Below are 981,620 nucleotides of genomic sequence, written 5' to 3'. Positions count from 1 at the left end.
CCTCCCTCCACCCCCTCCCCTAGATGGCAAGCAGTCCTTTATATGTTGGATATGTTGCAGTATATTCTAGGCCAGTTCTTAAGGTAAGGGGGAAACAAGAGAAGGATCCAGGGATCTTATGGTCTCCCAGTGTTCTCACCAGCCACTGTGGTTTTCAAAAGCCAACTCTGGCACACCTTCCAATTCAGATCGGGTTTTCTGTTCCTTGATCCCCAAGCGATTTTTCTCACTCTCAGTGGGATCCCAGCTCTCTCAACTCTCCCAGCTCTCCCAGCTCTCTCCCTGTTTCTGAGTATAGTACCAGCAAGAAGAAGCTACGGCCAGCATGGCCCCTTGGTATATTAGCCTCAAGGGCAAAACAACAATGTCTCTCTTCGCTTTGAACCAAATGGAATGGCCTGAAATCTCCTGGTGGTGATCCAGTAGCCTCAGCCCTCGTTAGTCCAATCTCCCTTTTCTGCTGTGTAAAAATGAAGAACAAGTTCAAATCTGGACTGAAAGAAATATCCAGTCTGAGAGACCTTTGCTTAGGTCTCGCCATTGTGGCTTTTATTTTATGTTATTTTTTCGTTGGTCACAAACTACCATGGTCCCCAGCTATAAGAAAAGATAATCATTTTAAAATTAAGTGAATTACTCAATCAGCATTTATTAGATGGCTAAAGCTGGGAAACAAAGAAGAACAAAAGCAATCCAGGGATTAAATTCTTACTTAAATTCTAATGGGGGGAGATAGCATCTATGAATATGTGTGTGTGTGTGTGTGCGTGTGTATGCTAGATATCTATATATAGATATAGATATAAATAGATAGGCACACATACATAGATATACACAAAAGAGTAAAAGAAAGGCAGCTTTTAGGAGGTAACGGATAAGGGAGGCTTAGTATGGGGACTGATATTACCAAGATTTCAAAAGTTTCGAAAATCATGTTCAGTGACTTGCCCAAGGTCACCCAACAATACCATCTACATCCCCAACCCAGATCTCCCCTCTGCTAGTCCCTTCCCTCGGCTCAGGCTGCAAAGGAGAGATGGCCAGAGCAAGAATTCTCACGCTTTTCCCTCCTGGCTCCCAAGACCCCCTCAGACCCTCTCCACCTGCTCCTGCTTATCACAGCCACAAACGACAAAACAAACCCATGAAACTTGAGTGGAACCTTTGCCTGGATAATTAAACTAGATTTGTCATGGCTCCATCTTAACAACGTTCCTTTTGTATGCTTTTTAATGTGGATTCAAATCTAATGGAAAATATGCTTTTTATGGTTACAATAAAAGCCAAAGTTTATGGGTGCCTGGAATTTCAGCTGAGCCCTCGGCCCACCTGGAGAAGTGGCAAGGGGCTGGGAACCCCTTGGTGCCAACACAAGGACTGGGAACTGCCCGAAGAGTTTGGAGAGTCTTTGACCTCCTTGGCATTCGAAAAGCGGCTCCCACCTTTCTGGCCACCCCCTTTCGGTTGTTCCTAAACACCCTGGCTCCGTGGACAGTATCGCCGACCGTCTGATATGTGTAGGGCTGGGGGTCAAAGCTTGCCAGGCTTGACCTCTCGGGTGGGGATAATCTGGCCTCTAGCATCGACTCCCCGGGGCTGTGGAGAGACTCAACAGAACTAATGGACCCTAAAATGTTACACACGTGTCAGTTGTTATTATTCTTATCTCCTAAAGCAGAGTACGGATGTGGCCAACTACTCGATCATTTATTGGGGGCGATCCCTGTCCTCGAGAACCTTACAGTCAAAGAGGGCCGGGGTTTGACGTGTGTGCCCGCCAGTAAGAACAGAGTAACTACAGGGTTATTAGTGGGGAAGGGAAAGATGCAGGAGAAGGGAGGGGGGCCCTGGGAGAATCGGGCAGAGCTTCATGTAAGTGGCACTGAAGCTGAGTCCTGAAGAGAGTTAGGGAGCCCAAGAGATAGGGACGAGAAGGGAGCGCATCCATTTCCAAGTTTCACCAAACTGCAAATACTAATGGGCCCCGGGGCCCAAATCCAGATCTGCTACCTGCTTCCACCCCGGGGCCTCAGTCTCCTCCTCTGGAAGATGCATTGGAAGTGGCTGGCCTCTGAGGTCCCTTCCCAGCTCCGAATCCCTGATCCTAGGAGAATATTATGGGCCTGAGATTTGAGAAGGAATATCCAAGTGTGTCTCATCAAACAGATTCCTCGCCTGGGGCAGGAGTGGGGGCGGGGGCGGCTATTAGGGGAAGCAAAGTGTCTGCAATTCCATGGAGGGGTATTTCGGAATGTCAGAACATGGCCTCAGGGCTAATTTGAGAGCCTGGCCCGGGAGCCGGGAGCCTGGCAGCACAGAAGGCATCATTGTGTCGGGGGAGGGTGGGGTGAGGGAGAGTCCACAGAGCAGCACTTGGGAGCTGTGGCCGTGCGCTGGGGATTGGGGGGGGGGAGGAAGCAGCGGCGAAAGCCTGTACAGGGGTACATTGATGACTGGGTGGCCGTCGCCCTCCCCCTCCTTCCGACCCGCCTCCCCTCCCCCTCCCCGGCCCTGCAAGGAGTCCCAACCGATTCCAAGTTGGAAGGGCCGATTCTTGTAGAGCGCAGCCCCCCAGAATCATCTTAGGGGGTCCCCAAGTTCTGTTGTCAGTTTGGGAGGGCGAGCATTGGGTGACCCGAGGGCCGGGGCGCTGGGATGGTGGTGTAAGATACAGGAGCTGCAGCCAGGCCTGGGGGCTTCTCCCTTTCCTGAGGAAGCCTTGGCTGAGTGGGGGTGGGGCGGAACCTAGTGGAACATAGCTTAGCTCTTAAGGCCAAGCTCTTTGCAAGGTGTCTTTTATAAATGATGGAGGTGTTTCCTCCCTTCCCCAACTCTCCTTTTCTCTCCCCTCCCCATATTCATTAGTCGAAAAGAACCAGTGATTACATCCTGAACCTTCTTCAGGGCAAGTAAGAAAGTCTTAGTCTTTGTTGGTCAGTGCCATCCACTGTTTAGGATGCAGTCTCTGTCTCTGTCTCTGTCTCTGTCTCTGTCTCTGTCTCTGTCTCTCTCTCTCTCTGTCTGTCTCTGTCTCTTTCTCTCTCTGTCTCTCTGCTTTGTCTCTCTCTGTCTGTGTGTATGTGTGTATGTGTGTGTGTGTGTCTGTCTCTGTCTCTCTGTTTCTCTGTCTCTGTCTGTCTCTCTCTCTCGTTTATTAAAGCTTTTTATTTACAGAACATGCACGTGGGTAATTTTTCAACATTGACCCTTGCAAAGCCTTCTGTTCCAAATTATCTCCTTCCTTCCCCCCACCCCCTTCCCTAGATGGCAGGTAGTAGGACACAGTCTCAAACATATGAGGGAAAGATTGCTAGATTCAGCATGAAAGGAGATAGGAAAACCCCCCACTTCTGCTACCACCTGTGTGACCTTGGCCAAACCACTTCCCCTCCCTGGGCCTCAGTTTCTCTTTTGTAAAATGAAGGGCTTGGGCTAGAGCAGGGGTGGGGAACCTTCTTTCTACCAAGGCTGGATTTGGATATTTATAACATCATTCATGAGCCATACAAAATTATCGACTTATAGAGCTCAGTCAGTGATGGACCTAGCTTGCAGTTCATCAACACCTTGATTAGGTAAATAAGGATTTCGGGCTGGAGGTTCCCTACCCCTGATCTCTGAGATCCTTCCCAGTTCTAGATCTATAAGCCTACAATATTTCCTTGAGTAGCCATGGGGAACTTGTAGAAGAGTCAGCAGAAACTAACCTGTTGCCAGACACCAGAGACACCAGGAGACTATAGCTTCAGGATCAAGTGTCAGATAAGGACATGGGCCCTTCTATGAATTTTGGCATTTAGGGACCACTTGGGAATTATAATCCAGTTAAGATAGTATTGGTATTAAGAAAGGCTGGAGTGGGGGGCAGCTAGATGCCACAGTGAACTGCCCTGGAGTCAGGAGGACCCAAGTTCAAATGTGACCTCAGTCACCTGCTAGCTGTGTGACTCTGGACAAGTCACAACCCCAATTACCTAAAAAAGAAAGAAAAGCTTGAGTGATCGGTTTCAGGATCACTTACTTAACAGGTTACTCCGAGCAACCTGGTGGTTTGATGGAATGCACACTAGCTGGATGATAGGTGGAAAAATCCAAAGGAAGGTTGAACATGGGACCCAAAGAAATGGCCAGGAAGTATCAACAGGAAGCCCAGTGAGTTGGGACCCTAGGCATCTTGGAGCCACCTGGCACATGTAACTTTCCTATTGGAAATAGTGTACCCCAAAGTAATGGAGGCCTAAGTCATCTGGCTTACCAGTGTTGCCAATTTCAACTTCTAGATGGCAAAAGGGAGGCTGTGACTAGATAGCAGAGGATGGAATCAGCCTCTAGAAATCAGATGGAGGCCTCAACGCCCCAGGACTGCTAGAGGGAGTTTCTTCTTTGGACAATTCCACGTATGTCAATGAAATCATAGGTCTATTCCTGTCCTTGTTTTTAACATAAATTTGAATGGTTAATTTTTTAAAATTAAGTTTAATTAAGTTTCAGTGTGTACAGTGAATAAAAATCTTTTATGATGAAGTAGGCAATAAATGATCACCATTAAAAAATAAAATTCCCTGCATGGACACCCTAATGAAATGAACCATATGACACCTATGAGAAAGGAGGAAGCCTGGGGGATCTCTTAATTGCCAAAGCCCAGGACCTTTCCTCATCCTACTTTGCCTCTCTGAAGCATTTCACACCACTTCCTTCTTAAGGATATATATATATATATATATATATATATATAATATATATATATATATATATATATCTCCATCTGTCTCTCTGTCTCTTTGTTTCTCTCTCTCTTTCTCTCTCTGTCTATATCTCTCCATCTCTGTCTCTCTATCTCTGTTTGTCTGTCGTTCCCCTCTATCTTTCTCTTTCTCTTTCTTTCTTTTTTTCTTTCACTCTCTCTCTTTCCCTCTCTTTCTCTCTTCTTCCCTCTTTCCCTCCTCTCCCTCACCACTGTTTCACTTGGTGATCTCATCATTTCCCCTTGAGTAAAATGATCTCTGTGAACTCACTCTCAGATCTTGTATCCAGTCCTAGCCTCTCTCCTGAGCTCCATTTCTGAATCACCAAGTAACTATCTATTCAACTGACATTGCCATATGGGTGTTCCATGGACATCTTAAATCTAATAATTAAATTACTATATTAAATATAATATGTCCTAAACAGAATTCAGAATGAGTTCTGAAAAACTCATTGTTTTTCTCCTCAAGCCCAACCTTTTCCCAAACTCCCCTATTTCCATTGAGCGTGCCAGCCTTCTAGTAATCCAGGTCTGTAATCACCATCGGATGGTGTGAATTAAGAGTTTCAAGTGAGAACATTGAGCTTATCAGTATGACAAGGAAAAGACATCTACTGAACTGTAGAAATCCAGAAACATGTTTCACCAATGTCCTGCTAGGGCAGGGAAGACACAATTATATTCAACTTAACAGCCATTAAGTCCCTCCCATGTGCAAAGCTATTTTGGGCCCTAGAGATATGAAGGAAGAAGAAAATTAAATAGTCCCAGCCCTTCAGTAGCTTCCATTGGGGGGGCAGGGATAGTACATGTCCACATAAGTAAGTACAAAGGAAAGAAAAGATCCTTTTATCTCTCTGTTTCTGCCTCTGTCTCTCTCTCTCCCTCTGTCTATATCTCTCCATCTCTCTGTCTCTTTGTCTCTCCCCTCTATCTTTCTCTCTCTCTTTCTTTCTTTCCCTCTCTTTCTCTCTTCTTCCCTCTTTCCCTCCTCTCCCTCACCACTGTTTCACCTGGGAGCTGTGGCTGTGCATTTGGGATTTGTTGGGGGAATAGGGGCAAGAACACGTAGACAGCTACATTTATGACCAAGTTGCTGTTGCCCTCCCTCTCCCTGCCACCCATCTCCTCTCCCCTTACCCTTCCCTATCCCAGCTAGGGTAGTTGGGATCATTTAAGAAAGACCTTCATAAGTGGTCCTAGGAGAATCAGAAAGGAGATGGCACGAGTGGAGCTGGGCTTTGAAGGAAGCGAGGAGCTCTTTGAGGTGAGGTGAAGAGGAACTGCATTCCAGGCAGAGCCAACCACTTACGCTAGGGTAGAAAGGTAGGACGCGGATGTCACCTATGGGGAACAGCTTAAGCGGCTCACTTTGACTAGAATGGAGGCTGTGCAAAGGAGAATGACCTGAACCAATAATAGAAAGGTAGAAAAGAGCCAGGTTGTATCTCCCCCTCCTAAACCACTCCAGTTTAGAATCCCCTGGGCTCATCAGCCTCATCTCTACACCAGCCATTTTTAATTTTGTCCCCGGGTTCGTCTCCCCAACCGCCCACCCCCCCCAGAACCTTCTTCCCACTGCCACACACACACTTTCCACTCCTAGCTCTGAGAAGTGTAATTCAATTACCATTACTATTGCCTCTGAAAAGGACATTCCCATGGACTGCCCTATTGTTCTATCCACCCTGCCTGTGACTTCCCAGACCAAAACACCCCTCCCTGGCCACCACTCCCCTATATGTGTGGTCCCCCCATTAGAATGTACTTAAGCATAGGGACTGTCTGGCTTTTGTATTTGTATCTCCAATGCTTAGCACACAGAATCCTTTTAATGAAGGCTTTTGCACTGCATTGTCTTTGGGGCAATAGAGAGAAGAGGAAGATTTTTCTCAGCGGGATCCAGACAATCTGGTCAGATATGAGTTCTCGGACCATGAGCCTTAAACAGGGAAGCTCAGGTTACTTACAATTAACCTATGTCAACTTGGTGGGAAAGGACCTAAGCTCAGAATGAAATTCCCATGATAAAACCATAGGGAAGAGAAGATAAAACCATAGGCTCTAGAGTCTTCTTCCTAATGAAAAGCCCAGATTGGGTTTACAATCTGGGAGTTCATGGTCACCCTATACCACTGCAAATCTAGACTGTTCCCCTGGAAAAGGAGGCAATCCTTTTGACCATCAAGCTAAGCATGGGGCTAGCTCGAGCTGCTGAGGTCTGAGTCCAAGCAATGAGGCCCAGTTCTCCAGAGCTCCGCTGCCTTATTCTGCTGACTCACACACTGTTTCTTCATTGCCCAATGGGATAACAAGTCCAAGGTTAGGCTCAAGACATGTCAGCTTTTCAAAAAGACGCGAGTTCTCCAGACTGACACTTTGTTGTGTTCTAAACGATACAGTACAGAGATAAGACCAATTGTGTCTCTTTTATGAATGTGGTAAAGGAAGTAAAAGTTTGTTTTGAATTTGTTCAATGACATTGCTACAAGCTGATACCCTGGACTTGGGCCCGTTCATGCCGACCAAACTATTTCCCCCATTAGGCTCGCTAAAGGCGAGTTTTAGGGGGAACTTTGTATTTTCATTTCACGTTTCCTTAGCTTAAAGTTTTCTTTGTTAAAATGAAAACAAGTCTGGGAGGAAGAGCATATTAAGCTCGGTCTGTCATTTCCTGAAAGGTTCCTCAGTCATTTTCCTGAAAGCAGGTGCTGATGGATGTGGGGAAAGGGGAAGACTGGGGGTGATCAAGACCAACTTAGTCAACTTCATCACATTTTCCAAAGCCTGGTCTTGCCAAAGCTGGTGACAATTCAGTCAAATCAAATTTATAAAATAATTGCTCATTTTATTTCAGTAGGTATACAACAATTCCCTGCTCTGGGATACACTTTTAAAAAGGGACATCCATTGATTTCTGAAAGGCCTGGAGAGACTTCCATGAACTGACGCTGAGTGAAGTGACTAGAATCAAGAGAACACTGTACTCCGTAACAGTGAGATTATGAGATGATCAACTAGGATGAGTTTATTTCATCAATGAGGTAATTCAGGCCAGTTCCAATAGCCTTGTGACAGAGAATCATCTGCACCCAGAGAGGACTGTGGGGACTAAATGTGGATCACAACATAGGATTTTCACCTTTTTGTTGTTGTTTGTTTGCTTGTTTTTATCTTTCTCATCCCCGTCCCCTTTTTTGATCTGGTTTTTCTTGGGCAGCATGAGAAATGTGGAAAAATGTTTAGAAAAATTGCACATGTTTAACTTATATTGTATTACTTGCTGTCTAGGGGAGGGGGTGGAAGGGAGGAAGGGAGAAAAAGATGGAACCCAAGGTTTTGTAAGGCTGACTATTGAAAACTATCTTTACGTGTATTTTAAAAACAAGAAGCTATTATTAAATTTTTAAAAAAAGACATCCTTTATACTGCAACATATCTAACATATATAGGACTGCTTGCCATCTAGGGGAGGGGATGGAGGGAGGGAGGAGAAAAATCAGAACAGAAGCGAGTGCAAGGGATAATGTTGTAAAAAAATTACCCTGGCATGGATTCTGTCAATATAAAGTTATTATAAAATAAAATAAAAAGACATCCTTGATTTACCCTGATACAAATATGATCGTGGCATCTAAACCAAGGAACCAGAGAGAGTCAAAACAGGAATCCTTAATGAACACAGAATCAAACATTTTAAGTAAAATATTAGTAAAGAGGTTATGGTAACATATTAAAAAGGTTGGTTATGTTACATACATACATACAGATTGGTTTATAGTCAATATACACTTTTAACACCTACAAGCAGAAGGAACATAACAGAAACCCTAATGAAACAGCTGATGAAGGAAAGCCATCATGTCAGTTTGTCACTAACACAACAGATGTTCAGTTAGTTATCTATCCGTTCAATATATCACCAGTCAGCCTTCAGGTCTCCACCCACCCTCATCTTGACCATCAAATTGGACCAGAGAATCACAATCTGATCTTCTGCTGCTTCTTTCCATCCCCCACTGATCGCTAGTCAAGGACCAAAGACACCCCTCTATTTCTAACAATATTAGAGTTAGCCTTGGGGACGAGCTGACCTAGCTTTTAATTAATGAGTGATTACCTCAAACATGCCTCATCATTCTTATAACCTCGTCCAGGCTCCAAGACTCCACCAACTCCTGCTTTGACCTTCAGACAGGATCAGGGTTTTGCCATCTGTCCTCCCTTTTCCTTGTCATGCTGATAACCTCCATGTTTTCCCATAGTGTGCTTTTGAAACTTTTAATCTCATCAGTCAATGAAGTTTTTCTTTTGGCATTTTTATATACATACATACATATATATTTTACACACACAAACTTTGGAGTCATTGCTGATGCTAAGCGTAGATCAAATGAAATAATGTATAGAAATAACTTTGTAACCTTCTCTCTCTCTTTTATCCCATATCCAGGCTTGATTGATTTTACTTTTACTGTCACATCCTTTCCCTTATAATGTATACTTATTGAGCTATGGCCCTAACTCAAGTCACATACTTTTTTATTTTTTAACCTGGATTGCTACAATAACTTTCTTTCACCCCCAACCCCGAACTTCATAGTATTTTATTTTTTTCCAATTACATGTAAAGATAATTTTCAACATTTACTTTTATAAGATTTTAATTTTTTTCTCCCTCCCTCCCCTTCCCTTTCCTAAGACGGCAAGCAATTTAATATAGGCTATACACGTACAATCATATTAACCATATTTCCACATTGGTCATATTGTAAAAGAATAATGAGAACAAAAAAGAAAAGCCATGAAAAAGAAAAAAACAATAAAAAGTGAAAATAGTGTTTTTCAATCTGCATTCAGACTACATAGTTCTTTCTCTGGATATGGATAGTATTTTTCATCATGAGTCCTTTGGGTTATAATAATTTTTAACTGGTCTCCTCGCCTCTAATATTTCCCTTCTCTGATCCAGTCCATGTACAGTTTCCCAAGTAATGTGCTTAAAGTACAGCTCTGACCCCATTACTCCCCTGCCCTAGAATTTTCAGTGGCTTCCTAGTACCTTTAGGATCATATACAAATAGGTCAGCCTGGTTTTTAAGGATGTCTGCATTCTGACTTCAGCCAACTTTCCAGATTTATTTCATTTTACTCTCCATCACAGACTCTCGACTTCGGCCCTCCTCACCTACTGGTTATTCCCCAAGCTCTGATTTTCATCTCCCCTCTCCATGTCTCAAACGACTCTCTGAGATTTTTAAGTTATAAGATTTGTTGCCCTGGTTGAGGGAATTTCCACTCCAGTGATTCTGGACACGTACAAAATCAGGTCTGGATTAAAAATCTGAATGAAGATGACCTTATCCCAGTCCCAAATGAGTCTTAGATGCCTGAATTCATTTAGGGACTACTAATAAGCCCTTACTTCCTGTCTGATGCCCAACAGCCACCATGGATGCTCCAGAGTCCTGTGTCTGATAAAGAAACCCAAATCATTTGTCAGAGTACTGCTATCTCCTCAGTACTGCTGTTATAAGTGTTGCCCAATTCAGTGTCAATCAATCCAGGTTACCTATGGCATGGGCCATTCAGACTTGCAAAGCTACAAATATAAACTGTAATGTAGATTATGATTATACTATAATAATAGTCATTTATTTAACAATGATATTTCATTTATTTGATATTAGTAGTTTTAATATCATATTACCTATGACATGCTATGATATTGCATAGTATATGCTATATATTATAGCATATAGTATATCATATATGATATTATTTAATTTATTTAATAATTGTATTTATCAAGTGCTTCCTATGTGCTGGGCACTATACTGCTTTATCAGTCTTTTCCCATTTGATCCTCATGATAACCCAGAGAGGTAGATGCTATTATTATCTCTATTTTACAGTGGAGAAAACTGAAGCAGAAAGAGGTTCAGGGACTTGCTCAGAATCACACACAAATAGTAAGTGTCTGCAGCTGGATTTGAACTCAGATCTTCCCAACTCCCGGTCTCATTCTCTAGCTGTCATGACATCTAACAACAAATAGCACTGCCCTCCAAATTCAGTCTTCTCTGTCTTTCCCACATTAAAAAGTTGATGATGGTTTGGGTAAAACTTCAGGAAGCTGGCAATAGGAATTTTTTTTGCTCTAGGAGCTCATTAGAAAATTCTGGGAACTCCCAACATTGCTTTGAAAAGTTCTTAAGTACACACACACACACACACACACACACACACACACACACACACAACTCCCCTGAGAGGAGCTCGGCCTTCACAGTGATCTTTGAGTTTCCATCATGGAGCTGTCACAGCCACACTGTTATTACTCACACTCATGATCTATGTGCCCTTGTTAAATGTTCCCTGAACCTAAAATAGAAAGGTGTACATGCTGGGGAATGAGTACTGGTGGTTATATGGGAAGCCAGCCTATTCCCATTTGCTGAAAAGTAGAAAAATGAAAGACCATCCCCATACAGAACCGAAATCCTAGTCAATCTTACTCCAGAACCCCCTTGAAAAACTTGGGTCACTTAAACCTATGGCTATTGTTGACTCCCTCTCATGGGTGGCTACGGAGCTGGCCCACTTACCCACAGAACCCAGCTGGAAAGCCTTTGGACCAGTCCTAGTGACAAACTAGATCTGCTGTCTAGGAAGGCAACATGAGGATGGAGTACTCAATTTTGAATAGGGAGGTCTTCAGTTCCAACCCTGCCTTGCTAGTTACCGATTCTCTGATGCTGGGCTAGTTCCTGCTCTGGAACTCTGCTTCCTCATCTGTCAAATCAGGTGAGTGTACTGAATAATCTTTAAAATCTCTTCCAGTTCAAAATCTCTGATCTTGTGATCCTAGAACCAGACAGGTATTGGTACTGGCCTAAAGAGAGAGGAGGGTCATTTTCAAACCTAAAATTAACCTTAGCTTTACAAAGTAACAGAATATTTTTTGGTAAAATGATATCCCAAAAAGCTCTTGGCCATTCCCTTGCTCAAACACCTCCAAAGGCTCTTATTTCCTCTAAGATCAAATCTGTTTGCTATTTAAAGCCCTTCCCAGCCATGCTCATTCCAACCTTTTCTAGGCTCACTAAATATTACTCTCCTTGACGCTTAACTACAATTCAGCTAAACAAGATTATGTATTGTTTCCAGTATATGGCATTTCATCTAGCCTCTTCTGTGTCCCATTCTTGGACTATACTTTTTCCTCACTTCTACCTCTTAGAATCTCTGGTTTCCCTTTACCTCCTGCATGAAGCCTTTCCTGATTTCCTTCCATCCTGCTTCTAGTGCCTCCCTCCACTCCCAAATTACCTTGCACTTACTTCTAATGTATTCTGTTTCTGTTTTTATGTATCTGTGTCGTCTTCCTCAATAGAACACAAGCTCCCTGAGAGCAGGAGTTGTTTCCTTTTTGTCTTTGTGACTGCACTTCTCTCCCAACACAGCAGACACTTCATGTTGACATGCTTAACTTTAATCTGATTGATCATACAAAAGGTTTGTCGATATATACAACCAACAAGATAATTTTGATTGATGATCCTCTGATTGTCAGTAGCAATCGAGATATTAAACTGGAACATGTATTTACCAAAGGTGTTGACAACTGTCATGGCAGGCTTCCAAGCTAAATGGAAAGGGATCAAACAATTTGGTAGAAATAAATAAGAGGTTAGTGATCCGAAGGGAAAGGAAATTGAGTGTGGCTATCAATTTGTTGCTGAGAGAAGGAAGGAAAGAAGGGTGTGGCCCTCAAGTGGTTAAGAGATGGTAAAAGGCTGAAAGGGTCTTAAGGAGGTTGCTAGGAAAGGCATTATAAACACTTACAAATACATATATTTGTAAAAGACAAAAATCTTATTCTACATGGAGAGCAGGAAAACATTTTGCATTGAATGCTCACTATTTGTATTTCTGCAAAAATCAAATGATTTCAAAGCACTTCTTGGACTCTTTCCTACAAGAGAAGGTACAGGGGCTAAAGGGATGAATCACTATATTCCAAATGATCCAGGACAAGTGGTTCCAAAAAAACCCCCAAATGCAACAAAAGTGAAAGCTGAACTTCCATGGGAGAAGATGTTGACCAAAGGATCTGAAGTGACAAAAAACTCAACCGGTGTCTAGAAATTAGTGAAGGAAGGGCACATGTCATACTGTGGAGGTACCCACTGCACAGTTAGTCTCTAAGGCTCTTCCCAGAGTAAACTAGATGCTCAGGAGAACATCAAGCTGCTGGTCTTCCAAGGAATCATCTAGTAGAGTAACACAGGTGCTGTCCAAGGTGAGAGAAAGAAGTGAAGAGCTTGAAGAATCACAGTGGGGTGACTTCCTGCTCAGGAGTACTGAGGCAACCATTTATTCAGCAGAAAGGTCTCTTGTTTTCCTGGGGCATTTATAAAACACACCGAATAAAGCAGAAGGGAGTTTCGATGATATTAGAATTACCATGTTAAATTTATTCTTTTTTTTTTTAAAAAAATACCCAAGCTGTATATAATTGAGATTCATAGTTTTATATACACTTCTCTTTTTTCTATTTTTTTGTATGTAGAAACGATTGTGTTTGTTTATGTCTATCAAGTTCATAATAAGGAAAAAATATATAACAGAAAACCTTCCCAGACTTGTCAACATGTACGGATATTATCAACTTCTGGTGACTCACATGGGCACAAATGATCCAAACAGAAGGGATCTAGAAAGGACTGCCAAAGATTACAAACACTTGGGCAAGAAACTGAAGACCATAGGGGTCTAAAACACCAAAGACATTATGTTTTTCTTACTGCTTCATATTGAAGGCAAAGGATGTAGAAGAGAAAAGCTGATTTGGGAAGCGAATATTTGGCTAAGAAGGTGGTGTCTGAGGATGGGATTTGGATGTCTGGACCATGGCTTAAAATACAGGGATGACAGGTTCCTGGCCAGTGACAGAGTGCACCTAAAAAAAGGAGTAGTAAGAATGTATTTGCCTGGTGCCCTGTAAATCAAATCAAAGGGGTTTTAAACTTTGGAGGATGGGGGGAAGAGAACTACCTGTATCTATCCATGAAGCTAGATACAATAGAAAGCTACAATAAACCAAGATTAGCCATCGAAACACCCTGAAGGCCACAGGAGGCAAAAACCAAGAAAAGATACAAAAGTAAAGTCCCATATCACAAATATTTATACATAAATGTACAAATTCTGGCAACAAGAAAGGAAAATGACAAATTTAAATACAAGGAAGCAAATGTAATGTCATAGGCAGTACTAAAACTTAGTGAGATGAAACAAACGCATGACCAGATTCAAAAGAAATAAGGCAGAACAAAAAGGAGTGAAGTGAAGTAGTATTTCATATTAATAAGAGGCTCATGTCAGAAAATCCAGGAAATGGGAAATTACAGTGAAAAACAGTTGCATGAAGATTAACGGAGGGAGAAACAGGAGTGATTTTGTCATCAGGGTATATGACAGGACCCTATTGACGGAGAAAGGAAGCACGTGAGGAGTTTCAGAAATAGATCATAAGACTGTCTCAGAGGCATGGTACAGTAGTGATGGGATGCTTAATCTATCCAGACACCTGCTAGAGGTCTCCCTTTGCCAAAAGGAGGGCAGCTAAAAACTTCTGCAACTTTCTTCTTTTTTTATTTTTTTTTTATTTTTATTTTTGCAACTTTCTTCTTAATATAAAGGGATGGTATTAACCTTAAAGAGGAAGAGGATTCTGAATGGTGATGGTGAGGAGAGGATTTGGAAGTGGTAATAAGGAGCAAATAAGCCTAGTCTTCCTCTTTATCCAGAGAATTAGGGGCATGAGAGAAGGTAGCCTTGCTCTCTCTCCTGGGCTCCAATTCCTACATCATGAACCATCTATTGGACATTTCCAAGTGGTTGTCTCATAGCAGGAGTGGGGAACCTTTTTTCCTACCAAGGGCCAGTTGGATATTTATGACATCATTTGTGGGCCATACAAAATTATCAACTTATAGAACTCAAGCAGGGAGAAACTGTACCTAGCTTTCAGCTCGTCATTGCCGGTGGCTGATTATTCAAATGATTTTGCCAGCCTTACACTGGTTCCCCACCCCTATCCTATAGGTATCTCAAACTCAGCAAATACAAAACAGAACTCATTGTCCTTCCTTTAAAACCCTCCCCTCCTCTTAATTTCCCTGTTGATGTCAAGGATCATCATCCTTTCATTCACGTAGATTTGAGAACTTAGTTTCTTGACTCCTCACTCTTACCCCATATATTCAGTCTCTTACACTTACCACCCTTCCACCTATTCTGCAATCTAGTGTCATTAGCCTCCCTGCTGTTACTTGCACATGATCTTCCATCTCTCGACTATGGGCAATTCCACTGACTGGCTCCTTATGTCTGCAATGCTCTCCCTTCTAATCTTTGCTTCCTGGTTCCCCTAGATTCTTTCACATCGCAGGTAAATCCCACCTTCCCCTAGAGCAGTGGTTCTCAAACTTTTGTTTTCAGTATCTTTATCCTATTAAAAATTATTGAAGATCTCGCCAAAGAGTTTTTGTTTATCTGGATTATATTTATAGACATTTACCATATTGGAAATAAAAGCTATTTTTGAATTTGTAGACCTTATAACAGGGTTTCAGAGATTCCCCAGGATTCTCTAGACCATACTTTGAGAACCACTACTCTAGTGTCTTCCCTTTGTTTATTATTTCCAATTTCTCCCTAGAACAGCTTGTTTGTACATAGTTATTTCCATATTCTCTCCCCCATTAGGCTGCAAGCTCCTCAAGAATAAGGGCTGTCTTTTGCCATTTTTTGTTTTCCCAGCACTTAGCACAGTGCCCGACTCACAGAAGGCATTTATTAATATTTATCAATGGACTGAATTGCTAACCTCGTTTCTATCTTTATTATTCTCTCAAATATGTCTCCATTCATACAGCCACTATACTAATTCAGTGCCTTAATTTCTCATGTCAGATTTATTGCAGTAGCCTCCCTGATTCAGGTCTCTATCCCCTGCAATCTATCCCCCATGCAACTGCTAAAGTGACTTTTCTAAAACACGGTCCTGGACATGCTGCCCCCTTGTCCCATTCACTAAACTCCAGTGGTCTCTCTAGTTTCTAAGATAAAATATAAATAAATAAATGCTCCTATTTTCTAGGGTATCTGCCTTGGTATATATGGTATATATATATAGAGAGAGAGAGGCAGTTTTCTTCTTTCATCCTTCAAGAACCCTGAATTTAGCAGGCTCCATTTCTATAAAATGAACTTTAACAAAGCCAGTGTAATTCATTTTGTCTTACAGACACATTGGGGTGTGAATGAGGGAGGTTACACAACCAGTGTGAATGAGAAGCATGAATTGAACCCAGGTCTTCCTGACTCAGAGACTAGCTCCCTGTCCTCTAAACCACACTGTCTCTTTGGAGATAACTTTTTTTTGTGGGGGGTTTTCTTGATACATGCATGTATGTGTGTGTGTGTGTATGTGTGTATATATATGTATATACATACATATTATATATATACACATATGCCCATACACAACCACACATATATACATATAATGTATGTTTATTTATTAGCTTAAACATCAACAAATATGAATACTTCAATAAACAGAATAACAATAAAGACTTGGACTGTATTGTAACTCTGATATAAAATCAATAATTATTGTTACAGTTATTTTTAAAGTGTGTATTATATCTAACATGAAAGGAACTCTGATTTCTCTATGCATTTTCTTAAATGTTTCATTGATGTTATTCAGTTTCCTTTCTTTTTTTTTTGTCTTCATACTCTTATTACTCACCAATAAAAGCTCTCATCTCCACTCCTCTCCAGGAGAAACTCTCACTCCCCCCTCCCCAAAGAAGTTCTTATTTCCTCTCTTGTAGAAACTCATCCCTTCTTCCCAATAGAAGCCCTTCTTTCTAGTAAATATAGTCAAATGAAACAAAACACATTAATTATGTCTTTAAATTTATTTAAATTTAAATAAAGGACTCTTTTTTGCCCTTGTTGTCCATCACTTCGCTTCCAGGCATTCTCCATGGCTCTCTGGGAGCCACTTTTTAGTGAGGGTGGGAGGTGAAAGCAAGAGGCCTTCCCGACTCTTTCCAAATCCCACCACACAGCTGGTTGCCTATGCTTAGGATTCCTAGGGCTGCCCCTGTGACCAAAGCAGATAATTGTGTATTCTATTTCTGAGATTCTCTAGCTATCAAAATTGTATCTCTTTCCTCAGTCATTCAATCTTGTCAACCGCTGTGATATTAAGTAGGTTCTTTTGAATGTCCTGATCTGAACATCTGGGCCTTGTCCTGGACACTTGACAGTTTCTTGAGTTCTCCATTGACCATACTCAGTACAATTACAGCATAGATGGGATGAATGTCAAGGAATAATGAAAGGTAATGAAGGTTTGGACCCAGGTCTGTGAAATTGCTGTTGCTTCTTGTTGTGGGGCATTCTTTTGCTAACTGGCTGTTCAGAGTCATGGCCAAGTCATGCAATATGGACCTGGGAACCTTCCAATTGCTGTGTACTGCTTGTTCAGCTGTCTTGGCTTGCCTGAGACTTCCCAGTACCACATTTTGTGTACAAAGTGCTTCACTCTCCAACCTGTCCAAGCAGTTTAGTTTAGTTCTGTTCCCTTAGGGAGATTATCAGAATTGAAATCACTGGGAAACTATTGTAGCTTTGGCCCCAGGGTTTGGCAAGCTCCATTTCTGTGAAATGAGCTTTGACAGAGCCAGTGAATTGAATTCTGTAGGCTATAAAGTATAGTGCCTGGGCCATCTCTCTCTCTCGCTCTCCCTCTCTCTGTCTGTCTCTGTCTCTGTTTCCCTCTCTCCTTCACCACCCCCTCCCCCCCCACACATATGAATACTGGAGTCCCCCAGAAAAGTCATCTTAGAGTCAAAGTACTCTTTGGGTTCATATGAATTCAAAACCATAAGCTCATGAGAACCAATCAATGTGTTTACTTTTCTTAGTGGAGAACATAATTTAAAACAAAGACATTTAATGAATAGCATAATGAGAAAAGTAACAGTATATTTCCTTCAGAAATCTGAACCAACTCACAATTTCAATGAAGGAGGGTTGCTGATGTCTATGAATGATGTTATAATATTCCTCTTTACTGGAATATTGCTCCACTGGCCTTTTGGTTACTGTCAATCTCATCATTACTGCTGGACACATCATCTCTGATCACCATTGCTCTACTAATTGCTTCTAGGTATCCTTCCCCCCCGCCCTTCCCCCCTCCCGGGGAGAACATGGTAGCAAAAAGTTTTCTTTGTTCAAGCTTCTGAACTTCATCTCTTTAAAATCATTTACTGGCCATTAGCTCCTATTAGCTAGGGTACAATGACTAGAATGTCTCTTCTTGGTAAGAGGATCTTTGATTATATTCAGATTGTAGAGTACTTCACCCACCTAAAGGGGCTGCCAAAGAAACAGGAAGCCACCAGGGAAAGATGTCTTTTTTTAAATTTTTGTGCACTCCTTGTATGGTCCAGCCAACCATTTGACTTAAGATTAGACATTCTCAAGCCCCTTTCTGTCTTGCCTGCATATAATAATGTCTTAGTCTTAATAATATAATACATTATATCTAATTATATAATCATTTGTATATAATCATATAATATAATATATTCTATATTAATATAGAATATATTATTATATTCTATGTAATATATAATAAAATAATATCATATAATAATAAGTCTTAGTCAAAAGTTAAACAAAGGAGGCAAGATAATTCTCCTTTACTCACATGGTCTCTTTTCCTGTGTTTAATACACACATATGTATTGCAATCTCTCTCTCTCTCTCTCTCTCTCTCTCTCTCTCTCTCTCTCTCTCTGCCTTTATATCCATCTTTTGTGCCAATGCCAAATGCTACAGGATTTGATAGTAAACCCTCCTGGATTTTGGTCATTAAAAATGAAAACTTGCTGTCTCCCTGTGTCCTAGTAAACAATTTTCAGTCATGGAAAATTATATAGAGTATAACTGAATGTGGATCATAAGAAACATAAATTGAGATGTAACATAGCATAGGTCATCTTGACTCCACAGCAAAATGCACATGCAGGACTCTAAGACATAGCATTCACAGTAGAATTGCACATAGGTAGCATTAGTCAATATGGCAAAGATAATCCATAATCAATGGCATATATAGTCTGTATTAAATTAAGGAAAGAAATCTCAGCAAACAAACTTATAATACAATATGCCAAATTTGCATACGGTGACCAAATACTAGATAACATGCAAAAAATCATACTGCATGCACACAGAACAATTGCAATACATATTTAGACTTCATTCAAGCACAAAAAGCATAATATTTAAGTAATAAAAGCACATTGCATATAATATACAATACATATCCAATAATATACATTGTGGTTACACACAAACATATGATATATGCACCCCAACAGCTATTTAAATGAGTAAATACTTCTCCCCTACCTCTGAAAGCATCATAAATATTTAGGGCTAGGTCACTATTTAACTGGGGTGACTGGAGTTAACCCATCCTCTCCCATGGTACCAACTGGGGCAGCTGCGATCTAAGGCAAGAGCTGTTTGAGTTAACTTTGCCTCCAGATGGCTTGATCTGGGACCCAGTTGAGGCCCCTTTGGAACAAGGAGGATATAAAAACAGTTCCAAGAGTTGGCCAGTGAGTGCTGTTGGGTTCCTGAGATCTCAGAGGACTTCCTCAATGAAAGCTTTTTACCTCTTTAGGGGTTAGTTAACCCATTTTTGCCTTTTTGGAGGACTGCTTTTGCAGCCTTATAGAATGCTTCTGCCTAGGGGAATACTGAGTATGTTTTAGTTGAAGAGATGTCATCAATTCACCTACAGGCTTTGAGTGTCCCATTGCACCTTTTGTAAAACCACACCTGAGATGAGATAAATTTGGTCACTGATTTTTTGACTGTGACCTCCAGCCCCCGTGGGTGCCTTAGGCTGCCCATCTTTATTCACAGGATCTTTGGCTCACTGAATTGCTCCTGAAACTATAATTGGCTTAAGCTTATGATCGTTGTCTCTAGACTTTCTTGGTGATCTCTGTTCAACCCGCGTCTCCACCATGGAATTATTAAGCCTTGTCTGAATAGAGAACCTTCTGGGACTGGGACAGATACTATTGATTTTTCCAGACCCTATTGAGGGTCCCAATACCCAGCTTCTTCATCATCCGAATCATCTTCTGAGTTATTATCTAATGTGAATGCTCCTTGTAACCGGCAAGTGGGTTTTTCTTCGAGTCTGTTTTTACTCATTCTTCAAAACTACTTTTCCCTCTTCTTCCCAGGAAGTCTCATTTTGAAACAGGCTATAGGAAGTTGTGCTGTTTTATCTCAGCAGGACTATCTTACAGATTGTTGAGTTGTCCAATTTTTTGATTATCTGTCTTTCATATGAAGCAGGATTTTGGAGACCATTGTCCAGCTTATCCACTAAGTCCAGGTTTCTAATGGAAGAAGAGTAGAAGTCATGTGAAAGACTGCCAGTAAAGAGGGGGAGTGAGAGAGGCAGTACTGGGTGCCCCTGCAGCTGCCCACTATTGCAAATGAACTGGCCCGAGAGAGAGTGCCAAGGGGAATGGGGAAAAGACTGTATCTGAACTGTGGAACAGTTGTTGAGTGGCTATAGTTGTCTCCATTGCCAAGAAAAAACGTGGTAACATCCAAACTTTTTTTTTAATTAATTTTTTTTTTTGCCATTCTAATCTTAACAAATCCAGCAAATATGGAACATTTCCACACACAAAGAACAGAAAGAAGATTGTGTGTGAAAATATCAATCTCCATTATGTCTAAGTTGTTTTTCTTAAACATGGAATAATACATTCAGCACATTAGTTCCAAAGTTGTCCTGCTCGTCTGGGCTTCCCTCTGATTTTCCTCCTGTTTTGTGCACTTAAAAAGGCACCATTGATTCTTATCCTTTTTTTTTTTTTGGCATTACTATCATGAGTTCCTCCCTCACTCTATCTCCCCAACTTTTAAAACTCTCAGGAATAAATAAGCATAGTCAAGCAAAACATAAAATAAAAAAAAGACCTCATTTCCCCCCCTCTAGTCCACCTAAATTGTCAAGAGGTGGTGAGATTTTTTTGTAATCATCTGACCTCTTGGAGTCATGACTGATTGTTGCATTGATCAGACTCCTTAAGTCTTTCAAAGTTATTTGTTGTTATAGTTTAAATTATTCTCCTGGTTCTGTTAACTTCACGCTGTATCACTTTATACAAGTCTTCCCAGTTTTTTTTTTCTGAATATGTCCCTTTTTGTTATTTCTCATGGTATAATAATATTCCATTGCCTCCATAGGCATTAATTTGTTTAGCCAGTTCCCAACTGATAGATACTCCTTTAGCTTATGTTCTTTGCCACTCCAAAAAGAGCTACAAGAAATAGTTTTGTACATATGGGTACTTTCTCTTTTTTCTTTTAAATCAGTGAGAGTATGAGAAGAGCAGTTTTATTTCTGGTTCAAAGAATATGTGCAATTTTGTCACTGTTTTGGGGGGGGCATTATTTCAAATTGCTTTCCAGAAAATCTATGTAAATTCACAATCCCACAAAATGCATTACTATGTAATTTTTACTAAATTACTAAATGCACACATTACTCTAATAATCATTTTACATTTTGTCACCTTTGTTAATCTGATGGGTGAGAGGTGCCACTTCAAAGTGACTTTGAAGTAGAATTTCCCTTATTAATGATTTGGAGCATTTTTTTTTTTTGGTAATTTGTTTTTCTTCTTTTGTGAACTCCTTTCTGCATGTCTATTTATATCCTTTAATCTGTTCATGGGGGATTGGATCTGGTTTGAATCAATTTATATGAAAATTATTTCAATATATTTGAATCAATTATATACTTCAAATAGAGAAATTTATGGAACAAAATTTTCTATTGTTTTCTTTCCGATTTTAATTGATTTTTATTTGTGCAAAATTTTGTTTATGTAAAAGCCTTTCAATTTTATGTGATCAAAATCATTTTATGATATTCTTAAGCTTGATGAAGAATATTTCTACCCATAGTTGTGAACATTATTTCTTTTCTTTGCCTCTCTATTTTATTTATTATGCAAACTTTAATATCTAGATAATGTATCCATTTGGAGCTTATTGTAGTAGAAGTGTGAGATGTTGGTCTAAACCTAACTTCTGCCTGATAATTCTGATTAACCCAACTGCTTTTGTCAAATCGTCACTCTTTCCTCCCAGTAGCTGGGTTCTTTAGGTTTATTGAGGACTATTCTAATAAGTTCAATTGCTTCTGGATCTTGAGTTGCAAATTTGTATCTCTTATCAATTTTTATATTATTAGGGATAGGGATTGCATCTGAGACTTCCTTGGCATAGGCCACTTATGGATGAAGAGACTATTAATACAAGTCTTTTCTATAACTCATAGTCTTAGAATGAGTTGCCTAGGACACTGAAATTATGCTACACTTAGATTCTACTTTTTAACTAGCACCAAATACTATTGGTGATTACTGCTTTGTAGTATAGTTTGAAATCTGGTACTATTGACATCAAACTTTTCTTCGCTTTCACTTATATTTTCTCCCAGGAGAGTACTGAAACATGTTTTTGATCTTTGTTTTTTAGGATTTTATTTGCTTTTTGGTTCCTTTTGCCACTTAAAAAAATAGAAAAAGAAAAGAAACCAATTTCTCCAAATTAATGTATTTGCTTAGTGTATTCATGGCTTATGTGTGTACCCTTTGGGGGTGAGTGCAGATGAGAGGGAGGCAATTATGTGACTAAAGCTTGGAGGGATTCTTTGGAAAAAATAGGGGGGCTCATAGCTAAATGGAAAGAGATGATATTGATCCGTTTCTTATAACATGTCAATAACAGAAAAAGACCCCACGAATTCAGACCAAATAACCTAGACCCATCCAGAGTCTAAGGAGCCTATTGGGAAAATAAAAGAGAAAGTTGAGTCCTTTCCTTTTGAGGCCAGTTGCCTCAGGCATCTTCAATCTTAGCATTCTAACCAGGAAGGTTTAATGAAACCCCTAAGGGTTGAAAATAGAAAAAAAATCACAGCAAATGGAAGAGAGCCAGGAGAGTGGGAGCCAGCCACTTGCTAAGCTTAAGCACAAAGTACCTGTTATACCCCATGATTACAAGATATAAATAAAGATAAAAATGCCAAACATTCTGATATTTTGAACAAGTTTTGTCACCCTGATATGTCTAAGCAAGACAACTCTCCTTCTTTTTGTAGATCTTTAGGAGTTCAAGTTAAAAGGCAAAGTGGTAGGCTTGCAGGGAGAACAAACTTTTATCTGAATCTTGCCTCAGATACTTCCCACCTGTGTAAACTTTCTGATCCTCAGTTTCCTCATTTGTTAAAAAAAATGTGCTGGGATATCTATCTTACAGGGTAACAGAATATAATTAATGTATGTAAAGTTCTAGATGAATGTCAGCTATTATTAGCTAGAAAGAAGTCTTTGGAGCTCAGCTTTCTGCCGGGTTTGATTTTACCTGATTTGTTAACCCTCAGGGTACAGCAAATGCCTGGAGTGATTTTTCTTGGAGCTTTTGTTTGCATGAAAAATAGAAAGAAATTGATTGCAACATTTTTGCATTGACGAAGAATGTCTTAAGCTATATCTTGTCATAATTTTATTTACTCCCAAAGCTCTCGATTTTCACAAAATCACAGTATTTTAAAGGTGGAACGTGTCTCAGCAGCCAAGCCATTTCTCTAAGAAAATTCCCATTACAATGCACCTGACAAGTGGATATCTAGCCTCTGGTTGAACACCTCCAAAGAAGAAGAACTTGCCACTTCTTGAGCGATCCTATTCAACTTTTGGAGAGTTCTGATTGTTAGGAGATTTTGTTTGAAATGAAGTCTAAATTTGTCTTTTTTTTTTTTGCTGAGGCAATTGGGGTTAAGTGACTTGCCTGGGGTCACACAGCTAGGAAATATTAAGTGTCTGAGGTTGGATTTGAACTCAGATCCTCCTGACTTCAGGGTCAGTGCTCTACCCACTGCACCACCTAGCTGCCCCTAAATTTGGCTTTATGCAACTTCTATTACTTCATGTAATAGGGCACAAGTTGCATAAAAGCAGAAACACTTCCTGTCCTCAATCAGCTTATATTCTCATGTGGAGACATCTTGTAAATAAGGGAAGGGAAGGGAATAAGCATGTACGTAGTGCCTGCTATATGCTAAGCGTTGTGCTCACATACAGAATAGATGATGGATGGAAGGCATTCTAAGAAAGGAAGGCATCAAGGGCATTAATAGCTAGTGGGGCTTGTAAAAAGTTTCCTGCACAAGATGCAAGCTAAGTCTTGAAGGAGAACTAAGGGTCGGAGATGAAAAGACAAAGCATTATAGGTATGGGGGCCAGGAGATAAAATGCATTGATTTGGTAGGTGCAATGTCAGAGACCAGTGTCGGTTGATCATAGAGTATATGGAGGAGAGTAAATATAAGAAGACTGGAAAGGAAGGGAAAGGCTAGATTATAAAGAGATTTAATTGCTGAATGGAGTTTATATTTGATCATGGAGATAGTAGTTAGTCACCAGAGTTCCATGAGTTGGGGAATGGAATGTGACATGCTCAGACCTACACTTTAGGTCAAAAACTCTTGGCAGTTGAGAGAAAGATGGAATGAATGAGAGGAAAGAAGTGAGGGAGAGAGACCAGACTATGGCATTAGTCCACGTAATAGGACACAAGTTAGGTTACTGGATATGTGGATAGAAAGAAGAAAGTGTATGTATGTGTATATATATATATATATATATATATATATATATATATATATATATACATATATATATGTATATATATACACACACACACATATATATACACACATACATGCACACATATGTATATATGTGTATATATGTATATATAAGATATGAGATAGGAACAACAAAATTTGTCAACTGACTGACTAATTGGAGCTTGGAAGAATGAAGAGTAAGGATGATCCAAGGTTGGAAGCTTTGGTGACTGGATAACAGCGGCTTCCTCAATAATTGTAGGGAGCTGGGAAAAGGGAAGGGTTTTAGGGAAAGAGAATGATTTCTGTTGATCATTTCTTTACTCCTCTCTTAATCCATCCCATGCCTTATCACACTGCTGATTTGTATTGAACTTGTAGTTGATTAAAATTTCTAGGACTTTTCTTAAAGGAATTGCTTTCAGGTTAGTGCTTCTTTCATCTTCTGCTTTGTGAAGTTTTTTTTTATCCAAATATTTCACATTTATTTTTAATAATTTAATCTTTTATGTTTGACCAATGGTCTAGATAAGTGTAGAAGTCAGCATCATGAAGTGCCCAGAAGTGGGCAAGTTGATTGTTGGGTTACTTAACTGATTGGATAAATGTCCCTTTGGCCAGTGCAGTACCCTTTCATCTTTGTAGGGGACTGAATGATGAAAAAGATAGTAGAGGGTGGTAAGAATGATGACTTTTGGATTTTCTCTAGCATGTATTGAAAGACCCCTAGCTGTTCTAGCTGTTTCTGTGTCTATGTGTCTCCTCATTTCTAATCAGAACATATCACTAAAAGTCACTTGGATTGTTCCTTCGTAGATCATTCTTTCTATTTAAAAAAAAAATTCTAATGTTCCTTTTGGGCCTGTATCTAAATTAAAGGTTGTAGGACCTGGCATTGTTGATCCATTTTATCCTTCTTAAAATAATCTATAGCTAGAATAAGACACTTCTTCATACTAGTCAACTCTTTCATACTTAGAGGCTATTTAAAATATTTATTTTTACACGCATTTATATGTTCTACTGTACTGACCTTTCTCCTTGAACCAGAGTTTATTTTTTTAAACAGAACTCTCATCATAAACATGCAAAGTTCAGCAAAACAAATTTCCACAGTAACCATGCCCCCAAATGTCTCTCTGCATTTTAAGCTCATTGCTCCTATGGGAAAAGGTTTGTTATGTCTCATCTTCATTCTTTTGGACTCATGACTTGTCATTGCAATGATCAGAGCTCTAAAAGATCTCAATGATGTTGTCATAGAAATTATTTTCCTAGTTCTAGTCACCTTGCTCTACTTCAGTTTATGGAGATCTTTCCAGTTTCCCTTCAAATTGTCCCTTTTAAGCAGTTTCTTATAGTATAGTAATAGTCCATTTCCTCCAAATACTTTGATTCTTTTAGTCTTTTCTCCACAAGACATCCCCTTAGTTTCCAATTTGAGTAACCACAAAGAGAACTGCTAGAACTACTATTGTGCATAAAGGTACTTCCTTGTACCTACACCCACATATGTTAAGAAACCCTGGACCAGACAGTCTCTAAAACTTTAAGCTTTAGTCAGTGACTTGAATATGAAGGTGGGTGGAGCAAAGGCTGGGAAAAATGGTTCAGGATTAAGGAAAAAAGAGGCCAAAGGCTGGTAGACTGCTTAGAAACCCCACGCCTATATGTTGTGAATACTTTAGTGTCCAGTGAGGAGGTGATAGTCCCTCTGTGTCTTTGGCGCAGATTATTATGTTCAATTGAGGGCATCCCGTCTTAGAAAAGACATGGAAAAGCTTGAAGGTACCCAAAGAAAGTCAATTCAAATGGGCAATACAAATACTGCTAGGGGAAGATTGGTTGAAGCAATCAGAAATCTTCAGCCAATATGGAAGACATATTGGAATGTAATCCTTCTCTTCAAGCATTAGAAGGGGCAGACAACTGGCTTTGCTCTGCCTCAGATGACAGAATGAGGAACAATGGAAAGAAACAGTGAAGAAACTATTATAGGCCATTATATTATACTATTATTACTTATTATTATGTTATACTATTATTACTATTATAGGTTAAGGAGGGAAAGAAGAAAATGACAGATTCTGTTTAGAGATATATGATATCTTTGGAAGACAAAGAATTTCATTTCTTTTATTTTTTAGCTTAATAGCATGTTATTTTTTTCAATTACATGTAAAGATAGTTTTCAACATTCATTTTTATAAGACGTTGTATTCCAAATTTTTCTCCCTTCCTCCTTTTCATCCCCCAAAACAACAAACATATTTTAAACATATTTTTGTATTTGTCATGGTGTGAAAGAAAAATCATAACTAAAAAGGAAAAACCATGAGAAAGAAAAAACAAAAAAAATGGAAAATAGTATGTTTTGATCTGCATTCAGTTCTTTCTCTGGAGATGGATGACATTTTCCAACCCAAGTCTGTTACAATTGTCTTGGATCACTGTATTGCCAAGAAGAGCTAAAACTATCATAGTTGATCATCACACAATGTTACTGTTACTATGTATAATGTTCTCCTGGTTCTGTTTACTTCATTTACCATCAGTCCAGCCATTCCAGGTTTTTCTGAAAGTACCCTCCTCAACTTTTCTTATAACACAATAGCTTTCTGTTACATTGATATATCACAACTTAACCCCTGCTGTTATTGTATACCATGTATTCCTGGTTCTGCTTCTTTCACTCAGTATCAGTTCATGTAAATCTTTCCAGTCCTTCTTAAAATCAGTTCATCTTTTTTAATAGAAAAATAATATTCCATTACCTTCATGTACCACAACTTGTTCAGCCATTCCCCAACTGATGGGAATCACCTCAATTTCCACTTCCTTGCCACCATAAAAAGAGCTGCTACAAACATTTTTGCACATGTGGGTTCTTTTCCATTTTTATGATCTTTTGGGATACAGATCTATTAGTAGCACTGCTGGATCAAAGGGTATGGGCAGTTTGATAGCCCTTTGAGCCTATGCTCTCCAGAATGGTTGGACCAGTTCACAGCTCCATCAACAATGCAGTAGTGTCCCAATTTTCCCACATCCCCCCCAACATTTATGATTTTTTCCCGTCATCTTAGCCAATTTTATAGGTATGAGGTATACCTCAGAGTTGTTTTCATCTGAAAAATGCCTGTTTATATCCTTAAAGAATTTTAGAGCTGGCAGGCCCCTAATTTTCATATTATTCTTATGGAAAAGATAGAGAAATGTGAACTTGACAACAATATAATTGTATTGGTTAAGAATTGGTTGATCGACTACTTGGATTTACTTATAAATTAGACTCTTTGTAAGTGATTCTTACCTTAGCAAAAAGGCCTCCTGTGGAGTGTCCCAGGGATCTGTGCTTAGCTAGATGTTCTTTATTATTTTTTATCAGTCACTTGAAAAAACGCCTAGATGCTCCTCATATCTGAAGTTGACCCAAAGCTGGGAAGGAGAACCAATAAAATGAATGAGAGGATCTCCAAAGGTTTTAATTGCCCAAGAAAACTCATCTGAATTTAATACAATAAAACTCACAAGGGCTAGATGTAAACTCTTACATTTTTTAAATAGCTTTTTATTTTTCAAAATACACTCAAAGATAGTTTTCAATGATCACACTTGCAAAACCTTATGTTCCAAATTTTTCTCCCTCTCTCCCCATTTCTCACCTCCTCTAGACAGCAAATAATTCAATATAAGTTAAACATGTGCAATTCATCTAAACATATTTCCACACTTATCATCTTGCATTTAGTTTTGAAGGATCACTTCCACAATTTCAAGATAGGAAAGGTGTTGCACAACAGACATTCATGGGAAAATAATATGTGGATTTTAGTGGCCCAGAAAGAACATTAAGACTCATCAGTACTGGGGGCAGACTGTGGAAAAAGGGAAAGGTTTGAAAAAAGGAAGTAAAGCACTTAACTACATGTGTACTGTGCTTTACAGATATTATCTCATTTGATCTTCACAATAACCCTACCGGTAAGTGCTATTAGTGTTCCCATTTTACAGTTGAGGAAACAGACAAACAGATTAAATGACTAACTCGAGGTCAAATAACTACTACGTGTCTTGAATTTAGGTCTTCTTGATTCAAAGCCCAGTACTCTATCCACTGTATCACCTAGCTTCCCCTAAAAGACAGAAAAGCAAATGTGATCTTCGGCTGCATTAGGAGAGCTATGGCTTCCAGGAATAGGGAAGTGATGATCCCTCTAGACACTGGCCTGGTCAGATTACATCTGGAGGATTATGCTTAATTCTGGGTGCCATAATTTAGAATGACATCGATAAACTACAGAGTCCAGAGGAAGGCAACCAAAATGGTGAAGAGTTTTGAGTCTGTCATATGAAGGGTGGTTGGCGAGACTGGGGATGGGATGTAAGCTCACGAGAAGGGAAACCTAGGGGAGACATCTTAGGGACATTCAAATATTTGGAAGGCTATCATATGGAAGACTGATAATTGTTCTGTTTGGCTCCAGGGAGAAAAATCAGTAGAAAGGGTGAGTCCAATAAGTATTCCATACATGAGGAATAGCTTTTGAAAAGCTGACATGTTGAATAACATTAAAGATTCCAGAAGGCAAACTAAGGTTTAATATCTGTGAAAACTTCCTAATTTCTTCCAGCCAATCATTTAAGCTTCTAGTATTGTCTTGACAGTATTATAGCAGACTCCAAATTGTCTGAGTTCCAGAAGGCCTAAGAAAGCCATTAGCATGGGACTGTCCAAAAAAGATGGACAAATGTATATATTATCCTTGTAAAAAGAAAAACAAAACCTTCTTAACTACAAGAGCTGTACAAAAGTGCTTTGAATGAAATTAGTAGTTCTACCAATGAAGTCAAGGTGCATTAGTAGCTGTGTCCTTGACCTCCTTTGTAACAGTTCATAAACAAACTTGTCAGAAATCTTTTGGGGGATGGATTGGACTAGATGGTCATCAAGAAACCTTCTAATTCTCACTTTCTGTAATGCTGAAATCATAGATTTTACAAGGGAGCTCAGAAAAAAGAGGGGGCATTATCTTGCCACTCACCCAACAAACTCAAACTTGAGCCTGGATCTCTGATCTCCAGTCAAGGGCTCTGTCGAATATCTGGATATTTTATGTTGTCAGGATAAAATTTGTGAATTCTCTTCTTTTTAGCCAGATGTCCTGAAATTGTGAAGATCAGACATGAAGGAAACAGACCATCAAACAATTATCTGGGGATTTTGATCAACATAAACAGTGAATCTAGAGAAACCATTTTCTAAGAACACTGTTCTTTATTTTTTGTTGTTGCTGTTGCTGTTTTTTTTTTTTTTACTTTCTCTCATAGTCATGGAATCATGCTGATGAGATCAAGTTTAGAGATTTGATCTTTTGTACTATTCTTCAGCGGCAGAAGTACATCGATCATCTGATGACCTAGGTGATCAGGCAGAAGTCAATCCTACCATCCACAAAACAACTTAAAGTTTATTCTACTGGGTCAATTGAGAACCCTGCATATACATAATGAATGGAATCAGTATAATTTTTTTTTCTAGGTATTGACACACTTTTTCTAAAAGTCAGAAACCTTCACATGTTTTAATTTTTCACACTCTGTTGCAAAAGGAAAGGTCAAGGACTTGGCTATTGATACATGTTGACTTCACTGGCTGAACGGTTAGCCACATTTTTTGATGCTTCACGCACTGGGCTGTTCTAATCTCAGATTCATGCTCCCACCCAACCACAAGATAATTATAGGCACCAAAAATCCACCATGCAAAAGAGAGCCCATAGTTCTGTTGGCATTTAGCCAATGTGTAAGGTATATTTAGGAGACAGTACTATGTGGTTAGGAGAAATGACTATATTGGGTGGCCTTGAGGATTATAAATATCTATGTGCCCCAGAGGCAAAATACTCACGAAGCTTTTGATTTCTAATAGTAACTGTTTTAGAATTTTAAAATCCTACAGTTCTTAAGCAAGTTGAAGTTGCAACCATTCAACAAAATCTTTCTTTCTCGAATGTCTCTAAAAATGAAAGCTCTATAGGTTCCAGTGTTTAATTTTCCTGATTATCCAGAATGTCCACCTCAGTATCTCCTGCTTTAAATTAATCTAACCTCTTGCTTGGTTTGTATGGAAGTGGGGAACAACTGATCAGCCTTCAATTTGATTCAATTGCATAGGCATTTGATTTGCTTAAGTGAAAATATGGGATCAGGTCCTAAAGCTACAAAGACAAATTAAATAAATAGTTTCTGTCTTCAAAGAATTTTTGTTCCTTCTTTTTTCTGAGTGGGGAGAGATAGTGAGATACAACATTTATACAGATATGTAAGCTTAGGATCATAGGAATGAAGACAATTGAATCTCTAATGAAAATACAGAATATATTCCCATAAGTAAGCCTACATAGCTTCTGAAAAAATGCTGTGATAATAAGAGAAGGGGCCTCCCATTACCCCCTGTTCTTTAGAAATGGAATAATTCCTTCTTCCCCCCCATTAAATATTAAAAATGTCAATAAGTATTTATTTTCTATTCCCATCCCCATCTTCTCCCTGCCCCATTAAAAAAGAAAAAACAAGAGGCTCATAAGAAATTTGCATAGAAAGATAAAACCAATTTCCACATTAGTCATACCCTAAAATGTTTGTTTCATTCTGCATCTTGAGTCCATCATCTTCCTGTCAGGAGGCAAGGAACAGGCTTCATGTCGTGTAGCATCATAGTTGATCTTGACATGGCTCAGAGATTTTAAGTCTCCCAAAGTTATTTTTCTTTACAGTGTTGTCTAAATTGACCCCTGGTTCTACCCACTTTACTCTGCATCAGTTAATTCGAATCTGAAAGGGACTAGTTTCAAAGACATTTAAAAGGTCCTGAGAAACTTCCACCATGCTCTTTGGTTACAGGGCAAGTACAATAATTACACAGTGCCCAGCCATAATAAATGTTTATTGAATTGATATAAGTTGCACGGAAGTCACTGGAGGTCTTTAAGCCAAAATTAGGTGAAACCACCTCTTTGACGTTTCCTCTGCTAAATAGCCCAAATATCTTTCATCTTTTCCTTCAGAAAGTGGCATTAGACAATGAACAGGCTGGTCTACCACCTATATTTTGCAAGTCATGCCAGTTGTGAGGATTTTCCAATGTCCTTAATGCCAAGAACCAAGATATAAACATGGAGGGCCCCACAAGTAGGGAACTCGTGGAGTGAGACTATAAAAAGGCAATTCATATATCCTTCATTGAAGGGCTGCCAGTGCCAACTGTGGTGGTATCATTATTTCACCCACTAAGCCTGCTCTTTGCTAGGTATCACGTTGCTCCTCAGTGGGCATCCCATGTCTTTACTGACCTCATGATTGTTGAGATTTGCTTACCAGCTTCTAAATGTCATCTCTTCAAGGCACCTGCTTGCCATCTTGATTCCAGTCTTTTTATGGTGTAGTGATTAGTTTCTCCACAATAAATGGAGATTAATATTTTTCAGGTAAGGGAATAACAGCCAGGCTGAGTTCCCTCAGGATAAAATTAATTATAATGTTTTAATTCAATTTTTCCTACTAGTAGGCTCGACATCTCTCTTCTAAGCCTTTAAATATTTTAGGGTTAGAAAGCTCTTGTAGTTCTCATTTGATTTTATATTGCCAACTTTTGCTCCCATTCAAACTATTTCAGAGCAGTTTTCCAGCAAGTTCTAAAGGCTGCGTCCATCTGATGTTCAAAGACTTCATTAAGCACTCTAAAATCTTTTGCTTGTTTACATAAAAGGAATCTGAGCAAACACAAAAGCTAAGCCAAGAAAGTAAAGTCCTTTACCCTTCTTGTTCCCCACTTTCTGCTTGCTTTATTTGTGGCTATCAACAAGTTTCTCAGGCTTTGAGTCACCCTATTTTTTGCTGTTTCAATGATTTGCTTTCAATATTTAATTCTTACTTTTTAGTATTATATTAATTTCTATATGTGTTTGAGTCCTTTGTTCACATTTATTTGCTATTTTTATTGTGTTATGATTTGGAAGGGATGAATTTAATATTTCTGCTTTTTGGCATTTGTTTTTTAGCTCTTTATGCACTAGAATGTGTCAGTTCTCACTGCACTAGCAGAACAGACTTCTGTTTCAGAATAACTGTCAGTTCAGCTTAATCCAATGTCCAACTGCTAATGTCACTTTAAATGGGAAATGGTTTACTACTTACTTTATGATAGAACTATACAGTTTAAGAAGAAGAGTTTCTATATTTTTTTACATTAAAGATAGTCTATGAGGCAGAAACACTTTTCAGTGTCAGGATATTTTTGTTTACCTGTTCACAAGCCATTAGGGAAATGTCATCTGGACAATGAGTAGACTGGTCTACCACCTATACTTTACAAGTCATGGAAGGGGTGGGGATTTTCTAGCCTCCTGGGTGTCAAGGGGCCAATGCTAATTCCCAAAGGCATGGGCAGAGAATCTGCCTCTTTTGACTGTGATAGAGTGGTTAATAGATGAAATAGAAGAAAGGGTCAATTTCTTAGCTTTTATTTAAGCACGAATGAGGCCCCCCCCCCAAATATTTTATGAAGTCTGTGATATACTCTCACTGACTCTGTATATTGAGATTATTTAATAATGCTTTCTATGCTCATATAATGTTTATCTTTTTTCCATGGGAATCTCTCGGCAAAGAATAAAATATATTTATTTTAGAATATGGCCAGTTTTTGTAAATATGCTGTGAAATGCTGAAAAATGCACACGTTCTTTAAGATTCCCATTTAATAATCACCATGAGTCTATAAGTTCTATTTTTTCTAATATCTTTAGGTCCTTTAACCTCTTTCTTGTTATCTTTCTTTTTGTTTTGTCTAACTCTGGAAGAGGCATATTGAAGTTGTCAACAATTATTATCTTATTACCTAGATGTTCCTGTAATTTCATTAACTTTTCCTTTAAGTACTTAGATGCTAAGTCCTTAGAAGAAGCAGGTCCCAGTGGATAGAGTCAGCACTCTTGGAATTCAAAAATCTTGAGGTCAAATTCTGTCCTCGGCTACTTATTGACCTAGACATGAGTGACCCTATACATAATCTCTAAATGTTTCAAGTATATTATATCTCTATATGCCTCAAGCAACGCCCAGTAAATCCCAAAGTCATTAATGAGTTATGATTTGTATTGATAGAGACTTCATACACTAGTAGTTTCCCATCCTGATGAAATCAATTGTAGTTCCTCTGTGTGTTTGTATACTTGGATGCTACATGATTTGCTGCATAAATATTTACTAATGATATTGTTTTATTCTGTCTGGTGCCTTTAATCATAATATAATTTTTCTGTTTTCCTTAATCTTAGCTATTTTAATAGTCTGAGATGTCTGTTTTGTTCATATACTGTGATTTATTTAACTATTCCCCAGTTGATGGGCGCCTACTTGGTTTAACTACTAGATGGTACTGATAGAATTCCATGGAATTCCAAACTTACTCCTGCTGTGGGTACCTACCTCGTTGAGGAAAAAGTGCTGAGAGAGTGCCAGCCTCTCAGTGGTTACTCCAGAGTCAGCAACCTTCTATTCCTTAGCTCTGCATCTCTCTACAAGGTAGTGCCACTGATTGTCTAGGAGAATGTGGATTTGCAGATGTACTACATCATAATTATCTCTGGATAACCAACTGGCTAACCCTATGTCCTCTTAACAGGCTATATTTCCAATAAGTTTTTGGTGTAATGAAATTGGTTCACATAGAAACAGAGACACATGCTGAAATATGGCATACGGTGTTTTTGCTCATTACAGAATCCATAAGTAAATAGTGCTTAATAATACATAATAAAACACAGAGTGCCACTCCCATCAAGTAATTTGGAACTTGGAACTCTTGGAATTCTCTGTCTAGACTTTCCATATGCCATTCCCCTCCTATCTGCAGACACAGGATCAATCCGGATCCAGGAGTTTGAAATCATATATGGTCTGAGTGCTCCTGGAGCATGCAAAGTCATTCTTGGGCTGTTGTTCTACTCAAGTTTCCCATAGGATTGGTCATTTAGGTATACAAATAAGAGTCGAGGTTGCAGCATGTAACTGGTAATATGATACTGTGCAAACTGGAACTTAGGAGGATTGGTGATTTTTAGGGTCACCAAAAGAAGAGAATCTCTGATTATAGCTGACTCATAAGAACAAGCTAGGTAAAAATAGTCTAGACAAGGAGCAGGGTCACCATTGTCCTTGAAGCCCTTTTATGTCCCCATGTCCTTTTCACTATGACCTTGATCACTACCCTCTCTCTGCTGCCAGTCAGGTCATGATCTGCCTTGCTCTCCCAGTCCAAAGACTACCTAAATGCTACTTGCAGCAAGAGTAAAGGGTAATTGCAGAGTTAGGAGGATTTAATCTCTCCCCCTTCCCCCCGCCCCCCCCCCAGTTTTTGGCTACCATCAGTCAAGCAATAAACATGTATTAAATATCTACTATGAGCTAGGCACTGTATTAAGTCCTGAAGATACAAAAAGAGGCAAAAGACAGTCCTTGCCTTCAAAGAGTTTACACCGTAGTGGGAGAGGCAACACACTAACAAATCTACACAAAGCGCGCCATATATAGGATAAGTAGGAAATAATTAACAGAGGGGAGGTAAGAGGGTTGTGAAAGACTTCCTGTAGAAGGTGGGATTTTAGTCAGAACTTAAAGGAAATCAGAGGGGTCAGTCTGTGGAGATGAGGAGGGAGAGCATTGAAAAAGTCTTGAAGGATAGCCACTGAAAATACCCAGAGCAAAGAGACAGAATATCTTGTTTGTGGAACAGCCACAGGAACAGTGTCATAGGACAGAAGAACATGTGGCAGGGGAGTAAGGTGTAAAAATACTGGAAAGATAGGAGGGGGCTAGGTTATGAAGGGCTTTGAATGCCAAACAGAGCATTTTGTATTTAGAGAATAAGGAGCTATTGCTGCTATGAATATTTTGGTAACTGTGGGACCTTTCTGCCTTTAACCTCCTTGGAGTATTGGAATCTTTTGGTCAAAGGGTATGGTCATTTTTGTCCTTTCTTTTTAGCAAAATTATAAATTTCTCTCTGCAATGATTTGACCAATTCTGATCGAACAACATAGCAGCATTCCTGTTTTGCCACAGTTCTTGCAATATATTGACTATTTCCATCTTTTATCAACTTTTACATTTTGTTAGGTGAGATCAAATCTCAGAGTTGTTTTGACTTAGATTTTTCTTTTTAGTAATTTTGAGCATTCTTCCTTAGAGCGATAATTTGTAATTTTTCTTTTGAAAACCGGTTAAGACTTCACACCTGTCAGATTGGCTAAGATAACAGGAAAAGATAATGATGAATATGGGAGGGGATGTGGGAATACTAGGATACTGATACATTGTTGGTGGAATTGTGAAAGAATCCAGCCATTCTGGAACTATGCAATAAAAGTTATCAAACTGTGCATCCCTTTGCCCCAGCAGTGTTTCTGCTGGGCTTATACCCCAAAGAGATATTAAAGAAGGGAAAGGGACCTGTATGTGCAAAAATGTTAGTAGCAGCCCTTTTTGTAGTGGCAAGAAACTGGAAACTGAGTGGATGCCCATCAGTTGGAGAATGGATGAATAAGTTAGAAACAATGCTGATTGTTTCTTATAGAACAACAGCATTCCGCAAAAATATTAATGTTGTGGAATATTATTGTTCTATAAGAAACAATCAGCAGGATGATTTCAGAGAGGCCTGGAGAGACTTACATGAACTGATGCTGAGTGAAATGAGCAGAACGAGGAGATCATTGTACATGGCAACAATAAGATTATATCATGATCAATTCTGATGGACTTGGCTCTTTCCAACAATGAGATGATTGAGGCCAGTTCCAATGATCTTGTGATGAAGAGAGCTATCTATACTCAGAGAGAGGACTGTGAGGATTGAGTGTGGTGGATCACAACATAGTATTTTCACTCTTTTTGTTGTTGTTTGCTTGTATTTTATTTTCTTCCTCATTTTTTCCTTTTTGATCTGATTTTTCTTGTGCAACAAGATAATTGTATAAATATATATACATATATTGGATTTAACATATATTTTAACATGTTTAACATATATTGGATTACCTGCCTTCTAGGGGAGGGGGTAGGGGGGAGAAGGGGAAAAATTGGAACACAAGGTTTTACAAGGGTCAAAGTTGAAAAATTATCCATGCAGATGTTTTGAAAATAAAAAAAAACTTTAATTAAAAAAAAGTAATGGAAGAAAAAGGAAGAACACTGGTTAAACCCTTTGATCACTTATTTAAAACATGGTGGCTATGAATATACTGATTCTCACGTCATTCTATAGATTTTCTCAAAGAGTTCAATTTTGACTAGCTGTCTTCCTCTCCTTCCCACAATTTCTATCCCTAGTCATGGAGACTAGGGTACATCAGTATTCACAATGACGTCTCCTCAAATTCTCTGTTCTCCCAGTTTCTCATTACCTCACATCACATTACCAATACATTCGCTCTATAATAACCACATATAGGGATGGTCACACACTGGATTTGACCATGGTCATTCCCACAACTATTCTTCCTTATTGAGAAATTCATATTAATCAAACTACAACTTCCTATTATTCTGCTTCACCTGTTCTAAACTGATTTATTCTTCACCTTCATCAAAATCTCTACTCCTCTTCCTTAGTACTTTCTCAGATCATTCATTATCCTTGCTCTGACCTCATTTTCTTCCTTTTTCAGTCTCTACCCTGGAATTAGCCATTTAACCCCCCTCTCCTTACATCCCTTCCCCTCTTGTCCTATCCCCACTCATCTTTTGCCAAACCTCAGCCTTGTATTACACTCACCATTTAATGCCTCAGTTCCTACTCACTAGTTTGCCAGGTATGGAACTCTCTCTCCTCCCATCTTCCTTTGAGCTTCTGTGACTTCCTTCAAGTCTCATCTAGAGCTCTATTTCTGTCTCCTGTCCTCCTTAATCTTAGTGCCTTCCCTCTGTCAATTATCTCCAATTTCTTTTATTTATACATAATTGTTTTCCTGTTATCTCCCCTCCTTTAAACTCTGAACTCATTGAGAAGTTGGGTTTTTTCGGAGCTGCGGTGGGGCTTTCTTTATATCTTTCAATGCCTAATACATAGCAGATGCTTAATAAAGTTTGTTGATTGAGTTTTTGGTGACAATATTTTCCTGGGTCTCCTGCCTGTCTGACCCTTCTACATTTCTTTTGTTGACTCCTCAGCTATATCATGCCCTTTAACTGTGGGTATTGCCCAGAGTTCTGTCCAGGTCCTTCTTCTCTTTTTCTTCTATAATTTATCTCTTCATAATCTTATCAGGTCCCATAGATTTAACTATAACCTCTATGCACATGATTCCAAGATCTCTTTCTGTATATCCCCAAATAGACATATTTATACAATTATCTTGTTGCATAAGAAGATACTATATATACAGTACATCTGTATATTTTCTAGGCTTCAGTCTAACATCACTAGTTGCTTATTAGACACCTCAAGCTTGCCTTTCCCAAAACTGAACCCATCTTTTCCCCTCAAACCTTCCTCTCTTCTGAAAAGACCTATTCCTATCTGACATCATCATCTTTCTAGCCTTGTAGGTTGATTACCTTGGCAATATCCTTCACTTCTCGCCGTCCCTTGCCCCACGTATATAATTAGTTGCTGAATTTTGCTGTTTCTACCTCCTCAGCATTTTTTGCCTCCAATTTCTGCTTTTCATTCACAAAACTATACATTAGTTCATGCCCTCATTGATCTTTCACCCCTCAGGTTCATTCTGCACACTTGACAAAGTAATTTAAGTGCAGATCAGACCATATAACTCCCCTACTCAATCAATTCCAGTATTTTCCTATTGTCTCTAGGATAAAATATAAGCCATTCTGTTTATCTTTTAGAGTGATTCACAACCTTGCCCCAAACTAACTTTCCATCATCATTGGACATTACTCCTCCTCCCATACTCTGCAGTACAGTCAAACTGGCCCCTTCCCTCCTCTTCTCCTCTCTTAAGCTTTTGAACAAACCATCCCCCATGTCTATGAGGCCTTTCCTGGTTTACCTCCAGATCTTCCTTCAAGATGCATTTCAAGCACTACTTTCTAAATGCAGCCTTTCCTGTTTCCCCAAATTATATCGCATTTAAATACTTTGCTTTATTTGTGGCCTTTCCCACTTTATGGCCTTGGTTAATGTGTTTGTACTTCTTGCTGTAAAATATTGGCAACTTGAGAGTAGGGATTGTAGTATTTGGCACATAGTAGGTGACTCGTAAATGCTTAATTGATTATACAATGGCTCTAAGAGAAAGGCATATTTCTGTCAGTTCTTTATATATTTGGTACTTATCAGTGATATTTGATACAAAAATCCCCACTCCTAACAATTTTCCTTATTATCTTAGTTGCATTGCTTTTATTTATTTAAAACTGTAGTAGATCCATGTAATGAAAATCATATTTTTTTCCCTTTGTGATAACTTCTATCTCTCCAACCTTTCTGTTTTTGATAACAGCTTCTCCTTTCCCAGCTGTGATTGTGAGAATTATCTTCATCTCTTTTTGTTTTTTGTTTTTATTGATATCTTTTGGTTTAAATTTCCCAGCTGTGGTTGTGAGAATTATCTCCATTTCTTTTTGGTTTTTGTTTTTCTTGATATCTTTTGGTTTAAATTTCCTTCATTTCTGAACATCTTCCTGTCTCTTCCTCCTCAGTTATCTCTTGTAGCAAAAATAAAGATTAAAAAAAGTGCACCAAAACTCAAAGCAACTAATGACCTATATTTGACAATAATCATAGGCCCTTATCTTTATGAAGAAGGGAGGGTTGGGTACAGTGCTTTCCCTCTCAGATTACTTTCCATTTACACTTTCCATTTACACAGGATACATCTTTTTGTATGTACTTAGTTATTTGCAGTGGTTACATTTTTGCTTTTCTTGGTATCCCCAGTATTTATCATACTAACTAGTGCTTGCTGACTGATATATTTTTTTTTATCCCTTTTTAAAGACCATGTGTGGTCATTATTTTTTACATATAACTTTATGTTTTTTTTTTTTTTTTTTTGCTTGGGGATTCTTTCCATTTACTTTGTCACAGTCATTATATATGTCATTTGCTTGATTCTACTTTGTTGTTCATCAAATCTTCTCATGCTTGTTTGAATTCTTCATATTCATCATTTCTTACCATGCAGTAAGTTCTATTTCATTAATGTACCACACAGATTGTTAAGCCATTTCCCAATTAATGAACATCCACTTTGTTGGTCTTTGCTACCAAAAAAGCATTGTTATGAATATTTTGGTATCTATGGGACCTTCTGTCATTATCCCACTTGAAGCATAAGTCTAACAGTCAGATCTCTGGGATATGGCATTATTTCTAATTGCTTTTCAGAATATTAGAATCAAAGAACACATCCACCAACAGTGTACTAATGTATCTGTCTTTTCATACTGGGTTTTGTTTATTAATATACTGAAATGTTAATTCTGGTAAAGTCAAAAAGCATTTATTCAACTTCCTCTATATTCTAAGGCATTATTTTTGATTTTATTGATATATTTTAAAATTTCCTTCATTTCTGATTACCTTTCTCTTCCCTTCTCCCACAGGCATCTTTTGTAGCCAAAAAAAGTAACAAAAGTTCAGCAAAACTAAAACTAACCATGAACTATATTTGACAATAACTATAGGCCCCTATCTCTATGAAGAAGGGAGGGCAAGTACAGTGCATTCTCTTTCAGATTACTTTCTATTTACACAGGATGCATCTTTTTGTATGTACTTAGTTATCTGCAGTGGTCGCATTTTTTTGCCTTTCTTGGCATCCCCAGCATTTTGTATACAGTTACTGGTCCATAGTAAGTGTTCAATAAATGCTTGCTGATTGACATTTTCTTTTCTCTTTTTAAAGATCATTTGTGCTAAGTGTTAAGAATATAAAGATAGGCAAAAAAAAAAAAAAAACCTCTGCCCTCAAAAAGTGCTAAATGTAAAATGGGAAACTATATGTAAATAGCTGGGTACAAACAAGATATATATAAGATAAGGTGAAAAAAATCTACTTTACTGTTGTATCAATTATTTCCTTTGTTAATTCTCTGGGATATCCTCAGTAAATTATATTTTTTACAAATTGGGATAGTTTTGCCTTCTCTTTGGTTATCTTTTATGCCTTTATTTTTTTTCTGCTGCTATTCCTAGAATTTTTAGAATTGTGTCAAGTTAAAAGGGAGGAGAGGGGGGCATTCCTGCTTTTGTCTTCTACTTTAAAAAGTGTCTAGTATTACTCCCTTTGCAAATAATGTCGATTTTTAATGTTGTGCTATTTTTCTTTATGTAATTAAGTATTCTAATTGTTTTTCTAATGTTAGCTCATTTTTGCATAACTAGTATAAATCCAGTTTGGTCACAGAGAATGATTATTTGGATATGTTATTGTAGTCACCTTGAAAGGTTTTTATTCAAAAATGTTTACATTAATGTTCATTAATGATTTTGAAAGATAATTCTTTTTTTTAAATCCTTCTTCCCTTTCCCTAGTTATGTGTTAGCATCACATTTGCTTCATGAAAGAAATTTGGAATAATGTTTTCTATGTAAAACTTTTAGAATATTTTATGTAACAATAGTAACAATTGCTCCTGACTTATTTTGGTAGTTTATTTGTGGGTTAATCATTTTATGTGTTTGGGTTATTAAAATAATTCTATTAATTTGGGTATTTTATATTTTTGTAGGTTATCCATTTATGTCAGATTATTAGATTGGCTATACTGTATAGCAAGTTTTAGTAATTATTTTTATTTTCTATTATGATTTCACAATCTTTTTTTGTTTGTTTTTTAATTAGTGGTCTAGTGTGAAATATATTTAATCTCTTCAAAGAATTGCTTTTAGTTTTGTTTATCATTTCTATTGTCTTTCCATTTTTTCATGCAACTTCCCCTTTATTTTCCAAGATTTGTTTTTTTTTTTTTTTTTTTTTTTTTTTGTGCATGCTTATTTTGGGTTGTTAATTTGTTGATTCTCTAATTTTATAAATGGAATGATCCATTCATTAATTGTATCTTTTTTCCTATATTAATGAAACACATCTAAAGAGATGTATATTATCTCGTTGTTTTCTTTCATATAACTATTAATTATTTCTAAGTATTTCTTTGACTTATTTTGTATATCATTTGTAAGTCTTCACTTAGGTTTTTACATATTCTTTTCATGACTAGTTTTATTGCATTGTAGTATAAAGAGAATATAATGAGTATTTCTGGCTTTTTACATTTATTTATTTTTCTGTTCACTAGCATATAATCTATTTTTGACTTTGCAATTATGCATAGTCTTCAATGTTAAGATTCATTCAGAAAATGCCACAGGTCTCTAACTTTTCCAACATTTTATTCATTTCTATATTGTATTTTAAATTTATCTTTATTACATTTCTCTACTTCTAGGAGAGGAACATTTATGTCTCCTAGAATTATGCTATTATTTATGTCTTATTGCAATTTGGTTAACTTCTCCTTTATGAATTTGGATAACATGCTATTTGATGTATATAAGATTAGTTTTGATGTTTTATTGCTTATGGTGCCTTTAAATTTAATGTAGTCTCTTTGTTTATCTTAGTATTCTGAATTATTATTTTGCCTGATAGCATGGTTAGAACTCAAGATTTTTAAAAATCCCTTACTACATAGTAAATTTTATTCCAATCTCTTATTTTAATTCCCTATGTATCTTAATTTTATATGTTTTTCCATGTGCACGTACTTTGTTGTCCTAGTTTGTTTTATTACATTATTTTATCTAGTCAAATTTAAATTTACTATTGGTCTGTGTTATCCTCTATTATTTCTTTGGTATTGATTTTTATCTCCTTTTTTTAAGTCAGTCCCTTATTCCAGTAGTTAGTCTTACTTACACTGTTCTGATGTCAGTCTATTTTCACAGGGACTCTCCACCCCCTTCAATGTATCTGCCTTAGTTCCTTGAACTTACTTAAATTGCTAATTTCTCTTCCTTTCTTTTTTGTTTGCTCTTCTCTTAGGAAACTTCCTTTTACCTTTCTTCTCAGGTCTGCCATTCACAATCTTCCTTCCCTTTCTCCCTGACCTCTTAGTTTAGGATAACATTTTATCCTTTTGGATAACTCTGTCCCTCATGAGAGTAGAGCTTATGGGGAACCAAATTTAAATCCCACTTATATCCCATTTTTATATTATTGCATTTGAAGATCTCATTCCAATCCCCCACCCTCCATTTTCTGTTATGCTTCTCTCTTAGAAATGTTATATGATTAGGGGATACAATGTCAAATGGAACAGCACTATATTATGGGAGTCACTTTGTCTTGAGTCATGAAACCCAGTTACATCCTCTGTCCTTATCGTGATTACTCACAGTGCTCAAGGTCAGGTTAACCTATCCATGACTCTGTATCTCCCCTACAACCCTGGATACTTTGTTAGTCTTGGGGCCTCATAAATCCCTTCTCCTGTTGTAGGATGATGTCTAACCCTTTGATGAAGAAAGTGTTCTAGCGTGCAAATTTGCCTATGATGAAACTGATTATAAATCCCTTGCCTTTTATTATAGAAATGTTTTACTTCCCAGCACTCTCACAGGAATGGTTTTTAGTAGCACCCTTTCATTTTCCCTGTAGGGATAAAATCTGCCTTTTAATGGGCACCCCATCTCACTTTTGAACTGGGTGAGAGTACAGCTCCAGCTTCCTTCTTTGTCTTGCTTCACTTCTACCCATTCATGTGACTTCCCACAAAATATATTTATTCACTTCTAGGGGAGTATGAGAGTTGAGTCCCTGGAATACAGATTCAGCTCTTCAACCTTTTTTTCCCCTCCCCTTCTCCAGGTCCTTTAAATGCCCTTAAATCTTTAGCCCCTTAGGTCGTTTTTACCCTTTGCCCCCTGATGATCCCTCTTTGTTCTTTCATTTACTCTTCAGTCTAATTTTTTAAAAATACCATACAAACCCAAGTCAATTGATTTCATTAATCTTTACTTGATAATTGCACTTATTTATTTTTCTTGTGTTTCTCTTGTTTGGAGTATTTGCAAGCTGACTTTTGCTAACTCCTCCTCCTCCTCCTCTTCTTTTTTAAAAAGGAATATCTCAAATACCTCTCTTTTGTTGAAAGTTTAACTTTTCTTTTTCATGGATGATTAGGCTCAGCTTTTCCGATGCTGTTATTTTGGGTTTTAGCTTGAGCTCCTTTGCTCTTTAGAATATCCTATTCCATTCTTCTGATTTCTGGGGAGTAATCCTTGGTAATTTGAATTGGCATTTGTTTATACTTGAATGTTTTTGTCCTGGCTGCTTGCAAAATTTGTTGTTTGTTACTGAAATTGTGAAATGTAACCACAAATGTAGCATTTAAATTTCAAGTGTTTCCCTCCTCCATACACAAAAATCTGTATATTTGATTAATCAATACTTTGCTTTCTACATTCAAATTTTGATAGTTTTATTGTTTTTTTTTGGTTATTATAGCACGATATTCAGCCTTTTATTTGTCTTGTTCTTCCAGGAGTCCTTTGATACTTAAGCTATTTCTGAACATCTTGTTTTTCAGATTAGTCCTTTAGGTTTGGATAGATGTATTCATTTAACTTTGTTGCTTTTGGCTTTTCTCTCCAAATCTCCCCTTCACCGGAGAGATTTTTCATAATATTATCTATCTTCTGCTTTTTCTTCTTTAATTCTGTATTGACAGCCTAGATTTTTGACCCAATTTCCATCCTAATATCTTTCTTAAAAAAGTTTTCTCTTATGAGATATCCTGGAGTTTCTTGCTGTTCCTTGTTTTGCGATTTCAAGGGTGTCTCCAGAATTCTATTTTTTTTTTGAAAATTTCTGTTTTTATTTCCTTTCACAATAATGTAAAGACAGGAAGGATAGTGTAGTGGATAAAGCTGACTTTGGAACCTGGAAGCTCATGGCCAGCATCTGTTACATATTGGCTGTGTGACCCTCGGCAAGTCACTTAACCTTCCTGTGTTCTAAGCAATATCTAAGACTGTAATTTTCCAGACATGACACGGATCTACAATGTCAGAGGGAGCTTCCTTCTCTTTGGGAACCCTGTATCAATAAAACCACACATCTAACCCTTATTCCCATATTATAACACACATTCAATATGGTATGGCTTTTCTCCTTCCCTACCCCCTTATTTTCCTTCTATATTTGAGTCTCTGTTTGGTTTATCTACTTTGGAGCTAGTTTTATACCCAGACTGAACTTTCCCCTTTCAGCTTTTCTTTTGCATTCTAATAGTTCAGGATATTGGCTTCCTATCCCTATCTTGCACTTGCCCTTTGTCCCACAGCTCCCCCGGGGCAGGGCATCCTCAGGTTCCTAATGTTGGGGAAAGTGGGAATAAACTTTATGGAGAGAGTACTGAACCCAGAAGGGTTTCTTATTATTTTCTCTTTGGCTTAGAAACCTCTTTCCTTCTAGTTGCTTCCATGTTGCTATCTTTCACTACTCTTTCCTCCTCTACCTGTTCATTTTGCTCCCCATTTATTCGTGCAATTGGGCAGAATCAGTCTGTTCTTTCCTACGAGAGGTGATACAAGGGTCAGAGTGAGTCACTACCATTAGGTGGACTGGGCAGAGGTACTGTTCTATTAGAACTGAAAGCATAAACCTATGATATTGGTTGTGGAGTTTTTGAGTGATGACAATGATTAGAAGTGCAATATATTCAAATTACATATTATTTCATGAGACTTTTACTTTGGACAGTGGTTTTTGGCTTCCACTGTGGATTTACTTTTAGTTACTCTATACCTGTCAGTCTTTTGGTATTTTTAGGTTGCCAAGACTTGCAGAAAACAACTAATCCTGCTCTTTGTTGATTCCATTTAGTATTACTATTTCAGATAATTTCCTTTATTGCCTCTTAATTTGTTGAAAATTGACCTTTTTCATTTTTTTATTTTGGAAATCTGGTTTTCCTCTTCTTCCCCCCTTTCCCCGTCTTTAATATATTAAATTAACCAGTGGTATGCTTATTTTATTGGTCTTGTAACTTGTTGGCACATGTAACATCATTTTTGTTTTATTTCCAATTTGGTTTTTCAGTTGATTCTCAGTATTTTTGAGTTTATTTCCTTCTTCTGACCTTCTTTGTTCCATGTTACCTTCCAGTAATGATTTTTAATGTTCATTACCTTTTAGTTCTGAGTCTATAAATTTCTTTTGATCTGACATTATCCTATACTCTAAGATCTCTTATGCTCTGTCATTATTTTCCATGTTGAAAGATAATTCTGCTTCTGAATTCTAGGTTCTGTCTTTAAGTTTTTTCCAGCTCTTATTTTCTATATTCTTCAACCCTTCCCTGCTTCAAAATTTTCTCTTCTCTGTTTTCTTCCCACTCTGTCATTTTCTGTCGCATGCTTTTCAGTCCCTTCCAGCTTTGCCATTTTATATACTTCTTTTTAAAGTCTCTCCCAGATCTGACATTTCCTCTGCTATTTTCCACAGGTTCTTGCAACTTTGAGGTCCCTTTTACCATTTACATTCTATGATCAAAATTTATGTTTAAGTCTGCCATTCTAGTTTCTAAGATGCCTTCTACCTGTGACACACTTCATTTCATGGTTGTGTCCAACCTTGACCTTCTTTTATGTTCTTAGAGTGATTTATTCTTATGTTTTTAAAGTCTACCTTAGCTCAGGATCCTCTTTTCTCTGTTACATGGGCTTTTACTGCTCTTTCAAACCTCACATTCTATGTTTTGAAGTTTTTTTCACCCCAGGATTTCCATTGTATGCTCTGTGGTTACCTGTAGCTCTGGTGTCTTCTGGTCTACATTTTTAGGCTGTTTCCAGATCTGACATCCTCTAGTTTGTGTTCTAAAAGCTCTTCCAGCTATGACACTCAATGTTGAAAGTTATTAGGTGTCTCTTAGCTCGCACATAGTCTGTTCTTCAAGCTCTGAATTCTCTGTCTTATGTTCTAAAGTCCCTTCGAGCTTTGATGTAGTTTTCTATGTTCTGTAGTAATATCTAATTCTGAACTTTAGCTTGGGTTTTAAGATTCCTTCCAGCAGTGTCTTCTGTTCTATAATTCTTTGCTTTGAAATTGTTTTTGTTTTAAGATCTCTTTGGGTTGGGACAATGGTCTTTGTTCTAAATTCCCTCCTAACTATGGCACCTTCTATTTTCCATTCTAAAGATTCTTTTAGTTGTAAAGTTTCTCCCAGTACTAAAATACTATATTCTAAGGTCTTTGACATTTTATGTTCTGTGTTCTATGGTTCCTTCAAACCCTGAAGTTCTCACCAGTTCTTAACTTCTTTAAAGTTGCTTCCAACTCTTAATTATTCTCGATGAAGATCTTTTTTTAATTCTGATAATTGTTTTCTAGTCCTTTGTAGTTGTGGTATTGTCTCTTTCACATTCTAAGGGTCCTTCTAGCTCACAGGTCTATTTTGGTTCTGACATTTTCAGTCCTACTTTCTAGGGACCATCCAGCTTTGACATCTTCAGTCTAAGTTCTAAGATGCCCCCCAACACTGAGATCTCTTCCAATTCTGTCATTCTATTTTATAAAGTCAATTCCAGGTCAGTCCTTCTCTGCTCTATATCTTAATGTCCCTCACATTTCTGATATTCTCTCTTCTGCATTCTAAAGTCTCTAGAAGCACAAACATTTTGTGTTCTATGTTCGAAGCAAATTTCTAGCTCTGATACTCATGTTCAAAGATCCTTTCTATCTATGGTATTATATATTTCAGCTCTATCATTCTACATCCTCCCTCATTTCATGTCCTAAGGTCCTACTTCGCACTTCACTCTTTACCCTGCTTGATATCTTCTTCCAGGCTTGACATTCTCCTTCCCGAGGTCCTCCCCAACTCTGACAACCCCTGTGAGAACCCCTTCCTTCCAGTGCTGACATTTTATGTTATATGTTTGTTATTTTGAGGTAGTTGGGATCAAGTGGCTTGCCTGGGGTCACACATCTAGGAAGTTTCTGAGACCGAGCTTGAACTCGGGTCTTCTACCTCCTTGCCCCTTTTGTTCCATGGTTCTTTACAACTTTGACATTCTCTTTCCTGTATTTTAATGTCTCTTTCAGGACTGACCTTTTTGAGGTTTCTTTCAGGGCTGGCATTTTATATTGTGAGGACCCTCCAATATATATAAGGCAACATATAACCAATATAGTCATCTTGGTTCTAATCAGGTCCTTCCCAGCATTTAATCTTTGTTTTAGGGTCACTCTTAGCTCTGATATTCTGTCTCTTGTGCCCTGTCCAAGCTGACATTTTCTGTGCCGTGTTTAGCACCCTTCCAACTCTGACATTCTCTATTTTAAGATCTCTTAAAGTGCTGGGATACCTCTTAGCTTTGACATTTTATGTTCCGAGGTCCTTTCCAACTCTGACATTGTGTGCTAGAGTCCCTCTTGTAGCTTGTATTTTAAGTTCTAAGATCTTTCTCATATCTGATCTTAGATATTCTATGTTCTATCCCCATTCTAAGGGGGATAAGAGTCTAAGGACTCTTCTTGTTCACAGAACCCTTGGAGTTCAGACAATCCATAATCAGTGATTCCACCCATAATTTCCCAAATACTCCCCTTCTCCATTTTTATACTACAAAAGCTTATGTTTGCTTGGCAATCACCTTGAAAATGAGTTTCGCTTGTGGGGGTACGTCCAAAGTAAGCTCCTTGAAGACAGCAATTGTGCCATTTACTTTTGTGATAGCCCCCAGTAACATTCTTCACAGACCACACCAGGTCCCTAGTGCCTGTTAATGATGGAGTTCATTACTGCTAGGGAAAACATGGCGGTGAGAACAGCAGGTCTACTTTGGTAGACACATTTCCTTGGGGTTAGGTTACAGGCCCTCATCTCATGGTAATTAAAGAGACAGCTGAATGCCCTTCTCAAATTGCCTGTGGCTGACTTCAGTCCTAAAAGAAGACAAGGCATTCAAAATGGTTTGCATTGAATGATTATTGTTTCCCAAACAGTTGTCTGCATTAACCAGAGAGCCTTTTAGTGTTAGATATTACAACCTTTCAACAATCTGAAATAGATGAATATATAATAACCGAGTGATAGAAAAATGGGCAATAAAAATAAACAGATGGAATACAGTTTTAAGAGAGTGTTATTACAGGGACAAGTTCTCACTCTTGATGGCTCCTCCTGGAACTGGGACCCCTTTTTCTGTCTTTCCCCTTTGACAGTTGGCTGCTTTAGCTCACAAAATGCTAAGGTTTATATATGGTGTTCACAAGGGATTTCTTTTCATTTTACCCAATTTTCCAAAAAAAAAATGCTTATAGTCTTTATTTTTGTTAAAAAAAATCAAAACTCAAAGACATATTCAGTTACTCTTCTCCATTGTGCACCCCTCCTTTTCCCCCTCCAACCCAGAGTTCTTTAAGCACCAGGCTACATGGCACTTGGTAGCTTTTCTTTCAGTAGATTTTCTATCTCTTTGTGCTGACTGAGGAGTATTTTCTTATCGCTTAGATCCCTATTTTCATTCTTTAAAAAAGGGAGAGCAGGCTACATTCTTTCCAGTGTCCCAGGTTCCTATTTCTTGAGCTGAAATTCCTCCTCCCTAAATCCTCAGCCGCCCTATTCCTTGGATTTTGCGCCTGTTCCCCCTTTCCCCCTCCCTTTACCCGAATAGCAACCTTTTCCATTGCTCTGGCATCTGCTAGCCATGCCAGTAGCGTTGGGGAAACTCCATACCTGGCTATTTTTAAGGAAATGTGCTTGAAGACAAAATGGTATTGGATCTCATCCTGGATCTTGGATGGTGTCCCGATTATCATAAAAGGGCAAAGGGTGGGTATGCAGACTGGCCAGACTGGGCCCCTTCCCCCAGAGGGGGGAGGAGGAGGGGAATGTAGACGAAAGTGACTGATGAGTCTATAAGTGTAGCCCCCTGACACCAAAGGAATTCTAGTAACTCAACTCAATGTCCTTTTCTAGCCTAGGCATGATTGGTGTATTCAAAGGTCCCTGGGGTCTGCTTATCTTAGGGTGGTGCATTTTTAAAAGGCTCCAGTTCACTTTGCCCTCCTGTGTGTGAAATAATGTTAGCCTTTGACCATTCAGAATTAGCTTGTAGATCGGGGCCCGGCCGGTTTACTGGGGTGCAGTTAAGTAACTATCATCCCACCTTAGGACCAGAACAAGATTGCGACTTAGGGTAGCAGTGAGATGAAGTACCATGACGCCTTGTGTCATTTCTGCATGGGGCTGTTCTGGTACAGCTGTGAATGCAAATAAACACCCTAGTTAGACTGGAGGAGTGGACAGTTCAGCTTCTGTTACTTGAAATCCCAAATTGGATCGGTATAAATGGAATCTATAAACTAGGGGTTAATAAATACGACTGCGATTGCTGACAAAATCTTAGAATGATCTAAAGGGATGGCTAGTCGACATGTAAAAAGGAAAGCGGTGATTATAGAGAGCTAGGATGGCATTATCAAAAACAGATGATGCTGGATTAACTTTCTTTTTTTCTCTGAGGATTATTAGATTGATAGATCAGGGAAATATGGAAGATTGTAGCAGTGTGGAGAAATGTGGGCTAGATCCCAAATTGGATCAGTATAAATGGAACCTATAAACTAGAGGTTAGTAAATATGACTGCAACTGCTGACAAAATCTTAGAATGATCTAAAGGGATGACTAGTCGACATTTAAAAAGGGAAGTGGTGATGAGAGAGAGCTAGGATGGTATTATCAAAAACAGGTGATGCCAGATTAATGTTATTTCTCTCTCTCTCTCTCTCCCCCCCTCCCCCCCCCCCCTGCCCCGAGGATTACTAGACTGATAGATCGGGGAGATGTGGAAGAAACAGTGTGAAGAGAGGCACGCTAGATAATTGTCCAGTCTGAAGAATTCAGAACTGGTTGAATGACAGGGTTCAAAGAGTGGTTATTAATGGGGTTGACAGCAGCCTGGAAGAGGTCTTTGGTAGAGTGCCTCAGGGATCTTTCCACAAATGATAGCATGATACTATGTGTGATATTGGGCAAATCACTCAAGCTTTCTAGGCCTTAACATCTTGCTTTCTTATTTTGCCACTAGAAACAAATGGTAAACAAACCACTCCTCTTCCTTTCCTTCCCCCACCTAACTTCAAGCATTGAATTTGACTTCCATTTTTACACACTGCTTTCAAACTGGGTACAGGACCTTCCCAGTATGACTGCGATTTCCGATGCCTCCAAAGCCATACTGCATTGCTAATTTATCTCATCAGTCATTTTCATAATGTCTCCCTTTACTCTAAGAAAAAATAACGTTGTCGATTGATATGGGGAACCAATTATCCAGATGTTATTTTACCAATTATTTACCCAGATTTCCCCGAATTGAAGGTAGTTATATGTTTTTCATCTCTTTATGGCAAGACTGTGTCTTAAAAAAATCTCAGATAACAATCAGATGTTGATTTGTCCTATAGAAAAAAAAATCCATAGAGAAATATTATGTATGTTGTTTCTGGAAAATTATGGAAAAGCCTTGTGTATGTGTGTTCACACACTAGTGCAAATAATGCTGCGTTCAGATACTTGCTGCTAGTAAAAAGATACGTGGTGACCAGTCAATTCCAACAGTTACCCACATTTAATCATCATAAATCAAGGAAACAGAGAGACCTGCAATAGGTTTTCAAAACAGGCATGCACGTTACAGAACTAATAGTTTAAAAATATCACTGAACATCCTCTGTGGAGTAATCAGATTTAGAATCATGTGGAAGCAAAATAATGAAATCACAACTTGTCACTTGAAACATATGCAGCTCACTTCATGCAAATATTATTTTAGTTACACATTGCATTAACGAACATACTCAGCATAAACACAAAGTCTGTAACACGTAGAAAACAGAGTAGAGTTTGTCAATTTCTGTTTGGAAATACATACGGTTAGAATGGAGGCCAAAGTCACCGTTCTCAATGGAATGACTATATCTATGAAACACATACGTGAGGGAACTTAACTGAGGGAGTAAGTCTGTACCCCCCATAACTGACAACTAAGCTTCCACACACTACATTTGGGAATAAAGAACTGGCTGAATGACTATAGATTAATGGATACCTAGAACAAACCAATGGTTTACATTTGATCAAGAGAAGAGGATTAAGGAAACAACCAAAATCCATTGGTTGGTAAATGACTGCACAAATATATTTCACAATTACGAGCACAATTAAGAGCACCAGCCCAATTTGGAATTCTGCTGTACTGTTAGTACATCGTTTTGGTTCGCTCATCCTGGTGCACAGTTGTTAAGTACTATCTGCAAAATGCCCAAGTTGATCTGGAATCAGGATTGACCCCCACAGGCAACTGTGAGTGGGGAGGGCAAAATATGATGAACTTCAAGGAGGAGTGATGCTCAATAGACAAACAGGGCCATTCCACCTATTGCAAATCTGTAATTACTACGAACGTGTGGAGTCTTGCACTTGGTACTCTACATATGCCCTGGTCTTTCTGTTTGAGGATCCCAGTCTCCCAAGTGGACCGATGGTAGGATCAAGAATTGGTATCCTTTGACGGAAGCCTTTAAATCTTACCAGAAGAGTCTGTTTCATAGCTATATTTCTGATGATTTTCCTGGCAATTGCTGCCCTATGACTAAGAAACTTGAATCGTCTGGTACTTCATCTGTGAATACTGCTGTGAATATTTCTTCTTCTTCTTCTTTTTTTTTTTTAATAGATGATGTTCTCAGTCAAATGTGTATTTAAATGGAAACTCCATTGATGCTGAAATAGGAAGGAAATCCTATCAGTATACAAATCTGACAACAGGTCAAGAAATCTTAATTTATAATAATAATGAAGGAATCCAAATGTGAACTTGTTAGGAAATTAAAAAAAATCTGCCATTCGAAATACTTCTACAAAGGTCTTTCAGAAGTTGCAAAACTTGTGAAAGAAGTTCCACGGGCTGTTGAAAATTAATCCAGGAGAGTTGACAGCTATCTTTCCCTTTGTTTAGCTGACTCTCAGCTTTTTCTAAAGATGTGCTTGCTTAATAAAACAAAATGCTGTTGTCATGAGTTCTTGATCAATCTTGCAGCAGTTGTGCATGATATTGATGCTCTCTCCAGTCTTCATTCACTTTCCACCACCACTACCCTCAGTTCCAGCTCCTCGGTTAAGTCATCCCCTAAAAACTGCTAGTTGTGATTACAAATGGGGGTACTCTGCCCTTTCCCTAAGGCAAATTCTGCATTCATTTACACTGTAAAAGTTGTTTCCTCCTTAAACTTAAGTTTAGGATTTCCAAACTGTAATCAAGTCTCTAGTTTTCTATATTTGAAATTCTGAAATATGAGTACAGAAACACCAGTCAGCTAAGATCATCTATCTGTGGGACATAAAAATCTACCCTAAGACAATGGGAGTTTCTTTTCAAGAAAAAAGTCATTATAGGCTAGCTAAACTCAGTACCATATTATAAAAGAAGATTCTCCATGTGTTCTCTTTTTGTGTCTTCAATATTGCAAAACTGTAAACAAAAATAATTGAGTACTAAAAAAAGAAAAACTGTCATTTCCTTCATCAACTTTTAAGCACTCTTGGTAGATTCTTAAATGTTTAGTACAAAACGCAGGCCTTTGGGGATGCTGACTTAGCGGCTCTGAAGATTTCAGACCGTCTCTACCAAATATCGCTGGTGAAGCTAAGCTCCTTGGATGACAAAGGCAGCAGAGGGCTGTTCCTGTGAAATTCAGGAGCGTTCTTTGCAGCGTTATTTAGAGGTAGTTGTCCGTTGAGCAGCGTCAAGGGGATGTTGCAGTATGTGTGGTGGTGGGACCCTAGAGAAGATATCGGCAAAGAGGACGTCGGCATCTCGTAATTATAACTTCTGCAACAGTGTCTCATTGGCATCGAATCTGTTTGGTGGAAATCGCTCAGATCGGCCTGAGACGCTACCAGAGCAGCCGAAGTGCTGGTGACGGCAATCGAGGGTGCGGTCTGCAGCTCTCCGAAAAGGCCTTGTTCCGCTGAGTCCAGGACTTGGCGGCGGGACAGTGTCACTTTTTTCTTGATGGGCATCTCATACACCAAGTGCTTCCAAAACTTCGAATTCAGTTTGCTGCTCTGGGTGCCTTTCCACTTGACCAGGGACAGAAGCTTGATGTTTCTCTTCAGCAGTTCCACCTCGCGGCAGTTCACCTTCTCCTTTAATTCCGTGCACTCGATCCAGATGACTTTGATTTCTCCACTGACCAACATGCTATGGAGCCTGGTCTCCAGCTCAAAAATACTCCATCCCCTCCTGAGAACATAGTCCGGAGTGAGCACGATAATAAGTCTTCTGCTTTGCTCAACACATCTTGTGAGATCTTCAATATAGGCTACAAATCACAGAAAGAGAGAGAAAGAGAGAAAGAGAAGATAAAATAGAGAAGTCTATAGCCTTAAAACATTAGGTCTGGGCAAAGAGCTTATCTTTCCCTAAACGATATGGGTTTTTTCAGGATGGTACATTCAGGAAACCCATTGCTTGCATTTTACAAAGGCCATTTCTTCCAGTCCTATTTTTCATCCAGCATCAATATCACAGAGTGTTCTGCAGACTAATAGAAAAGAACTTCTTTGGAGCAAGGATTTATTTCAGTAATCTGGATTTATTTTAGCATTTACTCCAAAGCACGGTTAATATTTTGCGAGGGAATAACCAAGCAGGTGATTGATGCAAAGAGATAGAGAGAAAACATAAACTAATACAAAAAAGTATGGTATTCATGGATTTGGTCTGGACAACTTTTCTCCCCTTGGGTCCCACTAATAAACGTGTCAGTTTCTGGATGTGATCTATTTGCCACATAGTGGTATGGCCGAGGTACTGTGGATTGTACTGCTTTCCCAACTGGTGGCCCAAGTACCTTCTGCCATTTGCACTGACTTTTCTCCATTTGTCTCCTTGATACGGAGGCAGAACTAGGGTGCTTATTCAATCTGCTGGCTAATTTTGTTCAGGGTTGGGAAAAACAAGGAACAGCCTAGCCTAAGAAATGATGCACATCTTGGGAGTTTGGTGACAGACATCCTGGAGAACTAGTCATTCTTTTTCTCACAGAGCAAGCACAGGGCAGCCCCAAAAAGAAACCCACACATGCTAACAAATGAAGACGTGGACACAGGTGCTCTATAGATAACATGTCTTTACTCAGCAGAGCATAGGGCCTTGTCTAGTGCATGCTGCCCTTGAGAGGAAGGAAGCGATATTTACAGAAAAGTCATGGCAACACTTGGCACTGCAGATCTGGGGACCGGGAGCCTCTTCCAGCAGGTAGGCCCATAGCCTTTTGGGAAGCGGGATCTTAAAAATTAACCCTATGTCTCACAAAGATGTATTTTTTTAAATGGAAAATCTCCCTTTTCCATGTCTTTGCTTCATTACTTGGTAACAAGGAAATGGATTTACAAAGGAGAACAAAGTGATCCTTTTATGCATTCTACAGACAAAACATTGACTAGGGGGGTCCTTCAGCAATGTGGTTTTAATGGTATCAAATTCATGGTCCCCTACTGTTCCCCATCCCCATGCATTGATTACAGGGTTACTAACATAGGATAACAGAGGAAGAACTGACAGGGACCTGAGAGGCCATTTTAGTTTAATTTAGCCATTCAGTTATTTTACAGATGAAGAAATGAGGTCTACAGAGACAAAGGGTCTTGTCCAGAGTCATAGATGGGATCACAGCTTAAGAAGCAGGATTGGAGACCTGGGGATTGTGACTTCAAAGCCAAAGCTCTTTCCATAGGAGCTGTGGGGGAGGAGCCCTTTGAGATTTTTAAGTGCTTTATCACGAGAAATTACACAGAGGGGGAAAAAACCCAGCATTTCAAATGGTACAGAGTGGCTCCATTGGGAGGAGAAACAGGGCCTTATCCCTTGGGCTTGGGAGCCCGTAGAGAGAAAGGTAGCAAGACTCAGTACAGTGGAAATAGAGTGTCTCAATGTATCAACAGCTCTGATTCTTCATTTTCTTCCATCCTTTCCTCTCCCCAAAAGAAAGAAGTTATATGGGAAACGTCATCATTAGAGGATAGATCTGTAAGATACAGTAAAATAGGCCATCATGCATCTTTCCTGTTATTCTCCTTCTTCTCCTTCCCACCCAACCAGGAAACACATTTTAAAAAAATCTCAGAATCCTGGTTTGACTTTAGGTAAGCTTATTTGTAATAATCAAGATTAGTTTTCAAAGGGCATAATTATTCATTTTATATCAATCTTTACTTCACCCCATAATCAAGAAGTGACTTTCATAGTGACTTCTTTTATATACTTAAAACAGAATTGGATTTAGTTAGAAATGTTCCATTTATTTGACTTTTTAACCCACCCTTTTCATGCAATAAGCTTTCTAAGTAGACTTCAATATGATAGCTGAAATCTTGCTAGATCATACTGAAAAAAAATTATATATCTACATCCTCATACATAGATACATATGCGTAATCTATATCAAGTCCGTTTTTTATTAAAAAACCTCACAATATAACCCAAGCATCCATAGTTGTGAATAAATAGAACATATAATGAAAACAACTTAATGAATAAACTATGAACTTACCAGATGTGGATTTGGCATCCCCTTAGCGAAGATGGGAAAGGGCCAACGGTGCTTTCATAAGCGAGATACTCCCTCTGCTTGGAGCTTTACTATCCAGCCATTGGACAATATTCCTTCCACATCTCAATACAGGCAAACAAACTGATCCATAAGCAGAAATTCAACGATCTAGTTAATTGTATGTATCCTTTCTGCTGATCTCTTGGGGGTTCTCTGTACTTCCCTTTGGCTCTCTAGCCTCCAACAACACCTTTACATTCACCTTTGGTTAAATGGATTCCAGATGTTGGCTGGCCTTTGTGTTGAGTGCATTTTGCTCTTTAAGGACCCATATGAGGACCCTAATTCTGATTTTGTGGGGCCTCATAAGAACATGGGATCACTTGCATTTCTTGGGATGCTGCTGATCTCACTGTTTTTCCATTTCTTCCGAGAGCATGAAACCCATTTGGAATACCCATCATCACTCTCTTGCACCAGCCTCTTGCCTCCATTCTCTTCTCCATCCCACCTTCCCCTCCTCTCCGAGTGTTTCCAGATCTTCACTTTCCTTTCTCTTCTTCTCTCTGTACTTCTTTCTTCTTGCCTTCTCTGTAGCTTGATCTAGTTTTTCTCCTCTTCCCTCCTCTCTACCTTGACCTGCCTTCTTCCCCTCCCCATCTCCTTGGTGGTGGGAATACTTGGAAGTAGATTGAAGTACCAAGACCTGGCTTTGATTCCAGGTTTTGCTGCTGGCTACCTATGTGACTTTAGATAAGACACTTAATCTCTTCAATCCTCAGTTTCTTCATATGTAAAATTAGAGGACCGGGCAAAGTTATCTCTAAGCTGCTCCTTTTGATTCTAGATACTACAGAGGAGTCCCAAATCTTCCCCTCCCTCTTAAACTTTGGAAATTCAGACATATCATTCTAGTCAACCAGTGGCCAACTCACTGAACATTGGATGACAGGTCTGCTTATTGCTACCATACCTTTTCCCATAGTTCCCTTGATGCTTTCAAAGTCCAGCTTTTCTTGGTTAGCAAATAAACATATTTTTCTTTACACTTGTATAAGGAACCTAGTCTTCTGTGTTGTGGGCCATTCAGAATGTGTGTCTTCTGATTTTAATTTGATGTTACAGATCCATTTTCCATTCTTGGGGTTTCACGAATGATTTCCGCTTATGAAATACGAGTTTCTGGGCAAAATTCAATTTTGCCCATCCATCTACTCCTGTGGTGAGGCTACCACATGAGTAGGATGGTGGATATAATGGGGCTTATTTCCCAGGAGGAATCTGCGAGTCTTTCCGTTTCTCCACCCAATATGTTAAACATTTGTGGCCTTACGTGCCCCTCTTGTCTCATGCTTTTTAGGTTCCACAAAAAGGTTTGCATTGCACCCTGAAGACAACTTCCTTGAACAGTACCCAATCTGTCATGCTCCTAAAGACAAAGCCTTGAAGGTCCATGTACACAAATGATCTTCGCATGCTTCACTTCAACAGGGACTCCAGATTGTCTGACACCAGACATGAATCAATAGAAAGACAATTAAATGGTCTAAACCAAATATGTAAATGTAATTTCAACAGACATGGTTGCTAAACTCTTTCCGAGACACTCTTTTTAATATTTCGCTGGCCTCTTTCACCTGAGACTATGTCTTTTTGTTGTTGTTGTTGTTGTTGTTGTTGTTGTTGCTAATTCCAGGAACACTCTGTGTGGAAACTCCTATCCATTCAGTTTTTCATTTTATAGATTTAAAGAATGGCCTGAGAAATAGTATACTGTGGAGTATGGGGCAGCCAAGTGGCTCAGTGGAGAGAGCACCAGTCCTGAAGTCAGGAAGATCTGAGTTCAAATCTAATCTGGCTTAGAAATTAGCTTAGATTCAGGCCAGTTCCAATGGTCTTGTGATGAAGAGAGCCACCTACACCCAAAGAGAGGCCTTGTGGGAACTGAGTGTGGATCACAACACAGTATTTTCACTTCCTTTGTTGTTGTTTGCTTGAATTTTATTTCCTTTCTCGTTTTTTTTCCTGTTTGATTTTGTTTTTCTTGTGCAGCAAGGTTATTGTATAAATATGTATGCCTATATTATATTTACATATATTTTTACCATGTTTAATATATATTGGATCACTTGCCATCTTGGGGAAGGGATAGGGGGCAGGGAGAGGGAAACTGGAACACAAGGTTTTGCAAAGGTCGATGATGAAAAATTATCTTTGCATAGCTTTTGAAAATAAAAAGCTTCAATAAAAAAGCCGTACCCTTTGACTTCATTTTACTACTATTACTAGGTATGTATTCCAAAAGAGATTAAAAAGTAATAAACATAAAATCAAAGAACCTATATGTACAAAAAAAAAAAAAGAAAAAAAGAAATTAGCTATGTGACCCTGGGCAAGTCACTTAACTCTGTTTGCCTCAGTTTCCTCATTTTAAAAACAAACTGGAGAAGGAAATGGCAAACCACTCCAGTATCTCTGCCAAGAAAACCCCCAATGGGTTATAATGAGTCAAATATGACTGAAAAACGACTGAACAACATGTAACAGAAACTTGAATTCCCGACTCTGAGACTAGCTCTCTGATCCATTATGACATGCTGTCTTTCGCATTATTTCCTCACATGCTAAATCTAACATTTCCATGAGGGGATTTGGCTCATAAACATTCTACTCCTCCTCCACATTCTCCCCTCCTCAATCTTTTGTGGCTGGAAAAACTGAAAGAGAGAACTGTGAAGGGTTAGGTCCTAAGATCTCAAACCAATATTTTGGCTTAAGCCAGAAGCAGCCATATTTAAGCAGTCCTGGGGAAAGGAGGCTCACTTTCAACTAATCTGTTTCCTTTCTCGTGAAGATCAGCAGGAGTTATGGGCTGAGTCTGCTGCCTCCTTTTACTCCTACTAGTCATTTCTTTCCATGTGGTCAATCAGTGACCAGACCAACAGCCTCAGTAGTAGTTCTGACCGCCCAAAGTCATCATCCTCAACATTTCATTTTCACATCTGGGTTCTCTTGAGCTCCTATTAGTTCCCCCCATATCAGTTTATTCCACACTGATCTATAAGACCTCAAGAAAACAATGGACTCTGTGTATAACACTTCACACCATAAATCCCAGCAGCTGTGAGCCTGAGAAAATCCCTACTTCTTATCTTAAGTTTGTCTCACAAAGCGGTTTGAATAGCTGGCTGTCTTTTGGTTGCCTGTCACATCTGCCTTTTGGATGCCTGTTGCCAGTAAACTTGGTGCTGATACAGTCAGTGACAGATGCTTCTAGCCTGGGGAGAGACAGAGCAAACTTGTGGGAACTCTTACTCACTTTAGAAAAAGACAATTAGAAAAGAGAGGGCAGTGACTGGGAGTTGGGGTGGAAAGGTAAAAGTTTTCTCCTTTCCCAATCTTGCAGTAGAATGTAAGCTCTTTGAAGGCAGGAAATGTCATGATTTTTATTTGTATCTGTAGTGATTAACAGTATTTTCCACATAATAAATTCTGTGTGTGTGTGTGTGTGTGTGTGTGTGTGTGTGTGTGTGTGTGTGTTTCTTGGTCTCTATCTCTGTATTTGTCGATCTCTCTCAGTGTATTTGTCTGTATTTGTCTATCTCTGTCACACACACACACACACACACACACACACACACACACACACACACACCCCTCCTATATCTTTCTCTATTTTTGTCTGTCTCCTTCATTGTGGACTACTACTTATTCCCCAAAGACCATGAAACCTATTCTCATTAAGAGTATCTCCATTAGATTACTTTTAATGTCTGAGTTCCTTGGAACTTAGTCTTTGAAGACAATATCAGGCCTTCCTTAATAAGGAAGAGAGCCTGTACATAGGCCATATAAATTTCCTAACCTTTTTCTTACTCAATTTCTTGAGCCAACTTGGATCAGTTTGGGGTGAAAATTTGTCTGGAAGAAAGGTGGCAAAAAAGTCCTTACAGTGAAACTCGAGCCTTAGATGGTAAAATAATGTAAATCTCACCCCAGCTGTGTATGACTGTCGCCCTTGTTCTCTCATAAATGTATAACAATGAGTTCACCTAACAAGTTGAGGGCCTTCCTTGATTTCTTCTAGCATTAGAAGAAAACCAGTGGAACATATGGGTTGTTCAGTAATTAGTTCCCTTCTCATCCCATGGCCAGACGATCTTATTTTTTGACAATATATTTCTTGATGGCACCTTTTACTCTTTGTTCTTTGTATGTCTTTTGTGATATGTTGTAGCCTGCTCATACCCACCATGTACCTCTTCATTGCTTGGTACACGATTGTTGAATCACCAATGAAGTGATGCTGAGATCTGACAATATGGGGCCTGGTAGTCTAGGGAAATTATTCAGGCAGATCCTATATGTCCATCTTGGACAGCATATGGTAGAAAAAGTGAGCACTTTCACAGTGACTCATGGCCCAAGAACCTTTGGCTCTGGGCTCATACAGCTCAAATTCAATTTTTAGGGCTACTGTAAAAAGATCATCCTCTTAGGCTCCTTATGCTCCCATTCAAAATTTACTCTGGAAAATTTCTCCAAAGAGTTGATTTGTTTAGGTTTCCACATATATGGGTAACAAGGTCCCCAGCTCCCATATAAACACTGAAGATAGCAAATAGTATTTGCTATAGTACAGCCTTCATTTCATCCTATATAAAATGCACAAAATACAATGGACTCCAAATAAATGTCCAAAAAACCCATAAAGGGACTCTCAGAAGTCCATAACAACACAATTCTTTTCTCCCTATGGAAGATCTCACTTTTTGCATAATATTCAAGAGTCCTCTAGACTCAATGACACACTATAGCTTGGACCCTCTTCAGAAAGCAAATGAACATGGCTTTGCCAACATGACAATACCCTAACCTTCAGGCAAATTCCTCTGCCTGGGTGCTACATAGCCCTTCCCAGACTAGGAGTGTCACTTTGTGGTTTGGACTTAATTTGAAACAGAAAGACACTTTGGAGCTACCAGACTGGCAAATGTCTTCCCATAGAACCTTTACTGTCTGAATAACTCATTGTAATAGAATGGAAGAAAAACATGGCCTTCTTAATGTTCACGGCATAATTTTAACTCCCTATTTCTCCTTTAACTTCAGGTCACATTGGCAATCTTTTTAGAGGAAGCATATGCTCAAAAAATACCCTTTCTCTCAAGTCTTGAACTTGAAGTTACTCCCAGGACAACCTCCTAGGCTCGTACTGCTTTCAAGTTTCCCTTTTTTGGCCAGAAGGCCAGATTCTAGGATTCCACTGCTTAGGAAATTCCTCTTCAAATTAGGAGGAAAGAGTTCAGGAATGACATTGTTCCTGACTTTCTCTTGGACCATGTGAGTGATCAATCGATGAAGGGAAAAGGCAAGTGTCAGCTCAGAGTCCTTGATAAAATATTATTTTAGGCCATGGAAAGTGGTTCCTCCAAAGAAGGGTCTGTCTTGCCTCCTCCAGGCTGAGCCAATTTCTTGGTAGCCCTAGTCAATGAAGATCACGTCCCCCAAGGAAGCACAAAGAGGCTAAGTATTCTACATTGTCATGGCAAAACGGGACACACCAGAGAGGAGATAATGTCATGTTGATTATTTGAGAGTTCCCTGATGAGTTTTCTATATTCATTTTTTGGAATCCTGGGAGTCTTGGGCATTTTGTAGATTTTTATGTAGTATCAAATACTATTTATTACTTTAAATGCTCAGATAGGACCTGAAAACCCTATTTTCATGTCTATGGAAATCTTGACCCAAATTGTACATAAGTTCCTTTCAGAGATTTCCCAGAGTAAATTCCGGGTGGGTTATAATGAGCCAGAGAAATGAACTTTTAGGGTAATTCCTCAGATTGAATCTAGTCTGTCTGAGCCTAGAGGTAAAGCTTAAGCATTGGATTACCTGTGATAGATAATGGAGTGAGTGAGGAAGGAGGAGTGAAGAAATGGATGTTTCCATCCCTTTTGGAAAAAGTACTATCATCTCTAATTTTAGAAATTGAGCTGAATTTCATCTAAGTTTTCTGAGAGTCCTTGGGTATGCAAAATTTGATCTAAAGAGAGGTGCATTCGTTCGTGAGCTTTTTTTTTTTTTTTTTTTTTTTTAAAGACGATGCATTGGGAAGATTTGTGTTCTAGTGATGCTGAACTGCAATGGCATGAGACTGAGCAGATAAAAATTGTGAGATAGAAGGAGTTAAAGAGATTGGAAACAGAAAAACATCAAACAGGAATGAGTTCATGGCACAACAGTGATCCATTTAATCCCCACTACGTTTTGGTTCTAGATTCAACAATATGACATAAAATCTAATTTTTTCTGTTTTTAAATGAATAATCTTGGCTCTAAGTTCTTTCAGTAAGATATGAAGGGTATAGTTTCCTGTAGAGGACCACAGATATTGGGGAACTCTGAGAAAAGTATACTGGAAGCAAATGTTAACTCAATGTGATTGTTGAGATGATGGTTCTCTTGTTCACATATGCTTAGTACTTAGTATGGTGATGTAATGGTTCTCCAGTTGGCACTGTTCAGTGTGCTGTAGTGATGTAATTGTACTAAGGTATATAAGGGCTGAGAGGATTTGAAATAAGCAAACTCAAGAAAGACTCGAGACTCAAGTGAGAGTGTGCTGAGCTTGAGCTCTGACTCCAGACCAGAAAGCTAGCCCGGACATTAGAGTTTCCAACAATATCATGCAGGAACATGTGCCTAAATGATATATCATTATGGCAGCATGGTGTAGTGGAAATCACACTGGTCCTAGAGTCAGAAGACCTGATTTGAGTCCTGCCACTGATGCTTAAGATTGATTTTGATCTCTGGGACTCAGTTTCCTCACATGTAAAATGGGAGGATGGGACAAGAAGGCTTGAAAAGTCCCTTCCAGCTCTAGATCTCGAAACCTATGTGTGACCTAGGGTAAATTATTTTACTTCCCTGGGCCCCTGCAAAATGAGAGTTAGGCTCAGTGGCTTCTGCTTTCCCTTCCAGGTCGAGAGCTACGATTCCATGAACTGTTAAACTTGTCCCCAACAGCTGCAAGTATGAACCACAAAAGTTTACTTAATCACTCACATATATGAATTCCAAAATGTTCTATTCTGTCATTCATGTGGAAATCAAATATATTATTCATCAATTTCATCAACTTCCTGAATGTGTTAAAAATGTTAAGGAAAAAATCATTAATCACAACATGGTGACTGCTCCACTGGGTCTGAAAAATAATCCAAGGGCCTTTGAAGAAACTCTGCCAGAAAAATTGGAATCTGGGTCAAATGAGTTACCTCCTTCCAGAAGTCAAAGTAGGAAGTAAACACTCTTTCATGGCTGCATCTGAAACCTGTGTCCTTACCTCTCACAGGAAGGCTTCTGGGACATTCCTAACGTCTGGTAGCTAAATTTCTGACAAGAGAATGAAGAAAAACTAAATTCGACGTGCCATCTCTCTCAATGACAAAGAACCTCTCTCCGGTAGCCTTTGGTGTTTTGGAAACATGAGAGTATTTTGTAGCTCCTTTATGCTGATTGTTATTGAAAGGAGAGATGAAGATTTGTAGCTATGTTGAGTCAAGCATGGAGCCTCACATTTGCCCTGGGATGTCATTAAAGCTGTCTATAGAACACATGGAAACAACTGCTCTGTGTAGTCGATCTAGAGAATTAACAGTTGGCTCAGGCAAGGTCCATAACAACAGTACAAGGGCTACTAGCCAGTTTGATTGTTTTTATGGTTGACTGACAACCTGTAAGTTTGGTCAAAATGGTCCCATGGGATGGGAGGAAGCTGCATAAATATATAAGCTTTAAGAGTTTATATCAATATCAATATCTATATCTAATTTTTTTCCTGAGTTGATTGGGGCTAAGTGACTTGCCTGGGGTCACACAGCCAGGAAGTGTTAAGTGTCTGAGATCAAATTTGAACTCAGGTCCTCTTGACTTCAGGGCTGGTGCTCTATCCACTGCGCCACCTAGCTGCCCCAGATGATCTTTTTAAAGTTATTTTCTTTTCCTTTTTTTCTTTTTAAGTGTGATTTATTTTCCAGTGACTCCTGTATCTGACAGAACCCAAAGTGTGGATAGACAAAACAAATTCCACATTTCATAATGGACGGCTCATTCCACACCAATTGCCCACTATCTTTCTGTCAAGAAGCAAGCTTCACCATTGATCCTCTGAAGTCATCTTCAGTTATTCCAAAGTCTTTAAAAGTTGTTTTCCTTTACATTTATATTAGTCATCCTGTAAACTCTAACCCTGTTTCTGTTCATTTTCTTCTACAACAGTTCACACAAGTTTCTCTGAATTCTTTATATTGATCATTTTTATGGTATAATATTCCATTGCATTCCTATATCTTAATTTGTTTAATCATTTCTCTAATGGGTACTTATGAACCCATTTCCTTTCCAGCTCTTGATGCTTGGTACAACAATACTGCTATAAACTCAAATATATGTGTATATATATATCCACATATATACACGTATATCTATATAACCTTTCTCTGTCTTTGATTCACTTGAGAGTATATACTTAGTACTAGTAGTATCAGGGGGTTAAAAGATATGGACAGTTTTGTGATTTGTTTAGTATAATTCCAAATTGTTTTCCATAATGGTTAGCCCAATTCACACCTTCTCCAACATTTACCATTTCTGTTTTTTGTTAGCTGATCAATCTGGGTTAGAGGTGAAATTTCAGAGCACTTTTAATTTGAACTTTTCTTATTAGTGCATTGGACTATTCTTCCATATGGTTGTTGACAGCTTGCATTTCTTTTTTTTTCTTTAATAAGTGCCTTTGACCACTTATTGATTAAGTGGTCTTGCATATCTGTATCAGTTTTCTATTTATTTTGAATTGACACTCAAGACTTTTAAAGATATTTAATGAGAAGCTATTCTTCCTTTTCTAGATAACTATTCAATGTTTAATTCTAGTAGCACTGATTTTGTTCCTATGAAACCTTTTTGTTTTATGTAGTCACAACTATCTGCTTTATTTTTTATCACGACCTTCAACCTTTGCTTAGTTAGTTGTCCCCTAGAAAAATTTTATAAGGCAGCTTCTCTCATTTTCTCCTATGATTTTTTTTCATAAAATCACCATTATAATTGATCTTTGTATTCATTTGAAGGGCAGCTAGGTGCTGCAGTAGATAGATCGATGAGATTGGAATCAGCGAGATTCATCTTTCTGAGTTCAAATCCGGTTTTGGATACTAACTAGCTGTGTGACCCTAGGCAAGTCACCTAACCCTGTTTGCCTCACTTTCCTCATCTGCAAAATGAGCTGGAGAAAGAAATAGTAAACAAATTCAGTATCTTTGCCAAGAAAATATTAAATGGGGTCACAGAGAATCAGACACAACTGAAACAACAACATCAAAAGCCATTTGAAGTTCGAGACGCAGGCCGAAATTTAATTTCTCCCATGCCATTGTACAGTTTTCTGAGTAGTTTATGGGAAGCAGGGAGTTCTTAGTGTGATAGTTGGTGTCCTTAAGTTTACTGAATACTAGATAACTCTGTTGGATTGCTTTTGGGATTTGCCTGACAAATCTGTTCCACTGATCAACTGCTTTATTTTTAAAATAGCGCCAGATAGTTTTTGGTAATTACTGCTTTATAATATATTTTGAGACCTAGCAATGCTAGGTCCTTTCTAGGACTTTTATTCATATATGTAAGTGATTAAATAAACTTTTGTGTTTCACACTTGCAGCTGTTGGGACAAGTTTAACAGTTCATGGAATTGTAGCTCTTTAGCTGGAATGGAAAGCAGAAGCCATTGAGTCTAACTCATGAATTTTTTTCTGTTATTTGTTCTAATTCTATAAATGAACCCCTAGAAAACTTGATTGATATGTGACCAAATCTGTAATTGAATTTAGGTGCCCCAACTATGAACAATGAATTCCTTAAAATTATTTGTCTTCCTTTATTTCTAAGGAGAATTTTGTAGTTGTATTCATGAGTTTTGTCTTGGTAAGCTGACTGCTAGATATTTTATGTGCTTTTTTATGTGATGTTTAATGGATTTAAAAAAAAACCCTCCTCTAGCTGGGTTTTCTGAGGAACAGAATTTTGGGTTTATGTTGTATCCTGTTACTTTACTGAAGTTAATAGTTTCATTTTTAATGGACTTTTAAATTTTAATTTTTAATTGATTTTCTAAGCAAACCATTATCTCATCTGCAAATAGATAATTCAGAACTATCAAATGACACTAGTGACAATGGACATCTTTGCTCTCTCTATCCCTGTTTTTTGGAAAGAGGATTAGTATTTCTCTAGCACAAATAATGTTAGGTCTTGGTTTTAGTTAGCTACTGTTTTTCCCCTCTGAGGCAATTGGGATTAAGAGACTTGCTCTGGGTCACATAGCTAGGAGGTATTAAGTGTCTGAGGCCACATTTGAACTTAGGTCCTCCTGACTTCAGGGCTGGTGCTCTAACTACTACACCACCTTGCTGCTCCTACTGTTGTTTTTTTTTTTTAAATCATATTATGGAAAGGCCCATTTATCCTAATCCTTTTTAGTGTTTCTGACATATACGAATGCCATACTTTCCCAAAGGCTTTTTCTATTTCCATTAATATAACCATATGGTTCTTGATTATTTTCATTATTAATATGCATGCATATATTATATTATTTTACTTTTTGGTACAGGCCTAGGATTTCGTTGGAGCAAGAATTCCATGAAGGAATCTCCTTTTACGAGTTCGAATCAACAACTCCTCTATGATTGATTTACTTAGGGTTCCACAGCCAATATATATCAGAGGCAAGATTGGATCTTGAATCTTTCTGATTCCAAGGCTAGCACTCTATCCACTATACCATGTTGGTCCTCATGAGCCATTATATTTACAGCTTTTCTTACTATTGAACCATCCCTGCATTAGTGATTTAGATATGATCTGGTCATATTAGATAATTTTAAAAACTTATTGCTAGAGTCTCTTTGATAATGTTTTATTAAGAATTTTTACAGCAAAAATATTTAATGAAACTTTTATGGTTTTATTTCTCCCAACTTGGTCATCAGGATTGTATTTTTCTTATAGAGAGGGATTTGGTGAGATGCATTCCATTTTAAAAACCAATTTATATATTAAGAATTTAATTATTCTTGAACGTTTGATAGAATGTACTTGTAGGTTCATCTGGGTGATTTCTCCCTCCCCATTTTGGGAGTTAATTTACGGCTTGCTTAATTACTGTTTCTGTGATTGGATTGTTTAAATTGACTAGTTCTTGTTCTGTTATTTTATTTTTGTAAATATCCATTATTTTCTTTTAAGTTTTTACTTTTGCTGAAATGTATTTGAATATAAGATTTATAACAATTTAGTCTTCATCTGTTATGAATTCTCTTCATTTTTTGGTTTGGGGAATTTGGTTTTCCTCTTTTTGTTTATATTAGTTAATAGTTTGTCTTTTTTTATTAGTATTTTCAAAGAAAAACTCTAGCTCTTAGTTTGACTAACTTTTTTTCCTATTTCATTTCTGATTTTCTGAATTTTTTTGTTTCTTTGGAAGTTTTAAATGTGGTGACTTTCTAGATATTTTTAATTGCAGTCTCAATTCCTTGAACTTCTATTTCTTTATATGGTTGAAGGTGTTGAGATGAAGTTGCTTAGAGACATTTTCCCTAAGGACTGCTTTGACTGTATCCTTAAAGGTTTGATTTGTATGTCATCACATTGCTATTTGTTTTTGATTCATTGTTTTTTGTTTCTACGATTTGTTCTTTGACTTAAAGTCATTTTTAGGATTATATTATTTTAGCTCTATATCTAATCCTGTCTTTAAATTTCTTACATAGATTTCAATTTTTATTGCACTCAAGCTTGGAAAGTATAGGTGTAATATAACTACTTTTTGGTCTTAGTTTTTTTTTTAATATACAGAATTGACTAGCTTTTGTAAAAGTCCCATGCCAAGATGAAAAAATTTATATTTATAAGTATATTTATACTTTTTATTATTCCTTTTTAGAAATCATAAGAATTCTATTTTTTTCTAAATTCCTTTTCAGGTCTTTAACTTTTTAGAAAACTTTATTAGACTTAACAAGGTCTCAGAAAGGGCACATGAAATTTATGAATTATTGTTTTACTATTTATTCCTATTACCATTTCTTTTAAGTTCTAAGATGAAACACTATTTGGTGCATATGTATTTCTTATTGATAACCTTCCATTATTTATATATAATGTATTTTCTTTGCTTCTTACTTCTCTCTTAACTATGTTGGATTTTTGATTGCTTGTTTATTTTTTACTATTATCTTATCAGAGATCATGACTTCCACTTTCATCTACCTTTACTTTTTAGATTCAGCTTGAGGCTTTAAAGATTCCAGTCCAACTTCTCATTTGACTTTGTGTTAATCTTTGTGTTATTGTGTGTGAATCTCTGTGTTAAATCTGAATTGGGCTATAGAGGGAAGGTTTGGGCCCTTTGGTGCTAAATCAGATCTTCAGCTTTTCATATGGCTCTTTTTTTCTGGTGTAGGAATAAATTTGGAGCTAAAGGGGACTTAGAGACTATATAGTCCAGGCCTTTCATTTTATAGAGGGGGAAACTGAGGTACTGCTGTAGCTCAGTACCTGTAAAGCAACTTGCCAAGTGTCAAACACAAGACTTTAGATCTAGACCTGGAAGGAAGACCTGGTCTGAAGTCAACAAGATCCACACTATCATTTTATAGAATAGGAAACAGGCTTAGAGAGGTGAAGGGACTAAGGATACAAACTCAAGTCTTCAGACTCCAGAGCCAGTTCTCTTTCCACTGTACCACATCCTTCAGTGAACATTATTATAATGAGCAAGGATGGATTGTGTACTGGAAGCATATTTCCAATATATACTATAGTTTCTTTTTTAAAATTATAACTTTTTGTTGACAGACCCCATGCCTGGGTAATTTTTTACAACATTATCCCTTGCACTCTCTTCTGTTCTGATTTTCCCCTTCCCTCCCTCCACCCCCTCCCCTAGATGGCAAGTAGTCGTATACATGTTAAATATGTTATAGTATATACTATAGTTTCAAACACACAGGGTCCAGCACCTTTCACCAGCCCACTTTGGAAAGAGTGAACCCCCTCTCTCCAAAAGCTTTACTTGCCATATTCCATGTCTAATTCCAGAAATCCAGAAAGAATTCTGGAGAGCCTAAAACCATCCATTCGAAGTCATTTATAGTAATTGGAAGTGTCTACATAAATATAAGAGAAAGGATATCTTCTAAGACTTTAAAGAAGTCTTTAATAGAAGAGGATTTTACATATTGGAAAAGGTTTCTCTCATTAGGATGATAAGCTGATCTCCATCTTGGAAAACCAGCATTCTTTTCCCAGAACAGAAGAACAAATTAATAAATAGCCCAGTGAAGGCTCAGCTACCATTTGTAAACCACACTCCCAACATGAATTCAAGAAGCACTTAGCATCTCACAAAGGTCAAGACATGGAAGCCGAGGAGGAAAGTGGATCTTATAAAACCTCTGCTGAAAAGGAACTGTCTAAATGACAAATAGAGGAAAGACTCTGAGTCAGTTGCCTGCCTATTGCTTTTGCCAGTAAAACAGCATCTTCTAGGATCATAGAGCTAATAATGTTGGGATGCTAAGCAGTTATTTAATCCAATACTCTCATTTTCCAGATGAAGAAACTGAGGCGTAGAAAGTAGGTAAATGGCTTGCTGAGAGACATAGGGTCAAAGATCTAGAGCAGGAAGGGATTTTAGAGACCAATCTCGTCCCATCAATTCATTTTGTCACATGAGGAAACAGACAGAGAGAGATTAAGTGATTTATCCAGGGGTACACATTAGGTCAGCTAAAACTTGGAAGGACCTCAGAGACCATCTAGTTCAACTCTTTTAATTTACAAAGGAGGAAACTGAGGTCTGGCAAGGGGAAGGGACTTGTGCAGGTCACAAACATAAGATCATGGATTTAGAACTAGAATGGGTAGGTTATCAAGACTACCATCCTCATTTTTCAGATGAGGAAACTGAGGTTCAGTTAAAGGATCTTGTCCACAGTCACAGAACTAGTCAGTGGAAGAATCAGAACATTTGCAAGTCTAGCTTTCATTATGACTTTCAGGAGTTCTGGTGGCTTTTGCCTGCTACAACTCACTCATTCTCTTGGATGTGTAAAAAATGAAAGAAGGGTATTTGCATTTTGTGAACAGTCTTACCAAAGAAGGGATTTGTAATTAATCAACTCTATTATATAACACACAGGACATCTACCGAGAAATGGAATGGCTGGTGTCTGGAATTCCAAAAGTACTTACTTCCACTGGGAATCAGGTCTCTATCTGGGATGAACAGTTTATAACCATAATGTTTTTCCAGGACGTCTGGTAGTATTTCAAGAGCAAATTGTTCTTCTTCGTTGTTATCACAATCTAAAGCGTCAGGATCAACTTTCGTATAAGAGAGGTAGGCGTCATACTCCTTGTTGTCTGAAAAAGAATAAACAACAAGAGACTTAGAAGTATTCACAGCTGGGTGTTTGTGAAAGGACCAAAAAAGATATAACCAGCCAGAGATCAGAATCAACATGATTCTCTGTGGTTGTTTTACATAATAGGAATAATCAAAGAACATGTCATATGTCTAAAGAAGAGCCTGGCCCACGCATCCCATTTAAGGCCATAAATGGGGCTGCCCCGAAATGGACCTCTGTGAAGAAGAAAGAACAAAAAAGGTCAAAATCAAGGATCATGTAACAGCTTCATCATCTTCTAGACAGGGTTTCTTACAATTTTTCCATTCGTGACCGCCTTGTATCCAAGAAATTTGTATGCGATTCTGGGTATGTAGGTATTTACAGATAACAAATCCTAATTTTGCGACCCCCCACATTCAGGTATGAGACCCCACGTGGGGTCTTAAACACAGTTATGAAGCAGGGATCCAGAGCACAGAATGAACTCTAGCCCAGGAGAAGAATGGCAAGCCTTGAGTCATGGCTATGGGGGCTAAATAGCAACAGCTGATAGCTCAGTGCCAAATCATGAAGAGAAACACTAGGATCAGACTCTGAAAGAATTAGGTTCGAATCCCACCTCTGCTACCTACTGTGTGATGCTCCATAAGTTACTTCCTCTCCCTAGCCTTTGGTTTCTTTATTTGTGAGTCCTCTAAAATAAGGAGATCCTTTCTGGAGTTAGATCTATGAGCCTATGGGTGACTTTGGGGAAGCTATGTCCCCCTCTAAAGTGAGAGGATTGGATTAGATGGCCTCTGAGATCTCTTCCCACTCCAGATCTAGGAACCTATGATCTCTCAGGGTCTGAGTTTTCTCCTTTTTAAAGTGAGGCAGTTAGTTAAGATAGTCTCAGGAGTTCCTTCCTCTTCTATCTCTAGAGTCCCATGATTCTAAGCTGAGCTGTAGGTCCACAGTGCTTTTCTCCTTACTATTCATCATCTCATAGGCAGTGATTTAGACCAGAGTTTCCAAAAGAAGGCTTTGTTTTAAAACGTGCCCTCTGGCAGTATTACCACTTGGGGTTTTTCCTCTTCACATGTAGTTGGGGAATTACTGTGTTTTACATCATACATTTTCTCCCCTTTGTGGGAGAGGCTCGGAGCCAACATGATCAAAGAGAAAATGGACTTGTATTCTTTTTGGGAAATGAAACATTTAATGAAGCCACAGCTAATCATGGCATAGGATTTACAAGGGCCACACTGGAAAACTGTGAGCAGTATTTGCAAGTTTTATTTCTCTATAGAAAATGAGGGGGGAAATCAAGCAATTAAAGTAATGATGGCAGAATGATATAAAACCATAATACTTCTGAAGCTTAAAGGATCTGTAAATTAAAAAGGATGATGTTCCTGGACCTGTTTCCCAAAAATGCATTTTTATTTTTCGTTAAAAAGAGAGAAATATACATTGAGAATACTGTTGAAGCCCAACCAAAAGATAACTTGGAGAATGAAGTTCTTCTTCCCATATGGGAATGATGCGGTTGATTTCCTTCCTCCTACTGAAAGTGTAATAGGAATGATGGTCATGTAAGTATACTCAAAGGTAGCTTCCCCCTAGATATCCCTACCCCTAGTCATGCAGAGATCGTGGAAGTCGGATGACAGCGTTCAAACTCCCTTACCGGGCTAGTCTGTATCCCCATCTCTGCCTTGCAGAAAGGACATGAAGGAATGATCACCTGGTTTGCCATGCCAAGATGGCGCCTGGAATTGGGCAGTAGTCAGTACTGTTCATCGTATCTATCTTCTGTTTGGGAAAGATTACTAGATACCTTGTTGGAATTACCCGATTCCCTGGAGAATGCACATTTTGGAGATTCTTTGGTTACATAAGAGAAGGACATCCTGCTTAAAGGGGCTTTCTGAGATCCTTGAACAAAATTCACGTGAGAAGAGACTGGACTTCCTAAGACTTGATACAGCCCCAGTCTAGGAGAGAGGGTGAGATAGGTCTTCAATTCTCCCTTTGCCTATCACAGCACACCTAGGAGCCCAGAGATAATGCATACCTCCCAGGGAAAACTGGGTCCCGGCACCCACGTCAGACTTTCCCGTGGTAGCCATGCTTGTTGTTGCTCCTCCCTTATAATCTCTCATCTTTTATTCTTTATACCTTTCCTTGGCTTGACTTTTGATGCCTGCTTAATCATACACACACACACACACACACACACACACACACACACACATCTCACATATACACATCTATCCCCTTCTCTGCTCTCTATCCACATGGTGATCACTCTAGTTCAAACCCTCATCACTTCTTGCTTGGACGATTGCAATAACCTTCTAATTGGTCTTCTGCTATCTAGTTTCTTCTCTTGGCGATCCATCTTCCACACCATTTACAAAGTCATTTTTCTTAAAAGTGCAGTTCTGACCATCTCGCTCCCTTGATCAGCAAAATCTGATGGTTCTCTAGGAGCTAACAGAAATTCCTCTGTTGAGCATGCAAAGTCATTTGTAACTTCTCTCCAACCTCTCTTTGCAGATTTGGAGATTTATAGCCAAAAAGGAGCTGAGAAGTCATCTGATGTTCTCATTTTTTCTGATGAGACTCCAAGATTATGGCCCATCTTTCTGAATTCTAATCTGGCCTCGAACACTTAGTAGCTATGTGACCCCGGACAAGTCATTTCACCCTTTTTTGCCTCAGTCTCCTCATCTGTAAAATGAGCTGGAGAAGGAAATGGCAAACCATTCTAGTATCTCTGTCAAGAAAACCCCAAATGGGGTCATGAAGAGTTGGATGTGAGTGACACAACTGAATGACTTCTGACATCAGAGCCAGTTTTCAGCTGCTTGCTGCTTCCTTTTTTGACATTACTCCTTTCTGTGTACTCTGTGATCCAGTCTTGTGAGATCCTTCATACATGACCATCTAGCTCCCATCTCTATATCTCTCCATTGGCTGTCCCTCCATCCCCAAAGTACTCCTTCCTCACCTCTTCTAGTTACTACTGACCCCACCCCAATTACCGAAATATTTTTGGGTAAGTTTTTATAACTATACATAGTTTCCCCCATAACGGCGAGCGAGCTTTTTTCTTTGTATTAATGCTCGTTGCCTGATTATCTCTAATTTACTGGCTTTTCAGAGCTCTGATCGCTATTAGCAGTTTAAGTCTCAGAAGACCTGCTGGACTCCTGACTACACTGAGTGTGGCTATTTGTTTGAATTTCTAGATTCTTGTCCTTGCCACTGACCACAGGCTGGCACGATAGCTTCCCAGGGAAGGAAGGAAACATTTATAAAATGCCTGCTATGTGCCAGGACTTTACAAGAATTATCTCATCGGATCCCCCTAGCAACTTTACGAGGTAGGTGCTATTATTATTTCTGTTTTACAGATGAGGAAACTGAGGAAGACAGAGGTTAAGCTTTTTGTTCATGATCCAACAAGGAACAAGTGTCTGAGGCCAGATTTGAACTTGGGTTGTCCTGATTTAAGGCCGCGTATTTTATCACCCACTGTGCTGCCAGGGCTTTTCTACAGGCAATTCACTTCTCTTAGTCTCAGCTGTCTCATCAGTAAGATGAGGGACCGGACTAATGGCCACTGAGGTCTCTTTAATCTCTATATCTCTAAGTCCGTAGAGTAAAAACATCAACTCATGACAGAGCATGGCATTCTGGGATCCCTATTCGCTTCAGCCTAGAGTTCGCTCACTAGTAGCACCCAACTGAGGTGGAGGCTGCTTTGTACCTTCTGGAGCTGGGTCCCGGTCTCGAGGCTGTCTAACTTATATTTTAGTTAACTCTTTGGGAGTTGAACAAAAGGTGACTGGGATCGTAGAGGCAAGAGCGAGGAGGAAAGCGGCCAGGTCAGCTGACCTAGCCTAGAGGATGCCAGCCTCTAACCTATCAGTGGCACAGATGCCAGAGATAAAAAGGACACTTCCAACCCATGGCAGCAGCCAAGAACATGGCTTCAATAGCTGCAGCTGTTGCTCTCAAAGAGAAGCAGGATGGATATAGCAAAGAAGGTTAACATGAAGGTCGAGAAAATTGTTTTAAAACCAAATGGTAATTTAAAGCAGCCGTGTTGCCAGGCTAAGTTAATGAGCTTTTGTGCAAGAGGACTCTGGACTAAACTCTTTCAAACCGCCCCTCCTCCCCAGTCATTCTTTTTTTTCCTTTCTGTGGAGTGTTCCACTCTCCTCCAAGGCATCCAAATTCATAAGCTTGGAGTCAGTCCTTGACTATATTCCCCATCCTCAGAGCTAATCAGTCTCCGAATCTGTCTCACCTACATCCCGTGCAGTCATCCCTTCTTCTCCCCTTCCCACGGTCGCCACGTGGCCCCCGTCGCCATTCGCTCAGACCACTGGAATAGCCTCCTAATTGACCCCTCTGGCCTCAATCTTTCTCCTCTCCAACATCTCTTCCACACAGCTGCCAGATGGTTATTTCGAAAGAGCAAATCCAACTATGTCACTCTCTGGATCGAAAACTTGCTTCTAGAATGAAATTCAAACATCCTGACTGGTATGGCCCTCCACAATCTGGATCCGACCAATATTTTCCAGCTTTATTTCCTCCCTTAGGTCTGGCCACGTGATTTCACTGGAATAGGAATTTTCTGATGAAGAAATGGCCACTACCAAAGCTTGGGCGGGCCCCGCTCTGCAACTTCGAATCTTAAAGATCCCACTTAGTACAGGATAGAGCGTTGAACTAGGAATCAAGAATACCTGGATTCCCATCAGGACTCAGACACTTACTGCGTGACCCTAGGAAGGAACTGGAGGCCCTGGAAAGGTAGATTGGAGCCATATTGTGAAGGGCCTTCAGGCTGAGTTTGAATTTTAGCCTAGAAGCAATGGGATTTAGCAAAGATTTTGGATCTGATGAGTGGCAAGGTCAGATTATTGGCAGCTGTCTGGAGGATCTATCAGAGAGGGGTCCTCTAGTTTTCAGGTCTAGCTATTGCCTATTGCCCCCTCCAAAAAAAATCCTTTATTTTTTCTTCCTTTTTCTGGCTAAATCCTTGAGAAGGCCTTCTACAATCTGTGCCTTCGTTTCCTTGCCTCTCAGTCTGTTAAGTCTCTACAGTCGGGTTTTCAATCTCCTAATTTCTCGGAAACTTCCCTCTCCAAACTTACTAGTGATCCCTTAGCCACCAGATCCAATAGCTTTTTCTCAATCCTCCTCTTTCTTGATCTCTTCATAGCCTTTGACTCTGCAGATCACCCCCTCTTCTCCTTGATACCTACTCCCTCTAGGCTTTTGTGATGTTATTCTCTCCATACTCCTACCTCATCTGATGGTTTCTTCTCTTGTGCTGGCTCTTCATCTAGATTGTGCCCAATTATAGCGAGCATCCCCCAAGACAGTCCTGAGCCCTCTTCTCTTGTCCCTGGTAATGATCTCAACAGCTCCCATAGATCCTATTATCTCCATGCCCCATGATTCCCAGAGCCATTTATTAAGCCACAGCCTCCATCCTTAGCTTCATTCTCCCATCTCAAACTGGATTTCCTGTAGATATCTTAAAGTCAACATGTCCCAAAATGAACTCATTCACTTCCTCCCTCCACCTCAACCCTCACCTCTTCCTGAATTCTCTATTGTTGCCAAGGGTTTACCATTTTTTCAGTTGCTCATATATACAACCTAAGGGAATCCATGTTTGCTCTTTCTTCCCACCTATGCCCAACCAGCTGTCAAATCCTGTTTGTTTCTATGTAATGCCTTACGTGGATGCCGCCTTCGCTTCTCTGATACTGCTGACATTCTGGTATAGATATTTATCATCTCATACCTGGACCACTGCAATAACTTGCCTCAGTTTCTCCTCGGTTCAGATGTCAAAATGCTCTTTCTGAACACAGATCTAACCATCTCATTCGTGTGCTCCACCTCCGATGGGATCAGATACAAAATCCTCTGGCTTTTAAGTCCTTCATAATTTGGCCCCTTCCTACCTGGTGAGTCTTCTCGTACCTCCCATGTTCTCCTTGGGGTTTCTAGCACACAACACCCCATCTCTCGAGTTTGTGCCTTCCTCTGGCCATCCCATATGCCCAGAGTACTCTCACTTCTGGCTTCCCTGAAGTCTCAGTTAAATTCCTACTTTTTACAGAAAGCCCTTCCTGGGACTTCTTAATGCTAATGCCTTTTGTCTGCTGAACATTTCTAATTTATCCTGTCTATTACAAGAGTTTTTATGAGGCTTGCTTGCTTGCATGCTGGGAGCTCTCTGAGAAATGGGGCTGTCTTTTGTCTTTTTAAATTTTTTTAAAATTTAGCACAGGGCAAGGTCACATAGTAGGTACTTAAAAATGCTTGTTGACAGACTGGCTATGAATGACAAGAAGAGAAGCCCCAAGCTAACACTTCTTCTAACACTCTTTCTCCTCAGTTGGGGGTGGGGCCACCAAGGCTTAAGGGAGGGAGAGACAGAGACCTTTGCTACAGACTCCCTTGTGTCACCTGGGGCTTTTCCAACAACTATTTTCAGGTTGGTGTTAGTCTCCTGGACTAGCTACTCCCTATTGTCCACCAATCAGAGGACAGAGAATAATTGGGTCTCTGGGCCTCTATCCAATGAAATCGAGGTTTGGTGTCTTGCTCTGCTTATGGTACAGTTGTAACAGGATCCTTAAGCTGGGAGGGAAGGAGAGAAGAGTGGCCACCCCCTCCCTCATACAAATGGACAGGTGCTAACAAGTTAGTCCAATGGCCTCTTTTGGCAGCTGCGACACTGGAGCCAGAGCCTTGCCCCCCATTCTCCCAGATTCCTGGTTTTCCTTGAGCATTTGTCCCCAATCACCTTCATCTTAAAGACAAGAAGTAATGTTAGATCATTGGGCTAAATCAGCGCTTTACAATACACGATCCTATTTGGTCCTTAGAGCGACCCTGGCAGGGAAGCACTATGGGTATTATTATCATCCCGTTTTATACATGAGAAAACTCAGAGTGAACTTGCCCAAGTTCCCCACTGAGGCAGTATCCCACGTAATTCCTAATTCTCAGCTCAGTGTTCTTTCAATTTTCCCTTGCTTCTCACTGTTTCTCTGGCCCAGGATCAATCAAAAACCCCGATGAAGTAGAGACGTTTATTAACCAAGTGATATTTGTAAAGTCCTTTGCAAATCTTAAAGAACTATATCAATACGAGCTGTTAGTCTTATTCTTAGTATGGTGGTAATTGTTAAGTATCAGACACCATGCTAAGCTTCCAAGTAAGAAACCGATTGTCTCATTCCCCAGTCTCACTGAATAGGCACTTGATCTTAATTTACTGGTCTTTATGAACTGCCTCTCCATGTTTAACAACCTGAACTGCCTCTCCGCATTTAAAAACCTGAACTATCTCTCCACGTTTAACAACCCGAACTGCCTCTCCACGTTTAACAACCTGAACTGCCTCTCCATATTTAACAAACAACCTGTATTGGCTCTCCACATTTAACAAACAATCTGAACTGCCTCTCCACATTTAACAACCTGAATTGCCTCTCCATGTTTAACAATCTGAACTGCCTTTCCACATTTAACAACCCGAACTGCCTCTCCACATTTAACAACCTGAATTGCCTCTCCATGTTTAACAACCTGAACTGCCTTTCCACATTTAACAACCCGAACTGCCTCTCCACGTTTAACAACCTGAATTGCCTCTCCATGTTTAACAACCTGAACTGCCTCTCCATGTTTAACAACCTGAACTGCCTCTCCATGTTTAGCACCCTGAACTGCCTCTCCATGTTTAGCACCCTGAACTGCCTCTCTACATTAAACAAACTTGTACCATCTGTTGCCACTTTTATCCAGATTGGGAGGCGGCCGTCTCCCCTTCCTGGTCACAGTGATACTCTGCTCTCCAGCTAGCGCTGCTCTCCTAAAATCACTGAATAATCCAGGGCAGAATATTTTATCAGGCTTCTAGAATTATAGCCTAATGGCTCTGGAGCTGGAAGAAGCCCAAAAAACTCATTAATCCAACTCTTCCATTCTATGGATGAGGAAACTGAGGGCCAGGTAAGGGGTGAGTCACTTGCTCAAGGTAGCTAGTGAGAGACCAGATACAATGAAAGAGCTAGCTCTGGAGAAAAAGGACCTGGAATCAAATCTAGCCTCTAATGCTTAATACTTGAGTAACTTTAGGCAAATCGCTTGACTTCCCAAGGCCTCAGTTTCCCCCTCTGAAAAGTGAGAGGGTTGGATGAGATGATCTCTGACGAGCCTTTGGTCACTCCAGGACTTGGTGATAGGGTACGCCGTTGCAAATGGATGTTGAACAGGGCAGCTTCCGATGGGGCAAAGAGGGTGTGGAGAAGCGTCTGTCTGCCTGCTGGGTGGCCCAGCAGTAAGCACTGAGCACCTCCTCTACTGCACTGCTGATCTGACCTAATTGAGGCGGGGAGAAGCTTCCTTTCTGGACACTTGGTCTTTGAGACCAGTGGCTTCTTCTTCTGCACCAAAGTTCAATTGGTCCTAAACCTAGACCTGAGAAGGACCTCGGAGGCTATCTGCTTCATCTTATTTTACAGAGGGGGAAACTGAGGTCCAGGGAGGTCAAGTGACTTGTCTGAAGGATCCTCCATCCACATCCGGGAGGTACCTTAGTGGCCTGTGAGACCGATTCCTCCTTTTTATTCATCGCAGAGATCCCGAAGGTGAGATGACTTACTCAAAGTGACACATAAGAGGATGGATCTTTCTCCCGGTAGAGCCAAAACTTACACATTACGGATGAGGAGACAAGAGCCGAGGCAGGTAAAGTGGTTTGGGATTGTAGGCTAACTTCATTTGAAAGATGAGGAAGCGGAGGCCCAAGAAAATGAAGACACGTAGTATCCTAAGATGAAAGGTGTTGAGCTGGAAGAAAGGCTAGAGGCCAGTTATCCCAGACCCCTGATCTTACGGGTGAGGAAACTGAGGTTCAGGAAGATGAAATCAACTACACAAATAGCAGCCTCAGAGGGAAAATTTGAACTCGGATCCCCCGACTCAACCGTGCCACGTAATTTTATTTCATCAAATTAGAGAGGCTGTTCCCAGGCCAGGATTTTGAAAGGTGGCAGCTAGAAATACATGATGAGTGAGTGTGCACTTGACTGTCTTTTCATACTTAGGACATATATCCTAGTATAAAGTATTACCTTTAGTCTGCCTAGTAAATGCGTGCTTTCCAAATGGGTGAGGTTGTGGAATTATTGATGCAAACAAGTCACACGCCTTTCCCTTTCCATGAAAGAAACCTCAGAAATTCAGGGTTGCCCCCAGCACTCTGACTGTCCTTCATGCATCAGGGCTTCTTTGAGGTCAGATTATTAAAGAGCCAACCCCTCTTCAAATGGAAAATGAGGGGTTTGGACTGGATGACCTCTAATGTCCCAGGATTCTTTGCAGCTCCAAATCTCTGATCCTACTATTCACCCTTCCCCATACCTCCTACCTTGAGAAAACCAAGAGATCCCTCAGCCCCATCTTTTTTTTTTTTTCTGGCTGAATTTTTTTCTATTGAAAAGTAAATCTCTGGACTTGTCTATATCTCCTAAAGGTTTCTCCCAGCACTGGCTATTTGCTGCTCTTATAACGGGCCCGACGAGGAGGCACTAGAGAACAGGGACCTTCTTGTTGACGGAGTGACCTGGTCTGAGTGTTAGCGTGCTTCAAGAATTTTAAGCCAAGGAGTGTTGTGGAAAGAACACTGGCTGGGTGTGGTAGCACACGTCTGCAATCCCTTCCAGGGAGGCACAGGCTGGTGGATCACTTGCTCTCTGGCCTTCTGAGCCGCAATAGGGAGCATGTAGACCAGGTGTCCATTCTAAATCTGACACCGACACCATGAGCCCCTGGGAGCTGGGGGCCATGAAGCTGCCTAAGGAGGAGAAAACTGGTCCAGGTCAGAAACAGAACAGGTCAGCAAAACTCCCATTTCAATCAGCACAGGGATCAAGCAGTGAATGGCCCTTGTAATTCTAGCCTGGAGGAGATAGGGAGGCACCATCTCAAAAATAAAATCAAATAAAGCAAAAAAAGAGCGCTGGCCTGGAATTTTGGAGACACGGTCTAGTTGTGGCCCTGCCGTGTGACTTTGGGCCAGTCCTTCTCCCTCTCTTGACCTGTGCTTTCTTGTCCATCAAAAAAAAATAAATAAAAGGTGCCTGGTGATGTTTAAGATCCCTTCTAGCTTTGAGAATTTAAGAATCTAATTGCAGAACCCTGTTTGGGAGACACTAAATAGTTGGCCGGTGAGGAATGAAGGCAGAAGGGGCCATGTGTCAGTAGTTTTTAATCGTATTGATTTGGGCCAAGGCAATTTGCTCAGTGGAAAATAAGGCAGTCATTCTCGAATGTCAGAAGAGCAGAGCTCAGCTGAATGTCTTATTGAAGTCTGCAGTAGAGGCTTTTCTTGGGTCATTTCTGGGAAATGCATGAAAATTCGAGACCACATCCTGAATGCCTGTGCTCTGGGCTTCCTTGGAAAAGAGTATATGGTCCTTTTTGTATCCTCGGCACCTAGCACACGACCCGGCACGTAGTAAACGATTAAGAAATGCTTGAATTTTTCACAGTCTAGATTTCAAGCTGGAAGGGACTTTGGAATCTAGTTCAATTTCATCTGACAAGGGGGGAAACTGAGGTTCAAAGAGGGAAAGAGACTTGCCCAATGTCACACTTCGCTCCTACATCTCAAGCTAAAGGAACCTCAGAGGGCCCCTAACCCAACCCCTTCATTTTAGAGAGGAGGAGATGGAGGGATAACTTTGATAATTGACTTGCCTAAGGTTACACACAGATGTAGAGCAAGCTCAGAGGCTGTCAATCTAATTCCATAATCTTACAGAGGAAGAAACTGAGGCTTGCCCAAAGTCACATGTGCAGTAAGTGTCAGCTATGGTCCCACGACCTATAAACAAGCGCTCTTTCCATTACACTACACTTACTGATCGATCGCATGGTCCTTGGAGAATAGAGATAGAGGCTTTGAAAGACTTTGCTTCAGAATGAGTCACTGCAAACATATACTAAAATGTGTTTTTGATACAACCGATCCTTGGATATGTATGTTGCAGGAAATGGCATCCATTCCAGTTTGTTTCTCGCAAAAGACGGCCTTCCTGGGCCTCCCGATCAACTGGCGTATCTGGAACGGAATTCAGCCCTTTGGTGGCCACTTACCATCTGCATCTTCGTTGCTTCCAAAGTTCTGTCGGTAGAAAAGCAGCAACTCGATGTTGTAGCATTTATAGATGACGGTAAGCAGCACAAGAAGAAGGAGGATTGCTCCCAGGCCTCCTGCCAGCTCGATCTTGTAGATTAAATCTAGGACACAGAGAACATAGAGGAAGGGGGAATGAATTCCAGGACACTCGGAATGGCCCCAGAGTTCTGCCTGGTCTCGTCTCGTACTGAACATTGGTCATTGGGCCAATCTGATCAAATCCACCACCCACGTCAAATCTCTGTCTCATTCCCCCTAATTAGCTGAGCTTTGGGGGGGGTATTTGGGGACATAAATACCTGAATTATACATTTTTTTCAATCTGAGATTGAGATCTCAATACTGAAATCTAATTTTTCATTATATTGAAAGCTCTATCATCTTAACTAATTGTGTTCAAAGGGGTGATAAATTGGCTAGAGTTTGAAAATCTTGGGTTCAAAACCCACTTTTGATACAGACAAGCGGGGTGATCATGGGAAAATCCCTTCCCCTCCTTAGATCTTACTTTCCTCCTCTGTAATTATGGAGTTAGGTCAGCTAGAAAGTGCTGCAGTGGATGGAGCACCAGACCTGGAGTCAGGAAGACTCATCTTCCCAAGTTCATACACGGCCTTAGACATTCACTAGTTCTGTGTCCCTGGACAAGTCACTTTACCTTGTTTGCCTCACTTTTCTCATCTATAAAATGAGCTGGAAAGGGAAATGGCAAAACACTCCAGTATCTCCGCCAAGAAAACCCCAAATGGGGCCATAGAAAGTTAGATACAGAAAACCCCAATTGGGGCCATAGAAAGTTAGATACAGAAAACCCCAATTGGGGCCATAGAGAGTTGAATACAACTGAAAAATAATTTCACAAGAACAACAACAACAACAACAACAACAGAATAGGTGATTCAAGAGTGCTCATTTCTTTCGAAGGGGGATGAGAAGGGGTTTGTCCTTTTCAATTTGTCCAGCATCCCTGATTCTGACCCTGTCACAAATGAGCTCCTCCAAGCCCTCTCTACAGATGTACAATTCCTTAGAAATTTAGGATCTGATAATGGTCCAGATATTGACAGTTGTATACATTCAACTTTATTCACTGTACCCTCAGAGGGTGTTCGATTTAATTCTCGGAATCTCACCCATTTCATTTCTCTTTTGTTTAAATGCACCAGGCTACAGGCCTTTTTACCAATTTCCACAAGCAGGGAATTAGTTTGACTTTGGCTAACAAAACCAATTGATAAACACATCCTCTGCACCTACTGTGTGCCAAGTTTTCCTCTGGGCCCCAAGGATACCGAGACAGAAGCGAGATAGTTCGGGCCTCCAGGCTGCACTCACATGTAAAACTGGGCCAAGGCTCTGATTTCTTTTGACTTTAACAGTCACTTGGTAGATAGGTAAATGTGACACTAAAAATACATACCTTTTTTACGCAATAGAATGCTCGCATGTTTTCGTCCATTTCTGTTTTCCACATGGCAGGTGTAATTAGCGAGATCTGCCTCAACCACGGCATCGAAGGTCAGGGTTAATTCCACTTCCTTTTCTCCAAGATGTTCTTTGAGAAGTCTGAAACAAAGATGGAATTCTTGGCTGAGTCCATTTGTCAGGGCTACAAGCTTAGTCTCGAAAAGATACAAATTGTTACTGGCAAAGATAGCACATATGCATCCCTGGAGACCACCTACAGACCCAGTTTGGAATGGGGTGTTGGGGCTTCAGCGGGAAAATATGGCAAGGTGCTCCTGACCCGAAGATCAGATTGGAAAGGAAGGAGGTGAGGAATTTATATAGCAACAGTTAGGGCCAAAAGAAGTGGAAAGAAGGAGAAAAGTCTGGACCCAGCATTTTGAGCCACATTGCTTTAGTACTGTGAAAAAAGTATTGGATTTAGAATCAAGAAATCTGTGACTCTCTCTGGGACTCAGTTTCCCCTCTATAAAATAAAGGGGTTGTACTATATGCCCATTGTGTTTCTCTCCAGCTTGAAATCTGATATCCTGACTGAGTGTGGACCACAACGTAGCATTTTCACTCTTTCTCTTGTTTGCCTACATTTCGTTTTCTTTCCCTTCTTGATCTGATTTTTCTTGTGCAGCAGGCTAGCTGTATGACTATGTACACATATATTGGATTTAACATATATTTTAACATATTTAACATGTAGTCCAAGACATCTAGGGGAGGGGGTGGGGGAAGGAGGGGAAAAGTTGGAACAGAAGTTTGTGCAAGGGTCAGTGTTGAAAAATTACCCATGCATATGTTTTGTCAATAAAAAGCTATAATAAAATAAAAAAAATTAAAAAAAATAAATTTGATACTGGCTGCCTAATTAAGATAAATTAAAATTATTAGCTAAAAATTTGATTTGGTATATAATTGTGTGTGATTCTGGTCAAGTCATTTCCCCCTGCTCTGATCCTATTTCGTACTTGGCACAATGAAAAGGTTAGGTTAGATGGCCTCTGAGGTCACTCCCAGCTTTCAATCTCAGATCCTATGATAGTACCATTGTGTTTAAGAAGTGTTGGGCAAGTGGGGCAGAGGTACAAAAACCCTTGCCTCTAGGAATCATCCTAATAAATTTCCTTTAGCGCCTCAATTTTCCTCATTTCCTCGAGTTAATGCATCTGAGCTCCAGGAATCTTTTGTTATAAAGCAAATGCCACCAGAAGACACATGAATCTGTTGTCAATTTAGCCACTTACCATGAATGAGTTTAGTAGCTCCTGAAACACAGGGAGCAGAGAGTCTATCAAATGGGCCCGTAGTGAAATCCTGCCTCTGATATTTCCTACCCTTTGGATCTTAAGCAAATCATGTCACTTCCAAGGGCCTCAGTTTCCCATTCTGTAAAATAAGGGGGTCGACTACATGGCCACTGAGGCCCCTTCTAGATCCCAGTCTAGCATCCTTTATGTAATCTTGGCCAAGTCAACTGACCTCCCTTGGCCTCAGTTTTACATCTATAAAAGAGAGAGAGCAGTTACATGGCAGCCCTTCCTGGAGAAGGCAGGGTGCCATAGGGGTTGAGGCTGGGAAATCAGTCACTGGTCACCAGTGGAAAGATCTCTGTAGGAGAGGAATCAGAATTTCACGATTTTGTTTAGGATCAGGATCACCAGTTCCAATGATATTGTGATGAAGAGAGCCATCTATGCTGAGGGAGAGGACTATGGGAACTGAGTGTGGATCACGACATAGCCTTTTCACTCTTTTGTTTGCTTGCATTTTATTTTCTCTCTCATCTTTTTTCTTTTTTGATCTGATTTTTCTTGTGCAGCAAGATTATTGTATAAATATGAATGTATATATTGGATTCAACATAAAAAAGGGTTATGGTCACCTGCAACTTTGGAAAGTTTAGAGTTAGAGTCAAGAGGTACCAGGTTTTTTACATTTTAACCGAACATATTTATATGAGATGGCTTCAGAGGCTGCTTCCATCAGTCAATCTCAGCAGGAGGCCAGTCTAGTCAGAGGCAACGTGATCTAATCAGGTCTAGTTTTTACTTCTGCCTTTGGCGTTCACGGACTTTGTGATCCAGGCAAAGAGTGGGAGGAACTCCCTCACCGTGAATCATTTTTCATAATACTTGGCAACTAAGACTAAATTCCAGAATAAGTGTTGATTGATTTCGGTGGAGGGACCTTCCTTACCTGGGAGTTCAATATCTCAATGAAATTGTAGGACTGATCCAACACCACCTACCCCCCCCCCAAACAAAACAACCTGTAGCGCGCCCACTTATAAGATTATTTTGGTGAAAGTGCTGTAGAAATGTGAGTTATTGTTATTAGTGAAAAGAACTCCAGTCTAAGAAAGATCTGGGTCCTAGTCTTGGACCATTTACAAGGTATATGATCTTGGCAAATCACTCACCGCATCTCTGCCTCTATAAAACGAGGAAAATAATAACTCCTGTCTTGACCCAAAGGCTGCTATTATGGAAAGATGACTAGAGTCACTTCTTGGTTATCTGTAGGCAGATAATCCACCACTTGCTTTTCATAAACCAATCTTGTTTTCCAGGGTATTGTTGCTTAGGCCCGCTCTAGTCTCTCTTCCCCCGAGGTGCACGGCTCCAATCTTATCAAGGAAGCCCTTGGCAATCCCAACACGCAGCTGCCCTTCTAGCCTTAAGGAAGCCCCCGGAGGGCAGATGCGGAAGAGTTAGTTCTTTCATACTGTATCTAGGGTGGGGAAGACAAGATGGGGAAAATGGAGAGCTCCCCACCTCCTTCAAGACTCAGTCCTTGACTTTGTTGGTCATGAACTGCCAGGTTATGGGAGACGCCCATCTGAGCCAAGCACCCATAATGCAATGACACGGCGACCTTCTAAAGCAGAGGTTCTTATTCTGGGGACTGGGGACTTAAAACAATATTGTGATAACTAAATATAATTTTTGGGGGGTAATTGCATATATTTAATTTTTTTGCATTTAAAAACATGATTCTGAGAAGAGGGTCCATGAGATTCACTAGATTGTCAGAGAGATCCAGGACGCGGCGAACATTAACAGGGGATTTTTAAAGTTAAGTGGAAAAGATCTGAGGATCATTCCTGTCTGTTCCCTTCTAACATCATGGGAAATCTCACATTGCTGGTATTTCTTTTCTTGCCCCACCCCCGCCTTCATGAACTTCTCTGCTCATTCCTTCTCCCTTCTGATCAGCTCTGGAGAGATTTTTCCCACTCCCCCGCTTCTGTTTGAGGAACAACTAGAACTTTCTCCTGACCAAAGCTCCCATCCATACCCTACCGGCTGTCTCCTCCCCCTTCTCCCATCGCTTCTCTGTGGCCTCCTGTCTGGGCGGCTCCGTCCACCCCTTAGGTATCCCTCTCAGGAATAGCAGTGTTTATTCACAGAAGCTCCTCAGACCCCACAAACCCAGTTTGACTGGATGCTTCACTCCCAGGGTGGCCTCTGCCTTCGCCAGGCACGGAGACACAAGGCTGTGGCCTGTCCCCCGTACACAGGCTTTCATTCTTCGTGTCTAAGGCTGTTTCCAAAATAGATCTTCAGAGGCTGCAGAGAGAATCTAGGGAGAGGATTTGAAAAATTGCCCTTGGCCCATCTATTAATATAGATGATGTGTATTAATAATCAGCTATGGAAAATTTGGAGGGAGGGAACCACTTACTCCTCTGGGAGTAAATAGTAAGGTGGCCTTTCTGCTTGTAAATCACTCTTCAGAAGAGTCAGGCAACTGCCTAGCAAGTAAATATCAGCCAATCAAAATATTTATATTTATATAGATGTATATATATATGCATATATATTTAGAGAGAGACAGACAGACACCCCCTATTGTGTGGCCAGGCGCTATGGGGATATAAAAGTAGAAGGAATACGTGGCCAGTGGCTGCCCCTGAGAAGTTTATAGCCTGCCTGGGGAGCCAGATTGAAAGTATATGGAAAATTTTGAGAGTAATATAGATAGTATAGAACCAAATGGTAGACTGGGTGGTTCTGGAATGGGTGCAACAGGAGATTCATGAAACAAAGTGGAGGGGGGGCACTGTAGAAGGCAGGAACCAGATCTCGGACGAATATGGGGAGATGGAAATAGGCAAAGGGGGTGGGCGGTGTGTTGGGGGGGGAGGGAGATTAGTAAGAGCAAAGTCTCAGAGATGGGAATCGGGGAGCTGGCTTGATGAACACAGAAGACTAGTATTGGGGAATGGCAGGACATCATCTATAATGTTAGTTACTGGTGATTTCACTCCAAGAAATAAAGTTTGCAGTGAGTCAGGCATGCCGTCTGCCTAATTAAGATAAATTAAAATCACTAAATGAGATGAAAAAGTAGTACTCAGGGATAATTAAATCCATAGATGACAGGACATATCTACAGACATATATATATAATATGTATTTATTATATATAATTATATATTGAAATGTACACAGATATACAGACACACAGATATCTACCTATCTTCTTTCCTTCCTTCCTTTCTTTCTTTCTATGTATCTGTATTTATCTACCTTCCTATCTATTTATGTTTCTATGTATCTATCTACCCGTCTATCTATATATCTATGTACCTATCTTCCCATCTATCTATGTACCTATCTACCTTCCTATCTGTCTGTCTATCTATGTACCTATCTACCTTCCTATCTATCTACCTTCCTGTCTGTCTGTCTATCTATCTACTTACCTACCTACCCATGTGTCCACCCATCTACTCCTGAACAAGGCAATTCCTTTTACCAATGAAGAGCGGTATTTTTTCTGCAGTTTATATTCTTGGAGCTGCCTGGCGTCCTGAGAGTGAGTAGTTTACCCAAGGTCATGCAGCCCTTATATCTGAGAGGCTGCTCTAGAACCCAGGTCTTCCTGATGTAGAAATGGCCTTTTTAGTCACTACAGTTTCTATCCTTTCACCGTGAGTACAAGTCCATTCTATTCTATTCCATTTTAGGTGATTTTGTGAAAATCTATTCTGTGCTCATCAAGCCAATTCTCTGTCCCAACCTGTTTTCCTCTCCCCCTGAACGAGCACTTTATCCTATTTAACGGTAGCCATGGAAGTAGATAGGGAAAAGGAAAATGTTTTGTGAAGCGGATAACTCCCATCTGCTTTCAGGCCCGCTGAAGGCACCTGGTTAACTGCCATCGTGGGGGCTTGCAAAGGTGCTCTGGGATCGCCAGGAGGCCTGGTTCTCAGAGCTGAGCAACTCCAATGTGGGCAACTGGCAGTCCTGGCTTCTCCGATGGCCAAGCAACGTCCGGTAAGCTACATCCGCCATTGTCAGCATCGTCAAAAAGCCTCTGTTCTCGACCCTGCCTCCGTATGCCAGGCAAGCACTGTGGCAGCAGCTACCCAGATGGGCTCCTAGAGATTTAGAACCCGAGGCAGACAATGCCGAGGAGGAATATGTGAGGAAAGAACATTCTGTGCATGAGGGAATGCAAATGCTTGGGGGAATGGGAACTTCCCAAGGATGGAATATCCTGTTTCACTAAATAGAAAACCTTTTCTGTTTCCTTCAATTGTTGAGACTTGTTCTAGCCTTTGAGCCTATTTCTGCCTTGGTTAATAGTGTAGTGAACAGAAATGAGTTTGTGAAGCCTGAGTGTGGTGAAGAGCTTAGGACTGAAATCAGAAGGTCCAAGTTTGAGGCCCGGCTCTGCCACTGATTTGCTGGAAGACTTTGGGGTAAATTATTTGCCTTCACTGGAGCTTGATTTTCTTTTCTGTGCCAGATGGGGCTTGGACCAGAGGACTCTAACATTATTTCCGTCAGCAATTGAGGCCTGGGGCTGTGGGTATAGAAAGAACGAGAGATTGGCCTGAATGTACATGGAATCCAAGATATCCCTTGGAGATTTGCGTTTATCACTGATTTTGTTGTATTCATCTCATTTTCCCCAAAGTGGCAGGAAGCAAAAGAAAGAAGCAGGGCATTGTGGGAAAGACGATGACTTGGGAAATGGGAGATCAGGGGATGAGTCTCAGCTCTGTTACCAAATGAACTGAGATAAGGTCATTCTTCCTTTCTGGTTACTGGATAGAGTACTTGGGCGTGTCACCAGGATTGTTATTGTTTGTTCTTCCTTGTGGGAGAGGACCATGACATCAGGGAGTTGATGCTGTGACAACAAGTGAACTGTACTGAAGCGAGGGAGGTCTGGGCCTCACTTTCCCCTCCAGAGCCATCTGGGTCCAGTGGCCAGAGAGAGATCAGGACGACAAGATGGCCCTGGATGCAGTGGAAGATCTTGGCCTTTTTATGCTAGGTCTTCATCAGATTGATTAAGGCTAGGTAGCGATGGAGGCAAAGAATTTCCTCTTTCACATAGTCCAAAATAAATCAACCTGGGAGGAGGAGATGCTCAGGGCTTTTGGCGAAAACATCAACCTTTGCTATTTATATTCACAAGTCATCAGGAAGGCTTGAGTTCAAGCATTGCCTCAGTTTTCTTCTCTGAGAAGGTCAGAATTAAAGAGTCTTCTTCCCTTTCCAGCTCTAGAATTCTACAATTTGATAAAAATGTGTTCTGGAAGATCACTGCTGGTAGAAGTTTAAGGCCTAGAGTTGATTCAAACGAATCTATAAGACTAGCCAGTTGTGAGAGGAAGAAAGTGGGAGTGGAAAGCGGTGGTGACCAGATTGTGACACTCTCAACCACATAAGATGAGTTAGATATGTCCTTGCCCTCCAGTGGCTTACCAAGTAAAATGGGTAATGGCAGAAATGACCCTAGATGGCAGTAGGAAGAGAAGGGAACAAACATTTATTAAGTGCCATCACTATGTGAAGGGCTTTATAAGTATTATCTCATTCGATTTTCACAAAAACTTCGGAAGGTCCCCATTTTATAGAAGAGGAAACTAAGACACACTGACTTGCCTGAGTCAAAAAGCTAATCAGTAAGTGTCTGAGGCTAGATTTGAACTTGGACCTTCCTGACTCCTGGCTCAGTATTCTATCTCCTATGCCATTTAGATGCCTCTGCCCTAGAGAGAATAGTCAGGGAATACATTTAGTGAAGCCCTTTGAAATCCAAATATTTTGCTGTTTCCCCTTAGAACTTTGGCAAAACCTATCAGTCGTAGACCTTGATAGTGATTAGCTCTGAGACAGGAATCAGCAGGAAAGGGAAAACACCCAGCTTCCCAGCTTGCCCTGGAGACAGATTTTGTTCACAGTGCTGCGGGGGCTATCCAGAATTTGAACCACATCCATTCAACTTCAGGATGCTTTATCCTCTTTATAAAGGCCATTCTCTGGGCCTTTAATTCTGGGGGGGGGTAGTGTACTCTATCTCTTCCAAACATCCTCTTATGAAGATTCCGTCTCCCTGTCCCATAGGTTGATTGAACAAATATGAAGGATTCTGGGAGTCTCTGGGTGAACCATCTCCATGGAGTGATCAAATGATCACGGAATGATCCAAGTGGCTCAATTATGGTGGATCTGAGCCAGACTACTATAGTGGTCCAATAAAACGGACAGATATACCTGCCAGAGAAGGGTTGTTCAGTTCAGTGTACCACAAGTTTAGATTACCTCACTTCCACAGGGTCCTCACTGCTGCATGGCAATCTTTTTTTTTCATGCCTTGATTGAATCCCTATTATAATGCCTACAATAGATATTTTTCTATTCCTCTCTTATTTCACGCTTTGACATCTTTTATATTATCACCCAATCTTGCCTCCTCTACCTCAATTTCTGAGAAAGAGATGGTTTTTCTCTTTACTTAGGTCACAACTTCTACTTGTATTCTTGCTTGGTCCCTTTCCCTCCCAGCTGCCCCTTTAATCTCTAGTCTCTCCCCTTTTCCTTCTCTACCATCTACAAAGTAGCCCAGGTCTTCCCATTCCTCAAACAACAGCGGTGAGGTCTTTCTCCAACCCTCGGCTATTATGTCACTCTCCTGCTTAACAAGCTTCAGCGTCTCGTCTGGGAAATATAGAAACTCCAGCCTGGCTTTGAAATCATCAGCGTCTCCTTGCCTAGAGGATAAAATCCCAACTTCCTAGCTTGGTATTTAAAGCCTTTCCTATCTTGGCTTCTGCTTACCTTTTCAGCCGCATTTCCCATCACTCCCTTTCACACATTCACATCCACCCAAACTAGCCTACTCACTGTTCCCAAACTTGGCATTCCACATCCGTTCCTTGTACCTTGGCGCAAGGATACGTGCTGCAGATGCGCTTCCTCCTCCTCTCGGAATTTTCAAATTCTAGTTTTTCCTCCAACTTAATCTCAGGTGTTACCTCCCACTGGAAACTCAGATCCTCTCAGTTGTTAGTGTTCCTTGTAGTCTAAACTTAACCTATATTTACTTTTTATCTGTGTATATGTTACTTTCCTTCACTAGATTATAAGCTTGCTGAGGGCAGAGTCTTTGACTCCCCAGAACCCAGAACTTGGTGGATCTAAGATTAAGGCCGTCCTTCTTCTCCCACCTAGGACAGCAGCTCGTTGAGGGCACGAACTGGTTTTTGTCTCGCTATCCGCAGAATCCAGAGATAGTGACCCGAACATAATAGGCATTTGGTAAATGCCTGCCAACTGACTGGATGACCACTGTTATTGTTCGGTCTTTTTGGCTGTACCCAGCTCTTTGGGACCCCATTTGGGGTTTTCTTGGCAGAGATGCTGGAGTCGTTTGCCATTTTCTTCTCCAGCTCATTTTACAGAGCAGGAAATGGAAGCAGAGAGAAAGATTAAAGTGACTTGCCCAGGGTCACATAACTAGTAAGTACCTGAGGCCAGATTTGAACTCAGGAAGATGAGTCTTCCCGACTCCAAGCCTGCTGTTCTGTTACAGTGCCACCTAGCTGGCCAGATGATCATCAGTAGTATTAGTATTAATAATTAGTGGTAGTAGTAGCAATAATAATAGCCAGCATTTATATAGCACTCACTCTGTGCCAGACTCTGTGTTAAACACTTTGTAAATATTATCTCGTTGGCCTTTCGCAACAACCCAGGGAAGCATTTCTATCATCATCATCATCATCTCCATTTTAGAGATGAGGAATCCTTTTGGAACAGGGGACGCTGCCTAGAGAAGGCGGAAAAAGCCAGACTAGGCCACGGAGAGGAGTGTACTGGAAGATCTCGGGCACTGAGGGAAGAAAGGGGACATCCGAATGAATGGGTGGGAGTTTATCAGAAACAAAATTTACAATTTCCTTTCCACCCTGGCTTTTGTGATTTCTTCAATATGCCTATTCTTGGTTTGTTGAGGCAATTGGGGTAAAGTGACTTGCTCAGGGTCACCCAGCTAGGAAGTTATGACACTTAATGATGTGTCTGAGGCCAGATTTGAACTCAGATCCTCCTGACTTCAGGACTGGTGCTCTATCCACTGAACCACCTAGCTGCCCCTATATGCCTACTCTTAAGATACAGTTGGGATGGCAAAAAGGAACCCAGATTCTAGATTTAGATAATCCGAGTTCAAATCCTGCCCCAGTCCCTTACTCACTGTGCGACCTTGGGTAAGTCACAACCTCTCTAGGTTCATCTTTGAAGTGAGGGAGTCAGATTAGATAGGCCTTTCTACCCGTGACTCCATGAACCCTTCCAGACATTTTTTGGGAGAGGGAAGGGAGCATTTCCATGGATCAAGTGAGTCCGAATCTTCCTTCTCACTTGATTTTTCTTCTCATAGAAGATTAGCCCCTCGGTCCTTTTGAGGTAGCCCTTTGTCCAGAGCATTTTACTCAACGTTATCAGAAAGAGATGAAACAAACTTCCCGTGTCAATGGAAAAAAGTCCTCCCGAACCTAATGGGATTCAATTATTGGCATTTTAGAAAAGCTTTCCACGAAATGCCACAGATCCATTGAGTAGAGTGTTCAGGTTAAGAGCGATAAAGGATATGGCATATTCCGGCCTGCCATCGGGAAGCCGGCCTGCCCAATGGATAGAGTGATTCGTGAGGGAGATTTCAAAGAAAAAGGTCTCCGTTGGCCAAAGTCAGGGCACTGAGATTCACTGGCCTCCTTTGACAATCGGACGCAATCCACAAGCCTGTAGGCGGGCTTAAGGAAGAGTATTGCTTCATATTCTTTCATAGGCCTGGCTTACTTTCTAGGACAATTTTATTAGCACTACAGAGCCCTCACACAGGCTTGCTTCCCTCCCCCTTTTCTGCCCCAAGTTCTCCAGCTACTGGTAAGATGAGTGAAAAGGAAGCTGTGGCCAAGGAGTAGCACAGGGCTCCTCATGCCGGACTGGCCCAGATTTGGGAGTGATCCTCCATCAGAGGCACTCCCTGGCTTTGAGATGCGCCCTCCTCAGCTCTGCCAAAATGCTCCCGTTAAGCTCTGGCACATAGACAGTAGGAGTGAGTGCCCTCTCTGCCTGCCAGTATGCCCACTGAGTCCTCGCCAAATAGCAGTTTAACTTCCTGGCCTCGACAGACGGATGCTAATGGGCTCAGCGAAGCCAGCGTGTTCATTTGATGGGCCTATTCAAAGCCTCAAAAGTAAGGGGCCGAACTAATGAAACCCTGTAACAGGAAGTGGGAGAAACGATGGTCTTGGCCACCAGATTCCCTTGCTACCCTTTTGTGGCACGGGAAAAGAGTGGTGAAGTGGTGCCATGGGTTTGAATCATGAGTCTTCCTCTCATCATCCATGTGATGTGGGATGAGGGATCTCACCTCTCCTGGACTCAGTTTCCTTCTTTGTAAAATAAGCGAGTTAGACTTGATGGCCTCTGAGGCCCTTTCCGCTTCTAGATTTAGGATCCCATGTGTGACCTTGGGCAAGTCACTTAATCTCTTTAGGCCTCACTTTCTCTGTAAAATGAGGGACTTGGACTAGATGACTTCTAGTTTCTTCAAGTTTTACATCTCTAGTCCTCCAGTCCTTCCAAGGACAACAGCCATGGTCAGCAATGACTAGATTCTGATGCACTTACAAAGGTTGGTAGCCCATTCCCATAATCCCTTCTTTTCCACGTGGAGTTTTGTAGAAGAGAGAGGACATTTTCTGCTTGAAATTGTAAGACACTATCCCAAAGCCCATGAACTTTGGCAGCTCAGTGTGTGTTCAGGACATAGCGGAGGGCACCGTGGCCAGCGATAGCCATATTGATATCATATGAGAGACAACCTTTGTGAGCTCTCATCCCATTTTCCCAAGGTAACGATTAAATAGAGAGAGCATGAGTACTCTCAGAGGACCATTTTATTATCCATTCAAGCCTTCTTTCCCTAGGCAAACTGTCCCCAAAGCCATTTTTACCTGGGGCAATGACACATACAACTAAAAAATGGTGACACTTTCTGTTGCTTGAGAAAATAGAAACCTCCTAGGTTTAACTTAAGGGTAGTATAGTGTAGGGGCAAGCTTGCTGGCCGTGGAGTCAAGAAATCCTGAGTTTTAATGCTGCCTAATTTTACTTGACATAAGGCCTAAGACAAGCGAATGAATAATTCCTGGCCTATTCTAGTATGTATAACAAGGGGAGTGTAGTCAATGGTCTCTAAGATCCTTTTGAGCTCTCATCTTTGGTCCTATGATATCCTGCCTTCAACCACTGAAGGGACACCAAATACTTACTGGTTCTGAGATCTATACTATGGCTAAGTATTTCCAGAAGCTTAGGGCCGTTGGGTTGCCGTGCTACCCTACCCCATCTGTGTGGGTGTTTGTCAGCTTGTAATCATAACATTGATTGTTTGGCCTCCCTATTTAAAAGAATTAACCACCATGGAATGTTGACTGGTCTAGTCACTGAGACCTAGACAATGGTCTCACAGCTCAGAATATCAAGTAGTCCCATGAGCCTTTTCTTTTGTTTCATCAATGTCCTAAATATCCCAAAACATTCAATCAGCAGACATGAGGGGCTGTTAATAGGCACTGGCTTAACAAAAGCTCTGGATAGAATGAGACTAGGTTAAGATATCTCTCATGATGACAAAAAATTAAGCTGACTGGAATTAGGCTCACAAGAAGCTGTGATTGCAAGGGGGGGATTGACAGAGAAGAGATCTAGTGACTAAAAAAACCCACCGTGTTATAAACATATTTGGTCATCTGAGTTCAAGGCTTCGAATTGAAAGACATATAACAGCAAAGTGAATAAATCGACTTAAGTATCATGCTCAATTAAATTGAGATATGGCGGGTGTTCTTTCTCATGGATGAAGACGGTACGAGGTCCAAAATTTTGTGGTGCTCTTCCAATAGTGGAGCTGGGGTCTCTTTCCTCCATTTTCCCTCATGACAGCCTGTATCACCATCTGTTAGATTGCTGGCCGGGGCCTTTGCTATAAGCGATTGGCCAGCGACCAGAGAAATCACTCTATAGCCTTTCCTGGTTCAGATTGTGAAATTTGGAATGTCCTTTAAAGAATGATCAAGGTAAAAAGAAAGCTACATGAGTAAAAGCTGATGAATGTGGTCACTGCTAACTTAGGATTTTAAGGAAAGCTTCCTTTTTTTCCCCTCTATCTCGCTTTTTCTCAGCCCTCAATCTCCTTGATAACTCTGCAATATTTAATACACTTTAAACTTTCTCTGACACTGGTTTCTTTCATCCTCCTTGTGGTCCAAAACTGTGGGCTTAGGCCTGGGCTCTCTTTCCAGTTCTGCTTGGGTATAAATTTCAATAACAGTTAAAACCAGACTCTTTTTCTTCCTCATAAATATATTTCTATTGGGACTTTCCTAGGCTCAAGACTTTGAAATGACTCCTGACTAATCCCTCTCCTTTATTCTTCAGAGCCAATTATTACTCCCGACTTATCCCTCTCCTTTATTCTTCATTGCCAATAAATGACCACATCCTTTCAATTCTCTTGATCCCTTCTGTGGAGGTGACTGTAGTAGATACGGCACAGGGCCTAGTGTTGGGGAGACCCAAGCTCAAATCTGGTTTTAGATACTTATTACTTGTCTTACCCAGGGCCTGTCTCTTCATCTCTCTCAGCCTTAGTTTCCCCAACTGTCAAAATGGTAGAATAACAGTACCCAGGGTGGTAAGCATCAAATAAGACAAGATTTATAATACACTTAGCACAGTGCTTGGCATATAGTAGGTACTTAAGCAATGCTTGTTTTCCCTTCCTCTTCCCGTCAATCACTTAGATAAGTCCATTAGAGGATTATTGCAGTATTTCAACCCTCAAACCAGTCTCTCTTTCTGGAGTCTCACCCCCTTGGAGCCATTCTCTTATTTGGCTACAAGACGATTCATCCCAAGACACTGCTTTTGTCATCTCATCCCTCTAGTCAATAACTTCCACACCTCTTACGATTAATATATAAAACTCCATCGGCTTGATTTTGGCCTTCAAGGTTCTTCACAGTCTGAGCTCTTCCAAAGTGGGTTGTCGGATGTTTTTTGCTCATACCAACCATGCGTTCTCTTACTTCCACCATCAGAAATTCCCTCCTGTCTCCTTTTTGCCTATTCAAATTCAATACCTCTCTCAAGCTGTTGCTTATACCCCACCTCCTTCAGCCTTCAATGATATCTTCCTTCTTTCTAAAATAGTCCTAGTAGTACTATTACTAGTAGTAAAACATCTTTATATAGCATTTTAAGGCCTGCAAAGTGCTTTACGAATATTAGCTCATCTGATCTCACAATAACCCTGGGACATGGGTGTTTTTATGATTCATGTTTTACAGAGGAAGAAATCTGAAGTTGAGCGAGATTTAATTACTTGCCAGGGGTCATACAACCAGTAAGTATCTGAGGTAGGCTTTGACGTCTTAAAGTTTTCATGATTCCAGGTCTAGCAGTCTGGCTACCGTGCAGCTAGGCTGCCTTTGGCAAGTTGTTGATTTGTAGGAGTGATGGGAATTTTTAAATATGGAGTTCTTCACGCCATTGAGACCTGCTCCTCTTTTCTTCCCAAATTATAACACAGAACTTGAGCTTAATCCATTTTCACTGGCCTAAAGGATACCTGACTTATCCTCAATTACCAGGCCTGAAACAATGAAATTTCTTGTATTACGGACTGCAAAATTAAGGACAACTTGTTGGGATGTGTCCTCATGTAAGGGAGAAAATAATACAGATATGAAAGGAGAGCTTGAGATGAAGAGAAGACATCATCAGGTACGAGTATTTTAAGTACAACTTGGAAGGAGCCTAATATGTCAGCACTATGCCTCATGGAATACATATTGGAAAGGAAAGCTAAAGGATTATGGGAAGGAACGGTTAGGGTCCCGTCAGATATCCAGGGCTTGTTTCTTTGATATTATGACTTCTCAGGTAGCCAGAACATCAAAATACTTTTTTTTTTAAACTCAGTACAGTCTGACTCTGCAGTAATATCACTGAATTATCAGTAATCTGACAGGCCCACATAGGGGAGGCCATTGATGGGGAGAAACATGTTAATAGTATTATAACTGCTCCCCATTATGATCTTGAGGTCAAGGGACTCTCTGACCCAATCTCCATCATGTCATTTAGTGTTCTGGTTACAGTCGAGAGGAAAGTAAATGGGCTTGGGAAAGTAGTGGTTTTCTGCAGTGTGATACAGTGGGAAAAAATTGGCTTTTGAGTTAGAAGACCTGAATTTGAATTCTCTTTCTGGCACTTATTGCCTGGGTAATTGAAATTTCAAGAGATCAAAAAATGATTTGTACAAATCGCTTCTTTCTGGGCCTTAGTTTGCTCAGTTGTCAAAAGAGAGGGATGGGTGAGATAATCTTGAAGGTTCTTTCTCTTTCTAAGTCTAAGCTCTTATTAGTTTCATGGGGATCCCCGAGAGAGATGGACTTTAATAAGTTTGGGGAGAAAATGAAATATTTGATATTTAGAACCATCACTGGGTACCGGGTAAGGGAGCATGGAAACGACACCGATTACTCATCAAGGGCTACACCTTTTGGCAGAATGTCAGACCTCTGTCAGCCTGCAGTGTGTACAGAGACGGCTTCCTTTCAGAAGTAACTGGTGCTGCCCCCGTCTTCCACCATGGGGAAACGTGAGGTCAAAGACTTGTCCTGTGGGCAGAGGAGTAGCAGTAGCAGAGTCCGGTGATTTGGGCACCAAGGATCTCCTGGGTGGAGGCTGACTCTCCCTGGTGCCATAGCACACGAGGAGGCCATTCTCCTCCCTGGAAGGGACTCGGCTCCCCTGCGTTCACCAGAATCTCTCAGGTCAGAGATAAGGGAGTCATCATCTGCATTGCATCAGTTCGTCGAGGATACTTTATTCCCTTAATAGCCCTCACAGCACAGACACATACACAATTCCAGTCCAGTACCTGATTTCGCCTTCTCTAATGTGTCCGGCCAGCTCTTCAATAAACTTCTCTCCCTTCATCCAGTAGATCATCGGCCCCGACTCCCCGCTGAATCCAAAGAAGGCTTTGCACGGGATGTTCAGAGGCTTACCTGAGGGCGAGAGAGGGAGGGAGGAAAAGAGAAAAGAAGGGAGAGATGATTTTTGATTATCTCTGCCAGATAAAAGGAAAAGGGCTGATCAAAATGAAAAGTCAAAATTGGAGGCGACCCCCATCTTCATTTACTAAATGATGATTAGGGCTCTTGGAAAACTACTGCAAATGTCAGCCAGTAATCAAGCTGCTTGTCACTCAGTTCTCAGAACACCCTCATTTCCTCTTTCTCTTTTGCCTACAGGAAGGCACACCAGCAGCCAGCTCTCCTCACCCTTCCCTCCAAGGCTAGAGGAAGACCCCCTTATGGAGCTCTTCTTGGATTGTCTTCTGCTTCTCGAGTCCCTCCTAGGCCTGGTGTGCCCAGTTCAGTACCATGTGCCATGCTCAACAGACCTCCCTCATTTTGGCTTCTCTTCCCTTTTGTTCTCAGTTGTTTATTACTGACATTAAAATGGTTAATTAGTTGTTTTTTTTTTTAATCCTTGGAGTGGAACAAATGGCAATTACTAATGGATCAGCAAGCATTTATTAAGCACCTACTACATATCAGGAATAAAAAATTAAGTGAAGGTCTATCTTAAAGAAGTTCACATTCTACTGGGGATGGAGAAAGACAAAGGGAAGATACATATGTATCTAGCTGGGAGAGGTACTTTTTTTTTTTTTTTTGGCTAAGCAATCGAGGTTAAGTGACTTGCCCAGGGTCCCACAGCTAGGAAGTGTTAAATGTCTGAGACCAGATTTGAATTCAGTCCTCCTGACTTCAGGACTGGTGCTCTATCCCCTGCACCACCTCGCTGCCCCGGTACCTCATTTTTACGACAAGGTTGGCAGCCACTGCTGGAGAGAACATCAAAGTAGGAGGTGAGAATCCTGCCTTTTGGCTTTGCCACAAACAGACTTTTGGATTCTGATCAAGTCAGCTCTTTTCTCGGAGCCTCAGTTTCCTCCTAACCACAAATGGATAATAATCCTAGCAACCAGCGTTTAGATGGCACTTAATGGTCTGCAAAGAACTTAATATGATCTGGTCCTTATGACAATTCTGTAATGTGAGTACCACAGCAGTTAGACTCATTTTACAGATGAGGAAACTGAGGCAAAGAGATGAAAGAACTTGCCAGGATCAGAGATCTAGTAATAACAGTGTGTTCACAGCATGTTATGGTTTACCAAACACTTTACATAAATTTTCTCATTTGATTTTCACAGCAACCTTGAAAGGAGATGAAATTTTTATCTCCATTTTATTGATGAGGAAACTGAGTAAATGGAGAGAAAGGTCTCTTCTGAGCCTCAGCTACTAGAGGTTACCCTTCATCTATTCCGTAGTTATAGTATTTATAAAACTATCATCTCCCCTAGTAACACATAAGCTCCTTGAGGACAGGACACAACTCATCTTCGTTTTCTCTTGTCTAGTACCTTTCACAGGGCCGGGCATATATACTCATACAATATACGCCTTTGATTAACTGGGATAGCATGACATCATTCTGGCCTTGGAGTTGGCAAGACATGGAGGCAAAGGAGATAGTGGGGAAGACCCGGGGTCAGAAAAAACCTGAATCCAAATGCAACCTCAAATACTTAACTGTGTGACCCTGGGTAAGTCACCTAACTTCTTTGCAACATGCGACGGCGTAAATATGAACGTGAATATCCTTGTAGCCAAGTGAATTTTTGTCCCCAAAGGAGAACGAGGATTCTATCCAAATCTCTTCTAACGGAAGCTAATGCAAAATCCTCTTTGTGACTCAATCTTTTTTATCCAGACTGTGAGAATTTGTGTGTGTACATATAATAAATATACAAACATATATGCACATATAAAATATGTAGAGACGCACATATATATGCACACAATCCATATATATATGGATATCATGTGTGTATCTCCACATGTACATACTCACTTGACCAAACATGACCTTATGCTCAAGTTTAAATAAATCCCATCTCTCACCAAACTGCATGATTGTTTTACCTCCCACAGATCATATGTAAACTGTATTTTGGGGAGCGGACTGGCTGTGTGATCTCATTGGTGCAGGGAACTTCCCGAGAGGAAGTGCTACCTGCTCGGAAACTGAGAGTCTTAAAGAATTTCCTGTATAAACTGTATAAAACCGCTCTTAAATAATCATTCTCACCACGGAGGAAGGACTTGGGTCTCAGCTCCTGACATGGCTAACCTAACCTGGTATTCTTTTTCCTTTCCTGGGCTTCGGCTGACTCTCTGGAAGGGGAGCAGCCAGGAGACAGGGCAGTGCTGTATTCCTAAATGGGGGAAAATCCTTTCGGGGGGAATCTTTCCACTGTCCCCCATAATTCAGCTATCTTCTTGCTTGCTACTTTATCCCTATCCTTACTGGACCAGAGACCACGGCCAGGAGGATTTAATCCTTTGAGCTTTACGATTCCTCCTCCGGGGCCCAGACTGCTCTTGAAGGGTGAGCGTCTCCCATGGTTCACTCTGTCTTTCCTTTATACCTTTCCTATGTTCTCGCCTTCCACTCAGCTGCCCCCTCCCCCATGTAGCCTAGTGCTCGGCACCCAGTAAGTGCTTAAGAAATGTGCGTTTGTCCATTTGTTAATTCACTACCGCTTTCAATCCTTAATTAAATTTAAATGCTTCAATAAAAGTGAAGGTTTATACAAAACAGGAGAGGTTAAGGTAGTTGTAGATTCAACTTTTCCGAGGTTTATACAGCCCTTCAAAGAACTGACCCTACTATTAAGGTTTCCTGTCACCAGCTGTTGGCGGATGTCTTGGGTTCATGGTCCAGACCAGCAGGTTTAATTGAGAGGTAAGAGCAAGGAAAAAAGCACTGGCGCTGGGGTCAGAGGATTTGCATTCAAAGGTGGTTCTGATATTTACCACCCGTGTGGCTTTGGGGGCAAGTTCCCACTCCCTCCCTGAGCCTCAGTTTCCTCCTTGGTAAAGTGAGGGGCTTGGATTAGAAGTCCTCTGGGATACCTTCCAACTCCAGATCCCAGTCTATGAATATCAGATCTAGAAGGGAACTTGTAATCCAGTTCTCTTATTTTTATAGAGAAGGAAACCGAGGCTCAGAAAGGGGAAGGAATTTGCCTGAGATCACATAGGTCATAAAGATGGAAGGCAGCATTTGAACCCCTATCTTTTGGCTTTAGAGCTTTTTTCAGTATGCAATAGCCTATCTCAAGGGTAATTTTCCTTGAGATGGACCTACACATTCATTCCTGTCTTTTAAAAGAAATTAGAGGAAAAAATGATTGAACGAATTGAATTATAATGGCCCCATCCCTGTCTTTCCTTATACTTGTATCAAGGAGCTTCGTGCAGCTGGTGCTGGATAGGAAACAACCCTGCTCTCTGAGCTTCCAGTGGGAAGGAGAAAACCCTGATTGATTGAAGAGATCTTGAAGCAGGCTTAGACAGAAATCAAGTGATTTCCCAAGGTTAAGCAAGCTCCAGTATGTAAAAAAAAGACTAAAACTCCCCACATCTTCTCATATTTAGTTATATTCAATGTACTGGAGATATCACCTTGCAATGTCAACGCATCAGGGAGACAAAGAAGGCCCGTCACCGAAACTTGACTTTTGCGTGCTCTCCGTTCTAAACAAAAGCTCGCTCCAAATATCTCCCAAAATAATGACAAGCCCACAGAGGTAAATGATGAATTAGAGTTAAGAGCAAGCTCCTAAGAGGTCAGGTAAAGAAGGGAAAAAATGTCCGCTACTGGGAATGGAAGAAAAATCAAAGTTGATGAGACAGAAAAACATTGGCCAGTTACCCCAGGGGGCAGGAACTATTTTTAAAGATTAGACGTGAAAGGAAGAGGGGTTCTTATAGCTGAGTAAATTGTGAAGGAAGATCAGGACCATATTCTTTTTCTTTTTTAAATAGTATTTTATTTTTCCAAATAGATGCAAAGATAGTTTTTTTTCAATGTTCATTTTTACAAAATATTGTGTTCCAAATTTTTCTCCCTCTCTCCTCCTCTCCTCCCTCCCTTAGACAACACTGATGTAGGTTAAGCATATGCAGTCCTTCTAAATAAATTTCCATATTCACAGGAGCAGATTCTTGAGCAAAATTCAGGTTAGGATGGTTAAAAATGAAGTTGGGAAAACACTCCCTTCCCTCTACCAAAGAAACCGATTTCCTCCCCTTGTAAAAATGGAAGAAGAACTGATGAAATTCTTGAAAAGATGCTGAAAGTTAGACTTTGCCCATACAAGGCCTTGGGAAGGTCTCAAAATAAAGGAACGGGAGGCTTCCCGCCAGACATGAAGTTCCCCTAACAAAGGCCAATATGGCTATTTATTACAAGGCAACTTTAATTTTTCAAGAGGAACGGGGAGAGAGAATACTGGCTGTGTGTAGATCCCAAGAGTCCAGCGATCACGAAGTCAAGCTGTTCTGAGACATCCAGAAATTCACAGGAGACAAAATTCATGAAAGGAGACAGTAATTAAACCTATGGCCTTAGACGTCTATAAACAAATGTACACGCTACAGCTCGCGAGCAAGATAAAATAGAGGCCATAATGAAATGAGGCAAATTTGATCACCTGGGTAGCACTGATGCCTGGTGAGATGAAACCTATGACGTGAACAAGGCTCTGTGAGAATACAGCTTATTCAGAAGAAAGATAAAAAGGTGGAGGGGAGAGAGTAACATTCATTTAGGAGACCTATTCTTAGGAGGAAATCTGAGAGCCCAAGGTGAGGAGGAAGTATAGTGCCTCTTCCTTCCTTCCTTCCTTCCTTCCTTCCTTCCTTCCTTCCTTCCTTCCTTCCTTCCTTCCTTCCTTCCTTCCGTCTATCTATCTATCTATCTATCTATCTATCTATCTATCTATCTATCTATCATACTACTATACCCTGGGATCAATGGAGAAGGAAGCAAGGATGACTTTGTCATTGGAGTATGGCGTTAAACTCAAATAGAAATGGGGCCCCAAACTTTACATGTAAGGATCCCTGCGGGCTGCCCATTGATTTAGAAAACCACATATTAACATTATCAAAGTTCTGCTATATTTTTATTTATTCCGTTCTATATTTCCCAATAACATTTTAAACTCATTTCTACTGTAGTGGAGAGTTTTGCTGCTGCGTACAGGGGCTGTGTATTTGACATTTCCTGGGCTGGAAAACAATACTGTTAAATGCATTCAGAATGTTTGGCAAGACTCAAGATGTAGTTAATGTCCTGATATATTCAATTATCCAGATTCCATCTTGATAGGATATTTTCGTAGAATGAGCTGTTCTATACTGTTTAATGTTTTTAAACAATGACTTGGAAAAAGGGGGTGCTGGTGTGCTTATGCAATTTGCAGATGATGAACTCAGAGTTCAAAGCTGTCTCTGACGGTCTTAATATTTATGAAAGACGTATGAAATCACCAGGATGATGATGGCCTCAAATCAAGGTAAAGGGACTACCTGAAGGAACTAGGGATGGAAAAGATTGGGTTGGGGTACTTGAAGGGCTATCACCTGGAAGAATCATTAAATGTGGTCTGTTGGATGCAGAGACTAGACTGGGAGGAATGGATGAAAGATACAAAGAGGGAAATTTGGGCCGGATTTCAGGGAAAAGTTCCTCACAATTAGGGAAAGTCAGACATGGAATGGATTGCTTTTCTTGAGTCTCCAAGCAAAGGCTGGATAATCACTTGTTGGGTAGGTTGCAAAAAAACAATCTTTTTCAGGTTTGGGTTGGACTGAAAGTCCACTGAGGTCCTCTCCAATTCTGAAATTGTGCGCTTCTGGGAAAGCCGGGATATGAGACATTTTAAAGAACAAAACCAAAATGAAGATAATTAATAGCTTTGGCAAATGAGCCGGATGCAAAATACCTTTACAAAAATGATCAGCATTTTTCAACGGTACTAACCCAAACCAAGAAGCAATAACACTAAGAGAAATTCCTTTCAAAAATAACTGCAAAATGCATAACATATTTGGGAGGTGACCCATCCATTCATAGGAAAAAAAGACTTATATAAATATAAGTACAAAATAGTCTTTACACAAATAAAAGAAAACTAATCATTAGAGGAATAGTAATTACTCCCAGTTAGACGGTATCAATATAAATATGATAATATTACCAAATTCATTTATGGAGTTAGTGTAATACCAGTCCAATTACTGCAGGATACTTTATAAAATGAAGCAAAACAATAATTCACTTGGAAGAATGCAAAATCTAGGATCTCAAGGGAAATGAGAACAATTTGAATGAAGGGGGCATAGTGTTACCAAAACATAAACTATATTTTAAAACTGAAGCTATTAAAACTATTTGAGACCGATTCAAAAACAGAAAAGTAGACCACTCCGGACAAGAAAGAAAGAAAAGGATTTAAAACAGCAATCAGTGTCTGATAAATCCAAGAACATAAATGGAAAAAGCAGTCGGGTAGCAATTGAATTTAGATTGGTGGGGCAGCTAGATGGTACAGTGGATAGAGCACCAGTTCTGAAGTCAGGAGGACCTGAGTTCAAATGCTAAATTTAGATTGGCTTCATACACCGAATATCACAGTAAGCTTCCGATGGATTCGTGACCTGAATATAAAAGTCCCCAACATTAAAAAAAAAAAAAAAAAGTAAATGAGACTGATTACCTTTTTACAACCACGTGGAAGGGGAAAGATTCTTAACTAAACAAGGCTTTAAAGTTCCTTAAAGAGAAATCAGATTATTTTGATTACACAAAATTTAAAAACCTTTGAACGAATAAAATCAGTGAAAGTAGAATTAGGAAAGAAATTGTAAAGTGAGAAGATATTTGCATAAACCATCCCCAATGGCAAGTCTGATAGTTGAAATATACAGGGAATTGAAACAAAGAGAGAGCCATTCCCCACCAGGTAAGTGGTTAAAGGATAGGAACAGTTTTCCTATCCTCTCCCAACTCTTTCCCCATCAATTAAAATGGACTGTGGGAACTTCCCTAATGGCCCCTGTCTGCTTTTCTTCACACTTGCAGTCTAATTTGTGGTCCTACTTGTCTCTGTCCAGTTCGACCTGACAAAGGGAGTGTAAAAAGATCCCTGTGGGAAATGACAACGTCTTAGGAATGTTAACATATCATACCAGTAAAGTCAAATCACCTGCAGCAAATGAAAATGTTTGGCAGTCCAAGTTAACTAAATCCTGAGTAAGCACACGCAAACATCCTCTTCGCCCTCCCTCCGCCTCATGTAGATTGATTCGCAAATCAAATGCACATGATTTTTTATATTGCTATGGGATTGTGAAAAACAGAGCCCTTGCATAAATGCTTTAAGATCGAACAGTGACTTCATTTACAAAATTCCCTTACTGATTTAAAAATCTAGGTTTACAGGGTGGCCAACAAATATAATCACTTCAACAGAGTATGATTGCAAATCAAATCCAGAACTCAGGTTTTCTTTTTCGCTTAAGCATTTGGTTTCAAAACCAAATGGGGGTTTCTAAAGCAATTAAGGAATCTACAGCTGGGCTAAATTGATTATCACATAGGAGAATGCTCTAACAGTCAGCAAAGAGAACATGAGCTGTCCATTAATTCTTTTCTTTAAATGGGGATCAACCCTGAAAGCCTCCAATAACAACCAGAAGGTCCCCCACCACTTTTCCACCAATCAAAAGGGATTGTGGGAAACTCCCAGGTGAGAAGACCACACCTGTTGGCACAAAGAACAGTAATAATTGATGTTTATCTAGAGCTTTATTACATCTGCAAAGCTCTTTACGTCCATTATCTCATTTAAGCCTCCCAGACCAACGAGTTGGTGAGGTTAGCACTAACTCTGTCTGCCGTTGCACAGAACAGAAAACCCAGGCTCGCCAAGGTCACATCATCGGGAAGCATTGGAGATGGAAGTGGAATGAGGGTTTTCCTCACCTGAGGTTCAGAATTCTACCCACCAAGTAGCACGAACTTTTGTAGATTATGATTTAGGAGGAAAAACTCTATTAATGCAACCATATTCAAATACTCTTAAAGGCTCTGATAGCGTCTCCCAGGGTGTTCCCTCCAGTGGTCCTGCCCTATCAAGTCTCACCCGTCACGTACCAGTCTTGATTATGATATCCCGTAAGGTTTCTGCCTGGGATGGGGGCAATAACAGACTTGAAGACTACCTTGAAGAAGAACAGGAGTAAAAGTTGTTAAGAAGGAATCGTATGATAGAAAGAGAAGATGGGTTAGTCATGTAAATGGCTGGAGGGGGGAGGTAGGTGGACGGCCCGGGTCCCTAGTGTTCTCATTAATTCAACCGCAGAAATGCTTAAAGTGGATGGGAAGACTGAACGAGGTATTATATGGCAATACTGTGGAAAATACCTGTGGGATTTTAAAATGTGCTAGCTTGGCTCCAACAAAGGTACCATTCACTTTGGAAAAATCATGCATTCATTTATTCATTGATTTGTTTATTTTTAATGTTTTATTGATACTTTGGGTTTTTTCTTAAACATCATCGCTTCCCAATACTCCCTCCCCACCCCTAGAACCCACCTTTGTAACAAAGAAGTACATTTAAGGAAAACAATGTGGCACAGTGACCGTGTTTGACAATGTATGCCTTTTCCCTCACCCATAGGCCCCCAACTCATTGCCAAGAAGAGGGACACCTATCACTGGCCTGTAGACATTGCTTTGAGTCGAGTTCAAATGCTTTTTACTCTTGTTCTTCTTTAGGTCGTATCCATTCTTTTCTTGAGTCTCCCGACTTTGTTCTGTAACAATCTGAACGTGGCCGACCCGGTTGCTGTGAATCCATCGTTATCATTGTTTCTTACAGAACAATCCCATTACAGCTGTACACCATAATTTATTCAGCTATTCCCCAATCAGTGAATGTTCACTTTTTTCCATTTTTTTTCATTACAAAAAATGGCTTCTATGAATGTCTTTGCATACATGGGATGTCTCTGTCATTGATGCTGTTGGGGAACTGCTGGGTTAAAGGGGATGAGCCCTTGAGTTATTAGCAGAATTCCAAAGTTTGCTCTGGACCAGCTGGACCTATACGTGCCATCAAGGCAGAATGATGGAGTGGAATGATGGGCTGACTACGGAACTGGGACCTGTCTTAAATTTCAGCTTGCATACTCAGCTAGTCATATGGCCATTGGGTGGAGTCTCTGAACCTCAGCATCCTTTTCTATAAACCAGAGACCTTAATTTTTATAAAACTTACTACCCAGGGCCACCATGATAAGGCACTTCATTATGTAGTCAATGCATTTGGAATCAGGGGACTTGGGTGACATCTCTCTGAGGCTTAGGTTGCTCTTCTGGAAAATGAGGGATCTTGGACAAGACGATCTCCTTCCAGTTCTATATCTGGGAGTGACCTTAAGAAAGACACTTCCTCAAGGGGACTTAGTTATCTCTTACAAAAAACAAAGAGATTGGGTTTCTAAGGTCTCTTCTAGTGCTGGATCTATGATCCCTAGGACCGGGGGACTAAAAAAAGGAAAGTGATTTATTCTCAATGCTTCTGTTTTTGTCGTCTAGACCGATGGAATATCTGTCATGGCGGGCATTTTGGGCTACGTAGGAAGATAGGATAGTATGGCAGGCAGGGATGGGGATCGTTTGGGGTTCACAATATCTCTCACTTCACACCATATTGGTAGCCATCGATCCTGCCCACGCTTAAGGCAAATCCTGGCTTGTACCGTGCTGACAGTCTTGGCAGGTCAAGGAAAAGATTTGTGGTATAAGATTCAGGCCACTAAAATACCAAACCCCAGTTGAGAGCTGATTCTCAAAGTCACCTCAGCTCTCTAGTGAAATACTCAACTACTGGAGAATTCCCTTAACCATTAGCTTGGCATCTGGCCCTACTCATATTTTATGCACATACCAGCTCTCTGGCATACCTATATCCATGCCCATCTGTTTAGGTGGCTGCCCGCCCACTCACAAGGTGGTATGCCAGTTTCAACTGAGGAAAGGTACCCAAATGGCAGCTAGGGATAAGCTGAGGAAATCAGCTTGCAGCAGGGAGAAAACAGGGGATGCTTGAATGATCAGAAGCTCAAAAATCTAGCCCTATGAGGGACCACAGAGGCCATCTGGTCCAACCCCCTCATTTTACAGATGAGGAAACCGAGGCTCGGGAGCGGAAGTGGCTTGTCCAAGGTCACACATAGGATCATAGTGGAAAAAGTGAAAGGAACTTCAGAGACTACCTATTTCAATTGTTTCCATTTTAAAAAGGAGGAAACTGAGGCTTGAGCAAGTACAGTGGCCTGCCTAAGGACCTCTTGTCCATCTAGCTAAATCTGTTACTTTAAAAGAGGAAATGAAGGATCATGGTGGTGCAGTGACTTGCTGAAGGACACACAGGAAATTTTTCAGGCTGACAATGACAAAGAAATTATGTTCTCAATTAGGAAAAGCACATGTATTACTGTTCCCTTCCCTGAACTTTTTCCTACATGCGATATCTCCTCTCTTGCCCCATCAGCATCCCAATGTCTACTGCTGCAAATAGTTTTAAAGGACGAATGGACTTAGAAACCATGGCATGCATGTGTGTGTGTGTGTGTGTGTGTGTGTGTGTGTGTGTGTGTGTGTGTAAATAACAAAGGTTAGCTAAAGGAAGTGGGAATATTCAGCCTGTAAAAGGGAAGGTTTGGGATAAATAGGGAAGTTATATTAGCTATTGTCAAGAATTCTCATACGGAAGGAGGATGGGACTTGTTCCGAATTGTTGAGAAAGACAGAACCAGGAGCAGTGAGTAAAGGTTTCAGAGGTGAAGATTTTGGCTTAGACAAAGGAAGATCTCTTAATAGGCAAGTCACTTAAAAACCTGTTTGCCTCAGTTTCCTCAATTGTAAAATGGGGATAATAATCATACATCCATCCACACTTACATGTGAGGAGCAAATAAGATAATATTTATGAAATGCTTAGCATACTCCCTAGCACATAGCACATGCAACCTAAATGCTATTATCACCGAGAGGTAGTGAGTTCCCCATCCTTGAAAATATTCAAGTAGAGGCTAAATGTTTAGAATGTTAGAGAGGAGATTCATCCTTCAGGTGGAGCTTAAACTACAGCAATTGCCCAAAGCTCCTTCCAGCCAGGAGATTTTACAAACATAGATGAGTCACTCCTTTCCCATTCTGGGATGTAAATTCCTTGAGGGCAAGGACTATGGCTTGCCCAGTGCTTGATCCACAGTAGACATCCAATAAAATGCCTGTTAACAAGAGCCACTGAAATTAGAGAGCCAAGTCTTTTATTTATTGCGTGACCTTCAGCACATCGTTTCCTATAGGGAAAACACGTTTTAAGCTTGAAGGGGCAATAAAGACATCACTCTCATTATTAGCCTTCCTAGCTTAAGGATGGAGATTCCATACAGATTGAATGCTTATAATAATAATTTACATGTTTTCTGATTATTCTTCAAGTTTTGAATAACACTCAGCTCACCACAACTCTGTGGTGTAGATAGCACAAATCTTCTCTCCATTTTACAGATGAAGAAACTAAGGCTCAGAAAAGATAAACAATCCTCTTATGGTCTCTTGCCTGGCGTTAGAGCCTGGTACCTGAACCCAGGTCTACGGCTTCCGGGACCATTGCTGTTTCCCCTTTATTTTATCTTCCCCCCTCAATTTACATTTATCTTCTGACAAGATTATTGTGTTTTTATTGTCACTGGGTGTCTACGTAGCCAAAGCAACCACAGCTGCGCCGGCCGCCTTTTGGCCATCTATTGTCAATTGCACTTCCTCTTAATTCCTCATTCCTAATATTTCCTTCAACCTTTCCTTTCCTATCATCAGAGGAAGGCTCCTTGCTTTCCCAGACTCTGTGGATAACTTCCTTCCTTCATTTCTATTGTTACCCAGAAAATATTTATTTATAGCCTCTAGCTGGGTCCCCAATAGGCTCAAAGACCCTTTCCGAGTTATTTCTTTCTGCCTTGCTTGTTTCTTTCTGCCTTATAGTCTTTCCTCAGGACACTCTTATTTCCTTGCTTTGTCCTTTCTAGTGCAGAACTTCTGCAGCCCAGTCACACTTTTCCCCCTGGGGGGACTAGTCCTTCATGCAGCATCCCAGATGCTACCTCTTCAGGGTCAGGATGACCAAATCACCATCACCTGGCTTAATGGTTGTCACTAACTCTTACTTTTCCATGAAAACAAGGGCAATGGATGGCAAAATCTACAAAAAGCCAATTTTGGGGGGCTCCAAACTAGCAATTTCATGGGTGGAATGAATTCCCACCATGGAGAATCCTTTTTTCTTCCAATGTAGATTAGGATCTATCCTGCAATTTATATAGTCTGGGAGATTTGCCCAGGACGGAGAAGTGAAATGATGTTCCCAGGATCACACAGGTAAGCTTAACTAAGAGTTGCCATTGTTGTTTACGAACCCTTTCGTCCAAGCGTCACGTGACAGGAAGTGATCAGCTTCCTCAGAGATTTGATTCTTTTCCCTGCCCTTTTGCAGATGGGATCAGGTAGGTCAAGTGAAAGGAAATAAGGTTTCTGGGCATCCCTAAACCACTGATCGGCTGTGAGGTACCTCAAGCTTTTCTTTTTGTCTAATATCAACTACAAACTGCCTGATAAATGATGGCCAAATTAAATTCAACAGAACCAGACAAAATGATATCGAGTATTTTAGTAGCAACTATAAGCATACAAATAATGTGGCAGTGATTATGTCTACCGTAGTAAAATATGGGCTCCTTCAAGGCAACGTCTTCAAAGAATCTTACGTGTCTCTAGATCCTAGCAGTGTTTTATATATAGCAGGAGCCTAACAGATGCATGTTAAAGTGTTTGTGTTTAAAGGTGGTGATTCAAGGCAATTCCATTAGACTTGGGGTGGAAAACGTCATCCGCGTCCAGAGAGAGAACTATGGAGACTGAACATGAATTGAAACATAGGATTTTTACCTTTTTTTGTTTATTTATTTTTTTCTTTATTGTGGTTTTCCAAACCCTTTTGATCTGATTTTTCTTTTCTTTTTTCTTTTTTCTTTTTTCTTTTTTCTTTTTTCTTTTTCTTTTTCTTTTTCTTTTTCTTTTTCTTTTCTTTTTCTTTCTTTCTTTCTTTCTTTCTTTCTTTCTTTCTTCTTTCTTTCTTTCTTTCTTTCTTTCTTTCTTTCTTTCTTTTCTTTCTTTCTTTTCTTTCTTTCTTTCTTTTGTGAAAATACTATGCTTCACACATTCAATCTCCACAGTTTTTTCTCTGGATGCAAATGGCGATCTGATTTTTCTTGCAAAACATGACCAATATGGAAATATGTTTAAAAGGATTGCACATGTTTAACCTCTATCAGATTGCTTGCTGTCTTGAGGAGGGAGAAAAATTTAGAATTCAAAGTCTCACAAAAATGAATGTTAAAAACTACCTATACATGTTGTTGGAAAAAGAAGAAATTATAGGTCTTGTTTCTATCCTTATGTATACATATTTAGATCTTCCTGATAATCATAATAGTAATCACCATGCATTTAGATATGGTCCTTTCTTTACCTCCATGAATAATATATATTACTATATAGTATATTATATTAATATTATATAATATTATTATAAATTATATGATACAATATGTATAATATTATATATATGTATATATAATATAACTCTCTACTTAGAGAGGTAGGTAGTCCACAGGTAGGAGAAAATGGAGCATCTTTTCTTAATGTCTTCTCATTAAGTAGTGTAGGTGGTACAGTGGAAGGTTTTCTGGCTTTTGATTCAGAGGGTGTGTTTGAATCCTGACTTGGGACCTTACTATCAATGGAGTCATCGCAGGGCAGTATAGCATAGTTGATAGAGCATGAGACATGGTGACAAGGAAGACTTGGGTTCCAATTTTGCTTGTGATACTCTCTACTCTCTGGGTTTGAGTTACCTCTTCTGGAAAATCCAAATGATTTGTAAAGTTCTTGCTTTTCACTCTAGATCTGGAATCCTTCTCCCCTTGGATACTGTGGGAATAGGATCTTAGATCTAGAGCCTTCAGTACTCATAAGATGCTATGATCCCCCTTTGTCCCTCATTTACAGAGAAAGTGATTTCCTCCAGGTCGTGCAGGTAGTAAACATCAGAAATGGGATGTGGACTTACGCCCTTTAACTTCAGGATCGCTGCTCTTCTCTTCCACCTCCACCAACTTGTCTGATTGGTCAATAGGTCTGTCTGTGGGTTTTCTTTTATGCATGGTTTCTCCCCACCCACACTATTCTGGGGGGGGTGGTAATCCAGTTTTGAAGATTTAATTAGAGGATATTCCTTTTGGAGAAGTTAATGGACACAGCGAGATCTTCATATACAGATACTCTCAAAGATCTAAAGACATCGTAGCTTATCATGTCCATCAGGGAACTTGTAGTACCAGCCTCCTACACTTGTAAACTGGTTGCTGTGCCACTGTAGAAAAAGAAGTAAAAGAGTTCTTCCCAGGCTGGCCATTTCTTATGTGATACAAGGTAAAACCTCATTAATTTGGACTCTATACGTGTGGGGAAAGAGTTTACTAAGCAAATAAATAGAAGAAACGAAATTGCGAGGTGAAGGTTTAGTGTCTACAATGTTTAAGAAAACAAAGTATTCCAAAGTACTTCAGGAGCGACCATTTACAGAAAATGTAATGCTAATTGCCAATCATTCTTATCCATTTGTTGAGGTTCATATATGAAAATGGTCCTATTCACCAATTTGCCAGTACCTAAATATGGAACAATTACAATGGAGTTTATACATTTCCAAACACCTCTATCGAGGTAACAAACAATTAAATTATTTTTAAACTTTCATTAAGTAACGAAGTAAGCAATAAAGCTGCTTATTAACTTAATTGCATTTGAACTCTCTTTTGCAATTCAACAGAAGTGTTTTTTAATTAACTTAATTATTTATTGGTCATGAAATCAAAGTTCTTGCTTCATTTGGGTGGATTCAGTCAGATAATTCGAAAACTGGCTATTCTGTACTTCAAATGGCAGTCATCAGATACCGTAGGTGTCTGTTTCCACATCTTTCCACTTTTGGACCCCAAGCTGAACAATAGACCGTGTACCTTATTCTACTCTACATAGTAGATGCTCAATAACTATTTGTTGCTTGACTGAAATTATAATGACCTCTTTCACACAAAATTTCATTATACCATCTGTACTTGAAAGCACCAAAATATCATTCCTTCATTTATGTTTATGTATTGGTATTGAGCTTAATAAACCATTTGGAATTAGTGTATCATATAGTATGAGTTGCTGGTCTAAACTGATTTTTTGACAAACTGATTTCTAATTTTCCAGCACTTCGTATTGTTTATGGCTTAAGGTGGATTGAGTTGAAGTATTGTTGATTCTTGAAAATCTAGTCTACTGCTAGACTTCTACTTTTTAATCAGTACCAAATACTTTGAGGCTTCTCTTATTCCTCCTTTTAACATTATTTCCCTTAAGCTTTGACTTTTGATTTCCCCAAATGAATTGTTATTATTATTTTTAGCTCTATAAAGATAGTTTGTCACAGCATTAAATCAGTGATTTAAGTAGTATGATCATTTCTATTGTATTGTTATTGTCCAGCCATAAGCAATCAATAGTTGAATTTTGTCACCATTTGTACGCCTGGTACATATCCATCTTGATTGGAATGAATAATTTTGGTCATATTCCTGCTGATTTCTGTTTTTTTGCTAGTATTTTATTTTAAAAACTTTACATCACAACTTATTTACAGTAGTGGTTTATATATAGTTGGCCATGAGACCATTAAGATGGATTACCTATTTCTCCAATCTCTCAAACTTCTTCAAAATAGGAATTATACGGAGCAGATAAAGCAATTTAAGCCATCTCAATAGTTTAGGACACCTAGAACCTAACAAGGTAACAATTCAGTGAACTAATAGCAAAAAAAAGCTAATCCTCAACTTCTAATAGGCTCACTCAACACCACCCACCCCGCTCCAGCAGCAGGGCTGCAGAGGAGACTAATAGGCTTGCAACAGAATTCAATTTTACCCCTCCCTCCTGCCAGTGCTGAGGAAAACCAAAAAGCAGAAGCTTGCTCAGGCCAGGACAGAAGTGTAGCAACACACTTCTGTGTTGCAACAGAACTCAGCCGGAGAGCTAAGGAGGAAAGGGAATAGAGGAAGGGCATGTATGGCTATGTGGGACTCCGCTATGCATGAGGGTAAGACCCAGCATCTAGCTGGGCCCAGTTCTATAGCCCCCAGAAGCCACTTAGGGCAGTCTGGTGCAAGTTGAATTGCTCAGCATGGGAGGAAGCCGAGATGACTTTGGGGTCCCGCTCCCAGGGAAACTTTATAAGAAAAGGAAGGAGTAGGAAGTGAGCCGCAGGGGAACAAGGAGAAAAAAAGACTGAAATTATCAAAGCTATCAGGGTAAAGAAAACTAAAAATTGGTCAGGAGCAGATAAAGCAACAGGGATCATATAAATAACAAAAGAGAATATGACGTCTTGATCAGCTAAAAGAGTCCAGATATCCATGTTGAAACAAAGAAAAATTTATTAATGTCTGATGAGGCAAAAGTCTTCAGTGAATTTCTGAGAGTATGGAATCACAGCAGGAGGTTCTTAAATGGCTTAAAAGCATAATTTATGAATTACCCAGGAGAAATAACTGGCAGAAGAGAAAAATTTGAATGCACAGTGGCAAGTCTAACCACAGAAACACAAGAGAGACTAACTTATTGAGAATGCAAATAACACAGCAGTGAAGGGCAATCTGAAAGAAGAAAAACAATCTTATTCTGCAAACTGCAAGACACATAATCATACCTTGTAGCATGGAGCATGATTTTTTTTTTACTTTAACATGTTCAACATGTATGAGACTGCCTGCTATCTAGGGGAGGGAGTGGAGGGAAGGAAGGGAAAAGTTGGAACAGAAGTGAGTGCAAGGGACAATGTTGAAAAAATACCCGGGCATATGTTCTGTCAATAAAAAACTGTAATAAAAAAATATCTTTTTGGAGGCAAATGGGTTACTTGCCCAGGGTCACACAGCTAGTAAGTAGCAAGTAACTGAGGTTAGAATTCAGGTCCTCCTGATTCCAGGGCTGTTGCTTTATCCACTGGGACACCTAATTGTCCCATGAGTTTTTTTCTCTGGGAATTTGTAAATTCTTTCAACTAGCATTTTGTTTTCTGTCTTCAGAAGTTCTGGGAAGTTTCCTTGAATGATTTCTTGCATTATGATGTTGAGGCTTTTTGACTCATATTCTTCTGGGAGTTCTATAATACTTAAATCATCTCTATGCATCCTGTTTTCAGAATAACATTTTGTTTATATGGAGACCATGTTTTTTTCTAATGTGATTGTTTCTTTTTTTCCAGATTGTCCTTCTGTTCTCTGAAACAGAACTGAAACTTCATAGAATATACCTCCCAACACCCCCCCTACAGGTGAATCAATTTATTTTTCATGAGACTAAATTATAAAATAGGAGGCTGCATAAAAGAGTAGGGATGGGGGAGAAAGAAGATAGAGGAGAAAATGTAATGTATTTTGATTAAGTCAAAGGAAGAGAAATCATTTCTGTAGTCTCTCGGGAAGAAGGGAGACCATAGGAGAATAAGAAGGTAAAAGAAGGGACCGAAAGGGGCAAATCTTGTTTCATTGGTGGGAGAGGGGGTACCACTGATGAATGGGGGAAGAGAGATATTCTACAGGTATAATTTACAGGGATTTAGTATTTAGAGATCTCACTTATCCTTCCTCAGAAGAAGAGAAATAAGAACTCTGGGGGCAACTGACAAATAAGAGTGAGAGGCCATGGACTTAGAGAGGAAACTTCATGGCAAATGGGGGAAAAATGACAGTGGAGATGGCAAAAGTTAATAATGAACTGCACAATCAGGATTATAAAAAAATCCCTGCCATGAGGCAATAATATCCTCTCACCTGCAAGACCTGGTATTTTTAAAAGTGAGATACAATAGAGAAAGGTGGCCAGGAGGGAAGATGTATAATATTGTTATATAGAAATTAAGAAGATAACTCAAAATAGGTACCATACCTTTAATTTCCTGACAAATAAATACAGAGGCTAAGTGCAGAAAATGAAATTTAAAAACTTAAATAAAGATGTAGGAGAGAAGAAGGTGAATTTAACTTGACCACTGAGAAGGAAAAAAAGCCGGGAATTAGTTACAAGGAAGAAATAAAAAGGAACAAATAAGCAAAACTCCAAAACTAAGAAAGGGGGTAACAAAAGGGAGAGGGGTTATAGGACTTGAGGGTGAGGGGAAGAGAGCCAATGGCAATAAGGTTTCTTTAAAGTAGATTAAGCTAAAATAACTGACCAGATAATGTACCATATTTACAATGGGATAGGTAGTACAGTGGATAAAATACAAGGCCTGAAGTGAGAAATATGAGTCTTCCTGAGTTTAAGACACTTACTAGCTAGCTATGTAACCCTGGGCAAGTCATTTTACCCTGTTTGCCTCTGTTTCTTTATGAGTTGGAGAAGGAATTGGCAAAGCATTTCAGTATCTTTCTAATAATGTCCCAGAGAGCTGGACACTGAAAAATGACTGAACAACAAAATGGAAAAAAGTCTAATTAGGGGGAAAAACAAGAGATAAATGGAACAAAATATAAGCCTGTCATAACTTTAAATAGGAATGAATAAAAGAATTCCACAAAATGAAGAGGAACAAACTAGATAAGAAAACAAAATTCTACAATCTGTTGCTTGCAAGAAACACACCAAAAAAAAAAAACAAAAAAAAACAAAAAAACAAAACAAAACAAAGACATAAACCAAATGAAAATGAAAGGCTGGAAAAATTGTTACTATGCATTAGGCCAATCTGAAAAATCTGGAGTTGCAGCAATAATGCTATCAAGACAAAGATGTTGGTCTTCATTTTCTTTCTCTGCTTTATTCCTTTCTGGGTTAGGTATCTTTTTCATATAATCATTTTGGAAAGCTTCTTTCTCAGATTTAAAGGATATTTTGTGCAGCATTAAATATTAATTGCTCTTCAGCAGTTTGATAAAATTTATCAATAAATCTATTTCCAGTTGGATTAAGTTTTCCTTTTCTTCCTTTGGCAGGCCATTTATGACTTATTCAATTTCCTTTTCTTCAATTTTTTCTGGATTAAGATTCTAAGCTCTTGTTTTGTTAAATATCTGTATTTATAGCTAGGATAGATGTAGGTAAATTTAGATCGATTAATTGATTGATCTATGTAATCATTAATTTTTATTAAATTCTTAGTTTTGCTAACAAAAACATACTACATTCTTAAAATTCTTTTGATTTCTTCTCTGTCGTAAATTCATGTTCATCATAGAGGCAAATAGGTTAAATAGTGCTAAGCTTGAAGTAAAGATGATCTGAATTTAAATACTGTCTCAGGCAGCTTGTTTGTAAAATGAGAAAACTGGACTTAAAAGTCTCTAAGGTTTTATCCAGCTCTAAATTTATAATCCAGTAATTTTGTTTTATTTTGGTAATTTGTTCTTTTTTCTTTCTTTTTTTTGAACAGAGTAGCTAAAGGTTCATTGATTTTGTTGGTCTTTTCAAATGGATTCTCTTTTATATGGTATCTTCATTTTATCTAGTTCTCAGATTTTCAAGATATCTTCTTTAGTTTTTATTGATCCTTTAGTGTTTTAAAATTCCATGTTCCATGTATTAATTCTTTTTTGAACTTTTGTATGCTTTTAAAGATAATTTTCCTCTGAGGACTGCTTTAGCAGCATTCCTTAACTTGTAGAAAGTTGTCCCTTTTTATTTTCTTTTTCACAGTTAATAACTCTGTAATATGTTCTTTGACTCATTCATTATTCAATGCCCTTTTAGGTCTGTACCTTTTGTTTGTGTTCCCTGGAATTATTCTATAATTCTGACATTATACATTTATTGTATTTCTGTACCTTCATATATGGTCGATTTTTGGTAACAATACCAAAACATGCATATTTTTAATTTTCCCATTCAGATGACACTATGTCTTTCAAAAGTAACTTCCCCATCAATCTGTTTCAATTCTATATTCTCCTTTTAAATTTTCTTTTTGTTTAATTTATCCAATTTTGAGAGAGGAATATTAGAGTATTATATAATGATTGTGGTTTTATGTCTTTTTGTAATTCATTTCACTGTTATATATTGAACTGCTATGCCATCTGGCCATATATATATTTAATAATTGCTTCATTTATGGTATTTTCAAGCAGAATATAGTTTTTTTTCTGTTTATCTTTCTTGAATTTGTGAATCTTTTGGAAATCACTCGATGGAAAGTAAATTTTGTTCCAGTCTCATTTTCACTCTATGAATCTTTATTTTTAGATGCTTTTCTTTGTATGTGGCAAGTTATTGGAATTTGTTTTCTTATTCACTGTCACTCTCATTTCACTGAAGTAGTTAACATATTAACTTGCAAGATTATGATTGTTATAGGTTTGTGTTCTTCTCCATTTATTTTGTTTGTATTGATTTTGATCCCTTTCCTCAACACTTTTCTCTGAGGTAAATTTTGCTTATTTCTATTAATCTATTCCCAAAAGCTTTCTCCTCTCTCCTTGCACAGCATGGAATCGGGGGAGAGTATAAAAGTTTAACTCAGAAAGTGAGTTGGGTCAAGAAGGCTCAGCTGGACAGGGCTGGCTTGACCTGTTTCTCTGTAACTGGAAGCCTCATTTGCCTCTTTGGGGAATTGGGTGGGAGGGATAGTTAAATTGTGGACTGGAGATGTGCTCCTTATGGGAAAAATTCATTTGATACTCCTCATTTTCGCCTATCGTCATGCCTTCTGGAATCAATTAACAATGAGTACCTAGGTAACACTGTGTTTGCATATGGCCATGTTGTCTCCCCTGGTAGAATGCAAGCCACTCGAGAGCATGGCTGTCTCACTGTTGTGTTTGAATTCCCAGAACTTACCACGGTGTCTGCCCCATGGGAGGTACTTAATACTTATTGATAGATTAAAAGAAATCCTAAAGCCTGGTTCTAAGAGACTACAAGGGTATCTCCTGGCCACCAAGAAGGGTACCGACCTGGTGTTAAAACTAACTTTTGTTGGTTCTCCTTTGTCAAGCCTTGGGCTTTCCTTAGTGGTAGGGAGGAGAACAAAAGGGAAAGGGAACAGTGTGCCGGACAACTTCTTCAACAGGAAGAATACTGGGGTCAACAGAGAAATCAATCAATAAATAAGTATTTTTAAGTGCCAGCCACTGTATCAGTGCATAGCAACAAAAAGGAAGCAGTTCCTGCCCTCGGGTTTACGACGTGTATAGATATGAGTGCATACAAACTATAAGCAAAAGAAATCTGAGGCAGTTTTGCAGGGGAGGTCCTAAGAGAGGAAGAGATTAGAAAGCTTCATAAAGAAAGTGATTTTCCTGCTGAGTTTTAAAGAAAACTAGGGAATCTGGGAGATACGTAAGGGAATAATTATACCTATATAAACCTTGGGTTGCTCATCTGTAAAACGGATTAGATTTATGATCCTATGAGTGACCATGGACAAGTCACTCCATCTTGTCCTGCGTCTCAGTTTCCTCTTATGCAAAATGAGGGGATTAGACTAGTTGCTTTCTGATATCCCATCCAGCACTGATCCTACGAGGCAGTGCAAGGACTCTGAGATGAACTTGACGTAAGAGGCCTAAATGGCGCAAACCAATTTTTTCACAGTCTGTTGCACCTAGTTGATGGGGAATGAGCAATTTTCAGGTCCTTATTAGGGCATCGGTACTAGGTAGCACTGCCACTCTAACCTGCTGTTGGCATTTACGGTCCTCTGAGGGGCCCAGATATCAAGGGAAGCAGGAGCACGTCATCTCGGCCCCCTCGGAATGGCGCCCATCCATTCGTCCGGGCAGGCTGACTAGCAGGGTCAGCAAACTTCTCATGCCATAACATGCAGGCCCACCCTGCAGCTGCCTCCAAGCTCTGAACCCGAGGCAGGGATGGCAACCATGGCACACATCACCCACTAGAGGTCACTCTTGTAATCTTAGAACATCACGTCTGGAGTAGCCCACCAGGGCGAATAAAAACAGTCGCTTTACCCCTGTGAAGCCCAGAAGTGTGCTCCTCCAATGGTCAGATTAATTAGATGGACAATCAGAGCTGACTGCTGGAGAGGGCTGAAAGGAAAACAAGTAAGATGAGACTGGAGGCCTCCTCTCCCCTGCCAAGAAGCAGGCAAAAGCCGTCTTTGTCACCGTCATAAAGATTAGAAATGAAGGGGAGCACTTGCAGGTTTAGCCTCAGCCTTAGTTCTGGTCCCTAAGAAGAAGAGAAGCTATTTATAAGTAAATACAAAGTAACTGAAGGCCACTGGGTAGCTGGGAAGTAGAGAGGAAGGCCTCCTAGGAAGCAGTGTTTCATCTGGTCTTAATGTCACAGAAGTCTGCAATGATACATACTGGTAGAAACATTGTTCCTTCCTGTACAGATAAAGGAATTGGGTCTCAGAGAGGGAAAGTAAGTAACTCTCATAGCATCCAGAGCTGGAAGGATCATCAGATCAAAAGAACAGAGGGGACCCCATAGACCCTTTAGTCTAACCCTCATTCGACAGAAGAGGAAACTGAGGCTCAAGGAAGGGATTTGTCTAAGTTTCCAGAGTCAGTAAGTGGCAAAGCTAGGACTGAAATCAAGGACGTTAGACCCTGAATTAGACACTGAATCCAGTACCCTTTTCACTGGTAGACCCTGAATTAGACACTGAATCCAATATTCTTTTCACTGGTAGTGCAGCATCAGTTACAGGGCCTAGCATCAGAAAGACTTGAGTTCAAGAGGCTATCTGTGTGCCCCTGGGCAAGTCACTTTAAACTCTCTCAGCCTGTTTCCTCATTTTTGCAATGGGAACAATAATAGTACTTATGAGAGCCTATTTGGAAAGAGCTTAGTGCAGGGACTGGCGCACAGAAGGCATTATATAAATGCTTATTCCCTTCCCCTCCCCTACCAGTTGTCCAGGATTACAGGGCTAGGAATCGCAAGAAGTGGGATTACAGTCTAGGTTTCTTCTGACTCCAAACCCGATATTCTTCTTAAATATAGAGCTTTGTGGGCTTCACATCATGACAGTCTTAAAACTCTAAGTCATTCTCTGTCCTCATCCCAGGTCTTCCTGATCCAGCCCGACCCTGCCTCAGTGCCCTGTCTAGAAGGCCATTTCCTCTGTCAGGAGTCTCTCCCCCTCCCCCCTTCTTCCCGAGGGCCATACTGCTCCTTCAGAAGTGTGGTCCCCCAGCTACCTGCTGCAGACAATTAGTATTGCCGAAGCTGGGAGACGTGCATGTCTGCCTTTCCCATATTCGGCCAGTGATTCAAAGCTTCACGGCGATGATCAGTTTGACACGGGTCTCACTTAGCAGACTCATATAACTCCAACGTCCTCCAGCAGCTGAGGGCTTTCAAAGCAGGATTTGAGGGATCTGGAGCAGCAACCGAGTAAAGAAATAAGATTCTCTTTCCCAGCATGTGAAGAGCTTGGGAGCTCTCACCTGCGGAAATTCATTTATTAAACAGATGTCGGTATCTAAGTGAGTGGGTTTAGCATCATCCTGACAAGTGCCTCTGGGGCACGTAGGCAGAGGAGGTGGCTGGCTGTGTGGTCGGATTTGAGGAACGGCCAGGAAAGCTTCCCGGGCCCCCGAGTTTCTCCCCCCCTCCCCCATTGTCTTCTAGAGGAACTGAAAATCCGCCATCGGATCTCGGCGGCAGGGGCGATATCTACAAAGGTTCATGGCACACAAGCTAGGCCAGTTTTATCCTAAAAAGTGATCCCAACTGACTTCAGTCCTTGGTTGGTCTGGGGGATTAAGACTTGAACCACTAACCTCACTTCCTGGCTGCCTAAGCAATAAAAAGCGTCCAGCTCATAAGGAGTGGGGGGAGGGATGGTGTTCAAGCTTGACTAATGCTGCTGACCGGTGCGCGGAGGCAGGGGAGCAGTGGCCAACCTCATCACAGCCTTGCTGGATACGATTTACAGACTATTGTTACATAATTTTTTTGTTGTTGTTAAATGTTAGGTGATCTACCAGCATATCATTGCACTGTTGTTGCTATTTGGTCACGTTCAACTTTTCGTGTTCCCATTTGGGGTTTTCTGGGTGAAGATATTAAGAGTGAGTTGCTACTTCCTTCCCCAGCTCATTTTACATCTAAGGAAACCAACATGGTGAAGTGACTTGCCCAGGGCCACACAGCTAAGAAGTATCTGTGGTCAGATTTGAACTCATCAAGCTGAGTTCTGACTTCAGGTCTGGTACTCTATCCACTCGGTGCCACCCAGTTGCCCCATTTCTTTATTCAATTACTGGGTGTGTTGCCATCTGGCCTGACCTGAAATGACTTCTAGTTTCTAGGAGAACTGCTGGGAATAGAGGAATAAACTGAAAGGAGTGGAACAGATGGGTTCAAGAGTATTCACCACCACCACAGTGTTAGCTTGGGTTGTAGAGAGACCAGGGCCCCTACAGCCATGGGGAGATCTCTGGGGAGGAAATGGCTTTTACTAATGTGCATGGGCCACTTTTCGGCTATATATGGCCTTAGAGAGTTGCCTGTGGGACACTGAGAAGTTACTCAAGCCATCAGTCAACAAGTAAGAATTAAGGAACTACTCTATATTTGGTATCGTGCTAAGCTCTGCAAGTACAAAGACTTGTCCTGGGTCACACATCCAGTATGTGGAAAAGTCAGAAATGAATTCTGGGTCTTTTGGACTCTGAGGTCATTTCTCTCTGTATGAAGGGAAAATTGCTGAGAGAGGAGAGAGGGAGAGGGGGACAAAGGGAGAGAAGGAAAGGAGAGGAGAGGAGAGAGAAAGAGAGACAGACGGATAGACATAAACAGAGAGAGAAAGAAAGGCCATCTCTCCCATAAATCTCAGGCTTTCCTATGGTTGGAATATTCCTAATTCATCCAGATACCACCCAACCTTGAGGGAGTCCACTGTGGAGAATACTGGATTCTAGCTCACACAAACTGAAATATTTACCTGATAATTACAAGAAAGGACACAAAGCCACAGACCTTTTGAGTACCATGGAAGAAACTGGATTATTTAGTCGTGGTATATGACAGAAGACTTGTGAAGAGGGCAACAAAGGAGAATTTTTTCCAAGGTCAAATAGTTGGATTTGAATTAAACATGTTTATTGAGTGCCTAGGAAAGCAAAAGTCCCCTGAGTTATATATGAGTTGGCCATTAGAAGTAAAGGACAGATTAAAGCTGGGTCATTAGGACCAAAGAATGGGCTGAGAGGAACAGCAATTTTGCACAGGGATGGGGTCAAGCACTGTAGTGGAAAGTAGCAAACCAGAAGTGAGAACAGGATAAAAGACAAGGATCTAAAAGGATGGGGCCAGGATGACTGGGTTCTCAAACAGAAGCTGTCATGAATGAAATAGTCACGACAAGGGCAAAATAAGGGGATAAGACCTAGAAGTAGAACCGAGGATCAGTCAGGAGGCCAGAAGTGCTGTGGTCTGATTAGCCAAGGAGCAGTCTGTACAGGATGGTTTAGACGGGGAGAATAAAGGAAAGGGGACCATTTAGGAGGCTTTCATAATAGATGATGTAAGCGGTGATAAAGGTTTGCCCTAGGATAGGGGCTGGAGGAACAAAGATGGATGAATAGGGAGCTACCATGCAGATGTGTAAAATGATGGATTGTACTAGATGGACGTACTAGCACCGAGCAGTGAAACGTCTTGCCCATGGTCACACTTGCGAGTATGAACCAGCTACACTTTTTACCTATGAGGACGGGTTCTCTCTCTACTAAACCAGCTCCTGCTAGCCTTAGTTTCATAGAAGTGTAGCCATCAAAGGCAAAGTGTGTCCTTGATCATTTCCCAGCAAAGTGATGGTTGTAGGAGGGGTCATGGCTTGGATGCTTGGGGGTTAGCTCCCCTCTATCTGTACTTTCTCCCTAGTGTTTATTCTGGGTAGGGTTGGTCTATGTCCTTGCCTGCATCCCTGTATTAGTGATAGAGGGATTAAGAACCCTTTCCTTAATCTTGTCCCACCTGCCTGCTCACAGCTCGGAAATCGGTCCAACGACAAGCATTCGTTCAGGACCTGCCATATTAGGCATTAGGTAATAGGGAGCCAAAGAGGTTTATTGGTTGGGGGTGACATGATCAGACGTGTGATTTAGAAAGATCACTTTGACAGTTGATTGGAGGATGGACTGGAATTGAAAAAGACCCAAATAAACCAACTAGCAGACTATGGCGATAGTCCAGGCAGGAAGTGATGCAAGTCTGAATCAGGGTGGCAGCTCTGTGAATAGAGAGAATATGAAAGTAGAAATGACAAGGCTTGGCAACTGGTTAGTTATATTGACAAAGTGTGAATGAGGAGGCAAGGATGGCGCTGACGTTGCAAGCCTAGAATACTAAGAAGATGGTTATGTCCTCCATGATAATAGGGATGGTCAGAAGAAGGAAGTGTTTTGGACATGAGTTGGAGACGTCTACAGGATATGCAATTTGAGATGGGAGACTAAAGTGAGGATTGGATATATAAATAAGGGAATCATCAACATAGAAATGGTCCCTGGGAGCTGCTGAGATCACAAAGGGAGATGGTCTAGAGCACGACTTCTTAGACTTTTTCCATGAGAAATGTCAAGAAAAATTTCAGAGAAATTTTTATATGACTCTTGAGTATACAGGTATACAAATCAAACATAGACTGAGAACAAGTCATCATTTCATGATCCCCACATTCACTTACATGATTCCATATAGGGTCATGACCCACAGTTTAAGAAGCTTTGGTATAGAAGAAGAAAAGGGAATAGGGCAAACCCTTGGATGGACGTGACCCTGATGAAGATCTAGTAAAGGAAACTGAGAAGGTGTGGTGAGACAGGTAAAAGGAGAACAGGGAGGGAAGACAGGAGGGAATATTCAGAAGAAGGTGAAGGACAGTATCAGAAGCTGCAGAGTAATTAAGATGGATAAGGAGTAAAAAAAGGCCATGATTTTGGGCAATTAAGGGATCCCTGGTAAATTTGGAGAGAATAATCTCAGTTGAATTTTGAGGTGGGAATGCAGGGTGAGAAGAGGGGTTGAGCTATTGAATACAGATAGCTTTCTCAAGGGGCTTTAGCAACTAAGGGGAGGAGAGATATAGGATGATAGCTGGGGGGATGATCCGGTCATGTGAGGGTTTTACAAAGATGGGGCTCCAATACATGGGTGGGGAAGCAGCTAGTACAAAGAGAGGAAGCAGGAACAATATAAAACAAGAATGGAATATGCACGTGGAGGGGGTTGTCTTGGGAAGAGAAGGGCCACCTCTTTGTGAGACAAGAGAGAAGGAGAGAAGGGGAAAGAGATCTGAATGGTGTGAGATAAGAAGAGGAGTATGAATTTCTTCAATCACTTTTTGTTCATCAACTCCTTTCCCATTGTCTATACACATACCCAAGTCTCACTTGATCGGACCATCCCCCCTAGCTATCCTCCCATTTCTCTTCTCTCATTCATAGCCAAACCTTTAGAAAGGAAGGCTTAGCTTACATGCTGACTTTTTCAGTGGCTTCCTATTGGCTATAGCGTGAAATAAAAAGTCCCTCAGTCTGTTATCAAAAACCCTCCATAAAAGGGCTCCCACCTGTCTTTATTTCATACTATTCTTCCAAAATTACTCGTTATTCCAGTCTATTCTCTGAATGTCCCATTTTAACTTTCACCTTCTTGGTGAGAGTTGGGGATTTCTCCCTCTTCACCTCTGCCCTGTAGAGTCTCTAGATTCTTCCAGTTAATAGCTCAGAGGCTACCTCTGACAAAAGGCTTTTTCCTTGTTCTCCTGGTTATCAGTTAGTTAGTCCTTCCTGGGAGAGTTAGTCCTCTCCCCTTTGAAACTGGTTTTAAAAAACTTGTCTGTATAATAAAACGTAAGCTCCTTGAGGGCAGAAGATTCTCTGTTTTTGTCTGTGTTTTTGTCACTGCCAACATAATATCCTGAATACCACTGAAGCTTAACACTGAATCAGGCTGAATAAACTGAGTTTATTCCCTCAAAGTAGGCTAGATTTTGAAGCAGGGCTACATAATATCACATTATAAATAAGTTGCTGTGATGGTTCGCCAGGCGTCAGACCAAAGTTGGCGGTGTAAGCTCTTTATGTAAAATCAAAGTTTGAATATTTAGGAGAAATCTTTTGATACCTTTAGGAACAAAACTGCTTACCATATTTCTCTTTGCAATTGTCAAGGTACTATGTCAGGAGATATATATACGGTTGCTAAGGAAACCAGCTTCATGATATAATAGCTCTTAAGACACGAAGGTAACCTCTCTCAACTTTGGGTGTTTGTTGCTTCCCTGGGCTCACTGATGATTAACCAACCGGAGAGAAAGACAATTCTCATTACAAGAAGAAGAAGCCCTAGGAAGAGATTCTTTTTTTTTCAATCCTACATGGAGCTTGACCTTGAATGCCTATTTATTTTTCAATTTAGGGTTAGGTTGGTATTATTTACTTCTAATATGGTCATTAATAGGGAGCTGTGGAAGGGGGGCTCTAGGAGATGTCCGTTAGGTGACCCCCTTTTGGAATTAAATTTGATCTTATTAAGTGCTCTAGGAATTTTGCCAAATTGTCCCTCATCCTGAAAGTATGCAGCTAGACCCAATAATGACCACAGCTGTATCCAGGTGGTCAGGCTTGGCTTGGGGACAAGTAACAGAAACCTATTTTAAAAAGAACTCCCCCAAACCCTGTAGGAAGCCCTAAATGGTTACCAGACTTGAGAGGACCCCTACTTTGTGATGGCTGTTGCATTGGGTTCCTGGCCACATGCGGGGAGAGAGAGAAAGAGAGAGAGAGAGAGAGAGAGAGAGAGAGAGAGAGAGAGAGAGAGAGAATGAATATGAATGAATATCCTTGGAAACCTATGTGGAGACACTAATAACTTCTTGCAATGAATACCCTTGCTTTAATTGTGTATTTCTAGAATAAAAGTTAGCATCAGAAAGCAAAAGCCCTATATCTGTCTCATTCAGTATTCCAAGAAAGAACCCAGCACAATTGGTGGCTGGGATGACCAGGATTTTAGCAAAGGAAGGAGCCAGAAGAAAAGGAATCCTGAATAGCAGAATGATCAGACAAGATCCTGTAGAGGACCATGGGATGTAGAAGAACACAGATATTGGGGAACTCTGAGAAAAGTATACTTGAAACAAAGATACTTACAGCAGGGTTCCCCAATATCTGCAGCCCTCTAGCTACTCAGAAGTGCTGTAGACTCATGGAAGGCATCCCATACAAAGCAGATCTTTAAGATACCTGATGTCTCGGTTCACTGTGTCAAAAAGACGCAGATGCTGCATCAAGAATTAAAACATACACCCGGGAAATGAAAGTAGGGAAATTGGAGTTGCTGCAAACTCGTCCTTCTCTTTATGGGACTGAAGCTTGTTTTTCTTGTTTTGCGGAGCTTAAGAGACGGTGAAACTGTAAGTGGCAACTCCAAGCTCTGCAAAGAGCTTTTGAAGGGAAAAAAATCAGCTCCATGCCCACTCTGGTCTGTTTAAGATAGAAGTGAACTGTTTCTGAGTGGGTGATCACTTGAACAACTTTAATTTAGTGTGATTGCTAAGACCAAACTGGAATTTTATGACATTCAAAAGATAACATAACCTTCCTCCTCTATATATTATGCAATATTATGATTATAGTACATCTATGTGGGGAATGGTATAGATGAATGAATATAGACAAAAGTAGCAATTTTTCTTGTAAATTCTAATGGGGATGAGATTGGGATTTGATGTAATTTTGTTATTATACTGAATCGCATGGGAAAACTTCTCCGGATGTCTTCACTATGGATTGTTTAACTGAAAATTGAAATTTTAAAGATTGGTTCCAAGGATGCATTTTATTATAAACCTTGTTCATCCTCCAACACCATGAAGACCTGCTATCACAAGGTTGGGGAATTATGGGGTATGGAAGTTCCTCCAAATTTGAGCCTGATCTTGCTTATAATCATTTTGTAATAGACACACTCATGTTTTGAATTTACTTCCTTTTTAAAGAGCTGAGCTGCTCAAAAGGGGAAGGTATTTTTATTACTCTCTCTTCTCTCCGAACAGAACAATGGGATGTGTGATTTATCAGAAGCTGTTTAAGTTAAGCCCTTCATATGAGTAGTTATCCAACTGAACAAATTCTCATTGTGCTGAATAATGATTTTATGTTCTGTAAATTTTCACTCCTAGTTTTTAAAAGACAGACTTGTAATCATGTAAATTATTGAATACAATCTGCCCAGACAACATCAGCAAATTGCAAAGACCCCAAATTTATGAGATTTGGGGAACATATAGAAAAGAAGCATATGTCCGTGTAGGTTTTTTTTTCCTGAACAATTCAGGTAACTTTCATTCCTAGGTTCCCTTACTATATTTTCATGTGTGACCTAGAAAATAATTTGAATGCTATTTTGGGGGATACTTAAGCTATAGGTTTTTTTTTATTTTAATAGCTTTTTATTTACAAGTTATATGCATGGGTAATTTTACAGCATTGACAATTGCCAAACCTTTTGTTCCAATTTTTCCCCTAGATGGCAGGATGACCAATTACATGTTAAATATATTAGAGTATAAATTAAATACAAAATAAGTATACATGTCCAAACCATTATTTTTCTGTACAAAAAGAATCGGACTCTGAAATATTGTACATTTTAAGCTATAGTTTTGATATTGGAAAGTGGTTTCAAAAATGAGTTTGGATCAACATTGCCTAATGTAGATTTCTCAACTTTCCCCTCATTGGAAAAGAAAGAGAAAAAGAAATGGAAAAACCAAACTCTCGTACAAATATGCAAAGTCAAGTAAAACAAATTCCTGCATTGGATGCAAGAAAAATGTATGCCGAATTTTAAATCTTGAGTCCATTCCCTCTATGTTAGGAGGAGGGGTGATATATTTCATCACGTCCTGTAAATGTGAAAATGAAAGAAAGAAACACTCCTAATATCTGAAAATGTGTTTCCTATAATTATCAAGGGTTTCCCCAGGTCTGTGGGCCTTGGAGAAGCTGGATGAATTGTTACTGTAGTAGCGAGAGAATTGTACATCAGGAAGCTGGATGAATTGTTACTAGAGTGGCAAGAGAACTGCACATTTAGGTCACAAATCATAGATTTACTGCTGTAAAAGGATCCTGGAGACCTTTATGTCCAACCCCATCATTTTACATATAACCTGATCAGCCTATACCAACTGTAGGCATTTGTACCCTAGAGGAGCAGGGAGCTTCGAGGATAAGGGAACCAGACCGTATCAGACCAGGCTAAGTTATGATGTTACAATTATAAACCTGTAGAAATGATTACATACTAAGCAAAAGAATCGCCTAGGTTAAGTATGACATAGAAATGCCTATGTTTATTGTCGCACATAATATCGCATGGCTGAGTATGTTCATTTTGCTCTTTACACTTGAATATGTTTTCATATTATAGTAATATTTGTTGTGAATTGTATTGCTGATGATCATAATTTGGCTATACTTTTCCACACCTATTATTGCAGTTAGGTTGTTTGTTGTTTATCCCTGACTTGTATACTATGGAGATGAGTGCGTTTAGGCACGTTGCCTCTGGGATATTCTGTCCATATCTGTACGGTGCCCTGATAATCGCACAAACTGCTCACGTGAATTTGTTTTATTTTGGTCTCAAGAGTACCATAGGTTGGTTACCTGGGATGGCAGAAAAATTACCTTTATTTAAAAGCAGAGATGTTTATATTTATGCTGTATAGATGTACCTTTAAAGATAACCTTAACTGATCTTGCAAGGAACTGAAAAAAGTTAGCCCAGGGGAGTTGTGTATCTGGACTCAATCAAACTGGATAGGAGAAGGACAGCCTTGTGCTAAAGGTTGCCTATAGAATATGATTCTGGATTGGTGGGGAGAATGAAGACATGACCCTGTGGGATTATAAAAGAAGTAGAGTTGACGGGAGAGCTTTGGAGAAGAGAGACGTTATTTCCTGCTTTGGTTCTAGACTCTTGGGGACCAACTCGAGACACGTGGAGAGGGAGACGAGACTTTGGAAGGCAGACATGTAGGAGAAGTGGGTTTGTCAAACTTTCTCTAATTTCTAGCTTGCTAGAACTTCAGGGAATTTCCCCTGGGGTGGGGGAGATCAAGGCCTCTCTGTTATTTGAGCTCATATCTCATCTCACTCCCATATAAAGAACTTATTCACTCTTGTGTATTTTCTGGTGTGCTCTAAGCTATATAACTTTTATGATTTCTTTTGGCTATTTGCTCGGATAAATGGGTTTACTCATTACTCACTATTTGTGAAGGTCTTTTGTATAACTAGCATTTGGTGGGAAGCGGCCAAGCCGGTGGGTATAAGATTGGAGAAGTCTCGCTTTTAAAGGAAAATAACTAGGAAAGTGAGTGCTTTTTGAACTTCACTGTGCCCCAGATGAGAAATAGAGAGAGGCAGAGAGACCAAATGGGAGTCCGGTTCTCTTCTCTTTGAAAACAGAACAATCAACCTCATGCCATCTTCTCCCCTCAAGTCAAGAATCATAGCAGAAAGAGGAGGTCTGCAAGATGCAAGAGCGATCTGTCGGTGTTCCCAATTAAGCCATCCCTATATACCTTCAGACACATGGAGACACAGACATCTTACCTGGGGAGCATGTAGCTCACATACGGACGAGGAAATGGGCACGAAACACTGCATTGACTCTTCTAGGATCACATAGCCAATAAGTGAGTAGCTGAGAGGTTTGAACCCACTTTTCTAAGCCCAGGGTCTAGATGCTGTTGTTTTAATCAATGCTACTTTAAGCACCCTTTCCCGAGGCTCAAGAATGGGGAGGATACCTCAGAAGAGATGGAAATCTTGAACCTGGTACAACATTCAGTAATTACAGTGCTGTTGTTAGTTCCAAAATTGCTGGAAATGCTCTCCAATATTATAACTTTTAGACAGAAGTTCAGATGATGGATGTATCCATATGTCAAGCCTAAAATGGTTTTAAGAGAGAACCACGACCCCACCCACTACAGTGGGCTGCTCTTTCTGTGATGGTGTCAGCCACATTTGGCCTTCCTTCTGATCAGCTTTTTAATGAATTTCTGTAGCTCTCTTACTCGGCTTTATTAAAAACAACTACCTGATAGTTGCCTGGGGGTTCTATTGGACTCAGAGAAGAAATGTTTTCTTATTTTCAACCTAAATCTGTCCCTTCGAAACGTCTAGGTAAAGTCTTCGGGAGGCAAATCTAGTCTCCTTCTCCCACGTAACGCCTCTTAAAACACTTGAAGGCACCTAGTACTTGTCCCCCAACTCTTTGCTTAGATTATGATTAGATTATGTTCCGTTACATTATGTTCGACACCCATAATCCCTTACCAGTTGGCGCCCTCGCCTTCCTAAGATGCATCAACAGTGAAGCGCTCCGAATGCTGGACACAAAAGGCATTCGATGCAGCCAATGACCATTTTCACTTTCTCGTCCGCCCTATTGTCCCCGTTATGATTTTGTTGTCCCTCAGTCCTTTCAGTCAGCGCCCAACCATTCGTGACCCACATTTGGGGTTTTCTTGGCAAAGATACTAAGTGGTTTGCCGCTTTTTTCTCCAGGTCATTTGACAGGTGAAGAAACTGAGGCAGACAGGGTCAAGTGAGTTGTCCAGGGTCAAAGAACTACTAAGTGCCTTAGGTCAGTTTTGAACACGGGAAGATGAGGCTTTCCCATTCCAGGTCTGGTGTTTTCTGAGGTACAGTGCCACCTAGCGGCCATCGTTATAACAGATAGCATCTATATTAAGTGCCTTACAAATACCGTCACGTGTGATCCTCACAACCATCTTGCAAGGTAGGTGCTGTTAAAATGACTATTTTATAATCAAGGAAACTGAGGCAGAAGTTAAGTGACTTGTCCAGGATCACACAGATCAGAGAGGTCTAGCATTCCAAGCACTACATCTGCCACAGCTTGCAGTGTAACATTTTACACAAACTGTTTTCAAAGAGGAGGGGGAAGGAGGAAAGAGGAAGAGAACAGACATTTATTATTTCCCAGGCTGACTATTTTCCGGGCACAGTGCTAAATGTTTTAAAAATAATATCTCATTTAATCCTCGCAACTCTGGTAGGTAGATGCTATTTTTATCCCCATTGTACAGTGGAGTAAAATGAGGCAGACAGAGGTTAAGTGACTTGCCTAGGGTCACACAGCTGGTAAGTGTCTGAGGCTGGATTTGAACTCAGGTATCCCTGACTCCTAGCCCAGTGCTCTATCCACTGTGCCACCTAGCTGCCCCTATTATTCAGCCACATTGTACTTAGGGAGATGATTTTTTTTTGATCCCACATGGAGGACTTTATACTTATCTTTATTAACTTTCATCATATTGATTTAGCCCATCATTCAGCCTAAGATCTTTCTATAGCCTGTCATCCAATATGTTAATGTTTCATCTGCAAATGGGATAAGTACGCAGAGAGCTTTTGGCCAAGTTACTGATAAAAATGTTAATCTAAAACATTTGGCGCCGCATCAAAGAAAGATCTATGGTCCATTCCACTAAAGATATCTCTCCAAGTTGAAATGTAACCACTAATGATTCCTCTTCGGCTGTGATCTCATCCAACTAACCAGGTTCAAATCCAACTAACTATACTCTAGGCTAATATATCTCTCTCAATGTTATCCACACAGATAGCATGGAAGGCCGTCAAATGCTTTATCCAAATCAGGCGGTCTTCATCTTTGCCATGTGTTCTGGACCCCTTTGGTAGCCTGTTTTATAAAGCCTAGGGACCCTTCTCAAAAAAAAAAAGGTTTTAAACACATGAAATTTCAAAGAAAATGAATTTTAATGATTTTAAAAATATTTAAAATATTAAATTTAATATTAAAATATGAAAAACCAAGTCTGCAGAAGCCAGGTTAAGAACCCCGAAATGTAAGTATAAAGTATGGAAACAATATTCTCCACATCTAACAGTCTGGTCCCACTTGAAAGAGAAATCAGGTTAATTTGGCATTTTTTTTTGTTCTCGATGAAGCAATGCTGGCTCTTTGTAACTGCTGTTTCCTTTTCTTTTTGAAAATTTAAATGCTTTATTAAAAGCTTAACATGACGTGCAAGTAAAATCAGCTAAAGTTGCTTTGAAACTGTTTAAATTAACTACTCAATGCATAAAGCAACATAACACTTAAGTCACTCCCTCTAATTCCCACCAGGATTTTTTTTTGTCCATTAATTCTTTTTTTCTTTTCCCCATATGATTGTAGTTACTGTGTACTTTATTCTTCCCCTTCTGCTTTGTTGGTCTTGCATTATTTCATAAAGTTTGTTCTGGATTTCTTTGTATTCCTCATACTTTTCCATCTTAATTGCATTATGGTATTTCAGTACATTAATGTCCCCTGATTGATTTAACCATTTCCATATTGTGGGACGTTTAGATCATTTCCAGGTTTTGACTGTTCAATTAAAATGCTGCCGTAAAGATAGTTTTGCAAATAATGTTTCGAAATAATTGGGCTTTCAAAACATTCCCATGATGTATATTAGGTCTATCCCCTTTGGAAGAATAATGGAAAGATGTGGACAAGGATTGCCCAATGATGAGAGGACCAGAATGGGTTTTAATCTGGTTTGGGCATCTAGGTGGCCAAATAGAAAAAGTACCTAGTCAAGAAGACTCTTCTTCCTGAGTTCAAATCTGGTCTCAGACACTTCCTAGCTGTATGACTGTGAGCAAGTCACCTAATCGTGTCTGCCTCGGTTTCCTTATCTGTATAATGAGCTGGAGAGGGAAATAGCAAACCGCTCCGGTGTCTCTGCCAAGAGAACCCCAAATGTGGTCAGGAAGTGTCGAACACAACAGAATAACAACGGAGGATTCTGTAGTGACGGAAGTCCTTCTTCCAATGTTGGTTGGTACCATCTTGGCCATTTAAGAGCCTTAGGTGACTCTCTAGTGGTGTCAAATTGAAATAGAAACAAGGACCATGAAACTGTACATAATGGGGCTGCACGTTGACTTAGAAAACCACAAGTTGACATGATATGTTCTATTGCATTTTTATTTAGTTTGTTAAATATTTCCCAGTTCTATCTGAAGTTGTGTTGTGGGCCAGTACAGTAGCTGCATGCTCGATGTATCTAAGAACAGAGAGATTTAATGACTTGATCTGATAGTTGGCAAATGTCAGAGGCAGTACTTGAACATAGGTCTTCCGGGCTCCTAGGCCAGCTCTCTTCCCACCATTCAGCACTGCTTCTAAGCTCTGACAAGAGTTAAGAAAAACCAGGAACCTATAATTCAATTTTAGATAGCATTATATAGCCATTATCTCATTGGAGCCTCCCAATAGATTTCTAGGTCAGGGATGATTATTGCCCCCATTTACCAGATGATAAAACTGACCATCACAGAGGGAAAATGACTTGGTTCAGGTAATGCAGGGAGTAAACATTCGAGCTGATGTTTCAATCTCATTATTGCTTCTAGATACAGATTATATAGACCAGGTGACTTAAATGCATCAAAGGCAGTCGAGTCCATTTTCTCACTCTTTCATTACTTCTCTTGAGTATCACCCCATTGTTTGTACCATCCTATCTTAGATCTAAGTCCATGGATTCTGGGAGTCACCCAGTGTGTCACACTGCCACCAGCAGTGTGTCAATCCATTCTGCTTGCTGACTTGAGACATCAATATTCAATGAAAGTAAGTGTCAAATTGAAAATGACCTTGGCTTCCTTTGACAGAGGTACTTAACCAGTGCTTCAATTGCTCAAAACCTGTTAGTTATGGACTCTAGATTGTTCCAAGGGCCCTGTTTTGCACTCAGCTGATAAAACTCAGGTTAGCTACACATTAAATGTAATTTCAGCCACATGGGGGTCAAATTGTCTAGCTTTCAGCTAAGCGGAAAAAGAAAGACTATGATGGACCTGGAATTCAGATGCCCTTGCCCCTGAGAATTAAGAACTAGAGCGAAGGTCCACGGTGCCAGAGGTTGCCCTGCCATCAACCCTGCTGATAAATGGGGAGGTTCTTGGGGCTCAGTCAAAAAGACTGGGAAAGGAGCTAGGGCCCTGGGCATTTTGCCTGCTGCTGGCCTGAAAACAGAAAGGGGAAAAAAGAATGAAAGAAAAATAGCAGTGATTGGGAGAAGGCTAGAGGAAGCTTGCGCAAGTGACAAGATGTGCTTCAGATCCAAGAATCAAATTGGGTAACGGGCTAGAGACAGAATCGTCTGCCTTTGTCACAGGATCTCAGCTGAAGTCTTTAATGGGTTGAAGCTCAGGGCTCTCTTCTATATCAATGAAGGTCAGTCAGCAGTAATGAAGCCATCAGGAAATAAGGGGTTTCTGAGTAAAAGACCGTATCCTGATTAAGGAGAGGAAGCAGACGAATGAAGCATTTTACCATAAATGTCAAGAGATTGTTCATGTGGGGCTGGGGACAAATGAGCGTATTTGTGTGGGATAGATGGATTGACGGACAGATGGACGGACAGAGAAACTTGGACAAAGAGAGACAGGGACAGAGAGAGAGGGAGAAAGAGACAGAGGCAGAGAGAGGAGGGGAGGGAAAGAAGGGAGGCAGTTTTGAGAGAAAAACCCTTTACATGAAGTGAGTTTTCATTTTTGTGGGGAAAGTTTAAAGCCTCTTCCAGAGACTTTAAATCCTATTAGCTTTTGCCTTTCTCTAACCATTTGTGAAGCTGCACAAGAGGTTGTTTTATAAGCCTAGGAGATCAACAACCAGGCTGACTGGGGATCTGAATGACTCAGTGCATGTCAGTTATAACCTTTCTGTAGTAAGGAAGGCCACTGTGGGGAAATAGAAAGAACACAAGTTCTGAACTGGGTGACCTTGAACAAACTGTTTCACCTCTTTGAGACTCAGTTTCCCCCTATGTAAAATGACATTGAATCAGATGTCCTTGTAGACCTCTTCTAGCCCTGGAGTTAGGATCCATTTTTCTTAGTCTTCTTGAAAATAAGCAACCCTGAAGAATGTAGACTCAATATTGAGTCCACTGTCCATTCCCTGGGTAAGAGGTGACCCATTTTATCTACTGTTTGAACCTGAAAATAAATTCTAATCCATGTAATTGTCCTATTTCTCACAGCCAAAAAAAACTGCCATGCAAGTAGTCTTTTATAATAGCCACATCTCATCCACAGATATCTCACAAACAGAGAGGTTAAACCAGAAGTTCTCTTAGAGTCTCAGTTCAAATAGTTTATTGGGATACCTTTCTTATGACTGTTTCTGTTGAACAGATGAGCTGATAACAATAACTCATGTTTTTACATTCTTCAAGGAGTTAAAATCTACTCTCCTCACTACAAGTCTGTCAAGTCCAATTATTATTATCTCCATTTTACAGATGAGGAAACTGATACTCAGAAGTCAAGTGATTTGCCCATGATCACACATTCATGGATATAAATCTCCTGGGTTCAAGTTTAGTGCTTTATACATTAAGATACGGGGTGTGTGTGTGTGTGTGTGTGTGTGTGTGTGTGTGTGTATTTTCATGTGGGGAAAACCAAATTTCATTGACATTGGGAACTCAAGAATAAGAAAACTTCCCTTCCCAAACCATGTCATCATCTTATAGTCTTAGAGAGATACTTAAGAGTCACACACTCATGATATGACCAAAACAGAACCAGAACCGAATTCTCCCTGACTTCGGAGTCAGCTTTGCATCCACTCTGGCACATCACCTCTCTTTAATTTTAATTTTTGTTAGGAATATGTTTCTTGAATCATTGCTGGACTACATTTTGAAGAGAGAAAGATAAAATGAAAACCAGCATTTGACCTAATGGAGTTTCCATTTTCCTGTGGTTATGGATGAATGCAAGCCAGAAACAAATAGGAAATTACAAGATAATTCGAGATGAAGACTACTAACAATTAGAGTAGTGGGAGTCACTAGATGAGCTGAGACTCAAAGGAAACTCATGCTTTCCTAACAGGAGATGATGGGGAAAGACCATACAACAGTCTCTCTAGAACAGCCTCTTTGAAAACATGAAGACGGGAGATAAAATGCTGAGTTTGAGAAAACAGCAAGCAGATCATTGGGGATGAAATGGGAAATGTGTGAAAGCAAATAATGTAAAATAAGCATAGAAAAACAGGCTGAGTCAAAGGTTTTAAATTCCAAGCTGAAGAAATTGTATTTAACTGGAGAGTCCATAGGGAGCCACTGAAAGCTAGCTCTTCAGCAGAAGGATGATGAGGATAGAGCGTTGGGGTTGGAAATCTCTCTCAGACACGTATTAGCTGTGTGATCCTGGGTATATCACTTAATCCCAATTGCCTCAATTTTCTCAATGGTAAAATAGGGATAATAATAGGACTGACTTTTCAGAGCGATTGCGAGGATCACATAAAACTATTTATCAAGTGCTTGGCACATAGTAGGAGCTTTATCAATGCTTATTCACCCCACTTTAGGAATATCATTAGTGACAGGAGGATGGATTGGAGAGAGGAATTAATCTCTGTAGCCTAACTTTCCTGGATTCCTTTAAATTTCAGCTAAAATCCCATCTCCTGCAAGATGCCTTTTCTAATTCCTATTAATACAAGTTCTTGTCTTCCATATATTATCTTCAATTTATCTTGTAGATATCTTGTTAACATACAGTTGTTTGCATTTGGTGTCCCTCAATGCACTATTTTATCCCTGGGACTTAGTACACAGTGTCTGACACATAATAGGTACTTAATAAATGCATGTTGAGCAAGAAGCTATTTCAGTAATGAAGTAAGCGGTGGCAACTAGCTGTGGAGGTCAATGAGAGAGAAGAGAATCAAGGATGGTTCCAGTGTTACAGACGTGGGTGCCAGAAGAAAAGTGGTACCATCTCTCAAGAGAGGTTGTAGGAGTGGAACTGACAAGTTTTGGTGACTGATTAGATGGGGCAGTGTGAGACGGGAAAGAATTAAGTTAATTTCTAAAAATGACATTTAATTAATTGATTCTAGTAACAAAAATGAAAAGAGTAAACTTTCAACCAATGAAGAGGAAATTAGAACAATAATTAGGAGCTATTTTGCCCACATGTATGCCAAAAGATCTGATAATCTAAGTGAAATGGATGAATACTTATAAAAATGTAGATTGTCCAGATTGACAGAGAAGGAAATAAATTACTTAAATAGTCCCATTTTAGAAAAAAAGAAATTGAACAAGCTTTTAATCAACTCCCTAAGAAAAAATTCTTCAGGGAGAAGTGAATTCTACCACACATTTAAAGAACAATTAATTCCAACATTATGCAAACTTTTTGGAAAATAATAGGAAATGAAGAAATTCTACCAAATTCCTTTTATGACACAGATATGGTGCTGATACCTAAACGAGGTAGAGTCAAAACAGAGAAAGAAAATTATAGACCAATTTCCCTAATGAAATATTGATGTAAAAATCTTAAATAAAATATTAGCAAAGAGATTACAGCAAGTCATCCTCAGATAATACAGTATGACCAAGTAGGATTTATATTATGAATGCAGGGTTGGTTCAATATTAGGAAAACTATTAGCATAATCAACTATATCAATAACAAACTAACAAAAATCATATGATTATCTCAATAGATGCAGAAAAGGCATTTGATGAAATCCAACATCCATTCCTATTAAAAACACTAGAGAGCATAGGAATAAATGGACTTTTAAAAAAATGATCAGTAGCATCTATTAAAAACTATCAGCAAGCATCAGATGTTATGAGGATAAACTAGAAGCATTCCTAATAAGAACTGGGGAGAAACAAGGTGGCCCACTATCACCATTACTATTCAATATTGTATTAGAAATATTAGCTTTATCAATAATAGAAGAAAAACATTAAAGGAATTATAGTAGCTAAAGAGGAAACAAAATTATCCTTCTTTGCAGATGATGATAGTATACTTAGAGAATCCTAGAGAATCAACTAAAAAATTACTAGAAACAATTAAAACTTTCACAAAGTAGCAAGTTACAAAATAAATCTACATAAATCATCAGCATTTCTATATGTTAACAACGAAGTCTGATAGCAAGAGATACAAAGAAAACTCCCGTTTAAAATAAATGTAGAGAATATAAAATGTTGGGAGTCTACTTTACCAGGACAAAGTCAGGAACTATATGAACACAAGTATAAAACACTTTCCATATAAATAAAGTCAGATCTAAATAAATGGAAGAATATCAAGTGCTCATGGGTAGGCTGAGCTAATACATAGTAAAAATAACTATACTACCTAAATTAATCTACTCATTCAGTGTCATACCAATCAAACTGCCAAAAAATTAGAAAGCTAGAAAAACAATAACAAAGTTCATCTGGAAGAATAAAAGATTAAGAATTTCATGGGAATTAATGAAAAATGCAAATGAAGGTGGCCTACCTATACCAGACCTAAACTATATTATAAAGCAGCAGTCATCAAAGCTATTTGGTACTGGAATAAAGTAACCAATCAGTGGAATAGGCCAGGTTCACAAGATACAATAGTCAACGACTATAGTAATCTAGGGTTTGATCAACCCAAAGATTCCAGCTTCTGGGATGAGAACTCACTATCTGACAAAAACTGATGGGAAAATTGGAAAATGGCATGGCAGAAACTAGGCACTAGCTCATACCTAACAATCTATACCAAGAAAAGATCAAAATGGGTTCATGATTTAGATACAAAGAGTGGTATTATAAGCAAATTTGAAGAACAAATGATAGTCTACCTCTCAGATCTGTGGAGAAGGAAGGAATTTGTGGACAAATAAGAATTAGAGTACATTATGAAATACAACATGGATAATTTTGGTTACATTAAGTTAAAAAGTTTTTGTACAAACAAAACCAATGCAGACAAGATTAGAAGGGAAGCAGAAAAATGGGGGAAATTTTTTACATCCAAGGTTTCTTATAAAGGCCTCATTTCTAAACTATATAGAGAATTGACTCAAATTTATAAGAATACAAACCATTCTCTAATTGATAAATGTTCAAAGGATGAATATGAATAATTTTCACATGAAGAACTTGAAACTATTTCTAGTCATATGAAAAATGCTCTAAGTCACTATTGATCAGAGAAATGCAAATTAAGACAACAGTGAGATACTATTACACACCTCTCAGATTGTCTAAGATGACAGGAAAAGAGGATGATAAATGTTGGAGGGGATGTGGGGAAAACTGGGACATTAATACATTGTTGGTAGAGTTGTGAACTTGTTCGACTATTCTGGAGAGCAATTTGGAACTATACTCAAAGGACAATCAAACTGTGCATAACCTTTGACCCAGCAGTGTTTCTCCTGGGCCTATATCCCAAAGAGATCTTAAAGGAGGAAAAGGGACTCAAATGTGAAAAAATATTTGTGGCAGCCCTCTTTGTAGAGGCAAGAAACTGGACACTGAGTGGATGCCCATCAGTTGGGGAATTGCTGAATACGTTATAAATTCATATGGTATATGAATGTTATGCAATATTATTGTTTTATAAGAAAGGACCTGCAAGATGATTTCAGAGAGGCCTAGAGAGACTTACATGAACTGATGCTAAGTGAAATGAACAGAACCAGGAGATCATTATACAAGGCAACAACAAGATTAGATGATGATCAATTCTGATAGATGTGGCTCTCTTCAACAATGAGATGATTCAGGCCAATTTCAGTAGACTTGTCATAGAGAGAGCTATCTACATCTAGAGAAAGAACTGTGGGGACTGAATGTGGATCACAACATAGTATTTTCACCTTTCTGTGCTTGTTTCTGTGGTTTTTGTTTTCTTTCTCATTGTTTTCCTTTTTGATCCAATTTTTCTTGTGCAGTATGGTAATTGTAGAAATATATATAGAAGAACTGTACGTGTTTAACATATATTGGATTACTTGCTGTCTAATGGAGGGGATGGGGGGAAAGGAGGGAGAAAAAATTTGGACCACAAAATTTTGCAAGCATGAAGGTTGAAAACTATCTGTGCACATATTTTGAAAATAAAAAGCAAAAGAAAAAAGATCTCGAATGAGGGCAAACAAATGCCAACTTTGGTCAAGAATTCCTCATTTTATAAATTGTTAACTTAATTTTATCTTTTTTATTTATTAAAGTCTTATTTTCAAAACATATGCATGGATAATTTTTCAATGTTGACCCTTGCAAAACCTCATGTTCCAATTTTTTGTCCCTTCCCCCTACTACCTCTCCTAAATGGCAATGTGTTAAATCCTATATATATATATATATATATATATATATATATATATATGTATGTATTATATATATATATATATATATATATATATGTATGTATTATATATATATATATATATATATATATATATACATATATATATATATGTATGTATGTATTATATATACATATTTATACAATTATCTTGCTGCACAAGAAAAATCAGGTCAAAAGGGAAAAATGAGAAAGAAAATAAAATGCAAGCGAAAAACAACAAAAAGAGTGAAAATGCTATGTTGTGATCCATACTCAGTTCCCACAGTCCTCTCTCTGGGTGTAGGTGGCTCTCTTCATCATAAGATCATTGGAACTGGCTTCAATCATCTCATTGTTGCAAAGAGCTACATCCATCAGAATTGATCATCATAAAATCTTGTGAATTTAATTTTAAACATTAACAAAACCGATTAAACTTATTACAACAACATGAAAAAGAAAATCATCAGCATTTCTATACAATACTAACAAAATTGGGAGTGAAAGATAAAATAAATTTCATAAGATATTTATGGCAAAGTTATCAAGACATGGCTAGGATTTATTAAAAAATAAATATACGAAAGCACTTCATAAAAATTAAAGTACAATTCTGACCATATTACTCGCTTCCTCAAGAAGCTTCAGTTGCTCCCTATTTCCTACAGGATTAAAAAAGCTAAATGCAACCACACACTCCTCTCGTGGTCATGCTTCACATTATTCTCCCTTTCCTATTTTTTTCTAGGCAGAATGGCCTGCTTACTGTTCCCTACACATGACCTTCCATGTAGCTGCCATCTCCACAGGCTATTCTAATGTCTGGAATGCTTGCCTCCATACCCACTTCTTTGAATCCCTACATCCTTTTGAAGCTCAGTTCACATTCAACCTCCTTCCTGAGATCTTTGCTGATTTTTCTCCCTCCCAACTATGACACTATCTATTTGGATTATATTTTGTTATTATTATTCAGTCATATCTGACTCTTCATGATTCCATTTGGGGATTTCTTGACAAAGATTCTGGAGTAGTTTGTCATTTCCTTCTCTAGCCCATTTTACAGATGAGGAAAGTGAGGTAAACAGAGGCTAAGTGACTTGTCCAGGGTGACACAACTAGTAAATATCTGAGGCTTTGAATTCATTTTTGCACTCAGCAAGGTGACTATGGCTCTCTGTTTCTCTCTAGGAGAAAATTCTTTCCTTTAGGCAAGAGACTAATTTTCTTTGGCCTATGTATCACCAGAGCCTAGTACATAGTAAATGGCACACTGGAGGAACTTAATGAATGTGTACTGAATTGTTGAATGGAATTAATGAGTTCTCTGTAGAGCCACATAAGTCTCTTCAGACATTTCACTTTTTCATCCGACCTGGAATTTGTTCTTTTTGCATCTTCAGAATTTGATTCCTTAGAGCTTCTCCTACCTTCTGGCCAACTTTCTTCATAAATTTTTTAGGCCACAGAATTCTAAATATCCTTTTCAAGAAGCTTTTGAAATCTGTTTTCTCAGAATTTAAGGTATATGCCCAGTTTTGTACTGCTTCTCTACCAGAACTGAGATGGAGACATAACCTCTCCTCCGTGTTCTTGTCATTTCTTCCTTCTTGATGAAGGTCACATCCAGAATACCAGGTCCTCTTGCTGATTCGATCCATCTTTGGAATGATGCAATTAGCCGAGTAGAGTGGAAATCCTGCTGTATTTGGAGTTAGAGGACCTAGATTCAAATTCTCATTCTTCCACTTCCTAACTGTGCGATCCTGGGGATGTTATTTCCCCTTCCTGGGCCTCTCTAAAAAGAGGAAGTGGGAGTAGAGGACTTCCATGATCTTTTCTAGCTTTAGCGTTACAAGCTGAATTAGATTAACAAGTAAAGAAATTATCAGCAGGCATTTAAACACCAACTTCTGTGCCAGGCAACATGCTGGGGTATATACAAAGGCAAAAAATATCCCCTAGTCTTAAATGGAGGAGATAACATGAAAATAACCAGGTGCAAAGATGACAGATGCAGGGTAAATTGGAGAGAATTTCAGAGGAAAGGCACTAATATTAAGGGAAGCCATGCAAAACTTCTTGAAGAAATCCAGGAGGTAGAGGTGAGAAGGGAGACTATTCCAGGTATGGGGGAATAGTAGAGATGAAGCTTCGTTTTCAAGAAAGAGTAAAGAAGCCAGTGTAACTGGATCATAGAGTATATGGCATAGGAAGACTGACAAAGCCAAAGGAACCAGGTTCGAAAGGGCTTTCTTTAAAAGGCAAAGGATTTTATATTTGAGCCTGAATGTAACATGGAGTCACTAGAGTTTATTTAATGAGGAGTTGGGGTGACATGATCAGACCTGTACTTTAGGAGGAACAATTTGAGACCTTCGTGGAAGATTGATTAAAGAGAGGAAAGACTTGAGGCAATGAGATCAATCAAAAGGTACTTGCAATTGTCCAGGAATGAAGTAATTGAGGCCTGAATCAATGAAGGGGAGATATACATACACACACATATGTGTGTATACATATATATGCACATATGCATGTATATTCATATATGTACATATATAAGTATATATTTACATATACACATGTGTGTATACGTATGTATGTATGTATATATATATACACACATATAGTATCGTGAAGGTAGAAATAACAGAACGTAACAGACTAGATATAGGGAGAATGAGTGGATAATGACAACTAGGTTGGAAGCTTGGGTAATTGGAAAGATAGTAGTACTCTAGAAAATAATATAAACGTTCCGAATGGGTGAGGGGTTTGGGAGGAAGATGATGAGCTCAGTTTTGGATATGCTGAGTTTAAGATGTCCAAGAGGCACTTGCAGATGGAAAATCTGAGATTAAGAGAGATATTAGGGCTGGATAAGTAGATCTGGGAAGTATCAGGATAGAAATGATCATTGAATCCATGGGAGCTGATGCCATTACAAGGTGAAGTAGTATAAGGGTGCAGAGAAGAGAGCCCGGAACAGAGCCTTGAGATCACCCACAGTTACTGAGAATGATCTGGATGAATATCCAGCAAAGAGAATGAGGAGTAAACAAATAGGTAGGAGGAGAATAAGGCAAGAGTAATGTCACAGAAATTGAGAGAAAAGAGGGTATTAATCAAACATCGCAGAGATCAAGAAGGAGGAGGAATGAAAAAAGGGCCATCAGATTCAGAAAATAAGAGACTTTGAGCAATTTTAATTGAATGGTAAGATCAGAAGTCAGAGGAATTTAGCTACGAAAAGAAGGAGATATGGGATAGCTAGCGGGGATGGACTATCAAGTGAGGGTTTTTGGAACAAAGAGGAAACATGGGTATGTTTATAGAAAGTAGGGAAGGAGCCAGTAGTTAAGGAGAGAGAGGGCGGACGACAGAAAGGGCAATATGATGGAGAAGATGGGGTGTGCACATAAGGAAGAGATAGTGGTACCACGGATGAGGGGGATGTGAGGATGAGAGGAGAAGAGGGAGCTCTCAGTGAATGGCCTTGATTTCTTCAGCAAAATATGAGGTGAGATTCTCAGTTGAAAAGGTGGGGACAAGGAGGGAGTCATAGGAGTTTTAAGGAGGACTGAAAAAACCTCTGGGGTGAATAAAATAATGAGTTAAGATCTCCATATGATAGTGAGGACCATATGACCAATTTGTAGTGGACCCAGTCAGCATAGTTTTATCAATTTGTTTAGCTTCATTTATTAGCACATCCTCTGCAAAAGCAGAGGATGATGGGAATGATCCAAGGCTGACTTTTGTCAGGGTATCTATATTATAGAGAGCTATAGTATAGATAATGGATAAAGGGACTAGAGAGAAGAAGATAGTGTAGAACTGAACTGGTATGCCCAGGGGTAAAGATGGGGAAGAAAGAAGACTATAGCTAATGCAGAGGTCATGCCTTGGGAAAGAAGTAAGTGTTTGGAGGTCATGAGGAGGACGAAGAACATATTTGGGGTCACAGGAAAGAGACAGCAGATTGTGATCAGATAATGCAATTTTAGTGTTTATGGACACCGAAAGGGACAGCAATAACAAGGGTATGAATATTTCTGAGCATCAAGTGAATGAGTAAGTTGAATTGGAAAGTTAGCATTAGCAAATGATGGGAGTTAAGTTTTCGGACCATAATCCAAATAGGAAACTAGAATCTTAAGTGAAAAAAAGGTGGAGGAGCAGATATCTTACAAATTACAAGGACTTTTCTGATGGTAATTCAAATAAGATATTGGAAGCAATTGGATAGAATCTGGAATCACAAAAAAAAAAAAAAAAAACAAACCTCAACTAGTTTTCTCAGATTATCAGCTAAAAAATTCACTTGAAAAATAAGCAGAGAGTGACAGAAAACAGTTCATAGGCACTGCCTTAGGGAAGCAAGAAGTAGTGCTGGAAGTAGGGAGGTATTCCATCTAGGATCTCACTTGGGGAATATGAGTCGGTCCAGCCTTACACGTTGTCTACATATGCTGCCCCTCCCACTGGTGGTATGATAACCTGTGGAAGAGTTAGTTCCTGTGTATATGGCAGGAACCTTTCTGGTCATTTATTTTCTTTTATGCTTTACATATATTTTGAACTATTGCATTTTCTGATGGGCTGGTAAAGGAAACCCATTGGTACAGACGTGTGTTATGGTTTTAAGTAGATACTTAGCACTAATGTATTTTGGGGTAGCTTTCAGGGATCCAGGATAAAGGAGGAACTGGATGCTATATTTGCCTTAACTACTTCCTTCTCAAGTCCTTCTCTTCTCTTTTCTTTCTCTACTTGTGGACTTTCTCGTTTACATGTCCTATTTTTCTTTTCCTACTGCTTCTGTTTGATGTCTTCTTCAACTCAAATCCTTCTTAACTCTTCCCTCTGTCAGCTTTTCAAGCTCTCCCACATATCCCTTCCTTCAATTCAATCTCAGACTTTTGCAGTTCCAGGATCCTATAATAGGAATCAAGATGGAAGGGACTCGTCCAATCTCTTTATTTTATAAGTAAGCAAAATGAAGCTCAGATGGGTTAATTGAGTTGCCCAAGATCACGTAGTTAGGAAGCAACCTCCATGTCTTCTTCACAATTCCCTCGCTTTCTTCAGTGCAAGCTCTTTCTCCCACACAACCTTCTCTAATAGAATCTAAATGTAGAGTGCTGTAGGACTTGAAAAAAACAAGTTAGGATACAAAGACCACCATGAGTCTTATCATAAGGATCCTGAGGTTTTCTCAACCATATCACCAGTGAGCTTTTCTTGATCATGGCCAATCTTCAGTGTTCTTGTTTATTTCCTCTGTGATCTTTGCCTAGGATGCTTTAAGGCCAATCTTTCAACTCTTTTGCTAGTCATCACTGTCTCCTCTTGGTACCATCTTTTGACTCTTTTGGCTATGAGTCTTATATCTAGCTGGATTTACCTTCTTCAGATCTGTTTCTCCCATTTAAGTCAATCCCATTCAACTCATACTCCTTTCCCCTGTGTCCATCATCTCATCAACAATTGCTGGCCTTTTTAATACCTTAACTTTTCACTGCCTTGCAGCAAGGTGCCGAAAGTTCCTTGTTAACAATGGCATTTTCAATATTTATTTAACATTAATATTAGTAATAATAATAATAATATTAAATAAACGCCGATATCTCAATTGCACTACATTTTGCCCGAGTCATGCATTACCATGAACCTGTATTTTCATTGCATGTTAGATGGATATGGCAGCCTGTGCCCAGTGAACAATGATGTTAAATAAAGGTAAAGAAGGGAGGAGTAAGGTGAAAGAAACCCAGTGCAAGACATGGTACCCTAGGAGAAATTTAGCCTTTCACATTTTAAAAAATTACTAGTTTTTTTAAGAACATAGTTTTTTTAAGCAATCCTAAAAAACCTCAGAAAACAACCAGTCCAACTCTTGTTGAACACAAAACTGAGATCCAAATAGGGAAATGACTTATTCAAAGCTGCGAGCTAGTAAGTGATAAAGTTCATATTTCAATTTGGGACCCTTGATGATTGCTTCCCAGGTTTTCTATCACAGCCTCCTGATTTTTCCCTGAATCACAACCAAACTGAACAGAGAGAAAAGTTGTACTAACACCAAATGCTGCATGAAAAGAACAAATGAACCTCATAAAATGGGTCTCCTATTTCTATTTAGCTACCCACTTTGTCTAGATTATTAAGCACCTAGTCTTCTCATTTCTATTTAGGAGCAAAATACTGATTTGATCATCAATGTAATTGCATTCTTGGTTACATATTTACTAAGTATAGTTCTTGGATGACTTAGGGCAAAGACCTGAAAAAAATGTCCTCTGGGTCAATGTTAAAGGGCTGGGTAAAATCAGGAGATACATGAATAAAAAACTGTTCTTTGGGAACAAAATCTACCAGACACTGAGCAAGAAAATCAAGATCTTGAAATTGGAGCCTTTCTTTTTGCAGTGTGATGGAAGCTAATTGCCATTCAATTTATTCCAACAATTTTAATTATTTCTACTTGAAGAGTATAGTTTTGGGTCTGAATTTCATTTTAAAACTTTTCCCCACTGATTAATATTATGCTTATTCCATGCCATTAGAATAACTGCTAAAATATGAGAACCTTTGAAACAGAGAGAAATGTACTTGAATTTAGAAGTAGTCTAGCTTGGTAGGAGACTGAGAATTACAATCTTTGGTTATCCCCAAATCATCAAAATAATAAAAGGATTGTCCATCTCTTGAAGGTTCTCTCAATTCTCCCCCTTACAATTCTTTCATGGATCAATCAATCAGGATTTATTAAATACTTTTTGCCATGGCCTATACTAAGTGTTAGTACTTAAGATAAAAAATCCCTATTCTTGAGGAGCTTACCTTCTACCATCAGGGATAGCAAGTGCTGTCACAGATTTGAACTTTTCCTCCCATGGCCTATTCTTTATTCATTTCTGCATTGTTCTGGTTAGCTTTCTGGAGATCTTGGGACCAGCCTTTGTTTCAGCTGAGTAATCACCACGAGAATAGCCAGGGATAAAATGTATTCAAATAAATACCAATAAATACAAGATACTTACAGATAGTGCTTATTTAGAGGATCAGTGATGCTTAAGCTGAGACTTGAATAAAGGGATTCTCTATAGTGAAATTAAGAAGGGATGTGGAACAACCAGTACAAAGGTAGCGATGGGAAATGGAGCACCATATGAGAAGAAAAGAAAATCTGTTTGTCTGGAACCTAGCCTGTGGAAAGGGGAAAAACACACAATTAGGCTGGAAAGATAGGATGGGTTGAAGTTGTGAAGGGCTTTTATAAAGTCAAACTAAGAAGTTCATAGTTTATCTTAAAGGAAATAAGGAGTCACTGGAGTTTACTGAACATGGAAAAACAGTCTGATTTGGAGTAGACAATCATATTGTCAGTTATATGAGTGATAGACTGGAGTTGGGGGAGACTTGACGTGTGGAGAACATTAAGAGAAAATTGAAGTAGTATAGGTGAGAACATGAACTAAAATCGTGGTTATGTGAATAAAGAGAAGGGATTAGATATAAGAAATGACAAAATTTGGTTGGATTTGTGGGGTGGTAAACAGAAAAGAGTTGAGGATGACACAGTGTAAACTTGGGAGACTAGAAGAATGCTGGCATCTCTGAAAGAACCTCATAAGTCTGGAAGAGGGTTGGGTTTGGTGGGGAAAGATAATGGGTTCTATTTTGGAACATTTAGGCAACTGGTAGAGTGTAAATGAAAATTATGGAATATACTTGGGCTGCATACATAGATCTGAAAGTCGAGAATAGAGAAGTAAATTCACGGAAACTGATAAGATTATTGAGAGAGAAGGTGGGGAGTATCTACAAATAGGAAGCATGATATAGATGATGATCTAGAAAGAGAGACAGAGAAAGAACAGGTAGGAGAACAAGGAGGGAACAGGGTCATATGAACCCAGAGAAATGAGAAGGTCCAGGAACGGAGGGTTATCAACGGTGTCAAATAGAGAAAGGTCAAGAAGAAAGAAGACAGATCAAAGATAATCAGTTGTGACAATTGAGTTAGCCTTGGTAACTTTGGAAAGAGGTGTTCCGATCCAGTGGTAAGGTTAGAATCCAAACTGCAAAGGGTTAATGAGTGCACAGGAGGAGAGGGGATGAAGACAGTGTAGATAGCATTTTTAGAGAGTTAGACTATGAAAGAAAGAATTGACAAAAGGTGACAACTTGAAAAGATGGCAGGGTTTAGTGAATATTCTTTAAAGATGGGGGGAAATTTTTGGCATATTTGAAAGCAGCATAGAAGGATTCAGGAGATAGGGAAAAGCCGAAGATTAGAGTGTGAGGGTGACTATTTGAGTTCAAAGGCATATAAAGAAGGGTTGGTCTGGAGAAAGAGGAGAGAATGGAGGAGGATACATTGAGATGAAGAGAAGAGGGAGTTCATTGTCTCGGTTTTCTCAGTGAAGTAACTGGGAAGCTCTTCAGCTAGGATGATTGGGAGGGGAGATGGGGGAAGCTTGAGGTGAGAAGGTAAAGTTTGAAACAGTTTTTTGGATTGAGAAAAGAGATCAAATTAGAGAAGAATAAAAAGATTGTCTGTCTCCAGTGAAGGCTCTGTTGAGATTGAATAACATGAATTTGTAATGAGCCTAGTCAGCAAGTGGTATGTCACTTCCAGCTATATTAAAGTAGCCTGTGACTAGGAGCAGAGGAAGCTGATAGCGGGAGCGATCTAGGGCTGAATTATGCTAGATGAGATGCCACCTATTCCATGTGATCTTCCATGATTATACCCTTGTTCCCCATTCTGTCTCTGTCAAGTTGAAAATGTTATGTTCCCCTTCTTAAAATATTCCTAGATCATTTTATCTTTTTTTTTTTTTGTCCTCAGCAGTACCTACTTTGAACCGCACTTATCTTTGTATATGTCAAAGGCCCTAGTAGCATGTAAACTTCCAGAAGTCAGAGAATTCAGTTGATTCTTTTTTATATTCCTAGAGCCTAGAAGATTTCCTTTACCCACTGTAGGCAATTAATATATGTTTGTTGACTTGAAAGGAACCGGCATGATAGTGTCAAGAGTTACATCAGAAAAGATTGATGAGATCTGTATTCTTAATCACCTGGAGTCAGGACCATGGAGAGCTACTGAACCATATTCCCTTCTCTGTCCTTTCCCCACTCTCCTCCTCCTCCTCTTCAAATACTGAAACCTTCACAGATGTGAAGGTAGATAATAAGAATCAACTCACAGATTTGAACTTTTCCTCCCAAGGCCTATTCTTTATTCATTTCAGCAATATTCTGGTTAGCTTTCGGGAAGTCTTGGGACTAGCCTTCGTTCCAGCTGAGTAATCATCACAAGAATAGCCAGTAAAGTCCAAATTCTTTACTATCTCCTTCACAGTCTGTCTCCTTGCCTGAGAACTGCTAGCTTTTTGGAGGCCCTTCAGACAGGCCTCAGTCTCAATGGGGGAAGCAGGAGAGCCTCCACGAGGCTGATGAAGATGGAAAATCTGAGTCCGGGAGCTTAAGCTCCAACCTCCAGTCCTCTGTCTTCTCTGAGTCTCTTCAATCCCTCCCCTAGATCTGACTGTGACCTCTTAATACTCTAGTACAATTAAATCCATTTATCATACTGAATATAAGCCAATCATTATATCACTAGGGAACCATTATTTGTTGTAAGATTAAACCAATCATGCTGAACTAGAGAACTCAAATGTTAAACTAGATAACCATTGTATTATCAATTCCACTGAGTTAATACCTTGTTGTAAGAATCCTTGCCTTAAGTATATTTCTTCAGAGTTCTGGCCCATTACATATTTCTTCAAATAAGTAACTACTGAGAACTATGCCTCATTGTGTTGTGTTCATTACTGGGGGTACAAAAATGGGAAAAAAAGCCCAACAATAAAACCTGAACACCCTTTGCCCTCCAAAAGCTTAATGTCTGTGGAGTGAGGGTTGGTGGGAAGGGCGGATAGAGAATGTATTGGACTTCATAAAGAACTAATACTTGAGGAGGAAGTGGTTACTCCTGATTAGTGCATATTGGGGATTTCATTAAAGGCATCAGAACTTGACCTTGAAAGGAAGGAACAGCTTTTAGGAGGTAGAACAGGAGTACATCGCAGGAACGAACAATGGCATCCACACAGACTCCAGCCCAGCATCATCCAGAGAAATTTCATAAAAGGTTGGCTGAGGTTGGACCAGATGAGAAGGGTTTGAACTTCTTCCTGCAAAGTGCAGATTTTATTTTGAATTTCCCAGGGTAGCTACTCCCCATGAATGGGCAGAGTATTTCCGACAAGCTTTCCCTCCAATGAACAGGAAGCAGGGATTGGCTGGAAGTGATTTTCATCACCATACATTTCTGCCCTGAGGTATGCAACAAAGATTCCAGACCCAGAGAGGGGTAAGGGACTTGCCCAGGTCACACACAGATCTAGATCTGCAAAAGACCTCAGAGCCAATCTAACCTCATCCCCTTTCCATATGGGGAAACTGAGGCTCAGGGAGATGGAGTGATTTACCCAAGGCATATTTTAAGTAGCAAAGTTAGGATGCAATCTCAGATCTTTTAACTCAAAACCCATTAGCCAAGATGCTCAATTCCAGGGCATTTAGCAAGCTTGACCAATGACCAAGCATGTTTCCAAGCTGAAGGTGGTCCCTTCAGTCCCAAATCCTAAGTAATATCCCCATATATTACTATTTTCCTGGCTTTGATTTGAATGCATTTATGGGTTATTATGCATCCATCTCACCCTGTAAGACACACAATATCATATCTAGATCTGGATACTGACAGTTTCCCTCTATGCTTACTCTTTTGCTTTCCTGTATACCACAGACTAATATTTTAGACCTTATACCTGTCCAGGGTGCATCCCACTCAAGGCTACCACTGTGGGGATTACTGCCAGACCCAGAGCTCTGAATCTCTCTAGTGGCTACACAGGCCGAACTCATCTACCCCCAAAGCCACCCCGATTCACACTCACCACTGTATTTCCACAGCTTCAAGCTCAATGTTCCATTCTTAAGCTCCCTCAAAAGCCACAGATCCAGAAGTTTGCCCCTTTACCCATTCTCATATACTTCCTTATTAATCTTTCAGGACATCCAGGAGATAAATGCACTTTGTTCCTGCCAAACATATGTACTTATTCTTTCAGAGTGGGAAACATTTCTACTTACAGACCATACCAGTCCCTCTCCTTCCCTCCCTCCCTCTCTCTGTCCTTTTCTGTCTTTCTCTCGCGCTCCCTCCCCTTTTTCTTCCTTTTCTTTTCCTCCCTACCCCTCTCTCCCTTCTCCTCTCTTTTTCAGACCACAATCCTCCTTCCCTTCTTCCTCTATGCTACTTCACTTGCTGATCTTATCACCTCTATGCTGATGATTCTCAAATCTACGTCCCCTGCTCCAACCTCTCTGCTCATCTCCAATCTCAATCTCTAGCTGCCTCTCAGATATCCCAAACTAGATGTCCAGTAGACATCAACATCTTCAAAAAAGAACTCATTATTCCCCCCCCCCAAAAAAAAAAACCTTCACCACCTCCAGACTTCCTGTTACTGTTGAGGGTCTTGCCGTCCTCCCAGTTCCCCAGGCACACAGCTGAAGTGTCATCCTTAACTCCTCACTTTCTCCCCCCCCCATATCTACTCTGTCAATTTAACCTTTGCAACATCTCTTGAAGAGCCCTCTAATATTATCACCACAGTAGTACAGGCCCTCATCATCTTATACCTATCTGATCTATTGCCAGGGGACAGTGGAGGCCTATCTGCCTCAGGCAGTGGATAGAGAACCAAGCTGGACTCAAGGAAACTCATTTTCTTGACTTCAAATCCAGTGTCAGATACTCATTAGCTGTGTGATCCTGAGAAAGTATTTAACCATGTTTGCCTCACTTTCCTCATCTGTAAAATGATCTGGAGAAGGAAATGACAAACTAATCTAGTATGTTTACCAAGAAAACCCAAAATGGGGTCACAAAGAGTTGTAGGCAACTGAACAATTGCTAAACCACCTGCCTCAAGTCTCTCCTCACTCCAATCACTAAAATGATTTTCTTAAAGTTCACATCCCACCATGTCATCTTCCTACTCAATAAACCCTTCGTTGCCTCCAAATACAAAATCCTCTACATGGCATTCAGAGCCCTTCTAATCTACCCCCCTCCTACATTTTCAGTCTTCTTACATCTTACTCCTTAACACATATTCAGTGATGTTGACCCTCCCAGCTGTTACGTGAAAAATGATATTCCACCTCTTGGCTCCAGATATTTTCTTTGGTTGCCTTCCATGCCTGGAATGCTCTCCCTCCTCCACTCTGACTACTGACCTCCCTGATTTCCTTTTAAATCCCAGCTCTAATACCATCTTGTACAGGAGGCCTTCCTCAACCCTTCTAACTGCCAGGGTCTTACTTATGTTCCTAAAACCTGTTTGTATAAATCTGTTTGCTGTCTCCCCCATTAGACTGGGAGCTCTTTGAGGGTAGGGCCTGTCTTTTGCCTCAAACATTGTTGTTCAGTCATATATGACTCTTTATGAACCTCTGGACTCTTCTGTCCCTGGGTTTTCTTAGCAAACACGCTGGAATGGTTCGCCATTTCCTTCTCCAGTGGATTATGGCAAACAGAGTGGTAAGTGACTTGCTTGGGGTCACATAGCTTGTGTCTACAGTCAGATTTGAATTCAGTCTTCCTGACTCCAGGCCTAGCACTTTATCCACCGCAGCGCCACCTAGCTTCCTCTGTCTGAAACACAGTAAGGCTTAATAAATGTATCCTGATTGATACACATGTTCTCAACAGTCATAGTGGCTGGCATTTTATATTGCTTTACAGTTTGTAAAGTATACTTAACATTTTATCTCATTTGATCTTCACATCAAGCTTGGGAGGCAGCTACTTTTATTATCCCCATTTCACAGATGAGGAAACTGAGGCACAAAGAATATATCATCTTCAATAGATTATGTCAAATAGAAGTTAAGTGACTCGCCCATGGCTACACGGTAGGATTTGAACTCAGGTACTGACAATTCATTCCATTTCTCTGTCACCTAAACTTCCGATCTTAAAATCTTTTCATCCCAATGCTGCACACCACCTCAAGGATGCTTTAACCTCACCTCCTTCCAGCACAAATATCTGAATCAAAAGAAATAGCCTGATCCTTTTTTTTTTTTTTTTTTTTTTTTTTTTTTTTTTTTTTTTTTTTTTTTTTTTTTTGCCAAACAATCTCAGGAGCAATCATTCCCTAGCATCAAGAGCAGCTGGGAGGCTCCTTCAGCTCAGCTCATCTGCCAATTCTTCAACTCCTAAGACCGGCCCGTTCGGCCCCATGTCTGGCAAGTCTGGCTAACTCAGCTTGACTTCTCCCAAAGAACCACTTATCACCTGGTCCTTTCAGTCACAAGCCCTGCATCCCTGACCCCTGACTTTTGCTTGTTTGTACAGGGCCCCACCCTTATGCATAGCCAGAGCTGAAATAGCCCAGATGAATCATATCTTCCTGAATGGCAATGCAGCCTGTCAGGTTCTGAGTCCGACCCCCCACCTCCACCCCTGTCATGCAACGGGGACCCCCAGAGAGGGAAGAGAAGGCAGGTGCAGGTGTTTACCGTTTTAACAGAGGCTAAAGCTTTAAGCTAAGAGGGACAGATATCTGCTGCTAGAATTTCAGGTATTATCCAATTCATGGAAAAGAATTTGGGGAGGAGCTAGGGAGTGAAGAGAGCAGCAGGGTGGTCCCAGAACCCCTGAAAACACAGCATGTAGGTGGTCGCCCGTTCCACCTATAGGCAAGACTGGCTCCCGTCTGACAGGCTGTCAAATCGAGGGGGGGAGAAGAGAGCCACAAACAAAAAAAGAACAAGGAGTAAAGCCATCAGTCCTGGCCCTCCCTTCCGTTTACAATTCAAACAGACAAGTTAGGAAATTGCTCCTGAGTTTATATTAGCTAAAGATCAATAAAGCAGAAATAAACAATTAGCAGGTAATTAGCCAAACGCAAATAATATGTGAACAGGTCATATTTCAGTTTGTCAAATGTCCTGAAAACAAATTAGAAAGCGAAGAGCAATCATTGTCGTCGATCTTAAATAAGGAATGATGAAAAAAAAAAAACATTTTTTTCACTGAATTAAACTCAGGAAATATACTGAGTTTTCCTAAGTCCCAGCTTCGTACGCTGTGGTTCTTAACCCCATCTACAGCCTTGTAACTAAGTTTGGGGGTCATGCAATGATTTCTTTTTTTTATTTTATAATAACTTTTTATTGACAGAATCCATGCCAGGGTAATTTTTTTTTTTACAACATTATGCCTTGCACTCGCTTCTGTTCCAATTTTCCCCCTCCCTCCCTCCACCCCCTCCCCTAGCAAGCAGTCCTTTACATGTTAAATAGGTTACAGTATATCCTAGATACAATATATGTTTCATGCAATGATTTCTTCTCAGTAAATGTTTGATTTGTATACTTATTTTATTATATACTTGCATATCCAGGGGCACATAAAAATTTCTCAGGCCAAAAAGGAGTAATGAGTGGAAATAGTTTAAGAAGCCCTGTTCTAAGTCACAGGGCTGACCATTTTTACCCTCCTTCTCCTCAGTAAATATTTACAGCTCCCTATGCTAAGGGCATGTGGGTGGTCCAATGGATAGAGCTCAAGGCCAGGGTAGGGAAGGTCTGATTTCAAATTTAGCCTTGGACACAGTAGCTCTGTGACCCTGGGCAAGTCATTTAACCATCGTTTCACTGAGTTTGCTCAGATTTAAATGAGGATAATAAGAGGACCTATCTCCCAAAGTTATTATGAAGATAAAAATGAGAGAACTTTTTTTTTTTGCAAAATTTTAAAGCACCCTATAAATGCTAGCTGTAGTAAAAAATGTGAAATTCTCTGGCATTTCAAGCTTATTATGTCCCAATCTGACCCATTTCCAGGTGCGAATCTTCCGCTCTGCTCCTCCCTAAATATTCCATGGTTCAGTCATGACTCCAATAGAGAGCCCATTTCCCATCTCCCTGTCTTTGCATTGGCTTATCCCTCATACCTGGAATGTTCTCCACCTCAAAAAAGCCTCCATTTAATAATAGTATTTATATGAGACGTAAAAATTTGCAAGGTGCTTTAAAATATTATCTCATTTGATCCTAGAGCACCCTGGAAAGTTATTATCCATTTTTTGTAGATGAGGAAACCGAGGCAGAAAGAGGTCTAGTGGCTTGACCAGGGTCACACAGTGAAAAAAATAGTCTCTTAGAGGATTTAAATTCAGGTCTGCCTGACTCACTGCTCCACATAGCTGCTTCCTTTACGATTTAGCTCAAGTACCATCATCGGCAGGAAGGAGGGAGTCTAATCCGATCACTCAGTTTTCAGAAGAGTAAATTGATGTTCAGAGAGATGAAATAATTTGCCCACCATCAGGTATATGACGTTAGATGCACAGTGCAGGGGGATTCCCACATTTTACACATGAGGAAACTGAGTCAAATAGTTGCAGTCCCACAGAAGATGCAGGGGACCTCAGACATCCCCTAGTCCAAGCCTCTGATTTTACCAATAAGGAAACTGATTCCTGGAGAGCGATGACTTGGCCAGGGTCACCCGAGAAGAAAATGAGTGAGCTAGAATTTGAATTCCTTTCCTCTCCACCCCTATGTCATGATGGGCTTTTTAAATCCATTCAGATTTATTATGTTCAGGTCTCACCTCTGATAAAGACTGTCTGTGTGATCCTGGGCAAGTCATTTATCTTCTCAGGGGTCCAGGAAAATCTCTACGTTTTGCCTGCATTGGCAAATGGAGTTCCCTCACCCAGAATTTTGCTGCATCCGTGAAATCGGAGGTTGGGTGCCCGTCCCTGATCTTAATCCTCTCCATTAGTATCGATAATCTCCACCCTAATTTAGTTCATCTCAGAGAACAGCTGGATTCAATTGCTTTGCCTCTCAGGTATATGTTTGCACCCTGGATCCTATTGCAAGCTGGTGATAACTATAGCTCACATACACACAGAAAGCTGTTTCAAATGTCTCCTGATATGCTGTTACATCCTGAATCAAGGGGGGGGGGCTTCCCAGCTGTCAATTTGGGTTGCCTGGGCTCCGTGGAGCCAGAGCTCACTGAAAGGCATTGTTCTGCTTCACAGGGGGGAAAGGAAGGGAGCCTGGTGAGAAAATGCTTGGGGGGCAGGGATGAGGGGGAGGGGAAGGACAATGCCAGTTTTCCACTTCCTCTGGAAGGCATCCCTCCCCTGCTGCTACTTCCTTGTTGGGACGTAGCCACTGGGAAGATTGCGGCTGCAGGCTGAAGGGAGTCAGGAAGGAGAAGATATGTCCCATCATTCTGCCCATTCAGGGACACAGGGGCCAAGGAGCCCTGACAGGGAAGTCTTGCAGGAAGCTCTCAGCCGCTTCCTTGGTGGCCATTCCAGTGTCCTCGGGGCAGCTTATCTGACTCCATCTCTGACCAAAAAGGGAATGGGTGCTGAGATACCATAATCAGCAGCCAGGGGTGTTGGAAAAGTCTGCCCGTTAGAGTTGGGAACTCACAGACTCTGCTTTCTCCTTTTCTGGAGACTGATTTCTTTGTCCACTGAGAATAAATGAGCTTTTAAAAAGGTGGTGATGAGATTGTAAATAGCAAAATGGCCAAGAAAGGCCAAAAGTTGACAAAGAAGTAGAAAAATCAGAGCCTTGGCAGACTCCATGCACACTCATGCACTCACCCACTTACTCCAGGTCCCCCCCCCCTTCTTCAGTAGAATTCTTTAAAGGCCACTGGGCTGAACCAAGCAAGTGAATTTTTCTGGTAATTCTATGATAACTGATTTCGTCATCTTAGGCCCTAATTTTTTAACTTGCCTGACTTCAATGAACACTGCAGCCGTCTGACTTTATTCATTAGTCAATGGCATTCTGGGAAGTGGTTCAAGCACACACATACAGTCCATTCACAATGAATACACACACAATAAACATTGCAAAACAGAGAGAGTGCTGCTTGGTGGAGAGAGTCCTGGATTTAGAGTCATAAAAATCTGTGTTCAAATCCAGTTTTTGATACCTACGAGTTGTGGAACGATGGGTGAGTCACACCCGTTACCTCCCTCAACATCAGTTTCCTCCTCTATTAAAGGAGGGTGGGTTTGGACTCGATATCTTCTGAGGTAATTTCCAGCTCTACACCTAATCTGTGAACTTGTAATGCTTCAGGAAAGGGCAGATTCTAAATTATATCCACAAAGCTCCAGTTTTAAGAAGCGGACAACTTTCTGAACATTGGGAGTAATGAATGAATCACTGAGGAACTGAAGAGGAGATTTGGCATTGGGGCAAAGTAAGTAAGAAATGGGTTGAAAGGGGAAATGGCAAACATTTGGCTGTTAGATGCTCACATTTTGAACTCTTTCTTCCTTCTTTACTGATGTGAAAGGCACTTTGGGCTGGAGGACAGAACCTTTGATTGAAAGTTATTAAATATGGGTTTTCAACCCCATCTCTATCATTGGCTGTTGATATCAGCTAAATCATTTAACCTCTTTATTTTTTATAGCTCTTTCATTTTTTTATTATAGCTTTTTATCTATAAAACATATGCATAGGTAATTTTTCAACTTTGACTCTTTCAAAAACTTCTGTTTCAACTTGACCCCTTCTTCCCTCCATCCCCTCTCCGAGATGGCAGGTAGTCCTATACATGTTAAATATCATTTAACCTCTTTAACTTTTAGATTATCCATCTATAAAATAGGAATGGGCAGGATAACACTCCTACCTGCTTAGGATATTAAATGATACTTGGGGGGGGGTCTTTGTTTTTTTCCTACCTAGGACTTTGAAAATGGCATCCCAAAATGGAGAATTGTGAAAGATTTGGCTGTTAGATGCTCACATTTTATATTCTGAACTCTTTCTTCCTTCTTTACTGATGTGAAAGGCACTTTGGGCTGGAGGACAGAATATTTGATTGGAAGTTATGGGTTTTCAACCCCATTTCTATCATTGGCTGTTGATATCAGCTAAGTCATTTAACCTCTTTAAGTCTTAGATTATCCATCTGTAAAATAAGAATGGGCAGGATAACACTCCTACCTGCTTAGGGTACTATATGACACTTGGGGGAGGGGGTCTATGGGTTTTTTTTCTACCTATGACTTTGAAAATGGCATCCAAAAAGTGGAGAATTTCTCTAAAAGGCTTTCTTTGAATCCTGCAGCACACCCATAATCTCTCACGGTTTTTAACGATTTTATCCTTCCGTACAGATCCCCCTAAAGAGTGGTGATATTTTATTGTTAGTATGTTATATTTGTATTAATATTATATTTATTGATATTAATTTCATTGTTAGTATGCCACGGGCTCTTGTTCTGTCCCATACTTTTATCAATGACTTAGATGAAGGTATAGATGTCCTGAATGGGAAGGATGGCTAAGACAGCAAGTGACACAATCGGGATTCAAAAACATTTCAAGAGGCTGGAATGAAGAAGTGACACCAAAAATGAAATTTATCAGGTAGAGATGTAAAATTGAGAGGCACTTTGGCCTAATGAATAATGAAACATCCTCATGATCGAGAATATCTGAGTTTGGGGGGCATCTAGATGGCGCAGTGGATAGAGCACCAGCCCTGAAGTCAGGAGGACCCGAGTTCAATTCTGGTCTCAGAGACTCAACACTTCGTAGCTGTGTGACCTTGGGCAAGTCACTTCACTCCAATTATCTCAACAACAACAACAAAAAGAATATCTGAGTCTGACTGGATAAACTGCTTAAGTCTTGGAGACTGTATTGCAGAGCAAGTCTTTAGTTGCACTGGTAGAAGGACTTTTTTTCAGCAGGAATGAACTCTTCCAACACAAATCATTAAACTCAAAATATCATCTGTACAAGTAAAGAACAGAAGGAGAAGATGACATAGCTAAACCATTTGTTGGGAAAGATCTGAATATGTTAGCAGATCAATGTAGGTCAATTTATATTATCATCAAGTAAAGGCTGGATGACCACTTGGCTGTGTTGCACTGGAGATTCTTGTCTAGTGTCTTGTTCCACACCTTTTCTGGTCACTCTTTTCAGCACTGGCTCCACTTTCTCCTGTATCAACCCATGAGCATTGGACATTAGTTGGGGGTGGGGGATTCCTTGGTTTCCATAAACACTCCTAAGCTTTTCCTCTCTCAACATCACTCTGCAATCTCTCCTTTGGGGTTCACACTAATTTTTTTTAATGTAATTCAGATCCTAGGGGCCGTTACCTATAGAAAATATTCTTTCTTCCTCAGTGAGTTCAATGCCGGGCTCAATGGACTTTCCTTCTCCTCTCCTCTGAGGTTCACACTAATTTTTTTTAAACATAATTCAGATCCTGATTTTTCTTGTGCAACCAGATGGCTGTGTGAATATGTATACACAATTGGATCTGGCCTGTATTTCGGCATATTTGGCATGTATTGGACAGCCTGCTGGGTGGGGAAGGGGATGGGGGGAAGAAGGGGAAAATTTGCAGCAGGGGGTTATGCAGGGGTCAGTTACCCATGCATATGCTTTGTGAATAAAAAGCTTTAATAAAAAAACATAATTCAGATCCTAGGGGCTGTTAACTATAGAAAATCCTACTACATTCCTTCTTTCTCAGTGAATTCTTAGTCGGGCTCAGTGAGCTTTCCTTTTCTCTTGCCCTCATACTGAAGGGCTTCAACATAAATCGTGATGCTCTATAAGGTACCCCAACTTTCTAGGTCCTTAATCTACTAAGTTTCCATGACCTGCTCCTCTCCTCCATCTCTGCTTCAGAGACAGTCATACCCTTGACCTTGCCACTACTCAAAATGCTCCCATTTTATATTCATGAACTCGTATATCCCTTTATTTGATCATAATCTTGTCATTATATCTTTTCCCTTTTCCTTATTACTTTACCAAGTCATCATCCTTGTATTAACTATACTCTCCTTCCTTCCTTATCCCAACCCCTTGGTGAGTCACCTCTGTATATTTTCCTCTACTCTTAAAACCCTTGCTCCCTTGTCCTATACCCCATTATGATTTGCCCAACTTTAAGTATGGATTTATCCCATCATCTATTTCCTCTATTCCCAATCACACAATCAGTGGAGCTGGAATAATTCATGAAACTGTACTGATTGGGGTCCATATGAATGTATGTTATTTAATCCTAGGTACCACTAGCACGGTAATATTTCTACTCCTCCATCATGGATTCCTTAGTCCATTCACCACAACAGCTATCCTAATCTTATCTTCTCTCCTGAAGGATCTTGCCTCATATTTCACTAAAAAACCATCAAGGCCATTTCTTAAGAGCTCCTTCATTTTCCTTCCCATCCCTTCTTCACTTTAGTCTCTGAAGTGGCCCTTATGCTTGCCAGGGCCAACTCCTCTACATGCATACAAAATCCCATACCATTTTGTCTTCTCCAGAAGATTGCCCCCAATGCCATCCCTCTCTCACTAATCTTTTATCTCTATCTACTGGCTCCTTTCCTGCTGCCTAAAACACCCATGTCTTCTCCATCCTTTTCCCAAAGAGTTTGATCCAGCAATTAGATGCTTCCCAAGGTGATCACGGAAAAAGGAAAAGAAGCTATAAGTTCTAAAATATTTATAGCAACTCTCTTTGTGGCGCCAAAGAACTGGAAATTGAGGCTGTCAATTGGAGAAGGGCTAAACGAGTTGTGGTATATGATCGTGATGGATTACTACTGTGCTATGAGAAATGAGAAGATGGTTGATTTTAGAAAAATATGAAAAAACCTGCATGAAATAATGAAGAGGAAAACAAGCAGCATCAAGAGAATCTTGTATATAGTAACAGCAATACTGTTCAAAGAACATGGGAATGTGAGGACTTCCACATATATAGAGTGATGCTCCATCAGATATCCTAACTTTTTAATCCCTCGAGCTACTGTTTCCCTGACCTGCTCTTCTTCTCCACCTCTGCTACACAGAGAGAGACATCCTCTTTACCTTGCCACCATCCAAAATGCTCCAATTTCAAATTCATGAGCTAAGTTATTTTGAGTAGGATAAATACTCAAATCAACTACAATGGATCTATGAAGGAAGATTATCCACCTCCAGAGAAAGAACTGATGAATACAAGTATGCATAGTATGCTTTTACATGTGTGTATGTATACACACATATATGTCAAATGGTGGCCTTCTTTGGTGCAGTGTGGGGAGGTAGGGAAAAAAATCAAATAAAAAGTGTACCAGAGATGTTCAGAAGGAAGTACAAAAACCTAGAGTGGTAAGGTAGTTTTTAAAAAATAGCATGCAGTATTTATTACATAGTTCTTTAAAAAAAACTGTAAATGGAGTTTCATAATGAATCCTTTTTCTTATTGTGTTGTTTACATGGAGTTTTTATCTTTTAGTTCAAAATGAATAATTTTAAAAAAAATACCCTTAAATTGATCTATTATCCCTACTTGCTTTTCCTTCCCTTCCCAGCTAAAATTTCAGGAAAAGCATTCAATATTTAATGCCTCCACTTCTTCTCTCACTCCTCTCCTAAACTATCTGCAAACAACTAAAACTTCTTCCTCCAAAGTTCCTTATGATCTTTTTTTTTCAATCCCCATCTTTCTTGCCCTTTCTGTTGTTTTAGATAGTGCTGATCTCTCTCTTTTCCAGGACAGCCTCTCCTCACTTGGTTTTAAGTGATACTTCCCTCTCCTTTTTCTATTTATGAGCACTGAGAATGGGTGTTGCCCAAAGGTCTATCCTGGGCTTTTTAATCTCTCTACATTTTGCCATCTCGATCAGCTCCCACTGGTTCATTTAGCATATCTATGTAGATAATTCATCTGCATCCATCATATATATACACAAACATATATCAAGCTCTAATCTTTTTCCTGACTCCAGATCTACATCACCAGCTGCCTGGCCTATTGGACATCTCAAATCGAACATCCTATATACATCTGAAGCTCAACATGGCCAAAGTACTCCACTTCATGATCTTCCGCTCTTCAGCAACCCTGTGTCTCTTTCCTGTTACTATTAAGAGTACCACCATCCTCTTTAGTCAGTCAGGTTCACAACCTTGGTATCATTTTCAATTTTTCACTCTCATTCACCTTACATATCTAATCCAATAACAAGTTTTGCTGTTTCTACCTTTACAACATTGCCCTTACACACTGGTTTCCCTGTATTCACAAAGCTACCACCTTGGTCCAGAAGGCCCTTCTCTCCTCTCCCACGGTCTATTGCCATAGTTTTCTAATTGGTTCCCTTGCCTCGGGTCTCTGAATTCTAATCCATTCTTCACACAACGTACAAAGTAATTTTCCTAAAACACACATTGGGCCATGTTACCTTGCCCTCAATAAATAATATTGCCTCTAGGATCAAAACTCTGCATTTAAAATCTTTCTTCCTTTCCAGTCTTCTCATACTCAAATCCCTTATATGCTAGCTATATTAACCTTCTTACTGTTCCTGACAGATACCATACCATTTCCGACCTCTGTTCCTTGGACTTGATTATTCCCATGTCTGGAATGGTGTGTCTGCTCACTTCCCCCTCTGAAAATCCCTGGATTCCTTATAAAGCAGTGGTTAACTTTTTCTTGTTAATGGATCTCTTTGGCAGGCTGGTGAAGTCTATGCATCCTATCTCAGAAGGATTACAAAAAGATGCAGTTGAAAGAAATGCTATATTTCAGTTGGTGAAAATAAAGATGTCATTTTTCCCCTTCGAAGTTCATAGACCTTCTGAAATCTATATATTGAACTCTTGGGGATCTCTGGACCCCTGTTCTAAAATCAGCTCAAACATCATCTTCTGCAGGAAGCTTTCCCTCATTCTTTTAGTTGCTGCTATCTCTCATCTAACTTGTATATAGCTTGTTTTTTTCCTCTTTTATTTCCTTTCAGATTTGAGTTTCTTGAGAGCCAGGACTATTTTTGCCTTTCTTCTTAATCAGCACTAAACCCCAAAACTTGGCATATAGTTAAGTCCTTAATAACTGAGGTCTGAATAGCCCTAGATGTCCATTGAGGTCCCTTGCTATTGTCATTCTGTAACTATCTGATGAGGCAGCCAAGAAAGGTCATTGGAACTTGGGCTTCATTAGGAGAGGTAGTCTTCTGAACGAGGGAGATTAGAATATGGCTCACTTTCCTGTGCTTTGGTCGGTACTAGGGGTCCCATTATCTGGAGGCTATTGACAAGCCAGAGAGTATCTAGGATGGATGCTAATTTGAGTGGTGTCTGAAAGCCATTTCAGATGAGGGATAGCTTTAAGAACTGAGAATTGTTAACCTACGAGACATCCCTGTGCAGTGGAAAGAGCATTGGCGGAACAGGCAGCGAGCAGAGGTTTGAATCCCACCTCTGATACTTCACATCTGTATGACCTTGGGTCACTTGCATAATCTCCTTGGGACTCAGTTTCCTCCTTGTATAAAATGAAGATTTAGGACCAGTTGACCTCTGAGCTCCCTTCTAGCTCTAGGTGTTTGAGAATAAAAGACTCAGGAGCAACATAGTTTGTTATCATGTGGAAGGGAGATTAGATTGATTCTGCTGAGCCTTTTGAAGGCAGAAGTGGAAAAGCAGTAGGTGGGAGGGACAGGAAAGGGAGTTTTGGCTCAATATGACGATGAGTTTACTAATCATTTCAGATGCCCAAGAAAAGAATGGGCTACCTCATGAGAAGGGTGAATTCCTTATTACGAGAAACACTAAAACAGAGACTGGGGGTGTAGTTGGGAATTAGGTGAGACCGGATGACCTCTAAATTCCCATTGAGTTTGAGAAAAACCAGTGACCGCTATTTACCATATTCAGAACCAAAAGGAATGAAGCTCATCCTGGCTCTTGCTAAGAAACAGTCTTGTAGTTTGAGTCGTACCCTAACATCTGCTTTGCGTTTGCCTGTGTACTTCCAAAACGCAGTGGGCTGCCGAGTTCAACTGGTATCTATGGAGATCCCAGGCAGTCCCAGGTGCTCTTAGGATTGTTATTTTTAAAAATGCAGTAACAAAAAAAATGTAGCCAATGAAAATACACATGATTGACTTTGCTTGTTTATGATGTCGGCGGATTCCTTGGAGGATATTTAACAAATTTCTGAGCACCAAGCTATCATTAAACTCAGTATATCCGGGACACGATTCACAAGCAAAGAAGACCTGAAATGAATCAAGCAGAAGATTTTAATGATAAACCCTTTTCAAAAGGCGTGATTTGAAGGGCATTTTTACTTCTTTGACAGCAATGGTGGCAGAGTAAATCCCAATGAAATGAGTCCTTGTTACCTTCCAGTCTGAGCACATGGTGAACACTCACAATCTTTTGCTCTCCATTGAGCACCGAGGCGACTGGCTGCAGTGAACTGAACAGAGGGGCCTGCTTAATGTCTGTCATCAGTTCCAGAGAGCAGGCAGGTGTGATGGTGGTCATGCATTTGTTTCTTTCAAGAGACACATTCTATTAACCCTCACTCGATGCTTAGCAGGGCACTTTATTTTAAGATAGGCATCTATTGATGCAAGAGGCGTGATCAGACTGAATTTGGGAGGATCGAAGGACGTAAAGACTCGGTGGGCTAGAGCTTGAAATTTTCACATGCCATATGCTTCCATTTCAAACGGCAGAACCCCCATTTTTGTCTCATTGGAGGCTTCTCACTCTACTTTCTAGAATAAAAACAGAGATCACAGAGATGATTTGGGCCATCTCCAGAACTCCATAGGGCCTTCCTTCAAAATGATCACAACCGATTTGGTATGATTGGAGAAGCCTTTGGAGTACTTGACAGACATTGTGGATATCAATACATGTGTGCTGAGCCTTGAAATCGATCTCCAAGGTATGTGTGAGTGCCCATCCCTTGGGAATAGGAAGGATCTGCAGAAGAAAAGCAGAGGGCTGCATGTAACATAACACTGATGGCTGCTGCTTCTACGTCAGGAGACTCTTGGATGGAAGGACCCTCAGGGGCCATTTAGTCATCTTAGAGAGGAGAAAACTGAAGCCACTAAAGGGAGAGCAAATATGCCCAAAATCACACAAACAGCTAAATGGACACGAGAGAAGATCTAGTACAATCTCCTTTTCCAGTTGAAGAAACTGAGACCCAAACGGTGGAATGACTTATTCCTAATTTCACACATAATGTCAGAAATAGGATTTGAACCCACTTTCCTTTGACTTCAGATCCAATACTATTTCTGGTCTTAATCAGTGGTCTACACCAGGGGTTCTAAGCTTTTGTGATATGTTATGAATCCCTTTGGAAGTCCACTTCTCAGAATAAAGTTTTAAGATACATAATCAAATACATAGAAAACCAGTTATGTTGACATATAGTTATCAAAATAATAATTTGAAAAAAAATCATCCAGTTCACAGGTCTCTGGTCTATGTAAACTCTAATCAGAGGGTGGCAGATTTTCTCTCCCTTCCTCCCTCTCCAATTACCTCCACTGAATTTGGCCCAGATGTTGGAATTCCTAGTTACAACTCAAGCCCAACTTCCCCAGACCCCCTGAAAAGTCTTCCTTTCCCTTAAAGTAGATGATTTTGTTAATGGTGATTAGCTAAATAGAGCATGTAATTTAAGCGCCTTAATGGATTTATTACACATTACTCTCCTTCATGCTCTCTATGGTTCAGCCAAATTGGTCTTCTTGCTATTACACACGCACACACATTCCCCCTCCACAAACTTCCCTATATCATCTCCCATCTATGTACAGGCTGTCTCTCCTCACCTCTGACTTTTAGAATCCCTTTAAAGGTCAGATAAAATGTCAGATCTACATGACATTTGTCCTAATCTCCCCTAGCTACTATTTCCTTTCCCCCTCAAGTGACCTTATATTTATTTTTATATATAGTGTATCTACTTAGAGGTATATAACTTGTATCACTCAATAGAATATAAGCCTCTCGACGGCACAGACCGTTTCATTTTGGGCTCTGTATCCCCTGTGCCTGGCACATAGTAGGCACTTCATAAAGTTTGTCGATTGATATCTCTCTGCCTATAGAATATTGTCTCTGCTCAAGAAACAAAAGCTACTGGAAAGGGACTGTTTTTTATTGGTCTATCCAACACTTGGCATATAATGGGTGCTTAATAAGTGTGTATTCATTGATCATATAAGTCACTAAAAGAAAACAAACATCCAGGCCAACCCTCAAAGTCTTTCCACATTTAACTAGACTTACCATCACATAACACTCATTGATTAAAATTAGTGAAATGCACCATCTCAAACAAAAATAGAGCCTACCCTACTAAAAACTAGTTATATAATGTGCAACTATAACATAATTATATTTTGATGGGCTATAGGCCATCAACAGTACACACATAGAAGATACAAAGAAATATGTGTTAATTGACTCTATAAGTCCCCTAATTTCTCAACTGTCTCTTCTGATCCCTCCAAGGCAAAACAATAGAGTGCCCCCAAAGTGGAAGTTGTTAAGAAAAGGTTAGATAACCATTTGCTGCATTTGTTATATTGGGATTCTTCTGCGGCTGAGAGATGGACCATCTGGTGGCTAAGGTTACTTCCAATTTTCAAGTTCTGTGCTAATCAAGACTTCCACACTGAGATCTGGGATCTGACTAACATGGAGAGTCCATCCATTGGTGCTTATCACAGCTTATCCAAGCCTCCTCATCCCGAGCTATTCTTGTCCCCATTGTGTATTAATTAGCAGGAAATCTTCTATTCTTCTTAATCAGTGGTTTCAAACTCAAATAGAAATGGAAGTCACAAATCCATATTTAGTTTAAAATTTTTCTAGTTTTTGGTTTAGTTTTAAAATGTAATGTTATCTATGTTTTATTGACTTTTTATTTATTTTAAAAAATATTGTCCAAATAATCTTGGTTAGTGGAGCTCTTGAACTAATACTGCAGGCCCACATAAAAATCTGATTATTTTTGTTCTGAATGGCATCTTTAAAAAAAAAAGAATCATGATTTAACACTAATATTACTATAGGTTGGGAAGAGAGAGCTAAGCTCAAAACCAGGAAGACATGGACTTGCTATATGACTGGGTAAGTAACAACCTCTCAATGCTCTAGAGAGCTCTGTAAGAACATATAAATTGCACAACAAGATTATATGATGATCAGTTCTGATGGACATGGCTCTTTTCTTTCTTTTTCTTTTTATTATTATTATTATAATAACTTTTTATTTACAAGATATATGCGTGGGTAATTTTTCAGCATTGACAATTGCAAAACCTTTTGTTCCAATTTTTCCCCTCCTTCCCCCCACCTCCTCCCCAGATGGCAGATCGACCAAGACATGTTAAATATGTTAAAGTATAAGTTAAATACAATATATGTATACATGGACATGGGTCTTTTCAACAGTGAGGTGATTCAGGTCAGTTCCAATGGTCTTGTGACTGTGAGCCATCTGCACCAGAGAGAAGAGTGTGAGAACTGAGTGTGGATCACAACATAGTATTTTCGTTCTTTTTGTTGTTGTTTGCTTTTCTTTTTCTTTCTCATTTTTTTTTCCTTTTTTATCTCCTTTTGCTTGTATATGTTGAAATATGTATACAAGAACCGCACATGTTTAACATATATTGGATTACTCACCATCTAGGGGAAGGAATGGGAGAAAGGGAGGGAGAAAAAATTTGGAACAACAAAGTTTTTCAAGGGTGAATGTTGAAAACTATGTGTGCATATATTTTGAAAATAAAGAGCTTTAAAATAATTTTTAAAAGAATATATAAGTTGCAGAGAAAGTGCTGAACTACCGGTAGAAAATGAAATCATAGGTCCTGTCCTGATTCCTATCTCTGTAGGGTAGTACTAATTTAGGTCAGAGGTGTCAAACATGCAGCTGCAAAAAAGGTTAAAATATAACTGGGAAATTTTTTAAAATAACTTTTTATTGACAGAACCCATGCCAGAGTAATTTTTTACAGCATTATCCCTTGCACTCACTTCTGTTCTGATTTTTCCCTTCCCTCCCTCCACCCCCTCCCTCAGATGGCAAGCAGTCCTTTACATGTTAAATAGGTTAGAGTATATCCTAGATACAATATATGTTTGCAGAACCAAACAGTTCTCTTGTTGCACAGGGAGAATTGGATTCAGAAGGTATAAATAACCCGGGAAGAAAAACAAAAATGCAAGCAGTTTATATTCATTTCCCTAACTGGAAAATTTTTAACAAAATAAATAAAGATACAATAATACATAATGTTAAAAATTTTAAAACAAAGTGTGGCCTATCTATAGGTAAAAATCATTAGATTTGTATATAATGGAATAGTGGCTAATCCATTAATTTCTCTTTCTAATGAGTTAGACAGCACTAGTTTAGGTTCCAGAGAATGCATTAGAAGATTTTGTATTCTGGAATCCAGGAGAAGTCAGGTCAATTATTATCCATATGACCTTCAGAAAGTAACTTTCCAATCCTCGGTCTCAGTTTCCTCCTGTATAAAATGAGAGTGTTTGGGTGAGTTGGTCTGAGATACTTTCAGTGCTAAATCTATGCTTCTTATGTTCCCATATTCAACAATGCAATCATCCCTTCCACATTGTGACTTTTCCCTGTTGTGGTTTTCATATATTGTAGGTTGGTGTAAGAAATTAAATGGGAACTTTTGGGAGTTTTGCAGAAGCCTCAGATGGTATTGAAAGGGGAGAAGAGGAGACAGAGCTTATGACCAACAGTTAACCCAAATTTTACAATAGTGTACTGTAAATATCCTATAAAAGAAAAAGAAAAACTTCTGACTTCTGTGGTAGGAAGGGAGGGCTCAAAATTTTATGCAGATTTTCTAGATCATAGAGGTACTGCACTCCTAACTCCCACAATGTAGAAGGGATAACCCTACTAAATATTTTGGTCTTATTCTGTCTGTCTTTCTATCCCTATCTCTGCTCCTGTGTTTTTTCTTACACACACACATACACACACACACACACACACACACACACACACACACACTGATATTGGAAATAAAACTTCCAAGCACCATTTCATGTGGGAACCCAAAGAACTGACAATGGATTTGAGATAGTGGTCAAATCTGGTTAATTAGTCAGCCTGTCATCTTATCGGAAGCATTAGATAGAGTCGTAGGTAATAGCTCATTAGCAAGAAATAAAGATGGTTAATTATGACAAGGTCATGAAAGTATTATCATTCTAAGTTTGTGAGGGTATTCAAAATAATAAGGGAACCATCTCAGAGTAGAAGAGAGATTCATAACCAATTCTGAAGAGTTCAGGGTAAAACATTGGGAGTCAAGATGCTCAGTGGTTGACTAGGTCTTACATGCGATGTTCTAGGGCCTGAGGGATGAACTTGTGGTATTCGAATAAGCAGCTAGATGGTGAAGTGGATAGTATTGTATTTGATGTCTGAAAGACCAGAGTTGTAATCCTGCCTAAGACACTACTAGTTGTATGACCCTGGACAAATCAGTAAACCTCTCTCAGCCTTAATTTTCCCATCTATAAAATGGGGATGACAATAATAACACCCACCTCATAGAGTTGTTGTAAGGTTGAAAACCTTAAAGGTCTACAGAGATGCTAGTGGTTGGAATAGTTTGGATTAATACCCTTGGAAAGTCATTGAGGACCTACCCCAAAGCATGAAAATCGATATGGCAGCCAAGACAGTCAATGCAACTTGTGATGACCCATAGCTTCTAGGAATAAAGTGATGGTCCTCCTGTTCTAGGCACCGATCAATCAGGCCTATAATACTGGGTCCAATTCTATAGGCCATATTCTAGGAAGGACCTTGATAAGAGGGATGGTGATCAGAGGAGAAGAGCCAAGACAGTGAAGTGGGCCTTGAGTCCGTGTCTTATGGTGATGGGTTGAAGGAACTGGAGAAGACGAGGGTGAACAAGACATGACAATGGTCTTCAAGTAGGGTTGTTCAGTGTGAAAGAGATAGTTTTATTCTGCTTGTCACTCACAGACAACGGGTGGAACAAAGAGCTAAATGTAGGATCAGTATCAGGAAAACTGAGAAATCATTCTATCCTAAAGTAGAATGGGCTGCTTTGAAGGATAACAGTTTCCCCTTATTGGTGGTTTTCGGGCAAAAGTTGGGTGACCACTTGCTGGCTGTGCTGCTGTGGGGATGCTTTCTCAGGTTTGGGGTAGACATGATTGCTATCCAGGCCTCTTCCAACTCAAAAATTCTGGGATTCTGGGAAAACCAGGCCTTCCGCATTCAAATGGTTCTGATATTGTATTGAAGTGAGACTTGTCTCTTCATCTTGGGCCATCTTTGTCCTCCTTCTGTGTTGGCAGAAATAAGACTCGCCTCCACATAACCGCCAGCACTCATTCACTGGGGTGTCTCTGGAAGTACACCGAGAGCCCTTCCTAAAATTAATGGGGTGTTAGGAAGGAACTGTTGCCTCGAGGGAGGGAGGTACTGAAAAAGAGAAAGGCTGAGGAAAGGGGAATGAAAGCATACAAAAGAAAAGCACTCCATGTTGCTTTGCATTTTCTCTCCTCTCTCTCTTCCTCTCCTTCCATCCCTCCTTCCCTGTCTCCATCTCCCTCCCTCCTTTGTCTCCTCTCCATCCCTCTATCTCCTTCTCTCCCATCCTTGTCTATTTCACCCCTTCCCTCTCCCTTCTTCCCTACTTCTTTCCTATCCCTCCCTAACTCTTCTTCTATCCGTCTCTTTTTCTGTATGACTTTGGACACGTCATTTCCCCCCTTCAGGCTTCCTCCTTTGTAAAATGAAGACATTATATCATGTCTTCATAACAGAGTATATCCTATATCAGAGTAAGTCCAAAGCAGTTCTAGATCTAGACATAACCTAGGCAATTGAATTGGTTTCCTTTCTCTGGGCCTCAATTTCCACCTCTTTGAAATTAGTGAGTTGCATAAGATGGCCTCTAAAGTTGCTTTCAGAGTGAGATCCATAACCCCATGATCCTCTGAGCACACCTCAACTTGGCTTCCAACTTCATGCTCCAAAGATGAAATGCTAAATCTGGATGGGGCTTTTCACGGAAGGAGGCGCCTGCCAGAGTGGATGGTAGATCTGGGAATGGGGTGAAAATGAATTGGTCCCTATGGAAGCTTCTTTTTACTAAATGACTGGCTCCTGGCTCTTCCAATCTGGCTGTCACCAGCTGTGCCCGACAGACTGTGACAGAGGCCCGCTGGTGGCATTTCTAGAAGCTCGCAGAGCTCCCCCAGGATCGTCTCTTGCTTTGTTTCATTAGCTCGACAAGCTTCTGCTCGCCTCCAATGACAGCAGATATTAACAAAGCCCCAATGCACTTCCTGCGTCTTCCCCACCGCTTGGCTTGGCTTCACACCCGATTTGGCAATTGCGTCTTTGCTCTGGCACAGCTCACGGGAGCGCTCCGCGTGAAGCGCCGGTTGCCATCTGTCAGAAGGAGAGGGAACAAACGCCATCGCTGGGATGGCATCGGTCAGAATTAGCCCCGTCACTAACAGGCTGACAGGTAAATCTGCAAGTGGAGGATCATGACCCTGCTTAAGTCTCAAGGAGATGCTGTGATTGGTCTTACTTTGAAGCAAGGGCACTGGAGTGGGTGCGGGGCTGTCTGCTCATTGGGAATCCTGGGAATTACTAGGTGACTCCATCAACCAACCAGCATTCATTGGCTTAGTATCTACTGTCTGTTGTAAGGCTCACAAAAGTAATCCTTCTTTCTTCCCTTATGAAAGGAAGACATGATGGTCACTTCCAGGAGAGAGGGATGCTACGTTTGATACTTCCTTGAAATCCTCATTCCCTGGGTTCCATGAAAAGAAATTATTTTGGTTCCACTCTTACTTCTCTGCCCAGTTCTCTGTTACCTTTATAAGTCCTTTATTCTCTGATCTCTCCTTCTGTCCTTCCCCAAGCCTCAACCATCTATTGATACTCCAAAGGGTTCAAAATCTGGCCTCCACAAAATTACAGACTTTCAGAGTTTGGCCATCTGATACAGTTCCCTCATTTCTCAGAGGACAAATGTGAAGCTCAGGGAGGTGAAGTCTCTTTTGAGACTGTGTGTTTTCTCATCTGTAAAAGTGAGGAGATGAAAATGGCCTTTGAGGCTCCTCCAACTCTAGATCAATGTTTTCTTATATGTACCATTGGGTAAGTCATAGCCATGAACTTCATTTTCCTCAACTATAAAATGAGGGAATTTGATTAAATGGCTTCTAAGGTCACTTTCAGCTATACATCTAGGAACTTATGAAATCTTAAGTGGGTATGGCCAAGCCCTCTCTAGGGATAATAAGAGGATTGGTTGAAAAATCTGGGAATGTTGACCCTGGAAAAGAAAATACTCGGGGGGAGGGGGGCGGGCGCAGAATAGCCATTGTCATATATTTGAAGGGCTATCCTAGGAGTAGGAGGTACTAGCTGTGTTTTGCTTTGATCCCAGAAAACAGAACTGGGGAAAATGAATATGTGTTGGAGAGATGCAGATTTAGAATTAAAGAAAGGAAAAAGAACTGTGGGAGTTGTACAGAAGTGGAATGGGCCAAAGTGATGAGAAGCTCCTCATTGGAGGTCTTCTACCAAAGACTGGAAGACCACTTGCTGGGTATGATGTTAGGGGGTTCCATTTTTAGACATGGGTTAGAGTAGGATCATAGAGCCAGACAGGGCCTTAGATAATATCTACTCCACCCTTCTCTTTGTATGAAGAAGTCAATTGAGGCCCAGGAGCGGAAAGTTACTTGTCCAAGGTCACAGGAAGACCTTAGTGCCAGAGGGGGAAGGAATCTTGGAGGCCACGTAGCCCAAATCCTCTGATTTTACAGAGGAGGAAATGAAGGCAAAGAGAAGGGAAGGGATTTACTCAAGCTCACATAAAGAGTAAATGAAAGAGTTGGCATTTAAACTTAGGTTCTCTGAATTCAAATTCAATGTTCTTTCTTCTGCTTTCTCTGACTCGGGGGGCTTCTTTTAGCTTTGAGATTTGACTATTTGGTGGTAATGCACAGCAAACGGACTTTTAGGTGCCTCCCCTAAATGGTGATCCCAAGATAATTTGGATATTCTCCTAAGGAAAACCTAATCCACCTCATTTGCAGTCTACAGCAGAAAGAACTCACGTCCATGACGACTTTCCAAAGACAAATGCAAATGATTTCTGTTTTGAAGCACCTGTCCACCTTGACTCAGCTGGCATGGATAAATAAGAGGTTAGAAAACTTTTTTACAAAAAAAAACCCAAAAACTTTTATAACTGTATTTATAAAACTTCCTTGTCTAAGTCGTAAAGTTATACAGAGTAAGTGGGATCAGGCCTAGCATATTCCAGTTCAAAGATAGCTTTTTCCCCCCCCTCTTTTGATGGCTTCCTATGTAGCCATTCTCGTTCCCTTTCCTTTTCCCTGGGCATCCTTCCCTAGAGGTACTTGGAGATCTTGGTTTGACAATTTCCTCTCAACTTCTGTCCTGCTGCCGTTACACGGAACTGCTCTCAGTTCTCTTTGCCTCTGGCTCTCCCCAGGCCTTAGCCCTTTGCTTACAACATTCAGCCAGTATTTTTCCCCTCTTGTTGTCAAAGGTGCTGCTCTGACCAGAAGCATCCGAAGCTGACCCTAGGTGATTGCTCTGGATCCTGCCTTTGAGGCCCTGCTCTGCTGGTAACTCAGAGGTGACCTGGGGGGCTCAACCGGTGGGAGAAAAAGATTAACCTCGGGCCCCCAGTCACCGAGACAAAGAAAATAAGACTGCCTTTCCGGTCCCTGCCTCCTCCTTTCTGCAGCATCTTTCCCCTTTAAGGTTGCTATTGATGTTCATTTCAAATGAATTTCACTCAAATACAAATGATAGGGATCAGGCTGAGAGAATGAGCTCCTCTTGCAGCCATCACTTTCCATTGTTCATCTCGAGGACGGCTCTGGGTTCTGAGAGCAATTAGGATTGTCTCAGAGTGTACATTTACATGAATGAGGGGGATGAGCCACTAGGAGCAAACAGGGCAATGAAATCATCTCAATGAATTGGTTCTTCTCTGGTTATTTCCTCTCGGAGACACTCATAGTCTTTTCCCACTTTAATCAGCAAGCTTTTGTCGATCCCTCTACTTGTCCTCTCCAGGGCTTTTGACATTACAGTGTGCCCCCTACTCCCTCCTACTGGCTTCTTTTACTCATGTGATCTTGAACCAATCACTTTAACCCATGCCCATCTTGGGCCGAAATCATTTTAACCTTTGGTCTTTAGTTTCCTTTTTTTTTCCTACCAAAGAATCTGGACTAGATGGCCTCTGAGGTCCTTTCCAACTCTCAAGCTATGATTCTGTGGGTACCCTTGGACAATGTGCTTCCTCTCTCTGAGTCTCAGTTTCCTCCTCCATAAAATGATGGCCTCTTAGGATCTCCCCAGCCTTGTATCTAAGATCCTATAATCATACGATCCTTCTTCTTGCCAACACTAAGCCTAGCAACTTTATCCTTATCGCCACCTCATCTTTTTGATGATAAATTATTCTTATTACCTTCTTTTTCATAATTCCTTCTTTTGCTTTGTATCCACCGGCTCCTTCCTTGCTGCTACAGACATACCCAGGTCTTTGCAGTCCTTCATTAGACATTATTATTTCCCCAAGATAGAATCTTGTATCTCTTCTTCCTATCATAACCGTACTCACTGAAAAAACTGCATACACTCAGTGCCCCCACTTTCTCACCTCTCACTCGCTTCTCAAACCCCTGAGGCTCAGCTTCCACCAGCACCACCCAACAGAAATCTGTCTGCAGGAACCAATGATCTCTTCATTCATAAATCCAATGGCTTTTTCCCAGGCTGCCTCCGACTGGGTTTCTATGCTGCTTTTGATGCTGTCGACCTCCTTTCCCTACCTTTAAAAAACCGAAGCTCTTCAGTGTACACGTTAACAGCAATACTGTGCGATTCTCACCTATGATTACTTAGCTCTTCTTAGCACGACAGTGATCCAAAACACCTCCAAGGAGGTGATGGGAAATGCTATTCACAGCTAGAGAAAGAACTTTGGACTTTGAAAGCAGAGGGAAGCAGACTATTTTTACTTCTTTTTTGTTTTCCCCTCACCCTTAATAGTTTTTCCCTTTTGTTCTGTTTCTTCTTTCACATGACTAATAAGGAAACATGTTTAAAATGATCACTAGGTAACCTATATCAGATTGCTTGCTGTCTCGGGGAGGGGAGGAGGAGAGAGAAATTTGGGATTCAACATCTTATAAAAATGAAGGTTGCAAAAAATAAAAATTCTATTACAAATCTATATACTGTATACTAAAGCCTCATTCCACCATGTCCTTAAGATCCAGGATATGGGGTTGTTTAAAATGATTGCTATGGATAACCTAGATCAGATTGCTTGCTGTCTCCGGGAAGGGAGGAGGAGAGAGTGAGGGAGAAAATCTTATAAAAATCAATGTTGAAAACTCTCTTTACATGTGATTGCAAAGAATCAAATTCTATTACAAATCTAAATTATGAAAATGATGTGTACTGAAGCCTTCTTCTACAACGTCCTTAAGATCCAGGATATGGGTTGTCTTACTAGCACGTGGGAGGGAAGTTAGTTATTTAAGGGTCAGAAGACTACTCTCCAGGGAATTCTGGGAAAAGGGTCACCGTGCTGTATTTGAGAACAACTCTGCTTTCTTCTTGGCCTTCTGGGTGGACTTTCCATTTGAGAACACATCCCCCTGCTTTTTGCCACTCTCCGTTTTAGCATCTGGGATTGTCAGTGCTATCCTGAGAATGATACTGATATTTTTCAGCCCACTGTCTTATCATGCTAATGACTTGAGTGGTGCCTTCAGGGAAAAAATATGCAAACCCCGAGGTAATTTTTCAATCCCCTAAAATAAGCTCACATAAAGATGTATGTGATTTACATAGCTACCACTGCTAAAATTAAAAAAAAAAAGGCACCCAGCTTCTCATCAATAAGAATGCCATGGACTGGACGATTTTGCTTTGAGTGCCCCGAGAGAAAGCCTGTCACACAGGTTTGCCTCCACCAAGACATCTGATAAGCAGGATTCATTACGCCAAGGATGTGCCCAGCGATGTAGGAGAGATACCAGCTGGTCCTTCAGCCAGGAAGGGAACTGGCAGGGTACAGGAGAAAGACAATTCATTAATGCAACCGGAGAAACATTTGTAGTGTGTCATTTTGACATCTCCAGGAAGAGGCAGACTAAAGCACATCAGTATGTCTAGAGGACAGCTGCAGGGCTGGAAGATGGTGAGAGCATGGGGACCAGCAAGGGGGTGGGCAGCTCTCAATGGATGAGACAGACAGAAGGCTGGACTCCCTTCCTGATCCTGCAATTCTTCTGCCCATAATAGGGCATAATCTACTGCTCGGGGAGGAACACCCAGCCTGATTTTACAGAGGAACAGAATAGGAGAGTTAGAAGGGGTTTCGGTGGCCAGTCCAACCTTTACGCAAAAGAAATGACCTTTCCTTAGTCCCTTATGTCTGGGACCACACGTGAGCACTCTACAAAACTCTGAACTATTTATTCGTAATTTCTCAGGATTTTCAATCTTGAGCTGGAAGAGATCTCAGGGGCCGTCTAGGCTAACCCTCTCATTTTATAGAGGAAGAATCTGAGACCCAGAGAGGTGGACTGACATAGCCAAGATCACATGGCTTAGAAACGGCAAGACTGGGGTTCAAATCAAAGTTGTATGGCTTAGTTCAATCCAGACAAGGGCCAGATCAGAAGATGTTAATCTTAGTTGTGTATGTCCAACCTCTTTGGGACTGTCTATTGAAGCCTAATGGACTCCTTCTCAGAATCAGACAGGTTTGTAAATGTATAAAATAAAATAGATAGGATGACAAATAAATTATATTGAAATACAATCATCAAAATCTTTTAAAAATTATTTTTAAATTATAATTTAAATGAAATTATATTTGAAAATTAATTTTTAAAAAAAAATTCATCCCCTGAAATCCCTGGTCTGTGCATTTCATGTTAAGAACCCTTGCTCTGGTTGAAACTTGGCTGATCGTCTCTGTATTTGTACTTCGGGAGCAAAGACGTAAGCAAAGACGTAACAGATTTAATGATGAAATGAATGAAAATTCATTCCCCCTAGCCAACGTGAACTCCTTGAGAACGGAGCTTGTCTCCTGCCTTTCTTTCCATCTCTAGTGCTTCCCACAGTACCTGGCAAACAGTGAGCCCTCGATAAGCTTGCTTGCTTGCTTGATTTCTGGTGAAGTCCAATAGCTATCAACATTTAACAGTCTGTTGATCTTCACTGATATACTAGAATCATGGTATAATAGAGCAGGTTAGAGCTGGACAGAACTTCAAATTCATCATGTTGACCCTGGAAGGAAGCCCTGAAGTTTTCTGGTTCAACTCCCCTCATTTTACAGTTGAGAAGTTAGAAAAATAACTTCTGTGAGATCCCATAGCAAGTGGTAGAGTTCAGACTAGAACTCTGGATGCCCACAGCAGTTTGATCTGGCCTACACCATTTTACCTCTTCTTATCCCCCCTGAATTCTCAGTTATCTGCGCTTCCCTGAAGCTCTTTCAAATATCTCCCCAAAATGCTGATAAAAAACCAAGCCCAGATGGAAGAAGCCAGCTCTCTCATGAAGACAAAATAAAGATAGTAGACTGATTCTAATTCCAGAAATCTAAAGGCCCAATATGCATCTTCAAAGTATCATGTAAGGACCCTCTTTCATATATTGACCTCAAATAAAGTTATCTATCTTGGCTGTTCTTAAGATTTTTTGCTTTTTCCCTCTTTGTGACAGCATAGTTGTTTGATCTTATTTGAATGATGATAATGTACCCTGAGGCACATTTTGTAAAATCTAATAAACAAGTGAGCAAAAGAATGAAAAGGAAGAAAAAATAAAGCTATTGGGCTGACTCTCTGAATCTTTCCTTTTTAGGGCTTTCTATTGCTTTGAAAAAAATCATTCTACAGCCCCCTGGATAAATGCCACAGGCAGGAGGTCTTTAGCAAAAAATCTCTAGGGGAAAATAGCATGGAATCTTGAAAGTTTCCAAACTGTTAAGTTTCACAAAGACTGCATAACTTCCTGGGGCCAAGAAAACCTTGGTCGGATTATTGGATAAGGGAGGTTCTGCCCCAGCTGATGGGAAGAAGACCACACCGCATCATATAACTGATAATGTCATACTCTAGTGTCGTGGAATGGAAGACATCAACATGTATGAGTTCTTGAATGGAAAGAGAAGACAGACGAGCAACTTATCGGAGCTGTGTACTTTCTATTTGAATTTGATTTGAACTCAGGTGCTTATGATTATAGACCTCACGCTCTATCCACTGTGCTGCCAAATTATGTCTAAGATAATCAGGTAATTGGGGGTGAAGGTGTTAGCAGCTGGGGGAATTAGAAAAGGGGCTCCAGCAAACGAGGGAAGCCTTGTAGGAAACCAGGGATTCTAAGAGGCAGAGTGAAGGAGAACATCCCAGGGATGGGGGCGGTGTCCATGTAAGGGCCTGGAAACTAGAGGCAGTCAAGCTTGTGTACTTTGTGTATGAAGGGGAAGACTGTAATAAGACTAGAAAAGATTGATTGGGGCCAGCTTGTGAAAGGATAAAAAGACAGAACCCGTGTATTGATGTTAGAGGCAAAAGGGTGTCACTGAAGTCCCTTGAGTAGAAGAGAAACATGGTCAGAACCTATATTTCAAGTTGTTCTGTGAGTGATAGATTGGAGATGGGAGAGACTTGAGGCAGGGAAACCAATTGCTACCAGGGCAGTCCTTAGCCTCTTATGCACTCCCCTTTTAACTTGGTATGGTGGAAAACAGCTTTGTAGTCAAAGAATCTGCATTCATATCCCGCCTTTGACTGAGGATTAGGACCTGGGTGACATTGGGCAGGTTATTTCCTTGTCACCTCCAATTCTTAGAACCTCTAGCTTCCTTTAAGACTCAGATCAAATAGCACTTAACTGTTGAAAGCTTTGACTGGACCTCACTATAGCTAGGGCTTCACCACAATTATCTTTCATTTACTTAGTATACATTTAATATATACAAAAAGACTTGTTCGATCCTTAAAACATCATATTAATGTTATTGTTTATTTTATTAGTCAATAGCATTGAGGGATCTATTATGTGTAAGGCATTGTGAGAAGTTCTAGGAATACAAAGAAAGGCAAAAAAAAAAAAAACAAACCCCAGTTCCTACTTTCAGTGAGCTTGAAATCTAATGGGGAAGATGACAGGAGAGCAATTTTGTACATACAAGCTATGTCTACAGGATAACATTAGAGAAAATCAAGAGAGGGAAGGCGTAAGCATTAAGGAGAATGGAAACAGACTTCCTCTAGAAGGCAGGGATTTACAGGAGACTTGAAGGGAGCCACAAAATTAAAGTAAATATGGAGAGAATTCAAGCCAATGGCGACAGGGAAAATGCCTGGAATGTGGAGATGGGGTGTCTAGATAAGGAGCAGCAAGGAGTCACTGGATCAGAGTATGGGGGAGGGTGTGAAAAACAAGAAGACTAGAAAGATAGAAAGTGACCAATTTAGGAACGGCTTTGAATCTCAAGTAGAAGTTTTTGTATTTGATCCTAGAGATGATAATTTATTGAAGAAGGAGGTGGCATGGGCAGATCTATAGGAATAGCAATTTGAAAACCAAATGGAAGATGTAGTAGAGTGGGAAGAGACTTGATGCAGAAAGACCCTCCAGCAGCTTATTTTTAGTCTAGATGTGAGGTGATGAGGACTTACACTACAATCGTGGGAGTGTCAGAAGAGATAAGGGTGTATAGGAAACATGTAAAGGTAGAAATGGCAGGCCTTGGCATAAGACTGGAAATGAGGTTTGAGGGAGAATGAAGATTCAAGGATGACAAGCCTGGGGGAAGGCTGCCCTCTACAGTAATAAAGAAGGTGGGAAGGGAAGAGTGTTTAAGGGGGAAAAAGATAATGAATTTGCTTTTGGACAGTTTTGAATTAAGATGTCCACTAGAGAGCTACTTTGAGATGTCTGAGAAGTTGGACCTAAATCGGCAAGATCTGGGAATCATCAGCAGAGAGATGATAATTGAAATGATGGGAGCTGATGAGATCACCATGTGAAATGGATTAGAGAAATTAGAGAAGAAGGATCAGAACACAGCCCATTGAGAGAGCCACAATGAACTGGAATGATCTAAATGAATATGTAGGAAAGAGATTAAGAAGAGGGCAGATAGGTTGGGGAAAAGCAGGAGAGAAGAGCCTCGCGAAAATTTAGAGGGAAGATATTTCAAGGAGAAAAGGGCGATCAACAGCGCAAATGCAGGAGAGAGGTCAAGAAGCGTGAGGATTAAGCAAGGGTCATTGGACCTGGCAACTACAGATCATTGTAGCATTGGAGAGAGCAGTTTCATTTGAACGATGAGGTCAGAAACCAGGAAGAGCTGAGGACAGAGTAAAAGGAAAGGAAATGAGGCTAGATAGACTTCTTAAGGAGGTTAGACACAAAAAAGAAGGACAGATAGTAGAAATGGACAGTTCAAGTGAGAGTGTTTTGAGGATGGGATAGTCATGAGTTGTGTCTGAAGGCAGTAGGGAAGCAATGAGTAGATGGAGATTGAAGATTAGTGAAAGAGTGGGCAATGTGCTGAAGAAGATGAAATGGGATCACTCGTGTAGGCAGAGGGATTTGACTTGACAAGGAGAAGGGCCATATCTTCACGTGAAAGAGGAGTAGAAGAATAATGGCAGGAGGCATCTGGGAATTGTGACATGAGGAGGAAGGAAGAAAAAGGAGCTCTCGACAAATGACCCCATTTTTTTTCAGGGAAATATGAGGCAAAATTCTCAATTGAGAGGGTGAAAGGAAGGGAACTTTGGCGGGTTTGAGGAGGAATGAAAAGGTTTGGAAAAGCTGCTGTGGTAAGTAGCATAGTAAATTGATTAGGGAGGTGTAAAAGGATTGCCTTGCCACAGTGAGGGTCTACTCAGGATTGGGTAACATAAATTTGTAGTGGACCCAGTAGCATGGTTTCGTGATTTTCTCCAGCCTCATTCAGCAGCACTTGAGTCGGAGTGAAGGCAACAGATGGTGGGAGTAATCTAAGACTGGGGCTTGGCAGGGCGAGATTGGTGATAGGATAAGAAGCAAGAGACTCAAGAGAAGGAGGTGGTGTAGAATTCTCTTGTTTTACCGAGAAAAAGAAGGGGGGAGAGTGTAGCTAGTAGCTGAGGTGATGGTCTGGGGGAAAAAACAAAGGGGTAGAGGGGCTGGAGCTCATGGGGAGGACAAAGAACAGGATTTGGGGTTGCAAGGTCATGGGAGAAGTAGAATGACAAAAGATTATGATCAAATTTCAAAGTTCACGAACCTGGCAATGACGTATTTGTGGGTGATGATAACACCGATGGTTTGACCATTTTTGTGTGTAGCTGTGCTGTGATAGAAATGGGTAAGTCGAGGAACTGGGAGATTAGAGGGAGGGAGTAGTAGTATGTATAGTGAAGTTCCTTAATATAAGGCAGGACTAGTGGGGTAGAGAAAAACAGTGATCCAGGTACTAAATGCATTAAGGGAAGAAGGACGATGTCCCCGGGGTCCGTGGGTCTGTAAATAAGTCACTGCAATCTTAATTGGGTGCTAAATATGAATTGAGTGAACTGCAAGGGAGGAGAGAGGGATGGAGATAGAAAGTCAGGAATTACTAGGGACTGAGCAAAAGCTATTGGCAATAGGGAACAAGGAGAACATACTTCTCCCAGATCCCAGGGATGGGATATATGTGAATTATATTATCACATATAGAGTCAGCCAGGCAAAGTGGATGGGGAGCTGACTTTAAAGTCACGAAGAACTCAATTCAACTTCTTCCTCTGTGTAACCCTGAGCAAATTACTTATTTCAAGAGCCAATTTCTAAGTTACATAATGGGTGCCCATCCCATTTAATAGCAGGGATTCCTTATAGGGAGATCCCTACAACTAGATCCTCACCTATATATTTACACGTCTCCCTTTATGGATTGTAAGTTCCTTGAGGGCAAGGATTAAGCAATTTTATTTTTATTTTTGCATTCAATACATTGCCTGGTAAATAGCAGGCACTGAATATATGTTTGTTAAATGAATGCCGGATAGATTGCACCATGATCCTGTGGTTTCCTGTGCCCTTTTCTATTGTTTTTGCATTTGTAACCCTAGGGCTTGGTACACTGCCTGGTTCCTAGAGCACGCTTGATCATGAACAAATGTCCTTTCATCCTAGAGGCCATTTTCTTATACTATTTGAAAACAACATAATCTTAACCTTAAACCTTACTCGTCTTAAATACTTTATATACTTTAATACTTCATATTACTTCCATTTACACCCTGTATTAAGCCATCCTGAATTACTAAGTGGTTCTCCAAACTAAAAAGGCCATTTTCTTCTCTCAGGCATTTCCACACTAACCCTCCTGGCTGGTATGCTCTCATTCCTTATTACTTCCTCTCAGAACCCTCATCTTCTTTTCAGGTCTGTTGAGTCCCTTGTTACATGAGAAAGAGTGCAGAACATGGAGTTAGATGACTTGAGTTCAAATTCCAGCCCTACTATTTAACTACTTCTGTTCTCGTTCAGTCATTTCGCAATCACGTCCGATTCTTGGACACTTTAAAAGCCCATTTGGGGTTTTCCTGGCAAACATACTGGACATAAATGGACATGCTGCCATTTCCTTCTCCAGCACATTTTCCAGATGAGGAAACTGAGTCAAACAAGGTGAAGTGACTTTCCCAGAGTCACACAGCTAGGAAGTATCTGGGGCCAGATTTAAACTCGGGAAGATGAGCCAAGAACTCTGTCTACTGCAGCACCACTTAGCTGACTCTAATTTATCTGTGTAACCTCACTTTCTCTCTCTGAACCTCAGTTTCCTCCTCTGTCAAGTGAAGGGATTTGACTAGATAGCCTCTGAGATCCCCTTTCTTCTAGATCTAGGATCCTAGGAATACTTTTCAAATTATCTTATATTTATTTCAGAATCTGTGTATTTGTCATCTCCTTGATTAGAACGTTAAGGGCAGAGATGATTTCCTCTTTGTCTTTGGTAGCCCTAGGGCCTACATGGTGCCTGGCACCTAGCAAGTGCTTAATATCTCCTTATCGTTTCATTAAGCATGCCCAGTGAACATCCCAGTATTTTTAGCTCACTGATCATCAAGAGATTTTTTTCTCATGGCCAACAGAAATGCTTCCTGCTTAGTTTGAGCCTTTTTTTTTCTTGGCTTAATTCCCTGCCCATGTGAAGCAGTTTTAAACAATCTATTCTTATAGACTCCATTGTACCGGGAATGGAACCGGGTGATCGATCCACAAGTACCTACTAGGTGCCAGTTCCTGATCTAGACACTGGGGATATAAAGAGAAAACGGTCTAGTCCTTTCCCACCAGGAGCTTACATCCAAACTTCTCAGTTTACTGCTTCACAACAATGCAATCACACACTCTGATATGTGATGAAGTGAACCATGGGGTGTCAAGATGCCCTGGGTCTGCTCCAAATCTTATGCTAATTCCTCCAAGCCTCCAAGATGCTAATAAGCAGGTTTGAGGGTGGATGAGATAGTTCCCATGGACGAGAAAAGAGAGACAAGAAAGAGGAGACAGAGGATAGCCTCTGTGTCTGTATGATATATATATGTGTGTGTGTGTGTCTATATATACGTATATATATGTATATGTGCTCTCAGACCCATCTGCTACTGCATCATGGAGAAGAGATGGACCTGGGTTCTGGCTGCTCTACCTGCTAATTACAGGTGATATCGAGTTAGTAAATGCTGTGAGTATGGAGCAGTGATGAACACAGGAACTAGCCAAGCTAGGTTTAGAAAAACAGGCTAGCCAAAGAGCTAGGGGGTAGGGGGATGGAGAATAGGATTTTTTTTTTTTTTGCATAGCCAGAGATCAAAGACCAAATTATGCCCTTAATCTCAAAAACATAGTTCTTTAAAAATATTAAAGTTATATAACCACAGATGATAACAACTCATTATATGGTACCTTAAGATTCACAATGTAACTTTCATACATTCGTAATATAATAATAATAGCATTTATATAATCTAATATGATAATTTATAATATATTTTACATTAATACTAATATTATTATATTATACAATTTGTAAAACATAAATAAATATAAACCTTTTATAAGGTTTACAAGGGACTTAAAAAATATTATTTCATTTGATCCTCATAACAACCAATGGAGGGAGGTGCTATTATCCCCTTTTTACAGATGAGAAAACTGAGGCAGAGAGAAGTTAAATGATTTGTCCAGGGTTACAAAGCTAGTTAAGTATCTGAGGGCAAACTTAAGATCTTTTTAAGTCCAAGTCCATCCAGCATTCTAAGCACTGTACCACTAGCTATCTAGAATTATGTATACATATGTGTGTATATATATGTGGACGCATGTGTCTCTGTGTATGCACACATGTACATACACACTTGTGTATGTACACATCTATATAACTATATATACACACGTACATATAAGTATATGCCTATATATGGTATATATTTTTACAAAGTAAATGTGTAATAATTTCATATGTGATCATTTGTAATGTTTTTTCCATGTATTTGAGAAATAATTTAATGACTGAAATCATTAATTAAATAAAATTGAAATAATTAATGATTGAAGAGAGTCTTTAAACACCATATTTGAAGTTACACTCCTGCTGAAAAAAGAAAGATGTTCAACTCTGACAGCTGTACCACAAAACTGAACACAGATTCATCAAACAGTTCACAAAAGTTCTGCTCTGACTTGGTTAGCTTACAGCTCCATCCATGGTTCTTCAACTGGCTCCTGTTGAATCATTTAAAGTAATGGCAACTGGGGAAACAGGTGAGACTTTGGGAGAGCCTTAAATGAACCTAGAGATCCTAAGAAGGACTGCCTTTTAGCAACATGGGACAGATACCCCGTATAAAGGAATAGAACCGGGAGTTGAAATGCATTTTGGACAAGTAGGCCGGTTTGGAGGGGAATGTGGAGTATTGGAAGAGACGTGATGTACAATAACCCTGGAAACACAGTCTGGAGCTTGATTTTGAAGACCTTTAGATGCCAAGATGAGAACTTTACTTTTTTTCACAGAATCAATAGGGAGTCACCACAAGGTTCTATTGATCAGGGGAGTGGCCTGGTTAGATTGTGTTTTAAAAGAGTTTTAAAATCCTAAAAAAGGATTGAAAAGTGGAGAGCCTGGAAACTGGGCATTCAGTTCGGAGGCTTTTTCCATAGTCCAGATAAGAGCTGATGAGGACCTGAAATAAGAAGGTGGTTATATGAGTATAGAGAAGGGGCTCTTGGGAGATATGTTGTCAAGGTAGAATTGGCAAGACTTGAGAACTTACTGGCTATGAGAGGTGAGGCAGAGGGAAAAGTTGACGGTAGTTTTGAGGGAGAAAACTAGTGTAACAAGAAGGACAGTGGTCCTCTCCTTTGAAATAGGAATATTTAGAAGAGGGATAGGGTTTATGTGGAGCAATAGTGGGTTTTGTTTTGGACAGTTTAAGTTTGGACTCCATTTGGGCATGAATGTGACGATTCAGGACTAGAACTGAGAAGAGAGAGAAGTGGTGAATGTGTAGACTTGGCAAGCACCTGTGTAGAGGTGGCCACTGAACCTATAGGAAATTTAGAGATCACCAAAAGAGTGTGTGAGGAAAGAGAAGAAAGGGAAATCCAGGAGCACACTTGGGGAGTACGTGGATGATGACCCAGCAAAGGTGACTGCAAAGAACAACGTCATATTGAGTAGAAAACAGTCATGAATTATACAAGATGAGAAGGTGTGAATGGGTTTTGACTTGTACCCATGCAAAGAATATGACTTCAATGAAATTGGATCCACTGAAATGCTGATTATTTATTATACACACAATACAAGCAAAGTGGATAAAACAGTCACTTTACCCTGTTTGCCTCAGTTTCCTCATCTGTAAAATGTGCTGGAGAAGGAAATGGCGAACCACTCTGGTATCTCTGCCAAGAAAGCTCCTGAAAGGGGTCACCGAGAGTCAGACGTACCTGGAAATGGTCAAACGTGGTCAACAACAACATCTCCAGCTCACTTTACAAATGAGGAAACTGAGGCAAACAGGGTTAAGTGACTCTCGGTGTTCTATCCATTCTGCCTCCTATCTGCTTATGTTTTATATATCATCTATGGATCTAAATTCATTGAAGTAGACATTCCTTGCACGGGCACAACTCAAAAGTCATTCACATATACATATAAATATGTGAATATATAACATATGTGTATATGTATACTCATACATATATATACATGTGCATGTACAGTGTTAGGATATGGCTGGGTCAATGGAAATCAGGAATGAGGAAATGGGAATACTTACCACTAGTCCTCCATCTTCCTTTTCCTGCTCTCTTCTTCTTACAACATCTTTGCGTTCGATATTCTTCTGTGGCCTCTACAACAATCCCCCCCTCCTCTTGGTATTTCCAGTCTCTCAAGACGCTTACGCTGTGTCCCATTCTATAGAGAACCCAGCTTTAAGTACCTATAGCTAAGGTGTTAGCTGATAAGACTTAATACCTTCCAGGGGTGTTTACATTTTAATAGAGAATATCTGAAAACTTGCAAAGCCTTTAAGACCCAAAGGAATTACAGTGTGATGATGGAATGGGGGTGGGTGGGTGTTAGGGTTACAGGTTTACAGTTTTGGGGCAAGGGTTACTGCCTAATCCCTCCTTCCTTATCCCTCCCCACCATATGCAGGAGCCACATGTCAGAGCATCATCATAGGTAGGGCAGAGAATGTAAAAGTTGGGGAAATGCCACATTTTCTCTACACATGTGAAAGCAGCCCTGTTTCTCTCACCCCCTTGGCAGATTTATTTTGGACCCTTAGACGTATGGTCTACCCAAGTCTGGCCTCCTTTCTGCTTTCTTGGCCAGGGGACGGGGTGGGCTGGAGGAAGGCACTGTCATGGCATCCTTCAGGAAGGCTTTGATCCTGGGGCTTCAAACCCTGCCTGGGACCTTGAGCCAGTCACTACATCTTCTGGACTCATTTCCTTCTTTGTAAAATGAGGAATTTGGACTAGCTTGGGAGTTCTTAATCTAGGGTCTATAGACCCCCAAAGAGTCTATGGAAAGATTTCAGGGGGGCTGTGAATGTTTTAAAAATATTTTGTTTACTGTATTTCAATATAATTGGTTTCTGTTGTGATCATATTAGAGAAGCCACCTTCAATGGTAAGAGGGAGTATTTGGATCCAACCAGTGACAGATCATTTTGAGCTCCTATTGGTCTGATCAGCTACAGTTAAGACACACTGTAACTCAACTCTAATACAGTGATTTTCCTCTATGTTTTTGTTGTCGAGGAACGTTTTGTTCCTCTGTGAGAAATAAGGACAACAACCAACTAAGCAACCAACCATTTTTTTTCATTATGTTTTCATTTATTCATTATCATATCATATATCATCATCATCATTATTTGTTAAAATATTCAAGGGGGTCCATAAGGTTTATCAAAACCAAAGAGATCTGGGATGCAAAATAGGTTATGAATCCCTGGAGTAGGTGGCCTGAGGTCCCTAGAGCTGGGATCTTATGTGTGACCAGGGGCAAATCCTTTCCTCTCACTCAGCTATAGTTTTCCTCTCTGTAAAATAAGGGGGTTGCAAAGGGATCTAAAAAAAGAAAAATAAACCAAGTGTGCAAAAATGTTTATAGTGGAAAGGAATTGGAAACTGAGTGGACGCCCATCAGTTGGAGAATGGGTGAATAAGTTATGGGATATGAACGTGATGGAATATTATTGTTCTGTAAGAAATGATCAGCAAAATAATTTCAGAGAGGCCTGGAGAGACTTACAGGAACTAATAATAAGTAAAATGAGCATTGTACACATCAACAACAAGATTATGTATGATCACCTCTGACGCAGGACAATTCCAATAGACTTGGGATGGAGAGAACCGTCTTCATCCAGAAAGAGGATTATGGGGACTGACTGTGGATAGTATTTTCACCTTTTTTGTTGTTGGTTGGTTGCTTGCTTTTCTCTTTCTCATCCCTCCCCCCTTTTGATCTGATTTTTCTTGTGCAGCATGATAAATGTGGAAATACATTTAACCTATATTGGATTGGTTGCTGTTTAGGGGAGGGGGGAGAGAGGAAGAAAAATTTGGAACGCGAGGTTTTGCAAGGATGAATGTTGACAATTATATTTATACAGATTTTGAAAAATAAAAAGCTACTATTAATTAAAAATAAAATGCAGCTCAAAAAAATAAAATGAAGGGTTGGACTAAATAGCCCCTGAGGTCCCGTCCAGCTCTAGGCTGAGATCCTATGGGTGATCATTGGCCAGTCCTTTCCTCTCCTCTGGGCCTAAATGAAGGGAATGAATTAGATGATCTCTGGGGTCCCTAATGGTTTTAGCTCTATGGTCCTCTGAACCCACATCAATGAAGAAGCTTCATCATCCCCAGAAATGGTCTACTGTCTAGCTCGAAAGCTAAAAGGCTTGGAGGAATTTCAGACTAGACTGCCAGGACCATCCATGGATAACTGCGGTCAGAAACATGTAGACTCCAACTGGAGAGAGCGTGTTGTTTTTATTTTCAGAGGAGATTTCAGAAAACCCAACACTGTCTTATTTTCTCATTCCCCCAAGTCTCTATCAAGGCTGTTGTTTATTTTGGAGTTACCAAGGCAGCCTTTAGGATCCACTGAAGGCCAAATTCATCTCTATTGACTGTCTAATTTGGGGAAACATGTCCATTAATCACTGTCTTCTCCTGTTCTCTGCCTGTCTTCCTTCATCAAACAGCAGTGCCCGTTTTGGACAAGAATTGGGCACCGGCATCAAACCCAATTGGACCCAAACAGTGTGTTCCCTTGGTTAGCATTCTGTGGTTAATGCTAGAGCACTCTGAACTTAGGGATGGGAGAGGAGGCAGCCCAGCCTATGATTATAAAGTTGGGCAAGGAACTGGAGAGAAAGCAGTAGGAAAAGAATGTGGGGATTTGGAGAAATATCCCGATGTGGAATCAAAACATATGGACCCAGTCATATCCTCTCCCATGTTATGGGAGGTTATGACTGCTGATGGCTTTCCCATGTTTTGAGGGCAAGGGTATGATGAAGGCAGCTTGAACTAGTTCATGATGGCTTACACCTCAAAAACTGGTAAATAGTACAAACCAGGGCAAAATTTATTGTTTTGTTGATCGTTTAGAGTTTAAAAAATTGATGGAAGATATTAATAATGCAGATTAAATTTAAAATTCGTGTGTGAGGTACATTGGTTCTCAAAGAGAGCTGGCTATTGAACATTTATCAGCACGGTTCTAGGTCCAACTGAAATGTCATGGCTTCCATAAGCCATTCCTCGGTCTCCCAGTTGGAACAGCGCTCTCTTTCTTCTGATGAATGCGCTAATCATTATGTGATACTCATTTGAGATACTCAAGAAATTCAAATGGCTTTCTGCTTCCTCCAGGAGCAAATATAAAATCCTCTGGCATCTCAAACCCTTCATGAACCTAGCCTCTTCTTACCTTTGCGTCTTCTTACACCTTATTGCCCTTCACAAACCCTATAATTTGTGATTCCAGTCTTCTTCCTGATTCATCTAATCTCCTGACACTGTACCTTTTCACATGCTGTCTCCCATGCCTAGAATGCATTCTCACCTCATTTCTATCTATCTCCTGGATTGCCTGGCTTTTTTTTAAGTCTTAAAACTCCTACCTTCCACTGAAGACCTTTGTCTGTCCTCCCCACTGCTAGGGCCCCTCTGAGTTAATCTCCCATTTTCACTGTATAATTCCTTCATAAAAAAATAAGATTAGTCAATAGTGACTATAGTCACTGTTGTGACAATAATAGTGACAGAATCACTAACAAGTAACAGAGAAATGCAAATTAAGACAACTCTGAGATACCACCACACCCCTGTCAGATTGGCTAAGATGATGGAAAAGATAATGATGAATATTGGAGGGAATGTGGGAAAACTGGGACACTGATGCATTGTTGGTGGAGTTGTGAACTGATTCAAGCATTCTGGAGAGCAATTTGGAACTATACTCAAAGGGCTGTCAAACTGTGCATACCCTTCAATCCAGCATTATTTCTACTGGGCTTATATCCCAAAGAGATCTTAAAGGAGGGAAAGGGACCCGTATGTACAAAAATGTTTGTGGCAGCCCTTTCTGTAGTAGCTAGAAACTGGATACTGAGTGGCTGCCCATCATTTGGGGAATGGCTGAATAAGTTGTGGCCTATGAATTTTATGGAATATTATGGTTCTATAAGAAAAGATCAGGAGGATGATTTCGGAGATGCCTGGAGAGATTTACAGGAACTGATGCTGAGTGAAATGAGTAGAACCAGGAGACCATTATACACGGCAAAAACAAGATTATACAACAATCATTCTGATGGACGTGGCTTGATGACTCAACAATCTTAACAATGAGATGATTCAGACCAGTTCCAATGATCTTGTGATGGAGAAAGCCATCTACATCCAAAGAGAGGACTGGGGAACTGAGTGTGGATCACAACATAGTGTTTTCAGGTCCTTTGTTATTTGCTTGAATTTTGTTCTCTTTCTCATTTTTTCCTTTTTGATGTGATTTTTCTTGTGCAGCAAGATAATTGTATGTGTGTGTGTATATATATATATATACACACACACATATATAGTTAAATCCTACACACACACACACACACACACACACACGGTTTAACATATATTGTAACATGTTTAACATATTACTTGCCATCTAAGGGAGGGGATGGGGGCAAGGGAGGGAAATTTGGAACACAAGATTTTGCAAGGGTCATTTGAAAAATTATCCACGCATATGTTTCGAAAATAAAAAAAGCTTTAATAAAAAAGAATTTGAAAAAAAAACAGATTATAGAAAACCAGTTTTTCACATTTGTTGTTTTTTTTTTAGTTCTGAGTTCCAAATTCTATCTTTTCCTCTCTCTCTCTCCCCTCCCTGAGACAGTAAACCATCTGATATAGGGTATACTTGTGCAATTGCATCATCAGAATACAGAATCAATCAGAATACAAATCCCTGGGGGTAAGACCGTTGTCTTTTACCTTTCTTTACAACCCTACTGCTTATCACATTGCCTGGCACATAGTAGGTACTTAATAGTTGCTTATTGTTGATGATGACATGGTGCTGTAAGGTCTGAAACGTGTTTTACAAGAATTATCTCATTTTATATTCATTAACGACCCCATGAGGGATTGAGGATGTTGAGATAGCCTCCACTTTATAGAGAAGGAAACTGAAGTTGATTTGTCCAGACTCATATACTTAGTATCTGAGACGGAGTTCAAATTCAGGTTCTGCTGGCTCCAAGCCCATTGCTCTATCCACTGGGCCACCGAGTTGCTCCGTAATGATTGGATAGATTGTCAAATACTGTCTCAGACTATCATTACCTAGGTGACACTGGACAAGGGAACTTAACCTGTCCACGCCTCAGTTCCCTCCTTCATAAAGTGAAGGTATAGGACTTGTAAGGATGTTTCCAAGTGTAGAATTATGATCCTATGATCAATCCTAAAAAGACTAAAAAAAAAGAAAAAAGAAAAAGGGAAAAAACTGGAACTGTGTCTTCATCATCCATATGTCCCCTAAGCACATAACAAGTGCTTTAAAAGTGTGTGGTGGAGCAGCTAGATGGTACAGTGGATAGAGCACTGACCACAGAGTAAGAAGGTCCTGAGTTCAAATGTGGCCTCAGACACTTAACACTTACTAGATGTGTGACCAGGAGCAAGTAACCTAATCTCAAATGTTTCCGCCAAAAAAAGGGGTTGAGGGATTACCAAAGGATCCTAGTTAGTCACTGAATATTAGAATTGGCAGAAATCATTGGGTTCATCCCTTCCATTTGACAGAGGAGGAAACTGAGCTCTAGAGAGGGGAAGCGACATATAAAGTAAGCTAGCAAGGTACTAATAAAGTCAGGACTAGAAGCCAGTCCATCCATCCCACCTCTAGCTAGACCTTGTCCTAATGAGTTTGAAATAACAACAATAACAGTAATAACTGCCGTTTACAGGGAAGTTAAGGCTTTCAAAGCAGGACTCTGGGAGGTAAGTGAGATTATTATTTCCACCTGACAGATAGAATCTGACAGAGGAAATGGAAGGCTAGAGAAGTGAAGTGACCTTCCAGGGGTCACCCAGTTGGGGAGTGTCTGGGATAGAATTCGAATCCAGTCATTCTGATGCTAAGTCCATCTCTCTATCCAATATTCTGCCTAAGAAAAGCAACACATTACTTGCAGAAGTGTTTTGTGGGATTATTGATTTGTAATGAGTTTTAGTTTTCTTGTTTTCTCAATGGATAGAAGAGGGAAAATGGAGGAAACACAATTGAATTTTTTTTGGGGGGGAGGAGGGACTGAGGTGGCAATTGGGGTTAAGCGACTTATCCAGGGTCACACAGCCAGAAGTGTTAAGTATCTGAGGCCAAATTTGAACTCAGGTCCTCCTGACTTCAGGTTGATGCTCTATCCACTGCACCACCTAGCTGCCCCCAGTACAACTCAACTTTAAAAAAACTTATTCATAAAGCCATCAATTTAGGGTTGGGACTTTTCAGGGTCATCAACGCCAAACCCATCATTTTGGAGACAAGAAAACAGGGGTCCATCAAATTAAGGGATTTGGCTCAGCTCACAAAGCTAGCAAGCATCTGAGGAAGCATTCAAATCCAGGTCTTCCCAACTCCAAGTTCAATACTATATCACACTACGTCTTTGATCAACTGGGCGAAGGGTCGTGGAGATGACCTGCTGTATGTCACCCTCCTGCTCCTCCGTCCTCTACCTTCTCAGGTCTCAGTGAATCAACTCGCCAAATCAGCTGCACATTCAGAATGGTTTGCTCCATAACTTCCTTGGTGAAAGGCCCGAGTGGAGCTCTATCAGTATACTTCTTGGCAAAATAATAGCTAACGATAACCAACATTTATATGGCGTGTCCTATGTACCAGGTACTGTACCATGTGCTTTTTACAAATACTATCTCATTCGATCTTCATGACCACTCTGGGAGGTAGGTGCTATGTTACAGAAAGGGATACAGAGGCAGGGAGGGATTAAGTGACTTGCCCAGGCCCTGCTGCTAGTTACAGACCAGAATCGAACTCATGGTTTCCCCACCTCAGGCTAGACATTCTATTCACTGCATCGCCACCAAGAGCTCCTCCCTGGAAGCGTGATTATTCCATTCGGACAAGTTGGCCCAAGCACATAAAAGTATTGGGTTTTATTCTCTCAGAAGCCTGTTTTGGACTTTTATTTTGAGATGTAGCTTTTCAGAATCCAGAGAAAAACCAGGCAACATTTTGGGGTTTTCCCTCTAGGGTTTTCTGTAGGTTGCTATTGTTTGGGGGGGGTGGTCAGAGGAGGGACGGTACACTTGAATATGTGGAGGAGACTCAGCATAAAGAGGAAAGGCTCTAGAGTTAGACTTGGGTTCACTTCTCCCCTCCAAAGCTTACTATGACCTTGGACAAATTCTTTCCCTTCCGTAGACCTCAGTTGCCTCCTCTGTCCAATTGGGAGTTGGACTAGATGGCCTCTGAGGTCCCTTCCAACTTGTTCTAGGGTCCCCGCAATATTACCACCGTCTTAGAAAAGAAAAAAGTCACCAGACAAGATACAAGCACAGTGGATCGATTGTTATACTTGGAGGCAAGAAGTCCTGGGTTTGAATCCTGTTCCAGATACCTACTAGCTCTGTTATTCTGGACACATCACTTAATCTTTCTCAACCCTCTATAAAATGGAAATCATAATAGCACCTCCTTTTCAGGGCTGTTGTTCAGATCGTGTAAAGTGATCTCTGTAAATTGCTTTGTCTGACTTAAAGTGCTATGGAATTGTTACAGTTATTATTATTATTATTTATTATACTATTATACATGCATTCTTATATTTACACATAAATATATATATTTATTATATTCATTCATTTAGTCATTAATTAATTAATTAATATGTTTGTTATATTAATTATATTATTTATAATAATAACAATTATTATTAATTAAGCTGACAGCTACAAAACAGGATTCCGAGGGGCTTCTCCAAAGGCCCAGTTATCATTACACATTAGGCCATATTTAATTAATTAGGTCTCCAATCTCAAGGGACCTCTGGCTTTCCTAACCTCCTTTTTGACTTATTGTTCTTCTTTCTCCTTTCCTAAATAATTGGCTCAAAGCCGGGATGATGGGACCATTGAACTGAGCCAGAGGAAACAAGAGACGTCCGATTCCTTCATTTTACAGAGGAGGAAACTGAGGCCCACAGAGGGGAAATGAAGGTCACACACAAGATTATAACTCTAAAACTGGAAAAGAATTTATAAGTCATCTAGTCAACCCCCCTTCATTTCACAGTGGAGCAAATGGAGGTTCAGAGAGATTAAATGACTTGGCCATGGCCACACAGCTAGTAAGAGGTATGGGTAAAATTTGAGGACAGGTGCTTTTTCCACTGTGTTTTCATTAGCCAGACTAATTTAATGTCCAATAATTTCCCCCACACATAAATACTTGATTTCAGTGAGAAACTTCTTGTGCCAGTCTTAGGCATTGTAGGCACAGAGATGACTTTTGGAAGCAAGACAACCTAGCAGCCACAGAGAGTCACTGATACCCCAAAGCTCCCATCCTGAGCCTTCTGCTTCTAGCCACACTAAGTCCCACTTCCATTTTCCCTTTCTACTTTCTGCCCTTCTCAGGCTCCCCTCTCCTGTCCATATCCCCAGTCCAATTTGTCCAATGGTCCCCAGGGGCAATGGGGTCCCCAGTCTTATCTATACCCCTGTCTTTGGGCAAGGAACAGACTTAAAGTGTCTGGCCCAATGAAAAATCTAAGTTATCGTATAAACATCTAAACTAAATTCCTTGTGCTAGTTAGACATTTTCATGCTCTCTCTCAGTGGAGGTAGGGAACAGCTGCTCACCAGCCTCTTTGTAAGAACTCTTCTAAGTCTCGGAGACCGTTGTTATTTAGCCTCTGGCCTTCCCTCCTACTGGCTGAACTGAATAATTCCAATTTCTTTAAACTTTCTGCATAGGATGTTTTATCCTCATGGTAGTTTCTTTCTGAATCCTAAGCCCTCCACATTCCTCTCTGGTGATAAAGCCCAGAACCAGATGCAATAACCTGGAGAGAAAAAGGGCAGAGTTGAATATAATGAGGGAAGGGCGGATAAGTTCCTGCTCAATCCTTCATTTTCAAGTTATTTTTTCTGCATCCTGGGATCGTCCTACCTTTTTACGGCAGTCTCAAAGGTAGAAAGGCCCTCGGAGACCATCTAGCCTGACATATACGTAACTGAGAGTACCCTTGACGGCATCTACAAGTTTAGGCTTTTAAAAAAAAAAAGCAATGTTAAAGAGGAGGATCAAAGGAGAAATAGTCTGGCCAACTGGTTAAGGAGAAGGTGCGTGGGAATGGGATTTGGACTGCCAGATCGAATAGGGAAGACAGGCTCTTGACCAGGGAAGGAGTGTATCTATTAAAAGATGATAGAAATATATTTGCCTGGAGTCTTGCAAATCTAATCAAAAGGGCTTTAAAAGTGAAAAGGAAGGAGAAAACTGCCTAAGCCCATCTAGCTAGTGAAACACTAGAGAATGACTTCAAGGGTGGAAGAAGAAAAGAAATTGAGATGTCTAGAAAGTCATAGGAGACAAAAATCCGAGAAAGTCAGCGATGAAAACCATGGTTTCTGATGTCTAAATATAAGTGCCCAAAGTCTAGGTAGACTAGAGGCACTAATTCAGGGACGCAAATTTGAACTCCAGGATATCACAGAGAGTCCCTTGAGAAGAATACGGCTTCAAAAGCGATGTCTTATTCCAAAGGAACGGGGTAGGTAAAAGAACGGTGGGGTAGCAGTTTATATTAAGATGTAAGGCCATCTCAGGACCCAAGGAGGGGAAGTATGGTAGAGAACACTCCGATGAAGAGTAATGGAGGCGGAGAGAAATGAAATTGTCAGGAGAACATGGTACCGGACAGAAAGAGAGAATAGATAAGGAGCTGATGGAACAGATGGCGAGCTTGGCACTAGAAGGCTGACTCATTATCAGCCTGTTATCTACTGTGATCTTGGGATCTTTGGGTATCTTTCTACAGAGCCAGGCGTTCTTCACTTTGTATTTATCCTGCTTTGTTTCACTCCTCAATTGTTGTGTTCCGTCATGTGGAATCCCGTTCGATATTTTCTGTGCAAAACAGAAATAAATGGGTATGATGTGTTCCCAGCCCATGTCTCGATACAGACACCTGGGTTGTTGACAGATAATAATAACAATCCTTCATATTTCAATAGCTTCTTAACTTGGCAAAGTGCTTTACAGAGATCTCATTTTAACCTTGCAACAACCCTGGCAGGGAGGGATGCTGTTATTGTCCCCTTTCTTAACCTGGGCTTGATGAACTTGGTTTTTTTAAATATGTAAAAGAAAGAGAGTTTTAGAAACATTTTAAAACAGCTCAACACAGTATATTTTTGAGACCAAGGAGTAAGTCACAAGAACTTGTTTTTAAAAATAATATTTTGATAAGAGTATTTCAGTAGAATCGGTTTTCTTGGTATATTATTCCATCATGAGCATTTAAGAACGTTATTTTGAGAAATGATCTGTAGGCTTTCAAAGGGATGAAGCTCACATGGTGAAGGTCAGTCCTGCTGATAACAGATCAGGTTTAAGGCCGTGTGGGCCTACCGACCGTCCGTCACCCTTTCAAGAGCTACAGACTTTGAATTATTTCCCAAGGAGGAGGGATGGGACTTTCTCGCAATCTTTCCAAACACTCTCTCCCTTTCCCTTGGGCTTCGAAGGATAGGGATAGCCCGTATACATAGGAAAAGCTAAGCTGATTTGCCCGTGTGTGCAATAAGCCCTGACCTTGACCAACTTCGATAACTGGCAAGGATCCCAGGGAAAGTCAACAGTCTCAATAACATGATAAAGAGAAGTTAAGTTCTGAGTAAACAAGAGAAAAATTTCTGAGAAGATCAAATACAGATCAAAGCTTACTCGAGGCTGGGATTTGAAAACTGTCCCCCATCAGCCCGCAGGAAAGGAAGCAATGGAGGCCAACCTCCCAGGGAGCAGAGTGAATTAGGGCACAGACTTCCTAAATCCATTTTCGGTGATGATGTGTTATTCTTCTTAGTAGCTGATTAGGCAGGAGCAGGTGTCACTAATACACAAATCTTATTACACATGGAAAATGGACTGGGGCACAGAAAAGGACCATGATGAGAAGCATCTCTGAAAGGTCCTGCTAAACACTCCCTGCTTCATTTGCAGGGAAAATGAGATTTTTTCCAGCCTGCAGTGCATAGAGAAAGGTTGGATTCAAGTCTCTCTTTGCTTTGGAATTTCAATCAGAATTCAGCTCACTCTCTTCCCTTCAAAGAAATTAAAAACAAAACTGATTTTCTTCTGTCTTCCGAGCCTAACAGGGCCCATGCCATCGAGGCAAAGAGCATCAAAAGTGCCACAGGAAAGGGGGAATAGGAAACAGCTATTCAGGAGGGAGATGGCTACGTCTGGGCCAAATGCTGAATCAAAGAATGGTTCGAGGGAGGGGAGCGTTCAACTTTCTGCCCTTGCTACTCATGATTCTCTCTCCTTCCCTCCCTCTCTCCCTCTCTCCCTTTCTTTCTTTCTTTCTTTCTTTCTTTCTTTCTTTCTTTCTTTCTTTCTTTCTTTCTTTCTCTCTCTCTCTCTCTCTCTCCATCCCTCCTCCCCCCTCCCTCCCTCACATGTCCCTCTCTATCTCTGTCTGTCTCCTTCCCTCTTTCTCTGCCTCTTTCTTTTTCCTCTGTCTCCTCTCTTTTTCTCTCTCTCTGTCTTCCTCTCTCTCCCTCACTTTCTCTGTCTCCTCTCCCTCTCACTGTCTGTCTGTCTCTCTTTTTTCTCCCTGACTCCCTCTCTATCTCTATCTTTCTTTGTCTCCCTCCCTCTTTCTCTGTCACTCTCTCTTTCTCAGTCTCTTTTTCTCTGTCTTCCTCTCTCTCCCTCACTTTCTGTCTCCTCTCTCTGTCTGTCTCTGTCTGCCTCTTTTTTCTCTCTCTGTCTTTCTCTATCTCCCTCCCTCCCTTTCTCCCTCACCCCACATACTCTAAGGAAGATTATTTACTGCTGGGGGAAAGAGACAGGAATGAGAGATATTTGGAATTAATGGGTCTTATTTCTTATCATTTTAAGGTGTCCAAAGCATCTTCCCCACAACTCAGTAAATTACACCATGCAAGGATTATCATCCAATTCTGCAGATGGGAGGGTAGAGGAGCAGCCTGGGCTAGTCTCTAGAACCAGTGTCCAAGTCAGGAAGACTTGGGTTTGAATCTCACTTCCGACACATTGATTATGTGTGACCTAAGGAAAATCCTTCCATCTCTCAGTGGCCCAGAGGACCAAATAATGATGATGGTGATAACAGCTAGGATTTATTAAGAGCCTACTATGGGCCAGGCACTATGTTAAGCACTTTGCAAATATTTCATGTGATCCTTGCAACAACCCTGAGAGGTTGGTACTATTATTATCATCCCCACTTTACAGCTGAGAAAACTGAGGCAAACACATGCTCAAGTGACTAATAGTATCTGAGGTTGGATCTGAACTTGGGTCTTCTTGACCGTAGGTCTAGCACTCTATTTATTGTCCCACCTAGCTGCCTCTACGTTGCAGACCCGCTCTGGCAGAGGGAGTTTCCTCACCAGAGTAACCTAGAAAATTGAAACCACATGCCCTGACTGATACAAAATCAGAGGAAAGACTACAAGTGACGCACTTAGCAATCAAGGCTAGTATCAATACATTTTGAATCCAGATCTGTTGACCCCAGCTCCAATGCTCTTTCCATTCACTCATATTCAAATGGGGATGATTTCCAGTGGGTAGATTTTGTGCTTACTTACCTGCGTCCACGTCCACCCTCCTGCTCTCCCGCTAGAACATAAGCTTTGTTTGGTCTTTGTATTCTTAGCACCTGGCACATAAATGTGTGTTGAATTGAATTCTTCTGCCCTCTCTATTCTACCTTCTCGTTTCCCCTCCCTTTTTCTCCAGCTCATCACTGGAGAGATATACCTTGAATTAGCTACAATTCCAAAGCAAAATGGTAAAAATGAAATGCCCCCGGCTAAAACAGTACCAGAAACTAAGAAGTGGTACCTGCTGTGGAAAACAAAGCAAACCAGCTAGGCTGGAAGGCGGTGAGGGAGCGCTGCTTAATGAGCCTTCTCCAATGCGATTAAAGGAGATGCCAGTAGGAACGGACAGGGACTGAGCCATTTGTTGACCAAATCAAGGAGTTTTTCACAAAACAAAGAAGCAATTTTAGGGGAGTGGAATGAATGAAGAAAAGAAAATACATTAAGTACCTATTCTGTGCCAGGCAAGATGACATAGTAGATATAGGGAGTTGGGCTGTGGAGCCGGGAAGACTGAGATTCAAGTCTTGTCTCTGACATCCTAGCTGTGTGACCATGGACAAGTCACCTAATAGCTCGATGCTTTGGGTAACTCTATGAACATAACTGTGGACCTGGACTGGTAAAGATATCAGGAGATGGTTCCATGACATACAAATGAGCTGGATTGAATTGAGGGAGGGCTGTGCAAGGTCACCTACCTCACTTTTTATTCCAGAACCATCTAGATCCAGTGGGAAGATATGGATCAGGATGACTAGAGATGGCCCTTCTTCCATAAAGCCTTCCCTAACTCCCTCAGACATAGCACAATAGAAAGAACACTGAATTTATATTCTAAGGACTTGGATTCTGCTATAATATGAATAAAAGAGAATAGATTAAGGGCCTATTATGTGCCAGGCAAGATGACATAGTAGATATAGGGAGTTGGGCTGTGGAGCCGGGAAGACTGAGATTCAAGTCTTGTCTCTGACATCCTAGCTGTGTGACCATGGACAAGTCACCTAATAGCTCGATGCTTTGGGTAACTCTATGAACATAACTGTGGACCTGGACTGGTAAAGATATCAGGGAGATGGTTCCATGACATACAAATGAGCTGGATTGAATTGAGGGAGGGCTGTGCAAGGTCACCTACCTCACTTTTTATTCCAGAACCATCTAGATCCAGTGGGAAGATATGGATCAGGATGACTAGAGATGGCCCTTCTTCCATAAAGCCTTCCCTAACTCCCTCAGACATAGCACAATAGAAAGAACACTGAATTTATATTCTAAGGACTTGGATTCTGCTATAATATGAATAAAAGAGAATAGATTAAGGGCCTATTATGTGCCAGGCAAGATGACATAGTAGATATAGGGAGTTGGGCTGTGGAGCCGGGAAGACTGAGATTCAAGTCTTGTCTCTGACATCCTAGCTGTGTGACCATGGACAAGTCACCTAATAGCTCGATGCTTTGGGTAACTCTATGAACATAACTGTGGACCTGGACTGGTAAAGATATCAGGGAGATGGTTCCATGACATACAAATGAGCTGGATTGAATTGAGGGAGGGCTGTGCAAGGTCACCTACCTCACTTTTTATTCCAGAACCATCTAGATCCAGTGGGAAGATATGGATCAGGATGACTAGAGATGGCCCTTCTTCCATAAAGCCTTCCCTAACTCCCTCAGACATAGCACAATAGAAAGAACACTGAATTTATATTCTAAGGACTTGGATTCTGCTATAATATGAATAAAAGAGAATAGATTAAGGGCCTACTATGTGCCAGGCAAGATGACATAGTAGATATAGGGAGTTGGGGCTCTGGAGCTGGGAAGACCGAGATTCAAGTCTCGTCTCTGACATCCTAGCTGTGTGACCATAGGCGAGTCTCTTAATAGCGCAGAGCTTTGGGTAACTGCGGACCTGCACTGGTAAAGAAAACTCTTTATGAGGCACTCTTTATATCACTGAAATGACAGGCCTAGTGCCTACCTTGTATGTTCCAGGCATTCTGCTAAATGCTGGGTATACAAATAGAAAAGTGAGACGGTCTCGGCTTTCAGAATTTCCTAATGAGAACGAGACAACACTTATAGGAGGGAGCAGCTGTTGGGCAGATGGAAAGGTCCAATGGTCTTTCTGGTGTGGAAGCAAAGTTAATGTCTTTCTTTAATGTCATTTAATTTTCTTATTAATATACTTTCCATTGATAAAACAACATCTATTACTGATGTTGAACCATTTAATAAGGCCAAGGATTTGGTGTCATGAATTTTCTTCTTTGGGGACGAGGCTGGAGGACAACTATGAGGCAGGGCCAGGGGGCTCAAAATCATTGTCATATGAGGCAGGTTTTACCCTACCTTTTATCCTTTTACGGAGCTGGGGATCTATAACTATATGACTCTAATTTCAATATTTTCATTGCTATTTCATTAGTTATTTGGGCTCAAAGCAGTTCTTTATATTTTCTGGCTTTTTCATCCCATTCTATTTCAGTGTTTTTAGATTCTCGCCCTCTGTTGCCAGGTCCCACATGTTTTAGCTTCCACATGTATACAACAAACACAGAAGGAACATGGATATTTCCTTAGGAGATCCGAGCTTAAGATTTGATTCTGCCTCTTAATGTCTGTTATCTTATGTGAATCACTTCTATGCGTCTTTTTTTTTTTAATTTGTCAAATGGAGGACATTCCAAACTGATCTCCTCCCTACCAGGGTTCTTGGAACTACTGAATGAAATAAAGTATGAGAAAGCCCTCTTTACTCTGAGACACATGCTTTCGGCTTTTTATCGTCACGAGAGACAAGTGATTTACCCTGAAACGGATTAGGAAGTTAGGGCTGGGGTCGTGACACTTTTCAGTAGCTGAGAGAATGTAGTAAGATGTGGTGGGGTGGCCCCAATGAAAGGAACAAAAACTCGGGAATAAAACTTCTGGTAAATCATTTCTGTACATAAGCTTCTATTTCCTCCTCTATAAAATCAAGGAGTTGGCCTAGATGTCCTTTGAGGTCATTGCCGCTCTCTCTGGAGCTAGGATCCTGTCTGTATCCTTAGACAAATCATTCTTCCTTCCTGGCTCTCAGTCTCCTCTTCTGTAAAATGTTATTCTTACTGAGTCATTTTAGTTGATTCCAACTCTTTGTGAACTCAGTTGGGGTTTTCTTATTGGAGATACCGGAATGGTTTGCCATTTCCTTTTCTATCTCATTTTCCAGATGAGGAAACTAAGGCAAAGAGAGTGCAGTGACTTACTCGGGGTCACACAGCTAGGAAGTGTGTCTGAGATCACATTTGGAATGATGAAAATGAATCTTTCTGATTCCAGGTTCCACACTCTATCGACTGCAGCGCCACCTAGCGACCCCTCTGTTCCACTGAAGAAGTCAATCTCAGTGCTCAGGACAACTCCCTGAAGACTATAACCTGTGGCACTGTTAGCAGAGGAAGCTTCTGTATTTGAGGTTTCTCACGCTGATGAAATGACCAAACAGAAACGCATTATAAACAGTAAATAAAAGGAAGATGGTGACCACGTCAGCAGAGCTTTTCAAATTGAAAGAAAATTTTAGACTGTTATTGGGCATCACACACATAGAGAGAAAGAAAGGAAAGTGGTAGCGGGATACCAAGAAAGGACAATCCCTGTGCTCCTGAAGGACAGACCCTCAGGAACAAATGATACTATTGGATACCACCCCGCCTTGCTCGGGGTTCTAATTCTAGCAAAATCTAAGAGGTGGAAGGGAATTTAGAACTCAGTCAGTTCAGCCAATACCATCCAGTCTACTATGTATATATTAAACACTTGTCATAATCAAAACAGCTGTGGAAAGGGGGCTAGAGGGGCAACTTCAGAACCAGGAAAATATGGATTCAAATCACATTTTAGCAATAATTTACATATTCCAAGATATAGGGCAGTGGTATGCAGCTCAAATACAAAGGAATCCTTATAAGGCTCCATATCGACTTAGAAAACCATAAATTAACATTATCTAGGCTGTATTGTATTTTATTTACTTTTGCTAAACATTTTCCAATTACATTTTAATCTGACTGCACTGGAGTTTTGCCTTCAGAGAATTTGCCATATTTGTTCGAGACAGCTTTCTGGGATAGAAATTTGCAGAGATGCACTGGAAGAGGAAATATCCTCTTCCAAGAGTTCTCTGGATTAGCGAAAATTATTTTCCATGTTTAAGGAATTGTGTTAGGCACTGATCACATGAGGACAAAACGAAAAACAGTCAAGAAATTTCCATTTTATTGAGAAGAATAAAGTATGTACAGTGCTAAATACATAGTGACAATTTGAGGGAAACCTAATAATAAGGGCAGATGAAAGATTAATGTTTTCATATTTACAACATCCATAACTATAGTCTATCTAGTCTCTCTTTTAGAATACCTTTAGTGACAGGGAGTTCATTACTTCATGAAATCACCCATTCCATTTTGGGAAAGTCTCTTCTTTCCATCATCTCAAAATCTGTCTCTGTGTAAATTTGTACTCATTAGGCCCAATTTTCCTCTGGAGTCAAACAACTCTCATTATTCTGCAGGTAAAAGTCTTTTACAATATTTGAAGACAAAACTCCTCCGTGAGTCTTCTCTTTCCCAGGCTAAATTAAACATTTCTAGTTTCTTCAGATAGTAGTCAAATGACATTTTCTTAAGTACACTGTTCAATTCTAAATCCCTTAACCTCTTTGAGCCCATTGGATAATAATACCAAGTTGCTATGTAAAAGCAACAACGACAATGATAATAACGATAGCTGAGATTTACATACTGCTGTAAGGTTTACCGAGTATATTTATAAATATCCTATGTGGTCCTTCCAATAACCATGGGAAGTAGACGTTATTATTACCATCTCCATTTCAGAGATGAGGAAACTGAGGCTGAGAGCACTTAAGAGACACAGGCTGAGGTGGGATTTGAACTCATGTCCCTATCTCCAAGTCCAATGTTTGAGACACTATACCCAGTTGCCTTTACGTGATACTGTGTTAAAAAGCCACTAATGAAATCAACTAGGAAAGGACTTTTTCAGGAGACATTGAAAAAATATAATCAAGTAATAACAGAAAGAAATTTGTGGACTCATCCATCAGAGTGTTTAGTGGAGAAGGAGGGAAGGAAAATGGGGAAAAGAGAAGGGAATATGTTTTATAAAAAGACAAATGAGAATCTATTGATTCTGTGTTTCATTTGTACATTAATTTTGACTAGCTGAACTTGAAGAGAGATTATGTCTTTGGTTTAAAAAGGAAGAGAGGGGAGGTCTGGTACTTATTTCCTTAGGATCCTATGTGATCCTAGCAGTGACTTCCCTTTTGTAGGTCTCAGTTTCCCTTTTATAAAAAATTCTCCTCCTTTTTTCCCTTCTCCTTCTTCTTCGGCAATTAGATTAAGTCACTTGATGAGGATCACACAGCTAGTGGCTAAGGATAAATTTGAAATGAAGCCCTCCTGACCCCAGGGCCAGTGCTCTATCTACTGTACCACCTCGTTGCCCCCAAACACCAATATCTTGCTGTTCTCTACTCGGATGCCTTGTCCTACGATATATACATCCAAAACGGAACTCCACATCTTTCCTTCTAAACCTAACTTTTTCTAATTTCCCTATTTCTGATAGTGTATCCCTATCATTCTTGTCACTCAGATTCACAATCCAAGAATCATTCTGGGTTGTGAATTTACCCTTACCCCATTTTTAATCAGCTACCGAATTGTGTTTATTCCATCTTCCCAAGATCTCCTAACCATCCCCCATTGATATTCACACAAAATCCACTTTTGTCCAGACTCTCATCCCCCCTCTTGTCCAGCACTGTTAAGACTAATTGGTTTCATTGCATCATGTCCCTTCCATTTCCTATTCCTCCACCCCAGGCTGCCAAAAAAGTATAGTTCTGATCATACCATTCCCCTGCTCAAGGATTTTCAGTAGCTCCCTATTGCCTCTAAGATATAAAATCTGCTGTTTGACATTTAAAACCTTTCACAAACTGGCTCCAGCTTCGTTTCTAGGGATAAAAGGAGAGATGGGGAAAAGACATGTGATTTCATTGATATAGGGAAGTTCCAGGGGGAGGAAATAGCCTCTAGCAATAAAGTCTGGCATCTTCTCTGCAACTTACAGTCTTAAAAAGTTGCCTGGAACACAGAGAGGTTGACTGACTGTCCTAGATTACATAGACAATATGTGTCAGGATTTGAATCCAGGTCTTCCTTGCTCACTATCTGTTACACCATGCTGCCTCTAACTTTTTAGACTGATTTGACATTACTCCCCCTCATAGACTATTTTTTCCAGCCAACATGGCCTTTTTGCTATTCCCTATAAATGACATTTCACCTCTTGAACCTTGTTCCCCATATACCTCTCCCTCCTCACCTCTGTCTCTTGGGAGTTCCAAGCTCCCTTCAAGGTTTACTTAGCTCAACTGCCATTTCCTTCAAGAAATTTTCTTCAAAATTTCTTTCCATTTTCCATCTTGGAGATACATTCGGAATGGAGGTATTTAGATGGTACAATAGATATAGCACCAGACCTGGAGTCAGAAAGACTCAAGTTCCAATTCAGCTTCAGACAGTAGCCGTGTGATTCTGGGAAAAGCATTTAGCTTCTTATCTGCCTCAGTTTCTTCATCTGAAAGTGGTATAGTAATAGTACCTCCTTCCAGTATTGTTCTAAGGATAAAAATAAGATAATATCTATAAAGTGCTTTTGTAAATTGTAAGGTGCTATACAAATGTTTTTTATTATTATTATTACTAGAACTACTATTATTATTACTATGTTTTTTCTCTTACAATATGAGCTCTTGGAGACTAGGGGATTTTTTCTCTTTTTTTGTTGGTAAACCCAGCACTTGGCACAGTGCCTGGTATATAGTAAACACTTAATAATTGTTGACTAACTGACTGGTGCCCCTTATGTGAATGATTGTCCTCCCCTTTACCAAGCTGTTGCTTCTTCCCAGTACAATATAAACTACTTGTAAGCAGAGACTGCTTCATTTTTTCTATCATCCATGCTTAGCACAGTGCCCTGTATATAGCAAGCACTTAATAAATGCTAGTTTATTGATAACAGTTACCTTTACCACCCAAAATGTTGTCGCCCTTCTAGAGAATATCAGCATCTTGAGGTTAGGGAGATTCGTTCTTGTTTCTGCATCCCCGGCGTCTAGCACAAAGCCCGAGATACTCTGCTAAATACTCAATTACTAAACTGAATTAAAATGAACTCTTCTTTTTGATGGGCAACAGGTTTGAGCACGGATTTTTTTTATTGCAACTTAAATGAGAGAAAGCTGAGTAATTAGGAAGAAGAAAAATGCATACCTTTGATTCTGTCCTTGCTGCACTGGGAAGTTTTTATTGGCAAGTCAGCACTGATGTACACATTACAGTGGCGAGATGCTCAATTATTTAACATTTGCAAATGTTCTATTCATGGGCCTGGGAACCATTGAAAACAAAGTAGTCATCGCAAGATTGGAGACCTGGGGAGCCTGGGCACTGATGGGTAATCATCATTGGGAAATACATGGATTCCACATCTTCCTTTCTATTCTGCTTATTCCTATGAGTCCTTCACTAAAATGACTCCGAGCATCAAAGGGAATGGATCCTGTAGCTAAATCTATAACAGACATCTTCTCCCTTCTTTATAGATTATTTTTACTGGATGGCAGCCTAAAGCTGTTGAGACCCTTCAACTCCCTTCTCTGTGTCTCTTGAGGAAGTTTGGTGGCACTGCACTGGGTAGAGCACTGGACCTAGAGTTGGAAAGATCTGAGTTCATATGGACCTCAGACACTTCCAAGATATGTGTGACCTTGGGCAAATCACTTAATCTCTGTCTGCCTCAATTTCCTCAATTGTAAAATGACAATGATAGTATCTACCTAGCAAGGTTGTTGGGAGGATCAAATGAGATATTTGGAAATTCCTTAGCATAGTGTTGGTACATAATAGGTGCTTAATAAGTGCTTATTCCCTTTCCTTTCCCCTCTTCTTTTTTTTGCTATTAATAATCTATACTTAGCCTAGGCAAGGACTTAAGATACAGGTTGGATTTTGTTCTCTTCTTGATTGCTAATTACCAGCTAATTGCAAAGCCTCAAAATCATGTCTCAATTCTCATCCCCTTTGCCCTACTCATAGAATATGATATTGCTGTTCGTTTTCAATCCTTTCTTCTTTTGTCCTCTAGGACATCAAGCTCATAGTTCTCCCCTTCTCAGAAAATTCTTGTGATCATTAATTGAAGCTGGAAGGGACATTAAAGGGCATTTAATCTAAACTCTTCATTTTACATATAAAGAAAGTGGGAAATACATTAGCTTGAAGTATAGAAAACTTGGCTTTGAATTCCAGTTCTGCTACTTATTACTTGTATGATACTGGACAAGCCATTTTACTACTTTTTATCCCTGTATCCTGGGCTATAAAATGAGGGGGTTTGGAATAGAATAGAATGTGAAGTAACTTTGGGGTCTGAAATCTTCAGTCCTATGATCTCTGAGCATTAAAGAAATGAAGTGATTTGTCCATGGTAGGACAAATAATAAATAGGTAGGATTTAGGCACAGGTCGTCTGATCCTAAAGCTGATGTCCTTAAAGTGATACTCTGTACACAGAATACTCAAATCTGGGGCACACCCTGCATTGTGAAGATTGTTGCAGCAAAGAGATTACTGTGGGAGCACTGGAAATTCATAGAGCTAATTTAGGGTTGGGAAGCTAGGTGGCGCTGCAGTGGATAGAATGTCAGGCTTGAAGACAGAAGATTTATCTTACCGGGGTTCAAATCTGGCCCCAGATATTTATTTATTTATCTTATTATAGCTTTTTATTTACAAGTTATATGCATGGGTAATTTGACAGCATTGACAATTGCCAAACCTTTTGTTCCAATTTTTCCCTTCCTTCTCCCCACCCCCTCCCCCAGATGGCAGGTTGACCAATACATGTTAAATATGTTAAAGTATAAATTAAATACAATATAGATATACATGTCCTAACTGTTATTTTGCTGTACAAAAAGAATCGGACTTTGAAATAGTGTACGATTAGCCTGTGAAGGAAATTAAAAGTGCAGGCGGACAAAAACAGAGGGATTGGGAACTCTGTGTAGTGGTTCATAGTCATCTCCCAGAGTTCTTTCACTGGGTGTAACTGGTTCAATTCATTGTTCATCTCATTGTTGAAGAGGGCCACGTCCATCAGAATACATCCTCATACAGTATCGTTGTTGAAGCGTATAATGATCTCCTGGTCCTGCTCATTTCATCCAGCATCGGTTCATGTAAGTCTCTTCATGGCCCCAGACATTTATTAGCTGTGTAAATCTGGGCAAGTCACTTCACCCTGTTTATCTTAGTTCCTTATCAACAAAATGAACTGAAGAAGGGAATGGCAAACCACTCTATTGCCAAGAAAACCCCAAAGGGGGTGACAAAGAGTTGATATGATTAAAATGACTTAACAATAAAGTCTGAGGTTGTCTCAATCAAGAGGAAGATTTTGGCTGAATATGGGAAAGCATTCTCAATAGTAAGAGCTGTTCCAATTGTCACGGGCAGCTTCCATAGGTAGTGGGTTTGCGATCATGGCAGGTCATCAAACAGAGATACGATGATGACTTGTCAGGGACATCATGGAGACAATTTGTGCTCTAAATGGGTTGGACTAAATGACTCCCAACTCTGAGACTTTTTGCTGTCTGATTCAATGGTTATGTCTGAATTATCTTTGTATCTCCTTTAGTTTCTAACAGATTGGAAGCACGTGTTTCTTGAAAACTCCCGGAATACATGAAGACAGGGAAGACATTTATTAAGTGCCTACTATGTTCCAGACATTGCTATTTTGTTTTGCAAATAACATCTCCTTTGATTATCATAACAACCTTGGGAGGTGGTGGTGTTATGATCCCCAATTTACAGTAAAGGAAACTGAGGCAGAAAAAGGTTAAGTGACTTGCCCACAATCACATAGCTAGCAAATTGAGGCCAGATTTGAATTAAGTCTTCCTGACCTCAGGTCTGTTGCTTTAGATATTGTCCCACCTAACTGCCTCTAAACAAAAATAAAAGGAATTTAGCGAGCACAGAACTTCTGAATTAGAGGGCAAAAGAAAATTATCATGACATCCCTAATGTATCCATCACTGGCCAGTATAACCTCTCGAGCTAATTACGCTGGCTCCTTTTTATAAGTGCCTAGATCCAGACTCCCACCACTGCCATGTTGTTTTAGGAGAATATTAATCCATTTCTTTTCACTTCCAAAGTATTTCTTCTTCTGCATCCTCCTACCAATCTATGGATTGGGGGCTTCTAGATTCAGGGTTTCTGTGGTGGTCTATTCTAGGAAAAGATTTCACCCATATCAGCAGCTAATGCATTAGATATGTCCATCCAACAAAGGAGTGAGCATTTGAGGTACTTCACACACATCCATTCTATATAAAGTCATAGTCCCATATTCGGATACAGAAATATCCAACAGACTTATCGGTATATATACTTGGTCTCATCCAGTTATTTTTTCACATTTATTCTTTGTTTTCTTCAGTTGTATTTTAACTCTAAGAGAACATGAAGGGCAGAACACAAATACTATGGCCCCAATAACGCGGATGAAATCTTTGCAGCTCTTTTTTCATTTTAAAGAAGTTTATTGCCCCCTTTTCAGTTTCATTCTTAAATATACTCCACCATAGAATCCTATTCTGACATCCTACTTCCTTCTATAAATTATACTGGATTCTGAAGGCCTGTGTCAGCAGAGCATCAGCTATAGAAGGTCCTATCATGACTAGACAAGCTTTGGTAACAGATTGCTTTCTGCAACCTAGCTAAGTACAGAAGGCTTCGTCACAAAAAGCTGACTCTTTATTGATAAAATCTTTGGTCATGGAAACACAAATATAAAATCATCTTATGCTCTGTGTGATCCCCTTCTGCTTTTGCAGAGCCAGCAGCAGAGTGCAATAAGAAGGATCACAGCATCATAGAAGCATTGATTTAGAGCTAAGAGACACTTCAGAAGCCATCTAGTTCAAGTCCTGATTTTACAGATGAGGAAACTGAGAGCTAGAAAAATTAATGGACTTGCTCAAAATCATACAAATATAAATAGTAGAAGTAGGGGCTAAAAAAACCCCAGTCTTGCAATGATCTATAGACATTAGCTTAGCCATTAGTGCTCTCAATGTGAGGTGGGCATCCAAAGGCCAATGAGTAGACAGTAGCTATAGGAGAACTGAATTGCATCGAGTCTTGACCTTCTCGATATAAACAAAACCACACGTCAGAAGGACGATGCCGCAAAATGGAAGATGACTCAGGCTCTCCTTAGAGACTAAAAAGGAGTCGGTGGAATTGGTTTTATTGTGTGTCCAAAGGCAACAAGAAATGTCATTTCAAGAGATATTTGTCCATCTCATATTGCAGTGCTCTTAGCAAATATTTGCAAAAAAAAGACCACCATGTAAAGAATTGTATCTTATGAGTCAACATAAGTCAACATAAATTTCAACATAAGAGGCTGAAAAGGCAGAGAAACTCTACAAAGAATGAAATTCAATGTATATTTTGATGGTCGGTGACTTTGATGCCAAAAATATGTTGGAAAAATAGTTCAGGAGCAATGAGAAAGGTCAAAGAAGTATGCACAGAAGGCACGGGCCCATACAATATGGTTATTTTCTTTGGGAAAAGAATTGGTTTATGCTGAGCACTGAATGACATGCCCCCAAATGGAACTAATGATATTGAAACAGATGTAAAACTACACATTACTTATACAGATTCCTGATCCAGCTGTTAATAATTGTGATGGTAAGAATAACTTTTATATAATGCTTTATTGTTCACAAAGCACTTTATAAATCTTATCTCATTTCATTCTTACAATAGGGAGGTACTGTTTATTATTCTATTTGACAGTGGAGGAAACAGAGATAGAGCTGAAGATATTTATGCAGAATTATTATAGAGCTAGTAAGCAACTGAGGAAAGGTTTGAACTCAGGTCTTACCTAAGTCTAGATCCAGCATTCTATCCACTGAGCCACTTAGTTGTGGTGACTTGTCAGAAAAAAAATTAAAGAAATAAAAAATGAAAACTCCCACTGAAATGACTCTAGCCTGGTTTATTTAAACATGTCATTGGATGCAAAAATCATTAATAGAGAGGCAGGGTGGTATAGTGGAAAGAGCTTGCTTTCAAGCCAGAAAGAGCTGGGTGCAAGTCCTTGCCTTTGACACATATTGGCTGTTTGATGTTGGGAATAGAAGTTAACTTCCCAAGGCCCCCCAGATCTCCCTAACACAAGTTACAGAGGTTGGCCTGATCTACTTAGTTGAGGGAGTTTTCTTACGGGAAAGAAATCACAGATCTGGTCCGAATTAATTAAAAAAGAAAAGGAAATGGATGAAGGGAAAGGTAACAATTCAGATCATTACAATTCCATATACTAGTTTGACCAATGTAAATCAGTTACTCTAACAAGGTAACAATTACCATACAAACCTAAAACTTTCTTTGTCAGCAAATTGTTGACCCACTTGCTGGGAGCAGAGCAAGGACAACCTAGGGCAATGCTGGTTCAGAACATAATCGTCTTTGGAAAATCTTATTAAGAAGGAAAGTGGAAGACATTGAGCAGAATTGACTCACAGAACAGCAAAAAGTCACAGGGAGGGGGGAAGGAGGGGAGAATGAATTTGACTAAAGCCTGGTGAGACACCCAACTGAGCAAAGCCATTCAAATCATAATGATATCCCATGTCTGGCAACAGCAAATGAAGCCATATTGCTCCTCAAGCCTTTGGAAAGAAAAGTAGGCATCCTCAACTCATAGGTAGACGGGGAAGGGCAGGGGTCAGTGCAGGGCACTGTACCCAGGAATAAGGGGGTCTAGAATACCTTTCTTATTGGGTTCCCTGGAGGCTCATGGATAAACTTTAGGAGGCTTGTGAACTTGAATGGGAAAAAGTCATGTCCTTCTCTTCACCTAACTTCTTTTTTTGTGTGTCAGCCTTCTCTCTCTCTCTTTTTAAATAGCTTTTTATTTACAACATATATGCATGGGTAATTTTTTAGCATTGACCCTTGCAAAACCTTTTGTTCCAACTTTTCCCCTCCTTCCCCTCACCCCCTCCCTCAGGTGGCAGGTTGACCAATACATGTTAAATATGTTAAAGTATAAGTTAAATACAATATAGATATACATGTCCAGACAGTTATTTTGCTGCACAAAAAGAATCGGACTTTGAAATAGTGTATAATTAGCCTGTCTTCACCTAACTTCTTGTTGAAATGGAGTCTTTCTTTTCTATAAAAACTTTATTCTGAGAAGGGGCTATACATAGGCTTTACAAGACAGACCGCCAAAGGGTCTACACACATGTAGAAGGATAAGAACCCCCCAAGCCAAAGAAATATCATATCCACTGTTGTTGGTCGGATCAGTCAAGATGACCTCTGTCAGTTACTATCTAACAAGATTCTTCCCAGTCTGATCCTAATATTCCTGCCCATTTCACGAGGTGGTTGGGATGCTCTACTCAGATTATATAGGAATTCTAATGGGCCAGATGTGGTAGGCAGCTTCATTTTTGAAGCTCAGAAGAGCCAACTGATATTTTTAAAGGAGTTGGGGAAGCTAAGCTTCTGAGAGTGTTATCTCCCCCTCATCCCCTACCCTAGGGCCAAGTTCTACTCTGCTTATCCAACAGATCTCGATTCCATTTGGGAAAAGTCTCTCCAGGCCCCCACAGGAACACTTTTCTCATTATTGGGCTCGGATATGTTGGTACTTTTCATTTTGCAGACCCTGCGTGGGAGCTTGTGATGAGACGAGAGGGGACATCCTGATGACTGCAGGGTAAAGAGCGGGGCTGGATGGATAGGCCTGTAAATAATAGCAAAGCTAGTGAAACGGCCGGGATGAGGCAGAAAGATTTATTTCCGTTTATCTGAACACTCTGGGGAGATAGACAATGGCATATAAGCCCGAGCATTCAATTTCATCCCTCTTTATGGAGTCGGGGAATGTTTAAAGAAATTTATGGAGCTGTTTGAAAGTCAGCATTTTTAATAAGTGGCAATCCAGGTGACAATTGGGGATACTCGAGAGACATGAGGGAATTTCTTCCACTGGCTGAGCTTGTTGTGAAGGACAAAGGCAGGGTGGGGGGAAAAGTGTAACTAAGTTTATATTCTTCTTCCTGGATATCTCAGTGGGGTCAATTTTGGAGATTTCTGATTTGTCATCAGATAGAAGGTTGAATGTCTCAGCGCTTAATCTGGATGACTGCCATCCTCGATAAGTCACAAAACCTCCATAAAGTATTGGGGTGATCGAGGAGAGAAGAGATGACCGAGGGGATATGCTCAGAAACATCACTGGCTTTCTACTATCTCTGCGATCAAATACTAAATCTTCTCTTGGACATCAGTAACCTGGCTTCTCCCTACCTTTCTAGCCTTATACTTTATTGCCCTTCCCACATCTCTTTTGTTCTGTCAAACTGGCCTTCCTCTTCCTCAAATATGTCATCCTATCTCTCCTCTCCAGGCCTTTCACAGGTTCTCCCCCGGACTCCTAGGAGGCACGTCTTTACCGCCATATATTACAGCACTAGTTTTCTTCAAAGCTCAGCTCAAATAGCATCTCTCATACAAAAGTTTTCTCAGCTGAACCCCCCCCCCCGGCTGTCAGTGTTTACCCCTTCTGCCATCAAATTATCTTGTTTTTATTCTGTTTGAATTTTATATATATGAAGGCACGTTCATGCTGTCTCCCCCAGAGGATGGAAGATGGTTTTCCATGAGTCCCTAGTGTTTGACGAATGCTTAGAGATTGATTAAATGATTGACTGATTTTCAGATTTCAAGGGATAAGGCTAACCACATCATGATTTCCTTTTTGGTTAAGGGATTTGCGTTCGCCATGACTGTAGGGAAATTTTAGCCCTCGACCTAAATGCTGGGGCCACATCTAAGTTGGCAATATAACTGACTGGTATAACAAGCTGACTTACTAGGGATCTGCTGTCGTTCAGTCATTTCAGTTATGTCTGACTCTTCATAAACCCATTTGGGATTTTCTTAGCAAAGATAACAGAGGGTTTTGATAGTCCCTTCTCCAGCTCATTTTACAGATGAGAAAACTGAGGCAGACCGGATTAAGTGACTCATTCAGGATCTCACAGCTAGCAAGTGTCTGAGGCCGGGTTTGAACTCAGGAAGATGAACGCCATCTAGCCGTTCCCTGCTAAGGACTTAATGTAGTTAAAGGAGGGCACTGATGAAATCTCCATTTCCTGGCTCTCTTTAACAATGAGAGGATCCAAATCAATTCTATATGATCAGTAATGAATAGAACCAGCTACACCCAGAGAAAGAACACTGGGAAATGTGTGTGGACCACAACATAGCATTTCCACTCTTTCTGTTATTATCTACTTGCAATTTTGTTTTTTCTTCTCAGGTTATTTTTACCTTCTTTCTAAATCTGATTTTTCTTGTATAACAAAACAACTATATAAATATGTATATATATTTCATTTAACATATATTTTAAGATATTTAACATGGATGGGACTGCGGGCCATCTAGGGGAGAGGGTGGAGGGAAGAAGGGGAAAAGTTGGAACAGAAGTTTTTGCAAGGTCAATGTTGAAAAATTACCCATGCATATGTTCTGTCAATAAAAAGCTATAAAAAAAGAAATCTTCTCCATTTCCACCCCAGAGCAGATGAGAAGAGAAATAAGTTTACTTTATAGTAACAAAGATTTAGGGAGAACAATATAAGCTGAGGCTGAGTCTAATCCTTATTTCCTGTATGATCTTGGGGCAAGCCATTCTGAGTCTCAATATCCTCCTAAGTAAAATAAGATTTTTGGACTAGATGTCCTCTGAGGGTTCCGATGAACTCTGGATCTATAATCTTTTGACATAATGACAGTGAGTGTAAATCATAGATAATAAGTCCAAGCAGGAACAGCGTGGTACGGTGGCAAGAGAATTAGTCTCGAAGTCAGGAGGCCTTGGGTTCAAGTCTTGCCTCTGACAGATATAGGTCATGTGACTCTGGGCAAGTCACTTTACATTTTAGAGCTCTACACAGTCCTCTAAGAAAATAATATAAGCTGCAGAGCAGGTGCAAGACTTTATTAGTAGAGAAGATCTTCCTTTTGTTAATTCACTCTACCAATGAAATGACAGATCCTGACCCCATCCCCTCCCCAAAAAATGGAAAAAAGGAGAAATCTAGGTCAAAATTCCATGTTTGGAGTTAACTTGCGAGTAGGTTTTGTTTTGTTTTTTCCATCTTCATTCAGAAAGTCTCAGCATTTTCGATTGCTAGCGCCTCTTATTGGCAATGGATAAAAAGCCTCTTTGAATTCAAAAGACACCATGGAGAATACTCATCAGTTCATTTGGATTTCCTCTGCAGGCTATAATTAAAGAAGCATTTCAGAATTAAACAAATGGAGTTCGAAGTGTGCTTAAAACTCACGATTTAAGATCCTTTCTTTACATCCTTTCTAGCAAGCAAAAGAAAAATTTATGCAGAAATCTGTCTCCTGGCCTGCTCTTTGTCTCTCTATACTGGCTGCAGGAGCTATAACTCATCCATAAAAGACAACTGAAATATGTTCTGCTTCGAATTGTTTTAATATTGCGCACAAGGGACCGGAGGAGAGAATTAACAGCCATATGCTGTCTCATTCAAAGTATCAGATGGATAATAATAAAACAGAAAACATATAAAATCATTTAGATCCATTTTAAGACCATATGCTCAATTTCACCAACAATAATCAACTATAATATATGTTGAAGTCTAGAAGGAGGGAGAATTTACTTCTACTCATTAGAAGGGGAAGTCCAGGGCAATCATCTGAAACTCTCTAGGCTCTTTCTATCTGTGACTGAGCTAGAGTTGATATAAATGCATGGGTGGAGTTGGATAAAGATCAAGGCACACCAGCATGGGGGAGGACCTCCCTTTTCCTTTGCCGATTAACCAGAGAGCCGGGAACTAGCAGCCAGAAGCCTAAACAACAGGAGCAATGAGAACCGACAACAAGTAAGAGGCTCTGCAGGAGGTTGTTCCCCAAATGTCAGACCCACCAGAAGGCCAGAGATCCCTGCTGGGGAAGAAGGAATGGTCTTGTACTTCAGGATGGACTTGCAGATCAAATCTATTTCAACAGTGCTGGGTTCTCTTTTCTTATAGTCCCAGCCCCCTTTCTTGTACTCTCAGCTCCCCTTCTTATAGTCCCAGCTCCCTTTCTTATAGTTCCACATACCCTTCTTATATAGTCCTGGCCTTTTGACTACTTGGCCAAATCATTCATGCACTGCCCCTAGGTTGTGTATCAGACTCCCTACTTCCTTTATCTCCTATATCCCCCATAATCCTTAGCAAGGAAAGACTTAGGACATAAACTTTGACTTGGCTCCATGACTTTACCAGGAATTTTTGATGGTATAGCTGCGCCATTCCATGATGGGAAAGCAAGTGAGAACTGATGAACAGGATCAGAGACTCACAAGACATACTCCTACTGTTGCCTAAAAAGATCATGAGCTTAGCTAAAAGGGCCTTCAGGGGTTGTCTAGTTGAGCCCCTCACCTCCCAATTTCACAGAAGGAAAAACTGAAGAAAGTGACTTGCTCAAAATCACATAGCTAGTAAGTTTCTAAGATGAGATTTGAACCCAGATTTCCCTGACTCCAAGTCTATTGTCTTATCCATTATGTAAAGTTGCCTCTCAGGAAGAAGCTTCAATTTATTATGAAAAATACTGTCCACATCCAAAGAAAGAAGTGACGGAGTCTGAAGGCAAATTGAAGCATACTTTTTAATTTTTTGGGGGGAGGAGGGTTTGTTTTCTTTTTTAACATGGAAATGTTTGCATGACGGCAGGTGTATAATCTCAAGGATTGTGTATTGCACATGTATAATTCTCAAGGAGGGGTGAGAGAAGGGAGGGAGAGAATTTGGAACTCAAAATTTAAAAAAAAAAAGGAATGTTAACAATTGTTTTTATATGTAATTGAGAAAAAATTAATTAAAAAAGAAAAATTCCATTATGCTATCAAATGATCACAGCAACATGGAAGCATTCGCTGTTCTGTGGATTACCTTTAAAAAAAAAGAAGAGAAGGTCAAGGAGATTTGGGAGATGATTGGACTAAGTATCCCACAGGGAAAGAACATATAGATTTCTTTAATGTTCTTATGTTTAATAAGTCATATGGCTTTACATTAGTTGATTGAATATGTCATTTAAATAGAGAGAGTCAGAAGAAGCTAGAAAATTTCCCAACTTCTGGGTAAAAGTAGGGTTAGAAGTTTTCACTTAATCAATGAACGCTGATTAAGCACTTAATATTTGCCTGGCAAATGTGCTTAGTGCTGGAGATAGAAAAAGAAGCAAAAGATAATTCTTGTTCTCAAGGAGCTTATGCTCTAACAGGGGAAACAAAATAAAAACAAATATCTATATACATACATACATATATATTTATATATAGATAGATACATATATATGTGTGTGTGTGTATATATATATATACATATATATATGTATATATATATAGCAATAATTTAGAGGCAGGTAACAATATAATGGAAAGCAGCCTATGGATATGTATATAGGGATGGTCATTTAATCACAGAAACAAAGAATTACAGAAGCTCAGACTTATAGGAAAACCTCAGGGATCAGAATCTGGACCAACCTCTACCCACAAGGCATCTCCACTATACCATACTTGACTCAACTTGAAAACAGCAAAAAGAAATCCCCATACTCTGAGGCAGCCCAGTCTACTCTGGGCCTCCTCTCATAGTTAAAAGTCTTTCCTAACATCATTAGATTGGCTTATTTGAACATTGTTCTTTTTTGTGCCCTTTGGGGTCAAAGAGAGCAAATCAGAACTCTGTTCTTCAGGATAGATCTTCAAATATTTGAAGATAGTTCTTCTGCCCACCCAGCTTCTTTTTGCCAGGATAAACATGCTCCATGCTGACTCTTTGTAATTACTTTTTTCCTTTCTAGATAATTGCATTCAACTCCAAAATTCAAAATCAAGTTCTCTGGCCTATTATAGTTCAATGGTTCTAAACTCTTCTTTTTGGGGGGGGGAGGGGCGGGAAACTAAATTTGTCCTTCTCCAATCTTGTGGAACCTCTCTTATTTTTCATGATCTTTTTCAATGACATTGTGCTTTTCTGTAGGATTAAAGAGAACAGGACATGAGCCACATATGAACGGCACTGCTCATATGCCTCAAAGGTCACCTGGGATACACTCTCCTAGTTCACACCCATACTAATGGGGATTGGTTCTTTTCCCATTGGGTGAAACCTTTGTAGGAGTCTGAGCTAATCTTTCTAATATGGAGACAGATTATATGTGTGCAGTCGTGCAAAACATATTCCATATTAGCCATGTTGCAAAAGAAAACACAGATCACCAGAAAACCCCAGAAAAATAAAGAATAAAAAAAGTATGCTTCAATCTGCATTCAGACTCCATCAGTGGATTTGGGAGTGATTTTCTTCAGACAGAGCAGAATGTGATCCAATCTGGTACTTCCTAAGAATAAATCTCTAATGGAATGTACTTGCTCCAACAAAGAGAATTTAGGGAAGTTTCATATTCATAGGAGATATAGAATTTATAAAGCAAAACACAAACAAACTTCCAAGAAAACAGAATAAAAAAAAGAGCTTTGAGGGGTGGAGAATGAGACCAGTGTACACTGGCAAATCACAGAGGCGGAATGGTGGTCTTGGTTAAAAGAATACTAACTTTGACTCTTTTGATTAGACCTATGGCTTTTTAGTATTAGGAAAGCCTTTCCACCATTGCAGAATGTCTATTTCTCTGCAATTTATAGTCCTTGAGAGCACCTTGTGCTATTAAGAGGTTAAGTGACTTGAACTCGGGTCCTTCTGGAACCAAGGCCAGTTCTGTATCTAGCAATCTTAGGAGGAATCTGATGAGATCAGCCAAAATGAGAAAACATTCACTAATGCTCAGTAATGAGATTGTGGACTCAGGAGAGGGAGTTAACAAGTATTTAGGAACATAATTCAGGATTAATAAATAAAATGGGTTAAAATCTTATGGGTAATTCAGAAACTTTATCCCTAAATGTCACGAATAAGTTCTTTAAAAATAATGATGTTGACCCAGCAGTGTTACTACTGGGCTTATATCCCAAAGAGATCTTAAAGAAGGGAAAGGGACCTATATGTGCAAGAATGTTTGTGGCAGCCCTCTTTGTAGTGGCCAGAAACCGTAAAGTTGAGTGGATGCCCATCAATTGGAGAATGGCTGGATAAATTGTGGTACATGAATGTTATGGAATATTATTGTTCTGTAAGAAATGACCAGCAGGATGATTTCAGAAAGGCCTGGAGAGACTCACATGAACTGATGCTGGGTGAAATGAGCAGGACCAGGAGATCATTATATACTTCAACAACAATACTATATGATGATCAATTCTGATGGATGTGGCCATCCTCAGCAATGAGATGAACCAAATCAGTTCCAATGGAGCAGTAATGAACTGAACCAGCTACACCCAGCGAAAGAGTTCTGGGAGATGACTAAGAACCATTACATTGAATTCCCAATCCCTATATTTTTGCCCGCCTGCATTTTTTATTTCCTTTATAGGCTAACTGTACAATATTTCAGAGTCCGATTCTTTTTGTACAGCAAAATAACTGTTTGGACAGGTATACTTATTTTGTATTTAATTTATACTTTAACATTTTTAACATGTATTGGTCATTCTGCCATCTAGGGAAGGAGGTGGGAGGAAGGAGGGGAAAATTTGGAACAAAAGGTTTGGCAATTGTCAATGCTGTAAAATTACCCATGCATGTAACTTGTAAATAAAAAAGCTATAAAAGTTTAAAAAAATAATAATGGTGAAAGAAGCTAGGTATGGTGGGCCCTTAAGGACAAAATAAAATTCATTATATTTTGATTAGACATCAACATATAAAGCTATGACTAGGAATTTCCATACCTGGAGCATATACTGAAAATCTGGCCAGGGTCTGAGCCCATCAGGCAATAAGGGGTAGGGAGTCAGGCATTGTATTTTGAGGGAGAAAGAATCCCCATGATACCATGAGGTAGTTACTGAGGAAGCTGCTAATTAGGTTAAGCATACTTGGAGCTAAGAAGTCTGTTTATTAAGGACCTGGGATTGAGTGGGAGAAGTTTTAAGGGAGGGGGATGACAATGCATTTTATATATATGTGTGTGTGTGTGTGTGTGTGTGTGTGTGTGTGTGTATGTACATATGTATCTATATATGTATATACATATATATATATATCTATATCTATATCTCTCTCTTTATATGTATCTATGTATATCTCTCTCTCTATATATATATGTATCTTATACTTACAAAGTTATTTGCATAGAGGCAATTAGGTAGCATAGGGGAGAGGGCACTGAGCCTAAAGCCAAGAAAGCTTTGCGTTCATATCTAGCCTTAGATACTTACCAGCTGCCTTAGTTTCCTCATCTAGAAAAGAGGGATAATGACAGCACCTAACTCACATGGTTGTTGTGAAGATCAAATGAGATGAAATTTGTGAAGTGCTAGTATGGTTGTTGTCTAATGAGACTGGTATGGATGCATAAGAAACTCACCAACCAACTTCTACTTTTAAAAGGTGTTTAGAGGAGATGGAAGCAAGGACAGGTAATAGACAATGATTTTAAAAGCACAGTACACTCCTGTAAAATAGCGTTGGGAGAGCTCAGGATGGGTTAAGAATTTGGAGGGAAGCTAAAGGCAACCACAAATGTTTTGGATTTTGAAGAAACTATATTGATGAAAAGGGAAGAATCAGAGAAGGGTTTGAGCAGCTTCTTGAGATGGATGAAATTATAACTGGAATGGAAAGAAGAGCTGTTCAGATTTTGATTTGCTTCTCTTTTTCCTGTTAAGGAGGATGCCATTTGCCTTGGAAATGAAAACAATTAAGAGAGCACCTAGTCGCTGTCTTTTGAGAATTCAAGTCTCCTAGTTCAGAGGAATTATAGCCTTGGATACTGAAAGAGGTGGTGGCTGTCTTACGTGATCAGAGATACTTGAAAGCTTGTGGAGAACATAATTAGAAGTATTGCAGGACTGGGGAAAGGCAGATGTCTTTATTTTTAGAAAAGGGAAGATGTTATAGTGTGCAAAATGTAGGCTAAGGGGCTTGACTTGGACTTCCTGGAAAAGTCTAGAAGAGATTCTTGAAGAGACAGGTTGGTAACATTCAAAACAGGAAGTGTAGGTTGCAGAGCCAACATGTGTCTCAGCCAGACAAGTTATTCTGAATCAAGGGCTCTGAAATCCCAATAACCAATTAAAATCTCTCATTTCCTCTCTCCCTATCGGTTACTTCTCCTAGAACAATTCACTCTTATTATGATCTCCAATCAGCCCACCCTGTCTGTTCTTTGTCATGCAGTCACTCCTGATCTGACTAGGCTGTCTGCTTTTCCTAGACTTGATGCTTTAGTGAACCATTTCAACTTGACGCTATCCTCTACTCTTGAATGCTTGTTCCTTTGTCTTATCACCAATCCACATTTCCATTCTCCATCTCCTTCACTCCAGCTAACAGGCTGCTAAAAGGTCCTAGATGAAGTCACAAAATCTTGCTGATTGGGCCCACTACAAATATATAATATCTAATCTCAACTGATCTCTTACTGCAGAAAGGTTATCTTCCTCCTCTTTGATAATGGATTCGCTATCTAACTCCCCACAGTGGCTAATCCTTCTCTTCTCAAGCCTCTTCATACTCTTAGCTAAAGAACTATTCTTATACCCCAAAATTTAAGACTAGTGATCAAGGGTTCTCTTCTCTTTCTCCTTATCATTACTTTTTCTTTAATCTAAGCTCAGGTTAAGAATTGGTCCTTTAAGAGAAAGACAATCCCTTTATTTGTACTCTTTTTCTTTTTTTTTTTTTAACTAAAGCTTTTTATTTTCAAAATATATGCATAGATAATTTTCAACATTCATCCTTGCAAAACCTCGTATTCCAATTTTTTTCCTCCCCTCCCTTCTCTCCAACCCCTTCCCTAGATGACAAATAACCCAATCTATGTTAAACTTGTGCAATTCTTCTATACATATTTCCACAAATATCTTGCTGCACAAGAAAAATCAGATCAAAAAGGAAAAAAAGAAAGAAAACAAAATGCAAGTAAACAAAAACAAAAAATTGAAAATTCTATATTATGAAGCATACTTGGTCCCCCCAGTTCTCTCTCTGGATGTGGTTGGCTCTCTCCATCACAAGTCCATTGTAACTGGCCTGAATCACCTCAACGTTGAAAAGAGTCACTTCCATCAGAATTGATCATCACACAATCTTGTTGTTGCTGTGTGCAATGTTCTCCTGTTTCTACTCACTTCACTTAGCATCAGTTCCTGTAAGTCTCTTCAGGCCTCTCTGAAATCCTCCTGCTGATCGTTTCTTACAGAACAATAATATCCCATAACATTCATATACCATAACTTATTCAGCCATTCCCCAACTGATGGGCATCCACTACATGTACTCTTTATTTCAACTCCTATCTTTCCCAGCAGATATTTCCCATCACCATCCCCCTCTAATGTTTAATCTCTTCCCATCTATTAGTTCTTTTCCCCAAGGCCTACAAACTTATCTACATAATCACTGCCTTTAATTGCCTGTTGGATATCCCAACTATAGGGCCCTTAAGTATCTTTAACTCAAGTTCAAAATAGAAATCAGTCCCTTTCCTCTGTCCCATCCCCTCCTCTTTTGAACTTCCCTATCACTGTTAAGGCTATAACCTCTTTTTTGGTCACCTAGGCTCCAAAGCTGAGATCCTTCCTTGTCTGACTCTTCATTCTCCCTCACTCCATTTATTGAAATGGCAAATCTTGTCCATTCTATGAACCGATCTTAACCCATCAGACCATATCTGAAGTATTTTATTCTGTATCAGGTGCTACAGTTTAGAAAGGCCATTGATCAGCTGGAGGGTGTTTAGGACAGTGAAGGGCCTTGACTCACTTATAATGAGAAACAAAACAGAGTAGATTTCTTCAGCATCTAAAGGGCTGTCTTCTGGAAGAGAGTTAAATATGTTCTGTTTGGCCCAAAGAGCAGAACCAGTATCAGTGGGTCTCTGCAAAGAGGCCTATTTAAGTTCAATGGTGGGAAATCATCCTAGAGATCAGAGCTGTCTAAAATTGGAATTGGCCAAGGTAGGGGTGTTGGCTTCCCTATTGGAAGTCTGCTGGCAGAAGGTGGACAGACACCTACCTAGTAGGGATGGTAGAGGGAGGATTCCTTTGAGTATGGGATGGTCAAGGAAGTCATTGAAATCTCTTCTAATCATAAATTCCAGGGTTTTCTAAGTGATTTTCCCAGGATCCCACAGCTAGTAAAAGTCATACGCAGTTCTTAATCTTTGGGTCTAATATCAAATTTAGTACTCTATTCTCTACGACATACTCCGCCCCATCTCTAAACGAGATCCAGAAGTTCCTTTTCCATGTCAACCAGTTAGCATTGATTCAGGGCCTACTGTGTGTAAGTCCTAAGGATGCAAAGACACCTAATGAAACAATCTTGAGGGATTCCACTGGGTGAGACACAAATTAAAGATAAATTGTCCTGAATGTAGAGAGTCACTAAATTTTAAAGTCGGAATTTGTTCACAGGAGAAAGCACTCATCAGTCATATCCTGACTGGGAAGCAGGCGCTGAAACAGGTGGCCTATTACTAGATCCATTAAACAAGAGATTTATGCATTACATATCCATCTTGAGGCAATTAGGCTGATCTTTTTTTTTTTTCTTTTTTATGGCTTCATTGAAAACTTCTGGCAATAAAGCAATTATGAAGTAACTATTTAAGCCTTTACCTATGATATCAAAGACAACACTGCCTCTTTAATTAGAAGCAAAGTAGTAACTTGTAATGCCTCTGGGAGAAGGATATTCCACACCCTTTCCTTTTAGAAATGCTTGGTTTCCAAGCCATAGTCATACATGGACCAGATTGTCCTGTGCGGGAACTGCAAACTGGATAGTTTAGACATTATCTGATAATTGCAAAATCATTGTTTGCTGATTTTATGTGAGTCCCAAGTCCTTCCCTTCCCCGTTTCCTCACCTGGGATTAAACATCATTTGAAATGTAGGAAGCAGAGGTAAGGGGAAAAAAGCCACCACGTTAATGAATGCATAGACAGACAGAAGATGTGTGACAAATGTCCTTCATCAGGAAGTGCTGGTGAGATGGACCGAGAAGGGGAATTTGGAACTAACAGGCAAAGGAAGGGGGTGGGAATTTCAGGCACAAAACCAGGTCAGGAGTTGTTCGGTTTAAAGGTAAATGTGAACCAAAGCCTAGGAGATGAGTCTTTGGAGAAAATGATAGGCAAGGGGGCAGGTGTAGTTATCCAAAAGGGGCAAAATAAATTTAGGTTCCAAGGCATCTATCAAAGGGTGATGTTGGAGGTGATCTATAGGCGGGTAGTATCACCTAATGGGTCAGTGTTGGAAGGGTTTTGGCAGCAGCTACAAGGGACTCATTCATCAGGAAAATGGCAATCCTGAATCTCAAGAAATCTCAAGGTCCAGGGGGACCCACTGGTAGGCACAAGGCAGAAACTCTAGTATTGGGGAACAGGGTAAGCAAAAAAATAGTCATGCTGGAAGCTGAAGAGACTGTTATGGGGCTCCTTGTAGGGCCAGGATTGGTCCCAGGGATGATAGGATCCAAGATTTAGACTTGGAAGAGACCATCTGCTTCATCTTATCATTTCAAAGAGGAGGAAACTGATGTCTAGAGATGTGGACAATCTCAGATAGTGAGGACCAGAGACGGGGTTTGGCCGAGACTGAAGCTAAACCTTTATGTTTAGGGTGAAAGACAGGGAGGGAGTCAAGTAGGTTATTCCACATTTGACACGTGGGTCAAACAATCCAATCATTGTGTGAGAAAGGTTTTTGAATGATTGGGTTAATATTTACTACTTTTCATTCCGGTGTTTTGAAGTTATGCAGACATCCATTAAATATTATGTGAAAATTTTAACTAAGGACCTCAAGACTTTGGGCTCACGTAAAACCAACTCTGATCCTAGGGAACCTGACCTCCGGGAAGATCAGGGAAACCTATTTTACTCATGGTATAACTTAGGTCTAGGTTTCCCCAAATAGAGATGAGAAGCCGCCCCGGATCAAATGTGTAAGACACAAAGGATCCCCAAGAGCCCATAACCAGTCACTGAAACTTATAAAACACTCAAGTAGTCTATAAGCTACTCCCAGAAGGGAAATAAACTTAAGAGTTACCATCAGAGCAACTCTTTGACATTAAGGTGAGCACTTCTTTTGCAGAGAGCCGTACTATCCAAGACTTGTAGCATTAAGATTCTTCTCTAAAAAGTAACTATTCTTTGGAAGTTGTTGAATAAGCAATCATCTTTCCATCAGACCCGCTCTGTCCAAATAATTCACTGACTTTGTTCTTCAAAAAGGAAGTCATCTTCTTTTTTTACAAAGACCCACACTGAATCTCTCTCTAAAAGGTCCAAGGCCTAAATACTTGAGTTTCTGAACCTCTGAGTTTGATGTTACTCATAATGTAACTCCACAAAAGCTCCAACTCCCTTCCTTGGGCAAGTGAACACATATTTATCTATTTCTGCTGTGGACTTGTACAGGAAATTTCTCTTAATCTGAGAAAGCCTATTCTTCCATCTCTAGTCTTTGACTTACGCTCAAAAAAGGAAACAGTAACATAGAAGGTGTTCACAAACATGAAGTCCATGAATTCTCTCTCAGGCCACCAGGTCAATCACAGGCCGCTTGCCATGGACTTCTGCTAGGCAGCATGCATCCTGGGATAAGGCAGTTGTTCATGGACACTTCTCATTCTGGCCATCTCCCAGAATGCTGTTCTATACTATGAGCTGGGCTGTCTTCTTAAAATCCAAGAATGAAGGAAATATAAAAGGAAAGATGGTCTGGTCTCATGGCTCATTTTTATATACTATGGCTTAAGGGCTGTTCCTCCCATGCGAATCCACCCTCTTACTAACCAACCATCTTTAAGTTCTTTTTATCTTGTCAGCAAGACCCCTGTTCATGTTCAATCCAGATGCTAGTGGTTATTACTTACTGGGCTCTGGGTCATTCTCCCTTGTTCCTCAAGTAATTTAGTACTATACTCATTGTTTTCCTTTCTATCTTAGGTTGGACCTTTATACCAATCTTTTATAAATGTATGTACATGTATATGTGTTTATATATGTATGCCCATATACCATTACATATATGTATGTAAATATATACGTGTTTACTACATAGATATGTAAATATATGTATAATATACATGCAAATATATAAATATGTATATATAAAATTATTGATAATAATGTATATTTATTATATATAAGCAAGTTATATATGTGTATTTTAAAATATTATACAGAAACAAATTACATATAATATAAAAAGTTACATGTATATGACTTGTTTATACAAGTTATATATTGTTATCCCTTCAAATCCTCTTATATCCCAATTTCAACTTATTCAACCCCCACAATCTACAACGTGATTCCATTTTAGTCACACGAGGGGAGGGTCAAAGCTTGATCTCATTGTCACTCACAAATAATACAGTGATGCAATACATCATTTTAACTACAGCCTCCTATCTTCCCATTTCTCCCTGTACCTTAACTTTCCTAAACCCTGATGAAATCTCTACTGGAAGCTAAGTGATCTGGTGGCTAGAACAGTAGATCTGAGGAAGGCCTGAGTTCAAATCCAGCCTCAGACACTTACTAGCTGTAGGACCTGGAGGTAAATCAACAACCTTCATCCACCTTAGTTTTTCAGCTGTAAAATGGACATAATAATAGCATCTATTTCCCAGGGCTGTTGTGAGGAACAAATAAGGTAAGATATGCAAGGTACTCAGCACAAGGCCAGATATATAATAGCAACTCTACAAATGCTCTTCCCCTTCCCTTTTCGTAGACTCTCTATCCTTCCTGCTTTCCATCAACTCCTGGTCAAGCCTCATTTTTCTCCCTTCAAAATCACAATCCTTTTAGGAAACCAGTTACTTTCCATTTTGCTCAAACCCTTGAATCCCACTTCCGCATCTTGTTTTGAGTCTCACGGCTGGATGTTTCCCACTATCTACTTTCTCAGTTTGTGTCCATGTGCTTCTCAATATCACTGCACTTAAGCCACACAACACTGCCGAGTTCCCTACAAATTTATATTTTCCTCTCTCACCTGGGCCCTCACCGCTGCATGCCAATCCTATTACACTTAGCTGATTGTTGTCCGCAGGGGTCATTCCCTTGTTTTTATTTCTTCTCAAGTCACCTGCATTTCTTCCATCTCAGCAGAAGCCTCCTACTTTACTGAGAAAACAGAGGTCATTTGTCACGAAGCTTCCTCTATTTGCCAATTTTACACTTCGGATTGCTTAAGCATCGGCCTCCAGCTTCACTTCTTTTCCTCTAGTCTCCACAGCTGTAGTTTTTTTCTTTTTCCGCCAACCCCAACCGCTTCCCTTGTGACACTGATTCCACATTCTCCAGTCTCCTCCAGCATCCTGTACTTTTAATCATCACCTCTATCTCCCTGATTTTCAATTTCTTCTTATCCAACAATGCTCCCCCCGCTGCATTCATGCAGATCTAGATCTCCTACGTCCCTAAAACAATCGTTGCTGGATGTTACCATCCCTTCAAGTTGTTATCTCTTTCATGGTCAAACTCCTAAGAAAAGCTGTCTTCACGTATCATCCCCACCTTCTCCCTACTATTCAATTCTCTTTACAAATTAGCTTTTGTCTCTCCCCCGGGTCATTCATTGATCTCTTTATTGGTTTTTCCTCAGTTACCATCTTTCTTGAAATCTCTGCAGCACTTGATGCTGTCAGCAGCCCTTTCCTACTGAATGCTCTCCTCCCTAGATTTTCATGATACTGCTCTGTTATGGTTTTCTTCCCACCCATTGGACCAAATCATAGTCAAGCTCCCTTTTAGAATCAAACACATCCTGCTATCTCTGCATGAGAACATTACAGGGCAATCTCTGGAATCCTCCTAGATCCTCGTCTCAAAATGATCTCATCTTTCATGGATTCCATTTTCAACTCATATGTGTATGACTCACAAATCTACTCACTCAGCCTTTATCTCCCTCCTGAACTTACATCTTTGAATGCCCATTGGACAACTCCCTCTGGATGTCCCACTGACATCTTCAACTCATGTCTTAAGACTGCTTTCCTTGGTTGGATCACCATCCATGGTCTAGCTCATAGATGAGCATACCTGAATATTCTGTCCTGGGTCCTCTTGGCTTCTCTAGATCTAGATCATCTCTTGATGAGCTCAAAACTTCCCTAGGTTCACTTGTTATTGCTATGCTGATAACTCTCAAATCTACAAATACAACCTCATCTCTCCTAAGCTCTACACCCCCATGACCAACTTCCTGAAAGACATTTCTACCTTAATGTCCCATATATATCTTAAATTCAACATACTCAGAAGATTAATTAGTCCCCTACAATTTCCTCTCCTAGCATTCTTACTTGTACCTTCATCACCCTTCCAAACTCTTACATTTGCAATCTTAAAGTCATCCTTGACTCTTCATTCTCCCTCATGTTCTATATCCAATAACTTGCCAAGTCTTATCAATTTGACCTCCACAATAACCCTCAACCTTTTTCTTGTTCTTCCAATACAAAGCTCTCACCAGCTCTCCTCTAAATTACTATAATACCTTCATAATGGTTCTTCCTTCTCCCAGTATTCTCCCTCTCCAACTTATCTCCCACAGAGCTTGCCAAACTGATAATACTAAAACATATATATGTATCGTTCCCATTCCTCAAGAAGCTTCAAAATAAAACATAAACTCATCTGGTAGGTAAAGTTCTTCTCAATCTGTCTCCAGCCTATCTTTCTGCACTGATTATATCTTAGTAAGCCCATGTACTTTATATTGCACCAAAGCATTCTCCATTTTCTCCGGCCCTGTTGTTCTCCACATCCAACACTCCATCTCTTCCTCCCTACTTTTGCATAGGCTGTTTCCCATGCTTAATATGGTTTTCCTCCTTACTATTGGATCTCAGAATCCGACACTCAGTTTAAGAATGAGCTCAAATGCCATCTCTTACAGAGCCTTCCTTGAGCCCCACTTATTAATGCTCATTCCCTATCTCCTGATTTAGTTTCTATTTGCTGTACATGTTATATTCCTCCAGTAGAATGTATCCTTGAGAACAATGAATGAACGAAAAAAGCTTTCATTAAGCATTTGCTATATGTCAAGCCCTATGTGAAGCATGGGGAACACAAACAGACAAGCAAGACAATGCCTGTCCTCAGGGAACTCACGGTGAGAGGGGATGCTCTATAGAGAAGGGTTCAACTGCAAGGCAGACATAGGTGGGTGGGTAGGTAGGTCCTCAGGGTGCAGATGATAATGGACAGATGGGTTTATTCTAAAAACAGATTTTGTTTTTATATTCCTAGTACCTAACACAGGGCTTTCATAAGAGAGATGTTTAATGAATGCCTACAGATGCCTTCCATTTCCCTTCTCTCTCAATGTCCAGATAGGAGAAAAGAGGAGAGAAGATGAGAGGAAAAGAGAAGAGGAGAGGAGAGAAGAGAAGAGAAAGGGATAAGAGAAGGAAAGAGAAGAAAAAAGAAGAGAGGAGAGGAAACTAGAGGACAGCAGAGGGAATAAGAGCAGAGGGGAGAAGAGGAGACAAGAGGAGAGAAGAGGAAAGGAGAAAAAGGGAGAAGAGAGGAGAGGAGAGAAAAAGAGAAAATGAGAGGAGAGGAGAGAAGAGAAAAAGATAAGAGAAGGGAAAAAAAGAAGGAAAAAGAGGAGGAGAAAAGAAAAGAGGAGAGGAAAATAGAGGAGAGGAGAATAGGAGAAGGCAGGAGAATAGGAGAGGGGAGGAGAATAGGAGAGGGGAGGAAAATAGAGAGGAGAGGAGAGAAAAATAGGAGAGGAGAGGAGAGGAAAACAAGAGAGGAGAGGAGAGAAAAATAGAGGAGAGGAAAATAGGACAGGAGAGGAGAGAGAGGGTCTTCTAGTTCTAGGACAGGTACCAGTCCATGTTCACCATCTTTTCAAGATTATTTATGAGTGTCTTGTGAAGATTGATCTCCTCAATTTAAAGATAGTTTTCATAAATGTGTAAGTTTGGGCCAAGCAAGAAATCCCCTTGAAACTCCACAGGTTTGCTAGTCTTTATTAAGCTTTATGAAGCAAATAAGTACTGTTCTCCTTTAAAAAATCTTGGTGGTAAAGGTGTGAATCAAGTTAAATGGCTACTGCTACCAGTTGGCCCCACCATACTATAATGGTAACCTTTAAGATTTCCACAAACATGCAATCATTAGCACTGCAGGTGGATAAGCTAATTTGTGGAGCTGTAACAACTGTGTGTTTGTTTTCTTCAGTCTAGAGGGTCATTCAGTGGTGAGGTCTCAATCCAGCCCTGAAGTATCTGGATGGTTTTTATGAACGGGAGACCAAACATTGAGAGAACCAATGGAATTTCTTACTTCTCTTCCAGGTGCCTCAGTGTCAAGAGGATATGGTCATAGAGTGGGTATTTAAAGTTGGGCCAATTAGGAGCAGGACCAAGTATTTGGTTAGGCAAATCCACTCTGCCTTAATTTTCCAAATTTTCTTCCAAATTACTTAGTTTTTTTTATTTCAAATTGCCTGCCTTCTCAATGTGGGGCACGCAGAGAAGGGAGGGAAGAAGAAAGAGGATTGGGAGCTCAAAATTTTAGAAAAATGAATGTTAGAAATTGTTTTTACATGAAATTGGGGGGGAAATAAAATATTTAATCATTAGAAAAAATTTTAAAAAATTTTGCAATGAGTAAATGTCTTCAACTATTCCTCTCCTCCTTTACTTATCCTCTTCTTTCTCCTTTGTCAATTCCCTCTCTTCCCTTCTCTGGGCCGATTTTCCTGATCTATAAAACCAAGAGATAAAAATAGGCAATCAAAACAGGGCTTCTTAAACTTTTCCCACTTGTGACCCCTTTTCACCTGATAAATTTTTATATGACCCTGGATATATAGGTATATACAAAGGTATGCACACTAAACATTTTCTGATAATAAATCATGATTTTGTGGAGCCCCCCACATTTTGTTATAAGACCCCTTATGGGGTCACAAACCACATTTTAAGAAGCTTGGAACAATAAGATCCTTTCCAACCCTGGAATTCTGTGACTCCAAAACCTTGTTTTGAAAAGGTGACAATCATAGCTTTGAATGTGACTTTAAAGCATGACCAAACGCAAACCCAAACACCTTAATACCATTTAGAAAACTTTTAGATAATATTCTTATCTGTTTGGCAAGGGTCTCCAGTGAGATCCTTGAAGTGATTTTCATAAATCAAATTTGAAAGGTTATTAGTCTATAATAGAGAGTAACATGGATAGAAAAACAGATTTTAAAAGTATATTAAAATACAGCTGAGAAAGCAATATCTGAAAATCATTGAAAATTGTGTTTGGAAATGCAAATGATGATACTAACTCATTGCCAAATGAAGTGGAAGCAATGTGGGCTCAAAGAAGGACTCTTCTGGTAACAGATATAAAAGGGGGAGATGTGAGGGGCTGACCCATTCCAGTCTCTTCAGTCTTGCAGTTCCAATAGATTCTTAGTTAACAGGCACATTGCCTGAGTGCTACTCATCAGGAAAGCAACCCTTAAGAATGACATAAATCTAGGAGGCAATTCATGTGATTAGGTTATGGACAGAAACTCAGCATGATCACGTTCCACGTCGTGGGTTTCTTTTTGCCAGCCTGTCAGTCAAAGGATCATAACTCTAGAGCTGGGAATGATTATCTCAGAGATTATTCAGTTCAACCCACTTATTATATAGAACAGGAAACTGATGCTAGAGAGATGAAAGAACTTGGCCCAATGATCACAGCCAGTGTGAGATCAAGGAGGTAAAATACAGAATCACTGACAAACAAACAAAACAAATGTTCTTTCCACCATATCACACTTTGTACTGAGATACTATGGGTATTTTCCATTGGGAAGCCTTGATGGGATGAGTTATAGGACACAGGAAGCCATTTACTAATACTAGGGAAAAAATACATACACCTCAACTTCATATTGAAGGCATTTCATAGTCTGTTTTTTACCTCTCTTTAGACTTACTTTACAAATTCTCTTCAGGTAGCTTCACTTAATCAAACTGGCCTACTATGTGTTCCTGAAACTCAAGGACATAGCATACAATAGCTGAAAGACCTCTGGAGTCTCAAGAACTGACTCTGATACTTACTCTTTGTGTGATTTTGGAACTCAGTTTCCTTATCTACAAAAAGAGGGAAATGATGGTCTCTCAGATCCCTTCCAGTCTTAGCTTTAGGACCCTATATTTGACGTTGGAAAAGTCCTCTTTCCTGGGCCTCAGTTCCCTTCTCTGTAAAATTAGGGTTGGACAAGAAGGTCTTTGAAAGCCCTTCTAACTCTAGATTTATGGTCTTGTGTGATCTTAGATAAATCATTATGTTTCCTTGGGCCTCAGTTTCCTCCTCTGCAAAAGGTAGGGGTGAACTAGTGGGTCTCTAAGGTCCCTTCCAATACTATAATCCTATGATACTCAAGACGATGTGCATTCAAATACAGCTTCAGAAACTTGGTAGCTATGTTACTTAAGCTCTCTTTGGCTCAGTCTCCTTTTCTGTAAAATGAGGCAAGTTAATTTAATGGCCTCTAAAGTCCCTTCTGGCTCTAGACCTAAAATCCTATGTATGACCTTGGGCAAATCACTTTTCCTCCCTGGGCCTCAGTTTCCTCACTTGTAAAAAGAGATTTCAACTAAATGGGCTGTGAGGTTCCCTCCAATTCTAGATCTAGAAGCTTCTTTAGGGGTTGTAATTCCTTTTTTTTCCTGAGGCAATTAGGGTTAAGTGACTTGCTCAGGGTCACACAACTAGGAGGTATTAAATGTCTGAGGTCAGATTTGAACTCAGGTCCTCCTGACTTCAGGGCTAGTGCTCTATCCACTGAGCCATCTAGCTGCCCCAGTGGTTATATCTCAATGATGATTCATACCTAGTTTGCTGTCTGTTTGCAGCTGCCGTTCTTTTTCAGAAAAACTGCTATCTAGCAATTCCTCACTCACCTCGTCTTTGTGAAATTGAAGATGAAAATGCAGGTGTAGAACTTTGTCTTTTCTATATTATAATTCAGCCGATCAGATTCAGCCCGTCATCCTGGCTTGTCAAGCTCGGGGCTCCTGACTGTGTCACCCAGCGCGTTCGCTCTCCCTCCTAGCTTCATGTCACCCACCTATTTGACAAGCCTGCTATCTATGCCTTCATTCAAGTTACTGAAGAAAATGTGTGAAAAAGGCTTATGTTGACAATTCTTCCTAGAGCATTTTGCCGGGACGGTTCTTCCGTCCATATTTTCCCTTTTATCATATGCATCTGTACACATCATTTCTTCTCTGGTGTAACGAGTGAACTACCACAGTGAGCACTGGGATGCAAAAGACAGCAATGGGATAGTCCGAGGTGAGCTTAGCCACAAAGGAAAGATGAGAAAACGTACCTCCCTCTCTCCTTTCATCCCTCCCTTGTCTTAGCACAGTGCTTAGCACATGGTACAGATTTAATACATTCTCTGTCCATTCAACTTCTTTATAGATGTGGGGGATTATGGATATAGAATATTGGAATACTGATAATACTGCCAGATATACAGTCAGGTACATAAACATATATACCCTAATCAAGTGCAAGTTTATTATATTTATATTATATTATATTTATGTTTATATGTTACAATATATTATAATATTATATTTATGTTTATATATGTATTTATGTATATATGTAGATAAATAAATATATATGTGTATATACACACACACATACATACATACATACACATATACAGGGAGTTACACCACAAAGAAAGGAAATAATTTGAAAAGGTAAACACTGAGTAGATGAAAACAGGCATGGAGACGGCAGAAATGAGTAAGGCAAGGGGGATGGTTTCTGCAAAGGCCAAGAGGCAGGAGATAACATTATGTTGGGAAATAGTCCAATTTGGCTGGGACTGTGTGAAGTAATCACATATGAAATGGAAATGCAAAGGTAGGTTGGAGCTAAACTGTTCAGCTAAACTGAGGCCCAAGGAAACGTAATGATTTAGTTTAGTTAAACAGCTAAACTGAGGACTTGTATTTTACTAGAGCCAAAAGGGAGCCCATAGCAAAGTTTTTGAGAAAGTGACTAGAATGAATCTGAACTTTTGTAAAATTTATTTTGGCAGCTTTAGGGGACATGGATTGGGGAAATCAGAGATTGGTGGCAAGGAGTTCCATTAGAAGGCCACTGCAATGATCCTGATGAGGGTGTGAACTAAGGGGGCGGAGAGAAAGGAAAGGAGACAAGAAAGAGTGTAGAAATAGAACTGTAGACAGCTAGTTGGGGCAATGCACCAGCCCTGAAGTCAGGAAGATCTGAGTTCAAATCTGGTCTCAGACACTTAATATTTTCTAGCTGTGTGACCGTGGGCAAGTTACTTAACCCCAATTGCCTCAGCAAAAAACAAACAAACAAACAAACAGACAGACAGACAAAAAAGAAATAGAATCTAGGGACTTGGTAACTGATTGAAATTGGTGGGGCCAAAGATGACATCATGGCTGGGAAAGTGGGTGAGTGGAAAAACAAAGGTGACTTCAACAGAAATAAGAAAGTTTTGAGGGTTTAAAGAGGCAGATGATGAGTTCTCTTTTGGACAGGGCATCCCAGTGGAATTCAATGATCTAGGGCTGCAAGGGACCCTCTCATTTTTTTCCAATTAAAAAGCATTTATTTCCTGTCTCTTTCAATCCTGACCTATGGGGGAAATTTTAAAAACAAAATCCTAGTAACGAGTATGTATAATCAAAGAAAATAATTTGCCATGTTGGTCATATCCAAAATGTATGCTTCATTTTTTATCTTCAGTCTATCACTGCTCTGTCAGAGTGTGAGCGGCATGCTTTCCCATCATTCTTAGGGAATCACGGTAATTACCATCATGATACTTCTTAGGCCTTTCAAAATTGACTGTCTTTACAATGCTGTTGTCATTGTATTGCATAAATTGTTCTGCTCACTTCACTCTGTATCAGTTTATTCAAATATTCTTAAGATTATATGAAACTGTCCTTTTTTGTAATTTCTTAAGGCACACTGATATTCGTTCATATACCATATTTGTTTCAACTATTCGCCAGTTGATGGGCAGTCCTTTAGTTTCTAGTTCTTTGCTGTAGAGGGCTAAAACCCTTGAGTTGATGCACGGAGGTCAGTTGGAGCACTTGAGGCTAACTACTAATTGGCCAATACTCTATGGACATGTGCTTGGGGAATGGCCCTTCCCACTATCCTGTGCTGGCTGGATGATTAGTGTATATAGAGAATCATAGGAGGGACTAGGGGGTGGAGTAAGATGAGCCAGGGTCACTTTGGTGGTAGATGAAGAAGAAGGAGGTCACAGAAATTCTTCTTCCATCTAATTCACTCCTACCCCTAAAGACCAAGAATAAAGACTAAGGACTTTTCCTTATCCTGACTGTGGCTGATTCTAAGGTATCTAGGATGTTAATGTGGTCATCACACTTTGCCACCAAAAACAGCTACTCTAAATATTTTGGGACAAATGGGTTTTGTTCTTTTCTTTTCTTTTTTTGCTGAGGCAACTGGGATTAAGTGACTTGCCCAGGATCACACAGCTAGGAAGTATTAAATGTCTGAGGCCAGATTTGAACTCAAATCTTGACTTCAGGGCCAGCATTCTATCCACTATACCATGTAGCTATCCTGGGTCTTATTGTTTTCAATTTTTGGGGTCAACCCCTTTGTTTTACACTGAGGCTCGGAGATGTTAATGATTTTTATGACCTTGGACAAGCCATTTAAACATTTTTGTGCCTTAAAGAAACTCTAAATTGCATATGTCTGACCTGTATTGGCTTGCTTGCTATTTAGGGGAAGGAGAAAAAAATCTGGAACACAATGTTTTTGCCAAGGTGAATATTGAAAACTATCTTTGTATGTATTAGAAACATAAAAAGCTATTATATATTTTAAAAAAACCTCTCTAAGATGGCATCAACCTGTATACATAAGGGAAGTTTCCTCACTTGAGAGTTCCATATACCATGAATCTTATGGAATATTATTGTTCTGTAAGAAATAATCAGGAGAATGATTTTAGAGAAGCCTGTAGAGTTATGAACTGATGCTAAGTGAAGTGAGCAGAACCAGGAGATCATCATACATGGCAACAACGAGATTATATAATGATCAGTTCTCATGGACGTGACTCTTTCCAACAATGAGGTGACTGAGACTAGTTCCAGTGATCTTGGGGTAAAGAGAGCCATCTATACCCAGAGAGGACTGTGGGAACTGAGTGTGGATCATAAAATAGCATTCTCACTTTTTGTTGTTGTTTACTTACATTTTGCTTCCTTACTCATTTACTTTCTTTTTTTAATCTAATTTTTCTTGTGCAGCAAGAGAATTAAATCCAATATGTATAAATACATTTATACAACATATACTTTAACATGTTTAACATATATTGGATTGTTTGCTATCTAGGAGAGGGTGGGGGGAAGGAGAAAATCTGAAACACAAGGCTATGCAAGAATCAGTGTTGTCAAATTATCCATGCATATGTTTTAAAAATAAATAGCTCTAAAAAGAAAAAAAAAGAAAGTTCCATATACCAATAAAATCATAGACCTAGTCTGTATCCCTATTCTACGTAGGAGTTTTAAGACCTGGGAAATAGCTTAAAAAGGCCAAGATCTCCCATTGCATCTGGGGTCATTTCCAGTTGTCCTGAGCTATATCACGTCACTAGACTCAGATGACCCTGGAGGAGAAAGTGAGACTGATGACTTTGCACAATTCTGTCTCACTTAAATCCAATTCACTTGCAAGTTAAGACCTTCCTGATGTCCTCTTTGAGAACGAAGGATGATCAACATAGAGTTAACACTTTGTAGTTAAGGTTGGAGCCCCACACGTCCACTGATTACCTCTGCTTTATCAGGGATAACCAGCCATTGTGGAAGAAATGGAACACAGTGGCCCCTTTCCCATGAGACAGCCCTGCGAATATTTGTATTCAGTTATCATGTACCTGCAGGCAAAACGTCCTTCATTCCTTCAACCATTTCCTCTGCTGAGGTTTCCAGGACCCTTCTAGTATGATCACTTAGATCTAGGGGCCCTTAAGTCCTTGCTTACTGAGAGACTTTGGGGCCTTATTAAACCTGAGCATCCAGAGGGACCCAAAGGCCCTTCTCTCCTGCTTCATTTCAGACAGTTGGGTGTACAGATGTCCCCCACCAAAGCACAATGATTCCATTCACAGCTGGCAAGGGACCAGAGATCCCAACTCCGGAGGCCGGCCAAGCAATTTCCAAAGCAGGTGTTTTCACTACCCCCACTCAGACCCCCCTTCCAAGAGCCAGGTGTTTGGCATCCTGGACACCTGACATCTGGGTGATTGACTGACTTTTCCTTCCAATGTTCCAATGTCGTCAAGACCTGGGCAAAGCCTCCTCTGTGCTCCTTGGCTGCTGTCAAAGGCAACACCAAATAATTTCTTGTGACTTTTCAAAACAGGAAAGCGAGCTGAGAATGATGAATTAAATGGAAAATCTCGGCCCTGTGCACTGGGACTTACGAACCGCCTTGCCAAATCACTGCCGTGCAAGGTTATTTGCTGTCCAGGCAAGCAGCGTGCACTTAGTGAGCACAAGCCATAGCTGGGGAGAGCCATTTTTGCCAGCTGTCCCGAGAACTCAAATGACACAGACTGGAGTTTTTTCCTTAGGATTTATTTCTCAGTACTACCCTTTTCTGTCTTGTGGGTTCTGAACTTCTCTCAGAAACCAATTCCCATATCTTGCAAACCTTTCATTTCCACTGACAGGTCATTCAATTTTCATTGGCACAAAGAAAATAGTCCTGAGCAGCTGCTGGGGTCACCTCCACCGAAGTAGATCTTGAAGATAAAGGCCTGTGGCTTCTGGGCCTCGTGTGGTCTCTTTATATTTACACCAAGAAAATGAAGTAACCCCATGTCAAGGCTGGGTCATCAGGTCAAATTTCTAGAGGCTCAAGTCACTAATGGCTCCTTTCCTCTAGGGGGCAGTAGAAAGAATAATGACTTTTAAGTTAAGAGGACTCGGGTTTAAATTTAACATTGATGTTTATTAACTCTATGATCTTGACCAGGTCATTGCAACTCCCATAATGTGCTTCAGTTTTCTTTGTGAGATGCAGAGTTAGACTATGGGCTCTGAGGACTTTCCAGCTCAAGATCTAGAATCCCCTCATCCTATGAATGCCCATTCTCTGAAGGAAAGGTCACAATCCAACTTCTTTAATCCTCCAGTGTCTGACACAGTGGAAAAAGGAAGTCAAATGACCCAAGTTAAAATTCCCGCTCTCTTTCTCATAATGTATGACCATGGGGCAAGTCACCTCAACTCTCTCATGTGAAGGCACTGGAATTGAGGAACTTGAAGTTTCCTCTTAGTTCTTAATCAACGATTCCATGATTCTTGGAACTGAGATTAGCAATCAATGAGAGTTAGCCAATGGCAGAGTCATCAGCTAGAGAGCCTGTCCTTGTAGGTGGACAATCTAGACATAGACTGTAGGAAAGGAGGGAAAACTTCTGAAATAAGTCAGAAAACGAGGGTTTAAACTCACTTCCAAGATTTCCTAGGTATGCGCAAGATCCTTGATTTCTGAGTCTCAGCTGCTTCATCTGGAAAGTTGGGATGATAATATATATTGAGTTGATAATATATGTTAAGATGATAATATAGGACTTACCTGAAGTCTGTTGTGAGAATCAAATGTGAGAGATCAAATAATGCATCTGAAAGCACGTTGGAAAAAAGGGTGCTGACCGACATCATTTTACAATGACGTTATATTACTATTACTATTATATTACTACTACTATTACTATTACTATAACCAAATCCAAGGTAAAGTCATGAAACTGCATTGTTCTATCAATCATCAAACATCTATAGTAGGCACAGTGTTAGGTGTTAGAGAGCCCTTAAGGAACTTACAAGGGGGCTGGATTCTTGGGAAGGGGCAGACCTTCTCTATTTATCCTGTCTACAACTTGCTCTGTTTATATTTGTTTGCATTTTGTCTCTTCCATTAGATTAGGAGCTTCTTGAAGACAGGGATTTCTTCTGCCTTTTTTTGTATCCCCAGTGCTTAGAACAGTGCCTGACATAGTGTAGACGATAAGTGTTTATGGATTGACCTTTGCTTTCAGAGCAAGAGATCACTTTAATGCTTACAAAGCAATATATACATGCACATATATGTCTGTATATCTATCATTTGACTTGATTTTCCTTCCAATAACACTGTGATTTAGGTTCTAATGTTATGCTCCTTTTGCAGATGAGAGAAATGAGGTTAAGCAATTGTCTGAGGCAAAATTTGAACTCATGCCTCTGACACCAAATGCAAGACATTCACCACAGTGCTACCTAGTAACAAAACTTGAAATGCTTTCGGTCCCTTGATTGTCATAATTCTCCCATTTACAAATGTCTGTTTGCAAACCCTTCTTCTTCTTCAAGGAGATGAAATGAGTGGGGAGCACAAGAAGAATGCTGGGTTGATGACGCCAGAGGGGAACGGAAATCCCAGCATGCCCTGGCAACCAGGTCACCTAGACATTAGATAGATATCAGATTTCTATGAGAAGTATTATGGGTAGTCAGTGATGAGCAAGAAAATTGTAGGGAGGAAACTGACCTGGTGAGAGAAGAATGCCTTGGAGCTCCTTTGGGAAACTAGTTAAATCCAATAAAATTTAGCCATAGGGAAATTAGGCATTTATCCGGGGGTAGTTGGATTAGAGAGGAAGCTTGGTACAGTGGAAAGAATGATGGATTTATCATCAGAGAATCTTGCTTGGTTATTTATTTATCCTGTCTATAGCTGTCTTTGTTTATACTCAGACAAGTCATTTCCACTCTGGGGTCTCAGTTCCCTCCTCTGTAAAATATTTCCTTCTAGTTCTAAGGCTATCAATCTATGTATTTTACAAAATACACGGTGTCCATGTGATGCCCAAACAAACAACAGATCTGGTCAAGTCCTTTTGTTTTTTCATTACTCAATTGGGTGAAAAAAAGTGGAGCAAATCATATGCAGTCAGGATTAGCGGCCAAGCTTCTTCACTCCCAGTTTGGTATTTTGGCCATTGTACTATGGAGCTGATAAGACATCTTACTGCCAAAAGAACAGGTGGAAGAATGGAAAATGCAGTCATCTGGCTATGTTGTCTCTATATGGATATCACATAGACTAATGAACCTGGCATTATGGGAATTTTCCCAGGCTTCTTGGTGGTTATTATCTGATTACAGTGGCATATGAAAAGGCTACACAGTATTGTGGAAAGAATAATGGAACAGGAGTCAGAGGATGGAAAGAGTATAAGTTTGTGTCTGTGAGCTCAAAGGTCATCTAGTACAGCTCCTTCTTTGCTATGATGGAGAAACTGAGGCCCAGAGAAAGAAAGGGACATTCCCAGGGTCACACTGGTAGTTAGTAGCAATGCTGGAATTTGAACCTAAGCCATCCCGTTACAAAGTATTGTACCATGCTATGAATTCTGGCTCTGTCACTGATTACTCTGGTAGCCTTGGACAAGTCACTTTCTCTAACTAACCTTTAGCTTCCCTAACTGTAACGTGCTAAGGTCAGGGAGGTTGGATGAGATCATCTCTAAGGCCCCTTTTGGTTCTTTGTTTCTGATTCTTTGGGATGTGATTCGCCAGGCTCGATAGGATTCATACGTATGGCATGGAAAAAAATGATAGTATCCCCTTTATTCCCATGACCAGTCTCAGTGCAAGGATGGGCTTCTGATTTCCAGGGAAATTCCATATCGCTGATATTCTGCCGCCTGCCTTAGGCCCCTACCCAGGCCTGGAAAGAACTCTCCAATCCTGGAACCCATCAATATATTCCCAAGCAGTTCTCATTGACCTGGGTCCAATTGGAAATCAGTGAGTGGAGGTGAAAGGCCCATGTCCAATTACAATATCTATCTTGAGAGCTGTTCACTTGGAACCAATTTAATAAGCCATGAAAACAGATACTGCCTGGGACAATTTTCCTCCCAGAAACACCATATGGCAACACTGGAATAAAGGAGAAAAGACACAGAATTTGGACTTAGAGGAGCTTGGAAGAATTTGCATTCACATAAAGTATTTGAAACTGGGCTTCCTGGAAATTGTCAGTAGCAATATTGGCAAGCTCTGGAAGCTGTGAAGACAAGAAAAAAGCACTTCTATGTAGTGCTGTTTCTGAGTTTAAAGCATATAGAAGACCAAAAGACTATTTACATATGGAGCCAGGGTGGTGTTTTGTTTTTGGTTTTGTGTTTTTTAGATCCAGTCTCCTTATCTAACAGTAAACATTTATTAAGCACCTACTGTGTATCAGACCAGATGCTAAGTGCTGGGACTATAAAGGCAAAAAAGTCAGGCCCTGTTTTCAAGGAGTTTACAACCTAATGAAAAGCAAATGAAAGTGGGTTGGGGAGAAGGGGGGAGTGTTAATTGGCCCTGTCCCAGGACCAGGGTAGGAAATGAGAAGATGATTGCTTAGGGCTTTCTTTAAATGGAGTATATGGGAAGAGCTCTCCGTTGTCATCCTCTACCTTTTTCAATCTGATAGAAGGAGAAGCTCCAGGGACAAGAGGCGCTGAGGAGGTGTGAGTTTCAGGACAAAATGAGATTATTTAAGTAGAGCGCTTTGTGAACCAAGAATTAGGTAAATTAAAATTAATCAGGTAAATATTAGTTATTTGTGATAATTAAAATGATCATAATTCAAAGAATCAGGCAAATATTAGTTATTTATGATAATTACTCTGAGGGAGACAGTATGGCTTAATGGATGGAGAGCTGGTCTCTGAATTAAAAAGACAGGTTCAAGTCCCACCTAAGACATATAATGTTTGCATGGCCTTAGGCAGGTCACATCACTTTTAAGTGTTCTAAGTAACCCAGCAATATTCTCAGTTGCAGACAATGTATGATCTGTCTTAGTAGAAGAAGTTTCCCTACCAGGAAAGTTCCCTATCCTAATGAAATTATAGATTCCATCCCTATCCCTACTATTCTGATAGAATGTAAGCTCTATGAGAGTATAAACAGTATATTTATTTATTTTTTGGTTTATTAACTTCATTTTTGTACTATATTCCCAGAATCTAGCACAGTGTCTGGATTTTTTTGGAGGGCATAGGGTGGAAGGAAAGGGTCCTGGTATAGGAAAACATTCCCGATCCTAGTAAAATTATAGATACCATCCCTATCCCTACTATTCTGATAGAATATAAGCTCTATGAGGGTATAGACAGTTTAATTTTTTTTTTGTTTATTCTTCATTTTTGTATTATATTCCCAGAATCTAGCACAGGGTCTGGATTTTTTCTGGATGGGATAGAGTGGAATAAAAGGGTCCTGGTACAGGAAAAAAATGAAGAATCTTCTGTAAACCTTTTCTCTGCTCTGCAATTAGAGGGGAAAGGTTAAATATTGAACCAGGTGCTAAAGATAAGAAGACAGAATGAAACTTACTGACTTCAAGGTGCTTATTCTCTATAGAGAAAATGTATATATCCATTCAAATAATCAGGAAGGCAGCCAGCCAAGATAATGGTCTCCATCACTATCTTCAGACGTGAGGGCCAGTATATTAATAGCGCGTAGCAGAATCAGTAAAGAAACCATCTCTGATATACTAGGAAGTTCATAATACTAGCTGGAATTAATAGAATGCTTTATACTTTTCAATTCCCTTTCTCATCCATTATCTTAGGACACACTCACAGAAGAACAAGAGTGGGTGGCGAGGAAGATCATTACTCAAGTCTGAGGATTTAGAGCTGGACGTGATTTTAGAGGTCATTTAATTCAACTCCACTCATTTTTACAGATGGGGAAACTAGAGCCTAGAGAGAGAAAGGAAAGGGGGAAAGGGAAGAGTGGGGGAATAAATATTTATTAAACTCCTGCTATGTGTCGGACACTGTGCTAGGCATTTTATAATTATCTCATTTGATACCTTTTACAATCCTGACAGATAGGTGCTATTACTATCCCCATTTTACAGATGAGGAAACCAAGGCAAATAGGAGTTAAGTGACTTGCTTAGGGTCATATAGCCAGTTAATGCCTGAAGCCATATTTGAACTCAGGTCTTTAGGCTCACTTTAGCTACTCCCTAGCTGCTCGAGAAAGATTTACTTAAAATGATCCAGGTGGTAAATAGTTGATTCAGAAATCAAATATAGATGCTCCTATTCCAAAAAAGCCAAGGATCTCTCACTATGTTAGCATTCATGTTTTACAGATAAGGAAACTGGAGGATATGAGTTACTCATAGTTATCATTCAGTTGTTTTCACCCAGTCTGACTCTTTCTGCCCTGCTTTGGGATTTTACTGGCAAAGATAGTGGAGTGACTTGCCATTTCCTCTACAGTTCATTTTACAGATGAGGAAACTGAGGCAAGCACGTTTAAATGACTTGCTCAGGGTCACACAACTAAGAAATATGAGGTTGGTTTTGAACTCAGGTCTTTCTGACGTCAAGCACCCCACTCTACCCATTGTAGTGCCATCTAGTGGCTCCATACTCATAGGTACTTAGTGAGAGAACTAACACTAGAATGCACGTCTGACTCCATATGCAGTTTCAAAGTATTGAAGATTTCTGGAACTGAAGCTAGATGAGATTTGGAATTATCTCAAAAGCTAATAATAATTGACTTTTTTTTTAGAGACTTGTTCTCCCCATTTGAGGCTGGAAGAGCAGTGACTTGTGGGCCTGATAAAACTACTCATGAGTGTGGAAGTTTTTCTCTGCTCTATCTTTGATCTGGTCTGCTTCCCCCACCCCCTAACCCCACTTAGGTAGTACCTAGTGGTCTCTCACCTCCAGGGGTTCACTTTACTGGTGTCAGATTTAGTATAGACATCTGATTGGCTTTAGTCCTCCTGCAGCTCTGAACTCTCAAACTCAAGTGATCTACCAGCCTTGAACTCCCCTTTAGCAGGAATAAATGACATTTCCATAGTGTTTAAAATTTGCCAAAGTGTGATCTTAAGATCACTCAGATCACTAAGAGTGATCTTATTTGCTCTTCATGACAACCCCGTCCTAATTTCCCCCCCACATTTCCCAGATGAGCAAACCAGGCTCAGAAATATCAAGTGTCTTGCCCATGGCTATACAACTAATAAGTACTGCAGATCAGTTTTTGAACCCAAATCCTCCTGACTCCAGCATAGTGCCTGGCAAGTGATAGGTATTTAATAAATAAATGTTAATTGGCCGACTCTCTCCTTGATACCAAGCTGCTTCTCTATGTTTTATAGTTCTTTTCTGACCTCCACAATCACCAGCACAGTTCTTGGCACATTGTATACACTTCATAAATACTCAACTGATTTCTTAAAACCTCAGGACCAGAAACTTAGAACACTTCTCAGAAACCAGGTATGAAGATTAGCAGAAATAAGGTAGTTTTGAAATACGAGACAAATGGAACGTTAACGCTGAGCCACTGAGAGATGGAATGTATTTCTTTAGTTTCCAAAGGCCAGGCCAATAATATCAGAATGATCTTGACTTTTCCCTTTTAATCAAAATGAATACAGAGGTCTGTATTTCAGTGTTGCTTCAATATTGCTGCTTCTGAGTAGCAAGATTTACTTTAGTAGTAAAAGGCAACATGGGAGAGTACAGGAATTCTTAACTTGGGATCCACACAGAACCCAAGGGATAGATTTCAGGAGGTTCATAAAGTTGGATGGGAAAAAAATAACATCTTTATTTTCATTAACATCTAACTGAAACTGAGCATTTCCTTCATTTGTTGAATTATATAAAAAAAAAACCACATTATCCTGAAAAGGGGTCTACACACTTCACAAAAAAGGTTAAAAACACCTGGAATATTGGGATACCTGGTTCAAGTCTTGTCTCTGACAAGACTGTGTGATGTTAGGGTAAGTCTCTTGAATCTAAATCTCTCCACAGTTATCCCTTCCACATCACAACTTTCCACATCCCTTCCACATCATGACTTTCCTCATAGTAGGTGTTGATATACTACAGGTTGGCATAAGAAATTAAATGGGAATTCTGGGGGAGTTTTTCAGAAGCTGCACACAAAAACAGACAACATAGAGCCTATGACCCAATACCGAACTTAAATTTTATAAGGTACTGTAAGTACTCCATAAAAAAGAAAAAAAATCAGACTTCTTTATTGGTATGAAGAGAGGGCCAAAATTTTTTATGCAAATTTTCTGGGGTGGGGGAAGGCACCGTACCCCTATCTGCCACAATGTGGAAGGGATAATCGTATTATAGCACACGTGTTGTCTATTAAGAGGGGGGTAAATTTCTCTGCATCGGTGAAATCACTATCACCTCAACAACAACAACAAAAATAATCTTGAAAGTAGTGGAGGAAAGGGAAAAGTTGCACCAATGTGCAACTTTTATAAAGTTTTCCAGTAGCCATTACTTCTTTGTTGATCGGATGAGGGATGATTCTTGCTTGAGTATGACAACTTATGAAAACTGCCTTCTGGGACAAATAGAAATGGTAATATGCATCAGTGGAGGGGACCTCATCTCATAAATGAAATTTCTAAGTTTGGCGGGGTTGGAGTAGAAGTTATTATGTTATTTTATTTCCTGTACACCACCCTGAACCACCCACATCCCTGTAAAAAAAACATTGTAAAATCAAATACATGGTTATTTGGTTGCTCAAGTGAATCTTTGGAGAATCGATGCTCTCAGTTTCACAGAACCAGGAATTGTAATTTTGATCTGTGAGGTGCTGAGTGTCATATAAACTGGTATAGCTTCTTGAACAAGAGGCCAGGGCTCAATAGTTATGCTGTCCGTTTTCACTATCCACATCATTGTCACTGAAATTCTATTTGAATGGGACTGGGGGCGGGGGGAGGGGGGGAGGAGAGACCGACAAACACAGCAGTGACTCATCCAGACTTTATTCGTCGCTTTGATAAACAGTCTCATGAATGTGTTCTTTCGACCTTCTTGGGATTGTATATTTTGATGTGTTGGCCATCCCACCTCTTCTCCACAGCTCAGTGAGGCTGTAAACAAGAAGAGACGTGCGATGGCCTACCCCGAAAATTATACATTGTTGAAAAGGTCAGAATTGTACAGCTGAATGTTGCTATTTGTAATTTACAGAATATATGGGACATTCAAATTCTCATAACTCATTCTCTTGACAGATGGAGGAGAGCATAACATGGCAGAACACAAGTCTATTGAATGAACAGGCATGGGAAACAACACAATCTCAGGATGTTTCCTTTGTGGTACTCTAAGAGGTTACCCGGCCTCGTTTATTTATTGGGAGCCCAGAGACACAAGATTCCTCGCAAATGACATGTGAACACATTCACCTGCTGACCTGTAAAAGCGGTAGCAAGGATAAACAAGGTCAAGATTTAGCGCCACTGACCCCCTGCCTCCCAAAGAGCAAACAATATCCATTCATTCCAAGTGCTTATTTGTACAAAGCATTCTGTGTAACTCATAGGAACCATTTGCAGAGCTTCTTCTTGTCAACATAAAACATGGAATCGTAGGACAGGAAGGGAACGTGGTGCAGTGGATGTCAGAGTCGGGAAGATCAGTGCTTAAATCCTATCACTGATACTTAATGACCCTGGATAAGCCACCTGACCTCTCTGAACCTTCATTTGCTCGTCTGTAAAACAAGAGGACTGGCCTCAAGGACTCCAGAGTCCTTTCCAACTCTACTCATATTGATGGTATGATTTTATTCTCATGACTTCAATCCAATGCAATTCAATTTAATTAATTAAGTAGCATGCTTAGGACCTTTGTGAATATTTATAATGCAAGGGACTGCACTAGACAGTGAGGGTACAAAGCTAAATAAAAAAGGCTTTTTCCCCAAAAGGGGAGCAGAGTACAATATGGAAACATATACTGTAGGAGAGGGGAAAGCACAAACACCTAAAGAGATGAGAAAAGGATATCAAGAGAAGATGTCACTTGAGCGTTGAGATGTGAAAAGGGTTGGGGATCCCAAGAGGCAAAGGTGAGGAGGGAAAGAATTTTAGTTGCAGGCATGGGGGACCACTTGTGCAAATCTACATAGGTGGGATATTGAGTTTGGAGAACCGCAAGTGGGCCACTTAAAAAGGTAAACAAATCAATGTGGAAAGGTGGATGGGAACCAGATGATTAAGAGTATGAATTTATACAAATGCAAAACTGAAGAGTATGTATCTTAGCCTAAAGACAACAGGGGACAACTAAAGATTTAAGATTAGGAGAATGAAACTGTTGAAAATAACTCTCTTGACACTGAAAATCCGATGTCGAGGAAAACTTATTAAAGAATCTTAAGGAATCATCTTAATGTTTCTGGCCAGAAGCGGGCCCTACTCCTCTTCAGGAAGAGGGAGCACTGGGTACAGAAAGGGGGGAATCTTTATACTTGCTCTTGTGACACAGCTCCCCCCTTCAGAGAATGGATTGATGCATTTTATCTGGGTTACAGTATTTCTGATACACCCACTACATGTTTTCCCTTAATATGTATAAAACATACTCCCTTACCCCCATCTTACATCCCATGTTCAAAATGGGGGAAACTACTCCTCTGGTGTGTGTTATTTAATACTCAATTAGCCTATTAAGCAGGCAGTAGTGCTTGGGTCAAGGCAGATCATTGACCCCAACTAGTTTAAGTTGGATGGGCTATTATCTTAAGTTTGTGGTTTTCTCAAAACCACAAGACTCTTTCTGATTGGCTGAATTCCCCTGTGCCTTCCTAGCCTCCCCCCCCCCCAATTTCTTGTTTGCTCAAAGCTTAATTGTTCTGTGAATCCTAACCTCCCTTAACCTCTCACATTCTGAAAACCTCTTGGTCAGTGGTACCCACTATCCCACACTACCTTGAAGCTTACAATACTGTGGAAACCCAACTTTTCAGCATTTCTCACAATATGATGAGATATGCTTTAGGAAGATTATTTTGATTGCTATGTTGAGAAAATATTGGAGGACTGAGAGAATGTATGTGGTGAGACCAATTTGGAGACCACCGAGATAGTCCAAGTGAACAGTGGTGAAAGCCTGAAGTAGAGCGATAGCCATTTGAAGATGGGAGAGATGTTACAGAGATTAAATAATCAGGACTTGGCAACTAATTAACTATGGGATGAGGAAAGATGGAGAATCAAGGAAGACAGATTCATAACTTGGATGATTGAATATATGATGGCACCCTCCTCAGAAATAAGCATGGAATTGGGGTGGGTTTTAAGCATATTGAGTTTGAGATGCCTATAAGACAGTCAATTGGAGATAGCCAACAGGCCCCTGATGATTTAGAATATAAGTTCAGAAGAGAGATTAGGGTTGAATATGTAGATATGAGTAACATTTGTAGAGAAATAACAATGGAAATCATTAAAATTGCTGAGATCACCAAGAGGTGGAAAGAAAAAAGAAGTTCCAGAACAGAGGTTTGGGTGATACAGATACAGACACAATATGGGTAAATATGGAACCAAGGAGAATGACAATGAACATTCAGACAGGTAGAAGGAGAACCAGGAGAAAACATATCAGAAAGCTGAGGCAGCAGGGTATTGAGAAGGAGAAGGTGAATATAGTACCAGAACTTGCCCATCATATTTAGTTGTCCCTTGCAGTTCTATTTTGGACCTTCCCATATCTCCTTGGCAGGGAATCTGCAGAAATGGAAGGTTTAGGGGAAAATAAATTGAATTTCAGACATGTTGAGTTTTAGATGTCTATGGGACAGTAGAGATGTATAGATGGCTAGCGGGCAGTTGGAGATATGGGACTGGAGCTCAGGAAAGTGATGAATGTTGCAACTATCAATTCTGGACTGACCTTCACGGAGGTGATAGTGGAATCCCTAGGAGTTGAAGAGAATAGAGGGAGAGAATAAAGAGGGGAAGGTCCAGAATAGAACTGCAAGGGACAACCAAATAAGATGAGCAGGATGTGAATGGTGATCTTGCAATGAAAACTAAGACATATTGATTCAAGAAATAGTAAATAAACTACAAGAGAGAATCCAGAGGAAGATCATTTGGAACGGGAGGTGGTCATCAGTGTCAAATTGTGGCAGATTGCTGGATGGAGGAAAGGGTAAGGGAATGAGCATTATTAGGTACCTACTGTGTGCAAGGCACTTTGCCTACTTGAAGAGGAAGAGGTCTGAAATGAATATGGATTTAGGAACAAATAGCTAATATTTCTGGGTTTGCATACCTTATCTCATTTTAGCTTTACAATGACTCTGGAAGATAGGTGCTATGATTACCCCCCAAATAATATAAAAGCTCATAGGGGAGAACTAATAAGTGCTTGGTGGATTGGATTGTTCAAAGGCTTTCCACTCCAAGTAGGGTAATAATGGCTAATATTATCATCTTTTAGTCTACTATATAAAGCTTTAGAAAAGATTAGTTAATAGCACCTAAATTCTTTGTGCTCTTTGGAGAAATCTACTGTACAATCACAAAGTCTAATTATTTAAATGGACTCCCTCTTGGGATTAGTCAATGGTGAGAGGACTATGGAAAGATGGCTACACTAATTTGATGTGGCTGTGAATTAGTCTAACTGTTCTGGAAAGCAATTTCAACTTATGTTAAGAAAGTAACAAAAACGTCCATGCCTTTAGACCAAGACATCCCACTGCTAGCCCTATATACCAAGGAAGTTTGTGCTAAAAAGGAAAGGACTCATATATACCGATATATTTATAGCATTGCTTATCGCATGAGGAAAGAACTAGAAACAAAAAAGATAGGTGAATATTAGTTGGAGGACAGTTAGAAATGGTGTGGTATCTGAATGGGATAGAACACCTAATTTTTGCTATCATAAATTTTGATCAGGGAGAATGCAGAGAATCACAAGACAGAATTGACATCGAATACAGTAAGTATAAATGGGAAAACCACATATACAGTGGCTACAGTGATGTTGCAGAAAAACAACACGAAAATAATCAAAATTGAATGCTGATTCCAATAGGCTTGCGATGGAAAGTGTCATCCTTACTTAGAAAAGAAAAAAGAACTATGGAGACTGAACGTGAATTGGAGCATCCTATTTTCACTTTTTTATTTTGTTTTTTTCTTTCTTGTGGTTTTCCCCATTTGTTCCAATTTTTCTTTTCCAACATGACTAATATGGAGATATGTTTAAAAGATTGTATACCTATAACCTAAATCAGATTTCTTGCTCTTTTGGGGAAGGAAGGGTGAAGAAAATTTGGAACTCAAAATCTTACAAAAATGAATATTGAAAAAACTATCTTTACTTGTAATTGGAAAAATAAAACATGATTAAAATGAAAAAAAAATTGAATGCTCCAAGATCACAATGACCATCCTTGATCCCAGGGAAGACATTTCAAAAGACATATTCCTTGTACTCTTCTTTGCAGAAGTGGATGATAGACACTGGAGGTGAGCTCAGACTTTTTTGATGTGCTGATTAGATTTGTGTAACTGATTTTTTCCCCTTTTTAGTCTTAAAAAGAAGAGCTCTCCAAGGGGGAAAATGGAGGAATATAATAGAAAAGATAGATAATATAAAATGTTAATACAAATGTATTTTAAAAAATAGCCCTACCTCTCTCCAAATCTCCTGAGTTGAATAAGCACTTTTCTCTTTATTGATGAAAAACTTGCCTTTTCCCATAACCCAATTAAGGCTTCTGGAATGAGGAGTTTCAGGACTTGGCGTCCACATTAATTCCTTCTCCCTTAGTGCTTGGCGCTACTTCCCATGGTCTTATTTCCTTTGTTCCCTCCCTGAATCATGCTAACAATTGAATCCCAAGACACATCCCAGTTAACTGTCTCACACAATTAAAATCTTACCCAACAGCATGACAAGGAAAGGAAATTCAAATCATGGGCATAGGTTGCCTCTCGACACACTCCCAACTCCAAAAACTCATCCAGATCTCTGCCACAGCACCATTAAGAGACCAGAGTTTGGCTTCTACTTGCACAACACCCAACTAAAAAAATATACCAAGTTTTCTATGTACAGAAGAGCTCTCCTTGGAAGACAGAAATACTGAAATGGGAAATAAACAATATTTTGAGAAGATATTTTTAGTCGCGCTGATCCAAATAATATACAATGAGGTATTTGTAAAGAGTATAACATGGGACTAGACAAAACGGTAAGGTAGTAAGTTTCCACTCCATCCATCTTTTGGTAGTGCCCTCTCCACATCAAGGTATTCAATGTCCTCATGATGCCCACTCTCTGGCTGCCCATGTCTATAGGACTTTGTACTCTGGGTTTATGTTACTCAGGAACCCCTCAATCAAAACCATTTTGTCATTCCCCTGGAAATCTGTTCCTTATTAACCTAACATACTTTATATTGCTAGTTATCCTATTGGGGACAGGGTGGGGGATTATATTTTAGGCCTCGGTTTCAACTGTACAATGAAGAGTTGATAATAATAAGTAGAATTAATTTAGCACTTTCAAGTTTGCAAAGAATTTTTTATTCCTTAACTAATTTGAGCTCTGACAGACTTGTATCACGAGTATTATCCCTTTCTGACAGATAAAACTACTGAAGTGAAGAGAAGACATATTATGGATACAGTTTCGGTCAGGAAGACCTTGTTCGAATGCTGGTTTAGACACTTATTAGCTCTGAGACATTGATGAAGGTTCTATCTTGGACTCTCAGTTTCCTTCTCTGTAAAATGAAGAGGTTGGGATCAACTTTTAAAGTCCTTTTTAGATCTAAATCTATAATTCGATGGTTTGATATGTCACCTTAGATTGACTTTCTTGGCCCTCAAATTCCTTCTCTCTAAAGTGAGAGGGTTAGACTAGATGGCCTCTGAAGTCTCTTTTAGCTTAAAATCTAAGATCCTGTGATCTTATCTGTGACCTCAGATGGTACCATTCTGAGCCTCAGTTTCCTCATATATACGTTTCAGAGATCCTTTCTCGTTCTAAGTTTGGGATTCTATAATTTCCTCAGTTCTCTACTTATTTACATGCATATAGTATAAAACACACCTACATTGAAAAAACCCAGGTACTGGAGATAGAATTTCGGTGTAGTGGTTGGGAAACAGGGCAGAGATTTGTGAGTTCACTGATATAGGGAATTTCCTCTCTCAAATGCAGCCTGGTACCTTTCCCACAATCTATAGTCTTAACAGAGTCGCCTGGGTCAAGCAGCAATTAGGAGACAGAAGCAGGCCTAAATGATCCCAATATTTTCCTTATTTTCCCATTTTCCTCCACAGCACCAAAAGTCAATCTCAGCTTTTCTTTATCATTTCTTTATTATTATTATTATTACATTATAAATTACATAATTTATAGGTAATTTTTCAGGATTGACAATTGCAAAACCTTTTGTTCCAATTTTTTCCCTCCTTCCCCCCACCCCCTCCCCCAGATGGCAGGTTGACCAATACATGTTAAATGTTAAAGTATTCTCATTTCTTTTCTAAAGAAGAGTTTTGTTTGTTTGTTTGTTTTAAAGATCAGTCTTCCTCTTGGAAAAGCGAGCTAGGGACTGGAATTGTTAAGAACTACTGACAGGCTCATGAGATTGTTAGAAATCCAGTGTGAATATGTCATTGTCCCCCAACAGTCCAGGCAATTAGTTACCCCCCATCAGTGGGAACATTCTAACTCCGAAGGCAGTAGTTCAATTTCCTCTTTTCTCGTTTCTGATCCTGGGGCACATGGAGACTTCTGACGATTTCAGTCGACATCTTTCAAGAACACCTCCCCTGCCCCTCAGCCGGTCTTCAGACACAGCTGCAACCACAAACAGCTTGCTGTTTGAAATGGAATTGGTGCTGATGATACCCAGGGTCAGAAGGAGTAAAAAAAAAATCCTTTAATTCATGTGATTTTTCCCCTATAGAGTTCCTCATTTGCTACCCTTTAACCTTTGCTGCTTGGAGACACAGCCTCATCTCTAACCACCCACCTGCCATCTAAAAAGAGGTAGAAAGCAGAAAAAGAAGTAGGCACCTGCATACTAAAAACCTTCCACATATTGATCTCCAAGTACTCCAGCCCTGGCTCGGTGCTACTGGGTCATTTTAGCCGCTTTGGACTCTTGGCCCTGGAACTCCAGGGCAAGGATTTGGGCAAATCTCTCCAGTCTCCTGGGTCTCAGTTTCCTCCTCTGTAAAATGAGAGGATTGGAATATGAGCTGTTGAGGTCTCTTCTCTCTCTAAATCTAGCATCCCAGAGGGCCTATGCTTGACTTCCCAGCTGCCTGTCCAGTATACTGATGGCTCGTGACTTGCACAGGCTTTTCCCAATCTGCTTTCTCTTTGCCTATCGATAATTCTACCCTGTACCAGGCATCCACACCCTGGCACTTATGGCGTTAATTCTAAATCCTTGAAACTTTCAACTTGAAGTGGACAAGTCTGGTTCTTGAATTAATAACATAAAGGCGAAACACAATCTATAGCACACAGTCGTAATACAGTTAGAAAGGATGATTTCCCAATCAGTAATATCCAAAGTCCTGATGCACTTGTATTCTTGTTACCGAATAATAGCACAGTTCAAAAAGCATATGGTTTCTATATTCTTTGTGGCAGGGACTGGACTGTAGCTGGGACAATTGGATTCTCGCCTAAATGGGAATTTTTCTGCCTTGGAGGAAGTTGAAATTATGAACTGCGTGTAACACTTGTGCTCTGTAATACATGCGTCGATGGCTTTGATTTTTACTAAACTTATACCTAATTTAATTAAACTTCTTGCTCAACTGTGATCCTGAGGCCTGATTATTAATTAGCTTGAAAAAACAAGGAACAATTAGTAGCACTAAACAAAAGACTCTAAGTCTTAACAGAGGATAGGGTGCTGGGTGATTGGAAGTCACCTCCTTAATCAAGCTGACCATTGACAGGACTGTCCATTCTTAAAAAGTTTTTAAGACAGCCCTCCTTGGGGGGTGGGTAGTAAATGGTGGGAGCAGCTAGATGACCCAATGGAGAGCGCACTGGCCCTAGAGTCGAGAGAGCCCGAATTCAAATCCAACCTCAGACAATGTATACTGTGTGACCCTGGGCAAGTCACTTAACCCTGAATGCCTCGAAAAAAAAAAAAAAAAAGACACCAATCCTCAGAAACCACAAAGATCTAGCCAAAATAAGGAAAATGTCATTAAGCCTTGGACATGGAGACTACAACTAAATGTTGGGAGATCGGCCCAGATTATCCAAAGCTGCAAATAATTAGCATGTTGGACAATTCAGGGAACATGTTATTTGGTGTCATTCATTAAGTTTTCAGCTTTTATCCAGAATAAACAGAAGGAAGGCCTGTTCGAAATAGGCCACTGACTCAGTGTTTCTGCACAGGACAGGGAAGATTGCTGTGAGCTGCCTCCAATTCTTTCTGCCAAAATGGCCAGGTGCTAGTGATTTGGATGCTGCTTGCAGTTCCTTTCTTCTTTTGAGAATCATCACAGCATTTATCCCAATTTACAATGAAGGTGTTCTGAGGGGCACTTTCAAGCCATACATAAAGAGCTGGAGGATTTAAAGGATCCTTTCTACAACCTACCCCTATTCACACACACACACACACACACACACACACACACAGCCATTGAAATGATGTTTTTATCACATTGACTAAATAAGTTGGGGACTTTTAAACCGACTGTTCTCTTGCTTTTTTAAGTGTTTATCCTGCACTAACATGCACAGCAATCTGCCACACTATCATAAGGTATGTTGTATCTGTAACCCATCTACCATCTCCAAACAAACGTTGGACAGAGGAAGCTTTCAGATCAACACAATCTCGATAACGTATAAAAGATTAGAATAAATTTGGTGTCCGGGAACAAGTTGCAGGGAGATAAGGATATATTAAGTCACCAAGCAAGGGCTCCAATTCCAATAACTACCAGTATGAGATTAATAAGGATAGATTTCATTGCCTGGATAATTCCCTAATTTCTAGTTCAGCTTGTATAATTGTTGCTTTTCAGTACTGAACACTGCACCGGATTTAACATTTCACAAAATTTCCCCGCTAAATCTTTTACTCTGGTCCCATTGGATTATCCAATATCATTTTCAGGAGAAATTGATATGCTGGGGAATCAATTTCAGAAGATTAACATTCCATATGCATATAGGAAATCTCTGAGGCAGGAGTGCATAAAACAGACCGATGCCATGAAATATAAATTCAAGACTCTTGTAGAAATAAAGTAAATTCACAATGAGAATGGAAGGAAGAAAGAACAAATTGTTGTCCGGCAGCGACTTCATCGGGGAATGAAATGTCTGTGCTAAAATGGTTAGCTAGGACTGCTACTTCTCCTGGCCTGATTCTCTTTGATGCTCTTTAGAGTTCTGGACTTGCTTTTTGCCATTTGAGTACAGATGGAATAAACACACGAAGTCTAGACTTATTATTTCTGAAGAACGTTGACTGGCTCATTTCAGATCATTAGGAATTTCCAAAGAAGAAAAAAATCCCTGCTCCGTGAGAAAGAACAGAATACACTATCAGGTACAACTTTATTCAAAGTAGGATTGCAAATGTCTCACACTTCTGCCCACATTTTTCCATGGCTTCTGAGCTTTGCGAAGAATATTGGGCTTTATTGAATAGGTACCGGGGGTGTATAATAAATTATGGAAGAAGATAGGGACTGGCTCTCTCTCAACAAAACATATGTTGTGATAGTCCTTCAGTGATTTGATTTTATTAGAGGTGTAATAAAAAGGAAAAATAGTGAGATGGAAGATAGCAGAGTGGGTGGAGGGTCAGCAATGGAGCTAGATGTAGATTCAAATCCTGTCTCTGAAACATTGTGAAATTTTGGACAAGCCCCCTAACCTTTAAATGTCAACTCTCTAAGATGTAAAGCTACAGAGCAGGTGTGGCTCTGCAATGATGATGGGGATTTCTGCATCAGGTTCTCCTAATACCAAAGAAATCATAGGTCCAATTCAAAAAGGAAAAAAAAAACCTGATACATATATTATCCTTTAAGATTGGCAGAGAGCCATCTACACCCAAAGAGAGGAGCGTGGGTGCTGAGTGCAGACCACAACATAGCATTCTCCCTCTTTCTGTTGTTGTTTGCTTACATTTTGTTTTCTTTCCCAGTTTTTTTTTCCTTCTTGATCCGATTTTTCTTGTGCAAAAAGATAACCGTATAAATGTATCTACATATTGAATAATACATATATTTTAACATATTTAACAAGTATTGGACTACCTGCCATCTAGGGGAGGAGGTGGGGGAAGGAGGGGAAAAGTTGGAACAGAAGGCTTTGCAAAGGTAAATGTTGGAAAAATTACCCATGCATATGTTTTGTCAATAAAAAGCTTTAATAAAAAAAGATTGGCAAAGCACTTTGCGTACAATATCGAATTACATCTTCAAAACAATCTTGTCAAGCAGATGCTATTATTATCCTTGTGTAACATCTGAGGAAATTGAGGCACAGAAAACTTAAGTGACTTGCTCAGGGCCACACAGCTAGGTAGCATCTGAAGAAGGATTCAGACTCTGGGCTTTCTGATTCCAAGCCCACAAGTCAGTCCACTATTTCAGAAATTCTCGAGTATTTGTTGATGGAAAATAGGGGAGAGAGTTAGCTTCAGTTTAGCAAAAGATCATTTTTCAAATTGAGAGCTAAAGCTCCATGAGGAAGAGAACAGATTAAAGATTACAGGGCTGAACTGAATTTATGTTTTGTCGATATTTCCTCCTTCCATTTCTTAACATTACCTCGGGTACCTTTAATGTACTTCAGTTGGATAGGTTTGCTTTGGCAGGCAACAGTCTCCCGATTATTTGGTTAAGAACGTGTTTGTGCTCTTGAAATGGATGTCTTTTTGGTGAAGATGAATCTTTTTGCAGCATTAGAATGTGAATACTATTTAGCTACACCCAAGCTGTCATGGCTGTGTCAGCAGAAATGTATGTAAATTCCTAGAATCTCAAGGATGACTAATGGATTACACTATAGGAGAGAGAAAGTCAAGATGTTTCTTTTCCTCTGGAGACATAATAAAGTATCTGTACTGAAGCCAATTCCATACAGTAGACATGGAGTATTTCCATTGAAATCTAATATTCACCAAATTTCTGTTAGAAATGCATGGAGCAAAGAAACCTCCCTTAGCCCCAACACAATGAAAATAAACACGTTAGACAATGTTTATTCTAAATAACCTTCAGGCTGGGACTTGAACGTTCCCAAGAGTTTCTCATTTTGTGTGATAAATGATCGTACGTATATCTTGTTTGGTCTTGCCTTTGCACCTTGCTCTGAGTGTGCTGGGGAAAGGGCAGAAGGGATTTCTCCTAATCGTGCCCCACTTCAAGAGCAGGTGATGCGGATTTTATCAGAAGATCTTGGTTGAGATAGATAGGTGCTAGGATACAGCCTAAGAGGAGACGACCCGGGAGGTACTTTTCTAGCCCAAGAGATAATGGCAGCTGAAGTGACTAATAGATTTTCTTTTTACAGAAGCACATGGGAGCAGACTCGCTCATCCTTTGAATTCATGGATGCTGTTCATTGATCTGAATCTCCTTTTAGGAAGAGCAGAGAGATCTGCTGGGTGGAACTAACTTTAGAGTTTGTTTGGTCCCGGGAAAGTTTGAAGACTCAGTCTTCTACAGGGGGAAATGCATGCTTGGAATGAAGAGGATTGCCCAAGTGACCTCTGTGGTTTGAGGAGTAAAAAAAAAAAAAGAAATCCATGGTTTGAGGAAACAAGGGAACTTGATCTTGCTACCCAGTCCTATTACAGTAATTTGTATAATGCAGGTCTGCTGGGCAAGGGTATTATTATTTGTTCAAAAGCTCCAAAAATGTGATTGTCTTCTGGAAGGAGTTTGTGGGCTGTTTGAGGGCTTTCTGTATTTTCTGTGTCTGCCAATGGTCTACTGGAAGTTCTCTGTATTTTTTTGTACTTTCTCTGGGGTTAAATGAAGGCTATCTAATCCTCAAAAAAAAAAAAAAACCTGGCTTTGTACATTTATTGATTCTCAAAAATAGGGCAGTTTAACATATGTTCAGAGAATTTATTGGGGCAGAGAAAACTAAGCAGTGACATCAGTGGTGGGTGATTGATCTCTGAGTAGGGGTAAAATTTGACATCCTCAACTGGTTGAAGGGTTTTTGGTGATCCAGGTGTACTGTGTAAAAGTCATTTATATATTAATTTTTTAAAAATCTATTTTAATGTATTGGTCTATCTGCCATCTAGGGGAGGAGGTGGGGGAAGCAGGGGGAAAAGTTGGAACAGAAGGTTTTGCAAGAATCAATGCTGAAAAATTACTCATGCATATGTCTTGTAAATAAAAAGGTATAATAAATAAATTAATTTTAAAAATCTAGTTTAGACATAAGCCTGTTTGGTACAGCAAAAAGAACAACAGCTCTGAAAATGAGGGTTCAAATCCTATCTCTGATGTGTGAATCTGGCCAAGTCATTTAATCTCTCTGGGCCCTAAATGAGGGATTTGGACTACATAGCCTCCAAGGTGCTTTCCAACTCTAGGTGCATCACGTTATGATATTTCTGAGAATGGAGATGTTTGGCCCATTCTAGAATGTGAGGAAAAAGTCACTTTCTAGGTGGGCTTAGGATCTCCCTAGATACTCTGTCATGTTTCTTGTTACAGACAGAAAAGTCCCCAATCGAATCACCATTTCCAAACTCTCTTACACATTTAAGACTTTCAAAAGAACAGCTGTTTGGAGCACAGAACCCCCTCTGCCACTGTTCCTCAAGACTTCTAAAGCCACTTTACTACCTAGCTGTAAATGTAAGTTATGAGATAATCTTTGGCTGGGGCCATGCGATGTCAGAGCAACCAGTGGAAAAGCAAGTCAGTCATATCTGTTTTATCTGCTTTATGGCAAAGAGTCAGTTTGACTGATTATTTTGAGCTGAATGGATTGGTTCTCTGGGTATCGTGGTGGAGTGGCCTTCACGTGAGGGGAAAAAATGAGTGTGTCTCCATCTTTCTGTTAACAAAGGAGTCGCTGAATCGAGTCTTGAATTGTGGGTTGAAAAGTCCAGCACGGTATTTTAAGTGCATCTGAAGCATATCATCATCGTAAGGATTGTCCCTCTTCCCCCGGTATCTTGGGATGTATTCCTATGCTATAATCCAAAGTAATCCATGATACAAATTTCCCATATTATAATCCAAAGTAATCCACAATACAAATTTCCCATATTATAATCCAAAGTAATCCATGATACAAATTTCCCAAATACGCCCCAACATTTTGAGCCCTCAGAGCAAAGGTACCTTAAATTATCAAAAAGATCAAAATTACTTTGGTTTCAGCCAAGCTAAAATGCATCCCGAGCCAAAGTACACCGTTCTACCTTCCATTTCAGATAAATGAACCCACTCATAGCAATAATGCAATTTTCTCTCTCAGATGTTATGGATAGCTATAAGTCACCCCCAAACCCAAGTAAAACAGAGAGAAGTAAACATTAAGTGAAAAATTCCCAAAGTGAGTGCAGTATTGGGGTCAATTTGGCATCTCCAGACTAAATAATTGCTGTATCCTTTTAGTGTCAGAAAAACAAATAAATTGCAGACCCTCAAACAACCCTAATAGTCTTTCAGCATTTTGTACAGTCCTGGCATATTTCTGTTGTTCAGAGAAGGAGAAATTCTGATTATTGGAACAAAACTCAAGGGACTGGTGAAAGCTCACAGAAAATAAAAGAATGCTTCAGATTAAAGGCTGCAATTTGTTCGTGGAGTCTTTGGCCTCCAAGTTTCAAGTCTATAGCTCTAAAAATACAAGGATTGGCTGTGGGAGACTAAAAAAAAGAGCCTTGACATCTTGCATCCTGATTTGAGTTTGTTTTAAAAAAAAGAAAGAACGAAAAAAAAAAGGAGTGCCCATAAATCAAGTTGTTACTTCTCCCAACACCAGATGATTCATAAATATTCAGGATCTCAACTTAGAAACAAGTTTAAAATAGCCCTGGATTATGCCATTGGAAATAACATGACCAAATCATTATAAAGGGTGCTCTTATTCAGTCTTGGAGATTTGGCCACTGTTGAAAGGAGCAGACTGTTTCCAGGAACCAGCACTTTACCAAAAAAGACATTTTGGCTAAAGCAACGCAAGGCTCCTGGTCCCCAGTCATGAAGGCAAGATGTCCATTTACCCATCAATCACAGATTAAAAAGCTCTGTGGACGTGTATGCTGACTACCCAATGTAACCAATTAGGATAACCATTCCTTCATACAATACAAACTCATTTCCTTAAACTGTTACTGCAGTGAACTCCACACTTACAAATGAGTGGACGCAAATTGATTTGCATGTAATAACAGTGGCAATAAACCTCTCTTGGTTCTTGCAATTTTTCCCATCTGTTAATAGAGCAGAAGTTTCCTATCTATTATTCCCAGAGGGGGACTTACCCAGCTGGACATCAATAACACTTGGATGATTCTCCCTGGGGAACAATGGCTTGGGAGGTTTGTCTGTGAGTAACGCTGGAAGAGAAAATGAGAGAAGGTAATGGAAAAATGGAGATAAATTACACAAGAAAAAAAAGATTCTATCTTTTTTGATATTTAATGTTTGTAGACTTGATGGTGTGTAAACATTTATTATACAGTATTCTTCCTTAGGCTGTTACTCCATACATATAATATCAATTTCCCAGCACATTTGGAGCCCTATTGATTCACTGTAAATAGATATTTTGACAGCTAAATTTTCCAACAAGATCAACAAAATGGACTCCTTATGAGTGGTTTTGGTAAGCTTGCAAGGATGAATAAAAAACACTTAAATATAAGATAGTAAGACATACCATATCCACTCCCTTGCAATTCTAAATATTCTCAATAAAACAGAAACTGTAACATGCCATTTTGAGGAGGTCCTTCCCAACTTTTTAGACCATCCATTTCCAGGTCAATATCTATCTTTCAGTGAACAGTTCACTGACCAATCAATCCAAAGTCATTTGAACAGATAGGCCATGTGTTTGTGGCAAGTCAAGTACTATGTTAGACCCTGTATTGGGACCTGAAAATTAATTAGGAAATATGGACCTAACTTGCAAATAGATTCTCATAAAACTGAGGTCAGAAGTTTATATATAATACCTGATATTGGTAGCAAGGTCCCTATTCTCATCCTATCTATCTGTTCTGGGACTCTCAGGATAGTCTGAGAGTTTGGACTCTGCACTGGAGTCAATTGAGACATTCATAGACTATATGAAGTTCATAAAAGGAAGTCCACTTAACAAGAGCATTAAAAGGGTACTCAGTAAATAATTGGTTCAGTTGGGTTCAGCTCCTCTCACTCTGCATTTCCTATGGTGGCGTATTTGGCCAGATAAGTCATGACATAACTCACATGATGGTAGCAGGGGTCCTCAAACTGGGGCCCGAGGGCCAGATGGGGCAGCTGAGGACCATTATCCCCCTCCCCCAGGGCTATGAAGTTTCTTTATTTAAAGGCCCACAAAACAAAGTTTTTGTTTTTACTATAGTCTGGCCCTCCAACAGTCTGAGGGACAGTGAACTGGCCCCCTATTTAAAAAGTTTGAGGACCCCTGCGGTAGAGCATGCATCAAGACTTGGGGAACATTCAGATGCTCATGTATTGTTTTTTATGCCTTAGATTATTTTGAAGCTATGTCATTGAACCTTACTCCTCTGGACCAATTAAATATTAAAGCTGGTTCCATTGCCTTTTGAGAGAAAAATTAGCCCAAATCACCAGGATCTTCTAATAGTCTTTCCAGTAATATTACTGTGCTACCACACTGCTCCCAACATCTTCAGAGAGAAGGCCCTGAAAACCACCAAGGACCTTCAGAACCCATAAAATCTCAGATTTGAAAGGATCTCCAGAGGCCCTCTGATTTAATCCTTCCTTGAGCAAGAATCCCCTATTGTTCCCCAACAAGATGCCATTGAGACTTTTTCTGACATCTTCCCAGGACAGCACATTCTCTTTTAGGTAACACTAATTGATAGGAAGCCTTTCCTAATTTCAACATCAATTTGCCTCTCTGAAACCCCAATCCATTGCTCCCAATTCTAACCTCAGGGAGGCTTTTTGAATCGAATTGGATGGCACTGAGGTCTCTTTCAAATTTTAGCTCCTCGAATAGTTGAAGACAACAATCATGTTCTACTAAGTCTTCAGTTTTCTATTTGTGCTTTGGAAGGAAACCATCTTAAAAAGCAACATCAGGAACTTAGTTGGAAGTCTTGCAAAGGAAAAGACACAGGGTTGTATCAAGACAGCGCATTGAAGACCTGTTGCAGATTTTCCCAACTGCCCAATTCCCATACACAGAAGCCTAATACTCCTCAGAGCTATGTAGAGTTTCCTCAGCAGCTTTCTTCAAGTAACTGATGTTTCCTTCTCCCAAAATATTGATGATGAAAGCGGGATACTCTTCAACAGACATGTGGGCAGGTGGCAATTAATAGGGTACAGGTGTGAGAGAGTTTTATATTTGATTCAATTTCTAGTCTTGCCCCTTTTGACTGTGGCCATACCAAGGGGCCTATTTACTACATTTGTGGGAGCTTATCCTAGATACATACATACACAAACATATATATGTGTGTGTATGTGTGTGTGTGTGTATATGTGTGTGTATGTGTGTGAGTATATATGTGTGTGTGTGTATATGTGTGTGTGTATATATATATGTGTGTGTGTATATGTGTGTGTATATATATTCATACACACATACAAGATACACATACATATATGGGTTGTGTATATATATGTGTGTGTGTATACGTATATATGTAAATTTATATATACATACATATATATGCACATATACACACACACACACACACACACATACACATAGCTTAAATATAACAATTAACAACCACAACTGTCAGTATAAATGGGATGTACTTGCCCATAAAATAAGGAAGAATAGAAAAATGTGTTAGAAAATGGAGGCCAGTGCTCACATCAGCAGCATATATACTAGAAAATGGAGGCCAGCATATGTTGTTTATAAGAGACATGCAACACAATTAAAGCATAAATATCCACACAGGTAAAATGAGAGATCTGAGTGGAGTTTATTATGCCAGGTACAGTAAAGAAAAGGCAGCGTTAGCAGTATGTTCTTAGATAATCCATCAATAAAGATTGACAATGTTAAAAATATATAATTGTATATTAACTACATACCCATAAATACATACTCTGTCTTTATATATAGACATTGTGTGTGTGTGTGTGTGTGTGTGTGTGTGTGTGCATGTATAAATATGTGTGGCTGCTCTGACAATGCAGAGGATTCATTAAAGAATTTTTTTTTTTGTACTTTTCTCCTTCAATGTGAGGGGACAACATTTTACAAAGTAACTTCTCCAGATCAGATTAATTAATTTTCAAATAACTATTTTGCTTTTGTGTAAAGCGCCATTAAAGTTATCATTATTTACAGCGGGAACATTGTCAGACAGTTAAAATAACTTTCAAATTGGAGTGCGGGCTTAAATAGTCACCGTGACCATTCATCTATTATAAAATTGGTATATAATAGCAATACCAAATTCTTACAAAGATCTCTTGATTTGGGGGAGGTAGTTTCCACTGATCATAATTATAAAGATACTGCAAGGACTTTACATAACCCAATGGGCACTCCGATGAAATATTTGATACTGGTATGACTCGGTGTGGTAGGTAGCACAGTAGATAGAGCAATGAGCTTGGAGTAGGGAAGACGAAAGTTCAAATCTGCCCTCAGACACTTCCTAGCTCTGTGAACTTGGCAAGTCACTTAGCTCTGTTTGCCTCAATTTCCTCATCTGCAAAATGAGCTGGAGAAAGAGGTGGCAAACCACTCTATTACCTCTGCCAAAAGAAATCACACATAGGGACAGAAAGATTTGAAAATGACTAAAAAGACTGAACAACAAAATCAACCTCAATGTACTGAGGTAGAGATAGGTCATGATAGTGCCATTATGTAAGCAGGCTAAAACAATGGTACACTCCAGCATCCCTAAGGAGATAACTGTTAATAGTGTTGTTTGCAAACTAGTTATTAAGCCCTGTACTGCTGACTGGGAGCTAATGAGAAAGTTGAAAGTCTTCCTGATGAGAGAGGGAACAACTGTGTACGATATGAGAGGCCTGCTGGCAGAAGCAATACCACCCTCAGCAATTCATGATTAGGAGATATCCCATCCTAGATAGAGCCTTGGCAGCCACGCCTTTCTCAATAGCAAGAGAGCGAGTCTTGGGGAGCAGTTACTCACGAAGGGCGGCTGGTCAGTCCAACAATATGACAGCAAGCTATTTGAAATAGGAAGCTGAAGTCCTCAGAGGGGTCAAGTTCACTCACAAATTGGGAAGCCTTGGAAGCGTGGCCGGAAAGTGTCACAGATATACTACTAGGAGCTAGAATATTGTTGCAGGGGAGTATCTGAGAACCCCAGGGACCTTTTCTTGATATTGTAAGCCCAGAAAAGGCACAGTACTCCAAGGTTTCAGCACTTGAATTTCTGCAGACGCTCGCAGACATGTGTGTTTGGTGATCTCGGAAGAGAAAGCCTCTGACGTTTCCCTAACTTTTGCTACAGGCAGTCACGACTGGGGTACGGTATCTCAAGAGCACTGACCCAAATGCCCAAAGAGGCCATAAGCAAATGGTAACGTGCTTACTAGTGATGCGCCAAAGGCTACGTGCACAATGGGAATGGCCCCCAAGTTATTCTGAACTGATATAATCAATTCAGGAGGTATGGCTAGTGTGAGTTTGCTTAGGCAACAAAAAGCAGCTCCTTTCACCTCCTTCTAGGCAATATCCTTTTGTATCATCTCCAGAAGCCCAAGGCTCATAGACACAGTCCGAGACAAAGTTGTTCTTTTGATTGTTTTTTTTCAAAGGACAAAGAAGCTTGTACTTATAGGGTGAGGCGATTCATCTTGGGAAGATTAACAAGAGAGTAAAGCAAAAGAGGCACAGTTCTATTTTGCACATCTATGGGCAAGATAGGCTCATGCATGTCAAGTGGATGCTCCCTCACTCCAAATATCCAATCACCTGTTAAATCTTGCTGTTTCTACATAAAACCCCCCATCTCTTACATTTGACTTTTTCTCTCCATTAACACAGTGAAGGGATGACTAGGTCCTCATTACCTCTCACCTGGATGAGGCTTCTAAGTGGTTTCCCTGCCTCAAGTCTGTTCTGACTCAACTCTAAAGTGCAAGTCTGGTCATGCTATATTCCCTGTAATTCTACTCAGCGAACTCCCCAAATAATGGCTTTCCCAATTACTTCTAGGATAAAATAAAAAATCCTCTGTTTAGCACTTGATTCTTTTTATAATCTATGTACTTCCTATCTTGTCTCTCCAGCTTATTTCAAGTCTCAAGTGCCAGCTTCTGTTTAAAGCCTTTCCCAGTATCCCCCATGCCAATGTCTTTCTTTCCCTCTGAAGTTACCTTCCATCTACTCAGTATGTACCTCATAGATTACAATTATTTTACGTATTTTCTTTCTTCTTAAAATGTAAGTTCCTTGAGGTCAGAGATTGTTTTTGCTTTGTCTTTGCATCCCAAACCTTTAGCACAGTGTCTAGCACACAGTAAGCGCTTAATAAATGCTTGTTAGTTGATTTTCTGACAAAAGGATGATTACCAGAGGCCTTTTGAATGTCGGTAGATGACTCATAATCGCCTACACAAATTGGATTTCTTGGCTTTGCATTGGGCTGTCATGGATACAAACAATATTGCTAGAAAGCATCGCCAAAGATTACCAAATTTCGGGAAGTAAATAAAAAGACCACAGGGGTAACGAGTTGGGTTTTCCTCACTGTTGTTCACCGAAGACAAGCCATAGGAAAGGGAAAAACTATTTTGGAAGTGATGAAATGGAAATAGAATTTGAAAATGAGATTTCGATTTCTGGACTGTATCTCACAATGTAAGAATGATATATTCCTGGCAATGGAAAGAATGTATCTAACAACAGCTAGTAAGAATATATCTGCTTGCTATCCTGCAAATCTAACCAAAGGGCTTTAAAATAAAAAAGATATAGAGGGAGAAAAATCGCAATGTACGTGTATCAAGCAAGATATCAGACAGGGTTACTATATTAATGGAAGCATAGCAGCTGAGAAGCCTAGAAGTTCACAGGACACAAAAGTTCAAGGAAGGAAGCACAAAGAAAACCTATCACCTCAAATATATGGATAACAGCATTATTCCAATTCCTCAGGCTTGAAACCTAGGCTTTATTCTTTTTTCCCCCCTGAGTTGATTGGGGTTAAGTGACTTGCCCAGAGTCACGCAGCTAGGAAGTTTTAAGTGTCCTGAGACCGAATTTGAATTCAGGTCCTCCTGACGTCTGGGCTGGTGCTCTCTATCCACTGCATTGTTTCCCATCTCCTATATCCAAATTGTTCCCAAGGCCTGTCCGCATCATCTTTGCAATATTTCTCAAATGGACTCCCCATCTTCTCTTCCATGATATTGCCTCCATCATCTCATGCCTTATACTATTGTAAGATCCTACTGGTGGATCAGCCTGCCTCCAGTCTAATTCATTCTCCATTGAACCACCAAAGTAATTTTCCTAATGTAGGAAGTTTTGATCATTCCAACGCCCTGCCTTCCAACTCAATAAACTCCATTGCCTTGACATAAATGACCAACATAAAATACAAAATCCTTTGTCATGCAAATCTATTATATATAGTGTGTGTATTTATACCAGTGGTTCTCAAAGTATGGTCTAGAGAATCCTGGGGATCTCTGAAACCCTTTGAGAGGGTCTACAAATTCAAAGATAGTTTTTATTCCCAATATGGTCAATGTCTATAAATATAATCCAGATAAACAAAAACACTTTGGAGAGATCCTCAATCATTTTTAATAGGATAATGATACCGAAAACAAAAGTTTGAGAACCACTGGTATAAATTATATATTATAGTATAGACTATACTAAAATATAACATAACCTACTTCTACTTTCCCACCATTCTTATACTAATCCTTGATATGTACTCTTTCATCCATGGACCCTGGCTTTTTGGCTATTCCACTGGCTGTTCCTTGGCTCTCGTCATTCTCTGTAGCTGTCTCCCATGCTTGAAATTTTCTCACTTCTAAATTCCAACTAAGGACTTCCATGGATTCCTTTAAGTCCTAAATGAACCCCCATCTTTTCCATGAAACCTTTTCCAGCCCCTCTTTGTGCTTTCACTCTGTTAGTTATTTCCTATTGATCCTATATATAGCTTGCGTCATGCATATTTATATGCACATTGGCTCTTCCCACCCTTAGACTGTAAACTTCTTGTCTTTTGCCTCTTTTGTTTTTCCAGCACTTAGCACAGTGCCTGGCACAAAGAAGGTACTTAATAAATGATTAGTGATAGGCTGATCTGGTTAATTTTAAAAATGCTCAAGTATTAGACAAGGCACATAAAGGAATAAATATCCTAATGTAAGGAGACAAATTTCAAGAGGTATCACTGAGACTTTGTGGGATGAGAATGATGTGTGTCTCTAGAAGGACATATTTTACCCAAAAGAAATAGGATAGGTAAAAGCAAGAATATGGGAGCATCAAATATTAGTAAGGCATATTACTATGAGAAAATGCAGGAGCCAGAGATAGAAACGTGGATGAGAACATTTAGTGAAGATAAATGGACAGAAGTGCAAATGTCATTTTGTCATTGGATTATGGGAAATAGGAATTACTTGAGGCAACATTGCAATTTTGGCACAAATACATGATATAGGAGTGATTGGAGAATCCAATTATTCAGACTTCTGTTTTCAATAAATTGCAACCAGCAGCTATCCATAGGGGAGTCAGCTGAGTTCTCTGGGGGACAGGAGCAATATGTACTAAAAAAAAAAAGCTAGCCAAGTAGGCTCTAAGACAGGCTCCAAAGAGAGTAGTAGTAGTAGTAGCAGTAGTAGTAGATGGAGGCAGATGATAGCTTATATAAAGAGGATTTGGATTCAGAAGAGGAGAATTTTATGGTGATATCATCTTGGGAATCAAAGAAGGCAGATAGGACTGATTTAGCCCAAAGACTGATCTCAGAAGGTTGGGAGAATAAATTCCAAAGGCAATCCCTTTCTGCTTAAAGCTCTAACATTATCTGAGGGAATGGAGGCTATCTAAACTTCTAGACAAAGAACTTAAGACTGAGATAACCAACCATTTGATACTGGCTAAGAAAAAAGTGGTGTATCAGTGGAATAGATTAGATACACAGGACACAATAATCAAGGCCAATAGTAATCTAGTATTTGATACCCCCCTTCCCCAAACTCTAGCTTCTAGAATAAGAACTTACTATCTGACAAAGATTGTTGGGAAAACTGGAAAATAATATGTCAGAAACCCAGTGTAGACCTACATCTCACACTCCATACCAAAATAAGCTCAAAATAGGTACATGATTTGGGCATAAAGGATGATACCATAAATAAATTAGGAGAACAAGGGATAATTCCGTTATCAGATCTTTGGAGAAGTGAAGAATGAAGGACCAAAGAATAACTAGAGAACATCATGAAAGACAAGATGGACAACTTTGATTAGGTTAAATTAAAAAGTGTCTGCATAAACAAAACCAGCAGAATCAAGATTAAAAGGGAAGGACAAAACTGAGAAAAATATTTATAGCCAGGGTTTCTGATAAAGGCATACAAGCCATTCCTCAATTGATAAATGGTCAAAGGATATCAACAGACAATTTTCCGATGAAGAAATTAAAGCCATCTATAGTTATATAAAAAATGTTCTAAATCACTACTGATTACAGAAATGCAAATTAAAACAACTCTGAGGTACCACTCATACCTCTCAGACTGACTAAAATGACAGGAAAAGATAATGATAAATGTTGGAGGGGATATGAAAAAACTGGGAAACAAATGCATTGTTGGTGGAATTGTGAAATAAGCCAACCATTCTGGAGGGCAGTTTGGAACTGTGCCCAAAGGCCTATAAAACTGCATATCCTTTAGCCCAGCAGTGTCACTACTGGGTCTGTATCCCAAGGAAATATTAAAGAAGGGAAAAGGATCCACATGTGCAAAATGTTTGTAGCCACTCTTTGTAGTAGCAAAGAATTGGAAAAGGAGTGGATGCCCATCAATTGGGGAATGGCTGAATAGTGGTACATGAAGGTAATAAAATATTATTCTTCTGTAAAAAATGATGAACAGGCTGATTTTAGAAAGGCCAGGAAAGATTTATATGAACTGATGCTGAGCCAAACAAGCAGAACCAGGAATACATTGTAAACAATAACAGCAAGAATGTGTGATAAGCAACTATGAAAGACTTGGTTCTTCTCAGTGGTTCAGGGATTCAAAGAAATCCCAGTACTTTGGCTAGAAAAATACCATCTGCATCCAGAAAAAGAACTAAGGAGACTGAATGTAAATCAACACATTCTAGATTCACTTTTTTTTTCTGTTTTGTTTTTAATCTCTCCCATGGTTTTTCTCTTTTGCTCTGATTTTTCTTTCCCAACATGATTCATAAAGTAAGGCATATTAAAAATAAATAAATTTACTAGAAAAAGTAAGAAAAATGAAAAAAGACTGAGATAACTAGCTTTGGCTTTTTCACAAATTTACGATATGAATTGGTGGCCAGTGTGTCTGGGGATTTCAAGAGTGCTGAACAAACAGAAGGCCCTTGCAAGAGTGAAGGGAACAACACTGTAGTGCTCTGGCTGAATAATGATGATCCAAGAATAATCAGAGAAGAGGCTACATATAAAGTAAGATGATGCTCATTAAGGGGATACATGTAATATATACTTTTGTATGTAATCCTGTGTTCTGTGTCATGTTCCTGCATTTGACCTCTGGGTTTGGCCTGATATATACAACTCTGCAATGTATTATATGCCATCTATGTCTGCACATGATATAATTACCTATGACCATTCTGAATAAAAATGATGAATGTTTATAATGTTAATGTTTATGGATATATTTAGCTATCCCTTGAGATTAAAATAGGGATTCCAGATTTTTCCTAGGGGAGGGAATTGAATTCAAGAAAGAAATCTCAAGATACTTGGGATAGGAGAACCTTAAGGTGTCTCAGTGATCAATTGGTTCTGCCATGGAACATTCCTAAATTTAGAGAGAGTCTACCTAAAAAGCTTTTCATAAGGCATCTCCAAATCTCCATTCCATTATGGCAAGGAGATAGAATTCAGAGTTAAAGAAAAGTATTCAGATAAGGAAGTGACAGTGCAAGGGAAAAAGTGTTTAACATCTTATTGAATTTTTCTTCTTCTTTAGTTATTCTGTTTCATTAAAGGCCTGTACTTTGGATTTCTGGTCATACGGTTTTATTTGACAAAAGAAACACTAGTGGGGACTCTCTCACCCTGCCACTTTTTCCTTCACCCTTTTGTCTCCTGATGAAATGGCCTTAGTCCTTACACCAAGGATAACCCTTCTACTTGTTCAAAAGACCCCATTCCATTCATTTTCCTTCAACAGATGGCCCCTTCTGTCATTCCCACTCTTTCATTTATTCGGAATCTCTCTTTGTCTATTAGCTCATTCCCTACTGCCCGCAAATATGCTCATGTATTCCTCCGCCGGAAAGAAAAAAAGTTCCTTCTTTATCCTTCCATTTCTGCTATTGTCTTAGAACTCTATAGCTAAATTCCTCCACAATAGATGGTTCAGGCTTAAAACTTAGATATTAGCCTTAACTCAGCACTATCTGTCATGGCCCCCGTCCAAGTGGTTGCCAAGGTCTTTTGATCTCACCTTTGCGACATCTCTCCAACACTCCCCTTTTTCTCCTCTGATATGGATACCTCATGCCTAGACTATTGTAATAGTCACTTGCTGAGTGGGCTTGCTTCAGTTCCCTCCCCATTTCATCCAGTTACTACAGTGATTTTCCTAAAGTACACGTCCGACCACTTCAGTCCCCTACTCATTGTGACTCCGATGTAGACTCTAATGTAGACTGAGTCTCTTCCCCCATCAGGAAGAAGTCCATCTGGCCATTATCAGACATAATCAATTCTCATATCCTGTTTATATAGAGTGATTGTGAGAATGGAACTCTATCAACCTCCAGTGTCTATTGCCCAACCTCTGTGCATCTTTAAACAACATATGGTGGCGCAGTGGATAGAGCACTAGTCCTGAAGTCAGGAAGGGACATAAGTTCAAATCTACCCTCCGACACTCAATACTTCCTGGCTCTGTGACCCTGGACTCCAATTTTCTCAGCAAAACCAAAACAAAATAAAACAAACAAACAAAAAACTCCTTCATGACCTAGTCTCTTCCTACCTTTCCAGGCTTCTTAGACCTTATTCCCTAGCAGTGACGCTGGTCTCTTAGCAGTATAGACACTCCCTATTTCAGTTTCAGCTGTTTTCTTTGACTGTCGTCCATGCTTGGAATGTTCTACCCACTACCATTGTGCTTCCTGACATCTCTTGGCTTCCTTTAAGTCCCAACTAAAATCTCACCATTTCCCAGAGCCTTTTCAACTCCTCTGAATTCTAGTACTTTCCCTCTGTTAGTTTATTTATTCTGTGTATGTCTTACTTCACATATATTTGTTTGTATGTTATTTCCTGTGGTAGATTGTAAGTTCCTTGAGGGTAAAATCTGTTTTTTTGTTTCTTTTTGTATCCTCAGTGCTACACATGGTACCTGGAACATAGTAGACACTTAATAAATGTCTACTGATAAATTTATTAATAAACTATGAATCTGAATAGACTTTTACTCTATCAATATTATGAATCAGGATATACCTAAGAAGGGCAACCACAACGAGGGGTCTTGGCTATTACAGCCGTAGTAAATCTAAGCCCGGGAGTCTTCGAGAAGTACATAATGTTGTGAAGATGAAAGAGTAAGTGGGGCAATTTAGCTGGCGAGCAGCCCAAGCTAGAGACAAATAGACTGAGTAACCAGAACTTGGAAATTAGCTGAGACACAACCAGCAGGCAAACCAATTAATTTCCTTAGCGATCACATTTGAGGTCTCTATGTGCTCTTAGTAGAAGCCAAGGGAAGACTGTCAATACAAACCCCGCGGAACAACTAATTAAAGACTTATGGCTTCATTAGGAGACCTTTCCTGGAACTACTGAATGACTAAAACGGATCCCACCCTGCCTTTGGAGTAATTCACATTTGATGGAAAGAATGGGAGCAGAGGATGAGCGGCAGTGGTAGGTTTTTGATTCATGTTCCTTCCATCTTCTTCTATCAATGTGCTAATATTTAATGATACTCCTAGATGGTGGATCCAGCTAGCATGTTATGATAGCGGTAATTACTGTGCCAACAAGTTCATTATTACGGACACCTACAGGTACTAATGCTGCATCCTGGATGTTGGATGTTCACTCTCTCAGAGTGAAATATACAGATTATCTCTTTCTCTCCTATTATAGACAAAACTTATATCTGCAATCACTACAGGTTCAATTATTTTGACTGAAACGATGAATTTGCTCGCACAACAGATTAGAGGAATAAGAAGAAATTGATCCTACTTGTTGCTTGAAGAGCAAATCGGATTAAATGGATCAGCCATCAGATAGACGGGAGAACAGTTTGGATTTTGTGTTGGTGTGGACAGTACCTCACCCGCAAGTCCTGCAAGCGTCTCTCTTTGACACACTGTCACTATCTTTCTTTTTACAATGCTCACTTCTTATTTCCACCATTAGCATTTTTCTTCTCCTCCTCTTTCTTCTAGATTATCTAAAAGAATATTTCCTTATATATTTCTAAATTTCAGGGCTATTTAACATCGAATCCCACCCAGCACTTACTACGGGTTCTCCCCTACACTGAAATTATATTTGTCTTTTCCAGCCTGGAACCCCGATGGTGACTACACAGGTGCATGATTCCTTCACAGAGACATTGCTAGATTTGGAGTTGGCAGATTAAAATACTGCTTCTTCTACCTGTGACTTTGGGTTTCTTAGAAATTCTCAGGGTTTTACTTTCCCCTTCTGTAAAATGAGGGGATTGGTCTAGATGGTCTCTTGTGTCCCTTCTGTCTCTTGGGCAAGGTCATACCGAAGGCAACTCCAACAGGATGGCAAAACCCAATTGTTGATTTTCATTGACACTTCTGCAATTATCAAATGCTACAAATCAGGGTTGGATTTATTGTTTATACTTAAGAAAGTGATGGGGAAAATGAGAATAATGAAGATTAAAAAGTGTATCATGACTGTATTTTGGATGCCAATTGCTAAACACTTACCAACATACTTCTATTCTTAGGACAGTTTATTCAATTTTAGGACAGTTCCAACTATTAGAAAGTTTTTCTTGATATGAAGCAAAATCTAAAAGCTTTTTTTTAACCCATCATTCTGAATTCGAACCCTAGATGATAGTCATAATAAATTTCATTCCTCTTTCATAAGATCCCTTTGACCATTTGAAGAAAGCTACGTCTCCTTATATTTCTCCTTATTCAATTTAGAGATTCCAAATAAGAAAGAAAAATTAACATATTTAATGTGGCTTCATAGATTTTTACCTGCAAGGGATCTCACAGATCATCTAGTTCAAATTATTGTACAGAGGTGGAAACTGAAACCCAGAGAGGGGAAATGCATCTCAGTGGATGCCAAACTAAGATCCAAAAGAGAGAGAGAGAGAGAGAGAGAGAGAGAGAGAGAGAGAGAGAGAGAGAGAGAGAGAGAGAGAGAGAAATCTTGACAGGGTAGAACCTGGAACAGGAATAGGGACTGGACCTCAGATTTCATTGATAGGAATTCTGAGGTAATGAAATTCTATCAATGCAGGTTAAAGTTGCCTACAGCACCGAGAGACTCAGATCCAAGGGGGGGTGAATTTAATAAAATGGAATTTACTAGGAATTACAGTGAAATACTATGCCTCTACTTCAAGAAATGAATTTCATAAGTTCAAGATGAGAGAGAAATGATTATAGTTTATATGCAAATATATAGAAAGTGTTGGCAACAGGGCAGCTAGATGGCACAGAGGAAAGAGCACCGGCCCTGAAGTCAGAAGGACCTGAGTTCAAATCCGGCCTCAGACACTTAATACATCCTAGCTGTGTGACCCTGGGCAAGTCACTTAACCCCAATTGCCTCAGCAAAAAAAAAAAGAAAAAAAGCAAAGGAAAAAAAGTGTAAGCAACCTTAATAGGCACCAACGGGGATACTGCAGCTGCAAAAGCTAATGCAATTTTAAGTTGCCTAAAGAGAGGCATAGTATCCAAGAATGGGGAAGAGATAGTCCCCCTGAAGTATGTCCCGGTCATATCACACTGGGAGTACTACATTAAGTTCTGGGTAGTACATCTAGAAGGACATTGACAAGCTAGAAGATGACCAAGATGGAGAAGGCCCTAAGTAGCATTCTATATGAATCTTAGTTAAAGAAACTGGGGATGTTTTGCCGAGAGAAGGCTCAAAAGGGATATAATAGAAGTCTTCAAGTATTCTGTTTTGTTTAGAAAAAAAGACGTCCTTGGATAGGATGTGATAACTGTCGTGTAGAAAAGGGATTAGCCCGGTTCTACTTGGCTCAAGAAAAAAAAGAAACCAAGTAGGATCACTGGGATGGAATTGAAGGGAGACAGCGTTATGCTTCCTGCAAGTGTTCAAAAGTGGAATAGACTGTCACAAGAGACTTTTCCCTACTAGATGCACTCAAATAAACTCTGAATATCAGTTCAGTAGTGAAGGGAATTCTTGTCTAGAAACTATTTGGATTAGATTGTCCTTTCAATCTAGGGTTCCTTTCCATTTGGGGATTTTGTGATTCTGTCTTCGGCATCCTCAGGCTGCTCACTATCATGTGGTTTCTCCCTCTTCCCCCCCAGAAATGTCCCCATCTCTGCTATTATTTAGCCATCCATAATGTGCCTCCACTTTCTCTCCTCTTACTGTCTTCTTAATCTTTTATAATCCAGCTTTCAATTTTATTATTCCAATGAACTTCTCTCTACAAAGTTACTAATGATCTATTACGTACCAAAAATTATTGGCCTTTTCTCTATCCTCCTCCTGTTTAACTTCTCTGCTGCCTCTGACAATGCTCATCACCCTCTCCTTCTTCCATACTCTCTTATTTCTTGATTTTAGGGACATCTCTGTCTCTATCTCTCTGTGTCTGTCTCTGTCTTTGTCTCTCTCTTTATCTCTGTGTCCCTGTTTCTGTATGTCTCTGTCTCTGTCTCTGTCTCTGTCTCTGTCTCTGTCTCTGTCTCTCTCTCTCTCTCTCTCTCTCTCTCTCTCTGTCTCTTTCTCTCCCTCTTCCTACTTATCTGACTATCCATTCTCTGACGTTTTTGCTGGATTCTCTTCCAGGTCATGACCTCTAATTATTGATATCCACCAGGGATCTAATTCTAGACCCTCATCCCTTTTTCCTCTGCATTATTTTACTTGGGGATCTTCGCCACTCACATGGATTTAATTGCTGATGATTCTTTTATTTTCTTTTATAAATGTATTTTTTAACACACATTGCTTTATGAATCATGTTGGGAGAGAAAAATCAGAACAAAAGGGAAAAACATGAGAAAGATTAAAAAAACAGGAGAAAGTGAACCTAGCATGTGTGGATTTAAATTCAGTCTCCTTAGTTCTTTTTCTGGATGCAGATGGCACTTCTTGTCCAGGGTCTATTGGGATTGCTTTGGATCACTGAACCGCTGAGAAGAACCAAGTCTTTCATAGTTGATCATTGCACATTCTTGCTGTTACTGTGTACCATGTTTTCTTGGTTCTGCCTGTTTCTCTCAGTATCAGTTCATGTAAATCTTTCCAGGCCTTTCTATAATCAACTTATTCATCATTTTATATAGAACAGTAATATTCCATTACCTTCATGTACAACAATTTGTTCAGCCATTCCCCAAATGATGGGCATCCACTCCTTTTTCAATTTTTTGCTACCACAAAAAGAGCTGCTATAAACATTTTTGCACACGTGGGTCCCTTTCCCCCCTTTAAGATCTCTTTGGGATATAAGCCCAGTAGAAACACTGCTGGTTCACAATTTGATAACTTTTTGAGCATAGTTCCAAATTGCTCTCCAGAATGGCTGGATGTGTTCACAGTTCCACCAACAATGCATCAGCGTCCCACTTTTCCCACATCCCCGCCAACATTTGTCATTAGCCTTTCCTATCATCTTGGCCAATCTGGAAGGTGTGAGGTGCTGATGATTCTTAAACCTACTTATCCTGCCCCAACCTCTCTGCTGACTTCTCATCTTGAATCTCCAACCGCCTTGCAGATATCTTTAGCTGGATATCCATTAGATGTATTAAAGTTAATATGTCCAAAACAGAATTCATTCTCTCTCTCCCTCAATGTTCCTTCTGGCCACCCACATTTCCTGTTGCTGACAAGGGAAACACCATCCTCTCAGTCCTCCAGTCTCTCAACCTAAGAGTCATTCTGGATTCTTCACTGTTTCTCATCCCCCCAAATCTAATCTTTTGTCAAAGTCTATTGATTTCATTTTTGTAAAATCTCTCACATCTGACACTGCCATGATGCTGATACAGGCCTTCCTCAACCTCATACTTAGATTATTGCAATGCTTGCCTAGAATCATTCCCTACTCCAATCCACCCTCAATTCAGCCACCAATGTGATATTCTTAAAGCACAGGCCCAGATATATCACTCCCCTACTCAATAAGCTCCAAGGACTCCTTATGGCTTCTAACATCAAATAGAAAATCCTGTTTGGCATCTATAGAACTGTATACCCTGGACCTCTCATTTTCTTTTCATTTTCCTTTTGCTGAGGCAATTGGGGGTAAGTGACTTGCCCCGGATCACTTACTTAAGAAGTGTTAAGTATATGAGGCCAAATTTGAACTGAGGCCGCCTGACTTCAGGGCAGATGCTCTATCCACTGTGCTACCTAGCTGTCCCAACCCCTCATTTTCTATGGCAGTCCCCGATGTCTTGAAAATTCTTCCTTCACAACTCTGCCTTATGCCATTTCTGGATTCCATTAAGTCGCAAACATCTCATGTTTTACAGGAAGGCTTTTTTAACTCCTCTTAATTCTAGGGCCTTCCCTCTACTAATTATTTATATGTTTTTGCATATTGTCTCTCCCACATTATATTATAAAGCTCCCTGAGGATAAAGATTGATTTTTTTGGGGGGGGCTTTTTTTGTATCTCCAGTACTTAACACAACAGTTGGCACATAGTAGGTCCTAAATCAATGTTGATTGATTGTTTCTTAGTCATTATTACCACAACCACTGGCAAAACAGGCGATCTTAGGTCAACCTTTGATCCCTCTGAGAGGAAAAGTTTTTTCCTTGGAAAAAGGATTCTAAGGCTCAGGAAGACAATGTAGTTTTGACTCTATCCATTCTTTCTTCTTAGTCTAATTTCTCTGCTCTTTGGCCAAATGGCTATAGAGCAAAAGGGCTTCTGAAACTTTTTTCTACTTGTGACTTCCACTTTTTGCATGAGAAACTTTTACATGACCCTGGGTATATAGGTATATAAAATACATATCTAAATCAAGCATTTCTGATAATAACTCAACATTTCGGGACCCCAACATTCACTTGTGTGACCTGCAGCTAAGAAACTTTGCTATAGAGTACTTAGCAAAGTAAAATACTATATATTTGCCAATTGTTTTTGTTATGCACAAAGATGGCTGCAATCTCAGTCTATAAATTCAATTCCCTTAAATTTGCAAACAATTCTCTCCAAAGATTTTCTGTATCCCATAACAGTAGCTCTGGGTAAAGAGACCAAGTATATCAACTTTAATTATGATGATGATGATATTGATAAATATGTGGTAAATTCTACCCTGTTTCCACCTGAATATATTATTCCTATTTTGCTCATATCACCAGTTATCTCTCTTTTCCACCTTAGATCTGTCCTGGAGGATTTAACACTTTCAGCTTTGAAACTCTCTTGTCTTCCCCTCTTCCTCACCAATTCTCCCCCCATGACGTGGCCCCCATAATTAGACCCGGTGTCGATTATGCTACATTTTACACTTTGACCATCTTCTCCCCAGCCATTTTGCTATTGTTCCCCTAACTTTTGTCTTTCCCCATTGCAGCTGTAATCAAATGAATTCTGTAATTGCTGCTTCGACCTATTCCTCTGTGACTTTATTCATTCTCCCAGCAAATCACCATCCCAAAATATTCCTCCCTGGTCACCACTATATGTGTTGTCTTCTTTTACTAAAATATAAGCTCAATGAGGGCAAAGACTGTCTTTACTTTTCTATTTCTATCCCCAGTGCTTGACATAGAATAAGCATTAAAACCATTCATCCATCCATCCACAAAGCCTCTGTTGCCATTTAAAATAGCTAGTTACCCTTATGTAATGACGTACCACACCCAGACACTGAAAGATTTATGGTAATAGACTAATGAAACTTCTAATGAGCTGGGGTCCAAGCAAGCCAATAAAAGCAATCCCAGTGCCTGGCAGACGCAATGGCTAAGTCAACTTCCTGGGCACTGGCGATGAATAATTTACATGCCAAACTCCGAGGGCTTTTCCCAGAGGGCATCAGGCTCTGGGTCTGCTTTGCCCCCTTTTTACACTCCAAGGGCAATAAGTGGCCAGGGCTATTATTAAGGTTTTTTTAGGGGCTTTTCCCTCCAGAATCCACTTTTTTTCTACTAGCATTTGAGTTTTGAGTAACTACAGCAACTTTTGGAAGGCAAGGATGATTTCCCCTCTGTGCCGTTTGACACGGGGCCATGCTCCAGAGACAAGAATGTTTATTCAGCACAAATATTCCCAGACATAAAGTGACTTCTTCAGACGTGGAAAGAAAATAAATTTGGGGAAAGAGAAACCTTAAACACAAGTGAATATAAGACTCTCTTTCCTCCTTTTCCTCATGGTATTTTTTATCTTCTGATATTTTTCTCTCCAACAGGGAAGCTGAGCTCTCTCTGATACACGAGCACTGGGGTTAGGACACTATAAATATCAAAGAATTACAAAATATTTTTTGTTTAATTGGATGTGTTATTCCATCAGTGCAGTGAACTCTTTGCTAATATAGATCAGTGGCTTCTCTGCAACCTCCAGTTTAAGAGAGCTGTGGAGGGCATTCAGAAATGAAGTGACTTGTCCAACATCACACAGCCAGAATGTGTCAGAAATAAGACTTGATCCCAGATCTTCCTAGCTCTTTATCCCCTATTTACACTGCTATGAGCAAAGCAAACCTTGATTTGGTGATGACATCTTCATCGACATTTTCCATGTCGAAGTGAAAGCATGGTTTACAATAGAGGAATTGTGTTTATATTTAATCATTCCTCATTTTTGGTCAAGGAAGTCAGTTGGAAAACTAAAATGACAAATTCAAAGGGAAGGGAAGGGAATAATCATTTATATAATACCTTCTAAGTGACTGCCACTGTTAACATTTTACAAAGATCTTATTTCATCCTCACAACAATCCTATGAGGTAGGTACTGTTATTGTGGCCATAACAGAATCAAACAGAGATTGTGACTTGCCCAGGATAGATTTGAACTCAAGTCATCCTAACTCCAGATGCAGAACTGTTAACTTCGGCATCATCTAAGCCTTTTTAAAAGAGTATTTTTTGCTGAAGCTTTGTGGAAGCTCATGAATGACAAGAGTCTCAGAGAATAGGAAACTATCAGAGGGTTGCATTTTTGGATATTTAGTTAAACAAGGGGATGGGAGTGATATGTTGTGAATTGCTCATTAGATATTAAAATGACTTCTACATACCACAGACCCAACGTGCCTAAAATGGAACCCATTATCTTTCTCCACAAACCTATCCCACTTCCGAATTTTCCTATTACTGCGTTTGGTATTGCTTTCCTGCCTGTTACTCAGGTTTACAATTTTATACCCATTCTTGACTTCTCATTTAATATGATTACACAATGTAGATATATTCATGAATAGACATGTATATTTGTGTGTGTGTGTGTTTATCTTTATGGGAGAGAGGGGAGGTGGGAAAAGTGAATTCACAGAGCCTAATGATGTTGTTTCCATCCCCAACAATATCCCTTACTTATGACCCCCATTTCCCTTCACAAGGCAACAACTCAAGCTCAGGCCCCTCGTAGTATCTCAATTAGACTTCTAATGGCCTCGTGATTGGTCTTAGTGCCTCAAATTTCACTTCTTTCCATTCCATCCACTACCTAATTACCAAAATGATATTCCTACAGCACAGGGCTGATCACATCACTCTCATGTTCAGCACACTGAATGAGAGTTGAAATCCAAAAGGATTTTCAGGGCCTATGGCAGTGGACTATATCTAACTGAATGAAATGCGATCAAGAATTAAATAGAGTTTATTCTCAAGTACATAAATCACTACACACATACAAGATGGGGGAGGTATAGTTAGAGAGTTCTGAAAGAGAACTGGGTGGTTTAATGGAATTCAAGCTTAATAAAAGATAGCAGTTGATACAGTGTCCAAAAAAACTAATACAATCTTGGACTGCAGAGAGTGATGAAACTAAAGTACAATAAAACAGACATGTCCCTATTCTTTGGAAATCCTCAAAAGCAAAGACTGGATAGACATGTTCCAGAGCAGATTTCTTTTGTGCCAGGGATGAACTAGATCAGAGCTTTCAAACTCATGGCCTATAAGACTCTTGAGTACAATCCTAAGAAGATTCAAATTTAATTAGGGAATATTTAACAAAATAATACAGTATTAGATGATGTTAATTTGTGGTTTTCTAAGTCAGTATAAACCACAGAGATTCTTATGTATAGTTTAGAGGCCTTCAATTCAATTTGAGTTTGATACCACAGTATGAAATGACCAACTCTTTCCAACTCTCAAAATGTCTGATTCAGTAAGTTGATATTTCCATTGTAGAATATTCCATTTCTCGTCTCAGTACAATATCCTTTTTCCTCAATCCTGCCTCTCAGATTTCTTAATTTACTTTAATGTCCAGCTCAAACTCCATCTTCTTCAGGATGCTTTTTTGGATTCTCTAGCTGCAGTGAGTAATTTCCCACTGCAAATTACCTTGTATTTATTTTGAGTATATTTATAATCATCTATAGTAGAATGTGGGGCAGCTAGGTGGAACAGTGGATAGAGTCAGGAAGACCTAAATTCAAATACAGCCCGAGACGGTGACTAGCTGTGTGAACCTGAACAAGTCACTTAACACTGTGTACCTCAGTTTTCTCATCTGTAAAATGAGCTGGAGAAGGAAATGGCAAAATCACTACTTTATCTTTACCAAAAAAACCGAAAAGAAGTTCCCAAAGAGTAGGACACAACTGAAATGATCAATTTCCTCATGTGACCTTGGACAAGTCACTTTTCAACGGATTTCCTGTTCTTTAAAAAGAGACTGGTTGGTCAGATGAGTTCCAAAGTTCCTTCCAGCCAGCCATGGTAGAATGTAAGCTCCTAGATAGGAACTCTTTCATTACTATTTTCTTATCCACATCACCCGACACAGTACTTGGCACTGTGCCTAATAAATGTTTAATGATTGATCTTTGATATTTGGAACCCAAGTTCCATGGGCTGAGTAAAAACTCTGCTTTTGTATTATGGTTACATCTTTACAAGAGATTAAGCTTTATCCTTCTGACTACATCGATGATGCTTGGAGCTGAAAGGCAAAGATATTTTTGGTTGGCACTATCCCATGCCAAGTGAATAAGTCAAATTTGGGTGTCATATGGAATAACAGGAGAAACCCACTTTTATTAAGGCTTTTAAAATTTTTTTTATTAAAGCTTTTTATTTTGAAAACATATGCATGGTTCTCCAATTGATAAATGGTCAAAGGATATGAACAGACAATTTTCAGAGGATGAAATTGAAACTATTACCACTCATATGAAAGAGTGTTCCAAATCACTATTGATCAGAGAAATGCAAATTAAGACAACTCTGAGATTCCACTACACACCTGTCAGATTGGCTAAGATGACAGGAAAAAAATAATGATGAATGTTGGAGGGGATGCGGGAAAACTGGGACACTAATGCATTGTTGGTGGAGTTGTGAACGAATCCAACCATTCTGGAGAGCAATCTGGAATTATGCCCAAAAAATTATCAAATTGTGCACCCTTTGATCCAGCAGTGTTTCTATTGGGCTTATATCCCAAAGAAATACTAAAGAAGGGAAAGGGACCTGTATGTGCCAAAATGTTTGTAGCAGCCCTATTTGTAGTGGCTAGAAACTGGAAAATGAATGGATGCCCATCCATTGGAGAATGGCGGGGTAAATTGTGGTATATGAATGTTATGGAATATTATTGTTCTGTAAGGAATGACCAGCAGGATGAATACAGAGAGGACTGGTGAGACTTACATGAACTGATGCTAAGTGAAATGAGCAGAACCAGGAGATCATTATACACTTCGACAACGATATTGTATGAGGACATATTTTGATGGAAGTGGATTTCTTTGACAAAGAGACCTAACTGAGTTTCAATTGATAAATGACGGATAAAAGCAGCTACACCCAAAGAAAGAACACTGGGAAACGAATGTGAGCTATCTGCATTTTTGTTTTTCTTCCCGGGATATTTATACCTTCTGAATCCAATTCTCCCTATGCAACAAGAGAACTGTACGGTTCTGCAAACATATATTGTATCTAGGATATACTGCAACATATCCAACATATAAAGGACTGCTTGCCATCTAGGGGAGGGGGTGGAGGGAGGGAGGGGAAAAAAATTGGAACAGAAACAAGTGCAAAGGATAATGTTGTAAAAAAAAAATTACCCTGGCATGGATTCTGTCAATATAAAGTAATTATTAAATAAAAATTAAAAAAAAAAGAAAACATATGCATGGATAATTTTTCAACATTGACCCTTACAAAACCTTGTATTCCAAATGTTCCCCTCCTTCCCCCCATCCCCTCCCCTACATGGCAAGTTATCCAATATATGTTAAATATGTTAAAATATATCTTAAATCTAATCCATGTAACACATTTATACGACTATCATGCTGCACAAGAAAAAATCAGATCAAAAAGGAAAAAAAAAGAGAAAGAAAACAAAATGCGATATACTTTAACATATTTCACATGTATTGGTTTACCTGTCCTCTGGGGGAGGAGAGGAGGGGAAGGAGGGGAAAAGTTGGAACAGAAGGTTTTGCAAGGGTCAGTGCTGAAAAATTACCCGTGTATATATCTTGTAAATAAAAAGCTATAATAATAATAATAATAATAATAATAAATAATAATAATAAAGAAAACAAAATGTGAGCAAACAAAAACAAAAAGAGTGAAAACGCTATGTTGTCATCCACAAGGACTTCAACTTCTAAAAAATGAATCTGGGCAAACCAATGTTCATAGGTTTATGTAAAACTCACATCCATCTTTTGCACATTTTGGCAAAAGCCTATCATCTAATCATTAATGTCCAGAAATATCTAAGTCATCTGCATGGAAACACTTCTGTTCTCAGCCTAATAGTTTGTTTACTTATGACTAGCATCCTGCTCGAGTTTCTTAGTCCGTGGAAAACTGAGTAGACTGAAGCACAGTATTACATTTCCGGGCTTAGCCAGTATAGCTTTGATGTGCTAATAGCCTTGAATGAAGCCATGTGTTAAATAAATAAGCAAACCATCAGGTTAAGATCACAAATGTCAAAACAGTTACACTGGACTAATTCACTGAACTGCTGATGGACATTAGCCAGTTGGTGGGCATTAGCCATAGCACATGCAGAGCTTTCAATGCAACGACTCTGTCAGGAAATTGGAACCCTGTGAGGTATGGAGACGGGAAGGAGAAAGACTAGCTCCAGTGTTGGAAAGTCCCCTCTATATCTCGCATTGCTGTGGAAGCAGCTGGGAAGGGGTGTGACTGATTATAATTCCACAAGGATATTTAGAGATGTTGGGAAGTAGATGATTGAGATGAGCCTTCGTATAAAGGGTATTAGAGCATGGGAGGAGAATTAGTGGTTGTGCTAAGCTACACGCTACTTAGCGTGAGAAAAGCCTGTAAATTCTGGGAGGGAGCAGGAGGTTGAAGAGGCATGTGTCTGTGTGTCATGGCAGAGGGGGAGACTGGGGAAATTAATACATGTTGGCACAGTGAGGGGATTATGGCTTATTTGCTCTAGTGTCCTGATATTGCTATAGGAACAAGTGATGACGATGGCCCAGGAGGGCAGATCTGATTTAGTTACCATTTATTTGAGCTTGTTCCCAATTCCCATCCAGAAAGAGAATGCCTAGTGGAGATATCCCATTCTCTCTTATAATACTGGACATGTTTATGGAGAAAATCCAGACAGAAGTCTCAGCGTTTAATGGAAGCTGTCTTCCATTCTGGCTTGGGCCGTAACAAGTGTCCAAAGCAAATGGTTAATTGGCCCCGCCTTCGGAGACAAATGGTTTGGTCAAAAGGAATTCCTATGGGGTTCTTTGTTATTTGTTGGGGAAAAGGCTAAATTTCAATTAGAAGTTAGTGAAAATAAAGGTGTAGTTTTTTCCTAATCCAAGTTCAAAGACTCCCTGAAATCTGTCCTTGGTCTACGGATCCTAGCGTAAGAATCTCTCTGTCAGTGGTTTGGAGTCCTGGGACCTCTGTCTAAGGCAACACATCCAGTATGTGTCAGAGACATAACTGGAACCCTGGTTCTCTTGCCTTCCAGGACAATTCTCTAATCCACTATACCAAGTCGCTTCTAATAATAGAAATAGTTGACATTAATATGGGGCTAGAAGATTTGTGCAACACTTTCTATTTGGAATCTTATTTGAACCTCAGAACAAACCCGTGAAATAGAAATTACAGGCACTAGCGTCCGAATTTTATAGATGAAGTGTAAGCAAAAACAGGTGATTTGGCCCAAAGCGCTCAGCTAGTTAAATGTCTAAAGTAGTATTTGAATTCATGTCGTCCAAAAGTCCAGAAATTGCTATGAAGTCTCCCAGACTCCCTGGTATAGAGTGCTAGACTGAAGATTTCATGTTGTTTCTCTCCCTACATCACTTATGATCACTAGCAAGCCCCAGAAGGTCATGAACATTCTTAGGGCACAGCCAGGAAGAGAACACTTGTATTTACCAGTAATTAGTCATCCCTGATATAGTCGGTGACTCACATACTTCACAGATGCACCTAGTGTGAATTGATAGCTTTCAACCAGTATCTTCTAGTTGTCCAATTAATCTCTTCCCAGTTCTTATTTTCTGCCCTTCTAAATAAAGGCCATGTGGTGCAGGGGGAAGCTCACTGGCTCTAGAGTCAGTTGCCACTTAACTACCTTTGGGCCAGTGTTTAATCTCCCAAGGCCTTATTTTCCAATCTCTAAAATGAAAAGGTAATTTTCTAGTGAAAATGGCAATACTGACTTGATTATGTTGTTTTGAACTGGAAAAGGGAGACGTGGAGGCTTCATATGCACGGTGATGAGATTGCCAGGAATAAATTCTAATGAAGGCAGAGGAATTACCTTGTTTTTTAAGTAACACTTAGTTAAGTACTTGATGCATAGTAACTGGCTAATCAATGCTGTTTCATTCATTAAAATATAAAATAGAATGAAGGTTTGGGAGTAGATGGCCCCTGAGCTTCCTTCTAGCTTTAGATCTAAATTCTTAAGAGAAGACAGACTCTATGCGAATAAGAACTGGACCGAAATCATGTTTCTGATGTTATTTTCCTTTCAGATCACTTTCCATCCCTGGGTCTCAGTTTCCTTCCCCCACTTGTAATAGCAGCGTGTTAGAATAAACCGTCCCTGACATTCATTTTAGTGCTAGAGCTAGAGTACTGTTACTGTGAAATCATAGCACGGCAGGCTAATCTACCCTGGTTCTCTTGGTCAAAGGCTGATAATCCACAAAATTGAAATATTCCCAAATTTCTTCTGGACAACTACCATCTGTGAGGTGACTAGAACAAGGCCATTTACTAAACATTTCTTTAGGTGAGTCTTGGGTTTCTCTAATTCAGTATGAATAATTTTCCTAGAAGAAAGAATCTTATGAAGGGAGAGTCACTGAAAAACATTGAGTACGTTGATACTTGGTTCTATTCGACCCCTTGCTCAAAGCAATCATTCTTGCTGCGTTTCTTCCTAGAGCAATTCGATCATTCCTTGGGTTGTGGAGAGACATCTAAATCTAGATTCTCCGAATCTATAATTGAAGTAAAACATTCGGGATGTGTTTGAAGATTTCTTTCACTTATTGGCTTCTATCAACTAATAATATTCTAAAAAGCAGTCATGAATTGGTGAAGTACCCAAGTGTTGAGTACTACTTGCTATATTTAGTCAGTGCCTTGAACATTGGGAGTTGGTCCCAATACCCAGAGATGCTCCAGAAATGTGTGCTGGGTCTGGACACACCAGGTCAAACCGTCCACTTTTTAGGAGATATGCACAACTTTCCTAGATAATTCTAAGCATCCACTGGTATAGCCCTACTATTCCTTCCTTTTTTAAAAAAACTTTTAATGTTTTACTTTTTCAAAAACATGCAAAGATAGTTCTCAACATTCACCTTTGTAAAACCTTGTGTTCCCAATTTTCCCCCACAAGACAGCAAGGTTAAACATGTACAATTCTTCTAAACCCATTCCATATTCATAATACTGTGCAAGAAAAATAAGATCAAAGGGGGAAAAACCTAAGGGAAAAAAACAAGCAAACGAACAACAATGACATAAAATGTGAAAATATTATGCTTTGATACTATGACACTATAAAAATACTGTTGTATTGTCATAGTAACATAGATAGCGATCCACATTGAGTCTCCATAGTTCTCTCTTTGGATGTCGATGGCACTTTCAATCCCAAGTCAACTGAAATTGCCTTGAATTACCACATTGCTGAAAAGAGTTAAGTCTATTATAGTTGATTATCCCATAATCTTGTGTCTGTGTACAATATTCTCCTGGTTCTGCTCACTTCACTCAGCATCAGTTCATGTAGATCTTTCCAGGCTTTTCTGAAATCAGCTTGCTGATTATTTCTTAAAGAATGATAATATTCCATTATAGTCATATACCAAGCATATTTCTTCTTGAGTCCACAGATATATGCCTGTATGCTACATGTGTCCTCCTTAAAAGGCATGGAACAGAACTGCCATTTGGGATCTAATGTTCAGCGTAGCACAACAGCTGACATCTTCAATCCAGATGTCAGGTGATGGTCTCGCCGCATCTTGAGCTTCTGCCAAAAGACTTTCCTACAATCCTGCTTCTCAGCTCGGCCTCCAATCACTCCTATCGCTCAAAAATGCTGAAAATGTTCTTATGTATTCTCTGGCAGCAGGACGGGTTTGCAAAATGATTCCCAAACAATCCTATTCACAATTGTTTTTTTTTTTCAGAAGTGCTTCAATATACCACGGATTCATGCAGCTTATGTAACACCCTTAATTTCTGTTTTCCATTGCCTGCACCTTACATCGCCCCCCACCAAGTATTCTTGGAGTTGCATAAAGCCTTTACCATTCCATTATCATAGTTATGATATAGTATTCCTCCACTCCTTCCCAACCAAAAGCCCTATTTGTGTATTATTACTCCTGAAGGGGAGAAGAGAGTCAATTTTTCAATAGCTGTATAGTTGGTGACTACTAAAATAGTTAATGTACAATGACGGGTCAACAATGTTATTTCAACGACACCACCAGAAAAAAAATCAATACAACTTTGACATACAATAATACAATAGTCAGAACAAATCAAACAATCTAGTTGGAAAGATTTTCAGTGGAAAACTTTGCTTTTAAACCACAGTCTAATAATTGATGTAGGAATAATAATAATTATAATTTGAATAAAGTCTTGCATGACATGATATTCAAACAGATATTTTCTGTGTTTCTATATCCAGATGTACAGCTGTGCACCCCTCCACACATGTCACATTGAGTGACAATTTGAGTATATTCAGTCATATTCGAGTCATTGTGACTCCATTTGGGCTTTGTGTGACCAAGATATTGGAGTGATTTGCCAATTCCTCCTCCAGGCCATATGAGGAAATTGAGCCAAACAGGGTGAAGTGACTTACCCGGTATCACAGAGCTCATAAGTGTTTGAGGGTGGATTTGAACTCAGAAAGATGAATATTGCTAACTTCAGGCTTAGCTGTCCCTATCTGAATATATGCATACATGTGTAATCATATGTAAATCCACCTCCCTGAATGAATCTCCACAATGGATTTACTTTACTGATTCCTCCAAATTTCTGGAACCTGCTTGAGTACATCATCTATTAAAATAAAAACCATTGCTCATAGGCCTCCATTTACCGAATTAATCTCTAATTTCCATCAAATGTAACACATGGCATCAAGGAATAAAAGATATTTACTTAAAATAGCACCCAAGACATTCTGTTATAGTAAAATAGGAGCCTTCTACAAGAAGCTGTGAATTCATTCTGGAAATCTACATGATCAGTGAAAGGAGTATTAGATCCAGAGGGTTTCCATACCTCCCACTGAACTCTTATGTTATCTTAAATAATAGAATGTGGGCCAGGAGTGGAGTGGGTCCCAAAACCATTCACAGAAGGTGTTAGGGAGTCTTGTGCGAGCTCTAGAAAGTGCTGGATTTCTCCTTCCATTCTGTAGATTCCTAAAGACCTTCCAGTTCCTCCTCATAGAAGTTCTCTTGAGTTGTTCTGCATGGCTGGCCTATGTCTGGTTTCCTGTGACTCTCATCTGTGGCCTGTTCCAAATGCCCATGTATCTGTCATCACAGCCCTGGAGTCTGCCCACCTTTCCTTCCTACCACTCTCCCATCTCATGAATGAACACCTTGCACCATCCTGCTGCGATTTCAAAACACATTTTCATGAGGTCCTGTTTTTATAAAACCACTGAAGATGGGTGAACATCACCAAGCTTCAGGGCTGTTGTACAGGCTTCTAGGGAATACAGTTTCCAAGCAAACAGAAAACTTTCTTTTCAACTTTCTACCACACAGAAGCTAGCCCTAATCAACCGCGGGCGATTCACACAAGTCCCTCACACGAGTTTTAAGCATATTATTCTAACACTAACTGTCTGAGACAGATCTCAAAAAGGACCTTAATATACCCCTGCCTCACAAGAACGATTGCAAAGTAGATCTTCCTGTGAGGAGAGGAGGAATGACCCCTGGTCATTGTCTGGTCAGTGTTTTTCAAAGCTACGCTACTTGGAAATTCCACTGTTACAGGGTAGCGAGGGCAAACAGCAAGAACAACAGCAGAAGTAAAGATCTGCCTAAAGCAGGGCTCTTTACCTGGACAGATTTCAGGGGATTTATAAACACGGATAGGAAAAAGACATCTCTATTTTCACTGAACCTTATACTGAAATTTAGCATTTTTTCCCAATTCTTTAAAAACCCTCTTCTAAGAAAGGATCCGTAGGTTTTGCCAAGTGGACTGTCAGAAAGGCTCATGACAACAGAGCCCCTGAAGACAAAAATCAGGGAGGATGAGTAATTCATAATTTGTTTCAAGCAAAGAAATCTGGATACAAACAGGGCAGGATAAGTCTTCCGAGAGGTCTTGATGGGACAGTGGAAAGAATATGGCTCCAGAAAGGAGGTACATTCAAATTATAATAATACAAATACTATACTTGGTGCCTCTGATCCCTACTTTATACGTGGTCCTCTTTTCTCCTCTGTAAAATAAAGGGTTGGACTAGATGGTCTCTGAGTGCTCTCATCCTCTGGATCTATACTCCTAAGTATGCCCTTGAACAAGTCCCTTTCCTGCCCTGGACCTCAGTTTTCCCCTTTGTAAAATAAAAGCTTTGGACTAGGATGGCCTCTGAGGGCCCTTCCAGCTCTAGAACTCTAATGTTAAGTGGAACCTTGGGCAACTATAATTATATGGACAATATAAATATATGTGTGTGTGTGTGTGTGTGTGTGTGTGTGTGTATATATATGTATGTATTCATATAATCTCAATTGAGCTTCACAATAACCCTGTATCTCTGATTTTAAAAATGAATCAATTTAGCACATATCAACACAAGTACCTATTAACTGGACCAAGGGTAAAACATTATATCTTTGAGAACAGAGAGGATACTTGAAGGTCTACCATCTTTCAAGGAGAATTTGCAAAATGCGTTGGAGAATGATTTTGTCTTTCAGTCTTCCTAATTTTTTTCTTCTGTTTCATCTTATAAGAAAGGAAAGAAAGAGTGACGGATGAAACAGGAGCTGATCATCCATCTCGAAGGGACAGTTGGAGCTTTTGCATGCAAAGGAGACTTATCATGCCTGTCAACCTTAAGCTGGAGCCCCAAAGACTAAGGTCCTCATCCAATTAATATTCCAACCCCAATCAGACTACTCATGCACACTGTTCTCCCACCCAGGGATCTAATCCCAGGACCAAGATTTATTAGCTATAGCAGAGAAAAGCTTAAAAGCCTGCAGTCTCCACCCAACTCAAACCAATCTATTATTCATTTATGTTAAAAGCATGCATTTTCAGAAAATATTTGGAAGGAATTATTTTTGACAATGAAAAGCAACTGAATAGAAGTCCTAAATTATTTAAGAAGGGGCATTCTGAAATGGCATTATCACTCAGGGAGCCCAGAGTTAACAAAAGTCCACGATCTGCCAGGATGGGGCTGTGGACTGGGGAGACCACGCAGTCTGATTCCCAAGCTCCCTCAAGTTGGGAAGCATGTGAGAGGCTCTTAGTCAAGATTTAAAAATCATCCATTGTCTAAAACTCAGAGAGTTTCATTTCTAATTCATAAGAAAAATGATCTCTTCATAGTGTTGTTGAAGCATAAGGGGTCTGATTCCTACCTAAGGAGGAAAGAAAAGTGTCCCTTGATAGTGTGGCTGAAACTGGGGGAGTCTAAAACCAATCGAGGAGAGAAATATCACGTAGTGACAATTGGGCCGAAACTTGGAATATCTGTTTCATGATTGGACAAAAATGTGGGGAACCAGATCCCCTATTTGAAAATTATCTTGATGAAGTGAGTCTCATAAAAAATATACTCTGATCATGTGGCTAAACTGGGAAGTATATTCCTAATTCACTGGAAAAATATTATCCCTTGATAGTGTGGTTGAAAGATGGGGAGTCTGATTATTGACTCAAGGGACAAAAAATATCCCTGACCATTCAATTGAAACTTGGGGAGTCTGATTCATGATTAAGGTTCTGATCATTGGGCTAGAGGCACGCCTCTGGCTTTCGGGGCTACCATCTCTATCTTTTGTAAATCCTGAGGGTATGGGCCTTTCAGATGGTCCAAGAAGATATATGGGTGGCGACAAGAATGACAGAGAGAAGATGAGGCACTGAAAATTACTGGAGATTTTTTTTTTCCTCATGAGAAAAGAAAAGGGCAAAAACAGGCTTATTGACAGCTAATAAGGAGCCAAAAGCAGCTTTAAAATGGTTGGGAAACCAAAATTAGTTGCTGAAAAGCTCATTGTCCTTGAACAAAAGGAGAAAGCCTCCTTTGCTCTAGGCATGCAGGTCAATTTTCTCACTCTGAAATGTTTCTAGCCTTCCCCTGCTGGGACAAAACTCTACCAGGTGGGAGAAATGTGAATTCCTCATTCCTTAAACTTGCAAATCTATCTCTGGGAGGTCTTCTCTGTTCTGCTCTGGGTCCATTCTATTCTCCTTCTGGCTGGATTACCTCAAGCAGAAATGTGGGATAGGGTAGATAAGAGAGGGGAGGGGGCATTGAGTAAGTGTCTTATGTGCCAAAGATGAAATCCTTTCTATAGTAAGTTATTTGGGTAGACTTTGTTTCTTTCAAGATTTCCACCTGACACGAAGGACCACCTGGAGAGAAGCAGTAAGGTGGGAATTTTCAACAATAGTTTACAATTAATAATCCATCTTAAAAATAGCAGCCAGATCTCCTGCTCCATAATTAATCACTTTCATAACTGGATAATTATCATAAATTGAGCATTTTCCCACTCATTCAAAAGTATTCGTTAAAGTAAGTTCATTTTGCTTGCCGGAGGAAAATTGCCTTTTGAGAATCTAGTTCTATGAGGGGGAAAAACCCAAAGGAAACCTCAGATGTTTCTTAATACTGAACTCTAAGGAAGAAAAAATGCTATACCGTTTTCTGGATTGGGATGGAAATGAGCATTTCTGAAACTGAAGATGTAGTGTGACATAATAAAGGGAATAACATAACTAAAAGCAAGGGGTTCTGGGTTTTCAGCTTTAACAGTGCCATTAATTAGTTCTACGACCTTAGCCAAGATACTACCCACCTTGAAGGCTTGAAGAGGAAGGGGCAAAATGAAGGTTACCTAACTTGGGGGAGGGCACAGAAGGAGGTCCGTGAATAGCTTTGGGTGATCCTGAACTTGCATGGGAAAATACATTTCTACGTTTATTAACCTTTGATTTCCTTTGTACTCCTCTAGATTTTATGTTCTGCACTTAAAAATATGATTTTAAGAAAGGGTCCTTAAGGTTTCATCGGATTGGCAAAGGGGTCTGGGACACAAAAAGACTAAATGATTCTACAAGTTCTATGAATCAAAATTTTAGAATTCTCTCTCACTTTGAAGCCAGAGATTTGGGTTCAAATTCCCACTCTGTCACAAGTCATTTAACCTATGTAAGTCCTGCTTTCCATATCTGTAAAGTGATGTGGTTAGATTAAATGGCCACAAAGCTACCTTTCAGTTCTAAATCTACCATACTATTATTAGTTAGATTCTATTTTGAGGCACCTCGGAAAGCATCGTGCTACTCATTAAGGGTGAGTCTTTCTTTGCTTCCATGACCAAGCCCCTAAATGTAGCTCAGCTTTACAGCTCTGTCCTAGGCCCTTTTCTCCTCCCCATCTATACTTTCTTGCTTGGTAATCTCATCATCTCAGCCAGTGATCATCTCTAGGCTGATGAATTCCAGATCTATATATTGAGTCATCTCTCCTGAGCTTCAGTCACTCATTTGCAACTGCCTTTTAAACATCTCCAAATCAATGGCTTAAGGCATTTCAAATTCAACACATCCAAAACAGAATTCATTATCTTTTTCTTCCCTTACCCCCCCCCCCCATCCTTTCTTCCCTCTTGAAAACTTTGCTATTTCTGTCAGGAGCACCAATGACCTTCTGGTGTACAACCTTGGAGCTACCTGCAGTTTCAGTTAATCCTCATAGCCAATCGTTTGCCAAATATAATTGTTTCTAACTTCCGCACATCTATCAAATATGTCTCCTCCTGTCTAGTCACATGACCACAGGAAAACAAACCAAGACCTGTTAAGACCTTAACATAAAACATTCAAGGTCTCCCAATGCATCCAGGGCCATCTCCAGTCGTCCTGATCGGTTTCTGGCCACTGGACCCAGCTGGTTTTGGAGGAGAAAGTAAGGCAGGGGACCTTGCTCAACCCTCCCTCACTGAAATCCAATTCACTCGCATGTCATGGAATCCCCTCCCTGAAGTCAGGTTCATCTTCAGGAATGAAGGCTGAACAACAACTCACTGACTGAACCACCTCACAGGACAGTTGTGAAGTTCAAATGAGAAAATATATGTAACATTTTTTGAAAACCTTAAGTGTTAAATAAATACTTGCTATTATTATACAATAACAGTTAGAAAAAATCAGTTATTCAATCAAAGAATAAGTGCTTACTGTGTGCATGGGCAACTTTGAGAAGAAAGGTAAACCTTTTCTGCCCTTTTCTCTTAGTAAATTACCATCAGAAATCAGAATGTTTAATTTTTTCTCTCGGTCGGCAAGTCAGTTGGCAATCCAATGTATTTATATTAAATGGCATGATTTTCCCCAAGGACTCCAATTTTGACGAGTTTTCTTCCTGCTTGAAGAAGCAATACATCAGAGAGTGATGAAGACTGTGTAGAAGATATTGGTGATACTCTGAGCTACTGGGACAACCTTGCAGAAGAGACCCAATCGCTTAATATACCCAGGACAACTCATTGACAGATGACGCCAAACAGCAGTGGAGGCCAAGATGGTGTCACGGATAGAATGCTAGATGTGAAACAGGAAGACTTCTACTGTTTCCTCCCTGTAGCTATCAGAGTGATCTTCCCCTATGCTTGGCATAATTGCACATGTATAACCTACAACAAATTGCTTATCATTTCAGGGAGGAGGGAGAGAAGGGAGAAAGGGAAAGAATCTAAAACTTCAAAATTTAACAATTAAATACTAAAAATGTTTTAACATGCAACTGGGAAACAATTATATAATCCATATCTATCTATCCATCCATCCATCCATCTATTTATATATGTACATCTCACTTCCTGATTTGCTTGGCTTTCTTCAAAACTCAGTTCAAAACTCTTTTTTTTTTTTTTTTTTGAAAGAGGACTTTTCTGGTCATTCCTACTGCTAATACCTTTCCTCTGGGAATATTTCCCATTTACCTTTCATAGAACATAGCTTTAAAAAAAATATTGCCTTCCTCATTAGAATGTAAGCTCCTTGTTTTCCCCTATCTCCAATGCTGAGCACGGTACCTCTCATTCATAGCAAGGACTTAAGAAATGCTTGTTGAGCATAATAGAATATCCATAAGCATACATATGTATGGATATGTATGATATCCATGATAATAGAATGTCCATATCCAGAGAAAGGACTGATGGAGCCTGAACGCAGATCAAAACATACAATTTTTCACATTCTTTTTTGTGGCTTTTTTTTTTTTTACTTTTATTGTTTTTTCTTTGACAACATGACCTATGTGAAAATATGCTTACATGATTGCACATATGTAACCTATATCAAATTGCTTGCTGTCTTGAGGAGGGAGAAAGGGGAAAAAATTGGAACTCAAAACTGTATAAAAATGAATGTTGGAAACTATCTTTAAATGTAAATGAAAAAAAATAAAATCCTAGTTACGTAAAATGATAAATATTTGTCAGCCAATTGAGCTGAATTCAAGTCTCATCTGAGATACTTTCGATGTGACCTTGTTTAATCATTTTACCTCTCTGGGACTCAGTTTCCTCTTCTGAAAAAATAAAGAAGTCAGGCCAGAGGTTTTCTCTGCAGTCCCTTCTAAGTCTAGATCTAAAACAATCCGCTTTCTTCTATTTGTGGACTTGCCAAATTATGTTGGAAAGGCAACTAAGAAGGTGAGAGAGAATATTGTGCTGCTTTCCTGACTGTCTAGCCCTTAGCCCTTGATATGATGAATTGCTAGCTACAAAGTGAATTCACAGGTTTGGCTCTGAGTACACTCTCCTTACCTTAACTTTTTTCCAAATATTAAAAAAAACTGAACCAATTTTTCCTTAAAAGTCCTAAACTGATAACAGTGAAGAGCAAGAAGATATTTTCCCTCTTCTCCACAATGGCAAAATGTAATTAAAACCCTCAGCTACTTCAGCAGGCTTAAGTAATAAATAAGGTCAAATAAAATGTCGTTTCCATATAAATTCGAAACATTCCTCATTTTAACTAAACTGACATGAGAAATGCAAATCTCTGCCTTCAGCAAGTTTCCCCCTTGGAAAAACAATTCATCACCTTCAGATTACTTTGCAATTTCCCGAAATGGGCTCTGGTGGCATTTTGAAAAATTAGGATGGGGTCCGGCAAGTGGTATAGAATAAAGACAATATTGCATGACCCCAAGTGAGAGATCCATCTCCATCCTGAAGGCCACTGGGTGTCCGACATCAGGAAACAAACCCGAGACCCAGTCCCTTTAATCACTCCCTGTCCCTTACCGCACCTAAGAGCCGTAAAGAATGAGCTCTTTGGTTAGCAAACGGTGATAAAAGGAGTTTATATTTGACATATTATGTAAATGGGGATGGGTAAGGGGTGAGGGAACTATGGAAACCAAGATCAAAGTGGCAAGGGGATGCTTCCTTTTTCATTTTTCCTTACAAAGTGTCAGAGCAAAAGGATCTAACCAAGTATATTAGGCTCTGTGACTGAACAGCTTCAGATTGTAATACATACACATACTTACAGAGCTCCATCTTGCTGTTGCTTTCATGCTACATGGAATTTTCACACACCCCTTCTCAGTTTTCTTTGGGTATTTGTTCTTATTTCTATTAAACTATATTCTTTTAATATTTCTTTCTTCTTTCATGAAGCATCTATTGTTGTTGCTGCTAAAACTAAGACTTATCAATGCCTTTTGTTTTTCTATCACGGACATTTCTGGATATAGCATCTCTATGCCAGGACTGAACCCTTTTTTTGGTCAATAAGCAATAAAGCTGAAACAACTGACTGAATGAATTCTTCTGATGATCCATGTAATATTCTTCCTCACGAGCTTTGGGGAACTCCAGTTGCGTGGATCCGCCTTGAGAACTGGAATTGTTCTTATTGTTCTCAGAGGCCATGGAAGCCCAAATGTAATTTATAGAATGGGAGGACATACGTTTTATTTTCTGTTTTCCGGGATCTGAATCTATCCCACTATTGTTACTTAATTTACTCATATTGTTGAAGATTCATGGCAGGCTAAATTGCTTTCCACCAAGGAATGGGAGTACCTCCAAATGCCAAAATATCCCAGGAGTCATAATGTCCCAGAAAACATATGGCTGCAGCAGACTTAATGGCTGGGAGAAGTTGGGATTGGCTCTAGGCCCCGCGGGGCCAATTAACAGAGAGTCTTTAAATTGTTCACGTGTAAGAACACAAGAGATTCCTTATATGAAGCCCATATAGTCTTAAAATGTAGAAATATATTAGATGCTTTATAAAAAACAATGTGAAGTAGAACGAACGTGAGATCTGAAGTTTGAAAATGAGGATTCAAATTTTTGCTCAGCTACTTGATGTCTACGTGACCTTGAGTGAGTCACTTCTGAATCCCATTTTACTCACCTGTCCAAGAGGGCTAAAGTGATAGTAACATACAAATCTACGAGTTCCAGTTTGTTTCTGAACCTTTCCCCACCACTTCTGGCACTCAAAACCACTTGGCAGAGGATTGCCCCTTTGATTGCTTGGAGACACACGTGGCTATGGAGGGGCCATAAATGTTCTATCAATTATTGCTGGGATCCCAGGGAATCGTTCTCAGGGCAGACCTACAGAACTAGATTTCTCAAAGCTCTAGTGTGCCAGGCCTTCCCAGTATGAAACAGCACATGGAATATTATCCGGACTAGCCCATCGCTACTGACTGATTCCTGCCACGTTGAATGAAAGTTTTCCCTTAAGAGGAAAATCGGCAGAACGTGGAATGGAAGAGATAAGGAAAAGATGTTTCAAGGAGAATAAGTTGGTTCTTTCCATTTAATGCCAAACTCTTCACCATGCACCATGTCTTAGTGGTGTGTGTGTGTGTGTGTGTGTGAGTGCATGTGTGTATGTGTGAGTTATGTGTGTGTGTGTATGAGTTATGTGTGTGTATGTATGTGTGAGTGTGTGTGTGTGAGTGTATGTGTGTGAGTGTGTATGTCTGTGTGTGAGTGTGTGTGTGTGTCTGTGTATATTTGTGTGAGTGTATGTGTGTTTGTGAGTGTGTGTGTGAGTGCATCTGTGTGTATGTGAATGTGTGTGTGTGTGTGTGTGTGTGTGTGTGTGTGTGGTGGGAATCAGACTGAGGGATGGGAAGGCCTTGCTCTCAGACAGTCGTGATGTCTGCCAGACTTGACCCCCTGGGAATTTGTCCAGATGTGCAATGTTTCAATGTTCGCAAGTTTATGAGATTAATCCCTACCGTAAAGACTTTTCCATTTGGGTCTGGTCATGCTGGTGATGGGGGAAAGAAAGAGAAGTAAATAGAGTGGAATTTGAGCAACAGCTGCCTCTGCTGAAAGCAAGCACAGCTTGCCCCTATTTCCATGAAAATGTGTGCTCTTAAAACTGATGTATGCGGCGACAGGGACAGCCTCATGCTTGGTGGAACTGGGATCGCCTGCGAAGTACATTTACGAGGTAACCGGCAGCCTAAAAACAAGAGGCAGGATGGGGTAGTACAACGAACACCTGCCTGGAAAGGGGAAGAGCTGGGCTTCTAACTCACTGGATGCTTTTGGCCAAGCCACTTAAGCTTGTCGGACCTCAGTTTCTGTCTTTGAAGACATCTAAAGATGCAAATTTTCAATCAATCAATCAACAAAAATTTATCAAATGCCTGCTATCGTATCATACATTACATTATGTTGGGGATTAGGGAAAGAGAGACAGAAAGGAGGCAGCCCTTGCACTCAGGGATCTTATATTCTATTGGCGGTGACAACATGTACCCACATAAGTATATACAAAATATATTAGGGATCGAGGTAGTAACCTAGAGGGGGAAAGACTCCAGTTCAAGAATGGCCATATTTATGACCTGTATGATCCTAGGCGAGTCAGTGAACCTCCGTCTACCTCAGTTTCCTCAACTATAAAATGAGGAACAGTGCCAACCTCCCACGGATGTGAGTTTCCAATGAGATAATATTGGTAAAGCACTCAACAAAATGACTGGCAGACAGTAGTATATATAATTGTTCTTTTCCCTTTCTCATATAAAAAGAAAATATAAATTATGGAGTTTTTTAGGGGGGAGTTACTAACAGATGATGGGGGTAGTCAGGAAAGGCTATAAATAGAAATTAGAATGTGAGCCAAGAAGTGAAATAAGGGATTCTAACAGGCAGAGGTGAGGAGGGAACACATTCTAGGCACGGGGCACAGCTCGTGCAAAGGACAGAGGTGGGGGATCTAATGCCTTTTGGACACATCAGCAAGACATTCAGTTTAGGGGAGTAATGTGCAATCTGATTAGAAAGGTAAGTTGGGACCAAGTTTTAATGAGCTATTCCAGAGTTAGAGTGAGTAGTCATTTCAGTCCTGTCTGACTCCTCATGACCCCATTTGAGGCTTTTTCTTTGGCTTTGACATTTCCTTTTCTAGCTCATTTTACGGATGAGGAAACTGAGGCAAACACGGTAAAATGATCTGCCAAGGTCATCCAGCTAGGAAGTGTCTGAGGCTGGATTAGAACTCAGGTCTTCAAGACTTCAGGCCTGCAGTGCCACCTAGCTGCCAGGAGGAGGATACATACCCACCAGATATGTAGGGTACATGATTCGGTTTAGATACTTTTGATTCTATCCTGGATTTGGAATCAGGAATATCTGGATTTGAATCTTTCTCTGATACTTACTAGCTGGGTAATTATGAACCAATCACTATAATCTTTCCTTCCCTCAGTTTTCTCTATAAAGGAGATGATAATATTTATCTTACATCGTTGCTTTAAGGCTCAAATGAAACATATGTATATATGTACATGCATATAGATATAAAGCCCTTTACAATTTTTAAAGCAATATGTAGATGATGATGGTGTCTCCCTACTAGCCTTCTGGTTCTATTATTAAAGATTCAGTCTTCATAATTAAGACATTATTTCCTGTTAAAATTCAACTCTTTTCATCTAGCAACAATATATTAAGCCAATCTCAACCATTAGTACCTTAGCGTGAATCAGATTTAGAAGTCTGTTTTCCCTCTGAGATTGGATCAGCATCAGGTACCTGTGAGAATACGCTCAGGGCAGGTCAGTTTGGAAAGGAACTGGTCTGGCAAGAGAGGGCAAGCAAGGGGGAAGGGAGAGAAAGGAGAAAGCCTCAGAGGGAAAACAGACGTCTAAGTCTAATTCACGCTAAGGTACTAATGGCTGAGACTGGCTTAGTATGTTGTTGCTAGGCAAAAAGAGTTGAAATAGGGACTTCAAGAAGGACGGATTTTGAAGTAGTAGCCAGCCCAGAGGGGGTGTTAATCATTTGACAGGAGATCAGGGAATTCTTGAAAATAGAAGGAGAACATCGATACTTCCAAAACAAGCATAAATTTGTACAATGACTATAACGTGAGATTCTATCAAGTTTTACATATGAATAGAATTCATCAAAACAAATACAGACATTTCCTTTGGGATCACTTTTTAAGTAATTTGTTTTTCTTCTGGAATGGAAATCCCTATCTTAGAGTTTGAGCTAAAATTTTTCAGCTGGGAGAACCTTTTTTTTAAATAACCCAAATATTCCAGCCATATTTCACTTTAGTTCCCACAGAAAGAACTGCTAAATAAATAAATGAATGGATATATGTATGTATGTGTGTGTGTATATATGTGTGTGTGTGTGTGTATGTATACATACACACACACACATATATAAGTGCATTTCCTGTTATTGTATTATCTCCTTTGCTCTCTTGGATAAGAGTTGTTATTGGAATCTTTGCTTTGCTTCTAAGACAGAATGAACATCACGTTGCATACTGGAAAGAAAAACCAAGTTGGATGAATGACAAAGTGGGGAGAAGAATGCTGACCTTAAGACATGAACTAAATCGTTTCTGTAAAAACTACATCTTGAAAACAAACACTCAAAATCCCAACGAATGGATGGGTAGACTTGGCGGGCAGACTAAATACAGGAAGAGAAAAAATAGAGATGGATTTCTTTTCTTATTGAAACAAATATTTTTAAACCATTGGTTTACCTACACAATAAAGTGGTAACTGTCTGAGTATATAACGTACCTAAAGAGGGGCTTTAAATGTTATTTTTGAACTTGTGTGTATATATGCTTTGTCTAATGTCTATACCAGAGAACAATTAGTCAATTCAATCCAATCACTGTGCTTCTGTTTGAGTTTAATTCTGAAGTACCTAGGGAGAGTGACCTGTACATAGTCAGGGCTCGATACTGTTTGCCGGATTGAAATTCTAAAGGATGACTTTGTCAATTTGCAGTCTGTATTCTAACTTGACTGAAAATGTTTCTTTAGTTTAAAAATATATTGAATAGAGATGTTAGGATGTGTAGGGGAGAGAAGCAGGGCAGGGAGAGAGAGAGAGAGACAGAAAGAGACAGAGAAATAAAGAAAGAAAGGAGAGAGGGAGGGAGGGGGAAAGAAAGAGGGAAAGTATTAGAGAAGAGAAGAGAAGAAAGAGAAGAGAAGAAAGAGAGATGAGAGGAGAAGAGAAGAGAAGAGAAGAGAAGAGAAGAGAAGAGAAGAGAAGAGAAGAGAAGAGAAGAGAAGAGAAGAGAAAACTGAGGAAGGAAGGGGAGAGTCCACAAGCACAATAGGAAGAAACATGATATGGCCACAACATAGAAATGCCTCAGAAGGAAGATCTCAAGGTCGGAGAGAAATGCCAAGGGGGGCATGTTAGCAGCAGGTACCTCTCTGCCAGAGCAAACTATTGAGGCCACTCACCCTGCTCCATGAGTGATGAACATGAATTACTGAGAAGAGGCTGTTTGAGACAGGACAATTGGGATACACACCACAGTTAAAAACTTCACGGATCATAGCATCCAAGATTTAGAGCTAAAAGGGACCTTACAGGTCATTGAGCCTAACTTTCTCATTTTACTGAAGAACTGAGACCCAGAAAGGTGACAACATGACTTGCCCAGGTCATGGAGACAATAAGTGACTGAGGCTGGATTTAAACCAAAATCTTCCTGAGTTTGAGTCTAATATTCTATGTGGCAGCTCTCTTTGTAGTAGCAAGGAACTGGAAACTGAGTGGCTGCTCATCAGCTGGGAATGGCTAAATAAATTATGGTATATGAATGTGATGGGATATTGTTGCTCTATAAGAAATAATCAGCAGGATGATTTCAGAAAGATCTGGGGAGACTCCCATGCTGAGTAAAGTGAACAGAACCAAGAGAACATTGTACATACAAACAACAAGATTATGTGACGATCAGCTGTGATGGACGTGGCTCTATTCTGGCCAATTCCAATAGACTTGTGGTGGAGAGAGCCTTCTGCATCCAGAAAGAGGAATATGGGGACTGAATATGGATCACAACATAGTATTTTCACCTTTTTTATTGTTGTTTACTTGATTTTTATTTTCTTTCTCATTTTTTCCCTTAAAAAGCTATTTTAAAAAAGGAAATGAACTCTATTCCCATAACTTCTTCTCCTTCTCCTAGTACTCCTCAACCTCTTGCAGTCTTGCTCCTGTCCCCACCAACTGACTGAAACTGCCCTTTTCCAAGCCACCAGCTTTATCTTAATTGTCCTGTTGGACAGCCTGTTCTTAATGCTCTGCTCTTCTCGGTCTATCTGAAACACTTAGCACCTGCTAACCAGTCTTTCCATAATACTCTTTGCTTTTGGGGTTTCTACTACTCTTTTTTCTCCTGCTTCTTCTCCTATATGCCTGACAACTCTTTTTCTGATCCTGGCATATATTTGTTTGCATGTTGCCTCCCCCATTAAATTATAAGCTCCTAGAGGGCAGGGACTGTCTTTTGCTTTGTTTCATACCCACAGTGCTTAGCTTTCTGTCAAGAATAACTATTTACTGAATCGGATTATCACCCATATCTGAACTTTGAGTGTGTCCTAAAGCTGTGTCCTTTTTACGACATCATCAGCACTCATGGGATTAACTACCATCTCTCTGCAGATGACTCCCAGATCTATCTACTTAGCCCTAGTTCCCCACCCACCCACCCAATTCCATTCCCTCATCAACAATCAGACATCTTGAACTAATGTTCAGAAACCTTCTCAAAAAGGGATCATAGGATCAGAGATGTAGGGGACCTCAGAAGTTTCCCGGTCTAATCCACTCATTTCCCAGATGAGTAAACTGAAACCCAAAGAAATGAAATGACTCTCCCAAGATCAACGAAAGGGATGAGACTGGAACTCACATTCTAGGATTCTGGGGCAGCTTAGGCATAGCTGTAGGGGATAGAGTTCTGGATTTGGGGTCACAAAGACTATTCTTTCTGATTTCAAATTTGTACTCAGACCTATTTTATCCTGGACAAGTCACTTGATCCTATTTGCCTCGGTTTCCTCATCTGTAAAATGCGCAACAGAAGGAAAAGACAAATCATTCAGGTATCTTTGCTAAGAAAATCCAGAAATGGGGTCACAAGGAGTTAACCATGAATGAAAAAACAACTCAAAAAGAGCAAGAAGGTATTTAATAAAATGCTAGCTGATTATAAGATTGGTCCTGCCAGGGTCATGGAAGGGTTAGGTGGAGAGGGGAAAGGACAAGTAGCTACACAGAACAGATTCTATCATGAATTGTTTATTGCTTTTATTGATTCTATGCCCAGAATATTCAAATGGAAATAGCTGTGACTGGCCAGCAGTTATACTTCGGAGTACCCTTCCTTTTCCACAATCACCTTGCTAGAGTTCTACACTGTTCTATAAACGTCCCTCCTTTCCTTTCTCAAGAGCCTCAGGACTGGGGTCCCTCACAGTAGGGTCCCTCCTGCAACATTTCAAGGCCTTAACTCCAAAAGTCCATACCTAAATCCACAGCTGCCAACAGAGGCACTGGAATCACCCATGGCTGTGGAGGAGGGAGGGTTGAGGAAGAGATAGGAGGAAATAAAGCAATGGATTGCTCTAGCTAGGGCACTGGGCCTGGGTTCTAGAAGACCTAATTTCAAATTCATTTTCAGGCAGACACTCTTACTGCCTATGTGACCTTGGGCGAGTCACTTATTGTGTGTCTGCCTAAATTTTTTCAAATATAAAATAGGAGTAATAGTACTTACCTCCCAGAGTTGTTGTGATGATCAAATGAGATAATAGATATAAAGGGCTAGCACAGTGTTTGACACTTAGTAGGCACTTAATATTTTAAGTTAACATTTTCCATTCCATGGAATTGCAGTGACTTGTCTGAGGTCACAGGTTTAGAGCTGGATTTGAAAGGCTAAGTCCCCTCCATTTTCAGAGGAGGAAGCTAAGTTCCAAGGAGGAAAAATGATTTGCTTAAGTGCCGGAGACAGAACTCGAACCCAGATGATTGGGCTCCAAATTCTGAGTCCTTTCCCATTGTATTGTGAGCTTTTTCTTTCTCTCCAATGGTGATGAGGCACCAAACTACGCCCCATACTACTGATGGATCATCTTGTTAGCCTGGTCAAGCCATTTCAAGTCTGTTTTATGGGTTAAAAAATACCTTCAAAATTCCAATAAAAGCTCCCAGCAGAAGTGGGCGTATTAAGCCCTAAAACCCCAAACCCAAATCATCCTGACACCCATTCTTCATGCTAGCAGGGGAAGGGCAATGGGGACATATTTGGCCTCTATAGGACTGAATCTGGGCAATTCCTCAATTGAAAGTTGGGGACCTTTGGCACTGTCAGATTTCCACTCATATCCAGAAGGATCTATCTTATAGACATTTAATGCCCCTCCTTTAAAATCTCCCTGATTGAAATGCAAAGAGAAAAACAGCTTGAGCTCTCTGTGGAGCCATTGAGACAGAGTCCAGTAAACAGAGAAAAGAGGCCCCAGACACAGTCACCCACCCAGCTCTTCTCCGCATAGCTCTTTTACTGCTGTTGCTTCCCTGGGGACATGAGGGCTTGACTGAAGTTTTGCCGCTTAGAAATTGTTTGTTGTTGAAAAGTTTTCTGGCTCGTGCCTTTAGCTCCGCGATTCCATTACTACAGATGGCAATCCCATTAGCTTTGGGACTTTGTTGTTGTTGTTTAGTCTTTTCACTCGGATCCGACTCACTGTGACCCCATTTGGGGTTTTCTTGGCAAAAATACTGGAGTGGTTTGCTCTGTCCTTATCTTACTCATTTTGTAAATGAGGAAACTGAGGCAAACGGTGTGAAGTTGCTTTCTCAGAGTCACACAGCTGGGCTGGATTTGAACTCTGGTCTTTTTGACTTCAGGCTAAGAGCCTGTCCGCTCTATCACCTCACAGCTCTTAGCTTGGAGGCAGCTAGGATCATGATAGCTGATATAGATATTATATTTTAAGATTTTGAAAGTACTTTGTGTGTGATTAAGAGAGGATTTAACATAGTCTGGTAGAATAGTTCTGGATTTCCAGGCAGAGGATTTGTGCTTGAATTCTAATGCAATTTATCATTGCCAATTTGAGTTTGGACAATCTGCTTTCTTATTCTAAGCCCATGTAGGCCCAGATGGCAATTCTGAGGTCTCACTAAGTTCTAGATTTAGGATCCTATGTGTGACCTTGGATAGATCAATTTCTCTCTGTGGGCTTTACCCACTCTGTAAAATAAAGGGGTGGGCCTAGACTCTAAGGTCCTTTCCAACTCTAGAACTAGGATTCTATCAGAATCACCCTGAAATAGTTCCTACAGGTCTAATCAGTCCCAGAGTATAGATAATAATATAGAGATTTGAAGAGTTTACATTATATTATTTCTTCATCATGTTCTCTTTTTCTGCTTTTATCATGTGCTAAAGGGGACAGTGTGTTCCTGAATGTCCCAAAAATAGAGTGTGATCATGGTCAGGTCTTATCCTGAAGGAAAACCTGATTCCAAGAAAAATACTGAGCTTACTATCCAAGGACCAAACAAGTTATATACACAGTGGCTTACCTCCAATAGATGGGACTAATAAGCTCATGACTTCTTTATTTATGGCAACCCATAAAATGAAGGAAAAAAAGAAAAAAACCAAGATGGATATTAGTCTTTCTTTGTCTCCCCATTACCCTCTTCTGTATTGAACATGATGGTGTCACGATGATAGAAATAGGGGCAAAGAATGGTAGGGCTGAAACTTAATAACATGGGAGTCCACTCGAAATTGACTATGTGCAGTCAGACCATCAGACCTTAGGGCAATGGTCAAATACCACTGTCAAATTAGAAGAAAAGGCAAAGATTAAGAGACACCTTGAAACTTTCACAAATTAAATATGACCTATTCAAATGCATCCAAAAAATAACCAAGTGGGAAATAGAAAAAAGCAAAGATATGGACCTTGACTATCACCATTCCCTGCAGATGCTGAACTGATAAAAATGAGTTCCCTAGCGAGGAAGCTGAAATAATTCAGAATCTTCTTTACCCAGAAAACACATGATCTCTAGGACAAATAGAAAGAAATGGAATTTTGAGCATGTTAACAAATTTTAACAATCAGCTCTTTAAAAAAAATGAACCCAAGAAAGTTTTTAAGTTTAGCTGGCATTACAAATGTTTTCTCCAACACTAAGATTTAGAAATTAAAAAAAAAACAATAAATCAAGTCTTGATTCATAGCTTTGCTGATTTCTAAGATGTAAATGTTCACACTGAAAATTTAACAATTCACTCAAGAGCTGATGGAACTATCTGCAACACACTCTTGAAAGGCAGCCAACGACAACATTGCCTTAGAATACAAACTAATTTGTAACACATTCTGGAAGAGGAGGAAGAAGGAAGATTTGAACACCATCACCTGATAACAATCATTCTTACCATTTATGTAACACTTTATGGTTTACAAAGTGTTATATCATTAGATACTCACAACAACAAACCGATCCAGTTGCTATTATTAACTCCATTTTTAAAGAGAAGGAAGCTGAGACTGAGATATATTAAATGATTTGCTCAAGGCTATATAGTTAGTGTCTGTAAGGTTTGAACTCAAGTCTTCATGAATCTGAGACTAACAATTTAGCCACTGTTACCATCTAGGTGTCCCATAAAACAATCTGACCGATTTAATTAATGTATCTATAAACATTTATTAAGTATCTACTTCATGCCATGCGATGTGTTCAATGCTAAGGATACAAAAGCTGCAAAAGATAATTTCTATCCAACGTGTGGATGAGGAAGGAATTTGTGACCAAAGAAGAACTAGAGATCATTATTTATCACAAAATAGAAAATTTTGATTATATTAAGTTAAAAAGTTTTTGTACAAACAAAATTAATACAGATAAGATTAGAAGGGAAGCAACAAACTGGGGAAACATTTTTACATTGAAAGGTTCTGATAAAAGTCTCATTTCCAAAATATGTAGAGAATTGATTCAAATTTATAAGAAAACAAGCCATTCTTTAACTGTAAACGGTCAAAGGATATGAACAGACAATTTTCAGATGAAGATATTGAAACTATTTCTAGTTACATGCAAAGGTGTTCAAAATCACTATTGATCAGAGAAATGCAAATGAAGACAACTCTGAGATTCCACTATACACCTGTCAGATTGGCTAGAATGACAGGGAAAGATAATGCGGAATGTTGGAGGGGATGCGGGAAAACAGGGACACTGATACATTGTTGGTGGAATTGTGAACTCATCCGGCCATTCTGGAGAGCAATTTGGAATTATGCTCAAAAAGTTATCAACTGTGCATTCCCTTTGACCCAGCAGTGTTACTACTGGGCTTATATCCCAAGGAGATCCTAAAGAAGGGAAAGGGACCTGTATGTGCCAAAATGTTTGTGGCAGCCCTTTGTGTAGTGGCTTGCAACTGGAAACTGAGTGGATGCCCATCAATTGGAGAATGGCTGGGTAAATTGTGGTATATGAATGTTATGGAATATTATTTTTTTGTAAGAAATGATCAGGAGGATGATTTTAGAGAAGCCTGGAGAGACTGACATGAACTGATGTTAAGTGAACTAAGCAGAACCAGGAGATCATTATACACGGCAACAAGAAGACTATATGATGATCAATGCTGATGGCAGTGGCCCTCTTCAACAATGAAAGGATCCAAATCAGGTCCAGTTATTTAGTAATGAAGAGAATCAACTATACCCAGAGAGAGAACTATGGGAAATGAGTGTGGACCACAACATAGCATTTCTACTCTTTCTGTTATCATTTGCTTGCATTTTTGTTTTCCTTCTCTGTTGTTTTTTAATCTTCTTTCTAGATCCAATTTTTCTTGTGCAGCAAGATAACTGTATAGATAAGTATACACATATTGTATTTAACATATACTTTAACATATTTAACATGTATAAGACTGCCTGCCATCGAGGGGCGGGGATGGGGGGAAGGAAGGGAAAAGTTGGAACAGAAGGTTTTGCAAGGGTCAATGCTGAAAAATTACCCGTGCATATGTAAAAAACTATAATAAAAAAGACTATTTCTGTCCACAAGAAACTTATAATCTAATGGTAGAGACAACGTGCAAAAAATATATACCAAGCAACTATATACAGAATTAATAGAAAATAATTAACAGAGGGAAGGCACAAGGGGCTTGGGAAGGCTTTTCAGGAGAAGATGGGATTTTAGTGGGAATGTCAAGGAAGCCAGGGACATCAATAGGAAAAGTTGAGGAGAGAATATATTTCAGGCATGAGAAACAGTGAGAAAGAAAATGTCTGGAGTTAAAAGATGGACAGGTAGCTAGGTTGCTCAGTGGATAGAGCACTGGATCTAGAATCCAACCTCAGACACTCAATAGCTATATGATCCTGGGCAAGCCCCATAACCTTTGTTTACTTTAATCCACTGGAGAAGCAAATGGCAAACCACTCCAGTTCACACCATGAACAGTATAGTCTGTGGGGTCAGAAAGAGTTGGCTATGACTGAGAGAGGGACTGTTTTGTTTGGGAAAAGGTCTATGTGACTGGATGGAAGAATACATGGCAGGGCGAGTAAAGTAGAAGAATAATGAAAAGGAAGGTGAGGGCTAGAACATGAAGAGCTCTGAATACCCGATACAACATTTTGTATTTGATCCTGGATGTCATAGGGAGTCATTGCAATTTGTTGGGCAAGGGGAGAGGTGGAGTGACATGATCAGACTTACACTTTGGGAAAATCACCTTATGTTGGCAGCTAGGTGGAGGAATAGTGTTAGTCCTGGAGTCAAGAAGACAGTAGTTCAATTATGGCCCCAGAAACTTCATGGCTGTGTGAACTTAAGCAAGGCATTTAGCCTACCTTGGTTTCCTTGAATGTAAAATGGGGACAATAAAACTTAACCTTTTGTGAGGATCAAATGAGATAATATTTTTAATGTGCTCAACAAAGAGCCTGGCACATAATAGGTGCATATTAATAATAATTTAAAAAATGCTTACTAACGATGGCTTATAAAAATGACAGAGTAGTGGAAATGGGGGAAAATACGCTGAAGGAAGCTTGGGAAAAGAATCAAATGAACCACATCAATTCAAGAATGTTTATAGTATTAATTAGTAAGTAGAAAACAGACAAGTAATAATATGTTGATATATTTTCATCACCAATGATAGGGAACCACCACATTTCATCCCTAACATTTGAGGGTCTGATAAGTTAAATGCAAAAGCAGAAACAGCATTTAGAACGATGAAGTTGGGAAAAGAGGACAGACCTGAACAAGAACACATTACAGAAATCAATGAGGGGCCAGCACAGTCTGGAGCTCTGCAGGATAACTTCATAAAATACTTTTGTTGTTTGTCCTTAGTCCTTGAAGAGGACCAGTGTTATCAGGAGGGTGATGTCTTGACGTAAGGCAGAATTGTGCAATGTCATCAATCTCACTTTCTCCTCCAGAGTCATCCGAGTCCAGTGGAAAGATATAGATTAGGACAACTGGAGATGGCTCTGGGTACAGTGGGAGACTTTGGCCTTTTTAAGCTAAGGTGTTTCCCAGATCTCAGATACATTGAGGATGGGAAGATACCAAAAGAGTGTTCAATACCTTTCCAAACAATGGAAAAAGTATCCCAGATGATATTACTATCTTCCAAAAGTACTCAAGAAAACATCAATAACTATTTGCCTACTTTCTCTTGTGGTAAAATCTTTACATGGGTGAACTGTCTAGCAAGAGTATTCTGAATGAAAACATGAGAAGGGAAGAAGAAAACTTTTCTCAATGATTCACTATATCAGACTATATCTTTTTAGGCAGTCATGTGACTGAATTAAAAGTACAGATTAGAAGCGCCTCCTGCCCATCGTTGACTACAAAAATTACAAAGGACAGAGCACTTTAAAAGCTCCCCACCAAGGAGTTCCTTGTACATATTTAGAATCCAAAGTTCTCTTGAGGAATTCAACCACAAAGATAAATAACTCCTCTCACAGACCCCCTGATTATTAATATTGAGTGAGGCATAAAATATGGAGATGCGTGTTCATCAAAATTGTCCGTCACTGTCACAAGAGTATCCTTCAGCAGATCTAAGTGAAAGAGGGATGGGCTGACAGTGTGGAGATCATATATAGGGTCTGCCTGCCTTAAATCTTTCCCAATTCCAATTCATCCTTCATTCAGCCACAAAAATGATTTCCTCAAGTGCAAGTCTGATCATGTCAAGTGTAACCGCAGTCCCGTCCCTACTCGATAAATTCCAGTGGCTCCCTAGTGCCTCCCTAGTGCTCTGTTTGCTTGAAGCTCTTCATAGCCAAGCCCTATTCTGCCTTTCCAGTATTCTTACACATCATTTCCCCTGCCATATACTCTTCAGTTCAATGGCACTGGCTATCTAGCTGTTCCATGAATAAGACATTCCATCTCTCAACTCCGGGCATTTTCTCTGCTGTCTCACAGGCCTGCATACCTTCCTCCGCACTGCTCTACCTACAATGCTACCTGGCCTCCTTTAAATCCCATAATTTACCAGAAGCCCTCTCCAACTCCTCTTAATTCTAGTGCCTTCTCTTTCTTAATTATTTCCTTTGTATAGCTTTTTTTGTAAACACCTGCTTGCATATTGTATCACCCATTAGATTGTAAACTCCTTGAGGAAAGGGACTGTCTTTTGATTCTTTTTGTATCCCCAGAGTTTAGCATAGTACCTGGTTCAGAGTAGACTCTTAATAAACGTTTATTGCTCGATTGCCCATTAGTGTATTTTTGTGGATTGTGCTGATCGTACCAAGCCTCAGAACATAATAGTGATCCAAAGCAATTCAGTAAAGAATGGCCTAACAATCCATGAGCAAAAAGTCAAATGGAGGGAAAATGCCTACTGTTGAGACAATGGCATATAACTGAAAGGCTGGTCCACCCATTAAGGTAGTACACTGGAACTTAAACCAAGGAAAGAATGAGTCGGGCCCATAGGTCAAATAGCAAGAAATCAATCACCTCAAGCAGTACTTATTAAGGGCCAATTATATATACAAGGGGCACTGCTAAACTCTGGGAATAAAAACCTACAAATGACAGTCCTTTCCCTCAAAGAGTTAGATTGCATTTGGGAAATAATATGGTGTTTTTTAACTATTCCAAGGTGCTCTCCAGTACAAAGACTCACTTTTTTTCCAATTAATTTACTATATGATTGAGAAATCAAGGTTGATTGGAACAGGCGGCTTAGCAAGGGTCAATGTTGAAAAATTACCCATGCATATGCTTTGTAAATAAAAAGCTTTAATTAAAAGAAAAAGAGAAATCAAGGTTGAAGTTGACCTTTAGGGAAACACTGAAGCTGCTGAAAGGGACAGGGAGCTGATCACGCATTTTCATTGATGACTTGTATGTAAAAATTTTGACCAGGAATGCCACTGAGGAAATGTATGATCGGTCAAGGTGGACTGGTTATATGGTAAGAGAGATTAACATACTAAATGCTGCTCTGACATTAGAAAAATATTTGTTAAAAAGGATATATATGAAAGCCTCCAGAAGCTTCATAAACACCATGTGAACCAACTCTGGGATATGAATTACATGGGAATGGTACCCTCACATCTAGGGGATCACAGAGTCACTCAAAGTGTGGCAATTCTGCCTTGTACTGAGTTTGTAGTTCATGAAAAACAGAAAACCTTTTTTCAGATGGCATGTTTCTAAGCCCCAAGAGTTAAGACTTTTCACAGATCCCTCTTAAATTTGACATTTGATTCAACCCAACATTCTGGTCTCTCTGGAACTAATTTGGATCCTGATATCCAAGGCACTTGGCTATCCTACCCAGCTTTATGTCATCTACAAACTTGAAAAGCCATACTTTTATTTAAGGTAGTGATGATAATGTTAAGAAGGAGCAAGAAACCAAGAAAAACTCCTTGGGACTTTCCATAAAAGAACTTCCAAGGTGACTCATGTAAGATCACGCCTTGATCCAGTTTAAAATTCACACAACTGAATTATTCTCTAACCCACATCTTTTCCTCAAGAATTCCTGGAGGGACTTTGTCACATGCATGACTAACATGTAGGTACATTAAATCAAAAGCATTTTCTTGATATACGAGTATAGTAACATGTTTGAAAAAGGAGATGAGATTGTTCCGCTTTAACTTATTCATATATATCTATATCTATATCTTTTTATTGACAAAACACATGCATGGGTAATTTTTCAACACTGACCCTTGCAAAAACTTTTATTCCAACTTTTCCCCTGTTTCCCTCCATCCACTCCCCTAGATGGCAGGTAGTCCATGTTAAACATGTTAAAGTATATTTTAACTTATTCTTGATGAAGCTCTGTTGGGTCTTTGTGATTTCTAGTCCAGAAGTGTCAAACAATCCAAGTAGAAAACAACAATCTCAGAGTGAAGTCTGAACCAGATTAGAATGCCATTGGGAAATGATTAACAAAATAAAAAAAAATATATAATAGAACATCATAAATACATAGTTTTCTATCCCAAAATGCATCCCACAAACATCCTTTGACCCTCTGTTCTATTTAACTATGATATGACTCTTTCTAGGCTTTTCCTATCTATCGTTATCTCATCCACGACCAGCAATGGTCCTATTCTTTATAGGATATTTTACGCAACATAATGAAAAATAATCTTTGCATTATTGTTATACCTTTTGCCAAGGCTCAGTTTTAGAGATATTGAAATCATTCTTATGGAATCATGCAACAGTGCTTTTCTATTCATCTGTTAACTGCCCTTGCTTTTATATAGATGTCTTTTAAAGTTTCACTGGGTTTATGAGCTCCTTGTGCGTCCACATCAGTTTCTTTGGACCAGTCTCCTTTTCTTCCCTTTAAGATTTGATCCTCTTTGTGTGCTTAGGATTTCATTCTAGGGAGATTTCTACATTTCCTAGGCTAATACTCTGAGATATTAAGTACATGGAATACGACTTTTGCTATTTCTGAATGCTTTCACTTGTGTTATCACCAAATCCCAGCCATATGTCAAACTAGGTCTAAGAAATTTCATGATGGAACTATCACTTCCTTCCATCTTGCGCCTCAAAGCATCCTGGGAAGCATCCTTACTGGTGAGCACTAAGGTTCAGATATGGTTATTCCCCTTACTGCTTCTCCCAATTATTGAAGGATTAAATGATCACTAAGTCCAAGAAAAGTAAGAACTGTTAAGAGAGAGACAGACAATGAATGGATTAGTGATGACAGACAAGAATAAAGTCAAAAGTATGAACTACTGAGACAGGGAAAAGAGGGAGAGGGAGGGAGAAGGAGGGAGAGGAGAGGGAGAGGGAGAAAGCGAGCGAGAGGGGGAGAGAGAGAGAGAGAAAATGGATTAGTGATGATAGGCAAGAAGACTAAAGTCAAAAGTATGAATTGCTGGGAGGAGAGGGAAAAGGAAAGGGAGAGGGAGAGGGAGAGAGGGAAGGAGAAAGAGAGAGAGAGACAGAGACAGACAGAGAGAGAGAGAGAGAGAGAGACAGAGAGAGAGACAGAGACAGAGACAGAGAGAGAATAGATTAGTGATGACAGAAAAGAATATTAGAGTCAAAGGGAAAAAAAAAACAAGGTTAGGGCAAGAGGGAATAGGAAGGGTAGGTGAATACAGAGCTTAGGAGGAAGGGAAGAAGCCAAAGAGTTAGACAAAGAGAGACAGAGGAACAGAAAAAGTGACAGAAGAGACAGAGAGACAGAAATGGAGAAAGAAAAGCAGAAAATAGAGACAAAAAGAATGATAGAGAGAATGCAAATTATGGAAGTCTCCCATATTCATCAATTTCCTTTTTCTGTCCCCGAAGTCAGTCTTTCTAATCCTCTGGCTAGTCTGACAATCTCTACTGGCTGGTTTGATCAGTAAGCTGGACAAGATGACCTTCCAAGTCCCTACCAACCTTAAGGATCTCTGAATCCTAACACCATTTATTCCAGTCTTTTTTAGAAACAATCATTTTTTGAAAAGAACAATAACCTTAGCCTCCAAATAGGAGGAAGTCTCAGTGTGCTTCTAAAAATGGCCCAAATTGTAGGGGTTTCTTTTGTATCTGCACTTTTTTCCCCCAATCCTTTATTTTAACATACACATAAAAATTGAGCTCATAGCCAAATGATGCAAACCTTGTTCACTGGTGTTATTTATCATAATAGGCAAGAGATTGTGCCAGGGAGAGATAGAACTCCTTTTTAAGTATCTTCTATAGCAAAAGATACAATTGAAAATATAAGCCTTAGGATGCACAATGAAAAGTCTTATGGAAGGGGTTTTTTTTAGGCCACACACTATATTTGGATTTATAATTATATACTGGGGGGGGGGGACACTTTATACAGGCTAATCTAGAGATGATGTCTATAAGTGCATGATTACCAGGGGTGGGGAAGGGGGGAACGGAAGGATCTACCCATCTGATATTCAAAGTGGCTAATGGGTAAATCCCTGAATAGCTGTGAACCTTTCATTGAGCACATACATGGGAAAGGGCCACAAAAATTGACATGATAATGCATGTATGTGTGTATATATATATATATATATATATATATATATATATATAGTCAATAAACAGAGAGGTTTTTTTTCTCTCTTTTATAGATATCATGCTTACACACATACCTTAACATGTAACAGATGTTATTTTGAATAGGCTAATCTGGGAAACAAGGATGTTTATGTAATCAAAGCACAGATGTTTCGGGGTGGGCTGGGGATGGGGGAAATTTGGAAAGGAATACAGGCCCACAACCAGAGGGAGACTTAGAGCAGAACAAAAGAAAACTTAGTACATTCTGCCTTTTTAAAAATTATCTCTACCTTTAGGATTTTGAAAGATAGGCTAGTGCAGAAGAACAAAAATGGGAATGGGAGTTAAGATCTCAAATCCAGAAGTGAAGGAACCTACGAAGCCTTGTGACCTGACTGCCTAATTTTACAGAGGAGAAATCTGAGGCCAGAGAAGGGAAGGGACTTTTCCAGAATCACACATTGAGGTTCCTAGATCTAAAACTGACCTAAAACTGGAAGGGACCCCGGAGGCATTCTGGTTCAACTCTCTCATACACAGAGGGAGAAACTGAGGCCCAGAGAAGGGAATGGACTTGACTAAGGTCATACATATGACGACAGATCTAGAGTTGAAAAGAAGGCAAAGCTATTAAGTACAAAGCCCTCATTTTCCAGAGGAGGAAGTAACTTTACCGAGATGTAGTAGTTTTTCCATGGTGATCCAGCGAGTAAAAGTCAGAAGTAGAATTTAAATGCAGGTTTTCCTGACTCTACTACTCCGTGCTACCTCTCAATCCGAAAAGACCTGGATTAGGGTTGAAAAGCTAGTGCCTCCCAGCTGAGTAGCTATGGAGGCCATTTCCTTCTGGCAAAGCTTTATTTTCCATTCCTGAAGGATTAGTGTTAATAATCTTTGTACAGATAGCCTCCAAAGGATCTGTGAACGTGTTGCCAATTGTACCAAGCCAAAGAAATGGGAACTGACTCCTGGTACTCTCTCATCCCATATTTGAGGAAGATGAAACTGCAAATCTCCTTTTGTTCATTCTAGAAGCACTCAGCTGGAAAGAGGCAGGAGTGAAAAACCTCAGAGGTTTAAGACCCACCATGACAAAATCAGAATCCTAGAACCTTTGTGGAACGTCAGCTGGAAGAGAGCTCGAAGACCAGAAAACAGTAGAAATGGTGGTGGGTTGGGAGCCAGGGGACCTGCTTTCAAATCCTGGCCCTCTCACTTACTATTTTGGGACTGGGCAAGTCCTTTGCCTTTGTTCTTACAGAAGAGTCAGTTTGCTCTTCTATAAAATGAAGAGGTTGGACTAGACAAACTTTGAGTTTCCTTCCAGTTCAAGATGCAGTTTCCTAAGACGCAGTCAAAATAATACCTGAACAAGAAGAAGTTTTATAATAGAAGCTGTTATGCACCAAATTCTCTCATTTAATCCTCACAAAACCTCTGGGGATTAGGGTGCTATTGTTCTACCCATTTTCCAGTTGAGGAAATGGAGGCAAGCAGAATTTAAAGTAACTTGCCCTAGGTCACACTGCTAGTAAATGGCTAAGGCCACATTTGCTCAGGACTTCCTGATTTCAGGCTGAATATTCTATCCACCGAGCAGCCACAAGAATCTCCTTTACAACATCAAGTCTTCAAACAGCCTTGGTGTGGACACTATTAGGGAGGGGGAAGACATTATCATCAAAGCAGCACTTTTCAAGCTTGTATAATAGAGGATTCGGTCCACTACCTGTTCCATTTGCATAGCTCTAATTTTTTAAATCTTGCCTGCTTTTCCTTCCTCCCTCCCTCCCTCCCTCCCTCCCTCCCTCCCTCCCTCCCTCCCTCTTTCTTTCTTTCTTCTTTCTTTCTTTCTTTCTTTCTTTCTTCTTTCTTTCTTTCTTTCTTTCTTTCTTTCTTTCTTTCTTCCTTCCTTCCTTCCTTCCTTCCTTCCTTCCTTCCTTCCTTCCTTCCTTCCTTCCTTCCTTCCTTCCTTCCTTCCTTCCTTCCTTCCTTCCTTCCTTCCTTCCTCCTTCCTTCCTTCCTTCCTTCCTTCCTTCCTTCCTTCCTTTCTTTCTTTCTTTCTTTCTTTCTTTCTTTCTTTCTTTCTCTGAGGCAATTGGGGTTAAGAGACTTGGCCAGGCCACACAGCCAGGAAGTGTTAAGTTTTGAATCAGATTTGAACTCAGGTCCTCCTGACTTGAGGGCCGGTGTAATTATCTTATAATTGCCTTCCATGCATTTCTCCCTCTAGTGTCAGACAGAGATAATGATTGAAGTGAGAACATTTTGGTTCAGACTGCCGATGTAGATCAATATCGAGCTTTAGAGTGCTGCCCGAGCCACTGAGATGTTGCATTATGGGCAATATTTGAACACAGGTTCTTCCTGATTCTAAGAGCAACCACCTAGCATTTAGCTCCATTATATGGTGCTTAAAACACATTCATGGATTGGTCGATTGATCTAGCTGCCTTTCTATCCATTATTATCTAAGAAGCTCATTGTCTTCTTCAAGGAAACCATAGGAAACAGGACCAAAACATGCAGAAACTCAGAATATGAAAGATAAGAGAAAATGATTAATTGGGTGTTATTATCAGAGATCCGTGGAGAACTAGTAAGAGAGCATATTGATGTATTTCATGAATTCTGGCTACCTGGCCCAGGTGAACTACACCCTCCCTCTCTCCCTCCCTCCATCCATCCCTCCTTCTTTTCCTCCCTCCCTTCCTTCCTTTTCTTCCCCCCATCTAGTGACTGTTAAAAGTTCAGTGAGAATGGGAGAGGTACGTATTAATGGCAAGCATCTGGATTTTTCCAATATGTAAGAGAACAGAAACTCCAAACTCCGTGGCAGTGAGCTTGATGTTAACTCCTGCCAAAATTGTCAATTCCATTATTAATTGGATGGTTAGAGGCAGCTAGGTTTTCATCCGACGAGGGTGAGATACTGCCTACAAGACGTCCACAGATTGCAGCTCCCTCTTAGGATTATAAAAATGCCATTTCTCGGCTCAGAGAGGGAAGTGAATTTCACAAGCTCACGAGATCATTAGGTGCCCAGGACCTCTGACATTTTATAACATGCTGTGCTATATCACTAAATATAAAGAAGATAGGCAATACTGTCATATTCCTAGTTAATGTCAAGGATGAAGGGGCTATCTTGACATAAGCAAACCAAAAATTCACTCAAAAGACGTGAGAAACTTATTTGCAAATGAAAAGGAAAGGAATATCTAAATAGATATATTGCATCAGGAAACTTCCTTCTCAAGAGAGCCTACCTGAACTGGGTACTGCTCAAAGTATAACTCACTTAACAAGCCAGCCTAAATGTGGATGATCAGGTATTTACTCATTTCAAAAGCTTGTTATTGTTTAGCTGTTTTCAGTCATGTCCAACTCTGTGACCCCATTTGGGGTTTTCTTGGCAAAGATACTGGAGTGGTTTGCCATTTCCTTCTTCAGCTCATTTTACACATAAGGAAACTGAGGCAAACAGAGTGAAGTGACTTGGCCAGGAAGATAAGTCTTTCTGATTTCAGGTCTGTCACTCTACCCACTGGCCACCTTTTAAAAGATACCCATTAACTTGAGTGAATATGTGTATATATGTACATATATGTAAGTAAATAGAGATCAGTCTCCCAAATTTATCTATCTAACATCCATCCAGTGATCTGTGCTTAATTTTAGCCTTCTGGGAGTGGGGAAAAGGGGAAAAATAAAGTTAAAAAATGCACAACAGAGAACAAAAGAAAACCTACAAGGAATCAAAAAACAAGGTGGGCAGCTCTGAACACAGTGTATATGGTCTTTATTTTCTAGGCTTTTTTGATATGGAAACTTATTGCTTTTTCATTTGAACCCTCTCTTATGTTCTGCTGTGCACATGACAATTTTTTCTTTTCCTATTTTGTATTTCAATTGAAAAAGTAAATAAATTAAAGCTACCCACTAGCATCAGTGGAGTATTATGTAGTTCAGGTATCCTGATTGTGTTATTTCTGTTCTGAAAGATCCATATATGGCTTCTCGAGTCCATCACAAGAACGTGACTGATTGTGGATAGGTCTCAGATTATGGGAATCTTCCCTCACTATCCCAGAAGCCACATAACATCAAACGGAGAGCTTTGTCTAAAAATCAGACCTATCAAGGACCCAAAGAGTTATTTGGATTAGGGAAGGATCAGAAAAAAATTTTTTTACAGACTGCTCCCTGTATAAGGGAGGGGAATGGGTTATATTTGGAAAAGAAGGTAATATAAAAACAAAATATAGCAAAAGCAATTTTTTAAAAATGCCTTTTAATGTGGCTTGCCATCCCCCGGACCAACAATAACACAAATGGTCTAAGGTCTCATCTGGCTCGACCATTCATGTTTCCATGGTTATTTTTCCATCTGGGAGAAATTACATTGAAACAATTTCTCAGGATATAGCCCTTTCTTTCTCATAAGAGGTCAGAAGGAACAAATATTTCTGGCCTGGAGCAAAATGAACTCCAGGTTGCATCCTACCATAATTTTGACCGTTCAAAAAGAAAGACTTCTCCATTCGGAGCCCGCCTCCTCCCTCCAGTCCTCCACCCAGCCTTCAGCTGCACCGAGAAAGCGCTAATGTCACAGGGTCAGAATCTGCTGTTCACAATGTGGGCGAAAGCAGAGGGACCGAAGCCGCTCTTTTCAAGGCTTGTCTGACCGTTTAAGACTTAATCGTTATTCTCTAAGAAAATATTTTAAAAGACAATTCTGACCATCTGACACAAGATGATAAATCAAGAGCTGGAAGTCCCTTCCTTTAGAAGCCATGAAGACTAATCCCTTCATTTAAAAGCTGAAAAAAAACTGAGGTACAGAGAGGAAAATTACCAAGAGCCTGTTATTTTCTTCTAACACCAACAATAACATCAGCAAAAATCATGACAATAACTAGCATTTATATAGTACTTTGAGGTCAGCAAAGTACTTCTTAGGCATTATTGGATGTGAGGAAAATGAAAGGGAAAGTATATATTGGAACATACTTATATGTAACCAATTTAGATAATAAGAAAATTCCCTTTTGGTTGGGTTATCGTGTTACAGAGCATCATGGTAACAATTGATAACGATTGTTAACACGCGTCTGTGGTTTCAGGGCATTCTTTCCTTCCGGGCAATGGCGATGTGAGACCCAAAGAAATCTGGGTTCTTTGCCAAAGAGAAGAGTGCCAAATGTTTGGACAAATCTCCTTTCCAGGTCCCTATACTTAGACTCTTTACATCTTAAAAATGAATCTTAGGCTAATATTTGGAGATATGGGACGACCGCATGGTATAGTGGGAAAAGCACTGGATTCAGAATCAGGGAACCTGGATCTGGACTCTGATGCTTACATTAACTGATGCTGAGCAAGACCCTTCACTTCCCTTAGCCTCAGTTTCCCCCTCACTATAATGAGAGAGGCTAAATGGTCTTAGAGGTCCCATCCACTTCTAGAGCTAGGATCCTATATGTAAACTTGGGAAAATTATTTCACCTCCTTGGATCTCAATTTTTTTTGTAAATGAGGCTTCCCAAGGGCCCTTCTAGTTTTAGAACGAGGATCCTATAATCCCTAAGAGTCATTAACCAGGGACAGCTAGTTGGTGTAGTAGATAGAACAACAGTCCTGAAGTCAGGAGGACCTGAGTTCAAATCTGACTGCAGACACTTAACACTTTCCTAGCTGTGTGACCCTGGGCAAATCACTTAACCCTAATTACCTCAGTAATTAAAAAAAAAGGAGAGTTATTAACTAATACCATGTTGGAATTTCTTTGAGGAATTATCATCCTATTTAAGTTTATGTAAGATAGTAAAAGAGAACCCACCTCTCTTATAAAGGGGATTGACTCAACTAATGGTTAACAAGTAGACCACATATTAGCAAGGTATAGGGTCTGTGTTTAGCGAACATATGTTAAGAGGCAACGTGCTGTAATAGAGAGAACCTTTGGTTTGGAGACGGGAATCAATCAATCAACAAGCATTCAATAAGTAGACCATACAAACATATTATACAGAAAGTAGCCTTAGAGAGGTGCCATCAGCAATTGAGGGGACTGGGAAAAGACCTACTGTAGGAGGTGGCACTTGAGTTGAATCTTCATGGAAGCCAAGGAATCTAAGAATAAAGAGGATGGGAGGGAAGGACATCTCAAGGCAGTGGAAGAGTACAGAACTGAGATATAGGATACTGTGTTTAAAGAACAGCAGGTATTCCAGAATGACTGAAATGTAGATTGTCTAAAGAGTAATAATGTGCTAAGTCTTGAAAAATAGGAAGGGGGTAAGTTATAAAGAGCTTTAAATGGGAAAAAATGAGTTTATATTTGGTTCTAAAAGTAATAGAATCCACTTGAGTTTCATAAGTAAGGATTGACAACTTAGTTGTGCTTAAGGAAAATCACTATAGAGATTATAGATTGGAAGAGAGAGAGACTTAAGGAAGGGAGACTAATTAAATGGCTAATGAAATAGTCTGAGAGAGTTGATGAAGGACTGAATTAGGGTGGTATGAGTGGAGAAGATGGGATGTGTGCAGAACATGGTGGAGATAAAGAAATAACAACATTTGCCAATGACTGAAAATATGGGATAAGGAAGAGTCGAGGATATTTCAAAGGTTGAAAAATTGGGTGACTGGATGGTGGTACATTCAACAGTAATGGGGAAAATTAGAAGAGTGGGGAAAAGACCTCAGTTAAAATTCTTCCTTAGGTACTGACTAGTGGTGCAGGTGCCCCAGTTTGCCTATCTGTGAAATGGGTATAATACTCTCTATATCACTTATGTGACCCTATTTTTATAAATATGAAATTGGTAATAAATAAAAAAAACTTTTTGCAAATCTTAAAATGCTATATTAACATAAACAATTATTGTTGTTGCTATTATTATCCTGCATCAAAGAAAGATACATGGAATCCTAATTAATTTCCTAAAATCCCTTCTAAATCCCACCTTTTAATATATTCATAACAACCACATCTAGCATTTTGGTAGTTAAGATTTATTGAGCTAATGACCCTAAAGGATCCTGTTGGGCTAAAACACAATGGAGTTTCAGGACAAAACTGCCTAATTATTTAGGCTAAAATTAGCACCTGCCATTTTGTTCAGATATCATTAGGGGCAACTACTGTCTTTTCCAGGAGTTGGAAATTCCCAAGCTCTTTCGAACCAAAGCAATGTATCCTTAAGCTCCTATATTCCTGAAAGATGAACAGCATTACTCAAAACGACATCTTTCTGTCACTGAGTCGCTTGGGCTAAAGACAGAATGAATCCATTTGTATAAATTGTGGCTTCACAATTGAAGGATTATAAAAATACATTGTGCTATACTTAAGTCGAAAACTATTAATATAGTTAAAATATGCCATCTTTTCCCAAGACAAACTAGCGAGTACTTAAAATGTTCTCATCAATCACAACTAATTCACCAAATACGCAATTTAAGTGGCAAGAGAAGGAAAAAAAGGCTGCAGACCGGCTCATATGTCACAACGTCAAACATCTCACATCTCCATTTTTCAGTGGTCGGTGTTATTAAAGACTTCTCCAAAGGGATAACCCTGACTAGACTGTCATCCTGGGGAATGTTTTCCAGCTTGGTACATGAATTCATTTTGAAAGGAAAATGTATATGCCTTTTTCTTCTCAAATTAGTGTCTGTATGGTGAGGTCTAAGATGACTCACTCAGGTGGGATGAACGCCTGTTCTGAAGTAACCAAGAGTGGTCAAAAGGGAATTATCCTTGAGAACATTTATGTCATTAAGTCCCCAAATGGGATTTTAAACAAATATTTGTTATTGCTCTTTCTTTTTACATTACACACATTTCCCCTTAATTATTCTTTCCCTGGCCCTTTCCTTATCAATTCTCAGAGACCAATATGGTGCATTGTAATTCAGTAGCGTACAGGGCATTGGCTAGATTCTAATGTCTCTTCCATCTCGAGGTCTATGATATCATCTGATTTCTTTTGAGTGCTTGTGATCTTTTACATTATTTTAGGTATTCTGCATATTGTTTGCCTGGTTCTCTTTTCTTCACTGTCAATACACACAAGTCTTCTGTGAGTTGTTCTTTTAAGGGACATGGGTTAATCCTTATTATTCCAAAAGATTTGTGATCTCATTGATTGGGAAGTTACCATCATGATGTTACCATATCTATTGATGATTCTACCCAGAATTTCAACACAGGGACTTACTATATAATTATTATTCAATCAAAATGAAGTACTTGCTATGTGCTGGGCACTATGCTAGGCTGTGCTGGGCACTGGGGATAAAAATACAAAAAATGAAATGATTCCAACTTTGAAAGAGCTGGATTCTGACAATAATACCCATGCCAATCTCTCCACAATCTCTGAAGGATAGAGTATTTATGGTTCTTTTAAAAAATATCTTTATCAACTTGCTGTCTAAATAATTTAAATTTTCATTTAACTCATTTAAAGTAACCTTTCATGTGCCTGTTGATTGTATTTTTCTTGAGAAATCAGTTTACTTGTGTCCTTTCATGCTTATCTATTGGGGAATGAATTTTATTATTTTTATATTTATATTTATTGTTTTGTTTTATTTTATTTTATTTATTTTAGTGACAACCAGCTTTTTGTCTAAAATTCTATTTCTCTGATCCCTGAAGGCCTCTGGGCTTTTGACTAGAGTGTGAAAGTTACTGTACATATCCATGCTCAGAAGCCACCTGATCATGTGCTGCTCTCAGCCCACATGCCTTCCCCTCTCTTACCCCACAATTCTCCTCTGTAAAATGAGGGGCTGGATGAGATGACCTCTGTAGTCTCTTCTAGTTCAAGAGTTATAAATATATTGTGATCTTGGGCAAGTCAGTACCTTCCCTTTGCCTTGGTTTGCCCATGTTTAAAATGAGAATATTAGAAAAAGATGGCCTTAGGTTTTTTCCAAGTCTAGACCTACTATTTTCTTTTGACCCTAAATGCCCAGATAATTCTAGAAGTGATTTCATGAGTAGAGGGAATGATCAACTCTTGTTCTTCCCCCAAAATGCTTCCCAAGGTCACTGCTTCGAACTTAAAATCTACTCAGAATAAATTTAAGACTTTGATCTTTGTTCAAAGCAAATTTCTTCCTCCTATCTCCCAGCGAGCCATCTTGAAGCTCCTAACAGTCACATGGGTCTCAAGTAAAACACTTTTATCACATTCTTGAGCAGGCAAAAGATACTTGTGAGAGTGGCAAGTAGGGAGAGGCCTAGTTATATCCCTAATGGGAACAAGAAGAAAAAAAAGGAACAGGGAGCAGAATGGAGAGACTAGACTTGGTAAATAAAAACCATTTTTCATTGCCTGTACCAAGAGCCAGACAGAGCCATCTGGACCGAGCTTGCCAATTTGGGGATGACCGGCTTGATGTAAGTATACAACGTCCAATCCCATACAAATGTGTGGCTAAAGCAATGTACACTGTCTTTGTTTCCTTCAAACATGTGGATTCACGTCTGCTATTCGCCACATGGGTTTTCACGGTCACTGTGCCACTGAGGATATAGTTAGTCCACCTGGGTCTTAAGATGGGAGGAAACGTGCTTTGATTACCTTGAAGAAAGACTCTCCAGAAATAAAGACCCTCATTGTCAATCACTATTACCGGGCCCGGCGATAGGCATGGATGTCAATTTCTATAACCCAGCATTGCTTCTAAAATGGGAAGCTGTGAACGACGTGCGGGGTAATAAAAAGGATAATAAAAATCTATCTTCTCCTCCAGCCAGGGAGCCTTTTATTAAAGACAAGAATAGCCCTGCAAATTCAAATTCAAGTTGATCTAATGATTCATGCTCAGGCATGGCCTATGACATTATAACCAGTATAGCCATCTGTCACCAAGACACGAAAAAAGCAATTACCGCCCCTACTGGCGGATAATTGTTTGGATGGAGAAAATGCCTTGATGAGAAATAACATCGAATGGAAAACAACAAATAGGGTCTATTGTAAAGGATGAATCTTCTTGGCCTAGGCAGCTACAGTTCTCAGGCTTTGCTAATTGGCTCTGATCCTGGTTTCCACCATGGACAAAAACAACATTTTATTCTCATAGAACAGTTCTGGGGGATGCTTAAATAAAACATTTCTGTGGACTTCCATTAGGGTGCTAACTTCAAGATAAAACAAATATCTTCAATGTGTTGAAAGGCTAACTATTAGAAGGACCATTAGTGAGCTACGGGACTTATAGCAATTGGCCAATGTCGGTGCCTCGATATCCTCCTGTGCAAAATGGGAAAGGGTGGGCTTTGCTTACACAGATCAGTCTTTTCCAGAGTTTGACTGAATGATCTTTTTATTATTCATATGCCCAGCTGACTTCCCAATAACTCTTTCCCCAATGAGGAGTGAGAGAATTTCCTCAACTTGGAAGGCCTGCTATTTCCCCAAATATTTTAACCATGTGACTAACTGGGTATAAAACTTTGATCAAGCCTAAAATGCAAATTCCCCCAAGGATGGGTATTACTTTGGGCCTATCGGTCATTTATACCTCAGTGGGAATGAGCCTACAATCCTTTCTTGAGAGTGGATTTTAAAAGGAAATTGGTGGGGGGGGGGGATAGATTCTTTAGTACAAGGAACAGGAAAGGGTAAGAAAGAAAAGGTTAGGGTCCAAAAAAAGATGTCATAAATATACTCAACTCACCTTTCAGCTGTTCTTGGCTGTTTGCCCTAGATTTCTCAGAAGAAACTGGTTGTTGGTTCTTTCAAAAAAGACTGCCGGTGGTCCACGGACCAATCTAGCCATCGCAAACTTGGGATTACTGCATTGGAGACGAACGCCTGCTACCTCCTTTCTCGCTATCCATCACAATGCCCTTGCTCACATTTTTCTGCATATATCTTCATAAACTTTCATGCTTCCCATAATCTCCATCTCATTTTGATTAAGGAGAGTCATGAATTACCTACTTTGGACTGAAAGAGAGTTCTAGCAGATGTCCGTAATGGTGCTCTACCATTTAAAGGAAGTAGGAATGGAGGGACTCAATGATTGTACTGAAAAGCTATCGGAAAGATGGTAATAACTGAGAAAGGCATGGAGATCAATTCAAGGGATCATAGAATCCTAGATTTAGAACTGAGAGGGTTCTTAAGAGTCTAAATCAGGGGTCCTCAAACTAGGGCCTGCAGGCTAGATGTGGCAGCTGAGGACGTTTATCCCTCTCACCCAGAGCTATGAAGTTTCTTTATTTAAAGGCCCACAAAGCAAAGTTTTTGTTTTTACTATAGTCTGGCCCTCCAATAGTCTGAGGGACAGTGAACTGGCCCCCTATTTAAAAAGTGTGAGGACCCCTGGTCTAAATGCTTCATTTTGCCAATGAGAGATTGAATCCCAGGGAAACGAAATCATTGGTCCAATATTATCCAGGTAGTAAAAAGCAGAGTTGAACTCAAGACCTCGTAATACAAACCTGATGCTTCAATAGTCTGCAAACTGGGGGTGTCACTGCAATTAATACTTATTTCCTGTCTTGTTAAGCCAGATGCAAGCCTGCTCTGGTACCCTTTGTGAGGTTCTTGCCTTGCCCAGCTGGGGAGACTTCCTTTGGGAGCTGAGTGAGAACGATGGGGCTTATAAGACTATGAATGGAGCAGAAGACACAAGAGAAGAGCAGAAGCTGCCTTACTCTGCAACACTAAGATCAAGGGGATTTGAAGCAAAGGGGTGAGGTAGAAATCTTGCACAGCTATGCATTTGATCCCCCAGCCTCACTGGGGTTTTAGAAGCATCTATACTCTTTTTTAGACCCTGGGCAGGTTGCACCTCCCACAGGAGAGCAGTTTTTCTATAAAGCAAAGGTTTCACATTGAGGGAAAATCAGGTGCTTGTGAACAAAGTGCCGCGTCAGTGTCTCAACTTCCTTGGACTGACCTTGGAACTAGGCCAGGCTGGACCCACAACCTTCCCTCCAGGGGAGGTTGGAGATTTGCCGGCTTGCTTGGACCACAGGTGTTGGGAAAGCTTTATAATATCGTTACAACGATCTAATAATGCTTTCTATTTTAAGTAAATTGCTTTTTTTTTTTTTACTCCTGGGACAATCAAAGTGATATGTCAGGGTAACAGTGATGGGGGATGGAGAGCAATTCCCTGTGGGAAAGAGGCTAGGGAACCGGCTTCCAAAAAGGCACGGTGTCATTTTTTTTTTTTTAAAAAAGACCTGCTTCTCAATATGGAGCATGCCCAGAAACCCTGTGATTGCTTTTAGATTCTAAATTCTGTGGCGAAGAGGAGTCTTTGTGATTGGCTGTGAAGCCAGAATCTGGATGTATTTAAAAGGTGCTAACCAAACAAAGCATGTGGTTCTGGTTTCTTCCAGCTGCTGTGGATCTCCAGGTGGAGAAGAAGTCTTGAGTACTCTCTCATTCAAAGCCAGCATGAAGAAGAGTGGACATGGCCTTGATCTTTCCTGTCTTTGCCATATTTATTCTTTTTGCTTTTTAAACATTCTTATTCTTATTATTTTATTTTTATTTATTTTTTAATATACATTGCTTTATGAATCATGTTGGGAGAGAGAAATCAGAGCAAAAGGAAAAAAAAAAAACCATGGTAGATAAGAAAAAAACAAAAAAAGAAGTGAACTTAGCATGTGTTGATTTACATCCAGTCTCCTTAGTTCTTTTTCTGGATGCAGAGGGCGTTTTCTGTCTCAAGTCTATTGAGATTACTTTGGATCACTGAACCACTGAGAAGAACCAAGTCTTTCGTAGTTGATCATCACAATTCTTGCTATTTTGGGGTACAATGTATTCCTGGTTCTGCTTGTTTCTCTCAGCATCAGTTTCTATAAATCTTTCCAGGCTTTTCTAAAATCAGCTTGTTCATCATTTTTATAGAACAATAATATTCCATTATCTTCACATACCACAACTTGTTCAGCCATTCCCCAAAGTGATGGGAATCCACTCCTTTTCCAATTCTCTGCTTCCACAAAAAGAGCAGCACAAAAAGAGCTGCTTAGTCAATTTGAGAGGGGTGAGGTGATACCTCAGAGTGGTTTTAATTTGCCTTTCTCTAGTCAATAGTGATTCAGAGCATTTTTTCATATAATTATAGATGACATTAATTTGATCATATGAAAATTCTTCATATCCTCTGACCATTTGTCAATTTGGGAATGACATTGTATTCTTATAAATTTGACACAGGTCTTTGTATATTTTAGAAATGAGACCTTTATCAGAAATATTACCTGTAGAGATTTTTCCCAGGCTTGTATTTCCCTTTTAATCTTGTTTCTGTTGGTTTTGTTTGTGCAAAACTTTTTTAATTGAACATAATCAAAGTTGACCATTTTACCTTTCATAATGTTCTCTAGTTCTTCTTTGGTCATAAATTCCTCCCTTCTCCAAAGATCTGACAGGTAAATTCTCCCTTGTTTTCCTAATTTGTTTATGCCATGTTTATTCTTGACTTTACTGGGAACAGGAAGATGCTTATGACCTTGTGAGTTGAGAAAAGTTAGCAGATCGAGGCACAAAAAGGGTATACTGGGATTGAGTGAAAGCCAAATGGTGACAAAAAAATCCTGAGCAATCTATCCAGTCAAGACTTATTGTAGTAGAGATGCAGATTCATCTATACAACAGTAAGTGAACTTGTCGAAGTGAATGCTATGTAGAAAGTCTTAAGTCTGAACCCATTCTCCCCAGGGAATAAGGTAGTATAGGAGAGAGGTGCTGGGGAGGAGGGAAGGAGAATGCTTGTAACTTCTACTGTTGCTATATGTTTGTGGTAAATGTCCCTTTATAAAAGCTAATGGATGTTAATTAAACAGGACTGAAACCCTGATCCCCGGTGGGTAACACTTGAAGGAATACACTGGAATAGGGGCTCAACCTGAAAGCATCAGAGAAAGCTATGTTTTAACTCTTCAAGTATGCCCTAAGACCATGACTGGGAACTATACCCAATCTCTCACTGGAAGAATTGGTTTGGATTATTTCTCCACTAATAATGGTTAATTTGAAAAAAAAGGACTGTTTTTCACTTATTTTAGTTATGTCCAACTCTTCATGACCGTATTTGGTGTTTTCTTGGCAAAGATACTGGAGTGAGCTCCTATTTCCTTCTCCAGTTCATTTTTTACTGATGAGGAAACTGAGGCAAACAGGGTGAAATGACGTGTCCAGGTCACATAGCTAGTGAGTCCCTGGAGGTTAAATGAGTTCTGGAGAGCAATTTGGAACTATGCCCAAAGGCTATCAAACTGTGCATGCCCTTTGATCCAGCAGTGCCATTACTGGGTTTTATCCCAAAGAAATCATAAAGGAGGGAAAAGGACCCACATGTGCAAAAATGTTTGTAGCAGATCTTTTTGTGGTAGCAAAGAATTGGAAAATGAGGAGATGTTCATCAATTGGGGAATGGCTGAGTTGGGTTATATGAAAGTAATGGAATATTATTGTTCTATAAAAATGATGAACAAGCTGGTTTTCGAAAGGCCTGGAAAGCTTTATATGAACTGATGCTGAGGGAAACAAGCAGAACCAGGAATACATTGTACACAATAACAGCAAGAAAGCGCGATGATCAACTATATACAAATTGGTTCTTGTCTGTGGTTCCGTTATCCAAGGCAATCCCAATACTTTGAATAGAAAATGCCATCTGCATCCAGAAAAAGAACTATAGAGAGTGAATGTAAATCAACATTTGCTATGTTCACTTTTTTTTTGTTTTTTTTCCCCCTCCTATGGTTTTTCCCTTTTGTTCTGATTTTTCTCTCCCAACATGATTCATAAAGGAATACATATTACAAGTAAATATTAATAATATATTTTGTTATGTTAAACATTTTCTAATTAACTTTTTTATTATAGCTTTTTATTTACAAGATATATGCATGGGTAATTTTTCAGCATCTAATTAACTTTTAATCTGCTTCCTGTTCTCCAAGGCTGACAATTCCATTACAGAGCATGTATTGTTAATCTGGGGTTCATGGATCTGTGAATAGATTGAAGGGAGTCAACTTGGATGGGAAAAATTTCATCTTTTCACTGACTTTTAACTGAAATTTATCATTTTCTTCATTTATTTTAAAACATTATTCTAAAAAAAAGTACATTAGATTTATGAGCCTGTTAGAAGTTTTCATGTTTCATGTAACACACACGCAGGGCACACACAGAGAATAATAATCTTTAATCTAGAGAGCGGGAGTAATAGGACCTGTACTCTATATGTTGATGCTTTGACTTGTATAAATTGGATTTAAGTAAGGTAGAGTTACACAAAGTCATCAGCCACACTCTCTCTTCCACAATCATCTAAGTTCAGAGGCAAGAAAAAAGTTGGGATAACCAGTGTTAGCCGAGAAGAGAGTAGTTGACTTTGATACCTTTGATGATTGAACAATAATTGAACAAATTTCCCATCTAATTCCTTCTGTCCAGGCGGTCTATAGTATATGTGCAATTTAGACTCTTTCCTTGCTTCTCTTTTCAGAGAAAGAAGACTTCAGTTTTGTCACCTAGTTTTACACCTTATGTTTTAATGCTTTGAGCCCAAGTTCATTCACCTGAAAAATGAGTGAGCTTGACAAGATTAACAGTTCTCAAACTCTTTGGTCTCAGGATTCTTTATACTCTCTTATAATGATTGAAGAAACCAAAGAGTTGCTTGTAGATATTGATATTTAATGTATTAGAAATAAAATATTTTACTATTATAATAAAAGTAGTTTGGGCCTTCCAGAATCCCTGGGGATTCCTCTTTGTGCCCAAATCATACTTTGAAAGCTACATTCGATTCTACTTCAAATTATGCTTTCAGATTATTTGTAAGATGCTTTCCCCTTGATAAAAATGAAGCCTACGAGGGGCAATCAATTTAAGACAACCAGTAAAGATGGGCACTGGTCTTAAACTCTAATACTAACTGCAGAAGGAATTGGATTTCTACATGCGCCTCTTATAGGATAGATTAATGGTTAGCATGAGTTCATTAAATGTGCCAGCTAGAATGTTTCTGATATAAACTAGCACCGGGGCCATATATCATAAAGATGGCCCACTGGCTGTCTTGGGAGCTTAGGAACAGGATGCTTGGCCCGGATTATTCCTTTCTTTTATTTGCTTCAAGTTCCAGGTGGAACTCCTTTTGGTTAGTGATGCCTCTGATAATAAAGCAATGGTTCCCACCTGGGAGACACTCAGACAGTAGTCACATTAAGTATTCGAATGACATCGCAAACGATTTTTACAATCGCTTTGCGGAGAAGGTCTCCCTCGAGAAAATAGGGATTTTCCACATTTTGCAAAATTTGCTGAACTGGCAGTGTCAGTTAGTACGTGATTTGGAACATCATTCATTTCATGACACATACTGTGTGCTAGTTACTGTGCTTAGGAAACCGGTGTTCTGATTATACAGTCATATAATCCTGAAACAGGAAATATTATTAGTTCAAATGTATCATCACATTGAAGAATATGATACAATTTCCAAAAACATTTAGCATCAATTTAGACTATCTCCTGATCATCTTGTAGTTCACAAACTGCCAATCAAAATTAATTTCTCTCAAACCTAAATACTACATTGGTGGTCAATAGTGACTTCTCTTTTATATTTACTTAATGCTTTAAATCCCTCAGCTTTCTCTTTTACATATTAGGCAACTGAGGCTCTTAAGAATTGTTTTATATTTACCATGTATTGGTCAACCTGCCATCTGGGGGAGGGGGATGGAGGGAAGGAGGGGAAAAATTGGAACAAAAGGTTTGGCAACTGTCCATGCATATAACTTGTAAATAAAAAGCTACAATAAATAAAAAAAGAAAAATATTTTTTAAAAAGAATGAATTGTTTTGCCCAAGATCATATAGCTAGTTCGGGGCAAACTTGAAAATAGATGACTTTACTTGAAGTTCCAAGCTCTTTCCATTGTATCTTGCTGCCTATGACAAGAGCCTTGGAATGGGAAATAGAGTGGGTCAACAATGGGTCACCCAACTTCCATCTTCTTTTATGTCTTCCATATTCCTTGAACTCAATACACCCTCTGGTATGCCATTCCTACTGCTTCCAACTAGATATTCTGTCCTTTTTTGCTTTCCATGTTACTTCTGTGTCTTCAATTCCGTCTGGTCACTCATTTTATGTTTCTTTCACTGGTATATCATTTTCCTCCCAACCCTGAATGTTGGTGGATTTCAAGATTTTGTCCTGGGCTCCCTTATCTTTTTTTTTTTAAATAGTTTGCTACACATTCATTTCCATTGTGAAAACCTTCATCTCTAAGTATATGACTTCCAACTCTTTCTCTACATCCCCAACTTCTTCCCTGATGGCCATATTATTTCCCGAACATATTCCCCAATTTGTTATCCTGCCCCAACCACAAACCCTACATGTCTCTTTCCAGTCTTCCTGCAAAAAAGCACCTTGGCAGACTACATTATGGAAGATTTAACTCTTTCAACTTCAGAATTACCACGTTGATGGATGACTACTTCATCTGTCCTCTTATAACTCTGTGACTCCAGCCAAGCCATGTTTCACTTTGATTCACAGGCCTTCTTTTTGATACATGCCTTATCCCCATCATTTTTTCAATTCTAGAACTATCATTAAATCAATACGGTCACTGCCACTGAAAAGTCTGTGTCAATCCACTTCCCATGGCCCCACTCACCATCCATGGAAATTTCCATAGCAAAATTTCTCCTTGGTCACCATCTCTGTAAGTTGTTTCTCTCTATTAGTGTATAAACTCATTGCCAGTAGGGCCTATTGTCACTTTTCTATCCTCAGCATTCAGCTCAGTGCTTGACACATATTAAGTGCTTATGAAATACTTCTTTCTTTCATTTGAACGTTCATTTTTTCATTCATTGTCAAAAACAGAACACAGCCAAAGCCAGTCAATATCTACCTCTTTTCTCAACTTTTCTATTATTGTTAACAAACATCACAATCCTCCCAATCACCTCCAACCCATGTTTGAATCTTCCTTGACCATCACTCTCCATATCCAATGAGTTGCTGAGTTCTGTCAATTTTACTTTTGCAATATTTCTTCCATCCTTAACTTAAATTAAAAACAAATTTATTAACAGCTTCCTTTTTATAAGATTCTAGACTCACCACTGGGGATTGTTAGATAAAAATATTACAAAGGTCCTGACCTCAAGGGAGGAAGATGATCCCCTGAAGATCTCAGGTCTTGGAGTCATTAAACTTGGATTTGAATCTTGCCTTTGTCATAATGGCCCAGCCCCTCTGTGACCTCCAGTTTCCTCTTCTGTTAAACATACTCATCACTGAACAAGGTATTTTCTAAGATCCCTTCACATTTGAAGACTTATAATATAGGATCCTCTCTCTAACTTGGATGATCTATTGATGACCGTCTTTTAGCTTCTCGTGCTATGCAAGATGGAAAGGTAATTTGTCTCTTAGGAGGACACCACCAGAATGAGGAATTTTGAAGAATGGGAGGGGATTATTCTGGTTCTGGGCTGGCATGGAAAGTTCCTCCTACCTCCCCAATTCTAGGATTTTAGGATGCTATGCACAGGTGTGGCCAGAATTCAATGACAACATTGGATGGGAGAAGCTCAGTCATTTTTGATCAGCCATTTAACTAGCATGACCCACATGGAATAAAAGCCACATTACCAATGGGATCTCAGCTCTGCTGCAAGCTATCAACACGGTTAGTCCAAATCCTGAGTCTTCCTCCATGCACTTTAGATCTAGTGGAACCTAAGAGTTCATGAGTTCTACTTGTTGGCTCCCCACTGATATTCATATACCATGTTAGATTTACCAACGATCTTACCACGCAATCTAATTTTATGCTGTAATTGTGCTATAAGTACCATCTCCTTTTATGGAAACTGAGGCTCAGAGAAGTTATGCGACATACTAGAATCATGCTTTTTCTATGTGTCTGAGACAGGATCTGAACCTAGTTAATCTATAACTCAAAACCCAGAAAGCTAGTCACATCTCTCCATATTTAACCTAGCAGATAGCCTTGAGGGATGAGAGAAGTCCTGGATTTTCTGGTATAGCTGCATCAGACTAGCAACTACAATTATATCTCACCTCTCGGCTCATGTTTCACAGAATTTTCCTGAGTCAAGGGAAAAGAAAGAGAAACTCATAACCTATTTAGATGAATAAGAGTAACCTTACTAGTATAAGACTGGGAAATGTGATATATATTTATCACCTTCTGTGAATGTAGAAGGCCAAAGATAGAAACTTCCTTAAAACATAAATAGCAGAGATAGAAAAGACCTTAGAACACAGAGTGTTAGAACTGGAGGGGTCCTTGGAACAGAAAAAGTTAGAATCTGGAGGAAACTTAGAACATAGAATGACAGGAAAGAGAGGAATCTGACCATATAAATGTTAGAACGCAGAATTTTAAGATTGGAGAGATTTGGAGACTCAGAATATTATACCCACTCCCATCCAAAAAGAATCATTAAACATTTATTATGTACCTACCATGTGTGATTCACCATGCTAAGAACTTTACAAATATTCACCTATTCGATCCGCACAACAACCCTGGGAAATAGGTGCTTATTACCTCTATTTTACAGTTGAGGAAACTGAGATAGATAGAGGCTAAATGACTTGATTAAGGTCACACAGCTAGGAAGTGATTAGGGCCAGATTTGTTAGGACCTGACCTCAGGCCCAGTACTCTGTGAACTATGGTGCCACCTAGCAGCAAATAAAGGCAGAACTTACATTTAAAGATCTATATCTTGTTTCTTCCAGGTTGTTTGCATATTATCTCCCTTAGACTGAGACTGTGTGTGTGTGTGTGTGTGTGTGTGTGTGTGTGTGTGATGAACTGCAGGGACAGTGCTAGCATTAGGGGAGGCAAGAAAAAGCTCCTGTGGAAAGTGAGATTTTAGCTGCTACTTAAAAGAAATCAGAAGAATGAAAGGAGCGTAGGGATGGGGGACAGCCAAGAAAAATTCAAGCGGTCGGGAGATAGCGGGTCTTGTGTGACTGGATCAAAGAGTGAAGAGAGGGCAGTAAAATGTAAGGAGACTGGAAAGGTAGAAAGGGGCCAGATTCTGAAAGGTTTAAAGGTTAGAGGATTTCATAGTTGATCTGGGAGGTAATAGGGAGCCACTGGAGTTTTATGGGGGGGGGGAAGATTTGTGACGCAGTCAAACAAGCAATTTAAGGAAAACCACTTTGACTTCTGAGTGGAGGACAGACTAGAGTGGGGAGAGATTGAATCAGAGAAAGCCATCAGCAGGATATTGGAATAGACTAAGGGTATGAGCCAGGATGGCGACAGTGTCAGAAGGGAGGACGATGGCTCCCGGCTTCTAAATCTTAGGGTCTAGGGAGATGCTGATGCCCTCGGCAGTAACAGGAAAATTTGGAAGAGAGGAGGGATTTGGGCGAAAAAAAGAGTTGATTTTTGAACATACTGTGTTAGAGATGGCAGAGCAGAATAAGTCTCAAAGACTTGAGAGTTACGAGTTTAGAAATGATAACTGAATCCACGGGAGCTGACGAGATCACCGAGGAAAATAATACAGGAGGAGGAGAGGGCCCAGGACAAAGTCTTGGGGGATTTCCACGGTTAGCAGTTTTGACCTAGATGTAGATCTAGCAAAGGAATAAGGAGGAAAGGTCAAACAGGTAGGAGAACAAGGAGAGAGGAGCGTCTCACGATCTAAACAGGAGTCAGTGTATCAAGAAGAATGGCATTATCAATGAGACTGGGGCAGCAGGTGGCACAGGAACACTGGGCCTGGAGTCAGAACCAGTATGACCCTGGTCAAGTCACTTCACCCAGTTGTTCTCAGTTTCCTCATCTGTTAGAAGAACTGGAGAAAGGAATATTAAACTACTTCAGCATCTTTGCCAAGAAAATCCTCAAAGGTTTTCTGAACAACAGTGACGATGCTACCAACCTCCCTGTGGTTTCTTTTTAGCAAACTTGGAGTCACCCTCTAGTTCCCATTCCCTTACTCCACCCTTGCACTCCCTTTTAGAATTTCCAGATCCCTTTAGATCTGGATTTGGCATCTGGATAAAGACTGTGTGATCTCTGCAGCTGCTAGTCCCTTCTCCTAATTAATTACCTCCTGCATACCTCTTGAGTTTCCAACAGGGGCTGTTCTGTTTTTGACTTTGCTACCTCAATGGCTAGTATGTTGTATGCACTTAGTAAATACTGAGGATTACTTCTGTTTCTGGGTCACACTAGATCGACACCTATATTCCTTCCAACTCACAAAATATGCTTATTGAGAGACTAAGTTTAAAGGTCATAGAACAGGTGACAACCTATCATCTGGGAAGTTGGGTCTTTATTTATTTATTTATTTGTTTTTATTTTATTTTATTTTATTTTGCTGAGGCAATAGGGGCTAAGTGACTTGCCCAGAGTCACACAGTTAGGAAGTGCTAAGTGTCTGAGGCTAGATATGAACTCAGGTCTTCCTGAGTTCAGGGTTTTTACTCTATCCACTGTACCACCTAGCTGCCTCCAAAGTTGATTCTTTCAATATTTTCATAAATGTATTGTACTTTTATTTCTTTTGTATTATATTATATTTATTTTAAAACATTATTCTGAGGATAGGTCCATAGCTTTGAGCAGAAGAGCAAAGGGACTCTTAGCACATATGATGGAAAAGAATACCTATTACATTCTATTATGGTTGTTCCCTCATTTCATGCACGTCTAACTCTTCTGAGCCTATGTAGGATTTCGTAGCAAGGATACTAGAATGGTTTGTCATTTTCTAATCCAGCTCATTTTAGAGATAAGTAAAATGAGGCAAACTGGGTTAAATGACTTATCCAGAGTCACACAGCTAGTAAGTAATTGAGGCTGAATTTGAACACAGATCCTCCTGGCTCTAATTCCACTGTACTACCTAGCCAGCCCACTGCTCACAGAACATAAACTCCTGGGGGACAGGGAAGATTTTGAATCCCCTGTGCCAAAGAGTGCTTAGCTAATAATAATAATAATAATAATAATAATAATAATAATAATAATAAGCATTTATATAGTACTTAGAAGATTCTTTTTTTTTATTTTTCAGTATTCAAGTAGTCAAATTTTATTAAATCTTACTATTTACCAGTCATTGTACTTGGCAAATATAAAGTCTTTTTGTCTGTTAGTATTTATCTTTTTAAAAAAAAAATATATATATATATATATATATATATATATATATATATATATATTTTGTTTAACATGTTTAACACGAATGGGACTGCCTGCCATCTAGGGGAGGGGGTGGAGGAAAGGAGGGGAAAAGTTGGAACAGAAGTTTTTGCAAGGGTCAATGTTGAAAAATTACCCATGCATATGTTCTGGCAATAAAAAAGCTATAATAATAAAAAAAATAAAAAATAAAAAATGGTATTTATTTTTTTCAAAAACACTTAAAATAGTTTTCAACATACATTTCTGTAAAACTTTATGTTCCAAATTTCCCACCCGCCCTCCCCAATACAGGATGCATTCTAACATCCTGGTGCTTAAAGTTTGGCCAAACAGTTTGTAAACATCTCATTTGATCCTCACTGTAACTCTGGGAGGCTAATGCTATTCCTATCCCTAATTTACAAATAAAGAAACTGAGTCAGAGAGAAATTAAACCGCTCGACCAGTAAGTTATATGGTCACTTTTGAATTCAGGACTACCTGACTCCAGACCTAGTGCTGTATCCAGTGCGCCATCTAGCTACCATAAGAAATTTCATTGAACTGCCTCAAATTGAGTCCAGGCTTCTTCTCTTGAAGATGAGGGAACTCTGGCCTAGAAAAGGGAAGGGACTTTTTCTCTGGTCACTCAGTTAGTGAACAAGCCAGGATGTAAAACCAGGAGAATCCCCAGTGGTAGCCGCCCTCCCAAATCCCAAGCCCACCCATAAGGCTAGGATACTGATTTTCCAAAGGCCGCCTGTAATAAGCTAGGGCTAGAAAGAAACGTGAGTCGGTACGGTCCTGGGGATTCTGGGATTTTGTGGAGCTCTTAATACTATTACAAAAATCAAAAGCAGTTTTTTGTGGCCCTCAAGATTCACAGTCAAGTATCTTGTTTTTCTTAGTCTAGTTTGGTAAATTATAAAGAAAGCTCAGTCAGCAGCTCCCCAAAACACACACACACATACACGTGTACACACAACTCTCTACTTCTCCTCTGTTCCACACAGAGACCACATTTGGCTATTTCCAAGAACCTGCTTCAAAACAAACATTCTCCCGGATTGAGAGATGGGAAGCTGCAGATTTTTTTCTCTGAATCAGGACATCTACTATGGTAATGGGGCAGATAATAGAGCAACAGATGCACGGGGAAAAGTGCTATATTTATTTTAGTCCCAAAGTGCAAAGCATGCCTCATATTAGAACGGTACATATATTTTCAGCTTCTAATTTATTCCATCTCCAGTGTCCCAGACATATCCGGGGTCAGTACATCTTTGTTATTGTCGTTCAGCCCTTTCAGTCAGTGACCCCATTTGGGGTTTTCTTGATAAAAATACTCGTTTGCGATTTCCTTCTCCAGCTCATTTCACAACACGAACAAACTGAAGCAAACAAGGTTAAGTGACTTGTCCAGGATCACACAGCTACGAAGTATCTGGGGCAGAATTAGAACCCAGGAAGATGAGATTTTCTGATTCTGAGCGTGGCATTCTATACCCTGAGTCTCCTAGCTGAATCAAAGTACAATGTTAGATTAGCAAAATTTCCTTACAAGCTAAATTGAAATTAGTCTTCGTATTTGTCATCATTTTCTTTGGCACACCTGGCATTTAAAGAACATTTTACGATTAACAAAGCACTGTACGTGACATCTCATTAGGTCCTCCCTATTAAATCCATTTTACAGAGAAGGAAACTGAGCTAGCCAGTGGTTAAAGTGACTTGTCCAGGATTACACAGCTAGGAAGCGATGGAGGTTGGATTCAAACTCAGGTCTTTTGCACTCCAAGTCCCATATTCTATCCTCTGTGCTTAACAGAAATTTCTCTCAGAATTTTCTTCTGTCCCCACTTTTGGTTCAACTCTAGCTCTCTAATATTAATACAAAAGTCTATTATTACTGATGGAGTTTTCGGGTTAACTCGGAAGTCACGCCATTTGTGAAAAGAAGAAATGATGGCAATTAAGAATTTTCTCTGGATAGTAGTAATACCAAACACACCTCAATCTCCTATAAATGAAGAAAAAGAGGTTGGGGGCAGGGCAGGGTGAGCCGAGCTTTGCAGAGTAACAAATCCCAGAATTGCAACGGGCCTTAGAGACCGTTTAGTTCAAATGCCTAGAACCCCCATTCCATATCAGCCTTAACAGATGGGCTTTTCTTGCCACGGGCCTATGATTTCATTGGTACGGAAAACTCCCAGGTAATGAAACCCCATTTATCAATTCTGATTGCCACCTACTCTGCGACTTATTTTTTCAAATTACATTTTATTTAATTTTCAGATCTGCCGTCTCTTCCTTTCCTTTCCCGCTTGCCACCGCAGAGAAAGCAAAAAAAAAAAAAAAATCCCTATTACAAACATGCATAGTCAAGCGAAACAAACTCCCCTATATTTCTCCCCAAATATTTCTCATTCTGTATTCCCTCAAGAGAGTACAGATGGTGGATCTGCTCTGAAACTTACAGCCCTAGAGAGCTGCCTTAGGGCAGTGAGAGATCAAGCAACATGCTCAGGGTCACACAGATGGGAAGCATCAATGAGGCAAGATTTGAACTCAAGTGTTCCGGAATCTGAGATAAACTATTTTATTATGCTGGTTCTCCCAGATTCATCATCAGGAACAGCCTAGAATGTTTCGGCTCCTTCTGTCAAGATTGTAACCTATTTCTCTCACTTTGAGGTGATTATTGATATAATAATAAACAAAATAGTATTTAAAATATTACAATAATTAATAATAACATTTTTATAAAATGTGAAGATTTGCAAATGCTTTACAAATCTTCCTGACCATTTCCAAACCATACTTGCTCCCTTTCTTATTTCCTGGACTTTCTTCGCCTATTAGAATGTTAGCTCCCTCAGAGCAGGAGCTGGTTTCCATTTGTATCCCCAGTGCAAAGAACACAGCCCACAATGTCCTAAATCCTTATTAAATGCTTTGTTCCTCACATTCACAAGCCAGCCCATTTAATTTGCAAAATATCCCTAAACCTATAATGATACGTGCTATTAGATTATCCTTATTTAATGAAGGAGGAAACTGAGGCGATTGAATGATAGGCCCAAACTGGTAAATAACTATCAGAATGGAGAATGCAAAACTCGAGTCCCACGTGCCATCCATTTAGACCTATATCTGCCTTAGTTATAAAACAGAATCAACACACTGAGTGTTTGGAGATGAGAGGCTACAGGGAACCATGAAATAGTCATAAAAGCATCCATTGAAGGCATGTCAGGATGTTGAGTCCTGAGAAGACAATGGCAAATACAGGATTTTTTTTCTTTATATCAATAGTATTTTAATTTTTCCAATTCCATGTAAAGATAGTTTTCAGGATTCCTATTTCTAGGATTTTGAGTTCCTAATGTTTTTCTCCCTCCCTTCTTTTCCTCCCCCCTCCCCAAGACGATAAGCAATCTGATATAGTTATCAATGTACAGTCATTTAAACCAGATTTCCATATTAGTCATGTTGTGAAAGGAAAAATCAGTATAAAAGGGGAAATCCACGAGAAAAAAAAGCAAGCAAACAAACAAAAAAGTGAAAATAGTATGCTTGGATCCACATTCCGTCTCCATAGTTCTCTCTCTGGATGAGGACGGCGTTTTCCATCCCGAGTCTATTGGAATGGTTTTGGATCACCGCGTTGCTAAGAAGAGTCGAGTCCGTTAGAATTGGAGATACAGGATTGCGATTCTCATACAGGTTTTCTTAAAGATCTGAACACTGTTTTTACAAAACTGTCCATTTAGTGGGCTAGAGAAACTGATTTTCCTTACTATTTTCTCTGCTTTTCCTTGTTTCTTGTCAGGGATCCTGAGATGTATGTGGGCATCCCTTTCCCCTTATTTTTGTTCCATGGGCATTGGATGGTATCTGCTGTTATTCTACTATACCAACCCCACCCTATCCCAGCCACACCCAAATATCTGGGGGGAGAGGGGGACAACCATATGGAGGATTAGGAGATAACTATATTTCCTCTTTATTTTATTCTATGCACAACATATGTGATCACAACCTTAAGTATGTCTGAATTCAGTAAAAGAAGTTAAGTGTAAACTAATAAATTAAAAAGGAAAATTCAGAGGATTAAGAACTGAGTACAGAAAATTTATTTCATATTTCAATATTTTGATTAATATTCTATTTCCTTCTTTAAATTAATTTCAGACTTAGCCATTGAGTGTTAATCCTCAATACCTCACACCTGGACTAATGTAATAGCCTGCTGGTTATTCTGCCTGCCTCAAACCTTTCCTCACTCCAATCCTAAAATACAGGTCTGACTATAGCACTCCCCTATTAAATAAATTTTAGTGGCTCCCTTTTGCCTCAAGGACCAAACATGAATTCTCTGTTTGATATACAAAACGATTCGTAACCTGCTCTGCCTCTTTCTAGTCTTCATATACCTTATTTCCCTTTATGTGCTCTGAGATCCAGTGACAGTCTCCTGGCCGTTCCTCAAACATGAAAATCTATCACCTGACACAATTTCACCAGATACTTCTCATACCTGGACTCTTCCTTCGTCATTTTTGCCTCCTACCTGTCCTAACTTCCTTCAAGTCCAAACTAAAGCCTCACCTTATGCAGGAAGTTTTTCCCAGTCTTCAATCTTAGTCCCTTCCCTCAGAGATACCCCCAATCTATCCTGTCTAGCTTTTGTTTCTACAAAGTTGTTTGTGAGTTGTCTCTACCATTAGAGGATGAGTTCCTTGAGAGAAGGAATTGGGGAGTGTTTTGCCTTTTTTTTTTAATATCCCACATCTTTAACACAATAAGTGGTGCTTAATAAATGCTAGTTGCCTGATGGGCTGGAGTTGCACCATTCCCCAAGGAGAGTACAATTAATCTAGGAATATGCAGACTAAGTGCCATCTAATGTTCAGTTACGATGGTGCAGCTTCTATGGAATGCTGTGTTGTATATATCCTAGATAAGCTGATAGATATCCTAAAGCAGGGGCTAGCTAGTGGTTCAAAGAGAATGTCAACTTGTGAACAACTTTAAGACTATACTAAACAACAACTATTATCATCTGAAGGTCTGCAAAATGCTTTACATGTTTTACTATTTGATCCTCAGAACAACTTCTGAGGTAGGTGCTATTATTAAACCCATTTAACAAGTAAGGAAACTGAGGTACAGAGAAATTAAATGACTTGCCCATAGCCACATAGCTAGTGTCTGAGAGTACAATCAAACATAGGCCTGACTGCCTACCTACCTTCCTTCCAATAAAGCTTTCTCCTCTCTCCCTCTTTCTTTTTTTCTTTTATTCTTTCTTTTGTTATTCCTTCCTTCCTTTTTCTTTGTCACTCTCTCTTTCTCCTTCCCTCTTTCCTTCCTTCCTTCCTTCCTTTCCTCCCTTCCTTTCTTCCCTCCCTCCTTCCTTTCATCCCTCCCTCCCTCCTTCCTCCCTTCCTTCCTTCGTTTCTCCCATATTAGCTACCTGCTAGAACTGCCCATAAGGCTATAATAATTAAGACATGCCCCATTGTGGTCCCATGTACCTTTAGCTACTGTAAGTGGCCAACATGTGAGAGATCAATAATTCCCCAGTCAGTCCAAGCTCGCCCACTCCCTCCCCTCCAAGCCTCTTCAGCAAACACGGAACAGCTGAAAATGCAAACACTAGCTGAGAATCAGCAAACAAGGAAACACTCAACTAGACTATTGCAAATCACTCCCTCTTTGGTTGCCCAGTGTTGGCAAGATCCCTTTGTTGAAAGCCATGTGCTAGCTTCAGTTATTCTGAGGACAAATTCCCCCAGGAGATAAAAAGACTTCTGACCTTCTCTCAGGGGGCTGGGCAGGGAGGAATGGGAAGGCAGGTACCAATACCCATCCCCCAGAGTGAAGGTCAGAGGTCTTTTTATCTCCTGTGGTCAATACCAAGCAGATCCTCAGTTATTCTGGGGACAGATCCCCTAAACTTGGTTTACAATCCCTGCCTGGCGGAAGGAGAGTCAAAAGGACCCTTTGACCCTTTCCTTATATAAGGTACCATTGATTTGGAACACTGGATTCAGACTCAGAAACCTTGGGCTCCAATTGCAGCTCTGCAAGCTTATAACCTTTGTGACTCTGGATGTATGTTTGTTGAACTAAATACACAGTTTTGCCCCGTGCTGGTCAAGCTTCGTAAGCCGTCTTTCAAATTTATTTCGAAGGTCACGATATCATGACCTGCAGTCTTTGCTTTGAGTCAAAGGCCATGTGCTACGGTGTCAAGAGTCCTGGACTAGGGACTAGTCAGGCTACACTGATGACAAGGCTTTTCTGTCACTTTCTATGTGACCTTGGATAAGGTACTTTCTGTTGCTCGGTTCCCTCCTCTGTGATTTTAAAGAGGGAATTGGACTAGACTTATCTCCAAGGGCCACGATAGTTATTCTAAGTCTAGTTGAAAGATAAGAAATCAAAACATTTTTTTTTACAGGATATTGAGCACCATCATCATCAGTCAACTTTAATTGGTCAGCAGGACTCTGGTGCCACATTGCCAGCTGTCTGAAGGACATCTCTCCTACATATCCCACTGGTATCTCAAGCATAATGGTCCCCAAACAACTCATTATTTTCCAACATCAATCCTCTTCAGACTTCCCGAACTGTGGGTGTCCCCCAAGCAGTGAGATGTGGGTAAATGTTTTAACAGCTTACTCTCAGAAAAGTGACACAATTTGAAGCTTAATCTGCATCATTACAATTTTCTCCATAACTTAAAAAATTCTAGACAATCAACAAAACAATAAATCAAGCCCCAATTGCTAGTATTTCTTAATTTCCAAGGGACAGATGCTCACCCGGATCATTTGACAATTGACTTGGGAGAGCCTACAAGGTGGTTCCAGCACATCCCTGCCCCCAGGTCTGTTCTAACTCTTACCTTCCCTCTCCCTAGCTCCTCTGTCTAAGTGAACTCATTAGCTACCATAGCTTTAATTATCATCTTTTTATTTATATATGTAATCCCAGATTTGCATATCCAGACCTAACCTATCTCCTGAGCTCCTGGACCATGTCACCAGCTAACTATTAGCTATTTTCAACTGGATGGTCTACAGACATCTCAAAGACAATCTACTTCCTCTCCAAACCCCTTACTCTTTCCTCCTATTTCTATTTGAAAGCACCTACCAGATCTCCCAAACTTCACAATTCTGGAATCAACTTTTATTCTCTGTTCTCCCTTCTGGTACCTCTTTCTGCCCCCCACAACATGTCAAATCAGCCATCAGATTTCGGCTATTCTATTTCCACACCATCCCACTCATCCATCCTCTTGTTTCCATGCACACGATCACCAAACTTGGGTTGGGACCTCATCCCTCCTTGCTTAGGATACTTTAACAGCCTCCTACCTGGTTTCCTGGCTTCCAGTTCCTGCCCCTCTCAAATCCATCCTCCACACAGCTTTAAACAGAAAACCTACCCAGCCTGAATTATCTGAGTACCAACGGAGCAATGAGCACCAAGATACTGAAAAATAAATATGACCCAATCCTATATCAGAAAATTCCAAGACGAGGAAGCTGGGGGAAATTTGAAAGTGAGCAGAGGTTGCAGACTCAATCTAACTTGCCAGGGCTTAAGTGGTTTAGGCCGAGTGTCCACCACAGATCAGTGCCGGTAAGTCCATGTGATCATGAGAGGGGATCCTCGCCCACCACCTCAGAATCAGGGACCCGTGTAGAAATTGTGAAACCTCGATAGGGAAGGCCCAGAGCACGTTCACATTTTGGAGGGATGGTGGGGGCAGATGAACAATAAATGGTGGGCTGGGGCAACTGACTCAGGAGAGTTGACTGTTAAATTTTCAAGATAAGCATTCATGATCAATCTAAATGGTCAAAGGATAGAAATAGGTTTCAGAGGAAGAAATTAGAGTCTTCTATGTAGAGAGAGAGAATGCTTGGAGTTTGGGTGGGGAGAAATGTTCCAAGTATAAAGGAGCCTGGAGAAGGCACTAGGTAGGCACACATAGGACAAGGGCACCACGGGAGTGAAACTAACCTACCAAGAAGTGGGCTACAAAGGAGGGTTAGCATGAAATGACTTGGGTCATAGCTCCTTAATGAACAACTAATACTACTTTGCTGGACAATTTTCCTTACTGAATATTTACCAAGCAATTCATAGGATCGCAGATCTCATACTGGCAGGGACCTCAGGGCCCATGTAATCTGGCCCTTTGAATTTATAGAAGATCAGATAGACACCCTGAGTAATTATGTGGCTTCCTCAAGGGCCCACAAAGGAACACAGAGGTACACATGAAAGCATCCTAAAAGGTTATCTAGTCCAACCCTTTTCTGCTGCATGGCTGCCAAAGGGATCTTCAGAACACACAGATCTGACAATGTCACTCACTCCTCTCCATCAACACTCTCACTTGATGAACCCTGGGATTTCACAATATCTATACTTTTTGGCCCCTTTCTCAGCTTTCCTGTTCATTACTACCTTTGCACACTCTACTATTCAGCTATGTTGAAGTACTCGGTATTCCTCACATAAGACACGCCATCACTCATCTCTATGCTTTCCCCGCCCCATCCCCATGACTTGACTTTTTTGCTTTCTCTCTTCTAAATTTTAGAATACCTGGCTTCCATCAATACTCAATTTGAACACCTCACTCTGTAGGAGACCTTCCTCAGGTCTCCCCCCTCAAACCCTGCCAATCGCCAATGTCTTTGCCTTTAAGGTTACCCTGTATCTATTCTGTTGTACCTATATATGCCTTTCCCCATCTGGAAATTTCCTGTGCCAAAAAACTCCCAGTTCCAATCTGTATGGATAGCTTTTTTCCACCATTAAAATGTAAACTTTCTGAGAGCAGGAATTGTTTTTCTTTTGATTTTATGTCCGCAGCACCTTGGACTGTATCTGGCACATGATGGGCACCCAATAATTGCTAGATGATGGATTGATTGATTGAAATCACACATTATTAAACTGTGTTTTAGTACAAGTTTAATTCTTATTAAAACAATGCATAACATTGGCTCAGAGAACTCTCTCTGGAGAATTAATCCAGCTGTCAAGCAACCTCATAATGAGGCCTTAATCTCTCCACAAAGTTGCCAAGAAATCCTGGCATGGGAAAAAGAAACTTTGCAAACATCAGCAAAAAATTATTTTCATGCAACCCCTTCACAATATCCCCATTTAAAAGCAGACTGTAACTTCCTACAAAGTAAGAGTCTCTTTTTTTTTCTAAGAAAATTTTAGTGAGATGTTTTCACGTTAACTTAAAAAACAATCTCAGAAAGGGAACAGAAATCAGGATTGCTTGCCTTGGGATTGTATTTAGGAAAGGTCAGATTTGAGGCTGATGACTTAAAAACAATTTTTATTGGTATCTGTTATTTTTGCATTATTTCCATTTCTCTCCCTAGAGAGCCATTCTGTGTCAGAAAAAGGAAAAAAGGGAGGGGAAAATGTAGCTTAACAAAACTAGCCAACACGTCAACTGTGGCTCTTTGACTTTTTCCAGGAAAAAAAAAAAGAAAGTTGCCTAATTGGAAAATAATGATAAAGAAACCACTAAGCGGTACAGATAGCAACTCTACAAATCCATATAGCAATCCTGCAAAAGAGGGTTAGAGGAATGGATAATTTCCTTTTGGTGATGGGAAAACAGACACCCTTTGGTGGATGTGTATCCATCTCGAGGCAATTTCTTTTGAGTAGGGATTGATTTGTGGGGACTGGGTGAGCTCAAGGTTCATTCATTCATCTAAACATTCTAAATTACACTGACTCTCCCCACAACAGATACAGAAAGACTGTTGGATATATATGGGAATAATCTCTGTACATTTTCTGCCTCGTGGTACATGTCTCCTTCTAGCCCAAAATCTTTATTTTTTGGTCCTAGGTTCAAATTTCAAGTGGGTGTTGACTATGTGACCTATCGCAAGCCATTTTCCCTTTTTGGGTCTCACAAAATGGAGGGGGGAGGATTAGACTAGATGGTAGCTAGGGTCTCTTCTTGCTCTAAATCTATGATCCTGATGGATGAGGTTGGACAGGCTATGTTCCCTCGCTGAGCCTCAGTTTACTCCTCTGTAAAATGAAAGCATGGGACTGGTCACTGAGTACCCTTCTAACTCTAGATCCATGAGCCAATAAAACTAAAGAATTATGTAAAGGAGAGTGTCTGAGGTCTTTCCATCTCACTGCCAACTCGCTGCTGGCACATGGTGATTTTCAGCATTAGCAACGGCTATAGCTTTCCATTATTTTGCCCTCAAAACAATTTCCACCTGTTTCAAGATTCCTGAGAGCAACGGAACTCCAGCTATCAAGCCACGCCCCAAATATCACCCATCATGGTGATACTTATATGAACTAGTGACTCTTTCAAAATGTGCCACGTGTGGGGATAAAACTATAAACACAGGGGCCCAGAATATGGGCCAAACTCTCCTAAAGCCTGCTTATGGGGGAGCTGTGCTCATTTGTCATGGCTTCTCAAGCCATAGATCAGGGGCCGCAGATCTGATGCCTGATTACAGAAGGGGTCTATTTCATTATTGTTTGGGTTACTACAAACAACATATGAACAAAGTCATATCGAACGTGTATTTCACATGTATTTTTGCCTTGGCTACAGGGGAAATCTCTTTCTTGTTTTCTTCCTAGATAAGGAGCTACTCCAAATTTCTATCTCGATGCTACCTCGTGTAATGGAGGTGACCCAGGGTTCTTAAAGGTTAAGCCAACAGAGCTCAAAATAGTGTGTAATTCACCTCAGTGATAAGGCCTCAAATAGATCTTTGGCCACAGACCGTGGCTGCTTTCCAAGGACTAATCAAACTACATAGGGAGACAAGGCAACACCTGTCTGCTGATCATTTGGTGCAGAGTTCTTTGATATTGCTTTATCACAAAATAAAAAAAGAATTCATCACGATCTGAAGTCCTGTCTGGTTCCCTTGGCTATGACAATGAGGGTAGCAAAAAAACAGAAGGAGGGGAGGGGAAAGGGCAGGCAACATGTTAACTATTTGCTAGGTTCAATTCGAAGTACTTAGCAAATTTTCTCACAACTCTGTGAGGTAGGGATAATTATTTTCCCAATTTTAGACTTGAGGAAAACAAGGCAAACAGAGTTAGTGTGACTTGTTCAGGGTCATACAGTAAATAAGGATCTGAGGTCAAATTTGAACTGAAATCTTCCTGTCTGTAGGTCAACTACTCTATCCACAGCAGAGCTATCTAACTGCTATGAAGCACACTATTTTGGGATCATCTTAAAACATCAACTTCATCAGGTAGAGAAAACATAAGATAACTTTGTTCAACAACAAGTAAAGATACTAATGAAGAGACTAATGATAGGATTGTGAACCTCGAACTAGAAGGGACCTAAGTAGCCAACTAATCCATCTAACTCATTGTCTGGAAAACTACAAGGAGGTACATTTAGATCAATTGACTTGTCCATACTCATGCATAGCAAACAGAGACCTGGAGTTGAAAGGGACCTTAGAGACCAGGTAGTTCAAGTCTCTGATTTCAGAGAGGATGAAATTGAAATGATAGGACCTAAGGATGATATTCTAAATAAATGAAACCAGAAGCTATCATATTATGTGAGGTTTAGATAAGGAAGCGATCTCAGAGTACATTTAATACAACTCCCTCATGAAAATATATTTATGGATTTTGTTTCTTTACATTACTTTCTTTATCAAAAACACTTTCTTTACATTACTTTATCAAACACCGTTGCTGCTGCCTGCTCCCACTCCCAATACTCACAGAGCTATACTTTGCTACAAAGAACAAAAGAAGAGAGAAAAAATATTACATTTAATTAACCAACATATCAACTGACTTAGACAGGATATGAATTTTCAACAGTGATAGACCCCCAACTTTACAAAGAAGGGAAGGAGGAATACTTTCTTTGGGAAGGAGGAATACTTTTCTTTGGCTGAAGAGGAAAATGGAGCCCAGTAAGAAGAGTATACTTGTCCAAGGTCATCCAGGTAGTAACTGGCAAATCCAGGGTTCAAAATCAAACTCTCTTGACTCTAAATTCAATCTTCCATTCCTCAATTGCACCATGAAGTTTCTATAATATGAGGATGCTGTTGCTAATTAGAAAGTTGGCTAAATGGTTCTTTTGAAAAAAGCAAATAAAGGATTTGGCAGAATTAGTTCAAGACCTTACCCAAAAGTATTTCATCACCTGGTAAACTCATTCATTGACTATTGGCACATGATCAGCATAGGCAAAATGGCTGCAAGGAAAAAAAAATCCTGCAACTGATGTAGGAACATCTGTTACAGGTATATTTAGTATCCTTAATGAAAAAGTAAGTTATGGGGAGAGTAGTTTAAAAAATGTAATTGAAAATGTGATTTAAAATCAAGAAACATAAGATGCCAAAGAAATGTGGTCTATGAAGAAGCATTGTGAAAAGTGTCTTTTTAGAAGAATGTGGAGGCACTGGTTATAGTAAACACCGAATATCAAAAGAAATCAAATTGACTATGTCTTAAATGATTGGTGAAAAATGTGGAAACCATTTCTGAATAAGCTGTTTTTGTAATGTCAGAATACTGACATTACAGAAAGAAAAAAAATCAAAATCGATATGAAGTGAAAGAATAAAAAAAGAAGAAACGCTGTACAACTAAGATAGTTCCTCCCTGACTTATTCAAACACATTATTGAGCCCTCACCCCAATTGTGGGTAATGAATAAAGGAAGAAATGTTGTAATGAACTAACACTATTTCCCATATGTTTAACAAATAGGAAATGATTATTATAATAAAGATACCAAAGGAACTTAAAAGATACCAGAATACACTTGATTTACTAAAGAAGTACAGTTATAAACTAGCTAAAGCAACACTATTTGAGGATGTAAATTCATTTACAAGTTCTTAAAGAGGAAGAAAAAAGTAAATGATGAGCATTTTTTGCTAAAAAAATATAGTGCTATAGAAGAAAGGGTAATAATATTGGATTTTATGAACATTTACAAAATGCTCAGTTAATGAAATTCTCATTTTGATTACAGAACATGTATAAACATTCTGTAACTAATTTCTGGTTTTCTAATTACATACAAAAGAGAAGTCTCTAATTTTTTTTCAATCTTTTATTTTGTTCTAATATTTCTTGCTGTCTCATGGAACCAATGATTTTAATTTGGTCTTTTTTTTTTTCAGTGAATACTGAAGTATAAAACAAGCAAATACTAATAAACTGTGATTCATTTCCTTGGCGAAGGTTTATCACTTTCCCTTCTAGGGTACTTCTGACTCTTTTCTCAAAAACTTTCATTTTTCTATCTCATCCTTCAGTATATTCATGTAGTCATTGTAAAAAAATAATTTCTTTTTCTTTTGAGTCTCTGCATGTCACTGCAATGGAATTACTGGCTCTTTCTAGTGGTGGATCTCTAGATCTATAATAATTTTGTATACTAGTGAGACTCACTCTCCAGCATTAGTTCTTTTTTTCAATTTTCCAATAGTATTTTTATTTTCCCCATCACACATAATAAGTTTTTAACATTCACTTTTATAAGATTTTGAATTCTATTTTCCCCCTTTCTGTGTTACCTAACCCCCTCCCAAGACAGCAAGTAAACTGATATAGGTTATACCTGTACAATCATTTTAACTATATTACCATAGTAGTCATATTGTGAAAAAAAAGTGAACAAAAGAAAAAAACCATGAGAAAGAAAAAGCAAACAAAAAAGTGAAAAAAAATGCTTTGATCCACATTTAGTCTCCATAGCTTTCTCTCCAAATGCAGTTATGACATTTTCCATCCCAAGTCTATCAGAATTCTCTTGGATCAATGAATTGTTGAGAAAACATATATCTATCACAATTGCTCATCACATAATCTTGCTGTCAATGTGTACAATGCTCTCCTGGTTCTGCTCACTTTACTCAGCATCAGTTCATATAATTCTTTCCAGGCATTTCTGAAATGAGTCTGCTCATCATTTCTTATAGAGCAATAGTATTCCATTACAATCATATACCATAAATTATTCAGCCATTTCCCAATTGATGAGCAAGCATTCAATTTCTACTCCCTTGCCACCCAAAAAGGTGCCGCAAACATTTTTGTACATGTGAGACTTTTCCCTCTTTTATGATCTCTTTGGGATACAGACCCAATAAGTGTCCCTGCTGGATCAAAGAGTTTCAGCATCAGTTCTTGAACGGAGTCTTTGTGCTAGTTCAAGGCATTGCTCTTTGCTCCATTTTTTGGATGGGGAGTTCTTCCAAGGTCCATTGGATTCTTTAATATGCTCTCTGGCATATCAGAAAATAGATTTTAGAACCTTGGAGCCCCTGTATCTGGGAGTTCTTCAGAGTGTTAAGGTACCACAGTGAATACTGAACTATAAAACAAGCAAATACTAATAAATAGGAAATACATAGGAAAATTGACTCACTGAAGAAAGCAGAACCAGAAGAACAAATGCCTATAATAATATGAATTAATAATAATAGTATAAATGAAAGGAAAAGGAAATTGGTTACTGAGCCATTACACCGATCAGCCATGGTCCCAGAGAAGAGATGAGCAAATGAACCTCCCTCTTTTAGCTAAAAAAAGTAAAGAAAGTTCTGCTTTGTAGAAAGTTGTATACATTATCAGATATGTTTACTGTGTGAAGTGGATTGGTCTATTTTTCTTTGTGAAGAGAGAAGACTTTTAATGTATATGTGTTGGTACAGCTGAAGTAGGGTATCTATAAGTTACTATAATGTAATCACAAAAGGCAATAATTTTTTAAAAAGAAAGTATCAAGAGAGTTAGACTAAAAGACAACTGAGGTTTCTTCCAGTTCTAGAGTTAGGATCCTATGAATAAGCTTGTGAGTCATAGGCTTACTTGACCATCTCTCTGAAATGTAGGGGGAGAAAACACACATGACCAAAAAATGACAGCTTAGACATTTTCTCCAGTATCCACTAACTCTTAAAAACTTCTCATAAGAGGAATTTTGTAAGGCCTGGAGAGACTTACATGAACTGATGCTAAGTGAAGTTTGTAGAACCAAGAGAACATGGTACACAGCAACAAGAAGATTATACAATGATCATTTCTGATGGACGTGTCTCTTTTCAACAGTGACATGATTCAGGCCAATTCCAAAGATCTTATGATGAAGAGAGCCATCTGCATCCAGAGAGAGGACTGTGGGAACTGAGTGTGGATCACAACATAGCATTTTCACCTTTCTTTTTGTTGTTATTTGCTTGTGTTTTTTTTTCTTTCTCATGTTTTTTCCCCTTTGATATGATTTTTCTTACACAGCATAAATGTGGAAATATGGTTAGAAAAACCACACATGTTTAACCTATGTTGGATTACTTGCTGTCGAGGGAAAGGGAGAAGTGGGGAGAGAGGGAGAAAAATATGGAACACAAGGTTATGCAAGGATGTTGAAAACTATCTTTGCATGGATTTTGAAAAATAAAAATAAAAAGAGAGGAAAAAGAAAGCAGAAAGCCATGACATTAAAAACGAAGAATTCTGTGCTAGAGGTCGAGCAAAATTACAACTGAGTCCACAGGAAAAGAAAGCAAAAACCTAAAAAATGGATCAGTCTTATGAGTATAATTTAGACAAGCATCAGGGCCATGCTTAAGACAAAAATATGAGAAAGAAATAGACAGGCTTTCACTAAAGATATTCTGCAGCTAAAGCCTTACAGTCATGCAATTGACTGAATGGTGTCAAGGATACCATCAATGACCAGGAATTACTCAATTTCCATCCATGTGCTGGCTACCGTAACAGGTACCAGGAATACAAAGCCAAAGTAAACACATGTAAAACAAATTGTACCTTTTTGTCTATGGACAGGCACTAGTAACTGGGATAATCAGAAAAAGACTCATGTAGAAGAGGGCATTTTAGCTGAGCTTTGAAGGAAGATAGAAATTCCAAGTCAATAAGCACTTATTAATTGCTTATTATATGTCAGGCACTATGTTAAATGCTAGAGATAAAAAAAGTAAAAATAACACTTGCTATGGAGCATTAATGAACTGAACCAGCTACACCCAGCAAAAGAACTCTGGGAGATGACTAAGAACCACTACATCGAATTCCCAATCCCTATATTTTTGCCCGCCTGCATTTCTGATTTCCTTCACAGGCAAACTGTACAATATTTCGGAGTCCAATTCTTTTTGTACAGCAAAATAATGGTTTGGACATGTATGCTTATTTTGTATTTAAGTTATACTCTAATATATTTAACATGTTTGGTCATCCTGCCATCTAGGTTAAGAGGGGAAAAATTGGAACAAAAGGTTTAGCAATTGTCAATGCTATAAAATTACCCATGCATATAACGTGTAAATAAATAGCTGTGAAAATTTAAAAAAATAACATTTGCTTCCAAGGAGTTCACAGTTTAATGAGGGAGACAATATGCAAACAACTATGTACAAACAAGATATATAAAATAAATTAGAGCTAATCACAGAGGGAAGGTACTAAAATGAAGGAAGAATGGAAAATACTTCTTTTGAAAAAATTTATTATAGCTTTTTGTTGACATCTGCCATTGACAATTGCCAAACCTTTTGTTCCAATTTTCCCCCTCCTTCACCCCACCCCCTCCCCCAGATACATGTTAAAATGGAAAATACTTCTTGCAGAAGGTGGGATTTTATTTCAGATTTAATGGAAGTCAGAGAAAACAGGAGGTAGAAATGAGGAGAGAGAAAATTTCAGGCATGGGAGACAGCTATTAAAAAATTTCACCTCCATGATGGAGATAGATACTTCATTCCATGTTGCTCTGTTCTAGAATACACTTTGATTTGTATGTAACTCTCAAACATGTGGTGTCCTCTGGTGTATATAGTATATGATCAGAATCCAAATTCCTTTCCCATCAAACTGCCAGATAACTTGTTCAAATATGTAAAGAACCATTTTAACAGTTTTTCTTTTCTATAACTTCATTTAACATTAATCTTTTGTAGATATTCAGCTGGTGTCTTATTGTATACTGCCTATTTCTTCATTTTGCCTCAGTACCAATAGTTTTGACGATAAGCATTTTGTTAAAATTTCAATTTATGGGAGGACAACATCTTTTTCAGCAACTTTTCTATTCGATATGTCTCAATTTTCATCTCTTGGTTTTTTATATGAATGGTATGGTTTTGTCTAGTTTGGTGAAGAAGTTTCTTGGTACTTTGATGTTTCATTAACTTTGGGAGCACTGTCAATTTTACTACACTGTTTCAACCCATCCATGTACAGTGAATATCCCTGTAGGACTTAGTTCAAGCTTTACCTTAGTCATTTTGTACTTTTCCCTCTATAGATTCAATGCATTTCTAAGCAGTTTAATATCCTAAAACCTGATGTGTTTCTTGACTATAAAAAGAAATATTTGATTTGATAGAACAAAATATCACCTTATAAACATGCTCTACAAATATGCTATTTTTATTGTTGCTATTTTTTAATTGAATCTATAATTGGATTGAGAGAACTACAGGGCCCAAAGGATAGAGTGCTGGGTTTGGTGTAAGGAAGACTCAATTTTCCGAGTTCAAATCCGATTTCAGACACTTACTACCTGTGTGACAGTGAGCAAATCATTCAACCCTGTTTGCCTCAGTTTTCTCATTTGTAAAACAAGCTAGAGAAGTAAAGGGCAAACTACTCCAGGATCTTTGCCAAGAAAAACCCAAATAGAATCATCAAGAGTAGCACATGACTGAAAATGATCCAACAACAATGATTTAATTGGCTCAGGGAATGCAGCTTAGGAACTCTATCTGCCAATGAAGAACAGGACCTGTTCTGCACCTTTGTAGTCTTATAGAATGGGTTGGGGAATAGAGGTTATGTGAATTTCCCAGGTTCTCAGAGACAGAATGTGTCAGACAATTGACCTAAGAATACCTATGACATATTATATTTCACATATATTGTTATGAATGTGTTAAAATCACAAGATTCTTTGATAGATGTTGAGACATCTTCTATTTTGTTAATTGAGGCAGAAACAGGGGGACACATACTCCCCACAGGTCTTTGTCACTGTCATGGAAAATGTTCGGTGCAGAATTCAAATGGAAAAGGAATTATGTATAGATGGTGAGGTTCTCCAGATTTCCCAGTTAATTAATGGTCTTGTGATGACTGTATTAAGCCCCAAAACACAGAACAAATGAGATCCAGAACATTGTAGAATAAATGAAATTGAAAACCACTCATAAGAGTTCAGACTAATCAGTAATAGGGGGAAAATCAAGTGGATGATAGTGTTTTATCTATTATATAAGGCCAGTATATCAACTGGGTTCAACACTATCTTAGTCCATCAACATATATTTCTTGCACCAATACTTTATATGGACAACATGCTGGTCCCAGAGTTGAATAAGAGAAAGAGGGTGGGATAGATTTCCCTTGGGAAATGTCACAGTGATACCATTGGCCCTAAGCTTCCTCCCGAAATAAGATTCTGTCCTTTTTACACAATTGTGTTCTCAGTCATGCTAGCTGGCTGTGAATTATGGAATATCACAATCTCTGAGGAAACAGGATTATGGTTCACTCAAAGAGCACTAGAGAAATAACAATAACAGCGCACATTTATATAGTGTTTACTATGTGCCAGGCACTGTGCTAAAATACTTTATAATTATTAACTTGTCTGATACTCAAAACAGCCCTTTGTTTTGTCTGAATGTCTGAAACATATAAATGAGGGCAGCACATTAATAACCACAAATTATGCACAGAAGTACAATAAACAAAATTTGGGACTGAAAAAAGGTAATGAAATTATATTATATTGATTTTATATTATTACAAAAATATCTAATATTTATATAGCACTTCGAGGCTTAGAAAGTGCTTTACATGTATTATCTCACTTTTATATACTTTTTTGTATATATTAATATTTCTATATATAGTTATCCCTTCCACATCATGACCTTGAAATAGCATAGGTCAGCATAAGAAATCTAATGGGAATTCTTTAGGACATTTGTGGAAGCTGAAGATGATATGCAAAGGCCAGCAGAAAATATAGAAAAAGCTTAGGAACTCAGAAACATAAAATATATTTATTTATAATATCCATCCAAATTTTATAAGGTACTGTAAACACGCATAAAAGAAAACAAAATAATTTAGACTTCTTCTCTGCTATGAAAGGAGGGCTAAAATTTTTTTAAAAATTTTCCAGATGCCAGGGGAGCTATATTCCCAACCCTTGGGAAGTGAATGGGATAACTTTAGAGCAGGGATTGTTGTGTTTTTTGTCTTTTGATCTCAAGTTAATGACAGACTCTGTACTAAGAAGACCTAAGTTCAAATCCCATCTCTTATGTTTACTAACTGTGTCGCTCTGAGCAAGTCATTTCCCTTCTCTGAGCCTCAGTTTCCTTCTCTATAAAAATTTAAGGATAGGACTCAGGATGATGTTTCTTCCCAGCCTTACATTAAGTGAACTTGGACAAGCACCTTTCCTTCACTGAATCTTGGTTTGTTCCCCTATAAAATGAAAGGGTTACACTCCCAAATCTTATTTAGCTCTAAATCTGGCAGCCTCTGAAGTACTCCTCTCCCAGTGGACTCTTTTTTATATGAATTTAGACATACCTGGAGCACCCAAGTATGGACACAAAAATGATTCCAACAGAAAAACTGTGAGTTTCCTATTTCACAATATTTATTTCAATACTTTTTGCAGTTTCTTTTTAATCCTATAAGCATCTGCCCTGGAAATGGGATTCAAGATGTTAATAGCAGTAGAAGAGCTTCTCCATTTTTGATAATGGATGGGTGGGTGTTTCATCCTTCTATATTAAAAACAAAACAAAACAAAAAAGACCCACCTAATATTTCAAAATGTCATTTCTTTGGTGGAGAGAAGCCTAAGAAATGGCATTGTTGAATCTCTTTAATAAACTGTGCATATGTACATGATTTCAGAAGACATTTCGAAAAAGCAATGTGACATCAGCCCCTAAATGCTTCACAAAAATTCATTGTCGTAAACAAGAGTCTCACTCTTTCCATAACATTATGTGGCTACTTCTAAAGATCCTAGGATCACAGGATTGTAGATTTCAAGCCAGTTGGGGCCGGAGAGGTAATCACAAATATGGTCCTCTTGTTTTGTACAGATAAGCAAAGGGAGGTCCATACCTGGGAAACATCTGCAAGATCTGAATCCAAGCTTTTCAGACTCCCTAGCCACTTCTCGATGGTTGAACCCGAAGGTTCATTGTGATTGGTGATAATTAGAGGGTTAAATAAAACATCCCAGAAAAAAGACATGGATAGGGTAGGGATCTTTCTCAACCTCATCAATGTTCAGACCAAGTCTTTCTGCGAACATTAAAATGATGTTCGAGATTTGTCAAGTTTTGAGTAGCACAGGTAATAAGAGAAAGATAAATACAATAAGCTAGGAATATGAACAGCTTGAGTCTCTGTTATGAGTTCATAAATGCCTTAAATTAGGAAGACTTACAGTGGGATTTAGAGCTAGTGGGACAGATTTGCATCTCAAGCTGGTCCTTTAAAACCAGTTAGGAGAAAAATTTACGGTCTCATTTCTCTGAAGGAAACAAAGGCATATTGTTACCTACTGTAATCTGTTAGCATAAAGTATTTGGGATGCACAGTAATGTGTGCATACCGAGCTGGAGGCATATGTTCAGAACTGGATTCTGTACAAGATTTTAATCAAAGTCCAAACAGTCCAGGACTCAGGTTACCATCTGTCCTCTAGCAACAAGGACAATGAAGCAATATGAAATGGAGGGTTTTTTCCCTCTCCCCCCCCTTCTACTTGAATCATAAAAACCAAGCCCGTTGCTGTGATGAAAACATTAAAAAACAGGAACAAAAACTGACCTAAAATAAATGTATTCAGAGAACATCCAGAGTAAACACATTCTTCACGAGCACAATTTTAATTTATATTCACTTTGAAAACATTTCCCCGATTTGGCGGAAAACGTGGCCCCGTAGTCAGTGTCAGAATGTCAGTCGACAGAAGCACTGGCATTGAAGCATTTGTGTTCAGAAATGGATGTTTCAAAATGGGGTAGGAAAGATATCAAAATAATTTGATGGATAATCCAGTGGCAGAATATGGCACTCTTAGAGACCAGGAGGAAATAACCCGGCTGGTCTCATGCAGATTCTCAAGAGGGGAAAGGTAATAAGCTAATCAACAAGCACTTATTCCATGCCCCTAACAGTCAAGGTAGTTTTGTCGGAAATCAATACTCAAGGTTTTAGGTACTCTGCAGACCAGTTTATATCTATCTAAACAACATCTATAGAAAGCTAATAGCAAAGTGTTTAACTTTATTATCAGAGGACAAGCCTGACTCAAACATGAAAATGATTAAATAAAAAATGAAATTATATTGAAAGAATAAATCTATCTATGTAGACTAGCCTAGTTTTTTGCCCTTAAAAGGCAATGAAACCGTCTTTGGGATTTAATTGGTCCAGGGGACAAAGACCAAAAAAACCGATATAGCTTCCTGCTTAGTTAAGGAGTCTTTTTGGGATTCAGGAACTCCTCAGATCTGATGTACTCTTTTGAGTAGGGCAACAGCATAGTAAATTTGGAGGTAAGAAGAGCAATATTGCATTGCATTCTTGATGAATCTCCTTTTTATGCTACTATTAGGTGAAACTCATTTTGTTAAATATTTGCTTGTTCTAATCTCAAGCCTGAAACGCTAGACTAGTCCAGAACATATGTAATAATAAAATATATCCATTAATAACACCATTTCATTAATAATGCTTCACACTCTGAAAAATACCTCTTCCATCAGAGGATGTGGGGATCATGTAGAGGAAATATGGAAAAGTTAGATGATTCTAAGTAATTTGCATGGCCAACGCATGTGTGTGAAGAGGCAACTCATACTTCTGCCCCTGACAAAACTACTGATGTGTTCTGGTGATGCTAGCACACTGTGGCCATGGTAGGCCTGCTCCCTGTAAGCTTCCACAGATGTTTGTGGGTTGGATCCCATTTCCCTGGATGTGTAGTCTCTGGCAGCTAGAGTCAGACATGGCCCCTTATTGGGAATGTAACTGTGAGGCTTTCCTCTGCCTCCACCTTCTGGATTCAGTCAAAAGTTCCCACAATCTGTTGCTGTAAGGATATTTCTAAAATGCCTTTTCAATTAAAAAACCCAGGGGGCTTAAAAAAAATTCTATACTCTCGATATTTTGGAAAAGTAGCCATCCTAGCCTCAGCCAAGAAAAAGCTTTCCCTAAAAACAAACCCCCCCCAAAATCCAAACCCAAACAAAATATAACCACTAAAATCTTTTCAGTGGATCATCAGATAGCATGATCTTACAGCCCTTCCCATCCTGATCACTCTCCCTTGGAGGCTCTTTTGCACATATTCCCTCATAAAATGTGGTATCCAGACATGAACGCATGTGGTCTGCCCAAAGCAGAGAACAGAAGGATTGTGCTCGCCTTACACCATGTATCTCTCAATATGTCCGAAGTTTGCATGCATTTTTATTACCATATTCACTCATATGGAAATGTGGTCTACTAAAGCCCTAAGATATTTTTTCAGATTATCTGCAGTCTTGCCATATCTATGATGTAAATCTTGAATTCTGAAGATGATTTTTTGAACCCAAGGGTAAGACTTTACATTTACTCTGATTCATTTAACGAATATAAAGGATTTTGTAAACCTTTAACTGCTCTATGATGCTGGCTATTATTATTTCTAATAATAAGAATATTGTCCCTTATGAGATCTGGCCCCTTGTTTTAGCCTGTCAATAGCTTTGTGCATACTGACTCTGGCATACAGTGAGATAGATGTCCCTTTCAGGTTGATATTGACTGCAAATTTGATAATTTTCTATTGTCCTATTTCTATTTTTTTGTTTCTAAATTTCTATTATCCCATTCAGGGAAAAAATTACTTGGCAGTATAGATGATGGATTCGAGAAAGAAGAGACTGAAGGAAGGAAGTAAAATTAGGAAGCTATCATAAAAGCCCAGGTAAGAGGCTATAATGTCTGAATTAATGGAATGATAATGTGAGTAGAGAGAAAGGGATAGAAATAGAAATGAGCTGAAATGCATATATATATAAACACATACATAATACATATATATACATATATATGTATTATGTATGTGTTTATATATACACATGTATGTGTGTATGTATACGTATACATATATACACACATATATACATATACATATATGTGTATATATGTATACGTATACATACACACATACACACAAATTAAAGGATGAAAATACAAAGAAATTTATTGGTGTTTGGGTGAATTGGGATACTGATAGGTTGAATCATCTGGAAAGACAAACAGAACAAGTCAGTCCCCATATTTCCAAGGGAATAATGCCATCCAATAGGTCACTGAGGTTTCAAGAACTATCTTCCCTATGGCTTATCTTATGGGTGCCTCAGTGGTAGCCTGGGGGAATTGGAGCACAGAGTGATTGTTGGAAGCAATGATAGTCCATGGGAAAATCCAGTGAAATAGCCCAGAAGACAAAATCTATGAAAATTTCCTTCTAGCTACTAGACTAGAGATGAGAGGAATGGCATGGTAGAGCTCCTGGGGAGAAAGTCAATGGGCTCCCTGAACTTCCATTCTTATGTTTGCTTGTGAAGGGGAATTTTGAAGACTCTACAAGCTGTCTTGTCTCATTTGCTTCTAGCCTATATTATGTAGTTCATAATGAGCATCTGTCCTACAGAAACATCCGTGTTTCTCGATTTAGACTGGAACCTATTTTCTAAATATAGGGTCAGTGTGGATGCTCTCAGGGAGGCAGAAGATGACAATCTGTTTATTCTGTAATGCAGACTGTCAACAAGCCTTAACTGAGAGCAGGCCCAGCACTAGGGCAGACACTATGCTGTGCAGGATGTGGGAGGTGCTATCTCTGGCCTTCAGGAGTTTGCAGTCTTCTCTAGACAAGTGATGTGATTAATTGGGGCTGTATCATGGGCTCTGATGTTGCATCTTCTCCACTTTCCAATCCATTGTAATCATACAATGGTAAGTATTTGAAAAGAATACATAAGAACAACATCAAAGTAGGGTTTTCTCAGGATGCCCTTGGCTCATTTAGTCATGGACCCTTTCCCAAATAAGGCAGGGAGCTTCCACTCAATTTTACTTATTTACAAATTCCAAATTACTTGTTTTCTGTTAGTTTCTTTTCTTTTTTTTTAATAACTAGAACCTAATACAGAGCCCTAAGTAGAGATTGTCAAATCAGGAGCAAATTCAATTGTAAAGTGGGAATGGATCTAAGATATGGCTATTTTTTAAAGTAATTGAGGTAGACTAGAGATGGAGATTACATGAGTTGAATGAGGACCTGTGAGACTAGGATGTTCAACAAAGGAAGGGGTTAGAATGGATAATATTGACTGTTTATCTATGCACTGAACCTATTAAGAAAGAAGGTTTCAAAGGTCATAGGAACATAGGAAAAAAGATTGAGAGCTGGAAAGGTTCTCAGACACCATCTAATTAAGTGTCTTCCCTTTACTGAGGAGGAAACTAAGGTCCAGGGAAGGGAAGGGACTCACCAAAGGTGAACCAGAAGATTCTCTACCATATGATAGATGGACCTAAGAACCCCAAATATGAGGAACATTGAAAAAAAAAGTTAAGTTTAAGGGAGCAAAAAAAGATGGGATAAATATGGAAAGGAAGAGTGTATTTAAAATGGAAGAGAATTCTAGAGGACACAGAGGAAAGGGAAACTGACTGGGGATATTTGGTAGGGAGAAGACTTTAGCCACTCTTGATTCTGGGTTTTGTAGAAACATAGGATTTAGAAATGGAAGGCACTTCAAAGGACATCAATCTCCTAATTTTATGAAGGAGGAGACTGAGGGACAAAGTGGTAGGATATGTTGCCTAAATTCACAAACAGACTCATAGATATACAGCAAGAAAGAACTTGAGTCCAACTCACTTATTTTATAAATGAGGAAACAGATTAAATGACGAATCCGAGATCATACAAATTATAAGTGACTGGGGAGAAATTTAGTTCAGGTCTTCCTGACTCTAATTTCAATGCTCTGGTCATTATATCAAGCTGATCCCATGTTGAATGCAGACATCCTGGGGGGAAAATGTCCATCTTGGTGTGTAGGAATACGAGTTCTAACAGATGGCCCTAATGGCCTTGGGACCCTGGGGTGTAGCAGTACTAGGGATGGCCAAGACAGTGGACTGGTTGAGTGGCTTTGTCCATCTACCTTTCTTGACAAGCCAAAGAACTTCTCGTATATAAGCCCATTATTCAACACAGGTAAGATTCAACTTGTGGGATCCTCATACTTCCCAGATAATTAAGCAACTGCTTCTGATGGAGTAGCTTCTAATGATCAGCAACAGAAAAAAAAATCTTTAAGCACATAGGACCAGGGAAGGAAAGAAGGATGGCCGAGCCTGACACTCTGCTAAATGATAAGGTCATTGAAGATTATTTTTGTCCTTTCCTCCCTGTCCCTAATCTCTTGGCCTTTCATAGCCCCTTTCCAGACTTACTGATCAGAGGAAGTTGTGTACAATGGTAATACTGCCTAGCATGGGGCCAGAGAACACAAGTATGATTTTCAAGTACAAATGTACACACAGCAGTGTGTTCTTGGGCAAGTATTATCATTGGGCTTCCCAGAGGAAGGGTCAAGGGACTGTCATCTTAGATCTATGGTCCCAGCTCTACCGTTTTTGTCTGTGTGACCTTGAACAAGTCATTTTTCCTTGAAGCTCAGTTCAAATGAATGAATCTCAGTTTCTTTTATGTGTCCAGTGAGAGTGATTAGTTTCTAAGAGCCCTTCCAGCATGCATTATGTGCTCCTACGTGTGTGTCTGGTACTTGTCCTAGGCATTTTGCTAGATACACAAGAACTCTAAAATATGGTTCAACTGGAGTTCTCAGTTGCTTTTGAAAGAAAAAAAAAACGAGATCTAAATGAAACAACTCAGCACCAAACTCTGACTGGGAGAAGGGGTTCTGGTAGAGTCAACTGAGGGAATTAGAACAGGACGTGGTACTTGACCTGAACTTTGTGAGAGCCCCGGAAGAACAAATGGAGGTCAGCTTATCTAGCCTATAGTGTTTTGAGTTTTCTCATTTGTAAAATGAATGGATTAAATTAGATGGCTTCTAAAATTCTAGCTCCAATTCTAGGAGACAATGTGAGACAACAAAACAATTCTCTTTGGGTCTCAATAATCCTCTTTACAAAACACTGTCTGTGTCTCATCTGAGAAGTAGGGACTACCACTGACCATGTGTAGCAGTGTTGTTAGCGATTCTTTCCCTGAGCGTTGGAGAACCTTGGATAAGTCACTTTGATAGAAATCCCACGTTCAGTGAATATTTCTAGTCCCTTTTCTCTGATAGTAGTCAAAAGGCTGATCAGGGATCAGAGCCAAGAAGACAAACTGGGGAGCTCCTGCACTAACCTAGGCTCTAGGGGTCTGGGCTACGGCCATGATAAGGAAGCAAAGAGGTGGAGCAAAGGAAGAAATTAAGAGTCTAAAACATAGAAAGCATTCTTTTCAATTAATACCCATATATCTTCTCACCATTCCGGCAATGAGGACAAAGGCAGAAGATGCACATCTCTTTCCACACATGACTAAGAGTGGAGATGGAGATTTGAAAAATGCTTGCTGAATGAGTGGAAGAAAAGGGACTAAACAAAAGAACAGAAGAAGAAACGAATATCAAACTTCCCACAGATCCCACAACAGCCTTGAAAATAGTTTCCAGTTTTGGCTGATTTCTTTACCGAGTCACTATTTAGTGACTTAGGTCAGAAAGCATTTATTGTTAATTAAAAAAAAAATTGCAAGACAATTGGGGTTAAATGACTTTCCTAAAGTCACAAAGATAGTGTTAAGTGTCTGAGGCTTAGTTTGGACTCCTGTCCTCCTGCTTCCAGAACTGATGTTTATCCACAGCGCCCTCTAGAGGCAAGCATTAATTAAACACCTACTATGTGTCAGAGACTGTGCTAAGCTCTGATGGTACAAATAAGAACAGAGTCTCCTCTCTCCTGTAGCTCATATTTCATATATAAACAACTACAAACAAGCAAGGTACATACAAGATAAATCAAATGTCGTTATAGGGGAAAGCAGCAGTGTCAAGGGGGATTGGGAAAGCTTTTTGTAGAAGGTAAGATTTAAAAAAAAAAAACAAGAGGTGGAGACGAAGAAGGAAAATACTTTAGGCATGAAAACAGCATGTGATAATGTCGAGTCAGAAGATGGAGTGTCTTGTGCGGGGAGGCCAGTGTTGACAGATTACAGAGTATATGGAACTGGATCAAGTGTAAGAATATTGGCAAGGGAGGAAGAGAGCGGGTTATGAAGGGCTTTCAATGCCAAACAAACAGAGCATTTTATATTTGATCCTGAAGGTATTAGGGAGCCGCTGGAATTTATTGAATTGGGGTAGGGAGTATATAGGCAGACCTATGCTTTAGGAAGATTGCTTTGTTGGCCAATTTCGGAGTATGGTCAGCAGATCTAACATTAGGTGCTTTGGAGTTTATAATGATGAAGCAAAATGCTAACCAGCAAAAGCCCTGAGAGTTTATGAAGAGGCAGAAAACTGATGTGTTTGAAGTTTGGCAACAAATGAGGGGATTGATGCGAGTAAGTACCAAATGATGAAGCTGAAGAGAGCAATTGGCATCAAATACTGGGTTCTGACAGCAAAGGATGGGGTTCAGTCACATGAAGAACTCACGATGGCCATTCTCTTTGGCAAAAGATAGGTTTATTTATGAGAAGAGCATACAGACAAAATGAAGAGGTAAAGGACACACGAGGAATGGTAAATATGAAATGGGTTTGGAAGAGCATACAGTTGGACAGAAAAGTGGTTTTAACAAATTAACAATGGAAAAGACAAGTTCCCTAGTGGATTCACAAGTAACCAGGAGAAAGACGATAATACACCATGAGACAGGGAATACTCCGTTGACAGGCTCAATCCATAAAGGCTTTTAGCATCCCAAAAGAGTTAGCTAGCTAGAAGAAGGAGAAAGACACCATGAGGCATGGGGGGAAGGAGAAGAGAAAGATATCATGAGGCAGAATGCAGTGGTGGCCAAACCCAAAATGACTCAGTAAAGATGGCTTGAGCCATGGACAGGTTTATGAGGGAGATTGACATACTTAGCTTTCTGATTAGATACAGTAAGATGGGGCTACCCACCACCTCCGCAGAGGGTTGGACTATAAGGTTAAACTAATCCCCCATCAGTGCCCTTCCCTGCTTGCCTCAGGGAGTATTCTCAAAAGTATCTAGTGACCCAGGACCTCATCATTATGAAATAGAATCACTTTCCCAAGTAACCCCAACATATACAAGGCACCATGGTTCCCTTCCAAGGGGGCCAGTGAAAGGAGACATGCACACATCTCCATACATGAATTGAAGTACATCTCTGCCTCCCATATTGCTGCTGCTGATTTATGGGGTCCTTTCAATAACAGAGATAAATGTATTATTAGGACTAGGGAGAATAAGGCTCATAACTCACAAAAATGCCATTTGTGCCTTTAAAAATATGTCATTGTCACCATTCCTCATCTGCTCCTGGGATCTGCATGTGGCAAGCCGTACAATGTCTTCGGCATGAAAAATATTTGATATACGTCTGGGCAACAATTCTGTAATTCAGATGTTGGGGAAATATCAGGCAACAACCTGGTCTGGAGCAGGAGCGATTTTTCATGGCCCTGGTTTCGGAATGGAAGCCACCTTTTCGAAAAGAAAAACAAAGAGAGGCCTGTCCAGCCCAAAGGTTATTCCGAACAACCTTGACTTGGCTCCAGATTTCTCAAGCTGGTTTGATGAAGAGGTAGGACCATAGGCTGGTAGCTAATCTTTAATGACTTCTCCTTCTGATGGATTAAAAGTTCAATGTAAACCTTCACTAGGACCTGCCCGATCTTCAATTTTCCAACCCACAGATGTGGTAGAATCGCCTTGTTCTGAAGGGCTGCACATTTTTAAGCGCTGGAGGAGAAATTTGGGTGTGGGCTACTAAGACATTATTAATGTCACAGAGTATGGGGCATTTTTTTGGTCCCTCTGAAATCTTATGAATAATTGAGGCCAAATAATATTAGTGAGAATAAATGAATAAAACACACTCTGTGACTCCAGATCTTTCATTAATTTTTGGACATGTTTTCCTGCGCTTACTGATTTTCAAAATTCTGTTGGTATCTGCAGGGATTTCCTGCACTTACTCAGAGATGACATTAGAATGCAGATGTAGAAGGCGAGTTACACACTGGGAGGGTCCCATGAGCGAGCCCTTCCCTTGTAAACAAGCTAAAGTCACAAGAAATATTTGATTTTGACGCCCCAAAAAGCCAAGAATGAGAAGCTTCTCTATTACTCAGGGAAGGTGTATGTCATGACCCTCACGACTGACCTCTCCTTTTAACTGTGCCATAAACGTGTGAAAGACAACCACAGGGCTTTGTCAGTCTACCAACTTAGTAAATATTTATCAAACTGAATTGAATTAAAAAAAAAAAAAGAAACAGTTATAATTGTAAATATGTAGGCAGAGCAGCAATTTACTTGCCGATAGGAACGCTGGACAAAAGTTGTTGGGTCTATACTGGCCCTCCACAGTTTACATGAGTCACAATTGGCCTATGAAGGTAGAAAAGAATTGAAAAGCTTTCCAATCTCTAAATCAAATAAGGGATATAGCTTAGCCATCTAGATCTAGGATTCTACTCCAGAATTGTTAGGGACCTCATCGGTCATCTTCGCGAACTCACTCATTTTACAGATGGAAAAACTGCATCTCAGGGAAGAAAGGAAATTTACCTAGGGTTCCACAAATAATCACATATCTAAAGTTGGAAAGGACGTCACCTCACATGTGATCTATTTCAACCCCTTTCATTTGATAGACGTGAAAAATGAGGCTCAAGGAAGTGAAGCAATTTGCCCAGTGTCATACAGTTGGTTGGAAGCATCCTCTGAGTTTCAGAATTTGTATTTTTTTCCCATTTTACCACATGGCATTTAAAAGACTCATTTAATCTAAGTCTTAGGAGTTCATCTGGTTGATCCATTAGCTGTAGCTTGGGAGTTGATTCTTTTTTTTAAAGACAAATAATTTGGAGGTCGTGTGCTAAAAGAGTTCATCTCACCAACCCATTAGAGAAACGGGAGGGGGAGTGGGAAGGGCAACAAAAATAGGAGCAATTCAGAGAAAGGGCCAATGAAGGCAGCAGAGAACAGAATGCCCACAAAGAGGAGCCTAGATAAAGATGACCAGCAGAGAGCAGCGCAGAATAATCCAGTCCCAGTGCAGAAAACAGCAGGAAAAAAGAGCCCAGTAATAGAGCTCAGCAGCACAGCCCAGCAGAATGAGACTCAAAGACATCACTGGACTAGCTCGATGTCACTAGCAGCTCTAGATGGGGAAGGGAGGAGGAACAACAACATTAGCATTACAAGCAGAGAAGGGTTCTAGCATGGCTGTGACATTCTGACTATAATGTGTCACAAAGTCACTTGTGTTATATATATACCACTCATGTTATATGCTCCCCACACGTATGCCAATCTCCACGGATATTCCCTAGACACTAACAAGTTAACTAAGTTTTCTCTTCCAACATGTGATGTGGTAACATGTGTGGGAAAGTGTCGTCTCCTGCGTATGAGGGAATTTTACTTGTCACTTATACAACTTGATGTATAACACAACAATATATGTTGTATTAAACATCTACTTAAGAGTGTGTCCTCCGATCAATTCTGATGGACATGACTCTTTTCAACAATGAGATGATTGATGGTAGTTCTAATGACCTTGTGATAAAGAGAGCCGTCTATACCCAGAGAGAGGACTGTGGGAAATGAGTGTGGATCACATTATAATATTCTCACTATTTTTTTTTGTTGTTGTTCACTTGTATTTTATTTTCTTAATCATTTACATTCTTATTTTTGATCTGATTTCTCTTGTGCAGCAAGAGAATTCTAGAAATATGTTTATAGATATTGGATTTAACATATATTTTAACATATTCAACATATATTGAATTGCTTGCCATCTAGGGGAGGGGAAGGAGGGGAAAATCAGAAACACAAGGCTATGCAAGGGTCAATGTTGAAAAATTATCCGTGCATATGTTTTGAAAATAAAAAGCTTTATAAAAAAAAAAAAGATTGTGTCCTCTGTTGGTATGATAAAAGAAACATAAGTGGAAGTTTGTGTACTATGGTTTTGAGTGGATCTGTGGTTGCAGAGGGAAGATGTAAATAACAAAAGGAAAATAATAAGCATTTATGCAGCACCTACTATGCACTGTGCTTAGTACTTTACAAATATTACCTGATGAGCAGGCTGATTTCGTAAAAGCCTGGAAAGATTTAGATGCAAAGTGAAGTAAGCAGAACCAAGAGAACATTGTACATAGCAATAAGAAGATTAGGCGATGATCAATTTTGATGGACTTGGCTCATTTCAACAATGAAGTGCTTCAAGGTAATTCCAAAACACCTGTGATTGAAAGAGCCATCTGCATCCAAAGAGAGAACTATGGAGACTGAATATGGATCAAAGAATAGGATTTCAACCTTTTTGTTATTGTTGTTGTTTCCTTGTTTTTTCCCCCTTTGATCTGATTTTTCTTGCACAGAATGACAGATATGGAAATATGTTTCAAAGAAGTGCACATGTTTAACTTATATCAGACTGCTTGCTGTCTAGGGAAGGGGAGAAAGAGAGAAGAAGGGAGAAAAATTTGAAACACAAGATTTTGCAAAGGTGCATGTTGTAAACTATTTTTGCATGGATTTAGAATTAAAAAAAAATCATTTTCAATGGAGCAGTGATGAACTGAACCAGCTACATCCAGCGAAAGAACTCTAGGAGATGACGAAGAACCATTACATCGAATTCCCAATCTCTATATTTTTGCCTGCCCTCATTTTGGATTTCCTTCACAGGCTAATTGTACAATATTTCAGAGTCTGATTCTTTTTGTACAGCAAAATAATGGTTTGGACATGTATACTTATTTTGTATTTAATTTATACTCTAATATATTTAACATCTACTGGTCATCCTGCCATCTAGGGGAGGGGGTGGGGGGGAAGGACGGGAAAAATTGAAACAAAAGGTTTGGCAATTGTCAATGCTGTAAAATTACCCATGCATATGACTTGTAAATAAAAAGCTATTATTAAAAAAAGAAAAATTACCCATGCATATATCTTATAAATAAAACATATAATAAAATAAATAATAATAATAGCAACAACAACAAAAAAACTATTTAAAATTTTAAAAACCAACCTGCATGTTTAAAAACAAAACGAAATAAAACAAATATTATCCTCATTTGATCCTCATAGCAACCTTCTGAGGCAGATGCCATTATCCTCATTTTATAACTGAGTACACTGAGGCAGATAGTAATTAAGTGACTTGTCTGCAATCAGACAGCTATAATTGAACTCAAGTGTCATGGCATCCATGTCCAGCACTCTAGCTGTTTCTGACAGATTACCTAGACTATATTGAGGTAGACTCAACTTGAAAAAAAGAAAAAAATAAATAAATAGCTTACCAGAGATTGAGAGGAAAGGGGAGGGAGAGGTTCTTTCTAATTCACATGACAAAGTGTTTTAATTACCTGCTTTCTCTGTGTTATTTAAATGTGTTCAAATAGACTTTTAGTTATTTGATAAAAGATTGGGGAATTTCAATCTAACTGAGAAATATAAGTTTCAGCAATATAAAATAACTATTCTCAACTATATAATGATCCAAGCCAGCTCTGAAGGCCTTGGGATGCTATACAGACCATCAGAAAGAACTGATCATGTTTAAATCCAGGTTAAAACACACTTTAAAAACTTTTTTTAAAAAGTATGCACAATTTAATAGCTTTTTGAAATAGTTCCAAACTGCTTTCCAGAATGAATATCAGTGTATCAACATACCTGTTTTTCCACAGCCCCTCCGTCATTTTATGTTTGTCAACGCTCCAAACGGCTGGATATGAGGTAGTACCTTAGGGTGATTTTATTTTGGATTTCGTTATTTTATTTTGAACACTCCTTTTCATTCTTCTTATAGCTCATTTCCCTCAATGTGCTCTTCAGACCAGTAATACCAGCCTCCTTGCACACAATATTCGATCTCCTGATTCGAAGCATTTTCATTAGCTATACCCAGTAGTTCTCAAAGTATGGTCTAGAGAATCCTGGGGATCTCTGAAACCCTTTTAGAGGGTCTACAAATTCAAAAATAGTTTTTATTTCCAATATGGTAAATCCTATAAATATAATCCAGATAAACAAAAACTCTTTGGAGAGATCCTCAATCATTTTTAATAGGATAAAGATACTGAAAACAAAAGTTTGAGAACCACTGCCTCATACCTAATCATCTTTACCTCCAAGCTTCCTTCAAGTTTCAGATAGAAGTCCTACCATATGCATACAAGCCTTTCCAGATCTAAATTAAAGTACCTTCCCTCTGAAATTATCTCCAATTTATTCTGTTTCCATCTTCTTTGTAAATAGTTCTTAGAATCTTGTCTCCCTCATCCAATTGTGTTTTGCTTCCCTTTGTATGTTTAGGGCTTAGAGGTGTCTGGCAAATAGATGTTACATGACTGGTAGACTAATTTGAAAGATAATCATATAATAAAAATGCAAAGATTTTGAAATGTCTATTTTTACTTTAATATTGGGGAGATCTTCAGAAGACTCTTGGATTTATGAGATTGGGGCGCTGCCCATGAAGCTGATATCCTTTCCACAAGACACATACCTTATTGAGAGGATAATGGTAATTCCTATGACAGTAGGTTTCTGTTGAAGATAACTGGTTGCCAAAAGTCAGAGAAAATGAACAATTATCTAGGAAGCTACCATCTCGCTAATTTACAAAAGTGGGTCCCTACCTTTGAAACTTTTCATTTTGGGTCCCCTCTCTTTTGGGTCACATTCAGGACTCTCTGTCTCCCTCTTGGACTTGCAGCAAATGAAACAGGATGGAACTGCTTCCATTTGTTGGATTGGAATCAGACATGGAATATATCACACCAGTGAGGGTATATTTGAGGATGCCCCAAGGAATGGGTCTTCCTTAACCCATGTCCCATGATGTGTGTTTGTAGATTATCTCTAGCAGATCTTGATCTTTTCCTCAATATTAAATTATTATTAAATTTTCAATTTAGTTCTTTCTCCCCAGCACCAATGCTATACTTCAGTTGACACATAATAGCCATTAAACAATACTCATGATCACAATAATGATTATGATGATAGAGAACATTCATGCAGTGTTTTAATGTTTTCAAAAATCTTTAAAATATTATGACATTTGATCCTTACAACATTCTTATGATGTAAGTGCTATATTATTCCCATTTTACAAATGAGGAAACCGAGGCAGAGAGAAGTTAAATGGTTTGCCCAGGTTTACAAGGTAAGTATTTGAAATCAAATTTAAACTCATATTTTCCTAATTCTAAGTCTAGTAATCTATCCACTACATCATTCAGCTGACTAGTAGTTATAATCCTACTATCAGTTATATAGTATATTTAATTAAACAATACTACCTGTTACTTCACATGATCCTCCCCCAAACCCTGTGAGTTAGGGGGTTAATATTATCCGCATCTTACAGATAAGTAAATAGAACCTGAGAGAGGTATGAGACAGAATTTGAATTCAGGATTTCCTGACCCAAAGTAAAACACATATTTACTGTACAATTTAGCTATACTAAATGCTTGATATTGTTATTAACTAGTATATCTTCACCCACCCAAAGCATAGTTTGAAGGAGTCCAATGGAAAGGAATTCTGAAAACTTCCCAATAATTCACTGAAAATTATCTTAAGAGACGACAAAGAAAATGAGAAAAGTTGCATTGTTATATGACTCATAATGGTAACCAGGGAATGCTAGATAAAGGGAGAACCAGTATCCTTTCAACTCAAATTGTCCATGAAATAAAGAGACTGGGCCTTGTCACTACTGATTGGAAACTGGCTGGGGACTGGGAAGGAGGAGCTAACAAGTGAATCACATAGCTCTAAGTTTGAGAGAAAGAACATGTATTCATTTAAACATGGATCCACCTTCTTGTTTTACTTTTGGGTTTAACCTCAAAGTCAAAGCATGCAGTACAATGGGAGAAGGGTGACATTCAACGAATATGCCAGTGGTATCAATTAACCAATACGTGTGTAATAAAAGCAAAGGTATTAATTTAGGGTTTGACATTTTTAGTATGAGACTATATCTACTTAGCAGAGTATTTGTGGACCATATCCAAAATAGGAATTCTATTTTTTTCATTCATTTTTTATTCATTCATTTTTTTCATAAAAAATTTCCAAAGCTTTATTTATATGATGAAATTGGTGGTGGGGAAAAGGGTAGGCTCTGAAGAAATAACTTCATTTTATTTTCAATTATACATTTCCTGGAGAGTCCATGAACAATACAAGCCAATCTCCTTCATTTTATAGGTATTAACTGAAATTCTGTTGCTGTTAAAGAAGTCTTAAAATTTTAAAGTGCCCTCAAGAACTAGATCCTTTATTTCTCAGCTCTCAAAGGGATCTTAATTTAATGATATGTCATAATGAGACAAGTGCACTTTGGAAGCAAAAGTTTCATTTCCAGGGTGGTGAAAAATATACACCTATTATTGTCATTGTATAAAGAAAATGAAACAGCTTGGGGCAGCTATCAAAATACTATAGAATCATATTGTAGAGGCGGCAGGAACTAGAGGTCACTGAGGTTAGACCCTTCATTACAGAGATTATAGATAAACTGAGGCCCAGAGGAATTAAGTGACTAGTCACATATCATGTCATAGACTTAGAACCGAAAGGGATTTTAAAAGTCATTGAGCCTAACTCCTTCATTTTACAGATAGGTTAATTGAGACCCAGAGGAGGGTGACATGAATTACTACTAAATGGTTGAGGCAAGATTCAAACCACTGGCTTCTGTACTCCAAATTCAACACTTTATCATCTATACCAAATTGCCTTAAAATTTGCTCTTCTTCCCAGTCACCACCTCTGTCAACCGCCTCTCTCACGGTCACCCAAATGGGAGTCATGTGTGACTCATCTCTTATAACCAACCAGTTTCCAAACTCTACTTGTTTCTTCCTTGAAATGTTCCACCCATCCTTCCCATCCTCACTGTTCCCACTGAATCCACCCAAGGCCAGAACCCGATGGAGTTCATCTTTCAATTACTGACTATTTGCTAAAAGCAAAACATTATTTGGATGCTATCTACTAATATTCAGGCAGCCAGATGATGCAGTACTTAGAGTTCAGGGCTGGAGTCAAGAATTCAAATCTAGCCTCAAAAATGTTTACAGCAGTTTTCTCACCTGTACAATGAGCTGGAAAAGGAAATGGTAAACCACTCCAGTATGTCTGCCAAAAAAAATTCAAGAAGGATAACGAAGAGTATGTCATGACTGAAATGACTGAATGACATAACACATCTTTAGATTTTTCTCTTGGTAGACAGCATGTAATTACATATGTTCACTGAGGGCAAGGAATATATCAACGAAAAAAATTTATGATATAGAATATCATTAATACATATGAATGTTTTCAAATAAAAATGTTTTAAAATGGGGATTGTAGATGAAAGTTGTATATTGTATTAAATATGTACTTTATACATAAAATATTATATACGTATTTTCATTTTGTATGTGAAATGCGAAATCTAGCACATAGAGGTTGGTTTTTTAAAACATATCTATGTATTAAATTTAACATTCAAATTAAATGAAATTTAATGTGGTAGTGGTAACAATGCCCTGCTTATCAGCATCTCTTCCTGAGCCTCCTTCTTCTCTCATATGTATTGAGAACAAAAACAAAAATACTTCATTAAAACTCTTCTTTTTACTCTTTTCTTTTTACAATTATCCTTCTCCAATCTCTTCTACACCTTTCCCTTACACCCTCGCTCCAAATAAAATTCCTCCTTGCTTCACAAAGTAAAGCCAAGCAAATCCATTTTGTGTTGTGATGATCATGTGTTAAAATCTATGTCTCATTCTGTACACTCGGTTCATTACTTTTTCACCAAGATGTGGGAGGTAGGAGACATCAACATTACTCTTTGAGATTCATGATTGGTTATGACATTGATTAAAGTACTGAAGACTTTCAAGGTTGCATCCTTTGTATCAGAGGTATCAAACACACAACTCATAGGGCACAGGCGATCTACAATACTACCCGATTAAAATGCCATTGGGAAATACTTAAGAAAATGAATAAAAGAGAATATGTTAATATATGATTTTCTAAGTATCACTTTATTCTGCATCAATTCATCTAAGTCTTCTCAGGTTTCCCTTAATGTGCTTCATTTTTCATTTTGCATAACCTGATAATACTGAATTATATTCATATACCATAATTTGTTCGGTGATTCCTTAATTGATGGGAACATGATTTCTTTCCAGTTCTTTCTTACATCAAAACATTTTGCGCTATGAGTATTTTCCCAATTTTGATATTTGTGGGATAGTCGCTATTTAGAAAATGGATTTTTCACTTGGAGTCCATGGAACTAGACGTAACTCTGAGTCAGAATACACATATAGCTTATTGAAATTGAAGGTATAAATCCAATTAATAAATGATCAAAGCATATGAACAGACAATTTTCAAATGAAGAAATTAAAGCCATTTCTAGTCATATTAAAAATGTTCTAAATTGCTACTGATTAGAGAAATGCAAATTAAGACAACTCTGAGGTACCACTTTGAAGCTCTCAGATTGCTAAAATGACAAGAAAAAGATAGTAATAAATTTTGAAGGGGATGTGGGAAAATTGTGATGCTAATACATTGTTGGTGAAGTTGTGAAATGATCTAACCACTGTGAAGAGCAAATTGAAAGTATATCTAACTGGCTATAAAACTGTGCATACCCTTTGACCCAGTAGGGCCACTACTGAGTCTGTGTCCCAAGGAGATTAAAAAAAGGAGGGGAAAAGACCCCATATGCAAAAACGTTGATAGCACTAAGGAACTAGAGGTTAAGTGGATATCCATCTGTTGGGAAAAGTTATGATATGTGAATGTAATGGCATATTATTGTTCTATAAGAAATGATGAGTAAGAATGACTGCTTTTGGTGTCGGGGGGGGAAGAACATTTGGAACACAAAATCTCACAAAAATGAATGTTTAAAACTATCTCTATGTGTATTTAAAATAAAATATTATTGAAAAGTAAAAAAAGGAAAAAAGAAAAATTGAGATCCAAATTGATTTCCTGAATGGTTGAACTCCCTTCTCAGTTCTACAGAGAGTGAATCTGTGTGCCTGCACTCTGACAGTCCCCTCAAAATTTGTAATTTTTCTTTTTTGGCTTTATCTAATATGGAAACATATTTGTTTTTACATCTCCAGCACCTACCACAGGATTTTGAAACTAGTGGGTGTTAAATAAATGCTTGTCGATTGATTAGCTTTGAAGAGCTTCTTAGTTCACCCTTATAGTTTGAAGAAAATGGATCCTTACTAAGGTCTATATTCTTGTAGTATTTGTAAAACTAGAACAAATCAGAGAGCAAACATGACATCCTGAATAGAGAGATAGCCTTAGAGGTAGGAAAATGTAGATTAAAGTTATCTCTATCACATACTGATTATATGATTTTGGGTAAGCCATTTAATCTTTCACTTCCCTAGACTATTCTCTAAAACTAGAGTATTTGTTAAATATAAATATTTCTTAAATATTATTTTTTAAATGATGGATTATGGCTTGACAGTTTTCAGGGGGTGCTACTGAATTCCAGGAAACATTCTATCACCACCCCAAAGTTCAGACCATTCCAAAAATATGGATTCCTTAATACTCTGGAACATTCAAAGAATTTTCATAGCAAACAATCATTTTACATTGAAGCAAAGAGGGTTACACTGGGACGTATAAGTGATATAAAAACAAAAGATAGCAATTAAATTATTATGGAACATAGTACTCCCATTCACATTAACTTTGGGCAGAAAGACACTCAGACCCTTATTCTAAGCCTTTAATTTCATAAATGAGGAAATGGAGGTCAGAATGGTTAAATGATTTACCTAATGTTTACAAAAGGAGCAAAAGAGCGACTTAAATTTAAGTAATATGATTTCAAGCCAAGAATATTCCTTCAGTGGGTTATAATACTTCTCATTTGTGCTTTGGTTCATTCCCTATACCCTCTCCTCCACTATATAGCTAACAGACTTTGCACCTTATTCATTCTCCCCCATACCCTACCTCTACTCCATTCATCAAATCAATACCACTACTGCTCCTGGAAAGAGTGTGGATCTACTCCTCGATAGCCCCAATCACCACATTTCTTCAACCTTCCAATCAAAGCGCCCCCTTTCTGGCCATGTATTTGTCTTCTCCTCAACTGGAACTTGAGCTCCAAAAGGAGAGTGACTATCTTTAATTTGTCTTTCCCTAGAATTTGGCAAAATGATTGGTATATAGTATATACTTAATACATATCTTTTCATGTATTCGCAGCTCAGATGGGAACTAATCAGGACCAAAGATAGTAAATTATCACTTCCTTTCTTCTGTTCCTCAGGCAGTTTAAGAAAGTATTGACTTTTCCATGCCATATTGTTGACTCCTATTGAATTTGTGGCACAAAAAAAACTACCCAGATCTATTTCAAACAAACTCATCCTGTACGTGTGCAATTGATTCCTTTAACCCAAAGGGATATTTTCCACCGATCCCTGTTAAACGCCAACTATTAGATACAGCCCATCCTTCTCACCTGCCAAGATCTATCCTTCTATCTTCATATCAGCTTAACATTTAAAAACATGTTATCTATATTTTGTCCAAGTCTTCGGGGGTAAATGTTAACCAGCAACGGGACAAGTACAGATCCCTAGGGTACTACTCTGTGAGAGACTTAGCAAGAATAAATCCCTGGGGTAAGATTCTATTGGAAATCTATCTCCAAGTTCTTTAGGGAATCTGATAAAGCCAGAGGTTTGTAATTTCTGTGCCTCAACCAGAATGTGCCGTTTAAGGTTTTTTCCAACTAGCGACATATTTCCTTAGTGCATTGTAAACAAGTTAGCACTGCTCTTGGAAGAACTGGGAAGACCTGTGTTCAGGTTCTATTTTTGAACTCTTACTGGCTATGTGACCCAAGAAACACTTATGAGACTTTAAATCGCAGAGGAGTTGTTGATCTGAATTTTTAGATGACAATCCTCATCTATAGTTCCATAATGGAATCACAGATCCAGACTAAAAGTAAATATATAAAATAATACAATACGTGTATGTGTTTGTGTGTGTGGTGCACATACACACACACACATATGTGTGTGTGTTTATATATATACATATATAAATCAAAAGGAAGGTATAGTTATATGTATGTTTATTACCCTTCCTTATTGTACTGCAGATTTTTCAGCATTATAAGGCACAGTAGAGTCCCAAGCCTGGAGACAGGAAGACCTAAGTTCAAATCTAGTATCAAACATGAGCTGTGTGATCCTGAACAAGTCCCTTCATAATGATCTATCTCAGTTTCTTTCAAATAAGATGGGGATAATTATAGGATTTACTGTACAAGATTATAATGAGGATAAAATGAGATAAAATTTCTAAAAATTGATTAGTATAATGTCTGGCACATGATAGATGCTTAACAAGTGCTTCTTCTGTTCCTTCCTTATACTGTGTTACTAAAAGGCACCACCACATAAAATCCAAAATACGCTAATTTGTAAAATCCAAAGTAGATGGGAAGAAAATTGCAATCTGGTAGATCAATAGTTCTTATTCCCTCTACCTACTTTTCTACTGAGAAAAGATATCTTTAATTCTTTCCAAGTACTTGCCACCCAGCATGCATACACTAAAATAAAAGAAGTGCTGCTATAGTAAATGTAAAGAAGAAATACTTTAATTTATTTTATTTGTTAGACAAGGATTCCTTTTATATACTTATATAACACTATGGCGGTTCTCCTATTTTTCTCCATGTTCTTAAAGTGCTGAAAGAGCTCTTCTATCACTAAAAAAAAAGGCTCAAACTTATAGATAATGACAATATGGGCATGCGTTTTATTTTTAATGGCTTTTTATTCCTGGAAAGGGGCTCATGAAACCATACCAAAGGCTTTCAGTAAGGTTTTCCAATATGTCAAGTAGATGTCCTAGAAGATAAAGTACTGGGCAGGGAATCAGGAAGATTCATCTTCCTAAATTCAAATCTGGCCTCAGATACATGCTAGCTGTTTGACTCTGGATGAGTCACTTCACCCTATTTGCCTCAGTTTTCATATCTGTAAAACGAGTTATAGAAGGAAATAGCAACCACTTCGGTATCTTTGCCAAGAAAAGCCCAAATAGGGGTGTTGAAGAGTCAGGCAGAACTGAAATAAGTAAACAAAAATAAATGCCAATTCTATGCATCTCTTATTGGAGCAGCTAGGTGACACAGCTGATAGAAAACTAGCTCTGGAATTAGGAGGACCTGAGTGAGTACAAATCTGACCTCAAACATGTGACACTTGATAGCTGTGTGACCTGGGCAAGTCACATAACCCAAGTGCCTCATAAAAATAATGATGATGATGATGTCATCATTACTGTCCTAGAATCCCTGAAAAGCATCAGCAATATACATAAGTTTTTTTTAAACTATCAAAAGGAAAACTTTATACACATTTTTGTGATAACTGCATTTCATGAACTCATCTGGAACACTAGTACTTCCATAGAACACACGAATAGCATGAAACCTGATTGATATGCCCAGAAAAGGATAAGTTCTCTCTTTTAAAAGAACTTTGAAGGAAACCGTATAACCTGTGTTTTTAGTTATCAATTTTTCCTCCAAGACATCAGCAGGATATTTGAGTACATTGTCGTTTCATTTCTCGGGACTTCTCGTACAGCCAATTTAGAGAGCAATTACTACTGAATGGTGAGAAATGTACAAGAAAACCTAATCACTTCACTTGGATCTAAAACCAGTCCACACGGCTTCCACAGAGACTTGGATCTGGAAGGTAACATGGAGGCCATTTATGATATTTACTTTTATTTTATAGATGAGGAAATTGGGGACCAAATAAATTCAATAATTTAGCAGAAGTCACACACTCTTAAGTATGTGGCAATTTCAGGACTGAAACTCAGTTTTTCTGGCTCCAAATTCATCACCCCTTATACCCTACAACAAGCTGATAAATGCTATTAACTTCTCCCCCTCCTCCCCTCAAGGACTCAGATATTTCTGAATTCAGCCAACTATAGCACCTAGCCCACATTTCTTCCAGTTGCAAATAATGTCATGGAATAAGATTAATCTGGCATTACCTGTTCCTAATGAAGTCATACTATCTCTTTTGTGCTATTTCCTTTCTGTTATTTCCTTTATAAATGTTCATTTATTATCCCTTTACTAATATATTCTAGATTTTTTTTTCCAGGAATTTGAGTCAAGTTCACAAAGTGGTTATCGGTGCTCCCCTCCATTATTGTTATCATTATTATTATTGTTATTATTTTGATTGGGAAAAAAATCTGTCTTCTACTCCAATGGTACCTTTTCCATTCTCAGGGATTTTTCAAAGATCACTGATGAAAAGAGATACTTTAAAAGGGAAGATACTTTAATAAGGATGAGAGACTTTCAAGAACAATGTACTACTTATTGTTCCCAAATGAATGATCCTAATCAGTAAGAAAAGAAAAACAGTAATAATTTTTTTAAAAAGATCAATTTTGCTGCACAGAGAACTCTCTGATGGCTTCAGATTCAAGAAGAACATGAAAAAAAGTGAGAAACAGGATAATATAACCAAGTAAAAATATCAAAGAAGGGAATTCAGACAAGAGAAGGGGAAATGTTAAAGTCCAGAAGGAGCTGAAGTTTATGAAAAAACATCAAGGGCACTAAAAACAGCTTTATTAGCTATGTTCAGATCAAGAAGAGCAAACAATCTATAGGCCTTCTGCTTAGAAGAGATGAGGCAATTTAAACAGAAAATAGTGAGTCAAAAATGACTTTCATCTAGTTAAAATAGGATATTGTTTCAGGCTTATAAAGACACATATGACTAGATGATCTCAGAAATGTCTTCCAACTCTAAAATATTATGGTATATGGATGGTGCTGCATTTTTGTAGCTTTTGGACTAAATACCACTTTTATTATAACATACTTCTTTTCAATAACTTTTTATGGCTCCCAATTTCCTATTATATCAAGTCTAATCTCTTAGCGATCCCGTTTCCCATTATTCCTTGACACATCTTCTACTCTACTGCAAAGCTGTTCATATCCTGCCCCTGCTCCCTTACGATTCTTCTTAAACCTTATTTCCGTGACACATCTTTTAATGGAGTGACAATTGTATCCTTCCTGTTCCAGAAATAAAACCCTCTGTCTCTTAGCATTGGGCATTCTCTTAGGGTGTCTTCCATGTCCAAAATGCTCCTCCTTCTCATTTCTATTTCCTGGTTTTGATATTGTTGTTGTTCAACCATTGTAGTCCTAACTATTCCTGATCTCATATGGAGTTGTCTTGGTAAAGATACTGAAGTAATTTGACATATCCTTCTCCAACACATTTTACAAATGAAAAAACTGAGGCAAAGACGGTAAAGTGACTTGGCCAGGATCACATAGTCAGGACGTGTCTGAGGCTGGATTTGAACTCAAGTCTTTCTGACTTCAAGCTTAATGGTCTAGCCACTGTGCCATCTAGCTAACTGTGGTTTCCCCAAATTTAAAAGATCACATTACATACATTAATATAGAAACATAACACATATGTATGGATATACAGGTATGTGTACATATACATATATGATACCAAGATAAATGGAAAGAGGGAAGAAAGGAAGAAGGAAGGGGAAAGGAAGGGGGGAAAGGGAAAGGAGGAAAAGGAAGGGGAAGAGGGAAAGAGAGAGAATAAGAGAGAGAGAGAGAGAGAGAGAGAGAGAGAGAGAGAGAGAGAAAGAAAGAAAGAGAGAGAAAGAGAAAGAAAGAAAGAGAGAGAGAAAAAGAAAGAAAAAAGAAAGAAAGAAAGAAAGAAAGAAAAAAGAAAGAAAGAAAGAAAGAAAGAAGAAAAGAAGAAAGAAAGAAAGAAAAAAGAAAGATAGAGAGAAAGAAAGAGAGAAAGAGAGAGGGGCAAAGGGAGGGAGGAAGAAAGGAAGGAGAAAGAAAGGAAGAGAAAAAGAAAGGAAGGAAAGGAGGAAGGAAGGAAGGAAGAAAGAAAAACATAGACAGAGAAAATGAAAAAGGTACCTTTCACAACTAAATGGATGTAGGAATATGCTTAATTAAATAAAGATATGATGGGTAAGTGATATATATCACATACAAACTAGGCTAGTTCTTCCTGAGCAGATATTGAAGCAGTCTTTAAGAGTCAAATGACTCAGGGGAACAAGGCTCAGGGTATATAATACAATGCCCATAAAGAAATCAAGATCAAGATGCAGATAAAATCACATTTTCTATAGGAAGCTTGTCCTTACCTTTCTTAGTTCTAGTATCTTCCCCCTGTTGATTGTTTTCAATTTATTTTGTGTATAGCTTGCTTTTACATAGTGATTTATGCCCTGTATTCCTATTATATTAAATTATAAACTCCTCAAGAGAAGTTTGCTTTTATCTTTCTTTGCATTCCCAGTGCTGACATACAGCAAGCACTTAAAAAAATCTCTAATGACCTTTGGCCTGATGAGTCATCTTGGCATTGTAAATCTCCAAACTATAATATCTTTTGGTTTTTACTTGTGTTGCCCCAGTCCTCACCTTGGATGATCTCCCTCCACCTCTCTACCTATCCAGTTCTACTTGTTTAAGTTCCAACTCAAGACTCACCTCTTCCAAGAGCCATTTCCTGACTGCTCCAGAACTTGCTGATATTTCCCATGCATTTTGTCATTCAAAAATAGAATTCTTGTTCTCTGGCTACTGCATATGCTATATTTATGTTCTTATGAGACTAGGAGCTCTCTTTAGTTAGGGATCATGTTTTAATATGTTTATATTATGGACAAAAATCATAGGAAGCCTGCAAAAAATAAGATTAGTTGGTTAAATCCCATTTACTATTTCTAAAGTTTCACTGAGAAAATATCACCTTATCCATTACTTTTAAAGAAATTAGGATCTCACCTCCACTAAGGAAAACCACCTCTTCTCCTCCCTTACCCACTGGGAGCCCCAGCCCCAGCCCTTATAGAAGTAACAAGGTAAGAAAAGAAGCAGCTTTTGCCCTTCCTTTAACCTGCCCATCCACTAATGAGAATTTTCCTACCTTTTTCCTGCATATACCCAAACCTGCATGGCTGCTGTTTTAGCAACAGACATTACTTCTGTTTCTCTGGTTGGCTAATTTGTCCGGCATGCTGGGTTGTTCCTAAGGCTGCCAAAGGATACAATACCATATGCTCTCTTAGCTGAGGAATATAAGGGGCAGTAGTCAGAGTCAATGATGCTTGGAAAATTGTAGCAGTGGTAGCTGACGTGGGCTGGGCAAAGATGTGAAGTAGGGTACAAGCTCTGACCAAGAGAAATAGGAGAACGAAAGGAATCGGGATGAGCTTTAGTCAGGCTGGTGCTTTTATACCTCTGAGAATCACAAGATATGAGTTTTAATCCTACATCTCTATTACTAATTAGATATGAGTTCTTGGACAAGTCACTTCCCTTCCAGTTTCTCCAAAGACAAATTAAATAGTTGGATGTAGTAATCCAAATAGCTCTGAACTATTGTTCTAATAGTTCTATCTAACTGAATTAGTAGTTCTAGCTCTGGCATTCCCTGTTACCCTGAATATTATCAGCTTGATTCATAGAACCATGACACAAAACAGTGTTCCCTTTGTGGGGAAGAACTTTCTGTAGTATCGAGGTACTTCCTATTGTAGACCAAATGAAAATAATCACAATAATGTTGACGATACTTTGTATATGTATCTGCTGTACATAGTAGTCATTACTCTTGAAAATACTTCCAAAGATATTATCTTATTTTATTCCTCTAAAACACTGAAGAGGCAGGTTGGGCAACGGTCATTATTATACATTAAATAATATAATATATTTTTGCATGCCTCCTATGTTCTTTGCCCGTCATACAAACATAATGCTACATGATCCCTAAATAGAGTTTCTTGTCTAATGAAAACATCATTTCAAAATAATTAAATGACTTCTCCAAAGCTACTTGTGAAATCAAGACTTGAACCTGAGTCTCTTTCCTCTGAGAGAGTATGCGCTATTCCATGCTAAGACTACAAAGCAAGTCCCCCCAGAAGTCATGTCAAGTAGAAGGCCCATTTAGTCACCCTTGTTAAAAATAAAGCCCAATTCAGACTAATATGGTTCTTCTCTCTCCACTCTATGGCCTGAACCAGAATTTGATCTGTTTGGTTGGTCAGAGGGCAAAATATCACCAAAACTCTACCCAACAACCTCTAAGGAAGAGGAACTCTCTTACTCCTGAAATAGCTAATTCGACTACTGAACAGCTATAAGTATTAGCTGTTATTATTGTATTATTTTTATTATATTACATTAATTTGTTATATATTAACATATCACCCCTATTATTATATATTATTATACTTATTAAACCATACCAAATTGTACCTCTTTGCAACTATCTCTTTCCCCTGCAAACTACCCCTCTTATTTTATGGGAATCACCAGAACTGAAAAAAAAGACAGAAGGACTATAACTTCCTTATTTCTGGAAACTATATCTGAATGATCAATATAATAATATCTCTTTGGGTTTTTATTGTATACTAATTGATGATGCATATTGGATTTATAATCCAGTAATTTTCAGACCAAGTCCTTTTCTCTCTTAGCTGAGGAATATAAGGGGCAGTAGTCAGAGTCATGGCTTCTCTATTCTAGTTTTGCTTGTTTGTTTTTTGTTTTTGTTTTTTTGGTTAACACAAGGATAAGATATATTTTAGCTTCAAGAGAGCTGACACATGTATCAAATCACACTTCAGGTTCCTGAAAGGATAGAAGGATTCTGGGAAGAAAGTGACATATAGAGGAGTTGGTAACTCAGTCACATCCCAAATCCCAGATTATTATTACACTAGACACGTCAGGGTATTTCCCATTGGGCTTAACTGTTGACTCAGTTCCACAGAAATTTGTCTATCCTGCCATAGAATGCTCTTGACTTTGGAAGCTCCCAACATACCGCACTGCTTTGCACGCTGGAAATCCCATATGCACTATGGCCTCTGTCTCTCAAGCTGACTGGTTGCTTGTAGAATCTCCATTTTAGGGAGAAGGCTGATACCAACCATGTCTAATTATTCTCCAGGCTGTTCTTCTGACTCTTCTCTACCAGCTTTACCAATTCACCTTCTACCTTCAAATGCAATGGAAAGTTTAGATATGGGAAAATAAAAAGAAGATGAGATGCCTACATATGTACATTATGTAATGTTGTTAACTAGACATAATAAACACATGAAACTCCTTGAGAACTTAATAATGTCTTGATTCATGGCTGTAGCATACAAGGGAATAGATAAGGAGCACTATATTACTGGAAGCAGAAGCACGCTCCCAAAAATAGATGATTAAAAAATGTTTGAAGAAAATAAAAGGGAAGACCAAGCAAAAGAGGGAGCTGATGACAACCATAAGCGCATGTCACTTCGAAGAAGCATATGTGGTAACAAGGTTGGGTGGATGCCAGGATGATAGCTCAATTTACTCTAAAATATGAAATGATATTTTTGCTCTGAGACTAAATTGTGACACTTCCTAGCACAGCCCTAGATAGAGAAGAGAAACTTAATAAAATTTCATTGAATTAACATTCATTTTCCCCCAACTCTTATCAAATTTTATTGAAAACCAAGGGCTCAAACCCACTGGTCAACCCAGTTTGTCTGGCTTTTAGCCCATTCAAATGACCCGATAGAACTGACAGCTTGTCAATTCTGTGGATTGCGTAGCAATCAACCAAGGAAGTGACTGAACAGATCAAGAGTGACAAAACAGCTTTAACTTTATCTGATATAGAGTTCCATATAATTTGATATTCTGAAACATGGCATTTTGACAATATCTGTTTCATCAACAACTCATATTTCTCTTCATATATTTCTTTTGAGTTGTATAAATATGACTCAGAAGTGTTACAGAGAATAAAAAAAGAATACATTTTAAAGAATAGACCTAACTGAATGGCTCCTCTAGAGTTCTGATTCTTGAAAACGAACAGGGTTTCTGAGTTTATCTGCCGCCATGAAGAACAACAAAATCTTTAGTAATTTGAGAGATGCTGAATAGCCAACTCAAGCACCAGACAGAGGTAGCTGCCGGTATTCAGATGATTGAAGAGGGCACAGCAGAAAAAAGGATTTTCTTCAGTAAAGATTAAAAAATAGGTTAATATAAAATCTTCAAGGCCAGGGACAAATTTAATATTTTTTATAGAAAGGGCAGGTGTAAATATTGGCCTGGGGAAGAGCAAATGTCTTAAAGGAAACATGGCCGCCATTATTAGAGTGAGTCCCTGGCCTAATCTGGGAACTGTTTAATGGTCTGAAAATGAAGTACACCTAAGAAAGGAAGGACATGAATATCTCCTTACTACCTATACTGATTTACTTATTCACCCCAGAAAGAACCTGTGCTGCTTCTTTCTCACCCATATTCCTAATAATCAAATGTAGCTGTTTGTCAGGAAACTGGATAATGAAAGGAGTACGAGAAGCTGTAGCGTATGACTTGCTGAACCAAGAGTCAAGAAAGATCTCAGTTTTGATCCTAACGCTGACTCTCATTAATTGTAGGACCATGGGCAAATCCCTTAATGTCTATGAATTTTATTTTCATCAGTTGTTAAATGGGGATCTTTATGATCAACTTCCCAGACATGGTATGAACTCTAAACCAGCTCATTCTGTGAATGGTAAATCCAACCCATCCTATTCTTATTTTCAGTGATAATTGCACAAAAGAGGAGGTCAGTTTTCCCAGACTGTCCGCTTATTTAAGTCAGTATCAACCTTTCATTATACATTTTGTCATTTGAGTTTGTCCCTCCTCGACTCCTCCCACAAGCCTCCTCTTATTCCCCAGAACCTATTCTTGCTCTTCCTCTCCCCTGAGTATTTAAAAGGTTCCTGAACCCAAAGAAAGTTGTTTGTCTATGATTCTGCCTTTCATAGTCACATTTGGTTAAGCTCATGAAGTATTTCAAGTAATATATCGCAAATCTTTGTTTCATGATAAATGCCTTTGTCATGAATGTTTCATGTCGTGAATCACAATTCTATTTTCCTATTCTTATAAAATGATGCTCTCCCAAATCTACTCTCTTTCTATTCCCAAATCTAATTACTTCAGGCATGTGGTAAAGATCAAACGAAATTATATATGTAGAATCTTACAATGGGATGTGCAAATTCCAGTTATTAAAATCACCATCATCCTCTTCTTTTTCTCATTCTGAATATTTTATTAGAAGGAATTCAGATAGAAACAGGTATGGGGCAAGTTGCTATCCTCCCATAAGCTGTGAAGCTCAATGCTATGCAGACTATGGTTCAAAACTGAATAAAATTATTGGAACATGTACTCATCTTTTGGAGGTTCACTGAAAACTTTGGGAAACTCTAGGGATGGGTAGGACAATGCAGGATGATAGGGATGAAGGTTAAAGAGCACTAAGCTAATAAGATTATATGCTCATCAAAGGACAGCAACAGGATTTCTCAAGGGTATATTCTCTGATCAGCCTTGGGCTATGTGCTGGAAAGATCCCAAAGAGCCATATCTCAGCATTAAAACCATAATCTTTGACCTTAAAGAGTTGATAATCCTGCAGAAATAGGATGCTGCCCTGAAAACTGAATGGCCTCATTTTGAGATGTTGTAGTAGGGAACCCTGATTAGACCGGAGTTTGGACTAGTAAATGGTGGATTTCATGTCAGAGGACCTGGGTTCAAATTGTAACTCAGACTCTTTCTGCCGGACCACCTCTCTGGAGCCATACAATAAGGCACATAATGTGTACTCATTAGAAATGGAATATTATGGTGCCATAAGAAAGGAAAAACAGAATGATTTCAGGAAAATCAGTAAAGACTTACATAAACTGATACATAGTGAAGTGAACAGAACCAGAAGAATGGTATACACAGCAACAGCAATATTTGTTATGAAGAAACGTGAATACTTCGTTATTCTGATGACTAATACAAGACAATCCCAAAAGCCTAATGATGACACTTACCATCAGTCTCCAGAGAAAGTACTGATATGATTGAAAACACGGGGAAGCTTTTTCTTTTTCTTTCTTTCATTTTTCTTTCTTTTATTCAAGGCTACTCATAGAAAATGACAGATATGGAAATGTTTTCTATAACTGCACATATATAACCTATATCATTGCTTACCAACTCCAGCTGAGGGAAAGGATAGGATTTGAAACTCAAAACTTGAAATTAAAATGTTAAAAGGATTGAAGGAAAAAAAAGTGAGAAAGGCATCATGTAATGAAGCTCTTTCTTGTTGTGGGACAGATCAGAAAAAATAGAGGATCCAACTGATGGTGTTAAAAGACTTCCTACTCTCATAGATATCACGGAACAAAATCAGACCTGGATCCAATGAAGACTTAAGGGAATGCAGATTTTGCCTGGATATAAGATACAAGGTAGCAGCTAGGAAGTGCTGCAGTTCTGGAACTGGAAATAGAAAGATTCATCTTTCAGGGTTCAAATTAGCCCTCAGTCACTCCTAAGTTGTGTGACCCTAGGCAGGTCACATTACTCTGTTTTTATTTCATTTGCCTCATCCAGAAAATGAGCTGGAAAAGCAAATGGAAAGCCACTCCCAAAACTCTGCCAAGAAAACACCACATGGAGTCATGAAGTGTGAGACAAGATCGAAATGATTTGAACAACAGCAATAAGAACAAGGAACAAACTTCTTTTTAAAGAAACAATGGAGGGGCTGGTATCGTGAATAGTGAATTTCATTGGAGGTATTTCAGCAGGAATAGAATGCTTCCTTATGGGGGAAGATGTGAAGGAGATCCCCGTTTAAGGCAGATGTTGAAATATAGAGAGATGTTCAATTTGGAATCAGAGGACCTGGATTCAAATCCGGATGAAGACATTTATTGCTCTGTGGCAAATTACTACAGTCTATGGCAAGTATAATGAATTTTAAAATGGAAAGTTGGCACAGATGACGGTGAAGGCTCCTTCTATCAATCTGTGATCTTTTAAATTCCGAAGAGTCTTCGACTCTGAGATGCTTCAATTCTGTTGCTGTGCTTTGCTTGACCAAACCGAACTAGCCGGTTTTAAACATAAATTGTATTGTGTACTCAATGTCCTGAAAGTAAGACAAATGGCAGGCCTATCTTCCCAAACAAGCTGGACAATTCCCAGGATGCCGGGCAATTAGGCAGTTTCCAACAGAGGCAGACTACTTCTGCCTAACTTTTAACCATCAGGAAAATTCAAAAAGCGCAGGTTGCTTGATGGGCTGCTGGGCACATATGTCCCCGATCGCCCTCTGGGGCTCTCTGACCCTGGGAAAGGAAATACATTTCACTGACATTTGTGAATGGCTCATCAGTCATCCTTTCATGAAACGTTCTGGCATTTGGTGACAGGGTCAGAATAGACTTTAGGAACTTCCCTTCAGTAAATGAAACTAATTTAAAGAGAGGTGAATAAGCTAATTTGCCACTGAATTACCAAGGTCCTTGAAAGTTGGTCAAAGAATCAGAGATAAGTCATTCACTAAAACAGTATCTGCACAGGTGACAAGATGGCTGGAACGGAGTGATTTAAACCACAAAACATGGTGCAATAAAATTTCTAAGAATCAGAGTGAGACTTATTAGCAATGAAATTTGTTTATACATCCCATTTTTAATGGAAAGTAGTAAATGACAAGGAGCAATAAATTCAAAGTATTAAATCTAGGCAGCACCAGTAGCTCTGATATCAAAAGAACTGGGTTCAAATTCTGAGGCTCATGTCTACTACCTGGCACAAATCACTTCTACAGAGCCTTAGTTTCCTCCTTTATAAAAAGGATAGAACTGAAGAGCTTTTTGAGAGTTCTTCTGCGATCAATTATATAAGCTTGGATGAATAACTTTTCCTCCATAACCCTGTTTCCTCCTCTGTTAAACAAGGGTTTTGGAATTAATGGCCATTGAAATATCTTCCAGATCAAGATCCCCAATCATATGACTAAGAATGAGTTTTTGATTCTATCCTGTGCTCAATATCCAAGTCTCTCCACCTTTACTAATGCTTTGAATGGACTTTAAATCCCTAAAATACTGTCAGTTGGCAAGGAAAATCTCAATACTTTTCATTAACCAATTTACAAGTCAGAGAAATATACAGACCCACTTTATCCTCAGGAAGTGAAAAACGTCTTTTCTGCTCATCACTTAGCTTACCAGAAAACTGTAATTCCATATTCCTCAAGCATTCGAAGAAGACTGCTTGCCACTTATGTAGTGCTTGCCAAATCAAAGTTGAACTGTATGAAGGGAGAAAAAAATCTCAAGGGTTTCTTTATCATGATCATTCTATCATAAGGTGTTCATTAAGGATGAATGTGTATGGTAGAAGACAATGAGTTTTTTACAAGGTAAATGAAACATACCCAAGATACCCTTTACTTTTATCATCTCAAGGATGCAGATAAAAATTATAATACAGAATGGACACTGATCAAGTCTAATCAACAACAATAGGAGTCCTATTTAAAAGGAAATGATTATGTACAGGCTAAGGAACAGAAAGAGTTGAAGGAAGTTGGGATTGCCACATTTAGTCGGGCAGTGTGCTGGAGTCGACTCATATAACCTCAAAAGAGCTGACCGTGAAATCTTCAGTATAAGCTCTTACGTGAAAATGAGTAAATGCTATAAATCAAGAGGTGAAATTATTGTTTAGGTGATTGTTTAGAATTTAAAAAAAATAATGAAGAAGATGATAATATAGATTAAACTTAAGTGTTTTTGTGGGTACATTTTCCCCCAGAAAGCCAATTGTTAAATATTTTTCAACAGACTAAATGAAGTGAACTGTGAAAGCTATCTCACAAGATGGAGATAGTGATGTCAAAATTGAGTGAAGGTTGGCTGTGCCCCAGGGCCAGGTTTCCTTCTCCAGAGATCACATGGTTTACAAGGAGTGGGACCTGAAGAAAGTCAAACTTATTGGACATACTGATGTTCTTAGGAGACTAAGTTGGGGCTACCCTGGTATTGAAACTCCCATATATGGTAATTTAATAATCTGAAAGATGTGATTGGGGTGAAAGTTTTTCCTCATTCATGACTTAGAACGTGAGGTCATTTGTCCTCACTAATCAGGGCAAAGATCCAGCACATAGGGAGTGTTACCTCAGGCCCCTATATAATTCTTCTCTGTTAACTGGGCCTTGACTCTCCTTGCTCATGGGGAGAGAGATGCCCTTTTTCGTAAGATCCTAATAAAATTCCTTTCTGCTTTTATCTTGAGAAATCTCCTTAATTTATTTGATTTATTCGAGCTGGTGGTCTTTGGCCCACACAAAACTTTGAACCACAGGTTCAACTGCTATTTCTGAATGATTTAGAGAAACTTCACTGGACTGGACTTTGGTAAAAGGAAATGGGGAAGGGGAAAGGAAGAGAAGGAAGAATATTAGAAAAGAGGAAGAGTAAAAACTTAAGCTTGTTGATTTTAGTTGGAAAAATTTAAATTTATTTGCCTGAAATGAGAAAGTCAGCAGTAATACAGACCAAGAATTAAGAAGAAAGGCAGAATGTCTCAGGCCATCCAATGAGGACCATGGGAAAGAAAAGAAAGCTTTCAGGAAAAAAGCACAGTTTCCTGCAAATATTTAGAGCTCACCATTTTGGAGCTACTCACAAAGAATTTCAACACAGATCAGGGAAATAGGGCAGAAGTTCTAGCTGGAAAGATTTACAAACTGAGGCGTTATCCATTAGTTGCGGAATGACTGAAAAAGTCATGGTATATAAATGTGGAATACTACTGTTCTATAAGGAATGATAAACAGGCAGATTTCAGAAAAACCTGGAAAGACAGAACTGATGCTGAGTGAAGTGAATAGAACCAAGAGAACATTATACACGTGAAGCAACATTGTGTGATGATCAACTATGAAAGTCTCAGCTCTTCTCAGCAATACAATAATCTAAGACAGTTCCATAAGATGGAAAATATCCATATCCAGAAAAAAAAAAAAAACCTATGGATCCTGAATGGAAGTCGAAGCATACTATATTCATTTTGAAAAATTTGTTTTCTGTTTTTAATTTCTCATGGTTTTCCCTTTTTGTTCTGTTTCTTCTTTTGCAAGATGACTAATGTGGAAATATGTTTAACATGATTGTACACGTATAACCTATATACGATTATTTGTTAAACTGGGGAGGGGTGAGGAAACGGATTGAGAGAGAAATATTCAGAACTCAAAAATCTTACAAAAATGAATGTTGAAAACTATCTTTAGATGTAATTTGAAAAAAAGAATTATTTTTTTAAAAAAAGAAAACAAAGAAGTCCTGGCCAGCAGAAAAACCACTTTACAGATTTAGTTTTACTTAAAGGAAAACTACTTTAAGTAGTTTTTTTTGTTGTTGTTGTTTGATCCTGACTTTAAAAGAAGATGAGGATAGAAGGGATAGTGGAAGAAGAACCCAAGCAAGAGAGATAAAGAAGTAAAGGAGATAAAACTGTAAGATGAAAGAAAGATGAAGAATGGCAATAGCTGAAGGCAGAACAGCAAACCACCTGGGATATAGATGCTGAACTTTGCCACTGAGGACAGGAATGGGGACCAACAGTCATCACTACTCCCCAATGAGAAAAGCAAGCACTATGGAGACAGGGAGCAATTTCCCACTGGAGAAATCTGCTAGAGCATTGTAGATGCAGGTATATGATATGGTGACATGACCTTGCATTGAATTTCCCCCAGGTTTTTCTGAGGCAGCGGAGACTGAGGTACCTATTCCATGTCCCAGTTACTCCCTTCATTTACATATCTTCTGATAAAAAAAAAGTGGATACATGGGAACCCAGCAGCACTGCTCTTGACTCTCCTCCTACAGATGGTAGAAACAGCAGACCATAGCCACTTCTAAAATGCTATTTCTGTAAACCATATTGTTTGAAGTACGGTGTCAGGATGTGTGTATCTATTATAAAAATCTGGATGGCTTGTGCCAGTCCTGCTTGCTTGAATGCTGGCAGTGAGACTGGAAATTGAGGGTAAAAAAATCTAGCAAGGAAGCAGATTGAATGAACTTCTAATCAAAGTAAGACCCACCAGAGATACTTCAACGCAGCCTCTACCATTTGGCGGAAGATCATTTCTTCCCCATTTTTCAAAGAGCTAAGAAAGAAATCCAATTTTCTCTCCACGTCCGTCCACAGAAAGGAGCTCAAAATGGTCCAAAGACTCTATAAAGGACAGTAAATACATAGGGTATTTCAGGTTTATAGAAAAAGATGTATCATGTACATCAAGCATACAAACTGTGATAAAGGTAATGATACAAGTGTTGATGAGTGCATTAACCTTGGTATAGTGGCTATCTCTAGGCTAAAAATGGACAATGATAAAAAGAATTCTTGAATGTGAAGCTCGGTTTTGACAAGCTGAAAAGGAAACATATGGAGAAACCATAGAAAAATGGAAGAAGAAACAGTTGTGCAATTTTAATTAAATAACTAATTTTTTAAAAAAGCATTATAAGTCATCTCTATACAACACACATTAGCAATGTGACCCTGTGTGAGAAAGAGGATGGTGTGTAATAGGAAAGTTCAAAAAAAAAAAAAAGGAAAGAGAAAAGTTCTATTTTAGATTTGTAGAGTTGGAGATTCTGATTAGATGTCCAATAAGCAGCTGATGATGCATGGATAGAGTTCAGGAAAAAGGTTAGGGCTGGATGCTTAAATATTAGAATCATCAACATAAATAATTTAAACCATGCCTACCTGAGAGATATTTTATGAGAATGTATGCTTCTTCTTTATCAATCAAAATATACTTATTGGACAAATCTTTTTACATTCTAAAACAGCATTTCGGTAAAAGGAAGCTCTTTCATTGAGATAGTATTTTAGATATTAAAGAATCTCAGAAGTACTATATTCAGGAAGATATGATTACTGAGCAACTCCTTGTACTCTGTAAAAGATCAGAGAGGAAGAGAGAAATGCTAAAGAAAAAGTAATGCTGTTTGGATTTTCCAATAAGGTAAAAGAGCAGATCTTGCAAATGGCAGGTCAGTGAACTTGTTACCAAGACGTGATAAAACTTTAGAATAAAGCTATATAAAGATACTTGCAAACACTTGGAAAAGGAAGAAATAATCACAAAGAGCTAGATTCATAAATCAGGAAAATAATATAAATATAATTTAGATAAATTTTAGCAAACATCTGAGGAGTGTCTCTAACTATTTTTATGTAACAAATGCATTATAGATGGATAAATAGATGACAGTGATAAATAGATGAAAGAATGGAAGAATAGTAGTATATTTACATAGAATCTGAATTAATTGAAAATAAGAAATTATTCAGTAATAGTTCAAAGGAACATAAGTATATTGCCGGAAGGGACATTAACCATGATCAGGACCAACACCCTCATTTTATCCATGAGGAAACTGAGTTTAATGGGTTGGACAAAGTCCCAACATTATCAAATAAGTATTTGAGATTCCACTTGAACCTAAGTTGCCAACCCCAAGGCCAACAATGTGGCCACTATATCAAACTGCCTTTCACTCTGGAAAGAAGCATTTGCTAGGATCCTGTATTCTGATTAATATTTTTAATCAATGGCTTTGGATAGAAGCATAGATAGCATGCCCATGAAATTTACAAATGAAACAAAGAGATGAGAGAGCTAACACACTACTTGACAGACTGAATCAAAATAGATAAATGAGATAATTTAAGTAAAGCACTTTACAAACCTTAAAATGCTACATAAATGTCGACTATTATTATAATTATTATCTCAATGGGCTAGACAATTGGATGCAATTTAATAGGGATAAATGGAAAATCTTACATTTAGATTAAAACTCAAATTTGCAAATATGGGAGACAAAGGGTTAGACAGCAATTTTTCTGAACATGACATTTAAATAATTTTTAAAAATGGATCTCGCAAGCAAACTCAATAGGACTTAGCAGTGGAATACGGCCAAGCTGAAGGCATTCCTGGATTGCATTGAGAGGAACAATGTTAAGGGTTAGGGAAGTGATGGTGCCCTTGGGCTTTGCCCTGGTTAGACCTCCCTGACTACTGTGATCAATGTTGTGTACTCCATCTTAAGGACTGGAAGAAATGAAAAAAAAAATCCCAAAGTAGGATATCTGGATGGTAAAAGGCTTTAAGAGTAACCTGTGGAAGAACTATACAATGTAAATGGAAATCAGAAGAAAAGATTTGAGGCAAACAGATTAGTTTCAAGTGTTTGCTGATAGTCATGTGAAAAAGGAAATAACTTTGTTCTGCTTAGGCCTTGGGGGAGGAATAAAAAATAAAAGGACCAACTTTGCAAAGAGGCACATTTAGGTGAAAGAAATGATTACTAAGAACCAGTGATCTGGGGAGATACAGAATTCCCCCTTTTTATTATGCTCATTTCAAAACCTAAGTCTCTGAAGATTGAGCTTTTTCTTCTGACATCATTACCCAGAACCCTAATCTTAAAAGGAATCTCTAATCTAAGGTGAATTCATCTCAATAGAGCTCAGATGAAGACAGGCCTTTTTGTCTTGATTGCCCAAGGCTTCAGTGGGCGGGGGAGTCTGGGTATAGGGATAGTCTCTCTGTCCAAGATATCAAGCTCAGCCCCTCTTAGGAGTAAGCTCAATTCTTTTTGTAAAGTCTACTACCATTAATCATTAACCAATCAGAATTGCTTGCCTTCCTCTATAACACTTTTCAACCAAGGCCATATAAACCTCAAGAAATGGTCATAGTTCATCTTTGACCATTAAGAAGAAAAAATGTTTTTGTCAATCATTTGATGGATGTAACTGATAAAATTGATTATAACTGACACCAAAACTTTGTCTCTTGAAATTATTTTAATCATTACATCAAATCTTATAACGAGAACTGCCCCAAAGTAAAATGTTCCCAAAGTAATACTCGGGAAGTACTTGGTTCCCCTTCTTTGGCGTTCATCAAGCAGAGGCTCAGTAGATTCCCAGAAATCTTACCTATACACCTAATCCCAATTATAACCTATTCAAAAACTGGTCATCCAGACTCTCCTTGAAAGTTTTGAATGAAAGGTAGTCCACTTAAATTTTAGACAACTCTAACTGGAAGGGTACTTCTTCCTTGACATCAGTGCCAAATGAATATGATTGTAGCTTTCAGTCATGCTCTCTGGAGAAAAATGGAATAAATTTAATCCCTGTTCCATGTGACAGACCTTCAAATATTTGAACAGACCTATCAGTTATCCATTGACTCCTTTCTCCAGGATCAATAAGTCAGTTCTTTCACCCCATCCTCAAAGGCCATGAATCTAAAATCCTTTATCATTTTTGTTGCAGTTCAGCTTATCCATGTTCTTATATTATGGTACTTGACAATGAATCCAATACTTCATTTGACCATAAGCAATGTGATATAGGATATATATGTGCAACTATTTAAAACATATCAATATCCATTTAAAGATCCCATAGCCAGTGTATTAGTCCCAAGCTTTATGCCCTGTGTAAATGCGACAAACGTATTATTTAAAACATTATCCAAGGCACTGACAAAAATTGTTAAATAGAATGGTACTAAGCATAGATAACTGGTACATGCATTTAAAGAACTCTTGTCATGGTGACATTGAACCATAAACAATTGTTCTCTTGTTTGTTCTTGTCTAATGTTGATGCATCTCTCCATTTTTGATGATATTTTAACTATCTTGAAGATTTTGAGAAGTGAGTTCAGGTCAAATTCAGCTTAGGATAATGGTTTCTAAGTCACTTTTAAACTCTGAGGCTCTGTGAGTAGCCAAGGTTGGAGACATCAAGTGGCAGAGATGGAGTTCGAATGCTGACCTTGCGACTTTAGTATGCAAGATGTCATACTACATAACTCTTCCTGATGAAAATTAGACAAATGTTTGTCACCTCTACAGAAAAACACTGGGTTCTCTTCCTCCCGCACTTCCATTTCTCCTTACATCAGAACTTCCAATGATGAACTCTCAGACTGGTGATCAAATGATAATATTAAGTGAACTCCTAACCTTAGGATTAAAAATAAAAGATTAAAATGTGTTTAAAGAGATTGGAGCATCATTTAAAGGGGGGGGTTGGCAACTGCTTCTAGATTCAAAGTCTTTATCCTAGAGGACCTCATTTCTATACTCCATTCTTGGCTTCTGGAAGACCATTCAAAGACACTCATTTTCTTTCAGTTCAGTATTCTGAATCCTCTATCCGGAGCCTTTCATCCAGAAGAGCCTTTGATATTATTATTCATAGTATGGTGAAGAGATGGAAAAATGAATTGCCTGAATGGGGGGAATTAGGAGCAGGAAGCCTGCACAGTCTAACAAATTGTTGAAATCAATGTGAAATGGGAGGCAAAGCTCCTTTCCATCCCACCCTCAAACCCAAGCCAAGGTCCTCAAAGACAAAATCACAGAATTAGAGGAAATGGACATTTTTATACTCTGAATAAATGTCAAGCAATATGGTGCCAAGTTCCCACCCTATTCACTCTCCCCTCCTGAGAAACGTTTCCACAAATCACAACCAAAAAGTGATCTTCATGGAACTGCTTTTCCCTAAATTTTTTGGCTGCTACAGCTGACTCTATGAAATCTCTAAGAATTCAAATAAAAATACAGGCAGTGATCTAAGATAGGGGTATTTAATTTTCACGTTGTAGAACCAAAGACACGTTCAAGAGATTCTATGGTTAATTTGTGGATAGGGGCTATACCCATTAATGCAGTGTACCTGTCAACATAGAAACACCTATTCAGAGGCAGTGGGCCTGGAATAGATCAAGGATTGTTGTGTTTAAGTTAAATAACGTGGTTGGTAATTGCAGTTTTGTTACTTTCTATCAGTGGGAATATTTCTGAACTTCACTTTCCTCATTCACAGATCTTACGACTTTGGGGGTCTACACAATTGCTACTCCTGATAGCACAGCTGCTATTGATGAGGTTTAGATTTGGGGCACCCAAATGAAATTAGGGTTTCTGGTGGTCAGGGAGTTAAATAAGGTCTAGTAGCGGCGCAAGGATAGGGAGTTCTGAGGATTCCTTTTCTGGTGGCGCAGTTCTCTGTAAAGGAATTTGCAGACCTGAAAAACTAGATTGATAAAAGAGGTTTATTATGGGGATTGGAAGTAAGGTTAAAGTCTAATTAAGGAAATAGGTGAAGGTAGAGAGAAGAGGGCACTGGAAACAGTATTCCAGTGGGCAGAAGCTCCTTGGGGTGCCAAGCATCTGGCACGTTTAGAACCTCTGCAAATAGAGGGTTTTAGTTTGGCTCTTTTATAATAGGGGGTACCGAGAGGAGTCCCCAAAATGGCCATATGTCTCCTTGGTCTGGGATGGGATGTTAAAGAGACACTTCTCATATCTTGGAGCTCCTGCCTGAGTGCTGGGCTTTCTGGTGAGAGAAAAAAAAAAAGATCAGAAATGCCTTGAGATGCAAAAGAAAGTTCTTTATCTATGTAGGGGCTGGGGAGAAGGAGTTTCCTCCTTTCTCCTTTAAGGATTTTCAGTTTGGGGGTTTCCTCTTCACTATTATCACTTGTGCTTTAAATGATCATCTCTATCCTGTCTCTCAAATCTACTAATCAACCCTTTTTTTCTAAGCTCCAAGATTTCCATAAGACACCTCAAACTGTATGTCCTGCAGATATTTCAAACTCTGCCACTGAATCTCCCTCCTCCCAAAATAAGTTTCATATCATTTTCAAGGATACTATTATCCTCTCAGTCTCCCAGGCTCAAAAAATAAGATGTCATCTGAAACTTTTTACTCTCCGACGTTTTATATACAACCTGTTGGCAAGTCTTATCAATTTTACTTTGTAAAATCTCTCACATAATTCTTCTTATCTCCCCTGACACTTCTCTCCCTCTTGCGTTAGGTGCCCATCAGTTATGGCTTTGACTATTGCAATAGGTGACTGGGATGTCGGCCTATGCCAAATCTCTCCCCATTTCAATCAACTAATGTGACCTTCCAAAAGTACATGTCTGACTGTATCACATACACATGCTTTCTAATAAATGCCCATGTCTCCCTCTTGTCCTCAAGATTAAACATATCCCACATCCCATATCTGCAATCTAGTGACAACCCAATATAATTTTCACTGCTTGTACATTTTCCCTGGGGACTCTCTTTCCTCATTTGAGCCTCCCAACTTCTCTGCTTGTCATTAGATGCTAAGTAAAACCCCACCTTCAAAAAGAAGTCTTTTCTAATTCCCCATTGTTGTAGAACATTCGCTGCATAAATGCAGCCGAATATAGTTTCGTCGGACATCGTGGTTTTCATGCCGTCTCTCCAATTAGACATTGGGCTCCTTGAGATCAGGGACAGCCTAGCACACATACCGACATATAGCAGCCATCAAGAAAATGTGTAGCACATAAACTTTGTTCCATTTCTGCCCTTCCTTTTCTCTTTCATAAGCTCAACTATCTAGAGGTAGAAGGGATCTCCAAGACCATCTATTGTCATTTTTACATAAGAGGAAACCAAGAGTTTAAGAACTTGCCCAGTGTCAAATATAAAATCATAGCTCTTAAGGGAGAAATCCTCTCAGAAAAGATGCAGCCAAATTTGTTCATTTTCACAAAAAAGGTAATAAAAAATTAAGACATTTGCCCAGGAACACAAAGGTAGTAAGGGACAATGATGGAATTTGAACTCAGGGACCATGATGTCAGGTTCAGAAGGAAAGATCAGTATTCCTTCAGTACACATCTCTGCTTTGTTGCCATGATTACCTTCTTTCTCTTTCATCATCATTCAGTTCTTCCTCCTCTGTCTCTCTCTTTTTGAAATATCAACTATCAATGAAGAACGTGGAAATACGTATAGAAGAGTTATACATTTTTAACCTATATTGGATTACTTGCTGTCTAGGGGAGGTAGGGAAGGAAGGGAGGTAGGAAATTTTGGAATACAAGGTTTTGCAAGGGTGAATGTTGAAATCTATCTTTGTAAGTATTTTGAAAATAAAAAGCTGTTATTTAAAAATATTAAAAAGTTTATATTCTAAAAAAAAAAAAAAACCCAACCCAAATCATAGCTAGTAGTTCATGAGCTTCTTTAAGTGTTTGGAAGAATTAAAGGTACAAGAGGGGGCATCTATTGTTGTGGAAAAATGGAGGCATACAGAATAGCAAAGTGTATCTTAATAAAATCTGATTAATTAATAAAATATGCTTGATTAACAGAAGAGCTAAGCAAGAGTCCTCAGTTGCAAACATCCATCTTTAATAGGTTTGCCTCAAATAGCTCTAAGAAAAGAAAAACAAATAACAGACCACTAAATTCATAGCCTCTGATGAACAACTCCTGCTCTAATGGGAAACTAAAATCATATCTCCAATTGGGCATCTTGAGTAGTGTTCACCAACTGATCATGTAGCTGTTTGTCTCTTTTTGTTTTTGTTTAGCATTTCATTAAATACTATAATCTACTGGCCTCGAAGGCTGAAGATTGGAGTGCAAATTCCATCTTGTACTTCCTAGGTCTTAAGTAACAATCTCTGCAAGGCTTTGTTTCTTACTCTGTAAAATGAGAGGGCTGTACTAAGATGCCCTTTAAGGCCCTATTCAATTTTAGATGTATAATCACAAAGGTAAACCTTTTGAAGGTACTTCACCTCTATGTGCCTCAGTTTCCTCTTGTGTAAAATGAGGAGGTGGGAAAGCATGGCTTCTGAGGTCCTTTAAGGATTGCATGACCACTTTGGTTGGACCTGTTATTCTATTATCTGGCAGACAGGCAGGGATTTTATTTCCAGAACATCCATTAACAGTGAGGGCCTTGGAACAAAAGATTTTTAATGGATGATTGAATAAAAAAGGAGGGGAGATTAAAGAAAAGAACAGGACTACTTTGGTTTAAATGCTTAAAACAAAGGTGAGACCCCTCCCCTGAGTGCCCACCATTATTTTGCAGTAATTGAGCACCAGTATGTTAAACCCTAGCCCAGTTGTTAATTTATAAATGTTATTAAGGCAGAGATTTTGGATACCTTGTAGGAGACTTTAAGGTTTTCCAGCAATAAGCCGAAGAATCAAATGACCACAGGGGAATAACCAAGAGAATCAGAAAATCACAGCAATTTCCTTCTCTATTGAAACAATGGGGTAAAGCCCAAAGCCATGGGAATAAGATGGCTGCTGACTCAGACCCTGCTAGTAAGCAGGACAAGCTTCTGGCATATATGGATAGGTAGTTAATTGCTTGGAATAAGATACTGAGCCAAATGGAAAGGAAAGTTCCGAGAGATGTTATAGAACACAAAGAGGATAACAAAAAAGCAGCACTTATTTCGAATAAGGAGGACCTAGTGTGGTTTATTTCAGAAACAACTTTTTATTTGATGATGCTTATAAATCACATAGCCTTCTTTATGAGTGTTTACCTTATTGCTGTTCTTCTGGCCATCAACTGTGCCCGATGCTTTGTGACCAAAGGATCAACTGTCCATTGGGTTTTTTTTGGTAAAAATACTGGAGTGGTTTGCCATTTCCTTCTTCAGTGGATCCACTGGATCCTTTTGACATACAAGGTCAAGTAACTTGCACAGAGACACATGGCTAGGAAGTATCTGAGGAGAGATTTGAACTCAGGTCTTTGTGACTCCAGGCCCAGTGCTTGATCCATTGAGTCATGGGATCATTTACATTATATACTAGTAAAAAAAAAAGGTGAGGGTGAGAGGCAGGATGAGATGACCTTGGTTTAAATTGCATCTCTATCACAAATCAGTTGTATGATTTTGGGCAAGACTAAACAACAACCCCATTAAGGAAGACGACTAACCAAGAATAATGTACTCTACATAACAGAATATAATCCTAGACAGCAGAAAATGAAACTTTCATAAATGGACTTGCAAGCATTCCTGATTTTTTTTAAAAGGCCAGAAATGTTGGTGTCAGGAGTATGAAGAAAAAGATTTCCTCATAAAAAAGGCCAGAAATGAGTAGAGAATTTGATGTGCAAATGTTAAAAACAAGAATAACATTTAAAAAATATAAAGACATTATAAATAACTTGAAGAGGCTAAATAGTGTTGGAAGAGACTATATTCTAAAAGGTAAGAGACATGAGCTCCTTCAACATCCTAATGAATTCAAGGGTCACAAAAAGAGTTAAATTAGAAAAACACTTGATCCAAGGTTTTTTCTGGTTGTGAGGGATTTTTGAAAGGAAATAAAAGTGAGGAAAAAAGGACTATGGAAACAAGAAAATGAAGAAGAACAGGAAAGAGCTCACTATATTGCATGCATAGGATACCTGAAAAGAATATGTAAAGAAGAGAGCCAGGGGTAGGTGAAAGGGTAACTTATGAACTTAATTGTTACCTGACCTGAATAAAAAAGCTGCGAGAACATATACAGACATACAAATAAAGATTGTGTGGCAGAAATCCATAAAACTCTATGAGGACAAAAATATAGGAAGGGAAAGGGGAAGGAGTACAAATGGTAAAAGAGATTCAGGAAGGAAACAGTCATAAGAAGAAGAAATATTAACATAGTGTGTCCGGTCATAAATGGTTACTAAAGAAAGTGAAAAAAGATTCAAGAATCAGATGAGTCTAGCCTTGGAGAAAAGAAGAAGGGAAGAGGAATGGGAATGAGGAACAACTAGATCACTCTCCATCTTTTATTTGTAAAGATGAGGGCAGGACATAAAGAGAAAAAAACCTAAGAATTTATGGTATAGAGTAACAATCAAAACATCAAACAATATTATAAGATTGGGATGATCTCATGCAGCAGATATAGAACGCTAACAAGGATGAAGTAAAATGCAGATTCTTACTATTACTATTTACAAAAAGAGAGTTAAAATAAGGGGTGGGAGCAGAATTTATTAGAATGTAAACCTTTAGCTTTCAAAATTAATGTTGACTTTTGTTTGGTGTGCTAACCACTGTGCTAACCACAGCTAGAGTTCCTGTTGGAAGCTGAAAGGAGTTGGTAAGAATCATGAGAAATGAACCTATCTTAACAAAAAAGAATGCTCAGGAAATTGAAATCATACAAAGTAAAGGAGGATATGATTTCTGAATTTGGCGAGGAAGGAACAAGGCTTTCAAAAGACAAACTGATAATAATGAAATGTTCCGGCCTTGGCAAATGGAGAAACGACATGTCTTCCTTCAGACTATCCCTTGAAAACTGAAAAGGAACTAGATAAACTATTTAGATGAAAATCGGCTCTTTGCCCTAGTGTGTGTGTCCCATCTCTTTCAGAGCTTAGTATAGATTTTCTTTTCAAAAAACCAAAAAAAAATGTCATGTTTCAGGAAAGACTTTTCACTTTACAACTCATCTCTATCCTCTGCTGGAAATAAGAGATCAGAACAGGAAATAAGTCAGAAATCACAGGATGGTCAGGAGGTCATTAATCTGCCCACAACACACAGGGAGAGGATTTATTTTTAGAGATATTAGGAAATGAAAAAGTCACTTGTGAAAAGAAGTGGGGCTGTTGATTGCAAAAGGAAAATTACTAATAACAATTCAATTATCAGTCCTATGTAGAGAACTCTTCCAAAATCAATAGATCCAGCCCTAATCTCTTTCTTGAGCCAGAGTCTTGCATCATCTCCACCTTGAATTTCCATCAAGCTCAGTGTAACAAAAATACATCTCATTGTATTCTGACTTAAATTAACATTGGTAACTTTGGGTTCCAATGCCTTCAATTAATAGATAAAGGAGAGATTACTCAAGAAAAGGAAAGGGACTTGGCAAGGTAAAACAAGTGAACAGCAGAATTAGAACTCAGATTTCCTAAGATGTCAGTTTTGTGTGGATATTTTTTAAAGTTCTTGGGGAAACATGATATACTATATTAATAAGAGCTCTCCTGAAATACTCGTGTAGACCTGGGGCTCTCATCAATGAGAATATCCCTTTTAACATGTAGATGGTAACTCATCTATGCTTGTTTTTCCATGTCAATGTCTCTTTCCTAAAGTTCTTTACAGAGAGTCCAGAAAAAATGATTGAGATCTTCTTTGCTTTTAGCTGACTTTGAGAGGAAGATGATAGGGCAGTACAAAGGTTACTTACTGATTCCTTCCCTGCTGCCTCTAAACACTAATGCATGTGTGTGTGCCATGAACACACACACACACACACACACACACACACACACACACACACACCCCTTCCCCAATTTTAAAGAACAAGCAAAAGAATGATCACTAGATCTCACAAGATGAAAGCATCCATGCTAGCTATCATCTTCTACCTGTTCTCATCTTCTCAAACCAACTCCTTGAAAAGACCAACTATATGTGGTCCTTCTGCTTCCTTTCTTTTTATTTCTTAACCTTCTGTAATATGGCTTCCAATCTCATCACTCAAATGAAAGTAACATTGCTTTTTTTTTTTGCTTTTTTTTATTATATCTTATTTTTCCAAATACATGCAAAGATAATTTTCAACATTCGCCACTGGAAAACCTTGTGTAACAAAATTTTCTCTCTCTTTCCCTTCCACTCCTCGCCCCAAGATAACAAGCAACCCAATATAGATTAAACATGTGGAATTCTCCTAAACATTTTTCTATATCTCTCATGCTGCACAAGAAAAATCAGATCAAACACACACACACACACACACACACACACACACACACACACACACAAACCAAGCAAACAAACAACAAGAAAAATGGTGAAAATACTATGCCTTGATCTACATTCAATTTCTATAGTTCTCTCTCAGGATATGGATGGCAAAAGTAAAATTTCTAAACGTACAAATGATATTTTTATTGTTTTATCAGCTCATTTTATTTTTAATTACATTTCATTTTTTAATGAGGCAAAAATCAATTTACTTGCCTTTCCCAACTCTCTGTTTTTTTTTGTTTTTTTTGTTTTTTTTTTAGGAAAAAAAGAAAGTAATCAACTCTTGTAACAGATACACAAAGTCAAGCAATACAAATTTCTTCACTAACACACACACTCTCTCTCTCTCTCTTCATATATATAGATATATATAGATATCTATCTATCTATCTATCTATCTATCTATATATATATATGTAGCAAATGGAGAAATGACATGTCTTCCTTCAGACTATTCCTTGAAAATTGTCACTTGTGAAAAGAAGTGGGGCTGTTGATTGCAAAAGGAAAATTACTAATAACAATTCAATTATCATCCCTATGTAGAGAACTCTTCCAAAATCAATACATCTAGCCCTAATCTCTTTCTTAAGCCAGAGTCTTGCATTCTTTATCATCAGCTGTAGAGAATCCTGGTTTGACACTGTGTTTATGTTTGTCTCTTAAATATTTCAAAGTGGTTTATCTTTACAATATTTTTGTTATTTTATACACACACACACACACACACATATACACATACATGTATTTACATTTCTTGGCTCTATTTAGTTCATTATATTAATTCATATAAGTCTTCTCAGGGTTTTCTAAAAGCATTCCTATTTTAAGTTCATATAACACAACAGCATTCTATTCCATTAATAAACTACAATTTGTGTGGCTATTTCTTAATTGATAAGCATTTTTCTCCTTGTTTCTAGTTTTCAGAGTTGTTTTATTTTAACTGCTACAAAAGACCTTCTATAAATATTTTATACATATGGTTCATTTTTTTTCTTTGATTTCTTTAGGGTACAGGCCATGTAGCAGTGAATAATCTTTTAATTTAAAAATATGATGGACTCTTCTTAATCCTCTGGAACCATTCACACTATTGATTACTCTCTCTTCGGGATGCTGTTACTATTCAGTTTTTTACTTGGTTCTCAAGTCTGACCACACTTTTTTCAGTCTCTGCTAGATTACTGTCCATGACATGCCCACTGACGGTGGTATACCCAAGGCTCTGTCTTAGGCCCTTTTTTCTCATGTTTGGAAACCACATCCGAACCCATGGGTTCAATTATCATCTCTTCGCAGATAACTCCAAGTTCTTTATTTTAGTTCTAATCTCTCTCATGAGCTCATGTCCCACATCAAAAACTGCCTATTGGATTATTTAAACTGGATGTTCTGGTGACATCTTACACTAAAAATTTTCAATACAAAACTCACCATTTTTAATTTCCCTCCACCATCATGCCCTTCTTTTTCAGAACTTATTATTGTCAAGGGCACTTAGCATCCTAGGTTTGCAAACTCAGTGTCATGCAAAGCTCTGGACTCTCCCAACCAGCACCTAAATCGTGTCATTTCCATTTCCATAATATGTCTGCTATATGCTCTCTTCTCTTTACTCATAGTCATCACTCTATTTCAGGCCTTATATTATTGCATGGCCTCCTAAATGGTCTTCCTGCCAAAAATCTCTCCCCACTCAAATCCATCCTAGCTAGCTGCCAAAATGATATTTCCAATGCATAGTCTTCTGCCCATATTACCCCTTGACTAAGTAACTTCTATTGGTCCCTTATTACCTATAAGGTAATCTTATTACCTATAAGATTGAATAAAATCACTCCATTTCACATTGTATGTTCTTCCCAACCTGCTGTCCTGACCTCTCCTGTCTGCTTATATGTTACACGCTTCCATATACTATAGAATACTCCCATATCGGTATATTTGTCATTTTTATCATTTGTCATTCCTTATATACAATGCTTCATTTGCCATCTCTGAAACTCTGCACTTGGTCCTCCCTTCCTTCCTATACATCACTTCTTGACTAAAACATTACATTATATCTGAGGCTTTGGTTTATCTCCCCACAATTAATAGGGCTCGACCTCCCCAATTACCTTGCATTCATTATAGAGAAGTATATATATATATAGATAGATAGATAGATAGATAGATAGATAGATATAGATATAGTTATATATAGATATAGATATAGTTATATATGTACATGCTGTGTTCTGTTCCCATGTGAATTTAACTCATAAAAAGCACAGGCTGTTCCATTTTTGGATTACTTTAACACTTAGCATAGAGCGGGACTTCAACTTTTTCCACTTGAGACCCTTTTAACCGGAGAAATTTTTACATGACTTCAAGTATATAGGTATATAAAACAAACATTTATCCATAATCAATATTAATTTCACTGCCCCCAAATTCAGTTACAGGATCCCATATGGGATCATGAATCACACTTTAAGAATCTTTGCCGTAACAGAGAGCACATAGTACATATGTAATATATACGACGCGGTTGATTGATCATCCGTTCTTGGCCCAACTTCTTTTTTAATTCATTCATCTCCCCAGTGTATTTAATACCATCATTACTTTCAGGTTCCTTATTTGTTATATGATGCAGTCAACATGCACCTACGACCTTCCTTTCCACTGTCCTCTGAGTGACATGAAAATATTCAAATACATCTTGATGTCATGATTTTGAGAGTGCTCTCCAAGACAAAGATTACAAGCAATCCATGCATATTCCTCCTATGTGATCATTCTTTATGTGCTCCAAGAGGGCCACTCAATCTTCTAGGAGGGTCCCTTCACTTTCTCTTGATATTACTGTAGTTTCTGACCTAAGGACTTGTCATCCTTAGACTTTACTGCACGATTAGCTGGGCTACGAATGATGTCTACTTGTATGCTGGACTAGGTTTTTGCCCAAGAATCAGGGAGCCTGTTCCTAAGCCTAGATTGGTCCAGGAGACTAGGGTTTGTGTTATTAATGTGGCTTCTTGGTCACAAGGGGCATATAAAGGCTGAACCATCAGGGTTTGGGGTCTCTCAGACAATGCATGTCCGAATGCAACACAAAATTCTGAACAGACATTTCTATATGGAGCTGACTGGTGTTACATTTACCAAATCAGTGTTGTGGCCAAGCTCAGTATATTTTTCCATGTTACTGTTAAGTAAACTTTTTTCTTAAATGGTAGGTGGTCTATGAGTATCCAATTTCACTCTAATCCCAACATCGACCCGTTGGCTCAGCTGAAGTCTGGTTTAGAATTTCAACTCATCCTTTTATACATTTCTTTCATGACATCATTTCTTCCAATTCTTCTCTGTAGCTCCTAACTTATAATATATTGGTACATGCTCATACTTACAATGACCTTCTGCACTGCCCTTTGAGTGATAATTTTCAATTCTTCAGTGACTATAATTAGTATTCCATAGTCCACAGCTACACAATAGATTATTTAGTATTAAGACTTTTTTCATTGTTATAAATCAATGCTCTTAAAAAGAACCATCTTCTTTTACTACAGGCTTCATGTCTTGAGGCCCTATTTCTTTTTTGTACATGGACACATCCGTGACAAGTTTTTGCCGGTTTTCTCTAACTACACAGACTACCAGAGTTCACCCACAGTCTGAATTCTGAGTCTCGGAGGAAGCTCAGGCCTCTTGTCTTGGTATGTGTGTATGTACTCTGAGTACATCCTACTTATGGCAAGCAGGTGAAATGTTGACACCTTTGGGAGCTTCTGCTGGCATATCTAGCAATCACCAACTAGTAAAGGGCACCAATTAGATTTGATTTCATTGACACATGGGCTCCTATAAAGTAAAAGAGGAAAAGAGGAAATCCAACAGCATGAAGTTAAGCATAGGGAATTTCATTTTCTAATCTCTATCTCCTACAAATAATTCCAGGATCTTTTCATATAATATTACCAGCGCTTGACACATAGTAGGGGTGAAATTAATAAATGGATTAATATTATCATTTTAGACAATACTCTGCTAGTTTGTGATAACCTCCAGTCATTTAGAGAAATTCTCATTACAAAAGTTAAGAAGGTTTTTTTAAAGCAAATGTTTAGATCACAAGATCTTAACCTGGGATTTTTGAATAACTATTTTTTTCTTCTTCATGTTTTGATAACCATTTTGATATAACTGGCTAATGTTGTATTACTGTTTGTTCAAAATAGTATTCTGAGAAAGAGTCCATATCTTCTCAGACTGAGAATTTCTTTTTTAGAAGGCAGGTTTAGATTACATATATTATTTTTACCAACTGTATACGGTTGCCTTAAATCCAATGAAATAATAATAAACCTCATCAAAATCACAACTTTATGAATTGCTTTCCCTATCAAAATCTTAGTAAATAGGTATGTAATGTAGCCTAATATTTCTAAGTAACAGATGAATAAACTGAGCCTTAGGAAAGGGCAAAAGATTTGGCCATGTTCACATAACTAGTATCAAGACTAGAATTAGAACCTGTGTTCCTTTACTCCAAACTAAGATCTCCATAGGCAAAACACAAATACTAATTTGAAATTAAGAAGAATTAGATCTGGTATACCGTGGTGTTTCTGCATTAGCCACATTCATCACATTCAGTGTGACAGGTGATCTAATTCTGCAGGTGACTTCTGTGAACCACCAAGGCAGATTATTCTACTATCCCAACTCTATGACATCAGATAGAAATAGCAATTCAACTTTGATTTCTGTCAGACTTAAACATGGAGTTGAGATACCAAAAACCATCATGCATGTCTTAAAGAACAGAGCCCTTTTCCTAGAGTATAGGAAAGTCATCCAATTCTAAAACTACCAAGTCCTTATTAAATGTTCCAGTAGGGGTTCTGGAGGTGATGTTGGTGGAAGGGACAGAAACCATGACTAGGTGGGGTGAGTTGGGGTAGAGGCAATTGGAACTTGGGCTCTTGGGAGAGTTCATCTGTCCTTTAAATTTGGCAAGCTTCTACCTATTTCTTATAGTTTAAGAGTCCAAAATACAAAATAATTCCCTTGTAATCCAACTCCTTATTCTAACATTCCACAGAAACTGCCATGATCAAATTTCCAATGATCTCAATTGCTTTATCCAACGATAATTTGATAGTTTTCAAACTACTAAAATTCCCTTCCACATCTAAGCCATTTTTCTAGATATTTTCTTTTTCCATGGTTTTCTTGATACTATTTTCTTGGTTCTCCCTCCTATCCATCTAATTGCTTCTCAATTCCATTTTTGAATCATCTGTCTCCTGGCTATTATATGTAGTCACCCAATCCCTAAGGTCTTGACCCAGATCCATCTTCTCTCATCTCTTCACACTATTTTGGTGAGCTCATCAGCTTCTGTAAGTTCAATCATCAGTTCTTCATCCATAATTCCTAAACTAATTAATTATAGCTTAATCATGGAACTGAATTTAAGTCCTATAATACTGAAAATTAATGACTGGAACTCTGAACCTTCACATCCCATTGATATCTGAAGCTCCAAAATGCCTTAAAGAGCATAAGTTATCGCTTGATACTCCCTATGAAATCTATCTACCCTCTCCATTTTCCTGTTTCTATTCAGGAAATCATCCTCCATTTAATAATCCGAACATGCAAACTTGTTGTCCTCCCCGATTCTTTTCCCTTCTTCAACTCTTACTTCAAAATCGATCCCACCTATACAACATCTCTCACATCTATCCTCTTCTCTTCAGTCATTAGATACAATGTTCATCCATGGCCTTCCACCTGGAACATTACCACCTCTTGCTTCTTTCTATTCTAGGTGTGTCTGTCTATGCTATGTCTTTTATTTACTGCTTTGGATCCACTATAGGCTGGGCAAACAAATAGTCAGGTCCATCAGAATTAGGTACGTTTTTGAACTAGGCTTTGATTCAGGTCCTGTCAGGTTTTCTTTTGAATAAAACAAATAGAGTCTATAGCAGGATTTTGTCATATCTATTTGGGGTGCTCAGGGTCTTTGATGATTTTCAGCTGTTTTGTAAAGGGATAGAGCAAGAGGACTTATCCAAGTAAGTGAGTCATGACCATATATACACACACAATACACATTCACATTCACTCAGAAATGTAGATTCACACGCAACATAAAACAGATGCACATGGATATTCAACTACGAAAAGAGAAAGGTTTGCTTCAGCATCATTTTCCCTCTCTACATTGAATTCTGTCAAAGATAGATTCAGTTTGGGACATGGCATTTTGGTGTATTTATGTTACATTTTCCGTCTTCAGGCCTCAGTAGGTCACCCATTATTTTCTAGTTTGAAAGAAATTGGGCAAATGGAATAACCTAATTGGTAAGTCAACACCATGCAGCTAAAATCAGAGGGTTGGGAACTGAACTCATGCAATCATTATATTGCATTCAGCTCCATCCAACTATAAAGGAGAGAATATTTGGAGCAAACAGTAAATGTTGGGGAATAGCCATGACCTTTCTCCTTGAGGACTGAAGAGATGGATAATGAGTGGGGGTAGGGTAAGGACAAGAAAAGTGGTCGAACATGTCCTATTCTAGAGTTCCTGAATAGTCTCCCTGTTTTTTTCCCCATGCTCTTTGATTTTGACCAAAGAAGCCTGAATTTGTGCTGAATGAAGAACCTGATTGCTCAGTGTGGAAGCCTGTGTTAGCTTCCATCTGCCTAAGTGGTTGCTCATCAATTAAGAGAACCTTTATATGATTGGGAAGGATGTGCATTCAGGATGGAGCAAGTGATGAAGATACCAAATAAACATTTATGTGGTATAAAGATAAAACAAAGCAAAAACCATTAGAAATAGACACAGAGTGAGAGTGCATGTATAATTCAATATGGGAAGCTGATTCAATATGTAGATAAAGCTAGCACAATTTTATTCAAGTCTCAATTATTTGGTAGTATATTATTAACATGAACAAATTCTTTAAAAAAAATTTAAGCTTTTTATTTTCAAAATATATGCAGAGATAATTTTCAGCATTCACCCTTGCAAAACCTCATTACTTGAACAAATGCTTAAATCTGGATTATCACAGAGGCAGCAAGATGACACAGTGGATGGAGTACTAGGCCTGTAGTCATGAAAACATGAGTTTGAATCCAACCTAACTGGAACAGAATATATTATTCTTCAGCTAAAGTAAAAAAAAATCAGGGCTAGTGATCCTGATCCCAAACTAAGCAAAAGAAAAATAGATTTAATTAAAAGAGGTAAGGAAGGAAACTATATATTACTAAAGGGTACCATAGATAATGAATTAATATCAATAATAAACATATAAGCATCAAGTGACATAGCCTCCAAATTCTTAGAAAAAAATTAGGTGAATTGCAAGAAGAAATAGACAGCAAAACTAGATTAGTGAGGGCTCTCAACCTCCCTCTCTCAGAACTAAATAAATCTAACCACAAAATAAGGAGTTAAGGAGGTGAATAGAATTTTGGAAAAGTCAGGTATTATAGAACTTTGGAGAAAATTTAATACATTTTTTCTCAGCAGTACATGGCACAGATGCAAAATTGACCATGTATTAGAGGATAAAAACCTCATCATCAAATGCAGTAAGGCAGAAATATCAAATGCATCTTTTTCAGATCATGACGAAAATCCAGCTTAAACAATAACTGGGTATGTGACCTTGGTCAAGTCACAGACTCTATATGTTTCAGTGTTCTCCACTTTAAAATGAAAATAATATTAGTCACTATTCTAGGATTCTTTTAAAGATCAAATGAGATAAAAATTCATGAAGCACTTAGCAGAAAAGTCAGAAAATAGTAGGTATTATATAGTTGTTAACTATTATTACTACTACTACTACTACTACCACTAATTTTTACCAATTATGTCTAATGAAGAAATTGGACTAGAAATTTGCCTCACACATAGACCCTGGAAAATAAAGGGTTCCAGAAAAAATAAATGATAAAAACAGTTGAAGAAACTACTCTCTCCACTCTAAAAACACACAAAAATGTGGCCAGGAGCCAGTGGAGGTCAATAGAAGGACTAGATCAGTAAAGTTAATACAATCTCAGGCAAACAGAGAAGCTGACAAAAGTAGAGAAAGGGGTAACAAAGAATTTACATAGAAATTTCACAAGCAGGCTGGAATCCCATGGAAACCAGGATAGGAAGTAGAGAAAACCTTGCTTATCAAGGGGAGCTCCTGTTGGAATACACGGGAGCCACCTGACAGTGGATGCTGGAGATCCAGCCCAGAATGAATCCCCTCTTGGGAGAGGATGATACAAGGAGAATGAGAGGCAGTTGCTGTTCTTTGACCTCTGACTGAGAGGCCATTGTGTTGTCTGACCCCTCTCCTCTTCCCTCTCTCTCCAATTTCTCTCATTCCCAGTCCACAACACCTGTGTCAGCAAAGGCTGCCCTGCAACTCCTTCAGATGCTATGATCCACAGCTGTGGAGGCTCTAAGAGAATTGACCTGTCCCTTAACAAACTTCCACCAAAAACCTTGATTTCAGCTGTTGTTCTGAATATGGAGTTGATATAACACTACAAACTCCAGTAAATAATATGGGGTCTGATTCTGACAATGTCAGGAAAAAAAAAAAAACAGGAGACAGAAATAGGCTTAGGAGATCATTGTGGGAAGAGGGAGAGGGGGAAAGAAGAGAGAGAGAGAGAGAGAGAGAGAGAGAGAGAGAGAGAGAGAGAGAGAGAGAGAGATAGATAGACACACCGAGAGAGAAAGAGAGACAGCAACAAAGAGAGGGAGAGAGCGACCCAATGGTATGGGTCTCAGCGCATTGGGAATCAAAGCAAGGTAGCCAGCATAGCCAGAGAAACAGTTCAGGTCTATTCCCAAGACCATCATGATTGTCAATGTCTTAGTGGCAGGTATGAGGGCCAGAGGAAGAGCTGATAGTTTCCCTAAATGAAGGACTATGCAGGGAAAAGAAAACAGGGATTAAAGAAAAAAAAAACATCAAAAGACTAAAATAGAAGGCAGATACAAGGGTGAGTCTAATACCAGTTACCCTGGACAGACTGGCATTGGCAAACTATAGAGAGGCAGAAGTAAGGAAGCCAACCCAATTTACTTTGAAGAAACTAAATCTTAATCTAAAAACCTAAGACAGAAAACATAATTTCATAGAAGAAAATAGAACAAATGAAAAAAATGAAGAAATACTATGGGTAAGATTCTGAAAAGAAAACCAAGAAAAAAAATTCACCTGAATATTCTCCCTATAAAATGGGGATTATATACTACCTACCTCTGAGAACTGTCATGAAGATGAACCAATTAATACACATAAAGTGCTTTGAAAACATTAAATCAAACATTATATAAATGCTATTAATAATGATGCACTGAAAAAGCATAATGCCTAGAAAGATGGGGCAAATCACATATGTGTTAGTTTAGAAAGACCATAAACAAACTGTGTGTTCTTAGGAGAATGACTGGAATACAAAGTTACACGAACTGGGAATATGGAGCCTAGAGATCAGGGCAAGACCTCTGGTTTCAAGGATTTCTTGGGATGTCATTTAAATAAAGAATCTGATTTAGTCTGTTGGCTGCAGAACCAAGGAGCCCAAATGGGTAGAAGTTGCAGAGGGGCAGATTTTATCTAAATGGAATCTAAAATGGGCATAATAATCATAACTATCTCCCAGACATATTGAGGATAAAATGAGATATTCCTGAAGTGCTTTGCAAACATATAAGTGCTATATAAATAATAGCTATCATCACCATCACCATTCATGATACCACCTAGCTACTTCTATATAATATAATATTATTCTTGTTAAAATATTTAAAGCAAAAACTTCTTTGGTACAAGTGAGATTTTCCAGCTATCAAGGCATTTTAATGGTATGTAAGGGAAAAATAAAGGATACTGGGATAAAGTTAAATTGGAAATAATTGAGAATAAATTTTTTGAGGAAAATGGCCTCTTCCTATCCAGTAATTTGCTCTATCATTATGATTAATCACTGGTGATAATATATATAAAGGCACTCCTTTAGATAACAAAAAAGAAAATAATCCAAAAGTTCAAATTCATAAATCATTTTGTAGTACAGGGAATACTTGATATAGTTAGAAATCTCTCTAGGACCCAGCAAACCATGGGAGTATAACAGCTAAAGAGCATATACACACATTGTAAAAGAACTAAAACTTTGACAATCGTAGGAGCTAATAGCTGAGCTCCAGAGACATAGACATTGCAGGAAAAGAAAGGCACTTTTCTCATGTATGTTAGCCTTTGTGCTAATGACTGGCTGCTGTAACAGAAACACCTATGGGATTCAGATATATGTTATTTGCTTCTTATTTTTTTATTGTTGCTGATTATATTAACTATCTCAATTTTGTAAATGAAATCCTATATGAAGTGAATTAGGAGAATATGAGATTTTCAAGAAATTTTACTATCCATCCCTTTGTAAAAATGAAATATTCTATAATTGTATTAATATTTCTTTTTTTAATTTTTTACTTAATTTTTAGTAAATTGCATAAAACAAGTATTTCCATAACAAAGTATAATAAAATGATTGTACATGTAACTGCAAATCTATGATTTAACTTATTTCTAATAAATTTACACGTCTGCTTGCTTAGAGTATATCAAAAGCTCCAAAAGACTATCTAGCAAAAAACCTTATGAAAAGAAAAATGTCAGTAAAAAAAAATGAAAGGATTTTGAAAGAAGAAAAAGAAATTATAAACAACCATATGAAAAATGCTCAAAAATACTAATAAAAATAAAAAGTGAAGATTAAAATGGAGGTTTCCATTCTTACACACCAAAATGACAAAAGAACACATGAATACATAAAGGATTCATTAAGACAGACAAGTCACCTCACTAATCCAGATTATAATCCATACAGGTAAGATCCGGAGGCCTGAGGCCCAAAAGGCATACAAACATAATCAAACCATGGGAAGACTGGCTGTATCACACCCTTGCTACGATAGTCATTCATGGAACTTGTCTACACCACAACCACATATCCAATGTCTCCTTATCACTTCTCCAGTCTGCTCTATTCTTCTGCTGTGCAAATTCTTCCCTCCACTTTTCAGTTCGGTACAGACCCTGTGGGACTGTCATAACTTAAACCAACTGCTACCCATAGTATCTATGCAGGATGATTTGGAAAGTTCCTCTTCAACTCCTGACTTCTAGATTACCTTGTGGTTGTAGAAAGTACTCTTCAACAATCTGTACTTGGGGACAGTAACCAAATAGTAGGAATCCTATCCCACCCCACTCCCTTTTTTTTTTTTTACTATAAGAAGTATGGAGTGATTCAGAGAGGATGAATAATCATGTATGGTTTGGGATTTGGATTAAGGATACCATTACATTACCTTTTCACCCCAAACAACCCATCTTCCAAATTTCGTTATTACCGTAGAGGATATTATCATCCTTCCAATGATCCAAGTTCAAATAATCTCAATGTCCTCTTCAATTCCTCATTTTCCCTCACCTAACAGGTGCAAATAAGTATCAAGTTTTGTCAGTTCTACTTCTTTATCTTTTCAACATTGCCTTTTCTTTCCATTCACAGAGCTATCATCCCTACTTCAGGCCCTCCTCACTTCTGACTTCAACTACTGATTGTCATAAAGTATTGATTGTTCTCCCAGCCTCAGGACTTTACTCACTTCAATTTGTTCCTCCGCACTGCTACCAGAGTGATTTTTCTAAAATTCAAAAAAGGTAAATGACATGTCATTTCCCTATCTGACAAGTTCCAAGGGTTCCCAATTGTCTCTAAGGTAAGATGTTATTTCATCTTTATCTTTATTCTTCTAAAACCCTATTTTACAGAAATTTTTATTATATATATATATATATATATATATATATATATATATATATATAATATATATATATATATATATATATATGTATGTATAAGAGCAAAGAAATACATATGTATGATTTATAAATCAGTAAATATATACATATGATCAGGGCACAATGATATCTATATCTATATACCTGGTTTACTTATATGAGTCAAAAAAGTTTTGACACACTGGCATTAGGCTATGCTATATATCATAGACTAGTAAAGACTAGCAAAGATGAAAACCACTAAAACTGGAGGGCCGATGGGAATACAGGACAGGAATACCCTGTTGGAAGAAATATTAATTGGTTCAACTGTTCTAAAAAGATTTTGGAATTATGTGAGCAAAGTAATTAAGCTTTTCATTTCATAATACTTGAATAAACCTGCCACTGAAAAAAATATTTCCAAGGAAGTCAAAGACAGAAAGGCCCATTTATATCATGATATTTAGAATAGCACTTTTTGTAGCAAGGCAAAATTGAATACAAGGCAGGTCACTATGGAGAATCGTTGAATATCCTATGCATCATGAATATGGTGGATTATTATACTGCCAAGTAAATGTTGATTATTAATATTTGGAAAAATAGGTAGATGTGTATAAACTGATACAGATGCAAGAAAGCACAACCAAGACAATGAGTTACAAAATTATTACATCAATGTAAATGAATCCAATTCTAAAATTTATGAGAATTTAAATTATATTGTAGAAGAAAAATTATGTACCCTATGTTTCAGGCACAAATGTGCCAGAGTTGATTAATTAAATAATTAGTTGATTAATTAATTCTAAGTATATCTGCTTAGAGAGAAAATCTAAAGGGACAAAAATTCATACTGCCTTTGAAAATCTCTCTCCACAAGCCATTTCTATTCATTCTTTATAGTATGCCCTAATAAAAGACAAAGTTCTACAAAGAGATAAAATATACTTGAGAAGTTCGGGTAAAAGTACTGGTAGTAGTTTTGATTTATCAAATAGACCAGATGTCACCTAACTTTTGGCGAATCATTTTTTAAAAATTAATCAGGCCCTCTTTACTCCCTGTCAGGATTTTCCTTTCTACCTGGTCAATGGTAAACTAAAAAAATACTTCTCTTAATTGAATTAATCAGAGGTATTTTCCATTCTGATCAACTTTAGGAAAGAGTCCTTCTGGGGCTAATCAAGCTTCTCCTTTAGAAAATGAATTATGAAAAAATAAAAGATTTTGGACTAGGACACTGTCTTTTAAATTAGATTGTATTCAAGTGAAAACTGATTAGATCATTCATTCAAGTGATACTTAGGATTTTAGATCAAAACACTGGAGAAAATTCTCATTATTTCTAAAATTTGTAAAGAGGATGGATACCCAAGTATGTTTCCACCTTCCCTCTATTCTGGACCATCTATGCCATTTCATTTTTCCCCAGCATAAAACACTGTAACACATAATCTGTGTTGGTTAGTTTTAAGAACTCATTTTCTATCTGTCCTTTCTGATCTTTAGGCCCTATTTTATCAATATTAAGACATGTTATTCTAGTTGGGTCATTAGTTCATAGACACAAATACGTGATTATTTGCATTTGACTTTAATATACTAGATTCTGGGAAGGGGAAAGATGAACAAAACTATTCCAGGTACTATATGGGTATATCAAGTAGAATAGTATACAGTAGATTGGACACATATACTGGGAAGAGACAAAAACTGAAAGTTAAATATGCATAGATCTCCAGTCCTTAAGCTTCAGACTCTAACAGGAGCCAGAAGATTATCCTCATTAGGAAATCTGCCTCAGAGCTAGATGGGTGATTTTATTGACATTATTTTGTGGGTCAGCTGGGAGGAGATGATCTAATCCCCTTTATCATAGTTACTGCAAAAATAGATATTCTGAATCTCTATCCTGATCTTTTTATTATACTTCTAATAATCATCTGGAGACAACATGTACTATTCTTTCTTCATTGAAACCCATCTTAATATGTACTGTGATTCCATCCTCATTTCTAATTCTTATGAGCACTGCAACTAGATCTTTGCAATGATCAGAAAGCCCACTAATTCCCTGTTTCATACGAAATCGCAGGTGTTTTTTCCAGGAGCACTTTATGAGTCAACTTGGAACTCTCTAGGGTTTGGTCCCCAATCTGACAAAGATTACATCTTAACCCCACAACAACTTTTCCTGAGATCTCAGATTATATTATTAGATGATCTCACTAATTAATGAGGAGTAGAACATTTTTATGTTTGTCTAATGCAGAGATGATGTTAAATTCTCCCAAACCAACCTATTACTACTTTATAAACAGACTCTTGTCATAAATTCAATTGCCTTTTCTAGCTGGATTGACCAGTAGAACCTTTTTAGGCCTTTGTTCTAGATTGAGACCGCAATGTTATCTCTAATAAAATGGAATGCAATTACATCTTGCTTACATTTTCTACATCATGAGGGCATTTAGATGCTTTTCACGTCTTGTAATTCAGATCATTTGTCATCTCAGAGGAGGGTACTTCACTAAGAGTTTGTGAACTTAAAAAAATGATAACTATTTCAATGTAATTTAAATTTATGTATTTAAATATTTAATTTTATTATTATTATAATTATTTTGCTGAGGCAATTGGAGTTAAGTGACTTGCTTGGGGTCACACAGCTAGGAAGTGTTAAGTGTCTGAGACCAGATTTGAATCAGTTCTTCCTGACTTCAGGGCTGATGCCCTATCTGCTGCACCACCTAGCTGCCCCTAACTATATTATTTTTAATAAGGGATCCAAATGCTACACTGAACTTCCAAAGAGGGTCCAGGACACTAGAGAGTATCCCCCGCCCCAACTTAAGATGGGGAAAGTAATGAGAAACAACAGGTTGTTAAAACCTATTATTTCATTTACAATTTACTACCTACTTTTGGAATTTAAGATTCAGAGATAATGTGACAATTTTTTCCTTTCCTGTTGAGATCATGAGTGTCAGAAGTATGCTTATATCTATTTCTTTTAAAAATACAATAATATTAATGAACAAATAATATAATAACAACTCACAAATAAATAACTGAAAAATGTTGTATGTATATTTAAAATATATCTGATCCCTAGGCATGATAACATATTTGTAATCCTTACTAGTAGGAGAACCTGAAACTGATGGATTACTTGAGATCAGGAACTATAAGCTACAGGAGGGCTAAAGCTGATCAGATGGATGCACAAAGTTGGGCATCATACATATATGGTGAGTCTCTGGGTATGAGGACATATCAGGCTGCCTAAGGAAGGGCAAATCAGCCCTGGTTAGAGAAGAAACAAGTCAAGTTCTTTACATTTATCAGTAGAGGGATGAGACCTAAGACTATTATACTTCCAGTCTGGGTGAAATTGGGAGATCCAATCTCCAATTAAAAAAAAAAAAAAAAAGGCCACTACAAGGACAATTTCCTGCTCCAAAGCCTAGGCAAAAAAAATGTATCTCCCATTTTGTTTGTAAAGTCATTCTTCAGGCCTAGCCATAAAAGAAGGATTATACCATCATTCTGTCCCAGAAATGATACATATCATAAGAAGGTATGATTCCTTCCCTCCGGTGGGACAGAGAGCTTTTCTTTGGGACAGGAGCGAAGTTCCTAGTAAAAGCATCTTATGACTATAATATGTTTCTCTACATGTAGTATTCAGCAGTACAGGTATAAAAACATTTCTCTAAAAGACCCCTAGGTAGTGATTAGAGCACTGAACTAAGAGTTTAGAGAATCTGAGTTCAAATTTGACGTCAGTTGCTTCCTAGGTGGGTGATGATTTCCACATCTGTAGGATGGAAATGATGGTACTATCCTCACCCCCTGAGTTCTCCTGAGGACAAAATGAGAATATTTATAAATCACTTCATAGACCTTAAAGTGATATCTACATGCTAGCTATTTCTATTGCTGAGAACTAGCATTCAATAAATAGTATTTCTGTTATTGTGGTTATTATTATGAGTAGTATCATCAACACTGTCTTTTCTTTTCTCAGTGCTTTTCAAAATCTTAATGTTATCAATTTGTTTTTTATAATCCAGACTTTCTTTTCTTTTCCTTTTCTACCTAATTACTTTTCAGTGATTTTGCTTCTAATTTACATGGCAATTAAATTCTTCCAAGTGATCCAGAAAACCCTACAAAAGTACTGCAAAGCAAACTTGCTACCAAAAAAATGAAATATAAATTTTTGTATCACAAGTGTATTCATTTTGTAAAGCTTTTTTTTTTCCAAATCAATTTTCTAATGGTTTACAAAAAAGGGGGAAGGAACCCTATCAATTAATTAATTAATCTATCAATCAAAATCAGTTATTATTTGACAAGCACTATATTAATCACTATAGATACAAAGAAAAACTATAAACAATCCTTGCCTGCAACAACCTTACATTCTAGTGAAAAAGATAACAGTAATCAAAATATGTCAATAAAATACAGAATAAATGGAAGATACCTGATGAATAAAAATTTTGCCTGATCTTGCAGGACCTCACGGCCCTTTGCATGGTCCTATCTCCTGGTTCCTTGCTCCCTCTCAAAATGGCATTAATCTCAGTTGGACAAACTATATCTTGACTCCAATATACTGATGTCATTTTGGGCATCAACTAACCAACCAATATGGTGGTGATTGCAAAGAGATTACAATGTAAAAAAAATCAATAAAGCATTTTTTAAAAAGATATGAGAAGAAAAGACAAAAGAAACAGGTAAATGAGTCAGTTTCATGGAATGACAAATCAATGCATTATGTGTTTTATGTTTGGACAAAATGCTTCTAAGAGAGACACTTAAGGTTTAGTTTCTTCTTGTTGCCAACTTAGTGCAAATCAAATTTTAATCACAGAAAGTTCTTTTTCTCCTTGACTACAACCAAAAGGCACATATTGACATCATTCTTAGTTTCTTTCTATTAAAGTTCCCTTCAAGAAGCAATTTGCATTTCATACATCCAACTGCCTAAAAGTTGAAAGAAGACAAGTTTGTGAATTAAGGCAAAATATATGAATTGAATGCATACTCTGGGTAAGGCAAAAGGAACTGGAGGAGTTTCTAATCTACACAAGGAGACAAGACGAATAGGTATAAAAATCTTAAGCTGTGTAACAAATTGACATTGATGCATTTAAGTTACAATACTCCCCCCTTTTATTTTAAGGGAAGGGAATTTTTATTTTATGGGTAAGGAATTGAAAAGAAAAATATTCAAAAATGATGAAAATATTAAAAAGATATCAACAAAAATAAAACATTTTTTGAAAACAAAAGATAAATTTGTAGCATCTCTATGTGCTTATCAAATTAGCAAAGATCTACAATTTGAGTGGGAGAGTAGAGCCATGAGAAAAACATGTATGCTAACAAATAAATGCTGATGACGGTAGAAATTGATATCAACCTTTTGGAAGGCAATATGGAATATAAAGTGAAAGTTTAGAAATTGTTTAGTGCCGTGATCTCATTAGGTTTATGCCCCAAAGAAGAAACTTACAAAGGAAAGACCTATTTGTACAAGAATACTCAAGGTAGCACTCATTTCTTCAAAAGGTTTTACTCATACTTTTTATTTTTACACAAGTCATTTATAATTCCTACCACTAGACATTCGTATAAGAAAAAAAAAGTTAAAGAGAACACCAATCAGCAAAATGATGAAGTGGGACATCAAATGTCACTTCACATAATTATAGTTAGTTCTAATCTCTATAATATCGAATGAGACTAATTACGGCTTCTATTCTCTGAGACTAGAATTTCACATTACAATTGATGAGATTTCAGTTCTTTGTAGTATGTTATAGTTACATCACTAGAACCAGGTTTTCCTCCACAATTTTCTAGAGAATCTAAGCCTCATATTCTTAGGAAGAATACTTTGGTAGTTCTCTTGAAGATGAATGGGGGGGGGGCAGCTAGGTGGCGCAGTGGATAGAGCACCAGCCCTGAAGTCAGGAGGACCTGAGTTCAAATCTGGTCTCAGACACTGTCTAGCTGTGTGACCCTGGGCAAGTCACTTAACCCCAATTGCCTAAAAAAAAAAAAAAAAAAAAGAAGATGAATTGGGGAAGGAAGACAATTGAATCAAGAACAACTACAAAACAATTTAATTGCACAAACAAGAAAGGAGGGTTTGAATTGTGGAAGTTGCCATGTAACTGAAGAGACTGAAGTGAATGTGAAATATATTATGGCATTAAAATGAGAAAAATAGAAGTTATAAAAAGGTATATCTGAGAAGGTGATTCTTAACCAATCTCTTTTCCCCACATCATGTCAAAGAGCCCCAACCTCTAGCCCAATGGAGAGGAAAGTAAGAGCAATACTAAGTAGAAAGTCAAACTTATTGGACATACTTGATGGGGAAAGACAGAAAAGAGAGGCTGTATTTACAAAAGAGTAGGGGGCACATAGAAAGAACAGACAGTGCTCCTCTTCAGACACTTCAGTGCTCCTAATCCATCTGCTGTTCCATGAAAAAAACAACCAAAACTTTTATTTTTATATAACTATATATGTATGTTTTTAGATATTTTCCATTATATGTATTATATCTATATATGCATGTCTGTGTATATTATTTTATGACTTTTTAACATTTTTATTAAAGCTTTTTATTTTCAAAACATATATATATGGATAATTTTTATTAAAGCTTGTTATTTTCAAAACATATGCCTGGATAATTCTTCGGGATTAATCGTTGCAAAACCTTGTATTCCACTTCCCACACCCCCTCTCCTAGATGGCAAGTAGTCTATATATGGATAATTTTCAACACTCACCTTTGCAAACCCTTGTATGTAATGGGCTGAGGCTTGAGTTGATGCACTGAGGTCCCAAGCACATGAGGCTAAATAGTAATTAGCACATAGCAACAACGCAGAGGCTATTAGTGATGACTCTCCCCACAGTCAGTGCAGGCTTGATGTGTTATAACAAACATGAATTATGCACCCAAGTAACGGTATAACAAACAATATAAATCAACAGTATGATGTAAAAGATTGCCAGAAGTCCTAGAAGGAGAGTATGTAAACAGCAGTCACACATACACCTCTTCAGCAGCCAAGAGATAATCCAAAACCAGTCTATTGTCCATTGCTTCACATATCAGGGAATCCAATGATCCCCCCAAGTTTTTGAAGTCCAGCAAAAGTCTTTTTATGTCTTAGGGAATCCAATGATTCCAGCAGATTTTGAAGTCCTGTAACAGTCTTATCATTTCTCAGAAAATCCAATGATTCCTGAGGGCTTTAAAGTCCTACAACAATCTTATGTCTCAGAGAATCCAATGATTTCTGAGGGTTTTGAAGTCCAATGATTTTCTATGTCCATGAGTCAAACGCCATAACTGCCAGACTCTTTCAATGGTGAGCACAATCAGCAACAGAACCACCCGATGTTTCTTGGGTCTTCTCCTTTGTTTCAAGGGTCTGCTCCGTCTCTCTGCGATGGACAAGGCGAATACGGCTCGTTGGCACCCATCTGATTCCTTCTCCACCTGTAGAGATACAAGCAAACCCTCTCCCCCAAGCGGTTAGCCTATCTGGTCCCTTCCATTCACCACTTTCTGGGTCTCTCCACATCACCTGGCGATTATCTAAAGATAGTGGAGCTGCTTGCACTGGACATTGCCCTTCCGGTGGGTTATAAAACCTGTCTGCCGGAGCCAGTGCATCTTTGTCAAAAATCAAGAAGTTAATAATAATATAAAGTGCTAGATTTAGAAGTTCTCTAGGGTTACCTGTGGCTCCCCCTTTCTTTTGTTTTTGGAGCAGCGTCTTAATATCTCTGTTTCTCCTCTCTACTATTGCCTGTCCTTGAGGATTAAAGGGTATGCCAGTGGTGTGTAAAATCTTATACTGTGCACAAAAGTGTGCAAAATGTTTGGAGGTGTATGCAGGACCATTGTCTGTTTTTATTGCTTGTGGCACACCCATAATGGCAAATGCTTGCATGAGAAATTCAGTGACCACTCGGGCTGTCTCTTTTGCTGCTGGTATGGCAAAAGTGAATCCTGAAAAGGTGTCTACCACAACATGGATAAAAGACAGACGACCGAAAGATTTATAATGGGTCACATCCATTTGCCAGATTTCATTGGGTCTCAAACCACGAGGGTTCTTTCCTGGAGGCAGTGTATGGGCTGAGGCTTGAGTTGATGCACTGAGGTCCCAAGCACATGAGGCTAAATAGTAATTGGACCATACTCTATTAATAGATAAGCTTGGAGAGAGAATGGCCCCCACCCACTCTTTGTGCAAGTCCTGATGTGTTGTATAGGAAATGACGATTTTGGTGGGTGGAGGCAGGGGAGTGGAAAAGGAAGGGGAGGAGAGACTTTTGGGACGGGCATTGCGACAATTGCCTCCACAGTTGACTCCACTGTTGGCTCCACTGTTGGCTCGGCTCGCGTTGCTCTCTTAGCTGGCTTCCTGTCGCAACTGTCTATATTTGCTATCGCAATCTTTCTTGCCTATATTTGCTATAGCAATCTTTATTCACCTCTTCACTTCAATAAATATTGAAGATTTTTCCCTTAACCTGAATTCCTGACTCCGGCTGACTTTAAATACACGGTCATTACATTTGGCGCCCAAGCGTGGGAACCAAGGACCCTACTTTCACTGAAGAAGTCTCCAGTGACCAGGAACTTAGGTGAGTATAAGACAAACAGGGAACTTATTTTCTTAAAGACGAAAGCAGTAACTTTTTGGCTGAAATGGGACAGATCCTAGGTAAAGATTCTCCATCCCCCACCCCAAACCCCCCAACCCCTGCCCCACCCAGGAGTGGTGTTATAAAAAGCCTGCGTGACCTGATAGAAGAGGAAGGGCTAGTTGTATCTTGGGAACACGCAGCTAAACTTTTGAGTACATTAAAACTTACCTCCCCTGGGTTCTTAGAGGAAGAGCAAATCTCTCTGGGTAACTGGGCATTGGTTGGTCAACAGATCTCTGATTATAACATTGACAACCCTCAGTCAGTTCCCTTCGAGGCATTCTATTTATACAATACGATACAGACGGCCTTAAAATACCGTACTAGTTTTAGGAGAAAAGGAAAAAACTCTAAGAATGGCCAAATGCGGAAGCCTGAGGTAAAGGAGGAAGACAAAGAACAGATTAATGGCCATATCCCCACAGGGCATGAAGACTTAAGTGAGGCTCAAGGGCGGGGTGAATCTGAGGCAGCTTTAGCCCCACCTGAGGAGCAGGTAATTGACTCTCCTCCATCAACTCCACCCTCCGGGATGGAGGGAGGAGGGGTAGTGGGGGCGGCAGTGACAGCACCAGCACCTCCCCCCCAGCATCCAGCACCTCCCCCCCAGCGTCCAGCACCTCCCCCACAGCGTCCAGCTGCTCCTTTGAGTAGATTGCAAAAGGGACTAATTAAGGCCAAAGAAGAAGGGAGAAATGTATTGGAAATCCAACACCACATTTTTCCAGTTATTCAACAGTTTGATTCTTCAGGTCAAGAAAGTAGAAGATACTCTCCTTTTGATATAGATATCCTCAAAGACCTGAAAAAAGCTTGCACTCTTTATGGGGCTACATCAGCTTATGTTAAGATGCTATTACAAAATTTGTCTTTTGAAATCTTGACCCCTAATGACTGGAAATCTATAGCAAAGATATGCCTAGAACCTGGACAAAACTACTTGTGGCTTTCTGAATATAGTGAGCTCTGTAGGATACAAGCCCAACAAAATAGTCAAAGTGGAGTTCATGCTGCAATCACCTATGACCTACTTACAGGTACAGGTCCTTATGCAAATGTCGCAGCACAAATTAATTATTCTGTAGCAGCATATGAGCAAATTGCTGTTAATGCTATCAAAGCGTGGGCTTCCCTCCACAATAAAGACGACAAGAGGGGGGCCTTCACAAAAATAACACAAGGGCCAAATGAACCCTTTGCTGACTTTGTGGGACGTTTGCAGACAGCTATCACAAGAACAAATGGAGAAAATCCAATAACAGACGTTTTGATAAGGCAACTTGCTAAGGAAAATGCTAATGAGGTTTGCAGAAGAATTATACTAGGACTGCGCAGGGATGCTCCTTTAGAGGAGATCATAAGACGCTGTGCCACAGTGGACACAGGTGCCTTTTATACCCAGGCTATGGTGCAGACTTCCCAAAATCCAAACATGGGAAGACAGAATCCCTCTTGGCAAGGGACTTCTAGAGAGACTCGTAGATGCTTTCAGTGTGGAAAAGTAGGGCATCTGAAAGCTCAATGTTGGTATAGAGATAGAATGGGAAAACAAGGTGGGAGAACAAGACCCCAAACCCCATGTCCAAAATGCAACAGAGGCTTCCATTGGGCCTCAGAATGTAGACAGATTCAGGGAAGCAGGATGGGGGGCCCAGCCCCAGGGCCCAAGGCAAAAAACACTTGGGGCATGATGGCAGCCAATGGTGCACCCAGAGAGTGCCTAGAAGTCCAGTATCCAGACATGACCAATCAGCCAGAAAGCCATATGATGGGAGAAGGGGATTACACAGTCAACCAGCCAGGAAGCAACCTGATGGCAGAAGGGAATTACAATTGGGGAGAATAGAGCTGTATGCAGCTGGGACAACTGAGATACCCCCTGGAGAGGTGAAATCTGTTCCTCTCCAGCCTATGGATCCCTTACCTCCAGGCACAGTAGGCTTGACCATCTCACCTCCTTTTTGTACGTACAAAACAGTGTCCATCCACACACTGATGTGGGAAACTGGGGAATGTGTAGATAATATCCCAGTCACTAATACAGGTAGACAATGTGTGACTTATCACCCAGGAGAAGTAGTAGCATCAGGTTTACTCATACAGAATCCTAATAAGCAACCTGGTGATAGTCACCCAGGTTCTGACTCCAGACCACAAAATCCAGGAATTTACTGGACAGCAGCTGTAACAGCTGACCGACCTATGCTCACGATCTATATAAATGGCCTACCATTGGAAGGATTGGTAGACACAGGTGCAGATCGTACAGTTATTAGAGGTGCCAATTGGCCCAGTCACTGGCCAAAGATTAAAGCAGACACCTATATGTCTGGAGTAGGAGGATCAATAGCAGCTGAAGTTAGTGCTGCCCCTATGAGATGGACTTTTGAAGGCAAAACAGAGTTTTTACTCCTTTTATAGTTGAAAAACTCCCCATCAATCTGTGGGGAAGAGATGTTTTACAACAATTAGGGTTAAAAATGAGTACTTCGGTTTTTTAAGCAGGGCTGCTGTTGAAGGCCTGCCAACACTTTCACCTGTTCCTATCCAATGGAAAACTGATACACCGGTGTGGATAGAACAGTGGCCCTTGGGTAGCGATAAAATTCAGGCCTTATTAGATATAGTACAGGAGCAGCTTGAACAAGGACATTTACAACCTTCTCTAAGTCCTTGGAATTCCCCAGTGTTCGTTGTAAAAAAGAAATCAGGAAAATGGAGGATGCTCACTGATTTAAGAAAAGTAAATGAACAGATGGAAACTATGGGAACTCTTCAGCCTGGACTTCCATCTCCTACTCAATTGCCTAGAGAGTGGCCTCTTTGGGTCATCGATATTAAGGATTGTTTCTATTCTATCCCTCTGGATAAGGAGGATATGAAAAGATTTGCCTTTTCAGTGCCCAGCGTTAACTTAGCTGAGCCTTATAAAAGATATGAATGGACAGTTTTGCCACAGGGAATGAAAAACAGCCCCACGTTGGGCGCCACTTGTATTCCAAATTTTTCCCTCCCTTCCCCCCAACCCCTCCCCTAGATGGCAAGTAATCTAATATATGCTAAATGTGTAATTCTATACATGTTTCCACAATTATCACACTGCACAAGAAAAATCAGATCAAAAAGGAAAAAAAATGAGAAAGAAAACAAAATGAAAGAAAACAACAAAAAGAGTGAAAATACTATGTTGTGATCCACCACACTCAATCCTCACAGTCCTCTCTCTGGGTATAGATGGCTCTCTCCATCACAAGACCATTGGAACTGGTCTGAATCATCTCCTTGTTGAAGAGAGCCGTGGCCATCAGAATTGATCATTGTATAGTCTTGCTGTTGCTGTGTATAATGATCTTCTGGTTCTACTCATTTCAATCAGTATCAATTCAAGTAAGTCTCTCCAGGCCTTTCTAAAGTCATCCTGCTGATCATTTCTTATAGAACAGTAATATTCCATAACATTCATATACCATAACTTATTCCGCCATTCTCCAACTGATGGGCATCCACTCATTTTCCAGTTTCTTGCCACTACATAAAGGGCTGCCACGAACATTTTTGCACATGTGGGTCCTTTCCCCTTCCTTTAAGATCTCTTTGGGATATAGGCCCTGTAGTAACACTGCTGGGACAAAGAGTATGCACAGTTTGATAACTTTTGGGGCATAGTTGCAAATTCTGTGTGTATATTATTATAAAACTTACTGAATATACACATCATTTTCATAAAGGTTTTATGAACAGAAGGGAGGATCAGAAGTTTCTGGTAACTTTCCACTTCCATTGGTACAAATAATTTTCCTGATCTTTTCTCATCTTTAGGAATCTTCCCCTTTTTGATACAGCCAAACCTCGAGTGTTTTCAAAATTCTGTTATTTCTGGAATGGAACTTACTAGCACATATTTGATCTGGTCCCCTCATTCTCCTGGACTATAACTTCAACAATATCACTGTAACTTTTGCACATATAACACAATATGGAGAAAAATACTAGGACAAACCATCATGGTTCTACTATCACTGAAGAGAATAGATCCTTACACAAATCTCTTATTTTTTTTCCATTTTACTTCTGTATGTTTTCTGTCATCTTACCACTTAGCAATGATGTCATGCCTATATGATCTAATGTAAAGTGAAGTGAAGAGAAGAATTGTTTATATAATAATACATTATAAAGATAATCAATTGTGAAAGACTTAGCAATTCTGATCAACAAAACACAATTCTAAAGGACTCATATTGAAACATACTATCTTCTTCCAAAGAGAGAACTGAGGCATCCTGAGGGCAGGTGTGTGTGTGTGTGTATGTGTGTGTGTGTGTGTGTGTGTGTGTGTGTGTGTGTGTGTGTTTTCTCATTCTTTCTTTTTTGTGTTTTGTTTCCCCTTGAAATTTGGCTAATGTGGAAATATATATTATATAACTTCATATTTTAATGGATATTATATTTCTTACCTTCTCAGTAGGATAAGGAAGGGTTTAGAGAGAATCTAAAGCTGAAAATAAAATAAAAATTAACATAAAAAAGAAATGATACCATAGTTGACATCACCAAAAATGTAGACTTGAAGAGTCAACTCCTCAATATACTGCACTGGTCTAGCATTCTAACCATTTCTGTAATTATAAAAAAATAAAATAATAAGATAATCTTTCTTTGAGTGGAAGGGGAAATAGAAGATTTAGAAAATATGTTGAGATTCTCTTCCATTATGGTAAATGAAGAAACAGGATCCATGGAAAGAGTATAACTGTTCTAAGTATACTGTGAGATCTGCTTCAAGGCCAAGAAATTACCATTTTCAAGTGTTGGTAGTAGAAAAAAACAAGTAGGAATTCATGCATTCGTGCAAAGCAGCTCAGGGCAAGCATTTCCTGGAAGGTAGATGAACTCATAGAGATGTAGCCAAATGGGTGGCGCTGTAGGAGTTTTTGCTAAGCCCCCCAGATGGTCAAGGATTTGACAATTCTTTCACTTGCTGGAAAAGAACCATATGTTCACCTTGGCATGTAACCAGATACTGGAACTAATTCAGACCTGGCTCACTTGCCTCCTGTGTAGCTGGTGGTACACCAATGAAACTAAACCCTTCCTAACTTTGTAATAAAAGTATAAGTGGTATTTCTGTGAAGGGGAATTTATTATTGGCTCCTCTCCCTGGAGGGCATTGGATCATGTTAATATTTATCAAGGAAAGAATAAAATATTCAATTTAGGTCTCAATATCTGGAGCCTTTTAGATTACTCAATGAGTAGAGGTATAAGTAGGAAGAATGACTGGTAAATCTGTGGCAGAGACAGGAGAAGAAAGACATCCTAGATGGACAGAGAAATATGTTCATCAATCTATACTTTATACAATTTTCTTCCCAACTAATCTCCAACAAGTTTTTCTTCTTTTTAATCCTGCATTGCTCTGAGTAGGACCACTACTCTGCAGAGGCGGTAGAGAAAGCTTTGTTTAATGTATGTTTTGAGGGACTCTGAGGCAGATTCCCCTAAAGGCCTTTGTAGAGTGACTGAAATCTTTTACCATTAATCATTTCTTTCAGGTTCAGGCATTGAGGCATCTGTTAAAATGCCCTCAAGGGTTATAAATTTAGCCATTTTGAGCCAGTTTTAATTTAGCTCAATTTAGTATATAATGATGATAATAGGTCTTGAGAATATAAGATTGAGAAGTTAAAAACAGACTGAAAAATTCTGAAACAAGTATCACTTCACAGAGCAATAATAAAGACTGGAAATATGTATACACATATACATGTGCTTCTGAATGGATTAAATATAATTGAAACTGCTTTCCTAGAGCCTATGAAATGGTTAAGATTCAAAATCACAATTAAATGGCCTGCTAATAATATATGCCAAACTTAAAAGCAGATTCAAAGTTTTTAATATAAGAATCACACGTAAATGTTGGATACTGCACATAACATCAGACTTTGAAAAACTTTTATCATTCTACAAAATCACATCAACTCTGGAATCCACACCTAGTTCATTAGTAATCTCTACCTCTAGGGCCCCTTTGATTGGAAGGTGGGGCTTTCCTACCAAACCCTCCATTTAAGGAAGGAACACAGGTCAGCCATACCTCCATTTCTCACCAGGTTTCAGTTGTCTGGACTCCTACAATCATGTCATCTGTGTAATGGGTCCCTCCCCCTTTTTAAGTTTTCTTTTCTGTGTTGTGTTTCTCCATTAGTCTTTCTTTTTTATATTTGTATTCCAAAATCCTTACCACAATATCTGATATATAATATAAAATATACCATGAATAATGCTTTCTGACTGACACACTGGTTAGTTTTCCACCCATAATAATTGACACAGAAGCTACTTCATAAGTCCCCTATGGATGATGATGACTCCTGAAAGCTGATAATACTTATAACTATAAAACATTTTCCTGGGACCAGTCACCACAGTTTGAGTAGAGACTCAAACAAAGGGCCTGCCATCCACTTTCCCATAAGCAAATGTTCTATTTATTTCTAAGGTCCTTATTCTAAGAGAAACTAAAGTAACCTTGTGATACTCTAAAAAGTCTACTGGTAAAGGCCAGTATCTAACATCCCCTTCTATGCTCCTACATTTTCAACCCTTATGCTAAACAAAGAAACCTTGAAGGAGACCTTAGCTCGCACCCTACAAGGGACTCATTCTAATATTTGTCAAATCTGGACACAAAGCCTTGAGTACCTCTAAATACCCAGTTTGGGAAAGGGACTAGCCATATGTGATGGGGAATGAGCAGATGGAGGTAGGAGGAGAGACTGGATAGAAGATTTCTGGAATATTCTAAATTTGATCTTTTACTAGCTTGATCCCAGATTTATTGATACCATTTTAGGAATACACCAGAGACCGCCCATTAATCATCTCCTTATCCACTCCAGGTTTTAAAGGTCCTGATGGAAGAGACCATCATCAAACTCCGGTCACCCAACAAAGTGACAAGTATTATTATACCTTCTCCCACCATCCCCAGGACATTCATGTGTGTAGAGCTGCACCAATCTCTACACGTGTCCGATATGGATACGATTCACATAGGGCTTAAGCCAAAACATAGAATCAAGATGAACTCAAACCATACCAGTCATAAAGGATAGAGTTCAGGGAAGGAAGCATAAATTGAATGTCTACCAAACCTATTTTCAAAAAATGTTATCTCTCCTTTGCTGGAAAAAGGTTGAGGCGGGATTCACCTTTATGGGTCCAAGGATATATAAATCTCCCTTTTATCTACTTGATAAAGTAGAAAGAGCAACAGACACCCGGCATCTCCATTGGTTCAGGATGTTGCAAGTTCAGCTGTCTCTGTAATAGGAAATCATGTGTAAACTCTTCCACTTAATGTAATTCTGCAAATGAGAAATACATTTCTTCTCTCTCGCATCACACTAAACTCTCATTACCCATTGTTCCAAGGATTCATGGGCTTGCTGTTTTAAATTTACCTTGAAAACATCCAAATTTCTTGACATAAAAGGTTTGATTTTCCTTTAGCTTTCCTATACTAAAGGTTACAGATTTTGAAGTGGTACCTTGGAGAGGTAGGCAGAAGAGAAACTTTAGATGCTATAACAGCTTCCTCTAATTCTCAAATCTAACTAAACTCTAATTACCCTCATAGCTACTTTTTTCCTTTAATAACCCAAATTTCTTTAGACTCCAGGCATTCTCCAGAGAAACCTGTAGGTCCAAGAACATAATTTCCACCTTTATTTATTTATTTAATTTATTAGCATTGACTTCTGAATTGATTATCTGTCTTATCAAGGAGGCCACCAATAGCTTTCTTTACTCCTTCCAGGCATTATCACTAAAGATCAAAAGGTCATTTACCTTCTCGTTTAATTGCTTATTAATCAAGAATATTTTATTCTCATTCTCTTTTTAGTAGCAATACAAATTTGCCCACTTATATTAATAAAGACAGAATAGTATCTCTGCTATTCATAAACATAAACATAAATTTTGCTAATCTAATAAGCTCATTAGAGAACTCTTTGGTCCAAAAAGTTGAAATATATATGAATGTATATATACATATATACATGCATATTTACATATATATATATGTTTCTTTATAAAAAGAACTTTTTTCCAAACTTACAAAATATGAAAACATTGGACAATACCACAAATATCTGTTTGGATGGGTGTATATGCATATGTGTAAGTGCCTGTGTGTGTGCCTGTGTGTGTGAACCTCCCCCCCACCACACACACACACACACACACACACACACACACACACACACACACATTGTGGTACCTCAGCATTTGTCCTTAATTGGTTCCAGAAAGCATGACCAGCAGCAAAAATGGTAAATACCAAACAATATTTTCCCATAATAAGTACTTCTCCAATCCACAGTCTGACCATCCCTCCCCACCCAATTCCTCAAAGAGACAAGTGAGGCTTCCAGGAGTGGAGAAACAAACAAGTCAAGCACAGCACAGTCCAGCACAGGCTGGCTCCTCCCTGCTTGACATGATATATTTTCTGAGAGGAGCCTTGACCTTTATGGTTTCCCCGTGCCCCACGTTATCCAAGCTTATATGGGTCGGGGGGGGGGAGGTTTTGCAAGTTATGAGCTCACCACTCTGTCTGCCACCTAGGGCTCAAGGATTCAAGAAGTCCTATATCATCTGGGCCATCTCTACCTGAGTTCCCACTAGTTTGGCTCTAGCCACCATTGCTGTTCTGCTGAATATCATCTTACTGAGCAAGCCGGATATTCCATCCCCCTACCAAAACTACTGTTTTGGGAGCCTAGAGACTATATCCACATTGATTTGTACACTGACACCTATAACCTCAGCAAGATGGGCTCCAACCTGACAATCTTTTGTACCACCTCCCTTCATGGGGAAGAGCTGCCAAGGGCAATAGTAGCAACAGTGAGGGCTAGGCAGTATGAGTGGTCAACCTGACAACCGTACAATTCAACCAAGACAACAACCTGTCAAAAGTGCTGAGCAAACAGCATGTGCTAAAGTATTTTTACATAGTGAAATGGGCCAAATATTGCATTCAATGAGCTTTTCAGCAAATTATTGCCGAGGTACCAATGTGTATATTTTTGTATATATACATATGTATGTATGCATGTGTGTGTATTTATCTCAATCTCAGAACAGAGAGAACACTCTATACCATTTACTTTAAAATTTGTTAAATGTTCATGAGATATATCTATATCTATATGAATATACATCTCTATATATAATATTTTAATTTGAATAATACATTATGTATTTAACATGAGTATTTCAAAACTGTCCTACTTATCTAGGCTTCATTCTAAAATTTCTTTGGTTCTGTATATTTTTTAAAATGTTACTATGACCCTCTGTTGTGGCATTATAATTGTTACTCCTTAAAACAATTTAAAAACAGAAAAAGAAAATCAAATGTTCGTACATTTCAAACAAAAGAAATCCAGAAACTAGAAATGTAAGAAAATGTATGTCTCATTCATCACCTTGAGCCCTTCATCAATCATTTTTGATTTAGGCTAGTCACTTCTCTATCACAGTTTACAAATCATTTATAATTCGTATTTTTTTTTTTTAAGTGCTGTGATTATATAAACTGCTCTTCTGGAACTAAAGACTCAGAAACTGAAGGTAGAATGAGGAGGCTTGGTATAGATAGAATTGAACTGCATCTGGAGCAGATTGGCTATAAAGACCTCTCAGAAGTCAGAAAAAAAGAAATAAAATAGAATTTCACCAGAAAAAAAATGTTGTATTTAGATATAGGAAATAATGGCCAAGTCACCAGTCTTCTATGAGTTCACTATGTTTGGGGATGGGGAGGAAGAACGAATTTAAGGAAAGCAAGAGAAAGAGATTTTTTCATCAGTTCTATGGTTCATCTCTACCAATTAGAAAATATGTACTTATATCATATTAAATGAGATCATAAAGAGAATACATGGCAAACTGACCGATTCCCAAAATGCTTCATATAAGAGTTATTTAAAACATCTTCAAGTTTATATTTCTATCCCCTAAAACCAGCTTACATTAATATCTACATTTTGCTCTGCTATGAATTTATCAGTTCATCAATACTCCTCTCATGGTATTATAACCATAAACTGTGTGCTCCTCTCTATATCTGGTCTCATGAGACATCACAATATTATGACTGAGGTTACTTTTGACCTGGCCTTTCTGTGCTAGCCACCCTCATTATCCTGGAATCCTTCCAAGCCTTTAAATATTCATTTTTTTCTTTAATCTATAAGATAGAGGAAGGACAGAAACAAGGTCCACCTGTTCTCTTCCTGATCAAAATCGTCTGAGGATTTGGGTTTTCTCTCTCTGATCCTAAATTATCAGGTATGTATCCACTGAGAACCAGGAATCATTTGTGCCTACATGAGGCCAAAGGCACATGCCATTGCGGTAATTTTGAGGCTTCTGTTCTTAAGTCCCTTAAAAGCCTCTTATATGATCCCAGAAGCTCTCCAAGCCCTCTTTTCTATGTATCAAAATAGTATATCAAACCAGATTGTTTAGAACTATAGGAAAATTCTGCTATATCTAGGCTTTCTCTCTGTCTCTCTCTCTCTCTCACTGCCTTGTTGCTCACCTTTATTGTTTTCTTTCAATAATATTTTGTTTTTCAATTGCATGTAAAGAGAGTTTTCAACATTCATTTTTGTAAGATTTTGAGTTCCAAGGTTTCTTCAATTTCTTCCTTATCCTCTACCTTCCTAAGATAACAATCTGATACAAGTTATACATGTACAATCATTTTTAACATTTCCATATTAGTAATATTGGGAAAGAAAAATCAGTACAAAAGGAAAAATCATGAGAAACAAAAAGAAACAAACAAAAATGAGAAAAGAAAAGAATTGAAGGAATTATACTAGGCAATGAGGAAACAAAACTCTTTTGAAACAAACTCTTTGAAGATGATATGTAATGGTATATTTGGAGAATACTAGAAATAAAATTTTAAAAATACTTGAAACAATTAAAAAATTTACAAAGTCGCAGGATATAAAATAAACCCACATAAACCATCAATATTTCTATATGTTACCAACAAAGCCCAACAGCAAGAGATAGAAAGAGAAATAATATAACTGTAGACAAAATAAAATATTTGTGTGTCTACCATCCAAGACAAAACCCCAAACTATATGAATATAACTGCAAAAATTTTTTCGTACAAATATAGTCAGATCTAAACAATTGGATAAATATCAATTGCTCATGATTAGGGCAAGATAATATAATAATGATATTTCTACCTAAATTAGACTACTTATTCAATGTCATGTCAACAAAATGCCAAAAAATATTTTATACAGCTAAAAAAAAATAGCAAAATTCATCTGGAAAAAGAAAAGGTCAAGAATAACAAGGGAATTAATGAAAAAAAAATGCAAAGGACAGTGGGCTAGAAACCCAATCCTAAAAGTCTATTATAAAGCAGCAGTCATCAAAACATTGTGGTACTGACTAAGAAAGAGAGCGGTGGATCAGTGCAATAGGTTAGACACACATGACATAATAATCAATCATTGTAGTAATCTAATGTTAGATTTAAAAAAGACTCCAGCTTCTAGGTCAACAAATCACTACCTACAACAATTGCTGGAAACACTGGAAAATGATGTCAATAACTTGGCATATACCTACATCTCACATTCCATAACAAAATAAGGTCAAATCGGGTACATGATTTAGGTGTAAAGGGTGATATTATGAGAAAATTAGAAGAGCGAGAGATAATTTACCTATCAGATTGTTGGAGAAGGAAGGAATTAATAACAAAACAAGAAATAGGGAACATTATGAAAGGCAAAATGGCTCATTTTGATTACATTAAATTAAAAAGAGTTTGTACAAATAAAACCAATGCAGGCAATGTGAGAAGGGAAGCAGATAGCTGGGGAAAATTGATTTACAGCTAGTTTCTGATTAAACCCTTATTTCTAAAATAGAGAAATTAGTCATATTTGTAACAATACAAGTCATTCCACAATTGATAAGTGGTCAAAAGGTATAAACAGACAATTTTCAGAGGAAGAAATTAAAGCCATTTATAATTATATGAAAAAAATGCACTAAATCACTACTCTTTAGAGAAATGCAAATTAAGACAACTCTGAGGTACCACCTCACCCCTATAAAACTGGCTAAAAAGACAGAAAAAGATGATAAATTTTGGAGAGGATGTTAGAAAACTGGGAAACTAATGCATTGTTATTGTGCATACTCTTTGATTCAACAGTGTCTCTACTGGGTCTATAGCCCAAAGAAATCATAAAAGAGGGAAAGAGAACCACATGTACAAAAATGTTTGTAGTAGTTCTTCTTTAGTGAAAAGGAATTTAAAACTAAGTAGATGCCCATCAATTGGGGAATGGTTGAATAATTAATGATATATGAAAGAAATAGAATGTTAGTTTTCCCCCAAAAAATGATGAACAAGGTGATTTCAGAATTGCCTGAAACGATTTACATGAACTGATACTGAGTAAAGGAAGCAAAATCAGGAAAACATTGTATACAGAAACAACAACACTGGGTGATGGTGAACTAGGATAGACTTGGTTCTACTCAGAAACTAAGTGATCTAAGGCAATTCTAATAAATTTTGGATGGAAAACGTCATTCAGATGAAAAACTATGGAGACTGAATATGAATGAACACATACTATTTTCACCTTTTTTTCTTCTAGTTTTTTAAATTGGATTTTCCTTTTTTGTTCTAATTTTTCTCTACCACCATGACTCATATGAAAAATACCAAAAAATGAATGTACATGTATAACCTAAAATAATTTTTACAAAAGTAACCATAAACAACATAAAATATTTGGGATTCAAACTGCCAAGATAAACCCAGTAACTCTCTGAACACCATTATAAAACACGTTTTTCAGAAATAAAGTCAGTTCTAAATTATTAGAAAAATATCAATTCTTGTACATCTTTAACATATATTGAATTACTATCATTATATGTATTTTGATATTAAAAAGCTATTATTTTAAAAATAAATTTAAAAAATTAATAGTCTGTCTTCGCAAGGTGAGAGGTAAGGAAGGGCTTAATATTCTCAATGCTGTGATGGAAGTCAAAAGTGGAACCAACATACTTTAGCAATCTACTACAGTAGGCTCACCAGTCTGAGTACATGGGTCAAGAGAAAAAAGTTGTCACTATATAAGGATAATTATAATCACGAATATGAATCCATTTATAAAGTATACTAAAAATTTAAAATATATAGTAGAGCAAAAGAAGTTTGAGACCTGAGCTAGAAAAATCAAATTAAATATTATGGAAGTAAATTTATTGTACATTTACCATATTTGTTGTTTGTATTTGCAACTGCTCTAATGCTTAGACTGAAAAAATAATGAAATATACTAGGTGGTGCTTGTTTTCAAAACAATATTGCCCCAAATATTTGTATGATAGTACAACACAATGTCATTTCTTTTATGACTGACATTCAACCTAATTAAAAAATCATTGCAAAAAAAGGCTTTATGAATATTTCCATCTCCTTTTGTGATCTTTTAATATTAAAACCATTCTTTTTTGACAGCATAATGATCATCTTGAAGACTCGTGGGTGAAGTTAGGTAGGGAGAGAATATAGGAGGATGTAAAATCAAATGTTTGAAAGAAAAGCTAAATACATCATTAGATTCATTCGCTAGTAAATTTTTTCACATTAACACAACTTTTGCTTTTCTTTGTAGTATCATGTGGAAGAACCTGATGATATAATGGAAAGAGGCCAGGGCCTGAATGCGAGAAAACATGAGATTAAATTTATTCTCAGATACTTACTAGCTATATAAATAACCCTTGGCAAGCCAGGTAATTGTTGTCAGTCATAATTTTTTGACTTATAAAATGAGGAAAATGATAAGACTTGCAGGTCGTAATAAGGAACAAATAAGGTTTCTTTAGCATACAGAAGGTGCTATATAAAACGTATTCATTCCTTCTCAATCCTTATGGCAATGAATAGACATCTAGCCAAAGAGTAAGGAAGATGTGAATTTTAGTCCAACTTCTAATGTATCTTGAAAAGTCACCTATCCTCCCAGGTAAACAGACTAAAATGAAAGAGCAAGAACTGATCTTTATAAGACAACAAAATTTCTTCAATGAAAATTTTCTATAGTAGTGAATGCATTAGTTTAAATCAAAACAAAACAATTTCATTACTTCAGTGAATTCCCATACTTTTTTTTTTAACATCAGAGGAAGATGATTTCCCAGACTCCAAGTTATTGGGCACTTATGACTATGCATTACAGTATTTACCCTCAGTCTATTAAACTATGACTTTGCCCTGGGGAACCTAGGCTCTGATTAGTGGGCTTTTACCTCACTTAACCTAGTTGCAGGCCCACAATATACTGCCAGGTTATCCCTAAGGCATACTGCAGATCTGGGAAACCCCTAACTCTATCATTTCACTTTGATATCTAGCTTACTTTTATGTTAGTCATTGCCTTTTAGAATGTAAGCTCTTTGGTGTGTTGTAAATTTGCCTTATAGTTACAATACTATAGTTGTTTTTGCGTTCTTAATGATTATCAGAGTATGTAGCATATAAATGCTTAATAAATGATTTTTTCATTCATTCATAGATGATTTTAGAAAGAACCAACTGTAAATGAAATTAGAAATAGTTACAAAACTCATAAATCGGAAATATTTTCACGGAAAAATAGAACGCTAATGAAAGTAGTACTAACAAAGGAAGGTGAAAAGAATGGTACCTTAAGAGAAAGGAAAGCACAGAGACCCCAAATCACTACTTTCTGGATTTAGAGAGCTTCATATCTTTAGAGGCCTTTGTAAGAACTAAATAATTAAGTAGGCTAACCCATCAAAATATCAAATAAACTAACAGCTAAAGGCCTCCTCGTTCATGGCAAAGAGGGTATTCTTATATTTGATGATGTTATGAAGACATAGAACAAAAAAGTGTCACTGAATATTTACAAAGGTTTCTGACCTTTTAAAGTCACGTGTTAGCCACTGATTGGTTCCATGTCACTGAGGTAAAATCCAGGGGCTTTTGCCTCTAATTTCCAAAAGGCCAATATTGGGAGGTGATAGGAAGGAGATGAAAAGTAACAGGAGAGAACCCTTCATGGCCAAGGGCAAAATTTATAAAATCTACAGAATCATAACTTAGAATATTAGAAGGAACTTTGAAGATGATGACTTACAACTAACGAGGTCATAGTAGCAACTCCTACTTCGAGAAAAAACATGTGACAAATTCAGTGCTCATTTTCTTTCCCAAAAGGCAGGTCTATTTAGGAGAAATGGTTATGAGCAAAATAAGAGGAAAAATCCACGCCAGGAATGGTAAATATGAAGCAGGGTTGAGAGAGCAATGGGATTGCTTACCAAGGAAAGAAATTAGGAAGAATTCATTAAAGAAATGTGCCATGAGATGGGATTATGCCATTGACTGGCAGGTTAGATCCACAGAGGAGTTTGGCAGACTAACCAGAATTGGTTATATAGTAAGGAGAAAGACAGCATTAAAGAAAAGGAATGATGAGGGGGAACAGAGAGAAAGAGAGAGGAGGAGGAAAAAGAAGAAGAAGAAACAACACAAGAAAGAAAAAGACAGAGATTGAGAAACACAGAGCCAGAGACAGAGAGACAGAGACCAAGATAGAGACAGAGACACACAGAGAGAAAGACAGTGATAGAAACAAAGAGATAAAGAGAAAGAGACAGGGAGAATAAGAAACAAAAAACAGAGGGAGAGAGACAGAGAGACAGACACAAAGAAAGAGAGAAAGAGAGAATAAGAGAAAGAGAGAAGAGACAGAGAGAATGAGAGCATTATAATGGGCTTAGTGCAGAAAAAAACAAACAAACAAACAAACAAAAAAAACATTGCAAAGATCTTCATCTGAGGCATACTATTTATAGGGGAAATATAATCTTAGAAGTTTTAAAGGGAAACCAGGGAAGAATTTGGTAGCTCAGAGGGAGGGGTCCAGGAGCCAGATGGAATGCACCAGGAAGGCCAGGTCCCAGACCTAAGGATCTGCTATTCACCATCTCAAAGGATGCTTAAAGATGCCCCGAGGTGTGAGGAATGGACAATGAAGGCTGGCAGAGTTCTATCCTTATATTCACTATACAAACAAAATAGTCTGGGAATTGGTTATGTTTGATAATAGTGAACTGGGCTTCTTCTAGACAGGAGAAGAGACTAAGTCCACATCATGACGACCTATTTTTTCAGAAGAAGAAACTGAGGCCCAGAGATAGGAAGGGATATATGAAAGGTAAAAAAAGCAAGTTAGGTCCAAAGCCAAATCTGGAATCTGTAATATGGTTTAGGAGGTCAATTGATGTGATCCAAGAGAGCGATTCTGGTCACCAAACGATGAAACTGTAGGCACCAAAAGTTGGGGTTTGGTCACATGAAGAATTCACAATGGCTATTCTGTTTGGCAAAAGGTAGGTTTATTTGTGAGAAGGGGTTACAGACAAAATGAAGGGATTTAATAGACACCAGGAATGGTAAATATGAAATAGAATGGGAGAGCATATAATTAAAAGGGAAAGGGGTTTTTAAAAATTAATTTTAAAAAATGCCAATGAAGGTGGCCTAGCTGTGCCAAACCTATAAAGCAGTGGTCACCAAAACCATTTGGTATTGGCTAAGAAACAGAATAGTTGATTAGTGAAATAGGTTAGGTTCCCAAGACAAAATAGTCAATGACTTTAATAATCTAGTGTTTGACAATCCCAAAGACCCCAGCTTTTGGGATAAGAACTCACTGAAAAAACGGCTGGGAAAATTGGAAACTAGTATGGCAGAAACTAGGCTTTGACCCATACAACACCATACACCAAAATAAGGTCGAAATGAGTTTAGACATAGAGTGATATTATAAGCAAGCTAGAAGAACATACAATTGTTTACTCTCAGCCAAAGAAGAACTATAATACAGTATGAAATGCAAAATGAATAATATTGATTATATTAAATTAAAAAGGTTTTGTACAAACAAAAACCAATGCAGACAAGATTAGAAGGGAAAAAGAAAACTGGGGAAAAATCATTACATCCAAGACTTCTGATAAAGGCCTCATTTCTAAAATGTTTAGAGAATTAAGTCAAATTTGTAAGAGTATAAGCCATTCTCCAATAGGTAAATGGTCAGAGAATATAAAAAAAGATTTTCAGAGAAAGAAATTAAAACCATTTCTAGTCATATGAAAAAATACTCTACATCACTACTGAATGCAAATTAAGACAACGCTGAGGTACCACTACATACCTCTCAGATTAACCAAGATGACAGAAAAAGTTGATGATAAATGTTGGAAGGGATGTGGGAAAACTGGGACACTGATGCATTATTAGTGGAGTTGTCAACTTATTCAACCATTGTGGAGACCAATATGCAACTATACCCAAAGAAGTATCAAACTGTGCATACCCTTTGACCCAGCAGTGTTTCTACTGGGCCTGTATCTCAAAAATATCTTAAAAGTGGGAAAGGGACCCACATTTGCTAAAATATTTGTGGCAACCCATTTTGTAGTGGCAAGAAACTGAAAACTAAATGGATGCCCATCAATTGGAGAATGGCTAAATAAATTGTGGCATATGAATGTTATGGAATATTATTGTTCTGTAAGAAACAATCAGGAGGATGATTTCAGAGAGGCCTGGAGAGATTTATATGAACTAATGCTGAGTGAAGTGAGCAGGACCAGGAGATCATTGTACATGGCAACAACAAGACTACACGATGATCAATTCTGATGGATGTGGCTCTTTCTAACAATGAGACAATTCAGACCAGTTCCAATGATCTTGTGATGTAGAGAGCTATATACATCCAGAGAGAGAGGAATATAGGGACTGAATGTGGATTTCAACATAGTTTTTTCACTATTTTGTTGTTGTTTGCTTGCTCTTTGTTTTCTTTTTCATTTTTTTTTCTTTTTAAACTGTCCTTGTGCAGCATGATAAATGTGGAAATATGTATAGAAAAATTACAGATGTTTAACTTATATTGCTTGCTATCTAGGCAAAAGAGATGGAGAAAAATTTGGAACACAAGGTTTGGCAAGAATGAATGTTAAAAACTATCTTTGCATGTGTTTTGAAAATAAAAAGTTATTATCAAAAACAAATAAATAAAAATCCATGATGGAAAAGACAAGTTCTCTAGTGGAATTCATAATTTAACAAAAAAAGAGAACACAAGGCTGGAGTATATTCTCAGCTAGCAAGTTAATTAGCAAGAGAGATCTAAAATAGGTAGCAATATTAAGGGGAAAAGACACCATGAGAAATGGTGCAAGTTTGAAAAAAGAGACCACAAGGCATAGTGGGGGGATGAGAAGAGAGACATCAGGTGACATAAGGGAGGGATGAGAGGAAAGACATCATGAGGCAGAGGTCTTGATGAATTGACTCAAAAGGGATTCAAATAAGGATGGTATGAGCCATGAAAAGATTGATAGGAAAAAATTTAACCTCAGGGGTTTGATACAACTCAGATTTCTGTCCCGACATAGCAATGTGGGGCTAGCCATGGCCTCCACAAACCATGGGACCAGGAGGCTAAACTGATCTGTATCAATGCCCTTCCCTACCTGCCCCAGAAAGCAATTACATCAATGTTCCAGTCCCCCTCTGTCAACCACACCCACTTATTGAGGAACTCATCATCTATATCTTCTAATTTCCAGTCTAAGCCTTTGTCCAGTATATCTTGTGCCTGGAAATATACTTTTTAAATTCTAATCTGCTCTCAATTCAAATGACTTCAAAACTAATAAATCCAAGTTGATTCATTTTTCATATTACCTGTACCCAAGGAAGTTAAGTTAAATAGTCTAAAGTCACTATTACGTTGTAGGTTTTATTCATTTGGACATCTATTCAACAACTTTAAAAAATCATTTTTATTGATTTCTTTTGTTTTTAAATTTCATTCATTTCTGAATATGCCTTCAATACTTCTGTCTCCAGTAAACTGTCCTATGTGAATAAAAAGAATTAAAAAAAGAAAAAAAAAATCAACTAAATTAACCAACATATCAATCAAGTCTGTCAGTATGTGTCATGCTCCCCCATTCTTGGTCCTCCCACTTCTAATAATTAAGAAGTGTTTTTTTTCCCAGTTCTTTCCTAGGACCAAGTCAGATAATTAAAATTACTTAATATTTGATTCCTTCTGTCTTTCTTCTTTCTTTTTGTTCTTTCCATTTAAATTTCTATAAATGTCTATTAAGGAATATACATGTAATGATGGGTATAGATACAGTGGAAATTAAAACAGCCCTTTCTGATCCTTTTTCTCCCAGCATCTTAAGCTAAAACATTACTGTAAACAGGGAGTTATCAACCAAGTATACTTAGTTGGCAGTAGTTCCCCCATTTCTTTAATATTTTGAGAATCCCTATATTCATGCTGGTTCTTTGATCTCATCTTTTTCCCAAAATAATCTCAGGAGATACTGGCCCATTATCTCTCTCATCTTCTTCTTCCATTACAAATCTCTCTGTAGTTTTATAATCTCCTAAAGAATGCCTCTTTTCACTCTTATCAAAGCCATAGTCCAAATAAGAAGAGCGGGCCTTTGCCTGAGGGTATCAGCTAGGGAAAGGGTGGGGAACACTTCCTTACCAAGGTGAACAATATTCTTATCACATTTTCCAAGCCCTTTCTTTTTTTTACCTGTAATAGAGATAAAATAAAAACATAAAGAGTACTGGTAGGGGTGAGAGGAGAGGAGAGAATGGCTGTAACATAATGCCTTTTTATATAGAAAATCTAATATGAATCATAGAGTAGTATGTATTGAAGATTTATGGAGAGTGGGTTTTGAAGGGTTCAAGAGACAGGGTAGGTTCCTGTTTTCTAATTTTACAAGCATAAGAGCTGAGTCCAGATGGGAAATTCTTAAGAAATTCTGAGGATAGAAAAAAAAAAAAAAACAATTTTAAATGAGGAAAAGTTGCCTGAAGAAAATATTTTAGATATATAGAGATTCAATTACAGACTTATTTTATTTTTTAAAATAAGTTTTTGATTTTTTTGCCTGCTTTTTATATCATCAAAGGTATTCTAAGTATCCCTTCCCTCCTCCTACAGAAAGCTATATCATACAACAAAAATTATTTTTAGCGAGAAAAAAATTGGCACAACAGAGTAATGTATTTAAAATATAGTTCATATAAATTTATATATTGATGTAGATTATAAATTTGTATACATATAAATTTATACAAAATATTAGTATATTTTAAAAGGTTAAAATTATGCACTGTGGACCTTCTACCTCCATGAAGATGTGAGTTAAAGGTATCTTATTATATCTCTTCATTCTGAGTTCTGTTTGATCTTTATAATTAAGATTTTTCAGGGAAAACTAACATTGCTGATTTGAGGGCTTGCAGAGTCCCTCTCAGGGCTTCTTATCTACCTTTAATATCTTCTTGAGACAAAACTCTCACCTGTGGATCTAAGGAGCTATAATAAGTGCAGTGACCTTATCCTAGTAAAACTATCTCAGACAAATAGGTTTCATGAATCTGAGTGGGAGTAAAGAATATGGTACAAACCATTGATGAGTTAGAGAGACATTTACCCCAAGCATGTGAAGACATCCAACTGCATGATATGCAGATGAGAAATTTTTTTTTTCAAATGGCTAGCAGCTGAAGCAATAGCTGTGGAATGCTTAGAGCTTGATCAGGGGTGAGAGAAGCCAAGGCCATTCATGGCATCATGTGATATTGATGATCTACCTGACTTTTGTCCTGATACTGGATTCTGATGACTCTGGAATTGAGAGTGAGGCTGACAACCTGTGCAATACTGCCTCGTTTTTTTGGTTTGTTGTTTAGTGGTTCCATCATATCTTACCCTATGACCCCCAAGGACCATAGAATGCCAGGCTACTCTATCCTTAACTTGCCTCTCAAAATCTGTCAAAGTAGACTATATATCCCTCTCATTCTCTGCCACCCTTTTTATAATTGCCTTTAATCTTTCCCAACATCAAGATTTTTCTAAGGAGTCTGATCTTCTGATTATGTGACAAAAGTATTTAATATTCCACTTAGTATCGGGCCTTCCAGTGAATAGCCTGAATTAATTTCTTTTAAGTGTTGACCAATTTGATCTCCTTGCTGTCCAAGGTACTCTCGAAAGTCTGATCCTCCAAAATTTGAAAGCGTCTATTGTGTATTAGGCAGTTTTCTTTATAATCTAACTCACTACCATAAATTGTTCCTACACAAATTATAGCTTTGACTATCTGGACCTTTGATGGCACAGTGATGTCTCTGCTTTTTAATAGGCTGCACAGATTTACCATAGCTTTCCTTCCAGGGAGCAAGTGTCTTTTAAATTCATGGCTGTATTCCCCATCTGCAGTGATCTTTGAGCTGAAGAATATAAAATCTGACACTGTTTCTATTTCTTCTCCCTCTATTTGCCAGGAAGTGATGAGAACAGTTACAAAGATCTTTGTTTTTTTGATGTTAAGCTTCAAGCCAGTTTTTACACTCTTATGCTTCACCCTCCTCAAGAGGATTCTTGATTCCTCTTTGTTATCTACATTCAGAATAATATCATCTTGATATCATACATTGCTGAAATTTCTTCTTGATTCCAGCTTCTGATTTCATTTAGCCTGGTATTTAACATAATATACTCTGCAAAGAAGTTTAATAAAAAAGTTTACACGTTCAATTCAAACTGTTGCTTCTTTGCCAACATAGAGGTTTCTCAGGAGACGATAATCCCATCTCTTTGAGAAAATTTTGCTTTTGTCCACACAATCAAAAAATTTAATGCACTCAATAAAGCGGAACTGTATGGTTTTCTGGAACTCCCTTGCTTTTTCAATATCACAGTCAATGTTGGCAATTTGGTCTCAGTTCCTCTGCTTTTTCAAAAAAAAAAAAAAAAAAGTTTGCATGACAATTCTCAGTTAACGTATTGCTAAAACCTATCCACAGTGGGCTTCTTTTAGCTGACTTCATAAAACTTCTCCATCTTTTGCTGCAAAGTATATACTCAATTTGATTATCTGATGATGTGTATGTACAGAATCACCTTTTCACTTATGAAAAAGAACTCTGCCTCAATTTAATCCAATTTATGCACAGGTTAAGACACTACTCTGGAATGTTATTTATCATCTTAGGAAATGAAGGATAAACAGTTGTTACTTTTGATCTGGGGTATACAATTCTTTCCATTTACATTGTTGAAGTTATGGCATATATTGTTTCTTAGCTTCGCTTACTTGATTTGCTCTTTATCAATTTATGTAGATCTTTTGATGCTTTTCTATATTAATTGCATGTATCATATCTTATAAAATAATAATATTTCATTACATTCATCTGCAACATTCTGTTTAGTCATTCCCCACTTACTAGGCATTATTTTGTTAATTTTTAGCTGTCATTAAATGTATACTGATTTTGGAGGAGGGAGAAACCTTTACTATATTGTTGATTTCCTTGGGGTATAATACACTTAGTAATGAAGTCTATAGTTCACACTATATGGATATATTATTAATCACATTATTCACATAATTTTAAAAATTATTTCCAAAAGGGTTGTATCTCTTTGCAAATCCACAAACAATGTATTAGTATGTCTAAATTTTAATACATATACATAATTTTTCCATTTTGTTTTGCATCTATTTTAGGATAAAGAACTAGTATTAGTGTTGCTAGGTCAAAGGACATATATAGTTTTATAATCCTTTGAGGATAGTTCATAATTACTCTATAGAATGGTGTAAATAGGTTCACAACTTCACCAGAAATAACTTCATGTCACATTTTTATTTCCCACAACTCCTCCAACCTTTATCATTTTCCTTTTCTGTGCTATTATGCAATCAAATAGATATGAAGTCATATATCAGAATCACTTTTAATTTGCATTTCTCCAAACTATAGTGAGTCACAGTATTTTTTACCTAGCTAGGATATTTTTTTACTTCATCTTAAAATTATATCTTTTGATCATTTATCAATTACAAAATAGCTCTTGTTTTTATAAATTTAACTTTATTCTATATACATTTGTGAAATGAGGTTTTTATCAAAGTAATATGACTTAAAATTATTTTCATATTTACTATGACTATATTTCCCTCCATTCTGCTTCCCCCACAACCCATTTATGCTATTCTCACTCTCCTTTCACCCTGTACTTCCCTCAAAAGTGTTTTGCTTCTGATTACCATCTTCCCCAATCTGTACTCCCTTCTATTGTCTGGACCATTCTCGTATCCCCTTCCTCTCCTATTCCTCTAGGATAATATAAATTTTTATACATAATGAAGTGTGTGTTATTCCTTCTGTGAATTAATTGTGAGGGAGTAAATTCCATTCATTCCCCTTCACCTCTCCACTATAAAAGCTTCTTATTTCTAATTTATGTGAGATAATTTACCACATTCTAACTCTCACATTTTCTTTCTCCCAGTAAATTATTCTCTCACCACTTAATTTTACTTTTTTAAGAGATGCTCACTCTCTCTATATTAATTCTAACCATTCTAATAACAAGAAAGTTCTTATGAGTTACAATTATCAACTTCCCAGATAAAAATATAAACAGTATAACTTTATTAAAACCCTTCAAATTTCTCCTTCTTGTTTATCATTACATACTTCTCCTAAGTCTTTTATTTGAATGTAAAATTTTATATTTTTCTCTGGTCTTATCATCAACAAAACTTAAAAGTCCCTTATTTCATTGAATGTCTATTTTTCCACTGAAGAATTATACTTAGTCTAGGTAGATAAGTGATTCTTGATTGTAATCCTAGCTCCTTTGCCCATCGAAATATCACCTCCCATACCCTACAATACTTTACTGGCAGAGCAGCTGAATTTTGTATCACCATTATTGTTGCTTTATGATACTTGAAATCTTTGTTCTTGGCTGCAAAGCAATATTTTCTCCTTGACCTAAGGGTCCTAGAATTTAGCTATAATATTCCAAGAAGTTTTCATTTTGGGATCTCTTTTAGGAGGTGATTGCTTGATTCTTTCAATTTATATGTGTCCCTCTGCAAAAAAAATTAAAATTATATAATATCTCTGTGGCCATGATCAGTTTGTTTTTAAAAGTTCCATGTAGTACTAAGAAACATACACATTTTTTTACTGTTTCATTCAAAAGAAATTATGCCTAGAGCACCAATAAATTAAGTAATGATCTCAGCATAACATCCTTAGTATGTCTTTAAATTAAGACTTGAATCTTGTTGTTCCTCGCTATCAGGGAGTACTTAATATGTGCCCATTATTATACACCACACACTGGGTATATTTTAAATGCTATTTCACTTGATTCTCATAGCAGCCCTGGAAGGCAGGTGCTATTTTAGCCCCATTTTACAGTTGAGGAACTTGAGGCTGAATCTTCTAAAATAAATTTAAAAACTCATTTTCCCAGCAATTTTTATTTTTATCTGTTTGTCAACTTTTCAAAAATAAGGCACAGATATTGATGTCTCCTGTCACTGTTGTATTACTGTTTCGGTCTTCTTATGGCTCAAATGTTTCCTTTCTGAATTTGAATGCTAAAACATTTTGACTATTTACATTTATTACTGATATTAGTTTGCTGTTTATGTTGCCTTTTAGCACCCATTCATCATTGGAACTCCCTCCTACCATTAAAGAAGACCTTCTTCTTTATTCTTCCACCCCTGCTAATCCTTCTCTCTCTCTCTTTTTTTTTTTTACCTATTTCCCTATATGCTCTTCATTTTCTGATATCATAGTCACCTTTTCCTCACTGCTTGCCACTGATGTAACTATGCAACATTCTCCTGCTACTCCTCCTCCTCCTTCTACCTCGTGTTTCATTTATTCTCCTAAATTGTAAAGTAGTCCCACCAAAAATAAATTTGTTGATTCAGTTATAGATAGGATGACTTCTTAATCCCTCTTCACTGTTGCCTCTAACAGATTTCTACTGTCACCCATATCCTTACAGAAGTCTCGTACTGGTCTCTCTACTGTCGTTGTATTGCTATTTGATGTCATTGCCAAATACATTTACTCACTCTTTCTGCATTTGTTTTTTGAGGGAAGTCTCAGTGATAAAAGAAATGTCTACTCCTCCATCTTGTTGTTCATGTGATAAGGAAATTCTAGTGTTTATGTCTATTATCTCTTAGAGATCACACAATTGAGTCAGCTATCACATTTGTCTGTTCTTTCAGATATCTGGGATAAAGTTCACCTGGGTCTGATGACTTGATATAATTGCTGCGATCATACTATCACTTCCATTAAATTGGGTCCCCACTCCTGATACACCATTTTGTTTTATCCTTTCCAGTTTAAATGACATCTTCTTGGTAGATAAAATAGAACCATAATGAGTAATAGTTTCTCTGTTTTTTTGTATTATTATCCCATCTAATCTGAGCAAAAGTCTAATTGTATCCTTTTTTATACAATAGTAGAAGGAAAAAGTCTTCAGCTTTCTCCAATTCATTAAGCACTATTTTTCCCCTGAGGCAATTAGAGTTAAGTGACTTGCCCAGGATGACAGGGTGATAGTGAAGAGGGATTGAGGAATCCTGAACAGAATCAGGCAAATCCTGTCTATAGGTGATTCGGCAATGTTTTTGTTTTGTTTTTGTTTTGTTTTTTTTTTTTGGTTTTGTGGTTTTGTGGTTTGTTTGTTTGTTTGTTTGTTTGTTTTGATGGGACTACTTTACAACCTAAGAGAATGAGTGAAAAGCCTGCAGAGAAAGGAAGCAGTGTTACAAGACTAGAATAAGGTGAAGGAACATTATCCTTATTTCTTCAAAAAGAGAAGAAAATGCTATCTGTGAAATATAGAAAGGTGAATTCAACTTTAATTTCTGGCAGAATTCTCAAATGTATCATTGGAGGGCTAAGCAGTCATAGCGAACATCTAAAAGCAGCATGGCATTATAATTATATTGCACATTGTCAATGAACTTTCAAGTTGAGAAAGCATTTATATATGATCTCATTTGCACAACAACCCTCGGAGGCAGATTCTTTTCATTACCCTCATTTCACAAATAAGGAAATTTAGCTTGAGAAGGCATCTGACTTGTAGGATGTTAGAAGGACAAGCTATTATAATGCAGAGATATTATGAAGACCACTTGGTGAATTTTATAAGAAAAATTATTTCAACCGGTTAAAGCGGCAAACTCTATCCACTATAGGTCTGGAGCTAGATGGGAAAGAGGATAAAAGTAAGGAATCTCTGAGTTAAAAATATAACTATGCTGGTCATTTAACCTTTTTCAGCCTCAATTTCCTCAACTGTAAAATGGGGCTAAAATAGCATCTGCTTTCCAGGGCTGCCATGAGAATCAAGTGAAATAGCATTTAAAATATACCCAGTGAATGATGTATAATAATGGGCACATATTAAGTACTCCCTGATAGCGAGGAACAACAAGATTCAAGTCTTAATTTAAAGACATACTAAGTATGTTATGCTGAGATCGTTACTTAACTTATTGGTGCTCTAGGCAGTTCTTTAAAGTGAAAAATTACAACTAACAGACCCACTTGCACTGGTAGATGGAGTACTCTCCCAATGACTCCCAAAGAATTATCTCCTCAGGGAATTAACGTTATTAGTGAAACCGTAGGTTAAGTATCCATCCCATTTATCACATTATACCTCTGCTCCCAAACATCAATGTTACCATACAGCCTAAAATATAATTCCAAAGACTACAACATTCAAGGCCCTCAATCATTTGGTTTAAACTTATTCTTCAAGTTATTTTTCTATTTTTTCTTTCTATAGATTTATTTAAATTTTAAATACAAAATAGGGGAAAAACATTGCTATGTGTAACATGGAACATAAGAGAGGATTTAAAGCATAAAACAATAAATGTCCATTTCAAGAAAGCCAATATAAACACTACAAATTGTGTACAGACCTATCAATCTTTTCTTTGCTTTCTTGTAAGTTTTCTTTTGTTCTCTGCTGTGTACTTGTTGCTTTCTCCTACCATTTGTTCCTCTCCTCCCACAAGAAAGGTATAATTAATTGTGTATATACACATTTATACATATTCACACACATATACACATACACATACATATATACACAAATATACATACACATAAATATACTCATATACACACACACATATATATATATATAAATATAAATACTCATACACACATATAAGTATGCACATACACACATATGGATCTATTACACTTGTCTCTTCTGTTTCTCTGAAGGTGGATAACATCTTCCTTCATAAGTTCTAAGACTTTCCATATTTTTTTTAATTTACCACCTTTCCATTTAATAGTCAGAAATTTAAAAAGACAAGATTATAAGAAGATAGCTTCCCTTTGCACAACTTCCTATTTTTTAATCCATGTTTTAGATACTTTATCTGATCCATAGGGGTACCCCTTCCAACAAGGCAGATTGCAATCCATCTATTTCTCACACAGAGGGATTCTTGTTCATCATCCTCCGTAAAACGTCAACTCAAAGTACTAGAGGTTTTATTAAGAGTGTCAGTCCCATTGTTATGTTTATGGAAACTTATATTCATAAAGCTGAGTACATGAGGTACCACACAACCTAAGTCATTTTACCAACTTATGAAAACATACTGACAGAGCTTAAACTCTTGTTTATTGGTCATAATGTGTGAAAGAAAAAAAAGCTAAATAATTTAAAAATAAAGTATAAAAAGCTAGATAGCAATTAGTGCAAATGATAATTTCTGTGAGGCAATCACATTTTAAAATTTATTTTTATCTAAGCTATAATTACATGAAATATGGGAAATGTACAATGGAAATCTAAATAACGCAATCATTTCATGGAATTCGTTATTCATGGTAATAAAAACCTAACAGAAATTTGAACTCAAACAAACACAGGGTAATAGAATACTCTATACTACAAGTAAATTCTAAATCGCAGAGGGGAAAACATGTACTATGAACTCCATCTCCAGTAGTTTAGATGGCTTTATGGTGAGCCTTTCCACATTCTTACTTAGTTCCCCTTGTCATCATCTGTATGCACACTTAAGATGGATGGCTCCTGCTCAGTCTAGGGCTATGAAACGTGATTTTCACTGTGTAACGCTAACAGGTTCATGTGGGGAATCAAATATACGACACTGACTTCATTATCAACACCCCCTAATCAACCAAGCTAACCAGCTCAGACAAGCAGAAAATATCGCTCAATGGCAGGACAACTGAATTAAAATCACACACCGAACCTACTCTCGACTACGTAAGAAATAAGTTGAACTAACATCGCTTTCCTAGCATCTAAATGGGAAACTAACAAGATAAATCAGTTGTCAGTGTACATCCAGTTAGAGAGAAGTGTAATCAATGCTTTCTATTGAATTTATTCAGTATTCAGGTCAAAGAGTGTATTACCAACGGAAGGAAATGATTCTCAAAATGAAGTGCAACGCAAGCATTTGATGAAGTTTAGACCGCTGTGGTCCAAGCAACAGAATACTTTGGAATGGCCCTTGGGAACCCAATGACAATAGATAATCATCTATATTCAACAGCTCTGAAATGAATGAGACATTAAATTCTATTTTTCTCAAAGGGAATCAAATCAAAAAGCGGATTTTTTTTCTTTCCAGTAAAAAAAAAATATGTGAATATTATGAGGACTGATATGCATTTATGATAACAAGTATAAATTTAAACTTTGTGAAAAGGTTCTATATGAAATCTCCATTTAGATATGAAAGAGTTGATTTGTAAGATATTGGTAAACTTTGGTTTCAGAGTCTTATCAAAGAAAAATGATATGGGATTCACTTATTAAGTATTCTGAATTTGTTTTTTTTTTTTTAAACTTAAGATAGGGGCAGCTAGATGGTGCAATGGAGAAAGCACAGGCCATGAAGTCAGGAGGATCTGAGTTCAAATCTGACATCAAACACAACACTTCCAAGCTGTGTGACCCCGGGCAAGCCACTTAACCTCAATGGCCTCACCAAACCCAAACAAAAAATCCCAATAAATAAAAATAAAAACCCTTAATATTGCAAGAAGTTACCCAGGATAACTAAATGGTACAGTAATAGATAGAGTGCTAGGCCTAGACTGGAGAAGACTCATCCTTGAGATATCAGATCAGCTTGGAATCAAAACAATATGGTGAAACATCTATTCCTAATGCTAGACAGAGTAAGTGGCTAATATCATGAGTATCTGGGTATTATGGAACTGCCTAATTCCTTACATAGACAGATGCTGAGCACAAAGCTCCTAAAAGAATGAGAGCTCAGCCCTTAAGAACTGTGCTTGAGATAATCTCCATGTAGACTTGAGAATATGTGCAGGTACACAATGCCTATTTCCTCTGCTTACTATGTGAAGAAAGGGCTTCTGGGATTGGTTTCTGAGCTATAAATGAAAATGGAAATAAAAGACTCCAAAGGGAAGCAATTTAAATCTCTTTCCTATCAGGGTACATTCATTTAAGTGGAGAAGTAGGGAATCCCCTAGGTTTCCCAGTATGGAAAGAAAATGAGTGCCCATGGACCCTTCCATTTCTAAGTTGATAGGAAGCCATAAGGACCATGGTCCAGACATGGATGACATCTCTCTCTTTCCTGCTCTGTGTGGAAGAATGTTGGAAATAGAACATACTGGGCTAAAGCCTTGTGAGGTTGAGAAAGGAAACGAAGTCCCCAGAGTACTAGAAAGGGAGTTCAGGTGGATTTTGTGGCCAAACAAATCCAGTCTGCTTGCATAGTCCTGAAAGGTAATTGAAATCCATGCCTGTAGTGAAACCTAACCACAAATAATGGATCTCACAAGCAAGACAGGGTCCTGATCAATTAGCTATGGTACCTTTGGGAGTGAATTTCAAGGGACAAATACTTTGTAGTTATTGATTTAATTTTGATCCCACTGTCCCCAGAAATTGAGCTAGTCTAGGATATTAGGGAAGATACCTATACCTCTACTTTTTCAGTATCTTCTTGGTAAATCTATGTTTGGGAAAACTAATTGATGTCAATTGATGATGTCAAAAGATACTTTGTGACCGACTGTAACTTGTGACTGCTGTGGAGAAAAATCCCCTATAAGAGCAGGTTGAGCTGATAACATTAAAGAGACGCCATAGTTTAACGGTCATATATTCAGAATACTGAGGAAGAGATGTAGTGAACCTCAGTCTGAGAACCCAACGCAGTACTCTGAATGTCAGCTAGTAAAAGGACCTCTGGAGCATCAGAATGTTACAGTGTTTAATATATAAAATAGCTGTGGTTCAATATTTGGGACAGAACATACATCAGTGTACAAGGTCTACACTATTCCAATGAAGACTTAGATCACATATCAATGAGAGCAAAGGGGAAGGAGGAAATGTATTCAGAACTAACAATACCCATTTTAGGGGCTAAATTTATGGATGGGCACACAACTAACACTGTCTAGAATTTGGTTCTAACTCAGCTTGAGTGCCTAGCCCATGTGAAAACATCTCTGCATTCTACCCAAGCTATTTAGATCACCATCAAGGGCCAGAGCCATGGTTGAAGAATTAACTTGAATTGCCAAAAATAAAGAAAGAGAATCATGAGGAGATCAGGTGATTTTGTCCATACTAAACTTTGAATTTCCTAGGGGCAATGTAGTAACTATGAGTTTGCTACAACTTTGATTCTCAGTGAATATTCCCACTCCACAACAAAGTTGATCCTTTGATTTCAGAGCAAATGTTCTGAAAATGTGATTTTTTTGAATTTGGAGGAAGACTGTTCCTACCTGTGACTTTGAGTTCAGTCGTGCGCCGGATAAGTTTTCCTTCATACTTGAGTTCACAAGTGTAATTTCCTCCATCTTCCTCTTGAACCTCCTGGATGAGAAGAGCATTGCCTTTCTGTATAATTACGCTCCTCCACATTTTGGGCTTGCATTCCTGCAGAGAAAACAGTTTCCAATAAGGAGAGATTCAGGTCGCCAAATTCAACATCAACCATTTGACAGTTTTCTTTGTTTATTTGGCTTTTTTTTTTTTTTTGGCGCTAAAATATGCATCCAAGACAGCTAGACAGTGTAATAAACCAGTGAGTATTGGACGTGACTAGGATAATTTCAATGTCATAGATAAAATACGATTTGAAGAACTTACCCCAAGAGCAGAAGTCTTCTGGAAGGCAGACTACATAAACAAACAACAAGGGGAGGGCCCAAAAAGCACAGTATAGCATAATGAATAGCTGAATTTTCATGACCAGAATATTCCAGTTCTTTTGGTCTGGCAGTGCTGCTTCCATCGGGACTGCAAAGGGTGTTCACTTAGCCATGTAGTTGATGTTGGGGGAGGCAGAGTCATCATTAAACATTCATACAGACATTGAAGTTGGCAAAGTACTCTGCAATCATTTATTCATGGTCCATCCCAACACCTCTGCAAGGGAGGCCATTGCCAAAAGCCCTACTTCAGAAAGGCCCTAAAATCAGTCTTAGAGGCACTCACAGATTTGTTTTCTCCAGAGGCAGCTGGGTAAAGGCAGAAAAAGCAGTGCTCTCATAAAAGCATAAAGATGCTAGAAGGTGGTAATATGAATGGAAGGGGACTAACCTTCCAGGGTCACGAGTTTCAGCAGACAATAACTCAGGGAGACTGAGGAAATCTCAGTATCAGATTATGATTGTTCCCTTCCTTAATTGGACAGAGTCATTTTCATTTTCTTTTGCATTTAACAAGATGGGAGAGAAGGTGAGACGTAGCCTGCGAGGCCTGGAAATTCAATGATCTAGGTTCTTCAAAGTATTAATTATCTTGCAAGAAGCTATTGACAATATGCCTAAAGTTGCTTACTAGTGGATACCCATGGACCACTGAGGCATCCTCTATCATAGTTCATGAATAACAATTGCAACAGGACAGAGGAAGGGAATCCTTGAGACAAATTTACTGGTCATTGTATAAGGAAAAGGTGAAGAGACTAGTCCCTGAATGGGAATGTTTTCCTTCTTCATTATCATACCACATACCATTTTGCAAATTTACCTCTCCAAGGAAAGAAATAGTACCAAAATTTGCATGGCATAGTGGCTAGAGGGATGGTCTTCAAGCCAGAGAAACTTGGGTTCAAGTCTCATTTCTAAAACACATTGGCTGTTTAACACTGGAAAATTCTGAGACTAAAAGTTACAGAGAACATGGTGGTAGAGGGAGTTTCCTGCCCTGAGAGTCCCTTCTACAAAGGAAATCACAGGTCTGCTCCCTGGCTGTATGTATCCCTTCCAAGGCTGTGTAGATGCTGATGTGACCCAAGAGACTGAAGCACCATAATGATGTATTCTCTCACCGCAACACAATTTGTGAGGGTTTTGACAATGAAAATGGTACTTCAGTTTATGAAGACAATATTTAAGAGTAACGTTTCCTTTATGTCCAGGATAACAACCGGGCTACAGTGTGAGAGAGTTAATAAAATACCACCGAGGAACTCTAGATAGAACCCCCTCCTTGTCCAAAGTGATGGTGGCGGTGGTGCTGATGGGAGTCATGTTTACAAAAACAGTAGTTTGTCTGAAATTAGGGTAAGCACTATGTGTTTTGTGGGGCTTAATCACCTTTAGAATACTTATAAAGGGTTAATACATAGGCTGTATGATTGCTGGGGTGGGGGAAGGAGGAAAGGGCAGAAATATTGACACAGTCACAAAAACACACACAGAGACCTGTATGCGCACGCACACACACATACACGTGCGCACTTACACACACACACACACCCTATCTTGCCAGCAAAACCACTATATATTAACAATGCACAAATGTACACACTCCTGGTTCCTTACACTGATCAGATTTCTAAAGAAACATACTGATGCTCATTAAACCAAAATATGGCTCCCCTGGGCATCAGGGGGCACAGAGAAAAATAAAAACTAAGCTTCTGTGGTGCAAAACATGCCAAGGGTTTAGGGGTAGAACAGATTCTAAGGAAAACAAACTGGGAGTCCCTCCTTTCTGTTCCCTTTCATCTCCCTTGGTCTTTCCCACCAAGCCACTTAACACAGCTGAGGAAGACCACATTGGGATTATTTTGTTGGGCTCAAAGTTCCATGTTTCAGGGAGGATGTGGACAAATTCTGGAGAGTGTCCAACGCAGTGTAACCAAGATAATGAGATATTTTGAACAGGGATGTTTAGCCCAGAGGGAATTCTACAGTAGGGCACGTGCATGTATGCATGTATATATGTGTATTTGTGTGGAGGGGAAGACAGGGAATCACTGTTATCAGACACATGAACAGTTGTTATGCTGGGGGAAAAATAGTGTTAAGACTGATACTGAATGAGTTAAGCAAGAAGCATTCATTGAAAGTTATAGGGAGAGGGCAGCTAGTTGATATAGAGGATAGAGCACCAGCTCTGAAGTCAGGAGGACCTGAGTTCAAATCTGGTTTCAGACATTTAATACTTCTTAACTATGTGACCCTGGGCAAGTCACTTAACCCCAATTGCCTCAGAGGAAAAAAAGTTATAGGGAGGCAGATTTTGATTTGATAGAAGGCCAAAGAATTAGAGTTAGGCAACAAAGGAAATGTTTGCCTTTTGCATGGTAAATCCCTTGACCCTAGATTACTTTATGAAAAGACTGGCTTACTCTTTATTAGACGTGTTACAAAAGGTAGAAATCAATTACATCTAACTTCTCTTCCTGCTTAAAACTTCTATGATTCTTAGTAGGGAGAGGGACTGAACTGTGATTTTACTGATATAAGGAATTAAAAATGAGGAAATTACTAATGCAGGTTGGGGACACTACAAGGTGTCGTATGTAGAACACAGGTCCAGAAGTCAAGAAAACCTGAGTGCGAACGTGGCCTCGAATACTTACTAGCTGTGTGATTCTGTGCAAATCACTTAATTCTGACTGCCTTCTCTTAAAAATAAAAAAAAAATGATGCATGCAGGCAACCTTTCTGAAACCAAAAGTTTTTCCTAGAGGACCAAAAAGATTAAACAATGAGATAATTATTATACAGACAAGATGTGGTTTCCTGGCTCTAGAGAAACTTTTCTCTATGCAGTACGACATGCTGTTTCTCATGATTATTTGGATTATACTGTGGGCGAAACACTGTGCTATTATCATAATAAATTCCTTCCAATCACTTCATGAGTTAAGAAGGGCTGACATTATCCATCCAAATTTATCAATGAGGAAACTGAGGTAATTTTCAGCCAAATGACTAAGATAAAACAGCTATTAAGAGCCAAAAGCAAAGAGCCCCATGACCTGGCTTTCAGTACAGAGTTCTCCACAAGAAATGCTTGCCATTTACAAGCTGTCCTTTTTGACCAGTGCCAGTTTAGATACCAATGCTGCCCACCTGCCAGCTTTGTGTGTCTCCCCTATAACCATGCAATGATTCTACTTGCTTCAAATTTATAATCTGGTACAGCTTCCCTTCCAAGTTTTTTTTTTTTTTTTTTACTGTTCAGTGATACCCATATTCCCATGCACCTATGAACATACGAAGACTTTGGGACACTCAGTAGAACCAAGCCTTGCTACTCCTCAACCAGTTCCAGTAGTGCAACATGTAGCAACACCAACGGAAGTTTCAACTTCACAGTACGTAGCACAGAATAAAGCTGTTGGTTATCAGGAACCTAATGTGGCTGTTTTGCCAGTACCTGCCCCAGGTCACAGGGGGATTTCTTCTAGGAATAGACACGACACCCTCTTCTTCAACTCTTCATGAAACAAACTCAGGATCCTGATACTATCATACTGACAAATCCTCACTGCAAAGGAGATACTTTCCAATGTTCATATCATAGGAACACTGTGAATCCCAGAGGTTGGAACCAGACTGAATATTGGTCCACTGGAAAGCAGCTAATTATTGGTATGGGGGAAGTCACCATTTATGACTACCAGATGCTACTACTTATTTATGCTGGATGGAAATGAAGCACTCATTGTTCACATGAGATTAAAAACTTCAGAGCATCAATGATTTAGATTAAAATAAGAAATTATCATCTATCAAGACTTAAGATAACTTTTCTGTTTAATTCTGGAAAGAGTGTGAACAGCACTCAGAGTATGGGGACTTAGAACACTGAAATATTCTTTTGGGTGGATGGGGGTAAAATGAGGTACCAGAACATCAGAAAGATGGTAGATCACAAACAAGGGGTGATACATGTGCCAATGTGTTGATCTGTTTCCTCAATTATATTTCTTAGAGTGGAGGAGATAGAGGTGATATAATTCGTGCTGATTCTGTGTCACTCCCCTACTCTTGGTAGATGCCCTACTTCGTGCATTACAAGTCTGATCTTTATTTTTTTTTAAGTCTTCCTTATACATGGCATCTTGTTCTCTCTGCCTACTGACTTCTGATTCAAAGAGTTCTTCATTAACTTTAAGAAGAGCTCAAGGATCAAAATGAACCAATTTCCCCCATATCCGACATCCCTTTGAATCAATATTGTGTTTAATCTGTTTATACATGTACTTTATAACTCCCTTAAAATAGAAACTGCTTGGAGTGCAGATTGTTTCAGACTTTGTTAAATTTTTCCCTGGGCCTAGGACATGATAAGTGCTTGAAAATGATTATTGAATGATTTTGAAACCTTAACGTGCTTTACAATCATTTTTTAATACCCCCATGATGATTCATGGTATGAGAATGAGAAAACAAAAGAAGGCAGATAAAAAGAGATCTAGATGGAAACAACATCATAGGAAAAAAAGAAGTAGGACAGAATAAACAGAAGAAGAGATTCCAGATGTATAAGAAGGCCAAGTAGGAGGATCACTAAGAAAAGGCCACTGGATTTTGAAATTCAGAAATGACTGGTAAACTTCAAGAGACCAATTTGAAGTGGTAGAATTAGGAGCGAGATGGCAAAGACTTTAAAAAATAAGTAGGATGTGAGGAAAGGGGGACTATTAAGAAGTGTAGATAATCTTTCTAATAACTTTAGTGGCTACTATGTTTGGATTAGGGGATCCCAACTTAAACTTCTTAACATTTAAAATCATTGCTGTTATTTTAATTTAATCATATACATTAAATATTGCAAATTGTTTTTCAAGGTATATTTAAGGGTAATATAAGAAAAATCTTCCAATCAGAGCAGAATAAAAGTATAATGGGCTACCTTATGTTACAGAGAGTTATATCTCACTAGAGCTCTTCAAGGAAAGGCTAGATGGCCATGTTTTAAGCCTATTATGGAAGGACCAAACTAAATGGTTAGTGAAGTCCCTGCCTTCTCTGAAATTCCATAAATCTTCAATCAAATACATGTGACTTAGTGGACTATATCTGCAGTTCCTGGGATGGCCTGGCATATTACAGAGCAAATACTGCCCGCTCTGTCTATGACACATGTGGGAACCATCTTCACTGGCAGAAGATAGATCTGGGAAGTATGGATTCTCTTACTATCCCCTCCTTAGTCAAACAAATTGGAGGTATCATGCTATTACCATAGAAAATGGCTAGCTGAGGACATCTTGTGATTCATTGGAGCTAATGTCCACTTCCTACTATTTTTAATCCTTGCAGACAAACTACCCATTCCCAATCGTAAGCATACGAATTCCTCCAGATCAAGGAAGGTTAATTAGCAAAGGTCAAATGGAATCCCTTTTTTTCCAGAATCAATAATGCTAAGTCCTTTGACTTCTCCTCACATGAACAAAAATCTATTTTGATAAAATAATATTTTTCCCTGAAAACGAACATCAGAAGTTGGTGTCAGAAGAGATGTTTTAAACCTTAATTACTTGAAAAAGATAAATGGTGCAAACACACAAAACATTTGTAAGGTTAATGACTTAAGTGTTTTTTTTTTGTTAAAAAAATTAATATGGTCTTCAACTTTGCTATATATTTATCCTTTCAGCATTATAGGGATTTGGGTTGCATCATCTGTCCCACCAAAATCTGGATAATCTGCATAAAATTTTTTGGCCCTCCCTTTGTACCAGAGAAGAAATATGAATTTCTTCAAGACTTTTTTTTTATTAACTTGGTTTTTATTTGTTTTAACTACAAAAAAGACATTTTCCACATGTATGGTATTAAAAGAAAAATATGTCATTAATATACAATTTTACATGTATATTTTGGACATTTCTGAGTTTTTAAACTTTTCCTGAGTCATCTCCTGGAATTCATGAGTTATCTATAACTTCTCCAAAACTGTCTCAATGTTCCCATTTAATTTCTTATTCTGACACATATTGAAATTGTGATGAGGAATGTTGTACCATGGAAGGGATACTTGTAGACTGCTTGAGTCAGTATCTAAGTCTTTTCAAAAGATTCAACTGTTATTAAGTATATTTGGAATTCAAGACCTAAGATAAATTTGCTGTGGACACAACAGTTTTAAATGATCTCACTAGAAAAAGTCTAATGGAGATAGATTCAGTAATTACATGGGGCAAAAGAAAAAGGCCCATCCTCTGCTGACCTGCCAGTCTGAGAACTTTTCATCCAAAAACAGTCTGATGAATGATGAGAGGATGTACTGTTTTGTTAAAACTAAAAGAAAAAAGTAATACAAAATCCATATCATTGAATACATGAAAAATAAATTTAAACAATCAAATCTGATATTTGTATATACTTAGAGCATTTATACTTGTTATGTAATTAGAACCTGAAATTACCCCAAGCTTTAGGGATACTTTGTATGACATCCTTCCCTCTGCCCCACTGATTTTACTTCAGTGAAAGAATATAGGATTCTGTTGAGCTTCAATTTCTCACTCTTTTCCATAGATTTGAAAAGCATATTAGAGATTTGTTTGGCTCGTTTCAAGTTCTTTTACTTTCTCTCTTCTTCCCTGTTAGGAACCTTGAGTCCATATGCTCTCAGGCTCATGCAGGCTCCATTGAGCAGCAGAAAAATACTCAGCTACTAATAATTGAACACTTAACAGGCTTGGGGTTATTAAAGATTCAGAATTCCCATTTAGTCTGTGTCCTGGTAAACTCCAGCAAATGGATCTCTCTTGAGCAAAATTTCATTGTGACTTAAGGAGTTGAGCAGAGCGGTCCCATCACAACCTGTGTTACTAGGAGGTCCTGACATCTCCAGCTGATTTGGGGGTACAACACTTACAATAGTTGATGGAAGCTAATATGTCTCCCTTTTCCTCATAGAATAGATAGTAAGTCTGTGGACTGAGGTTAACTGTATCCATAGGGAAAAATACCAGTCTACAGCAATAGGGCCCATCCTTAAGATTCATTCCAATACAAATACGAGCCACATTTCTGATACACTTACTACTAAAAGAACTATGTTCTGGGGATTGAAGGGGATACAAATTTGTTTTAAAACAGCTAATGATAATAGCTAACATTTCCATAGTGTGTAATATTTGCAAAGCATTAAATATAGGATGAAATTTGATCTTCCTGGCTCAGGGGATAGAGAGTTAGGCCTGGAATGAGGAAGAGTTGAATTCAAATATAGGCTCAGACACATACTAGCCATGTGATCCTGGGAAGGTCATTTTACCTCTATTTTACCAAATCTACTAAAAAAGGAAAAGACTAATCAGTTTACTTGCTCAGAGTGACATAGACAGTGGGTATCAAAAATGAGGCATGAACCTAGGCCTTTCTGCTTGGTAGACTATCTATTATACCATGTAACATCTCATTGGTTCTTTTTTTTATTAGACTTCTACAGTGGTATAGTGACTTATATTATATATTATTAATTAATATTACATATAATCTATTGTTAATAATATATTACATATACATATAATTATATATGTTATTAAATATTGTGTTATATATTTTTTAAAAAAGACTAATCAGTCTAGTATCTTTGTCCCAAAAAAACCTCATGGACAGTATCTGAATGCTCTCCATCCAAGAGAGCATGAGGAGCTGGACACTGAATAGCAACAACAAAAGTACCATTATTATCCCAATTTTATGGAAGGACAATTGGAGAGAATAAAGTGAATGGTTTCGAGAATGAGGCATAATTATCAAGGATCAAAAAGTCTACTAGGGAGATTAAGGCAAAAGCAAAAAGATAATACAAATAGCATAATAATATGATGCTTTTAAGGTATTTAATGCTAATTACATGTTATGTCATTTAATCCTCAACTCTGTCAGATGGGTGCTATACAATAAATCAAAGATGAGGAAGTTTAGACTGAGAAAGAATTAAGTACTAAAACTTTGGGAAACTACTAAATGGTTGAAATAAGACCTGGAGCTCCAGCCCTCTACCTCCACTGTTCCTTTATGGTCATTCTATCTACACCAAAGCTTCTCAGCTCATTTTAGTGCCAATAAATCGAAACCTAAGGCTCAAACATTTCAAGTGACTTAAGAGAGGACCCTTAAAATAAGCCTTAATTTCCATTTTAATGTAAAGACCAAAGTTGCTCTATTTTTCCCAGTGATCATCATGGAAAGTAAATTGATGCACCTATTTTTTTTCAGATGATAAAACAAGCACAGAAAGGTTTTGATGTGGGGTACAACACATACAATAGCTGTCAGAAGTTAAAATGTTTCCCTTTTTCTAACAGGATACATAGTAAGTCTAAAGACTGGGGTTAACTGTATCCATAAAAAAAATAACACAACTTGTAGCAAGAGAGTCTGAATTCCCAAAGGTAAAGTCAAAAAGTTACAATCGAACCCACTTCAATGAGTCCATTGCTTTTCAGATGAGCTCAATTAGAGTATCTCTCAAAATTACTGATTGGAAATTCTTAAATCTAATAAAAGCCATGTTTTGCGGTGAGAACATTTATACTCTATGTGGTCTGTGGTGCCCTAAGTTCTCTTTAAAAAGTCAAGATAAAGAGCAGCAAAAATGGAATGATTTCCATGTAAACATCAAATTTATTTGCAATATTAACTTTCACTTAAAGGAATTTCCCCCCCTCTGTTGAGTTTGAGTCTGGCCATATCCAAAATGACTCCCTTTTCCAAATGGAATGGTGTATTCTTGGGAAGAGCATATTGTGAATCACCAAATACAGGAATTAATTGATAAAAAGCATATTGAGAGAGAGGAGAGAGTACTATGTTCAATGACAACATATGGCGGGGTAGTGGTGGGACGTGGAGATTTCTGAACTGCACCTTGAATAGCAGATGACTTCTTTACCGCAACCAGGTGGCCCTGCCACTCTTCCAACAGCTCCCTAGTCAACAAGAGAGCAGGGAAATCTGTCTGAATTTGCATTTATACTTGCATTTCCGCTGAAGCTTCTCTCATTTTTTTTTCAGCTCGATGCACAATTATTTTACTTGTCATCATGGAATTCTTTCCTTCTCTAATATCAGGGAATAGGCATTCCTATCCATGGGAAGAGAGGTGATTGGCCACTATCATCCCCCTCCACTAGGTTCAATGCTTTGTTGGCATTCCATAGGCAACTTGGGAACTTGCCCTTCATAGGAGAAAACTCTCTGAAAAGGAATCAGACTAACTCTAAGTGATGGACTGAACTAGTAATAGTCTTCCTTAGAGAGCTAGAGTAGAAATGAGGAAAGAGCAAAACGATGAAACCAGAAGATCTGGGTTCACTTTCTGCTTCTGACAATTACTGTTTACAATGGGCAGCATGGAGGTCCAGTGATTGTTATTTGTTTCCAACCATTCATGACTACATTTGGCAAAGATACTGAAGTGGTTTTCCAATTCCTTCTCTAGCTCTTTGACAAATGAGGCGAAGATGGGTGAAGTGACCAGACCACACAACTAGTAAGTGTTTTTAAACCATGAACATGAATTTTCCTAATTCTCAACCCAGGGCTCTATCTACTACAGCACCACGGAGCAGCCACCTAAAGAATGGATAGAGAACAGGTTTAAGAATAAGAAGGCCCAGGATCCAGTCCTACCTCTGACTCACTGCTAGAGGTGTGACAAGTCACTTAAACCCTCAATCCCCTATACAACTCTCTTAAGACTAAGAATTACAGACTATATGCTACTTTGCATTAAATAACCCTCCTCTTTCTTTCCAGTTCCATAAAATGAGATGAGTGCTATGTATGGATTCTGAATATTCTTCAAAATATATGGCCACAGATGTGACTTTAAGACTCTTGGGGCCTTGTTTGTACCTCCATTAGTAATGGGAATTGAAACAAATGGACTCTGAAATCCCTTTCTTTTCTAGAATTAGGATACTCTTATTGATGATCGCATGAGTCAGGGAATAATTCTATTATTTACAAGCTTGTCAAGTCACACCAATAAACAAATATTTTTAAGTGCACACTCTGTGTGAGGCACCATATTTGGGAATGGGATTACAAAGACAAAGCATAGCCAAGAATCAAGAGGACAATGTATGTTGGGCCACCTATTGGCTATCCCATGCCCCAGACTTTGGCTTGATCCATGAGCATCAACCTGGAAAGACAGCCACTAACTGGACCATGATATAGATCAAAGAAGATATGACAGTGGGTCAAGCCTCCTGGACCTCCTAAATTCTAGCCTTTCCAGGAACCTGCTATGTGACCTTGGACAAGTCCCCTTCACATTAGTGGTCTACAATTTACTTTCCATGGAAAACCTCATTTCTAGTATAATATACTTCAAAATCGCTGCCATGGTTTACTTCTTTTTTTTTTTTTTTTTTTTTTTTCATGGTTTACTTCTTGATCAGAAATTAGCCCAAAGCTTTTCTGGTGAATTTAGGCAACCAGAAAGACCGAAAAGAGTCAAATAGGGACATTTTTCCCCCTCCAATTCATTTAAGCACCTTTTGGACACAAAAGGAGTTATTCAAAAACATATTCAATTTTCCATGAAGGAATCTATTCTGGCTCCAGGATCAGAAATGGAACACTGGTAAATTCATTACACTAAGGGCTCAGAGGACTGATTGGGAACCCAGCTCTGCTACTGACCCTCTTGATATATAGTAAATCAGTAAACTATTGTGAGTTTTGGGCAAAATAATCAAGAGATTTCTAGATTTAACTCTCACAATCAATCCTCTGCATATAAACAATGGTTCTTTAGGCTGGTAAAAGTTCCCAACTAAAAAAATCATCCATGTAATTAATTCCAGCTTTTTTGGCATTTATTCAACTACTGAAAAATGAGTCTAAAATCATCTTAATGAAAGGCCTTTGGTATTGGCCAATAGTCACAAAAAAAAAAAAAAAAAAAGGTGAACCTACCTACTGTCACACAACTGGAAGCCCATTTTATTATGTGTTGGGAAGTTTTCCTTTTGGTCTGCCCTAAATTAGCACCTCAGCCCAATGGACCCATTGCTCCAGGGCTACTTTCTAGAGTCAAAGGGAACAAGTTGCTAATCACTCTAGACCTTGACAGTCCTTCAAATACTTGACCTTCCTAAAATCCAGCTCCCCATATCACACTGCTGCTTCTACCTCTTCCCCTTTTCTTCCTTCAGTTAAACTCCATTAGTTTCTTATCACTACAACAATCAAACACAAAATCCACTTTTAAAGGACTCCAAAACCTTGACCCTTCTTACACCTTGCTACCTCCCACATACTCCACAGTACAGTGAAACTGGCTTTAACTTATTCCTGAAATGTGACATGAACATTCCGAGCCCTGATTCCAAGCACTTTCAATACCTATCCCCAATCATTGGACCTCTCTCCCTCCTAATCTCTGACTCCTGGATTTCCCTATTTCCCTCAATTTTTAGCTAAAATTTCTATTTCTTCAAGAAATCTTTCCTAACTAATAATCCTTGATCTAAGTGCCTTCCCTTCTGGGATTATACCCAATTTACCCAGTATATGTCTAGTTTGTAAATAGATGTTTTCATGTTCCCTGCCCCATTAGCTTGTGAATTCCTTTAGATCTTTTGCCTATCTTTGTATCTCCAAAGCTTAGCATGGTACCTGGCACATAATAAATACTTGTCCACAAAGTGACTACTTCTGTGCAATCACTGCTATCCTTTCTAAATATTCCTAATCATTGTTCTGATTCAATATTTTAGAGATTGACTAGAAATTGAAGTCTGTTTCATAAATATGTAGTTTGAAACATCTACGTTCCTTTTTTAAAAAAATTAATGAATGAAATTTAAAATGAAATTTTAAAAATGAAAATTGGGATATTTGCCTTCATTTGGTTCAGTAGTATTTTTCATTTTTGATTATTTTCAAAGATATAGATGTCCAGCACAATGAAAAAAGTGCTGGACTCGTATTCAGCACGTCTAAAGTTTAAATCACATATTTGATACTTTCTAGCTGTGTGATTCCGGACAAATTATTTAATTTTTCTCAGCCTTTGTTGCTTATTAGTACAATGGGGATAATAACAACATGTACCCCTTCCCCATTTGCATATACATATACTGCTGCTGCTGCTACACCCCATCCAAATCCCTTGGAATAATGTATTCCATTCCAAAGTCAGAATCATGGGTTGTATCACAAGTCAATTTTGTGCTCCTACATCAGGATCTCTAGTTATTCATAACTGCCTGTTATACTTGTTCTTTCTACCTCTCTATACTGATAGCTGAGACTATAGATCTTATTACTGGTTACATTCTTGAATCTGATCTCCTATGAACTTCTGGGTAGCTCAGCTATCCTTAAACATAGCTTTTCTTTATATCTTAGGTTAGTGGATACATAAAAAGTGGTTTTCTACTTTCCCCTTCCTTTTCAAATCAAAGCTGTTTTGTTAGATTTACAAGATATATGGCAAATGCATTCTCTTATGAGGTATAATCTATTCCTTGCCTATAGCCCATTCTTCTTGTATTTTAAACTGAGGTCCAGAAATCCAAATCCCTTTTTCAGATACCATCGTCATAACCAGATTTTCAATTTATGAATTCTTACTCTCTCTTTTGAATTCATTTACTTGGAGTGGCAGCAGTGATATGAAAACTACTTTTGCCCGAACGGTTGCTGGTAACATCCATAGTCCTTTTGCTGAGACACATCATTTGTGTCTATGTGAATAATCAGCATTCAACCACAGTGATCAGGCTTAAACCAGCTAGGACAGCTTCCTATGACATCACTGACTTATGCACTCACAAAAATAGATCTCATTCACAGCATCCTCGAAGCAGCCACTGAGAAAAGTAGCCTAACCTATCATGTCCCCAACTGTGGCCTTCCATAGGCATTTCAGATTGCTGTCCATCCCCATCCATTTTAGTGAGGGGCAGTCACCGGGGCACCAGTGATTTAAAAAACACCAGAACCATGGTTCTTGCCCGGTAGAGCTTGGAACAAGAGGAGATGGTCGAAATCCTCAAATGATTTCAATAGTCCCACACAAGTGTCTTGGATAAGAAGCTATAACAGGAAGGAGTAGGGATGCTCAATCCTAATATCAATCATTTAGCTCTTTAAAAAAGTTTTATTCAATGGCTCTTATTAAGTTTCGTTAAATGGAGGAATACAGTGCAAAGAAGACTAGACATCAAGCCAGGGATTTGGGTTATGATAGTCAGTTTAATAAGTTAAGATGAGTGGCTGAACTTAATTATTACATGACTTTGGGCAAGTCATTTGACATTTAATGACCAAAACTTCCTTAGCCCTTTCCAGGTACAGTTCTATGAATTTATAATGATCACGGGTAGCTTTCAGCACCTTCGTGAACTTCAACTTCATCCCTTGTAAAACAAAGAGATTTGACTAGATGGTAACTGATGTCACTTACAAATCAATTACCTCATCCCATAATGCAAGGTGTACTCTTTGCCAATGCTATCAAACTCAAATTAAAATGGGGGCCCAAAATCCATACATCAGCATCCCTGTGTCCATAAAGTTCCTTAGTTTGAAAAAAGTAATGTCATCTTTATTTTATTATATTTTATTTACTTTGTTAAATATTTCCCAATTATGTTTTAATCAGGTTCTAACCCACTAGGGAGTATGGCGGACCACATATGTGTTTAACACCTCTACTCTAAGGATACATCCTAGACCCTCATATATTCTGTTTTGATGGTTTTCTCAGTTCCCCTGGGGTCAATTATCTCTATTTAGATAACTCACCAATCTATACAGCCAGCCCTATTTTCTCTACCCAATTCCAGACCTGGCTGTCCCTTAGGCATTTCAAAAATTCACCTTGTCCAAAACAACTCAATAGCTTGCCATCTAAATGACCCTTCCATATTTTCAGCTTTCTTACGGGGGACCAGCATGGCCTCCTCTGGAAATTGCTACCCTCATATTTAATTGCTTAAAAATTCCCATCAATTCCAGTTCTGGAACATCTGTCTCCTTTCTTCCTCTTACATATCTAGCACCCTAGTTCACACTCAAATAGCCTCTTAATTGGATTACTCTAATCACCTCCTAATTGGTCTTCCAGATTCTAGTCTCTAATCTCTTTAATTTATCAGCTAGAAGACTAGGAAAATAATCTTCCTAAGGCACAGGTCTGACCATATCAAGCCCTCTCTGAAAATCCCCCAGTGAAGTTCAGTTTCCTATAGGAAAAAAAAAAGAATTCCTCAGTCTGATTTTGAAGATCCCCCACAAGATCTGTTTCTAACCTTCCTTTTTCCAACATGATTTCTTTCATACTATTGAACTTTGTGAATGCCATTTCTGTTAGTCTAATCAGTCAAGTGAGATTCTTCATGACCACATTAGGAGATTTCTTGGCTAAGATACCAGAATAATTTGACATTTGCTTCTCCAACTCATTTTTCAGATGAGAAAACTAAGACAAACAGAGTGAACCGAGTTTCCCAGGGTCACACAGATAGAAAGTAGCTGACAACAAATTTGAACTCAGGTATTCCTAATTCCAGGCTTGGGTACTCTTATTCACTAGGATCCAGTTGCCCCTTGTGAACTTTGTTCTAGTCAGAAGACTACTAGCTGTCCTTCAAATTCAAAATTCTATTTCTCACATCAATGCTTTTATAAAGGCTGTTTCTCCTGCTTACAAAGCAAGGAATACCTTTTCACTTCTGTAGCTGAAAATTCTTAGCTTCTTTAGTGGACAAGCAGAAGAGCCGGCTTCTATAAAATGCCCTTGCTGATCTCCCTCCCTTTACCTGATAGCACTTTCACCTTACAGGGATGTCAGACATGACTGGTGGAGTAAATTGCAATGGATGGTGGTTTCCCTCTATGGTACGTAAGTTACCTGTCCTGATGAGTTTCCATTATAACCCTTTAACTTCTTCCAAGTTAAAGCAATTATTCACAGAGGTGTCCCATGTCTTGTCTATAAATATCTAAAAGGAACCCCAGCCATCAATGACTCTGAGTATTCCCAGGATGCTTGGTACCTGACAGGAGTGCGGCCACGTTAACCTTGGAAATTAGAAGCCTAACCTCCAAAGGAAGGGACTCCATGACTTTGGGAAAACATCCTGATGCCCTGAGTTATTTTTTTCTTTTTAATTTAACAATCACTGACAAGCGAAACTCTAGTCACTTCAATCCAAGTACATATATTAGATCTCAGTTTATACCCACTTGTGCTTTGCCATCAGGCAAGGAAATGTGAATCCCAGGCTCCATACACCAAATTCACAGACTTTCCCAAGCTTTTGAATAGTGGTTTGCACAGTTCATTCTACAAAGAATCCCAATGGGGATGAGCAGTATAAATTCTGGACTCCGATGGGGTGCTTGTTCTTGTGTCTTATCCAAAGTAGTGCGCTTCTCCTCATTCATTTTATCATTTGGGAATCGCCTATTGTTGGTAAATAGGAGGATAAAGTATTGGACTTGAAATCAGGAAGAACTTGAGTTCAAATCCTTTCCCACACACTTATGTGGGAGTCATTCCATCTTCATTAATCTCAATTTCCACTTCTGTATGTAACATATAGGGCAACTAGAAAGTCACGGATAGAGCACTGAACTCGGAATCAAAAAAACTAATCTTCATGAGTTCAAATCCTGTATCCAACATTTACTAAATTGTATGACCTTAGGCAAGTCACTTAACCCTGTTTGCCTCAGTTCCTCAAATACAAAATGAGCTGGAGAAGGTAATAAGAAATTAGTCCGGTTTCTTTGTCAAGAAAACCCCAAATGGGGGCGTGAAGCATCATACTCTACATAAAGGACGTAACAAATAAGAATATATGGGGCAATTAGAAGGCATAGTGGATAGAATGCTAGGTCTGCAAAAAGGAAGATCTGAGTTGAAATCCACTTTCACTTACTGTAGGACTCTAAGTTACTTAACATGTATTTTCCTCAGTTTCTTCATGTATAAAAAAGAATAATAACAGAACTTCCATGTCAGGGCTGTTTTGTGGATCAAATGAGATAATAATTGTAAACCATGGCCCTTGGCACATAGTAAACACTATATAAATATTGTCATTCTTTCAATCATGTCTGACTCTTCTGGATCACATATGGGATTGTTTTGGCAAACGTACTGGACTGGTTTGCTATTTCTTTCTCCAATAGAAATGTCAGATATCGGACATTATTAGCAAGTAACAATGAAGTGTTGTTTAAATAATTTTTAGTGGTTATTATTATGGTTTTATTTGAAAAACACATATACTACATATTATTACAATAACTACCATTATAATTATTTAATTGGAATAAGTGGGGAAAAGGGTCTTTGGTACCATACCATCAGAGGGATGGACAGATAGTCAGCACTGGTTAATGGGAACTTGTAAAATTTTAAAACAACATCAACAATAAGAACAACAGCAAGAACAATACACCTTGACCTCCCCCTCCAATCCTGTCCCAGAAAAAAAACCTCCCCTCCCACATTACCTTGTACCACACAACATCCGGTTCCTGCTCTGCAGTTTTGTAATCGTCCATGTCTGGGCAGACAATCTCCTTTCTTTTTGTGACTTCAGATTTTTCAGAATAGCGGATCTGGCTATTGTAGCAAAGTCCAGATTCATTTTCTGCTACTGTCAAGGACATAGACACCTTCATGCAATAGGTTGAGTTTCTGGAAGAAGAGAGAAATGACAGAATGGCTTTACTGGATGCTTACACCTTCATTTCTCTGATTTCTAATTTGAGAGTATTGACTTTCCCATTTAAGATTTCACCTAAGAGGGACTTCCCGCAAGGCTGCCAAACAAGAGATGTTATGTAAAGCCCGGTCTGTCCACCATCCTTCAAAAACTGAATAATACACAAAAGAAAGTAATCAAAATTGGAACATTAGAAAGAAGGCCAAGGAAACTACTCCCTATAAAGCAATTCTTATCAAAAAATACAAGATCTAATTACTGGTTTATATCATTTTGCCCCATGGTTGACTGCTTCAGGGTTAGAAAAGCAAGACCCCCAGACACCCAGACATCGCAAACACTATATAGTGGCTCAAGTATTTGCCCACTTTCAATAATCTAAGTACAAAAGAACAGGGAACCTTTGATGGCCCCCAAGGGTGGAAACAAGGTAGCAGTGATGAAAGTTTAGAGTGAGGAAGATATGGGTATAAATGCAGTCTCAGAAACATACTAGTTATGTAACCCTGAGAAACTGAGTTCATTTCTGTCTGCCTCAGTTTCCTATTTTACAAAATGGGAAAAATAATATCTCCTTTACATTCCAGGGTTGTTGTAAGAATCAAATGCGAAAATATTGGTAAAGTACTTAACACACTGACAAGTACATAGTACTACGTAAATATTAGCTATTATAGCATGAACCTGAGGGAGAACAGTTATAAAACCAGCTTAGTGTAGTATTTGAAAATGGGAAACATACCAATGAGGAAGAAGTAATAATAGCAACTGATAAATAGAAGATGGAAAAATCATTCTCCTGTCAATATTTGAATAATTGTATATGTTGTACACTCTATGGGGTTGGTATGGGATGAAGAACAATTAAGATGATATTCAGTTCAAAAAGAAAGTTGTAAAATGAAGAAGTTTATCCACAAAAAAACAATTTTTTTCATCAGAAAAACAGCAAAGCAACGATCAAATATAATGAATCAATACCATGGAATGAAAGAAGTCAATTAAAAAAAATCCTAGTGGGGGTAGCTAGAAGGTATAATCGATAGAGTACTGGACCCAGAGTCAGGATGACCTCTGTTCAAATGCTGTCTCAGACATTTAACAGTCATTAGCTGTGTGATCTTGGGCAAGTCATTTAACCCCAACTTCCTTGCCAAAAAAAAAAAAAAAAATCAAACAACCCTAATGGAAAAGAAATTGCTGTATCTACATAAGAGTTTGTGAAATCATACATAAATAATTAATATATGATTAATAATCATACAAAAATTGTAAAAACCTCCAGAATCTATAGAATGGTGCAAAAGAACAATAAACTTATTGAAAATTTCAGAAGATTAGAAGAGGAATTAAGGCTATCAAAAAAATTAAAAAGACAAGCAAATGAGTAGAGCATCTAAAAGACAAAAGAGAAGAGTACATGAAACATGTCAACAGTGGATTTAGAACTAAAAAACTAAAAAGCAGGAGAAAAAAATTCTGAAAGGAAATAAAAAAAAATACCAAACACCAATATAGGATGAGAAACAACTGGTACTGAAGACAGAAGGTGCAGAGATTATTGTAGATCAAATTTTCTATAACATAGAGAAAATTTTAAATAATAATTTAATACTAAAAAACAGTATAAGAAAATTACACACACATATTCAAAAAGAGAGAACAAAATACAAATTGATAGAAAACAAAAGGGAGACGCATATCCTGGAAGATAACAATGTATGTTTATCTCTATTCTCTTCATAGATTTTATAGACTTGGAAAATATACCCCTCAACTTTCATTGATTCCATTTGAAGGAACCTGCTTTAATCTATATATTGAATTCTAAAGGATGGAAAACTAGTGACCAGTGATTCTTGTTGACAGAAAGGGATGGTGTAAGGTGTTTATAGGATTAAATAGAGTACCTCACTCTCGAACTGGTATCTACCCTGGAAAAAGGACAAGGAAAAACAATGTCATTAAGTAGCAAACTAGTCAGAAAAAAAAATCAAGCAGAAGTCAGTCAATCAAGTGACTGCATTTCTGCATGGTTGGGAAATGTGGAAAATACTGTGCTTATTTCAGGTTGCCAAATTTCAAGTAACAGTAGAGTGTCCATAAGAGGCCACCAAGATGGTAATAAGCTCTAAATTCACAGCATATGACGATCACAGAGGTTGTTTATTTTTCGCTCTTGAAAAGAACCATGATATCAAGGAGGTATTGGATTTCAGTGAGGGAGGACTGGGCAAAATCACCTGCCTCATTTTCCCCTCCAGAGGCATCTGGGTGCAGTGGCCGGATATAGATCAGGATGATAGGAGATGACTCTGGATGTAATAGGAGACTTTGGTCTTTTTAAGCTAAGATCTTCAACAGGCTTCTGTTAGACAGAGGCCATACCCATTCAGTGATTAAGGCTATGTAGCAATTGAGGCAAAGTATTTCCTCTTTCACCTAGTCCAAAACAACTAAGTGAATAAATAAATGAATCAATCTGGGAGAGGAATATCTTCAGGGTTTCTGGTAAAAGCAGAAATGACTGCAATTTACATTCAAAATGAGTCAATCTTGACCAAATGGAGCTTGGCCTAGGACCTGTTGGCCAATTAGAATAAAATCGGTTTGGGTTTAAGGCCTAATCCTTAAGAAAAAATTCTAGTCAGTAAACCTCAAGATATCTCGAGAGGGTTCAGAGGTGCAGAAGAAAAACGATGCTTTTAAGAGAATCTGTAGATAAGGGTATGATGCCCTATATGGAGAGAGGGAGGAAAGGACCAAAATAGGAAGATCACTAGAAAGACATAGAAATTTTTAACCTAGAGAAGAAAATAATTATTTGGGGTGGGAGAGGGAAAGAGAGGGGTAGAGATTATAATTGTGGAAGAGGCAATTATCTTGTTTTGTTTGACTTCAGAGGGTAGGGCTAGTAAGAATATGTAAAAGTTGCAAAAAGGAAAAGTTAGATATCATTTAATTTAAAATGTTCTAATAACGGGAGCTGCCCCAAAGCGGAATAAACTGTGCCAAGAGGAAGAGCTGCTCCTTTTCCACTTATTGACTAGGAGGCCTTCTCATTCTAGAACATCCTTCCATTCCCATAGCTCCCTTGTCCCACTGGGGAGTATCTTCTATAGTCTCCATTTTGATTAAGGGACAAATAGTTTATTTCAGAAATTTATTACCATATCCCTAATTGGCCATGACCCTTATATCCTTATATTTTTAGCTCCCTTTCTCCCATTAGAATTAAATCACTCTTTTTTTCCCCTTGCATTTGTATTTCTAAAGCACTTAGCAGAGTATCTGAAAAAAAAGACTCCTTTCCCCAAAAGGAAAGACTTCACTAGATAACTCTTTAATCTCTGAAATGCTGTTATTTGGAGTTGAAATCTAACTGTCCTGGGTCTTGCACCTGCTAGGCTGGTATTTGGGGTACAGTTCTGGGACCCACATTTTCAGAGGATAAAAAGGAAGGATATGGAGGAGATTGAAAAGTATGTCTCATATGGAGTGGCTGAAGCAAGTGGGGATATTTATGCTATTCCTGCACATAGCGAGCACTTGATCAAACTTAATGTGACTGAATAACTGACAAAGGAAATCTTAGGGAGAAGATATGTACTAGTTGTGTTCAAGTATCTGAAAGACTGTGCTCCACAAGAGAAATTAAGCTTATTCTTTTGGTATAAAAAGAACTAAGAGAACTGAATGGAAATTAAAGAGTACAGATTTTAACGCAATATAGAAGTAAACATTAATCTGAACCTAGAATTGTATGCTTTTGGAAAATGCAATAATTATGAAATTTCTATAGCTATAAAAGATTCGTAAAGTGTGTTACCTCTAAGAGATATTTTATTTGATTACACAATTACCAGTTGAGGTGAGCGTTATTCATATTATTCTCATCTTACAAATGTGGAAAGTGAGGCAGAATATGATTAAGTGATTTGCCAAAGCTAATGCATTTAGAAAGTTTTAGAGTGGGTTTTGGAAAAAAGTCTCCCTAGAACTTTTTATCTATTATCAAATATATCTATTACATTACAACTATTTATTATATTTATCTATATTATACATATCTATATTTTATCTATCCAATCATATATATATATAAAGACATATATATATGAAAAAATATATATATGAAACTACATATATATATAGATACACACATACACACACACACACCTATTATATATAATAAGTTAAAGTACTCATTTGGTATGTTAGCCCCACTATACAACATATTCCAAGGGCTTCCTATTTCCTATAAGGTCAATTGAGGTCTTACCCACAACCCTGTCCTGTTCAGTGCTCTATCCCCATCTCTTTGACCCCTGGTACCGTTCCTGTGTGTCACTGGTTTTGTCGAGACACGAAGGGTCCCAGGGTTACTGAGGTAGCAGTCCTATCCATCATAGGAAAAAGGCCCAGCTAGACTGAGCCATGAGGATTGTACGGTGAAGTCCACAGTTTAAGCAGCCTGATAGTGTGGAGCTGAGGCTGATTTTTATGAGAAGTGGAATCCTGCCCTGGCCCAGCTCCCACTAACAATCTTGCATTATTTAGATTTTATTTTAAAAAATGCCCCAGGCCAGTTCTATTTAAAATGTTTCATATAACTGGGACCTAAAAATGTTACTTTTCTTTCATTAGATACAATTAGAGCTGTGTAAGGTTGAGGAGCTAGATGGTCTAGTGAGAAAGATCAGGGCTTGTTCTTGATTATTTCTTAGCACAGCTTGATGGGAACAAAATGCCTTCTTGGAAACAGGGGCATAATGTCGTACCTGTATTCAGTGGACTTAGTCTTTCTCAGTGCTTTGAAACCTAGTTGATTCTGAGGTCATTAGAAGGGAAAGGGGGCAATACCAATTTTACAAATGGAGAAACAGACTCTGGTAGGAGAAATCATTTTTTGTAAAATCAAAGAGAGAGAGAGAAATAACAAAGCAAGGAATTTTATTTATTTATTGTTTGAAAGATAAAATTATGATTAAGGGAAATCGTAGCTTGATTAGTGGTTGTGGGCCATCAGCAGGTTTCTGGACAGCTTAAATACGTGCCACACCCAATAAAATATCAAGCCAGGAATCAGACATCAATATCATCATGTCCAGCTTTTGATATGTCTGCTAAACTCTTGGCAAAAATTCCCATCATTAAAATTTCTCAAAAAAACCCTCAATATTACGTCTATTTCTGATATATAAACAACAATTTTGTGTCAATTTGTCCAATTATGGATCCTTAGCAAAGCATTCCACATCATATTTTATCTGCTAGAGTCTTAAATTTCCACATATGAGGATGTAATAATATGGATACACACACACAGATGTCTAATCTGCCTCTGATTTTCTCTACTGTATTTCTTTTTGGAAAAGGTATGGCCTTCCAGAGTCACATACAGGCCCCCCGAGTTGTATTGTAACCAATCTGTGTGATATCTAAGATTACCAATGGGTCTCATGTTGGCATTTCTATTTGACCATACCATTCAAAATTCACATTCATAAAACATACTAATAGATTCAAAAATACATTTCCTTATATGTGGAATAAAGGACCCATAGAGCTCATGCAAGAACTACAGCTGTGTACACGCATATGTGTGTGTGTGTGTGTGTGTGTGTGTGTGTGTGTGTACAAACACACACACATAGTACACAACAAAGTTTTCATTCAACTCCATAAAAGTACAGAAAGTGCCATGGTTCCATAGTAGCATATAAATCATCAACTAAATTCTCTTTCCTCTATACTGGGTGTCATTTCCTAGTGGGTCCAAAAGAATTACAGATTCACAGCGCCACCTAGCAATTTGGATTTCATTAACAAACGATATCCACTTAGGATTACTATACTGGCCACCCTTTTGATCTCCTACCTCAATTCAAATTACCCTTATAATGTCTTCATAATTCACAATAGTAAAAGGATACAAAATACAGATGAATTATTTACAAATATCATGGCTTTTGTCCTCAAGGATAAGTGTTTTTCACTACAAGGTAGATTTATTTGATTTATATATATACATTTGATTTATATATACCACGTATATGTGTGCATGGATGTGTGTATTTCTGTATGTGTCATGTGTCCAAAATATTATAAGCTCCTTAAGGGTAGGGACTATTTTGGTTTGGTCTTTGTATTTTCTGAATTGAACATAGTACAAGGCGTATAGAAAGCATTTAATAAATTGTTTGGTGACTAAATGTTACTATTCCTCCCCGCAATAGGAGCCATGTATGTGACCTTCTGTCACAAAGGGACTCAAACAATTCTCCTTTTCTTGATGGAAGACTGTATCCTCAAATGCTTGACCCTGGACTCACGCATGTGGTAGCCCTGATAATTAACATTGTCTAGGAACTTCTCCCATCCTCTACCAAGACTAAATGGTATTGGAGATGGAGGGAAGTACTGCGTGGTTAGACAGGGGCAGGGAATGATAACTACTATAGTGCATGACAGTGTCAGCATCCCAGAAGCAGCTAGGTGAACAGGGCCTAGAACTTGGGCCTAGAACGGAAAGGAATGGAATTGAAATCCAATCTCCGACACTAGCTATATGACCTTAGTCATTTATGTAACTGCTGTATTCACAGGCTATTGGTTTGGGATTCACTTCTTATTGATGGCAACAGAAACCTTACTCTGCATGGGTGCATGGGATAGAGTTGGGAAGAGATAGGAGGTTCAGTTGTCAACCAATCCCCTTTGAGGATGCTTCAAGCAGGAGTCTTTTTCAAGTACCATTTAAGGGACTTCACAAGAAATAGCTTTCTTTGAGTGTCAAGTTACTTCAGGTTCGAATGGCTTTCAGATTAAAAAAAAAAGATGGAGAGAACAATTCCAGGTCACTTATTGTGTCACTTTGAGCAAGTCACATAACTACTGTCTACTTGTTTCCTCGTATGAAAATGGGACCGATATTAGCACCGACCTCACTGCTTAGGGATCAAAGAACAGATTTTAAAAGAGCCCTGCAAGGGATCTTGTACAGATTAAACAATTAATGAATGTTTCCCTCATACATTAATGCTAGTAATAATAACAATAGTATTACTACTAATATTAATTAATATGGATGCATCTATGACATATTAAGGTTTATAAAAGAGAGAGGCAATGAACATTTATACAGTACCTACTATGTGTCATGAACTGTGACAAATGCTTTACAAGTATTCTCATTTAATTATCATAATACCTATGACTGTTATTATTATGATCCAAAAAGGATCTTGAATGTCTCAACCTTTATGCTGAAAATCATAAGATGTAATTAATTCAGTGAACTAAATGTGAAACCAATATGGAATAGAAAAACCCACTTATCAAATATAAGATAAAAGCAACGATTAGCCATGTTATGCTCTAACCCCCAAAGCTAATGCAAACCTGGGTTGTGCTAAGAAAGAGATCAAACCCTCATTGGGAAAAAAGGAAGTTATAATTTTGATATACTCTGTGCTGATCAGAGCATGTCTGAAGGACTGTATTCATTTTGTTCCAGCACAGTGAAAGGCAGACATTAATAAACTGAAAAGCATCCAGAGGGAGTAAATCAGGATACTAAATGGTCATAGATCCATGGGATATGAGGCTCATTTGAAGGGATTCATGATATTTAGCCTCAAAAACTGAACACTCAGAAGTAATGGGGATATAGTAGCTTTATTTATGTATTTGAAGAACTGACATATGAAAGCTTGATGAGATTTATTCTACTTGGCTCCAGAGGGCAGAACACTGATAGAGGGTAGAAAGCACAAGGAGGCAAATTTAGGCTTCAGATGAGAGAAATTTTCTAATCATTTGGAATGAGCAAAAAAAGTGAAAAAGAATTCCTTCTCAAGTTGTGGATTATAAGTCCGTTCTGGACTTCAAGCACAGGCTAAAAGACCCTGATCTTAGACAGGTTCAACAGATTCCTTTTAAGGTAAGAGTTAAACTAGAGGCTTATAAATGGAGCACTCCAATGTCAGTGTTTGAAAAGGCAACGAGATGCAAAATGGATTCTAAATTAGAAATATTACTTTTCTTTGGTGACAGCTCTAGAATGACAGCTCTAGGTAAACTTAGAAAAAATGCGAAAAAAAATCATTTAAAAGGGGTTCTGAGGACCCAAATCCTTACCACTTTCCCTTTCCAGTTTATCAGAGTTTACCTAAAAAAATCCTTATGATTCATATATGAGAAAGGTAAAAATATATTCTATCAGGCAAAGAAAATTGTATCCCAGGAAATTATTTCCCCATCTCCGGAAATTTGTGAAAATTAGCACTAAAGTTCTATTAAGATGCAATGCAATTTTGCCCGAACAAGCAAAATGTATTTTAATTGCTACTAATGTCCTTTAATCAACACATAACCTGTTATGTAAACAAACAATTAGCTTTCCTATTTGACTTTGAATACAAAATAATTTGTGAGCAATTACCGATAGAGAGATTCAACCTTTGGTTAAGAACAGGAGAATCTCCAATTGGGAATAACCTTTTTTCCATGTGGTTTGAGACACAGTCACTGCAATGGAGCAGAATAAGTTGCTCAACCTGAAACTGAAGTGACCCATTAAATGAATTCCAGTGCTTTTAAAAAAATCAAGTATCAGCTTAAATCAGAAGTGAATACATATTTTGGAAAATGAATGAATTTGAAACACAACCACACTACCGAGTCAATTCTCCCAAGTGTGAATCTACTGGGAAGTTAAAAGATAGAGACAGGGGAAGGCCTCGAGAACAGGATTTATTATATTTAAAAGATCCAGAACAGGATATGGACATGAATTCTAAAGATTACATATAGAAAAGGATATCATAGGATGAAAAAGTATGGGTTAAGGATCACACTGCAGGAGTGAAAGGATCCACCTCAGTGAGATCATGCATTGAAACAGCAGCAGCCTCATTATCACAGAACATAGGATAGTCTGCAAATTTCTGAAAAAAATTACACAATAATTTCTATATCAGAAAAATAGACATGTTTCAGCTTGTATGCCTCAAAATTGCAAGGGAAATGTCAAAAACTTGACTGAGTGGGTGGGTGTAACTAAACCCAGATTACATGTAGTACCTCAGAATAGTGTCAAAGGTGTCAAATAAAATAAATGAACAATAATAACAAAGAGAGTGGAAGGAAAAGAAATATTCGAAGAAAAATCTTGTACAACCCACTTCCCCCCCCCCAAAAAAAAAATAAATAAGCAATCTATGGTCACCAAACCAATTAAGAACTACTTTGTCATGAACTGGATAGGAACACAGATATGCTCATTTACATTTACAGATGAGATAATTAAGACTCAAAGAAGCTACATCATTTGTCCAAGGTCACATAGGTAGTTAACATGAAACATTATATTTCAACCAAAGTCTGCTGACAAAAGAGCTGTCATATATATTATACAATCAAGTAAGGCAAAATCTCTTGAAAAAAAGTGTGCACTAATAACTATGCCTCTGTATACAAACATGCAAATATCACAGGATCTTGTAGAACAGATTAGAAATAGAAAGAAAAATATGGTATATATATATATATAACATTTAAAATAAGAGCAATGAAGAAAGAATTCAGGAGGAATACAACACCGAATTATGTATGTGCAGCCAGAAGAAATGTTAAAGGTCAATTTGTCTAGTGCTGGCATTTGACAGCTTAAGAAAAGGAAGACAAAGAAAGTGAAATGTTTTGCCATAGGTCACAAAGGTAATAAGCATCAGGAGTGATCTTTAAAACCAAACCCACTGACTTGAGAATTATTTATATTATATCAAATTCTCAATCCTTAAGTACTAATAATATGGAAAAGTTACAATGGGAAATCTCTGTTAAATAGGAGTGAAGTGGATAAACACAAAGTACAAAAAATAACTACATATAAATAGAAAAATAAACTTACCATTAGCAAAATTGCAAAGCATTTCATATTTCCATATAGTAAAAGCCCTGCAGCTGGAGAGGAAGGAACTAAGTAAGCTAATGTTTAATGTTTTAGTCTGAGAACTACTACTCTACTAGAAAGGACAAATAAATAAAGACTATAAATGTCATCTTTTAAGAAAGGACTGGAAAGAGATTATAGAATATAAACCGATACAACCAAAAGGATGCCTATATTGAATAGACTTTAGTTTAACTTGCTCATAAATATAGTTATCAAATGCTTGCCCTTTGAGATCAAAAAGACAATCTTACAGGCAACTTGAAGCGTACAAAATGTTTCAATAGAAAGATATTTTTAACAAAATAGAATGAAATACAAAAAAAGAAAAGAATGAAAGGAATTATAACTTCACTCAAATTAGTTATTCTCCAGAATTATACACACTCCATAATGAGAAAGGATAGCTCTTTAATGAAATTACAGTACACATTATTTTCTGCTGAGAAATCCATAAGTCAAATAATGATGGGTAAGGGAACCAGTGAGAAAAAAAAATATTACAGCAGAATTTAGAGGGGTGAACACACTTGTTAATTTTAGTTGTGAATATGAATGTGGTGAAATTATAAAATGAAGGAAGGTATAAAACTTGTTTATAAAACAAAAACATAGAATTTTCTACTTGTAAGAAACAGAAAGATTGAATCAGTTAAAAATCAGGGACCTTAGAGCTAGAAAAAAACTTCAAGGGTTCTTCTACCACAAACTCCTCATTTAACAGATGAAGAAACTGAAAACCATAAAGATCAAGAAAGAGCTTAAGTTTCAAAAATTTAAGAATAAACTTATGAGTAATGTGAAACTATGTTTTGAATGACTACACATTTATAACCTAGATAAATTTGCATATCTTATCAATGAAGGAAAGAAGGAGAGAACTTAGAATTCAGATTTTTTAAAATGAATGTTCAAAATTATTTTTTCATGTAATTTTGATGGAAATGAAATATTAAATAAATATATTAAAGAAGAAAACTTACAAAAATAGATATTATAATTATTTGGTGATCTATAGGTAATAAACTTATGGAAGATATTTATTTTTTGGCCTTGAGTAGAACTGGCCATAAAAATTAGTAACATTCCAGAACATACATAACTTGTAAATAAATTCAGAAAGAGCAACACATTAAACATACTGCATATAACTGTAAGACCAATAAAAAGCTAGTGAATAAGAAATGTGATTAAAGTACAAAGATTTAAATGGAAGTTAAATAACATAATCCTTAGGTGACTAAAGATAATGTTATAGCAACAAATAATAGTATGAAAGAAAATTGTAAGAATATAACAAAACAACAACAATCACAGTAAGCATGAATAGTAGCCCTTATAAGAAAAAAAAACCTATGTAATACATATTTAAATACAAACATATATGTCACCTAAAAAAAGATAATCCATGAACTGATCATATATGGTAAGTCAGTTTTTATTTCAACAATATTTTCAATTTAAAATTCACTATTATTTTAAAAAATATTTATTTTTGTTCTCTTTTTTTGGTATTATTAACTTGTAGAATTTTACTTACTAAATTATTAACTGGATAAATTAACGATTCCAAAATAAGGCAAAAAGCATGAACCTTAGAAGTTGGTTAATTAAAAAAAAATACTGTTAAGATGATAGATGAAGCAAAAAACTGGTTTTTTAAATGACCAATTCCCAAAGCACTAGCAAATTTGACTAAAGGGATAAGAAAATCAAATTAGTGTTTGCTATTTTTTTTTAAAGAAAGCACCAATTCATAATGGAATGTAAATTAATGAATATTATTTTATAAACTGAAATATGTCAAATTCTATGCCAACAAAGTGAAAACATAAAAGAAATTGATTATTGCAAAAACTTAAAATATTGAAATTGAAAAATCAATTGGAAATTGAAAATAATCTAAATAATTAGGTAAAGTGCTTAAGTGCATGAAGAAACAGACTTGGAGTCATGAAGACTCAACCTCCATACTTCAAATATAGCCTCAGATATAAGCTATGTCACACTGGGCAAGTCACTTAACCCTGTTTAGCTGTTTCCTCATCTGTAAAATGAGGTTAAAAAGGCAATGGTAAGTCAACTCCAATCCCTTTGCCAAGAAAATGCTAAATGGGGCCACAAGTTGTGAGACACAACTGAGTATCAACAACAAAAAACCAGAAGGACTAAGAAATTGAGAAAATTATAAATAAACTTTCAAATTGAAAAAAAATAAAAGATAGGTACGTTTACTAATGAATTTTATCAATTATATTAAGAACAATAACCTCTCTGCTAAATGTAGGCTTTAGAATCCATAAGATTTGACTTCAAATCCTTCCTGAGGCACCTATAAATTTTATGACCCTCCACTATTTAGTCAGTTGCAGTTTCCCCATATGGACGGTGGAAATGACTGCATATATAAAACAAAGCAGGGAAACAACTGATCAATATCATTAATGAATATCAAAGAAATTAAAGTAAAATACTACTAAATGATGAGGTCTTCAGTGTTAGGTTTGGTTACTACAGTAATTAATCTCTGGGGCAAGCAGGCAGAAGGTACTGACAGAGATCAGTTCAGCTCCATGGTTCTACCATTTGGGGAAGTCCTTCAGTCTGAAATCCAAGTTATGTCAACCCACTGAGAACCTCCCTCTGTAGAGGTCTCCAGCAGTGTCACCTTGCCATATCTATCAGGAATCCAAGTCATGTCCCGAGGTTAAATTTTCCCTATAAAATGTACTAATGGGCCATCCCTTGGCTGCTGCCCTTCTTTGGGTCAGCACACCACAGCACTGCCCCTTCAAGGTGTCTCTCCCCTAACGCCTCTGATTCTCAACCCCACTTCTCCTTACCCCTAACTCACTCTTTTAAGGAGCTAAGTCCCTGTCAGGATTTAGCCTGTCAACTAAGGACATGCCCTAACCTCATGACGTGCTCCCTTTCTATTGGGTAATTGTGAGTTCCACTGAGGAACTGGTCTTTCATATGCTCTCCCAACTCTATTTCATATTTACCATTCCCCGTGTCTCTTGTATCCCTTTATTTTGTCTGTAACCTCTTCTCCTAAATAAATTTACCTTTTGACAAAGAGAATGGCCATTGTGAATTCTTTATATGACCGAACCCCAAGGTTTGGTGCCTGTCCTCATCTAGTGACAATCCCACATCATCGATCACATCATAAAGAAGATAGAGTAATATACTTAATATTTTTTTTACTGTGCTAGGCCAGCTTTATACCATGTGGGCAATGAGGATTTAAGACTAGGAAGATTATGAACAGGATAAATCATATGAACAACACAGATAATAAAAAACATAAGCTTATATCCAATGAAAGAGAAAAAGACATCAATGAAATATGGAACTCATTTGTGAAAATATAATAATATAATCTTCCTTAACATGACTTTTAAAAGTATCCATTTAAAACCAAGAGCCAGAATTCTATCTATGCTAGATACTAGAAGTTTCTCATTAAAATCAGGAGGATGGACAAACGTTCCCATTACCTCCATTATAATTTGATAAAAGTATTAAAAATCCTCAGTAGTACACTTATGCAAAAGTACAAAATGAAGGAATAAGTAAAAGAAAAAGCTACTAAATACTGCAATCATCTTAAAGGAATGAAAATTGCTTCTTTATACAGAGGTTACAATAGTTTATTTACAAAATCATATAAGTTAAGTGAAACTATTAATGGAAATGATAATTTCAGTAAAGAAACTATAAACAAAAAACTCCCATCAATACAATAAACTTTTTCACATATTATTAATAAAAGCCAGGAAAAATAGTTGAAAGGAAAAATTCTGTTTAAAATGACTACAAAATGAGGAAAAGAATTGAGGAATTAACTATAACATAAAATGATCTATATAATGATAAAAATACAAATAATTGGAGAGATATTTATGGTTTTTGATTGATCCAAGCCAATATTATACAAATAATGTTAAGATAATAATAATAAAATAATTCATATATTTAATTCTATACCTTCTATATAAAAGAAAAATGATGTTCAGTTGGGAGCACAAAAGACCATGAATTTCAAAGGAAATTATGAAAAAAGCAAACAAGGAAGCAATAGGAATTAAAGAGAGCTAGAATTACCAGATCTCAGATTGTACTGTTAAAGGAATAATCAGGAAAAAAATATTCGGTATTAGATAAAAGAAAAGCAGGACTTGAAAGAAAGATATAAACAAGAATTACAAGAAAATGAACATAGTCAATTAATTTGAGAAAGCCCAAGATTATAAACAATTGAAGGAAGGAATATCCATCCATAGATAGCTATGTAGATAGAAACATACATATGTTCATAGACACAGAGATATCTTTTCTTTTTGCATATCAAAGGCATATCCATACACCACCCTCCCAAAAGCTACCCAAAGTGCCTGGAAACCAATACTATAACATAAAAAACAAATTATTATGGAAAAGATAATCAAGAGTTAGCAGGGATGGGAAGCAAGAGGCAAGTATATATGTATATGTGCATGCATGCACATATGTATGTATGTGTGTATATGTATATCTATATAAATGAATATATCAGTGCTTAATTATAGCCTCCTTGGGAAACCTTGCTGAATGTGGGGAGAAAGGAACAAAAAGGTTAAAATAAAAAGTGCACAGCAGAGAATAAAAGAAAACCTACTTGGAAACAAAGAAAAGTTGGACAATTCTAAATACAATCTGATTTATTATATACACTTTGCTGAAATGGAAATGTATTGTTATCTATTTTAAATCCTCTTGTATGTTCTGCTGTGAACATGACTTTTTTTTCTTTTTCTAGTATTTTCTTTCTTAATTTTCTATTTAAGCTTTAATTTTTTTAAAGGAGAAAAAGCTGATCAAAGTATAAATTGTATCTAATAGTATATGCAATATTCCAAACCCTCAGGTAATAAAGAAAAAATGATGGTTTATTTTCTCAACTCTTCTGCAGGACCAAGCTTGGTCTTCAAAATTACCCAGTATTCAGTTCTTTGTTTTTGTTCTTTCCATTTTTAGTCTTATATCATTTACAAGCTTTCTGTATATCACTCTTGGTCTTTAATACAATTGTTCATATTGATAATTTCTGAGGACCCACTAAAATTAATTGAATTTCATGTACCACAATTCTTGAAGATATCTGTCAAGTAACAGACTTAACAATAGTACTTTCAAAGAAATGGGAGATGTCCAAATTTAGAAGACATTTCCTTCCCAAAAGTTCATTTTGACCGTTTGTGCCTGATCTAAGGTAGAATCCTCTAAGCTCATATTAGGTTGATCAGTCACAGACACACTACAACTTGACCCTGATGGTATGACATTTTGTTTCTAATAATTAAGAAGGATAACATTACTACTTCAAAATACTATCATATATACGATTTTCACTTCTACCTTTGTCTGCCTTAGGGAACATGTTTGGCTCAAAACTCAAGGTCAAAATATATGGACGTTTTAGTCAAGACACTTGGAGGATCTACATAAACATATAAGAGAAAAGGAAATTCACAGATAGGTAAGTGATAAAATGGTACTTTTACTTTGAAAATTTTTGTTCTGAACCTAAATATGGTATAGCAAAACATAAAAGGATTATATAAAACAATGATTCTACATTTTATATTGCTTGTTTAAAAAAATCCCTAAACTTCTATACCTTACCATTAAAAGCCTGCTGTTTATGAGTTTTTGTTATATTCTGTGCATTAAAAAATTTCAGACATTTAACTTTAGGGGGCATTAATATTGCTGTCCCTCTTCTTTGATACACCCTCCTAGATAATTGATGGAAAAAGGAAAAAAAATGCAAAAACTAGTAGAGTCAAGCAGAATGATTGAACATAGTGATCATATTCAATAACATTGGCCTCCACATCTTGTATCTTGCACTTTTCTGTCAGGAAAGGGTAACATGATTCATCATAGTCATTATAGGCCCTTTTAAGAATTGGTTAGTCATTACTTTGATCAGAATTTTTAAAAGACTTTCAAAGTAATATTTTCTTTACATTGCTATTTTCAATATATAAATTGTTTTCTTGTTCACGAAATTTGACTCTAGGTCAATTCATACTAATGAGGATTTTCTGAAATTGTCTTTTATCATTTCTTAATGGACTACATTCACTTCACAGACTCCTATTTCTTCAAGCATTCCCCAATTGTTTAAAAGTCCATCACACACTCAGATTACATTTTTATTTTATTTTTTTAATATCTTTTTATTGATAGAACACATGCCAAGGTAATTTTTTATAGCATTATCCCTTGCATTCACTTCTGTTCCGATTTTTCCCCTCCCTCCCTCCACCCCCTCCCCTAGATGGCAAGCAGTCCTTTACATGTTGAATAGGTTACAGTATATCCTGGATACAATACATGTGTGCTGAACCGAACAGTTTTCTTGTAGCACAGGGAGAATTGAATTCAGAAGGATAAATAACCCGGGAAGAAAAACAAAAATGCAAGCAGTTTATATTCATTTCCCAGTGTTCTTTCTCTGGGTGTAGCTGCTTCTGTCCATCTTTGATCAGTTAAGGCTTTCTTTATCGAAGAGATCCACTTCCATCAGATTACATTTTTAAAAATTTATTTACTGCCCTTTAGTCTACCCTTTGAGATGAATAAAGTCACTTTTTTAATCATTCAAATAACTCACAGGTTATTATCCTTCCTGTTAACTCGATATTCTCTCAAAAACTTGTAGTTCACTTCGGTGTGTGCATGTGTGTGTGTGTGTATGTGCCTATGTGAATGTGTGTGCGTGTGTGTGTGTGTGTGTGTGTGAAAGAGAGAGAGAGAAAGAGAGAGAGAGAGAGAGAGAGAGAGAGAGAGAGAGACAGACAGACACAAAGAGAGAGAAAGAGAGAGACAGAAAAAGGGGGAAGGGGAAAGAGAGAATCAAAGACAGAGAGATGAAGACAGGAGAGACAGAGAGGGAATTAAATGCTTTAAAAATTCAAGTAAGAGACATGTTCCTTTTTTTGCCCACTTCATTCACCCTATCTTCAGTGCATATTCTTGCTATTTTTTCTAATTGTAAAAATAGGAAGCTCCATCCTTTGCTTCTTTCTTTTTATGCTATCACATTCTTCTCTTTACCCTCCCCTTCTTTTTCTCCTTGATGCTTTAGAACAGAAGCATTTCATTCTCAGGATTTCTGCTTTTTGATTTAACTCCTTCAATGCACTTTGAAGACATTAGACCCTTAAGGAACATTTGTTTCTACTCTATCTATTAAAATGGTAGCACAATATCTTATATCTCCCTCTGAATTCCCAAATCAAAATTTCCTTAGATTCCCCTGTTTATATTTTAAAGTTCCTATTCATCACACCTCTTTTTCACTGGGAAAGCTTGAAAATTCTAATCCCTTGAGAACTTTTTCCCTACAGGAATATATTTAGTTTCAAAGGACAAACTATTATTATATTTTGCCTTTTAGAATATTATACTCCACAGTCTCCTTTTATTTTGAGTAGAAACTGCCAGATATTCTTTGATAATGACCGAAGTTCCTTGATAATTCTTTTTGGATTCTTTCAGTATTTGTTTTTACTTTTAGATTTTTGCCTATGTTCTTCTTGGGAAATTCCTTTTGGCCTTCCTTTCTGGGTAGTGAATGGTGAATTCTTTCTACCTTTATTTTACCCACTGGTTCACAGTTTTGATCATTTCACTTATACTGTCAGGATTCTATTCTTCTTAATTGTGGTTTCATGAAGTCCAGTGAGTCTTAAATTATCTTTATCTGAGAGGACTGTGGGGACTGAGTGTGGATCACAACATGGTATTTTCACTTTTGTTATTGTTTTTGCCTACTTTTTTTTCTTTCTAATTTTTTTCCTTTTTGAGCTGATTTTTCTTGTGCAGCACGATAATTGTAAAAACATATATAGAAGAATTGTACATGTTTAACATATATTGGATTACTTGTTCTCTAAAACAGAGAGCAGTGGGAGGGCGGGAAAAATTTTAGAACACAAGGTTTTGCAAGTGTGAATTCTGAAAATTATCTATGCATATATTTTGAAAATAAAAAGCTTTAATTAAAAAAATTAGCTCTTTGACTTGTTTTCCAAACTAGATGTTTTTGATATGAAATATATTCTCTTGGATTATTTTTAATTTTGATTTTTCTGTGTCTTATTGTATTATGGAATAAAGATTTCTCTTTACTTTTGTTCTCTTATTTCCAAGGGAGAACATTTCTTGAATAAAAGTTAGCATTTTCGTGTAGACATTATTGAGTTTCTATCCAGTTCTTGCCTCAACAATATTTATTTCATTTTTAATCCCTCACTAAATTTCTTCCATATATTGACATAGTTTTTGTGGGAAAATTCATTCCCCCCCCCCCAATGCTTTAACTTTCTGCTTTAAATGGTTAATGAAGTTAGAAGTGCAATAATTTTTATGCTGATCAGTGTTTCCTTTCATTTACTCATTTCTCCAGTTTTATTTCCTAAATTGAAGTTTTGTGCCAAGTACAACTAATTCGAGTTGTACTTTTGGATGAAGTGGCTAGCCTAATTTGCTTTAATGACCTCCAAATCTTCAGATTATTGGAAATCCACTTTCCCACCCTCACATTTGATGTTCAGAATATTAGATATTCAAGGATCTCCCAAGACTTTCAGAGGACAAAGAACTTTTGTGTTTGTTCATTTCTGAGTATTGTAGTACTATTCTGAGCTCTATAGTATCACATTGTGTGGCACTAGGTTGGCCAATGCTACCCAAGTTTCTAAGAGTTTCTTATAAGGATTTCTGAACATTATATGAATTTGTCAGGAAAGCCCTTTGTTTGAATACATATGAACACATAGACTAGATTGCTGTGTCCCACTGATGAGGTCTTTGGTCACTGGTAGCCATGTGGGCACTGACAGTAGAGAGCCTGAATTATGGCTCAAGATATTCCCTAAGGCAAGTAGAGATGGGAACAGATACATTATCTCTTTATAAGTAGAGCTTTTGATTTTGATTAGGCCTTTTCTTATCCTAAGAGGACTTTATTGTAATAGAACCTGGTTGAATTCCTAGTTTAATTCCTCCTTTTAACAAAACACTACTGTTAACAAATTGAACCAGCTACACCCAGCGAAAGAACTCTAGAAGATGACTATGAATCACTACATAGAATTCCCCATCCCTCTATTTTTGTCCACCTGCATTTTGGATTTCCTTCCCAGGCTAATTGGACACTATTTCAAAGTCCGATTATTTTTGTGCAGCAAAATAACTGTATGGACATGTATACATATATTGTATTAAGCTTATACCTTAACATATTTAACATGTATTGGTCAATCTGCCATCTGGAGGAGGGGGTGGAGGGAAGAAGGGGAAAAATTGTAACAACAGGTTTTGCAGTTGTAAATGCTGAAAAATTACCCATGCATATATGTTCTAAATAAAAAGCTATAATAAAAAAAAAAGAAATAAAATAATACTGTTACTGTATCCAATCAGAAGGCCAAGTTATGATGTCATCCCATATAATGTCCGGGCTAGATCTCTGGAGGACCTCAGGATCAGTCAGAGTCAGGATCAGTCAAAGTCCTTGGTCTTTAGGAGAAGAAGTGAAGGAGGCAGGCAAGCTGCCACGTGGCTCATCAAAGATGAATCCTGAACTCTGTAGTCTGGAGCCTGAAGTCTTCCCTCCTGAGCAAGCTGTGGCAGAGACTCTGACTCTTTCCAGCCCTCCAACCCTTCTCTAAACTACCTCATCACACCACATTCAGCAAGCTCCAATCTTGAGGAGAGCCATCACATGACATCTAAGTAATGGCTAAAATACTTTTGGAACTTAGTATGCCAATCAAGGGCATAATAAACTCATTGCCTCTTTATTTGGAAATGGTGTAAGCATATAAATTATTGTGACACACTTTACAACACAGACCAAAAGCCTCAATATATTTTTGAGGCCCAAAACCCTTCTCTCTTACATTTGGTGGACTGTACATGGAGAGTTCTGAAATTGTAAGATTTGTTTTGGGGTTCTGTGCCTCGCAACCCTCTTGACCCCATCATTTCATGGCCCTGCAATGGGAGAATCTGTCTGATTACCCATACTCAATTACCATCTACCATATCAGGTCACACTGGCTATATAGCTTTAATGAAACCCATTTCCTGTGTTCTGGATAACCTTTAATGCTCTTCTGGGGTAGGATATGTAAGTAGTCATAGATTTTTCACTGGATCTTTTCAATTTTTATTTGGCATGATTAGAACAATTGGGTTTTGATGGATTCAAATAGAACAGCTGGGGAGGCCATATCTTGGTCAAACATTTATCTTGGCAAGAATTTTCAAAAATTTCTAAAGTATGAAATGCAAACTAAGCAAAATCATATGAAAATAGCTTCAGTTTACTTAGAAATGCGCATTGAAACAACTCTATTCATAAAATGTGAATTGATGACAAAAGAGGAAAAGGTCAGTGTTGGGGGTGGGAAAGCTAAATCATGCTTGCTGAAGTTTTGAATCGGCCCAAAGTGCTTGGAAAATAAAAATTTTAAAAACTTGCTATTCATACTCTCTGACCCAACAATGTCTTCATCAAGCATATTTTTTACAGTAAAGAAAACATAAAAAAGAAAACAATGTAGACTCTGATGCAAATGAAAATTACACTATTTGATGTATCAGAATTTATGCCAAATGTAATAATCTTGACTCTGAAGGAGCTATGAGGAAAAGCTCTTTCCTATTCTTGATAGAGAGGTGGTAGACCATGACTTTGAAAAGGCACATATACTGTCTAATACATTTTCAGGGATAGTTGGTTTTGATGAATTGCTTTTGTTGAGGCAATTGGGGTTAAGTGACTTGCCCAACTAGGCTGCATTAGAACTCAGGTCCTCCTGATTTCAAGGCCGATGCTCTAGCCACTGTGCCATCTAGCTGCCCTGAAATTTTTCTTTTTTTGTCACAAGCAAAGTGTTAGAAAGAGGGGAATAAGGAGTAGGATATATCATGATATAAAAAATCCAAATACACATATAGATGTTTATAAAGTAGAAAAACAAAAATAAGACAACATAATATGCACAATTACAAGTACATATATATATATATATACACATATATATATATATTGAGACCACTTAGGTGGCAAGACAACTCAAATCAAAGTTACGCAATATTGGTCAAAGCCAATCAAGCAGGTATTCTACCTTTCTTGGAAAAACAGTAAATGAATGCATTAACTAATTACATTATTATCCATCAGGCTTTTATCTTATTTGCTTAAATATTTTCATGATCTCATCATTTCTAAAGATTCAACCGAGCAATATTAGCATTTCTATAGATTTGCTGAAATAAAACATTATTAAAACAAAAATATTAGCTCTGAAAAGCTATGATAAGATAATCCATCAGGATTCATCACTCTCCTGAAATAATGATTAGTATCATTTTACCCACAAAGGCAACACTACTATCTCTTAGTCAGAACTTGGTTGACACAGTATTTAAAACTACAGTTTTAATCTTCTTTGAAGTAATTTGTTGTTAAACCCAACCCAAATCAGGCCTTAGGCACTCACTATCTGTGTGATTCTGGGCAAGTCACTTAAATTCCTTAAGCTGCAGTACTCTCATCTATAAAATGGGACTAATAACATCATGTGTTATAATGTTGTTTTAAGTGATGAGGATCTGGGTTACTAAGTGGAGTGAGCAGAAGGAGCCTAAGGGATTTATAAAATAACTCCCTGAGGCAATTAGAGAAGAGCGCTGATGGGGATTGGTTTAACCACATAATCCCAATCACCAGTGGACCAGTGGGGGTCATGAATAGCTCCACCTTGCTATGTCCAGTGAGAAATCCAAGTTACCCTAAATCCCCGAGGTTAAATTTCTCCTATAAATCTGTCCATGGCTCATGCTGTATTTACTGTACCTCTTTGTATTAAGCCCACCAGGTCCTGTGCTAGCTTTCCTCTTCCTTCTCCCCCATTCCATGAGGTATATTTTCTCTCATATCCCCACCTACTTATAGCTAACTAATTCTTTTAGGGTGTTAAACTTCTTTCTGGATTTAGCCTACAAGTTAAGGGTATGCTCCAATCACATGGGGTGTTCCCTTTCTCTTGGTTAATTTTAAGTTCTACTAAGGAAGGTGACTTTTCCATTATCAATTGTTATATGCTCTCCCAAATCTATTTCATATTTACCACTCGTGGGGTATATTTTACTTCTTCATTTTGTCTATAATCTCTTCTCTTAACCTAACCTTTTGCTAAAGAGAACGACCACTGAATTCTTCACATGACTGAACTGCAATGTTTGGTGCAATTAGAATTTGGTCTCCTAAATCACATCTTCAGGATCAAATGAGATGACAATATCAATGCTAACCATTCAACATGGAGGAAGGGATGTATCTACCTGAGCTTCTTTCAGGAAAATTCTTAAATATCATGCCTAGGCCCAGGCTAAGTAAACTAAAATTTTCTAATCAGAATGACCCACAAGTATCCCATATCATTACAATTCCAAATAAGAACAGGAGAGCAGTTTTAACAGAAGCCTATTTGATGAGTTTCTCTTACTATGGCCACTCTTATTACTATAATCATTAGAGCAGAAAAATATGTTATGCTTTAGAAAAGTCACATTAATAGTTGGATACAGGATGGATTGGCGAGGGAAGAGATTTGAAGAGCGACCAATTAGGGGTCTAGTGCAATACAGGAGCTAGAGGGGATGACGGTCTGAATTAAGACAGTGATTATATGAGACACGAGAAAGGGTCATAGAAAAGAGAGGCTTCAAAAAAAACTTTAAAAGAATCACTTTTTGTGCAGCAAAATAACTGTATGGACACACATACATATATTTTATTTAACATATACTTTAACATATTTAACATGTATTGGTCTATCTGCCATCTGGGGGAGGAGATAGGGGGAAGGAGGGGAAAAATTGGAACAAAAGGTTTTGCAGTTGTCAATGCTGAAAAATTACCTATGGATAGATCTTGTAAATGAAAAGCTATAATAATAATAATAATAATAATAATAATAATAATAATAATAATAATAATAATAATAAAAGAATCAGACCAAGGCAATAGATTAAGGAGGAAGAGTTCATTAAGCAATGTAGAAATGTGAAAGACTTCTAGACATAAAGCGGAGCCTTGAAGGTAACTAAGAGTTGCAAGAAGAAGTTATAAGGAAAAAGGGAATGGCGAGCATGGGGCATAGAGTGCGAGAATGGGGAAAGAAGAGAAAGCCCTTGCAAGGATATAGAAGCAGTGTGGTACAGGGGAAATGTATAATTTACTAGATTTACCATAAGACAATATGGGTTCCAATTCTGACTTTGTGCCTAATTATTTATTTGTCTTAAGGTAAATTGTAGTATCTCTCTGGGCCTCTTTGACCTATAGCAGATAAACTCAAAAGGACCTATATGATCCTATAAATTATGAAGGCCAGGGGTCAAGCATTTTGGTAGAATCCAACGTATCATTATGGTTTTTCTTACCTGCTAAGCTGTCACAGCTCCATCTCTAAAAAATCTATCGAATAGCAATCCCATAACTAAGTAATAAATCTTTATTTCCCATCAGCCTCACTCTTAGAATCTGGATTGGACTACCACCAAAAATGTTTGGGCAGCTCGCCCTGTGGCCTATGGGGTATTGAGCACTCCTGCAAGCGGGGAAATGGAAGAGAAAAAAAAGGAGTAGGGAAAGGGAACCTGCTGCTTCCTCTTTCTACCTTACAGCATCACCAATCTTTCCAAAGCCACCCCTTGGCACCTCCTTCTTGGCATCATAGGAATTCACTCAGCATTCTGGGCAGAAATTTCAGATAACTTACTTCTTATGCAAAATTTGCCCTTGACAAGACCTTTTCACTGAGGGAAATGAATAAAGAACACAAGTTGAGAAGGAAAGAGAATTTTAAAAGAGAGCTGGGGCAGTGGACCTTTAGGCCTCTGAGACTTGGCCACCTTCTTGGGCCGTGTTTCAATGCCTAAACTATTCCTTTTTTTCTCTGACATAAAACCCTTAGGGAAGAAATGTTGTCTTTTTCAATGTCTTTCACAGGACTGAGTATAGTGTCCATGTAATAAATAATGAATACCCTGATTTTTCAGGAAGGAGGGCAAAGGAGAGAAGTAACTTATTTTATCTCCTTTGTTTGGCTTGAAATCAGGAAAACCATTTTCAGTGAGCCCACAGGGTCAATAAGAACACTGAATAATAACCTGGGGATTGGGGTGGAGTGATGTACCCCAATGGAAAAGGCAAGACAAATGGCTGTATTTAAATCTCAGCCAGCCATAGGAGTTTTGCTTCTTAGAGCACAGTAATTCTTAACATGGGTGATATGATCATTAAAAAAAAACTGAAAACTTGATTTCAACATAGTTGATTTCCTTTGTAACTCTATGTATTTCATGTGATATGTCTAAAAACATTTTTCCAAGGAAAGGACTAGACTGTGAAAAGGATTCATGATCATAAAAAAAATTAAGAATCCCTACAGATGGGTAAGCTGTCTGCCACCCTACTGGATACTACACTGGTCCTGGAGTCAGAAGGACATGAGTTCAAATCTTATTTCAAACACTTACTGTGTGACTCTGGACTAGTCACTGGAACTGGACTGCCTCCAAAAAAAAAAAAAAGATAAAAAAAGAATCCTTGATCTAGATGAATATGAATTGCCACACAGTGGCAGGCACCGTGAATAGAATGCTATACATAGAGTCCAGGAAAGCTAAGTATGAATCCTGCCTCAGATAATTAATAGCTATATGATTCTGAGTTTAACTTTTAACTTCCCTCAACGATCAATCACAAAATCTGTTAAATGCATGTTCTAATGTTACCTAGTTCGCAGATTTGTTGTAAAGATCAAACAAAAATACATGTAAAATGTTCTGCAAAACATAAAGAACTACATATGCTATCATCATCATCATGTCTGGGATCCTACGATTGGGTGCTTCAAAAAATTCTGAGAAATTTTGCCCAATTAAATTATCATTATTATACAAAGTTATTTCCAGAATCTGTAGAGATATGACATACACAACAGAACTGTCAATCAAGAATCAAACTTCTCCAAGACCCAAAAGATAAAGATAAAAACAACATAGTGTGAGTAAAACACTTTTAACATGCTTCCAATTCAGAGAATCATGTAAGAAACATGAAAAATGCCATATGGAAAGAAAGTGGGCCAAACCAAATAGTCCACCGATTCCCCTGGGGGATGTGCAAAGAGCAGGAAAAAAAAAAGTCTTCAATACATTGGACAGAGTCTTGATAAAAGATTTGGGGAAGGACATAAAGAGAAGTCATACAGGAGAAATCCCGAATGACCTTTGATAGCACCTATGGAAAGTTAGTACCTATAAGCTCATGGACAGATAAAGCTATCTACTTAAGTAAAGAGAGTGATGATAATGATTCCAACGATAATTTGATATACCTAGTTACAATTTGTAACCCTATCAGAGAGAGTGTGTGGGCAATATTCTCATTTGCAAATGAAAGAATGTGAATCCTGGAGAGGTCAAATGATTTATCAAGGTTATCTAGGAAGTAAGTAGTGTAGCCAAGAAGTGAAGCCAATTCTTGGGGTTCCAATTCTAGTGCCCTTTCTATTATGCCAGGAACTGTAATGCCAGATGGTTTGTCCCTAATACAAGTAGAAAGACTGTTCTTCTCAGGATAAGTACTTAAGGGGATTTGGGAAGCACGTACACAATTATCGCCATTGGTTATGCTAATCTTCAAGTTGTTTCTTTTCATAAGTCCAAAAGAGATAATTTTTTAAAAATGAAATGACATACACTCACAAAGGGGGGGAAATGAATTCACCTCCTTCAGACACATGTTCTTAAAGCCTCACTCTGGTTCCGACGAGATATTCTCTGAGTACAGAAAGTACGGTGTCTCAGTGCTTCAATCAGCATTTGGCCTAAATGCAAGACTAGAAACACTGGCTGAATTTCTCCAAGACTTTTGAAGATGGTTCCTTTATGGAACTTAGCATTTTGGAACACTCTATTAACCCCAGACTTTAGTGTTGCTTTCCACAGTTTACCAAGAAACTGAGCTATTCTCTGAGAAGTACTTTGGACTGACACCTAAGATAACGTGAAAGGCAAATAGCCTCATTGGGAGGCCTTGGGGTTGTGTATCTAGAACTGAGCACTGCCTTGTGGGACTTAATGCAAATTCCAAAAAAAAAAAAATTAAAAAACAAATAAAAGAACACACTAGTTCATAGGAGTCAGATTCGAAGGATGCCTTCTCTGGGCCAAGAAAAGCCTGTAAAAAGGGTTGGGACATTGTTAATTTTTAAAGATGGCTAAAACATATAGTATTGTCCATTAGTATTTTTTCCTTTCAGTTGAAGCAGATGCTCTCAACTTGCTTGTAAATGTCATGAACGCATCCCAGTTAGAAAGTACAGGGGTTGCTATTTGAAAACAATTTTTTTGGGGGGAAAACAATTTCTTCAACTCCAATGACTCCATTTTACAATCGGTTATTATATTTGATTTTTGAACAGGAAAAAATGACATCACTGTTTTAGGGTCAAAATACATTGTGGAATGACCAATAAAAAGCTCAGAATGTTCTACTACAGGTTAGGTACAAATAATCCATGAGACGATTTGTAGTGGATTCTGTACCATGATGCATATCTAGAATGAATACAGAAGCCTGTCTTAGTAAAATGAATTCACAGGTAATTTAACCAAATTTTTGAGGCATTATATTAAGACTGGCTCTATCTAGTTTATTATTATTCTCAAATGATTTGTTTTAGGTTAGGGTTAGTTCTGTGTCACTAAGCACTTTTTAAAGTCTTTGAGAATGGGAACTATGTTGAAGAATTCTCTTGTATCCTCTAGAGTGCTTAATTCAATGCTAAAAATTGGATTATAAGATTTAGAGCCACAAAGAATTATTATCCATGCATACTTGACATTAAATGACTTAATCAGTATTGGATTAAAGTAATGTTTTTCTTGTGACTGTCCTGCATATAGAATATTCACTGTCTTATTCACCCCATCTATGTAATAGAAAGCCCCTCCCATTTTAATGAACTATGACAATAATTATGTACCTCAAATTAGGAGGCTGCTATTTTGATGAGTCAGTTAACAGTACCAGGGGTTGAGTCATTATTCTGTATAAGGGCAAGATAATAAATAAATAAATGAACAAACAAACAAGTAAATAAATAAAAATTAAAATAAAATAAAAGGAGAGTCAGATACCTCGAGTATTCCCTATGATAACTGGCATGATATGGAACTCTTCTTCTCCCCTAGCCTTCCTCTGTGACAATCTCAGCACAATTTGCTTTCAGATTGCAATTAAAAACACTGAAATCTCAAAGTGTAGATTTCTTTTGGGCAGCATATTAGCATTGCTGAGGATAGCATTATCTCTACAAAACACGTTATTTCTTTTCTCTCATATACATTTCCCCTGGTCTTTTATTACATAAGCTTCTATCTACTAGCATATACTAGAGTTCAACTCTCTTTTGAGCTATTTCTCTCTGCTACCATCTGCAAAAGTATAGAAATCAATTAGCCTCTCCTTTGCAAGGAAAGGGATTGGGTTAAAGTTCATTTAGTCCATCACAGAATGAAGGATTACACTAACCCAAGCAGCCAATCAAAGGAATTCTTCTGAAGGACTTTTTCCTAGTCCTGACTTGTGTTCCAATATGGAATTGGATAATTCCTTTTTGTTAAAATTTATCACTTGAGGGGCAGCTAGGTGGCGCAGTGGATAGAGCACCATCCCTGAAGACAGGAGGACCCAAGTTCAAATCTGACCTCAGACACTTAATATTTTCTAGCTGTGTGACCCTGGGCAAGTCGCTTCACCCCAATTGTCTCAGAAAAATAATAATAATAAAAAAGAGAAAACTAATTACTTGACTATCAACCTGCTTTCCTGATACTCATTTGGAGGATTCTATCTAACAAAATTTGCCATAGATGGAGGCTAAAGAATCCTTCTACCTCCCAGAATCCACCGAGATTTGGCATCCAAATAAATCCCAAGGCAAGTCAAAAAAAAGTGATGGGAAGCACTGGAAGGGCTCTTGTAATCTTCTACTTTTCCACATGTCTAGAGACATGTATAATACATGTCCACCAGCAATAAAATATCTAAATTTGACAATAACTTATGTCTGAGAGAAATGTTGCTTCCCTTAATGACAAATTAGAGATAATCAGGAAATCATGAAAACAGGCCCAGTGCTATAGAAGGACAAGATACAGCACAAATCAGGGTAACAGTAACTGACATTTAGAAAGTACTTTGCACAGTTAGAGAACACTTCCGTATATATGGATGAATATATTTTTTTCTCACTGTAACATCCTAATATATATACTGGAATATAGATACTATTAAAATTCCAATTCTACAATTGAGGAAACTATGGCAGACAAAGATTAAGTGACTTGCAGATTATCACACAATAAGTCTCCAAGGATTTCCCAATTACCAGTCCAGTGACTTATCCCACTTTTCCATGTGGCTACTTACTTTTATATATATAAATTTATTTTCTATTTAGTATATTTAATTCATTTAATTATTATATATATATATGTACTATATTTAATACATATTATATATAAGTATTTATATATATATATATATATATATATATACACATATGTATATATATAAATCCTTAAAGCAGGTAATCTAGGATTAAAAAATAATATGATTTTCTCCTTACAAAGCTGTTGGATAAAATTCTGTTAATGTTCAGATGTGACTGGAGATGTTTTAAAGCTTCCATGTCTTCTCTCTCGAAACAAGTGGATTAAATCACATGAGGTCAAGTAAAGATATACATTTAGCTTGTGAAATCTTACTAAAGAATGGAACCTACTGATGAATCTGTGAGCCCAATTGTAATGAGTATTCATCATAGTCAATCTGATCATTTTCCTAAAGAAGGCAATCTTGCTGAGGAATCATAGAATTCAGGCAACTCTGCCTCCACCTAATGATTCAAATCAAGATGTAATAGTTGTTAGTATGGCAAGGCTCTCTCAGCGTCTATTTCCACCATCCCACTATAACAACCTTATACTCCCATTTCAAATAAATGAATTTCAATTACACTTACTACTACTGCTTTTGCTGTTTTCAGATTCCTTAATATTTATAAATGATTTTAAAAAATCATAACTGATTTGGGCCACTGATATAGAACCTTCTAGTAAAGTTTGGAGTTATGTTATTTTATGCATAAGTGCCGCAAAATAATGGAAAGAAGCACTCCTGCCCAGGTTTGAAAAGAAGAGAAAAGGTAACCAGCAATACTGCATTTTAACCAGGGGTGGAAGTATGATATTTAGGTTAGAAAAGAAAAAAACTATCTTTTCTTCTGTCATTGAAAAATTTCTCCACCAAAGCTATGTGGTATGTACCTATATTGTGCACTGGTGACATCAATCCAAAAAGGAAACAATCCTTGACCTCAAGAAGTTTACAATACACTGGGAGAAGTGAAATTACTCAATAACTAGCATTTATTAATAAGTACCTACTTTGTGGCAGAAACTGTTAAATGCTGAGTACTCAAAAAGAAAATTAAAACAACTTCCCCAAAAGAGTTTACATTCTAATAGTTGTAGGGCAACATAAAAACTCATATGTATACATATATGTATGGGCATTTATGTTTATATACACACACACAAATACATGTATATTATATGAATATTATTTTGTCAAAGTTAAGTAAATGAATGAGGTAGTAAGGTGATATGTATGAGAATATATAATTTTATATAAATGATATATGTATATGATATAATAAATATATATGAAAGGTATAACATGTATATGATATATGATATAATGATGAATGAAAATATATATATGAATATATATAATAAAACATTTTTATTTGTGTATACATACAAGCATACACACAAACATACACATACATATAAAATGAATGAGAGAATGAAATGACAAACTATACATTAAATAATTACTATAATCAGATATAGGAATAAGCATTAAGAACACAAATAAAATCAAAAAGAAAGTCAATTTCTACCCTCAAGTGTTGAAATTCATGGGAGAACTGTTGGAATACATGGGAGCCTCTGACAGTGGCTGCTGGAGATGCAACCCAGAATGGATCTCCTCTTATGAGAGGATGATACAAGGAGACTGAGAGGCAGTTGCGTTCTCTGACCTCTCTCCTCTTCCTTCTGCCTCCAATTTAGCTCATTTCACAAGCAACCCCTGTGTCAGTAAAGACTGCTTTACAACTCCTTCAGATGTTTTGATCCACATTTGTGGCGGCTCTCTGAGAATTCACCTCTCCCATAACAGTCAAGTTGATTTATTTTGGTTTTTTTTATTTTTTTAATGTATTTTAATTGAAAAAACAGAGTAAGAAAAAAAAGAAATACAGAAAAAATACAAAACAAAATAAAGCAAAAGAAACGAGAACATTGTCATGTGCCCAGCAGAAAATCATGGAGGAGTAAAATATATCACAACAAATTACCAGATCAAGAAAGTGTATTAGTAGAAAAAATTATATGCATGAATAAGGTGAGGCATTTTCTAACGGGGAAAGACAAGACATAACTGGAAAATAACAAAGAGGAGAAGAAATGATTCAGGTGAGGGGAAAGGTAAAAAGGTCACTGCAGAATCAGGACAAGAGCTGGAAAAGAAGTGAGGTAAACTGTGGCTGTCATAGGTATTTCCTCAGGATGAGAAAGCATTTGAAGAAAAGAGAAACAAAAGCAGTGTGTCAGGAGCAGAATAGGAAGTGATAAAAGCCATGGCTGGCATGTCCTCAAATGAAATTTCCAGTCAAGAATTTCTTAAGTCATGGGGAGGAGGGGAAGGAATCAGCACAAGGGTAGAGAATATCTAGTTGGCCAGGACAATCAGGAAAGATCTCATGAAGGAACTGGAGTTTGAGCAAAGTCTTAAAGGTCACCAGGGAATCTAGGAGGCAGGGGTAAAGAAAGAGCACCTTCCACCTTTGAGAGAAATCCATTGTGAAGATTAGAAGTGGGAGATGGAGTGCCACGGAAACTCTGTAACTTAGGAAAGTTAAGGATAACCACCCCCACTAGACATATAAAGCCCGAGTATCAAAAAATTAAGAACTTAGCCAAAATAATAAAAGATTGAAAATCTGGATATGAATCCTGTCTTTGTTATTGTTGTTTCTAGCGTTCAACTGATCAATAAGAAAAAATAGCTACATCCATCCTAGTGAATGAAGATGAAGATCTGGACTCAGAAAGTCTTCTGACCTTCTTTGACATGTTCTAGAGACATGACGCCAGGCAAAGCAACTAAGCCCCACGGTGACCACTATGAGATGATAATTGTAGAACATTTACCAACCTATGTAGTTAGAGGAAGTTTATTCATCAGTGAGAAAACTTATGAATAAAAAAACTATCCAAACCAAAGAAATCACAGGTGTAAGGAAACTAACAAACGACAAATAAGGCTGTTACCTATAAATCTTGGAGTAGAATCTTGATGGGGGAGAAGGACAATTAAAGCCATAAGATCTAGACTTAAGTAGCATAGAAATAAGTTATCTATTCTCCTGTCAGCTATTTCCAGGGCAACTAACTCATCATTTAACTTTTCAAAGATCAATAGAAAAGTAAAATTAAATCATTTCAAGTGTAGTTTGTACTGGCCTTGAACATTTCCTAGTAACAATAAATGAAGATATTAAGTACATTTCCAAGTATGGAAAGCAGATGAGGCAGATAATTTTCTTTCATGACAACAGACAGGAATCACTTGCCATAAAGATGTCACATTCAAGTGGAGGACTCTTGGAAAAATGTGGGCCCTTCGCTGAGATCCGCAGGCAAAATCATATAGACTAGGTTGAAAGTAGAAAAGGATGATGGGCCTTACAAAATGACAAATATGTGAGCACGCTTTTGCAGGCTGATACCAATTCAACGGGAACTTAGAACTTGACCTAACCAGGAGACGAAATAACACAATGAACAAATCAGAAGCATTTTTGAGATATTTGGGGTGTGAGAACTTTGATTTCACATCCATAAGGCACCAGAAAATATACTTGGACTTGCTTATACTTGGGCATTTTGGCCTATATCATGCATTCTATTCAATGCAGGTGGTGGTATGATGGGCAATTATTTCATTTAGGTCAAAAATTGGAATTAGGCCACAGCAGGGTGGGGAACAGAGAGAGTAGACTAGAAAGAGATACTACAAGGCAAAGTGTGGCATTGGGGTATAGCCATAGAGGATAGTCAGCCTACAGTTCAGGCTCTCTTCCCTTGTCCTCTGTGACCAGTCAACTCTACCCCTGACTCTCTCCCAAAACTGCCCTTCTTCCTTCTGACCTATAGGAGTATAAGCCAGGACAATGTGAATCAAAGCAACATGTCTTAATTTGTTTTTGGTAAACAGAGTACATCAGTACCTACTGCTCCAATGACTGAAGGGTAGATAAATAAGTTCCAAAATCTCCCTATCAGGACGGGATCCAACAGAGCAATCGCCTCATTTCCCACTTGGCTCTACTTTTCTAAAGAGATTAGATTCCTACAGATTCCTGTAGAGGGTTCCAATATATCCCTGGACTTGGGTACCTTCTCTTCCATCTTTTCAACTTTCTTTTTTCCCCCTGTCTCTTATATATATATATATAATATATATATATATATATATATATATATATATATATATATATATATATATATATATATATCATAGGTGTTTAATAAATGTTGATTAAATGATTGTCAAATAGACAAAGAATTATTAAGTCTTTCAGAAGCTGGCACTGGGGAGTAATTCTAATCCAGCTTATACTCCTAAGTATGATTAAGAGCTAACAGTTTAAATAAATAATGCTAATTCTTTTCTCAGCATGAACAAGGCTACCTGTAAAAGAATTGATGTCTACAGATGGGATGCAACATATATAACCATTCTCTCCAATGCCAAAAAGCTTCATTGATTGATTCATCACGATCCACAGTACGGCAAGTCCTGCCCTCTTTCCAGCTGTTTGTAGTTGCATAAAAACTAGCTCTAGAGAGACCATCTTGAACCCAGCTTCTTAAATCTGTGAATCTCAACCCTCTCTGGAGTTTCCAAATCCAAATCTCTTTGTACACTATCACACGTTCCAACTGCTACCCCTTGGCAAGTAGATATTCATATAAGGTTCTGATACACTGTTCTCTTTACCTAACTCCAAGCAGAGCAATCCTTTTCACTGATGGATAGCTTAAACTGTGTAGGAATTATCTTCTTAAATGAAGGCAGAATGAGCTTCTCCTTAATAAGTCTGTATTGCACCCAATATTACCTTGGGCTTCATAGGGAAGACTGTGCTTATTCCAATTTATTATCAACACTATCAATATGGAAAAAATATCACATGTAAAGGATCCACAGTCCTCTCAGCCCTTGAATACTTAGTATGATTACATCTTTATGGCACATCTTCTCTGGAATGGTTAATGTTTTTGCTTGCACAGGACAGCAGCAACAGTATCTACTATGATTTAACACTAAGTGTGAAGAAAAAAAGGGGGGGGCACCTACGTGGTGCAGTGGATAGAGCACCAGTCCTGAAGTCAGTAGGACTCGGGTTCAAATCTGGTCTCAGACACTTAAGCCTTCTTAGCTGTGTGACCTTGGGCAAGTCACTTAACCCCCATTATCTCAGCAAAAGAACAAACAAACAAACAAAAAACAATGATACTATGATTCCCTTTTTCTTCTAAGATATCATGAGCCAGAAACAGATCCATATAGGCTCTTAGCAGAGAGCAATGAAAGCATTTCCTCTGCACTGTACATGAACCACTTTGAGAACTAAAGCACTTTGGGAACTAAACCCTGTGACTTTGGCTATCTGTGGATTACATGATTTGATGAATTTTTAGGGCCAATGCTGAGATTTCATCAATGTAGGAGATTTACAACATGGTAACTTTCTCCATTAAAGACCCTTGTCTGTAATTTACTGTCTGAATGAGTTTCATTGATTAGAGGATTCAAACATGAAGAAACATGGGGGAAAACACCAGTAATTTCGCGACCGAGATTAAAATGTAATTTAGAAATGTCTCACAAAATAAATGAAAATACAGTACATCACAGAGGATGTTCATTTGTCACTATTGCCACTTACAAAAATATCTTTCTATAGCAGTTTAACACTATTAGTCTAGAGCTCTAAGGGGTTAAGTGACTTGTTTCTCATATAGGTTAGAGGTGAGACTAGAACGGAGCTTGTTCACTTCAAGGCTCTACTGACTGCATCAGAACAATGCGCTCCCTAATTCATTGAAGCCACAATAATGAACAAAAGAAGCTTGATGATTTTTTTTTAAAGAAAACCTGAGTTAAGTGACTTGCCCAGGGACACACAGCTAGTGATTGCCTGAGGGCACAGTTGAAGCCCAGGGTTGGTTGCTCTAATACAAAAGATCCTCTAAAAATTATGGGCTTACAGAATGCATTTAGAATTGTCTGATTTACACAAAATCCACTTTAGATGTGAGTTTTCTGCAACATAATCAGTGTATAAGGAGGACACCAGAATTTTATTTTGAAAAAAGAAAAGCTAAGGATTTTTTGTGGTAAGAATGAGTAACTTTGGGAGACTTTCCAGAGACAGAAAGGACTTTAAAGGTCATTTTATTCAAACATGTCACTTTTTCAAACAGAGAAACAGAGAGTCATTGTTTAATGTGACACTCACCTTAAAACACAAGTGTAGAACCCACTGTCTTGAGCCTCTACCGAATGAAACCAGATGGAGTCTTCTTCTTTGCTCATTCGGACCTCAGAGAAGATGATGGGTTCTTCCAGATCCCCTTTGTTCTTGTACCAAATGAGCCGGAGGCCCATACTCTGGGCCGTGCTATAGTTGGTACGAATGTAACTATAGAACAGGGCACACTTCACTCTGACCGGCTCTCCGGCGAGAGCCATGTATGTCTTGAGGTCCACTGACCAGTCGATACAGCCATCCACTGAAAGAAAAAGCAGAATAAAAGGGATATAAGATAATGAAAGGGCAAAGAAAATATCTTCCCTGGTGATATAAGGAAGGAAACACATGTGGATGGAAACCCAGGCATAGTCATCCACATCATGCTCATGCAGCTTCTGCTTTTGGACCAGCACCATTGTTAGAAAAAGTCTCTGAGAATTAGAAATCTGGTGTTAAACCCTCACTCGAGCATATTTTTTTTTTTGTGTTACATCTCTTAATCTCTCTTGTCCTAGAGGAGACAAAACATATTGAGTGGATAGAAGACTATTTTGGAGTCAGAAGTCCTGAGCATGAATACTAGTTTACTGCAACTATTTGATTCTACATGGCCTTAGGTAAGTCTATTTTTATTGTTTCATTTGTTCTGTAATATTAACAAACACCCAAATATTAACTTTTAAAATACATATTTCTTTAAGAATTGTGTTGGAAGTAAAAATCAAAACAAAGAGGAAAAACCATGAAAGAAAAAGAAACAGAAAAAAGAAGTCTACATAGCATGTGTTGATTTACACTCAATCTCCTTAGTTCTTTTTCTTTTTCTGGATGCAGATGGCATTTTTGTTGCGCTACCAGGAGCTCCTGGCTGCTGGAGATCCAACACGGAATGGATCTCCTCTTGTGAGAGGAGGATAAAAGGAGACTGAGAGGCAGTTGCTGTTCTCTGATCTCTCTGACTGAGAAGCCATTGCATTGTCTGACCTCTCTCCTCTCCCCTCTGCCTCCAATTTTTCTCATTCCCAGTCTGCAACACCTGTGTCAGCAAAGGCTGCCCTGCAACTCCTTCAGATGCTCTGATCCACAGCTGTGGAGGCTCTCAGAGAATTGGCCTGCCCCTTAACACATTTTCTATCCCAAGTTTACTGTGATTGCCTTGGATCAATAAACCACTGAGAAGAACCAAGTCTTTCTTAGTTGATCATCATACAATCTTGCTGTTACTAGATATGTTTTCCTGGTTCTGTTCACTTCACTCAGCATCATTTCATATAATTCTTTTCAAGCCTTTCTAGAATCAGCTTCTTCTTCATTTTATGGAAAAATAATATTCCATGATTTTAATGTACCATAACTTATTCAGTCATTCCCCAACTGATGGCATCTACTCATTTTCCTATTTTTTGCCACCACAAAAAGAGCTGCTACAAACATTTTAACACATGTGGGTCCTATTCCCTTCTTTATGATTTCCTTAGATAAGTCTATTACAAAATCACAGAGATAAAGGGAATATTATCCCACTGGGTACTTAACCTCATTCCTTTGCCCCATACAACTTTATACTAATAAGATCCAAAAGATGTATTCTGGGCTTATACTTGGAAGGAAACTCATAAAACATCTGGTTGAAACCCTTCACTAGAAAGTACTGAAACTGAGGCACAGAGATGGGAAGAGACTTGCTCCAAATCATACAAATAATAAGAATAAGGGATAGGATTTGAATCCAGGTCTTTTAACATCAGGGCCAGTGTTCTTTTCTTTCCTTTGCTTTAAAAAAAAAAAGTCATTTTTTTTGCATCTTCATTAAATAAGCTTTAAAACTTACATAATAAACTTTATAAATACATGTGCATGTATATATATATATATATTATATATATATATATATATTATATATATATATGTAGGAGTGTGTGCATGTGTAAGTGTTCAAGGTGCATGCTCAAGTATTTTTAATCATATGTGTATAATCAGAAGTGTTTTAAAGCCATTAATTTAACAAGCCCAAAATGGCAGCTAGGAAAGTTGTAAAACACATTAAGTATTACCATATGTTTCAGCACACTTACCTCAAAAATATGAAAAGGAAACAATTATCCTTAAAAAGAATATGGAGGATATATTTTAGACATGATGAGTTTTTTTGACAAAACACATAATATCCAAAATATTGATACTGTTTGAAAAATTAAATGAAAGAGTATTTGATTCACCCAAGCTATTTTGTGCTTTGAATAGAGACTAAATAAGCTACCTTCATTGTTCTATGAAGAATTTCTTTGGAGTTTTTCTGGACTATTCAATGTTTTCAAAATTAGTCACCCCTCTTGGAATCTACGCCTTGCTGCTCTCTGCATTCAGTATGTTTTCTGCTTTGTCTCTCTTCCTCAGCACAAGAGTTCCATAATCAATAGCATATTGATAAGCAATATAAAGCTTAATGTAACAACAGGGAGAAAGAGGTACAGTTGCTTCTTTTGCGATCGCTCCAGCTGTGAGACTGATGGCAGCAATGACAAAAATTTTCCCCAAATATTTGAGGAGTTCTCTTGTCCAAGCAATCTGTACAGCCATCTGCCTTTCTCTCCCTTCATTGTCTATTGCTAATTGCCTTTCCATCTAAAGTCAAACATTTATGAGCATACTTTCCTGCTGCTGTTGTGTATTTTCATTCATATGCTTTGAAAAAAGAATTTTTATTTTGATAGAAGACCAGAGTCTCCTAAACACTGCTGCTCCTGTTCCAGGAACTAGCAAGGGTGCTGAAAAGTGTTTGAACAAGTTCCGAAGGCAGCCCTGAGTTGGGCTGACACCACCTAGGTACCGGTTCCTTTTTCAGACGTATCACCAAACCTCAGAGCTCATTTAATCAAATCTCCTAATTTACCAGATGTGAAAACTGAGGCCCACTGAGGAAAAGTGTTTAAGTAAAGAACCAGAAAAGGTGCCGGGGCTCCTTACCTCAAACTCTCATTAAATGTTTTCCTTACACTCCTTATTGCTAATGATTGCAACATTTATTATTTGGCATTTCACCAAACATAGTTTTTTGCCTGGCCACTGGAAAAAAAACAATCGTTAAGAGATTTTTTTCCATGGCACCTTTGAGACAATATTATTTAATATCTTGATGAATAAATCTGGAATATCACAATCCAAAATTTGGCAATAAAAAAGAAATCTTGGTTTCAATACCTTTTGTTATTACATCTCTCTCATTGCTAAACCCATTTTGTCTGCTCCCCTCAGACAATGAACCATCCCTCATCAGTGGTTAAACAAGACAGGAAGGAAAGAAAAAGAGAAAGTACAATGGCAAACTCCATAGCACGTCAGGTCTAGGAAATGCTCCTTTCACTTGGTTTTGTTTAGCAGTTGGGATAGCTGCAATATCTGTCACTGAATTATATCAGCCACATACAACAATAAGTTAAGAAGAAATTTTGGTGTCTACAATTAGCTTTAAAATCCAACTTTATTTGCTTTTAAATCTTGCCCATGTAGCCTGATTCCCATGTGAAATCGGTTTCTTTGTTCATTTTTCTGAAAATCTAATCAACTTGCTTCTCTATTCGGCCTTATAAGGTGGTAGAGAGGGGCTCCTAAGCTACAGCTTAGTAAAGAGGCAGCTATATAATCACAAGAACAGAAAGACAGAGGGGGAAACCCAGAATTTCTAAATAGCAGCTGCTTTCATTTTTTTTCTTTTAGTAATCAAAAAGGAAGGTTATTGTGCCCAATATCTCACGAACCGTGGTGGCATCTGTACTGCTGTACTGTGGCTGCCCAAGAGTAGGCAGCAATTATGCTAACATAATGGTATAAATAGAGGGTGGACTTTGATAGATGTTGGATAGTCTCCCATCCCAAAGATATCCCCCCTAATTCTTCAGTCTACTGCCCCAGGGAAAGAAAATGCAACAAGATAGACTCATTCCTATCTATCACAGAGGGTATTGGTCTTCAAAATGATCTGTTCATTACCTCACATGGAAATTATCTGTACTACAGGGAAAGCAAAAAGATAAGCACACTTATATATGCTTATTGGAGCTGTGGATTGATTTATTATTATTGATTTCTTTCAGTCCTGTTTGACTCATCCTGAACCAATTTGCAGTTTTCTTGGCAAGAGTACTAGAATGATTTGCCATTTCCTTCACCAGCTCGTTTTAAAAGTGAGAAACCGAGGCAGACAAATTTAAGTGACTTTCCTCAGGTCACACTTGTAGTAATTGAGGCAGAATTTGAAACTCAAGTCCTGTTGATTCCATGGCTGGCACTCTACTGCACCACCCACCTACAAATTAGTCAAACCACACTGCAAACAACTCAAAATTAGGAAAAAAATAAGCAAGTAAATGCACCAAAAGACCCCACTGCTGCCATAAATGCCAAGGAATACAGAGACAAAAACCACAAGAAAATAATCGTAACTAATTTTTTATGGCAGTAAAGACCCGGAAACAAAGTAGGGAATGCTAAACACCGTACAACAGGGCTGAATTGAAACAGGATTGCATGGTAAGAGATAGAAAGCGATCTTTAGAATCAGTAAGACTTGGGGTTCAAGTGTTGTTTATGAAGAATGCTGACTTTATGACTAAACACAAATCAACCTCCTACTGCCCCAGGCAACTGGGAGAAGAAAATAACTTGAGAAACTTAACCTGCAGTAATTACCAGCTATTACCAGCATCAGTTACCAGCACCAAGATGCAACACAGGTGCTCATTTACCATGATAGAATATATTTCCTCCCTGGGAGTTTCTGCCACTAATGAAATAATGGTATTTGAGCAAAAAGAAAAAGAAAAAAAGGGAAAAATTCAAAGTTTGTCAACTTTACCTGAAAGGCAGTAAAGAAAGCAAAATTTTAAAAAGTCGTAGTAACTATGTGGGGAGGGAAGTATTATTCCAAAATGATCTAAGTAAAGAAAATGCAGGTGATATATTAATTTATCAAAAGAAGTATGCAGGCAAGCTTGTGTAAAAGAGATTGCTCAATTGCCGTTAGACAGAAGAGTAATTTTCCTCTGATAGAGAAGAAGCTGAAAAGAGAAAAGATGGGAAGAAGGGTAAGATGAGGAGGCAGGAAAAAAGAAGTGGAAAAGGAGGAAGAAGGGGAGCAAAGGGAAGAAAGAAGTTAGTAGAGACATCCCGAGAAGAAGCAACAGAGAAGTATTCTAAGAGAGACTTTAACCCTAGCAGTTGAAAGTTGAGCTCTGAGGAAGGGCAGACAAAGGGAGCCCAACGATTCAACCTTCAGAGATCGATTCAGAACAAAACAGCCAGCAGAGAGTACCATAAGGATACCATAAGAAAAGACCAATTCCCAACAAAGCGAAGAAATGGGTTCCCTTAGTCACATGTATTTCTTTTTGTCTTCTGTTTACTATTATTATACTCTAAATTTGCATCCATTCCTCCCGTTGATGCTTTATGTAAGAACTGTTATGGGGAAGAGAGACACTTGAAACAGGGATTCTTACCCACGGAAGGGGGGCACTATTGAAATAATCCAGGTAAGAAGGGATGAGGGTCTGAACTACTGAGTCGTTACATGACTGCAGAGAAGGGGACTGACACGAGAGCCATCACAAATCTAGAATCAATAAGGCTTGGCAACTGAGTAGGTAGGGGGAAATAATTTTTCGAGGAAATAACTTTTCATTCTTTCCAACTTATCCATCCTGTATTCAGCTGGGTGTTCTTTGTGTATAACAGTGGAGGTCTTTGAAAGGATGACTGTCTGCATTCTGATTCATTTCCTTAGGTTGCTTGAAAGGTCAGGGAGTTATTCCGCTGTTGGTCTGTCTAGTTAGCAGAAACTGTCACTATCTACTGTAAACAATCAGACTGAAGAACAGGAAGTCACTGCTTCAAAACCAGCCTTTCTATTTTAATCATTTTCTGTGCAATTCTCAAAACAAGTGTGTGTCCTTAGGATACATGATCTGTTGATGCAAGAAAGGATGAGTTCTGAAGGTTACAAGAAAAAACCACCTCTTTTTTGTCATTTATTTTGCCAGGAGGAGCTCCCTAGGAATGTAAAAAAGCACAGACTCTTGGAAAGTCCAACAGGATAATAGACAGAAAGCAGCCATTGAATGAGGGACCCAAGGAAAACCATTTAATCTCTCTACTCTCTGTCTCACCTATTTCATCTAAGAAATGGGGACAAATGTGGAAAGTCATACACAGTGAAATTATGTTCAGGAAGCTAGAAATAAGTCCAACCATTCAAGAAAACAATTTGGAATTATGTGCAGTCAGTAAACCATTTCTTTTTTCTGACCTGGAAATTGGCATTGAGTCTATGTGCCAAGGAAATCATCATCAATAGCTTTCCCGAGAGAGGGGACGAATTGTGTTGCTTTCTAGGTCTTCTGAATATGCTGTCCTCATTAACGTGAACATAAGCTCCTTGGAGGCAGAAACTGAAGTGCTCGCTTGTATTTGTACTCCAGTGATTCTTATAAAATCTGGCACATTAGTCGATGCTCAATAAATATGAACGACTAAGCTATTCTCAGCAATGCAATGATCCAAGACAATTCTAAAGACTTATGAAGAAAAATATATCCATCTCCAAAGTACTTAGGGTATCTGAATATAAATTGTATATATTTTTATTTTTCTTCATTTTTTGGTTGTTCAAGGTTTTGTTTTACAATATGACTGATATAGCAAAGATTTGTATGACCTGTATTAAATCATTTGCCATCTCGATAACAGAAGTGAGAAAGGAATGAGGGACAGATTTTACAACTCAAAAATTTAAAAAGACATGGTAAAATTATTTTTACATGTAATGAGAATAAAATAAATACTAAATAATAATTTTTAAATAAATGATGTGTTTCTATCAAAGCTAAAAGAAAAGGTCTCATAGCACATAAAGTAAACATTTTAATAATAATGCTTTTCTTTTTTAATAAAAGCTACCAAGAAGTATCTGAATTAAATGGGAAAGACCCTGAATATTACATATATAAGGTTTTAAAAAGCTTTATAAACACTAAATCATCTCATCAAGAGAGATATTCTTAATTAATACTAAAATCTATGAGGATTCAGACATAATGCAATCATCAATGCTACTTCTAAAAGACCTCCTGCCTGTGTGGAATGGTGGTGTGGAATATAGAGAATTCTATCAACCTTGGATCCTGGGGTCAAATGCTGGGTTGGTCACTATTAAGAAGTGAAGTTGCTCAATTTCTTTTCTAAGAGGAAGTCAGCGAGTATGTACAGAGTGGAATGGGTATTGGAAAGAGATTTGGTGCAAAACCTTAGATTTTAACAAGAATCCCCTCTATCTGGTAAGTGGTTATCATGTTTTCCCTTGAAGTGAAGGGGAAGCTACTGTTTCTTGAAGTGGCTGAGTTCACGTTATGACATCTCTAATTTTGGGGAAGCTTATCCAAGAATTAGAGATCTGATCCAGGTCTTAGAGCTATATCTACCTTTCACTGTCTGCTGTAATTTGCTGTGATTTCACATGGATAAGATACTCTGGAAGAAACTGCTCTGCTCTTCCAATCAAAGCCAGCAAATGAACTCTAGTAGCAGTTAGGGGTTCTGGTGATAGGGCTAAAGATGCCCCTGCTGATGACAGTAGTAATTGCCAACATTAAATTATCATATAGATGTTGGCGATATGCTTTATGAAAATGATCTCATTTGATACTGAGAACCCTACAAGTGGGTTATAATTATCCCAGTGCTACAGATTAGGAAACAAAGGCCAACAGAAGGCAAGTAACTTACTTGGGATCACATAATTAACAAATCCTGAATCCACTCAGGTCTTCCTGAGTCCAAGCCTGATACTCTATCTACCACAACCTTCCTTCCTTGCAGAAAGGCATATACAAGCTAATTTGAGAAGATAAGAGGTCATAAACATTCATGGGAAAAAGAAAGATGTCTTATAAAAGGTTAGGGGTAAGACAGGAATCTATGAGAGATGTAGGAGATATTCTATGAAAAGGCAGAGAGGTGAGAGAGTGATGAACTTTAGGAAAAGTCTATAATTACTTATTTTTTATTATAGCTTTTTATTGATAAAACATATGCATGAGTAATTTTTCAATATTGACCCTTGCAAAAACTTCTGTTCCAATTTTTCTATAATTACTTATTAAGGGCCTGCTATATGCTAAATGGTAAGGATACAAAGAGAAGCAGAGAAGTCTCTGCCCTTCAAAGCGCTCACAAGCAAACTAAGAGTGGGAAAGCAAACAAATATTTACAACCAGCTGAATAAAGGATGAATGGAAAATAATGAGAAGGAAGACACTGGGATGAGAAAGTATTGTGGAATGCTTCCTGTAGAAGATGGATTCTTAGTGAAGGCTTAGAGAAAGGCAGGGAAGGCATTAGGCTGACATGTTGTAGGAGATCACTCCAGCGATGGGGGAGAGCCAAAGAAAATTCAGAGCTCTGAAACAGAATGTTTTGTTCGTGGAAAAATTTTATGAAGGGATCTGAACACCAACAGAGCATTTTCTATTTGTTGCTGAAGGCCATAGGGAGCCACTAGAGTTTACTGAGGGAGCGTGAGGAATTTACATAATCAGATCTATACATTAGGATACTAATTTTGGTAAATCATGGCAAAAAATTGAAGTGGGGACTGACGTGAGTCAGAAAGACCAACCGGTAGGCTATCACAATGGTATAAAATATCAGTTTGATGTCACGATATCAAGCATGAGGTGATAAGGGACCGCAAAAAATCATGAGTTCAATTTTGGACATTGATTTGAAAATATCTAGCGGACATCCATTTGTGAAAGTATGAAAGGGAGTTAAGAGATACAAGATTGGAGGTCAACATAAAGTTTGGGTTAGGAAAATAAATTAGGAGAATCATTAGCACAAAGATAATAATTTAATCCATGGAAGCTGATGAGCTCATCAAGTGATCGAGTACAGGAAAGAATAGAACAGGGTCCATGAAAGAATTCAAAAGGTACATACCTTAAGAGTGTGATCTGGAGGAATATTTAACAAGAAAAACAAAGAAGGAATGGGCAGAGAGGTTGGAGGAAAACCAGGAGATCTGGATGTCCAGTGTCAAGACAGTATTGAGAAGAAGAAAGTGATCAAAAGAGTAAAAAGGTACAGACAGGTTAAGAATGAGGACAGAGGATAACAAGTAGGAACATAAGGCAGTGTGATTGAAATCGAGAAGATGGGAAGGGATTTGCATACAACACAAGGGAAGACATAGGCTGGAACCAAACTAAGTGGGGCTTTCAATACTGAACTTGACTTCCCACTTCATCCTGGGAACAACAGGGTGTAACTGAAGGGGAAGTTAAAATATCTAGCAGGAATTTAAAAGAAAAGGGAAAAAAAACATTTGTTACTCAACTAATATAGGCCAGGTCCTTTGAGTAATGAGTGCAAAGGTCTTTACAAATATAATCTCATTTGATTCTCCCAGCAACTCTGGGTAACAAATGAGATCTTTATCCCCCATTTTACAAGCACAAAAATAAAAAAAAATAAAGCAGACAGAGCTTAAGGGATTTGGGAGGGTCAAAAGGTTAATAATCAGCAGAAACAAATTTTAAAATTATGTCTTACTGACTACATGACCACCACTGCCACTGTTTACTGAATGTAGGGAATCAAGTTTTATATTTCCTGTTCTTAATTTTTAAAGCATGCTAGTTGAATGATTGTTCTGTTTTATTTTTCCCCTTCTGGGTGGTCTTCATTTGATATTTTCCACTGAAGTTTCATCCCATGCCCAACAAACACATCTAACAAGAGAGTGATACCTGAGATGCCATCTTTTAGTTTCTATGAATTGGAGTTTGTGTGTGGAGGAATAGATGAGGGATTTCAAACCTTTTAACTTCCTAAACTCCAATGAGTGAGGTCTACCTAAGCTAAGTTTTTCTCACCATTTCCCCCAATCATTCATCTAAATAATGGATTGTCAACCATCTTCCATTCCATAAAGGAACAATGGGAAATGGCTTTGGAAGTGAATTGACCAGTGCGAACAAAGGCCTGTTACTGGGAAATATGTGGGGCTGTAAAATTTTGGGAGTGTGACCAGCCAATAAATATTTATTAAGTACCTACTATGTGCCAAGTACTGTGATAAAGAAGAATATCCTTGCTCTTGATGGAAGCAAAAACATATAACTATATACAAACAAAAAATCCATTATTCACAGAGATAATCAACAGAAGAAGGAAGTAGCAGGTAAAGATTCTATGAAAGGATTCTTATAGAAGGTAAAATTTAAATTAGGACTTTCAGGATGCCAGGAAAGCCACAAGGAAGAGATTATGAGTGAGAGCATTCTAGGCAGGCAAGACAACTTAAGAAAATCCCCAGGGGTGGGAGTTGAAGGATCTTGTGTGAACATCAAGGAAGACAGTATAACTTGATCACACAGTACATGGGAAGTGAGTGAGTAATTTATAAAAGAAGAATCAAAAAGTAGGGAGGAGAGTCACAAAGTTCATTTGTACCCCAGTCAACACCTATACTTCCCATCACTGGAAGGTGAACCATTTATCTTTCCTGGGACAGAGCCATGACAATAAAGAATGATTTTCTTCTGTGGAAGGGCAGTTGGGGGTCACTCAACTTAATCTTATATTTGACAGAGTGGAGAACTGGTAGCAAAAAAGCCAAGAAGACAGAACTGCACCCTAGCGCTGCTTAGGAGTTAAGTTGTGAATCTGTGTCTTGTTTATAAATGTGTCTTAACAGATCAAATAGAAAACTGGGAAAAGAAAACCATGAAAGCCATTACTGACCTTACTGATGGATTTCAAACGTTTTCTGTAAGATTTTCCTTCTTTAGGAACTAAGTCAGGGATAATACAATGAGAATTTGGACAGCTATGTGCTATAGTGAATTGAATGCCAAACACTCATCTTCCAGAGTACAAATCCAGCTACAAACATTTTCAAGTTGTAAGACCTTGGATAAATCACTCTATCCTGTTTGCCTCAAGTTCCTCAATAGTAAAATGAGATGAAGAAGGAAATGGCAAATCACTCTAGTATTTGTGCCAAAAATTTTCCAAAAGAGATTAGAGTCGAACATAACTGGAATGACTGAAAAATAACGATAAAAATTATGCTCAATACTGTGTTCTGGAAAAGATATTTCTTATGATAGGAAGAAAAACTATTACTTGAAGGTACCATAAGGTCATCCAACCCTCATTTTAGAAATTGAAGAACTGATGACTGGCGAGATTAAGGAACTTTTCCTAGGTCAAACATAATAAATTACAGACCAACTACTTCAATTCAGGTCTGAATCCAAATCTAACAATCACTCCTTTCTACCATGGTGTGACCCTCATTATTTTACCCCAAATCAGCCTTTGTCAATCTAAGGGATCAGAGCCCTTAACTAGTCCAAAGCAGAACTGAAACAAAATTATCATTCCAACATACTGAACACGTACTTGGCCAGTCTCTGCCTGATGATCTCACATGATGTCCATACTCTGATCAGGCTGACATTAAAGGCCCCATCGGATTTGGTGAAACTCCTTATCAATCACCCTTATATTCCACCTTCCTCTACCTCAGTGTTGTAAAACTCAAATAGAAAAAGATACCTGGTTCTCTGTTGACTTTGAAAACCACACATTGATTATGCATTATATTTTATTCTGTTTTTAAAAATATTTGTCAATTACATTTTCATCTAGTTGCAACAGCTGTCTTTGGTGATAAAGGTTCCTAAACCTTCCATTCTGGACAGACTCCTTCCCAATGAGACATTGCTCATAATGTCTACTATATCTCCCAAGTCTCCATCCCACTACTCAACCAATGTACACAATAATTAGACTTCTCCAATCTCTTCCTACTGGATGAAATTGTAAGATCATTCACTTATTGAATGAGAATTCATTAAGCACCTAAAATGGGCTTAAAACAAAAATTGCCCCTACCTTCAAGAAACCAACAATCTACAAGAACAGACTATATACATACAAGCAAACCCAAACTAATGCAAAAAATATAGTAGGGGTAGAGAGTTTCTAATAACTTGAGGCATGGGGAGGAAAGGCTTGAATAAGAAATATTACTAGAACTGAATCAAGAAGAAAGTCAGAGATTGTAAGACTTTCCACTTTGTAAGGTGGAAGAGCATTGTAGTCACAAAAGTTAGTCTGTACAAAAGTATGAAGATAGGAAATAAATTTTTACGTAAAAGGAAGAATAAAGATCAGGTAACTTTTATGATGTTTAATTACCTCCCTGTCACTCACTCCTAGGACACAAGACTCACATTAATCAGTGCTCCTAAGTATACAAGTACATATAATCTCATATAAATGAAATTCACAGAATCCTCTAGCATTTATCCTAATATTTCAACTGGAAGCTAATTTCTTATTTTTTATTCCTTATTTTAAAACTTTCCAAAATATCTGAAAATAAGTCTTCCTCACTCATATGTAGAAACTGCTGACAATGATGAGTAAATCGTTCATTAATAGCTGAAGGTTCAGGGTCGTCAACTTGAATAACAGCAGCAGTCTGGTATGAGGGAGACAATGCACATTAAGGGAATGAGCAGCAGTCTGTGGACGGGGACTTGTTTTTAGTACTGGCTCTGCTACTCACTAAATATAATCTGGGGCAAGTCTTTGCCCTCTCGATTTCTCCATCTGTTCAATGACGCAATTGGATTGGAAGATCTCTAACATTCCCCTGAGCTCTAAAATTCTCAAATACCAGATTGATTATACAGGACTAGACTTGGAATAGGTATAGAAAGTTGTGCTAAATGTGGCTGGCCAGATCTTAGTTAACCACTTGTCATGGATATTATAGAGACAGAATCGAACATGTAGGGGACTGAGATGAACCAATTGGGTTTTCTAAATGCCTTTTCAAGTTTTGAAATTTTGTATATAATACCCCGGTATTTTCCCAGAAGCTTTGTGTTTTATAGTGGCAGAGAAAAGCTCCCAATTAATGAAAGGTTGTCATTAGTTGGGTACTGACTGAATGAAATGTTTACACACTCAGCCCTAATTCAGCTTTCAGAGACTAGATGTAGGAGGCTTTACATAAAGTCATTAATTTTTTATTTGTGTCGTATTCGACAACAATGAGTTAAGGTGCAAAACTAGGCTTGAAAACAGCAAGAGTGAGTAAAGAGACATCAGAAAATACTGAAAGATGAGACAGGTTACTAGGCAGGCAGGATAACCACAGAGATGGGAAAAAATATCAACCTGTAAATGAGGCAAAAAGCATTAAACACTTAGATAAATGGACATTGAGTAGAAGACTCAAGGCTGTTACAATATGCAGGCATTCACCCAAATCATTCAATATGCATGTGGCCATCTCTATTTCAAATTAAGCGCAGCATGGCAAAGAATATATAGATTCGAAGGTAAGTGGCAATTAGGGCTATCTCCTCTCTTTCAGATATCTCATTTATCTTGCCATATACAAGGTTAGGAAATCAGGCAGCCACCAAAAGGTCCCCGTATTTGAGAACTAAGTAGCAGAGAGCCCAAGCTCAAAGTGACTGTCAGTTGGCACACCGGGGATGTCAGGTACGGGTATAAACATTCTTTTTTTGAAACTTTGAAAAGTCTATTTTTGCTAGTGTCCTTATTAGCCTATGGGAAGACATTTCATGACAGGGCTGCAACGGAAGCAAGTATGCTCATTTGTGTCTTCTGTGACAATATGCCAACTACTTTGGACAGCATGAAATAATGAAATGCGTTGACTTACAACAAAAAGAAAATTATTTTACTTGAAATTGCCTTTTCATATATGTACATCCACTTTCAACCCAGTGATATTTTCTTGAGACTTGACATTGAGTTCATGAGATTTTAATGTATACTAATTAATCTTTCATCATAAAATATATTCGTTAGTGAATCGTTGATGAATGATCCATTTATCCAAGTCCAGCCCATACGTTTTTAATGTCACTTAAAACAGGTGAGTTTCCAGGACAATGAAGGATATTAATCGCCAACTTTAGGATGAATTTCTTCATTTCATACTGAACACTAACTGGTAAATAGACATGCTGTGGTCTTCAAGATCGGTTTCTCAACATATCAATAAATTGATTAGGGATCATTATTCTGTCAATAGAAATAAAACTTTAAGTGGAAGTCATGAAAAATTAACAAAAAGAAAAGAATTCTTCAACTATATGGGAGATTGAGGTGAATATATTCCAATATAATGAAGATAATCAATCTCACAAGTTTACACAGACTTCCTGAGAAAAGAGCGTTGGGGTATCCTGGGATAAAAAAAGAGGGCTTCATCAGTGAAAACGAGCTTTCCTTAACCTTTAACATCTATATTACAATGTCTGGCATAAAAGAGGAACTTACAAAATACCTATTGACTGAATGTTATCATGCTTATGAAAAGTGTTTTTCATCATAATTACAACTGCCAATTTTACCTCCATGTGATCTTGTTCTTTCAAATTAAAGCAGTCTACATAGTATGGTAGTAGAATCAGTAGGAACCCCTCTGGCTTCCAGGAAACACTGAAAGTCTATGATTCTTTTCCAAAAATTCATGATGCTGTTTTAAAACAACAGCTTTTGAGGTGTTGATGGTATTTTTCATTTTCAAGTACCTTTCCTTTTGCTTTTTGGTGTAATTGAACTTATTTCATTGTGAAAGAGAATAATTTTTTAAAACATCTAAGAACTACAGGTATAAAACATCTGACAGTGAAGTGTGCTCCATAAGATATATAATTTATGCATATTTTTAGAGTAACATTTATTCTTAAAAAAACAGAAAATTTCAAAAAAAAGCACTGAAATACAGAACAATGAAATATATGAATGACAACAAACAACATACAAACAAAAAAGAACAAGTCTCATCTGACCGAGAACTAATTAAAAATGGAAAGCTACCTCTTTCTGTTTTCATTTTAACAAGGTTAGATGTTCTGAGTCAGCCTAGGGTTAGTAAAAGTACATTCATAAAGTAATTTCAGTTCCTAGTTGAAAGCAAATGAAAAAAAATGACTTATGGGATTCCCATACTGCCATATTTGAAAGTTGTTTTCTTAAAGGGTGTGTGATACTGAGTAGTGTCCTTATTAGCCTGATACTACGATTTCGGCACGGCTGATAAGAGCCATATCCGTCACTATTTTTGGCAATGGCAAAGGACATGGAACAGTTAGACTACTTCAGGGATTCGTGTTCCAGATACCTACTCAAAAGATCATCTCTTATTTAGCCTTATCTCCTTCTATAGAAACCATCGATTCTAATCCCAGTCTCACAGCTGATAGCGTATCTTGCTGGAGTCCAATAATCCAGGCCACTTCTTGAGTCTCTTCTCATGATGGTTCTAAACAGTTAACAGATGAAGTTATCCTCTATACTGCTGTTTTCCATTACTCCTCTCTTCTTCCATCAGAATGTAAGCTGCTTAAAGTTGGGTATTGTAACTTTTTCTTTTTGTGTGTGTGTGTGTTTATGTCCACAATGCTTAATACATACTAAATGTTTACTAGATGTTCTATTAGCTATCCAGTTGTGTGATGGGACATATAGCTAGAAATTTAAAGTCGAAATCAGAGAGAACATAAGAGATAAGTTGGTCAAACAACCTCATAGTAAAGATGAGAAAATTGAGATTATTTAAAATGGGGGAAGGGTCTTGCTCAATATAACTTTTAGTAGGAACTGAAATTTCAAGTTATACCCACTGACTGCAAAATATAATACTTATCCTTCCCCAAGGTCACCAGGAAATTCTGTGGCAGGAACAATTGAACCAAGATAATCTGAATTCTCACTGTTACATGATGTTTCTTGGGACATTATTAGGAATCCTGTGATTTCTATTGGGACTAAATTGTTTTTCTTAACAGACTGGTAGGTTGGCAACATCAAACAAATGAAACAATGGAAAGTAATTCCAACTTAATAACAGGACAAAAAATATAAACAGGCAGTTTTCATATGAAATAATTAAAGGTATCTATAGTTGCATGCAAAAATAATATAAATTACAATTGATTAGGGAAATGCAAATTAAAACAATTGTGAGGTACCATTTCACACCTATCCGACTGGCTAATGTGACAGAAAAGGAAAATGATAAATGTTGGAGAGGATATGTAAAAATGGAGTACTAATGCATTGTTGATGGAGTTCTAAAGGAATCCAACTAATCTAGACAACAATTTGGAACATATATATACCCAAAGGACAACCAAACTGCATACCCTTTGACCCGCTACTAGATCTGCATCTGAAAGAGATCATAAAAAAGGGAAATGTGCTTATATGTAGAAAAATATTTACAACAGGCTTTTCTCTAAGGGCAGAGAATTGGAAATGGGAATGTGCATCAAATGGAGAATGGTTGAACAAGAAATGGTATATGAATGCAATGGAATAATAACATGCAATAAAAAATGAAAAGCAGGCAAGATTTCAGTAAAACCCGATAAGAATAACATAAATTGATATATAGTGATTTAACAGGATCATGAGTACATTCTACAGAGTAACAACAGCAGTGTGCAATGATTAACTTGATGGATTCATCTCTTCTTAATAATAGAATGATCCAAGACACTTTGAAGAGCTACAAGAGGTAAAATGCTATCCACATCTAGAGAAAGAACTCTGGAGTATGAATGTGGATTGAACTACACTATTTTCTTTTTGTTCTATTTCTTTGTTAACAATATGATCAATGTATAAATAAGTTTTGCATGTTTGTACATGTATATTCTATTTCAGATTACTTTCCTTCATAAGGCAGGGGAGGGCAAAGATGGAGGGAGCAAAATTTGGAATTCAAAATCTTACAAAAATGAATGTTGAAAGCTATATTTACATATAATCTGGGAAAAAGTACTACTTACCAACAAAATAAATAAAAAGCAAACAAGAATATTTGCTTTTGATATCCTTAGAAACAAGCAAAGCTCTTGGGGAGAAAGCAATTAGGAATACAGCTCAAATGAATCTCTAAGAAACATGTTCTAAAATTTAAACTGATAAATTGAAAGAAAAACAAACAAACCTCCTTTACTAAAAATAAAAGTCATAACTTTAAGTTAAATGGTGGGAAAGTACTCACAGATAGACTGAAAGAATGACTACTCCAAAATTTAGGATTTTGGAAAAAGAGGGTGATTTAATTGAGAAAGTTGGGTTTGTTATTGGCACTTTCTGACTCTGACCTGCCAATAAGTAGATTTCTGCCCCTTTTCTTTTCCCTATGAAAATGGGCTCGAGTTCTACAACTTGTCATCTTAAGTTCATTCTACTGTTCTACTGACATTATCAGTCAACTAGCACGTAAGAGCTTTCTATGTTCCAGATACCATACTAATCACTTACATCTCCAGGTAACTCAGATAGCATGTATCAGAGGTAGATTTTATCCTACGTTTTTCTGCAACTGAAAAAGGATTTTTATTCATTAGAACATGCCAACACTCCATAAAATGAATTTCCATGACATTTCTTCTCTACTCAAAAGGGACATGGACTCACTAATCCCAGCTTCCAAATCCATTTGATTGCAAAAAGTAAAACTGTGACTTCAAAGTTTCAGATGGGAGAAGTGGGGAAGTATTTAAGATTAAGCCAAAATTCCCAGCATCCTTGGAAGAATGCTGAATATTTCTGGGAGAAAGTTCACTTTACTTTCTCTAAAACCTCCTGGGATATTAATACTCTAACCCAAAGTTTTGCTTACCCTATTCTGTTAATGGTATTAATCTGACATCACCAAATAAAATGGAAAACACAATCCTTCCTTCCTTTAACTTTCTCACTGAAAGTAGATGAAGAATAAGGCCCCTCATATTGTGAAGTGTGCTATAAGAGGATACGATATCATTCAAATCCTGACTCCATAGTCAAGTAGCTCATCAATAAACAGAATGCTAGCCTGGACCTGGAGTCAGGAAGACCTGAATTCAAATCTGACCTCAGACATATCACTGGCTATGTGACCTTGGGCAAGTTAGTTAACTAGATTTACATCAGTTTCCTCATCTGTAAAATGAGCAGTAGAAAAAAATTGTCAAACCATTCTAGTGCTTTTATCAAGAAAACCTCAGATGAGGTCACGAAGTCAGTAACGACTGAGTCCCAACAACCTATTGACTGCAGGTTTGGCATCCATACCTAGAAATGCAAAAAAAAAAAAAAAAAAAAAAAAAAAAAAAAGCACTATACATACATATATATATATGTACATAATTAATGAAAGGGTTGGAATTGGTGGTCTTGAAGGTCCCTTGCAGCTATAAATCTATAATCCTTAGATCCTATATAAGTCTATATTTGAAAATCTAGGTCAGCAAGGCTAAGATTATGAAAGGCAGAAATAGCTTTGCTGGGCTGTCAGTCACTAGAGTGCATGGATTCTAATATTAATCTGGAATTTGTGAATTCTCATATAACATTAGTGAACTGATATTATTTCCATCTCTGGGGCAGTACACTGGCCTTTTTTCCTGAAGGGACCTCTCTATAATTAGGATGTAAGAATCCAGCCCAGAATGTATTGAATTGTGATGGAAGGTGGCTTCCAAAGGGAGAAGGGGAGGGCTGTAGACTTCTTTCTCTCATCCTATTTGGCTTCTTAAATTGACCAACCCTGGTGCCTTGGGGATGATTAGCTTAAAGTTTAGTTTGTGGCTTACATTTTTTTCACTAGACTCTAATAAAATATATAATATGCAATAAGAATCAGATATTAGTTTCATACACTCAAAGTATATAGCTCATGGATGCAAAAACATCAGTATTGATTTATAGTTACTTAAGATAAGCACTTCTTAAAGACTGTTAAATAGCTAGTAATTTGATAAATAAACATCACAAAAACATCAAGCTGTTTTTCCATACATTCAATTCCACCCAGTATGAATTGCTCTCGATTTCCTCTCGACTGCGGATAAAAGAGGCAAAGAACAAGGAAGACTCTTCTTAATTGTCAGATAATTCTCCCCTAAGATTATCTAGAACCTCTAAATCTCTTTAACTCACTACATGACATCATTTTTATCCCAAACACTTGCTTTCAAGAGAGTACTTCATTAGCCACTGATCAAGTAAATAGCTGCCCAAAGCTGGGTTCAATTTCTTGAAAAGTAGAGCATATGTTTGAGATGCCATATGCTCACATTCACCTGGTGGCCACAACAGTGATATGGCAAAAAGCCCAAAACATTCTTTATATAATCTGAAGCCAGAGAGGGAGAGAACCATAGGGGTGTGGGTGGGCAGAAAGAGAGACATATAATTCCCTTTTTGATACCTACAATATCATAAGCCTCTGCTTTTCCAAGGGCCAAAAAAATAGACTTGATCTTATTGCAAAATGTCAATCTTTCAGAGTACACACACATGACCAAAGTCAAGCTGCCACATGGTGGGATATGATGAGGAAAAACAGCTCCAATGGCCTTGATAACCTTTGAAATTATCAGTAAATATTCCAAAAAGTAGCATTTGGAGAGTAGCTCTTCAAGACCAAAAAGGCTTTCAACACCCCCAATGCGCATGCACAAACACACACACACACACACACACAATCTCCATTTGGAAAAGCTTCAATTTTTGGAATGGAAAATGATTTCACCCAATGATTGCTAACAAACAGCTGGAGATTCCAAAGGAGCTAAGAGAGCTGCCAGCATGGCACATGGAAGCAAGGCCCCAAGAAAAGCCTTGCTGCCTTCTCCTAAAATGGAAACATTCCCACATGGAATGAGAAGTGGAGAATTCAGGGAATTGGTTTGTGCTTGAAATATCCAGAGTGGAGGCCAAAATGGGGAAGGGGGGCCAGGGAGAAAAGATTCTGTCTGAATTGTCTGGACAGTTGCTTTTCTTCTCTATTTCCCAGACTCCCAGAGTCTCAGAGCTATAACCAACGTCAGAGGACAAGCTGTCCAACCCAGATAAGGATGGCAATCTACCCAACTGCATTCCAGACAAGCAGGCATCTGCCTCCTAGTTTACAAGACGTTCACACCCTTGCAACACTATGTATGTCTGTGTGTGCGTGCGTACATGTGTGTGTGTGTATAATAGGAATACACATATACATATATAGTTTGTAAGTTCTTTCTCACATCTAGCCTAAATTTATCATATGGCAACTTCTACCCATTTGTCTTGATTCTGCCCTCTGAGGACAAGTAAGGCAAGTCTATTTTTTCCAAGATCAACAATGACAATCTTTATGCTATCTAAAGAAATTATCATGTCTCCCCTCTCACACTATTCATGTCCCGACCAAACATAACAAATCGCTACAATGGATCACTGCGTAGACCAACTGTCTTTCACGTGTTAAAGACTCTGACGTAGCCGGTTCAAATAGATTCTATTTAAAGAAGGGTTGTTTGTGTTCCTGTTGGTGGAGGGAGGAAGAGGGAGATGGGGTGAATGTGCATTTTTTAATGACTTCTCAATTGTCTCCTTGAAAATGATTGCCATTAGGATTCCAGTCTCCTACTTAATAGTTATGTTAAGTGGTTAGGTTACCCAGACTACCAAACTGATATGCTAATGTCAAAAAGAACTATACTTCCTAAGTAATCAAGATTTGGGTAGGAACTCCCAAGAGTTCAAATCTAGAAAACCACAATTACTATGTGACCTTGGTCAAGTCACTTAACTCTGTCTCAGTTTCCTCATCTGTAAAATGAGCAGTAGAAGGAAATGGCAAACCGGTCCAAGATCTTTGCCTGAAAATGCCAAATAGGGTTTGAGATATAATTGAAAAATGACTCAACAATACTACCTTTTCATATAAAAGAAAAAAACAGGCTTACAGAGGGAAGGAAGACTTGTCAAATGTCACTGAACTTATAGTTAGAATTGGAACATATATATGGTAACTCTATTTGAAACTCAAACCTACCCAGTATCTTCACAACTTTGATAATCTCTTCATGTAGGCTGCTCACAGGCATGAGACTTTCACAGCTTGGTCTTTGCCCTTGGAACAGTATCCTGAACCAATTGTCACCATTTCATTAGACAGTAAACATACGGTACACCTAGTAGAGTCAAGGGACTCTCACCACCAAGAAAACAATGGCCGCCACCACAAAACAACACAATAACAAAGACACAAGCCTAGCTCTGAATGACTTAACATTCGATGGAGGTGATTGTCTATGTCTAGTCCCAGGTAGTTTCTTCTTCTGGCAGGTAGGTGGTGCTGCAGTGGATAAAATGCCAGGCATGAAGTCACAAAGACCCGCCTATGTTCAAATCTGTATTCAGACACTTACTGGCTAGGTGATCCAGGGCAAGCCGCTTGAACATTTCGGCCTTAGTTTCCTCATCTGTCAAATGAATTGGATGTAGATATGGCAAAGCACTTCAGTATCTTTGCCAAGAAAACTAGAAATGAGGTCATAAAGTGACACAAATGGATGAACAACAAAAAGCTGATTGCTAATACCATCAATGTCATCATTGCAGGTATATCCTAGCAGCCAAAACTATCTAGTTGCCCAAATCAAGTGATATTTATGTTACTAATAAAGCAAAAAAGAAAATCTGAATACTGGAGATTACTTCATTAACTTGTCTCTGTGTGCAGGGGAGATCATATGTATGGCAGGTCTTAATTTAACCCTGCTCGAGACAGGGAAGGTCAAAGTTCATCCAGAGCTAACAGCAAGCTGATCAGCCTCTCTATTCTCTCATGGTTCAGTGGGAAAAGCACTGGATTGGAGGTAAAGGACATGACTCTTGGGATGGTAAATAAGTGACTTGCCTCAGCTGGGCCTAAGATTTCTGTTTTTGTAAAATGGAGAGATTGAATTGGATAGTTTCCGAGGAAGCACACATTTCTAGTTTCAGATTCCAGGTATAGCCTTGACTAAGTCACATCCTCTCCCTGGGACTCAGTTTTCTCCTCTGTAACATTAGGGGATTGGATTCAATGTCCTAGGTCCCTACCAGCTCTGGCTACAGGAAGCTATAAAAGTTCAAGGGAATGACAGCTATAACCATCCATACTAATGAGCAGCAATATGGTTCCAGGGGAGCTTCCTGTCACCTCCAGGCTGGTGAAGGTCCGGATCATACAAGGCTTTCCAAGGATGCCAAGAAGCCACCAGATGCATTCGTAACTGCTGCCAATGGAAACCTTCCTTCTTTCCACAGCCAATAGGGAGATCAGAGCTCATGAGGTCCAGCTGCTACGTTCAGGGCTCATGAAACACAACCAGTATTCTTGCCTCAAGATGGCAGCATCCCCTTGGGTCACTCTATTCCCCCCTTATTTTACGGTGGGGAGACAACTGACACCTGAGAAGAGATAAGGCCTTCCAAGGCTGCTGAGCAAGTACTCCTCTCGGTGTGCTCTCCCAATTCTGCCACAAAAATGCTGCAAAAATCATCAGCTCTGAGGGCAATTAACCTCGTTGTTTTTCAGGAGTTACATACCAGTACAAAGACACCTGACAGGGCTTGGTGGGCAGAGAATGTGCTGAACAGCCAGACATTTATCCCTGAGCTAGGAAAATAAGCTTGGTCTCGAAGATTAAATTCTGAAAGCTACTCCAGACAAATGCACTGCTTTTAGATCCCAGAGCAAAAGGGAAAGTAAAGGATCTATGCGAAGGAAGATGGTGTCTGTTACTGTTTTGTTCCATTTTCTGTAAAGGCAAATAGAAGATCACTTCATACGATACTTGATTTTATGTCCAATGTCAACAATGAAACAAACACAGGGACCCTGAGAAATGTCTAATCTAGTCCTCTCATTTCTCACAAGATGAAACATAGCATGTGAATGGAAAAGGGACTTTCTGAAAGTCATTCCATTGATCTTCATTTGGAAGGGACTTCAGAGGCCATCTACTCTAATCCTGTCATTTTACAGAGAAGGAAACTGAGATTCAGGTTATATGACTTATCCAGTATTACATACCAAGTGACACCAAATGGTGACAGAAATTATATTCTTAGATTAGGTACTTAGACTTCAAAGCCAGTCATTTGTCAACCTTAATGGGTAGCCTTCCCTCTAGTGACAGAGAACTCATTATCTATCAAGATAGCCATTGCACTGTGAAAGTAATTATTAAGAAGTTTTACCTTTCATGAATCCTACATGAAGTTCTCTACAACTTTCATCTATTTATTTCCAGTTTTACTCTCGGATTTTCTTTGCAGACTTCAGCCCATCAAATAATCAAAGCCAAGATTCATGTCTCCAGTGGCCAAGAAAGAATCTTTGAAGGGACCTAGCTTAGGGAAGAAGGAGAGCTTTCTCTCTGTCCTCTATCTCTCTTTCTCCAATCTATCACATATTCAAGAACATTTATTTAACTGTTGGCTGAAATCAACATGGGGTTAATAAAGTAGCAAGTTTTATTATTGTGGAAAACTGGTTTATTGTTCCATTATTGACAAGGGAATTTTTTTAAACGTTTTAATTTATATTTTATATAGAAATATAAAAAATAAGCCATTAAACTACTCTGTTTTTATTTTTAGAATGTACCAGGAACTTGTGAATTTGTAAAAGAAAAATTGGACTGAGAAAATACAAAATTATAATTGTAAATTGAAGGAAAGGAAATGCAGAATCAAAGTGAATTTTAAAAAGCCAGCAATCCTCAAACCACATAAAACATGTTGACAAAATCGAGTATTTTCTTCAAATAATAAAAAGACAATTCTCTCTAAATGAGATGAGGGGAGGGGATGGGAAATATGGAGAAAATGGGAATTTTTCCATTAGGCTGAAATAAAAAGTCATACCATATTTGACCCAATTTATCATCAAATATTAGCTAGTCTACACATGACAAATCTAGAAATTTATGATTCAGATGAGCAAAATGCTGTTTATACTTTATGTATAAGTTTCAGGAATTGAACAGATTTCTAAATGGTACAAATATTTCCTTCTGGTCTTCTATATCATTTACCGTCTTGTATTTTCAAAACTTACAGAAGTTCTTTGGTAAATACCCCAATCCATCGGGAATAAGATAGAACTGAGATCTAAGCCCTTATATTTTTAGAAAAGAAAAGAAAACAAAACAGATGTCACCTCTCTGGTCTTTTAACAAATGAGATCACTCTTAGTGTTAAAATTTCTGTGAAAGATGGGGGATAATCTGGACTATTTTGGATAAAACATGTTAAGCCATTAGAATGATTTTTATGTAACAAATGAAGTCTGAATAGTAATAGGTACTGTTAAGAATTTAAAGGGTTTAATGAAGAAGGATGAAATATGTTCTAATTGGCCCAGTAGTACTGGACTTAGAGCAATGAATTTTGGTGTCGGTGGTAGTGGGGTTGTAGAGAGATTCATATCAACTTTCTAGATGAAAAAAACTTACAAAGACTTAGAGCTTTCCAAATGTGAAATACAGTACATAGGTTCTCCCTCACTGGACTAATGTTCCTCAGTCAGAGACTAGATAAATACTTATCAGAGATGTTGGAGAGGACATTTATGATAAGGAATAGTAGGTACTAGATGGTAGATTTCCCCCCAAACTCTTAAAAATATAAAGAAAAATAATTGTATTTTTTCTCAATATTATTTTATTTTTCCAAATACATATAAATATAGATTTCAATATCCATTTTTATAAGTCATTGTGTTCCAAATTGTTTTCTCCCTCTTTGCTATACCTCCCCCTCCCTAAGACACCAAGCAATCTGGTAGAGGTCAAACACGTACAATTCTTTTATACATATTTCCATATCTGTCAAGTTGTGCAAAAAAAAAAAAAAAAAAACACTCAGACCAAAAGAGAAAAACCCATGAGAAAGTAAAAGCACATAGACAAACAAAATGAGATCAAAATACTATGCTTCGATCCACATTAATTTCCCATAGCTCTTTCTCTAAAAGCACATGGAATTTTCTTTCCCAAGTCTATTGGAACTGTCTTGGATGACCCCATTCCTGAGAAGAGCCAAGTCCTCCATAGTTGATCAATACGTAATCTTGCTTTACTGTATACAATGTTCTCCTGGTTCTGCTCATTTTACTCAGCATCAGTTCCTGTAGGTCTTTCCAGGCTTTTTCTAAAATCAGCCTGCTCATCATTTCTTATAGAAATATAATATTCCATTACATTCACACAGCATCACTTATTTACCCATTACACAATTGATGGACATCCATTCAATTTTCAATTCCATACCATTACAAAAACTGCTGCTACAAACATTCTTCCAAAACATTCTTCCACATGTAAGCACTTTTTTCTCTTTTATGATTTCTGTGGGATTTTTTTATCTCAATAGTGAGACTACTGGACCAAAGGTGTGGGAAATTTTATAGCCCACTGGGTATAGTTCCAAATTGTTCTCCAGGAAAGTTGGATCATTTCACAACTCCACCAACAATGCATATGTCCCAATTTTCCCACATCCCATCCAACATTTATCATCTTTTCCTTTCATCTTAGCCAATCTGAGAGATGTGAAGATGACTCAATCTGAGAGTTGTCTTAATTTGCATTTAAGAAAACTTTTTTCTTAAAAAATAATTGATATTGGAAAACAGAGCCTCCATTTCTGATTCAGATCAACAGTAAATCATTTAATAAATCTTTATGAAGCACCTACGAGAAACTAGTCACTTAGGCAAGTATGGAAGACCTCAATCTATCAGCCTTCATAATCTTGCATGCTTCTGGTGCTGACTTAGTCTCCATTTACTTATTTTATAAGTGAGTAGTTTGGTATGAATCCTATTATAGCAATTAATCTATGATTGTTCTTCTACTGAAAGAATAGAGATGGAAGGGAATAAGCATTCATCGGGTGCCTAATGTATGCTGGTTTTGTATAAAATGTTTTACAAATATTAATTCATATGATTAGAGAAGGAAATAAGATAATTTCAGAGGGAAAACAATGTCTTGAGAAGGAGTTGGGCTTACTGGATAGAGAGCTGACTTCAGTGTTTTGAAAGGATTGTATTTAACCATTGCCTCTGATGTATCCTGCCTATATGACCTTGTAAAATCACTTACATTCTCAATGAGGATTCTAGAAGACCCCTGAAGGCCAGACATTTGATTACAATATACTCCTGTACAATTGCTGCTAGGCAATGTGTTACAGGAGGATAAGAGTTATCTGAGATTGTATTCTTCCTCTGAGGCTACCAACCTAAGAGAACTTGAGCATGTCCCCTTATCTCTCTGGATCTCAATTTTCCCAACTGTAAAATGAGGGTGTTGGACTCAATCACATCATGGACCACTGGAAGAGTTTGGTGCAATTAATAATCATCTGTTCAGCATCATGTTTTTAAATATAATAAAATACAGAGAATTATAAAGGAAACTAGTTATACTGAAATGATTATCTATTTCCCCATCCATCTTTCTCATTTTTTCTAAAACTACTGTCTGTCCTTCAAATGTCCAGAAATACATAGTTATAAAAATGTTTATATACATCTTCAAATTAAGAGGCCCCACATGACATCTATATATCAGCCTCCGAGGTGCATTGGTTTTTAGCAGCTGGAGATGGAAGATCTTATTATGTGGAACCCGGAACAAGTCATTTCCCCTTAGTTTTTTTCATAAACATACAAATGAAGACAAGAAAGGAAAACTGACTTGTCCAAAATCACACACAAGATAAGAGACGTAACAATAAAATATACATATGTGTATGTGTGTATATGAGAATGACAGAGACAGAAAGAGACATAGGAGATAAATAGAAAGAAACATAGAGACAGATATAGAGAAGAGACAGAAAGACAGAGAAAAACAGAGACAGAGACATAAGAGAGAAACAAAAACAGAGAAGAGAGACACAAAGACAAAGATAGAGAAACAGAGACAGAGAGAGAAATAGGAGAGAAACAAAGAAACAGAGACAGAGAAGAGAGACAGAAAGATAGAGACAGAGAAACAGAGATGGAGAGAAGGAAAAGAGACAGTGAGACAAGAGATATAGAGACATAGAAAGACAGAGAGACAGAGACAGACAGAGAAACAGAGAGGGGAGACAGAGAAAATGTAAATGAATATCTGAATTCAAAACAATAAACCATTTTAAGCTTGGGTACACAAAAAATCTTTTCTCAAGCTTAGAGCAAAAACAACGAGCATGCATTGTGGAATCCATAGCACGTATTTGTATAAAGAGGACCTCAACAATCTGGTACAGTAACATAAGAAGTCAGCTAGTCAATAAACATTTATTAAGAGCTTATTATGTGCCAGGCACCGTGCTAAATGTTGGCTTAAGGGTAGAAAGCGACTTATATTGTATAGGAGGGCTTCCGTGCACATAAGTCAAACTGCCAACAGCTTGATTCTCAGAACAAAGGTACACCTTGATACATGAAAAATTGACCAACAGTCACTTGTCTAGATTAAATTGTCCAAATTTCTTTGAAAAATCACTTTATGAGCTACTTTCAAGTACTTCTTACCATTCCCATTGTGTATCTCTGGACTGATCGTGGTATCCAACCACTGTGGCAATAAGAACCAAGGGCAATATTAATATGAGATGTGCTGAAAGTAAAAGGACTATGGGACTGTCTCCCTTTACCTGCATTCAAGGCATTTATTATTGCAATATACCATTTTATGAACATTTTGAAAAGCAACATACTCCCATTTAGCACATTAAAATCTCCAGGTCTTTTGCCCATGGGTTATTGTGTAGCCACACTTAATATGTCCTGAACAAGAGCAGTTGATTTTTTGAATCTAAGAGTAAGGATTTTACATTTAGTCTCATTCAGTTAACAGACAATTGCTCTTCCAGTAAATAGAGATCCAGATCTAACAACAGGAACTCATCCTCTCAAGTTCAAATCTGACTTTAGACACTTATTAGTTTCTATGAACCTGGGTAATCAACTTCAAATCTGGCCTGAGACAGCTAGTTGTGCAACTATGCACATGTTTCTTCATGGTACTTGCTTCAGTTTCTTCATCAGTAAAATAAACTGGAGAAGAAAATAGCAAACTACACCAGTAAAATTATGCAACAAAAACCCTATATGGGATCATAGAGAGACAGACATGACTGTAGAAAATAACTAAACCAATAATGTTGAATAGAGAAACAATTCAATATATAGAGGCAGCAGCATGTTTTAGTGGGAAAAGTAATACATTAAGAGTAAAAAAAGCCAGGTTTACATTCTACATATGTGCTTTGTAGCCATGGGACTGAACTTCTCTGTGTCTCAGTTTACACCCCTGTAAAATGAGGATAATACTTTTTAAGATCTGTTTCGTAGCAATATTGCGAAGTCAAGACTTTAGAAATTGAAGCTGTAACACAAATGGGGAACTTGCTTACAAATTACTGTGTTCCTAAATTGGGGAACATTTATAATGCAAATTATATTTTCCAATTTCTAACAATCTGAGATTTTTCTTATTTAAAATAAGCCAAGTAGCCTCAGGAAAGCAGATGCATTTTAACATGCACCATAATAATTTATGAGCAATTACTGAAGCACATGTACATAGTATCCATGTAATTTGTCTTTCTCCTTGCTGCCAAATAAATAATTTTGCATCTTGAACCTGCCTGTAATAATTTGACTACGGAAGCATCACCCTGAGCAATTTAAACTAAGCAAGTGTTGCACCCATTTGTCTGAATGGTTGCCTGGAATTCAATTGTAAAATCAACTAAACGAGAATAAAAACAGATGACTCTGTCGGCATACTTTTCCCAGCAGGTCAGAGACTCCTGCAGTGACTGGATTTAACTCTGAACAATCAGAAAGAATGGTGTCTTCCCAAGAAAATTGAAGGCCACAGAATCACATTTCTGAACTCTGAAGACCTTCAGAGATCACAGAGTTCCACCTTTCCTAGAAGCAGAGATTCCCTGAAACATATCTGTCAAGTCTCTACTTGAACACAGGCAACTCTGCTTCTTCACAATCCATTCCATTTTTAAATGACTACTAAATGAACCTACACTACCATGGTAACTGATCATTTTGAGTTTTGATTCATTCGTAGGTCCATCTTCCAAATCAAACTATAACTCTGCCTCCTCACAACTCAGAGTCAATTGAAAGGAATTTGCCATTTTTGAATCAAATAGAAAGGTTACCAAAATGGACGTGGGACTTCACATTCAATCATCGCAAAGAGATCTCATTTATAATTCATCATGCTTGCTAATTTGGGGCACAAGAAAATTATTCTTAGGGCATTTTTGAAAGAGAAAAGAGGAGAGAAGGGAAGGAGAGTAGGAAGAAAAGAAGGAAGGAATGATGAGAAAAAAAGGAACAGGGAAAGGAATAGGGAAGGGAAAGGGAAAGGGAAAGGAAAAGGGAAAGGAAAAGAGAAAGGAAATCATTGTTGTGATAGAAAAAGTGCTACATTTGACATCTAACAACCTGAGTTAGAATCCTGAACCTTTTACCTTTGTGACCCTCCACAAATCACTTGCCCTAGTTTCATTTTATATAAATTAAAAGTGAATAAAAGTAAGGTACCTTTCTTACTCTAAATTATATAGACATGAATAAGTTACTTTCATAGTATCAGAGAGAGAGAATTTAAGAATAGCTAATCCAATCATGTCATATTACTACTATGAAAGCTGAGGAGCAGAATGGACAAATGACTTCTCAAAATGCACACAGGCAGCAAATAAGAGAAGTAGGACTGGATTCCAGATACTCCACAACTCGTGGAACTTAGTATCTAATTGGACATGAAGGGTGGGAGAGAGAAGTTAGAAAAAGAGAAGAATCAAAGATCACCCAAGGATTTCTTGTTTGAGTCACAGAGTAGATTCAAAGCATCTGTCATTAACATAAATATGGAAAGCAAAAAGAATATCTAGTTATAGAAGAAAGATGATGCATTCTAGTATACGATTCAAAACTATATGCGATGAGTATAAAATTCCAAGTACCGCTTGACCATACCAATACAACTAGGTCTGTATCCCAAAGAAATAAAAAAAAAAAAAGAAAAGAAAAAGAAAAGGCTCTATTTATGCTAAAATACTAAAAGCAGTACCTTTTTAGTGGCAAAGTATTAACTATCAAGGGGATGCCTATCATTTTAGCCAAGTCTAAAGGAATATTATGTTATAAGAAATAATGAGCAGGTGGATTTCAGAAAAAATGGAAAACTTTTATAAATTGACACAAGGTGAAAAGATAAGCACAACAACGTTGTACATACGTATAATTGTGTTATATACTTACATTGATGATCAACAACAAATAAATTAGTTCTTCTCAGAAGCACAATAATCTTAAGAAAATTACAAAAGACTCAAGATGATGAAAAATATTACTTACATCCAGAGAATGATCTGATAAAGTCTAAGCATATTACTTTTTCCTTTCTGTTGTTTTTCTAATGATTTTTTTTCCTTTAAGTCTGTGTCTCCTTTTACAGCATGACTAATAATGGTAATATATTTTGTATAATTGAACATGTATAATGCATGTCAAATTGCTTATAATGTAAGGTAGAAAAAGGCAAATGAGGGCAGGAGAAAATTTAGAAATAAAACTATAAAAATCTTTGTCAAAAATTCTCTTAACATGTAATTGAAGTAAATTGAAAAATTATTTAAAAAATGCAAAATGACCCTAATGGGAGTTATTCAAATTGAATTCATAGTTGAAACCATGCAATTAGACAAGAAAATCAAAAGAGAAAATGAAGGGTTCGGAAAGAAGAGATGAAAGCCCAAGCTAGGGAAGTAGGACTTTTCACTGGAATATAGATTTAGAATTGGAAGGGTTCTTATAGGGGTCATCAAAGTCGATTACTCCCATTTTAAAGGAAAAGTACATTAAACTGCATATAGGCTAAGGGGCTTATGGAAGGACATCCATAGGATCTAGAAATATAATAAACCTCAGAGGCCACCTTGTACAAATCCTTTATTTTATAAAAAAAAAAGAAACAGAGGATGTGACGTCGTACATAGGCTCAAATACTTAGAACTGTTAAAGGTTTGGGGGACCATCAGGTCCATGTCTTTCATTTTACATATTAGGAAATCAACATTCAGAGACTTTACCAGATGGTTACATTTTGGGTGGCAAGCATTCTTTTTAGTCTTCTTGATATTATTGTTTTACATTTCAAATGGACTACTTTTACTTGTTACTATTGTATACTATTAAATTTCTGAAGCTCCCTGTCAATAATTGTGTTACCACAGGAAATAGAACAAAGGAAGTGAAAGAAAACATTGTCACATTATTCTGCTCTTGTTAGATGAGCCATCTGAAATTTTCACTAAGGTTGATTTAGAATTTCAAGGCAAAATCCAACAATTAACCAAATCGTTTGGACAAAGCAGAAAATGACGTGAGTAACAATCAGAGCCTTTGATACTACTCTTCACTAACTTCTGGATTCTGGGTTTATTTTCCAGTTCGGTGGTGGCTCTCCTAGGTAGCAATGCCCTGAGTACATCCCCCTGAAAAGGTGAAAGGAATTGGAGCTCGTTCATTACCACAGTGAGGCAAAGTAAATAACCTCCAAAATATAAGTAGGTCTTCTATTCTTTAGGAACATAAGAAATAGCACAAAAATTAAGTGGTCTCTTTCTATACCCATGAATGTCTTGTGTTATAAGCATATGAAAAAGATCTTGTGTACATGGAGTCCAGTTTCAAATAATCACGAGTACTTGAGCAAATTACACAAATATGTCTCATCTCTACAATTCAGTTTACTTCTCTATAAACTGAGGGTTCTATTACTTCTATAGAATACTCATAGATATGGGATTAGTATCAAATTTAATAGTATTTACAATGGATTTTAGAGCTCTACAGAACAAAATAAACATCAGTGGTACAGTCTTCTCAATAAATGTCACAATTACATTAACAATAAATGAACTGATGTAAATACGTAGCCAAAGCACATTTTGAAACTAGAAGATAGTAATGAATATACCTAGGAGTCTCTGAAATAAACATAAGTAAAAAAAATAATGAAACACCTGGAAAATACTTAGGCTAAATTGACATGAGATGTCACAAACGTTAGTAGAATGACTTTGAGATACACCTGGTTAGAGTTCATCTAGTCTAATAGGCAAATGGTGCACTTAATACAGAAGATCCAAAAAGTAGTATGTTCTGAATGAATTACTGAGCACAGTCAGGCACCTCATTTAATTTGATTAAGGAAATAAGTAAATAACAAAAGAAATAATTGTTGCTATGCAGTTGTTTCTTAAAATAATGCTCTGTCTAATAATAAAAATGTTCCCTGTTATTTTTATGGCCCAAAAGCACATTCATTGAACTGTGAATAGGATAGTAATCAACCAACTGGAAATTCTCTCTTTTCAAGATGAATTGGATGCATTTTCAGTCAGCAGCGTACACCTGAGAAATTCTCTTTTTGTGGATCATCTTTCAAGACAATAATGAGACCCACTCCCTAATAGCTAATATATGCTAATCCTGGACTTTTGCCACCCACCTTATTTTCCAGGCTCATAATCTTACCTAACAAAGAAGCTACAGTAATGGCAGCTTTGACTCCCCATTGGATTATCCCTGTCTAGGACACAGATTTAGAACATTTCAACAACTAAGCATTATAAACTGGTCTTAAGGGCCTTGATTTATTGAAAATTCAAGAGTCTCATGAGAAAGGAGAAAGTGGCTGAGTTCACATGATGATAGAGTGAGAGCAAGGAGAAACCTCAAAAATCATCTTGTACAACTTTCTCCTTTTACAGAGAAGAAAATTGAGGCCCCTGCTGTGGAAGAGACTTGCATAAAGTCACAAGCAACATCATACATCTTGAGCTGGAAGAGGCTTTATCTCACAGGAGATAATGAAGCCCAGGATGCAAAGTGGCTTGTCCAGTCCCTAACAATAGAGTAAGCATCACAACGAGCACACTCTCCAATAGTGCTATTTTAGGAAGGAAAAAGGAAGTCAGGAGCAATAAGAAATCAACCTGTAACATTGGAAAATGTTCCATAAATGAATCAAAAACAGTTCTTATCTCTTCCATTAAATATTATTAAAAACACTAATGTTACTAAATTAAAGTCATGAGAACAGTAGGATAATATTTTAGCTTCTGGAATTTCAATATTTACAGATATATCAATTATGGTCCATTTCCAGGCAATAGGTCATGTAAAAAAAAAAAAAAGACATTTCAAAAGGGTTAATTTTCTTCCACAACAAAAGATTAGAGAAGGGACTTTGAAAAACAAAGAAAAAAAAAGGACAGCAATTCTCAGTGGATTACATGAAATATTCTCACCATATTTCTTTAAGAGAGTTAGTAAGGAACCTATATTGATAATCTTCTAAAATGAAAAGTTCTTTTGGGGAGAATAAGAGACAAGATAGCTTGGAAGTCACCATCAAAGACAGAAAGACCTGAATTCAGATGCCACATCAGCCACTTCCTTTATTACTTTTATGAACCTGGGCATATTATTGAGGCTTTTGGTGCCTAAGACAACAACTTAGAATCGCCTTTAATCTTTTAAGTCACGCTGTAGGTATCTATTTGCATCAACATAGAGAGTATTCCAGCCGATCAAGATATAAATAAAAATCTGGGCACAGAGAAATTGTACTTAATCATATATCAGAAATAACTTCTCATACTTTTGTAATGGGTTGCAAATAACCCACGCAGACAGCTTGAGATCAATTTTACCCAGGAGTATCTAATGGCAGACATAAGATCAAGGTAGGCACAGTCCAGCAATGGTAGGAATGAAGATGTTCTTGGAAAAGCCCCTTAAGGTGATCAAATGGGAGCCAGTCAGAAGGATCAAATGAATACCAATTAGCTGTAAAGAAACCAAGGAAAAAGAAGAAATATTAAGAAAACAAGTGTGGTTTAAATATACAGCTTAAAATGAGAAGGGAGGAAGTTCTAGTAGACATTTTATTGCAGGATCCTCGCAGAAGATACCAGTTATCTAAGATTTTAGCCCATGCCAACAGCCCACTGTGGTAAACAGATAAAGATAAGGAGGGCAGAAATCAGACTCTTCAGAGCCTACCCTGATTAGATCAACTCTTTCATGTGAGAAAAAGAGATGACTGCAAGGGAGGTGGAGCAGAGCATCAAGAAAAAGAATTAAACACAAAAAACAAGGCGATAAATTTTTCCTCTGGAGAGCTTACCGGGAGATAAAAGAATCCCCTTTTATTTTAGAGTCATGTGCTGGGTTGGTAAAAGAAAAACTCATAGAGTCCAGCTTCCATTTGACAGGTTAATAAATGCAATTAGGTTCATTTGCATATTCAATGAATTATTATGATTTTGTGGCAAATATTTAGAGAGGGGTGGCTTTGAAAAGAATTTTTCCTCCTAAGCATTTTTTGTCAGATCTGACATAATCTGAAACCACACAGTGTCAAACTGTGAATTGCTGAAATTCTCAAAAGGCTGCCAACAAATCTCACTCTAAGCTCTTTTTAAGACCCATTTGATGCCAGATAATTGAAAATAGCCATTGGCTGTGATATGTTAATTTTATGCAAAGAAAATAATTTGGAAGCAGGGGATCAGAGAGCATAAAATCTTAGATTTAGAGGTAGAAGGACATTAGAAGACAATGAAATAAAATGACCTCATTTTTCACAGTGAGAAGAAGAAAGGTGATGTGACTTACCAAGGGTCACACAGCTGATAAGATAATGATTCAAAGCCAGATTGTCCTCCTTCTAACACTACTGAGTGTCTTATAGCAAGAAGCTCTTTCTCTAGGCAGTCATTTGGATGAAAACAGTGTACCATAATTTGTCTTGATGCAAGCTTGCCTTTAGCTGCATTGAATTCTATTTTGTCATTTGGAAGGCAAATTAAAACCTAATATTCCATGCAAAGACACCCCCAAACGATGAAATCTTGGGTCACCTGTCTCTGGAACAGAGCCTTAGAGAGTACAGATTGCAAGACAGCTCCAGATTGATCTAGAGATAAATGTGCAAAACATAGGTAATGGAAGAACTTCATTCATTTTTTAAAGCTCTAATTACTCTTGATAGTACCATTTTCATTTCATTGCGCTCCCTTAAATGAATTGTAAATAGAAACCATGTTCAGGGACCGCACGCTTCACGTTTTCTAAACTAATGTTCATCCAACAGCTCCCAATATTTCATCTGCCAGAACCAAGGGGTTTCAATGGAATGGCATGGCCCCGTGTTTTGAAAATCAACATGAACAACACAGTTTTGACAGAACCCTTCCAAATCCAAGGAAAATAGATGGAGATTGAAAAGAGCAAAAGAAAAAGCTTCTCCTATAAGAAATCATTCTAGAAAGGACCAAAATGGCAAAGCCTATGTGGAGGTAAATTCCAGATTCATGTGTACTGATAAATGGGTATTCAAATGGGGATTGAGGGAGGAAGGTATTGCATTTTGACTAGGTGTGTGCTTTGGAAATTTTCAAGGGAGAGGGGCAGGGTAATATGACAATATCCTTGCTTAAAAAGGGTAATCCCTTCTTCCAAAAAGCTGAGTACATCAAAACCTACAGTTCTATCCTCTATCACTTAGGCTTTCAAGTTATCCAACTATTGTACCATCTGTCACTTGCCAGGCCGATGATCTCACATAAGTTACTTCCTCTGCTTCAAGCCTTAGATTCCTCCTCTGCAAAATAAGAGGGAAAGAAGATGATCTCTGTGGTAACTACCACTTCTACAACTCAGATCCAACGTGTGATCTTGAGCAACTCGATTCCCCTCCATAGACCTCAGTTTCCTCCTCTGGAAAATGAAGGGGTGCTCCTTCTAGATCTCTTTTCATGTCTTCCTGAAAAACTGAAGTCTAGTGCAATTGTGCACTCCTGTATAAATGGGAGTTCTTATTAAATTATTTATCTTCGAGAGAAAGGTAGCAAGGAAGAAATTAGAAGCAAATTTCTAAGTTTATGATAACCAATCAATTCATCTAGGAAGCCATAGTGCCACACTATTTTATGTGACCTTGGGGAGCAGACAACCAAACAATGATAATGTCTCTTTCTTCCCAATTGAGAGGAAATAACAGTACTCTAACCAGGCAGAGGAACAGAATTGAAATTCCAACTCACAAAAAGAAAGAGAAATAAAGACAAGGCTGATAGGGGCCATTGAATCATTTTTCTATTGAAGTAAAAAGAATGTCAAAGCATTTAATCCAATTTCACATACTGATTATCATAGTCAAGTTTATGTAAAACCCAATCTTTGGGGTTAAGGAATAAAGTCAGAGAGAAACCCAAATAGAAAAATACTAACCTGTGTTACTGCTGATGTTCATTAAAACTGAGTCTAGAACTGATGTTCATTAAAACAAATCTAAAAAGATGAAATCACAAAAAAGTACATTATAAATGTCTTCTAGCTAGAAAAAAGACTCAGAATTGAGATGGAAGAAGGTATGATTTCTGTCGTTGTAAACCAGGAAAATGAAAACTAATTCTCTGCCACCAAGTATTGCCATTGTGTGACATAAAAAAGTTGGTTTTGATGGCTACACACATTTTTTAGCTATCAATCTTAGGCCTGATCAATGGTATTTATCAGCACCCAGCAAGGAACACCTAAATGTAAGAACAGGATGACAGCCCCTGAAGGTTTATGCTATAATCAAATAGCTCCACTTAGGATTATAGCATGGAACCAGAACAAAGATAATCCAAGGAAATAAAATAATCTGGGGAGAAGCCTGCAAAATATATGAGATGTTGACTATTGTCATGAAAGGTCCTTATTTCCTAGCTTCTATTGTGTGATAAGGTTAAGATCACAATAGGTATTGTGTTTTGGGGGGAGCAGATTCCATTTAAAGATATTTTGAAGGTATACGTAAAAGAAAACCATTTAATTTGAAAGAAAATAAAAAATCCTGGCCCTTGATATAAATGGATTGTTTTTAAATACACATTGCCACAGATTTCTTGAATCTGAATTGGAAGGAATGTCATTGGTTACCGAGACCCAAGGATCATTCTGTTGCTTAAATTTTCTCTGTGATACCTTTAAATGGTCATCCATTACCAAATTACTAAAAAGTAATGAGGAGCTCTATCCATATGTAAGTTCATTAAATTATTGGTGAATTCTAGTTATCACAATGTTCCTCCACATATTAAGCTTAAATATGATTCTCTTTAACATCCAACTGTACTTAAACACATTCCCTTCCATTTTTTCTGCCACGCAAAATGAGAATCTACTCAGCATCTCCTCCACTCGGAATAATTGGCTGAATTCATAATTCTAAATCACTAGCTAAGTCTTGTAATGTCAATATATAGAATGTTAGATGGGCTGACATTCATGTGAAAAAATGATACAATTTCAGAAAGCTATCTAATTTGATTCATTTCTCCAGCAGCAGAAATGGATCATATACGTTATCCACAATATGTTCTTGTAATACCGGGGAAGGTATTGCCATATTACTGGCTACACTCTTGGTTTGAAGACATCCAGTAAGGGGGAGACCATTACCTTCCCCCCCCCAAAATACAGCCCATTCTGTATATCAAGATCCAAATCTCCCAGAGTCCATGTAGGCACTTGCTGGTTAAAAGGATTATAAATTTCAAGTTACAAGTGATTTGAATGGTTACGGAGTCTAACCACCTTATTTTACAGAGAGGTTAAGGGATGTGTCCAAAGTTATATCAGTGATAAGTTACTTGCCTGATGTCATTCCAATGATAATTGGCAAACTTCTGAATTAAATGGAGCCCAGTGTTCCACCCCACCCCCCATCCCCGCTCTGATTATATTGAACAGTCCTTTCACCATTTTCTTTGCCTGTTTGATTAGGATTCATCTAACTTCGTAAACTATATACCATATTGATTGTTCCTTAGGTGGAAAATAGCATTTTTCTACATCCAAAGATGTCTTCATTCTCACATCCCCCATAAATCCCCACCTCTGCTGCTCTTCTTACAAGAAGATTTTTCAAATTGCCATAATGTTGCCTATCAGATCAGAGCAAGCCATCATAACAAAACGTTCATTTTTTTTTGCACCACAACGTACTCGTAGCCTCCCCAAAATGACACGTGACCTTCTAAAGACCACCAGGTTTCCAAGCTCAACCAAGTTTCACCTTGCTAGCAGAAATGAAGGATACTCATGTATCATTTAAATAGACACTCTCCTGGGACCAAGCATTAAAGAGCCTCTCACAATGTAACCCAGATCCAAACAGATGGACAGACTCTGGCATTACAGTTACAACATTCGGTGGGATTTCCTTTTGCCAATTGGAACGTCTCAGAGGAAAAGAGCCTTTACACCGGACACATCTGTGCTCAGAGGCCCCCTGCCTTTAAAATGACTTTTCTGAGTGTTATTGGAAACAACAACATTAAGATAATGGCGAGCATGACAGTGAGACAGTCACAGGGGAAGCAAAATAAATGAAATCAATTAGTATCATAAATACAGGCTCCTGTTTCCTGTGTCTTTCATGTCAAACAACAAAATAAATCCAAGACTTGGGGCTCTGGCACCAAGCAATCTACTTCTTCTTAACCACACTTTCAAAAGTTTGTGGGAAAGGGAGAGAAGAGAGAGAAGAGTCTGAAAGAAAAAAAAAAACAACAACTTGAAAAATCGATTAAGCACTCGCTCTGCATCAAGAGCTTTCCATGCGAATAGAAAAACAAAGATAGAATTTGACCTCATGGAGCTTGCATTCTAATAAGGAGAAAATAAATGATGGGAGACATCCATCTGATTTTAATTATAAGAATTCTGCAATGGTCATCTTGCTTTTTGAAAACTTGGCAGTGAGCAGTTCATGTTCAAAACAGAATGTCCTCCAATCCAACTAAACACTCATCCAAGGACACACATAACTAATGCAGAAAGTAAAGGAGAAGAATAAAGAGGCCCATTTGATAGAAAAGTGTTCCCCGTCTTGCCTTAAGAAAAAAAAAAAGAAAAGAGGTACATCTCCAACAGTCATAATGAAGAGATGGTTTGGAGGTCAGCTGTCATTCTGTTTGACTCACTCCCTAAGCAGATCCCTGAGCAGATGGAAAAGGGCAGTTTGACATGATGCTCTGACTTAATTATAGCATTACGAGGATAGCATATGGACTTTGTACGTATTGTACAGGAGCTACTCTGGTCGGTAAATTTATTTGCACATAAATCCTGTGATGGGCTTCATTTGGTTTTACGTTACCTTCAATATTTATATTTCACTTTAATGGAATCATTTTTAGCTACGGATTAATAGGTCAGGTTGTTCTGCCAATTACAACTCAAGCTTTAGAAGCTCATGTAAAAAAGACGTTGAATAGGGATGTGTACGTCTTGGTCATGGTTCCTTAATTTAGAATCATGCTACACAGCTCTCAAGTTTCCAGTTGGCTTTGTAAATCAAGTAAAGAAGGTTTAAAGGCTACTATTAAGAGGGCAAGGAAAGTCCCAGTGGATTTTCTGCTCCCTGGTATCTGACTGGCATGCCAGCAAGGGAGAACACACAGTAGAATTGACCTCCCAGGAGGCAACTCACTTGGCTAAGAAATGCATGAACTTGAACCACAACTCAGGGAAGATACCAGCCTAATTTGTTTCTAAAGGAGTCTGAAAGCACTGGGATTTTACTGCAAATTCGTCACATACGACTCCACGTGGATATGGCATGCATCACTGGAAAATAATTTAAAACTCCCGCAGACACCTGGGAGAAGAATCTATGTGCTAAATTGGGGTGACAGTACAGAGAAAGCAGGAGGTGAAATATTGCCCAGAGAAATCAGCCCCTGACTTGGTCAGTTCTAAAATTTAGACCCACTCGCCCACAATCTATCAGTTGCGGTGATTTAACTTGATTCCCCAAAGAGCTATGCGATGCAGGCTGTGCAAAGTGGGTAGGCTCATTGTGTATGATCATGCATCTATTTCTACTCCCAAGTAATCTTAATCCCCTAATCTTTGCTAAAAGGCAGACTGAATTTGAAGTCCAATAAATACTAAACCTAAAAGACAAATGCAATAAGGCTCTTGTTGAAGAAAGTTTAAACATAATTTCATTTATCTGAAAGCCCCAAGATCCTTCCAGTGAAAAGGTAATTTTTCTTTTTCTAATTGTACTCAGATTTAAATGCAGCTTAAGAGTCTGATTCCTTGTCCTGTACTATAGCTTCATTGAGAACTGAGTGTGAAATCACTCCTCCTAGCTGTGTGATTAAGAATATATTTCTTAACTGATCTGTGATTGTTTTGTTTTTTCATCTGTAAAAGGGGGTAAGAATATTTGTACTAATTCCCTTATAGGATAATTGTGAGGAAAGAGCTCTGCAGACCTTAAAAGTGCTTAAAACCTATGAATTTATACCAGCCATGCTTTAACAAAAATAAGAGACAGAAGGTTTCTATGCCCTGGTTGTTTGCATAAATGAGTATAGAACAATGGAAATGGGTATGGGATGCTATATGCAATGTTTCAAGTTTTTTAAATGCTGAGTCTTTTTTGCCTTTTTCCATCGTTTCCTTTTTAAATTCTGTGTTATATATAAATGGCTCTCTGGAAAGGAAATACAAAGGTAAAAAGAAGTGATGTTTAAAAAAAGGATTGATCTAATTTTAAAATATAAACTTAATACATTATTGTTAGTTTTTTTTTTGGTTGTTTTATTTTGTTTTGTTGTGGTTAGTGGTTATTTTTGATTAGAAGCACCAAAGGCCTTCAATGTTTCTCTCATTCAAATAACTTGGTAACTCTTCATTCATTTCAGCAAACAAAGTTCCTAACTGGAAGATTCAAAATGGTGACAAAAACAGCTTTAGGTAGGAACCATCGAGTCAGATCATTCAAGAAAAAGGAGGCAAATCTTCAAAAAAAAATGCAGGCTTTTAAAAAATTGTGTAGGGAATTTTACTGCTAGTATCAGTGAACAGAGGTTTTTCCCCCAAGAACATTTGTCAGTAATAATAAATTGGCCTAGAAGTACCCTTGCCCTGGAAGCAGTACTTTGGTACACTCACCTGAGATAAAGGAGGCAACATTTTTCTGTACAAGCTTTAGTTTCCTTTTATTCCAACAAAAAAGATATACTTCTCAGAAGGAGAAATGGCCTTTAAAAAATGGAACAACCAATCTGAAGTAGCCCAAGCTGGTTTGTTACTCAAGGTGTCCGTGTCATGATCCCAAGTCTCTAACTGTGTCTATTGTGTGATGGAGGGGCAGATCTTTTTCCCCTAGTTGGGGTTTCAGTTAGAACCATTATAGTATTGATATTTCTTGGCTGTATAATGCTACAAAAATGGACTTTCTTAAAAACTGCAAAACACTCCAATTCAGTAAAGTCTTAAGTCTCTTCAAGTTCGGCACCTAAACTAAGAGAGAGCTACATAATTTTAAAAAATATTTAGCTAATGAAGCAACTTTTACTCCCCTTTCTCCTCCTCTCTCCCCATAGGCAGAGCCTCAGGGATTTCTATATGACACATAGCATATTAATCAGTCTGCTGTTGGGAAAATAAATCATCCTATTGACAGACTTACTCATAATCCACTTACTCATCAACTATCATCACTCCAAGTATCCACCATCTAGCCACATAAAATCTACCCACTTATGAACAATCTACTGACTCATACACTTTAGTAACCATCCACTTAATAGTCTACCAATTCCCATTAACATTTGTCCAAAAATATAAAAACATCAATAACAATAAATGGCATTAATATAGACATGTAAAGTTTGCAAAAAACTTTAAAATTTTTATGAATTTGATAACAAATATGACATAAAGAGGCTATAAATATCTTCATGTTGGGGCAGCTAGATGGAGCAGGGGATAGAGCACCGGCCCTGAAGTCAGAAGGACCTGAGTTCAAATCAGGCCCCAAGCACTTGATACTTCCTAGCAGTGTGACCCTGGGCAACTCATTTAACCCAAAATTGCCTCAGCAAAAAAAAAAATCTTCATTTTGCAGATTTACAAACTGAAAAGTTCCCCATGATTGCCAGGATCACAAAGTTTAGTAAATGTATGAGACCAAGTTTGAACTCAGGTCTTCCTGCTAAAAGTCCTGTACTCTCTATCCACTGTGTCACCTGAGTGCCACATACATAAATTATTATTGATATGATTGATAAATAATATGATAAATAAATGATTATTTATCAATCACATGCATTTAACACGTCCTACATTGCCAGAATTGGGAAATGAGGAAAGGATAAATATCATATGTAACAAAGACTCAGGGTATTTAGCTCTTCAAAACCAATAAAAGTTCTTTCCAAGCACCTCTAACAATATTATTTCATGAATAAGAAGATTCATAAAGCATGAAAGCTGTATTTGTGTATGTCAAGGGCTATTTATTTGGCCCCTGAGGCCAGAAAGAGAGGCAGAGGGAATAAATTACAAAGAGGAGAACTGATTCTTGATGTCGCCAGAAATTTCATAATCCTTAGAACTGTCCCAAAGAAAAATGGAGAACCTTGGGTAGTGGTAGGTACACCCTCCTTGAAGACCTTCTGACAAAGGATAGATGATGGCCTGTCACATAAGCTGTCAAGGGCATTTCTTTTCGGTTTCCACTTAAGTCAGTGCTTCTTAAACTTTTTTCCATCGTAGAACCTTTTTTCCCTGAGAAATTTTAATGCAAACTCATATCAATTCTGAACTGAGGTGCTTCTTGTAACATCCATGAACACACAGTGCAACATATATATGAGTGGTGAGTTCAGAGATAAGATTACATTGAAGTTCAGCAATGCAACGTGATAAAGACAGCCAGAAATACCTCCAATTCATCATACATTTTATTCTGAATTAATTTTTGGAATTGCATTCAGAAACCTTTTTACTCATACAAAAATTTTTCATTAGTCCCATATGCAGTTACATGACCTATTATGGGGTGGCAACCCACAGTTTAAGAAGTTTTATCTTTGAATAGGACTGAGATCCCTTCCAATTCAAAGATTCTCTGAACCTATGAAGCTCAAGTACTGTTTAAGTCTCTGTTCCCATTCATTATCCACTGCCATGGTCCCTCTCATTAACGTGTATAATAAAAAAGAAACAATATACTTACACTAGAATGTGAAACACAGAAAACATATTCTGAAACATTAAATCATAACCAATATTGACCTCAATATTCTGTGTTCTTTTGCCCCAATTCTTTCAGACATTATATGGGGTTTTCTTGGCAGAGACACTGTACTGTATTGCCATTTGCATTTTCAGCTCATTTTACAAATGAGGAAACTGAGGAAGAAATTTAAGTAGTATGCTAAGGTCGCACAGCTAATGAGTATTTGAAGACAGATTTGAACTCACGAAAATGGTATTTTCAGATTTTTTAGGACTGGTGTCCTATCCATTTAGCCATTGAGATGTTTGTCTTGGTAGTCTGTGACACATGGATAATCCCTGAAGCAACATAACACTATACCTAGCCATGGCTGTCGATCCTTAATAACTCTTGTACATGTACTTCTATACATGTTCCGCTCAATATGCTGAAGGCAACTTTGAAAGATTGTCATATGACCTGACCAATGGAGCATGTGGGTTACCTATCAGGAAGCTTCGTCCTCAAAATATATGTCGAGGCCATTTAATTTCTTCCATCATACATCTTTCTTATACTGTGCTTTATATTTCTTTCCTGAGGGTTGCTAGGTGGCAGCACAGTGTAAAAACCATTGGTCTGGAGTCAGGAAGACTCACTCCTAGACATGTGAATAAACCTGGGAAAGATACTTAACCACTATTTTCTTCCATTTTGTCATGTATAAAATGGGGATAATAATAGCACTCACCTCCCAGAGTGGCTGGGATGGTAATACGAGGTAATTTGTAAAGTACTTTGCTCACTTCCGGACCATAATAGGCACTTAGTAAATGCTACTTCTGTTCCTTTTCCCTTTTTTTACATTATCTGTCATTGGTAATGGTGCTTGTCCCTCCACCTAAAATATGACCCTCTCCACTTTCCCATGATGAACCCCAAACTTTTAAATCTTTAGAGAAAGTAAAATTCTGGGCCTTCAATTCCCTATGACATCACCAGAAGCCTATTGCTAAAAAGATGGGGAATTGTGAATGGGGGAAGCACTGGGAAAGTTGTCAAAAGTGATCCCGAGTACTTTCTGCTTCCTACTTAATCCAGGGTCCAATACATTGTCCATTAATTGTTGACATCCAGGTTGATTTTTTTAAAACAATACTTGTGATGGTGAATAAACAATGGACAAAAAGGACTCAAAATCCAACAGTTAGAAGCACTTGAAAGCTAAGTAGAACCATTGGTAACCTTACCTTTTCAACCTGTCTTCTGGAAAACATTAGGGCAACTGATATAGAGACATGAGTTGCAGGAGTCATTCTGTGGGGAAATGGGTCATGCAGGATAAGATGACTGAAAGCCTTCCTTATGCTCAGAGTACTCTATGACGAGTCACAGGAGAGAAAGGGGAACCCATTCTTAGTTTTGTATCTTTTCACCAAATCTAAAAATCATTTGTTTCTACTTTAACATTTATCAAAACAATTAAAACAAATTTTTGTAACAAAAATATATTTTCTCCAAGCATAAGAACTCCAAGCATAAGAAATATCTGAACAAGAGTCAATTTTACAACTATGGTTATTAGAGGAAAGTCCTAGATGCTAAGGGGTTAAGTGGCTTGACCAAGGTCACATAGTCAGCATGCCTCAATTGCAAGACTTTAACCCAAGTCCTCCTAACTATGAGGCTTCCTCTCTAAATTGTCCTCCAGGAATAAGCAGACATCATTCCTATAATCAATTAACAATTCAAGAGATGCCTCCCCTGTACACATAAAGTTATATCCCTTCTGTCACACTCTATGGTTTCCAAATATTTTGTATATAGTATTTCATTTATAACTCACAATGACCTTCTGAGACAATTATGACAGTTTTTATCATCCTCATCTGAAAGAGGAGGAAATTGAGCTTCAAAGAGGGGTCATGTTGAAGTCTCACATCTAATAACTATTACAATCAAGATTCAAAGGCAGATTCTAAGAATCAGCTATTCTTAACCTGGTAGCCCTAAATGTTTTTTTTTAATTATTATTTTGAAAGTTGTATTTTAATAGAATTTATTTTTATAGCCATGTATATTTTATCTTATGCATTTAAAAATATGATTCTGAGGAGTCCATAAACTTCACTCCAATCACAAAATGGTCAATGACATAATTGCTAAAAATCCTTGATGCAATTCACCTGTGCAATTTATGAGTTATAAAGAGTCTGGGTTATAATTAGATCTCCAGGTTGCTACAGGGGTGTGACCAAAAAAAAATTGAATGTATTGGTTGTTCCAAGTACATTCAAGGACCCCACAGATCCCAAGGTGACAATACTAAGCAATGACAATAATAGGGTAAGTAGGCAACAGGCCCTGGGGATTGTTCTATAATGTCTAATGAAAACAGATACCCATACAAAGAAAGTGATATGGAGACAGAGGTCCTCTATTCAAGTCACATTTAAACAGATAGCATAATACAGAGCAGGTAGCAATGGCCCAAGAATAACATTTCCCTAAATTCAAAAAGGGACATATCAAATCAGTTTTTAAAGAAAATCATCTTTTCTGGATGGAGGGAAGTATGGCGACAGACCCAACACAAGTATCGACTCTTGGAACCCAGTAGAGAGCTCCATTTGAAGGGATTCCACAAAGGGAAAGAAGGGTTTCCATGATCAAAAGCCATGAGTTACTCCAAGCTAAATTGCATGTGCTTCATGACTGCTCTATTTGTTGGGCAAGGTGTCTTAGTTTTACTTGTGCTGGAGGCTGAAGGAGGGGAAAGAGTGACATCAGATAAAATATTCTTGCTAAACTAGTAGCCTTGCTAAATTACTTTTGTAAAAACAAATTAACTGGCTAATTAATAATCGATGGGCGCCATCAATTATGAAATGATGAAACTAGCTGTATGATGTGCATGTAAAGGAATATTTCTGTTCTATATGAAATGAAGTGTGTGATTAATACAGAAAAGTATGGAAAGATCTATATGAAAAAATGCAATGAACTCGGCAAAGCCTAGAAACCAATAATACACGGATTACTGCTATGTAATGGGGAAAAGCATCCATATATAAAAGAAACCAGAAGGGAAATATTGCAAAATTATCAAAAACCAGCAAGGCTCAAAAACAGAGATCTGAGAGGAGGCTGCCAACCCACCCCTTCAAAAAAGTCCATAGTTTTATTACAGAGCACATGTTTTTGGAATTTTTCAATGTACTCATCGCGTATGTTTATTTTTAATTCTTTTTTCTTTTTACTTAAAAAGACAATGTGTCATATAGGGTATGACAAATATTCCTCTTCATTTCTAGGGAGAAAAAGATAAGGGATATTTGGGGAAACGATGATGATATTAAAAAGACAACAACAAAACCTTAAAGGAAAAAAAAAAAAAAACAATGGGCACACTAAATGGGGGGGGGGGGTTAATGAGCAATAGTATTAGAGAACAACATTTAGCTACTTAGGGTCAACTCTAGATTCTGACGATGAGAGACGTGGTTATCATTCACTGAGGATCGAAAGTATCAATAGGACTGTGGTTTCTAAAGAAGAAAGATTACAAGGAGATCCTAGACTTCAAGCTAAAAGAATCACAAAACACATTTTACATGAGAAAAACCTGAAATTCAGAGAGGTAGACTGATTTAGCTGGGGTAACACAGGGAGTCAGTAGAAATTCCAGATCTGAACCCAAGGCTTCTAATTCGATATTCTGTCTTCATTTTCCTTTATTATGAAACAGTTAAGTAATTACACTGTTCACATTTCTATACCACTCTAAAATTTTCAAATAGCTTCACATATTTTATTTTTGTCACAAAATAGCTGAAAAAAATTCACATTATACCCATTCTAAAAATGAGGAAATAAAGGCTTGGACACATAAAGTGATTTACGCATTGTCATGTAACTAGTAAAGTATCACAAATGGGACTTTAACTGACTTCAATTCGAACCCCCCACCATTATGTCATGCTATCACTTTTTACATTGGTAAACAGCTATTCCCTTTCTGATACAATATTGTAAATTTCCTCCTTCTCTTCTCTCGCCCTTCCTTTCAAGTTTCTGCTTTTAAGTGCTTAGTGGAGCATCCATGGTATAGTGAACATGGAGCCAGATTCAGAGTGATGAAAACCTGGATTCAAGTATCTCCTTTAACACACACTAACTGGATAGTCTAAGACTCTCAGTCTTTAAGTCTCTAAAGTCTTTAAGACTTGTAGTCTCAGACCCACACAAATGGTTGCACTGAGAGGGAATTCCCTCACTGAGGGAATCCATAAAGTCATAGGTAAAGTCTTTGCTCCTATTCAGTGCTTCTATCACCTCTTGATTCTCTTCTTAAAGTAAGTATTCATGACAAAGAGGAAAGATATTCCTAGGACAACAAGAAGATTTGGGGTATTTTTGTATCTTTTTTTCTGTGAGCCATATTTCCCAGACTCTTTTAACCCCATCTTCCTTTTATATGCTTATATTTACATTGAAGTCACTGACTACTTAGGAGTGGTGTGTGTGTGTGTGTGTGTGTGTGTGTAGAAAGAGAGAGACAGACAGAGACAAAGACAGAGACAGACAAGCTTTGTAATGTGGAAGGTCTTATTGAATTCTTTGGGAATTTACCTACCTTCTCATTCATTATATACTGATACATTCGCTTTCCATAAAAAAGCATAAATGAATTACATAATAATAGTAATTATTATTATTATTATTATTATTGCTTCGTTATCATGAACATTACTATGCTGGCTGACCATGTTTACAATGAGATTCTCTTCCTCTTTGCCTTCATACTCACAACCAAAAGAAATCCACTAACTTTTTCATGAGCCTGGTTGATATGAAGCCTGTTTTCCAGAGGGAAATGCATGTTTCTTACAATATCTGTTTTTATGAAAAGAGAATGTACCAGTATATAATTTATTTCACTTGAGAAAATTCTAACATTTGGGGGTTGCAGTAATTTCTGTTTATCATCACTATAAAAACCGAGGGATTCACCACATTCCCCAATAGCTTATTACAACCATTCTACCAAGAGCTGGAGGAAAAAAAAAAAAGTCATGAGAGCCTGAGAACTATATTCAAACATCTGAAGGAGTGTCTCGTGGAAGAAAGATTAACAGTATGCGGCACTGAGAAGAACTGAACACAAAAGTTAGAAATCAGTAGTAGGTAGATTCAAACTCGAGGTAAGGACAAATTATCACCTAACATGAATCTTTCAACTGGGCAATGGGTTGCCTTGGAGAAAACTGCATTCTCTAAAACTGGAGGCCTTTAAAAAGAGGAAGTACCTCCCAGTGAAGGTGGTGCAGATTTTTTTATTAAATATCCTTTGATTTGTTATGAAGTTCTTTCATATTTTTAATAAATTCACAGAGAGACTTACATACAGTAAATGCTTAATAAATGCCTTTTTTCTTCTTTCATTCATTTAGGAGAGGTTATGTTTTTGAGCCCATTAGAAAATTCTCAACATGTATATCACAAAGACTTTTCCACCAGACGGCATTTGCTGGTGCAAGCTTATAGGGTCTTGAGAGTCAGTTGCTAATTTTTTGTTAAGAGCATTTACATCATGACAATCTGCAAAAATATCAGAAATTAGGTTTAATTATTGTTTGGGTTTTTTTGGCTTGTACACTTCACAAAGTAATGTAGAATATACTATTATTGCAGATTAAATCTAAAAGTATTGTATGTCCATGTTCCTACTCCCCCAGATAAGCCTGTTGGTTCAAAACCAAAAAAAAAGTAAATTAACATAGGCCCAGCAATGTGGAACTGCATTGGATAGAATTCTAACTCTGAAATCAGCAAAGCTCAGGTCCCTGACATCAAATCTGGCCTCAGACACTTACTAGGTGTGTTACCCTGGGCAACTCAATTCTGTTTGCCTCAGTATCCTGATCTATAAAATGAGTTGGAGAAAGAAATGGCAAATTAAGCTAGAATCCAGAATCCTTTTTAAAAAACTCAAAAGGGATTGAGAAAAGAGGGACACAACTAAAAGAACAGGTTATTTTAACCTGTTGATTATGTTAACCATCAGTCCTTTCATTCTAAATTATGTAATGACTAGACAATTGCTAAGGCAGAGGAGGATGAAGAATGTTTTTGCACCTGTGCTTACAAATAATGGTCTGGTTTTCCTTAGCATATCATTTTTTCCATATCCACAAGGGCAGAAAGGAAATCTCCCCCTTTTCCCTCCTACCTGTGGTCTTGTAAAATCATCACGCTGAGACATTCTGCCTACTTAACACCTCGTATTCACACCTCTCAATCCAACAGGAATCTAAAGAATATATAAGACACTCCCAGCTCCATATTGCTCACATTGATTCATCTTTTCCCCCATCCTGTGGCCCACGATCTCAAGGCCCTGATGTCAACTAAGCAACAATTTATTTCATAAATATATCCACATTCATGGCTAAAGTGAAAATAACACCCAAGAGGGCCAGAATAAAACCTAGGTTCAGATTCCTATCTTAACACTTCCAAGCCATGTAATCTTAAGCAAGTCACCCTTCATCTAAGTGTCATTTACTCTCCCTATAATATGGAGATTATAACTTTGATATTACAAAGTAATATCAATAATGGTGTGAGCAACAACAACAAGATTAAACGCTGATCAATTTTTATGGACGTGACTTTTTCCAAGAATGAGATGACTGAGGCCAGTTCCAATGATCTTGTAATGAAGAGAGCCATTTGCACCCAGAGAGAACTCTTGGACCTGAATATGGATCACAACATAACATTTTCACTATTTATTTTATTTTCTTTCTCATTTTTTATCTCATTTTTCTTACGCCTATTTTGGAGTTAACATATATATTTTACCATGTTTAACATATATTGGATAACATGCCATCTAGGGGAGGGGGAGGAAGGAAGGAAGGGGAAATTGGAATATAAGGTTTTGCAAGGGTCAATGTTGAAAAAATTATCTTTGCATATGTTTTGAAAATAAGAAAGTCAATTAAAAAATGACAGAACCAGAAAGATAAAAAAAAAAAAAAACGCGAAGTTCTTATGAGAAAATCAATCAACACACATATATTAGGCAACTTCTATATGCCAGCAATTATCCAAAGTACAAGTACTATGAGTAGCCACTATGTTTAGTGCTACCAATTCAAAAACAAGAAGCTTACATTCTATTAGGGAAAAAACAACATTAATCAATCAACATTTATTATTATAAGCTTACTAGGTAGTGATGGTAATTAGATGCTGGTCAAACAAATGCAAAGAACCACTCTGAAGGAGTTCACATTTCATACAAGAGTGAGGGGTGGGGGAAAGATCAATGTAAGTCAATAAGCATTCAAAAAGTGCCTGTGTGTCACGTATTGTGCTACACGATAAGGCTACAAAAACAAACATAAGACAGACACAGGATCAGAGACTTGTAAGGGATATTCGAGGTCAACTGAGTTCACTGTTCCAAGGAATTCACATAAAATGTGCTAAAACATATCACGAATAAAACTATATAAAACAAATTCAAGGTAATTGGGGGAGCATTAAAAGGTGTAGTGGGTGAAACATAAAGGGACCTGCATAGGAAATGGCTTTGTAACTAACAACCAGAAGATGGGAAATGGTAAATTCCAAGAAAAAAAAAAAGAAAGCCATTTTTCTAGGATTTTTGTCTCAAGATTCATTGCTATCAAAAAGCTCAGTGGCCAAGATAGTCCAACCCATTTATTTTACAAAAGACATAACTGAAGCTCAACAAAGAAAAGTGGCTTAACCAAGTGCAAACATGAGATAATAAGCCTAGAGCAAGAACCAACATCAGAGACAATCTAGTCTGACTATCTGATTTTATAAAGGATGAAATCTTCAGATTAATTTAAGAATATTCTCCAAGTTCACAAAGATAGTAAATATCAAAAGCAGGATTTAAAGCCCAAATTCAGAGCCACTGCTATTTCTTTTATGCAATGTTTAATGAACAAAGGTCATTAACATTTATGCAGGAAATTCCAGTAGAGAACAGTGAAACAAATTAAGGTTTGAAGACATAACCGAAATCACGATGTCAAAAGAACTGACAGATAAATTTAAAGATTTCTGTGAACTGATACCATATGAAATAAAGAAGAATTCAATAAGGAATCTCATTAACAACTATAACAATGTAAAGAGAAAGAACAAAAACACAAAGATGAATGTTATGTGCTCACAATGGTGAACAATATGCAGAAGTTTCATCAATTGACACAGTTTCCCCCATATTGGCCATTTTTGCATTGTATAGAATTCTAATGTTCTGTAAATGTATCCATATTAGTACTGATCAGTGTTTCATGATGACTGCTTTCTCTTCATCTTTCATTTATGCTCATATTTACAATGTATGGCTCTAGGATTAAGGGAAAGGAAACATAGGTGATCAAAACCAAAATATGGTAATTATGATCTAAAATTATGGTAATTTTTTAAAAGCATAGGTACAAATTAATCTAGCAAGTTACATGATCAGTTGTGCACAGATAATGAAGACAGGAAACCATAAAGAAGCATGAAACCATAAGGAAGCATGCAACCATAAAAAGAGAGAAATTCTTCCTCTGAACCCACCTCATCATCAGACACTGATCCAACTACTTCCAGGATGCTGACATCAGTTGAGCCCCACTTTGACATTGACAACTTTTCCTATGAAGTATTGGGGGCTAACATGATGTTCTGCCAGTCATTCATTCAAGTCACATCCAAAGAACACAGAACAAAGTCTAATTGAAAAACAGACAACTTCCCAAATCAAAGCCGACTCTGACCCAAATCAGGAGGGGAATAAACAGTAATTCATTCTGGCACCTTAATTAATTATCACATAGATTGCTTATTGATTTTCTTGTATTCACTCTGATGCTTTATGAAGCAACCTATTTCATACAAAGTGCTGATCGAATAGGAAAGACGGGCAGATTCAAATGTATCTCAATATTTAAGGAGGCGATCTGGGAGTTTTTCTCATAGGTAAGTGTGTACCTCACTGAAGTCTTGGACTATTAGAAATCAAGGTATCCAAGGTGATGTTTATATTAAGTAGCCCCCAATATGAGAACAGGGTACATGTGTCAGAAGCATTCAGGAATATTACTTCTAATGTGTCCCTGCCAAGAATCTAGGGTGGAGGTATTTGGAGGAGAAAATATTGATGGGTAGGACCAGGAAGAGCCAAAAACAGGCACAGGTACCAATCAAGAAGAGTGGCAAAGAAGTATAAAATTCAGTGTGAAGGGAACAAAACAACAACAAAAAAAGAAATAAAAGCTAAGCTGATCAGGGAAAAGAAAGGATAAAAGTGAAGAGATGGAGAAAGAATGAAAAAGGAAGAAAGAAGGATATGAATGGTTAGGGGGAAATGATTAGGAGAGAAATATGAGAAATGATTAGAAATCAAAATCCATGAATGCCTATCTGAAAATTGGATATTGTTCACTCAGTGCCCCCGATGGAAGTCAAGGGCGAGTCTTCATCATTCAGGCTAGAATGCCTCCCTTTTGACTTTCACAAAGTAAAAGTATCTTATTTCAGAAGCATTATATGAGAGGTAAGAGGAAGAGGCACTAAGCAGAATGCAATTCCAAAGCCTTTGATAACCACATTCAGCAGGATATAAAAGGACTCTGAGAGGATGGTCTTGAAGGCCAGATTGTCTATGAGGTTGTCACATTTAAAACCTGAGTGTAGATTTATTGGACAGATTCTGTTCAAACCATAAGAGAATGTTAGAATACCACTGACTTCTCATGCAACTTGGTTTAAGGCATATTAACAATTATAGGGAGAAGAACAAGGAAAGGAAAAAAAATTACAAAGAATTTAGATAATCATATGAAAAGGTATTTTCCATTTAAAATTACTGCTTTTAACTGTAAAAATAACACATGGATGTCAGACATCCCATTATTATGGGAATGTGAAAATGACCCAAGGAGGTGGAAAAAATGGCAATCTAATTCAAATGAAAGTCCAGCTGGATGAAAGTGAAAAATCTTACCCCAAATCATTCAAATTAAAAAAGGTTTCGCTTGACAGGCCTATGTACCCAAATCCACCCATCTTCTCTTTTTGGTGACTGGGTTTTTCTAGTGTGGTTGGACCTGTTGTGAATAAAGCTAAGTGAGACAGTGCAGGGTGCTTCTCATCTCTCGGAGAACAGTAAGTTAGATCCGAGGGCCCAGAGAGTATCAGGGACAGGCCCAGGAGAAGATTCACTGAACCTATCTATATATGTAAAGTCTACTCCCTCTACCCTGCCATGGCTTGTTGAGATCCCAGAGAATCACTGAAAGCAAGGTAGCAAAAGGAGCTGTTTTAAATGTCAGAAAAAGGACTCAAAAGAACCAAGCATATAGGTATTAGGGGTGGGATTTGGAGTCCTTCCTATACTAAGTCTGCAATCTTCATCACAGAGAACCAGGTTTCCAACATGGAGTCTCTGTTGACACAAGGGCAAGAACCAAATGACTCTGAGGCAAAAGGAAAGGAATGTCTATCTAGCACAGGATTTCTTTTTTTTTTGATAATAGTTTTTTATATTCAAAATCCATGCAAAGATAGTTTTCAACATTTACCCTTGCAAAACCTTGTGTTCCAATTTTTTTCTCTCTTTTCCCCTATTCTACTCCCCGAGATGGCAAGTAATCAAAGATAGGTTAAACATGTAGCACATGATCTCTAAACCTGGTGTCCATAAACTTTTAACAATATCTATTTCACTAACTACACATCAACATATTTTGTTACCCTTGCAATCGTAAGTGTTTTATGCCGAGAAGGGATACAAATTCTGTAGCAGACAATCAAAGAGGCAGGTATGTGAAACAGTGGATAAAAACACTGGCCTTGGAAGAAAGACCCAATTTCAAAGTGATCCTATGTAAGAAAAATAACTTTGTGATGCAGGACAAGTAACTTAACCTCTACTTGTCTGACATTTCTCAGTTATAAAATGGAGAAAATAACAGCACCTACTTTGCAAGGTTATTTAAAATCAAATAAAATGGTATTTGTCAAGTGCACAGCTGGGTGCATGGCACATAGTATGTGCTATTATAAATGTTAATTCATCTTACCTTGAAAAGAAGTGATCCATGTCATACAAGAAGTATTGATAGACTACTTTAAAAGATACTAGACTTGCAAGAACACAAAAGAACATTGACTAAACCCGCTTTGCAAAGTCAGAGGGGCCAATCTGGGGCAACCTCATCCCAGTTTGGAAAGAAGAAAGTTAGGAGACAAGGAAAGGTTACATCTCCTACTTCCTTGGCTAGGGTTCGTTACAATATGCCACAAACCAAGTTGTGATTGGAATGGAAACAGAAAAGAAATGCCTATAAATAAGGCTGTTATTCTCCAGTCCAATGCAACAGGGACCAGGGTCTGTCCAAACATGTGATCAACATGGAGCACAAACTTTGCCAGCCTGCTGAAAATGGATAGCCATTAAAGAAAAACAACTGAAGGGAAAGAAATGCTGAATGTTCATTGGTCCTGTTGTCTCCATGGCTCTACTGAAAGGATACAGGGAACCTGCAAAGATTTAGTTAAAACCCTCATAAAGCTATAATGTTATTTCAGGTATATAATTGTGTACACTCTTTTCAATTATGAGATTGGAGCTAAGGGTTTGGGACTCTCAAATCACGGAAATAGATTTCCACTCAGGTAGAAACGTGATGTCAAACAGATATCTAATGGCAAAGCCTAAAGGACTCAGTGGGAACATGATAAAAAGGCTCATATGGAGTGAAGGAAACTAAAATAGGGCTGGGATGATAAAATCCTTAGGGGTATTGTTCACAAGAACACCTTTCTACCACCTAATGTTTTCCAAAGAAATGCTTTAGGTCATTAATTAAAGTAGAGCAAATTGGAAAACCAAGGTGTGGCTGTTCATCTCACTTTCCATAAAGATTATATTATGTGGGATTTAGACTGGGTTATTCACACATAAATCCCATATGTGTAGTGAAGCAACTATGCGAAAAGAGTAGCAAGAAAGACTTAGATATGAGTAAGAGTAACCCTAAACAGAATCTTGAGCTGAACGCCTCACAAAGTCCTGGATATAATAACCCAAAACAAGAACACTTTGAATGGATACTGGTCCTGGGAGAAGTAGAAATTCTTAGGCCTCTGGCATTCCTTCCTGGGAACAAATAATATTCAAGGGAATCCCATAAAGTTTGATTTAAACAGCATAATAATTTTTCCCATAGAGTAGAATAAATCTTTTTTTTCACAAGCTGTTACTATGGACATGGACTCAGAAGACCAGAGGGTCATTTATATTTGCTGTATTCAGTAGTCAAGTGTCAGTGGGAAATCACTAACTCTCTAAGGCTCAAAGCACTGATCACCAAAATGGAAGCAGCAATAATTGCATTCCCTACTTACCTTCCGGGTAGCTTATCAGGAAGGGCTTTAGGAACACAGGGAACATGAAACTTCCAAATCATCTTTATATGTATATGTATATATATATATATAAAGCATTGATGAAATGTAGTCTTAAGTAAGAGTAACACTAAATATATGGTTTGAGATGGGAAATACATTGGGGGTCATGTATACTAACTAAAACCAACACAAGTATCCAGCTGACAGCATAACCAGTGACTGGTCACCCAGCATCTTCTTGAAAACGCTCAAAAAAGGGAATATAATCTTTAACAAGAGAAATCATTTTACTTTTGAATAAGTATAATTATTAGGAATTTCTTAATTGTAGTTAAGCAGATATCAAAAAAACTACCTTCTAGTATTATTATCATTTACAATATTATATTTACTGATTACATACTGTTCTCTTTCAGAGTATATCTATATTTGCATCATTGCAAATGATCTGTAGATAAATTCATAATTCTAGCAACGACATATCACTGTGCTTGTTTTTCAACACACAGCCAAACAGATTATTTATTTACAGATTTTATCATCCTTTCCACTTTTTGAAGTGTAATATAAAACTACAAAGTTTTTTTTAAATCATTTTCATAGTGATTTGGGACAATATTTCTTACGGTTATTAATTGTCTATAATTGTTTTGAAAAATTCTATTCATATCATTGGATCAGTCATCTTTCCAAAAATATAACTAACATATTTATTTCCATGAGACAATAGGAGAGATAATTGATGTACAATTTTTTTCTCACTTGAAAGTGTCTCTTCACAGTTTGCCTAAATTAATTTTGGTCATCAAAACACTTAATTATATGTAACTGAAACTGACTACTTTATGTTTTATAATCACCTCTATCCTTTGTTTGGTTAACCTCTATTTTAATTAAATGATGCAGCTTTTTATCTGACCGTGGAACAAATTTGCCCCCAAAATAAGTTGCATTTATAACACCAATAAGAAGAACGCTTTATGGGCTGCATCCCTGGAAGCTGCAAAACTCAATTCCTTTTAGTCTATACATACATATAAGGAAAGATTCCCAGAGCAAGAGGAGACAAACAAAAAAAAATCTATGGAGTGAATAGAAGAACTTGGGCTAAAGGGTGAGAAAAGAGGGCTTAACCTTGGGTAGAACAAGGGGCAACCATACCTAAAAAAACTGCAGAAAAGAACAATAAATAGGCCCTAGTTGTTTAGAAATGTATTGTAGTTGTATTTCTTTCAGTGCTGAGCTTGTCTTAGTAGGTTGACTCTCAGGTAATTTAAGCATCTTGTATTTCTTTGAATAGAATGTTTTTCTTTTCCCTGCATGCTTTTTGTTCCTTCCATATAGAAATGCTGATGATTTGGATGCATTTGTTTTGCATCCTACTACTTTACTGACTCAATTAGTCACATCCATTAGATTCTTCAATGATTCAGCAAGGCTGCCTAAGTAAACTATTTTATCATCTACAAATGGGAATAATTTTGTCTCATCTTTTCTGATGTTTCTGTAAGAGAGGCTTAAAGACTTTTCAAGCTTTCTTGGCAACATATACATAATAAAGGCTGAAAGAAGATAAAGATTTGTTTTCTAGGTACTCCCCCTCTCCCCATCCACTCATTTGCATGGGAAAGCAGGTGTTATAAAATTGACAAATAAAGGGATATGTACCCAAAGAGCCCTGACAACTTTTTTTTTTTTTGGGGGGGGGGAGGTGAAGACTTCACAATTGTACAGCAGAGATCTTTTGGTTATAATGTAAACACCAAAGATAAATAGAGATGAATATGGAATATTCATTCAAAGCCAAGAGAAGGTATCACACAGAGAAACCTAAATCCTTGGTAGCCAGGAAGACATTAATGATCCTAAAAAGCCACCATTTTTGATCATAGAGGCTGGCCAACACGACTTTTAAAATTATTTACTTGATTGTAATTTCGAAGGTGTGAGTGAACTATCTCTAAACTAAGGCCAGATAAGCTTTCTACCTATAAACCCTTTCCTGCACACATAGGTCATGGGCACAAATATTCATCACGCTTGTATTTCTGGATATATGTATCTAATAATATATGTTCATGGCTCCCACTGATCATTTGGATATTTGTGAAATATTCTCGAGCTTTATGGTACAAATGTTTTTTACTATATTATTTTATGAAATGTCTTTCCTTTGAATTGTATACCCTGAGTAACTAGTTAAGTTATAAATAGCAGGGTGGGCTTCTGATCAATGGTTTTCAGGGATCTACAAATTAAAATCCAAAATCGAAACGAAGATTTAGCAGAAAGACAGTAATAAAAAGCCAAATTCTCCCACTGAATTAAGGACTGTCAACAATCATCCTGCTCCATGTTGAGCTTTTGAGTACTGTTGAGCATTACTCAAATAACCACAGAGGAGATAGTATGACTGATGACTTTGCACATCCCTGCATTGCTTAAATCCAAGTCATTTTCAAGGAAATACACAATCTTCCTGATATAATTGACAAAGCACAACAACCAATCACTAAATTGGGAGAGGAGCTCCTGGATATAAATTATTTATGGTTCTTTCAGATTCTACACCTTGGAAATGATGTTTCATATTAGGTCAAACATCTAGAGAAAAAAAAATATTAGTTTTGTCTTTAGATTTCTTGTGATGACCATTTATTTTAAAATCAGCAGGAGTCAGGAATTCAGGTTAAGGGAAAATCTTCAATCTTTATTCTCAGTAGAGGTGAAGAAGGATCAGAGGTGAAGGGGAATCTGAAGTGAGGGGGGGGGGTCGAGATAGCAATGCGATCAGCTGAGACAAGAAGCCAGCCAACAGTCTCTCTCTCCACTCCTCTCTCTGCCCCTCTGCCTCCACCCACCAAAATCGTCATTTCCTATACAACACATCAGGACTTGCACAAAGAGTGGGTGGGGGCCATTCTTTCTCCAAGCATATATATTAATAGAGTATGGTCCAATTACTATTTAGCTTCACGTGCTTGGGACCTCAGTGTATCAACTCAAGCCTCAGCCCATTACATCTCCCGCTTTCTTTTGTTTTAGAACACAGGTGGTCATGCCATCCCTGACTCCTCAGGGAGGTCAGAGTCCCCAAGGGGAGGTGATCACACCCTCCCTGACTTCTCAGGAAAGGAGGTGAAAGCACCAAAAAGGAGGTGATCATGACCCCCCTGACTTCTCAGGAAGGGAACCTTCAGTGCATCAAATCAAGCCTCAGCCCATTACAATTTCTGGCTAGGTTTTCTGATATATTTCTTTACACATCAGGTCAGTCAGTCACTTGAAGGCAAGGGCAATCAGGCAAATGTTAGTGATGGCTGTAATGTTAGTAATCCATTCCTTAGGAAAACTAGAACTGACATGAGCAGGATGGATTCTGAAGCTTTTTTTTTTTAAATAGCTTTTTATTTTTCCAAATACATGCAAAGTTAGTTTTCAACTTTTACTTTTGCAAAACCTTGTGTAATAAGTTTTTCTTCCTCTCTCCTCCATCATCCCCTGGACAGTAAGCAATTTACTATATGTTTAACGTATGCAATTCTTCTAAACATATTTCTATATGTGTCATATTACATAAGAAAAATCATATCATAAGGGGAAAAACATGAAAAAAGAGATAAAAAACAGCAAACAATACCAACACCACCAAAAAAAAGCTGAAAATACTATGATCCGATCCACATTCAGTTTCTATGGTTCTGTCTCTGCTGACAAGAGCTCCCTCCATCCCAACTCTTGGAATTAGTCTGAATCACCTCATTGTTGAAAGAGTCATGTCCATCACAGCTGATCATCACATAATCTTGATGTTGCTGTGTACAATGTTCTCTTGGTTCTACTCACTTCACTGAGCATGAGATCATGTAAGTCTTTCCAGGATTTTGCTGAAATCAGCCTTCTCATTATTTCTTATAAAACAATAATATTCCATAAATTCATATACCTTAACTTATTCAGTCATTCTCCAACGGCTGTCTGGAACTAGAAACTCAGTTTCCACTAAATTGCCACTCAAAAAAGGGCTGTCTCAAACACTTTTACACATATATGTCCTTTTCCCTCTTTTATATTCTCTTAGGGATACAGATCTAGAAGAGGCACGCCTGGATCAATGCTATGCACAGTTTGATAATTCTTTGGTCATAGTTCCAAATTACTTTTCAGAATGATTGGATCATTTCACAATTCTACCAACAATGCAATAGGAACCCTGAATTTTTAGCTCACTAGTACCTGGCAGTGGGACTGGAATAACAGAGGTCCTATAGCTGTTTAAAGAAGCTCCAGGGACAGCTAGTTGGTGCAGCAGATAGAGAACCAGTCCTGAAGTCAGAAGCACATGAGTTCAAATATGACCTCAGGTACTTAACACTTCCTAGCTGTGTGACCCTAGCCAAGTCACTTAACCCCAGTTGCCTCAGGAAAAAAAAAGAAGCTCCAAAAAAAGTACATGGTGATAAACTATACGGTTTCCAGGAAATGTGAAACAGGTACGAAAAATACCAGGAAGCAGACAAAGTCCTATCCATTTCTTAAATTATTCCATGTGTGTTTATTAAGCTCCCAAGATGCACCATGCACTTACCTAATTAAGTATATTTTATATCCCTGTATCTCAGTAAGTATATTTTATATCCCTATTGAGATAAAAAATGTTCACAAAGTACTTGTAGACCTCTTACCAATGATGAGGAGGGAATCTTTAGAATCAAAACTCTTGAAATCAAGGGTTTGAGGGATTAAACCTGAAAAAAGGTATCATTCTGGGAAGCAGGACCTAAATATAATGACAAGCTTTCACATTTATCAGGAAAAGGATTTCGCTCACTTAAGTTAATAGGCTTTTCAAAAAAGAAGCCGTGTTTCCTTAAGGAAAAAAAAAAACTATTTGAAATTTAGACTAAGTGACACTCACAATATCATAGACCAGGTGACATAGATATGGATGGGGTAGGATGTGGAAGATTTGATAAGAATATAAGAGAGAAAGTTGAGCATCCTAAAGACACATGATAAGAACTAGAAAACAATGTTGTGAGGGAAGGAGTGGTAGAGCCTCTACCTGGCCTAAGTTTCCTCGTACTATTTCCTGCAAAGGTGACACTGACAAGCAGGTGGGCAATTTTCTTTAAAGTATGAAAGCAAAAGAGAGTAATAGTCAAGGAGAGCAGCAAGGTAAGGGTAACATTATGGGGTATGTGGAGATATGGTGTGCCACAAATATCTGCACTGCAATACTTAGATGGAAGCTTCGAATCTAATAACCGAAGGAAAGAGTCATCGAAAATTGGCATTGGAATATACCACCCACCACATTTGTTTGCACACTTTCCTTTTCAAAGGGGAAGGGATGTGGGATTTTCTCACCCCGCCTTCTGACAACCAGACAAAAGGAGTTTAAGAGGTAAAATACCATGCTTACAGAAAGTCAAAGCATTTTGAAACCATTGTTAACATTTCTCTGGTAATTCTAAGGAAAGCAAGAGTTAAGAGATAAGTTACTATTGGCTAATATTTCAGGGCCTCTGCGTTCACCCAGCCTGCACTTAGTGACAATTTTACTCGTTACATCCTGGCTGTGAGCATCCCTCCAAGGTGAGCGAGCTTCAAATAAGGTAAAAGGAGGCGAGATAAATGATGGTAATAATCACAGCTTCCCACCCCGCCACCCTCCTGCAGATTTACCTGCTTATTCTTGTCTTACTTAAGCTAATATTAAAATTGGTTTGCATTCTTTAAGTACACACCAGCTGGGAAACACAGATGGAGCAGGCCAGAAGAATACTGGGTGACAGGGGAAGCCAGCCTCAGATTAAAATTTGGCTCCAGATATTCTACAAAATAGCTAGTAGTGAGGGGGAGAGTGGGAGAGATAGGTAATTGGGGGCTGTGTTTATATATCTGAACAGGTCATATAACAGAAGACCCGAATTTGGGTTGGGGCTTTGTTTTTTTGTGAAAAAGCATACATGTTAGAAAAAAGAAATTATTTTTATAGTAATAGGTCTGCTATGGGTTGAGCTAGATAATGGAACATTTTTTTAATAGCAATGACCATTCCATCTTGCTTTGTTACTAGTCATTTCTGTAAACATGCTCTGACACTTTCTAATGGAAGCAGGCATGGTAGCATTAGGAACCCCTGAGGGCACTAATTGAATTTGGTAGTGACACAATTGGATTTTAAAACTTGTTATAATAAAGAGGAAACATCTTTCTGTGATTCTGGCTCAAAATTCAGTATTAGTTCCAACAGAAAGTAACAATCTCAGTGATAACCTCATTTTAAGGGTCTTGAATTTGGGTTTGGACAACACAGGGACTTATGAGCTCTGAGGATCATCCATTCTTGGCCCTCACTGAACTCTTACTTATGAGCATCACTCTAATTTCTACCTGTGTTTTTGAACAGAACATAATTTTCCATTATTTGAGGCACATAATGATACTGGCTTATTGGCCCATTTTACAAATGAAAAATGGACACTCGGAAATGCAAAGTTATCACAGGGCAAAGAAAAAGTAAGGCTTACATTCTCCAACTGATAAATGGTCAAAGGATATGAATAGACACTTTTCAGAACAAGAAATTGAAACTATTTCTAGTCATATAAAAAGGTGCTCTGAATCACTATTGATCAGAGAAATGCAAATTAAGACAACTCTGAGATACCACTACACACCTCTCATTATTTTATGAAATGTCTTTCCTTTGAATTGTACTCTCTGAGTAACTAGTTAAGTTATAAATAGCAGGGTGGGCTTCTGATCAATGGTTTTCAGGGATCTACAAACTAAAATCCAAAATCTAAATGAAGACAGCAGAAAGACATCAATAAAAAGCCAAATTGTCCCACTGAATTAAGGGCCGTCAACAATCATCCTGCTCCATGTTGAGCTTTTGAGTACTGTTGAGCATTACTCAAATAACCACAGAGGAGATAGTATGACTGATGACTTTGCACATCCCTGCATTGCTTAAATCCAAGTCATTTTCAAGGAAATGACACAATCTTCCTGACATAACTGACAAGGCACAATAAACAATCACTAAATTAGGAGAGGGGCTCCTGGATATAAATTATTTGTGGTTCATTCAGATTCTAAACCTTGGAAATGATGTTTCATATTGGGTCAAACAACTAGAGAAAAAAATATTAGTTTTGTCTTTAGATTTCTGCTGGGTTTTCTGATGTATTTCTTTACACGTCATATCAGTCACTTGAAGGCAAGGGCAATCAGACAAACATTAATGATGGCTGTAATAGTAGTAACCCATTCCTTAGGAAATAATGACAAATAAAAGATAATGCTGAATGTTGGAGAGGATGTGGTGAAACTGGGACACTGATTCATTGTTGGTGGATTTGTGAACGGATCCAACCATTCTGGAGAGCAATTTGGAACTATGCTGAAAAAGTTATTAAACTGTGCATACCCTTTGATGTAGCAGTGTTACTACTGGGCTTATATCTCAAAGAGATCTTAAAGAAGGGAAAGGGCCCTGTATATGCAACAAAATTTGTAGGAGCTCTTTTTGTAGTGGCCAGAAACTGGAAACTGAGTTGATGCCCATCAGTTGGAGAATAGCTGAATAAATTGTGGTATATGAATGTTATGGAATATTATTGTTCCCCTAAATATTATGAGAAATGATCAGAGGATGATTTCAAAGAGGCCTGGAGAGATTTACGTAAATTGATACTGAGTGAAATGAGCAGAATTAAGAGATCTTTGTGCACATAAACATGAAGATTATACAACAATCACTTCTGAAGGATATGGCTCTCTTCAAAAATGAAATGATTCAAACCAGTTCCAATAATCTTGTGAGGAAGAGAACCATCTACATCCAGAGAATTATGGGAACTGAGTGTGGACCACAACACAGCAGTTTCACTTTTTCTGTTATTGTTTGCTTGCATTTTGTTTTCCTTCTCAGTTTTCTTTCCAGTTCCAATTTTTCTTGTGCATCAAGATAACTATATAAATGTGTATACATATATTGGATTTAGCATATATTTTAACATATTTAACATATATTGGACTACCTGCCATCTAGGGGAGAGGGTGGGAGAAAGGAAGGGAAACATTTGGAGCAGAAAGTTTTGCAAGGGTCAATGTTGAAAGATTACCCAGCATATCTTTTTCTAAATAAAAAGCTATAATAAAATAAATTTTAAAAAATGAAAAAGTAAGTCTTAGACTAAAAAAATACTAGTTAATACTCATCTGAATACTAATCCTCTATCAGGGATTCATTCCCTGTGTATATCTGTCACCGACCTCTCTGGCAATCAGCTGAAACCTATGGAGCTCTTCTCAGAAAAATGTTGCTTTTTATCTGCTTTTAATTCATACTAAAATGGAAAATGTTAAATTTTAGTTATTGGATAAAAAAATTATGTTTTCTTATCTAAATACACAGACTACCATTAAGTCAAGGAGGTTTATGGTTGATATTTACAACCTTTGTCCTTTATGAAATACTTGTAGTACTCATTCTATCAGTTAAAGAGGAAACACATAATCATGACGGGCAAAATTATATTATTTGGTTTTAGCATTTTTTTTCTTTTTCCTAATTGACTTTGAAGCAGTTTAGAGATAAAGATAAGATCCTAGATTAAGATTTAAAAGGGATATCAAAAACCAGCTGGACTAATCCCTCTTATTTATGAGAACAGAAAATTGAGGGCCACTGAGGGGAAGACTCATACCCGATGGGAGATATAGGATCCAAGCTCAAGAGCTGGAAGAGACCTTAGAGTTCATCTAGTTTAATACATTTGATTTTATAAAAGAGGAAGCTGAGACTCACAAAAGGAATAGGACTTGCCCAGGATCACATTTAGGATGTGAAAACTAGAGCTAGAAAAGACCTCAGAGAACATCCTTCCTAACTCCCTCATTTGAAAGAGGAGGAAACTGAGGTCCAAGAAGGGAAACTGGCTTACCTAAAGTAAAACAAGTAGTAATTGGCAGAGATAAGATATAAACACAAGGCTTGTACTGCCATACTTGCCACCCTTTACCCTGTATATAAAGGTCTCAATTTTTCCAGGATTCAGTTGTCAGAGAGTCAGGCTAGCTTCACATATAAAACATATATTTCCATAACATGGAAAATTATTATGCAACATGAGTTCTTAATTTAAACATCATTTCTTAGGCACTAACTGCACGGGAGACACATTGTTGAGTAATAAACTTTTAAAAAAAGATGGGAAATCCAGACCCTAAGGAGCTTACATACTACTTTAATATGCTCCTTCAGCAGAGCAATGGGTGAATTCTAGTGTCGCCCAGGTTCTGAAACAATCACAAAAGAGACAATTTGCCCTCAAAAAGGATTCTGTCTTAGAAAGGGGAAGTAAAAAGCTGCAAGCACTTCAGATTACTTTCTCAATCTTAGAAAGACTTATGAAATGGCTTCCTTTAACGAGGTGTAAGAGATGAAGCAGAATTGGAAATAATTCATCCCAATGAGAACAAAAGCTTCAAATTTATCAGTTATCAAAACTGATTGGGAGAAGGAGCTAGCCAATTCACATCCTTTCAAAAAGGAACAAAGTAAGTTTTCAGGAATCCTAGACATCTCCTTTTCCGCCTCCTGATGCATTCCTTTTTAGACCATTCTCTCGAGGACACAGTGCCATGTAACCCCTCACCTCTACTGTTCCTAAATCAAATGTATTCTTCTCTTAATTTCCCCTCCAACTATCTCCTTCTAAGAGGAAAAAAAGAAATGACCAGCCTATAGTTAGAACAAATTAAACATTTCTGATTCCTGAAGGTTATCAGGAACCATTTCTGCAAAACTTTAAACCATCTATGTGCTTCTAACACACACACACACACACACACACACACACACACACACACACACACACACACACTCCCGCAGTAGCAACATAAAATGGAGAACTATAACATCCAAGAAAGAACTCCAGTGCATGCTGAGCATTTTATCATGCCCCATTAAGTCGATGAACACATGCGACAGCACCCCAAAGTCTCAGGGGTGTAAGGAAGGTAGTGGAGGAGGAAGGAAGGAAGGAGAATTGAAGTACTCCAACTCTGCTCTAATTCTGTGACAGCCAAACCCCATTTCGGTGAAAATCTATCAAGACTAGGATGTGACTTACCATCCCATAATGCAAGCTGTCTTATTCATCTTCACTGGGTTAGAAAGGTAGCTGAGTTGGCTACATAAGGCTCAATCACCTCTCTTCTCTAATTTGGGGTCTAGAGAGTAAAGTACTAAACTCCTACCAAAATCTTTTTTCTATAAATGGCAAAAATCGGCCTTCTAGTTCAGCCCACTCACCATCACCAACAGTGTCTGGTTTTACTTCCATAGGACAAGGTAACCCTTTTTCTGCCTTATACCCTCTCCTGTTTTGTGTAAGAATCCCATTACATGGAAAGCACCTAGAGGGGAAATGTACTAATTACTTTCTTATTTGTAGTCCCAGAGCTTAACGCATGTTTTATATATAAAAGGTACATAAAAAGTATTTCTTGAACTGAATTTAGCAATGGTCTTTGACAGAAGTCAGACCCAGGGGCTTCTTGGGGAAAAAAAGGTTCCTGTTAAGCTACCATATTTCTGAGTGCTAGGCCCAATATCCTAAAAAATTTGTGATCAACTGACCTCATAAGACTCAACAAAGTAAAAGAGGGTTAATTCATACCCAAATAGCAAAGTAATCAAAGATTCACACAATGGAATATACAAGATTTATCTCTTATATCTTTAGAAGCATATATGCAATCTCCTGGAAGAATATAAATTATTTTAAGGCTGGTACTATTTTACATTTATCTTTTGTATTCTTTTTTTTTTAATTTTTATTTAATAATTACTTTATATTGACAGAATCCATGCCAGGGTAATTTTTTTTTTTACAACATTATCTCTTGCACTCGTTTCTGTTCCGATTTTTTTTTCCCCTCCCTCCCTCCACCCACTCCCCTAGATGGCAAACAGTCCTTTATATGTTGGATATGTTGCAGTATATCCTAGATACAATATATGTTTGCAGAACCGAACAGTTCTCTTGTTGCATAGGGAGAATTGGATTCAGAAGGTATAAATAACCCGGGAAGAAAAACAAAAATGCAGATAGTTCACATTTGTTTCCCAGTGTTCTTTCTTTGGGTGTAGCTGCTTTTGTCCGTCATTTATCAATTGAAACTCAGTTAGGTCTCTTTGTCAAAGAAATCCACTTCCATCAAAATATGTCCTCATACAATATCGTTGTCGAAGTGTATAATGATCTCCTGGTTCTGCTCATTTCACTCAGCATCAGTTCATGTAAGTCTCGCCAGTCCTCTCTGTATTCATCCTGCTGGTCATTCCTTACAGAGCAATAATATTCCATAACATTCATATACCACAATTTACCCAGCATTCTCCAATTGATGGGCATCCATTCATTTTCCAGTTTCTAGCCACTACAAATAAGGCTGCTACAAACATTTTGGCACATACAGGTCCCTTTCCCTTCTTTAGTATTTCTTTGGGATATAAGCCCAATAGAAACACTGCTGGATCAAAGGGTATGCACAATTTGATAATTTTTTGGGCATAATTCCAGATTGCTCTCCAGAATGGTTGGATTCGTTCACAACTCCACCAACAATGCATTAGTGTCCCAGTTTTTCCGCACCCCCTCCAACATTCATCATTATTTTTTCCTGTCATCTTAGCCAATCTGACAGGTGTGTAGTGGTATCTCAGAGTTGTCTTAATTTGCATTTCTCTGATCAATAATGATTTGGAACACTCTTTCATATGAGTGGTAATAGTTTCAATTTCATCCTCTGAAAATTGTCTGTTCATATCCTTTGACCATTTATCAATTGGAGAATGGCTTGATTTCTTATAAATTTGAGTCAGTTCTCTATATATTTTGAAAATGAGGCCTTTATCAGAATCTTTAACTGTGAAGATGTTTTCCCAGTTTGTTGCTTCCCTTCTAATCTTGTTTGCATTAGTTTTGTTTGTACAAAGGCTTTTTAATTTGATGTAATCAAAATTTTCTATTTTGTTATCAGTAATGGTCTCTAGTTCATCTTTGGTCACAAATTTCTTTCTCCTCCACAAGTCTGAGAGATAAACTATTCTATGTTCCTCTAATTTATTTATAATCTCGTTCTTTATGCCTAGGTCATGGACCCTTTTTGATCTTATCTTGGTATATGGTGTTAAGTGTGGGTCCATGCCTAATTTCTGCCATACTAATTTCCAATTATCCCAGCAGTTTTTATCAAATAATGAATTCTTTTCCCAGAAGTTAGGGGCTTTGGGTTTGTCAAACACTAGATTGCTATAGTTGACTATTCTGTCTTGTGAACCTAACCTTTTCCACTGATCCACTAATCTATTTCTTAGCCAATACCAAATGGTTTTGGTGACTGCTGCTTTATAATATAATTTTAGATCAGGTACAGCTAGGCCACCTTCATTGGATTTTTTTTTTCATTAATTCCCTTGAGATTCTCGACTTTTTATTGTTCCATATGAATTTTGTTGTTATTTTTTCTAGGTCATTAAAATATTTTCTTGGAAGTCTGATTGGTATAGCACTAAATAAGTAGATTAGTTTAGGGAGTATTGTCATCTTTATTATGTTTGCTCGGCCGATCCAAGAGCACTTAATATTTTTCCAATTATTTAAGTCTGACTTTATTTGTGTGGAGACTTTTTTTATAATTTTGCTCATATAATTCCTGACTTTCCTTTGGTAGATAGATTCCCAAATATTTTATGGTATCAACAGTTATTCTGAATGGAATTTCTCTTTGTATCTCTTGCTGTTGGGTTTTGCTGGTGATGTATAAAAATGCTGAGGATTTATGGGGATTTATTTTGTAGCCAGCTACTTTGCTAAAATTATGAATTATTTCTAATAGCTTTTTAGTAGAATCTCTGGGGTTCTCTAGGTATACCATCATATCATCTGCAAAGAGTGATAGTTTGGTTTCCTCATTGCCTACTCTAATTCCTTTAATATCTTTCTCGACTCTTATTGCCGAGGCTAGTGTTTCTAATACGATATTAAATAATAATGGTGATAGTGGGCAACCTTGCTTCACTCCAGATCTTACTGGGAAAGGTTCCAGTTTTTCCCCATTGCATATGATGCTTACTGATGGTTTTAAATATATGCTCCTGACTATTTTAAGGAAAAGTCCATTTATTCCTATGCTCTCAAGTGTTTTTATTAGGAATGGATGTTGGATTTTATCAAATGCTTTTTCTGCATCTATTGAGATGATCATATGGTTTTTGTTTGTTTGGTTATTGATATAGTCAATTATGCTAATAGTTTTCCTAATATTGAACCAGCCCTGCATTCCTGGTATAAATCCTACTTGGTCATAGTGTATTATCCTGGGGATGATTTTCTGTAATCTTTTTGCTAATATTTTATTTAAGAGTTTAGCATCAATATTCATTAGGAAGATTGGTCTATAATTTTCTTTCTCTGTTTTCAGCCTACCTGGTTTAGGTATCAGTACCATGTCTGTGTCATAAAAGGAGTTTGGTAGAACTCCTTCAATCCCTATTTTTTCAAATAGTTTATTTAGCATTGGAGTTAATTGTTCTTTAAATGTTTGGTAGAATTCACATGTAAATCCATCTGGTCCTGGGGATTTTTTCTTAGGGAGTTGATTGATAGTTTGTTCTATTTCTTTTTCTGAGATGGGACTGTTTAGGATATTTACATCTTCCTCTGTTAGTTTGGGCAAGCTATATTTTTGGAGGTATTTTTCTATTTCATTTAAGTTGTCGAATTTATTGGCATAAAGCTGGGCAAAGTAACTCCTAATTATTGCTCTAATTTCCTCTTCGTTAGTGGCGAGTTCTCCCTTTTCATTTTTAAGACTAACAATTTGATTTTCCTCTTTCCTTTTTTTACAGATTTACTAAGGGTTTGTCTATTTTGTTGGTTTTTTCATAGAATCAACTCTTAGTTTTATTAATTAATTCAATAGTTTTTTTACTTTCAATTTTATTGATCTCTCCTATTATTTTTAGAATTTCAAGTTTAGTGTTTGACTGGGGGTTCTTAATTTGTTCCTTTTCTAGCATTTTTAGTTGCAAACCCAATTCATTGACCTTCTATTTTATACAAATAGGCCTCTAGAGATATGAAATTTCCCCTTATTACCACTTTGGCTGCATCCCATACATTTTGGTATGATGTCTCATTATTATCGTTTTCTTGGGTGAAGTTATTAATTATGTCTATGATTTGCTGTTTCACCCAATCATTCTTTAATATGAGATTATTTAGTTTCCAATTATTTTTTGGTCTACTTCCCCCTGGTTTTTTTTTAATGTAATTTTCATTGCATCGTGGTCTGAAAAGGATGCATTTACTATTTCTGCCTTACTGCATTTGAGTTTGAGGTTTTTATGTCCTAATATATGGTCAATTTTTGTATAGGTTCCATGAACTGCTGAAAAGAAAGTGTATTCCTTTCTGTCTCCTACATTTTCTCCAGAGATCTATCATATCTAACTTTTCTAGTATTCTATTTACCTCTTTGACTTCTTTCTTATTTATTTTGTGGTTTGATTTATCTAATTCTGAGAGTGCAATGTTAAGATCTGCCACTATTATAGTTTTACTGTCTATTTCTTCTTCCAGCTCTCTTAATTTCTCTTTTAAGAATTTAGATGCTACACCACTTAGTGCATATATGTTTAATATAGATAGTGCTTCATTATCCATGCTACCCTTTAGCAAGATATAGTGCCCTTCCTTATCTCTTTTAATTAGATCAATTTTTGCTTAGCTTGATCTGAGATCAGGATGGCTACCCCTGCTTTTTTGACTTCACCTGAAGCATAGTAGATTTTGCTCCAACCTTTTACCTTTAACCTGCATGTATCTCCCCGCTTCAGGTGTGTTTCCTGTAAACAACATATTGTAGGATTCTGGCTTTTAATCCATTCTGCTAACCGCTTCCTCTTTATGGGGGAGTTTACCCCATTCACATTTATGGTTAGAATGACCAATTCTGTATTACTTGCCATCTTGTTAACCCCGGTTTATGCTTTTCTCCCTTCTTTCCCCCTTCCCCCCTTCCCAGTATTAAGCTTGTGAGCACCACTTGCTTCTCACAGCTCTCCCTTTTTAGTATCCCTCCCCCCGCCTTAGAGTTCCTCCCCCTATCTTACCCCTTTCCCTCCCAGTTTCCGTATTCCCTTTTGCTTAGCTTATTCCTTCCCTTTTCACTTTTCCCTTCTCACTTTTCAATGAGGTGGGAGAAGTTTTACCATAGATTGAATATGTCTTAAGATTTTTCACTTAAAGCCAATTCTGAAGGTAGTAAGATACCCACTATATTCATCCCCCTCCATTCTTTCTCTCAGATATAATAGGTTTCCTATGCCTCTTCATGAGATGTACTACCCCCACTTTACCCTTTTTCTGGTACAATGTCCTTTCCACATCAATTTCTAGAACAAGGTATACATGTATTCTTTATACATCTATATAGTCAAAATATAGTTCCCAAGATTAATCTTTACCTTTTTAGATTTCTCTTGGGTTCTATATTTGTAGATCAAACTTTTTGTTAAGTTCTGGCTTTTTCATCAGAAATAGATGAAATTCGCTTACTTCGTTGAATGTCCATCTTCTTCCCTGGAAAAAGATGCTCATTCTCACTAGGTAAGTTATTTTTGGTTGAATACCAAGTTCCTTTGCCTTTCGGAATATCATATTCCAGGCCCTTCGATCTTTTAATGTGGATGCTGCCAGATCCTGGGTGATCCTTATTGTGGCTCCTTGATACTTGAATTGGGTTTTTCTAGCTGCTTGCAATGTTTTTTCCTTCGTCTGAGGGTTCTGGCATTTGGCCACTATATTCCTTGTTGTTTTGATTTTAGGATCCCTTTCAGTGGGTGATCGATGAATCCTTTCAATGTTTATTTTTTCCTCTGTTCCTATGACTTCTGGGCAGTTCTCTTTGATAATTTCCTGAAAAATAGTGTCCAGGCTCTTTTTTTCATCATGTTTTTCTGGAAGTCCAATGATTCTCAGGTTGTCTCTCCTGGATCTGTTTTCCAGGTCTGTTGTCTTCCCCAGAAGGTATTTCACATTCTTTTCCATTGTTTGAATTTTTTGGATTTGCTTGACTGATTCTTCTTGTCTCCTCGAGTCATTCAATTCCAATTGTTCAATTCTGATTTTCAGTGAAGTATTTTCTTTACTCACTTTTTAAAAATCTTTTTCTAATTGTCCCATTGAGTTCTTTTGTTCTGTGGAATTTTTTTCCATTTCGCCAATTTTGTTTTCCAGTTCACCAATCCTATTTTTCAAGGATTTTACTTCTTTATCCACTCTCTCTTTAACTGACTTCTCCAGGCTCTTTTGCCAAGCCTCCCTCTCCTTTTCCCATTTTTCTTCTAGCTCCCTTGTGAGAGCCTTTTTAATTACTTTTATGAGGTTCATCTGTGCTGAGGAACAGATGATCTCCTCCTTTGGGGATTCACCTGGGGACTCTCTGTTTTTAGTCTCCTCAGGATTTAGAGTCTGCTCTCTATCTGTATAGAAGCTGTCAAGGGTTAAAGTCCTCTTCAGTTTCTTGCTCATTCTGTCTAATAATCAAAGACAAACTAGCAAAGAAAAACAGAAAAAACTGGAGTCTTTCTTTGGGGGAGGGGCTGGGTGCGTTACCGAGCTTCCTCTACAGACTGCAGGGGGCAGCAGTGAGGCACTAGCAGGACTGTGCTGCGCCTGCGCTCTGAGATCCCAGAGCATGCTGAGTCACGGGGGGGGGGGGGGGGGGGGGGGGGGGGGGGGGGGGAGGGGGGCGGCCAGGTCCCAAGAGACTCCAGCTGTTTGGGGTTGTATTCTTCACCCCCGGTGTTTTTAGCTTCTCTGCTGGGCTGCTGACTTGCTGCCGGAGCAAAGTATCTAATCCTGTAGCGAAGCTCTCCCCGCAGAGACAGCTGCAATCACTCCCCACCCCCTCTCCAGTCTGCTCCCGTGCTCTCACTGCCGCTGCCCGCTGCCTGCGCCCGATCTAAAACCGTTCCAGCCCTCCAGTAAAGACAGACCTTTCTTGGCGGATCTCAAGGATGGCTTCTCTTGGTAACTATTTGTGGGTTTTTTTTTTCAGTCAAGCATTAATTCAGAGGCTTGTAATGAAATGGATAGTGAGAGAAAGCGTGGAGCTTACACAGCTGTGTGCCTCCTCTCCGCCATCTTAACCAGAAGTCATCTTTTGTATTCTTGATGCATGACATATAGGATTATAGACTTTAATTTGAAGGGAACCCTAGAAAATGGCTCATCTCCATATTTCTGATTTGACAGAAGAAGTTAATGCTGAGAGGAAAGGAAATGACTCAAATAAGGTCACATCTATATTAAACACTTGAGGCCAGGATTAGAACACAGATCAGTCGAGCATAGAACACATGCTTTTTACATTACACAATACCAATTCTACTTAAAAACTGATACTCTAGAATTGGGATGAAAATATCTAAATTCAAAACTCAGCATTTTCTTGTACTTTTGACTTGCAATAAAACACAGGGTGAACACGCTGAAATATTACATAATCTTGAAGCCAATCATTTTATACATGATAAAGCAAAGACCAGGATAGTTATGATTAATCTCAGATTATATACCTGACCATAAGGGTTGGACTCACAGAAATGTGGATCAGTCTTTTGAGGATGAAGTAGCAATCTATACCAGGGACTCTATACCCCTTTTTATTCTATCATGAATCTGTTTGTTAGAAAGTGATAATACTACATGGCCTTGATTACAGGCATACAGTTTGCTTAATCTTATGAGTCTCAGTTTGATTATCCTCAAAATGGAACTAAAATTTCTTTTAAGACATACTTTACAAAGATTTGAAAGCTATCATAGTTAGACTGGAGGGGCAATCAACCAGATTAACTCAGAAACAGTTGATTGGATCTTCTTAAAAATATTATAATCATTCCTGTTCATAAGTCAATCCATTCATACCTCATAGAGGATGAGTAATTAAAGAATATTTCATCACTTCAAACTATGTTTTTAAAAAATTGTTAATTTTTATTTTATTAAAAATGAATAAAATAAGAAAAAAGCAAAGAAAAACAAAACAATATTAGAGAGGATTCAAAATATATAACAATGAATTACCATTTCAAGAAAAGATATATAATATAAGAAGAAATCATACCCATAACTGTCCATCTTTTCTTAATTTCCTTGTAGGTTATTCTTTTGTTCTCTACTGCACATTTTTTTTACTTTTGTTTTTCTCTCCTTTCATCCCCCTAATGTCCCTCATACAAGCTATAGGTAAGTAAGGATATATACATACACATATAAACACACATATATAAACCAGCCTCCATAAATACAGACAGACATACACATGTTTATTATCCCTGATAACTTTTTACTTAATTTGCCTTACGATTACTTAACCTCCTTATCAGTGGATGCTTCCCTTATCTTCTTTGCTCACCCTTAACTTCCCTCTCCACCAATCCCTCTTTATAGGTTCTGGAGGCTGTTCCATGTTATATGTGTAGGGTTGCCTATTTAACCCATTCACAATGTAAGTAGGCTTTCAGAACTAAGACTTGTCTTCCTCCCTCTAAATGCCTCTGTGTCTATTCATCCTCCTCAGCTCATTTGTATGACATAATTACTATTTTTACTTTAACTCTGCCCCCAATCTTTCTTTTGAGCTAAGCAATTACTGATGTCAATCATAAACATATGGTATACATTTTCATGTAAAAACATAAATAAGTTCTTTGAAATTGATCTTTGACATTCTTTTGAGTTAGGGTTTGGTTGAAAATCTTGAAAACCTACAAGTTTCCTGAATTAAATATTATAGATAATTTTGCTGGATATGATATTTTTGGCCACAAGATTAGTTTTTTTGATTGCCAGTATATATGACTCTAAGACCTACAGTCTTTTATTATGCCGCTACTAAGTCATGCAATTCTAATTGTAGCTCCAGCATATTTGAATTGTTTTTTTCTTCTTTTTTTGCAAGATATTCCTCTTTGATCTGGGGGTTACAAAACTTGGCAATAATATTTCTATGTTTTCTATAAAAGATTCTTTGAGGTTGTGATCAGTGGATTTTTTCTATTTAAACTTTTCTGACACATTCTATCACTTTGGGATAATTTTTTTGGATTGTTTCTAACCTTGTTATGTCCTGGTTTTTTTTTTTTTTTTTTTTTTTTTTTTTTTGGTCACAACTTTCAGGTTCTATTTTTTAATATTTATTTTTATATTTTCTCTTCTTGATTTATTTTGCAGATCTGTTGTTTCTCTTATGGTTCACATTCTCTTTTATTTTTCTGATTCTTTATATTGAAACTGTTTTGTTACTGCTCGGTCTGTGACAGCTTCACTGACTTCCCCTTGCGCAATTCAAATTTTCAGAGAATTATTTTCTTTCTTAAGACTCTATCTCCTGTTCTAATTGGTTAACTTCTTATTCATAATCTTTTTTTGTTCTTGGATTGTTTTTTTTTTTACTTTCTCCTCAATATCTCTCATTTGATTTTTAAATTATTTTAAGAGTTCTTCTATAAATTATCTCTGAGCAAGAAGCCATTTAATGTTACTCTTTGGGTTTGAATTTTTTTTTTTTAACTTCTGTGTCCTGCTTTGAAGATGAACCTCTATCTTCCCTGTTCATGTAGTAAGTTTCTATAATTGAGTTCTTTCTTCTTCACTGGATTGTTGTCATTGTTGTTTTAATGAGAAGTATTAGTGTGAACACCTCTAATCATGAGGTGGGAGTATAATGACTCTGGCTTCACTTCAGCTCTTCCCTCTGACCTGAAATCCCAAAGCAAGAGCTCCACCTTCCAGCAAGAGCCAGCAGAGTCTCTGCCCCACTGCCTCTGTATTTACTCAGTATGCTGGTTCCTTTTCTCCCAGGGCAGCCTCTCTGCAGTACAGCTGGGTCTAGTCATTCTAATAAGCTGAGGTTCACTTTTATGTTAACTCTGACCCCACCCCACCCCCCAAAAAAACAAACTCTGCAAGCAGTCTGGGAGGTGAAAGTTTCTATGGTTCCTGCTGAGGCTCCCTCCGTATCCAGGTTGCCCAAGGGTTCTGAGGAGTTTCTGAGAAGAGAGCCTGGAGGTCTTTGCACATCTTATCAATAAATCCCAGACCTGGGGCTTTTTTGGATCTTTTTGGGTTGTACAGGAGGACCCAGGTTATGCCCCAAATCTTCTTAATCTTTTACCACTCCATGTTCACCCCGAGGAACAAATTTGTTCTGTTTGTTGGGGAAATCTGGAAAGCTGGAAATTTATCAACCTACTCTGTCACTTTTTTTTAAAATAACTTTTTATTGACAGAACTCATACCAGGGTAATTTTTTACAACATTATCCCTTGCATTCACTTCTGTTCCGACTTTTTCCCCTCTCTCCCTCCACCCCCTCCCCCAGATGGCAAGCAATCCTATACATGTTAAATAGGTTATGGTATATCCTAGATGCAATATAAGTGTGCAGAACTAAATAGTTTTCTTATTGCACAGGGAGAATTGAATTCAGAAGGTATAAATAATCCGGGAAGAAAAACAAAAATGCAAGCAGTTTATATTCATCTTCTAGTGTTCTTTCTTTGGGTGTAGCTGCTTCTGCCCATCTTTGATCAATTGAAACTGAGTTAGCTCTCTTTATTGAAGAGATCCACTTCCATCAGAATACATCCTCATACAGTATTGTTGCTGAGGTATATAATGATCTCCTGGTTCTGCTCATTTCACTTAGCATCAGTTCATGTAAGTCTCGCCAGTCCTCTCTGTATTCATCCTGCTGGTCATTCCTTATAGAACAATAATATTCCATAACGTTCATATACCACAATTTACTCAACCATTCTCCAATTGATGGGCATCCATTCATTTTCAAACTTCTAGCCACTACAAACAAGGCTGCCACAAACATTTTGGCACATACAGGTCCCTTTCCCTTCTTTAGTATCTCTTTGGGATATAAGCCCAATATAAACACTGCTGGATCAAAGGGTATGCACAGTCTGATAACTTTTTGAGCATAGTTCCAAATTGTTCTCCAGAATGGCTGGATGTGTTCACAAATCCACCAACAATGTATCAGTGTCCCTGTTTTCCCACATCCCCTCCAACATTCCACATTATCTTTCCCTGTCACTCTAGCCAATCTACAGGTGTGTAGTGGTATCTCAGAGTTGTCTTAATTTGCATTTCTCTGATTAATAATGATTTGGAGCATATTTTCATATGTCTATAAATAGTTTCAATTTCTTTGTCTGAGAATTGTCTGTTCATATCCTTTGACCTACTCTGTCACTTTTCGAAAATCCTCCACCAATAACATTTTTAATGACTGGTAAATAGCTAAACCCTATGGAACAGTATTATGTAGTGAAATACAAGAAGAAGTGTACAAAGAAATATAAAATGATATGGAGTGGGAAGAAAATCAACCAAAACAAGCTCAAAAGATTCATATACAATATGAATACAACTATATAAAGGAAGAAAATGGCAAATAGCAAGTTAACAAACATCTTCATATCTTTTATCAATCAATAAGTTGTAGAAGGATAACTTTTTCATGTACCGCCATTCCTTTTTTACATTGTTTTTGTTTTACTGTTCCTAAGATTTATTAGATGTAAAACAAGAGGGCCTTGAGATACCAAATCTCAAGAAAATTATAAAATATAGTAACAATTTGGTTGTTGTAGTCCAGTAGCATCCTTATCTTCATGACCCCACTTAGAGCTTTCTTGGCAAAGATACTGAAGATTTGCCAATTGCTTCTCCAACTCATTTTACACATGAAGAAACTGAGGTGAACATGATAAATTGGATAGTCTAGGTTTACAAAGCCAATGAAATGGGCTGACCGCAGACACTGAGCTCTATAGACTGTACCACCTAGCAATCCATAATAATAATAATAATAATATATTACAGAAGTGATAGAGATCGATAAATGGACATATTAAGTACAGAATACAAAGAACCATATGAGCATAGTGGCCTAAAATCTAATAGATATAAAGATTGCAGCAATTACAGAAAGAGTTCACTGTTCAGTAAAATACCATTGGAAGGAAACAAAACAACAAGAAAAGATGATCTGACAAGCCTCTCCAATGCAAACTTTTTAAGTGTTTTGTCTGCCCATGTTATCATGTAAAAGTAATGGCACAGAGATCAAAGTTACAATCACGAAAAAAAAAAGTAGCCAGAAAAGAGCCTCAGAATTCATTGATTATAGTCTATAACTCAATAATCACATATGATTATTATTATTTACTACAAAATCGCCATTAGAGATTACATTACCCCTCAATTCTTATAACCTTTTTAACACTTGAGAATTTAAGCTCTTTTATAATAAAGAGTGTCTTGAACATCTCTATGTTTGGTTTGTCAACAAGATTTCATGAAACATATCACTGGCATTCTGAATTTGCAATTACTTCTGAAGTGGACAACTGTTCATAATTATCTGCCAGTGATTTACAAACATCTTTGTTTGCCATTGTCAGTATTCCACTTGGAGGGCTAATGGGTTTAATCCTACTCTTCCATTTGGAAACTTGAAGGTAATTAGCCAGAAAACTGCCTGAGTAATTACCCTCATTAAAATATTTGGCTTTCATTATGGAAAGGGACATGGCAGTTCCTTTACTTGGTGATGAGTTATGCTCATATTGAAGAAGAAATCATTTACTTAGCACATCAACTCTTTCTGTTTATAGACCTTCTTTACTTTATCAATATCATGCTCTAAATTGAGCTAATTTTAAATCATACTTTTTATGAAGCTAAAGAATCTATAAAATGGCCATAATTTTTAATGGAAAGCTCCCTCGAAAGTTATGGTTTCCAGATTTTATACGCCAATCACACACCACCTTGCTAGGTAAAAAAAAAAAAAAATCACATCTCATCCACCTTTCATGAACAAATTACACCATTTTGTTAGTTTATATTTCATTTAAATGAAATTAAGAATTTATTGATTTATAATATTGATGTTAATATTGTTACGATTATTAATTTTGCTATTTGTATTATTAATATGGTTTTTAATAATGCTATAATTAAAAATATTGGTGTTTTGGTAATGTTAATATCAGAGTTATTAATATTAATATTAAAACAATAGTATAATAAGCAGGATTATTGATCAAACTCAAAATTTTCCTACATAAATTTTTCTATATAAAATTTAATCATTACATCATTAATGTGAGAAGTGGGCTTCTTTGCAATTATGTTTTTTGAAATTTGGCTTTCATGATGATATTATTATTGGTGACAGCACATGTTTTTTTCAAACACTGATCAAGAGCAGAATTTTGTCTTCATAATGGAATGGGTAGAAAATCTTGTGTCAAAGGATAAGATATTGGGAATACAAGCAAAATGTAGATTGTTTTTTGTCAGAATTTAGCAATCTGGTTGTTCACCAGCAGTCAAAATAAAAGTTTTTCAGGTTCAAACATGTTTGAACATACATTGTCAAAACGGTTTTATTGATCATACTTGTTCAATTTGAGTAATACCGAATAGATTATCTTCTCCTTAGTCAAATGAGTTTATTATACTTAAATATTTAGAAGAAAGTTTCAAAAATGAAGTGAGAATTGTTCTTCCATACTATTTAATGAAACAATAAATAGACCTTTATTTATATTTAGTGTGAAAGGAAGGTTTTATTCTGTAAATTAAAGACTAGATAATATTTTTAAGTTAAATGTTTGTATTTCTAATTTTTAAAATGTATCTTAATGGAAAGGATAGTAAGTTGAAAACTTGATTGGAGAATATGGTACTCAATTCTTTAAAAATGTCTAGTAATATGTAAATTTACAAAATAATAGTAATACAAAATGAATATAATTCATCTTTCCCAAAGAAAAAAATTACTTTTTTAAAGATCAAACACCTAATAAGAAAATTCATGTTTTGCAATAATAATTAAGGGCCCTATATTCTGATTCCATATCACACAGTTCTGACATATCTCTTTCCTTTTCAACGAACTGACAATTTTTATTTAGTAAAATCGATGCTTGTAAAATTTTGTAAAAACCATACAAAGACCCTCATTCTTCTCAATACAAGCAACGTGTCCAAATTTCACAAGGAGCTACATTTTAAAATATTAGTTATATTTTGTCCTGATGCAGACTGAGCTGTGCAGTAAAAGTTCAATATAATTCTCTCATGGTATACCATTTCCATTGAGCATTCCATCCTTAGTGTTTAAAATTTCTCTTAATGCAATGATGACCTCAAAAGGTTTGCAAGGATATAAATATACCCAAACATCATTTTCAGGATAAAATCACATTATGTGTTTTAATGAGCATGTTTACTTATATCTGTTGTGTAATCTAGTTTTTTTATTTATTTTTTCATTAATCAGTCACATAAATCTTCAGATACATATGTGAACAATTGCTTTCTTTCCTTATCACAAATGGAACCACTTAACATCTGCAGCTCTGCTTGGTTTCAACCTCACGGAAGATTCCTCTCCAGTATATATTTTTTTGTTTGTTCACTTATATTTTACTCCTTGGGAACCCATTTGGGGTTTTCTTGAGGAAAATGCTAGAGGAGTTTAATCTATATCCAGTTCACTTTACAAATGAGCAAACTGAGGCAAAAAGAGTTAACTGACTTTAAACATCATCCAACTAGTCTATGTCTGAGATCATATTATCAACTCAAGGTCTTCTGAACTGCCCAATCCAGTGCACTATGTATTGCACCACCTGGTTATGTAGCAAAGGATAATCATTTATCTCCTCATCAAAATGTGAATTCAACCTTGGATACTCAGACAACTTCTCTACCTCCCCCCAAAACCTCCTTTTTTTCTCTGGTGGGAGGGAAAAAGAAAGGATCCCTTAATTTCTCCATAAATGTAATGTTATATAGGAATAGAAGTACATTTTAAGCTCAACCCACTTTTCATTTACAGATGAGCTTAATTTCAATTCCATAGAACAAGATACTCCAATGCTAAGTCCTGCCCCAACAATTTTTCAACATTTCCTTGAGAACAGGGACTTTCTCTTTCTTATTTATATCCTGAGTACCAAGCAAAATACCTTGTACTTAATGAATGGATGTTTACTTGAATTAAAATTAAACCACTCAAAATTGCTTTCCATGTGATTTTTTTTTTATTTTATTTTATTTTTTTTTTTGCTGAGGCAGTTAGGGCTAAGTGACTTGCCCAAGGTCATACAGCTAGGAAATGTTCATTATCTGAGGGCACATTTGAACTCAGATCCTCCTGACTTCAGGGCTGGTGCTCTATCTACTATGCCATCTAGCTGCCCTGTTCCATGTGATTTTTGAAGCATCATTTTCTTTTATTTTCCCAGTAATTGGGGTTAAGTGACTTGTCCAGGGCCACACAGCTAAAAAAAACCTGTGGCTAAATTTGAACTCAGCTTCTCCAGAAGCTGGGTGTTCTATCTACTACAATATCTAGCTGTCCCTTAAGCATCATTTTAACAATACTTTTTTCTTTTTTTTTCTTTTAATAGCTTTTTATTTACAAGTTATATGCATGGGTAATTTTACAGCATTGACAATTGCCAAACCTTTTGTTCCAATTTTTCCCCTCCTTCCCCCCACTCTCTCCCCTAGATGGCAGGATGAGCAATACATGTTAAATATATTAGAGGATAAATTAAATACAAAATAACTATACATGTCCAAACCATTATTTTGCTGCACAAAAAGAATCAGACTCTGAAATAAACAATACATGTTTGACCACAAACTATTTCTGCTACTAAGTAAGGACTTTAAAATTTATCAGTTTTGTAAGCAATCACAATGCAAGTGATATGTCACAGAAAATATTTATAATGGTTTATTTTCCTTATTAAAGATATTTTATTTTCTCTGGAATAATGATTTCATCAGGCCAACATTTTCCTCTGTATACTTTTTAAATGTCATTTTAATTTATATGGTTTTATACTAGATTTAATTAAAGTAGTAAACAGTGGTCTTTCTTTTCTGTAAGCACCAGTATTTGGAAATAGAAAATGATAATTAGAGCCAATTATTATGTTTTCTGGATTTGGATTTTTATCTTGTGATTATATTTTTGATATTTAAAAAGCCTCAAAAATAAATTTTTAAAAAAGCAATTAAATAGCTTCAATTGTCATTTATATTTAATATGTACCATTTCCAGTGGCTCCAATGGCCTTCTAATTAAGACAATTATGAATTGGTATATTACGATAACTCAATTATAAATGGAGATATGTAATTTGAACTATGTAATTTCACTTTGAAAATATAAAATATAAAAAACGGAGGCAATTCAATTTAGGTATAAATGTTGCAACTTTCAAATGATTATTTGTAAGCTTTCTTCAGTGATTCCAATTTCTAAAATGTTGCCATTTGCAAGACGCCTGACAATTATATTATACTTGACAAAATGAATGATACAGAGAAGCGTAGAATAGATAATTAGGTACTTTTACCTTCCCAACAAAGATTCTTTGACTTTGATTATAATAACTTGTTAAAATGCAAAGGACACTGCAAGAACACTCCTCATCTGTGACATGAGCCTTCTGTGACAGATGATGTGTGCAGATCAAGTCTGCAGCAAGATTCAAAACATTTGAGTTCTTTTGAACATACGCTTTATTAGAGAATCATTATGTTGCATCCACTGTGTTAGGATAAAGATGGTGTTCATGGGATAGGAGAAATGTACTCATTTGTTTGGGGTGTTCTTCCCCATGCCCTGAAGATGAGAACCAAGTAATAAATGTTTTCTAATATAGTTTTTTGGGTAGAAAAAGCCCAGATTTCAAGTCCATATTTTTTTTCCATATTTTGGTTTCTTTTCCTTTGTAGAGGAAAAATTTAGGATTACACAATTTAAAGGTAGACTAGCCTCTAATGAATATTTAGTCCAAGTCCCTCATTTTATTAATGATGTAATAAGGAGCAGAGAAGCAAAAGAGCTTGCCCAAAGACCCACTGCTATTAAGAGGCAAAATCAGAGCTTCAAACTACGTCTTTCTTGCTACACTGAATAGAGTATGGACCCTGAAGTCAGGAAGACCTGAATTATAAATTAGTCTCAGGCTCCTAATACCTCTGTCACCAAAGGAAAGTCACTCACTGTCTACCTCAGTTTACTCATCTATAAAATTGGGAGAATTGTAACAACTATGATTCAGATTTTGTTGTGAGGAAGAAAAGAAATAATAATTGTAAAGCACTTGGCACAATGCATGGCAAATAGCAAGTACAACAAATTATTATTAATTATTTCACTTTCAAAAATTCACTATGCTTTCCAACAGACCAAGCCATCTGTCACCTAGGGATATATTGAGACCAAGAGGAATAGTACTAACTAAACGCAATAAGTGCATCATTCAGGGGCCATTGAATCTGTCATGGCATTTTCAAACAGCCGAATTCACCACTGGGACTTAGGGAAAGAAAAGCGTTCTGTGAAGAAAGTATCTGACAATGTACTACTGGCAATTCTAAGTAGTCGGTTTTCGTGGTTGGCCATGTGGAAAATCTACTGTTAGCTGCTTTCTCAAGTGTTCAACTTTAACCCCAGAGTTAAGTAGAAATTCAAGAGATAGCAAAGGTTTTCAAATGAAAAGCAGTTACATTTATCTAACCTATAACTATATGGATATTTCTACACTTTATTCATATTGATTCATTTGAACCATCCTATAGATATGGACTAGTCACTGAAAAGTAAGGCTTGAGATATATCTTCCTTTATTATGTCCAAACTCAAGGTGAATACCAATTCATTAGAAACGTGGTACTATGGCTTAATTTTACTATATAAGGTTTTTTTTAATGCTTCACATGATGGCTTATAAAAATAAAACGGTGTGAAAAAAGAAGATGTGAAAAAGAAAGAGTAAGTCTGGACACTACGGATTCTGTACCAACATTCTGACAACATTCTATTAATAAGTACATTTTGCATCCAAACAGTTTATTCTAATCTTGAGATTTATGAATAACCAATGAATAAGTATGCTGCTAAGCAGAGATGGGAAAAGGCTTACTTTGGAAGAACAAAGAACTAGATTCAAGTCTTACCTCGGATAGATACTGGCAATTTGACTCACCCAAGTTATTTTACTTATCTGGGCCCCAAGTAAAAGCCTAAGAGTATAAGCTATTACAGTAATACAATGATGAATGAGTTTCCTTACTAAAACACACACACACACACACACACACACACACACACACACACACACACACACACACACATTTACAGATTTTTGCAATATCTACCAAAAAAACTATACAATTCAGTTCCTTCATTATACCAAATTCCATTCAAAACATGAATTGCCCAGTTGACTGTCTAAAGTCAAGAAATTATGTAGGGAAAAACTAAAACTCATATGTTTTTGCTTTTGACAGAATAAGGACTAAATATAGCTGTATGTTGAATGGGAAGGAACTTGAAATTACAAGTAGAATATAGAATTGAGAAGTACAAAAGGGACAAATGTTTCAAATATAAGCATCATATTTGTTGAAAAGATGCAAGACCAGGAAAATATATTCAAATAAAGTCACTGAAAACTCTGATGCATTTAATTATTTGTTATCCCACAAGCATGGTTATTCTGTCCTTGCCTGGGTTTTTCAATTTCATTGCACCTTCTTATATCACATTAGTTTCATCAACACCCTCCAAAATTGTACCACGGAAGATCCTCCAAATGTTCTAATGGTTAGCCTTTGGTGCATTTTCTATGCTGTACATATATAAGTTAAATATTCATGTTATGATCCATCATGTATTGAATTTTTATAAGGTATAAAGTGATTTCAATATCATGGATAATGTATGAAAGCCAAACTTGTAAAGATATATTGACAAAATGGAACAGGTCTAGAGCAGAGTGACTGATATGGGGAAAACATACTAGGAAGGTTATATGAATGCATATCCTATGGGAGAGAAAATTGGAGGAATATAACTGTTCAACTAGTTTGTATTAAACACTTATGTGTCATGAGACACAGTAAAGAAGATCGAGGTTCTCCTTCTACTCTCTGTGTAACCCTGGTCAAGACAGCTTAGCAGTTAGAGTCTTTTTAAACTGTCTAGGATTTTAAGTCACGTAAAAGTTACCAATCTATATTGGGAGAAGGATTCTCTCATCTTGAATTTCTGAGTATAAATGATATCTCACATCCAATCCTTTGTCTGTTACCATTGTATATGTCAAGGAATGTGCTCATCACTGAGTGTATCAAGCAAGAAAAAACCAGTATCTTCCACAAGGGCACTACATACGAATATGGGAGAAAACAAAGGAGTGAACAATACAAATTACATACAAAGTAGATATAAAATAATCTTAGTTAGAAAGGCTCTATTAGGCAAAAGGGACTGAGAATGAGCTCTTTCCGAAGATCAGTGATCATGGTACAGAAGAGGGATTATATTTATCCAGTTTTGTCCTTAATGATAAAACTAGAAGAACAAAACAACTTGACTGGAAGGAAATTTTCAGATCATTAAAACAAATGACAATCAAATACTCAAAAATTCCCAACACTAGCCTCATAAAGAGTTGTCTTCATAAAGGGTTATCCAATGACACCATGAATTAAAGTCGAATTTCAGAAGAAAAAAAGGCCCCCAATACATTGCGTGTATACATTATGAGAAGCTTATGAGCAGACATGGACAAGGGTCACACAGGATGGGCGGGAATGGACAAACTATGATCACTAGAGGGAAGATTCAAATTAACTGGAGTATAATAATATCAAATAATAATAATAGCATTTAAAAATAATGACGATGGCAGCATTTATATGTTTCTTTATAGCTTGTAATAAACTATATAAATATTTCATTTGATTCTCAAAATCTTGGGAGACAAGAGATATTAGCCCCCTTTTACAGATGAGAAAATTGAGGCAAAAAGAGATTATGAGACATGACAAAATGTCTAAGGATAGATATGAACTGAAATCCTCCTGGCTTCACATCAAGTACCTTATTCATTGCATTGCACAGTTTCACGTGAAAATAATGACAAAAAACAAATACAAAAATAAAAATAATAGTGCTGTAAGAATACAGAGCGTCAAAATTAACAAATCTCAGAATCATTGAAAAGAAAGATGAAGAGTATAAAACATGGTTTTTTTTGTCTTTATAGAGTTTCGAGCTGCCATGAGGAAAATAAAAGAATGAAAGGATGGATGGTACTGCTACCTGATGTAAATGGGATGTTAATGACAATCAATTAGGAGAAGGAAGAAACACTTATGGCATTTTTTTTTTTTGCTTTTCTCTCTACACAAGAGAATGTCTGTTCTAGAAAGGAGAAAAGTCAAATGGCTGACAGTTACTAGTAGAACGGAGGCAAGGGTAAGAAAGCACTAAGCTGAGATTGATGGATTGAAGTCATCTAGGCTACATGAAATACTTTCTCAGATATAGAAAGAACTAATGTTTATGTACCCTAGCTTCTTTCGAGACCAAACTAAAATCTGACATGCTATATGAAATCTTTCCTCATTCCCCTCAATCTTAGTGTGTTCCCAGCAAAGACCAGATGAGGAAGGAGGAGCAATTCTGAGAAGTGGAGTGAAGATCTCTCTAGAAATCCCTAGGACTCAGGTAAGTGTGTCTGGCCCAAGAGGGCTAGTGATTAAAATCCCAATCAATTTAGGAAACATTTATTAAACTCCTAGATTATATTCTACAATGGATCTCTGTTGTCATGAAACACAAGATTAGTGATCACAGTCTAATACTTTAAGCAATCTGGAGTCAGGAAGACCTGACTTCAAATACAGCCTCAGACACTCACCCACTGTGGGACTCTGGGCAAGTCACTCAATCCTATTTGCCTCAATTTCCTCATCTGTAAAATGAGGTAGAAAAAGAAATGGAAAACCACTCTAGTTTTTTTTTTTGCCAAGAAAACCTCAAATGAGCTCATAAAAAGAGTCAGACACAACTGAAGTGCCTGACCAACCACCAGAAAAGGAAGTTTAATAAGATGGTTTTAAGATGTTTATAAATGGTAACAACTTAAGAGTATGAATGGGTGAAAAATTCAGGTCAGCATGAGTTGAAGCCAGGGAATTGAATACAAGGAAAAAAGTTCAGAAACGATCCAGGTAAATGTGGCAGAGTCCCTCGCTGGACAGGTGATCAGAATGGTTAATGGGTAATCACAGGAACATGGCCAGATGGCTAATAAAGGCCAGATAAGTGCTAGTGGTATAGTAGCTCAGTATGTGATGTCCCCACTATCACCACTATGAGTAGATGCCTCAGTATCAGGATGATTAAGGAAGTTTCTTAGTCCTTTTCAGTTATTGAAAAAGTTCATCTGAAATTTATATTTATGAAGCTACAAAAAGACTTCAGAGTCCATCTACTCCAGTCTTTTCAGGCTACCAGTAAAGAAACTGAGGCACAGGGAATTTTAGAGACTTTCTCAAGCTAACACAGGTTATAAACATGAGGAGTATGGTTTGAGTGCAGATGCTCTGACTCCAGAAATCTTTCCACTGAACTATACTGCTTTATTTATGTCTTCTTGTATTTATCTGAAACTTTTATGTGTCATTTCTAAAAGTGTTACCTAATAATTCTTGCTAGATTGGGCCTGCTGAAAAAACCAAATCCTAATGTCTTCCCTCTGTGCGTTATGTCAAATTTATCCTGAATATACATATGTTTGTATGGTATTTTCCCCATTAGAATGTGAGCTCCTTAATTTGGATCTGTATTCAAAGGGCTATCAAACTGTGCATAGCCTTTGATCCAGCAATATGTCTACTGGCTCTGTATCCCAAACAGATCATAAAGAAGGAAAAGGACCTACATGTGCAAAAAATGTTGGTAGCAGCCAGAAACTTTGTGTAGTGGCCAGAAACTGGAAACTTAGTGAATGCCCATCAGCTAGAGAAAGGCTGAATAAGTTATGATATATGAATGTTATAGAATTTTATTGTTCTATAATAAACAATCAGTAGGATGATTTCAGAAAACACTGAAAAGATTTTCATGAACTGATGCTGAATGAAGTGAGCAGAACCAAGAGAACATTGTCCAAAACAATAACAAGATTCTGTGATGATCAACTGTGATGGACTTGGTTCTTTTCAAACATGAGGTGGTTCAAGACAATTGCAAAAGACTTGGAATGGAAAGACTCATCCTCAGCAGAGAGAGAACTATGAAGACTAAATGTGGATCATAGCATAGTATTTTCACATTTTTTGGTGGTGGTAGTGGTGGTTTTGCTTATTGTTTTCTCTTTTCTCCTTTTTTCCCCTTCTGATCGGATTTTTCTTTTTTTTTTTAATTTTTATTTAATAATTACTTTATATTGACAGAATCCATGCCAGGGTAATTTTTTTTTTACAACATTATCCTTTGCACTTGTTTCTGTTCCAATTTTTTCCCCTCCCTCCTTTCACCCCCTCTCCTAGATGGCAAGCAGTCCTTTATATGTTTGATATGTTGCAGTATATCCTAGATACAATATATGTTTGCAGAACCGAACAGTACTCTTGTTGCATAGGGAGAATTGGATTCAGAAGGTATAAGTAACCCGGGAAGAAAAACAAAAATGCAGATAGTTCACATTCGTTTCCCAGTGTTCTTTCTTTGGGTGTAGCTGCTTTTGTCCGTCTGATCGGATTTTTCTTATGCAACATGACATATATGGATATATGTTTGGAAGAATTGCACATGTTTAATATATAGTAAATTGCTGACTATCTGGGGAGAGGAGAGAGGGAGAAAAATTATTAGTACTTCCAACACTAAAGAAGTATAACCATGAGAACACCATTCAGATACACCAAAGAGTGTTGTATGTATTTATATGAAGTTTTGGAAAGTTATTGCAGATTCTCCCTGAGCCCTACACAATTGGAATGGGGACTTAGATCAAACTTAAGGAGTAGGAAGTTGAAGCAAAAGATCCGCTAAAAGACTAGAAGATGTTGAGTGTTGGAGTGTCTGGATATCTAAAGCTGATGATTGCTACCAAAACACAATCCATTTCTGAATCTCGTTGATCTAGAGGGACTTCTACATACACATAGTCTTCATGTTATAGAGGAAGAACATAAGGCGTAAGAAATTGAAATGACTTCCTCAAGTTCATTCATAGTCCTAAAACTGGAAAGGACTTCCAGGGTCCAATTTCCTAGTACATTATATGAGAGGAAACTGAGGACCAAGGAGGCGGAGCGTCAAGCAATATGAGAAGAATTTGATCTGTGGTCCTATCTCCAGAGTTGATACACTTTCCATTGTAAAAATTTCTCTCCTAACACTGTTTCATTGTCAAAGCCTTTAAGAATCCAGAGTCATCTACACCGCTATAATTGACATCAGACAAAAAAGTCAATAGAATGAAATATAAGCTATTAATATTGATGCCTTATTGTAGAGGGATTGGGAAGAGGGGTCAGTATAATAACTGTGTGACTGTTGCCAACTCACTTGAAACATTGAAGATTGAGTTTTTTCTTCTGTAATACAAAGAAGTTGAGCTAGATTTGTCATGGCTATTTCAACTCAACCACTTGAACCTAGTGATAGCAGCAATAGTCTCCTGTAAAATGGACTCTTTGAGTACAGGAAATGTCGAGTTCCATACATGTTCTCAATGAGCTCCAAAAGTTTAGCCCATAATCAAATGAGACCGAAGAAGAAGAAAAGAGAATTGATCACTGAGAAAGTTGGATCAGGAAGCACATTTGCCCTCTGCCTTAGACTCATGTGCCGTTATCCCTATCCAACAAAATTTCTAGAAAGTTATATGGTAATATTTGCAAATTCAATATGAGTGTCAGCTGGCTCTATAGCTGGTTTTTAATATGTAACATCCCAGTGAAGGGACCAAAATAGTCACAAAGAGTCAAATATAGCCAGCTTTTAAAAAAACACATGTATTTAGTCCAGCTGTGGCTATATCCCCAAATTTTTTGTTCCTCCTAATCTGGAAGCCGCAAGGTTATCTATTTATAAACCGACACAGGTGGATTAATTGATGCTGGTGATTCTGATGAGTAGACACAAGACTTTTATATTCAGAATAATTCACTTCAAATTCTATGTCAGTCACGTGCTGCCTAAATGACCATGGGACAAATTATTTCACTGATCTCTGTGGGTGTTTTTTTCTCCATGTATAAAAATGATGAAATTTACTTAGATGTCTTTGATCATATGATGTATTTCTTTTTTTAATGTTTTAAATTAACTCATTAATTAATTTAATATTTTCCCCCAGTTCAATTGAAAACAATCATATGATCTAGTTCTAAATATATGATCCTTTGGGGATTCTAGAAGCAGCTACTTCAAATAATTGCAAAGGAATTACTACAATCTGAAAAATCAGCCAGGAATCTTATTTGGAAACTGGTACCCTGAAAAATTTCTCTTCTTTAATGATTGACCAGGATATGTAACCAAGTATACATTTTTCCTACTGGGTAATCACTCTGCATCTCATCTAACGTGATTGATTGCTGAAGGGAAAGTCTCTGGATTTGATTCTCAGGCCCCATGCCAAAAGTCCCACTTCAAAAAGTATATGAGAGGGAGCAGCTAGGTGATGTTGCAGTTATAGCACAGGCCCTGGAACATGGGAGGACCCGAGTTCAAATTGTTAAAGACAATTACTAGTTGTGTAATACTGGGCTTGTTAACTTAACCTTGATTGCCTCTACAATAACAACAATAAGAATAACGACAGTCAAAGTGCATTAGAGCTAGTACGTCAAGCAAAAGATTTTAACCTACTAGGAGGTAAGGCGTTCCTGAGGACAATTCTTTTAAAAGAATGAGTCACAACTTGGTGTGGGAAAGAAAAGACCTAAAAACAGTAGCGTTCTAAGGAATGCTTTCATGGCAGCTCGAAAAGTCAAGTAATCATTGCTGCATTAATTTAGAAAAAGAGTGACATTGCCAAGGAGTCATGGTAAAGTACTCCCCCAGGCTTTGGAAAAGAAAAGAAATCCATAGTTTCCCTGAAATTAATATGCGATTCATTATCTGGAAGGCAGAGAGTACTTACTTTTTAAGAGCTGTGTGTGAGTATTGACATTTGAACCATATAGACTTAACTTTATTTACTGTGGTAACAGCATAGTAATGTTGATTTATTTAAACACTTCACTGAAGTGGCAGCTCCGTTTAATTAAATAGCAGCCTAATTGGGTTATGTTTGATTTAAAAGTTTCAAAACAAAACTATAAGATTTGTTAAAGGCTAGATTTAGCAAAGTTATAATCATTAAAAATTTACATTATGTGCTGAGGCTATACTGAGTTTCCTGGCGAATTTCCAAGCAGCAGACCTTTTAAAAGACTAATTGTCTGTGACTGTGTAATTCCCTGAGCACTGAGCCTGGCATGTCATTGACTTGCAAATACCAAGTTAGAACTCTGCCCAGAGCATCAAGGAAAAGGAGAAAAAATCTCCAAATGCGATGGAAGGAAACGACAAAAAGGAAAACATTGCGGTACGTTTTCTGTGGTGTCAAAAGTGCACATCCCACAATTACGGCACTCGTTGCAATGATGACGATGTCACTAGAAAAGCAGTCAGAATTTTCAAGCAAGCTTAGTAGGATGACAGTCTCCAAAGAGTCAATATTTCATTCTAGTAAAAGGACAAAAAAAACAGACTCGAGGGAAGAGGCCAAGGCATATTACGAACAACAATTTGTGCCCAAGAAATGGCATGGAAATATTCATCAAAGAGATGCATGATGGGAAATGGCCATATTGCCGATCATGGAACCAGAGTTAACAAATGAAGAATCGGAGTACTGAGCCGGAGCCCATGACAAGTTAACAGGTCTAAAGGATGGCTGATAGTATTGGGAAGGGAAGGAGGTCTCCCTTCTATAAGTTCTATGGGTGGACACAGCCAAAAATCACACAAAATGAGAGGTTGTGAATAGGCGGTGAAAGGGAACCTATGGAGGAAAGTTCACCTTGAGATCATTGATCCATTGACTTATAAGCCATAGATATAAACTCATGATTGGATACACCATACTCACATGACACCCAACTAGAGAAACAGAAAAATGGAGTTCAAAGAGAGCTATGTGTGTCTGCTATATTTTTTTTTAATGGGTCGGCGTAAATAGGCATAAAACATACTTAGATGAGAAAAGGAGGCCTTTACTAAACAAGCTACCTCATCGAATCATTTCTACTTTCTGTTAATTCCGTTCTCTTAGCAGGTAAGAGGAGGGTAGTGGACTAGATAATCTCTAAAGTCTCTTGTAGCTTTGAATTCTCTGATGGTACAATAATGGGATTTAACTGCCAGAAGTGTCTAAGGTGTAGTTCTGATTATACCATTCTTTAGTGAAGAGCCTGTGGTAACATAGCAATTGCACAGTCTGACATTTAAAGGCCCCCATAATCAACCTCAAATCTACCTTTACAAATTCACCTCACTTGATTCCCTTTGACCCACCTTATACAATTGTCAAAATGAGCCCACTGGATATATTCCAAACTCCATATTGTATAAATGCCAGAGTATATTACCTCTCTTCCATCAGCCTCTCAGAATTTGTATCTCAATGTAAGGAATAGGTCAGAGGCAGTCCTCCAAATCCAAGGACTTCCTTCTCAGAGTCTTTAGTTACAAGATCTCCCCCCTTAACCTATGGTTATATTTCACCCCCTCAATCGACTATCATTTTCTTGAAGTCAGGGTCAGTTTGACTTTTTAAAAAATAGTCAGTCAACAACAATAATGACAAAAACCTACCATAACCAATACTTCAGCAAATTACCTTTATAGGACACTTCAATTATACACCAAATTCTAAATATTTCCAAATTAACTCATTAACTATCTTTCCTTTTGTTAAAGGCAATGTGATACAATTAAGAGAACAATGGCTTTACTCAGAAAAAATCTGCCTTCAAATTCTATCTTTGCCACCACCTACCAGACCTTGACTATGTCATTTACTTGACCTCAGTTTTGTCATCTTTAAAATAAGGCAGCTGGAACTGATTGCCTGTAAGGTCCCTTTCAGGTTACAAACTATGATCTTTTGCTTAACAGCATGTAGTGGTTACACTGAAAGTCAGATTTGTTAACAAATTAGAGCTCTATTAAAAAGGAAAACAAAGAAGGCCAGGCTGGTATCTGCAATGTTCTGAAGAAAAACAAAAACACATTTATGACATTGGAAAAGATTTCATGGATGTAGCCTATGGTCTAGTACCTGGTACTTTGGATTTAAATGAACTGGCTCAAATCTTAGAGGATAACTGCAAAATAAGTCTTTTTGGTTCATTATATAAGCACCCACAGTTTCCTCTGGGAAAATCTCTGAATATGATTCCTGTCTAAGGCTCCAAAGATATGCTTCATAGTGTCCCCCAGATCACACATAAGCATTCAAAGCAACAATGCATATATCAACTATAGTATAGCCTCTATTCCAGCCAACAAAAATGCAAAAAAAACCACTTCAAAGGAGCCAAAATAAGCTATAAATAATGCATCAAACCACATAAAGGACTTAAACAAGTCCATAAACAATCAACACGATTCTCTTCCCTTGCTAGTAAGTACCACTTTCACAGGGCACTCAGTTTTGAATCCCATCAGAAAAGAAATAATCTTAGGATTGTGGGTGATGGTACCCACCAGCAAAAGTGAGTCTGATTTTTATTCCAAAAAGACCTATAAAAATATCAGCTGGCCTTATGGTATTATCTTGATGGGTCACTCTAGAAGGGAAACATACTTGGAGTTAGCAAGCAATCCTACTGGGGCACACCATCAAAATAACTCATAATAATGGTGGAGTGCAAAGTTGGGATTTATTGCCCCCTCTTGTGGGGCTTTACTCCTTTAAGGTCCACGTTTATGATTTTCTTCTTACTATAAGCGACTAACTCTGTCTAGGAACTTTGCTCCTCTTGACAGAAGACCCCAGATTCTTGAATTCATGAATTTAGATTTGCTAGAGAAGCAAAGCAGAACATGTTCCCCTGTTGAAAGGCTGTATTCCAGGTTCTGATGGTACCCAGAAAAGCACAAAATGCCTCATTTTCTGAAAGTGGGCTCAATTCTAGAGCAATCCAACCTTAGACCTGTAAAGTACAAATCGCCCAGGGAAAAATTCTCAGCAGTCTTAAAAATGCTCAAGCTCAGGAATTCGCCAATGTGATTGCCTTCTTTCTATCTGATATATATATATATATATAAAATCATGAATACTCACACGACTATCTTTGCATGGCTGAGAACAGATATTTCTGCAGATACATCTACCTGTAACATCAAGAGTCTGTCCTTTCTGTGCTACTTGGCCAAGTAATTTGTTCTTTTCTTGGCTACTCCCATGTACATGACATTATGCTACCCTCATATCACTCACCCAAAGCCAGATGTTAATGGATAAGAAGAAGAAAATAAGTATGTTCTCACTTCTGGAGCCCTAGTTGTAATACTAGCTACTCTAGCTAGAGGAAGCTGGATAACACAATGAATAGAGGGCAAAACCTGGAGATGGAAGACATGAATTTAAATACAGTCTGAGACAGTTACCACTTCTAGGTACTTACTAGAACACACACACACACACACACACACACACACACACACACATATATAAATACATATACATACATACACACTGAGATATATATTATATATAATACACATATATATACATACACATATACAGAGATATAAATATATATATATATATGTATGTATGTATGTATGTATTCATCCCCTTTCCCTTCTCCTATTATGAAATGAAACAAGGGCAAAGGGAGTTTATTGACCTGCATAGTTAAGGCCATCAAAAAAGACTAACTCCTCCCAAAACAAGATATCCTCCCACTATCTGAGTCCATGAATTCATTTTCCATTATTGAAATCCAACCTCCATGAAGTAGTAAAGGACAAAAGTAGAAATAAATAAATAAATAAATAAATAAGCAAGCAGACAGATAAATAAGCAAACAAATGAATAAATAAATGAACAAATAAACAAATGATAAATAAATAGATGAACACACATATATAAATATAAATAAACTAAAAATATCATGAACATATAAAATGAATCACTTCCATATAAGTTCCCTAAGTTGATTAGAAAACCAAAATTATTTCTCAGTGCCTTAGTTTTCTTCCCAATGAAATGATGAAATTGAGTGCATAAGTAATGGTTACTGTGCATCTTCAACATCCATTTTCATATGGTAAAGAAGAAGGAAAGACTATAATATAAACAAGTATAGAGGAACAAGGAAAGCTTTCCTGAAAAGATGTTACCAAAAATGGATGCTAAAGGATATGAAGTTTACTCGCCAAAATTTTAGTGGGTAAAATGCAGTCTAAGTATAATGGATGACATAAATAAAGATGAGAAAGAGGCAAATGAGTTCCCAAACAAATATATTAGAAAGAAGCGTTAGAAAAAAGTATACAATAAGTCTAGAAGTCTTTTTTGTAGGTTGGAGAAAAAAGGCAGAAAGGCTGAATAGTAAATTATTAACAGGTTAGTCAAGAGCTAATGAGGATTTGAACTATAGCGGTGATAGTACTAGAGGTGGTGGATGTGTTAGTGGCAATAGTAGTAATAGCATTACAAGTAGGTTTCTAATAATAATAATTACAGTAGAAGAGTAGTAGGAGAATAAATAATAGTAGTTAAAACAACAATAGAGGTAGAAGTACCATTAATAATAGTAGGAATAACAGAAATAGTGGTAGTAATATTATTAGTCATAATACTAGTTGTAATAATAGTAGTTATGGGAAGACTAGTAGGATTACTAGTCATCATTATTGTTTTCACAGTGGTGGTGATGGTAGCTACAGAACTGGAAGTGCTAGAATGATGTGATGAATATGAAAGAATACCAAAACGAAACTGCCTGAAGGAAGATGGGACATAATCAGAAAAAGAGTCAAGAGTGACTGAGATTTTCAAAATGTTCAATTGGGATACAAGTTGGGACATAGGAAAGAAAAGCAAATTTAGGGATAGGGAATAGTTTAGGGAAAAGAAGACAGATTCATTTTAAACATCTTGAGGCAGAGGCACAACCTAAATATACAGATCAAGGTGCTCAGAAAGGAGTCAGAAATGTTAAATTCTGAGTTCAGGGCAAATTGAAGGCAATGACTATAGATCATCCAAATAGAGGTAGTAAGCATGGCAATGGATGAGATTGACAATTAAAGGAGTCTATAGAGATAAGATAAGATGAGAAACAGCAGGTCAGGGTGGAAGCAGGAGGAAAGAGTGGAGAGAATTGTAGTAAAGTATAGTGTCAAAGAACACAAGGGAAAAGAGAGGATCCATAAAGAAGGGACAATCAATGCTCTCAAATATTACATGGAGGGACAGAGTGTCGATGACTTCAAAAAAGCTGCTTTAGGTCATTGTGACACACAGCAATTAACTAAGCAAAAAATCCTATTCATTTAGAAAATTAAGTCATTCACACTTAAATATGTTTAAAATATCCTCTCAAGGGCGGAGGAACAAGACAACAGTAACAGTAGAAAAGAAAATTGCATTTTACAAGTTCGCATCATGAATTATAACTGAGAAGGAAATAGTCCATAAAAATCAATTTCTTTTATATTTTAAAGAGAGGGGGAAAGGTACAAAGCATCTAGGAAGAGCTGTAGAGAAAAGAGAGCCAGAGTTTATGCTTTTAATCTCTCATCCTTAATCTATCTTCCACACAGCTAATACAATAATATTTTGAAAGCATAGATTTGATCATGACTCTCCCATGTTCAGAAATCTTCAATGGCTCCCAACTGCTCCTAATTGGAACAAATACTGCTAAACTGCTAAAGAAGACACTCTCAAGCCTTATCCTCTCACTAATCCATCCTCTTCATGAAGCTGGTAAACTGATTTTGATAAAGTATGATATACAATAAAGTGTGTATATATAGATGGATATAGATATATGTTTATATATCTATATCCATCTATATATCCTCACTTCTTAAACTCTATAGTCATAGCAAATTTGCCTTTTCTACTATTTTGCAAATATGCACTCTCCCGAATCTGTACACATTTATATTTAAATGGGCCCCACCACAGAATACACAACCTCCATACCTAGGCCTATTAGATTCTATATTCATCAAAGCACTGCTCAGGTTAAATTTTCTATATTATTTCCCCCCTTAATTTCTGCCTCCCCTATTAATCCCCACCAATTTTCCTTGGATATCCTTTGTAAGTGTTTCTTTCATTTGGGCCCATGCAGCCCAAGTGACTCAATGATAGCAGCCGTTTAATAAATGTTCATTAATTCACGGCTGCATGACCTTCCAAACCAGGTTCCTCTTCTGAACACTCTCTAATTTATAAGTGTCCTTCTCAACAAGTAACACTCTGAAATGAACACAATATACCAGCCATAGACTGACCAAGCAAGAGTACAAAGAAAGTATCACCTCTCAAATCCCTGGGAGTAATCCTTTCATAAAGAAACTGAATGATTTTTCACACAGTTGATTCATATATTTGACAGTTAAAGAAAAGCCCCAGATTACTCTCACAAAAATTCTTGTCTCTCTTGCTCATTCTGTTCTTTTGAAAATACTAAACGTGATGGAGCATGCTATCTGTCTTAAAGTATTTCAAGGACTGCCTCATAAAGGAAGGCTATTTTTTGTTGACTCCCAAGGACAAGACCAGGAATAATGGATGGCTGTGGCCAAGAGGTCAATATGGGCTGGAGGTCAGGAAAAAAAGCCGGAGAACTTGAGTTGTCTCATAGTGGAAATGGCTGGCACATAAGGCTAGATGTTCCTTTCCTAATATGTCATTGTGAATATGTTTGTTTTCATGTATATTTTATGCTACGTGTCTACTGAAATCTCAAGTCTCCGATTCTATGATTTTGCCACTTTATAATTCATTCCTATTAAATTTCATCTTCCTAGATTCGTTACAAGGTTCTATCTTTTCAAGATCTTTTAGGATCTCAACCCTGACACTCAGGAAATTAGCTAGATTTCCCTATAAAGATGCATCTACACAGTCAAAATCAATGTCATCTATGTTTTTATCCATGTTTTATTTATAAAAATATAGGAAGTAAAAATCCAAGCACTATCATATGGGGAATATCATTAGGGACCTCTTTCTAAAGAAGCACAGAGACTTAAATGACAACCAATTCAGGGCAACCACTTAAGGCAGTTGTAAATGGATTCAACTACTCTATTTTGTATTTTTCCAAATTCCCCTCCCCAACCCCTGACAAAAAAATACAAGATCTTCTCTCAGAGCAGGCAATTGTTAACTAACTTATCAATTGCTTACCAAGTTCTAAGTAAACTATAGTTCCATTATTTCCTGATCAACAACATTTGAACAATGCCCAAAAAGTAATTAAATCAGCTTGGTATGACCTTTCCTTACAGAAATCTTTTTCAAGATTAGTGATCAATCACATCTTATTTTTCTAAATATTTAATCATGGTCCTATATAACAATATCATTCACAGCCCAAGGACCTTCTAAGCCTCTAGGCTGACATAGACCAGATGTGATCCTGTCAGCTGATCTTATTTTCTGTCTTTACATTATTCTATCCCAACCTATACTTTAAAATGAAAATTTCGAAACATAGCTTCGGCACACCTTGTCTCATTTGCCTCATATCTGAGAAGACAGTCTTCCCATATACAAGAGAATTATTCAGTGTAAGAACATGCATAATAACATGGGAGTCACTCTTTGTTTCACCTCACAGGAAATAGAGAATATGTAAATTATTGACTGGAAACGATAACAAATAAAGAAAATATAAAGCACTCACTAGAGTTCAGTCCTGAGACCACTCTCCTTGGGAAAGAAAACAGAATAAAAAGAAAAACATGAACAATTCTATTCTTTCATCGTTGTTCGACTATTGTTGCCACCCCCTGAACAGTCGCTGGAATACTTGAAAAGATCCTCAAATATGCATATATTCTTCTTTGGTGCTACCATTTCTTTATATATCTTTTAAATATCAAGTTGATGAATGAGTTCCCTGTGCATCCACATTGGTCTATTTGGACACCTCAGCATTTCTTCTTACTGGCCTTCTGGCCAGTAAGTGATGGTAGCTACAGAACTGGAAGTGCTAGAATGATGTGATGAATATGAAAGAATACCAAAATGAAACTGCCTGAAGGAAGATGGGACATAATCAGAAAAAGAGTCAAGAGTGACTGAGATTTTCAAAATGTTCAACTGGGATACAAGTTGGGACATAGGAAAGAAAAGCAAATTTAGGGATAGGGAATAGTTTAGGGAAAAGAAGACAGATTCATTTTAAACATCTTGAGGCAGAGGCAAAACCTAAATATACAGATCAAGGTGCTCAGAAAGGAGTCAGAAATATTAAATTCTGAGTTCAGGGCAAATTGAAGGCAATGACTATAGATCATCCAAATAGAGGTAGTAAGCATGGCAATGGATGAGATTGACAATTAAAGGAGTCTATAGAGATAAGATAAGATGAGAAACAGCAGGTCAGGGTGGAAGCAGGAGGAAAGAGTGGAGAGAATTGTAGTAAAGTATAGTGTCAAAGAACACAAGGGAAAAGAGAGGATCCATAAAGAAGGGACAATGATTCTTTACATCATTTTAGAATTTCATACTAGAGAACCACTTATCCTTTTTTGAGTGAATTGTCCCTTTGAAATTTCTATTCTTCAGACTTGACTTGTTCTTTCTCTGAATCCTTTAAAATCAGTTCTTGTGAAACATAAGCCACTTCGTATTAGATTAGTGGATATTTCTGCTTCTTAATCTTAAAAGATGCAATGGTCATTTCTCAAATATCTATATCCCATAAACAACAAGTTGCTTCACCTTTTGGATAATTATAAAATATTCATTTTTACAACTTAACTACATATTCAGTTCAATGAAGGGTAGGAGGGAAGATCCCAGAATCTCGGTATGCTAACTAATCATAACCAGAAATTGAGGTTAAGTAGGATTTCCCAGTAACGTATTTCCACAGGAATCTGACATCCAGAATCATTACGAACATTACTACCATGGCTCCGTACATAATAGTAAATGAACGGATCCGATCACTAGTCATACCTCTTGGAAATTTGTTCAAAATAATTAAGCCGTTCATGGGCAGAAATGGAATACATAACTCTCATGAGACTATTCCACTTGTTGAATGTCTTATTCTAATATTTATACTTGCTTCTAATTCAGCATTGACAAAGTTAAATTTATTATTATTAGATACATCCCTTCAAACCTTATACTAGGCTAAAGAATTATTTTATTGAAATTATTTGCATAGATGTTGATATTTGCAAATCACTAGGCTTCCCTAAGCCAAGTTACATAAACTGTTTCTTTTTTTAATATTTCCTGCTAAATCAATGCTCCCAGCATTTGACCATTGCATCTTTTAAGATTAAGAAGCAGAATATCCATTAATTTTTTATGAACTTCCAGCACCTCTCTCTTCTACCAACACTAAACCCTCCATTCTACATTTCAATCCCAAACACAAGTTATGACATTTAAATAATGACCAAAATACTGTCAAGTTCTTTTTCAAAGCTCTAAGATCAAACTTGGGCTTTTTTTTTTTTAAACTGTCCCATTCCTTGGATCTTCAAGAAGAAACTCAAGTGATTACAATCAAGAAAGCTGTGTCATATTAAGGTCTAATTAGACTGATTCCAACTCTTTTGCTGAATTTCCAAGAAACAAACCAAATAATGAAAGTAAGTTTTAAATTTCTCATTTACCTATTACAGGTCCACATATTTAAAAATGGCAATACATAAAAACACCTCATCCAGTGAACATGTGTGGGTTTCCTGGATAGTATGTGTAGGTATGTATGTAGATAAATATATTACTTCATTACTATTATTGTGCATTTATGAACATGTCAAGATGCAATAGCACTCAAGCATTATTCATTCAGGATTTTTTCAAATTCGTGCTATGGTATTAATGAGATTTGTAGAAATTTTCACTAGGTTTGATCTTGACAAACAAGTACAATCCACTGTCATCCCAGACACTAAGTAGATTAGGAAAAGAAACATTTGGAAAAGAAACAAAACATTCTGAAATTCTAGCACAATCCTTGCATTGTAGCAAAGGGACTCCAAAAATGTATCTGGTCAATAGGTTTTCTTAAAGAAAAAATGCTAAATAGCAGATATAATTATATGTTATAATGTGTAATCAACTGAACTAATAAAGATATATATTTTTTAAAATAGCGAGAATCCCCCCCCACTTACTTGAAGCCCCCCCCCCCCACACACACACACACACACGCAACATGAACATCAGAGCAGGGAAATATCTTCCTTTTCTGTTTGTCATACCAGTGCTTAGCACAAAGAGAACTGTTAACAAATAATTCATTCATTAATATCAAGAATGATCAGGAATTGCTTCTACCAGAGGACTTTTCTCCAAAAAATTACTCTGTCCCATTGGTATATTGTTGCTAAAGGCCTCTTACTGGAAATGTTATAGAATGTATTCTAGTATGAAATGGGATTTTAGAAAAGGTGACCTCTGAATTCTATTTCAATTAGAAAATTTTATGACATAAATATAGCATGAGGAAGTTTACTTGTTTATAAGATAAATATGACATGTAATCATTTGTATATATTTTCTACATACATAGAAGATTAGGTATCTTCTATATTAAGATTTAAGTTTCTTAAAGACAAGAAATAATTCATATTTATCTTTGTATTTTCAGTTCCTACTAAATTGTCTAGCTAGGGATGGTCAATCATCATACATTTATTAAGTACCTATTATGTGGAAGGCACTGTACATATATATTAAGTTCTAAATAAATGAATACATATTGATTACTAACTCTGAAACATCAGAATCTTTTAAGGAATCAGGCTAGCATCAGCAAACCTTTCTCTTTCTCTTTAGGAGGTTAACACAATACCATCTGTTCATCAACAACCCACACACCTACTCGGGCACAACATGACCAGTACTCTCAATAATGAACTTCTATTAACGCTTGACTTACAGAGGCAAGAATATTCTCCTAAACCTCTCCCTTCTTCCTTTCAATCTCCATCACAAAAAGAGATTTCTGAAACTGAAATTTTTATAATAACTTTAAAGACTAAAAAAACAAAAACAAAACCAAACATTTGCAAGGTAAAAAACGTAAATTTGGATATGATTATTCTTGTTGCAAAGGGATTGTTTCACACTTCACAAAAGCATTTACTGCATAGCACCTTTAAACTGTTACTTGATATGTAACAATCCAATTTACTTACACACACACACACACACACACACACACACACACACACACACACACAGAGTATTGGTCCCAGCACCATTACTACGTAATGTTTTCTCTGGCAGCCTCAGTTTCTTCATCAACACAATGAAATTATAAGAATAAAAATGAAGCATTAGGAATTACCTACAAAAAAGGTATTTTTTTCATAATTAATGAAGTAAGCTTAAAATCCTATAGATCCATTAATTTTCAGGAGCTTATTTACTGTACAAAGCAAAATAAAACTCATAGACTAAACAACATCAGGAAATTTAATTTCAATTATTATAGGTTTTAGTAGCGTATGGAACATTAAGCACGTTGTTTCATAATCATGAAGGTTCCCAATCAATACAACAAGGATAATATATCTCCCTCGAAACCATTATGAAATGGAGGAGAAATTAGGGTTACCCCTTTGCCTCTGAAGTAATAAGAGGCAAAAAGTAATGTGGAGATCCCAAATAATATGGGATCAAAAGATAAAGCATTATTTGAAAGAGACAATAAAGAATATTAAAGATACTTAACAAGAATATCATACATTTGTAACAGGAGCTATATCTGTGATGATTGTGAACACTGTGATACTTGTAAGAACACTTGTATGTGACATTTGTCACACTTTGGTGTGTAAGGAGTTTAAATTTGCTCATTACTGCCATTGCCTTTCTTGGGACAAAGAAAAGCAGCAAATAACTGGGTTACTTGTAAAATCAGGGAGTATGAAATCTGAATGGCCCAGGAAGTGGAACTCTCTTTGAGTTACCAGTTCAATAGCCAGCTTAGATCATCTCAGCCACATGCAGAGGTAGGATAACCTTGCAAAAAGCTACAGAATACTTTCAAGTCCTCAGAAGTGGCTCAATCTATAGATATCTAGATTATCTTTTCCTATGAAAAAGCCTACGCTCTGGAAGCACATGTAGCACAAGTCCTTCTTGCCTTTGGCTAACCCATCCAAGTGCTTTCCACATCCAGAATTAACTGGAGGATTAAACAGCAAAATACTCAAAATATCAACAGCATCAAATTTGCATTCTATATACACAGTGAAAGTCTCCAACTGGTATTTCTTAGTGCATTTCCTATTTAAGAGGTGGAAGAAAAAAATTCACAAACTACCTATATCTATACCACCCTGAATGATAAAAAAAAATGAATTTTAGGAGAATGGAAGGCAAAAAAAAAAAAAAAAGAAAAGAAAAGAAAAGAGAGTACTGGAACGAAATGGTCCAAATGCAGTTTTTGTATAAAACAATGGTAATGGCAAGGCTACCGTAACCTCCAACTCAGAAGCAGACTCATGAGAACACAGGTAGGAGGGTCTAGAAAAAGGATGGCATAGAGGAGTGCCAGGTTAGCAATAGAATTCATTATTAAACTCTTGATAATCAGTGGCTGTTCTTGAGGGCAATGGAGAAATTAACCTAAAGTACCTTGTCTTCCATGACAACTCCAAGTGATTGAATTTGAAGACTTACTGAGACTATAAAAAATACAGACAGGAGACATCATAGTTCCTAACAAGAGAAATTGAATTTAAGTACTGAATGAATTCTTACTGGGATCAAACTAGATTTCTGGAAGGTGCTTTAAGATCCCTAAAAGGAAACATGGGTATTGGAAAAGCTACCAGCATGATTAGTGCAGAACTTACATTAAGGTATTTCAATTTATTCCTTTTCAATATATGATAGGTAAAGTACTATATATAATTGGAATATGCTTATGTGGTCAACGTCACCATGTCAAGGTGACATGATTTGGCTTACCGGAGGGCAGCATGAAGTAACAACAAAATTTCAAAGGAGTGTAAAGGTTCAGCCAAGAGACTAATTGAATAAAGCTAGAGATCACATGCTTACACTGATGAATCTTGCCATCCACTGAGGAAATGGAACTAAATGGTTTGGGAACACCCTAATAAAAATAGAGAGCACAGAAGTTCCATGCAAAGTCTTATGGTGTCGGATAGAACACAAAACCACCAGAGGGAGTGATATATCTGCACCTCTCTGGACCTCATAATTGAAAAGGGTCAACTACCAAGTCTTTAATTAGAACTATACAAACAGCACCCCCTTGTGGCTAAAACATCCATTGTGACTACAGAACTGGTGATAAAAATTTTCAGTAAAAACAAACAGGAGAATGATGCGAGGGCATTAAATGAATGGGTTTGGATCTATTTGGCTCCAATGTCTGAGATTCTCTCAATTTCATCATAATTTTTGGAACAATACATAATGGTTACTAGTGTCATACCCCCAAAAAAATGAAAGGAAAAGGACCTTAGATGTACACATATATTGATTACACCTCTTTTCTGAGTAGCCAAAAATAAGAGAAAATGCGGTAACAAAGGCTCTGGAAGGAAGAGGAATTACCCAAGGTCACCCACTAAAGGGGTTAATAGATATAATTATACCCAATTCTACTAGCTGACCAATTTAATATTATTTTTTACATTGATGTGATAGATTGTGAATAGGTATATCAGAAGATGTTTTAGACACATTCAAAATATTTTTCTTCTTTTTTTATTTTGATATTCTGACATTTTTATTCTGATCCATTAAATGTGAAAAACAGCACATTAAGGGAAACCGCTTTGGACTCTTGAATCAAGCACCCTAGAGAATTCATGGTAGAATTAAAAATATTTGCTTGAAAACAAACAAAAAAGAAAAAACACAGGAAAAGCAGAAATAAGAGCTTTCCTCCTACAAGTGTGGAGAGGATTAAAAGAGACTGAGCAGGCAGAGACCTTTGTAAAGCTTAAAGAACTCTTTGTTAGTTATTATTGTTATTATTATGGCTTTTCACAAAGGTAGAGTTGTAACCAGTCTTTTTGAATGCTGAATACAGGGTGTTTCTAAAGTCTTAGTGTAAATATAAAGGCATGAACATTGCTCAAGAACACAAGAGGGATAAGGCTAAACTTACTCTTTACTTTAAAATAACAAAAGATTTCCAGAATATAAAAATAAACGAAAATATACCTTGAATTCATGGGCATCAATGGTACTTTTATTTGAAGACATTTACCCAGGAATCATCCTAAGGAGATAAAAGTATCACTTCTACTCCCTTAGTGACCGAAAGGATATTTCAGAGACATATGAACAGGAATAAGCACTGTGGCAAATCTTTCCAGTCCTTTCAGAGGTGAGGGTCTACCAGGCTTGACTATCAAATACATGGTCCTATCTGCATAACACTTACAGAAAATGACTCTCAGTGGATAGGAGGGTGATATATTTGGAAATGAATGTAATAAAATGAAAACAAAAACTTTTTTTTGTTACTTTGTTTTTTAAAGCGGTAACAAAAAAAATGAAAGAAAGAGGGCCAGCAAAGAGAAGAGATACCACTTGAATAGCTCAACCAGTTATGGGATAATAAATATTTTATGACAACCTCAACCTAGACTCACTTGAATGTCCGACTTTTATTGTCATATGAAGAAACAATCTGATAAACTCTATGTGATAACATGACTAACTATTGCATGTGTAAAAAATAAAATAAATTTTACTATACCTATACCCAGAAAGATGCACTGAGTATCATTTTGTTGTATTGCTGAGCTAACAACAGCAACAACAAAAATCAAGCTGGTTTCAATTCTAACATTAATCCCATGTACTTTTGAGAACATTTTGGAGATTGGCTCAGGTCACAAACATTCTGGAACCAAGATGAAGTTTAAGTGGGCTTACTGATGCTAGTGGAAAATCCTCAGATCATGGATTTCAAACTGGAAGGGATCTGAAAGCTAATCTAATTCAATTGTTCCCAAGACCAGGCACCCTCCCAGATCATTTTATAGAGGAGGAAATTGAAGTTTAGAGAGATTAAGAAATTAAGCCAAAGTCATATATGGCTTTGAAACCTAAAAATCATCAAGTTCAGTGCTCTTATATTACAAACTGGGACATGAAAGTGCAGGGAATAAGGCTAACTTCTCCAGTATCCCATGTGGGATCTTAAATTTGGACTTTAAATGGAATTTATGAAGTCATCCAGTTCAACCCCTTCATTTTACAGATGGGGATACTCTGAGGCACACGGAGGGGCCAAAGTCAGAGAAGTACTAAATATCAGAACTGGGACGTGATTCAAACACCCTTTCTTCTTAATCCAATCGTTTTCCCACTGTTTTATGGAGCAACTTAGCTAGTATCTAAACTGACAAAATTGACTCCATATCAATAATGTTTTAGAAATGAAACTTCCCTGACGTTGTTTTCTCAATAAAAATAAGGAAGTTTTCAAATAAAACCGAATTTGATTAGAAAGAAGAACTAACCATTCTCCACTGATCTGTAACAGAGAGCCTATGAATAAGGGAAACAATGACATCAATGATATCTCCAGGTTTAATAATATTAAGAATTCAGAGAAAATATTGAATCTCACTTCTGGTTCCTCTCACCTTGAGACATAAAGTACAAGAATAATCATAATAGCAATGAGAAGACTTTACATTTATTAAGAATATTATGAGCTGCATATTCCTTTGCTACTCAAAAATGTGTTCCCTGAAAAGCATTCCAAAACAAAAGTCAGGAAGGCTCAAGGTGAAATCCAGCATCAGATACTTACTATCCATCTGACCTGAGTCACATTACTTAACATCTCTCTACCTCAATTTCTTTCATTTGTAAAATGGGATAATAGCATACCCTCTCTCTCAGGGCTATTGTAAGAATCCAATGAAATATTTGTGTGGTAAAATGACAGCTTTAAAATAAAAACAAAATTAGCTGTTGTTTTTGTGACTGATGCTACTGCTGGTGGTGGTGGTAGTTGTAGTAGTGGTAGTAGTAGTAGTAGTGATAGTGATAGTAGTGATAGTGTTAGTAGTAGCAGTAGCATTAGTAGTAGTTATAGTAGTAGTGGTGGTAGTAGTAGTGATAGTGATGGTGATAGTAGTGATAGTGATAGTAGTAGTAGTAGTAGTAGTAGTAGTAGTAGTAGTAGTAGTAATAAACCACCACCAGCAGCACAATCGGATGATACAATGGATAGACCACAAAGCCAGCACTCAGGAAGAACCGAATACAAATCTGATGATAAATACTTAGTAGCTATATAACCCTGAAAAAGTTATTCATATTCCTCAACTATAAATTGGGGATAATGATAAAAAGTTGCAAAATTGTTGTGGAGATTGAATCACATTTATAAAGTACTTAATACAGTATCTGAAACATAGTGTTATATAAATATTAACTATTATCACTACTGCCATACTACTAGGGGCAGCAAGGTAGCAAAATGTAATAGAGCAATGTGCTTTGAGTCATGAAGACCTGAGTTCAAATCTAGTTTCAGACACTTAATAGCTGGGTGAACCTATACAACTAACAACACTTTGCATCAATTTCCTCATCTGTAAAATGAACTGGAAAAGAAAATGGCAAACCACTTTATATATTTGCCATGAAAACTCCAAATGCAGTCATGAAGAATCACACAAAACTGAAAAACACTGAACAAAACCCATACCAACATTTCTGTTGTTGTTTTTGTTAAACCATCCTTATGCGCTAAGTCCTACACCTATCATTATACCCATTTGACAGATAAGAAATTTAAGGTTCCAAGAGGTTATGAAGATGTTGAATTATTAAGGTGCTCAAGATAAGTAAAATAATCTCAAAATAATTTGTTACTCCATGACCCATCATATAACTCAAAGAGAAAATATTGCAAAGATTCATTTTTAAATGCCCCCATAAAGAAAGTAGTGATCAAAAAAGAAGACATCTGGACGTCAAAATGTATTTCTCTCCCCAAAAAACCTAATCAAAATTATTCCTCTGAAACAACTAACAAAAAAGAGTGAAAAAGAACATACCAATTCCACCCACAAATCAGAAGTGGAAAACTTGAACTCCCAGGAACACAACAATTAATGAGGTTCCCTTGCTAAATGGATAATGTCCAAAAAAGCATCAACATAAATATAATGAGTGCCACAAATATTCATCCTTTATGGAGAAATTAGACAAATCTGTACATAATTGCTATACTAATATTACATCTTTTCACCTATTATCTGTAGCAGTCAAGTAGATTAAATTCACTATAAGCAGGTAAAATGAATTTCAAGTTTCCCATTAGCTAACAAACAGCACAGAAGCTTGAGTTTTTATAAGTATGGGTAAAGAAATCAGGGAAAATGGTTTGATAAACAGAGAAAAATGACCTTTTCCCCTTCAATAAATTTATTTTAGTTTCAAATCATAGTAAGTTAAAGTGGATCTTGAAAACTTCTAATCCTAAGAAAGAGGGTTGCTTGAGACAGAGAACCTCTTATTATCTCTTTTAGATACTGGTGATTAAAAAACAAATCTTAATTTTACTCTATGAATATACTGCATATCAAATACCTAGCACTTCCAATCACTCTAAAACGAATCAATTTTTTTAAAAAAAATTATTACATACTACCATCTATCCTAACTAACCTTTCCATAAGCAAAATGCTGCCAAAAACTCAGTCATTCTTTCCACTTTGTCTCTACTCATTCAACCTTCAAACTTTTCTTACCAGCTTCTGACCTAATTCCTCAAATTCAACTTCTCTATCCAAACTTGCTGATGATCACGTAGATTCCTTATCCCATGATTTTTGTTCAATTCTTATTCTTCTCAATCTATATTATGAACTCGTCACCCTTTCCTTCTACATGGTCTCTCCACTTCACGTTTTCATTATATTTCTCTCCTAGGGCTTATCTCCTACCTATATGATCTCGTTTTTTTTTCAGTATCCTGTGATGTCTCATAATCCACATCACGCCTGATATCAGGGGCAGTTGATCAGGTTTCAGTCTTTTTTTCTACCTTCAGACTCTCTCTAGGTAACCTCATGCATTCAATGTCTAAAGTTAGTAATGTTATTTTGCAAGACTTTTCACCCTCACTTATGCCATATATCTCATCAATGGCCAAACCGTGGTTTATCTATCTAACATTTTTTGAATTTGATCCTCTTTGATCTACTCAGACAGCAAAAGATTTACATTAGGCCCTCGGAATTTAGATTAGTCCAATGACTTCCTAATAGTTTGCCATGCTCAAGATGTTTCTCGCATGTTGCCATTTCCTTTTCTCTCCATTCCTAAAAACTCATTCTTCTATTGATAATTTCATTCTAGAACTTCTATTTTGAGGAAGGCCTTATATTTTCCATCCTTCATTTTTCAGACTTTATCAACCACCATGACACAGGGCAAATACCTCCCTCTCTCACTCAAGGATGTTTTCATCATTAGAATGTAAGATCATCAATGATGAACAGAACCAGCTACACCAAGAGAAAGAACACTGGGAAATGAGTATGGTCCATAACATAGCATTTCCACTCTTTCTGTTGTTGTTTGCTTGCATTTTTGTTTTTCTTCCCAGGTTATTTTTTACCTTCTTTCTAAATCCGATTTTTCTTTTGCAGCAAGATAACTGTATAAATATGTATACATATATTGTAATTAACAAATACTTTAACATATTTACATGTATGAGACTACCTGCCATCTGGGGGAGGGGATAGAGGGAAGGAGGAGAAAAGTTGGAACAGAAGATTTTGCAAGGGTCAATGTTGAAAAATTACCCATGCATATGTTTTGTATATAAAAAGCTATAATAAAAAATGTAAAATAAAAAATAATAAAAAAGGAAAAAAAGAAAGAAAAAAGTAAGATCATTGATGACAGTTATTATCTATAGAAAACACTTAACAAAAGTTTGCTGACAACAGTGTGAAGTTTATTAATAGCAATCAAGACTATCATAAAGACAATTGTCATAGGAATTTTTATTACTCACAAATATGATTTCTCTATTCAGTGAAATCCAGTGTGTTCTTATTTACTATGTGATAAAATATAATCTCTTCTTTTGAGCTTTTAAAGCCCATTTAACCCTGGGTTTTCCTATCTTTCCAGGTTTGCAGGACACTATATCCCCAGTTCATAGTATAATACTGCCAAACTGTCCTTCTTACTGCTACTCACTTATAACACACTGTTTCTAATCTCCTTTCAACAAGCTACCAGCAATCCATTCTAGACCTGGAATGTACTCGTTAGTTATTTCTGTTAGAGAATACCTCATTTCTAGTAAGATACAAGTCATGAACCATCCTCTGGATGAAGCCTTTCCTGATTTCTTCCAATTGTTAATGGTCTCTCTCCCAAATGACTTTATAGTTAACCATTTGGAGTTTGTTTCTGTCTATATATGTATTAATTTTATAATAATGCTATTTATATTTTCATATGTATTTTTTTATTTTTGCTATTATATTATTACTTCCTTTTCAGTAGAAATTATCTCTGAGAAAGAAATAAACTTCCAAAGAATGTACTCCACTTCCCAAGGCTTAAAACAGTATCAAGCACATAGTATAAGTATAACAAATACTTGACCAGTTGGCTGAAAGTAGCAAAAACCAAAAATCTGTGATACTTCCTTTTTTATTAAACTATTTTTGACCCGCATCTGAGAAGACTAATGCTGGGATGATGCAGAAAATAAAATTTCTGATCTGGCCTAGTAAGGAACAATGCCCAGAAAAGACACTATACCTAGTAGAAAACATGAGAACAATTTAGGTGAGATCGTACACACAGCAACCACCATGATTAGTAGAATAACATAGCCAAGTGAAGAGGTCCCACTCAGAAAGAGAGACTCTCAATGAAAATGACAAGAATATAACCCAGAAAGAGATCACTATATCTGCATTTTTGATTTTCTTATAATTGTGATTTTGATGCATAATCCTTAAGCATGCCTATTTTTCTCAAATATGGTATGTGTATTAATAAGAGGTTATGTACGAGGTTATGGGAAGACAAGGGAGGTTCACATGTTTTATTCCTTTTTTTATTACTATACTTGTTGAATTACAAGTATTAACTGATATGTATCAGGTACTATGTTAAGGATCAAATACCTTTGCAATGACCCAGTCACATCCACTGGCTAACGAAGGAGAGGAAAATTAAATCTGATGATGGGAATTTGTGAGATATATTTATGAATGGATGGAGATCACAGAATAACTTGAATCTCATGACACTTTTCTGAGAACCAAAAGCTGGAAATGAGAATACCCAACATGGTCCATCAAAAAGTATCTATTAAATAAGAAATAACAGAGAGAGGTATAAATTGGTCCATGGTTATACCAAACAATTTGGAATTAAACTAGATAAGTTAACAAAATTATTCATACCACTGTACTTAATGATTCCAACTCCTAAGAATAAACTAAAAGGATATCATAGATAGAAAAATGATTCCACATATTTCATCATAGCACTTTTTGCAAGTTTAAGTGACTTGACCAGGATTACATAGCAAGATGAAAGAATGATTTCAAGTCATTTCTTTATGAATTTGTTTCCAGCAAACATTCTGCATTCCCACCAATTTCCACCTAAGATATCTTCTAGGTTTAAGCCTTTAGGTAGCCTAAGGCAAAATCCTTGACCTCCCTAATTCTCAGTTTCTTCCCTTAAAAAAAGTTACAGAATTGGACTAGATGATATCTAAAGCTCTCCTAGGTCTCTTTAAAACTATCACTTCTTTTCCCCTCCATTGTCTGCCAAGGATAATTGGAATTGTAAGATACCTTTATATAACTGAATTTTGCGGAAGAGAGGGGTTGTACCAGGTTAATTTATTGAAAGCAGTAATTCTCTACAGAGGAGGAGCCTCGCCATTTAAGATCTGTTTTACCCTTGGCACTTCTGAATTTGGCCTCCCTAAAATTGGCAAGTAACCCAGTGTTTTGACCTGATCACATCTCTGGAGGTTTCTGGAATTTTCACTTCCATTCTTTGCTTGGAAATAACTCAAGAGTAGGTCCACAAATCAAGTGGAAAGATGGGAATCTGCCCTGTCAGAAAGGCAGCAGGGCAGGACAGCATCTTATTTCACACTGTGGCTTTGTCTCGTAAAATTGCTGACACTACCCTAACGGGGCCATGAAAAATGACAGCAAATAACATGGATTGGGGAGTCTCAGTCAATTGAAGTTAGCATAAACCCCACCCCCATCAATAATTTTCTATATTAGATCAAGAACTGCTGATTTAGACGGGAAGAGATTTTTGTATGAATTTTTAAAAATACAAAGACTTTCAACGATGCTTCAACATGGCATCAAGGTGATGGGACGTTGAGGGGTATAGTGACATGACTTAACGTCACTTGCTAGCCATTATGGGAAGGCTTTGAATACAAACCTGATGACAGGGTGATGAGGGTTGCGACAGATAGAGAGGCTAATCAAAAGCTGACTGGTCACTAAGTATTGAAGATTTTAATTACACTAACCCATGATGTGAAGAAAAATGCCACATGGTCCTATATGCCACTTGATCCAATAATACAGCTTCAGTGGCAGTGACCGAGTACTGGGAGAAAGACAGAAGGAAGCAGACAGGTTCCAAACCATTTATGAATCAATCATGTGTGACCCAGGCATGATAATAGGTATGGGGGCCTGAAGGTAATCAATTAAATTATTCCCACTATAAACATTAACTTCAATGTTAGCACTCAAAAGGTCAAAAAGATAAACATTTTTAACATTATAATTGTGATTAAAAATACAATACATCAAAAAGAAAAAAAAGAGAGAATGAACTTTCTCCCTGCCAAACATTGTGCTAAGTCCTAAGGATACAAATATACAGATAGAAATGTAAGATACTTTTTAAGATATACTCATGAAAACATAACACAAGTGAGAGCCATACATAGCTTAAGGCTGAAGTGTCTGGGGAAGAAGAGGGATATGGAAATGATTCACAAAGAAGTCATATAAAACAATAGTAAGGTGGAAAGTAAGATGATCGGGGAGAATGAATTATTGAAAGGTGAAACATCTCTCTGATTTGATGATTTATAACTGGCTAGACATAGTGAGATTTTTGAGTTTGCTCAAAGCGTAAAGTGAAGCAGGTTAAGACCTCAAGTCATAAGGGCAATTTTCTAGCAATAAAATCCCTAATGGTTGCATAAGGTAAAGATAATACAATACATCTACATCAAGAAATATAATTTCAGGAAATATTTGGTTATTGCATACTAATCACAAAGAACCACCATTACAATAAGTTTAGCTCAGGAGAAATAGCTATCGTAGAAGATGGGAAAACAAATAACTAAACTAACTCCCCAAATAGAATAACATGTTTTCATAAAAGTTCACTTCAATACAAATGTTAACATAAGTATGAATTTTCAAAACTTTTATTTAAGAATAAAAAAGAGCAAGAGGATTTTGGAAAGATGAAGTAGGAGGTCAGAAAATTGCAAGTTCTCCACATCTCCCCGACACAGAAGGTAAAATATCACCTCGAAGCAAGAGTAAAAATATAAAAAGAAACAAGAATTGGTGCAGAACAGTATTCTTCCAGGTACAGTCAGAAAATGTTTGAAGAAAAGCACCAGGACTGAACTTTAGTCCATGTGAAGTACAAACACTACCAGGCTACCTGTATTGAAACAGGGAGTGGCAGGCACTATGGCCAGCTGTTTTGGAAAATATCCAAACCAAAATCACAGCAATTTTCACCTTTTGCACAGTGTGGGGAGTCCAGTGACAGAGTTCTAAAAGATTATGGGAACATCTGCTGACATAGGACAACAAGTCTAGCTGTGATGCTAAGAGCTTTCCCTGGAAGAAAGAACCAGTACAGGCCTGGTGAGTAAAAAACATTTGAGCAAAGATACTGTTGTCCAGGGGCACTTACAATGGGATGGCATTTTTTGGATTTGGATATAGGGGCAAAAATAAAGCAAAATCTGGGGTCAGAGGCAATGTCCTCCATGGCCCAAGACTAGAGTTAATTACATCACAAATTCCTTATTTAAAAAAAAAATTAAGCAGGACAAGGAGAAAGTTACAATGGGAATAGACAAGGATTTGTCTTCAGAAAAGGCTACTCAATTTAAGGCTCACATCTACCCAAAAGACCAAATTTAAATAAATTGATCAAATAGCTCAACGAAGATTTATAAATTAAATGAAAAATGTGGAAAAATCTGTTTTAAAATAAAAAAACAGGAAGATTATGAAAACAAAGTAGAAAAAGAGATCCAGAAACTTAAGGAAAAAAATTGGTCCTTGAAAGCTAAAAGTAGGCAAGGGAAAGACCATGAAATAATAAAACAACACATAAAGGCAGAAAAAAAAGATGGAAATGCAACACAATTCATTAAAAAACAACTGATCTAGATAACAGATCAAGATGAGAAAAAATAAAAATGATAAAAATACCTCAATGCTATGATCCAAAAAGTATCTTTATACAATAATACTGGAAATATTTTTAATTATCCTTAAGTATTAAAACAGAAGGACTAAATAGAAATAGAATAAATCCACCAATCACCACCAGAAGTAAATCCTATGAGGAAAATTTACAATAACATTATAACCAAATTTGAAAATCCCAAGGTCAAAGAGAAAAGATTAGAAATAACAAATAAAAATATTACACACATGGTAGAAGCTCAATTAAAATCATATAAGACCTAGAAGCGGCTACAGTGAAAGACCACAGGTCTAGGAACATTCTATGTTGAAGAGCAAAAGAATTGGGGTTGTAATGAAAAATACCAAAAGCAAACAAATATAATCTTGAGCAAAAATAAAAGATATATGAATTACCAGATTTTCAGGATTTCATTGCAGAAGACCTGAAATAATTAGAAAATATAATATACAAAGTCCAATAGAAATACAAAATCAACATCAAAATCTAATTACAAGGGAGCCAATAAGGAAAAATTAATTATATTTTTATTTGTCTACTAAGACTGTGATTAGTAATTGACTGATTCAAAAGAAAGACTAAGTGGGATGTGATTCTACAAAGTAAACCCTATTCATATATGATCAGGATCAAATAAACAACAACATAAACAATTTAAAATGAAATAAAAATAATTTAAATTTATAAAGAAATTAGATGGTTAGGGAATAGGATAAGAGTGGGGGTTATAGAAGAACATGTAGACTAATAGTAATGGGATAAGGGTAGAGGGAGAGGATAAAGGAGGGATCCTTGGGAAGTGGGGGTAGGTTATAGAATAATAGGGAAAGAGTGGGTAAAATAAAAACAGAGGAATCAACAGGGATGAGAAATAAGTGATACATACAAACAATAATAATAAAAATTAAAAATGAAATTTATTATGTAACAAAAGCTTGGATAGTAATTAGGACTTCAGTTAAAGTTAAAGGTAAAGCAGAATTAGTTCAAGGTCAAAAAAAAAAAGAAACTATATACTATATGCCAGTCATAGTCATCAATATTGTTTTAGAGTATTTAAAATAACAAGACAGTATGAGGTTATAATATTGCTATGGCTTAGGAAATGATGAACTGATGGATTTAGAAAAATATGGAAAGATTTAGACTTATTAAATAAGGTGTTATCCAACTTGAGTGGGGGGAAATGGACAAACTAGCAGAGTAAAGTCTTACATAAATCTAAATCTATACATACACACACACACACACACACACACATATATATATACATACCTATATGTATTTACACCAATATACATATATATATATATATATATATGTGTGGGTGTGTGGGTGTGTGTATGTCTATGTGTATATGCACATTTATATCTTCATGCTCAAAAGTCTATTTCTTAAAGAATTGAGGGAATGGAGAAAAAAGAACAAAGTAAAATTGCATAGCTGAGAACATAAGAAAGCCTACAGGGAAGAAAGCTGAGGATGGATAATTCTGAACACAATGTGTAGTATTTATGTTTCTTATATGTTTCTTAAAATGGAAATTTATTGCTTTTTATTTTGAATACTACGTTATATTCTCCTGTGCATGTCAATATTTTGACTTCTTCTATTTAGTATTTATTTTTCAAATCAATTTTTTCAAAATGTAAAAAGATGCTGAAAAATTGGAGATTATACTGATGATGCCTACATTTCATTCATATCTTATTGAATAATAAAGTAAGGAGATAGTAAACATGGAAGTGCCAAACAGTATTGAAAAAAGTTTAAGTATATACTAACAGAAACCATTTCCAAATGAGTTACCTTCATAGAGTCAAACCATGACCTTGTTAAAATACAAATTAAATGAAAAATGAAAAAAGAAATAAGAAAATGACTATATATAGCATATAACTGTCAATTCCAATGTGACATACATTTGAAAAGCAATGAATGACATAAATGTAGATACAAATATAGATTATAACAATTTCTGGAGGAATTTGAATTCATGCAAATAATCTATAGAAAGAAATTTTTAAATATTTTAAACTTTTTAATATGAAGTGTAGATGAGGATTGCTACTTTTCTGTCGGCATTAAGACCTATTTGACATTAATTTTCATGCTAAGACAATAGGAAGGTTAGGTGTATCTGCATTACTTTAGTTTTTGTATAGACAATTAACAGATCAGTCAACAAATCATATAATTATTGAAAAAATAGATATGGCAATCCAGGACAATTTTAGTTTCAAATAATCTCCCCAAAGAGTATAAAAAATTAGGAGTATAGTTCTCTTATAAAACAGTATTAGGGAAAACAGTTTAAGACTTTAACAAGATATTCAAATAATCCAGATTGTCTTGACCATATTTAATTGTGAAAAATACAACAAGATAAAGAGCAGATAAAAATATGGGAATATATTTTAAAATAAACTTTCCATGATAAATAATTTCCTTCAATGGCAATAAAATCATGTGTGAACTCAATTCTATGTGCTGTAAACAGAAGGTATAATAACATTGGAAAATAGAAAAGCGGCTAGATTACATGTATCATTTAGAAAAGAGACTATTGTTGAATCCTGGACGATTTTGATAGCACAACAAAATAAACTGTAAAGATCCCTGGATAAGAAGATTCTTAATAAGTCAAAAAGTCACAGATATGACTGCTGTTTAGACAAATAAGAAAGAAATGTCAATAACTATTGACACATGTGACTATTCTCTCAGCCCTAAAAAAAAGTCTCTCGGAGAAGAAAGTATGTATTTAAGGTACTTCTGATTAAGAATATGAAGGAAATTGGCAAGTCAGATATTCAAAAGAAAACCATATCTATAGAGTGATATAGTCATTTGGAAGCTGCATAGAATGCAAGGCCCAGAAAGTGAATTTTACTTTGTGTCTAAGCTATTTAAAACAATTATAAAAAAATCCTGTCTTAAAGGCTCTATATTGTATTCTTTCTTTTGATTATTTCAAATTTGTTTTGTATATGTTACATATTTGTTTATAAGCTGTCTCTCTCATAAGAATGTGAGTTCCTTTAGAAAAAAGACCTTTTCTTTTCTTGTTTTTCCAATACATCCGATATTTAAAATGTGTCTGGCACATAGTAGATACCTAGAAGATGCTAACTAAATTTCGCCAATATTATCGAGAATTCGCTGACAGATAACTAAAATCACTGTGACAATCATGAAATTATTATTCCTAATCAGGGAATGTTAGAGATGAATAGTCACAGTGGTGAAATATCTATACGTAAATTGATGACAACAGAAAAAATTGTTAAAGGATGACTACTGTTTAGATTATGCTATACCGTTAAATGGACAATGCATAGGGCTATTCTCAATCAGTCATTGTCTGTTGGACTAAAATGAAAACTAAAATAAGCAATAGACTGAATTGTAGGAAAAGTATGTGATTTATTAAATTTGGAGAAAATATGCAACAATTTCAATACAAGTTAAATTCTTTCAAATACAAGATCTCAAGTGGTAACAACCATATTCATCAAGCAATGTTACATGACTAAACATTATGAAAAATCAAAAAAATAAGAATATACAATAAAGTTTGTCTATACAATATTGTAGAGATGCCCAAGAGGCAATAGTGAGGCTTGAAAGGGGGACCCAAAGTTGCACCTTCTCTCTAAAACTCCCAGTATAAAAAGTTCCTACGCTGAAGTAGAATAGTATTGCATCTGGCAACTTATCTGTAATTTACTATCAAAGAGAGTTGTTTGAAGGCAGTGAGAGGTTATATAGCTTCCTAAGAGTCATACCGTGAGTTTGTGTCACTAGCTATGCTTGAAACTAAGTCTTCTTTTTCAAAGTTTTGAATTATGAGTTTTTAAAAGGCATTGTTTCAATATTTATATCACCAGTGACTAGCACATAACAGGTATTAAATAAACAACTTGATTTTTTTATTCCTGATTACAAATCCTGCATTCTGTCCACAATTCCACACTTTTTCTACAACTACACTAACTTTACCAAAGCATAACAAAAGTGAAGAAAGGGCATTTAGCATGCTACAATGGTAGGGAAATAATGAACAGGGATGTTCAATACCATGACTATACTCCCTGCTATGGATTTATTGAAAGCATGAAAAAAATTCACATTGGGAATATATGTTTGGTTGGGATCTTGCCTAGAAAAGGGACTATTTGTATTAATGAACAAAGTACTGGAACGTAAGAGAACATTTCTTTTGCAAAAAAGATGTTTCTATTGCAATCAAACATCATGTTACATGAAAAATGAGAAGGTGGAGTGAACAGTTATGTCTAGAGAGTTGTTCAGGACCAAAGAAAGGAAGGAGGGTAATGGCAGTACTTACTTTGGGCTTGCTTAATAATTTTTATTGGGAATTTTGCCATGATTTTGTAGCTGATCATAGGGAATCCCCCAAAGTATTTTTAGCAAGGAATAAGAAATCCCATTGTTATTCTTAAAATTAAATGTCTAATGTTTAAGTGAGAGGGCATCTTACTTCCTACTGGTTTCAAGGGGTGGGTATTTCTCTCCTAACAGATGGTCTTTTGTTCATGGTTCGATTCCACTGACTTTCTAATTGCAAATATATGTGTTACTACTAATTATGTGTTAGCAGTAACCTCCCTCACTCCAGTGAGAAGAGGCTGAAGGCTGTTTTTATCACGTTAGCATTTCAATGTTTATTGCTTTCCTACTTAGCATAGGGATTTTTTCACACAAGAATGGAAATCTCATTTCTCTCCATTTTTCTCATATTTTTTCTTCCTTTATTTAAGGACATAAAAAGTTTCCCCAAAATTGAATTGATAAAATCTGGTTCAAGTTACACTTTGGAAACATGGTGGCTGGGTAAATCACTTTATCACCAAAGTGCTCTGTGCATCCAACACTTTACACTACAATAACAGTATCAACTTACCTTGCTACAGGTTCTTTCCTATCCAGAGTGACTCCTGTATATATAAAATTGCAGGTCCAGTTGTTGTTCCCTAATACTATTCCATTGATACTATACCATCAACTGAACCTAATGTTTTACAATTTAAACATGGATTCTGGTCAGATTAGTTCTAGATGCCAATTATGTAATATGAGTGTCCATGTATATATTCATACATAGATAGTATGTAAAAGATGTTATGTGTATATAATCATATTTATGAATATACATACAAATGTACAAATAAATAATACATAAACACACACACCAGTTTTCAATCCGACAATATTAGATGTTACTAGCCATAAAAGTTACAACCTCTGGCATATTATATTCATGTCTAGGCACCATGTTTTAGAAAATACATTAAACACCTAGAGAGCATTTAATGGTGGACCTACAATCTAGTCAAGTAACTTGAGTTCGTGATCTGTGAGGTTGTACACAAAGAACTAGGGTTATAGAACCTAGAAAAGGGAAAACTTGGGAGAAGATTTAATACTATCAGGATTTGTGTGAATAATTAAATATTTGAAAGAGTAAACTCTCTTTTTCCTGAGTCTGGATGGGCAGAGTTAGGAGCAATGGGGGTGGGGGATTTTAAGAACAATGTTGATAAGCTGGGGACTCGACAGTGAAGGATGGTGAAAAGCCTGGAATGCAGGTCATATACGGATAGCTAGAAGGAATGGGGATTGGTTAGTATGAAGAAATGAAAACTCAGAGAAGAAATAATAACTAGCTTCAGGGATATCATGAGGAGGAATAATTACACATGTTCTATATGATCCCAGAGAGCAGAATCAGAAAAGATAATGAAGAATTACAATGAAACCAAATTAGGCTGGATATCAAGAAAATATTACAAATGTTTGGAGCTATCCGTAATTGGAATGGGCTATCTAGGGAGATCTTGGACTCCCTGTCCTTAAAGACTTCGAAGTAGACACTGAGGATTGATTCCTTTTGTGTATAGATTAGCCTGGATGACTGAAACATTCCCTTTCAACACTCAAAATCAGTAATTCTATGAAGTAACAATGAAAATTTGGCCTTGACAACAACGTGGCACTTCCTAATAATAAGACCTACCCAAAAAGGTTTGGAGGCTAACAATTCTCCCTCATTTCATAGAATGGTCAGTTGATGCTTTGTCAGGAATATATAAAAGGGATTGAGAACTCTGAGGTTCTTTCTTATTTTAAAATTCTGTGATTCCATAACCTCAATGGCAAATGCTCTCTTGGTTTGGATCCTGAAAACTATTTGACTAAGTAGGTACATTAAAAAGGTTTCTAAAATTTAATTCGGATATAGCAGTCCCTCTCCATTTTGGTTCTATACATTCGTTGTTCTCTTTTTCTAACTCTTTCTTAACTCTATCCCACCCAACCAAATATTGTCAAGATTTCTTCTCTTTTGAGCATCACTTTCATTTCTAATTATGATCTATTTTCTTCCCACACCTGCTAGCTTTGCCCACTACAGGCTCATTTTCTTTCTTCAAAACCCAGTACTTCTCCAGCCATTCACTTCCTTGCTCCACCCAGGTCTATTCATCTGCTTATAAGGCGCCATGCCAACAGTGCCCCCAGCTTCCTGAGCTCAGCCTCTTCTTAGCATCTCAAGAGCTATAGTCACTCCCTCTGTAGAAAATAATCTTGGAAGGATTTATTTTTCTTTTAGTAAGAAAGACTGTTTCAAACCTCCCCCCTTTTCCTTTCGAAGATGTCTGACAGAAAAATTACTGGCCTAACATTTTATTTTGGCTAGAGCTTCTAAAACAATAGGCAATATAAGACGATGGTTAACAACTATATAACTTAAAGAAATGCTTTTCAGGCATGAGCCTCCTCAAACTTCCTAGGAAGTCTTTGCCTCCCCCATCACTGAGAGCTGCTCATTGTTCGAAGGTAGAAACCAAATGGCAGAAGGGTTTTGTTCACAACTGCATATGTGCTCCTATATACAAAAAGCTGCACTCAGAAAATTGCTATATTATGGTGAGAGGACAAGGTGATTGTCATGGCCTAAGGGGGATGATTTCAAAAGTCACATCAATTGCAGTATGAGAGAGGAAGGAAGGTATGTCACAAATCATCAAGTTTGACCTCTCCATTTATGCATGGAAAAATTGATGCTTTGGAAAGTGAACTGACTCATCCCAAGCTAAAATATTAGTCCAAACTGTCAAGTCTAACTACCTAACTACCAACTGAAAAGTTGGAAACTGAGTAAGAGTAACTGAATTGTCCAAGTTCACAAAAATGGCTATCTGAATTTCCCAAGAGATAGAGGGAAAACAATATTCCACTTAATTTGATATAAGTTATCATGTTGTAGCATTTCTTGAAGTCATAACATGTTTATTTTACAGGTGTTTTCATTTGGGGTGCACATATTCCTGAGAAACTCCTTGAAATGCTACACTTTATTGGCACTTATCAAGGCTACTTTTAGATTCATCAAGTATCTCACAATAAGAGTGACTTATATCATGTGCGACAACTGTCAAGAGCTGAAGAGTTTTGTTAATAAGGGGCCACCTTCGTAAAGAATTAGAGCTGGCCCATTCAAATATCTCAGACATCACTGCAACGTCCAAATCACTGAGCTGGGATTAATCCAATTGTTCACTGAAAAGCAGATGTCCTCACACTCTACTTTTACAAGGTGATTTGTGCTTCCATTAATAACAGATAGAGGTAGCAAAGCATCTGTGTTTCTTACTTTGATGTCCAGCTTCACACACTATTATTTCTATATTTTGTGAATAATGACACAGTATACTAACCCCAAGGCTTCAACTGTCCTACTAACATATAAAGGGTGAGATCCAAAAACTATTAATATGACAAAAATTAGACACGAGCCAATATAAATATCAGATGAAGTTCCCTTGAAAAAGATATGCTTACTGGTATCACTTGACTTTTTCTTTAATTAAGGGCTCATGCTTTTTCAAGATTGCTCAGTTAGTTAGCTAATTATATTAGGTACCTAATACTATTAGGATGTGAAAAACATTTTTATTTTGTGGCAGGTTGACGTCAGTTAAAATTTTAGCTTAGATAGTTATTATCTGCATGGTTCTGACAAGACACTTAACTTCTTTCAGTTTGTTTTCTCACGGGTTCAAAAAGCACCCCAAGGATTGCTTTGAGGATAAAACCAAAGAAATTGTGTAATGTACCTTATAAACATTAAAAGGCTATATGCTACCAATATTATTATCATTATTTTAATTATCAACTACAGATATCAGAGAATTAGTTTTGATTTGGGGGATGCTATTTATAGAATAAAATCAGCAAAGGAGAAATACAACCAAAGAATATCATAAAGTAATTGTATAATAAAAAGAGAAGATAGGTTGATTATTTTTTAATAACTAATTAAATGAACAGAGAAAGGCATAGTCTGAGTGGTCCACTTATATATTGGCAAAATTATGAGAAATGAAAAAATGCTTTCATTCTGTTGAGTAGAGTATTTTGGGGGTGAGGAGAAAGGTTTATAGGATAGGTACACAAAGGTGAGTTGTGAACAATGTCAGGTTAACAGGAAAGCACTTATGGATGAGATCTAGGATCCATTTAAATATAAATAAACGAAAATACATTAATAATAGGCACAAGAATTCTGAGGAGACTTAAGGCTCTGTTATCTCAGCATGAATAGAAATAACTGGATATGTTATCTGAGAAAAAAATGGCCACTTAAGGACACCATAAAGTTTGGTTTCAACTACAAATTTAGACAAATTCTGGACAATATAAAAAAAAAAAACAAAAACCAAAGCAAATCGGTATAAAAGGCATAAAAGAGATTTAACTTAAGGAAAGATGTTCTAACCATTAGGCCTTCTTACATTTTCTATTTTGGACCATCTTCTAAGATAAAATAAGAAGGGTTCAAATACAAATGAGTAATCATTTGCTGAAGGGTTTCCGTATAAATCACTGACTTTTTAACATAAAAAGAGCATTAAAAATCATGGAGTCAGAGAGCAATTATACACATAGACTCAATACTAGGTCTTCTTGTTTATCTCATTTCTTTTACCCAAAAGACAACTAAGATGCAGAGTAGACAATTATCCAAGGTCATGCACATAATAAGGAGCAGTGGTCTAATTTTGACCCAGATTTCCTGACTCCAGGTCAAATATTCCTTGTACCATACCAGTCTAATTCCCTAACATAACAAAGGGAATGCTAAAGTGAAATAAGAAGTTTGGGCACATGACCACGAACCTCTCTTCCAGCTAGAAAATAACGGTTTTCAAAATAAATTCATAGCAAAAGTAAGAAAAACACACAATATTCTTTTGGTACCTTGTTTTCCATAACCCAATGAGGCCTTCATGTTGTTTCCTTTCATTAAAAATGCTTATCTTAGAGAGTGGCCCATACTCTTTGGAGTCTTTAACTCCTGTAATCCCAAGGGAAGCAGGAGGGGAAGACCCTATTGTTAAACATTCACTACGAATATGATACTTTGGAAACCAGTAAATCCTGCAAAGCAGGCTTTAATTTATTGTTTTGTTAATAGCCTAAGTATGAAAGATCTGGATTAAATTTTAATCATAGAAATGAAACTAAAAATTGCATCACAGCAGTTGGTTTTTTAAAAATTGCTGATTGAAAAGTCCTGAACGATCTTTATGATGTCCATCAGCCATAATAACTGGCAGTAATAGCTAGAATAACACATAATTAGAGCTATCATGACCAGTAGAAGACTAGTAGGCGAAATGGGAAATGAAAACAAGAGGATACAACTCAAGCCAATGAAAGTGGTTGTGCAATTCGTAAGTAAAGATCAGTTTTACTTTGTTGTTCCCAGTAAAGTTGCAAATGATGGTATTATTTTTAACCTTTAAATACGTTCAAAGGAAGGAAATCTATGTTAAGCTATAATTGCCCAGGATTAAGTTCATAAAATGTAACGTTATAAGTGAAAAATACCTTTAAAAATGGGCTATGATGAACAAAGGTGATATCAAAGGTTGACATTTTTTAATGCAGATTAACCTCCCTCTATTGTTAGGGATAGGACTATGAGGTAACAGCCATGAAGCATCATCAACTGAACAAAGAACTAGGGTATTTTCTTCCAGCTGACATCCTGCAAAGGAATCTTGGAGCTGGACTAAAAGATGGAATAGAGATAAATTAACAACAAGGTCTTCTGCTTGGCAACCAAATTGGAGGAAATTGTGCAGTGGAAACTTATTAAGGCAGATAGAAAAAGGCATGGCCGATTTCCAAAGGAGTCTAAAGGGTTACTTGGGCCTCTTATGTTTAAATTCCCACGTATGGTAAAAGAAAAACAAAAGATTATAAAAACAAAACTTCATTTTGGAGATTTAAAACAGAGTGAGTGCTGGCTGTTGCTAACATGCAAATGAAAACATCCAAGCCCATCTCACAATAAATGGAAATTTCACCAATCACAAAGTGACCGACACAGCCAGAAACTCATGTGTTACCAAAAGATGAATGCCATGTGTTCTTGCAGTGAAACTTGTCCTGGCTCTAGTTCTGATGGATATTATTAGTCTAACAAACTCAGTGTATATTCCTTTGTCATTGACATTGAGACAAGAAGGACCAAAACAGAGAATGGAAATGTAAAATACATCACCATTATCCATTCTACCTTTCCCAATTACAATTTTGACATGGCAGGTTGGCAAAAAACACTAAATGCAATGTTTGGGACAGTTTTGCAGAAGCCACGGGTGATACCTTAGACTAGCATACAACACTGAAAATGCCTAATTTTTATATATACATATATACATACATACATACACATACATACACACACAAAGTGTGTTATCAACCAAAATCTTACAATGAGATACTATAAGAAAAAAAAAGTTCAGATTCCTTCTTAACTATGAGGGACTACAATTTTACATAGAACTTCCAGATTTCAGAGTCTCTTGTCCCTAACCTCCGAAATATGGAAAATATATTTTATTTTCATCAGCTTTGAACAATCCCTCTTATTCGGGACACCTAGGTCCACATCGAATGGAATAATAGGTTTGGAGTCAGGAAGACTTCACTTCAAAGAGGACTTGAGACAATTACAAGCTTTGTGACTCTGAGTAAGTCATCTGAAGTTGTTCGTAAAACTTGCATTATAATATTCTCCACCTCATAGGGTTCTGATGAGGATCAAATGAGATAATATTTATAAAGTGCCTAGTATACTGTCTTCATATATTAGGTAGATAATAAATGTCTATTACTTTCTCTCCTTTTTTCCTTCCTATTCAAAAAGAAAGGACAAGTTTAATGCTTTAAAAAATTACAAATTGAATTTTAAAAAGCTCGTGTGATTTCTAGATGAAAATTAACTATAAATAAAACAGAAGTTTTAGAGAAACTAAAATTAAAAGATAGAAAGGTAACATCTGTGACCTTCAAAACAAATTTGTAAGGATTTATAAAGATGAAACTAGGGTTCAAAGTAGATTAAAAGAATACCATTCCTAAAAGTTGGATGACCTCCAGTGTAATGATAAACTCAAAGAAATAAGTTTATTCTGTTTATGAGTCTCCCATCTGGCTCTTTTTTGAGAATGTAGTTAACCACATGAATGCCCTCACAGGGCAAACATCTTGGAGGCTGCTGGTTTTTTCATTTGAACACTGATGTAGTTTCTCTTGAATCTGCCTCATTCACATCCCATCCCTTGCTCAGTCCCTCGAGTATGATGCTTTTCAATTATGGAATCTCACATCTGGAGGATCACAACAGCAAGTCATTTGTTAGAATTAGATCCACAAAGTTCCCTCTGAAACAGTTTAGAGACATGAAACAGAACTAAATTGGAAGAGTCTCTTCTCAGATAAAAGCACCCCAGTCACCACAGAAGATGAAATGAGGACTTTGAATTTTTCCTTAGGTTTAGTGAAGGGCTTTATCATTGAGTAGGACTTACCTCCTAAGATACTCATACTTTCTCAGATAAATAATCATTATCTAATGCACAGGAAGGTACCTGAAGTGAGGCAGAGTGAAATAAGTAAAACAAGAAAAATAAGAAACAATAAGGTCAATGGGAAAAAATAAAAAACTGAATATTAGTATATAATTATAATGAACAAGCTTGCCCCCTCCAAAAAAGAGGCGAAAGCGTACCTTCACTCCATCTTTGCAGAGGAAAAGGGCTATTAAAATATTATAAAGATTGAGGCAGCAAGATGACACAGTGGATAGAGCACCAGCCCTGAATCCAAGAGAACATGAGTTCAAATCTGGCCTCACATATGTAACTCTTCCTAGCTGTGTGGCCTGGGCAAGTCACTTAACTCCAATTGCCTCAGCAAAATATACATACACACACACACACACACACACACACACACACACACACACACACATATATAAAACAAAGAGGGCTAAACTCAAATGTCATATTAGTACATTTTTCTAAAATATTTTTACTTCATATTTTTATTTTTTATACATGAAACATTTTATTATGTATTACATATTTAATGATTCTGTATGTAAAGAAATGAGAATGAAGAAAGATATATCTGAAAATGAAAGTGATATGTAAAAGATTATAAAAATCTAAAAAATAAAAAAAGAATTCTACCTTCATCTCTCACAGCGTATAGGGATACTGTGGTGTTTTATGAAGAGTTCTTTAATAATGTACAAGGGAAGTGGAAGTTGGAAAGGAGCATGAGGGTAGAAAAAAGTGAACAGGGAGAGGAAATGGTGCTCATGGGTAATTGACTTATACACATTATACATATGTGTGTATATGTGTGTGTACACACACACATACATACTAGCATCTAAGGGGTACTATAAGAAATAATGACCTAACTTGAAGTCAGGAATGTTCATCTTCCAGAATTCATAACCATTCTGAAACAATTACTGGCTGTGTGACCCCTGACAAATAACTTTAACCTTTTTGCTTCAGTTTTTCCACACTTGTAAAATGAGCTGGAAGAGAAAATGGTAGATCACTCCAATATATCTATACCAAGAAAGAGTTGGATATGACTGAAATGATACATACATACACACATGCATGCATAAACACATATATGAATAATAGAAGGTGAGAGACACTTAAGGCAAGGTAAGGAATAAAAGACTACCACAGGCAATAATGAGCTAAAAAATAAACACAAGAAATTTGTATTGCTCGAGTTCTATGGATTAATATTTTTGTAAAGTCCACAAACAATATTATAAATATCAAAATTGCCCTTTACATCCCTCAATTAAGGACTTAAAGATAAGGACACTATCATGGTCTCTAATGTGCTGTGAGACAGAATAAAAGTTCTAAAACCTACCCAGATGTAATCTCTAAATTTGCCTGCAGGCAATAAGGAAATGTTGAGAGTCCTATTTTAAGATAAATACTCCCTTGATTCTAAATCACTACAGTGTGATCTCCTAGTAGACTCTAAACTCCTGAAAGATGGAGACTATTTCCTTCTTGTCTTTTTAATCCTAGCATCTGCATTCTACACAATGATTGGAGTATTGCACATCTGAGGAACTGAATTAGATCAAGTGAATCTCCTCCATTTTGCGGCCTTGCTTTCTCAACTATGAAATGAATAAGGCTATACTGTTAGCGAAGCTGATCTCAGACCCCTTCCATCTCAAGTTCATTGCTATTGACCTTGGATGGGTTCGGTGGATGTACATTTATGAAACCAAATCTATAAAGTCGGATCCCTGAGCTTTTTTGCCACATCTGAAGGATATGAAAAAAAAAGACAGAATTTCAGTCAGTCTATTTTGGGTGATAATTAAATATTTCAAACTTCTATCAAGATTATTGTCACCTATTTGATGGCTCATTGATTTTAGAGGCCATAGCAGTTTTCTCTCTCATTTTCCCAGGGATACTTAGAGTAATATGTAGTCATAAAAATTACACGACGTACAGCAAGGTGATTTCATAACAGATGTGCATTGTATGTTTGTGAAAGCCGGGATAAAATGGTGGGCATCTCACTCAAAAAACAACTGCCAGTCTTTCTGCTCAATGCTGATTTAAAACAGACTTATCTCTCTCAAAATAAAAACATAGACTGAATTTAGCTGGGAGCAAGACTGCAGAATGGATTGGAGTTATCATCAAAATGATGTAAGTTCAAATCCTGTCTTAGACACTTAGCTGTGAGACTCTTGTCAGCGTGTGATTTAGGGCATGACATTTGCTCTGTTACATCTCAGCTTCCTCATCTATAAAGTGAGAAAAATATTACTTACATCCTAATATTATTACACGGGCCTAAAGAAATAATTTATTTTAAATACCTTAGAAACTTTTAATGAAGTCATATGCAACCTGTGTGTAAGAAACATTATTTCATTTATATACCTACTATATCACCTAATAAACGTAGACATGTTATATCCTTGCAATCCATTGTTGACCCCAAAATTGCCTAAACCAAACAAGGAGTTCCTTGAATCCAAGTACTAGATAAAAAGCTAATTTCCACATACAATCAAATACTGAGTTGTAATAAGAGATTCGAAGACCAAAACCCAACTACTGTTAATAGTTCTTTCAAACTAGCTGTCTGCCAACTTGGGGATGATTGCATTCATCTCATTTGTGCACTGTAATGAACAGTCCCAGTGCTTTTTCTTGGCCCCATGATCTTGTGGCCATACTGCCTTGGAGATGGCTGATCCCGTGACACTGTGCTAGATACAGACTCTGGGCAGACATTTCAGCAATTCTGCCTCCTGTGATGCTCCTACCACTCAAGATTCAGAAGGAGCTGGGATCCCTAAACACTGGGGAACTACCCACTGCCATTGCTGCGATCCTGGGATACTTCATACCTTCCAAACCATAAAATCCTAAGAAATACTAGCTATTAAGTATTTAATTCATGAAAATGTTTTAATATATTTTATAATCACGTATCATTTTTAAAAACTAATGTGTTGATTTTTTTTTTAAAAAATCAGTCCCAACACATCTTCTGAACTACTACAGTCAATAGCTTATTAAAAGATGGAAGCATGAAGACCAAAATAGAAATCCTACCGTACACAAATACTCTTTGACCCTAGTCAAATCACATAATGTGCCTCAGTTACATAAACAAAATGAGAATAGTACTACTAATAATATCATTCTCACTCAGTTGTGAAAAACAAATGAGAGTATTTAGGAAAATCATTTTGGAAACTTCCATAAATGCTAGACACCAGTAATATTTTTATAAAGGAAGGGAAGGGGAAAGGCATCTAGACAGTCTCTACTATGAATTAGACATTGTACAAAACAATTGTTGTAAATATTATTCCATTTGATCCACACAAAAACCCTGTGGAATTGGCTATCATTATCATCTCTAATTTATAACTGAGGGAAATGAGGCAGAAATAAAATGACATGTCCAATTTGAACATTCGTAAAGAATGATTTGTTCGTGGCTCTTATGTCACACATTAATGATCTGAGGCCATATTTGAACTCATGACCCATAGCTTTATGTACTAGTTAATCTAGAAATGTTATCATTCTTATTCATCTAATTGTAAGTCTCAGCTGCTTACTCCTCCACACCATGTGCTGGTCATATTTTGTAGTACCCCAAACTGCTGGATCCCTGTACCTTACACAAGGTTCTCCCCCACTTCCATCCCAAGACCAAGAGGTATATTTCTGAACCGATGAAGACAAACTTTTAGATGATAATAGAAGCTATTTGGCCAGAGTTCATGCTCGTTGAAGGGGACTGACCCTTTTCTTCATTCCATCTATTTGTACAGCTTCCCTCTCTATTGGGCTGTAATATATTCCTGTTTCCCCTTAAATCTGGGGCTTGAAGAACTTCAGACAGAGAAAGTCTTTAATGACTATTATTTTTATTGGGGGATGCCAGGCAATACTCTTGGGCCCTGATTGTGGGACCCAATGACACTTTGCATTTTGATTCTGTAGTCTCCCCCTCTTACTACCTCACATTTAATTACACGGCCCTCTTGCTACAATTTCCCCAATTTTGTTCTAACACAACTTCTCAGTTCTCTTCTTCCTTTGTTTCTTTCCCCATGTTCTCAATGATTAGTCTACCTCCACTGTGAGGTAGACTTTCACCTCAAAAGTTCTTCCCCTCACATATTTAGTCTTTTGATATGGAAACCTGAGCACACAGATCACTTCCATTTTCTCTCTTGAAATCACCTATTGTGTAATAAGAAAGTTCTTTGCCATATCTTTGTCATACTGTTGGGCCAAAATCATTTACACATTTTTGGAGGGCAAAGATTGTAATCTGTCTTTTAAAGTTGACCAATTTATCCCTAACATTCATCTTTCTGAATATTAACACTCCTAAAATGCCTTTATTTTCCTGTGCATTTATCGGAGGCAATATTTAACTGTTTCAGAGTGAACTTTATTTCTTCCAACTCGAAAGATTTCTCTCAGAAGAATCTCAGAATAACAACGACACTTTGAAACATTAACAATGGGAGAGTTTTGATAACTTTTGATATTGCAGAAAAAGTTGAAATAATCATAAGTGGGCTGTAATTTGTTTATAACTTGCTCTATGTTTCTCACACATGGCATGCTATATCCCATCTGCAGCCTTCTGCAATGGCTGTGCCCCAATCCTAGAAAACATTTGCTCCTTTCTTCAAACACAATATTCTCGTAAAACTTGGCTTACTTCCTCACTTTCAAGTACCCTGCTTCCCTAACTTCTATATATTTATTCAGTATTTTTGTCTTCATGTAATTGAATGGAAAATATTTATTAAGCTTCATATACTACTTTTTAAGGATCAACATACAGAAGTGAAGGCACTCATTAACCACAAGAAGCTTACCTTTTAACAATGAGAAAGAACACTACAAGGAGAATATGAGACTGGGTAAGTACATTCAGTTAAAACAGAAACATGCAAATTTTAGTAAGACTAAACAAAGCCATCTAATAGTAATGGCCCACTATAATGTAACATAATTTCTTTCTTTTTAAAATAAAAGCTTCCTATTTTCTTTTTTCTTTTTATTACAGCTTTTTTATTAACAAACATATGCATGGGTAATTTTTCAGCATTGATCCTTTCAAATTCTTCTGTTCCAACTTTTCCGTCCTTCCCTCCACCCCCTCCCCTAGATGGCAGGCAGTCCTAGACATGTTAAACATGTTAAAGTATATGTTAAATATAATATCTGTATATATATTTATACAGTTATCTTGCTGCACAAGAAAAATCAGATTTAGAAAGAAGGTATAATAACCTGAGAAGAAAAACAAAAATACAAGCAAACTATAACAGAAAGGCTAGAAATACTATGTTGTAGTTCACACTCATTTCCCAGTGTGCTTTCTCTGGGTGTAGCTGGTTCTGTTCATTACAGATCAATTGTAACTTTTCTGGATGTTCTCATTGTTGAAGAGAGCCATGTCCATCATAGTTGCAATGGTTCATGATTTTTAGTTCCATAATGGGTATGAAGGGAAGAGTTTACAAAAGGAAATGTGGTTACTGAGCCAGTGGAGGAGATAGCCAGAATGAAGATAAGGAAAGAAAGGATAATTGAAGCAACCTTTCCTGAAACAGTGGTCTGAGAGAGGAAGTCATCCTCTGACTGCTGAAAGACTGAAAGACTATCATCATAAAGCTGTCATCACTAAAGCTAAAAGACTGTCATCATAAAGAAAAAATTTACTTAATCTATGTACTGCTGGAAGGAAGAATCAGAATCTTGGAATGTAAGTTGCAAAGAGACAGATATAGAGTTAAAAAAAAAAACACTTGCTAATGGTGAGAGGTATCCAAAATTGTAACACAGAAGTGATGATGGAATTCCTCTTAATTCTGAGATTTCAGTGGATAGTAATCTTGATAAATGCAAAGAAACTCACTATCTAACAAAAACTGCTGGGATAACTGGCAGACATTTTGGCAGAAAATAGACCTAGAACAGCATTCACAATATATGACAAGGTCAAAATGGGTAGATGATATAAACATAAAGGTTGATAACATAAAAATATGAGAGGAGAATGTAATAGACTATATATATAAAATATTTGTATATGTATCACATATATAGGTGCTATATATATGGAAAAAGAAAGAATTTATGACCAAACAAGAAATAAAGAACATTACAGGATGTAAAATGGATAAATTTGGTAACATTAAATTAAAAGGGTTTTTTGGGCAAAAAATATGTCCAAATATATCCAAAATGAGAAGAAAAGCAGAAAAACAGGAGGGGAAATTTTTCCAAATTTTTTTCTAACAAAGGTTTCATTTCCTAAATAAAAAACTGAGTAAAATTTATAAAAATACAAGTAATTTCAAAAAAAGTCAAAAAATATGAACAGAGAGTTTCTAAATGAAGAAATCCAAGATCTAGATATACACCAAAAAATAAAAAAAGGTTCCAAATTACTACTGATTAGAAAAAGGCACATTTAAATAACTCTGAGGTATGACCTTATACCTATGAAATTCGTTAACATAACAGAAAAAGAACATGATAAATGTTGGAAGAAATGTGGGAAAATTGAGACACAAAAGCACTGTTGAAGTTTTGAACTAATTTAACCATTCTACAAAGCAATTTGAAACTATGTTCCAAAGGTTATACATACCCCTTGAGTCAACAATACCAGTGCTAGAGATCTTTATACCAAAAAGATATAAACAAAAGGAAAATGATCTGCATGGGCCAAAAAATTTAAAACGACTCTTTTTGCAATAGCAAAGAATTGAAAATTGAGGAAACCCTGATCAATGTGGAATTACTGAATACAGTATTGTGAAGGAATATTATTGTGCTACAAGAAATGATGAGCAGGATGGATTTTGAAAAAACCTGGAAACAGTTACATGAACTGATGCAAAGGGAAATAAGCAGATTCCCTAACACATTGCACTTAATAATGTCAATATTGTATGACACTGAAATATGAATGATTTATTCTCGGAAAAAAATGATACAATTCCAAAGGTCACATAATGAAAATGCCATACAACTACAGAAAAAAAAAAAACTGATAGAGTCTGAAGGGAGATTAAAGCACATGTTTTGTTTTACTTTATTTTTAAGAGTTTTTTTTTAGGGGTTTCTGTTTTCATTCAAAACAAGACTAATATGAAACAAGTTTTACATGAATTAAGATTGTTTACTTTTTCAATGGGAGGAGGGGAGAAGAGAAAAGACAGAGAAGTAAATTTGAAACTCAGTTTATAAAAATGAATGAAAAAAAATTTACACATAATTGGAAAAATATTCTTTAAAAAACTCTTCCAATGTCAACATACAAGAATACACTAGATAACTGCCTGTTAAGTACATTGCTAGTGGGAATTCTTTTCAGGCATGGGTTCTATTAGACAGCTGTTGACATCCCCCTAAGATGATATGTTCCTTTTGGATTTAACTTCCATTTAGTAGTACCTTTTTACATAGGAAAACAGGATAGAAAAGTTCAAAATGCAAAAATTGGAGAAGTACTGAAAAATTAAGAATGAAATATGCTTTATTTTTTATAATTTTTAAGAAATGTTTTATTTTCAAAATACATGAAAAGATAGTTTTCAACATTTACCCTTGCAAAACCTTGTGTTCCAAATTTTTCTCCTTCCCTTTCCCATATTCCCCTCCCCTAGACAGACAGTAATCCAATATATGTTAAACATGTGCAATTCTTCTAAACATAGTTCCACATTTATTATGCTGCACAAGAAAAATCAGATTGAAAAGGAAAAAAAAAGGTGAAAGAAAAAAAGAAGCAAGCAAATGACAACAAAAAAGTGAAAATACTGCATTGTGATCCATATTTCAGTCTTCCCAGTACTCTCTCTGGGTGCAGATGGCTCTCTCCATCCCAAGTCTATTGGAATTGGCCTGAATCATCTCACTGCTGAAAAGAGCCACGTCCATCATAGTTGATCATAATCTTATTGTTGCTGTGTATTATTCACTTCAATAAAATATGCTTTAAAATAATGGGAGAATCAAGTATTTGGTAAAGAGCTGGCCTTGGTGCAAGGAATTCATAGGTTTCACTACAATTTCTGATTCATACTGGCTGAATGACCAGAAACAGATTGTTGACCTTTTGTCTACCCAAGGAAACTCTGTAAAGCCAGAAATTATAAAACAGGTGCTAATCTATCAGTGGTGGTAAAATAAATAAAATCATAAAATGAAATCAAAAGTGGGAAACACTCTCCTGAAAAAAAAAACATAAAAAGTTTCAATTAAACTTTGTAGAAAATTACATATCCATTAATACACATATGTAAAATTCTTTACAAACTTTGAAGGCTATAAAATCTATTAGAATCAGTAGAAAAAAATTTATCATCTATTTTCTTATCTATTGTAGCCATTAGAAATGAGTAACTACTGCTTTTATCTATACCTGATTAAAAATAATGAATATAGAAAAAAATCCAGTTCCAAAATAAGAATTTAAATTAATTAGTGTGATCCATATTATAAAAACTTCCTGTCTAGGCAGCTCTGTAGGACATTCTCAATTCCCTAAAGTGAGACATTTCAGTCAACCTATTGGAGCACCCTTGTCTTAAAACTATGTGTAAATCAATTAATTGACTCAGAAAAATCTTTGAAGCTTATTTTAGCAAGTTAGGAATTATTTTTAAATTCATCATTCTTAGGAAAGGAAATTATATGGCAAATATTCTTCAGAACCAAATATCATAAGATCTATGAAATGAAAAGGACCTCTGAGATCATTCAGCCCAAGCCTTTCTACCTGATTAATTATGGAATTATATTCATATAGTAGTCCCTAATCCCTCTTCAAGCAATTGCCTGGTTAATGTACACTTACTTTGAGTTCACATTCTTTCATTCCACACACAGTGCTGCTATATTATAATGAATGTGGGGCCTTTGTTTCTTTTACTGGCTTCTCTACGTTATAAGACCAGTTCACTAAATTAAAGGGTATGGCTGGGTTATTCTTTTTTTCTTTCGTATTTCCATATGATATCCATAACTGTTGGTCTATTTCAAAGATTCATCAAGAGTACATCATCTACCTATCTTCACATAAAAACCCCCTACCTCAACACTAATTATTACAATCTGTTATATGTCCCAGTTTCCATAGTGATAGTTGAATTCTCAGAGAGGTTGTAAATTACAATTTCTCTTAATATTAGTTACTTTGAACAAGTTTTTGAACAGTTATTTATGGTTAATTCTGTTGAAAAATTTTCATAACTTTTAATAATGTCTTGAATGGCTGTGAAGGCCATACACTTAAGTCAATTTTCTAAACAGGTTGTGGATATATCAAACTTATGTAAGGGATTGATGAATAGAATACATTTCTTACTAGACATTTTTTTCTCTTCTTCCTTCTACATTATACCTTTTAATTGTGTGAAACTAAATTTGTCCATTTTGTCTTCTAGAATTTCCTCCTTATGTTTTGAATTACAATAGATACCATCTGGCTATGATGAAAAAAATTCCATACCTAAACATCCCTAAAGGAATTACCTCACAATTCTCCTCACTCAACCATTGCCAATGATAATAATAACATTTATCTTTCCATTGCTTAAGAAGTCTTTCTTTTATTTTTCAATTATTTTTCAATCTTATCTGATTCTTGGCGATCCAATTTGGGGTTTTTGTAGTAAATATACTAAAGGAGTTTTACCATTTCTTTTTCCAGATCATTTTACATATGAAGAAACAGAGGTAAATAGGGTTAGCTGACTTTTCTAGCATGGTACAACTAGAAAATGTCTGAGAACAGATTGGAACACAGAAAATCAAGTCTTCCTAACTCCAGAGCAAGCATGCTATCAACTATTCCATCTATGTGTATCATCACAAAAATCATAATAACAATAATAATCTCTCTCTGTCCATTTCCCAAGAATTCTCTTTTTGAACATAACTATATAAAAACATCTCGTAATTTATTCCAATTGCTCTATGATGCAAAGCATTAGATTTTTATCCCATATCCATTTCGAGCCTATAGTGTATGAGTCTAACTTGCCGCTCCAGTATGGATAAGAAATCAATCAGTTAACAAAGAGTTATTAAGTGTTTACTATATGGAAGGATCTATGCTAGTTACCCCTGCTCACAAAGATTTATATTCTAATGTAGAAAGTAGGTACAAATACAAATATGTAAAGACAACTGAAAAATAAATACGGAGAAGTGATACTAGCAATGAAGAGGAACAGGAAAGTTCCCGTGTTTAAGATGTTACCTGACCTGCTTCTTCAAAGATGAAATAGATTCAATAAGGTCTAAGCCACGGTCAATGCAAAGTTATGGAATAGGAGGTACAATGTCTTTTGTGAGGAACAAAGTAAGGTCACTTTCCATGGATTACAAAATGAAAAAGGAGAACGATTCAGTAAAGATGTGTAAAGATATGAAGGGATTTAGATAATATTTTATATTTTATCCTAGAAGCAATAGGGAACCACAAAAGTTCATTGAGTAAAAAAGTAGCATGATCAGATCTGTGATTAGAAATAAGTCACACTGCTGGAAATATGTAAGATAAAATGAAAAGAGAAGATACTGAAGTTAAATAGATCAACTATAAAGCATGTTATTTCATGCTATTCCACTTCAAATATTCAAATTTACAGAAAAATAACAAATGTTTTTTTTTCCAACTTAAAACATCATCTTCTCCCATGCTTTTGCAAAAGGCACCCACCAAGTCTGCCTGAGGCATCTCCACTTCTTAAAATAATTATGCCTTTTTGGGGCTTAATTTAAGTTCCAAAAACCTATTTGACTGCAGAAAATTATGTCTCAAGGGTTTAAAGAAGTCACCAGAGTTTACTAAAGGTCCAACAGTTAAAACTAGATTAGAATCTGCTTGCTATTCACAATGCCCCGAATTTTAAGTAGTTTCCTTTTCATAAAATTACCATGAATTTACTTATCTGTGTACTTATGTATTTCACAGAAAACATATAAGATTTTAATATTAAGGAGAATTTCATTGTTATCTACATAGATCCATTATCTTAAAAATCTTATGCACATAAGACTTTTCTTGGATACAATTGGAGTGAGGTACAATATGCTACTTAATCTTAATCTTTGACATCTAAAGAAATCATATCAAGACAAGGCATAAAAATTTCATTCCTGATTAATTCACAAAAACAATGGCCACACAGAGAGTGAGTCTCCCATTTCACTATGTACAAATGCACACCCATGCTTGAACCAAATAAGCAGGCAATGAAGTATCTAAATTTCTGGGTCTGATTAGGAAGACTCATCTTCCTGAGTGGCCTCAAACACATCCAATCTATGGGAACCTGAAAAACTCATTTAATCCTGTTCACTTCAATTTCTTCATCTTCAAAATGAGCTGGAAAAGGAAATGGAAAATGATTACAGGATCTTTCGAAATAAAACAAAATAAAACTCCAAACAAGGTCATGAAGAGTTGGATACAATTGAAATAACTTAACAAAAGAGTTTGGGTGAGCCCATCCTCTCTCCATATAAACACATCAGAACATAAAAGCAATAATCCAGAATAATTTCTTCCAAGAAGAATACATTTCATCATTCCCATACTGCTTCTCTCTTAAGACCAAGTTCTACTTTCTACCAAGATGGGAAGTCTAACATTTGGTACTTCAGCTAACCTCTTCACTGCCATATGGAGCCAGCTGGTGATGACTGTCAAGTAACATCATAAGTAACAGGTGATGGAAATATGCTGACTCATTTAGATGATAATGAGAGAAATTAGTTAAGGCACATGTCCCTGTAAGAAATATTTCCATACTATACCAAATGGCTAATAGTCAAGATAAAATAATAAAAACCCGAAGTGAGAAAACTGGCTAATTATTCATACCAGGAGACTGTCCTTAAACTTTCTGTCTTTCTAGTAGGCACTTGTGCTAACAAAAATAAAATAAGTTCTTTAGCAAAAAATTCCTGAAATGCTATTTTAAAAAATCTGGCTTAAATTCTTCATAATAAAGAGAAATTATGACATGCCATATATGAAAGAATATTAACTGATTGGCAAGCATTTTTAAATATACTGTAGAGGTATTTGCTTCATTTTTTCAATCCTAAAACTTAAGAAAATGAATCCATATGTAAATAAATACAGAAATATAGGCAAAGAAATTAAATAAAAAGCAGTCTTGGGAGGGTGAGACACTGGCAGTTATAAAAAGCAGGAAAGGTTTCATCCAAAAAATAGAGCTTGAACTATGACTCAAATGAAGGCAGTAACTCTATAAAGTGAAGAGAAAGAGGGAATGTATTCTAGGCATGGGAAAACAGTCAACACAAATGCAAGGAGATGCAAGATGGAATGAGAACATGATAGAAGAATATTTTGCCTTGATCACAGAGTATATGAGGAGAATTAATGGCCAATGAGTCTGCAAAGGTAGGTTGTATAAAGAAAAACTTATGTACAACATTAAACATTAAATAGTATAGTTTATATTTCATCCAAGATCCAACAGGGAGCCACCAGGTATAGCTGAGCAGGACAGTCACATGATCAGATCTACATGTCACAGAAATCATTTTAGCAGTGGTGTTGAGGATGACCTGGAGCAAGATACTTGAGCCAACAATTGAGAGGATGATAAGGTAGCTGAAAAATGTTCAGAGCCTCCATAAAGGTGGTAACTGTTATTTTTCTCATCATAAGCATCTCTTTCAATTGAATCCTTCTGTCTATTCACAAACAATGACAAGTCATTGGAAATGTAGAATGAAAAAGAGTTGGAAATCAAGGTATATCCTAAGATTAGAAAGCGAGTTAGAAAGTTAGAAAGGTTGGTGGTCACTTAGGCAGAGTTAGGGAAGTTTATGAAAGAGAGGGATTTGGCTGGAAAAGATAATGGGCTTGATGTTGAACTTTTTGAATGTGATATGTCCAAGAGGTTTTATAAAATAAAGGTTCAGTGAGAGAAATATATATCAATCTGGCAGTCATCTACATAAATATGATAGCTACACAAACAGAATCTAATAAGTTTACCAAATGAAGGAGTATAGTGAAAAAAGGATTTGGAATAGAGTCTTAGAGAATATTCACAGTGTAAGCCATTAGATAACCCATGAACCAAAACTGGAAAGAAAGATATGGGCAGAGACAAAAGAACACAACCAGAAAAGTATCAGGAAGACCCAGAGAGGGTACTTAGAAAGAGGGAGAGATCAAGAGTATACACGTATACATGTGTATACAGAATACACGTGTAGAAGGAGCCAGACTGAGAAAAGATCATTAGATTTCACAATGCTAAGTTTCAAGAAAGTAGTTCCACTTAGGGTTGAAGAAATTATAACTATAAAGGGCTGAGGAATTAAGAAGAGGAAGTATAGTAAATTATAAATGGCAGAACTCTTGGAGAAGTGTACTTAAGGCTCAGTATGATTGATTTAATTCAAAATAAAGTGTTAACTGCATGGAATTGATAAGACAATGGTTATCTTGTTTATCATGTGAGTTCTCTAGTTCAGTATGATTGCCCTAGTGATATAATGATTGGCTTATACTCAGGATGCCGTAATGATGTAATTGTAATAGAGCATATAAACTGGGACAAACTCGGCCAGAGACAGACTCCGAGAAGACAGAGGATTGGAGGCCGGAGCTCAAGCTCTCAGACTCAGGGAGAGACAGTCCATCTCCCACCATCGTGGTAGTGGCTTGTCCTCCTGCTTCCCCCACTGAGACCAAGGCCCACCTGAAATACCTCCAGAAAGCTAGCTGAGGCCCAGACAAGGAGACAAACTATGAAGGAGACAATAAAGAATTTGGACTTTATCTCTGGCTATTCTCATGGTGATTACTCAGCTGAAACAAAGGTTGGTCCAAAGATCTCCAGAAAGCTAACAAGAACATTACAGTTAGCAAACAAAAAAAACTTTTTGAATGAGAAAAAACTTGAAAGGATAAAAAACTTTAATGATTTGTTTTAAAGTTTAAGTTAATGGATGTTTAAACCTAATAGAAGAATCTATTCCTTGGGAGATATTGATGATGGTGGGGATTGTAAAGTGTCTTTTCCTGAAAAAATATGCAGGAGCCAGTGTCATAAGTCCTAGCTTTCCTCAAATCTCAAATAATGGACAATATCCTAGAGAAAGAGTTCCCTTATTCCCACTGTTTAAAATGATCCCAGTCTCCTTATATACATATTTCAATAGCTAATTTTATACTTAATTGCCCAATAGAATATAATCTTTGTTTTTTTTATTTCTCATAGTTAACATAATACATTTCACATAGTAAGCAATGTTAGAATCAATTGAATTAGTAGGACAACCTTTAAGGAGGAAAATGAGAGGGATGGAGCCACATCTATGAAAACAACTATAAACTCAGAGTTGGACAAATGCTTCCTGCAGATGTTGTTTTAGAATTTGGATTAGGGTTGGCTACAAAGAAAATGCTCATGATGTGGAAAACAAAGAATGTGAATGTAATCGCTACTTTTAAATGGCTTTGCTTGTATTACTAACTTAGACTATCAAATTCTGTATTCTAATAGACTCATCACCTTTCTGCAATCTTCTGAAAGGAGTCAAGGAAAAATTCTTGAAGAAATGACTAAGCCTCACAGGATGCATATACTATTTGAAACTAGATCATCAGGATATCTAAAATATTCTTTGGGTCATTTCAATGTGATAGTGACTCTTTTCTACCCTGAGGTTACCATTTCCTGTGCTTAAAGAGGCACTGATAAGTCATTTTCTGGCACTGGGAAATATTTTGCCCAAAGGAACGCAGAGACTATAGTCATTTTGTCTGTTTAGTCACCAAGGCTCATTTCCCAAATGAGAGCCACTTACTCTACCAAAATGTGAGGGGTAGTAAATCAAGAGCAGAAAAGGATGGTCAGTAGACCAAAAGAATGAATGACCATTGACAAGCATTACAATGAGATCATTACTCACAAAGAGTCTCTGTGCCAAACAAAAAGATCGTGGTAGAAACACAGGGCCAACAAGATAAGCATTGCCTATATGTATTTTGTACCATGGCTTTAAATATCCCTCACTGCTACTTCCAATTCCCTAGAGCAGTTAGTAAGACAAATGTTAAGGACATGTGCTTAGGGACTAAAACAAAATTAGGACTATTCCAAAGTAAATCAGACAAATGACCTCCAAAAAACTTCAGAAGGATGTACATGAAGCTCCAAAGAAAACTGAGTATAATCAAAATACTGAAGAAAAAGATCAAGTCTAAAGCAACGAAAACAACAAAAAATTTGGCCAGTTTGCTAGTCTCTATACAATCCAATTAGTAGATATAAAAAGGCATTCCTGCACTCAGACTATCCTTTTATTTATTATAGCCAATTTTCATAGAAATGTGGGAGTGGATCACTTCGATGTACCTAAACCAGAGATGTCAAACCCATGCCCTCTAGATAATATACAACCAAGTGTAGCAATGACAGATTAAAATGTAATTGGGTAGTATATAACAAGATGAGTAAAAGCCCATAATATTTAGATAGCATTAAATTTTAAAATTTAGATAATATGCTCTCTGCAAAAATCCTTGCATACAAATGGCTCCATTCTTATGGCATTATGTCTCACAGAATCATCATACCAAAATATTTTCAGTCATCCATTAAATGATGAATGCCCTTTTCTCCATCCTTTACACTGTAAATTTTTTCCTAATTCAACCCTTTTAGTTTCTTCTTCAATATCTGGAAGTTTGGTTTGTCAAAGGATATACCCTGCAGTATTAGATGATACCTTGTCAAGGTGGAAAAGCTTCCAAAGCTCAATGAAACTATAAAGAATTCCATGAACCTAAGTGGCACTGTGGGGATAAAATGCTGGGCCTGATGTCAAGACTCATCTTCCTAAATTCAAATCTACCCTGAGATATTAACTAGCTCTGTGACTCTGAGCAAGTCACCTAATCCCATTTACCACAGTTTCCTTATCTGTAAAATGAGCTGTAAAAGAAAATGGCAAATAAATCAAGTATCTCTGCCAAAAAAAGTCCAAAATATGGTCATGAAATGTCAGACACACCTCAATATGAACAACATTCTGTACAAGATAGACAGATCATGATGGAAAATGATAACAAAAGGTAATTCGATAGAAATGGGAATGGACAAACCATTTTCTTCTTTTTTCTCATTTCTTTTCTTTCTGATCTGATTTTTCATATACAGCATGATAAATGTAGAAATATAAATATATATATATATATATATATATGTGTATATATATATAGATAGATAGATAGATAGATAGATAGATAGATAGAAAATGGCACATGTTTAACATATATTGGATTGTTTACTGTCTAGGAAAGGGGGGAAGGGAATGAGAAAAAATTGGAATACAAGGTTTTATAAGGGTGAATGTTGAAAAATTTCTTTGTGTGTAATTTGAAAATACTGTTAAAAAATAAAATAAAAACGAAAATGCCATAGTTCACTACTTAGAAATACTTTGAAATAAAAAGAAGGTTAGAAGGGTCAAGCTTGCTACAGTCCTCAGGATCATAAAGAATTGGATTTGACTGAATAATAATTCCCATCAGGGTATTATTCTTTTCCTTATCCACATATTTCCTAACTGATTTTATTAAATTTCTGCAACAAAGCACAATTTATGTTTATAAGATTATGTTTATATGAAAAGGGATTCCTGTGATGCTAATTCTCCATACCCCTTTCTCCTTGAGAACTCTTTTGTACATATCCTCAATATGAGAAATATCAAGTTGTTTCTACTCCTTTCCTTTCTTCTACTCTAGAGTATCCCCATCACTCTCCTCTTGTTCCATTTTAATATCCTCAAAACCAATCTACAGGCAGAGTATCTATTCATTGTTGGGATTTTTTCCTTATATCACTACTTAAATATCTTTTGTATATATTTCTATTCTGAAGACAGTCCTTAAAGATAGGTTTGCTTGCCCTTGTTGGCTTTTCTGATGGACCCTTTTCTGAATGCCCACAAACTACTGGTTGATTTATTCTATACTTCTAGAGCGACAAGACCTGATTGCTGTGGTTTCTTATTGGATTTTGTAGTCATGACTCAGTCAATAAACATTTAATAAACAATAAATAAGCTTAAGGCTTTATGCTAAGTGCTGGAGATATAATGCAAGATAAAAAATATTCCCTGCCAGAGAAAACCTCATAATATAATAAGAGATACGATATGTTACACTGTATGTAAACTCAACATATAAATATGCTACTATGTACAAAGAAATTATATACAAGTTAAACTGGAAATACTCAATTGGCAAAAAGAAAATGAAGTAGTATTAAAGGGAGTAGGGAAAAGTGTTATTTTAGAAAATAGAACTTTAACATTATTCAGCCCTTATGTGAATAAGTAATACAGCAATACAGCAATCTTGTTAGGGATTCCCTCAGGGACTCTAGAAACAGGTGCCTGAATTGGTCCCAAGAACAACTGCAAAATTTGCTTTCCTTTTTGTGAATCATAATTGCCAGATATAAAAAGATAGGGATAAGCTATGGAATTCTTTCTAAGCACAACACTCCTGATTTTCAGAACATGACTAATCATTAAAGACGAAACACAGTCAATAAAATGCTTTATTTCCACTGAGTGGTAATGGTAAAAACTACAAACCTCCATTTTAAAAATAAAGATTGAAAGAATTTAACCTTGCTGACATTGTTGGATGAATTTGAGAAGACAGTGATCTGGTGTGTGAACCTGTATTGTTTCTTTTTCTTTTCTTTCACAGGAAAAAAAGAAAGTTCGTAGAACATGTGTGGATATTTTTTAAATGAATTATAATTTTGATTTTAAAGAAGGCTGCCAAGTAATCAATTAGTAAGGACTTAATCACTCACTGAGATCCAGGTGTTGTTCTTTTTCATTCATTATTGAAGACGACCAAAGACATTTCATCAGATTCTTTTCAAAAGAAAAACAAAAAGAAGGATAAGTGATACTGGTCTTGAACAAAAGTGCATGGCGTTAGCATTTTCCGAAATTAACCGGATCTTGAGGACTTCACACTCCCTGCTTCATTTGCCTTCCTGGCCTTCCTGGCAACGTGGAACAGATTTTTCTTATCCCAATGCCCAAGCCAAGGGGAACTGTTCACCTACTTTGGGAAAGCACCACCACCCCTAGTTCATCTGGAGGATTGAGATCCATTGGCTTCCCTCCATCTGGTTTAGTCCATGTACTCAGATGATTCTGCCAGGTTGTGGCTACAATGCATGCTATATCTTCCTGGAGGTACAGCAGACAGTTGAGTGCCAAGTAGGGACTAAAAGTAGATGAGAGGCTGGGAAACAGGCTTAGCATACCTGAAACCAAAGGTCTGCTCTGAACACCCCATACATGTCAGGTTCATGGCATTAGTAATATGAAGAAAAAAATTAAGCATTTCCTACTATGAAAAATGGAATAATCCCATTGGGGGAAAACATGTATATAAATAAGGATATACATAACATCTATAAATTAAATACATGATAGTTTGTACTACACTTGATCTTAGCCAAAAGGCCGAGAAGCGATATACATGATAGTTTGTAAATTGTATTTGCAGGGAAAGATCAGAAAGAGGCTCACACTGAAAATAAATTGTCAACTATACCCTGAAGGATGCTAAGGATTCTAAGAGAGGGAAGAAAGAGAACATGCATATGCAAACTCACTATGATGGGATGCAAAAAATATGAATAACAATAAGGACATTTGGGACGGGGTGGGCAGACAACAAGCATTTATTTTTTTAAAAAAAGTTATATTCCAAGAACTGTACTTTGCATTTTGGAAATATATAAGAACAAGGAGTAGCTTTAAAACTTACAAAATATCAGAGATTAAAGGATCTTCAAAATATCAATAACAGCTAGCACTTATAAAAAATGTAATGGCTGAAAAAGTATCTTAAAATATATCAACGAATCCTGATAACCCAGTCATCTATATTCAGAGACAAAGTGGCATTATGGGTCTTGCCCAATGACACAAAGCTTGGCTTGATTTGAATTCATATCTCTCCAAAGCCATTCCCATTAGTCTAATCACCTGTGTCACATAACTTCTATATATTAAAACATATGACAATAAGCATTTATTTTTAAAAAGCAATTATGTTCCAAGAATTATACTTAGCATTTTGGAAACATATCAGAACAAGGAGTGGCTTTAAAATTCATAAAACATTGGAGAGTAAAGGACCCTCAGAATATCAATAAGAGCTACCACTTATAAAAAGTGTTATGGCTAAAAAGGTATCTTAAAATATATCACTAAATCCCGATAACCCAATCATCCTTGTTTGGAGGCAAAGTGACATTATGGGTCTTGCCCAGGGTCATACAGCTTGGTATGATTTGAATTCACATCTTTCCAAAGCTAGTCCCATCAATGTAATCACTGTGTCACATAACTTCTATATGTTAAAGTATGCAACAGGGTATAACATGTAACTTACCTGGGGAGTTACATTGCAATCAAGTTGTAAAGTTCTTTAAAAGCCCTTCGAGGTTCTAAAGTGATTTTTGCCAAGAGCAATGCATCAGCTAAATATTGGGGTTGGGATTTAAATGCAAGTTATTGGCACTCCAAAGTCCAATGCCATATTCATGCTGGCTCGTGTCTTTGATTTTTTTCTGTGGAGTTAGGTATTCCTTATGTACAAAGACATGTGGGAGATGCCATAAATTACACACATCATATGTTTCTCCATTGCCCTCTGTTCACATTCAATTCTTTAGAGACTTCTATGTTCCACGACTCCCAACCATATGTATGTGCTGGAGGGGACGCAAGACATACTTCTCAAAAAAACCCACATTGTTGTACATTCTGTCACTAGGCAATCTGTTTGTTTAAGTCAAATTCAAAACTAGATATCTTTGAAAATTGGCAGGAGGTACCTCTAAGTATTCAGAGAAAAATTTTCTAAGATTAAAAAAGAAACTTCCTTGGGAAAAGGATTTTTAATATATTTATTATATTAAAAAGTAGATGCTTCAATATATTATTGCTTTTAATATAAGATCAATTGTTTCATTTTCCTTTTCATTTGACACCTTGCTCTGGAAGCAGTGATTTTGATTTGTCTCTAAGAGAAGAAAGTATAATATATCAGATAGAAAACTGGACTCACAGGCAGGATAATATGAGTTTGAATCCTGTCTTTGACAAATCCTAGCTGTTCTACTCTAGGCAAGGCACTTAACTTCTCAGGATTATGGGAAACTCTCTAAGACAGATATAGTTTAAAAAAGGGTCCAAGTTGAATCAGTAGAGGATTTTCCCTCACTAGTGGGTGCTCTTCATCAATGAAATGACCTTATGTCTCTTCTTCATCCAAAGCAATTAAAATGTTTTTGTTTTTTTATTTTTTTTAATTAATGAATTACATAATTGTCTGCACCTAAGCACTTCCCACTCACCAATATGAATATGAGATACCTCATGGACATATGGGCCAGATTTTTGTAGAAGTTATAACATATATACTCAGAGAACAGTGAAGTAAATAAATAATAGTCAAGCTCTGCAAGTGCTAACTTGAGCATATTCTATGATTACATCTCCTGGGTAGCAAATGAGTGTTCTGACATTAAACAGAGAGGGCCAACAACTGTGGGCAATCGCATCATAATGTAGGATTAAATTTACCCCTTGGCATAAAAATAATGGCACCAGTCCTACTGAGGGAAGGTTTCTAAAGAAATGAACATCAGTGGGTTGGGTCCCCATCCATTTTCTATTATCTTTCACACCACACTGGGCTAGATGAACAGAGGTAGGAAGTACTTTTGACCACACAATGTAATAAGGTTTACCCTGGGGTCCTTTTTATGTGAGCAGATGAAACTACAAAAATATGTCATCCCATAGTAATAATCTCTTTTGAGAATGCACCAGTGGATAGGATACGACAAAATTCTTGTTTTCAAAATAAACTTCCCAAAATCATTGCCTCCTGTCATCAAGCACAGAAGAATGATGATGACTCACGTCCCAGAAACAACAGGACCCTTAATACACCAAAGTGTTTGGAAAGAACAGGGCAATGACAGTGATGGACAGGTTTAAGCCTCATTAATATCTGAAACGCTGCAAGAAACACAAGGGGCGTCAGATGATACTAACAGCAGTATATTGTTGACTTGCCTCATTTGATGTATATATAACACAGAAAATCAAAACAAAGTTGTATTTTTCCCCCCCACGGAGATTAGTTGAAGAGTGGGGTGAAATCTGATGCTAAGAATGAATAATTTGAAAATCACAGAACCACAGATTAACAGAATGAAGATCAGAAAGCACACTAATGATCATTGATGCCAACTGATAATTCTCCCTCCCCAAAATCGCACAAGTGCACTAGACTGCACTTGATAAAGAGTTATCTGCCCTGGAAATATTTACTGTAACCTTTGTTTGAAGAACTCTAATGAGAGGAAGCTTACGACCTCTCAAGGGAGCCCGTAACATTGTACAGAACAGCTCTAATTCTTAGAGAGTTATTTTTCATTTCTGTTTTGCTAGTGTCAGGTCTAAATACACCTCTTTCGACCTTCCTACTAGTTTACCTCTCTAAGTGAACAGAGCAAATCTCCTTTCTTCCATAAGACAATCTTTCAAATGGCTGAAGATTAATCCACAAGCTCAACCCCTTGCTACTGACTCTCAAGTCCTGTCTTCCTCTCTCCACATTAATCATTCAAATTTCCTAGAAGTTATCTATATGAGGTGATTGAGTACAGAAAAGGCAGCCAAGTGGCACTATGACCAGACCACTAGGCACAGAGTCAGAAAGACATGAGTTCAAATCAAACCCTGATCCATATTTACTATTTAGCACTACATAAGTCATTTTGCCTGTCTCAATCAGTTCACTCATCTGTAAAATGCAGATTAAAATAGCAGGCTCCATTCACAGCTGCTGTGAAAATCAGGATATAAAATTAACTTCAATATACTTATTACAGATCCAAACAAATAATAGGTACTTAAAAATCGTTAATTCTTTCACCTTTAGCAATTGGCTTCTCTCAATACTTCAGCTTATAAACATCCTACCTCACCTGTGGTACTAGGGATACTTATTTCAAATTTTCTCTTTTGTTATTTTTTTATAACAATAGATTTTCAAAGTTCAAAATACATGCAATGATAGTTTTTAACATTCACTCATGCAAAACCTTGTATTCCAAATTTGGCTCCCTTCTTCCCCCATCTATTCCCTCCCCAATAAAGCAAGTTATCCAATATAAATTAAACGTGTGAAATTCTTCTAAACATCTTTCCATATTTATTATATTGGGTAAGAACAAAATCAACAGGGGAAAAATGAGAAAGGAAAAAAATAAGCAAACAAACAACAAGAAAAAAGGTAAAAATATGCTGTGGTCCACATTCATTCTCCTTAGTTTTCTCTCTGGATGTAGAAGGCTCTTTCCTTCACAAGTCTATTAGAATTGCCTTCAATCACCTCATTGTTGAAAAGAGCCAAGTCCATCACAGCCGATCAACATACAATGTTACTTTACAATGTATAATGTTCTCCTGGTTTTAATCACTTCACTCAGCAACAATCCATGTAAGTCTTTCCAGGCTTTGCTTAAATGAGCCAACTCATCATTTCGTATAAAGCAATAATATTCTATAACATTCATATACCATAACTTATTTAGTCATTCCTCAAATGATGAACATCTACTCAGTTTCCAATTCCTTGCCACTATAAAAAGTGCTGTTACTAACATTTTGCACGTGTGGTTCCTTTTCCTTTTATTATGATAGCCCCTTTGGGCATAGTTCCAAATTGCTCTCCAGAGTGGTTGGATCAGTTCACAACTTTACCAACAAAATATTTGTGTCCCAATTTTTCCCACATCCACTCCAACGTTTATCACTATCTTTTCCTATCATCTTAATCTGAGAGGTGTGCAGTGGTATCTCAGAGTTGTCTTCATTTGAATTTCTGTAATCAACAGTGATTTAGAACATTTTTTCATATGATTAGAAATGACTAACTTCTTCATCTGAAAAGTATTAAATTGTCTATTCATATTCTTTGAACATTTATCAGTTGGGAGATGATCTGTCATCTTATAAGTCTGAGCCTATTTCACATATATTTCAGAAATGAGAACTTTATCAGAAACCCTGGCTATAAATGTTTTTTTTTCCCCCCCAGTTTTCTGCTCACCTTTGGATCTTGCCTGCATTAGTATCATTTATATTTACATATGATGCTTCCTGATAGTTTTCCATGGATGCTACTTATCATTTTAAGGAAAACTCCATTTATTCCTATGCCACTTATTGTATTTATTAACAATGGGTGTCAGATTTTATCAAATACTTTCTCTGCATCTATTGAGATAATCATATGATTTCAGTTAGTTTGGTTAATGATATAGTCAATTATGCTAATAGTTTTCCTCATATTGAACCAGCCTTGCATTCCTTATATAAATCCTACATGGTCATATCGTATTAACCTAGTCATAAATTCCTATAATCTCTTTGCTAACATTTTTTTGTTTAAGATATTTGCATCACTATTCATTAGAGAAATTTTGGCTCTTTTCGGTGTAGGTATCAGCACCATATCTGTGTCATAAAAGGAATTTGGTATGACTCCTTCTTGCACTATTTTTCAAACAGTTTGTATAGTATTGGAATTGATTGTACTTTAAATGGCTGGTAGAATTCATTTAGAAATCTATCTGGCCCTGGAGGTTTTTTCCTTAGGGAGGTCATTAATAGCTTGTTCAATTTCCTTTTCTAACATGGGACTAATTTATTTCCTGCTCTTAATCTGGAAGATATATATTTTTGGAAGTATTCATCCATTTAGATTATCATATTTATTGACATACAATTGAAGAAAATAGCTCCTAATTATTGTTTTATTCACTCTTCATTAATAGTAAGTTTACCCTATTCATTTTGATGCTAATAATTTGGTTTTCTTTCTTTTCTTTTCTAAACAAATTAACCAAAGGTTTAGAAATTTTCTCATAAAACCAACAATTAGTTTTGTTTATTAGTTTAATAGTTTTTTACTTCCAATTTTATTAATTTCTCCTTTGATTTTCAGAATTTCAAATTTGGTATTTAATTGGGGACTTTTACTTTGTTATTTTTCTAGCTTTTTTAGTTGCATGTCCAATTCATTGATCTTCTCTTTATCTTATTCATGTAAACATCTAGAAATATAAAATGTCTTTTAGGAACTCCTTTCCTGGATGCCACAAATTTTGGTATGTTGTCTCATCCTTGTCATTCTCTTGAATGAAATTGATAGTTTCTATGGTTTGTTATTTCACCCAATCATTCTTTACAATTAGATTATTTAGTTTCAAATTAATTTTTGGTCTATTTATCCATGGCCCTTTCTTACATGTGATTTTCATTGCATCATTAACTAAAAAGTATGCATTTCTTATTTTTATCATTCTGCATTTGACAGTGAGATTTTAAGCCCTAAGACAATGTTTAATTTTTGTGTATGTTCCAAGTACTGGTGAGAAAAAAGTATATTCCTTTCTATTCCCATTGAATTTTCTCAATGATATATTACACCTACTTTTCCAAAATTCTATTCACCTCCTTAATTTTTTTCTTGTTAATTCTGTTGTAGATTTATTTAGTTCTGATAGAGTGAGGTTGAGATCTCTCACTAGTATAGTTTTGCTGTCTACTTCTTCTTCCAACTCATTGAACTTCTCCTCTAGAAATTTGGAGGCTATACCACTTGGTGCATATATGTTTAGTATCAATATTACTTCATTATCTATGGTACCCTTTAGCAAGAAGTTTCCTTCCTTATCTTTTTTAATTAGATCTATTTTTGCTTCTGCTTAATCTAATATCAGGATTGCCACAGTTGCTTTTTTTTTTTATTTCAGTTGATTTTGATTGTTTTTTTTAAAATTTCTTTTACTTTTAAACTGTTTTTGTTTTATTTCTTTTACTTTTAAACTGTACATATCTCTCTGGTTCAAATGTGTTTCTTGTAAACAACATAATAGAGGATTCTGGCTTTTAATCCACTATGCAATTCACTTCACTTTTATGGAATAAATCATCCCATTTACATTCACAGTTAAAATTACAAACTTTGTATATCCTGCCATTCTATTTTCCCAAAGTTATATTTTTCTCTTTCCTCTCATCCTTTTCCTCTCACCAATAGTTTGCTTTTGATCACCTCCCTCAATCTGCCCTCCCTTTTTTTAGCCACTAACCCCTTTGTTATCCCTTTCATTCTATTTCTGCCCCCTTTTCTATTGTTCTCCCTCTTTCCTTTCCCTTTCCCCCACCTACTTCTCTATAAAGTGAGACAAGTTTCTTTATCAAATTCATTATTATTACTTATTTCCTCTTTGAGTCAATTCTGATGAGATTAAGGTTCAAGCAATGCTCTTCTTCCTCCCTTCTTTCCCTTAACTGTAATAGGTCTTTTTGATATCTTGATGTGATATAAAATTACCTCATTTTATCTCCCATTTCTGCTTTTCCCAGTGTAATTCCTTTTCTAACTCTAGTTTCTTTTTGATATCATATTAAAGGCAATTTATACTCATATCCTTTAAGTATACCCCTGACAAAGATACAGTTCTCAAGAATTACATGCATCTTTCCAAGGAGGGGTGTAAACATTATAACCTTTAAAACATAGTTCTTTTCCTTCCCTTTTTACCTTTATAAACTTCTCTTGAGTCTTGAATTTGAAGATCAATTTTTCTATTCATCAAAAATGATAGAAAATGTCCTGTTTCATTGAATATCCATTTTTTTTCCTTAAAAAAAAAGGATGCTTAGTTTTGCTGAATAATTGGTTCGTGGTGGTAATCTAAGATCCTTTGCCTTCTGGAATATCCTGTTCCAAGACCTACAGTCCTTTAAAGTGGAAGCTGATTGGTCCAGGGTAATCCTGGTTATGGCTCTTCAATATTTAAATTCTTTTTCTCTGGTTACTTGCAGTATTTTCTTCTTGATCTGACAATTCTGGAATTAACCTACAATATTCCTTGAAGTTTTCATTTTGGGGTGTCTTTCAGGAAGTGATCACAATGTATTCTTTCAATGACTATTTTAACCTCTGGTTCTAGGATATCAGGGCAGTTTTTCTTGATGGTTTCTTGAAAGATGTTGTCAAGGTTATTTTTTTTCATCATGGCTTACACATAGTGCAATAATTCTTAAGATTGCCTTTACTGGATCTATTTTCCAGTTCTGTTGTTTTTCCAACGAGATATTTTACATTTTGTTCTATTTTGTTTTCATTTTTTTCAAGTTGTTTAACTGATTCTTGTTGTCCCAAGTCATTCATTTTCATTTGTCCAATTCTAATTTTTTGGTGAATCATTTTCTTCAGTTAGTTTTTCTTAGTCCTTTTCCACTTGGCAAATTGCACTTATAAAAGAGTTGTTTTGTTCATTGGATTTTTTTTTCCATTTCACCAAAGCTTTTTTATAAGAAGTTGTTTCATTTATCCATTTCACCAAATGTATTTTTAAGGAGTTGTTTTCTTTTTCCATTTCACTAAGTCTATTGGTTAAAGAAGTTATTTTTTTCAAGATATTTTTTATCCATTTCACCAAATGTATTTTTAAGGAGTTGTTTTCTTTAGTCAGTCTGTGTTTCCTTTTCCAAACTCTCCTGCAAAGTTCTCATTTCTTCTACATCTTTTTCTTCTCTTTTTAGATCATTTTTGAACTCTTCAAAAAAAAGCATTTGAGTTGGAGACCAGTTCATATCCCTCTTTGAGGCTTCATTCAGAGGTGTTTTGCCTTTAGTGTCCTCTTGAGTTTGTGGTCTCTCTTCCTTGTCTCCAGAGTAGCTATCTATGGTCAGAACTCTGCTTTTTTGCTCATTTAAAAAAAATTTTGGTCTGCTCCTAGGTCACAAGGGAGATTATCCCAAAGTTCCTCTGTGTGGTTTTAAGCCTTCCAATGCTGAGCTTGCAGGGGGCCGAGTTCCCCCTGCCCAACTGAAACTGACCTTTTCTGATGTCCCTCTAGGACATCTTATGCTGGAAATTACTACACTCCAAATATTTGTGGGTTCTATCAATTCATAATCCATTCAGAGGCTTGATCTAGAACTGATTGAGGGAAGCCAGTAAGAGCTCAAAGTCTCAGCTATTCTCTGGCATCTTGGTTCCACTATACCAAATTTTCTCTAACTAGACCACACACAAAAAAAAATAAAAATAAAAAACAGTTTTAAAAAAAGGCAGCTAGATGACACCTTGATTAGAGAGGAAAACATGCAGTCAGGGAAACCCAAATAGAAATCCAGTCTCAAAAACTTACTAGTTGTATATTTACTGGCATCTCACTTAACTCTACTTGCCTCATTTTCCTCCTCTGTCAAATAAACTGTAGAAGGAAATGTTAGATTATACCAATATTTATGCAATAAAAATACCAAATGGGATAATGAAGAATCAATGATAACTAGATAATAACAAAAATAAAAATAATGTTAAAAATGAAAATCCAAAGTAAGCCCCCAAAATAAAACACAGTAAATAAAGCAAGCTTTCTTTTCAATTCAAAAAAATACACAAAGCAACTCACTGTTCCTAGTCAAAAACCATGGAGAGATGCCATGTTCTCAACAGTCTAAAAGTACCTAATAATCTAGTTATTTTGCTTTCTGTTAACCAATTTTTATTTTTTTTAAAATTGAACCACAGAAAGGATTTCACTTTCACAAACCAGATTAAGTGTGGGTTTCTAGATGACTCCAATTGTAAAAAGGTAGTTTTGTTTCCATGGACATTATTTCAAGAAAATAGGTCAAGATCCAACAGGCTTTGTTGATAGAGGTACAAAATACATTTTCAACAATGGGCTAAACCAAAGAATTAGCTTAATAAACCTCCCAGCTATATATACCCTGGGGCTTTAGTTGTGAAAGACAAAATGATTTGAATATCACCTATCACAAATCAATTAGATTCCAACCTATCTGGATTAGTCAACATCAAGAATGAAGATCTGGCCAGTATATTGTGAAATAACTCTGATGATACTGGGACCTTACAATGCATGAGTATTGCAACCATATATGTAAATACAAATTTATTTTTTGTACTTAAGTTACACTGAAAATTGTAAGGGTACACATAGCTGCCCTAGCTTAGCCATATACCAGAATGTGCTCACTGAACCAGGATTTTACTCCAAAGCAAATCAATTATTCAGCAGATATTTAAATAAGTGTTTTCTATGTGCAACACTCTTAAATAACTCACAACAGTTTTTAACATAGACTTTACCAATTTTCAGGACCTGGGCATTGGGATCTAGGGTTTATTTCTTCATAATTGTTTCTCTTTCCTACTTTCTTTCCTTTTTTTGAATCCCAATTGTTTTTTTGTTTGTTTGTTTGTTTGTTTGTTTGTTTTGGGGGGGGAATTGGTATAATGAATGAAACTGAGCAAAATACTACCGAGTGTCTGAGTGGGTTCCCGCCCCCCCCCCCCCAAGAAGCATATTTATCATACATGCTTATTTTCACTATTATGCCTTGGTAACCAACTTATGTACTCCTTGAGCCTGAGTTTATCTCTTTAACATCCTCCAATTGTATTTCACTCCTAGTTGCTAGGAAGCTTCTACATATAACAAGTGTCTTTTCAGCATTGTGTCCTCATCCTATTTATGGATTACCCCCTCTTTTTTCTGAATGATTTCTTTTGCAAAACAAAGAGTAGGGTATGATGTGAACTGTGAAATCTTGTCCATACAGAATAACATGAAATCAGAATCTATTATTAATTCATGCACCCTGTATCTAAATTAGTTAGCATTTTTAAAGACATTGGCAATAACCTTTGAGACAATCTTCTTAAGAACTTAAGCTTTCCCGACTTGTCTTATTACCATAAGTTAAAAAGTTAGCTTTCCCAGACTATCTTGATTGGTTTATCTTTACAAGTCTGAAACTCAGTCTGCCATCTGATTCTTTAACTCTTCCGTTCAGGCCTTTGCAACTCCCAGGGCTCTACTTTCCTTGTAGAAAATCTGCTTCTGATGAAGATCTTTGCTAAATTCTCTACAGGACTACACCCTCTATAGGGGGTAATCTCTCTCTCTACCCCTCATAGTGTGTTCCCTTTAATAGCGCCTTTCTCCCGGTTAGTCTACTAAACTTATCTAACCTGCCAATCAATGTCTTGCTTGGGACTGATGATTTATTCCTTTATTGGATTCTTCCAAATTCCTTTCCTAACAATTTGCTCTCCCAACTCTAATTCATATTTGCCATTCCTGGTATCTATTTTCTCTCTTCTTTTTGTCTGTAAACTCTTCTAAATAAAATTTCCTTTTGGCAAAAATAAGAGCCTCTCTGCAGGAATATTAATAAGGAAAGAAGTTGAAGGAGGCATTGAAAATAGATATAATGGGGGATAGGAAATTGTAAAAATCATGAGAGAAATAAATACAGTAAATCTTTTTTTCTACCTAATTCGGAAACCCAAATTTGTAAACAGCATCCATAAAGTCCTAGGTTCCCCAAGAATAGAGGTTAAAGTACTAACAACTTAGCAGGTTTCTAAGGCCAGGGAAATTTTAACAGACCCAAGAGGATAGATATTGTGATCCCGGGGTGATTTCTAATTCGGCTTTGCTGGTAAGGTCATTAACCAACCCAATGTCCAGGCTATTTTCAACAAGACCACATTATTATCTTCTGGGAAGTTCAGTACTCTCCAGTGTGTCCCACTGGGCTACACAGTCCTGGGCCACATGGTATAGATACTGAGTTTGGGAAAAATAGTTGCTTACAAGAAAAATAATACATCAGTTTGAGACTACAATAAAGCCATATAAGAAAATCTAAGGCTGTAGTACCTAGCCATAAAAGAAAAGAGCTAGAGAGGAAATACTGGGCAAGGGTGGGGGGGTGGTACTTGAATCATATTCAGAGGAACTTTAAAGCCAATGCCAATGCTCCTAGTTACTATTTAAAACTTGGAGTAGTCCCTTCCCCTTTGGGACAGAATTACAGAACAGCATTAATATCCTGGATCCCGTTAGGCAACAAGTTAGAGAAGAGTATAAAACACTTGACCTGTCACCAAGAAGATCAGAGTTCAAATATAACCTCAAGCACTAGGTACACAGGAAACTCAAATTAAATCCCAACTTTGAACATCAGTTTTTCAGCAATAAAACGAGAATAACAACAGCGACCTCACATCAATGTGTACCTCATCGAGGTACATACATAAAATGTATGTTGTCTTCCCCCATTCCTCCTTGGCAATCCAGTAAAACCTAGTGATTCCTTACCACAATCATGATTTTGAAAGGCAGAAAGAATTTCTAAATCTGAGATAGAAGTTAGTAAAATCGTTTTGTAAACTGAGATTACCAGTTTAAAAACCTCTGCAATACTTGGTCTCTCAAATTTTTTTCTATCCCTCCATGCTCTGTTACTTTCTTCTTCTTATCTCTCCTTCACACCCTTCTCCTTTCTCTATTTCCCCACTTTCTCCATTTCTCTGTTTCTCTCTCTGGGTATCTTCTCTCTCTGTTTCTCCCTTTTCTCTCTAACTACACAAAGCCAATCTGACTGTTAACATCTTTCAATATGTCATAATAAAATTTCCTGTATATCTTTCTCTTACTGTTTTCAGTATAACTACTCTGATGCTACAATACAATAAAGTTATTAAAGCTAGGAAAACGTTAACTGAGATCAATTAATTTCATGTTTCAATGGATAATTAATTTTGGGAAGTGTCCGCAGGCCTCTCCCTGAAGCTCTATCCAATAATTTGAACCTATTGAATCAGGTGAGTTTCAGGACTTCCAACACAAGACCTACTTCTCGCTTATACCACTAGGTGTGTGATAGTAAAAAAAATTGTGAATATTTGCTGGGGGGAAGAGAGTCGAGGCATATTTGGCTGTCAGGAGCAATAAGGAAGCTATAGAAACCTCCTGGTATTGGAATAGACAGTTGACTTTGCAAATCTCTTAAAAGAGCTGTCATAATGATGAAAAACTCAAGAGAAACCTGATATACATACTGACACAGAGTCAATAGATTGACCCAAAGAAATAATATGCACAATGACAACAACAATGTAAATTTGAGCAACCACTAAAGAGAAATGAAACTGGAATAATGGGGAAAATGAAGGTCTTGAGAAGCTAATCAAAATCTATTTCTTTCCTCACCGAAGAGAGGCAGAATGCAGACAGGCCAGAGTGTGACTTTATCATCAGATAAAGTTTCTGGATTTGATATTTTGGCTCAATTGTTTTATTCTTTGAGAGAAGGAAAGGTTCAATCTGAGGAAGAAATGATTATGATGCAAAAACAAACATCAAAAAAAGTGTTATTTTTTAAGAAACAAAAGAAAAAAGAGCTGACTTTTGGAGATTTTGTGAGGTACACTGGAAAGAAATTGGACCTCGGGTCAAATTTTTATTATACTATTTACTACCAGAATGACATTGGGCAAGAAACTGAAGGGAGCAAGGGCAAAGCCAAGCACTGAACTGTGACCCTGATGGATGTTCTAGTTCCTTTACAAGTCTCTCGGGTAGATGCTTTCTAGAAAGAGGACTGAAGAGAGGGGTATAGAGAATTTTGTTCTAGAAATCCACACAAGGATCCTGCAGTGGCACTTAGGTAATAAGATGAGAAGACACTCCAAAACATAGAAAAATTAGGCAGCTAAGATTCCGTGGGAACCTGCTATATAATATTACAAGTTCACAGCTCAAGTTAGAAGTGAAATAAAAAAACCATCTCTACCCACTCCTACATTTTACAAAGGAGATATGAAGTTACTTATCCAAGGTGACACAAAGATACAAAGATCTAAAACTTAAAAGGACACTCAAACAGTATCTACCTAAACCCCTTCTTTTACATGAAAGGAAACTAAAGCACAGGGAAGACATGGAATTGGTCTAAGTCACAGAAAAGATCACACATCTAGAATCAGAAGGGTCTGCATTTCATAGAGGATGAAACTGATAGCTTCAGGTAAGTGACATACCCAACATCACAAGAGTAAATTAATAACAGAGCTACCATTCCAAAGTCAAAACTATCAAGTCCAGAGAACTTGTACTTTGAATACAAATTCTGTACTCTATTCAATGCACTAAAAACTTTCCTCTTCTAAATGAATGTGTATTGTATTGGAAGGGGAAGGCCGATTCTGAAAAGTAGTAATCAAGTTCAAGTCTATATTTTGAAATTATATCTCTCCAATCTTGACTTCCCCTATCAGTTTCCTACACTTTTCCTATCAGTTATAGAATAGAAAAACAAATTTTACAACAAGTTATTATGAACATCCCATGGAAGAAAAAGAAAAAGTAAGATGTCTTTAATATGAAGCAACAAGCAAAAAATTTTATAAAGATTTTTCCAAATTGGGGGGGGAGGGAAGGAGACTGTGCCATATCCCAAAACCACCCAATTTGAAAAGAATTTGTACTTTCCAAATTTCTTTTTCAAATATAGAACTTATTTGACAGGTTTGAAAAGAATAAAACCTAATAGAATTATGTCTGCATATTCTACAAATACACACAACACACACACACACACACACACACACACACACACACACACACACACACACACAGGATTTCTATACTATTTCCCTCTACCTCTGTTGCTCTCTCTATGTTTATTGCTCTCTGTCTCTCTCCACTTCCACTGCTCAGGTCTTCTTCTGGTCACCTCCCAATGCCAATAAGAGAACCCACCTGACTGCATTTGCTATTTCTCTGGTGTTGACAGGAATAGCAAATCACGTTGCTATGCTCTTAAAAAGTTATTTATTGTATGAGATGATTCCTATCTAACTATGAATAATTAAGCATTGCAGTGATTTTCTCAGAAGTCAATTTCTCTTAAATACAGATAAGTCTTCATAGGCAAGCATCAACCAAAGGGTCCCTTTAACAACAAAGATCACAGATGAGTTACTTCTATTTCCTTTATTTAAAGGCACCTGCCAGGTTGAAAAGTCTCCTGGTATACTGGCTCAGGTGACAAAGAAAACTACATTCCCATGGCTGTTTTGAGTAAATGTCCATCATGCCCTTGAGCACTCATGATGTCTTTGTTCCCATCCTGCAATGATTTTATACTCTGTCTCATTCTAACTTTCTTCATCAACATTGCAATGACCTTAACAGTCATCCTTGAGCTTCTCTCTCTCCCCTTTTCAGAACATACTAATTGATATTCCTTCAACAGAAATATGACCATGGCATTTCCCTTACAGAGTACTTCCCACTAAGTAGCTCCCAAATACCCCTTGGATCAAAAATAAAATTTCCACAACTTAGCTTTAATCTATTTTTCCCTCCCTGAATGATATTTCTGTTTCCACATTCTACAATGCAGCCACAAACTTTGCTACATTACTCAGAGAGCATTAAATCTCCCACATCTCTGTCTTTCTGGAACCCATCTACCATACACGGGATATACTATTTCAGTTTAAGTGGGGAAGACGAAATGAAAATAGCCCAGAATCTAGAAATTATCCTCTGGACTCTATCTAGTCATCTTAGAGAACTCTGAACCCTGAGTCAACGTAAGCTCAAATGCTCACTTCATAGCCTTTGGGAGGCAACCATCATTTTGGGAGAGATGTCTTGGATATCTCCCAACTTTCTGTATTAGAGACTCTTTTCTTCTCCTGATATACCATGTCTCACTTGATCTCACCAATTCCATAAGTTAAAATTATCATCTCCATACAAATGATTCTCAGGTATAAAGAAATTTTTTTTCAGCTTTACTCTCTCTACTTAGCCATGATCCCACATTTCCAGTTTCTGTCTCAAAATCCCAATCCAGATCTACAGCAGAAATTTCAAACTCTACATGTCCAAAACAGAGTTCATCATCATTTCTACAAAACACTCATTTATTCTCCCTGTTCCTGATTCTCCCAGGATCACTCTCCTGTCAGAACCCGTGTTTGTAGCTTCAGTATCATGTTTGATTATTCAACTCACCCATCTGACAGATCCAATCGCCTATCAAATATTGCTGTCAAGTTGTGCAATGTACCACATCTTTACCCAATTCTGTTCACTTATAAATTCTATCCTCATACAAACCCACTTTTCTTTTTACTTGGACATTTGTGATAGAATTTTTTTAAATAGATTTTTAAAAACTCAAGGAACCACTTCACACCTCTCAAATTGGCTAAGAGTACAGGAAAAAATAATGATAAATGCTGGAAGTAATGTAGGAAACACGGACACTAATTCATCATTGGAAAAGGTGTGAATTGATATAACTATTCTGGAGAAGAATATGGAAATATGTCCAAAAAGCTATAAAAATTGTGCATATCCTTTGATCCAACACAACGTCATATTCTAGGTATGTATCCCAAAGAGTTAAGAAAAGAAGGAAAAGATCTTACATATGCAAAATTGTTTGTAGTAGCTCTTTTTGTAGTTCCAAGTAATTGGAAATTGAATAGATGTCCATCAATTGGGGAATGGGTGAATTAAGTTATGGCATATGAATGTGATGTTGAAAGAATATTATTATTCTATTAGAAATATGAATAAGTTGATTTAAGTAAAGCCTAGAAATACAAGAGCTAATGAGTGAAGTTAGCATAACCAAAGGAATCCTGTACATAATGATAGCAAGATCATGCATGGGATAAGCAACTGTGATGAACTTGGCTCTTCTCAACAATGTGGAAATTCAAGACAATTCCAATAGCTTTGGGATGGAAACTGCCATCCATATCCAGAATGAGAACTATACAGACTAAATGTGGATTGAAGCATATTATTTTCACCTTTATTTGTTTGCTTTTTTGTTTTCATGTTTTTTCCCTTCAAATCTGAATTTTCTTATAAAATTTCACAAATGTGAAAATATATTTAAATGGATTGTACTTGCTTAACCTATATCAGATTGCTTGCTCTCGTGGGAAAGGGAGAGGTAAGAAAAAGGAGAAAAATTTGGGCCACATAATCTTTAAAAAATGAATGCTTAAAATGACCTTTATGTGTATTTGGAAAAATAAAATGCTATTGAATCTCTCACCAAATATATTTTTCTTAATATATTTTTTATCATCATAGTATCCCTCTTTTTCTCTTGAGTCATCCCTGATGATTAGTCATATTATACACAAAAAAATTGGGGGAAAAGAACCTTGTTATTCAGCACATCCAAAAACACTGAAAATATGAATAAAGCACAAAACTTGTGGATCTTCTACCTCTAAAAAACATATTATAGGAATATCTTCTCATCTTGCTATGCTTCTTCTTGAAATTTTAACAACATTCCTTTGGAATTTTCTGTGTGGTTATTGTAATTAAATGGAGCAATAGATGATCTTAACAGATAGCTCAGATTTAGGAAGAGCCAAGTTCAAATTAAGCCTAATACACTATAGCAGCGAAAAGCCTGGTCAAGTCATTTAACCTCTTTCTTCCTCATTTCCCTCATCTATAAAACTTGGGTGATAATAAACACTTCCCTCACAATATTATTGAGAATAACAAATGAGAATCATTGTAAAGGTCTTAGCACAATGCTTGTGTAGCCACTTAATAAGTGTTTCTTTCCTTTCAGCCTTCCTCTCCTGTCCTTTTAAAATAATCAATACAAGATGGTTCTAAAATTAAGAAAGAGAAGAAGAGCTGATGAAAACTCAAATATTTGTCTACATTCACGGACTCAAGTCTGTATCTTGAAGGTTATCTACTCTTTAATTAGCTAAGACCTAGTATGTCACTGCTGCTAATTGAAGAGGCAATGGAGTGAGCACAGATCCAGAAAAACCTGGCTTTATATACTAGTCTAAATCCACCATTAGTTTGATTTGTTCCATTTTGTTCTTTAGTAAACAAGCACCACCAAGTTTCCCAGTCCCCTGGGCATTTGTGAGAAGGGAATCAAGATTCAGGTAGTCTATAAAGAAAAAAAGGATCAACCCCAAGGTTTCCAATTAAATTCCATGGCTAGCCCATTCCATTTCATTTAATCAACATTCCTCCCAATGGTCCTCCTCCATTATAACCTCCCATGAATTTCAAATTAGCAAGAAAGTAAAGGAAAAGCAGGCAGGATCAAACATTATTCAAATGGACTTGGAGGGATTTTCCTAGGCTACAGACTTTCTTTTTATGAAAACAACTGTGTATTGCTTCTCAGGTACATGGAACCCAATTTTTCAAGGCCACACTATTGACAGATGTCCCATGGAAATCACTAATTGGGATTGGAAGGATTTTACATTTTAATACATTTTTCCTTAATGATTGGGAGGGAACAAGAAAACAGGTGGATAAAAAATACTGTCCTTCACATATGTGGCTGCAATCCTAAGCAAACAGGTTTTACTATAGCAATCATATATTGTTCAACTTTTGTTATCCAAAATTCTGAAGCATTTTATCTTCATAAGCCTGAATCAACAATAATCAGATCATAAAAATAATTGTTAAACAAGTATTTTGGGGAGATATGAAATCAATATGGGTATGGCCCATTCTAAATCACAGATCACACTGTTTAAATAAACAGATAATAACAAAGTCATTCCATTGTATAACAATAAAGATAACAAATTACTACCATCCAACCTCCTTTAGGATTGTTCAAACAAATGGCAAGAGCAGCTTAGTGAAACAAGTTTACAATGAATTATTCTACTTTGCCATTGATTCCCGTTCTCATTTCTATCTTTCAAGTTGGCTAATTTCTGGAACATGATACAAATGTAGAAGGTACCAAATGTGATTCAAAAATCACTGCTGGAGCAGCTAGGTGGTGTAGTGGATAGAACAACAGCCCTGAGTTCAAATCTGACCCATACACTTAACACTTCCTGTCTGTGATCCTGGGCAAGTCACTTAACCCCAATTGCCTCAGCCAAAAAAAAAATCACTGCTGTAGGTAAAATTTCACTTTTGATATGGATCCATTCATTTGCTCACTAGGCCTCCACATGAATCCAATTAATTTGAGGGAAAGATTGGTAAAAAGTTGGCCCTGTGGAAGGGGTCATTTTTTTTTAAATAATGGCTTTTTATTTTCAAAATACATACAAAGATAGTTTTCAGCATATACCTTTGCAAAGCCTTGTGTTCCAAATTTATCTCCCTACCTTCTCCCCACCCTCTCCTCTAGACAGTAAGTAGTCCAATATAGGTTAAACATGTGCAATTCTTCTATACATATCTCTACAACTGTCAGGCTGCACAAGAAAAATCAGATCAAAAAGGGAAAAAAATGAGAAAGAAAACAAAATCCAAACAAACAATAACAAAGAGAGTGAAAATAGTATGTTGTCAAACACACTCAGTCCCCCCAGTCCTCTTTCTAGGTGCAGATGGTTCTCTCCATCACAAGACCATTGGAACTGGCTTATACCACCTCACTGCTGAAAAGAGCTGTGTCTGTCAGAATTGATCATCATATAATCTTGCTCATTTCACTTAACATCATTTCATGTAAGTCTCCATAGGATTCTCTGATTATTTCTTACAGAACAATAATATTCCATTACATTCATATACCCTTACTTGTTCAGCCATTCTCCGATTGATGGGCATCCACTCAGTTTCCAGTTTCTTGCCACTACAAAGAGGGCTGCCACAAACATTTTTGTACATGTGGATCCTTTTCCCTCCTTTCAGATTTCTTTGGAGAAGTGAGTGCAAGGGATAATGCTATAAAAAATTATCCTGGCATGGGTTCTGTCAATAAAAAGTTAATAGGAAAAAAAAAGATCTCTTTGGGATATGAGCCTAGTAGAAACACTGCTGGAGAAACTGGAAACTGAGTGGATGCCCATCAGTTGGAGAATGGCTGAATAAATTGTGGTATATGAATATTATGGAATATTATTGTTCTTTAAGAAATGACCAGCAGGATGATTTCAGAGAGGCCTAGAGAGACTTACAGGCACTGATGCTGAGTGAAATGAGCAGGGCCAGGAGATCCTTATATATTTCAACAACAATACTACATAATGATCAATTCTGATGGACGTGGCCCACTGCAATAATGAGATGAACCAAATCAGTTCCTGGAGCAGTAATGAACTGAACCAGCAATGCCTAGGGAAAGAACTCTGGGAGATGACTATGAACCACTACAGAGAATTCCCAATCTCTCTATTTTTGTCTGCCTGCATTTTTGATTTCCTTCACAGGCTAATTGTACACTATTTCAGAGTCCGATTCTTTTTGTGCAGCAAAATAACTGTTCTTCTATTGTATTTAATTTATACTCTAACATATTTACCACGTATTGGTCAACCTGCCATCCGGGGAAGGGGTAAGGGGAAGGAGGGGAAAAATTGGAACAAAAGGTTTGGCAATTGTCAATGCTGTAAAATTACCCATGCATACAAGTTGTAAATAAAAAGCTATAGTAAAAAAAATTCTGCTGGACTGAAGAGTATGCACAGTTGATAACCTTTTGGGCACAATTGCAAACTGCTCTCCAGAATGGTTGAACCAATTCACATCTCTAACAACAATGTATTAGTGTTGCAGTTTTCCCATATCCCTCTAACATTTGTCATTTTTTCCTGTCGTCCAAGCCAATCTCGGAGGTGAACCTCAGAGTTGTCTTAATTTTCATTTCTCTGACCATTACCAATTCACAGCATTTTTATATGACTAGAAATACTTTTAATTTCTTCATCTGAAAATGGTCTGTTCATATTCTTTGACCACTTATCAATTGCAGAATGGCTTGTATTCTTATGAGTCAATTCTCTATACATTTTAGAAATGAGGCTTTTAATAACATCCTTGGATGTAAAATTGTTTTTCCTCGTTTACTGCTTCCCTTCTAATCTTGACTGCATTGATTTTGTTTGTACAAAAACTTTTTAAGTTAATACAATCAAAATTATCTCTTTTTCATTTCATAATACTATTTTAGTTCTTTGGAAAAAATTTCTTCCTTCTCCACAGATCTAAGAGATACACTATCTTTTTGTTTTAATTTCCTTATAATATCATCCTTTATGTCTAAATCATGAACCCATTTTGATCTTATCTTGGTATAGCATGTTAGGTGTGGATCCATGCCTAGTTTTTCTACCATATTATTTTCCAATTTTCTCAGAAATGTTTGTCAAGTAGTGAGTTCTCATCCCAGAAGCTGAAGCTACTAAGTGTGAATATCTGACCAACTTTGTGTTTTATAACATAGGCAAATCACCTCTAAACTTTGAACATAAGTAAATATTTAATATGTATTATCTAAATTGAGTATTAGATACTCAATTTTTTCTTTTTTTCTTTTTGGGTAAAAAATTCCATATTGGTGATTTTCTCCATTAACTTTTGAATGGTCCCATGACTGCCAACCAGTGTGGCTTAAAAGAAAAAAAAGAAAATATGGATAATTTTTATAAGAATAACTTTTTGCCCCAATATGGAATTCAAACACATAAGCCCCTTATTATAGCTTTAGCAGTGCAGTTAAAAGCCTCACCCAAATCTCCAGAGCTGGGAACATTATGAGTTGCTTATTACAATATCACAATACATGTCTTTATAAGGCAAGCAATTGCCAAGTATGGGAAAATATACTCAGCAAGATATTTTCTGGGGGATAGAAAGCAGTTGGACTAATAGCTGCCTTATACTGGATCATACATTTGATTGAATAGTACATAAGACTCTACTTCTGCCCACTCCAGAAGAAAAAACTACAAAGAAGTGGGTGGAAAGGAGAGGTGTTATCAGTTGTTTATAACATGTATAAGTGAAGTGGCTCCATGGTATTTGGAAATTACCTGATACTCCCTGGGGCAGCAATAAGAACATTGTTCAAAAGTCCAAAACAAAGACATGAAATGATTCACTCTGGATATAAACTAGTTACTGAAATCACATTAAGTAGTCAAGGCATCCAAAAGGTCAAGGAAAACAAAACCACTGCATCTGAGTGGTTCAGCCCAAAACTAGGGGGTATCAAAATGAGGAAGTATTTAGGGGCTGGCAATAGAAATAACCTTAAATTTATATTGAATTTAAAATGACCTGGGCCATGTAGGAATTTTTTTTAAACAAAGGAAGTGCCATCTAGTAATCATTTCCTTTTTTAATTTATTCATTGAACATATAACTTAGTGCATGCACAATACAAATACAGGTACCTTACAAGGGCAAATACAAAAGCCCATGACATGATCTTTATCTTTAAGGACTATACAGTGAAAAAAAAAGTAAATATGATATTTTTTCATTAGAGGATTAACATTTGTCTCAATGCCATTGCTTATATATGCTCTCCTTTTGGGATGCTTTCTATTATGTTTCTTTTTTCAACTAAAATTTTTCAATTAATAAAAATTGACTGTCTCTTTATTCCACTTCTCAATGAAAAACAAAGAAAAATAAAACTTCTATAACAAACATTTATAGTCACAGAACAAAATTACTGATCTGGTTATGTTAAAAAAAAAAAGTCTCATTCTGCACTTGGAATACATCACTACATTGGAAAGAGGTGTTTTGCTTTTTTTTTTTAAACAAATCTTCCCAATACTTCATCTCCTAGGACATGGCCAAAGTTCACAGGAAAAAACACTGTAGAGGATCTGGTATATGAATTATACCTTGAATGAAGGATAGGATTTGGAAAGACAAATGAGAGGTCATTCCAAGTAGAGTTAATGCCTTAAGTAAAAGCATGGAGGCATTTTTAGGAAAAAAATTCCCTGATGTCCTTTGCTGTTACATAACCTCGATTTTCCTCTATATCATGCAATCACTCTCCTTACAGAAAACAATCTCACTTAACAATTTAACAAAGTAAAACAGTACAATGAATACAGCAGAGGTAAATCAATACATTTTATAAAAATTCTGACATGACGTTCAATTTTTCACACAGGTCAAGCTCACACTTTTATAATCAAATGGAAAACAAGAGGGGTCATCTCATCAATCATCACTGAAATTTTCCCATTATTAGTTTTTGGTTGTTTTGTAGTTACTATTCCTATTATTTAGATTTTGATCTATACTATGTCTGTTACTTTCCACCTACCATTTACTTCATTTTCCATCAGATCATCTAGATCTTATAAATCTTTTCTATGCATTCATCAAATAGCACCTTTATTCAGATGGGTGGTATTGTATGTTGATCATAAATCTTTGTTATAGCAGGAAATACTACTAAAATATTTTGGTGGGAGAGGGGGGCTTTCTTTTTGTCCTCCTTGAGATATATATAACAGTGAAGTCTCTGGGTAAAATTATACAGACACTTGACTCACCTGACTTGATTAATTTTAAATTGATTTCCAGAATGGCTACACCAATTAACAGATCCACCACCTGTGAAATCGTGTGTCTATTTTTCACAACTCCAACGCATTTCTATCATCTATGACTTTTTCAATTTGTTAGGTTTATAGTAAAATATCACCTTTGCATGTCTTTCATATAAATTATTGGGGGTATTCTTTCATATAATAGTCAATACTTTGTTATTTCTTTGAGAACTATTTGTTCATATCTTATAACCACTTGAAGGAAAAATAACATAAACACTAACAGCTGTAGTGTTCTTCTTTTTTAAAATATGATCGTTCTCTGGGAGGAGGTTTCTTGGGGGGCTTCTGCAGGCAGCCTTAGTTTCAGTTCAATAAAATCACCTCAAATGCAGCCAGGGATTAAAGTCCAGTTCTTTTATTGTCTTTTCCAAAATAGCCCAGTTAGTTTTCTTAGAGGCCTATCTCCCTCCTTGGTTCCAAGAGCTCTTGCAGCTTGTACTTTGTCTCTGCCAGCTTCAGCCTCCAGCTCTCTCTGAATCTCCAGTTCTACTCAACTGAATTCTGCTTTCTCAATCTCCTCCCCTCACTCCTCACTGAGGCTGGTCCTTTTATATGCTCTTTTAGAAGTGTGAACTCAAAGGTCGACTCTTCCTCCTAGAGTGGGATTGTGGGAGGTGTAACTTGTGAATCTCATACTGAATCCTGACTTGTGAATGTCCCAAAAGTGTGAACTCCAATGAGTACTTAAATACATTAGTGGGCTAGAGAACTTGCTAAGTACCATGCTAAATTAGATAAGTGACTTAACACTTTGTAAGGATTCTAATAGCCAGTTCTTGAAAAATAAATATTATTTTAGCAATATAGATGAGTCCAAATTGAACCATCTATAGGCTCTCTCTCAGTTCAGTTCTCCTTGTATCCTTTGTCACAAAAGTATAGAATCACAAAATTACAAAATTAGGATCTAAAATAGATTTGAAAAATCTGATAAAATTTCCTTATGGGGAACATGAACACATGAATAAACTGTGGCTAGGAAAAAAATGAGTAAATTCACCATTGAATTTAGATCTGATAACTACCTATTGAAGATTATTTCCTAATACATTATTATTCACTTGTTTCAGTCAAATCCGACACTTTGGGGGTTATTTGTGAAAAATACTGGAATGGTTTGCCATTTCCTTCGCCAGCTCATTTTACAGATGAGGAGGAAAGTAAAATAGGATGAAGTAATATGACCAAAGTAACACAGCTAGGAAGTATCTCATGCCATATTTGAACTCCAAGCTGAGAACTCTATTCACTGCACCACTGAACCACCAACAAGCTGACCAGCTTTACTACCCTTCTAAATATTCATGAACTCTAACATAGAATGAATTATGTTTGGACCAGACTTCACAGATCATTTCCCTAACCCCTGAACTTCAGAAAACTGGGCCTAGTTACTTAGGAAAAAATTTGCTCTGGAACTAGCCAGGAACAGACGCTACTCTGTTATATAAAGAATTACAAGTACTTAAAGAGAACATCGAATGTGAACTGTAGATGACTGAAATATATGGGCCTTCCAAATGGTGACTTTCTTATAACCCAAATGGATTCAACAATTTCTACTTACCAAATTTTATATTTCACTCACAAGGATATACAAAGGGGACACTCTAGTGACGACAAGGAAAAGATGTTTTTCAATTAGCAAAATCCAACTGTTTATGCATAGTTCTCAAAGTGATCAATATAAGGGAGTATACAAACTTCAACAAATAATGAACTTTTATGCACGCAACTAGAGAAGATTTTGAGTCTGGGATAAATGATGATTAAGTCTTAGAATAAAATTTGATTAAATTATGATGCAATACTATTCTTTCAAATCATGAATGAAGAGAATTCCCCAGAGAGATAAAAACTACTGTCCCGGTAAAGGTTACTCCTATGAAAGGTATATCAGAATTTCTATAAATCAGAGTTTTTTCAGTTAGTTACAGGTGGGTATTCAGGAAAGGATGGTTGATTTCTTTTTAATGGGAAAAACTGATTTCTCTACACCTATGCTATTGTTTTATTTGTTTTCAATCATGACTAACAATTTATAACAATATGGACTTGGGATTTTCTTAGCAAAGATATAGGAATTGTTTTTCATTTTCTTTTTCAATTCAATTTAGAAATGAGGAAACTGAGGTAAACAAGGTGAAGTAACTTACCCCGGATCATATAGATAGTAATGTCTGAATCCAAATTGTATCTCAAGAAGAAGAGTAAGCCTGATTTCAAGTAACCGTGCTTATCCACTATAGTGCCACCTAACTACAACTTCTATATGAACAAGAGGATGAAATATAAATCCCTCTGTGACCACAATCTATTTTTCTAGGCCCCCCAAAAAACACTCCTCCCCCTTCATCACTGTATCACATAGTCGAACAAGTCTTCTCCCCTATATATGACTCTCCAAGTCCCATCTTTGTGCCTTTGTATTGGTAGTCCCAAAAGTCTGGAAAACACTGATTGATTTGCTCTTTCTTTTACTCTTAGCTTTAATTCTTCGAGTTGGAAATAACCAATTTGCACATAATGCCATTTCAGAGCCTGAACCCCCAAATTACTATCCTTCCCTTCCTAACTTCCTTATTTTGGATATGATGGGATACCAACTTCTTGTCTCACCATAGGAGGTAGTTGGAGGATAGAGATAAAATATGGAGCCTAAAGTCAAAGCTCAAATCTGACCTCAAGCTCGTGATGGTTGTATGTAGTTCAATTTGTAATACATACACACACATTTTTATATCTACTTATACTCAGACATCTATCTACATATATAAATAAACACATATCCAAACACAGGCACATACTTACTCTACTAGAACTCTCTTCCAGATTCAAAGTGACAATTTTAAAAGCTCTAAGGCATCGATTGAAGGAGTCAAAAAGTAAATCTTTCTGCCAGTCATGTCTTTAGATTTTTTAGATTTTTTTTTTTAGATTTTAGATAGTTTAGATATACTGCTCTTACTTAAAGAGCATATTAACACTACAACTGAAAAGAACACTGATATTCATGGTAATGATAAGCACTATAACACTTTGCAGGTGAAGAAAGCTCAGTATCACACAACCAAGTCACAGGCTCTCAGGGATGAGCAAACTCAACCAGTTTAACAAACTAACATGGATATTGGAGAAGAATTTCTTTGGTTTTCCTAACCACACCGACACCTAAACATCAGAGTGCCCCAACAAGGCAGCAATTGCACATTAGCCAAGTTATCTATCTGGTCTAAGTCAGTAGGTGAACCTGCTGAGGTATCAGTTCAGCAGCTAAGTTACAGACTTGATGCAGCCCAAAAGCAGATTAATCTATTCAGCAAAGACATTATATACTATAAAGAGCAAGTACAGATAATCTACTTACTCAGCAGAGACTCTTAGGTCTATGAGAAGCCATTCCAAGGCACAAGCTGTGAATTTGCTGTGGCTATATATGTTTGCTGCATGCTGAGTCTCTAAACACAGACCTACGTGTGAATTGGAGGGAAGATTATGACCCCAAGTAGTTGTTGTTATTTGCTGGAGGGCATGGAGGTGCAAGGTGGGGAGAGGAATATTTGAGAACTATTATTCTCAATTTCTTCAGAAACTTCAGCAATGTCCTAACTAGAGAAGTGGATCTACTAACCTATTAATATCAAGTCTGAGGCAAGTGGAGGCTCACTCAATATGATGATAGGAGCATAGTTGCCTACCTAAGCCTAGAGGAACAGGAAGTTGTAGCAGTTGCCCCATTTGGGGTGACTTAATTAGCCATCAGTTTACAATAAGGAAGTAGCAAGAGCTGTACAATGATAATAGTTCTTAGACATGGAAAAAATATACACAAAATTGAAATTTTTGAAGAGGATGATGAAGATGAAAGTTTAAAAACAATTATTCATTTTTGAAACACTTTTAAATGTGTTTAAAAACATTTTTAAAAAAAAACTTTTAAAAATTGTTTTTATTTATAAGGGTAATAAAGTGGTAAAAGCTACAACTGAGGGTAAGAAACACTGAACAGAAAATGGGGATGTAGAAGGCAAGGAAGGACTGTTGCCTGCCCTCTTAACTGTCCACTGTGTTCTCAGAATAACTGAAAGGAGAAGGATACCAAGAGTAGGCTACGTGGGGAATGACTTCCTACCTTCCATCTGGTATAGAAGAGGAAGTTACTGATTTTCCAGTGGGTCCTAAACTGAGGAGAGGGAAATAGAGAAATAGAAGCACAAAGCAAGTGCTCATCTCACTTCCACTATTTACTTTACCTTCACTTCGTGAATCAGGAAGGTTAGGAATTTTCCCCAACTATTTTATTGCAAACAAACAAGTTTCCTAGGAAGCAAATGGCAGTGGAAGAATCACAACAAAGCTGTAGGTCTTGCTCTTTATTTAATGCAAAATGAAGCATCATATCATACCAGTACTAAATTTCTTATCAACTAAATTTCAAAAAATACCCAATAAAGAAATCATTTCTAAGAAACATCCATTTCGGTTTCAAATTACAATTAGGTGATAGCTTACCTCAAACCAGTATCATTCTATCCTTTGTGAATCTTGGTGTCTATTTTCTTCCCTTAAATATATACACAAGAAGGAAACAAGATTAAAATCAAGTGCTTCTGAACTAACCTATCCTTTGAAAAATAATGTAATGTCATTTCTTTTTCATTTCAAATTCTTTTTGAAAAATATACTCCCCCAAAAAACCATGGCAAAAGGCATCATTTTTAACATTTCCTGTGGTTCCAGGAAAGCAGCAAGAACTAAAATAAATGCACAAAAATTATCAGCATTTCTAAGCAGGCCTGCTAGCAGAAAAATCAGGAAGAAATTTCCAAAAAAAAAAGAAAACTACATGAAATTACTAAAGGCACAAAATATCTTACTACCAAGATTCCACATACTTGAAACTTATATAAAAAACAATTATTAAACACACTTTAAAAGAAAGTATTAAGTAATTGGTAAGATATTAATTGCTTCTAGTAAGACCACTCTAATATACTAAAAATACTGATATCATCTAAATTAACTTAGAGATTTAGTATTATACCAATTAAATTATCATGCGGTTACTTTAAAAAATAGGTAAAATAATGAAAACAATTTATTTGAAGGAACAAAAGGTCTAGAATTAGAAAGAAAATAATGTTAATATATATCATAGAAGTGAATGAAAAAGAAATAGCATTTCCAGACCTACAATTTCATTATAAAGTAATAATTATGCAAAGTATTTTGAGATGGTTAAAAAATAGAAAAGCAAATTAATAAAACATTCTATATGAACAAGAATTAGAAGAAAAATTCAACTCACTAACTCAATATCTGATAGTACAAAGAACAAAAAAACTTGAAGACTCACTATTCAACAAGAAACACTAGAATGGGAAAGTAATTTAGAAAAGTAAGGTGAGATCAACATCTTATACCACACAGCAAAATAAGTTACAAGAAGCTATTCTATTTCAACAAGTCAAACTAAGAAGCAATTATGGAGCATTTACTTTATTCAAGGCAGAGTGTAAAGCTTTGGGAATACAAAAAAAAAGTGTTATTAAAAAACACATTTGTACTCTGTCAGAAGAGTTATGAATTGTTCAATTAATTCTTGAAAATACTTAGGAATTACACTAAAAAATGACTAGAACTTCAGCACAATTTGACACTGATATTCTCAGAGCTAGGTCTATGACCAAAAGAAATCAAAGTCAACAAAGTCCCATAATGACAGCAAAATTCATAGCAGCAATTTCTGTGGAAATTGCTTGTCTTTTCATTGTTATCCCCAACTCCTAAATGAGGACATTCCCTACCATTGTGGGTTTAAAAGTTTTCTACAATGTAGAGATCCTTAAAACTCTGAGAAAAAAGGGAATTACCAAACCAGGAAAGACTCAAACCAAACTCCTGCTGACAATGAGGCCAGTTCTCTATATAATACAAACTATAGTATTTGTGAGCATTAAAGTGAAATAACAACTGGAACCAATGCAGGTGTATATTAATTAGCAAATAGCTATGCAAAGTGCAATAGACGTATGTAATGGAAATATTGCTTTTTCATTATTTTTTCATTGCTAAATATGAAGGGTGAAGCAGAGAGGGGAAGAAGACATGAACCAATTCAGAATGAACTAAGCACAACCACATAAACAATATACACAATCCTTACAATAATGTTAAGGCTAAGAATAACATGAAACTGAGCACAGAATAATTATGATTACCAATCTTGACCTCAGAAAGAGTCAATCTCAATCTAGACCTCAGAATCCAATCAAGCACCTTCAAATTATATATGCAGAAAATGAAATGAAAAGAATGTTATTATAATGGTTGTTGTTTTTTCTGATCAAGGCCATTATAGATTTTTTTTAATAAATGAGCATAAATGTATTGAATTTCTTCATCTGAAAATTGTCTGTTTATATCCTTTGATAGAGTCATGCTTTCAATATGACAAATAAGAACCATAGTAAAAAAAGGTTGCTATAATAAATAATAAATTAATTAATAAAGTGGCAGGAGGCAACACAAAAGTGTAAAAGAAGATGAAACTGAGTTATTGTCAACAAATTGAAGTTTGAAAGACCAAGTTTATTCAGAAAGGGTGACAATCATTGCTGCTTGGTGAAACAGGCATTTGAGTCATCTGAGTTTAAGAATTATGAGCTACCATTGCTCTAAAGGCAAGTGGGTGCTCACATTAGGATTGGTATCAGTATAGCACTACAGAGTTCAAGACTACTATGGTACTTAAGGTAAAACTGGCCGCCTCGAGAAATGGAAAAAGCAAAGCTTCTATAATCATCCGCTGTGGTGTTGGGCCATGAGATGTTATTCTACTTAAAAATCAGGAACATGGGAAAACTCGGTATCAAAGAAAAACATGAAGTTTTAAGGGAGTTGTGAAAAATCAGGCATCCAAGGTTGCCAACTAGTGGCTTGGTTTAGAGAGGTGGAAAATATGTAGAAATTGTCAATAAAGATACAGGCGGTATTAGACCTGCCTACCATGTTATCAGCAGGAGCTTATTTTATACATTAACAAGAAGACTTTATTTTTATACCACTGGAAACCACATCTTTTTAAGTTCTGCCCATGTTCCAGCTTTGGTGTACTTGGTCTTGTAGTAAAGTAATATTGACATATTACTTACATTTTTATTTTTTGTTTTCTTTTTACTGTAGCTATTTAGTGTTTAATAATGCCCAATTCTCTGGAACACAATGAGGTTTTCTTGACAAAGATCCTAGGTGGGTTTGCTAGTCCTTTTTCAACTAATTTTATATGTAAGGAAACTGAGGCAAACAGAAATGAGTGATTTGGCTTACGTCTGGCAGCTGCCCAAAGGCAGATTAAAACTCAGTCCATCCTGGCTCCAAACCTCTACCTGCCCAGCCCTTTTTTTCTGCTTCTAGGCCAGCTATGGGGGTTCAACAAAAGTCTTTCAAGACGAAAGATGCAGAAGAAAGAAAAGAAGTGAAGTTATAGATCTAGCTCAAAATAGAACAATACAAAATAACATAAACAGTAATCACAATTAAAGGAGAGACGAAAGGTTGACACACCTGGATGTACTGTTGGAAATGGATCCCAAAGACAAACCCTTCGAGTATCATTGGGGAGAGACGTTTTAAGGAAAGCAAACGTTATCAGAGATGATAGCTTCCAACTGCCAACAAAATTGTTGGAAGACAAAAGGAGTTTTTCCACTGGAAAAAATGCATGATCATCTGTGGGTGTGTGTATGCATCCACACAATTATACCTGCTCGGCAACTTAGAATTTTCTATTGAAGCTTGATACCAACTTAAATAGAACCAGAAATCACTGAGATTTCTTGCAAGCCAGAAACTGCATTGCAAAATCACACATTAAGATTATCTACATTTTATTGTAGGGGCAGCTGAATGGTGCTGCAGTGGATAGTACTGTGCTTAGTGCCAGGAATACCGTAGTTCAAATCTACCTTGATAAACTTACCGTTATGTCCTTAGGGATATTTCATCCTGCTAGCCTCTGTTTTCCTATCTATGAAATGATCTGATGAAGGAAATGACAAATTACTCCATGATTTCTCCCAAGGAAATAGAAAATGGAGTCACAAGGAAATAAACAGCTGAGCAACCTGTTCTACTGTATATAAATTAGTTTGTTAAGTATTTTCTGATTTTACATTAATATGGTTGGCCAGCAATCAAGAGAGTTTTGTAGGACAACTGCTTATTCAAGTGGCTTTTCTGACATCTCTGATCTAGAATACTCAGAGATGACATTACTTACCCAGGCTTGAAAAGCCAACCAATGACAGAGTGTTAATGTTAAGGTGTGAACGTTAGGTCCCTAGCAAATAAGACTCCCATCAAACACAATCATTCCCCTGAAAAAAACATTCAAAGTCATGTCCCACATATAGCTCAGCAAGCAATGACTTTGCCCAAAAAGGCCTATGCTGTGGTTGGCCAGGAACAAAGGTTGAATCCAGCTATTCATAGATTGACCTGTCAGGGAAGGGACTGAAAGCGCAATGGAAACAACTGCCCTTGGGACTTCTGCACATTTTAGCATCAACTAAAGGATTCTAAAAATGACTGACAGCTTTCTTCCCCAAGTGGATTCCTCTGCCCCCTTCTAGAAGTCAATCTCAATGTTTCGTTAGTCCTGAAAAATTCATGGGAGTTTTAAATCCTTGAACACGCTGCCATCCATGCAGAATTGCAATAATAATATTTTCTTAATGCTAATCTGCTTGTGTTCCTGCAAGTTTATAAATAAAATGATGGGTTTTTTCCATAGATTAAATACCACTGGTTCTCTTTACATAGCTTTATGCAGAGTCTACGTTTGAATGAAGTAAAATGAACAGCTCCACAATCCAAAGTCACAGCACCGAACTAAAAAGATGAACTTCAATCCCATTTTACATGTCCACAATGTTGGTTTTAGACTTTTCCTTTTTATCTGCTACTGTTCAGAATGTTCACTTAATAAACTTTCAATTTTTCTCTCCCAAATAATGGCTCCCTGCCTAAAAGATTTATTTCTTTAGTTAAATTAACTGAACAAAAATAAGCAACACTGGGGGATTTAAGGAGCCCATTCTCTCTTAAGTGGAAAATAAATTGAACACAAGTTAACTGAATAGCTAACTTTTCTTTTTCTTTCATTCTTTTCAATTCTTATTTGAAAGTACAAATTCAATAGCATCAGGGAAGCAGACTTGAACTTTATTGGGGTCCATTTCCCAGTTCAGGGTCAGTTAAAATGTAGCCCTAGAATAGCCTTCCTTTGCATATTTCTGATTTCAAATAAGAAATATGAGCCAGTATGTATCATCCTTGACCATCCCCTCTCTTTATACCCTGATAGGGGAATAACGACAATAACTAATGACACTAAAGCAGAAACATTGACATCTCCTTGGCTGCTGAATCCTAAGGCCCATGGTAATTTTCTATCTGACACGATGGAAACCTTCCGTATGTATTATCTTGCCTATTATTATGGAAACTCCTTAAGAACAGTGTGTTTATAAACACACACACACACACACACACACATCTGACATATAGCAATGCTTTGCATATAGTAGGACTTTCATAAAAGCTTTATCGTTCATCATTTATGTTTTTACCATGATAAACAAGTGTGAATCTGTTGAAAAGAAATCAACAAACTATTGGAAATACTAATATGAGTCAAGAATTCAAAAAAAAATACAGAAAACAGATAATGGGTATGATAGATGATGTCAGTCCAGACTTTAAATAAAGTATGAGACCACAGGATGTAATAAGAAGATGCAGGCCAGCAGAATGTGTTGGGGAGTGGAGGGGAAAGAAAAAGAGATTACCATATTAGATCATGCATTTTGTGGGAAAATATTTTAGAGTTATTATCTGGCTTGATCCTCACAACAACCCTTCTAGATATATGTTGATTTTATAAAGAAACTAAGGAAAAAAGAAGATAAGTTTCCTAGGTCATATACTTTTGAAAGATCAAAAGCCAGCTTTCAAATCATGTTGTCCTGTATATGGAACTAGTATTGCATCCAAAATGTGACCTAGGAAATCCCCACAATACAGGTCGATTAGCAGGTGCCTATGAATTTCCAAACTACAGTTAGCTTCTCTTGATATCAGTACAGACAGTACAGAAATGTGTACTATTTCTACCATGAGGATGCACTTGCAGGCAGACACCATCTCAGTTTTATTTTTTTTTTCAGTGCTTAAAACAATGTGCATAGTAAGCAATTGATTAAATGATTTTCCTTCTAATTGTGCCTTTCTTGTTCTCCCATTACCGCATCCAGACCAAATCCATCTAATACCATCACACATAAATGTTTCTTTCTTAAGGTCAATCCACTCCAGCTATTTCTTTATCTGTATACAAATTTCTCACACTGAACTGAAAGGTTCTCTATAATGTGTGGCTCCTACAAATAGAATTTTGCTCCTTTTATGTCTCTCCCTTCACACCTTCTCAACTCTACACAAGGTAGACAACAATCTTTGCAGTTATGCTGAGAATGTCAAGGTTTACATAATCCCTATAAATCTACAATAATTTTGCATCCTAAATATGTTGATATCACTAACTTGTCATGGACTTCAAATTCTTAAATATATTTCTTGGTAGCTATATAAATTCAGCCTCCGTTTCCTTCATTGTGTAATTAGGACATCCCAACAAAATGACCTTCAGAGATATTGGCTTCAAAATGACTAATTTAAAAACCCAAATAAACCCCCCCAAATGCCCCAAAAAACAAATTAAAAACCCAAATGACTAATTTAAAAAACCAAATATGTTTAAAGTGTAGACAGAGGGTAATTTATCTGTTTAATAAATGTTATTTTTATGTTGAAAGGATTTAGTCTATTCACCAATTCTACATTCTCAAAGAATATTGAGGTGATTTGTAGGTTATGGAAACAGTAATCAAATAACATAAAACTAATATCACACATATATGTCCAGGATTTAGGATATCAAAAACTGTTAAAAAGCTATGCATTCTGGCTTATAATGGACTCAGCCTTTTTTGGTGGTTCAGTATCACAACTGGAATGAAATAAATTTTACCAAAAAAATTACTTAGTAATAATGAGAGAAGGCTATTTAAAACAAAAGGCTAGGAAGATTGAATTCAATTCAGCTCCTCTTGACATGCTAGCTGTAAAACTGGGGCTTGAGTCAGTAAGATAAATGTTAAAGTCTAGAATCACACTTACAAGTCACTTAACCCCCATCTATAATATAAAACCAATAAGAGCACTTACCTCAAAGGTTAGCAGTGATAATCAAACTAGAATAATCATAAAACACTTGGAATGTTGTCTGACATTTGATGATGTCTTAATAAATTTGTATTAATTTCTCTTCCCTCATGAGAGATGTGCTCAGATATTTGTTCAGATATTAGCCGGGAAACCACTAATCCTAAGGAGTGCTGACTATTCCCAATATGGGATTTTCATCCTTTGGGAAGTCAGTAAGCTGTTACCTATAATTCAAAACTTAGTTGTGTGAACAGACTACCAAGTAGGATTTCTTTTTTTGTAGAAAACCATCTTAGGGAGCAGGGACTTTTGAAAATCAGTAGTTACTACTCCTACCATATTGTTCATTCATTATTAAATGTTAACTACGATAACTTGCAATGCTAGATTTTATGCAAAAGGAATAACATGGCACCTGTCATGGAGAAAGTGACATTCTTTGTGTGGATTGGGAATGTGTGTACATACCAATAAAAAAAATGGAAAGTAGAAACCATTACTAAGGCAACAGATGAGCAAAGAAGATGAAAGACACTAAATCAATCGATAACTGAGAGTCTGGCAGAAAAAAAGGAGATGGCATTATTTGGGATTTATCAGGGAACACTGCTTAGAAATTTCCTTTGAAACACAGTTCAAAGATCATCGAGAGTTGGAATAGATTTCAATAATTATCTATCCATTGTACAGATGAAAAAACTGAGGCTCAGGGGGGTTTAAGTAGCTTATCAAGCTTACACATATAATAAAACAGCAGAGCAGAGTAGAAATCTGAACACCGATCCTATGAATTTAAGGATTTTTCTTGAGCTATAACACATTGATGAGCAGAGAAAGATGGGTACTGAGAACTATCAAAAATTATACGTGAAAATAAGCTGAGAAATGAGAGTTGAGATCTTGAAAATTAGGTCTAAAGATCTTGGACCTTTAATATAGCAAGAACTACACTGCTAAAACCAGATGATTCACTTTCGAATGCAGTTATATTGTACTGCCTTCAAATTTGCAGAGTATTTGGAAAATAGAAGTCATTTCGCAATTGCCAAATGAAGTCTTCCTTAATGACCAAGGAATTACACACCATGTACGAGCTCAGAGTGACCCAAAGAAATAGAGATTTCAGATCTCCCAAAGAATTTTAGAAAAGCAGTTAAAAAAAAACAGAGGGGAAAAAAGCCATCTTCAGCTTTTTAATAACTCTTTCTTTGGCTCTTATGTGATCCTCTAACAGCATGTGCATGAAAACTGTTACAAGAAGAGTCCAACCACTGTCAAAATCTTCCATGAAAGCTCTAAAGGGAGAGCCAAATTTCCATTTGGCACAATCGACACTAACTCCCTAGAGTAATAGTAAAAATGGAGATGTTGGATGAAAGAGGGCAAAGATTAGCCATTTCTTGGCGACAACTCGTTGCCTCCTCTTCATAATGTTTGTGATGCTTGGTGTTATCCTTTATGATGAAATATTGCTTTCCCCTTTCATTCGCATGCACTGCCCAGAAGCTCCCAGGCTTCCTGGAATCATTATTAATTTGATATATCTGAGCAATGATTTTTCAGACACTGCAACCTCTACTAACAAAACTGACCTAGGTAAAGGTACAGAAGCACACTAAATTTAAATATAGTCAGAATGAAATATCCAAATTCAGTCTCAAATCAGTACAGACCTCGAGGAATGAGTTAAATATCAGGTCATCCAGAAAATACCCTGGGACACAGCCCTCTCAGCTGACTGTCACATGAGGGTTTTAATACAAGAAAAACCTAATCCGGAAACCCTATTATGAGTTAAGCTAAGACTGTAGGTGTTAGGTATTATAACCATGTGGGGAAAAAAATACTACATTGGAAAGCAATGGAATTAATCTCTAAGACAGGTACCACCTGGGGAATCTAACTCTCTATACTGGTTTTCCTCCCAACTGTAAGCAGACCTTGCAGAGATAATGAGAAAAATGAAATTGGGTATACTACACTGTAATTATAATAATGCTATCTTAATGATCCAGGTTACGTTCCTGCCTGCGAAATTTGTTGGATTTTTTTCTTGAAGTGATGAAATGTCCTTAAAATGTGTGTTGCCCTTTCAGGAAGGCATTATTATTTTTTTCTCAAAATAATCTACAGATTTGATGAGTCAGTTTATTTAAAGCTTTATTCAAAAGTTCTAGAAAATGTTTTCAAATGACTTATTGTACTATGATATTCAATAGAATGATATTCCATTTTGGTCTCATCATTTTTGTTATTTTCCCCCAAGGAGACCTGTATCCTTAACCTATCTCAGCCTATTCAGTCTTCAAAATCAGTTTCATTGGATAATATACACTCGATTAATGCAATTAATTTTTACTTCTCATTTACCAAACGTTATTCTACTTCTCAATTCTATCATCAAAATTTGGCATTTTCTACTTCAGAAACTCCAGTTTTCTAGTGTGTTTATCTTATCTTTTAAGAGCAGTTGTTTGCTTGTTAATTTTATATCATGAGCTCTGATTTCTTACTGTTTCATTTCTATTGTTTTATTGTAGCAGATTTTTGAACAAATTTTGAAGGTTCCTTTTAGTTTTTCTATGATATCAATCTCCTTTATCACTGTCTATTGTTCACTGAAAAATTATGGGTAATTTTCCTTTTTTGTGTATTAATTGCTCATTGTATTCTGTCCACAGTTTCTACTGATATTGCTTTTACCCTGACTAATGAATTTGCTCGTGCTAAAATCAAAAAAAATGAGATTTTATGCTCAGGTTTTCTTAATTGAGGTTTTAGGATTTTTGCCCTTTTCTTCTAACTTCTCTCCAATTTAACACTGGGTTTCACAATAGGAATGGGTCCTGCCCATTCCACTGATGGACCAATGCATTTCAAGGCTCTGTGGACTCAGTATTCTCACTTGGTGGGTGTAGGAGATGTTTTTCATCAAGGAACACATACATAAAAAGTGATGGCACAAAATGAGTTTCTAAACCCTATCCCTCATGTGAAGAAGCTACCTCATCTCAATAATTTGCTTCCCATGCTGCTTTTCTCAAGTTTTCTGGCCTCTCCACTTCCTTCACATGAATAGTCAGAATAAATATCTACATTTTTTTATTAGGTAATAGACATTTAAGGCTGAGAAAGTCCTTTAGAAGAACTGATCAGGGATCAGACCCAGTGAAAAAGCCTATAAGAATTCTATTGTTCGATTCTCATGTGGCAAATAGACTGAATTATGGAAGGTAGAGAAACTCAATGGAAGCTCTAAGATTTTAAGTTCCATTGTCATTACTGTAGATAGAAAACACAAGTCAGGAAAATGAATTGGAATTGGCTAAAAACTAGAGAATCAAATGAATGTAACAGCCTAATATTTTACAGAGGTGAAGAAAACTTACTACTTAAGCGACAAAATTTGTAAAAACTGAACAACAGTGTTGCAGAAATTTGGTTTTTATAATTATCTCACATTATATACTGATATGAAATGCATATGAAATAAATAGAAAAGATCACATCTTAAATAAATCAGAGGAAGCAACCCAGAAATTATTTCACCAATCTAAACATAAGCATAATTTATGAACAAACAAAACTTATCAAATATCTCAAAAGATAAAGTAGACAATGTTGGTTATATATATTTAAAAGGTTTCATATAAAGAAAAGCAATACATAACCAGTTAGAAGGGAAATAGTTCCTTTGAGGGAACAAAAGTGGAACAGTTTCTCTGAAATAACTCTCACTTTTAACATTTTTATAAGGAACTGATTCAAATTGGTAAGACAAAGCCATTTCAAAATTGATAAATGTTCAAAGGATATAAACAAGCAAGAAATCTCAGGTATTACCAAGCCTATAAAAATGGTGCAAATCACAATTAGAGAACTACACATCAAAGCAACTCAGGGTTTGTACTATACAGTCATCATGTTAAGAAAGAAAATAACAAATGAAGAATGGGCATCAGAAAAACAAGCACATTGATAATGAATTGTAATTAAAGTGATGAATTATTTCAAGGATTCCAGTAATCAGTTAGAAACTATGGCCCAAATGTTAGGATCTGTGCATGTATTTTGATTCTGAGAACATCACTACTAAGCCTATACCTGAAAGTGAAAAAAAGAAAAACAGCCCATGTATACTCAAAACATTTATATTAACTCTTTCTTAATATCAAAAATCTGAAGATTAAAAAGATTCTCATCACTTGTAAAATAAATGAGTAATTGTAGTATAGGAATTTAATCGAATTCCAAATTGCCCTAAAAATAACAATAGGGATGACTTCAGATGATTTAAGGTAGAATTTTATCAAGTGATGGACAGCACAAAACAACACCATCACCAAAGAGACTGACGTACTCGATATTGTAAAGAATTTAAAATACTTAAAACTCTGCTCAGTGCAATGACCAAACATGATTCAAGAGGCCTTTGATGATAGAGACTGTACATTTGCTGATCAAGAAGCTAAGAATCCATGATGTTGAAGGAAAAATATTCGTGGACATAACCAATGTAGTAATTTGTTTTACACGACTATGAATATTTATTACTAGAGTTTTGTTTTCTAATTTCCAATGGGAAACAAGGTTGGGAGAATAATGTATGCTAATTGGAAAAAAATAATTAAAAATTTTTCAAAGAATGTAAGTCATCTGATATTTTTTGCAATGTTTGTGTGTGTGTGTGTGTGTGTGTGTGTGTGTGTGGTGTTTGTTTCCTTCTCTTGTGGATTCATCTTTAATTGTTGTGGATCTGTTGAATTTATTCCCTTTTCTTACATTTATACATTGAAAAGATTTGCAGAAATCTTTCTTGCAAATTTCCCAATCACATGATCTAACATGTTTCTATATACAAATACCTAGGAAAAGCATAAACTTTAGATATAGACAGACGTATGTATTGTGCTGTAGATATGTTTATATATGTGTTTGAATGTGTGTATATACAGTGGAGTTTTTGTGTGTTTACCTACACACACACACACACACACACACACACACACACAGTGAAAGCAAGGGAGCGAGAGTGAAAAAGGAAATGAGAAACCAAGAGAGGGACAGAGGTTGGGAAGCCTGAGAAAGAAAGAGACAGACAGAAACAGAGACACAAAAAAGGAGAGAAAGATGGGCAGAGACAAAGAGATGCACAAAATTACCTTAATTTGTAATAATAATGAAGTTTCTCCAATTATCAGAAAAACATATTTGCCTTAGTCAACCTCATTCCAATTAGTATCCGTGTAATATCAGAAAAACCTCTTCATTTCTCTGGGCCTCAGTTTATTCATCTGTAAAAGGAGGGATATAAACTGGAGAGGAGCTAAGTGGTGTGGTGGGAAGAGCTGTGGAAAGAAAGAACTACTGGACACAATTACTAACTGTGACCCTTGGCAAGTATCAACTACCTTCTAAGGTTGCTGTGAGAATAAAATGAAATATCTCTAAATCTCTTTCTGAACTTAACATGTTATAAAGTATTAGTTATTATCATTAATATCATTAGTAAATGACATCTCTAATTAGATGCAGGTTCAGAATGAGAAAAAAATAAGATTCATAAGCTATTCAGTAATTAAAATAAGGCTTACTTAGCAATACCCCACAAAAGAAACTCAACTAGTAAACAGCCTTTAGTTTTAGCTCTATCAGACCTGGTTTCTTCATTTCCATAGAGAAATAAAAAATATTTCCTATAACTACGTTGACATTTTGATTATAAGTTGCGTGGTGGACATCAGGAGTCGGAGGAATAGCAAACACATTCATTTTTTTGAACTGCTCAATATACATTCACACTCTTCTCTGTGAATCAATCAGAGAGTTGGTAACTGTCACATCTACTAATGTTCTCCTACAAGAGTTGTGAGACTAATGAATAAAAAAAGATGTGAACAAGGAAACATGAGAGACAAAGAATATGAGAAGTTCATGTGAAGAAAGAGCTAAATGGTGATGGGAAAAAATTTTTCCACTACTACCATGGGATGTAAAAATAAATAAAGGATAGAAGTCCCATAGTTATCTGGGCAGATCTGTTTTAGGGAACTCATTGAAGGATATTGATAAGAATTTTACAAAATGGATAGGCATGAATTAATCATTGGAGGAAATACCAAAGCTTGTGAAATAACAAATAAAACTAAATACTAAATATTTTGAGTAATTCCTTTATCATAGGAAGAGATCAAAAAGGCATTCTAGTTCAGTTGCTTTGATTTTAAAAAAAAGCAAGACAAAGGCCCTTAGAGGGAAAGAGATCTGCCCGTAATCATATACATAGGAAAATATAACTCAGAGAGAACACAAAGGCCTGCTAATACAATTCCACAATTTTACAAAAAAAGACACTGAGACCCAAGAAGGGGAAATGGCTTCTTTGACATCACAACAGAAATAAGCAAATCTCATTGAGTTTATCTTCCTCATCTATAAAAAACAGGTAATAGTAACAATGGTTTTTACTCCATAAAGGCACTGGAAAGCAAAAAGGCATCATGGATTTGAAGCACTTTACTCATATAAAACCACCATAATTCTAGCATGTATTCTAACTAGTAATATTACTTCTTTATGCATTTTGTGCACTTATTAGACTGGACTCAATCAAGGTCAAAGGAATCTACCATTAAAAAACTCTTCATATGTCATGACCCCCCCCCCCCGCCCCAATACGTTTTTCTCCATTTGATTGAGAAGCTGGAAGACTAACCAAAAATCTCCTCCAAACCCTCTACAGCAACACATTTTTAAAGTGAACTGCATCATGTACCCATGCAAAGAATCTTCCTTTCCACTAGTCCTTTGAGATTCCTTTTGTGTGGTATCTTTCTGCATTTGATCATAAACGCCATGATAACATGGAGTGACTTTCATTTAGCACACAAGAAGGGACTTCAAAAATCTTTAACTGTTGATTGCCACTGTTGCCAGCTACTACCTGGGGGAAGACAAATCGATGAGATTATGATTCAAATAATGCTCATACCCCTCACTTATTTCTCTCAAGTGTAAAAGTTATGTCGTACCTCTCTGTATGATGTAATTTACCTAACTGTACCTCCCCCTTTGTTGTCTACCAGTACACTCATTTTTTCACCCTTTAATTTCTTTCTTTATATGATCTCATCAAATCAATTTATACTCACTCTCTGTCTCTATATACCCTTTTTAATTCCCCTAATGGAGATAGTTCTCAAAAGTTACAAGTATGTTGTCAAGAAGAGTTGTAAACATTTCCGCCTTTAAATAACATGTTTATTTCTTTACTATTTACCTTTTGATGCTTCTCTTGAAATTTGTGTTTGAAGACAATATTTTCTATTCTGCTCAGGTATTTTAATCAGTAATGATTGGAAATCTCCTATTTCATTGAATGCCCATATATTTTCCTGAAAGACTGTATTCAATTTTTCAGGGTCATTGATTCTTGATTGGTTTCCAAGTTCCTTTCAATTGTGAAATATCATATTCCAGACCCTGCAATCCTAATTTGGAATAAGCTAGGACCAGAATACTACTGACTATGGCTTCTTGACAAGCAAATTAGTTCTTTTTGGCTACTTGGAGTATTTTATCCTTGATAACTCGGCAATTTATTCCATTGAGTTATCATTGGGGTCCTCTTTCCAGAAGTGATGGGTAAATTCTTTTTTTTTAATAACTTTTTATTGACAGATAATTTTTTACATGCCAGGGTAATTTTTTACAGCATTATCCCCTGCACTCACTTCTGTTCCGATTTTTCCCCTCCCTCCCTCCACCCCCTCCCTCAGATGGCAAGCAGTCCTATACATGTTAAATAGGTTACAGTATATCCTAGATACAATATATGTGTGCAGAACTGAACAGTTCTCTTGTTGCACAGGGAGAATTGGATTCAGAAGGTAAAAATAATCTGGGAAGAAAAACAAAAATGCAAGCAGTTTACATTCATTTCCCAGTGTTCTTTCTTTGGTTGTAGCTGCTTCTGTCCATTATTGATCAATTGAAACTGAGTTAGATCTCTTTGTCAAAGAAATCCACTTCCATCAGAATACATCCTCATACAGTATCGTTGTTGAAGTGTATAATGATCTCCTGGTTCTGCTCATTTCACTTAGCATCAGTTCATGTAAGTCTCTCCAAGCCTCTCTGTATTCATCCTTCTGGTCATTTCTTACAAAACAATAATATTCCATAACATTCATATACCACAATTTATCCAGCCATTCTCCAGTTGATGGGCATCCATTCATTTTCCAGCTTCTGGCCACTACAAAGAGGGCTGCCACAAACATTTTGGCACATACAGGTCCCTTTCCCTTCTTTAGTATTTCTTTGGGATATAAGCCCAATAGAAACACTGCTGGATCAAAGGGTATGCACAGTCTGATAACTTTTTGAGCATAGTTCCAAATTGCTCTCCAGAATGGCTGGATGTGTTCACAATTCCACCAACAATGCATCAGTGTCCCAGTTTTCCCACATCCTCTCCAACATTCTGCATTATCTTTCCCTGTCATTCTAGCCAATCTGACAGGTGTGTAGTGGTAAGTTATGGGTAAATTCTTTCAGTGACTATATTATTTTCCAGTTTTAGGGTATAAGGGCAGTTTTCCTTGATGACTTCCTGAAAGACATTCTCCCAATTTTTTGATAATAACTTTCAGGTAGTCGAATAATTCTTAAATTATCACTCCTGGATCTATTTTAAAAGTCGTTTGTTTTTCCAATGAAATATTTAATATTTTCTTCTATTCCTTTCATTTTTAATTTTTATATGGTTTCCTATTATCCCATTGAGTCATTCCTTTCCATTTGTCTCATTCTTTTTTTATTAATTACTTTCTTAAGTTTTCTATGCCTTTTTCCATTTCAACAATTATACTTTTAAATGAATAGTTTTGTTCAGTATTTTTTATTCCATTTCACCAAATCTATTCTCTAAGGAATCATATTCTTCAATCAATTTTTATCCTTCCTTTTTAAACCTGTTGGCTTTTTTCTAAACAGCTAACTTCTTTTTTTCATAATTCTCCTGCATAATTCTCATTTCTTTTGTAAATTTTTTACTCTTTTCCTTGACTTTTAAAATCCTTTTCAAATTCTTCCAAGAGAACCTTTAGAGCTTGAGATGAATTTTTTATCTCCTATCAAGGCTTCATTCACATGTTGGCATTTTGCACTGTTCTCCACTTCAGTTCCTATTCTGATCTTCCCTGTCACTGTATTAGAATTCTATGGTCAGGGGTCTTTTTGCTATTCTTGCTCATTTTTAAAAGTTGAACTCTACTCCTAGGGAACAAGAGAGACTGCAACAAAATTTTTTGCAAAAGATAGGGGCCTCTCACTGGCTTTCTACACTCCAGCCAGCATTTCTTTCAATTTTTCCACTGCATTGGGTTAGCCTGCCTACGCCCACCTGTTATACAGAGGTTTCCAGGCTCTGACAAGTTGCAGCTCTCCCAATTGAGCTGCTGAACCAGAGGCAAGCTAAGGCAGGATGGAAGGGCCTCGGCTATTAGACAGTACTTTGGCTAAGAGCCTTTCGATAGATTCCTTGCAATGTACCTGTGTGCCTTTGTTCTCCTTTTCCCCAAATGAGACAGACTTTTCCTGAAAACCTTCCAAAATATCCCAAGGTAGAAAACTGTTTCACTTTTAATTTTGGGGGAGTTCTGTCAATCCAGAATACATTTAGATGCTTAACTTACTGTTGTTTCTAGATCAAACTAAGGCGACCTGAGGAAACTTCCTGGTTAATTTCTGCCATCTTGATCCATATTTTTATTTCCTTTGTTAACTATTTCCCAATTCAATATTAAGGTTATTCATTCACCAGTGTTTTGAGACCAAAGCTGTGACTTAACTGCTCTAAACAATTCTTTAAGATGTTAACTTTCACAGCAAATTCTCATGTACATGGTCAAAAGGAGTTTTCCTATTAAAAATTTCCTAAGTCAATGGCATTGCTAATTTTGTACAGGGGAAAAATGCAGGATCGTGGCCTTATTTTTAGAGGAAAGCATAGACCATCTACTTTAAATCCTTGGTTTTAAACACAAGGGATTAAGAAATTAAGCGTTTAAATGATTTACTAATGGTCACACCAATGACAAGTAACTGTCTGATTTTAATGCAAATCTTCCTTTGTCTTAAATACAGCTTTATATCCTTTATAGAATACTAACTGCACTAGCTTGGTATATTAACTGTGGTTCCTAGTGACAATGCAGTGGAAAAAGCCCCGGACCTGGAGTCAGGAAGACCTGAATCTAGTCTCAGACACTTACTAGCTATGTGACCCTGAACAACTCATGTAAGATCATTTCCCTTAGTTTCCTTATTTTTAAAATGGGGATAATATTAGCATTTAACTCCAGGATTTGCTGTGAGATAATACTAAGGTACATACATTCATGGCACATAGTAATCATTACATAAATATTATCTATTATAAAATAATTGCTGCTTTTAAGAAGCTTGCATTCTATTAAGGAAAATAGTATGTACACAGAAAAACAATTTGTGAGATTAAGGATAAATAGATTTCTGAAGGAATCCTAATGGGGGGAGATAAGAAAAAGCCATAGGCAATAAGTGGCACCTGAACTAAATGTAAAGCAAAGTTAGAGAAACAAGAAAGACAGAGTGATTAAGGATGGTATTCCAGGCATGGGGAATGGGAGTGCAGGCAAGAGAATGGCCCTTTGGCTTGTGCAAAGGTATATAGATGAGAAATGAAGAACAATTTGGCCAGAAGCGCCAATCTTTGAGAAGAGGGAGCTCAAAGGTTTGTTTCTCTCCCACATATTAAAATCTGCTGCTTACAATGCTATCCACTAAGTGAATGCACCTAATCAATCTCCCTCCAGGAAACCACCATCTCCATAAAACCAGGTTGCCTGGCACAGGGAGGATAAAAACAAAATAAGAATCACATGGCCCTTGCTCTAATGGCCCGGAGCAATATTCCAGGGGGACACTGGTAATGCAGAAACTATGTTTAAAATCTACTGAAAAGTCCCAAGAGACAGAAAAACACAGGGACCTTCACCTTCAATTGCAGGATCACCAGAGTTCAGACTGAAAAATCCAGAGCTTGTGAGCAATAAAAACCATACCAGGATTGGACATCTAGAATTTGGAGGGTCAACAGAGGCCATTAAATACAACCTCCTTGTTTACAAAGAAAGAAACTGAAACTCACCAAAAGGGATCAGCCTAAGGTCACATATAGAATCCAACAACTAGATCAGGAAAGGACCTCAGAAACCTAGATCTAGTTGCATCCATTTTATTTTACATAAGGGAAAACTAAGGCCAATGAAGAAAGGAGTATTGTCCAAAGTGACACAGAGGATCGTAGATCTGCAGCTTTAAAGGAACTCAGAGGGCAACTGAAGCCGTTCTCCTACATTTACAGCTGAAGAAAGTAAATCCCAGAGAATCCAAGTGATTTTCCCAAACATGATGAGGAAAAAACATTTAAAGCTTTATAAAAGCTCTTATGTTCCATAGTCACAGAATCTCAGATTTTGAGCACTTGGAAAGGGGTCAGTGGCCATTTCATAATCAATGTTTTCTGCTGAACATTAAAATTAAATCTTTTCAATGACATAGTAATGTCAAGAGATTCTTATATAAGCTTACATATTCTTTCTAAATATATATTTTCCTCCATTGATCCCACAAAGATCCTTAGGGTGCTCTAAAAAACAATAAAATTCATGTGTACAAGTCTGTAGTTAACATCAAACAAATTTAGAAGTAAAATGATCCTGATATGCATTATTTCATGCCATCAGGAAGTAGCAAAACAATATTCAATCTCAGGTCCCCTCACACTAAATCCAATGGTTTTGCCATAAGTTGAAACACTGAGTCCATATGCTCCCACAAAAATAATATCTTGAAAATGTAGCTCCTTCAAACAAGTTGGCTCACATTTCCAACGATCACTTATCCTAGACTTAAATTTACAAATAGACATTTAAGTAGTACCTGTTACACACCAGGAATGTTACAAATATTTTTTTTTATAACTTGGAAAGTCTTACATGACCTGATCCTAAGTGAAATGAGCAGAAATAAGAGAACACTGTACACAGTAACAACAAGATCATGCAATGAACAACTGTGATGCCCTTGGCTCTTTTCAACAATGAGGTGATTCAGCAAAATGGAAAAAGCCATCTGCATCCAGAGAGAGAACTATGGATATCTTTGCTTGCTTTTTATTCCATTCTCCTTTTTTTCCACTTTAATCTGATTTTTCTTGCACAACATGATGATTTTTTATGGAAATATATTTAGAAGAATTGCACATGAACATATTGGACCTATAGTAGATTGCTTGCTATCTTGGTGAGGAGGGGCTAGGAAAAACAGAAGAAGAAAATATGGAATGACAAGATTTTGCAAAGGTAAAAGTTGAAGATTATATTTTCATGTATTTGACAGAATAAAATAGTATTAAAAATTTTAAAAATGTCTTTCATTTGAGAATCACAGCAACCTTGGGAGTTAGGTACAATTTCATTTCTTACATTATACATGAAGGAGCTAAAACAGACAGAGAAGTGATTTATCTAAGGTGACACAGCCACTAAATGTCTCTATGCAAATTTAAACTCAGGTCTTCTAGATTCCAAGATTAGTGCTCTGCTCACTATGGCACCACCTAATCTGCCTCTTCTATAATTGAAAGAAGATGGTTTCTCGGTTAAATTAGATTACAAGTCAAAAAGAATTGATAAAGTTTACAATTCTACAAAAAAACCTACCTATTATCAAGTACTGCACATATGATTTTAAAGTGCGATCTCTAATGAATACTTGGTTTATAAGAAAACTCAGAAGTTTTGTCATCAACAAAGATTATTTTTCTTTATTTCTTTCACTAGATTTCCAACGTTTTTAAGACAATGCCTTGAATATATAGTTGTTTAATGAATGCTTTTTGACTTCACTTGACATCATAACATTAAGAATATCATCTAAATGTTTTATGAAAATATCCAAGGAATTTTTCATATGGTATCCCAAATGATCCATACAACAACTCTAAGTGTTATTATTATCTAAATTTTACAAAACATGAAAGCGAGTCAGAGAGATATTAAAGTGACTTGGTCATGGTCATGAAGCTAGTGAGTCCTTTAATTGAGTATTTTGCTCTACAAGGCCAATACTCTAACTACCATCTAATCGAGGTGCTATTAATGAATAAGGTATAGGGAACTGTTAGACAATTATTAGATTTATATGGAGGTCATGGTAACTCTAAAGGTAAAACACAATAAGTTGTGATTTTATAGCTAAGATACTAATGTTTTGCTAACTTTAGAAAAGAATTTCTCTTTCTCCCCTATATTTCATCTATATAGTTACTTCAATCAATCCATTGTACCATTCTGAGTTTTTTCACCTCTCTAGAATACTATACACCAAAACCAAAATCAGAATGTCCCAAAGGGTCCAAGAATTTCAGAAGCCAGCCTCAAATTCTGCCAGGACAGCAGCGGGGTTATAAAATGGCAGAAGCATTGAACCAATTCTTTGAACATTTAGCTTTCTTTTTCTAACTATAGTAATATATTCATAGCTGTTTTCCAAATTCAACTAAAATGGAAGTTTACAGGGATGAGACCTAGAAAGATATTTCACCTCTCAACTGATAGTAACTAGAAACTCATCTGCCTGGAGAATGAAGGTTGAGGAAGAAACAAGGATAGCAATACAACTGAAATGCCATGTATTAATGAGACAACTCAGTGCTAATAATTTAGTATTGAACTTGGATAGTCTCTTGCTCTAGACACATTTATATAAAATATACTCAGTTTCAATAAAGAATAACTTATAACACTTAAAATAACTTACTTCCACTCCTGTAAACAATTCATGATTCAGTAGCAAATACATAATTGAAGAAAAGGCTTGAAGTATTATGTTAAATTACATGAGCCTTACATTAAAGAAAACATATAGTTTTGATAGAATAATAAACTTATTGAGTAGTTTTTAATTTATCATTAGACGGTAAATGGTTTCTTATCAATTAAGACCTTATTATAAGGACTTTTTTGAAAACCTTTTTTAAGGTTTTCATCTAATCTAAATGGTAAGTATAGCATTTAGAATTTGTTTTTTCCTCCATTTCAGATTTCTTAAATTATATTTTTCTTAACTGATAATGTCTTATTTTTTAAATAACATGAATGATTTCTTTTTTAAGGAATATTTTAGAAATGACTTTTTAACGCATCCTATATGAAAATTAAACCATTTTTATAATAAGAAAATGCCAAAGGAATAATAATAGATAAAACCTATTGCTTCTGACCATGTATGCTGGGCTCTATCTTATTTGTACCTACACTTCTCCATTGACAGGAAAGAAGTATGTTTCCTTGCATGGTGTATAGCTATTATTGTTTTATTTACAAATTTTACCATATTAATTCTTTTCATTTTCTTTCTAGTCATAGGGGATTTTGTTCTAAATCTGCTTGATGATATTCTGAAATGGTACATACAAATTTCTTATGTTTCTCTGAATTCTTCATCTTCTCAATTCTTCAAACATATTGAAAATAATTTGTTTTCTTTAACAAGAAATGCTTAGGCATTTGCTAATGGAAGAGAACCCCATTGTTTGCTCCTGATTCTCTGCCATTACAATAAATGTTGCTATGAATACATTCACAGATGTTACAAATTTGTCTGGTTTGGGTTTGGTTTTTTTTGAGCTAAAGCAATTGGGGTTACATGATGGGCCCAGGGTCACGAAGCCAGGAAATGTTAAATGTCTGAGGTCATATTTGAACGCAGGTCCTCCTGACTTCAGGGATGATGCTCTATCCACTGCACCACCCAGCTGCCTCCAAATTTGTCTGTTGTTGAAGTCCGTGGATTCATACCTCAGCATGAGCCTATTAGTAATATGAAAAGTTAAATTCTCTTTTCTTATATAATTTGACATTTTTCTTCAGATCAGATGCAACATTTCACCAATATGCTCCTAATACATTAAAAGCATATTAACCAAAACTCTTGGGATACAACTAATATCTCTCAGGGTCCTGCCCTGTCATAACACACCACAACCAAAGATAAGTTCAATTAGTTTTTCCCTAAAAGATATCCAAACTACAACTAGATTAGCCTTGCAGCAAAGTTTACAAGGTATGTCCCAAAAACCTCTTTTAAGTAGCCTCTGGCTGTACTAACTTGTCTTTCAGAGCACTTAAGCCCTCCCATTTAATTTTATTCAATTTTGAAAGTTTATGAAGTATTATGTGAAATATCATAGTATCTAAAATCAACAAATTCATATTAGTAATACATTTGAGCATCTTTTCACATGGCAAATGATAATTCTCAATTACTCTTTTTAAAAATCAATAAATATCCTTTGACTACTTAATGAGGGATAATTCTTAGTCTTAGTGTATCTATCATTTCTCTACATGAGTGAGCCATCAGGCTTTTTTACAAATAATACTTAATGCAAAGATTCTCTTTTGCCAATCAGCAATTAAAATCATCCCCAAAGTGAAGTTACCAAATAGTGAAAGTTCTCTTCCTGTTCTTACATCCCAAGTTCACTTCATGGTTCATGTTGTACTTTTTTTATTAATACAACATATTCTTAATGATTAGCATTTTATAAGAGAGTCTGAAGTCTAAAAATGTTACTCTGCCTAAATTCTTACATTTTAAAACACTGCTTCCCTAGTTAATCTAAACTTTTTACTCTACCAAACAAATTTCATTCTCATTTTGCCTAGTTAAACAAATTAACCTCTTAACCCTATGATGCATTTATTAAACTATAAATTAACTAAAATGATAGCATTGTTTTTATTATATATTGGCTTTAACAATGAGAAGTAAATACTTTTGTGGTCATGTAAATTTTTTATTTCTATAAAGACTGAAAGGAATAAATATGGAATGATAAGCATTTTGCAAATATTATTTCACTTGATCAAAACAAGTCTGGAAGATATGTGCTAGTATTGTTCCATTTTTTAAAAAAAAATTAAGCAAATCTTAAATGACATAGCCAGAGTTACACAGCAATTAACTATGTATTGTTGGATTTGAACTCTGGTATTACTGACTCCAGACCTAGCACTCTATCCAGTCAGCCACCGAGCTTCCTATAAAAGGGAGGTTTAATAATGGTACTCATGAAAATCTTGAGAGTATTTGGGGAAATTAATTCCACTATATTTTCAGCAATTTAGATTGTTTTGACTGGAATTTCTTGTTATTGTTGCTTCTGGGTTTATATAAAGTATACAAGAAAAGTATACAAGAAGATACAGAATACTGACTTTATTTTGTGTTGATGTATTTCATTTCTTCCTACTTTATGTAAACTATTAATAATCTCAAGTAGTTTCTTTACCATTTATTCATGATTTTAGAAGCACACTATTATTTCACCAATATATAAAGAGAAATTATATCCACTTGTGGATTATATTTTTATATTTCTTGAAATTCTGAAAAAAAATTGTAATTTTTTTCAATCATGTGGTTTTCTTGTCAAAAATATTGTAACTGTTTACCATTTCATTCTTTGGTACATTTTACAGAGGAGAAAACCAAAGGAAACAGATTTAAGATACTTATTCTTAGTCAAGTAGCTAATAAGTATCTATGAGTTCAGATTTCAATTCAACAAGGGGGCTCTTCTTGACTCCAGGCCAAACACTGAATCCACTAAGGCATCCACCTACAGAAGGATGAACATTTCCATAATTGTGTCAAATTATAAAGGAGAGAAAGAACATAGTTGCTTTGCTCCTCATTGTACCTACGATGTATTGATTTTTAAAAATATTTCTTAGTAACGTCCATTGATGATCAATAGTAGGTAGGGTGTAAGAGCAGTACGTTGTTGAAGTTGTTCAATAACTAAGTTCTGTCCACCCCTTCCTGATACCATATGGTGTTTTCTTGGCAAAGACACCAGAGTAGTTTTCCATTTATTCCCGCAGTAAATCCAGGCAAACAAAGGTTAAGTGACTTGCCAAGGACCACACATCCAGTAAGTGTGTGGGGCTAGATTTAACTTCAATTCTTCCTGACTTCAGTTCTAACTTTCTAACCATTGAGCCAACTACCTGACTCATACAGTACTATATTGAAGATAAAAGAAATAAGTTCAAGCCAGAGAATTGCAGAATCTCACATATGAGAGAGAATTCCTGGGAGGCCTGTTAAACCAACCTAGGTTTGACACTAAAAAAAAACACGTGAACCTAAACATGTTTTTCCACCTCTCTGACTGTTACTTTATCTAAAAGATGGGGATAATATATCCTCTAAGGATCACACAGTGTTTTTGTAAATTTGGAGAGGTTGTTACAAGGACCATTTGAAATGATGCAAGAGAAAGCACTATAATTAAATGTTGACTATTAAATTTAAAAAAAAAACTATTATATTAGAGGAATGAAGATAATTAGTATTGCTTCTTTTTGTGTGAAATGGGGGATTTTTACATTATCTTATATAACATCAGTAACCTTTCTGAAATATATATGTAGGCAAGGGAAGCAGAATATGTCCTAATGTTCTTCTTTGATTCTTAGCTGCTATTTAAAAATTTGCTTATTATGCAGATATTGGCAGTTGAACTTTTTAAGTTACACAAAGAAAATAAGAGCAAATAATTAAAACACCTGGAAGTCAGAAAGCTCTTTAAGATCAGGACAGGCTCTGCAAAACACACACACACACACACACACACACACACACACACACACACACACACGTACGTGTGTCTTAAAAATGGTTTAAGGTGGATGAACACCTACAAACAACCACCCTCCAGAAAATGTCTTCTCTAACTTTGGGTAATTGCCCACCGAATCTATGTCAGAGTTCAAAGACCAAAAAATTGTCTCATTTGATGGACTTTGAAGGTTAACAGTAGTAATTTGTGAAAAGCAGCATCTCAGAACTTTTTCCCCATTCTGGCGTGATCTAGTGTTTCACAAAATACTTTACTGGCAAAAATGCATTTCTCAGTTTTCCCAAACCTTAAAATATTAAACCAAACTACTTGCCATCTAGAGGAGAGGGTGGGAGGAAGGAGGGGAAAATTGGAACAAAAAGTTTTTCAGTTGTCAATGCTGAAAAATTACCCATGCATATATCTTGTAAATAAAAAGCTATAATAAAAAATAAAAAAGATATCACAAAAAATGTTAAACCAAAGATCCTAAGTGAAAGAAAGAACAAGATGAAATTAGAGTTAACAAGCAGCTGTTTTATCACAGCCCACTCCACATTCAAAGACAAAGGGGAAAGGGGAGCAAAGATCAGAGGAAAGCTGACCTTGTCTTGGACAAAATCTTTTAACAGAATCCTATGTCATAAGCAAAGGAAAAACTATATTTCCTTTTATATTTCCTTTGAATTTGTTATCTATCTCCAAAGAAACTAGAGCATGAGAAAATGGGTTTTAGTTGAGCTGTTTAGGAAGAATCAACTAACTATAATGGTTATCAAGCATCAAATTAAGCAAGGGAAAAGAGATATGGAAAACTTTAATTAAAGGATCAACTATCAAATTTCTACTCACCTCCCGACAAAAGAGGCTGCTGAGGTAACTTCCAAGTCTTAATACTTGTTCCATGATATTATACTTGGTATTTAAGGCATTAAGAAGTATAGGATGAGGGCATCTGGGTGGCGCAGTGGACAGAGCACCAGCCCTGAAGTCAGGACCACCTGAGTGCAAATGTGACCTCAGACACTTAACACTTCCTAGCTGTGTGACACTGGGCAAGTCACTTAACCCCAACTGCCTCAAAAAGAAAAAAAGTATAGGGTGTAAGATACTGTTGAATAATTGAAGTAACAAAAAGCATCAACTACGGATGCATACAAGAACCATAATGCAATAAAAGCAAAATAAACCAAAAAAGAACTACTATTTTACAATAACAATCACTGTGGCCTAGAATACTGAAGGAAGTCTTCATGCAGGAGGAGGCACTTGAGCTGGACCTCAACCAACAGTCAGAATCGCATTTAATGGAATAGAAATAGCAGGGCACAGGAACCCTGTGAGCAAAGGTACCAAAATGGTATAGAATACAATACTGAGGGGGGGTGGAAGCTACGAATGAGTCCACCAGTGAGCAGATAGGGCAGACTAGAGAAGTTTATTACAGATGGCGGTGGGAGGTGGGAAAGTACAAATAGAAGTCATTTTGTGGGGCACAGATTCATCATCACCAACTGCAATTCCAGACTCAGTAAACTCCAGAAGAGCTTAATTAATGGGAGGGATTGTTCTGTCCAACCCTCCCACCCCCAAGTCTTCTCCCCAACGACACTGACGGAGTTTCCTAATTTCTAACTCCTGCCCACAAGGGAGATAAACCTTTCAAAGAGACAGAACAATCAGACCTAAATGGATAATAAGATTCAAAGTTTATTTTAAAAAAATCTGTGCCTGAGAATATGGCAATACTGTGTATGTATCATTTGATAGAGAGGCAAAAGGAAATATATTCAGGAGCAATAAACCTTAACTTAAATAAATAGCATTAAATCTTATAACAAAATTACAGACAAGTAATTCAAGCACTCTCAAGGGTCTTACATCATTCAAGGAAAACATCTTCCAATTATCATCAAAAGCTATCTCCAGTTTTCACAGTTCATCCCTAATAGGCTGCTTGAGAATGTCAAATGTATGGCTCAGGTATTTATATCTAATCTTCTGTAACCAGATCCTCCGGGTAATGACAAGCAATTGGAAGAGCAAGATGGATACTTAAGCTATTTCGTTCCAAGTAGTTGGTATTCACGGCGTTGATCCCACAGCTCCCAAGGGAGGGGGAAACAATAACAAAATATTTGTAATAAAATGATCTTTTCCTTTATTAATCATGGGTGATTAAAAATCACCTCATCGGAAATAAATCTTCAATAATAGCTGGGAAGGACCCTGAATTATTCTCTCCTGATGGGGCTTTCTGAGAATAGTTTAACTTTCCTATCAAGTATTATGAAGAAAGAGGCTCATTCACTAGTTCTACAAGTGGTCCATAAGCATTTATTAAGCATCTACTATGTTCAAGGACTTAAAGTAGACAACGGGGGTACAGATACAAAGACTGAAACATCCTAACTTGCAAGGCAAGGAACTTAGTTAGAGTTGTACTGAATAAAGTTCCAGGTCAGGAATCAGGAATATTCCCTTTTTAATTTGAAATCTGGCCTCAGGCAGACCAGCTCTATGACCACAAACAAGTTCTTTAACTTCATTTTCCTCATTTTCCTCATCTGTAAAATGAGATGCAAATAACAAACTATTCCATTATCTTTACTTTTTTTTATGTTTAAAAATAGTTGTGTTTTATTTTCCTTAAGGAAAAAAAAAGAAAAAATATAGCAGCTCTTCTTGTGATGGCAAAGAATTGGGAATTGAGGACATGCCTATTAAATGGGGAATGAATGAAGAAGTCATGCTATATAATTTTAATGGAATACTATTGTGCTACAAGAAATGACAAAGAGGATGGTTTCAGAAAAATCTGGGAAGACTTATATGAACTGATAATGCAAGTGAAGTAGGCAAAATCAGTAGAACATTGTATATAGTAACAGCACTATTATTATGATGATCAATTGTGAAAGATTTCTCTGATCAAGCCAATAACACATGACAATTCCAAAGAGCTCATGATGAAAAATACTACCCAGTTCCAGAGAGATAACTGATGAACTCTGATTATACGTTGAAGCATATTGTTGGGGTTTTGGCCCCAACTACCGAGTAAAACAAGCCTTATGTGACCAGCACTGCCTGTCCACTTGAATAGTGAAGACTGTGAGTAAGGAGGGGGGGAGAGCCAGGGTAGTGTGAGACTCTGATTTATTACAATGACTGCAAGTCCTTTTATCTCCTCAGTGACTGCTTCTAGTTCCTATAGTATAATATAAGCACACCCTTACCTATAGCAGTTACATGAGTCTCTACAAGAAGCTGTATGTAGATACAGAGTGAGCATTCCTTTCATAATAGGAATATGATCAGTGAACTCCCCTCCAAGGTCCAGCATGCCTCCCCTGGCAACTGCCACGTTGCTTCTTTGGGTGGCCAAACCTTCTTTTTTTTTTTTCCATTATCTTTACTAAGAAATTCTCCCCACATTAGGTCACAGATACTGAAAATAACTAAAAAAGAATTTGTGAGAAGCTCACATTCTAATGGGAACAATAACAAGTGACTATATCGTTAAAAACAAAATAAATAAAACATAAATAAATTAGAAATAAGAATTATACAAAGTAGCTTCTGATAGAGAGCATTAACATACAGGGTGACCCTATAGAAGATGCGGCCAGATATGCATGTGAAAGGACAAAGGAGACTTTATGAGATAGCGATGAGCAAGCTCATTTTAACACTAGTGGGAATACACAAGGAAGATCATTTTTATTGCCATTGGATTGATCCAGTACCTGCTCTTTAGACCCCTGCACGTTATAAACCAGGACTTCTTAAAATTTTAACACTATTGACTTGTTTTCTCCTAAAATTTTTTTAAATTTATATAATATATATAAATATATAGGTATATAAAATAATATCTATATGTAGGTGTATACATGTATATACACCTATATATGTATGTGTGTGTGTGTGTGTGTGTGTGTGTACACACACACACACACACACACACACACACCTGGATACATAGGAATACAAAAAAGTTACTAAAATATTTATTAATATAAATATTTACTAATAATGATTAATAATTTAATGATTCCACATTCAGTTACACAAACCTATATATGGTTGTGACCCTCAGTTTAGGATGCTTTAATCTAGCTATATTGTAAATCATGATGCTTTGGTCCAATGGGACATCTCCATCAACTGTTGTGCCAACATGTGCAAATTTTTTTTCTTTCTATTCATTCTGTTCTTCAAGAGGATGTTAAGCATTTCCAGGGCTAAAGATGAAATTACAAGTGACATACACATCATTTTTTGAACAAAAGGCAATTTACATGTATACCTTCGCACATCCCCTGTGCCACATTTATAGGGGATCCTCTATATTACAACTTTGCTAGTATGTTCTTACTGCTGGACAAGATTCTATTTAGATTCTCATTCTTCTGAGAAGTATATATGCTGTACCAGAGTAAAGTCAACCAATACTTGTTAAGCAAATAGTAAATGCACATGTGCATTTACTTATATATTCTTATTTAACTGCTTATGATTTTTGTCTTAATATTTGAGTTAAATCAAGAAATTATAGAATAGCATTCATTCAAAAATTACAACTTCCATGATCTTTCTATAAACTATAAACTTTCTATAGGAGTAAATTTCACTAAGGTAAAGTCTAAGTCCATTTTCGCTTTAATTGTGGGGAAAATATCCAGAGTATCTCCTGAAACAGATTTACCCTTGTCTTTGCTGTCTATAAAAGAATTATAGGATTTAGAACCTGAAGACCATCTAGTCTAAACCCTTTATTTTGTTTTAAAAAAAACATTTTGAGACAAGAGAAAAGAATACATCCACCTCAAGGTAACAATGTTGGAATCCATCAATGAATCAATAAGTATTTAGTGCCTGTTGCTGCAGATTGAAAGAAAAAATGGTAAAACCAGCTGCAGAGCTCTTCCCATAGCTCTATTACTGGAAGGTGCCTCAGAGGCTATTTAAATATAGTAAAATAGTAAAATAATTCTAATTTTTACAAAATATTAAGCTTCAGAAAATCAATTGTCATGCACAAAGAAAGATGATTAGTGAATGGAAGAATCAGAATATTAAGACAAATCCTAGGACATCAAACTCTGCAGGAAAAGATCATTATATCATTATAGCATGCTACTTCTCCAAGTCCTCTGACCCAAAATCCAGTGCACCACACCTTATAAGAGATTTGTTCCTAAACAATTTGCTGGTGGCTCATAAACTGTTTTATCTCACAGATTATCACAAATACTGTAGAATAACAGAAATAAGAATACCTCACATTTAAATAGCCTATTAATATATAGCCCATCATTACAGGTTTCTGAATTATGGGCTATTATTGTACCCATTTTATAAATGATAAAACCGAAACTGAGGATTGTATAATTTACTCAGAACAACATAATTAATATGCTAGCTATTATGTGTCAAGAGCAGGACTGGAATCCTGACCTTCTTGATTCCTACTCTATTCACTATCCGCAAAATTTCATCAATACTTTGTCATTAGGGGAAAAAAAAGGAAACTTATACTTTGACCAGTAAGAAGAAGGAAAAATGGCTCTCCTTCTGAAGGGGAATAATATCTCTACCATTATGGAGTAATGGAGTACTTTAACACCAGAGAGAAATAAATGAATCCAAAGTCATAAAAATTGGATGGTCCAACTCTATTGATTTTCAATTTGTAGATACTATGATCCTGATACAAGCAAATAGAAGTAAGATAGACTTCGCAAAACACCTCTGAGGATCACTACGATATATGTAGGCAAACAAACACACATATTCATCAATACAAATAGTCCTAGAAATAAGTTTAATGGAAACAAAATATATGGGTTGACTGGGTCAGTTTCTCTCCCTATTTATTAAAAAGTTATACAGGGAGCTGCAATAGAACACAACAAACGCTTCCTTCTGGTGTCAGAAAGCTTTGGTTTAAATCCCAAAAATACCACTTCCTACTGATACATCCATGGACAATTTCACCCTGTTTTCTGAGACTCATGTTCCAGAATTTTAAAATGGAAAAAATAAAATATTCACTTACCACCTGAAAAGACTGCTGTTACGAACAAGCAAGCAATTTCTATCAATCTACATACAAACATATACATAAAAATGTGTGTGTATAAAAACACATATACATACATGTATGTATATGATATATGCATTACAAACGTGAATATATATACATATTACATGTGTATATTACATGTGTATATACAGACATAAATGTCTATATTACGTATAAAGTTCTTTTGTACTTTTTTAAATTTGTTTTTAAAACTTTGAGTTACAGATTCTCTCCATTCTTCTCTCTATACATGGAATTCATTCCTAGTAGTGGTATTGTTAGCTCAAAGGATATGCATGATTTTATGTGACACTTTAGGCATAGTTCATATATTTCGATCATTTATCAATTGATGAATGGAGCTAATTTTTTATAATTTTAACTCAGTTCCCTACACATTTGAGATATGAAACCTACATCAAAGAACCTTGCTTCAAAAGTTTTTTTTTTCAAATTACTATTACTAATTGTTGCACCCTACCTATTTACTGTATTTTCTATCTCCTTTCATTCTATTCCAGTCTCAAAAGTATTTGCGTCAAACTAATCCTTTTTCCAATACGCCTTCTATTCTATCACCCTCCCCCCTGCCACTTTCTCGCAAGATAAGATAGATTTCTATAACCATATTGTGTGTTTGTTATTTCCTCTTTAAGCCAATTCTGATGAGAATAACAACAAATTATTTGCCTGCTCTCTCTTCCTCCTTGAATGTAAAAGCTTTTTCTTGCCTTTTTTATGGTAGATAATTTGCAGCATTCTACTTCTATCTTTCTCTTTCTCCCAGTTTATCTCTCATCCCTTAATTTCATTTAAAAATATTATTCATTCATATTAAATTCAAACGAATGTTTTCTATTTGTACTTCTTTTAACTACCCAAATAATAAGAAAGGTCTTATGAGTAAAAAGTATCTTCCAGACATGTAGGAAGGTAAACACATTAACTTTATTAAGTAACTTATGATTTCCCTTTCCTGATTTCTTCCTTATAATTCTGAATCCTGTATTTAAAATCAAATGTTCTACTCAACTTTGGGCTTTTCATCACTAATACTTGAAAGTCCTCTATTTACTTGAATATCCACCTTTTCCCCTAAAGGATTATACTGTTTTACTGAATTGGTGATTTTAAATTGTAATCATAGTTCCATCAGTCTCTGAAATATCATATTCCATGTGATCAAATGCCTTAATGTAGACAATGCTTAATCTTATGTTACCCCAACTGTGGCTGCACTATATTTGAAATTTTTTTTCTGGATGCTTGCAATATTTTTCCTTGAACTGGAAGGCCTGAGGTATAATATTTCTGTGAATTTTCATCTTCTAATCTAATTCAAAAAGTTTTCAGTGGATTTTTTTTTCAATTTCTATTTTACCCTGTGCGTAAATTCTAGAAAGACAATGTCTAGGCTCTTTATTTGATCATGGCTATGAATTTAGATTAATAATTTTTAATTACCTCTTCTGAATCTATTTAACAGATTAGTTATTCTTCCAATGAGATATTTCACATTGTTTACTTTTTCATTCTATTCAAATTGTATTTCTCATGAAGTCATTATTCTTCCACTAAATCAATTATAATTTTTAAGGAATTATTTTCTTCAGAGAACTTTTGTATTTCCTTTCCCATTTGTGCAATTTTGCATTTTAAGGCATTCTTCTCCTCATTATCCTGCTGTATATCCTTTTATATCACTCTCATTTATCCTTCAATTCTTTCTTCTACCTCTCTTTCTTGATTTTCAAAATCCATTCTGAGCTTCTCTATGGCCTTAGACTAATTCTAATTTTTCTTGGAGGCTTTGGATGTAGAAATTTTGACTTTGTTATCTTCTGAATCTGTATTTTCATCTTCTTTGTCATCATACTAAATTTCTATGTTTAGAATCTTTTTCTGCTGTTTGGCTCTTACAAGATTACTCTTTTGTTAAATGAGGTTTGATTCCATGGTGGAGAGTGCACTGTCCCAAGAGTCATGGGTTTTATGCAGCTTTTTTTTCAGAGATACTTCTAGAGAACTGTACTATGAACCATTACCACAACATGGATGTATGATCAACACAGTGCTGCTTCATTGCTACAAAGAGACCCTTGTAATCTCCTTCAGACCAACTTTTCAGCTCCCTTACCTATGGACTAACACCTCCAGAAGCCACCATTATTGCTGTGGCTACTGCTCCTGCTGCCACATTTATTGATTCAGTGGCTCCCAGAGCCAGCTCCTGTTTGGTGGGACCCAAGCTATTCTTTCCAAACCTAAGCTACAAGATTCTGGCGCAACACACTTTTCCTTTTGACCTTGTAAGTTTGTCTTCAACTACTAAATTTTCCACTTTTCTTTTACTGAGTTGTGATGCGCTAAAATTTATTTAAAGTCATGATGTAAAGTTATTTAGAAGCAACCTCTAGAGTCCCAGCCATTACTCTGACAACTTGGCTCTGTCTCCAAAAATGTCTCTACTTCTGTGGTTAAAAAGCAATATAAAAATGTTGGCTACTCTTCTTATTTCAACTTGTCTCTTGTACTTAGGTTGATTATCTTCAAAAATCTGAACAGCCATGGTCCTTACATGCACCATGTTAGTGAACCAGAAATATAATCTTTACTAGAAACTTAGCAACAAAAAATTATCCACCATAAACTTATGAATTATCATTTAGCAAAAAAAATTAGTTAAATCTCTAGCTTCCTTTGGCTTATTTTCTTTTAAAATAACTGAATCTTTTATTAAATACATAGCACTGAATATCAGCATAATCAACAAAACTTATTTATTACCTTAATTACACTTAAATTAATTCAAAAAGGCTAAAGTGTTATAATTTTTCAGCCACTCCCACTACATTCTCATCAAAACTTTTTATTTACCCATTCACTCTAATTCATTTTCCCTCTAACACAGTCTCTAATTTCACATTCACCTTTTTCTTTTTTTAACATTGCATGTAAGTTATAAATATCTTTTTCATATTTTTTATTCCTCACACTTGTCTTAATTGCATTAAAAAATTTGTCACAATTTTTTCATCAATTTCTTGTTTGTTGGATATTTCTAGGTTTTTTCTTCTCAGTTTCATGTAATACCACAATAAAAAGCTCTAATAAAATAAGTCATTTTCTTACTTTTTTATATCTTCTAAGGATATTCATTGCATTAAAAGATACGGACATTTTTAAAACTTTGACCACATTTTGCCCACTCTCCAAAGAAACTCAAGTATACACTGGTACCAGCAATGAATGAATATGCTTGTTTCATCACAAACCCATGAGCACTGAATTTCTTAGCTTTTAATCATTTCACTCACTTTGGTAACATATGAAAAGGAAATTCAGAGTTATTTTAATTTGCATCTTTTAATTGTTAACATTGAGCATTTTCAAGTGATGATTAACAATTTGTATTCCTTACTTCTTTGAAAACTTCAAAATGGTAGCCAAAAAAAATTAACAAAGTATTACAATTACATTAAAAAATTTGAAAGTAATACATTCAGAGAAACGTCAAAATGCTTTTTATGAACTGATGCAATAACATGAAAACAGCTAGGAGAACAATTTAAATAGTAACAAAAACAAATTAAAATATGAAATTTGTGTTCATTAAAATTTCAAATGGACACATTGCTTACCTCAGCCTCGTAGAATCCCTAACTTTCTTTAGAACTATTCTCAAACATTGCATTATTCATCCCACAATCTCATGACTCCCCAAATATTTTTTATACATTTGGCTCCACTATTGTTTTACAATGTGCAATATTGACAAGAATGAATGAATATAACTATTTCATCACAATTTCTCCAAAACTAAATTTTTCCCTTTAATGGAATGTGATATAAGATGTATATACATATGTGTTTATGTGTTGTTTCTCATGATAGCATGAAACTTTTTTGAGGACAGATATCGTTTCATTGGGACTCATCAAAAAAAAAGATTTTAATGGTGAGAAGGTGTGAAGAAAAATGATTACAGGGATAGGAGAAGATAAGAAAAATATATCATGTCATGGAAACAACAAACATGAATTTGGAGAGACTTGTAGACATAGTAGAGGAAACAAAATGATGGCATGCTATGGTCTACTGAGTCACAGAGTCAGAAACAATAAATAAACAATAACACTGTATGGCTGTTTTTCCCCTTTGGATCTACAATGCCTAGATTAGTACACAAAGCAAGCCTTCAAAAAAATTTAGTAAATAATCGACTGAGTTTACAAGAAAATGAATTGTAATTAGCTGTTCAAAAATTAGCTATTTCAAAATGGAGATTGCCCAAAACTACCTACAATATCAGATCAAGAAGTAGTAACTTATTTGAATGTATCACTGTTATTTTCCAGCATCATTAAGTGATATTTTCCCAGATTTTTATGTTCTTCCAGTAGGTTTTCATTCTTTATTATACTTAATTACTTTGGTTAAGGGATTAAGGATTCTGTGTTTCTCTTTGAAAATGAAATGAAGACAACACCTACTAAAAGAATATTTGCAAGCATTGCTTAGGACTACCTCCTACCTTCACATCAAACATTCTTAGATGGAGAGAAAGAACTTCCCCAGCAACCAAAGAGTTATTATGTTAAGAATACATTAGACAGAATGGAGGTAAACACCATGGGACAGAATAAAGAGAGTAGATATTCAGGAAAGCAGCCGGTTCTCAGCATAAGTGTTCTCTATACATAGACTTCCTACGCTCCTTTCAAATTCTATAATAAATGGTCGGCCAGTTACCTACATATACCTGTATTACTTATCTAAGTATCCAAAGAAATATCAGATGGCTCGGGAGCTGAGCCCCATTTATGGAAATTATTACTCTTTGTTACTTGTATAAAAACATTAATTCAATAAAAGTTTTTAAAAATGGAACTGTGCTTACATTAGCAGATAAATTATTAGAAAGCATATAAATCATTACTTCCTAATGTGACTGCAACAAGATTCAATGCAATTTACAGATAAATATGAGAAATGACTGCTCCTTTTTACTGAATTAAAACTGGCAAAATGTCTATGAAGAGGAATGAAGAGCCTATATTAATTTGCAAACTAAAAGAGAAACAATAGTGGATAGAGATAAATCTCATTTTTTCCCAGGCTTTATTGCAATTTTGTCTGGGTTGGGATAAAAATGACCATGAAATTAAAATTTCTGCTCGTGGTCCTTAAAGAATGTGAAAAATGGAGATGTTCATCTTTAATTAATGATTAAACCTCTCTAATTAAGAATAATTATGAGAAAACAAACCTGACTATAAAAATTCTGAATTACAGGGCATTTGGGAAGATGTAAAATTTCCATGTTTTCTTTTTATTTTCATTAAACTTAATGGCTTTTTATTATTGTAATTAGATGTAGAAATAATTTTCAAAGTGATCCACATTTTTTTCTCCCTTACTTCCTCCTAAAGACAGCAAGCAATCTGACATGGGTTATACATGTACAATCATTTCCGACTTATTTCTATGAGTCCTGCTGTCAAAGGCACATGAAAACTAAAGGGAAAAATCACAAGAAAAAAAATAAACAAAATGTAAAAATGAAAGACTTCAATCCTAATCCAATCTCTTTACATTAATGACCTATTCCATCCCAAGTCAATTGGAATTGTCTTTTATCACTGTATAGTTGAGAAGAACTAAGTCTATCATAGCTGGTCATAATACTTTCTGGCTACTACCGGATACAATGTCTTCCTCTTTGGGTTGCTTCCCTCAGCATCAGTTCATATAAGTCTTTCCAGACTTTACTGAAATCACCCTGATCATCATTTCTTATAAAACAGTAATATTCCATTAAATTCATATACCATAACATATTTTGCCTTCCCCAACTGATGGACAACCACTCAGGTTCCAATTCCTTGCCACTACAAAAAAGAGCAGCAACAAAATTCTTGTACATGTGGGTCTTTTTCCCTTTTTTATGATCGCTTTGAAATGCAGACCCAATATACCACTGAATTAAAGGGTATGCAGAGGTTTATAGCACTTTGGGCTATATAATTCCAAGCAGCTTTCCAGAATGGTTGGATCATTTTACAACTTCACTAAAAATGTATCAGCGTCCCAGTTTTCCCACATCCACTCCAAAATTTATCATTATCTTTGCCTATCATTTTCTCCAATCTCAGAGATGTGAAGTGCTACCTCAGAGTAGTTTTAATATGTATTTCTCTGATCAATAATGATTTACCATATTTTTCATGTGACAAGAATTGGCTTTAATTTTCTTCATCTATTCATATCCTAAGATCATTTATCAATTGGGGAAGGGCTTATATGCTTATAAACATGATAAACGTATTGTAATAAAGGGTTCTATACATTTTAGAAATGAGGCTTTTATCAGAAACACTGGGTGTTAAACTTTCCCCCAGTTTTCCACTTCCTTTCTAATTCCCTGTACAAAAATTTTTTTAATTGAATGTAATCAAAATTATCCATCTTCTATTAAATAATGCTCTCTACTTAATCCCTCCATTCTCCAAAGATCTGACAGGTATGCTATTCTTTGCTTTCCTAATTTTCTTAAACTATAACCATTTATATTTTAATCATGAAACCCTTTCAAACTCATACACAGTATAGGGTGTGAGATGTTGGTCTATGCCTAGTTTCTGCGATATTATTTTCAAGTTTTCTTAGCAATGTCTGTTAAACAATGGAATTTTTAAAAATAATTACTTTTTTTCTTCAAAATACATGCAAAGATAGTTTCCAACATTCACACTTGCAAAATCTTCTGTTACAAATTTTTCTCCCTACCTTCCTTAACTCTCTCCCCTAATCATCAAGTAATCCAATATATGCTAAATATGTACCATTTTTCTACACATAATTCCACAATTATCGTGCTATACAAGAAAATTCAGATCAAAAAGAGAAAAAATGAGAAAGAAAACAAAGTGTGAACAACAACAAAATAAGTGAAAATTCTGTGTTGTGATCCACATTCAGTTCTCACTGATCTCTCTCTGGGTGTAGATGGTTCTCTCTATAAGATCATTGGAACTGACCTGAATCACCTCACTTGAAAAGAGCCATGTCCATCAGAGTTGATCATTGTATAATTTTGTTGTTGCTGTGTATAATGATTTCCAGGTTCTGCTAATTTTGCTTAGCATCAGTTCATGTAAATCTCTCCAGGCCACTCTGAAATCATCCTCTTCATCATTTCTTTTAGAACAATAATATTCCATAACCTCCATATCCCATAATTTATTCAGCCATTCCCCAACTGACAGGCATCCATTCAGTTTCCAGTTTCTTGCCACTACAAAAAGGGCTGCCACAAATATTTTTGCACATGCGGGTCCCTTTTCCTCCTTTAAGATCTCTTTGTGATATAAGCCCAGTAGAAACACTGCTGGGTCAAAAGATATGCAAAGTTTGATAGCCATTTGGACATGATTCCAAATTACTCTCCAGAATGGTTGGATCTCAGTTCACAACTCTACCAACAGTGCATTAGTGTACCAGATTTTCCACATCCACTTCAAAATTTATCATTATCTTTTTCTATCATTTTACCCAATCTGAGAGGTATGTAGTGATACCACAGGGTTAACTTAATTTGCATTTCTTTAATCAATAGTGATTTAGAGCATTTTTCATAAGACTAGAAATGGTTTTAGTTTCTTCATCTGAAAATTGTCTCTTTTTATCCTTTGACTGTTTACCAATTGTAGAACGGCTTCAAACAGTAGATTCTTATCCCCGGAGCAGGAGTCCTTGAGTTTATCGAAGAATAAATTATTGTAATCATTGACTATTTGAGTTTGTGTACCACAGTATATTTCACTCTCCCATCACTTTCTTAGGCATTATCAAATGGTTTTGATGCTGCTGATTTGCAATATAATATTAGGTCTTGTTCCATTAAACCACCTTCCTATGCATTTAAATTTCCTTTCCAAAGATAAATTATGAAAACCAAATTTTCCTAGGCTCAGAAAATAAGTGAAATGAGGTCAACTTATAAAAACAGGCCAAAATACGACTGTGTCAGAAGATAGTACAAAGCACATAAAACATTTTTAAAATAAAAGAATGAATTTATTTTAATGGAATATCATTTGGCTATAAATAATAAGGAATAGGAAGAATTCAAAGACACATGGCCATACATATCTGAACTGATATTGTGAATTAAGTACCAGAAAAGACAATGATTTCAATAATTGAAAGGAAAAGAACAAGAAAAAACGAAGTCAAAGGATATAACAAATAATGATCCCAAAAAAGACATGAACAAATGAACTAAATTGCTTTCTTTGGAGTAATGAGAAGCCAAGAATATACATCAGAGCAGTCAAAATCAATGACAATTTTTTGTTCAATAAATTTAGCTGAAATGTTAAAAGGTTTTCCTTATTATAATGAAATAACATGTAAGGAGAGGAAGTGGGGAAGGTATAAATAAGAAAAACAGTGATTTTTAAGCAAAGATGATAAAAACTTTTTTTTAGAAAATAGAATTCTAGATTTACAAATTGAACGTATAATGGAGGGATTTTTGCTTCAAGCTTTCTTTTGAAAAAGCAACAGATTGCTAACAAATTTCTCTTTATGTATATTTGATAAGTGATTTTTCAGTTGTGTTCAACTTCCCATGACCTTGCTTGGAGTTTACTTGGCAACAAAGCTGGGGTAGTTAGCCATTTCTTTCTCCAGCTTATTTTGTACATCAAGAAACAGAAAAACAAGCTGAAGTAACTAGCTCAAGGTCACATAGCTAGACAACATTTGAACTCATAACAATGAGTGTTCCTCACTTCAAACCAAGTACTGTCTCTATTGTGTCACTTAGCAGCTCTTATTCATACTATGAGAATGCAACCTCCATCAAGGCAAGAAATGTATTTTCCTTATCCCTCTATGTATTATAACACTGAACAATGTGCAATGCACAATGTTTATAAAACTAAATCCAAAAAAACTTGTATACAAATTAGTTATTTCAAATAACCACAAATTAAATGTGCCTCTCTGGATTACCATCTATTTGAATGTATAGTGCTCTAATGTAAGTTTTTTATGTAAAACAAGATAGACTTGTCCATTGGTTAATAGATAGCTAGACAGAGATAGATTAAAACTCTAAGGGCCTTGGGAGTTATAAATTTATAATATGCTTTATAAACTCTGACACAGGCCTGAGAAAAGAACTCCAAAATATACAATGAAGCAGATCAAGGAGATGCTGGAGAAATATTAACATCAGTGGGAAAGGTTCAACAGATCAATATTCCCATTTGGCTAAGACTGCAATTAGTAAATGAGCCCTATTACCCTATGAAAGGTGAATGGAGAGTTCGTTTTCTACAATGGCTACAAATTCAAAGATCAAGAACATAATAATTGACGTCATTTGCCTAGGGGCCCCAGGGATAAGTTATATTTTCTAAAATAAAAGTGAAAAACAGTGGTGGGCATATACTTAATCCCACAAAATTACTGCGTCTCAGTGAATCCAATGTTATATAAATGCTTGCTGTCATTAAGAATAGGATGCCCCTGTGAAAATTCCATTGTCCTGTGTTAGTTTGTGTTTAGAGGCATTGGATAAATTCCTAAATATGAGAAGTTCAAAACACAAGTTTAGAATTCAAGAATAAGATTTACCCTGACTAAAGAGATCATGAAGAAATAATGTGCAAATGTAAGTGAATAATAGAAACCACAAAAGATTTTAAGTTGGAAGATGAGTTATTCTATTTAATGTTCCCTGGGAGCATGTTTCTTGGGGGGCTTCTTGAGGCAGCCTTAGTTTCAGTTCAGAGTAATAATCACCTCAAATGCAGCCAGGAGTTAAAGTCCAAATCCTTTATTGTTTCCTTTTAAGTCTTGTCTCCTTCCTTGGGCTCGGTTAGCTTTCTTAGAGGCCTATCTCTCTCCGTGGTTCCTGCCACTAGTCCTTTGCCTGTGCCAACTTCAGCCTCTAGCTCCCTCAGAATCTCCAGTCAGCACAAAGGTGGAATATGGAATGAATCTGATTCTGCTTCTGAGAATGGGCTTGTGTGTCTGTCCCTGAGAGCTTCTTGCTTATATGCTGTACACTGAGTACACACCAATCATATCACTGGGAAACCATTATTTGTGATAGGATTAAATCAATTCTAAACTAGATTTAAACTTTGTCTCCTGAATTCCACTGTACCTTGTTTCAAGTTCTGGCCCAAAAGATCTCCTTGTAGGATCAGATCAATGATACTGAACCATGCTAAATTAGATAATTATTGTCTCTATCAATTCTACTGTCTTAGTACCTTATAAGAATCTTAACAATTCTACCTCTACTACTTACTACCTGTATGAACTTTAAAAAATCATTTCCCTGAGCTGGGCTTCAATTCCTTTATTTTAAAAAACTGAATTTTGAAAAATTTGAATACATAGTCTAAAAAATAACAACACACTGAGCACTAAAAAACTAGCTGGTGTGAGGCTGGAGCATGAATCTCTTCGTACTGAACCCCACCTTTTTTCACCATATGAAAGGGAAAATGTTACTAGGAAATGGGGCAAATCTGTAATTTAATCCATATTTTTCTCTCCCCTCTGTTCTCCCTCTTCTTTCATTCCCTCCAATTCAGTCTCTTTTTAAATCAGTTAAACCTAATCTAAAATGAATAACATAATTTATAATTCAGGAAGATCCTTTATTTCCAGTGAACTCCCTCCTCACCTCCATCTATATTTTTCAAAGTCCAGTTCCAAAAAAATATTCAATATAAAGCCTTTCTTAATCGTCACTACAGATAATGAGCTCTACCCAAAAATATTGTGTATGTTCTATATTTGCTTTTTTATATACACAATATCTTCAGTACAATAATCTGCAATGTGAGGTTAAGGGCTATTTCATATTTTTTTTCTTTTTTTATCTTGGAGTTTTAATGCTATATCTGAAACACAAATCAAGACCCTTCCCAGCTAAGGTATTTACCCTTCTACTCTATGTATCTTCTCCTATCAATTTATGTATACATCTCCACCATAAAAATATAAGCTGTCTGAACACTGAGATTGGTGTTGCCCCACATGTTTTGAGGGGTGAATGGGAATCATATTGTCAGCATTTAGCACCATGTCTGGCACACCGTAAGCACTTAATAAATGCAAGTAGAATGACAAAAGCTTAAGAGTGGTGTTGAGGAACTGATTGTGGAAAACAGCTGTGCAACTTACTGACTTGGGGAATGAAGTCACAACTCAGCTTTTGTGAAATATATTCTATTTTAGTAAAAGAATTATCCAATGTACCATTATTGTATGTGCAAATGGCACAATTTACCCCAGCCATGTATGACACCAAGTAGCTGGGAGAAGTTGGCTGGAGGCAAGAATGTACTAGTGTATGTCCTATCACAAAGAGAATATTAAATTCACTCAACAAAGGAAACCCCAAAGAATCCAATTCAGAACCAACATCCTGGACTTGGAAATGGAAATGTAGCCTGTCAAATGAGCTGTCAATTGATGCAAATGTGCTCAGTAACTGCTCATGAATATGGAAAGAGAGTGGAAAGAGAGCTGAGTCTACAGAGGTATATGACTTATGTGAGGTTTTACCCAATTCTTTGATTTCACAAGTAGTTCTACTCAGTCTCTTTTCTAATCAATATCCTTTTTGAACATCTTAGTCAAAAGCAGAGACAAGGTCATATCAGAGAATGTTCACAATTCAAGTGTATTAGAGCATGAGAATATACTATTTCATATTGCTCGATGCATGATATCTGGTCACAAGCTGTAAAAATTTCTACATGTAGCAAAAGTAGAACCTATGCATTTACATGCACATATTATATATCTATAAACAACAGCTATATGATGCCATATAACTTTATTAAGAACTCATCACTAGAATCATCACCATTTTACAAAAAACAACCAGGAAGCCCAGAAAATTTAAGATTTATCCACAGAAAGCCAGGTTTTCTAATCCTTCCTTAATCCAGTGTTTGTTATATATCACTACTCACCTAGAAAGCTCAAGGCCTAGAACTTGGGGACAGGAGGTATAAGGACCACAATACATATTCAAACTCAGATACTTACTGGGTGACATTGGGGAAGTCACTAGAACTCAGTCTGCCTCAGTTTCCTCCATTTCAGGAAGGGAAATACAATTATTCCCTTCAACAATACAATGTTCCTCATTGGGGTTTTGTTATAGCATATAATGGGGAAAGAAATTAAATGGAATTTTTTGAGGGTTTTATGGAAACTACAGATGATACATGAAGACCAAGAGTTGACATGGGGCCTATGACAAAATACTTCACCTAAATATTACAATAAGGTACCGTAAAGAAATCATACAAGAAAAAGGAAAAAAAAAGACTCCCACGTTGGCAGGAAGGAAGGGTCAAAAATGTGATGCTACTTTTCCAGACCAAAGGATCACCATAGGCATAATCAAATAATGCGGAAGGAAAAACATTTGGTACTTACCTCACAGATAGGACTGTTGTGAGGATAAAATGAAGCACTATTTATCATTTACTTAATAAATGTTTGATTACTTCCTTAAATTCCTCTCTTTACCAACCAACTATTACTGTGGGCAAGACTCGTCTGTTCTATAGGACTTTTCTTTCATTTGGCATATTAGTCTAGAATACTTCCAAGAACTGAGAAGCATATAAACTCAAAAAGGCAAATTTTCAACTATTTCCTGACCTATGCCAGCATAGAAAGAACATAGCATCAAAATATTTCATGTTTTTCCCAATTTGGGAACAAGCACATGGGTATGACCTGAGAAGAAATTGACATGGTATGGCTAAGAATAATTAAGGTAGATATGTTGTAAGTGAAACCCATGCAAGAATATGTAGTATCCCAGTGATAGTCTTTGAAAGCTATGTGTTAAATTTATTATATACTTCAAAAAAGGATAATAAAATAAGAGGTTTATATCTTCATATTGAATCCTCTTTATTTTTACATTTCCATAAAAACTCATTTCATTTGGGAAAAAAATGAAACAAAAAGAAGGGATTGGACAGAATGAATGGTAAAGTCATTAAATCTATACTTCCCATGACTTTTGATAATTTTCATTCCATTTTTTGCTAGATATACTCCCAAGGGGCTTCTTAGCTCACCTATATTCTTGAGAATGCTTGCCAAAGCAGCCCATGCCTTCATTTTTACATTACCCCTCCATTAACTTGAGCAAAAGTACAAGGAAGAATCCCAGAGACAGTACTGGACTGAATAGCTTTACTTTTTCAATGAAATGCTTCACACCCAAATTTCATTCTTTCTCATGTCCCCACTGCTCAATTGCTCTCAGGTCTTCTGCCTGCGAGGCACATCCATCCATATGTGCATGATTGACAGTACTCAGCAAGCTCATTTACCTTCCTCTCCAGTAAATGATATTGTTTGTCAATACTTTAAGCATTCTTCATCTACTCTGCCCCTGGGTATATCTCAAGACAAATGTCTGGGATGCTCAGGCAGCTCAAATGATTAAAGTTGGTGATGGTTTTTCCATCCAGGATTGACATCTGCAAGGCAGAACAGAAATGAAACTTATTCCCAAATTACTTCTCAACTCTGCTGGACAGCTATATTATATCCTCCCTACTCCCCCCTTTCTTATGCCAATGTACATACACACTGTCATGTGCACACACACACTTTCTTTACTCCTTTTCCCAAAATGTTTTTTCCAACATTAAAAGGTGAAAAATAAAACTGAAAAGAAATGGTGGAAAATAGATTCCTCAACCCTACACCTGTTCAAATAAATTTCTCCTTTCTGAGCAGCTGTCCAGTTTTTCTTTTCATGGCATGCAACTCCCACTGGCCTGTGTGGCTTGACAAGCAGAAGTAGTAGACCAAATTTGAAACATGATTATCAATCAACCAAGCACAGTCACAGAAAAAGTTTGAATGAGTAATACCCAACCAAAGCAAAGTATTCAGGTTTCTAAAAGCAGCAAAGTAAAAAAGGCATGAAAATCTTAAAAACTAAGTCTTCCTTATATAGTTATCCATAGAAAAAAGCAAAAGTTATTTTAACTTTCTGGAATTGAGCAAAAATTTACAGAGCCAAATGATCAAAGACATTATTAAAGCATGTAGTATAGCTCTTAAGCATGGGTCTTCAGGGAACTGTCCAGGGTTGTGATCTATATCACCTTAAAATCCTTAAGCTACAATAATTCTCAAAAAGTAATAAATAGTTCCATCATAGATCAGTGCTTATACTTTCAGAATGTATGGACTAGAATGGCACATGCAAATGGCTGCTACAGGAACTATGAATGTCAGAGGAGATCCTGACTTAAGTGTCTTCACCCTGCTACCCTGTTTAACATCCCAATACCATTGAGTAGAAACAAGACGGTACCAGCATAGAATTTCAGATTTTTGTTGCTCTGACATACTACATTTCTATTAACGTGGCCATCAAACAAAAATATTTTAAGCCCTTGTTTGTTCACATGAGAAACTGGTGAAGGTATAAAAACAGCGCAATACACAGTCCCTATTGACAAACAGCTAAAATTCTCAAAGGTGGAAACACCTTAACCATATACAACAATTAAGAATGTACAACAACTAGATTTTACAATTAGGTCTAAGTGTTCCAAATGTATTTTGATGAACAGGGTGGTAGAAGGGAAAAATAATGAAGCAAGATGCCTGAACTTACATTCCTACAGACTCTGAATCTAGGCTCTGCCAAATTAGTACCTCAGTGACCTTGGAAAAATCATTCAATTTCGATGGGCTCCATTTTATTCCTTTGTAAAAGAGGGTTGGACTGATTCACTAGTGTCCAATTCATACAGAAACTGATTCCTACCAACTTCCTATTGACGAAGAAAACCATTAATTGGGCATTAAATATGCAGTATTGTATTTTTATTTACTTGTTTAAACAATTCCCAAATGTGTTTGGTATACTAGGAAGTTTTGCAAAATTTGACATCTCTCAACAATTGAACTTCTTATTCCAGAAGATCCCTTCTAGCTCTATGCTGAGGAAACTCTATAAAGCTATACAATTTAGAAAAGTCTGGGACAATAAAAAGCTGGAGTGTATGGACCATCATCTCTTTAGAGGAATTAGGTCCAATAGCTTAAGAGAAAGGAGAGAAAGTAGAAACTGGATAACCACTTAATTGGCAAAAGAACCCACAGGCTTCTCGATATGTAATGTTTCTCAACACAGAAAACCTTCATTAATTATAGGGAAATTACCTTCATCCTAAACCCTGGGTTTTGTTCATAAATAAATGGAGCTAGCAATGAACAAATCCCTAAGTGTACGACTCTACCAAATGGCTTTAAGCAAATGCTACACAAATTTGGAAATCTCTACACCAGAAAGCTAGAGTATCCACCTCTCCCTTTTCCAGAAACAATGAACATAAAAAAGTCACAATGAATAATGTTAATGAAAAGGTTAACTAAGATTTTAGAATAATACAATTTGAGTTTATTGGTAAAAGGATGGGAGACAGAGCAATCAAATAATGAAAGCCCTTTCCAATTGCCTCTCACAAGTCATTTTATCACTTGATTTGGTTATTGGCTGGCTACTGTGTAGATTAATATTCCAGGGCTTTCGAGGCTTGAATATGAAAATTATTTCTGCCAATTTTGCCAATTTTGATCTCATACCTATTATTTTTTCCTCTGAGATTCTAAATAGAGTCTGAAATTAACATATTCCTTTACTATGATTCAATCTCTACTGCCAGGACAACATCAATAACTGGCCTGGAAAGGGAGTCTATGATCTAATTGATGTTAATACATCTAAAGGTAAATGGTTGAACAACATTGTCGAAGATGGCCAATCTGGCATTCATCGCAAGATTATTGAGAGTCATATTTCTTTACAATGCCTAAGAACCATGACCCTTTCATTCTGCCCTCCCAATGACTTTAAATATATAGGTTCCAGAGATTCAATAAAAAAATAAATCACATAAACATAATATAGAACAAAGGGAAACATTAGGTTTCATGTAGCCCTACCCTACTCATAACAATCGGAGCCCTGTTCATCTGACTTTGAAACTGGTGCACAAAAATACCACTGTTACTTCCTTGGTAGCTACTTCTAATGTCTGACAAAATATCAATAATGAGAAGCTGTCTCTCCTTGTCCTTTCCTTTTAGTCTCTCTTAGGAGAAGCAGAATACTAGGCAGGATGTATGAAAGGTAATTCTGAAATTCTTCCCAGTTTTAGAGGAGTAGAACCCATAAATAATGACAACATAATTTTAAGTGACAGAAATGGCTAAAACCTTGGAGTAGAAGGGATGAGTATGGACCTTGTGCAGCAGATGGAATTGGATTGGAACTTTGAGGAGAAAGACAGGCAGGATAGCTTAATATTTACACCAAATGAAGGCCAGATGAAGGAAAGAGGGATTTTCCATAGCAAACTTCAATGAAGGGTGGGAAAACAAAAGTCAACTTCATTCATTTTTAAGACTGTCAAATGGAAGAGGTTTTAGTCTTGCACTTTTGCCCACATAAAGAAGAGCTTGAGTCAAAATGGATATAAGTTTAAAAAAAATCAAATTGACATTGAATAATAGACTTCCAATTAAAGTTGTCCTAAAATAAGGTGAGTGACTTTAGAAAGTTCTTCCTCATCGCAGTTATTTCTGGAAAACACTGGCTATCCATCACACCTGGATGTTGGATGGAGACAAGCATTAGAGTCTCTTCTAAATAGAAAAAAGTATGATTCTAGATAATACGAGCCATTTAGCAAGCCAAATTAGAAGGAAAATTTTTAAAAAATCTATTTTTATCTCTTCATTTTGCTGAAGATAAAACTGAGGTTGAGAAAATGGAAACTATAATGTCTGGTTCAACAAAATTATATTCCTAATCCCATGTCCCACAGCTAAAGGGTAAAAACATGATAATAAATAGGATCAGGATACAGAATTGATCTTGGATTTCATTGGAAAAAAGAATTATTGTTTGGAGAAACTGTCTCTGATGATATTATTGAGCACTTAGCCAAGATCACAAAACAAGTATGTTTAAAGGAAATATTGAACCCCAGTCTTTCTAACTTTGAGATCAGATTTCTATCTACCAGACCATACTGTCTCTTAGAGTAAAAATATTAAGAAGAATTCAACCAATCATCAAATATTTATAAAGTGATTTACTATGTGCAAGGCAAGAGGACAAACTGTAGTAATAAAAAGAAAGCCAAGACAAAACCTTACACTCAAAAAGCAAACATTAATTACAGGAATAACAAGAAAATAAATAGATACATTTCTTTGGAAGATTCTGAATTGAGTCATCAAGTAAACCAAAGGAGTCAGGATGTGAAAGAAGTTTAAATAAGACACCAAAGGAATATTCAAACTTCTGAAAAGAATAAGTGTGTTTTAATGTTTGTGGAGGTACATACTTCTGTGTAATTATCAATTAGCAAGGAATAAATTGATAACATGCTTAGAATCTGTAAGAACAGTATTCCAATTCTGCCTCTAACACTAAACATCTAGCAAGTCAATTCACCTCAATCTTTTCATCTTGTGATGATGAATAATAATATCTATAATGAATTCCTTACATTGATTATTTATATCAAAGGGACCAGGGAAAATGTGATGCACAACGTAATTAGCAGCTAGTATTATTTTTAATGAGACCTATGATTTCTTCAGGATAGAGAGCTTCAGTGATGAAGCACCCATTAACAATCAAAGCTGGCACTTTTTGTGCAATTTGTATCTCAAAGATTTACCTCTAGAGAAACAAGAGACTAACGGGCTTTTCAAGGTCCGTCTGAACTCGAATTCAAGTTTTCCTGACTCAGAGGCATTAGACTCTAGCCATTAGAACAGAAGTTCTGAAGTAGTGGAGTATAGGGTTATGAATCTAATATGCCAAAAGATGGCCTTGCTGTGGATAAACTACAGAACTTGGAGTCAAGAAGACTCAGCTTCCTATCTTTAAATCTCTTTAAACATTTACAAGCTGTGTAATCCTGGGGAAGTCTCTTACCACTGTTTGCCTCAGTTCCTTCTCTGTAAAATGAATTGGAGACAGAAAATGGCAAACTACTCAAATATTGTTGCCAAGAAAAAACCAAATGGGGTCACAAAGAATAAGACATTACTGAACAACAATAATGGATGATTGTAATTAAATCATTCTGCTCCATTATATGAAAGTAAATCTTCAAACAACCCGCTATAATGTGATACCATTAAGTAACCTCATATAATTACTTATTGTTGAATGTTAAAAAATAATGGTTTTTCTTTTAATGTGGTTTGTTGATGCCTTGTGTATTTATACAAAGATATTTATATATACACACCCCGACTGTTTTTAGAAATAATCTTCTCCCCACAAAGGGAAGTTTATAACAAAAGTATTTTAGTAAAAAAACAAAAAACCCTATAATGGCAACCAAGTTTGAGAAGGCATATAACATTCCACCCTAGTGGACCTCCACCCCTCAACCTTGAACATGAAGATATACTTCATTATCTGTTCTCGGGAACATTATTGGTTTTTCATTTGCTTAGAGTAAAACTGTAAGAAGCAACCCCAACATATATCATTACAAAGAGTGGCCCCACGAACATTGGTGGAATTATAAACTGATTCAGCCAATTCTGGAGAACAATTTGGAACTATACGCAAAGGGCTATAGAACTGTGCATGCCTTTTCATCCAGCAGTGTCTCTACTGGGTCTATACCCCAAAAAGATCATAAAAAAGGGACAAGGATCCACACATTCAAAAATGTTTGTGGCAGCCCTTTTTATAGTGACAAGGAACTGAAAACTGAGTGGATGCCCCTCAGTTGGGGAACGGCTGAATAAGTTATAGTATATGAAGCATAATGGAATACTATTGTTCTATAAGAAATAATAAACAGACTGATTTCAGAAAAACCTGGACTTATATGATGCTGAGCAAAGAGAGTAGGACGAGAAGAACACTACACAGTAAAAGCAAGATTACGTAATGATCAATTATGACAGACTAACTCTTCTCAGCAATACACTGTCCAAAATATTCCCAAAAGATGAGAAAGAATTATGAAGACTGAATATCGATTGAAATTATACTCTTTTCATTTTTTTCTTCTGTTTCTTCCTTTTTGTTTTTCCCTTTTGTTTTGATTTTTCTTTCACACCATGACTAACACAGAAAGATGTTTTAAAATGATTGTACACGTATAATCTATGTCAGATTGCTTGTTGTCTTGAGGATAGGGAAGTCATAGAGGGAGATAGGAAAAAATCTGGAAGTCAAAAATCTTATAAAATTAATGTTGAATACTATCCTTACATGGAATTGAAAAAATAAAATGTTATTAAGAAAAAAAAAAAGATTGGGCCACAGATAGGTGACTACCTCAGATTCTGTAGAAGTAGAGAGCCAGAACTCTGGAGAAGTATTTTTGAAATAAGGTGTTAACTCAGTGGAATTGATGAAATAATGGTTTTCTAGTTCACATATATACTTAGTACTTAGCATGGTGATATAATGGCTCTTTAGTTCACACATACCCAATATACTGTAATGATGTAATTGTAATAGTGTATTTAAACTGGGGACAAAGTCAGACTGGGGGAGACTGGTTGAGAGTGGTTCAGACTATGACAGACACAGACTTTATAAGAAACAATAAAGACTTTGGACTCTATTCTTGTCCATCCTCATGGTGTCTATCCTGCTGAGGACCTTGAGAATGCTAGCCTGGACATTACATGTAGATATCCTAAAACTACAACCCATAAGGCACCACCAAAGTGCTTTCCCTTTACAAGTAACCATTAAGCTCAATTAGCTATTTAGGAATTGAATTTTCTCAAATGGCTTCACAAAACAACAGTTAGAAAACATTTACCTCAAAACATGTGTAATCTCTGAAAAATACAGAGTCTAAGACAGGGGAGGGAGAAGAGTGAGCATTACCATAAAATACAATAGAATTTAAGTCACATGACTAAGGAAGAAACATGGCCAAGGCTACTCACAACTTTTAAACACTAAATGCTTTATTATCCTTTCCTCTTCCAGAAAATCCTGATGAAGTTCAAAGCAGGTTAGGGCATTACTGTTAGTGATAAATGACTTGTTTTGTTGCTGGGATAGGCTGGCTCTTCAAAGGGCATGACATTTCGGCTGTACAAGTTAATCCACTGCTAGGCTGGGGCAAATATGTCACTCAGTTGCTGAGTTGGCTCATCATAAAGCTAACGCAACTGGATTAGATCTGGTAGCTAAGGCCAAATATGGTGCCAATAGTCTTTCACCAGAGCATGGCTATCTTTTCAAAGAATAGTGGTGGAACCGTTGGTTCATCTTAGTCCTGTTGAAGAAATGCCAGTGTTCTCGTTATCAAAAGTAAAAGACGTTCAATATGAATGGCATAAAGCTCTCTTCTTCAATTCCATCAGAACTTTGGCTCTGAGCACTCTCAGGAGGTAGGAGGCAAGGGGGGCCTAATCTCTCTTATTTTAGAACTGGCTCAGATGAGATTAGTCTCAAGCATGAACCAAACCTTTGCTCATAGGGATCTCACCCATTTAGATTCAATTCCAAGCTTGCTATTTGAGAAATGATTCTTAATGAAGGATCTGTGAACTTAGTGACATTTTGGTTGTTTTTTTTAATATTTAAGTAACTGCATTTTACTATTATTTGGTTGACTTTGTAATCCAATATAATTCATTTAAAAACATTATCCTAATAAGTGGTTCATAGGCATCACCAGGTAGTCAAAACGATCCAGGCATACACAAAAAAGTGAAAAACCACTGATGTAGAAGTAAGTTCCTGATTTTTGCTGGTCTTTTTTTTTTTAACATTTTAGAATATTAGAACCTCAGATGCTGTCTAAGTTGTGGAATACAGCCTTTAAATTTGAGAATCTTTGCATTTATTGTCTCTGTTTTTATATATTCAATATACATATTTGATATAGTTAACATTCCTGGAACGTATCCCTACCTAGATATCATTTTTGAATATTTCTTTAAAATTCTTATTTTTCATTAACCAAGATTAGGTTTTTCAAGAATTTAAATACCTGAAGATTGATTTCAATGACAATTCTATCTACTTAGCTACAAGGATTTCCCCTTTGTTGTTCCACCTGAAGATCAGAATCTACCAAATATTTCAAGAAAATTTCCAAATGGGATAGTCACCCAATGCCCTAGAAGATCACAAGTGGCCATTAGAGAAGACCAAGAAAGAGCTACCTGAAATAGCTTTTTCCCCACAAATAATACTATTGTTATTTTGTTAATTACATTAGAGACCCTATTTTGGTTTTTCATGGCTAAGGTACCAGAGTCATTCACTATTTCTTTATCCAGCTCATTTTACAAAGGAAAAAATGGGACCGAGAAGAATATGTGACTTGCCAAGGGACACAAGGCTACTAAGTATCTCACACAATTTTACCCAAGATTCTCTTGGCTCAAAGACCAGCACTCCATCCATTGTGCCACATAGCAATCTCTTACTCAAAAGGGAGAAGTTCAAAATACCAGAATAAAAAGACTACACTAAGGAAAATTTGCTGCTACCACAGGGGAATAAAGAAAGTCACCACTAGGAAAATAATGTGTAGGACAGATCCCAATGCAACCTTCCCAACCTCTTTATATCCAACCTACATTATAAAAAAAAGCCCATAAAATTGGGAGGTAGAAAATTTGAAGGAGAGATGTTTGTTTTTTGTTTTTTAAATATGCCTGACAAAATTCTACCTGACCCTGATTTCAGGGAACCAGAAACCAAACCATTTTACTAAGTTATGTAGATACAACTCTGAATAAAGAGGCACCAGTAAAATTTTGGATTCCAAGTTTTTTTCTGACATAATTAAACAGAGTGGGTAATAAGCACTCTTTCTCGTTCACTTCTTCTCTAACATGTAGACTATAATCCAGCAAGCCTTTCTTAGCTGAAATCCCTAATTATCAACTGAATTCAACACAGAATAGGGAGTAAATTTAAGGGGAGAACAAAATGAACATTAGAGTGGTACTTTGCATCTGTATCCTTCACAAAAGTCGTATTTTCTACTATGAAACTGGAAGCAAGAAAAATTTCTAAAGGGGGGAGGATAGTATTTAACGGGAAAGTATTAGAGAATTTCAGCTGCTACTCAATTAAATTTTGAAAGTGTGGAGTCATTTATCTATTGACCTTTTCCTTTGCTCAGCTCTACTTTAAATCAGTAAAAAAAAAAAAAAAAAAAGTCCTCCACTGACTATATTTCCAAAATCTCTGTTTCCCATTGACAGGACCATAAGCCTAATATGGGTTCCCATTCCATTATTCTGGAACTAGCAAAAAAGTCTTCTCATTTCCTCTTTTCTCACCTTTAGTCCATTCTGGACATGCTATCTGATTAATTCTTTTAAATATTACTATCAAAACAGAATCATGAGAACATTGTACATACTTAAAGTAATATAAGGATGATCAACTGTGAAAGAATTAGCTTCTATATTTAATAAAATGACTTTTGACAATTCCAAAGAACACATGATCAAAAATCTTATTCACTTTCAGAAACAGAAGTGAAGAACCCAAACTGCAGATGGAAACATACCTTTCTCATTTTATTTTTCACACTGCTTTTTGCAGTATGGATAATATGTATTCTACAATGTCATAGGTATACTTGATATGTTATTTGTTTGCCAATAGGCTGTAGCAAGGGAGACAATCTGGTACTGAAAAAAATTTTAATCGAGTGCTGAAAATTAAAAAATAAAAATAAACATACACAATTTGACACGACCGTCATTCTGAGAGACAGCATGACACAGCATGATCTGTAAGACCTAGATTCAAGGCTCACCTCTGATTTAGACTGTCTTTGTCATATATAAATAAAATAATTTCTCTTCCTTTAGGCAATTCTATAAGACTTTTAAATCACAGAAAAGGAATTAATCTGATTCAGGAGAAGAATTTTCCTCTCCCGTGAGTATCCTACACCAATAAAATTATAGAACAAAGTTCTATCTTTATCCCTAGTCTCATTTGAAACCTCTATTCTAAAAACTTCAAGGATTTCCTGTTGACTGAAGGTTAAATTCCAAAGCCTTAGTATGGCAATTGAATCCCTCTACCACCTGAATTAAGACAATACTTCAAACATCATTTCAAACATCATTTTAGTCATCTCAAATGTGAAATTTAATAACAGGTTGTATTTATATAGTGCTTTCAAATTTACAAAATATTTTACAAATGTCCACTAAATGAATCCTCATGACAAACCTGAAAGGCAGGTGCTTTGTCAGACTCATTTTACATCAGAGTAAACTGAGGCACAGAGCTTAAATGATTTGAATAGGGTCACAGAGGTAGTCAGAACCTAAGCCTAGATTTGAACTGAAGTATTCCAGTCTTCACTCTCTTACATTACCGAGAAAAATTTCCTTCAGATAAATAATCTGGCTATATACATATATATATACATATATATATATATATATATATATATATATATAAAATGTATAGAAATTAAACATATATATGTATGTGTATATATATATAAAATGTATAGAAATTAAACATATATATATATGTATATATATATATATATATATAATGAGGTAATATAGCAGCAAACATGATTGAAAAACAACATCTCTGACATGACACAGAGCTGATCAAACATCAACACTCCAACAGACATAATTTCACTAATGGGGGACTTACTCCATTCCCCAATGAAGTTTTTAATCCATACACTTTTTATGGTGAGCAATTTTTATCATTCTCTTCCATAAACCCTCTTTTGAGGATCTATTCAATGTACTTAAGGCTTTAATGAAGAAGCACCTTTTCCAAAAGGTCAATGCTAATGCAATACCTGGCTCACCAATAACGTTCATTCCTTGTAGCTGAGGTGCCCCACAGTTCACAATGTTAGTTTTGAAAAGATAAGGTTCATAGTCATTACGCAGCTTCAGATCATTAAAAGCATCACCCAATTTTCGACATGTAATGCTTTCTCCTCTCCTATACAATTCTGAGCTCAGCTTCTTTCCTATTTGCTTATAAGACATATATTCATAGATGAACTACCTCAATATTCTGTCCACTCGATGGTATATCATACATTGGCTGTCACTTGGTTTTCCTAGGTGAATTTTTACTTTGTTCTTTTAAACAGATGTGGATCTCAGCCAGCATGGATAATGAAACTGCTGAATGGTGCTACAGTGGATAGACCTTGAAACCTGAAATCAGAAAGTCTCAATCAAGCCTCTGAGTCTTACTAGTATCTTTGTGAGCCTAAAAAAAGTCACTTAACCTTGTTTGCCTCAGTTTACTCATCATTCAACTGAACCGCAAAAGGAAATGGCAAACCACTACACTATCTCTGCCAAAAAACCCCGAATGAGATAACTAAGAATTGGACACAAATGAAACAACTGTACAATAATAATAGTGTGCACTATATTTAGTTTAATACAAAACCTATTTCAGCTAAAGTAAGCAACTACTTTCCCCTAAAGATATACTTCGTATTGCCAATCCCATATCTTTATTCATACCGTTAGTCCTGGCTTTCTGCCTATCAAAATACAAATAACGTTCAGAGCTTGGAGGAACCTCAGAGATCTACTCCAGTGTTTTCAAACTAAAATAGAAACAGGGGCCATTAAACTTTACATAACAAAAACCATAGACTGCACACAGTTGACACAATTATGTTTTTATTTTTTGAATAATAAATCCACACTTTAAAATCACATAGGAAGTATATTTTTATATTCTTTGGGCCATCCTTAGGAACATCATGGGCCACACATTTCATACCTCTGATCTAGCTCACCCTGCCAACTTAAGTGAAAAACTGATGAGCAAAAAGAGGAATGAAATAGTCCAGATCACACAATTGAACAATAACAGTGTAAAAACCAGAACCCAGGACTGCCGCTTTCCTCATTGAGGTTCTATGCCCTACACCCCTATCCTTGAAGGCCCAGAATATCTAGTATATTTGCACTCAAGTCCTAAATACACAGAAAAGCAAAAAAGCTGATTTTGGAACTGTCCATTTTATTGGATTACCTCTCCTAGTGCTTCCCTTTACTGGAGCACTTAATTGAGAATTGGGTTTATGTGTGTTTACTAAGCAATCTTCCTTAGCCAAGCCATGCGTGCACATTCCCAACACTGTCTATTACCAGGCTATCCCTGGGGTAACTCAGAAAATGGCCATATGGCCACTGCCTCCGTGTCTTAAAGAAGCAATGGCTGGAAAGGACCGGTGGCTTTGGAGCTAGCCTTGATGGATGCAGCTGGGAGCTGGGATTTCTTTATCTATCCATGCTTTCACAATATCTGTAATAATCTCACCTAAAAACAAAAGGAAATAGCCGTCATGCTACGATTACTGAAGGAAGCTTCAACAACAGTGTTTCTGTTCCTGTCATATTTTCCCTCACTTCAATAAACGCAGGAGAGATATCCAAACTAAGATAGGGAAGTGAGCAAAGAGGTTGGAAGAACACTTTTCCTTATGGAAATTCCCTTTTATTTTCCTTCTCTCACGGTCTGTATGCAACTGATGCTCCAGGGGTTTTTTAATGATAGCATATGGCTCCCTCCAGATGAACTGGCCACCACCTCAATTAGCTGCTTTAGGTTTAGATTATTCTCCCTGACTCGAGAGAAAACAACACGTGCCATGGAGAGCCATGAGGTGATGTATGAGTTTGGGAGAAAATTTATTAGAAATAGAAGCAACTATTACCTGCATTTATTTACAGCAGTCGCCTTGAATGAATGACACTAAAGATACACAGGATGACTCTTGTTCACAAAAGCCTTGCAATGGGGGTGCTGTAATAACAAACTGAAAGGGGATTCTGGGGCCGGGGAGCAGGCAAAGCATTCTTGAGATTCCTCTCTAGGCCAATACTATCACATAAGGATGTCAACTTGAAAATAAATTGATATTTGCTACTGAACTTACATGGAGAAGGAAAGAACAGAAGGTGCAGGGAGCCTTCAAACATCAAGATCAGCTCAGAGAAGATGAAAAAAAGGTCTGAAAATATAAACAGGCAAGAAGAAAGTGAAAGAGATGAGTGACATTCAAGCAGTCGGTTGAACTGTGTTCTCTTTATGTATTGTGCAATGAGTTTATGCTGAAGGAAAGGTAGGTGATTTCTAGGCAACTTATTGATATCTCTAAATGCAGTCGGATAGGATTACAAAGGACTAGGAAGTGAAGAGATGGGCTTTATAAAAGCAGTATTTTGAGAGGACAGAGGTGACTCACAACCTCTAACATGTTGGGAATGGATGCAGCAATAAGGCGATCAGCAACAGGTGCTTTTGTTATGTCGTGTTTTGTTTGGGGTACGGGATTTGAGGGAAGAGGCCGCCAAGGACTGCAACCCTAACCTAACCATTTTGATTTCTGGCCATCCCAAGTAATGGGTAGATAACACACTCATTTTTACTTCCTGTTGACCAAAATGACCAACAGTGTATTTATATGTGAGAATGAAATTCAAAATGGACCCCCACATGTGAATTCTGTATGTTCCAGTTTATTATGAAATTTTAAGAGTTCAGAAGTCCCATGAGGGAAATGAATTAAGAAAGAAACCAGGAATATAAATCTCTGAGACAGAGGAAAAGAAACAAAGAATGGGGCATAGAATCTATACATTGAGAGATTGTGATGCAAGACAAGGAGGAAATCAGAAAAATTTCTAAACCAGAGGAGCAATTCAACAAATAGAAAAGTCTTCATATCAGAAGTTCAGAAGGAGTTGATATACACTGCAGAAACAGGAATGAAATCATAGTGGCCAAAGGATCAGAAGATGCCCTTTGGGGAATGGCACACTTGCTCTGAACAGTAGCACATCTGCAATCACAAAAAAGGCGATCTTCCAGAGACATATGCTTTGAATATAATGAGGAACACTATGAGATTCAAACTTATCAACCATGACCACGTTTGTTAATTGATGTGTGAAAAAATCATAATGATAGAATTGACTTGTGATGTCCAGGTTAGCACCCTGGATGCCTTAGAATCAGCCAGAGTCGGGATAAGCAAAAGTGCTTGGTCTTTATTCTTGGTCTTTAGGGGTAGAAGTGAAGGGAATGGACACAGGATCTCCACAACCTCCCTTCTCCTTGTCCACCATCCAAGTGATTCTGGCTTGTCTTACTCCACCCTCTAGTCCTTCCCACAATTCTCTGTATACACCAAAAGATCGAGCCAGCACAGAATCGTGGGAAGGCCCATTTTCCAAGCATATGCTAATAGAGTATTGTCCAATAGGTAATCAATGCTCCATTGTCTGATTCCAGTGCACCTATACAGAGTTTCAGCCCTTTACACTGACTTGAATGAGATCTCTAAGAACTACTAGGTCCTAGGGAAATGATAAAGGGTATATTCATTACAACATCATGAGGTTCACAATTCTGGAGCAGGGAGGAAGTCCATAAGCCATGTAGTGGGATCCTGTCTTTTAACAGAAGAAGGAATAGAATACTAGGAAAATTAAGTAACTACCCTAGGAGATACCTAGAATTTATAACAAGAAAAAGATCAGCAGTCTGTTGGTTCAATTACTTATTTTACAGAGGAGGAAACTGTGGCTTGGGGATGAAAAGGGTCATGTTCAAGGTCACACAGAGGATGATAGGATCTTATCAAATTTAAATTTTGACATTTTACTAAGTAGGGGACTGAAGTACAAAGAGGTAAAAAAGTATGTCCAACATCCTAGAGAAAAATGTTAGAGGCAGGATTTGGACTAATGCTGATTCCAGAAAGAGAGCTCATTGAAGGATGGCAACTTTGAAGGGAAATGAGGACATCTGAAGGTAGAATGCAAACAACTGGCTATAAAGAAGATTTGGACCATAAGATAAGATCACAAGATGAGAGGTTCTATGGAAAAGACAATCCTCTCAAAGATTAGGAAGCACCACTTTAACCAAAGACATCCTAAAAGTAACAAGAGCACAAGAAAACATCTTATGAAAGATATATGAAGGAAATGGAGATATTCAACCTGGACAAGAGAAAAGCTGAAGGGGAAGGATACAAGAAAGACAGGAGAACATAATCATTGTCTTCTTAGCTTTCTTTGTATTCTGATGCTCCAAGAAGCAAAACAAAGATCAATTGGTAACAAGGTACCACAGTGGATAGAGCATTGAGCCTTTTGATTCTAGAAGGTCTGTGTAAAAATGCACCTTCAAGCACTCACTAGATGTATTACGCTAAGCACGGCACTTAACCTCTATTTACCTCAGTTTCCTCAACTGGAAAATTGGGATAATAGTACCTACTTCTCAGGGACCTGTGAGGTTTAAATAAGAAAATACTTCTAAAGTGTTTAGCATAGTGCCTGGCACAGTTGTTGTTTAATAAATGAGACACACCCATACACACCAAGGAAAGGTAAAGCTGGGCAGATTTCAGCTGGACATAGCAAACAACAGAAGAGTAATGGATTCAGATGGTAGACCTGCTTGAAAATGGAATGAGCCGCCCTGCGGAAAAATGACGTTCTCATCGCCGATCAGCTTCAAGCAGAGGCCGAAAGTCAGTTCGCCAGGGGTAGTTAGCATTTCTGTTTAAGAATTGGTCTGGACAAATGGGATCTCGTATATCTTCCAACTCAGAGAGTCTTTGATAGCACTATATAATATCTAGGGTTTTTTTTCTCTCTCCAGAAGGAATAACGACTTATCTGTAGGCATTTTAATGCAATGGACACAGTGCCTGAAGCTGTGCAATGTTTGATTTGTGTAAAAATTAATTAGCAGGATAATTCACAGGCAACCATAATCCTTTCACCTTGCAGAGATTAATTGGAAGCGCTCAGATTCTGAGGTGAGCATGGTCTCCAGCAAAGTCCAAATGATGCAGAAACTGCACTTAACATTTCTTGGGGGGGGGGGGGGCGGCAAATCCCTACTGTGTCAGCAGGGATGACAGCACCAAAGCCTGTGCCCAATTGAAGGCCTTCCATGGAGTCTTTCAGCCTCGGAAACACTGCTGCGACATGGAACTCAAATGAAAAAGAATTCCTTCATTATTTACCCCATGCCTGCTTGCAGAAGGCAGAGAAAGTAATACTCACATCAGACGCCCACGAAGATGAATTTCGCTAGAGAGTGGTCCCAATATCCTTTTAAAAATAGTATAGTGCAGACTCCCAAGCTTAAGAGTTGCAGGGCATCTTGTACGACATGCCATTAGCATGGTAATGTAGGGAATAGCTAGCTTGCATTCAGACGATTTGGGATTAAAATCTCTCCCTAAAAGTAACAATGAAGCAAGGTAGCAAAATGGATAGAGCATTGGGGTTGGAGTCAGGAAGCTCAATTCAGACTTAGCAACCTTTCAGCTTTTTTTTTTTTTTTGAGGCAATTGGGGTTAAGTGACTTACTCAGGGTCACACAGAAAGTATTAAGTGTCTGAGATCATATTTGAACTCAGGTCTTCCTGACTTCTATCCACTGCACCACCTAGCTGCCCCTAACACTCCAGCTTTCTGACACTGGAAAAGTCATTTACCTTGATATTCCATGGAAGAAAAACATAGCAAATCATTCTATTATCTTCGCCAGTAAACTGAGTGAACAACAACAGTTGCGATTTATGTGACCACGGACAAATGGCTTTCCTTCCCTGTCTCAGTTTCCTTCTTTGCAGCATGTAGAGATCTGAAAAAAAAGCTGTTGAATTTCCAAAATGAGCTTTCCATTTATGATTCTATCTTTGACATTAGACAAATCACTTTTCTTCTTTAGACCTCAATTTCTTCATTTCTAAGATTAACGTTGGATATACTTGCCTCTGGAGGCCATTTCAGCTCTTGAATCAGGAGCCTAAAAATCTCACATTTCCAAAAGAACCAACGTGGGCATCTAAGGAAAATTCATCGTTCTCTATATAAATGAGCAACTTGCAGCCAGAAGAGGTATTATTAAATACCAGGGTCAAGCAATCAAGAAGTATTGGGTGTTTCCTCTATGAAACTTATCAGTCCAGATCCATTCTCTAGTCAGAATACATATTATATTCTTCCAGTCTTCTTCCTGAAAAGTGCCCCAGCTTCAGTGGCTAGCATTAGTGACAGTCCTTGCCCTGACAGCCTGACTTAATTAATCTAACTAATTTATTGATCAACTAGACAGCAAAAGAACATTGCCCATGAAATGAGTTTTTTTTTTCCCTCATCGGATGTTACAGAGCTAAATGCCTTTTTTAAAATTTGAAATTTAGTTAGTGGATGATACGCTGTCTGTCTGAGAAACTACTGGCAAAGAGAAAAAGGCAAAGATTAAAAATGACTCAGTAGTTTTAAGTAATGACCAGGAAGTCAGACTATAAAATGTGACTCTTCTGCCCATCTCCCTCACTAGAATTGCAACACAAAGCAATAACTTCCCGTAGTTTTAGGCTGAAGACTGTTCATTAAACTCTGGTATACAGACATTATCTGGAGCAAGCAGAGAAAGTCTATGATTTCCCAGCCTTATTTTCTTCAATACAGAGATATGCACTCTCTATTCAGGATTGAGTTATCCCTTTCATCCAGATCCAAGGCTTCCATCAAAGGCTTCTACAGATAATCCTGACACAAAAGGAATTCTCCTTTTGAAATTCTTCTGCTCTTCTAATCCATACCATAATTTAAAACTTGATAAATTGAAGATGGAGTGACTGATTTATTCTATAAGACTCCACTTAAAGTAGGTGACAAGATACTCAAACAATCTCACTGGCCTTTGACAAGTGGAAAAAAGTCCACTGGAACTACTTTGAGTTTGCACGCGGCCAGAAAGACTAGAACTAACACAGAGCTATATACAAATTAGCAAACTAATCAGAACTGCCTTCCTTTTAGGAAAGGGAAGGAGCAGGACTTTCTAGCTCACTCCAGAGGAAGAAACCACCAGGTCTTTTGAAGGCCTACACCTCATCCTTGGCTAGATCTCTCCCATCCCCTCCATTTATTGGCTAAGAGCATTCCAAGTTTGAAAAGTTTGGAGGATACTGGACCTCCTCCTTGTGATGTAGACACATATCTCCATATGAGCTGATGGCAGAGTCTGCATCTGAAGCCAAGAACAGATGGTTAGAAATTCATCAACCTTAAGTGGAACTTTTTGATAACCTATGAATGGGAGAAAATGATTCCCAACAACTAGGAGCTGAGAGTTGACTTTTTGCTACATATGTACTCTAGGACTGTGCTAACGTTCCTTTGGACTCTATCTTTACTTTTCTGAGAGTGGCTAACAAACTTGGAAAGGGGTTTGAAGGGGAAATATTTACCAATTGTTCTTACTGTACCACTTTAGTAAATAAATACACTGTTCCAAATATTAGTTCAGCCTGAATGCCTACACTGTTTCCAACAGAAAATCCTGGTGGAAAACACATTGGTGAAGGCTTCAGTTGATAACATTAGAGAAATCAGGGCCTCAGAGTTACCCTGAAAATCCTGAAAGATAGATGTATTGAACTACAATTATATAAATCTTTTAGAGTGTTTATTAAGCATCCAATATTTGCCCAATTGGGTATTATGAGCCGTGGATAAAAAGGCACTAACCTTAAAAAAAAAAACCTTGTTTTCTAGCAGATGAAATAAGAATATATATAAATTTGTACTGAGTAAATTAACTATACTTGTGGTAGGCACCAGTGGCTGGAGGAAAACACTGAAAACATAGAAGGTGGGTCTTAAACTGTAGAGGAAAAGAAGTGCATTCTGATTATAAAGAATACCCTGTGAAGATACAGTGATGGAATTATGTGATACCATGGACTCCAAAGTCTAGAGCTGAAAGATACCACAATCTGTTCTAATCCAATCAGCATGAGAGTGTAGTAGATGGGGTGCTGGGACTCATCTTACTGAGTTCAAATCCAACCTCAGATACTTTTTGAGTATCTTTTTGAAGTGGAATCTTGTGCTGAGTCTTTTAAAAAGGGAAGGATAAAATGAAATTGGAGTGAGGAATTGGCACTAGAGGCAGGGAAAATCAGCAGTGCAAAGACAAACAGAGGGACAATGATTTATCACGTGGGAGAAATGGCAGACAGGCAAGCTTGGCTGGAAAAAGATAATTCAGACAGAGAGTATTTTCCTATACTCTAATATGAGAGAGAACCAATTCAAACTAGGGTGGGAGCTGTTCAAGAAGAGAAGTCTTTTCTTTCAGTGATATTGCCCAACGTGCCTAGCATAAAACTGAACATACCCTGAGTACTTAATGTAAAAATTGAATGAAAGCAAATTATAATAATCACCCTAAAGAAAAATTAAGAATTTTTTTAAAGTCGATGACAAGCCCCAAGGTGAATTGCCAGAGGCTGGAAATAAAGATTTAATGGAAGCCATTAACCCTTTCGCTGGAGTCCAGATTCTGCAGGGAAAGGAAGAACAAGTCAAAACTAAGCTACCCATGGTGAGTAGCCTCATTAGAAATAAACTTTAAGCCATTTGGATGAATCCACAATGGGAGAAGTGCAGAATAAGGTAGGTCAATGAAGCCATTATCTGTATAAATTTAGTAGTGTATTACTATTTCGGAGTCTCAGCAGTGTGGGAAGAGATTAATCGCCAGTCCTATTTGAAATCACATTTTTATTTATTTCCAGCCAACTGTCCAGCTGAAGAATGCCTCTCTCTATTCAAAAGCTAAATGAAAGGTCATTGATTCTTTTGACAATATAATTTTCAGATGTTATTGGGAAAACTTGTCTTATGCACATATGTCTCCAAATGTAATAGCCCTCCATTTGGGATATCTCAGTGCAAGCAGATTCTTATTGATTGCTTTTCCCCAGCAACGTCCAGGGTACTTCCAGATAGAAATATGCCAGAATTTCTCAAAGGAGACAAAATCTATTGGTAGAAGTGCTCAGGAGGCAGGTATTCCGAGCTCCGGTGAATTGTAAGATTTGGTTAATCTGACTCTTTTTGCTTTCTGTGGAATGGAAGATTTCCTGAAAGCTCTCTTGAGATTTGAGAAAACATATGGCAGCTTTTCCACAATCAACTCTGATCCTGGGCCGGGGGGACTCAGAGAGGCATAAGACATGACACCTAGCTTCAGGGCACTGGTAGAACTGTAACAAATGGCGCTGCATAAAGATAAACATATTTGGCATAATACCAATGGACAATTTCATAAGGGATAGCAATGACAATATGAAGCCCTGTGTATAAAGCCTCTCCAGGCAACCACAAGGCTCTGAAACATTCTTCATTCTATATAATCAGCCATTTGATCACTAGATTCTATATATCAAACATATATCCGACCGTATAAATCGAACCAATAAACATTTCAACTCTTCAGAGCTGCTGTGCTCAAAAAAACTATGATGACAGAGATCCCTAGGGTTCCACTCTGCATGTCTAGGCTTTCTAGGACTAAAGAAACTACTCTCCCAGGTGTTTTGTACCCCCATCCTAGAACATACATTTCCTGAGGGCAAGATTCTGTATCTCCAGAGTTTAGCAAAGACATATTTTTATTCAATATCTGTTAAATGAAGATGGCTAGATCTTTTCATAGATACATGGATGACATCAATTTAAAACAAATAGAGAGAGGAACACGGAAGTACAGATTGACTAAACAGCTAGAGACTTTGGGCCAATGTCATGGTACTGATGAAGTACCTTTAGAAGTAAATGATCTTGTTTAGGGAATTCACTCACATACTCCTTTCAGGATACTACCATGTTCAGGACTGATACCATTACTCCTTCCCTCCATTAGCATCTTACTCACATTACCTATTATTTTCAACAACGATTCCAGGTCACAACTCTCTACATTCAAGGTGTACTTGTACAAACATATCAACTCTACGATGGGACAGTATGAAGAAATATAATAGCTAATCGGAACTTGGAAGATCTGGTCACAAATCCTTACTAGTTGTGTGGCCATTACAAGTTCTTTTTTGATTTTGTTTTTTGGTTTTTTAGGGGGGCATTGTTTTTTTTTTGGTTGTTGTTGTTGTTGTTTGTTTGTTTTTGGTTTTTGTTGAGACAACTGGGGTTAAGTAACTCACCCAGGGTCACAGCTAGGAAGTGTTACCTGTCTGAGGCCAGATTTAAACTCAGATCCTCCTAACTTCAGGGCTGATGTTCTACCCATTGTGCCACTTAGCCGTCCCCATGACAAGTTACTCAACCTTTCAGACCCTAAAATTTTCATTTCTAAATGGGGATAACAATACGTATATAACTAACGTCAGGGGGTTGCTGGAACCAGCCAATGTGAAAATATGCACAAAACATTTTGAAAACTTTCATGAAAATTATAAATGTCAAATGTTATTGTTACTAGTATCAATAGAACATCGTAAGCATTCACTTGCAGTTTGCAGCTAAGCAATTAGTGCCTCTGGAAGCTTTGAGACCTGAACGACAGAAGCATTGTGAATCCTTCTTTGTGTGTGTGGACTTGCCATTCCCCCTGCAGATTCTAACCACTGGCAAAAGGGGATCTATTCACTCACCAACCAACTAATGAGCATGTGCTACTCGCCAGTTAAGAATTATGGGAACACAAACTGAGCATTCATGATATTCAATGTATGGTTTAAATGATGGACTTAATATCAATGGTAGCATTTCAAAAGTACCATCAAAGCAAAAGTGCTCCAAAAATCTTCCAGCATCTTTTTCAGCAAGAATGATTCTCCTGTGGCCTTAAATATCTTTCAAAGAGTCTATTACAAGTCAAGCTTAAAAATAAAAATGTAGAACATGATTGGCAATATATTTGGAAGAAATTAGCTAAAAGGCTGCCTAAGATATGGAACCAGATATATAATCCTGGGAAAATATCTTAACCTCAATGGATGTCAGTTTTCTTTCACTAAATAAAAATAATACAAAATTCCCAGGGCTCTTATGAGGATCAACTGCAGAAATATATAAAGTATTTTACAAACTTCAAAGGTAAATGCACATATATTTGTCACTATTATCAGTTTCTGATTCAAATAATTTCCTTATAATGTCATTACACAATGCAAAATTCAGTGGCTCTGCTCTCAGTAGACCTGGTTTCAAATCCTGACTCTAACATTTGTTATTTGTATGAACTTAGAAAACTTCCCCGCTCTAGGCCTCTAGGCTCCCTACAAAATCAGAAAGCTTCTGGAAGGGACAGCCTCAGAAAATCAGCTTTTCTGATTCTTGTTCCATAATACTAACCTCACCATCTCACCATCCTAAGCCCATTTCCTTATCTGCAAAAAGCAAGGGGTTAGATTGGCTAGCTATTGCTGTTCTTTCTAAGATGGCATCTCTTACCTTGTGATCTTTTTTTTTTTTAAATCAATCTTCAATTTATCTATAACTCATCAAGGGTAATATCAGTCTGTTCTTTCCTTCAGATGAGTTGATTTTTCAAGAGTGGAAAAAATAAGAGTAGAAGATTGGCCTTGAGAAGGGAAAAGGGATAATAGAACAAAAAAGCTCTTCCTATCTGGCTATTACAGAGAAAATTGCAGAAGAAATAGTGTTCACATTTAACAAATGTGGATGCAATTTACAAAGCTGGTATACTGGTAGTGGGACGAAACAACCCTTTTGCCTCTACCCCATCAGAGAAGAGGGCCAATGCACAAACCTTTTTCAAGCACTCTATGATATACTTTTCTTACAAATAGAAGAAGGAAGGATGTCCTCTCCCTCGGAACCAAAAAAGGCACTTGTCCAATAGCCTGCAAGGGTAGCCAACCAATTTTGGGATGTTACCAAGCTATGAGGAGAAAGGAGTGGCAGTGACCTGACATCCTTCGAAACTCTGCAAAGTAATGTAGAATACTGGGACTCTGCCCAGTCAGCTCTTTGGAAGACATCCAACCTTGCCTATATCCTCCTGACTTTTTTTTTAAAATAAAACAGATATTAGCATTTATACTGAACCCTCATATTTTGTGTTGAAGAAATTAAATGCCAGATAATATCAATATCCATATAATATTGTACACATGACTTCCTTTTCAAAAATCTGCCCCTCATTGAATCAAGGCTTTTATCATTTCTTATTCTCATTATTAACAATGTCCACACCATACCCACCAAAGCATCAAAAGAACACAAGTTCATCCAGTTCTCATTAAGAACTAAACAAAAACTTCTTCAAATTAACTCTATCTTTCTGTAGCACTCAGAGTAGGCAAAACAGCAGACATAGGGAGGAAGTCAAGAAAAGCTAAGAAGACAATATTTCCCCTAGTCCAGGATCAAATGTCACCTTGGTCTGCTATGTATGCCTTAAATACCCAATGCTTCACAACAGACACCACTATTTTAAATCATTCATGACCTTAAGAGGTCATGAGAAAAACAATTTCTAAGATCAAGCTATTCCATTTGCCTAATTTCTTTCATCCATTTTTCATGGGATCTTCTGCAGCTTTTACACAGAAATCTTCCCTTGCCGTGAATGTGAATGCTGGCATGAAGACATGTACAAATGAGAGCTGGGTACCAGACCTTGGAATGCCATGGAATTTGAAGCCATAAATATTTCAATATCATTTAGGATGCAAATATAATTGTAAATTTCTTCTCAATTCTATCCCCTCCCACTTCAACCCAAAGGGAGTATAAATATAGAAACAGAAGTACCAGTCTGCGAGCTTTTAATTGTTCGGTACACATCTTTGTCACCGTTGCTATTATTTTTCTAATGGGGGGGTTGCTCTCAATTTTAGGTGGGTGAAATTGTATGGCTTAAAAACTCATCCCTAAAAACAGCTACTTAGAATTATAGACTCAGAGCTATACATTACTCACTTCCTTCCAGAACTTTTGATCTCCATGAGGGCAAGGATGATGTGACTTTTCTCATTGTATTCCCAGTACCTAACCACAATACCTATCAAATTTTGTTGTCTAATTTTCTTAGTAGATGCGACCCCAATTAGGGATTTCTTGACAAAGATGCTATAATAATAATTTACCATTTCCTTGTATAACTCGTTTTTCAGATGAGGAATTTTTTTTAATTTAAATTTTATTTTCTTTAATAATAACTTTGTATTGACAGAATCCATGCCAGGATAATTCTTTTACAACATTATCCCTTGCACTCACTTATGTTTCGTTTTTTCCCCTCCCTCCCTCTACCCCCCCCCCAAGATGGCAAGCAGTCCTATATATGTTAAATATGTTGCAGTATATCAGATGAGGAAATTGAGGTAAACAGAGAAAAGTATCTGGAATAACACAGGTAGGAAGGAGCTCTGGCAACATTTGAGCTGAGATCTTCTGAACTGCAGGCTCAGTACTCAGTTCCCTACCGTATCACCTAGCTGTCTGCTACCTGACAAAATAATAGGTGCTTAATAAAAAACATAATGCTTAAGTACAGAGAAGGTCTGACACATACTAGGCATTTAATACATTTCTGCTTGCATGATTGATTGAAAGAGATCTTAGAAATTATCTAATGCATACCCTTCAATTCTATACGACTTAACTGAGAGCCAGACAAGAAATAGAACTTAAATAAATTCACTCAGAGCAGGGGTTAAAATCTATATCTGTTTCAACCAGGCCAGAGGACTTTTGGTTAGACCACAATATATCAATGATCTACGAAAGCTGGAGTTAGATCTAACCAGTGCTCGTGAGGAGTTCTGGCTTATACCTAAAAGGCTAAACAGACATTAGGGCAAAAAAGATTTAAGAGGAATTGACAAAGCAAAAAGAGAGTTAAAAGAGGTTTGTAATCTGAGATCTAATCGCAGGAGGGTTCATGAAACTGAAAGGAAAAGCATCATATCTTTAAATGATTTCCATTAAAATCCCAAACCATTTCTGAATGCAAGTGAAAAACATGTTTCAAAGAACAGGTACATAAGCTTTACCACACTACCAAAGAACTCTATACAAGGTACCCCAAAAAGGCTACGAGTTCCTGTTGTGGATCATTTTTAGTTAAAATCATTCAGAAGTGCCTTACTGCAAATGGAGATTGAAAAGAGCATCCCATCCCTCTTTTGATGTCACATTGCCTGATCTTACACCACTATGTACCAATTTCAATCATATCACTTGAAGAGAACAAAAGTGGGGATTCGCTAAGCAAAATTCCCCAAATTTATTTCAGTCAGAGAGACACAGATTCCTCCAGCAGAATGGACTAATTTAAACCAGTAAGGACCCACAACAATATAATCTACCTTTTAACAAATCGAGGACCAGATTTCCTGGCAGCCCAGATTCCAGGAACCAAGTGGGAATGCCTTTACTAACTATTTACATTTTCCCTTCCACTCCAATATTCAGTACATGAAAAAGATTCAATATTGACTGAGGATCTTTATTGTCTGAGGAAAGAAGACATGAAAACAGACCACCTGCAAATATTGAAACAGATGTGCCATTACAAAGAAGTCAGAGCTGTAGTCCTTGACCCAAAAAATACTATATCAAGAGCAATGGATGGTTAGTAGCAAAAGAGGTAGATTTTTTCCATATTATATTGAAAAAAATATCTTTTTTAAGTGTCTAAAAGTTGAATTTGGGTCAAATGATAGAATCAAAGCTTCACAGGACTAGAAGTGGAAGTGACCTTGGAGGTCAACAAATACAAATCCATGATTTTACAAAGGAGAAAAATGAGATCAAGAGGGAAAAAAGTAATTTTATAATAGGCAGGCCCTAATAGAACTTAAAATCCCTAGAAACATGCGAAATAAACTAAAAACAACAACAGGAAATTGAAGATAAAGGAAATACTTACTCCCAATAATGAAATTTCTGCAAGAAAAACAGCAATGACAAATAACCATTCAGGCCACTGAGAAAAACAAAATGCAAAGAAAACTGCTAATAAATTGAAGAAACCTGTAATGATAGTAAAGGGAATGGAACAGCCAAGCCTGAGAGGACTTATTCAAAGGCTTTATTTGTAAAAATTTAAGAAAGTGATCGAAAATTCAGTTAGAAATTTGAAAGGGATATGATAGAAGCTGGAAAAAGAACAAAATAGCAGACAATGAAAAAAACAAATGGAAGGAACAGAAAATCAAACTGATGTTATTATTGTGGTGAATTCCTCATGACCCCATTTGGGGTTTTCTTAGTAAAGATACAGGAGTAGTTTTCCATTTCCTTCTCCAGCTCTTTTTACAAATGAAGAACCTGAGGGAAAAAGGGTAAACTGACTTACCCAGGATGACATAGGTAGTAAATGTTTGAGGGCAGATTTGACCTCAGCAAGATGAGTCTTCTTGACTTCAGCCTCTCCACTCCATACAACCTAGCTACACAGAAATCAAATACTCCATGATAAAACAAAAAATAATAAAGTCAGTAGGCAGCTTCCTTGGAAAACCCTATGAGATACCTAAAATTCACAATAATGGAACTTGTAACATGACTCAGGGAGAGAATTTAAAAAAGAAGCATCTTTGACTGGAGCAATTAAAAGCTGAGGAAGGATGCCACAATCCACTAAATAGTATTAAGATAATAGCAAAGGAAAGGACAAATCTTAGGCTTATTTTATTTTTATTTTATAAAGAGATTTTATTTCATTAAATATTTTTCAATGATATTTTAAAATATTATAACATTTATTTTCTCAAATTTTGAGTTCCAAAATGTCTTTCCTCCCTTGAGGCCTTCCAGATGGGAAAAATATATCAGTCATACATGTAAAATCATGGAAAACATATTTCAATATTAGCTATGTTGCCCAAAACACACTCACACACATGCCCACTTGTACATGCGAAAAATAAAGTGAATAAGGAATTTGTCAATATCTACTCAGACCATCAGTTCTCTCCTCAATGTGAATAGCATTTTTTTTTCTTTTTTGCTGAAGCAATTGAGGTCAAGTGACTTGCCCAGAATCACACAGCTAGGAAGTATCTGAGACCAGATTTGAACTCAGGTCCTCCTGACTTCAGGGCTGGTGCTCTATCCACAGCACCATCTAGCTGCCCCAAATAGCATTTGTCTAATAGATTATTTTGAATTACTTAGATTCATTATAAAGAAAACATTAATATAATTTAGGTGGACCAGCTAGCACCCAGGTATGCTGATACCTGGTTGATATCATACTAAAAGGAGGTATGTGGAGGAGTTCCATAGGGCTTATCATTAGCGGGGCTCCAATCGATGTTTTTCATAATCATATAGGGAAAAGTACAGTTGACTGAAGTTGTGAGGGAAAAATTACTGATGAGAGAAACAAGATTCAAATTTATTTTAAGAAGTTAAAACAAAAACCTAATGGAATGTAATTTAAAAGGATAGCATAAATGGACAAAAGGGGGCTCCAAAAATTATTTGCACAAATATGGGACAATAGAAACGTAGTGGTGCCTTCTTTCCAGATTATCTCCAATTGATCCTATGCATGGCCTGTTTCTTACATTTATTAACATGTTTCTCTCTCATTAATGTGCCTTGCACACAAGGACTATCTTTTGCCTTTCATAGTATACATGATGTATATGTTCCACCACAGTGCCAGACATATAAGAGGGGATTAATAAATGCGTTTGAGAAAATGATATAGATAGAATGGAAAACAAAATTTAATACAATTCAATAGCATTGAGAGGTGGCCAAAAAACTGATTTTCTCTTATACCACATCAAGAGAAGGCTAGTTTCAAAATGCACCCCCGACACTATTGTCCTCAGCCCAATTCAAACCACATCTGGAATACTGTTTCCATCTCTGGCCATCACAATTCAGGAAATAGGCTTTCAAGCTGGGGAGTACTCAGAGAAAGGATTTAAAATCATACTATATGCAGACTAGTTGAAACACGAAGAAGAAAATCTGGAATATTTGGAAGCCGAAGAGATTGCTGGGAATTGTGGGGCAGGGTGGACATTATGGCTTTCTTCAAATAACTTAAAGATTATAACTAGAAAAACAGATTCCATGCTTTGTCCCAGAGGGCAAAACCAGAAATTACAGAAAGGTCAAATTTTGTTTGAACATTAAAAATGGTTTTCTAATCGGTAGTGCTGTGTGTGTGTGTGTGTGTGTGTGTAATGACTTATCCAGTTGTAGTAAGTTCCCAATCATTAAAGATAATAAATTGGATTTTCAATGGTTGAATGTTTATTGGGTAATATTAGAGGATCATCAAGTAGAATGGATTTCCAACCCTCTCTTTTTATCTAACTTTTTAGGCAGAGAAGACGTAAAGAAGACACATGATATCCACCTTCAAATAGGTAAAGAGTCATCTTATGGAAAAACGATTAGCCTAGTTTATCCTGGATACAGAAATAAGAACTTAGATCATTGGTAGAAATATGCAGAAAAACAGATTTCTGCTTGATAGCTGAAAAAATTACTAAGGATGAACAGAACTGTCTAAAACTAGACTTCACTATCTCATGGGATAGTGGGTACCTTCTCACTATAAGTCTTCAACCAAAGCTGAATGACCACTTTTTGGTTATGTCGCAGAAGGAAAAAAATCATTTGTATATTTATATATACATATACATACACATTTAAGATATCACAGATAAAACTATGTAATTTTCCAAAGCATATGCTCATCAAAAATATAACACATATTGTCATATTCTCCAGGTCCTTCTACTTCTCTATCAAAAAAGAAAAACAAAGTGATATGTCAGATGTAGAGGAATTAAAGAAGAATCTGCAAGAAAAATTAGAGTGAACACTTCCAAGGTAAAATGATTATGAATTAAAAAGGGGAAACTCTAATCCTTAAAGTGCAATTTCAATACCCCTACCAGCAGACACATTTTATGCTTCTATACGAAATACAGAAGCTTACTTATATCTTTGTTTCTAGGGATTATCAATAATGACATTTTTTCCAAAACCTAAAAAGACAAGGGCTCTACCAGAGTATTCCATCCTTTTCCCCAACTCTGTTATAATCTAAAAATACACATACCAAGCCACACAAGGAAGAAGAGGAAGGAGAATGAAAATGCATTACCTTCTACCTGAAATCTGGGCCAGAGATGGAGATGCCCAATATTAGACAGCTATGGCCATTCTCATTTCTGCCCTGCAAAAAGCATGAGACTAATTCAGCCTAAATGAAAGGAAGAAAGGTAAGGGGACAAATGGAGCACAGAAAAAGCATTACTGGATAGGCCATGCCAGACCCCCACAGTAAACTCTGAACCCAGGCTAGTGAATGTGACATTGCCTAACCTGTGAGAACAGGCCTATAGGCCTACCCACCAGGAAAAAGTGAAAAACCAAAAACCAAAACCAAAATTAGCAAATACAAAAATTTGAAGTATAAACTCCAAAGATTTTATTTTAATTCCTCAAAGCCCAGAACACAAGAAGATAAATCAAGAGAAGATCCTAAAATGAAAAGTAAGGACTCTCAGTGCTTCCAAATTTCTGTTAAGGAATATTAAAAGTTATATTTTTAATAAAATCGACAGTAATACATTTTTCATATAACAAAGAACAAACTTTCAAAGATGAAAAATATCCTCCACACAAATTTTTTGTGAATCACAATACATCATAAAATTTTTTACAGGATATTACAAAAAACAAAACTACTCAAGGTTCAATCCAAAATGACATATTGTGTATAATAATGCATATACAATAGATACATAAATGGTAAAACAAAAAAAAAAAGAAGAAGAAAGTAAGGGATACATAGACATGAAAGATATTCTGGAACCAAATCTACGGTAAAACATTGAAAGGTGAAGTGATTCATCTACATTCTCGGCGGGGGGGGGGGGGGGGGGGGGGGGGGAAGAGAGCCCTCTGAAGTATAAAAGTTACAGAAAGGTATCAAATAGACCTAGGGAACTGAAAGGGGATGCTTACCATAGTGAAATTAAAAAGGTTTAGCTGAAGAAGCATTTGAATAAGAGAAGACTGACTGATGAGAATAGAGAAATCATGGTTGATTTTAAGTGGGAGGGGGTTCATACATTATAGAACCACCTTCACTGACAAAATTATTGTACTTGCATAGGCAGCACCATGATGATTCATGAGAAATAATGTGCGAGCTTATCACGGCAGTGGGTACGTGAAATGGCAGGAGGCCCAAGGACACAGAAACAAGATTAGCCTTCCCTTTGAGAAGAAAAATAATCATCTGGAAAAATAAAATGCACAGTGTAGGAAGAAAGAAATGTCACTCAAATTGTGATGATGCCTTGATCGTTAATGCTAATTTGCTCAACAAACTGATACTTTTAAGACTTTGTTTTTTAAAAAGTGAAAGAGACGATGATAGGCCAAATAAATAATAAAGAAAGTGCTTAAAAAACAGACTTCAACTCTGGCACTTGAGACAACATAAAAAATACCAAGGTGTTAAAAGGAGTTATAAGTTATAAGCATATAAGCCATGAATCAGATAATAAAATCTCAAAATGGATTTGAAGAAGTATTAAAGAAAACTAATCCAATTAAAAGAAAATTAGAAGGGATCAGAGAAACAGATTTCACTAGAATGTGAGTAGAAAGGTTGAAAAGAGGAGATGAAACAGAAACCTAAATAAGTGACTGAAAAATAAATTAAAAATTTATATAAAACCCATAAACTAGAGAAAGGGTAGGCAAATCAGAATGAGGTTAGGGTCTAGAGAATGGCAGAACTGCATCCATGTGATAATAAGCAAACTGGGATTAAAGTACTTAGTGATATACAAAAGTACTTACTGATATGCAATGATATACAACACTATTCTAAAAATAAAGCACAGTGGCAATCAGAAAATGCTATATAAATTTCAGCTGTGACTGCTATGAACACCAGCGTCATCATCCATTTGACTGGAAAAGAAAAATAATGTAAGTAATCCAAAATGGCAGATCATATAAGAATAGAAAATTTCAAGCGATTTTTTAAAATTTATTTTTCAATATAGGGATGTCTCATCATAGGAAATCACTTTATTTCCAACTATATAACAAAAATACAGGGAAGACTAGTCTTAGGAGAAACTGGGAATCTTTCCAATTTTCCAACCCTGCCCTCCTATATAGCATGCTTCAAACACAGAAGATACTGAGCTCTCCTACGGGGTTTATGGCTTCTCTAGTGTTTATTACAATAGGAACAACAGTTGACTATCTAAGCTTCAAAGCCTGCAAGGAAAGCTGGAATAGAGAGAGATATCAACAAAGCAAGTAATTCAGCCCAATTGTGTAGATGCTGTTGAGAAGCTTGAAAGCCATATCTACTTCCATTAAGCTAGACTGGGCACAATTCATTTTTTTTTTTTTACTGTCAAAGGAAAATGCAATGTTGTAATAAGAAACTTGAACACTTTCCCTTTTTTGCTATGTGACTGGCTTTGATTTGAAAAAGTTTGCCAATTTTCTAGCCTGGGCCACAGAGAGTTTCCTGAGAGCCAATGGAAGAAAGTATCTGGGAAATTAGGGTGATCAATAGTATCAGACACTTCAGAGAGATAAAACTTCACCAATCAAGACTGAGAAAAATAAATTGGACATAACAATGAAGAGATATGAATAGCCCAAATCTGAGTTAAGATTTTCTTATTTTGTCACGAACAGAGAATACCTGAGAATGTTTCTATACAACAGGGAAGGACCTGATAGAAAATTCCCTTCTCTCCTCACCCACCAAATAACTTCCTGTCACTATTTATTCTTTGACGTTTCACCTTCTTCCATGTCCCAAGTCAAGCCCCACCATAATCCCATTCCTTTCTGGCTATTCCAGAATATTGTCTCCTCTATCATCCCCATCACATTTAGTCTCCACCTATCCACTGGTTATTTTTTTATTGCCTTCAAATACCCCCATATCTCCCTCATTCCAGGAATCTCCTTGATTGATTCATTTATCCTCATCTTTCCTCCATTTCCTGACTAAACATGAGAAAAACATTTACAATTAGCTCCTCCACTTCCTTTCATTGCATTCCATTCTTACTTCTCTTAAGTTTGGATTCCAACCTCATCATTCAACTGAAAGCATTTGATGGAAAGTTACCAATGGTATATGAATTGATTAGTCTTTTTAAAGCAATATTTCTTAAACAAGCTATAACTAATTTTTCTTAAAATTTTTTTCAGTTACGTATAAAACAAAAAATTTTGGTCATGCATGTATATTCTTTTTTTTTTACGTATTTCCATATAAAAGATGGTGAGAGAGAAGAATGAGCAAAAGGAAAAACAATAAGAAAAAAGTGAAGATAGCATGTTTTGATTGACATTCAGCCTCCATAGTTCTCTATCTGGTTGCAAATGGAGTCTTCCATTCAAAGTTTATTAGGATTGCCTTGGTTCACTGAACCATTTGAGAACAACAAGTTTTATCATAGTTGATCATTGCACATTCTTGCTGTTGCTGTGTACAATATTTTCCTGGTTTTCCTTGTTTCACTCAGAATCAGTGCATGTAATTCTTTCCAAGCCTTTCTAAAATCAGCCTGTTATTCAGTTTTAGAACAATAATATTCCATTACTTTTATCTATCAAAGTTTATTTATCCATTCCCAATGGATATCCCCATGAGGACATATCCTCATTTTCCAATTCTTTGCCACCATAAAAAGAGCCTCTACAAATACTTTTTGCACATGCGGGTCATCTTCCCGCCTTTATGATTTCCTTGAGATAAAGACCAGTAGTGACACTGCTGGATCACAGGGTATGGACAGTTAGAGGCTATCAAGCCTCTTTGGGCATAGTTCTAAATTTCTCTCCAGAATGGTTGGATCGTTTCACAAATCCAATAACAATGCATTAATGACCCAGTTTTCCCACATCCTCGCCAACATTTATCATTTCCTGTCATCTTAGTCTAAGTGTGAGGTGGTACCTCAGAGCTATCTTACTTTGAATTTCTTTAATCAATAGTGATTGAGAGCATTTATATATGGCTATAGATGGCTTTAATTTCATCATCTTAAAATTGTTTCTTCATATTCTTTGATCATTTATCAATAGAGGAATAATTTGTTTTCTTATGAATTTGATTCAGTTCTCTATATATTTTAGAAATGAGGCTTTTATCAGAAACACTTTATAATTTTTTTCCCCAATCTTTGTGCTTCCCTTCTAATCCTGGTTGAATTAGTTTTCTTTGTGCAAAACCTATTGAATTTTATGTCACCAAATTATCCATTTTGTGTTTGCGGCAGTTCTTTTTGTAGTGGCAAGAAACTGGAAATTAATGGACCAATTGGAGAATGGCTGAATAAATTATGATATATGAATGTTATGGAATATTTTCATTCTGTAAGAACTGACAGTAGGATGATTTCAGAAAGTCCTGAAAAGACTTACATGAACTGATACTAAGTGAAATGAGCAGAACCAGGAGACCGTTATACATGGCAACAACAAGATTATACGATGATCAATTCTGATGGACGTGGCTCTCTTCAACAATGAGATGATTCAAACCAGTTCCAATTGTTCAGTGATGAAGAGAGCCATCTATACCCAGAGAGAGGATCGTGGGAACTGATTGTGGACCACAACTTAGCATTTTCACTCTTTCTGTTGTTGTTTGCTTGCATTTTATTTTGCTTCTCTTTTATTTTTTACTGGTTTGATTTGATTTTTCTTGTGCAGCATGATAAATAAATATGTGTGCATATATTGGATTTAACATATATTTCTACCATGTTTAACATATATTGGATTACTTGCCATCTAAGGGAGGGCATGGGGAGAGATGGGAATTGGAACACAAGGTTTTGCAAGGACTAATGTTGAAGAATTGTCCATACATATATTTTGAAAAATAAAAAGCTTTAATGAAAAATTATCCATTTTGCATTTTGTAACATTCTCTAGCTCTTCTTTGGCAATACATTCCTACCTTCTCCAATGACTTGATAGATGAATTATTACACGCTCTCCTAATTTGCTTAAAATATCTCCATTTATGCCTAAATTATGTACCCATTTTGACCTTATAGACATAGAGGTTGTTAGATGTACGTCTACGCTAAGTTTCTGACATATTATTTTACAATTTTCCCAGCAATTTTTATCAAATGGTGACTTCTTATCCCAGAGGCTGGAGCCTCTAGGTTTATCAAACAGTAGATTATTATAGTCATTTTATATCATGTCATATGTATCTAACTGATTACACTGATCCACCACTCTATTTCTTACCTGATGATTAATACTTTATAAAAGAGTTTCAGATCTAGTACTTCTAGGCCACTGTCCTTTGCATTTTATTCCATCTGTTCCCTTGATGTTCTTGAACTTTTCTCTGTTTCCAGATGAATTTTATTATTTTTTCTAATTCCATAAAATCATTTTTGACAATTGTATTGGTATGACACTGAACTAATTTAGGTAAGCTCAAGACATCCATGAGCAATTAATATTTTTCCAACTGTTTAGATCTAACCTTGTTTGAAAACTGTCCTATTATTTTATTCATATAATCCCTGACTTTGTTTTAGCAGAGACACCCAAATATTTTATTTTGTCTACAGTTATCTCTAAAGCAATTTCTCTTTTTACCTCTTGCTCCTGGGCTTTGTTAGTAATATATAGAAATGCTGATGATTTGTGTGGTTTCATTATATAACTTGTAACTTAGATGAAGCTGATAATTGTTTCAAGTAGATTTTTGGTTGATTCTCCATGATTCTCTAAGTATACCATCATATCATCTGTAAAGACTGATAATTTTATCTCCCAAATGCCTACTCTAATTCTTTTAATTTCTTTTTTCATTGCTAAAGCCAACATTTGTAGTACAATATTGAATAATAGTAGTAATAAAGGACATCCTTATTTCACCCCTAATCTTACTGGGAATGGAACTAGCCTCTCTCCATTACAAATAATGCTTGCTGGTGGGTTTAAAGAGATACAACTTATCATTTTAGGGAAACTCCCTTTATTTCTATTCTCTCTAGTGTTGTTAATAGGAATGGATACTGTATTTTGTCAAAGGGTCTGTCTGAATCTATTGAGATTATCATATGATTTGCTAGTCTTGTTATTGATATGATTAATTATGCCAATAATTTTCCTTGTATTGAATCAGCTGTGAATTCCTGGTATAAATCCCACTTGGTCATGGTGTATTATCCTGTTGTTAAATTATTGTAATCTTTTTTCTAATATTTTATTTAAAATTTTTGCATCAATATTCATTAGAGAGATTGTTCCATAATTTCCTTTCTCTGATTTGGCTCTTCCTGGCTTAGTTATCACACCATATTTGTGTTATAGAACGAATTTGGCAAGACTCCTTCCTTGACTATTTTTCCAAACACTTTACATAGTATTGGAATTGTTCTTTGAATGTTTGGTAGAATTCACTTATAAATCCATCTGGCCCTGGAGATTTTTTCTTAGGGAGTTCACTGATGGCTTGTTCAATTTCTTTTTCTAAAATAGAGTTAAGTAATTTATTTCCTCTTCTATTTATCAAGGCAATTTATATTTTTATAAATATTCATCCATTTCAATTAGATTGTCAGATTTATTAACATACAGTTGGGCAAAACAGCTACTACTTATGGCTTTAATTTCTTCTTCATTGGTGGCAAGTCCACCCAATACTTGTGATACTGTTGATCATCCTTTTTTCCTAAATACACTCTCAACTTTAGGTTTTTGAGGACAGTTCTCAATTGGTTCTTCTACAACTTGTCAAACTGATCACTGCTTTGCTGGATCTTCAATCATCATGTTGGTCACATCCCTGTGTCCCACAGCATTCTGTCTTCAGCTGCTTCTTTACTCCCTCATTACTACTACCTCACTTGGATATGTCATCAGTTTGTCTAGGTTTATTATCAACTCTATGGAGATGTATTCCAGATCAGCATATTTAGACTGAGCCCTAGTTCTAGTTCTACCTCCTCTTCTCTAATCAGCTCAACTGCCTTCAGCTTAAAACTTCTTAGTCCTTATTTTTGCCTTTTACAAGATATTCAGTAGAAATTCAAAACAACCCCAAAGAGATACTAAAGAAGGGAAAGGGACCTGTATGTGCTAAAAATGTTTGTGGCAGCCCTGTTTGTAGTGGCTAGAAGCTGGAAAATGAATGGATGCCCATCAATTGGAGAATGGTTGAATAAATTGTGCTATATGAACGTTATGGAATATTATTGTTCTGTAAGGAATGACCAGCATGATAAATACAGAGAGGACTGGCGAGACTTACATGAACTGATGCTAAGTGAAATGAGCAGAACCAAGAGATCATTATATACCTCAACAATGATACTGTTTGAGGATGTATTCTGATGGAAGTGGATCTCTTCGATAAAGAGAGAGAATTCAGTTTCAATTGATCAAAGATGGGCAGAAGCAGCTACACCCAAAGAAAGAACACTGGGAGATGAATATAAACTGCTTGCATTTTTGTTTTTCTTCCCGGATTATTTATACCTTCTGAATTCAATTCTCCCTGTGCAACAAGAAAACTGTTCGGTTCTGCACACATATATTGTATCCAGGATATACTGTAACCTATTCAACATGTAAAGGATTGCTTGCCATCTGGAGGAGGGGGTGGAGGGAAGGAGGGGAAAAATCAGAACAGAAGTGAATGCAAGGGATAATGTTGTAAAAAAAATTACCCTGCATGAGTTCCAGCAATAAAAAGTTATTAAAAAAAAAAGAAATTCAAAACAGAATTCATTATCCTTTCCTCAAAAGTTCCCCCTCTACCATGACTGTTACTGTGAAAGGCACTACCAAGCTCCTTGTAACCCAGGTTCACAATCTTGGTTTAATCCTTGAGTACTCATTCAAACTCACATCACATACCTAATCTGGTATCATGCCTTATATTTCCAACTTCACAGCATCTCTCATTTATATTTCCTTCTCTCTTACTCACAAAGCCATCTTTCTAGTACGGGCCTAGTTTCTTGCCTGGACTAATCAAGAACCTCCTCTTTGAGAAAGGAGAGTGGGAACTGAGTGTGGACCACAACATAGCATTCTCACTCTCTCTGTTGTTGTTTGCTTGCATTTTGTCTTTTTTCTTGCATTTTTTTTCCTTCTTGATCTGATTTTTCATGTGCAGCAAGATAACTGTACAACTATGTATACATATATTGGATTTAACATATATTTTAATATATTTAACATGTATGGGACTACCTGCCAGGTAGGGGAGAAGGTGGAGAAAAGAAGGGAAAAATTTGGAAGGTCAATAATGAAAAATTTCCCATGCGTATGTTTTGTAAATAAAAAGCTATAATAAAATTAAAGAAAAAAAAAAGAACCTTCTCTTTGGTCTCCTTTTCTCAAGCCTCTTCTCACACCAATTCAATTTTGTCTTAGCTGGTAAAGTGAATTCCAGGAAATACAGGCCAAACTACATGATTCCCCTTCCCAATAATCTATAGGTTAAAAAAAATCCTGCAGTTAGCATTTGTGCTCCTTCAGTACCATATCTGATTGTTTTTTCTAGTATTTTTAAACTTTAATGTCCTCCATAGACTATAAAAGGGATTAACTGCTCTATTTGGGGTATTACACAAAGAATACTCCATTTCCCGCCTCTGTGTTGTACTATCATCCATGACTTCCATGCTCTCCATCCTTTCCGATGCCATGAGTTTCCCTTCACTTCCATGAAGACTCAATTCATTATCAACCTTCTTTCTAAGGCTGTTCTGAGTGATTTCCCTGCTCAGATTATTTGTCATCTATACTGAATTTGCAGAGTATAAATGTGTGTATCTGTATATGTGTACACACATGTGAACAAATATAATGTATGTGTACAAGCAAATATGTAGAAGCGTGTTGTGTGTGTGTTTATATATATAAGCAGAGGTATTTATCTGGGTGTGTGTATATATGTAAAAATACATATATGTATTACGTAGATATATGTTTGATTATAAGTGCGTGTGTTTGTACATGTAAAGACTTCATCATGACATTGGGAAGAGTAAATATAGTTATATTATTAAAACAATAGGACAATAGGAAATGAAGTACCTGAACTGGGAAATCAGGATATTTAAAGGGATGGGAAATCAATCAATAAGCATTTATTAAGCGCCTATCTATCAGACTAAGGACTGGGATACAAAGACAAGAATAAAACAGTCACTGACTTCAACGTGTTACATCTTATGAGGAGATATGGGTACAAAATCCCAAAAAGGTACATTGGGAAAACAAAGAATTATGGGATCAGGAAATCAAAGGTCAATAAGGGATTCTGTAAGGTAAAGAAAAACAGAGAATACATGCTTGGTCTAAGTGGGAGATGAAAGAAAAGTAAACAGAAAGCATATAAAAATGCCCTATGTGAAGAAAGCAGGAAGATCAATTTTGGCATGCTGTAAGGTAGAAAAAGGGAATAAAACAAGAAAAAGTTACAAGGGTTGGGCTTTAAGAAGAGCTTTAAAAGTCAAAAAAGTTTATTTGATCCTAGAGGCAACAAGAAGTCACTGAAATTTATAAAGTAAGGTAATGACTTGGACAGGGTAGCTGAATGGCGCACCAGTAAATAGAGTGCCAGGCCTGAAGTCAGGAATACACATCTTCCTGAGTTCCAAGCAAGGCTCATTCACTTGATAGATGTCCCTGGGCATCTTATGTCCCCCTGTTTGCCTCAGTTTCCTGATCTATCAAATAAATCGGAAAAGAAAGTGGCAAATTTGCCAAGTATCTCTTCCAAGCAAACTCCCAATGGGCTTACAAATTGTAGTACAAGACTGAAATAACCAAGCAACACAACCCTACCACTATGGTCATTGGAGGAAATTCACTTTGCCTTGGCAGGGATCAGATTAGCAAGGGGAAAAACCCTGAGGGGGGAAGACACCAATTAGGAGGCCATTGCCGTATTCTAAACATGAAGTCTGCAATGTAAAGGTAAAGTCTAGTACAAGAACTAGGCTGGGATGCAGGTACCAAAATCCTTTAGAAAGGATGGGGGACAGACTAGCTTCATGAAATATGAACGAGTGTATTATGCAATAAGTCTGCAAATATAGGCAGGAGCCAAGTATTTAAGGGATTTGAATGACAGGCTGATTTTTTTTTTATTCTAGAAGATAAATTAGGGAGTCATTAAAGATTTTTTTCTATCAAGAGTGACATGGTCAGATATGTGCCTTATGAATATTAATATAGCTGCTATCTCCTGGATCATATGCCCTAGCTTCCAATTCTGGTTTTATCAATGCCTCCTTGTATGCCATTAGATAAGTCACCTACCTGTCTTATTTTAATCTTTCTGGGTCTCTAAAGTGAGAGATTAGATCACTTCAAGCTCTTAATCTGTTGTCTGTGATTTCAGATTCCACTCTCTGTTAAATGAAGGTATGGCAAAGCATGATCAGCTCATACAGCTACCTTCAGCTTTGAATTTCCTAGTCCTTATTTCTGGGTTGAGGACTCTGAGTGAGAACCAGTTCCTTGGAACAATCTCACTAGAGTGGTTCACTCAGTTTCATAATCCAGGGGTTACTGCACCAATAGAGATAATATGGACATAGACTGGCTAGTAGCTAATGGGGTTGGTTTATCATCATCAGTGAACTGAAGAAATTCACCAAAAACCAGGGAATGTGTCAGCAAATCCCACAATTTCCAAATTAAAAAGGGAGCCACCCAATGAGACCTCTATTTGCTCTGCATAAAGTAACACTGGACTCCTTGCTGTTCCTCACACAAGAAACTGGGGGACATCTACAAAATGAGGTAGGTGATTTGACTTATCTCCAGGGTACTTTCCAGCTCCAAATCCTGTTTCACATCCTACACTTTACCTATTTGCTAAGCCATAATGTTAAATAATTAAACTTAATTTACTCTCCATTTGCTTGTGGGGAAAAATATTGAAAAAAAAGTCACTAAACTACTTCCATGCCATGTGTTTCAAAGTCTCTCTTCCCCAGCTATTTCATGGAAAATGTCAAAACAATATTAGACAAAAGTACATCCTTCTGATATACCTCTCCCTCAAAATAAAGCGGGGAATCTAACATTTATATGGTACTTTCCACTTATCTCATTTGTTAATAAAAACTAACATTTAAGAAAAACTTTGCTTAAAACAAGATTGTGTGATGGGATCAACTCTGATGGACTTGGCTCTGTTCAACAATGAGGTGATTTAAGGCAATTCCAAAAGACTATGGAGACTAAATGGGGATCAAAGCATAGTATTTTCATGTTGTTATGTGTTATTGATGTTTGTATACTTTTTTCTTTCTGTTTGTTTTCCATTTTGATCTGATTTTTTCTTGCACATCAAGATAAATATAAAAATATCCTTAGAAGAATTGCACATGTTTACCCTATATGAGATCACTTGTTGTCTAGGGAAGGGAGAAGGAAGGAGAATGAAAAAAATTTTTTGGCAATACAAGGTTTTGCAAAGGTCAACTTTGAAAACTACCATTACATGTATTTGTAAAAATAAAATATTATATTAAAAATGAAATACTTTCGTTCCTTAAAATCTACTTACATTTGAGACGCAGGGAGTCTCATTGAGAGGGAGGGAGGGAGGTGCATGTATATGTCTGTATATGTACATGTGTGTGTATACACACAGAGTGACACATATCATTAACCCAATTTCAGACATGAAAACTGAGCTTCAGAGAGTTAAAATGATTTAAATCAGGTATATGTCCTAACTCCACTCCATTTCACCAGTTGTCCCCTTATCCCTGTCTTCCTTCAAATCTCACCTAAAAATCCCAATTACTAGAGGAAGCCTTCCCAATCCCTCTTCATTCCAGTATTCTCTGAAAATAATTTCCCTACTTCACATTTAGCTTGTTTTACATAGTTGTTTTGCATGTTTTCTCTTGGATTCCACTGTGGATTCTTTGAAGACAGGAATGGTTTTTTTCTCTTTTCTTTCTTTGTATCTCCACTATTTACCCAGATTTTTAGTAGGTGCTTAAGAAATCTTTTGATTAATCCATACTTGAACAAGAACTTTCCATACTACATAATGGCCTCTAACTGAAGACATCTACCTAGGAAAAAGCCTCCTACCACTTAAAATAATCTTTGGACTTCTAAGCTGATTTCATTGTTTTTTTTTTCCCATTTTTTTGTTTTTTTTTTTATTTCTTTTGTTCTATTTTAAAATTATTGACTTGTAATCTGAATTTCTGACTGTTTTTTAGCCTCCAGACTAAACAGAATAAATCTGTTCCAACTCTACAGAGGATATAATTGGGTAGTGGTTATAGAATAGAATATAAGAAGGAGTGCCTCGTGAAGGCAGAAAAGAAGGTGAGTTGGCGAGTTGATAATTCAAGGAGGTAGATCTGTTCCAGTACCAAGAAGAGAGATGGGATAGAATTTAGGTACAGCATAGTTATAAGCAATTAAAAGGAATAAAGTTCTTACACCTCAGAAACCTTTTGAAAGCCCCAGAGAGCCACAGAGGCTCCACCACTCTGTTCATTAAATGGGGCATCTTCCAGCCAGTCTTGACCCTCAGCAGCATTCTACTTTGGGCCATAACAGGGAAAATGTCTGGATTGAGTAATCAGAATGAAAATCGATGTGAAATATCGAAGAAAAAATAAAGTAAGAAACAAAACAAAGGCATCCAATTATACAGTCAGTATTCCTGGCCAGGACTAGGCCCTGCCTCATAAGCAAGCATTTGTAGTAGAGAGCTGAGTGTCAGGAAATGTTACCGAGTTTCTGTGTAACAACAAGCTGACTTGTGATGGGGTTCTGTGGAACAGAGTAGAGAATGTCGGGAAGAAGTTATATTCCACTGCTGGAAAGAAGTTTGAGTTGAATTAATCTGTTTCTTGAAAAACTAAACCGCCAACAAAAACAACAAAAGCATGCTCGACTAAATAGAAAAATCAATATCCCAACCTTGTAATCACCATCCCACATTCTGCTTATCAGTTCTGAATTTTCTATTGCTCTGCAAGACCATTTACAAGGTGTTATATTGTTTTCAGAAGAGACATGTTGCAGTTGGTGGTCAGGAGACATGAAGACAGAAAACCTGATATAATTGGGAAGCTCGGGACCTTGTTAAAATGGCACGGTACTGATTTTTTTCACGTTCAAGTATGAAATTTCTGTCACTTCTATGCTAATGTTGACAGAGAAAATTTGGAGGAATTTAAATAATTGTCTGTTCAAAGATGTAAGACAATTAATGAAATAGAAATTTCCCCTGAGCAATAAGAAACGTCGAAAACATGAGAGCATAAGAAATGATACACTGGACCACTCCAATGGGATAACAAGCTGAAGTAGCAGGGATTGATAGAGTGGAGGAAGGGAAAGAGTCAAAATAAATAGAAGTTCAAGAGTGTGTCAAAGTCAGTAGTAGAGAGATCTACTTGGTTCCCTGACCAAGTAAATATTCAGTTCAGTACTATAAGGCTTCTCTTAGGTCATGTAGTAGAGAGCTGTACTTGATGTCCAAAAGACCAAAGTTCAAAACTCTCCTCACAAAGTATAAGTTATATTATGATCCCCATTGTACAAATGAAGAAACTGAGACAGAGAAAGATTCAAGGGAATTGCCCAGCATCATACAGCTAATAACTATCTAAGGCTGGATTTCAACTCGGTTCTTTCTTCCGCCATTCCTAACAATCCATTCATTATCCATCTAGCTACCTCAGAGATTACATTATAACCCAGAGAAAATACGTGAGGCTATCTATGAGAGCCTCTGTTCCCTCATCTGTAAAAGGGAGATATTAATAGCATCTCTCTCACAGTCTCATTATGCTATGGAAACCTTAAAGTAACAGAGAATAGGAAGCATCAAATCTAAAGATCAAACCTAGATAATTAGTGAAGGGCAAGGGACAAAGGGCATATATGATCAAAGTAAACAGCTTGGAGAAAGCCACAAAACTTGGTCAAGGACCAAGACAATAGTAAAGGGCAACAAGTGGACTAATAGTCAGTGATGTTAAAAAATCTGGAAGGAAGGAAAATGGAAGAAGAACAATTATGATATTCAAACAACAGATGATAATGAGCCAACCTTCCATCCATCCTTGCTAGGGAGGTTTTATATATTCCATGGAAAAGAAGGAACCAGTCCCTGGATTCATGAGCCAATGGTGACAGCCAAGTGTTCTGTTTCTGCTGGAGCCACAGAGTAATGCTGGCTCTTCTATAAGTACTATACCACTGGAAAAGGCTGTCTTACTGGTGACTAGCTATAATAGTTAGGCTTCCTTTTTTTACACTAGAATCTGCTTTCCAACAGTCAAAGAATTGTGGAATTGGAAGTTTGAGCCACTAAACCTGATTACAACATTTTCTATTGATAATTTAAGCTTTTAGTCAACTAATGGATGAAGTGCTGAGACTGGGGTAATTCTAATCCTACCTGACACAGTTATCCACTGTGTAAATCTGGGCAACTCACTAAAATCACTCTTGACTTCAGTGACTTCATCTTTAAAATGGTACCTCTATAAAACAGAAACTAACTCATAAGATTGATGAGGATCAAATGATCTCATTTAATATTTAATATTTAAGGCAATTAGAACAGTACCTGGCACATTCTTTCTTCCCTCCTCTGACTGAACACTTGCATTGATGGAGAACTCAGTACCTTTCCAGGCAGTCCATCGTAAAATAATCTGGAAAATAACTGCTGGTTAGCTAGATCACTGGGCCTGACTTCAAGAAGCTCCACATGAGTTGAAATCTAGCCTGAGACAATGACAAGCTGTGTGTACTTGGGCAAACCACTGGAATTCTGTTTACCTCAATTTCCTCTATAAAATGGGGAAAAAAAATAACATAACTCGTCTCCCATAGCTGTCAAGAAGATCACATGACATTTATGTAAAGACCTAATCACAAGACATGTCACATACTATGTGCAACATAAATGTTTATTCCTTCCCCCTTCTAGGAAGATGAGATTGTTAGGCTGGATTCTATTTAAATAAAAGATGTCTCCCAGGAATTTCTCATCCTGCTCTGTGAAGCAACAGAATAAGTCTACTGCCTTTCTGTATGATAATCTTTCTAGTATTTGAAGAAAATTGTGTCCACATGCTTCTGACAGAGAGATAAAGGGCTCAGAGAGCAGATAGTTCATGTTTGTGTGTGTGTGTGTGTGTGTGTGTGTGTGTGTGTGTATGCGTGTGTGTAATGATTACTCATGTTTCTAAGAAAAGTTTTATTTTTCTTGTTTTTGTGAGTCTAGCTAATGAGGGAAAGAAAAAGAAAATCTAAGAAGGTTGATTTTCATCAAAATAAAATTCATAATTCATAATTCATAAATTCAAATCTGATGTTCTAAGTTCTCTTTTCTTTCTTTCTTTCTTTTTCTTTTTCTTTTTTTTTCTTTTTTTTTTTTTTTTGGCTGAGGCAATTGTGGTTAAGTGACTTGCCCGGGGTCACATCGATAGGAAGTGGTTAAGTGCCTGAGACCAGATTTCAAGTTAGGTCATCCTACCTTCAGGGCTGGTGCTCTATCCACTGTGTCACCTAACTGCATCTCTAAATTCTCTTTTCAATGATATCTAATAGAGCAGGGCCTTCAGTCCCCTCTCCAATCTGACTGTCCTTCTCTGGACATATTTTAAGTGCCTGAGATTCATCCTCAAAAGTGGCCTCCAAAACTACAATTCCAATGGAACTCTAATTAGCTTAAATTCAGAAACTTTGAGATCCCATTAAATTGAATGACCACCATTTTACCCTAATGATTCATATGAAACCGGCAATGAACTTACAACTTCCCTTCCCAGATTTTTCTTGCTTGGACTTTTCTTTAACTATATCTCCTCTGTTCTGTACCAGCATGATGGATTATTTTTGGCCCCTGAGTCTAGAATTTTACATGGAACTGCTTTGTTCTTTATCCTTCCATGTGTGCCATAAATTGAGAATCACATAGTCCCAGGGTTTGATGAGATATTAGAGGCTATCTAATATAGAATATATTCTAATAATAATATTAGTAATAATTGCATTTATATAACACTTTACATATGTTATCTCATCCGGTCCTCATAATGACTCAAGAAATTATTACTATTTTGCAGACAAGAAAACTGAAGAACAGAGATTACGTGACTTCCTCAGGGTCATACAGCTAGTAAGTGTCTCAGGCAGGATATGAATTCATGTCCTCTGGACTACAACACTATATACACTGTTACCTGGATGAAGACTCCCTTATACTATTTGGGGTCATCAAGCACCCACTTGAAGGCCTCTACCATGCAAAGAAAGTCAGGAGGAATTCCAGGAAGTCCAGTCCTTGGTACCAGGATGATGGTGAATAAACAGGGAAATTTGCTTGGGGGCACCAATACAGTTTAACTCAAAACTATATGGGATTTCTCAAAAGCTAGAGAAGCAAAGCAGCATTTCTTTTAAAGTATAGGGTTGTTGTTTTTTTACACATTTTAATACAATATAATTGTAATCTAGTGTTATATAGTGTGTACTCAATTCACCTTATTTGAGAGATAAAACCCCCAGAGTCTATATAAATCAAATGTTACCTAATCAAGTACTTGCAAGGAACTAGGGAACCTTATTATTTTTAAAAATATTTTTAGCATTCCTTTTTTTAAATTGGATTTGAAATTCTCTCCTTATCATTCACCCTTTCCCTGATCCACTGAGAAGCAAGTAGTATAGTGTGTGTGTGTGTGTGTGTGTGTGTGTGTGTGTGTGTGTGTGTGTGAAATAAAAAAGCATTAGAACTAAGAGGATTTAGGGAAGACATCCTATAGAAGGTAGGATTTTAGTTGGGACTTAAGGGAAATCAAGTAGGTCAGTAGTTGGAACAGATGAGGGGTCCATTTTGGGGGACAGCCAGAGAATAGGACTACTGGGACAACAGGCAACAATTTGCCCCAAACACTGACTGGTGGACACACACAAACACACATGGGTGGAGATGGAGAAGACATTTGTGTGTGTGTGTGTGTGTGTGTGTGTGTGTGTGTGTGTGTGAAATCACTGGAACTTACGACAATTCCATTGGTAATACCATTCCCTTAGCAGTCTTTAGTGAAAGCTTTTCTACCACCTGTAAGGATGGCCCATTCCACTTTGTTCTGATTACTAGCATTTTTTTTTCTAAACATTATGTTGGAATTTTATTCACAGAAGCTTCCAGTCATTATTCCTAGATCTGGTCCTTGGCATCAAACACAACTAGTCCAATTTCTCTTTGCATAGGAGAGTCCTTTACGTGTAAAAGAAACAACGAGCTAAATAGCCACCTTTCCATCAGCCCTCGTCTTTGATTTCCTTTGCATGCTAGTCACCGTCCCTACAATGTCCTACTATCACTGTCCTTCTTACAGTTTACAATCCATGTCCTGTATGGGCTGCTGCAGATGTGGACACAACAGTTCTCTCCCATTCTTTACTCTGGAAGGTAACAAACAAGCCCCAGCTCCATAGAAAACTTAAATGGCTCTCTCTAAAGGAGCCAGACTGAAGAGGAAAACTGATCAAATATTTAGACTTCTATTGGTCATATAAACGCCACTTGGGAAGGAATTAAAAACATACACAGTGACAGGTAATTTGACAGCATTTTTGAACAATCACCAAGCACCAATTTACACTCAGAAATGAATAGGAAAAATGGATTTCAGGATGTGAGGTGGAGGAAAAGGGGAGGGAGATCAATCCACAACAACAAGAGCCTTGTTTTGAAAGGGATAATCACAGAACACATTCAGCTCACTATATTGAGCACACAGGCAATAATTCCACACAAACTATGGAAATCATGAATACTTATCGCGCAGTGCCATTACATAGAACCATGGTTTACATGAACAATGTAAATGAATAAGTGGCAGGGCTCAACTCCTTTCAAGTCCCTGAAACTATAAGGATGTGGCCTTGAGAAAGGAAGGAGTGGGAAAGGGAAAGAGCCTAGGATTTTCAAAGAATCTTTTTTTTTTTAAGTTACATCTCGGCAATCTTATGTCCCGTGTCTCTTCCCATTCTTTGTTTTTTGAAAAAATCTCCTTGTGCCTACCATTTTATACTATGCCATCAGAATATGTTCTTCATTTTTTAAAATGTTAATTTTTTAATTTTTAAATTTGAATTTTAAATTTTAAATTTCCAAATACATCTCCCATCTCTCATTTACAGAGAGCCGTGACTTCTGATGAAGGGTATAAAAGTGAGAAAGGGTACTCAGGCAAAACTACCCAACATATTAATTACAACGCAAGCTTCCAGAGGTTAGGGATTCTTCCAATTCCTTCTTTTCGTGTTCTCAATATTCATAAAACAATGTCTAGCCCATAGTACAAACTTAATAAATACTTGTTAACTGTTTAATGAAGTCTGAACATCTGAAATGATCCACACCGACAGTTTGCCATCTCTCTAAATGATGGAGGTATGTGCATTTCTTCATCTCTGCTGTGGGACCATATTAATCAAGTACAAATTATGAATCTGCTATGAACCAGGTCCTATGCTAGAAATTAAGGAAAAGTGATAGAGCATAAAGATAAAACTGAAGTTTTCCTTCTTCTCAAAAGGTGGATATTCCATAAAAGAAATCAATCAATGACAATCTACCACATCCTTCTGCAATGTGTACCTTCAAAACTTTTAAAGGAGATTTTTGCAAATTGTAGGCAAAATCTTTTGTCATTTTTCAAACACATTTTCCACATGGCTTTTTTTTTAGAACACAGAAATCTGGTTTTAGAATAACAATCGGAGATTTAGAACTAGAAGGATCTTTTATAAGGACTCATGATATTGCCTTTCAGCAAAGGCCCTCCATTTTGCAACTATCATCCAAACCACACAACTGTCCCCAAAATTGCCATCATGCTACAAGAGTTTATGCAAGCTTGCTTCATTACACAAGTCAGCACGGATCTCAGGTTAGCTAGGTGGAGAAACAGCATGCCCACCATTTCCCCTTCTTCACACCTGGATTTTAAAGTGAAAGCTCAACTCTTATTGATGTAAAAGTGAAACATTAGCCCTGAGACCCACCACCATTACCATCATTATAAAGCAATGTTTCTCTGTGAGCCAGAAGGAGAGAAATGAGTCAGAACTGGGTATGGTGGGTCAGCAGGGGCCCACCATCACAGCAGCATACAGGGCTAACAACAGAAGTCTAGCTTGCTGTGCATACAAATTATACGCCTTCCTCCAACACAATGGTGCCACTGAGTCACCATCATCAGATCATGTGGGGGGGAACTGTTTACCCAGTAGCAGAATAAATTTTGTTCATCTACCCTGTCTATCCTACTTGTTCCCCATAGGCATCCTTGGCATAATTTTTGAAGGTGCCCATCAGGACAGAGAATGCAGGATGTAGTCGAAAACAGAGTGAAGCTAACTAGTTCACTACGGGATTATCTCAGAACCAAATTCTACCAGATGTCCACCACAAACCTGTCCACCAGCACCACAAACAATTCTGATGGTATCTTGGTAAAATCAATATGTGTTTTAAAGAAATGGTATTAATAGATATCCAGGGTTTTATCTAAACTTCTTGTTTATGCTCTCTGACAATAGAATGTGCTTATTGAAGATTATTAAATTGATTTCTTCAATGACAAAAGATAAGAGTAGGAAAAAAAGTCTAAAGCAAAAGAAATGAGGAAAAAGGAAGTAGACCGACTAAGTCTTCAAAAACAACAATCTCCTCCTCACCAGGGTTCAATGAATGGTGAGCTGTGAGAACAAAGCCAAAATGTGTTCCTTCAATACCTTTCAGTGCCGTATAAATATCTATGTGCACATTTCTTGGCTCTTGACTCCCACTAGGAACTGAATTTTAAAAACCACTTAGTGTGTCCTAAAGAGGACTTACTTATCAAGACAGGGATCTAGACTTAAGGACCAGAAGCCACATAGGGAAGAGAAGGGAGGAGATAAAGGAGGGAAGGGAAGGAGAAAGGAGGAGGGGGGAGTGAGAAAAGGGAAAGAAAGGGGGAGGACAGAGGAGAGGAAAGAGGATGGAAAGAAAAGGGAAAAGGAAGCAAATCAGGAATACTCTGTTGCCAGAGGTCAATGAAGATCCAAAAATATCAGGGAAAGCACATTGGTTCAAGCGAGCAGGAGAATGAGCACAGAAGGAGGTTGGAGAACAGTGGAGGAAAGAGTGGGAAACTGTACAGTAACAGACATGGAATCAAGGTGACACTGGGTTCAAATCTTACTTCAGACCCTCCCTGGTTATATGAACCTCATCTAATCATTCAAATTCCCTGAGCCTCATATTTTTTATATCTACAAAATGCTTAACTGCTTTCTAGGAGTTTCAAATGAGATAATATATGTGAAACACTTCAAATTTGTTATTATTTTTCAATATAAAGAGGCAGGTTGACAGTTGAGAATGTACTAAAGGAAAGGGAGCTGGCTTGGGAGCCAGAAATAACTACATTCAAGGCCTTTCTCTTCCAGACACAAGCACCATAACCCTGGACAAGTTCCTTTGCCTGTGAGTATTTAAGACAAACCATCTAAGACGTGAGTTCTTAGCTAGATATGTATCACTCCAAGTGCTGCCCAAGCCAGATATATTAGATATATATGTATCATATGTATATGTACATATAGATATGTGTAGCCTACTGGTTAGGGCTATAACGTAATGTTTTAGCTGAATAAAAGCAAATATATACAATAACAAAGGAAACCAGTTATAATGAAATACAGTTAATATTACACATCATTTATTCTCAGAGTTGCTTGCAAATATCCATGCTTCTTTCTCTTCCAACAAAAATCAGCATTAGGGTCAGGTTTTGGTTTAAATGTGTTTATTAGGATATTGCTAATATCTCATGAAATATTTTTGGTTAGGGTGTTAGTGTAAGATTCTACACATCTCTGTAAACAGAACAATTCTACTTTTTATCCCACATAACAGTCCTTTTAGTACTTGAAGCCCTAGTCTTGCTCTCTGTTATAGTTTTTTGCCCTTTCTGGGTTAAGCATTCGCAGGTCCTTCTACTAATATTTACTTGATATGATTCTGAGTTCACTTAACATCTCAGTCACCCTCCTCCAAACTTATTCCTGTCTGACTAAAATTTTAGACTTCCAGAATTTATGCTAACATGAGTCTTCAGAACTCGATATCATATTCCAAAATTGGTCTATACTAGGAAGGATACAACTGGACTATTATATTCTTTGCTTGGAATATTACATTTCTGTTAAGAAAGTCTAAGATCATTCCACATCACACATAGTGAGCATTTACACCGATCACTGTGTTAAGCACTAGGGATGTACATACAAAGAATAAAACAAACCCTACTATAATAGGAGACAACAAGAACTTTTATAAATATTCAGAGAAAAAACACAAAGAAGATATTTAAACTTTAAGGTAATTTGGGAGAGGGGGTTCCCAGCAGTTGAGTAGGAGAAGAAAGGTTTCCTGTAGAAGGTGGGACTTGTAGCATCTTGAAGGAAACAAGGGTGAGGAGAGGAGGGAGTGCCTTCCAAACGAGGGGAATGTAAGTAGGAAACTGGGAGAAACAAATCTGCACATCCAAAGTCCCTTATACTACTGCAACTGTCCAGGGCATTGTGATATATTAAGCAACAAGCCTGGGAAGTCTTTGCTAATAATTTCCAGAGGGAAGATTTGATCCCAGGTTTCTATGAACTCGAAGACGAGCCTTCTTTCAAATAGAATGCTGCCTTCTGGTGTCCCTTCCAGACTGAAAATTCTGACTATAGGTCAGAGAAACTCTACATAGGAGGGATAATCTTTGTCTCCAAACATTAAGATTTTGAGAGTGCCAAATACCAACAGCCCACGAGGGCACAAGCAACAAAGAGAGTTTGGTTAGCAATGTAATTCCAACATTAGGCAAATAGAACTCCAAGTCAAAAAGCCTTCTTGACCAACAAACAGTATTTGGAGAACACTCTCAAAGATGACCAAAATTTACTCTCAAAGCCCTACTAGTTTCTTATTTACTTATCTACTTGTTTCGACTTTGAGAAGGATGCGAATGTATACATCCTACAGAAGAAAAAGCAAAGCTTTCTTATGGAGTGGGAAAACTGGCAAATTCTTCTCTATGGTCCCCTTTCTGAGACTAATTAGCCAGGGAAAAAAATGGGCTTCCTGCTCAGATATTTGGAGAATTGACAGAAAATGAAGAGTGAAAGGTGAGATTAGAGCATGGGGGTCTGGGTTTCTTCTAAGACACTACATTTATTCTCTCGTTTCAGATCCTAAGTACTAATCCCCTTCTCGCTCAGGACCATAGATAGATACTAGGCTACTGTGAGCTCTTCTGAAAAGTCACTCACCCATACTCTTTTCTCCAGGCAAAAATACAGACACTGCTCTTCCTACTTGCTGCTTAGCTGATGCCTCTATATTCTAGAGGAAAATGTATTCTAAGATTATCAGGAATACTCTGATTATTAAGATTATTTTAATAAGATTATCTAAGATGATCAAGACTAGAGGAAGAAGGGACCTTAGAAATCATCTAGGTCATTGTCAAGTCTAAGCATTTCCATATACATCATTCACCTCACGCCCTTCTACCAACTCTGCACCCTCAGACATATATGCCTAACATATACCTGGGAAGAGGTACTGCTAAAAGACAGGATGGATATTATGCTACAGTGAAGAGGAGGATCCTGATTAGTATACTACCAGAGTTACTTAAGAGCTCCTAGCAATGTGTGAGTGATATCTCCCAATATTTATGATAAGATCATAGTCCAGGGCTGAAAGGGAACTCAAAGACCAGTTAGTCCAATCATCAAATTTTACAGAAAAGGAAACTGAGCCTTGGGGGGTGGAAGGCACATATTCAAGGTCATATATAGGACCCCATTTAAAGAAACAGGAAGGATCTCAAAGGCCTGCAAAACTCCAAGTGCTACCCAAATCAGATTAAAATATAACTGGACAATGTTTAACAAAATAAGAAAAAAATAATAAAACAGAAATAACATGAATTTGTGTTTTTCTAAGTCACTCTGCAACAAGGATCAGTTTCTTTTTGAAGTGGATACCACTGATCTAGGTTCCTTTCAACATAGGAAGAAACCGAAGACAAGTAGTATGAACAAAAAGATTTTAACTCAAGTACCTGACTGCAGAATAATTTTTCCAACACTCTAGTTGCATTCGTATTAAGACCACAGACTTGTGAGACTTAGAAGGGACCTCAGAGGTCACAGCCTCTGTGCTACCCCAAAGCAGAAACCCTCTCTCTCACATCTTGGGTGGGATTATCTCTACTTACAAAACAGGAATATTAGAGAACTCACCGTACTTCATGAAACAGCCCTATTCCATTATTAGCTCTCATCACACTGAATCACAGTCTCCTTGTAACTTCCACCTATAATCCTGGTTCTACCCTCTGAAGTTATACAATATAAATCTGATGCCAAATTAGAGTTTTGCGTCGTGTTTCTTTTTATTCTAAGAGGTTCTCACATAGATAGACTGATTGTACAAACTATTTTCATTTTAGTGTTGATTATAATGAGGATAAATCCACACATTATATCTATCAATCTAAATTTCTATCTACCCATCCACTCAGCACACAGTCTATTTTTCTCCCATCCCTACCACTACCTAGAAATCCTAGTTCATTCTTTAATCCAGAATAGTTGCACGTGCTTCTCTAACCAGTGGCTTGCTGGGGCAAAGACCTCACAGAAGCCTTTTCATTTTCCTCATCACCATCTCCCAAGGAAGAACAAAAATTTTCAGAATCTAAAAGACCAAAACAGGAAGTAAAGCAATGTACAAACAAGTCTGGAATTTACCCATGATGCTTTTTCCTCCTGTTTCTTTCATATATTGCATGGTTGTGGAATTAAGCCAATCAGGGGCAAATTCACTAATACCCTGTCACCAATTTCCTGAGATCCATAACTCCATCCTGCCACGCCCTCAGACCCCAGGAGCCCATTTCTAGAAACCTCCCAAATGGCCCTCCACAGCTGTGTAATTACATTTTTTAAAAGTCAGCAGTTAATCCAGCCAAAAGATTAAATCGCCTGTGGAAAGTGAATTACTAGCTGAATTTAAGCCCTCTGTTTCCAAAAGACTATTTTATTTCTCTGAAGTACTCTGAGGGAAGGGTCCCTGAATACGTTCAATATCCATGAGGTATGTGCAAAGGGGTTTCCTTACTACCTGTTTTGATCCAGCTTTCCTTGCGTCAATTTAGAATTGTCCAACAGGACATTAGACTACAAGCTCTAAAACTGTATGGGGTCTCAGAGATAATGTAGTTCAAAATCCCCTCTATTTACATAGGAGGTAACTGAGGCCCACAAAGGGGAAGGCACTAGTCCAAGGTCACAAACAACAGCATAGAATTCTATCTAGTCCAACTTCCTCATTTGAGAGAGGAGGAAATTAAGGCCCAGATAAAGGAAGTGATTAGCCCAAAGAAACCTAGTGTCAGAGCAAGGATTTGAACTGAGGTTCTTCAATTTCAAAGTGTAATTTTTTCTACTATTTCTCATGTTTCCAATCCATGGGAAATTACCCCCCCAACCAATGTTAGCAGCAGCCAAACTCCCAAGGAACTAGCTCATTTTAAGGGGACTGGACAGGGAAAATCACCTGACAATGCCATCCCAATAACAAATGCCCTGCCAGACAAAATAAAGCCACCAGTCCCATCCATCCATCCATTCATCCATCCATCCAACTATCTATCCAGCCATCTCTATCTTGAATCTTAAGATTGTGACTAGCACTATGAAGCCTAAAACCATTCGATGGCCAATCTAAAGAACTATACAAGTTCAAGCACACAGCTTCCCCAAGGACTTCTGGGAAAAGTTTAGTGGTAAGAGACTTAGCAACAACCAATACACTAGTCATCCAACTAGGGATGAGAGAACGATACAGGAATAAAGCTTAGGCATGAGGCAGCCAATCAGAATCCCCTTTAACAGAGTACATTCTTTTAGGATCCCTGGAACTGACCAATCCACATGTTCTGGCTGACAGTCAACTGTACTTCAGTTTCAACCGACAAGATTCGATTCTTCCTAAGTCATTCAAAGTTTGATAGTTCACGAACCTTAAGTTCATGATAGGTAATACCAGGGTTCCTCAAACTTTTTAAATAGGGGGCCAGTTCACCATCCCTCGGACTGTTGGAGGGCCGGACTATAGTCAAAACAAAAACTTTGTTTTGTGGGCCTTTAAACAAAGAAACTTCATAACCCTGGGCGAGGGGGATAATCGTCCTCAGCTGCCCCATCTGGCCTACAGGCTGTAGTTTGAGGACCCCTGGGTAATACATTCATAACCAATAGAGTGTCTTGGTCATACACAGTATTTCAGAATACCCCATACCGTCGAAATTCAAGGCTACTCAAATAAAATAGACAAATGAAGAAACATTAAGGAAATACTAACTATAATGGATATGAGACAACTTGTATTTCAAGCGGTTAAAAAAATAACGCCTGACTCGGGTCTATTGACAAATTTTATGGCACAGCTGGCGCTTCCAACAAGGTATTATGAACGTTACCTACCCTTTGTGTTTCCATCAAAAATATGTCATTTCTGGCCCAGTCTATGAGGAAGCAGACTATTAAGAAGGCATGGAACATTTAGCTGAATAATAGATATCATTTAGTGATACCAACCACAGTCCTCTTAATAACAACCAGAATTTGCTGAGCATCCGATTCAGCAGTATCATCACCCAGTTTAACTAGTGATCAGAGCCTGAATCCCCAAAGAGAATGCTTTTTATCAAAGCAACCCTCAATTTCACTTCATGCCAATAGTTTCTTCCCATTTCTGAGGCTATTTGCTGGTCTCAATGGAAAGAGGGGGCAGTTAGATAAAGAAATTAGCATAAATCAAAAGCATATTTCCTTCTGGCAAGGTCCCAAGTAGTGCTGAGAGAGCCGTGAGGCATGCTGCTATCTGAATATTCCCTAGCAGTTTTCCCATAGTTCTGGGGAGGGGAGAGCGGAGGGCAAACGAAGGGATGGGCAAGTTTTACCAGAAACACTAAGATCTACTCCAACCCATGTCACCATATTCTTCAGCCACTCAGCTTTTTCTACTGTTGTGTCTTTCTCTCCTATCAGACCCGGTGAGGGTCATGGGACCTTGGCGTCCTTCCATCTACGCTCAAATGAACCAGCCTATATAAACTGTCTCTCTCTATTATAGGATGAACTCCTTCTGAGCCTGGACGACTTGCTTTTCTGATATTTTCCTGAACGCTGAGCACAGTGTTTTATACAGAGTAACCACATTTTTTTTCATTTCCTTAGCCATTTGTTTCACCTTCAAAAGAGGGTGGTCAAAGAACAAAGCCAGCCCATTAAAAAAAAAAAAAAGAACTGAATTGGGGATTGCGATGGAGGTATACATTTGCCTTTTCTGAGAGTCCCTCTTTCCCAGATCCTATACAATCTGTCCCACATATGCCTCATAGCAATACTCTATGATTTAGAATCCCCCTGAAATAGGAATAGCTGAAACCAGAAAGTTTTCCCCAATCCCCATGATGTAGCTTCAGTAGAACTCACAACTGGCGATCATTTTTAACCTCCAAGAAGCATTTGTTGAGTTAATATCTTTGTGGCAGTTTTAGTTTTTGAACTTAGGAACACTTGGAGGTGGGATTACTCAAGAACCATCCTCACAAACCTGGAACTGTCCCCTCAGGCTGGGACAGTACTATGTCTGCTTCTGCCATGTGTTTGTGGAAAAAAATAATCTCTCAATTTCTCTGACCGCAACCATCTCCTAAACTGGGAAAGTCTATCCTTAGGATCTTTTCATTCAGTCTATATGCATCCCCCTCATTACCCTAAAAAAGTCAGACATTTTAGTAGCTAGAGGTAAGAGGCTGTGACTTCTAAGGTTAGCCCCTTCTAGCCTTATCCAAAGTTGGTCAACTATGCTAGGTACTTGCCTATCTTCAAAAGAAGCAAAAGTGAAAAGTAAGTCCAGAAAGGTCTGAGACAGTCTGTCAAATTTCCATTCATAGACACAATGGAGGGTGGATCTTCTTGACTCTCACCCAGCCAATCGTGTCGGAGATAGCCTTAGATACTGGGAATCAATTAGGAGATCTGTCTTCTCAGATACATACTCTCTCTCTCTGGACAGTTTGTACCACGGGATGCCTCAAATTTATACTCATTTATTTTGAGTGTAAAATTCAATCTGATGAACTATCATTGAGAACCTATAACATGCCAAAGATTGCATCAGGTCCAAAAGATACAAAAACAGAAATTCAAAATCTCCGCCTTCAAGGACCTTGTTGTGAAGGTGTTTTGTGGTGTTTCTTACACAGTCCTATCTGAGGTAGATTCTATTGTCCATGGGCCTTCCTTTGAAAGGGATGTTAGAGTGTTTTGTCATTTCCTGTTTCAGTGGATTAAAGCAAATTGACTTATTCAGGATCATCCACCCATTTAACTCCTGTCATCCTGATGTCAGGTACAAGGGTCCATCCACAAGTCTAGAAGGTTACTAGGATAAAAATATTTAGTTTTATTTTGTTGTCATTTACTTAGAAGTGGCATAATTGTTTAGTACTGGGATTCCATTGCTTCAGGGAAATCATGGAATGGAAACTCCATCTACAATGTAGCTTAAAGTTCTCTGTCACTTAAGAATATTAGAAATTTTCCTATGATTCTTAGAAGTTCAGTGACTTCTTCAAACTTATACAGCCAGTGTGTACCAGAGGCAAAACTTATTCCCAGGTCTGCCTAACTCCCGAACCTGCCCTTTATTCTCAATTTCATATTGCTTTTTAAATTCCAAGTAATCTCAAGAGAAAGAGGTGAGAACAAAGTAGAATTGTGGGTGATGTCAGGGGAATCAAAAAAGGTATCAGGAAAGGAACAGAGGACACAAATGGACTATCTTGACTGATAGTGGACAGCTGATGGACAACAGATAGCAGGTCATTTTGGCAGGAAGAAGGAAGGGGAACAACTATGGGGAAGTGGCTGGGGGTGACTTAACATTTAACAAAGGGAACCACAGCTCTTCAAGTATTCTTTTCCTGTCTCATCTTAAAGCTAAAGTGAGCATTAACTCTTCTCACTGGGGGAATCTCAAATATTTTCAGTGCTTCCATCTGTCTTATTCCTCTTGGAAATATTACTCATACATAGATACATATTTATAAGAAACTAAAATTTTGATATCAATGGCAACATAAATCCACTCATATATCCAAATGCAGCTACTCTTTAGTGCCGTTCTGGAAGTAAAAGTTTATCTAGTTCCAGGTCAATCTTCTGAAAAACTCTCCATCTCCAGGATACACACTGACAAATATTTAGCCAAAGGGAAGCCCCTGAACCAGACTTTTCCCTGGGAAATTGCTCTGGTAAGGCAGGAAATGAACAGAACTAAGGGACCAGCTGAATCAGGAGCTATCCAATATACCACTATTAAGGAGTCCATTGGGGTAGAAGAGCTTAAAGGGAAATAAGCAGAGGAAAGAAACATTTCCCAGGATTCCAAAATTTGTAGGCAAAAAAAGAGAACTTGTCATACAGATAGATTCCCAAGGTGATTTCTCTCTCTTCTCCGTTCAGTCAAATGCTCAATTATATAGGGTGTTATATTCTTCTCTGATGATTTACATTTAAGATGAGTAAGTCTAGGCTCTCCAGCAAAACCATAAGCTCCTTGAGGGTAGTGGAACAAGGATGGCCTCAATATTCAGAGGACCTGAGTTCAAATCCTCCCTAAGGCACTGTCTTGTGACTGTGGTCAATCAATTTAACCTTCTTAGGTCTATGACCCTACTCAGTTTCCTCTGAAAAGAGGGGGTTGGAGGAAGTTGGATAAATTGACCCCTGAAAGACCTTGTGGATCTAGAGCTATGTTCATGTTATTTATAACTCTGGCTATGCATTACTAATCAGTAAAGGTGCCCGATAACTATTTGGTGACTTGATTTCTCTACCTCAACAAACGGCAATAATTAACTTTGTGCTAGACCGTTCCAAGCAATAACCACTACATTGCATGTTGACTTTCATTTATGTACTGAAGTATAGTACTGAATAAATGAACAAATGAGGGAATGAAAAAGTAGTTATTAAGCAAACACGATGGGCCAAACACTAGTTTTCGTCGTTGTGGATTGTCAAAGCTAATGGCAGTAAAATGGCGACTTCTAACAGGGCTTACCAACATAAAAACACTAACATTAAACCTAACTACAAACGCCCCTTTCTCTTTGGTCCCTAATACTAATGGGCTCTCTTCCAACCACTCTACTATCACCCAATATTAGCATCCTGAAAAAAGCCCGATGATCTATAATAGCATGAGAGAGAGTAGGGGTGAGACAAGAACTCACTACCATATTTAACCATGAGAGTTCTTCTAAGTGGATAGCTATCAGAAAGTTTTATATATCTATATACCTATAGATATATAGATATAATAATTTATGTATATATAATATAAAATAATTTTATATTATCTTACATTATATATAATATAAATATATTTCTATTATATCTGTAAAGTCTAAGATACATGCTATATTCATTGACACAGGCTACTATTCAATTATAGGGCCTACACATTTTGAGAAATTCTATTCAATTTGCCAAATATTCATGAAGAAGTCCCTATTCTGTAGATACACACATGGCATTGAAATAAAAAATTAGACAAGGCTTAGCATAATAGAGAGAGGCCAGCCTCAGAGCCCAAAAGACCTGAGCCCTAGTTCCATGTTGGATACATCATGGCTGTCTTTATCTCTTAGTGCTCTAGAAAACTCTAGAAAATCTTAGCTATAAAAAGGAGAATGATATACATCAAATAAGGGAGTTTCTTCGATCCAGGGGATTGTTCTATCAAGGCAATCGCATGTCTTTCCCCTATCTATGTGCATGATATCATGCCAGGCAAGGAGAGGATACAAAGATGATAAAAGGGGAAAACAGAGGGGAAGAACAAGTTAAAGAAAGTTTGGGAAGCTATGCAACCGACGAAAGTCATCTCAGGAACATACAAGAAGTGAAACAGAAAGAGAGCTACAAATAAAAAAAAAAAGTAGAAAGGATTTGCAAAATTTATTATCATAATCTGTTTTATACACCGGGCAATGTGAAGCTACATCATTTGCATCTTTGTACAATGGTTCCTGAGGTGCTCACAGACTGCCATATACAGTAGAAATAGTACTGAAGAGAACAAAGATGGGAAAATCAATGTGTATGAACCAAGTGGTACTGAGGAGATCCAGTTTAAAGGTGATATAACCATGAAGCCATTTTATAAACTTATTGTCTTATTTACTTAAAGGTATTAAAAGTGGAAAATACGAAAGAACGGGCAAATAATCCCAGACTCCCAAAAACTGACCAAGAGAACATCAATAATCTTTGACCCATTTGTCAACCCTTGAATCAATGTAAAATCTTCATGAGGATCATCGATACGTTACATTGAGGGTATTCCTGACAAAGGCATGAGTAGGTTAAAGCACAATTTCAAAAATGATAGTGAGCCATATGTTTCACATAAAAAATATGATCCCATTGTACATTTTATTTGTTGATTAGGAAAAAGCAATCAACACAGTAGATAAAATGCCACCTCACTGGTTCTTTTCCACCACAGATATCTCCCATTCACACACAAGCTCTAAAAGCTTAAAAAATACATGAAGAATTGTAACATATTCAGTACACTGAGATTATTCAAGATCCCCTGGAAGCCATAATGAGCAAAATAACCCTGTTCAATGACCCTGATAAACATCAGGCAAGGCATGAAACAGGCTCACCAAAAGTACTCACCACTGGGATGGAGCAGATCCAAAGCAAAGTCCAGGTGGAAGAGGGAGTCCCTGTGGATGGCGAAGTCCTCCAGATGCTCCTGTTGGCAGGTGACATTGTACTGATTGTACCAGGCCCAGAGATATTGCAGTCTCCTGAAAGGCATCTATCATCACTCAAAGGAGTTGGGCCAGTCCAAGCACACAGGAAAGACCAAGTTTACAAAGATTATTGCCAAGATTTCAAAAGGCAACTGAAGAGAACTTGTCAAACAACACATATATGGAAAAGTAATGAAGAACTGTGAGTGTGGGCAAGAGGTGAAGAAAAGGAGGAAAGTAACCAGTGTTGTTTTATGGTACTATAAAGAAGTTTTACTGAACTTATGCTTTTCATGTGTTCAATACAGGCATCTTACCATTACTGCTGTATGGTGGGAAAGGGAACTTTTTTTTACCAAGAGCCATTTAGATATTTATAACAACATTTGCAAATTATAAAAATTTATCAACTTATAGAAGTCAAGCAATAGAAGGATGTTGTACCTGGCTTTCAACTCATCATTGCCTGCAATTGCCTTAAGCAAATGATCTCCTAAGCCTTAAATGGCTCATGGGCCAGCCCTATGTTCCCCACCTGTGCTGTATGGGACTAAAATCTGGAACACCGCTCAATGGGAAGAACTAAAGCATCACAGAGAGAACATGGTAGGTGTGATCAGGTTGCAAAATACAACCAAAAATGAATTTGAAGAACAGGAGTAAAGGATATAAGCAAGGAATTACATGGCAAAAGAAAATGTGGGTGCAACAAGTAGTGAAAATGAATGTCAGCTGAAGAGTCAGAGTACTGCATGGGTACCCTCATATTGTCAAAAAAAGAGCAAAGATGGCCTCCAAAACAATGGTGCATCTACAGGGAGAATACAGAAACCAAGGAACAAGGAAGCTTGGGTAGCATAGGTAATTTGCATAGTTGGAAGGAACACTTAACTCAATGAGAACAAGGATCCATTTGAGGATTAAATAACCTTTCTCTAAAGTTAGTTATAATTTATTTGAAAATTATCTTAAGAAAGTTCTATCACAAAATTAGGCTTGAATTTTCTTTCTTTTCTTTTTTTGGAGGTGAGGCAGTTGGGGTTACGTGACTTGCCCAGGGTCACAAGGCTAGTAAATCCACCATCGGGCTTGAGCTCTTCAATTGGGCATCCTAAATGCGAACGAGTCTTTATGATAAGAAAACTGGAGATTAGTTTAATTGCAATTGCAATATATATTCTTCCTTTTCTTGGCTACTCAGGAAACCAGGGTCACCTACATAGCAAAAGAGGTAGCTATGACTTTTGAGAATGTTCCTAGGCAACAACTTGATTTAAAAAATTAGAGCATTTTAGAATTAGATGGTCTCACAATGTCATAGTAGGAGAGTGGAGCCAGCTTAGAACTCAGGTCTCCTGATTCCCTGGCTTGTCCTATGTTCACAATATCACATAAATACCTCACTAGATAAGAAACTTTCTAAGAAGGAAAAGAAATTACTCCATCTTTTAAGTGTGGTATATGAAGGAGACCAAAATCCCCCATGTCTTATTAAGGGGGCTACCAAGATTAAAAAAAAAAGAAAAAAAGAAAAGGGAAAAAAAGGTTGGGAATTCTTCCCAAATGCACAGATGGTAAGGGCAGCCATCTGTTGACTGGAAAGCAATAAAGACGTGGGTTCTATTCCTGGATGTGCCATTTAGTAACTTTATGACATTGGATAAGTTACTTTGGGAAAGTTTCTTTGCCTCGGTTTCCTCATCTGTAAAATGGAGAACAGTAGTAGCGACCTTGTCTTTCTCCCACTACTTTGAGGGCTGTTGTGATCATCACATGAGATCACACCTGGAAAGTACTTTTTAAATAATGATGATGAAGATGAAATCATCATAACTAGCGTCTACATAAGTTTGAAAAATAATCTACAAATATTACGTCATTTTATCTTTGCAACAACCCTGGAAAATTGATGCTATTATGATCCCCATTTAACAGATGGACACACTGAAGCAGGTAGAGATTTAGTGATTTACTCGAGGTCACAAAGATCTCCAAAAAAGTTCTCTTCTGAATCTGAGAAACACCAACGAAAAAGGAGATGTTGAGGTGAAAATGCTCAGAGACATGGGGAGAACTAACCATTCCTACCTAGAATATGTGACGTGAAGAGGAAAGACAACCAAATGTTAGGAAACAGGCAATGCAAAAATAAAATATCTACGAAACTTTTTTCGCCCACCAAAACCGAGCAACTCTCACTACTTTCACCTAGTACCGTTATCACTCGTCACTACCCCTCTCTTCTCGCTTCACTGAGCCATCTTTCCCTAAGAGCCATGCTGCCTTTCATCTCTTTCTCCTGCTGCCACTTTCTTTCCAACTGTAGTAACCACTGGAATCCAAAAGCCGGCCTTCTGCTAGAGCCATCTAACAAAGAGCCCCGCTTCAGTCCCAGCTTGATGGGAAAGCTGGCTTCTCCTGTTTACTGTGAGCAAAATTCCAGTAATGACATTGGTGATTTACTCTGCATTATCTAATCCGGCTCTAAGGGGGAGCAGAGAGATACCAAGATGAAACACTGCCATGGATGCTAAGCTGTGGGACTCTGACCAAGGCAGTGGCAACCAAATTGCCCTGCAGACAATAGCTGGTTTTTTTTTTTTTTTTTTAAAGTAAGACTCTGTCCCTCAGCAGATCGTGCACCCACTGGCCAGGAAAGTTAATAAGCTTTAGGACAAGTTTTATCCCATCCTAGGTTTTATTTAAAGGGAAGGGTTTAGGAGAAGGAAGCATTTATTATTGATAAGGGAGCCCACTGCCTGCCTGCACACCCACAGCTCCATAAACAATTCCTGAGAGTGCCAGTTCCCAGTGCCCGGTACATCTGTCCTCCAGACAGCAGTGACAAATGGAGCAGTCTGCAGGAAGCTCCGCCTAGCTACACAAGGTACCTCTCCAAAGAGGGTCCATTACCAAATAGGGGCCATTCCACCAGGATGAAACTCCAACTGATTTTTCATTCATTTATAACTCATGCCAGTCACTTGTTTAACCTCGGCCCTTAAGGGGGCAGCTTTGCAAACATCAGCACCCTGGGCCACATAAATTAGAAGCCGCTCCAGACACTCCGGTCCATGGCCAAAGTCTTTTGATTTGATTTTTTTCAGGGTCAGGGTTTTGAGAGGGCATTTTTTAAAAATAAAAAATGTAGCAAGGAAAAGTGTCTGCCCGACTTGAGATTTACATGTCGTTCTGGTAATTCAGGTTACTGAAGTCATATTTCACGATTAATATATTGGTTCGTGGTGTAAATCAGATGGGAGTTTCCTCCTTCTCTTTATTAAACAGCCATTTGGGAGCTTAGCAAATAAAATTTAATTCAGTGATGACTATCATCGGAATTTCAGTTTAGGGACTGAGAGGGGAAACATCAATTGATATTTCCCTTTTCTGTTCAACTCAGCAACAATGACTCTGCTCAGCATTTCTCCGAGTCCTTTATATTCAGCCTTTCCATTCCCTTCCCCAGACCCCACCTTCACTGAATGACCCCAGCTGGGCCAGACCATCCAAATGCACTAGCTCTTGAGCAAGGATTGTTTCGTTTGTGTCCGTGTAGCTCCAACACCTAGCTCAATGCCTGGGACATAATGGATATTTAATAAATGCTTGTTGATTGATTGATTGCTGATTTAGAAATCAGTTTCCAGTCTAGACAGGCCGTACATATTTCATCCGGAAACAAATTCAGATTAGCTCATGGCTGAAAATGACTTTGGGCAAATGATCAGACTTATCTAACCCTCTCAGTTTCATTAAGCATAATATCAAATGAGATCAAGTATTCCCAGTTGATTTGAAAATGAAAAAGATCTATAGATATTCAACTTAGGATTCTCATGGAACTGTGTTCTTTTGGATTCAGTCACCCTAATATGGATATTTTCTCTTCCCAGCATCTCTACCTTGGAGGCAGCTCAGCAGAACTGCATGGTCTCTGACTCTAGAAAATTACTTTAAATAAAAAAAAAAAAACAACAATCCAATGTTTATTAATTCTACTGAAAATCACTTTATCCAAGACACCTTCCCCACCCCCCCTTCCCCTGCCTATTCTGAGCCACTACTTGTTCTGAATCTCTATTATTTCTGTACATGAAGGTCCACATTTTAGAGCTCTTTTAAGACTTAAGTAAATCACTAAATCTCTACCGCTTCAGTTTCCCCATCTGTCAAGTGGGAATCATAATAGCACCTATTTCGCAGGGTGGTTGTATACATAACGTTTGTATTTTTCAAACTTACATAGATGCTAGTTATTATGATTTCATCATAATCTGGCTTCTCCTGTTCCACTGCAAATTTTTGATAGCTCTCTCTCCTTTCCTTCATAGGAAGGAGGCACTCATTACCCAAGACTCTTTCAATAGTCAAGAACCTTGTCATGCTGAAACAACAGACTGGACTGGTTGACTTCCCCGATGGTTGATGCCAAGGTCAAGTGAGTAGCAAGTTTCAGGGATAATAACTGAACATAGAGTCAAACTCTTTTCTCTACCAGACCAGCAGCCACTGACTTTCATTGTCTTACTTATTGGTTAAGGTGACATATAACTGAGATTATATCTTGGAGGGTTTTCTAGACCTAGTAGTATGCAAATCAACCAGTCTGGTATTCTCCTGCTGGGCACACAGAAGCTACAATGGGATGTAGTGGAAGTAGTACTGGACAATCAGAACAGAGACGCAGTTCCAACTTGTCAACATTTCCTAATTGTGTGATCTAAGACAAATCTTGTCCCATTTCTATTACTCAGTTTCCTCCTCTGTAAAATAGAGGTAATGATACTCAAACTACCTACCTCAAAGACCCATCATTCAATATGCCTAAAAGGATGAAATGAGACAAAGGACATAATACCATTTAAGCATAAAGGACTCTAGAAATATCTGCAATGATGACTATTTCAATATTTCTAAATATATAAGTAAAGTTGGATGCCACAGAATAGAAGATGTGGAAATTCCTAGGAGCACTAATTATAACAATTCTGTCCCCAACACAACTCCTTTATTTCCCTGACACTCTACCTTTACACTGAAAACCACCATAAATAGAACTCCTTGCCTTGATATCCAAATTTCTTTTCTTTACTTTTTACCTGCTGCAAGCCTCCAGATTTCTTTCTCCCTTTTCATGGTTCACATTTTCTCTTAATTGAACTATTAACATTAAAATGCTACTTTCAAGAGTCCTGTACATTTTAACAGAGATCAAAGCCTTAATCTACATGACCCTGAGTAAGTCACCTAATAACATTAATCACGACGACTCCCAGTTTACAAAGGGTTTTCTACCCCAAATCCCTTTGAGGTACTTATAAAGAATATTATTGTTCCTATTTCACAAATAAGGGAAATGAGGCATAGAAGTAAGATATCCAAGGTCATACTTGCTTGTGAAAAACATTTAGCATAAATTTCCCTCTATATGAAATAAAATGGACTAGACTTACTTCTAATAGAGAAGTTGGCAGTAATACTCTATGATTCTAAAATGCTCAATTTCATGGGCATTCGATAATGATTAAATCTGAAACAACAATGATTAGGAGTAAGGGGATTGCAGGTAAGGTAGAAGAGAAGGAACTGAAGCTCTAACATCCATAATAACTTAAAAGGAACTGTCCACTCATGAGACTGATGAAGCTTCTTGTCTGGTATTTTGCCCTTGCTGACCTCCTACTTATTTTCTTTGTTCTCTTACTATCCAACTTTTGCCTGTATTGTAGACCTCAGCTTTACCCTTATTAGACCTTTCAAACCCAAAAGGAATCATGGATGTAGTATCATATAAAAGAAGATAGTTCTAGAATATGGACAAATGGGGGGCGGGGGGAGCAATGTCCTGAAATATCATGATTTTTAAATCTTTAAAGAAACTTGCCCAAGGTCAACCATGGACCTCAGAGGCAATCTAGTCTAATTCACATTTATTTTACAGGGGGGGAACTGAAATAGTTGCCAAAGGCCACACAAGTTAACAAGTATCACAATCAAGTTTTGAATCCAAGTTCCCTTACTTTCATTGTGATGCTCCTTGTTCTGTGGCAAAATCCTTCCTTCAATGAGAAACACTTCGGCAACTGAAAATCTATGTTCAAATCTTGCTCCTGCTATCTATTATTCATGTGACCCTCAGCAAGTAATTTTACATTTCTGGCCCTCTGGTTCCTTGTCTGTAGAAGAAAGATGTTAGACTCAGTTATCACTAACATGTCTTCCAGTACTTAATCCAATGATTCGATGATATTGTTGACTTTATGGTACTGTTGCCAAGGTTTATTTGAGCATTTCTGACGGGGAAAGAGAGTTGACAAGTCAGAACCTACGCAGGAAACCTGAGGGCTAAAAGGGAAGTAGTGGAAGGAGCCAGCAAAAGCTTCTATATCCAATATTACCGTCGGGAACAGAAACTAAACAGACAGCAAATTCAGCCTCTCATCACCTATGACTGGACTTCTAAAACATTTTCATAATTCATCATCCTGCCACCCACTTCTCCAACCCATCTTCTCCACAAATATAAAATAATGTTCCTAAAGCACAGATCTGACTACACAATTCAATTCCTCAAAAATCCTCATTACCTTCCCCAAGTTTAGAATTAGAAACTCTCTAAAATATATTTTACCTACTTATCCAGACTCATTACATATTTTGCCCCTTCTCACAGACTGATTCACATAAAAAGAGGGGACCTTTCTTGTCATTGTCTAAATTCAACAAATTATCTCCAACTACTGTGCCTTTATACCACTTTTGGGATCCACTATCTTTTCACATCAAACTTTTTGAAATATTCAATATCTGTAGAGGCTGAGCCAAAGTATCACAACCCCTTTGGTACTTAGGGGTAAATATTTTATACTACCCCAAATTCTTCCTCAAATTACCTTAGAGACACGTATATGTATAAAAATTGCATTTCTTCCCAATTGCAATATAAGGTCACTGAGGACAAAAAGTGCATTCCTTTTATACCTAAATATCCCCATTACTTAACACCATATACATGTAATCAGTAGGTGCTTAGGATTATACTGTAATAACCAAAAGAGAAAGACAAAAGAAGCAGGCCAAACTGAACAGGACATACAAATGAAAAAACCGCAATGGAGAAATCACAGATCCAAATCATGGAGTAGCTCATAAAAGTAAAACACTAGTAAGACACATTACCAAATAACTCAGGGCCAGACAACCATACCTCAAGCTGATGTTAAAATATCGAAGTCATCCGTAATCCATCAATGTAAAGGGACAGCCAAATCAAAAACCCAGAAACCTGAGATCAAATGGCATTGCCACTATCTTCCACAGATTTAGAGTTTTCTTTAAATAATGTTCCTCCAAAAGTTGGGGCTTATTCTTGCATACATGTGTATGTACAAACACACACACACACACACACACACACACACACACACACACACACACACACCACTGTCAATACCAAAGAGGGCAAGTTGTAAATTCAAACACAACAGAGATAGCAGAGTTGGCCATGGCCATGTACCACTCCAACTACAAATCCCAAACCAAATAGGAAGGTGGATAGCTATGGTAATTAAGCACAACCTACTTAAAAAATAAGAGGTCCACTTCTTCATATGAGCTGCCATCAATTCGTAGCACAAGAATGAGCAAACTGTGATCATGAGAATCTTAGAAGAGATTACCCATACAATTGGTTCAATATAGGCTTTGCTTTCAGAGCCCTTCTATTTTCCTCTGTCCTTTCTATTTTACATGGGCACTTCTCTACCCTGGAGGACAACACACAAAGATTTTGGCCTACATTACCCCTTCTTGGAGAATATACAAAATGGGATCTATTTTCCTTCTCTTCCTAGGGCATCAAGAGTTAATAACATTAAGGTCTGGGTGAAACATCACAAACTCAGCTATCTGATATAATCTTTACCCCGAAGAGGTAAATTTCAAAAAAAAAAAAAAAACCTAGAAAAATTCTAATATACTGACTTTCCATTCTACTCTTGTTTGTTTTGTTTTAAGTATTAAAAAAAAACATTATTCTTAGATGGGAAATAGAGGAATCACCAGACTCCAAAGAGGAAAAGGACACACAAAATTATTAAGTACTCTGCTCAATTCCCATGTAATAAGCTCAGTGAAGGCAAGAACTGTCTCACTTTTTGTACTTCTCAGCCCAGCACAATACTGTGTGCATAGTAAGGGCTGAATAAATGTTTATTTTATTCACTACATATTGGTAGACTTGTAACCTAAATGCAGCATGATAAAAAAAAAATACTAGTGCATTTAGTCATCATCAGGTTTCTGAGAAAAGAATTAAGGCAGCTGTGAAGGAACCAGGGGGCTAATTAGAAAGGATCATAGAATAAGAACCCACATATTTATGAAAATGAAAAAAAAATGGAGTAGATGAGTCCTAAATTATAGCACCACATACACCGAGAGCCTAAAGGACCTCCTCTCCTATCAATGATGTTAGAGAGCAGAATAACATGGGGAAATGATTTATTCTATGGTTGGCAGAATCTCATAACCTCTCTCCATATTTCTACCCAGCTCTACAAGTCTACAATTCTGACTCTGATTCCTCTAACTCAAGCTATGAAAGTCACCATCCCCAAATGCATGCGCGCACACACGTCCAGCATTCACAAGGTTAACTTTTCTAACTCTTCCAAACTGGCTGGATCTCATTGGAATATTTCTAATACAATTGTCCATCCTTGCTAAGCAAGGTTCCCATTAAGGACAAGGGATAAAATTTGCTGGTTGTAGCATGTTTCCTTCAGAGCAGATTAAGAGCTATTCAATAGAAGTGTAATAGAATCTGTAAATCTGGGATGACTTCAGAGCAGTGTATCTGACATTGAAGTTACAGGGCTGTCATGGTAGAGAGAAACTATACATGGAAAGCAGAAAGTCAGGTTCAGGTAATGCATCTCTTGACAACACAGAGACAATAAAAACTAAGTTAGGCCGAAATAAAACCACCAAACATACCTCATCAAGGCAACCACATTTGGGGCACAAGTTAAAAATTCAATAGGAATTATGACCAATTAAACAATTAGCTTTGACATTTATGGAGGCCCGTGATGAGAGAAAATGATTTCTAATGTAAGTCTAAAAATGAGACTGTGTGAATAGCATACCAGCAAGGTCAACTTTCTATTTGCACTGAAATAAAAAACGAATGGTTGGCTGGTGAAATCGCAAGTAAGTAAATTAAGTATATCCTTGGATCTAAGAATTTCATTACTAGGCCTATACACAAAGTTATACAAAGAAGAAAAGGACTCATGTACAAAACCATTTCTGGCACATACTGCTGTGCTAACAATGGATTGAAAATTAAGGAAGAAATAATATTGTATCAAAATAAATGAGATAATGGATGATTTGGAAGAAACCTAGGAAGAGTTACATGAATTAATGCAGAGTAGAGTGAGCAGAACCAGAGAATAATTTATATAGCATGACCAAGATTGATATTTTGACAAAATTAAAAAGACAACAACTATACTCAATGTAATTATCAAACGTGATTCTTAAGAATCAATGTTTAAGCACACTGCCCACTTCTACACAAAAAGACAACAGACACAAAATGAAGAATAGAATATGTATTTTTGACCATATACACTGGGAAAATTGATATTACTTAACTAGGTATATTTATTACAAGGGTTTTCTTTTCAATGGGGAGAGAAGAGGTAATCAAAAAATAACAAGAGTTTTATTAAAGTATTTGTTGGATACAAAGAGTAAACAAATCAAAGAGGATCACAGACAGACAGTACTGCTTTGAAAGTTACGTGCTGCATAATGCAAATATATAACGAATGCTTTTAACTGGAAAAAACCTGTAATAATAGATTTGTAATTGCCTATACAATTCTTTTTCTTTTCTATTTTGTATTTAAAAACTCCCATTTTTATCTAGTGTTACAATGAAAAAAAGAAAGTAAGGGATTAATTTGTAGACAGTATGAAATAATGAAATGAAACAGAATTACACGGCCTGTCAATTTTCTGATAAATCAATTAAAGTTTCCTAGTTGGTTTCCATCACTCCCACCATTAGTCGCTCATTTAGGGACTCGTCTCTGCTGAGGATGGGGATCATTGGAGAAAGCTACTAAGAAAAGATGATAGAAATGGGGCTGTCTCCAAAAAATGGGACCCCATGAAAGGTGACTTCTCCTACCATCAATGTAAGGATATCTAATCAAAGAAGTGATACCAAATTTTCCCATTTCCATAGTTCCTTGCACTCCATTCAGCATTTCGTGACTTCCTTATAAGATCTTTGTATTATGGAACAATAAAAGCCTCATCATATCAACTTCTAGGAATCACAGCAGCTACTTGTGGACTTGTTGCAAATAAAGTTTGTTCCACAAGAACACAGTTCACGTCTTTATCTCAGCAACATCACACCAAGAAATTCATTCTTACCTAATTTAAAGAGTCAGAGTACTGGAGATAAGCCACATTGCCTCCTAACTGATCTCCCTAATTTGAAGCTGAAAGATAATTTGGGGTAACAGCTAAAACCTGGCTCAACAAAACTAGAATATGTACCTGCAATTCTTCAACTGAAAATAAGACTCAAAGTATGGCACCTAAATTTTCTGAGCTTGAGGGTCTTCACTTGAAAATAGAGATGTTTGCTTCATAAGGATGGAGAGAGACTCAAGTTAGAGGAAGTGTTATATAAGTTTTATGAGGTTAATGTACTATATAAATGTGAGTATTGTTGGACTTACTACACATACACACACACACACACATACACACACATACACATGAAACCATTCTTAATTTGCCAGCAGGTTAGCATATCTAATTAATTCATTAATGAGATCATATTACCCCTTATTAATATAATTTTATTGTTCATACTGACTATATGACAAAATCTACATCCTTTAACTTTGCAATCAAAGGATCTTTACAAACTTTCCATCATAAAGCTCTTCATCACAATTGGAATAGGAAATTGGAATATTAAAAAGTACCCTGAATGCTTGAAAGCACTGAACTCAAAAGTGAAGAAAGTCCTGAGTTCGAATCCTACCTTGGACAAGTGTCAAGCCAAATCACTGAATTTCTTTAAGCCTAAATCATTTTATCTGCCAAATGAGAGTAATAATAACTTAAGAAATGGTTATGAGGATCAAAAAAAAAAAACCTAAAGAGCATTTCTACAATATTTGACAAATTGCAACGTATCAGCTCATTTTATTTGACAACAACTCGAGAGTTGGGTATTATTATCCCCATTTTGTCCTATGAGGAAACTAAGAAAAAATAGCAGATAAGCAACTTGCAGAGAGTGAAACAGCTAGTTAGGGTCTGAGGTAGGATTCGATCTCAGGTCTTCCTATTCCAACTCCAGCATTCTCTGCACTGAGGTATCTACATTTAAATGTAAAAATTGGTTTGCAAAACATTAAGCATTATAGAAAGGTAAACATAACTTCATTTAATGATTCGGGCTCTATCTCTACCAGCAGATCTCCTGTGCAAACTTCAAGGGACAGATAGATCACTACCTCCTTTCCTTTCTGTGAGATCTCCTTATCTATTCTCTTATTGAGCACAGATTTCTAGATCTAAGGCTGGAAAGTGACCGTAAAGATCAGCAGTCCAATTCTACCACTTCATAGGAGATGGAACAGAGACCCACAAGGCTGAATGGCCGTTTTCAAGATCACACAGAGCTAGATGGAAGACAACTGGGACTCAAAACCAGAGGTATTCAATTTGGGGCCTGCCTGGGGAACTTAGGAATATATGGGGGTACAGGTGCCCCTATAATGGTAAGTCTGACCTCTAATCTGAGTCTTTCCCCTCATTTTTTATGTAAGGGAATCCAAGACAGGGAGGGGAAGTTACTGGTAGAAGAACTGACAGATAATAAGCATGAAAAGCAGAATCTGAACCTAGAGCTTCGGACTTCGAGGAACCGGCCCATTTCCTTCTATTCCTCTAATTCTATAAGGAATCTAAGACCTAAAGAGCTACAGTGACTAATCTAAGATCATACATAGGATCATAGCTCTAAATCTCAATGGAACTTAAGAGACCATTTTATTGAAGAGCAAAATGAGGCACAGGGAGGAAAATTACTTTCCCAAGCATTCATAGCAAACAAGTACATGATGCGGAATCTGAACCCAAATTTTACTCCAGAGCCACTTCTCTCACTCTTTTTTTTTTATCTTGCTCAATGTCTTCTGTTTCAATATTTAGTTGTTCATGGAAGGAGTGAGGAAAGGAAGGTCGAAGTGAAGGAAAGTCAGGATGAAGGAGATAAGGAAGGAAGGAAGGGAGGCACCATAAGTAGAGAGAAAGAGGGGGAGTCATAGAGGGAAGGATGGAAAGAGGAAGGGGGAAAAAGAAGGGTGGGATGAAGGGAAGGGAGGAAGACAAAGAGGGAAATAGGGAGAGAAGAAATCCCAGTTGCACCACAAACAATTGAAATTTTCTCCCTAACCGCAACTTTGGCCAGAATAAACCTGGAACCTCCCAAAATTACAAAGACCACAAGCAAGGCCCAAACAAAGTGGTGTTGTTCCCAACAGGGACCGACGTCTCTCAATCCATTGGGCATACAGACATCAGGAGAAATTGGGAGAAAAATGGATTTTTACAAAAATAGAATTTCCAGAAAGAAAGAGATTAACCTGCTTTTTCAGGCTGTCAATATTACAAGGAACGAACAAGTGCAAAATGACTGTTAAAAGAACAAAGACTTGGCTGCTGCATAAATACTAAAAGAACCGATGTCTCTGATCTGAGCTTGCTCCTTTGGCAGATCGCACATCTCCCAGGGAATCCTCACTAAGATCTGATTCAACACTTAAAGGTTCCCTTTTCTCCCATGAAATCACAAAGGCCCATTGCAACTACCTTCAAACTGCTTTCCCTTACATTGAGGGCAACTCTCCACTGATGGGGCCTTCCTGACCTGTTAAATTTCCAAATGGAATAATTAATGAAAAGAAAAGATTGGCTGGCAGAGACAAGGGTTGACAAGTGGACACCATGTCTATATGTGACCATCCCATGTTGAGAAAAACCAAAAGAAGGACTCTAGAACCACAGAAATAGATAAGAGCCACAGAGGATGGGTGGGCATAGGTGGCTTCTGATTAGTATGCTGACTCACAACTTACTAGTAAGCAAAACAAGCTTCTGGCATATGTGAATGGGTAGTTAATTGCTTAAGGTAAGACATGGAGCCTACATGAAGAGGGGAGTTCAGAGAGATGTTATGGAAGACAAAGAGAATGCCATTTATCTCTAGAAAATCTGCTACCACAAACTCGGAAAACATCTTCACAGTTAAAGGTTCTGATAAAGGCCTCATTTCCAAAATATATAGAGAAGTGACTCTAATCTATAAGAAATCAAGCCATTCTCCAATTGATAAATGGTCAAAGGATATGAACAGACAATTTTCAGATGATGAAATTGAAACTATTACCACTCATATGAGTGTTCCAAATCACTATTGATCAGAGAAATGCAAATTAAGATAACTCTGAGATACCACTACCCACCTGTCAGATTGGCTAAGATGACAGGAAAAAATAATGATGAATGTTGGAGGGGATGCGGGAAAACGGGGACACTGATGCATTGTTGGTGGAGTTGTGAACGAATCCAACCATTCTGGAGAGCAATCTGGAATTATGCCCAAAAAATTATCAAATTGTGCATACCCTTTGATCCAGCAGTGTTTCTATTGGGCTTATATCCCAAAGAAATACTAAAGAAGGAAAGGGACCTGTATGTGCCAAAATGTTTGTAGCAGCCCTATTTGTAGTGGCTAGAAACTGGAAAATGAATGGATGCCCATCCATTGGAGAATGGCTGGGTAAATTGTGGTATATGAATGTTATGGAATATTATTGTTCTGTAAGAAATGACCAGCAGGATGAATACAGAGAGGACTGGCGAGACTTACATGAACTGATGCTAAGTGAAATGAGCAGAACCAGGAGATCATTATATACTTCAACAACGATACTGTATGAGGATGTATTCTGATAGAAGTGGATATCTTCAACAAAGAGAAGATCTAACTCGGTTCCAATTGATAAATAATGAACAGAAGCAGCTACACCCAAAGAAAAAACACTGGGAAATCAATGTGAACTATTTGCATTTTTGTTTTTCTTCCCGGGTTATTTTTACCCTCTGAATGCAATTCTCCCTGTGCAACAAGAGAACTGTTCAGTTCTGCAAACATATATTGTATCTAGGATATACTGCAACATATCTAACATATATAGGACTGCTTGCCATCTAGGGGAGGGGGTGGAGGGAGGGAGGGGAAAAATTGGAACAGAAACAAGTGCAAGGGATAATGTAAAAAAATTACCCTGGCATAGATTCTGTCCATATAAAGTTATTATTAAATAAAATAAAATAAAATATTAAAAAAAGAAAAAAAGGAAAGAAAATCTGCTGCCTTCAGGCCTGTTTTGTACCCTGGGCCAGACTGGAGCAAGGTGGTAGTAATTTGACTTCCTTCTACTTTTCCCCATATCATGGCCTTCTGTTATTTATTTATTATGAAAAAATTGCTAAAAGTTTCAGTGGAGGTTTTCAGACACAGGCTGGGCAATCACTTGTGGAAGGGAGGGAAGGAACAAGGGAGAGAGGAGAGACGAGAAAGAGAAAGAGAGAGAGAGAGAGAGAGAGAGAGAGAGAGAGAGAGAGAGAGAGAAGAAAAGGAAAAAATAGAAAGAATGGAAGGAAGGAAGGGAGGAAAAGAAAGAGAGAGAGAAAGAAAGAATAGGAAGACAGAAAGAAAGAATGAATGAAAGGAAGAGAGAGAGACAGAGAGAGTGCGCACACTGCCTTTTGGAATTTCCTAATTAGATAGCATCTTCTAGACCCATCACTTCACTTTTATACTTTTTCAGTGGAACCAAGTCATAGAAGTTCTGGGAAAACAAGTTTCAACAAAAGAAAAGCAGACTTGCCCAACAATCCAGCTGTCCAGTGGGGGTTCCACTGGGGGAAGTGAGGGCATATGTTCGCATGCACCCACTCACACACACAGACACTCCCATTTTCACTAGAAGTTTTCAAGTAAGATCCAAATGCATCTTGGTTGAGAATTTGCATATGGGATTCATATACTGTATCCCAGATGCTAATGATTCTATCAAATAGTGTGACTGTCCTAAGCTATGCAGCTGAGTAATGTATTCTCAGAAAGGATTGTACACAACAGACCAGGTCACTCTGTCCTCACCAAAAAGAATTCAAGAGATTATTCACGTCAGACCAATGTAGGAAATTCTGAAATGCTTAGATGGCAAAACATGAGTACAGGCCTAAGAGAGTGTAAAAAAAAATTAAAGTAGCATCATGTGAATAATCCTGTTTTTAAAAAGTCCAAGCTCTTGTAAGAATACAGAATGTTATATCAAATGGAGAGGGGGATAGGAATATGTGATATAGGTTAGGCTGGAGCGGATGCATTAATTTCTGCAATCAAAGCCAGATGGTCCACTATAGAAATAGATTGGGAAGAGACGGGTTCTAAGTCCCTAGATCTAGAGTTGGGAGAAAACTCAGAGGTCCTTTCATCCAATGCCCTCATTTTACAGAGGAAGAAACTGAGGACCAGAGAGAAAGATTTGGCTCAAAATGGTACCAGGGTAAGAGCTTGAATGGACCTTACGGGTCATCTAGTACGACCTCTTCATTTTAAAGAGAAGGAAACTAAGACCGAGGGAAGGGAAGTAACTTGAATAAATTTACAGTTAAAAAAAAAGGCAAGAATTGATCACTGGTGTTCAGATTCCAGAAGCATTTCTTTTTCCTACATAACCTCCCAGAGAAAACCTTATTAATAAAATCAAACTAAGATAAAGTCTGCGAATTTAATGCAGAGATGCTGCCAAAAAGATCATGATGACATACGTCAGAATGGAAATGTCTGCATGTGTCTGAATAATAAAACAGACCCCCGAAAATATTATATCAGAAACAGGTGATAGACCAATGTCTTCTGGTGTTTGTGAGAGCCTTGCAGGGTCTTTACTTACAAGGCCCTATGTATCTGTGGCACAGATTGAAAAACGAAAAGCTCCAGCCCACCATCACACCATTGCATTAGCAATATCCTTGGGCAGCCCACTGTGCTAGTGAAGTCTTGAGCTAAGGCCATTTCTAATTGGCCAGAGTACAAGCAACTGAATGGACAGGTGAAGGGTCTGGGTTTCCCAAGCAAAGAACACATGGTAAGCTATTCCCAACAAGAAAGATGTGGGATTTTAACAACCACAGTTCCATAACATTTTCCACAAGCTGGAGACAGTGCTGTTTTCTGTGGGATTTGTTCATTGGGTGTATATGCTTTTTAATCCACTTAGAGAGCACTGTTTCACTTCATCTCCCAACCTGATACTGGCTTTGCAGATCTATTTCCCACACATCCCAAATCGAGGTAGAATGATAGATATTGTTTGGTTGCTCCCTATTTTATTTTCAAAAGCAAACTTGTTTCTCCCCAGTTGGATTTAGTCGCTCTATACATTGAAGAAGATGGAAGAGTAACTTGGATAGCTCTCCAAGGGAGGCTCAGTTATCATCTCACTATTTCTACATGAGTTTCTGGCCCCTCCTTTTCAATTAAATTGTCTCCTGTTTCTCTACTCCTGGAAAGTGGTCTTCTGCAGGTGTGTGCTCTCACTCTCATTCTCTCTTGCTCACGTTCTCATTCTCTCTCTCTCTCTCTCTCTCTCTCTCTCTCTCTCTCTCGCTCTCGCTCTCGCTCTCGCTCTCTCTCACTCTCTCTTGCTCTCGCTCTCCCTCTCCCTCTCGCTCTCTCTCTCACTCTCTCATACATACACACACTCCATTAACTTCAGAGTAACAGCCTCCCTAATTGTTGTTCCTCCTTCATTCTCAAAGAGCACCACCCTCACTAATTAGGGACCAAGTAGCTCAGACAGTAATGACTCTCAGTCTCATCAGAAAGCATGCTATTCTTGCTTCCAAAGCAGAGAAATTATTAAGAAAGGTAATGACAAGCCCCTTGCTAAATAAATTTTAAAATGTTTTATATGCTTCATAAACCCCTAACACTTGATAATGGCAAAAGAAAAACAAAGTATGAAGAATCTCTCAGGGAGAATTTTCTGCCAAGAGACTGGGCAAATCTTGCTGTAGAGGTAAATTCATTCATTTTCTCTTGATTTTTCCCCTCTTCTTTTCATGGAAATTCTGTTGTAAATCAGCCATTTTCTCAAAATACTTAGGAGTGAGGAGGAGAAGTGTTAAATTTTCAGGCCTTTTCTTGAATCATAAAACCTATGTTTCCAATGTAAGACCTGAACCTGGATCTTCCGTCCGGACCCTGAAACCAGCTCTCTGTCATGGCAATTTTCTAACTTGTGCTATACGGCAGGTCCTACTTATCTGCAATTGTCCAGGAGATCCCTAAAGCAAACAAAATCACATGTCCAGTCCACATACTCTTTTTGTGTTTACCTCCTTTGAAACATTTTCCTGTGGAAAAAGCCCAGATCCCCCCATTAGCATGGAGTGTTTCAACATTCAAGGTTCCCAGCAACTTTCAATTTCCCAGCACCCTGGAGTCACCCTGGTTGTAGATGGCTTTTACTGAAGTGAGGGAGAAGCTGGAGGAGGCGGCTTAGTATTTAGCACTTGGAGAGCGCCTCCATGATTAGGGAACACTTTGCAAATATAATTAGTTAATCTTCATAATCAGACACTAACCTTTCAGACTAATTTGGATCTTGAACACTCAGGAAGAACTTTTCTTCCAGCAGGGTACCTAGCTGACTGTTGATGTTCAAGGCACACTAAAGAAAGGTTGCCTCAAAAGGCAGGGAAAGTTAGGGAGATCAGCAGGGAGATGGATGGTGATGTGGGGATGGGGTTGAAAGGAAGACTAGGCATGGGCCATTCCAAGGCAGCCTGCCAAAAAATACAGCTCACAGTTTGTGATCTCTAGAATGAGGATTAAGGCTACCTAATGTTAGAAGCCAGCAGTCTGCTTGCTTTTCTTGCTTGGCTTGATGATACAAAGGAAAAAAAAAACAGAAAAGAAACATGATGGTGAAAACAAACTACTTTATGGCCACCTTTACGAGGAAATGTATAGAAAGACAACATGGTATAAGCGGAAAGAGGAAAAAACGAAAAAAGGAGACAGGAGATGAATATCTAAGTGCTTCAGATGATACTGACTACCATGCAATTTAAAATTTCAAGAGACATAGTTTTGGGGCAATTTAATCAATTTATTAATAAGGCTTGTATGTTTGTTAAGGACAGAGGTCAGTAGCCATCTGAAGTGTTGAAAATCCCCCATGGCTATGGGCTCAAGGTTTATATGCCCTCAGAATAGCAGATGTTCCTGTGGATGGGAATCATTCATATTGGTTGATAATTAATGAGAAAATTAATATTAGAAGGACAGATGAACTATCTTACACTGAGGATTCTAAGGTAACTGACTTGGATCACCCAATTCTTGGTCAAAGAGACTTCAATTCCCATATCATCAAACTGAGATGATCATCTTATGTATGGAAGAATATATATCTTCCAAGATATTTCTAAGTAAACACAAGTAGGAATCCACAGTCTTTGCCCAAAATTTCATACTCATAGATTTCTACATGAGGAAGCAGAAAAAAGGGAAAAAACTTTGGAACCAATTCAATAATTAGTTATTGATACAGGAGAAAAATAATAATTTCTCTCACCACTCATATGACCTTGAACATGTGTCCTGAGTAGACCTTACTTATAAAAATGAAAGGGCTGAACTAAATACTCTAAGGTCCATTCCAGTTTTAAATCGATGTCTTCATGAAAAAAAGACTAATACTGGACTAAAGTCTCACATCTTGATAACTCCCTGCCTGTGTAATTTTTAGCATATCATTTGCTCCTCCACAAACCTATGTTTCCTCGTCTGTAAAATCAGTAGGGTTAAAGTACAAAGTACAGTTAAAGTACAAAATCTCAGGGATCTCCTCCAGATCTATATTGATGATCACATTAGTGAACTAGGTTTCACTTACTGGGTTTCAGTTTCCTTTCAAGTAAATAACAAAGTTTGATACAGGACTTCTGAAGTCCATTTAGCTTTAGCTCTAAATATAAATTCCTATATGGGACTTTGGACAAGTCATTTCACCACTCTGAGCCTTGTTAATCTCCTCTAAAGGGTGATATGGTTGGATCAAAAAGCTTTTGAAGTCCCTTCTGGCTCTCAATCTAGAATTCAATGCAGGATGTTTGAGACCTACAATGTGGCCATTTCTGTGTGTGGAACCCATTCTATAATGATAATATAGATATTCCTTTCAAAAAATTATATAGAGAAACATTATATACAGACCCACCTATTCTATCTGAAATCCTATCACTCATACAACTTTTTCAGTTGACCTCAAATATCAATAGGAAGTAGAAGGTAAAGGGACTTTTACTTAGCTTATAACTCATGTTCCTCCAAAAGTGATATACAGGATCAATTTCAAAAGACATATGGAGGCAGGATTAGATTAGGGATCATTAAAAGTTTTGCTTAAGCAACTCCATCAGCAACTAGAAGGAGGGATTTAGATTGAATATTATGGTGTTTAAAAAGGTGGCAAGAAAATTTCTAGTTAATTAACCATTAAATTAATAAGACTAGAATTTTCTTAATTGAAAAGGATCAGTAGCACTCTTGAATGCCACGGAAATTCATTCCAGGGGCCTCACAGCTTAGATGCACTTGGAAATGTGGGTGATCTGAAAGCAACACTCAACTTCAACTTATTAACAAGTGAGAGAATAAATATTGCAATAAGAAGGTGGATCATTTCAATGAAGGGTTTAAAGAGTGATGGCATGTCACTCCTATAAAGAGATTATCTATACAACCACCAACAATGAGCCTTGGGAAATATAGACAAAGGATCTGCCTTCACCTAAATTTGCCTGAGTAGAAGACAATGAATAGAAATTCACCATACATAAAATGATCAAGGTAGGATGAATATTTTGCAGAGTTCACTGATGTTCTTCAAAGGATGAGCTTCTGAATAAGGAAATAAAACGTGGAAAAAGGCTAAATCCCCCATAATTGGTCATTAATAATAATTTCCCTCGATAGTAATGATGATTCAGATAACAACAATAATTATGAGTAATTATAATAATAAACTTAATGTAATAATAATTATAATAAAAAACAAATAATACTAATAAACATGCTATTAGTTTTAAAAGCATTTCATATCCACATACTAAGGCTATATATAAACCAAGCACAAAAATCTTTATTTTCCCCATTTCACATATGAAAATGATGAAGCTTAAATCAATATACAAGCACTTACTGAAAGTCTCCTATGTGGTAGGCAACATACTGAGTGCTGGGCACACAAAGACATAGCCATTCTTATCCCAAAAAAGGAATTGAGACAACAAGAAGCTAAGCAGCATGATCAAGGTTATTCAGATATGCTTTAATACTCAGTTCTTAGTTGGTAAACAATGAGAATGGAGCCAAGTCGAAATAAGATTTGAAAATCATGGTCTCCTATGTGTTACTCCAAGCCCTCGTTCCCCTTCTCCCTCCTGCCTCAAGGAAACTTTGGGTCTTCCCAGTAATACAGGGAATTGGACATCCTGCAATCAATCGCCGTGGATCAAGAAGATTAAATGGGGTTTGGGGACATTACAAATAAATCATGACCATTTGGAGCAAGTCAGCCTAAAAAGCATCCCTCCTAGCAAGCTCTTGCATTTTCTATACCCTACACAGCAGTCTACCTTGCTCTTCTCTAGTTCAAGCTCTACTGGCACAGATGACCAAAAAAAAAGGTTTGAAAATTTTCTTCTCTGGAGATGTTTTCAAAAATCTGTAAGAATCTAGGCTTAGGTATACTTTAATCTAAAATACTAGAATGATTGGATTTACAGCGAAAAGGACCTTAGAGGCCACCTGGCCTCTCTTTTTACAGAGGAAGAATCTCTTCCTCTCTTCTCTTCATTTTACAGAGGAAGAAACTGAGGAATGGGATTTATTGTGGGTGAGGACATATGTAGTATATGTATAAAATGGGATTTGAAATCAGGTCCTCCTAATTCTAAGTCTCATGCCCTATTTAATACACCATACTGCCTGTGACTCCAGTGTCAGCTAGTGGAAAGCACTGGGTCTAGAGTCCAGAAGACCTGAGTTGAAATCTGGCCATAGACACTTATTATCTGTGATAACCTGGTTCAGTAGCTTATGTTATCTCCTTATCTTTAATGAAGATGATAATAACACCTATCTTGGCAGAAGTGTTGTGAGCACAAAATGAGTACATATTTCTAAAACATTTTGTGAACCACTGAACACTGTATAAATGTTAGCTAACAATTATCCCTTCCACATCACTCCATTTCCATATATCACAGGTTGACAAAGGAAATTAAATGGGAAATTTTTAAGAGTATTATAGAAGCTGCACACAATATGAAAAAAAAATTTAGAAACTCATAAATACATGTATAGTATAAGATCAATCCAAATCATACACTACGTTGCTGGGAACACTCCATAAAAAATTTTTAAAATTCAGACTTCTTCTCTGTTATGAAGTGAGGGCCAAAATCGTTTACATGGATTTTCTAGACCACACAAATCACCATGTGCTGACCCCTGCATTGAGGAAGGGATAATTACAATAGTAATGACAATAATAATATGGGATATTCTGATTTCGTGATACATGAATCAATAACATCAATGGTACTCGAAGCCACAGGGAATGCAGAACCAATGACAAGTGTCTGAACTTGTTGGATAAGACAGAGGCAATGTACCCAAGGAAAACTCAGCCAATTACATTCAGCCAAAGCCTGTGGTTCCCATTTCTAGAAAGAACACTTTTAGGGATGCTCTACAAAGATCATCCCCAACTCCAGATCCATGTTGGAAAAATTATATTGCCTTGCTATCAAATGAAAAAAGTTCATCAAGGAGAAAGGACTTATCGAGGACTGCAAGGCTACTGAGAGAACATTCACATCTAAATCTTCCAAGGTCAAAGCAATCACTCTTCATGCTCAAGCACACAGGCTTTCTAACAAGCACATAATGCACAAAGTAAGTTGATGAAGGATGTTGGGGTCTCAAAGTTCCACTGTGAAACAGATAATGTTCCAGATTGCACTAAAAGTCCACTTTTGCAATTTCAAGGACCAGGAAGTTAATCCACAAGTAGTACCTTGGTAACAACTTACCAAAACCGAAAACACATAAATGTTGCAGACAGTGCTTAGTCCCATCAAAGAAAAAAAAAAGGAAAAAAGAACTAAAACTACAAATGACCCAACCGTGGATCTAAACAATTGCCTGAAACCAGTGAAGCTTTTTCAAAATTCTAACATACACCAAGTCAAGCACTTTGCCTAAAGACTGAGGTGACATTTGATGTAAAAGAAATTGCAATAATGTATATGAGATGACAATTATCATTCCATCTGGTCTCAAATGGAAGGAAACAAGATCAAATGCAGATATTTCATACAAGACCTGCTAAAGGCTAACTGATCAAATCACAAGGCAGATGGAGTTGTTCCAGAGTGGCACACATTGCCTAAGGAGGGAGTGGTTTGCACTTAGTAACATATTAATAACTCATTAGTTCTATCATTTCCCCCATACTTAAGTGATTACATTAACTGAGTTGAGAAAGAGAATCCAATCTACCCCCTCTTATACATAGACTTTTATCCAATTACTTGATAATAATATTTTTAAATTACCAGGTTAAGAACATATTCTGAGGGAAGTCCACTGAAGACTTTAACAAGCTAACACGGAACCACGAATGGCTATCCGTCAAGCATTAGATATATTGTTTTGGTTTATGAAAATCATTGAACACATACCTCGTTTTACATAATCCTTTTTAGGACAGACACCAGAAATGTAATTCCTAGGTTAAAAGCTATGATCGTTTTAAACTTTTACTGTTTACTACCAGATTTCTCTCCAAAAGCATTCAGTTGTGTGATTCTTATGTATTTTGAATATGAGAAAACTGAGGCAGGCAGATGCTACATGAGTCACCCAGGGATACATAACTAATAAGCATCAGAAAGATTTGAAACCAGAAATTCCTAATTTCATGATTAGCACTCTATCTGCTATACCACACAATGGCCTCAACTTTGTCTTCCTGAAGAACCTTCCCAGACTTAAGATATTCTTTTTAAAAATAAATTGAAAATTAGATGGTTATGAGGTGATGCCTCCAGGTTCTTTTAATTTGAATCTCCTTAGGTATTAGTGAACTTTAACATTTTTCAAATTATTATTAATAATAACTCTCTTTTTAAAATTATCTATTCTTATTATTTGATCATTTATCCACAGGGAACCAGGACAAAATAGTGACCTCTTTTGCTTTTTGGATTTGTACTTCCTTATATATTTCACATGTCAAGTTTTCTTGTGTTAAATTTGGTTCACAAATTTTCCATAAACCCTTCTCTTCTTATTTCTTTAATTATATTCGTTTTGTTGGGGAGATTTTTCTTAAATTTTCAGGTAATCAAGGACATCTACTTTTTCCTTAATAATTCATGCTATTTCATTAATTGAAAAACGTCATCTCTCTTCCACTACTGAGATAAATACTTCATTCCATTTTCTTTCATATTTCTTATCACTTGTTTTTCACACGTCTCTTGTACAATTGTAATTCACTATATATGGTATCAGATGGGAGTCTAAATCCCTTTCCAAAAAGATTACCAGTGAATTTCCCAAGTACATTTGTTATATAATGAGCCCTAAGCCAGAAAGTATAAACTACTTAGGAAAGCCCACTTTGTTTGACAAAAACTGCTGGGAAAGACTGGAAAGCTATTTGGCATAAATTAAGTGAAGACCAGTATCATGCACTATGCATCACAATAAATGGGTCATAAGATCACAACTCTAACCTCCAAATGGAAATGTGAAGTGAAAATAAAATACATCATAATAAATCATGAAGAAAGTAATATCTGATTTTTTTTCCACAGTCAAAGAAGAGATACAGGAGATCTTGTGAGACTGAATTTCATTTTAATTTCATGAAAGTGAACCTTCCCAACCCCCCAGCAAAAAAACAACAAAAACAACAGCAACAACTAGAGCTGTTCAGAACAATTATACAGAATTACTCGGTTTAAATTAAAATCTTTGCATGAAATATTGTTGATGTGTCTGATATCCAAGGTATATAGGGAAATAAACCAAATAGGGTCTCCCTAAACTCTATTAAACTTAAAATTGGACTGAGATTTTTGAAGCTCTTGCATAAGGAAATTTCTCTAGTGAATTAGTAAGGGTCGACAGATATAAACAGGCCACCTTCAAAATAATCGCATGCTATTTGAAACGATGAGAAAGATTGTTCCAAATCAGTAAAAACAAGAAAAAATGAAGTGGAATCTCACATTTAGTGAAATTGGCAAAGACTGGACAAGATGAAAAGAGTCCAAGATGGAAGAGCTGTTGAAAAACAAACACATGAATACTATGAATTGGAGATCTATGAATTGGTCCAAACATTCTGGAAAGCAATTGCACTGATGCTAAGGAAGTGACTAAAACATCCACATTCTTTGACCTACACATCATACTATGAGGCATATATCCCAAGAATGGCAAGGACAGAAAAGAGATCCCCTCTAAAGGAACATATAACTAAAGAAACTGTGGTCAATTCAAAATAATGAGATAAGTGCTATTTTATTTATTGAAGTTTGGTTTTTTCAGCTGTATCAGATTCTTTGTGACCCCATTTTGGGCTGTCATGACAAAGTCACCACAATGCTTTAACATTTCCTTCTCCATCTCATTTTACGCTAAAGGAAACTGAGGTAAAAAAGACTAAAGTGAGTTCAAATCTATGCTCAGACACTGACTACTAGATTGGACTCCAGAAAAGCCTCTGTTTTTAGCTAGAGGCAGATAAAGAAAACCAAGTTGATGTTCCCACCAAGACAGTACAAGGGGCTTGGGTTGTAATAAAAATGACATGGTTAACTATACACCCAATTGTGAGGAGCTGGAGTCCTAGTAGACTGGATGTCAGGAAGCTTGGGTCCTGCTACATGCTTCTATCCCTTTTTTGGTTTTATCCACCATTTGGTCAATAGTTAAGAAGCAAAAATCTCCCCTGAGAGGACCAAATCAAAGAATAAACATCTTCCCCTTCCACCCCTACCTTTTCCTAGAAAACATCCATCCAGGAATACTCCTTGGACCAAACAGTCCCCTAATGCTGCTTGATCTCATACTGCTTTATTAGACAATAAAACCTTTCCCTTTCAGAAACCAATTCAGACAGGTAATTCTTACCTATCGAACCTGCTCTCTCACTGCACTACCTGTTTGACTCTGGGAAAGTCAATTAACCTGCTTCGCTCAAAATCCTCACATTGCAAAGTAGAAATAATAATAGCATCGACCTCCCATTGGCAGCTGGGAGAATAAGCTTGTGAAGCACTTAGCACAGTACTTGAAAGAACCATTAAATGTTAGCTATTAGCTATTATTAGCCCTGAGTGAAAATAAATGTAATGCAAACAATATACATCAAGAAAAAAATTTTAAATATGATTAATATCGTCTGTCACTTTTATTTCCTGTAGGTTTAGAAAGGAATAATCTTTTGTATATATTCAGTCAAGTGTCTCTTACATACACACATGAGCGTGTGTGTATAAAAACACAAACGCATATATTCTACTGGTACAGTTTTCAAATTTTCCCCCCAGACTAGGGTTTTTAGTATAGCTGTTTAGTAATAAGTTTTATATATGGGGATATGCAACACTCCATTTATTGGCTTTTCAACATGCCCCTTTGATAGTCTCACGTGATTTTCTTTTTTTCTCATTGAATTTTATTACACAGCATGTGTCTTACAAATATAATGATTTAAAAATAAATATGGCATTCACTTTAAATCCTATGTCATTAACATATTGTTTAAATAAGGACTGTCAAACACCAACCATTCATTCCCAACAACAATAATAGCAATATACTATCCTAGTCCATTGATGTGGCATATTGAAAAATAAGTTTTTAAGTAGGAAGATGATGCGATCTACTACATTTTTCTTTTTCAGTGTTGTTCAGTGCCCAAGTTTTAATTGACATTACTGAACAATACATATAATTAATGTTTATTATATCTGTTAATAAAAAATAAATGTTATATTAAGCATTAATGTTAAATGTTATTCTACATTTATATAACATTATGCAATATATTATAACATTATTATATGAATATTATTTTATTTTATATAATGTTATATTTTATTTTTAATTTTATATTTTTATATTTTATTTCATATAACATTAATGTAACATCATCTTTCATGTTTTCTAAATTAATTTGTTTCACTCATTCTCCTCATTCCCCTACTCACAGTGGAAATTTAGAAAAAAAGACAGCCCTCTCTACATAGTTACACAGTTGGGCAAAATAAATTCCCACATGAACCTTGTCTAAAAACGTACATCTCTTTTTACTTTTTGAGTTTATCACTTCTCTGTTGGGAAGCTGAGTGACATGTTTCCTCTTAAGTCTTTTAGACACATGCTTTATCAAAACATCGATCAGCGTTCTAAAATCACTGAATCACATTTCTCTTTTGATGTTCTTATTATAAGACAAATGGTTCTCCCAATTCGGCATCCTTTGCACTACATCAGATTATAGAGATCTTCACAGTGTTCTTTGAAATTCTCTATATCAACATTTCTTACAACACAATAATATCCCACCGCTTTCATATATTATAATTGTTTAGCCATTTTCCTTTAGGAGGACACTCCCTTTATTTCCAATTTCTGGTTACCAAGTAATGATCTACTATAATACTTAATTTTTCCTTCAAATTTCATTACAATTTTGCCTACTTCTAGAGAGAAATCTTGCTTAATCTTTTGACTACTACTACATCAAATAAATAACTATAGTTGGGCAGGATTCTTGTTTTTGGTAGCGTTATCTGATCAATTCCATTTAATTCTACACGATTCGATTCACTATTAACCAGGAACTGATGCTATGAAGACAAAAATAAAATGAGACTTGTTTTCAAGGAGCTCATATTCAATGTGGAGAATCAACAAAGAAGATAAATAGTTACAAAATAAATAGCAAATAATCTGAAGAACCACAATAACAACTAAGGGATTAAGGTGGGTTAGGTATGACTTTTGTACAAATTAGCACATAAACTGAGTTTTAAAGAAAGTCAAGAATTCTAATAAATAGTAGTACAGAATGAAGGAAAGTTTGTGGAAATGGAAAACTGTATATGGGAGGAAACATGTAGACCATTTTGACTAAAATATAGAATAAATTTTCGGACAAGTGAATTAAGACTGGAAAGATAGTTTGAAACTAGATTAAAAGGAAATTTGTATGGACACAGAACAGAGTATCCTAGAAGTAAAAGGGAGCAACTAGGTTCTTGTGCAGAGAATGAACACAGACCCATTCCTGAATGAAGTACTGGATTTCTTAGAGTCAGGAAGATATGGATTCAAATCCTACTCAAGACACTAATCTCTGCCTCCTTCTCTTAGCTATAATATGTGCCTGAGTTTCCTTACCTGTAAAATGAAGATGGACTTGTACATTGCTTAGGTCCCTACCATGTTATATCTATGGTTCTAGATTGCCTTTCTCCCGATAAGAAGGTTTTTATATTTTTTCCATACAGAGGTCCAAGGTTCACTTCTCCATAATATGATTGTTTTTATAACCACAGAGGAGTTTTCAATGATATTCCCATGAAATTTATTGATACCTAATAATTTTCCAACCTGTATAAGAGTCATGTGCATACGTATCTCCTCCATGTATTACATGGTAAGCTCATAAAACGTGGGAAATGAATTTAATTATGTCTTTTCTGGTCTTTTAAGAAGTAGGTACTTAACAAACATTAGTGGAACAGTTCTAAGATGAGGATTGGGGGTGTGGGTTGGGTTAGAAAAAATGGAGGACCCCCAGAGTCTTAGTCATTCTCATATCTAAGAAAAGATCTGATGTTTTAGTCACAGAGAAGGCAATAAGATATATAGTAAGATTAAAAAAAACAGAATGTAGAAGAGGATAAGAAATAAAGCTGAAAAGAGATAAAAAGCTACAGGGCTTAAATTTCTGGAGAAAAACTCAAGTTCCTTCATTTCTACCTATTCACTTAACTCAGATCAATACTAACAGTCATACTAAGTCCCTATTCTTCAGGGCCACTTTTCTCAGCAGTAAGAATGTAAATTTTTTTGTTTTTAAAAATGAATAATAAAACCTCCTCTGGACGAATTTCTAGTTACCCGAAGAGTAAGACAAATACAAGTAGGGGCAGCTGGGAGGTGGTATAACAAATATAGCACCCAGCCTACGGAAAGAAAGACTCATCCTCTGTGACCTTAGGAAAATCAATTCACCTCGTATGCTTCAGTTTCCCCAATTAGAAAATGAGTTGGAGAAGGGAAAGAACAAAATCACTCCAGTATCTTTCAATGGAAAATCTCAAATGGGGTCACAAACAGTTGGACATGACTGAAATATGACTGATCTTTCACAATAAAGACAGTTGCACAGATAGAATAATTCAGAACCGCCTAAGGAAGGAGAAGACACTGATCATCAGAAATTTGAAAATGTTTTCGACTAGAGTGTGCTGACTCCTGAAGAACACTAAGAATTTCAAGAAGCAAATGGAAGGATACAGTGTTGAGCATGTGTGACAAAGCCTGCAAAGGCACGGGGTTAAAAAATGGAATGTAATCTGCAAATAGAGAAGGCTGGCTAAAAGGCAAAGAGAAAATATATCATATGATTTTTTAGAGACTGGCATTCTTACCTTACCCAAGCTGCCCATAAGAGGGGCCATTCAGGGTCCTCATCCTATGACTGATCGATCAGTCTGGGAACTTCTCTCCTTCTGACCTGAATGAACTTGCCTATCTGTAAAGAACTGAGTGCTTCTCATTCTCATTCCCAAGGCCTGACCATATTGGTGTGAGCTTTAGTGTGGACATTCAATCAACTTAACCTACTGCAGTTCAGAACCCTGGATCTCAAGTGATCCACTATGCTCAGCCTACCCAGGAGCAGGGAATTAAGGCAGGGATCATCGGGTCCAGCATCCAATTATATTCTCTTTTTTTCCCCTGAGGCAATTGGGGTGAAATGACTTGCCCAGGGTCACACAGCTGTGTTAAGTGTCTGAGACCAGATTTGAACTCAGGTCCTCCTGACTTCAAGGCTGGTGCTCTATCCACTGTGCCACCTAGCTACTCCCACCCAATTTTATTCTCACGGAGAAAATAGAAAGGCATTGATAAGATTGCAATATAATCAGATGGCTTCAGAACTAGTTGTATGTCTGGATGCAAAAAGTTGTTGATGGTTTAAGGTGAGACTCCAGTGGAGTCAAAAGATCTGTGTTTGGCTGTGATTTATTTTTGAAGGATTTTAAACAATAACATGGAAAAAGACAGAGATGTTGTACTTAACAAATTTGCAAATGGCATAAAGAGGAGAAAAACAACAAAGATCATAGAAGGCAGAGCCAGCGTCCGTCCACTTTGGTATAAGATTCAAAGGTATCTTCACAAACTAAAGCAATAGGCTAAACCTAGTAAGGAAAAAAACTCAAGTGATCATTCTAATGTCTTGGAGTGGGACAATCACAAAGAAAATCACATTAGCAAGTATAACATGGATGAGGTATGCTTTGATGACCTGAAATAGGTCTGGGAATTGTGCCTGACTACAAGCTCAACCTGAGTCAATAGTGTCATGTGTCAGCCAAAAAGCAAATTTGGCTACACTAGGAAAGTCCTAGTTTATATAGAAATGGAGATAATAGTTATTCTTTTATTGTTGTTGTTTATTCTTCAGATTGTAAGGGGACCAGTGACATCATGGGGTAACAAGTGAGTGCGTATAGGATTTAAGCAAGGTAGATTTGCACAAAATGGCCAGCCATACGCTTTCTTCAAGAATCATAGAAATCCAGTGGAAAGACAAAAGTCAAGATGGCCAAGGATGCAACGAATGACCTTAACATTTACAATGTCGAATGAAGATGATATGAAGGTACTCAGTTCTAGGTCCCACAGTTTAAGGAGGATATGTAAAAATGGAAAGGAGTCTGAAGGAGGACAACCCAAATGGCAAAGCATCTAGAGCAGTGGTCCTTAAACTTTTGTTCTCAATATCTTTATCCTATTAAAAATGATTGAGGATCTGTCCAAAGAGTTTTTGTTTATGCGGTTTATAGTTATAGATATTGATCACATTAAAAATAAAACTAATTATGAATTTGTAGACTATCTGAAAGGATTTCAGAGATTCCCAGGATGCTCTGGACCAGACTTTGAGAATCACTGGCCTAGAGTCTATGCCATAACAGGATCTCTTAAAAGCCCTGGAGGGAGGTGATCTAAAGAGAAGTCTAAGGGATCAAAAATAGAGGGAGGGTATTAGAACATAAAATCTCTCGATGTATTTGAAGGGCTGTCATATGGAGGAGGTATTACACTTGTTCTTTCTGATGCTAGAAGGTCAAACCAAGAACAACAGGTAGAAGTAACATAGAACACTTAGGGTTGATATCAAAATAAAACCTTCCTAACAAACCTGTTTGCAAAGGAGAAAGGATTTCTCAAGCATATTCTCCTTCATTAGAGAACAAAAAGCATTGGAGTACTCTGGACAACCACTTATTTGGTATGTAATAATGGGGAAATTCATATAGTACTTACACTAAATGGCTGCTGAAGTTTCTGATAAATCTTAAATTCTGTGATTCTGAGAAATCACAAAGGAAACATTAGAACAAGAAAGGCAAGGGGTTTATGTCACACTGCTGGGTTTCTGTATCATCACATAAAAGAATTAACGTCAGAAGCATCTTTGAGGTCATTAGGTTCAAGGGTCCCATTTACAGGAGTAAAAATTAAGGCAAAGGGAGGTTAAGTGACTTACCCAGAATCATAAATGAGAGCCTGAAGCATGATTTCACATAATTCTCAATCAATTATTCCAAGGTGATTCTAAAACAGTCAGTTAACAATCAACAATTAAGTATCTACTATGTGCCAAATAATATATTTTGGGGATAAAAAGAAAGAGAAAATTAGTTCCTTACTCCAGCAATTCAAAGTGTAATTGGGGAGAGCCCATGTAAGAGTTTCTAAACCTTTTTTGTGAATGTGTGGTAGACCCCTTTGAATATTGAAGCTCACTACTGGGCTTATACCCCAAAGAGATACTAAAGAAAGGAAAAGGACCTGTATGTGCCAAAATGTTTGTGGCAGCCCTGTTTGTAGTGGCTAGAAGCTGGAAAATGAATGGATGCCCATCAATTGGAGAATGTCTGAGTAAATTGTGGTATATGAATGTTATGGAATATTATTGTTCGGTAAGAAATGACCAGCAGGATGAATACAGAGAGGCTTGGAGAGACTTACATGAACTGATGCTGAGTGAAATGAGCAGAACCAGGAGATCATTATATACTTCAACAATACTGTATGAGGATGTATTCTGATGGAAGTGGATTTCTTTGACAAAGAGACCTGAGTTTCAATTGATAAATGATGGACAGAAGCAGCTACACTCAAAGAAAGAACACTGGGAAACGAATGTGAACTATTTGCATTTTTGTTTTTCTTCCCGGGTTATTTTTACCTTCTGAATCCAATTCTCCCTGTGCAACAAGAGAACTGTTCGGTTCTGCAAACATATATTGTATCTAGGATATACTGCAACATATCTAACATACATAGGGGAGGGGATGGAGAGAGGGAAGGGAAAAATCGGAACAGAAGCGAGTGCAAGGGATAATGTTGTAAAAAAAATTACCCTGGCATGGGTTCTATCAATATAAAGTTATTATAAAATAAAATAAAATAAGTTTAAAAAAAAGAAAAAAAAAGAATATTGAAGCTCACAGCCCACTTCTTGAAATTCAGTTTTCAAAATATTAAATAATTTTATGGACTGCAGGTATAAAACACTCCCATTTGTAACCATGGGCAATCACTGCAGATTTGTGACAAGGGCAATGACATGGTAAGGTTTGGGCCTTACATAAGATCATTTTGCAGCTAAGTAGAAAGTGCATTTGAGAGGGAAGAAAGAGACTGGAAGCAAGGAGGCAATGAAGAGACTATCATAACTTTCCAAACAACACACAAAGAAGACCTGTATGTACTGGTTGTTGCCTGCTCCATAAAGAAAACAGGATATACATGAGAGACATTGAGGATGAAGAGAAAAAAAGATTGAGAAAGAAATTGGATATTGAGGAGAGAAGGGCTTGATGAGGAAGAACACAAGGATGCTGATGTTATCAATGGGAAAAAGGGAATTTTGGAGGACTGATGTAATTTCAAATCTTCACCTCCACCTGCCCGATATACTACTGGTGACTCACGACATAAGAGCTCTCTTCATGCTCCCACACCATCCTAGATACCATCATTTTCCTCTTTCCACTCTCCCTGTAACTGGTTTAATTTAGCAAAGCAGCTGTAGATAGCAGCGGGCTAAAGCTAAAAGTCTTGAAACATGGAGTTCAAATCCCACCACAGTAAAAATCTCTGTAACTGATTACCGTACTTATAAAATGAGAGACTATCTCTAAGATCTCTTCTACCTCAAGAACTATGAGTATATGTGTGTGACTTTGGACAACTCCCTTACTTTCTCTGGAACTCCTCTTATATGTAATCAAAGCAATGGACTACATGCCTTCGGAGATCCCTTTCAGCTCTGGATCAAATAAAATATTAAGTACTCTATACATGTGCATTGAATATCATCCTCTTTCACTGGGTAGACTATAAAATGCCCCTCTCTGTTTTGGATGCTGTAGGAGCTGTATAATCTCTGCTAAATTTCAGATGAGAAGACATTTTCATTAGTCATTGGAACTGTCAGAGAATGGAACAGGGAGACTAACTATTAAGGAAACACAGCTCCCCTTAGTGGCTGTGGAGAATGGTCAAAGGACTGGGAATTTAAAAAGACAAAAATCCAAACACTCTCACACCTCACCCAATCACAAGAGAAAAATAATACCATCGTCTGGGATTTTATGAAAGAAAAATATCTTAAGTATCTGACATGCTAATTGAGTTATCAGGACTCAAAGGCTAATGCAGATGAAATCAATTCTCACATCCATACTTTGAAGCTACAGCCTCTAAGCTGAAAGTAACACGGGGGGGTGGGGGTGCGCGCCACCCCCTGCAAGTCAACATCAGCCCAAAGTCTCTGGCATGGGAGCTCTGTGTGCTAAAAGAAGAGGTGTGTGGGAGTGAGGCTACACTGATTACAGCTTGAGCTGAACAGAGAGAAGTGGGAGATGGACCAGCTCCAAGGCACTTAGTAGGAATTTGCTAAAAAGGGGAAAACCAAAGGCGTCACCATTGGGACCAGTGTACTAATAAATTGTCTGACTTTTTTTAAAAGAGAGAGGCGAAAAGAAGCAAAATAATAAAGAAGGTTTTGCTTCTACAAGTCTTGTACTCATTCCATGAGGAAGATTCTCTAGGAATCAATCTCATTGGTAAAATGGTGAAGGTGGAAAGGGTGGCTTAACTACTTCTGGTATTTCATACATGAGTTTTGCTTTTTTCCCTTTGAGAGAGAGGACAATGACTGTAGGGAAGTCACAACCTCCTTCAGCTTTCCAACCTTCAATCTCTGATCCTAACACTAATAACACTTCTCTACCTTGAAAATCTCATGAATTAGCCACTTGCAATTCTCAGCCCTTATATTATTGATTCTCTAACTTGAGCATGAACTGATAGATTTGCCTTCTAAAGATTTTTCTAAGTGCCTGTTAGACACCTCCAGTAAGTATCACCAAAGCCTCAGTGTGTCTATGATCTAAGTCATCATCCACCCCATTTCACCCTTGATCAGCTCTTCCTCCATATTCCCTTATTTCTATTCATGCTATGACCACGCTCCCACTGACCCAAACTACAAGCCTTAGTCATCGTTCAATCATGCTTTTCCTTTTCTCCCATCTCCAAATCCCATCAGCTGTCTGGGTCTTACTGATTAAATCTCTAGAATGACTTTCAGCTATATCCTCTCCCTTCCTTCCCCACTACCACTATCCTGGATTCAATCAATTCAACATCAGCATGTATTTATGGAACATGTCCTATGTGCCATACATTGTGCCAAGTGCTGGGGTTAGGGAAAAAAAATCAAATTTCTACCCTCAGGCATTTGATTTACAGGTAGGTAGAATCTTTAAGTTAAGCAACAATTCTTCAGAAAGGGTTTAAAAAGCATCAGTACCTGTGGAATACTATAAAGCAGGGATTTTGAATTATATCCTTATATGATGATGCAGACTTCCAGCTGTTAATCTCATATCTGGACAGCATAAGTAAAATTTGAGCCAATCTTTAAGGAGGCTATCACATTGAGAAAAGTGCCCGTTTAATAAGGAGAAAAGTCCAGGGTCCTGTACGTTTGCATGTAGTTATGAATGTATTTATATGTGACAAATGACTATTTATGGTCGATACCTTGAAACCCCCTAATGTTATTCTCTTGATCCAATCTCTGAGAAAAAAAGCAGACTTCATACCAATAAAAAGCAATCCCTTAATCTTATCCCCTCCTTGGTGCACCCAGTGTTTGCCTTCACCACTTTTCTCTTCAATTTTCTATCTCATTATTCACAATATAATTGTGAATTATACCCTTCTACCCAAAAATATAAGCTTGGGGTGCAGGAGTGCAGTGCTTTCTCCTTCCTTTATTATAAGGAACCAAAAAATAGAAGTGAGGCTGGGGGTGGGATGTTGCGGGAGAGACACAGGACCAGTCGATAAGCATTGATTAAACACCTACTATATGCCAGACATTATGCTGGGCTCTCGGAATACAAAAACAGTTCTAGCTGTCAAAAAGCTTTCATTCTGGGGGAAGAGGAATACATTTCACAGATAAATAGATAACTGATGTATTCAAAATAAATAAAACATGATTACAAATGTTGACAACTATTCGGGGGGGGTTCTTAATATTGGGTCCGTGAACTTTAAAAAAAACCTATTTTGATAATTATATTTTGATATAATTGGTTTCTTTTGTAATCTGATGTATTTTATATATTTAAAAGCATTCTTCTGAGAAGGGGGTCCATTGATTTCCTCAGACAGCCAACATGATCAAGGATACACTAAAAAGGTTAAGAACAAGTGAAGTAAGGGAATCAGGAATAACTTGAGCAATTCACTCATTTGGGCCTCTTAAAGGAACACTGCAGAGATCTGTTACTATAACATGGGCCCGGTCTTTCAGTGGAAATCCACATGGGCACATGGGAATCATTCCTCGAGAGGAGGTGAAAATCAAAAACGAGCACACCGCTGTCCTCTGCTAAGGATATACAGGTCTATCTGTCAGATCAGATAGGTAAGGGCAGAATTTGCTTCAGGAAGTCTTATAAAAGTGTTATAAAAACCTAGGAAGAATGGATTATTTAAGAAGGAAAAATAATAGTGTCAAAGATGTCACAGAGATCAAGAAAGAAGATATAATCAGGGAACTACAAGGTGGATGACATTTGGAGAGACCAGTTTCAGTTGAAAATGAAGGGAGATTACAGTATGGAAGACTGTTCAGATGAATTTCTCAAGGACTTTGGCTGTCAAAGAAAATAGAGTAAGATAAGTATTGGGAATGGTGTGATCGAGTGAGTGTTTTTGGTTATTTTTAAGGATGGGGGAACCATGAGCATATATGTAGGAAGTACAGAAGAAGCCAGTAGGTAGGGAGATATTGAAGATGAGAGAGACAGACAGACAGACAGACACTGACTGGAGGCTATTGTAGTAGACTGAAGATATAATCTAAAAAAGACAATGGGAGGAGAATTCACATATATGGTATCCAAAAAGTCTTGGTACAATTTTAAATTCTAATAAATGTGTATATATACATACGTGTGCACACACACGCACACACAAATTCTCATTTGAACTTCATACCAGTTCTATGAGATAAATACTACATGTTTTTAATGCCCATTTTACAAATAAAGAAAGCTCAAAAGTTATTTCTCAAAGTCATACACCTAGTAAATGTAAAAAGCATTCTACAAACCTATCTTCCTAATGAGGCTATGCTACCTTATCAAAGCAGAAGATTACTAAATCTACATATCTAGCCACCATATGTTTCTCTTGAGTTCTAGTTCCATATGACCAGCGACATCTGGATAAACCATAAACAAATCAAGCCCACCATGTTCAAGCTGAAGTCATTGTTCTTTCCTCTGACCTAGCTCTTCCTCTTCATTTCCATACTTATTTTGAGATTAACTCTAACCTTTTGGTCACAAAAAGTTCAACCACAGATTCATCGTTGACTCTTTTCTCTCCCTTACTATCCACCATCTGATGCATTTTCATATATTATGAATTGTAACTCCATAGCATCTCTCATCCTTTTTCCTGAACTCACACAATCACCATTTTAGTTCATTGAAGGAGCTTCCATTCTAATGAAACCAGTACTCTACTAGGTGTGGAACAGTTCCAAATGAAAATCTTAAAATTCTCTCTGAGCCCATTATGTTCTGATATAATACTTCTCCATGGAAGATGTTCCTAATCATATTGAAAGAAGCCTAAGCATTTATTTCCCTGCTCTCAAGTTGAAGTTGATAAATCTGTGCTTCTTACTTGATATACTTACACTTGATATACTTTTCTTCAATAGCATCATAGAGCCCTAAATTCATTTTTAACCCTAAATTAACTTTTAACCCAATTCAGACAGTTCTTACTAGTTCATGTTCCCTCCTTAATAGAAAAATATTAAATGCGAGCCAATAATCATAGCATAAATGGCCATCATGATTGATTCATAAGAGATGAGGGAAATTTTATCAAGAAAATTAAAGTTAAATCATCAAAATGTTAAATAAAACAAGAATGGCCCAAATGGGATGGGGATAGCAAGGGAGAAGAGGTTGAAAGGGCACATAAGACAGAAATCTTAGCAAGAGAGGCATAGACTTTTCCGTGTTTTAATTTTCAGTTTTGTAGAGTCTATCGGAGACCTAAATATTTTCATTTGACTACTTCTGTCACAAGAAGTTATCAGATTGGCCCCAGAAGTCATAACTAGACCCATTGAAGGAAAAGTGCATTTCTGGTATTAAGAGGGGCAGCTTCAACAGAATGTTCTAACAATGAAATCAGTCCAAAAGGAGAATGAGATGTTTCCAGAAGAAGTGGCCACATTAACTAACTCTCCAAAGATTTTCCAACAAAGACCATATTCAGGAAAACTATAGAGGTAAGGAATTTTTTTCAGACATGACTTGGACTAAATGGCTTTTGAGTTAGCTTCATGCTCTTTGATTGTGACTCTATAAGAAACAAGATAAGATAACTTCCCTAAAATCTCTTCATGGACTGTATAAGAATCTTACATATCATTTGAAGTCATTTCAGGTTATAATACATTAGTAAGATCTCCAAACTCTGAGTCAGGAGACATGGTTTTTAGTTACTACAGTGACTTTTGCTAGCTAGAGATCTTGAGCAAGTTACTGCATTTATCTGAGCCTCAATTTCCTTATCAGTAAAATGAAAATAACACCTGCAACTAAAGAAGATTTTGTATGGATAAAATGAGATAATTTATGTGAAAGTATTTTACAAACTCTATAACAGGAGTTTAAAATCTAAAGTTCACAGGTCTCCTACATGTCATGGAATCTATTCATCTGAATGGGAAAAATACATCCTTAGTTCCACTATATACTAACTTTAAATGAACTATTTATTTCAGTTATTTAAAAACATTCATGAGGACTCTATAGGGTTCATTAGGTTGTCAAATGGGTCCAGGAACTCTTAATGTAAAACGCTGTCCAACATACTGGAGGTCAATTTTATTGAAAGATTTTGTTGATGGTTTTTTTAAGTTTATAATAAAAATACTTTAAAATATATATTATTATATGTGGACAATATTTGTGAAGATTATAAAAACTATGCTGGGCTAATACAGGTAGGAATGTCTAACTTAATCAAGATATTTTCGATTTTAAAAATATAAATGAAAAAAAAAAACTACCTCCAAAGGAGTGAGCTCCAATTATAGAAATCTGGCTGACTGCCAAGTTCTGATTAAGCCCAGTTCCATTTTGTCACCTCAAAATAGAAGGCAATATAACACATACACTAAAAAGCATAATAACACGAGTGGAAAGGGAAGAAAATCTCATGGGGGAAAAGCTCCCCTTTTTTCTTTTTAAAGAAAAAACAGCAAAGAGAATCAAGAAAGGAGTAAGAAGAAAAGCAAAGCAAGAAGGAAGGAATGGGGAAAGGAGAGGGGAGAGTAGGCGAGGGGAAAAGAGGGGAGGAGAAGGGAGGGAAAAAGTGAAGTAGAAAAGAAGAGGAAAAAAAGAGAACAGAAGGAAAAAAGGGGGAGAGGGAAAGAGAGAAAGAAGAGAAGGGGGAGAAAGAAAGGAAAAAGGGAGAAAGAAAAGGGAAGAGTTTTAATTATATAGAGTAAGACTATGCAGTAAAAGAATTTTGTGCAGAAATACTCAATAAATAAGAGAATGTTTCGGGAATACTGTCAACTAGAACCCTAGAAAATATAATGGAATTGTGACAAGAATGACCACAATGGTTTGACACTTAAATAAAATTGTTTTTGCAACACCTAAGAAGCAAAAGTACGTAACCTTTTGTGGAAAAACTCAAAATGAGAATGAACAGTTGATAGCAGAGACAGAAATTCATAACAAGTTAATGAATGCAAAGAAAATGGAAATGTACAAAATAGCTTTAAAATGTGATCGTACAATGAAAATTATTAAAGCAAATCAAAAGACAGTGAAATTAAGGGTACGTGTAAGAGACTGACAATCAAAGATAGTTGAACTGGAAAATATAGAACTCAAAGGAATAATCAAAGAATCACTAACATTCAAGAAACATACGATAAGACAAAAAGATTGAATAACATATTTCAAAAAATTAAAAGACCAGAAATACTGGAGAAAGAATGGAAAGGAAAAGATTGATAGGATCAAAAGAGAAGATTGGCCAGATTTAACATGCCCAAAATAGTATGTCTATAATTATAGTTAATTGTAATGTGCTTTTTGTTATTTATGGAAAATGTCAAAGAAAGATTAAGCCAAAGAGACATTATAGGTCTAAATATAATTTGATAGGAGATAAATATGATTGATAAATACTTGATGATTATAGAATGGAAAGCCTAAGGAGTATACTTATCTTTTAGCTTTACATGGCAGGACAACAGAAAGTGAGCATGTACTAAAATATAAATGAGTACCAAATAAATACAAAAAGATAAATATTAAAACATTTAGAGATCAAGATATAATAACAATATAATCAATAGACCTATAAACACAAATAATTTAAATGGAAACTAATATTACTTTTTATGAAAATGAACCAAAGAACAAATGATAGAGATGATTAAGTTAAAGAAAATGATGACAATAAGATAACCATATCAATATTTATGGCACATATCTAAAGAAATCCTTAGAGAAAATATATCTGAATATTTACAAACCAAAAAAAAAAAAAAAAGAAAATCAATAATAGAAAATGCAGCTAAAAACCTTAGAAAATGAATTAATTACATTAAAACTGAAACAGAAGGAAACATTTCAGGAAGTCAAAGAAATAACTAAAAAGAAATTGGAATCAAATAGAAAAAATATTATTTTAGATTAACAAGTCCAACAAAAATTATATACAACCAGTTAATTTGATCAAAGAAAAAGAGAGGAAAACTAAATTATCCCATATTAAAAAAAATTCAAAAGAATTCACAACAAATGAAGAGGAACTACAGAAAATTATCAGGAATAGGTAGAGCAAAATAATAGATTTTTAATCAGGGGACGTGGGTTCAAATTCTGACTCTGGCATTTAGAACCTACGTGACTTTGGACATTTAACTTGTATAAGATTAATTTTCTTATTGTTAAAATGAATCAGCAGGACAAGATCACTTCTATGGGTCATTCCTACTCTAGATCTGTAATATCATGATATACATGCCTATTTTCAAAAAAATAAAATACTTAAATTAATAAAGCAGGGAATTGAGGACTTAAACGGCTCAATTCCCAGAGAGTAAAATAGAGAACAACTTTCAAAGGAGATGAATAGGAGGAAAGAAAATAGCAACCCCAACCTTGGTACTTACAAATTTGCTAGTGAATACTACCAAACAAAAAACAAACAGGATTAGAAGGTTTTAGATATAGATATGGAAGAGACTTAAGAAGTTGCGGCTTAACAAAGCTAACAGATTGCCCAAAGCCCCATAGGCATAATTTGATAGCTGACCCTCTGATTCTAAAATCAGTATACTTTCCATACTACAATTCCTGATTACATAAACCTCAAACACAGGGAAAAAGAAATCATCTTACCAAATATTAAGAAGTTGTCCTGTGTTTTTAGCATTTTTTAAAAACAATAAACGAATGTTGTATTTTATCAAAGGCCTTTTCTGTGTCTAATGACATCATAAGATTAGTATGTTTAATAATGATTTTTTTAATATTCAGTTTATCCTTGAATTAAGTTATAAATACAAATATATCATAGTGAATCTATTTTTTATAAAGGAGAGAGAAAATTATAGCTCACTATCACTAAAATTATTCAACAAAAATTGGAAAAAAAATCAAAATATAAAAAATAGATTCACTATGATATATTTGTATTTATAACTTAATTCAAGGATAAACTGAATATTAAAAAAATCATTATTAAACATACTAATCTTATGATGTCATTAGACACAGAAAAGGCCTTTGATAAAATACAACATTCGTTTATTGTTTTTAAAAAATGCTAAAAACACAGGACAACTTCTTAATATAATCAAAAGCATATATCATAAACCAAGAATTTCCATCATCTGTGACTGAGAAATACTGTAAGCTTCCCCAGTATGACCAAGGGTCAAACGAGAATGTCCATTTTCTCTATTCTTATTGGACACGGTGGTAGAAATTTTCACTAGTGTGGAAACTCACTGCACTCTTACAAAGTACCTCAACTCACAACATTTTAGGAATTTGTACTATAGTCAACACAAGAAGAAAGTTACATGAACCCAGGTGACATGCTGACTCCATGTCCATCACCATATAAAATTATGCACACTACCTCTCTGAAGAAAAGGAAAAAAAAAATTGAGGAAATTGGCATAGAAAAAGAAGGAGAAAAACAGTATCTACTAGCAGACAATATGATGACTTAAAGAATACCAATACCAAAGAATCAATGAAGAGTTTAATTAAAATAATTAACAGCTTCAATACATTAGCAGGAGAATAAAAAATAAATCTGGAAAAATCATCAGCCTTGTTTGTATGTTACTTAAAAAAAAAGCCTGGAGGAAGAGAAATTCCAATTAAGGTAATAAGATGCATTATATCTGGGAATTAATCTTATCCAGATAAAGAGAATCACTTTATCTACAACAAACACATTTTAAAGACATCAAAGAATATCTAGAAAATTAGTGGGAGATTCAGTGTTCATGGCTAGGAAGCACCAGTATAGTAAAAATGAAAATATCCAAATTACTATACAGAGTTAATATTCACCAATAAAAATTCAAGTCTAACTGAATACAGATGAAGAAACTGAGGCAAAATACAAATGAATAAAACTCATTTTATATATGAAGAAAGTGAGGAAGGCTTTGCCTAAAGTCATATTAAACTGAACAGTATGTTTTGAGTATTTTATTTTTCTAGAGTCAGTTGTTAAACATTTAACAACACATTACCAGTCATAAATCCAACAACATAATCCTTTGAGAAAGGGACATCTCAGGTAACAAGAACTAACATTAAAATCTGAAAATAGGCAAACATAAGGTTTAGATCGGCAATTTTGCACCATTTGAGTGGGCCAGATTTGCGATTTCATCACTATAAGGAATTCCTGGGATAGGAATCCTCTCCTAGAAAGAGGAAAGAAAAGGGAGGGTCAGAATAGAAGGGAGATCAGAAACAATGGGTAAAAAGGTAAGAGAAGAGGAGAAGGGGTAATAGAAGATAAGGTTAGTGGGTGGGGTGGATTAAAAAAACATTGCTAAGCAAAAGGGTGTGGGGTGATAGGAGATAAGGTAGTGGGTAGGTTAGGTAAAAAAACAACTAAGGATTGAGTGGAAAAAGAGAACAAAAGTATATATGGGGGGAATAGGATGGAAGTAAAAACAGAGCTGGTAATCATAACTGAATGAGAATAGGATAAACTCTACCATAAAGTGGAAGAGGATAGCAAAGTAGATTAAAAATCAAGAAGAAAAGAAAGAAAGAAGGAAAGAAAGGAGGGAAAGAGGGAAGGAGGGAGGAAGAGAGGAAAAAGGAAGGGAAGAAGAGAGCAAGGGAGAAAGGAAAGGAGTGACCTAAAGGGAACAATAGGAAACTGTGCAAGGTAATAGAAATAGATGCAGTGAACCTGGGTGGCTGATTTTTACTCAATTCTTATATACCATGTGCAGAGAAAATGAGAGAAAAAGTAGTCTGCAAGAGATAAGATAGCATAAAAGAGTCTTCTGAGAGAATTCAAGTTCCTGTGAATATCGGAAGACAAAAAATGCTACCTCTCATTCCACTGCCTACCATCTGAAGCAATGAGCAGACAATATAAATGAAGATGAAGCCATCCAAGTAAATCAAACAAGGATAAACAATTTGCAGTTCAATATATGTGGCCAATTGCTGTGATAGATGCCGATTTTTTAAAATACCAAGTTCTGCAAAGGATATGGACTGTTTATGTATGATTAATTAATAAATAATTACCTTTGACTGGGAGAATATGAAACATTAAATGGGCCATAAAATCTAAATAAAAGGAATCCTCTCCTACACAGAAACATATATGCTTTGTTGATTGCAACTTACAAACCTAGAGTTTCCCAAAGCAAAATGGGTTAAATAAAACTCACCCAGGATTATACAGAAGGCAGTCATCACAGGGAGGAGCTAAACCCAAGAATTCAATAACATTTGTCTGCTAAGCATCCATGTCTCTCTATCTTATAATACTATAAATTATTGGATAATAATTTATCACCCAAATGGCAACGGGTAATGGTACTCCCATTGATAAATGGGTAAATTATTTCAATATAGAAGTAATAGTATACAAATAGAGAAAGGGAAGGTTTATTATTCACAATGAGGCAATTTAAAAATATCTTTTATCAGAAATGGGATAGAAGAAATTTTCAAAGATGAAATAGACAATAGGGTTAAATAATCTTAGGATTCCTCATTTAAAACTTGAAGAGACTTCATAATACATCTAGTTCAACACCTTCATTTTATGAAAAAGTAACATGAGGACTAGAGAGAGAAAGGGATCACAATTTGTCGCTAAATATTTACTAAATTCCTAATACTTGACTAAGTAATGGGGATACAATGAAAGGCCAAAAAAGTCTTCGTGATTAAGAAACTCAAATTTTAAGGGAGGAAATGGCATGAAGACAGATATATAAAAGCAAGATAATGATAGGATAAATTAGAGATAATCACTAGAGGGAAGGCACTAGAATTAAGGGGGGCAAGGAAAGGATTCCTGCAAAAAGTGAGACTTTAGTTGGCCCTTAAAGCAAACCAGGTAAAAGAAGGAGGAAGAGATGAAGGACAGCGTTCTAGACATGAGAATCAACACAGAGTTGGGGACTGTCATATATTGAGAAATATCATAAGGAGAAATAGTGTGACTGGATCAAAAAGTAATGTGTATATGATGGCAGGGGGTGAAGAGAAAAGATATAAGCAGATTGGAAATTAGATTATAAAAGGCTTTGAATGCCAAACTAAAGATTTAATATTTGATCCTGGAGAAGCCAGGAAACCACTGGAATTTATTCAATCAGAGGTGAAACATAGTCAGTCCTGTGTTTTAGAAAGATCATTTTGACAGCTGAATGAAAGACAAGGTGGAAATGAAGAGAGAGGATCCTAGATCTAGAGCTGAAAGGAAATTCCAAGGTCATCAGATTCAACTCCTTCATTTTACAGAATAAGAAGCTGAAGCCCAGAGATGTGAAGCTATTTGTCTAAGGTCACAGAAGTAGTAAGATTGTGAGCCATGATTAGAATCCAGATTAACTGCCTGCAAAGACTATGATTTTCCTACACCATGCTGGCTCTAGTCATGATTACATTTGTAGAAAAGTCTGACCAGGAGTACCATGATTATATCTTTCTACTCAAGTTCAACAAGCTGATTTAGAAAAATCTCCTTAATAAAGTGTGAATGAGGAGATTGCACAACTATAAGACGTCAAACATGGGAACTTTGCTCTTCCTATGAAGAGATGACATTATGGAAGGTCTGGGCATGACATGCAAGAAAACTTGACTGAGTCATAGATAAATCAGAGGGCACATATTAAGACAAGGACCTATAAAAGGAAAGGGAACAGACATGTCTTTCAAAATCAGAGCTAGATTGAGTTGAGATCAAACACAGAAACTTTAGGCTCTGTTATAAGGAAGGATGAAATCTGCATATTTCGGCCCACACCAAGGGATCACTTCAACAACAGATAAAGAGCTATGATCATACTTTCAATATAGAACATTAAATATCTTCTGCAAACACAAAACTAAAAGTAATTCAGCAATGATCAGAAGACAAGAAAGGGACTGGGGAAAATCTGTGCATTCAATAACTGTAAAAAAAGACTAAATTCCAAAATGCATAATATAATTGATTAAAATATCACCTTATTAATAACCAATCCCAAATAAGAAAATGGACAAAGGATCTGAGTAGTTTTCAAAAGAAAAAATACAAATTATGAAAAATGTTCAAAATCACCAGTAATTGAAAAAATTGAATTCTTTTTCAACATTAATGACTGATTCCCAAAACCTAGCAAAGGTCCTAAAAAGTAAGAATTTCATAGTTGAAAGGACTGTAAGAGGAGCTGGGCAAACTCCATTTTCTATATCGCTATCTTTCAATGGTTGTCCCAGTCACTAGAGCGTACACACTTTTCATCTATGCTTCATAACATTACCTTATTTCTTCCAGCATCACTTTAATTTAATATTTTTTCTTTACTATCAACCTCCTCATACTCAATTGCTAGAGGCTGCCCTCTCTCTGTCTCTGATTATATTGCATTTATTCTATGAATCTATTTTTTCCATTAAGCACTTATTAAAAATATATGTATACATATTACCTCTCCCAAAAGAACCTGAGTTCCCATAAATTCGTCATTTCTAATGGCACAGTAATATTCCATTACATACATAAACCATAGTTTGCTAAATCATTCTGAAAATGTGGTGATCCCTTAGTTCCCAGAACAAAAAAGGTTTCTTTCAATATTTGCTATCTATATAGTTCCTTTTCCTCTTTATGATTCTTTGGAGGTCTGAGGCTAGTAGTATCTTTTTATTAAATAATAACACTACTTACCTCAGACCCCAAAACAATCTGTTTCCAAAGAGGCCATACCCAAATACGCATGCATGCCTCTTTCTTCATTTGAAATCAATTACATCTCTCTAGATGTGGACGTTCTTAGAGTGACGTCTAAAGACGTCAGAATTCTGAAGTCTTTCAATTTTCTTTTTTCTCTAAACTGTAGTCATTATTTAAATTGCTCTGGATCTGTCCTCTCCTGAATCAGTTCATTGTTTTGTCAAGTCATGTCTTCATGTCTAAATTTGCCGTTTCCTTGTCAAAGGTTCTGCCATTTTTTTCTCTAACTCGTTTTTCAAATAAGAAAACCAAGGCAAAGAGAATGAATTGACTTGCACGGAGTCACAGAGCTATTACATGACTAAGCCTGTATATGAACCCTCATTTTTTTCTAACCACTACCCCATCTAGGTACCCAATCAGTTCATAGAGAGCTTCCCAATGTGTTTAGAAAGTGTCCATTTCCTAATTTCTAATGGCACAATAATTAGTATACCTTTATTCCCCACATCCTATCCAACATTTTTCACTTTCCTTAGTAAGTCATCTTTGCCAATCGAATACGTGAGGTGGAATCTTAGAAGTGATTTTTTTTTGTATTTTTCTAATTAGAGACAGAGCATTTTTTCATATGGTTATTTGAAATCTTTGATATCTTCAGTTGAAAAGGATCTATTCACAGCCTTTTACCATTTATTTGGGGAATGGTTCTTGCATATTACATATTCTGATGTTACTGAAAGCAAAAGGGCAATAAATACAAAATTATTCATAACCATGTTGCCTATAGTGAAAAAAAAAATGCTGGAAATAAAAATGTGTCCAACAATTGAAACAACTGCAGGATATGAATGTAATGGAAAGTTGTTGGCCAATAAGGAATAATGAATTGAACGATTCTTTAGAAATATAGAAGACTTGTATGAGATTGGTTTTTTTTAATAGCCAAACTAACTGAGAATTTTTTAATATTTTACAATTCAATAAATCTTTATTTCAAATTCAAATAAATAACAATATTTTAAAAGATAAAAACCATTCATACCTGAGGGCTATAAAAAAATAGAAAAAGTTGCTGACCCCTGCTCTAGACTATAATGCTTCAGTGCCTGCCCTGGGGAGATAGACATAATCAATTATTTTATCACAGTAATCTCTCAGTTATTACCCTAAAATAAATATACACACATTCACTGTGCCCTATGTAGCTATTCATGCAGACATTCTCATGCAAACACACTCAGTCAGACACCCTGAGTTCACACACTTTTTACTAACATCCACAATGGCAAATTAAAGACTTAGATTTTCAGAGAAAGAAGGGAATTTGGTCTCATTAAGCCTAATCTTCTCATTAAACACATGGTGAAAATAAGGTCCAGAGAGGAGAAGGGGACATTCACATTCACACAACTGGATACTGGCAGTGTTATTATTAGACGCTAGAATTCTTAAATTCTCCAACAACCTAGGGCCTCATCCGGCTGCAATGGTAAATGTGATCGACTATGCCTTCCCAGTCCCTCTTTGACACGGGTTTGTCCAAGAAGTTCTCCAGTTGCCCTCAAATCAAGCACTGACTTTCTCTTCCCTTCCCAATGATGGAGACATGTATGATTTGACACATTGTCATAGTTGGTGGTTGGGGGGAAATGTATGGGAAGTGGAGGGGGTACAGAGACGCACCTTCGTAATTTAAAGGAAATGAGGATGATAAAAAATTGTTATATTGTCAAAATGAAAACTGAGGAAGCAGCTGAACTTTAAAGCCTAAGATGATGTGCTTTCTACGTGTGAAATATGTGGCTGAGAATAAGTTATTAACATTTACAAGCATTTTGCTCCACTAGCAGATACTCAGCTCACTGAGTGGGAGCTGCTGGAGGGGAGATAAAGAAGTTTCACTGAAAAGAATATGTCATGGGCAAAGAACGCGTGAGAGAAAAAAGAGCTCTGTGAAAGCACCCCGTCCCTCATCCTCCACCTTCCACCCTCCCCCAAATAAGGTTGATTTCCTTTGAGATCAGTCCGAAGAGAGTCTTTTGGATCTGGCAAGAGTCAGGAAGTCCAGTCTAGCATGGATATGAATCCACTGGACCAGTAGGCCCAGGTCCCAAGTCTCCTTAGAATCATTTATGTCTTGCTCTGTTTGGACTCTACTTGATGGGGTATATATGAATATAGGCGTCAGGGCCAGCCAAAAGTCTGCACAATCCAGGAAGCCACCACTCAAAATATCAGAAACTGAAATGACTTTCCTCTGATTCTATTCAATGTGGACCAAGTTAATACAGGAATCTCCTTCATTCAGTTGTGCTTAAGGAAAGCCTACTCTTAAAGGCCTTTCCATAATTCTCAGATGTGAACTCTTCCCTAATCCCTCATTTGAACTCAAAGCACAACTCTCATGTCTCCTAATTTGTTATGGTTTCATTTAAAAGAGCAGGAGCATCTCCAGTTGCCTGACCTATGTTTTGTCAGCAGATTCAGATGGATTCTGGAAGAGAGAGCGAGGGTGATGACGTTATACAGTCCACCTTCACATAAATCCAATTCACTTGCAAGGCAAGATGATGACATCATTGATCCTCTTTGAGAATGAAGGACTAACAACAATAACCATCTTTCGAAGGAAAATAAATTTAAGGTGAGTGAGAATTTTTCAGTCATCTAGTCCAACCCTTTCATTTCACAGAAGAGGAAACTGAGGCCCAAGGAAAGAAAGTGACATGGCCAAGACCACATAAGGGGTGCTAGATCTGGGAAAGCCCTCAGAGGCTAATTCAAAGCTCTTGTTTAACAGAAAAGGAAAGGGAGGTCCCATTGAGAGGCAATGATTTACCCAAAGCCACATGGTAATTAAATAATAAAGAAAGCATTTCAACTGAGGTTTTCCAACTCCATTAGCAGTATTCGTTCACTGCACGATTCTTCTTTTACTGGAATTACCCACAGGTATTTCTGTATTCAGAACAATGATCTTCTGTGCTTGAGCAAGACGGGCATGTTCTATCAGCCATTAGCTAAAAAGGACTCATGGTAAGAAACTCTGCAAAACTTATTTCAAAGCAATCCTCTCTGTGCAAGTTTCAAGCAACTCTATCTGCAGGAGGGAATTTGCAATTCATATGCAAAACTCTTAGCAAGTGGCATCTTATTCAAAGAGCATATAACTATAGTTCAACTATTTCCACACAACATTAGAACTGGCTGACATCATAAATATCTGATTACAATGCCCATTGACCTACCAATTTCATGATAATGGGGACACTCATCTGAAAAAGCACCCCTTCATGAGGTCTCTAGTCCTCTTGGTTCATTAATGAGCATCTACCAGCCCTCCCCCGATTTTATAAGTGGCCTCTCTTCAATCGGTTCATCATTTAATCAATGCTCATTTGAAAGTACTGTAAACTTCCCTTAAAGTGGGTCTAAATGCTCACAAGATTGTTCGTTACCAATTTTTACAATTCTCTTATAATAAGCCAAGAGAAATGGTGTTAATCCAATTGGAACTGTCTAAAATGATACCTCGGTACAGATATTCAAAATGCAGTGGAAATGGGGGACAGATGTATTAATCATTTATTACAATTAATTGTTTATTAATCATCCATCTCCACTTGATCACTGAGGGACTTATGAGGTGCAAAGACTTGTTAGGGGAGGGAATTTGAAAAGTGGTAGGTAGATCGAGTAGAGGGACCAAATCACTGTTCTCTGTTCAGCTACCAGTGTTGAGGATGAACCATGGAGATGGGCCATTTATCAAACTGCCATCTAGCCTGACTTTTCAGGAGCTCAATTTATTTTTACAAGTTTGAAAAATTCCCCCTTCTCCCTCCCCACTAACATAAAAGGAATTGCAGCATTTTCCAGTTGCATCAGAAGCCAATAAGAGTTCAATCCATATCTGGAAATGCAATTCAATGAGAATTTATTAAATGTCTAGTGTGTACTGGTCACCATACTGGGGATACAGAGACAATAAGAAAACACACCCTATCTTTAGAGAGCTTATATTCTTTTTTGGGGGGTGGGGGAAATAACAGTCACTGACAAATAAATACAAAATCAAATCCAGGTAATTTGATGGTGAAAGGTCTAATAATTAAGGACAAGAAAAAGTCTTGCTACATATTCCAAGGGGCAGGAGTGAGGAAGAAAATAATCCAGGCATAAGTGATGACAGTCTGTTTCTAGTCACAGAGGTCAGAGATAAAATGCTCCTTCCCACCAGTTGGTGCCTTTGCCACCAGTTTTGAGGAAGGTAATCCTAACTTCCAATAAATCTGAGTTTGAGGTATAGCAAATAGGCCAATTTAGGTGGAACAGAATATGTGATGAGAAGAGTAGAAATTCAGTCGAAGATCACTAGTAGAAGCCAGAATGTAAAGAGTTTTAAATGTTAAACAAAAGAGTTTATATTTAATCTTATAAGGGATAGGGAACACATAAAGCTTCTAGAATAGGAGTGTCATAAAGAATTCCAGTTTTTAAAATATGAATTTGGAAGCCAGTGGGATCAAAGAAAGAAGAAATGTGTGGCTGGGAAACCAAGGAGGAAACTAATTCAATAGTACAAGTGATATGAATGTGATTTAGGGACCATCTAAGAGGGGGAACGAATGGACGGAGAGATATCTAGAAATTGCCTGGGGATTGGCTTGGGGTTGAATGAGAAAGAGTCAATGACAACAGAACTTATAAACTTGACCTACTGGAAGAATGATAGCATTTCAACATAAATTAAAAAATCAAAAGAGATGGAATTGTGGGAAAAGAGAATGAGTTCTGTTTTAATATGACTTCATGATGTCTATAGGACATCTAAGCAGAGGTGTCAAGAGGGCAGTTAGTGATGTGACACTGGAGCTCAAGAAAGGTCCAGAGATAAAGATATCTAGATTTAGGAGTCACATCAAAGCGAAACAGGATGCCCATTATGTATTTAGCCTTTACATGGAGAACCCTAAAACAAAGAAATCCACTTCTTAAGACAGAGGGTCCCTTTCATTTTTGAACAGTTCCAATTGGGAATAAATTTTGGTCTTTTAATTTTGCTTTCTCCTCTGATATTAATCCTAACTTTGACTTTCTACAACTTTCAAACATCACTCTTAAGTCTCAATTCTGAGTTCAAACAAAGCAAGTCAAATCCTTATTGTATATGGCAGCCTTTCCTCTGAAGATCAACAAATTCATGAGGGATAATTCAGACGAAACATTCTCGGTACTTTCAAATGACCTTCAAATGACATAAGGTATAACAAGATCCCATTTCAATAGGCTTACAACCTCCACATCTCCAATAGAACCTTGGCTAATGTAGCTTAATGTAGCCTGTGATCACATACACTGGATTTTCTGGCTACGGTATCATATTGTTGGCACATATCAGGCTTGCTGTCCACTAAATGCCCCCCCCATCTCTTTAAGACACATGTTTAAGAAGTCACAATTAAATGCACTTTAAATGAGAAACATCTCTTTGATGTTTTTGATAAGCAACATCTCTCATCATTTGTTAAGTCAATCAGTCAATAAACCCCTATTAACACTAAATGCTAAGAACTGAGTCCTGAAGAGAGATACAAACAAAAGCAAAAACATTATCCATGTCCCAAAGAGTTCATATTCTTGTTATGGAGGAAGAATGTAAATAATTATGGACATGCAGGATATGGATATACTAGAGAGAAAGTAATCTCACAAGGAAGGCAATAAGAGTGAGGGGAATTGGGAAAGGTATCAGTGTGGCAAGTGGGAATCGAGTTTTTTGATTAGGACTTTAAATTAGGATTCTCTGTTAAATATCCCACCTCTCCCCAACTCCCTAATTCCCCTCAATAATGTTCTAAGGGGATATCTTCTGGATCAGATAAGTCAGGAGTTCAGCCATATATAGATATGTTTCCCACTGGACACCACTAGCCCCAAGTTCTAAGGCTCCTTAATAACCATTCATGCTTTGCTCTGGTTGGGCTCTACTTGATGCACTTATATAAATATAAAGGTTAGGGCTATCTGCCCCAGCCCATAATCTCATAGAATCCATGAAGCCATCATTCCAGAGAGCTGGAGAATAACAACAGGAGAGAAAGTAGAACATCGGGCATGACCCCATTTGGGGTTTTCTTGCCAAAGATACTAAAGTGGTTTGCCATTTCCTTTTCTACTTTATTTTACAGATGAGGAAACTGAGACAAACAGGGTTAAGTGATTTACCCATAGGCATATGGCTAGTATGTGTCTAAAGCTAAATTTGAACTCAAAAAGATGAGTCTTCCTGACTTCAAGCACAGTGCTCTATCCATTGTACCACCTAGGCCCAAAGCATTATGTAAAAATGACCATTTTCTGATCTCACATATAAAAATTTACACTAACCCTATTATATTTCATCTTATTGAGGCAGCTAGGTGGCACAGTGGATAGAGCCTGAATTTAGGAGGACTCGAGTTCAAATCTGGCCTCAGATACTTAACATGTCCTAGCTCTGTGACTCTGGGCAAGTCACTTAACCCCAACTGCCTCAAAAATAAAATAAAATAAATTTCATCTGATTAGATTCAGTCCAATATCCTAGCCTATCTATCCTTTTAGTGATCCTATTCCTGCATTCAGTGGCATTAGCTATTTCACCAGGCCTTGTATCATCTACAAATAAAAATGTTCAAGAGCACAGGGCAAAGCACAGATCTTTGAGATCTCTTTCCAAGTTGAAATGGAACCATTGATGACAGGAGGCTGGCCATTCAACCAGCTGTAAACCTAATGGTTCCATTTTCCGGCACAAATATCCTGATGTCCAAAAGAAAGGCAGGAAAACACATCTCAAAATGGTTAAATCTGCTAACACATGAGGTCGAAAAACATTCTCGTAGAAGATTTCAATCTCTCACCACTGTAAGGATTTCTTTCCTGATTTACTCTGGTTTCCACAAAGCTATTTCAAATCAGCAGAATATTCCCATATGAAAACCATTTCTAGTGTCTTCCCTCAAACCTTAGAATACAGTTACAGGTGAATACTCCCACTCAGACTCTAGGTCAAAGAGAGCAGAGATTTCCAGAGAATTTAGCTTCCCAACTGGTATTTGTTAATTTATGAAGAGCAAGTTCTTTTGCCAACAAAGTCAAATCAATTCCTTCAGGTAGAGTCATTGCTCAATATGTCAGACATCCTGAGGCCTTCACCGAAAGTGACTAAAGGAAAAAGGCCAGGAAAGAATGCTTGGAGAGAGGGAGGGAGGGAGTCCCCTGCTCACACTGAGTCATAAATTCAGGATCTCTCAAGGCTATCTGGGTTGGTTTAAGGGAGGCAATGTGCACATGAGAGCAAATCACACGAGATTCAAGGGGATATGAAATCAAATTCCACCAATGACACTTGCTAGCTACAGAGAGAAGTCAAAAAGTCTTCAAAAGTCATTGTCGTCCTCTGTAAAAAGGGGGTGATGGTCTCTGTGGTGAGAGGGAACAGAGCCTAGCAACTAGGGAGCTGACATATAAGTCAAGAAAAATGGGGTTCAAATTCTGTTAATGATTCACAAGGGAAATTCCCTTTAACTGCGAATAATGAATCAATGGAGTAAAGGGGTAACATGTATTCAAATTCAAAGTTATAATTAGAGAAATTATGGCAATTGCTTCCAGCCAAATAGAAATATGCAGTATGAATTCGAATAATGTGACAGCTTCAGGGCATTCATTATTCACACTAATAACGACCTAGCTTTACTGTGAACATGAACAAATTACTTAACCTCTTAGTTCTCTAAGCAAAATTCTAAGATTATAAATTACGATATAACAATAATATAAATTACAATAGAACAAAACTCTAAGATTATAAATTACAATATAACTAATTTGCCTTCTTGTGGGGAGCATCCTCATCAGGAATTTCTCAAAACAATAAAATCATGGTTATGGTTTCCCTCCTCCTTCTCCCCCCGAAAAAAATATAAGCCGCTCATACCTAAATCCGTAGATTGTTTTGAGGATCAAAAGAGATAATTCATGACACATCCTTCACAAACTTGAAAAACATTCATAAATACCCACTATTATTAATGAATTCTTTGAGAAAGGCAAAAATCATAGTTAATATGTACGGTGGTTTTAATGTTTACAAGTCATCTGAGATCTGCTGGGGCACCTTGCTAACCATGTAACTTCAGGCAAATCACTTGCAAACTCTGGCCTTATTTTCCCATCTGTAATATGAGGGGAGTGGCCTAAAGGATCTCGAAAGTACGTTCTAGCCCAGGAATTCAATGAATTTTTAAAATTAAGGAAGAGAGAAAAGAAGACAGGAATATTGAAAAATAAAACCTTTGCTATGGAAACAGCCAGTTGTCATGAGATTAGCTGCAGTGCCAAAGAATCCATGCAAAGTTCAAATGATTAATTAGTGACTACATCTGTCTAAAGTTTCTTCGGCAGCTTGGAACATCTGAGCCACTAAGTGGAAGACACGTAAATTTATTTCTTGGGTGGGTGTAAGCACAAGTATTTCATTCCTCTTTTTGCTCCAACCCAGTCTTCCTTCCAATACCTCTTATTGACTTCCTGAGAATAGTTCTCAGGAATGGGCTCCATCCTACTGGAACATCTGCTTGGTGTTCCTCCCTTTGCCAACAACACTGCAAAAGCTTTGGCAATATCTAGAAAGCTCCTCAGAGTTGAGCCCAGGGGAGTTTTCTGCAGCTCCGCAAATCGAAATTCAATCCAAATGGGGAGCATTCGACCTGGCTCCTTTCACAGGACACAGAATGGCTGATGACTTCTGGGAACTGGTGAGCTAAACCAAGCCCATCGCGTGGCCCATTGGAAGCTTGAAAAGAGTGCTACCCTTTGGCCTCATCACAAAGGAAGGATGAGTGGGAGCCATTAATAACATCCTTTCTAATTAGTGTCATTGAGGGGTATTTATTAAAAGCACCGGAGTACCAAATAGCATAAGGCCTTAGCCATTCATCATTTAGGAAAAATAAAAAGGGCATCTGCTAGAATCCATAAGCATTCGGTTCAGATTTCCACTGTCACTGGTGCGATGGGTTCTAGTGGTGTCTCTGGCAGGACAACAGAAACACCATTAATATCTCAGAAGCAGCAATACTTCTGAAATTAACTCAATCATATGATCAAAAGGGAGAACGGGGTGCATGGGAAAGGATGGAAAAATACGCCACACCACATGAGTCAAAAGATGAAGACATTCAGACGTATAATGTCTACATATCATTGAACTGACAAGCAGAGGATCTGAGGATCCTCAACTCGGAGCTGGAAGGGACCTCTGGATTTAGGCCAACCCCTCATTTTAAGAATGAAGACACTGAGGCACAAAAAGGGGGAGGAACTTGCCTAAGTCGCACATACACAGCTTGAGTTGGAAGAAACTTAAGAGACCTTGATTTATATAAAATCCCTTCATTTTACAAAAGAGAAAACTGAGAAATGGCAGGGAAAGAGACTTACCCAGAATCAAACATAGGATCGTAGAGCTAGAGCTGGGAGGACTTCAGGATCCAACCAATTCAGCCAACTCATTTAACAAAAAACGAAACAAACGCACAGTAAATTGACTGACCAAAGATCACACATCCAGGATCACAGATCTAGGTACAACAAGGAACTGACTAAGTTCGGTCAATGCCTTCATTTTACAGATGATTCAAAGGAGACCCAGAGAAATTAAAAGAGTTGCTCAGGACCACATGGTAAATGCCTAAAGTGGAATTGACACCTAGATCTTGCTTCCTCTAAGGCTAGATCCCCATCCATCATACCAGTGGTGTCAAACATATACACGTAGCCCCCAAACACTTGCAGGAATCTCTTGAACCAGCTAAAAATATGATTGGGAAATAGATTTTGTTAAGAATAAAATATTTATTAATTTCTAAAACTAAATCAATATGTAGCGCCAGGGACCCTTATGTGTAGGTTAGTGTGGGTTTGACACCATTGCTCTGCATCATGCCGTCTCTATACTATTTGCCAATCAGGAATAACAGAGCCTTGAAGATTGAAGATATGGGATGTTTAGTGACTTGCAACAATCCCCAAGATATCATATATCAAAAACCAGGACTTGAACTCAGGGATTTCTAAATGTGGAACTCCACCCATTATATCATACGGCCTGGTTTCTCTCTCAAGGAAATGGATAGGAAAATGCCAGTCCCTCCAAGGAAGCTGTCCAGATAGACTAAGCAGTCATCTTTTAAAAAAGACTTCCATAACTTATTTATTTTCTTTTGAGAGACAATTGGGGTTAAGTGACTTGCCAAGGATCACACAGATAAGTAGCAAGTATCTGAGATCACATTTGAACTCAGGTCCTCCTGACTCCAGGATTAGTGCTCCATCTACTGCACCATCTTAAAAAGAGTTCCATAAAAGTAGACAGAACAAGAGCTTGAAATGGGTTAGGTTGATGCTGACAAGAAAGTTTAAAGCTGTTGTTATAATCAAGTGAGAAGATGCCCAGTGGTTCTGAAAAGATAAAGCTAAGCCATATAGTTTGAGAATAACTCTTGAAGCTGCCCGGCACCTCAAAATGCTGTTGGGGCACTAATAAATGTATGTGAAAACAACAGGATGGTTCAAGGTAAGCCTAATAATTCTAGGCTGCATCATTTTCATTCATGGACTTATTTAGTTCTCTGCCAAGGATTGTTTCTAACTATCTAGATGTACCACGAGATTACCATTTTTTTTCTTTTGTCGCTGGGAAACCAGAGGAACAAAGTATTAAATAAAAATAATAGTTATTTCTTAAAGTTCTTTAAGATTTATGAAAGCAATTTACATAAATTGGTTCACTTGAACCTCCCAATTTTCTTGTGAAAAACATAGTATAAGTATTATCAGATTACTTTACACATGAGGAAACTGGGGTTCATAGAGAGGAAGTGACTTGTCTGGAGTCACAGAATTATTAAGCATCAGAGACAAGATCTGAACTCAAATCTCTGCTACACTTTCCAAGCAGCAGCCTTTGTCCCCAGGAGACACCTCTATCCTTCAATAATACTCTCTTGTGATTTGAGAGTCCACCACCTAAACCATCATTTCACGAGTCATATTTATTTCATTCTCCATTCTCTGGATTTCCTATTTTCTTAAAACAGCAGCCTTCACCCCATATGATTATTTTACCACACTGCAGCTCTTCTCTTTCTTGGGACTGTTTTTCTGGCTTTTCTTTTTATTCAGTGTCTAGCACAAAGGAAGCACTCTACAAATGCTCGCTTTCTCCCATGGATTGAGTGTATGATGTCACAGCACATCATTTTTTCTATTATTTGTTTTTAAATAAGTTATTATTCAAAGGCATCCAAGTCCTCTGGGGAGGTAATCGATTCAAACAATAATAGGTACAGGGATGGAGCACTCAGGATCCTCATTTCAATGTCCATAGAAGAAAGGAAAAGGGAATAAGCATTTATTAAACACCTATTATTTGCCAGCTACTGTGCTACTTACATGTACAAATATTTTCTCATTTGTTCCTCACGACAATCCCATGTGGTAGATGCTATTATTATTCTCCTTGTACAGAATAAGGGATACGATTGCCTTCCCTATGGGGCTTTTATCTTATCTTGCCAAAGACGCTTGGGAAACTGCGTAACTATGTCAAGTTCTCAAAGAAATTGGGAAAAAATGAAAAGGTCATCCCATGCTTTTTGATTGGGATACAAATAATCCACATGAAGGCCAATTATCGGCATGATGCCCAAATATTGACATCGTATCTAAATGAGGTCCCAAAGTTGGCGTGATACCCAAATGATGCCCAAATATTGACATTAAACCCAAAAAGAGGCCAAATGCTAGTTTGATACCAAAAGGGAGTGACTAGAATAATATGAATCATTCATTCACTTACTCAACAAATGTTATTTTGAGTTTTACACTGTACAAGTCTCTATACTGAATTTTGGGGAAATTACAATCCAAAATTAGACATCATCTTTGAATTCAAGAAGCTCACAAAAATAAGAAGTGGAATGGGGGGTTGGGGAATATGGCAAATACAGGCAACAGAAAAACAACAGATATAAAAATTAGTTTTAAAATGAATTAATGACTACTGTGACACAAAATAGACTTTTAAGTACTTAAGAGATGTGGGGATAAAGGAGCATGGTACTTTATGAGAAAACTCACAACTTGTTGGTAAAATAAGGGATATCTTCATAGCAACTGATATGGAATGATGAGTCAGGCAAACACATTATTATGTATATGGGAAACCACATATATACAGGACCTTATTTTTCTTTACCTGAGTATAATAGATCACAACAGAAAATTAGGGTTGGCAGGGCCATCAGAGGCCATCTAATATAACTAATTCATGTATAAAGGAAGAAATTGAGACCCTTAGACGGGGGCAGGGTGTTTTGTCCAAGGTCACACAACTAGCAAGTGACAGAATAAGATTTGAACTTAAGTCCTCTGACTACAAACTCAGAAAACTTTCGACTACTTTAGAATAGGAACACTAGATATCAATCTAGAATATCATTTGTGCGCTCAACATCTATCTGATCAACTGATTCAGCAAGTATTTGTTAAGCACTGGGCTGAATGCTTGGAGTAGGAGGGAAGGAGCAGGACGGCATCCAACGCAAAGTATGTGGCCCATTTCTCATAATGGTGATCACCTGCATGGAGCTCTCTCTTAAAACCAATACCCAAGAAGCAACTGGATAACAGGAAGAGACAGTGTGTCAAAGACTTTATTGCTGATGTTTTGCTTGACTGGAAGAGATCTGAGAGGGAGAAAGACGGACAGGTGTTTCTTAACATCTATTGAGAAAGGGAAAGACGCTGGCTCCCTGAACACATGGCTTTCATGGGTGTTTCAAATGGCTTGATTATAACTGGACCAGGAAATTGAGCAGAAATCATTTATCAAAAGTCTCATCTCCTACATTTTGCCCGAATTCCACTAAAAATTCCAATATTATTGTTTTGTATTTCCCCGAGAAAGGGCCATTGTCAAGGCTGAAAACGTCCAGATTACCATTGAACCACCCAAGCTAGTAGCCTACCAGTCACAGACAGCTGTGTGCCTTTTGTTTAAAGCTTTATTCTTGCCATTAATATTTGTACCTGATTAAACTTCAATACAGGTGCACATGGTTTAGTAATCACACTTTTATATTTTGCATTCAGATTAGCACCACTGGAATTTGCATAAATTAGTTATGCGCCACTGGAAAAATGAATGCTCAAGCAACTTTTATTTTTATCTAATCAAATCACTGCTTAATGAAAAATGACTGACTGCCTTCAGAGATACACTGAGCTGTCCTCTGGGGAGAGGGGGCATTTACAATTCAGGGGGGGTACATTGGGTGGCATGTAAACCCATTTTACTCCATTCAAATAAAATGCTGGTGAAAGCTTAGTCCAATGAAGTCAATCTGATCTAGGCTTTAAAGAAAGAGAGAGAGGGAAGGGATGGAAGATAAGTCTGGTTTTATTTGTTTAATCCAGTTACAGAATAGCATGAGTCAAGCAAAAAATCAAACACCACTCAGGAAGACACTACTTGGGAGGCAATCTCATGTGTTTGTGTGTATGTGCATGTGTATGTGCATGTATCGTGTGTGTTTATATACACATGTATGTATATGTGTTTACTGTATATGTGTGTTGTATGTATATGCACGTGTAGTGTGTATACCCGTATGATATTATGTATCTGTGTATGTACATGTGTGTATAATCATCCTCAAACATCCCTCCTGGAGAAATCCAGATATTTTATCCTTGGCCAGTTGTTAGCCCTGAAAAGAGCCTGATTAATAATAACTTACAATGCACTTTAGAGATTGAAGAATGGCTTTCTCCTAGTATCTATGTGACTACTATTATTGCCCCCAAATCATAGATGCGGACACTGATGCTAAGAGAGGGAGGGGAAAGGGCTGGTTTCTGTGGCAAGTTCCTAGAAGATATGAGAATCAGATCTAGTTTTTAGACTACTAATGCTTTATATTCCTCTTAAAAATGAAGGGAGGGGTTTGTAATATATGACTTCTAAAGTCCTCTTTTACACTAAATCTATGATCCTAATGTGTGATGTTGACCAAGTACTGTTCCCTCTCTGGGCCTCATCTCCTTCCTGTGTAAGAGGCAATTGGCCTAGATGCCCTATAAGGTCTTTACTAGCCCTCGATCTGGGATATAGAATGTTTCAGTAAGCTTCTCTTAAAGATTATCTAGTTAATGAGCCTTCTCTATTATTTTGCATTGATTTTATATGCTGATATATGCATGTGTGTGGTCCAATAAAAAACACTGGGCAGTCGCTGAGAACAAGGTCCATTTTTAGAAGGCTGAAAATTCCAACCAGCTCTTCATTTGCTACCAGTTGCTTTGCTTATTTGTGACTCCACCACCATTCAAAATGTTCTGTCATCCCTCCCTTTTTCAGGTTCCTTTTGTAGATTGATTTCCTTCTTTAGGTGTAAGCTCCCCCAAAACACGGATTTCCTTTCTCTTCTTTCTAGTCCCAGCACAGCACTTGACACATAGTAAGTACTTACTATATGTTTGTCCTATCAGAGCCCAGGCCTCAGAACAATCCATCCAGGGCTTCTGGTACTACCCAATCCTTCCTTTTCCAGGCTGATACTATCAGGAGTGACATAGATCAAGCAACGCCATCAGATATGCACATAGGCACCTATTCCCACAATAACAACTGCAGCAAAAGTCCCCCTTATCTATCCAAGCAGAACCAAAAACCATGTACACAGCAGCAGGACTATAACTTTTGGGGTTCTGGACCACAGTATGAGCAAATACTTCCTTATACTCTGCAGTTGTACCCCTTGCTCCTTGGATTCTTTGCCTAGGAGCTATAATGAGTCTCATATTATCCCAGATTTTATGAGGCTTCCTGGTTCAGGATGGTCACCTTCTCCTATCTGTCACATATTTTCCCACCCTTCCACCCCCTCCATCTCAAGAGATCAAAGATTTAGAGCTACTTAAAAGAGCTCTTTGAGATTCACCTATCAAATCCCCTCATTTAACCTAGGGAACTCAGACCCAGTAAAGTTTGGTGATCACAGGTACCATCAGAAATGCATTTGAATTTCTGGCATTCTGGCTCTATAACTAGAATTCTTTATCTGAAATTCACAGACATGTAGTGGTTTTTAATACGTCAACAACTACTTCAATAGAATTATTTTCTCACGGAATCTTTCACATTTTATTAAAAACACTTATGTTAGAAAGGGGTCCCTAGTCATCACCAGAATTCCCAAGAACTTTAGGACACAAAAAGGCTAATGACTCCTTCTTTACAGATTTGCACTCTTTTCTACATTTCACTGCATCACACTGTCTCCCTCCTTTCAAGTAGAAAAATTACACCCAACATCTGTCTTTGACTCTTAGCCTAGGATACACAGTGTTATCCACTGAGGATTCTGTGGAGTCCTATTGGCTGCAATTCAGTACAGAGTCTTCTCCAGGAATGGGCAGTGATGAAGTTGGACCCATGTCTGAGAGAGAGATAATACTGGATACCATCGTTGTCACCACCATCATCTTCACCACTTATTCACACACCCAAACTCACATATTTAAAAAAAAAAGCAACATGTACATTAGGCTGGACTACTGTAGAAAAGAATATAATTTCCTTGAACTGTTGAAATTCACTGTATTGGGACAATTAGGTGGTGCAGTGGATAGAACACCAGCCCTGAAATCAAGAGGAGCTGAGTTCAAATCTGGCCTCAGAATCAAACACTTCCTGGCTGTGTGACCCTGGACAAGTCACTTATCCCCAATAGCCTCAGCAAAAAAAAAAAAAAAAATTACTTTACTTTCCCAAAAGAAAGGAAATACAAAAACTTGACACACTGAGAACAACATACTTCATGGATTCCCACTGAGGGAATTTCCTTGTTGTGTTTTACAGGTGACATCCAAATTTGATGATATGCCCACATGTATCCAATGGGAGAAAGGAGAGATTTTTTTTTTAAAGAAACTGTATGGACGAATTCAAATAGCTCTGGAAGTCGATGAAATGAGGGATTGCAAGGAGGAAAGCTCCTCAACATTCCCTTCAAAAAATGGCAAGAGCAATGACAAAAAGAAGCAATGCACTCTGAAATCTTCCACAGATTTTTTTAAAAGCCCTCGAAGAAATGAACTAGAAAAAGTTCTGACAGAATGATGAAGTATTATGGATTAAAAGAAGCCAAGGCAAAAAGGAAAGAAGAAAAATATAGTGAAAAGAAACTAACAGTATTCGCACCAGAAACAAAGCTCAAATTTCCTCAAGACACAATAAAATGGATAATAAACACAATGATGGAATTAAGGAAAGAAATAAAATTGGTGGAAAATATCATGAGGTGAAATAAAGAAGGAACAGAGTGTGACTAAGGAATGTCAGGACAACACAATAATGAAATAATGAAATGAGCAGTTTGGAGACTTCAATATTTCAATCTTTTCTATCTTTTATGCAGCCGCACAGTATCACAGAAGAATATTACTGCTAAAATAAACAAACAAATAAACAAGTAAATTTGTACAAAGATCTATCTTTGTTTCTGGGTCCTCAAAAGAACAATGTCTAAAAATAAACCAATACACTGCCCTCATTCTGCCACATCATCATCCATTTGCAACATCTGTCCACCATACATGTTACTGATGGGCTGTCTCTCCAAGTAGAAAACAATAGGAATTCTTTATCTGCTTGGTTCTTTCCAGTGTGGAAAGCTAGGCCAGTCTCTGTTAAGTGAACACGGGTCTCATATATGAATATGCAACATTCTGGGGCTAGATGAAATTAATAAAACAGCATCTCACTCGTTGGGAATCCCTCTTCAACTTGCAATCTGTGCTCTATTTCCACCATGACAGCAGCAAACATCTTTGGACAGAATACATCTCCATGTTTAAAGTCTTACTGGATAGTGAATAAAGTTCTCTCTGTTATGATATCATTTAAGGAATCGTGTCATTTTGACATATGGATGATAGATATTTTGTTTGAAAAGGGCAGTATTGTACTTGACTAAATCAAGTGTTTTTGTTTTGGGTTGTTTTTTTTTTTCCAGACAACTGCAGAGTGAAAGCTCATATTTTAACATATGCCTTTCAGTCAAATCTGTGATTATAAAAATGTGCTCTGCTGTAGAATATCATTTGTGAAAGGCTGCCTGTTCCTTCCTCATACCTAAATCAAGAATGCCTTTGATTCATATTCATTCAGTATCCACAGAAAATATGAAGAAAACAAGAGATTAGATAAAGAGTTGTTTTACTTGAGAACAAATGGTATAAAAAATGGAGGAAGTAGAAAAATAAGTATAATATTATTTCTGCAAAAATGAAACATGCCTATCAATGTAAAAGAAATCACATGTTATCACAATTGATATTTGGATACAACAACTGAGCTATGATTTCTTCATTGTGGGTTATCCCTCCAATGTTAGGTACATGCTTGAACCTCTGCCTTCTAAAACTTTGCCATCCTCATCCTTGTCCTCCTGTAAATCCTTCACAAGGAACACAACTGTCATGTTTTCCTTAAGATCTGTTGATACACTGTGGATACCACAGGACCAGAAGAGGCATTCATTGGTTATCTCTTTCTGTAATGATATTTTCTATATGATTATGAAATTCTTAAAAAAACTATGCAGTTCCATGCCTTTCAGCCATTCAAGGAAAAAAAATTATGGTGGTTGGCTAACTCCTATGACAATATCGGACAAAGTTGAATGCAAAAGGAAAAGGCATTATGAGACAAAACAAGGGAATAGTTAAAGGACAGAGTTGACAATGCAAGCCTAGCAATTGATATAAAAAATTTTATGTGCCTAATGGCATGGCAACTACATCTGTAAAAGAATGTTTTATAACTAACTGAATTACAAAAAGAATTTAAAAAATCAAAATTACTGGGAGATCTCAAAAGCTTACTAATAAGAATATGATACATCAAACAAAAAAGAAATAAGAAATAAGGTATATACTTGAACAGAGTACTACAGAAATATTACTTGATAATTTTATGTAAAAACAATGATAGAAGTAAAAAACAGGCATTTTTGCAAATAAAAATGGAAATCACAATTCTTGATTATATGCTGTGCTCAAAAGTTCAAATTAAATTCAGAAAGGCTAAACTTGAAAATACCACATTGAAAGATGATATTGCCAAGTAGAAAGAATAACCAATGCAAGCAATATTATCAAAAGACACACATGTACATAGAGATGAATTGGCTTATTTTGGTTAAAGGAAGAACCATAGAAACAATAACAAATCATATTAAAGATGATGATAATATAAATGCAGCATATCAACATTCATGAAATGCAGCCAAGACAATGCTTAGGGGCAAATTTATATCTCTAAGTACTTATATTAACAAGGGCAGAAAAGGTAAGATTCATGAGTTGAGTCTGAAGTTAAGGAAATTCAAAAATGTACAAAAATGTACAAATTAATACATCAAAACCAACTACAAAGCAAGAACTCAAAATGAAAAGAGAAATCCATGGACTGGAGTATGAAATCAAATTAAGTTAACAAACTGAAAAGGCTATTTTAAAGAACCAATAAAATTGGTAAACCCTCACCAAATTTAATCAAAAAGAGAAGAGAAAATCAAGTTACCAAAAATCAAAAATGAGACAGGAGAGAAAACAATGAATTCAGAAGAAACAAAACTATTAAACATTCTGATGCAAAGCTATATGCAATTAAATTAAAGAAATGGATTTATATCTAAAATATCCACATTATAACAGAGTAAATACATCACCTATATAATTCAATATCAGAATATCAAATTGAAGACATCATTAACAATCTGCCACATTAGCAGGAAAAAAAAAAAAACAGGTACAGATGGATTCACAGGTGAATTCTAGCAAATGTTTAGGAAAAAAAACTATAACCAGCAATAAACTATTTCACAAATTAAGAAAGGCAATATAGTTATACTGTTCCTATGATATATAATAATTCTGACCCCATACTTGGCCAAGATGATTTTTAAGTCAATATCATTTAATGATGATATCAATATAAAAATATTGAATGGATAATTAGAAAATAAAAAGGATATGTATCGAAAATTTAAACGTTATGACCAAACACAATTTTTTAACACAAGCAAGGCGAGTTTAATATTGGGAAAAAAATTAAATAATTAATCAAAAGAATAAGCCATCCATAAAAATTATAATTATATCAATAGATATAGAAAATCTTGGATAAAACAATTCATTAATGATAAGAACATTCCCAAAATAACAGAAATATAATGATTTGTCCTTCTACCTCTTATTCCTCATTCTCACTATGTGACAACCCCTTGCTGACATTCTTACCTTGGATATATGCTGTAGTATGCTGTCACCCACCATGCACCTCTCTGTTGAACTATGTGATACTGATATTTGGTTGATCAGAGGCAGGTGTGTTTCAGGAGTTGTTGCCATACAAAAATATCAGCAAAATGTTTTTGTTGAAAAGATAGACCTTTGCTGTTATGGAAATCTTGGGGTCAGTAAATATACTTTGTAATTTCCCAAATGCAATATATCCCACTCTTCTCTTTATAAACACTGGGTCCAACTCATTATCCATCTGCAATGGCTATCCCAGATAGGAATATTGTTAGAAAATTTAAAAAAATTCCATTCATAGGTGTGTTGAAATCTGAGAAATATATAACTGTTCATCCATTTTATCTTTCCTGTGTATTTGGACAAGTTAAACACTTATCTTTTCTTTTTTTAATTATTTTTATCTTAAAGGTTTTTTATTTTTCAAAACACATGCATAATTCTGAAACATTACCCCTTGCAAAACCTTTTGCTCCAATTTCCTTCCCCTTACCTCCTCTTCTAGATGGCAAGTAGTCCAATATATGTTAAATACAGTATTAATATGTTAAATGCAATATATGCATACATATTTATAATGATCTTGCTGTACAAGAAAAATCAAATCAAACCAAAAAAGGAAATGATGAAGAAAATAAAATACAAGCAAACAACAACAAAAAGAGTGAGAATGCTATGTTGTGAATAACACTCAGTTCCCGCCATCCTCTCTCTGGGTGTAAATGGCTCTCTTCATCACTAAACATTTGGAACTGGCCTGAATCAGAAGAGCTACGTCCATCAGAAAATTGATCATCGCATAATCTTGCTATTGCCGTGTACAATGATCTCCTGGTTCTGTTCATTTCACTGAGCACCACTAAATGTAAGTATCTCCAGACCTCTGTAAAATCATCCTGCTGACAGGTTTTTATATAATGATAATATTCCATAACATTCATAAACCATAATTTATTCAGCCATTCCGCAACTGATGGGCATCCATTGTTTCCAGTCCCTTGCCATTACAAAAAAGGGCCACCACAAACATTTTTGCACATGTGGGTCCTTTTCCTTCCTTTAAGATCTCTTTGGGATATAGGCCCAATAGAAACATTGCTGGATCAAAAAGTTTGTACACTTTTATAGCCCTTTGGGCAGAGTTCCAAATTGTCTCCAGAATGGTTGGATCTATTCACAATTCCACCAACAATGTATTCTAAACTCTTATCTTTTCCTGGAAGGTCCAAGATGTTCTGAAATCTGATAAAATCACTACAATTTTATCTGCAAACAGGAATATCTATAGGCCCCCACTGATCACAGGGACTCCCTCTTCAACCTGGATTCTATCCTGGATCCCTACTTCCCAAGGGTGAATGCTCTGGGTAAGAATGCATCTTACTGTTTTAGACAAGCTGGAAGTAAACAGAAAAATGACTCATAGGTTCTCCTTAGAGATAAAGGAAAAAGTTGGCAGGGTAAATTTTTTCATATGCCTAAAAGCTCTGAGAAATATTATTTCATGGGTCATTTGGTCATCACATATTGAAGTACTAATGTTAATTGCAAAAAGAATGTCATGAAAATAATTGCCACTTACACATCAACATTAGTTGCCGAGGACAAAGAGGAAGAGCAATTCTATGAAGACCTTTATAAAACGCTTTAAATCAAATCAACATATACTCACTGTATTGTTGGTGACTTCAATGCAAAGGAGGGAAATTGATAAGGATGGGGAGAAATGTATGAGAAACTTATATTTTAAAAATTAAGAAAGGCCAAATACTTGCAGAGTGTGCAAAAGCCTCACATCATTATATTATGACATCTATCTGAAGGAGGAGGAGGAGAAGGAGGAGGAGGAGGAGGAGGAGGAAGAGAATTAGGTAAGTACTGGACATCACAAACTATATCACAAAGAATGAAGTTGACTACATTTTAATAGCTCCAGGAAGAGATTTACTATGGACAAGGGAGATATACTGGCATCAGCTGTCCCTGCAGTCAAACCACAAAAGCTAAGATCTGAATTTATTACAAACATGAAAGAAAAACAGTGATGAGACAGAAATATGGTATACAATTAAGATTTCACTCAGAATCATTTAACAATCAAAAAAATGAGAAATGGACAAGAGAAATGATAGCACCACCAAATGCCATATAATCTACAAAAGTAAACCAATTTACATTAATTGTTCCACAAAGAGCTCAGAAGAGCACAGAAAGTATTTTAAGTCAGCAAGCACTTGGCTTACTTGCCCAACAAAGAGAAATGGCTCTCAAGAATATAAACTCATCTATAAGATCTAACAAAGAAAGATGGTAGAAGATTGTTAGCGCTATTGTCTCACAAAATAGGAAAGCAGCATCGAATAAATTCAAGAGAAAGAAAGATTTGGAAAATATCCAACTAAGCAAAATGTTCCCAAAGGCATTCAAGAAGGAAAACAGAACTACAAATAAAATTATAATAGACAAGATTGGGAAAAGATTTTCCAAGTGTTTTCACCATCAAGGATACCAAAACTACTACTCTTGAACCAAAATATCATATTCCCTGGGATACTTATAGTGAATCTAAAGCAAAAGTTCTTTTTTTTTTTAATTTTATAAATAATTTTACTGTCTTAGGGAAGGAGGAGTTAAGGGAGGGGGGAAAAAAGTCTGGAACACAAAATTTTACAAAAAATAAAGGTTAAAAGCTATCTTTACATGTAATTGGAAAAACAAAATGCTATTAAAATTTATAAGCAATTGTCACCGCTTTTTATTTAAATAAATTAGCTTTTTGGGAATAGAACTTTTTTTGGTCACACATATACAATCGTTGTAAAAATATTTCCATCTTAGTCATGTTGTAAAAGAATAATGAGATCAACTGATTTTTCTTGTGCAGCATGATGATTGTGGAAATGTGTATAGAACTACACATATTTAACATATATGGGTTTACTTGCCATCTAGGAAAGGGGGTGAGAAGAAAGGAAGGGAAAAAAATTAGAACAGAAGGTTTTGAAAGGGTGAATGTTGAAAATTATACATATGTTTTGAAAAGAAAAAGCTTTACTAATAAAAAAGAATAATCAGATCAAAAGAGAAACTATGAGAAAGAAAAAGCAAAGAACAAAAAAGGTGAAAATAGTATAAAGCAATAATTCTCAATCATTTTAATCATGGATTGCTTAGGCGATGATAATGATGATGATGATGGCCAGGCACTGTACTGTTTTACAATTATTATCTCACTTCATCCTCTCAACAATTCCAAGAAGTAACCATTATTATCATCCCAATTTTACACTTGAAGAAACTGAAAGAAATGGGTTAAATAACTTGCCCAGGCTCACACTGCTAGTTTATGAGGCTAATGTGATTCTAAGTCTTCCTAACTACATCCACTATACTATCTAGCTGCAAGCTACTAAAGTCTCTGGACCCCTTCTCAGAATAGTATTTTTTAATAAATAAGTAAAATAAATAGAATTATAAAGGAAATCAATTATATATCAGTTATCAAATTATTTTTTAAAACAAGGGTACAGATATAGGGTTAAGAATCCCTCCTCTAAAGAGAGAAAATAAATCAAATTGGAATGAGTATACATAAACAAGACCAGTACTGGAGATGACTCAGTATTAAAGACAGAGTGGGACCAATTTATAAGATACCTGTGTTTAAAAACCTAGTCTCCCATCTTTAAAAAATCCTCCATTGGAATTGTCTATTCACATTTCGGGGTATCCTTGATGAAGATATTGGGAGAAGAAAAAAAAACAGGTATTGACAATACTTGCTTGAAAGAAATAAAGAATAAACAATGCCAAAATTCATATGTATTGGTTTAAAAAATCATTCTACTCATTAGAACAAAACAGTTCCTTCTTGGATCTTAAAGAAGATATTTGCCATTTCATATATCAAAATGATTCAAGATACCCTGGGAGATATTTTTACAGAAATAACCCTTTCCAATGACCTCTTCAATAATGAACATCAAGTTCAGCAAAAATGATCCTCACTAGTAAATACAGTTTTTTTTAAATCTAAGACATTCAATTTTAAAATTAATTGAGATAATAAATAGCTTCATCAAGACAACAGGTTAGAAGATAAGGTTACTATAATCATTTGTTAAAAAAAGAATGAGAAATATCATTTACCAGAGTCACTTATAAACACATGCTTCAGCATTCACCTACCAAAATACATCTAAACCCAGTATAAGAAGCAATTTTAAGAGGATTCTAAAATCATTTTGAAAATTAAATAAATGGAAAGATTATATTCAACGGATATTTATATCTAGTATAACAGTGATGTTACAATTTCTTTTAAGATTGATGAAAGCTGGGCAGTTCACTGGGGTAGAGCCCAGTGCCAAGGAAACCAAGTCCACAGGTTAATTCGTCATGTTATTGATTTCCCTCTATCTCTCAGCCCCTTGATACTTCCTAAACGCTGGCTAGTCTTCTTACAAATCAGTGTCCTGGAACAAAGAGAGTATGAGATAAAGGAGAGGTAGTGGACCAGGACGATCCAGCCCACTACTCTGGGGTGAAGATCAAAATTTTTTAAAAAGGATAAGGCACTTTTCCTGCTAAGGGTTGGTCAGATATAAGATCTCTATAGGAAATAGTTTTCACATTTATATTTGCATTCTTTTTCTTGCTGCAGCTCCAATTTGCCATTCAATCTACCATCTCCAGACATTTGCACAAACCATCCTATCTGCCAGAAAGCACTCTCTCCTAAGCTCTACCTTTTTGAATTCCTAAGTTCCTTGCAAGTTCAGTTCAAGAGTCACTCATCACAAAGTTTCTCCTCATTTCCATCCCACCCAGAAAAATTACTTTGTTTTTGTGGTTGTATTTTAGATCTACTTATGTGTGTCTATGTTTTCCCCCCAAGAAAAGTTAAGCTCCTTGTAAGAAGGGGATGTTTTATTTTATGTCTTTGCATACCAGTAGCTGTCAGAGAATAAACACTTCATAAATGCTTATTAATTTATTGGTTTTGAATAGTATTCTCAGAATGAAAATTGGAAGTAACAGGATCCTTATAAGACATGTAATTTCCAAAATGCCAGGCCATGGACCAAAAAACTTAGCAGATTGTCTTCCAGGCCCAGATTCTGCAAGAAATCTAGCCAGAAAGCCTCGGAAGTATCTGAAGATGGATGCTGCTGCTGCTGCTTTTCTTTTCTTTTTTTTTTTTTTTTTGGAAAGTGGTGATTATTATGGTGTAATTCAGCAGTCTTTAATTTTCTCCATCACTTGGTGGCTGTGGTTTTCAATCAGAAGGAGGTAAGTGCTGAGCTGAAAATTAGGACTCTTTAAAAGGCCCTCAAAAAACCAATTTCAATTACCTTTGTGTATGAATGTTAAGCGCACGCGAGCATGCACACACACACACACACACACACACACACACACACACACACACACAAAATATGAGTGCAACTCATTTAGAAACCAAAATCACAATATGCCCAAAAGGAAATAAGCCAAGGTAAAAGGAAAAGATGGAGGAAAAGGAAAAAGAAAAAGGTCCTGCCAACTTTGAGAAGAAAATGACTCTTTACTGAAGAGTGTTCAAAGCAAATACTTGGAAGAAACTAAGTCCCATAAAGGGAGAGAAAATACACATGTAAACACATAATATTGTTTTTTGAGATAAATTAAAAAGTCCAATGAACCACTGCCAAATACTGCTAACTCGACAAGACAATTTCTCAATCAAAAAGAAGACAATCAATTGATAAACATGCATTTATTTGGTGTCCAGTGTATGCTAGACAAAGGAGAATCAAAGACAAAAATCAAACAATCCCTGCTGCTTAGAAATTAATATTCTATCAGAAAATACAATACATAAATATAGATATATTGATATATACAAAGTACATAAAAGGTACTATGACACAGTGGACAGAGCTGGATGAAAGAATGGTGTGAGATCAGATCCTGCTTCTGATATATCCTGGCTGTGTGACTCTGAATAACTCAAATCTCAGTGCTGTTAGCAACTCTCTACAGCCAAATCACAAAAGATGCTGCCATGCATTGGTTGTTGCTTTGTCCTTCGTTCTCAAAGACATCAGGGAGGTGATGTCATGACATGCAAATGAATTGAGGACATATCCTTATCAGAGAGCTCTTGGTGACAATAAATTTCTATGTAGAGCCTCAATTTCCTATCACTTTGCAAAAGAGATAAAAAGTGATGGTGAGGGAAGGGAATAAGCTAGCAACTGAGAGGCTCAAGAAAAACTTCAGCTAGGTTGACAGCACTTAAGCTGCATCTAGAAGCTAAGTAGAAATTCAAAGATGAAGAGCAGAAACATGCACTAGTGACATGGAAGAAAGCATACAAAGACAGAAATGAGAGATGGTGCATGGGAAGCAAGGAGGATAGAAACTACAAGAGAACAGGTAAAAGAGACAGTGCTTTGGAACCAGAGATGACTGAGGCTACAAGGGCATGGGGATGGGAAATGGTGCATTTGAGGATGGTGCACAGAGATGGGACAGTGAAATATAACACCAACCTCTCTTTTGTTTTTTTAATATATTTTTATTTTCCCCAGTTACATGGAAAACTACATTTTTTGGTTATACATGTACATTCATTTTTTACATATGTCTATATGAATCATGCTGAGAGAGAAAAATCAAAACAAAAGGGAAAAACCACAAGGGGAAAAAAGTGAACATGGCATGTGTTGATTTATATTCAGTCTCCATAGTTCTCCCTCTGGATGTGGATGGCATTTTACAGCCAAAGTTTATTGGAATGCCTTGGATCACTGAACCACTGAGAAGAACCAAGTTTATCATAGTTGATCATCATACAATCTTGCTATTGCTGTTTACAATGTTTTCCTGGATCTGTTTGTTTCACTCAGTATCAGTCCATGTAAATAGTTGCAAGCCTTTCTAAAATCAGCTTGTTCATCATTTCTTTAATTGAATAATATTCCATTATTTTCATATGCCATAAATTATTCAGCCATTCCTCAATTGATGGGCATCTACTTATTTTCCAATTTCTTGACAACTCAAAAAGAGTTGCTGCAAATATTTCCCATCTTTCATGATTTCTTTGTGATATAGAGCCAATAATGAGTGAGACCACTGGACCAAAAGTATGCACAATTTCCAAAATGAACCCTTAATGTTCATGCCTTCCAATAACATCTACAAGTTGGCTAAACGGGCATCATCTTTACAACATCCACATTTGTACTGAGAAAAGTTTTGATTCTCATCATCAAAGATCAATGGCTTATCTTTATAGGCAGAAGCAGTGAGGGAGGATTTGACAGCCTTTATTAAGCAACAATGTGTTGGGAATCATGATAAATATATAAAACATAGATAGTTCCTGACTTCAAGGAATTGACATTGGTTAGGGAATGAGGGTATGGAAGCAACCTGAATACAAAATAAATATAATACTGAAGGAGACTAAAGTGGTAAATACAGAAACGGGCTTCTTGTAAAAGGTGAGGGAAGAAATAAACAATTGTATAATAACTACTCTGGGCTAGGCACTGTGCCAAGGGCTTTTTATAAAAATTGCCTCATGTGATCCTCACAACAAATCACAATTTTTATAATTGAAGAAACTAAAGCAAAAATAGACTAAGTGCCTAAAGTGACAAAGCTAGTAAGGGTCTGAAGCTTAGATTTGAACTCTGGTCTTCTTGACTAAAGTTCCAACATTCCATAAACTGCACTATCTAACTTGACCTGAGTCTTAAAAAGAAATAAGGATTCCAAGAAGTGAAGGTGAGTAGAGAGAATATTCTATGCAGGGAGTTGGGAGAGAAGGGAGGTGGCAACTTGAATAAAAAGCATGGAGATGGAATATAGCAAAAAAGAAGGAAGCCAATTTGGTTGAAGGGTGGCATTTGACAGAAAAGTATATGTAATGAGCCTGGAAAGCCGAATGGAAATCAACCTGTAAAGGACTTTAAAGGTCCATAATCAGCCTTTATAGAGATTATACTTTATACTAAAAATACTTTATACTAAAGAGCCAACTTTCCGAGCTGATCTATACTTTAGAAACAAACACTAGGATGGCAGCTCTGAAAAGAATGGCTTGTAGAGGTGACAGATGGCAAAAAAGAGACCAATTAGAAGGCTTTTCCAATCAATTAAAGGTGATTCTTCTCAGTGCTGTTGAGTTTATCTATGGGAGATTATACCTTTGCTTTCTGGAAGGAATGGTTTGTCACTCTTGTTATTACAAACCTTCACTGGTAATAGTCAACAGTGTCAAACACTGACGGAAAGTGCAGGATGAGAACTGAGAAAATGTCACTGGGTTTAACAATTACAAGATCATCCAAACCACTGGAGAGAACAATTTCAGTTAAGTTGTAGAATAGGAATCCATATAACAAGAAATTGAAAAACAAGTGGAAATTGAGACAGTATAGGTGAGCAAAATGAGAGGGGCTGCAAAGGCTTATAAATGCATGCATATCCTTTAACCTAACAACACCATTACTTGGCATGAATACCAAAAGAAATTCAGAGAATGAAAAGGAAAATGACCTATATGTATAAAAATTATTTGTAGCAATTCTGTTCTCAGGGAAAACAAATTGGAAATTGAGGGGATGTCCATCAATTGAACAGCTCAATAAACTATGGTATATGTTTATGATGGAATAAATATGATGGAATTTATGGGAAATGATGAGCAGGATGCTCTCAGAAAAAAAAAAAAAAAACAACCTCTAAAGTCTTCCATGAACTCAAGCAAAGTGAAATGTATTCTACATAAAGTAATAGCAATGTTCTGGGGTGATCAGCTGTGAATGACTGTGTATGGATACAGACTAAAGCATTCTTTCTTTCTCCCTCTCTCTTTTTATAACTTAATTTTTCTTGAGGATTTTTATTTTCATAAAGTAGGAGATCTACGGATTTTTTCCACAACTTGACTTTTATTGGAAATGTTTTGCCTAACTTCACAAGGGTTTACTTAATTGTGAGTGGGGATAAGGGAGAGAACCTAGAATTCAAAAAGTTTAAAAACAAATGTAAAAAATAATAATGAGAGGAACTTGGGAGAGAGGAGAAGGATGATAAAGAAAGAGTTAAAATAACTTCATGAACCTTTTATGAAGAACAATTCCTATATATACTCATTTATGTACATACAGAGACAGAGAGAAAACCTGTCAGTTACAAAACAATTAATATATAGACTGCCTCATTTGATCTACATGACTACTCAGTAAAATAGGTATCACAAATACAGGATATCTTCATAGTTCCAGGCTTTGAGGACATTTTGATTCCTATTTCTCCCTTACAGATGAGGAAACTGAGGCTCAGAAGGGGAAGAGATTTTTAAGATGGAGGGCATCTAGGTCTTCATCTAATATTTCCTAACTGATCATGGGTGACAGTTTTTTTTTTTACTATATTTCTTCTATTCTTTCTGTCTAAAGGTAATTCTCCATAACAGAGAAAACAGCAAAAAATAACAACTGAACACCTCTGCCTTTTCTCTGTCATCAGTTATTGTAACATGATCTTTCTCCACCCATCTCTTCTCTTCTTCTCTCTCTTTATCTCCAACATAATGGGAAACTGGGAAAAAAGGCTTACTACAATAAAATAACAATTACCTTACTATCATTAAGCAATTGACCAAAGGGATCATAAGAGCTGGGCAGTATGTCATGAATCCAAGGGCTCTATTATTTTATTAAATTAAAGAGATTGCTCAGTTCTGATTTCCAAACTGAACATTTACTAATGAGTGCAAAAGTGTCTTTCTTAACAGAATGGTTCTGCTGCCAGGGCAAAGATGAAGGCTCATTCACTGTTTCCATCCTGCTATGAAACAAAAATAAAATTTTTTCTTCCTCATTGATTTTTTTTAATATTTTTGTTTCATTTTTATCAGCCATGGGGTAGATTATCTGCTTCATAATAGAAAAGGCTAAGGACTTACATGCATGCATGAACAAATACCCAAATCATTACTGGGCTCCCTCTAGGAGGTAAAGGTACTTTATAGCTACCAAACATGCGCCAATTATCTCAGATCTGCATGGTCCAAGATAATTACAACAGTATCGTGAAAGGTTGGCAAGGTCCTGACCACTTTAGGCGTGCATTTAATCCCTCAGCTGCAGGATGTTCCTGTTGGTGGTCCTCCTCCTATCTTTTCAGAAGCAGGCTTAAGGATAGCTGCCTTACTCTGAGAGGCTAGTGCTGAACTTTTAAATGACACAACTCTGGAACTCAGGATTATCTTAAAGATTAAGGGCTAATAGTTCTATTCTGATGATCAGTAGTCTCTGAGCTTTGATCAAAAAAAAAGAAACACACTAGGTAGCTCCAGGAACTGTATTCTCAGGATATGGCCATGCATATGTGCCCCAATATCATGTGCTTCTCCTATGTCTTCATTTGCTGCTCCTAGTGTGGCAAGAAGTCAGTAAAGAACCCTCATTTTACTCCTCATCCCCTTTGGCTGCACTCTAAGTCCAAGGAACAGAGTATAAAAATGATCCAAGGCCTTTCATTTGATTTTGAAAAGATGACTCACAGTCATTAACGTCTATAAAAACTAAGTAAAACAAAAGTAGCCATTCAGTTCCAAAGAACAATTGTCAAACCTCTCTTATTATTTGAGAGTACAGAAGCTCCAGACAGCACAAGGTGAAAAAACACTAGGAACTAGAAGACCTAACTTTTAGTACTATAGTTTTACCGCTGAGTAACCTTGGGCAAGTCTCTTCCTTCTCCAGAAAATAAAGAGGAAAGACTAGACTCATCCACCTTTGGTTGTCTATGAATATCTTTCTATCTATAACTGAGTCAGTTCAATGTCATCCTACATGGTATGTTTTTTTTCATTATAAAAGATCAATGAATGATCAAGAAGGCTAACTTTATATTAGCAAAATATAGGACTCATTAATACAAATATTATATATATATAATATATATATACACACATATATATATTTCACAACACTTGATTCAAATAAACAAAAATACAGCTTAAATTATTGTTCAGAATTTATGTCAATTTATTTTACATTGAAATACATCCTAAAATCAGGGATGCCTTCTGTCTGCTTCTGTACTGTAACTGGCAGTAGCGCCAAACAATTTACCTTCAAGGTTCTTTCTCTTTCCATCCTCTATGCAAGAAAGTTAATGATCTGCAAATAAGCACATCCATGTACTAGGAAAGCTGTATCTTTAAAGGAGCCCTGTGGGGAATATTCCTTTTGTAATGGGAAGAATCTTTCCTAATGAATCTGTTTGGGAAGGTGTGGCTTGAGTATGATAAGTTTGTTTAAAGCAAGAGGCCTCTTGATTATAAATGTCTAGAAAATATACATATTTCAAACAAATCAAATGTACTTAATATTAGAAGGGGAAAACTTACAGGGAAATTTTTGATTAACATTTTTCTGCTGAAGGTCTATTTTAAGATACCTAAGAAACGGATTCAAATGTATAAGACTAGGAGCCATTCCCCAATAGCTAAGAGGTCAAAAGATACGAACACACAATCTTCAAAGGAAGAAATCCAAGTTGGGAACAACTACATTTAAAAACTCAAAATCACTAACAATGAGAGAAATGCAAATTAAAGCAACTTTAAGATTGTACCTCACACCTAGCAGATTAGCCAAGATGATAAAATAGAAAAATAACAAATGTCAGAGGAGTTCTGGGAAAACAGGCAAACTAATAAAGCATTGGACCTGTCAACTAGTCCAAGCACTTTGGAAAGTAATATACTACTAAAGTAAAATGTCACTAACTGGTACATATCCTATATCCCTATAAACACCAAAGAGAACAAAACAAACAAAAAAAGGGATCCACATGCATGAAAATATTTATATCAGGACTTTACATAGTAGTCCACAAATGGAAAATGAGGGAGTACTCACCTATACAGAAATAGCTTAAAAATGTGATATATGAACGCATTAGAATATTGTTTTGTCAGCTCTGCTAGAAGAATGCTGAAAAGCTCTAATGATGGACAGCCACCTGACAAAGCAGCCACTACTGTTGCTAACGAGCTCCATCTTGTTAGGAATATTTCTTCCTATTTAATTGAAACCTTTCAACTTGACATTTGAACAAAGAAAAATGACAAATATTCGAGGTGCTGTGGGGAAACAGATACATCAAGTCATTGTTGGGGGGGCTGTGAAGTTGTCCAGCCATTTTGTAAAGAAATGAACAATTCCTGTTCATCTTAGCTCTGCTCTATGGAAGAGCCGAGTTTAAGTCGGAACCCTATCCACCTGACAGCTTTCCATATATCTGAAGACAATGGTGAATCACTCACTTAGAGACAGATTATATTTGAAACTAGCTAAGTAGTACAGTAGATAGAGCTCTAACCTTAGAGTCAGGAAGACTGAGGTCGAACCCTGTCTTGGACATTTACTATCTCTAATCCTGAATATGTTACTTACTTTCTCAGTCTCAGTTTCCTTCTGATTAAACAGAATAATAACAGCACCTTGAGGATCAAATTATTACCAATATAAAGTTCTTTGCAAACTTTTAAGTGTCACATGAATTTTTTTTTGTTTTTGTTTTTATTTTTATTTTTTGGTAAAGGTGAAGGGGAACATAACCTGAAAGTGAGACAGCCATGAAACCTCAAGTCCAAGAAAACAAATTGGAAAATGCATCTATGCTCAGCCTCCAAGTATCATAGGTCAAGGTTTTCAAAGAGGGATAACATAGTAGAGTAAGAACTGATCTCCAACCTCTGACACATACTGGCTTCGTTACCGTGGGGAAATTACTTCACCTACCAGTGTTCCAGGCAACTGTCTGCAACTAGAAGCTGCAGAGAAAGTACCAACCTGCATTACTAGGAGTTTCCATCCTATGAGTTACACATATCAGGGAAATCATTAGTTCCTATTCCTATTACTTTCCTCATTTAACAAACTTTCAAAACACTCTGCTACCTGAATTTTTACAGAAGTAGTTTCCACTTCAATAAGCGTCTTATACCAATGAAATCCTGGGTCCAGTCCCAGCCCTCGTCCAAATGTGACATTCGGGCTTTCAAAATTATTGATGGGCCAAGAGTCATATATGTACAAAGCCATTCAACTGAACAGTATACTTTCTGATGAGTTTTCTTTCTTTCTTTCTTTCTTTCTTTCTTTCTTTCTTTCTTTCTTTCTTTCTTTCTTTCTTTCTTTCTTTCTTTCTTTCTTTCTTTCTTTCTTTCTTTCTTTTATTAAAGCTTTTTATTTACAAAGCATAAGCATGGGTAATTGTTCCAACATTGATCCTTACAAAACCTTGTGTTCCAAATTTTCCCATTCTTCTCCCCACCTCCTCTCCTAGCTGGCAGGAAGTCCAATACATGTTAAGCATATTTAAAATACATGTTAAATCCAATATATGTATGTGTATTTATACAGTTATCTTGGTGCACAAGAAAAATCAGATCAAGAAGAAAGAAAAAGAAAAACTGAGAAAGAAAACAAAATGCAAATAACAACAGAGAGTGAGAATGCTATGTTGTGGTCCACAGTCAATTCCCACAGTCCTCTCTCTGGGTGCACATGGCTCTCTTCATCACTGAACAATTGGAACTGATTTGAATCATCTCGTTTCCAAGCACATTTCCATTCTGGATGTATTTTCAGATTTCCAGGGGAGAAGAGAAGGGAAACCAAGTAGTGACAGGATGCCCTTAGAGGCACCAATGCAGATATCTATGTATTATAGGTTTTCAGAGAAGAACAGCTTGTTGGGAAACCTTTCGTGAGATACTGTCATGAGATACTGTATGAATGATGCTTTCCATATGGTAAAGCATGATTGAATATTCTATTAAAAAATCAAATTATTACAGTTAGACTGAATAAAACCAAGACCAGTGTGGAATATAGTTGAGATTCCCAGGAACTAATAAAATGGGTTTAGAATGGTCACTCGAAACCTATCAGTCTGAAATATAAAGCAGAAAAAAAGTAGATAGAATAAATAGATTGTCTTAATAGCAAAGCCTTTAATCTTTAAAATATGAATTCCGATCCCATTAAAGGCCAGGTTATTACATTGAAAAGCTGGTTAACGAGATGATTCTAACATACTTTTAGGCATTTAAACACCGATCAAACATAACACATTGTGATTATGTAGTTTAATGATTTGCAGGGCAGGGAAAAGTCAAAAGGCTCCAATGCATATGTCCTATTAAGCTAGCTACATGTATTCATAAGATCCTAGAACTACAACTGGAAAGAAATTCAGGGGTTATCTTGTCAAACTTCCTGATTTTAAAGAGTGGGAAATGGGGGCCCAGAGGAGCTAAAAAGAGTTTTCCAAGATCAAACAGGCCCTTTTACACAAAGCCAAGGCTCTTGCTATCACAGTGCATCACTTTACAAAAAAAAATGTCCTTTGGAAACTAAAATCCTAAACTGAAGCTTGAAAAGTAAATATATGAGAAACATGAAATCCCTGGGGGGGTGGGGGAGGGGAATGGCCAAACAAGGCACCCTGTAATTCCCTCAATAGGCAGTCCATAACTATTGCTATTCATTTCTCCATCCTCTGTTTATTATTAGAGAGCTCAAACTTAATAGCATTGATGGATCCACATCCTCCTTCCCTGGAGCACAAGAAACTTCTGCAGTTCTCATTCTACAAGCATTCAACTGACCTATGATCAGCTCTACATATTTAGCAATCATTTCCTTATTTGCTTTTTATCATATCCTTTCAAGTACCATTCTTCCCTGCATCAGGACACAAGAGGAGTTTTCTCTGACTCTTCATGCTTTGTGTTGAAAGAGCCCAATTATTCTTAAATTTTTGCCATCTGTTTTCCAAGTGTGTTACCTTTGACATTAGATAGCTGACATTTTCTTCTACTTTCTTCTTTCCTATTTTTGATTTTGTTCTAATATATCTTGCTGTCTCATGGAATCAGTCCTTTCTGTTTAATCAATTCTAGGTTTTAGGATTTCCATTTCTTATGAAAGATTTACTACTTTCCAAATGTAAAATTAAAGAAAAAACAAATAAAACAAAAAAGCTATTTTTCTAAGTTGGCTATTCTCCATTCATTCCCTTCATTCAGAACTTTTACATCGTTTTGAATCTCCTGCTTCATTTCTTCTAGGTATTCATGAAACCCTTCTGGATAATGCATTTTTTCCTTTTCATCATTATAAATTTATACTCTACTTTTCTTTGGGGGTACTCTCTCAATTTGCAATGTTTGATGCTAATCCTAGTTTCCTCTGATTTACTCATTTCTACATCTTTAGTTACTGTACTGAGACGTCATGCCAGAGTCCAGAAAGCCCATTCCCCCTGTCATTGTGTTTTTTTTTCTTTTTCAGTTGCTTGGTCTCTCTCTGGCTACCCCCGGTCCCTGGATGACTTTTACCTCCTGCAGTTAGGCTCACTTGAATCTTTTAGGTTCAGGTTGCTGGAATTTAGGGACTCTTAGACATATCTGGGATATCTATGTCCCAGTACTATAAAATCCATGGTGCCCAGAGCTTCCAAAGTCCCTACTCAGGGACTTTCTAAACACTCAATACTTAATCAGGAGAACTTTTGCCTCTCATCATCAATGAGTACAAAAAAGCCTTGTGGGCTACATGTTTCCATCTCTCTGAGTTGCATTTTTTCAAACTGAATGCCATAGGTATCAAGAAAAAGAAAAACTCAACCTAAGCTCGAGAAGTTGAAGAACATTCCCTAAAAGAGTTGGTAGTTAGGTTGAGCCTTGAGTAAAATTTATAGAGGCAGTCAGCCAAAACAAATGCACAGAAATTAGAATGGGCGTAATATATGGGGAACATACAGTAGAAAACATCTGACTAAGCCAAACAGTTCATCTTTGTTCAAAAAATATTTTTCTTCTACTTAATGTGTGTAAATCACTACCTTAAGTGCAAAGAGGAACAGAAATCGACAATCTAGCTGACGTGGTAAGTCAAACATAAGAAGTAATAAGTGATAAGACAGCTGAGGTAAGATAATATGAGATAACAAGAGGACTTGGGTCAGACTGAGGATTTTTGAATTATACCTACAGACAGGTCTGCCCCCAGAGGTCAATCAAGATTTTGCATAATTGGCTGAAGAAAGACTCCAGCATATCTGTTCAGGGGAAAGTGTACAGAATAACACTAGCTCGGATTCTCAACACTTTAGTGCATTTAAGATGGGTGTTGAGAAGTTAGAACTCTTACAGAAGAGAGCAATCCAGATGGGGAGGGCTTTGAGTTCTTATCAGATGAGGAACCCTTAAATAAACTGGAAAAAGAGAAGACTCCTGGGAAAAAGATAGTTATCGAGAAGTTGATAAATGGCTGTCTTTCTGTGGAAGAAGTTTTTGACATGCTCTCTTCGACATCCAAAAGCAACAAGAAGCAATGGGAAGTTACCAAGAGGCAGACTTAGGTGTGAAATCAAGCAAAATTTCCTAACGATAAGTAATATCCCCAGATGGAACTGGCTACATAGGGAGGGAATAACTTTTCTTCTTCCTTAGAAGTTTTCAAGCAGCAGCTGCTATATTCTAATAAGCATTCCTTCAGGGTATGAGTTGGACTGTATATATCAGTTGGTTTTTGTCCTTCATGAGCAGCAAATGATATGACGTGGTGGGGTCAAAGTATAGTGTGTCTGACTGTAGGTGTTCAGACCTATGTGAGCTCATAGCTCTAGCACAGATTGGGCACATATAGTCCATAGGACCATCTGGAGTGGAAAGGGCCCTAAATCTGGCCATCTCGTTTTTCTTTTGAGTTACTGAGATGTTGCTTTACTCATGGAACACAATGCCTTCTTTGACATAAGCATGCCATGCTGGGCAGCCTAATACAATGCCTCTCATGTCTCACAAAAGGACCTTCGGTAATTCTGTGACTCACTGACCTTTTCCGTAGATGTTACTTCACTCCACACTCAGGACCACTAATCCTTGAGACTAAACTTAGCGTTGACCTGACCTAGAACTTCCCGTAGGGCTTCACACCCAGCTGGTCATTTCAACTTATCCCTTTTGTTGTTGTTGAGTAGTTTCAGATGCATCCAAACCTTTGTGACCTCTTTTGGGGTGTTCTTATTAAAGATACTCAAGCGGCTTGCCCTTTCCTTTTCTAGCTCATTCTACAGATGAGGAAACTGAGGCAAACAGGGTGAAAAGGCTTACACAAAACCATGAAAGGTGGTGGATCTGGACTCAGGTTCTTCTGCCTTCAGGGCCAACACTCTATTCCCTGCGCCACAGAACCTTTGTCTTCAAATGCCCCATATATTTTGAGATGAAACTGATCCGAGACAGGATACTATACTATAAATTCAATCCTCATTCCAACATAATATCTTAATAAGCTTTCATGATTCTTGGTTATTTAAAGCAGAGTTTGCCTTCCTCCTTTTCTGTGGATTGATTGGGAGGCTAATCAATGAGGCTGTGAATTGTACTAGACAGAACCTATATGCATGAATAACTTCACATTTCAGCAGTAGAGAAATCAATAGTCATCGAGACTGCTACAGAGCAAAGGCTCCAAGTTCCAACTTTCAATAGATTTTGCCACATCTCAAATAAATCCTGTAAAGACATAGCATTTGATTGAGCCTCCTCCTTTTCTTTTCTGTTGGCATGATGCTATTTTGTCAGGCTCCGCCCTCACCCTCTGGCTCCATGTTTCCTGCTCCAGTCAGGGTCAAGCACTAACCTCCTTCCATAGATCACCTGGTTTGACTCACTTGCAGCCTTGGAGCTTCACCCAGCCTGTTCTCTCTTCTACAAAAATTCTATATGCAACTCCCCGTATCGAGGCCGGAATGCAGTGATTTCAAGGCTATACTATTCTAATTATTCACAATTATTATGGGCCATTACCCCCATAGACTTTTGATTACACCATATCATTGGATTCCTTTATACTCAATTCTTTTCACCCCTTGGCTCTTCTGCCAAGAGCCATCTTTTTCTACTATCCTAAAGGGTCGAAGGAAATGGTATGGTTTTCAGCAAGACTGCTGAAGTTGAGCTTTTGGAGACTTGGGTTTTAATCCCAGCTCTACCATTTGCTACCAGTATGACCTTAAACAAGTCACTCTCCCTCTATAAAATGAAAGTAGAAGAAAGATGGACTCTGATGTCTCTTCCAACTCTAGATCTGTGACAACATAACCAAAGCCCACTTTCCAAAGTTTAAAGTAGCATAAAATCCAGGTCTAATTCCTTATACCAGCTACCTCCTAACAAATAGAAAGTAATTTGTAGCTATCTGGCCAGACTCAGATTCTGAAGTTTCAGTCATTTATTTGTTCTTGTGTAGGAGTTAGACTACAGAGGGAAAAAAAAGCAGAAATTATATTACTTTCCCAGATTACTTGTAGTCATCTGATTTTTTTTTAATGCTCTAAAAAAATGGAAGACAGCTGGCAACTCTGTCCAGTGGTCTTACATTCTGAACCCAATTGGCAGAAATCAGCCCACTCCGAACTCATGGGACTAAGCAATTAATTGCTGACTAATGACAGCTTAATAGGCACAGAAGAGAAAAATGGCTCAAGGAGCAGATAGTTATGAGTATCATCAGATTCTGTGAGTTGAAATCAGTGAACTAAATTAGCCCACATTTCCAAGAGCGTGTGTGTGATCTGATGGAGTAAGAAGAGCTCAGTTTGAATCCACTTGCTACCCATGTGACCCTGGGCTATCTCCTCAATTTGAGATCCTAGTTTCTCTCACAATAAAATGACTAAATTATCACTAATGTCTTTTCAACTCTAAACTCTCTGATCTTATTAAAACCATTTATTGAGCCCATAGACATGCTCAGCATGCCCCTTTGCTCAGATTCTCCAAAGGCCACCAAGGAAGTATAGGAAATTATTCCAATTCTCCCATGAATTTACAATCTAGGAAGGAAAATAAAACCTAGGTGCATGAAATACATGAATACAGTTGGGACTGTGACCACCTCATCAGTTTTTGATACCAAACTAATAAGTTTGGATTTGATTCAGATGCAAGAGGGCATCAGTGACTTCTTAAAGCAGGTAAGGGACAGCAACAGAGTCAGGCACTCAGCAAATTATTTTGACACCTGGTTGAATCCAGGGGTTTGGCCAAAGTTGGTACACTATGAAGTAACTAGGTAATGCAACTGAAAACACAGGGCTGAGAGCCTGAAGATGTGAGTTCAAATCCTACCTCAGACTCATATTTACTAGTGGTTTCCCTATGTCTTTCTCAGTTTCTTCATCTGTAAAACGGGGATAATTATAGTACCTACCTCTAAGGATTGTTGTGCAAGGATCAGATGAGATAAGCCATGTAAAATGTTTTATAATCCTTAAAGTGCTCTATAAACACTAGCTATTAGTAGTGCTGGCAATGTTAAAGGCAGGATAAAACCCAGGACCTTCTTTTCATGTTTGGAACTCTATCTATGACTACCAATGACATGTTTTTATGTATATAAAATAACAGTAAATGGGACAAAGTGTAGCATCCTGAGAAAAGTGACACGTACAGAGTCCAGAGAGACAGCAATGTTCAAATCCTACCTCTAGTTTTTACTCGCAGATCATTTCATTTCTCTGAGTCTGTTTCCTCATATGTAAAATAAGGATAATACTGTGATGTTTAGCTCAAAGGGTTTCTTGGAGAATCTAATGAGATGTCCATAAATGCTTTGTAACCTTCTGGTGTTGGTTAGAAAGTATTCTATCACTAGGTACCAAGAGGCACTAGATACCATAGTGTGATCCGGAAAAGGGACTAACTGGCAGCAAAGAACTTGAGTTCTGATCTTGGCCTGTTCCTTACCAACTGGGTGACTTTGGACAAGTCACTTTACCTCTCTCTTGATATCAGTTTCCTGCAACTTCTTTCCAATGAAAGAATAGGTCAGATTTCATTGAGAAGGTGAAGGCACTCCAGGAAGAAGCAGCAAACATCTAATAGGAGGAGTGTTGAAGAACAGTAGAAGATAAGGATGGAGAAGAGAGGTGGAGGGGCACATCACAATTAGAAGTAATTAATATCTGATTCAGAGGCAATAAATGGGGATCCGATGGGAGATTTTCAAACAAGAAAATGACTCGAAGCAAATGAGCTTAAGATTTTCAGAATCAAGATGACATCACCCATCCAGACAGATACAAGGTGGGGACCAGGCTGGAGCTGAGAATCCTGATTGGCAATGTATATTAAAGCATAATAAAGAATACAAATGGAAAAGTTCCATAAGTCAAGTGAGCTCCTTCAAGATCTGTAGTCTACATTTATTTCCCCACTAGTCAGATAAGAGTCCATGAATCAGGCTTAGGTCAGGATGTATCACAGGCATTACATTAAAAGGAAAATGGTTGGAAACTGGTGAATTATTTACTTGAAAAGACTTGATTGGGCAGGTCTTCAGACAAGGATAGTTAGTTATAGGCCCAGCCTGGGCCACCGCTTGCACCTTCCCCTCCTCTACCTGATTAGAGAATTACTTTCCTGCAATTACCTCTAACTGCCTCTGTTTCAAGCAAAAAGGATGAATTATGGAGTACAGTGCCACACTGAAGTAGGAGAAATAATAAAAGTTAATTTGCAGGAAATAATTATATGCACATAGATCATACCCTACTGCCCTAGAAGCATTAGCCACATAATTCAACTCCCAAATAAAAGCAACTTTAAAAATAACTTTAAAACATATATTGTATTTTAACTAATATCATTTGTAAAGGCAATCAGGTGCATTGGTATCAGAAGGGACAGTGCAATAAAACACAAGCTATTAGCAAAACTTGCTTTATTTAATTGGTGGGACCCATGAGGGAAGAGGGATAGGAGAACACAGACAGACAAATGCATGGTGGGTGAAAAAGTAGTGACATCAGGAAGGAGGCAGGAAAAGAAGAGGAAGTGAGGAGAGAAAGAGAGACGGGGTGGGGGGGAAGAAAAGAACAGAATTGTAGGAAAGGACGACAAAGCAAGAAAGAAGGAGGGGCAAGAGGGAAGGAGAGAAAAGGAGGATAGAGAGGAAAGAGAAAGAAAAAGAGAGAAGAGGGGGAAAGAGGTCAGGGGAAAGAGGGAAGGAAGTAAAGGAAGAAAGGGAAGAAGAGAGGGGTGAGAAATAAAAGAAAGAGAAGTAAAGGGGAAGAAGGAAAGGAGAAGAAATAGAGAAGCAGAGGGAAAAAACACAGAGGGAGAGATGATGGAATGGAACCCAAGGAAGGAAAGAAGGATAAAAAGGGAAAGAAAGTGGTGGGAGAAAGAAAAGGAAAAGGGGAAGGACAGAAGGAAGGAAAGGACCAAAGAAGGAAGAATTATATTCCATTAGAGTGTGGGTAACCACAGAAGAGTAGATCAGAGATAAAGGGCCAATGAGCTATCTCTGAACATCCTGTTGGAAATATAGAAGAACCCGGAAGAGAGAGGGTAATGGGAGGTGCAGGTTAGCCTAGCCAGCTAACACCACAAAGACCAGCAGAAGACAGCAACATCCCCTGGGAGCCTTAAGTCCAACAGTGGTATAATGGGGAGAATGGGGCAATGGAGTTAGGGATGATGTCAGAACCTTAGAGTAGCCTCTTCCTTAGGAGTGTAGGGCATCCTGATCCATTGCAGAGAAGACTATCCAAGGGGTAGACATCATAGTTAACTACCAGAGCTAAGATCAATTCCATGCTATCTGCAGGAGAGGTACCAAGACAAAAGAGAAAACCATGTCTGAAAGCAGGTGAGATCAAAGGTCCAATCAAGTGTAGGCCTGACTTCTTTGGTTCTCCTCCTGGAGAGCAACAATACAGAGATGTTACATACAATTCACCTGGTGAATGTCATCTTGCTGAATTTGGCCCTGGAGACATCTATGAAGTGGTGTGAAGTTAGGATACCCATCTTGAGCACCAGGAAGAGGAAGGAAAGAAAACAGGTTCAAGCTCCATGACCAAGCAAGAATCTTGGGAGCAGGGCACTGCTGAAATGTGTCCTTAAAAGCAAGATTGAAAATCTTCAAAAAGCTTCAGGAAAATAGGCACATTAATGTCTTTTTTAGTAAAGCCCTTAATCATACCAGGCATTTTGGAAAAATCAACTTGGAACTACGTCCCAAAGACAATTCAATTTTGCAAAACCCTTTGACCCACCAAGCCAATAGGCCAATTGGAATTATACTCCAAAGTGATCAAAGAAAGAAGAAAAGGACCTGTATGTACAAAAAAATCTGTATCAGCCCTTTTTCTCACAGCAAAGAATTGTGAACTAAATCGAGAGCCTTCAAATGAAGAATGGCTCGACAAATTATGCCATTTAAATGTAATCAAATGTTGTTGTATCATAAGAAATGGTAAAGGGCCAATTCCTGAAAAACCTAGGAATATCTGTATGAGCCGATACAAGTGAGAAGAACCAGGAGAATGATTTAAACAAAAACTCTATAAACACACTCTTGAATTCTGTAAGAATTCTGATCAACTCAGCAGGATGATTTGGAGCAGAAACAGATCATTGTACATGGCAACAACAAGATTATCTGATGATCAATTCTGATGGTCATGGCTCTCTTCAACACTGAGATGGTTCAGGCCAGTTTCAATGATCTTGTGATGAGGAGAGCCATCTACACCCAGAGAGAGGACTGGGGGAACTGAGTGTGGATCACGATAATAGCATTTTCACTCTTTTTGTTGTTATTTGCTTGCAATTTGTTTTCTTTCTCATTTTCTTTCCTTTTTGATCTGATTTCTCTTGTGCAGCAAGAGAATTGTATAAATATGTTTATATATATTGTATTTAACATATATTTTAACATGTATAACATGTTGGATTGTTTGTCATCTAGGGAAGGGAGTAGGGGGAAAGGGGAATTTTTGTAACACAAAGCTATGCAAGGGTCAGTGTTGAAAAATTATCCATCTATATGTTTTGAAAATAAAAAGCTTTATTTAAAAAAAAAGAACTTTCATCAACACAATAACCAATCATGATTCCAGATGAGTGATAATGAAAATGAAAATGAACGATAATGCCATCTCACCCACCTGACAGTTAAGTGGCACAGTAAGGGTAGAAAATTAAAACCATCTATCTATATATTTGGATCTAGCAAGTGTGAGAACTTATATTAGTTAAGTAGGCATAGCTGTTACAAGATTTTGGGTTTTCTTACATTCGCCCTTTTCAGTTGGGGAGGTAGGAGAGGGAATTGATTTTTATTCATTAAAAAAATTCAATTTAATTTTAAAATATAGCTAATGTTGGGTCAACTGCATGGTGCAATGGATGGAGCCCTGACCTAAAGTTAAGAAGACCTGAATTCAAATCTCCCATAAGACACATGACATTTATTAGATGGACGACCCTGGGCAAGTCACTTAACTCAAAAGCATTCAGTGGGATCCCAACTAAAGTGGACCCTAACACCTCCATTTCCCGACCAGGCCATGGTATTAGGCTATTTTCCCAAGAAAAATCCCTCCAATTTGGGAAAGTTAAAATAAAAGTTAATTTGAAATATTGTTTCTTTTGTATTGCTAACTTAAGATTCAATCAACTAACCCAAACATTTCAATGTTCAAAGAACAAAAAAGATTCATAAGTAACTGTGAACATCTATTATGTATGATTTTTTAAAATCATATATTCAATTGAACAAGGTAGAAATGAAATTGCCCTGTTTTGTAACCTTCTAAACCTCTTTGTTTTCTTCTGTTTTTTTTAATATTCCATCATCACTTTCTTAAAAAAAGTCAAGAACATAACAAGTATTAGTACTCAGCAAATCATTGGAGGAGCGTTTCTCCAAAATGCCGAGGACAGAATCCATTCTGAACCTGACCTTGTTCTGTAAGAGATGCATTTATTCTCCTCTTTTTCCTTCCAGCCAAAGGCAACCAGAGGGTCGGGGGTTTGCATTGAGTCATCACTGCCACTGAAAATCTGCCCGGGGTGGCACTTGACACTAATCATATGTTCCTTTCCATTAAAGCAGTGGGCGACAATAACAGCTTCTTCTAGTTGGGTGGCTACTGTGTCTGTAATTTCCTTCTCTCTCTGCATTAGGGTAATAGTGGGTGGCAAGGCTGCCTCTGGTGAGTGTTCTTGCAATTGCCCACACGTGACAACTTCTCTGAGTACCATTCATGTGCTTCGGGGAACAGAGCAGTGGGGAAGTTTAGTGACACCAAGAGGTAGGAGTTCAGTTTTCAGGACTATGGGAAGCTCACCAACATTCCCCAACGCAGGGGGACCCGACAGGTAGAAAAAGCTGGGGGACAGATATGGCTCTTACTGTTACTAAATAGTGTTTGAATCCAATCCGATTTCTCCCATTATCTCATAGGATCGTTTTAGAGGCCGGTAGATATTTCTGATTGGGCTTCTGATGATATCAGTCATTCTAAGTAAATTTCTCACTTTTGAAGAGGTGAAGATTTATAAGTAGGGAATACTAGATACATGCTCGGCCTAAGCAAAAATATTGGTTAATTTAGCTGAACTACCCCTTGCCTTTTTAATTCTTTCCTATAAGGGATGGTTTGTGGGATAGCAGAAAAGGAAGATAGTTGACATAAAAACAAGAGATGAATAAAAATATAGGAGAAAAAACACACTATTTCCCAACAAGTTTCAAGCACAAGGCCGGGCACATACTAAGACTCTTTGATGGACTGACTGGAAAGTCTAAATGGCTTTGAGCTTCACGTTACAATCTGTAATTCAAATATTATAAATAGTATAAATGCAACTAGTAGCCTCTCCCCCTAGTACCAGTGTGGAACAACAAAGACAAGTGACTTGTTTTATAATCCCTCACTAGAATCCTGTTGGATGAATGACGGCATGAATCTCCCCCATCATCTAGTGATTTTGCAATGTTAGCTTAGGGGATGGAAATAATTCACTCAAAGCAAAGTTCACTCATAAACTGAGCCAACCACAATTTTCTAAATTTTCTCTCTTTAAATGAGTTTTATATCCTTTTGTCTGTGAGGGCTTTTTTGCTCCTCTGGGCCAACAATCCCTGGTTCAAGGTGACAGTAGGAGGTGTTCAAGATTCCCCAGAACAAATCCATCTACTCCAATCTGGCTCAGATGTGATGAACCAATAGACAGCTCCATCAGTATCTGGACACAAATATCCATTACCAAGGACTCTGTTGTTGGGTTGGTGTGTTTGAGCCCCGATTCGATCAAAACAGATTGTCTGATGATCTTTGCTCCAAATATCACAAAGTCATTGCATCCTTTGAACCCTCTGGAGCCAAACCAGTTGCAGAGAAATGAGTGACAACCCAGAGTGATGGTGGGAGAAATTACTCCTCAAACCTTTTCTAGTAAGGTACTTAAAGCTCATATTCTTGGTAAGTGTAGGTGGTATGATTGGTAAGTATATTTTAAATGGCTTTGGCCCAATACTGGGAGAGGTGAGGAAAGTGGGAAGAAGAGAACAAAGGAGCTAGATGCCGATTAACTGAAATAAAAGGTACCTTGAGATGTCATTTAGTGCATTCTCAAGTCTCCAACAGATTCATATCGAAACCCTCTCTAACAGTGGAAATGGCCTATCTTTTTTTAAGATGTGTTTTTTTATTTTTAAAGCTTTTTATTTTCAAAGCATATGTACAGATAGTTTTCAACATTCACCCTTGCAAAACCTTGTGTTCCAAAATGTTTTTTCTCCCTCCCTTCCTCCTATCTCCTTCCCTAGACAGCAAGAAATCCAACATATGTTAAACACGTGCAATTCTTGTATACATATTTCCACATTTATCATGCTGTGCAAGAAAAATCAGATCAAAAAAGGGGAAAAAAATGAAAGAAAAAATGCAAGAGAATAGCAACAAAATAAGTGAAAATACTATGTTGTGATCCACACTAATTTCCCATAGTCCTCTCTCTGGGTGCAAATGGCTCTCTCCATCACAAGACCATTGGAACTGGAAAGACCTATCTTTTAAAGGAGTTCTAGAGAAAATTCAACAAACTCCCACAGTAGTAGATTTGCACGCCCAAAACATCTCCCTTGATCAGATGACCTGTCTCCCCTAGTTACACCAAGACGCATATTGAGGGAATTGACAATAGAAGTTCTCCACAATTTCAAAAAATTTAAAGACTGGTGACAAACCAAACTTTTTATTGATAGGCTATAATGAATCTATCCGTTTATGAATTCCCAATTCATCAAAAATTCTTGTGGCTAACTATCTCCCACCATCTTTGAGTTTTGTCCTGGGCCATCTTCTCTCTAGCAGCTTTGCATTAACATAGGTACCCGAAGCTGCCCTTTACCCCACATTTCCAGTTCTATTTAATCTAATCAAACTATACTATCATCAAAGCTATACTTAAAGTACTCTTGAAGAAGGCTGCTCAATCTACACATGCTCCTGGTTCTAAACACCATTCCTGCAACTTATCAAAACAGTCCATGGCCCATAGTTTCTATATGTCCTTCTACTGGAATGAAAGCTTCCTGGGGGTAGAAGCTATTTTGAATCCTACATTTAAATTGCTAGAGCTTAGATATGTGGAGATAGTAAGAGTCTATTCAATGTTTTTTTCCGCCACTTATGAATTCAACGAAACTATTCTTGGACCTATTCCAACCTCCCTCCAGTAAGAGAGGCCTCAGCCTATTTCCCACATTCTCAAAGTCTTTACTTTCAGGAAGTCCATCCTTTTGTTGAACTCCCAAAACAACTGTTGGCAGGCAATTCAAGAAACTCAAGGGCAAATACCAATCAACAGATTGTCTCATTCAATACTTCTCTAACAAACTAATAATGCATAAGACAACTTGTTCAAAGGCAACTCAAGAGAACACCATTGTCTCTGACTCTAGCGAGGCCGACCCTCTCAAAACTCCATCGCCACCTTCTGATCTAAATAATTGATTTTGATCTCTGTCTAAGGCATGAAGTTCCTGTGAGGCTTGGGGACCTGCAAGGCCCATGGAAGATCTCCCCAGTTTCCAGCCAAATAAAAGGTTTGCTTTCACATTTCTTGTGTACACATATGTAGGCTTAAAGGCAGTATCAGCCTGGGGGCCTTGTCACTACTTTGTCTATTACTCTTTCTACTCCAACCTACCGTGTCGATATTGTATTTGCTATTAATGCAAGCACCTAAAGGTTTTAGTTCATAAATCCTTAGTCCCATTTATACTAAACCAGGTCTTCACTTTGGATCAATACAATCTTGATTCTTTGGAAAGTTGCTTAATTTATGCAACCAGAGAGAGCGCCTAAGAGATTATAATTCTAAATTCTTAGAGTTTATCAAGGAAGAGCTTGGTACTGCCAGCTGTGTAACCTTGAACTTTCTACTTTTCCACTCTCACTGTCCTGATCTGGGAAATGAGGAAGCTGGGCTAAATGCTCTCAAATGTCTCCTTAGTTTCTGATGTTCTATGATTCTGTAACATCTTCACATGGAAGGAAATGAAATGTAGATTCAAACTCACTGAATAAACTGGATGCTAGAGAAAAGAAGAGATTTCAAAAAAACCAAAGCAAGTTACTGATCTTGTCTTGCTCAGAAGAGAAAGCAATCACTTAGACTTTTTCTCACTCAATCTCTGGTCTTTCCAGCTTTTTCAATGATATAGCCAATGAACTCTCTCTTTTATTAGTGTCTGAGGTAAGATACATTTATGGATACCTAAGCTTTACTTTTTCTCAATTAACAAAAATCCTTCCTCTAACTCCCACCATCCTCCAATTAAGAATAAGAGAAAAACAAATTTCCTGTGACAAACAAACAGGCTAAACAAAGTTATGCATTTGCAACGTCAAAAAGATAAATTAGATATATACATATATGTGTATAGGTGCATGCTTGCGCGTTTTATGTCACAGTCTGAATTTTGATCCCTCACCTAGCAGAAGGTAGAGTGGGTACTATGCTTCTTCATTAATTGTCTGGCATCATGATTGATCTTTATTTATGAATTTTGATTATGTGAGAACTTTCCCTAACCTCCAAGAAACTTTTAAAAAGTCTCTTCATCAGGAATGCATGGAAGTCCTCTATTTCATTGAAGATCCATTTTCCCTTGTAGAATTATATTCAGTTGTACTGTTTAAAGTCACTTTGGGCTGTAAGTCCATTTCCCTTATCTTCTGGAATATGGTATTTAAGCTTCTGCTCCATTATAATGATGCTTGTAAATTGTGCGTGATCCTGATTGTGGCTCTTCAGTAAATGGATTCTTATTTTTTGGCTACTAATGGTAATTTTTTTTCATAAACCTAGAGTCTATGGATTTGGGCCCTAATATTTCTGGGAGTCATTATTTGGGGATTTTAAGAGATCCAAGCAGTTTTCTTTTAAGATTTCTTGAAACGTATTAAGAATCTTGGATGTTTAAGCTGGTTTGGGTTATGCCACATAAATACTCCAATGATTTCTAAATTATCTCTCCTTGAGCTGTTTCCAGGTTAGTTGTTTTTACTATGAAATATCTTACACTTTCTTATACTTGTTAAGCCTTTTGACTTGATATTAATATTTCTGCTTGTCTCGTGGAGTCTTTAAATCTATTCTACTTTTGAAAGTTAGGTGAGGGACTCAAAATTCAGAATAAGCCATAAAAATGCACATGCACATTCATATATACATATGCATATATATGTATACATTTGTGCGTATGCCCATAGATGCATATATCTAACATCTATTAGATGTGGCTAATGCATAAATTGTTGTCTGACTTTTTGTCACGAGTTTTGTTTCTTCTACTTTGGGAGCTTAATTAAGATTTTATATTTCTTATACTAATCTGTTAACTCCTTTTTGAAATCCTTCATCCATACCTTTCATTTCTATTCCTTTTTTCTTCTGGTACAAGCATTTGATTTATTAAAGAAATTATTTTTAAAATTTTAATTATAAAAAAAAATTCTTCCTTCATTTCTTCCAAGGATTCTACTTAACTGTGTTTAAGTTTTGGTTTTCTGCGAAGCTTGGCATGTAGATGTTTTAAAGTCATTTTCTTCTAGGTTTGTGTCTTAAGCATTTATATCACCATAAAAGCTTTTTGTATTTGAATTCTTTTTTAGTTTGCTCATTCTTCCCATCTACTTTCTGACTTTGGACTTAATGTTAAGATCAGGTTCTGTATACTCCTAGAGCATATATCTGAGCTGGTCCTGTTTCTATGTTCTTGAAGTACTATGTTATTCCATGATCACAAGGAAATTCAAGCTAAAGTCTAGCACGGTCTTTCAGTCCAAAATCTGTTGGACATTTTAAACTGGATGCCTCAGGGAGATCTTCAATTCATTGTGTCCAAAACTTAACTCATTATTCACCCTGTTAGTCCTTTGTCTTTCCATACATTCTGATTTCTATCAAAGGAGATAACTCCTTCCCAATTCTGAAAATCATAATCTTGATATCAACTTCTCATTACTCTTTAACTCCACATATCCAATCAATCAGTTGCCAAATCCTGCCATTTCAATCTCCACCACATCTCTTGCATCCAACAGCTTCTCTGTAATCACACTGTACCATATTAGTTCAAGTCTTATCACTTCTCCCCCACTCTACTGCAATAACCTCCTAAATGGACTCCTTCCCTCAGATATTTCACCTCTCTACTCCACCCTACAAAAAGTAAAGCAATTTTCCTTAAGCATGCATCTGACCATGTGCCTAATTAATTAATTTTTCTGGCTCCCTAGGATAAAATGTACATCCCTTTGTTTAATTTTTAAAGCTCTTCACACCCTGGCACCAAATTTTCTTTCTAGTCTTATTAGAAATCATTTTCCCTCTTATGCTCTGCAGTGCAAGAAAATAGCATTCTCTCTTAGTGTCATACAAGAGACTAAGACCATATTTGGGAAATGCCAAAGTTATCCACATCATCTTGGCATTCATCCTGCCACTGGACTTCAGTGCAGGAGAAAGTAATGCTGATGATTTTCAACAGCTCTGTCTCGCTTAAAGTCCAATTCATTTGCAAATCAAGACATTATCCTCATGATATCACTGGTCCTCTTCAAAAATGAAGGACAAACAACAACAATACAAGATACACCTTTACACTAGTCATCCCACAAATTCACCTAACTTATAGAGTCCCTTCTCTTCCATTAACATGATGCTAAATCACCTTCTTGTACACAAAGACTTTACTGATCTCAACTATTCTGCCTCCCAAATTAATGTGTGCCCAATTAATATATGTGTACACAAATAAGTTTATTTTTATCTCAATACCATTGCTATATGTGTCGCATATGGAGTTGTTCACTGCCCCATTAGAATAGACGCTTCTATGATTAGGGTTTTTTAAATTGCACCTGTATCCCCAGTACCTAGGTAAGTGTTAGTCACATAGTAAGTGCTTCATAAATGCTTATGGATTGAGTGATTGATCTCAACCCCCATTCTGTAAGAAAGGAAAAGAATTCACGATAAGAACAATTCAAAGAATGGGGAAAATGACATGATTATTTGAGAAAAATGATATTGTTCATGTTTACTCTGCTATCTGTGGAAATGCAGCTAAAAAGAAAAGATGGTCTAGAAGCTTCTGCACACAATAATGAGCTGATGGCAAACACAGCTAAACTGAAATTTTCATGAGCCCAAGATATAACATTTTCCCTTTGAAAAAAACACTCAATACATTGTATTTACACGTGTTGGTAGTGTCTGAATTAGTCAAATCAGACTACTATAATTTCTCTAAATATCAACTAAACCTTTGAGAAATATCATTAGCATACTAGAAATCCATCTATTTAAAAGAAGCAGCACTGTAATTAGTTAATACCTATAAATACCCTCATTAATGATAAACAAGATTTTTTGTAATGAACCTATATTTAATGTGCAATAAAATTACCATTTCAGCAACATCATAATTGGCTATTAAAAACATGAGATCACACAAACAGCAAGATGGTGGATGATGATGATGATAACGATAATAATAATAAACTAGCACTCAAGAAGCACTTCAAGGTTTTCATAGAACTTTACGGATATTGATTTTTCCTAACAACTCTGAGAAGCAGGTGCTATTATTATCCCCATTTTACAAATAAGGAAACTGAAGAAGATACAATCTAAGTGGTCACAAAGCTAGTATATGAGGCTATATTGTACTCGGTTCTTGACTCAGGGTAAAGCAATCAATACACTGTGCCACGAAAATGTGGATAACTACTTGTTTGGGAATGATTCTCTGGACACGACAACCTCCAAGAAATTTACATATCAAATCTATAGTAAAGCTTTATCAATAATAAAAAGAGACAAAAACAGAATTATTTGGTTTAAAACATTCTAAAATACTAATAGCAGAGATACTTAAAACACCCAATCCACATTACCTAAAGTCAGCGCAAACAACCTTATTCAAAAAATGGGGAAAACAACATGATTAATTGAGAAAAATGATATTGTTCATGTTTACTCTGCTCTTTGTGGAAATGCAGCTAAAAAGAAAAGATGGTCTTTTCTGGTTATGGTGGCTCATCACATCAGTGACTCAGTTCTGACCACCTCTCCAAACTCTGTACCAACAAAGGCCCAAAAATGGTAAATAATAATAATAATAATAATAATAATAATAATAATTCTGATAAGGCACATAATAGAAGGAGGTTATAAATATGAGGAGGTAAGAGAAAATTCAAAAGTATCAAGCATTCTAAAAGGGGAAAAGACCCAAAGGAAAGGGATCTAGAACCTAACTTTAGTCAAATCTTTTCCCAGTGGAATTTACATAGTGGAGGGACCCAACTGAGTCTCTGAAAAGCCAAATTAAGAGATGGTTAAACTATTACAGTTTATAAGAAGAAGAAAAGGAACCATATCACTGAACTGGGGAGAGAACAAAGAATGAGGAGATAATCCTAAAACAAGATACTAGATTATAAGAGAAAGGTTAAAAAACAAAAAAGCCCAAGAAAGAAAGGCCACTATAGAAACAGATAGCCACAAAGTGAAATTCATTAAAAAATAATGACAAATGAGTAAGACATTTTTCTAACATTACAACAAAGTAAGTTTCATAATTTCAAGGAAAATAAACCACTAAACTTTTATCCAAGGAAAAGAACCAAAAATTAAATCCTAAAGCTTTTCTCAAGATCACACAGAATAACAGAAATTTCAGATTGGTCTCAAAGATGAACAAAAAAATTTTTGAAATGAGAATTTATTAGGAGAAAAATTAAATCTGAAATTAGAGTTCTCACTGAAGAAACAGAGAAGACAGAAGAACACAGTACACAAAGGCAACACATGGCAGAGAATCTCATTAAAATGGTAGCATCTCATTTAAATAGTAAAGGCCATGAAAAAGACAATGATAGATTTGGAACTTTTTTTTAAAGACACATAAATGGAAGAATATTTAGTAAAAGAAAAGCAAAAGGCAATGCTTTAAACAAACTCGTGAATTCTATACAATGCACTTGACTTTGAAATCAGGAATAATCTAATAATAAAGTTTAAAGGGAGCTCAGAAAAACTAATAAACTAAATATAACTAAAAAAATTAAAACTCTTCAAGAATATACTACAGGAATTAATAAAAGAAAACTTTCCAGATATTTTGACAGAAATGACAAAATATGAATGTATAAAGTCAACAAATCACTAAAAGAGAAAGACCCTATGTTGGAAAGTTCAATGCACATAGTGACTATATTTTATTTAGGGAGGGGTATTAGAGTAGGAAGTTGTTCTGATGGGAAATGAAGGAAGAGACAAAATAGATAAGGGGATGCACCCCACCCAGCTTAGATATAAATAAATATAGTGATTTTTTTTTCAGTCTCTCAGAAAGTTTGGGGGAGGAGTGCATTGGGAGAATAGAATCAGATTATAAATAGTATCAGAGTATAAATTGAGGTAATGAGGCATGGAAGGCTGATGTTACCTGAGAAGCAAAAATAAAATGGTGCAATGGAATTATAGTCCCACGAAGGGCTATATAAAGAGGGGCTAAGCTGAATAGGTTTGTTTTTTAGAAAATGGGCACTGCATTGGGACCATCCTCTCTGAGAAATGAGTTCACTGCACAGGACTGCATTCTACTCTAGGAAAATAAATATGAACATCATCCAAAGAACACAGATCCAGAGATGATATTACCAGCCTTTTTAAAAAAAAAGTGAGTGAATGAATGGTCTTGGTAAAGGTAGAGAGGGAGAAGTGCCTTATGTCTCTAACTACAGAGCAACTCCTATCATTCCTCACCAACTGATATTTCCTAGAAGTAGGGCAAAGTAGTAGGCCATGTGCATGCTCATCCATAACAACAATGACCATGATAATGATGATGATGATGATGATAACAAATATGAAGAAAAACAAGTGAAATCAGAGTAATGAAGTGAGATCTGGAAAACCCAAACACCAGGAAAAGATAGAAGGAAATCATTTCTTCTATATTCCCAAACTACTATCTCATGAGGGAAATAGAGAAAAGAGCATGAACAAGAAAACAGACTACAAAGCAGTCAACATTTCAAAATAGGTTCTACACTGAAGTTCAAGTTCTCACGCATCCTTACTTCCAGGCACTTAAATTTATACATCGGAGGCATATTAAGTCATCAGATAGGCCGTGACATTCCCATAAGGCAGTGACCAATAAAAAGGCCATTCAGCACAATGGCCGCCACTGACTGGCCCAGCTTCCTGCTGGGTTCTCTCTTCAAAGAGCACTGGGAGTGAGGGAAATGGTAACAAACCACCCATTAGGAGCCAATGCCTTTGATTATGATTAAAGGTGTCAAGTACCTTTTAGATAGATTACGTCCAATTTATTAACTTCTCATACGGGCTCCAAAACTAAGGGTTTTTTTTTATCTTTAGAAATGGGAGGGAAATTCAATTTATAAGCTGTTAAATCTGATAAGTTCTGTAATATCTGTCCAAATCCTTTCACACTTAATCAAATTATGAAATACCAGCTAGTGTCTCATACACTGGGAGAATAAGGAACTTTAATGGACTTAATTCCCAAGAGAGGCAGAGGAAGGGCGGAGGGGTGAGGGAGGGAGAAATGTGGTTTTGTCATAATAAATAGACTTTAAAATGCCCCGTTAGTGGGAAATTTGATATCTTGTGACTAGGCATATCATCCATCAAACAGTTTCCATAAATGGAAGCCTGAATATTCTAGATAGTTTTATGTGTAGGTTTCTGAATCCATAATGTCACATCTGAAATCAGAGGTATGCATTTACATGAGAGTAAGCAAAGGGAGGCATGCAGTCTATTGTTACCCATAATGGAGATAGCTCAATTAGTCTTGCATTGCAATTTCAGCTAACAATGTAGTCCCTCAGCTTTTGAATAATCTTCTGTCAGGCTGTACATTTCCTACATAGGATAGGGCTTGACTCCTTGCAAAGGAATAGGTGAAGTCTCACTAAAGTTAAAGCTTCTAATTTGAAATCCTTAAGCCTTCTAATTTTGTTGACCTGAAACATTTTTTGCACTAGCTGTGGAAGGGAGGTTTTCCTGAGCAAATGAATAGTGGGATTGGAATTGCAGGACAAAAGTTTAAAGATTTTAAGAGAACTGATTATTTCTAAGCATCCATTCCACTGGAAGAAATTAATTGCCAAGCATTTAAGAAGTGCTCGCTATGGAATCTATACTGTGTTAAGGGCTGGGGTTACAAGTACAAAGGTTGAAAACAGTTCCTGTCCTCTAGAAGCTGACAGTCTCTTAGGGAGATACAATACACACACACGTGCAATACTGGCACTGGCTAGTGCCATTATCAGCTAGGAGAATCAGGAAAAGATGTGTGGAGGGGGTAGCATTTGAACTGAAGGCTACAGGAACTAATGCAAAGTAAGAGGCAGTCAGTTGAGACAAGATGGAAAGTATTGTATGAAGAACAATAAACAGGTAGATTTGACTGGGGCAAAGTGAGCTGGAAGCCAGATTGCAAAGAGAATAAATGTCAAAGAAATTAATTTGTATTTGATTCTAGTGATAAATTGGGAGTCACTAGAGCTTCCTGAGCAGGAGAGTGACACAGCCAGATATGTGCTTTAGGAAGATCACTCTAGCACCTGAGTGATAGGTGGACTGGAATGGGAGAGAGACAAGATGCAGGGAGATTAATTAAGAGGTGAGTGCAATAATCCAACTGAGAAGTGAGGAGAACCCAAGCTATGGTGATCAAGCTGGAGAGAGGATGCTAGATATCAGCTAGCAGAACTCATTTGAACCAAGTGCTCAATGGATAAGCATTAATTTTATGCCAGAGGCTGGGGATTCTGTCAGATGCCCCTATCTTCAAGGAGCTTACGGCTTATCAAAACAAATCACAAGAACACAATAATTTCTCTTTATTTGTTTCTTTGTTACAATAGGTTATTTTTTTTTACAAGTTTGCATTCGAAATTCTCTCTACCCTTCCCTCCATTCTGCCAGCCATAGAGAAAACAAACATCATAAACCATTATACATGAGGCACAGAATAATTATAGAAAAGTGTCTACCAAGTAATACAAAGGAATTCTGGGACTCTCAGTGATTGGGAACTTCTTACATATGAAAAAACAGACATTCAGGGCAAGTTAAACTTTGCCCAACATCACACAGATAGTTTATGGCAGATCCTGGCCTAGAACTCACAACCCTTCTCTCTCACTGCACTGCTCTTTCTGCTGTCATAATTCATTTTCTTGTCATTTAAGCAGGTCCTCAAAAAGACTCTTATTCATCAATACTTTGCCCAGTCCAAAATACTTTACATGCTTCAAAGTAACAAGACTGTATTTCTTTGAAAATATACATTTTTCACACTTTTAATCAATTCACACTATTCTAAGGGAATGTGGATTTCTCATATGTCATATTTCCTGAACAAAGGTTTTTGAAGGTTTCACATCCTGGGATGTACTTAAAAATTATGAGGAGAGAATGAGAAGAGCAATATGGCTTCTAAAAGGATTTTTTTTAATAGTGACTGCAAAGCTTCAGCATCTGTCCTTCCATATTGACATCCCAGTAGCACTGGCAAGTGGATTTTTCATGCATTATTCCCAAGCATAGGAAAGGACATAATCCCCATGATGTGGGTTCCATTTATAATAATACATTTCCTTTTTTTTTAAGTCTCCATGTTCAACTGTTCAACTCATATAGACCCTGCTTCATATCCACAGTCTAGATCAGTGTTCCAAAGGCAATATAAAAAGGTTTGTGAGGGGACATAGGGTAGTTACTCCCACCAGGAAGTTGGAGAGAAGTGGCTGCTAGAACCAGGACTTAGGGCAAACTTAAGAATAAACTTTTTTCCCTCTATCTTTCTGTTAGCTCTTCTCCCCCATTACCATGGACTTCAATATACTGGTACTATTTGCTGTCCCATGTAACTGTGATGGACTACCAAGGCCCGCCTACTCTCCTTAACTTAAAAACTCAGGAACATAGAATCATGGAGGGCTCCCAATCTATTGGTACATATATCGCCGCCTTTACATAACTGCCAAATGGTCACCGACTGCAGAAAATGACGGGTGACAGAGAATACTAAAGAGGGAATCTATATCTCAAATCAAAATGGCCAATTTCTGGACATTCCAGTTTTGAGTCACCAAGGTGATGTGTCAGTCCCAAATTCTAATACTATTCTAGGCTCTGTTACGATATTTATGGTATACAGAATGAGAGACGGGATCATGGTACAATGGGGAAAAAAGGATTTTCAAATCAAAAGGATTTGGATTCAAATTCCTATACTGCTACTTCCTAGCTTTTTTATTTTTTTTTACCTTGTCCAAGTCACTAGATTACTTAGGCCATGAGCACCTATTATGCAAGGGCAGGAGTTTAAACAAAAAGCAAAAAAGATAATCCCTGTTCTCAAGAAGCCCAGGAAACAACATACCAAAAACGTGTGTAAACAAACTACGTACAGGATAAATTGGATATAATCAACAGAGAGAAGGCACTGACATTAAAGGGATTCTAGAAAGGCTTCTCAAAAGTGGTGGGACTTTTGCTAGGACTTGAACAAAGTCTGGGTCTCAGTTTTTTGTCTGTAAAATGGAGAGGTCAGTTTAAATGACCTGTGGATCCCTAGCTATCTTTAATACAATTTCTTTGCATTCTGCCCTGCCCAGGCCACATCCATTCTGGGTACAACAAAGAAGACAATGATAAGGTTGGAGGTGTCCAATGGAAGGCAAAGAAGATAATGATAGATTTGGAATTTTACTCACAAAAGGACTCGCTGAAGGAAGTGGAGAAGAGAAGTTTTAGGAAGGGAAATAATAGTTCTCTTCTATCTGAAGAGTTATCCATGTGCAAGAGAGGATACTTTTCCTTCTTGGTCTTGAGAAAAGAACTAGGAACAGTGGGTCGGCCTTAAAGGGAGGGCAATTTTGGTTCAATCAAGGGAAGAATTTACTGAACATTAGAGCTGTCCAAAAGAGGAATGGGCTACCTTGAGGGGTACCCCAAAGAAGTGTTAAAAACAGAAGCCAAATACTATATATTTATAAGGGATATTAGAGAAGGGAATAGAGCTTCTGAGAGCCTGACGGCCCCCAGGGCTTTATTACAAGGTGATTTCAGCGTAGTTTGTGTACCACAAGGGGGCATGCATATAAAATGTGCACAGAACTGTTTTATGCATAGAAGTTCTGTCATTACATAAACTGCAGACTCAGGCAGCTTTTTAAAATAGTGTTGACTCCCCTGAGATTGAGATTTTTCACTCTGCTTCTTTTTACCCACCTACTCTCAGTGGCCCAGATCCTTGACACAGGAGGGTATAATAGGAAGAGAAGACATTCAAGAGGAGGAGGAAGACATGAAGGAGAATAAAAAACAGGTCACACTTGGGAGCACATGAGGATACCGTAGATGGTCTCCTCCAAATTCACTTGAAAACACTCACCCAAAACAAACAAGGCTTACTAGGAAATTCTCTGACTTCTAAAACAGGAAAGATTTCCATTTGAGGTTTGTTCTGAAGTTATGTTAGGTCTTGGGGCTTGAAGGTATCCAAGGCTTGTCAGAAGGCATAGTTCAAATCCCTCTTCAGGCACTTTCTACCCTGGTAGTCTTGGGCAAGCTCTTAAATTTAGCTGAATCGCATTGTATTCATCTGTACAAAGGGAAGATTGAACCACATGATCTCTGGGATCCCTTCCAACTCTAAAGGGATGATTCTATATGTGACCTGGGCAAGTCTCATTCCCTCCCTTAGACCTCATTTTCCTCCTCTGTAAAATGAGGGGACTGAAATAGATGTTCTTTTATGACTCTTCTAATTCTAGATCTAAAGTCTTGTAATGTTTTAGTTCAGGCTCATACAGTTAGAGGACTCAATTAATGAGACTAGTTATAACGCTGAATGCCGTGGAAAACTAAGAATTTTGCTTTAATCTTCTGAATTAGGACCACTTTTTGAAGTCATATGAATTAGGACCCACTGGACCCAAGGAAATGAAAAAATGAAAAGATTTGTTTGATGCTAGCACCTTCAACGCTTTCGTAACCTAAGAATCCACAAAGGGGGAAAGAAAAATCAACTCATCATGCCCGAGACATAATTATAATATAGCTGACTAGAGTCAAGAGCAGGACATTGTAGGCCTCAAAGTGTCCACAATAAGGTGATAGTCCAGCCTTGCCCCAACTTCAATGATCTCAGAGCTCCCACGATGGCTTCTAAACTTTGGCCTTTTTTCAACAGGAATAGGCCTATCTCTGACAGGCTTCTGAGAAGCTCCCTCTTTTTCAGGAGTTCCAAGAATTATCTTCCACCTCTGCTTTCAGATTTCTGCTTGGTGCAATAACTATAAGAATAGAATGCCCCCTGTTTTACACAATATTGACAAACAAGAGGAAAGTGGGGAGCTCATCTGTGATATCACATGCTCCAAAGTCAATTGGGACTATGTAGATACTTGAAATTACTAAGAAAATAAGAAGAGAAATCCGCGGCTGATTTTAGAGGTAAAATCAAAAAGGGACAATTAACATTTATAAGATGCATATTAATTATCTCGCAACTGCCAGCAGAATGGGTTTTTCACTCAAATGAGGAATCAAAGGCCTTATTCTTATATGTGATTATGTTGTAGCGAAAGCTCTCCATATGAGATGCTAGTTCAGATTGCACGGAGAGGCTCAGCAAGGAGATACATGTCCAATACACAAAGATCCTAACAAAGTCTTCTTAACTTGAATGGATCCATAGAAGAATTCTACAACAAGCAACATTGATACCTTTATATTCCTCAGAATGAAGAACAACACCTGCCATTAAAAAATTCCAAAAAGCAACAACACGTAAGAATTATTTAGGTTTAATGGCCATACATATACTGACTTTGACCTGTAATAAAACTGTTGACCAATTCTTCCAACAGTCCAGATCAGATTTCAAGTGGCTTTTCCCAATATTGAGAAAACATCTATAGTGACACGTGTCCACTCTTTCACCTTCTGACGCATGGCACGCATTTGTGCCCATCCTTATTCATTTCAGGAGAAGGGAATCACAGAAATTTAAAAAGGCAGACATCATGGAAAATACATCAGCACTATGAGTGCTGTACCCCTGCACAACTGCACAAACATGTCCCATGAGTCACAGGTTGAAAGGGTAGGCCTGTATCACTACATATGCATCCTCAGTATTGGGAAAAACCACTCAAAGTCTGAGCCCAATAGATGGGAAGGCTGGTTATCAGTATTACTATCCAGCAAAGATGGTAACTTGAATCTTGTAAAACTCGAGGATGAGCCAGATCAAAATTAAGTCTTAGGTCTTTTCCAGGCCGGTTCAGCATTTGGTTGTCTCGGCTAGAACTGGGTAACAAGTGAAACAGTTTGAGGTGACTTGAAAATGCTGATGATGGCTAATAATAATTATAGCTTATCTTCTGATAACACTTTGTGGTTACAAAGCTGTCTCCATCCATTAGCTCATTTACTCCTCACCAGCATCCAGTGAGGTAGGTAGCATACCTATTATTATCTCCACAGTAAGTAGTACATCTGATACTCAAACTCTATTTTCCTAACTCTAAGAACAATGCACGTAAATGAGAGGAGAATAATGGGAAGAGGTGCCAAGAGATGAAGGGAAAGTCACAGACTTTCTGTACCAGAGCAGTCACTTCATCAAGGGATGTTGGACACCTGTCCCAGCTACTACCCTGAGCAAAGCTTCAGTTTCTTCCTCTGTAAAAACAAGAGGATTGGAATAGATCAAAAGAGCCCCATTATCTTAGAAGGGAAAATTTATATCTTTATTTTACTAAATTCATTTTTTTTTTTGCTGAGGCAATTGGGATTAAGTGACTTAACTAGATCACACAGTTAGAAAGTGTTAAATATCAGAGGCCACATTTGAACTCAGATCCTCCTGACTTCAGGACTGGTGCTCTATCCACTGCACCACCTAGCTGCCCCCTATTTTCACTAAATTCTAATAGAAATTTATATTTTGTTCAATCACTAATTTATTTAAAATTATTCTGAGGAGTCCATGGATTTCACCAGATTACCAGTGCGGTTTACAACATAACAGAAGGGTAACCCTTGGACTAAGAGCCTTCCAATGTCAAATCCTAGGATATTTTCCAAATCCTTATAATGCTGATACAGTAAATTCAAGATCTATTACAAGTTGAGTCCAAAAGAGGCAGGAATAAGGACATGCAAAGAAGGAATAGCTGCGGACATGTGATGAAGTTAGACTTAGTCCCTGAAGGTGATGCACTTGAAAAAATGTTTTGGACTGTGGGGAGGGATGTAATTTCAAGGGAAAAAAGTACAAGAAAGTAGAAAATAACTACAGGCACACTTTCCTATATAAAATGGAATGCTACTATTTGTACTCCCATCTCTGAGAATATGTGCAAGGATCAAAGGAGAATCCATTTAAAGCATTTTGTAAACCTCAAACAGCTATGTAAACAACATATATTATTATTATTATTATTAAGGAGGGAAGGAAGCATAATTGGCTAAATTCCTCCAACTCATAAGAATACCTGTACCCTAAAGATCACGAAACCTTAGATTTCAATTTGGAAGGTATTTTAGATACCATTAAATTGAACCCTCTCATTTTACAGATGAGCATACTGAGACTCATGGAAGTGAATTGCCTCACTCACAGTCACACAAAAGATCCTAGCTCTAGAGCTTGAAAGGGCCAATCTAGTTCAATCTTCTCCTTTTACACAAGAGAAACCTGAGTCCAAGAACGAAATAGGGACTCGCCCAAAATCACAAGATCTTAAATCTAGAGTTGGAAGAGTCTTCAGACTCAGAATCAACTAGTTCAAATTCTTCATTTTACAGAAGAGGAAACAGGCCTAGGGAAGGGATGGGCCATGTCTTAACATCATAAAAGTAACAAGTGAAAGTTAGAATTTGAAGCCATATCCAGAGTACCACTGAATCACACTTTTGGAAATTTCTTTACCCAAAAAGGTTTTGATAACTTTTCTGTTAAAGGAAAGAACTTTCTAATATTAGATGAATGTAGATGCAATAGCTCACCTAACTAACAAACTTTAGTGGTTTCCTGAGAAGCATTAGAAGTTATTGTGAAAACAGATATTTAGAAAATGCTTAAAATTCATATCACTCATCCAGAGGACCATTACTAGCTGTTGAATTAACTGTGTGAGTAGCCAGCACTCAGAAAACATCAATGCCAAATTGACCCAGTAGACTCTAATGGGGCCTGTCTAAAATGGACAGTAAATACATATTTAGACAACTGTAAAAGCATATTAATTGACCCAAAAGACCTCTGTTTCTTCATAGGACAAATGAAAATCTATCAAAGAAATATGTTACTAGACACTTCTTACCATAATCAGCCTGATGGACCATGACAACTTTTCCCAGAGCTATCACTATCTAGTAAATATAAAGTGTTTAGAACATGTGAAGTCATATCTTGGAAAACAATTCATGCACAGGAAGATGAAGACTGACTTTGTGCATGGACTTCTGGGAAAAGATGGCACCATGAAAAGTGACAGTTTATGAATCTAGATCACTCAACAACCATTTCATTGAGAATAAGAAATTGTGTCTTAAAACAAAAGTAAAAAGAGATGAATGAAAAAAAAAATCTTTGGTAATGACAGCTAGCATTTCCATAGTGTTTTAATATCTATAAAATGTTTTACATAGGTTTTGTTATCTGATTTTCCAGCAAAGTAATTTTCACATAATAAATAAAGAGCAATATAACACGAGTCAATTCTGAAGGGGAAGGGAATCCATCCCCTGGCAAACACTGGGCCAGAGCAAAGATGATGTTAAAGGAAGAATATAGGTGCCCATCATCTCCTGTCAGCATAGCAATTTGTTCTGAGCCAAGGTAAAACCATTAACCATAATCCCCCAACTCAGAGGAACCCCTGGCACCCATTCTCTCCAGACCACATTTCTTAGTTACCATGATTACTCAATTCAGCACTCGCTCCATCTCAAACTATGTAGACAATTAAGGGCCCAGAAGCTATTAACATCCTTACTTGCCAACTTCCCTTCTTTAATAAAAGGACAAAAAAAAATCTCTACATGGTTGAGGGCATCCTTCACACACACATCGAATCTTGCACTGAGGAAAGGGCATATCAGTAACTCTAGCAACTTAGAGAGCCAAGAAAATTTATAAGAAACACCAAAATGGGTCAAAAGATTTTCCACTAGCCACTACTACTAGAGAGAATAATGAGCAAATACAAGAAGCTCTTTAATTCAACTAAGAAATACCATCAAGTAAGAGAAACTTAGGACAAAATTATAGAAAAATATGGTAATTGACCAATAACTATAAGTAGAATCAAAGAAAGAGAATCGATTACATGGTGAATCCAAGAGTAGATGAAAGGCCAATGTAAAGAAATAAATGGTGAGATAAAGGAGGTAATAAAGAGTGAAATGAGAGCACCTGAGGAAAAACTTGTTAGAAAAATAAACAGCTTAAATATGGAAAACCATAAGAAAATAATAAGTACCAAAAAATAGAATGGAAAAAATAAAACACAAAATTTTTTAACAAGGATAAAGTAAAAAGACAGAAATTTTAGAATACTTGACATTCTACTATTAAGAATTCCCAACCTCAAAAATATAAGGAGAAATAATTGAAAATCATTGCATATCAAGAAAAATGATTTTTTAAAAATTCTGAACTTCATATGCCAAAAAATTACAAAAGGAAACAATCTAAAACTACCAGAATAAAAGGACAAATAGAAAATACTCAGAATCCACAGGTCAATTGCTGGAATAAAAGGACAAATCAAAAATACTCAGAATCCACAGGTCAACAACTGCAAGAAATTACAAATTTAATACACTCAGAAATATTCTTATCAAATTCCAGAGCTTCCTGGATCAAAGAAAAACTTTTTTAAACAGATGATGCAATAAACATGTCATATACCAAGAGACTCCAGTGAAAACCGCTCAGGATTGTGCAGCAAACATGAGAGGAAAAAGAGAAAAGAAAATATCGTGACATAAAATGTAACATGAAAAGGCATATAAGACTTTAAAAACACTATAAAGAGTTTTCAAAAACTATGTCACAGTGAAAAATGCTCTGTACATGGAATCAGAAGACATGGCTTTGGATTTTAGGTTTTCCACGTATTATTTGTATGACATTAAAAACAACTCAAGCCAGACTTCCACTTGCCTATGGTTAAATAAAAAGTATTAGGACAGATGACCTCAGAAGTCCCTTCCATCTCTAGAATAATCCAAGAATACCACCTAAAATATGAACTTAAGCCTAAAATGGGAATCACTTCTTTCCAGACATTCATGTAAAGGGAATCATGAGCTAAGTACAATCTTCTAAGTCAAATGCCAAAAACAAAAAAAATAACAATAAAAACCTAGCAAAGTAAACAAAGTTGAATAGTTTAAAGAGGTTAAATATTAAATGTTTACATTCTGAAATGAAAGAGATTACTGCTATTTTAGAAACTACCATATCTAAGTGGAAATGTATAAATAAACCCAGACAAACGGAGCACCTAAGTATTTGAACAAAGTGGAAAAGGAAAAATGATTTCATTTCAGAGGGGATATACTTGAGCACAGAACAGTCACAAGTAAAATAAATTTCAACTACAGAGAGATGGTTATGAAAGGAGGAAGAAGAAAGAAAGAAAGAAAAGTCAAGACCCAGACATCTGAATATGAGTTTTATGAAGGAAAAGAAAGAGATTGAAATCAGATTATTTTAACTACAAATAGATAAGGTAAATTTATTTATACCTGTCTTTTGTCTATTTGGAGCACAGGAGGAGAGAAAAGCAGAAATATTATAATGAATTATAATGGAGATTTTATTGAATTAAAATGAAACCATCAAAAATTTACAAAATCGGAATTCAGAACAAATCAAGTAGACATAAATATTTTAAAAGCTAGTATACCTAATGATATGCCTACAAAAATGACAACTTAAAAAGAACATAAAGATTCTACATAGAAAGAGCATGTAATTAGGGTGTCATGGTATTAAAAAATAAAATAGGCAAGAAAGAGAGATGACCAAGAATAAGGAAGAATAAGGAAAAATAGGTCACATAAAAGATGTGGGCAAAGAAGAATTTGATAGTGGGATGAAATTGGGGGAAAGGTGAACAACATTTGAACCTCATATCTAAATCAGTTCAAAGAGGAAAATATATATGAGACAGCCACATATACACATGTACAGAGAGAGAGAGAGAGAGAGAGAGAGAGAGAGAAAGAGAAAGAGATATGTGTCTATCTACACAAGTGATAAAAGAAATCTATCTGAACCAAGAGAGACTTAGAGGAAAAGAGCATGAGAAAAAAGGGAGAGGGGCTGATAAAAGAGAGAGCAGATAAAAGAAAGCAGAGGCAAAAGGAAAAACTGACTTTAGAAAAGGAATAGGATAAATAGAGAGAGGGGGTTAAAAGAAGACACTAGGATGGAGGAAAACAAAGTTCTTAAAAGTGTGAGTGTGCCTCTGCAATAAGAGTCGAGAAAGAGATTAAAGGAATTAGAGTAGGCAATGAGGAAACCAAACTATCACTCTTTGCAGATGATATGATGGTATACCTAGAAAACCCCAGAGATTCTACTAAAAAGCTATTAGAAATAATTCATAATTTTAGCAAAGTAGCAGGATACAAAATAAATCCCCATAAATCCTCAGCATTCTTATACACCACCAACAAAATCCAAGAGCAAGAGATACAAAGAGAAATTCCATTCAAAATAACTGTTGATAGCATAAAATATTTGGGAATCTACCTACCAAAGGAAAGTCAGGAATTATTTGAGCAAAATTACAAAAAAGTTTTCACACAAATAAAGTCAGACTTAAATAATTGGAAAAATATTAAGTGCTCTTGGATAGGCCGAGCGAATATAATAAAGATGACAATACTCCCTAAACTAATCTATTTATTTAGTGCTATACCAATCAGACTTCCAAGAAAATATTTTAATGATCTAGAAAAAATAACAACAAAATTCATATGGAACAATAAAAAGTCGAGAATCTCAAGGGAATTAATGAAAAAAATCAAATGAAGGTGATCTAGCTGTACCTGATCTAAAATTATATTATAAAGCAGCAGTCACCAAAACCATTTGGTATTGGCTAAGAAATAGATTAGTTGATCAGTGGAAAAGGCTAGGTTCACAAGACAGAATAGTCAACTATAGCAATCTAGTGTTTGACAAACCCAAAGATTCTAAATTTTGGGATAAGATTTCATTATTTGACAAAAACTGCTGGGATAACTGGAAATTAGTATGGCAGAAATTAGGCAAGGACCCACACTTAACACCACATACCAAGATAAGATCAAAATGGGTCCATGACCTAGGCTTAAAGAACGAGATTATAAATAAATTAGAGGAACATAGGATAGTTTATCTCTCAGACTTGTGGAGGAGAAAGAAATTTGTGACCAAAGATGAACTAGAGACCATTATCGATCACAAAATAGAAAATTTTGATTATATCAAATTAAAAAGCCTTTGTACAAACAGAACGAATGCAAACAAGATTAGTAGGGAAGCAACAAACTGGGAAAACATCTTTACAATTAAAGGTTCTGATAAAGGCCTCATTTCCAAAATATATAGAGAACTGACTCAAATTTATAATAAATCAAGCCATTCTCCAATTGATAAATGGTCAAAGGATATGAACAGACAATTTTCAGATGAAGAAATTGAAACTATTACCACTCACATGAAAGAGTGTTCCAAATCACTATTGATCAGAGAAATGCAAATTAAGACAACTCTGAGATATCACTACACACCTGTCAGATTGGCTAAGATGACAGGAAAAAATAATGATGAATGTTGGAGGGGATGCGGGAAAACGGGGACACTGACGCATTGTTGGTGGAGTTGTGAACGAATCCAGCCATTCTGGAGAGCAATCTGGAATTATGCCCAAAAAGTTATCAAACTGTGCATACCCTTTGATCCAGCAGTGTTTCTATTGGGCTTATACCCCAAAGAGATACTAAAAAAGGGAAGGGGACCTGTAGGTGCCAAAATGTTTGTAGCAGCCCTGTTTGTAGTGGCTAGAAACTGGAAAATGAATGGATGCCCATCCATTGGAGAATGGCTGGGTAAATTGTGGTATATGAATGTTATGGAATATTATTGCTCTGTAAGGAATGACCAGCAGGATGAATACAGAGAGGCTTGGAGAGACCTACATGGACTGATGCTAAGTGAGATGAGCAGAACCAGGAGATCATTATACACTTCGACAACGATATTGTATGAGGATGTATTCTGATGGAAGTGGATTTCTATGACAAAGAGACTTAACTGAGTTTCAATGGATAAATGATGGACAGAAACAGCTACACCCAAAGAAGGAATACTGGGAAATGAAAGTGAACTATTTGCATTTTTGATTTTCTTCCCGAGTTATTTTTACCTTCTGAATCCAATTTTCCCTGTGCAGTGGGAGAACTGTTTGGTTCTGCAAATATGTATTGTATCTAGGATATACTGCAACATATTTAACATATATAGGACTGCTTGCCATCTTGGGGGGGGTGGAGGGAAGGAGGGGAAAAAACGAAACATAAGCGATTGCAAGGGATAATGTTGTATAAAAATTATCCTGGCATGGATTCTGTCAATACAAAGTTATTATTAAATAAAATAAAATTTAAAAAAAAAAGTGTGAGTGTGAATGGGATAAACTCATCCATGAAAAAGAAGTTAATAGCAAAATGACTTAGAAATCAGAATTCATCAATATGTGTTTATAAAAACCAAAACCAAAAAAAAAACATAGAAAGACAAGAGACAGAGAAAGAATTACTATATGGGGCCAGAGCAGAATCTACTATGTTTCAGCTGACATAAAAATGACAAGGGTAGCAATTACGTCTATGTGCCTATGCTACTTGATTACTGAAGTCAGTCATAAAATATAGTATACGTTTCCATGTAGAAAACATAAATCACTTCTCCTTGTTTAGTCCCATAAAATTAATATCTTTGATGTTAGTTCTCATATGTTAAATTTTCTAATAAATTTGGGTTTGGTTCAGACAAAATCCTGAAAATTTGTAGATTTGTTGAATGTCCTTTTTTGTTGTTATTCAATATTATGGTTAGTTTTGCTAGATGTGACATTTTTGGCCTCAGGACTAATTCTTTTGATTGTTGATATATGTTATTCCAGGACCTGAAAACTTGTATTGTAGACGCTGATAAATTCTATATCATTACATGCAAGAATTGAGAGTATGGTATCATTTTCCTTTCATTCCTTCCCTTCTTCCATTCCTCCCTCTCTTCCTACTCCTCTTTTTCCCTTCTTCTCTATTTTTTCCTTATATTCTGTCTTTTTCCACTGATTGATATATCTGTTTTCTTGGATCAACCATTTCTTCTCCTTCTTTTCTTCTTCTTCTTTGTTTCTCCTTCTTTTCTCCTTTGTTTCTCCTTCTTTTCTTCTTCTGTTTCTTGTTCTTTTCTTCTTTGTTTCTCCTTCTTTTCTTCTTCTGTTTCTCCTTCTTTTCTTCTTTGTTTCTTCTTCTTTTCTTTTTCTTTGTTTCTTCTTCTTTTCTTTTTCTTTGTTTCTCCTTCTTCTTCATTTCTCCTTCTTTGTTTCTCCTTCTTCTTCTTTGTTTCTCCTCCTCCTCCTTCTCCTTCATTTCTTCTCCTTTTTCCTTCTCCTCTTCCTTCTTCTTCTTCTTTTTTTTGCTGAAGTAATTGGGGTTAAGTGACTTGACCAGTGTCACACAGCTAGGAAGTATAAAGTGTCTGAGACCAGATTTGAACTCAGGTCTTTCTGACTTCAGGGCTGGTGCTCTATCCACTGTGCCATCTAGCTGCCCCGACCGACCACTTCTTAATAGGTAAAAATCACAGATTCATTTGAGTGTAAGATAATCAGTTAAGGTAAGAAAAATTATAAGATTTTTACAAATTTATCTGGAAACATTTTAAAAGGCATTTTTCCCATGTAAAACATTTGGCCTATTAAGTAAGATGTAAAGCTATATTTAGAATAAATAAAACTCCTCTCATTTGTTTCAAAAAATTAATTCAGCAACTACAGAGGAAAAAAAGCATAATTCATTGTTTTGTCTTGCTGTGATAACACCCATCCATTTATATAGATATAGATTATAAAGCATCAATAGTTTCTTATCTGACCAGCTGCTATCAGTTATAAAATCTAACTAACTTGTTGGGGCACTGACTGCCACTGACAATGGCTATTTGAAGTATGACAGAAACCACCCTTGATAAGGTAGTGTAGATGACAGAGCAAAGTAAGAGGGAAGGAAGAAGAGATATCAGTACCTGACATTACTCTCACTTCAATCCAGGTAACACCAGGAAAACAGAGAGAAAAAGCCCCGATTTTCAAAACTATCACACAGAAATACTGGCCCAGAGTCAAAAAGTAACTCTAATTGACCACCACTCCTATTTGTAAAAGGGCCTTAAGCCGCAACGCGAACAAGTACTGGGAGTTCTGGTGCCGTTCCTTACAAGGCCTTACATCAAATGACCTTTTAGTTCCCACTTCTTGAATTCCAGTCCAGCTCTGATCAGATCAATGCCCATAGGAAGAGGCTTCAAGGCAACAAGTAATAGGCCTCTATTGTTTGTTTCCAAGCATCTCCCCTCTCCAGGCCCTTTTAATGAAACCGAACCGTATCCATTTGGAATCAAGAAGACATTAGTTCAAACAGTAACAGAGCCTGGAGTCATCTTTCCCTGATGTTTCACACATGTCATCGAGAGCTCTATGAACATATTTTTCTATGTTATCAAAGTAGCCCAGCAACCTTAAGAGTTAGGATAGCTTTGGAGATGGGAAGCCACCGTCTATTATTAGCTGAATGGCATAAATTATAATAGCACCTATCTCCTGGAGCCCAAGTGACCAGGGGAGTGTGGGAAAAGCATGCTTGTGAGAGAAGTACACCTGAGTAATGACTGAGCTAAGGGAAGCCTTTGCAGAAGCCCAAAAAAACTGAAATGCCTTACTTTGCAAACGACTTAGTGCAGCTCCATGGGTCACTCAAGATTCAGAAGCTTACTCCATCTGTCTGCATGACAGAAACAAAGCCTCAGTGCACAGATGCTACACGGAGGCTAAATAAGTTGTCTTGTCTGATATTCTGGAAAGAGCTCGGCGAAGAATGAATTTCACTTGTTAATAAGAAATGAGAGGCAACCTGGCTATAGCATAGAAGAGAGAAAACTGTCTAAGAGTCAGGAAGACCAGAGTTTCAGGTCCAATCTCTGCCACCCTTTTCAACATCCCAGACAGCTCTGGAAAATATAAACTGCAGAGAGGTACTAGATGGCGATGCAATGGATAGAGCATGAGGCCTGGAGAATCTGAGTTCAAATTTGATCTCAGACACTTACTAGTTGCGTGACCCTGGACAAGTCACTTAACACTGATTGCATAAATATAATAATAATAATAATAATAATAATAATAATAATAATAATAATAATAATAATAATAACAACTCATTAAAAAAATGAAATCTTATTTAAAAAAAAAAAACAACAACCAAACAGGCAGTTTGGTATATTGCACCATGGGTAAAGAAAAGATTCCAGTTTTTCACCGGCCACAGAGTCGACTGTGTGACTTTGGGCATATTTTTTCACCTCCCAGAGCCCCAGACTTTTAGGTTACATATCTGATCAACCCAGCTACTTTGCATGACAGGGGGTCATGCAAATAGTATTTTCCCCACTTGCTAGATAATTAAGTTGAGATTTATATATGAGACTTATAAGAGTCCACATGCATCTGAAAAAAAGAGCTAGACACAGACCTCCTAACTCAAAGTCCAGTGCTCTCTGCAGTACACACACTGAGCTCACTACCCCCTCAGCCTTAAGAGAGAATGTTCATTGCTATTCTATTTGCTTGGCTGACTTCTCCACGACTGCTTCCTTTGATAGCTCCCTGCTTTGTGTGTGAGGCCCTGGGCATACAGGAGGTAACTAACTAAAGGAACTGGGACTGCAGGGGTGCTCTAATCCTCACTGATCCTGGCAAGGGCAGAAGAAGTAGCATTAATAAGGACGTTCTTATAAGACATAGACGAAGCAAAAAGAAATCCACAGAGCAAGTTGCCAGATGTGAATGCTCCAAGATTGAAGTTCTTAACCTTTGTTGTATCCTAGACCCCTATGGCAATCCAACAAAACTTAAGAGACCACGTCTAAGAAAACTGTTTTTAAAATGAATGATATAAAGCACATAATAGTTCCACAGAAATAGATTATTTTGAAGTTCTGTTACCAAAATACCAAAAAAAATTACACCTCAGATCTATAGACCTGCTAGAGATGGCCAAAGATGGGGGCAATCAATATTAGGGAAGGTTTCATGAATGTTGTAGGGCCTGAAAAACATCTAAAAATCCCAAGAGAGAGGTGTAGGACTCAGGGAGCACAGGGAGAAATACATGTTGGGACACAACCAACATAAAGATTTACACTGCTTTGTATATTTGTTGCAATGGTATGTTTTTCTTTCTTTTTCATTGAGTAGGGAGGTAAGAGCAAAAAAAGAATACTTATTAATTGAAAAAAATAAAGTATTTTTCTAAAAGAAGATTTTATAAAGGATGGACAGAATTTCACCAAGAAGAAATATGGGTAAACCTACAATGAATAAGGGGAGAGAAAATGGTAATGAGCATTACATTTTCAGAAACTGGTTGTATTTAAAAGTCAAAACGGTGACAGGAGGATACAGGGTATGCTCAACACTGGCCAGTTACATAATTGGAATTGAATTTTAGACTGACGTATCAGTCATTCAAGACATCTGCCTGTGTAACACTACATGCACTCCTCTTATATTTGTCATTGCATGAAGCTAAAATTGTCCACGTAGTTCAAGTCCTTTTCCTAATCTAGGGACATATCCTTGGGGCAAGTTTTAAGATAGAGAAATTGAAGCACTATTCACTAAGGGACTGTGACAAAGATCTCAGCCTGGGACACTTCGCTTAAGCTTCAAAATTGAGATGAGTCATCTACTTTTAGGACAGGAAACAAGTAAGAGAAGAAAATTCTGTCACTCACCTCACCAAGTTTCCTGAGGACGTTGTATTGCTCAGCTGGGGTTCAGTTTTGTCATCTATAAAATGGCAATCTAGATCTAGTATTTGTATAATGTGTATCTTACACTAATATACTGTAAGTACTTAACAAACGCTCTATCATAATGATTCCACGAATGCTCCTCTTTATCAGTATTTGTAAAGAAGTAACAATTATTTCCTATAGCATGAAACAGAATACAAGAGATATAATTGCCCAATGAGTACTTTTTCAACAGAGTTCACGATGTCTCTTAAACATAAGAGGAGATTGAATTTCCAGTCACAAAAGGAAACCTTACCACCGATAGGCATGGGAGGGCCTGAGTGGTGTCGGGTACCATGCCAAGTTCTTTGTATAGATGCTGACCCATTCCAATTAAAGTGAGTTTTCAGAGACATTGTTTCAATGGGATGCTTATTTGACCCCTAAAGTTAAAGCAAAACATAAAAAATAATTCTTCAGAATTGTCTGAATGCCTTCACTTGCAATTGTCTTATTGAAGTGGAAGCTATAATAGAGATAATTGTCATGAGATGCCGTACATTCACCGAGAAATTGAATTAGCTGGCCATTTTAGTCACTGAAGAAATACTGCTGACTTCTAAGAAGCGATTCAAAAGACTAAGGACATGGAAGGGGTCGAAGATTCTTAGTTCTCACTACTGAGGACTAGGAAGCCTTTAAGTTCACAATGAATAACAAAGTCAAATTTCCAAAAAGACTGGTTAAGTCCGGACCCCTAGGCTGAAGTAAAAAAGAATAAATTCAATACTGTGATTCCAGATGACTAATGATGGAAAATTCCACCCATCTCCTGATCAAGTGGTGATGGGCTAAGTACACATAGATTTTCAGACATGGACAAAGTAGGACTTTGTCACAATAAATGGAAAAGGTGAGGGGACTAGGAGGAAGATTTTAAAATGTTTGTTAATTGAAAATAAAATAGTTTAAAAAGAAGTTGAATAGAAGTAAATCGAGGAGTTCCAAATATCAGTTTCCTAAATACAATATGGGTAAGGAGGCTTGACAAGACAACAAATCATCTAGAAAAGATCTGGTGAGATCATGTAATCCTAGAATTCCTGTTGAGCTGTCAGTCATTCCAAGTGGTCCAGGAATCCTAAAAGGATGATATGGAGTCAAGGAAGCTAAAATAATATCGAGCTTTGTTAAGAAAGGCATCATATTCAGGACAAGAAAGATCATTGCCCCATTTAGACCATATCTGAGATATCATGTTTAGTTCTGGGACCCCCATTTCAAGAAGGATAACGATAAGCTGAAAAACATCCACAGCATGGGAACGTACAAAACATTCACCAAGTGTGTCAACACATCCCAAAACAGCATTTCCATTGGCCTTTTCCCTACAGGAAAGTATCATTCAAAAAGGTACTCTTCAAATTTATGGAAACACACCAAATTCATTCCCTGCTAAAGTCCACAATCCAGAGTTATTGAAAAGTCCAATGCCCAGGACTCAGTATATTGGCCAGCAAATAGTAAATGTTTAATAAATGTACGTTGACCCAATGGGTGATTATCAGGTGGTAGTGAAATTTCTCATTATTGGAGGTTTCCTTGAGTTTTTTTGTAAAGTGAAATTTTTTCTAGATTGCTACAGAACAGCTTTTCATCTCTGCAATTTTTTGAAATTCTGTTTAAAAAAAATACACAAATCATATACTCAATCACTACCAGTTTGATTTGTAAAACCAAAAGTATGGAGTTTGGGCTATAATATATGAAATAACCAACAATCTGAGATCAGGCCAGCAAATTAAAATTGCACTTAAAATGGCACATAACTGAGAATATGCAAGCACACTAATACATTGTTGGTGGAGTTGGGAATTGGTCCAAAATTCTGAGAGAATATTTGGAATTATGCTTTAATATCAGAATGCTGTCCATAACATCAGAAATGCTGTTACCAGACCTAAAACCCAAGAAGGTCAAACGTAGAATGATTATACTATACTAAAATATTAATTTCAGTGGGGTTTTTTTATGATACTAAAGAAATAGAAACAGCAAGTACCTGTCAAGTATAAAATGGCTAAGCAAATTGTGACACATAAACATAATGAAATATACTTAAATTATGAGAATTAATGACTATGAAGAATTCAGTAGAAAAGAAGACATATCAAATAATGCACAAGAAATTAAGCAGAAAAAAGATGGCAAAATATACAATGACTACAATATAAACATTATATTAACCACACTTGGCTCTGGAGACAAGTTAAGAAATTATACCTCCTCCTCCCTTAATTGCAAAGATGGGGGAAGTATAGGTGTGGACTATCTTGTATACTGTCAAACACAGTTGAATATGCTAAACTGTTTTGTTTTCTTTATTAATCTTTGTAACAAGGGAAGTCTTGTTGAGTAGGGGAGGGAGGAGAGATATATTCAAAAATGACAATGTTGTAAAAAGAAAAGACATCGATAAAAAATTAAACACGCTATTAAAAATAAGAATAAACATAGAGGAAAAAAAAGACCAAAAAAAAAAGAGCCAAATTCTGCACAGCATGAAAATTCAGATCCTCATCATACTGGAAGAAGGGGTCTCCAAGAACTCCAGCTGACATTTCAGGGTCTTCTTCTCCAAGGGACTTGAGCACACAGCAAATAACAGGAGATATCACCTTCCAGGGGAATAGAGGGCAGCATATCTCAGACTCTGGGCTAAGTCATAGTCATTACTATCATTTATTATTTACACAGAGCCTTGAGCAAAAATAGTGACTCACAAAACATGAAATAAAGGTCTCTCTCTACAGGGGCTAGTCTTGAAATTTAAAAGAAAAAAAAAAACAGTGAGCCCCAGGTAATGATTAAGCACCTGGTCATAGAGGCCAGAAGAACTAATTTTCAGTGAAATTTAAGAATGATGAACCATCCAAAAGTTTTGGAGGATGACGTAAATAAAGAGGGAAAGGAAAAGGAAGAAGAGTACAATGTCATAGAAACTCTCAGGCTCAGATCTCCTCCCTCCCCAAAAAAGGTAAGCTCCTTGAGGGCAGGGATTGGTTTATTTTTATCTTTCTATCCCCAGAACTTAGCATGGAGACTGGGACATAGTCACTTAACAAATGCTTTTCCACTAATTTAGTCCTCCAGGAAAAATTAAGTGGCATCTTAGAAGGCAGCCCAAGATCCCCAAATTACCCACAAAGCCTCACTGGAAGCACTCATATTACTATGGAAAGAAGGCTACAACAAGAATATAGCTAACATCTATATTCTTGGTGGGAGTTGTCCTACGATGGGTCCTACATAGTAAGGACACCTCAAATATCCCTCCTTTTACTACAGCTGAGGTCAATGTCGTTCAACTAAGTGAAAGGGGAGAACATGGAAGGAGCCAAGAAAACCACCAAGTCAATTCATCAAATAACAAGCATTCAACGTGGCCCTAAGATCACATGATTTTCCCACGAGCCCCAGCCTCATGTGTTCCATTACAAATTGTAACCTCGGTTACTAGCAAAGGGTGCCCCCCCCCACTTGTAAGGGCAAAGGCCTCTGAAATGGATTTAAACCTAGGGATCACACCAGGAATCCCAAGCATCCTTAAGGAAGTCTGTATCTTTAACAAATAGTTAAGAAGGTTTCAAATAAATTCTCACCTATTTCAAGGCATTTAATAAAAGAAAAAAGAGTAAGAGTCAAGTACAATCCCCTCCCCCTCAAAAATACAAAATCTTTTTTTCATCATACTCAGAATAGCCTTCTCCCTCAAGGCAATTATGCTTAGATAAATGAGTTATGAAATATATATGACACTTCTAAGTCAATTTTCCATATATGCCATTTTTCCATGAAGAAGAAATTCTTATACATTTTGATCCCAATTTGTCAGCTAAATAGAATTGGGGAAATATGTTGATATTATTAAGCAAATATTTTTTCATAAATACATTTACCAAATTATATTACAAATGGTCAGAGAACAGTGAGCTAAGTCATAAAGAGTTGAGATAGATATTGCTTATTAATGTCACTCTCTTCACATATATTTTAAATACCTTTGAGCCTATTACCATCTGTGTATTTTCTACTAATGAGCTGCCGTTTTCCCCAAGAAGGTCAGTCACTTAGCATTGATTAGTTAGATGGAGACTGCTTAATTTCGAAGCCATTAATGAGGCGCTCTCTCATTAACTTGAATCTTCCTCTTGTTAGTGCTAGTAATCTATTAATGAGCCTTTAGCAAAGTCCTGGTGATACTCACTTGCAATTCTAGTCACAGTAGTCAATGCCAGATTAATTGGCAATAACATGGCACTTATACATACATATATTTTTAAAATACTGTGCATCTGTTACAAATCACTTTCATTAAATTGGGATGATGGCATGGAAGGATGTGGAAGAAGACCTGCCTCCCCATTTGGCCATACTGGATCCCAGGAAAATCATTCTGATCCCCTACCCAAATCAAACTTCCTGGAACACCTGGTTTTACCTTCACTGTCAGTTTTTTAAGAATAATCTCTTCCTCTCTCTTTCCCAACAGAACCTCAATGGGACAAAGAAATCCAATAGATCGACTGGTCGGCGCCCAGTGCTATTATCAGCAACCAAGGTCATAGATTATATTTTCATGAAGATCACATACTTGCAGTTGGTTTTCATGGCCATTGATGGTTAATCTGACCTTCCTGACCATTATGTCAGTGGGTACTACAGGTCATGAGGGGACTCATTTGAGAGAATCTAGTTAGATTGGAACCAATACATTCTTACCACTAAGAAAAGGGCATACCACCTTGAACTTATTCATTTTTGAAACTTTATCTTCATGAATAAAGAAAAATGACATGTTATATTTAACATGTATGCGACTACCTGCCATCTGGGGGAAGGGGTGGGGGGAAGGAGGGGAAAAGTTGGAACAAAAGGTTTTGCAATAGTCAATGCTGAAAAATTACCCATGCATATAACTTGTGAATAAAAAGCTATAATCTAATAAAAAAGATAATAATTTAAAAAATGACATGTTATCTCTTTGCCAAATTTGGTTAGATGTATCTAAACAACTTCTATGAAAAAGCCCCTTCTTCCATTTTTTTCATATTACACAGGTGCCCAATGAAAGCCAGTTGCCTCCATTGACAATAGCCAAACTGGTACGTTACACATACACTCTTAGTTGACCATTTACTTAACAGAACTTCTAGATGAGAGTCAACAAACCCTGGGGTTCCACAGATAGTTTTCATAGACTATGGAGTTCCACAGATAGATTTCACAAAGTCCATGAACTTGAATAAGGAAAAATAAATAAATCTTTATTTTTTTCATTGAAATCTATCAATTCCTTTAATTCTAAACAAAAAACGATTCTGGGAAGGACTTCATTAAGTGTCACATGAGTGCCAAAGGGATTGAAGATGCAAAGGGGTTAGGGATCTCTACTCTAAAAGTTAAAAGGCCTACACAACCCCACAGTACCTTTCTCCATCTCTAATTGGTTATATCCAGTTCTCATTACAACCAGCTTAAGGTCAGTTTGGTAAATCTTATACTAAAATCTGGAATATTCTTGGTCTTCTCTCTACACCCTTTCAAAGCTCTCACCAATTCAGTTGTCTGGATTACTCACTCTTGTGCCATCGGTTTTATTCCATTGTGAAAAGTGATTTTCATTAATTATCAAGTTCTTGCATCTTTCTAAGTTGTCTGCGATTATATCAATTGTTTTCCTGGTTTTGCTCACTTCTCTCCAAATCGCTTCACACGAGACTTTCCATGTTTCTCTAAAACCATTCCTTTGGCCATTTCCAACACAACGGTATCCCCTTATCTTTATATGAGACACATGTTTTTAGACATTGTCAATATGGGAGTTTGACGATCCATGCTTGCCAGAAGAGTTGTGTTTTCTTTTTTCCCCTCTACCTGGGGGCAGGAGGATGGGGTAGTACAGAGGTAGAAAAGAGAAAAATAAATGTGTTCAATGAAAGAACTAAATTTGTTTAAAGAGAAGAATCCATTTATCATGATCATGATGATGATGATAATGATGATGATGATATTCCCTCTCATCCTCATTCAGTGATCCGTTAACTAAGCAAGTGAGCATATGGTGCTTCTAAGGTCTAAGCTGTAAATTCTATCCCTAGGTGAGATTAGTAGCATCTACTTTCAAGTGGCCACAGGCCACATTCCTGACCCTAACCAGCTAGTGAGACTATACTCAGGAGTAAATATGGGCAAGGACATTGCAAGAACCAAACAAAGGAGTTCCAAATCCTTCCTTGCTTGCTTGAAGAGACACATATCATGGCTGGTATATCAATTTAACAGCACTAGCAGGTTCTGTTGTGTATCTATAGTTCTGCTATAGAACTGTGTGTCAAGTTCTACTGTATCTATACCATAAGTGAAGCAGTCTATGGCTGAGAAGCTCAGGCTTACTAATCTTAATTCCAGCCAATAAAATAGAAGTATTAAGAAACGCTCACATTTCCTAAGTGCAGTTCTCAATGCTGGGGATGAAAACACCCTTCCAGCAATGAGCTTCCATCCTAATTAAGGTGGGAAAGATGATGCAACATGTACCCAAATAAGAAAATAAATGAGATATGTAGAGAGTTAATATAAAGTCATTTCAAGGGGAGGAAAGCATGAAGAACTTGGTGGGATTGATCACAAAATAGAAAAATTTGATTATATCAAATTGAAAAGTTTTTGTACAAACAAAACTAATGCAGACAAGATTAGAAGGGAAGCAATAAACTGGGAAAACATTTTTACAGTCAAAGGTTCTGATAAAGGCCTCATTTGACTCTAATCTATAAGAAATCAAGTCTTTCTCCAATTGATAAATGGTCAAAAGATATGAACAGACAATTAATTCTCAGACAAAGAATTTGAAACTGTCTAGCCATATGAAAAGATGCTCCAAGTCATTATTAATCAGAGAAATGCAAATTAAGACAACTCTGAGATACCACTACACACCTGTCAGATTGGCTAGAATGACAGGGAAAGATAATGTGGAATGTTGGAGGAGATGTGGGAAAACAGGGACACTGATACATTGTTGGTGGAATTGTAAATACATCCAGTCATTCTGGAGAGCAATTTGGAACTATGCTCAAAAAGTTATCAAACTGTGCACACCCTTTGATGCAGCAGTGTTACTACTAGGTTTATATCCCAAAGAGATCTTAAAGACAGGAAAGGGACACGTATGTGCAAGAATGTTTGTGTTAGCCCTCTTTGTAGTGGCTAGAAACTGGAAACTGAGTGGATGCCCATCAATTGGAGAATGGCTGAATAAGTTGTTGTATATGAATATTATGGAATATTATTGCTCTGTAAGAAATGATCAACAGGATGATTTCAGAAAGGCCTGGAGAGACTTACAGGAACTTGTGCTGAGTGAAATGAGCAGGACCAGGAGATCATTATATACTTCAACAACAACACTATATGATGATCATTTCTGATGGACATGGCCCTCTTCAACAATGAGATGAACCAAACCAGTTCCAATAGAGCAGTAATGAACTGAACCAGCTACACCCAGGGAGAGAACTCTGGGAAATAAGTGTGAACTACTACATAGAATTCCCAATCCCTCTATTTTTGTCTGCATTTTTGATTTCCTTCACAGGCTAATTGTACACTATTTCAAAGTCAGATTCTTTTTCTACAGCAAAATAATTGTTTGGACATGTATACATATATTGTATTTAACTTACATCTTAACATATTTAACATGTATTGGTCAACCTGCCATTTGGGGGAATGGGGGGAAAAGTTGGAACAAAAGGATTTGCAACTGTCAATGCTGAAAAATTACCTATGCATGTACCTTGTAAATAAAAAGCTAAAATAATAAGAAAGAAAGAAAGAAAGAAAGAAAGAAAGAAAGAAAGAAAGAAAGAAGAAAGAAAGAAGAAAGAAAGAAAGAAAGAAAGAAAGAAAGAAAGAAAGAAAGAACGAACTTGGTGGGAGGCCAAGGAATGATGGGGAAAGACTTTCTATAGGAAGTGGTACCCAGGCTCTGGGTTCCTTAAAGGAAGCTGGGTAACAAGATAGAAGCGAAGAGGAAGGGCATCCCAGGCATGGGGGAAAATCTGTACAAAGACATGGAGGAAGGGGATGGAATGTTACATTCAGGTAACAGCAAGCAGCTCATTTTGCCTGAATTATAGACTGTGTAGGGAGGAGTAATGTGCAATCAGTCCAGAAAAATCGCTTGGAGCCATACAATAAAAGGCTTTAAATAAGAAGCAGAGGAGTTTGTATGTGATCCTAGAGGCAAGCAGAAATACCTGATGCTTCCTGAACAGCAGGGAGTAACATGGTCAGCAAGTACTTTAGGAAAAACAATTTGGCAGCTGTGGATTGGAAAAGAAAAAGTGTAGAGGTTGGAAGACCAATTAAGAGGTCATTTCATAAATCCAGCCAAGAAATGATGAGGGTCTGAATTACGAGAAGTAAAAGGATTGCTGTGTGAGTAGAGAGATAGGGGAGAGAGAGAAAGATTTCATGGAGGAAGCCCTGCTAGGATTTGGCAAAAGACTGGAGGGAGGGGATAAAGAATAAGGATGACACTGAAGTTGTACAACGGGTTCCTAGAAAGATAGTGGTACCCCTGAGAGAAAGACAGAAATCTGGAGATGAGGTGGGTTTGATAGGAGATATTTAAGCACTGTGCCATTCACCTGAGAAACAGACACAAGTTCCTTCTCTCCAGCAGCTCACATCAATAACAACACTAACTCTGCTACCACTACCAACACCCAGGTCAATGACATCGCCCCAGTGCCATCACCAATACCCCAATACCATCACCAACACCAAGGCCAAGGTCAATGCTGTCATCAACACCAACACCCCAATACCAAGACCAACATATCAACTGAAGCAACCAATGCCAGCATCAATACTACATAAAGAACAAATGGAAAATAAGGGTCAGGGGAGAAGGAAGAGAAGTGTGAGAGTCAGTCTAGAAATAAAATGCAACATGAATGAGACCCCTCCAGAAAGGTAATTCCCAATTAAGAGAGTGAGGTCTTAGCTTTCTCTAGGGTGTGCAGGTAGAACAGAAGAATTCCTTCCCAAGTCTGGTAAGTTGAGTCAAGAGGGTTTTAGGGGGAAGATGATGAGCTCTGGTTTGGACATACTGAATTTGAGATGGCTAAAGAACATCTAGTAGGCGATTAAAGATGGAAGCTCAGGAGAGAAGGACTAGGACTACATTTACAGATTTGGAAATCAAGATAAATCATTTATTAAGCACTTTCGGAGGTGACTGAGGAGAAACAGAACATCTCCTCACATAGGACCAAGGCAGAGCCAGGTCTGATAAGTATCTTTTGCCTGATTACAATTGACCAATTTTTGCCTATTTACTAGGCATTTACTAGTAATAATTACTATTACTAAAATACTATTTACTAATATTAACATGTACGCCTATCTTGGATGTCCTTAGAAAACAAAGGCAAGACTTAGAAGTGCTATGAAATGGAAGTAGAAACAGATACCCCACATACTTCTTGGGGCCTGTTTCCTCATTTGCAAATAAAGAACATGGCACTTGTACTGGAATAGATCATTTCACAGAAACTCTGGGTCTGAAAGCCAACCTGCACTCTAATAAGCTCCCCTCCCCAACAAGTCACCATCCAATCACTCTATTTGAAGATACCTGGGAATCTTAATCCCCTGGCAAATTAAACCACTGCTAAAAATGAAGAGAGAAAGCCCTGGAGCATAAACAAGTCAATTTCACAGTTGACCCTGCCCCCCTAACTCCTAATGGTCAACCGCCATCAGTGACTACCTGAAAATTAAATATAAATCTTGCCAAGTCGTCTTTTTTTTTCCTTTCCTGATTCATCTCCCGAGTAATATATAGCTCTTCTTCCCATTAGCCTATTAGAAACACTAAGCATGCTTAGAAGAGTAAATGATCGATGGGGTTTGAAAGGGTGAGAGACAATAAAATGATAAACTGTACACCCTAGGGGTGACTCAGTTACGAGGATCAATTTAACTCTCGGTGCAAAGACAAGCAATCATTTCTAGAAGATCCAGCTCTGATCAGAGAAAATGGGAGGAGGAAATGGGAGGGAAGTCGTAACAACAGTCTTACCTAGGGCAGTAGACTGACTATATATAACAGTAATGGCAATAACGAGAATAATAAAGTTCATGCTGAGATGGTGACTTATTGTTTACAAAACCATTTTCTCAAAACGATTGCATGGGATAAGGAGCACAAGGATGCTTACATCTGAATTTTACAAAGGAGAAAACGTGGGCTTGGAGAAGGGTGGCTTGTGGAGGACCACACCAAGTGGGAAGATCAGGATGTGAAGTTCTATCTTTCAATACCAAGTCCAATAATTTTTTTAAGTTATCATAGAAATCTGGTGATGATGAGAGCCATCTATATCCAGAGAGAGGATTGTGGGAACTGAGTGTGGATCACAACATAGCATTTTTACTTCTTTTGTAGTTGTTTGCTTGAATTTTATTTTCTTTCACTTTTTTTCCTTTTAGATCTGATTTTTCTTGTGCAGCAAGATAAGTGTATAAATATGTACACCTATATTGGATTTACACAAATATATTTACCATGTTTAATATATTAGATTACCTTCCATTTAGGGGAAGGCTTAGGAGAAAAGGGAGGGAAATTGGAACACAAGATTTTGCAAGGGTCAATGGTGAAAAATTATTCTTGCGTATGTTTTGAAAATAAAAAGCTTCAATAATTTCTTTTTAAAAGTTAACATACAAGCACTAGTGCACTAGGGAATTTAAACTCTTAGTAGCCCACAAGAGCCAGTTGTTAGATTTTCAGTATGAGACTTTAAACTTCAGATATTGGGAAACGACAAATCAGGGGATTGTTTACTGTTTTGCTGATTATCTAGATTTAAAAGAAAGTGATGGAGAAAATGTTAATGATGCATGGTATGTGGATTATAGGGCAGTCAGGTGGCAGAGTCGATATATCATCAGGCTTGGAGTCAGGATGATAGGATTTCAAATCTGGCCTCAAACGCTTATCAGCTAAGTAACCCTGGACAAGTCACTTCACCCTGTTGCTGAAAAAGAAATGACAAACTGCTCCAATTTTGGTTTTGGGGGTTTTTTTGCCAAAAATCCCCAAATGGAATCACAAAGAGTCAGCCATAACTGAACAACACGTATACAAATTTTTGAGAGCTTTTTGTTGAATACCTTCATCTCATACTTCTACTTTATTTCCCAGAACTCTCTAGCCATCTAGTAATCCACACGGTCCATCTCACCTTCAGCCTGCCATCCTTGGCCTCCCAACCTAAGTAGAACGATATGGAAAGATTTATTGGAGTTCCATCTGTCAGCAAGCTTGAGTAAGCAGAATTTTTGCACCATTGTGACAATGCAAAATAAGGCTCATAATGATGATCTTTCTTCTTGAGAAAATTAAGAACTATCTTAGCTAAGAGGCATTGAAAATAGTTGAGGTGATAGGCAGAAAAAACTCAGGATCCAAGAGATCTGGGCTCCAATTCTAGGTCTCAGTAGCTTTGGCCAAATGACATTTTAGAACGAGATCCTCATCTGTGCAAGGTAAAAATTACACTAGATCCCATGTTCTTAAACAGTGCTTTACAACCCCATATTGGGTCTCATAATTAAATGTGAGAGTGATAAATTGTGATTTATCATCAGGAAATGTTTGAATTGTGTGTGTGCATATATATAGATATGTGTGTGTTATATTTATGTATAAAATTTGATCTACCTTTGCGCTCAGGGTCATGCAAAAATTTCCTGAGTAAAAAGGGATTGTGTGAGTGAAAAAGTTCTAAAAGTCCTGAATTAGATGACTCCCCTCGTCCTCATTCAGACTTATCTAAACTCTAATCTTCTAGGATTCTAATTCTTAGAACACTGGTAGTTTACATGTGGCACATGAAGTGTGACTATACATTAATGAGGCTGAAAGAAACAGGAGAATTTAAGTTTCAAAATGTGTGTTGTTCTTCCAAGTAGTCAGTGTGAGAGGCGACAGATCATAGGATCCGAAAGCTAAAGTGTAAGGCCTTCATTTTTCAGAGAAGGAAACTGAGACCCAGGTAGGTGAAGTGAGCTGCTCAAAGTCACATCTGTGATCAAAACATTAGAGAAGTAAGGGACCCTCAGGGGCCATTTTATAAATGAGGAGACTAAAATATAGTAATGTGAAATAACTTGTGTAACCACATAAGCAGTAAGCAAAGAGACAATATTTGAACCCGTGTCCACGGCCCCAAGATCTCTGTTGGGTAGAACTCTGGAATGGGAATCAAAAAGACCCATCTTCCTGAGTTCAAATCTGACCTCAGACACGTGCTAGCTGTGTGATTCTGGCCAAGTTTGTATTGGTTTCCTCATGTTGAAAATGACCTGAAGAAGGAAATGACAAACCACTCTAATAAAAAGGTAGGGCTTTTTTAAATTAATAAAAATACCCAAATGGAGTCATGAAGACTTCAACTGACTGAACAACCAAGAGCACCTTTCCATCCAAATTTAGTATTCTTTCAACTATATTGTAAAATTTCTCAAATTAATTTATCAACCTCCTGACCCCCTCCACCATCATCACCACTTATATCCACAGTCATTCTTCTTCCTCTAAGGCGATACTTTGTTTTTAACTAAGCTGGATTCCCCATACAGGCTACTTGACCAGATAATGAAATCTGTTTTTCTCATCTCCAAAATCAAAAGAACTATAAACTGGACGCTAAAATGAAAGGTCAGACATTTAAAAAATCTATTTGGATCAACACACACTTAAGCCAAATTGGCCCACTGGCTGTTTATTAAGCCTTTATCCCTTATTAAGCCTTTGTATGGGTTATACCACATGCTGAGAACGTACTACCTGCTCTTCTCTTCTATCTCCAAGTTTCCTTAAAAGTTCAGCTGCCATCTTTCAAGAGAAGTAGAATAGATTAGATACACACAATACAATAAGCAAGGCTGATAGTAATCTAGTATTTCATGACCCCTCAAACTCCAGCTTCTGGAATAAACAACTCACTATTTGACAAAAATTGCTGGGAAAACTGGAAAATAATATGTCAGAAACGGCACAGATCTACATCTTTCACGCAAACCAAAATAAGGTCAAAATGGGTACATGATTTGGGCATAAAGGATGATACCATAAACAAATCAGGACAACAAGGGATAATTAACCAATCAAATCTTTGGAGAAGGGGGGAGGGTTTATGACCAAAGAAGAACTGGAGAACATTATGAAAGGCAAAATGAATAATTCTGATTACATTAAATTAAAAATGTTTTGCACAAACAAAACCAAGAGAAACAAGATTAAAAGAGAAAGAGAAAAAACTCTTTATAGCCAGTGTTTCTAATAAAGGTCTCATTTCTAATATATATATATATATATATATATATATATATATATATATATATATATATGAAGAACTATATCAAATTTTTAAGAATATAACCCATTCCCCTAATTGATAAATGGTCAAAGGATAGGAACAATTTTCTGGGGCAAAATTAAAGCCATCTATAGTCATATGAAAAAATGTTCTAAATCACTATTGATTAGAGAAATCCAAATTAAAACTCTGAGGTACTACTTCACACCTCTCAGACTGGTTAAGATGAGAGGAAATGTTGGAGGGGATGTGGGAAAACTGGGACACTAATACATTGTTGGTAGAGTTGTAAACTGATCCAACCATTCTGGAGAGCAATTTGGAACTATGCCCGAAGAGTTATCAAACTGCGCATATCCTTTGATCCAACAGTGTTTCTACTGGATCTGTATCCCAAGGAAATCTTAAAGGAGGGAAAAGACCCACATGTGAAAAAATGTTTGTAGCAGCACTTTTTGTAGTAGCAAAGAATTGTAAAACGAGTAGATCCTCATCAACTGGGGAATGGCTGAATAAGTTGTGGTATATGAAGATAATGGAATATTGTTCTGTAAAAATTGATAAACAGGCTGGTTTTTAGAAAGGCCTGGAAAGATTTACACGAACTGATTCTGAGCAAAACAAACAGAACCAGGAATACATTGTTCACAATAACAGCAAAAATGTGTAATGATCAACTCTGAAAGACTTGTTTCTTCTCGGCGGTCCACTGGTCCAAAGCAATCCCAACAGACTGAATAGAAAAACACCATCTGCATCCAGAAAATGAACTAAGGAGACTGAATGTAAATCAACACATTCTAGATTCACTTCTTTTTACTGTTTTTTTCCTCCTCTCATGGTTTTTCCTTTTTGCTCTGATTTTTCTTTTTCAACATGATTCATAAAGCAATGTGTGTTAAAATAAATTTTTTAAAAAAGAAAAGGGCTAGTGAATATATGATCTAGTATCTGGAATAGAGTATGTGCTTAAATAATTGAAAATAAGATATAGAGTAACCTTTTCATACTTTGATTTTTTTTTCCCTGAAGCTCCTCACAAATATTTTCTTTCCCATCAGACCTTGTAGTTTATAGTGCTTTGTTGCATAGGCAGATTGCTTTATTTTGAATTTCAATTTCATGTTTTCACTGAAGACGATGCAAAATCAATCTGCAATCACAGAATACTGACTTGAAATAAATTCACATGATAATGTTTTTTTTTTAAATTGGACCGAATTCTTGATAGTCACTGTCTTCAAATATCTGAAAGGATATCACATAGAGATATGATTAAATGTATTTTCTCTTAATTCCTGAAGTGATTACTACCATCAATGGGTAGAAATAACAGGCAGATATATTTTAGCTCCATATAGGGAAGCCTTTAAAACTGGTTAATTCCAAAATTAAACTAAAAGGGTAGCTAGGTGACACAGTGGATAGAGCACTGGCTCTGAAGTCCAGCTTCACATAATAGCAGTGTGAGCTTGGGCAAGTCCCTTAACCCTCTTTGCCTCAGTTTCCTCATAGGTAAAATGATCTAAGAAGGAAATGGGAAACCATTCCAGAATCTTTACTAGGAAAATTCCAAATGGGGTCACAAAATAACTGAAAGGAATAAACAACAGTTCCAAAGAAGGAATGAGCTCCCTGTCAGTAAGTCTTCAAGCAAACATCAAATGATCATCACTCAAATGTCAGAGTTTGGATAAAATGGCTAATGGTCATTTCCAACCCGGAATATGAGAATCTAAAAAAAGTCCCATAATCCCATGGTTTCCTATGAGTCTCTCCTCTAAGAAGGGACACGGCCCAAAACATTTAGCTTGACTAAGGTGGCTTAAGACATCCCTGATTTATTTCACTTTGCATGACAAGTTCTGAGTTGAATTTTTTGAATGCTTGGGTCTATGTAAATTAACCTGTAATCCATGGGTTTCTAGAAAATCAACATGGTAATTAATGCAAAGTGATGCAAAATAATGTATCTCCTGAGTTATGGTGGGAAAAATCTGGTAGCCTTCCCAAACGGACGTTCAAAGACACATAAATAAGATAGACTGTGAACACGGTGGGCCAGAGCAGTGACGCTTGACAAGTGGTGATGACGACTGTACTAAAATAATGGCTATGTGGAACCCTGCCCCAAGACACTTGTGGACCGATTGGTCCCCACTGGCAAAGTCCTTGAATGCTACAGAGACAACAAGCCAAGTCACTGAGAGCTGGAGACAAAGGAATAAAAGGTGTCCATGGCTACACAGAAAAGAGGCCAAAAGGCAGGTCCACGAGCTGTCTCTTCTCTCCCCTGGCTCACCTGGAGGAGGAGGAGTGGCAGACCAGGTCAGGCACCAGCTGGGCAGCAAATCACTTCGAAGGTAACATTTGGGCCTTGGCCGAGGAAACAAAAAAGACTCTGGCAAATAGAAAACCTAATTCCCAAACAAGTCTTGTTTCTGACAACCAATGATCAAAGGCCCTAGGAATGTTCCAAGTCCAACTTCCTGGCTCCAATAGGGCAATTAACTGCACCCTTGGTCACTGCAGCTCTTGGAATGGTGTACAATGCAAGGGCTCGCCTTGAAATACAAAATTATGGGGGCAAAGAGAAAGAGTTGGCTTGTTGGACTTAGAATAAATACTTCCAGGGGAACCCTTTCACCATATGGGAGTTTTTCACCTTGTGTTCAATATTTAATCCAGTTTTCCACTCAGTTAAATCTCTTAAATCCTCAATTCAAATTAACAGTGTTTTCGCTCAACTATGGCATTAAGAGAAACAGAGCCAGGCCAAATCAAAGGCTTTGCCAGGGAAAACGCAACAACAATTCCAGCCAGAAAATATACAAAGAGAACCACAAGGCAACCGGGGTGACTGGGGATTTGGGGGGAAAGGAATTGTCTGGGATGGTAGGAATAGGAGTGAGGGAGCCTCAAAGCCAAGCAGAAGGAAGATGTCAAAGCACTGAGGAACTAGGAGGAAGCAAAAGGTAAAAAAAAAAAATACATATATACATATATATATATATATATATATATATATATAATATATATATATATATATATATATATATATTATGGCTGTAATAAACATTTATTAAGTACCTACTATGTATCACATGCTGACGATACTAAGAAAAAGCAAAAAAGGCCCTGCCTTCAAGGAGCATAAATTCTAAAGGGGGAGGCAATAGTTGCAAACCATAAAGATACAGAATGATGGAAGGTACAACTTCCAGACTGTGGACAACATAAGCAAAAGTAGGGAGAAAGGTCAGATGAAAAGTAACCTCCTGCCCATCCCCAGCTGCTAGTGCTTCTCTTTCCCCAATTACCTTGTTTTTTTTTTCTGTATACTTGTTTTAAGCAAGTATACAATATCTCAGTAGTTGTGTATCTACGTGTTTTGTTTATGTACACTCAGATGTACACCTGGTATCCCTGCCCATAGAATGGAAGCCCTCTAAGAGGGGACAGTTTCGTTGTTGTTTCAGTATTGCCAGCCCCTATCCTAGGGCAGTGCCTGGCTCAAAACAGGAGTTGCAGAAATCCTTGCTGATAATCATCAAATTCTACCTAACACATCTTTGGCTTTATATTCAATCCCAAAATGAAGTACAAATCCATCCACATAGTCCCAGGCACTTAAGATATGGCCAATTATGCAGGATCACAGGATTTATAATTGGAAGGGATTCAGAAGGCAGTGGTTTCAATGCCCTCATTTTAAAGTTGAGACTGCTAAGGCCTAAAAAGAAAAATGACTTGGCAAAGGTCATATAAACAATGGCATCGAGTAACAGAGATGCTTTAATGTGGTGAGAATAAGAAGTGAGTTTGTAACCCTCTATGGGGAAATTTCTTCCTCTGTAAAGTGAGGGGGTTAAACTAGATTTCCACTGAGGTTCCTCCCAGCTCTAGAAGCACAGTTCTATAGCACTGACTGTGTTAGAAATTAAGAAGCAGCAATAGGCGTAATAATAATAATAATAGTCACAAACAGGTTCTTGCCCTATGGAGCAGGCAGCTCCAAAACTGAACCTTTGACCAGAGGAACTAATCCACAATAACTTCCTCCAAAGTGAATGCAGAAGATGGCGGGAAAGAAGACCTTAAGACCACAGATGGGTTGGACTTCATTTTCTAATAATGAATCAATTACAATTGTCTGATCACAAGGTTGAGAGTTGGAAAGAAGCGGAGAAGCCATTCAGTCCAAGGCAACTGGCATTTGGCTTCTTCAGCTTGTGGTCCCATTAAGCAGGGGCAGTTCTCCACTTGTACCATCTGACGTAGTGTTACTGCTTAAAATAAAATAAAAAAGTGGAGAAAAGGAGAGAATAGCAATACAAAATTATTCTTCGTTCCAGCCTGAAAGAAACAATCAAAACGAGAGAATCTTATGGAAAAGAAGAATAATGTTCTGTAGACAGGCAGGGGACAGTCCCAGAATAGGCACTCAGCAACAGATGGCATCCATTTGTCTCTGGCCCCGTGACCTACGATGGACCCCATGATTATAAAGAGCTCCTAAGAAACTACACAGACAGCTGGCTGACAGCGAGTTTACCTTTGCAAGCCAGAGAAAGAGACCATCAGGACGAAGCTGATGGCATTACTTGCAGCCTGCTCTAAATGAGGATATGAGCAGGTTATGATGGGCTGCAATGAGAGAATCAGGGGCTCTGGAAATTGGGGCCCGGGGGCTAGAAGATCAAAAAAGGCCTCCTCGAAGGTCCTTGAAAAATAAGTCAATCTCCATGGTTTTTGTTGTTGTTGTTGTTGTTGTTGTTTAATATGAGGGCCATTTGGACAGATTCCTGCCTGTGGAGGAAGAAGGAGGAAATAACAGACACATTCTATTTACCCTGGGCTCTCTTTCTTGTTGGAATTCTCTGTTCTTTTGTGCTTTCCCACTATAGATCATGTGAGGAAGTCTTTGCCCTCTGAGTCTTAGAACTTCCAAACAGAGTTAAATAGCAGGGAGTTAGTAGATTAGCTGAAAAGAGTACCATTTGTAGAGGTGGTACTTAGGTAAAGTCATTTAAGCAAGTATACTTAGGTCAACAGACCCAAGACCGATGATGTACACACATGTTCCTAATGAGGTGCTGTGGAGAGACAGATAAAACGTTCCTGGAATAAACAACAGCTATCCAAAATATCTCCAAAGACTAGAAGATATCCCCATGCTGGGAAAAGGATCGCCATGTGCAAAAATGTTTGTGGCAGCCCTTTTTGTAGTGGTAAGGAACTGGAAATTAAATAGATGCCCATCAGCAGCTAAAGAACGGCTGAATAAGTTACGGTATATGAATGTTATGGAATATTATTGCTTTCTAAGAAATGAAGATAAGGCAGATTTCAGAAAGACCTGGAAAGACTTACATGAAGTGATACTGAATGAAGTGAGCAGAACCAAGAAAACATGGTACACATTAACAGCAACTCACACAGCCAGGAAGTACCAAATGTCTGAAGGCAGATTTGAACTCAGGTTCTCTTGACTTGAGGACTGGTGCTTTATCCATTGCACGACCTACCTATCCCAAAACTTCTCTGCAATTTAGTGATCCAAAAAAATCCCAATAGACTTGGGATGGAAAATACCATTTGCCTTCAGAGAGAAAACTATAGAGACTGAATGAGGATGGAAGCCTATTATTTTCATGATTTTTTATTGTTTTTTTATTTAATTTCTCCTGGTTTTCTCCTTTTCTTCTGATTTTTCTCTCACAACATAAATAATATGGAAATATGTTTAAGATGACTTTTCATGTTTAACCTATATCAGATTGCTTGCTATCTCGGAAAGGGAAGAGGTACGGAAGGGAAGGTGAAAAAAAATTGGAACTCAAACCTTACAAAAATGAATCTTTACATGTAATTGGAAAAAATTAAAAATACTATTAACCAAAATAAAATAAAATAAAAAGAAATACAGTAAAAAAAATATATCTTCATATTCTTCCATTGAAAGGCAGCAGATTAGGAAGGAACATAAATACAGATCTCAACATTAAATAAATGTTCAATTTGTTCTATTTTTTTTATTTGCTTCCCCATATGGACAACAAAGAAACAAAGATAAGTTCTGAGGATCTTCTGCATTTAGAGTATAGAAATAAAAATAAATCTGGAAGAAAGCTCAGAAGCCATCAAACCTAGCCCCCTCGTTTTAAAAATAAGGAAACTGAGGTCCAGAGAGAATAAATTATTTGACTTAAATCAGAATGTCTATGATGTGATTTAAACCTTCTTAGCTGTGTGTCCAGTACTCTATGAATATGCTATTCTCTAAGAAATGATAGTCATAGAATGGCACAGTTGGAAAGGACTCCGAAAAGCATTTAGTTCAACTTCAGCATTTTGTAAATGAGGAAACTGAGTCTTAGACAGGGGAAGTCACTTGCCTAAGGTCATAGGGTGTCAGGTAGAGTTACGGTCTCCTAATACCTAGACTGATAACCCTCAATCCTATGCTACAATATCTCATCATGCCATTTAAACAGTTCTCTACCTGAAATCATTTTTTATAAAATATCAAATATTTTAATCAATTCAATGTCTGTGAATTTTCATTCTGAAAGAACTCACTGGTTTAAAGAACTTGGGCTTTTGACAGGATTTTGTGAGAAAGTTTTAAAGGATTATTTTATTGCTGCATCTCATCTTTCCACGGCTCTCCCTTCCCCTCCCACAGGTCTTTCTTGTAATAAAGATGTGAAATTAATTCAATCCAATGTGTTTTATAAAGTACCTACTGTGTGTCAAGGCAATGTGCTAGGCTGGGAATAAAGAGACAAAAGCAAAATTGTCCTTGCCAATTAGAAAGGAAGAGCTGGGAAACAACATTTACAGCTAGTGTTTCTATTAAAAGCTTCAAAAGCCTTAAAAGAACTAACTCAAAACTATAAGAATTCCCCAACTGATAAATTGAATATTTTTCAGATGAAGAAATTAAAACCATTTTATTCACAGAAAAAATGTTCTAAATAATAATTGATTAGAGAAATGCAAATGAAGACAACTCTGAGGTACCACTAACACTTCTCAGACTGGCCAAAGATGACAGGAAAGGATAATGATAACTGTTGGAGGGGATGTGGGAAAAGTGGGACACTGATGCATTGTTGGTGGAGTTGTGAATTGATCCAACCATTCTGGAGAGCAATTTGGCACTATGTCCAAAGGGTTCCAATAATCTCCCTATTTGGTCTGTATTCCAAAAAGGGAAAAGAACCCACATGTACAAAAATGTTTGTAGTATCCCTTTTAGTAATGGCAAGGAAGTGGAAGTTGAGTGGATGCCCATCAGTTGGAAAATAGCAGAATAAGTTATCATATATGAATGGAATGGAAAATGATTGTTCTAAGAGAAATGACCAGCAGGCTGATATCACAGAGACCTGGAGAGACTTCCATGAACTGATGCTGAGTGAAGTGAGCAAAACCAGGAGAGATCATTGTACACGGCAACAACAAGATTACAGATGATCAACTGTGATGGACGTGGCTCTTCTCAACAATACAGTGATTCAAAGCAATTCCAATTGACTTGGGGTGGAAAGTGCTTCTGCATCTAGAAAGAAAACTTGGAGATTGAATGTGGATCGATGCATAGTTAATATTTTCACTTCTGTTTTATTGGTTGGTTTTTTCTTCTTGTGTTTTTTTCCCCTTTTGGTCTAATTTTTTTTGTGCAACATGACAAAAATGGAAATATGTTTAAAAGAATTGCACATATTTAACCTATATCAAATTGTTTGCTCTCTTGCGGGGTGAAGGGAGGGAGAAAAATTTTGAACGCAAAGTTTCACAAAAAATGAATGATGAAAACTATCTTTAATAAAATCAAAACCTCCAAAGAAACTACCCTTGTTTTTGAGGAACTTACCTTCTATCAGCTAAGCAAAACAAGTCAACCCATTGATGAGACGAGCCTCATTTCACAGCAACTGTCCAACAGCTCTCTGTTGAGAGGAGCAAGACATCTGCTTCACTGCCAGGACTCTGAAGTCCAAGATGCTCATGGCGCACCTCTGATTTCTCAAATTCAGCCACGGCGTTTGAGTTCTAATACATTCCGACATCAGTTTGGCACAATGTCCTTAAAAAAACTAGTTAGATGGCCGTGGATGGGAACATGAGTGGATGGATGGCTGGGAACACACGTACATCCTCCCTTCTAGTCATTAAGTCTCTGAACAGTTCCCCCCTTTTCTTGTATCACGCCCACTCCCACATTTCTCTATTGGAACTAAACTAGATTATCTCTGAAGTTCCTTCCAAATATAAAATCTTATCATCTAGTATTTCTCTTAGCACTGGAGGGTTCCCTTCCCTACTCATTCAAATCTACCACAGTCTTCAAGGCCCAGCTACAGCATCTATCCTTCCCTAATCCCCAGCCCTATGAAGTCTTTGCTGACTACTCCAATCCATACTGTTGAGAGCTTGGGCCTCAGTTTCCCCATCTGTAAAGTGAGCGATTTAGACTAGATGGTCTCTGAGGGCCCTATCCAAATCCAGATAGAGGATCTTCTGGGTGGACTTTAGGCAAGTCATTTCCCATCCCTGGGCCTCAGTTCATCTCACATGTAAAATACGGATAAGTCGTGATAGAGAGAGAGAGAGAAGAGAGAAAATACTCTCAAGAATATTTGTTTCATGAGGACGTTAAATCACAAGAATACAAGGGATACCGCAGGAAGAATATACATTTCTACTGCAGGAACATTCTGCAAAGACCAAAAAACAAAACAAACACTTAATGCAAACCCGTCCTACACTATTCAGCAGACCTAGAAATTAACTGGTTTGCATTTTGTAGTAAGTATGAATGTGACCTGGCCCCAGCTGCAGCCCCAGTGCTGTTTCAGCTGTTTTCTTAGGCAGACTAGATGGCTGTGCTTGTAGTACACCATGTATTATGGCTCCTTTTGTTTGTGTATCTCCTGGAATCTGGAAGGTTTCCAGCAATCAGCATAAGATTGAAAAAAAAAACAATTATATTCTTTTCTAAGTCATAAGACCATAAAATTATAGCTGTAGATCTGGAAGGGACCTCAGGTCATCCTGTCCGACTTTTCTGTTTATACAGAAGGAAACTGAGGTGCAGGGAGTGAATTGTCCAGGGTCATACACTAAATCCAAAATCTTGAAGAGATGTCGGAGGCCATCTATTTCAACCGTCTCACTTTTCAAAGGAGGAAACTGAGTTCAAGGGAAGTGAAATAACATGTCCAAGTTCCCATTGGTTCTAAGTGGGATTTGAGGTCTTCTTTCTACTGTATTGTGCTAGCACTTGAGAGGAAAGGTACAATGGCTCCTTCTTCATTCATTACTCACCAGAGCCCACAAGAATCACTAATCCTGGCTGTCTCAGTGATACAGATCTCTGCTTATCAAGAAGTACCCAAAATACCCTTTAAATATGGCTCCAGGTAATTCTAAATTGTGATTATCCAGATAAGAATTATCACCATTATTACCGACATCATTATCAAGCCATCTCCCAACATCCCTCAAGTTCTCCACTCACACACCGCAGGCCATCTTCTCTCACCTCAGGTACTACAAGAGCCTCTTAATAAGACTCTCTGCCCCAAATTGCTCCCCACCTCCATCCAGCCCCAAAGGAGCTGCTGAAGGAATTTTCCTAAAAGTATAGCTCTGACTACGTTCCCTTTCTAATCAATAAACTTTATAGGTAATAAAGAACCTATTACCTTTAAAGAAAAAGGTCTCATCTCTGGCAATGAACCATTGTTGCAACCAAGTACCATCTTGGACTTCTTACATCTCATTCCCCATCATAAACACCAATATTCCAGCCTCAATGCTGACCCTTGCTTAGAACACTCTGGGTTTGAGTTCATTGCCTTTCCACTGGATCTCTCTCTCATGGTTGTGATGCTCTAGCCCAGTGGTTCTCAAAGTTTTATCATCAGTATCTTTATATTATTAAAAATGACCAAGGATCTATCCAAAAAGTTTTTGTTTATTTAGATTATATTTACCATATTAGAAATAAAAACTAATTTTGAATTTGTAGATCCTCCAAAAGGATTTCAGAGATTCCCAGAATTCTTTGAACCACACTTTGAGAACCACTGCTCTAGCCCCTCATTACCTCATTTTATTCGTTTGGCTTCCTTCAAGTCAGTGCAAATCTGACCTTCTTCAGGAGGCTTTCCTTGCTCCCTTCCCTTTTCAGATTATCTCCCATCCACCCTGTACACAGAGTACCCCAAATGGAGTCAGAAGAATCATCTTCATGAGTTCAAATCCATCCTCAGACATTTATAGCTGTGTGACCCCGAGTAAGTCACTTAACTCTGTTTGCTCATCTGTAAAATGAGCTGAAGGAAATAGCAAACCATTCCAATATCTTTGTCAAAAAAATGCCAACAAGCTTGTGAAGAGTCAACTGTGACCGAAAACAACTGAACAACTCTGTACCTATCTTGTATATACCTAGTTGTCACCTGTTTGCATCCTCCATAAAACTGAGCTCTTTGAGGGCAGAAACGGAATCTTTCTCCTATCCGCAGAGCTCAGTAAAGTACTTAAACACATAAAAATCACTAAGTGAACACCCTTTGATTGACTGATTATGGAACTTATGGCTTAGCAGAGAGACAAGCCCTCCACGAAGGAGAGAGCTGGCCACAGAACCGAAAAGACCAGGGTTCAAGAACCAACTCTAACACAATTCATTGAACTTCACAGAGTTCTAGGCAACTCTCTGAGGTTAGGGTTCCTCAGAGTTTTGTGTCAGAGACCCTAACAGTTTGGTGGAATCTATAGACCCCCTTCTAAGAACAATGTCTTTAATTAAATAAGATATCTAGGATTACAAAAAAACCCCAACTATACTTAAATACAGCTGTCAAATTGTTTTTTTTTTTTTGTTAATTCTTAAGCCCCAACTAGAGAACTCCTGCTTGATGGCTATAATTTTCAGAGAATATCAACTTGTATTGACAGAAGGAGTCATTCCTTTTAGCACTGAAATAACATGCCCTTATCAAGGGGAATATAGATTACTTAGAGCTCTTCAACTATCCAAGACCCAGGAATCTCCCTCTCAACTGGTCAACATGCTATATTATTTAGTGAGAGTTTTTTATTAGATGTTATTAAACATTCTTTCAAAAGGGAAATTGACTGTAATGCTGCAGTTACCGAATATCACCAATTCTCTTGTGGCACAAAGCAGAAGCGCTGGGCTACAAGTGGAAGGGGTATGATGGGAGGCAGCGAATCAGAAAAGGAAGGAGAAGGGAACAAAGTGGTGCTTGAAGCCAATCCATTCTCGGCAACACTCCCGGGCCTCTTTGTTCACATCTCTAGGGCTCAGAGAATCTAAAATTCTATAATTTCACCTCCTCTCTCTTCCCAATCATAGATATCAACAAACATCAAAAACAGGACTTGTTAAAAGAGATTTCTTCCATGACGATTTCTATTCTGAAGGGTTGATCATTCCTCACCCCACATCCTAGCCGTAGAGAAAGGACACAACCAAAAGCCAAAGATATTCAGAAACTTTGAGAGTGATGTAGCAAAAAGGGGTGCTGTGAAAGTCACCTACTTTTTAAATCATACTGGGAATCCACTGAGAAGCCACTCTTTTTTACCTGTTTTATAAGTGCTTCTCTCCCCATAAACCTAATTTTTTCAAACTATAATCTGAGTACACGGCTGGATACTTTAATAGGGGTGTGGAGAGTACTGGGAGGAAAGGGGGAGTATATATTCTATCTGAATCCAACTATTGCAGTATAAATGGCTTTTTCAATGTTTGAGTCATTTTTCCTGTCTGACACTGCCTGAACCATTAGGATATAGTCAAGTGAGAAAAATGGGATCTGGTCCAATAAGCTGTATTTGGTGGTAGATAATCTCCCCAACTGTTTTATCTCAGTGATAGTCCGTTCAAAGCAAGATTAAAAGTGAAAATGTTACTAGAGGAAAGGAGGCTTGGAGTAACAGCGAAGGTTGAAAGTAATAGAGAAAAATGTATTCCCTATAATATATACAAGGAAGAGTGACAATATGTAAAATCAAAGATATGTGTATGTATGAGACGAATTACCAATTGATACTCGCTCCAAAAGTAGGGAGAGGGAGAAGGGGGAAAGAGTGAGGGAGAAAATGGACAGGAGGAAAAAGAGAGGAGAGAAAGGGGGAGAGGAGGGGAGAGGAGAAAGCAGAGAGAGAGGGAGGAGGGAGGGGAGGAGGGAGAAAAGAAATAGTAGAAGAGGAGAGGAAGAAAGGAAAAACAAAAAAAGGATAGGAGGCTAGGAGAGGGAATGGGGAGAGGGAGAATGAAACGGATGAGAATTTACAGAAAGATAAAGGGAAAGAGAGAGAAATGGAAAGGGAAAGGGAGAGGAAGAAATAAGAGAACATGGATAAATAGAGGGAAAAGGAGCAGGAAAATAAAGAGACAGGAAGAGATGGAGAAGAGGAAGGAGAAAAGAGTAAAAGAAAAAGAGGACAAGGAGAGAGGAAGAAAAGAGAAAGGGGGCAGGGGGTAGAAGGAGGAAAAGGGAAGGGGGAAAGGAGAGGGAGAGAGGGAAAGAGAAGGAAAAGAAGAAGAAAGGGAATGGAAGAAAAAAGGAAATGAGAGGGAGAAAGAGAGGGAACAAGGAGGAAGAGAGGGATAAGGAAAAGAAGAGGAAGAGAGAAGGAAAGGGGAAAGTGAAAAAGAAGAAAGTGAATGGGAGAAAAAAGGAGATGAGAGGGAGAAAGAAAGGGGAGGCGGACAAAAAGAGGGTTGGGGGATGAGGCAAAGGAAAGGGTCATGGGAAGAGTCAAGAGGGAAGAGGAGGAAAGAAGGAGGAAAAGGGAAGGGATATGGCGATACAATTATGTGATGCCCCTAATTGCTTCCCATCTGGTAGAAGAAAAGGTTTCTGATTGTGTTAAAGCCCAAAAAGCTGCTCCGGAGGGCTGTGTGCAATGCCTGCAGACCATATTAGGCTGCTTTGAGTAGTCAGGATCGGGAGATCTATGTGTGCCGCATCTGTCTTTATGTCAGTGAGCAAGTGCTACCGATCCATTACCTTACCTTTACTTCTTCAGAATCACTTGGATGGCATCTATGTTATTAAGCCCAATATATTATCAGTTAAAAAGTAATGACACACTTCAACTATTTCAATGTCCAAGCACAAAGCAAGCTCAAAGTCCCCTCAAGCATCTATCATTTCCCAAAAATATAGACATGCACCCTCTCCGCTAGATTTTGCACTTAATCAGAAAGTCAGGAGTCATATAAATTCCTTTCTGGGAGATAGTGGACTGGGAGCCAACAGCCATCTCTCTCTGAATCATTTGTTTCCACAGAATAATACATTTCTCAATGTCTTACTAGAAAGATTACAGACAAAAAATCGATTCTTAAGTTCCCATGTATAGTTTGTAATTATAGCTAAAATGTATAATCAAAACTGAAAGATGACATATACATTCAAGTGTTATCAAACAATGATTAAGCGTTGATTGGAATGTCTATTGACTATGGCTAATCTCTTAGCCCGACCCTGGCAGTCTGCCAGACTGCCTCATCCAGAGAAATTTTTCTTCAGGCAATTAGCTAATACTGCCTAACTCAGAAGCTTTATTTAGACTGATGCCTGTTAGACATTTGGGGCAAATATGGGGAATCAAAGCTCATTTGTATTTTTCCGAAGCTTCAATGCTTCCTAGGACTACCTTTGTTCATGAATCGACAGCCAATAGTCCAGCGTTTGTTCCCATCTGAACATTAACCTCCAACAGAGCACCTTGTCTAAGTGGTCACCTTGTACATAGACAAAGACCTTGTCCAGATCCTGTGTGTCTTGGGTAGAAGTTGTGCCATCAAAGTTCACGTGTCATACAGAGTTCCCCTAGGCAACTAATTTTACCAGAATCTCAACATATCTCACCTCCAGTGGGCCATCTGAAATTTTATTTCTCGTGGATGGCTAGAATACAAGAACTGTTGGTTAAAGACAAAATTATAGAGACTGCTTCCATTCCGGACGCTCAAACAATATCCCCAGATCAAGAATGAGCAACTTACCAGAATTCCTCTTTGATACAAACTTCAGATTTGTGCTGACTACCGAACAGATCACGAGAGCTAAGAGAATTGGTGGCTTCATCTTTCATATCGAGGGTAGCTGAAAAAAAAAGAAAGGATATGAAGTCTGTTATCACGGCTTGTTGAGTCGCCAAAACTACAGCTCTATCTCCACATTTCCAAAAGACAAGCTATATCTTAATCTAGAGGCGTATAGTTTTATTTTTATGCAAAGATGGGAAAACATGAAGATTCAAAGGAATCGTTTATGAAGAACTTATCCCTCTGTACCAAACCAGCACCTGATCTCCTTACCAGGGAGATACAGCAGCCAAATGAAACACTAGTTTAAAAAGTAAGCCCATTTATAAGATCTTACAAATATCAAAGATTATGAGTAATGTAACTTCCTAAAACAGCTAGGAGAAATAAGAAGATTGTGCAAGGCCAAATTAAGCGAGATCATTAGACATTTAAGTATGAACCCAAAAGAATAACAGAGAGACCTAAAAAATGGAAAAGATCTGTCAAAGATTTCGAGAACACATCCTTTTCTCCATCAAACAACACTGGAGACATTACAACAGTACTCTTAATTTCACAATCTGTGATGGATGGCACAAGGAAGTCAAAATGCAAAGAAATCGAGATGGGAGGGAAGCTAGACAAAACCATGTGGACACAAGGGGAGTGTGAGCTGGAGACAGCACATTTCTTCTAATAAGTGGCACTTATATAGCACTTAAAGTTTTCAAAGATATGTCATCTCATTTGAGTCTCAGTAAGAACCAGTGAGGTATTATCCTCCCCCATTTTACAAATAAGGAAACAGGCTGAAAAAGAAGTGATTCACCCAGGATCCCAAATATCTAAGGCAGAATTTGAACTTGGGTCTGTCTGTCCAAGACTATCACCTAACTGCTCTAAGAACAATTTCAATTACAGTAGGAAAATGGTTCTCAACCGAGCAGGAATAAAGGAATAAAGAAAGATGCTAAAAACTATAGAGAGTGGAAAACCATAGATGATACCATGATGGAAGAAGGTGAAAAAGAAGACAGTGATAAGTAATGAAAAGAGATAGTGTTTTTCACTGGTCAAAATTCAGAAAAAACAGTGAATTAGTTTTATGTGCTTACCTTGTATTTTGGCTCAAATATGCACGGCAAGCCAAAGAGAATCATGGGAATTTTTTATTCTAAGTCAGGTTGTTGAAGACAAAAGAACCATGATTCTCAGCTCTGATACAGAGTAAAGAAGACTGAATTCTCCTGGGAATATCCTGCCCTTATCTCCATGTCTTAGATGTCCTGGTACTACAGAGACAGTTTAATGCTCTTTCATAAGAATAGAACCTAGCCCAATGACTACTGGTTTTATGAATGTCTTTCAATCACTGCTGTTGCTATTAAAATGGCTTTACAACACACACAGAGTCCATTCTAGGAATGCGAAGTATAGGACAAAGAACACAGAGACAGAGAATTAGCAATAACATGCCAGGTGAGTGCAGTGGAAAAAGTACCGGATGTGGAGTCATTGGGTTCAAATATGGCCTTAGACACAATTTGTAGGTAATACTTTATAGGGTTACTAGGTCACTCAAATGAGAATATATCTTTGCAAACCTTAAGGTGCTTACAAGTATGATACCTTTGCCCAAAAGGAAATAATATTTGTCAAATACTTTGTAAACATTAAAGTGCTATACAAATACTAGCTATTGTTATTATTCCATTAGTGATACAATGATATACCCTAGCATTCCTAAGGAAACATTTCGGAGAGCCCTTTGGAACTATACTATAGATCTATGGATACTTTTTGATCCTTCTATATCACTACTAGGTCTATATCCCAAAAAGACTATAGGAAAATGATCTATATATACAAAAAAATTTTTCTTTCCGAAGAGGGCAAGAATTGAAAATTGAAAGGATGTCTCACTGTACAAGTTGTAGTTGATGATTTTGATGTAATACTATTGAGCTAAGTGTGTGTATGTATAAAACCTATATCAGATTGCTTGCTGTCTTGGGAGAGGAAGGAATGGAGGGAAGGAGAAAAACAATGGAACTCAAATCTTAACAAAAATGAATGTTGAAAACTATCTTTACATGCAATTAGAAAAATAAAAAATAAAAAAAGTGCAGATCTTTCCCCATCTTCCATTTGTTTGCTAGTTCAATCCTAAGTACCCTTTTCTAAATACCATGGGATGGATGGATGATTTTGTTTGCTTAGGTCTTATATCAAACTTTCTTTTAAAAATTTTTTTAAAAATTTTAATTTTAAAAAATTTTAAAAAAGTGCAATACTTATTTGAACTGATACAGAATGAGTGAACAAAACCAGGACAACATTATACATAGTAACAACAATATTGTAAAATGATCAACTATGAGTGACTTACCTATTCTCATTAATACAATGACGCAAGACAATCACAAAGGTCACATGATAAAAAATCCTATCAGTCTCCAGAAAAAGAAACGATATAGACTGAATGTAGATCAAAGCACACTATTTTTCACCTTGATTTTTTTTGTGGGTTTTTTGGGTGTGTTTTCTTTCACAATTAATATGGAAATATGGTTTGTCTTATTACACATATATAAGCTTTATCAAATTGCCTCTCATGGAGAGGGGTGGGGAAGCAGAACTCAACCTTTTTTTAAATGAATTTTAAAAATTTACATGTAATAGGGAAAATAGAATATTATTTTTAAAAAGATGGAACCTATTTGGTACTTAATTAGTAAACTTTCTTACTATGATGATCATAGGGAATTAGCAAAAAAAAAAATTGGCAACTTTAGGAGAAATAAGTAAATGAGTACATTAGTTAACAGAGAAATACCTAGAGTAGCTCATATGTCCTCAACAGTGAAAGCACCAAGCCCAGTAACTCCAAATGCACTCATGCTACTTAAGGTGGGAATATTAGTATTCTTTTCAGAGAGGCAGCCCTGTCAGCTGAATGGGGATACCTTGAAGTCTGGGCTGAAACAGGTAACAAAGCTGATACACAGGCAGCACAGAGATGAGGCAGAGAAACATGGATGATTACTGGTGAGCCTCGGGGGACCTGCTTATGATGCTACATGTACAGGAAAGTATAACACTCTGAGACTACAGGACTTGGAGTCTTTCAAAGGTAGATATCCAGTTTGATAATGCAGAAAGTGATGGGAATACTCACATAAAAATTCTAATGAACTCTCATGAGGAGAGAGAGAAGGCCCTGACTTTGTGTTTGGGTTGAAGAAGCTGCCACAGCGATATGTAATCAATGGTATGTTGCCTATGGGCCACTTTTAGAGTGATTCAAGATCTCTGGATTGGGACCGCAGACCACAAGGATGCTGGCAGACTTTCTAGCTTACTATTTATGGAGCTACCTCTTCATAAGCAAAAGGATCAGCCTTCAGCTTGTCAGTCAGCAAATGTTTATTAAGCACTTACCATGGCAGGCACAGTGGTGAATGCTGGGGATACGCGGAAAGGCAAAAGGCAGACCCCATCCCAGAGGAGTTCATGGTCCACTGGGGGAGAGAATATGCAAACAGCTAAAGACAGGATAAAATGGAGATAATCGACAGAGGGAAGGCACTAAAACGAATGGGATTGGGAGACACTTCCTGTAGAAAGTAGGACTATAGCTGGGGCTTGACAAAAGCTAGAGAAGCTAGGAAAGAGACACAAGGAGTTCAATATTCAGAATGAGTACATTTGCTCCTGCAACTAAAGGTAGAGTGTATGAGGAAGGAGAGCATGATGGAAGAAAGCAAAAATGGTCTCGCAGCATTCTAAGACATCTTCGCAACATGTGGCACTAAGGCCAAACAAGAGATTACTCTGGATCACTCTGATTTCACTGCAAGAATTTGAAGGAGGTCTACTGGAAAACAGCCTCGTAAGCAAAGCTTTCCCTCCTGGAAAGGAAAGTCAAGTCAACAAAGAACATCAATGGCAAAACACAGTAAATGATGTCAAGCAAAGTTGTCTGAGAAATGGAAACCATGTGGTCACATGAAGACTAAATGGATTTTAAAAGAGAATCTGCCATTACTATGTAAGAACCTATTGCTACTGAACTGGTATTGCAAAATGCTGCTGAGATGAGGTGGGGTCTCAAAAGAGCTAAATTTTATTTTACCTAGTCTTCCTCGGTCTTTTCCCCCAACCTCATTCAGCAGTAACTACATTTGAGATGTAGAATATCTCCACTGTGTTTGGGTAACAGATCCTAAATGATCCTTGTATTCTACTCATCCTATGAGAAATATTTGCAAAAGGTACTTCTTCAGTCTTTCTTTAGTAGGATTAAACTTCTGTGAATCAGGTAAGAACTGATCATATATGGGTAACACTGTTGGGAGTTTGAAGTTACTTAAGGAAATAATGAGTACTGAAAAGAGAGATACAATGACTCTAGTATGTCCAGATATATCAGACATAACAGGATTGAGTTGAGAACAGCTCTGACCTCCTCAAAGTATAAGTAGAACGCTGTAGGGAGCCAGCTAGAACACAATACCTGGATGTCCTGACAATTCAGGTAAAGGTCTACATGAAGACTGAAGTCAATGGTGACAGAAGGCGTCAAAGGGACAGTGACAATTCCGTCTCGATAACAGATCCGGAGAGGTTTAATGTTAGTGAGCCTCCAGAACCTGAAGAATGAATCATTTAAGGAAAACTTAGGCAGGACTAGAACACTCTCACTGTATGAGTGGGAACTACAGGTTGGTCAAGAGGCAGTCCAGCTCAATGACTCAAATCTTTTTTCAAGAGTAATCTTGGGATATTTTCCTCTGTGATATGAAAGATCTCAGAAATCATTTGAAAGAGAAATTCACCAATGAGATCACAGAGTTCCTTCCTCCTAACATTAAGTCATTTCTTTTTCACCTAGCATCAGAGGCTGAGATCAGAATACTTTGTCCTACCTAACTGACTTATGGTTAGAAATTCCCAAGAGTCTGTTGTGTGGCCAATGCAAATGAACTTGGAACAGAAAAATGGGGTAAGGTAGAGAAGCTTGAATCTAAGACTTTATTTTATATAGATATTGAAATAGTTATGATATAGATATATCCGTCAGCAGACAATTCCTCCAGCTTTAATTTTGGCAACACCATTGTCTCCCTATACTCCGGATCTGTATGACTATTTATCAGCTCTATGACTCTATAAAAGAATAACTTCCACACCTGTTGATGAATAATAACTCACATATGCACATAGTTTTGAAATTTGCAAAGCTCTATAAAATTATTTGAATCTCTCAAAAACCTCATAAGGAGACACTATTAGTATCTCCATTTTACAGCAATGAAAACTGAAGCTCAAAAAGGTTAAGTGAAAATAAGAGAAGAAAACAACAGACTTTAGAAATCATTTTACAACATAGCACAAAGTATATACCTTTGCATTATTGGAGCTAGAAGGGACCCCAGAACAAAGTCCTGCCTTGTTCAACAGCTTCATTTTACAGATGAGAAAGGTAAAATTCTGGGGTATTAAAGGACTTGCCCAAGGTCACAAAGGAAACAGAATTGAAATTTGAACCCGAGTCTTTTGACTCCAAACTTAACATCTTTCACGCACATAATTAACAGAAAAGTGACCAAAATAGAAGATCCCACTTATTGTTTGTTGACAATTTGAAAGGGGCACTGGATTCAGGACAATAAGATGCAGATCTAAAGTCACTCTTCCAACAATCTCTCTCTCATGTACGTATTAAAATCATAAAACATTCTTTGATAGATGCTACAGAGATAACTTTGTGATTAATCCAGTTAAGATCAAAAACGAGGGAACGTCTGCCACCCAAAAGTAGCATTCAGTGTCATGGAGAATGTCTTAGCAGAGAATCCAAATAGAAGAATTTGTAATAGATAGTGAGTTGAATAATTTCTCATAGTGGATGGCGTGACTTCATTAAGCCCCAGACTCCCAAATGAAATCCATTATTATTCTAAATTATTTATTTACTTCAACTGTCCACTTGGGCAAAACCAATGCATGTCAGCAGCAAATCCCCCCACTTTTGGCATAAATTCTGGCTAGTGAGATACTTTGCTGTCTTATCATAGTCTAAACTCAAATGACTTGTAGCAAAAGTGCTATGATATGTCTGTGGATGAGCAGCCCAATGACCTGACTCTTCCCTCTGATTCTCTCTGTCTCCCCCCTCCCCTCTCTCTCTCACATATACATATATATATATATATATATATATATATATAATTATATAATATATAAATATATTGCATATTATAATAAATTATTAATTAATATATGATTAACTATATATAATATACAATTAACATAACACATATGTTATAGATAATAGAAATATATATAATTATATATATATGAATATGAGAGCAAGAGGAGACAGCCACTGAAAATGAACAATAAACTGGACTCAGAAGTAAAGATGAGGAAGACAACAAGGTGGATTATTATTATTTGGAAAATTATGAAACACTTCCAGTGACCCCAAGCTTATTTTTAAATTATTTAAATTATTTTTAAATGAAAACAAGGGATCTTTTCACCATCAATATTTTTTCTGAATGAAGTTGCAAATCATGGAATATAATAATACTTAGGGGATTAAAATTGAACATCAACTGAAGGAAATCCGGTGGTGGTGAATACACTATCTCAAACTACTACCAATGCACTGACAAAAGAAAGCATATATAATAATATCAAAGAAATATGCAAGCTGCAGAGGATTTGGCTCAGAGCCTTTCTCCCGTAGAAGGCAAAAACTAAAGTTAATGCAATCTGGGCCTGCAGGAAGAAAGGCACAAGAATGACGAGGTAACAGTCCCTCTGTGCTTTGCCCTGCTCAGTCATATTGCATCTGGAATACCATGAGGAATTCTAGATCTCAGTTGGAAAGGGACATGAATAAGTTGAAGAAAATCCAGAGAAACAAAACTATAACGGCTAACGGTCACAAGTCAACGTCATGTGATGATTGGTTAAAACAACTGTGGATCTTAGCCTGGAGGAAAGAAACAAGCATTTATTAGGTGCCTACTATGTGCTGGGCACTGTGCTAAGCACTTTAAAATATGATCTAATTTGATCCTCACAACAATTCTGTAAGGGCTATTATTCCCATTTTACAGTTGAGGAAATGGAGGCAAACTGATGTTAAGTAACTTGCCTAGAGTCACATTGCTAGTGAGTGTCTAAGATTGGATATCAGCTGAAGTCTTGCTCATTCTATCTACTGTGCTACATAGCTGCCTCTGTTCAGTCATTTTTCAGTTATGTCTGATTCTCTGGGAACCCAATTGAGGTTTTCTTGATGAAGATACTGGATTCATCTGTCAAGTCCTTTTCCAGTTTATTTTATAAGAAAACTGAGGTAAACAGGGGTAAGTGACTTGCCCAAGGTAACACAGCTACACCCTGAGATCAGCTATGAACTCAGGAAGAGAAGTCTTCCTGACTCCAGTCCCAGCACTGTATCCACTAGACAATGCCACCTAGCTGCCCCCAAATGCCCATAGGCAAAAAGATTTAGAGGATCATGACAGCTATATTCAAGGTCTTGAAAAACAGTCATATGGAAGAGAAATATGATTTTATCTTGTTGGCCCTACAGAATAAAAACAAGAGAAATGGGAACAAGTTGCAAACAGGAAAATTTAGACTTAAAGTAAGGGGAAATTCTCGAACAGTTAGAGATTTGCAAAAGTAGATTAAGCTGCCTAGGAAGGTCATAAGCTCAAGCAGAGACTGGATGAGCCCTCATCCAGTATATGTTAGACTTTGTAGCCAAAGAAGTCCCTTCCAGCTCTAAAACTCTATGATTCTTTGAAGACGTCTCCTTGCGTAGAATACATTTTAGGACATTGATCTCTTCTGAAAAGTAGCAAAAACAAAGAAAAACTGGATTTAGATTGTAAAGTACCCTCCTTCATATTTGTAACATCCTAAATCCCAGTGTCTTCGATTGTGTTTATTAAATTGTGAGACCCAATATGGGGTCTCATAGCTGAATGTGGGGGTCACAAAATTAGGACTTATCATGAATCATTATTTGATTTGTATACCTATTTTATATGCTTATATATTTATGGTCACGGAAAAATTTCTCAGGCCAAAAGGGGTCTCAAATGGAAAAAGTTTAAGAAGCCCTGTCATAAATAGGTTTTGCCCAGAACCCAAATCACAGAAATGTCAATGATATGCAGAGGCAAAGGAATGTTAAACATATAATTATTAGTAGAGTTCAAAAACTATTTCTACCCCCTTACCTAAATGACTTTCCATTCTTTATAAAGTTAAATACTCAACATCTGAGTCTGAACCACATAATCATCATCAAAGAAGCACACAAATTAGGCCACTTTTCTCCTCTTTAGTCTGATTAGAACTAGGGTATGTTAATTACTTTGATCTGGGTAAGCATTTCACAATACTTACTTATGAACTTTCCTACATAGAAGCTTATTTGCTCCAAAAATATTTATTGAGCACCTACTGAATATTCTTTCACTATGTGAGTTGTAAACCATTTTATTGAATTTAGCTGAATTTGTTGATCTAAAAATCGATTTCTACTATCAGGGATTTTCCACCACAGTCAGAGACACAAGATAGGCATATGAGAGAGGTGAATGCAATGCTAAGTGCAATGGCAAAGCAGAATCAAGCGTAGTGTGACACACTAACATGATGAAGAGAGGACATACAGTTCCCTTTAAATCTGGGGAAACCGTCAATACAAATTGCCACATAGATCAATATAATCCGTCTCTTAGCAACGTCCATCTGAAAGTCCATCAATGGGCAAGAAAAGTGTTATCTGGAAGCAAAGCTGAATTGGAAGGATAAGAGCTAGATTAGGAAGCACAGAATCTGGGTTCTGACTTTAGATGGCCAAGAACTGTGCGACTTTGGGCAAGCCGTTTAACCACTATGGACCTCAGATTTCTCATCTGTAACAGTGAAGATATTGGACTGGATGGTCTCTAAGGTTCCTTCTAGTTCTAAACCTCCACAACTCCACAAATGTTTCTAAAACTCCAAATGTCTTAAGCAAAAATCCCCCAAAATCCACTACTTCCCTTTTCTGTAGTCAGTGCACTGAAAAGTTACTGCTATGTGAAGAAAGCATCTGGGAATTATGTGGAATGCTTTTATTCACTTGTTTACAAGTTCTCATTGCCTTATATTTCCTGAAAATTATTTGCTCCTAACTTGGGCAGTCGTGATAAAATGGCTCTTATTCCTGAATTCCACAATTCCACTTTGGGATTTCATGCTTTTGTTGATTCCCTCGGGTTAGCGTGTTCATCCCTGAAAGACTATAGAAACATCTGAAAGGATGCAGGCTGTGTAACAATGGCTAATGAAGGCATTAGTATTCTTTTTTTCTTAACCTCTCCTGGGAGTCCCAAATCCGGAGAGGAGTTGGGCCATTTTGACAAGAGAATTCAAAAATGTAATTGAACTAAATCTTCTGACAGATAATTGTAATGATAGTGTTATGCTCTGATGACTTGATTTTCAAGTGTAGCCTTCCAAATTACTTTCTCCATTTTACTCTTTTCAGCGATATTTATTGGTCTGGCAATGTCTGACCATTGTTTCAATGCTGGAGTGTTTTAAGTACCCCTAATTACCATCTCTGGGCTCTAGAAACTCAAGCAAATATTACTCATGTAGTGATTTTGACACAGAACCTGATGGAAAAGGCCAGCCATTCTATAGGCAACAACAGGTCTGATCATTTCTTTCATAACATCATCGGAGGCCATTATTGCTTATCAGAATTTTAATACCTAAGCAATTTTAATAATATTTTCAATTGGCTATTCATTTCTAACTACAATAAAATCGCAGTTCATCAGAATTTCCCCTAATATACTCCTCCCTAAGCCCACCTGTCTACTTTACCCAATTTTGAATCCAATGCCATCAAAACCGTATCAAAATCCAAAATGCAGGATCTAAGTTCCATGAGAGGAGGAGCTGTTTCATTTTGGCTTCATATTCCTGACATCTAACACTGTACATGGCACATAATAGATGCTTTTTAAAAAAAAAAGCTTGTTGAATATTAGGGAGCTTGACAAAGAAAACAAAAAGCAACCTCTAGGGAAATCTCTGTGGTCAAAATATATTCATCAAATTTTCTTCTTTAATAACTGACAGATGATATACAGCAATAATCAACAATACAATAAATCAATAACAAATATGCAATTGTGCTCACTACACTCCTCTAGTGGCCCCTCAGATATCAGGCCAGGAGGAAAGGTAGGTATCGTCCTTTCTGTCCCACTGCCACTTCTATACCTTTGTACCATCTGTACATATATCACCCTTTCCACAGACTTGTTATCTACTTGATCGCCTAGTCATTCTCCTGTCTCTTTCCTTACTGAGTTTTCTACCTCCCTTATTATCTTTCTCTCCACTCCAATCCATTCCTTTATTAAGAATATTTACATTATCAGTGTTTATTTCATCATCAATATTTACATTAATGCCCAGTCAAATGCTAAACCCACCCTGCGCCCCTCATCACCCTCTGAAACAGCTATGACTTTCATCCCCACTTTAGTCTTCCACAGGGGTGATCCCATCATAGACTTCAACCTCACCACTTACTTATTCTGAAATTCCCCTCTCTAATCACAATCTCCTGTCCTCCCATCTTCCCCACTATTTAATTCTATCTGTTCTTTTTTGTCAAGTCAATGCCCAGTCCCCCTGATAGGATGCTATAGGGGAAATGGGTGCGTATCCAAGTCAAAGCTGCTAATTATTAGACCCCAGGCAACAAACATGCTGGCAATAGTAGCTAAGGTTCACCTAACGCTTTAGGGTTACAAAAACCTTTACATATATTTCATTTTGGCTTAACAACAACCCTGAGACCTAACTGCTATCATTATCCCATTTTATAGATGAGAGAATTGAGAAAAACAACCTGGGTCACACGATTAATAAATGTCTGAGGTCTCATTTGAACTCAGGTCTTCCCTAGGTCAAGTCGTCTATATGTTATATCATCTAGTGGTTCCTAGTAATCAGTGCAGCAAAAACTATTCCCTTAGAAGTGCATGAAGCTTGTAGTTTGTCCTTTATTCTCAGAGAAACATGACATGACATGCAAGTGAAGTGGATTTCAGTGAGGGAGGGCTGAGCAAGATCATCTGCCTCAGTTTCCCCTCTGGGGAATCTGGGTCCAGTAGCAAGATATTGATCAGGACAACTAGAGATGAACCTGGATGCAGGGGGGGATCTTGGCCTTTTTAATAGGTCTTCAACAGGTCTGAGGAAACCCCTCACCATTCAGTGATTAAGGCTAGGTAAGAAATGAGGAAGAGAATGGCCTCTTTTACCCAGTCCAAAAAAAAAATCAATCTGGGAGAGGAAGATCCCCAGGGTTTCAGGGCAAAATAGAAACAATTGTCATGCATTCATTCTGAGCTAATCAGAGCCCAAATGACCACCTAGGACTTGGGCCTGAGACCTATTGTGGGTCAATCAATGAGAGCCAGACCAACAAAATCACTCTGTTGGAAGGAAAGAACATAGACTAGTTATTGGGTAGAGAACAAAATACGAGTAGTTAACATAGACAGGGGAAAGGTTGTGGGGAGAGTGAGAAAAGAGAGAAGGTCCTGAGCTGAATATAGATAGAAATTGTGTTTGTGACTTGGAAGAGGCTTTGAACTTGTGAACAAAGTCAGAAACTGAATTTGCCAAGAAAAATCTTAGAAGTTAGGAAAAATACAGTTCAAATTCATCCTTAAAAGGAGTGAGATGAACCTTAGAAGGAGCTGTTCTAAAACAGATAAATGGTCAAAGGGGAAAAAAACCTAAGCTATCAACAACCATATGAAAAAATGTTCCAAATCATTAATAATTAGAGAAATACAAATTAAAATAGCTCAGAGTCCAATTCTTTTTGTACAGCAAAATAACTGTTTGGACATGTATACTTACATTGTATTTAATTTATACTTTAACATTTTTAACATGTATTGGTCAACCTGCCATCTGGGGGAGGGGATGGGGGGAAGGAGGGGAAAAATTGGGACAAAATGTTCGGCAATTGTCAATACTGTAAAATTACCCGTGCATATAGCTTGTAAATAAAAAGCTATATTAATAAATAAATAAATCAATAAAATAGTTCTGAGGTTGTGCTTCATGTCCATAAGACTGGCAAAAAATAACAAGGAAAATGGAAATTGTTGGAGGGGCTGAAGAACTAGAACATTAACACACTGGCGACGGAGCTATGAATTGTTCTAAATATTCTGGGAAAAAGTACACCCCAAAAGTCATTAAATTATGCATACCCTTTGATTCTGTAATACCACTACAAAGCTTAGGTCCAAAGATATTTTAGCACTATTTTTTCTGTTGTGGTAAAAACAATTGGAAACAACATGATTTCCACCAAATACTGGAATGAGTGAACAAAATAAGGTTTATGAATGTGATGTAATATTACTGTGTCATAAGACACGAAGACAATTTGAGAGAAATCTGGACGTGAAGTGATACAAAAATGAAGAATGAATATTACTATTTATACGATAACTCCAATACTACAAAGGAAAAATCAGCTTTAAAGACTTAAGGATTCTGATCATGGCAATGACCAATTATGACTCCAGAAGACTAATAATAATGGATGATTTCCATCTCTTGGGAGAGGGGTCATAAGATCATCAAATTAATACTTTAAAGTACCTCACAGGCTACCAAGTATAACTCTTTAATTTTACAGATGAATAAATTGAGGCCCATGGCGTTGGAGTGACTTGATCACATCAGGTAATAAATATGATTGACTGTCACTGCAGAGAAACACCTATAGAATGGGAATACTGACCAATGAGTCCTTAGAACATGAGCAATATGCTGTGCCTAATTAACCAACCCACATGGAAGTTTCATAAGCCTTCCACCAGGAATGCAAGATGGAGAGGTCTTTTCCTCCCACTTTCTATGCCTTTGAGTATATCTTCTACATCCTGTAAATGTATTGAACTATCACCAAAAGACTTTTTAATTGGCTGCTAAGGCAGAAGGGATATGCGTACAAAAGGCAGACAAACTCTCTGATTTCCCAGGAGCTGAGAAGGAAAAGATCTGCCTTTAAGTCCCTAGTTTGGGGAGGAGTTCACAGCTGCCAGAGCTTGCCACCATCTTCACACCCAACCACTGAACGGGTGTTGTCTCAGACTGAGACCTGTTAAAGACCCTAGCTTAAAAAGATCAAGGATTCCCATTTCATCCAGAGCCATGTCCAGTCACTGTGATCTCTATCTGGCCACTGGAGTCAGATGGCACTAGAGGGGAAAGTGAGGCCGGTGACTAGTGAGCCTGCCCTCCCTAAAATCCAATTGACTTGCATGTCACCTCATCACCTCTCTGATGTCACGGACCTCCTCTTTAAGAACAAAGGACAAACAACATCTTCACACTCGACTTTAGTGTCTTTGGTCTTCACTCTGGTGTCTGTTGTGTTCTTTTCTGATCTAAAGTAAAAGAGCATTGGAGACTGATTTTGTGAGCTTCAAGGGATCAGAAGAATAAGCAGCCAGAGCTGGCGGCATCTGGCCAAGGGATCCGGGCTTGACCCAGTTCGGCAGCGAATTGACAGAGTCCTTGTGTTCAGCAACCAAGGAAGTCCATTGCCTCTGCCATACTCAACAGTGTACTCCAAAACCAGAAGAATACTCTTCTCCACTAGCTCCCACCTAGGTTAGTATCAGAGTTTGGGATATGTTCTAAGCACCAGGCCCTCATCCACCAGTTCCTCCAATACATGCACTTTCTCAGCCACAAACAAGATAACATTAATTTGTTTAGCATGACTGTACTTATTTGTACAAGAAGAGGCTTTTACTTAACTGTGGAGAAAGAGAAGGGAATAATATTAGTGATGCAAAATATAGAAAAACATGAATCACTTTTGAAAGCAGAAGTACATACAGGGAAATAGACAATCACAGCAATGTTGCTATTTTATAATTTATTTTAAATTAATCTTTAATTTTTATTTAATTCAGATTTAAAATTAATATTTAAAATTGCTAGTACTGCTGTCACAATTTTTCTTAAGATATGACTTTGAAGAAGACATGGCACTTCATTCTCTAACTCAAAAAAACTATAGTGACTCCCTAATAACTAGGACAAAATACTTTTGAAGCCTTTCCCACTGTGGTACCACCCTATGCCTTCAACCTCATTGGACATTACTACTCTTCCTTCACGCTCTAATCCAATTAAACTGGGAATTTCTTTATGCCATAGGCAACACTTCATTTCCTAGCTTTACGCTGGCCATCCCCATGGCCGTAATGAACTCCATCTCTCCAGATAGAATCTACCGTGTCTTTTCAAGATATAATTCATGCATTTTCATTACCTTCTATCTTAACCTTAGAATCAGTAGTCAAGCAGACCTACTTGAGAGGCTGGCATTGAACTGACTGAAGAATCCCTGTGTTCAACTAACAAAGAAGTGACTCATCCATCAGTTATGTCCCATTCAGCAGATGAATCTTCTTCTCTACTCGCTTCCACCTGGGTTGGTAGCAGAGAGCTCAGAACATAATTTTTTTTTAAAGCTTAGGGCCAATAACCTCCCTCCCAAACTACCCAGTGCTTAACCACTCTGCATTTATTCTCTTTATATTTATTCTGCATTCACATATATTTATTTGTTGTTTCCCCTGTTAAAATGTCAGCTTTTTGAGAATAGGGATATATTTCATTCTTTTTACTTATATCTCCAACACCTGGCACATAATAGGTATTAAATAAATTTGTTGATTTCTTTTTAAAAAGATGTATGCAATAGATTCATAGTGTCATTTCCAATCCTCCTCCCGTTTTCTTTTTATATGGAAATCTTCATGCTTGTTAATGACTGTCTATGTCATGATAAATTTTTGAAGTAAGCAAGCAACTACTTGTCCTCTAAGAAAAGATTGAGAAGAACCATAATAAGGGACAGAGAAGAGTGGAGATAGGTGACCCTCCTGAAGGATACTGAGGCAGCTCACCTGATGAGAACAGAGAGGTGGATTTCCTTTCAGAAGCATGTAATGAAGATAGCCTCCCAAGACTTAGAAAAAGAAATCATTCTCATTCTAGTAATTCACATGTATACAAATGATAGGGCCAGAAGGAGCTTAGGAACTTTACTGCTAAAAATGAGCAACTCATTAGGTAAATAAATTAAAGAGACAGGGTGATCTCGGAAGGCAAGGGATCCAGAAGAGGGGGGAAAAATGATTACTATTACAATGGGAAGTGAATAGCTGGTTATAACTGGTGGAGTGTTAAATTGAGATTTGTATTTCTACTCAACAGCTTAAAACATCAGGAGGTGAGATTCCTGGACAGGGACAGAATCTCCCTAACCAAGGCTGGTAAGAATTATTTTTGCCTTATTTCTAGCAAATCTATTCAAGAAGCATTTAAATTGAAAAGGATGAAAGAAGAAAAGAGAAAAGAGCCATATGTAATTATCAAGAAGACTACAAATGATCACATGAAGTCATTCTCAAATTAAAACTCAGTTTTCACCTCACTCCAAGCAAATTGGCAGATGAAAAAATTGTGGGAATAGTTAATATTGGAAAGACTGTGGAAAGATGACTTCTTTGTTAAGGGAGTTATGAAACTGTATAACAACTTTATATTTTTTATTTGGAATTATACAATAAAAGTCACTAAAATGTCCATATTCTTTCACCTAATGAACTGGTCTTACATCCCAAGAAAGTTAAAAGACAGAAACAAAGGCCCAATTGTATATCAAATAGCATTTTTTTGTTGTTGTAGCAAAAAGCTGGAAACAAATGAGTGCCTGTTGATCAGGATAATGGCTAAATTTAATTTTAATTTTTAAAAGTTGGGTAGAAGGATATGACTATTATTATAAAATAAGAAGCAATAAATTAAGGAATTCAGAGAAACAGAAGATTTTTATATATTAACACCAAGTAAAATTAGCCAAACTGAGAAAACAATATGTAAAATGACTATAATACTATAAATGAAACTCTCCAAGAAAAGCAGCCAGACTCTGATAATGAAAAACCAATGAAGATCCTGGAGCAGAGATAATGAAACATCTCTCTTTTCTTCAAGATAACAAAGTGGGAGGTTCAGGGGTAACAAAGGCAAAAAATATATACATTTACATACAAAGTTTCATATCAAATGTTTTTCTTCTTTTTTTGTCCCAAATTCAGTCTGAACATGTGAAGTCAAGTAAGAAATATCTAACATAAAGGCAAAAATTAACAATGAAAATGCTTTTAATGAAGATAAATGGGATGTGAAGGAAATAATTTTGTCCTCCTCTCTCTCTCTCTCTCTCTCTCTGTGTGTGTGTGTGTGTGTGTGTGTGTGTGTGTGTGTATGTGTGTGTGTGTGTGTGTGTATAGAGAGAGAGAGAGAGAGAGAGAGAGAGAGAGAGAGTATCAACCCCATAGAGAAAAAGGAAAAAGGAATGAGGAGTTAGAGAAACAAGTCACAAGACTGGCACAAATGCACAGTTCACTGGTAATGAACAACTTCAGTTATTCTGATATCACCCTGGGCCAAATACAGAATAGCTACTAATTTCCATAGATTTCTTAATGACAAAAGCTGCATTTTAAAAAGTGGGAAAAGCAACCACAGGATCTATGCTGGATCTTCTTTTCATGAATGGGGATAAAGTGGTTGCTATAGAAGAAATAATGGAAATACCAGAAAAGACCATTCCTACCTCGAGTTTGTGAAAGCGGGAAGCAAAGTCAAACATATTCTGATAAATACTCCAAAGGATAGCTAGATAGCACAGTGAATAGAGTGCTAGACTAAGAGTCAGGAAAACCCATGTTCAAATCCAGCTTCATATACTTTACTACCTGTAAGACTCTGGACAAATTAAACTCTCTCAGCCTCAGTTTTCTCATCTGTGAAATGGGGATAATAAATAAAAGCACCCACTTCACAGGATTGTTGTAAGGATCCAGTGGGATAATATATGTAAGGATCCAGGAGTATCTTGTAAATCCCAAGATACTCCTTGACAACAAGGGCTGGCTTTTACCTGACTTTGCATCCTTATCACTTAGCACAGGGTCTGACACATAACTTGTACTTAAAACTTGAAAACTTGACACCCAGAAAATTGACAAAAAGGACAAAAAAAGGAAATAGTGTTTGGAGGACATGTGGATCTTCCCTATCTTCCATATAGGCCTATATACTAAAGGCTTGATGAAACTATGAATTGGTTCAATCATCCTGGAAAAGTATTTGGAATTATACAAGAAAAGCCACCAAACTGTTTATTATTGAAGAACTCTGAAGTCCCACTTCTAGGCATATACCCTAAGGCCAATAAAAAACTTAGAAGCAATGTGATTGTCTATCAAAATGGCTGAATAAATTATGATGTGACTATAATGAATTTATTGTTCTAGAAGAAATGACCAACATGGGAATTTAGAGAAACACGGGAAGATTTGTATGAACGATACAAAAGAAACGAAGTCAGGAAAGTAACATATACAATAATGAAGGTGATGGTGGATCTGTGTCATGTGACCAATCTCGGACCCAAAGATGAAGAAATGCAACTGTGTTGGACACAGCAAGTACAAGGAGTATGGAATATTGGAAACCTTAGCAATACATAGTCAACATCTTGATTGGTTTTGCCTTAACTGTTTTAATTTTTTGGTATTGTTTTAAATAAGATGAGATGTCCTAGGAGGGGTTTAAAGCTTTCAAAATTTAAATATTAGCATTTTGAAATTTTACCAGGGGAATGATCTGATGAGATTACAGATCAAGAATCTCACTTTTAGCTGGTGAGGGGAGAGCTAAGTCAGTAAAGATATTTAGGAAGCCACTGCAAAAGTTCAAATAATGTGAACCTGAACTAGGATGGCAATCTTGTGAATGGAGAGAAGGCAATTCTTGTATTGCTTGTATTACTTACAATCTAGGACAGGAGTTCTTAAGCTAGCATCTGCAGACCATCCCTGAAGAGAACTAGGAGTAGTTTTCAGGGTTTCCATGAATTTTTTAATTTAAATATTCAAATATCTGTATTTCAGTATAATCTTATTTCTCTATAATCCTATTTTATTTTGTGTGCTTGAAGACAGTATTCTGAGGAGTACAAAGATTTTGCCAGACTTTCAGAGACCATGAGATCACAGACACAAAAAAAGTCAAAGAACCCTTGTTCTCATGGTAAAATCAATGGGATGGATGTGGTATTAAAGGAAAGAAAAGAGTCCATGATAAATCCAATATCATAAATATGAGTGATGAAAAGGATGGAGTACCCTTAAAAGAAACAGGAAAGTTTGGAGGAGGAATAGTTTTTGGAAGAAATATAATAAGCTCCATTTTGGATGTGGCGACCTTGACCTAACTACCAAATATCATGTGGGGATGTCTGGCAGACAATTTGGACTAGATTTCAGGAGAAAGATCAGGCCTGGATATATGAGAGTTATCTTCATAAAGACAATATAAAGAACCCATAAAATCTGAGAAGCTCACAGTAGTGGGCAATGAGCTGAGGACAGAGTCTTAGGTATGCCTTTATCTAAGGAAACAGAGTAGCTTGATGAATTCTATAAAAGAAACTGAAAAAAAAAACCAGACAGAAATGAATCTAGAATTAGAGCTAGACAAAATCTCAAGGACCATCTAGTCTCACTGCTTTTATAGATGAAGAAACTGAGATTTAGGTGGAGGAAGGTGTGAAGATTGCGTATTTTAAAATCAGCCGGAGTCAGGAATTCAGGTTAGGGGAAAATCGTCGATCTTTATTCTTAGTGGAGGTGAAGAAGGATCGAAGGTGAAGGGGGATCGGAGGTGAAGGGGAGGGGGTCGCAATAGCAATGTGAGCAGCTGTGACAAGAAGCCATCCAGCAGTCTCTCTTTCCGCTTCCCTCCGCGCCCCCCTGCCTCCACCCACCAAAATCGTCATTTCCTATACAACACATCAGGACTTGCACAAAGAGTAGGTGGGGGGCATTCCTTCTCCAAGTATATATATTAATAGAGTATGGTCCAATTACTATTTAGCCTCACGTGCTTGGGACCTCATTGCATCAACTTGAGCCTCATCCCATTACAGGAAGGGACTAAATCAAGGTCAGACACAGGATCGTGAATCTAAAGGTGAAAGGGATCTCAGAGGCCATGAAGTCTAATTTCCTTATTTTACAAAGAAGGAAACTGAGTGAGACTTATCCAAGATCATATAGACAGTAAACAGAGGCAAGACTTTAAACTAGATTCAATGACTCCAGAGGAGGTACTCTTCCCACTATATCATTCAGAGAAAGAAAAACCAAATAGATGGTCAAGGAAAGCCAGCCTAACTTCCTCCCCTGTGTCCCTGCTTTTCCTCCAAGAGGGAAATGAGATTGTCAGTCTTTTTCTAGCAACCTCCCGGGGAAGTTAGAGCTTGCATTTTTACTGAAGTGAGTCAAGCCAGTTACTGTATAGAATGCCAGAAACTCTAGGTGGTGTCTCGTAGCAAATGACGACAGTTCATACTATAACCTGGTCTCAGGTACCCACCCAATGGAGAGAGACAGGAAGTTTATGAAGAAGGAGGACATTTCTATTGCCACTTCTTGAAGGCAGTTTAAAATTGGTTCATCCCAATTCATACTTTCTGACCGGTCCTCCCTTCCTCTTCTTAGTCTGGAACATTCAGCCCTAATACAGTTATCTAACCTTCTCTCTCTAGCCCCATTCCAACCAGGAATATTAATAGGATGGACCTACCAAAAAGGCTTCCCCCTCAACTAAGCTGTCCCACGATAAGCATGGCATGGCTATACCAAGGTTGGATCTACCCAGATCAAATCTCCAAGCCCAGAGTGGAACATATGCTGGTTCATTAAATTTGTTCTTCCTCTTGTTTGATGTCTTGCTCTTTCCGTTCTTCCTTATGGACTTATGGACATGTTTGCCCAGACTTGAAACCTCTGACCTCTTCTGATCAAAAGTACTAAGTCCCACCCCGACCACCAACCACCACTTCTTGTTTTGGGTCTGGTTCCTGGCCTGAGCTTCCCTCTTCATGGATGCACTAACTTTGGCTGTGACTTTTGATAGCAAGAGCCTCTACTCTGTGCTGCCAACCTAGCCTTAGCCCATCAATAAATGAGTGAATGAGCATTCATTAAGCACTTGCCACATGCCAGATCTACTTTCCTAAGGGCTAAGGATACAAATACAGAAATGACACAGCCCCTGCCCTCAAGGAATACACATTCTAGCAAGAGGAGACAACAGAGAAAAAAGTGATGGCCAGGGAAAGGGAATGTGCTCTAGAGAGATACAGGAATGATATATGAAGTTCTAAGGCAATTAATTGGTATATTCTCTACAGTATAATGGTGATACTTATTTGATTACCGTGCCCAAAGCAAAAGGTAGAGGAAGAGAAGGAATTATACATAGGGTAGAACAGACAGCAAAATGACAGGGGTGAGGGGATGGATATATTAACTCCCCTAGGGAACACAGGGCACAGTCTCTTGAAAGTCTGTTACAGATAGAACTCTTCCAAGTGGGGTGGGGAGAGAAGAGAAAGCAAATTATTTTAGATGGATGGAGAGGAAGCATGGTCTGGGGGTTGTTAGGTATACTAGATGAGATGAGTTTACACACTTACTCATCAATCATTACAGCTCAGCTCCAGGCCCCACTTCCAAAGCTCAGTGGATGAACTTCCCCAGGGAACCTGGCATGGTCTCAGACGATCTGGTTTACAGGGTACTGTTCTGGGTGGGGAGTAGGGGACCGATAGCTAACTTCTTATTCAACAGTTTCTCTGCCAATTCCTCTTGGCCCATCTTTTGTCCTTCTCCCCTCCCCCCCACCCCATCATTCTGCTTCCATTTCCTTGATCATAGCTCTATAACCTATACCTACAAGTTACTAATAGAGTGCTGCTGCTGATATAGATATTTCTATTCACAAATGAAAGATCAACCAGGCAAGTGACCTTAATGTTTGCTTTCATTGAAAGGAGGTGGGGGGAGGGCATGATCTCTAAAGGTCTGGTCCAGAGGGATTTTTTCTTCCAAGTGGGGAGGAGAAGGTTAATGGATATGACTTCTCCCTAAAATAGAAAACCCTCTTAAATTAACTTGGGTAACTAATCTATTGACTCTGCATTAGTTTCCCCACCAAAAGGAGGAGACTTAGTAGTTTTACTTACTCTGGGATCATAAAACATTGTGAGAACTTTGCCAAAAGATATGTTTAGGAAATTATCTCCATAATTTAGAAAGCATTGTAAAACTAAGGGCAGATGTTTATCTCAAAAACTGAATATACCAAAAAACAGGTGTCCACATAATTCTTGAGGGATTCTTTTCTTGTCTCCCCCCTAAAAAAAAAGTAAAAACGTAATGTATGGAAATGACCATCTTCAACATCACTGACTGCTTATTTACACAGTGTTTTGACAATTCAGTACTCTAAGGGAATATGTGGATTTGGGCTGAATTCACAGTCAAACTATGGGCTCCTGCCAGGGAGATGGGCCACTTACTGGAGTACACTCAAGTAAAGGACTTCTTTTGTTCATCCAGTTCCTTTGCCATGAATTGACAGGAAGGCACTTGTTTGGTAAATTGTTCCAAGGACAAAAGATTGCATATGCCTTATTTACAGCAAATGGCTAGCACCTGGAACAGGCCCACAAACATGGCAGAGAACGCCCAATCCTGTTGCTTCATTCTGTCAACCGTTGAGCTGCTTCTGGCCTAACTTCAAGAGCAGATTCCCACTGGCTCACTGCCAGGCCAGCTCCACTTTTAAGGACTCCAGGGAGACTAGAGCAGTTTGAGGTATGGCAATTGCCCCCTCTACCGGTGGGTAAGGGTCAAGATAGCCAACCTGAAGGTCAGAGGGATGACATTAAATGACTTTTGTCAGATTGATTCTTTTGTGAAGTCAAACTAGGCCATCTTTTGCCTCAATTCTTACCCAGCCTTTATCACCAAATGAGCATTGCTTTGGACAAACTGAGTCCCGTTAAAGACCTTAGCTTAATCAGATCAAGGCTTCCCACTACTCCAGGGCCAACTTCAGAGAGCTTGATCTATGTCCTGCCGCTGGATTCAGAGAATTCCGCAAAGAGTAAAGTTGATGACTTTGCACTGCCCTGCCTCACTTAAGTCCAACTCACTTGCATGTTATAGCATCACCTCCCTGATATCATGTTCCTCTTCCAGAACAAAGTACAAACAACAAGAACTGCAATTCCCCCAACTTTTTTGACCTTTTTTTCCTTTCTGGGTCCCAGGATCTCAATCAATCAGTAAACATTTACTTCAAATTTAGTATGTGTCGGGCACCATAGTAAGTATTGGAGATACAGAGAGAGATAAAAAACCCAGACCCCCCTCTCAAGGAACTCATTGTTTAATGAGGGAGACAACAAGCCAACAGCTGGGCACATATTCTCTACAGATGTAATGGCCATACTTATTTGATTATTCTACCCAAAGAAAAAGGTAGAGGAAGAGAAGGAATTATACATAGGGTAGAGCAGACAGCAAGATGGCAAGGGGTGACTGGATGGACATATTAACTCCCCTAGGGAGCAGAGTGCACAGTTCCTTGAAAATCTGTTATAAATGGAACTCTTCCAAGTGGGGTGGGAGAGAAGAAAAAGCAAATTATTTTAGATGGGTGTATAAGAGTAGATGGAAGGCAATTTCAGAAGGGGAGCGCTAGCAGATAACACGAATTAAGAAAAGCTTTCCGCAGAATGAAGAGAAGAGAGAGCACTATAGGCATGGGAGGCAATCATTGCAAAGCTCAGAAATGGTAAATGGATTATTGTATACAAGCAATAGCAAAGAGGCCAGTGAATTGGCTCAGAGTGCACGGAAAAGACTTAGAAGTCTGGAAATGTAGGAAGGCACTAAGTAAGCTATGAGGAGTTTTAAAAGCCAAATGTAAGAAGAGTGATATGGTCAGGTCTGCACTTTACCAACTAAATTGAGGATGGATTAGAGTACATAGAGTTTGGAGAAAGAGAAACCAATTAGAAGGGTGTTCCAGTAGTACTAGCATGAAGTAATCAAAGCCTGTCCTAGCGTGATGGCCATGTGAGTGGAAAGAAGGGGACCAACCTATACAAGAGATCTTATGAAAGTAAAAACGATGAAATCTGAAAACAAACTAGATTCACAGGGTGAGTTTGAGTGAAAAAAAATGGAAGATGACACTCAGGTTGTAAATCTGCAAGGATTATAGCACCCGCAACAGTAATAGGAAAACTGGGATTTTGGAGGAATGATGGTAACACATGATAGATATTCTGGAAAGCTCCCAAAAGTAGATTTGGAATTGAAGTCATGTTGGAACAGAGATTTAAAATCTGAGAAACCAAACATTTCATTTTACAGATGAAACAACTGAGACCCAAAGAGAGGAAGTGACTTTGATTTGCCCAAGGTCACATATAGCTTACTAGATCAAAGCTGAAAGGGAGTTCAGAGGCCACCTACTCCAACTCCCTCAGATTGCAGAAATGGAAATTCAGACACAGAAAGAATAAGTGAATTGTCCAAGGCCATATAGGTAATAAGTATAAGAGGTGGAATTTGAACCCAGATCCTGTGACTCAAAAAACAATAACCTTTCCACTAGACCACACTAGATATCAGAAGTCAAAACACTACGGAAATGGCCCTGTTAGGGGGAAGGGAGCTTCAGGCCACTGCAGCTCCTTAAAAGTGGGGAAAGCTTCCAGGCTTAGAGAATATAAAACAAATAACAAAAAGAACTAATTATACCATCCTCAGCATTGGTTAGAAACAAACAAGATAACTGTGAAAAGCTGCTTCCAGGAACTACAAAGACCAAAACAAAAGGGGCTTTTTGTGCTTAATCACCCAGAAAGTTGTCATCACCATTTGGGTTTTGTAGGAGTTAGGATTCAGAGTTAGAGGAGATCTTAAAAGTAAAATAGTCTAATCTTATCATTTTTACACAGAATTTAACCAGTGACTTGGATTCTAGGCCAAGCCATCATCTTGTTGGTTTTTTGTCCTTTGTTTTCAAAGAGAACCAATGACATCGTAGGATTGGTGGTGTCTAGAGTTGCACATGAATTGGACTGAAGGGAGGCAGTTACACAAAGCCATCAACCTCACTCTTTCTTCCAGGGTCATAGAAGTCCAGTGGCAGGACAAAGATCAAGATGACTGGAGATAACCCAGAATGCAACAGATGACTTGGGTATCTTCAAGGTCTGAGCAATTGCTAAACAATCAACACTCATTTATTAAGTTGTACTATGTGTGCCAGCCACTAAAGCTACAAACACAGAAAGGCAATAATCACTGCCATCAAAAGCTTTCGTTCTATGAGGAGAGGTGGGATATATGCATATTGAAATATATAGAAGTAAAGGCAAGGTAATTTGAGGAGAGAAGGCATTAGTGGATGGTGGGATTAGAAGAGGTCTCAGAAATACAACTGATATATGTGCTGAAGAAAATAAGGGATTCTAAAGAGGTACAGAATATTCTAGTCCTGGGAGCCAGCCTACAGAGGAAAGTCATGAAGATGAGAGATGAAAAGGCACATATAAAGAACAAACCGAAAGAAGATCAGAAAGGGAGTGGGGAAAATAATATAAAATGAGTTTAGAAGGCTATGGAGTAATATTGCAAGGAGAATGGATTTTTAAAAAGTGAAGGAAAAGAATAGATGGACACTAGAGTGTTCCATTATCTGGAAATATACAACCACAGCAGAAGAATATTATCAAAAAATAGGCCTTTCTTACAAGGCAAAGCTTGGAACTATCAATAAATTTTTGCCATTTCCCAAATAGAATCCAAACTGTTCTCATCTCATTCAATTCCGGCCCAAAGTCATCCATTTGCAATGTCTGTACAAAACATATATAGAGTGATAGATGATTTTTATAGATTAGGTCGTCCATCTAATTGCATATCATAAGACAATGGATAATCTTTATCCCAGTTGGTTGATTCCAGGCTTATTGCTCTATCCATTGTGCTACTCAACTGCCCATCTTCCACATAACAGTCATTTAAATACTCGAAGACAGTGATTATGTTTATCCCCACCTTCTCCTTCATCAATGTTCTCCTCTCACCTGTTCCTTCAAACAATTTTCATGTAACATAAACTAAAATCCTTCATCATTTTGGTTGCCATTCTTTAAAAATATGTATATATGTATATGTATGTATGGGTGTGTGTGTGTGTATATATATATATATATATACATATATATATATATATATATATATATATATATACACCCATACATACACTATACTTTTGGGATATGTCTTTAGATACACATAATTATCATTTAGTATTCCACCACTTAGAAGATATTCTGTCTTTTTTTTTTATAATCATAACACTTTTCTACTTCCCACAGGCAACAATTAAAACAAACAAAAAAACCCTCAACACTTTAACAATAAACTGGCACAGATGAATAAATAAATGCCCACACTGTAAATGTCCAAATATTTGTGATTCAGTCCCTCAGACTTGTGGTTTATCAAGATATTAATCAAAGTTCCAAATTATTTTTATTCATAAGTTCGCTGTCATTGTGTAAATTGTTCTCTCGGTTGTGTTCTTTCTGCATCACATCATAGATATTTTCCCAGTTTCCTCTGAAGCTATCTATTTTGTCATTTATTGTGGCACATTAATATTCTAAGACATACATATGCAGCAATTTTCGTAAATATTTCCCAGTAAGTAGTCACTCCCTTAGCTCCCAGTTTGGGACTGCTATGAAAAGACCTGCTATAAATATTTTTGGATACATGGACCCTTTTTCTCTTCCTTTGGTCTCTTTGGGGCATAGGCTCTTTGGGGCTCTGGCACACTTTAGTCAAAGGATCATATGGTTTAGAAATTTGGGATACACAGTTCCAAATTACTTTACAAAATGGCTGGAGAATTTCACAGCTCCCCCACAAATGCATTAATGTACCTCTTTTCCTGCCGCTCCTACAATATTAGTCATTTTCCTCCTTTGTCATCTTTGCCAATTAATTGTTGATGACTTGGAGAATTTTTATATAATTATTGATAGTCTGAATTTCTTCATTAAAAACTGATTGTTCGTGTTCTTTGGGTTCTTCATCTTATAAATGTGAATCATTCTTTATATAGATTGGATGACACCTTTATCACAGCTACTTAATGCAAAAATATTTTTAGTTACCCATTTCCTTTCTAACTTTAACTTCATTTTGCTTGTGTAAAACCTTTTAAAGTTTATATGCTCAAAAGTATCCATTTTATTTTGTGATCCTATTGCATATTTATTCATGAACTCTTATCTTATCCATTTTATCTTAAAAGTAATTTCTTCTTGCTTCTCTCTTTTTCTTATGATGTTACCCTCAATGTATCCATTTGGAGTTTATCTTGGTATATGATATGAGATGTTGAGCCATACTTAAGGATTTACTGGTAAATATATTACAATAGGCTCTCAAAAATATGCATGATATACTTTTTTTATTAAAGCTTTTGATTTTCAAAACAAAAGTTTAGATAATTTTCTTTTTTTTATTGATAAAAATTTAAAGTAAATTTATAAAACAATAGTATAAATGCATGTATATATTTATAACAATAATATGATTTGTAATAAATACAACAAAAATAATATATTCTTGGATTTTCAGTATATCAAATTTCACCATTTTCTTTTTTTTTCTTTTTATTTATGAGTGTTCTATTCAATTCAAGCTAATATTTTTTGTTATGTAAACTGTATCCTCTTTAGGAAGATGCAAGACTCCTTCTTTGATAGTTAAATTCTGGAGATTGGCAACTCTTTTGCTGGATAGTATAAGCTCAATGATCCTCTCTGAAGTGATCCAGTGGCTCTTATCAATTGATATTTTGATTAAAGTCTCTAAAACTCACAGAAAACTTTATGGTACAAATTCCTAAGATATAGTATTCAGGCTTTTTGTTTCATTGTGTTCTTGGATGTCACTATTTTTATATTATCGTACCAAGTATTATGTTCAATGTCAATTACTTTAGTTTTTGAAAACTGTATATGTTCTTCCAAAAATGCAGTTTTTTGATTTTGTTGTGATATTTGTCTTTTTTTTTAATTTAATTTTATTTAATAATAACTTTGTATTGACAGAATCCATGCCAGGATAATTTTTACACAACATTATCCCTTGCAATCACTTATGTTTCGTTTTTTTCCCCTCTCTCCCTCCTCTCCCCCCCCCAAGATGGCAAGCAGTCCTATATATGTCAAATATGTTGCAGTATATCCTAGATACAATACATATTTGCAAAACCGAACAGTTCTCCCGCTGCACAGGGAGAATTGGATTCAGAAGGTAAAAATAACTCGGGAAGAAAATCAAAAATCAAATAGTTCACATTCATTTCCCAGTATCCCTTCTTTGGGTGTAGCTGTTTCTGTCCATCATTTATCCAATGAAACTCAGTTAAGTCTCTTTGTCAGAGAAATCCACTTCCATCAGAATACATCCTCATACCATATCGTTGTCAAAGTGTATAATGATCTCCTGGTTCTGCTCATCTCACTTAGCATCAGTCCATGTAGGTCTCTCCAAGCCTCTCTGTATTCATCCTGCTGGTCATTCCTTACAGAGCAATAATATTCCATAACATTCATATACCACAATTTACCCAGCCATTCTCCAATGGATGGGCATCCATTCATTTTCCAGTTTCTAGCCACTACAAACAGGGCTGCTACAAACATTTTGGCACATACAGGTCCCTTTCCTTTTTTTAGTATCTCTTTGGGGTATAAGCCCAATAGAAACACTGCTGGATCAAAGGGTATGCACAGTTTGATAACTTTTTGGGCATAATTCCAGATTGCTCTCCAGAATGGCTGGATTCGTTCACAACTCCACCAACAATGAATCAGTGTCCCCGTTTTCCCGCATCCCCTCCAACATTCATCATTATTTTTTCCTGTCATCTTAGCCAATCTGATAGGTGTGTAGTGATATCTCAGAGTTGTCTTAATTTGCATTTCTCTGATCAATAGTTCTCCACTCCCCTGCCTCCACCCACCAAAATCGTCATTTCCTATACAACACATCAGGACTTGCACAAAGAGTGGGTGGGGGCCATTCTCTCTCCAAGCTTATCTATTAATAGAGTATGGTCCAATTACTATTTAGCCTCATGTGCTTGGGACCTCAGTGCATCAACTCAAGCTTCAGCCCATTACATCTCCCGCTTTCTTTTGTTTTAGAACACAGGTGATCATGCCATCCCTGACTCCTCAGGGAGGTCAGAGCCCCCAAGGGGAGGTGATCACACCCTCCCTGATTTCTCAGGAAAGGAGGTGAAAGCACCGAAAAGGAAGTGATCACGACCCCCCTGACTTCTCAGGAAGGGAGGTGAAAGCACTAAAAAGGAGATAATCACGCCCTCCTGACATCTCAGGAAGGGAGATGAAAAGCACCAAAGGGAAGTGGGGGTTGCTAGCAGGTTTCTGGGCTCAAGGGTCTTATTATGCACAAACCCATCAGCATGGGAACACATAGCACATAGCAACAACGCAGAGACTATTAGTGATGACTCTCCCCACAGTCAGTGCAGGCTTGATGTGGTGTAACAAACATGAATTATGCACCCAAGTAACGGTATAACAAACAATATAAATCAACAGTATGATGTAAAAGATTGCCAGAAGTCCTAGAAGGAGAGTATGTAAACAGCAGTCACACATACACCTCTTCAGCAGCCAAGAGATAATCCAAAACCAGTCTATTGTCCATTGCTTCACATATCAGGGAATCCAATGATCCCCCCAAGTCTTTGAAGTCCAGCAAAAGTCTTTTTATGTCTTAGGGAATCCAATGATTCCAGCAGATTTTGAAGTCCTGTAACAGTCTTATCATTTCTCAGAAAATCCAATGATTCCTGAGGGCTTTAAAGTTCTACAACAATCTTATGTCTCAGAGAATCCAATGATTTCTGAGGGTTTTGAAGTCCAATGATTTTCTATGTCCATGAGTCAAACGCCATAACTGCCACACTCTTTCAATGGTGAGCACAATCAGCAACAGAACCACCCGATGTTTCTTGGGTCTTCTCCTTCGTTTCAAGGGTCTGCTCCGTCTCTCTGCGATGGACAAGGCGAATACGGCTTGTTGGCACCCATCTGATTCCTTCTCCACCTGTAGAGATACAAGCAAACCCTCTCCCCCAAGCAGTTAGCCTATCTGGTCCCTTCCATTCACCACTTTCTGGGTCTCTCCACATCACCTGGCGATTATCTAAAGATAGTGGAGCTGCTCGCACTGGACATTGCCCTTCCGGTGGGTTATAAAACCTGTCTGCCGGAGCCAGTGCATCTTTGTCAAAAATCAAGAAGTTAATAGTATAAAGAGCTAGATTTAGAAGTTCTCTAGGGTTACCTGTGGCTCCCCCTTCTTTTGTTTTTGGAGCAGCGTCTTAATATCTCTGTTTCTCCTCTCTACTATTGCCTGTCCTTGAGGATTAAAGGGTATGCCAGTGGTGTGTAAAATCTTATACTGTGCACAAAAGTGTGCAAAATGTTTGGAGGTGTATGCAGGACCATTGTCTGTTTTTATTGCTTGTGGCACACCCATAATGGCAAATGCTTGCATGAGAAATTCAGTGACCACTCGGGCTGTCTCTTTTGCTGCTGGTATGGCAAAAGTGAATCCTGAAAAGGTGTCTACCACAACATGAATAAAAGACAGACGACCGAAAGATTTATAATGGGTCACATCCATTTGCCAGATTTCATTGGGTCTCAAACCACGAGGGTTCTTCCCTGGAGGCAGTGTAGGAGCGTGGAAAGGAAGGCAAGCCGTACAGCTTTTTACTATGCTCCTAGCTTCCTCTTTTGTAATCCCAAATTGTAAACGCAAAGCTCGAGCAGCCTGATGGTATTTAGAATGGGATTCCTGGGCCTCCTGAAATAAAGGTGTACTGGCTAACATAGTTAAAAGGCTATCTGCCTTTGAATTCCCATCAAAAATAGGGCCTGGGAGTCCACTATGTGAGTGGACATGCAAGATATAAATCTTACCTGGATGTTTTCTCACTTGCTCCTGAAGTTCCTTAAAGAGCTGATATATATTAGAAGCTGCAAATTTTATTTGGGCTGTGGCAATTCTTTGTACCACACCTACTGAATAGGCTGAATCAGATATTATATTTATGTCTCCTGGTAATAAGTGAGAGCTAACATGATTGCATACAATTCGTTCTGCTGAGTGGACTGAAAAGGAGTTCTGACTACTCTCTTTATGGTTAAATCATGAGAGTATACAGCACAAATATTGTGTTTGGATGCATCTGTAAAGATAGTTGGTCCTTTAAGGGGAACTTTAGAAACTTTTTCTTCAAGAATCCATCGCCAATTATGTAAAAGTCTGGTTATCTTTAATGGAGACCCATGTATAAAATTAGGAGCCATGGCTAATAAAATTTGCCACTCTGGGATGGTCTCACAACACACATTAATTTGTGTATTGGTGTAAAAGGTGTATATCTTATCAGGTCTTGCCCCAGATAATTGTACTGCTCGCTTAATGGCCTTTAACAAAATTCTAGCCACAAGCACTGGGTAAGGAGTAAGGCTTTGTTCTGGTTGTGCCGGGAGGTTCACCCACTCTATCACACTGTCTCCTTGATGAAGGACTGCTGTGGGTGCCTCTTGTGTGGCAAAAACTGATATTTCCAAGGGCTTTTGAGTGATTCTCTCAACCACATTGGATAAAGCCAGTTCAACTTCTCTCAAAGCCTCTTGAGCTTCTTTTGTAAGCTGGCGTGGTGAATTTAAAGCACTGTCTCCCCTTAAAATATCATATAATGGTTGTAACTGATAGGTAGTCAAGCCTAACACTGGTCGCATCCATTAGATATCTCCTATCAATTTCTGAAAATCATTTAAGGTGTTTAGCTTCTCTGTTCTTAAGGACAGTTTTTGTACTGTAAGCACCTTAGGGTATACTTCATATCCTAAATATTGAAAAGGAGCATGTCTTTGAATTTTCTCTTCAGCTATGTATAATTTGTAGTATCTTAGTGTTTCTATGGTCTTTTGCAGACATGCTTCTAGCATTTCAGTGGATAGAGCACTAGCCTTGAAGTCAAGAGGACCTTAGTTCAAATCCAGCCTCAGACACTTAACAAACAGAAAAAGTGAGTGGAGGCAACCGGGCAATGGCAGTCCCAAAAGTCTCTCCTCCCCTTCCTTCTCCACTCCCCTGCCTCCACCCACCAAAATCGTCATTTCCTATACAACACATCAGGACTTGCACAAAGAGTGGGTGGGGGCCATTCTCTCTCCAAGCTTATCTATTAATAGAGTATGGTCCAATTACTATTTAGCCTCATGTGCTTGGGACCTCAGTGCATCAACTCAAGCTTCAGCCCATTACAAATAGTGATTTGGAACACTCTTTCATGTGAGTGGTAATAGTTTCAATTTCTTCATCTGAAAATTGTCTGTTCATATCCTTTGACCATTTATCATTTGGAGAATGGCTTGATTTTTTATAAATTTGAGTCAGTTCTCTATATATTTTGGAAATGAGGCCTTTATCAGAACTTTTAATTGTAAAGATGTTTTCCCAGTTTGTTGCTTCCCTACTAATCTTGTTTGCATTCGTTCTGTTTGTACAAAGGCTTTTTAATTTGATATAATCAAAATTTTCTATTTTGTGATTGGTAATGGTCTCTAGTTCATCTTTGGTCACAAATTTCTTTCTCCTCCACAAGTCTGAGAGATAAACTATCCTATGTTCCTCTAATTTATTTATAATCTCGTTCTTTAAGCCTAGGTCATGGACCCATTTTGATCTTATCTTGGTATGTGGTGTTAAGTGTGGGTCCTTGCCTAATTTCTGCCATACTAATTTCCAGTTATCCCAGGAGTTTTTATCAAATAATGAAATCTTATCCCAAAATTTAGAATCTTTGGGTTTGTCAAACACTAGATTGCTATAGTTGACTATTCTGTCTTGTGAACCTAACCTTTTCCACTGATCGACTAATCTATTTCTAGGCCAATACCAAATGGTTTTGGTGACTGCTGCTTTATAATATAATTTTAGATCAGGTACAGCTAGACCACCTTCATTTGATTTTTTTTTTCATTAATTCCCTTGAGATTCTCGACTTTTTATTGTTCCATATGAATTTTGTTGTTATTTTTTCTAAATCATTAAAATATTTTCTTGGAAGTCTGATTGGTATAGCACTAAATAAATAGATTAGTTTAGGGAGTATTGTCATCTTTATTATGTTCGCTCGGCCGATCCAAGAGCACTTAATATTTTCCCAATTATTTAAGTCTGACTTTATTTGTGTGAAAACTTTTTTGTAATTTTGCTCATATAATTCCTGACTTTCTTTTGGTAGGTAAATTCCCAAATATTTTATGTTATTAACAGTTATTTTGAATGGAATTTCTCTTTGTCTCTCTTGCTCTTGGATTTTGTTGGTGGTGTATAAGAATGCTGAGGATTTATGGGGATTTATTTTGTATCCTGCTACTTTGCTAAAATTATGAATTATTTCTAATAGCTTTTTAGTAGAATCTCTGGGGTTTTCTAAGTATACCATCATATCATCTGCAAAGAGTGATAGTTTGGTTTCCTCTTTGCCTACTCTAATTCCTTTACTCTCTTTCTCGACTCTTATTGCAGAGGCTAGTGTTTCTAATACAATATTGAATAATAATGGTGATAGTGGGCAACCTTGCTTCACTCCAGATCTTACTGGGAAAGGTTCCAGTTTTTCCCCATTGCATATGATGCTTACTGATGGTTTTAAATATATGCTCCTAAATATTTTAAGGAAAAGTCCTTTTATTCCTATGCTCTCAAATGTTTTTATTAGGAATGGTTGTTGGATTTTATCAAATGCTTTTTCTGCATCTATTGAGATGATCATATGGTTTTTGTTTGGTTGGTTGTTGATATAGTCAATTATGTTAATAGTTTTCCTAATATTGAACCAGCCCTGCATTCCTGGTATAAATCCTACTTGGTCATAGTGTATTATCCTGGGGATGATTTTCTGTAATCTTTTTGCTAATATTTTATTTAAGATTTTAGCATCAATATTCATTAGGGAGATTGGTCTATAATTTTCTTTCTCTGTTTTCAGCCTACCTGGTTTAGGTATCAGTACCATATCTGTGTCATAAAAGGAGTTTGGTAGGACTCCTTCAATCCCTACGTCTTCAAATAGTTTATTTAGCATTGGAGTTAATTGATCTTTAAATGTTTGATAGAATTCAGATGTAAATCCATCTGGTCCTGGGGTTTTTTTCTTAGGGAGTTGATTGATAGTTTGTTCTATTTCTTTTTCTGAGATAGGAGGGTTTAGGATATTTACTTCTTCCTCTGTTAGTTTAGGCAAGTTATATTTTTGGAGGTATTCTTCTATTTCATTTAAGTTGTCGAATTTATTGGCGTAAAGTTGGGCAAAGTAACTCCTAATTATTGCTCTAATTTCCTCTTCGTTAGTGGTGAGTTCTCCCTTTTCATTTTTAAGACTAACAATTTGATTTTCCTCTTTCCTTTTTTTAATCAGATTTACTAAGGGTTTGTCTATTTTGTTGGTTTTTTCATAGAACCAACTCTTAGTTTTATTAATTAATTCAATAGTTTTTATACTTTCAATTTTATTGATCTCTCCTTTTATTTTTTGAATTTCAAGTTTAGTGTTTGATTGGGGGTTTTTAATTTGTTCCTTTTCTAGCATTTTTAGTTGCAAGCCAATTCATTGACCTTCTCTTTCTCTATTTTATACAAATAGGCCTCTAGAGATATGAGATTTCCCTTATTATCGCTTTGGCTGCATCCCATACATTTTGATATGATGTCTCATTATTATCATTTTCTTGGATGAAGTTATTAATTATGTCTATAATTTGCTGTTTCACCCAATCATTCTTTAGTATGAGATTATTTAGTTTCCAATTATTTTTTGGTCTACTTTCCTGTGGCTTTTTATTGAATGTAATTTTCAATGCATCATGGTCTGAAAAGGATGCATTCACTATTTCTGCCTTACTACATTTGAGTTTGAGGTTTTTATGTCCTAATATATGGTCAATTTTTGTATAAGTTCCATGAACTGCTGAAAAGAAGGTGTACTCCTTTCTGTCCCCATTACATTTTCTCCAGAGATCTATCATATCTAATTTTTCTAGTATTCTATTTATCTCTTTGACTTCTTTCTTATTTATTTTGTGGTTTGATTTATCTAATTCTGAGAGTGCAAGGTTGAGATCTCCCACTATTATAGTTTTACTGTCTATTTCTTCTTGCAGCTCTCTTAATTTCTCTTTTAAGAATTTAGATGCTACACTACTTGGTGCATATATGTTTAATATAGATACTGCTTCATTATTCATTCTACCCTTTAGCAAGATATAGTGCCCTTCCTTATCTCTTTTGATTGGATCAATTTTTGCTTTAGCTTGATCTGAGATCAGGATGGCTACCCCTGCTTTTTTGACTTCACCTGAAGCATAGTAGATTTTGCTCCAACCTTTTACCTTTAACCTGCATGTATCACCCCGCTTCAGGTGTGTTTCCTGTAAACAACATATTGTAGGATTCTGGCTTTTAATCCATTCTGCTAACCGCTTCCTCTTTATGGGGGAGTTTACCCCGTTCACATTTATGGTTAAAATGACCAATTCTGTATTACTTGCCATCTTGTTAACCCCGGTTTATGCTTTTCTCCCTTCTTTCCCCTTTACCCCCCTTCCCAGTATTAAGCTTGTGAGCACCACTTGCTTCTCACAGCTCTCCCTTTTTAGTATCCCTCCCCCCGCCTTAGAGTCCCCCCCCCAACTTACCCTTTTCCCTCCGTTACCGTATTCCCTTCCACTTAGCTTATTCCTTCCCTTTTCACTTTTCCCTTCTCACTTTTCAATGAGGTGGGAGAAGTTTCACCATAGATTGAATATGTCTAAAATTCTTCTCTTAATGCCAATTCTGAAAGCAGTAAAATACTCACTATATTCATCCCTCTCCATTCTTTCTCTCAGATATACTAGGTTTTCTTTGCCTCTTATGAAATGTAGTACCCCCACTTTCCCTTTTTACTGGTACAATGTCCTTTCCACATCTAGTTTCTAGAACAAGGTATACATGTATTCTTTATACATCTTTATAGCCGAAATATAGTTCCCAAGATTAATCTTTACCTTTTTAGATTTCTCTTGAGTTCTGTGCTTGTAGATCAAATTTTTTGTTAAGTTCTGGCTTTTTCATCAGAAATAGATGAAATTCGCTTACTTCGTTGAATGTCCATCTTCTTCCCTGGAAAAAGATGCTCATTCTCGCTGGGTAAGTTATTTTTGGTTGCATACCAAGTTCCTTAGCCTTTCGGAATATCATATTCCAGGCCCTTCGATCCTTTAATGTGGATGCTGCCAGATCTTGGGTGATCCTTATTGTGGCTCCTTGATACTTGAATTGGGTTTTTCTAGCCGCTTGCAGTATTTTTTCCTTCGCCTGAGGGTTCTGGCATTTGGCCACTATATTCCTTGGTGTTTTGATTTTAGGATCCCTTTCAGTAGGGGATCGATGAATTCTTTCAATGTCTATTTTATCTTCTGTTTCTATGACTTCTGGGCAGTTCTCTTTGATAATTTCCTGGAAAATAGTGTCCAGGCTCTTTTTTTCATCATACTTTTCTGGAAGTCCGATGATTCTCAGGTTGTCTCTCCTGGATCTGTTTTCCAGGTCTGTTGTCTTCCCCAGAAGGTATTTCACATTCTTTTCCATTGTTTGATTTTTTTGGATTTGCTTGACTGATTTTTCTTGTCTCCTCGAGTCATTCAATTCCAATTGTTCGACCCTGATTTTCAGTGAGGTATTTTCTTCCCTCACTTTTTTAAGATCTTTTTCTAATTGTCCAATTGAGTTCTTTTGTTCTGTGGAATTTTTTTCCATTTCGTCAATTTTGTTTTCCAGTTCACCAATCCTATTTTTCAAGGATTTGGTTTCTTTATCCACTCTCTCTTTAACTGACTTCTCCAGGCTCTTTTGCCAAGCTTCTCTCTCCTTTTGCAGAGCCTCACTCTGCTTTTGCCAAGACTCCCTCTCCTTTTGCAAAGCCTCCTTCTCCTTTTGCCAAGCCTCCTTCCCCTTTTGCAAAGCCTCCCTCTCCTTTTCCCATTTTTCTTCTAGCTCCTTTGTGAGAGCCTTTTTAATTTCCTCCATGAGATTCATCTGTGCTGAGGAACATATGATCTCCTCCTTTGGGGATTCACCTGGGGACTGTTTGTTTTTAGTCTCCTCAGGATTTGGAGTCTGCTCTTTATCTGTATAGAAGCTGTCAAGGGTTAAATTCTTTTTCAGCTTCTTGCTCATTCTGTCTAATGATCAAAGACAAACTATCAAAGAAACAGAAGAAAAAAAAAACCCTTGAATGGAGGCTGCTTTCTTTGGGGGAGGGGCAGGGTAGTCGTGAGGCACGGGTCCTACTGGGCTATGGCGCCTGCGCTCTGAGATCCGAGCACCCTGAGACACTGTGGGGGAGGGGTGGCCAGGTCCCGAGAGACTCCAGCTGTTTGGGGTTGTATTCTTCACCCTCGGTGTTTTTAGCTTCTCTGCTGGGCTGTTGACTTGCTGCCGGAGCAAAGTATCTAATCCTGTAGCAAAGCTCTCCCCGCAGAGACAGCTGCGATCACGCCCCACCCCCTCTCCGCTCTGCTCCGCTCTGAGCTGCTTTCTGTGCTCTCGCTGCAGCTGCTGCCCGCAGACTGCTTCCGATTTAAATACCATCCCCGCCCTCGCACAAAAACAGACCTTTCTTGACGAGTCTCAAGGATGGTTTCTCTTGGTAAGTAATTGTATGTTTTTTTTCAGTCGAGCATTAATTCAGAGGCATGAAATGAAATGGATAGTGAGAGAAAAACACGGAGGTTACACAGCAGTGTATTTCCTCTCCGCCATCTTGGCCGGAAGTCCAAGTTTAGATAATTTTCAACATTAACCCTTGCAAAACCTTGCAAATGTTTTCCTTCCTATCCCCCACCCCCTCCCCTAGATGGCAAGTAATCCAATATATGTTAAACATGTATAATTCTTCTATACATATTTCCACAATTATGCATAATATACTTTTAAGCTTAGTCTAAATTGATTTTTCTCCATCTCTTTCTTACAATCAAGAAAAGAATAAATCAAGCTCTGAGTTATAGCATATGCTGGTTTCCAGAGTGTAATGCTAACACTAAAAATTTAATTATCAGCTCTTATAAACTAGTTTGAGCTGGCTCCAGCATACCCCTGGGTATTCCCTATTTCTGTCAAATAATTTTCCAATGTTCCCAGAAGCTGTTTTCAAATAGCAGGTATCTCCAATTATTTAAGGTTATTTATTTCTTCAAAGAATATTTCACACATGGATTCATATAGTTAGTTTCTGTATATATCTCGGAAGAAGCAATCCCAAATAATTTATTTCTTCTATAAGTATTTTGAACAGAATTTCTTCTTCTATTTTTTTTCCTATTGGTTTTGTTGGTAATGTGCAGGAAGGTTGATGATTTATATGAATCTATTTTATATCCTATGACTTTGCTGAATGTATTGTTTCAATTAATTTTTAGTTGGCTCATTTCTCTAAGTAAATCATCATATCATCTGCAAAAGGGACTATTTTTGTTTCCTCTTTGCCTAGACGTATTCCTGTTGTTTCTCTTTCTTGCCTCATTACCACTGTGAGCATATCCAGCCCCATGTTAAAGAGTAGCAGTGATAATGAACATCCTTGCTTTATCCCTGACCTTATTAGAAAAGCCTCTAACTTTTCTCCATTCCAGAAAATGTTAGCTCTTGACTTTAGAAAGATATTATTCATTATATTAAGGGGAAATGTTCATTCATTTACTACTATTTTTCTTGTGTTTTTAACAGGAATGAGCACTGGATTTTGTCAAATCTTTTCAACATCTATTGATATAATAACATGCCTTTTTATTCATAATATTAGCATTATTTATACTTCAAAATCTTCCTTCTGTTGAGCCACCTTAGAATTTTTAGTTTAATCCTAACCTACTCATAGCATATTATCTAATATATTGTTGTAGTCTATTAGCTAATATTTTATTGTAAGTTTTTGCAACAGATATTTATAAGAGATAAAGACCTATAATTTTCTTTGTTACTTTGTCTTTCACTGACTTAGTCATTAAGATAATATTTGTATCATAGAATGATATTGGAAGAGTACTTTCTTTTCCTATTATTGCAAATAGCTTGTGTAATATAGTGAAGTTATCAAAACATTCTTTGAATGCTTGATGGAATTCACTTGTAAATCCATCTGGTAAGAGAAAGTTGTTTTTTCCCTTTGGGGATTTCATGTATGGCTGGTCCACTTTCTTTTTCTAATGCTGGATTATTAAAATTGTCTGCTTTTTATTTCATTAATCTGGGTCTTTTTAATTTTTTCCTACATATTCATCCATTTCCTCTAAATAATCAGTGTTATTAGCATACAACTGAGCAAAACACTTTCTGATATATTCATTTCCTCTTCAAATGTTGTGAATTCTCCTTTTTTTCATTTTTGATAATGAACAATTTGTGTTTTTCTCTTTCCTGGTTGTCTTTCTTTGAACATTCTCCAACTTATCAATTTCTTTCTTGAAAGTTGCCCCCCATAATTGAACCAAACTCCAGATATGTGCATAGGATGGAATAACAATCTTGAGGAAAGCAGGTTGCCTCTCTGTGATTTCCAATTCCTTTTATCAATGTTCACTAACCATTCCTTTATCAATTTTCTGACCACAAACTCCCTCATCCTGAACGCTATAAGTACACTTAGGTAGCCTAAGAATGCACTGGATTTTTTTTTTTTGTTTGTTACACTATCACTCATTTGACTTACAATCCATGAAATACCCCTCCTCTTTTTTTCCCCATCAATAAATCAGCCCATAGATCCATACACAAAGGAAAAACTAAAGGAATAAGGAATATCTGTTATCCAAATTTCAACATGCACCTCAATGGATACTTCATAGACATTATACAAGAATGCATAAATCAGAGACAAATAATGCAGTTGGACTATGAAATGGGCCCAAAGTTGAAAAGGCAGAGGCGATCAGGAAATTTCAAAGTACTTTTACTAACCTTAAATTTCCCATAACAAAGGCCCATCTTTTTAAAAACATTTTGCCAATATTACTGCAAGCAAGATGCAGAACACTATTACCTCCAAAGATTTAAAGGTGAGTATCACACATGGATCAGTGGAAAAGTAAACAGTGGGTATAATCAGACTCCAATACATAACTGACGAGAAACGATGAAAGGCCTAAGGGTTGTCATCAAGGAACCATGACAGAAAGAAAAGATGACCACATGACAAGAAATAGAAAAAGTGAACAACCAGTATACCGCTGATATCCTCATGATGTCTGGAGGAGGCAAAGCAGGCTTCCAACATATTGGTTAGTCTCTTTATGGAGAACTTTTGGGAAGATGTCCCATGGGATAAGTAAACCAGAATAAGTTTCAATATGCATTAGTGGAAGGAACTCCTGAATCAATGAGACCATGGATCCATTTGAGTGTCTGAAAAAAATTCAGCCCAATATGCCATCCTGTCATGTTTTGAATCCTTACTCTTGTCAAACCATGTATCAAATGTCCCTCTTAGCTTTGTGTCATCTGAAAATTTGATTAGCATGCCATTTCTGACTCCAAGTCATTGATAAAAACATTAAACAGCACAGGGCCAAGCACACTACCCTGCAGCACTACACTGGAGCCCTCCTTCCAAGATGACACTGATTAATAACCCTTCTTTGGATTTAGTGATATAACCAACATGCAGCTACATCTCTCCATTTTGTCTACAAAAATGAGATTTGGCAATTTTTTTTTTACTAAATCTTGTTAAATTGCACAGTTACCCAATAACCCCCCAAAAGGAAATTCAATCAGTCTGGCATGACTTCATATTAACAAAGCCAAGTGAATGTCAATTCCATTCCTAAATGTTCACCAACCATCCTTCTCTTAATTTTAGAAGGAGGTGAAGTCTAAATCTGATTTCATTAATGCAGAAAATTTCCTCCATTCATGCAGATCAGCAACTCCTCTGCAAATCAGAACCTCAGAGTATTTCTTCAAACACTGCAAGGCAAAGCGATTTGACCAAAGTCACACAGCGAATATGTCAGAAGCAAGATTGGAATCCAGAGCTTTCCTAATGCTAAGGTTCATCTTCTTTCTATTATGCTACATGGTTTTCCTTGCCACCCAAATTTTCTCTAATTGCATTGAAACATTTAGATTATGGGTTTTACTTTTACCTGTAGTCTCCTGTGAATTTCTAGGCAAATACTGCTATTCTTCCTACATTTCAGCTACTCCATATCCATAGATGGTGGAAAGATGTTGATCATTTTCTCCCTCTATAGAACTTGAATCCTTTTTGAACACGTTTACAAGATTTCAAGCAAATGTCACCAAACCAGTCATCCATCCCTGGCTAATAATCCCCTCATGGTTGTATTGTACACCCTGATCCCGAAACCCCAATCCTGTTCCCATATACCACCTTCTTAGTCAACTGTTCTCTTACCAAATCTACCTTCTCTCATCAGAAGCTCTACCATCAAATCAGCATTTGTGATGCAAACATTAAGTCTTTGAAATCTTCAGTTTCTTCCAGGGCTTCACGATAACTAGCAATGTTTTTTGAGTTCTTTTGGGCAGTAGTCTAACCCCACATTAACTACCAGAAATCGGTAGTGGTCATCAGGTTTGACAGTCCAATCAATCAAAAAGCATCTACTTTGCCTTAGGTACTGTGCTAGGGCTACAAAGACCAAACTGAAATAATCCCTTCACTCCAGGAATTTACATTGTTGAAGATTTTATATATATGTTTATACCATATAAACACACACACGTGCGCGCGCGCGCGCACACACACACACACACACACACACACACACACATATGTTTATACCATATAAACAAGAGACAATATTATGGGAGGAATCATTAGCATTTCAGGGGAGGATAAAGATTTCATGTTTTCCTTGTGGTCCTAATTCATTGTGACCCTATTTAGGGTTTTCTTGGAAGAGATTTGAAGGAGTTTGTCGTTTCCTGCTTCAGCTCATTTTAAAGATGAGAAAACTGAGGTAAATAGGATTAAGTGGCTTGGTCTGAGTCACATAGCTAGAAAGTATCTGAGGACACAGTTGAACTCAGGAAAATTAGTCTTCTTGATTTCAGCACTTGATCCACTGGAGCACCACTTAAGACTTCATGAAGTTTTAAATAAAGAGGAAGATAGTGGCAAGAGGAGGAGAAAGAAGAGATGAAGTGCCTTATGGGAAGTGATATAGTCCAACAACAAAAAGGCTAGTTTTTAACTGGGCTAGAGTCAAAGAAAATGGAAGTAATATACAATAAGGCTTAAAAAGTAGGTTAGGATCAGGTTGCAAAGGTCCTTAAATGCCAGATGATCCTAGAGGCAAAAAGGAGCCATTAGAGCTTAATAAAGAGGGGAATTTCACGATCAGACCTATAATTTAGGAAAATCATTTTGGCAGCTTTATTAGAAGAGGGAGGGGGGCTGGATTCAGGGAGACCAATTATGATGCTACTGTAAAAGCCAGGCAAGATATGATGAGAGCTTGAACCAAAATATTGGCTGTAAGAGAAGGGGGTGAATACAGGAGGTGATATGGGGGGATGTTTAGATCTGATAACTGATTGAACGTAGATGGTGAAAGGGCTCAAACAAGGATGACACCAAAGTTGCCAACCCAGGTGACTAGAAGGGTTGTGATGCCATAGATAGAAATGGTGAAGTCCGGAGGCGGGGCAGGCTTTAAAGATGGGAAAATGGATACTGCCCCAGTCAAAGAGACAGAGCTCAGGATTCACAGAGAAGCTGGAAGATGGAAGGAGGGTATCTGGAAAACTGATCACCAGGAGGAAGCCATGGAACAGATCTGTTAATCATATTCAGCTAAACTCCCCATCAAATACTTTACCTTCAGCTAGTCATACACTCTCAGAGCCTTAATTTCCTCATCTGAAAATGGGGATAATAATGACTGCCCAGAAATCTCCCTTACAGGGGTGTTGTGAAAGATCAAATGAGATAATGGATTTAAAAGCTTTGCAAATTGTAAAGCTGAAGTAAATGTCAGTTATTATTATAGGGCTGCTATGAGACTCAAATGAGATAATGTATATAAGTGCTTTCTAACTGGAAGGGGCTCTAGAAATGTGAGTTATTCATAGGCTCAGAGATTTAGAGCTTGAGGGAACCCTAAAAGACATCGAGCCTGACCCACTTCAGTTTGCAGAGGACGAAACTAAGACCCAGAGAGAGAAAAGGACTTGCCCAAGATTATATGTAGTTCTAGGGCTGAAAGAGACTTCAGAGACCATCTTGTCTTTCTTCATTTTATAGTGGATGAGACTGTCCCAAGGTGATGAAGTCACCTAACTTAGGTCACGCACAGACTCACAGACCTAGAGTCAGAAGTGATCTCAGATCATCTAAATTTAACATCACGGATGAGGAAACCGAGGATCACAAAGGCCAAATCACTGGAGCAGCAAGCAGCAGGTCTGGGCTTTGAACCCAGATGACCTCAATAAACAGAGGTCAGAGAAGACGTGAAAAGAAACAAGTTTAGGGGATGAGGAGAATACGTTTTATGCTGGACAGGAAGGGCCAGCCATGCCCATTAGACATCTCAAAGAAAAGATTCTAATAGGTGACACATACTTAGAGAGATCGGGGATACATACAGAGACTTGGGTATCACCTTTACAGAGATGATAATGTACAGTGATGAGAACCCATAAGCTCTCCAAGATAAAACTGTAGAGACGCCACAGAAGACACAGAACAGAACCCTGTGAAAAATGTACTCCACAGGGACAGGCCATGGAGGAGGATCCAACAAAGATGACCAAGAACAAAGAGCCAGATATAACCCAACTCTTTCTTCTCTCGCTATGTTGATGGATATGAAGAAACCGGGTGATAGTGGAGTTAGGTGGATTTGAAATTGAATGAAAGTTCTCATTATTAGACTCATCACTAACAGACACCATATTCTTAAGGCCCCTATCCCAACGCAGGCACATAGCAAATGTTGGCCCATTTCTCAGTTGTGAGTTATTGATCCTTCCTTTCTGGGTGGTCCGGGCAGAGCTCTCCTGGCCAAGTACCCTGCTGTAATTTCCCTCCCATTCTAGGTTTGTCTCAATGTACCGAACCTTAGTTGGAGCCTATTTGTACCGGCAGCGCTTTTGATCTCGCCATTCCCCAGGCCCCCAATGTGATTTTGGGAACCCTCCGGAGGGCTCTGCTTTAGAGCTGCCACTTCAGTGCAGGTGTTCCAAGAAGAAAGTACTCATTAAAACAAGGCCCAGCCTCTGGGCTGTTTCCCATTGTCAGCTTCGGTGTCACAGAAACGCTAGGAAATAAATTACTGTTTTCCACAGAAAGCATGAAGTGACAACACTAATTCTTTTGTCTTTTCCGCCCAGTAGATAATGATTTATGTTCCATTGCCTTTGATGTGATTTTCCACTTTTCTGAGGCTTATAATTTTAATGAGGGTTTCCATCATCTCCCTCCTTTTCCTCTGCTCCCCACAAACTCGGCCTGCCCATTGCTAAAGGGTTCAGTTGTTTTTCCCCCTTTCTGACAATTTCTTCTCACCAAGTTCGCTTCCCAGACATGATTCTAATGGGCTTCTGATCAAGGCCCCTCTATTAGTGCACACCTCAGTCTTGTCAGTATCAAAGAAAGCATTTTGCCAAACCAAACACCCAAAAAACAAATCCCATCTCGTCCCGACTCTGACACTCCCCATGTACTCTCCCCCGACGCCCCACCCCCAGTCACTCTCCAGCACTCCTTAGTGTTGCGAATCATGCACGTGGTTCTATTTGGAGGGCGTCCAGTAACTGAGGTTTCACTTTTTTTTTTTTGCCTGATTAATTTATTGGGTGTCTTGAAGATATTAACCAAGCTCTTTACATGGTTTTAGACATACTAATTCTATAGATGGCTGCTGTGTTGGAACAGGGGCTTAGGTAATGATAATGGGGTGAGAAAAGAGGGGTTTTTTGGTGGCAAGGTGGGGAGAGAGCCACAAATGAAAAGCTTCTCTAGTTTTCCAATGGTAAGATACCTCATGGATTTGGAAGTTGTCCCTGGGGACGCAGATTACAACTGAATAGAAGGAAGAGAAGTAGTTTGAACTGCACTGTGGAAATTGTGGCATATTTTCCCATATCCTGAGGTATAAGCGGACACTAAAACCCAACTTTTGAAGCCCTGTATTTTTTTCAGCACCGCCATGTGGCAGAATATCATTCAACACTCGGTCCTCCAAAGAAGACCGCATGGGAGCAAGAGCGAGACAAATGATTGCAATCTATTCATTAAACGATTTTTCACATTTTTAAGTTAGAGAAATATAATATTCCTTTCATACCTAGCTTTCTTTGTGTGTCTTTGATGGGACTTGTGACTTTTTCATCTCTGAAATATTTTGCAAGCAAAGTAGCGACTGGCAGAAAGATACGAATGGACTTCCAATCATGCTTCGCACCTGCTAAGTGACATAAAAGATGTTGTGAAAGACATGGAAAAGGAGACATGCCAGTGCCACAGCAAAATCTAAGAGTACCTGGCCTATGGGTTACAATGCTACCGACAAAGTATTAAAAGTCCTAGACCAGCAGCTCCCATTTTTTTTGAGGGTGAGGACCTCATTTTATTATCTAAATGTTTTGCAGATTATCTGAGAAAATGGACTATGGCAAACAGCTACTCAGAATGCAGGAAGACTTTGAAAAGATTTATATTTCCTTAATCATAATACCATCGACACCTGCTTGAAAAATAGTCCAAAATGTCTGAAACATCGTATTGATTGGGTCTGCAGAAGGTATGTTTATTTTATTTTTTGCCAAGACCATGGAAAGAAGGTCATTGACAACTTACTGGAATTAGTTCAGAAATAATTTTTAATGAAAGGAAAATCAAGATACCCTACTAATCGCTTTCTAACACTCAGTCGATTTAATATTTCACTCTTTCGATATTTTCTGGTTAGAAAACCAATTTGGAGGACCACGGTATTGAGTCCACACTTTGAGGCAGATACAAAGTTGAACAAGAAAGCAGCTAAGTTTCCATTCAGCTCCAAAATTGTGATCTCACCAAATACCTGGGCATGTATTTTGAAAGACTAAATTGTTTTAATCTATATGTAAATCCAGCTTAAGTGTATTCAGATACTATTTCTTTTTTATTAGTATTTTACTGGATAATAGAGATGATATTCACAATTCTATGATGAGCCAAAGGAAAAATTACTACTATGTAAATAGGTCTTTATTTTTTCTTTTTTTCTTTTGGTCTCATGATTTCATCCATACAGGAAATTCTGAGTAAAAAAAAAAAAGGTGATGTATTAATACCAAGTTCCAACTACTCTGTAACTTGTGGTCTTAACAAATTGCTTAGAGGGAGAGGGTTAAGAGAAATTAAGGGATTGAAGATTAAGGGACTTATCCAAAGTCACACAAACAGTATATGTGAGAGGAAAGACTTGAACCAAGGTGCTCTTGATTCAGAGGCTGTTCTTCTATCCACTATTTTTGTTAGGCTACACCTATTTCCGATTCCATCATCGGCTGGTTCTGGGGAGTGAACAATAGTGGATTTGAAATCCTAAATCCTGTAATCAAATCCTACTTCTTGGGCCAAATTTGAGCAACTCACTTTAGACCTTTATTTTCTCCCCTATAAAAATGGGTAGGGGTCTAGACTAGATGGCCTCAGAGATCACTGTCAGCTTTAACTATGGAATCCTAGGTGAGATCTTGGGGAAAGCTTTTTTTCCTTTCTCTGGGTCTCAATTTTCTTATCTGAAAAATGTAAATGTAAATTAAGAAGCCTATGAGATAAAGAATGGACACAGTATCAGAACTCTGATCCAGAGCTCTTTCTCCCGTACCATGAAAATATCAAACTTCTTCACACATATTTTTAGAGTTCATCTAATCCAATTCTCATATTTTCAAATAAGGAAACCAGACTCAGAGAAGTTTCATCTCATGGTATCACCTATTTGAAGTTGTAAGGATCTAAGAGGTTAATTAATGATTTGGTCAAGGTCGTATAACAATAATGAATAAGCATTTCTGTAGAACCTACTAAGTGCTAGGCTCTGAACTAAGCATCTTTTTTTTAAACAAATATTATCATGTGGAAGAACTGCATATGTTTAACTTATATTGGATTACTTGCTGTCTAGAGGAGGAGACAAGAGGAGGGAAGGAGAAAAATTTGGAACACAAGGTTTTGCAAGGGTGAATATTGAAAACATGTATTTGGATTTTTCTATGCATATTTCCACATTTATCATGCTGCACAAGAAAAATCAGGTCAAAAATGAAAAACAATGAAAAAGAATAAAAAGCAAGAAAACAACAACAGAATAAGTGAAAATGCTATGTTGTGATCCACATTCGGTGGGTTCTGCTTTCTCTTGATGCAGCTGGCTCTCTCCATCACAAGATCATAGGAATTGCCCTGAATCACCTCATTGTTGAAAAGAGCCACGTTCATCAGAATTGAACATCATATAATCTTCTTGTTCTCTTGGTTCTGCTCACTTCACTTAGCATCAGTTCATGTAAGTCTCTACAGGCCTTTCTGAAAACATCCTGCTGGTTGTTTCTTATAGAATAATAATATTCCATGACATTCATATACCATAACATATTCAACCATTCCCCAACTGATGGGCATCCATTCAGTTTCCAGTTCCTTTTTATTATTATAAAAGAGAAAGAAAGAATAAACATTAAAGAAAGAAATAAAAAACTCCTGAAAAAATATTATCTCATTTGATCTTCACAACCACCCTGAAAGGTAGATGCTATTATTATCTTCATTTTACATTTAAGGAAACTGAGGGAAACAAATGTTAAATGACTCGCCCAGAGTCACACAGCTAGTGAGTGTCTGAGACCAAATTTGAACTCAAGACTTCTTGATTCCAGCATATTGTATATTATCACCAACCGCTTCTGATGATAATGATGATGATTTTAAAAAAAGAGAAATGCAAGTTACCAAGCAAATTGACAAGGATAACAAATGCTAAGAATAGTAAAGTCAAGTATAATTGGTGAAGCCGTGAATTTCTCCAACCAAGCTAGAAAGAAATTTGGAATTATATTAAGAAAGTGACTAAAATTTCCTATCTTTTGACATAGAGATTTCTCTCAGTGCTAGGTAGAAACAAACCCAAGTCAGGTCAATCATAAAAAGAAAAATCCCATGGATATGGAGTATATCAATAGCAACACTTTTGGTAGGATCATTTTTGTTGGAATTTATGCTGCTGACTGGGAAACAGACAAACAGTTGTAATATAGAATATATAGAGAATATCATGGCACTTTAAGAGAATTATAAATATGACTACTGGGAAGCAAGGAAAAGCTTTTCATCAACCGATACACAGTGTTGTTAAGGAGAAGCACAAAAACAACATACACAACGATTATGATAGTAAATGGATTTAGAAACTCTGATCAACACAATGATCAACCATGATTCCAAAGGACCCATGATGAAACCTACTGTCCACCTCCAGATAGAGAGGTAAGGGACTCAGGAAGGGACAGGTTTAGGCATAATTTTTTTGGACATGGCTAATGTGGAAATTGGTTTTGCTCAACTTCAGATGTTTGCAACAGATTTGTTTTTCTTGCTTTCTCAATCGGCGGGGACTAGGGTGTGGATAAGAGAGAATTCACAATTGAAAATAAAATAAAATTGAATTTTAGAAGAAAAAAAAGGACAAAACAAAAATTGAAAAGTGGGTGGAATAAAAGTATAATGATCAAACTTGATCTTGAAAAAGAAATAAGAATGTATCTTCCCTGGCTGCTTCTTGGCAGTGTTTAAGGTAGGAACAATGAGGTGAAAAACTGCCTAGAAGGTCAGACTTTTTAATGCGTTGGTTGGTTTTGCTGAATGTTTTGTTTTTCCTCCTCTCTTGTTATTCTTTGTTATGAGGGATGGTTCTGGTTTGAACTGGAAAAGGTGAAGAGAGACATTGGGAAATGCAGAAGATTAAAAAAATATTTTAAGAAATAATAAGCCACTGAAGGGCAGCAAGGTGGTGCTGTGAGGAACAGAGCACTAGGCCTGAAGTCAGAAGGCTCATCTTCCTGAGTTCAAATCTGAACTCAAACACTAGCTGTGTGACTTTGGACAGGTCATGTTACCCTGTTTCCCTCAGTTTCTTCATCTGTAAAAAGAGATGGAGAAGGAAATGGCAAAACATTCCAATACCTCTGTCAAGAAAATTTCTAATGGGCTCAGAGAGACAGACACAACTGAAATGACACAATAATAAAGCTGCTGGATCTGCTAGTGATTTTTTAAATTAATTATTTGGGTAGGAGAATGTAAGGACTTCAAAATTGGAGACTTAATGAAAGAATATAAAGATCGTTTCTCCTTGCTGTCACTATTATGATCTCCATCTATCAAGAGCACTGCAGCTGGTCACATATACTCTTTGATTTCAATGGGGATTTTCTCTAGATTTCAAGAACAATTCATGGTTTTACGCACATTTCTGGTTAATTCTTTCCTCAAATCAATGTAGCGGCTTTGTCTGAACGTAAGAGAAATGTCTCTGTAATCTATTAAGTGAACATTTTTATTTAATATCTTGAAAAATGGGATTTGTCTGATGACTGTAGCACTTCTCACAGATACCTAGATCATCAATTTAGAGCTCAAAAGGATCCGAGTAGCCATTTAGTTGCAATCCCCTCATCAGTCAAGAAACCGAGGATCACAGTCACACATGGGGTCACAAACTGAAGCTGGAAGAGACCTCAGGAACCAAGTGGTCCAAGACCTTCACTTTACACAAGAGGAAATTTAGACTCAAGGATGGGAAGAGTCTTATCCAAGGTCACTCAAGTAATAAAGTGGCAAGGTCAGCGTTTGAACCCTTGTTCTCTGATTCTATAATTGATATTCTCACCACAGTACTACACTGCCTAAATATACATGGAACATTTCAAATATTCCTATCTCAAATCTGTCCCCATTCCAATTCATCCACCATATTCTCCTCCATGTACCACAGTTATAAAAGTGATTTTGCCTGAAAGGAAAGATGACAATATCACACCCCTACTCAAACTCCAGTGGTTCCTCCCTCTCACTTCTCTGTTTAGTTTTCAATGTTCTTTAAACCTGGTCCCAATCTATCTTTACACCTTTGTCCAATCCAAGTGAACTGCTCTCCAGCCCTTACCCAGGACAGCACCAAATCCAAATTGAGAGCAACTCCATAGATTTGTATGGGGCTCCTCAGCCCCATGTCAAAAAAAAAAAAAACACTCCTTCCTCTCATCCACTGGGAAGACTTGGACATAACTGAAACAACTAACAGCAAGCTTTTAAGAAAGGAAAGATAATGAAGAAAGTTTAGATGAGGTTAAAAAATTTATCAATACAAATTTATTTTTAAATAGAATCCCTGCCCTAAGATAAGGCATTTTTTAAAAAGGCATCAATATGTATTAATAAAGGGAATGTCTTCATCTAGCCCTATAGTAATGAATTTATAGATCAAGTTCAGTCCCTATCTCCTACATGATTGTATAGCTATAGGTTATCTCCTACAACAGAGTGGAAAATCCTTGAGGGCAGAGACTTCCCTGAATTATTACTGGATAAATGCCACATCATTGACAGGAACTGTAATGTCAGAAGGAAGAACAGACAAAAAGCTTCATTTTAGGCAAGATCACTGATTAAGAGCTTTGAAGAACTTTTGTGGTTGTCATTCAATCAACTCAATCTTGTCTGACTTTTCACAACTCCTATTGGGATTTTTCTTGGAAATGACACTGGAGAATTCACTTTATAGATGAGGAAACTGAGGCAAACAGGACTAAGTGACTTATCCAGAATCACACAGCTAGGGAGTGTCTAAAGACAGATTTGAATTCAGGAAGAGAAGCGGTCCTGATTCCAAGCCACTAATCATGTTGCTAATCATTTAAGATTCTTATGGATCACTAAAGTCCGAACCTCTGATCTTACAGATGAGGAACCCAAGGCCTTTGTAGGGAAGTATACCTAACCAAATCCAGCCAGGTAGTGAACAAGAGATCTGAGATTCAAAGGCAGGACCTCTGACTTCAGTTCCAAAGTTCTTTCCACCACACTAGGCCACCTGGGAAATCTAAGCAGAGATTTCTTAGAGGCAGTTGGAGATGCAGAGATGGAGCTTAAAAAGAAGAGTCAGGAATAGAGATTTTGATCTCGGAGTCCTCAGTGACTAGAGACATGAGGTGATATAGCAGTGCTATGGAAGAAATGACACTAAATCCAGCCTTGGTCATCTCCTGATAGACTACTTTACCTCTCTCAGTCTTTACGGATGAGGAACAGCTTTAAGATGACAATAATAATAGCCCCAACATAATGGGGAGGAGAAAAAAAGAGATGTCTGTAAAGTGCTTTACAAAACGTAAAAGACTGACATAATGAGAGGCTAACTATGCATGAAGATGATAACTGACATGGGAATAGGGGAGATCACATGGGAGAGAGTGTATTGAGTGTCTCCAGCCAGGCACAGAAGCCATGTTTTTTCTGGACTACCTCTCTCGAAAGACAGGATGGTGTCGTACGCTCACTGCCTGATGCGGCAGGCACATCCCAGCATTCTCAAAGAGACTACTAACTGGGGCTGCTGGGGAATTAGCGGGGTAAATCCCTTGATGAGGACAATGAACAGAAGCTAATGAGGAAGCTTAAGACTTGCTTGTTGACGATAAGAGTGACTTGAGGACAAAATGGGAACACCAAAAAGCCAAACATCGTCCAGAGGAACGAGAATGATTTCCTCAGCAGTGATAGCACGCCTTTCTGTGGCTGCTTGGGTAAGTAGACAAGATTACAGCCCCACCAGTGAAAGCACTCAGTATAGGAAAATACAAGTCTTTCCGGATACAAACTCTGGCTCATCAACCAAGGAGCCTTTGGCATCTCGGCGAGGCAGCATGGTACAATGGAAAAGATGACTGGAGTTGGATAGCAGAGGACGTGAGCAAAATCCTGCCTTTGTCACACATTCTGTGTCAAAGCTTCTTAAAACGTGAGCCATAACCCTATATGGGGTATCGTAACTACGGGTTGTAAAATTATGATTTGTTATCAGTAAATGATTGATTTGTATACCTACTTTTTATACCTATATAACTGGGGCTGTGTAAAAATTTATTGGGTATAAAAAGATCATAAAGAGAAAAAGTTTAAAAAGGCCTGATAAATGTGACCTTGGACAAGAAACTCTTTCTCTTCCTGGGCCTCAGTTTCTTACTCTGTTCAATTAGGAGATTGCTCCAAATCACTAATAATTAGAGAAATTCCCATTAAAACAATGCTGAGTTCCACCTCACTCCATACCCATCTATTTGGCATTAATTAATGTCAAAAGGGTAAATGACCAAATGGTCGCAAGGGCTATGGAAAAAAAAAGTCACACTAAGGCAACACTGATGGAGCTGGGAATGGCCCTTGACCATTTTGAAAAATTTGGTTTTGAAACCAGTTTGAAAAACAATTTGAAATGGCGCTCACTGATGGTTGTTCCTAAGCTATGTATAGCCTTTGGCCTAATTACG

At 37.4% G+C, this 981,620-nt stretch overlaps 1 protein-coding gene and 1 pseudogene across 1 annotated transcript; both read right to left on the bottom strand.

Annotated features, from left to right (window-relative positions):
• Positions 1–51,240: 51,240 nt before the first annotated feature.
• Positions 51,241–929,844, bottom strand: IL1RAPL2 (interleukin 1 receptor accessory protein like 2). The gene is made up of 10 exons (XM_051968000.1): positions 929,749–929,844; positions 509,877–510,150; positions 474,895–475,081; positions 457,915–458,068; positions 263,046–263,120; positions 98,685–98,814; positions 83,383–83,528; positions 81,920–82,063; positions 70,572–70,742; positions 51,241–54,014 (listed from the first exon to the last, which is right to left on the bottom strand). Exons 1-10 carry the CDS (start codon positions 929,828–929,830, stop codon positions 53,314–53,316), a joined length of 2,064 nt encoding a protein of 687 aa, XP_051823960.1. The 5' UTR covers positions 929,831–929,844; the 3' UTR covers positions 51,241–53,313.
• On the bottom strand, positions 654,550–654,691 carry LOC127543290 (uncharacterized; annotated as a pseudogene).
• Positions 929,845–981,620: the final 51,776 nt, after the last annotated feature.

The sequence above is a fragment of the Antechinus flavipes genome, chromosome X, assembly GCF_016432865.1.
Source record: "Antechinus flavipes isolate AdamAnt ecotype Samford, QLD, Australia chromosome X, AdamAnt_v2, whole genome shotgun sequence".
Classification (NCBI taxonomy): domain Eukaryota; kingdom Metazoa; phylum Chordata; class Mammalia; order Dasyuromorphia; family Dasyuridae; genus Antechinus; species Antechinus flavipes.
Note: the sequence above shows the minus strand (reverse complement) of the source record. Positions and strands in the feature narration are given on the sequence as shown.

Excerpts from the sequence above, each read along its gene's own strand:
- IL1RAPL2 (XM_051968000.1), bottom strand. The coding sequence starts at position 929,830 with ATGAAGCCACCAATTCTCTTAGCTCTCGTGATCTGTTCGGTAGTCAGC. Across the intron at positions 510,151-929,748 it reads TGTATCAAAGAGGAATTCTG|TGGATGGCTGTATCGACTGG; the intron begins GTAAGTTGCTCA and ends TTTTTCTTTCAG. Across the intron at positions 475,082-509,876 it reads TTCTACACTTGTGTTTTAAG|AAACTCAACCTATTGCATGA; the intron begins GTGAGTGTCACA and ends CTCTTCTTCCAG.